At 42.8% G+C, this 939,584-nt stretch overlaps 6 protein-coding genes and 1 long non-coding RNA gene across 17 annotated transcripts; 2 read left to right on the top strand and 5 right to left on the bottom strand.

The window, feature by feature from the left end:
- Positions 1 to 6,239: 6,239 nt before the first annotated feature.
- Positions 6,240 to 13,541, bottom strand: LOC137323557 (spermatogenesis-associated protein 24-like). The gene is made up of 6 exons (XM_067987163.1): positions 13,359 to 13,541; positions 10,713 to 10,778; positions 9,480 to 9,610; positions 6,967 to 7,037; positions 6,492 to 6,594; positions 6,240 to 6,396 (listed from the first exon to the last, which is right to left on the bottom strand). The coding sequence occupies exons 1-6, from the start codon at positions 13,488 to 13,490 to the stop codon at positions 6,285 to 6,287; spliced, it is 615 nt and encodes a 204-aa protein (XP_067843264.1). The 5' UTR covers positions 13,491 to 13,541; the 3' UTR covers positions 6,240 to 6,284.
- A 364-nt stretch (positions 13,542 to 13,905) lies between these two features.
- mmadhcb (metabolism of cobalamin associated Db) lies at positions 13,906 to 47,106 on the top strand. 7 transcript variants are annotated; one of them, XM_067987164.1, is made up of 9 exons: positions 13,906 to 14,002; positions 17,799 to 17,838; positions 19,073 to 19,147; positions 20,082 to 20,226; positions 24,626 to 24,843; positions 25,774 to 25,882; positions 26,693 to 26,823; positions 42,948 to 43,034; positions 46,514 to 47,106. In XM_067987164.1, exons 2-9 carry the CDS (start codon positions 17,830 to 17,832, stop codon positions 46,715 to 46,717), a joined length of 978 nt encoding a protein of 325 aa, XP_067843265.1. In that variant the 5' UTR covers positions 13,906 to 14,002; positions 17,799 to 17,829; the 3' UTR covers positions 46,718 to 47,106. The 7 variants fall into 7 exon arrangements, with proteins under 7 accessions (XP_067843265.1, XP_067843272.1, XP_067843268.1 ...); XM_067987166.1 differs by lacking the exon at positions 13,906 to 14,002 and adding an exon at positions 14,023 to 14,395; XM_067987165.1 differs by lacking the exon at positions 13,906 to 14,002 and adding an exon at positions 14,436 to 15,015.
- An 8,102-nt stretch (positions 47,107 to 55,208) lies between these two features.
- LOC137323561 (uncharacterized) lies at positions 55,209 to 235,940 on the top strand. The gene is made up of 5 exons (XR_010963384.1): positions 55,209 to 55,246; positions 56,346 to 56,383; positions 67,794 to 67,962; positions 231,384 to 231,594; positions 234,124 to 235,940. It is a non-coding gene; the product is annotated as an uncharacterized lncRNA (long non-coding RNA).
- On the bottom strand, positions 147,021 to 374,090 carry lypd6 (LY6/PLAUR domain containing 6). Of its 2 annotated transcripts, none has more exons than XM_067987173.1 (6): positions 374,030 to 374,090; positions 237,944 to 238,066; positions 185,848 to 186,029; positions 167,872 to 167,970; positions 154,814 to 154,944; positions 147,021 to 152,063 (listed from the first exon to the last, which is right to left on the bottom strand). In XM_067987173.1, the coding sequence occupies exons 3-6, from the start codon at positions 185,963 to 185,965 to the stop codon at positions 151,896 to 151,898; spliced, it is 516 nt and encodes a 171-aa protein (XP_067843274.1). In that variant the 5' UTR covers positions 185,966 to 186,029; positions 237,944 to 238,066; positions 374,030 to 374,090; the 3' UTR covers positions 147,021 to 151,895. The 2 variants fall into 2 exon arrangements, with proteins under 2 accessions (XP_067843274.1, XP_067843273.1); XM_067987172.1 differs by lacking the exon at positions 374,030 to 374,090 and adding an exon at positions 259,917 to 260,078.
- Positions 374,091 to 382,279: 8,189 nt separating this feature from the next.
- On the bottom strand, positions 382,280 to 549,762 carry lypd6b (LY6/PLAUR domain containing 6B). The gene is made up of 6 exons (XM_067986761.1): positions 549,451 to 549,762; positions 478,443 to 478,589; positions 389,483 to 389,637; positions 388,189 to 388,287; positions 384,885 to 385,015; positions 382,280 to 383,552 (listed from the first exon to the last, which is right to left on the bottom strand). Exons 3-6 carry the CDS (start codon positions 389,613 to 389,615, stop codon positions 383,382 to 383,384), a joined length of 534 nt encoding a protein of 177 aa, XP_067842862.1. The 5' UTR covers positions 389,616 to 389,637; positions 478,443 to 478,589; positions 549,451 to 549,762; the 3' UTR covers positions 382,280 to 383,381.
- A 20,240-nt stretch (positions 549,763 to 570,002) lies between these two features.
- Positions 570,003 to 749,665, bottom strand: LOC137323562 (kinesin heavy chain). Of its 2 annotated transcripts, none has more exons than XM_067987174.1 (26): positions 749,137 to 749,665; positions 670,476 to 670,566; positions 667,196 to 667,269; positions 663,020 to 663,124; positions 658,420 to 658,468; positions 656,722 to 656,777; positions 645,179 to 645,266; positions 642,148 to 642,272; positions 640,297 to 640,401; positions 633,865 to 634,013; positions 630,920 to 631,068; positions 625,492 to 625,664; positions 623,606 to 623,674; positions 623,096 to 623,302; positions 622,650 to 622,796; positions 617,805 to 617,993; positions 605,362 to 605,479; positions 604,337 to 604,413; positions 601,850 to 601,959; positions 593,287 to 593,388; positions 592,385 to 592,445; positions 591,438 to 591,509; positions 589,653 to 589,757; positions 588,871 to 589,087; positions 588,116 to 588,217; positions 570,003 to 575,369 (listed from the first exon to the last, which is right to left on the bottom strand). In XM_067987174.1, exons 1-26 carry the CDS (start codon positions 749,263 to 749,265, stop codon positions 575,365 to 575,367), a joined length of 2,874 nt encoding a protein of 957 aa, XP_067843275.1. In that variant the 5' UTR covers positions 749,266 to 749,665; the 3' UTR covers positions 570,003 to 575,364. The 2 variants fall into 2 exon arrangements, with proteins under 2 accessions (XP_067843275.1, XP_067843276.1); XM_067987175.1 differs by lacking the exon at positions 749,137 to 749,665 and adding an exon at positions 740,180 to 740,335.
- Positions 749,666 to 827,316: 77,651 nt separating this feature from the next.
- Positions 827,317 to 891,485, bottom strand: epc2 (enhancer of polycomb homolog 2 (Drosophila)). 3 transcript variants are annotated; one of them, XM_067987179.1, is made up of 15 exons: positions 891,255 to 891,329; positions 858,877 to 858,991; positions 856,794 to 856,953; positions 855,773 to 855,918; positions 854,611 to 854,817; positions 853,018 to 853,166; positions 852,733 to 852,868; positions 850,416 to 850,616; positions 848,453 to 848,542; positions 844,188 to 844,336; positions 837,506 to 837,846; positions 836,821 to 836,948; positions 834,036 to 834,195; positions 829,593 to 829,926; positions 827,317 to 828,245 (listed from the first exon to the last, which is right to left on the bottom strand). In XM_067987179.1, the coding sequence occupies exons 3-15, from the start codon at positions 856,891 to 856,893 to the stop codon at positions 828,176 to 828,178; spliced, it is 2,211 nt and encodes a 736-aa protein (XP_067843280.1). In that variant the 5' UTR covers positions 856,894 to 856,953; positions 858,877 to 858,991; positions 891,255 to 891,329; the 3' UTR covers positions 827,317 to 828,175. The 3 variants fall into 3 exon arrangements, with proteins under 3 accessions (XP_067843280.1, XP_067843278.1, XP_067843277.1); XM_067987177.1 differs by lacking the exon at positions 858,877 to 858,991 and having other exon boundaries at positions 850,416 to 850,613; positions 891,255 to 891,485; XM_067987176.1 differs by lacking the exon at positions 858,877 to 858,991 and having other exon boundaries at positions 891,255 to 891,485.
- Between the last annotated feature and the right edge of the window lie 48,099 nt (positions 891,486 to 939,584).

A 939,584-nucleotide genomic window follows, 5' to 3' on the forward strand; every position in this document is an offset into this window, starting at 1 on the left:
GAAAACATAGCAAACTAAAATAATCTGTTCCAGTCTCAGTCTACCAAGAAGTCTGTATGATAGATCGGGACCAGTAAAGAGCTGGCACAGGGCACTATAGAATGAATGGCCTCCTTCCATGCTATAAGCTTCTATGGTTCTTCTGTAAGTAAAATAACGTTCTGCTAGATTGTTCCAGGTTGGTAAGCAGATATTATACAAGATTTCTCTTTGATTTGTTATGACTGTTACATCTGATAATGGAACAGGTATCGTTATACATCTGGGGATCAACAGCGCCTAGGAAGTGCACAAAAGCTGACCAAGTTCTTTCAACATCTGCTTTTACCTTCTTGAGAAGTATCTAGCTTCTGCTTAATGTTTGCCCCAATCAAAAGCACGTGAAGAATTTTGAGCAGAATCTCTACCTCTACCATAGTAAACTATGCAATCTACTCTGTATTTGAATATTTTGATTAAATTATAAGTTCTGATAAATGCTTTAAAAAATTAGATTGAACAAACTTTGATTTTGTTAAAGATGATAGGGTGTGGATAAGGGAACATGTTGTTGGTTGCCTTGATCACAGCAACTATAATCTACAAGAGATGATCAAACAATACAAAGTAAGCCGGACCACATCAAGACCTGAAAATCTTTGTGAAAAGAAATTCAAAAGCAAAAGCAATAAAAAAGAACACAGCCACAGTTTGTCTATCAACAGGAATGCACTACAACCAGTAACTGAAGTATCATTTAACTGGTAGTTCACCTCCGAGATAAGAACTGACAGAACACAATAGGGAGTTTTACTAATTGCTGTAACTAAGTACATGTACCATACTGAGCCTTATGATTGTACCAACTATAGTATCAGTGATTACAGTAATATCGTCCTAAAAAAGTAACAGATACTTCATATAGACCATAATCTCAATCACCAAAAGTACAACAGCATACCATTAGCTGGGTTCAATTTAACATGGCTTAACAGCAACATTTGATTTCCAGATTACAGTTGGTGTTTGGCAAAGCTAACTCTTGTAATCTGTATTGCAAGGTAGGACTGGTAGGCTTCCATTGTTAAGTCTGCCATTTGGAAGGCAGTATAAAGGCATACAATGTCTTTCACCAGGCAGCAAGTTACTGCTGTATTGAAACATTTCAGTCTTCTTCCCCAATGCATTGATTCCAATGGAGATCTGTATTTGGCAATCATCTTCTTTCATTAGTCCAATACATTGCAGGTGCTTGCATACCATTATACTATATACTTTCCCTATACTTCATAGGATTTTACAGCACAGGAAGCCAATTGGTCCATTGTGCCTGCATTGACTTTCAAAGACTGACTCTCTGAACAATCACTTAGTCCTGTTTCCCCTGCACTTTCCTACACCTTTTTTTTCAAATGTTTATCCAGCTCATCTTTAAAAAGGCATCATGGATTCTGCTTCAATCATTGTTTCTGGTAGGACATTCCATGTCATAACTATCTCTGCATAAAGAATTTCCCTCTAACCTCGCCCTTTATCCTTTCAGTAATGGTGTTAAATCTATGCCCTTTGGTTACTGACCAGTGGAAAAATGTTCTCGCTAACTTATCAAAACTTTTCATATTTCTAATCTCTTCATCTTCTCTGCTCTAACGAAAAGAGCCCCAGTTTCTCTAGTCGCTCTTCATAACTAAAGCCTCTCTAAATCCCTAATATTATCTTAATAAATCCCATCTGAACTCTTCTCTGACCTTGATATCTTTACTAAAGTAGGGCAACCAAGACTGAACACAGTCTAACTGTGGCCTAACCAATAATTTGAATAGGTTTAACATGACTTCTTTGTTTTTGTTCTCCAAGCCCCTATTTATAAAACATAGGATCACATCTGCTTTTTTCAGTTTTTCATTTTTAATGATTTATGTGTCTCAACTCCTAATTTTCTCTGTGCTTCTACTTCTTTTAAAGTGTTACCATTTAGTATCTATTTTCTTTCTCCCAAAATGTATGACTTCAAATTTCTCCACATTAAATTTCATCTGGCTTCTACCTGCCCAATTTACTAATCTATGTCCTCCTGAAGTTGCTTAAAGTCTTCTTCATAATTAACAACACTTCCTATTTTTGTGTTGTTTGAATATTTTTACATATTTTGTGAACAGCAATGATCCCAACACTGGCCACATTAGGGACACAACTGTTCCCATCATTCCAGTCCCAAAACACATCCATTAACCACTATTCTGTTATCTGTTGTTTATCCAATTTCCTATCCATGTTACCATGTACCTTAATTTTATCAGCAAGCCCCTATAAAGCATCCTTTTGAAAATCCATGTACATAACATTCATTGCATTCCCATTATCATTATACAGCATTATTTTCTCAAAGAACTTTATTAAATTTGTCAGACACGATTTGCCCGTTACAAATCCATGCTGGCTTTCTATAATTAAATGAATATTAATTTTACTTATCCTGAATTATGGCCTCTAGCAGCTACCAATATTAGGTTGATTGGTCTATGGTTACATCATTTATCCCTTTCTCCGTTCTTGAACAGCGAGGTTACATTGAAAACCCTTCAGCCCTATAGTACAAATTCCATATCAACGGACATTTGAAAAATTGTGGTCAAGTTCTGTGCTTATTTGCTCTTTGCTTTCCATCAGCATTCTGGGATGCATATCAATAGGAACTGATGTATTTTCCACTTAAAGTTTCACCAATCTTTTCAGTACTACTTCCTTTTCCATTATTATCCTATCTAAGTGCTCCACCACCTCTTCTTGTACTCTTTCCTTTTCACTATCATTCTCTCTATAACTAAGGCAAAGTACTTGTTTAGTATCCCTGCCATTCATTCATCCTCCATAGGAAGACTTTCTTTTTCATCTCCAATCAGCCCTACCCTTTCTTTAACGCTTCTTTTACTTTTCTGTGTCTATAAAATCCTTTACTATTTCTCTGCTCTCTTGACAGTTTTTCTTCATACCTTCATTATAATCTTATTTGCTTCCTTTCATTTTCTATACTCAGCTTAATTTTCTTTTGTATTATTAAGAAAGAACTTGCATTTATACTACACCTTACATAACCTCAGGACCTCCCAAAGCACTTCACAGCCAATAAAGGACTTTCAAAGCGTAGTCACTGTTACAACATAGAGATACATGGCAGTAAATTTTTTCCCACAAATAGCAATGAGATGAATGACCAGATTTTTTTTTAGTGATAGCCCGCTCACCAGAATTTCCCTGCCTTTCTTTGAATAGTGCCTTGGGATCTTTTATATCCACCTGAGAGCGCAGACAGGGCTTTGATTTAATGCCGCATCCAAAAGACAGTACTCTCCAACCATGCAGAACTCCCTCAGTACTGCACTGAAGTGCCAGTCTAGATAATATGCTCACCTTGTAGAGTGGGGCTTCGGCCCATAACCTTCTAAATCAGAGGCAAGATGCTACCAGTGAGCCAAGGCTGTGTCCTAGATGTGTCATATACATCTTTTTAAATCTCATTTTAATTTCTCTACTCATCCAAGGAATTTCAACACAATCATTCCGATAACCTTCTACAACTCAGGCCAGTGACAGAAGGGGTAGATAGAGTTCATTGACAGGGCTGCTGATTGAATGGACTGCTCTGTCCTGAATGGTGTTGAACTTCGAATGTTGTTGCAATTGCGAACATCCAGACAAGTGCTGAGAATTCCATCACACTCCGAACCTGAGCCTTGTAGATGGTAAAGTCGCTTTGAGGGGTCAGGAGGTGAGATGTATGTTGCGCAGTACCCTGTTCTTGTAGCCACAGTGTTGATATGGTTGATCTAGTTATACTGGTTAATGTTGTTTCCTCCCCTCCCCTCAACGATGCTGATAGTAGAGGACTTGGCAATGGTGGTGTCATTGAAGATCAGAAGAAGCGGTTAGACCATTGACGATCCGGATTCTTTCCCCTCAGTCTGGTTCAGTAAAAACTGAAGTCGAATACATTTTAAAGTTCATCACAACTTTAATAGCAGGTCTTAGTCTGTAGCTTCAATTCAGATTCCTGAGAGAATCCGAACGATTCTAACAGAATAAGGAGACAAAGACAAAGACAAAAACTCATACCTTTATACAAATCAATAGGGGTTGGAACATCATTAACACAAGAGTCAACACCAATCATAAGCCGGGCACAGGTTGCCATGCGGGGTTACATTATTTCCGGCCAATCATAGATAATCCATGTGCTGACCATGTTGCTGTTAGACATCAAAGGGGATACTTCCTCACCTTCCAACTTGGAATGTTCTTCCCTGTTCCTTATCTCCCAACCTGGAATGTCTTTCAACTTTGGCTAAGCTCGTTACCTATATTGATCTGCCATAAACATGGAGACATTCAGACCAGTCCTTGAATCACATTAAAGACCTATCATTGATAAGACAATGCAGGCCTGCTGACTAAGCAAACATATGGCCCAGCAGGGGCCAGGCCACCTGTACCAATCTCAGTTACTAACTAATTAACCTTTTCTAACCATTTTGCATTCTGCTTCTTTGCCACGTAGGCATCTTAATATTTTACCAAAAACTGACCACGTAGGGATTCTCATTATCACTTGTTGGAGATGGTCATTGTTTGGCACTTATGTGACGTGACAGTTACCTGTCATTTGTCAGCCCAAACCTAGATTTGCCCATGTCTTGCTGTAGACTGGCATGGGCTGCTCCATCATCAGAGGAGTTATGAGTGGAGCTGAGTCCTGTAGAATTGTCCACTTCTGACCAGGCAGAGGTGGTTGGGCCCTTTCTTGTTGGAGATGGTCACTGCCTGATACTTAAGTGGTGCATATTACCTGCCACTTGTCAGCTTAAGCATGGACCATCTTAGGACCAGCTGTTGGTTAGTATGGGCTACTTCTTTAATGGAGGAGTTCCCAATATCTTCCTCAATAATTAACCCAAAATTTCTCTGCTCAAAATACTTTTTCTTCCCGCAAAACCTTGTAAAAACAGTCAAGGGTAACCCTTCCGACTTGAGGTACATCACATGTGAGCGATCAGAAAATATTTTGGATATACAATCAGACCAAAAGACACTTCAGAATCTTTTTTTTTCAAAATGTCCTGTTTAGGTAAACCACGCTTGATCTTAAATATCTTAAGCTACCATAGTTTAACGTCACTGAACAAAGTAAACCAATCCATTTGGCATAAACTGTTTTAAAAAGGTACAATTCAACTGTACAAACATCATAGAAATTATAACCAAACTAATTCCATGTATAAAACTCATATCTGCACTTTCAGTGGGAGTTATTGGAATGTCATGTTACTACTAACAATTTAGTTTCAACAATCTTAATACTCAATGCTAAATCTATTTTGTGAACATCCTCTGCAGTGGCAAATCAATTTTTATCTTTTGAATAAAATGTTAAACTTGTATTTGGAATACTGTCCTTCTTAAAATGAACCATTGCAGCTACACATAGACCAACTTTCAAAGGGAACTGAATGGTGGGTCCCATGACAGTGCTGGTCATTCAGTTTATTTATATAACATAGCAAGTTGGTAACTTCTGTGTTTGTTATCCTTGTTTGGTGAGACGCTAACCATTTCAATACTAGCTTGCAAAATAGGGGCTACAAGATTTTCACCAGAAAAAGTTACTTGAGATTAACCCTTTTTTCAAAAAAATATTGCTGTGTGGTAAAATAGTGAATATCACTAAAACGTACTTTATTTTTCTACGAGGTCCAGGACTGTAGCAGCCAAAGCAAATGCCTCACTAAGATTTTTGATGTGCCAAAATGCTTAAATCTTACATTTGTTTTTACCTGTTTCCGTATTGAGACAAATGTGGACAGTGACAAATGGCATTGTTGGAAAACTTGCTTCTAAACTGAGCCTAAGACAGAGTACTAGTGAGGCCTCACCATTTCTGATTGAACAGGACACAAATACAGTTAAAGGCAACACACATGATAAGCTATGGCACAAGAATGGAATATAGATTCCCAATTTGTACAAATCTCACTGTATTTCACTCAATTCTTTGCTTAAAAAGTGTGCTTCAAGTCACCGGGACCATGACCATGAAAACTAACACCAGAACAGGTTGTGCGGTGGACAATCCATTTGATGTTCTGTTGGCTGCTGCTTTGTCCATTACAATTATGGGGACTGTTAAGACAATTATATGTCGAGCTTAGCATCAGTTTCACCACAACAACCCAAAATTTAGTCAGTTGCCAAATGCTAACACAATATTTGAAGAAATATTTAAGTTTATTTACAAGTCTGTGTGGACACTGCTACTTAGGGACATGAAGGGACTTTCCAAATGTTTTCCTCTTTTTTTCTTCCAGTACACGTGCTATGTAAGCATCTTGCTGTTTCTGTATTTTGAAGTCAGTAACCTGTTGCCTGTATACAGAACACAAAATCAGTCCCTTCACAAAATTAAAAACATTTTCCACCACTACACATCAAAACTCTCCTGCAGAAAGATTTACACTTACTTCAATATATCTTTCTGCTTTGCAAGTAGATGACAAAGTTCTTTAATCTGATCCTCTTTGGTACTCAAAATATCATCTTGTTTTTCTATCTGACTCTCAATCTCTGCAAAGAAAATATTTAGTTATCACAAATAATTAGTTTCTATTTAAATCTATTTTTTAGACTTGCTGAATTACCCCCCATTACAAAATCTACTACATATTATGGACAGACATAGCGCACATTTGTTGCACTGTTCCTGTCCACAAAGCAGATGTGGGGGGAGTGGGGGCGAGAAGGAAAATCGGCCCCTAGATTCATCGATCAGTTTTATCATATTTTTGAATAAAAATCACAGCAGAATTTGGCAGAACAATGTTACAACTGTTAGCAGGTTCACTTTTTTAAAAAAAAACTTGATAGGTTTTCAGAAAATAAATTGTGACAATTCCATATAATAAAATATGCACAGTTTAGAACAGCACTATGACTTACCATTGCATTTGCTTATTAACTTGTCATTTTTGGTTGACTCCTTCAATGCCTTGTTTTTAATGCTTTCCAATCTTTGAAAAGAATGAAAACAGAGACATGTTTGCATTATAGAGCAATAATGAAAATAATTTATTGAAATAAGGCTAAATCATAATAATGCCCACAATAATGTTAACTGACTGCAAATAAAAATCAGTTAGCATTCCCCTTCAAAAAGGGGCATAAACGTTAAGCGAACTATATAGTGGAATCTTGATTATACGTTTCCTGTTCATTTTACACTCAAAGATTAGAGATGAACATTAATTCTCAACAGCATTCGCCTTTGTTGATCCTGTCAGTGAGGTCGCTTGGTGCTGTACACTCATCCATTGATCCACTAGCTCACAGCTATCCCACGTACTCATCTGCAACTCCAGTTACCGAACCTGGCAGCAACGCCAGCCATCAGATCCACCAAAGACTCAAGATAGAACGCCAAAATGGTCTCGCGGCCAACCACAAGGCTCCAGGTTCATAGATGAGCCCTAATGGCAATATCCGCTCACAACCATGGGTCCTATCCACAGGTTCTGCAGTACTCAATATCAAACCAGCCCATTTAAGTGCATTCTTCTGTTGTGTAAACTGTTGTGGAGGATGCCAGTGGGATTGTTGGAGCAGAATGTGTATTACCTTTAGCACTCACTTTGATTCCTTGGGGGCCCCTCCATGGCTGGCACTGCGATAGCATATTTAGCAAGGTTGCTGGAGATTACGTTGGTCAGCTGTGGGTGAATTATCCAATGGATCAGTTGTATGACACCAACTAATCTTGCCGTCAGGACCAATGGAGGCAAGTGTTGTTGCAGTGGACTGAGTGGGTGGGTGAAAATATAGAGCATTCAAGTTTAGAGCAACAAATTAGAAGTGCGAGTCAGGAACTCCCCATTATCTGCCAATTTCTATTATCCACTTGATGGAGGAAGGTCCCTTAGATTATAATAATCAGGATTCCACTGCACACTGGATCAGACATAGATCACTTGTGTTGCAGTGACTAAAGGAATCTACGGATTCTTTCAAATAGCTAATCTAAATTTAAATACTGGATACAAGTAGTTATCAGGCAAGTTTGGAGAGTATATTTTATATATCTGTCAAAGATCATGGGACTAAATATTGCTTCCCACCTGTTTTCAGGAGGTATCAGGGGAGTAGGGGAGGAAAATCAGCTAAGAGCCATTCGACTGGCTCCCTGCCGGTCCTGCCATATTTGAATGGGTGTATTCAAATGGCATATTAAATGAAGAAAATATGTCATCCTACGTACCATCCACTTATACCTCAGGCATTAGGAACACCATTGCACTCTGGAAGAGTTGCTAAGAAAGCAGCGAGGGGTTTAAATTTCAAATTGCCCCCAAATGGAGGGCAATCTATCATAGTTGATCAATTGCACTTGGCTAGCATGCCTAATAATAACAAATATTGCTGCCTCCTTCAGTAACCAGCCATGCTCTGCTGTTGCAAGTGCCCAAGGCCTGCAGCAGCGACACTCCTTTCTCCCTCCCACTGTAATAGGGCTAACCAGCACTGCAGGAATACCCGCCTAGATCACACCCAAAATTATTCCAATTAGGCAAATCAACTGGGCCAGCAGTGGGTGAAAAGCCACCTCCCTACCCCAACTGCACTTCCAGAGGAATTACCACTAGTGAGGAAAATCTATTCCCTTGTTTCAATCTCCTGAAATTTTAACTAGCTTAGTACTCATGAGGTTGCCATTAGCCCAAAGATGACAAACTTATCCGCATAATTTCAATTATTTCTGCTGCTTCAAAAGTCACATATCACAGTTGCTAAATATATTCCCTCCCGTTCTTTTCCCTCTTCAAGTCAGTTTTCCCAATTCCTTTCTTAAACTTCTAAATTGTAGTTATAATAGTCTTTCTTCTCTTCCTTCTTATTCCATTCCAGAGCTTCTGCAGGCAACAATATTTTTCTGCAGGCAACAACATGACTGACTCTATTTATGGCATCCCATTATGGTCAAAATTTCAATACAGCAGGCTGTGCTGATGATGCAACAGCATAGTTTCCAAAATTTAGGCCAAGACTGCCAGCACCAGATAAAAATAAAATCAAACAGAAGACTAGCCCCATTGCATGAAGGTTGTTTTTAAAACTAGTTGCATCATACCTTCAAGACTAATGCAGCAGTTGTGTACTTAAGATCAAACAAGCATAAAATACACACTACTTTAACATTAACAAGGGCTGTACTTATAATACACTTAATATGTTTAGGTTCTACTCCTATCACGTGACAAGTTCAATTCCTTTCAAAACAATAGAATCAGTACCAAAAATGTCCACAGTAATACTAAGGGAGCACACAATTGTAAAGAACAAACCTGCATTTAAATAATACCTTCCAAGTCCTCAGGATATCTCCAAAAATTTCACAGCTAATGAATTACTTTACAAAATGTAGTCACTGTTGTTAGGTAGCCAAGTGAAAAAAAACTTACGCATTTTCAAAGGCCTTCTTTTCCCGTTCTAGCTGTTTCATTAGAATCTCTATTTCACCGAGTGCAAACTGCAGCCTTTCAGACTCCTTGGAAAGTGAGGCTTTAGTTTTAGCATGTTCAAGTTTTTCATTCTGTAAAGAAGCATGACAGAGTTAGTAGTTTTACATACGACCTTCATGCAATGGTGTTAATCTTCTGTTTGATTTTATTTTTATCTGGTGCTGGCAGTCTTGGCCTAAATTTTGGAAACAATGCGGTTGCATCATCAGCACAGCCTGCTGTATTGAAATTTTGACCGTAATGGGATGCCATAAATGGAGTCAGTCATGTTGTTGCCTGCAGAAGCTCTGGAATGGAATCAGAAGGAAGAGAAGACAGACTACAGGGCTACAGACCAGGTGCTGGCAAGTGGGATTAAGCTGGATAGCTCTTTATCGCCGGAAGGACACGATGGGCCGAATGGCCACCTTCTGTGCCATAATTTTCTATGATTCTATGACTATTATAACTACAATTTAGAAGTTTAAGGAAGGTATTGGGAAAACTGACAGCTCAAGAGGGAAAAGAACTGGAGGGAATATATTTAGCAAACGTGATGTGTGACTTTTGAAGCAGCAGAAATAATTGAAATTATGCTGGATAGGTTTGGCATCATTGGGTTAATGGCAACCTCATGAGTATCATGTGAGTTAAAATTTCAAGAGATTGAAACAAGGGAATAGATTTTCCTCACTAGTGGTAATTCCTCTGGAAGTGCGGTTAGGGTAGGGAGGTGGCTTTTCACCTGCTGCTGGCCCAGGTGGATTTGTTCAGCTGCTTTTGTCTCAGTTATAAATAGAACAATGAAACACTTTGAAATATGATGCAAGGGGTTCAGTGAACCATATATAGCAAACACCATAGTAAGGTTTTCAAGATTTTCTCATGTTGAATGATAATAATAGCTAGTTTAGGTGAATATCTATAGTGGGGACTGGTCAGCAGACATGTAAAGTACAATATTATGAATAAACTCACACCTTAACGTTATTCATACAGTTAAAATGACAAATGATGTAGGTAGTGCTTTGAAGGTCATTTTTTTTTATGAGTCTCTGATAAACATTTTGAAATTATAAACACAAGTGTTACAGAAAAATGCATTGGTATAGAAAATGATTAGGAGCTATATATTGAAAATATATAGATCAGTCTTATTAATGGTTACCTCCTTATTTGATTAAAAGTTCTTACCTCCAACTCCTTCAGAAGATCTTCAAATTCCTCTCTGCTTACTGACTCCTCTTCTCTCTGTCTTATCTAAATATGGAATGCATTATACTATGTTAAGCAGTTTTGGTACAAAAAAAATAAAGAATTCTCGGTCCCATCATCGCTGCTGAGCTGACGACCAGGAATTTAGTAGTAGTATATACAGAATTAATTAATTTGATTGTACAGCAAGATCACATCTGCGATGACAGAAGAATAGTTTGACATTATACTGATTACAGCAGTTTAGATACGCAACACAGAATAGATTCCCTGGGTGGGGTTAAAGCTGCAACCTAACTAAACATCAGTAATAACGCGTCATGTCCTACTAGATTATGCAGTCTGGTAGTCATCAAAAATGATTAGCCGAGTGTAATATTTAATAATAAATTGTTAAATACTGCAGTACAATTCAAATAAGAATGGAAAAGAGTAATATTACAGAGTTGCAATGATTTGTCTTCAAAAGAGCACCAGTGGAGCTAATTTTTTTTAATAAGCCAAGCTCGTGTTACTGCTCTGTTCTGTCTCTGGCATATACATTGTACAGCAAAAAATATACACAAAACTATTTGCTTTTAAAGATATCTTGTTAGAACCAAAATTTAACCCACTAGATAAATGAAGAATGCAGAGACAGAAAGAAAAACATACATACATACACACATACACACAACAGATTCAAAGTGTAAGAAAGACCAAATCACAGATAAGCGCCAATAGAGTGATAAAATGCAACGACACACAAGAGAAATGCACAGGTCTAATGTCACTGGTAGATGTAGGTCCAATTTCAAGCCTTGAGCCCAGCTGGGCTCCCCCTCCATTCAGCTTTAACCATCCCACTCCAGATAAGTCAAAGTGACAAAGAGAAAGTGTAGAGAACCACAGTGAGACAGAGGGTGGGGAGAAGATGCATCACTTCACACGTCTCTGCGTTAAATTTCATCTGCCATGTGTCTGCCCATTTCACCAGTCTGTCTATGTCCTCCCGGAGTCTGTTACTATCCCCCACATTGTTTACTACATTTCTGAGTTTCATGTCATCTACAAACTACCCTCTATACCGAATCCAGGTCATTAATATATATCAAAAAGAACAACGGTCCTAATACCGACCCTTGGGGAACATCACTATATAGACCCTTCAGTCTGAAAAACAACCGTTCACCACTACGCGTTGCTTTCTGTCTCCAGCCAATTTTATATCCACGCTGCCACTGTCCCTTTAATCCCATGTGCTTTAATTTTTCTAACAAGCTTATTATGTGGTACTTTATCAAAGACCTTTTGAAAGTCCATATGCACAACATCAACCGTACTACCCTCCTCAAACCCCTCCGTTACTGCATCAGACAACTCAATCAAGTTAGTCAAACACGATTTTCCTTTAACAAATCCGTGCTGACTTTCATTTATTAGCCCATACTTTTCCAAGTGCCAATTTATTATGTCCCGGATTATTGTCTCTAAAAGTTTCCCCACCACTGACGTTAGGCTGACTGGCCTGTAATTGCTGGGTTTATCCCTCTCCCCTCTTTTGAACACAGGTGTAACAGTTGCAATCCTCCACTCCTCCAGCACCATCCCCAAACCTAAGGAGGATTGGAAGGAAGATTGTGGCCAGAGCCTCGGCAATTGTAGGCATGATAAAAGCAGACTAATACAACCAGAGGATTATAGATGCAAATTAGTGAAGATTAAATTTGGAACAGCAGCCAAAAATGGCAAATGTTTAGAATAATCTATCAAACAATAGAGACAAAAACAATAGAGCAATTCAAAATACAATCAATCAGTTACCACCACAGCATACTTAGGCTGGAGTTATACTGCTTCTAATGCAAATGGCTCATGCAAGGGATATTAATGCACTCAGGAGTCAGATCAGGACCTAACTTCTGAGTAATAGCAACAACAATCTGCACTTAGATCATGTTTATAAAGAAAGAACAAACTTGCATTTATAAAGCACCCTTCACAGCCTCAGGGTGTTCCAAATCACTTTACAGCCAATAAAGTACATTTGACACACAGTCACTGTTGTAATGTTGAAACCTGGCAGTCAATTTTCACACAGAAAGTTTCCACCAATGGCAATGAGATTATGTTTTTTTTTTAAAAGTGATGTTGGTTGAGAGATAAATATCGACCAGGACACCACGGAGAACACCTCTCCCCTTCTTTGAATAGTGCCATGGAATATTTTACATCCACATACCATTCAGTTTAATGTCTCATCCGAAAGATAGCACCTCCGACAGTGCAGCACTGCCTCAGTACTGCACTGGAGTGTCAGCCTGAATTATGTGCTCAAGTCTCTGGAGTTACAATTAAACAAAACATTTCAAAGCACTTGAAAAAGGCAAACAGAAAAAAAGGAAACAGACATCAACCCATGAGTAGGAGGGAAGCTTGACCAAAAAGATGGGTTTTAAAAGAACACAGAGACAGCGGGTTGTCAGCACTCTACCATGTCAGACCGTCCTGGGTTCAAATCTCACTCCAGGAGTTTGAGCATCTAATCCAGGCCGTCGCTCCGGTGATTCCAGGAGGCCTCCCGCTCACGAACTTTAACAGGAGCCCGAGAGCAGAGACATCTACAGGCGGAGGGCCAATTCTCACCATTTCGCAGAAGCTCCGAATCTTTCGCTGCTGCATGAGGACAATATCCTGCAGCTGTCCGTGAACCACGCTGTGTGTGCCCGGGCCGCCGCCGTCACCACCACCACCGCCGGCTTCACCCTCCTCCATCATCCGCTCGACCTGCTCCCCTTCAACCGACCGCGCCAACACAGCCAATCACATCGCAGCTTCTATCAGCGTCGGCTCGATGTAATAAAACCACCCAATGGAAACAACGCTCACGAAGAGAGCGTAACGACGACAACGACGCTTTCGAGGATTTTTTTTTAAAAAGGCAAACATTAATCTTGTGGGTTATTTGACGCCAGCATTGGTTTACTCGACCACTGTGTTGATATTTACATTTTTAAAAAAAACTAATTGCAATTATTATCCGTCACGATATCTAAATACATGATCACATTTTCAATGCGAGAACAAGGACTGGGGGGGGAGATAAGGGCCCCGTTGCTATGGACCAAACGCAGCGCCATGGTTACAAGTGACGCAAGGGCGCGATTTCTGACGCAATGACGTCGCGCGAACGTGTGTAGTGGAGCGTTCGCCAGATGGGTAGAGGAAGTGGTCGCTGGTGAGACGGTGACCCAGGGCAGAGGTGGAGGAGGAGGAAGGTGCATCTGTGTGTGAGTTTGAGCGGGAGGAGTCAAAAACCCCAACCTCGGGGAGATATGATAACATTTAATACCAAATAAAACTGTAGATGTGCGATTAACTGCACAGAGTGGAGCCGAACAGCTGCTGAACGGGCCTGAGTCACGTTGGATCTGCGGGCTCTCCCTCGTCTTGTCGACAGTGAGCAGTGTCTGGGGGGTGGTGGGCGTCCAGACGAGCCGGCCTGACTCTTGACAGGTCCCAGTCCCGAGAGGTAGCTGCTCCCCTTCCCCCCCGGCAATCTGGAGCTCTCACCCCGAATATTGCGTAACCGGTGGCAACATTAACCTTGCCCTGAATTGTGGATCAGCCAACTCCAGTTTGTTTTTGTTTCCCAGCTATTTTGGAAGCTAGGGCTGAAGCAGGTAAAGAGCAGTGAGAAATACAGTTTGTTTAAAATTTAGATCGACAGTTGGAAACTATTCTTAAATTAGTCCCGCACTGAATGGAAAATAGTTACAAAGTGGAGTTGAGAATTGACCACTGTTGTAAACAACCCCCAGGGAAACACTTGGAATATTACGATCTGAATCCGTATGAATTTTGTTAATAAATTACTTTTTAAAAAGTAATCGTGAAGAAATAGCTTTAGACGTTATAATGAGTAGTAGAGTTTGTTAACTTGGGCCACTTGGCCAAAGAATTTGCTTTCAGATGTCATCACTGGAAAGTAAACACTTTACAAGTGTAGTGGCTACGAAATCCATCCTCTTTCTGGTCTAGTGGTCATGTGTTCAGTATTTTCCTGTTTGTCTGAAGGGGGATAGAGGTGATATCTGAGGATTTCAAATTTCTATTGGTTGGGGAAGAGGGCAGCTGTCTGAAATTACCACTTGTCTGGCTGACAAAATATGTTGTCACCCCCCCCCCCCCCAAAGATAGTGTCATTTTTAAGTCTTGAATTTGGAGCATGAAAAAAGGGTGGTGGATTGGAAAACTGCAAACGTAACACCCCTATTCAAGAAGGGAGTGAGACAGAAAGCAGGTAACTAAAGACCAGTTAGCCTAACATCTGTCATTGGGAAAATGCTAGAATCCATTATTAAGGAAGTAGTAGCAGGACATTTGGAGTCTCATAATACAATCAAGGAGAGTCAGCATGGTTTTATGAAGGGGCAATCATGCCTGACAAATTTATTAGAGTTCTTTGAGGAAGTAACGGGCAGGGTGGATAAAGGGGAACCACTGGATGCAGTATATTTGGATTTCCAAAAGGCATTCGATAAGGTGCCACATAAAAGATTACTGCACAAGATAAGAGCTCATGGTGTTGGGGGTAATATACTGGTATAGATAGAGGATTGGCTAACTAACAGAAAACAAAGAGTCGGGATAAAAGGGTCATTTTCAAAATGGCAATCTGCAACTAGTGGGGTGCCGCAGGGCTCAATGCTGGGACCTTGACTATTTACAATATATATCAATAACTTGGATGAAGGAACAGAGTGTCTTGTGGCCAAATTTGCTGATGATACAAAGATAGGTGGCAAAGCAAGTTGCGATGAGGACACAAAGTGTCTGCAAAGGGATATTGACAGGTTAAGCGAATGGGCAAAAATTTGGCAGATGGAATATAATGTGGGAAAATGTGAAGTCATCCACTTTGGGAGGAAAAATAAAAAAGCAAAATATTATTTGAATGGAGAAATACCACAAATTGCTGGGGTACAGAGGGATCTGGGTGTCCTCGTACATGAAACACAAAAAGTCAACGTACAGGTGCAGCAGCAGGTAATCTGGAAGGCAAATGGAATATTGGCCTTTATTTCTAGGGGGATGGAGTATAAAAGCAGGGAAGTCATGCTACAACTATACAGGGTGCTGGTGAGACCACACCTGGAGTACTGTGTACAGTTCTGGTGCCCTTATTTAAGGAAGGACATACTTGCATTGAGGCAGTTCAGAGAAGGTTCACTTGGTTGATTCCGGGTATGGAAGGGTTGTCTTAGGAGGAAAGATTGAGCAGGTTGGGTCCATACTCATTGGAGTTTAGAAGAATGAGAGGAGATCTTATTGAAACATACAAGACTCTGAGGGGACTCGATAGGGTAGATGCTGAGAGGATGTTACCCCTCATGGGGGAATCTAAAACTAGGGGCATAGTCTCAAAATAAGGGGTTGCCCTTTTATGACGGAAATTAGGAGGAATTTCTTCTCCCAGAGGGTCGTGAATCTTTGGAATTCTTTACCCCAAAAAGCTGTGGAGGCTGAGTCATTGAATATATTCAAGGCTGAGTTAGACAAATTTTTGATCAGCAAGGGAGTCAAAGGATATGGGGAAAGGGCAGGAAAGTGGAGTTGAGGTAAAAATCAGATCAGCCATGATCTCATTAAATGGCGGAGCAGGCTCGAGGGACCGAATGGCCTACTCCTGCTCCTATCTCTTATGGGTTTTATGGTAAAACCCAAGTTTGAATTATTCAAAAAGTTTCTACACACTTGAAGAACAGTTGTGTTTCTACACTTCTTTGGTCACTTTTCACTGTGTAACTCTATATTTTGGCAAATGGGATTGTTTTTCTTTTCAAACTAGTATTCTTCAAAAAAAATGTTACTGAATTAATTAGTGACCTCTTGGACTTCATAATTGTATCTGATGAGGTTGAGGATTACTTATTTTAAATTAATAAAGCCTGCTCTGTTTGAAACAAATGCTATGTTGTAAAGATATTTTTTGCAAATAGCAATTTTTCTTACTAGACCACAGTGCTTTGTCTATTGAAATTTTCTCTATAAAAGGAAAAAAAAACTTGCTGTTGCAGAGTAAAATTTACTTCAGAAATATCCATTGTGAGTCAATCTCTGCTAACTTTATGGATCATTTTTAATTGCTTCTTGCTTTTTAGTGGATAGACACAGTTGTTGTCTCTAACCTCTGCAATGATAATGCAGTGCTGAAAGTAAAACTAGGCACTTCAGTGAATATTTAAATGTTTGTCTGAAGTATTTGAATAATTAGTTTCTTATCTCTTGAATAGTAGGTTTTAAAGATATCCCATTTGTCTGATTACACTCCTGTGAAGAGCCATGAGATGTTTTACGACGTTAAAGGTGCTTTATAAATGCAAGTTGTTGTTCTTATTCACGTGGGCTAGGTTTAAAGCTCACAGCAGTAGGCTTACTGTAGCCTAGTAGAAATGCAGATTGTATGATTGTATACTGTTTTAAATGAGAAATGTAGTAGATCTTAGTACAAATTCGTATTTTTAAATCTGCAGAAAATTGACATTGTGATTTTTTTAAAGTAGTACAATTTATTGCTGTTTTTAGGGCAGTTGATTCATGAGATTATGTTGGGACAGGCTGTTCCTGTTTTTAGATCCAGGTTGTATCTTTTAAAACCCAAGTTTGGTATCGCCATCACTTGATTTGCCTGGGGTTTATGGTGTCCCACACTATAGCCTTGGTCCATTACTTAGGTCTCAGTATATTAAAAAATACTCTCATGCTATGCCTTAGGTACAGTGGTACCTTTATAAGTGTCAAGTCAAGTTGCCACATATGATGGCAACGATACTGAAAGCTTTTAGGTTTATAATTAATTTTAAAAAACACTAGATTCTGATAATGGAGTTGTTAGTCTTTACCCTATGAAAATCAAGGGTGGAATAGAGAAAACCCACAGCTCTCAAAACCTGGGTGGCTAAACTAGAGAAACTTGAAGCTGCTTTGACCTATGCCAGTTACAGCTACAATGTTATCAAAGTTATTTGTGAAGTTCATTAAAATAATTGTTTTCTGGTACTCATTTTGTTTTCTGTTCTGCAGGAGGGGTGGTTGGTTGCAGAAACCTAGGAAAATGGCCAAGGTACCTTTTGGATTATTTTCTTGGCTTAGTTTGTTTCTTCAAGAATGAAAAGTATATGAACAAATAGTGAAATTACTATGGGAGGGGGGCACCTGTTTCCCTCCTGATTTGTCTGAATTAGAATTAAAACCTGCAAATGCCTCCTTTTTTATTTAAGAATTTGAATCTGCCTGTGAGTAACTTGTGAACAGCTTGTTCCCACTACTTTGTCCCACTGCATTGTGCCAAATGTCACTTGGCACCCCCTGTAAAAAAGCTTATCTGTTTAGGGATCAATATGGTAGTGGCCATGCCTCCATTCTGTAATTAATTTTTAAACTGTCAGCAGGTCCAGGAAAATTCCTGTCTGCTTTTGGAAGTTTTAAATTCATATACTGCTATACTGAAATGAACACTAATATTACGGTAAATGTCAGGATTAGCTTTATTATATTATCAACCTAAGGTGCTAAAAAAAAAGGACTTAACACCAATTTTAATGAAAAATTCAGTGCTTTAATTTTGCTTGCTGTCTTCCCTTCCCCCACACTGTACCATCCTATTTTTATTAACCTTAACTTTATTTTCTATCTGATCTAATTTATCCTTTCCAATTTTTCATCGTGAGAAAGCAAACTGGCAGTTTTCTAAAAGAAATGTGGGTATATTTCTACAGAAAAATCCTGAGGCTGGACTGCATGAGTGAATGTCATGAGGTAGATAACATAGGCCTTTGCTCAATGGTAGCAGTCTCGCCTCTGAGTCTGAAGGCCACGGGTTCAAGCCCCACTCTTGAGACTTGAGCACATAATCCAGTTTCACACTTAAGCGTAGCACTGCACTGTCAGAGGGGCCATCTTTAGGATGAGACTTCAAATTGAGACCCCATCTGCCTTCTCAAGTGGACGTAAAAGATCCCATGGCACTATTCAAGTAAGAGCAGGGGCACGCTCCCCGATGTCCTGGCCAATATTTATCCCTCAACTAACATCACTAAAACAGGTTATCTGGTCATGTATCTTATTGCTGTTTATGGGACCTTCCTGTGCAGAAATTGGCTAATGCATTTCCCTATATTACAATTCCTTACATTACAAAAGTGACTACACTTCAAAAGTATTTCATTGGCTGTAAAGGACTTTGGGACATCCTGAGGTTGTGACAGGCGCTATATAAATGCAAGTTGTTTCCTTTCCTTTTGATGGAGGCAAATACATTTCTTTGTTCTATTGTATTTATTTTTGTGCACATTTAGGTGATGGATGTTAGTGCTGGGGAATGGAACTCTTCTCATTTCAGACACCCAATGTCAGCATCAAGCACTCCTAAGGTCAGGTATAGCGCAGCCAGAATATCCCCACTGCATCAGTGTAACATTTTGTTCCCCCATTTCCTGACCATCATGTGACTTCTCTGAGATTGCCAATTAGTGCTCAATATAGTTTCGTGGTGTAGGCCCATGCCCACTAGGAACTGGATTGAGACTGACCAAGCTTATTTCATATTGGACCCTTACAATTAGCAGAAATAGGACCCTTGCAGTCAGTAGAAAGAATGACATTCCAACGGTCTGGGCAGGATTTGCACCTAGGTCCCAGAGGTGAAAGGCAGTATGTAACCTACTACGTCACCTAGTTCTCCATTTAAAAGCATTTATTAAAGACATAATGAAGGTTTGTTTTCTGAATTTTTTTTTTAACCTCACTTTTCTTAGTCAATTGTTTTTCCAAGTTTCCTTGTTTTTCTTTAGGTGATTGTTAATTTTTTTTTTAGAACCTTCCGACACTTTTCTCCTGTGCTTTGTCTTTATTTTCTGTGGCACTCTCCTTTTAATAAAGTGTACTGTTTTGTTACTACTTTGTGATTAGTTCTTTTTTTTCTTTTATTTTTCCTTCCCTTCCACTATTTCCCTGTCTTTCACTTAGGGGAGCAGTCTAAACCACATGGCACAGGAGGCATGTTAATTTGGCAGGCAATCCAGAGTCCAAATCTCTGCTAGATTGGGGCAGCAGACCAGGGAGACCCACAAACTATAAAAGCCACGCAGGAAAGTTTGCCAACTTAAGACTGTTCCCTTCTAGTGCGTATTTGTTTCTCGAATGAATTTGTTTTCATCTTTTATAGGTTAATTCTGGGACATATGTTAGTCATGCTTGCACTGCCAATTGCTTGTAGTTTGAAAAATTAACTACAAGCAATTGGTAATATGAAAATTTACAACAATTAGAATGTGTTCCTTTTAATTGTGTGTTCCACTCATGCAGGTGCTCTGCACCAAGGCCAGGCTAGTGACCTACCTGCCAGAGGTTCATGTATTGGTTAAAAGGATAGCAGCCATCAGAACATTTTCCACAGCAGGCTCTTCAGGCTCTGATGAGCCCTATATTGCAGTTATGCCACCCGATCAAGGTAAGAGCAATTTTCCTCTCTGTCAACATTTGTGTTAATACACTTGGACAAAGGTTAGGGTGGATGAAGTTCATTTGGAAGACTACTGTCGGGGATTTTTTAAGTACAGGTAATCATGCTCAGGAGGCTGTGCCTGCACATTATGATTTTGGGTCTTTAATTTTGTAAATTATGAAGATGCACGTAGAACTGAACTTATCAAAGATGAGAAGATTGAAAGGAAACGTGATCCAGGTTTTTTAAATACCCTGAGAAATGGATAATATATGTAACATCAGAAAAAGGCCATTAGGCCCAACAAGGCTATCTCTTTTTCAGAGATCAGCAGCAGCTGTCCTCCTCACCATAAACTATAAGCCCATCTCTCCAGAAATGTATTGAGATATCTCTTGAACTGATTTATATTGTCTGCTTCAGTGGCCTTCACTGGTAATTTGCCCCATAATTCTGTTATCCTTTGGGCGCAAAAATTCTCCCTGACTTCCCTTCTTCCTCCTAACTTTCCGATTATTAACCCGTGCCCCCTTTTATTTGAACTCTACATCACAGTGAACTATTGCATCCTCTTTTCTAGTGAAGACCGTTGCGAAGTATTCATTTAGTACCTCAGCCATGCCCTCTGCCTCCACAAGAAGATCTCCTTTTTTGTCCCTAAATGGCCCCACCCTCCTTTGACTACCCTTTCACTATTTATATGTTTATAAAATACTTTAGTAGCTAACATAGCAGGGAACCCTAATCTATTCTCATATTCTGTCTTTGCCCCTCTTATTCCCTTTTTTTAGATCTCTTCTGTACTTTCTGTATTCCGTTTGGTTCTCTACTGAATTATGAACCTTACGTTTGTCATAAGCCTCCTTTTCTGTTTCATTTTAATCTCTATGTCTTTAGTCATCCAGAGAGCTGTAGCTTTAGATGCCCTTTCTTTCCCCCTCGTGGGACTGTGTCTACTCTGAACCCGAACCATGTCCTCCTTGAAGGCCTCCCATTGTTCAATTACTATGTTACCTATCAATTTTTGATTCCAATTCACCTGGGCAAGATCCCTTTTAAACTCTGAAATTAGTCCTCCTCCAGTTAAGTATTTTTACACTTGTTGTTCCTTGTCCTTTTCCATAACTATTCTAAACCTGATGATATTATGAACACTGTTCCCAAATGCTCCCCTACTGAAACATGCTCCACCTGCCCCACTTCATTCCCCAGAACTGCTTCCAGCACTGTTTCCTTCCTTGTTGGGCAGGAAACACACTGATCAAAAAAGTTCTTTAGTACATATTTCTAGAATTCCTCCCCCTCTTTGCCCTTTACGCTGTTACCATCCCAGTCTATATAAGGATAATTGAAGTCCCCCATTATCACTACTGTATATTTCTTGCATCTTTCTGTAATTTGCCTGCAAATTTGCTTCTCTATCTCCTTCCCATTATTTGGTGGCCTATAGTACACACCCATTGGGTAATAGCTCCTCTATTGTTCCTTATTTCTAACCAAATAGATTCTGTCTTTGACCTCTCAACTACATCATCCCTTTCCAGTGCTGTAATAGTTTCTTTGATCAGTTCTGCCACTGCCCCCCCCCCCCCCCCCCTTCCCGGTTTCTTTACTTCTCTATCTTTCCTGAATACCTTGTAGCCAAGAATATTAAGTTCCCAATCCTCCCCTTCTTTGAGCCAGGTCTCTGTCATTGCCATTATATCATAGTCCCATATGGCGACTTGTGCCTGCAGCTCACCAACCTTATTTACCACGTTACGTGCATTTACACACATGCACTCCAAACTCATCTTAGACTGCCTTGCATTTGTGCCCTGTCTGATCCCTCCTATTTCTAAACTATTCTTTACTCTAGTGCTACTTGTTTCTCCCAGTCCTCTCCGTACCTTGTTTCTCCTCTCTAATGTTTCATCCTGGTGCACACCCTCCTGCCAAATTAATTTAAACCCTCTCCTACAACACTAGTTAACCTCTCCGTGAGGACTTTGGACCCAGCTCTGTTGAGGTGCAACCCGTTCATCTTGAACAGATCCCTCCTGCCCTAGAACTGGTCCCAATGCCCCAGGAATCTGAAACCCTCCCTCCTGCACCATTTCTCCAGCCAAGCATTAACCTGTTTTATCCTACTATTCCTATACTCACTAGCACATGGCACTGGGAGTAATCCAGAGATTACCTTTTGAGGTTCTGTTTTTTTTTTAACTTCCTCCCTAGCTCCTGAAACTGTGACTGCAGGACCTCAACCCTTTTCCTTCCTATGTCATTGGTTCCCACATGTACCATAACTTCTCGCTGTTCCCCTCCTCAAAATGTTCTGCACCCTCTCAGTGATGTTCTTTACCCTGGCACCGGGGAGGCAACACACCATGCGGACTCATGTCAGCGGTTGCAGAAACGCCTGTCTGTCCCCCTGACTGTTGAATCCCCTATAACCATTGCATTCCAACAATTCGCTGTGCAGTCCTTTGCCCCATGGTGCCATGCTCCGGAGTGCACTCCAAGGTGTCATCGCCCTCACCAGTATTCAATACTGAAAACCGGTGAGTGAGCGACACACTCCCGGAGGATTCCTGCATTGCCTGCCTCTTCCTACCCTGCCGGATGGCCACACACTTACTGTCCTGAGCTCTCTGTGGCTGTGGGGTGACCACCTCCTGGAACGTATGATCCAGGAAATTCTCAACCTCCTTTATGTCCTGCATTGATTCCAGCTGAAGTGTCCTGTAGTTCCCATATGGCTCAGAAATTGCAGGCAACGGGTTTCAGCTGCCCCTCCTTTCTATTTAGAGTCTACTTATATTATATATGCCTCTTACGTTATTTATATGTTTTATCTCCTATTTATATATTATTTATGTATACCAGATTCTTATTTGATACAATTTTGGATCCCTTTAGCATTAGCGTCTCTAACTTAGTTTATTTTATCCCCTTAGATACTTATCCTAAATAATTATTTGTTTATTAGTTCGCAATACTTTATTTCTAGAACTAATAAAATCACTGGAAGTTAAGATTATAGTTAGTAAATGGGTTTACCTTGATTTCAAATCAGTTAGTAAATAATTAATTTCTCTGATTCTTACTTAATTATTTCTTTATTTACCCTTTTTTAAGATAGTTATTTCTCAATCAATGATAACCAACCACAATTAATATTATAGCGTGTATACTAAATTGTCTTAGCTTAGCTTTCACGGGCTCCTCCGCTACGTCAACTGTGACGTCACTTTTGCGAATTTTCTCAGAGTTTGCTTTCCCTGCTCTCTCGATGCTCTGCTACTGCTCTGCTGTTTAAATGCTTGGGGTCACTCCCGTGGTGCTGCGTGCTCTTCTGGCGCTCTGCCGTGCTGCCGTTTAAATGCTTGGGGTCGCTCCTGTAGTGCTGCGCGCTCTTCTGGCGCTCTGCCGTGCTGCTGTTTAAATGCTTGGGGTCGCTTCCATGGTGCTGCGTGCTCTCCCAACGTTCCCTTTTTTCCAAGTGACAATTAATTTTGTCTAGTAATTAATTAAATGAGTTTCCTTCATAATCTTGAAAATGTCGATTAGATCATCTTGCTCTCTCCTTTTTTTCCAAAGAAAACAAGCTGAACCTCCTTTACCTTTCCTTATATAACTTTTAAACTCCTGATCCCTAGAATAATTTTTGTGCTCACAAATGTACTGTTTCAAGGCCTGTAAATATTCTTCCTAAGATTAGGTGAACAGAACTACATGTAGTATTCCAGATGGATTCTGACCAATGCCTTATATTTTGATTTGGTTGGTAGCAATCTTGCTTTTGAGTCAGTAGATTGTGCACTCAAGCCCCACTGTGGACTTGAGCATAAAATCTGAGATGACACTTCAATGCAGAGCTGATGCATTGGCAGTGCTGCTGTCTTTTGGATGAGTTGTTAAATGTCTGCCTGTTTAGGTTAGTGTTATCCAATGGAAATTAAAACAGTTGGTACAGTGACACCATTTTAGCCACATGCACTAATTTTAGTAGAAAATGTCTTACATACACGCAGATGATAAAGGCACATGTACTCAGGCGTTTATTTACTTAACAAACATCTACCACCATTCAGTAATCAAGGAAGTACAGCACTCAACGAGCAAAAAACACTTGCACGCTCTGCTTTTCGTCTTATTTTAATGGTCATTTGCTTTTATAAGTAATGACATTAGAAAAACTGGTGCCTACAAAGAAAATAAATCTGCATATAAGCATTTACATCTTTTAGAAATAGAGCTCCTGATATGAAGGTCTCCACTTCAGATCAATTTTGGGTTTTTTTCGTAACGGGTCTTGTGATGTTTTTTGATTTTCTTCTCCTCTCCCTCGCTTTTATGTAAATGTTAATGTGCTGAGTTTAATAAAACCCTGAGTATCTTTCTGTTCTGCTTATATGGTCAGGTTTGCAGACTATATGGCCTGATGACAAGATGGGGCCATTTGGACCTCAGGACCAGAGGTTTCAGCTACCGGGTAATATAGGGTTCGATTCCCATATTAATGGCATTACTAACCAGAAGAGAATCCCAATGCGCAGAATATTACCAGATGTGCTAACTGAGCCATTAACCAGTGAGAAGCATGAGTTCATTCTTGCACAGTTTGTCAACGAATTTCAGGCAAGAAAACACAATTTTTAATAATTTCTTTTTAGGTATGGGTTGTTGGCTTTTCATGTGATGTCAATTTTTCAACCTTCACTGATTCCCTAATAATTTGAATTTTTTGCTAGGTTTTATATCTTCTTAAAGCATTTCATGATATTAACTCGCGTTGAAATGTCTGATTCCAAGCTAGGGTTATATCAAACAATTAACATCCGTTTCCATTCTTTTTATGGAACTGGTGACCAACATTTTGTGAGAAGTGTTGTTGACCCTAGTTCTCTTTTCATTTGTATTGGTCTCTGCTAATATTTTGCTGCTATCCGTTAAATATGGCTGGCCAATTGGAGTCTCACCACACTGATCAAATTATTGTGCACATTATTGCATCCGATTCAATCACAGCAGAAGCCTGATGACATTGTAATACAAAATTCTAAGATTTTAGCTGGTTCAGTATTAACAAGACAAGTTACGTGCCTTATATGAAGTATTAAGGAGTTTTGTTTAAATGTAAACATTACTAGAGTCATTATTTAAATGTTATCTAGGAATTTTTTAACATAGTGACCACTCACAATTTCATGTCTCTGTAATAATGTTGTTGCTACAGATAGGTATCTCGGAATTTATTGTAGGGGAGGGTAAAACTGTACACTTTAGAATCCTGAAAAGAATAAAACTGTAGTTTGGACAACAATTATTAGTTGTTGCTGTGTGGGAATGGTTTTTAATGGGGATTAATTATGAGCCACATCCCTTGGTGACTTTCATTGCCTAGCCAATCTTTTTATCGTATTGTCATGTTATTATAGTATGTTATTGTAACAAAGTGTGTGTGATGAACTTATGTAATTAGAGCAGAATGAAAATTAGACTCACCATAATGATCTTGTCATCAACATTTCCAGGAGAATAATGCTTTGTTTTCCCCATTAATTCCAGGGAAATGAAGCTGAGCCTGAACCACAGCAAGTCACTACTGCAGAAAATTACTTTGAGAATGCAAAGGTGGAATGTGCAATACAAACCTGCCCAGAGCTTCTACGCAAAGGTCTGTCTTGTTTTTATTTAAAGTTTCTTTAAACTGAATTTAAGTTTTATAGAGGTAGGAAAACACATCCTTGTATTTAAAATATCCTCACACAGAAGTAGCATGTGAGTGGGTTAGCATTGCACTGTTCTGATGTGCACTTCACAAGTTTTGGAAGAAGGGTGCTTCCTTAACTGTAAATCCCCTATCCAGGATGCCTCTTTCAACACAATCCCTCTCCATCTCATGTCTTTCTCTTTATTTTCTTTTACGTAGAATGTATAGCACAGACACAGGCCATTCAGCCCAACTGGTCTGTTTATGTTCCACCCTATCAGCATAACCTTCTATTCCTTTCTCCCTCATGTGTTGATCTAGCTTCCCCTTAAATGCACCTGTGCTATTTGCCTCAACTACTCCTTGTGGTAGCGAATTCCACTTTCTGGATAAAGAAGTTTCTCCTGAATTCCCTATTGGATTTATTATGACTATCTTATATTTATGGCCCCAAGTTTTGGACTCCTCTAAGTCTACCCTATCAGACCCTTTCATAATCTTAAAGACCTCTATATGCCATTTGATGCTTTCCTAGCCATATGGCTGCTATGCTGTTCCTAACAAAATTCTGGTTAGACCACATTATTTTCTCTTACCACTGTTGGTCCATGTTTCAGTTCCACTCAGCTCACCATCATAAGCCAACTAATGCAGCGTCAGCATAGACTCAGTAAAAGCTCGAAGTCTGGTGTGAATACAACGAGAACACTTAGATTTGTTGGTTTTGTGTGTTTGGAGCCGGAGGTTTGATTCGGTTTTCATGTTCTTTCTCAGATTTTCAGTCTATGTTTCCTGAGGCTCCAGTTGCTGGATTCACAGTCCTTACAGTAACCCAAAGGAGTATTAATGATATGACTATATGGAATGAAGCAGTAGAGGTGGAACGCGAACAGCTACTGGAGAAAGTAAGTAACGAATGTTAATCTATGTATTAATGTGGGTCCAAAGGAAAATATGTAATGTGCCTGAAGAGAGAGAGTGAATTTGTAGCCTTGATCAAAAACTCCCTCAGTCTTCCCTTCCTCCTCTAATCTCCCTATGGAGTTTAAAACCCAAGTTTGACATTACCTTATCAGTATTACATGATTTACCTTGTCTTTTCCTTTACTCGCTTCAACCTTGGTAGACTTATAAGCTTCACTTAAGCTGCTCAATAGTAATTTTAAAGAATGATGACAGCCCAGGAAGTGCTGGGTGTGGCTAGCCAAATAAATGACTCTAAAATGGTGGGCAGTTGCCTATTTACTACTGGATTGGCATTCTCTTGCTTTTGTAGAACATTGTGCTGCTGTCGGTAAAATGCTGTTTGAGTGTTGTAAGTTTTAATGAATTTGAAATAAGCTGAAGGAGAATACTGTAAGAGATGTTTTAAAAGGGCCACTCTACATCTGTCAGTATACTAAAGCTTTGGTCTACCAGAAACTGATGGTAGCTGTTAGTCCCCAGCATTCTATTCCACTCAGCTTGCTGGCACTTCAATCTAAAATCTTTGTTTAAAGATTGCCAGGGAGCCAACCGTATGATCAGATAATCCAGTAATTAGCTGGAAAACTCATTACTCCTAGGCAGGCAGGAAAAGGCAGAGCACTGGCACTTGAAAGTTAAAGTGCTGATGGGGGAGAAACCGACTGGGATTATTGAGAAAAGTATCCCCCACAGTTGCTTCATGATTTCTGTCCACTTTTTTGCAGTGCCAAATCACTTGTCTTCACTATAACCATAGCTACACCTAGGAAACTCGTTTAGAACTAGAGTAGTTAGTGACTTTTCAGGTAGTTTGCAGTAATAAAGATTGTTTTTTCCTAACGTTCTGGTATTCAGTGAAGTGTCCTTTTTGAGTGATTTTATATTATTACAAGATGAAAGTTGTGCAGGAAAAACTTAGGTTGCAACTTCTGTTAAATAACATTACAAAAAGGGAACCGTGTGACTGCTGCCATGTTGGACAAGCCGCACTCACAACAGTGTTGTGCAGTTTATCCTGCAAGATAATCTTACTGCATTTCACTATGAATCAACAATGGGGGTAAACTAAGAAAAGATTAGAGAAATTGAAGTCTAGAAAGATGATTAATGGATCTCATCAAAGTAAAGTAATAAATAGCTTAAGTAAGATAAACCCAGAATACTACTACACAGTAAGTTAGGAAAACTGGATCAGAGGAGCTAAATGTAAATTAGTGAAAAGTGAACAGATACTAGTGATAGATGTTTGTAATATTCTGCCAGGTAGTGCTTCCTTGCTGCTGCCAGTAGATGGCACCCTTGTTTTTGCCAAATCTCTTGACTATCAGCTTTTTTTTTAAAGTTATAATTCTTATCACAAAAGAGCAAAATCCAGTACAAATTTTAAATAGTTTTGTATTGAACTATATGGAATCACATTATACTGAGCTCTGCAATTGTATACACATTGCATCAAACTTAATTTTACAAAGAATTATCTTTAGTGTCCAATAACCGGAGAAAAACAGGGAAGCAAGAGCAAGGACCTCAAATCCATTCCAATAAGGGAAAAATGGAAGAGCAAGTTTAGTTACATGTAATGTAATATTTAAGTTAAAACAGCTTTATTAAGTCTGTTCAATTAGCCTTAATGTTCTTGACAATATAACATTCATCTAAAAAGCTTCAAGGCAGAGCAGGATGATACTTAATGGGATATGCTCACCAACAGAATTTAATCTAATTTCTCTTTCACCTACTTAAAGTGAGCCTTTGAGGGGGTAGTGCTGTGCTGTATCATTACAATGTGCGTGGAATGGCTTTTTAAAATTCCTGTGTATTCTATTCCCTCGGTTCTGGAAAATGTAATAACACTAAGTTATTTCTCCACTAATGCTTCTAATGAAACAACTGATCCAAAGTCGTGTAAGATGAATCTGCCTTCTGGAACCAGCTGAGGTGTTGGTACTATGGTTGTAAAATTTTACTCGTGCAAGTTAACATTTGCACTGAACATAAGGACATCAGAGTATGGTAAAAGGCCATGGAGCCAATTAAAAACGTTCCTTTCATTGGGCTATGTACCATTTATACCACTCCAACAAGTTTATAGCCCACTGAAAATGTGTGATTATTATCCCCCATCCAAATTCCAGAGGAGTTTTTCTAACCTTGTGATGAGCATTCTTTATGCCAGATGTCCTGCTTTCTCTTTTATAAATGCTTCAAAAAGCAGCACCTGTAAATAGGTGAGGAACATTCAGTTCTCTGAAGTTACTTGTTGAATTTGACTTTACCCCTGAATTAAGCAGTGGCTTGTTTTATGGCATAGATTTTATTAGAATTATAAACCAGTAGACATAAATCCCTACAATAAAAACAATGTCACAATGAGGAGCAGGTCAGTTAAATTGAATGAACTGTACCTTTACATTAACCTAATAAATAAGTAAATATAAATGAAAAGTATAGCACTGATGCCTTAACTGCCATCTCTATTATATCTTTTATTACAAGTATGTGAAATTTCATCAATTAAATACTTATCCAAATAGTACAAAAATCAGTTGCTGATTGGAAATCTAAATTGTTAAAAGTTCTCTGTGAAGTTTGTGTATTGAGGACGGCAGCTTCTATTTACAATCCTCTTGGTGCATAACTTTTCTTCTCTCTATCATTATAAACAACTTCAAGATATTAATATTTTTGTTATATTTAGAATTCAGTGGGGTTTGCTAATACAGTGAAACGTGTACAATCGGATATTCCCAAAAAACGGACACTAATTAATTGACAGTCCCAAATAACTTTCATTGTAACAGATACAAGCTGCACCTTGAAACTACGAACACTTGCAAATTTCAAACTACCGACAGCGTTCAATGCACTAAGTCAGTTTACAACTTAAAACACGGGACGTGCAGGTCAGCATGAGACAGCAGCGGGTGAAAGAAACGTCTTTTATGGAATGGGGAGCTCTTCACCCAGCATCCGTAGCGACAGAGAAACCACTGTACCTCTGGAATTGAATGCTCGAGCGGCTCTATCCCAGGGATAGAGCGGTTTCTCTGCCTCTGTGTATGCGGGTAAAGCCAGGAACTGCACCGGGCAACACCACATCTCACTCCACCAGTATGTGTCAGGTACTGATGAGCTGCTAACAGCCCCTTACTCATCCCCCAGCACTTCAAACATTACATTAGCAGCTGCAGCACACGGAGGGAAGGGGACCCGGACATTAATCAGCACATTAATCCCGCCCATCCCCACAATTTGTCTGGGATCTCCCAGGCACTCCAGCCCTCCAACTGCTAATTCACATCGTGCAGGCTTCCAACGTAGCAGATCCCAGGATCACGACATCCTTCCCTCAATAGAAAAGGACCCTGGGATGGCAATGAACTGGGAAACGCAGCAAACAGAAAATGAACTGAAATCACATCCTGCTGGCAGGGCTTCAGAATTAAGCACAATCTCAGGTGAGGGCATAAAAAGAAGGAACGCTGCAGGAGATACAGCCAATCCCAAGATATTTGGCTCATCCAGTTTACAGACCATTTTTGAAATAAAGCAATCTGCAAGAAGAAAGATACCTCATGCAAATCCCTTAGGTGTCCCTGATTTGCAGGTTTCACTGTATTTATCTTTCTGTTTATCATGTAATGGTTAGTTTGGCACCTGTTGCTGTAAATGTGTAGCTTCACTATCATTTGGATACAGGTTTCAAATGTTTACGGTATTTGCTTGGCTTATTGGGTAGGAATCTCACCTGAGTCAGAAGGCTACAGGTTCAAGCCCCACACTAGGACTTGAGCACATAATCTAAGATGATATTTCAGTGCAATACTGAAAGAGTGCTGTATGGTCAGAGGTGCCCAAATAAGATCATGTGGCACTTTTTAAAAAAAAAAATAACAGATGTTCTCTTAGTGCCCTGGCCAACTCCACCAAAATAGATTAACCAGTCATTCATTTCATTGTTTTGGGAACCTTGCTGTGTGCAAATTGGCTGCCACTTTTGCCCAGAAAACACTCTTCACAACTTACTTTGTGTTATCAGCAAATTTAGCAACCATACATCCGGTCCCTTCATCCAAGTCATTGATATAGATTGTAAATAGTTGAGGCCCAAACACTGATCCCTGTGGCACTCCACTCGTTACATCTTGCCAACCTGAAAAAGACATGTAGCTTGCAAACAGAGGGATGCAGCATGCTATCTTTTCCTGGCCCATTATCAATGCTGGCAGGCTGCTGATCCAGGCCTACAGGTACTGGGCCAGTTACTTACCCCTCATTTGTAGTAGTAAACAAAAGCCAAATCAATTCACTGGCACTGTAAATAATGAAATCTCACTTAACACAAACTCACTGTTTTCAATGAGATTCTAAGCATCAGAAATAAAATACATGATTTCCAGCTCTGCTATCCTGTCACTATTTACTGAGGAGTTGACATCAAAGTCAACAGTGGCCAAGAAACATGTCCGTGGGAACATTTATCATCGTTGTGGTTTTTCTGTCTAAATTATATCACTTAGCCCATTCTATCATTTAAAAAAACATGCACGTGCAACAGCTAATGAATCTTTAATCTTCAAAAAAAAATCTTAAAATATTTTGTTTTGGATCAATTTTATAATGTTAGAATGAGTAGCCACAGTACCAAGTGCTTCTGAAACAGCTATTTTCTCAGAATTGACAACCTCAGTAATCAGAAACCACAAGTTGGACATTTAAAAACAACTAGCTTGTGACTTGAGTTAGCAAACACCCATATTTGTTATATTTAAACATTTTAGTAAATTTGTTTTAATTTTTGTCTCAGGTGAAATATGTATTGCTCAATTGAATTAAAACTATAAACATGACCATTGCTTTGATGTATTTTTGATGTGGAGATGCCGGTGATGGACTGGGGTTGACAATTGTAAACAATTTTACAACACCAAGTTATAGTCCAGCAATTTTATTTTAAATTCACAAGCTTTCGGAGGCTTCCCCCTTCGTCAGGTGAACGATGTGAAATGAGATCCTCGAAATGAAATCGCATTTATAATTCACAGAACAATGTTTGGTGAGTACAGACAGTTTTTTCAACTGCCCGTTGCCAAGGCAATCAGTGTGCAGACAGACAGGTGTTACCTGCCAGGTCTCACAGAATATACAAATCACCAAAAAAAAAACAACAAACAAAAAAAAAGAGATAGAGAGGTAGAAACATAGAAAAGACAGCAACTGACCCGTTATATTAAAAACAGATAACATTTGTTCGCTGGTTGGGTAACGTGTAGCGTGACATGAACCCAAGATCCCGGTTGAGGCCGTCCTCATGGGTGCGGAATTTGGCTATCAATTTCTGCTTGACGATTTTGCGTTGTCGTGTGTCTCGAAGGCCGCCTTGGAGAACGCTTACCCGAAGGTCGGTGGATGAATGTCCATGACTGCTGAAGTGTTCCCCGACTGGGAGGGAACCCTCCTGTTTGGCGATTGTTGCGCGGTGTCCGTTCATCCGTTGTCGCAGCGTCTGCATGGTCTCGCCAATGTACCATGCTCTGGGGCATCCTTTCCTGCAACGTATGAGGTAGACAACGTTGGCCGAGTCACAGGAGTATGAACCATGCACCTGGTGGGTGGTGTCCTCTCGTGTGATGGTGGTATCTGTGTCAATGATCTGGCATGTCTTGCAGAGGTTACCGTGGCAGGGTTGTGTGGTGAGTACAGACCATGCAGACGCTGCGACAACGGATGAACGGACACCGCGCAACAATCGCCACCACACAACCCTGCCACGGTAACCTCTGCAAGACATGCCAGATCATTGACACAGATACCACCATCACACGAGAGGACACCACCCACCAGGTGCATGGTTCATACTCCTGTGACTCGGCCAACGTTGTCTACCTCATACGTTGCAGGAAAGGATGCCCCAGAGCATGGTACATTGGCGAGACCATGCAGACGCTGCGACAACGGATGAACGGACACCGCGCAACAATCGCCAAACAGGAGGGTTCCCTCCCAGTCGGGGAACACTTCAGCAGTCATGGACATTCATCCACCGACCTTCGGGTAAGCGTTCTCCAAGGCGGCCTTCGAGACACACGACAACACAAAATCGTCGAGCAGAAATTGATAGCCAAATTCCACACCCATGAGGACGGCCTCAACCGGGATCTTGGGTTCATGTCACGCTACACGTTACCCAACCAGTGAACAAATGTTATCTGTTTTTAATACAACGGGTCAGTTGCTGTCTTTTCTATGTTTCTACCTCTCTATCTCTTTTTTTTGTTTGTTGTTTTTTTTTTTGGTGATTTGTATATTCTGTGAGACCTGGCAGGTAACACCTGTCTGTCTGCACACTGATTGCCTTGGCAACGGGCAGTTGAAAAAACTGTCTGTACTCACCAAGCATTGTTCTGTGAATTATAAATGCGATTTCATTTCGAGGATCTCATTTCACATCGTTCACCTGACGAAGGGGGAAGCCTCCGAAAGCTTGTGAATTTAAAATAAAATTGCTGGACTATAACTTGGTGTTGTAAAATTGTTTACAATTGATGTATTTTGCTATGGATCAATGGGAATGCAGATTTGCATCTGAAATTCACAATGCAGCAAGTCTTACTTTGCTTGGTCAAATCATTTGATGGCCATTGAGATTAGACCTTTTATCCAATGAAAAGAGAAAAAGACTTACAATTATATAGTGCCTTTAATGACTTCAAGACGTCCCAAAGCACTTTACAGACAATGATGTACTTTTGAAGTGTCTTCACTGTTGTAATGTAGGAAACGTGGCAGCCAATTTATGCACAGCAAGATCCCACAAACAGCAATGAGATAATGACCAGCTAATCTGTTTTTAGTGATGTTAGTTGAGGGATAAATATTGGCCAGGACACCGGGGAGAACTCTCCTACTCTTCTTCGAATAATGTCATAGGATCTTTTACGTCAACCCAAGCACCCAAAACAATAACTGAGCATTGCCAATTTTATCAGCAACAATCAAAGAATTAAATGCAAGGCTTTTTTGAAAATTCACCATTGACTGCACTGCAGAAATCTGCGGCTCATTTTCAAGTGCTGAGATGAAGTGCTAGTTATTTTTGTTGATTCTAGGGGAAAGAAAGAACGTGCATTATTCATATCCTCAGGATGTCCCAAAGCACTTATATCCAATGAATTATTTTTGATATGTAGTCACTGTCACATAGTGGTGAGGTGACTGAAGAATGAATTGATCAACTTAGTTTTATTGTTTCTTAGTTTGAATGCTACAGGAGTGGGAGAGAAGATAAAAATAAAACTACAATGGAGCAGTTTGACACATTAGCATGTCCTTTTTTGTTAGTAACCATGGACAAGTTCATAACTCATAGAACCATAGAATAGAATCATAGAATGGTTGCAGCACAGAAGGAGCCATTCGACCCATCAAGCCCATGCCGGCTGTCTGCAAGAGTAATCCAGCTCGTCCCATTCCCCCGCTCTTTCCCCATAGCCATGCAAATTTTCTCCCTTCAAGTACTTATCCAATTGCCTTTTGAAAGCCACGATTGAATCTGCCTCCACCACCCTTTCAGGCAGTGCATTCCCGATCATAACCATTCGCTGCATAAAAAAGTTTTTCCTCATGTCGCCTTTGGTTCTTTCACCAATCACCTTAAATCTACGTCCTCTGGTTCTCGACCCGTCCGCCAGTGGGAACAGTTTCTTTCTATCTCTAGACCCCTCATGATTTTGAACACCTCTATCAAATCTCTTCCCAGCTCTAAGGAGAACAACCCCAGCTTCTCCAGTCTATCCATGTAACTGAAGTCCCTCATCCCTGGAACCATTCTAGTAAATCTCTTCTGCATCCTCTAAGGCCTGCACATCCTTCCGAAAGTGCAGTGCCCAGAATTGGATACAATACCCCAGTTGTGGCCACACCAATGTTTTATAAAGGTTCATCATGACTTCCTTACTTTTGTACTCTATGCCTCTATTTATAAAGCCCAGGATCCCGTATGCTTTTTTAACCGCTTTCTCAACCTGCCATGCCACCTTCGATGACCTGTGCACATATACCCCCAGGTCTCTCTGTTCCTTTACCCCCTTTAGTTTATATTGCCTCTCCTCATTCTTCCTACCAAAATGTATCACTTCACACTTTTCTGCGTTAAATTTCATCTGCCTCATGTCTGCCCATTCCACTAGCCTGTCTATGTCCTCTTGAAGTCTATCATTATCCTCCTCACTGTTCACTACACTTCCAAGTTTTGTGTCATCTGCAAATTTTGATATTGTTCCCTGTACACCCAAGTCCAACTCATTAATATATATCAAGAAAACCAGTCATCCTAGTACCGACCCCTGGGGAACACCACTGTATACCTTCCTCCAGTCCAAAAAACAACCGTTCACCACTACTCTCTATTTCCTGTCACTTAGCCAATTTCGAATCCATGTTGCCATAGCCCATTTTATTCCATGGGCTTCAGCTCTGATGACAAGCTTATTATGTGGCACTTTATCAAACGCCTTTTGAAAGTCCATATACACCACATCAATCGCATTGCCCTCATCAGCCCTCTGTTACCTCATCAAAAAACTCAATCAAGTTAGTTAAACACGATTTGCCTTTAACAAATCCGTGCTGGCTTTCCTTAATTAATCCCCACTTGTCCAATTGACTGTTAATTTAGTCCCGGATTATCGTTTCTAAACTGGGTTAAACTGACTGGCCTGTAGTTGCTGGGTTTATCCTTACACTTGTTCAAAAGAAAGGATTTAATATTTGTAATTCACCAGTCCTCTGGCACCACCCCTGTATCTAAGGGTGATTGGCCAGTACCACCACAATTTGCACCCTTACTTCCCTCAGCAACCTAGGGTGTATCCCATCTCGACCGGGTAACTTATCTACTTTAAGTATAGCCAGCCTTTCTAGTACCACCTCTATCAATTTTTAGCCCATCCAGTATCTCAACTGCCTCCTCTTTTACTGTGACTTTGGCAGCATCTTCTTCCTTGGTAAAGATAGATGCCAAGTACTCATTTAGTAACACAGCTATGCCCTTGCCTCCATGAGTAAGTCTCCTTTTTGGTCCCTACTTGGTCCCACCCATCCTCTTACTATCCTTTTACTACTTATATGCCTATAGAAGACTTTTGGATTCCCTTTTATGTTAGTTGCCAATCTATTCTCATACTCTCTCTTTGCCCCTCTTATTTCCTTTTTCTCTTTCCCTCTGAACTTTCTATATTCAGCCTGGTTCTCAAGCTGACACCTGTTGTACGCCCCCTTTCTCTGCTTCATCTTACTCCAGGGCTGCCTGTCCTCCCAGCTATGTCATGAGGGACACAAAATGAACTGCAGGCGATTAAAATTGAATAGTTGAAAAGACTTTCTTTGGTTCAGTATAAAAAGCCTGTAGGTTGGATAGTATACTTGCATACATTCAAATATATTCTTGTAAGGATGTATCTCCTGTTCCACATATGGTAATTCCAGACACTGCAGGCACTTTTCTATTGCTAGTATGTTCAGAATGTGAACAGTAATCCCACAATCAGTGGCACATTGTAATGTGAGATGAACTCCATGCCTCTGATAGTGCCCAGCAACCAACTTTATACATGTCCTGAGAGCAAAGATTGGGTGTGCAAAAAGCACCAGCCTCCTTCTGATGGTCCACCCCCAGAAGGGGCTAGAGGCACAGAGACATACCGAAAACAGTGATCTCCACCTAAGTGCTACTCTCCGAGTCCACAAACTGGTATAAAAGAGCTTCTTTTAGAAATTCCCAACGGGAACACGCCAATGAAAGGTTGCGTGCGCCTATTTCGCAGCTTATGTTGGGTAGCACTTACCACTTGGCTCTGTATCACAATTCTAGGAAGGTGTTGTGACACAAGCAAGTACTCCAGGATGTTGTTTCTATTGTTTATCTAGTGTTTGTCAGCTTGTGAACAGATTCATTGCAGCTTAGAAAAGGTGTATGCAGTGTGTTAGTAATTGTTTTTCTTTTTGTGTTACAAATGTGGCAAGTATTTACCGGTTCTACTGGCTCAAAGTTCTACCACTTGATCACCAAGAGATTTGAAATACGTCATGTAAAACATAAAGCTCTACGTTTTCTTCAAATTTTCTCTGAAGTAGACTTCCAGTGATTCTTACCTGCTGATCACCTTGTCTTGCTTTAACCTTCTTGTGCTTTCTTTCTTCCTTGGCCATTATAATGGCAGCTATGAACATGAAATCTAAGCCAATGTAAATGAGATGAATGTTTTTTTTTACAGCAGCTGTCCAAAACCAATGTTTTTTCAAATGAATTTCAATTTACAGTAACAATGCTTGAGATCAGTGTCAATCACCTTATCCTGTTGATTTCACACTGCCTTAAATACAGAAAGTATGGTGACCTAATGTTTCCTTTGAGGTTATTAAACGATGTAGAGGTAGGCAGGTTGGAGAGGGGGGCTGTGAGGGGATACTGTCTAGTATTAAATTAACAGGATTACAACATTTTGGCATATTCACATGAATATAAGTATACAATACCTATTGATACAGATATTAAAGTATATTTGAGCAGATGACCGTGAGATAATCCTTTTTTTTTAAAGAGGTAATTCTCGGGATATGGGCGTCGCTGGCAAGGCCAGCATTTATTGCCCATCGCTATTTGCCCTCGAGAAGGTGGTAATTGGCTGCCTTCTTGAATCTCTGCAGTCCGTGTAGTGACAGTACTCTCACAATGATATTAGGTAGAGAGTTCCAGAATTTTGACCCAGCGACTATGAAAGACTGATGATATATATCTAAGTCAGAATGATGTGTGACTTGGCCCACAAATGACCCATACTGTGTCTCATACATGAAAAAATTCGGTGAAAGATCAAAAAACTAACTAATACTGCTTGACAAAATTCTATGACAGTCAGTATTTTTCAGTGTATTTTATATCAAAATTTGTTCAGTGAACAATTTTGGGATGAAAATATGTTATTGCATTGTTAAATTATCCTTGTGAAGTTTTTTTTTAAAAAGGCGTAAAAGTTCAAAGCTGAGAAAGATTGACCTTTAGGTCAACTCTGTGTCCTAATGTGGGCTGTTGATTAATGACCCAGTTCTGCTATTCTGCTGCAACATGCTACGGAAACCTTTGTTTTTTTGAAACTGAAATGTGCTTTTATAAATGCGATTTTGAGTTGGCACTAATATTTTGAGCTCTCTGGCATCTTTCAGTGGACACTTCAAACAAAAATACTTATTTAGTTCTGTACATAAAAAAAAAACTGTAGATTTTTATCTTCCATAAAGTCCATGCATTGTTTATTAGTGTAGAACTACTTCAATGGCTATTTCAGTTTTCAAGCTTGGTTTTCTATTTATATTTGAAAATCCAAATGAAGATGAAGAAAATAAGCTGGGGAAAGGTCTGAATTTTGGGAGGCCTGATGCACACAGTGAGATGTGGTAATCTGGGCTGGGATAGGGTAGCAACAGCTGCAGAGGCCTGGTATTGGAGAGGGAAGAATTAAAAAGTTTAAAACGAGACAGCATTTAAAGAAAACTGTATAGGAGGCTGAATAACTGACTGGTGGGAGCTAAGTCGACACACAGTGGGAGGTGGCATGAGTCACGGGACTTTCTGAGGAGCAATCGGGTGGTTGGGGGTAGGAGAGCAGAGCAGAGTTGGAAACGGGGTCAGGGAAACAAAAATTGTCTTTTTGTGCGGCAGCAACACAGTGGGGCAAGAGTCCCATGAAGACACTTTTTTAAAAAAATTACATGGAGGAGGGGTTTAATTTTTAGTTGTATCCAAAGACAGGGAGGGAAACAGGTGGGCAAGTAATAAAAAATAGCAGCAGGGAGGCCTAGAAGGGAAAGGGGGGGTTAAAGATATTTTAAAAATATATAAAAATGTACACCAATCAACACCATTTAGAAAGCTTACTTTCACAGAAACCAACATGTCATCGGAGCTGGAAGATGAAGCTGAGAAACCTTTGCTCCACAGTGGCCAGAGCGTGGAACTACAGTCAGACTCAAACCAATCGATGCTTTTGTGATTGAAAAGTATGACAAAGAGCCACACCCTCTAATTGGGAATATCCTATTACTACGCCACCTATAGGCAGTTGCTAATGTAACAGGGATGTGGACACAATTAAAATGAAAACACCATAAGGAATGTTGACATATCAATCTTAACACTAGTTAACCTCCCATGGTGTTGCACACATGGAGTCAAGACCAGGTGTAGCCTTGAGGTCAAGCAGGGTTAGAGGTTGGAGGGTAATTTGAAATAAAAACAGAAAATGCTGGAAATACTCAGCAGGTCAGACAGCATCTGTGGAGAAAGGAACAGAGTTAACGTTTCAGGTCGATGACCTTTCCTCAGAACGGGAAGAAGTAAAGATTAACAGTTTTTAAGCAAGTACAAAGCCGGGGAGAAGGGGAGAGGAGGTCTGATCGGATGGATAGCAGGGGTGATTAAATGGCAAAAGGGTTGATGGTGCAAGGCAAAGGGGGTGGTAATGGGACAAGTAAAGAAATTAAAAATGGGTCTAGAGGAGCTGTAAATGGCAACAACAGAACCATTACCAACACGTGCTGTCCGAAACAAATGGGAGCAGTGGTTGTGATCTGAAGTTACTGAAATCAGTGAGTTTGGAAGGTTGTAAAGTGCCTAATCGAAAGATGAGGTGCTGTTCTTCGAGCTTCTATTGAGTTTCATTGGAATAGTGTAGGAGGTCGAGGACAGAGAGGTCAATGTGGGAGTGAGACAGAGAATCAAAATGGCAAGCGACCGGAAGCTCAGGGTGACGCTTGCGGACTGAACTGAGGTGTTCAGCAAAGCGATCACCCAATCTGTGTTTGGTCTCCCCAGTGTAGAGGAGACTGCATAGTGAGCAGCGAATACAGTATACTAAATTGAAAGTAGTGCAAGTAAATCGCTGTTTCACCTGGAAGGAGTGTTTGGGGCCCCGGAGGGTGGGAAGGGAAGAGGTGAAAGGGCAAGTATTATGTCTCCTAGGGGGTAATTTGGCCAGGACATCCAGACACAATTCAGTCCCCATTTTAAAGCCATACATTCTGTAATTTGTATACAGTATTTTGGTTTTATATATTTTTTGTGTTAAAGAACAAAACTTATTGCAGTTTAGGAAGCAAACAAGTAGAGTTGGTTAGAACATAGGGGTTTCTCTACAGAGAAGGTTGAGTAGGCTGTGAAGCTGGGAGGTACTAAACTGAGGTAATACAGTGCCACCACTAGTGGGATGGTGTTTTTCTATATAATTTGTGCATGGGATCTGTTCTGCTCTGGCAAGGCCACATTTTTTTGCCCGTCCCTACTTGCTGTGAGAAGGTGGTGATGGGCTTTTTCCTTAAACCACTGCAGTACTTGTGCTGATAGTGCTCCCAAAATGCTGTTAAGTAGGGAATTCCAGGATTTTGAACCAGCAGTGTTGAAGGAATGACTATGTACATTCAAGCCAGGATGATATATGACTTGGAGATGATTGTGTTCCCATGGTAGTAGCGGTGGCTGGGCTGGCAGGTGTTGCTTGAAGACAGCGCGCTGAGTTGCTGTAGTGCATCCTGTCGATTATACCTACTGCAGGCACAGTGTGTTGGTGATGGAGGAGTTGAAAATTGGGTGCAGTGGCAGGAGCACCCATCAGATGGACTCCTGTGTCCTGGATGGTGTCAACAAATTTACGTAGGCAGTTTCCATCATAAATGTACACATAGGAACTTATAATGGAAAAAAGTTGATTTAAAAAGTGTTACAAAAACAGGAAACAAGGTTTGGTAGACGGTAGTTTTAAAAAATATATATATTACAAATACCGATGCATAATTTACTGACAATTAACTGTTGCCTAAACTTTGTTCCACTTTGAGGTGTAATTGTAGTTTCTCCTGCCTTTATGCAAAGGGAACGAAAAGCTGTTTGCATCTGTAACATATAAGGTACATTTTAATATAGAAATTAACTTAACTGCCTATTAAGACATGTTCCAATCTATTCTTTTGCATTTTGAAATACTATGTTGCTTTGGAAGTGTGTCTGCTCTTGCTTTGTAGTGGTGAGCTTCAAAGTGTAAACCCATTGTTACAACTGTGCTACTCAGATATACTGATCCTTTTCAATTCTACTTTATGCCTTCCTCTCCCCCTCAAAATATATACATTTGTCTTCTCATGCACCTGAAAGGTGTGATGGAACAGTGTAACACTGCACCTGCTGATAGTACTATGCACGCACAGATTATTAATAGCTCAGGCAAGTTGCAGAATAAAGCTCTGTACTCTGCCCAAAGAATGTGCCTTAACCACAACCTCAGAAGTGCAGCCATAACCACCAAAGTGGTATTAGTTTCACATTTTAACTACTGCGTCTAATTTTGTTAGTTTTGAGTGACAGCTAGATTTTCTATCAAACTATTTTTATTTTAGTACCTATTAGCAAAATTGAAGTTTCTACTTTAGTTTCAGTTTCTATTTTTAAAAAAAACAAACAGGAGGCACAATAAAGTTGGAAATATGTTGATTTTCATTTCATTCTCTCTCTCTCACACACACACACACACACACACACACACACAACTTAAAACAGTTTCAAATTATGCTTTAATAAGAGTCTTTTCATTATACACTACTGATGACTTCTGAGTATACTGGCTATGCTCAGTCCAGAGTCATTTCCTGCCAGGATTGGGCATGTATCTGTTAGTTCTGGTATTTGATTAGCAGCATTGTCATTTTTGTTTTTCTTGTTTACTTCAAATGTTAGTTTTAGTTTCAGCTTTCATTAACAATTTATTCCCCCTGGGTATTGATCATTTTAGTTTTTGTTAACGAAAGCCACTCTTACATATCACATCAGTGTAACATTTGCCATTTCACATTATACTGGTTGTCTTTTTGCCACTGTGAATGAGAGCATCAATTTAGTGACAGTAGGTGTTGAATTATTGGCAGTTTTATAATGTGAAGTTCAGTTCAGTAGCACCTGGGCTCAGACTACCCATGCAATTTTCTCACAGGACACTCTCAACCCAACGGAGAGGGACTTTTGTCCTAAGTATGTATTGGATTTTCAGGCTTGTGCCCCAGCAAAGAACTGTGTTTTAGTCATCAGTACCATTGTTATTCTACTATCTTTCAAATAATTTATCAAATGAATGCCAGCAACTTCTCAGAACAGTATCTTATTATTCCACCTTTTATTTTTAGCATATCTGATCAATCAGTTAACAGTCTGTAGCAAACACATCCTGTCCATGGGGGAAATAATAAGAGCCAAAATTAGTCCAGGACAAGATTGGGTTATATAGGTTTAAGTGCAGTCATAGATTGTCACTGGAATTCTCCTTTGATCTGTTGTCTCCCACCCCGCCCCAGTCTCCTCAGGTAGCAAGATGCCTAAATGGTGTGTCAGTGCAACTAAATACTACAGTCTGCGGAAACGTAAACACTGAAAATCTTGGTTGGGCCTCATCTTAAATAGTAACCAGTGAGAGTCAGTCTGGGTACAAATTTTGACAGACTTAAATCTGACTAAAAACATTATTAACATTGATTTGATGTTCTGTGTTGGGTAATTATCCAGTATAGTTGCTAGTGTTGCTAATTACCCAGACTCTGGTTTGGTCCTTTTCTTTATTTCACTTATGTTGGGTATTTTGTCGGTATGGTTAGGATTGTGCTCTGTGACAAACCTCAGCATTTCAGACTGGACTGTGTTTTCAGTGTGACAGTCAGTGCTGTCTAGAATGTGGAAGGTAAACCCCAGACATTTGCGGCTATTAATTTTGCTAACAAATAATTATAATTACATTACAAATGAACTTTTTTGGTGTTAATCCTCACGTGCTCTGTGTCAGCTTATTTTAAGCTGTGAGACTGTGGGGAGCTTTGTCTACCTGAGTTTGAATTTATATTTGTCTTCCATTTACTGATGTTAATTCCATTTACTGTCAATTATAATTGACAAAATCAAATACATTTATGTTTGTATCCATGTTTTAAAGTGCTTTTATTTTAAACTAAGTAAAGGTTATTTATTTTGCAGTTTATTAATGGTGCCAAGGAAATCTGCTATGCACTGCGCACAGAGGGTTACTGGGCTGACTTTATTGATCCTTCCTCAGGCCTCGCAGTAGGTATCCTTTAGCAATTGTTGTTAATTTCTTCATAATAGAGGAATATATGTTTGGGGCATCAAAACTCTTTGTTAGTGATTTGTCATTTCCTTTGTAATGAAGATATTTTTCATAATAGTTTTAAATTAAGTCTGTGGTTCTTTAGGATAGGATTTTTGCTTTGCAGATTTTTGGCACTAGTTTCCAGCGTTCTTATGACAGCTTGTTCTCACCACAGGGATTTGCAAAATTTCAGTTTTCTCAGATTTAAAGCTGAAGTTGAAAGGACTGAACAGATTTCTTGTCACGGCGCCCTTAACTGCTGTAATGTCTTGCGTACGTGAAGGGAATTTATGCAACCCAAGGGAATTTCAAAAATTGTGAGAAACGGGAAAGAAGAGCAACATCCATCACCCGATGAATATTTTAGGAAAGAATATTGCTGAAATCTTGCCAGTGAAGAACAGCAATGGTGCAGCTGTTTTTTGTATAGAAATGGGTGTATTTTAACGTAACAGTAGAATTGGTTGTGTAGTGGCAGGTAACATATGATAATTACACAAATATATTCATACTTCAATTAACATACTTTGGCAAATGGTGTAGCGGGAAAGAATGCATATCCAGAATCGGCCAATGAATGTTTAACAGGATATGGTTACTCTTCATGCTGCGCTGTATACAGAGGGTGAGAACCTTTGTTCTGTAGGTTGTTTTTGATGTAGTTGGGTCTGGTGGTACATCCCATACATTGACTTTTTATGTCAAAAATTAGCTTGGAAGCAGCTGTACTACTGTTTCTGTGATACACAAAGTGGTGGGGTTATTTGGAGGATAGAAGTAAATTTCCAGCCAAAATAAATCCAAAAAAGTGTAATGGGGTAGTTTTGGTTAAGAAGTAGTAGTTGCCCATTAGTAGGGCTGACTATGTTTTTCATGGAGTGCAAGTTTTCCCATGGAGTTCCTGAAGATATGGGAAGTCAGAAAGACCCAGTGATTTGAATAGAAGTCTCCTAAAATCCATATAAAGCACTTCTATGCAAATAGTTAGGTCTCCCCTGAATCATGGCGCTTCAGATGACACAAAACTTGGAAATGTCGTGAGCAGTGAGGAGGATGGTGATGGACTCCAAGAGGATATAGACCGTCTGGTGAAATGGGCGGACACGTGGGGGATGTTCCCTGATGATTGCACAGTGTTCAGTTCCATTCGCAACCCCTCAAATAATGTAGTAGCCTGAGCCTGCATACAGCAAGACCTGGACAACATCCAGGCTTGGGCTCATAAGTGGCAAGTAACATTCGCGCCAGACAAGTGCCAGGCAATGACCATCTCCAACAAGAGAGAGTCTAACCACCTCCCCTTGACATTCAACGGCATTATCATCGCCGAATCCCCCACCATCAACATCCTGGGGGTCACCATTGACCAGAAACTTAACTGGACCAGCCATATAAATACTGTGGCTATGAGAGCAGGTCAGAGGCTGGGTATTCTGTGGTGAGTGACTCACCTCCTGACTCCCCAAAGCCTTTCCACCATCTACAAGGCACAAGTCAGGAGTGTGATGGAATACTCTCCACTTGCCTGGATGAGTGCAGCTCCAACAACACTCAAGAAGCTCGACACCATCCAGGACAAAGCAGCCCGCTTGATTGGCACCCCTTCCACCACCCTAAACATTCACTCCCTTCACCACTGGCACACAGTGGCTGCAGTGTGTACCATCCACAGGATGCACTGCAGCAACTCGCCAAGGGTTCTTCGACAGCACCTCCTAAACCCGCGACCTCTACCACCTAGAAGGACAACAGCAGCAGGCACATGGGAACAACACCACTTGCACGTTCCCTCCAAGTCACACACCATCCCGACTTGGAAATATATCACCGTTTCTTCATCGTCACTGGGTTAAAATCCTGGAACTCCCTACCTAACAGCACTGTGGGAGAACCTTTACCACACGGACTGCAGCGGTTCAAGAAGGCTGCTCACCACCACCTTCTCAAGGGCAATTAGGGATGGGCAATAAATGCTGGCCTCGCCAGCGACGCCCACATCCCATGAACAAATAAAAAAAAAGATGAAATTTACCGCAGAAAAATGAGAATTGATACATTTCGGTAGGAAGAACAAGGAGAGGCAATGTAAACTAGAGGGCATAATTCTAAAAGGAATACAGGAACAGAGATCTGGGGGTATATGTGCACAGATCGTTGAAGGTGGCAGGGCAGGTTGAGAAAGTGGCAGGTTAAAAAAGCATATGGGATCCTGGGCTTTATAAATAGAGGCATAGAGTACAAAAGTAAGGAAGTCATGATGAACCTTTATAAAACACTGGTTCAATCACAACTGAAGGATTGTGTCCGGTTCTAGGCACCGCACTTTAGGAAAGAGGTGAAGGCCTTAGAGAGGGTGCAGAAATGATTTACTAGAGTGATTCGAGGGATGAGGGACTTTAGTTACATGGATAGACTGGAGAAGCTGGGATCGTCGTTCTTGGAACAGAGAAGGTTGAGAGGGGATTTAATGGAAGTGTTCAAAATCATGAAGGTTCTATTTAAATTGCTGGGTCAATCTGATTTTAAACATCTTTAGGAATTCCGTGGAAAACATATACAGTCCTCCTAATAAAGAACCAGTACTTCCTAAAAGGATATGTCAAAATTTGAAATGTTTTCTTACAGAATATATTTTCAGGATTGGCAAAGGTTAGGAGTCACCTCTAAGTCAGAAGGTCATGTGTTCAGTTTCCATCCAGGCTGACATTTAACTGCAATACTGAGGGAGTGCTGCACTGTTGAAGGTGCTGTCTTTTGGATGAGACATTAAACCTTGATGAAACATCTGCGCTCTCAGATGAACATAAAAATATCCCATGGTACTTTTTGAAAAAGAGCTGGGGAGTTCTCTGTGTCCTGGCCAATATTTATTCCTCACTAAAATAGATTATCAGGTCATTTTTCTCATTTCTGTTTGTGGGACCTTTCTGTGCGCAAATTGGCTTCTGCGTTTCCCCACATTACAACAGTGACTACACTTCAGAAGTACATCATTGGCTGTGAAGCACTTTGGGACATCCTGAGGTTGTGAAAGGTGCTATATAAATACAAGTTTGTCTGTAGAATTGCAAGTTGGTCTGTTTAAGCAGTGTCCAATTTCTTAATGCTCAGATATTTTGAGCCAGAGTGTTTACATGGATTGATGTGCAGTAAGTGTAAGTTCCCATGGAAATTTTGAGTGTTCAGGTTATAAGGATTATTTAATGGGCTCGGTCAGAATATTGCAATTTTATTTTTGTGGCTGACCCAATATCTGCATTGCCCTATCAAAAGTTTAAATATACCAGACTTGCACTCATAAGTTGAAGACTTGAAAACCTTTGAGGAATAAAATAGTATAATTGCATATGGAGCAACAACAGTTTTATATAGTGAGTATTATTTAGCATTTATTTAAATAATTGTATTAATATTTTTCTTTAATTTCTTCCAGTATTTTGGACCGTACACAAATAATACACTGTTTGAAACAGATGAGCGCTACCGGCATCTGGGTTTCCGCGTTGAGGATCTTGGCTGTTGTAAAGTTATTCAGCACACGCTTTGGGGGACACATGCATTTGTTGGAAGTCTTTTCACAAACGCACCTACAGATTGCCTTGTAATGAAGAAACTACAAGGGAGCAAACTGCCTTGATTTCAGTCTCCGTTTTAATATTAACAAGAAGTCAAAAGCCTGCTTAAAGAGCTCTATTTTATTGATGCATTCTGGTTGCTCATATATATATGGTAGTTGAAGAAGAAAGCTATAAGATGTTGAATATATCAGTGATATTTATTTTAGTTTACCTCTAATGACATTGTAAAAGACTGTGATCATGAAAAATATCTCTGGGCTATGTTCACCTGTATTCTATACAAAGGAAATGTCACTAAAGAAGTCTGTATCAGCGGTGCTCCAAGATTACGTTAGAACTGTTTACTGATGGAATTTGGCTCATTTGTTCTGTGGTTTGATCCAATTCCAGTGAGGCAGCTTATCTAGATTTCTTTCAGCAGATAATAAATTACATTTCCTAAAACTCAGCAGTATGGACACTATTGATTCTTTCCAACTTTTGTTAAGTGTGACTTTTAAAGAAAAGAAAGACTTGCATTTATATAGCGCCTTTCATAACCTCAGGACATCCCAAAGAGCTTTACAGTCAATGAAGTACTTTAAAAGTGTAGTCACTGTTGTAATGTAGGAAATGTGGCAGCCAATTTGCACGCAGCAAAGTCCCACAAACAGCAATGTGATAATGATGTGATGCTGGTTGAGGGATAAATATTGGCCAGGACATTGAGGAAAACTCCCCTGCTCTTCTTCGGAATAGTGCCGTGGGATCTTTTACGTCCACCTAAGAGGGCAGACGAGGCCTTGGTTTAACATCTCATCCAAAAGACAGCACCTCTGATAATGCAGCACTCCCTCAGTCCTGCACTTGAGTTCAGATGATGGCTTCATGACTGTCCAGCAAATTAAGCACCTCGCACAGAATGGTGTAAAACACAAAAAAGCACTTTCTATTTTAAAAAAAAAGTGTATGAGCAAATTCAAAAGCGAACAGATCTGCAGTATAAACGAAGCAGTACTGGCCAACACACATACATGCAAGAGGCTCTTCTTTCGCTCAAGTGCAGCTCTTTGACTTTCAACATGATTGACAGTAGTGCTGCTCTCTAACTGGGCTGTCACAGCAGTCACTTGCAATGCACCTGGAGCGGGAAGCACCATTTTTTTTCAACGGAGTAGGACCAACATTTTCTAGAGTGAGGTCAGGCAGTGTAGTGAGTGGACAGTGGCACAAGACAGCAGCAGTGTCAAGAGAGGAGCAGCAACCAAAGTAACAAGCGAAACCTGGTGAATTTACCAAGGCCAAGACACCAGTGGTGCTTCAAAAAATGTAACTTGTTGCTGATAATGGATTATAGGGTTTCAAACTTCATAGCAATCAAGCTTTTGGACATACCAAGTACTGTTTAATTGGATTATTTTTGGTATGAGTGAAATGAAACCTGTAAAGTTTTGTTTTAAAAATGTCTTTCTGTCCCAGTAAAATGTAAAAGTCCGTTTTTCCTTGGAGTGGAAATGAGGAAAGACAGGCTGAAATCACCCAGGACATATGTGGCAATATTCAAAGTAGAAAAGTCACCTGGTCCAGATGGGATGTATCCTAGGTTACTGAGGGAAGTAAGGGTGGAAATTGCAGAGGCTCTGGCCACAATCTTCCAATCCTCCTTAGATATGGGGACGGTGCTGGAGGATTGCAAATGTTACATCCCTGTTCAAAAAAGGGGAGAGGGATAAACCCAGCAATTACAGGCCAGTCAGCCTAACGTCAGTGGTGGGGAAACGTTTGAGAGAATAATCCGGGACAAAATTAATTGGCACTTGGAAAAGTATGGGCTAATAAATGAAAGTCAGCACAGATTTGTTAAAGGAAAATCGTGTTTGACTAACTTGATCGAGTTCTTTGATGAAGTAACAGAGCGGGTTGATGTGGGTAGTGCAGTTGACATGTGTATGGACTTTCAAACCATATTTGATAAAGTACCACATAATAGACCTGTTAGCAAAATTAAAGCCCATTGGATTAAAGGGACAGTGGCAGCGTGGATACAAAATTGGCTAAGGGACAGAAACCAAAAAGTAGTAGTGAACGGTTGTTTTTCAGACTGGAGGGAAGTATACAGTGGGGTTCCCCAGGGGCCAGTATTAGGACCACTGCTCTTTTTGACATATATTAATGACTTGGACTTGGGTATAGAGGGTATAATTTCAAAGTTTGCAGATGACACGAAACTCGGAAATGTAGTAAACAATGTGGAGGATAGTAACAGACTTCAGAAGGACATAGACTGGTGAAATTGGCACACACATGGCAGATGAAATTTAACACAGAGAAGTGTGAAGTGATGCATTTTGGTAGGAAGAATGAGGAGAGGCAATATAAACTAAGTGGTAATTTGAAAGGGGGTGCAGGAACAGAGAGACCTGGGGGTGCACCTACATAAATCTTTGAAGGTGGCAGGACAAGTTGAGAAGGCTGTTTAAAAAAGCATATGGGATCCTGGGCTTTATTAATAGAGGCGTAAGAGTACAAAAGCAAGGAAGTTATACTAAAACTTTATAAAACACTGGTTAGGCCTCAGCTGGAGTACTGTGTTCAACTCTCGGCACCACACTTTAGGAAGTGTGTCAAGGTCTTAAAGAGGGTGCAGAAGAGATTTACTAGAATGGTACCAGGGACGAGTAAAGAGCTGGAGCCAGGCATGATAGGCCGAATGACCTCCTCCTGTGCTTTTCCTACTATGATAGTATGACATGCCATGGAGCTTATTTAAAAATTGTTGGTGCTGAGCTGAATTTTGGAGGGCTCTGCCACATGAGTAGTATCCAAGACATAAAGATGCTGCCCTAAGCAAATCTGTTTTTCCCTACCTATCAACAGGTAAAATCGAGGAGCACATCTATTATGACGTTCACAATGTACAGTTGTTACCTTCATCTATAAGAGTGGAGAACAGATTACAAGAAAGTAGAACCAGAACCTTGATTTGTGTGCCTCACTGTACCTTGTGCAAATGAAGAGTATTTCAGTGTAGCTACAATGAGAGTATCATGGTGGCTGTGCTACTGATACTGGTGTTTAATTAATTATAAAATCATTAAATTTAATTTTTTATTCACAGTTGCTGACCTTATTGCAATTTTAGAAACCGCTAACCATTTTTCTAAAACAAAATGACATTTGTTGTGTCAACTGTATTCAACGGAAGTGCTACAGCTTGCTCCTCTGACATCTAAACTAGTATCATTTAATTTAGGCACCTTTACTGTAATGGAGTCCCATGGACTGCAGATATGCGGTTCTTATTCTGTCTGTGGCATTCCTGAATATAAATAGTCCAACCTGTGCAGAGCCGACAGCAGCAGAGATTCACTGTTGATGTCGCTTTCCCAGGTCCCAAGCTGTAACGTAAAAGGGAACTGAACAGTTGCAGCTCTTTCAGATAAAATTTCCTTTTGCAGCTATTGAGCTTTGAAAAGTTGCCCAACCCAGTGCTAAAGCATACACTTACAGTTATATAAAAATGTAAGTCAAGCCCAGAAAAATACTGAAACTTCCAAAGCATCTCAACTCATGAAAAAGGAAGATAGGGTTGTTGGGGATGTCCAACAGAATCCAAATGTAAAGCTGCATTTCCCTTGAAGATGCTGACTGAGCTGCTGTGCGTTTCCAGCATTTTGTTATTTCCGATTTCCAAAATCTAAGGTTTTTCTTTTAAATAGAAATGTTAAACCTGATTGAAGTCTACTGATGCAGTCATACATTCCAAAGTGTTACATTGGAATTTTATCACTTTTGTTATACAGTATTGAAATCTTGACTGAAAACCTAAACATTGCTGATCAAAGCATAATCTTCTTCCAAAAGCTTTCCAGATTCAGTTGAGTTACAATGCATGTCTATGCTGGACTAAGAAGCAAAGCTGCCAGATTGCTGTCATATATCCTGCACAGTTCCTGCCCTCCTGTGGAAGTTGTCCATTGTAAAGTAGAACATTTAAGTGCTTGTTTTTATTAGCAATGAATGAAGCATGAAAAATTATTAGTCAAAAGTGTAAAATAAATGTTTAGTGCTGTTTGTCAGTGTTAACTGGATGTCTCTTTAATAGTACATGCTTGAAATTCCTCGCTCATGCATGGCTGTGAAAAATTAATGGTGTTTATTAAATAACACAATGGGCTTGCATGTCTTTGGGACATTTTATTGTATGATAATACTTTCCTACTAGCAAAATGTCCGTAGCATGCTCATGGCCAGTTAGTGAGGTTTTTATATACAAGATGGTGATGGAGTTAGGAGAGAGACTTCAGAAACGTACTTCATAGCGTCACCCAGTGGTCAGAGCCTGCATCTATATTGTGACAGTTGACATAGCAAAATTGAGTGGGTAATGTTGACATAGCAATGTACAATGGTAAATGTTGACAGAAGGTAGTGACCAAATATTGTGACAACAGGAAGCAAGGCTTTTGGACAGGAAGTGTCTGTCCAAGCAAGATTTTTAATATCTAGATATTTCATATAAATGATAATTGAGCCTACGACCTTGGCCTAAGTGGTTTAGTGCTACACTGGATGGTTCATTTACCTTTTAGATCATTGGTAGAGCTCCTGCTACGCTGTTATACCAGTGTATCGTTAGCTTCTCATAGTTACTTTTAGTGCAGTGAATTATTACTGAGAAGAGTGAACTGGGGCCAAGGACTGTGCCATGGATTTGCATCTACTGCAGATCAGGTAGAGATTTGTTAAGGACTAGTCATCTTATTTGTCCTAACAATAAACAGTTCTTGTTTATCATAAAGCTTAACTACGTGTGATGTACCTTTATCTGCACGAAGTACTAGATTCAAACTCTGTTCCCTTGAGGTGGAGAATATAGAATAATCTGCTTTACAATGTAATTTGGATTTAATTCATATCATGATTTATACTGACTGCAATATGCCTAATTGGCATGTCAGTAGAACAACACTGGTTCAGGTTATCTGGATTACACCAGCCTGATAAGCTGCTTCAATGACTTCTAAAACTGGCATCTAGAGGAGAGGATAGTATGAGTTAGAATGTTTTTTGTTTACCTCTGGGACCTAAGTTTGTCTTAACCAAACAGACAGAATGGAATTCTGCTCTTGCTGTGATGTGGAAAGCAAAGGAATATGGAGGATTGTAACCTTAGTAAAAGTGTAATTGGAATATGGTGTGCAGTTTTGGGCTCCACCTTATAAGGAGGATGTTGAAGCAATAGCGAAGGTATTGTGCAGATTCATTAGATTTTTCCTTGGTATGAGGGAATACAAATACGATGCAAGACTTGAAAAATTGGGGATGTTATTGTACGAACAGGAAATTACGAGCTGTTTTGCTGGATATATTTTAGAATTATGAAAGAATGCTTGATAGAAACTGATTGTATCCAGTGGTTGAGGGGTCTAGAATGGGGAATTGATACAATATTAAATGTAAGAGATTTAGGACAGGGAGCAGGAGAAACCTTTTGTTACACAGAGTGTTAGGTGAGCCTGTGTAATGCACCGCTGGAGTTAGTGATTGAAGCAAAGACCATGTCAACATTTAAGAATAGGTTATAAAGATGGTTGAAAGAAAGGGGGATAAAGGAATATGGGAAAAGAGCAGGCACATGGGATTAAGACTACTATTCATGTGGAAGGTAAACACCAACACAGACTGGTTGGTCTGAATAGCCTGTTTCTGTTCAGTAATTTCTATGTAATTGTAAGTATAATTAGTCCATTAAACGTAGCCCTCCCTACATCTAGAATGTTTTCAATCTACTACAGGGAATGTTTTCATTAAATTAAAAGGGATCCTAAATTATCTTTAGACTCGTCAATATTTTAATCTCCTACCACGTTCCCATGTTTGTTTTAAAACTGTGGGTTAGAAGCAAAGCAGGAGCGGAAATTTTGGATAGAATCCTCTCTCTACTAACATGGATAGGAAGTGCAATCACCTGCCGCCTTCGAAACTGATCCTGAAATTCTGCAGGGATTCTCCAGGTCTCCCGCTGTGGCTTCAGTTCTAGACCAGCAGAGCTCCCAGAGAAATGGCGAAAATGGCATCCATTTACACTGTTTCTTCGGGGTTCTGCCGATCTCCTGCTGAAGTTATGGAAGGAGATTCCCAGCGAAATTTCAGGGCCTCTAAATTTAGGAATGTGTGGAAATTCAGATGATTATACTTCCCCTTTAAGTGAAACATTGCTGGGTTGAAACATTTTATTGTCCACAATGTTTTTAGTAAGACCTGTAGCTAATGCCTGTTCAAACTCAGAAAACAGGCTTTTTTTTTAGGAACATAGGAACATAGGAACAGGAGCAGGCCATTCAGCCCCTCGTGCCTGCTCCGCCATTTGATAAGATCATGGCTGATCTGTGATCTAACTCCTTTGGCCCATATCCCTTAATACCTTTGGTTGCCAAAAAGCTAACTATCTCAGATTTAAATTTAGCAATTGAGCTAGTATTAATTGCTGTTTGCGGAAGAGAGTTCCAAACTTCTACACCCTTTGTGTGTAGAAATGTTTTCTAATCTCGCTCCTGAAAGGTCTGGCTCTAATTTTTAGACTGTGCCCCCTATTCCTAAAATCCCCAACCAGCGGAAATAGTTTCTCTCTATCCACCCTATCTGTTCCCCTTAATATCTTATAAACTTCAATCAGATGACCCCTTAACCTTCAAAACTCTAGAGAATATAACCCCAATTTGTGTAATCTCTCCTCGTAACTTAACCCTTGAAGTCCGGGTATCATTCTGGTAAACCTACGCTGCACTCCCTCCAAGGCCAATATGTCCTTCCGAAGGTGCAGTGCCCAGAACTGCTCACAGTACTCCAGGTGCGTTCTAACCAGGGTTTTGTATAGCTGCAGCATAACTTCTGCCCCCTTGTATTTTAGTCCTCTAGATATAAAGGCCAGCATTCCATTAGCCTTATTGATTATTTTCTGCACCTGTTCATGACACTTCAATGATCTATGTACCTGAACCCCTAAGTCCCTTTGGACATCCACTGTTTTTAACTTTTTATCATTTAGAAAGTACCCTGTTCTATCCTTTTTTGGTCCAAAGTGGATGACCTCACATTTGTCTACACTGAATTCCATTTGCCACAGTTTTGCCCATTCACCTAATCTATCAATATCGCTTTGTAATTTTATGTTTTCATCTACACTGCTTACAATGCCACCAATCTTTGTGTCATCGGTAAACTTAGATATGAGACTTTCTATGCCTTCATCTAAGTCGTTAATAAATATTGTGAATAATTGAGGCCCCAAGACAGATCCCTGCGGGACTCCACTAGTTACATCCTGCCAACGTGAATACCTACCCATTATCCCTACTCTCTGTCGCCTTTCGCTCAACCAACTTCCTAATCAAGTCTGTACTTTTCCCTCGATTCCATGGGCTTCTATGTTAGCTAACAGTCTCTTATATAGGACCTTATCAAATGCCTTCTGGAAGTCCATGTAAATAACATCCATTGATGTTCCCCTGTCCACTACTTTAGTCACCTCTTCAAAAAATTCAATCAGGTTTGTCAGACACGACCTGCCTTTCACAAATCCATGCTGGCTCTCTCTGATTAACTGAAAATTCTCGAGGTATTCAGTCACCCTATCCTTAATTATAGACTCCAGTATTTTCCCCACAACAGATGTTAGGCTAACTGGTCTATAATTCCCTGGTTTCCCTCTCCTTTCTTAAAAAGTGGAGTGACTTGCAATTTTCCAATCTAGAGGGACAGTTCCTGAATCTAGAGAACTTTGAAAGATTATAGTTCGGGCATCTGCAATGTTCTCACCTACTTCCTTTAAAACTCTGGGATGGAAACCATCTGGTCCTGGGGATTTGTCACTCTTTAGTGCTATCATTTTATTCATTACTGTTGCTTTACTTATGTTAATTTTATCGAGTCCCTGTCCCCGATTCAATATTAGTTTTCTTGGGATTTCCGGTATGCTATCCTCTTTTTCTACTGCAAATACTGACGCAAAGTAATTATTCAACATGTCCGCCATTTCCCCATTGTCAATGACAATATCCCCACTTTCAGTTTTTAAGGGGCCAACACTGCTCCTGACCACCCTCTTTTTCCTAATGTAACTATAAAAGTTCTTCGTATTGGTTTTGATATCCCTTCTTTTCATACTCTCTTTTTGTAGCTCTTACTATCTGTTTTGTGACCCTTTGTTGATCTTTGTATCTTTCCCATTTGCCAGGATCTGTGCCATTTTTTGCCTTTTTGTATGCCCTTTCCATATGTTTTATACTGTCCCTTACCTCTTTAGTTGTCCATGGCTGTTTTTTTTAGCAAGTAGAGTTCTTGCCCCTCAGGGGTATAAACCAATTCTGTATCAAATTAAATGTCTTTTATTCCGCATTTCATCTTTAACTCCTTAATGCTAAACATACAGTGAAATTTGTGCTTGTAGAAAATTGAAACACTAGAATGAAAGGGAGGAGGTGAAGTATTTAACCCAGATCAGATATCCTCATAAATATAGATGTGTGTTTACTATGGACTGTGTGTCATCACTTCAGAATGCGATCCCCTACTCTGTGTGGAAATGGTGCAGAGCGATTAGCCTGGTAAAGTGCCATTTCATTGTTTTCTGTCTTAGTTTTGCGCTGTCATGTCCCACTTCAGGGACTTTTGCTGAGTGTCATAAAAAGAGTATCTAAATACGAGTATCTTTTTTAAAAAAAAACAGCATCTTAGAATAGGTTGTGTTGTGATATTATCAATATGAATAAAAAACGGCATAACACCAGGGATCCTCTGTATTTTATGCATTAAAATATGGTGCCACTGCTGGAAGTCAAAAATAATAGTTTCACAGTTATGAATGCAAGCCCTTTCCTTTTCAGATTTTGTGGGGGTGGGGGGGGTTAAACTAAGGATCACCATTTTGTTAGTGCCATTTTGTAGTAGAGTAACGAATGCACATTCCAGAGAGTTACATCAAATTACATGAAGTCTACAGCACAGAAACAGGCCATTCAGCCCAACTGTCTATGTCGGTGTTTATGCTCCAATACGAGCTTCCTCCCACCCTATTTCATCTAACCCTATCAGCATATCCTTCAATTCCTTTATCTCTCATGTGTTTATCTAGCTTCACTTTAAATGCATCTATACTATTTGCCTCAACTACTTGTGGTAGCGAGTTCCACATTCTTACCACTCTTTTGGTAAAGAAGTTTCTCCTAAATTCCCTATTGGATTTATTAGAGACTATCTTATATTTATGGCCCCTAGTTCTGATCTCCCCCACAAGTGGAAACATCTTCTCTAGGTCTTACATTTTCTGTTTTTCTTTAAAATGAGGAAGTTAGGAGCAAGAAAAGGAAGTCACCCAAACGGTAATCAGGTTGTGGAATAAGATACAGAGAAGGACATAGAAGCAGGCAGTATAAATGGGGTCAAGAGATAATTAGACGTGTTTCTGGAGAGAGGAGAGGGATATGGGGAGAAGGTGGATAGATGGGATTGAGGGTTATGGGGAGAAGGTGGGGGTGAGGGATATGGGGAGAAGGTGGGGGTGAGGGATATGGGGATCTATATAAAAATGAAGGACCCAAGCAACTATCTCTGCCTCAACAATGGTTTAAAGAGATTTTTCTAATCTCCCACTTTATTCTTTTTGTGATTATCTTACATTTGTGCCCTTTTGTTTCCGTTTCACAGCCAGTGGAAGCAATTTATCGCTGAATACTGAAGCTCAGGTTGGTACAGAAACATGAAATATCCCCAGTTATTTCTAGTTTAATTCTCCTGAATTATAAGGCAGGCATCTTTCAGACCAGATTTACATCTCTCAGAAACATCCTAAAGTTCTTCACCTGCAACAAATTGCTATGAAGTGCACTGACTGTCATTATGTCGGCAAACGCGGCAGCCATCTTAAGCACAGCAAAATCCCAGAAGCAGTAATGAAATGTAACGATCCAGTTTAATCTTTTTCCAGTGGTTTTTGCTGAGGGAGGAATGTCAGACAGGACACCGGGAGAGAGAGAGTTCCCTGCTCTTCAAATAAGAGCCACAAAATCTTTTACATCCACCAATCGTCACCATCTCTTGCAAAGCAGCACTGCCCCTTTAAGAGGTTGTATTGTCACTCTGTAAAGTCAGGTTGGTGCAGTTGTTAGCAATCTCAGCTTTCTGATTCAGGTGTGGGTTCAAGGCTAAGAAAATGCTGCTGTCCTTCAGATGAGAGGGTAAACCTAGCCTGCCCATTCAAACAGGCGTTTAAGATCACAAGTTACTATTTGAAGAGGAGCTGGGAAGTTTCCCAATTTTTCTCCCTCGAGCAACACAACCAAAAATAGATTAGCTGGTCATCACATTTGTTTGCTGGATCTTGTGATGTAAAAAGGTCTGCCACATTTGCCTATTTAACAGTATAGATTTGACTGCTTTATTCAGAAGCTGGCAAATATATAAAATGGACTATCTGTGGAGACAGAGGGGTAGAAATTGATTTGCGTTGCTAGGCCGGCATAAAGTAGGTACTGGGAACGATCCCTGCGCCGGAACAGGTAGGCTCAAAGTCTGATCGAAATGGGGCCTTTAGACCTCATTAATAAGTCCGGTGAGCTGCAGACGCCTACCCCACGTCCCCCGGCAGCTCGTCGGCGACACGGAGATGAATGTTGAGCCACTGCAATACCAGCAATGGCCCTCAGGTGGGTCCGGGAACGGGGTGGGGGAGCAGCAGCAGCCCACAGCATTGCTGTGGAGATTGCAGGAGAAGTACTGCAGCACTTCCTGGCTCCGCGTCAAGGTAAGTTTAAAAAAAATTTCAAAACAAAAACATACCTGGTCTTCAGCGGCCTCCAGTTGTCCCTTTGAAAAGCGTGGGCTGGGTTCCCATAGGACTGCAAAATGTAGTTAGAACTTGCGCAGGCCAAGCTCTGCCTAGATTTGACCAATTTCAGAGAGATGTCCTAAAATAATCGTCACGCCACTTATTAGCGTATTCAAGGGGCCTAACACTTGTTTTAGGCTGATTCCAGGTACACCTCTAGAACACCTGAACCAATAAGGTGTCAGATGTGCTTCGAAAGCTATTGGGGTGTGGAAGATTAATCCCTAAATTGGAACTTTATGCCCCCACTTTCCACTGGAAAACTAGTGCAACAAGGTCCTATTTCACCCCCAGATAGTATTGTGAAATCTGATAGAGAATTTGATAGATATTTGAGGGAGTGGGTCATCAAGAGGTACAAGCTTTTGGGACTGGCCAGGTGGACTGCAGAGTATTTTCTGATCCTCTACTTTCTTATGTTTCTATGTAACAGTGCATTTCAAAGAAATTTATTGCATGTTAAGTGCTTTGGAACATTTTGAGAGAAGAGACAAGGTGCTGTATATATGCAAGTCCTTATTTAATATTTTAGTGAGACCACAATAATGGAACCCATACAGTCCCTCCCAAACATCAGAAGGGCACAAAGGGAGAGTGACCAGGTTGATTCTCAAGCTCATCTCCAAGAATTACGCTTATATACAAATTAAAAGAATTCAGGCTATCTTTATTGATGCAATGAGGATTTAGAAGGGGACGTACGATGCAAGTATTTAAATTGACATTGTATCTATTTTTGTTGAATAGGTAAAGTATAAGAATTCAAGATTATTAATATTTCTTCCAAGTTTTGTGGTAACCCTTCTTGTACTCCCCGTATAAGACATCTCCTCTCTCTCTGCTGACTACAAGTATCTTAACCCACTCTGAAAGGCTAAAAGGATGACCAATGTGAGAAGAGCAAAAGTTCACTCTGCTACGGGAGGGTTAGGGTTCTGAGACTGGGATTAAGGCAAGCGTTTACCCTGTTTCAGCTCTGCTCCATGTGATATGAGAGTACTTGATACTGCTGATGGGTGGAAAAAGACAATCTATCCTGAAGAGTGCAAGTATATTCAAGGCTGAGATTGATAGATTTTTGGACTGTAGGGGAATCAAGGGATATAGGGAGTGGGCGGGAAAGTGGAGTTGAGGTCAAAGATCACCCATGATCTTATTGAATGGCAGAGCTGGCTCGAGGGGCCTTGTCCTGCTCCTATTTCTTATGTTGTTATGTTTTTATTCAAATATGTCCTTTTGTGAAGGAAATTCTTGATTAATGTTCCTCTTTTGGCTTTTGTAACAAATTTTGCCTAATGGAATCATTTTATAAGAAATAAGTACAAAGAATATCCATTGCCTAAAATAGGTAAGCCACTGTATCCTGTTACAGTTCAAACATCAATACTGTCTTAGTAATAGTAATATCTTGTTCTAACTAGTTGTAATTAAAGTGGTGGACAGATATTTAAAGCTACAGTTGAGGTAAGTATAATGGAACATGAAATGCTTGATTAAATTTAAGAATTGGTAGCCTGCTTTTCCTGTAATGCATATTAACATAGAAGCCCATGTCATAACTCCCTTGCTTGAGTTGTCTTAATGTCTCCTATCCCTTTCCATGTTACACAAGCTGCATCCATGGAATTCTGTGCCTGACATTCACCTGCAGTCTATTTTTAATTTGCCCCCTTTGGCCTACATCTAGATCTAAAGAAGCAAAGATTCACCACAGACTCTACTGCACCGTTGCATATGGTACATTGTTGGCCTTCATTTGCTTAGTTATGATGTGTGACGTCTTAATTTCTTGCCTGCAGAAAAATGTACCTAAAATCTCTCTCGTAGAATGTGTGCCAATTCTCTTTCAAAGCAGATTTGAACAATCTCAGTTTGGGGGGAAAATTATTATATTTGTATTATGAAAGAAACTATTAGTAAAAATCTCAAACAAAATAAGAAAATCCATGAGAAATGGTGGTGCAGTGGGTTGGCACACTGGGCTTTCATATCTAGGACATGGATTTATATCTAACCTAGACTTATGGGATGGAAGTCTTTTCTGTTTGTTGACTATAAGTTTGAGCAATCTCAGCCTAGGTTCTCATCCTACTGGGATGTAAGTTTACCTCACAAGTCTGCCCTTTGCAATCGCTCTGTGATGCCTCGAACCCTGGCACCTGGGAAGCAACATACCATTTAGGACTCTGCATCACGTCTACAAAGAAACTATCAATCCCTCTGACTACAGAATCCACCATAATCACCACTCACCTGTTCTTACTGCCTATACTGTTATCCCATGGGTAACCACTCCTTCCCCAGTGCTTTGTAGTCAATCATGGTTACCCTCCTCTGTGTCACCCTTTTTGTCCACATCACTGGTACCTAATCAGATATATCCGTTAGACAAATCCAGTCTCACAGATGGTCCCCTTTCTACCATTGCCTGTCGCTTCCTCCCCTGTTTTCCAGTGATCACCTAGTCTCTCTTACAAGCTTCACTATGCCTAGCAAACGGGGGACCACCCTCTGAAACATCTACTCCAGAAAACTTTCTCCCTCCCAAATGTTGCGGAGTGTGTCCAGTTGACTCTCAAGCTGTGCGACTTTCTGCTTGAGGAGTGAAACCTTTGTCTTCATACAGACGTATTCACCCTGTATGGTATGTGAGTGCAGGGAGGTCCACATCATGCACACATGACACCTCACTCCAAACTCAATGATCCTGCCATACCTATTTATATATTTAACCCAGCAGATATTTAACCCAAATCTTTTTAAGTTGTTTATTGAATTATTTCTATTTACTCTCATTTATTATGATTATTTAATATGTCTTGAAAGCCTCTTTGTCTTATTATGTAGTAAAAACTGTAAATTAGAGATCGGATGAACAATTTCTTCCAAAAACGTACTTGGGTCTTTCTTGCCACCGCTGCTCCTGGCTAGTGCGTTGTTTTTTTGGGGGGTGGATAGGGATTGAGTGGGAAAAACAATCCAGTAATGGATTGTTGGGGCTTGGCTACATCTTTATCAAAATTCCAGTACGATGTTTAACACTTAGACATTTACGCGTCTCAGAATTATTTTTTGACAATTTCACTCCGTGACCCTGCCACTAATTAAAAATAATCGCACATAAATCTGTGCTCCTGGTGGGTTGATGACTGTAAAATAAACTGTTATTATTTCACACAGTGAATCACTAATTATTGTGTGGCTCCTCATTAGCTAGCAATAATATACAAAGCCTAAGTTTATTCACCGTTAACTAAATAAAGCCATTCAGTGGAGTCCAACAACATCTTAGATTTGCAGCTTGGCCCAAGGAAGAATGACATTTTTTAGAATGTACAATTGGTCATTGGTATTTTAAAGACTCGAGTGCTGCAAAACATCAAAGATGGGAATGTTGATAAATGCTGGTGGAAAATAAATGTTTTATTTGGAAAAACTTCCTAAAGAAGTTTATTTTCAGATTTTTCTCCCTTAACTAAAGCCCCTGGAAATATATTTCATTTTCAAATAGAAGGCAACAGTCATTTTAAATTGTATTGCACTTCTATCAGATGAAGGGCACTGTGAAAAAATAACGGCTCATTTTACAGTCATCATCCTGCCGGTACCACAGATTTTTTTGTGATTATTTTTAAAAGCATTGCATAAGAAAAATTCAGTGCAATAAAAAGCAGTAAATCTTTTAATCCATTCTTCAAACACATTTGAAGAACTGTCATCCAACATCATTCAACAAAGTTGAGACCAGCATTATCAGAAAAAAGAACCTGTCGTTGTAATTGAATGTCTCATTGCAATCATATTTTCTGCATTTGAGGGAGTGCATTAATTACCCTGTGAAAGGTTAACTTTGAGTAAATGCTTGAAAACTTTGGATTTATTCACAAAAACGAGAATGGGCCACATAGGAGTTACAAGGGAGTATTTTAAATTTCCTGATTCTAATGATAGGTCTGAGGTAGAATTGTTGCTTTGTACCTCAATGTCATATTTAAGAAAATAATATTCAAGTTTGCTTGCATTAAACACTTTGATCTTGAAATGATGCCATATGAAATTCTTTCCTTATTTTAACTAAAGAATAAACAGGATAACACATCTGTTAAAATAGTGGAGGGAAGACTTTCATACCAATGTGTTAAGTGATCAAACGCTAGTACCCTAAGGGGTAATTTCAATGTCAGAGAGTGTGGGGGACGTGGTATGATATAGTGAAAGGCTAATGGAAGCGATGGTGACAAAGGACCTAAAAGTGTTTAACATCATGTAAATGTAGCTTCAGTAATTACTTATTTGGTATTGTATTAACAGGAGATGTTACTATGTGTCCTGGCCAATATTTATCCCTCAACCAACATCACAAAAACAGGTTATCTGGTCATTATCATGTTGCTGTTTGTGGGACCTTGCTGTGCACAAATTAGCTGCCGCATTTCCTAATTACAACAGTGACTATACTTCAAAAGTACTTCATTGGCTGTAAAGCGTTTTGGGACGTCCTGAGGTCATGAAAGGCGCTATATAAATCCAAGTTCTTTCCTTCTTTAAATATATTTCATTCACATCAATGAGAGGGATGTATTGGAGTCTTCTGATTTTTCACTATCTATAGGATGGTTTTTGGCTTTCATTTCTAACCTTCTCCCAGTAGAACACCCAAGTGCCAGTGAGGTGAAGTTAATCCATGATCCAACCTTCCATGGTGCAGCAGATTGGTACATCGCATTAACATGCACATGAGGTGGATCGATATACCAGTAATACCACAAGTAATGATGGTACTACATGAATACCAGAAAAGAAGCAGGGGCCGTTTGAAAAATGCAGTGTTCAGAAGCTTCACAGAATATTGTGTTTTGTTAGGTTTTTTTTATACTTTAACGCATTGGTGTTAATTGACTTTGGTGCAGTCCTTTTCATCACAGACATTTCAAGCTGGGTTTCCTCAAAACCAATCCCAAGCCTTTCAGACAAATTAATTAAGGATGCAGCAAACCATTCTAGTCTTGAGCCCAATAATATTACAGCACTCATCCAGACTGTACTATCAGATTACATTTAAGAGCTCTTATTATTGACAAGTAAGCCTGTGCCAGCTTTAAAGGATCTCAAAAATTCATAAAATTCAAGGTTTCCTTTGGGTATTTTTCACAGACTTTACTTTAGAATTTCAGAATAAAACAGGAATGAGAATTTAAATTTGGGGGGGTGGGGGTTGCTGATTTCATCTTTTCCACCTCTTGGAAACTGATCACCTTGAAATTTATATTTTAATTGCTAGGTTACCTTGCAACCACTAGGTGTCACTAGAGTACTTGGTAAGATTGGTACTTTCAGCCATCTTAACATTACTGCTCACAATCATCTCTGTGATCACCTCAATCTATTAAAAGGCCAGCTCCACCCTGACCCCAGTTATGAATAAACTGTAAGGTCATGCAGCACTATAGGGAGTTCTTATTTTTATTTGATTAAACAGTTATTGATATTAGAAACAGCTGAATTCTCACCAAGACATTTGATAGCAGATCAGCACCATTTTGATGCCACAATTGTACCCAGGAAGTTCCCTCATTTTATTTCCTTTGTTAAAAGAACAACCAAAATCTCAAGGTTTATTTTTAAGTTTTCAATATTCCTTTTATTCGGATGTACTATTGTGAAATGTATTATTAAAGGAAACTATTTTTACAGGTAGTTTCTATTGACCACGAAAAGTGATGCAAAGGGCTCTCCTGGTTACAACTCAAATCCAGATAAACATTTAATGTAAAGACTTTTTCACTTTATCTAAGCATTATTTGAAACTCTTCTATCCACAAGAGTCCAGAGTCACTTCTGAGACCCACAACTCTCCTGTTGTATGGCTCCCTCCAGTAAAAGTTTAATTAGAAATATAAGAAATTTAGTTGTACATCTTGTTTGATGTCACATTCTATGGACCCTGAAGAATCTATCGTGTACATCAGGCTGTATTGTTAGGGAAGAGATAGCAGAGGTACAATGACATATATATAAAATTCATTAGAAAAGGGAATAGTGCCAGACGACTGGCAAACAGCTAATGTGATTCCTATATTTAAAAAGGCAGATAGAACAAATCCAGGGAACTGTAGACAAGTTAGCTGAACATCAGTGGTAGGAAAGATAATGGAATCTTTACTCAAAAATGTAATTGAAAAACTCCTAAAAACCAAAAGTATAATAAAGAATAGTCAGCACAGGTTTCAAAAGGGAAGGTCTTGCTTGACCAACCTTATTAAATTCTTTGAAGAAGTAACAGAAAGAGTAGACAAGGGTAATGTAGAGGATGTAACATATTTGAATTTTCAAAAGGTCTTCGACAAACTACTGCATAGCAGATTCATGACTAAGGTCGGAGTATGTGAAGTCAGAGGACAGGTAGCAGAATGGATAGCAAGCTGGCTACAAAATAGAAAACAGAGAGTAGGGGTTAAGGGTAGCTACTCAGACTGGCAAAAGGTGGGAAGTGGTGTTCCACAGGGATTGGTGCTGGGACCACTGTTGTTCACAATTTACATCAACGATTTGGACTTGGGAATCAGAAGTACAATTTCAAAATTTGCGGACGACCCCAAATTGAGCGTGTAGTTAACACAAAGGAAGAATGCGTCAAAATACAAGGAGACATTAATAAACTTGCAGAATGGATGTATAATTGGCAAATGAATTTCAATAAAGATAAGTGTAAGGTGGTGCATTTTGCTTGGATAATAAGAATCTAAATGGGATAGAGGAACAAAGGGATCTAGGGGTACATATTCACAAATCATTATAAGTAGCCATGCAGGTTAATAAGGCCATAAAAAAAGCAAACCAAATACAGGGGTTCATTTCTAGAGGGATAGAATCGAAAAGCAGAGCAGTTGCTTTAAGCTTATATGGAATCTTGGTTAGACCATACTTGGAGTATTGTGCACAGTTCTGGTCTTCCTATTATAAAAAGAATATAGAGGCATTGGAGAAGATGCAGAAAAAATTCACAAGGATAATACCAGAACTGAGAGGATATACTTATCCAGAAAGGCTGGGGCTGAGGGGTAACCGGATATGGTCTTTAAGATAATGAAAGGGTTTGGTAGGGTAGATGTAGATAAAATGTTTCCACTTATGGGGGAGCACAAAACTAGACATAAATGTAGTATAGTCACTAATAGATCCAATAGGGAATTCAGAAGAAACTTCTTTACCCAGAGTGGTAAGAATGTGGAACGTGCTACCATAAAGAATAGTTGAGGCAAATAACATAGATGGATTTAAGGGAAAACTACATAAGCACATGAAGGAGAAAGGAATAGAAGGATATGCTGATAGGGTTGGGTGAAGAGGGGTGGGAGGAGGCTCGTGTGGAGCATAAACGCCTGCATAGGCCAGTTGGGCCGAATGGCCTGTTTCTGTGCTGTTAACTCAATGTAGTCTGAAATATCATATTTAGGGACTATGGTGTGTGTCATATTTCATTTTGCATTATTTGTTTTTATTTCATATTCCCATTTATGTAAAACTTGAAAGAAACTCCACCCCACCCTAGCCCCATCTTCTCTCCTACCACCAATGTATTACCGAATCCTGTTTTGGTTATGGATGAAGCCATACTGTTTCTGTTGATCTGTTTGCCAAATATAAATTTCTGGCACATTTTTATAGTGGGCATGCTGGAAGTCCAGAGGGCTATCATGATGAGAAGTGGGCTTAGTCACTTCCTCCCTGAAATAAGAGTTATTTGTTAATCCTTTTCATTCTTTTAATAATAAAAAATGGCAAGCTTGTTCTAGATTCTTATTTGGAAACTGAAAGGCTGAAAGGAACCATTCTACGACACCTTGTATAAGCATTGCAAAAGGGAAGTTGGGAGTTGACGGAGTTATCTCTTGAGAGTGTTTAATAGATGTTGGCCTAAATTACATGTGTTTCCTAATGTCAATACTGCTAATCTGAAAAGCATTTATTAAAATTACAAGAAGAGTGAGGTTTGGCAAAGTTAAATAGATTCAACTGCATGTGCTCTGAAATCAAGGATGACAGTCTGCCAGAAATAATATAACTTTGAGGAGGTAGAAGGGAGGTTTTCAGCAAAATGAAAGATTGTCATGTTGTGCCCAGAAAAAAATATTGAGACAAGCATTATGTATGGAATTCATTTAAATGATTGCACCCCTATCAATGGATTTTCAGTGAGATAGGACTGATTTCACAAACCTTATTTTTTAAAACACATGTACGGAGTCCTAAGTTGGCATGTTTGGGTGTGCAGACATCTGGATGGTGAAATTAATCTTGGGCACTAGTTTAAAATGGGACATAGTGAATCGGCAGCCTGTTTTACACCTTCAACAGAAAGAAAAATCAGCCAACGTGTAAAAGGGGCGGCTGATTCGCTGTCACCAGTTTTGCACTACCGCCCAAGATGAATTTCACCTCCGTGGTTTCCATAAATTGCATTGAATGGCATAGAATTTACAGCACAGAAACAGGCTATTCAGCCCAACTGGTCTATGCTGGTATTTATGCTCCACACGAGCCTCTTCCCACCCTACTTCATCTAACCCTATCAGCAGATCCTTCAATTCTTTGAAGCAAGTACACACAGGCCTTTAAATAACATCCTCCATGTGAAAATCATGTTGGATGGTATCAGTACTAAGCCAATTTCAAAACTGGCTGCAGCAGTGCATAACGCAAGAATTTTGGTATAAGTAGCAGAATTTTCCCCATTTTGCTTGGTACCTGTGGGATTGATGCAGGGTAGAGATATATCCGTTTAGTGGTCAGTCTTACAATCCCTTCACTGGCATGTCCGAGGAATGGATACCGCAGGGAGCAAAATTCAAGTGATGAGAAATATGGGGATGGATTTTTCAACTTGCTACCCTGGCATAAATCTGGCATTGTGGATGTTGGACAGTTTCTATAATGGGCGGCCGATCTGCAACAGCAGGTTTACGCCCAGGTAGCAAGTTGAAAATCTACCCCATATTTTTTGTCCATGCTGTTTAATTAAGGTACCAGTGTTTTCTGATTCCTAAATTCATTTACATCACAAACAAACTAGTTCTCCCCTGGTTTCAGGCACATTGCGATATTCTCGCAAATGTCTGGACTGGTCAGAGTTCAAGCAGATCCCATGAAGAAAAGTGAGCTTTAAAAACAAAACACAGGCATCTGAGAGAAGTAATTGGGCTATTTGTTATATTCATAAACCCGAAAGGGTAATATGTCAGAGTTTATGCCATGATCTGTGGCCAGTGTTAAGCAAACCAATGGGAAAATCTTTAGTATTTAGTCACAACAAATAGGTTAAGTAATTTCAGAATTGGCTTAAATTATCTGCTTCTGTGGAAATGCTGTAGATTTGATGAAAAACATACACAAAGGGCCAATTTCCTGTTCCATTTGTGTTGTGAGAAAAAATGTATTTGCATTATATTTTGCAATGTAGATAATTGCTGTATTCTGCACTCCTCCCTCGATTTGTAATGGTGCATCTCTTTTTATAATAAATTATGTAGGAGAGTGAGAGATAGTATTTAAGTCAAGGCCAGGCAGCATCAAACAGAGCTTATTTTTTTCAAAAGGTAGAGCATCTGCCACAAGCGTTGTGGAAGAATTTTGGCAGTGCATGTCTAAAGAAATTACCAATTTTTTCCTTGTGAACTAAACCAAAAACCTAATTATATTTGACCCAATGGGACATTTACCCTAAAATTACATTACTTTTTCTCTCCCTGGTTTTGCTTTTCTTATTCCCATCAGGAAGGCAACAGCCTCATCACTTGTGCTGCAGAGTCCAAGGCTATTTATTTCATAATGTTTTTCTGGAATTTTAGACCTCAACACAAAAGTAGATTGGAAATTAATGCAAAAGGAACAGTGGCTCAAACCAACAGCCAAATTACAATTATGTTCAAACTTTCCCTTCCTCATAATAGAATGGAGGGGTGGAGTGGGGGTAGTGGTGTCACTTAAAGGTTTACCTAAATGCAAAGTGTAGTAAAAACAACTAATGGAAAGCTATGAATTTATATTGCGAGCATACTGAGTATGTGAGCAGGGGAGTGGAACTAATTGAAAGAGCTGGCACATGCACGATGGGCCGAATGGCCTCCTTCGGTGCTGTATCATTCGATGAATGAGAATCCGAGTCACCATGAATGATACTTCACATCAGTAAAAATCCTAATGATGCCGCTGTGCTAATAAACAACTTTCTTCCTGCTGACGGGCTATTCTCATTGTTCTTTCACTAGTGACAAATATCCGTCCACGCAGACACACAAATGTTTGTGCAAGCACCATTGCCACTAGCACGAGAAGCCGCCCAGTCGTGCTGCTTTCACTAGGTAAACCTGGAACTCTCAATCCTGCACTCTACCGGAGGATCACTGGAACGTCTGACAACTGGCAATTCCAGTGCAGGTGAGATTATCATTTTAGAGACGCATTCTGATGGAGGGACACATTTAGTGACACCATGTGCGATATGATTTACTTTGGGGAATTGTCCAAGAGGATCAAGTGGAAATACATAACAAAGCCAGTGCTTGTTTTGAAAACAAATTACAATCTGTTATACCAGCCTTTTAATGTAATCGATGGAATACAGCACCTGCTTCAGCCCTGTTAAATTCTATTGTCAGTACTGTACCTTGGCGATAAGAACAAAGAAAGAGCTTTTATCCATCAATACCAACTGCTGTTCTATCTTGCTTTATAATAGTTACAATGTTGTAGCTGTATTACAGTTCTATAATCAATGCAATCTCTTTTACAGGATAGCTGCTTTAAAAGTAGTGCTAGCTCTTCTGTAGTCTTGAAAAGATTTTTTTATTTTATACAAAAAGTTCTTAACAATAGGAGAAAGGTAACAATGCTGCTAACAGGAGCTAGCTTCTGTTGGTGGTGACATCAGTGGCAGTAGAATTGATAGTCAAGCTCCTGTTAGCATCAAAAGCTTTTAGGCTGCCCCGATAACTTACTGGGTAAACACACTGTGGTATTCAACCGTAGAAAGAACTTACATTTACATAGCACCTTTCATGACCTCAGGATGCCCCAAAGTGCTTCACAGCTACTGAAGTACTTTTGAAATGTAGTCACTGTTGTAATGTTGGGGAACCATAAAGAGCAGAAAATTTCCAGATCTGATTCTTGATCTGTGCTGACTTGCTGATCTTAGCTGGGATGCCCTACAATTACCTCCAGTCACTCTGGGCTAGGCAGGAAAATTCACTATAATTTCTGTTCCTGGCCACTGTATAATGACCCCGGCTAGAACCTGCACATCACCCGAGGACAGGGTTGGGTAACAATCAGGCCCTGAAAATCCCAGGGGTCCCGCTGAACTCCCATGGTAGCTGTAGGTTGTGCTAGGCCTCCAGGAGTTTCCAGCTAGCCTTATAAGGGCAGAACCTACACCTGTATCCTACAGAGCAAATCATGCCAAGGGGTTGAGCCACGGATGAGCACTCCCTACACTGTAAGTTCCCATTTCACCCTCTCAGTTGGGACCTGGCATTGAACTGGAGGCTGCTCCACCAGTGAGCTGATGCTTACATTCCCTCTAGACGGGCGGTAGTGGGCCACACAAAGTGGAGTCCAGGATAGGGAAATGGCCTAGGATCCTGAAGAATGGCCAGAATTATATATTTTTAAAAATTGAGATCAGCCCCCTTACATAGGGGCTTATGGAAGACTGCATGGGGTCTGAGGGAGGGGCATCCAACCCCCATAGGCAGCCGGGCACCAGAGTTTTCAACTGAATGGGATGGCAGGTGCCAGGGATGCATCCACAGTGGCAAGTGTGCCTGTCGACCCTATGCAAATCTGTATGCCCTCTTACTGACTCCACAATCTCTGGCGGGGCCGAGCGCTTGAGGGCACCAGTGGACATCAACCCTGCATAATCGCCAGGATTGCATCCTGCAGATTTGTGGGACCTCATTGTCTAACCTCATGCATCAAGACTGTCCACTTTGTAAGAGTACCTGAGGGTTCTGGCACCAGTGGTACCAAACGGCAGCATAACCTACAGCCTTCAAGAGAAAAGGAAATTGCAGGCATAAAATTAACAACTGCATGAAATGTGACAACATATCACTGTACTTATTTACATTGAAAGTGACATTTTCACGAGTGGTGACACCTTTGTCTCTTTACTTCATTTGTCTTTTCATCTCCCCCTTTGCAAATATTCTGTAACTGGCAGTCTATAACCCTTTGTCACTTTAACAATAATTCCTGCTGAGAAACCGTTGAGAATTATCTTAGAAGCAAAGTTGACTTGGCATGATTCAGCCAGATCGAAAGATCAAGATGCCAAGAAGCAGCAAAACAGCTGGCATGATTGTACGAGGAAACACCAGATGGGGGAAGAAGTATGATATCCTTGCCAGCTATAATAAAAACAGTTACTTCAGTGGCAGAGAGAGAAGGGTCAGCAGAGTGAAAGCTCAACCTGAAGTGTCTTGGATGACCTGCAGCCTGCCTTAAACCAAGTGCATAACACAGTATGCAAGATGGGTACTATCACTAATCTGTTGACTGCATGAGGTGATAATTAGCAATCTCCTTCACAGAACTCAGGGATGCTGACAACTAAGCTCTTTGGATGTCTAATGGACAGCCTTGCTAGGTTATTGAGATGGCTCAGTGCAGCACTGTGACTGATGTGCCACACCACCTACAGGCCATCCCTATGAGAATCCTGTTCTCAAAAACATCTATACATCGTAGAGGCAGAAGGAGCATTTTAGCATAGGTAAATGGACCTCAAAGGGAGGAATGAATTATTATATATAACGGAGAATAGAAGGCAGATGGACATATCCAGGATGGGGAAGGAAAATGTCCACAAATCTGGGAAGGACATTGACTATGTTGACATGTCTGAATGAAGAGAAGACATCACCATGTACCTTGGAAGGTGAGAGACTGTCAACATATTTGGATTGGAGACTGAGCATATCAACGTGTCTGTAATGGATAGGAGGAATGTTCATGGGTTTGGAGGGAGAGTGAGGAAGTCACCGAGTCGAGGAATAAAGCAAAGTGTATTAGAAGAAGAAAAGTTATGAAAGGACCTTTCCTGAAATGTATGTGCTTTTGCCCAGGAAGAGTCATAGACTTGAGAAAGTTGTGGAATATTTGTCCAAGTCACACTGAAGCAAACATTGATTTGGTATATAACTTGCTCCTGTCATCTCATACACATGAAGATGTTACTTATAACCACATTTTATAATATATCATGTATTCATCGTTTACAGATGTCTGTGTCACCATAAAATAAAGCATTACCTGTCTAACTGTAGCAATCCTGTATAAAAATGAGCAACTAACAGCTAAAATTGTAAGAACTACTGTGTCCCTTAACTATAACCCTGTGTTCAAATACATTGCTAAATGAAGTCATTCCTTTCTTTTCTTGGAACAAATATGTGAGGAAAGTGGCTGATTACTTAAAGATAGTGCTGCTTGACATGTCATTCAATAGTTATTATGCCATGGTCCTGGAAACCACTTAAATCCTTGCGCTGAGCTTGAGGAAAGGAAAATTATTTCCTGAAGTCAAACCATATTTTGCCTAAAAAAAAAGCTGAAGCTCATTCACGCTCCTCCATGCCCAGAATGTGCATCGATAAACTTGGGGAAATTGGTAAAATTAATGCGACACAAAACTCATTATCGATGGACGGAAGGTTCTTGTAAGCTAAGGGTTAAATTGGAATTTGATAAATGGTGTCAATCTGAGTTGAAAATGCTGGGAATATACAGCAGATCTGTCAGCATCTGTAAAGAGAAAAGACAAGTTAACCTTTCAGATGTGGACCAGGTGTCAAGAGTTCTGACAAAGAGTTCATACCTGAAATGTTAACTTGTCTTTTCTCTTTATATATTCTCATGGACCTGCTGTGTATTTCCAGACTGAAATCTGATACTTGGGTTTGTGTGGGGTGGTTTGTAAATCTCTCTTCCTTATAAGGTATGCTCTTTTAGTACTTTAATTGTAACCTGCTTTACACTCCTCTCACCTCACTAACTAATAAAAGTGTGTCAGTCAAAGTGACCCTGTCTATGATGCTTCACCAGTGCAGAAACAAAACAAAGAAATCCTTACTGCCCTCATTTATTTGACCCTATCATATGTTTTCTGACCAGGTACCTTTATGCTTCATCCACTTTTATACACCTGAATGCAGGAGAACAGCCCATTAAATAGCACCGGAGTCAAAGCAGTTCCCGGGGAGAGAGGCCCATTCATAGCTGCCATCTTGATTTCAGGTCTATTAGCCTTCTTTGGTAATTGAGGTGTCATTCAGCAGAGATGATAATCACAGACCAATATCGTTTCACAATGAAACAACATGTAATATTAGACAGGATGAAGTAGCTGACCTCAGACTGGCCTTAGAGAAGGCAAATATTCCTTTATAAAATCTTATACCTAAAACGTACACCACATTTTCCATACACTTGTCTCATTGCAATCTGTTTCCTAAGTAAATTAGAACAAAGATATAGCCAGCAATCATTTGCAGCATTTACTACTTGTGTGATTCTCTCACAGATGTTTCCTTCAGTAATTCTTTTTCCCTTGAGGTTCTTACTGCTGTGTTTCTCCCTGCTAATCTTCCCCTTTCACCTGGTAAGGCAGTGCTGTCAGGACCATGGTATTTCCAGTCACCTTTATTGTTGCTCGGTAGTTAGTTGGCTGATAGGCTTTGCATTTCAGTGGGGTTTTGTCACGTTATGATCAAAGGCTGTGCTGCCAAGCAACCCAATCAAGGACTGACAAAACTTGCCTAAAGGGGGCTGACAAATTTAAGTTTCAGTTAAGATGGAAATTGAATTCCCAGCACCTAGACATATGAGTCTAAACGCGACTGCCAGAGTTACCAAGGTCACAAGAAGGACTGTATTCTTCTCCCACTGAGTTTATCATACATTTTTTAAAGTAGAGATCTTTTTTAAGGTGTACTTTGTCTGCAGTGCAAATGGAACCACAGATCAATCCATCCCATTGTTTTTAAGAACAAAATGTTCACCCTATTTCCTTCCCTTCTCTCCCCCTCCCACAGATCTACACATTTTTGTTGCTGCTTACAAATTGGACTCATCGCAATCAGCACAAAGGAATTTAACATCCTACTGAAGTTCTGTTAGCAGATTTATAAAAAATTTGTAAAACAATGGGCCAGATCCTGCTGGAGTGGGGCATCTCACGGCGTACACCATTAGTTAGACTTTTTCTTGCACCCTTCAGCTGGAAATTTTTTTTGCGCTGTAACTTGTTGCAACTGCGAGCTGATAATGGCACAACGAGGTCAACGGAACATCTGGGATCTTACTGAACAACTGGGCCAACAGTGTATCTCCTTAACCAATGAGATTTAAGGATTGAGAAAGAAACAGAGAAACGAAGGAGAAGGAAATAGGATGAATTAGAGTCAAATCAGGTACAGAAAGAAAAATGAAGAGAGAGATAGATTGGATTAAAAGAGAGCAAAAAAGAGACAAAAAGGAAAAGTAAGAAAATATTTAAAAATTTAAAATTTGACATTTTTTAAATCTCTAACAACAATTTACTACATGCACAAATGAGATTGAACAGTTTAAATTGTTCCCTTTTTGAGCTATAAAGGTTGATTGGCATTGCATTAACAATTATCACATGGTTAAAAAGGTACTTACGCTGTTCAGTTCCAGCCCTAACTTTCTGCAGCGAGTTTAATGGGCAATTAATGTGCAAATCCAGCAAGTTCTTAACAATAACGGGGAGGCTAAGGGCGAGATGTCGTTTTTGCGAAACAAACAGCGGAGCGGCGTAAATCGACCAGCAAGTTCTGGAGATTCACAACTCCGGGTGTATCTCTTAATCCCCTCAATTTGCCGGCCGATTTGCGCATTAATAACTATATGCATCGATAACACGCCGTTATTTTTCCAGCAAGATTCAGCCCAGTGTTTTGCCTGTTTTTGTTTACAAACTGAAGAACGTTAGGCTCTTATCTATTTTATAAAAGATCCAAGTACTAGGTACGAAAAAAACCTCTCAAGTTCCATAACGTAAAAAATTCCATGGTTTCCGGTGGTGAATATTTATATGGCCAGTGCTTATTAAAAGCTTAGCAATCAAGCATTCATGAATTTCATTAATAAATTTCCCAAATTAGCAGATACTTCAAAGTGTCTAATGAGATCCAATTTACAATGCAAACACCACATCTTGATAATCATATTGCAAGTTACATAGCCATTAACCGTTGCAACTGACATGACTTACATAAATTAAAGCCGTGAGTGAGAGCTGCAGGTGCTGGGGGAGTCATATCCCATCATTCATTAGCACCTTCAGTGGAATAAGAGACAAAATTGAGAGGGGAGAAAAAAAATCAAGAGAAAGGATGCTGACGACTATGTTCTGATTAAACATGTAAATAATGAGCAGTTCAGCTTTTTAATTAGTGTTTTATATTGGTGCGCTGACTGTGGAAATGACTTATAGCTTCAGCTGCTCTCTTTAATTTAGCCCCTGTGCTAAGGTCTTTGTCTCAAATGCCAAGATCCGTGCACTAGGCCACATACACTTACCTACTTTTTAATAAGCTTTTCCTCCCTTGAGAAAATATTTCAAAAGCTACACTAAGTAGATTGTAGTCATAGTGTAATGAGGACACTGTCAGATGATGAGGCCATTAGATGCAGGCCACAGCACATGAACTGCATATTTGGAAGTGAAATTTTTATGAAGACGGTGTCTCTTTTCAACATCTGCACCCTTTACGAGAAAACCATTAACGAAATCTAAGCACTGGTCCCTGTAATATATAGTTAGAAGCCTTGCAATGAGAGTACTTTGGGTGAAATTTTTTGCATTGTTCACATTAAGCAGTTTAGAATGCATTGATAATAAACTGGTAATAGCAAGTAAGGTATTAGAAAATAGCAGAACCCCCTATGAGTAGTTGAGTCATACAGACCAAGAAGACTCTAAATAACTGGGATAGTATTCGGAAGGCTCCCAAACTTTCTCGCTCACTTGGTAACATGCGTGCCTCTGAGTCAGGAATATGTGAGTTCAAGCCTCAGTATATACTTCAGCATATAATCTAGGGGAAACTTCAGTACAGTACTGAGGCAGTGCTGCATTGTTAGAGGTGCTGTCTTCTGGGTAAGACACTAAACAAAGGCACTGCCTGCTCAGATGGATGTAAAAGTTCTCATGGTATTATTTGGAGAAGTGCAAGGAGTTCTTACTTTGCCCTCGCCAACATTCCTCCCTCAAGCAAAACCACTAAAAACAGATGATCTCATTATTCATTCTTATCCAGTTTATGGAACTGCTGCTGTCCACAAAATTGGCTGCCACTGTTGCCTATATAACAACGCCTCAAAAGTAATTCATTGTTCGTGAAGCATTTGAGATGCCCTGAGGATGTGTTAAGGTACTATATTCTTTCCTTCCTCCTTCTCCATCACAATAAACTGGCAATGGCTGCTACGCCTTTGCACTCAGTCAGAAAACTCCTATACTTCTTACTGCTGAGTCACAACCAATGCAAAGAAGCAGCTAAAGGGTTTTAATGGATTGGAATGGTTGGAACAGGGATGATTAATCCATTGTAAGTTCTCTCAACATCCCACTGAGCCCAACCTGTCTGTGCCTGACATCTACACTTGTATATCCAGTAGCAATCATCAGTAGGAATCTGAGCTATTTTGTTTTATTTGTCATCCTACTGTAAGGGATACTGTGGCCAATTGTAGCACCCCTAATGTCACCAAAGCACAGATTAGAGATCAAATATTGGGCCTTCCTAGTGTAATGTCACTAAGTATAGATCAAAAGTTGAAGTCGAGACCCTCCACATATAGTGTACAGTAATTCCAACACTGCCATTATGCACATCTACAGGATTAGGAACTGTATAAGAGGCTGGTTGGAGTCTGTGACTACTTGAGCCCTTTGGAAACTGAAAGTCTCTCTCAGTTTTCAAAACCTGCATGTTTTTTGTTGAACGACTGCTGGAATAAAGATGCAACACTACAGGTGATTGACATTCAAAGTTCTCCCAATCAGTACTACTGTCCATTTGGAATATTAAAAAAAATCCTTCATTTAAAAAGTGAGGAGGAAACACATTCATCAAAATATCAAACCTCAATTAATTGTCACCTCAACTGCCTACATTTTATTTGTGATTGTTTATAAGGTTACAAAAGAAAGACAAACAAATGTAAAATGTACCTGATCAGTATGAAGAGTCTTTCCAACCGGAGCATTGACATTGCAGGGGGATTTAACTTTAGGCTCATAACCTCAGAACTAGATGTCTGAACAAGATGTTCATCACCATGAAATTACCTTCAGCTTTGCTTTTAAAGTTTGTGTGTCACATATAATTGAGGGCGTAAATTACACTTCTGCTACAATTATGATCTTTGTAAACCTATCTATTACCTCTGGCCAGGACTGATGCATGTGTATCACAATTAAATGGTTGAGAGACGTGGGTGGAAACCAAACTCATGGGAGGCAGCAATGAGAGATTTGTGGTGTATGAATCGGCCAATTTGGATTTCAGCATAATTATTTTTTTTAAATTATAATATTGTCTTAGTGCATCAAAATATTATTGTGATTTATATTTTTAGAATATTTTTGATGACATTCAGTATTCAAGAAATACAGGGAAATCCTTTTCTAACATCAGAAAACATAAGAGATTTTGAAGATTACAAGAGACCATCAGCTCTCGAAGGGTGAAAGGAGTCATGGGGGTAAAATTTGTCCTGGGTGATGGGGAAAAATGGGGATAACGAATCAGCAGCAATGGAAAAGAAAATTGGATGGAGTGTAAAACTTTTTTTTAATTCATTCATGGGATGTGGGCATCACTGGCAAGGCCGGCATTTATTGCCCATCCCTAATTGCCCTTGAGAAGGTGGTGGTGAGCCGCCTTCTTGAACCGCTGCAGTCCGTGTGGTGAAGGTTCTCCCACAGTGCTGTTAGGTAGGGAGTTCCAGGATTTTGACCCAGCGACGATGAAGGAACGGCGATATATTTCCAAGTCGGGATGGTGTGTGACTTGGAGGGGAACGTGCAGGTGGTGTTGTTCCCATGTGCCTGCTGCCCATGTCCTTCTTGGCGGTAGAGGTCGCGGGTTTGGGAGGTGCTGTCGAAGAAGCCTTGGCGAGTTGCTGCAGTGCATCCTGTGGATGGTACACACTACAGCCACGGTGCGCCGGTGGTGAAGGGAGTGAATGTTTAGGGTGGTGGATGGGGTGCCAATCAAGCAGGCTGCTTTGTGCTGGATGGTGTCGAGCTTCTTGAGTGTTGTTGGAGCTGCACTCATCCAGGCAAGTGGAGAGTATTCCATCACTCTCCATACTTGTGCCTTGTAGATGGTGGAAAGGCTTTGGGGAGTCAGGAGGTGAGTCACTCGCCGCAGAATATCAGCCTCTGACCTGCTCTTGTAGCCACAGTATTTATATGGCTGGTCCAGTTCAGTTTCTGGTCAATGGTGACCCCCAGGATGTTGATGGTGGGGGATTCGGCGATGATAATGCCGTTGAATGTCAAGGGGAGGTGGTTAGACTCTCTCTTGTTGGAGATGGTCATTTCCTGGCATTTGTCTGGCGCGAATATTACTTGCCACCTATCAGCCCAAGCCCGGATGTTGTCCAGGTCTTGCTGCACGCAGGCACGGACTGCTTTATTATCTGAGGGGTTGCGAATGGAACTGAACACTGTGCAATCATCAGCGAACATCCCCATTTCTGACCTTATGATGGAGGGAAGGTCATTGATGAAGCAGCCGATGATGGTTGGGCCTAGGACACTGCCCTGAGGAACTCCTGCAGCAATGTCCTGGGGCTGAGATGATTGGCCTCCAACAACCACTACCATCTTCCTTTGTGCTAGGTATGACTCCAGCCACTGGAGAGTTTTCCCCCTGATTCCCATTGACTTCAATTTTACTAGGGCTCCTTGGTGCCACACTCGGTCAAATGCTTGATGTCAAGGGCATTCACTCTCACCTCACCTCTGGAATTCAGCTCTTTTGTCCATGTTTGGACCAAGGCTGTAATGATGTCTGGAGGCGAGTGGTCCTGGTGAACCCAAACTGAGCATCAGTGAGCAGGTTATTGGTGATTAAGTGCCGCTTTATAGCACTGTCGACGACACCTTCCATCACTTTGCTGATGATTGAGAGTAGACTGAGGACGATAATTGACTGGATTGGATTTGATCTGCTTTTTGTGGACTGGACATACCTGGGCAATTTTCCACATTGTTGGGTAGATGCCAGTGTTGTAGCTGTACTGGAATAGCTTGGCTAGAGGCGTGGCTAGTCTTCAGCACTACAGCCGGGATGTTGTCGGGGCCCATAGCCTTTGCTGGATCCAATGCACTCAGCGTTTCTTGATATCACGGGGAGTGAATCGAATTGGCTGAAGACTGGCTTCTGTGATTGTGGGGATATTGGGTGGAGGCCGAGATGGATCATCCACTCGGCACTTCTGGCTGAAAATGGTTGCAAACGCTTCAGCCTTGTCTTTTGCACTCACATGTTGGACTCTGCCATCAATGAGGATGGGGATGTTCACGGAGCCTCCTCCTCCCGTTAGTTGTTTAATTGTCCACCATCATTCACAACTGGATGTGGCAGGACTGCAGAGCTTTGATGTGATCCGTTGGTTGTGGAATCGCTTAGCTCTGTCTATAGCATGTTGCTTCCACTGCTTAGCATGCATGTAGTCCTGTATTGTAGCTTCACCAGGTTGGCACCTCATTTTTAGGTATGCCTGGTGCTGCTCCTGGCATGCTCTTCTACACTCCTCATTGAACCAGGGTTGATCCCCTGGCTTGTTGGTAATGGTAGAGTGAGGAATATGCCAGGCCATGAGGTTACAGATTGTGCTGGAATACAATTCTGCTGCTGCTGATAGCCCACAGTGCCTCATGGATGCCCAGTTTTGAGCTGCTAAATCTGTTCTGAATCTATCCCATTTAGCACGGTGATAGTGCCACACAACACGTTGGATGGTGTCCTCAGTGCGAAGACAGGACTTCATCTCCTCAGGGACAGTATGGTGGTCACTCCTACCAATACTGTAATGGATAGATGCATCTGCGACAGGTAGATTGGTGAGGACGAGGTCAAGTCGGTTTCTCCCCGGTGTTGGTTCGCTTACCACCTGTTGCAGGCCCAATCTGGCAGCTATGTCCTTCAGGACTCAGCCAGCTTAGTCAGTAGTGGTGCTACCGAGCCACTCTTGGTGATGGTTATTGAAGTCCCCCACCCAGAATACATTCTGTGCCCTTGCTACCCTCAGTGCTTCCTCCAAGTGGTGCTCAACATGGAGGAGGACTGATTCATCAGCTGAGGGAGGGTGGTAGGTGATAATCAGCAGGAGGTTTCCTTGCCCATGTTTGACCTGATGCCATGAGAGTTAATGTTGAGGACTCCCAGGGCCTCTCCATCCTGACTGTATACCACTGTACCGCCACCTCTGATGGGTCTGTCCTGCTGGTGGGACAGGACATATCCAGAGATGGTGATGGAAGCGTCTGGGATGTTGGCTGAAAGGTATGATTCTGTGAGTATGGCTATGTCAGGCTATTACTTGACTAGTCTGTGGAACAGCTCTCCCAATTTTGGCACAAGTCCCCAGATGTTAGTGACGAGGACTTTCCAGGGTCGCCTGGGCTTGGTTTGCCTTTGTCGTGTCCGATGCCTAATGGTCCGATGCCGGGTGGTTTTATTCTTATTGTGACTTTTTTTAGCGAGATTGTACAACTGAGTGGCTTGCTAGGTCATTTCAGACGGCGATTAAGAATTAACCACGTTCCTGTGAGTCTGGAGTCATGTATAGGCCAGGCCGGGTGAGAACGGCAAGTTTCCTTCCCTAAAGGGCATTAGTAAACCAGATGGGTTTTTACGACAATCTGGTAGTTTCATGGCCACCATTACTGATACTAGTTTTTTTTTATTCCAGATTATTAGTCTCGGCCTCTTGATTACTAGTCCAGTAACATAACCACTATGCTACCGTACCCAATTAAAAAACTGGTTGCTGATTTGCTGGCACCCATTTTGTGGTACCTGCCAGGACAAATTCACCCCCCATAGCCTTCAACCAAACCTTCTCTCCATTTCCTAATCTTGCAGATGTCGATAGTGACAGTGTTGGAATTACAGTGAATTATAGTACTCTATACTACATGTGGAAATATAATGTCATTGGTTTATGAGAATAATTATCCTCCCCCCCACCCTTCTTAAAAAATGTTAATTTTACTTTCATCATAAAAATAGACACGACAGGCCTGACTTATTCTAATCAGGCATAATAAAAGTCAATGTGTTGAGTATCTTTGTCCCACATGGGGCAGGAGGGTTGCATAAATGTGCAAGTAACCATAAAATTCATCATGGCAGGTTGGATTTTAACAAATATTTATCTTCCTGGGTCTTTCTTAATCTCATATTGAAATCTGTGAGTTGTCCCAGATAGTATTTCAGTAATTATTGATCTGTAAGCTTATTTTTACTTGTATCTTATCATTTGCTTTTATTTGGGCTTTAAAAACTCTGTCCTGTTGAATTTAATTTAAGGAGTCAAGCAATTAACACAAAGATAACTGGAATGGCTATTGCAGCTTTACAGGGATCCTATCACCAAGAATTCCAGGTTTTCAAGACAGAATCCCTTACACTTAAATGGGATGATTCAGGAGAATCTCGGCTATATCTTGAATCTCCAAAATGAGTTGTTCAGGGCTTTGGTATTTGCACAACGACAACTTCCATTTATACCTAGTAAAACACCCCAAGGCGCTTCAAAGGAGTGTTAGCAGACAAAATTTGACATACAGCCACATAAGGAGATATTAGAACAGGAGACCAAAAGCTTGGTCAAAGAGGTAGACTTTATGGAGCGTCTTAAAGGAAGAGAGAGAGAGGTAGAGAGGCGGAGAGGTTTAGGGAGGGAATTCCAGAGCTTAGGGCCTAGGCAGCTGAAAGCACGGTTGCCAATGGAGGGGCGAAGGAAATCGGAAATGCGCAAGAGGCCAGAATTGGAGGAACGCAGAGATCTCAGAGGGTTTTAGGGCTGGAGGACATAACAGAGATAGGGAGGGGTGAGGCCATGGAGGGATTTTAAATTCAAGGCATTTGTGAACCGGGAGACAATGTAGGTCAGCAAGTACAGGGGTGATGGGTGTACGGGACTTGATGCGAGTTAGGATACAGGCAGCAGAGTTTTGGATGAGCTGAAGTTTACAGAGGGTGGAAGATGGGAGGCCAGCCAGGAGATCATTCAGTACTCCTGAATTGATTCCTCTTTGCAGGCAGGGATGATCAGTTTCCCCAGTGATGGTGACGCAGTATTAAATTTAAACTCAATATTTAATACAATAAAAAGGAATGCATAAACTAAAGCATGCTATGCTGTGACTTGTTCTGCTAAAAAAGGGATGAAAGGGCAGGTCAATTTAGCTCTACTATGTTGTGCTTTGGTTATTGGATATGTTGACTGTTGAAAGTTATAGAAGAATTTTGTTAATCCTTAAGCATCATACATGACAGGAGTAAGTAATATAAGAACAGTGCGAAGAAGCAAACAAGTTAACCCATATTATTTTTGACGGTACCGATTGATGATCAGATTTGCACATTTAATTTCTGCATTGGTGCAACACTTGAGCTCTTTTTACAATAGATGCAGAACAGTTCAAAGGTTTAAATTAAAGGCACCTTAAATTCAAGTTGTTCTTAGGCTAAGTGCCTCACTGATGCATGAGATGATCAAAGATCTACAATACACTTCAGCATTTAATGCAAACTGCTGACAGATATTCACATGAGAAAATCATGATGCCACCCGCTTACTGGGGTAACTCATTTTCACTCTCAGATTTGTCAGTATTATCGCTCATATCCCCTTTGTGAGTAAGATAGTGACATGCATAATAAGGCTTCATTGAATATGATGGTTATATAAGTAGACCAAACTAAATAATGCATGTAACAAAGTCCTGAGCTTAGTATGATGTGGACAAACCATAATGGCACATTCCACGTGGTTAAATACCTTCCCAACACTTGCTCTCTGAGCTTACACATGAAGAATGGCCACTTTGGTGAGGTACTGGAGGGAATGAAATTGTTCCCCAGCATGAGTCAGTGCCTTCAGTAGAAGAGGGGAATATATGGGGAAAACCAGCTCCTTTAAAGTATGAGATATGCTGATATTTTTTCTCAAATAGTGAAGGTTGAGGCTGTTGCAGGATCTTATCCTGGAACGTCCTTTAAACAGTACTGCTTTACAAACAGGTGCAAAATGATCATACTGAACAAAATTTATAATCACTAACACAATGTTAATCTATCTATAATAAAAGTGCACAGTTCCTATAACTGCCATAGTTGCTTCCTGTGACACTTTCCTTTCATGCTTTTTCAATCTCACCTTTTTCATCATGCCAGTCTGACATATTTGACCATCATGCTTTGCTGTCATGATTAAACTTTCCTACTTGTTTTATTTATCTCTGATTTGAGTCCTGCAGGCTGGATTTCCAAAGTAGGTGACGCATTCTTACCCCTGAGCTGATCCAGCTGTCTCCAGCACTGTGGCAGTGTTTTCCATATTGCCATCTACCTTACCGCTTCTTAAATTGGACCTGTGGCTCAATGCTCAAATCCTCCTCCTTGCTGCTGCCACCTCCTCTGCCATTCCCCCCTCATCGCCAACGTCTTTTGCCCCCTCCTGAGCCCTAACCCGATAAACCCTCAAGCCCCAAAGCCCTGTACTGGCTAAAAACTGCTTTCCTGGCTGTTACGAGGTTAAAGTTCCTTAAGTGCTTTTGGAGCTTTTAAAATCACTAGTGTAATAAGGTAAAAATCATGATTGGTTGGAATGACCACTGAATGTTAAGTTAATGACTGGCTGAAGTATCCCATTGACTCAATGCAAAGGCAAAGCTTCAAATCGGAAATGAGGAGACATCACAAAACCACCCAACTAAATCACTCATTTTTTTCAAATCCAGCAAACTGGAACCAGCAACATCCAAAAAACAAGCCAACCAAATCCTTCGAACAATATTTTCAAACAGCTTCTAGCTACCGTTTCCTTTTCTCGCACGGATGCACAGAAAATACTGATAACATAAACATGTTAAAAAAAATAACTAAACTTGCCCACAAATGAGTCATTTAGTGTTAGAAATGCCTGCAAAATGTTTCACCCGCATGGCTCCACACCGCACCCCATTGCGTTCTTTAGATTAAGAGAATGCATGTCTGAACTGTCATTGCTTTAATCTTTTTTCCAATGCTACTGTTCAGGCACCATTCAAGGCCTTGTCTCTTCTTGCCTTGTCTACATCTAATTTGCTTTACAGTAATTACAGTAATTTTACTAATTACACTGGATGAGGTGGGGTTACCAATAGTAAGAGGTATGCTACATGTTTTTTTAATTGAAAAATCACGATGAAGAGGCCTGTAGTGCAGAACAGCACCAAGGTTGAAAAGAAAAGCGAGAAGATAAAACAAAATGAAAACAAATCAGGAAGTCATAGTTAGGAGACACCAAGCCTAGGATTTGAAACCCTGTAGTTTGTAGGGGGAAGAATAGACCACAGAAGGTTAGAGGATCCACAGTTTTCAAGTCCTGGGAATGAATGAGTTAGAGTAATAATATAGGTGAGGGTGGGGGGTGTGATTCAGAACTCCGGCATTCCCAGTGGGGTGCTGTGCTCATGGGGGGTTATAACGTGGTAGGTCTATGGTCACTGTGAGTGCTGCACCCCCACTGGGAGTGTGGGATTGTAGAATCAAGAGAACCACACGCAGTGAGTCAGCCTTGACTCAGTGGTAGCACTCTCACCTCCAAGTCTTGTGCGTGTGCCCTCCCACTGCATCCATAATGTTTATTTGGTCTTTCTTCTCTCGTGCAGTTGATTTAAGTTGGCTATTTGTAAAACATTCAAAAAATTGCTTCAGTCATTAAAGTATTGATAGCCTTCCAATCTGTAGGCCAGCAAATAAGAAAATATCTCTGGACACATGCAATTCATACTCAGTGGCTGATTTTGAAAGTCAAAGACATAGAACAGCAGTGGGAGACATTTAAAACAGTGATCAATGGAGTCCAGGAGAAATATATCCCACCAAAAAGCAAGAACAAACCAGCCAGTAATGATACACCATGGATGAATAAAGAAATAAGGATAAAATTGAAACCAAAGAAAAAGGCATACATTAAGTACATAGACAACAAAGGGGAGGATGACAAAAGGAAATATGAAAAGGATAGGAAAGAAGTAAAAAAAAAACTATTAGGAAGGCAAAAAGAAACCACAAAATTAAATTATCAAGGAATATCAAAAAAAATACTAAAGTATTCTACAAATACATAAATAACAAAAGAAAAATCAGGATAGGGATAGGACCAGTAAGGGATAAACACGATAAGCTCACAGGCAATGACAGTGAAATGGCAGAAATATTAAATAATTACTTTGCTTCAGTATTTACCAGGGAGACTAATATGGTGGGCATGACATTAGAAGAAGGGATCACAAAAGATGTAAAGACTTTTAAGTTAGAAAGGGAGGAGGATAAAACCCCTGGTCTGGATGGATTGCATCCGCGCATGTTAAAAGAAATTAGAGAAGAGATAGCAGAGGCATTATTACATATATATGAAAATTCATTTACTGGCAGACAGCTAATGTGATTCCTATATTTAGAAGGAAGGGAGAACAAGTCCAGGGAACTATAGACCAATTAGCTTAACGTCGGTGGTAGGAAAGATAATGGAATCCTTACTCAAAGATGTAATAGAGAAACATCTAGAATCTGAAAATATAATAAAGGATAGTCAGCACGGATTTCAAAAGGGAAGGTCATACTTGACCAACCTTATTGATTTCTTTGAAGAAGTAACAGAAAGTTTAGACAAGGGCAATGTAGTAAATGTAATATATTTGGATTTTCAAAAGGCCTTCAATAACGTACCACACAGAAGACTCATGACTAAGGTCAGAGCATGTGGAGTTAGGGGACAGGTAGCAGAATGGATAGCAAGCTGGCTACAAAATGGACAACAGAGAGTAGGGGTTAAAGGTAGTTACTCAAACTGGCAAAAGGTGGGAAATGGCGTTCCACAAGGATCGGTACTAGGACCATTTGGACTCGGGAATCGGAAGTACAATTTCAAATTTGCAGATGACACCAAATTGGGGGTATAGCTAACACAAAGGAAGAATGCTACAAAATACAAGGAGATTTTAATAATCTTGCAGAATGGGCGTGTAATTGGAAAATGAATTTCAATATAGTTAAGTGTGAGATGGTACATTTTGGAAGGAATAATAAGGAGGCCACATACTCCTTGGAAATTAAGTTTTACCTCTAATGGGGTAGAGGAGCAGAGGGATTTAGGGGTACAGATATACAAATTACTAAAAGCAGTGATGCAGGTTAATAAGACCATTAAAAAAAAGCAAACCAAGCATTGAGGTTCATTTCTAAAGGGATGCAATTGAAAAGCAGAGAAGATATGGTAAACTTGTACAGAACGATGGTTAGACCACACTTGGAGTACTGCGAACAGTTCTGGTTTCCACACTATAAAAGAATATAGAGGCACTGGAGAAGGTGCAAAAAAGATTTACTAGGATGATACCAGAAATGAGAAGTTATACCTATCAGGAAAGATTGAGCAGGCTGGGGCTCTTTTCTCTAGAAAAGAGAAGACTGAGGGATGACCTGATAGAGGCTGTTAAGATTATGAAAGGGTTTGATAGGGTAGATGTAGAGAAGATGTTTCTACTTGCAGGGGAGACCAGAACTAGGGACCATAAATGTAAGATAGTCACTAACAAATCCAACAGGGAATTCAGGAGAAACTTCTTCACCCAGCGAGAGGTAAGAACGTGGAACTCGCTACCACAAAGAGTAGATGAGGTGATTAGCATAGATGCATTTATTTTTTATTCGTTCATGGGATGTGGGCGTCGCTGGCAAGGCCAACATTTATTACCCATCCCTAATATTTAAGGAGAAGCTAGATAAACACATGAGGGAGAAGGGAATAGAAGGATATGTTGATAGGGTTAAATAAAGAAGGGTAGGAGGAGACTCATGTGGCGCATAAACACCGGCCTGGACCTGTTGGGCCAAATGGCCTGTTTCTGTGTTGAATATTCTTCGTAATTCTTTGTAATTTGCTTATTTGTCATTTTTTAAAGAAATTTTCTGGGAGTACGACGCAGTATAAGTGAATAATTGTCTTGTATAACATATAATTGCTCACAAGGTTTATAAGTGTTTGCTCTAATGATGCTTGGAATGCAAACACTTCTAAAGGAAAATTAGTTTAATTGTCAACATGGCAGCTTGTTGACAGGGGAAATGTTACAGGTGTCAAATGGTGATGACTGCCTCAAAGTAAAGGGTCTATCAAGCACTGCCATTAATCTCCAATGCTGATACACTATCAAGCTTTGTGGTGGTTATCTGTAGTTATCTTCACCACCCTCTTGGTGGTCAAGACCTCAAACAGATTAGATTAAAGGAAAAAAATAAACAAAAATGGTCAGCTAGCAATCTTTGTTCTATCAATAATTCCTTTAGTTATTTCCGTTTGCTGTTAAATAGAGGGGGGGAAACAACATTATTCTGACTGACTATGAGTTATTGAACTATTCAATTGGCAATTGCCATACATTTGATGGTTCGAGATTATTAATACTGTAAATAAAGCAGAAAGTGTTTCTATTGCTTTGAAAGTAGTGTTAAAATCCGTGCAAACAGTCAACATATTTTCTTCTTTTAGATATAATGTGTGAAGTTCATCCATTGCTCTTTGTGACCATCACCTGTCAATCAAACTGGTGGGAGCACTCCTCCTGTTGGATTCATGCCTCATGAATTCTATAATTTTACTCAACAGGAACTGTTTTATACTTTCTCGCTCCACCTTCTGGTGTTGATTCTCTTCCATTTCCTCCCCCCCCCCTCTTTTGGAGACAGTGACTAATGATAGGATATAATTCCACAGAGGTTAGCAGTATTCTGATACCTTGCCCATGTAACTCTTCATATGTTACCCTATATAACCAGTAAAAGAGGTTATTCAACCATATAGACTATCACAGCTGATGCTCACCTTGACTTCACCAAAAGTCCACACACATGCACTTTCCAACAGTGTTAATAATAGCATTTGAAGTGGAAACTGCAGGATTTCTCCCTTTCGCTATCCCAGCCATGGACACTGAAACCAAAGGTAGGATCTCCATTGATGTTAGGATTGAGATCATCAGACATCAGGGATCAAACCTGAGATGTTTCTGGTATACTTGTCTCAATACCACAACAATCTGTACATCTAATAATTGAGCAACTGGAAAATCTGTTCACTTTTTCAATCCTTCTCAAGTATTCAGTTTGAGTTGGGATGTTGTTAAATATTTTATGAGCTGCCTAAATCTGCTTAAGCAACAAAAGGTATTAAATAAAGCTTCATCATCAAGGCCCCTTTTAAAGTCAAGGGCGTTAAATTGGGCCATGCAGGGCGCGTTTTTCAGGCACTACGCGGCCACTTTAGACTTGAAAATGTGGTCCAAGATTCACTTCCAACGGGAAATGCACAGGACGCCATCTTGGTAAAGGGGTTTACGCGACAGCACGCAGAGCAGGGAGATGATGACACGAATCAGTGTGCAACGCTGATTTGAAGGCACTGCTGCTATTTTGCATCTCCACACTCCATCCAACGTACTGTCTTAACCTCGCACAATTGAACACGACGTTAAACCGCATGAAGAATCCCCACCAGCGGTATTTAAAGGGATCATGAAGTACTTACAGGTTAGTTGCTGGATTATCTCTTCTGACTGTTGGTGCAATTGGATGTTTCCTATACTTGGAGAAAGTATCAATACTCTACAGGGAGTGGTCTGGCTGGTCTTGCAGTATTTTTAGTGTCATTTAAAAAATTGTGCTGAGAAAAAAGTTGCTTCCAGACATGGGTGGCTTGGTGGGGCTTCCTCTGGGAATTGAACATGACTGGGAGCATGAAGAGAGGCCACACAGAGCAGGACAAGCTGCTAGAAGATGGAGGAGGAGGAGGAGGAGCAGGGCACTCAGCATCAGGCCATATCCGCAGAGGGTCTACAGGAGCAATTCTCTTCCCTCAATTCAATGACGACCAGTGCATCAGACGGCTACGGTTCACAAAAGAGGTTGTGACTGAAATCTGTCAACTGCTGAAACTACAACTGCAGCCTCAAAGCAGGGCAAGGATAGCATTGCCTTTGGCTGTCAAGGTGACTGTGGCTCTTAGTTTTTATGCCCCTGGCTCCTTTCAGGCTGCTGCTGGAGATATAAGCAACATCTTGCCATTTGCAGTGCACTGCAGTATAAGGGAGGTCACTGATGCCCTCTCTGCAATGAGAAACACATTCATCTCATTCCCTCTTGCCAGAGACAGGCAGGAGGAGCGAGCATCAGGTTATGCACGGATTGCAGGCTTCCCCATGGTGCAGAGTGCCATTGGCAGCACGCACATTGCCTTGCATGTTCCTCATCTGAACACAGACATATTCATCAACAGAAAGGGATTCCACTCCCTCAATATGCAGCTGGTGTGCGACCTCAGGCAACACATCATGCAGCTGAATGCCCGCTATCCTGGCTGCAGTCATGATTCTTTCATTCCGCGGTAGTCCTCTGTTCCACCTGTATTTTGACCAGCACGGCAAGTCAAAGGCTGGCTACTGAGTGACAAGGGTTATCCCCTCATGACATGGCTCATGACTCTGGTCAGGAACCCATGCACATGTCCACAGCAGGCCTACAATGAGAGCCATCCTGCCACAAGTAACATTATAGAGCACAGCATCGACGTCCTCAAACAATGCTTCCGCTGCCTGCACTGCTCTGGAGGAGCCCTGCAGTATTCAGCTGAGCAGGTATCAAGATTTACGGTAGTTTGCTGGATGCTGCACAACCTGGCCATTATGAGGGAACAGCCCTTGCCACCACCTATCAGGCGAGAACCTGAGGAGCATGGGCAAGAGGAGGAGGAGGAAGAGGAAGAAGAGGTGGAGGAGGAAGTGGAGGAGGAGGAGGAAGTGGAGGAGGAGGAGGAAGTGCAAGAGAAGCTAGAGGAAAAGGAAGAGGAAGGGAGGCTACAACGTAGACAGGTCCTTTCTGCCAGGGCTCTACATGATCAGATTATTCATAAGCGATACCAGTAACCTCAACGACATCTCCCCATTCACCCACACTCCTTACCTTTCCTCTCTCACATGACCATCACATCGTCCCCTTTATGATTACACATTGGTTCCTCCCTCAGTTCACCGCAGAAATAAAAACTACCAACAAATGCAAATTCAAATCCAGATTTATCATTTCACTCATTAAATAATGCATACAAAATTAAAATATTCACTCTTGTGCATTCCCTTAGTGCCTGTCTTTCGTGTGCTTACCTTTCCTATTGCTCCAATGAGGTACTTCCCCAGAGGTGGAAGGCTGCTGACCTTCAATTGAGGAGACTGCAGATGGCCTTGGAGGACGACCTCAAGCAGCTCTGGGCCGAGATGGCCCAGCTTCAGACTGCACATCTCGGCCTGGGCTGCAGCTGTCCGGGCCGGCTGGCTAACAGGCATCAGCAAGGGCACTGGTGGAGTGGCAGGGGTGGGAGCAGGAATGCTGCCATCCTGAGAGAGGACAGCAGGTTCGTTTTCCATGGTGCCACTGCCACTCTGCTGGCGCCTCAGCAATCCTGATGATCTGTTGGAGAACAGATTGCTGGACTGCTGTGATGCTGTGGAATCCCCTTGCAACAGTGGTACCCAGAGCCATGATGGCAGTAGTCTGAGCTTCCAAGGCAGCAGTCAGACCTTTGATGGATAACATTGCTCATCAAATGCTGCATCATGGTGGGTTCCACAGGTGTGCTGATGGAGGTGACCACCCGTTCCATGTAGGAAAGGATGGGCCCCAAGCTCTGCGCAAAGCCCAGTGCCAAGTCGGAGCTGGACTCCCCCATGTTCCCTGACATTGTGCGCAGACTTTCTGGCAGGCCTTCCAGTGCATTAAGCATTTGGTTGTGTACATTCATCAGCCTTCTTCTGTAGCCTGGCCATCGAAGTTCTCATCTGAATCCTCTGCAGCAGAACTAGTGTGCGACCTCGCCCTCCAGTCAGCTGGCACATGTGGTATCCTTTCCCCCCACCCTGGCTCCTGCACACCTGTGCCCTGTGTCGCACCACCTGCAGATCCCTCCTCATTGATTCCTGGGATGAGAGGGTTGTGCTATGAGGAAAGATTGAGTAGAATGGGCCTATGCTGTCTGGAGTTTAGAAGAATGAGAGGTGATCTTATTGAAACATATAAGATTCTAAGAGGACTTGACAGCGTAGATGCTGAGAGGATGTTTCCCCTGGCTGGAGAGTCTAGAACGTGGTGACATAGTCTCAGGATAAGAGGTCAGACAATTAGGACTGAGTTGAGGAGGAATTTCTTCACTCAGAGGGTCGTGAATATTTGGAATTCTTTACCCCAAAGGGTACCCCATCTGCCACTCATCCATTCTCTTGCCACCTCCAGACGCGGCTATTCCAATGCTCTCCCAGCCAGCCTCCTATCTTCTACCATCTGTAAACCTTAGCTCATCCAAAACTCTGCTCCCCATATCCCATTGTGCACAAGGTCCCATTTAACTATCACCCCAGTCCTCGCTGATCTATATTGGCTTTCAGTCTCCCAATGCCAAAAATGTCCAAATTGAGCCATATATTCTGACATTTGTTTGGGAAATGAATCCATACTACTCAATTTATAACTCTGTATTTACCTGTCAACCCCTAGGCTACATTGAAACTCAAATTTCATGACCTATATTGATGATCTTGATCAAGGCATTGGAGGTACTGTCTGCAAATTTGTGGATGATCTATGCTGTTGTCAGAAAGAAAGATTGCAATCTGATTTAGATGCGATGGGGAAATGGGCCCACATCTGGCAAATGACATTTAATGATGATAAATGTAGTGTGTTCCATGTGGGTAGGGCTAATGCCAAGCATATGCACGTCATGCTGGGCTCTGATTTAACATCTGTTGAATGGGAAAGAGACCTGGGTGTTACAGTGCTTGAGTCTCTAAAGGTCTAAAACCATTTCCAAGAGGCTGTAGCAAAAGCAAATAGGGTATTAGGATGTATAGTTAGGACAATCCAATACAACACAAAGAGCACCATGCGTCCTTATACAAGACCTTGGTTAGGTTCCATCTAGAATACTATGTCTAGTTCTGGTCTTCTCACATGATGGAAGATATAGAGGCCCTGGAAAAGATCAGAGGAGGGCCACTCTGTCCATCTTTTGTGTATGTTGATATGTTTGTAATTTCAGAACACGAGCTATGAGAATACGGCAACGATGAAGTATACACTGAAGGACAAATGATGGTGATACCAGCTCATGATAACCTGCAGTTGATTACCAGGAAGCAGTCAGATATTTAGATTAAAAATTATCATTTTAACACACCTTCCCAAGATATTTGCATTGATTCATTAAAGGTTCAAACTGAATATAGAGTAAATGTTCTACAAAGTTCAGCAATTAGTTTTCTGGACTAAATTTACCTAATGATTTTTTTTTTATTCGTTCATGGGATGTGGGTGTTGCTGGCAAGGCCGGCATTTATTGCCCATCTCTAATTGCCCTTGAGAAGATGGTGGTGAGCCGCCTTCTTGAACTGCTGCAGTCCGTGTGGTGAAGGTTCTCCCACATAGCTGTTATGTCGGGAGTTCCAGGATTTTGATCCTGTATAGTATACTTTGGTTTTAAACATGTGTGTGTGTGTGTGTGTGTGTGTATGTCTTTTTAAAAATTCAACCCATTCATTCAGTTCTGTTAAAGGGCCCCTTGTCCCTTTAAATACCTAGAGCCTTTGTGAGAAAGCTGAAACACATTAAGCATATGCTAAGTAGCGGATATGATCTTGAAAGTTATGAAATAATATCTGTGTAGGGTAATGGGAATCCTAACTCTTTAATCCAAATGAGTTTTTGGAAAATTCCTAGCCTTTAAAATCTAATTACAGGCATTGCTCCTCACTAGACAACAGTAGCAGGGCTTTTGCCTCACAAGCACATCCATTCACCTAATCCAGCTCAGAAATGAATAGCCTGCAGCACGGGGATGTGATTACAAAGCAAAACATATTTTAATCAGATAACTCAAGTGCAGCAAGCAGGGAAAGTATTGCCTTTAAATTTTTATAACAAAAACTACAATTATCAGACATCTATTTAGGCTGCAATCTAAATCTAAAATAAAACAAACAGGAACTGAATTAAAATTTTAATTGAATTTCGGCTGTTGTCTAACTTGACCCTCTGTGGTCAGCAAGTGATGCCATCTTATGAACATATGAGAATGCCAAGTAGGAGAACAGCAGTTAGTCCATCAAGCCCGCTCCCCACTCATGATGGCTGGAGCATCATGACTAAACACTTCCTAACCCCTGCACCACCACCCCCCCACAACCCCACCCCTTGCAGACATGTCAAGTCCTGCCAGGCAAAAACCAAAGGAAAACCCAGGGCCAATAAGAGAAAAAATACTCTGGGAAATTCTTCTCCGACCCCCTTAGGCGATCAAAACCTATCCAGGAGGTCACAAGTGTTATCTGTAAAACCTTCTTACCTTCTATATGATGCGATCTCTGTCCCAGTCAAGAACTGGTCTAGATCCTTCTTGAAGACATCTTCAGATGAGATGATCTACCTGTGCACTTACTTGGTCCTATCAATCTTTTTAAGCTCTTTTGATAAGATATGGGAAAAAATCTATTCATCTGTATAAGCTGTTTTGAGTTGAAGTGGGGGATGGAACAGAAACTTGCAGTATCTAAACCTCTTTTATTAAACTATTGCCTAAATTGGATACAGCAATAGTTTACTGGTGATGAAATGCTAGTTTGGCAATAATCAGACTGGAAAAATAATTCTAGTTTGTTGTAAAAGAGTAAAATAAAAGCAGGATGAGTTCCAATGTGATGAGACTTGTTATAATTGCTATATCAGTCTGGTGGAAAATGTTATGTTTCATAAATCTAAAGCAGCATAAATTTATATTTTCCATGGAAATGTTATTTAATGAGATTCAGCAGCGACCTACAATTTTATTTGAGCTTGCTTTCGTCCTTTGCCTTATTTTCTTTTGATCTATTGAAAATCTAAGTGGGAAGTAATTGGATTGAGCCTCACATATATATAATCATTAAAAATTATAGAGTTTTTTTTCTTGAGGGAGGGTTATTGTTTGTGCTCATGAAAGCAAATGAGGTCATGCTAGGGAATGGAACAGCTTACATTTCTGGCACTTAATGCCAACATCAAGGTCAGACTTAGCACAGGTTCACTCTACGTTGCCGCAACAACGTACTTTAATTCCAGCCTCAGAAAAACACTCCTCATAGAACCAGTGCAAGATTTCTATTTTGCAAAGCCTTATATCCTGTCTGACTCTCAGCTAAATGCCAATTTGAGTCTTTTGTGCAGTGCTGCCCAAACTCATTTCATTCAGGACCCCTCCAAATGGAATAAATGTCTGCCCTCTCAAGCACCAATCTGAAAGAAAGAGTTGCATTTATATAGCACCTTTTATGATCTCCGGATGTCCCAAAGTGCTTTACAGCCAATGAAGTGCTTTTTGAAGTGTAGACACTGTTCTAATATAGGAACCGCGGCAGCCAATTTGTGCATAGCAAGGTCCCACAAACAGCAATGTGATAATGACCAGATAATCTATTTTAGTGGTGTTGATTGACGGGGAAATGTTGGCCAGGACACCAGGGATAACTCCTCTGCTCTTCTTCGAAATAGTGCCATGAGATCTTTTACGTCCACCTGGGAGGGCAGACGGGGCCTTAGTTCAATGTCTCATCTGAAAGACGGCATCTCTGACTGTGCAGCACTCCCTCAATGTCAGCCTGGATTTTGTGCTCAAGTCTCTGGAGTAGGACTTGAACCCACAACCTTCTGATTTAGAGGCAAGAGTGCGACCAACACACTGCTGATCTCTGGCATCAATTGCAAGCTTGGTCCTAGAGCGGAAAGGACAATGTGCTAACTCACTGCTCCACCAAGTCCCCCTCCTTAAAACCATTGCATGTGGTTTAATGACATACAATTACATATTGGGCAATTACACCAGCATTATATAGAGATGGAAATAAAAACCTAGGTAATGAGTTAGCAGGGTTTTTTTACTAATGAAACAAAGGACAATTATTAATGATGGTGAGAAGTGGCAGCCTCAAGAAGGGTAGTGCTGGCATCTCAGGGAATATAGCCATGAACCAGTAGAGAAAAGTGGCAGCATGTGGATATAAGTGGATGAGGGATCCTGCTTTATTGAGTCTTATGCATTTAAAACAGCCAAAATTAGTCAGGGTTCCTGCCCCTGATTAGTGTCCTGCTGCAAAGTTCAGGATTGAGTTTTAGCTGTGATGTCCCCCATGGTGAAATAGTTAGCTGTCACTCATAGGATAGGCTTATCAATAAGAATAGCCACTTGGATGAGGTACTGGAGGACTTCCAGTGAGCTGCGGAATCAGAAAACATGAAGTTCCTCATTCCCAATGCCCAGCTGTGGGGTGGGCCCACGATGATTGCTTGGTTTGAAGGCCCCTAATTCCATTTCTGCAATTGATGAAGAAAGTCAGAATGAAAGTTGCATCCTATTAAATCAAATGCAAGGAATCTTACAACACCAGGTTATAGTCCAACTTTTTTATTTGAAAATCACAAGCTTTCGGGGAGGCTTTCTCCTTCGTCAGGTGAGTGTGGGATTCCTGTGGGCCCACAAACACCGTGACAAGGTGACACATCAAATCCCCTTCTCCCCACCTGAGGCTGTCGCTTCATTGGTGCTGGAAATGGCTCCTAATAAGTTCCTGACCCCTGGGTTGTGGGATGGGATCAAGGGCACATCCATAGGCCGGATGTTGTACCCCACCACATGTCTGCCCCCAGAAGACCTTCCACAGAATTTCTGGGCCCTGTTATTTTATCCCGGTATCTCTAGTTACCTATTTAAGCAAAGTACAGAAATTACTTTTGCAGCATTTACAATCCCATATATTCTGGATACCCACACTCACCTGACGAAGGAGAAAGCCTCCGAAAGCTTGTGATTTTCAAATAAAACAGTTGGACTATAACCTGGTGTTGTAAGATTCCTTGCATTTGTCAACCCCAGTCCATCACCGGCATCTCCACATCATGCCTATTAAATCAAGCAGAGGCCTGAGAGAAGGTTACCTGCCTGCGTCTCACTGGGGAGAGTGCAGAAGGATCCCAGAAAGAGCATAAAACTACCTTAAAAAAGGAGAACCCCACTCTCAAAAATAGGAATGTGCATACAGGGAAATATAATTTAATTTCTAAAATGTGGCTTACAGGATAACTCGCTAAGTCCTGAATAACTTCTAGTCAGACTCTTGAAGGTATTTTACAGCGATAAACAATAATCAGTGTTCTTTATTCTTTATTCCAGAAATTAATTCATATAAAGTTCTTGACTCTTTGCTCGAATCAGGAAAAGTGTCCAGTATCTGTGAAGGTAACCACTCTCTCCTCTTACATGAAGGAGGAGAGTGCCTGCTAGGGTGGGTGACTCTAATGATGATTTAATTCAGAAAAATGAAAATAGGATATAAATGAAAAATAATTGCAATCTGCGCGTGAATCGTTTAGAGATATTTAATAAAGAAACAAAAAGGCCACAATCGCAGAGGTTGGATTTTTTTACTCTCTGTGTTCGGCACTCACTCTATACCTGAGCCCTGACCTTCCGAGAGCCTCAGGCCATAAAGCCATTGTTAAGTGGGCAGGCTGATTTTGATGTTGACCTGGTCATGCAGGGTTCTTGCTTGACGTTCCAATAGCCCTGTGGGCCCACAAACACCGTGACAAGGTGACACATCAAATCCCCTTCTCCCCACCTGAGGCTGTCACTCCATTGGTGCTGGAAATGGCTCCTAATAAGTTCCTGACCCCTGGGATGTGGGATGGGATCAAGGGCACATCCATAGGCCGGATGTTGTACCCCACCACATGTCTGCCCCCAGAAGACATTCCACAGAATTTCTGGGCCCTGTTATTTTATCCCGGTATCTCTAGTTACCTATTTAAGCAAAGTACAGAAATTACTTTTGCAGCATTTACAATCCCATATATTCTGAACCAACAGTAATGATGTGTTGACATTGCAACAATTTCTAGAAAGAGGAATAAGAATATACTCCTCAGATATTCTCTTGCCTGTGGCATATATATAATTTATTTAATCTATAGCAGTCGTTGTTGAGTCGGAAAATCATATGTAGCAGGAGTATAAAGGGAAACCTCATTATTATTCAGATAGTGTACCTCACGTCTGTCACACATTAAATTGAGACTGATACATGGTCCAATATATAGACCTGTTATTTGGCACTCTTTATTCCAATCTGTTCATTTTGCCTGCGTGAAATAAGGGTCAAGATTTCATCCCACCTGAGCACTTTTAAGTGTGTGTAACAAGAAAACAACATTGTGATCTTCCATTGGATGATTTTCAGTTAAATGAAAGTTTCCTTAGAGTTGTTAGGTAACGATATTTTGTTTGTGCAAATATGACAGGCAAAAGCAGTCCAACTCTTCCCTGAAATTTTGACTGATAAATGTGGAATCTTTTTGTACCCTTATGCCACTAACCTCTGCGGTTCCTGAAGAGACAGTGACAGAGGATTGGCACCACAGATCGAAGGCCAGGATGCAAAGTACAAGCTTAGGGTTCTTGATTTCCTCCGCTAAGAAGAAATTGTACCTTCAACATTAATCACGGAAGGAATGAGATTTAGTTTCTTTCCAGAGATAAGCTGCTTTACTTCATCCCTGTCTAAATGCATGATCATGTGGTTCTAATTTGAGCAAGCCTGAGTTGTTAGGAAAGGACTGTTAATGAGTGAGGATGATCAGTCTAGACCCTCTAGTGCACCTGCCATTTTCATGTTGAGAGTGTGATGTGTGCAGTACTCTCCACTGGGACACGGTCTGTTAATACAAGTTTACTATTGCATCTGTCACTGTACCAGACTTTTGAAAATACTGAAGACAAGCTGCATGTGCTAAATAATAACCGCCAGCATTAAATATCTAAATGTTGGGATTTTTTTCGTTACTTAAAAGGACACTATCTTCATGAATATATATTTGGACAGCTTTTTGCTTTCATTTGGGCAAGTAAAAGAGCAGGAAAGCTCTGCATCAATTTCTTCAACATGATGTTCTGCACAAACGACATGATGATGTGATTCAATGTAACTTATATCTTTGTGTCGCGTGTTTCTAATCAAACAGAAAAGATTTGCCAGATGTCATTCTATCTACTCAAGATGATCACAAGATAAATATAGATGAGGAAGGCCATTTGGGCCATCTTAGCGCAACCATCTTTTCTTGTCTAAGGTTTGGCTTGGTATTGGCTTCTTTAATTCTGTCATGGTACGTATCATTGTATCATAGTAGATACATCACAGGAGGAGGCCATTTGGCTCTATGAAAGAGCTATCCAATTAGTCTCATTCCCCTGCTCTTTCCCCATAACCCTGTCATTTTTTTCCCTTCAAGTATTTATCCAGTTCCCTTTTGAAAGTTACTATTGAATCTGCTTCCACCACCCTTTCAGGCAGTGCATTCCAGATCATTACAACTTGCTGCGTAAAAAAATGTTTCCTCATGTCACCTCTGGCTCTGTGTCCTCTGGTTACTGACCTTTCTGCCACAGGAAAGTTTCTCCTTATTTACTCTACCAAAACCATTCATGATCTTGAACACCTCTATCAAATCTCCTCTTAACCTTCTCTGTTCTGAGGAGAATAATCCAGCTTCTCCAGTCTTTCCACCCTGGTACCATTCTAGTAAATCTCTTCTGCACCCTCTCTAAGACCCTGGCATCCTTCCTAAAGTGTGGTGCCCAGAATTGAATACAATACTCCAGCTGAGGCCTAACCAGTGCTTTTTAAAGGTTTAGTAGAACTTCCTTGCTTTTGTACTCTATACCTCTATTAATAAAGCCCAGGATCCCATATGCTTTTTAACAGCCCTGCCACCTTCAAAGATTTGTGTATGTGCACCCCAGGTCTCTCTGTTCCTGCACCCCCTTTCAAATTCTACCATTTAGTTTATGTTGCCTCTCCTCATTCTGCCTACCAAAATGCATCACTTCACACTTCTCTGTGTTAAATTTCATCTGCCATGTGTCTGCCCATTTCACCAGTCTGTCTATGTCCTCCTGAAATCTGTTACTATCCTCCACATTGTTTACTATATTTCTGAGTTTCATGTCATCTGCAAACTTTGAAATTATACCCTCTATTCCCAAGTCCAGGTCATTAATATATATCAAAAAGAGCAATGGTCCTAATACTGACTCCTGGGGAACACCACTGTATACTTCCCTCCAATCTGAAAAACAACCATTCACCACTACTCTCTACTTTCCGTCTCCTAGCCAATTTTGTATCCACGCTGCTACTGTCTCTTTAATCACATGGGCTTTAATTGTGCTAATAAGTCTATTATGTGGTACTTTATCAAATGCCTTTTGAAACTCCACTGTTTTGGCTATATGGGTGAGAATTCTTGTTGATTGATGCAGTGGTCAGACATGGTGAGTCTACGAAGAGATCTCTAGCTATTTTGATACCATTCACAGGCACATTCCAGCAGGAGGTCACTAGATAGCAACTGGGAGTAGAAACCTTGACTGATATTTTCCCCAACTCCTCCTTCACTACTGGGAATATCAAGGTTAATTGTCACACCCCTCACACTGCTCTAGCTAAGTTCAGCAAATTCTGCATGGACCAAGAATCAAATCTTCCTACTCTCAGCACCATAAAACACGGCGGGATAGAACTTCCACGGGATTTCTCCCGAACCTCCACCATAACCTCAGTGGAAGATCGGCGGAAACCAAGAAGAAATGGCTTTAGTGGTTGTTATGGCATTTCTCTAGGGTTCCACTGAAGTTAAGGTGGGCGATCGGGAGAAGCCCCTCGGGTGTATTTACTTACAGAGAACATTAAGATTCCTCTTGAAGATTATGCTCCTAAGGATGAGTAAGGATAAAGCAACATTCTAATTTCAAACAATAATTAAAGAGAAACAGAGAATACTTTGAAACTTTGTTTTGGTTTTATCAAGTCACACGTTACCAGGAAACAACACAATGATCTTCTAACAGATTATTTCATGTTAAGTGAGAATACTTGTGGTTAGCGACTCCAATGAAACTATTAATTCTGGATTTTACTCATGGATGCCTCACACATATACATTGCTTAATACTTGAATAGGGATCTCAATGTAGCAGCACTGTGATATTCTGTTCATTCCTGTAGAACAAATAACAGATAGGTTTCAAGGTTAAGAAGGAACAGCCCGACACAGCCTTGTACTTCAGTATCTGACCCTGGTCCCATTAAACTCACAGCTGCCTCTTTGTTGAAGTATATAATGTGGTGTGTGAAATTTCATTCCTGTAATCCCATCAGATTTTGCTTCAAGAATTCAAAGTAATTAGGTTGTAACTGTGGCGAGATCTTAAGGAGTAGCACTTAAAAGGGACCTTTAAGTTACAAAACATATTTGTTACATGAAATAAAAAATATCGGAAAAAATGTGTTTTTATATTAATCCAAACTAATAAACTTAATGTTATGTAGATGCATTTACATAACCAATCTGTAAAATATTCTCAATTAACTATTCTTTGATGTCTGAGTATTAAAGATATTCATTTAGGCATGTACACAGCCCACACAGAGTACTGGCAGCAAGGCTTCAAACAAAACTTTTGCCTGTGGAACCCTATTTAACAAACAGTTGTTGTTGTCTGGATCTCTGTCCCTTGTACACAATTTAAACACAGAGTTAACAATCACATGTTGAATCCAGGTATTTATTAGACTGTGGGAATGCAGTGATTTGAATGTTCCTAGTAATTACCAGCATCAGACTTTGTAAGAATCAACAGATTTGTACTATCGTTTTTATCTACATAAACCACCCAGTCTAATCCCATGCTCCTGCTTGTTCTGCATACAATTAATATTCCTTTTATTTTAAACAACTGTATGATTTCCTTTTCAAAAAATATTATGGACTCAATGACATTTTGTGGCAGAGAATTCCACGTTTGAACCACTCTCTGCAGAAAGAAATTTCATCTAACCTCCCTCAAATTTGTGCTGTCTCGTTACCATCTCCCCAAGCGGCCTATTACTTTTTACCTAATTGTAATCTTTCACAATCTTGAAGACCTCTTGTCAGGTCACTCCTGAACCTTCTCAGCTCCAGTAAAAAAAGCCCTAACATCTCCAGTTTCTTTTCATAACTATAACCCCCTCATCCTCGGTACCATCCTACTGAATCTATGCAACATTTCTTCATACTTTTTTATAGTAGGGTAATTAAAACTGTTCACAAATACAGCCTAACTAAGGTGTTGTACTAATTCAGCATTGCCTCCTTGATTTTAAATTCTGCGCCTCGAGATACAAAATTAAGGATTTTCCTTATTTTTTTTAATGGCCATATTTACCATCACTGCCACCTTTACTGACTTGGGTATCTGCTTTTCCCCCTGTTCCTCTACTCCATTTTATATCTTGCCATTTAAAGTGTATTTCCTTTCCTTGTTCTTACTTCCAAAGTGTATGTCTTCACATTTTTCTACATTGAATTGCATCTACCCACCCTACTTGCCTACTTATGTCGTCCTGCAGTCTTTCACAATCTTTGTCACAATATGCCTTACCCTCAATTTGATGTCATCAGCAAAATTTGATACTGTTCCCTCAATTCCCAGGATCAGATCATTTATGCATATATTAAATGAGAGTGGCCCCAACATGGAGTCCTTGAATAATTCATTAGAAAATGAACCGTTGTGGATCAACATTGTGACAAATTGCCACAAGTTGTACAAATTTTAATAACTTACTTTCAGTGTCTCAAAACAGAATTAAATGCAGTGAATTTCAGCAAGCACTTTTTAGAATATACATATACATCAATTCCTATACCCAGCAACCCTAAAGAATGAAAATTCCTGGAATTGAGGCAATTCACTCTCCAGCCAAGACAAACTTGCCTGCAGTTGCATTTCATTGTTATGGCACATAAATAAATAAATATTAAATTGTTCAAGAATACACTGCCTCCAATACATTCAGCTGGAATTGATGCAAAAAAAATCTGTGTATATATCTTAACTTAAATTTCCCAAGTCCATGATGGCAATGAGGTACCTTATCAACTGCTGTGCATATCAAAAAATCAAGGGCACATTGCCCACAGGTTTTTGATATGTGCAGGCAGTGGGTAAGGTCACTTGCCACTTATGTCGACTATGGATTATTTTTATCACTATAGGACTGTCTGACCAGAAGTGTAGTGGTCAGGCAGATCTTGAAATCTGGTAGTGCTCAACTCCAGATTTTTCTTGAGCTAATTACATCTTTGCACATTTATTCAGCTTGGAGTCCCATAACTTGGTTGCCTGCTTGACTCTGCAAAGTGCCACTTTGGAGACCAGTGAGGTTTAATGAAAACATCAATACGCACAAAAGTGTCTGTGTCTATGATTCCATACAATGGTTAACTTTAATATCCACCGAGTGCAATGACTTTCCCTTTAATATAAACTAATAAGCACAGGTTTTCTAATGAGCATCATTCAGAAAAACTAGACCATAATGTTCATATTGTAGCAACAACAACAACTTGCATTTATATAGTGCCTTTCATTTAGTGAAAACATCCCAAAGCGTTTCACAGGAGCGTTATCAAACAAAATTTGACACCGAGCCACTTAAGGAGATATTAGGACAGGAGGTAGGTTTTAAGGAGCATCTTAAAGAAGGAGAGGTAGAAAGGTTTAGGGAGGGAATTCCAGAGCTTAGGGCCTAGGCAGCTAAAGGCATGGCTGCCAATGGTGGAGTGGGGAAATCAGGGATACGCAAGAGGCCAGAATTGGAGGAACGCAGAGATCTCAGAGGGTTGTAGGGCTGGAGGAAGTTACAGACATAGCCAGCGATGCCACTCAATATAGCACCTCATCCATATTTTGCAGATGCCTTTCTGAAAGTGAATGATGGTGTGTCAGGTGCATCAATATTTAGTGTCAATCACCCATGTACCAGAAGACATGGAATGGACCTATCACAGAACAAACGAAAGTGTGGAATGACAATAGGCCATTGGGCTCACCAAGCAGTCTCCATATGAAAAACCGCACAAATTTAGCTTTGCTCTGCCCTATACCTATCCTGCACAATCACCTGGATGAAAAATTCCAAAGAAACTTATGCTCTGTGAATATCCCCCTGGTCCTCTAAAATAATTGAAGTTAGCGATCAACATTATCCTGCCCTGACCAATTACATTCCACAGATGACATGTCTGAAGTCACAGTTACCCAGCAACTATACTGTTCTGTAGAGTACTTGATTTCTCTGTCTTTGCATACTCCAATTGCTTTCGCATGGGAGTCTTGTCTACTGTCCTGCAGGGAACTTTTTTTTACATCTCTAATCTTCCTGAGCCTTGCTAATGTTTCCTAGCTCTGCAACCACAAGTGTAGTTATTACCCACTTAAAATACTTAGCAATAGGAAAAGGCCATTAGATCTAAACAAGCCTGCCTATTTTTCAAAGATCAGCCTCACCTAACTTCCTTCCCACCATGACCCTCAATCCTTTGTCTCTTCAATCCTATGTTAATCAGAAAGAATGAGTTACTGTTCAATTTGACTTGGGAAAGGTGATTGAGATTCCCTAGAACAGTCGGTTTGACATCGATTGGGTTAAAGACTTGAGGTGGCATCAATTCAGTTCTTCTGAAATTCCAATGACTGATTCAAATGTCAACTCACATTGGATTGCCTACTTGAGGGACAGGCAAAGTAAATTACAGAAAATATCATGCAAAGGTGAAACCTATAAAATTTTCTAATTAGAGACTTTGGGCCCAAATTTGCCATTATAGCCAGCCAGATTCATTATACAAAAGTGTCTAATCCTCCCAGTGAGACTGTTGCTGTGGTATTCTTCAACCAGACACGTTTACTGCACTTTCTCTTGCAACTTGTAGTAAAAAAGTAAAAGAACTATAAAAGGAGATCGCAAAAATAAGACAACTTAAAACCTATAAGGAATGTTTCAACTTGTGCCAAAATGTACAATGCCCAAAAGCATGACTTAAATTTTCATTACCTGTTTTTTCTACTTATACATGGGTTGTGTATTATTATGAAATGAAGAATCAGTATCTAGATTTGGTGTGGAGAAGTGTTGAAGCTTGACACAAAGCTCTTAGGCTAAAACTCAAATCCAAAGGTTTGGAATATAACTGGAGGCTGCTGCTGGAATGCATGGAATCTGCCAAAGTTTCCAGTTTCGCAAGTCCCTCTGATCTATATGCCAGCAGAATATTAACCGGTTTGTTTGAAGTTATACCACTATTGCTATGAATGTGACTTAGTATTGAGTTAAGACATGCTCACAAGTCTGGTAGCTGATAAAGCACTGACATGGCCATTCCATGGGAAAATCCTGATAAAATTTTATTTTATTGTATACCTTTCAATTTAGCTTTCTTTCTCTTTTTTTTGTTTGTGGATACCTAATGTCATAGGTTCCAATAATCTGGGGGTCCTGAAAAGCAATACCATTCTGTCCCTGTGTAAGTACCGGATGAGAAGGAATGAGTGTTGTTCTGAACAAACATGTCATTTATTATAATAACATATTTCTCCATGACTGTGCAGTAAGATTTCATAACATTTTATCATATATTTTCCTGGATTGTAATACTAGATGTGATTGGTTACACAGCTGCCACGTGTGGACAAATAATTTATGCTAATACATGTTACACTGATGTCAGTGGACAAACTGTAATAGTCTTCAGAAAGTGTTTTCATAGAGTGTTGTCAGCGGGCAAGACGGAAAGTTGCTCACATATGTCATAGGCACAGGCAGGAGAACCAGTGAAAGTTTTTAAAACTAAACGCAATTCAAGGTCTCACAGTGGTGTTAAACCACAGATGGATGCAAATTCTGCTCATCCTGCCCCTGACAGCTCAATGCCAGGATGAGACTTAGCTATGATTTCCCGTCACCTGTTCTTTGACCACACCACAATGGATATATTATCAATAAACATAAATGCATATACATTATTTTTTAAAACTTTACAATGTTTTATTTAACTCCTGAAATCTGGCCACCCTAATACGATAGGCCTTAGAAATAGTAACAATTAATGGTGGTTGTACACTTTGGCAGAGAAAGGCTCAACAAAGTTGCACACATGGTTGTTGTATCAGGATTGCATTGGAGTAGACTCAGGATGTAAACAACAGCAGTGTTTTGATCAGAGGGTTACAGTTTTCACATATGAGTGAGTTTTCCCAGCCTGTTGTGTTGCCCCGATAGCCAGTGTCTACTGGTCCACACTGCCTATCCTTCTATTTACATTCACTCAGCATTCCCCCTCATCCCATTCCCTTACATTAAATAGTCTTGTAATTTTATACCGTAACTAGGTAACCCTAAAATGGTATTACTAATTATTCAGTAATTTAACATCAAAAACATATTGTTACGGGTTATTTGATTTGAAAGTGTTTGTGAAACAAATTCAGATTTTGGAATCTGCAGATTGATATTCACAGGAATAAATTGAGGTGAGATTTGGAAATGGTTTTAAAAGTTTTCCATAGTTATTTTTGGAAACAGTTTTCTTGACTCCTTCCCTTCCCCTCCCCCTTTTTTCACTCTCTCCACATCACACACTGTATCCACCAAAAAAAAACAGGGTAGCAACCTCCTCTAAGGCCCCTTGTCAACAGTGCTGTAAAGCCAAGTACTTGAAGACCAATGAGAACACCTTGCAGTGACTCTCCATCTGATATTCGCCCCCTCCCCTGTGGGAAGATACCTTTCTTCCACTCGCTGCCTCTCTAGAATTGCATGTCTGAGAGTAACTTACCATGTGGAGGATCTCAATCCATGTTGTTCCACTCTGTGGCACCATACAGGAGAAGCTCATGATGTTTTAGCTGCTCAACAGATGAAACAAAATCCACAGTATTTTCTACTGATTTATCCAATAACTTTATTTTCATTATATATAATTACACAACATCATTAACAAAACATGATTGTTGCTAATGACTGGAATTATAGTGAAAGAAAATGCCCAAGGAAGCTTTTCTCCAGTCAGTCAGTTCCCCTCCCTTTTACTTCTTCCTTATTCCTCCTCACCTGAAGCCAGCCTTATACTGGAGTATCGTTCCAAGGGTGATTTCCCCTCCACTATACCTCTCAAAAGTGGCTATTGTTTGTGCAGAAGCCTGGCTAGTGTCAGCAGCCTGTTCAACTGTAAGGTCAATACAGCCTTTGCAGGGCACTCTTGATGTTTCTATTGACATCGCTGAAGGTCGACTCATAATGGAAACTTACATTGGCCACTGTCCATCTCCTCTGGAGCAAATATTTCCTCTATTTTACGGTTTTTAACATTGGCATGTGATTCATGGCCTTATCTTAGAGAGATTAAGGATTGGAAAGGCAGATATTGAACTGTGTTGGGGCACTGGAAGGTCCTCATGAAGATAGTTTTGGAGTAAAAATCTGAAGTAGTCTCTTAAAAACTGTCATTAGAATTTTCTGTGGTTCTTTCGTAATTGTTTTCCAAAATGTTTACGACTATCCAAATTACAAGAGGAAATGTGTTGGATGGGAGCCAAAAACCTAAAGAAGAGTTTCCCAGAGAAGGCCACAGGCCAAATAATCATTCATATTAAAACAAAGTAATTGCAATTTTACATTGTTTTTGGTCAGGCAGGTGTCTGACATGTATAGAAAAATCATCATGTTTAAAGTCCTTAGAAACAGCATATTGAGAAATCTACATGTGTAGAACTTCTGTTTGTTCGCCAAACACAACTCTCCTTGTATGGTCACATCCCACTTATGTAAGTCCAGAGGGCTCAGGTGAATTCTTGCAGAGCCAAGGGTTAGGGATTCCCCCCAAGTGTATATAAGAGCATTACTGGAGTTTAAGCAGTTAAAACCACGCAGTTTACCAATACAAAGCACCAGTAAGCTTCTGGTTCCTCTAAATTATTAAATTTTTAGTAGTTATTACTATAATTTGTTATGCGATATGACAGGTCATCCAGCTAGCAGAATAGTTATCTGCAGCTAAATGCGAAGAATCCCAGCCAACAAGACAGGTCTATTCCATCAGGTTTTGTTAATGACTGGAGTCGCCATTAGGCTCAGTTTTGGGACCACTGTTGTTTCTCATTGATACAAATAAATTGGTCTCAGAAACTCAATGCAAGGTGGTCAAATGATGCCAAACTGGGAGAAGCAGTGGAACTGGAGGAGGCAGCTATGAAATTATAGAATGAGTTGGACCAAGTAGGCGTGTGGGCAGATCAGTGGCAGATTAAATTTAATGTGCACAAGTGTAATCTGCTGGACATAGGATGGAAAAATAAGCATACACGTACTCCATGAGTGGTGCTGAAATAACTGAGGATAAAATTGAACAAACCTAGGAACCTCAACACTAAACATGTTCAACCAATGCAAAGCATCAAGCAACAAAGCCAATAGAATATTGGACTAAAGAGCCAAATAAGCTGAATATTAGTCAAGAGAAGTCATGATAAGGGCTCATGGGGTTGGGGGTAATATATTAGCATGGACAGAGGATTGGTTAATGGACAGAAAACAGAGAGTAGGAATAAGGGTCATTTTCAGATTGGCAGGCTGTAACTAGTGGGTTGCCACAAGGATCAGTGCTTGGGCCTCAGCTATTTACAATTTATATTAATGACTTAGATGAAGGGACTGAGTGTAATGTATCCAAGTTTGCTGACGATACAAAGCTAGGTGGGAAAGTAAGCTGTGAGGAGGACACAAAGGGGTCAATTTTAAGATAGCCAACCGGCTGGGATGGGGGCGGGGAGGTTCGTAAAATCAGGGAATCCCGGAGCGGGTCCGGAGCCCGGCTCCAACCCGCCCACTTCCAGGTTCCCCAGTGACACGATCGGGACTCCCACCGGCAATTAAAGCCTGCGGGATGATAATTTAAATACTTACCTAGTTGAGGTACTTTACAGACCTCATTGACAGGAGATTTTGGCAGGGGTGCAATTTTCTGGATCCTCAGCGTGTTTCCCGTGTTGTGGGAAACACTCCCTGTTGGAGCAGACGTGTGGGAGATGCAAAGGATTTTTTTGACAGTTGGGGGGAAAACCTCATTTATTGCAGCAGGGCACTCTGTCACTTCAGACAAAGTTTTGGCTGCAACACCTTTGTCTTTCCACTCAAAATTATTAATTTATATCCTAAACTCTACTTTGCGGACCCCCTCAAACACATACCATCAGGATCGGGGGGCGCCATGGCTGCATTCACCACTTCATCCGAGGACGAGCAACATCACCAGCCTCGCCCGGCATGCCGTCCACCTCCGCCACGTGGAGCTCCACAACACAGTGCTGCGCCACAGGCACCTGCACAAAATAATCGTGCAACTACACATACACCCACTGTAGGGTGACCCAATGGGTGGCAACAAGTGTGGGTGTTCATGGAGAACATCATGAAAGGGACTTATTGCACAAGCCAGTCAAGGATTGCCAAGACGTGGCAGTAGTAGTGACAATATAATATTTAATGTGAGTTGAACCAAAATCAAATATAAATAAAAAACATGACAAACCATCAAACACCCTTGTGCATCCCCTTTGAGCTCACAAAACCTTTGCCTTACGCTTCCTACTACTCATACGTGATGCATCCCCTGTGGCTGCAGCAGAGGTAGTGGCAGGTGGGGTGAGGGTGACTGTGAAAGAGATGTATCAGAGGGTGAGTAAGAGACAGAGCCATGAGATTGTATGAGGATTGGGTTGAGAGGCAATGGTGGGATGAGTACTGCGGAGGTGAGTAAGTGCAGGTAAGTTGAGGATGAGGTTTGAGTGGGTGTGAGGAGTGATGTGATAGAGTAGTGTTGGCTGTGCAGAAGGAGTTATGGGGTGGGGGCGGTGATGTGGAAGACGGAATGTAGGAGAATGAGTAAGTGTGCTCACTTTGGCTGACCTAGTTAGGTCACTGAAGCGCTTCCTGCACTGGATCCAGGTGCGGGATATGTTGGTGGTGCCGCTGACCTCCTCTGCCACCTCGAGCCAGGCCTTCTTGGTGGCAGAGGCAGGCCACTTCCTCCTATCCTTCAGGTAGAAGATCTGTCCCCTCCTCCTCACCCCATCCAGTAATGATGTGGAGATGCCGGTGATGGACTGGGGTTGACAATTGTAAACAATTTTACAACACCAAGTTATAGTCCAGCAATTTTATTTTAAATTCACAAGCTTTCGGAGGCTTCCTCCTTCGTCAGGTGAACGATGTGAAAATGTAATAATTTTCACATCGTTCACCTGACGAAGAAGGAAGCCTCCGAAAGCTTGTGAATTTAAAATAAAATTGCTGGACTATAACTTGGTGTTGTAAAATTGTTTACACCCATCCAGTAAGACCTGGAGTGAGGCATCTTTAAACCTGGGAGCAGCCTTTCCCCTGGGCTGCTCCATGCTGTAATTTTGGCTGTTTGCTACGGGGGGGAGCCTTGGAAGACTGCCCCTTTAAATAGTGCTCTTTCAGCTGACAGCCTGTGATGCGGGTGCGCAGTCCACCACTGCGCAGGTTTCCAACGGGAAACCCGGAAGCCAAGGTAAGTGGCTTCAATTTACTCGCGATCGCGTGGGGAACTCACCGATTTTACCCGCTGCCAACCCGCCTCCCTGGCAATATCGGGGCCAAAGAGTCTGCAAAGGGAAATAGACAGGTTAAGTGAGTGGGCAAGAAGGTGGCAGATGGACTGTAATATGGGGAAATGTGAGGTTATTCACTTTGGTAGGAAGAATAAAAAAACAGAATATTTTTTAAATGGTGAAAAACTATTAAATGTTGGTGTTCAGAGGGATTTCGGTGTCCTTGTACACGAAACACAGAAAGTTAACATATAGGTACAACAAGCAATTAGGAAGGCAAATAGTATGTTGGTCTTTATTGCAAGGGGGTTGGAGTACAAGAGTAAGGAAGTCTTGCTGCAATTATACAGGGCTTTGGTGAGACCACACCTGGAGTATTGTGTACAATTTTGGTCTCCTTACCTAAGGAAGGATATGCTTGCCTTAGAGGCGGTGCAACGAAGGTTTACTAGATTGATTCCAGAGATGAGAGGGTTGTCCCATGAGGAGAGATTGAGTAGAATGAGCCTATACTCCCTGGAGTTTAGAAGAAGGTGATCTCATTGAAACATATAAGATTCTGAGAGGGCTTGACTGTGTAGATGCTGAGAGACTGTTTCCCCAGACTGGAGAGTCTAGAACTAGGGGGCATAGTCTCAGGATCAGGGGTCGGCCATTTTAGGACTGAGATGAGGAGGACTTTCTTCACTCAGAGGGTTGTGAATCTTTGGAATTCTCCATCCCAGAGGACTGTGGATGCTCAGTCATTGAGTATATTCAAGGCTGAGATCAATAGATTTTTGGCCTCTATGGAAATCAAGGGATCGAACGGGAAAGTGGAGTTGAGGTCGAGGATCAGCCATGATCTTGTTGAATGGTGGAGTAGGTTCGAGGGGCCGTATGGCCTACTCCTGCTCCTATTTCTTATGTTCTTATGATCAAATTATACTGTGCTCTGGTCACAACACACCTTGAGTATTGTATCCAGTTCCGGTTGCCAAAACAATTTCTACCCATATGACTTCTTGTTCTTGAATTTCATACATGGCAGAAAATTCTCCAAAACTCTCATAACCTGAAATATTTTTTATCAACTCATCCCTTATTCTTCTTTTCAAACAAGAATAGTCCCAGAGTAGCCAACCTCTCCTCATAACTCTGTTCCCTTACTTCTCAATTAATCTAGTAGCCCTCTTTGCACCCCCTCCAATAACTTAATATTCTTTTTAAAATAGAGACTAAAACTGCACATAATACTCCAAATGTGGTCTCACTAATTTATATTGTAAACAATTTTACAACACCAAGTTATAGTCCAGCAATTTTATTTTACATTCACAAGCTTTCGGAGGCTACCTCCTTCGTCAGGTGAACTTGGTGTTGTAAAATTGTTTACAATTGTCAACCCCAGTCCATCACCGGCATCTCCACATCATAATTTATATTGGGCACTTATATTGGACTTTCTGACAAAAGGTCATCGACCTGAAACGTTAATTCTGTTTCTTGCTCCACAAATGCTGCCTGACTTTGCTGAGTATTTCCAGCATTTTCTGTTTTTACTTATATTGGAGATCTATTTTTGTTGGCGCTTCCACTGTGTCCTTGATTTCAAAATTGCTGATGTGTATCCAATTCTGAAGTTGTGCACAGCTTTAGTGATGCCATCATGTCATGGTGTCATGACCTCACAGCGCAGAGCATTGCAGCAATGTCCTTTTGGACACCCGGCCTCCGGGAAACTAGAATAGTGCACTAAGGGATTTTATTTCATTCTACTTCTGGTGGGAAGTGCTGTTGTTTAACTTTGCGGTCTGAGCGTGCTATGGAGTCAGATCATCGATGTTGTGCTACCATTTTAAAGGAGTCAGATCAGAAACCACTTCACTGCAATGCTACAGAATAAAGAAAGACTTGCATTTATATAACGCTTTGCAAAACCCGAAGCGCTTTATAGCCAGTAAATGTTTTTGAAGTGTAGTCACTGATGTAATGTAGATAAGTAACAGTAGTACAAAAATGTTTCTCAGTTCATTTTCTGTAACATTGAACATGTTTTGTATAGCACCTCATGTCAGAATATACATGTAATTCTATATTTTTGTACCTTCAATATTATGGCCTAGAAATTCAACCTCACAGCCCCCATTTTTCGGGTGCTAACTGGCTTACATGATGGGCAGGAAACGGCCACACATCTCCACCCGGAAGTGCATTGACCACCATTTTGGGAAAGGTCAATGTGCTGGTGGCAGGAGTGCATGTCAGGAGCATTTAAAGTTCAGAATAATATATTCAAATTAGGGTCCTACGAGTCCTACAGGACCCATTTTCGATTATCGAACACCCAAACGTCTTACTCGCCATGTGCTGAACTTGCACAACGCAACGTAGTGCTAACCGGCAGGAAGGCCTCCGCACTTATCTGAATGTGGAGCCCCCATATTTACCTGAGTGCTCCTCGTGGCTCCACATTAAAAGAATGCAGATCGTTCTCCCCCTCCTCGGCCACCAATTGCCCCCACCCTGGCCACCACTACCTCATCGTCGGTCACTGCTGCCTTACCCCCCAGTCACGACTACATCCACCTGTCACCAATACCTCCACCCTGCCCCCCCCCCCGACCACTGCTATGCCCCCCCAACCACCGCAACCGATCGCCCACACTTCATGGCCTGAGGCCCGATCTCTTACCCTTCCCAACCCTACACAACATGATCGCCCACCCTTCGCAACCCGATCGCCAACCCTTCGCAGCCCAATCGCCCACCCGTCATGGCCCGAGGCCTGATCTCCCACCGTTTGCAGCCTGATTGCCCACCCGTCATGGCCCGAGGCCCGATCTCCCACCCTTTGCAGCCCGATTGCCTGCCCTTCATTCCCCGAGGCCCGAGCTCCCACCCCTCCCATTCCAATCACGCACCCTTCGTGGCCCAAGGTCGATTGCCCATCCTTCGCAGCCCAAATATATAATAAATAGAAATGGAAAACAGCACAGTATTGATGTGTAACAAATACAGCCAACACTGTAGCCTAGTACACAGCAAAAATATTATTAATATTTAATAATATTCAGATTGTAGCCTTCCATTTTCCAAACCTCAGGCTTCGGCCTCCCACTCTATCCCAATCTAAGCCTTGATGCCCACTCACTCATAAAAATATGACACATGCCATTGACTTCCACTCCCATTTCTGCAGTAGAGGTTTGGAGACCATGAATTTGCTCCCAGGTCTCTGGAGGAAGAAGAGAGGCATACAGCGTACTGGGGGAAAAATTCGTTTTGGCCCGTTTTTGGGCCTGAAGTAGGTGGCCCGCTGGAAGTGCGCACTAGAAGCATATTGCCAAGGAGTTGTGGGCACCAATCGGGCATCCCGAGGCTGCTCGTCAGTTTCATGTGGATGAAGTTGGCCGGATGCCTCCCTGGCAGTAGCCCTCAGGTAGGTCCTGGGAGGTGAAGTGGGGAGCGGGGTGATGGTTAGACAATCGGGAAGGAAGATAGGAACAAAATGGGATAACAGGCAGTAATTTGCCCGGTGAAACTTCATTTTATATATTTTTTTTAACTGCTTTTAAATGCACAAAAATACCCTTGTGCTCAGTCTCACAAAGACTATTGAGTTGAAAGGAATCATGCTTAGGATAGAATCTCTGGAATGCTCCAACAGAGGTCTGATCCTGGATCAGCAGAGAAGAACTTTTTGAATTTGGAAGAAAAGGACACCAAAGGTCACATTCCAGGTAAAAAAAAATCGAATTGGATCTGAAAGGTAAACCTTTGAACTGGGACTGAGCTGCACTGAAGTCTCAAAAATGATTTTAAAAAAGTCAGTCTCTGCACCATTACAATACTTGTAGAACAGGGTATACGACACAAACATAAGAATAAGAAACAAGTCAGTAAGCAAATGCAATTTAACTGCCATTAGCTCTTTTTTTTATACAGTGATCTACATCTGAAACTGTGACCCTCACATTTACAGTCTGTTCAAAGGGGGAAAAAACATACTTTAATGAGAGAATAGCATCCAAAGAGCATTTGCAACACTTTTGTGTTACTTCACTATTGCATTATACTATAAAACCCGTTAAAAGGCGGACAGAGATTTATGTACAGTGCTTGGTATAAGTTGTTAAATGTTGCATTGACAACAGAGGGGTTATCTTTCAGATTTCCCATGGTTTGAGGAAATATTCCACTGATTCATCCCCGCTGAATTATCCAACACCAAATTTTTTTGCCAACTAAATAGTGTTTTCTTTGTACTACAAGAGAATAAAGACACCCATTTATACAATAGCGGCAATAATCAATGTGAAGTACCACACCAAGCTGGAAATGAAACTTTCAACTCCTTATAAAGCCTGTTGGAAACTGTGCAGAGAATGTCCCACACAATGTGGAAATCCACGTTTTCAGATCTGGAGCTGGATGTGGTGGTGGAGGAGGAGGTAAAAGCCAGAGAAACAGCAATATTTAACATCTAAAGAGAATCACCAGAATATCATCACGAGAAGCAGCAACAAGAACTTCTCCTCAGACCCCTTAAGGAGGGAATTCCAGATTGTGGGCTTAGGGGCTGAAGGCATAACTGCCAATGGTGGGACAAAGAGACAAGGAGAGGGGGATGCACAAAAGACCAGTGTCAGAGGAACAGAGAGTTCAGTGGGAGGGATGTAGCACTGGAGGAGGTTACAAATATAGGGAGGGGTGAGGCCATGGAGGGATTTAAACACAAGGATGAGAATTTTAAACTTGAGGCATTGGGGGACCGGGAGCCAATTTAGGTCAGCAAAGTCAGAGGTAATGGATGAGCAAGACTTGGTGTGGGATGGGATATTGACAGCAGAGTTTAGGAAGAGCTGAAATTTATGCAATGTGGAGGATGAGAGGCCAGCCAGGAGAGGATTGGAATCGTCAAGTCTGGCAGTGACATGGGCATGGATGAGGCTTTTCAGCAGCATATAGGCTGGGGTTGGGGTGGTACTGAGCAATGTTGTGGAGGTGGAAATAGGCAGTCTTTGTGATGGAAAGGATATGGTATTGGAAGCTCAGCTCAGGATCAAATAGGATGCCAAGGTTATGAACAGTCTGGTTCAGCCTGAAACTGTGACCAGGGTGGGGGATTGAGTCAATGGCAAGGGTACTGAGTTCGTGGTGGAGGTCGAAGATGATGGCTTTGGTCTTCTGAATATTTAGCTGGAGGAAGTTGCAGATCATTCAAGACTGGGTGTCAAACGAGCAGTCTGAAAACAGAGACAGTGGAGAGGTCGAAAGAAATGGTGGAGAGGTAGAGGTAAGTGTCATCAGCATGCTTGTGAAAGCTGACCCAATGTTTGCAGATGATGTCACCAAGTGACAGCATGTCGATTTAAAGGGGGGCCAGAATGAATCCTTAGGAAACTCCAAGGCTGTTTATGTGGGAGTTGGGAAGAGATCTTCTGGCTGTACTTGGACAGATAAAAGTGGAACCAAGTGAGGGCAGTCCCATGGAGCTGAACAACAGAGTAGAGGTGTTGGAGGAGGAGAGTGTGATCAACCATCTCAAAGGCTGCAGAGTGGTTGAGGAAAACGAGAAGGGATAATACACCATGGTTACAGTCACAGAGAATGCCATTCATGATTTGGTTAGGACTGTGTGAGTAGTGGAAAGCTGATTGGAGGCATTTGAATAAGGAGATGCAGGAGACATGGGCATATATTTGGGAGGCAACAATGCATTCAAGGACTTTAGAAGGAAAAGGTGGTTGGAAATGGGACAGTAGTTTGCAAGGACAGAGGAATCAAGGGCAGGTTTTTCTAAGGAGGGGTGATGACGGCAGTTTTGAAAGGGAGAGGAACAGTGCCTGAGGAGAAGGAACCAATCACACTGTCCTTGATGGCTAGTACAAGACTTACACATTTAAGCAGAACAAGGCCACAGTCAGGCACACAAAATATCAAGTGTAGTGCTAAAGTACCCTTTTGGCATGTTGAAGCAGAGGTGGAGGTATCAGTATAGATTTATTGGATTTCATGCTTGACAGTGAAGGTGTAGTGCTGTAGATCAGCAAAACGTACATCAAAATAAAGTAACGATCGATACAGAGAGACTGCACACAAACCGACCTCTTACAAATTTTGCTGATCCAATTGTCATGCTATTTCTGAAGAGTACAGACGCTATTTTCCACGACAGTTCATAATCAGAATTTTCATTTTGGCTTGACAGTAATTGCATTAGAATAGTCTTCATTCTAACTAATATTCTACACCATGTTTAACACTCAGGGGAAACAGCCTGAAAGAAATTGGGCTTTTACTTACAGAATTCCATGAAGATTATGAAGACATGAAAGAGACACTACAGCCAGGTCAGGCGTTCTCGCCTACTGATGGTAAAAGCTTAGCTGTTTTAAGCTGCTTCCTATCCTCACCTGCAAAAGAGATAACTCAAGCAGCTTTAAAAGCCATTTGATCAAGAGATTGCAAGCCAGGAATTCTTGTTTTAAAAAAAAATCACATGCCAACAATTTGACACAGGAGGCCTACTTTTGAAAATATCAAGAATCATTAATATAAACCTTGTATTAACTATAATATTGACTTTGGCTCAGCAATACCAGTGGCTGATATATTTAAAGGTGTCCAAAAACATCTTGCTCTGAAAAAATGCAGTGGATTTGTAGTTCCTCCATCATCTTCATAAAGTGAACAGGCTACTATCTGTAGAAAGACATTTCAGTTCTGCAATGTCCTTTTAACTCAAAAACACTTTTCATTGCTCAAATCCTACTTGCATTCATTGGCCCGGAATTTCCTGAAAACTTGCACTAAAACAACAGCATAAGTACTGTTGAGTTTTGGCACAAAAAATCGAGGAAATTTGGGTGTAGTTTACTTACGCCCGTTTTTTATGCTACTCCTGAATTTCCTCTATCTTTCACACTGATTCGCAAAACCTCAACCGAAACACTCTGTCTCTCATTAACATAATTCCACCCCATGCAAAAGTGCAGTTCACGTGAATTTCCTGAATTTATGTCAATTCTTAATCTACACCTAAAATTTAATGGTGTTTTATGGTGATTTTTTAAATTCCTCCTCACTGAAGCAAAAAATGAATTTTCTGTATCACTGAATGCATCTTTATGGCATCAGAATGATTTGCATTAAAAATTGAAAAACTTCCACAACTGCATTTTCATAAACATTCTGTGCCTAAAATACATAAATGATAGTTTGAAGACTTCAAACTTTAATTTTTATGCACAGAGAGAATTGTAATACAGGAATATGGCATCAGTTCAGTGCTTTCCTCGAGTCCCGATTGCTTACGTTGATTTCCACTTGTTTTGCTAATGAGATTCTCAGGAAATTTCGGTGTAACTTGCTAGTTGCACTGTTTCAGGAAATTCCAGGCCATTAATGATTAAAAAAAGCTACCAATCAGCAACCAACATAAAACAAAACCAATCAAATAATTAAAAAAGCTATTAATCAGCAATCACCACAAAACTAACCAATCAAATTGCTCAAAGTGTTTTTGGCAGCCATGTTGATTTCTGAGCCAGACCAATGTATATATAATCTATAAATAAGCTGCATAATATAAAAGTACATGATTTATACCAAAATGATTAAACTTAACTTTAAAGTTGTCCAGCAGGGTTTTAAATCACTACAATAATATTTCCCTACTACTGACCTATTGGCTCTATGGTCATTTGGGGCTCGATTTTGCGATCGCGTTTCCGGCGGGTTTCCAGCGGGTTGGCCCCGAAAATCCCGATATCCGGTCACGTGACCGGATCGCGACGAAATCCCGGCCACTTCCGGGTACCGCGCTGACGTGCGGGGCTGCGCGCGCAAGCCCCGCTGGTGGGAATCCCGCAGGCAATTAAAGCCAGCGGGGTTCCACTTGAGAGTACTTAACTTGCTCGTTGTGGTCAGTTAATGAGCTGAAGCAGCTGTCAAAAGAGGAAGTGTGGGATTTTAGGTTCAACGCAGTCAGTTTCCCACACTGGGGGAAACAGTACCTTTCAAACCAGGCGTGTTGCAGCCAGCAGCCTGTGGCAGGTGCCAAGGTGCGCTCCACGGGGGAGAGCCCTCACCCACGCAGGAGGCCACCGCGTCACATAGGGCAACCCCTGCCCTCCACCACCCCCCGCCAAGCCAGAGGACAGACCGACACGAAACCGCAGCCCCAGTCCGAGGACCCACCCACCTACCCTGCACAACCCCTCAGACCAACACCTGCCAGATGGGTGGTGCGTTGACATCGTCGGAGGACGAACAGGATGACCAGCCCCAGCAGCCTCGCAGTCCACGCCGTCCGCCTCGGAGAGGTGGGGCCCCCCAACACGGTGCTGCGGCACACCCACCTGCACAGCAGGAGGGAGGGCAACCGCAGAGAGAGATGCGTCGCAGGAGGCACTACCCTCCGCACAGGGTGTACAGAGCGAGGCTCAGCTTCATGGACCTCTCCGAGGAGCAGTGCATACGGAGGCTCAGAGTCAATCGCCAAGTAGTCGCCGACATCTGCAGCCTCCTTAACGACGAGCTGCTCCCTGATGGACCAAGCAGCATCTTCTTACCTGTCGCCGTCAAAGTCACCACTGCCCTCAACTTCTTCGCATCCGGTTCCTTCCAGGGTGCCACCGGGGACATCACCGGGGTCTGTCAGTCCTCTGCACAGAAGTGCATAAGGCAGGTCACCGATGGGTTGTTCCGCAGGGCCTCCCACTACATCAACTTCGCCATGGACGAGCGCAGCCAGATGGAGAGGGCGGTTGGATTCCATGCCATGGCCGGCTTCCCACGGGTGCAGGGTATAATCGACTGCACCCACATCGCAATACGGGCACCTCCGCATGAGCCAGGGCTGTTCATCAACAGGAAGGGGTATCACTCCATGAACGCCCAGCTCATCTGTGACCACCGCCAGAGATTCCTACACGTGTGCGCCAGATACCCCGGCAGCTGCCACGATGCCTTCGTCCTCAGGGAGTCCGCCGTCCCGCCCATCCTGCAGGCACCCAACGCCAGCAACGGCTGGCTCCTCGGCGACAAGGGGTATCCCCTCCACACGTGGCTCATGACACCTCTGAGGAACCCCATCACCGAGCCGGAGCGTCGGTACAATGACAGCCACACTGCTACCAGGTCTACAATTGAGCAGACCATAGGGCTTCTCAAGATGCGCTTCAGGTGCCTTGATCGTTCTGGGGGAGCGCTGCAATACACACCATTCAGAGTGGGACGAATCATAGTTGTCTGCTGTGCCCTGCACAACATGGCCCAACAGAGAGGGGTGCCGCTGGAGGAGGCCCCATCCACACCCGCCACCCACATTGAGGAAGGCGAGGGCGAGGAGGAGGAGGAGGAGGAGGAGGCGGAGGAGGAGGAGGCGGAGGAGGAGGACGCGCCCGAGGATGTTGGACGACCCATGCGCCGAGCCGCGACTCACCGGGATGGTCGCCGGGCCAGGGAGGCACTCATACGTCAACGGTTCTCCTGGAGTCACACACTGCGAGGCGCTCGCATCTCCTCACCTGCACATGCGAGCGGCCATACCAGCCCCCTCCACTGAAGAGTGCTGCCAGTAATCCTGCACCCACAGCAGTGTGCCCAATGGGTGGCAGCAGGTGTTCGCCGTCATAATGGCCTCCACGGAACGCACCTATTGCACAAGCCGCGGAAGAATGGACGAGAGGTGGCAGGAGTGGTGAGAATAGACTATTTAATATCTCGAATGTGACATTATATAAGAAAAAAAGTACGAAATAATAAACACCCTGGTGTATTCCCTTTGTGATTATAAGGCCTTTGCAATTCTTTTCCGGGAACCCCTACGTGGTGCTACCCCTGTGGCTCCAGCAGAGGTAGTGGCAGGTTGCTCGTCTTCTTGCCTTGACTGGGTAGATGCTTTTGGCGGACGGCCCCTGGGTTTCGGTGCCCGTGACGGCACCTCCACAGACTGCTCCTCCTGCACCGGGGCAGGGGCAGACTCGGCCACCTGGAGAGGAGGCACCATTGCGGGTACTGGTTGAGAGGTGGGCGACGGGTGGGACGTGGGGGCGCCTTGAGAGGCGTCCCCGCTTCCATGTCCCCGGTCACCATCATCCCTCTCTTGGCCTCGGCCCACATCACCCCTTCCACCCTGCTGGACGGCAGTTTGGATGGCATGTGTGAGGCCTTGCAAGGCCACCCCCAGTGTATCCCTCAGCCTGTTGATGGCGTCGGAATGTTGCTCACCCTGAATCCGTACAGACGTTGTCAGGGCCTGCATGGACTCGATCTGGAGCTGTGCGTGACGCTCGAGGGAGGCCAGCCTGTCCTCCACCGCAGACAGTCCCGCACCTACCTGCGACACTGTGTCGCCGGTACCCTCCTGTGCCTGCGCCACCAATGCCCACATGCAGGAGGTGGACTCCTCCATCGCCTGCGCTATTGTGGACAATGCGCGCGGCACCTCTGCCAGTACCTCAGCAATTAGCTGGTGGCCCTCGACGACTCTCCTTTTCACTGGTGGCCCCCTGGGTTCAGCATCTGGGTCCGGCTGAGCAGAGCCTGGAGATGAGTGCTCCCTCCGTCGCGGACCCTCCGCGGCTGCCCCTGCCACCAGGGTCTGCTCATGCTCACTCGTGCGTGGTGTCTCACCAAGTGCTACCCCAACTAGTTGGCGAGGGGGACCCACCGAGGTGCGTGTCTCTGCGTTGGTAGATGGTTGGCTCTGATGTGACGATGCACCCTCAGAGACCGCCATGTCCTCTGAGGAATCGCCCTCCACGATCGCTTCACCCAAAGACGGACCTGCAAGAGAACAGAGGGCACTTTGAGGCATGTGGACCAACTTGACAGTGCGCCTGATGGCAGGTGATGAGACGGTGACTCGCGATCATGGGTGTTGAGTGTCAGCTTTCCCTTACCGGCCGTTTCGGCAGCGACACACTCGCCATCGGCCACCGACAGGCAATGTCGCGTGCGGGCGAGGTCGAGCGCCTCCACCTCTGCGTCGGTGAGCTCCACCACTTGCGGCGGCCCACCTCCGGTGCGTGCCCTTTCCCTATTGTTCTTGCTTCTCTTCTCCTGTGAAGGCAAAACACAGATGTGTGAGTGGGTGCGTCTTGCATCGTGAGACGCATCGAGCATCGGTGTGGTTGGGTTGAGCGTGGCGCGGAACGGATGGGAGGAAGCGTGTGCCACGTGCCCATCCCATTGCATGGGGATTGGGGTGTGTGGTAGTGTTCGGGTGGGGTCAGGGACGGTGGGTACTTGCGTGCACGGCGAGGATGGTGAATGAGTGGCTGTGAGGATTGCTAATGGAGCGCAGTGGTGGCTGTGCAGGAGGGGGTTGTGATCTGCTTGGCGTGATGGTGGGGACGGGATGTGGGAGGGTGCGTTGGTGTACTCACCTTGCCAGACCTAGTCAGGTCATTGAAGCGCTTGCGGCACTGCTCCCAAGTCCTTGGGGTGTTGCCCCTGCTGCTCACCTCCGCCGCCACCTCTGCCCATGCCTTCCTGGTTGCGGCGGCAGGGAACTTGCGTCCATCTTCTGGGAAGAGTGTTTCCCTCCTCCTCCTCACGCCCTCCAGCATCAGCTGCAGTGCCAGGTCTGAAAAACGGGGCGCAGCCTTTCCCCTTTGCTGAGCCATCGTCTCAAACCGCTTGCTTGTAGCAGGAGGGGCTTTGGGAGACTGCCCCTTTAACTGGAGCTCCTACATCGCGTCGACGGTACTGCGCATGCGCAGCCGGCCGGCACGCAGCTGGGGAGCGCAGAACCCGGAAGCAGGGCTTAATCGGTCCAATTATCCCGCGATCGCGTGGGGGACGCACACGATTAGCCGTCCGCGTTTTCCACGCTCCCGGAGGACCACCCGCTGGGAACCCGCAGGCCTGCTAAATTCGAGCCCTTGGGCTTTATTCCCAATTTTGTCCCCTTTAGATCAGTCTATCCGACATGTCATTTTCACTTTAGGATAATAAACACCTCCATTAAAATAACAGATGAGGATATTTCATGTAGATATTTTAAGCATTCGTATTCATATAATAATATTTGATCAGGCTAATTCCAGGGCATTTGTCTTTCATACTTTACTGTCAGATTCCTCCAAACATTTACCATCCTTTGAATAAAAGAAATCTGTCCAGTGTGTTTAAATGTTTATCATTGATGTCCTATCTCAGGTTTTGATCGACTAACTCTGCTGTGTTGAAATTGAGTAATGTCTACTTCATTAACTCACTAAAGCACCTGTGAGTACTGATGGCATGCCGTAGGGTGCGGGAGGTTAAACTCTGACCTCTGATGAAAGTGATAGGCATATTTACATTTCCTTCTATGCATTAGCAGTTAACCCCTGTAATACTATATCAGGCTTACAGGGAAGGAAGCTGCCAATTCCCTGTACAACCACTTGGCTGCAGAGTAATCACCAAACAAATGAGCACAATTCTTTTAATCAGCAGTTTCATATTTCACTAAATCACTAGCTCCGCCCTATTGCTAACTGCTAGTGCTGAAAACATTTCAGACAAGAACAGGCCATTGAGCCCAGCAAGCTCATTGCTCTAGTAGCTTCCCCAGCCTTTCATTCATCTGCATTTTGAATGCCCTAATAACTTTGTCTCTACTCACTTTACCAACAGATTGTCCAAAACATTTACATTGTCACCCTTTGAGGAAAGAAAATCCTGTAAATGTTTTCACTAATGTAGATTTATCCCCACTGGATGCATTAGTGTGACTTTGGTGTAATATTCTGGATTTACCTCATTGCTCGTAGTGCGAGTGCCTGAGGTCATGCTTACACTGTTAGTGTGCTGTTGAGCTTTGCCTCGCTGTTTGCTCCAGTGTCAGGTTGAGCCATGATTTTGGGTACAGGCTACATTTACACCATAACTACAGTGAAGTCACTGCACATGGATGCTGCAGTTGCAGTCTAAATACTTACTTAGCGACAATACTGTCTAGCATCAGCCATGGCTCAGTGGTAGCACTCTTGCCTCTAAGGCAGAAGGTCATAGGTTCACACCCCACTCCATAAGACTTCAGTGTAGTACTGAGGGAGTACTGCACTGTCAGAAGTTGGATGAGATGTTAAACAGATGTCTGCCCTCTCAGGTGGCCATAAAAGATCCTGTGGCACTATTCAAAGAAGAGCAGGGGAGGTCTCACAGTCTCCTGGTCAATATTTATTCCTTAACCAACGTCACCAAAACAGATTATCACCATCTCATTGCTGATTGTGGGAGCTTGCTGTGCACAAATTGGCTGCTGCGTTTCCCTACATTACAACAGTGACTACACTTCAGAAATATTTCATGGATGTAAAGCACTTTGGGATGTTCTTTTGTTGAGGGTTCTTACAATATCATTCCTGCTCCTTAATTTTGTTTTTTTTTGAAAAGAGATCAATAACACTTCTGGTTTACTTTCCAAGTGGGACGGATTTTGCTGTGAGCGGCGAACCAATCAGATTGAAGCATCGTTAATAGGCCACGCAGAGACTGAACCAGGAAGTGTACGTTAGAATAGTGAATTCAGAAACAGAAAATAAAATATAGAGAGGGTAAAAAATATTGAATTAAGAGACAGAGATAAAAGAGACAGAAAGAAAAAGTGAAAAAAAATTATTTAAAACTTTTTTTTAAATGTCCAACAACAATTAAAATCTGAAAGAATGAGAGTCCACACTTGTTGAAGTTAATTCTCAGTGCCAGAGAGGTTGTTTGGCAGTCATTAAGACTTACCACGTCATTAAAAGGGTGCTTACATCAGAATGGATAAGCCCTAACTTTTTCTGGCTGAGATTAGTCTGCATGTACAGTGTCAGTGCAGGAACTTCAAGCTGTTCCATTCATTTCAGATTTCATAGTGATTTCAGAAGTTAGCCTTCAAATTAGGCCTTTTGAATATTAGTGTACAAACACTTAATTCATTTGGACAAAATTACTGGTCCACTATTTTAACTGAAACAATAATTGATTTGAAATAAACAGGTTAATCCCTCTTGAAATAGCAGCCAAAATGAATTTCATTCTATTACATTAAGCATTCATATGTTAATATTTAAAGAGCCTAATTTCAAGTTACAAGAATTCCTCAGCAATTTCTGCTGCTCAGTTAGTTTCAGCACACCCTGGGCTCAGAGTTTTTGAATTTTCACTATGTTAAAGGTGCTATACAAATGCAGTGTGTTGCTGTTGTGCAATTTGGAATAAGGATTATTCAGTAGCGACTTTCTAGTACTTGGTCACGTGTACAAACATTATAGATAGAGAGCCTCCCAAAGGTACTTTACAGTATCTGGTCACATATATAAACCTGAGTATCACACAAGTAGTTACACTTAATAGTTTGGCTGGGTGATCAGTAGTTAGAACTATAATTAACTAGAAATATTCTACAATTAAAGATATAAGAAAAAAGTAGAGGAATCCATTTTACTATATTAAAAATCTTACAGCTGTGTACACTTCCTGTCAACATTTTCCATTAGAAACTCCAATGTTCACATGTATAATGGAAATTTCCTATGTAATCTTGTCATGCTGTAACTGCACCTTCCTGCGGTGGAGGCACTGCAGCACCACTACTGGTGGAAGGGCATAATTATAGCATAACAAGTTTATATAGACAGTTTTCAGTATAAATGTGGACAATAGGAATTCATAATAGAAATATAAAGGACAGAATGTATGGCTTTAAAATAGTGTTTGAATTACATTTGCAATTATCCCCTGCCACTTAACTTTGCTTCACCTGAGGATTACTCTTGATTTGACTCTCTGTGCCAGAGAAGATTCTCCTAACTGCACCAAACACCACATATCACGTGATCTGTTGCAATATACAAGGTAGTATTCTAACTAGCTAAATAACTGTTTTCATTTAAAACATTTTTATCAGCTGATATTACTGCAACATTATAATCTTGCAATTAATAATGAAACTTTTCTGCTGTATGATACAAATCCATTAGACAATGTGTGATGCCCATATATTTACAATGTGGCCACACATAGCAACCAGAGGAATTGTCTTTGCCCCTCTTATTTCCTTTTTCACTTCCCCTATGAACTTTCTATATTCAGCCTGCTTCTCACTTGTATTATCAACCTGACATCTGTCATATGCCTCTTTTTCCTGCTTCATCTTACTCTCTATCTCTTTGTCATCCAAGGAGTTCTGGCTTTACTTGCCCTACCTTTCTCCCTCATGGGAATGTAACTAGACTGTACCCCAACCATCCAGTCTTTAAAGGCCGCCCATTGTTCAATTACAGTTTTGCCTGCCAATCTTTGATTCCAATTTACCCGGGCGGTTCTCATCCCACTGAAATTGGCCCTCCTCCAATTGAGTAGTTTTACTTTAGGGTGGTCTGTGTCCTTTTCCATAGCTAATCTAAACCTTATGATACTATGATTGCTGTTCCCTAAATGTCCCCCCACTTACACTTGCTTCACTTGGCCCACCTCATTCCCCAGAAACAGATCCAGCAATGCCTCCTTCCTCGTTGGGCCAGAAACATACTAGTCAAAAAAGTTCTCCTGAACACACTTCAAAAATTCCACGTCCTCTTTGCCCCTTATAGTATTACTATCCCAGTCTATATTAGGATAGTTGAAGTCCTCCATTATCGCTATTCCATGGATATTGCACATCTCTGTAATTTCCCTGCAAATTTGCTCCTCTATATCCTTCCCACTAGTTGGTGGCCTATAGAATACACCCAGTAGTGTAATGGCACCTCTATTGTTTCTTAACTCTAACCAAATAGATTCTGTCCTTGACCCCTCAAGGGCATCCTCTCTTTCCAGCACTGCAATATTCTCCTTAATCAATACTGTTGCCCCCCCTCCTTTTCTTTCCTTCCCTATCTTTCCTAAATTCCTTGTATCCGGGAATACTTAGTACCCACACCTGCCCTTTTTTGAGCCAGTTCTCTGTTATCGCCACAACATCATATTCCCATGTGGTTAATTGCACCTGCAGCTCATCAACCTTATTTACTACGCTTCGTAGGTTTACACACATGCACTGTAAACCTATCTTAGACCTTCTTGTATTCTCTCTTAATCTGATCCCATCTAAACTGTACTATTTCTTACTCTATTGCTATCTGTCTCTCCCAATCCTTTGTGCACCTTGTTTCTCCTTTCCAATGTTACATCCTGGTGCCCATCCTCTGCCAAATTAGTTTAAACCCTCCCCCACAGCACTAGCAAACCTCCCTGCAAGGAAATTGGTCCCAGCTCTGTTGAGGCACAACCCGTCCGGCCTGTAAAGGTCCCACTCCCCCCAGAACTGGTCCCAATGCACCAGGAATCTAAAGCCCTCCCTCCTGCACCATCTCTCCAGCCATGCATTCATCTGCTCTATCCTCCTATTTCTATAGTCACTAGTGCGTGTCACAGGGAGTAATCTGGAGATTACTACCTTTGAGGTCCTGCTTATTAATCTCTCCTACCTCCCTAAAATCACTCTGCAGGACCTCATCCCTCTTTCTACCTATGCCATTGGTACCGATGAGGACCACGACCTCTGACTGTTTGCCCTCCCCTACAGAATCTTCTGCAGCCACTCAGTAACATTCTTGACCCTGGCACCAGGGAGGCAACATACCATCCTGGACTCACGCCTGCAGCCGCAGAAATGCCTATCTGTTCCCCTAATTATTAAATCCCCTATCACTATTGCTCCCCTAACCTTCCTCCTCCCCCCTGTACACCTGAGCCACCCATGGTGCTATGGACTTGGCTCTGGCTGCACTCCCCAGAGGAACCCTCTCCCTTATGAGTACCGGTCAGAGAGTGAGATGCACTCAGGGGTCTCCTGAACTATCTGCCTGGTCCTCCTTGTCTGTCTGGTGGTCACCCATTCCCTCTCTGCCTGCACGCCTTTATGCTGCGGGGTGACCACCTCCAGAAACGTGCTTTCTACATAGCTCTCAGCCTCGTGGATGTACTGCAGTGATGTCAGCCGCTGCTCAAGGTCCGAAACCTGGAGCTCGAGCTCCTCCAGCTGGCGACACTTCTTGCACATGTGATTGTCCAGGACACGAGAGGCATCCTAGAGTTCCCACATGGCATAGGATGTGCATTCGATGGGACTGAGGTGCCCTGCCATGCCTCGATTTATTAGACTACTAACTAAACTTACCAGAAATGAACTAAAGACTTAAAAAAAATACTCACCAGCTACTCATTTTTCCTCGCTCCCTGGGCCTCGCTTTTTACTTGCTCCGATTGCTCTGCCCCCGGTCTCTCGCAGGTCCACGCTCGCTCTGGACTCCGGGCTCCCGATTGAGGCTTAGTCCCTGGGCTTCGCTTTTTACCTGCACCAATGCTCCATGCTCAGCCCCCGGTTTCTCGCAGGTCCGCTTATCCAAAATAACTTATTTATATATATTTACTTAGATATATAAATGCAAGTTCTTCCTTTCTTCTTTACCATGTTAATATTTGAGACAATAAACTTAAACAACAATTGAATACAGACCAGAAATAAAACATAAAAAGACAGAACGCTAAAGTTTATCTCTTGTCCATGTAACACCAGACCTGAGATGAGAAAATTATAAGAAATTTAAGACCTTGTAGGCATCTACCCATCATAACCTCTGTATTTATCCATCGATTATCAAAAGTCTTACCTTGGTCTCAAATACAAAACAAAAATAAACTCCTGTTTAAGACAAAGACATGTAAAGCTTCCATATCTACACTTTCTCCATCATATACATGAAACTGTGCTGTGAATTGTTCTCGTTTGGTGATTGGCGTTATTGGTATATTGCCATTTCTTGCATGTTTTACCAGCATAAATTGGATTTTGCTTTGGTTCCAATAATATAAAATTGAGGCCCGTGTCTCCAAAATTCTGGTTTCAGTACATTATATTCAAATTGATGTTCACAGAACAACTTTAAACAATTATGCTTTAGAATTCAAACAGGGAGTTGCAAAAATCCAGTCTCATTTTAAGTAATCTCGGCTTATTTTGTATTCTGTTAACAGTCTCCAGCCTTTTCTAAACAGGAATATTGTTCTGTATTTCGTGTGTGGTTCTTGCACAACATAAAAGGAGAGTGTTTGCTGGATGAAGTGGTCCCGTAAGGAATGTGCAAGATACATACCTGGACATTGAAACATGAGTGCTCATGATGATTTCATGTCTTTGGCATGCTGTTATTATCTCGCCAATCATGTGTACCTCATTAAGTTTTGAAATCATTTGATAGCAATAACAAAAAAATTGAAATATGTTTTTTTCATAAGCTTGAACCACAAAGGTAGATAGCATAATGCAATGTAAACTGCTACCAGGGGTCATCGTGATGGAATTCTGGGAATAGATCCTTGCAGGCTATTAAACGAATTGAAACGTCATGAAAAACTCCCATCAGCGACTGACATGCCCTTTCAATGACACACAAAAACTGAATTCCAAAGATAGTATAAAAAGAGCCTCAGAAGTGTTCTTAAAGGGAGAGTGAAGCCTTTATAGCAGAAAGAGAGAGCAGGATTTGTGGTGCCCTTCATAGCAGTGAACTGTATTGATGAACCACACATGGTTTATGATCGATTGGTGTTCTGAAGCATAATAGGTACTTTGCAGACAGTTGCTGTATCAGCTTGTCAGTTTATTTCATGAAGCTTCATTATGTTTTATATCAATGTCAACTGACCTGAGATGTTTTCGTTTAGCCTTCAGCCTCATTCATGTCTGCTCCAACTTGACATTTGTTAAAAGATTTCAATTGCAAATTTTTATGCCTCAGGTGTCTGTCCAAAGTTTGGAATATTTCCCTTTGTGTTGAGAACTCAGAATAATTTCCATTTTTCTTTATTTGCTGAAAGAATCAATCTACCGAGAGTCATTTTAAACTCCTCTGGGACAGCAAGCTGCAGTTCTTCATGATTGTAATGTTGTAATAGACTGTAAATAGCTACAGATCCTATTGAGAGTTTTTTGTGTTAACATCTTTATTGGAATCTATCTTCTTTCTCACTGAATCTTTTGCTAGTCTCGTCCGATATAACATTAGAGTAATAAAGCCCATATTGGTACTATATTAAATGTAATACCTGGTTTCTGCTTTTATTAGTTGCCAATATAATATGATATTCCACATTATATAATTTGTTCAAAATAGCACCATAGTTTCCATCCCATAGTAACTCCCCATGAAAAGGTTTTCATTTCCCTCAATTTATCTTCTCTCTTTTCTTGAAACTCTTGGTATTATGCTGCCATGAGTCCCAGCAAACCTGTGGCATCTTGCCCAAATACCTAATATTCATACAGTTAGCGTCAGGAAGTTATTCGGCAATTTCCGTTGGAATTTTCAACAAAAGCTTTTAACGTCTAGAGTCGTTCAAGTTCCAACCATTTGGCTAAGAACTGGAGCAAAAGTTTTCAAAAGGGGGATTCCAGGAGGTCTGAGAGGACATCCGGGACTCCAGGGTCATCAGATTTCTGTCCACTTATCATCAATTTCTCTCTTTTCTTCAGCTACTAACAATGGTTAGTAGATATAGGACCTTGGTTAGACCACACTGTTATGTTAAACTTGTATAGAACCTTGGTTAGAATCATAGAATCATAGAATGATTACAGCACAGAAGGAGGCCATTCAGCCCATCGAGCTCATTCCTCATAGCCCTGCAAATTTTTTTCCCTTCAAGAATTTATCCAATTCCCTCTCGAAAGCCATGATTGAGTCTACTTCCACCACCACCCCCACACCCCCACCCCACCCCAGGCAGCGCACTCCAGACCATAACCACTGGCCGCTCAAAAAAGTTTCTCCTCATGTCGCCTCTGGCTCCCCCGCCAATCACCCCAAATCTGCTCTCGACCCCCCTGCTAATGGGAACAGCCTCTCCCCACCTACCCCATCCAAACCCCTCATTGACTTTGAATATCGCCATGACACCTCCCCTCAGCTCCAAGGAGAACAACCCCAGCCTCTCCAGTCTATCCACGCAACTGAAGTCCCTCATCCCTGGAACCATTCTAGTAAATCCTCATTGTATCCCCCCCCCCCAAAACTCCCACATCCCTCCCAAAGTGCGGTGCTCAGAACTGGACACAACATCCAGTTGTGACCAAATCAATACCTTATAAAGGTTCAACACAACTTCCCTGCCTCTGCACTCCACGCCTCCACCTATTAGTCCACCCTGTTATGTTAAACTTGTATAGAAGCTTGGTTAGACCACACTTGGATACTGTGAACAGTCTGGTCTCCATATTATTAAAAAGATATAGCGGCACTGGAGAAGGTGCAAAAAAGATTTACTAGGATGATACCAGAACTGAGAGGTTATACCTATCAGGAAAGATTGAGCAGGCTGGGGTCCTTTTCTCTAGAAAAGAGAAGACTGGTGGGTGACCTGATAGAGGTTTGTAAGATTATGAAAGGGTTTGATAGGGTAGGTGTAGAGAAGATGCTTCCACTTGCAGGGGAGACCAGAACCAGGGGCCATAAATATAAGATGGTCACTAATAAATCCAATAGGGAATTCAGGAGAAACTTCTTTCCCAGAGAGTGGTTAGAATGTGGAACTCGCTACCACAAGGAATAGTTGAGGCGACTAGCATAGATCCGTTTAAGGGGAAGCTTAAACACAAGAGGGAGAAAGGAATGGAGGGATAGGCTGATAGGGTTAGATGAAGTAGAGAGGGAGGAGGCTCATGTGGAGCATAAACACTGGCATAGATCAGTTGGGCCGAATGGCAATTGGTGTACACCAATAAAAAACATTTACCGCAATGATGGTATTGTTTTCCTTTGGTTAGATGACATTGTCTTTCTATATTAGGAGATGGGTACTGGACAATGTGTCACTATTGGCAGGGGGCAGAGTACACAGAAAGATAGAGGTTATGTCAAACCCAACAAAGTATTAACAACAACAACTTGCATTTATATAGTGCCTTTAATGTAGTAAAACATCCCAAGGTGCTTCACAGGAGTGTTAGCAAACAAAATTTGACACTAAGCCACATAAGGAGATATTAGGACAGGTGACCAAAAGCTTGGTCAAAGAGGTAGGTTTTAAGAAGAGTCTTAAAGGAGGAGAGAGAGGTGAAGAGGTTTAGGGAGGGAATTCCAGAGCTTCGGGCCCAGGCAGCTGAAGGCACGGCCGCTGAAGTGATGGAGTGATTAAAATCGGGGATGTGCAAGAAGCCAGAATTGGAGGAGCACAGAGAACTCGGAGAGTTGTAGGGCTGGAGGAGGTTACAGAGATAGGGAGGGACGAGGCCATGGTTGGATTTGAGAACAAGGATGAGAATTTTAAAATCGAGGCGTTGCCAGACCGGGAGCCAATGTAGGTCAGCGAGCACGGGGTAACGGGTGAACTGGACTTGGTGCAAGTTAGCATACAGGCAGCAGAGTTTTGGATGAGCTTAAATTTATGGAGGGTGGAAGGAGGGCGGCTGGCCAGGAGAGCATTGGAATAGTCGAGTCTAGAGGTGACAAAGCCATGGATGAGGGATTCAGCAGCAGATGAGCTGAGGCGGAACGGAGACGGGCGATGTTACGGAGGTGGAAGTAAGCGATCTTGGTGATGGAGTGGATATATAGGGTTGGAAACCCATCTCAAATAGGACGCCAAGGTTGTGAAGGGTCTGGTTCAGCCTCAGACTGTGACCAGGGAAAGGGATAGAGTTGGTGGCTTGGGAAGGGAGTTTGTGGCGGGCACTGAAGACAATGGTTTCAGTCTTCCCAATATTTCGTTGGAGGAAGTTTATGCTCATCCAGTACTGGATATCAGACAAGCAGTTTGACAAATGAGAGACGGTGGAGGGGTCGAGAGAGGTGGTGGTGAGGTAGAGCTGGGTGTCGTCAGCATACGTATGGAACTGGACATTGTATTTTTGGATGATGTCGCTGAGGGGCAGCATGTAGATGAGAAATAGGAAGGGTTCAAGGATAGATCCTCGGGGGACTCCAGAGGTAATGGTGAGGGAGAGGGAAGAGAAGCCATTGCAGCTGATTATCAGGATATGACTGGATAGATAAGAATGGAACCAGGCGAGGGCAGTCCCACCAAGCTGGACGACGAAGGAGAGGCGTTGGAGGAGGATGGTGTGGTCAATTGGGTCAAAGGCTGCAGACAGGTTGAGAAAGATGAAGAGGGATCGTTTACCATGGTCACAGTCACATAGGATGTCGTTTGTGACTTTTCTCCATGCTGAAATCTCACGTGGGTTGTCAGGAAAAACAATTCTGGAAAATTATCCCTATCCCCAACCTGACGGTACTGAGGACAATTGTACAGCTCTACTGCTGCCCTGGCTGAGATCAACTGACTCAGCACAGACTGCAGATCCAATCTAGAATCTCCCTGGAATATATGATTCAGCTGCTCACCACACAGATAAGCTTCCCATTTACCTAATTTCTAACTAATATATACCATATTATGATGATAGTATATTTTTTAAGCTTGAACACTTTATCAATGTTTCTTCTGCCTCCTGAGTCTCACTTTGGACAAAAACTGAACTCTGTTTATCAGCTTCAAAGATCAATTTTGTTGCCCAATGAAGTGTCAGAATCTAAAAATTGAGATGATTGCATCAGAGATGGGACTGGTTGATCTTTGATAAGTTTAGAACTTCAAATTAGAAAGGGCTGCTGCACGATGAGTTATCTTAACGTGTTCACCGTTCCAAAAGAATTAATAGTTTATTTGGTATCATTTAGTAAAAGCAACTAATCTCTCATGATGTTTTTCCCCACATAGTCTGGGATCTGGAGAATGGTTATAATGTTCAATTATCAGCCTGGGTTGTGCCTTTAAGACTATTAATCAGGAAATGGTCCAAATAGTCCTGAAATCTAGAGGCTAATTATTGTAGTTCTTGGAAGTATCTTTAGATTAGAAGCTGTGTGGCTCACCTGCTTATTATCTCATCAACCTCTTCAGGTTATCTCTGTCATAAAAAACATTAGGAAATAACATGACGAGAGGTCATCGACCTGAAACTTTGGGCTCTATTTTAGCACCCGCTATCGAGTGCGTTCCTGGCGGGGGGGCTCCGAAAATCGGGGAATCCCGGAGCGGGTCGGGAGCCCGGCTCCAACCCGCCCACTTCCGGGTTCCCCACCGACGCGCCGACGTGCGCGCGCAGCCCCCGCATGTGGGACTCCCGCAGGCAATTAAAGCCGGCGGGGTGCCACTTGAGAGTATTTACATTGCTATTTCAGGTCATTAATAGACCTGATTAAGGGAATATGTGAGGAGGGGTGGGATTTTAGAAACAACTGGGGCTGTTTCCCATACTGGGGGAAACACTCCCAGTTGAAATGGACGTGTTGCAGCTATCAGCCTGTGGCAGCTGCAAAGGTCCATTTGACAGGTTGGGGAGGGAGACCCTCACTCATTGCAGGAGGCCACTCTGTCACTTGGGACAAAGTTTGGCCTCCACCACCCTCCTCCTGACAAGAAAATTCACCAACTTGCACACTTACCCCGGGGTCCAGAGACATGTACCTACCTTGCGGACCCCCTCAGATGTACATCTTCCGGATGGGGGCCGCCGTAGTTGCAGTCATGACCTCCTTGGAGGGCGAACAGCATCACCAGCCTCGCTGGCCAAGCCATCCACCTCTGACACGTGGAGCTCCACAACACAGTGCTGTGACACATCCACCTGCACAGCAGGAGGGAGGGCAACCACAGAGAGAGATGCGTCACAGGGGGCAATACCCTCGCCACAGGGTCCACAGACTGAGGCTCAGCTTCCTGGACCTCTCTGAGCAGCAGTGCACACGGAGGCTCAGAGTCACTCGACATGTAGTTGTGAACATCTGCAGCCTCCTTCATGCCGAGCTGCCCACGGCTGGCCCGAGCACCATCTTCTTACCTGTCGCTGTCAAAGTCACCACTGCCCTCAACAACTTCTCCTCCGCATCCTTCCAGGGTGCCACCGGGGACATCGCCGACATCTCTCAGTCGTCTGCACAAAAGAGACCTGCAAATACACCTACACCCACTTTGCAGTGACACAATGGGTGGCATCAGGTGTGGGTCTTCATTGTGATCCTCAGGAAAGGGCATTATTGCACAAACCAGACAAGATTCGCAAAGATGTGGCAGTAGTGGTGCCAATATAATATGTGATGTGAGTTAATCAGAAATTAAATAGAAGTAAAAACCATGACAAACCCTCAAACACCCTTGTGCATCCCCTTCATGCTCACAACACGTTTGCCTTACGCTGCCTACTGCACATATGTGATGCATGCCCTGTGGCTGCAGCACAGGTAGTGGCAGGTTGAGTGAGGCTGACTGTGAAAGAGATGCACGAGAGGGTGAGTATGAGATAGAGCCACGAGATTGTATGAGGATTGGGATGAATGGTAGTGGAGGGATGAGTACTGGCGAGGTGAGTAAGTGCAGGTAAGATGAGGATGAGGTTTGAGTGGGTGTGAGGGGTGATGTGACAGAGTAGTGTTGGCAGTGCAGAAGGAGATGTGGGGTGGGGGCGGTGATGTGGCAGACGGAGTGTAGGGGAATGAGTAAGTGTACTCACTTTGGCTGACCTACTTAGGTCATTGCAGCGCCTCCTGCACTGTATGCAGGTGGGCGATATGTTGGTGGTGCAGGTGACCTCCTCTGCCACCTCGAGCCAGGCCTTCCTGGTGGCAGAGGCAGGCCGCTTCCTCCTGCCCGCCGGGGGGAAGATCTCTGTCATCCCCCTCCTCCTCACCCCGTCTAATGATACCTGGAGTGAGGCATCATTAAACCTGGGAGCAGCCTTCCCCCTGGGCTGCTCCATGCTGGATTTTTGCCTATTTGTTGCAGCATCTGTCAGTGGAGGACTGCCCCTTTAATAGAGCTCCTTCAGCTGACAGACCTTACTGCGCATGCGCAGCCCGCCCGACGTGCAGATCAGCAGCGGGGAACCCGGAAGACCAGGTGAGTGGATCCAATTAGGCTGCGATCGCATGCGGGGCAGACTGATTTCGCCAGGCGTGTTACCCACGCGCCCAATAGCCCCCCCCCACCGCCGCGAACCCGCAGCCCTGGCAATATCGAGCCCTTTAACTCTGTTTCTCTCTCCACAGGTGCTGCCTGATCTGCTGAGTGTTTCCAGCATTTTCTAATTTTATTTCAGATTCCCAGCATCCGCAGTATTTTGCTTATGATTTCTTTCTCGTTTTGTTTACTTTTTTAAGACTACTAGTTGATCTTCCATGGCATTGCCCACAGGCAATCAAATCCAAGTTCAGTACGCAGGTCAAGAAGGGTTAGAGGTCAGGTGACTTGTTGGACCAAGAGGGAAAAGGGAGAGCGAAAGAGTTGAGGGAGGGGGAGGGGCATAAAGAGGGAAAAGGCTGCTGGGTTTTAAACTTTTACAGTGAAGATGGTGTTTTTGAGCCCATGTTGGGAACGTTACTTCTGTCCAGCTAATGGGATGTTACCCTATTATTGACATGCAGGCAATCTGGTTTACCGATAACCAATTCACTTTGGGGAAGCCACTCTGTTGTCTCAAGTATTATGGTATTGAAGTACTCAGCCTGCTCTTGTGCAAACCTTTTCCCAGCATCGTGTGTGTATTAATATTGTAATCACTTCATGTTCAGATTTCTCAAAGAGATTTTCTCTTCGTCATTCCATGCACACGCCAGGAACATGTATTGGGAAATCACGCACCTCCGACCCATGATTTCCCATCCATTAAAATCAATGGACAACAAAATCACAGGCTGCTGGTGCACAAAGCAGAAAATCTCCCCTGATATTCCTTTCATTGAGAAACCAAGGTTGAGGGTCAAGGTTCACTGGGGTCACTGACAAGGTTGAAAACAGTAGGAGAGAAACAAGAAACAATGGTTAGAAGAATGCAACAGAAGGAATTGATAGGTAGAAAAGGAAAGAGTGAAGAAAGGATCTGGTAACCAGTGCAGGATTCGGGAACATGCAGGATATAGTGGGGGTTAAATTGGATAGCCCCCAAAAACAGGCACGGGGATCGCGGTCCGTGATTAACCCACGCCCGTTCATTGCGCTGCAGGCAGCACGTTAAATTGGTGCTGCCTGCTAATTGCTGTGTGCAGCCAGCACTACCTGAACTGTTCATGGGCTGCACGCATCAGCAGGGACCCGATATCCCGAGCGGCTTAGCGCTACTTAAAGGCAGCCCGCACCTCTTAAAGGGGAGGTGCATTGTGGCTGCAAGTGGTGGGCATTGTTTGAAAACTGAATCTGATACTTTGAGGAATGGCTGAACATATGAGAGAGTGTAAACAAAATGAGAAAGAAATCATAAGCAAAATACTGCGGGTGCTGGAAATCTGAAATAAAAACAGAAAATGGTGGAAAACACTCAGCAGGTCAGGCAGCACCTGTGGAGAGAGAACGTTTCAGGTCGATGACCTTTTGTCATGTTATTTCCTAATGTTTTTTATGTCAGAAATAACCTGAAGAGGTAGTTGAGATAACAAGGAGATGAGTCAAACAGCTTCTAATCTAAAGATACGGCCAAGGATAACAATAATTAGCCTCAAGTCGATTTCAGGACTATTTAGACCACTTCCTGATTAATAGCCTTAAAGGCACAACCCAGGCTGGTAACTAAATATTACAAACATCCTCCAGATCCCAGACCATGGGCTCAATTTTACCACCCGCTATCGGGTGCGTTTCCCGCGGGGGGCTCCGAAAATCGGAGAATCCCGGCGCGGTAGTGGAGCCCGCCCCGAACCCGCGCACTTCCGGGTTCCCCGCTGACGCGCCGGCGTGCGCGCGCAGCCCCCGCTGGTGGGAGTCCCACAGGCAATTAAAGCCAGCGGGATGCCACTTGACAATATTTAGTTAGGTATTTCAGGTCATTAACTGACCTGATTAAGGGATTATGTGGGATTTTAGAACAAAATGGGACTGTTTCCCACACTGGGGGAAACACTCCCAGCTCGAATGGACGTGTTGCAGCTGTCAGCCTGTGGCAGCTGCAAAGGTCCATTTGACAGGTGGGGGGGGAGACCCTCACTCATTGCAGGAGGTCACTCTGTCACTTGGGACAAAGTTTGGCCCCCACCACCCCCCTCATGACAGTCAAAGTCACCAACCTGCACACGTACCCCGGGGTCCGGACACATGTACCTACCTTGCGGACCCCCTCAGATGTACATCGTGCGCATGGGGGCCGCCGTAGCTGCAGTCATGACCTCCTCGGAGGGCAAACAGCATCACCAGCCTCACCAGCCTCGCCATCCACGCCGTCCACCTCTGACACGTGGAGCTCCACAACAGAGTGCTGTGACACATCCACCTGTACAGCAGGAGGGAGGACTACCGCAGAGAGAGATGCGTTGCAGAGGGCACTACCCTCGCCACAGGGTCCACAGACCGAGGCTCAGCTGCCTGGACCTCTCTGAGCAGCAGTGCACACGGAGGCTCAGAGTCACTCGACATGTAGCCGTGGACATCTGCAGCCTCTTTCATGCCGAGCTGCTACTGGCTGGCCCGAGCACCATCCTCTTACCTGTCGCTGTCAAAGTCACCACTGCCCTCCACAACTTCTCCTCCGCAGCCTGCCAGGGTGCAACCGGGGACATCGCCGATGTCTCTTAGTCATCTGCGCAGAAGAGCCCTGCAAATACACCAACACCCACTCTGCAGTGACACAATGGGTGGCATCAGTGGTGGGTCCTCATAGTGATACCCAGGAGCGGGCATTATTGCACAAACCAGACAGGATTCGCGGAGACATGGCAGTAGTGGTGCCAATATAATGTGTGATGTGAGTTGTTCTGAAATTCAATATAAGTAACACCCATGACAAACCCTCAAACACCCTTGTGCATCCCCTTCATGCTCACGACACGTTTGCCTTACGCTGCCTACTGCACATATGTGATGCATGCCCTGTGGCTGCAGCACAGGTGGTGGCAGGTTGAGTGAGGCTGGCCGTGAGAGAGATGCACGAGAGGGTGAGTATGGGATAGAGCCATGAGATTGTATGAGGATTGGGTTGCGTGGTAGTGGCGGGGTGAGTACTGGCGAGGTGAGTAGGTGCAGGTAAGATGAGGATGAGGTTTGAGTGGGTATGAGGGGTGATGTGACAGAGTAGTGTTGGCAGTGCCGAAGGAGATGTGGGGTGGGGGCAGTGCTGTGGCAGACGGAGTGTAGGGGAAAGACTACGTGTACTCACTGTGGCTGACCTACTGAGGTCATTGGAGCGCCTCCTGCACTGTGTGCAGGTGGGCGATATGTTGGTGGCGCAGGTGACCCCCTCTGCCACCTCGAGCCAGGCCTTCCTGGTGGCAGAGGCGGGCCGCCTCCTCCCACCCGCCAGGTGGAAGATCTCTGTCCTCCCCCTCCTCCTCACTCCATGTATTGATACCTGGGGTGAGGGATCATTAAACTGGGAGCAGCCTTCCCCCTGGGCTGCTCCATGCTGTATTTTTTCCTATTTGTTGCAGCATCAATCAGTGGAGGACTGCCCCTTTAACTGGAGCGCCTCCAGCTGACAGATCTTACTGCGCATGCGCAGCCCGCCCGACGCGCAGATCAGCAGCGGGGAACCCGGAGGAGCAGGTAAGTGGCTCCAATTAGTGGTTTGCCTGCTACGAGCGCGCGGGAAACCCTCTAATTTCACCGGGCGCGTTACCCACGCGCCCGATAGCCCACCCGCCGAGAACCCGCAGCCCTGCTAACATCGGGCCCCATCTGTGGAAAAACATCATGGGAGATCAATTGCTCTTACTAAATAATACCAAATAAATTATTAATTCTTTCTGAACAGTGAACATGTTAAGATAACTCATCCTGCAGCAGCACTTTCTAATTTGATGTTTTAAACTTATCAAAGATCAACTTTGTCCCATTTTCTGATGATGCACTGGAGGCCTTGGTGCAAGAGGTGGAGACAAGGAGCGGTATCCTGTATCCAAAGGGGGGTGGGGGCAGGAAACCCTCCAGACATATGCTCAAGAGGCAGTGGAAGGAAATAGCGGAGGAGGTAAATGCTAGGAGCATAGTTCCAAGAACATGGATGCAGTGCAGAAAGAAGTTTAATGATTTGACATGAGTTGTCAAGTTGAGTGAGTTTAAGTTTCAAGTGGCATATCCTACCAACTGCACCACTAGCCTCATCCACTGCTCAATTCACTACATCCCCATTTTCCACCTACCAACAATCTCTTTCAATCAGTACTCAACTATTTAAATCACATGCTTTATCTCACCCTCACACACTTACCACTTTTGCAAGCTCGCACCAACAAATTACAGTTCACACACACTGGCAACTATTCAATCATGACAGCCACATCACACAAATATCTTGCTTTGTCCTGGATGGTGTTGAGCTTCTTGAGTGTTGTTGGAGCTGCACTCATCCAGGCAAGTGGAGAGTATTCCATCACACTCCTGACTTGTGCCTTGTAAATGGTGAAAAGGCTTTGGGGAGGCAGGAGGTGAGTCACTCACCGCAGAATACCCAGCCTCTGACCTGCTCTTGTAGCCACAGTATTTATATGGCAGGTCCAGTTAAGTTTCTGGTCAATGGTGACCCCCAGGATATTGATGGTGGGGGATTCGGCAATGGTAATGCTGTTGAATGTCAAGGGGAGGTGGTTAAACTCTCTCTTGTTGGAGATGGTCATTGCCTGGCTCTTGCCACTTTTCAGCCCAAGCCTGGACATTGTCCAAGTCTTGCTGCATGCGGGCTCGGAGTGCTTCATTATTTGAGGGGTTGCTGAACACTGTGCAATCATCAGCGAACATCCCCATTTCTGATCTTATGATGGAGGGACTGTCATTGATGAAGCAGCTGAAGATGGTTGGGCCTAGGACACTGCCCTGAGGAACTCCTGCAGCAATGTCCTGGGGCTGAGATGATTGGCCTCCAACAACCACTACCATCTTCCTTTGTGCGAGGTATGACTCCAGCCACTAGAGAGTTTTCCCCCTGATTCGCATTGACTTCAATTTTACTAGGGCTCCTTGGTGGCACACTCAGTCAAATGCTGCCTTGATGTCAAGGGCAGTCACTCTCACCTCACCTCTGGAATTCAGCTCTTTTGTCCATGTTTGGACCAAGGCTGTAATGAGGTCTGGAGCCGAGTAGTCCTGGCGGAACCCAAACCGAGCATCGGTGAGCAGGTTATTGGTGAGTAAGTGCCGCTTGATAGCACTGTCGACGACACCTTCCATCACTTTGCTGATGATTGAGAGTAGACTGATGGGGCTATAATTGGCCGGATTGGATTTGTCCTGCTTTTTGTGGACAGGACATACCTGGGCAATTTTCCACATTGTCGGGTAGATGCCAGTGTTGTAGCTGTACTGGAACAGTTTGGCTAGAGGTGCAGCTAGTTCTGGAGCACAAGTCTTCAGCACTACAGCCGGGATGTTGTCAGGGCCAATAGCCTTTGCTGTATTCAGTGCACTCAGCCGTTTCTTGATATCACGTGGAGTGAATCGAATTGGCTGAAGACTGGCTTCTGTGATGATGGGGTTATCGGGAGGAGGCTGAGATGGATCATCCACTCGGCACTTCTGGCTGAAGATGGTTGAAAACCCTTCAGCCTTGTCTTTTGCACTCACGTGCTGGACTCCGCCATCATTGAGGATGGGGATGTTTACAGAGCCTCCACCTCCCGTTAGTTGTTTAATTGTCCACCACCATTCACGGTTGTGGCAGGACTGCAGAGCTTTGATCTTATCCGTTGGATGTGGAATCGCTTAGCTCTGTCTATAGCATGTTGTTTCCGCTGTTTAGCATGCATGTAGTCCTGAATTGTAGCTTCACCAGGTTGGCACCTCATTTTTAGGTACGCCAGGTGCTGCTCCTGTACACTCCTCATTGAACCAGGGTTGATCCCCTGGCTTGTTGGTAATGGTAGAGTGAGGAATTTGCCGGGCCATGAGGTTACAGATTGTGCTGGAATACAATTCTGTTGCTGCTGATGGCCCACAGCACCTCATAGATGCCCAATTTTGTTCTGAATCTATCCCATATTAGCACGGTGGTAGTGCCACACAACACGTTGGATGGTATCCTCAGTGCAAAGACGGGACTTCATCTCCACGAGGACTGTGCGGTGGTCACTCCTACCAACACTGTTATAGACAGATGCATTTACAACAGGTAGATTGGTGAGGACGAGGTCAAGTAAGTTTTTCCATCGTGTTGGTTCGCTCACCACCTGCACGCAGGCCCAGTCTGGCATCTATGTCCTTCAGGACTCGGCCAGCTCGGTCAGCAGTGGTGTTACCGAGCCACTCTTGGTGATAGACATTGAAGTCCCCCCACCCCAGCCAACATTCTGTGCCCTTGCTACCCTCAGTACTTCCTCCAAGTGGTGTTCAACATGGAGGAGGACTGATTCATCAGCTGAGGGAGGGTGATAGGTAGTAATCAGCAGGAAGGTTTCTTTGCCCATGTTTGACCTGATGCCATGAGATTTCATGGGGTCCAGAGTCAATGTTGAGGACTCCCAGGGCCACTCCCTCCTGACTGTACATCACTGTACTGCCACCTCTGGTCGGTCTGTCCTGCTGGTGGGACAGGACATACCCAGGGATGGTGATGGAAGAGTCTGGGACGTTGGCTGAAAGGTATGATTCTGTGAGTATGGCTTTACTAGTCTGTGGGACAGCTCTCCCAATTTTGGCACACGTCCCTAGATGTTAGTGGGGAGGACTTTGCAGGGTCGACTGGACTTGGTTTGCCTTTGTCGTGTACTGGTGCTTAGTGGCCCGGTGCCTGGTGGGCCTTCCGGTTTTATTCTTATTATGACGTTTTTTAGCGAGATTTTCCAACTGAGTGGCTTGCTCGAGGTCAATTAAGAATCAACCACATTGCTGTGGGTCTGGAGTCACATTTCGGCCAGGCCGGGTAAGGACAGCAGGTTTCCTTCCCTAAAGGGCATTAGTGAACCAGATGGGTTTTTATGACAATCCGGTAGTTTCATGGCCACCATTACTGATACTAGTATTTTTATTCCTGATTTTATTTAATTAATAATTTAATTTCCCCAGCTGTCATAGGGGGATTTGAACTCTTGACTCCGGATTACTAGTCCAGTAACATTACCACTACGCTACCGTACCCGTACTTTAAAGGCTCGGATAGAGGATGGATCTGCATGTGGTGAGACACCGGGCACAAGTACTCAGAAGCCAGGGCGGGGGGGAAGGATACCACAGTGCCAGCTCGCTGGCGGGTGAGGTCACTCACTTGTACTGCTGTAGAGGATTCAGATGATGACTTTAATGGGCCAGGATACAGAAGAAGGCTGATGGGTGTACACAACCAAATGCCATGTGCACTGTAAAGCCTGCCAGAAAGCCTACGCACAATGTCAAGGAGCATGGAGGAGTCCAGCCCCACTTGGCACAGGGCTTTGCGCAGGGCTTGGAGCCCATCCTTTCCCAGATGGAATGGGTGGTCACCTCCATCAGCACACCTGTGGAACTCACCATGATGCAGCATCCGATGACTGATGCCACAGCTTTCATTGCAGCACAAACAGCTTCCATCAAAGGTCTGACTGCTGCCTTGCAAGCTCAGACTGCTGTAGCGTGGCTCTGGGTACCACTGTTGAAAGGGGCTTCCAGGGCGTCAGAGCAATCGAGTAATCTGTTCTGCAACAGATCACCAGGATTGTTGAGATGCTGCTCTGGGAGAGTGGCAGTGGCACCATGGAAGACGAACCTGCTGACCTTTCTCAGGATGACAGCATTCCTGCTCCCACCTCTGCCACTCCACCAGTGCCCTTGCTGATGCCTGTCAGCCAGCCGGCCCAGACTGCTGCAGCCCAGGTCGAGGTGGTGCAGTCTGAAGCTGGGCCATCTAGGCCCACAGCTGCTTGAGGTCATCTCCAAGGCCATGTGCAGTTGAATCCTCAATTGAAGATCAGCAGCCTTCCACCTCCTGTGCTCCAGCCACTGGGGATGCACCTCGTCGGAGCACTGGGAAAGGTAAAGGCACATGAAAGACAGGCACTAAGGGAATGCAGAAGGGTGAATAATCTCATTTTGTTTGCATAATTTCATGTGTTCATATATAAACATGGATTTGAATTTGTATTTGGTGGTGGTTTTTATTTCTGCAGTGAGCAGAGGGAGGAACTAATGTGTAGCATAAGGAGGACGATTTGATGGTCAGGTGAGAGAGGAAAGGTAAGGAGTGTGGGACTGTTGGTGAATGGGGGGGTGTTGTTGAGGTTACTGATATCACTCAGTAATAATCTGATCACGCAGAGCCCTGGCAGAAAGGGCCTGTCTATGTTGTAGCCACCCTTCCTCTTCCTCCACATCCTGTTGCACTTCCTCATCCTCCTCCTCCTGCTCCACTTCCTCCTCCGTCTCTTCCTCCTCCTCTTGCTCATGCTCCTCCTGATAGGCGGTGGCAAAGGCTGTTTCCTCATAATGACCAGGTTGTGCAGCATGCAGCAAACTACCACAAATCTCGATACCCGCTCAGCTGAGTACTGCACCAGCAGCCAGAAGAAATAATCCAGCAACTAACCTGTAAGTACTTTATGATCCCTTTAAATAGCACTGGTCGGGGGTGGGGGATGGGGGGGTCCTTCATGCCCTTTAAGGCCTGTTCCGTTGTTCTAAGTTAAGACAGGGCGTTGGCTGGAGTGTGGAGTTGCAAAATAGCAGCATTGCCTTCAAATCAGCGTTGCACACTGATTCGCATCTTAACCTCCCTACTCTATATGGTGCTGGCCGTCATTAGGTGCGCGCGCACAAACACCTTTACCAACATGGTGTCCTGTGCATTTCCTGTCGGAAGTGTGCGTGTTCATCTTGGACCCCATTTTCGGGACTTAGGTGTCTTCGTAGCGTCTAAAAAATAGGCACTACACGGCCCAATTTCACCCCCCAGTATCTCTAACAGATGGTGGTGGCACTTCCTGGTTAAACTGACTTGAACCTAAAAAGATCATTATTACAACTTGGCTACCTATTGTGCACACTGTGTGTACAAATGAAAAGATTTTTTAGTACAAGGTCCCTTTAATTTTCAAATTGGCTTCCCTTATTATAGGCCAAATATGTGTTTTTATGAATAGCGCTTAATTCATCTTCATCTGCCTTTGTTTTGGCTCCAAATATCCTGCATTTGCATGATTACCTGGCACAATAATAACCAGTGCCCGCACATAAAGCTTTAATTCATTCATTTCATTCAAACTTACATTTTTTTTATGTCAAGTTTATACAGGATCAGTTACGGTATTATTATCAAATCATTCAAAGAAAAACCTGTTTTCATCGCTGCTAACTTTTTAAAAGTTTAGATGACAAATTGCTAATGTTTCCTTTACATTTTTTTTCAACCAAAGGGCCAGAGGCAGTATTTTCTACTGTGCATTATGGGATTAGGAACACCTTACTTGCAAATGTTTTTCCATAATGTGAATTGATTTATTTCATAATTGAAAAACAAACTGAATTTAATAAGTATCAAATATAAAACCCATATAATCTTTTACATACTCTTTCACATTTTTAGAAGGTGTGATGATGAGGAATGGGTGCGACCCTGGATTAGACACTGACCTTTCACCTCAGACGCCTGGTTTTGAATCAGCCCAGAATACTGGGATGGAAGTCTCCCTTCTCCTGGGTGTAAGGGTCCAATGTTTGGACAGTATCAATCCAGTTCCTACTGGGAGTCAGGACACAGAATAAGACCGTTCCTAATTTGGTACAAATTGATAAAAACTAAGTTGTGATGAAGGGTCCACACCCAAAATGTTAACTTCTCTGTTCTCTCCACAGATGCTGCCTGATCTCCTGACTGTTTTCAGCATTTTTATCGTTTCAATCAAGGAATAGTGATTAGATAACACTAAGCTTGAACTTCAAAAGCCTATTGGTTGTGGGAGAAAGGCAGCAATTAATAAGGGTTCCTGCTTCTATTATACCATACAGTCCCTATAAGCTACTGATTAGTTTTGAACAAAGTGGACTCCAAATGATCAGCGATTTCTCGGTTTGCACTATAGTCTTTGCTTTCTGCTTAAGTTGTAACATTTTTCAGCTGTTTGGCATTTGTAAATCAAACTGATTCAGCTCAATCAAAAGATTAGCTACCTGAAAAAAAAAACATTGGGGTAGATTTTCATCTTCACTGCCTGGTTGGTAGTCTGATGGAGCGGATCGCCTGCCCTATATAGAAGCCGCCTGTTTTTCATTCCATTGATTTCAGGTGGGTTCTATACAGGGTGCATGATCTGCCCAGTCAGATTTCCACCCAGGCAGTGAAGATGAAAATCCACCCCATTATCTATAACGAACAACCATCGTTCAGCCATAACTTTGTGAGAGAAGAACTAGGCAACAAAAGGGTTAACCTCCACACACAACCACAGTCAGAGAATGTCATCCTTGGGAAACACAATAAACTAACCTGACCCTCTCTCCAGCCTCCCTTAAATCCCTTCTTCCCAATGCAATACTATATCAGTGGCTGATTGCAATGTCTTTATATAGATGAGTGAGACAAATGTGGTTTCCTTTGGGTAAACGTAGGAAGCTGATAATCAGGAGCTTCTGACAGCTAAGTGATGGGATGATCATAAATGTCTGGCCACTCAGTTTCCATCTGCTTTAGGAATCAGGGGAAACTAGTTTGAGATTTCCCTCCTCTGTACATATCCAATAGCACAAAAAGCCAGGTATGAAATAAATAATGGATGTGACCAAAAACGAGTAATTCTACACACCTGAAAACATGCAAGATACAGCCCTTGGGATGTGATCCAAATGCAGCTCTCTGGCTTCCCTAACGCAGGTACCTAAGGAAGGAGGCGGTGCAATGAAGGATCACTAGATTGATTCCTGGGATGAGAGGGTTGTCCAACAAGGAGAGATTGAGTAGAATGGGCCTATATTCTCTGGAGTTTAGAAAATGAGAGGTGATCTCATTGAAACATGCAGAATTCTTAGAGGGCTTGACAGAGTAGATGCTAAGAGGTTGTTTCACCTGGCTGGAGAGTCTAGAACTAGGGGTCATAGTCTCAAGATAAAGGGCCGGCCATTTAGGACCGAGATGAGGAAAAATTTCTTTACTCATAGGGTTGTGAATCTTTGGAATTCTGTACCCCAGAGGACTGTGGATGCTCAGTCGTTGAGTTAAATTCAAGACTGAAAACGATAGACTTTTGGACGTTAAGGGAATCAAGGAATATGGAGATAGGGCAGGAAAGTGAAGTTGAGGTAGATCATCAGCTATGATTTTATTGAATGGTGGAGCAGGCTTGAGGTGCCGTATAACCTACTCCTGCTCCTATTTCTTATTTTCTTATCATAATGGGCCCCGCTGTCTGTATAGTGGGCCTCCAAGCTCTCATACTACTCCACTTTCATGGGAAAAACTCCTCAGCTGTTTGCTGTGTGTATCCAGGAAGTGTGTTTTGGTTCTATGGAAATGAAAGCAGGCACCTACATGCATTTAATGGTTCAATGTGTTTATACAGCAGTTGAAAAAATGTCATGTGCAAGGTACCATTGGTCTGAGATAAGCTTTTTAATGTTTAGACTCCTTTCATGAAACCCATCTCAATTAACATGGGGGAGACTTAATGGGCACACTTGTTAACACTGACTGGATTGAAAAGAATGATATGAACCCCATAGGGTGTTTTTATAATGGAGAATATAGCCTGTAATTATGATAGCAATATGTTCTGCAGATGTACATTATACTGCTACACATGTCTAAACATAATCACATTCTATAAATATTTTATTCATGGTACTCATTCAATTTGAAAATCTACCCCACCATTTTCTTTCAATGGTGAACTGTATTTTGCAATTAATATTGTCATCTGCATTAAGTCTTTGTGTAGTAGATCATTCGCAAAACTGTCCTTATTCGGGAACTACATAAAATTGCACAGCCTTTCATTTGCAGATGAATATTTCAGATTTTAAAGAGTCAACTATTATGCTGAGTTTTTGCAACCTGTTCACTGCTGTTACAATCCTGTACATGTAGTTTGTTAACATTCCATTTTCAGGCTACTGTTCACCCACCAAATTTATAGCCCTTTGAATTTCACAGAACTCTCTTTAGCCAAGATAATCACCTTATGCAAGTTATAAAATACAAAAAATGAAGCTTTCACAGATTTTCAGCTCATAGAGGGATTTTTTTTTAAGAGAAAATAAATGAGCTGTCTCAGTGCTAAAGGAAGACAGATACCACTAGGTCTATTACCATGAAGTAATTCGAGCTTGATGTGGGATGTAGTACATGTGATTTATCAAGTATTAATTGCTCTACATTGCTGCTCTAGAATAATAAATAACACTTGCATTTATACACTTTTCATATCAAAACATTTCATAGTTCTTTGCACAATTAACTCCTTTTTGAAGTGCAGTGAAAAGTTCAGTATCTCTTTTCATGTTCCATTTATCCATCTCATTAAAAATCAAAGATAAGTGGTAAACAATTAAATTTACAGCATAAATATTCCAAATGTACTTGTATAATGATTAAAGGAAGGACGAGAGGCATCTTACATGTAAGCGTTAAATTTACACAGAGCATCTAACTGAAGCCTGGACTAAAACTTCAGATAAGCCTAAGAATGCATGAACTGGACTTAAGTTTAATATGCATGAACTGGACATAGTTGGGTATTAAGTTTAATCCATTTTGTACTGATTCAATCTTGTCCAACACAAAATGAAGTTGCTAAGATTGCTATTGAAATCAGGGGATCGATTGGCTTAATTTTCTTTAATTTGTTCTCCAGACGTGGGTGATGTGGGTAAGGCTGCATTTATTACCCATCTCTAGTCACCCTGAAAAATTGATGATGGGCCTTCTTCTTGAACTGCTGCAGTTCTTCTGGTAATGGTGCCCTCACAATGGTGTTAGGTAGGGAATTCCAGGTCCTTCACCTAGCAACGATAAAGGAATGGCAGCATATGCCCAGGTCAGGGTGTGCGTGACTTGAAAGGGAATTCTTATCCTTCTTGGTGGTAGAGTTTGTAGGGTAAGGAGGTGCTGTCTAAGTAATCTTGGTGAGTTGCTGCAATGCATCCTGTAGATCGTATATTCTTTAGCCATAGGGCACCGTTGAAGCAGGATGGGCTGTGGCTGCATAGGCTGCACCTGTGTCAAATTTTGTTTGATAATGCTCCTGTGAAGTGCCTATATAAATGCAAGTTGTTGTTGTTGTTTTGCTGTGGGCAAAATGGCTGCCATGTCGTCCTACATAACAACAGTGACTACATTTCTCAGAGACATATTACAGCACTGTAAATGATGTGTTAAAAAATGCACCAGATATAAACCAATGTGCAATGTTTCTCTAAAGAATCTTCTACCTTCACTGTTAATTGTTTGGACTATTTTCCAGTTTGGATTTTAATAATTTTAAAAAGACACTATTTCATAAAGACAAAGGTAATTATCTGATCAAAATGTTGTCCTTATCTGGTCAGTAACAGTACTGCTCTCTTTTTAGCCTCTCTGAGTCACATGATCTCCACCATAGTGCTCTGTATATATTTGTTATATAAATACACACAGCAGCCTGTAATATATACCTTGTTTATTTACTCCTGCTTTAAATGAAGTACACAGGTGAAATTGTGATGCAAACGCTTGGCATTCCAGTTGGTTGACTATACATTTAACACTTGAAGGGATAGATATTACAAAAATAATCCATTTAATCATTACCACAGGTTGGCATAAGGAGTGCAGATGTCAGCATATCTTTCGCTGTTTGTACTTTGTACTCGAAAACAAAGTACAACCTGTCACTACGGTGCAGTAGGAGTGCAACAATTATTTATATATATATTATATTATATATATAGATGTATTAATTACTGAAATTAGTATTCATTGAAAGTAATATGATTCACGGTTTGGCAAAAAACGCGCACTTGTGTTGTGGCATGTATTCAAATTCTTTCCATCAGTGAAGGAATGGTAATGTTTACATTACAAAATTTGTGATAAAGCACATAAATACCCCAAAAACAATAGTTTGTTCCTTCAAAACTCTTACCAGCATTGGCATTAGTTACTTTTAGACTGTTGGTTGACATTTGGAATTACCCAAGTGTTGCTTCAAAGAACATTCCAATGGAAAGGGATTTTAATGGCAGAAATGGGAAGGCCTTATAGCTAGTGGCAACTCAATTAGAAAACAGAGGCTGCTTTCACTGTCTGAACTGTTGTCTGAAACACTCTTTTGACTCATTAGTTGCTGATTGTCTTTTGTTGAAGGATTTTGACAGTATCTAATTGATTCCAACTCAAATAAATAGAAACTGAACACCCAACTTCTTCCTGCTTTTCCTGCATATCAAATAAATGGCAACAGGGGCAATGCAGCTCTTTGTCAAGTGCCCTCCCTTATTTAACATAGTAAATGACATTGGTTTACTAGGTGCTTGCTTATGAATCTTGTCTTCCCTGTACGGAAAGCCTTGGCTGCAATCCAGCTCTTGAGTAGTTTAGGAATCCAAGCACTGAATTTGTTTTCAGGATTTCCAAGTCCAAAGTTGGGTATGGATTTTTACTGGTGCAATGAAATTTCTAAGTGGTCTTAATCACTGAACATCCTTTGGAAGGACTAAACTCTGGCTTTATAAAGGAGACAAATCTATAATAATTGAAAGGTATGAATTAGATTGATTTGTATTTGAAGTTTCTTTGCGACAGAAGCACTGAGATGAGTAGTGAGCATAGCTAACTATATGTATCAATGAGAAATCTGTTTCTTAACTCCAGTCACTGCACTGAAAGAGAATCACCTAAGGAAGTACATCATAAAATAGATTTGGATGAAGAAGGCCCATTTGATATCATCCTTCCAAGATACCAACCCTACTATCAGGTAGATATCTTTTAATGTCCACCTGAAAAGGCATGCAGCACCTCAGTTTCGCATCTCATGCCTCAGACAAAACTCGTGTGACAATGGAGCACTCCCTCAGTATTGCATTAAAAGTGCTAGTCTGTGCTCAAATCCTAGTGTGGGCATTGACTCTCTAATCTTCTGATCCAGATGTAAGGAGTCTTACAACACCGGTTATAGTCCAACAGCTTTGTTTAAAATCACAAGCTTTCGGAGGCTTCCTCCTTCGTCAGGTGATTTTGATCCAGAGGCAAGGGGAAAATTAACTGTGAGACAAACTGACACTCCCACAAGGCCAGTGAATAGCTTCAAAGAAACTGCCGTTTACTTTTTTTGTGCCTAAAGAGAGGGTATGTCTACTGAAGCCAAACTGGAAGTTCAGCCACTCTATACCATTGTGGGTCTATCTTTAAACACATGAACGAACCTTCTGAGCTGAGGTAAGCCTGTCACTTAAAACATATGAAGAGGGCGGTCATATCCCATTATGAATTTCTATCGCCATTGTTTTCTTCTTTTCCCCTCCCATCTGTTATGATGGTTGGCAGGTGTGGCTAAAAGTAGGTTTATAAATTCTTTCAAACATCAAGGATTTAACAGAATAAAATAAAGCAGAAAGGGAAACATCCAGGAAAACAAAGTAGTTTTCTCTAGAAATGCAATCTTATAAAGTTGAACCGTGTTATCATAAACAGTTTGACAAGGTAGGTTTCTGCCATTAAGTGAGTTAGGATATTAGGAAATCAAATTCAAAAATAAACTAAAGCCAACAGACAAGTGGCCTGGAAGAGATAAAACCCTGTATTAAGAAACAAGAAGAAATTAAAAGTTTCATCAGGAAACCTTAAAACAGTAGAGAACGTGACTTAAATAACTCAGGAGTGAGCAGGTCACAAAGGGACTAAAAGATTAATTCACATCATACAAAATAAAACAGAAATTGCTAGAAATACACAGCAGGTCAGGCAGCATCTGTGGAGAGGGAAACGCTTCAGATCGATGTTTCAGAACTGCTGAAACGTTAACTCTGTTTCTCTCTCCACAGATGCTGCCCGACCTGCTGAGTGTTTCCAGCATTTTCTGTTTTTATTTCAGATTTCCAGCATCCGTTGTATTTTGATTTTTCGTTGGCCCAAACCTTTCTTTCTTCACTGTGTATTGGAGTTTTCATTCTGGCCTTGCACTGCCTCTTTCTCCTGATATCATGCCATCACCCACTCCAGAGACTTGAGCACATAATCTAGGCTAGCACTTCAATGCAGCACTGAGGGAGTGCTGCACTGTTGGAGGTGCCACCTTTCAAATGAGACGTTAAACCGAGGCCTACCTTCTCAAGTAGATGTAAAAGATCCCACGGCAGTATTCGAAGAAGAGCAGAGGAGTTCTACGGGTATCCTGGCTAACATTTATCCCTCAACCAACACCTAATACAGATGATCTGGTCATTATTTCATTGCTATTTGTGGGGCCTTGCTATGCGCAAATTGGCTGCTGCGCTTCCTACATAACAACACTGACTACAATTCAAAAAAATTACTTAATTGGCTGTACAGCATTTTGGGACAATCCTGAGGTCATTAAAAGCGTTATATAAATGAAAGATCTTTCCTTCTTTATCTCGACTGATAATGCCACATATTGCCTTACACACTGTGGTTGGTAACAGCAATAAAAGTTAATCTGCAAGCTTCTTTAGACTTTCAGGTGTCTGGTGCTTACAATGTCATCTCTTAAGCTATTGCTTGTTCTCCTTCTACACCCCCCATCCCCAAAAAAATAAATAAACAGTACACCAGGTCAAACTGTTAGCAATCTTATGTCAACAGATTATAATGTTAGCTTGGTCTGGTGGCTGAAACATATATAAATCAATGAGTTTGCTATCTTTTAAGTAGAGTGCAGGATGGCCTCTTCTGTTCAATAATAACAAGAACTTACATTTATATAAAGCACTTTTAATGCCAGGGGTAAATGTAAACAGCCAAAGGGGATTACAGTTGTGCTTTCCCAACCACCTGTAACCTGATCCCCCTTTGACAGGAGCAGTGACAGGCACCATAGTCTTACACTAACACTCTTGTCTATCTCTCTGGTTGATCTGGGTGGAGGCAGGATTCTCTGGATTAGGAGTGTACTGGAGCAACTCTTTTAACAAATGAAAGTTAATAAATGTCAGTGTACAATACACAATGAGAGCCCTGAAACTCTGTGGAGGGTTCTACCGGTCTTCTGTCATAACTTCAAACCAGAAGAAACACCCCGCAGAATATCAGAGCCAAGTTTCTTCAATTTGGAGCAGGAAAGTTTCTGCAGTGCTCAAAGGGTCCGTACGTCATTTTCCATCCAAACAAGTTTTATACTGGTGTGAGAAACGACATGCAGATTGTTCACAATGAGTCACATATTCACATGTATCGTGATTGTGATACAATGGGGTAGATTCTTCTTCTGTTCCTGCACCTGGATGTATTGAATCAGCACAAAGAGAAAAATTGGCCAGGCCCCCTTATGGGCTTGTAATTTTCCACGCCCATTTTTTTCATGGGCGCTGTGCCCATATGATCCAATACGCCCGGGTGAAGAACAAGTAAATTTTCCCCAATATCTCTCACTTTGATGCCCACAGTTGCATCTCCTGTTTGCTGTACTATAATCTCCCAATTGTGCTTGAACTAAATTTAGCTTTTATGACAATTCATGCTTTTGTCACTAGTCCCGTGCGGGCAACTGCCCAACAAATGACAGAGTCACTTGTAGGAATTCTAGTGTCAGGATTATATCCTTTAGTTCCGCGGGTGCTGGGATTTTGATCGCTCTCTATAATGCTGTAACGCTATTACCTTCAGCACCCTACCTCCCACATGTGAGACTGAAAGTACCTGCGTGGTGCTATGTGGGGGAGGGGGGGGTAACCTAGAGCCTGAACCCTTCTTGTTTTGTAAGAAGTCCTCATTGTGTGAAAAGAGTGAGCAGGACGGGTGGAATCTTAGACAAGGGGGCTTCAAAGTTCAAAGGTTAGTGCCACTGATAGTTCTACGGTTGAAAATACTTTTGAAGATCTTTGTGCTGCTCTCATTGTACGTACATTTTTTTTTGAGCTGCCATTAACAAACTTGTAAATTATCAGTTTTTCCTACGACTTTCTTTCACATGTTGTCCAAACTCAAAATGCTGACTCGGTTTCTCTAGAAGTTAATGCAAATGTTATACTGGTGAGATTCAGCAGATAGTTTTGGTGTTGACTATTTCTTTGCCATATTGATGCCTGCATAACACATGATAATGGATAAACAACTTATAAATATCAGTTACTGACTTCAAATTTTCATAATTCTTGCACTCCTTCAAAACGTTATCTCAAACTTAAAATCTGCATACATTTTCAACAGAAAACAGTTTAATTCATACTTACTGTGAGGAAAATAAGAACTTTTTAACCCTTCTTTACAGCATATAAGACATTTCACTGTATAAATGTATCATACAAAAATAAATACTATGTTAGACAACGCTGTACATGAAAGCATAAAATAGCACCAGCTATACAACAAGCAGCAACAGAAGACTGATGCACGTTAAAGTCATTGCAGAGTGAGAGGATTGCCGAGCTGTTTGATTTATAGGAGATAATGTTGCAAATACTGCTTGGGAGGTGTTTCTAGGTAATGGGAGGTTACAGATTGTCCCTTCACAGCATGAGGTGCAGACCTGAAAAAGATGACATTGAATGTTATTCAATTTTTTGTGAGGATATTTACTTGTATATTTTCTGTGATCTCCTGGACCATTCATTAAATGAATAGGCCAGTATTCGGCATATAACAGCAGCTTGTGTAAAGAAAGAAGTTGCTTTTATATGGTGCCTTTCACAACCTCAGGGTGTCCCAAAGGGCTTCTCACCTCTGCACCAAGGAAACTTCCAGAAACAGCACAGCCCCCGAGTAACTGGGCTCTGCTGTTCCCCGAAGGGATCTGCCAACCATCTTTAAGAATTTCCAGAGCCCTTATGTATTCTGACTGGGTTTAAAGTGACACCCACCCAGCCTAAACACTTCAGCCCGATTTTAATCCCCCCTGGGCCCGAGAAGAGTGTGGGGGGAAGGGGTTCAAATATTTGCAGTGAACTATTTACTTGCTCCTCGCTGGCTGCGTGCAATTTTAACAGTCGTGTACTAGCCAGTCTGCGGGCCCCTCGCACCAGGCACAAAGCAGCAGCGGGCCCAGAAGAGGGTCAAAAAAGGCGAGTACATTTTTCTTGTAGAAAGTTTCCTGGGCAAGAGCCCCTAGGCTTCCCTCCCCCGACAATGATCAGTTACTCCGCCACCACCGGGGGATCGTTCCCGTGGGTTCCTGGCCACTGGTTCCTGCCGCGCTCGCCCGACTCCCACCCATTGGCCTGACGACACTGGCTCCAGGAAGTCGGGCCTGGTATATTTAAATGAGGCCTAGGAGTTAAAATGGCCTGGACCGTACGCTGGTGAGCTGGGGGCAGCCTGACACTTGGCAAGCCGGACCTACTCTCGTCCCTCACCCCAGTTAAAATCGGGACTCTTTTAACATAGAATATAGAAAATAGGAGCAGGAGGAGGCCATTTAGCCCTTCGAGCCTACTCCGCCATTCAATATGATCGTGGCTGATCCTCTATCTCAATACCATATTCCTGCTCTCTCCCCATACCCCTTTATGCTTTTTGTGTCTAGAAATCTATCTAGCTCCTTCTTAAATATATTCAGTGACTTGGCTTCCACAGCCTTCTGTGGTAGAGAAATCCACAGGTTCACCACCCTCTGAGTGAAGAAATTTCTCCTCATCTCAGTCCTAAATGTCCTACCCCGTATCCTAAGACTGTGACCCCTCGTTCTGGACCCCCCAGCCAGGTGAAACATCCTCCTGCATCCAGTCTGTCTAGCCCTATCAGAATTTTATATGTTTCAATGAGATCCCCTCTCATTCTTCTAAACGCGAGTGAATACAGGCTGAGTTGACCCAATTTCTCCTCATACGACAGCCCTGCCATACCAGGAATCAGTCTGGTGAACCTTCACTGCACTCCCTCTATGGCAAGTATATCCTTTCAATATTCCAGGTGTGGTCTCACCAAGGCCCTGTATAACTGTAGTAAGACATCCTTGCTCCTGTACTCAAATCCTCTTGCAATGAAGGCCAACTTACCATTTGCCTTCCTAACTGCTTGCTGCACCTGCATGTTTGCTTTCAGTCACTGGTGTACAAGGACACCCAGGTCCCTTTATACATCAACATTTCCCAATCTGTCACCACTTAAATAATACTCTGCCTTTCTGTTTTTCCTTCCGAAGTGAATAACTTCATACTTATTCACGTTATACTGCAACTGCCATGTATTTGCCCATTCACTCAACTTGTCTAAATCGCCTTGAAGCCTCTTTGCATCCTCCTCACAACTCACAATCCCACCTAGTTTTGTGTCATCAGCAAACTTGGAAATATTACATTTGGTTCCCTCGTCCAAATCATTGATATATATTGTGAATAGCTGGGGCCCAAGCACTGATCCCTGCGGTACCCCACTAGTCACTGCCTGCCAACCCGAAAAAGACCCATTTATTCCTACTCTCTGTTTCCTGTCTGTTAACCAATTTTCAATCCATGTCAGTATATTCCCCCCAATCCCGTGTGCTTTAATTTTGCACACTAACCTCTTATGTGGGACTTTATCAAAGGCATTCTGAAAATCCAAATAAACCACATCCACTGGTTCTCCCTTATCTATTCTACCAGTTACATCCTCAAAAACTCCAGTAGGTTTGTCAAACATGATTTTCCTTTCATAAATCCATGTTGACTTTGTTTAATCCTGTTGATATTTTCTAAGTGTCCTGTTTTCACATCCTTTATCATAGACTATAGGATTTTCCCTACTACTGATGTTAGGCTAACCGGTCTGTAGTTCCCTGTTTTCTCTCTCCCTCCTTTTTTAAATAGTGGGGTTATATTTGCCACCCTCCAATCTGCAGGAACTGTTCCATAACCTATAGAATTTTGGAAGATGACAACCAATGCATCCACTATTTCCATGGCTACCTCTTTTAGTACTCTGGGATGCAGATTATCAGGTCCTGGGGATTTATTGGCTTTCAGTCCCATTAATTTCTCCAGCACTATTTTTTTTTACTAATACTAATTTCCTATAATTCCTCCTTCTCATTAGTCCCTTGGTTCCCTAGCATTTCTGGGAAGTTATTTGTGTCCTCTTCCGTGAAGACAGAACCAAAGTATTGTTTAATTGCTCTGCCATTTCCTTGTTCCCCATTATAAATTCTCCCGTTTCTGACTGTAAGGGACCTACATTTGTCTTCACTAATCTTTTCTTTTTTACATACTTTGTATTCAGTCACAAGATAACAGTATTAAGGTGAATATATCAGACTTGTAGAATATCGTCTTCAAATATGAATGCGGAACAGCACCTATTCACCTTGTTTCCTTCAATATCGGGTTCCGTGCATCCCACAGATAAACACTCCCTCAGTGGTACACATCGCTTTGTGACCAATGTACTGTCTCCCTTTGCATTCATTTTATGCCTTGTGTAACAGTACTGTGTTTCTAGAAAGAAAGGAAGAAAATGCAAGTCATGAGAAGGTTCATTAACTCTGATCATACATTGGATAGTGATACAGAACTTAGTGTGGAGAATTAGACAGACTGGAGAACTGGTTATCAACACACACAAATAGAAGAGGTAACACGAAATGTAAATTTTAGCAAACATGAACAATGCTCAAGATATAATTTCTAAGCATACCTTTAATTTAATAAAAAACTAGCGCTTTGTACTATATACTTAGGGCAATATACAAGAATAGTATTTGCAATTTCACACATCAGATCTTGTTGGCTATCATTCTGAGAAATATATACAAATTATGGTTCGACTATAGGATTCTTTTGTATTTTTTGAGAGGTAGTTGAGAACATTCAAAATGATTTTGAATACTTTAGACCATTGATGTCTTTGATGTACAGTAGAATTACAACCACTATACGGGAAAAGGATAACTGTTCGTGGCAAGCACATTTTCAAACAAAGTACAACGTGAGCTGTGCACAGGCATATCGAACACTTTCTGCGCTGAGTGCTGAGTCTTCAGTTCATACTAGTGAGTTCCCCATCTCGCTCATACCGGAAGGCAAAGGCTAGGGAAAATCGATCACTATGGGACACTCTTATATAACATCGAATCGCTGGCTCAAAGCCAGTACAGGCAGAAATCTGGGACCAGACACCTGCCCACTATGTCAGGCGGGGGTCGGGGGCACGCGATGTAATAATTAATCATGGGCAGCGTGGAGTGGTAAAGCTGGGTGTCCTCAGCAAACATATGGAAGTTATTATCTGAATATCACTCTTGTAACTACAATCACTCCTGCTTCACTCTTGTAGATTACAGCAGTGAATGAATTCTGAGGTACATTATCAGCATGCAATCAACTTGGAGTTCCATTATTATGTTAGATTTTGTAATTTTAGGATTACCCATAGTGAAGTGTATGTACTGTTTGTGTTTATGGGTATATGATTGCTTTTGCCCTTTGGTGTACTTAAGATGGTGATTCTTGCTGTGGTGTGGTTTCACGTGTGTAAGCCTAATCATTGGGGGCACTGGTGACTGGGCTGAATTTAGTTGGGGGCACTGGCTGGGCTGAGTTTAGTTGGGGGCACTGGCTGGGCCGAGTTTAGTTGGGGCACTGGCTGGGCTGAGTTTAGTTGGGGGCACTGGCTGGGCTGAGTTTTGTTGGGGGCACTGGCTGGGTGGTGTTTAGTTGGGGGCACTGGCTGGGCTGAGTTTTGTTGGGGGCACTGGCTGGGCTGAGTTTTGTTGGGGGCACTGGCTGGGCTGAGTTTAGTTGGGGGCACTGGCGATGTTTTGTTGGGAGCACTGGCTGGGCTGAGTTGGGTTGGGGCTTCTATGTAGGGCAGGAAGCAGTTTGGTGCACAGTGTGCATGTCCAAACTGCTCCCTGCCTTACATAGAGGCAGCCAAATCTAATGAGACCTGCAAGATGTACAATTGTAAAGCAATAATTTATTTAAACCCTGCTGAGGATTCAATGGAGGTGGGGGGAGCTTTAATTAAACTGTTCCCTATCCCCAAATTCACACTGACTGATTTGACAACTATTTTGTATTTCTGACTCAATTTAAAATTTCTGATTGCACACGATTTATTTCTGTTTGAATCAGAGCCATTAAGCCATACCGTCATACCCATGTTTAAGCAGAAGGCAACAGCATCAGCTAACAATAGAGCTATCCTGTCTCGCATTCAAAGAACAGTGGCTGGATGAAACTGTAGATGCGGAATCTCATGAATCGAGAAGCAAGACCCATGTACAACTGAGAAAGATATTCCAATATAGTGCAGATGTGGGCTTGATTTGCAAAATGTGTGCTGGAGCAAAAATATCAGGTGATTTCTCCACTGGCAAGAAATGGGAAGACGTATGGAAGTTAGACTATATGAAGAGGCATTCATCAAACAAATCACATGAATCTGCTGTGGTTGTTCTCAGAAACAGAAATTCTCGCTCACTGGGATTCAGCTTGCAGAAAATGTTCACAGAAACTGCTGCTGACAGAGAGAATGGACCGACGGAGAGACAACGATTGAAGCCAGCTGAAATAAAGATTCTCATAGACAATGTACTACTTGGAGTACAAATGAACAACTCCATGCACTCTGTGCAACATATACATGACCACATGGCTAAACATCTCTAGGTACCAGCGAGCTGATGGAGCAAAAACTATGCCTTTGAATTTTTGGAATCAACCAACAGTGTTGTCCACGCAGAAATTATGTCAGAGATTCGCCAAACTTTATTTCATACACTAATTATTGATGAGAGCGCAGATATTTCGGTCAGCAAGATTCTTATCATTTATTTCATGTTCTGGGAAGCGGCTTCTGCAGTGCACAAGACAGTGTTCGGTGGAATTGTTAAGTTAACTGCTTGCAATGCACTGGCTATTACAATGACTATCAAAGCCTTCTACACTCTGAATCAGCTGGACATGATGAAAATGGTGATGTTCACTTCAGTTGGTGCTTCTGTTATGCTGGGAAAAAATAATGGTGTGACCACACGGCTTAACCAGTCCATTCCGCATTTAGTAGAGCAACACTATGTGGTCCATCGAGAAGATTTGGGAATAGTTGTTTCCTGGAACAAAGTAGGAACGTGGGAACATAGGAATATAGGAACAGGAGTAGGACATTCAGCCCCTCGTTCCTGCTCCGCCATTTGATAAGATCATGGCTGATCTGTGATCTAACTCCAGATACCCTTAATACCTTTGGTTGCCAAAACGCTATCTATCTCACATTTAAATTTAGCAATTGAGCTAGTATCAATTGCCGTTTGCGGAAGAGAGTTCCAAACTTCCACCACCTTTCGTGTGTAGAAATGTTTTCTAATCTCACTCCTGAAAGGTCTGGCTCTAATTTTTAGACTGTGGCCCCTACTCCGAGAATCCCCAACCAGTGGAAATAGTTTCTCTCTATCCACCCTATCTGTTCCCCTTAATATCTTATAAACTTCGATCAGATCACCCCTCAACCTTCAAAACTCTAGAGAATACAACCCCAATTTGTGTAATCTCTCCTTGTAACTTAACCCTTGAAGTCCAGGTATCATCCAGGTAGTAAACCTACACTGCACTCCCTCCAAGGCCAATATGTCCTTCCGAAGGTGCAGTGCCCAGAACTGCTCACAGAACTCCAGGTGCGGTCTAACCAGGGTTTTGTATAACTGCAGCGTAACTTCTGCCCCCTTGTACTCCAGTCCTCTAGATAGAAAGGCCAGCATTCCATTTGCCTTATTGATTATTTTCTGCACCTGTTCATGACACTTCAATGATCTATGTACCTGAACCCCTTTGGACATCCACTGTCTTTAACTTTTTACCATTTAGAAAGTACCCTCTTCTATCCTTTTTTGATCCAAAGTGGATGACCTCACATTTGTCTACATTGAATGCCACAGTTTTGCCCATTCACCTAATCTATCAATGTCCCTTTGTAATTTTATGTTTTCATCTACACTGCTTACAATGCCACCAATCTTTGTGTCATTGGCAAACTTAGATATGAGACTTTCTATGTCTTCATCTAAGTCGTTAATAAATATTGTGAATAATTGAGGCCCCAAGACAGATCCCTGCGGGATTCCACTAGTCACATCCTGCCAATGCGAGTACCTTCCCATTATCCCTACTCTTTGTCGCCTTTCGCTCAGCCAATTTCCTAACCAAGTCCATACTTTTCCCTCGATTCCATGGCCGTCTATCTTAGCTAACAGTCTCTTACGTGGGACCTTATCAAATGTCTTCTGGAAGTCCATATAAATAACATCCATTGACGTTCCCCTGTCCACTACTTTAGTCACCTCTTCAAAAAATTCAATCAGGTTTGTCAGGCACGACCTGCCTTTCACAAATCCATGCTGGCTCTCTCTGATTAACTGAAAATTCTCAAGGTGTTCAGTCACCCTATCCTTAATTATAAACTCCAGCAATTTCCCCACAACAGATGTTAGGCTAACTGGTCGAAAATTCCCTGGTTTCCTTCTCTCTCCTTAAAATGCGGAGTGACATGTGCAATTTTCCAATCTAGAGGGACAGTTCCTGAATCTAGAGAACTTTGAAAGATTATAGTTAGGGCATCTGCAATCACCTACTTCCTTTAAAACCCTGGGATGGAAACCATCTGGTCCTGGGGATTTGTCACTCTTTAGTGCTATTATTTTCTTCATTACTGTTGCTTTACTTATGTTAATTTTATCGAGTCCCTGTCTCCGATTCAATATTAGTTTTCTTGGGATTTCCGGCATGCTATCCTCTTTTTCTACTGTAAATACTGACGCAAAGTAATCGTTCAACATGTCCGCCATTTCCCCATTGTCAATGACAATATCCCCACTTTCAGTTTTTAAGGGCCAACACTGCTCCTGACCACCCTCTTTTTCCTAATATAACTATAAAACTTCTTCGTATTGGTTTTGATATCCCTTGCAAATTTCTTTTCATACTCTCTTTTTGTAGCTCTTACTATATGTTTTGTGACCCTTTGTTGATCTTTGTATCTTTCCCTTTCGCCAGGATCTGTGCCATTTTTTGCCTTTTTGTATGCCCTTTCCATATGTTTTATACTGTCCCTTACCTCTTTAGTTGTCCATGGCTGTTTTTTTTGGCAAGTAGAGTTCTTGCCCCTCAGGGGTATAAACCGGTTCTGTATCTCGTTAAATGTTTCTTTAAACATTTCCCACTGATCATCAGTCGTTTTACCCTTTAACAGATTTGCCCAGTTTACTGTGGACAGTCTCTGTCTCATCCCATTGAAGTCGGCCTTACCCAAGTCTAGAATCTTAGCAGCTGATTCACTTTTTTCCCTTTCAAACACCACATTGAACTCGATCATGTTATGATCGCTATTGGACAGATGTTCACGCACAGTTAACTAAATCTGCTTCATTTCTCATTACTAAATCTAGTATGACTTGTCTCCTTGTTGCCTCGAGGACATACTGCTGCAGAAAACTATCCCGGACACACTCAAGAAATTCGCTACCTTTCTGACAGTTGCCAGTCTGCTTTTCCCAATCTATGTCAAGGTTAAAGTCCCACATTAAGACCACTATGCCTTTGTTACAAGCTTGTCTAATCTCTGCATTTATACAATCTAGCACTTCAGAGCTGCTGCCAGGGATCCTATACACAACTCCCACTATAGTCTTAGATCCTTTCCTATTTCTCAATTCAACCCAGAAGGTCTCTGTTGGCTGCTTACCTCTCGTTATATCCTCCTTTATCACTGAAGTGATTTCATCTCTAATCAGGAAGGCTACTCCTCCCCCTCTTCCATTTTCCCTATCTCTCCTGTAGACCTTATAACCCGGTATATTTAGTTCCCAATCCTGACCATCCTGCAGCCATGTCTCAGTAATAGCTATCATGTCATACCCTCCAATTTGAATTTGAACCTGTAGTTCATTTAATTTATTCCTTATACTCCGTGCATTTGTATATAGAACTCTTAGTTGGGCCACACATCCTAGTCTGACCTTCAGCTTTGATGCTGGGTTAATCGCCTTACGCCTTCTAGTTTTCACTATATCTGTATTGCCTAAAGTACACTTTCTTTCTGCTGCTCTACGCTTTTCCCTTTTACTTGTTCTTGAACAACTGTTTGTAAGTACTAATGATAAAGAAAATAGAGACATTGCTGAGAACCATTTATACAGTTTTCTGCAGATCTTCAGTTCGAAAGGACAATTTGAAGAAATTGCAAATGTCACAGAATGTGAAGCTGTGTCCTTTCGACCTCTAAATGAAGTGAGGTGGCTATCGAGACATTTTGCTGTCAGTGCTCCGATGAGCAATTATGATGCTTTGAGCATACTTCAATACTTTGAGCATGAAGAAACAATGACCCAGCTGCCAAATATTGCCTGAAGAAGCTCTCAGACTCTATTTACCGTATCAGCATAGTGGCATTGAATGATATTCTGTGTGAGCTAACAGAATTGTGCAAATGCTTTCAGAAGAGTAGTTCAACAATAATCAAAACTATACTGTTAATGAGGGCCAAGATCCACAGGATCAGAGGACAGTATCTCAGCGAGACAGTCTTCTGGTGCAACACAGTGAAACATCTAATTTTTTAAAATTCATTTTGTTCATGGGATGTGGGCGAGGCCAGCATTTATTGCCCATCCCTAATTGCCCTTGAGAAGGAGGTGGTGAGCCGCCTTCTTGAACCGCTGCAGAATGTGTGGTGAAGATTCTCCCACACTGCTGTTAGGAAGGGAGTTCCAGGATTTTGACCCAGCGACGATGAAGGAACGGCGATATATTTCCAAGTCGGGATGGTATGTGACTTGGAGGGGAACGTGCAGGTGGTGTTGTTCCCATGTGCCTGCTGCCCTTGTTCTTCTAGGTGTTAGAGGACGCGGGTTTGGGAGCTGCTGTCGAAGAAGCCTTGGCGAGTTGCTGCAGTGCATCCTGTGGATGGTACACACTGCAGCCACATGCACCGGTGGTGAAGGGAGTGAATGTTTAGGGTGGTGGATGGGGTGCCAATCAAACGGGCTGCTTTGTCCTGGATGGTGTCGAGCTTCTTGAGTGTTGTTGGAGCTGCACTCATCCAAGCAAGTGGAGAGTATTCCATCACACTCCTGACTTGTGCCTTGTAGATGGTGGAAAGGCTTTGGGGAGTCAGGAGGTGAGTCACTCGCCGCAGAATACACAGCCTCTGACCTGCTCTTGTAGCAACAGTATTTATATGGCTGGTCCAGTTATCTTTCTGGTCAATGGTGACCCCCAGGATGTTGATGGTGGGGGAATTGGCAATGGTAATGCCGTTGAGTGTCAAGGGGAGGTGGTTAGACTCTCTCTTCTTAGAGATGGTCAATGCCTGGCACTTGTCTGGCACGAATGTTACTTGTCACTTATCAGCCCAAGCCTGGATGTTGTCCAGGTCTTGCTGCATGTGGGCTCGGACTGCTTCATTATCTGAGGGGTTGTGAATGGAGCTGGACACTGTGCAATCATCAGCAAACATCCCCATTTCTGACCTTATGATGGAGGGAAGGTCATTGATGAAGCAGCTGAAGACGGTTGGGCCTAGGACACTGCCCTGAGGACCTCCTGCAGCAATTCCCTGGGGCTGAGATGATTTGTGCTAGGTACGACTTCAGCAACTGGAGACTTTTCCCCCTGATTCCCATTGACTTCAATTTTACTAGGGCTCCTTGGTGCCACACTCGGTCAAATGCTGCCTTGATGTCAAGGGCAGTCACTCTCACCACACCTCTAGAATTCAGCTATTTTGTCCATGTTTGGACCAAGGCTGTAATGAGATCTGGAGCCGAGTGGTCCTGGCGGAACCCAAACTGAGCATCAGTGAGCAGGTTATTGGTGAGTAAGTGCCGCTTGATAGCACTGTCGACCACACCTTCCATCACTTTGCTGATGATGGAGACTAGACTGATGGGGCGGTAATTGGCCGGATTGGATTTGTCCTGCTTTTTGTGGACAGGATATACCTGGGCAATTTTCCATATTGTCGGGTAGCTGCCAGTGTTGTAGTTGTACTGGAACAGCTTGGCTAGAGGCGCAGCTAGTTCTGGAGCACGAGTCTTCAGCACTACAGCCGGGATGTTGTTGGGGCCCATAGCCTTTGCTGTGTCCAGTGCACTCAGCCGTTCCTTGATATCACGTGGAGTGAATCGAATTGGCTGAAGACTGGCTTCTATGATGGTTGGGATATTGGGAGGAGGCTGAGATGGATCATCCACTCGGCACATCTGGCTGAAAATGGTTGCAAACACTTCAGCCTTGTCTTTTGCACTCACATGCTGGACTCCGCCATCATTGAGGATGGGGATGTTTGCAGAGCCTCCTCCTCCCGTTAGTTGTTTAATTGTCCACCACCATTCACGACTGGATGTGGCAGGACTGCAGAGCTTTGATCTGATCCGTTGGTTATGGAATCGCTTAGCTCTGTCTATAGCATGTTGCTTCCGCTGTTTAGCATGCACGTAGTCCTGAGTTGTAGCTTCACCAGGTTGGCACCTCATTTTTAGGTACGCCTGGTGCTGCTCCTGGCATGCTCTTCTACACTCCTCATTGAACCAGGGTTGATCCCCTGGCTTGTTGGTAATGGTAGAGTGAGGAATATGCTGGGCCATGAGGTTACAGATTGTGCTGGAATACAATTCTGCTGCTGCTGATGGCCCACAGAGCCTCATGGATGCCCAGTTTTGAGCTGCTAGATCTGTTCTGAATCTATCCCATTTAGCACGGTGGTAGTGCCGCACAACACATTGGATGGTATCCTCAGTGCGAAGGCAGGACTTCGTCTCCACGAGGACTGTGCGGTGGTCACTCCTACCAATACTGTCATGGACAGATGCATTTGCGACAGGTGGATTGGTGAGGACGAGGTCAAGTAAGTTTTTCCCTCGTGTTGGTTCGCTCACCACCTGCCGCAGGCCCAGTCTGGCAGCTATGTCCTTCAGGACTCGGCCAGCTCGGTCAGTAGTGGTGCTACCGAGCCACTCTTAGCCACTCTAATTGCATCATGTACAAGAGATGAGCCATTCAAGGGAGATTCCATTCTGACATTCATATCCCGACCATGTGATGATATGGAAAAAAGGTTCCCAGAAAATGAACTCAATGAACGGTCCGCTTTCGATTTTGCTTCACTTGCACCACAACAAACCAGCTATGAATTTGGCACGGAGAATACTGAAAAGATGTTTGACAAAAACAGACAAATCCTGATCCTTGGTCAAGTAAGGTCTTCTGGGCAAAACATCATGGATGAGAAACAGCTCATTGTGAGCCAATACAATGACTACATGTACTTAATTGCAGAGAAGATTGAAATAAAGTCATTGAAAACATTTCAGGACATGGTGACTTTCACTGTACAAAATGGTTTCACAATGCATGGATATACGTGCAACATTTCAAGCTTCAAGTGCTGATTGTGAGCGTGGCTTCAGCCTTATGGATAATATAAAAACAAAATCACCTTGATATACTTCTGCGGATCAAATCTCATCTGTCAAGTGATAGGGAAGTAAACCTGGACAAAATATATAAACACTAGAAGAGAGGGAGAGACTGGAGAGAAAAACATCCGAACCAGAGACAGTCACCCTCATCTCCATCATCTGGCCTGTCATTTACAGAGTCTGTGGGCCCGATTTTAGCACCCGCTCTCGGGTGCGTTCTCAGCGGGGGGGCCTCGAAAATTGCGAAATCCAGGAGCGGGACCGGATCGCGCCTCGATCCCTCCCACTTCCGGGTTCCCCGCTGACGCGCGGGCGTGCACGCGCAGCCCCCACTGGTGGGAATCCCGCAGGCAATTAAAGCCAGCGGTATGCCACTTGACGCTGTTTACTTTGCTATTTCAGGTCATTAACTGACCTGATTAAGGGACTGTGTGTGATTTTTGAGCAACATGGGACTGTTTCCCATACTGGGGGAAACACTCCCAGCTGGAATGGACGTGTTGCAGCTGTCAGCCTGTGGCAGCTGCAAAGGTCCATTTGACAGGTGGGGGGGGGGGGGGGGTGGGCGGAGACCCTCACCCATTGCAGGAGGCCACTCTGTCACTTGGGACAAATTTTGGCCTCCACCACCCTCCTCCTGACGGTCAAAGTCACCAACCTGCACACTTACCCCGGGGTCCGGAGACATGTACCTACCTTGCGGACCCCCTCAGATGTACATCTTGCGGATGGGGGCCGCCGTAGCTGCAGTCATGACCTCCTCAGAGGGCGAACAGCATCACCAGCCTCGCCAGCCTCATCATCCACGCTGTCCACCTCTGACACGTGGAGCTCCACAACAGAGTGCTGTGACACATCCACCTGTACAGCAGGAGGGAGGGCAACCGCAGAGAGAGATGCGTCGCAGAGGGCACTACCCTCACCACAGGGTCCACAGACCGAGGCGCAGCCTCCTGGACCTCTCTGAGCAGCAGTGCACACGGAGGCGCAGAGTCACTCGACATGTAGCCGTGGACATCTGCAGCCTCTTTCATGCTGAGCTGCTCCCAGCTGGCCCGTGCACCATCTTCCTACCTGTCGCTGTCAAAGTCACCACTGCCCTCAACAACTTCTCCTCCGTAGCCTTCCAGGGTGCCACTGGGGACATCGCCGATGTCTCTCAGTCGTCTGCGCAGAAGAGCCCTGCAAATACACCTACACCCACTCTGCAGTGACACAATGGGTGGCATCAGTGGTGCGTCCTCATAGTGATACCCAGGAGCGGGCATTATTGCACAAACCGGACAGGATTCGCGAAGACATGGCAGTAGTGGTGCCAATAGAATGTGTGATGTGAGTTGTTCTGAAATTCAATAGAAGTAACACTCATGACAAACCCTCAAACACCCTTGTGCATCCCCTTCATGCTCACGACACTTTTGCCTTACGCTGCCTACTGCACATATGTGATGCATGCCCTGTGGCTGCAGCACAGGTGGTGGCAGGTTGAGTGAGGCTGGCCGTGAGAGAGATGCACGAGAGGGTGAGTATGGGATGGAGCCATGAGATTGTATGAGGATTGGGTTGCGTGGTAGTGGCGGGGTGAGTACTGGCGAGGTGAGTAGGTGCAGGTAAGATGAGGATGGGGTTTGAGTGGGTATGAGGGGTGATGTAACAGAGTAGTGTTGGCAGTGCCGAAGGAGATGTGGGGTGGGGGCAGTGAGTGGCAGATGGAGTATAGGGGAAAGACTACGTGTACTCACTGTGGCTGGCCTACTGAGGTCATTGGACCGCCTCCTGCACTGTGTGCAGGTGGGCGATATGTTGGTGGCGCGGGTGACCCCCTCTGCCACCTCGAGCCAGGCCTTCATGGTGGCAGAGGCAGGCCGCTTCCTCCCGCCCACCGGGTGGAAGATCTCTGTCCTCCCCCTCCTCCTCACCCCATGTATTGATACCTGGGGTGCGGGATCATTAAACTGGGAGCAGCCGTCCCCCTGGGCTGCTCCATGCAGTCATGTTTGCTATTTCTTGCAGCATCTGTCAGTGGAGGACTGCCCCTTTAAATAGAGCGCCTCCAGCTGACAGATCTTACTGCGCATGCGCAGCCCGCCCGACGCGCAGATCAGCAGCGGGGAACCCGGAGGAGCAGGTAAGTGGATCCAATTAGTGCGTTGCCTGCTGCGATCGCGCGGGAAACCCACTAATTTCATAACGCGCCCGCTTGCCCATCTGCCGGGAACCCGCACCCCTGGTAAAATCGGGCCCTGTGTCTCAATCAGGATGTCCCCATTTCTCTGGTGACATGTTTACTTCTGAAATTTCTATAACCAGTTTTGTTTAATTAAAAATCCTCGCCTTGTTACAATTATCCATTATTTTGTACATTTGTTCTGTTTGTTATATACCCTGAATAATGTTTTCTAAAAAGATCTTCTATTCAAAGTCATGATTTTTTTTTACGGTGGCACATACCCTTTACATCGGTGCACAAAGCCAAATTCATTCCGCACATGGCCGAAAAAAATTAGAGGGACCATTGGTCCTAAGTCACCTGTTCCTCCCAAGCATGCTACACTTACCACATGCCATGTCTCAAATTACTCATATACTGTATCACAAAATGTTATTTTCTGCAGAATGGTGTCCGATGCAGGAAAAGTGAAAGAAATGAAATAGATTCAGAATAGATAAAGTGATGCAGGGTCTGACATGCCATGTACCATTTCATTCATTGGGATATTGGAGTAGGCTTTCCTGTTCTTGCACCTGGGCCTATTGGATTGCTAGGGCACAGCACATAGAGGAAAATTGAGGAGGGGGGGAGGAAGGATCGCACACTGATAACAAATCCTGCTCGATCTTCCTTCCATATAGGATAATGGATCAAAATCACAGCCACACCTGAGCCTGTCCTCATTTCCATCCTCTGCATCTATACACGCGCATGTGGGAGTCCACTAGATAACAATCGCAAGGCCGATTTTTCCCTCTCTGAGCCTGGACATTGAGGCCAATTGCAGTGCCCCTGCTGCCCTCCCAGCAGAGATCACCTAATTCTCACAGACAAGGGATGGAGCTTTCCTGGCCTATATGACTCAAATACTCAATGAGTTATATGGAAAAAAAATGACGAGATATTTTGGAGATGCTAACAGTCAAAAGGTTAAGCATTGTGTATCTGTGTTTTTTAAGGAAATATCTTATTTTCGCATTTCAAATTAGGACCTGCACAAACCGTGATAAGAATAGGATGTTTTCACTAGTTGTTTATATTCATCTTTTGCCTGACCTTGATATTCAACTATGACAAACACCAAAGTCAGAAAAACTTGACCTGTAAAAAGCAAATATATGGCATTCCATTTACTCCATGGGTTCATTGTGTTGGCTGTTAAAATGCATTCTGGAATATTTGTCATAGATCGGACTGTTAAGCAGCGATCTGCGGCAGTGAATTATTGTTTTTAATTTCCCTGCAGTGAATGATCACATTCCTGAGCAGTCAAATGAACAGTCGCATTCCTCTCATAAAGGATGTGCGAGACCTGGCAAGTGACATCAGGTGTGAATGCATCTCTATTGTTGGGAGGGAGTTCTGGCACATTGTCAACACATTTGTGTATAGTAAATAGGGGAGTCTGCTAGTTACTGCAAGAGGTAAAGGTTCACATCGGGGAGGTAAACAACTCTTTAGGACCTGGGTACTAGTGACATATTTCTCTAATCTATTTACGCATACAGTTTTTCACTTGCTTGCACAAGATCCTTACTAAAGTCTCTTCTCTCGTGTTGAATCTCCTTTGTTGTTAGTGGAACCCAACTCCACCCTGGTAATAAAGTTGATGTGGACTGCATTGCAGGGGAGTGCCTAGTGTGCGAATCATGGTTAAATAAGTGCTGCAGCAAAATACACTGTGCCATGTCGAGGTGGTATACTTAATGATAGCAGTACTCCGCAGTTTGGACATACCTCTTGGGCAGTAGATGTCTGGAGCCCAGCGGTTGCACTCGTAATTATCTGCTGCATTTTCACACGTAAAACATTTGAAGCCACCGGGATAGGGTGTTGCTGCAAAAGAACAAACATATACTATTTCTAGGATGTTCTGGTAATAGTATTTGCCAACTGATGCATTAGCTACAAACAGCAGCAAAATATAGCAGGAAAATGTTGTAAAGAGAGTGGCACAAAGGTGCACACAGGCTCAGCTGCCAATATTTTTGTCTTCAGATCAGTGGTTTGAAATCTGATTTTGCAGAATTAAAGTTCTAGTAATGGATTTTTGAAAGTCAAATAATGACAGATTTCAGAACAGAACGAACTGAAAGCAGCACTAGTTCATCCCGTCGAATTGAATGGGCAAATGGCTGCGATCGTTTAAAATGGACACATTTCTTGACTGTACTGTCCTTTGGATTCTTCAAACTACAGATTTAAATGGTGATAACTGTCATTGTATTCCCCAGAGAGAGGAGCAATAAACATTACTCATTCTTTTTGTATGTAGCCATAATTTATAATGAGATTTTTAAAAACATGTTTTATGTATTTACTTCTTCAATGTTGAGAAAGCTGCCAAGGCCAAAGTCCAACATGCTTTAGATTATTCAATTCACATTAGTATTCTCTACAGTACTGTACGTGTGTTGTTGGTTACATAATGAGACAATGGAAAACAAACTGAGGTGGCCCTTCTTTATTACATGATCTTGGAACAAAATGGTGAATTAATTTGCATGTGTCACAAGTTAATTGTCGAGGACATCACTCCGATTGGAAATATGAGCTGTAGCTTTCTACAGTTGGTTGAAATTAGGCTTAGAAAGTTCCATTAAAGCTTATGGTTAATGAATAGCAATTATGTGGTGTCATATGGTGGCACGAGCAAATTGATAATCATATGATTAACTGCATATAGTTCATTTAAACATCAGATACCAAAATGGGTTCTGATTTCAGGAACTGGGTGACAAAGAATGCTGTCCTTTCACATCCAAGACCTGCATTTGCACCCAACCAGGACTGACAAGATGAAACTTCCCTTGTTTTGTCAGTTGTAAAGGTTTTAAGTAAGAGTAATTTGCCCTGTTCCAATCCAAATCTCTATGGGTGAAAGTCTACATCACAAAAGTGTCTTTAGAGTGTCACCAAATGAGTAAATCTTTAAGAAAATGCTCCCAACGCTCATCTTTTCTTAGGGCATAAATCAAAATCAAACATGTATTCTCATCACATTACCCTTGTTTAATGAAAATATATTAAAATGAATTAACAATATATCATTACTTACATCAGATCACTATCAAATAATAAACTTCTGTACAATTTTAATTCTTTATCACTCCCAGCTTTTCTTCTCATGAACTCCCATAGATGGGACGGGGCAGACCAGGAACTCATGGCTTCCAAATGGTAGCCGTGATGTGGAGATGGACTGGGGTGGACAGATGTAAGGAATCTTACAACACCAGGTTATAGTCCAACAGTTTTATTTGAAAATCACAAGCTTTCGGAGCTTACCTCCTTCGTCAGGTGAGTGAAGGGTTTTAATATATACTATGCGATTTTAAAACCCTTCACTCACTCACTTTCAAATAAAACTGTTGGACTATAACCTGGTGTTGTAAGATTCCTTACATCTGTCCAAATGGTAGCAAGAGAAGACCCAGAGTAATTTGATCCTGTTCTCACTAGTTGCGCAGATAGGCAAAACATTTGAATCACCTCTTTGTCAATTGAACATTATGTAAGGATCCTGGAGCACTCTTTAAGCAACATTTCCAACATATTGGATATCACACTGCATGCTACCAATAGCAACAAAAGTAAAAAGACATTAGCGAGTACAGTTTAACCTTTTCTGGTTTAAAATACAGGGTGCTGTTTATCATTAACAATGTTAACTCATCCACCATCACTGCAGCTGCGAGCTTCTGCTACTGTCGCCTAAATCAAGCTTGCACAATTCCAATAATGATATCATTTGGCATCCTCCTAACGCTAGGGACTCCAAATTGTATTTTTAGTTGTAAATTTTAAATTGTCATGAACAAATTTGTTGTTCTAAATTGTAATTGAATTCAAAATGTTTTAAGTCTTTCTAATAGTAAAGATTTTTTTTAACCAAGAGAAACAACAGCCAGAACTTGCATTTATATAGCACCTTTAACATAGTAAAAATGTCCCAAGGCTCTTCAGAGGAGCGTAATCAGACAAAAAAAACTGACATCGAGCCAAAGAAGGAGACATTGGGGGTAATTTTAGCACCCGCTATCGGGTGCGTTCTCAGCGGGGGGGCCCCGAAAATCGGGGAATCCCGGAGCGGGACCGGATCCCGTCTCGATCCCGCCCACTTCCAGGTTCCCCACGGACGCGCCGGCGTGCGCACGCAGCCCCCGCTGGTGCGAATCCAACAGGCAATTAAAGCCAGCGGGATGCCACTTGACAGTATTTATTTAGGTATTTCAGGTCATTAACTGACCTGATTAAGGGATTATGTGGGATTTTAGAACAAAGTGGGACCGTTTCCCACACTGGGGGAAACACTCCCAGGTCAAATGGACGTGTTGCAGCTGTCAGCCTGTGGCAGCTGCAAAGGTCCATTTGACAGGTAGTGGGGGGAGACCCTCACCCATTGCAGGAGGCCACTCTGTCACTTGGGACAAAGTTTGGCCTCCACCACCCTCCTCCTGACAGTCAAAGTCACCAACTTGCACACTTACCCCGGGGTCCAGAGACATGTACCTACCTTGCGGACCCCCTCAGATGTACATCTTCCGGATGGGGGCCGCCGTAGCTGCAGTCATGACCTCCTCGGAGGGCGAACAGCATCACCAGCCTCACCAGCCTCGCCATCCACGCTGTCCGCCTCTGACACGTGGAGCTCCACAATAGAGTGCTGTGACACATCCACCTGCACAGCAGGAGGGAGGGCTACCGCAGAGAGAGATGCGTCGCAGAGGGCACTACCCTCGCCACAGGGTCCACAGACCGAGGCTCAGCTTCCTGGACCTCTCTGAGCAGCAGTGCACACGGAGGCTCAGAGTCACTCGACATGTAGTCGTGGACATCTGCAGCCTCTTTCATGCCGAGCTGCTCCTGCCTGACCCGAGCACCATCTTCTTACCTGTCGCTGTCAAAGTCACCACTGCCCTCAACAACTTCTCCTCCACATCCTTCCAGGGTGCAACCGGGGACATCGCCGATGTCTCCCAGTCATCTGCGCAGAAGAGCCCTGCAAATACACCTACACCCACTCTGCAGTGACACAATGGGTGGCATCAGTTGTGGGTCCTCATAGTGATCCTCAGGAGCGGGCATTATTGCACAAACCAGACAGGATTCGCAAAGACATGGCAGTAGTGGTGCCAATATAATATGTAATGTGAGTTGTTCAGAAATTCAATATAAGTAACACCCATGACAAACCCTCAAACACCCTTGTGCATCCCCTTCATGCTCACAACACGTTTGCCTTACGCTGCCTACTGCACATATGTGATGCATGCCCTGTGGCTGCAGCACAGGTAGTGGCAGGTTGAGTGAGGCTGGCCGTGAAAGAGATGCATGAGAGGGTATGAGATAGAGCCATGAGATTGTATGAGGATTGGGTTGAGTGGTAGTGGCGGGGTCAGTACTGGCGAGGTGAGTAGGTGCAGGTAAGATGAGGATGAGGTTTGAGTGGGTATGAGGGGTGATGTGACAGAGTAGTGTTGGCAGTGCCGAAGTGGGGTGGGGGCAGTGATGTGGCAGACGGAGTGTAGGGGAAAGACTACGTGTACTCACTTCGGCTGACCTACTGAGGTCATTGGAGCGCCTCCTGCACTGTATGCAGGTGGGCAATATGTTGGTGGCGCTGGTGACCTCCTCTGCCACCTCGAGCCAGGCCGCTTCCTCCCGCCCGCCGGGAGGAAGATCTCGGTCCTCCCCGTCCTCCTCAACCCATGTATTGATACCTGGAGTGAGGCATCATTAAACTGGGAGCAGACTGCCCCTTTAACTAGAGCGCCTCCAGCTGACAGATCTTACTGCGCATGCGCAGCCCGCCCGACGCGCAGATCAGCTTTGGGGAACCCGGAGGAGCAGGTAAGTGGCTCCAATTAGTGAATTGTCTGCTACGATCGCGCGGGAAACTGACTAATTTCACCGGGCGCGTTACCCACGCGCCCGATAGCCCCCCCGCCGAGAACCCGCAGCCCTGCTAACATCGGGCCCATTAGGACAGTGTAGAAATGTAAAATTGGAAGGGTTTGAAGGAACTTGGAGAATATGGAAATTGTCATGTGTGTATACCACTTAAAACTGTCAATTCAAAACGAGTGTGATCCTACAGACAGAATAACGATTTGACAGATCCTATCATCTGAGCAAGGCTACTTACTCATTTCCAGCACAGTTATTATTAACAGTGTCCCATAGTGAAAGATGAACTAAGGTTCCTTTGACAAAGGAATCCAGCCTATTTCTGGTGGATTATTACAGGATACAGATGCAGATTCGATGAAGGTCACTCTGGCATTGTATTTTTAGCTCTCTATCCTCAACATCAGAGCATTCTATAAATATAAATATTTGAGACAAAAACAAAAAGGTTCTACTTTCAGTAATTATTTAATTAGTTTGTGTGCTGACTTCTCCAAACATTTAATTTTTCTACAAATTTTGCTCATTAAAAGTGTTTGTGCTGCAGAAGTGTTGCAAATAATTTTACAAAATAATTTCTAAATCATTAATTCACTGTGACCAAACTGAGAGTGATCACTAACTTAAGAAACAATTTAAAAATGAATATACAGTGGTAGTCTATCAATCAAGTCGGTCAAATAATTGTTCAAAGTGGTTTTGGCAGCCATGTGCCTTTCTGCCCCATTGCAATATACACTCCTAAAAAATAAATTTACATTGTAATAAATACATAAAAAGTACATAATTCTTTTTTTTCTAAATACTAAACTTGCCCAGAAACTTACCCATTGCATTAGAATATCCCAGTATAAGCTTCACCCCCACACAGGCCTATCCCACCCTTCAGGGACATACTTCATTTCCTAAACTAGCAGTTTAATGCAGGATTGTTACTGCTCGAGAGTAGCAATACTCCAGTGGGGCCACATGAGGAGGCCAGTGGGATTAAGGGCTGTGTCAGAATCACATTAGGGGGTCTACAAGAGTCAAGGTCATTTTGGGAGGCCAGCAGGTTGGAGCAAAGTTGAGATGTTCGTTTTTTTTTATTCGTTCATGGGATGTGGGCGTCGCTGGCGAGGCCGGCATTTATTGCCCATCCCTAATTGCCCTTGAGAAGGTGGTGGTGAGCCACCTTCTTGAACCGCTGCAGTCCGTGTGGTGAAGGTTCTCCCACAGTGCTGTTAGGAAAGGAGTTCCAGGATTTTGACCCAGCGACGATGAAGGAACGGCGATATATTTCCAAGTCGGGATGGTGTGTGACTTGGAGGGGAACGTGCAGGTGGTGTTGTTCCCATGTACCTGCTGCTCTTGTCCTTCTAGGTGGTAGAGGTCGCGGGTTTGGGAGGTGCTGTCGAAGAAGCCTTGGCGAGTTGCTGCAGTGCATCCTGTGGATGGTGCACACTGCAGCCACTGTGCGCCGGTGGTGAAGGGCGTGAATTCGGGGGAGTCCAGTGCAGCAGTTGCCAAGGCAAAAAGCACTGACTACCTGTAAGCAATGCCACTGGAGATGATAGGTCGATAGATAGATTGGTAGATAGATAAGTCGATAGATAGATAGATAGATATCTACAACAATGACAGTGGAAGATTCCACTTTTAAAACATACATAGGGGAGAGGAAGGAACGTTGGTCTTAATTTTTATAGTAAGAAAAACGGTTCCAAGTTTTTTTTAAAAACTGATTCCTCCTAAATTTGACATTTTTATAAATCATTCACAAAAGTTGAAATGTTCCTTTGGATGTTCTTAATTCTGATTGGACAGTATCTTCTCAATCTCATTCTCACTCCTATAGGCTAATTTGAATGATACAGGTTAAAGTTTCATGAGAATACTATCCAATCATGAAAAAACTTCTTTCTGAAAACTATGAAGGGAATCTTTCCAAAAAGAAAACTAATTTAATGCAGGGTTGTCACTGCTCGATGGTACTGGGAATTGGGGGCGTACGAGGAGGTCAGTGAGAGTTAGGGCTGTGTTGAGACCCCAGAGGCCCAGTAGGAGTTGTGGTCATGTTGGGAGGCCAGCGAGAGTTGGAGCAAAGTCGAGAGGCTAGTTGGAGTCCAATTCAGGGCTACATCAGGAGTCTGGTGCAGCATTTATTAGAGAGCATTAATTCACCTAGTTGAAAAAAATCTATACAGCAGTCTACTGCAGATACATTTAAAATAGAGGCTGGTACAGTGAGTGGGGGTGGGGGCAGGGGGCAGGACGGAACACATTTTTGTTCCCAAAGTGTTTGCACTGCATTTGTGCTAAGGATAGGGGCAGCACCAGCACTGATGTAATGTAAAATATTTGATCATGATTATTATTGTGCTGTTGAGATCTAAAAGCCTTTCATCTGCAATCCTTTGTCCTTTGCAAATACCAGACTTGTGGTACACTAGAAGGAAGACTTGCACTTATACATCGCCTTTCATGACCTCAGGACGTTCCAAAGCGCTTTACAGCCAATGAAGTACTTTTTTTTTGCAGTGTTGTCACTGTTGTAATACACGCTTGTTGCATAGTAACGGAAGATACGAACTTTAAACTGAGCATTAAAAACAATTATATCCATTGCCTCATCAACGTGAGTCATGCTCCTCAAGACACTGCGTTCAACAAGTCATAACATAGACCCCAGTGTTAGAACGGTTTGAGTGACAGCCAAGAAAAAGTGTAAATCCGATAATAAAAATAATTGACTATTTTAAACCTTTAAAACGTTACAGTTTAATAGAAGAAGCCAAGCAGTGGTCAGCAGTCATCTAGATCATAGATTAAAATGGAAACATTCCTTAGTCTCTGATCAAACCTGTTTTTAAATATAGGAACAAGGAATGGCAAATTACACTCAAATGTCTGGCATGACATTGGCCTTTCTGAAATGATTAATCTTAATGTTGTTTATTTGTATGTAATTGTCCCACCAAAACACATGATGTCATAGTTAATGGTTATTTGGTACTGCATTTGCTTTGCTGTGACATCCCATTTGTAATAGCGTGATTAACCCAATTAATATTAATGATTCCCAGGGGGTTACTCTAACACCATTAATCTCTTATCTAACTTCAACAGCATGCATCAGGTATTAAGTATGACATCACTGCTTCTGGCATCTTAAGGAGTAAACAAGCTCGTTCTCCAGCAAAAGGGATGTTTTCAATATTACATAGTTTCACAGTAAGATCTCAGAGTCAATCCTAAGTTGTATGGAGTCAGCTCAACTCTGCTGGGACTGTGATAGGAGGACTGTAATTAGCCTCAGTATCCCTGAACTACCGGTGGCGGGGGGAGAGGGGGAGGAGAGAAATCAGCCGGGGTTCCTATTCCTGATTCCTATCAAGTGACCCCTATTGAAATGTTTGTGTTTGGTGGAGACGGAGTCAGCTCAGTGATGTTCTCCACAGTCAAACAGCCTGCTGACACTCACTGTCCAGACTCTCATATGTAGAATAGCCACTTGGACGAGGTATTGGAGAACCAACATTTCTTATGGAACAAGAGTCTCTGTCGTCATGAGAGATGTTGGTGGGGGGGGGAAATCAGAAAAGGAAACAAGTCGAGTAATACAACATTAAAATTCTGTTCAAGTTGAGAAGTTCCTCACTACTACGATTAGTTTATGTGCAGTCTACGTTGCTGCCCTTAATAATCCAGGTCATGCTGACATTATTGTACTTTCATTATGAGTGATGATATCACTAAGGACAGTAAATTCCTGTTAATTATGTCTTGCATTATTTATACCCATCTGAGGATGGAAGAATTCTTGAACCTTTAAAAAATTAATCTCATCATATATATATAGTTGGGCTCTATGCATCATTTAGTCTGCTGAATAAAAGCTAAAATTTACTGTTTTGATCAGTGAACTTTCAATTCACATATGCCTACAAAGAGTCATATAATTTTTCATTTTTTTTATTGGTTTGCACAGCAATCCAAAGTGTATTTCACATGTGCGAACTAAAGTGCTGCAGAGCAGTAATCAATGTAGAAATGAAGCATCTCTGTTTTACAGTAGGCTCTGGAAGGATTGACTGTGTTATGGGAAAGTATGAGCCAAACAGTACTGTGTGAAGCGAGAGCCATGTTACTCAATGCTTGTCTCTGTAGTAAGTAGACTATAAGCTGGTTGATCCCTTTGCCTTGCATTATGCCTGACAGCTGTAGGTCCAAGGGAAAGCTAATATAGCAGTGGAATGGCCGTGATAAGTAAAGCATCCGTGCCAAAAGTTAAGCAAAGGTTCACCCAGCTAACGTGTTCATAGCGGGAAATCCCTGACAATCTCTTAGGAAGCAAAACTGTTTCATTGCAGTAGGTCTGGTAACCTGTAAATCGCACTCAGTATCTCAGCTCTTCCACCACTCAATCTCCTTGGTAAATTATATTACTAAATAACATTTACAAGACTAAAGCTCCAAGATTTATGAATGTTGAAGATTGCAAACCACTAATATATGAAGTCAGGGAGGGGGCAAGCAATAATGCCACCCCCCCACCCCACCCCGTGCAGCACCACCAGTACTGATGCTGTTCAAGTGCTTCATACGCCAGTGCTGCAATGAGCTGACTTCACCCGATAACGCAAGGCCAGCTCATTTGAATATTTTTCTGGTGTTCTGGGCATGTTGCGCTTGTTGGATATTGGCCCAAGGAGTATTTCTATGTTCACAGTATTCTAGGAATACAATTTTTAAAACTTTAAAAATTGATAACCTTCAAAAAATGGCCTGCTGGCTCCATTGGCATCAGGAGATTTTAAAAAAGCACTTTTGTGTTGCTGAATGATTGGGCAGCGCTGCTGATGCCCACTTACTGGCGCAATGCGTCCACCCCAAATATGCAAATGACCTCATTCCAGTCATTTTGGACTGAGGTCCAGGCCTTTTCACTTGAGCAGACTTACTGCCCGTTCCACCGTGCTTCTGCTGGCCCAACAGGCCAATTGGAATCTTCAACCCGCTGACTTCCGAGTTTCCCAGGGACCCACCCGTGTGCCGCAGGCGACCTGAAACTAGGCGTCCCACCAGCAATTAAAGCTGGCGGGATGACAGTTAAACAGCTAAATGTACCTCATTGAGGTACTTAAGGCACGTTACTTGTGACAGATTAAGTGATTGTAACGATTTTTAACTTACCTGGGCCGCTTGCCCACCGCTTCTGATTCACACCTGGTGACACCAGGAGTGAAGGACCGGATCAGGGAAAAAGAAATGAAATAAATTACATCAAAAACCATAGAAGGACGTTAGAACATAAAATCAACCTACCTTTTCACCCTACTCCGATGTCTCCCTCTCTGATGTCCACTCTTCACCCCCCCGATGTCCTCCCAATGTCCCCTTCTTCACCCCCCCCGATGTCCCCCTCTTCACCCTTCCGATGTCCCCCCTCCCCCCCGATGTCCTCCTAATGTCCCCCTCACCCCCCCGTGATCTTCCCCCCCTTCCCCCCCCAATCTTCCAATCTCCCCCCCACCCCCCCCGATCTTCCGTTCCAGCACTGGATGCGTCTCGCTCTCTCTCTTTCTCGCGCCCCCCCCCCCCGGTCGCGTTGCAGCTCCTGACGGCAGCCAGCCTGTCAATCAAGTTTTGTTTATGCGGGTTTGCCATGCACAACTTCACCCCCCATTGCCAACCCACCACCATTGCAAAATCGACCCCAAAGTGTTTATCAGGGGACTAGAGGTCAGGATCATTTGGAGCAGGGTTACTTATCGCTGCCCTATTTTAATGGGCTATAAAGTCCATATAATCATAAAACTGGGATTTGCCATCAATGAAAAATGCTGGGAAAGCATGTCACGGTGTTGGCATAAAGCAGGATGAATTAAATGGAGAACGATCCAGCCAAAATTGATTAAACATCTAAGGGCAGCTGTTGTTCTCCATGACATTTGTCGGTATATTTTTCAAAGCAAAAGAACAGACATTTCTGAGATTGTATTGTAGAGGCACTCATTATAGCAACAAGTTCCAAGAAAACAAAATTGAAGTTAAGACACTCTCTGTATCTTGTATTTAAAACACACACACATAGACACACACACACACACACACACACACACACAAGGTGCAGCCAACTTAAATTGTAAGAGAAATAGGATCAATTAAGATTACATTTCATGTTAGTCAGAATTTCATTTAAATGGCAGTAAATTTAATAAATTTTAATGTAGGTCTCTGATACTGGAAATATTCATTGGTCCATCTAGAGGAAAAGGGGAAAAAAACAGACCTTTGAAGCATGAGACAAAATGACTCAGAGTTGGTGGTAGGGTTATCAATTCTCCAGGATTGTCCTGGAGTCTCCAGGAATTAAGGCTCAATCTCCTGGAAAAATCATAGGGGCATTTTTTAAAAAACTGTGAGTTTTATTTTCATTTCCTTTGGATACTTCCCTCTATTAGTTATTAAAATATTGGAGATCGGTAAAAAAAAGACTGTTTGATCAAGATGATTGGAGGACATGTGATGAAACCTCTGGGAATAAGTCCAACCAGTGTTGCCAACCCTAATTGGTGGATTAGTGGCAGGATGAGACTTTGCCACTATCCCGCTACACTTTCCTGGGGTGCCCCTCAATATGTCTGTAGGGTGGGTTTACAACTGTGCAGCCTGACTGCTGCCACTGGTGGGGGAGGGAGGGCAAGTTGTGTTACAGCTGATTAATAGGCTACATGCTTTTTGTCAGTTCTAGAACCAAAGGAAGTGAAAGGCTGCAAGAATGACTGAAGGAGGCGCATCCTCGAGGGAGGGGTGCAGGCAGCAGGAAGAGACACTGGGGATAATTTTGACTTTGTGCGACTGTGTAAAATGGCCGCTATACAACTCTCGCGATTTTCATTTCCACTGAAGTCGACAGAAATTAAAATCAGGAGAGAAGTATAACGGGTGATTGATTCGATATCGCCTGTTTTACATTATCGCACAAAGTCAAAATTATCCCCATTACGTCTCCTGTTGCATCTGTGGATATTCTAGTCTCTGAACTGAGGGAAGGACTCCTGGAGACCGAGAACAAGGAAACCCCATAAGAGTGTGGTACCAACATTAGGGTGGGAGGTGATAGAGGCAGCGAGCACAACACCATGAACTGGCACATGGTGCAGAAAGTGGTTTACTGGCTTGGCCTAGGTAAGTGAAGGCACTACTCCCTCTTCATGTGCAATCCCATGAGAATGACAGACGCATGACTCGTCTCCCTTATCGATCGTGCCCTCTCTGTGTGTCATTAACTGGGTGAAAGGAAAGCTGCACTATTCACAGGCAACCTCTAGAGTTGGGGGGAAAATTGTGGGGATTGCCTGGTCACACCCACCTGCCTCGGTTTATATACGGCAGGGATGGGCTCAGGACAGGCAGTTTTTGGAGAGGAGAATGTTGGTGGCCGTTTCATGATTTTACTAAAAACAGCCACTGCAGGAGACTCATTATCCAAGGTATTACATTATTCATATGAAGAAGCGACATTCATTGTATTCTGTTGAATGGTGTGTCAGTATCTAGAGACAAATTCCAATCACATTTATCTTAAAGGAAAATTGTTTCTGAATAATTATTTGGCAAGCCATTTTCATTTGTTTGCCAACGTGATACTATAAAATAGATGGGGCTTGATTTTTAAGGTAAAAAACGGATGGGTTGGGGGTGGGGGGCATTGAAAATTGCCACCATTTCAGAACCGCTCCCAACCCGCCCATTTCCGGTTTTCATGGAGGCGGGACGAGGGGCGGGCTACCAACCCGCTCCCAGGAGGCGGGCCTTAAAACCTTTTAAGGAGGCCTTGGGCCTCCATTTTTAACTAATTCCCCATTTCAACCCCGGGGGGCCGGGATTCCCAGGCCTTCTGTTTTATGCCTCGTGAAAGGAGGCGAGAAGGCCTGAGACTGCAGGTAAATGCCTAGAAAGGCACAGCTTGTGGGCCCGGAGGAGCAGGAGTGCTTCCCCCAGGCTCAACAAGCCTACCTGCACCGACCCACACCCCACCCCTCCCCGATCACGGACCCCCGACCCCGATCCTCCCCCTCCGACCCCGTTCCTCCAACCCTGATCCTCCGACCCCGATCCTCCGACCCCCCGCCTCAACGATTGCGGACCTGCCCGATGACCCTTGATCCCACCCCCACCCCCCCCCCAGTGACTGAACCCCATCCCATCCCCCATGACTCACGACCCCTGTGACCACCCATGCCCCCCATCCCTCCCCCCATCCATGCAAACAAAGACTTACCTGCAGACGTCCTCTCCCTGGCTGGTCTCTCGTCCAACTGAGACCAGACTGTCAATCAGGCCGGTCAGTCGGACGGGAAGCCGACAAAAAATAATAAAAGACGTCCTTACGTCAAAATCGTACGGACATCCGGGAAACCAGTACTAATGGGTTTCCCGACCTCAAATTGACCCTCCCGCCCCATTCCCAGCTCTGTTTGAAAATTGAGCCCATGGTGATGGAACAGATCATGGTGTCACTCGCATGTGATCTCATTTTGACAATGATGAGGCATGGTTCTTCTTCCCAGAGATAAAAATATTTGCCAAACGTTTTTTCATTAAGACAGCACCCCATTAAAAAGAATTTTGCATTGGTTTATTTAAAAAGTATATAACTAATGGGATACTAAATCAATCTCTCTTTGGGGCAACGAACACTTGCCAATGAAACCCAAAAACACACTGAATTTTGGTTTAATCCCAGTAGGATTATTTCCTTTCTCCACTGCTGTTTAATTCAAAGCATGGCACAATAGGGCTAAGTTTCTGCCAACGGGGAAAAAAATCAACAATATTTTTGAGATTCAGCAAGAGTTGAATTTCATTATAAAACGTTCTACATGGAATACCAATTTTTCTGGTTTTCTGTCATCCTGTCTTGAAGGCAATGACTTCAGCTGGGTACAGTTCCATGGTTGCTAATGTCACCTCGCCTAGTGACCATCCTTCATGTGTGAGCCTACACTGTGCATATTTGAACCTTGGCAGGCACTGCAATGCCCTCTCTTGCCTTTGCTCCCCATGTGGTGAAAGCCTGCAAGTCTTCGGTGTCCTTACAATAATACCAAGAGTAGACTTGATGGATTATAGTTCACTGCCATATTGGATTGTTCCATTTCTCTCAGTAAACACTCACCTGATATTATGACATAATTTAAAAAGGGAGCCCAAGGTTAGCCTATTCTAAACTGACACCACCTCACCAGCCTCCCTAGATGGCAAGAACCATCATTATTTCAGCTATGTTGAAAGTAAACATCAACACTCAAAATCATTATGACATTAGCTTTGAGGCTTTACTAACAAATCTGATACTGGCAGACTTTAAATATGACCATCCATCCAACTGTAATTAAGTAGGTAATACAATAGTTTTATAGACCTTTGAATCTGGGCCTATTCCATTATCTTAATTGAACCTTTGTCTCACGTCCCATGGCCCATTGCAAAAAAATTGAAGGACAATTACACCCCCATACAGGAAGCAATCATCAAGATGGATGTATGGGGAAAAAAAGGAAATATTCAGTAAAAAGAAGCCAAGGGCATTTTGTTTGAATGCAGTCTGTTGTATTATGTTAACTGATCCCAGGTCTGATATGGCATAAGGGAATGCTGGGGCTCCTCGGAGATGGTTTGGAATTTTCTTCATCAGGACTTCAAAGCATACTACGATACTGTAGCACTTCACACACTTGCTGGTGCAGCTGTGTTAAAGGCTCTTCTGGCTCTCATTCACAGAGATTAATGAGGTCCCTGGATTACGGTTTCAGAGGCATAAGGGCATAGTCCCTGAAGAGTCAGTGAGACATAAGTAAAATAAGAACCCCAACACTGAGCCTTTCCAATAATAACTCACTCAATAAATTAGCATTATTCTTTCAGGGCAGACCACTTTAAAAATATTTCATTACAAAAAAGAAACAAATGCTCCTACCCTTTTTCCAAAAAGAGTTACTATAAATTTAATGCCTAAGAACAGTAGAATTATAAAGCAATGATGCTGAATTTGGCTGTCATTTATTCTCCCAATTACAGTTGGTAAAGTAAAGCATATGAAACCTTCAAAGATGAGCAAGTTGCAGCAAAGGGAAGCATTCACATGACTGGGCATATATCAAGTATAATAGGCTAAAAATTCCACCGACCCTTTTGAGGGGGTGGAAATGAGACAGGGCAGAGAGGGTCAGGACTTCCATCCACCGCTTTGCTACGCTAATGACCTTGTCCCAAATCCCAGCGAGGTGGGAACCTGTGCCTGCAGTGATGCAACAAAGGATCATGCTCCACTGAATAGGGGATACCAGAGGTGCAAATCATACTGTAGCTAAGTATTTTAAAAAAACACTTCCCTCAGGGAATGGAGGGATGACCATGTTTCTACTGGCAGAAGGATCGGTAACCAGAAGACACAGATTTGAGGTAATTGGCAAAAAGAACCAGACGGGAGATGAGGAGAAATTTCTTTGCACAGCGAGTTGTAATGATCTGGAATGCACTGCCTGAAAGGGTGGTGGAAGTAGATTCAATAATAACTTTCAAAAGGGAATTGGATAAATACTTGAAAAGAAAAAATTGCAGGGCTATTGGGAAAGAGCGGGAGAGTCGGACTCATTGGATAGCTCTTTCAAAGAGCTGGCACAGGCACACTGGGCTGAAAGGTCTCCTTCTATAATTCTATAACTGTTCCCCAGCTGGCCCTGAACAACATTTGTAAAGCATGAAGGAAAAACTTAAATGTTTTTTTAAAAAGAATTCTTTCTTCAGTAACATTTAACATATAGCACTTTAGATTAACATTTAAAGGGGACCAAATAAATTGTCATGAAGAATTATTGTTTCCCGTTTCAAATAATTTTAATGAATGGGACAACTCAGTGGTTCTAGCAGGACATCAGTTAATTCCCATTTCTGAATTCAAACCAAGACTGAATCCCAATGGTAAGTGCTTCTTTAAACTCAAAAGGTGAATATAGAAAGTTCAGAGGGGAAGTGAAAAAGGAAATAAGAGGAGCAAAGAGAGAGTATGAGAATAGACTGGTGGCAAACATAAAAGGGAATCCAAAAGTCTTCTATAGGCATGTAAACAGTAAGCGGGTAGTAAGAGGAGAGGTGGAGCCGATTAGGGACCATAAAGGAGATCTACTCATAGAGGCAGAGGGGATGGCCGAGGTACTAAATGAGTACTTTGCATCGGTCTTTACCAAGGAAGAAGATGCTGCCAGAGTGTCAGTAAAGGAAGATGTAGTTGAGATACTAGATGGGCTAATAATTGATGAAGAGTAGGTTCTAGAAAGGCTAGCTGTACTTAAAATAGATAAGTCACCCGGTCCGGATGGGATGCATCTTAGGTTGCTGAGGGAAGTAAGGGTAGAAATTACGGAGGTACTGGATCTTCCAAACATCCTTAGATATGGGGGACAGAGGACTGGAGAATTGCAAATGTTACACCCTTGTTCAAAAAAGGGTGCAAGGATAAACCCAACAACTACAGGCCAGTCAGTTTAACCTCGGTGGTGGGGAAACTTTTAGAAACAATAATCCGGGACAGAATTAGCAGTCATTTGGACAAGTGTGGATTCATTAAGGAAAGCCAGCACGGATTTGTTAAAGGCAAATTGTGTTTAACAAACTTGATAGAGATTTTTGATGAGATAACAGAGAGGGTCGATGAGGGCAATGTGGTTGATGTGGTGTATATGGACTTTCAAAAGGCTTTTGATAAATTGCCGCATAATAGGCTTGTCGTCAAGATTGAAGCCCATGGAATAAAGTGGGCAGTAGCAGCACAGCAAAATTGGCTAAGTAACAGGAAGCAGAGAATAGTGGTGAACGGTTGTTTTTTGGATTGGAGGGAGGTGTATAATGGTGTTTCCCAGGGGTCGGTACTAGGACCACTGCTTTTCTTGATATATATTAATGACTTGGACTTGGGTGTACAGGGCACAATTTCCAAATTTGCAGATGACACAAAACTTGGAAGGGTAGTAAACAGTGAGGAGGACAGTGATAGACTTCATGAGGATGTAAACAGGCTGGTGGCATGGGCGGACACGTGACAGATGAAATTTAACGCAGAAAAATGCGAAGTGATACTTTTCGGTAGGAAGAACAAGGAGAGGCAATATAAACTAGAGGGCACAATTCTAAAAGGGGTACGGGAACAGAGAGATCTGGGAGAATATGTGCACAAATCATTGAAAGTGGCAGGGCAGGTTGAGAAAACGGTCAAAAAAGCATACGGGATCATAGGCTTTATAAATAGAGGCACAGAGTACAAAAGCAAGGCAGTCATGATGAGCCTTTATAAAACGCTGGTTCGACCAAAACTGGAGTATTGTGTCCAGTTCTGGGCACCACACTTTAAAAAGACGTGAAGGCCTTAGAGAGGGTGCAGAAAAGATTTACTGGAAAGATTCCAGGGATGAGGGACTTTAGTTATATGGATAGACTGGAGAAGCTGGGGTTGTTCTCCTTAGAACAGAGAAAGTTGAGGGGAGATTTGATAGAGGTATTTAAAATCATGAAGGGTCTAGACAGAATAGATAGAGAGAAATTGTTCCCATTGGCAGAAGGGTCAAGAACCAGAGGTCATAGATTTAAGGTGATTGGCAAAAGAACCAAAGGTGAAATGAGGAAAAACTTTTTTACGCAGCGAGTGGTTATGATCTGGAATGCACTGCCGGGGGGTGGTGGAGGCAGATTCAATCATGGCTTTCAAAAGGGAACTGGATAAGTACTTGAAAGGAAAAAATTTGCAGGTCTACGGGGATAGGGCGGGGGAGTGGGACTAGCTGGATTGCTCTTGCATAGAGCCGGCACGGACTTGATGGGCCGAATGGCCTCCTTCTGTGCTGTAACCTTTCTGCTGGCCGAGTGATAGGATCGGTGAAGTGCTCCGTATCAGGTGAATAGCTGGCAGGACTAGTCACACCACATTTATATATCCTATTAGTCAGAATGAGAGCAGCACTGCCAGTGGCCAATGAAGAATTAGCTGCCCAACTGAAGAAGAAAAGTGTGGCAGCAGGTAATAATAGCTGGACTATAATTGGGGACTTTAGGTGGGAAAGTGCTGTGATTTCTGGAGTATTAATGTTGTACAAAAAGAGCACCATTTTCAAAAATGCAGAGATCAGTGGAACAGAGAAAAGAGAATCATCCAAAAAGACTTCAAGCAACTGCATATCCCATGAAATTCCCCAAAATGGGACTTGTAGTGCAATTCTCATTCCATAATTCAGGAACCCACACTACTTTACACAAGGGTAGAATCAGTTCGACATGAAAGCTCAAGGGTTGCTGTACAGAAATAGTCAGCTGCATCCTCCAAAAGAATACTTCAAATGCAGCAAAGCTCATGTCACTCTGTTAAAGTTTTAATCATTTGCCCTCACATATTAAGTATTTTGATCTGCCCAAACAACACGGAAATGATCAAAAACAACCTGTGAGCAAATTCGAATGAAACGAGAATACCTTGCTGCCTGCAAACAAAAAACCAAGGCTAATACTCTTCGAAGCTTGTCGTTGCATGCTCAAAATTGTACAAAATTGCCTCAGTAAGGATGTTTGCCATACCATGTGCGGTTGTATCTAGTCATCAAAATTGCAGATGTCAGTACACAACGATGAAAGTACCAATTATTTGATCAAATAAATTATGGACAATTCTCATTTCTTCAAAATCAAAATGTCTTTGTGTTATTCAACGACAGTTGCAAGATTAGGTACAAGATAAAAGAAAATGTAATCCCACTTATCATTTCTTACTTGAAGGGTGGAGGTAGATGATATCTTTCACTGTGAAATCCCGAGGCTGGACCAGCTTTATACAGTCAGCAATTAGGCTCAGCAGCAGGACCCAGGCCAATGCAGGCCGGGCTTCCATTGCTGGTCTTGGGCTTGAGCATACAGATATCCAACGAGACGCCTTCTTCTTTGGTAAAAAGTACCTGAAAACAACAAAGCAGCAAGTTTTCTTAGATCGACTCCAAATAGCAGAATGGCAGGTACAGCCAGTTAAGAACTGTTAACCAGTAGAGATGTATTATGACAAGCTTACGATTTCACAGTCCCGCCCCCGACTCCAACTCAGCTTTAAAAATTCATATTTAAGACATCTATCTTACAGCAGATGAGGATTCCCTGCATTAGCCACAGGACAAAGGATTCTATTTCATTCAACCACAGATCAAACCAGCCGAGCCGATTCTCTTTGGCAATTGACTGACAACTCTGCCAGTGACTTCTTTTTCCTTGGCAGCACGTCAAGTAAAGCAGATGGGGTCTTGGGCAGACGACAGGGGGGGTGGGGGGAGGAAAACAAGTCTAAAACAGCTGCATGATTCAGCCAGCTAAACAACAAAGAAAGTTGTAATACTCTAAAGTTGTTTCTTCCAGAATTTGCTCAGGGTACGGTTTTGGATAATTCGATCCGTTACATTTTTTTTGTCGAAGTACGAAAATGTCAAATCCGCTTAGCCTTTACGAGCTGAACCTTCGCCTCAGTGGGCTACTATAGCATGTTTTTCCCCAGCTACTCATCCACTGCTGCTTCAGGCTGATACCATCATAACACTGTGGCCTTTGCTTTGCCGCCATGCCCATAAAATTAACTGACAAATTCATGAAGCAAAGGATACAATTGCTCATTTGTCTGAGATGATTAACGTGAGGACATGTTTTCTTCACCATCACCAGATGAGGACACAAAAGGTTTCGACTTCCTGGGGGGAAAACGTTATTATAAATATTTTCCCTTCCAGCTCAGTGCACCTAATAAAAGGTTGATTCTCCCAAATTATAAACCTCTTTGTGAGCAGGGCAAGGCTTAATGCAGGCACACCAATGACCCCTATAATTCGTTCCATTCCTGTCTGCAGTTAGATTACATTACCGGCAGGTCAGAGGGAAAACTTTGGCTATGTGCTTTGCTTTGGTGCGTTATGTTCTGTCAACCACTTACTAAAAGGGATAGAGGAAAGCACTCCAGCACATATCAGGAAGGAACAATGCACTCTGCTTTAAAACATCGTAAGTGTTTCACAAGTCAATATTTTTTATTCAAACAAGATCAGCTGATCACAGTCAGACTTCCATTTGCCTATCCAGTACTAACCACATTTGACAAATAGCAGCTATATTTAATTTTTCGGATAAGATGAATCAAAACTTTCTTCAAAAAATTTTTTCTAAGAGTTACCAGTATCTTCATTCGATGTAACAGACCTGAAAACCCAATAAAGCAAGCAGCTTAGCTTTTATCAAATAAAAATGTTATAGAAAATTAACTACACTCTTCTATAATTATTCTCACCCTTCAAAGATAATGAAATGGCAGGATACAATTACTTGGCAGTCGTACAACTAAGATGATATTTAGATTTACGGCAGTCGATTAAAAGAAAGCAAAAAGATGCCTGGATTTATACAGGACCTTATCATACCATCAAATCATCTCGCACAATTAATTATTCTTGGAGTGCAGTGACTGTTGTTAGTTAGGTTAATGCAACAGCAACATCGCACAAGCAGCAATTAAATAAATTATGGTATTAGTCAATTCTGGAATATTGACTAGGCCACCAGGCAAACTCCCTGCTTTCCTTTGAATAGTACCATGGGATCTTTATCATTCACACGAAAAGCAGATGGGGCCTGGATTTAACATCTCATTTTAAAACTAGCATCTCCAACAATGAGGTACTGCACAGGAGTGTCAGTCTAGATTATGCGTTGGTATGGTACTTGGAACCATAACCTCCTGACCCAAAGGCGAGAGAGCTTCCAACTGAGTCCAAGTACTTCTTATGGGCTTTTACAGCCTCCTACAATTGTGTGTTGCAACATACAGTTTGGGTATTAATTTGTGACAGCACCAGTGATTTACTGACAGACATCTTGGGGGTGAATTTGTACCTTGTTACTCCCGTTTTCTAGGTAAAATGGGTGCAAAGAGGTCCAATTTAGGGGGCCAAATATCTGCGCCCGAACAGTGTTGGAAAAATGTCCAATGGCTTATTATTTTGGGCGCTGTAGAGGCATCCTTGCTGACCATCGTAAACAAGCATTATAGAATCATAGAAGTTTACAACATGGAAATAGGCCCTTCGGCCCAACATGTCCATGTCGCCCAGTTTATACCACTAAGCTAGTCCCAATTGCCTGCACTTGGCCCATATCCCTCTATACCCATCTTACCCATGTAACTGTCCAAATGCTTTTTAAAAGACAAAATTGTACCCGCCTCTACTACTGCCTCTGGCAGCTCGTTCCAGACACTCACCACCCTTTGAGTGAAAAAATTGCCCCTCTGGACCCTTTTGTATCTCTCCCCTCTCACCTTAAATCTATGTCCCCTCGTTATAGACTCCCCTACCTTTGGGAAAAGATTTTGACTATCTACCTTATTAGTTCCTCAAATATGATAATAAGGGGCCTAATGCCTGTTTTAAGGCCCAAACCAGAAATTGGTTTGCCCTGAACGCAGCCGACATCAGGCCTGTTGTGCTCAGGATTACTTGGTCAACATGCAACCTAACGAGTCATCATTAAAGGGACGCTGGAGTCCACCACCAAAAAAGGTAAGTTTAAAAAAATACTTACGTTAATGTGGAGCCAGGAGGAGCAGAAGTGCTCCCCCCGGTTCCACATTAAAACTACAGGCACCTGCCGTCGACTGCTCGTCCCCCTCCCGATTGCCTTCCACCTCCCACCTCCTGACTTACCTCAGCAGCAACCGTGCAATGCAAGTAAAACAGAAGCAATGGGGGAAACAAAAAAAAATTGGGACAATGCTTATTATTGGGCGTGAGTAGCGCGATCCGCTATTAACCCGCGCCCGATGACCCCTGCACAGGCAGTATGAGAACTTCATCCAGCCTCAGTACTTACCTACAAGCAGCGTTGAAAGCTCGGCCTTGCACAATGATTGAAGTAAATGCGGACTTTCCACCAGCAGGGGGAGCCCCAATTTCTTAAAGGAAGGATGGCTCTTAAAATCTCTTAAAGGTAGCTGGTGCCTGTTACTCGCTAAAAATAACAATCTGTTGTCTGCACAGAGTCTGAACAGAGATCAGGCACCGCACACGTAAAACACAGATGTAGGTCCTGTTTCTATGTTTACAAACTGTTGAGTTATGTTAAAACATTGAATAAAGGTTGCGCACTACTAAATCCCACATCCTCCAATCTGGATGCCAGACCTCACCAATCTGCCGATCTGAGTTTGTACCAGGCCTTCGAGAGTGCGTGCACCAAGGTTCTCTGCTGATGCACTAGAGGCCTTGGTGCAAGAGGTAGACAGAAGGAGGGACGTCCTATATCCTCATGGGGGCAAGAGGCGCTCCAGACATATGGTCAAAATGCAGTGGGAGGCAGCGGGGGATGAAGTCAATGCCAGGCGCACAGCACCACGAACATGGATGCAGGAAAAGTTCAATGCTTTGACACAAGTGGTCAAGGTGAGTGAGGTCAACTGTCAAGTGGCATTTCCTACCAACTGCACCACTGGCCGCATCCACTGCTCCACGCACTACACCCCCCATCACCCACATACCAACAAACTCTTTCCATCAGTACTCAACTCTGCCAATCAGATGTTTTCTTTCACCCTTACAAATTACCACTGTTGCAAGCCGTCCACCCACAACTCACAGGTCACACACACTGGCAGCTATTCAACCATGACTGGCACATCACCCAGACACACATCCCGCATTCTTGCAGGAGAAGGTGGCGCATATTAGGAGGCAGCAAGTGGCCGTGGCATTTAACCCCTTGAGCCTGCTCCGTCATTCAATGAGATCATGGTTGATCTGTGACCTAACTCCATATACCCGCCTTAGCCCCATATTCCTTAATACCCTTGGTTCACAGAAATCTATCAATCTCAGATTTAGAATTCACAATTGAACTAGCATCAACTGCTGTTTGCAGAAGAGGGTTCCAAACTTCTACCACCCTTTGCGTGTAGCAGCGTTTCCTAACTTCAATGCTGCATGTCCTGGCTCTAAATGTTAGGCTATGTCCCCATGTCCTACTATTCAAGTATAGGAGACCTCCAAAAACAGTTACAAAAGCATCAGCAGCCAGAAGCAATAATCCAGCCACTAACCTGTAAATCCTGCATGGTCCCTTTAAATAGCGCTGGTGGAGGTCCTTCAGGCACTCTAAGACACGGTCAGATGGCTGTGGTTAAGACTGTGCATGAATTGAGCATTAAGTCCCAAAATGGTGTCTATCATTTTAAATCAGTATTGCACATTGATTGTATCCATTTTCTCCTTACTTTACATGCTGCCGGCGTTCGGTATTTGCGCAAGCGCAAACTCCTATACCAAGATGGCGTCCGGCGCACGTCACACTGGAAACGAGCGTGCGCAGCCAAGAAGCCATCTCGGCACTTCGGGAGACCACGTAGCGCCAAAACAATGGGCGCTACACGACCCAATTTCTAGCCTAATGCCTCTGGTGGCATGGAATATCAACCCAAGAAGTGCTTTTCCCCCCACATTACTGCCCATTTGTTTTGGTCAGAGGTAAGCTGAGCACTTATGCCTACCTGTACAGGACAGCAAAGCAATTTTACCGAGTCAGAAGGTCATAGGTTCAAGCCCCACTCCAGATATTTGAGCACATAATCTAGGCTAGCACTTCAGTGCAGTACTGAGGGAGTGTAGCACTATCGGAGATGCCATCTTTCAGATCAGATGTTAAATCGATGCCCCATCTGCCCTCTTAGGTGGACGTAAAAGTTCCCATGGCACTATATTGAAGAAGAGCAGAGAAGGTCTCCCAGTGTCTTGGCCAACATTTGTTCCTCAATCAACAGTTTATGAAAAATGATCTGGTCATTTATTTCTTTGCTGTTCGCGGGACCTTGCTGTGTGCAAATTGGCAGCCGCATTTCCTACATTACAACAGTGACTGCACTTCAGAAAGTACTGCATTGGCTGTAAAGCACTTTGGGACATTCTGATATTGTGAAAGGCGCTATATAAATGCAAGGTTCCTTTCTTCTTTCTTTTATACAAAATGTCTTGTTCCGGGTTCCCCGCTGCTGATCTGCGTGGTGGGCGGACTGCGCAGGCACACTAAGGTCTGTCAGCTGGAGGAGCTCTATTTAAAGGGGCAGTCCTCCACTGACAGATGCTGCAACAAATAGGAAAAATTACAGCATGGTGCAGCCCAGGGGGAAGGCTGCTCCCAGGTTTAATGATGCCTCACTCCAGCTCTTACTGGATGGGGTGAGCAGGAGGGGGAGGACAAAGATCTTCCCCACAGTGGACGGGAGGAAGCGGCCTGCCTCTGCCACCAAGAAGGCCTGGCTCGAGGTGGCAGAGGAGGTCACCTGCACCACCAACATATCGCCCACCTGCATACAGTGCAGGAGGCGCTGCAATCACCTAAGTAGGTCAGCCAAAGTGAGAACACTTACTCATTCCCCTACACTCCGTCTGCCACATCACCGCCCCCACCCCACTCCTCCTTCTGCATAGCCAACACTATTCTGTCATATCACCCCTCACACCCACTCAAACCTCATCCTCATCTTACCTGCACTTACTCACCTCGCCAGTACTCATCCCACCACTACCACTCAACACAATCCTCATACAATCTCATGGCTCTATCTCATACTCACCCTCTCATGCATCTCTTTCACAGTCAGCCTCACTTAATCTGCCACTACCTGTGCTGCAGCCACAGGGCATGCATCACATATGTGCAGTAGGAAGCGTAAGGCAAACGTGTCATGAGCATGAAGGGGATGCACAAGGGTGTTTGAGGGTTTGTCATGGTTTTTACTTATAATTAATTTCTGTTCAACTCACATCACATATTATATTGGCAACACTACTGCTACGTCTTTGCGAATCTTGTCTGGTTTGTGCAATAATGCCCTTTCCTGAGGATCACAATGAAGACCCACACCTGATGCCATCCATTGTGTCACTGCAGAGTGGGTGTAGGTGTATATTTGCAGGGCTCTTTTGTGCAGGCGACTGAGAGACGTCGGCAATGTCCCCGGTGGCACCCTGGAAGGATGCGGAGGAGAAGTTGTCGAGGGCAGTGGTGACTTTGAAAGCGACAGGTAAGAAGATGGTGCTCGGACCAGCCGGGAGCAGCGCGGCATGAAGGAAGCTGCAGATGTCCACGACTACATGGCGAGTGACTCTGAGCCTCCGTGTGCACTGCTGCTTAGAGAGGCCCAGGAAGCTGAGCCTCAGTCTGTGGACCCTGTGGCGAGGGTAGTGCCCTCTGCGACGCATCTCTCTCTGCGGTTGCCCTCCCTCCTGCTGTGCAGGTGGATGTGTCACAGCACTGTGTTGTGGAGCTCCACGTGTCAGAGGTGGACGGCGTGGCCGGCGAAGCTGGTGATGCTGTTCACCCTCCGAGGAGGTCATGACTGCAGCTACAGCGGCCCCCATCCGGAAGATGTACATCTGAGGGGGTCCGCAAGGTAGGTACGTGTCTCTGGACCCCAGGTAAGTGTGCAAGTTTGTGAATTTTATTGTTAGGAGGAGGGTGGTGGAGGCCAAACTTTGTCCAAAGTGACAGAGTGGCCTCCTGCAATGAGCGAGGGTCTCCCCACCCCCACCTGTCAAATGGACCTTTGCAGCTGCCACAGGCTGATAGCTGCAACACGTCCATTTCAACTAGGAGTGTTTCCCCCAGTACGAGAAACAGTCCCAGTTGTTTGTAAAATCCCAACCCTCCTAGGGTACGGTAGCATAGTGGTTATGTTACTGGACGAGTAATCCAGAGGCCTGGACTAAAATCCAGTGTCATGAGTTCAAATCCCGCCACGGCAGCTGGCGAATTTAAATTCAATTAATTAAATTCAATTAATTAAATAAAAATCTGGAATTAAAATACTAGTATCAGTAATGATGGCTATGAAACTACCGGATTGTCGTAAAAACCCATCTGGTTCACTAATGTCCTTTAGGGAAGGAAACCTGCCGTCCTTACCTGGTCTGGCCTAAATGTGACTCCAGACCCACAGCAATGTGGTTGATTCTTAATTGCCCTCTGAAATGGCCTAGCAAGCCACTCAGTTGTAAAATCTCGCTACGAAAAGTCACAATAAGAATAAAACCGGACGGACCACTAGGCACCGGACACGACAACGGCAAAAAAACACCAAGCCCAGTCGACCCTGCAAGGTCCTTCTTACTAACATCTGGGGACTTGTGCCAAAATTGGGAGAGCTGTCCCACAGACTAGTCAAGCAACAGCCTGACCTAGCCATACTCACAGAATCATACCTTTCAGCCAACGTCCCAGACTCTTCCATCACCATCCCTGGGTATGTCCAGTCCCACCGGCAGGACAGACCCACCAGAGGTGGCGGTACAGTGATACACAGTCAGGAGGGAGTGGCCCTGGGAGTCCTCAACATTGACTCTGGACCCCATGAAATCTCATGGCATCAGGTCAAACATGGGCAAGGAAACCTCCTGCTGATTACCACCTACCGTCCTCCCTCAGCTGATGAATCAGTCCTCCTCCATGTTGAACACCACTTGGAGGAAGCACTGAGGGTAGCAAGGGCACAAAATGTACTCTGGGTGGGGGACTTCAATGTCCATCACCAAGAGTGGCTCGGCAGCACCACCACTGACCGAGCTGGCCGAGTCCTGAAGGACATAGCTGCCAGACTGGGCCTGCGGCAGGTGGTGAGCGAACCAACACGAGGGAAAAACTTACTTGACCTCGTCCTCACCAATCTACCTGTCGCAAATGCATCTGTCCATGACAGTATTGGTAGGAGTGACCACCGCACAGTCCTCGTGGAGATGAAGTCCCGTCTTCGCACTGAGGACACCATCCAACGTGTTGTGTGGCACTACCACCGTGCTAAATGGGATAGATTCAGAACGGATCTAGCAGCTCAAAACTGGGCATTCATGAGGCGCTGTGGGCCATCAGCAGCAGCAGAATTGTATTCCAGCACAATCTGTAACCTCATGGCCCGGCATATTCCTCACTCTACCATTGCCAACAAGCCAAGGGATCAACCCTGGTTCAATGAGGAGTGTAGAAGAGCATGCCAGGAGCAGCACCAGGCGTACCTAAAAATGAGGTGCCAACCTGGTGAAGCTACAACTCAGGACTACATGCATGCTAAACAGCGGAAGCAACATGCTATAGACAGAGCTAAGTGATTCCACAACCAACGGATCAGATCAAAGCTCTGCAGCCCTGCCACATCCAGTCGTGATGGACAATTAAACAACTAACGGGAGGAGGAGGCTCTGCAAACATCCCCATCCTCAATGATGGCGGAGTCCAGCACGTGAGTGCAAAAGACAAGGCTGAAGCGTTTGCAACCATCTTCAGCCAGAAGTGCCGAGTGGATGATCCATCTCAGCCTCATCCCGATATCCCCACCATCACAGAAGCCAGTCTTCAGCCAATTCGATTCACTCCACGTGATATCAAGAAACGGCTGAGTGCACTGGACACAGCAAAGGCTATGGGCCCCAACAACATCCCGGCTGTAGTGCTGAAGACTTGTGCTCCAGAAGTAGCTGCGCCTCTAGCCAAGCTATTCCAGTACAGCTACAACACTGCCATCTACCCGACAATGTGGAAAATTGCCCAGGTATGTCCTGTCCACAAAAAGCAGGACAAATCCAATCCGGCCAACTACCGCCCCATCAGTCTACTCTCAATCATCAGCAAAGTGATGGAAGGTGTCATCGACAGTGCTATCAAGCGACACTTACTCACCAATAACCTGCTCACCGATGCTCAGTTTGGGTTCCGCCAGGACCACTCGGCTCCAGACCTCATTACAGCGTTGGTCCAAACATGGACAAAAGAGCTGAATTCCAGAGGTGAGGTGAGAGTGACTGCCCTTGACATCAAGGCAGCATTTGACCGAGTGTGGCACCAAGGAGCCCTAGTAAAATTGAAGTCAATGGGAATCAGGGGAAAAACTCTTCAGTGGCTGGAGTCATACCAAGCACAAAGGAAGATGGTAGTGGTTGTTGGAGGCCAATCATCTCAGCCCCAGGACATTGCTGCAGGAGTTCCTCAGGGCAGTGTCCTAGGCCCAACCATCTTCAGCTGCTTCATCAATGACCTTCCCTCCATCATAAGGTCAGAAATGGGGATGTTCGCTGATGACTGCACAGTGTTCAGTTCCATTCGCAACCCCTCAAATAATGAAGCAGTCCGACCCCGCATGCAGCAAGACCTGGACAACATCCAGGCTTGGGCTCACAAGTGGCAAGTAACATTCGCGCCAGATAAGTGCCAGGCAATGACCATCTCCAACAAGAGAGAGTCTAACCACCTCCCCTTGACATTCAACAGCATTACCATCGCCGAATCCCCCACCATCAACATCCTGGGGGTCACCATTGACCAGAAACTTAACTGGACCAGCCATATAAATACTGTGGCTACTAGAGCAGGTCAGAGGCTGGGTATTCTGCGGCGAGTGACTCACCTCCTGACTCCCCAAAGCCTTTCCACCATCTACAAGGCACAAGTCAGGAGTGTGATGGAATACTCCCCACTTGCCTGGATGAGTGCAGCTCCAACAACACTCAAGAAGCTCGACACCATCCAAGATAAAGCAGCCCGCTTGATTGGCACCCCATCCACCACCCTGAACATTCACTCCCTTCACCACCGGCGCACCGTGGCTGCAGTGTGCACTATCCACAGGATGCACTGCAGCAACTCGCCAAGGCTTCTCCGACAGCACCTCCCAAACCCGCGACCTCTACCACCTAGAAGGACAAGAGCAGCAGGCACATGGGAACAACACCACCTGCACGTTCCCCTCCAAGTCACACACCATCCCGACTTGGAAATATATCGCCGTTCCTTCATTGTCGCTGGGTCAAAATCCTGGAACTCCCTTCCTAACAGCACTGTGGGAGAACCGTCACCACACGGACTGCAGCGGTTCAAGAAGGCGGCTCACCACCACCTTCTCAAGGGCAATTAGGGATGGGCAATAAATGCTGGCCTCGCCAGCGACGCCCACATCCCGTGAACGAATAATAAAAAAAAATATCTCGTTAATCAGGTCTGTAAACGACCTGAAATACCAAAATAAATAGCTTAAGTGGCACCCCGCCGGCTTTAATTGCCGGCAGGAGTCCCACATGCAGGGGCTGCGCGCGCATGTCAGCTCATCTGTGGGAAACCCGGAAGTGGGCGGGTTGGAGCCGGGCTCCCGACCCACCCCGAGAATCCCCGATTTTCGGAGCCCCCCCGCCAGGAACGCACCCGATCGCGGGTGCTAAAATAGAGCCCAATACCTACTCTCTGGTACCAGAGAATGTGTTAATAGTTCTCTCAGGAATGATGCAAGATTGAGACGACTTCATTGGTTAAATTTTGGAACATTGCTTACATTCTGGTATAAGAGGGGGAAAGCAGTCAGGAATTCTGTTCCTGATCACTGTTCTGGTAAACTCATGTGCCTGCATGTGACGTGGGAACTGGCAAGGCTGTGTTGCCCCCATGGTCAAATACCCTGGCAATAATCCTTTGGACACTTGCAGAAGGTACCTGGGGGCTTGTTGTGCCTTTGGTATTGTATCATAAGCATAAGGAGTGTTAGCGTGCTGTCACTTTGGCGCCTGGGTCAAAAGGAATTGGATTCTAGCCCCAATCCAGGACTTGGGCTACTGCTGCATTATTGGAGGTGTGCCCTTCAGCTGAGATGTTAAATTAAGATCCTGTCTGCCTGTTTGTGTGGACATTAAAGCTGGAATGCGAAGATGATGGGGGCGATTTTCTGGATGGATAAGATCAAATGACCTGAAAGATACAAACCTTTTTTGTGACGAGTCAGAAGAGGATAGAAAATTGGACACAAAAAAAGACTAGACAAAAGAGATCGCATTTCTCTTAGTAAATGTATATTATTCAAGAATGGTGCATGATTTTAGAACTCAGCTCTGTGTACTGAGGACAGAAACAAGTACTAGATATAGTAATCATTATTGAAGATGTGTTCTTAGCTAGCCACCTGAGCAGCTGTTTCTCAGATTATATAGTTCTTTTATATAGACCACTGGTAATCACCAAAATTAAGCCGCTGAAAACAAAAAAATATCAATTTTCAGTTAAAGTGATCTAACAATATTTTTGTTTTTTTTAATCTGCACTACTTTGCGATACTAAAGTTTCACAGACTCACCAGCTTCCACACACAAGTCATCAAGGCAATATCTGAAGTGTCCCAGCCTGCCAACTCTCATCCTCAGAATGTAAATAGCCAGCCCGACCATATTAATCCCCTGCACTCCGTCAGCATTGCAACGCACATAGGAAGCAAGGGCCAGATGAATGCACGCACCCCAGCACTGCAACTGTCTTCAGTTACAACTTCATTCATAAACTGCAGTATTTTCCTACCATTTTCCTTTATTTATTGAAACCACATGGGATAAACAAGATACACAACAGAACAATAAGGCACAAGTAAATGGCCTACATAACTCGCATGCCCTTTGAACTCTTCAGCCTTTGTACTTTGAGCCTACATTTTCTGAAATGTGTACAATTTAGATCCAAATAGCTTGTGTCAGGTCTACGTAGATTCAAATGAAAAGTGTGATGTTTGCACCCAATTTTCCAAGGTTAGTTCTTTTATATAGTTTCATGTATAGATTTGGTCAGGCGGAGGGAGCACATTTAAATTGCACATAAGTGAAGTTTAAAGGGAAGGGGACAACTGAAGGGTAGTATCAGACTTCAGAAAGGTTTTGGAAAGGTTCATAATGCATCTCAACTCAATAGTGGTCTTTTCCAAGGCTGAACAGGTGATTAAGAATTGACAGGGAAAAAGTGGTGGTTGCTGAAGTGGGGGTGGTGCTGCATGAGTTAGTTGTAAGGACGGGAGTTCTCTGTGCCACCCACAGCACCATCCCCAGGGGTCAGCATTGTAGCATGCCTGTAAAGGGCTGCAGACAAGATTCAGGTCAGAGTTGAACCTAATGTCACTGGATGTGCCAGCCTACAATGCATAGTAGCTGCAGGTGTTTTTGCAGCAGATGGCACTGCTCTTCCTGTGGCTCTCTGCTGATCTGGACCCTGTGAAGTCAATTCCGCACATTCATTGGCAGGTAGATATACTAGAGCCTGCAGATATGGTTGGTGGTGGCTTGGTGGGTGCATCCAATCAGGACATGCTAGCTGAGGATCACGGTGGTATGTTTTATTTCATGCACCACTGAAAGCATGATGCTATGATTGGGGGCTTTCAAGGCAGCATCTGTCATCAGAGTTAGGCAAGTATTCACCTATCTTAGTGGCGCCATCCATTCTGTTGTCACAATTTTCTTTAGGAAGGTGAGCCTCCGCATGCACTAACTGTCTGCCAAATGAGGTCTGGCCACCTCTAACCGCAGATGTGGGTGTGAGGGTCCTGGCGGTAGGCATAGAGCACCTCTCATTTAGCCTGTCCTGCCTGTCATTTCTCTGGGGGTTTCCCTTCTTTCAAACACCTCAGATTGAAGATCCCCATTGGGAAATACATTGGTGCCAGTAATCATGCTGGGAGAGGGGGAAAAGTTGGCACAAAGGCTCATGAGAAGCTCGGTGCCAGCAGAAAAAGAAAGTAATTAGAACAGTCTACAAATTTCCCACAATGTTAAGGGTTGCTGTTATCTACCTGTGTGCCTTAAATCAGCTGCTGCCACAGTGATCCCAAGCAACCCTGGATGCCCATTTGACCAGCTGCACACCCGAATGTTGGGAAATGCTGTACAGGATATCCCCACCATCAAATCACCCATTTGTTTGAAGGCTTCACAGTGGCACATGGTGGGAGGAGTTTTGGTGGGACAAATTCCCACCCATTTTCTAACTACCGGTGGCCCAATTAATGCTGCTACAATGGAAAATCCGTGCGTCGTGTCTTATTCCTCAGTAAAACATCCTTTATCAAAAATATGACTAACTGATAGTTTACCTCCAGGTATAATATTTTAGAGCCATTAGTTACCGGGTGTTCCTGCAAGTGACCTCTTCAGCGGAAACATGAAGGCCATCAAATTAATTATGCTGGGGAAGAATTATTTTTTAAAAAAACAGTTCAGTTTCCTCAGCCCCCAGCTACAAATCAGAGGGAAATTGTTCTGTTGAACTATGGGCATTGCTTTCTGCTGTATGCCAGGTATATCAAAACTGTGAACTCATTCTTCATATGATTTTGCTACACTTAAAGCACAGAGGAAATACTCCTCTATGCAGCTTTAAAATAAAATTGGTATTGTTAATGGAGAATAATGGGGCTGATTGTATACAGAATAGTGGATGTCTGGGGCAATTGTATGGAGAATAATAGATAGCTGGCAGTGATTGCACAGAGAATAATGAATACCTGAGGGTGATTATATGGAAAGTAATGGGTACCAGGGGATGATTACATGAACAATGGATACCAGGGGATGATTAAACGGTCGTCTTCTAATAGAGCTGTTCAGATAATGTAATAAACCATAGAAAAGTGTCAGAAGTCTATGACCGTCATTGGAATTAAAGACGAGATAGAAGCCTTGGAATCACTGGTGGTGTGCTATTGTTTGTTGTGTATAATGTTTGCAGTCTGTATTTGATTAGTTTTTGATGTAACAGCAGCTGCCAGTGCAGATCTCATAAACAACTGTGTTCCATAGCCTTGGTACATAATTACATTCACATAAAAGGATTAATAATCATTACTGCATATTTATTACAACATATTGGGAAATAACCTGCAGGTAACTACAATGAAATACTTCATTTCGTACATATTGTAATAAAGTTTAAAAAGGAACAATACAAATTGCAAATACAACTTCAGAACAACCAGAACTTGGTTCTGAGATGGGACAACAGAGCTTTTTTGTTCCCACAGTGTGCAGATAAAGGCAAGAGCTCAGCTTCAGAAGATAAGGGGTAAGTGAGCGGTAACTCATGGCCGCTTTGGGGTCCTGTTAAGCCAAACGCAAATGTGGTGCAGTGGGATCCTGATAGATAGAGTCTGGCTAAGAAATATGTTCGGATAAGGATTCTATGTGGCTGTGTTATGCTTGGACTTGGAATTCTCTAACAAGGGAGTGACTGGGAAGTGGTCTGGAGGCAACAATATTATCAATGGGAACAGAAACTCTGTTAGTTCCATGTACAAACTCATTTGGCTGACATGACTTTGTGCTCCTGTCAAACATTAAACACATCATAAACCACTTGGACTTTTCAAAATTTCATTACTTCAATGCAAATGTTGGCTGACAGCCATTGCTGTCAGTTATCTGCATTGAAATATCGAAATTTTGAGAAGTTCAAGTGGTTTATGACATGTTTAATGTTTGTCAATGATGCAAGATGAATTGATGATTTATTAAGATGGTATTTTCAGGATTGTCAAGTCAGACAGAATGCCTGTTTACAGGGCAGTTTGTGTCCATACCCTGCCCTGTCTCGCCACCTGTCCTTTCTAAGGATGTCAAACAGTTAACCTGTTTTTAACCAAATGCAGTAATTGTTTTGACATTGCACTCCTGCCAGGGAGGCTTGCTGCTTGTGGCGCACATCAGAAATTTGGGCTCACGCTGTGCGTGATTTTCTGACTGTTTCAATTCATGGCTGGAAAATCGTGCACAGCTGGTGACTGAATTTTTGACATGCACCACCAGCAGGCAAGCCTCCCCGGCAAGTGTACAAAGCCAGAAAATTAACCTTGACACAGAAAGGAGGGCAAGGCAAGAACATCAGGTCCATCAATGCTCATCCTATCGCTTAGACAATGCAACCTTGTGCACAAATCCACCTCAATCGTTAGTAATGCTAATGCCTGGGGGGGAGGGGGGGCAAAAAAAAGAAAGCTGTGACCAACTTCAGGAAAATGTGGGAATATTATCCTCCACTCCTGACAGCAATCAAACATGGTCCCTGGAGATTATTGTTACCCATGACACAGTTCTAGACATGCTAAACAACCCCCCTTCCCTGCCCCCCCCAGCCCTAATCAGGTACATCTCAATGTCTTTAGGAACCTTCCACGTCTTAACTTGTTGGGAACCCTAGTTAATGACTAATAGGTTCTGAAATTTAACAAGTTACTCTTTTGCTGCAAAGGTTAACTACATAGGAAAAGAACGTGAGAAAGCATCCAGCACAGTCCCATTGAACCAAGTGGTTCCACACATGGATTTTGTGCATTTTCAGGGTGTTTATGCACGAAGACTATCAAAGTGAATGATACATCAGCAACTAAAAAACATAGTTATGCATTTTTTGAAAAAGTGCAATCACCTCAATGGAGGAGTGCTGACAATGGAGGAGTGCTGAGACAGCCACTTAATGGAATAGCCAGGAGCAACCTGCTCCCGTATCTTCTCAATGATTTTTAAAATTATAAAGCAGTACATTTAGTCTCAGTTAGGCTAGGAAGGGGCTAAGAAAACAAAAGTCAGCCATGGTTGCCACTCCTGAACGCTATTTAGAGAGCCTGCTGGAAAGTGTGTGTACAAGAACATTAAGTGAGGACAGGATTGGGCTCAGCTGTGATGGTCCCTCATGACTGAATAGTCTACTGACACGGTCCTGCCTCACACACGATGAAAGGCCACTTGATGAAATACTGAAGGCTGATGACATCCATTAAACTACCCCTGCAAGCAACATGTTCAGGAGAGGAAGGGAGAACATATGTTTTTGAGTTGCTGCTGTATTTTACTGCTCCCAAGTAGTTTGAAAATGAACAAAAAACTGGCCTTGATTTTACCTCTGGGTGCTTTTGGACGGGTGGGTGGCAGGGTGAGTTAGAAACTCACCTGCTGCAGCAGAAACAAGCCCAGGCTATTTTTAATGCTCAGACCTCATTAACATGCTGCCGGTCCACTTCAGGAAGTGGCTGCGGCCTCTGGAAAATCGGGTGGCCCTTGGTCGCCTGCCAGCAAGATGGTAGTTGTGGGAAAGGTGTCTCGCCAGAAGGAAGGGGGCAGTCTGGGGCAGGGCCGACTGTGACTTTCCTTATGGGGCCTGGTGGAGCGCTCCTGCTTCTCCTGACTCCACAAAGGAAAGTAAAAAGCTTACTCCCGGTCCGCCAATACCTTGATTTCAAAGTTCACATCCTTGTGTTCAAATCCCAACGTGGCCTCACCCCACTCTATCTCTGTAACCTTCTAAAGCCCTAAAACCCACCAAGAATTCTACATTCCTCCAACTCGAGCCTCTTGTGTATCCCCCACTTCTTTCGCCCCACCATTGGCGGTCGTGCCTTCAGCTGGCTAGGCTCTAAGCTCTGGAATTCCCTCCCCAAACCTTTTCGCCTCTCCACCTCTCTCTTCTCCTTTAAGACTCTGCTTAAAACGTACCTCTTTGACCAAGTGTTTGGTCACCTGTCCTAATGTCTCCTTCTTTGACTCAGTGTCAATTTTTGCTCAAGTACACTCGATATAAGTGAAAGTTGTTGTTGTACTTGTTTGGGCCTTCTCATTATTCTGGCAGGTCCTGACACTATTCAGCCTGAGAGGAAAGTTGCGGCAACTTCAGGCATGAGTTAAAACCTCAGTCGGGGCCCAGCGACGTCGCCAGAGCCCGATTTCCATATTTAAAGGAGGACTCTGCTGGCATTGGGCATGTGGTTTAGCTGCTCGTCCAGAAGCATGAGTAAAAAAAAGATGGTCGGTGGGATCCGGACGGCTTTCCTGCAGGTAAGTAAACCAGGTCATTTTAACTGCCCACCTGGTTTCACTGGGGTTAAAATTGCCCCCAGTAACACAAATATTGGTGGTCAGAGAGCTTTGGGTGTCCTTGTATACGAATCACAAAAAGTTAACATGCAGGTACAGCAAGCAATTAGGAAGGCAAATGCTACGTTAGCCTTTATTGAAAGGGGGTTGGAGTACAAGAGTAAGACGGTCTTACTGCAATTATATAGGGCTCTGGTGAAACCACACCTGGAGTACTGTGTACAATTTTGGTCCCTTACTTAAGGAAGGATATACTTGCCTTAGAGGGGGTGCAATGAAGGTTCACTAGATTGATTCCTGGGATCAGGGGGCTGTCCTGTGAGGAGAGATTGTGTAGAATAGGCATATACTCTCTGAAGTTTAGAAAAATGAGTGGTGATCTCATTGAAACAAATAAAATACTTAGAGGGCTTGACAGGGTAGATGCTGAGAGGATGTTTCCCCTGGCTGGAGAGTCTCGAACTAGGGGTCATAGTCTCAAGGTAAGGAGTTGGCCATTTAGGACCGAGATGTGGAAAAAATTTTTCGCTCAGAGGGTTGTGAATCTTTGGAATTCTTTATCCCAAAGGGCTATGGATGCTCAGTCATTGAGGATATTCAAGGCTGAAATCGCCAGATTTTTGGACACTAAGGGAATCAAGGGATGTGAGGATAGGGCGGGAAAGTGGAGTCAAGGTAAAAAATCAGCCTTGATCTTACTGAATGGCGGAGCGGGCTCGAGGGGCCGGATGGCCTACTCTTGTTCCTATTTCTTATGGCCTTAAATGACAGGAGGCACAAACACTCCCTCGGTATCCCTTCCCTGCCCCAACTGACACTACTGAAGCTCTACTAATTCACTCTTTCATAGAACATATGTTCTCCCTTCCTCTCCTGAACATGTTGCTTGCTGGGGTAATTTAATGAATGTCATCAGTCTTCAGTATTTCATCAAGTGGCCTTTCATCGTTTCAGGAAATGCAGGAGAGCCATTGAAATGTGATTTTTTTTTTAAATTACAAGAAGAATTTAAATACCGGGAGACACATCAATGGCAAACAGACAAGAACAAAAGCACAGTTCTGATGTTTGCTTCCAAACATTGAAAAAAACATCATTGGTGCCAGTAGTGTAGACAACCCTTTACTACATCCGGAATATTATATAATACTGCTATTAATATCCAATCACTTCCCTTATTTTGGTCCGTCAAGGATAACACAAAACATACACACAATGCAGGATGCAGTATGTCATTCAGCAGTCTCTAGTCAGAGGCAAGGCAAGATAAGAGTGGAATCTGTGTTTTCAAATAGTGCTACCAGATAAATGTTAACTCTGGCACGTCCTGCTCCTGGTCACTGATAACAACAATATACTATCAGACTGCCATTGTACAGGTTACTTAGGCTGAAGCGCCTGTTTTGCTATCGGTACAGTTTCAAAGCAACCAGGAAGGCATGTCCAATATTAATAGGGTTTTATGGTGTCCTGCACTGTACTCCATGACAAATGCACACATGCTTTATCCAATACCAGACGAGGAAACCACACTACCACATCTTTATTTGACTTTGAAGGCGATAGAGAATCACATCCTGGCAAAAATTCTCCTTAAACAATGTGCGTAGACAAGTAAGCTGTGGGCCCTTAAGGAACCTTCCAATTTTTTTTATGACCGAAGTATCCAGACTGGGAATGATACAATGTGAACATTACAATATTACTGAGATTATCAATATATTTCACTACATTGAATTAAGAATTATTATGTTTTACAAGTCGGCTTCATTACAGGTAAAGGGCTTTCAAATCCCAGGCATGTGTTCTTTTTATAGTTTAATATTTCACACATATTCTATAAGGGTACTCAGAAATTGTAATCAATAAGAAAGAAAATGACAGTTATCGCAAAATATCAGATGATTTAGTTACTATAATGTTAATTTATTTGAGACGGTTACATTTTTGGGTTGTTTCTAATCTTGCTATTCTTGATTATTTTGGCTCCCGTATCTTAAATCACTCTCATGGGTGAGTCCCAACCTGTCAAATCTTTGAGAATGTCTATCTTTGCCTTGAGATCTAGGTAAGCTTTCGAAAACATGGCAACGAAACAAACAGCAAACCTTTGTCTGGTAAATGACTTTAGCTACTAGGCTTATCTTACGTCTTTAAGGTGGCAGAGTATCACATCAAACCTTGTTTTAAGCTTAAAATATCAAGCACATTTATTTTACAAAAGAAGAATGAATGCACAGTAAAAGCCACTTAATATAGATATATTTTGTTTATTGTTCAAAAAGTCATTTTTTTCAGAAACATTTCATAATATCATAAATATTAAGTATTCATACTAGTAATCATACATATTAAGTACACTTAGTATATAAAAGAGTTTATATTGTTACATTAAGAATTTGAATTATTTTTATTATTTCTTTTTTTAATTCAATTTTAAATGAACAAAATTTATACGTTATCAACAGTAACTCACATTTATTCTGGTCACTGCCTTTAATGTAGAAAAATGTCCCAAGGCACTTCACTGAGGTGCAATCAGACAAAAATCATTGTTGAGAAAAAGAGATATTAATGATGAAAAGCTTGGTCAAAGAGGTGGGTTTTAAGATGGGGTTCGAAAGGAGGAGAGAGAGGTCGATGAGGTGGAAGGGTTTAGGGCGGGAATTCCAAAGCAAACATCAACATTATTTTACTATACTTATTGTTAAAAAGATCAGTTTTCAGAAACATTTCATTATATATCAGAAGGAATCATGTCATAAGTTTACATAGAAACATAGAAAATAGGAGCAAGAGTAGGCCATTCGGCCCTTCAGGCCTGCTCCGCCATTCAAAATGATCATGGCTGATCGACTAACTCAGTACCCTGTTTCCGCTTTTTTCCCATATCCCTTGATCCTTTTAGCATTAAGAAATATATCTATCTCCTTCTCGTATACATCTAATGACTTGGCCTCCATTGCCTTCTGTGGTAGAGAATTCCACAGGTTCACCACCCTCTGAGTGAAGAAATTTCTCCTCATCTCGGTTCTAAATGGCATACCCCGTATCCTGAGACTGTGACCCCTGGCTCAGGACTCCCCAGTCATCGGGAACATCCTCCCTGCATCTCGTCTGTCTCGTCCTGTTAGAATTTTATATGTTTCGATGAGATCACATCTCATTCTTCTAAACTCTAGTGAATATAGGCCTAGTCGACCTAATCTCTCCTCATACATCAGTCTTGCCATCCCAGGAATCAGTCTGGTAAACCTTCGTTGCACTCCCTCCATGGCAAAGACATCCTTCCTCAGATAAGGAGACCAAAACTGCACACAATACTCCAGGTGTGGTCTCACCAAGGCCCTGTATAACTGCAGTAAGACATCCCTGCTCCTGTACTCAAATCCTCTTGCAATGAAGGCCAACATACCATTCGCCTTCCTAACTGCTTGCTGCACCTGAATGCTCGCTTTCAGCGACTGGTGTACAAGGACACCCAGGTCTTGTTGCACCTCCCCTTTTCCCAATCTATCACCATTCAGGTAATAATCTGCCTTTCTGTTTTTACAACCAAAGTGGATAACCTCACATTTATCCACGTCTGCCATGTTCTTGCCCACTCACCCAACTTGTCTAAATCACATTGGAGCCTCTTTGCATCCTCCTCACAGCTCACATTCCACCCCAGCTTTGTGTCATCTGCAAACTTGGAAATGTTACATTTAGTTCCCTCATCCAAATCATTGATATATATTGTGAATAGCTGGGGCCCAAGCACTGATCCCTGCAGTACCCCACTAGTCACAGCCTGCCACCCGGAAAAAGACCCGTTTATTCCTACTCTCTGTTTCCTGTCTGTCAACAAATTCTCAATCCATGCCAGTATATTCCCCCCAATCCCATGTGCTTTAATTTTGCACACTAACCTCTTGTGTGGGACCTTATCAAAAGCGTTCTGAAAATTCAAGTACACCACATCCACTGGTTCTCCCCTATCTATTCTACTAGTTACATCCTCAAAAAACTCCAGTAGATTTGTTAAGCATGATTTCCCTTTCATAAACCCATGCTGACTTTGTCCAATCCCATTAATGTCCTCCAAGTGTTCTGTTACAATAGACTCTAGCATTTTCCCCACTACTGATGTTAGGCAAACTGGTCTGTAATTCCCTGTTCTCTCTCCCTCCTTTTTTAAATAGTGGGATTATATTTGCCACCCTCCAATTTGTAGGAACTGTTCGAGTCTATAGAATTTTGGAAGATGATCACCAATGCATCCATTATTTCCAGGGCTACTTCCTTTAGTGCTCTGGCATGTAGATTATCAGGCCCTAGGGATTTGTCAGCCTTTAGCCCCATTAATTTCCCTTGCACTATTTTTTTTACTAATACTGGTTTGAGTGGAATGTTATTGAGATAATATTGTATAGTAAACAGTACAAACAAGATAAATCTAGAAAATTACTTCAAACTAAATTGAGAGAAAAGGACAAGGTTACACTAGTTTAAATTAGTAAAAGGCAAATTTAAGACTGATATCAGAAAGTTATAATAAGTGATCAATACATAGAATGGGTTCCAGATAGAGTAACGGAGGTGAATTATTTAGGAAACAATTGGATGTCACAATGGGGAGCCTGTAGGGTCTATCTGCATGGATGAATTAAGATGGGTCAAATGACTGCCCTTATTCATAATTATGTTGTGGCCTTACCTGCACAAAGTCCTGCACTCTCATCACTCTGCCCCCTCTGAAATTTCCTGGCTTGCCATAACCCAGTGAGTTGACTTCAAAATTCTCATTCTTGCTTTCAAGTCTCTCCACGACCTCGACCTGCCCGACCTTAGTGATCTCTTCCTGCCGTACCTCTGTGAATACACCCTCTAATGCTGGGCTTCTCCCTGTCCCCTGCTCCCTCCGATCTCCCATTGGTGATTGTTTATTTAGCTGTCATACTCCTGTAAATGGATGAAAAATTGGGTGGCTCCTTTACAGGCATGCACGTCTCCCTGCCCGATTTTCCTGTAATCAGGTGTCAGCTGTGGCTCAGTGGTAGCACTCTCACCTCTGAGTCAGAAGGATGTGGGTTCAAATCATTGGAAAGTGGGATCCGGGTGCCTTTCCAGTGGTTAAGCATTTTAATTGCCCAACCACCTGGCTTCCATCAAGCATATGGGGTTAAAATCGCCCCCGCAATTTGAAATTGTTAGTGCAGTGAGCAGCCATTGGAAAAAAAATCACTGAAATATGAAGAAATTAATAAAGAAATTAACTCGTTAGTTAAGTGTGATATTGAACAAATTAATCAAATCATTTCTTTTTGGGTGGGGACAGATAATGCAATTAGAAAAGAAATACACGTTTATGAAAATTTACAGCAACAGCGGCCTGTGTTTTGCAAAATGATCTTGAACATGGGAAAGGTCAGAAAAATCAAGTTAAGAACTATACCTCATGGATTTACAGGCCAAAGCGATCAGCCTCCATCAAAGGCCTTCAGAATACACAGCCACAATGGCAAAAGGTTCATTACTCTGTCCCAATTAATTTTGGGTTTTTAATTGTCAAACAGAATGAGTTTTCAGATCACTCATCTGTATAGAAATCACCCATCCTTTTGACTATCATTAATTATTAATCTGCCTTCTCTTCTGTAATCCCAAACAGGGACACAGGGAGGGGGCTATTAACTGAGTATATCTGTCATGCAAGATCTCTCTCTGATATTGACTCTATTGTTGTAAAATCTCTATTTAACCCTTACTTTGCTGAATGAAGAACAGGTCTACAAAGTTAGTGGGATGACTGCAATGAATAACACAGGACTGATTCAGTTCCCTCTCTTTAGTTCTTCCCTGTTCCAGGCATCTTTTTCAAGGCCAATAGTACAGCTAAGAGATCTAACCCCAGACGCAGCAAGTGGGAGGTACGTAGAATGGTTCTGGTAGCTCTTCCTTCAATTCTCCCTCTCTTCGCCCACCCACCCCCAGTGCGAGGTGATGGTCAGTCTCTGGTCAGTGCCTCTCTCTGATGACAAACGCAAGGTCTCAATCTCTCAGAGTGGGAACATCGCCTGGATAAATCTCTGTGGTACAGTGCTTCAGTGCACCAATGATCTGCAACTACCCCATCCTTAAAATGCACTTCTATTCAAAACATGCAGTCATTAACATTGATCAGCAACTAATCTTACATTAGCTTTGATGATCATTGGTTAAAAGGCGATTTCCCGTTCCTCTGATAGCTCAGTGAGTAGCTGTGATGTACAGTCCAGAAAGATATGAAGTTCAATTTCCAATTTGTGCTGAGTTTGTTGATCTCTGTTATAGGGTTGTCACACTTTGCCACTGCCCCTAGGTTAGATGAAGGGAAGTTATTCAGGGTTCCCATCTCTAATTGTTATGCACTGACTACGGCTGGATATACGTGTTAGCGAATGTTGGATGAGGACAAGATAGGGCCAAGCTGTGAGTGCACTACCTCCTCCCCAGCAGTTGATGAGCTTCCTGACTCACTGTCAAAGCTCACACATAAAAAAGGACTCTTTCAACAATATCCTGGAAGGTGCCTAGCATCGTTAGAGCCCCATCAAGAAGTCAATCCCTTTAAAAAAAGAAAGACTTGCATTTATATAGTGCCTTTCACTGCTGCAGGACGCCCCAAAGCACTTTACAGCCATTGAAGTACTTCTGAGGTGTAGTCACTGTTGTAATGTAGGAAACGCGATAGCCAATTTGTGCACAGCAAGGTCCCACAAACAGCAATATGATAATGGCCAGGTAATCTGTTTTTAGTGATGTTGATTAAGGGATAAATATTGGCCAGGCCACCGGGGAGAAGTCCCTGCTCTTCTTTGAAATAGTGCCATGGGATCTTTTATGTCCATCTGAGAGGGCAGACGGGGCCTCGGTTTAACATCTCATCCGAAAGACGGCAGCTCCGACAGTGCAGCAATTCATTGGACTGTCAGCCTAAATTGTGTGCTCAAGTCTCTGGGGTGGGACTTGAACCCCAAAACCTTTTTATCAGTAGAGAAAAAGTACTTGAGAAAAAAATGGGACTAAAAGCCGATAAAATCCGCTGGACCCGATGGCCTACATCTGAGGGTTCTAAAAGAGGTGGCTGCAGAGATAGTGGATGCATTGGTTATGATCTTCCAAAATTCCCTAGATTCTAGAATGGTCCCAGTGGATTGGAAGGTAGCAAATGTAACCCCGCTATTCAAGAAAGGAGGGAGATAGAAAACAGGGAACTACAGGCCAGTTAGCCTGACATCAGTAGTCGGGAAAATGCTGGAATCCATTATTAAAGAAGTGGTAACAGGGCACTTAGAAAATCATAATATGATTAGGCAGAGTCAACAAGATTTTATGAAAGGGAAATCGTATTTGACAAATCTATTAAGAGTTTTTTGAAGATGTAACTAGCAGGGTAGATAAAGGGGAACCAATGGATGTAGTATATTTGGATTTTCAAAAGGCATTCCATAAGGTGCCACATAAAAGGTTGTTACGCAAGATGAGGGCTGATTGGGGTTAGGGGTAACATATTAGCATGGATAGTGGATTGGTTAACGGGCAGAAAGCAGAGAGTGGGGGGAGAAACTGTTTCTTCAGGCAGAAGGGTTGATAACCAGATAATTTGCAATGAACCAGTGGGGAGATGAGGAGAAATCTTTTTATGCAATGAGTTAAGAAACATAAGAAATAGGAGCTGGAGTAGGCCATACGGTCCCTCGAGCCTGCTCTGCCATTCAATAAGATCATGGGTGATCTTCGACCTCAACTCCACTTTCCTGCCCAATCCCCATTCCCCTAGGGTCCAAAAATCTCTCAGCCTTGAATATATTCAACAACTGAGCATCCACAGTCCTCTGGGGTAGAGAATTCCAAAGATTCACAACCCTCCGAATGAAGAAATTCCTCCTCATCTCAGTCTTAAATGGCTGACCCCTTATCCTGAGACTATAGCCCCTAGTTCTAGACTCTCCAGCAAGGGAAAACAACCTCTCAGCATCTACCCTGACAAGCCCCCTCAGAATCGTATATGTTTCAATGAGATCACCTCTCATTCTTCTAAACTTCAGAGAATATAGGCCCATTTTACTCAATCTCTCCTGTAGGACAACCCTCTCATCCCAGGAATCAATTTAGTGAACCTTTGTTGCACTGCCTCTAAGGCAAGTATATCCTTCCATAGATAAGGAGACCAAAACTGTACACAGTACTCCAGGTGAGGTCTCACCAAAACCCTGTACAATTGTAGAAACATTTCCTTATTCTTGTACTCCAACCCCTTTGCAATAAAGGCCAACATACCATTTGCCTTCCTAATTGTTTACTGTACCTGCATGTTAACTTTCTGTGTTTCGTGGACAAGGACACCCAAATCTCTCTGAACACCAACATTTAATAAGGGGTCACCATTTAAAAAACATTCTGTTTTTCTATTCTGCCTTCCAAAGTGAATAACCTCACATTTCCCCACATTATACTCCATCTGCCACCTTCTTGCCCACTCACTTAATCTGTCACTATCCCTTTGCAGCCTCTTTGCGTCCGCCTTACAGCTTACTTTCCCACCTAGCTTTTTATCATCAGCAAACTTGGATATATTACACTCAGTCCCTCCATCTAAGTCATTAATATAGATTGTAAATAGCTGAGGCCCAAGCACTGATCCTTGCGGCACCCCACTAGTTACAGCCTGCCAACCTGAAAATGACCCGTTTATCCCTATTCTCTGTTTTCTGTCCATTAGCCAATCCTCTATCCATGCTAATATATTACCACCAACCCCATGAGCCCTTATCCTGCGTAACAACCTTTTATGTGGCACCTTATCGAGTTGTTCTGAAATGGAATGTACTGCCTGAAAGGGTGGTGGAAGCAGATTCAATGGTAACTTTCAAAAGGGAATTGGATATATACTTGAAAAGGAAAAATTTGCAGGGCTATAGGGAAAGATCAGGGGAGTGGGACTACTTTCAAAGAGCCGGCACAGGCATGGTGGGCCGAATTGCCTCTTTCTATGCTGGAAGATTCTATGATAAATCCAAGTGCTTCTTTCGTTCCATCTTAATGCCCCTCCTGGGATGGGAGAATTGCTCAATTCCTTAACTAATTTTTTTTTGTTCTAGCCACAGAAATCAGTCAGTCTCAGTGGCAAATCTAGAGTCAGATACAATGACCAACACATTGAGGAGTCTACAGCACTCTACACTATAACATAGTGAGGGAAATGGGATATTACTGAAGATAGGTGAAAATGTTAAAGTGGACGCAGATGAAAAATACTTGGTGACGGCAAGTGATCCGTCTCTTGTGATAAACTCTTCCAGAACATTTCACCTCAGAGCTTTGAGTCTCCAGCAACATCTGACAAACAGAAACACAGTGCCTATACATCAATATGCCTGTCTCCATTTAAATTTCTCATAAATATCTTTGGCATCTGGGTTCATTGTATGAAGAAATTAGATGCCAAAGGAATGCATCACAAAAGAACATCTCATCAGTTAAGAATGCTAGTGTGCAATGGATGATTATTAAATGGCAGTCTGAAGTTGACAGTTATTAAAATTCAGGAGGAAGCTTGAGGCAGTGGGAAAAAAAACACCTTGAAAGGATTTCCAAGCAACAAAGACACAAATAAAACTGGCCCTCTTTTCCTCCTCCCCCACAGATTTTGTAAACATATATTATACATGCATATCTGTAGACATCAACATCTCTCTGTAAGCCACTCTGATAACGGCCCAGAATTTACTGGAGTGGTGGAGCAGAGATGAAGAAGAAGCTCAGAGTTAGGGAAGCGATGGGCATGTGCAAAGACATAAGACCAGGAGGAGATCACTGAGGTACGATAGGCTGAGAGCATGATGAAAACAAAGATGAGAATTTTGAAGTCAACTTGCTGGGACACAGGGAGCCAATAGAGCTTGGAGGGGACAGGGTGATGGGAGTGCAGTACATGGTGTGGGTGAGGGTGTGGATTGCTGCATTTTGAATGACTTGAAACTTCTGCAGGCTTGAGGCAAGGAAGCGGGCGAGGAGAGCGGGCTAGGAGAGCATCAGAGATGTCAAGCATTAAGATGATGAAGGCATGAACTAGGATTTTGTTGGCAGAGGGGGAACAGAAGGGATGGAGGCAGGTAAAAATGCAGGGGTGGAAGGAAGAGATCTTGGTAATGGAGCAGGTGTGGGGGAGGAAGCTAAGCTCTACCTGAACAGTACAATAAGGCTCTATGCCTCCCAACTGAACTTGAGGAGGCAACCAGGGTGAAATCAAGGCCACAGACACAGATTCCAGCGAGTGCCAAAAAGATGGTTTCAGGTTTGCCAACATTATCCGGGAGGAAATTTGTCTCATTCAGGTTTTGATGTTGACAGACAGTTGGACAGTGATTCATCAGCCTTTGGATCAGTGGGGAAACAAAGCAGTAAAGCTGGGTATTATCAGCAAACACATGGATATTGCCAAGGGGAAGCTTGTAAATACTGAAAGAGGAGGGAACCAAGGATGGACTCCCGTGATATACCAAACGTGACCATGCAGACAAAAATAAGAAAAACGGTTGGAGGTGATGTAGTGTCTTCTAACGAAGGGTGGGACTGATTAGGGACAAAAAAGGAGATCTTCTTGTGGAGGCAGAGGGCATGGCTGAAGTACGAAATGAATACTTCGCATCAGTCTTCACTAAAAGAGGATGCTGCCATTATAGCAGTAAAGGAGAAGGTAGCAGCGATATTGGCTAGGATAAAAATAGATAAAGAGGAGGCACTTTAAAGATTGGCAATACTCAAGATAGGAAAGTCACCCGGTCCAGATGGGATGCATCCTAGATTACTGAGGGAAGTAAGGGTGGAAATTGTGGCGCACTGGTCACAATCTTCCAATGCTCCTTAAATATGGGGACGGTGTCAGTGGACTGTAGGATTGCAAATTATACACGCCTGTTCAAAAAAGGGGAAGAGGGATATACCTGGCAATTACAGGCCAGTCAGCCTAACGTCAGTGGTGGGGAAACTTTGAGAGACAATATTCCGGGACAAAATTAATTGGCACTTAGAAAAGTATGGGCTAATAAATGAAAGTCAGCATGGATTTGTTAAAGGAAAATTGTGTTTGACTAACTTGATTGAGTTCTTTGATGAAATAACGGAGAGGGTTGATGAGGGTAATTAAGATTAGTAGAGAAAAGGTACTGGAGAAATTAATGGGACTAAAAGCCGACAAATCCCCTGAACCTGATGGCCTACATCCTAGAGTTCTAAAAGAGGTAGCTGCAGAGATAGTGGATGCATTGGTTTTGATCTTCCAGAATTCCCTAGATTCTAGAACGGTCCCTGTGGATTGGAAGGTAGCAAATGTAATCTCGCTATTCAAGAAAGGAGGGAGAGAGAAAACAGAGAAGTATAGACCAGTTAGCCTGTCATCAGTAGTAGGAAAAATGCTAGAATCTATTATTAAGGATGTAGTAACAGGGCACTTAGAAAATCATAATATGATTAGGCAGAGTCAACACGCTTTTATGAAAGGGAAATCTTGTTTGACAAATTTATTAGAGTTTTTTGGGCATGTAACTAGCAGGGTAGATAAGTGGATATAGTGTATTTGGATATTCAAAAGGCATTCGATGAGGTGAAACACAAAAGGTTGTTACACAAGATTAGTACTCATGGGATTGGGGGTAATATATTAGCATGGATTGAGGATTGGTTAACGGACAGAAAGCAGAGAGTAGGAATAAAGGGGTCATTTTCAAGTTGGCAGGTTGTAACTACTGGGGACCGAATGTAATCTATCCAAGTTTGCTGATGATACAAAGCTAGGTGGGAAAGTAAGCTGTGAGGAGGACGGAAAGAGGCTGCAAAGGGATATCGACAGGTTAAGTGAGTGGGCGAAAAGGTGGCAGTTGGAGTATAATGTCCACTTTGATAGGAAGAATAGGAAAGCAGAATATTTTTTAAAAGGTGAGAGACTAAGAAATGTTGGTAGTCAGAGGGATTTGGATGTCCTTGCAGAAGAATCACAGAAAATTAACATGCAGGTGCACCAAGCAATCAGGAAGGCAAATGGCATGTTAGCCTTTACTGCAAGGGGGTTGGAGTATAAGAGTAAGGAGGCCTTGCTGCAATTATATAGGGCTCTGGTGAGACCACACCTGGAGTACGGTGGACAGTATTGGTCTCCTTACCTAATGAAGGATATACTTGCCTTAGAGGGGTGCAACGAAGGTTCACCAGATTGATTCCTGGGATGAGAGGGTTGTCCTATGAGGAGAGATTCAGTAGAATAGACCTATATTCTCTGGAGTTTAGAAGAATGAGAGGTGATCTCATTGAAACATATAAAATTCTTAGAGGGCTCGACAGCGTAGATGCTGAGAGGCTGTTTCCTTTGGCTGGAGAGTCTAGAACTAGAGGTCATAGTCTCAAGATAAAGAGTCGGCCATTTAGGATTGAGATGAGGAAAAATTTCTTCACTCAGAGGGTTGTGAATCTTTGGAATTGTCTATCCCAGAGGACTGTGGATGCTCAGTCGTTGAGTATGTTCAAGACTGAGATTGATGGATATTTGGATACTAAGGGAATCAAGGGTTATGGAGATGGGGTGAGAGAGTGGAGTTGAGGTAAAAGATCAGCCATGATCTTATTGTAAACAATTTTACAACACCAAGTTATAGCCCAACAATTTTATTTTAAAATCCACAAGCTTTCGGAGGCTTCTTCCTTCCTCATTCACCTGAGGAAGGAGGAAGCCTCCGAAAGCTTGTGGATTTTAAAATAAAATTGTTGGACTATAACTTGGTGTTGTAAAATTGTTTACAATTGTCAACCCTAGTCCATCACCGGCATCTCCACATCATGATCTTATTGAATGGCAGAGCAGGCTCAAGGGGCTGTATGGCCTACTCCTGCTCCTATTCCTTATGTTCTTATGGTAGCATGATTAATGTTGTGAGTATGGACTTTCAAAAGGCATTTGATAAAGTACCACATAATAGACTTGTTAGCAAAAGTAAAGCCCATGGGATTAAAGGGACAGCAGCGTGGATACAAAATTGGCTAAGGGACAGAAAGAAAGTAGTGCTGAAAAGTTGTTTTTCAGATTGGAGGGAAGTATACAGTGGTGTTTCCCAGGGGTCAGTTTAGGACCACTGCTCTTTTTGATATATATTAATGACTTGGACTTGGGTATAGACGGTATAATTTCAAAGTTTGCAGATGACACGAAACTCTGAAATGTAGTAAACAATGTGGAGGATAGTAACAGAGTTCAGGAGGACATAGACAGACTGGTGAAATGGGCAGACACATGGCAGATGAAATTTAATGCAGAGAAGTGTGAAGTGATGCATTTTGGTAGGAAGAATGAGGAGAAGCAATATAAACTAAATGCTACAATTTTAAAGGGGGTGCAGGAACAGAGAGACCTGGGGGTGCACATACACAAATCTTTGAAGGTGGCAGGACAAGTTGAGAAGGCTGGGATATGGGATCCTAGGCTTTACTAATAGAGGCATAGAGTACAAAAGCAAGGAAGTTATGCTACACCTTTATAAAACATTGTTTGGGCTTCAGCTGGAGTATTGTGTTCAATTCTGGGCACCACACTTTAGGAACGATGTCAAGGCCTTAGAGAGGGCACAGAAAAGATTTACTGGAATGGTAGCAGGGATGAAGGATTTCAGTTATGTGGAGAGATTGGAGAAGCTGGGGTTGTTCTCCTTAGAACAGAGAAGGTTAAGAAGAGATTTGATGGAGGTGTTCAAAATCATGAACAGTTTTGATAGAGTAAATAAGGAGAAACTGTCTCATGTGGCAGAAGGATCGGTAACCAGAGGTCACAGACTTAAGGTGATTGGCAAAAGTGCCAGAGGCGACACGAGGAAACATTTTTTTAGGCAACGAGTTGTAATGATCTGGAATGCACTGCCTGAAAGGGTGATGGAAGCAGATTCAATAGTAAATTTCAAAAAGGAATTGGATAAATACTTGAAGGGAAAAAAATGACAGGCCAAGGGGAAACAGCAGGGGAAAAGGTCTAATTGGATAGCTGGTTCAAAGAGCCAGCACAGGCATGATGGACCAAATGGCCTCCTCCTCTGCTGTACCTACCATACTATGATTGCAACAAGTATGAGCAAAAATGTAAGAGACCAGTGCTATAGAGGTGGACTGCAGTGGAGAGAAATTTCTTTTCTCTCTACTTTTTAAGACACTACCGTGGTCAGTGATGCTTATTAAGTAAGTTTATGACATATCGGGAAGGCTAGAAATGGGAGCTCATGCATTCTCTCATACTGGGGAAAAGTTGGATTCTTTGTTATTGTATACACTCACACTGTCTGGATTCAGTGCCTTTAGTTACACAAGGCCTTAACTGGATAGCTTTAGAAATTGAGGAATGTTGTACAGTGATTAAGACACTTCACACCCTTTGTTTTTGGGTCAGGGGTCCCAACACTGACTGACACTCGATCCTGCAACCAAGCCTGTGATGAGTTTCATCAGTCCCCTGCGTTACCATAAGGCATCTCCCAGCAAGTAGGGGAGGAGATGAAACCATGCTGGAAATAAAACAGGATAAATAATGGTGATCAAACTGTTAAATCACAGTATTACATTAGGTTCCTTAACAGTTTCTGACCAAAATTCAGAAGGAAGTATTTAGACCTTGTGTTAATGATACTTTACACGTATACTACCATCAGTGACCCAGTAGAGATTATAAACCAGTTAATATTAAGCGCTGGATTTCAATTTAATACGCACCATGTGTGCATTAATGTAATCTCAAGGTGCTCGTGCCAGAATCTGTTATTTAGGTTCCTGTGTGGACCTTTGCCAGTACTGTAAGTCTATCAATCAGGTCTTGTGGTGCTGGAACATTTCGGCCTAGGTTTTGTAGTAGGCGGTACTTTTACTGTTGTTTTCTTTTCCCCTTTTTCTCCTCCCCTCCCCTACCACTGTTCTGTCCTTTCTCCCCCCCCTATTCTCCTACCTCTTCTCTACCCTTCTCATGCTGCCTTCCTTTCTGGAGCATATGCCAGGATAACTTGTTCAGCTGGGGGTGGGGGTGGGTTAACAGCTGGTGGATATGAGAGTTAGTTGGGGAGTGGGGGTGAGTCTGTTAGGGAGTTCAACAGGGAGGGGTTGTTCCATAGATGGGAGGGGGCTAAACTCGGAATCTTTAATTAGGCTTTAGCTTTAAAGTGCTATTTGTCAGGTTCATTCCATGTAGGGGGCATTGGGGTCGCTGTGATAAGGGGGTTAGAGAATAAAGGGACCACCAATAGGGAAGTGGCCGGCAATCAGGAATGGGTTAACCTGTCGGGAGCAACAACACCAGCGGCCAAGACTGGTCCAACCCGTTGGGGAGGCACAGTAGCAGTGATTGCAAAAGGGGAGCGTTGAGCGGCCAAGAAAGGGACGACCAGCCGGCGAGGGCATTACTGGTGGCCAAGGGTGAGCTGATCGGTTGGAGATGCGCAGCGATGGTGTCATCAACGGGCAAGCAACCGGCAGAGACAAACGGCCGAGCAACAGAGGAAAGGCAGAGGGAGACATGAGAAACCACGGGAATGACGTTTTGTAGTTTGTGAGAAGAACAGAGCGCCCCCCTCCCCCCTGCAGTGGGAGCCATGCTGCTCAACAGCCATGTTGCTAGGGTGCAAGAGCATGGCAGCCATGCGAGAAAACCTGCAGGCAGGAAATTAGATATTAATTTACATTAAATTGAAACACAGAAAGTGAAAATCTTAACTTTAAAAGTAAGTTTAAAAGTAACTTACTTAAGGCAAAGAAAAAATCACTGTGAAAAAATCCAAGATGGTGGCGGAGCTGACATCGGCAATTTAGAAAGATACTCTGCAAGCAGCCGCAACTGTGCAGACAGGATGAGAAAGTTTACATAGGTGTTTCTCATTATAAATATGGACATAGGTAATGGAAAAATTAAGAGAAGTGTGATAAAAATGTGACAACAGGAAGTCAAGTGGCACAGACAGCAAGTGCATGCAGACATAAGATTTTTAATGTGTATGAGCACTGTCTCTTTGGTCCATTCTAGATGTATAGCAACTATAATGCTCCAATTTTTAATATATTTTCTTCATAAGAAATGTTTCTAAAAGCAGAAACAAGAAAGATTTGCATGGATAAAGCATCTTTCATGTCCTCAGGATGTCCCAAAGTGCTTCACAAACATAGCAACCAATTTTAGCATCACAAGGTCCACAAAAACAACAATGAGTTAATCTATTTTTAGTCGTGTTAGTTGAGGGATAAATGTTGGCCAGGACATCAGGAGAACTTAAATAAAAGCAGAAAATGCCGAAGAAGCTCAGCAAGTCAGGCAGCATCTGAGAAGAAAGAAACAGTTAACGTTTCAGGTCGAAGACCTTTCATCAGAACTGGAAGATGTTAAGAGTTAAAGTTTTTAAGCAAGTACACAGCCAGGGAAAGGCGGGGGGGGGGGGAGGAAAGAACAAAAGGGAAGGTCTGTCATAGGGTGGAGGGCACGAGTGATTAAGTGACAAAAGGGATGATGGTGCAAGGCAAGGATGGTGGTAATGGGACAGATTAAGAAACAAAAGATTGATCAGGAGTAGCTGTAAATGCCAGCAGCAGAACCATTACCAGCACTAGCTGACCGAAAAAATGGGAGCAGTAGTCGTGTTTCATCAGGAGAACTTGCTGCTCCTCTTCAAATATTGCCATGCATCTTTTACATCTACCTGAACAGGTAGATGAGGCCTTGGTTTAATGTCTCATCTGGAAGAGATCACCTCTGACATGCACCAGTCCCTAAGTAACGTATTGAAGTTATGTGCTAAAGTCCGGAAGTGCAATTTGAACCCATGACCTCCTGACTCAGAGGCGCAAGTACTACTAACTGAGCCAAGCTGACATTTGTTCAAGCTGTCTACTTTTATGAAAATTTCCCTGAAATATTTGAAAATTACTTTTTTTTAAATAAAATATAATTTTTCACATAGCTTTAAATACAAAAAAAACATTTTTGCAGTTTGGGTGACTAGTATATTATGTTTTCAGTGTTATTCCTTGAAGTGAACTTAAATTTAGATTAAGGACTGGTGACGAGGTATGGGACTGATTTAAGCAAACTTCCGAATAATTAAGTTAGCCCAATGTACTGTGCTCCTTTTAGCTGGAGTACACACCATACAAGCAGAGGGCACATTAATAATCTCTGGCGTGTGGAAGGGTTGAAATTGTTGCCTTGTAATCAAGATCTTCAAACATTACTGTGTGAATGTTCAACGCATTCGTATGCAATTCCTTTGTCCGCTAAGAGTAATGTTTGCACAGTCGGTATTTGTGCGCTAATACTCCCAACAGCCTATTTTCAAGGTTTTTTTTTAACACAACTCTTGCAGCTCTGCCCTACCATGGGAAATCTCCTCAGGAATGGCAGCGTGAGACACAATTCATAATCTTTTCCTGTGTGTCCGTGAACTCAAAGTAGGCTTCTGTTCACCTGAATAAGCAGTAAATATGAAACAGACAACAATATAATCCGCTACTGACTTTTCTACTCTGTAGGTAAAGGGTTCTAATTTGCAAAGATTGATTTGACGAAAATAGAAAGCGGCCATTGAGCACCACAGCAGCTTCTTGTTTCAAATACCCAGGTGCTTTGGGCTAAGCTTATGGAACCTCATCTTTATCCTCTTAAAAAATGGATCAAGTTTTAGCTCAAAGCCCTTCATTCCTTGCCCTTTGAACAAGAAAAAGCTCCACTGTGGCCCAAAGCAGGTGTAGTTTCTACTACTCAAGCCGACTTTAAAGCACCAGTAGACAATAGCAATGCAAAATTGATAGTGCTTCGGCAAACAGCACCTCGGGTACGATGAAGGGAGTTTAGTTACTGATTTGACAGGTAACCTGTGTTTAAAGCTGGAAACACGGTGGCATTTCAGTGTGTCCACACTAAAATCTGATGGTCACTGAATAACCAAATTGTAATAGTCGCTATGGCGACAGCAACATCAAAAGCTTTTTGCATAAAGTGTTTGGCATGACTAGCACCTGTTGGAAATAGTGTTTAAAGTTCAAAGCGATTCCTTTCATTTGCAGGAATGAAAATGGTAGAAGTAGTATCGACTGGGCCTGGACTTTGATGGAAATGCTGGTGAGGAGTTCAAATTTGCTGGTGCTGCTATGGGGTTTTAGTTAACAGTTTAGTAACACCAGAATTAGCAGGCAGTTGGGACCTAAAGTAAACTAACAGTTGCTTTGCATTACAACTGGGCAAGAGAGATTTAAAATGAGAAAAGACAAAGTGGGTAGAATACAGAGTTATTGGGAGATTGATTTCAGGGAACTGAGTGCCACGTTAGGCCGCTGTCCTTTGAACATTATGCACAAACCCAATCCTGACTGAGATGAAAATCTCGGCCCTGAAAATCAGCAATGTTTTGGGGGCAAAGTTTGAAGCCTATGGAATAAAAGAGGCAGTGGCAGCATGGATACGAAATTGGCTAAGTGACAGGAAACAGAGAGTAGTGGTGAACGGTTGTTTTTCGGACTGGAGGAAGATATACAGTGGTGTTCCCTAGGGGTCGGTACTAGGACCACTGCTTTTTTTGATATGAATTGGACTTGAGTGTACAGGGCACAATATCAAATTTTGCAGATGACACAAAACTTGGAAGTGTAGTGAACAGAGAGGAGGATAATGATAGACGTCAAGAGGACATAGACAGGCTGGTGGAATGGGCGGAAACGTGGAAGATGAAATTTAATGCAGAGAAGTGCAAAGTGATACATTTTGGTAGGAAGAACGAGGCGAGGCAAAATAAACTAAATGGTACAATTCTAAAGGGGGTGCGGGAACAGAGAGACCTGGGGGTAAATGTGCACAAATCGCAGAAGGTGGAAGGGCAGGTTGAGAAAGTGGTTAAAAAAGTATAAGGGATCCTGGGCTTTATAAATAGAGGCATAGAGTACAAAAGTAAGGAAGTTATGATGAACCTTTATAAAACACTGGTTCGGCCACAACTAGAGTATTGTGTCCAATTCTTGGCACCACACTTTAGGAAGGATATGAAGGCCTTAGAGAGGGTGCAGAAAAGATTCACTAGAATGATTCCAGGGAGGAAGGACTTCAGTTACATGGATAGACTGGAGAAGCTGGGGTTGTTCCCATAGAGCAGAGAAGGTTGAGAGAAGATTTGATAGAGGTGTTCAAAATCATGAGGGGTCTTAGACAGAGTAGATAGAGAGAAACTGTTCCCTTTGGCAGAAGGGTCGTGAACCAGAGGACTCAGATTTAAGGTGATTGGCAAAAGAACCAAAGGCGACATGAGGAAAAACTTTTTTACGCAGCGAGTGGTTTGATCTGGAATGCACTGCCTGAAAGGGTGGTGGAGGCGGATTCAATTGTGGCTTTCAGAAGGGAATTGGATAAGTATTTAAAGGGAAAAAATTTGCAGGACTATGGGGAAAGGGCGAGGGAATGGGACTAGCTGGATTGCTCTTGCAGAGACCTGCACGGGCTCGATGGACCGAATAGCCTCCTTCTGTGCTGTAACCATTCTATGATTCTAATACTGCAGAAGCTGGAAATATGAAAATAAAAACAGAAAAGGCAGGAAATGCTTAGAAGGTCAGGCAGCATCTGTGGAAAAACAGCAGCAGTAAATGTTTCGGGCCTTTGGCCTCTCCCAAGCTGTCAACTTTAGGCCAATTTCATTTGTGAAAAACCAGACCAACTCGTTACTCATCCCAGATATTGGTGTATGGTCAATGGGGGAAAATAGAAAATCTGCACAGCTTTCACAAGAAGAACACTGATAATAGAAAAATACAAAGAGAGCTACACTGGAGAAAAGATAAATAGCAACTTTTAAAGAAGTCTGACAATCAGAGCCCTTATAATAAATTAGTTACAAAGAGCTACTTTTTAAATCAACATTCATTTGTGATTTTTTTTCTGCTATGGCTGGTGTTGTGAACAGTTTAAATTATCAGCAATGGTTTGAGGCCACGACATGCTTAAAGCTTAAAGCAATGCAACGACAGGAGTACTGAGTTATACTGGTGGAGTGAAAGGTTTGTTCAGGCTTGTACCATTTCCAAGAACACTTGTAAAGATTCACAGTTATGTACACGTACAGGGCTCCACTCATTGCCTTTCAAATTCCTGTTAAACTCATAATGGGACCAGCCGATGGGACCGCTTCAAAAGGTTTAAAAACAAAGCTTGAAAGATTCTCATGCAGACTTTACATGCCGGTTGCAGTCAAAGCAGCAGGAGTCGGTCTCCACAAGGTAATCCGAGACCGTTCGTATTAAACCAAAACCAGGCTGAGGGTCATACTGCATGTTTTGAATCAATTCAATGCGACTTTCATGTCAGCATAAGTGTTAGTTTGGCTCAGTTAGTAAAAGAATGAAGAAAGAACTTGCATTTATATAGCGCCTTTCATGCAGCCAATTTGCACACAGCAAGGTCTCACAAACAACAAAGTGATAATGACCAGATCATTTGTTTTTGGTGATGTTGGTTGAGGGATAAATATTGGCCAGGACACCGAGGAGAACACCCCTACACTTCTTCGAAATAGTGCCATGTGATCTTTTATGTCCACCTGAGAGCCTCAGTTTAATGGCTGTAAGTGAACCTGTAAATCACAAGGCTGTGAGTTCAATCCCCACTACGGATTTTAGCATATAATCTAGACTGACACTTCAGTGCAGTGCTGTCTTTTGGATGAGATGTTAAACTGTGGCCCGCTGCCTGCTCAGGTGGATGTAAAGGATACCACTGGCACCATATAAAAAAGAGCAGAGAGTTTGCCTGGTGTCCTTACCAACATCCCTCCCTCAAACAATATCAAAAACAGATAATCTGGTCATTTATTCATTTATTCGCCGTAAGTGGGATCTCACTGCGTACAAATTGGCTGCCATATTTCCCTATATAACAACAGTAATTGCACTTCAAGAGTAATCTTCTGGTTGTATAGTGCTTTGGGCATCTTGAGGACATGATAAGGTACTGTATAAATGCAAGTTCTTTCTCGATGCAAAATTTTCAGTATAATTTGCCTTTTAACTACTGGGTACCAATGATATCCATCAGTGGAACTGGCATGAAGGTATTGCTGAGTCTACCGGTGTGAGGCAAGTAAATTAACTGCTATAAAATCATAGAATGGTTACAATACAGAAGGAGGCTATTCGGCCCATCGAGTTCGTGCCAGCTCTCTGCAAGAGCAATCCAGCTAGTCCCACTCCCCCGCCCTTTCCCTGTAGCCCTGCACATTTTTTCTCTTCAAGTATTTATCCAGTTCCCTCTTGAAAGCCACGATTGTAACTGTCTCCACCACCCCCTCGGGCATTGCATTCCAGATCATAACCACTCGCTGTGTAAAAAAGTTTTCCCTCATGTTGCCTTTGGTTCTTTTGCCAATCATCATAAATCTAGGTCCTCTGGTCTTAACCCTTCCGCCAATGGGAACAGTTTCTCTCCATCTACTCTGTCTAGACCCTTTGTGATTTTGAATGCCTCTACCAAATTTCCTCTCAACCTTCTCTGCTCTAAGGAGAACAACCCCAGCTTCTCCAGTCTATCCATGGAACTGAAGTCTCTCATCCCTGGAAACCTTCTAGTAAATCTCTTTTGAATCCTCTCTAAGGCCTTCACATCCTTCCTAAAGTGCAATGCCCAGAACTGGACACAATACTCCAGTCGTGGCCGACCCAATGTTTTATAAAGGTTCATCATAATCTCCTTGCTTTTGTACTCTATGCCTCTATTTATAAAGTCCAGGATCCTGTATTCTTTCTTAACCGCTTTCTCAACCTGCGCTGCCACCTTCAACGATTTGTGCAAATATATCCCTAGATCTCTCTGTTCCCGCACTCCTTTTAGAATTGTACCCTTTAGTTTATATCGTGTCTCCTCGTACTTCCTGCCAAAATGTATCACTTCACACTTTTCTGGTTTAAATTTCATCTGCCATGTGTCCGCCCATTCTACCAGCCTGTCTATGTCCTCTTGAAGTCTATCACTATCCTCCTCACTATTCACTACCCTTCCAAGTTTTCTGTCATCTGCAAATTTTAAAATTGTGCCCTGTACACCCAAGTCCAAGTCAATATATATCAAGAAAAGCAATGGTACTAGTACCGACCCCTGGGGAACACCACTGTAAACCTCTGGAGATTTACCAGAATGTATCATATAATCATAGAAAGGTTAACAGAAATGACATGATTATCTGAAGTAACCTGCGTTAATGATATTTCCTACTGACATCAAAACAGTTCCCCCATGTCATTAGGTTCAGCAACTCTCAAAAGGCAGCTCCTCTCAGCAATTAAACAGAAATTTTGAATTGTAAATCAGCAGGAATATAGCACAAGAAAAAAAAATAAAGTTATTCACAGCTCTTTGGAACCGTTTGATTTTGTAAAATGGGTCCTGACGACAGAATGATGCCTTTAAACAATAAACCTTCTTGAGCCTCACAGTGTCAGACATGTTTATGTTAAAGATTTCATCATCTTGGACAGGCCTTCAGAATAATCGAGCCATCTTTCATTTACTTATTCTCAGAGCAGCAGCAAAGCTTGGCCCATGTGGCTCAGTTTCAAGATCAAAGTCTGAACATTTTTCATCAATGAGCTTGATGCTGACATTCTAAAAGTGGCTGGGTCGTTCTCAGACGTGTTGACAGACAGGTACAACCTGGGGTCTTGTACCTGCATAAACAGCAGGGGACCTCCCAGCAGCAAAAGCCTTCTCTTATGTGACCATTAGCTCCATGCATGTCTTGTGACGTCAAGTACTCATTACATCACCTTTCAGTTTCACAGCACTGTTGTAGATGACAAAGGATCTGACGCTGCATTTCTACAGTGTTAGAATGAACATGACTATCAGATTGTCAGACCAATCTATCATTACTTTAGTGTAATGCAGTAATCTTAAATATGTGGTCATCTCTGAAAATTTCAAGATAAAGCAATTATTGCTTGCATTCAGGGCTATTTGAATTTTTTTTGTTATCTGAACCTGCTACAAACTCCAGTTTTAGTTACTCTAGGATCATTTGTCAGGAATTTGTCTTGGGCGGTAGTGCAAAACAGGCAGTATTGCATTGAAGGTAAAGGAACCGACCATCGAGCGGAGATTATATCAGGCGGGGAGTGTAAAGGGCGGGGAGCGTAACGGGCGGCCAGTGAGATGCCGGCCGAGACCAATATCTACCCCAATGACTCTCCACAGATTACCTTGAGAGAAATGGATAGCTTTTCCTTCAAATGATACAGAATTTGAACATCAAAACCAATTCACACTAGACGCAGTGGCAAAGCCTGAACCCCCTGAAAATTAGTCAATGGACCTCCTACTTGATTTGGATTTAATAAATTCTCAAACAGCAACATATATTTCGACTGAATTTGGTGAAAGCGTGAAACGTCCCAGACTCAACAACAACTTGCATTTATATAATGCTTTTAACATAGAAAGATGTCCTAAAAGGGGTGGGGGGGGGTAAGGAAAAACAGGCATTGAGCCATAGAAGCAGAAATTAGGAGGTGATGAAAAGCTTGGTCAAAGAGGTGGGTTTTAAGAACAGTCTTAAATGAGGAGAGTCAGATGGAGAAGTAGAGGGGTTTAGAAGGTAATTCCAGAGGATGGAGACTAGGAGGTTGAAGGCAATGGTGGGGCAAACGAAGGGGGGACACCCTTGAGGGCAAAGTCAGAGGAATGGAATGTAAGGGGTAGAGGAGGTTACAGAGATAGGAAGGGTCACAGCCTTGGAGGGGTGAGGATTTTAAATTTGAGGCTTTGCAGGACTGGGAGCAAATATAGGTGAGTAAAGACAGGGGTGATGGGTAAGTTTGAATTGGTGCAAGATAGGATACAGTTTTCAATGAGTTGAAGTTTATGAAAGGGATATTGGCCGGGAGAGCATGAGAGTAATCATACCTTTTTTTCATATTCGCTCGTGGAATGTGGGCGTCGCTGGCAAGGCCAGCGGTTATTGCCCATCCCTAATTGCGAAGGTGGTGGTGAGCCGCCTTCTTGAACTGCTGCAGTCCGTGTGGTGAACCCCAGCTTCTCCAGTCTATCGGCGTAACTGAGGTCCCTCATCCCTGGAAACATTCTAGTAAATCTTTTCTGCACCCTCTCTTAAGGCCTTCACATCCTTCCTAAAGTGCAGTGCCCAGAACTGGACACAATACTCCAGTTGTGGTCGACCCAGTGTTTTATAAAGGTTTATCATAACCTGCTTGCTTTTGTACTCTATGCCTCTATTTATAAAGTCCAGGATCCTGTATTCTTTCTTAACTGCTTTCTCAACCTGCCCTGCCACCTTCAATGATTTGTGCACATATATCTCTGTTCCTGCACCCCTAACAGTGCTGTTAGGAAGGGAGTTCCAGGATTTTGACCCAGCGACGATGAAGGAACGGCGATATATTTCCAAGTCGGGATGGTGTGTGACTTGGAGGGGAATGTGCAGGTGGTGTTGTTCCCATGTGCCTGCTGCCTTTGTCCTTCTAAGTAGTAGAGGTCGCAGGTTTGGGAGGTGCTGTCGAAGAAGCCTTGGTGAGTTGTTGCAGTGCATCCTGTGGATGGTACACACTGCAGCCACGTTGTGCCAGTGGTGAAGGGAATGAATGTTTAGGGTGGTGGATGGGGTGCCAATCAAGTGGGCTGCTTTGTCCTGGATGGTGTTGAGCTTCTTGAGTGTTGTTGGAGCTGCACTCATCCAGGCAAGTGGAGAGTATTCCATCACACTCCTGACTTGTGCCTACTAGATAGTTGAAAGGCTTTGGGGAGTCAGGAGGTGAGTCACTCGTTGCAGAATACCCAGCCTCTGACCCGCTCTTATAGCCACAGTATTTATGTAGCCACAGTACTTACCTGCAGCTGACAAAGACATGAATAAGGGTTTTAGTGACTGATCGGCTAAGGTAAGGGTTGGGGCAGGCTGATGATGATGGCTTTGATCCTCCCAACGTTTAGCTGAGGAAAATTATAGCTCATCCAAGGCTCAGGTCTGTAAAGTGGTCTGATAGTGGAGAGGCAGTGGCAGGGTCAAGAGAGGTACTGGACAAGTAGAGCTGAGTGTCATCAGTGTGTGTTGGAAGCTGACCCCATATCTGTGAATGATGTCGGCAAGAGGCAGCACTAAATGAGGAAGAGGAGGGGGCCAAGGGAGGATTTAGGGGTTGTGCTACCTAAAACTTTTACCCACTTGATACGGTTACCATTCTATTTATTGTTTTGGAATTTGTATCACTTTACTTATTGGAACACCATTAATAAATATGTGTAGAAAAATATTGGCTCAGATTTTCCTGGGGACTTGTATCATTGGTAATGGCGTGTCTACGGCGTAGGGATCTTTGAACTGCGCAAACAAGAAAGGAAATTATGAAGTAAGTGACTTAGGCCATTAATTATTCTACTCCACATTTTCCTGGGACTTTGGCATCGCTCCACCGTTAACCTCGCTGAAAACGGTGAGAAGTTAATAACAGCGCTGTACCCCACCCCACCATTCAAATCAATCGCTATTTTCCTGCATTAAAGCCAGTTTTCATGCCATTATCATTTAGACTTAATAGCACTGGAGACCCGGCAGCGGTTTGATTTATGGACTTGTATTTGACGAGATTGAAGCTCGGAGTGCGGCAGCGAGGGAGGGAGGCTGGTCGGTGGGGGGGTGGGTGGGGGGGCGGTGGGGTGGTCGGAAGATCGGGGGAGGGAGAGATCACAGCAGAAGATTTGCTTGAGGGGTCGGGGGGAAGAACTCCTGCTCCCCCTGACCCACCAGCAGTGCTCTAAAAAGCACCTACCTGCTGGATCCATCAGCCCCCACCTCCCTTTAGCTGCCGGGTTTCCTGAGCCCTGGGAAACTTGGCCCGCGGCCGCTAAATTCAAAAAACTCCCAAAATCTGAGGAACAGAGCCTTATTAACATATTATAATCACGGACCCGCCTGTCCAGAGCAGATTACTCGGATGCCTCCAAACCCCCGAGGTTAAATCGGATGTCGGCGCGTTCACGGCAGATTGGGGTCGGGTTTCACATATTTACTAATTTAACCCCTCTCCCTGTTTCTCTTTCCACAGTTACTGCCTGACCCGCTGAGTGTTTCCAGCATTGTCTGTTAATGCATAAAGTCAGTTGTTATTTTACTTTGTTCCATACTGAAAGTGAATAAATCAAAGTCAACAGGAAGAAATAAAAAGCAACACATGACCAATGACAATTTTAACATCAAAACCAACTCAAACACTGAGACAAAGCAAGCCCAACAGTGAGCAGTAGCTGGGGTCACCCACTAAGAACGCACTGATAAAATGCATACTTAGGAACTACAAGAAACTGCACAGGCTCGAGGGGCCGAATGGCCTACTCCTGCTCTTAATTCGTATGTTGGTATGTACAGCATATGTAAATGCATGTACACACCAAGTGTATTTCATGTAAATATATAGGCACATTATATAATCATAAACCACATCATACTAATATTTACACACGCATTTCTAATTGTTAACAACCTTTAAAACTCCGTACTTTAGATTTATCCACTGTAGATTTCACTGGTGCTGACTGATTTGCTCCCATGACAAGATTCCTCAAATTGACCTTTGGTGTATTTAACAAGTGGGTAGTTATTGTATCTTTAGTGCCGCGAGCTTCACAACCACACACTGCAATCGCAGCTAATGATTCTTCAAATGCTCGAAAGGTACTCATTTGTAGCAAGAAAATAACCAAATACTGCAATGTAATTCAATGATTGGTGTTAAGGAGGTGTAGTCTGTGACCTAACAAGACAAATGGTTATGAGCTTACCAATATCACACTGGACAAGTTTGCACCATTTAACACACTGCATAGTACTCGTTCCATTTCTATAGGCTGCATCATGAATATGATTTAATATTTAATAAATATTGTTAAATATGTTTTAAATAACAATACTCACACCCCCTCCCTTTCAGTGGCCACCTGAAGTTATCAGTATTAATCCTTTCTCCATGTATTTCATTACTGTTTAGACAGTGCATAATATGAATTCCTCTTCTCATTCCTGTTTACTTCCCTCAGGTACAGGCTGCCCTCCAGCACCTCATCCAAGTGGGTATTCTTCATGCCTTTTTTTTCCCCCAAAAAATATACTTTATTCATAAAATTTGCAGCAATACATACAATACAGTTGTCACATCACATTCCAAATGTACACAATACAGATTATACAATTTGCAGGTTACATCAAGTACAGTTCAATGAACACATTGTACATAATTACAGTTCATGACACTCTAGGGTACCTCATTGCATTACACTCAATACAGAAAAGTGTCAGCCGGCTACTCAACTGTGGGGGTCATCACATCAGGACCTAATCCTCTCTTCACCAGACGACCATTCACAAATACGCACTTTCCCTGAAGCGTCACTGAATAACAGTCAGGAGCATCAGCCGTGGCTGGTTTATTATTTACTTTGACACAGTAGAAGTCAACAGGGAAAAAATAAACACAACGGAATGATTGATAAATCTAAAATCAATACCCCAAGCCCAGGGGCACTGATACTAATTGTTGCATCCTAATTATGGCTGAAACCTGAAACCTTCCTGGTGTAAATGGTTCAGTTGATCAGTCTTTAGCAACTGAAAACAATTTTACAACACCAAGTTATAGTCCAGCAATTTTATTTTAAATTCACAAGCTTTCGGAGGCTTCCTCCTTCGTCAGGTGAACGATGTGAAAATGAAATCCTCGAAAAAAAAATTTAGCAGATTTAGCAACTGAAAAAAAAAATTTAGCAGATTTAGCAACTGAGCCAGTGGTATCTATACAGATAAAAATCTTGAGTCTAGCTCATGTCCATTGTGTCATGCCTTTCAAAGGTATAACACCTCATAGCGTTACACAGCCACAGGGCAAAAAAAAATTAGTGATTGGGAACAACTGTTAAGTGCGCATTACAGCCAATCACATGTCCAACTGACTAACTGACCCATCTTAATCAGGGCACACTGACATTAGACAGCACCGCAAAGGAAAATAGCAGCTCGCAACTCTTCCAAACGGACAAAATCAAACAGTTTCCCAGTTCGATGCAAAACTAGTTCCCTCCAACTGTGTTAATTGGTATTCACCCTTTCAATACATACAACCTGAAGCTAATAACCTGGGCTGAGTTAACCTGATATAGAATGCTGCACCACCATGGTTCATGTATTGAGAACAATTGAATCTTAATGGGAAGATTCCAGCATTCTTCCACCAATTCTGAAAGACTCTTCAGCAGATGAACCTTTCCCAGTTCGGGACATCATATCACACTTCAGTTAGTGTTGCCCTACTTAGTATTGCCGACTTCCTCTCACCAAAACAGAGTGCAGCGAATGGGCCTTTTAACAAAATGTTAAGATTCAGATTTCAAAGCAGTAAAATACTTATTAAAAACACATGACTCATTTCTAAAAATTGCTTTACTTTATCACAGAGTACTGTCAGAATTTTAGTTTTGGTGAATTGTGCTCCACTTAAAACAATTCCGCGTCTCATAACACACAGGATGGTGAAAACAACGGGGTGGAATTTTGATTTTTGGGCGGTCGTCTGGACGCCTGCTCTGGCAGCGAAAAAGCCCACAGGATTTTTGAGGCCCTGCCCTCGTTGGAATTTGACAGGCAAGCTGTGGACATCAAACGGGTGACCCGATGCAGCTCGCCGCTCTTCGGTCTCAGGAATGTGGGCCAGCTGGGACGTTGACAGGAGCCTGCGAGTAAGTCCACGGACTGGGGTGAGGTGATACTGATGCAGACCGAGGGTAGGCCCACAGTATTTTTGCACAGCCAGGAGGAGCACAAAAAAAATCAATTTTTAAAATTGTTCTGGCCATTTCCCGATCAGAACGCATGTCCATCAAATGCTCTGCCCATGTGTCCCTTAAAATTGCAATCTAAGCCGTTAGGACCCCAATTTGCATGGGAGAGAGGCCTACCACATGTTTCGGGCAACCCCTTCGGCGGCTCAGTGATAGGCTCCTTTGAAAGTCGCACAGGCCTATGGTCAGGGTTAACAGGGCAGTAAGTCTACCCACTTCATTTTTAGGCCCTTAATGCCAATTTTTCCAAGTGTAAATCAGCCCCAATATAACATTCAATATGCTGCTGTCAATGCACTGAACTACAATAAAGAAGAATTAACCAAGAGGCAATGGTGAAGCTGGACAGACTTAAAGTCAGTCCTGATTTATCTTCACCTAAAGAGCACATTCAAATATACTTCAACAAGCAGTTAAAATTAAGCACTGATCCTTCATATGTTGACATTTGGCAACAACCATCTTGAGAAGATGTTATCGTTTCACAGATTTCAAAGATGAGAGCTCCCTATAAACTAAGTACCACAGTGTCATAGTATGGTATAGCACAGAAGGAGGTCTTTCGGCCCATCGTGCCAATGCCGGCTCTTTGAAAGAGCTCTCTCATTCCCCGTAGCCCTGTAAATTTTTTCCCTTCAAGTATTTATCCAATTCCCTTTTGAAAGTTACTATTGAATCTGCTTCCATCACCATTTCAGGCAGTGCATTCCAGATCATTACAACTCGCTGCGTAAAAAAATGTTTCCTCATGTTGCCTCTGGTTCTTTTGCCAATCACCTTAAATCTGTGTCCTCTGGTTACCGACCCTTCTGCCACTGGATACAGTTTCTCCTTATTTACTCTGTCAAAACCGTTCATGATTTTGAACACCTCTATCAAATCTCCTCTTAGCCTTCTCTGTTCTAAGGCGAACAATCCCAACTTCTCCAGCCTCTCCACATAACTGAAGTCCCTCGTTCCTGGTACCATTCTAGTAAATCTCTTCTGCACCCTCTCTAATGCCTTGACATCCTTCCTAAAGTGTGGTGCCCAGAATTGAACAGAATACTCCAGCTGAGGCCTAACCAGTGTTTTAGAAAGGTTTAGCATAACTTCCTTGTTTTTGTACTCTACACCTCTATTAATAAAGCCAAGGATCCCATATGCTTTTTTAACAGCCTTCTCAACGTGTCCTGCCACCTTCAAAGATTTGGGTACATACACCCTCAGGTCTCTGTTCCTGCACTCCCTTTAAAATTGTACCATTTAGTTTATATTGCCTCTCCTCATTCCCTTCCCATCAAAATGTCAGTGTTCACACTTCTCTGCATTTAATTTCATCTGCCATGTTTCTGTCCCATTTCGCCAGTCTGTCTGTGTCCTCCTGAAATCTGGAGGACATCCTCCACATTGTTTACTACATTTCCGAGTTTCATGTCATCTGCAAACTTTGAAATTATACCCTGTATACCCAAGTCCAGGTCATTAATATATATCAAAAATAGCAGTGGTCCTAATACTGACTCTGGGGAACACCACTGTATACTTCCCTCCAGTCTGAAAAACAACCATTTTCCAATAGTCTCTGTTTTCTGTCCCTTGGCAAATTTTGTATCCATCCTGCCGCTGTTCCTTTAATCCCACGTGTTTAAATTTTGCTAATAAGTCTATTATGTCGTACTTTATCAAATGATTTTTGAAAGTCCATATACACAACACCAACCGTACTACCCTCATCAACCCTCTCCGTTACTTCATCAAAGAACTCAATCAGTTAGTCAAACACGATTTTCCTTAAACAAATCCATGCTGATTTTCATTTATTAGCCCATACCTTTCCAAGTGCTAATTCATTTTGTCCTGGATTATAAAAGACTCCCCACCACCGACATTTGGCTGGCTGGTCTGTAATTGCCGCAGTACTGTACTTTTGAAAAGAACTGTCCCTAACATTTGCTGCCTCTGGGGAGTAGTCTATTTGTTTCTATTGAAAGTGTTTTGACATTTCAATAAGGTTAAATGCAAAACTGCTTTTGACCTTTTGACCTGGCCAGGAGGGAAAACATTCACTCTTTCTGACTTTAACACGGAGAAAAATAAACGGATTGGGAGCAACATTAATCATTGATATCACAACGTAAATGTTGGTTTATTGAAATGTAATCTGACATGGAGAACCTTCCAATTGATGAATTTATGCTGTTTTCTAACGTACTTAATGTCAACTTCTAGAACTATGAATGGATAATGGGCATGTTTTCTAAATCATTAATCCATGGATGTTGTCTTGTATAAAGTAAGACTGAACAAACAGTCGATCTAAACACGGTCAAACCACAGGCATAGTCAACTGTTACTACAAAGTGATCAAGTTATCGCTGTCTCCTTACTATTAGTTTTGGCAAAGAGTCCACACCTGAAACATCAACTCCTCTGTTCTCTCTACAGATGCTGCCTGACCTGCTGTGTGTTTCCAGTATTTTCTGTTGTTGATTCAGATTTCCACCATCTGCAATTTTTTATTTTTTGTTTATGACAGTATTCATGTTAGATCAAAGAAAGTAACTAATTTCTAGTATGGCCATCTGATAGTTCTGTAATAATACAATTATGATCAAAAGGAAAGGCAGGAAAAGTGTAAGTGTCATCACTGATAGGCATGCACCCTTTGAATCCCTCCTGTATCAGGTTAGCTCAATTGCTGGTACTCTCACCTCTGAGTCAGTACCATGCCAGGTCTTGAGCACATAATTTAGGCTAACTCTTCAGTGGTGTACTGAGGAAGTGTGATATTGTCAGAGGTGTTATCTTTCAGATGAAATCTTAAACTAAGACCTCCCTCTGTTCATATCGCTGTAAAAGATCCCATGACACTATTCAAATAAGAGCAAGAGTGCCCCTTGGTGTGCCAGCCAAAATTCCTCCCTTAACCAACACTACCAAAAACAGATTAACTGGCCATTCACCTCAGTTACTTTTTATAGTACCTTGCTCTGTGTAAATTAGCTGCCACGTTTGCCTAAGTAACAATAGTCATGGCAGTTCAAAATTATTCCATTGGATTTAAAGTGCTTTGGCACATCCCAAGAATGTGATAAGGTGCTATATAAATGCAAGTTATTTCTTTTTCATAGCTATTCAATCCTGTACCATCACTGATATGGTAATACCCATTGAGTTCCTCCAGCACCATCACTAATAGGTACATAACCATAGACTTCCTTCTCTACCGCTGATAGGTAAGTACCCATAGATTTTCTCCAGTATCATCACTGATAGGTATGTACCGATTCTTCTTATATGTCAATGATAGATATATACCCATTCAGTTCCTCCCATATCCATCCTATTGAGTTTTCAATAACTGTTGCTGGTTTATCTTTGTTTTTATCTTCATTTATTGGGCTCCTCCATTGAGAGTTTCTGTAGAACAAACATGATGGGAAATACCCCTCAATTCAGCTGCTGCACATAGTGGAGATCTCATTACCAGTCTTAAGCAAACTGGTCACAGCCAAGCTCAGTGCTGATTTTCCCTTCCCTCCAGTCCCAAGTATTAGTCAATGCTTGGTAGAGGCTTGAACAAGCTGGAAAACCCAGCTGCCATTTTTGATTATAATTGTTCAAATTAACTTCTCCTTTAAAACATGTTTTACTACATCTAGTGGTAAAACATCAGACTCCCATGCTAGGAATCTGGGTTTGAATTCCAGTGTTGAGTAGCAGTGAATAAGCTCATCACAACATTGCAGTGCTCTGCTTATGAGTCCCTGTCTACCAATATGAACAAGCATTCATTGTAGATGTGGAAAAAATCCATAGCCTGGTCCATCCCACCTTCCAAGTTGAAACAGGACAACATGCTAGGTAGTTTTAAAAAAGTATTTTTAGGCCATTGGACTAACACTTAACATGTAGCATTTGTTTACTAATATCTGAAGCAATGAGTTGAGTCAAAATGCATCATCACATCACTTGCATCTAACGTAATTGTGAAGAAAATGGGATAGAAATCTTCATAAGGAAGATTTGGATGGTGAGGCCATTCAGCTTATTTGATCTTATCCTTCAAAAATACCAAAGCTATCATCCCATTACAGAAATTAGTTGTTTCTTAAATAACTCCAGGTTTCTGATCTCAACCAGCCTTTTTGCCAACCTACCCCAGCTGATGATTACCCTCTGTATAAAGAAATATTGCCAGGTGTTTGTCCTAACTTTTTGTCAATTTTCTTCTGTTTTCTTATTGATTTATTATTCTAATCATGATGCAGAACATTAAAACTATATACAAAATATAATCTGTACTACATGTCCTTATTGTATTTGTTGATCCCTTTTACTATTTGCACGGCAGGATATTGAAGCTCGCACTGGTGTGGTCGATGTACAAGGCATAATCCATCAGGGTCATATGACAATACGGAAGAATGGTCTTTCAGATTTATATCTTCCATGTGACAATAGATTTCCTATTAAACAGCAGGCTTTTAAGTGATGGGATGTGTGGAAACATTTATCCAAAGCAGATGTCATTATTGTGTTCTATTGTAGGTGCAGCAGTTATTCAGTACTGGAGTAACAGTCATCTAGTCGAATGGCAAATGACCACATCTGTATGCAGTGGACATATGATCAGCAATACAATGATGTAATCGTATCAACGGTCTAAATAAAAACTGAGGTAAAAGGGTAAAGGGTGTGTTGTAAAACAGACATCAGATTTAGCAGAGTTTCCCCTCGAGCCAACAAAGTAGAGTCTGAATGGAGGTTTGAGAGTGGCATGTTACTGCACATCTCAGGAAATGAGCCAAACTAAAATTGCCTTACTACAGTGACAACACCCACCGACAAAACTTTGCAGCTGCACAATGTAATGTCTTTCCAGCTCTTTCACCTCTTTCTTTCACCATCTGAATGTTATCACTTAACCTTTAGCTTGCTGAATCACAGTAGAAACCTGTGCAAATTATGGGCAAATTTTGGGATCTTTTACCATTTCTGCATTTCACTGCATCTTAGTTTCATTCCAGTGGCAGAATCATGGATTCACAAAAAAAGTGGATCCGCGGTTCTGCCCTTGGGATAAGAAGGTCGGATTTAGCAGTATAAAAGGTAGGGAGTTGCCACTGCACAGGTGTTGAATTCCTGCAGAATAAACTAAACAAGCATCAGTAAAGGCACATATAGCTCAATCCAAACTTTGAGTTTGAACAGTTTAACAGACAAGTGGACCAAAACCACCACCAATAACAATATGGCAATAACACATATCCTTCCTGGACTCCCAGGGACTCTCATGTACTTACTAACAAAACCAGTGTGAAAATTAGACATATTTGAGCTAAACTATCATAAGAAACAGAACCATACACCTAAACTGCCACAAAACCAAACACATACTGCCTAAAGCACCACAAGAGCCAGATGCATACTAGCTAAACCACCTCAAAACCAAACTCATATCAACTAAATCCCAAGAATCACAATCATGCCAATTAAAACTAAAGGCACAACAGCCAGAAACACCACTAACACCAGACCCATACCAACTAAACCACTAAAAAAAGCACAATGCCTTCTAACATAGAGGCGGCTAAGTTGAAGCACTCAGCAGCATGCAGTAAATCTCACTTCCTTCTCCTACCTTGTGCTGTTGCATGCCGCACCTGACACAGATTTTTAAAAGGAACAACTTCATCCAATATACGCCGATGCAAGCGTTGACTATTTTTTAAACCTAAATTAAAACCTGAGCAATGTTGCCAGAAGTAGAGGAATTATATGGAGACTGTGCTAAACAGTTGATTATGTTTGAATCACTGATCAGTTAAAATTGTGACAATGCAAATTTTCACAAAGTACAAGGACAGTTTAAGACAGTACCACAGAATGCTACTGATCACAATTTCACAAAATACCAAGAATCCAGACCTCTTCTGTCTTAGTAACAGAACCTTCAAAAAAAAAACACTAGTTCAGTCAGGAAAGCATCAGGCCATTAATCTTAGGCTCATGGATTTGAGAAACGAAACCTTTATTGGTCAATTATAAAAGCAACATTATTGCCTCCAGTTTCTTCTGATCAATCAAAAGTACTGGGATTATTGTGCATTACATTATGAAGATAATTATAAATCATAAATAAAGATAATTTTAAAAAATAGTACCACACCTCTACAATATTCAAACATCAGTCATGACAATTAATACATTTGCCAAACCAAACTCAAAAGTAATGACGTATCCTGAGTAAATTGTTACTAACCTCTGGATTTTATTTCATCGGAGATAGTTGTCTGCTCTTCACAGCCAGCCGGTTGAAATAAATCCTCTCCCATGAGAAGTGGTGCAAAAGCCTCCGGAGCCACTTAGGAGATGCCTACAGCTCCTGCATCGAAAAAACAGCAGAATGAAAAGAAGCCAGTTAGGAGCAGTGTAGTTACTCTGATGGGCTATAGATACTGTTTCAGTTCCAGAGCGGGACAGCGAGACAGAATTTTATCTCCTCTGGCTCATGAAGAGATAGTTGACGGCAAGAAATGCGACAGGGGTTAATTACAGGCCAGATGGATTTCAGCCCTTGTGAGTACGTGGCTGGTTGGTGCTCTGCAATTTGCTGCATTTTCCCATCACAAGCTGCAGAAATCGCTCAGAGAATTCCATTCACAGTGCGGTACAGGGAAGAAGATAACTTTAAAAAAAACTCACAGGGTATGAAAACAAACAGTGATGAAACTTAATCTGTTCGTCCTTTCTTTACTATTAAGCCAACAATGACAGACGCAATGCAAGGAAAGAGTGCGCATTTTGAAAGAATGCAAAGATGGACGAGGAGAAGCAGAACTAATGGACAGGCTAGTAAATCTATCTCTTTGAGATAAAGGGATGAGAGTTGACATGGCAGCTATGTTACTAACTGGCTTTGCAAACCGAGCTCCACGCAGCAGAGGGCAGGTCTTCACAATCATGATCTTTCTCAAGAGGCTTTTCATTTAGAAGGTTTTCTGATTAACCACTTCAACACTCGAGCCTTCCTGCCTCTTTCCTGTCAGCCTTGTATGGTCAATACCACACAGTGAACACTGAACTCTGGCTGCCAGGCCAAGGTAGCTGTATTACTTCAGCCAAAATCACTTGGCGGTCTTCATTCAATATTCACAATTATTTTTATGCTTTAACTAACATCAGTAGTGGGGAAAATGCTAGAGTCTATTATAAAGGATGTGATAACAGAACACTTGGAAGGCATTAAAGGGATTGGACAAAGTCAGCATGGGTTTTTGAAAGGGAAATTAAGCTTAACCAATCTACTGGAGTTTTTTGAGGAGGTAACGAGTAGAATAGATAGGGGAGAACCAGTGGACGTGGTGTATTTGGATTTCAGAAGGCTTTTGATAAGGTCCCATACAAGAGGTTAGTGTGCAAAATTAAAGCACATGGGATTGGGGGGAATATACTGGCATGGATTGAGAACTGGTTGACAGACAGGAAAGAGAGAGTAGGAATAAACGGGTCTTTTTCCAGGTGGCAGGCAGTGAATAGTGGGGTACCGCAGGGATCAGTGCTTGGGCCCCAGCTATTCACAATATATATGAATGATTTGGATGAGGGAACTAAATGTAACATTTTCAAGTTTGCAGACGACACAAAGCTGGGGTGGAATGTGAGCTGTGAGGAGGATGCAAAGAGGCTCCAATGTGATTTAGACAAGTTGGGTGAGTGGGCAAGAACATGGCAGATGCAGCAGAACGTGGATAAATGTGAGGTTATCTACTTTGGTTGTAAAAACAGAAAGGCAGATTATTGTCTGAATGGAGATAGATTGGGAAAAGGGGAGGTGCAACGAGACCTGGGTGTCCTTGTACACCAGTTGCTGAAAGCGAGCATTCAGGTGCAGCAAGCAGTTAGGAAGGCGAATGGTATATTGGCCCTCATTGCAAGAGGATTTGAGTACAGGAACAGGGATGTCTTACTGCAGTTGTACAGGGCCTTGGTGAGACCACATCTGGAGTATTGTGTGCAGTTTTGGTCTCCTTATCTGAGGAAGGATGTCCTTGCCATGGAGGGAGAGCAACGAAGGTTTACCAGACTGATTCCTGGAATGGCAGGACTGACGTATGAGGAGAGATTGGGTCGACTAGGCCTATATTCACTAGAGTTTAGAAGAATGAGAGGTGATCTCATCAAAACATATAAAATTCTAACAGGACTAGACAGACGAGATGCAGGGAGGATGTTCCCGATGGCTGAGGAATCCAGAACCAGGGGTCACAGGGCTCGAATTTAGCAGGCCTGCGGGTTCCCAGCGGGTGGTCCTCCGGGAGCGTGGTTAACACGCTCGGCGAAATTAGTGGGTTGCCCACGCGATCGTAGCAGGCAACCCACTAATAGGAATCAATTACCTGCTCCTCCGGGGTCCACGGCGCTGGCCTGCGCGTCGGTCGGGCTGCGCATGCGCAGTACGATCTGTCAGCTGGAGGCTCTCTAGTTAAAGGGGCAGTCCTCCACTGACAGATGCTGCAACCAATGGAACAAATTGCAGCATGGAGCAGCCCAGGGGGAAGGCTGCTCCCAGTTTAATGATGCCTCACCCCAGGTATCATCAGATGGGGTGAGGAGGAGGGGGAGGACACAGATCTTCCCCCCGGCGGGCGGGAGGAAGCGGCCTGCCTCTGCCACCAAGAAGGCCTGGCTCGAGGTGGCAGAGGGGGTCACCTGCGCCACCAACATATGGCCCACCTGCATACAGTGCAGGAGGCGCTGCAATGACCGCAGTAGGTCAGCCGCAGTGAGAACATGAAGTCTTTCCCCTACACTCCGTCTGCCACAACACTGCCCCCACCCCACATCTCCTTCGGCACCGCCAACACTATTCTGTCACATCACCCTTCATACCCACTCAAACCCCATCCTCATCTTACCTCCACCTACTCACCTCGCCAGTACTCATCCTGCCACTAACACGCGACCCAATCCTCATACAATCTCATTGCTCCATCCCATACTCACCCTCCCGTGCATCTCCCTCACGGCCAGCCTCACTCAACCTGCCACCACCTGTGCTGCAGCCACAGGGCATGCATCACATATGTGCAGTAGGCAGCGTAAGGCAAACGTGTCGTCAGCATGAAGGGGGTGCACAAGGGTGTCTGAGGGCTTGTCATGGGTGTTACCTATATTGAATTTCAGAGCAACAAACAGCACACATTATATTGACACCACCACTGCCATGTCTCCGCGAATCCTGTCCGTTGTGTCCAATAATGGCCGCTCCTGGGTATCACTATGAGGACCCACCACTGATGCCACCCATCGTGATACTGCAGAGTAGGTGCAGGTGTATTTGCAGGGCTCGTCCGCGCAGACGACTGAGAGACATCGGCGGTGTAGCCGGCTGCACCCTGGAAGGATGCGGAGGAGAAGGTGTGGAGGGCAGTGGTGACTTTGACGGCGACAGGTAAGCAGTTGGTGCTGGGGCCAGCCAGGAGCAGCTCGGCATGAAAGAGGCTGCAGATCTCCACGACTACATGTCGAGCGAATCTGCGCCTCCATGTGCACTGCTGCTCGGAGAGGTCCGGGGAGCTGCGCCTCGGTCTGTGGACCCTGTGGCGAGGGTAGTGCCCTCTGCGATGCGTCTCTCTCTGCGGTAGCCCTCCCTCCTGCTGTGCAGGTGGGCGTGCAACAACACCGTGTTGGGGGGATCCACGTCTCTGCGGCGGACGGCGTGGACTGCGAGGCTGCTGGGGCTGGTCATGCTCTTCGTCCTCCGAGGGTGTCCACACACCACCCATCTGGCAGGTGTTGGTCTGAGGGGTTGTGCAGGGTAGGTGGGTGGTTCCTCGGACTGGGGCTGCGGTTTCGTGTCGGTCTGTCCTCTGGCTTGGCGGGGGGTGGTGGAGGGCAGGGGTTGCCCTATGTGACGCGGTGGCCTCCTGCGTGGGTGAGGGCTCTCCCCCGTGGAGCGCACCTTGGCACCTGCCACAGGCTGCTGGCTGCAACACGCCTGGTTGAGGAGGGACTGTTTCCCCCAGTGTGGGAAACTCACTGCCTTGAACCGAAAATCCCACACTTCCTCTTTTGACAGCTGCTTCAGCTCATTAACTGACCACAACGAGCAAGGTAAGTACACTCAAGTGGAACCCCGCTGGCTTTAATTGCCTGCGGGATTCCCACCAGCGGGGCTTGCGCGCGCAGCCCCGCACGTCAGCGCGGTACCCGGAAGTGGCCGGGATTTCGTCGCGATCCGGTCATGTGACCGGATATCGGGATTTTCGGGGCCACCCCGCTGGGAACCCGCCGGAAATACGATCCCAAAATCGAGCCCACAGTCTCAGGAAACGGGGTATGCCATTTAGAACTGAGATGAGGAGAAATTTCTTTACTCAGAGGGTGGTGAACCTGTGGAATTCTCTACCACAGAAGGCAGTGGAGGCCAAGTCATTAAATATATTCAAGAAGGAGACAGATATATTTCTTAATGCTAAAGGGATCAAGGGATATGGGGAAAAAGCGGGAACAGGGTACTGAGTTAAACGATCAGCCATGATCATTTTGAATGGCGGAGCAGGCTCGAGGGGCCGAATGGCCGACTCTTGCTCCTATTTTCTATGTTTCTATGTAACTGATGTCTATTGTTGGTGGTGGCGCTAACAATAACTATGAACCACTGGTAAATCTGTTATTGACTGATTGAACATTCCAAAAGCAAAGCAGAAGATCATTTTTAACAATTGTTTTTTGGAGAAAATAACCAAAAACAAAATTCCAACTGCTGAAGTTCGATGCAAGAAAAATGATTGCTTCATGGATAATGCCTACACAGATAACATTTTCAGATTTGTTTGTCTTTAGATGTGTGGGTCCCCCATTTACCTCCCTTTTTATCAACAAAACAAAATGGCTTCTGAGTCAGTGCTGCCAAACATGGACTTAACTGTAATGGCAATGACGCAACAATGTGAAGATTAAAATAAAAATTCTCCTGTGGTGCCTTAGTAGATGATTGCACGGCCTGGTGTGGTACTGACCCATACAGACCAGGAACGTATGTTCGATCCCTAGCCTGTGCTGGGATAGATGATCTCAGCTGGGATGGTGTTGGGGATGGTATAACTGGAATGGGGGAAGGGGAAATCAGGCCTGGAGTTGCCTTTCCTGATTGCTAACCAGTGACCCCTGCGAGACACTGCACGGGTGTGGACATCAGATGAAGACAAGGTGACTATCCCCGCACTCCCCCCCCATCCCCGCCCAATCACCATGCCCTTGCCTCTCCCACCCTCTGACACTCAATGTCTAAATGAAACATGGCAACTTGGGAAGGGTATCAGAGGGCTATTAGCACCAATGGAAATGTACCTCAGCATCAGCCAATGCCATCAAAGGAAGCGGTGAGGTAATGTGACTCATTATCCTGGTAATAGGATTGCAAATCAGTGATGATAATTCTGGGGTTAAATTGAATAAATTCATCAAAGCTGTCATGTAATAGTAGGCCAAAAAATACACACATTCACCTGAAACACATATAGCTCCACAAACATAGGGTGATGTCAGCTAGCTCCTAGAAATTGCTTCTTGGAACATGTCCTCCTAAAAATTCCTGGCTAGGAATGGAAACCGAAGCTTCTCTACCAGTATTCTTCACGCTTCTTAGGGAAAAGGTTGGCAGAGATGGAAGCACTTCACAATAGCATTATCCTTCATAACTTGGAACAAGACCTGCAGATCGCTGAAGAGGACACATTAACAATGGATTCAGAGCCTAGCAAAAGAGTGCTATCCCCACAATAAGCCAGCTCCTACATGAAGATTGAATTATGATCTTTCCTCTCCCACAAGCCCATCTCTACCCTAACGTTTGCGCCCAAAGCTATAACTGGCACAGAAAGCCTAAAGGTCAACTGCAAACAATAGGGAATAAATGCTCATGACCATCAACAGAATGTGGGAAAACCAACCCAAAATCATCCAGATATACTCATAATTCCACCTCTCCTGGGCAGAAAAGTATTGGAGCAACTGCCACCAGAAAGATACAATCCAGCATTAGGTACACTCAAAATCATTACAGGCATTAGAATGGGAGAGCTAGGGCAAGAGAAGGATGCCTCTGTTTGGCAAATGGCCTTTACTCATCCTTTACCATTCTTATGTTCCAACAGAGGTCAGAAACTTATTGTATATATTCGAATGATCTCCCAGCATCAAACCATTCTGAACATCAATTTGGGGTGCCACAAAGAAAGGATTGGCTTTAAACCATGATGCCCCCAGAACTAGCATCTTGCTTGCTGGAGACCAGAAACTGTTGGCATCCCTGTACAAAAGTATAGAGGGGTGGGCCAGGACAACTGGAGCAAAGAAAGAGAGCTGCACCCTACCCGTAAACCTTAGATCAGGAAGAAGGGGGAATTAATCCTGCTTATAACTCCATCTACTTGCTTGCTCCCTATAAAGCCATGGCCGACATTCCATGAAAATGCCATCCAAACCTTCCCCTGCAGATGTGCAAGATACCAATGAAGTATTGTATAAATGCGATGTAAACTGACTAAACCCAATATGGAAAAGAGAACTTACATTTATATAGCACCTTTCCCCCAGAAACATCACAAAGTGCCGACATAGAATAAATTACATTGTGCGGTTACTATAAGCGTGCTACCAACTGAGACAAGCTACTACTACGTGTTGACACATGTTAACCTTTCTTCTGATTTCTTGTCTAAAACAAAGATAACCGTGGCATCTGCTGCAGCAGAACTTTGCTCCGCAAGGAAACGTGGCAATTCTTGATCAGCACTTTCAGAGCAAGCTGTTCCAGGAACTCCATTATTCCGGAAACACACTCCCGATGCACAATGATAACTCTTTAATATTTGGCAGGTGGTGGAAATATTGCCGTTGGGTTTGCACAGTGCAGAAAACAACTTTCCCATTGCAGAGTTTAACTGAGATTTAATATTGATTATTGATTTAGGGCAAATGTCATTTTATAATTTAAGAACAATGCATGCAAGCCAAAAGTACAGGCGCTGCGCTATTTAATCCAACAGTGATTCTACAGCCAGTTCCCACTAAAATGGAGCAATTTCAAATGAAAACACGACTTCTCTCTGATGTCTCATGCAACAGCTGGCTGAGGAATTAAGAAACTATTTGCTGAATGGTAAGTCTAGTAATTAAAGCAACTGAAACCAAATAAAATGTGAAACCACAGGCCTGGCAAGCCACATAAAATAGATTTCAACCAATCATTTACACATAATAGCAGTTAATGGCACCATATTTGGTTAACTTTGTGTTCCATTCATTGCGCACTAGATAATCACTGTAATAAAATGAGAATAGAAACATTTATATTTAGTATGAAATGAGCATTCATAAGAGGATACTTAGGAATGTCATTCCCTGAACACGTGAACGTTCCCTCACGCTATGAATCAAACTACGAACTCTTATCATATCAATCAATTGTTTGGAAAATATTAAACTAGAGAACCGCCAACCTGAGCTAAGGTATCAAAGCCTTTCTCTCCAAGTCTGTTTATTCGTTCTTTCTCAATAACAAAAAATGTTTTTCTTTCGCATATTTTCAAAATGTCTTCCCATTCGTCTCACTGTTTTCCATACACGCCAACCGTTAGCATTTGATGTCAACAGCATTTTCTGAGCTCTGTCCCTGTGTTGGCATTTGCTGGCAAAATCAACGTTTCCTGCTGCCTCTGGCCCCTCTCTCAAGGTCATCACAAGATGGTTGGAATTCACTTGTGCGCAAGTGTGGCGTTAGTGTATACTCGAACAAATGGGCTCCGCGCTGGTTCGCGTTCAGCACCCAGCAGCAGTCTGCTACAAAATGTAAACATTCTTCAAGCTGTGCAGGGTTATCTTCTGCCCTTAATTTCAATCCACATAAAGGAAGCGAGTGGCTTCTGCGAGGGGACACATCAAAATTGATTGCAAGAATTAATGAATCAGGTTCAGGAGCTGACAATTGATATTGAGGAAGTAGCTGTTACCATTTCAAAGGAAACTTCAGATGTTTTGCTTATTCCCATGTGCAACAAACCAACCACTTCCCTGGACCTTGTTCGTGCTCTTGACTCCGGTGTGAACTCTCCAGGGCAGTCTCCGAAGAAAGTTGTGAACCCTGACAGTGTTGAACCCGAACCTGAGAAGTTACCATCTCCTACTCCTGTTATTAGTCCCAGCTCACCCACTGTCAATCCTACTTGATGTGGAGATGCCGGTGATGGACTGGGGTTGACAATTGTAAACAATTTTGAAACACCAAGTTATAGTCCAACGATTTTATTTGAAATTTACAAGCTTTCGGAGGCTTCCTCCTTCCTCAGGTAAATGTCAGGAACTCCTCGAAGCCTACGCATTTATAAATCACAGAACAATACATGGTGATTACAGAAAGTCTTTGCAACTGCCCGTTGCCAAGGCAATCACCGTGTTCAGACACGGTGGTTTTTTTTGTTGACTGTATATTCGGGGGCTTTGTAGGTAACACCTCTCTGTCTGAACACGGTGATTGCCTTGGCAACGGGCAGTTGCAAAGACTATCTGTAATCACCATGTATTGTTCTGTGATTTATAAATGCGTAGGCTTCGAGGAGTTCCTGACATTTACCTGAGGAAGGAGGAAGCCTCCGAAAGCTTGTAAATTTCAAATAAAATCGTTGGACTATAACTTGGTGTTGTAAAATTGTTTACAATCCTACTTGAAGATATCCTCTAGGGTCAAGGAACCCTTCAAATCATTTGGACTTGTGGATAGTTATGAGTGTAGTGGTTTTCACTGTGGTTCCAGTATTGGCTCATCTTTCCTGCGTATTACCGGGGGAATGCTATGGTTGTTTTTTAATCACGTTATTGTAATATGTAGTTGCCGAATGTTATAGCTGTTAACCAGGCTCATTCTTGGAGATGATTATTTTCAACTTGTAAGTCTGAGGAGGCAAAGTGAAATGTATGCTACTTGCATATTATTAACTGAACACTAGTTGGCCCCCTGATTAGGGTTGCCAACTCTGGTTGGACGTGTTCCTGGAAGTTTCATCATATGACATCCCACCTCTAACCGCCCCACGCAGTCAAACAGCCTTTTATCCCCATCTCCAATATTTGTATAACTAGTAAACAAAAGTGTGCTAAGAAAATTTTTTTTAAAGTCTTTTTTTTAACACCTCCGGTTTTTCTCCTGGGTTGCTCGCAGCAGTGTTCAAGAGATTAATCTTTAATTCCTGGAGACTCCAGGACAATCCTGGAGGGTTGGCAACCCTACCCCTGATGGGAGTACGCACAATGTAGCAATGACACTCCAAGGTCTGTTTTGTATTGCTTTTGTTATTCTTTAATATTCTAGAGGGTCTGGAAATAACAGCGGTTAGTTGTTATCCCACCAATACAAGTGTTTATTTGGACATAACAATCATAGAATCATAGAATCATAGAAGTTTACAACATGGAAACAGGCCCTTCGGCCCAACATGTCCATGTCGCCCAGTTTATACCACTAAGCTAGTCCCAATTTCCTGCACTTGGCCCATATCCCTCTATACCCATCTTACCCATGTAACTGTCCAAATGCTTTTTAAAAGACAAAATTGTACCCGCCTCTACTACTGCCTCTGGCAGCTCGTTCCAGACACTCACCACCCTTTGAGTGAAAAAATTGCCCCTCTGGACCCTTTTGTATCTCTCCCCTCTCACCTTAAATCTATGCCCCCTCGTTATAGACTCCCCTACCTTTGGGAAAAGATTTTGACTATCTACCTTATCTATGCCCCTCATTATTTTATAGACTTCTAAAAGATCAATAGATGCATACATACAGCAATCAGTAGATACCATAGAGCATAGCAGGGTCAATTTATCCTGTTTTCAAACCCTTTTTTGAATCCAACAGTGGATGCCAATAGCAGTGCATTCCATTTTTCTGACATGTGACAGTGTCCACATTGAATGGTTAATGACAGTATGTCATCACTGCGGGTTCATAGGGTGGGAATCAATAGTTGACTATCGAGAAATGACAACACATACTAAAAATAAATTTTGGAGAAATTCTCCTGATTATACATATAGCTCTATAAATGGACCGTTGGTGATTTCATAGTGCATGTAAGTTATTTGGCATCATTTGAACTTTGGAACCGACCACATGAGCCTTAATGCTCTTTGTACATTCCTATGTCAGTGCAGAGAGGTTTATTCAAATCTCAAGAACTTTCTTTTCTCAAATATCCACTGGAATGATTTTCTATTATGTTTCTAATGATGAATATGAAACAGAATTGGAGGACTGAGTGGCATAGTAGCTTAGGACTATTTCCTTTCATCTCTGGGCCCTGCAAATTAATGCGACCCAGACTCACAGTCTCCTTCCTCTGCCAGCTGCAAGAGTGCTTTGTAATAAGTTCAGACAGACCGAATCTAATTCCTTATGGGCTTGGATTCCCAGCATAAGTGGTAAAGGGGAATGTGGGCACATTAAAGACAGATGCAGGCGAGACTATCATGGATAATAAGAAAATGGTAGACTTGTTAAATGAGTATTTTGTATCTGTTGTCGCAATAGAAGAAGAGGACAAAATACAAGTGAATCTAAAAATAAGTCAAGGGGAGGAGGTTAGTAGATTTAATGTAAGTTTCTTTTTTAAAATGGTAATGGAGAAAATAATGGGACTTAAAAGATCGATAAATCTCCAGGACCTGATGGTTTCCACCCCAGGATATTAAAAGGTGAAGAAATTGCAGATGCCTGAGCAAATGTGATCGAGGAAGCCATTTATATTATAGATTTAAATGATTTGTCATTTGATTGTTCTATCCTACCAGGTCTCTGTACTTGGAAACAGGCTTTGCCTTTTTGAAAATTTTGAGTAGTGGAGATGGAAGGCAGAGGGGATGGAAGATGAGGAGGAGAAGGGAGATGGAGAGAGAGAGGATTTAAATATGTATGAAAATAGAGGTTGAATAAAGGAAGGAAGAGGAAAGTAGCAGAGGCATGGATAAATGGTAACGGACAGGAGCATAAACGGTGGGGAGAGGGGAAGCAGAGGGAGAGAGAAGAGAATGGCTGACAAGAGTGCTGGGGGTAAGGACGGGGAGACGAGATGAAGGGGAGCAGGGGAAGCCATAGAGGTCATGGGGAGAGGAAGCTTTGGGACAAGGAAAGGTTTTAAGGGGATGTAGCACGAGTGGACAGGGTGGGAGTAATTGTCAGAGCAAGTAGCAGTGATTGTGGAGTTGTTTTGGATAGGCAGCAGGGCTTAAACCAACTGCAAATACATTGTAAGCACTTTACTTCTCCCCAACAACCTGCCATCCATCATTCATCACCTCCCTCTCAGAATGAGAGAAGAAAAAGAGATAGAAGTAGATGATGTAGAGGGAAGCATAAGAGGGGTTAAAGAGGAGTCAAAGAGGAGAGAGAGAAAAAAGAAAGGGCGAGAGAGAGAAACAGCACACATGAAGGCAGCAGAGATAGGTAAGATAAACTCCTACTAAATGCGCCACAAGAGATGCACCATATGTGTGTGCGTACATTCATAAAATAAAACAAACTCTAGGATCTGATGTGTGTCTGACTTTTCACATGTCACGTTTTGTTACAGATGCAAAAAAGTCATAAGAAGAGAAATAAAGTTGGGTATTTCATCTTGGGCTCTGACCTGGAGTTTAAAACTTACAAGAAAATTACTGATCTCTTATTGACCTCAGTATATTTACAAGCAATTACAAGTGCTTCAATTCTCATGAGCACTTGAGCAGTGGTCTTAAAAGGACAGGCAAGTTGGAAGGGTAGTAAACAGTGAGGAGGATAGTGATAGACTTCAAGAGGATATAGACAGGCTGGTGAAATGGGCGGACACGTGGTAGATGAAATTTAATGCAGAAAAATGCAAAGTAGGAAGACTAAAGAGAGGCAATATAAACTAGAGGGCACAAGTCTAAAAGGGGTACAGGAACAGAGAGATCTGGGGGTATATGTGCACAAATCATTGAAGGTGGCACGGCAGGTTGAGAAAGCGGTTAAAAAAGCATATGGGATCCTGGACTTTATAAATAGAGGCATAGAGTACAAAAGTATGGAAGTCATGATGAACCTTTATAAAACATTGGTTCGGCCACAACTCAAGTTTTGGGTCCAGTTCTGGGCACCGCACTTTATGAAAGATGTGACGGCCTTAGAGAGGGTGCAGAAGAGATTAATGAGAATGATTCCATGGATGAGGGACTTTAGTTACATAGATAGACTGGAGAAGCTGGGTTTGTTCTCCTTGGAACAAAGACGGTTGCGAGGAGATTTGATGGAGGTATTCAAAATCATGAAGGGTCTAGACAGAGTAGACTCCAGTGGCTGGAGTCATACCTAGCACAATGGAAGATGGTAGTGGTTGTTGGAGGCCAATCATCTCAGCCCCAGGACATTGCTGCAGGAGTTCCTCAGGGCAGTGTCCTAGGCTCAACCATCTTCAGCTGCTTCATCAATGACCTTCTCTCCATCATAAGATCAGAAATGGGGATGATTGTACAGTGTTCAGTTCCATTTGCAACTCCTCAGATAATGAAGCAGTCCATGTCCGCATGCAGCAAGACATGGACAACATCCAGGCTTGGGCTGATAAGTGACAAGTATCATTCACGCCAGTCAAGTGCCAAGCAATGACCATCTCCAACAAGAGAGAGTCTAACCACCTCCCCTTGACATTCAACGGCATTACCATTGCCGAATCCCCCACTATCAACATCCTGGGGGTCTCCATTGACCAGAAAATTAACTGGACCAGCCATATAAATACTGTGGCTACAAGAGCAGGTCAGAGGCTGGGTATTCTGCGGCGAGTGACTCACCTCCTGACTCCCCAAAGCCTTTCCACCATCTACAAGGCACAAGTCAGGAGTGATAGAATACTCTCCACTTGCCTGGATGAGTGCAGCTCCAACATCACTCATGAAGATCGACACCATCCAGCACAAAGCAACCCGTTTTATTGGCACTCCGTCCAACTCCCTAAACATTCGCTCCCTTTACCACCGGCGCACCGTGGCTGCAGTATGTACCATCCACAGGATGCACTGCAGCAACTCGCCAAGGCTTCTTTGACAGCATCTCCCAAACCTGCGACCTCTACTACCTAGAAGGACAAGGGCAGCAGGCACATGGGAACACCACCACCTGCACGTTCCCCTCCAAGTCACACACTATCCCGATTTGGAAATATATCGCCATTCCTTCATCGTCGCTGGGTCAAAAATCTTGGAACTTCCTACCTATCAACACTGTGGGAGAACCTTCACCACACGGACTGCAGCAGTTCAAGAAGATGGCTCACCACACCTTCTCAAGGGCAATTAGGGATGGGCAATAAATGCTGGCCTTGCCAGCGATGCCCACATCCCATGAACGAATTAAAAAAAGAGTAGATTGAGAGAAACTGTTCCCAATGGCGGAAGGGTCAAGAGCTAGAGGACATAGATTTAAGGCGATTGGCAAAAGAGCGAAAGGTGACATGAGGAAAAACTTTTTTACACAGCAAGTGATTAGGATCTGGAATGCACTGCCCGAGGGGGTGGTGGAGGCAGATTCAATCACGGCCTTCAAAAGGGAACTGGATAAGTGCTTGAAAGGAAAAAAATTGCAGGGCTATGGGGATAGGCTGGGGAGTGGGACTAGCTGGATTGCTCTTGCATAGAGCCGGCGTGGACTCGATGGGCTGAATGGCCTCGTTCCGTTCTGTAACCTTTCTATGATTCTAAGTTCACAGCCAAACATCACAATTATGCTCCAGATGCCAGACTACCTGTGGTCTACCACATGAGGTCCACTAGTACATTTAAAAATGGTTTTACCCCCTTTCTGGGTCTTCCCATTCACTAGCTGCCAACCTGCTCAAGACTGGTACAGGGCGACATGCTCTTCTATATTCTCTCCCTTCTTAGGAAAACTTTCCAAACATCTACCTCATGCCTCCACCTGACTGCGCAGCCATTGTAGAATTTTTGATAACACAAAAATCTTCCGGTCCGCTATCGGTCCCCCTGTGCTCTTTCCCCCTGTGAGTGCCTGCACCCGCAATCGGTGAGCTGCTTTCCAGTGCCCATTGAGCGCTGGCAGCTCACCAATCCAATTACAATGAGGCCTGACCATGAAAATGATTCGAGCCTCTTGCTAGGCCTTTCAGGCGGGCATTGTAATCGCTCTACCCACCACCCTTCCAATGTGCTCTCCCATTGGCAGTCAATACTTCAGCTGCCGTAGGCCTTAAGCTTGGGGATTCCCTCCCCAAACCTCTCCGCATCTCTACCTCTCTCTCCTCCTTAAAACCTCTTTAAGACACTCCTTATAACTAACCTGTTTGACCAAGCTATTGGTCACCTGTCCTAATATCTCCTTATCTTGTTCCGTGTCAAATATCTGTTTCATAACGCTCCTGTGAAGCGCCTTGGGACATTTTACTACATCAAAGGTGCTATATAAATGCAAGTGGTTATATATATGAAAATCGATCCTCATATTTTTACGTGAAAGATGGTATCTGCAAAATAGATTAAGGACCATGATTTTTTCGGGCAGTAGGCAGTTTAGTTCTGCACCACCTGCTACAAGGCACCTCAGCTGTAGCACGCGATTCAATGCAAATCAACCGCATTCCACGTGGAGAACTAAAACAGTGCGGTCTTCACATTGATGCTTTGATGTGAGAAGCTCGCTGTTTAATGCTTGGAAGTAATGCTATTGAAAAGACTGCAAGGCCTTTGCACACCAGTCATGCTGGATACTGACTCAGCTGATGTTTGCAGACCAGAAATTCCTAGTGACAATGGTCCTTTAAACAGCATGGTTCTGTGAAAGAAAGCATTTGCCTATCCAGGAAAGCCCAGCTACTCCAGTCCCTAATGTAAAAGGAAGTTTAAACAGATTATTGAAGAAGTCTGTTTATTTCTTTTCTAATGAATTTGGTCTTCTGGGATAGCTCCTCCCACACCCGAGCTTCCTTGGTTGAGCAGTACCATCGTCCTCGACAAGATCGAGCAACGTGACTTCTGTAAAGTTGGCACCCTATACGGGCAACGAGCATATCTCACTACATGATAGGTCAAATGACTGGGCTTTTTGTTTTCCTGGTCACATGCTTTGCTCACAAATCGTTGTAGCTGTCTGAGCTAATGCTGGATTGTTTAAGCTCACAAAAGCTATAGGGGAATTTTACAGTGAGGTAAGGATAGGTGACAGACCTGACTGCCATTTTTCCATTCTTATCTGATTACACCTCAGTTCCTTTAAAAGTAGCTGAGTGAGTTCAGCATTTAAGAATACATAAATGTAATCCACTTCTTTCCATATGAGCAGACAATTTTACTTAAATTGTACTAAAGTATTTAAGAAATGACTTCTTTAATATAGTCGATGATGCAAAAGTCCAATATAAAAAGACAGGAGCCCAGATCCTGGCGTTTTATTGCAGGAGCTAGCACGGACATCTTAAACACAGCCACACACAAAACAGTAAATGCTGTCGGCAATAGTTAGTGTCAGCAGTGAACGAAGAAATGTTGGAAATTCAAATGAGGAAAGCCAGTTCTGTGACAAGCGCTATTAGAAATTTCTTACACCAACCTGTGGTTTACACAAAATGAGCCTCTCAGTGAAGGATATTGGCCATGTGACAAGCATAAAACAACCTGCATTTACATAGCACCTTTCACGTAGTCAAAAAGCCCCAAGGTGCTTATGAGGGAAGCAAAACTCACCTGTGCCATAGACATTAGAGAGCTATGAAGCTCTTGACACAAGTGGTTTATTTTAAATAATTCATTGATTCCTATATTATTCTCATCCCATTTTTTAAAAAACTTTAACTTTTTAACAATAAATTTAAGTAATTTCTTACATTACAGCTGTGACCACACTTCAAAAGTATTTCATTGGCTGTAAAACACTTTGTGAAAGGTGCTATATAAATGCAAGTCCTTTCTTTCTTCTTTAAGACTTCAACAAATTTTTGAGTTATTTTTCATCAAAAAATGATAACTGCCATTTTAACCTAACCCGCCCGGCAGGAATCAGACGGGTTTGGATCAGACACCCGTTTTACGCACAGTCCAATTTTACACTCCATTTTCTTGAATGTAGAGCAAAATCAGACAGGGTGTAAAATGGGCGACCGGCCCAAGCCTGACCCATTCAATCTGGGTGGGTTAGGTTAAAATCAGGGATTATATTTTCTAAAAGGAAAAGATCACTGCAAGCATATTAAAATAATATCTTGATGTTGGATTACAAGAACTAGATCATTGCTTTAACAGTTTGAATAGAATCATAGAATGGTTACAGCACAGAAGGAGGCCATTCAGCCCATCAAGCCCATGCTGGCTCTTTGTCAGAGCAATCAAGTTAGTCCCATTCCCCCGCTCTTTCCCTGTAGCCATGCAAATTTTTTTCCTTCCTTTTGAAAGCCATGATTAAATCTGCTTCCACCCTTTCAGGCAGTGCATTCCACATTTACACGCTGCATAAAAAAGTTTTTCCTCGTGTTGCCTTTGGTTCTTTTGCCAATCATCTTAAGTCTGTGTCCTCTGGTTCTCGACCCTTCTGTCAATGGGAAGAGTTTCTCTCTATCTACTCTGCCTAGACCCCTCATGATTTTGAACACTCCTCTCAACCTTCTCTGTTCCAAGGAGAACAACCCCAGCTTCTCCAGTCTATCCACGTAAATGAAGCTCCTCATCCCTGGAACCATTCTAGTAAATCTTTTCTGCACCCTCTCTTCGGCCTTCACATCCTTTCTAAAGTGCGGTGCCCAGAATTGGACACAATACACCAGTTGCGGCCGAACCAGTGTTTTATGAAGGTTCAACATCATTTCCTTGCTTTTGTGCTCTATGCCTGTATTTATAAATGCCAGGATCCCGTATGCTTTTTAGTTTATATCGCCTCTCCTCATTCTTCCTGCCAAAATGTATTACTTTGCACTTCTCTGCGTTAAATTTCATCTGCCATGTGTCCGCCCATTCTACCAGCCTGTCTATATCCTCTTGAAGACTATTACTATCCTCCTCATTGTTTACTACACTTATTACATTTGTGTCATGTGCTAATTTTGAAATTGTGCCCTGTACACCCAAGTCCAAGTCATTAATATATATCAATAAAAGCAGTGGTTCTAGTACCGACCCCTGAGGAACACCATTGTACATCTTCCTCCAGTCTGAAAAAGAACCGTTCACCGCTACTCTCTGTTTCCTGTCACTTAACCAATATCGTATCCATGCTGTCACTGCCCCTTTTATTTCAATTTTACTGACAAGCCTGTTATGTGGCACTTTATCAAACGCCTTCTGAAAGTCCATATACACAACATTAACCGCATTGCCACCATCAACCCTCTCAATCAGGTTAGAGAAACACAATTTGCCTTTAACAAATCCGTGCTGTCTTTCCTTTATTAACCCACACGTCCAATGACTATCAATTTTGTCTGGGATTATTGTTTCTAAAAGCTTCCCCACTACCGAGGTTAAACTGACTGGCCTGTAGTTGCCGGGAAGAGAAGATAAAGTTTCTCCGCTGACACAATAATTCACAAACTACAATCCAAAGACTACAACCTACGAACTGTAATCCACAGACTGATGGGTCTAGGATGAGGAGACGTAGGTATAAACAACAACAACAACTTGCATTTACGTAGCCCCTTTAATGTAGTAAAAACATCCCGAAGTACTTCACAGGAGAGTTATCAAACAAAATTTGACACTGAGCCACAAAGAGTTATTAGGACAGGTGACCAAAAACTTGGTCAAAGAGGTAGATTTTAAGGAGTGACTTAAGGGTGGGGAGAGAGGTAGAGAGACGGAGAGGTTTAGGGAGGGAATTCCAGAGTTTAGGGCCTAGGCAGCTGAAGGCACGGCCACCAATGGTGGAGCGATGAAAATCAGGGATGCGCAAAGAGGCCAGAATTAGAATCCACCACTATGATCTGCTTTAACCATACCAGTAGAATATTTTAAATATATATATTTAACACACCAACCACACCTGTGTTACTGCACTTTTAAATAAATTCCCCTGTGCTCTGAGTGATAGACAACACTGTGTAGAATAAATCCCAAGACTGTCTTTGTGTCCACATGTCATTCCGAAGCCCTGGAAAATCTGGCTTTTTTTTAAAACACACATTTAGTTGCTTTTTCATACAAAGATCAGCTGCTGGCAAAAGTGATCCAGAGAAAAGTGGCCCTGTTTTAGAAGCAAGGCACTTGGGAATTTAAAAGCTGCCAAACCCCCCGAGGGCTCCCTGATCAGCAATCTGGCTCCTTCTGTTACATTACCTCTCTGAGTAAAAGTAATTAGCTGCCGACGATGAGACTATTCGCTTCTCGTGTGTCAGGAGAGCAAACCCCATTAAATCTCCACCACCGACTCCCTGAAATGGTTCAGTCTGAATTTGCATTTTATTCTCCATTGTTTCAAAAACAAAACACTGGCTCTATTTACATGGAGTCAATCTTCCTCACTGGCTGCTGAGCTTAATATTTATTCCAGCAGTGCAGACCACAAGCAAATGAGTCAAGAATTGCGGTGCAGAGAGAGAACAGGGCTATTTGCTTAATTTTTTCTTAAACATTATATTTGCTCGGATTGTTGACTTCCCAAGCTGAAAGTGTCCAAAATGCACTCTTAAGTAGTTTACCTTTACCGTAATCTTTAAAGGTAGAAAACCTAACAACAAATTAAATTTCTATTGCGCGCCTCACATGCAGAAAGTTGTCTCAGCGCACTTTAAAAGGCGAAGAGTAAGACACTGTACATTGAACAGGAGGGACAAAAACAATAATGGAAAAGTTGGTTGGAAAAGGAGTAGGCAGAACGAGAGAAAGGTTTATCGGAGGCTTCTGAGAACGGAAAGGAAGGTTAAAAGACAGAGGGATTTGGAGGAGGGAGTTTCAGAGGGGGGTGGTTGAAAGATCAGCCACCAACAGTAGAATGAAAGCAGCAGGAGACAAGGACACTGCACCATTAAAAGACAAAATCACCATCAACAAACAATTTAGAATGTTACTCAAAATTACAAGCAACTTACATTTATATAGCACCTTTAATGTAGCAAAATGTCCTAAGGCACTTCACAGGAGCATAATCAGACAGAAATTGACATCGAGCCAAGGTAAGAGACATTAAGGAGGGTGACTAAAAGCTTGGTTAAAGAGGTAGGTTTTAAGGAACTTTTTAAAAGGAGGAGAGAAGGAGGAGAGGTGAAACAACCCATTTAACCTCCTAAGTGCTGAGTTTCAAACAAAGCAGATGCATGTTTTAAGGAACTTTTTAAAAGGAGAGAGAGAGAGGAGAGGTGAAACAACCCATTTAACCTCCTAAGTGCTGAGTTTCAAACAAAGCAGATGCATTCCACCCTATAGTGTATGAATATTCAATTCTCAAGGTTATAAGCCAGAACTACAGAAAAACATAGAAGCACAGAACTGTCTGTCTTAGAAGTAACTGCGCAACAGAAAAAAAAATTGCTGAAGGATTTCTTTGGGCCAAACTGATAACACTGCTCCTCAGGGTTCCCTTGAAGCTCTGGACTTGCTTCAGCTTTAACTCTTTCCCTGGTAGCCTGGTCGACATTGCCTGTTTACTGTGCCGTCTGCCCAGTATGATATGAGTCGTTCACTGTTCTTTTAGACAAATATATTCTACCTTTTGCCTGCCCCCAATTAGTCTGTTTTCCGATTAAGACACAAAGCTAATGAATGCGGCAGCTGCCAGACAGGGCTCTTCACAGACAAAAAAAAACAACCCCCTTCATTTGAGATGTTCTCTACTCTGCTCCTGATTACAGATTGCAAACTTCAAAAAAGATCTGACTCACAACAAACTGCAGCAGATCTGTGCAAAGATAATGGCTCACAAACGTGATGCCTAGCACTCCCCCAAACCTCAATGGCTGAACACTAGCTTGTTAGCTACTGATGAAATGTTCGCTGAATTAAAAAGCGGGTTCAACCAAATCCCACTCCCCAGAAATATTCACAAAGTCTCACGCTTAAGAGCATATCGCTACCTTGCAAGAATTTGCTGGGTTAACAATGACAGCCCGTGACATAATGGGGTCATCGCTTCATCCGTTATACCTCGTGCTAACATTTTTTTAAAAAAGCAAAACCCAAGGATCATATTAATTGGTGAAAGCCTCATCACTGGTGTTTCTACTGCATCAGGTATAGCATAAGAGGACTCCCCCAGCGGTCAGCAGAATGTGTTAATAGTGGGGTTCCACGGGCAACTGTGACTGACTTTCCCAGGCCTCAGGTCTGCCCAAGAATTACCCATCGAGGTGCAACCTCTCCTTTAATCCCATCTTTATGTATAAAATGCTCTTGTATTGTCTATGCTTTTCCAGAATACATATAGAAGTAGTTTGTCTTTAATAAACGTCAGATATTATTCTCAACCAGAATTTCCAAATAGTTAGCATCTTAACACTTAGATACCCACAGGACAATATCTCTACTTAGTAATACAGACCATAAAAAGTTGTTTTGTGACTGTGAAAGACCCTGTATCTGAGATGTGTTTATTCTATGGTTGTTTAGCTTCTGAGACAGCCTGAAGCAAATTTGTAAATCCATTCTGCCCCAGCAGGTCCTGCTGCTAGCTGTGAAGTGAGTGATCACTTGAGCTTTTCTCCGCTGTTGATTCAGTGAGCAGTGAAATGACCAATTACACCCATTGAGTATGAGCTCTACTGTAAAAATAAATGGGCAGGTTGGATCAAATAGAGATCCAGTTCTGATGAAAGGTCATCGAGCTGAAACGTTGACTCTGTTTTTTTCTCTCTCTACAGATGCTGCCTGACTTGCTGAGTGTTTCCAGCATTTTCTGTTTTTATTTCAAATTTCCAGCATCCACGGTATTTTGTTTCTGGATTAAACGGAACGAGCACACAAATGGTCGAACCGCACCCGACACCAGATCTTCTGTACTTTGTTTTGGACCTGTCAAAGATTTCAGTGTTTTCCTATAATTGGACTGATCATCGCTTTGTGGCAAATAACTCATTAATAGTTGCTTCCTGAACAGTTCTGACAGATGGGACAGGCCACTTCCTCCAGTGGAGCCCGTATTATATTACTACATCACTGGTTCAGGATCCCCAGCTCCTGAGGGGTACACAGATGTTTGCACTTTCGCAAGCACTGTTCCTCACTCTGTAGTTTCACTCAGCATGGCTATTTACGGGGACAACAATTCACTGGTTCAGGCAGAAGGCTTCCACTCGAAATGTCAACCTCTCTTTCAGATACTGACTTATCTACTGCGTATTGACATCATTTGTGTTTTTACCATAAATGCCAGCCCATCACCTTGAAAAGAATATTAATAAAGAGCATCCATTTTTAAAGCGTAACATGCGTTAGGATCCCCCATCTTAAATCTTGACCATGCAGAGCAGGACTCAAAGATGCAGAGATTGGAGACACTTGGAAACACACAGCCTGGGCACACCTTATCTAGAGGCTGTAAAGCATATTCCGCACCTGTGTAACCCATCGACGTTACAGAATTATTTACGACAATGGAGTGTGACAGATGATGCCTTAGACTAATTCACACACACACCGCCCATTAAAAATTTGTAACAGTGCAAAATAGCCAGGAACTGCAGTAATTTTACATTTGGATCCACACACACCTATTGTTTTCAGTGGGAGAAGGCACCAGTCTGACATGTGATACACAATTATATACAAATCCCTGTGCCACCATCGTCCCTTCATCTACCATACACAATCCTCGAGTCTGACTTATTTAATAGCTTATTCCAAGTAACAAATAAACAGGATATGTTATAACATATTCCAGCGCAGATAGCTGATGGCCCTGATTCAGTTTGTTCCTCAGCCTCAAAACCCTGTACAGTAACATACATATATATATATATACACACATACATATTAGCACAATAGTTTTTATTTTACTCATTTACAAAATACTAGGATCACCCAAACACTGAAAGCTGTAAAAGACCTCAAGAGAAAACACAACCCCATTCACAAGTTCAGTTTAATTTAATATAAAGACTGAATGCCACACAAAATCACTAAACGAGCCAGAGTCTTGTCACAGCCTCACTAATAACACGAAAGCTTTTTGGTACTACCTCACTCAACAACCGGTGCCAGGAAAAGGAGAATGAAAATAGATCTTTACTTACCCCCCCAAAAAACCCCACACGTTCAATTGATTGAGTAAACTGTTTTATTCCATAGATCGAGATCTCATGACCACGGCTCCTGCTTTTACATGAATGCCTGACTTCAGTGGAAAGTGTTGTCTGTGGTTTTTCCTTCCACTCCTGTTTGAAGTGGTGTGTAGCTTGTGCTCGGTCTGTGTGCACTCTTGTCAGTTTATAGTAACCAATCGACATTCCCAGTGGGCGGCTGAGCAGAAGGGCCACTCTCTGATTGGCTGCCAATCAGCACTGCAGCCTAATCAGCTGTGAAATAGCACTCCCCCGTCTGCCTCCTCTCTCCCCGAACTTCTGAGGAGCAACTCAGCTTATCAGGTTTTTAATTGTGAATGAAGTCTTCTGCTTTCTCATGATAAATTAATCCTCGAAGGGCACTTCTAATTTTGCTAACCTAATACGCGTTTCTGCCTCTGGCTAGCACTTGTTTTTTTTTTCCTCCCTCTCTTCTCCAGCTACTTTTAGCCCAGCACAATCACAAGCTTTTTGTTCATACTAGTTCTGCGTTAGTTCCCAGATAATTAACTATTTTAACTCCATTGTTTTCTTCCACCCTCTCAAAATTAGAGGTGCTTCTACATTTGGTGCATTTGTACTTCGGGTGGCAGGACAGAAACGTGTATGTGTTACACTGTTAAAACCAAAACTCTTCTCAACTTTGCAAATCTACGGGCTAAGGGAGCGGTTTTAGGAGGTGTGAACACAAGGAACTGGTGCTTGGGTGTCGCTCTCCCACAGCTCGAACTGTAGAAGTGCCAAATCTGAAAGTGCCTTAGGAAAAAAAGAAACTCAGTTTTAAAGCGAGTGAATTAGTTAAGGGGAGCTGCAATTTTCTTTTTAATCCATTCTCAGGGTATGGGCATTGCTGGCCAGGCCGGCATTTATTGCCCATTCCTAGTTGCCATTAAGAAGGTGGTAGTGGGCCTTCTTCTTGAACCGCTGCAGCCCATGTGGTGCAGATGTTCCCGCAATGCTGATAGGTAGGGAGTTCCAGGATTTTGATCCAGCGATGATGAAGGAACGGCAGTATATGTCCAAGTCGGGATGTTGTGTGACTTGGAAAGAGACTTGGAGGTGATGGTGTTCCCATACGCCTGCTGCCCTTGTCCTTCTAGGTGGTGGAATGGGTAAATTTATTTGGACATAGACAATAGCAGCATGTACAATCTACAGGGTGCACTGCAGAAAAGTTACTTCGACAGCACCTCCTAGCCCTGCAATCTCTACCACTGAGAAGGGCAAGAGCAGCAATATCATGGGAGTACCATCGCCTCCAAGTTCCCCTCTAAGTCATACAATATCCTGACTTGGACATATCTCAACGCTTCTTCAATGTTGCTGGGTCGAAGTCGTGTGAGCATCATCACCGTAAAGACTGCAGTGGTTCGAGGAGAAGGCCCAGCACCACCTTCTCAGGGCAACAGGGAATGGGTATTAAATGCGGCCTTGATAGCGCTGCCCACATTACATAAACAAATTTGCAAAATAGTTGTTTTTATATTGTGCTAGACCTATGCTGATGCCTAGTCTTCCCAGCCAACTGCCTTAACAAGACAGGCTAATTTATTTTGGTGCGCAAGACCGCATGTCAGGAGCTGGTGGCACTGGTATAAGTCTTTCACAAGATAAAAGCAACTAATTAGGATTTCTACACAATGTAAATACTGGATGTGTGCACCTTTGTTGGCACTGTTAGGTTCATTTCTACTAGCACAGTTGCCTATATTACAGTTACTGCACTCCAGACATAATTCCTTGTGTGAACCACTTTGAGACATTTCGATCAAATGAGAAGGGCAAGCGTTACTTTTACTTTCCTTTCTTTCTACTACCAACAATTGGCCAAATAGATTTTTTTTAAAAAAAACGGCACATCTTTTAAATTTAATTTGGAAGGCAGCGCATGCCCCAACCAGGTGCCATTAGGCCGGCCCAAAATCACATCTCAATAATTGAGGAGAGCTGCTGGCACCTGTTGTGCCTCCACAGGCAGCCGGCCATTGCAGCACATGAATTCTGGGCCGTTTGCCTCGTCCTCAGATGAGTGCTGGGGGCGGGGGGGTGGGGGCGGTGCCAGCGGGGCGAGGACAGCAGAAGAGGGACCTATCACAGGTCGGTAGTGACCATCGGGAGTGCCTTGAATCCAGGTGGAACACTTCTGCTCCTCCTGACTCCACGTGAGCTTTATTTTTAAAAGGTTGAAACTAACCTTTCAATAACAACCAGTTCCTCGGCCGCATACATGCCTGGAAAATCTGGAAGGATGCTGCTCCTCTCAGGGCAGCTGAATTTCACAGAGGGCACCTAAAACAGGTGTTAGGCCCATCATTAACATACGCAAGGGGCCCAATACCTGTTTTAGGCGACAGCTCCGGGCACCTGAAAATCGTCAGAGGCCAATATGGTGTTGGCCGTTTTTTCAGGTGTCCTTGGGGTGCAATGCATAGACTTGTGAAATTGGTCATTTCTGCCCCCGTTTTTCATCTGGCAAATGGGCACAACGACAACCCAGTTCTACCCCAGTAATATTCTGTGATTTTCACTGCGATAGGTTTAGCAAACTGTGCTCTACATTCCTCCCCATCTGGGACCTGGACCATTTTCCAGGAAACACACAATAAAATAAGTGCCTGACAGCAGTGTCTGTCACTGAACCTGATCCACAAACCAAAGGCAGGCAGAATCTGTTGGTGCAGGAATTGGATTTGCTAATACAGGGTCATTGCAAAATAAAACTTAAGTGAATAGATAGGGGAAGAAGTATGCTCATAAGGAATGAGAATGCATTCAATTTAAACGAAGAATTGAAGTGAAGCCAACAGCCTCTAACTGTGGTCAATGGACGCAATCTCGAGTTTTTCCCAACTTGTTTTAACGCAGAGGTGTGTGAGTAAGGTGTTGAAAAACAACATTGCGATGTTTTTATCAATTTGGATGAAATTAATGCGACTCCAAGTTTAATGTGCAATTAAGACCTTCTGGCCTCCTCTTTAATGGCTTGCAAGTTCACGAGACTGGTATCACATAACACAAACTCCAATTGATTGCACATATGGTAGTTATGCAGTGCATTTTGCACTGCTGCAAAGGTGTTTCAGCTTCAAGGTGATGCAGAATGCAACATAACTGACGTCAGTTTGGGTTTTAACTTTGGATGGGAGATCATTTTGTGGAAGTGGCCTCACACCACTTGGGCTTCAATGGGGTGCAGTGGTGTAAAAGAAACCTTAAAACTGAAGTTTAAATAAGACCCCCAGAAGGTCAACTCTAATGCTTAGGCAATGGTGGATTCATTTCCAACACTATTGCCTAACTTACAGTATAACTGGATTCTCATTGTGCCAAATTTGCTGCATTATACTGAAGAGGTAGATTCACCAATACTGAAAGTTATTCAGAAGTCATGTTTACAACTTCATCATTCTGGCAGTGACCCATTCCCATTGTCGCCAGTGGTGGTGGTGGTGGTAGAGGTGGGGGTGGGGGGGGGGTGGAGATACTAACAAGTCAGCAGCGTAAAAAAGCCTTCGGCCAGAATAAAATGCTGAATCTGACTGCAAGTGGGCTCTATGGTAGACATTCCCCTTTGCCTCTACTAACACTTTTTCTCTGAAGGCAGACTCCTGAGGTGGGCCTCAGTGCACTGCTTCTGAACGCATGGCTACCTGGTGATACTGCAATATAAATAAGACATAAAAATGTTACTGGCATTTGGACATTAGTACAGCTCCTCCCATGCTTAAATATGTACATGCGACATTCTGCTGTTCCTTTATCTTAGGATGGTGTGCAGCCAGCAGCATAACTGGGTGTTGCCAGATCCACAGCACTCCCAAAGCAGGGACTGAATATTTTTAAGGCTGAGTTAAACAGATTCCTGATTAACAAGGGAGTCAAAGGTTATATTAGGTAGAAGGGAAAGTAGGGTTGAGGTCACAATCAGATCAGCCATGATCTTATCAAATGGCAGAGCAGGCTCGAGGGGCCGAATGGCCTACTTCTGCTTTTAATTCGTACGTTCGTACTGCTATGGTATGGTAAAAATAAAACAAGCTCTTTGCAGACTTAACCCTCTGTAGACTGCACCTGAACACATGGAATCAATGTATTGATGGCATCATGTGCAGTCATGAGACATTCTCACTACTGGGAATATGAATGGAGTATGTACATGTGTGTCCAATAGGACTCTAGCATACATTTAATGTTTTTTTAAAAAAAAGGCATGTTACAATTTTAACCATGGGAACCATTGTTACAGCACTACAAAAAGTAGAGGGCAGATAAATTTTTATACACTTGTAAGGGAGTGTATTTGCCATCATGCTGGATAAATCTACTTGGTGTAATCAAACCTTATGTAAATAGCCAAGTTGAAATACACATACAAGGGAATTTTATCCCTCCAGTTCCTCGAACTCCCATCCTCAGTTCATTACTTATTTTTTTAATTATTAACAACAACTTGCATTAATGCTGAAAGTTCCCCGGAAATAATAACAGGCGCTGAGTATTATCAGTGCAACAGTTAACGGATGGCTGGGTCAAATAGATAGAATTCTGAAGTTGAGGGGAGAGATAGCAAGGCAGAGAGGTTTATGGAGAGAGTTCCAGAGAGTGGGGCTGAGATAGCCAAAAAGCACTACTATCGAAGGTGGAGCAGAAGGAGGAGAGTTACACAGGAAGCCAGGTCTACACTGATCACTAGATGAGTCCTTCAGTGATTTTGTTCATAGGTTCTGTATCTCTTCAAAAAATTGAATGCATTTGAATATTATCATTATCAACTTTATTACTTATTTACAATTTTCAACCTTGTACTTTCTCATGTTTTATAGATAGATTTGAATTATAAATTGAATTTTATTAATGCCCTTGTAAAAAAAATGGTCATCTAGATAATTTAATTTATGAGGTTCAAGATGGCAATTAAGTTATTAAAAATTTTGGTAACCATTGATCTATAACCAATTTTTTTGATGGTGAATACATCAGTGGAAATGAGAAAAACATGCAGGGCATGTCACAATGTCAAAGTGACAACACAAAGTTGATCACTTGAGCTACAAAAATACAACAATACTCATAATCCAGCATTTTTACTGCCTCTGACACCTCTAGTGTTAAATTGGAGTACTTGAGCAGCAAATCATCCTACAGGTAGAAAGTTGCAGCAGGTCACAATGTGCAAAATTATTTGTGTGATAACCAACTCTTCTCGTGAGACTGACTCAACCTCACTCCTGATTTCTATCACACCATACCACAGATGTACTCTTCACATCGGCAAAATCTTCATCCTTTCATTAAAATAAACCAAACAAAAAAAACTGTGCACTGAGTATAAAAATGCGTCTGGTGCAGCGTAATTCAAAAGGGGATAACCCTTTCAACAAGTTCTTATTCCATTCTCATCAACCAGCAGCTCAATGTCAGATTTATGGTCAGATTTAGTCTGGGAATGTTGTATGGTAAAAGTCTGTTAAATCTCAAATATGGAATGCTCTCAGATAGAATCAGAAAAATTCCATTAGACATTATGATTTACATTTGCCATTAAAAAAAAGGATATAATCCACTGACTGTGATACCAGAGGAGTATGGAGGGTTTATAGCATCACTGTCTTCTGTCTTCTGGGAAACTAATGTCTGGTGCAATTATTAAATAGTTCACCCCAATGGAAAGGGCAAAAATATTCTGTGCTGTTCCTAAACTCTTTTTTTTAAGTATTTGGTTTATTTCCTTCTTATTTCCCTTCTTCCTCTTCCAGCACTATCTCAAGTCAAGATGCCAGATGCATGGTCTGCTCCCAGGCTCACCAAGTGTTGGTCTACAATTTGTGCAACAAAGGCACACCAGGTCTCTCTCTCTCTCTCACTTTCTCCGGTTCTTCTTTGGTCATTGTGTAGAAGCTCATGACCACACTTGGCATTCTCCCTTTATAGAAGCTGAGGCCAAGAGCTGACGATCAGGATGAGGGAGTAGAAGGAGGGAGGAATCATGAGCACATTGCAGCTCTAACATAAAATCATAGAATGATACAGCACAGAAGGCTGGCTCTTTGAAAGGAGCTATCGAATTAGTCCCACTCCCCTGGCCTTTCCCAATAGCCTGCAAAATATTCCCCTTCTAGTATTTATCCAATTCCCTTTTGAAATTTATCGTTGAATCTGCTTCCACCACCCTTTCAGGCAGTGCATTCCATAACAACTCATTGCATAAAAACAAATTCTCCTCATCTCGCCTCTGGTTCTTTTGTCAATTACCTTAAAACTGTGTCCTCTGGTTACCGACCTTCTGTCACTGGAAATAGTTTCCCTATCAAAATCCTTCGTGATTTTGAACACCAATAATAATAGCATATGTATCCAACCCTGCTACCACCATGTTTGGTTACATGTAAATTATCTTTCTGTAACATGCTGTGTAATCCCATTGTGATACAGCTCTAATTACAGTTTCAAACTATAATTTAGGGTGATGTTTATGACTGCTCTTTTAGGGATAGATGGAGTATTTTACATCTCCCATTTGTACTTTGTCAGCATCTCTGTTTGTTTTACAACCTAATCATTATTATTCTGGCTATTTTAAGTTTTCAAAGATTATACACTGCATTTGTTTCATCGAAGGAAAATTGTCAGTTTGCCCAAAGACAATCTCATCCTGTGGAATTTGTCTACAACAGATAGGAATGGATTCTCAAGCCATAACTTGTACTGTAATAAGGATTTATTTTTTGCCCTGCAAGTACTGAATTCCTCTGCAGCACAAAACAAGGTCTATACAACCAACAAAAACTCAAAAACCTTTTCTGAGGCTGCTTTCAGGTGCTGATTCCTCAGACCACCTATCACTGCCAAGCAGCTCAGTGCTGATTCCTGGCAAACACTTGATCCCAAAGGATCAGGCAATCCATCTGTTTGCTCCCCCCTCCCCCCAAAAGAAGAACGCATCAAGTTCCTGCTTGCCCTCTGGGCCTCGTACATTCAAGGCTGAGCATGAGAGGTTCTTAAGCAAGTCTGGTATGAAGCCTAGACGGACGATGCACTGATCAGAGGAGTCTGGTCCTGGTTATCTGAGCTGAGATCAAGGCTAACCCTGACCTATGCCAAATCTCAAGCTACAGTTTTACAATGTTGTTTCATCCACTTGTGTCCTTTTCAAGCTAATTAAAAGTATTAGCGTGCGCGTCAATTGTACCTTAGAAAGCTAACCTTGTTTAAAACTCTTCCACGATGGCCAGTGAGCACCAATTTACATCTACAACATTTCTAACTCTTGTGCAGCACTTTTCTTATTTTTTAAATTTTATACACATTTATAATTTTGTCGTAAAAACGTTACAGACTCTTTCTGGTATTGATACGTGCTACATTACAAATTGCACTGTACTAATACAAATAGAGAATCATACCGTTAACGTAGCTCTAAATAATTGAGCGATTCTTTAATGACAAGGGCTTGGGGCACATGGGGGAGGGGTTTCACTGACACTGGGTCGAGGTAGCAGCTGTTGAGGCAGTACCTTGTAAATCCCTCCCCCCCACTTCAGTGACCGTTATCTAAGTGATGGGGTATGCAGTTGACATGTCCGTTCTGTTCAGGGACAAATGACTAGGAAGCATGCAAGGGTGACCAAAGCAGTATTCCCTACCAATTTTCCCTGAACTTCTCTGGGGCTGTGTTTTGCCTCTATTCAACGGCATCTCCGATGGGCCAGCTCAACCCAGGACCTCGGGGTGTGTGCAGGCATGAAACCCGTATCAATAACCACCAAAAATCTGCAGATAACTGCACTTAATCCTGTGCCACTCAGATCATCTTCCATTCTTGGATTGTTGAATTAGTTGAGTTCAGCCAAGTGACACTGGTGTGCACAATCTGCATCGGTGTCCCCAGCTTAGGGAGGAGAAAGATAGACCATGGTTTCACTATCCAGCTGGCGAGTCAGGTGTGCAAATGTCAGGTGAGGACAGGATTAAGCTTGTCAGTGATGGCTTTCACAGTCGGATAGCTAGTCAACTCTCACTGCACAGGCTCACATTTGAATAATGGCCACCTGTTGAGTTACCACCTTTCACAGAAGAAAGAGTCGGAAAATTAAAAGCAGCAAATATTTTAGAAGAAAAATTCAATCACAAAGTCCAAAACCTAATGGTAATAATGAGGTCACAGACATTGACCTATGATTTCAAACACTCGTGTCTGTTTAGCAACTGGCTTTGTGCCAGCATGACAACTGAATGTGGGAAAAACACAAAAAAATGCATTCCCTGTCCTTCTCTACTGATAACATCAGATAAGACCAAACAAAGTTCAGTTTCCCCCTACATTTTGTCTTGGAGGGTGGGGAGTATGCAGACCACATTTTAGAATCTGAATTAAAGAAATATTCCAGAGTAAGGAGCAGCATTGGCTTTATTTGAAAATATTAATTTGTTTTTTTTAAATTAATTGTAGACAGGCCCATAAGAACTATTCTGATAGGTTCCCTTACAAAGAGGGGGGGCTTCAAAAAATGTTTGTAAAAATTTACTGGCAAACCTTTGGTGATCTGAGCCATGATTCCAGCCTGGACCCTTTAGTGGGTCAGCCAGTATACCTGCTCTCACAAAATGTACCAGCGCTGACAATGAAGGGATAGGGCAGTAGAATGCTATCATTTAGAGTCCCCGCCCCTGGCTCCACCCACTTACATCGGTGGCCTTGTGAGGGCAGGTGGAGGCTCCTACAAGAACATCCCGGAAACCTTGGTACTAGACCAGGACCTGGCGTAACTGGCTTCCGGGGTAGTTTCTGCCATTTCCAGCAGACTTCCACTGAAGTTACAGCCAGAGCCACTGTGGATCTCCAGGGGTAGTTTCTTTAAACACACTTTGAGTCAACAGAATGAATACTCACTAATGCAGAAATTGTCAACAAGCCAAGGCCATTCTTTTCAGCTCTTACCAACGACTACCTGCCTCCGGCTACCACCTCCATCAACCTGCCTGGCTGCCCCCTCAGGTTAAATCCACATCGAGTCCATCTCTAAGACCACACACTTCCACCTCTGGAGCGCTGCTCGCATGCACCCCTCCCTCTTCTCCCAAATGCTGCTAGATCCCTAATCCATGCCTTCCATCACATCGAAACTGATTTCTCAAGTCCCCCTTTGCCAGCTTCCTCGTCTCAACTCTTCAGGCCTCAGGTAATCTGCATTCCTGTCCTCTACCGTGCAAGGTACTGTATCCCAGCATCCTTGACAAGCTCTGCCTGCTTCCTGTGCCACAGTGAATCGATTTCAAGGAAACAAGAAGTAATTTCTGGATTACTGGTTGTTTCCTTTCCATCTGCTCCACCATCAGAGACCAATCCTTCAGTCTTACACCCCTACCCATTGGAAACCTCTGGCAAAATCACTTTGTTTCACTTCGACCCCTGGTCCCCACCCTCGCCTTCAAACTCCCTCTCATCACATTTGATTGCGGCTTTAGTTTTCTCCTCCTTTCGCTCGGTGTCCACCTCCCAGCCATATATAGTGGTGTGAAAGGTTCTTTTACAAGAAGAGCTATATAAATGTAATTTGTCGCTGCTTCTCCATTAGTTGTTGATGAACCTTTGATTCACTCTGGGTTTGAATAACGAGGAGATGTATTCCCCTGTATGGCCTGTGTTTTGTTCAGTAACACTTCAAGTACAGTGCTATTTTATTTGCAGCATGTTGACCTGCTATCTATGCTTCCATCTTGTTGAAAGCAGACATGAAATCACATTGTAAGGGCCAGGTTCTTTATATCTAATTCAAAACAGCCAAATGTCTATTTTACTATACTGTACTTCTAATACAAACATACGAATTAAGAGCAGGAGTAGGCCCTCGAGCCTGCTCTGCCGTTTGATAAGATCATGACTGATCTGATCGTGACCTCAACCCTACTTTCACGTCTACCTACTATAACCTTTGACTCCCTTGTTAATCAGGAATCTATCTAACTCAGCCTTAAAAATATTCAATGACCCTGCCTCCACCGCTCTCTGGAGGAGTTCCACAGACTCATGACCCTCTGGAGAAAAAAATTCTCATCATCTCCGTCTTAAATGGGAGACCCCTTATTTTTAAACTGCAACCCCTAGTTCTAGTCTCTCCCACAAGGGGAAACATCCTCTCAGCATCTACCCCTTCAAGTCCCCTCAGGATCTTATATGTTTCAATAAGATCACTTCTCATTCTTCTAAACTCCAATGTATACAGGCCCGACTTGTCCAACCTTTCCTCATAAGATAACCCCCTCATCCCAGGAATCAGTTGAGTGAACTTTCTCTGAACCGCCTCTAAAGCAATTATGTCCTTTCTTAAATAAGGACACCAAAACTACACACAGTATTCTAGATGTGGTCTCACCAATGCCCTGTACAACTGTAGCAAAACATCTCTACTTTTATATTCCATTCCCTTTGCAATAAATGACAACATTCCATTTGCCTTCCTAATCACTTGCTCTACCTGCATACTAACTTTTTGTGATTCATGTACTAGGACACCCAGATCCCTCTGTACCTCAGATTTCTGAAATCTCTCTCTATTTAAATAATAAAGTGCTTTTCTATTCCTCCTGCCAAAGTGGACAAGTTCACATTTTCCCACATTATACTCCATCTGCCATTCCTTAATAGCCTTCATAGTGGAATCAGAGAGGATCACCATTAGTTTCAACAATGGCCACATACAACAGACTGCAGCATTCCAAAAACAGAGTTTAGCATACATATGACATTCATTTTGTAAATAGCACTGCTGCTTCTATCCTTTTTTTGCACAATTCCCGAATAAATATAATTACCAGTTAGAGTTCAGTCACGCATGAAGCAGAGGTAGCATGTGAGTCGAGGGTAAAGATGGCCAAGCTTAATTCAGTTCAGCAAGAACATGAACGTTTCCTGTAGAGTTGATTGCTAAGTACTCAGCTTGACTGCAGTATTTTTCTCACCTTATCACCAACAATATGGCAAGAATGCAGTGGCGTTCAACTCCGAGAGCACCACAGATTTCTGCGGTCACTTTCAGTCCACACACTTGCCAGCATCTAATGACTCAAATCTGGATTTTGAGGCAGAGGTCAGGCTGAGGGAGCAGCAGTGACAGGAGGTCAAGCAGGTTTGTGGCAAGATGAAGGGGAGACTGTAGGCTGTGGAGGATCATCATGGGACGTGTGAAGGAAAAGGCAAGTCAGGAAGGGTCACAACCAGGGCTGAGAGAGCGTTGGTTGGGTCGAGTCTGGATAGGTTCATAATGATGGAAGGGAAGGTAGTTCAGCAAAAACATGGGCGTGATCGCTGCAAAGGGAGCAGGATAGGAGGAGCTCTGGTTCGAATGCAACCTTAAGACGGGACAATTTATTGGGATGGAATGGAGCTAAACTCTAATGTAAGAGGGAAGGGACACCAAGATGGCAGTAAGTGAATCATTGTAATGGAATTGAAGTTTCAATGCTGCACATGAAGATCAGCATTAAACAAAATTCTCACTGAAAACTGTAGAATTTAGAACTTCTACTACTGAAGAGTTAAAGCACTCTGGTCTCTTCTTTGTCAAGAGCTATTGGGATCTGAATGAATGGACACTATCCAGGCCACACGCACTTTCGAGAAAAACCATGGCACAAAGAATAAATTCACTTGGCAGATTTACAACAGAAGTTGAAAAATTAAGAGAAATGAATACAGTTTCCTACAGGATCCTGATGTCTTCCATGCAAATATGTACTGACATGAACTGTACTACATTAATTCCTATCTGTGAAATTGGAGAGCATTCCCAGCCCAGTAGTCAGGTAAGTGCAATCTTTAAATGCAATACAAATTCTACAAGACTAACCTTTGAGAAAATGGCACAATTTCTACTGACTGATTAATGTTGGAATTTATAGAACGAGAGCACGAACACTGAGGAACAGGGAAAGGTCACTAGGTCCAACAAGACTGCTGCTCTTACATAAATGTACCCTACCTCCCTCCCATCTCACCGTACCCTGCAAATCCTTCTCTCCAGAAATGCATCTAACTGTCTCGATTCCACATACAGACTCCAGTTCAATGACCTTCCCTGATAAATTATTCTCCAATTCAATTATACATTCAGTGTGATAAATTTGCAAACACTCTTGTTTTCAGTGATCATACAGAAATAATTCTGAGATGAAAAGTCTGCCCTTACTGTAAGGCACAGTAACTATTACATTGTGATCTTGTCCTGATGGTTTTCCTTGCGAATAAACAGGCTGATGGCAAAATGCCAAAAACAACCCATAGATTAAAATAACACTTCACATGTGGACCCCAACTGAAGGAAAACAAGCGCCATCCCTATCCTGTTATCATAGGGAGATGTGGCAGGCATTCAGCTAACTTTACATACAGCCTCTTTACTATGCTCAGTGGATTAAAGAGTTAGGGAGGCTATTTTTCTCCTTGTTTTCATATCACTTCAAAACTGTGTGACCACCCAGTTCTTAATACTGATTAGCAAATTCCACCAACTCCTGAAATTTAAAAGAAAATAAACGCTTGAGCAGCAAACAGAAATACTACCTTCAGCCCCATTAAAAATGGTACACTGAAGGTTTACAAAATTCTTCAAATGATAACCCAATTCTGTAAGAACAGAAACCACAGAAAAGAAAACTGCATTTGAAATAAAAGCTAAGTCCACAAACTGATATTAAGCTTATGTTTTTAGTATAAAGTCCCGGCGTTACAATGAATACAAACAAACAATAAAATGGAATAACAACAATGCGTTAGGAATGAGGTAATGTGCATCAATCAAGACAGATTCAGTTTCTAAGCATACACTGATGACATGCTAATCTACCTCTCCACCAACACCACTGAGTCCTGAGCCATTGTTCAACTATCCAAATGTTTGTCCGAAATTAAGTCCTGAGAGAGTCAAAATTTTCTATAGCTCAACGTCTGCAAAACTGAAATTTTCCTGTTCAATTCTTGCCAAAGTGCCTCTAGCTCCACCTCCGCGAATCTTACTTTCTTTTCCATTCATTCTCAGGACGTGGGCGACACTGGCAAAGCTGGCATTTATTGCCCATCTGTAGTTGCCCTGAGAAACTGGTGGCGGGCTTTCTTTTTGAACCACTGGTAGTGGTTTGATACAACTGAGTGGCTTGCTAGGCCACTTCGAAGGGCAATTAAGAGCCAACCACTTTAGTGTGGGACTGGAGTCACATATAGGCCAGACTAGATAATGACGGCTGGTTTCCTTCCCTAAAGGATATTAGTGAACCAGTTGGGTTTTTATGACAATCCGACAGCTTCATGCTCACTTTTACTGATACCAGCTTTTTATTTCCAGATTTTGTTTTTAAACTGAATTTAAATTCTCAAACTGCCATGGTGGGATTTGAACTCGTTCTCTGGATTACTGGACCAGTAGCTTCAATCTCATGTAAATTATGGAATTAATTATCAGGTATAAACTTGAATGTTATCTGTACAATAATAGCTTAGTAAACAGCAGTCAACATGGATACAGAACTGGAAGATTCTGCCTGACCAAATTCCTGGTCTTCTTGAAGAAAATGACAATTTAAGTGGACTATGGTAAACCTCATGTGTTGTTCATAGAATCATAGAAGTTCATAGAAGTTACAACATGGAAACAGGCCCTTCGGCCCAACATGTCCATGTCGCCCAGTTTATACCACTAAGCTAGTCCCAATTGCCTGCACTTGGCCCATATCCCTCGATACCCATCTTCCCCATGTAACTGTCCAAATGCTTTTTAAAAGACAAAATTGTACCCGCCTCTACTACTGCCTCTGGCAGCTCGTTCCAGACACTCACCACCCTTTGAGTGAAAAAATTGCCCCTCTGGATCCTTTTGTATCTCTCCCCTCTCACCTTAAATCTGTGCCCCCTCGTTATAGACTCCCCTACCTTTGGGAAAAGATTTTGACTATCGACCTTATCTATGCCCCTCATTATTTTATAGACTTCTATAAGATCACCCCTTAACCTCCTACTCTCCAGGGAATAAAGTCCCAGTCTGTCTAACCTCTCCCTGTAAGTCAAACCATCAAGTCCCGGTAGCATCCTAGTAAATCTTTTCTGCACTCTTTCTAGTTTAATAATATCCTTTCTATAATAGGGTGACCAGAACTGTACACAGTACTCCAAGTGTGGCCTCACCAATGCCCTGTACAACTTCAACAAGACATCCCAACTCCTGCATTCAATGTTCTGACCAATGAAACCAAGCATGCTGAATGCCTTCTTCACCACCCTATCCACCTGTGACTCCACTTTCAAGGAGCTATGAATCTGTACTCCTAGATCTCTTTGTTCGATAACTCTCCCCAACGCCCTACCATTAACGGAGTAGGTCCTGGCCCGATTCGATCTACCAAAATGCATCACCTCACATTTATCTAAATTAAACTCCATCTGCCATTCATCGGCCCACTGGCCCAATTTATCAAGATCCCGTTGCAATCCCAGATAACCTTCTTCACTGTCCACAATGCCACCAATCTTGGTGTCATCTGCAAACTTACTAACCATGCCTCCTAAATTCTCATCCAAATCATTAATATAAATAACAAATAACAGCGGACCCAGCACCGATCCCTGAGGCACACCGCTGGACACAGGCATCCAGTTTGAAAAACAACCCTCGACAACCACCCTCTGTCTTCTGTCGTCAAGCCAATTTTGTATCCAATTGGCTACCTCACCTTGGATCCCATGAGATTTAACCTTATGTAACAACCTACCATGCGGTACCTTGTCAAATGCTTTGCTGAAGTCCATGTAGACCACGTCTACTGCACAGCCCTCATCTATCTTCTTGGTTACCCCTTCAAAAAACTCAATCAAATTCGTGAGACATGATTTTCCTCTCACAAAACCATGCTGACTGTTCCTAATTAGTCCCTGCCTCTCCAAATGCCTGTAGATCCTGTCCCTCAGAATACCCTCTAACAACTTACCCACTACAGATGTCAGGCTCACTGGTCTGTAGTTCCCAGGCTTTTCCCTGCCGCCCTTCTTAAACAAAGGCACAACATTTGCTACCCTCCAATCTTCAGGCACCTCACCTGTAGCGGTGGATGATTCAAATATCTCTGCTAGGGGACCCGCAATTTCCTCCCTAACCTCCCATAACGTCCTGGGATACATTTCATCAGGTCCCGGAGATTTATCTACCTTGATGCGCGTTAAGACTTCCAGCACCTCCCTCTCTGTAATATGTACACTCCTCAAGACATCACTATTTATTTCCCCAAGTTCCCTAACATCCATGCCTTTCTCAACCGTAAATACCGATGTGAAATATTCATTCAGGATCTCACCCATCTCTTGTGGTTCCGCACATAGATGACCTTGTTGATCCTTAAGAGGCCCTACTCTCTCCCTAGTTACCCTTTTGCCCTTTATGTATTTGTAGAAGCTCTTTGGATTCACCTTTGCCTGATCTGCCAAAGCAATCTCATATCCCCTTTTTGCCCTCCTGATTTCTCTCTTAACTCTACTCCGGCAATCTCTATACTCTTCAAGGGATCCACTTGATCCCAGCTGCCTATGCATGTCATATGCCTCCTTCTTATTTTTGACTAGTGCCTCAATCTCCCGAGTCATCCAAGGTTCCCTACTTCTACCAGCCTTGCCCTTCACTTTATAAGGAATGTGCTTACCCTGAACCCTGGTTAACACACTTTTGAAAGCCTCCCACTTACCAGACGTCCCTTTGCCTGCCAACAGACTCTCCCAATCAACTTCTGAAAGTTCCTGTCTAATACCATCAAAATTGGCCTTTCCCCAATTTAGAATTTTAACTTTTGGGCCAGACCTATCCTTCTCCATAGCTATCTTAAAACTAATGGAATTATGATCACTGGTCCCAAAGTGATCCCTCACTAACACTTCTGTCACCTGCCCTTCCTTATTTCCCAAGAGGAGGTCAAGTTTTGCCCCCTCTCTAGTCGGGCCATCCACATACTGAATGAGAAATTCCTCCTGAATACACTCAACAAATTTCTCTCCATCCAAGCCCCTAATGCTATGGCTGTCCCAGTCAATGTTGGGAAAGTTAAAGTCCCCTACTATTACCACCCTATTTTTCTTGCAGCTGTCTGTAATCTCCTTACATATTTGCTCCTCAATTTCCCGTTGACTATTTGGGGGTCTGTAGTACAATCCTATCAAAGTGATCTCTCCCTTCTTATTTTTCAGTTCTACCCATATGGACTCAGTGGGCGAACCCTCGGATATATCCCCTCTCACTACTGCCGTGATGTTCTCCCTAATCAAGAACGCAACTCCCCCTCCTCTCTTACCTCCTGCTCTATCTTTCCTATAGCATCTGTACCCTGGAACATTGAGCTGCCAGTCCTGCCCCTCCCTTAGCCATGTTTCAGTAATAGCTATAACATCCCAGTCCCATGTACCCATCCATGCCCTGAGTTCATCTGCCTTGCCCATCAGACTTCTTGCATTGAAATAAATGCAGTTTAATCTAGACTTCCCTTGGTCTTTGCCCTGCTTTCTCAGACCATCTGTCCGGTCATGTTCTGTACACTCTCCCTTACTGCCTTTTGTTTCTGTCACCACTTTATTTCCCACTGACTTCCTGCATCGGTTCCCATCCCCCTGCCACATTAGTTTAAACCCTCCCCAACAGCACTGGCAAACACTCCCCCGAGGACATTGGTTCCAGTCCTGCCCAGATGCAGACCGTCCAATTTGTACTGGTCCCACCTCCCCCAGAACCGGTTCCAATGGCCCAGGAATTTGAATCCCTCCCTCTTGCTCCATCTCTCAAGCCACGTATTCATCTTAGCTATCCTGTCATTCCTACTCTGACTAACCCGTGGCACTGGTAGCAATCCTGAGATTACTACCTTTGAGGTCCTACTCTTTAGTTTAACTCCTAACTCCCTGAATTCAGCTTGTAGGACCTCATCCTGTTTTTTACCTATATCGTTGGTGCCTATATGCACCACGACAACTGGCTGTTCACCCTCCCCCTCCAGAATGTCCTGCAGCCGCTCCGAGACATCCTTGACCCTTGCACCAGGGAGGCAACATACCATCCTGGCGTCTCGGTTGCGTCCGCAGAAACGCCTGTCTATTCCCCTTACAATCGAGTCCCCTATCACTATAGCTCTGCCACTCTTTTTCCTGCCCTCCTGTGCAGCAGAGCCAGCCACGGTGCCATGAACCTGGCCACTGCCACCTTCCCCTGGTGAGCCATCTCCGCCAACAGTATCCAAAACGGTATACCTGTTTTGGAGGGAGATGACCGCAGGGGACCCCTGCACTGCCTTCCTACTCTTCCTCTGTCTGTTGGTCACCCATTCACTATCTCCCTCAGTAATTTTTATCTGCGGTGTGACCAACTCACTGAACGTGCTATCCACGACTTTCTCAGCATCGCGGATGCTCCAAAGTGAGTCCATCCGCAGCTCCAGAGCCGTCAAGCGGTCAAACAATAGCTGCAGCTGGACACACTTCCCGCAGGTGAAGGAATCAGGGATACAGGAAGGAGCCCTGAATTCCCACATCCCACAAGAGGAACATGACACGGCGCTGGGATCTCCTGCCATGACTTAACCCTTAAATTAGCTTAAGAACAACTACAATGTCAAGAGAAAAAAAAAGGAAAGAAAAACTACTTACCACTCCCTTTAAGGAGTTTACTCCTTTAAATTGTTCTCAATTTAGAGAATGTTAACTACACTAGGGACCTTGATTCACTAAAAAATAGTGTTCCTGGACTTTCAGAAGGCATTTGACAATCTTCCATGTGAAAAGCTATTAGTTAAACTCAAAGCTGTGGGAATGCAGGGTAAATGCTGGGTGTGAATAAGAAATTAGCTGAAGGGTAGAAAACAACAAGTGAAAGATAGATTACTTGCTAACTGGTCAGGAACAGGATTTCATCTGTCTCTAAAAAACTTTTGGGAGCATCTATCACACTCAGATTTTACACTTCAACGTGTCAGAAGTATTAAGAATACGACAAACATACTGAACTGATCACTAACTGAGCTTAGTCTTATGTCTATTTATAGCAGTTAGACTTTGTAGCCTTTTTAGACACAGATTCACTTTCGCAATAGAATAATAATACATCATGCATTACGTGGTATAACATTTCTGTTGTTATAGAGCATCATAACATCTGACTTACCATGAGCAACACCACAGGTGTCTTTAAAGATATCAAAGTCCCAAGAGATTGTAACTACGTATTAAGACTCCACAAATGCGAAACTGCAAGCTTCGAGAAATACTGATTCTTTTCTCCTCTGAGATTCAAAAGAAGTGCAACAGTACAGAATTTGGAATTTGCACTCTTTTTGGGGACACAGAAAACTCTTGGGCCCTGATATTCCTGAGACTGCAGAACTCTGAAAGCCCCATTTCCACCCAGGAATCTGGGGCAGAATCTTGTTATGTTGGGATTCCATCCCATTTGCACTGGTCGTTTAAATTCCAGGGGAAAGGCCATGGGCAAATCTTCTGCCTGCCCCTGCTCCTGCCCCCCACCCTCTCCCCCAGGCAACCCCTAGAATTCTGCCTTCTACAGGCCTCAGTAGAGTTCACACCAACTGGAGCGTGTATGAATCCCGCGGAGGGCCTTAAGAATCCCCAACATTTAATAGGGAATGATAATTGATCTCGGAGAAGATTGATTACCTTCCTAAAGGGACTTACCTGCTTAACTAGGAGCAGAAGATCTGAAGAGGAGAATTATCTTCAGAAGTTCCTCTCTAACATCAAAGTGGCATTGCAGCACTCCAACATTCCGGCTGGCAGTTTGGGGCTTTGCCATGTAAATGACTCCATCTCTGGGATTTGCGATGGGGTCTCTCATTTGGAGCTAGGACAGATAAAGGTTCCACTCCACCAGGGAGCAGTCTCCTGGGAATTTTGAGGCCTCCATTTTTAATGAAAGTCACTAAAGTACTTGTGTATGTTTGTGTTGGTCTGTTTGTATGTGAACAGATCTGAAGTTGTGTTAAGGTTGACCTTTGGGGCCGGGAAGAGATTAAAAAACAGAAAATGACAAAAGTGCATAGCAGACATAGTCTTAAGATGTCAGTCAACATTTAAAAGAGAAAGATAGGTGAGTATTTTGGATGGGATCTTTAATTTATATTTAATGTTTTTCTTTTTATCACCCCTTAAGACTGGCTAGAAATGGTTTGAGGTTTGTTCATATGGGTCTAATGCTGCATCAAATCATTTCACAAGTAGAGATTGCTCCAGTACTTGCAAGGTTCAGTTTCAGCAGGCAAAATGACATTAGTGGCATTCAGCTCTCTAACTCATGTGAAGGACTGCAGGCTCCAGCTTGCTTCACTAAAGAGCACAGTGCATCTAAATCCAGCGAGGACCAGCCATAAAAAATTCAGTCCATAAAGCCACGGATTTCAAGGAAGATTTGCAAAGATAATAAGGCCTGCATTTTTTTTTCCCACAGGATCTTACAACAAGGTCAGAAATACACAGACCAAACTTAGACAAGTGAAACTCACGCTAAAAGACTTGTCAAATGACTGCAGTGTCCTCTGACTTACTACAGCACCAGTAATAGTCTTAAGGTATTTATAGTATTATGGTACTGTACTGCTGTAAATTGACTTCTTTGTGCTAATCTTGTATTGATGACAGCACTGCAGGGCACATTTAACTACACAAAGAAAGATCAACAGCTTGAAATATAGTTGAATTGAGGATTACATGTCCCTCACCACCTTATTTTACCAAGCCTATCTGAGCCAAGGAAACCTGAAATCTGCTGGGCTTTTCAAACCGATTCAAAGGATTTCAATTTAAGATAGCATTGCACTGCACTCTTTAAACTAAATCAGTTTGAACCAGATTGACTGCTTTATTTATTTATTTGCAGGAAGGGATTATACATGCAAGACCTGTACCTGTCCATCCATCCTAGGCAAATTGGATAGGAAGTATTTCCTGCCCAGGCACGCACAGTCTCCAACAGCAGCATCATTTGGGTGGTCTTGATACAATGTACAGCATCAACAATCTATCCCAAATTATGGCACTTCTTCAAGGAAGACACCTCTGCAGGTATGAGCTGTCCTCCCGCAGTGATTTAAATGATCCTGTCTCCAGGATTTGGATCGGAGTCCATATCCTCTACTACAGGCCATCGGGTGTCCCGCACTTCCGTCGGAAGAGCAAAAACCCTGGGGTTACAACCCCTGTATCATTTTTATAAATTTGTATCATTCCTGGAACAAGATCTTCAGGGAACTAGATGGTGCACTGGATTAGTAAAAGATATCCTTTCACCTCTATGATACTAGTTCAAATCTAGCACAAGCCAATGCGATCAAAGTCTCTTTCCTCGGAGGTGTGTAAAATTCATACTCTAAATCATGCAACCCAGTTGCAAGTGGACAAGCAAACAGAACTGCCCACAGTTTGGCACAATTGCTACACTATTGGCAATCTTATTCAAAGAGATTGAAAAGACGGCTGGAAGGGGGGAGATGGAACTATTCAATATGGTGCATTAGGGGGTGCTCTTCTTAGGTTAGGTTACGTAACACTAGTGATTCAGAGCATTTATAAAGGCTCTCTGACTTCACTAAGTGTACCTTTTGTTCAGGCCAGTAGAGTAGTATTGGGAAATACCACCAGGACAACTCCCTTAGAAGGAAGGTACCACCATTAAATGATGGAGGGCCTACCCAAACTAAAAGTGCACGCTCCTAAATTTAAATGACAACTTGGAAATTCCTGTTTCAATATACCGTGGTGCCCACTGACCACAGAAACTTCAGTAAAACCAATTTTTCATTATCAGTTTGAGTAGGTAATTTAGAGATGCTCCCTTAACAATTAATATCCGGCAATGTATCAATCCAGCAACCAGTGAGATCCATACTGCACAAACCAGGAGCTGAGAAGAAGGAATTTGGCAGCAGATCTTGAGCTGTTGAATACTTGGTTGTTTGCAAACCTATCAAAGCTGTTCCTTTTTCACTCAATTTTGCATTAAAATGACCTTTAAAACAAGTTCAAGAAAGAATTTCACAGCTACAACAGACTCAGGCAATGGGTGACAAAATGGGGGGGGGGGGGAGGGGGAAGGGGGGAAGCATTCCATTCCTGATATCTCTCAGTAAAGATAAAAGGAAAAAGTTTGAACAATGGAAATCTAAAATGCTGGAAATACACCTGGTTGGTCAGTCCTGAAAGAAAAGACTTGTTAATGTTTCAGATGGAGCCCTTCCAAGAACTGTTTAGCTGTTTCTATTACTGATTTCTCTCATCTTGATGAAAATTCCCCCAAATTAAAGTACAAAAATAAAGATCTTCCTCTGTTCTCTGTATTTCCTGTGTTTTGCTCTGTAGCAGTTATCATTTGTTACGGAATAATGAGACCAATCGGAATAATTTAAAATGCAATGTGCGATGTCATCATTGTGCACACTGTGGTCCAAGGCAGGCCACCATAACAAACACCATCTAGTGGTGGGACCAGCACATGCCAGGTACAACCAGGCAGTGAATCATGAAAGGGGCAGGCAGGTACATTTTCTGTTAGATGGAGTATTAAAAGACCACCAAAGAGATACTTTAGTTTGAATAGGTTTTTGGACAACTCTTCCATGGGATTCTTACAAACTATCTATATTTACTTTTTGTCAAGATTGAATGATTTGCATTATGCTTCTGGAGAATCTTCTCACCACCTCTCACAGAACAGTGATGTCTAGAGAGGCATTTTGTGAAAAGTATTATTTGGACTGTTGTCTTGCCATCCTGCTTCACTGCACCACACCTGTGCATTGTCACCTCCAAATAGATTTTCAAAATGGGCAGGTTAAATTATGAGGACAGGTTGCATAGACTAGGCTTGTATTCCCTTGAGTACAGAAGATTAAGGGGTAATCTAATTCAGGAGTTTAAGGTGATTAAAGGAGTTGATAGGGTAGATTGAGATAAACTACTTCCTCCGGTGGGAGAGTCCAGAACAAGGGAGTATAACCTTAAAATTAGAGCTAGGCCATTCAGGGGTGATGTCAGGAAGCACTTTTTCAACAAAGGGTAGTGGAAATCTTTCTGCCAAAAAACTGTTGAGGCTAGGGGTAAATTGAAAATTTAAAAACTGAGATTGGTAGATTTTTGTTGGGAAAGAGTATTATGGGTTATGGAACCAAGGCATGTGAATGGAGTTAAGATACAGGGTTATAGTTTTTGTAGCTTACAGTATTGAGGCTAATTTGACTACAGCACCTTAGAAAGGTTTTAAATGTTTTCAAAGATATGCTAGAATATCACTGTGTGTTTATTCGACAGGGCCATATGAAATTCAATTTCAATTTTCTTCTTTTAGTGGAGGCTTTGAGACTTCGGCGTGTAGAATAACATTGGGTGTATTTACACTGCAGCCACTGATTGGAGACTGCAGTTCGACCTCCAGGCAGGTAGAACCACATTGCCGGTGTTTGGTTCCTGCCAGCTGGAACTCTAACCTTCCAAGTGCCTGAGTACACTGTACACAGAGCTCTCTTCCCAACAGTTAGAAACTTAAATGTTTATACAATAGAAAGAGTCTTCGCTCTCTGTTTACATTAAGGTCAGGTAGGTTTCAAACATTCGCTGAGCACTATGTAAACCACACTGGATTTACAATCCATGAGGTGTCAATCCAAACCAGTGTTGGACTACCCCTTGGAGGGAGTTTCACTCCACTTCGCTCTGGAGTAAGGTCAAGCCCTAACTCCGGAATGCACTTTGCCAGTTTAGCATCGGTGTAAAGCTTTGTACCCACCCTATACTAGCAGTCTAAATGCATCCTTCAACTTCAGAGACTGCAATGGAGAAAATCTCACTTTATAGCAAATAACAAAGGTACAATCTTACACATGTTAAACGAGCAAAGATGTTTGTTTTCAAACCCATCACTCACCATAAATACACATTGAAAAGCATTACCCTGTGCACTGAGGCACTCGTTAAAAAGTATTTCATGTCATGATGTTACTATATTTGGTTATTCAGTACCCTGGCCCATCACTAACACAATAGTTTTTTTAAAGTTTTTTTTTTGTATAACTGTATTGCAGCACTAGCTTTCACTGAAATTGATCATAAATATAAAACTCAAATGTCACAGTGACCCCTTCCCATTCCACCTACATATCGTTGCAATGAAAAAAAAGTATTTGCATTTCTGTTTATATTTCTGTCATTATTTCACTCATTGTTTTGGGTCATCTAACTGTCATCGCCATGTTAAAGTTATGATTTATAAATTAAACGATGTATACAAAGATCTTTACCAGTTTAACTTACAATTAATGAAACTGACCAGAAATTCATCGCTCCATTGCAGCTCTTAAGTTACTGTGCTCCCAGATATAAGAATTATCATTACACTAACAAAGGACTCAGGAGGCTGCCAATTTATACTACTCTAAATGAAATTATTAAAGTACAAAAACTTTTGGTGCATAAAAATGAAATATTGAACGATGTTGAAGAGAAAACACTTGAATTCTATCTACTCGTATCAGTTCACCTGAATTAAGTTGTCTGTGTACACAGCCCAGTGTCCTTGGAGTTAAAGATGTAATTGAAAAACATCTAGAAACCAAAAATATAATAAAAAGAGTAGTTAGCATGGATTTCAAAAGGGAATGTCAAGCTAGACGAACCTTATTGAATTCTTTGAAGAAGTAACAGAGTAGACAAGGGTAATGCAGTAGATGTAATATATTTGGAGTTTTGAAAGGCTTTTGATAAGGTGCCGCATTGTAGACACGTGACTAAGGTCAGAGCGTGTGGAATGAGAGGACAGGTAGTAGAATGGATAGCAAGCTGGCTACAAAACAGAAAACAGAGTTGGGGTTAAGGGTAGCTACTCAGACTGGCAAAAGGTGGGAAGTGGTGTTCCACAGAGATCGATGCTAGGACCAATGTTGTTCAGAATTTACATTAACGATTTGCACTTGGCAGTAGGAAGTACAATTTCAAAATTTGCGGATGACACCAAATTGGGGGGGAGGGGGTATAGTCGACGTTCGGGTCGAATGACCTGTTTCCGTGCTGTAGACTCGATGTAAATAAGAATGCAGTAAATTGGATATATACTTGAAAAAGAAAAATCTGCAGGGCAATGGGAAAAGAGCAGGGGAGCTCGACTAATTGGGACGAAAAGCCAGCACAGGCACGATGAGCTGAAAGCCTTCTGTGCAGTTTGATTCTCTGATAATGGATTGTTTTAAGAGTGCTCACTCATGATTTTATATTTTGTTCTCATAAATGTTCTGATCCAGAGGAAGTTGCTGACCAAACACTGTTAGTGTCTCTGAAGAAATTAATGATGGCCACAGGGTAAGTTGAAAGAATCAATTTTGAAAATGTTTGTTTTAACAGCGCAAACAAAAATTTTTTTTTGAAGATATTGGGCTCGATATTAGGAGGGCAGCGGGTTCGCTGCGGGGGGGGGGGGGGGCGATTGGGCGCGTGGGTAACGCGCCCGGTGAAATCAGTCTGCCCCGCGCGCGATCGCAGCCTTTAATTGCCTGCGGGAGTCCCACATGCGGGGGCTGCGCGCGCACGTCAGCGCTTCTGTGGGGAACCCGGAAGTGGGCGGGTTGGAGCCGGGCTCCCGACCCGCTCCGGGATTCCCCGATTTTCGGAGCCCCCCGCCAGGAATGCACCCGATAGCGGGTGCTATTATCGAGCCCATTGTTTGAAGGGTTACATATTGGAAAAGAGTTCGGGAGCATAAAGGTTATGTTACTGGACTAGTAATCCAGAGGCCTGGACTAATAATGTAAAGGATGTATTCAATCCCACTGTGGCAGTTTGAGAATTTGAATTCAGTTTTTAAAAAAATATTTGGGGAAAAAAGGCTGGTATTAGTCAAAGTGACCATAAAGCTGTCAGGTTGTCATAAAAATCCAACTGGTTCCCTAGTGTCCTTTAGGGAAGGAAACCTGCCCTCCTTATCCAGTCTGGCCTATTTGTGACTCCAATTCAACACTAACATGGTTGACTCTTAACTGCCCTCTGAAGTGGCCTAGCAAGCCACTCAGTTGCATCAAACTGCGAGGAGAAGGCCCACCTCCACCTTCTCAAGAACAACCAGATGGGCAATAAATGCCAGCCTTGCCAGCGACACCCATTTGTTGAGTTGAATAAAAAAAATACTGGAGCATGGACTGTCTCTTTAAATTCATGTTAAACCTTGATTAGCATGAGTTAGTAGGCAGCAAAAGAAAATGAGAACGAAGCATTTGCCATTTCATGTGAACAGCCACGTACCAAATTAATACTTGCCTCAGACTCAGTAGCTGTGCCATGACCTGATCAGTCTAAAGACAGCCAGATATTTCTAGAGAGGGTGGGTTTAGTCTCATTCCAAGATGTCATTCATAAAATTGTACCACAAAAGATTTGTTGTTATTTGAGTATTTGGAGCTTCTGAGGCAAAGAACTCCCCAAAGAAAGCACCAGGCAGAAACCCAGATGTGGAGATAGTGGTGGGAGGATAGTTAAGCCAATTTGTGAGTGTGACCGAAGGCCTTAGTGTTGGCTTCAGTCAGTTATGCAGTGCCTCACATATTGACTCCTCGGGACAGCGATATTTATATAAATATGCTTTAGAAACTTAACAGTGACCAGAAACCCATCCATTTGCTTTGATGGTTCATTGGTGAAAAAACAATTTCTAGTCTTTAATCAGTTTTACACCATAATCACCACTCTTTGAACAGGTAATATCACTTTTAAACTGTTCAAAGTAAAAGCTATAAACATGTGTTCTGCAATGTACTATAGAGGCACCTTCTGCAAATTTCAGGTTATGGTTTATGACATAATTACATCATTGATTTAAAATGTTACATTAAACAAAACTCCTGAAATGCTAATAGAGTAATGCTTTCTTAACACCATAACTGTCACATTCAGCAGAAACAAAGTACTCTCTGATTATAAAACCACATCCTGGCTCTAAGCACCTGTGAGTGAAGAAAAGTCAACCTACAATATAAATCACATATGATACTCTGATCTGCTGGGGCTCACATTCACACTTTGCCCTTTGGAGGACTGACATCGTATCTGTGTATATTTTCAATTACTAGGTAATCGATCACTGAAACAATTCAAGAAACGTTCTCCTACTCTGTACTTAATAGTTCTTATCAATTTGGACTGAGTATTTTAGTACCTAGGGATTTCCGTTAGGTTTTGGATGTAGACTTGGGGTTGGGTTATATTGCACCACTGTTAGCTCCATGATGTGTGGCACTCAAACTGCTTAACAATGCACAACCACCATCACTTTTCTTAGCCCCTAAATGCAATGGGTCAGGATTTCCATAGTGATAAAGAAGGAGTACGGGAGTTAAATCCCTCTGTTGCAGTGTGACACAAGGTTGGTGCTATGCCAATGTTTCTGGGTGAACAGGTCTTCAAAAAGAAAAAGTGTTGTGACCCTGATGCTCTCAACCGGGCATCAATCCTAAACAGCGTCAGACTGTAATTTTTTTATATAACACTGTACAATCAGAGAAGTTGTAGGAAGAGATTAGAGATTTCACTTAGCTTGTGATTGATTGATTATATATATATATATATCTCAATGAGTTGCCAACTCAGGTTGGAGGCATTCCTGGAGGTTTGATAACGTGACATTGTGACACGACATTCGATCATGTGACATTTGACCATGTGGCATTTGATCACACGACTTCTACAAATGTCATTGCATTTACCTTATAAAGGTTGGGTCTCCTGTAGTTGAGTATTTTTGCTCGTGGTTTCGTGCCAGCAGCTGTTGTGCGACAAGTTCCAAGAACCAGGAGGCCACCTGTGAGCGTGGAAAGGTGAGGAACTGAGGGCCCCCCACATTTCTGAGACTCTCCAGCCCCCTCCCGACTGTACTCCAAGTGGTTGCAGCGGGAAATTTAAATCGCTGATCTTCAGGACTGTTGGAGGCAGCGCTCGAGAGAGGAATCCCTGATTATGGGAAATTCCCGGTCATTCCAGGTGGGTTGGGAATCGTAGATATGTATTATGATTCTAATTTTCCAACAGCTGATCTTGTCATCATCATTCGCTTCCTGTCCGCCCCTGCCTCAGCTCACCTGCTGTTCAAACCTTCATCCATGCTTTTGTTACCTCTAGACTTGACTATTCCAATGCTCTCCTGGCTGGCCTCCCATCTTCCACCCTTCATAAATTTGAGCTCAGCCAAAACTCTGCTGCCCGTACCTTAACTCGCACCAAGTCCTGTTCACCCATTACCCCTGTGCTGACTGACCTTCCTGGGCTCCCAGTCTGGCAACGCCTCAAAGTTTAAAATTCTCATCCTCGTGTTCAAATCCCACCATGGCCTCACCGCTCCCTATCTCTGTAACCTCCTCCAGCACTACAACCCTCCCCGATCTCTGTGTTCTTCCAATTCTGGCCTCCTGTGCGTCCCCGATTTGCATTGCCCCATCGTTGGCAGCCTTGTCTTCAGCTGCCTAGGCCCTACGATCTGGAATTCCCTCCCTAAACTCTCCGCCTCTCTACCTCCTTTAAGGCGCTCTTTAAAACCTACCTCTTTGACCAAGCTTTCCTAATATCTCCTTATGTGGTTCGGTGTCAAGTTTTGACTGGTAATGCTCCTGTAAGGCACCTTGGAAAGTTTTACTACGTTAAAGGCACTGTATAAATGCAAGTTGTTGTTGATTTTAGATTGCTATAGTGAGAGCTATAGATTCATAAAATATGAAAAACTGTAATAAATATTAAAGTCAGTGGCAGTACTGTAGTTCAAAATTATTAGAAAATATTGAAATCTTGTTGAAATCTATCAATAAACCAAAGACTAGCAGGAATGGAGCCATAGTGTTGAAGAGACAGGACCAAGGACATAACAAGAAAGCTCTGATGTGTCATTCTGTAACACCTTCGACAGTCAGAGTGTGCTGCGAACATCAGGAAGAGGACAAGATGACGAGTGTAGTACAGATCAAGAAACAAAGAAGGACAGTAGGAAACAACCACAACTCACATCCCAAGCAGGAAAAAGCAACTCAACCTTTTGTGTTGATGCAAAGTCATTTTGATCGCATGTCGATACTAAAGTGGCAGTATAACTCAGGAGTCAAGTCAGCAATTTGACTCCCAAGTGCATCAAATCCGGGAAGTGAGAGACACCTCCAGGAGGTTGCCTTGTACCGTTTTCAACTCGCATTAAGTGCAGTATAACTCCAGCCTGGTGCAACATTGCTTTTTAAAAGTGAACCTCCTGAGAAATCGATAAACTTACTTTTCAATGTTTTTAATCTTAAATATGCTTTGCTCCTTTGTGGCTGGCCTCTGTGCAACCCTGTGATGACGCACACTCAGCCATAAAACTCTGGTCTGTGCATCACATTCTACTGTATAACCGCAGTCTTGAAGATTTTACTCATTTTAAAAGTGACCAGGCCATCAACTGGACCTCCAGTGAAAACTTCGACAGCACCTCCCTCTCCCACAACCTCTACCACTGAGAAGGACAAGAGTAGCAATGTTGCAGGAACACCGTCTCCTCCAAATTGTACACTATCATTACTTAGATATATATCACCCCGTTCCTCTATCAACACTAGGTCCTGGAATTCCCTCCTTAACACTATTGTCAGAGCACCATTACTGTAAGGACTGTAGCAGTTCAGAATATCCACTACCAGGGATGGGCAATGAATACAGCCTTGTCAGCGACACCCACATCTCGAGAACAAATAAAATAAATCTCTTCACAGTTAGTAGAGTTGCAACTTTTTATTTACACAAAGTCTTTCTGGAGAATTCCTTTTTCTTGTCAAAAGTAACGTTTGGTCTTCAGTCAAAGCAGGTGGCCTTTTAGGTGAATATTTTACAATAGTCTTGAACAACACCTGTAAAATACGTGAAGATTTGAGAAATACCAAAGCAAATAAAATTCCACTAAATGAAACACATCAGGCACAAATAGAAATCCTACAGGATTTTCTTGTAAGAATCCAGGTGCACCTCATTAGAAAAAAGTTTGTTTCTACCTGTGGAGAAGTAGACTATTCTCTTTCATCTTAGACACTCAAGATAATTCATGTTGTGACTTACAATGGAGCACTGATTTAAGCTAATCCACAACATAGAAACTATCTGAAAATAGTTAAATGGAGGGTACAATACCACTGCAAAATTTGTGAAAATATTCAGATAGCAATACAAAAGCTCTGTCTTAGACACATAAGGATAAAGATATTAAAAGGCCATGTCATAATGATACCTTGTAGAAACCTAATAGGAGAGGGCAAGAAAGTGTCATTCAGCTCTCAGTTGAATGCCCTGTTAAGGACACACTTAAAATATTTTTATTTATCTCTTTCCCTGACGCTAAGCCTGAATTCTTCCATTACCTGGTGAGTCTGCAATCTGTCTGGTTCTCATTACAAAAGGGATCAATATCTGTCGAAAAGGAGAATTAATGGTTATGGAGATATTAAACGTGCTGCTTGATTTTTTTTTCCTTAAAGAAAGTAGGGGAAGGAACTTAGTGGATCTTGGTCTGTGTCTGTTGTAGGAGGACAATAGTGAGACCGATTCTAATGAGATGGGAGGCGATGTGCACAGCTTCCAACCTAATTTTCTGCAGTGAAGGCTGCACTGTCCCCTGCCCACTCTGACTGGAAGGTCCGCAGGGTTCCTGGGGGCAGGACGAAGACTTTGAGAACGGTCTGCTTTTAAGTAGGTAAAACAGGTTCCTTGTGTCAAAGAATTGATGGTTATAGAGACAACCTGAAACAGGTTCTTCAATAAGGTACCGCATAGTAGACACATGACTAAAGTCAGAGCATGTGGAGTCAGGGGACAAGTAGCAGAGTGGATAGCAAGCTGGCTACAAAACAGAAAACAGAGAGTAGGGGTTCAAGGTAGTTACTCAGACTGGCAAAAGGTGGGAGGTGGTGTTCCACAAGGATCGGTACTGGGACCACTGTTGTTCACCATTTATGTAAATGATTTGGGCTCGGGAATCGGAATCTGCGGATGACACCAAATTGGGAGGTATAGTTAATACCAAGGAGGACTGTGACAAAATACAGGAAGACATTAATAAACTAGCAAAATGGGCGTGTAATTGGCAAATAAATTTCAATATAGATAAGTGTTAGGTATTACATTTTGGTGGGAAGAATAAATGGGCCACAAGGATAAGAAGAGTCTAAATGGGGTAGAGGAGCAGAGGGATCTGGGGGTACAGATGCACAAATCACTAAAAGTAGCGACGCAGGTTAACAAGGCCATAAAAAAAGCAAACCAAGTACTGGGGTTCATTTCTAGAGGAATAGAATTGAAAAGCAGAGGAGTTATGTTAAACTTGTATGGAACTTTGGTTAGACCACACATGGAGTACTGTGAACAGTTCTGGTCTCCATATCATAAAAAGGATGTAGAGGCACTGGAGAAGATGCAAAGAAGATTTACTAGGATGATACCAGAACTGAGACGTTATACCTATTAAGAAAGATTGAGCAGGCTGGAGCTCTTTTCTCCAGAAAAGAGAAGACTGAGGGGCGACCCGATAGAGGTCTTTAAGATTTTGATAGGGTAGACATGGAAAAGATGTTTCCACTTATAGGGGAGACCAGAACTAGGGGCTATAAATATAAGATAGTCACTAATAAATCCAATAGGAAATTCAGGACAAACTTCTTTATCCAGAGAGTGGTTAGAATGTGGAACTCGCTACCACAAGGATAAGTTGAGGTGACTAGCATAGATGCATTTAAAGGGAAGTTAGATAAACATATGAGGGAGAAAGGGAAAGAAGGATATGCTGGTAGGGTTAGATGAAGTAGGGAGGGAGGAGGTTCATGTGGAGCATAAACACCAGCGTAGAGCAGATGGGCCGAATGGCCTGTTTCTGTGCTGTAAATTCTATGTAATTCTATGCAAAAATGGGACACGCTGGCTTCCATTGGAGAGCGGCAGTCAGAAGGTCCCAATGTCCGAGGCCTGGCATGCCTCCACCTATGGCTGACTATGCTTTTCCTATTGGGCCTGCCCCAGGGATGCCCCCAAGGCCACATACGTGGCTTGGGACAGGAAATCGTGGTGCGCCTGGACCTCGTCAGGAGCAGCGCACATTGAGTACATTGCTCCTGGCCCAGCGCTGGGCAGCGGGAAATGGGGCAGGAAAATCTGCTCTCACATCTTTAATCTGGCTTTAATAAAAATTAAAACTCAAAGAATTGAAATACCTGCAATGCAGCAGATATGACCAGCACCTGTTATTGGATTAACATAGGGTGGCGTGGAACATAGAGACTAGTTTCATGGAGCTGAGTGGGCTGGCTGGAAAACAGGGGACAACACTCTTAAAAAGAAATTGCATCTGCTACAAGCTGGGGTTAATCAGCATAGTCCTTCCCTAAGGATTTCAGTCTGAATATGGCCCTCACTCCCCTCTTTTTCAGATGTACATTTATTTAATTTGTTTTGCATTTTAGATGGCACCAAAGCCCTGCACTTGTTCCTTATAAATTAACATTTACTGATAGGCCATTAAGATAACAGAGAGATCATCAGCAAATTCCCAGTTGCTTGGTTAAAAGAAGAAACTGCACTGAAAGAAAAGAAGAAAGAACTTGCGTTTATAGAAAAGCACAATAAAGAACAATATTTCAACCATGCTGGTCAGAACTGGGGTTTAAGTTTTGATGTAGTGCACACACTGTTACAAAAAATTGTGCTAATGGGAATCTGCAGCTCTGTTACTTCAGGTGCAATTTACACTTTATTGATATCTGGAACAATCATTTCAAACAGCACAGAAATATATGATAACCCAAACAGCTGCAACAAACCTATAAAAATGTAGGTTTCGCATCAACACTGCGCAGTAAGGGAGAGTGTACAGAACATGACCGGACAGATGGTCTGAGAAAGCAGGGCAAAGACCAAGGGAAGACTAGATTAAACTGCATTTATTTCAATGCAAGAAGTCTGATGAGCAAGGCAGATGAACTCAGGGCATGGATGGGTACATGGGACTGGGATGTTATAGCTATTACTGAAACATGGCTAAGGGAGGGGCAGGACTGGCAGCTCAATGTTCCAGGGTACAGATGCTATAGGAAAGATAGAGCAGGAGGTAAGAGAGGAGGGGGAGTTGCGTTCTTGATTAGGGAGAACATCACGGCAGTAGTGAGAGGGGATATATCCGAGGGTTCGCCCACTGAGTCCATATGGGTAGAACTGAAAAATAAGAAGGGAGAGATCACTTTGATAGGATTGTACTACAGACCCCCAAATAGTCAACGGGAAATTGAGGAGCAAATATGTAAGGAGATTACAGACAGCTGCAAGAAAAATAGGGTGGTAATAGTAGGGGACTTTAACTTTCCCAACATTGACTGGGACAGCCATAGCATTAGGGGCTTGGATGGAGAGAAATTTGTTGAGTGTATTCAGGAGGAATTTCTCATTCAGTATGTGGATGGCCCGACTAGAGAGGGGGCAAAACTTGACCTCCTCTTGGGAAATAAGGAAGGGCAGGTGACAGAAGTGTTAGTGAGGGATCACTTTGGGACCAGTGATCATAATTCCATTAGTTTTAAGATAGCTATGGAGAAGGATAGGTCTGGCCCAAAAGTTAAAATTCTAAATTGGGGAAAGGCCAATTTTGATGGTATTAGACAGGAACTTTCAGAAGTTGATTGGGAGAGTCTGTTGGCAGGCAAAGGGACGTCTGGTAAGTGGGAGGCTTTCAAAAGTGTGTTAACCAGGGTTCAGTGTAAGCACATTCCTTATAAAGTGAAGGGCAAGGCTGGTAGAAGTAGGGAACCTTGGATGACTCGGGAGATTGAGGCACTAGTCAAAAATAAGAAGGAGGCATATGACATGCATAGGCAGCTGGGATCAAGTGGATCCCTTGAAGAGTATAGAGATTGCCGGAGTAGAGTTAAGAGAGAAATCAGGAGGGCAAAAAGGGGATATGAGATTGCTTTGGCAGATCAGGCAAAGGTGAATCCAAAGAGCTTCTACAAATACATAAAGGGCAAAAGGGTAACTAGGGAGAGAGTAGGGCCTCTTAAGGATCAACAAGGTCATCTATGTGCGGAACCACAAGAGATGGGTGAGATCCTGAATGAATATTTCACATCGGTATTTACGGTTGAGAAAGGCATGGATGTTAGGGAACTTGGGGAAATAAATAGTGATGTCTTGAGGAGTGTACATATTACAGAGAGGGAGGTGCTGGAAGTCTTAACGCGCATCAAGGTAGATAAATCTCCGGGACCTGATGAAATGTATCCCAGGACGTTATGGGAGGTTAGGGAGGAAATTGCGGGTCCCCTAGCAGAGATATTTGAATCATCCACCGCTACAGGTGAGGTGCCTGAAGATTGGAGGGTAGCAAATGTTGTGCCTTTGTTTAAGAAGGGCGGCAGGGAAAAGCCTGGGAACTACAGACCAGTGAGCCTGACATCTGTAGTGGGTAAGTTGTTAGAGGGTATTCTGAGGGACAGAATCTACAGGCATTTGGAGAGGCAGGGACTAATTAGGAACAGTCAGCATGGTTTTGTGAGAGGAAAATCATGTCTCACGAATTTGATTGAGTTTTTTGAAGGGGTAACCAAGAAGATAGATGAGGGCTGTGCAGTAGACGTGGTCTACATGGACTTCAGCAAAGCATTTGACAAGGTACCGCATGGTAGGTTGTTACATAAGGTTAAATCTCATGGGATCCAAGGTGAGGTAGCCAATTGGATACAAAATTGGCTTGACGACAGAAGACAGAGGGTGGTTGTCGAGGGTTGTTTTTCAAACTGGATGCCTGTGTCCAGCGGTGTGCCTCAGGGATCGGTGCTGGGTCCGCTGTTATTTGTTATTTATATTAATGATTTGGATGAGAATTTAGGAGGCATGGTTAGTAAGTTTGCAGATGACACCAAGATTGGTCGCATTGTGGACAGTGAAGAAGGTTATCTAGGATTGCAACGGGATCTTGATAAATTGGGCCAGTGGGCCGATGAATGGCAGATGGAGTTTAATTTAGATAAATGTGAGGTGATGCATTTTGGTAGATCGAATCGGGCCAGGACCTACTCCGTTAATGGTAGGGCGTTGGGGAGAGTTATAGAACAAAGAGATCTAGGAGTACAGATTCATAGCTCCTTGAAAGTGGAGTCACAGGTGGATAGGGTGGTGAAGAAGGCATTCAGCATGCTTGGTTTCATTGGTCAGAACATTGAATGCAGGAGTTGGGATGTCTTGTTGAAGTTGTACAGGGCATTGGTGAGGCCACACTTGGAGTACTGTGTACAGTTCTGGTCACCCTATTATAGAAAGGATATTATTAAACTAGAAAGAGTGCAGAAAAGATTTACTAGGATGCTACCGGGACTTGATGGTTTGACTTACAGGGAGAGGTTAGACAGACTGGGACTTTATTCCCTGGAGAGTAGGAGGTTAAGGGGTGATCTTATAGAAGTCTATAAAATAATGAGGGGCATAGATAAGGTCGATAGTCAAAATCTTTTCCCAAAGGTAGGGGAGTCTATAACGAGGGGGCACAGATTTAAGGTGAGAGGGGAGAGATACAAAAGGATCCAGAGGGGCAATTTTTTCACTCAAAGGGTGGTGAGTGTCTGGAACGAGCTGCCAGAGGCAGTAGTAGAGGCGGGTACAATTTTGTCTTTTAAAAAGCATTTGGACAGTTACATGGGGAAGATGGGTATCGAGGGATATGGGCCAAGTGCAGGCAATTGGGACTAGCTTAGTGGTATAAACTGGGCGACATGGACATGTTGGGCCGAAGGGCTTGTTTCCATGTTGTAACTTCTATGATTCTATGATTCTATGATTCTATTTCTGTAACCATTTCTCCTCCATGTTGTATTATTTTCCTCCATATTTACTGGGATTGGAGATTATAACCTGCCCAATATTTCTCAGGGAGTGGTAGGGAGGTGGGTGGAGAGTGTCTCCCATGACAAATTGTGATGACAAGTCAAGTATTGTTTTTGTGAATTCTTGTGCCTATCAGCACTGGGCCAGTGGAGCATTTGAACAGCACTGAGCACTCAGGTAAAGAATATCTCGCTGCAGAGTAAAGCTTCCACTAATCTGCCCCCACACCGTATTTTAATCCCAACATAAGAGCACTCCCAGTGCACCGACTGGCGCAAATCTTTCCACTTATTACACCAGCCACCCTTATGGCTCTGCTGAGTGAGGTTGCCAATTTAGTGTCATTTTGCTTTGTATACTACAATATCAAATAGATATAGAAACATGCAGAATGTCACAGGAGAACTCTTGTAACTTGATAAATTCAGGACTCTCATCCAGAGGAGGCATTCATCTTTCGCTGTCATTCAAGCTCAACTACCCTCAATGGCCCCATTTAATACGAAGCAACCAAAGATCGAATTCAATGTCAAATGGCAGGCATCTAATTAGATTGGACCTTTTTAATAAAAAAATGTGCAATGCTAATATTATTGTTGCATATTTTCCACAGGATGTTGTAAAATTTCATATTATTGGCACTTTTAAAAAAATACAATTTTCATGACGTTTGCAAGGACATAAAAATGATATAATATAGAGGGGTTAGTATTTCAAAATGGACTATTTGCAACTCTATCAATTGTAAATGCTTAGGTCTTAAAAGTTATTTAAAATAGTTTAAGACATAGGTACATGATGTCATAATATGAAAATTATATACTTTTTAATCTTACAACAGTTTTTACAAACATCTGCTCACAAGATCTTAGATCATAAAACTCAGTGTAATGGAGATCGATATTATCACAGCTGTGCCAAAAGTGCAACAATTCACAAATAATATTAAAAATCTTATGCCTCTACGTACTCCATTATAAATTCCTATGTCCATATTTATAATGAAAGCTGCCTATGGAAAATTTAGAATAAAAACAGAAAATGCTGGAAATACTCAGCAAGTCAGGCAGCATCTGTGGAGAAAGAGTTCACGTTTCAGGTCGATGGCCCTTTGTCAGAACTGGAAAACTTAGGCTGTAATTACATTCTCTTACCAGTGATGGCACTGTGGTGTCAGTTTTGTGTCTCCCAGCTCCTCAGACAATACTGCAGAGAAACTCTGGGGCGCGATTTTAACCCAACTTGCCCAGCGGAAATCAAATTTTCTCCTTTTGTTTTATTTTTAAGATTCGTGGATGGATTTCGCAGGATCTTCCTGATTTCACAAATCCCATACTACACATACAGCTCTAGCAAGTCTACAGGCAGGTTTATTAACCAACTGGATTACAGCCTACACATATTGGGCAACAGTAGATGATGCTGTAGCAGTAAACTAACGCTGCTTTTACAGTGTTCTTTTCATTCAGATTCTGGGACCATGGTGCCTGTCACTCAGCTCCCAGCATATATTCTGCTAAATGCACTTTCTGTGCCCTGGCAGTAGACTCAGCAACCCAGTTTACCTGGATCTACATGTTTGCCACCAGCGTATGGAAAAAAGATTTAGCAGCATAAACTCTGGAAGCCAAATTGCGGATGGCAAACTCCCAAAATCCAAATTAAAAGAGAACATTAAGAAAGAAGAAAGAACTTGCATTTATACAGCGCCTTTCACGACTGTTGGACATTCCAAAGTGCTTTGCAGCCAATGAAGTACTTTTTGAAGTGTAGTCACTGTTATTATGTAGGAAATGCAACAGCTAATATGCACACAGCCAGGTCCCACAAACAACAATGTGATAATGACCAGATCATCTATTTTTAGTGATGTTGGTTGAGGGATAAATACTGGCCAGGACACCAGGGAGAAATCCCCTGCACTTCTTCACCTGAGAGGGCAGAAGAGGCCTTGGTTTAATGTTTCATCTGAAACTGTTCAGGATGTTAATGGCACCTTAGTGGTTTTTCATGCTTGACGCCAGATGTTCTTATATTCATGGTCTGAGTCAATCATGAATCCTCAAAATAAGAATATTAGAATTAGCAGATATGTGTATGAATTTAGATAATGGTGTTTCTCTTGGTAATAAATTGTGCTCTTTAAAGTTCTTAACATCTGTGAAAAAAGTCCTTTAGCAAGTAGTCTGTGCTTCATGAGGGTTACACAAAACCCACAGAGAACGATGACTTAAGAAAGAGATATTTGTAATGTCTGGACATTCAGGCAATTGTCTGGAAATTACTTCTGTCGCCTGTTATAGGGCAGAATAAGAAATTTGGACTTGATATATGTACTGGGTATTGTGTTATTCTGTAATCAGCTGACATTCCAAGATTCATTATTTCCTACCTTATCAGTTCTTGGAAACAGGAACAGCCAGCTCTGAAAGCACAGTTGCCGCACTGATCAAAATAATCACAGTGGTAAATTCCCTGTTAGAGGAAGTTATCTTCTCAATGTGAGCTTTATCCCAGGTTTTAAAATTCCTCTCAATTTTGTTTTATATAGTGGTAGCAATAGACAATCATGTCCTTCTCTAAAGATAAACAAGGCACAGTGAACTGTAAACTGTTTTATTTTTATGATCCTGCCCCTTTAGGAGCCTTCTATTGTGTGAAAATGAAACATCAGGGCTTTTGAATACTTTGTATATGATTTATCTATTCTCCAGCTCACAGGAGAATGTAATCTGCTAATGGCTTCCCTGGAGCCCAAGATGAATTAAATCTTTGCATCAGATCACCATTTCAATTCATGCTATCGTGTCTGAAAGCAAGTTGAAAAAGTTTACAGAAATGAATAAATTATACACAAAATCCATTTGTGTTTAAGATTTTATAAAGGTCAGAATCATAATAAAATGAGCAGTACTATAGAGTGCCAGAGGTATTAAAGGCAGAAAAGATGGAAGATTTTGGATGATTTTCCAAAGACAAACATAAGATTCCCCCAAGTTTAATAAGTAAGTAGTGTACAGCTGAGCCATGCCGTGCGGAGTTAAATGTTGTTAGCCAGAATAGTAGTAGGAACGCTACAACTGTCCTCTCATTTCCACAAACAGCAACAACAACATCTTGCATTTATAAGGTTTTTATTCCTTGGAATCCCTGGATTAGGAAGGGGAAAATCAGTCAGAGAGGGTAATTTTAACTTTGGTCGATTGTGTAAAATGGGCAATATTGAATCGGTCGCCTGTTCTACACCTCTCCGCTATTCCCTTCTATTGATTTCCATGGAAACGAAAATCAAATGTGGCATATAACGGTCTGCTAATTCGGCCCTTTCACACCATCACCCATAGTGTGTGTGTGTCCAAAATTAATTACGTCCAGGAAATCTGCAATTGGAGAGTCAAAAGAGGAACTTCACTCCTGTCTTAAATCACTTTATACTCTGGTAATGCATCATTACAGTCTCATATTTTGGCAACACACCTAGCTAACATCTATCCCTCATACAACATCTAAAACACAGATGATTTGGTCATTTATCTCATTGCTGTTTGTGGGAGCTTGCTGTCTGCGAATTGACTGCTGCGTTTCCTACATTACAACAGTGACCACACTTCATAAGTACTTAATTGGTTGTAAAGCGCTTTATATATGGCACTATATAAATGCAAGTCTTTTGTTCTTTCTTTTCTCTCTGGCCCATTTGATAGCTTTGAAGAGAGATAACAGAGCACGTCTCAGTCTCTTTTAGCTACCCTTATTATGTCATCACAGGTAGCTTGAGAGCAAAAATGTTATGCAGAATTCTCAAGTGACATCATGAAATTCCATTCCAAGTATGATACTACACTTGTCCAACTGGTGATTATGACTGACAGAACATGAGCACTAGTGTCACTTATGTGCTGACGTCCACTCCAGCCTACATCAATTCTGGTAGATCAAAAACATCATCCATATCTCTTTGCAAGCTTTCATGATTGAATACACTGGAAATCATACAATCAACATTTCACATGAGATATTACTTAAGAAGGGGCTAACCAGTCTTCATTAGATGCGACAATGAATATTTGTGACTGTTGTAAGGTTATACATTTGGCCAGCACCAACAGCAATGATAGAAGACTTTGAACTTGTTTGCGTTGATCTTGAACAAAGGTTTTAATTGCATTTTTTTCCACCATTGTAAAAGAACAATATTCAGTTTCATTCTCCATTAAAAATTAAATCCAACACATTGGCACTATAGCCATTGCTTCTACTTAATTCTTGGTCACCTTAATAAGGATGGAGCTGTGGTTGTGACTATTGCATTGACTATCAGATGTATTATGTGACACTTTTAGAAAAAATCTGTGTTTACAACTTGTTTTCATATTCAAACACTGATCATTAAAGAACTTACATCGTCTGAACACAAGTGCCAGGCAGCTACGCAGGGTCACTCAAGCATTCAATTCAACAATGCAAACACCAATAGAACTTAGTGCAACTCAACATACAAACAAATCTCTTCTTTCAAAGTCTGCACAGCTAAACAACAATGGATATAAATAAGCAGACCAATAGGTTTTCATATGTATAATTCCAGTATAAATAAGAACATAAGAACATAAGAACATAAGAAATAGGAGCAGGAGTAGGCCAATCAGCCCCTTGAGCCTGCTCCGCCATTCAATAAGATCATGGCTGATCTGATCCTAATCTCAAATCTAAATTCATGTCCAATTTCCTGCCCACTCCCCGTAACCCCTAATTCCCTTTACTTCTAGGAAACTGTCTATTTCTGTTTTAAATTTATTTAATGATGTAGCTTCCACAGCTTCCTGGGGCAGCAAATTCCACAGACCTACTACCCTCTGAGTGAAGAAGTTTCTCCTCATCTCAGTTTTGAAAGAGCAGCCCCTTATTCTAAGATTATGCCCCCTAGTTCTAGTTTCACCCATCCTTGGGAACATCCTTACTGCATCCACCCGATCAAGCCCCTTCACAATCTTATATGTTTCAATAAGATCGCCTCTCATTCTTCGGAACTCCAATGAGTAGAGTCCCAATCTACTCAACCTCTCCTCATATGTCCGCCCCCTCATCCCCGGGATTAACCGAGTGAACCTTCTTTGTACTGCCTCGAGAGCAAGTATGTCTTTTCTTAAGTATGGAGACCAAAACTGTATGCAGTATTCCAGGTGCGGTCTCACCAATACCTTATATAACTGCAGCAATACCTCCCTGTTTTTATATTCTATCCCCCGAGCAATAAAAGCCAACATTCCGTTGGCCTTCTTGATCACCTGCTAAATTGATGTATTCAGCTGGATAACAATTCAACTAAACAGACTAATTACAATATACTTCATCCCATGCTTCCCAATCTCACACATTTCCAAAATTAACTATGTCCAGGAAATCTGCAATTGGAGATTGAAAAGTGGAATTGCACTCCTGTCTTAAATCATTGTAGACTCTGGTCATGAACCATTACAGCCATATATTTTGGCAACGCATCATTACCATAAACAGATTGTGCTAACAAACCTGACAGATGTGTCCCAGGTATTCCATTGATCAGAGTCCACCACTCTTCAAATGCAGGTGTTACCAAATATCTACTTTTGTACCTGGATCAGCAAAATAAAATTGGATTTCCCATCAGATCCACATCAACAAGATTTAATTCTTGTAGTTATTTCAGCCTGTTTTCTGTGCTCTATGAGGCCATTGCCTCCCTCCTACCATCCATGGCCAATCTTAGCCTTGATAACAGGTGCTTACCACAAAGGCAAAATATCCCTTTTTGCTTAATTGTAACACTCGGTCTTTAATTTATTTCATTCTGTGCACTTTTCAAGGTGGCATAAGATTACTAATGATGAATAATTAGTTCCACAGGAAATTATCTTGAATAAAACTACTTTTAAACTAAATAAAGTGAGTTGCTACCATCTATATATGGACAATACACATATAGCAAAGCAGTTAAAAAAAAAGTTACAATTAAAATCATAACACATATGGGTCATCTTTGCAGCACATTGCATTCAGTTAAAATACACTTACTTAATGAATGCGAGATTCCAGACTGAGTGTGGTATCATTTTCACAGGGGAATCTATTTTGAACTCAGAGGGGTAATTTTAATCCCCCAGGATGAGCAGGGGGAGGTTAAAAAATAAAAAATGGTAAACCCGACTCCAACACTTCCGGTTTTAAAGGGAGGCAGGTTGAGGGGTGGGTGACTATCCTGCTCGCTGGAGATGGATATCTCATTTAAATATTTTAATGAGGCTGTGTGTCTAAGGTTTTATCTGCGTTTCAGGTTTAACGCCTGCAGGCCGAGTATCCCAGGCCTCGGGAAACCCGGCATCTGAAGGGAGGCAAGAACGGCTGGATCGAGCAGCTGAGTACCTTTCCAGCACTGCTTGTGGGCCAGGAGAAGCAGGAGTGCACACCCCCGGCCCCCCAAGTTAACCTGCTTCCATCCCGCAATTGGACCCCCACGATCGGACACCCCCCAACAAACTTTTCAACTGATCTCACCACGTCACCATCCCGCCCACCCCCCCAACCCCATGATGTCCGACTCGTGATCTCTACCTCCCTCCCTTCCTTCCGCTCCTCGACTGCGGCCTGGTGCAAAAATTCAAAAAAATGTTAATCCAGGAAACCAGCCCTCACCTCCCTGTAGATAGCGGATCAGAAGTACTGTAAAAAAAAGCCCAAAAAAATACTCTGTGTCGCAATGTGAACTGTTGATTTTAGCAACTTTTTATTCTTATCATTTGAATCTGAAATATCCTTTTGATACATTAATAACCATCCTGTACACCTGGATAGCTCATTAAAGATAATCCTATGAGTCTGTTCGGTCAGCAGCAGCCTCGATCACCGAAGCTCTATCAGAAATTGAGGGGCGCACTACCCACGATTTTTTATGCATCCAAATTTCTGCCTGACAGTGACAGACTTTTAAAACGATCCCTGCAGTGCTTTACAGAGTTTAGAAAATTATTTTGTGGATGATGAACTGTTTGACAAGAATAATCAATTCAGCTCCAGAAGTTTTTGCTTTGGTCTCCATTTGCCACACTACGCTACAAGCAGCTTATGACATCACAGTCATTAGGTCAAGATATAGATTTGCTTGCTGGGGCAGTAAATTTGAATACAGTTACTTCCACAAACATGAGATTGGGCACCTTAGTTTATTGCCATTAGTAAATTAAACATCTGTTTTGGAATATACAGCATTCAGAGCTGGGTAGTAAGTGTCCTGCAAGTGTCATAAGTTGCTTAATGCCCAACAGTCTAAAAATACCATCTTGTATCACTTAATCTGTCTGAAAAGATCGTATTTTCACTGATGACCTCTTGCTGACATACAGTAGTATATCAGTAGACCTTGATTACAACATGCATGTCAAGTGTCACATAGCAGTCCAGCCTCCAAAAATAGAGTCATTCATTCAGAATGAAGAACATACAATAAACAAGAACAATGCTTCAGAGACAGAGTGTTCCACACTTTCCAATTTATAAACGCCGGCAGAAATGATAGAAACCTTTGTGGAAATGACAGAACCCTGAATAAGCTTTTATATCCTGATAATCAAAACACACCCCAAAGGCCATGATACAAATAATACCATGCCAAAGTTATATAGCGAATAATAATGGATAAAGCATTAAAACCATCAAATAACCATTCTTTTGTTTTAACCGAGCTGAAGTGATTTATCCTGTTGATATTTTGCACATCTCACTACCTCTTAACAGAACATCCACATATACTCTGCCTTTATTTGAACAGCCTCCTTGAATAGTTTCCAGTTCATAGGTGTCAGCTATGGCCTCGTGGTAGCATTCTTGCCTGAGTCAAAAGGTTGTGGATTTCAGAGACTTGAGCACAAGATCTAGGCCGACACGCTCGTGCAGTACCAATGGAGTGCTGCAATGTTGAAGGTGTCGGCTTTTGGGTGGATGTAAAAGATCCCATGTCACAATTTCGAAGAAGAGCGGGAGAGTTCTCCCCGGTGTCCTGGACAACATTTATCCAACAACCAACATCACTAAAACAGATTATTTGGTCATTATCTCAATGCTGTTTACGGGACCTTGCTGTGTGCAAATTAGCTGCCGCGTTTCATACATTACAACAGTGACTACACTTCAAAAGTACTTTGGGATGTCATGAGGTTGTGGAAGGTGCAATATAAATGCAAGTTTTTCTTTCTTTCTATCTCAATTTGAAATCTATCAATTCTTGTTTGTAGTTTGTTTTGAATACTTTGTCCCTTTATTCTTATTACAAATTTCAACCTGTGCATTAGCAAGGTTGCGATGACCTGCTGACACCACTCACCTCTGCTCTTTGACTTTTGCTTGAGGTTCTGTGAATAACAGAAATTTAAGGGTAATCAGCAGCATGATTAGAAAGGCCTTCACAACAAATATGCCAGGTGTGTCATTGTTTTATATGTCAACTTCTTTGACACAAGTGCTAAAAAAAATCTAACAGCCAATTGTAGGGCACCTGAGCTTTAAATCTGGTATCAAGAGATGGCAGTTTTTATTACAAATAGCTGCACAATTTATGATTGAATATTTACTATTTTCAGATATAGCTGGACAGCAAATATAAAAGGAACTTTATTCTTAACTGCAGTGCAACTGTTCGCAGAAATGCATCGAACTGCAGGCCATTTCTAAACTACAGAGGATAGCTACCCAGTGAAAGTGTATTATGGCGGCTCATTCACAGGTGCCAAAGACCCATAACTCACGAGCACTTCTGGCGCCAGTTAGTTACCGCTCAGGCACCAGAGGACTGCTGTAGCACAGGCCACAGATGGTTCAATACACCCAAACCACAGCTCAGGATATCAAAGAGATCCGGACGACATTATAACCTCATCCTTGAGGATAACCACACATCCCACACTGCACATAACTTAAAGGATGATTGGAATGCACTGCCACTGGGGAGACAGTCAGTGGCATCTTTGGAGATAATGTTTTGATTAGAAACAAAAGTCCTGCTAAGCAACAGAAACCAAATGCAACCATTGGATTTTAAAGATTCTGCAAACTGAGGGGGAAAATGATTCTGGTTGCTACGTGTATAGCGCTATACTATAGTATGCTATCAAATTGGTCAATGATATGGAAAAATGTCCTAAGGCATCTGACAGAGGCATAAGAGAAAAATGGATGCTTAGCCAAAGAATAATGATAGCAAATATAGCCAGCCCTACTACCACTATGTTTGGTTACATCTAAATTATCTTTCTGTACCAAACTATTCCATTTAATAGAATTTCACTAACATGTATGTTGTTCTGCATGTTTAGTATGATTACATGTATGTTTACAGCAGCGCTGTATTTGACTCGACGCTCAAAATGATCAACCAATGCACTGTGTGTGAGCGTCTCGACCCCTCCACTGTCCCTCATTTATCACACTGCTTGTCCGACATCCAGTAGTGAATGAGTAGAAATTTCCTGTAACTAAATATTGGGAAGACCAAAGCCATTGTCTACGGTCCCTGCCACAAACTCTGTTCCCTAGCCATCGACTCCATCCCTCTCCCCAGCCACAGTCTGAGGCTGAACCAGACTGTTCGCAATGGCAGCATCCTATTTAACCTCAAATGAGCTTCCGAGCCCATACCTGCTCCATCACCAAGACCGCCTACTTCCACCTCCATAACAGTGCCCGTCTCCACCCCTGCCTCAGCTCGTCTGCTGCTGAAACCCTTATCCATGCCTTTGTTACCTCTAGACTCGACTATTCCCATGCTCTCCTGGCCAGCCTCCAATCTTGCACACTCCGTAAACTTAAGCTTATCCAAAACTCTGCTGTCCGTATCCTAACTCGCACCAAGTCCCGTTCACCCATCACCCCTGTGCTCGCTGACCTACATTGGCTCCCAGTCCAGCAACGCCTCAGTTTTAAAATTCTCATCCTTGTTTTCAAATCCCTCCATGGCCTCGCCCCTCCCTATCTCTGTAATCTCCTCCAGCCCTGCAACCCTCCGGGATCTCTGCGCTCCTCCAATTCTTACCTCTTGCGCTTCCCCAATTTTAGTCACTCCACTTGGCAACATGCCTTTAACTGCCTAGGCCCTAAGCTCTGGAATTCTCTCGCTAAACCTCTTTGCCTCTCTACCTCTCTCTCCTCCTTTAAGATGCTGCTTAAAACCTACCTACCTGTCCTAATATCTCCTTATGTGGCTCAGTGTTAAATTTGTTTGATAACGCTCCTGTGAAGTAACTTGGGATGTTTTACAATGTTAAAGGTGCTATACAAATGCAAGTTGTTGTTGTTCCTGTTGTTTAAACTAATTTGGCAGGGGCAGGGTAACCAGGATCAAGCATCAGAGGGGTGAAACAAGATGCACAGAGGACTGGGAGAGAAAAACAGCATTAGAATAAAGAGTAGTCCAGAAAAAGGAGGAATCAAACAGGAGAGAAATGGAAAGCAGACTGGGGCGGATTTGGAATGCACGTGCGTAAATGCACGGAGCGTGACAAATAAGGTCAGTGAGCTGCAAGTATAAGTTACCATGTAGGGTTATGATATAGTGGCTATAACGGAGACCTGGCTCAAACAAGGGCATAAATTGGGAACATAACATTCCTGGCTATAATGTATTCAGGAGAAATAGAGAAGTCAGCATTGGACAAAACCTAGTGGTAAGATTTTCAGTCATGAGGCACATAACTTAGGTGTCCACTTGCATCAAATGAATAAACAAGCTTAAAACCGACAAGCTGCATCCATTGAAGAGATAAACAAGCTTTTCATTACGGGGAAGGAAACTCTGGGGGGATTACTTTTTGTTTAAAGTGCTCCCCTTTTTTTCTTGTAAAATAAATGATTCTGTCACTAAAATAGTCTTCAGATCTTTTCAAAAACACCGTTTTTTTTCTGTCTAAATCGAGCCCCTCGAGTAGAATCTCCCTCGTTCCTAGGCCACTTTGATGATATCAGTTGCAGGGAGTGCCCCAGGGAGGCTCCATTACAAACAACAGGCTGTATGGCTGAAAACTGACTTGAGATTCAATGCAGAGCTGCAAGGACGCTGGGAAACCAAGCAACTGGCTTGGAACACAAAGCATCAGGGAGAGGCTTCAGACAATCAGAGAAAAGGTAGTGGAGAATTGTGACAGGTGGGGAGGGGTAGCAGTACATAGGACATTCTCGTCCTCATGATGCTGCTGCTGAGCTGCCTCCTTCAGAAAGTTTGCATTGTGCACAAAATGCCCAAGTTAACAGCATCTCTGCATGCATGAAAATAATTTTTCCATTGTGCATAGTTGCCCATTAACAGACCGAGCCATTCTGGTGCTACTTTGCACAGTGTGGGGTACGGCAGTGAGGGGGAGTGGGGAATAATACTTGCATTTATATAGCACCATTCATATCCTCAGTATGTCCCAAAGTGCTTCACAGCTAATAAACTATTTTTGCTTTTGCAGACAAACAGAGCAGCCAATTTGCATTTACAACGCCCCACAAACAGCAGTGAAATGGATGACCAGTAAACCTATTTTAGTGGTGTTGATTGAGGGATCAATGTTGGCTAGAACAGCAGGAGAACTCCCCACTCATCTTCAAAAAAGGCAATTGTGATCTCTGTTTAATATCTCATCCAAAATACATTGGCACCTCTAATAATGTAGCAGTCGCTCAGTATCAGCCTAGATTATGTGCTCAAATCCCATTGAACTGAACACTATAAATGTGTTGAAGCAGCATCTAGATACCTTTTTGGAGAAAAAAATAAAGAAGGGATATAGTGAAAATCCACATAGGTAGGATTGAGGTCAATCAAATAAAGGTCAGGCTCATTAGGTCTGATGGGTTTTTTCCTGTTTATCAAAATTGCTTTGATCTGTTTCTGATCCTTGGCAATATAGGTGTGTCCATCCCCTTTCTTTATTGGTATAGTTGGAGTGAATGCATTAGTTTTCCTTCTTGATCCAAGAGACTCATATTAGCACTTGGAAAAGTATGGGCTAATAAATGAAAGTCAGCACAGATTTGTTAAAGGAAAATTGTATTTGACTAACTTGATTGAGTTCTTTGATGAAGTAACAAAGATGGTTGATGAGGATAGTGCGGTTGATGTTATGTATATGGACTTTCAAAAGGCATTTGTTAAAGTACCACATAATAGACTTGTTAGCAAAATTAAAGCCCATGGGATTAAAGAGACAGTGGCAGCATAGATACAAAATTGGCTAAGGGACAGAAAGCAGAGAGTAGTGGTGAACGGTTGTTTTTCAGACTGGAGGGAAGTATACAGCAGTGTTCCCCTGCTCTTCTGGATATATAGTCATAATCTGGACTTGGGTATAGAGGGAATAATTTTCAAAGTCTGCAGATGACACGAAATGTAGTAAACAATGTGGAGGATAGCAACAGACTTCAGGAGGACACAGACAGACTGGTGAAACGGGCAGACACGTGGCAGATGAAATTTAACGCAGAGAAGTGTGAAGTCATACATTTTGGTAGGAAGAATGAGGAGAGGCAACATAAACTAAATGGTACAATTTTAAAGGGAGTGCAGGAACAAAGAGACTTGGGGGTGTGCGTACACAAATCTTTGAAGGTGGCAGGACAAGTTGAGAAGGCTGTTAAAAAAGCACGTGGGATGCTGGGCTTTATTAATCCATAGTGATCCACATATAGGGATGAGGGACTTCAGTTATGTGGAGAAATTGGAGAAGCTGGGGTCGTTCTCTTGAGAACAGAGAAGGTTAAGGGGAGATTTGATAGAAGTTTGTTTTGACAGAGTAAATAAGGAGAAACTGTTTCCAGTGGCAGAAGGGTCGGTAACCAGAGGACACAGATTTAAGGTGATTGGCAAAAGAGCCAGAGGCGACATGAGGAAACATTTTATTATGCAGCGAGTTGTAATGATTTGGAATGCACTGCCTGAAATGGTGGTGGAAGCAGATTCAATAGTAACTTTCAAAAGGGAATTGGATAAATACTTGAAGGGCAAATTACAGGGCTATGGGGAAAGAGCAGGGGAATGGGACTAATTGGATAGCTCTTTCAAAGAGCCAGCACAGGCATTAAGGGCTGAGTGACCTCCTCCTGTGCTGTACCTACTATGATAAACCAGCCAGAAGGGTCAGATCTTTGGATTCAACTTCATAAATACTTGGATTTACAGGCCTGATAGCTAATTGCAGGCGTAAGAAATGACCTAACTCCCACCCACTGTGTTTATTTACAAGTATGCTTCAGATCTGTTTTTAACATCTATTGAAAACCAGCAGATTGATTGTGCAAAGGCTCAATTCTTTACAAATTATTGTCCACTTTTTAGACCTGCAGATCTTTCATCTTAAAAAATCCCTTTACTCTCAGAATTATGTTTGCTTCATCAGGATAACAACTGCATTTATTAACCAATCCACTGAGAACCTAAATAATAACATTACAAGATAACTTTTTAATCAAAGCATATCATCAATGAACACATGTTCCATGGATGTATATAGATCTCAATATAATACTCTGCATTGGAAAGTGATAGATCATATATCAGACTACTGGAGAATATTTTAATGTCATAAAAGGAAATATGACACTCAAAGTATTAACGTTTTTCTTTAAACAAATTGCCTTGTAAATGGCATCAACCAACATCCTCAGTTCTGCTAACTTTTTCTTTTCACTTAAGCAATGCTTGTGTAATATTCTGTGAATGAAATGCACAATGCACAACTCAGTAAGAATGTGAATAAAATTACATGAAATATATCACTGTTAGTGATTAAACAATGGCATGCAAAATTAAAAGATAAATTCACAGTATCCTGAACTTTGTCTTGTTAAGTGATCTTCTGTGTCATGGTAATCAGCCAGGGAATGGATTAATCTGTGAACAAATGAACTGGTTTAACTGGTAGCCATCCGAGATCAGTTAATTCTATGAGAATAACAGGAGGCACGGTGCTAGCATATCTGCTGCAGCACAAGGCTTCCCAGATATCCAACACAACACTGTTTAAAGAAGTTTGTAAAGCAGCTAGTTCAGAAATTGAAATTAACTAACAACTCCCTTTAAACTCTTCAGGAATAGTATCATATAGTATCGGCTGTGGCTCAGTGGTTGCACACTCGCCTTTAAGTCAGAAGGTTGTGGGTTCAAGTCCCATTCCAGAAACTTAAGCACAAAAATCTAGGCTTGACACTCCAGTGCAGTATTGAGGGAGTGTTGCGCTGTCGGAGACGTCGTCTTTCAGATAGGAATCTCCCAGCGGCCGAGTATATAGCAAAGCATGGGAATCCCCAACAGTCCAGTATACAGAAGCGGAGAGAAAAAGTGTGGGAATTCCCCAGTGGCTGAGTATAGAGAGAAAGTGTGGGAATCCCCAACGGCCCAGTATATAGGAGAGAAAGTGCGGGAATCCCCAACGGCCCAGTATATAGGAGAGAAAGTGCGGGAATCACCATTGGCCCAGTATATAGGAGAGCAGAAAGAAAGTGCAGGAATCCTCAATGGCCCAGTATATAGGAGAGAAATTGCGGGAATGGCCCAGTATGTAGGAGAGCGGAGAGAAAGTGTGGGAATTCCCCAGCAGCCCAGTATATAAGATAGCGGAAAGTGCAGAAATCCCCAACGGCCCAGTATATAGGAGAGTGGAGAGAAAGTGTGGGAATTCCCCAGCGGCCCAGTATATAGGAGAGTGGAGAGAAAGTGTGGGAATTCCCCAGCGGCCAAGTATATAGGAGAGCGGAGAGAAAGTGCAGAAATCCCCAACGGCCCAGTATATAGGAGAGCAGAAAGTAAGTGCGGGAATCCTCAAGGGCCCAGTATATAGGAGAGTGGAGAGAAAGTGCAGGAATTCCCCAGCAGCCGAGTATATAGGAGAGCAGAAAGTGCGGGAATCCCCAACGGCCCAGTATATAGGAGTGGAGAGAAAGTGCGGGAATTCCCCAGCGGTCGGGATATAGGAGAGTGGAGGTTGGTGAGCATCACTGTTTTTTTGTTCTCTAAGCTGGGACAGTGGTTTAAACTAAGAGCTGGGAAACTTTAACTTGCTATTATCAAAAGCAAAATACTGCGGATGCTGGAAATCTGAAATAAAAACAGAAAATGCTAGAGAAGCTCAGCAAGTCAGGCAGTATCTTCGGCCTGAAACGTTAACTCTGTTTCTTTCTCCACAGATGCTGCCTAACTTGCTGAGCTTCTCCAGCATTTTCTGTTTTTATTTAACTTGCTATTACATTATTAAATTAATAACTTAAACTAGATAAACTAATTAGTTAATAAAATTAAAAATAATCGAGTGAATAAAAACTTTAACTAATTAAATGAATTAAACAAGTTTCGATTGGGATGACAGGGCAGGTGGTGTGTCATAACTGCAGCATGTGGGAGTTCATGGAGAGCAGCATGATCCCAGGCAACCACATCTGTAGTAAGTATCTGCAACGCGGGGAACTTCGGCTCAGAGTTGTTGAGCTGGAGTGCGAGCTGCAGATATTACGATCAGGGAGGGGGAAGAGTTCTCTGAACACTTTAATCCAGGAGGTGGTCACACCCCTTAGGTTAGGTAGTAATTTAGAGTTGGTCAGTGGTCAGGGACAGGGGGACGTGACTGCAAGTCAGGCAGGTATGGGGACCCAGGATGCAGCGATGGAGGAGCCTCTGCCTTTGCCCCTGTCCAACAGGTATGAGGTACTTGCCAACTGTACAGATGAGAACAGGGGCTGTAGGGAGCATGAGCAAACTGACCACGGCACCATTGTACAGGAGGCCATTCAAGTGGGGGGAGTAAAAAGGAATGTGGTAGTTGTAGGGGATAGTATAGTCAGGGGGATAAATACTGATCTCTACAACCCCGACCGGGAGTCCCGAAGGCTGTGTTGCCTGCTCGGTGCCAGGGTTAAGGATATCTCCTCACAGCTGGAAAAGAACTTGGAGCATGAGGAGGATAATCCAGTTGTCGTGGTCCACGTAGGAACTAACGACATAGGTAGGACTAAGAATGAGGTTCTGCAGAGGGTCCGAGGAGCTAGGGTCCAAATTAATAAACAGAACTTCAAAGGTAATAATCTCTAGATTACGACCTGGGCCACGACCAAATTGGCATAGGGTCAAACAGATCAGAGAGTTAAATACATGCCTCAAAGAGTGGCATGGGAGACAGAGGTTTCGACTCATGGGGTACTGGCACCAGTACTGGGGAAAGAGGGAGCTGTTCCGTAGGGACGGGCTCCACTTAAACCCACCCGGGACCAGTATCCTGACGAATTGAATAACTAGGGCTGTAGCTAGGGCTTTAAACTAAAAAAAAGCGTGCTAATAGTGCATCAGCAAATAAGGTCAATTCAAGGGAAAATGGTAAAAAGTTAAAATTAAAGACGTCTTATCTGAATGCACAAAGCATTTTTAACAAGGTAGACGAATTAATGACACAAATAGAGATAAATGGGTTTGATCTAATAGCCAATACAGAGACGTGGTTGCAAGGTGACCAAGGTTGGGAATTAAATATTCCAGGGTACTTGACGTTTCAAAAAGACAGACAAAATGGAAAAGTAAGTGGTGTGGCCCTGATAATAAAGGATGACATAAAGGACAGTAGTGAGGAAGGATCTTGGCTCGGAAGATCAGGAAGTAGAATCATCATGGGTGTAGGTTAGAAATAACAAGGTGGGGGTAGTCTATGGGTCCCCTAACAGTAGCATTATTGTTGGACAGAGTATTAATCAAGAAATAATAGGGGCTTGTAACAAAGGTAATGCAATAATTTTCGTATAGACTGGACAAATCGAATTGGCAAAGGCAGTCTGGAGGATAAGTTCATGGAATGTATTTGAGGCAGTTTCCTAGAACAATGCATCATGGAACCAACCAGGGAACAGGCTATTTTAGATCCTGTATTGTGTAATGAGACAGTGTTAATTAGTGATCTCATGGTAAGGGATCCTTTGGGAAAGAGTGATCATAATATGATGAATTTCACATTGAGTTCGAGACTGACGTACTTAAATCAGAAACTAGTCTTAAACTTAAATAAAGCCAATTACATAGGTATGAGGGCTGAGTTGGCTAATAGGTTGGGAAATTAGATTAAAAGGTGTGACAGTGGATAAGCAGTGGCAAACATTTAACGAAATACTTCATAATTCTCAATGAACATACATTCCATTGAGAAATAAAAACTCCAGGGGTCCGTGGCTAACTAAATAAGTTAGGGATAGTATTAGATTAAAAGAAGAGGCTTATAATGTTGCCAAGAAGAGTAGTAAGCCTGAGGATTGGGAGAATTTTAGAAACCAAAGGATGACCAAAGAATTGATAAAGAGGGAGAAAATAGAATATGAGAGTAAACTAGCAAGAAATATAAAAACAGATTGTAAGTGCTTCTAAAAGTATGTAAAAAGGAAAAGAGTAGCAAAAGTAAATGTGGGTCCTTTAGAGGATAAGACAGGAGAAATTATAATGGGGAATAAGGAAACTGCAAAGATGTAGAAGACACAAAAAGCATACTATAAATAATGGGGAACCAAGGGTCTAATGACAGTGAGAAACTTAATGTAATTAATATTAGTAAAGAAAAAGTACTGGAGAAATTAAGGGGACTAAAAACTGACAAATCCCCTAGACCTGATGGCCTACATCCTAGGGTTCTAAAAGAGGTGGCTGCAGAGATAGTGGATGCATTGGTTATGATCTTCCAAAATTCCCTAGATTCTAGAACGGTCCCAGTGGATTGGAAGGTAGCAAATGTAACACCGCTGTTCAAGAAAGGAGGGAGAGACAAAACACGGAACTACATGCCAGTTAGCCTGACATCAGTTGTCGGGAAAATGCTTGAATCCATTATTAAGGAAATGGTAACAGGGCACTTTAACAATCATAATATAATTAGGCAGAGTCAACATGGTTTTATGAAAGGGAAATCGTGTTTGACAAATCTATTAAGAGTTTTTTGAGGATGTAACTAGCAGGGTAGATAAAGGGGGACCAGTGGATGTAGTATATTTGGATTTTCAAAAGGCATTCGATAAGGTGCCACACAAAAGGTTGTTACACAAGATAAGGGCTCATGGGGTTGGGGGTAATATATTAGCATGGATAGAGGATTGGTTAAAGGACAGAAAACGGAGAGTAGCGATAAACGGGTCATTTTCAGGTTGGCAGGCTGTAACTAGTGGGGTGCCACAAGGATCAGTGCTTGGTCCTCAGCTATTTACAATCTATATTAATGACTTAGATGAAGGGACCGTGTGTAATGTATCCAAGTTTGCTGACGATACATAGCTAGGTGGGAAAGTAAGCTGTGAGGAGGACACAAAGAGTCTGCAAAGGGATTTAGACAGGTTAAATGAATGGGCAAGAAGGTGACAGGTGGAGTATAATGTGGGGAAATGTAAGGTTATTCACATTGGTAGGAAGAACAGAAAAACAGAATATTTTTAAATGGTGAGAAACTATTAAATGTTGCTATTCAGAGGGATTTGGGTGTCCTTGTCCACAAAACACAGAAAGTTAACATGCAGGTACAGCAAACAATTAGGAAGGCAAATGGTATTTTGGCCTTTAATGCAAGGAGGTTGGAGTACAAGAATAACAAAGTCTTGCTACAATTGTACAGGGCTTTGGTGAGACCACACCTAGAGTACTGTGTACAGATTTGGTCTCCTTACCTAAGGACGAATATACTTGCCTTAGAGGCGGTACAATGAAGGTTCACTTTATTGATTCCTTGGATGAGAGGGTTGGCCTACGAGGAGAGATCGAGAAGAATGGACCTATATTCTCTGGAGTTTAGAAGATTGAGAGGTGATCTCATTGAAATGTATAAAATTCTTAGAGTGCTTGACAGGGTAGACACAAAGAGGGCTGGTTGAAGAATCTAGAACTAGGGGGCATAGTCTCAGGATGAGGGATGGGCGATTTAGGATTGAGATGAGGAGAAATTTCTTTACTCAGAGGATTGTGAATCTTTGGAATTCTCTACCCCTGTGGATGCTCAGTCAATCATTGAGTATATTCAAGACTGAGATCGATGGATATTTGGACACCAAGTGAATCAAGTGATATGGAGATCGGATGGAAAAATGGAGTTGAGGTCGAAGACCAGCCATGATCTTATTAAATGGCGGAGCAGGCTCGAGGGGCCGTATGGTCTACTCTTGTTCCTATTTCTTATGTTCTTATTTTCTGTTCTTATGAGACATTAAAGCGAGGCCCCGTCTGCCCTCTCAGGTGGATATAAAAAATCTCATGGCACTATTTCAAAGAGCAGGCGAGTTCTCTCCGGTTTCTGGCCAACATTGATCCCTCAACCAACATCACTAAAACAAATTATCTGATAATTATCACATTGCTGTTTGTGGGGCATTGCTGTGCGCAAATTGGCTGTCGCATTTCCTACATTACAACAGTGACCGCACTTCAAAAAGCATTTCATTTGCTGTAAAGCGTTTTGGGATGTCCTGACATCATGATAGGCCCTATATAAATGCAAGTCTTTATTTATTCTTTACTTTCAATATTAACAGAATATCCTGAAAAACATTGGATCATTTCCCATTCCCAAATGTCTAAAGACTTCAAATGTTTAAAAGAAAAGAACTGTTAAAAAAAGCACCATAAAATATCATGTATCACTATGAAGGTAGAGTTTTTATAACCTTTTCCTATATGTCATTTGTTTTGTGTTCACCCCATAGTTAGCACATACAGTTGGGTTTGTACAAAAACACAGGTATTATTGTACCGATATGTAAATTTGTGGTATTATCCACATGATGTGAATGGTAAATTCTGCTCATACAAGTAAGTATTGCAATTTATTGAGCACATTACCAATTCCCAAAGCATAAAATATAAGAGGAAAGGAACATTACATTAATACTGTAACACTCACCTGTGTTATCCCAAGTAAGAAGCCACATCAGAGTTTGGCCGTGCAAAGAGAAGAACCCATGCCCTGTTTTATAGCATAACATTCAAATTGATTTCAGTTCTGAACTGTAAAGTGAGCAACGGCTCCATCATCCAGCCACAGTTCTATTACTTATTACCTCTTGTGCTTTACTCCAAATCTATCTCTATTATTTCATTGCTTTATGTGTTAACTTGCTATGTATAAATTGGGTGCCATATTAAAACAACAGTGAAGATATTTTGGAAGTATTTCATTGGCTGTGAATTGCTTTGGGATGTCACGTCATCTAACTATCTCTTGAATGAGGTTTTCGCCTGACCTACCAAGAAGATCATTCCAAGTGGTATTCACTCTTTGCATAAAGAAGTTCTGTCTGACATCTGTCTTAACTTTCCTTTCACTAGTTTTAACCTGTGCTCCCTTGTTCTAGTATCTTGGCATACCTTGAAGTAGTTCTCGAGTAACTTTACCAGTTCCATTTAATGTCATATACTCTTCTATATGGTCATCTCTCAGCCAGTTCCTTTTAAGGCTAAATAGCTCCAGTTTCTCCAGTCAATCCTTTGATGCTAAAAATCAGCCTTGTGGCTCTTCTTTGTACCTCCTCCATGGTTTGAAAATTTCCCTTCTGTCTTGGTGACCAAAACTGAACATAGTACTTAAGGTGTGATCTGGCACTGTACAGCTTTAGTGTGACATCTTCTGACTTATCCTCTCCTCTCCCAACAATATAAATAATCATCCTATTTGCTTTGTTTTTTGCTGCCTTACAGTGATTTGAAACATTAAATCTATTATCAACCATCACTCCTTTTAAACCATCCATTTTTCCTTATCAATATGTAATGCCTTGCACTTATTTACATTGAATTTCATCTGTCACTGATTCACTCAACATTGGATTTTATCTAACTCATTTTTGTAGGTCCCTGGCCACTTTGTTCATCATTCCCCCTAGTTGACCAGTTTGCATTGGGTTGCTGTATCTAAAACATCAATATAGATGAGGAGCAGTCGGGTCCCAGCACCATAACCTAGGGCACTCCACCCAGTATTTTCCTACCCTAACATCACTCCCATAACAAGTACCTGCTTTCTGTCCTTCAGCCAAATCCTTATCCACATCTTACCTTTCAGTTTCAGCGACTAGTCTTTTATTTGACCATACCAGCTAACTTGGCTCATCAATGGAAGCTGAAGGTATAGACCCAGCCTGGGGGCTAGGATACTTTCCACTCAGCTACAGATAAATCTGAACACCAGACTTTAAAACATGGTGATGAGTTTCTACACATGTCAGTCACTTGGCTGACCATGAAAACTTATGAAATTATTATTAACTGTTTTTGATCTTCTGCCTAAGTGTCCCAAGCCATGCACCATACCCAACATGGAGGGCAAACAGACAAACTATTCTTAAGCTTCTGCCAATTCTGTACTTTAGCCAACCATGAGGAAGCATATGAGAGTGGCTTATGATGATGTGTTCTGATCATTCGCCGCCCTCCCTCTAAAAATGCTGCTTCACCTCCACTTGGTCCCTTCAAGCGTGGCCTGATCGTGAGTAGGAACTGTGAGAGTGAGGGGAAATTCTAGGTACATAACTGTTTGCTGCAAGTACACCAACCCAATGGTCAACCGGCTAATTGGCTTTGAATGATTGCACACATCTCAGCCAAACCTTCAGGGAGACGTCAAGCTGGTGTGAGGCACTTCCTACGAGGAAGGAAGTTTAAAACAAAAAAAACACAAGAATTGAGTAAGCCCACTGTACTTTTGTGCACCTCCTAACAGCTGATTTAAGGTTGGGAATGGAATTGAACTGCAACTGCTGATAAATTGTTATGGCCTTATAAACTTGTCTTTGAAATCAGTCCGAAGGTTTTAGGTAGAATTTCATACAGTGTTAACTTTTAAATACTGGTATCCTTCATGTGCCATGTCACCTGAGTTTACTAAGGTGCTTTGACAGGCAGTAGAATATTAAAGAAGCGTATGGCTTTGGTTGCATGTTTAATCGCAAATGTACGATTTGTTCTCAGGAAATCTTTGCCACAACCTCTAATATTCTCTAGCCTTTGATCAAATGTTTCTAATTATATTTTGTTTTGGTTGAAGAAAGTTGTAGGTAAATTTATACATGGTCCCAGGATCAAATTAAGTGAGCACCCATTAATATGAATGGTTGAGGTGTTCAAAATGAGCTGGCAAAATCAAAGGTTTTCCAATGAAAAGCATGCTTAATGTTACTCCAAGGTAAAGCCAGTGTGAGGAGAAATTGAAACTGAGGAGTGAGTAGCGTAATGCTGAGTGCTAAGCAGGAGGCTGCAGCTGGTAAACTACCCTGCAGTGAGTGTGAATCATTCACCCACATCCACAAAACCAGGTCATACTTTTATATTGCATAAAGTCCTATTTTTGAAAGTATCTGTCCAAGTATCTATGGTGACAACATGAAAAGTTGGGCAAGCCCTGTTTTTTTTAAAATCAGCTCTGAAAAGGATTGGTTTCTCTCAGAGGCAATACAATAAAAATTTTAAAGAAACACCACCATATCTGAGACTGATAAAATTCAGGTCAAACAGGCAAAAAATGAAATCAATTGCTGACTGAAAACTCCGAGAACCTGGAGATAAAATTTCACTGATTTGCTGAAACGGAGATTGTTGATATATCTTTATTATGAATATCATGGGGGATATTTTTAAAACTATAATTTATCAAAAAGTCAAAACAAGACTTCTCCCAAAGCTAAATCGAGAAAAAAACAATGTTTTCATGAGATTTTCATTTTAGTTCACGTTACTTTGAGAATTAAAGATCGAGAAACTATGCCAAATTAATTTGTTATGTGAATTGCTCAGTGACTATCTTACCACGTTTACCTATCCTACTGGGAAGAATGAGAAGGTGAAATATTATGGAGAAACAATTAGAATAGTTTAAGTAGCTAGCAATTGATCGCATTGTCTTCCATAGGGGTAGGTACGAGGTCCAATGCAAGCTTCTGGATGAAGCTCGTAGTGAAGATTTTACATTGGAGTCCTCCTCTTGAAGTTTCTATGTGAATATCACACCATTTATAGTCAGCAAAAAGGGGAACCATTTTGAAGAAGGGCTAGAAGGTGGGCTTCTACCCATTATTTATCACATGCTGATTTTTGCAGTTATGGCAAATCCTTCACTAGAAGAGACGGAAAGTATTTCTTCATGCAAACGAGGATGTGATAACAGGACACTTAGAAAATAATAATAGGATTTGGCAGAGTCAACATGGATTTATGAAAGGGAAATCATGTTTGACAAACCTATTGGAGTTCTTTGAGGATGTAACTAGTAGAATAGATAAGGGGGAACCAGTGGATGTGGTGTATTTGGATTTTCAGAAAGTTTTCGATAAGGTCCCACACAGGAGGTTGGTGAACAAAGTTAGAGCATATGGAATTGGGGGTAATATACTGGCATGGATTGAGAATTGGTTAACAGACAGAAAACAGAGAGTAGGAATAAACGGGTCTTTTTCAGGTTGGAGACAGTGACTAGTGGGATAGCGCAGGGATCGGTGCTTGGGCCCCAGCTATTCACAATCTATATCAATGATTTGGATGAGGGGACCAAATGTAATATTTCCAAGTTTGTTGATGACAAAAAACTAGGTGGAAATGTGAGTTGTGAGGAGAATGCAAAGAGGCTTCAATGGGATATAGACAGGCTAAATGAGTGGGCAAGAACATGGAAGATGGAATATAATGTGGAAAAATGTGAAGTTATCCACTTTGGTAGGAAAAACAGAAACGCAGAGTATTTTTTAAATGGTAGGCGATTGGGAAATGATGATGTTCAAAGGGACCTGGGTGTACTTGTACATGAGTCACTGAAAGCTAACATGCAGGTGCAGCAAGCAATTAAGATGGCAAATGGTATGTTGGCCTTTATTACAAGAGGATTTGAGTACAGGAGTAAAGATGTCTTACTGCAATTATATAGGGCCTTGGTGAGACCGCACCTGGAGTATGGTGTACAATTTTGGTCTCCTTACCTAAGAAAGGATATACTTGCCGTAGAGGGAGTGCAACGAAGGTTCATCAGACCGATTCCTAGGATGGCAGGATTGTCGTATGAGGAGAAATTGAGTAGACTAGGCCTGTATTCTCTAGAGTTTAGAAGAATGAGAGGTGATCTCATTGAAACATACAAAATTCTTACTGGGCTCAACAGGGTAGCTGCAAGGAGGATGTTTGCCGTGGCTAGAGAATCTAGAATCAGGGATCAGAGACTCAGAATAAAGGGTAGGCCATTTAGGACTAAGATGAGGAAAAATTTCTTCATTCAGAGTGTGGTGAATCTTCGGTATTCTCTACCCTAGAGGGCTGTGGAGGCTCAGTCATTGAGTATATTCAAAGCAGATCGATAGATTTCTAGATATTAAAGGCATAAAGGGATATGGGGATGGTGCAGGAAATTGGCGTTGAGGTAGAAGATCAGCCATGATCTTGTTGAATGACGGAGCAGACTCGAGGGGCTGGATGGCCTCCTCCTGCTCCTATTTCTTATGTTCTTATGTTCTAAATGAACATAAACAAAACAAATTGAAAAAAAAACTGTGGAGAATTTTACTAATTTTTTTTAAATCACTATTATGAGTGAACGAATTGAGAATTTCTGAAGTACATCCCAAATATTCATGTTGACAACCCCTCTTAAAAATGCCCATCTTATTTTGCCTCTGACTTTTTAAAACTTGTACAGTTGGTTAGATGTTTCACAGAATAGCTAACAGTGGTGTTATTTACTCTTTAAAATTTGTAACTAAATTTAAATATAAAGTTTGCTCCTTGAGGCAAGATGGCAGTGTGGATGGCCCCTCTTTCTAAAGCCCAGAACAGAGTTATTTTTAAACAGCCTTTGGAGATTTGACAGATTCAGGATCCCCTCCCCCGAGCCCAAGGCAGCCCCCTATGAAGCTGGATAATGAATTGTCAAACTTATAACAGGACACAGCTGTGGAAGTCTGAAGCCTGCTAGACTGGGATGAGTTTTTCTCTAATTATCTTGAAGTTTGTTACACAATGGAAATTACTTTAACAACTCAATCTTCAATGCAGATACATTCAATGCAAAAATCTAGTGAGATTCTTTAAGGGATATTGTTATAATACCATTCTCTGTTGCATCTATTAAATATTGAATTATTCAACAAACCCATTTTGCTCCAATCATTTCTTCTCCTATTAAAGTGAGTGGACTCTTGGCTCCCATTTCTGGGGCAAGATTTGATTGAGTTGCCTCAAGGCAGAAGTTAGTTTGCATCCCATTTCTAACACACTCCTAATGAACAAATTGTGCTCCTTTGTTGTGGGAACTAATTTCTCTTTTGCATTTATGTCAGCATTCATTAAAATAATGCATCCCCCATTTTGTTCTGGGCTTGTAGCCTTTCTTTCTGTTGGCACCTAATATCAGGCAAGAGCATCTGTTACCTGTTGTGGGACGTGATATTCACCGACTCTCTGCCCCTCGGATAAAACACTTGACACAGTAGTGCCATCATGTAAGAATACAAGGACCATCGTAAGTGTGGCTGTGATAGTCAAATGAACAGCACACCAGGATCATGTAACCAAACCTCCAGATATATCCTTAGACATAAAAAATTAAGAATGAAAAGAGACAAAATAATAAAAGAGATAAGACAGGGCCAAAATAATACAAAAAGCAGACGAAGGTGGAAGAAAGAATTTTAAAAAGGGATTATGAAAACTTTCTGACAAGTTCAATGTTTGACAGATCAGCGTAGCAGGTAGTAAATGCCAGGTTCGTGAACTGTCTATCATACAAGCTACTTCATGCCCTGGACCATGTTCTTGTGGAATGTTTGCCATTGAGGGTTTTCTGACTAATGATCACCTGAACAAGCCCACAAGCATTTGGGACAACAGGACATACATTATATGTATATAAGAACCATCTCATTGTTTAAATGCAACTTATCAAGGAAGTACCATTTACATTACTTGTCACATGCATTTCGTCAATGACATTACTGTAGATAATTATTTTTTGGAATTGTGGATCAAGATATGGGTTGTCACAAATGATTATCCACATGCCAAGCACTTGCTCTTCGCATGTTTCTCGGGGGAAAATTGAACCGCTTTTGCCACAGTGAATGAAAACTAAAGGGTCAATCACCCTGGTCTGGTCCATCAGCTGGTAATTACAAACCTTTCATCAAAGCCTGTGGAGCCTAATAAAAGAGATAATAGCTAAATAATGGGGTTCAATAAAATCCAAATAGTACCACTGGCTTTTACCGTTCTAATGCCGGAGAAAATCTCTGATGTTAACAGGTCTGTGGCAGGCAGATCCAAGACTCTGACCCATACCACACACACCAGAAATAAATACAGAAGATACCGCAAATACACAGCAAGTCCATCAGCATCTGAAAAGAGGGCAGACAGGTGAATTTCTTGTGAAGGGTTTCTAACTGACCCATTAACCTGCCTTTCCTCTTTAAGATAATGATGGGCCTACTGTGTATTTCTAGCATTTTCTGTTTTTATTTCAGATTTCCAGCACCTTTATATAAACTCTGCAATTAATCTATTCATGAGACTGCTCAAAAGGTGTATGCTATCCAAAGAAAGAAAGAACTTGCATTTGTATAGCACCTTTCTCGACTTCAGGACATCCCAAAGCACTTCATAACCAATTAAGTACTTTTGAAATGTAATCACAGTTGTGATGTAGGAAACACGGCAGCCAATTTGCATAAAAATACTGTTTTGGAATCTTTTTGCACTTATTAAGGTGCGAGACACTATTGAAAAATGGAACATTTTACCACTTTGGGCACCCAATATTGGCATGAACCACTCCCAGGTATCAAGTATCAGGTATTATGCAGTCAGATGCAGAACAAAGTTCCCACTACTCCACTCTAACAATGTGCTCCAGCACAAATCCCAGAAGAGTGTAGCGATTGCACCACTACAACATTTTTGAATTACTGGCACCAGCCATTCCTGCTGGCTGAGTAACCTTGCCAACTTAATGCCAAACTTAGGTGCTGTAAATCTATGAGTTGGGTCAAAGCTGTCAAAACTCATTTCACATAGACAAGCCTTACAGCAAACAAAGAGTGCAGACTTTCATCCCTTCGGACTAGTTTGGATTTGAATCCTGGTCCCAGAAATGAAAGGACATGATCTCAACCCATTGCACCACCCAGTTCTCCACCCCCCCACCCCCACCCCAGCTCCCTCACAAATGATTCCTGCCAGGACTGACGTTGTCAGCATGGACAGGAGCAGACAGGAGCTGCACATTACTTCCCACCTACAGCCTGACTCCATTTCAATACAGTAAGCTCACAATCACAGCTGTAATTCAAGGGTAGAGGGCACATGTCGCGCATTTAAAAAAAACACAATCAATTAAATAAGGCACACCATTTGATCTTCACACACACTGCAGCAAGACCAAGAACATTGCTTGCTGCTAACAATGTGATTTATGCTTCCGTGACACCCACATTCTCACTTAGCTACCTGGTGACAGATGTGGCCCAACAGCATGGTAAGCCAGTTACAAATACCTAGGAATGAATAATTGCAAACAAAATTGTATATCTGCAAATGTGAAATATTTATGATTATCACCTTAGGGAGAATCTTGTCTAAGTAAATGAAATGCCCAAAATACTCTTAAAAGTGTCAACATCCATCCATTTAAAAAAAACACCAGAAATATGAAGATTTGTTCAAGGGGGTTCATTTCTTGTAGGAACTGAATGTTAGACAGTTCAACACACTGATACGACAAGTGTTTGGAAATAGTAGGGAAGCGATGAGTTTTGATCTTACAGCTTAAGAAAAGACTACTGAACCAGAAAAACACTGATATGACAGACAGTCAAGTGGCAAAGCACATTTATCCATTACTGCATTGCATCATGTGGTGGCAGGATGCAGGTCTACACCCGCAGTTTGCCACTCTGCTGGTTCCCAATCTTGGGCCTGACCCTCAGGATGAAGGTGTTCCTCTCACGGCGTAAAGAGTAAATCAGGAGAACGAGTGAATCATGGTCCTCTTACACACACCTTCTAGTGACTTATTCAAGAGTAGCACAGGCAGAGACCTGGAACCACAATATAGGAATATAAGATAGGAGCTGGGTTGGCCCTACGGCCCCTCGAGCCTGGTCCGCCATTCAATCAGATCATGGCTGATCTTCGACCTCAATTCCACATCCTTCTTGATTCCCCTAGAGTCCAAAAATCTATTCATCTCAGCTTTGAATATATTCAATGACTGAGCATCCACAGCCCTCAGGGATAGAGAATTCCAAAGACTCATTACCCTCTGCGTGAAGAAATTCCTCCTCATCTCAGTCTTGAATGGCCGACCCCTTATCCTGCGACTATGCCCCCTAGTTCTAGACTCTCTAGCCAGGGGAAACAATCTCTCGGCATCTACCCCGTCAAACCCTCTCATAATCTTATTTGTTTCAATGAGATCGCCTCTCATTCTTCAAAACTCCAGAGAGTACAGGCCCATTCTTCTCAACCTCTCCTCATAGGACAACCCTCTCATCCCAGGAATTAATCTAGTGAACTTTTGTTGCACTGCCTCTAAGGCAAGTATATCCTTTCATAGATAAGGAGACCAAAACTGTATGCAGTACTCTAGGTGAGGTCTCACTAAAGCCCTGTACAACTAAGTAAGACTTCTTTACTCTTGTACTCCAACCCCCTTGCAATAAAGGCCAACATGCCATTTGCTTTCTTAATTGCATGTTTTACCCGCATACCAACTTTTTGTGTTTCATGTACAAGGACACCCAAATCTCTCTGAGCACCAACATTTAATAATTTCTCACCATTTAAAAAATATTCTGTTTTTCTATTCTTCCTACCAAAGTGAATAACCTCACATTTCCCCACATTATACTTCATCTGCCACCTTCTTGCCCACTCACCTAATCTGTCTATATCCCTTTGCAGACTCTTTGCGTCCTCCTCACAGCTTACTTTCCCACCTAGCTTTGTATCATCAGCAAACTTGGATACATGACACACGGTCCCTTCATCTAAGTCATTAATATAGATAGCTGAGGCCCAAGCACCAATCCTTGTGGCACCCCATTAGTTACAACCTGCCAACCTGAGAATGATCCGTTTATCCCTACTCTCTGTTTTCTGTCCTTTAACCAATCCTCTATCCATGCTAATATATCACCCCCAAACCCATGAGCCCTTACATTGTGTAACAACCTTTTGTGTGGCACCTTATCGAATGCCTTTTGAATATCCAAATATACTACGTCCACTGGTTCCCCTTTATCTACCCTGCTAGTTACATCCTCAAAAAACTCTAATAATTTTGTCAAACATGATTTCCCTTTCATAAAACCATATTGACTCTGCCTAATCATATTATGATGCTCTAAGTGCCCTGTTACCACTTCCTTAATAATGGATTCCAGCATTTTCCCGTCGACTGATGTCAGGTTAACTGGCCTGTAGTTCCCTGTTTTCTCTCTCCCTCCCTTCTTGAATAGCGGGGTAACATTTGCTATCTTCCAGTCCACTGGGACTGGCACAAGCTGCCTGCCTGGTGTGGGAGTAGATTGCAGTTTGAGTAACCCAAATGACACAGTTGTATTAAACCTACATCTGTTGAAAAATCTGCCATGCAAATGAAGCGTACTTGGAGCCAACACAATGGTTACATATGAAGCCAGACATTGATAGTGGCTCCCTAATATAAATGAGTTATTAAGGTACACAACCTGCAAACAGAGGTTTACCACTGGGCTTGTGAATTGTCCAGTCTCACATCACTCAAAGTTTCTTTCAGCAAATTCCTTCTCTCTGTGTAATCTATATTTATCAAGTAACCAAGTCAGTTATTTACAGCTGTCAAGAGTTCAGCCAGTAGCTCTGTCAAAACTAATTTGGAATGTTCTCACCTGTTGAAGAGGCCAATGTAAACCTGAAAGCCAGTTAAATAAATCTGTCATCTATGAGCGTGATGAATAAAAGAAAACCTGTGTATACAGCACTTTGCTTGACATGGCTTTATTGATTAACCACTTGGTTGCAGGGCTTTCATTAACTCCTCAAATTAATTATTTTTTCAGTATTTTTTTCCTTTCTGCTCCATGTCCTCGATACACAAGCTGGAATGGAAACAAAGAATTCAGGACAAATAAAAAAAGGAAAGCTGCAAATGTTGGAAACCTGAAATTAAAACAGAAAAAGCTAGGAAATACACAGCAGGTCACAATGTGCAGCCTATATCACAATCATTTAACATCATAAGAACTCCTCCCAAATATCACGTATTTCTCTTTTCTACTTCTGAAAACAGTTGAGCCCAAGTGAGTGTCAACAGGCCACTTGACCATGCAAGACATCACAGTCAAGCCTAGTCCATCTGTTACAAATTCTGGTCTGCTTAGACATTCTCTCAGCCTTGGCGGAGCTGTCACTCCCATAAGTGGTCTCTGCGTCTTACGTTCAGGAGTGCGCCCATACTGCCCAATATCTAATCGTACAATAGCAAAACCCAGGGGCATAGCAATAGAACTGCCTTGTGATTGGAACTGGATATTGTGTCTTTCGCAATTGCCCTCATGTGTGCTGCTCCGATCTTTCAATAGGTGGACTAATGATCCTTAAGTAAGACAAGGCCAGATAGGAATCGTTCAGCTGCTTTATTTTACAGCAAGTGAATGTACAAAATAAAAGTTAGAACCAAATCCCACTTACTCTACTTAACTTCAATCTCCCTGTGAATAAGAAAAATAATTAACCCTGCTGCCTTGCCCTGGGTTATTAGGTTGACAAAGTTTTGCTTGAAAGCTAGTACTGTAACAGTAACAATGAAGTGTACATCTGTCAAAACACAAAAGGCAAATTTACAAATTAATTTCCATACTATTTAACACTCTAAATGATTTTGACAAGATAAATATGTTTAACCCCACTCCACATAAATTCTACTAATTGCTGAGTTGCCATTTACGGCAGAAATCATGAATCCCCTCTTTGTGAGAAAGGGTTATGCACTCCATTTTCATCAGTTCTAAGTCCTGGATCATACTATGCTCCCTCCCCAGCTATTCAAGACTGCAAAAGAAAAATTAATGATTGATTCAAGAAGTGTGAATCCAGTTACTTGGAACTTTTTTCACAGATGTTTCAGATTTTGACTCAGTCCTTATTGTACACATGTTGCTCAAATTGTATCTTAAGCATAGAAACATAAATGCTCTCTCTTTTGCTTCATATGGCAACAGTTTCCCACCTGCACCTTGATTAGTGCCTTGAATGTATTCCTGTGGTATTATCAAAGCAAAGTTGTAGAAGACAGGTGTGATGAGTGAGCAAGACTTGGTGCGACAGTAATTTAATCAGTAATTAGGGTGAATACATGAAAACAACACTGAAAAAGTTATTACAGCTGAGCTTTTGTAGCTGCTCTTCACCCCACCCCCTCCCAATGTATAAGGACTGGAAAACTGCAACTGCCACTCCATGATTTAATAAAGGAGGAGAGGCAGAAACAAGGTAACTACAGATCTGTGAGTTTAATATCAGTTGTGAGGAAGTTGATGAAATTTATCATCAGGGACAGAATGACTGAGCGTATTGACAAGTATGAGCTAATCAAAGCAAGTCAACTTGGATTTGTGAAGGGTGGACCATGTCTGACTGATCTAGTTTACATTTTTAAGGAGGTCCCTAGCATAGTGGAGAGAGGAGTATCTATGAATATTGTATTTTTTTAAAAATTCATTCATGGGATGTGTGCTTCACTGGCGAGGCCAACGTTTATTGTTCATCCCTAATTGCCCTTGTGAAGGTGGTGGTGAGCTGTCTTTTTGAACCGCCGAAGTCCGTGTGGTGAAAGTTCTCCCACAGTGCTGTTAGTAGGGAGTTCCAGGATTTTGACCCAGCAACAATGAAGGAACAGCGATATATTTCCAAGTCGGTTTGGTGTGTGACTTGAAGGGAAACGTGCAGATGGCGGTGTTCTCATGCGCCTGCTGCCCTTGTACATCTAGGTGGTAGAGGTCACAGGTTTGGGAGGCGCTATCGAAGAAGCCTTGGCGAGTTGCTGCAGTGCATCTTGATGGAGGGAGTGAATGTTTAAGGTGGTGGATGGGGGTGCCAATCAAGCTGGTTGCTTCGTCCTGGACGGTGTCGAGCTTCTTGAATGTTATTGGAGCTGCACTCATCCAGGCAATTGGAGAATATTCCATCACACTCCTGACTTGTGCCTTGTAGATGAGGAAAGACTTTGGGGAGTCAGAAAGTGAGTCACTCGCCACAGAATACCCAGCCTCTGACCTGCTCTTGTAGCCACAGTATTTATTAAGTTTCTGGTCAATGGTGACCCCCAGGATGTTGTTGGTGGGGGATTCGGCAATAGTGATGCCATTGAATGTCAAGGGGAAGTGCTTAGACCCTCTTTTGTTGGAGATGGTCATTGCCTGGCACTTGTGTGATGTGCGAATGTTACTTGTCACTTATCAACCCAACTATATGGAGTTTAGAAGGTTGAGGGGTGATCTGATCAAGGTATTTAAAATGATAAAGGGATTTGATAGGGTAGACACAGATAAATTATTTCTTCTAGTGGGGGAATTTAGAACAAGGGGACATAATCTTAAAATTAGAGCTAGGACATTCAGGAGTGAAATCAGAAAACACTTTTCACACAAAGGAATCTGGAACTCTCCCCTCAAAAGACTGTAGGTGCTGGGTTAATCAAAATTTTCAAAACTAAGATGAGTAGATTTTTAATAGATAAGGGTATCAAGGGATTTGGAACAAAGGCGGACAAATTGAGTTGAGGTACAGATCAGCCATGATCTAACTGAATGGCAGAACAGGCTCAAGGGGGTTAATGGCCTATTCCTGTTCTTATGTTTCTAACACACCATATAAAAGCAGTTATAGAATATTAGTGTAACTACTTGATGTCACTGTCTACTCTATGGATCAACTCATACATCTTACATTCCTATTTGCTATGCCAAGTGCTGGCAAGCAATCCAATAATTCAAAAGTTTTCTCTCAACTATCTCTTCACTCCTGCAATTTGTCTAATGACATTCCAATCACTATTTAAATATATGTTCTATTTTTATTACTGACGTATGCATTAGCTCACATTTCCTAAGTATCACTGTTGCCTAGGTGTTAAATGTCTCCAGGGCCTTATTTGCCTCTGCTTGCAGAAACAGATACAAGCCCCTTTTTTACTAAAATTAATGGCCTTTTACAAATTCACAGAAACACACACTTCCTGAAAATGCAGCTTCAGGGCTAAATCCCAGGCAATCACAGCACTTCTCAGTTAATGATCTGTTTGAAAATTAATTCATCCAGCTCTAGAGTGTGCAATTTCTGTGCAAAATGGATTATCACCTACAGTGCCCTGGAAGTACTAGTCACCACTTTAATGGAGCGACATGAGCGCATTTTTGGTGGGGGGTGGGGGAATGGTTCCCAACTATGCAAAAACAAGTAGCATGGCACGGCATCACAAAAAGATTTAACATGGTGTCCACTGCTGAGAAGACTCGACAGGAGGATGCAGAAGGTGGTCCATGACCTTAAAAAAATACAAATGTAAGGCGTGGATATTACTGTGAAGTAGAAGGGAGAGTATGTATGGACATGAAGGAAAATAGATGATAAAATGCTGTACTGACGCAAATAAATGTTAGCAAGGGTGTAGCAAGTAAGTAGTCGAAGTAACAAGAGTTATTCAAATTACATTATACAACCCATGATGGCAAAGAGAATGTACTGCAGGAAAGAACTTCCAAAAACCAAATCATGCTGTCTCAATCCTCAATGCTTGTGTGAAAAACTAAACTTGCGCATATCCAGAGATCACAGCATACAATAAGTGGTGGACTCTCGGACATGAAACAGCTGTATGTGCCAAAAGAATTGTTACAATGTTCAGAAGGAAAGGTCAGAGGGGTGTGGGGTCTTCAGTGACTGAGGGACATTGCAAAACTTGTGGTATGTTCCTTACACAGATTTTCTGTTACTTGGATGACATACAGTGCTAACATGTCCACATACACTAATTGTGCCCTAGTGCATAATACTGCATGTAATGACAATGGAGTACCTAAATGGAGAAGTGTGTTTAGTTTCTCCTACAATATACAATCTGTTCTCCTATTAGAGCAAGGAGAACCCAGTACCTCGTGAAACAGACCAGAAGAGCACCGATTGTCTTCATCCCAATTTGAAACAGATATCAGCACAGATATATATGCTGTGGTAGATTTTAATACTGATATTGAGGAGGAAGCAGAGGGTGAATCACTGAGCACAGGTGAGGAAGGGGTACCAGTGATGGAATTGATGAGGAGCTAGCTGGTACAGGGTGAGTCACAGGATATTACACGTTCCCATGGGCAGTATGTAGATACACACATTAGTAGGTCTGCTCCTCTACTATGACCAGGTAGCACCCATGATAACTGGAGCACCTCCTCTACCTTTTGGACTCACAGGCCATCTTCTCCTCATCCTACTACTGCACTACCACATACCTGCCAACGGCCACTGACCCATACTCTCTGACAAAAAAAAACTGCTGTGTACTATTCACTTTGCCGTGCGGACTCATTTTTTTTCATTTGACTATGCAACTGAGGAATGCTGCATAAGTTCGACATTAATGATTTTGATAAGGCTTTTAACAATCACAAAATGACTTTTTTCCAAGGTATTTTGCTAATGTTGATGAATTAATTTTTGAAGAGGTCAGAATACGCAAAGCAATTTAAACACAGACAAATAGTTCATTAGCACTGCCTCCCTCAGAGCACCATTTATGCATGAGTATTTGTTTTTGTAAAATTGGCTAACAGAAGAAAATACGGCACGAGATATCCATTTGCTCAGAAGCCCCTCTTTTCCATAATCTCTGTATTATGCACAAACTTAGATATTTATTTATAGCATCTTCACCAAGGTCATTAATAAACATTATTAACAGCAAGGCTGAGCCCTGGAAAAAGTTGTCCAATTGGAACTACTGCACTCTGTTACCTATTATCTAACTGATTAATAATCCAAATTACAATGTCATTTTGGATCCTGTGTGCTTTCACTTCAGCCATAGGATCCTTTAAAGCACTTATCTGGATAGTTTCCTTCCATTTCCAAATGGGAGCCTTGCTCACCAAGAGCATATATCAGAAATCCAAGCTCACACCGCACATGATTTTACTTCCACTATTGGTTGGAAAATCCTGTCAAGCATGCATCCAAATTTCCGATTTCTGCAGGAGTGCCCCTTTAAATGGGGGCCTAAAAAATACAGGCAAAATTTATTACATCTTCATGGGTCCAACTCACGACCCAGGCCTGGACCCCCAGACAGGTACCACTTCCGCTGGATAGTGGGCCAGCACATATCCTCTCACTTAGCATACTGGCCCATCCTTCTCCCCATGGGCCGTGGCCAAGGAAACCCCTGGGCTCGGAGTCTCGACACCGACCATGTCCCTCTCTTACATCTCAGTCCTTCTTTGGGGCAAATGGACGATCCGCCTTCAACGAGGCCCCATAGAAATTGCCGGCAAAGGCCAGGACCCAGCATATCCGGGTCCTGGCCTAATTTGTAGCCCTTCCACTATACTCCCATCAGATCTACAGTAGAAGTGCAGCAAAAGGGTTACAGATTTTTGGCCCCATGATATCTACCAACCTGTGGTCATCCACCAACCCCATCGCAAGCTGTGTTGATTTAGATTGATTGCTTTTACACTTGGTTGATTATTTTAATTTCCCTCCTTTATACCAGACTCCAGTATCTGTGTCCCTACTGATGTCAATTCAATAGGCCTAAAATCCCAGACCTTTCCAGGTCAGAATCCAGTGGACTTCTAACCTCATTTTACTTGACCTGAACATGCCCTGAACACAAATGGCCTGTATTCAGTTATGTGGAGAATAAATTGCAAAATATGAAAAGAACAATTACATTGAAATGGTTGTTTTGACTATTTTCCACAAAGTGCATTGACTGAATGCACTGTGAGCAAGATAATAAAGCCCACAGTGAAAGGTGTTTTGCTCGGTAGTACTGGAATTGGCCTTGAGTCACACTGACTCAACTCAATAATCTTACCATTTTAATTGTGTTTCCTGCTTATTTAATTTATAGTCCAAATATAGTTCACTTCCCATCATGCTTTGCCTGAAGGAAACAATGAGGCATGCAAGGTGCTGCTGATTTGTGGGAGGTCGCTAAATCATCCTAGCTATATAAAAAAAGGCTGGAGCAAAGTAATAAAGTCACTGGCCCTATAAACAAATACTTAAGCAAAGCTCATAACAGATTGCTTTGAAAACCATAATTAGCCAGTACCATATATAAATATATATTTGTTCACTATGGGTTCAGTTTGTAACTAAAAATAGATGCACTTACTGGAATGTTTTGTTAGCGCCAACAAAAAAAATGTTGCATGAATCTATTAAGGATTTTTCTGAATGAAGCATGTATTGTACTGCTCTAACTACGGAAGCAATGTCAATGTGTCACATTGAATAGCAGAGCAAGCTCGAGGGGCCGTATGGCCTACTCCTGCTCCTATTTCTTATGTTCTTTTCTAAAAAAGGAAATAAGAGGGACAACGAGAGAGTATGGGAATAAATTAGCGGCTAACATAAAAGGGAACCCAAAAGTCTTTTCTAAACATGTAAACAGTAAAAGGGCAGTCAAAAGAAGGGTGGGACCGATTAGGGCCAAAAAAGGAGATCTTCTTGTGGAGGCAGAGGGCATGGCTGAGGGACTAAATGAGTACTTCCCATCTGTCTTCAATAGAGAAGAGGATGCTGCCATTGTAGTATTAAAGGAGGGGGTAGTAGCAATATTTGACAGGATAAAAATAGATAAAGAGGAGGTATTTAAAAGATTGGCAGTAGTCAAAGCACAAAAGTCACCCAGTCCAGGTGGGATGCTGAGAGAAATAAAGATTGAAATTGTGGAGGCTCTGGCCACAATCTTCCAATCCTCCTTAGTGCAAATAATAGGGTAATAACAGTGGCGGATTTCAACTTCCCCAATATTAACTGGGATACTCAGAGTGTAAAAGGCTTAGAGGGTACAAAATTCTTAACGTGCATCCAGGAGAGCTTTTTGAGCCAGCATGTAGAAAGTCCTACAAGAGAGGGGGCGGTACTGGACCTAATTCTAGGGAATGTGGCCGGCAAAGTGGAAGAAGTGCTAGTAGGTGAGCACTTTGGTGACAGTGACCATAATTCGGTGAGATTTAAGGTGGTCATGGAAAAGGATAGGGAGTGGCCGGAAATAAAGGTTCTAAATTGGGGGAAGGCCGATTTTAATAGGATAAGGCAGGATCTGGCCAAAATGGACTGGGATCAGCTGCTTGTAGGAAAATCCGCATCGGAGCAATGGGAGTCTTTCAGAAGGGAGATTGAGACCATACAATGGCAACATGTTCCCGTAAAGGTCAAGGGTGGTTCCAAGAACTCCAGGGAACCTTGGATGTCAGGGGATATACGAGGATGGATTAGGAAAAAAAGGAGGGCTTTTGGCAGATACAAAAGGCTAAAGACGGAGGAAGCCCTAGAGGAGTACAAAAAGTGCAGGGGGATACTTAAAAAAGAAATTAGGAGATCAAGGAGGGGCCATGAAATAACACTGGCGAGCAAAATAAAGGAAAATCCTAAGATGTTTTATAAGTATATTAAGGGTAAGAGGATGACTAGGGAAAAAATAGGGCCCATTAGGGACAAAAATGGCAATCTGTGTGTGGAGCCGGCAGATGTAGGAGGGGTTCTAAATGAATTTTTTGCATCTGTTTTCACTATGGAGAAGGACGATGTAGACATAGAAATACGGCAGGGGGACTGTGATATACTCGAACATATTAACATCGAGCGGGAGGAGGTATTGGCGGTTTTAGCAGGCCTAAAAATGGATAAATCCCCAGGCCCGGACTAAATGTATCCCAGGCTACTGTGTGAGGCAAAGGAGGAGATTGCGGGGGCTCTAACACATATATTCAGAACCTCTCTGGCCACAGGGGATGTGCCAGAGGACTGGAGAACCGCTAATGTAGTACCATTATTCAAGAAGGGGAGTAGGGAAAAACCGGGGAACTACAGGCCAGTGAGCCTAACATCAGTGGTAGGAAAATTATTGGAAAAAATTCTGAAGGACAAAATTAGTCTCCACTTGGAGAAGCAAGGATTAATCAGGGATAGTCAACATGGCTTTGTCAAGGGAAGATCATGTCTGACTAATTTGATTGAATTTTTTGAGGGGGTGACTTGGCGTGTGGATGAGGGTAACGCAGTGGATGTGGTTATACATGGATTTCAGTAAGGCCTTCGATAAAGTCCCCCACAGGAGACTGGTCAAGAAGGTACGAGCCCATGGAATCCAGGGTGCCTTGGCACTTTGGATACAAAACTGGATTAGTGGCAGAAGGCAGAGGGTGATGGTCGAAGGTTGTTTTTGTGACTGGAAGCCTGTGGCCAGTGGGGTACCACAGGGATCGGTGCTGGGTCCCTTGCTGTTTGTGGTCTACATTAACGACTTGGATATGAATGTAAAAGGTATGATCAGTAAGTTCGCTGATAATACAAAAATTGGTAGGGTGGTAAATAGCGAGGAGGATAGCCTCAGTCTGCAGGACGATATAGATGGGTTGGTCAGATGGGCGGAACAGTGGCAAATGGAATTTAACCCGAAAAAGTGCGAGGTGATGCACTTTGGAGGGACTAACAAGGCAAGGGAATACACAATGAATGGGAGGACCCTAGGCAAGACAGAGGGTCAGAGGGATCTTGGTGTGCAAGTTCACAGATCCCTGAAGGCGGCAGAACAGGTAGATAAGGTGGTAAAGAAGGCATATGGGATACTTGCCTTTATTAGCCGAGGCATAGAATATAAGAGCAAGGAGGTTATGATGGAGCTGTATAAAACACTGGTTAGGCCACAGCTGGAGTACTGTGTGCAGTTCTGGTCGCCACACTACAGGAAGGATGTGATCGCTTTGGAGAGGGTGCAGAGGAGATTCACCAGGATGTTACCAGGGCTGGAGCGCTTCAGCTATGATGAGAGACTGGGAAGATTGAGTTTGTTTTCCTTGGAGCAGAGGAGGCTGAGGGGGGACATGATTGAGGTGTACAAAATTATGAGGGGCACAGATAGGATGGATACTAAGGAGCTTTTTCCCTTCGTTGAGGGTTCTATAACAAGGGGGCATAGATTCAAGGTAAAAGGCGGGAGGTTTAGAGGGGATTTTAGAAAGAACTTTTTCACCCCGAGGGTGGTTGGAGTCTGGAACTCACTGCCTGAAAGGGTTGTGGAGGCAGGAACCCTCACAACATTCAAGAAGCATTTGGATGAGCACTTGAAATGCCATAGCATACAAGGCTACGGACCAAATGCTGGAATATGGGATTAGATTAGACAGGGCTTGATGGCCGGTGCGGACACGATGGGCCGAAGGGCCTCTATCCGTGCTGTATAAATCTATCTATGACTCTATATGGGGAAGGTGCCGGAGGACTGGAGGATTGCAAATGGGGTGAGGGATAAACCTAACAGTTACAAGCCAATCAGCCTACTGTTGGTGGTGCGGAAACTTTTAGAGGCAATAATCCGGGACAAAATTAATTGGCACTTGGAAAAGTATGGGCTAATGAATAAGAGTCAGCATGGATTTGTTAAAGGAAAATCGTGTTTGACTAACTTGATTGAATTATTTGATGAAGTAACGGAGAGGGTTGATGAGGGTAGTGCAGCTGATGTTACGCATATGGACTTTCAAAAGGCATTTGATGAAGTACCATATAATAGACTCGTTAGCAAAACTGAAGCCCATGGAGTCAAAGGGACAGTGGCAACATGGATACAAAATTGGCTAAGGGACTGAAAGCAGAGAGTAGTAGTGAACGGATGTTTTTCAGACCGGAGGAAAATATACAGTGGTATTCGGACCACTGCACTGTTTGATATATATTAATGACCTGGACCTGGGTACAGAGGGTATAATTTCAAAGTTTGTAGATGACATGAAACTCGGAAATGTAGTAAACAATGTGGAGGATAGTAACAGACTTCAGAAGGACATAGACTGGTGAAATGGGCATACACATGGCAGATGAAATTTAACACAGAGAAGTGTGAAGTGATGCAATTTGGTAGGAAGAATGAGGAGAGGCAATATAAGCTAAATGGTACAATTCTAAAGGGGATGCGGGAACAGAGAGACCTGGGGGTGCACAAATCTTTGAAGGTGGCAAGACAAGTTGGGAAGGCTGTAAAAAAAGTATATGGGATCCCGGGCTTTATTAATAGAGGCATAGAACACAAAAGTAAGCAAGTTCTGCTAAACCTTTATAAAACACTGGTTAGGCCTCAGCTGGAGTATTGTGTTCAAATCCGGGCACCACACTTTAGGAAGGATGTCAAGGCCTTTGGGAGGGTGCAGAAGAGATTTACTGGAACAGTACCAGGGCTGAGGGACTTCAGTTATGTGGGGAAATTGGAGAAGCTGGGGTTGTTCGCCTTAAAACAGAGAAGGTTAAGGGGAGATTTGATAGAGGTGTTCAAAATCATGAACGGTTTTGATAAAGTAAATAAGAAGAATCTGTTTCCAGTGGCAGAAGGATTGGTAGCCAGAGGACACAGATTTAAGCTGATCAGCAAAAGAACCAGAAGCAACATGAGGAAACATGTTTTTACGCAGTGAGTTGTAATGATCTGGAAAGCGCTGCCTGAAAGGGTGGTGGAAGCAGATTCAACAATAACTTTCAAAAAGGGAATTGGATAAATACTCGAAAGGAAAAAAAGTTAGAGCTCTGGGTAAAGAGCAGGGAAATGGGACTAAATGGATAGCTTTTTCAAAGAGCCGGCACAGGCACGATGGGCCAAATGGCCTCCTCGTATGCTGTACCTACTATGATACTATGAATGTAGATGTACTTCCATTAAAAAGGGCGTAGCCACAAATTTCTGGATAGAGATCTTCACATGCCAGGTATATCACACATTTTGGATCAAATTTTCAGTGAATCCGCTCCCAGAACAAAGACCCTGGATGGGAACATGGGTCAAAGAATTGGACACGGAGGACAGCACATCCAATTAGCAGCACTCCGATCAGAAAATTGGGAGCGTCAATCTCGGCACCCAGTCCTCTAACCCGTGCTCCCGTCGATCGAGACTGCGCTGTGAACATCTTTCTAAATTTACTCAAAATGCACAGCACAACTGTGGTACGACGTCTGAATTCTGGTAAACAGTGAAAGGCCATCTTCAAGAGATAATCTAAAAGCTTTTTGGCTTCACAGAGACTCCTTGATAACTTTGTGAGCTTTAAAATGTTACTCGACAGCCCAACTGGAAACTTCATCATCTTAATTTTTCATCTTTTTAATGTTAGGAAAGAATAAAGTATCCTGTTGGCTTTTTGTTAACATTATACTTCAGCTGGCGTTTGGACAGCCATGCACAGAATACACTTGCATATAAGCACAGAGCTTTACTTTCCTGGTCAGAGCAGTGTGGAGCTGCCAGTATAATTCAGTTCTGAGCAGGTACTAGCCTCAAACCAAAACCTTGGTCCAAACATGGACAAAAGAGCTGAATTCCAGAGGTGAGGTGAGAGTGACTGCCCTTGACATCATGGCAGCATTTGACCAAGTGTGGCACCAAGGAGCCCTGGTAAAATTGAAGTCAATGGGAATCAGGGGGAAAACTCTCCAGTGGCTGGAGTCATACCTAGCACAAAGGAAGTGGTTGTTGGAGGCCAATCATCTCAGCCTCAGGACACTGCTGCAGGAGTTCCTCAGGGCAGTGTCCTAGGCCCAATCATCTTCAGCTGCTTCATCAATGACCTTCCCTCCATCATAAGGTCAGAAATGGGGATGCTCGCTGATGATTCCACTGCGTTCAGTTTCATTCGCAACCCCTCAAATAATGAATCAGTCCGAGCCCGCATGCAACAAGACCTGGACAACATCCAGGCTTGGGCTCATAAGTGGCAAGTAACATTCGTGCCAGACAAGTGCCAGGCAATGATCATCTCCAACAAGAGAGAGTCTAACCACCTCCCCTTGACATTCAACGGCATTACCATCGCCGAATCCCCCACCATCAACATCCTGGGGGTCACCATTGACCAGAAACTTAACTGGACCAGCCATATAAATACTGTGGCTACAAGAGCAGGCCAGAGGCTGGTTATTCTGCGGCGAGTGACTCACCTCCTGACTCCCCAAAGCCTTTCCACCATCTACAAGGCACAAGTCAGGGGTGTGATGGAATACTCTCCACTTGCCTAGATGAATGCAGCTCCAACAACACTCAAGAAGCTCAACACCATCCAGGACAAAGCAGCCCACTTGATTGGCACCCCATCCACCACCCTAAACATTCACTCCCTTCACCACCAGCGCACTGTGGCTGCAGTGTGTACCATCCACAGGATGCACTGCAGCAACTCGCCAAAGCTTCTTCGACAGCACCTCCCAAACCTGCGATCTCTACCACCTAGAAGGACAAGAGCAGCAGGCACATGGGAACACCACCACCTGCACGTTCCCCTCCAAGTCACACACCATCCCGACTTGGAAATATATCGCCGTTCCTTCATAGTCACTGGGTCAAAATCCTGGAACTCCCTTCCTAACAGCACTGTGGGAGAACCTTCACCACACGGACTGCAGCGGTTCAAGAAGGCGGCTCACCACCACCTTCTCAAGGGCAATTAGGGATGGACAATAAATGCTGGCCTCGCCAGCGACACCCACATCCCATGAACGAATAAAGAAAAAACAAAACCTGCAGTATAGCCACGTCCTTCGGTTGTCTTAACATCAAATCTGTAGAGACTCAGAAAGACTCAACCTGTCTCCTTACTGTAACATTACATTTTTTTTAGACATTCTGCACCTTGTGTCTTCCCACACAAGTTTACACATCTATGGTCATATACTTTTGTAAAACATCACACTGCTACTTGTCATTCTATTTGAATGAAACTCTGTATTTTTGACTGTGCGTTTTGTGTCATGAGAATCCTATCAGATCAATGTAGTCCAAATAAAGTCAGGGTTGTCACAATCTCCACACTTCATTCCTAGCAATTCTCATCTGACAGTAACAGCACTGTTCTTTCAACACCCTGTTAACTTTGTGAAGATATCTTATTTGTTTAATTTCCCCCCTCCCCCCCAGCACCCCCTGCCAAAAATGAGATCTCTGATTACATTTCTTAAAAGCAGCACTAATCTACCTCTGTAAGCATATCTCCAGTCTTAACTCTTCTACTTTTGCTCAGCATCCATTTTTGCCTCTGTGAAGTTCTTTGGAATGTTACACCATATTAAAGGCTCCATATAAATGCAAGTTGTGTTGCTGAGTGGAGGCAGGTTTACTTATGGTCCATACGTTAGTGAAAAGATCAAACATCACAAAGAAAGTGCAGTAGGTTTTAAAATTCCACTCAGGTGCGTTCATCTGGTTCACTGCCTTTCCAAGACACTTTACCAGCACTGAAAAAAAAGTATTGTCCAAATATATGCTCGTGACACAGTCGGTTATCCAATGATCCATAGGGGTGAATGATTTTACATTGGACAGTCTATTTTTTAAAATTCTGAATGTTAACCCCAATCCAAAAGCCTGGTTTGTAAACCTGCTGTCAGTTTTTCCACTTGCTCTTGTGGATCCACAGCACCATCTTAGTGTCACATTATCATCCAGAAATAATAGGTGTTCAACATTATGGGGGGTTTTGATAACAATAAGTAGGGAGAAACTGTTTCCACTGGCAGAAGAGTCAGTAACCAGAGGACACAGATTTATGGCAATTGGCATAAGATCCAGAGGGGAGATGAGGAGAATTTTTTTTACGCAGTGAGTTGTTAAGATCTGGAATGCACTGCCTGAAAGGGTGGTGGATGCAGATTCAATAATAACTTTGAAAAGAGAATTGGATAAACACTTGAAGGGAGAAAAAATTGCAGGGCTATTGGGAAAGAGCAGGGGAGTGGGACTAATTGGATAGCACTTTCAAAGAGCCAGCACAGGCACGTTGGGCCAAATGGCCTCCTTCTGTGCTGTATGATTCTATGAAATAATGGAACCTCCTCCCATCTACCAATATTCAGTGGTGGTGCAACCTGTGATTGGGTGCCACAGATTTGAAATTGCTGGGTATTTGCCACATTTGACAGTATACTTGGCAACCTCCTTGAAGTGTGCCTTTAAAATAATGGCTGGAACCTGGGATTCTGCCAAAAGAAAAAACATAGGCAAGCCCAAAACCAGCAATATTTTTTAATGTTAAATTAATAACAGGAACAGGGTCCCCTGAATAGCCTGGCTTGTATGAGATGATAAATGTACTGCATGGTATGGTCCTGAGCCATACAGACAGGGAACAAAGCACACCTGATCTCTGATCTGCGTTAAGTTATCTGATTTCAGTCAGCACAGTATTGGAGCACTGTCACTGGTTTTAGCGTCCTTGAATGAGGACGAGGAAAATGATCTTTGCTTTCAGTGCGTATCACTGTTCACTGTCTCCAAGTTGGAAAATGTGAGGACGTCGGTTGAAGAAAGGATCAGACGTAGCTCAACGTGCATGTGATGCCCCTCACGGTGAAATAGCCTGCTGGCAGTCACGTTCCACTGAAGAATGACTACTTAGGAAAGGTACTGGAGGCCCGCTAACACCCATGGAACCATACAGCAGCATTAGGCACATGAGAGAAGGGGAGAAAAATTCATAACTTTCATGATAAAATTAATTCAGAATCCACCCATAAAATAGCCGACATGCTGATTTTATACCAGAACCGCACCAAAAACAGCAAATAAGTTTGGGGCCAAAATATATAAACAGATATTCTCACTCCAGCAAACGCATTGTATTTGTAATGCAAATGTACCCTAACTGCCAAACAGGGTAGATATTACTTTTAGAGTGCACTCTTCCCATCCCCAATATGGAGGCAAGACCTCTTGAGTTCAAATATTGCTTTAAACAGGAAACAAATACTTTTTTCAACAACTTATTTTAGTTGATAGAAAAAATAATTTGGGGACAGTACTATTAGATGGAGAAGTGGAATTGAGGGCTCAAATGATATTAATCGATCTATTCAGTTCACATGGAAGAGTGTAAAGAGGTCTTGGGTATTAAGAACAAGGCAGTCAGGCATAAACAGTGGAAAGAGCAGGCTTGTTGGACCAAATGACATTTTTTCATTCCGTGGCATATGTTCTTATAAAAAGCATTTTAATAAAACATATTAGCACTGATTATTCCTACCATGGGCTCAGGTTTTCAAATTTTAAGGCTCCAAATTGTATTTTATGATGGCATCAAACATTTATTGAATACATCATATTTCCTTTGAATAGTGCAACAGAAGCACAGTTAGCCTTGGTACTGTGCTAAGTATACAAGGTGTGAGACTGGAGGATCAATAGGTTATTCCCAGTGTAATATAATGTTATTAAAGCTACAGCATGGAGGGGAGGAGCTTAAATGGTAGTCATTAAACATGAAGCTACACCACTCTTTACTTTGATTTCCATTTTTCCTGTGTGTTTAAAGTCACTGAAGCAGATAACAATGTGAATGTTAAATTAACAAATGCTTTTGCAGTGCCCTGAGGGGGTGGAGTGAAACAGGATTCCTCACCAGTTCTCTTTATTAGATCTTTTGACATTAGATATATTTTGTACAACTGTTCTGAAGAGATATTCTACTCACATGTAATATGGTATCTTCAAAAAAATGCATTGATGAAATTAGGAACATAGGAACAGGAGTAGGCCATTCAGCCCCTTGTGCCTGCCCCACCATTTGATAAGATCATGGCTGATCTGTGATCTAACTCCATATACCTGCCTTTGGCCCATATCCCTTAATACCTTTGGTTGCCAAAAAGCTATCTATCTCAGATTTAAATTTAGCAATTGAGCTAGTATCAATTGCCATTTGCAGAAGAGAGTTCCAAACTTCTACCACCCTTTGTTACTTTAGAAAGTTCCACATCTCTGTGGCAACAAAAGTTGGGTTCTATTATGAACCACTGATGTTTGAGGAGGGCAATGAATTAGGATAATACAGTGGTGTTTTGATATGTCAAAGTCCAAGAGCACTGACAAAAAAAATGCTGATATATCGAGACTTTGAGATATTAACATTTGTATTCGCTCCAGCTCTCAGATCTCTCCAACTGGTCTTCCGTCATCTCAAGATGTTTTTACTGATATCCCTGTACATGTGAAAATTCACTCAGTTTTCCCAAAATGAATGGTGCCCAGGGTCAGTCTGTTGTTCTCTCGTTGCCCTCTCTCTGACTCCTGGTACCTGGAGTGGGCATAATCCATCAATAAATGACTAATGAGGGAGCAACGTTGATGTTTCCTACACCATTGGGCCCGACAGATTGAAACAGATCAAACCAGCAACATAGGGAGCAACAGTGCCAACTGTTCTGAATCTCAGTCTTGTGCTGACCAGAGAGATGATCTTGGAAGAGCAGTTGACTGGTGCTGTACAGAAATGTAGGGGGTTACCCAATCATTTATACCAGGCCAGTTCTCATGGTATGGGTATGTCAGCAGAAGCAGCCTCAAAGAGTGGAGGAGAGCTGGAGTAGGCCAGGTGCCGGTGAATATAGCTGCGTAGAGCCATAAAATTACTTTGAAATATATAGAGTTTTTTTAAAGATTGGTACATTAAAGGGAGCTGAGAGTAAACTCAATGTAGAAACCAAAAATTACAATGATAAAGGAAGGAAAGTATCACGATGAGTTGCTCGAGGAAATGTAAACATTAAGATAAGTCACTGCAAGGAACAAGAGCAACAAAACGATTCCCTTTGAGAAACAAGAGTGCTCTATAGAAAGTTACAAGAAATAAATGTCTCAGAAAATTAAAATCCTTAACAAAAACCCCAAAAAGCTGCAAGTTCCCTTTAAAAATAAAGAATATTTTTTACAAGCTGTAGGCAGTAAAGGATTAATGTGACAATACAGATTACATCAGCCAACTGTGTTTTATATTCAGCTTGTTACATGATGAACAGCATGTCACAGCTTAATAAAATAAACACTGCTGAGATGAATTAAACATAGAATGAGTTTCTGACAAACTCCATTACTAATTCTGTCAATGTGACCTTTTAAAGGGCTGATTTGGACACAATCAGTGCAACTAATAAAGCTTTCACTGGTCCGTTGATTCATTTTACTACTGAAGTGTTAGTCTAATAAGAACTAACTGAGAAACCAGGCAGAAACCCACATTGCAGTTACTTTATTGCCATAATATAATATGCCAGGTCCTGACATCATCTGTTAGTCTAATGAAAGATCAGTTAGGGGCGGAAAAAAACTTGGTAAATGTTGTTATGAAACAACTATAAGGATGACTCATTGTGCTTTGAACTTCTAAACTATTACTTGTTTTTTGCTATTTCTTTTGTGTCAGTGCTGCAGAATAGACTAGAAATTACTGTACGGAAGGAGCCATTTGGCCCATCATGCATGTGCCAGTTCTAGTTCTTCAACTGAAGATATCTACTTTAATCCCATCGCCCTGTCCTTTCCCCATCTACTTCTATATACTTCCTTTTCAAATATGTATCTAAGTCTCTGCCTCAATAGCCACTTGTAGTAAAACAACCTATGTTCTAATAACATTTATTCTAACTTCCATTACTTCATTCTTCCGGTGATAAACCTGTCTATACATTCTTGTTAACAATTGGCCAAACTTTGGTTAAATCTTTGACCAATCTTTCACTATTTCATAGAATGATACAGCACAGGAGGTCATTCGGCCCATTGTGCTTTTGCCAGCTCTTTAAAAGAGCTATCCAATTAGTCCCACTCCCCTGCTCTTTCCCCATATCCCTCCAAATTCTGCCTATTTACTCACTCAAAACGTTTCCTAATTTTATAATTTTTTAAATACCATTTCTTTTTGAATATTTATCTGTAATTGTGGCTCTTCCACCTTCTCCTCAGGTACTCCTACTGTTCCATTTTCACTTTCCTCTGTAAAAACTGAGGCAAAACACTTATTAAGGACACTGCCATTCCTTCCTAGTTGGTCTTCTTCATATCTAAGTGGCCCCATCCCTTCTTATATTCTTATGATTAACCTTTGCTATTTCCCTTTATGTTAACTGCCAATCTTTTTCATAAACTTCCTTAGCTTTCCTAATTTCCCTTTTTGCTTCCCTTCTATACTTTTTTTTATATAATTCTCACAGTGAGGATAATACAGAAAAAAAACTATGTTCATCATGTTGCTCTTTTCTTTTTGTTTTGATCGCTCCCTCTGTCCACGGAATCCAATCTTTCACAATAACTCTTACTTCTAGTTAGAATGCATTTCACCTGCAGTTTATTCATCTCATATTTATCTATCTCCCACTACTGCTCTGCTGTTTGATCTGCCATTTTTTCAAACAATTAAATTAGCTGATTTCCATTCCAACACCCTTATCTTCAACAACTCTTTATTCATCCATTTTCAATTTGAACCTAATTTGCTTATGGTCTCTGTTTCCCCCAAGTGTTTTACCTTCTGGTCACTTACTTATCCTAGAACAAGATCTATGAACTACATCCTTCCTTGTTCAACATGCAACATACTGATTAAGGAAAGAGTCCTGGATGTGTTCTATGAACTCTTCCTCCATTTTAACCTCAAACACTTGTCTAATCCCAGTCTATGTTAAGATAATTACATTTCCATTATTATCATTCCGTTACTAGTGCAAAACTCTCTAAATTATCTATAAACCTGATTATCCATTTTTGTTCCCATTATTCAATGGTCAATAATGTATTCCCCATATAGTAATAGAACCCTTATTTCTTAACTCAACCCAGACAGACTGCACTTGAGCATCTACATCAATAATAACTTTCCATGCCTGTAATTATATTCATAATTAATAAGGCCATCCCTCTACCCTTTTCCATCTCTCCTGAAAATTTTAGTCAGGAATATTCGTTCTCATTCCCAATTGGTTGAAGTCAAGTTTCTTTCAAGGCTGTAACATCATCGGGCTGATTCTATGATCAGGCACTCTCGGCACAGCCCATGATTTTCCTCCCATTCATTTTAATAGATGGGAAATCATAGACTGCAGGCCTGCAATTTCTCAACCTACATCCTCAGGGAATGCCCAATCAAGAATCTGCCCAAAATCCCTCCATTCTGATTAGTACCTCTAACTTCATGATTTTACTTCTAAAGTTTTATATATTCACATATAAAGGCTGCAACTTTAGACCATTCATACTCAATATCTTTTCCAGGTCTATGTTTTATCATTCTTTCCTTTACGTTATGTCTGAAGATTAGTGTGGTAATAACCACACCATTCTGTTTAATCTCTCTCAAAAAAAAATACAGGGCTACGGGGAAAGAGCAGGGGAATGGGACTAATTGGATAGCTCTTTCAAAGAGCTGGCTCAGCTACGATGGGCCGAATGGCCTCTTCCTGTACTGTACCTACTATGATACTATGATCTGTCCATCTCGCCATACCATCTCACCCTTCGGCTTACTATTTTAGACTCCCTTATCCCATCACTGTATTCAGTTTGGCTCAGTCAGTACCACTCTTACCTCTAAGCCAGAAGAATGTAGGTTCAAGCCCCACTCCAGGGCTTGAGCACATAATCTGGGCTGACAACCTCATGTAGTACTGAGGGAGAGCTGCATTGTCGGAGGTGCTATGTTTTGGATGAGATTCTATCTGCATGTTCAGGTCCCATGAACTTGTGCTTCAACCAGCACCACCAACGCAGGCTAATTTATTGTTTGTGGGAACTTACTATACCCAAATTGGCTGCTGCATTTGCCTACAAAACAACAGTGACTACACTTCAAAAATAATTAACTGGCTATAAAGCACTCTGTAACGTCCTGAAGAAAGGCACTACAGGCATGTTTTTTTCTTTTTCTTTTTTTATTCATACCCCTTCCCTCATATATTCTAAGGTAAGTCTATCATCCCATCCCTTTGACCGTACTAATTTAAACTCACACCCATAGCTCTGTCTATTCTTGGCGCATGATCAGTTTGGTTTAGGTGGAGGCCTACTCTGCTGTGGGAGCTGCAGGGTGGAACCCTTTTCTTTTTTGGATATCCAGGACCAACAACAGTTCCACATCAGGCATAGAATACCCAAATGTAAAATAACACTCCTTCTACTCCAGCCCAATAACGTGTCTTGGTCTTCAGAGCCACTACAGAACTGGTGCAAAAATTTCCATTTGCCAAACCAGCCAGCTTCTTTTTGGCCTGCCTTAGTAAGAGCCAAATGGTGCCAGATTAAGGCAGTTTGTGCCCTGGAGTTTTGTCTACAAAGAACTTACCACTTGCATGGACTGGTGAAGCAGCAACACTCAAGAGGCTTGACACTATCCAGGATACATCAGTTTACTTGACTGGCTCCTGTGCCACTGGACTCAATATCCATCAGCATCAGCGCACTGTGCATTTACAGGATGCATTGCACCAACTCACCAAGGTTACTTGACTAGCACCTGCCTGCCCGGGCTCTCTACCACTGAGCATAAGCAGCAACTTGATGGTACACCATCACCTCCAAGTTCCCTTTCAACTCAAACACCATACTGACTTGAACATATATCACCGTTGCTTCATCGTCCCTGGGTCAATATCCTGGAATCTCCTACCTAACAGCATTGTAGGAGGACCATCACCAAAAGGACTGCAGGAGTTCAAGGAGAAGGCCCATCACTGGCTTCTCGGTGCAACTTGGGTTAGGTAATATTTGCAGTCTGGTCAGCAACACCTATTCTCGAGAACAAATAAAACAAAATGAGTTAAAACTGGTCAAACACATTTAATTTAGGACCATTAAGTCGGCAGAGAATTCCCATCAGCCTGAACTGAATATGAGCTCAGACCTCATAAGTACTAACCTATTTTGCCACCTCTTTCCCTCCCGACATCCATTTGTGTCTGGTTTACTGAAACGTGGGTTCTTATACAGCTCTCAAAGAGTCACGAGGTTTTCTTATCAGGCAGTATCATCTGTGAATGAAACTAACTTGCATTGTTTTTTGAATCCAGGTTGTTTATGTAAATTAGAAATAGGAGAGACTGCAGTACCAATAAGAACATAAGAAATAGGAGCAGGAGTAGGCCATATGGCCCCTCGATTCTGCTCCGCCATTTAATAAGATCATGGCTGATCTTCGACCTCAATTCCACTTTCCCACCCTATCCCCATACACCTTGATTCCCTTAGTGTCCAAAAATCTATCGATCTCAGTCTTGAATATACTCAACAACTGAGCGTCCATAGCAATCTGGGGTAGAGAATTCCAAAGATTCACAACCCTCAGTGAAGACATTTTTCCTCATCTTGGTGCTAAATGGCTGAGCCCTTGTCCTGAGACTATGCCCTCTAGTTCTAGACTCTCCAGTCAGGGGAAACAGCCTCTCAGCATTTACCCTGTCAGGCCCTCTAAGAATTTTATACGTTTCTATGAGATCACCTCTCATTCTTATAAACTCCAGAGAATATAGGCTCATTCTACTCAATCTCTCCTCACAGATCAACCCTCTCATCCCAGGAATCAATCTAGTTAAAATTCGTTGCACCCCTCTAAGGCAAGTATATCCTTCCTTAGGTAAGGAGACCAAAACTGTACACAGTACTCCAGGTATGGTCTCAACAGAGCTCTATATAATTGCAGCAAGACCTCCTTACTCCTGTACTCCAAACCCCTTGCAATAAAAGCTAACATATCATTACCTTCCTAATTGTTTGCTGTACCTGGATGTTAACTTTGATTTGTGTACAAGGACACGCAAATCCCTCTGAATATCAATATTTCTTAGTCTCTCAACCTTTTAAAAAATATTCTGCTTTTCTATTCTTCCTACCAAAGTGGATAATTTCACATTTCCCCACATTATACTCCATCTGCCACCTTCTCACCCACTCACTTAATCTGTCTATATGCCTTTGCAGACTCTTTGTGTCCTCCTCACAGCTTACTTTCCCACATAGCTTTGTATCGTCAGCAAACATGGATACATTACACTCGATCCCTTCATCTAAGTCATTGATATATATTGTAAATAGCTGAGGCCCAAGCACTGATCCTCACGGCACCCCACTCGTTACATCCTGCCAACCCGAAAATGACCTGTTTATTCCTACTCTGTTTTCTGTCCATTAACCAAGCCTCAATCCATGCTAATATATTATCCCCAATCCTATGAGCCCTAATCTTGTGTAACAACCTTTTGTGTGGCACCTTATCGAATGCCTTTTGAAAATCCAAATATACTACATCCACTGGTTTCCCCTTATCTACCCTACTAGTTATACCCTCCAAAACTCTAATAGATTTGTAAAACACGATTTCCCTTTCATAAAACCATGCTGACTCTGCCTAATCATATTATGATTTTCTAAGTGCCCTGTTGTTAGGTCCTTAATAATAGATTCTAGCATTTTCCCTACGACTGATGTCAGGCTAACTGGCCTCTAGTTCCCTGTTTTCCCTTTCCCTCCATTCTTGAATAGCGGAGTGACATTTGCTACTTTCCAATCCACTGGGACTGTTCTAGAATTTAGGGAATTCTGGAAGATCAAAACAAATGCTTCCACTATCTCTGCAGCTACCTCTTTTAAAACCTTGGGATGTAGGCCATCAGGACCAGGGGATTTATCGGCTTCTCTGAGATACTCCACTCAGTACATATCCCGACCTTGACATCATTCCCTTAACGAGTGCCTACTGTTTCCTCTCTTTTGGCAAATTCTTTATCGGCCTCCAAACTGATGAATTCTTTTAGAAGTGATGCAACGATGAATATCAGCACAATTTACCTCATCATGTGCATTTGTAAAAAAAAGTATGCCAAACATTTTTAAAACATTAAGGAGAAAAGCATTACAAATCAAAAATCTAATTACTTTTGACAGTTTGTGCAATATTACAGCATTAAATAAAACCTTCTGACGTTTAAGGCAAATAGATGGTCAAGAGATTTCCAAATGTGAATTTGGACAGGAAAGTAATCTCAAGTTCTTTGTCTGCATATTCATTCAGGTTTTCCTACTGCTGTACTGGGAACGGTACTATTGTAACATGGATCTGAAATGCAATCTCCCCACAACTGCAGTGGTCTTTACTCTGTATAAATAAGCAAGTCCTTACAACAACGCCCGCGAACCCTGACTCTCGGATCATGGGACTGGCGACACAGCTGGGGAGAGTTAGTCATGCTTTCTAACAGCGTCGCTAAGTATCAAAGGAAACTGCCGATTGCATGTATCATTTTTCTGGCAACAGGTGAGAGAGATCAAACCTGAACCAGCTGAGCCTCTTTTCTTTTAAGACTATATTAGCTCAAGATTTTCAACAGCGTTTAAACTGCATATTGCATTACAACACCCTCACCAGTCTTGTGATTCAAGCTGTTGAATATTGATTTTCAATATTTCCTGCTGCATCAAAGGGCCATTGTCTTCATTTGATCATTTCTTTTTCCCTGTTTGCCAAACACGCTGACACAATTCACATTGAAAAATATTGCTGCATTGCAAAAATGTCCCAAAGGAAGTGAGATGTTATAGCTTCTCCCCCTTCCTGAGGCACTGGCAGTGCCCCTTTAAGGCTTTGAAAGCCTCCTGGTTTTCAGCAACCCACCATCTTCTGCACTCTTTTCACTTATCTCCCTATTTTATGTCCTCCGTATATTGTCACTTCAAGAAAGTTTATATTGCGATTGGAACCCACTCCCCTGGAGCAATAGATAAACAACCCTGCACATCGACTTGTTTTGAAAGTCAGGCTTCACAACTTTATTTGCTCACTGCCATACTTTCTTGAATGACTGGAAATAATCGTGACAAGCTATTGAACAAGAAACACATTGCTGGCCTGTCAGGCTAAGCTTTCAAATCCGTTGGTGATCATTTCAGTAGCACTAAGACCCGTTTTCCAGTGCCAGCAGTAAAGCGAGCAGAGAGTGTAACGAATGTCAAAATTTTGCCAGGCCAATCTCATAGGATTTCCTGAGGTTAGTCCACATTAGTTATTCATAGCAAGCACCTGGGCTGATTTGGGCCTTGCCTGTTGGAACGCACCATCAGCAATGGGCAGAAAATAGTGCATAGCTGCAATCGCTGAAAGGCTGCAACTGCTATTTAAAGGACTGGGCACAAAAGGTGACATTTTCTGAGGCAGGCTTGGAGGCCCCGAATAGAAGAAGTGCAGCAAAGGAGGGTTGCTCTCTCTGGCACCCTACCCAATAAGGTAGCTATCAAAGTTAGTGCAGTCACAACCATCCAGAAGCTGATAAAGGAAAAAAGTTTAACAGCCTCAGTTTGCCACGGTAAGACTAGTCACCAAAGTACTATATCAGGTAAATAGGGAAAAGTATGCCGCTTACTATGGAATCTTGTCATCCTGTTATATGCTGACTTAGGCTGCATGCTAAGCCCCCACAAAGAGAAAGCTTTTTCCAAGCTCCACACGCGTGTCCAGACTGCAGTAGGACACACTTTGTTACTGCCACTTCAAACTGGAATGGTTGTCACCTGACCTTTTGAAAAGGTGGCCCACAAATCAAGCTACCATGCAGCTAGTCTGCGGGCCTATCAATCAGCACACAGCAAGGGCCCATGAACAGCAAATAAGATGAACAATCTACTTTTTAGTGGTTCTGATTGAGGAAGAAACATTGGCCTGGATACTGGGAGAATTCTTTACCCCTCTTCAAGACATGCTATGGGATCTTTTACAGCCACCTGAGAAGGCAGATTTGGTTTAAAGTCTCACCCAGAGGACAGCATCTCCCGCAAAGTAGCACTTCCTCAGTACTGTCAGCTTAGATTTTGTACTCAAGCCCTGGAGAGGGGCTAGAACCCTTGACCTTCTCATACAGAAGTGAAAGAATTGTGCCAAGCTGACACTGTTGAGATAAAACAAGAACATTCAGGAAATAGGCCATGGTGAAGCTAGAAGCTTCCCAATGCTCAGCACTAGTACCATCCTTTCCCTCCACTCACTCAGATACATAAATTGCAGCAAACCATCATAATATACTTTTGTTTTATAGCCTTTGTTTCAGGGGGTGCTTTTTAGCCATGATTCTAACATACGTCGTTCTTCTGTTTCTGTAAGCATCTCAAAGAAGAAGCCACACACTCAGAGATGCCCACGAACACAGCACATCACAGCAAGATCAAAAGCAAAATACTGCGGCTGCTGGAAATCTGAAATAAAAACAGAAAATGCTGGAAAAGCTCAGCATGTGAGGCAGCATCTGTGGAGAAAGAAACAGAGTTAACGTTTCAGGTCAAAGACCTTTCTTTTGACGAAACGTTAACTCTGTTTCTTTCTCCACAGATGCTGCCTCACTTGCTGAGCTTCTCCAGCATTTTCTGTTTTTACATCACAGCAAGAGCCTCACTCATTCCATCCTTAGCTAGCTTCAGCACAAATACATCCATCCCAGTCATTTTAAGTAATTGTTTGAGGTGCATATCTTAGCACCAACTTTATCCCCAATCACTGGATGGTGTGACTAAATGGTGTGCCAATCACCCTGCAAGGTCCAATAGCAACTGTGGCAGAGCCCACTAACCACACCAGAGCAGTCATGCATGACTATTTAACAGAGCTGTAGGTCATCATGGAGCTTTTGTAAACTCCAGGCCATCTATAACAGAGCCCTGAGTGAGAGAGGTCCTAAGCCCAGTCAAAGTTTATTTCATGAATGCTCAGGCTGCAGTTTTGGAGTGCTTGGGATCCAATGTTTTGTCCAATTGCAATATATCGGTGGATCGGATGGAGACACATTTCGCAGGGCTTGACTGCCCTCATTGTGCTGCCCTCATTGTGCTCCTATTGGATTTACTGAAGGAGTGCCCAACAGTAGAGGCATTGCTGGAGTAGTGACAGATGAGGCTGCTACACAGGACAATGCCACATCCAGGCTAACGTCACATCCAGCCCCCTCCAAACAACACCCCCTTCCCGCTCAAATGACAGAAGATGTGGTTGGAAATGGGTAGGTGCAGGCAGCCAAGGTTCATCAGATGGCAAAAGTAGTTGCAATACCATCTCATGCTCCAGCATAAGGCAGAGGCCCACTTCAATCCCAAGAGGTTACCACTAACACTCAGAAACCAACCACTTGTTTTATTCCTGCTGCTGGTTAGCTTGCAAAACACTCAAAATGGCCGAAAGGAATTTCTAGGCCAGTGTTACCTTTTTAAATGTTGATTTCCTGTCAGGCCAGAATATGTCTGCCCCAATCGCAGATTAACTTAGCGTACAGTTCATTCCCTGAGAAAATCACAGAAAACTGTGCGTGTGCTAATATCCATTAAATTGATAGCAACATTAAAAAGAAGCTTTCGCCTATTTTCAGCGTGAGCTCCTGAGGCCTACCCATGCCCAATCAGAAATTCACATATAGCGCCAAATGGGCAGAAAATCAGGGAGACCGATCTCTGCTTGATTTTCCAATCCCTTGCACCCATTCTGCTCTGGTGCCCACAACGATGGCAACCGAAAAATTTCTGTTTTTTGTAGAGCTTGATCAGTGCAACCTTTGTACAGACTGTTCACAAAAAAGCATGAATGAAAAGAATGCCACAAGACTCAAAAGTTCACTGTCATATCATCAACCAACAAGCACATGATTTGTTTAGATACAAGCCAAAGATTCTTGATGTCAATGTCTCTTTGATATGTACTTGATAAACTTGACATGATCATAAAATGATTTCACTGAAATAATTTATGCCTGTGACCACTTCTAGTGCAGTAACAGTAGCTATAGTAAAGTTATTTTTTTATCAGCAGCTCCTAGCTTATACTGCTAGCACTCAATGACAGATTAACAGTAAAGAAATTCCATACTGGCAGACTGTAATAACCACATGTCACATATTTAATTAAAACATATTGCTAAGTGAGTCAGAATAAAGGTCTCTGTCAAAACCAATCTACCTTGATGGGGAACGACTAATGTTTTTCCAATTTTATCATTTTGCACTGGGAAAGCTATTCCACAAGTACTTATGTAAGGAAACTTATGTAAGTGCCAGGAAGGTTATGTTAATGTACTAACATTCAACAAAGATTTTCTGATGGGTTTCTTCTCAGTATAATCATGGGTGAAAAAGCATCTTGAGTGCTCACAGGACTGAATGTCAGGCTGTTTTAGGCTGGTTTTAGGTGGGTGTCCTTGCTGTCTGTTCAATAGAGCAGGTTAAAATCTGGTACAATCAGTTCCTGGTAGCTCCAGGGCAGGCAAGTAACCTGGATGATTGTAACTGTCCACCCAGGGTTAAAAATCACTCTCCTGGTATGCTTGTAAAACTTTACATTCAACAACTCTGCTCGCTTAAACACTGCATCTTGCAGGCTGGGTCACTTCTCAAGTCTGGTTCAAGATAGTTGCTTAATTGAAACACTGACAGTACCATTAAGAAACGTCTGTAAATTCTCACACACAAATCTCAAGTCCCCCAAGGATCTATCCTTGGCCCCCTTCTATTTCTCATCTACATGCTGCCCCTCGGCAACATCACCCGATGTAGGCTGACGACACCCAGCTCTACCTCACCACCACCTCTCTTGACCCCTCCACTATCTCTGATTTGTCACACTGCTAGTCTGACATCCAGTACTGGATGAGCAAAAAATTTCCTCCAACTAAATATAGGGAAGCCATTGTTTTGGATCCCCGCTGCAAACTTAGTTCCCTAGCCACCGACTCCACCCCTCTCCCTGGCCACTGTCTGAGGCTGAACCAGACCGTTCGTAACATTGGTGTCCTGTTTGACCCAGAGATGAGCTTCTGACCACATATCCACTCCATCACCAAGACCACCTACCTCCATCTCCATAACATCGCCCGTCTCCGCCCCTGCCTCAGCTCATCTGCTGCTGAAGCCCTCATCCATGCCCTTGTTACCTCTAGACTTGACTATTCCTCACCTGGCTGGCCTCCCATCTAGCACCCTCCCTAAACATGATCACATCCAAATCTCTGCTGCCCATTTCCTAACTCACACCAAGTCCATTCACCCATCACCCCTTTGGTCGCTGACCTATATTGACTCCCAGTCCGGCAATGCCTCGATTTTAAAATTCTCATCCATGCTTTCAAATCCTCCATGGCCTCACCTCTCCCTCTCTCTATAACCTCCTCCAGCCCTACAACCCTGAGATTTCTGCGCTGCTCCAATACTTGCCTCTTGCGCGATTCAAGAAGGTGGCTCATCACCACCTTCTCAAGGGCAATTAGGGATGGGCAATAAATGCTGGCCTTGCCAGCAACGCCCACATCCCATGAACGAATAAATAAAATCCCCAATTTTAAATCGGTCCACCATTGGCGGCCGTGCCTTAAGCTGACTAGGCCCTAAACTCTGGAATTCCCTCCCTAAACATCTCCGTCTCTCTACCTCGCTCTCGTCTTTTAAAAAGCTCTTAAAACCTACCTCTTTGACCAAGTTCCTGTCCTAATACTTCCTTATATGGCTCAGTGTCAATTTGTGTTTGATAACGCTCCTGTGAAGCGCCTTGGCACGTTTTAGATGTCAAAGGGGCTTAATAAATGTAAGTTGTTGTTGTTGATGATGATATGTCATTACAGTTTCTAGGAGTGGATGGGAGAAAATGCATGGGAAGACCACTGCCATCTGGGCTAAGTGTCTAACTGTTTCCCAGCTACTGTTTGGAAGAATGTAAAATATTGAGAAGAGGTAGGCATTGTAAAAAAAATGCTGTATGATAGATAGGAAATTACCGCAATTTGAAATTGTGGACAGGTCTTTCCGATTCTCTTAGCTGAGTGCAGCAGGCATGGAGTGAGCAACTTGAAAGAGAAATCTAGAATGCTAAAGAGAAAAGACAAAGAAGCAGTGCAGGAAAGTGATTGGGGTAAAGATAACCAGATTGTGTCAGGAAGGGACAGAGCGTACAAACAAAGAGGGTCCGGGTAAGAAAAAATGGTAAGACAAATAAGGCCATAGTACAAAAAAATGTTGAGATGTCTAAAAATGTTAAAAAGACAAATCTAAAGGCACTGTATCTGAATGCACGAAGCATTCGTAATAAGGTAGACGAATTAACAGTGCAAATAGATGTAAACGGATATGATATAATTGCAATTACAGAGACATGGCTGCAGGGTGACCAAGGCTGGAGCTAAATATCCAAGGGTATTCGATATTTTGGAAGGACAGGCAAAAACGAAAAGGACATGGGGTGGCGTTGTTAGTAAAGGATGAAATCAGAGCAATAGTGACAAAAGATATTGGCTCAGAAAATCAAGATGTAGAATCAGTCTGGGTGGAGTTAAGAAGCACCAAGGGGCAGAAAACACTAGTGGGAGTTGTCTGTAGGCCTCCAAACAGTAGTGGTAATGTAGGGGATGGCATCAAACAGGAAATTAGAGATGCATGTAACAAGGGTACTATGGTAATCATGGGTGACTTTAATCTACATATAGACTGGCCAAACCAAATTAGCAATAATACTGTGGAGGATGAATTCCTGGAGTGTGTACCAAATGATATTTAGAGCAGTACATTGAGGAACCAACCAGGGAACAGGCTATCCTAGATTGGGTATTGTGAAATGAGAAGGGGTTAATTAATAATCTTGTTGTGCAGGGTCCTTTAGGGAAGAGTGATCATAACATGATAGCATTCTTCATTAAGGTGGATGGTGAAGTAGTCCAATCCGAAACTAGGGTCCTAAATCTAAACAAAGGAAACTACGAAGGTATGAGGAGTGAGTTGGCTATGATAGATTGGGAAGCTTCATTAAAAGGCATTACGGCGAATAGACAATGGTTAACATTTAAGGAACGAATGCATGAATTGCAACAATTATACATTTCTTTCTGGTGCAAAAACACAAAAGGAAAAGCAGCCCAACCATGGTGAACAAAATGAATTAAGGATAGTATTAGATCCAAAGAGGAGTCATATAAAGTTGCCATAAAAAGTAGCAAGCTTGAGAATTGGGAGCAGTTTAGAATTCAGCAAAAAAGACCAAGAGATTGATTATGAGGGGAAAAATAGAGTATGAGAGTAAACTTGCAAGGAACATGAAAGTGGACTGTAAAAGCTTCTACAAGTATGTAAAAAGAAAAAGATTAGTGAAGACAAATGTAGGTCCCTTACAGTCAGAAACAAGAGAATTTATAATGGGGAACAAGGAAATGGCAGAGCAATTAAACAAATACATTGGTTCTGTCTTCACAGAAAATAACTTCCCAGAAATGCTAGGGAACCAAGGGACTAGTGAGAAGGAGGAATTAAAGGAAATGAGTATTTGTATAAAAATAGTGCCGGAGAAATTAATGGGACTGAAAGCAGATAAATCCCCAGGGCCTGATAATCTGCATCCCAGAGTACCAAAAGAGGTAGCTGTGGAAATAGTGGATGCATTAGTTGTCATCTTCCAAAATTCTATAGATTATGGAACAGTTCCTGCAGATTGGAGGGTGGCAAATGTAACCCCACTATTTAAAAAAGGATGGAGAGAGAAAACAGGGAACTACAGACCAGTTAGTCTAACATCAGTAGTAGGAAAATGTTAAGAGTCTATTATAAAGGATGTGATAACAGGACACTTAGAAAATATCAATGGGATTAGACAAAGTCAACATGGATTTATGAAAGGGAAATCATGTTTGACAAACCTACTGGAGTTTTTGAGGATGTAACTGGTAGAATAGATAAGGGAGAATCAGTGGATGTGGTTTATTTGAATTTTCAGAAGGCCTTTGATAAAGTCCCACATAAGAGGTTAGTGTGCAAAATTAAAGCACATGGGATTGGTGGTAATATACTGACATGGATTGAAAATTGGTTAACAGACAGAAAACAGAGAGTAGAAAAAAAATGGGTCTTTTTCGGGGTGGCAGGCAATGAGTAGTGGGGTCCCGCAGGGATCAGTGCTTGGGCCCCAGCTATTCACAATATATATCAATGATTTGGATGAGGGAACCAAATGTAATATTTCCAAGTTTGCTGACGACACAAAACTAAATGAGATCATGAGTTGTGAGGAGGATGCAAACAGGTTTCAAGGCGATTTAGACAAGTTGAGTGAGTGGGCAAATACATGGCAGATGCAGTATAATGTGGATAAATGTGAAGTTATCCATTTCAGAAGGAAAAACAGGAAGGCAGAGTATTATTTAAATGGTGATAGATTGGGAAATGTTGATGTACAAAGGGACCTGGGTATCCTTGTACACCAGTCACTGAAAGCAAATATGCGGGTACAGCAAGCAGTTAGGAAGACAAATGGTATGTTGGCCTTCATTGCAAGATGATTTGAGTACAGGAGCAAGGATGTCTTACTGCAGTTTTCCACAACATTCACCTGAGGAAGGAGGAAGCCTCCGAAAGCTTGTGAATTTAAAATAAAATTGCTGGACTATAACTTGGTGTTGTAAAATTGTTTACAATTGTCAACCCCAGTCCATCACCGGCATCTCCACATCATTACTGCAGTTATACAGGGCCTTGGTGAGACCACACCTGGAGTATTATGTGCAGTTTTGGTCTCCTTTCCTAAGAAAGGATATACTTGCCATAGAGGGAGTGCAGCGAAGATTCACCAGACTGATTCCTGGGATGGCAGGATTGTCGTACGAGGAGAGATTGGGCCGACTCAGCCTGTATTCACTCGAGTTTAGAAGAATGAGAGGGGATCTCATTGAAACATATAAAATTCTGACAGGGCTAGACAGACTGGATGCAGGGAGGATGTTTCCCCTGGCTGGGGGGTCCAGAACGAGGGGTCACAGTCTCAGGATACAGGGTAGGACATTTAGGACTGAGATGAGGAGAAATTTCTTCACTCAGAGGGTGGTGAACCTGTGGAATTCTCTACCACAAAAGGCTGTGGAGGCCAAGTTACTAAATATATTTAAGAAGGAGCTAGATAGATTTCTAGACACAAAAGGCATAAAGGGGTATGGGGAGAGAGCAGGAATATGGTATTGAGATAGAGGATCAGCCATATTGAATGGAGGAGCAGGCTCGAAGGGCCGAATGGCTGCTCCTGCTCCTATTTTCTATGTTTCTATGTTTAGCTACCAGAGATGTTAAGTCAGTGGGACAAAGGAGGAGAAACTACTCAAAAATACCATAACATTTTTTTTTAAAAAGGCTCATCGCATCTATATATTTAATTACCAAAGAATAGCTTACTTTACACTTCCCAAGTCAACAGAAATCAAAAATGGATCCAAGAGATACTGAGGGTCCCCTTGCTTTTTCTTGCCACATGTGTATATGATGGTGGAAAACATATCAACACGAATTTACTAATGGTGAGTTTAAAAGGACCACTGCCATCTGGACGAGGAATTTTGGAATTAGGCTCAGGTCGTGAACCAGCCAGAAAGTGTCAGCAATAGACAAACCACCAGGGGGTGCCTGTGCTGCTGTAGGACTTTTCTGGGCCAAGTTTAATCAGTTTCTGCACAAATTGATGTGTATACTACTAAACTATATAAATTATCAAATAATAAATATTTTTAAATTTTACTATGATATCTGCACACCATACATGCCGACATGACCAACTGTTTCAAAAAAATCTGACACTTCAAGAAAGGCCCTGCTCATAAGCCTCTGGTATGTGAAAACAAGTAGTTACAAAGGCTTTGTAACTTAAGCAGTAAGAATACACAACATTCCTTCACTTGTATTGGGGAGGAGAAAAAAACGCGAGTACTGTACGTGAACGTTTGAGGGGGAAATCCAAATGCTGAAGGCACAAAATTGATGGCACATTTCTAGGGGCATCTAGCACCATGCTCCCCTGTACAATTGTTAATTTGTACATTACAAATGACACATTCTGTTGCATTTTAAGTGCTTTTATATTTCACAACTCATAGATTTTTATCCTAATTGGATTTTTAAACAGACAATCTGACCATCACTTCCCCCATAGGATACGGGGTCCCTGATCTGGTCCATAAGTAGTAGACAGGGGAGCAAGGACTTAGTAGGAGTTGGTGGAGAGGTAACTGGAAAAAGGCAGTAATGAGGGAAGAGGGTCCTGTTCACAAGATGATCTGGCCCCAAAACGTTGGCTGTCAGCAAGAAACATTAGCAATTGGCAGGCATGTTGCACACTCAAATATTAAACATGTTAAATTGGGAAATGTATGTTGCCCTACACTTTAGCAGAATAAGAACATAACAAATAGGAGCAGGAGTAAGCCATCCAGCCCCTCGAGTCTGCTCCGCCATTCAACAAGATCATGGCTGATCTTCTACCTCAATGCCATTTTCCTGCACTATCCCCATATCCCTTGATGCCTTTAATATCTAGAAATATATCGATCTCTGTTTTGAATGTACTCAATGACTGAGCCTCCACAGCCCTCTGGGGTAGAGAATTCCAAAGATTAACCACCCTCTGAGTGAAGAAATTTCTCCTCACCTCAGTCCAAAATGGCCTACCCCTTATTCTGAGACTGTGACCTCTGGTTCTAGACTCCCCAGCCAGGGGAAACATCCTCCTTGCATCTACCCTGTCAAGCCCTGTAAGAATTTTGTCTGTTTCAATGAGATCACCTCTCATACAGGCCTAGCCTACTGAATCACTCGTCATATGACAATCCCGCCATCCCAGGAATCAGTCTGGTGAACCTTTGTTGCACTGCCTCTAAGTATATCCTTTCTTAGGTAAGGAGACCAAAACTGTACACAATATTCCAGGTGCAGTCTCACCAAGGCCCTATATAATTGCAGTAAGACATCTTAACTGCTGTACTCAAATTGTCTTGCAATAAAGGCCAACATACCATTTGCCTTCCTAATTCCTTCCTAACACCTGCATGTTAGCTTTCAGTAACTCATGTACAAGGACACCCAGATCCTTTTGAACATCAACATTTCCCAATCTCTCACCATTTAAAAAATACTCTGCATTTCTGTTTTTCCTACCAAAGTGGATAACTTCACATTTTTCCACGTTATATTCCATCTGCCATGTTCTTGCTCACTCACTTAGCCTGTCTATATCCCATTGAAGCTTCTTTGCATCCACCTCACAACTCATATTCCCACCTAGTTTTGTGTCGTCAGCAAACTTGGAAATATTACGTTTGGTCCCCTCATCCAAATCATTGATATAGATTATGACTAGCTGGGGCCCAAGTACCGATCCCTGCGCTATCCCACTAGTCACTGTCTCAAACCTGAAAAAGACCTGTTTATTCCTACTCTCCGTTTTCTGTCTGTTAACCAATTCTCAATCCATACCAGTATATTACCCCCAATCCCACGTGCTCTAACTTTGTTCACCAACCTCTTGTGTGGGACCTTATCGAAAGCTTTCTGAAAATCCAAACACACCACATCCACTGGTTCCCCCTTATCTATTCTGCTAGTTACATCCTCAAAGAACTCCAATAGGTTTGTCAAACATGATTCCCCTTTCATAAATCCATGTTGACTCTGCCAAATCCTATTATTATTTTCTAAGTGTCTTTATAATAGATTCTAGCATTTTCCCTACTACTAAAGTCAGGCTAACAGGTCTATAGTTCCCTGTTTTCTCTCTCCCTCCTTTTTTAAATAATGGGGTTACATTTGCTACCCTCCAATCTGCAGGAACCATTTCAGAATCTATAGAATTTTGGAAGATGACAACCAATGCATCCACTATGTCTATAGCCACCACTTTCAAAACCCTGGGATGTAGATCATCAGGTCCTTGGGATTGATTGACTTTCAGTCCCATTAATTTCTCTCGTACTATTTTTTTTAATAAATACTAATTTCTTTCAGTTCCTAATTCTCACCAGACCTTTGGTTCTCTAGTATTTCTAGTAGGTTTTTTGTGTCTTCTTCTGTGAAGACAGACACAAAGTATTTGTTATAAGTATTTGTTGAATAAGAATGGCCCTTTAATTGAGGCGTGACCATCAGCTTTTTCCAAGCAGCAAAGGACCTTTGTAAATACACCTGCTTATTGTGCAGTGACAACAGTAGTCACAGAGGCACAAAACTAATGCTATCAGCACATTCCTCGAAAAACATTTCACAGCTACAGGCAACTAACAGAAAACTGACAGTCAGTTTCTTTAAGGCTCTGGTATTTTCCAGAATTAAGGTATTAATGAACTGTGCTAGAGGACTTAAGCATGTCACAAAACTATCATCGTGAGATTTCTCCACACTTTGTTGGATATATATGCACATGTGGAGACTTGCATCAAACACATGATGTAAGCGTTCTGGGATGTCTCCAGGACCCACTGGAGAAAAAGGTAGTAATAACTTACATCAGAATGTTGTGAGTAGTGTATCTCTTAGTGTCAACACTTAGTCTACACGGCATGCTGAGTAACTTGAGAAGAAGAGAAGCTGTGCTGGTGATGGAAGAGCCACTATTCATTTATTTAAAAAAAACTTCAGATGGACATAGAGACTGTATAAACAGTAACTACCTACCGCACAAACGATGTAAAGCTCCTATATGATACGCGCACAACTTGATTAAAATGTCAGACATTTAATGTGTATTGTGAGGACTCCCCTAACAGCTTTGTGGGTTGATACTGAGTTAGCCAATCTCAGTAAGAGGACTACACTTGGCTCCAGAGCCCCAAGTTGGGAGGAGGCTGGAAATCAGCCATGGTTCCCCTGCTCCCCATCACTTTCAGTGACACCTGCTGGAAGTGCATGCTGGAAGGATGTCAAATGCAAGCATAGCGATTTTAGAACCCTTCACTCACTCACCTGACGAAGGAGGTAAGCTCCGAAAGCTTGTGATTTTCAAATAAAACTGTTGGACTATAACCTGGTGTTGTAAGATTCCTTACATTTGTCCACCCCAGTCCATCACCGGCATCTCCACAGGAAGGATGTCAGGTGAAGGCGGGAACTGGCTCGGTTGTGGATGCAATGCACAAGTGAACAGTCCGCCAGAACTCACAGACCAGTGGCACACATGAAAAATAACCATTTGGGCAAGGTACCAGAGGCTTGCCAGTGCAGGTTCCAGAAACCATAACTTAGCATGCGCTATCACCTTTAAGAGAAGGGAGGAAATTGATGGTAGGGGCCAAATGGGGGAAGGGAGCAACATGCACAGTACACTGGAATTGCTTCTTAACAAAGTCAGAATCAAAAGAAAAAGTGATTTCAACACTATATGAAAGATATTTTGGACTGTGAAGGTTGGCAGACTGTTCTTCTGTGGAGTGCATCACACCCAAACTCAACCCTGTCCTCATCTGACATCCACGAGCATTCACTTCAGACAGTAATCGACAGCAGCAATGCTGGCTGATTCTCCCACCCTGAGGTTGCTGAATCTGGAGCTCCCACCTCTCCCTTGGCTGAGATCTGCTAGCTCAGTACCACACAACACAGTGCACTTACTGAGCCAGCAGACAAGTTTTCACAACATACATTTCAATTTTATGTTTTTCCCTTTTCCGCTCCCATTCTGTAAAGCATTTTGAGATATTTCTGTGCCTGTGAGGAGCGCTATAGAAATAGGCATTGCTGCTACGGTAACAAATTAAACAGGGTGACACACACATCATACTGGAACTTTAAAACTGGTCTCCCCTCATTTCCCATCTCCTTTACTCTACCATTGCCAGCCACACTTTTATTCACCATGTCGCATCTTCCCAAAATCATAATTTCATCCCTCCCTGCATTCTCAAGCTTCTTGTGAACAGCTGTTTCTGCTCTGCCCTTTAACTCCATTCTACCTGTTCCATCCTGCTCAGCATCCATTTTGTTCTCTGATCTGGGACATCCTTCAGACGTACAGAGGACTGTATTAATGCAAGTTCTTGTTGAGTTGTACACTATTATACAAAGTTGTACGCTATTATACAGAGGATAGTTGGAATCATTGGTAACCAAACTATGCACTGGAATCAGATCTGATTAAATGTGTAATCAGACTGAACATAAAGAAACAGACTCTTAAGTGAATAAGACTGGCCGATGAGTCATATTGAAAAGCTGAGGCCAACGTTAATCCTTCCTAACTGATGCAAAGATTTGCATTCCACTGCTTATTACCTGGATATCTAGGTGGACACTGGAGGGCACATCTCTCGAGGCTCTGTGTTTAATCTCTGCTAATAACTCAATCAGGAACCACCATTTACTGTCTTGTCGATTAAAGCCTGCCCTCATCTGTGCACGTGTCTGTGCAAGCTGAAGGTAAACCTGGCCACTGACCTGTCCTCAGGGATTTGCACATCTGTCAATTTATGGGGGGAGGAAATAGAAAATATGTTTGAAAATTAAAAAAGAAACGTACTGAGAGCGCTGACAGTCATGACAACAATTCTCAGCAACTGGCACACTTCTGCCATGTGAGAGTGAGATTTAAATGCTATAAAGATACCACACCCAATGTAGCTCCATTCTCCATGACCTGAACTTTGATTCTAGTGATTTATACTTCATAGGGATTGCCCAATAAGCACTGGGATTTTTCAGAGCAGGCATACCGTGCTTTTTGGACAGTAAGGCGGCATAAATTTGAGATCATCACCAAAAGTACGAAGGGTCAGGTTAGGAGAAGTGTAGCTACTCAGAGGGTTCTTAGGATTTGAATACCATACCAGAAACAGTGGGAGAGACAGATTCCACAATACTTTTGAAAAAAAGTGGATAAATATTTCAAAAAAAAAATTTAAAAGGGTATGTACAATGGGCAGGGGAATGGGCTAAGTATACAGCTCTTTCAGAGAACATGGACAGAAAAAATGGGCCAAATGGCTTCCTTCGATACCATAAAATTCTGATTCTAAAATTTAATGAGATAATTTGGTATAAACCCACTTAACCCAGCTTCATGTGCATAAGAAGATAAGATACGAACAGGAGTAGGCCATTTAGCCCCTCGAGCCAGTTCTGACATTCAATGAAATCATGGCTGATCTGTGACCTACCTCTATATCCCCGCCTTAGCCCCATATCCCTTAATACTTTTGGTTAACAAAAATCTATCAATCTCAGATTTTAAATTAACAATTGAACTAGCATCAACTGCTGTTTGTGGAAGAGAATTCCAAAATTCTATCACCTTTGCATGTAGAAGTGTTTCCGAACTTCACTCCTGAAAGTCCTGGCTCTAATTTTTAGGCTGTGTCCCCTAGTCCTAGACTCCCCAACCAGTAGTTTCTCTCTAACCACCCTATCAATTCCCCTTAATACCTTGAAAGCTTCGATTGAATCACCCCTTAATCTTCTAAATTCCAGGGAATACAACCCTAATTTGTGTAATCTCTCCTCGTAATTTAACCCTTGGAGTCCAGGTATCATTCTGGTAAATCTACACTGCATTCCCTCCAAGGCCAATATATCCTTCCTAAGGTGTGGTGCCCAGAACTGAACAGTATTCCAGGTGTGGTGTAACCAGGGTTTTGTATAGCTGTAGCATAACTTCTACCCCCTTGAATTCTAGACCTCTAGCTATAAAGGCCAGCATTCCATTGGCCTTTTTGATTATTTTCAGTACCTGTCCATGACATTTTAATGATCTATGTACATGGACCCCTAAGCCTCTTTGGATTTCCACTGTTTCGAGCTTTTCACCATTTAGAAAGTATCTGATCTATCCTTTTTAGGTCCAAAGTGGATGACCTCACATTTGCCTATATTGAAACCCATTTGCCACAGTTTTGCTCATTCACTTAATCTATTAATATCTCTCTGTAATGTTATGCTTCCATCCACACTGCTTATAACGCTGCCTATCTTTGTTTCATCGGCAAACTTGGATATGTGGCTCTCTATCCCGTCATCTAAGTCGTTAATAAATACAGTGAATAGTTGAGTCCCCAACACAGATCCCTTTGGACACCACTAGTCACATCCTGCCAATTTGAATACCTGCCCATTATCCCTTCTCTCTGTCTCCTGCCACTCAGCCAATTTCCTAACTAGGTCAATAATTTGCCCTCAATTCCAGGAGCTTCAACTTTAGCTAACATCCTCTGATGAGGGACTTTATCGAACGCCTTCTGGAAGCCCATATAAATAATGTCCATAGACATTCCCCTGTCCACTACCTTAGTCACCTCTTCAAAAAATTCAATCAGGTTCGTCAGGCATGACCTACCCTTTACAAATCCATGCTGGCTCTCTCTGATCAGCTGAAAATTTTCAAGGTCAGTCACTCTATTCTTAATTATAGACTCTAGTAATTTCCCGACAACAGATGTTAGGTTAACTGGTCTATAATTCCTTGTTTCCCTCTCTCGCCTTTCTTAAATAGCGGAGTGACATGTGCAATTTTCCAATCTAAAGGAACGGTTCCTGAATGAAGAGAACGTTGGAAGATTATAGTTAGAGCTTCTGCAATGTTCTCACCTACTTCCTTTAAAACACTGGGATCGAAACCATCTGGTCCTGGGGATTTGTCACTCTTTACAGCAGAGAAGGTAAAGAGGAGATTTAATAGAGGTGTTCAAAATCATGAACAGTAAATAAGGAAAAACTTATCTTTGTTTTGTTTCTTCACTTGTGATTTTGTATTGCATTTTGCCCCAGTTGCAATACAAACTCTTTTTATTCACTAAATGCGTGGAAGAACTTTGTCCGTTAAGGATGTCAAACGAAAAGAAGAAACTAAGCAGTTTTTGTTTTATAAGTAAGACGATCTCTGCGCTCCTCCAATTCTGGCTTCTTGCGCATCCCCAATTTTAATCACTTCACCATTGGTGGCCGTGTCTTCAGCTGCCCAGGCCCTAAGCTCTGAAATTCCCTCCCTAAACCTTGTCGCCTTTCTACTTCTCTCTCCTCCTTTAAGATGCTCCTTAAAATCTACCTCTTGACCAAGCTTTTGGTCACTTGTCCTAATATCTCTTCTGTGTCAAATTTTGTTTCATAACGCTCCTGTGAAGTGCCTTGGGACGTTTTACTATGTTAAAGGCACTATATAAATACAAGTTGTTGTGATAGAATTATGAAAAGAACAGACCGCCACGGCAAGTGGCGGAACAGGCTACCACAAAAGATTTTTAAAAAGGACTGAATGAATTACTATTTGGAAAGCAGGTGCAAAGCCATTATTCTAGCATCACAGGCAGGTGATGGGAGGTTTGGAATGGTAGATGTGATGGACCAACGGTCTGATCCTCCCCTTAACATTACTATGTTACAACATAAACCACCCACAACTACATAAGCTATCTTATATATAATGCATACCAACAAAATAAGGCAGGTGCCATATTTAATGTATTAACCATGATGTGGTTTGAACGCAACTGCAAAATAAAACAAAAAAAATGACACATGCTGCAAAGGGCTCAATTATACACTTTAACCGTGCTTTAGGAAAAAGCTATTCTGCAACACAGGTTGCTCGTGAAAATTTTTGTTTGGTGTCTTCGACCCTGTGCTTGGATATCACTACAGAATATCTATGACAAAAACACAATCATCTCCTTCATACTGCTTCCAAAACATGTTCAGATAGCAGGCAAGATGAAAAATCGGGGCAGTTTAACACAAAAACAAGCATTTATCAGCATAACAAATAATTACTAGCTGTGTCTCAGTTCCAAGGGTCTAATTTAATTAAAAGGTTCATAAACCACAAGAGGTTGTGATAACACTCTAGAATTCCTTTCCTTGTACCTGTCAGCTTACAATACAACACATCTCGTGATTTTTTTTTGAAAGATGCTGATCGTCCATTTCTAGCAGCTTCCCTTTTTGTTTCACATTTCCAGGATTCACAGTTTTTCTTTCTTATAAAGAATGAAAACTCGTATTTCTTCCAGTTGTTGGCAGTTCCCAGCATTTCAGCACTGTATGTTGCGATGCTCATTTTATTACTGCAGTGTTGTGAAGGAGTAATTTGTCATAGGTTACTGGGTAATTCTATAGATAGTGTATATTAACACAGTCAATGCTCATATCAAAAAAGTTGGGGCTGACAATACAAAAAAGGACTGATCAGTTACATTTAACCACAATATGACAATGAATACCTCTAACCACCTTGAAAGTTTTTTGCAAACAGCTCATCAGTGTGGGGGAGCTATTGGGGTACTTTTCCCCCACCAATTCTGAAAGAGCCCTAGCTCAAGTCATTGCAAATAACATCTAAGTCTTATTGGTATATTCACAGTCCTATCTAGCCTTAAGCTGGTTAGATGCAACCTTGAACATATATTTTTGTGTAGAATCTCTCCTCCAATTACATTTTTTTCTTTACCGCCCATCAACTTGTCTGTCCAGAGGTTAATGCAGGGCAAGGAATTCATCTCATAGCCTGGGTCAGAAGTCAATAAGCTCACATTAAATTGCGAGAAATTTCTTCAAATGACATACTGGTCTTGACATCAAGGCATCATTCAACCAAATGTGCCACTAAGAAACTCTAGTAAAAATGAGCTCAATGGGGAATACCCTTCAGTGGCTAAAATTAAACCGCCCATTACTCCAGGATCATTTTAAAGACCAAAGGTTACCCATGACTTCTTTTCTCCACTAGCAACTGTCTCCTTAAACTCCTCTCCCCATCCCCTCACTTTCAACAGCAAGTGCAAGGAGTTCATGGACATTATAAGAACATAAGAACATAAGATATAGGAGCAGGAGTAAGCCAATCGGCCCCTCGAGCCTGCTCCGCCATTCAATAAGATCATGGCTGATCTGATCCTAATCTCAAATCTAAATTCATATCCAATTTCCTGCCCGCTCCCGTAACCCCTAATTCCCTTTACTTCTAGGAAACTGTCTATTTCTGTTTTAAATTTATTTAATGATGTAGCTTCCACAGCTTCCTGGGGCAGCAAATTCCACAGATCTACTACCCTCTGAGTGAAGAAGTTTCTCCTCATCTCAGTTTTGAAAGAGCAGCCCCTTATTCTAAGATTATGCCCCCTCGTTCTAGTTTCACCCATCCTTGGGAACATCCTTACTGCATCCACCCGATCAAGCCCCTTCACAATCTTATATGTTTCAATAAGATCGCCTCTCATTCTTCGGAACTCCAATGAGTAGAGTCCCAATCTACTCAACTTCTCCTCATATGTCCGCCCCCTCATCCCCGGGATTAACTGAGTGAACCTTCTTTGTACTGCCTCGAGAGCAAGTATGCCTTTTCTTAAGTATGGAGACCAAAACTGTATGCAGTGTTCCAGGTGTGGTCTCACCAATACCTTATATAACTGCAGCAATACCTCCCTGTTTTTATATTCAATCCCCCGAGCAATAAAAGCCAACATTCCATTGGCCTTCTTGATCACCTGCTGCACCTGCATACTAACTTTTTGATTTTCTTGCACTAGGACCCCCAGATCCCTTTGTACTGCAGTACTTTCCAGTTGCTCGCCATTAAGATAATAACTTGCTCTCTGATTTTTCCTGCCAAAGTGCATAACCTCACATTTTCCAATATTGTATTGCATCGGCCAAATCTCCGCCCACTCACCCAGCCTGTCTATATCCCCTTGTAGGTTTTTTATGTCCTCCTCACTCTCTACTTTCCCTCCCATCTTTGTACCATCTGCAAACTTTGATATGTTACACTCGGTCCCCTCCTCCAAATCATTAATATAGATTGTAAAGAGTTGGGGACCCAGCACCGACCCCTGCGGAACACCACTGGCTACTGGTTGCCAGTCCGAGAATGAACTATTTATCCCAACTCTCTGCTTCCTGTTAGATAACCAATCCTCCACCCATGCCAGAATATTATCCCCAATCCAGTGATTCTTTATCTTGAGCAATAATCTTTTATGTGGCACCTTGTCGAATGCCTTCTGGAAGTCTAAATACACTACGTCCACTGGTTCCCCTTTATCCACCCTGTACGTTATGTCCTCAAAGAACTCAAGCAAATTTGTCAGACATGACTTCCCCTTCATAAAGCCATGCTGACTTTGTCCTATTAAATTATGTTTATCCAAATGTTCCGTTACTGTCTCCTTAATAATAGACTCCAAAATTTTACCCACCACAGATGTTAGGCTAACTGGTCTATAATTTCCAGCCTTCTGCCTAATACCCTTTTTAAATAAGGGTGTTACATTAGCAGTTTTCCAATCTGCTGGGACCTTTGCCGAGTCCAGAGAATTTTGGAAAATTATTACCAAAGCATCCACAATCCCTACTGCCACTTCCCTCAAGACCCTAGGATGTAAGCCATCAGGTCCAGGGGATTTATCCGCCTTGAGTCCCATTAATTTACTGACTACCAATTCCTTAGTGATTTTAATCGTATTTAGCTCCTCCCCCCGCCTAGAGCCCCCTGTTTGTCCAGTGTTGGGATATTCTTAGTGTCCTCTACCGTAAAGACTGAAACAAAATATTTGTTCAGCATTTTTGCCATCTCCATGTTTCCCATCATTAATTTCCTGGTCTCATCCTCTAAGGGACCTACGTTTGCCTTAGCCACCCTTTTTCTTTTTATATAACTGTAGAAACTCTTGCTATCTGTTTTTATATTTTTTGCTAATTTATTTTCATAATCGATCTTCCCTTTCTTAATCAATCCTTTAGTTAATTTTTGCTGTCTTTTGAAGACATCCCAATCTTCGATCCTCCCACTAAGTATGGCTACCTTATATGTCCTTGTTTTTAGTCGGATACTATCCTTAATTTCTTTACTTAGCCACGGATGGCTGTCATTTCTTTTACACCCTTTTTTCCTCAGTGGAATATATATTTTTTGAAAGTTGTAAAATAACTCCTTAAATGAACACCACTGCTCATGTACCGTCTTACCCTTTAATCTATTTTCCCAGTCCACTTCAATTAATTCCGCTCTCATACCATCATAGTCTCCTTTATTCAAGCTCAGTACACTTGTTTGAGAACCAACCTTCTCACCCTCTAATTGGATATCACTAAGGTTAAGACCAGCTGTTCAGCTGCTTCCACCCTTCCCCCAGGCTCCCTCCTGCCCTAGCCTGCACCTGTGTTTCTCTCCCATCTCCCCTCATGCCCTTGCCAAGTTCAGCTTGGTTAAGAGACCCACCTCCTAATTCTTGACCTAGTCCCACTAAACTGCTGACCACCCAACTTCCCTTCTTGGTTCCCATGCTAGCTGACATTGTAAACAGATCCCTCTCCTCATTTAATATCCCCGTCATCACCCCTCTCCTCAAAATGCCCATGCTCAACCCCTCTGTCCTTGCAAATTACCAACCCATTTCAAACCCCCCTTTCCTCTCCAAAGTCCTTGACCATGTTGTCACCTCTTTCCAGCAACTCTATGTTTCAATCTTTCCAATCAGCTTTCCGTCTCTGACACAGCACTGAAATGGCCCTAATCAAGATCACAAATGATATCCTCTATGGTTGTGACTGTGGTGCTGTCCCTCCTCATCCTCCTCAATCTCTCCATAGCCTTTGGTACACTATCCACCTCCAATGCCTCTCCTCCATTGTCCAGTACATTGGGATTTCCCTCACTTGGTTACACTCTTACCTTGTAACCAGAACATCTCTAGCAATGGTTTCTCTTCCCACCCCACCGTTACCTTCGGAGTCCCCCAAGAATCTATCCTTGGGCCCCTCCTCTTCCTCATTTACATGTTGTCCCTTGGCAGCATCATCTGCAGACATGGGTTCAGTTTCCACACATATGATGGCAAAACCCAGCTCTACCTTTCCATCACCTTCACTATTTCTGCATTGTCAGACTGCTTGTCCGACATCCAATCCTAAATGAGCCGCAATTTATTGCATCTCTGAAGCGCGTGGTTTGTTTTTGTACATTGAAGTTACTCTATAAATGCACATTGTTGTTGCTTTTATTGACAACACACAAAGAAAAGAAAGAAAAGTCTTGCATTTATATCAAAAGCAACATATTGCGGATGCTGAGAATCTAAAATAAAAACAGAAAATGCTGGAAATACTCAGCAAGTCAAGCAGCAACTGTGGAGAAAAAAACAGGGTTAACGTTTCAGGTCAATGACCCTTCATCAGAACTTGCATTTATATAGCGCCTTTCATGACCTCAGGATGTCCCAAGGCACTTTACAGCCAATGAAGTACTTTTGAAGTGTAGTCACTGTTGTAATGTAGGAAATGTGGCAGCCAATTTGGGCACAGCAAGGTCCCACAAACAGCAATGTAATAATGACCAGATCATCTTTTTTTTAAAGTGATGTTGGTTGAGGGATAGATATTGTCCAGGACACTGCGGAGAACTCCCTTGCTCTTCTTCGAATAGTGCCATGGGATGTTTAACATCCACCTGAGAGGGCAGACAGGGCCTCGGTTTAACGTCTCATTCGAAAGACATGAAAATGATCGTGATTGCTGGAGACCAATCAGCACAGCCCAAGGGTGTTGTTGCAGGAACTCTTCAGGTCAGCATCTTCACCCAGACATCTTTAGCTGCTTCCCTCTATCATAAGGTCAGGAGTGTGGCTGTTCACTAACAATTCCAAATTCTGTAGTGTTCAGCTCCATTCACCACTCCTCTGATAACAAAGCAGCCCATACCAGCTGGCACATTTTAGGATTTGTTGAAAGGATATGGAGGGAAAAAGAGAGTTACATTTAAGAGTTGTGTTTTAAAGAAAAGCGTATTTGTCTAAGTTAAAAAAAAGCACTGAGATTGAGATGAAAAATGTTTAAAATGCAAATGAGCTAGACTTTGAAGTTGTTTCCCCAAAGACTATAAACAATAAGCAATTCATTAGGCTTTTTTGGTAATTGATAAACACTTCACACCCATTGTGTTGGGAGGTTCCCGGTCTCAGGCGCTTGGCAGGAGTTGTCTGGTGTCCGCCCTCCTCTCAGGTTGTGGACACAGGGAGATAAAAACAGAGTCAGAGATATTAGTCAGTGGAGGCATACCCACATGCAAGACACTCAAGACTGGAGCGACCAGCATGGCTGTACTCGAGAGAATATTTAAGGCAAGAACTATACATTTGTAACATCAGCCTATAGCAGGACTTGAATAACATTCAGGCTCGGGTTGACAAATAGTAGGTAACATTTGTACCACATAAACGCTAGGCAATGACCATCTCCAGCAAGAGAAAGCGGAACCACCTCCCCCAACCCAAAGTGGCACCACTATTGACAAGTCCCCCATTGACCAAAAGCTTAACTGGACCAACCATATTAACACCATGGCTACAAGAGCAGGTACTCTGCAATAAATGGCTCACCTCCTGACCCCTTAGAGCCTTTCCATCATCTACAAGGCCCAAGTCAAGAGTGTGTTGGAATGGCTAGATGAGTGCAGCAGCAACAAGTCAAGAAGCCCATCACCATCCAGACAAAGCAGTTCAGTTAATTGGCACTCCTGCCATTGGAGTCAACATCCATCCCCTTCACCACCAGCGTATTGTAGCCACAGTATGCATCATCTACAGCATGTACTGCAGCAACTCGCCCAGCTTACTTTGACAGCACCTCCCAACCCCACAACCTCTACCACCAAGAAGGACAAGAGCAACAATATCATAGGAACACTATCATCACAACTTACAAACCACCGTGACTTGGATATATATCACTATTCCTTCATCATTGCTGGGTCAAAATCCTGGAATTTCCTACCTAATACTATCGTCACAAGGACAGCAGCAGTTCGGAAAAGCCCATCATCACCCACCCAGGGCAACTGGGGATGAAAAATAAATTCAGCCTTGAAGCATCAATCACATGCAGTGAACAAATGTTTTTAAAATGCCATTCAAATTCAAATCAGCCTAGTCAGCACTGACATGTTTAAAACAAGAAAGCATAGAACAAGGAAAGGCCATTAAGCTCATCAAGCCCATTCCTCTCTTTGTAACTGACATGAATTGGAGAACAGGCATTTGTTTATTACCACAGCTGCTATTGTGACATCCCAGGTCACAAGAGGTTATCATTATGAAATGGTCTGCATTTTCTGTGCAGTCAGGTGTGTTTGGATGAAGATAAATGACTGTATTCATTATACACACTTGACACTTCAAATCACGCTGGCTTATATTAATAAGTAATTCTGTATTCTAAGCCTGTCCATCCAATTAGTGGCATTATTTAGTAATCCCAAAAAAGAATTGTTCATTATTTGCAGTTAATAACACTGCGTGCAATACTAAAAAATTCAGAAAGAATCTTTGCTATTCTCACTTAACATGAGCTTTCCCTTGCTGAAGGTTATTAAATCTTAGCAAAAGGTTATGACGCGAGTCGAATATCTTATGTGTGATCAAAGCTTGAATTGTCCACCACGTAGGTACACACTTACTTGGTACAGGTAGTGAGACTAGTTTGTCTTTGGACTTCTTTTTAAAATGGAGGCCATAGCCATGTGGATATACCTCAATGGCAAGGTCAGGAACTTGACACAGTGAATGTTAAGCTAAGGCCTGCACTTCCACACTCTGTGGCACACCATGCTGGAGCAGAGATAGGATGTTGTGTCCCCAATATGCTTTTTTATATATTGAACTCATGAATAATTAATAAAAACCAACAAAAACAAAAATCCAATCTATGTGTGGAATAAATTCATCAGATCAGTGTGGAATCATATCAAATAAATCAGTTGTGACGGCTGTGCTCTTCATTTATGCAGCCTGACATCATTCGGTGGATCATTTTCCATAAATTATCATCTCCCAACACTTATCCTCTCCATTTTATTATTGTGTATGGGATTTTCCTGCAACACACTAATTACTTTCCATTAGTATACTCACTAATTGAATCAGTGATTTAACTGGGCATTAATGCATGGTAAGGCTCATCTGCATGTAATGACCATTTCAGCTTTTTTGTAACATTCTCTCTCTTCAATGGCAATTTATTGTTAAATTTAATGTAGAGATTCTTAGTCAGTCAGTCATTCAATGGAACAAAATATTCTGGTTTTATTTCAAAATGACAACTTTTAAATATGGCTTGTCTTCTAATGGTAATAATGTTTGCTCTGAGGTATATTCTGGCTTAAATTATTTTTAAATCCATATTTTCAAACTGTCAGGAAGCAACAATCCTCCTGTTTTTTTCAATAGGTTATTAGAATAACTTTGGATTTACAAAAGTGCATTTGCTTTGTTTAAAACTGATATTGCCCATAACCCAGTGTAAAACTGAGCCATACAGATGTCAGGTTTGAATCCCGATCTGTGCTGTTAGCTGACCTTAGCCAAGGGTCGTTATAGGTGGGCAACAACCTACTTTATTGCCATAAATATAAGGTAGCCACTTGGCAATTGTGGGGTCTTGCTGTATGTTAAAATGCCTGTCGTTTTTGCCTACATAACAATCAATGCATTTAAAGCAATTCTTCCCACACTTCGAAACGTTTCAGTGAGATATGATCAAGTGCTATATAATTGCAAGTCATTTTTCAGTCTAAGAGATCTGTCCTCACAAACTTAAAACACAATCCTATGTAAAGTAATATTGGGACTATGGCTGTATTTCCAATACGTAACTAAGTAAGTAAATAAATATTTAGGGTACTGCTCGTGCAACAGCTAAAAAGACTTATGGACAGAATCGTTACACATTCACAGTCCAAATCCCTTGCATCCACTCGCTTACATAATGGCTCCTGTGAATAACCATCTCAGGTTACCCATTTATTTATATCCCGGTTGAGTAAATCGATGGAAAAACTAGAGTTGGGAGGTAAAGTTTGTACAAAAAATCTTTCTGCTTTAAAAGCCAACTATCGCGCTCTCCGTGGTGTCTGAACACCAGAGAGATGAGCTTTTACTAGTAAAATGATTGAGGGGAGCCGCGCTGTCAAACCGGGAGGGAGAAGGCAGCTGGCTGGCTGGCTGATCGCGTCCTTCCACTGCCGTGGCTCGGCCAGAGCTCGCACCCGTTCGGTCCAAACCCTGCATCGAATTCCTGCTTTAATTCCAACCCTTGGAGACTCGCTGTTCATCCATCACACCCCGCATGTGCATTACAATCTTTTACTTTCCGTGAGCAAGAATCATGAATTTCTTTTTTTAAAAAAAAACAATTACCTTGAGTTCAACGTCAGCTCAATTCGACAGCTCATCATTTTTGCACCATGAGATGGCCCATCAATTCAAACAGAAAGTGGACAGCAATTTACGTATAACAATATTTTTTTAATAGAAAAGAAAGGGTTTTCTTTTTACCTGTCCGGTGGGTAGTAGGAGGGTCAAAGTCAAACTTCAGATGATGTTATCCAAACAGTAGATGAAAAGACAGCAGTGAATGGGCTCGCTGTTCTAAACAGATCAGGTGTCTGATCGAGATCCCGCCACCCCTTTGCGGCGGGCTAGCTCGGCTGGGGCGGGGTTAACAAGCATTACATCATCTGAAACTGACAACTGGGAGGAAAGTGTGACAGGTAAATATTATCAGTCTTTAGCTCTACACAGTGAGCCTCGAGATTCTGGTGAATTTCATTGTGTGTGTGACAGTATCTCACCCATTCGATCCGACTGCACACCTTTTTTTTGTTCTATTTTAGGTATCAGCCTTGGCTCAGTGTTAGCACTCTCACCTCTGAGTCAGAAGGGCGTGGGTTCCAAGCCCCGCTAGAGTTACTTGAGCACTTAATCTAGCTAACACTTCGGTGTAGTACTGAGGGAGTGCTGCACTGTCAGAGGTACTGCTGTAACCTGCTTTCTCAGATAGATGTAAAAAAATCTCCCATCCCTGTGTCCTGGCCAATATTTAGCCCCCAGCCAACATCACTAAAGCAGATTATCTGGTGATTAACCTCCTTGCTGTTTGAGACCTTACTGTGAGCAAATTGTTTACTTCATTTGCCTATCAAACAATTGTGACTACACTTCAAAAGGAATTTATTAGCTGTAAAATGCCATTGTATTTGATTAGCTACAAAAACAGGAATGAAAGTTTTTGAGTCAGAAATATCTCCTTAGAAAGTTCTCTATTTCTTCTCTTCTGACGGTACTGACTCACGCTTATGAAAGGAAACAGAGAGTAGTGGCGAATAGTTGTTTATCAGACTGGAGGAAGGTAGACAGAGGTACCTTGCTCGTGTTTATTCTTCACATGAGAACCTACCTGGTAAGTATTAGCAGTCTATTCAACTGTGGGGAGGCTATCACAATGGAGTCTCAGTCTGATCTCGACCTCATTTGATGTCTACACATGTACATTTTCAGCAGCGAGTGGGAACTTCACTATTTTGCTCCTCTCCACCCAAGGACATTTATACCAGTTTTAGAATCATTGAATCGTAGAATGGTTATAGCATAGAAGGAGGACATTCAGCCCATCGAGCCTGTGCCGGCTCTTTGTAAGAGCAAACCAGTTAGTCCCGTTCCCCTGCTCTTTCCTCGTAGCCCTGAAAAATTTTTCTCTTCAAATATTTATCCAATTCCTTTTTGAAAGCTACGATTAACTCTGTATCCAACACCCTTTCAGGCAGTGCATTCCAGATCATAACCACTCGCTGCGTCAAAAGGTTTTTCCTCATGTCGCCTTTGGCTCTTTTGTCAATCACCTTAAATCTGTGTCCTCTGCTTCTTGACCCTTTCGCCAATGGGAACAGTTTCTCTTTATTTACTTTATCTAAAACAGTCATGATTTTGAACACTTCTATCAAATCTCCCCTCAACCTTCTTTGCTCGAAGAAGAACAACCCCAGCTTCTCCAGTCCATCCACGTAACTGAAATCCCTCATCCCTGGAATCACTCTAGTAAATCTTTTCTGCACCCTCTCTAAGGCCTTCACATCTTTCCTAAAGTGCGGTGCCCAGAATTGGACGCAATCGTCCAGCTGTGGCTGAACCAGTGTTTTATAAAGGTTCAACACAACTTCCTTACTTTTGTACTCTATGCCTCTATTTATAAAGCCCAGGATCCCATATGCTTTGTTAATCGCTTTCTCAACCTGTCCTGCCACCTTCAAAGATTTGTGCACATATACCCCCAGGTCTCTCTGTTCCTGCACCCCCTTTAGAATTGTACCATTTAGTTTATATTGCCTCTCCTCATTCTTCCTTCCAAAATGTATCACTTCGCACTTCTCTGCATTAAGTGTCATCTGCCATGTGTCCGCCCATTTCACCAGCTTGTCTATATCCTCTTGAAGTCTATTACTATCCTCCACACTGTTTACTACACTTCCAAGTTTTGTGTCATCTGCAAATTTTGAAATTGTGTCCTGTACACCCAAGCCCAAGTCATTAATATACATCAAAAAAGCAGCAGTCCTAGTACCGACCCCTGGGGAAATACCTCTGTCTACCTTCCTCCAGTCTGATAAACAACTATTCGCCATTACTCTCTGTTTCCTGTCAATTAGCTAATTTCATATCTATGCTGTCACTGCCCCTTTTATTCCTTAGGCATCAATTTTGCTGACAAGCCTATTAAGTGGCTTTTTATCAAATGCCTTTTGAAAGTCCATATACACATCAACCCTCTCTGTTACCTCATCAAAAAACTCAATCAAGTTAGTTAAACACGATTTGCCTTTAACAAATCCGTGCTGGCTTTCCTTTATTAATCCACACTTGTCCAAGTGACTACTAATTTTGTCCCGGATTATCATTTCTAAAAGCTTCCCCACCACCGAGTTTAAACTGACTGGCCCTGTAGTTGCTGGATTTATCCTTACACCCTTTTTTGAACAAGGGTGTAACATTTGCAATTCTCCAGTCCTCTGGCACCACCCCGTATCTAAGGAGGATTGGAAGATTATGACCAGCACCTCTGCAATTTTCACCCTTACTTCCCTCAGCAACCTAGGATGCATGCCATCCGGACCGGGCGACTTATCTACTTTAAGTGTAGCCAACCTTTCTAGTACCTCCTCTTTCTCAATTTTCACCCATCCAGTATCTCAACTACCTCCCCTTTTACTGAGACTTTGGCAGCATCTTCTTCCTTGGTAAAGACTACACATTTAGTATGCCCTCTGCCCCCATGCATAGATCTCCTTTTTGGTCCTTAATCGGCCCTACTCCTCCTCTGACTACCCGTTTACTATATATATGGCTGTAGAAGACTTTTGGATTCCCTTTTATGTTAATTTTTAAAAAACAAATTATTTTTGTTCCAAGAACTAAGATTGCAAAAATGAAATCATATTGAACAAGTTTGTAATAAAAACAGAAAATGCTGGAAACACTCAGCAGATCAGGCAGCTTCTGTGGAGAAACAGAGTTAATGTTTCAGGTTGATGACCTTTCATCAGAACAAGTTTGTGTTGCAAAAGCCATGTTGTCCACTCAGTCTGCTGTGTGTAAACTTGACCTCAAAACCAACATGGAATTACCAATATTACAACCTTGTCCCCTTTAAAAATCTAATTCACATGCTCATATTATTACAGGTAAATTTGAGATTTCCATTCCCTCCTTCAGCTGGAAAGGAAGGACTGCCTGGCCCATAGATGTCTCCATGGTCATGGTCAGTGATGCATTGTGATTGGTCAACCAGAGTGTGACTAATCCTGATATGGTTCTTCTGCTTAATTGTATAATGTTAGGACCAAAGAGTTTTGTGAAATGGCATGTGCCATGCAATTAAGTGGTCTTCTTTGAAATAAGTAAGAAACTAGCCCCACATCACAACCACTTAGTTGAAACAGTTTAACAACTGCATTTTCTGCATGGTTTTTAAAAGACAGTTAAAAATATAATAAAATCTTGAAACTATTAATTATATTGCTGCGTATTTCTCTACTTGAAAATTCACTGGGATTTTGACTGCTAGTGGTTTGATTATGACATCAAACTGTGACATCATGTGCAAATAAATAGATAGGAATGAACCTAAACAGTAAATTCTTAGCAATGCCGATATATGTACCTGTGAATTTTAAGGCAGTTACATTTAGAAAGGAACAATTTGGAATGTTTGATTAATGCACGGGAAATAGGCTAGGTCTTTATCCTCCCCTCTCTATTTGTTAAAATGGAAGAGTCCACAACTCTGATCCAATGGCTTAGCCAAAAGTTGGTATATCAAGTTTAGATATCAATATCAGTGCTTTTGAATTTAGATCATTCAAATAAGAGTGCATCACTGTATCTCTGGAGCGGCCAGGGTGACCGGGGAAGGCAGCGCCTCAGTAAGTTTGGGTGATGCTTCAATCTTTTACACTGAAATTCTACTCACCATTTGTCGAAGAGGAGAATAAAACATCAGCTTTTTTTAAAAACAAGATAAATACTTATAGATTCAATGCATTTGAAATATTTAATGGCTACCAAAACAGGAATGAAAGTTTTTGAGACACATATATCTCTTTATGCATTATTTACTATCAACCAACTTTTTGATATAATATTCCCCACAATCACAATGCATCATATCACCATACTTATTTTGTTTGGGTTATGCCATCAGGGAGAACAGTTGATAATCTTCTGCACAAGGGATTGCAATTTCACAGGACTGAAAGTCAAAATTGCTAGTTCGTGCATGTGAAATACAATGTATTGTGTCATATTTCATTGGTTGAGTTGGACAGTAAAGTTGGAGATATCACCATTTGTTTATATCAAAGCTAAATACACATTGATGTAGTAGTTACATGGGAGAAACTTGCATATAACATGGATTTGTAAACAACTTACATTTAGCTAGCAACGTTAATGTAGCAAAATGTCCCAAAGGTGCTTCACAGCAGAGGAATGGATGTCAAGCCATAATAGACTAATTAGGAGAGGTGACTGAAAGCATCTCGAAAGATTTTAAGGGCCCTTTTAAAGACAGAGAGAGAAGCAAGGCAGAGGGGTATATATTAGAGTTGCAGACAAGTGAACTTCAATGCAACAGTTATTGGTTAGCTCAACTGTTGTAATTACTTGAAGTGCTGATTAAAGAGCCACACAGAAATAGACGAAATAGGAAAGGAGCAATCTCTTCCAGGGGAGGTGGTAGTGGTTTATTGTCTGCAGTACTAGTGAGATTTTAAGATTGAAATGTCAACTACTGAGTGGCCAGAAAGGCCATTTACATGGTCACTGGTCTTTATCTTTATTTGCTTCTTTGTGTGTTTTGGAAAACAAGAGGTATGAAACACCTTGGAGTTCAGTCCAGAATTCCAGTGAGGATAGGCCTCCATTTCTGTACAGGAATAAAAGCAATGCCCAAGATTATATCTCCAGCTACCTGGTTCCATCAGCTTTGCTCCTGCCACCAGGATCATCATCAAAAGAAGGAAAATAAAAGGAAACAGGAACACTACAACTGCCAACCTGATCCTCTTCCCACCTCTCAAGCCTCAGTAGCAGCTCTGCGCCAATGCAATGTCAGAAAATGTCCTCCTAATGTCCAAACATGTAATCTTACACACTGTAAAATCGGTATCCTACTGCCTCTAGCGGGCGGGAAATTAACTTGCCAGAGCGCTTTCTCTTCAGAAATCCACTTTGAGTTTAAATCCACCCCTCAGTTTAAACCTGAAACGGTGTAACCCGTAAAGGTGACCAGGAGCCAGCATTGCCTGTTTGGATGCAGCTGCCTAGATGCCACCAAACATTTCTGTGGATCCTGGCAAACTCACCTGGGAATGACCATGGTAACCTGCTTTCTGAGGGTCTGGATCAGCAGAGGGGAAGATGTCAAGCTTTGTCACCTGATGCAAGGACATCAGCGTCTACACTGCAGCATAGAGCTCACAAATGTGCAGGGACTGTAACGGTCAGCTGTGGCCTGACATTTGGCTGCATCTTCTTTCAGGTATGTTGCAATAGTGAACTGGGTGATGACGCTGTAGAGTGGCACACATACAGACACACACAATCACACACATAAATGCATACACATACACAGACACAAACACATCTGCTAACAAATTTCAATTTGTGCCGGGGATGTCCTGTTTTGTAAGACAGGAACATTATACTATGTAACCACAATGTTTTATTCTTCAGGTAAGTGTAGGTGTGTTTTCCTTTAAGGCCACAAATCCAATTGCAGTTTGCTGAAGGGGAGGTGGGGGGTGGGGGGTGGGTGCGGAGGGTCAGGGCTTATTTTTTATGTAGGACAGGCTCCTAGTGTGATCCCAGCCACACAGAGGGAGCTGACTGCTGCTGTACAGTGAAATTCAACGGCCCAATACAACTCCACGTGATACCCGAGGACAGCATAAGAAGGGCACAGCTCAGATTGATTTTATGCAATGCAATGCCTGTGAAGAGTCTAGGACCAGAGCACCATCAGGCCTTGCAAGATTACATACATGCAGACTGGAAAAGAGCAGACTTCACTGTCCTTACATGAACCGGAAAAGTTGGATTGGAAAAGCTGAATGTCCTCTCAAAATTCATTGCAACTGTTCCTTTTCATATGTCATACATGAGGACATTGTGTTTCAGATTTCATAGAAAAACAAACTGAATTGCAGAATGTGATCCCAAAACACCAATAAAAATCTTGAAATTCATTGTAAAAAAAATGACTCTCTTCCTTTAAGACGTTCCTTAAAACCTATCTCTTTGACCAAGCTTTTGGTCATCTGTCCTAATACCTCCTTTTGTGGCTTGGTGTCAAATTTTGTTTGAAAATGCTCCTATGAAGTGCTCTGGGACGTTTTACTATGTTAAAGGCGCTATACAAATGCAAGTTGCAGTGGCCTTGATCATAGGCTGTTTTTCAGTTGTACATTGTTTTTTGAGTTGTCACTTTTTTTGAAAGCCGACTGTCAGCCCTTCTGAGTTTTGAAGGCAGACGTGTATGGTTTTCTCAGGGGTAGGTAAGCAGTGAGGAGTTGAGGGGGAAAGGCATGGGCAGTTCGGGCATGGGGGAAGGGGGGCTGGAGCTGCAAGAGAAGAGAGCAGGGAGCGGCAGAGAGGGGTGGAAGGGTATGAAGGTAGTCAGCTCACATTAATTCCCCTGATGTTTTACAAAAGTGCGTAGTGTGGTTATCTTGTAATTGTACATTGGCAATACAATATAAGCGCAGGAAGAGTTTTAAGTTTCCCAAGCCAGTGTTGGGAAAGCCCTTTCAGGCATTCTGTACGTAGGAAATTCCAGAAGCTGTGTTCCTGGTGGTGAAGAGGGAAAGTCTTGTTTAAGTGTTTTTGCTCTCATAGTAGAAGCGTATTAAGTGTTTAAACAACTTAAAGCTCAGTCTTGATCAAGAACATGGCTTTTGGGATTTCCTCAGTGCAGGGGAATAGTTGGTCAGGGTGGATGGGAAACAGATGAGCAGCTGAGAATAGCGGAAGCTGGCATGGTAGGCAGAAAGGCTACTTCAGTGCTCTAGGCAGCAGCAGAGGAGACAGGAGAGAGTGAACAGGGAAAGCAGAGGCAGCATTGGGCAACATGCCTCATCTTCACATGCCTCAGGTGGGTGGTTTTGTAGGGAACAGCACCACGTGCCTTGAAGACAGTGCTGAGAGGACTCAATAAGAGGTAAGTATAATAAATTGTTAAGTTTAAACAGAATAGAAGAGTAGAAGAGTATTACAGACAGGAATGACCGAAATATATTACAGCAGGTAAGTATGACACTTACAGAAAGTGCATGCTATACACAAGACTTTTAATATCTTAGATAGTTAGATAGATGTGCACAAAACACAATCCCTGATTTAAATATCTTAAGGTGGCACAGTCAGTGGTAATATAAATTCCTTCATAACACACTGAAGGTGCAGATCTATAACAGACCACCAGGAAGTCCATGTGGCCTTCTAAGTCAATGCACAGGAAAATAATTTGTTCTTTGCTATAGCCCTCCCCCCACATCTCCCAAATGTTGGTTGTAGCGTAATTAGGAATCCATTAATGATAAATATTGTAAGTCAAGGGAATAGCTTTTGTTCACAGCTGGCTTCTCATCCAAATGTCTGTCGTCAGTTACTGCAGCTTCCTCCTTCTATTGCCTGTGTTACAATAATCTTGTTCAACAATATTCCTTCCTAGAATGGAGTTTTCCATGGCCCAAAGAGAAAATCTCCATGTTTAATAGGCACAGACCACAGATTTTTTCCTTCTGTCACACCATATGTTGTTACTTGTACTAAAGCTTGGCTCAATTGGTAGCACTCGTCTCTGGGTCAGTAGTTAGTGGGATCAAGTCCTACACTAGTACTTGAGCATCACAATCTTGACTGACACTTCTGAGGGAGGGAATATATTGATAGAAGTGCCATTGAATGCAATCTAGTGGATGTTAAAGATCACATGGCACCATTTAAAGAAGAGCAGCAAAGTGTCTTACTCAATATTCTTACCTCAAGCTAAAGCACCAAGAGTATTGAGGGATGTCACTCATGCAGAATGACTGTTGCCTTTGTTCAAATAATAACAGCCACTCCACTCCAAAAGTAATTCATTATGTAAAATGCTTTTGGATGTGATTTTTCTTTTTTCCTCTTTGTTTAAAACAGGGGACATCTATCCTCAGATACAGAGTATGACTTCAAACCATAATTGTCCATTATTGCGATTTATTCTGATCACAAAGGAGTAGGACACCACCAGCCAATGCTCTCATATTGTTTACAAACATCCAAAATCTACCTTCAACTGTAACATATTACCAAAGAAATCAGTCGCACTTAAATAGTTAAAAATGCTATTGCTTTATGTTTTGATAGCTGGTGATAGTTTTTCCATTTCTTTTTGTCTTATTCCCAAAATAATTTTTACCTTGTGCAGAAGAAATTTACTTCTGACAACACCATCCACCATATTATCGCCATAGAAATAGCTTTATAACATAATTAGCAGTTGCAGACAAAGAAGGGGGAAAAATACATTGTGATCAGTTTTAAGAAAATTTTAACCTTGTACAAAATGTCGGCAAAGTTACTGCTAAAAATCTGTATTTCTGCTCCCCTGACTTTATCCAACGAGTAGCTGAGCCAAACAGACCAGGAAGATCCCAAGTTCAATCCTTGGTCTTTCCTGAGTTAGTTGATTTCCACCTGGGCTATGTTAGGGGAAGCTATAATTGGCCTCAGTACACCTAGGTTAAGAAGGGGAAAAATTGGTCAAGATTTCTACTCCAGATCACTATCCAGTAACTCCTGCTGGAAGTGCACATGTGTGAACACCAGGTAAGGATGGCTGTGATACCCTATGACCGAATAGCTTGCAGACATGCACTGCCACGGTTCTGGCATGAATAATAACCACTTAGGCAAGGTACCAGAAGGCAACCGGCTCCCATGAAGCTATACCTAGCAAATTGATTAACACTTTCAGGAGAGGAACAGGGGGCAGAAAAATTGATTCAGAACAAAGAAAAAAGGAAATCTGTATTCATCTTCTTTAAGACAGTGCTGAATGTCCTGTGACCTTCCTCATTTGACCCTTAAGAATCATTGACCCGAGGTCAGCAGTCTGTTGCAACATTAGTTTCCCACATCGGATCAGCCGCGAGTCCAGTCTTTGTGATGTCAGTGCACAAAATGATGGCACACAACCGTGCAAATATCTGGTTATATTTTGGATGAGGCACCTTTATTCCAAAGTCCAAAGCTGGCATCTGTCAATATGGCTGATGCACATAAAGAATCGCACTAGCCTCTGCTTGCTGTAGCATCATACCAGCAGAACAACTAGTAGCGCTGCTGTGATCCAGGTTATGCTTAGCACCCTAATGTTGGCAGATGAAGAGAACCTGTGGAGCTGTTTAACCACAAACACTGCATTTGTATGATTTGTTGGCACTTCAATGTTGCAGATCATCCCTTCACAACAGGAAATGCACTCCTGAAACAAAAACAAATTGCTTCCTGATTAAACGTTTCCACTGAAGTTGCATTCCCCTCCAATTATAGCCTTCCAGTGCATACATAAGAAGCATCTGTTCCTAGTGCCATTCATTTCCAGGATCTTTCACTGCTTGCAGTAGCACAGGGTTTGTGCACTTACCACCCTGACCTCTGCTCTCTGTTCCAGTTTTCCTGCCAATCGCTAAGATAGAACTATGGAATGAAATGTACAAGTCAGCCTAATTGTGGTCTATTGAGAAAACTGTCAGAACCCAACTCATTTTGTTTAAATTGCATCTATTCTTAACTGGTCCAAGAGTTCTGCCGCATTTCTGGTGGTATTAGATGTAGAAAAGTCAGCTGAGAAGTTTGGAGAATGTTTTGAGAAAGGGATGGGCACAGGGTATAGACACTGTCGTTTTGTCCTTCAGGCCTGGGTTTAAGTCTAGCTGAGGCTAATAGGAAGGAAGTCATCACTCTACATTGACTAAGAATCCAACATGAAGTGAATTCGAACAATATCAAACTGGTTTTTAATGGACACCAGCACAATGGGTACAGCACAAAGTTGTCTCTAATTTGGCAATCTCGGTTACAGGTACCTCAAGGATGGCTTGTCTGGGAAATAAAAAATGTTGCAATGGTGCAAAAGGGAGGTTTTCTTCTGTGTTAGGGACAAAGTAGAAGGAACTTTATTTTACATCGATACTGGGTGCCCAAAACGGAAATTGTTCCCTTTCCAGGCATAAACATCCTTTGATAAATACAAAAAAAAAATCACTATTCCCTTTTAATATATAGGAGTACATTTTCCTCTCTAATCTTAGTAATAAAGTAGATGTGAGCATAAAGCAGTGTCCCCTGCTTTTTATTTACTTTTACTTTTTGTGCTAAAATTAGAAAATGAAGACAAATATAGCCCAACATTACATTGTCTGTGTGACGTCTCTCTTAAAGAGCTATCCACTTGGTCCCATAGCATCAATCATATTGGATTACTGATGTTAGGATTTGTTACAGTTAAGTATGTTTGAAAGGGATGGGATTAGGAACATATCCCATATGTAGGCATCTATCTTGTAGGTGACTAAAAAATAGGCAATCAACATTTTAAAACTGAATCTACCAAGGATATCAACAGCAGTTTTGCACCATTTCAAAAGTATTGATATATTTGTCCAAATGAAGATTAAATTTATTTGTGGTTTGATTTACTCACTGTATAACCAGGGCTTTAACAGGAAATGCTGGCAGAACTACCCACTTGTTAACACATGGGCACCTTTGGTTAAATACTTCATAGAATCATACAGCCTGTGCCATTACTTACTGTATGACCAAACTTCCTGATATGACGGCAGCCAACAGAATGACATTCCTCCTTTGAAACGCATCTCTTTGAGACTGATTCACTCCTGCCATGGCTTGTAAATCTGTGGACTGTAAGGCAATACTCTGTATCTGTGCCATAAAAAGACAAAAATGAAGATTTAGGACTATTTTGCCATTTACAAACCACTTCGGAGCCATAAAAACAAGTCATCCAAAGTTTCTGAGGAATTTTTTTCTCTATATAGTAATAAACATTACCCTGTCCATAAAAAAACATTTAGTTGCTCATAAAGCGTAAATTCCTAACTTTGGTCTAATGACTTTTAGGTAAATAAAGGACAGCCTAATTCACAAATGGAATGACAATTACTACTCTAATACCTGGTTAAAGCTGTAACAAAGACTTCAAGTCACATACCTTTGCTTCTTGGTCATGATATTTTCCACATTTTTCTTTGTTAAGTCTTTATCTTACAAAAGTGCTCACTATCTCTTGGCAATTTTTCGTACAGATGTGATAAAAAGAAAAGCATAACACACATGCAAGTCGCTGTAATTCTAAACAGGCAGTAATTCTTGGCTTACTTAGAACTATCTCTTTTCCTGGTAACATTCTAGACCTTTCCCACCTAAGAAACCTTTCAGAATAAGGTGGTACATTAATGTATCCACATCCCATATCACTGTGAAGCAGGACTCAAGTTTGCATCCAATATTTCCCACACGTTGAGTTCTTATTTGGTCCATGTAAGGGAGATGCCAAACAAAGATCAGGCAATTCCCACAAGGAAAAAAGGAAAAAAGTAATCAGAAGACTGACCACCATGGACCACTCTCACATAGATCCTAGCAGGACGGGAGGTTATTAAGCTGCACTGGCAGACGTCTGAATGCAAATCTGCCTTGATTGTTCGTTGAACTGGGAGCTGGCAAAAGGTAGGTCAGTTTCATTAAAATAGTTTGTCTAAAAAATTTTAGAATGGCCAGTCATCATCAATTAAAGAGGTACTCTGAGATAAGGCCTTATAATGATTTTTTCCTGGAATGTTCATTTGAAAAGGTGATGTGTGTACGAAAAATAGTATTAGAATTTAAAATAAGAGCGTACCCTGAGATAACTAGTCTCTGGATTGGGCATGCCATCTTCACATTTACATATGAAAATATCTTTGCCTAGCCTCAGTTCCTCGCATCCCGTGCTTTTATTGGATAAGTATGGGGTCATCTGAGCAGAAGTGTTGGTGATGAGGCACCACATTTCTGTCCTTAGATTTGAACACATAAGGGTGGAAATTACTGCTAGTAATGACATACAAAGACTTACTGTGCTTGGAACAAATTCCTCTCTCCACTATTTTAATGGAGGCGTTTTAAAATAAATGGGTTAGTGCCCAAGGGAGGAATTTGAGGAATTTGATACGATAGCGTTAAGCCATCATGCAATTACATCACCAATTGTCATTTCGACCCTATAGTGAAGATGGGATCTTCGGGTGGGATGCCAGCTACCTTGTGGTAAGTTTTCTATTTAAAAAATTAAGTTCTAAAGATTTACTATTAAATTACACACAAGGCAGTCTTTTTCTTTTTTAAATATTTATCTGCTTCCCTTTTAAAAGCTACTATGGATTCTGCTTCCACTGCTGTTTCTGGTAGGGCATTCTGGATGATTTGTACAGGTTTAGCATTACCTCTCTGCTTTGCGGAGCTGGGGTTATTTGCACGTCTGGGGTGGACCACCAGCATCCACAAGGAGGCTTCAGTGATGCCCGACCAGACTTTTCAAGGCCCACAGCCATTCCACCAGAGGTCAAGGAAGAAAAAATATTTTTTAAAAACTTGAACTCCAACGGGAGCCAGGACTGTTTAAAAAATAAGGAAATGAATTCTGTCTATTATTGACTATCTTTGCCTTTCAAAAAGCCTCAGCATAATTCACGCCAGCTCTTAGTTGGCGAGAGTTCTACTGAGGCTTTATAAGGACGGAATGGCAGAATTCCCAGGGTATCTCAGGAACTCCTCCAGACATGCCCCCTTGCCATGGGAGTAGAGGGGGGGGGCAAAGGTTCACCCACTTCCCCCTCTGGAAAATGGTGAACAACAAGAAATTAAGTAAAATCCTTGTGGAACCAGCTTCTGCCCCAAATTCCGCCCAATCTCCATCTTCGGCCACAACTGTAATATTGTGCCAATTGTCCCTGGCTTTCCCCATGCCGGTATTAACATGGTTGATCTAATTGAATGGCGGAACAGCTTGAGGGGCTGAATGGCCTACTCTTGCTCCTATGTTTCCTATATATAGTTAATCAGACACAATTACATGCTATGTCAAAGAAAAACTGCTTTTTCTCTAACGTGCTGTGCATTGAAAACAAATATTCAAGGATTATTTAAATGAGTGTGCTACAGAGGTTGGCCACATCTAGGCTGCTTTTGATCTTTGCATTTAGTTGGTGCAGGCATGTGGAAAATGCAATGGGTAAAGTATTTCAGAGGGTGATTTCTGTGGGGATTTTAACATCATCCTTCTCAAAACTACTGAAAAATTCTACATTTCTAATTTACGGTGAAAAAAAATCTGATTGGTGCAATTTTTATAATTTTGCCTGAAAATAATTATTAAATATATATAAGTATTTAATGTGGGGATTAGAGCAGCTTTAATCTGGCTTCATCTTTGGTATCCCTGACAGCAAATATTGAACGGGGGATAAAGGTATCGTCCAATATGCACTGGTCCACTCCTTCCATCTCCACCAACAGCACCAGCCACCAATGCATGACATGACAACTGAGCCTTGTGCTACACAGAGTTAGGTACAATGAGGGAGGTCATCCAGCCCATCCTTCCAACACAGGATTAAAGAAAAAGGCTAAAACTGCAAAACAATGAATGTTAATAATAAACGACCAACATTTATATTTCAATTTGAGATCATTATTTCCTTCTCAGGTTCAAGTAAATATTATAATAACAATTTCAACAGCTGGCTCAATGCAGGCTTTTGTTATCTAGAACTTTACACATTGAGTGAAATAATTTAAGAAGCATGCGTCAGAACTATGCATTATTCTTTGATTCACCGCCGTAAAGTACTGTGTAAAACTAAAAGAACCTGTCACACTGACTGACCTCTTATAGCCTTTTTTAATTGTTCAAAGTAAAACAGACAGTCAATGCTATTGAAACGGACTATTTACAAAGAGGACTTTGAACAATCAATCAGACCATAAGCTGTAAATCTCCCATAAGGAGCCTGTTGAATTGAGCAACTATATCCCTTTGGCTACAAGATACTCACGCTGAGGGCACCATTTATCTTCAGCCCATCTGTTACACTCATAATTGTCCAAAGCGTTGTTGCAAGTAAAGCACTTGAAGCTGTTTGGAAATGGAGTTGCTGTGAAAAAGAGAGAGAGAGAAATTTCAGAAAATTGAGGCCAGCTAATCATTCTGTATTACAGAAAAGGTAGCTGGAACACTGCAAGGGTGCTGGGAATTGTACTGTAAATTTATACTTTTACACCAGCTCTGAATAAAAGTGAATGGGAAAGGGTGCATTCACACCACAACTATAAGGAATCTTACAACACCAGGTTATAGTCCAACAATTTTATTTTAAAATCACAAGCTTTCGGAGATTATCTCCTTCGTCAGGTGAGTGAGTGCTCACTCACCTGACGAAGGAGATAATCTCCGAAAGCTTGTGATTTTAAAATAAAATTGTTGGACTATAACCTGGTGTTGTAAGATTCCTTACATTTGTCCACCCCAGTCCATCACCGGCATCTCCACATCATGACCACAACTGTAACATTGGAGTGAGGCAGCTTCTTTTGCATTGCTGCAGTTATAGTGTAAATGCAGCCCAAGTCCAGAGCAAAGGCCTGACCTGACAACAAAACTAAGCAGAGTGACACCCCCAGTAGGGGGCAGTCTCATTTTTCTTTGTGCCCAGGTCCAGCTTTGATAGGCAACAATGATTTGACTCCAGAAATGCCCCTGCAGCAGCTGGATATGTAAACTCACCTGTGGCCTGCAAAGGGTAATGCAGGGGTGTCATCGTTATTTTCACTGGTGTGTAATAAGGACCATGAGAGTGAATGGGATATAGTGAATAGAGAGTGAACATTCATCAGGGACTTTATCAAGAAAACACTCACCAATATCGTGACTGTATTGCTCCCAAAGTTAAAGGTTACAGAGGTCATGTGTTCCTTCATCACAGCAGGGTTCTTTTAATCTCATAAATAACCCCATATATTTTTCCATTATAATTGATACTGGAGAACTTAATGGTAGTTTCACAATTCCCTGCACTCATGTTTCACATCAATAAAAATGAAAATAAAAGCACTTTGTGAATACTTTGGAAGTTGCATGGAGTGCTCCAGTAACATTCGGGAGTACCATTCCTCAGACAGGCCTGTAATGAGCTTCAGCCATATCGATATAGATACACATTGTAATGTTGAAAGAAATGCAGAGCAGTGGCACAAATAACCTGCTGACTCTAACATACAGTGACGGTAAGAGCTCAGATGTCAGAATGATAACAAGAACCTCCGTTATATGTGGTCATCAGCTTTACTTACGAGACATTGGCGGCCTCACGTTATGAAAGTTGACATTTTTGCTAAACCCACAATCCACTAGGAGGATGAGGAGCTGGAAGAGGATGACTCTTGTAGGATGGCGAGTTATGGGCATAGTATCTTGTAATTTCATTAAGGGTTAACACCAGCTGCACCTATAAGAACAAGAAAACATTGCATTTCAACAGAGAAGCTAATTACTATAAATATTCCACTCAGTTCTCAAAGGTTTACCGATGTTTCCATGTTTGCCCTCTGTTTTCTATTTCTCACCTTCCTTTCTTTCCTTTCCCCAATACGAAGAGTCAAACTTGCAAACGCCTCCATAAACACTGACAACGCCATTCCTTAGTGTGCTTGATATCCTGGTATGGAGTCCTACTCCCCTCCCACCTAACAGGATGAGCAGGCTGAGCCTGGCAATTTCATCCCTTCTTGGAAGCAGAGTCTCAAATATCAACCTGGGTCTCCAAGCTCAAGTCCAGCAGCCTCTTTTTATAGTCCTTTTTGTTCTTTCCTCCCCTCCTCCACCCCCTTTTTTCCCTGCCTCTGTACTTCCTTATAAACTATTAAATCTCTAATTTCTACCAGTTCTGACAAAAGATCATCGACCTGAAACATTAACTCTGTTTCTCTCTCCACATGTGCTGCCTGACCTGCTGAGTATTTCCAGCATTTTCTATTTTTATTTCAGATTTCCAGCATCTGCAGTATTTTGCTTTTCTTTTTATAGCTATCAGGTCAGTCTTGTTAATAGTTTGATTATTGATATTAAAGTTCACAAACCTACTAATATTGGGCACAGATAGACTAGATGTAGAAATACTGACAATCTACAGAGTCCAATAGTAAATTTATTACTTTCAACAGACATGAATGCTACTTCAATCGAACAATTAACATCCATGGTAAGAAACTGATTCTTCAGTTTGGGTGCCACGATCTGCTGTGGTTTAGCTTAAAATGTGCTGGAGTTAAACAACCAGCGGCAACAGTCATAGGCATGGCATGCTGTGTGTAAGCACACTACAACAAGCAACAACTTGTATTTATATAGCACCTTTAACATGGTAAAACGTCCCAAGGCGCTTCAAGGAGCGTTATCAAACAAAATTTGACACTGAGCCACATAAGGAGATATTAGGACAGGTGACCAATAGCTTGATTTTAAGGAGCGTCTTAAAGGAGGAGAGGTAGAAAGGTGGAGAGGTTTGGGGAGAGAATTCCAGAGCTTAGGCCGAGGCAGCTGAAGGCACGGCCGCCAATGGTGGGGCGATTAAAATCGGGGATGTGCAAGAGGCCAGAATTGGAGGAGCGCAGAGATCTCGGAGGGTTGCAGGGCTGGAGGAGGTTACAGAGATAGGGAGGGGCGAGGCCATGGTGGGATTTGAAAACAAGGATGAGCATTTTAAAATGGAGGCGTTGTCGGACTGGGAGCCAATATAGGTCAGCGAGCACAGGAGTGATGGGTGAATGGGTGATGGTGCGAGTTAAGATACGGACAGCAGAGTTTTGGGTGAGCTCAAGTTTATGGAGGGTGAAAGATGGGAGGCCTGCTAGGAGAGCATTGGAATAGTCAAGTCTAGAGTTTCAAATAAAACTGTTGGACTATAACCTGGTGTAGTAAGATTCCTTACATTAGAGATAACAAAGGCATGGATGAGGGTTTCAGCAGCAGATGAGCTGAGGCAGGGGTGGCTGATCAGGGTATTTAAATTTGTTTTTAATTCCATTTGTCTAAGTTTCCATGCGGTGGTTGCTTTGGTGTGGAGCTGCCACTCAGGAAGGAGGGATAAATTGGACAGGCATGCATAAGCCAGGCTGCAATAAGCAACTTATGTTTTAAACAAGAGTGAGGCTGCGTGATGCTGCCAGCATTTCAGTCACACATGATGCATTGTCCTGGCAGCACCTCGAGCTCTCTCTCCACGTTGGGGATGGGGAGGGGAGGAGGAGGCATTATATTCAGCCAAAAAATGGAATCGTTGGCATTGTATTTCTTCTGACCTTCCAACCATGAACCTAATTGAAAATCAATACTAGTTTTGCATTTAGCAGCAAGTTTTTATTTGGTTCGAAATCCTTTAGGTTTGCCAATTCCTTTTTAAGTTAGCCACTAGCAAAACAGATCAGAATTGATTCAGAAACATACAGGGAGATCAGCCAGACTAAAAATGCTGCAAAGTACAGTCAAAACCGATGTATATAAGGTGTTTTATTGCCCATGCTTTGAGCTCTGTAAGTACAAGGATGTGATTTATGCACCCAAGTGTATTTCCTGTAATATGCTTGAAAATAGGCAATTGGCTTATGACTTATGGGAACATGTGAAAAGTGTTTCTTTCAGTTTACAAATGGACAGATTTTCATTATGTTAGTAATCTGTTAATCAAACCTCCTGTCATTATATCTTTGGTCACAGAACATTTCTCATCTATAATTACAATTATGCAAAAGGATACAGATGGTCCGTGACAGCTTGTGTAAAAAGCAATATCTCTATGGGTTTAATGATTGGTCTTTGAGTGTAACAATAAACAGCATTATCAGATCTTCATGCTCTGTGTCACTTTATTTCTGTACATTCTCTATGATAATGATTACGTACAGGAGTGAACCTTAATTGATTCCAGTTCCTTTCAAAGCACAACATCTACATATTTATTAAATGGGTTTATTGAACAAAGAACCCTCCTGTTCCTTTGTTAGGGTTGTGATATCTTGAAAACGTGCCAGTTCAGGAATGTTATGGCTTTGCGTTCCTAACTTCCCTGCAACCTGCCCTCCCACCACCATTTCACCAACAGTGTGGTAGTGTGGTACTGCAATAAACACAATACATTTCCTACCACCTGAGTCGCTGTTTCTGACTGATCGCAATCTAGAAACGGGACTGGTGGAATTGAGAAAGTTGTATGCTAGATATATTTTTTTTAACTTTAAAAAAAAGAAGGTACCATTACCGGTAATTACTATTAATATGAACAGAGCATTTTAAACTTTTGGCTACTCCCCTCCCCCCGCCCTGTAAATATTGACACTTTCCGGTAACCCTCTGCAAATAACAAAGAGCTCCCAGGAAACCTCCTATTCCAAGCTTCCAAAGGACGGTGTCAGCCACCGAACGGAAAACAGTGTTATCATCGCAGGAATTTTTTTGTTTATTAGTATACAGCAACAAAAATAACATGCAAGTAACAACTACAGAAAACACAGAAATCTGAAGTAGATTCAATAGTAACTTTCAAAAGGGAATTGGATAAATACTTGAAAAGGAGAAATTTGCAGGGCTGTGGGCAAAGAGCAGGGGAGTGGGGCTAATTGGAAAGCTATGTCAAAGAGCAAGCACAGATACGATGAGCCTCCTTCTATGCTGTGTGATTCTATGATAAATACAGGTCTGTTGATTTCTGCGGTCTCCTGGGAACTCTGTTTGAAAACCTATAATTAGTAGCTCTTATCCTTAGATCAACTTCAAGTCATACTTTTGAAAATATTTGTACTTCCAAGGCTTTCCTACGGTCTGTGCTGAGAATATTGAGTGGACACATTGGGAGTCATTTTAACCCGCAAGAACCAAATTGGCAAAAGTAGTTTGGAGGACGAGTTCATGGAATGCATTCAAGACAGTTTTCTAGAACAATATGTCAAGGAACCAACTTGGGAAGAGGCTATTTTAGATCTAGTATTATGTAATGAGACAAGGTTAGCATCTCCTCTCCACTTCTCCTTGTGGGAATCAAGGTTAGCATGGATCCATCCCTTGCTGCTCTTTGATACAACAAAGGTCATTTTGACTTTGGGCGATAGTGTAAAACGGGCGACATCAGATCAGCTGCCCGTTATACATCTCTCCCGATTTTCATTTCCATTGACTTCATTGCCATAGTGCAAGACACCATGCTGGAGTCTGTTGGTGCCCAGGGTGGGCAAGGAAGAAATGGCAGAGGTGTGCAGTGCGTTACCTTGCCTACCCTGCTGAGGATTTGGAACTTTTGGCAGAACTGTTCTGCAGTCCTGGGGATCAGGGAGTGGGCAGTCAGTGCCAGTGTCACCTCCCTCCAGGTGACGAGTGATAACTCTGGATGAATTGGTGGCAGCATACCCAGGGGTCTGTGCATTCTGCCTTCAATACTCTCCAGGAGGGCTTGGAGGTCTGAAGTTGTGCGTTCTTATTCTCTGGCTTGGTGCTCTGGTGCCCTGCTGCCCTAAGGGCACAGATGGTGATTGAGTGGGTATAATTCTGTACAAATGTCATGAAAATATTGCTAAGACATGCAGTGAAATTATTAGAGAGTGAAGTGCGAGAGCCAAGCAGTGTTACTTTCTACATGTTTCTCCCCCATTCTGCTGCTGAAGATGGCAGGCTGAACTTTTTTTTAAGGTAGCACAGATGTTTCCAGATAGTTCAGCTGCTTACATGGGCTTTACACCAATGCCTATTCCAATGGGAATCCAAACGATCAGACCCCGAAACTTATGTGTACCTTCCTCTAGAAACCACCAACAGATGCAACACTTTATTTAAAGGTGAAACAGCCGGAGTAAGTCATTGCAAGGAAATTCTAGGTCGATGTCAACATTCAAGATTAGATCGGAAAGGTGGATGAGGGAAGAGCATGAAGGGATATGGGAACAAGACGATCTCTTCACATGGAGCGTAAGCACCAACACGGACTGGTTCGTCTGAATGGCCTGTTTCCGTGTGGTAACTTCTATGTATTTCTATGCATTTCCATTTTCAGTCATGTGGGCAGATTGAAGGCTGTGGAGAACTGGACTGACTTATGGAAGTGGTAGAAGAAGAGGGTCCAGCTCTGGGTGGAGCTTTATTGCCAACCATCATTCTTGAGGTTGGTGAACAATCTTGGCTGGGGAAAGGGAGAGGATCAAATCAGGAAAATCACGTAACACTTGTGCTGCCTCCGGGTCAATCACGTAACATTCGTGCTGCCTGGTGATTTCAGTGATTGCTGCGTGCAGCCAGCACTACCTGCGCTGTTGAGTGGCTGCAAACACCAGCAGGGGACCCTGATATCAGGAGTGGCTGGCACGACTTAAAGGCAGCCTGCACTTCTTAAAGGGGACGTGCACTGTGGCTGCAGGAAGTGGTAGAAGTCAATTGTGAAGTGAATCTGTACTGCATTATAATGAAGCATGGTGACGATAGGAACTCTGGAATTTTTAATGAGCAACGCCTTGGCTGCTCAAAATTTGCGGGACTCTTATATTTTCAAAATATAAGATACAGGTCTGAACGACGATCAGAAATTACACACGTAAAACACAAATGCAGGTCCTGTCCTTATGTTTAAAAACTGCTGATTTATTTTAAAACAGAATAAATCCCACATCCTCCAATCCACATGCCAGACCCCAACAATCTGCCAATCTGAGTTTGTACCAGCCTGCACCAAGGTTCTCTGATGCTGCACTAGAGGCCTTGGTGCAAGAGATGGACAGAAGGAGGGACATCCTATATCCACAGGGGGGCAAGAGGCCCTCCAGACATACGCTCCCGTGACATTGGGAGGCAGGGGGGGACGAAGTCAATGCCAGGATCATAGCACCGCGAACATGGATGCAGTGTTGGAAGAAGTGCAATGATTTAACATGAGGGGTCAAGGTGAGTGAGTTCAACTGTCAAGTGGCCTCACCTACCAACAGCACCAGAAGGCACATCCACTGCTCCATGCACTACACCCCCCACCCCCCATCACCCACCTACTAACAAACTCTTTCAATCAGTACTCAACTCTTCCAATCAGATGCTTCCTCTCACCCTCACACAATACCACAGTTGCAAGCCGCACACCCACAAGTCACAGGTCACACACGTTGGCAGCTATTCAACCACGATAGCCACATCACCCAAACATTTTGCAGGACACTCACCGACACACGTCCCGCTTTCTTGCAGGAGAAAATAGCGCATAACAGGAGGCAGCAAATGGCAGTGGCTCCATGGAACATGAACCTGCTGTCCTCTCTCAACATGACAGCATTCCTGTCCCACCTCTGCCACTCCGCCAGTGCCCTTGCTGTTGCCTGTCAGCTAGCCAGCCCACTCTCTTTAGAGTATTGAAACTTTATTATTGGAACATAGGAACAGGAGTAGGCCATTTAGCCCCTCAAACCTGTTCCGCTATTCAATGAGATTATGGTTGATCTGTGACCTAACTCCATATACCCGCCATGGTCCAATATCCCTTAATACCTTTGGTTAACAAAAATCTATCAATCTAAGACTTAAAATTAACAATTGAGCTAGCATCAACTGCCGTTTGCAGAAGAGAGTTCCAAACTTCTACCACCCTTTGCGTGTAGAAGTGTTTCCTAACTTCACTCCTGCAAGGCCTGGCTCTAATTTTTAGGCTATGTCCCCTAGTCCTAGTAGCCAAATATAGGAGAGCTCCAAAATCAAGTACAAATGCATTAGCAGCCAGAAGCAATAATCCAGCAACTAACCTGCAAATCCTGTATAATCCCTTTAAATAGCGCTGGTGGGGGGGGGTCCTTCATGCTGTTTATGACTTGTTCAGCTGTGCGAGGTTAAGACTGTGCATTGGCTGGAGTGTGGAGTTCCAATATAACAGCGGTCCCTTTAAATCAGCATTGCACACTGATTTAGGTCATGATCTCCCTACTTTACCTGCTGCCAGTGTTAGTTAGGTGTGCGTGCACAAACGCCTTTACCAATATGGCGTCCTGCAACGTCACGCCGGCAGTATGTGCATGCATCTTGGATGCCATTTTCGGGGTTCAGGAGTCAGCATAGTGCCTACAAAACGGGCGCTATGCGGCCCAATTTAGTCCCCGGAATCTTTAAACTGGCCAAAGTATTAAATTCTGCTATTGAATTAAGTTCACTCATCACTGTTTGGCAAATTTAAACAGAAAAAATTGTCACACAAAGCCAGAATGGCACTGTGCCAGATCAGTGAATGTCAGTGTTTTTAACTCAGGGGTTGACTGCAGTGCAGACAGAGATCATATGTTACACAAGTGACACAGGAAGATAAAGTACTAAAATCGCATAACACAATAAACATCTAAAATGAACCGGAAATCACATTTTAAAAAAAATATATAAAATAGAAACATGACAAAAAAGAAGTACAAACATTTGCAGTCCCTGACAGATTTTTGGAACTGTTGATATGGTAGGCAAAATGGCACTGTATGATTGTGTATACACTGTGGTTTAATTTTAACAATCATAATGCATCTGAAATGGTTGGAATTGGGCAAAATTTGGAACTTTACAAATGTTTAATATTTTTGTCAACTTTCAGAACTAATTTTGATTTATGCTCAGCGCTAGGTGCTTTGCTCTACCTTTCACTTCCCAGTATTAAAGAAAAAGAGCTTGCATTTATACAGCGCCTTTCAAATCCTCAGGACTTTACAACCAATTACTTCTGAAGTGCAGTCACCGTTATTATTTATGCAAACATGCCAGCCAATTTTCACACAGAAATGTTCCATAAACAGTAAATGAATGAATGATAATGTATCTTGGCGGTGTTGGTTGAGGGGTAAAAGTTTTCCAAGACACTGTGAGAACTCCCCGTTCTTCTTCAAATAATGCCATGGGAACATTCCTGTGCACCTGATCAGGCAGGTGGGACTTCAGGTTAAAATCTTATCTAAGAGACAAGCACCTCCGACAATGCAGAACTCCCTCTGTACTAGATTGAAGTGTCAGCCTAGATCCTTAGTGCGACGTGAACCCTCAACATTCTGACTCAGTGGTGAGAGTGCTACCAACTGAGCCAAGCTGAACTTATGCACTGAGGTTATGCACTTTGGCAGGAAAAATCAGAGAGCAAGTTATTTTCTTAATGGCGAGAGACTGGAAAGTACTGCAGTACAAAGGGATCTGGGGGTCCTAGTGCAAGAAAATCAAAAAGTTGGTATGCAGGTGCAGCAGGTGATCAAGAAAGCCAACGGAATGTTGGCTTTTATTGCTCGGGGGATAGAATATAAAAACAGGGAGGTATTGCTGCAGTTATATAAGGTATTGGTGAGACCGCACCTGGAATACTGCACACAGTTTTGGTCTCCATACTTAAGAAAAGACATACTTGCTCTCGAGGCAGTACAAAGAAGGTTCACTCGGTTAATCCCGGGGATGAGGGGGCGGACATATGAGGAGAGGTTGAGTAGATTGGGACTCTACTCATTGGAGTTCAGAAGAATGAGAGGCGATCTTATTGAAACATATAAGATTGTGAAGGGGCTTGATCGGGTGGATGCAGTAAGGATGTTCCCAAAGATGGGTGAAACTAGAACTAGGGGGCATAATCTTAGAATAAGGGGCTGCTCTTTCAAAACTGAGATGAGGAGAAACTTCTTCACTCAGAGGGTGGTAGGTCTGTGGAATTTGCTGCCCCAGAAAGCTGTGGAAGCTACATCATTAGACAAATTTAAAACAGAAATAGACAGTTTTCTAGAAGTAAAGGGAATTAGAGGTTATGGGGAGCGGGCAGGAAATTGGACATGAAGCTGAGTTCGGATCGGTCAATGCCCTGTGGGTGGCGCAGAGGGCCCAGGGGCTGTGTGGCCGGGTCCTGCTCCTACTTCTTGTGTTCTTTAGATTTGTGGTTGGGATCAGATCAGCCATGATCTTATTGAATGGCGGAGCAGGCTCGAGGGGCCGATTGGCCTACTCCTGCTCCAATTTCTTATGTTCTTATGTTCTTATGTAATTACCAATGATGGTACCAGGACCACTGGAGTGATTGAAAGCTACACAAAAACCATGTGCAAATCGACAAGTGGCTTGTCGGATGGTGTTTTTTCCCCTACATTTTATTTCAAGAAAACAAACATTACAAACAAACAGACTCCAAGTTGAAACAGAAAAACTGGCAAACATTTAACAACTAACAGTCCATGTATGATTTATTTTCGAAAAAGAATGTAGTGCTTTTATGGTTTCTCTATTGATCAAGAATGTTACTGTAGGTCGAAGTCCTTTCACTGCAAATTAAATGGAGGTCCCCTGTTCTGCCCGCCCCACCCCTCGCCTGGGGCCAGCAAAATTCTTTCACATCCATGAAATGAAACATGGGGCATAACTGCCCCAATTCCATGGATCAGACTTTCAGCAAATGATGATTCTCAACAGATTTAAAAAGGAACCCTACTGACACAGAAGGAGGCAACACTATATCTTAATCTCAACTGAAAAGGACACCCTACGATAACCTGAAAACCTAAGAATGGCTACAGTGGACATAAAAGATACAAATGTATGTTGCCATCATCTGAAACGGAGATCAGGATGAAGAACATGATTACAAAGGCCTATAGCCTGGTGAGCTATTGCAACCACTCTTTAAACAAACCAGTTGCTTTTACAGGACTGAATCCTACAGGACATATGATGTGTGCCATGGAAAATGTTCGGAAATACCATGAGGAAGAAGAGACTGGCCAGCAGAAAGTTAATATCCAAGAACACTAAGCTCATTCCTATGAGATGCTGCTAGTATGCGGAGATACATGAAGAAGATACATTGAAGAATGAGTCTCAGACAGGCTCAGTTACTTGACAACAGCACAACAGGAAAATGGTTAATGTGGTCCAGGCGAGTGAGAAATCCTTTTAAACAAGGCACTGACACATGGTCCATAGAGAAACCAACTAATTAATGAAACAGTCAGGAAACACTGGTATCAATCAAAAGGACTGAAATTAAAGTAAAGAGGGACACAGTAATTTGGATTTCCAAAATTCAGGGTTAGGTTCCCATCAGTTAACAATAAAATTGGGAGAAACAATATTTAGAAGATATCCGCACGATGGATACAAAATTACAAGATTATGAAGGGCCCAGATAGAGTAGACAGGAAGTACCTGTTTCCCCTAGCAGAGGGTTCAAGAACTAGAGGACGTAGATTTAAGCTGATTGGCTAGAACAAAATTAAAGGGATGTGTTACTGGACATGCTGTCACTGTGTGTCCACATAGTGTTGGACACAGCCTAGAAGCACAGTGTGGGTTTAATAATACCGGTACCAATCGGGATATTAACTGTACCATGGAGGCCCTAGAGGCGGATCTAAAACCCACTTAAGTGGTATATGCCGGAGAGGGCAAATATTGTGTTACAACTAATTTGAAAACGTTTAAATATGCCAATCTAACCTGTGATATTTTAAGTCCAGAATTCTACTCCATTCCTGAAGTCCTGGTTTGGATTGGACCCGAGGAACTGGTAGAGATACACCGGCATAACCTCACCACCTTACAAGTTTCTGAGAATGTCAGAAAGGACTTAAAAGAATATCAGGACACATTTGGGTATCTGACACCCCTGTTGCCTAAATACTTGGAAGTATTGCGAATGGAGATACGCCTCTCCCAGAAGGTTTATTATAACCTACAACAGGACAATAACAACATTAAGCATGACACTGACCAAATTAAAGTCACCACCTGGTGAAATGACCTCTGGAATTTGGGACTGAATATACAGATCCATCTTTGGATTAGATTAATTTCATATGTATTAGTCGTAGTGCAGTTTGTTGTAATGTGCTTCTTGATTTTCATTGCATGTAATAAATGTAAGCAGAGGATGAAGGGTTTGGCAAAGATAGTAAAACAGAGCCTGGGTGAGAATGTCCCCGTTGTCTCTGTGGTTTCAACTAAGAACACATCTTAATGGTACCGGGATTAGCACCTGCTGGGGTAAGGTGCATGTAAAAGGGAAGACAATTATAGTTTGATAGGATTATCAGATGCTCTGCCTCTCTTCCACCCGGACTGGTGGCCAACACGAAGGGAACCTGGTTAAGATGAGGTACAGCATCTAATGGGATATTGTAGGGAGAATTTGGATTAAGGGATATAATGGGGAGGGCACCAATTCACAGGTGTAAAATGGTCTGAAAGGTACCATTCAGTCTAGTTAGGCTGGAAACAAAATATAAAGCACCATAGGACATTTGACCATGTTAGCCTTTTCAAACTAACATGAATAGGTTTAGCTGACCAAGGACATTCGCAGCTTACTTGAGAGATGTTTAGAAGGAGTCTGTTCCTGAGAACAGATAAGATACAAAGGCGTATTGATGAAACATGTCTGTGTTCTATTGGGACTTCTCTAGTTCAAGGGCTAGTCATATTCATTGTTATAATTCTTATAGTTTATTGCTTACTTAAATGTTGCTGCGCTGCAGAACCTGCAGAACCAGTGAGCACCGTAATAATTGGTTATCATAAAATGATAAAAGGGGGGAATGAGAATCCCTACGTGGTCAGTTTTCGGTAAAATATTAAAATGCCTACGTGGCAAAGAAGCAGAATGCAAAATGGTTAGAAAGGGTTAATTAGTTAGTAACTGAGATTGATACAAGTGGCTTGGCCCTCCTGCTGGGCCATATGTTTGCTTAGTCAGCAGGCCTGCATTGTCTTATCAATGATAGGTCTTTGATGTGAGTCAAGGACTGGTCTGAATGTCTCCATGTTTATGGCAGATCAATATAGGTAACGAGCTTAGCCAAAGTTGAAAGACATTCCAGGTTGGGAGATAAGGAACAGAAGGAACAGGGAAGAACATTCCAAGTTGGAAAGTGAGGAAGTATCCCCTTTGATGTCTAACAGCAACATGGTCAGCACATGATTATTTATGATTGGCCGGAAATAATGTAACCTCGCATGGCAACCTATGCCCGGCTTATGATTGGTGTTGACCCTCATTAAGTATGTTCCAACCCTATTGATTTGTATAAAAACGTGTGGATTTCTGTATGTTTTTGTTCTTGCTCTGCCAGCATAGAGGGACTCTATCAGGAGTCCAAATCAATGCTGCAGACTAAGAACCCTGCTATTAAAGATGTGTTGAACTTTAAAATGTATTCGACTTCAGTTATTACTGAACCAGACTGAGGGGAAAGAATCCGGATCGTCACTACATCTGCCTTCCTTTGAGTGAGGTGATCATTCTGTGGATGAATTGTGGGTAGCTTCGCCCTGTGGATCCATGGACAACTGGAACATAATAAAGACTGCCCATAACTCATTCAAGTAGGGTCCTTACACCTGCAGCCTTGTCTAAAAAAAAATCTGCCCAGTCCCAATATAGAGTTTGCCGGCCTTTACTGGGGGGAGATGGAGAGGAGAGCTAGTTGTAACTGAGGGGAGGAAGAAGAAGTGCCAGAGTGAACAGAGGGGGGGCAAAGGGGAGGGGAAGAGTACCAGCTTCAACCTTGTTTCAGGGAGAGAAGTGAGCCAGGTTAAATTGTGGAGAGGGAGGAAGAAGAATACTCATATGAACTGGGAGGGTTGGAGGAAGAGAGTCCCTGTGACAAAGGCGGAGTTGGATTAGGGTACAACATCATTGTGAACTGGATCCAGAGGGAGTAGAGTGCCTGTGTGAACTGGGGCAATGGGGGTTGGAAGTGGGAGAGCAACTATTGAGGTAATTTTTGGGAAATTGTTGAAAATCCAAATGTTATTGTGTTTTTCCCTTTGTCTCTAAATTAATAATATATCAACCATGAAGTATGAAAGCTCTTAAAATTAACTAGAAGGCAAATTTTAAATGTAAAAATTCAAAATTTTCTTGGTGACTACACCCACAAATCCATCTAGAAACATGCTATCAAGTTACATTTTCTACATTTGGATTTCATGTAGCTACAATTTGTTTTCTCTGCAATGGAATGTTGTGTGTACCTACTCAATTACAACACCCATGTAACCCATGTGAGTTTTCATAGGCCATAAGCTTATAATCTGGGCTGTACTTGAGCTGTCAGCTTTTTGGGGGTTGTGTCAGCTTTTTTGAAGCTCTTAGCTTTTGTGAGCTCTCTGGGTTGGTGTGTATGAATACATCTACATTTTCAAGACTCAATGTTTGTGTAGCCTGAAAGGACTCATTACCAACCTGCCCAGTTCATTGATCGGCATATCACTGTGTCTGTGTTAAATTAAATAACACACATATTATATAAAGGATTCCCTTGAAAGCATACTTCCCTTTAAGCCAATAGACTATGAAGGTGTGTTATGCATTTCATCAGGTCTTTGTTGTTTTGAACATATTCACCCATAAAACTATGGGGATAGAATTGGAAAGTGGAGAAGTTATGATAAACTTGTATAGATCACACTTGGAGTACTGTGCACAGTTCTGGTCTCCACATTATACAAAAGATATAGAGGCACTGGAGAAGGTGTGAAAAGGATTTACAAGGATGATACCAGAATTAAGAGGTTGTACCTATCAGGAAAGATTGAACAGGCTCAGGCTCTTCTCTCTAGAAAAGAAAAGGCTGAAAGGTGACCTGATAGAGGTCTTTAAGATTATGAAAGGGTTTGGTAGGGTAGACGTAGAGAAGATGTTTCCACTTGTAGGGGAGTCCAAAATTAGAGGTCATAATTATAAGATAGTCTCTAATAAATCCAATAAGGAATTCAGGAGAAACTTCTTTACCCAGAGAGTAGTTAGAATGTGGAACTTACTACCACAAGGTGTAGTTAAGGCAAATAGTTGATGCATTTAAAGTGAAGCTAGATAAACACATGAGGGAGCAAGGAATGGAGGGTTATGCTAGTAGGGATAGATGAAGAGAGATAGGAGGAGGCTCATGTGGAGCACTGGCATAAACCAGTCAGGTCCTGTTTCTGTGCTGTAGGTTCAATGTAATTCTATATCATTTATCTAAGGTGCATGTCTGACATGACTACTGGGTGTGAAAGAGTGCCCAATGTAAATGTGGTCACAATTTTATATGTAATAATTCTAAATTTTCCAGGGGACCACATTACAAACCCCATCTAGAAACATACTATCAGGTTTATGCCATCAACATTTAGATTTCATGTAGCTATGGTATGTTTTCTCTGCAACACTGGTACAGTAATGGAATGTTGTGTAAACCTACACAATTACAGCATGAAGCAGATGGACAGGCTCAGATTTCACATGCACTGTAAAAGCAACCGATCAAAAGCACAAAAATGACTAACTAAATCCCTGAAAAAATTGCCCCTTTTAGCCACTTCCTCTTAACCCCCAATTTTAATCCTTCTTACTGGTATTTTAGCAAGTTATCCTTCGCTCCTGCTGTAAGCTTCCTGACCTATTTTCCTCTCATGTTTATTTATCAGGTGCCATTGTTTTGCCTGTCAAGGGCCTTGGATTTCTGCTCCAATCTTTTCCTCTCAATAAATTTTTAGGTCACTGCCCATGCCAATCTCAGTGCCATTTACCATCACTCATGCACATACAACCTCCAGCTCAGCTTTCGCAGAGCCTTTCTTCCCCTCCAATCATCAATGAAGGCCACAGACCAAAAGCCCTGCACTTAAAAGCAAAAAGAACTCCAAGCCAAAGTGAGCAACAGAAAAAAGAAGCTAATACAAAATAAACTGAAGTAGCAAAAGAATCAAGAAAGGTTGAACAAAACCAAGGAGGAATAAAATAAACAATAAACAAAAGAGGAGACTTCAATACAAGCAAAAGGAAACTAAAATGTAAAATGAAGCAGGTAGAATATAGGAATCAAGACAGAAAGAGACACAAAAATACAGCAAAGTCAATTTTCATAGAGACTCTTAATTTTTTTGCAGTTTTTGCCATGACCAATGCCTCATCACTCTTTATTTATAAGTATAATTCATCTAAAGCTGGTAGTGTACTACTTTAGTCTACAGACCCATTACACCACGGACCTGTAACAAGTAGATTCTTCTCCATGGCTTAGACATCCACAACAGTTATAACAGGAACTTTCTGCAGGAAAGGTGGGAGCTTGGCAAGGCTTGGTATATGGTACAGGGCAACCGAAAGGGGTGGAAAATTAGTTATAAAATACAAAAGGGAGTAAATAAAGGACTACTGATACAATGGACTCAATTTTCGCACCCCCGAGCGGGTGCATTCATTGCGGGGGGGGCTGCGAAAATCGGGGCTTCCCGGGGCGGGTCCGGAGCCGGGCTCCAACCCGCCCACTTCCGGGTTCCCCAGTGACGCGCTGACATGCGCGCGCAGCCCCCGCATGTGGGACTCCCGCAGGCAATTAAAGCCGGCGGGGTGCCACTTGAAGTAATTAACCAGGTACTTCAGGTCGTTTACAGGCCTGATTGACCTGATATTTTAGGAAGGGTGGGATTTTCAAGGCAACTGGGACTGTTTCCCGTACGGGGGGAAACACTCCCAGTTCAAATGGACGTGTTGCTGCCATCAGCCTGTGGCAGCTGCAAAGGTCCATTTGACAGGTGTGGGGGGAGACGCTCACTCATTGCAGGAGGCCACTCTGTCACTTTGGATAAAGTTTGGCCACCACCACCCTCCTCCTAACAATAAAGGTCACCAACTTGCACACTTACCCCGGTGTCCAGACACATGTACCTACCTTGCGGACCCCCTCAAAAGTACAACTTCCGGATGGGGGCCGCCGTAGCTGCAGTCATGACCTCCTCGGAGGACGAACAGCATCACCAGCCTCGCCGGCCATGCCGTCCACTCTGACACGTGGAGCTCCACAACACAGTGCTGTGACACATCCACCTGCATAGCAGAAGGGAGGGCAACCGCAGAGAGAGATGCTTCGCAGAAGGACTACCCTCTCCACAGGGTCTACACACCGAGGCTCAGCTTCCTGGACCTCTCTGAGCAACAGTGCACATGGAAGCTCAGAGTCACTTGACATGTAGTCGAGGACATCTGCAGCCTCCTTCATGCCGAGCTGCTCCCGGCTGGCCCGAGCACCACCTTCTTACCTGTCGTTGTCAAAGTCACCACTGCCCTCAACAACTTCTCCTCCGCATCCTTCCAGGGTGCCACCGGGGACATCGCCGACGTCTCTCAGTCGTCTGCACAAAAGAGCCCTGCAAATACACCTACACCCACTCTGCAGTGACACAATGGGTGGCATCAGTTGTGGGTCTTCATAGTGATCCTCAGGAAAGGGCATTATTGTATAAACCAGACAAGATTCGCAAAGATGTGGCAGTAGTGGTGACAATATAATATGTAATGTGAGTTGATCAGAAATTAAATATAAGTAAAAACCATGACAAACCCTCAAACACCCTTGTGCATCCCCTTCATGCTCACGACATGTTTGCCTTACGCTTCCTACTGCACATATGTGATGCATGCCCTGTGGCTGCAGCACAGGTAGTGGCAGGTTGAGTGAGGCTGACCATGAAAGAGATGCACGAGAGGGTGAGTATGAGATAGAGCCACGAGATTGTATGAGGATTGGGTTGAGTGGTAGTGGTGGAATGAGTACTGGCGAGGTGAGTAAGTGCAGGTAAGATGAGGATGAGGTTTGAGTGGGTGTGAGGAGTGATGTGACAGAGTAGTGTTGGCAGTGCAGAAGGAGATGTGGGGTGGGGGCGGTGATGTGGCAGACGGAGTGCAGGGGAATGAGTAAGTGTACTCACTTCGGCTGATATGTTGGTGGTGCAGGTGACCTCCTCTGCCACCTCGAGCCAGGCCTTCTTGGTGGCAGAGTCAGGCCACTTCTTCCCGCCCGCCGGGGGGATGATCTCTGTCCTCCCCCTCCTCCTCACCCCATCCAATAAGACCTGAAGTGAGGCATCATTAAACCTGGGAGCAGCCTTCCCCCTGGGCTGCTCCATGCTGTAATTTTTCCTATTTTCTGCAGCATCAGTCAGTGGAGGACTGCCCCTTTAAATAGGGCTCCTCCAGCTGACAGCCTATGATGTGCATGCGCAGTCCGCCCGCTGCACAGCTTTCCAGCACGAAACCCGGAAGCACAGGTAAGTGGCTGCAATTAGCCTGCGATTCCGTGCGGAGCACCCCGATTTCACGCGGAGCACCCTGATTTCACCGGGCGCGTTACCCACACGCCCAGTCGACCCCCCGCTGCGAACCCGCCGCCCCCCTAATATCGGGCCCAATATCATAGTCGTGGCAGTGATCAAGTTACTGAGTACGTATTCTGTTGTAAACAATTTTACAACACCAAGTTATAGTCCAGCAATTTTATTTTAAATTCACAAGCTTTCGGAGGCTTCCTCCTTCCTCAGGTGAACGAAATGAAATCCTTGAAATGAAATCGCATTTATAATTCACAGAACAATGCTTGGTGATTACAGACAGTTTTTTCAACTGCCCGTTGCCAAGGCAATCAGTGTGCAGACAGACAGGTGTTACCTGTATTCTGTGTTAGTGATCCATCTGGTAGGGATGAAAAGTTAATAACTGAACCAGAAAGCCAAGCTCACCCCAATTTTGATCAAACTATGACAAAGCTGAAACTTTTTAAGGGCTTAGATTTTTTCCAAAGGCCAAAGTGAATTTAGATGCCTGCAACTATTTTGAAAACACTTCAAATAATTAAAAAAGGTTAGATTTTTTTTATTAGAACTCGCTAGATCAGTCCAAGTTAGAGTTCAGCCAAATTACAAAGGTTTGAAAACAAGCCAAGCTAAACTGCAGAATCGTGGCGAGCACGCACTCTCAGAAAATTTATATTAGAGCATACATTTTGAAAAATGCCATTACTCCCTTAATGGCTCAGTGAATTTATGTGCTCAATTGATTTAACTGATCTTGGCCAGAGAAACCTGGCAGCGTTTACAATATTCTTCAGTGTCCCTGGGCTAGGGAGAGCAAAATCAGACAGGGTTCCTGCCCCTGATCACTATCCAGTGACCTCCACTGTAAAGGCATGTGTATGGATGTAGAATGAAAGCAAGACTGAATGATGCCCTCACAGCCCAATAGCCTGTCAAAGTTCATCGTACCTCAGCGACAACAATGCCTTCAAGAAAGGGAAGGGAGAAAATTGGAGTTGGAAATAAAATTATAGCCGGAATATAGGAACAGGAGTAGGCCATTCAGTCCCTCGAGTCTGTTATATTATTCTATTAGATGATGGCTGATTTGTACCAAAACTCCATTTACCCACCTTTGTTCCTTGATAACTTTACCTAACAAAAATCTCTCAATCTCAATCATAAAAGTTTCTATAGACACAGCATCCAAAACCTTTTGGGGAGAGAGTTCCAGATTTCCATTAATCTTTGTGTGAAAAAGTGCTTCCTGATTTTACTCCTAAAATGTAAGGAATCTTACAACACCAGGCTATAGTCCACCAATTTTATTTTAAAATCACAACCTTTCGGAGATTACCTCCTTCGTCAGGTGAGTGACGAAGGCCTTGCTCTAAAAGGCCTTGCTCTAATTTTAAGATTATGCCCCCTTGTTCTGGATTCCCCCACCAGAGGAAATAGTTTATCTGTATCTACCCTTTGGGATCCATTTATTGGAATAATCAACAATGGTGTATTGTTACTTAAGAATATTTTATTGCTTCCTTTTTGAGAGAATTAATTTAAACTAATAGTGCAATCCTTACAGTCTAGCTTCCATCACTCTGTAAGAATAGGAGTAAATCTACAGAAAAAAATGCATTTGCAAAGACGTCGGGTGGCCTGAGTGTTCTTAAAGTCCAGGAAGAGTAAGTGCTACCAATCAAAAACTCATTTATCATGGAGGAACGTCACGTTTTGAAACTACCATAGTTTCCTTTCCACATTAATCTGTATACCACATTCAACAAAGTTCCCCTGACAGTGAAGTTATTGTGAAGCTTTCTAAAGCTTATGACATTTAGCAAAGGGAGGAGTCCATCTTCAGTTAATTCCTCAAAGGATTATAGCAATTATCAGTCTTTTAAGTGCACATAAAGAATTCTGAAGGAATATCTGGGTTCTTAAGACTTAAACGACTGAAATGACCTTTGTAGCATCTAGTAGAGGCATTCACTTTTTATGTCCTGTAAAATCTGGTCTTTCTTTCAATTTCTAACGCTGAAGGACATAAAGTCATGTTGTGGAAACGATACAAAACCTTACAATTTGGATTTGTGAGCCCTCTGTAGGTCTGGACCACAGTCAAAAACATATGAATACATTGAACAAGAAAAGGCCATTCAGTTCACCAAGCCCGCTCAGACTATGTACGATGGCCTGGAAATTTGTGAAGGTCTGCTCCGCCAGCATAAATGCGGCCAAAATTATGCCCGCCAAAAGGCTGACCTGGTCAGAAGTATCAGGGTTAGCTAATTTAAATAGCAAACCTGGTGTGAAAAGCTGCTGTTCCTGACATTTTGGACCCTTAAGATACTCGTAGCCGACAACTTCTGGATGCTCTGGTTTTGAGGGCCCTGGCTGCAGACTGCTGCTCCTCTGCTGCTGCCGGGTGCAGTCTGGCCCAGTTGACTTGCTGGTACCATGGTGAGTATTGTTTGGGGTGGGGGGGGGGGGAGCGAAGGAGCGGATAATGCTGAGAGAGGGCCACACGTGCTGCTCCCAACGCACCACAGCTACTCCTGTGGGGCCAGAGCTCATCACTTCCACTGATCTGTGGGAAAGCAGACTACAGGAGATGAGTGAAGCCTTGAAAGCGATCTGTCCAAGGTGTCAGTCTGTCTCTGCAAGGCGGAACACAGATTTGAGCCCAGATTCTGCATGGCAACCATTTGAGCTTCCGCCAAAGCTGCTAAGGCTGGTGACACTGATTCCTTTTAGCTGCAGCATCCCTGGAGGTGAACACACTCTCTACCGTAGACTGCAGTGCTGATGCCATGCGAGAATACACCACACAAGCTGCAAGCGGACTCCTTCACACTTTCAGCCACAGCAGTGAAACTCCTTGACAGTCCTTCCAATACCTGGTATAACTGCTTGTGTGGGGCCAGCAGTTTTCTTTTGATTGCTGGGCACCTAAAGTCCTCAACTCTGCTCTGCTCTGTTCAGCAGAGCTGGAAGAGGACCTCGTCCTCCAGCGAGCTGTATCCTGGGCTGTCTCTGCCACCAGTGCCCGTTCTGGGTGTTTCACCATATGCAGACCCCTCTGCCTCACTATGTAACCTATGCAAAGCGCCAATGTCTGAACTGGTGCATGGGAGGGAGGAGTGTCTGATGGTGCATCCTCAGGAGCATTGTCTCCTCTGTGGTTTCTTCTGCAGTAGCCTCTTGCTGCCGAGAGGGACCTAGAAGAAAGAGAAAAGGGACAGGAGTTGGATGACAGATAGAAACTGCAAGTTAGCAGGTGACAGTCTTGAGAATGCAGCTTGAAATTGTGAAGCTTGCTCTGCATTTGCTGAGATGAATGAAGGTTAAAAGTAATATTTAAACATCCTGCTCAGGTAAGCCACCTGCCTCACCTTCCCCGATTCTCATGGGTCTGTCTGGGCCACAGATGTCCAGGGCCTCTTGGTTTGCTTGAATGAAGGCGATGATGTTGGTGACTCCTCTCCCTGTCTTGGTCCTCTCCCTTGCGTTATGCGCTGTCTTGTCCTGCAGAAAGAGAGGGTGCAAGTTAGTGAGTGGCTGTTGAAAAGTTATGTAGAGGTGTGTAGGGTTTGTGCATATAATGCAAAAGAAGCAAGGTGGAAAGAGGAGGGGGAGGTGAAGAATGTACAGTCAAGTGTGTGTAAAGTGAAGTGGTGAAGGAGTGCTGGGAGAAGCTGGAGGTTGGCAAGGGCTAGCACGTGAGAAGAGAATGGTGTTACCGTGTGGTGTGAAGGGAGGAAAGAAAGAAGTGAGTGTGTTTCCAATGAGTAAGAGGTGTGTGGTAGTGTGCTGAAAGACATGATGGAGGGGAGGGAGTGAAAGAAGTGTTGTCACGGTACTGTTGAGAGAGGTGAAGAGCTGTACTCACCCAAGCTGCTCTTGTGAGGTCACTGAATCTCTTTCTACTTTGAACCCAGGTCCTGAGGGTGATGCTGGTTGCTGGTGGCACTGACCCTGTCAGCCATCTCTATCCAGGCCTTGGGGATACTCCTGCAGCTGCTGGGGAACAGTACCTCCCACCTTGACCTGACTTCCTCCACTAGGACCTCCAGGGAGCCATCAAAAATGCTGGGTGGGGGTGGGGTGGGGCAGCCCCTCGACTCATCTCTGGTGCCAATAATTCTTTAACAATTAGACAAGCAAAAATCAAACCACGGAATGCAACCCCACTTTAAGAGATGCATCCCCCTTTAAATAGACCTCGGGAGGCTTGCCGGGAATTACGTGCGTCCCGTGGGCAAGTTGCTCGATTACTGATGCAATCATGAGGGCAGCCTGTCAATCAAATGGAAATGAGGCCCAGCCTCACGTCACAACGTTGGGAGGCTTTCCGCCTGCCCCCACCCCCCCAACTGCCCGATACGCCATCCGAGTTTGAATCGGGGCTAGTGGGTTAGATGTGTCCAGTGATGTTAGCCAAGGAGCTGCCCTAAAGTACGTTCACTTCCCATTATTGGTGTTCAGTATGATCTGAGACCAATTTTTTCCCCCTTCAATCTTTCCCTGCTGAACAAAAATAAAGTACATTTAAGGAGAAAATATATACTATTTGTGGTAGTTAATCCTAGAGGTTCCTTCTCCTTTAATTACAAGTATTAATCTTCCTCACAAAGCAGCTATGTTGCTCACTAACATTTTTGGCCTTGAAATTACACTATAAGACAATAACATACAAACACTATTATTCCATAGACATAACTTCAAGGCCAAAGAAGTGCATTAATTTAGCAGAGACGCTAACCCAATAAATAGGTCAACGGGAACTAAAATACTTTACAGCATTTCAAAAGTGTATGAACTAACATTAAAAATGGAAAATCCAACTGCTCACCTTGCAGTTAATATTGTCAACTTTCGCAGACACCTGACACAGCACTTTTAACATAAGTTGCCAATAGCAACCTACTCTAGGAGTTAAACCTGCCTGAAACTCTCAAATACGACAACAAAGCCCCTTTCACGGCCTGCGTATCAAGTTTGTGTCCGGTAATTTCAATCCAATTTGGATTGTTGAATTTCAAAGATTCTTTTGATTTTACAAATCTCTGTTCTAAGATGCTGGAGTTGAATACGTTAGCGAATTGGACGCTATACTTATGTAAATAAATGCACAATGTATAAGAAAAGGGGAACTGGCATGGTTTGGAGGAGTCTTCCACCAGGATCAGTTCTTGGAACGGTCGAAAAAGAGTCCTTTTTCAGAGCCACAATATCAACTGTGGGGAAAGTTCATTCTGTAACAGATATAGTAAGCTACTGAATTGCTGGTGTCACACAGTTGCATTTTTTTTTCAAAAAGTTTTTAATAAAGTCCATGTTTAGCACCAGACACGATTATGAAGTCATGGTGTCATCAGCTCATTCATGGCACACTGCTATTTACATCTTTGTGTTAGCAGTGTTAATGGTCTGTACCACAAACTAATCTCAACAGAGAGAAAATCAAAATGCCAAATAGAAAATAATGGAGGGCATGTCTGCCATGTTGAAATAGTGCCACTGCAGGGCCACCGAGACTGCTCATTACTCAGCTGAGCAGTGTTTTTTCCCTGCAGTTTTGATTCAGTTTCCGTGGCATGATGTCTGTCACTGTACCTGTCCTTGGATGACCCAGGAACAAGACAGGGATCAGCCAAGAGAGCAATACTTTAAAAACCTAATTATTAAATAAAACTAGATGATCTCCATTGGTCTTGTTCATGGAAGATATGCTCTTTTATAAGCACAGGAGCATTCCACCATACAACATAGAATGTATTATTCTGTTACTAAGGGGGAGCTGTGACCCCAGTACCTATAGCGCAGAGTTATACTGCCCACTCAGCATTTCTTTGTGGCCAGATAAACTCACATGTCCCTTACACGCATGTGCAGAGCACTACTCACCATTGTCTGTGGGCATGACTTCTCTTCCTGACAGATTTTGTGGGCGTGTCTTCTCCTCAGACGTTTCCAGTCACGCAGTAACTCAAGCTGCTCAGAGGCTCGGTTGATAGCGCGCATTTTGTTAAAAGTTCAAATTCAAGCAATTGGACGCCACAGAGTAAGTATTTTCACTAATTAAACTCGCAGGAGCAGCAGTGAGCGTTGCCTTGACGCTCTGCGTGATTTCTAGCCCTTTATTTTATACTCTTTTTAAAAAAAATGTGATCCAGAAATTTGGATGCGTGACCTCTTAAGTATGATGAAAATACAAATCCATTAAAGGCATCCTTTCTAACCATTCCTGTATAATATGCATCCAATAAGAAATGCTGGTGGATGGTTTAGTACTCCTGCTGCCATTTTAAGGCTAAAATTCCTCAGAAAATATAGAAATGTGGGCAATGTGTCTCGTTTCACAACATTGCACGAAAACCAGATGAACTACATTAGTTAGTTGCTTATAGTTTCTTTCATCGTACTCAATGGTGCAGTGCAAAAATGATACTGTGGCTCTCAGAGGGTCTGTAAATCCATAGAAATGATAAGCAAACCCTTACATCAATCTGTCACTGTGGTTTCAGTACTACCAGCAGTCTCAATTTCCCTGAACAGCAGAGTGCTATTTTACATACAGTCTCATACAACAAGGCTAAAAGGGATTACTCAATACAGCACTGAAGTGTACCGAGAAATCTGTGGACTTACATAAGAACATAAGAAATAGGAGCAGGAGTAGGCCATACAGCCTCTCGAGCCTGCTCCGCCATTCAATAAGATCATGACTGATCTTCTACCTCAACTCCACTTTCCCGCCCTACATCCACATGAAGAAATTAAAAATAGGATAACACTTCTGAAAGGTGCAGCAGTTCAGAAGAGACGGTGCTACTCCTGGTGTAGCAGATCATCCCAAAAGATTTGCTTTTAAACTCAATCCAAATTTAGAAAGGTTTTGCTTATCTATTATTAGAATGGCAACGAATTTAAGGTTTTTTCTTAAACCAGGTGAGATAGCTCTGTGTTCAGACATCGTCATTTGTATCTCTGGGCACAAAATCTGCCAAGTTGGAAAGAATGAATACTGTTTACTTATGACACTGTTATACCACGGGAATGTAGGTTTGACTCCAGTACATACAGCGCGGAGTTATACTGCCCACTCAGCATTTCTTTGTGGCCAGATAAACTCACATGCCTCTTATAAACATGTGCAGAGCACTTTTCACCATTGTCTGTGGGCGTGACTTCTCTTCCTGACAGATTTTATGGGCGTGTCTTCTCCTCAGACATTTCCATCCGTGCGGTAACTCACGCTGTTCAGAGGCTCGGTTGATAGCGCACATTTTGTTTAAAGTTCAAATTCAAGCAATTGGATGCCATAGAGCCCGCAGTAAGTATTCTCATTAATTAAATTCGCAGGAGCTGTAGTGAGCATTGCCTTGAAGCTCTGCGTGATTTCTGGCCCATTATTTTATACTCTTTTTTTAAAAGAAAATATGACCCAGACATTTGGATGCATGATCTTTGAAGTATGATGGAGGCAACTTAAAATAGGTAGAGCTAGATAGATAGACATAGAGACAGACGTATAGATAAATAGATAGATAAATAGATAGATAATTAGATAGATAAACAGATAGATAGATAGATAGATAGATAGATAGATAGATAGACAGACAGATAGACAAATAGAATGAATGAATGAATTAAAACCTGGTTAATGATTTTTGCTACAAGAAGAAAATACAAATCCACTAAAGGCATCCTTTCTAACCATTCCTGTATAATATGCATCTAATAAGAAATGCTGGTGGATGGTTTAGTACTCCTGCTGCCATTTTAAGGCTAAAATTCCTCAGAAAATATAGAAATGTGGGCAATGTGTCTCGTTTCACAACATTGCATGAAAACCAGATGAACTACATTAGTTAGTTGCTTATAGTTTCTTTCATCATACTCAATGGTGCAGTGCAAAAATGATACTGTGGCTCTCAGAGGGTCAGTAAATCCATAGAAATGATAAGCAAACCCTTACATCAATCTGTCACTGTGGTTTCAGTACTACCAGCAGTCTCAATTTCCCTGAACAGCAAAGTGCTATTTCACATACAGTCTCATACAACAAGGCTAAAAGGGATTACTCAATACAGCACTGAAGTGTACCGAGAAATCTGTGGACTTACATAAGAACATAAGAAATAGGAGCAGGAGTGGGCCATACAGCCCCTCGAGCCTGCTCCGCCATTCAATAAGATCATGACTGATCTTCTACCTCAACTCCACTTTCCCGCCCTACATCCACATGAAGAAATTAAAAATAGGATGATAACACTTCTGAAAGGTGCAGCAGTTCAGAAGAGATGGACTGGTAATAACATATCATCCCAAAAGATTTGCTTTTAAAAGGGATGAACTCAATCCAAATTTAGAAAGGTTTTGCTTATCTATCATTAGAATGGCAGCGAATTTAAGGTTTTTTTTAAAACCAGGTGAGATAGCTGTGGGTTCAGATATAAGAACATAAGAGCATAAGAAATGGGAGCAGGAGTAGGCCATATGGCCCCTCGAGCCTGCTCCGCCATTCAATAAAATCATGGCTGATCTTCGACCTCAATTCCACTTTCCCGCCCGATCCCCATATCCCTTAATTCCCCTAGAGTCCAAAAATCTAATATACTCAACAACTCAGCATCCACAGCCCACTGGGGTAGAGAATTCCAAAGCTTTACAACCCTCCAAGTGAAGGAATTCCTCCTCATCTCAGACTTAAATGGCCGACCCCTTATTCTGCAACTATGCCCCCTAATTCTAGACTCTCCAGCCAGGGGAAACAATGGGCACGATTTTGAAAGGGAAAACCGGGTGGGTTGGGGGCAGAGCGACATTCAATTGCAACCATTTCAGACCCGCCCCCAACCTGCCCACTTTGTGTATTCACCGGGGCAGGCCGAGGGGTGGGCGACTAACCTGCTCCCAGGAGGCGGATCGGTGATTAAAACCTTTCAACCTCTATTTTTACAGAGTTCGAATTTCAACCTCTGGGGGCCTGGATTCCCGGACCTTCTCTTTCACGTCATGTGAAAGAAGGCGAGAAGGCCCGAAACGAATAGTAGCTGCCTTTCTGGCACAGCGTATGGGGCCCGGAGGAGCAGGAGTGCTTCCCCCAGGCCCAACAAGCCTACCTGCAGCGACCCCCACAACGTTTGCGGACTCCCCTCCTCCCGATCTCCCCCCCTCCCCCCCCCACCAACGATCGCGGACTGCCCCCCAACCGATCTCCAACCCCCCGATCTCCGACCTGCCCCAATGATCATGGACCCCCCCCCCCACCGATCTCCAACGCCCCCCCAACAATGGCGGACCTCCCCCCTCCCCGATCTCCGACCCCCCCCCCAATGATCATGGACCCCCCCCCCCGATCTCCAAACCCCCCCAACAATGGCGGACCTCCCCCCGATCTCGAACCACCCCCCACAATGATTGCAGACCCCCACAATGACACCTGATCACCCCCAACGACTGCGATGACCCGCCCTTTCCCTTCCAAAGATCATGGACCTCGCAATGACCCCCAATTTTCCCCTCCAAGGATCGCCGACCCCTGCGATGACCCCCGATCCCGATACCCCCCCATGACCGTCTCCCCAATCCATCCCCCATGACTGACTCCTCCCCGTGACCCCCATGCCCACCGGCGCCAACCCATGCCACATGCCAACCCATGCCCTGTGCCCATCATGCCCTCTCCCCATCTATACAAACAAAGACTCACCTGAAGACTTATCTGAACACCTCCTCTCCCTGGCTGCTCTCCTGTCCGACTGAGACCAGCCTGTCAATCAGGCAAAAAGAAGTAAAAGACGTCCTTGCCTCAAAATTGTAAAGACATCCGGGAAACCCGTACTTCTGGGTTTCCCATCCAGAATTTGACCCCCCCCCCCCCCCTTCCAGGCTCGGGGTCAAAATCATGCCCAATGTCTCAGCATCTACCCTGTCGAGCCCCCTCAGAATCTTATATGTTTCAATGAGATCACCTCTCACTCTTCTAAACTCCATAGGCCCATTCTACTCAACCTCTCCTCATAGGACAACCCTCTCATCCAGGAATCCATCTAGTGAAACTTCGTTGCACCCCCTCTAATCCTTCATTAGATAAGGAGACCAAAACTCTACACAGTACTCCAGGTGAGATCTCACCAAAGTCCTGTACAATTGTAGTAAGACTTCCTTAATCTTGTACTCCAACCCCCTTGCAATAAAGGCCAACATGCCATTTGCCTTCCTAATTGCTTGTTGTACCTGCATATTAACTTTTTGTGTTTCTTGTACCAGGACACCCAAATCTCTGAACACCAACATTTAACAGTTTCTCACCATTTAAAAAAAATTCTGTTTTTCTATTCTTCCTACCAGAGTGAATAACCTCACATTTCCCCACATGATACTCCATCTGCCACCATCTTGCCTATTCTTTTAACCTGTCTATATCCCTTTGCAGATTCTATTTTCTCCTCACAGCTTACTTTTCCAATGACATCGTCATTTGCATATCCGGGTACAAAATCTGCCAAGATGGAAAGAATGAAGACTGTTTACTTGTGACATTATTATACCACGGGTTTGTAGGTTTGACTCCAGTACCTACAGCGCAGTTATACTGCCCACTCAACATTTCTTTGTGGCCAGATAAAGTCACATGCCCCTTACACACATGTGCAGAGCATTGCTCACCTTTGTCCATATGCCAGTTACGCATTTATAAAGGTAGATTTTTCAAGATGAGGCTTCTGGCATGCTTCATTGCTCGCTCGGAATGTGGATCAGAGAACTGGGTGCAGAGGGTAGGACTTCCAAGTTTATGATCATTAAATTCACTTTAATGCTGGGCAAATCAGGAGTTCTAACCTCTATGTCTAATTCCTCAATCTGCACTCTTGGCAAGCAAGGGTCTGAACCGAGAGCTTTGTCTTGCAAAATGACAACATTGTTATAACGTTAACAATAAGGTGACGGGACAGTAAGCTCTTTGCTAATTTAAAAACCACTGAGTTCACTTTTTGAAGTTGCATCATCTGAACCACAATTTACAAAATTGCCACATTAAAGTCACTTCAACAACAACTTGCATTTATATAGCACCTTTAAGGTAATCAAACATCTCAAGGCACTTCACAGGAGCGTTATCAGACAAAATTTGACACCAAGCCACATAAAGAGATATTAGGACAGGTGACTAAAAGTTTGGTCAAAGAGGTAGGTTTTAAGGAGTGACATAAAGGAGGAGAGAGAGGTAGAGAGGCCGAGAGGTTTAGGGAGGAAATTCCAGAGCTTAGGGCCTAGGCAGCTGAAGCAACGGCCACCAATGATGGAGCGAAGGAATTTAGGGATGCACAAGAGGTCATAATTGGAGCAGCGCAGAGATCTCAGAGGGGTGAGGACATGGAGGGATTTGAACACAAGGATGAGAATTTTGAAATCGAGGTATTGCTGGACCAGGAGCCAATGTAGGTCAGCGAGCATAGGAGGGATGGGTGAGCGGTTCTTGATGCGAGTTAGGATATGAAAGAGCTCGGGTGGTAGACAGGAGGCCGGCCAGGAGAGCATTGGAATAGTCGAGTCTAGAGGCAACAAAGGCATGTATGAGGATTTTAGCAGCAGATGAGCTGAGGCAGGGATGGAGACGGGCAATATTACGGAGGTGGAAGTACGCAGTCTTGGTGATGGAGCGGATATGGGGTTGGGAGCTCAGCTCAGGGTCAAATAGGATGCCGAGGTTGTGAACAGTTTGGTTCAGCCTCAGACAGTGGCGAGGGAGGGGGGTGGAATCAGCCATTGGATGATGTTGCTGAGGCGCAGCATGTAGATGAGAAATAGCAGGGGGCCAAAGATAGATCCTTGGGGGACTCCACAGGTAATGGTGCAGGAGCGGGAAGAGAAGCCATTGCAGATGATTCTCTGGCTACGACTGGCTAGATAAGAATGGAACCAGGCGAGCGCAGTCCCACCCAGCTGGACGATTCAATATAGAGCCTCAATAGAGAGTTTCTCTATGTCAAATAGGATTGAAACATTAGAAACTAATTTCAGTTACAACCTTTAAACACTATTATCAGGTGTTTCTGGTTTAAAAGATAGAAATTCTTGATTATTTCAGAGCAGTCAGAAGTAGATTCAAGCATCTGTAACATTTCAGCCTCAATGTTCCGACACGACAAATGTAAATGCGTGACAGTCTGAGGATTTCCTTAATGTCAACTGTATGTCAACTGCCTGAACAAGCATTTGATAACATGTCATAATTAATTAACTGTATGATGTAGATTCAAACTGAACTCAGGACAGGCAGAGTTGATACGCCCTCGAGATACTCTACTGTGTGATGGGATGTCAATTCAACTCCCCTTTAATAGTTTTACACCATTTGAGATGGGGCAATGATTCTTGAAAGTTGTAAAGGTCCAAAAAAGAAAGTGCTTCTGAAACACAAGCAGAACCTGATGGGGTTAGATGAAGTAGGGTGGGAGGAGGCTTGTGTAGAGATCAATGGCCTGTTTCTGTGCTGTAAATTCTATGTAATTCTATGTAAACTCCTCTTTTAATGTGAATGGTTTTCTCAGTAATTAATAAGCCATTAAAGTCATAGCATTCTCAGGAATTTCAAAGCTTACGCATTCCCATAATTTTGTTAGTAGGTAGTTACCTGGAGAAAAAGAAGCATTCCATCATTTTCCATTATAAAATGCATTTCCACCCAGGCTGTGATCAAATAATAACAATAATAGATTCCAGCCATAGTGTGCTGGGGAACTGAGAATATTGGGCAGGTGCAGTTGGGTAAGGGGGCTGATTGAGTACTTGGCCTCAAGATTGACTTGTCTGCAGCCTCAATTCCGCAGTGCCATACTGACAGTTGTCCATTGCAAGATTACTTAAATTGCATTTGAATTGAATATGGAATTTAAGGATCTGGTATTGCTGGGAAGAGATCCAACAGTCATACACGTGACTGTCAGCTACATCAAAGTAATTAAAAGATTTCACTGGAATTCACCATTCGGCAAATAAAAGACATTTGAGAATTGCAGAGACACTTGAACCTGTGTATAGATCCTGCTTGCCCAGTCTTTGGTTTTTCTGCACCTAAGCCTGGATTAACACACAAAAGCCGAGTGTGACGATAGATGACAGCTTTTTCTCCCTTATTCTTTTATTGTCATGATGCGTGTCACACAGCCACGGTTACCAAACCTTCTAACATGGGCAAACATCTTTAACCCTTCACTGTATGAAGCTCCTTAAGGTAAGATTGTCATCAGCCAGCAATGCAACCATTCGATGTTACTACTGCTCTAACCAAACGTCGTTTGAGAACTAAACACATCCTCAATTGAATTTTAATGCAGATTGTTCAATGATTTCTTCATGGTGGTGTAAAATCATATAATATACAACCACCTTTATGATTAAGCTGCAGGGTGGCCCAGTAAGTGGTATGTTACCAAATACTTCCCTCCCAACTTTCTGAGTCCCAAACTCACTTGGTTCACTGAGTGTATTTTGTAAGTGCTTGCAATTTTAGAGTGCCACATGAGAACAAAGGGCTCCACAGTTAAATAGCCTGTCAACACTCAACATCTAGGGTCTCACATAATGAAGTGCCTGCTTGCAAAGGGTGTGTGGTGATCGTTGATTGTACCCCAGCATGAGGTAGCACAGAGCGCCCCAGGGGAGAAAGGGGGAAAATGGAGGAATGTACATTGTCCACTCTGCTGAAATTATGGGGGTAATTTACAATTTTAGCGGGGGTGGAAAGCTGGCTGTATCAGATCTGCCGCCCATTATACACCTCACCCGATTTTCTTTTCCGATTTTCCTTTTCGATTTTCTTTTCCGTCTACCGCCTGTTTGCCGCCCCTACTGAAGCTGATTATTACTCCCGATGTCTCTTTACAACTGATCAAGGAACACCCATTGTAATTGAGCAGAAGCCTGTGACTCGGACCATTCTGCCTCCCAGCCAGAAGATATACGTCGGCAAATTTCCAAAGACGAAAAGCTTAAATATAAAAAAAACCTGTGTGGCAGAACATTTTTTATTTGTTTACAATTGCACAATCAAAGGGTCCTAAATCATGTCGAGACACAACATTGGAATACTTGCACATGACACTGCCCCTTTAAAATGAGAAGGGCATCACCTTATGTAGAAATATATCTTGAATATGTGCAATTTATTAGCATACTTAAAAGACAAACTAAATTTCATGAGTAAAGTCATCCCTTTAATTACATAACTAAGTGTTTCTCCAATGTTTCTTATTCCTCCAGCCAAAGGGTACCATGCTCAGGTGTTTAAGATATTTGGATTCACGTCCTGACCTCATGTTTTGTGGACAAATGGGGGGTGATACTGTAATCCTATGCTTCCAGCAGGGAAGCCGCACTCACAGGGAGTGCTGGTCGCAGATTGGACTATGACACCATAGGCTGGATTCTCAGACCCATGTTCCCTGCAAGTTCAGCTCCCCACTGGGAATGTGGAACTACTCGCTATGGTGTCATTACAAACTTGTAATACTTGTGTCGGAAAAGGCAGTCCTGTGATGTTTGTTTTCTTAATAATTGAAAAGTACTTAATGAGTGATTCGTACAACTCACTTACAGTTCTTTGTGACAAGAATTATAATTTAGGTGGTCAATGTAAATGACATGTTCTGACCAGAGAAATAGGAACTAAGGAACCAGTGACAGAAATTAAACTGAGAGAACAGTGAGCAATATAGTAACAGCTGAGACTTTTATTACTGGGCTTTTGTTTGCTTTTCAGTTCCTGTGGAAATTGAATTGTACTAAAGAATGTGCTGTGGTCTGATTATACAGTTTAACTGGTGCAAATGACAAGTTGCCCACAACCAATTGGTGTGAAAAAAATAAACTTGGGGTGGACAGCCCTCAAAGTGCAGATGAAATATCTGAGCAAATGTTCAAGTCTGTTATCATTCCATTGAGATGAATGGACATTTAAGGCAGGATAGTAAACTGGAACTCATGTAATGAAGTCTGTCTCCAACATACTACCCATTCTCCCTTTGGCCGTTCCTTACAAACTACTAAAATATACCATTTAGCAGGAGTAATCAACATTCCCAATCTCAAAAAGGCTGGATTCTTATCACATATTCCAACAACTTTTCCTTTTACATTGCCCCCGAAATTTGGTTTTATATAGAATCATTGCTGAAATATTCATTGCCTGGGAGAAAGGCATTATGTTTCAGTTTCATGGAAATTCACCCATTCCTTTTATTTTTTTTTATTCGTTCATAGGATGTGGGCATCACTGGCGAGGCCAGCATTTATTGCCCATCCATAATTGCCCATGAGAAGGGGGTGATGAGCCGCCTTCTAGAACTGCTGCAGTCTGTGTGGTGAAGGTTCTTCCACAGTGCTGTTAGGTAGGGAGTTCCAGGATTTTGACCCAGCGACGATGAAGGAACGGCGATATATTTCCAAGTCGGGATGGCGAGTGACTTGGAGGGGAACATGCAGGTGGTGTTGTTCCTATGTGCCTGCTGCCCTTGTCCTTCTAGGTGGAAGAGGTCGCGGGTTTGGGAGGTGCTGTCGAAGAAGCCTTGGCAAGTTGCTGCACTGCATCTTGTAGATGGAACACACTGCAGCCATGGTGCACCGGTGGTGAAGGGAATGAAAATTTGGGGTGGTGGACGGGGTGCTTTGTCCTGGATGGTGTCAAGCTTCTTGAGTGTGGGTGGAGCTGCACTGATCCAGGCAAGTGGATAGTATTCCATCACACTCCTGACTCATGCCTTGTAGATGGTGGAAAGGCTTTGGGGAGTCAGGAGGTGAGTCACTCGCTGCAGAATACCCAGCCTCTGACCTGCTCTTGTAGCCACAGTATTTATATGGCTAGTCCAGTTAAGTTTCTGGTCAATGGTGACCCCCAGGATATTGATGGTGGGGGATTCGGCGATGGTACTGCCGTTGAATGTCAAGGGCACGTGTTTGGCGCGAATGTTACTTGCCATTTATCAGCCCAAGCCTGGATGTTGTCCAGGTCTTGCTGCATGCGGGCACGGACAGCGTCATTATCTGAGGGGTTGCAAATGGAACTGAACACTGTGCAATCATCAGCAAACATCCCAATTTCTGACCTTATGATGGAGGGAAGGTTATTGATGAAGCAGCTGGAGATGGTTGGGCCTAGAACACTGCACTGAGGAACTCCTGCAGCAATGTCCTGGGGCTGAGATGATTGGCCTCCAACAACCACTACCATCTTCCTTTGTGCTAGGTATGACTCCAGCCACTGGAGAGTTTTCCCCGATTCCCATTGACTTCAATTTTACTAGGGCTCCTTGCTGCCACACTCGGTCAAATGATGCCTTGATGTCAAGGGCAGTCACTCTCACTTCACCTCTGGAATTCAGCTCTTTTGTCCATGTTTGGACCAAGGCTGTAATGAGGTCTGGAGCCGAGTGGTCCTGGCAGAACCCAAACTGAGCATCAGTGAGCAGGTTATTGGTAAGTAAGTGCCGCTTGATAGCACTGTCGACGACACCTTCCATCACTTTGCCGATGATTGAGAGTAGACTGATGGGGCGGTAATTGGCTGGATTGGATTTGTCCTGCTTTTTGTGGGCAGGACAGACCTGGCAATTTTCCACATTGTCGGGTAACTGCCAATGTTGTAGCTGTACTGGAACAGTTTGGCTAGAGGCGCGGCTAATTCTGGAGCACAGGTCTTCAGCACTACAGCTGGAGTGTTGTCGGGGCCCACAGCCTTTGTTGTATCGAGTTCACTCAGCCATTTCTTGATATCACGTGGAGTGAATCAAATTGGCTGAAGACTGGCTTCTGTGATGGTGGGGATATCGGGAGGAGGCCGAGATGGATCATCCACTCGGCACTTCTGGCTGAAGATGGTTGCAAACGCTTCGGTCTTGTCTTTTGCACTCACATGCTGGACTCTGCCATCATTGAGGACGGGAATGTTTATGGAGCCTCCTCCTCCCGTTAGTTGTTTAATTGTCCACCACCATTCACGACTGGATGTGGCAGGACTGCAGAGCTTTGATCTGATCTGTTGGTTATGGAATCGCTTAGCTCTGTCGATAGTATGTTGCTTCCGCTGTTTAGCATGCATGTAGTCCTGAGTTATAGCTTCACCAGGTTGGCACCTCATTTTTAGGTATGCCTGGTGCTGCTCCTGGCATGCTCTTCTACACTCCCTATTGAACCAGGGTTGATCCCCTGGCTTGTTGGTAATGGTAGAGTGAGGAATATGCCGGGCCATGTGGTTACAGATTGTGCTGGAATACAATTCTGCTGCTGCTGATGGCCCATAGCGCCTCATGCATGCCCAGTTTTGAGCTGCTAGATCTGTTATGAATCTATCACATTTAGCACGGTGATAGTGCCACACAACACGTTTGATGGTGTCCTCAGTGTGAAGACAGGACTTTGTCTCCACAAGGACTGTGCGGTGGTCGTTCCTACCAATACTGTCATTGACACATGCATCTGCAACAGGTAGATTGGTGAGGATGAGGTCAAGTTGGTTTTCCCCTCATGTTGGTTCACTCACCACCTGCCGCAGGCCCAGTCTGGCAGCTTTGTCCTTCAGGACTCGGCCAGCACGGTCAGTAGTGGTGCTACCAAGTCACTCTTGGTGATGGACATTGAAGTCCCCAATCCAGACTACATTCTGTGCCCTTGCTACCATCAGTGCTTCCTCCAAATGGTGCTCAACATAGAGGAGGACTGATTCATCAGCTGAGGAAGGGCGTTAGGTGGTAATCAGCTGGATGACAAATGTCTGTCAACTGTTTCGAGTAATAGGGCAATAAATTGGGCCACCTAATGCTTGTTTTGAAGGCATTACACGGCCTCCTAAGGACCCAAAATGGCATCTGGAGTCCACATGCACACTTCTAGTGTGACATGCACTGGACGCCATCTTGGTAAAGGCGTTTGCGCATGCGCAAGTAACGAACGCCGGCAGCATCTAAAGGAGGGAGATTATGCGGTAGATCAGTGTGCCACACTGATTTAAAGGGACAGAAGCGATTTTGGAACTCCACGCTCCAGCCAATGCACTGTCTTAACCTTGTACAGCTGAACAGGTCGTAAACAGCATGGAGGACACCCTACCAATGTTATTTAAAGGGATCATGCAGGAGTTATAGGTTCATTGCTGGATTGTTGCTTCTGGCTGCTGATGCATTTGTACCTGTTTTGGATACTAAGACTAGGTGACATAGCCTAATAATTAGAGTCAGGACTTGCAGGAGTGAAGTTAGGAAACGTTTCCACATGCAAAGGGTGGTAGAAGTTTGGAATGCTCTCTTGCACACATGAGTGGTCAAGGTGAGTCAGTTCAATTGTTAATTTTAAATCTGAGATTGGTAGAGTTTTGTTAACCAAAGGTATTAAGAGATTTGGGGCTGAGGCGGGTATATGGGGTTAGGTCACAGATCAACCACGATCCAATTGAATGGCGGAACAGGCTCGAGGGGCTAAATGGCCTACTCCTGTTCCTATCTTCCTATGTTCCTATAATAAAGTTTCAATACTCTATAGGGAGTGGGCTGGCTAGCTGACAGGCAACAGCAAGGGCACTGGCAAAGTGGCAGGGATGGGACAGGAATGCTGTCATCCTGTGAGAGGACAGCAGGTTCATGTTCCATGGAGCCACTGCCACTTGCTACCTCCTGTTATGCACCATCTTCTCCTGCAAGAAAGCAGGACGTGTGTCGGTGAGTGTCCTGCAGGATGTTTGTGTGGTGTGCCTGTCATGGTTGAAAAGCTGTTGGTGTGTGTGACCTGTGAGTTGTAGGTGTGTGGTAATGTGTGAGGATGAGAGGAAGCATCTGATTGGAAGAGTTGAGTACTGATGGAAAGAGTTTGTTGGTATGTGGGTGATGGGGTGTGCAGTGCGTGGAGCAGTGGATGCGGCTGGTGGTGCAGTTGGTAGGAGATGCCACTTGACAGTGGACCTGACTCACCTTGACCACTTGTGTCAAAGCAATGAACTCCTGAACTGCATCCATGTTCGTGGTGCTATGTGCCTGGCACTGACTTTGTCCCCTATTGCCTCCCACTGCCTCTGGAGCATATGTCTGGAGAGCCTCTTGCCCCCCCTGCGGATATATTATGCCCCTCTGTCCATTTCATGCACCAAGGCCTCCAGTGCATCATCAGAGAATCTTGGTGCACGCTCTCTCGCGGGCCTGGTACAAACTCAGATCAGCAGATTGGTGAGGTCTGCTGTGCAGATAGGAGGATGTGGGATTTAATAGTGCGCAACCTTTATTCAATGTTTTAACATAACTCATCAGTTTGTAAACATATGTAGGCACCTGCATTTGTGTTTTACGTGTGCGATGTCTGATGTCCGTTCAGACTCCGTGTTGATCCGTATCTTATATTTTGCAAATAAGTTGTGTAGGCTGCCTTTAAAAGGTGCAGGCTGCCTTTATGTGGTGTTTGTCACTCACGATATCGGGGCCCCTCTGTTGGTGAGCAGCCACTCACCAGCGCAGCTAGGCCTGACTGCTCGCAGGAATCAGGTAAACCACCAAGCAGCAAGAATGTTACGTGCTGCCTGCATCTCAACGTCCTGGCGCGGGTTAATCATGCACCGCGACCCCCACACCCGGTTTCGGGGGTTATCCAATATAACCCCTACAGTATCATCCTGCCTGTGCCGGCACTTCGAAACAGCTATCCAATTAGTCCCATTCCCCTGTTCTTTCCCCCTAGCCCTGTAAATTTTTTCCCTTCAAGTGTTTATCCAATTCCCTTTTGAAAGTTGCTATTGAATCTGCTTCCACCACCATTTCAGGCAGTGCATTCCAGATCATTACAACTCGCTGCGTTCTTTTGCCAATCACCTTAATTCTGTGTCCTCTGGTTACTGATCCTTCTGCCACTGAAAACAGTTTCTCCTTATTTACTCTATCAAAACCATTCATGATTTTGAACACCTCAATCAAATCTCCCCTAACCTTCTCTATACTAAGGAGAACAACCCAGCTTCTCCAGTCTGTCCACATAACTGAAGTCCCTCATCCCTGGTACCATTCTAGTAAATCTCCTCTGCACCCTCGTAAAGGCTTTGACATCCTTCCTAAAGTGTGGTGCCCAGGATCCTTTATGTTTTTTAAACAGCCTTCTTAACTTGTCCTGCCACCTTCAAAGATTTGTGTATGTGCACCCCCAGGTCTCTCTGTTCTTGCATCCCCTTTAAAATTGTACCATTTAGTTTATATTGTCTCTCCACATTCTTCCTACCAAAATGCATCACTTCACACTTCTCTGCATTAAATTTCATCTGCCATGTGTCTGCCCATTTCACCAGTCTGTCTATGTCCTCCTGAAGTCTGTTACTGTCCTCCTCATTGTTTACTACATTTCAGAGCTTCGTGTCATCTGCAAACTTTGAAATTATACCCTCTATACCTAAGTCCAGATCATTAATATATATCAAAAAGAGCAGTGGTCCTAATATTGACCCCTGGGAAACACCACTGTATACTTCCCTCCAATCTGAAAAACAACCGTTCACCAGTACTCTCGGCTTTCTGTTCCCTAGTCAATTTGTATCCACACTGCCACTGTCCCTTTAATCCCATGGGCTTGAATTTTGCTAACAAGTCTCTTATGTGGTATTTTTCTTTACTCTGATGCTTTACTTACTTTATGTGAACACTATTGATTTCAGAGAACACACAGCACTAACACTACCGAGTTCAGAGAACGCCCACACTAACACTACCGAGTTCAGAGAACACACAGCGCTAACACTACCGAGTTCAGAGAACGCCCACACTAACACTACCGAGTTCAGAGAACGCCCACACTAACACTACCGAGTTCAGAGAACACACAGCGCTAACACTACCGAGTTCAGAGAATGCCCAGTGCTAACACTACCGAGTTCAGAGAATGCACAGCACTAACACTACCGAGTTCAGAGAATGCCCAGCGCTAACACTACCGAGTTCAGAGAACGCCCACACTAACACTACCGAGTTCAGAGAACACACAGCGCTAACACTACCGAGTTCAGAGAATGCACAGCACTAACACTACCGAGTTCAGAGAACGCCCAGTGCTAACACTACCGAGTTCAGAGAACGCCCAGTGCTAACACTACCGAGTTCAGAGAACGCCCACACTAACACTACCGAGTTCAGAGAACGCCCACACTAACACTACCGAGTTCAGAGAACGCCCACACTAACACTACCGAGTTCAGAGAACGCCCACACTAACACTACCGAGTTCAGAGAACGCCCAGTGCTAACACTACCGAGTTCAGAGAACGCCCAGTGCTAACACTACCGAGTTCAGAGAACGCCCACACTAACACTACCGAGTTCAGAGAACGCCCACACTAACACTACCGAGTTCAGAGAACGCCCAGTGCTAACACTACCGAGTTCAGAGAACGCACAGTGCTAACACTACCGAGTTCAGAGAACGCACACACTAACACTACCGAGTTCAGAGAACGCCCAGCGCTAACACTACCGAGTTCAGAGAACGCCCACACTAACAATACCGAGTTCAGAGAACACACAGCGCTAACACTACCGAGTTCAGAGAACGCCCACACTAACACTACCGAGTTCAGAGAACGCCCAGTGCTAACACTACCGAGTTCAGAGAACGCACACACTAACACTACCGAGTTCAGAGAACGCCCACACTAACACTACCGAGTTCAGAGAACGCCCAGTGCTAACACTACCGAGTTCAGAGAACGCCCAGTGCTAACACTACCGAGTTCAGAGAACGCCCAGTGCTAACACTACCGAGTTCAGAGAATGCACAGCGCTAACACTACCGAGTTCAGAGAACGCCCACACTAACACTACCGAGTTCAGAGAACGCACAGTGCTAACACTACCGAGTTCAGAGAACGCCCACACTAACACTACCGAGTTCAGAGAACGCCCACACTAACACTACCGAGTTCAGAGAACGCCCACACTAACACTACCGAGTTCAGAGAACGCCCACACTAACACTACCGAGTTCAGAGAACGCCCACACTAACACTACCGAGTTCAGAGAACGCCCAGTGCTAACACTACCGAGTTCAGAGAACGCCCACACTAACACTACCGAGTTCAGAGAACGCCCAGTGCTAACACTACCGAGTTCAGAGAACGCCCACACTAACACTACCGAGTTCAGAGAACGCCCACACTAACACTACCGAGTTCAGAGAACGCCCAGTGCTAACACTACCGAGTTCAGAGAACGCACAGTGCTAACACTACCGAGTTCAGAGAACGCACACACTAACACTACCGAGTTCAGAGAACGCCCAGTGCTAACACTACCGAGTTCAGAGAACGCCCAGTGCTAACACTACCGAGTTCAGAGAACGCCCAGTGCTAACACTACCGAGTTCAGAGAACGCCCAGTGCTAACACTACCGAGTTCAGAGAACGCCCACACTAACACTACCGAGTTCAGAGAACGCCCAGTGCTAACACTACCGAGTTCAGAGAACGCACAGTGCTAACACTACCGAGTTCAGAGAACGCCCACACTAACACTACCGAGTTCAGAGAACGCCCACACTAACACTACCGAGTTCAGAGAACGCCCAGTGCTAACACTACCGAGTTCAGAGAACGCCCACACTAACACTACCGAGTTCAGAGAACGCCCACACTAACACTACCGAGTTCAGAGAACGCCCAGTGCTAACACTACCGAGTTCAGAGAACGCACAGCACTAACACTACCGAGTTCAGAGAATGCACAGCACTAACACTACCGAGTTCAGAGAACGCCCACACGAACACTACCGAGTTCAGAGAACGCCCACACTAACAATACCGAGTTCAGAGAACGCCCACACTAACACTACCGAGTTCAGAGAACGCCCAGTGCTAACACTACCGAGTTCAGAGAATGCCCAGCGCTAACACTACCGAGTTCAGAGAACACACAGCACTAACACTACCGAGTTCAGAGAACACAGAGTGCTAACACTACTGAGTTCAGAGAACGCACAGCGCTAACACTACCGAGTTCAAAGAACGCACAGCACTAACACTACCGAGTTCAGAGAACGCACAGCACTAACACTACCGAGTTCAGAGAATGCCCACACGAACACTACCGAGTTCAGAGAACGCCCACACTAACACTACCGAGTTCAGAGAATGCCCAGCGCTAACACTACCGAGTTCAGAGAACACACAGCGCTAACACTACCGAGTTCAGAGAACACACAGTGCTAACACTACCGAGTTCAGAGAACACACAGCGCTAACACTACCGAGTTCAGAGAACACACAGCACTAACACTACCGAGTTCAGAGAACGCACAGTGCTAACACTACCGAGTTCAGAGAACGCCCAGCGCTAACACTACCGAGTACAGAGAACGCACAGTGCTAACACTACCGAGTTCAGATAGGAAAGGGTGAGACCGTGGAAGGATTGCAACATGAGGATGAGAATTTTAAATCAAGGTGTTGGTGGACCTGGAGCCAATGTAGGTCAGCAAGCACAGAGGTGAGGGGTGAACAGGACTTGCTGCGAGTTAGGATACGTGCGGCAGAGTTTTGGATGAGCTCAAGTTTATTGAGAAAGGAAGATGGTAGGCCGGCCAGGAGAGCACTGGAATTGTAGTGTCTGGAGATAACAAAGGCGTGGATGAGACTTTCAGTAGAAGATGGGCTGAGACAGGGGCTGAGACAGGCAATGTTGTGGAGGGTCAAATAGGATGCCGAGGTTGCGAACAGTCTGTTTCAGCCTGAGACAGTGGCCAGGGAGGGGAATGGAATCAATTGCAAGGGAAAGGAGTTTGTGGCAGGGGCCGAAGACAATGTCTTTGGTTTTCCCATTGTTTAATTTGGAGAAATTTGCAGTTCATCCAAGACTGGATGTTGGATGAACAGTCCGACAACACAGAGGCAGTGGAGGGGTCATGAGAGGTGGTGGTGTGGTAGAGCTGGGTGCCATCAGTATACATGTGGAACCTGACTTCATGTCTTCAGATGATGTCGCCAAGGGGCAGCATTTGGACGAGAAATAGGATGGGGCAAGGATAGATCCATGGGGAACTCCAGTGTTAACGGTGCAGGGCAGGAAGAGAAGCCATTGCAGGAGATTCTCTGGCTACGACTGGATAGATAATAGTAGAACAAAGCAAGGGCATTCCCACTCATCTGGACAACGGAGGAGAGGCATTGGAGAAGGATGGTGTGGTTAATCGTGTTAAAAGCTACTGAAATAAAGATGAGGAGGGATAGTGCACCATGGCCACAGTCACAAAGGATGTTACTTTTGACTTTGATTAGGGCCGAAATCTGATCAGAGAAGTTCAAACATGGAGTTGCAGGAAAGATGGCAGACAGGTATGGGGCCAACGGACAGAAGCATTGCCTTCTACTCCACAGATGCAGATAACGCAGAGTGTTTTGGAACACAAGCGATAGCTGTTGGGAATTGCAGGAAACACAAACTGCACAGTGCCTGCTCTTCATTCCTACAGCTGCCCTGCTAGTTGGGTTATGTGTATCTATGAAGGCTGCTCATTCTCCTTCCATTGCTCCTTCTCTTCATTCAAGAAAAAGAGATCACAAGATAGCTATGGATGAGCAAGGCCATTTGGCTCGTCTTGAATCAAGTGTTGATCCCTCTATGTGTGAAGAATGATTTCTTGATTTAATTCCTACATTTGAATCTATGTTGTTTTCTCCTGCACTAGCGATCCTCCTTGTGGCTTGTCTCTGCCACAGCAAATCAGTCGCTCCCTTGTGCCTCCATGACCAACACTGCACAATGGAGTCCAGGTGTGGTCTGAGCAACAGACTGTTCACAACTTCCTCTGACATAAAGGCCTGGACTTTCCTTATGAAAACCACCCATTTCTGATGAAGTGGGGCAGGGCACCTCAGCCAAAACTCTGGACCAGAACTGGCCGCCTCGATTTCGGCCACAATTTCCCTCCCATGACCCCTCTGTGGCCCTGATCATTCTGCTGGCAGTGCACCCACCGGAATCAAATGAACAGGGTGGGGGAGGGAATGGCTAAATGCAAGCACACAGGGGTGCAATTCTGGAACAGGGATTTGACTGGGATTCACATCTACTAAGTTAAAACTGCAGTTTCTGAGCAGTCAAAGCCACTTTGTAAGGCTGCCATCTATGGAAGCTGTAACTGTTGCCACTAGAGAAGTGATGACAGCTTTTATACTCTCCTCCTAATGTCTGGCTGGCGGCTACATTGATCTCCTGGACTGCATGTCACCAGGATCTTCTTCACTTCAAGTCCTGCCTTCCTCATTGCATTGCAGGTGCAGTTTCTGGACTCCTCCGATTGTCCCATTATCAGCACTATGAGAGAAGAGGCTGTCTCCACTGCCTGCATGTGAGACCAATGCTCCTGAATAATTGATCTTTAACAACCTAGACCCTGAGATCTTGGTCTTAGAATCCTCAGCTCGGGGCTCTTGTTTTTGTCACCTCTGGGGAGAGACAGATGTCTCCTCAGATTTGCCTCCCAGCTCCTCCTGCTCACTGCTGATTTGGGGTCCACCCAGTAATAGAGTCATAGAGTCATAGAGTCATAGAGTTATACAGCACGGATAGAGGCCCTTCGGCCCATCGTGTCCGCGCCGGCCATCAGCCCTGTCTACTCTAATCCCATATTCCAGCATTTGGTCCGTAGCCTTGTATGCTATGGCATTTCAAGTGCTCATCCAAATGCTTCTTGAATGTTGTGAGGGTTCCTGCCTCCACAACCCTTTCAGACAGTGAGTTCCAGACTCCAACCACCCTCTGGGTGAAAAAGTTCTTTCTCAAATCCCCTCTAAACCTCCCGCCTTTTACCTTGAATCTATGTCCCCTTGTTATAGAACCCTCAACGAAGGGAAAAAGCTCCTTTGTATCCATCCTATCTGTGCCCCTCATAATTTTGTACACCTCAATCATGTCCCCCCTCAGCCTCCTCTGCTCCAAGGAAAACAAACCCAATCTTCCCAGTCTCTCTTCATAGCTGAAGCGCTCCAGCCCTGGTAACATCCTGGTGAATCTCCTCTGCACCCTCTCCAAAGCGATCACATCCTTCCTGTAGTGTGGCGACCAGAACTGCACACAGTACTCCAGCTGTGGCCTAACCAGTGTTTTATACAGCTCCATCATAACCTCCTTGCTCTTATATTCTATGCCTCGGCTAATAAAGGCAAGTATCCCATATGCCTTCTTTACCACCTTATCTACCTGTTCCGCTGCCTTCAGGGATCTGTGAACTTGCACACCAAGATCCCTCTGACCCTCTGTCTTGCCTAGGGTCCTCCCATTCATTGTGTATTCCCTTGCCTTGTTAGTCCCTCCAAAGTGCATCACCTCGCACTTTTCCGGGTTAAATTCCATTTGCCACTGTTCCGCACATCTGACCAACCCATCTATATCGTCCTGCAGACTGAGGCTATCCTCCTCGCTATTTACCATCCTACCAATCTTTGTATCATCAGCGAACTTACTGATCATACCTTTTACATTCATATCCAAGTCGTTAATGTAGACCACAAACAGCAAGGGACCCAGCACCGATCCCTGTGCTACCCCACTGGCCACAGGCTTCCAGTCACAAAAACACCCTTCGACCATCACCCTCTGCCTTCTGCCACTAAGCCAGTTTTGTATCCAAAGTGTCAAGGCACCCTGGATTCCATGGGCTCGTACCTTCTTGACCAGTCTCCTGTGGGGGACTTTATCGAAGGCCTTACTGAAATCCATGTATACCACATCCACTGCGTTACCCTCATCCACACGCCTAGTCACCCCCTCAAAAAATTCAATCAAATTAGTCAGACATGATCTTCCCTTGACAAAGCCATGTTGACTATCCCTGATTAATCCTTGCTTCTCCAAGTGGAGACTAATTTTGTCCTTCAGAATTTTTTCCAATAATTTTCCTACCACTGATGTTAGGCTCACTGGCCTGTAGTTCCCCGGTTTTTCCCTACTCCCCTTCTTGAATAATGGTATTACATTAGCGGTTCTCCAGTCCTCTGGCACATCCCCTGTGGCCAGAGAGGTTCTGAATATATGTGTCAGAGCCCCCGCAATCTCCTCCTTTGCCTCACACAGTAGCCTGGGATACATTTCGTCCGGGCCTGGGGATTTATCCATTTTTAGGCCTGCTAAAACCGCCAATACCTCCTCCCGCTCGATGTTAATATGTTCGAGTATATCACAGTCCCCCTGCCGTATTTCTATGTCTACATCGTCCTTCTCCATAGTGAAAACAGATGCAAAAAATTCATTTAGAACCCCTCCTACATCTGCCGGCTCCACACACAGATTGCCATTTTTGTCCCTAATGGGCCCTATTTTTTCCCTAGTCATCCTCTTACCCTTAGTATACTTATAAAACATCTTAGGATTTTCCTTTATTTTGCTCGCCAGTGTTATTTCATGGCCCCTCCTTGATCTCCTAATTTCTTTTTTAAGTATCCCCCTGCACTTTTTGTACTCCTCTAGGGCTTCCTCCGTCTTTAGCCCTCCTTTTTTTCCTAATCCATTCTCGTATATCCCCTGACATCCAAGGTTCCCTGGAGTTCTTGGAACCACCCTTGACCTTTATGGGAACATGTTGCCATTGTATGGTCTCAATCTCCCTTCTGAAAGACTCCCATTGCTCCGATGCGGATTTTCCTACAAGCAGCTGATCCCAGTCCATTTTGGCCAGATCCTGCCTTATCCTATTAAAATCGGCCTTCCCCCAATTTAGAACCTTTATTTCCGGCCCCTCCCTGTCCTTTTCCATGACCACCTTAAATCTCACCGAATTATGGTCACTGTCACCAAAGTGCTCACCTACTAGCACTTCTTCCACTTGGCCGGCCACATTCCCTAGAATTAGGTCCAGTACCGCCCCCTCTCTTGTAGGACTTTCTACATGCTGGCTCAAAAAGCTCTCCTGGATGCACGTTAAGAATTTTGTACCCTCTAAGCCTTTTACACTCTGAGTATCCCAGTTAATATTGGGGAAGTTGAAATCCCCCACTATTATTACCCTATTATTTGCACAATTTTCTGAGATTTGCCTACATATCTGTTCCTCTATCTCCCCCTGACTGTTTGGGGGCCTATAGTACACTCCCATCAAAGTGCTTGCCCCCTTTTTGTTTTTAAGCTCCACCCATATGGCCTCATTAGAGGAACCTGCTAATATATCATCCCTCCTTATGGCAGTAATTGATTCTTTAATTAATATTGCGACCCCCCCTCCTCTTATACCTCCCCCTCTGTCTCGCCTGAAGATTCTGTACCCCGGAATATTGAGCTGCCAGTCTTGCCCCTCCCTCAATCATGTCTCTGTGACAGCAACAATATCATACTCCCATGTGTTTATCAACACCTTCAGTTCATCCACCTTATTCGCAAGACTCCTTGCATTAAAATAGATGCCATCCAGCCTTGCCCTCACATATTTGCCCTGTCTTCCAAGCTGACTTGTTTTTTTCTCTATATTTGGCTGCACATCACCCCCTATTGTAGCTCCACTCTGTATCCCATCCCCCTGCCAAGTTAGTTTAAACCCCCCCCAACAGTGCTAGCAAACCTCCCCGCAAGGATATTTGTCCCGCTCTGGTTCAGGTGCAACCCGTCCGACTTGTACAAGTCCCACCTTCCCCAGAAGCAGGCTCAGTGATCCAGGAAACTGAAACCCTCCCTCCTGCACCAACTCTTTAGCCACGCATTCATCTGTTCTATCCTCCTATTTCTATACTCACTAGCCCGTGGCACTGGGAGTAATCCAGAGATTACAACCTTTGAGGTCCTGCTCTTTAATCTGCTACCTAGCTCCCTAAATTCTTGATGCAGGACCTCATCTCCCTTCCTACCTATGTCGTTGGTCCCAATGTGGACCACGACCTCTGCCTGCTCACCCTCCCCCTTGAGAATGCCCTGTAGCCGCTCAGTGACATCCATGACCCTGGCACCAGGGAGGCAACAAACCATCCTGGAGTCACGTTTACGGCCACAGAAACGCCTGTCTGTTCCCCTTACGATAGAATCCCCTAATATCTGCTCTGCATCAGTAATACCACCTCCCTGAATGGGTGTATCCGAACTGCTGCTTGAGTAAACCATGACAGAACGGGTGGATCAGATGCATGATAGGTCATTATGGAGGCACCAGGCTGCACAGATGCTTCTTTCTCCAAGCATTCAGCACCTTGGAGGAATGCAAAGGACAACCAACTGACTTGTGCGTCATAATGTTGTGATGCTCTTCAGTATTGCAATGTTTCTCCGCACCTAATTGATGCCATTGTAAAGGCTTTACAGAATTTTGGCCCTTGCCAACCCAGAGGTAGGTGGTAATCGTTGAAATGTCATGCACCAAGATACTAAGAGAACTCAGTGAGGAGGCACAAAACTGGTTCTGTGGCCAGGCAAAGGATCAGCACAGTAATTACTTCCCTAGTTTAGGGTTGACCAAACAGACAAGCAGGGGAATGAAGTAGCTATGAGGACTGGCCAGTCTGCAAGCCAGGCCCCATGGTATAGGGGGCTGCATGGCACCAATTTGTGCCAGTTGTTTTGAACATGGAGCCATGCATGGTACACTATCAGCATGAACTGTAAAAACTCCCACTAAACTCTCCTGTCTGCTGGAGGAGTGAGGCCTCCACAATGAGCAGCCTCTCACCTCACTTTGACTCTGAAAACACTCCACGCGAGGCCAACCCGGCAATTGACTTGTGGGCCCTTTCAAATATGTAACCCCATGAATGAGCACTGCATGATCAAATGGGGGAGCTGTAACCATTTCTCTGAGGCTGAATTTGACAAATCCACACCACTGACTTTTTTACATCATGTGAGCTGCAAGGTTGGTTTAGTGAGGTGCATTTCATTCAACGAGAACGGGTGAGGGTGACGACATTGGAAGTGACGTCACATGCGTTGAGAGTAATGTCATCGGTGGCACGCCGCATGTGCAGATGTCACGGGTCAATTGAAAGCCGGAAGTACGCACACTGTCGCTAATCTCTCCATCAAACTAAACACTCTGGGAGAGAGCTGTGGAGACTGATGGGGCAGTGTGTGTGGGTCACGGATTGTTTTCAGGTTTATTGGGTAGAAAGTGTGGGGGGGATGGGGGGGAAGTCACCTTTTACATTACAAAGTGAATAGTGACACTGTGCCCTAACTTTCGGATATCGGGCCATCCGGTGAAGTCACATGACCAAACACATCTTTCTCTCCCCTCCCATTTCAGCATACGGAAGGGACCATTCCCTCTGCAACACCCTGGTCCACTCTTCCATCATCCCCAACACCTGCTCCCCTTCCCACGGCACCTTCTCATGCAAGCACAGGAGATAAACAGCTGCTCTTTCACCTCCTCCCCTCCCACCGTCCTGGGCCCCAAACCCTCCTTCCAGGTGAAACAGCGATTTACTTCTTTCAATTTAGTATACAGTATTCGCTGCTCACGATGCGGTCTCTTCTACACTGGGGAGACCAAACGCAAATTGGGTGATCGCTTTGCTGAACACCTCCGCTTGGTCCACAAGCATAACCCTGACCTTCCGGTCACTTGCCATTTTAATTCCCTGTCCCACTCCCACTCTGACCTCTCTGCCCTCGACCTCCTACACCGTTTCAATGAAGCTCAACGGAAGCTCGAAGAACAGCACCTCATCTTTCGTTTAGGCACTTTACAACCTTCCAGACTCAACACTGATTTCAGTATCTGCAGATCATAACCACTGCTCCCATTTTTTCAGGCAGCAGGTGCTGGTAATGGTTCTGCTATTACCATTTACAGCTCCTCTAGACCCATCTTTTGTTTCTTTACTTGTCCCATTACCACCCCTTTTTGCCTTGCACCATCATCCCTTTTGTCATTTAATCACTCCTGCCCTCCGCCCTATCACAGACCTTTCCCTTTGTTCTTTCCTCCCATTTCCCACCTTTCCCTTACTCTGTTCTTGCTTAAAAACTGTTAAATCTCTAACTTCTTCCAGTTCTGACGAAAGGTCATCGACCTGAAAAGTTAACTCTGTTTCTCTCTCCACAGATGCGGCCTGACCTGCTGAGCATTTCCAGCATTTTCTGTTTTTATTTCAGATTTCCAGCATCCACAGTACTTTGCGTGAACTGCAGCGAAGGGGGCCTGGCGTGGTGCGCGTGCGCAGTTGACGGCCTGCAATGCGCATCTGAGGAGAGATCGGAGTCCCGCGCATACACATCAATGAAAACGTCAAAGACTGTAAGTTTCCTGGCGATATTCACTCCCGTGTTTCTTTTTAATCCCTACTAGTTGATTGTATCAGCCTTTGTGTTGATATGAGGCAAAACCTGTCAACATCCAATACACACAGCACCTGAAGGCGAAAGATCCCCAATAGCGAAAGATGTCTAGCAGCTTCTCTGCTCAATAAAAACTGGGAAAGTGAATATCACTTGCAGCAACCAGCTGGCTCGGGGAAAAAAAGGAAGAAAAAAGGTGGCCAGAATGGTTGAAGGGAAATCATTCAAAAGACAGCACCCTGGGGGAAAAGAACCGAACAAAGACATGCAAATGTCAATGGAAACTGAGAGCTCAGAATATGATTTATTCTGAAGTATTCAAAAAAAAATACAGACTCAAATAAATTGGTCAAGAACGTCTTCCTCACCCTTTCCTCTGAAGATAAAAGGAAGAAGAAACACTGTGCTAGTTCACACAAGACAGCTTAAAGATGAATTTTCAAATATATAAGTTAGTGTGAGGAGTTTCTCTGGCATTGCTGGGAGCTGGAGAGATAACTGCTGTCAGGGCTTATCAAGCCCAAGTTATAAAACAGCAAATCACCTAACTCACAGTGAGCGATGCCTTAGAGATCCACTAATACTTGTTTTAAATTAATTTTAAAACGATTGTAAAAAATGTCACCTTTTCCCCACCTCCCAATTTTCTCTCCCCCTTACATGACGCGCAGCACTGTTTACCCTCCAGTACCTCATCCAAGAGGCTCTGCTAACCTGTGCCTTTGTGTGCTGGATTAGGTAAGGAATCTTACAACACCAGGTTATAGTCCAACAGTTTTATTTGAAAATCACAAGCTTTCGGAGGCTTTCTCCTTCGTCAGGTGATGAAGGAGAAAGCCTCCGAAAGCTTGTGATTTTCAAATAAAACTGTTGGACTATAACCTGGTGTTGTAAGATTCCTTTCACTTGTACACCCCAGTCCATCACCGGCATCTCCACATCAGGACTTAGGTAAGTGAGAGGTATCATTATGGGGAGAGTGTGTGCGCTCTATATTGGGAAAAAATAAATCCTATGGATGGCTACTGGTTTCCAAGTAGCTTGAGTTGGAGTCTCAATCATGGTTGATCAAAACAAAAAAAAAATCAAGTGGTCAATCTTTCTGAGTGAGCACTGACAGTGAGCATCAGCAGACTACTTGTCCTGCCCCAATCTATCTTCACAAGATGTCCTCATATATTCACTTTCTAGCCTGAGTCACTGGATAGTGACTTTTCCCCTCTCTAGCCCAGGGGCATTGGGGCCAATGTGGCTCTCCTGCCATTACCCCAGTGAGATCAGTTAACTCAGCACAGATGTGGGGGGGGGGGGGGGGGAATCAAACCTGGAACCTTCTGTTTGGCTCAGTTTCACAATGGACATTGCATTTACCAACTAGACATTTGAGGTACCGCATTCTCAATTTGGCCTGTTTTGGTGGCCTTCATCTATATAGGATTATGTACAGTGGTAAACTCAATTGCTTATATCTGTGCATGAATCACCTGTGCCTATGGTATTGGGTTCAATTTGCAAGGACTTAACAACAACAGCTTGCATATGTATCGTGCCTTTAATATAGTAAAATGTTCCAAGGCACTTCACATTTGTATGTCTTTGACACATACGGAGATGTTAGGACAGGTGACCAACAGCTTGGTCAAAGAGGTAGGTTTTAGGGAGCATCTTAAAAGGAGGAGAGAGAGTTAGAGATGCGGAGAGGTTTAGAGTGGGAATTCCAGAGCTTAGGGCATAGGCAGCTGAAGGCGCGGCCACTAATGGTGGAGCGAAGAAAATCAGGGATGCACAAGAGGCCAGAATTGGAGGAGCGCAGAGAATTTGGAAGGTTGTAGGGCTGGAGGAGAGTACAGAGATAGGGAGTGGTGAGGCCATGGAGGGATTTGAAAACAAGGATGAGCATTTTAAAATCAAGGTGTTTTAAACATTAAACAACAGCTTGCAGAGCTGGTGCACATCTGGGTGCAGTTGAGGTGTTTTGGACGTGTACCCAACCCAAATTTTCATCATCTGCCTTTTCTCTTTACAGATGCTAACTGACCCCTCGTGTATTTCCAACATTTTCTGTCTTATTTCAGCATTCCAACATTTGCAGTTTTCATTTGAATCTGGCTGATACTAAGAATTTTTTTAATCATTTTTAAATTTTGCAATATAAGTTACAAACTATTGCTGGTTAAATCACTACATAGTAATTTTGGCAACCGCGTCCTGTGCAGGGGAAGAAAAGCTCCTTGATGTTGACTTTTAAGATGACTAAGTTGTAAAACCAGGCTTTTAACATCACAGAAAGCAGAAGAGAAATCCAGTAATCTGCCTTTTGAATTAACCTTGTATAGAGAAGTAGTATTTAGCTATTATGTGCTTAGAAAAGGTGTGTTAGATTGCATATACCTAAATTTAGTCACATAAATAAAAAGGAAACTGTAATTAGTCAAATCGGGTTCAGATCAGTCGAAAAGCTTTCACAAGAGGCAATTAACAGCCTTATTCTTTGGGACGTTTACTAAGCAAAACACTTCAACTGCACTTGGATTAAATCTCACTTAAAGGTAATGTTTAACCCTTTTTTAATGCTCATTGTTAAAAATAGCTGTATTATTTGATGTCATATCACTCATACATGCAAAAGCTCACAGCTCAGTCATGGAGTTGATACTTAACAGCCAAAGGGGCAGGGCTGCCTGCCTGATAATAAAGGGCTTTTCAAGACACTTAGCCAGCTTTGTGATAAAAATATGCAACATAATGCAACAATGATACTGAGTCACCAGTAAATCTGCTCTAACAACTTAAAATTTTGAATAATTAAATGTTATTTAGTGTGGGGAATGGCCCTAAGCTCGGGAATTCCCTCCCTAAATCTCTCCACCTCTCTACCTCTCTCCTCCTTTAAGACGCTCCTTAAAACCTACCTCTTAGTCCAAGCTTTTACTCACCAGTCCTAATATCTCCTTATGTGACTCGGTGTCCAATTTTGTTTGGTAACGTTCCTGCGAAATGCCTTGGGACATTTTACTATGTTAAAGGTGCTATATAAATGCAAGTTTTTGTTGTTTAATGTTAGCATACATGTTGCAGCACGAGTAAAGGTTGCCACCTGCTCAGTTTTCTTTTTCTAGCTGGATACCTGTTAGGGCTGGAAACTTGTAACTGGCAACACAGTGGGCAATTTTTTTTTTACAAATTTTGTAACATGGATTCTTGCAATGTACCAGTCACAGCAGATTTTCTTGACTCAAGCAGGCTCAATTTCCATGGGTGAAATAGTGCTTTGTACTGTGTTTGGAAAGTGTGGTCAAGATTCTTTTGTTAGTTTGAAGAAGCAAAGAAGATTTTATGGTGGAGACTGCTCAAAAGTCAGAAAGAGCAACATTGGTGCATTTTGTTTTGTAATGATGTCAAGTATTTCCTCTTGTATTAGATAAATGGATAATACTGGATGAAAATGGTACGGTTTGTATTTTCTGCTTCATACTTCCATCTGATGGATTCCTCTAGTGCAGGTTAATAGAAAGAAAGACTTGCATTTATATAGCACCTTTCATGACCTAGTAACGTCCCAAAGTACTTTGCAATTGGAGCAATTGAATTTTTACTTGCTTTTTTCAACAAAAAGTTGATTATTTTTTATTTGTTCTCGGGATGTGCGTGATGCGGGCAAGGCATATTTATTGCCCATTTCTAGTTGTCTGAGGAGGAGGTGATGGGCCTTCTTCTTGAATCACTGCAATCCTTGTGGTGATGGTGCTCCTGCAATGGTGTTAAGTAGGGAATTCCATGATTCTGACACAGTGGCGATAAAGAAACGGTAATGTATGTCCAAGTCAGGATGTGTGGGTGACTTGGAGGAGAACATGGAGGTGATAGAGGTTGCTAGGGAGGGAGATGCTAAAAGTAGCCTTGGTAAGTTGCTGCAGTGCATAATGCAGCCACAGAGTACTGAAGGCGGAGGAGGTGGATGTTGATCAAGTCCACTATTCTGTCCTGGATGGTATCGAGCGTCTTGAATCTTTTAATGGCTGCACCCATTCAGGCAAGTGATGAATATTCCATCACACTCCTGACTTGAACCTTGTAGATGGAGGAGAGGATACAAAGTACAAAATCTACCAGGAAGGAGGTGGTCTAAGGAGTGACCCTTTCGAGCCATTTTTCTTGTACTGCACATACATGGCATGGTTCCAAGGTTTTGGAGGATTCAATGCACGTCAGAGGCCAGAGGCTCGGCCGTCCCAAATTAGGCCTCGGGCCTCATCTGAATAATTCCAAAGCGCTGCAGACGTCAATCGGGCGTTCAAAGGCAACTTACCGGTTTGCTGCAAACCAATTTGGGCCAACTGCAATGCCGGCAGCAGCACTCAGGTAGGTCCTAGAAGGGATGGGTGAGGGGTGGGGGGGGATGGGAGGTGAACGGGGTGCGGGGGGGGGAGGGGAGTGGGAGGTGAACAGGAGGGGAGCAAACGCGGGCCGCAGTATTGCTGTGGAGTCATGAGGAGCACTCCTGCCCCTCTTGGCTCCACATTGAGGTAAGTAAAAATTCACTGTTTGGTTCACAGCCTCTAGCGGTCACTTTAAGGGCTGATGGTTTAGTCACAGAAGGACCTGAAAAACTGGGCCGACCATACCTGGCACATAGAGTCATAGAGTCATAGAGTTATACAGCACGATTAGTACTCTGTTCAGTTCTGCCAAATTTCAGAGCTGTATTGTGAAACATATGCAAGGGGGCCACCGTCTGTTTTAGGTGGCCACCAGGGGAGCCTGAATATCACCTGAGCCAATATGGCGTCAGATGAACTTCGGACGCCAATCAGGTGCAAGACACAGCACCGGAAAAATGGTGCTTTTTGCCCCCATTTTGCATCCAAAAAAATGGGCACAATGAGGTCCAATTTCTCCCCTGTCAGTCAAGGAAACAGTGGTAAACTAGCAGTTGGGATGCTAACTCTATTTCAGTTTCACTGATAGCCCATTGGATGGAAAATTTCCAACCTGTTAACTGAAGCATTAGGTATTTGGCCAACAGTTTTGTTGTTGACTGGTTAAAAATATTTCCTTGTTCACATCAAAATTAAGTTCAATAAATGTATAAAGAGCTGATAATTCACTGCCAGGAAAGAAACATGTGATTACTTAAACCTTTAGCTCTTCCACTATTGAAATCTTTATTGACTTTTTATTTAAATTAAATCACTCAAAGTATCTACTGAAGGAAGTCAAAACAAATGTTTTAAGTATATTATTTTCTCCATACATGGACCCACATCTATATACACTCTGTGTCTCGATTTTATTTCTTTTGTTCTGTTTCTGTGAGCTGGCCAGGTTTGACAGTCCTAAACTACTCAGGTTATGCTCACGTGTATTACGCCATCATTAGAACCACTCAATTTAATAACAGTCTTGTAACTCATTATTATCCTACTAATTTTATGACATGCCACAGCTGAATTTGAAAAAAAAGATGTCAGCAATCAAGTATCTTTCAACATTATCTTATTAAAATGTTTCTGCCTCAGGGGCTGTAGGGACACTATTCTTTCACCTGTGAGATATGGGTCTGAATCTAACCCAGCCTGATGGGATTACTGTCTCCCTTCTTTGATGGGGGCCAAAGGTCCTAAGTTTAAATAAGTTTGAGTTGCCCCTATTCAGTTCCAGGTTTCAGAAAAATGACTTTGTTTCCTGCTGCGCCTGAAAATCTGGTCACAATAGAGAAGCAGAGACTTAGGGGTAATTTGATCGATATCTATAAGATGATGAAGGGAATAGATTGTGTTTGTGTAGACAGTTTGTTTCAACTGAACAAGTTAGGGACCAGGGGTTACAATCTCAAGTTATGTAAGGCCAGAGCTAGGTTAGATGTTAGGAGATGGTTCTTTTCCCAGAGAATAGTTGACCTGTGGAGCAGGTTGCCGGCTCATGTGGTGAACGTTAATTCGCTGAATTCCTTCAAGCGAGAGCTGGACCTGTTTCTGGCCGGGGCGGAGATCATGTCGTACAATAGATAGGTAATGTATGACATTAATCATGGCCAGAGTGGTCTCCTGAACTAGCTTTGATCGCCCAAAGGAGTCGGAGAGGAATTTTCCAGATTTTTCTTCTTAATTGACCTAGGCTTTGAAGCTGATTTTTCACCTCTCCCAGGAGATTACATGGCTTTCGAGCGGGGATTGTATATATTGTGATGCACAAGGCACTGCAGTTGTGTGGGACTGGCTGGATGGGCCAGTGGGTCTTTTCCTGTCCATCATTGTCGTATGTTCGTAATGTTGCAAACCCCTCCCGTCCCCTGTCAAGCGCAATTGGAGGATACTCGCACTTGAGAGTCGAGGGCAAGTTTTGCGGGCGGAGATTCGTTCAGACGGAAGGTTTGATGAATGGGCGGAAAAGATCTTGGACATACTGTAGTTATGCAAATAACTTTTGTCCAAAATTCCACGATCATTAAAGCCACGTAATTGGTTTGTGCCCAGATTCCGGATGTATCTGGGGGCCAAATGTGGAGGAAACTCCAAACTCTCCTCAAAATGCATCACATCAAACAAGCTTCCAGCACTCCTCCTAATCTCTTCTTGTAAAGTGCCTGGACAAATTTTTTTAGTGCAACATAAATACAAGCTGTTGATACTAGTTTACCAAACAAAAAGTACAATGTTGATGAATCCTTCTTTCTTTATGCACATATGTATGCATGGGGTGGGGTGGGGTGGGGTGTTGCTGGGAGCACAATCACCAGATAATGTTGAATTTTTACATTAAAGGTGGTGCATTCTGAATAACTTTTAAGAACACATTTATTTCATAATTGATTTTAGGGTTTATCCATATTCAAAGAACCAACTATCATTTCTCCAAAACCTTCCTGAGCAGAAGAACGAACTTGCATTTATATAGCACCTTTCATGACCTCAGCATGACCCAAAGCGCTTTATAGCCAATGAAGTACTTTTTGAAGTGTAGTCAATGTTGTAATGTAGGAAACGTGGGGATTGATTTGTGCACAGCTAAGTCCCTCCAACCGCAATGGAATAAACGACCAGATTGTCCAGTTTAGATGTTGGTAGAGGGATGAATGTTGGCCAGGACACTGGGGAAACTGTCCTGCTCTTCTTCGAACAGTGCCATGGGATCTTTTTCATCCACCTGAGAGGGCAGACAGGGCCTCGGTTTAACGTCTCATCCGTAAGACGGCATCACCAACTGTGCAGCACTCCCTCAATACTGCCATGAAGTGCCAGCCTAGTTTATGTACTGAAGTCTCTGGAGTGGGGCTTGAACCCGCGACCTACTGACTCAGAGGTGAGAGTGCTACAACTGAGCCAAGGCTGACGCCATAAAAAATATCTTGAAGGCATTCCCGTGTCCTTTCACTGGGGAAGTCTTGCCCCGTCACAGTGGTAGTTTTCTCAGCTAATCCACCCTCAGTTTGCAATGACCCCCTTCCCCTTTAACTCTCCCCTTTCAATTCACAGAGGCACTGATCATCCTCTAACCACCTCTCCCCTGTAGTTCACTATAGCACTTCCTCTCAGATGATCTTATCACTGGCTTAATCCTGGCTACAGCTCCTACCTGACAGTGCTGCATCGGTCCAGACACAGATTCTGTGCAGATCCATCACTAAACTATAAAGTCCCATTTGCTGCTGCAGCTGCACAGGGTCCGCTCCCACTATAAGCTGCAGCTGGAACCGGCAATGAGAGAAAGAAAAGAAAGAACCTGCATTTATATAGTGCCTTTTACGACCTCAGGACATTCCAAAGCGCTTTACAACCAATGAAGTACTTCTGAAGTGCAGTCACTGTTGTGATGTAGGAAACGCGGCAGCCAATTTGCACACAGAAAGGTCCCACAAACAGCAATGTGATAATGACCAGATAATCTGTTTTAGTGATGTTGGTTGAGTGATAAATATTAACCAGGACACCGGGAGAACTCTCCTGCTTTTCTTCAAATAGTGTCATGGGATCTATTATGCCCACCTGAGAGGACAGACGGGTTTAACGTCTCATCCAAAAGAGGGCACCTCCAACATCGCAGCACTCCCTCAGAACTGCACTGGAGTGCTAGCCTAGATCATGTGCTCAAGGTCTCCAGAGTGGAACTTGAACCCACAACCTTCTGACTCATAGACGGGAGCGTTACCACTGAGCCACAGATTACACATGAAGATAGCATTAGGAATTGGACCTACAGAAATCTCTCAGCCAGATCGTTTGGGGCAGCAAGTCAGCTGTTTCAGCATGAGCTTGTGCTAGGACAGCTGATTTGCCTCCTCAGATAATAAAAATGTTTCCATGCATAGCCTGGCTACGCTCTGATGGGGCTATCACGAATAAAAATAAATGCTGGTCTCGCGAACGTCCACATGTATGCACGTCCAGCAGGGATTACTGGATAGTGATCAGTCTTTCAGATGAGACGTTAAACCGAGGTCAAGTCTGCCCTCTCAAGTGGACATAAAAGATCGCACAGCACTATTTCGAAGAAGAGCAGGAGAGTTCTCCCTGGTGTCCTGGCCAATATTTATCCCTCAACCAACATCACTAAAAGAGATTACCTGGGCATTATCTCATTGCTGTTTGTGGGACCTTCCTGTGCGCAAATTGGCTGCCACGTTTCCCTACATTAAACAGTGACTGCACTTCAAAACGTACTTTATTGGCTGTAAAGCGCTTTGCGATGTCCTGAGGTTGTGAAAATCGCAATATGTGCAAATTCTTTCTTTGCTGCCTGGTTTTTCTCTCCCCAACTCATGGGTGCTGCAGCCAGTGGTAATGCCTAAATCATTGCTCTGGCTGGGATCAGCTAATCAGTAAAGAACTTGGAAACTGCTCTACTGGCCAGTTTCAAACACTTTGATCATAGTAAAATACATGATAATATATACAAGAGAAGACCAAAGAAAAATGTCTGCTTAAAGAGAGTGAACAGATGCACCACTTCTGCCTACAATCCAATAACCCGGTCATAAAGAAAAAAAACAGGTTTAATGACAGGGACAGGGACCATCACCCCTTGTAAAGCAAGACTTCCTCTGGCTTTACTGCCTTTTCTCACAGCTTTCTGCTGCTGCTCTAACTGAGAATCCCTTCCTATTCAATCGCAGGATCCTAATTTGTAATAAACGGAGGACTGTGAAACTATATCCACACAATTACTGAGGAAATACTCTTGTCCTGTCGGTTACTCGACAATGCTTCTCCTGCTGTGAAACAATGCCAACCTTTGCTGCCTGAAGTACCCTAGACGTATTGACAGCAGCACTTTGCAGGCTTGTGGGATAACAACCCAATTTATAGTGTCAAATTTATGCAAAAGTGACAACTTGGATGCAACACATCACCAACTTTGAACTAGTAGTGGAGTGTTTGATACATAAAAATTTTAAAAACTTGCAAGTGCTGAAACGAAAATAGAAAATGCTGGAAATACTCTGCAGGTCAGTCAGCATCTGTAAAAAGAAAAAGAAATGTAGGTGTCACCTTTTGTCTGAACCGCACACTGAAAGGTAAGCTCCATATTACAAAAAAGATATTGAAGCATTGGAGAAAGTACAGTAAAGATTTACAAGGATGTTACTAGAATTGAGAAGATGCAACTATCTGCAAAAATTGAGCAGGCTGCTCTGGAAAAAAGACAAAAAGGAGACCAGATAGAGATGTTTAAAATTATGACAGCGTGGAAGTGGCAAAACTGTATCCACTTTTGGATGAGTCCAGAGCAAGGGGACATAAATATAAGATAGCCACTAACAAAGGGAGTAATTAGGCTCATATGGAGTATAAACACCGGCATAGACCAGTTGGGCTGAATGGCCTATTCCTGTGGTGTAGATTCTATGTAATTCTATGCAATTTGCAAACATGTTATTAGAACTGGAAAAAAAAATTGTTTCCTGCACTGCCTCTTTTTCTACGAAAGTGATTATCATTTGCTGTAAAAATTGCTTATCATTTAGTATTCAGTTCCGACGAAGGTTTTAACCTGAAACATTAATCTTTTCCTCTTAATGGCTGCCGACTGATGTACTGTGTATATCCAGCATTTTCCATGGTAGATTTGATCCATGTCTAAATTCAGAGACACTGTAAAAAACAAACAGCACAGTGTATAGCTATCTCTATTCTGCTTACAAATGTAAGGAATATTACAACACCAGGTTATAGTCCAACAGTTTTATTTGAAAATCACAAGCTTTCGGAGGCTTTCTCCTTCGTCAGAAATCATATTCTGCTTACAGTTGTAACCTGTACTCAAGATCCAAGTGACATAAGGTGTCTCAGGGAGCAGCACACAAATGGAGATTTGAATCTTTCAAACACGGCTCTTCTCTGCTTACTTAACCATAAGTGGACACCTTGCAGCAGCTTGCAAGTCCCATGAGAATGTAAATCCTGGATACCTCCTTTGTATTGCCAGGGACCAGCAGCAGGAGTGCTGCATGAGGCACTAACAATGGCAAATTATCAATAGAAAATCACCAAATTTCCACATTAGATCCAAAACATCAAACCGGTTTGTTGAATTTCAATTGCACGATCTGCTTAACTCTTCCAGCTTTGGGGGAGGGGAAGAGAGAATATGGCTCATCACAACATCAAACTGGGATTGTTCTAAAGCAGGAAGTCTGTGCTCAATGCCATTTAATCCTTTGTTTTTAAATATAAAAGCGCTGGGGAAAAACAACTGATCAGATTGAGGATGATCAAGTTTCTTGGATCAGAAACTGGGTGTGGTTTATGAATGTTCAGAGCAGTTGAGTGATACTCTATATATTTATCTCTTGACAGCTGACAGAGGAGTAAAAGGTAGTTGTTAACAATACTCATCACAATGGATGTGCTTTAAAACCACATCATAGAATTCTTCAATATTGTATTGCTATTTCATGAAGCATATGCTTTATACTAATAAAGCCAAGTCAAAGGTAATCAACCTGGAAATTTATTTACGCCACGACTGTTTTGTATGGCAAGCGGCAGGCATGCGCACATTCTGCACTGGACCCCATTCCCGTCATTTGGCCTCCCTGAACGCACCAGGCCAACTGTGCTTAGGATAACCAGGCCTACCTGTGGCCTAACCAGCCGTCCTTAGAGGGACCGCTGCAGGCCGCCATCAAAAAGTTAAAAAAATTACTTACCTGAATGTGGACACCAGTCGCGATGATCATTGCCATTCCCGGCTTGGCCCCCTCCCCCTTCCATCCAGATCACCTCGCAAGCCCCCCGCCACTTTCCAAGGACGTTCGCGAGACCAGCATTTATTTTTATTCGTTCATGGGATGTGGGCGTTGCTGGCAAGGCCAGCATTTATTGCTCATCCCCAATTGCCCTTGAGAAGGTGGTGGTGAGCCGCCTTCTTGAACCGCTGCAGTCCGTGTGGTGACGGTTCTCCCACAGTGCTGTTAGGAAGGGAGTTCCAGGATTTTGACCCAGCGACAATGAAGGAACGGCGATATATTTCCAAGTCAGGATGGTGTGTGACTTGGAGGGGAACGTGCAGGTGGTGTTGTTCCCATGTGCCTGCTGCTCTTGTCCTTCTAGGTGGTAGAGGTCGTGGGTTTGGGAAGTGCTGTCGAAGAAGCCTTGGCGAGTTGCTGCAGTGCATCCTGTGGATGGTACATACTGCAGCCACAGTGCGCCGGTGGTGAAGGGAGTGAATGTTTAGGGTGGTGGATGGGGTGCCAATCAAGCGGGCTCCTTTGTGCTGGGTGGTGTCGAGCTTCTTGAGTGTTGTTGGAGCTGCACTCATCCAGGCAAGTGGAGAGTATTCCATCACACTCTTGACTTGTGCCTTGTAGATGGTGGAAAGGCTTTGGGGAGTCACGAGGTGAGTCACTCGCCGCAGAATACCCAGCCTCTGACCTGCTGTTTTAGCCACAGTATTTATATGGCTGGTCCAGTTAAGTTTCTGGTCAATGATAACCCCCAGGATGTTGATGGTGGAGGATTCGGCGATGGTAATGCCATTGAATGGCAAGGGGAGGTGGTTAGACTCTCTCTTGTTGGAGACGGTCATTGCCTGGCACTTGTCTGGCACGAATGTTACTTGCCACTTATCAGCCCAAGCCTGGATGTTGTCCAGATCTTGCTGCATGCAGGCACGGACTGCTTCATTATCTGAGGGGTTGCGAATGGAACTGAACATTGTGCAATCATCAGCAAACATCCCCATTTCTGACCTAATGATGGAGGGAAGGTCATTGATGAAGCAGCTGAAGATGGTTCGGTAATTGGCCGGATTGGATTTGTCCTACTTTTTGTGGACAGGACATACCTGGACAATTTTCCACATTGTCGGGTAGATGCCAGTGTTGTAGCTGTACTGGAACAGCTTGGCTAGAGGCGCAGCTAGTTCTGGAGCACAAGTCTTCAGCACTACAGCTGGGATGTTGTCGTGGCCCATAGCCTTTGTTGTATCCAGTGCACTCAGACGTTTCTTGATATCACGTGGAGTGAATCGAATTGGCTGAAGACTGGCTTCTGTGATGGTGGGGATATCAGGAGGAGGCCGAGATGGATCATCCACTCGGCACTTCTGGCTGAAGATGGTTGCAAACGCTTCAGCTTTGTCTTTTGCACTCACGTGCTGGACTCTGCCTTCATTGAGGATGGGGATGTTTACAGATCCTCCTCCTCCCATTAGTTGTTTAATTGTCCACCACCATTCACGACTGGATGTGGCAGGACTGCAGAGCTTTGATCTGATCCGTTGGTTTGGAATTGCTTAGCTCTGTCTATAGCATGTTGCTTCCGCTGTTTAGCATGCATGTACCCCTGAGTTATAGCTTCACCAGGTTGGCACCTCATTTTTAGGTACGCCTGGTGCTGCTCCTGGCATGCTCTTCTACACTCCTCATTGAACCAGGGTTGATCCCCTGGCTTATTGGTAATGGTAGAGTGAGGAATATGTCGGGCCATGAGGGTACAGATTGTGCTGGAATACAATTCTGCTGCTGCTGATGGCCCACAGCGCCTCGTAGATGCCCAGTTTTGAGCTGCTAGATCTGTTCTGAATCTATCCCATTTAGCATGGTGGTAGTGCCACACAACACGTTGGATGGTGTCCTCAGTACGAAGTTGGGGCTTCGTCTCCATGAGGACTGTGCGGTGGTCACTCCTACCAATACTGTCATGGACAGATGCATGTGCGACAGGTAGTTTGATGAGGACGAGGTCAAGTAGGTTTTTCCCTCGTGTTGGGTCGCTCACTTTCTGCGGGCTCAGTCTGGCAGCTATGTCCTTCAGGACTCGGCCAGCTCGGTCAGTAGTGATGCTACCGAACCACTCTTGGTGATGGACATTGAAGTCCCCCACCCAGAGTACTTTCTATGCCCTTGCTACCCTTAGTGCTTCCTCCAAGTGGTGCTCAGCATGGAGGAGGACTGATTCATCCGCTGAGGGAGGACAGCAGGTGGTAATCAGCAGGAGGATTCCTTGCCCATGTTTGACCTGATGCCATGAGATTTCATGGGGTCCAGAGTCAATGTTGATGATTCCCAGGGCTACTCCCTCCTGACTGTATATCACTATACCGCCACCTCTGGTCGGTCTGTCCTGTCAGGGTGGCAGCCGGCCCAACTTCACCCTCGTAGAACCGGTGAGCTGCCTCTGGCTGCCCGATTGGCATCCGCAGTTCGCTGCCAATATGCTGATGAGGCCTGATGGCCATGTTCTCATTGTAAAAAAAAATTCCTGCTCTAGCTGTGAATGAAATCTTAGTCAAAAGCAACACTTTCTGAATCAAAGACAAGACGTATCCAGGCACGTGCGATTTGGCAGCGAGGCATGAGTTCTGAAGGTTGCTTGTGGTATCATTGTTGTGTGGCATTATCAGGAGGAAAAAGAATTACATTCGCATTTATATAGTTTTTTATCACATTTCTCAGAAACGTCTCTCCGCATTTCACATGCAATGAATTACTTTTAAGTGCAGAGACTGTTGTTATGTAGGTCAGGGGCATCCAAGCGTTTCGCTTTGGGGACCACAAATGAAGTTCTAATCCATGTTCCCTTATTCTCCTGCAGACCAAACTTTTAGAAGATAGATAACAGAGGCAGATTAAGGCACAGGCCTATAGGGCCCATACCCAGAAAAACCCGCAATGTACCTTGTACAAATATGTTTCATTTAAGCATAGTATATTGTGATTTTTTTTTTATTCATTCATGGGATGTGGACGTTGCTGGCAAGGCCAGCATTTATTGCCCATCCCTAATTGCCCTTGAGAAGGTGATGGTGAGCCATCTCCTTGAACCGCTGCAGTCTGTGTGGTGAAGGTTCTCCCACAGTGCTGTTAGGTAGGGAGTTCCAGGATTTTGACCTAGCAATGATGAAGGAACGGCGATATACTTCCAAGTCAGGATGGTGTGTGATTTGGAGGGGAACATGCAGATGGTGTTGTTCCCATGTGCCTGCTGCTCTTGTCCTTCTAGGTGGTAGAGATCGTGGGTTTGGGTGGTGCTGTCGAAAAAGCCTTGGCGAGTTGCTGCAGTGTATCTTGTAGATGGTACACACTGCAGCCACGGTCCGCCGATGGTGGAGGGAGTGAATGTTTAAGGTGGTGGATGGGATGCCAATCAACTGGGCTGCTTTGTCCTGGATGGTGTCGAGCTTCTTGAGTGTTGTTGGAGCTCCACTCTTCCAGGCAAGTGAAGAGTATTCCATCACACTCCTGACTTGTGCCTTGTAGATGGGGAAAGGCTATGGGGAGTCAGGAGATGAGTCACTCACTGCAGAATACCCAGCTTCTGACCTGCTCTTGTAGCCACAGCATTTATGTGGCTGGTCCAGTTAAGTTTCTGGTCAATGGTGACCCCCAGGATGTTGATGGTGGGGGATTCGGCGATGGTAACGCCGTTGAATGTCAAGGGGAGGTAGTTAGACTATCTCTTGTTGGAGATGATCATTGCCTGGCACTTGTCTGGCACGAATGTTACTTGCCAGGCTTGAATGCTACTTGCCACTTATCAGCCCAAGCCTGGATGATGTCCAGGTCTTGCTACATGCGTGCACGGACGTCTTCATTATCTGAGGGGTTACGAATGGAACTGAACAATGTGATATGATTTGCTTTATTATTAATGCAGTGTGTAGACATTCTTCAGGTCTATTTCTTCATGTGTTTTATTACACATTCGTTTTTTTAATGAATCGGGGGGGGTGGGGGTTGGGGATAACTTGTGGGGCGGGCACAGACGGCCCACAAATGTTCTTGGTGTCCAGAGCCCCAATGAATTCTTAATCCGGGGTAGGTAGGTAAATAGGTAGATAATTTCTTGCTCACGTGACAGATTGAGAGCCAAAGGAAGGTAGGAAAGAGACAGGTATGGAAAAACGGCTCATAGAGTAGATGTAATGATCCAGATTGTTATCAAAAAGAGACAGAGTGCTTGAACAGCCAATCATGGAACGATCCCTTCACAAGGAAGAATGCAAATTCAACAATACAGAAGAAAGAGTGTCAATTGTCACCTGGCTTACTTGCAAACAGTTGTACTTAATCCCTATTATTAAACAGGAACCTAGAGCTTTTCCAAAACATTCAGGCTCTGACAGCTGGTAGCTAAATACTTGCAAATACATGTCAATTATTTGGCAACAATATGGGATTTTGATGACAGGTTTGTCTCGCTATAGGACAAAATTAGATACTGTATTAATGGTCTCTGGCTACCTGATGTCTCAAATATGTTAAAGAACAATGTCATCACAAAGGGGAGGATGGGGAAACTGAGCAATAGCAGAAATAGCATAGAACAGTCAGCCAGAATCTTTAACAAAAGTTTTGAAGTATTTCAAAAGCACAATCGTCTCAGAGAAACTGCTGCATTAAAATTCTACTTTCTTTGGCCAATTTTCTTCCCTTTTCTCCACTCCCGCCCTCCTCCTCCTCCCCTCCTCTCCTGATCTTGTGTGTAGTTTGGCTATAGCCCATAAAAAAAGAGAATAGCCCTCAAGATAGAAGACATCTCCAACATGCACGATTCCACACCCCACGTTGATTTACATTTGTTCTAAAAATGTTTTTTTTCCCCATTATTTAAACTTTCCATCAGGGTCAGTGGCCAGCAGACAGACAGGAGCCATGATCCCTTAAAATGATTTATTTTGGAAACAATCCATTGTGTTTCTGCTGTGCATGTAGTTTAAATCTGGCTTCCTGCAGGTCTACAGCTTAACAGAAGGTAAATCAGATATTTCAAACTGGAAATTTCCACTGCCTAGATGTACAGCTACACGATTCAGCTCTGTTGACATCTATGTATATACAGACAACACAAGAGAAAAAAATATGGATGCACCCAGGCAAATTGCATTCCTTCTTTCCCCACTACATACTGTATTTTGAACTTTCCTTTTATAAAGCCAACCTGTCAGCATACATTATTACAGTTAGTGTGGTATGTTTTCCTTTGTCCCCTAATGTTGACGTTAAAAAAAAGTGTAAGTATAAAGTTCAGCTTATCACAAACATTTGTAACATAACAAGCTGGTATCACAAAAGGGATCAAGAAAGAAGCCACACATTTTGTTTCATAAGTCACATCAGAAACAATAAATGAAACAAAATATTAGACAATTAACATTATACTATTCTGTTAGTATTAGCAATAATCTATTATTGAATACCAGCAGGATGTCATTTAAAGAACATTTCTATCTATATTTAGATCTGATTTATGTAGATCACTACGTCACAGGTGAGACAGGTAAGTGATTGGTAGTGACTGTGGGCTAAGTTTTAAGTTAACATATAGCATATAACTACATTTTAAAAACTAAACTTAATTTAATTAATCTAATAAATTAAACAAGGTAAATAATTTGATTAACACTAAATTAATTAAATAAATAAAATAATGGGAGAACAGGAGATCCCTTGCTGTTGCAATGGGAGCTTGTGGATATTTTTGTCCAGGGCAACTACTTCTGCAGTAAGTGTCTGCGGCTCGAGGAACTTTGGCTCTGAGTTGAGGAGCTGGAGCCCGAGCTGCGGACATCGCGAGACATCAGGGAGGGAGAAAGCTGCCTGGACCTTTTGCTCCAGGATGCAGCCACGCACCTTAGATTAAATACTTTAGAATTGACACGTGGTCAGGGACAGGAGGGTGTGACTGTGAGTGAGGCAGGTACGGGAGCCAGGAGGTAGTATTGCAGGAGCCTAAGTCCCTGCGCTTGTCCAATAGATTTGAGGTTCTTGCAACCCTTGTGGACAAGTGCGGGGACTGCGGGGAGGATGAGCAAACTAACCACAGCACCGTGGTACAGGAAGCCGTTCAAGTAGGAGGAGTAAAAAGGAAGGTGGTTGTAGTAGTCGACAGTATAGTTAGGGGGATAGACACTGTTCTCTGCAGCCAGGAGCATGAGATCCGAAAGCTATGTTGCCTACCCGGTGCCAGGTTAAGGACATCTCCTCCAGGCTGGAGAAGAACTTGGAGTGGGAGGGGGAGGATCCAGTTGTTGAGGTCCACGTAGGTACCAACGACATAAGAAATGACTAAGAAAAAGGTTCTGCTGAGAGAATTTGAGCAGCTAGGGACTAAATTAAAAAGCAGAACCACAAAGTTGATAATCTCTGGATTATTACCTGAGCCACGAGCAAATTGGCACAGGGTCAATAAGATCAGAGAGATGAATGCGTGGCTCAAAGATTGATGTGGGAGAAGTGGGTTTCGATTCATGGGGCACTGGCACCAGTACTGGGGAAAGAGAGAGCTGTTCCATTGGGACGGACTACACCTGAACCATGCTGGGACCAGAGTTCCAGCGAATCGAATAACTAGGAAGATAGGTAGGGCTTTAAACTAAATAAGGGGGGGGAGGGGGAAGGGTCCTGGTGGAGAGAAATCTAGAATGCTAAAGAGAAAAGACGAAGAAGCAGTGCAGGAAAGTGATTGGGGTAAAGATAACCAGATTGTGTCAGGAAGGGACAGAGCGTACAAACAAAAGAGTGCACTAACAAATAGGGTCCGGGTAAGAAAAAAAGGGCCATAGTACAAAAAAAACGTTAAGATGTCTAACAATGTTAAAAAGACAAATCTAAAAGCAGTGTATCTGAATGCACGAAGCATTCGTAATAAGGTAGATGAATTAACAACGCAAATTTTTTGTAAACGGATATGATATAATTGCAATTACAGAGACATGGCTGCAGGGTGACCAAGGCTGGGAGCTGAATATCCAAGGGTATTCGATATTTGGGAAGGACAGGCAAAAACGAAAAGGAGGTGGGGTGGCGTTGTTAGTAAAGGATGAAATCAGAGCAATAGTGAGAAAGGATATTGGCTCAGAAAATCAAGATGTAGAATCAGTCTGGGTGGAGTTAAGAAGCACCAAGGGGCAGAAAACACTAGTGTGAGTTGTCTGTAGGCCTCCAAGCAGTAGTGGTAATGTAGGGGATGGGATCAAACAGGAAATTAGAGATGCATGTAACAAGGGTACTATGGTAATCATGGGTGACTTTAATCTACATATAGACTGGCCAAACCAAATTAGCAATAATACTGTGGAGGATGAATTCCTAGAGTGTGTACGAGATGGTTTTTTAGACCAGTATGTTGAGGAGCCAACCAGGGAATTGTTCCATAATCTATAGAACTTTGGAAGATGACAACTAATGCATCCACTATTTCCATGGCTACCCCGAAAAAGACCCGTTTATTCCTACTCTCTGTTTCCTGCCTGTTAACCAATTTTCAATCCATGCCAGTATATTACCACCAATCCCATGTGCTTTAATTTTGCATACGAACCTCTTATGTGGGACTTTATCAAAGGCCTTCTGGGTATTGTGCAATGAGAAGGGATTAATTAATAATCTTGTTGTGCAGGGTCCTTTAGGGAAGAGTGACCATAACATGATAGCATTCTTCATTAAGGTGGATGGTGAAGTAGTCCAATCCGAAACTAGGGTCCTAAATCTAAACAAAGGAAACTATGAAGGTATGAGGAGTGAGTTGGCTATGATAGATTGGGAAGCTTCATTAAAAGGCATGATGATGGATAGGCAATGGCTAACATTTATGGGACGAATGTATGAATTGCAACAATTATACATTCCTTTCTAGCGCAAAAGCACAAAAGGAAAAGCGGCCCAACCATGGCTAACAAAAGAAATTAAGGATAGTATTAGATCCAAAGAGGAGTCATATAAAGTTGCCAGAAAAAGTAGCAAGCCTGAGGATTGGGAGCAGTTTAGAATTCAACTAAAAAGTACCAAGGGATTGATGATGAGGGGAAAAATAGAGTATGAGAGTAAACTTGCAAGGAACATAAAAGCGGACTGTAAAAGCTTCTACAAGTATGTAAAAAGAAAAAGATTAGTGAAGACAAATGTAGGTCCCTTACAGTCAGAAACAAGAGAATTTATAATGGGGAACAAGGAAATGGCAGAGCAATTAAACAAATACTTTGGTTCTGTCTTCATGGAAGAGGACACAAATAACTTCCCAGAAATGCTAGGGAACCAAGGGACTAGTGAGAAGGAGGAATTATAGGAAATTAGTATTAGTAAAAAAAAGTGCTGGAGAAATTAATGGGACTGAAAGCCGATAAATCCCCAGGGCCTGATAATCTGCATCCCAGAGTACTAAAGAGTTAGCCATGGAAATAGTGCATACATTAGTTGTCATCTTCCAATAGATTATGGAACAATTCCTGCACATTGGAGGGTGGCAAATGTAACCCCACTATTTAAAAAAGGAGGGAGAGAGAAAACAGGGAACTACAGAATGGTTAGCCTAACATCAGTAGTAGGGAAAATGTCCATTATAAAGGATGTGATAACACGACACTTAGAAGATATCAATGGCACTACACAAAGTCAACATGGATTAATGAAAGGGAAATCATGTTTGACAAAGTTACTGGAGTTTTTTGAGGATGTAACTGGTAGAATAGATAAGGGAGAATCAGTGGATGTGGTTTATTTGGATTTTCAGAAGGCCTTTGATAAAGTCCCACATAAGAGGTTAGTGTGCAAAATTAAAGCACATGGGATTGGTGGTAATATACTGACATGGATTGAAAATTGGTTAACAGACAGAAAACAGAGAGTAGCAATAAATGGGTCTTTTTCGGGGTGGCAGGCGGTGACTAGTGGGGTACCGCAGGGATCTGTGCTTGGGCCCCAGCTGTTCACAATATATATCAATGATTTGGATGAGGGAACCAAATGTAATATTTCCAAGTTTGCTGACGGCATTAAACTAGGTGGGATCATGAGTTGTGAGGAGGATGCAAACAGGTTTCAAGGCAATTTAGACAAGTTGAGTGAATGGGCAAATACATGGCAGATGCAGTTTAATGTGGATAAATGTGGAAAAACAGAAAGGCAGCGTATTATTTAAATGCTGTTAGATTGGGAAATGTTGATGAACAAAGGGACCTGGGTATCCTTGTACACCAGTCACTGAAAGCAAACATGCAGGTGCAGCAGAAGGAAAATGGTATGTTGGCCTTCATTGCAAGAGGATTTGAGTACAGGAGCAAGGATGCCTTACTGCAGTTATACAGGGCCCTGGTGAGACCACACCTGGAGTATTGTTTGCAATTTTGGTCTCCTTACCTAAGAAAGGATATACTTGCCATAGAGGGAGTGCAGCGAAAGTTCACCAGACTGATTTCTGGGATGGCAGGACTGTCGTATGAGGAGGGATTGGGTTCACTCGGCCTGTATTCACTCGAGTTTAGAAGAATGAGAGGGGATCTCATTGAAACATATAAAATTCTGACAGGGCTAGACAGACTGGATGCAGGGAGGATGTTTCCCCTGGCTCGGGGGTCCAGAACGAGGGGTCACAGTCTCAGGATACGGGGTAGGACATTTAGGACTGAGATGAGGAGAGATTTCTTCACTCAGAGGGTGGTGAACCTGTGGAATTCTCTACCACAGAAGGCTGTGGAGGCCAAGTCACTGAATATATTTAAGAAGGGGCTAGATAGATTTCTAGACACAATAGGCATCAAGGGGTATGGGGAGAGAGCAGGAATATGGTATTGAGATAGAGGATCAGCCACGATCCTATTGAATGGTGGAGCAGGCTCGAAGGGCCGAATGGCCTACTCCTGCTCCTATTTCTATGTTTCTACAAAGAGGCAGAGAGCAAAGAGGGGGTGAGAGGGAGAGAGAGGGGGAGAGATCAATGCGGTTGAGAAAGATAAGGATAGATATACACATTTAGAAAATGATCTTAATTTAATTTCAAGTGGGGCGGGGGGGGAGTGAATCATTTCTGTTGACATGGAGGGAGATGAACCAGAAGGACACATATCATTTTCACTGCAGTGATGGTGCTTGCACGCAACATGATAGCAAGTGCAACAATGGGACGTCTTGGTGCAAATCGCAACATTTCATTTGACAAAGAGAGGACAATATGTTTTGCAAACATATCTTTACTATAACAGTGCTCCTCTAAAATATTCAAGCATTTGTCCAAAGTGACATTCTGATATCAGCATACAACCAATTACATTATCATTTTGAAAGTGCTGTTCAAGAGGCTTTACAATAATTTTTTTAAAATTAAAAGCAAAGCCGAATTTCCTTCTATCCCATTACTTCCCTTCAGTTCTCCTCATACCTCATTTACTTTATATAGTTGGCTACAATGGTAAAAGCAATGCTACAGTCTATGTTGTAAAGCAAGCAAAGCTACATGAGTACCATCAGAAGCATCAAGACTTCTGTTCAGTCTTTCCAACCATTGTGGCCCAGCAGCAGCAGCAAATATAATCATCACCCACTGACTTTCAGTCAGGCCATAAGTAAGCTGAATCTGAGCATACCAGTATAAGCCAACAATTTACCTTTAACACTGCTGACAAATACAGATCTTCCACTGACATCGGGGATGGTCCCAGCTAGACTTTGTGGCCAGGGGAATGCATAAATCTCACACATACGGCTTGCTACTGTTGCTGAATCCATCCCATGGCATAAAAAGGGGCAGTGTCAGTTGGAAGAGAACCATGTTAAACTATAGAGCCCATTCTAATGGGTACTGTTCTCTTAATTAAAAAAAGGTTATGTTAAAGCAAATATCTGCAAAAATCTTTAGAATGCTAAACATGTCCAGTAAATTACAAGACCTAAAGTGATGTCCTTCATTAGTCTATTTGATACAAATCAACTTTATAGCACCTTCAACATATACAAAATGTGACAAGAAGCTTCACACATGGAAATAAAGAGGGAAACAAATGCCAAGCCATAGAAGGAGACATTAGGAGGGACGTCCAAAAGACTGGTCATAAAAACAACAACTTGCATTTATATAGCACCTTTAACATAATGGGCTCGATTTTGGAGTCGGGTTGCCGGCGGGTTTCCAGCGGGGGGGCCCCGAAAATCCCGATATCCGGTCACGTGACCGGATCGCGACGAAATCCCGGCCACTTCCAGGTACCGCGCTGACGTGCGGGGCTGCGCGCGCAAGCCCCGCTGGTGGGAATCCCGCAGGCAATTAAAGCCAGCGGGGTTCCACTTGAGAGTACTTACCTTGCTTGTTGAGGTCAGTTATTGAGCTGAATCAGCTGTCAAAAGAGGAAGTGTGGGATTTTAGGTTCAAGGCAGTGAGCTTCACACACTGGGGTAAACAGTCTCTCTCCAACCAGGCGTGTTGCAGCCAGCAGCCTGTGGCAGGTGCCAAGGTGCACTCCACGGGGGACAGCCCTACCCCACGCAGGAGGCCACCGCGTCACATAGGGCAACCCCTGCCCCCCACCACCCCCCGCCAAGCCAGAGGACAGACCGACACGAAACCGCAGCCCCAGTCCGAGGAACCACCCACCTACCCTGCACAACCCCTCAGACCAACACCTGCCAGATGGGTGGTGTGTGGACACCCTCGGAGGACGAAGAGCATGACCAGCCCCAGCAGCCTCGCAGTCCACGTCGTCCGCCGCAGAGACGTGGATCCCCCCAACACGGTGTTGTTGCACGCCCACCTGCACAGCAGAAGGGAGGGCTACCGCAGAGAGAGACGCATCGCAGAGGGCACTACCCTCGCCACAGGGTCCACAGACCGAGGCGCAGCTCCCCGGACCTCTCCGAGCAGCAGTGCACAGGGAGGCGCAGATTCGCTCGACATGTAGTCGTGGAGATCTGCAGCCTCTTTCATGCCGAGCTGCTCCTGGCTGGCCCCATCACCAACTGCTTACCTGTCGCTGTCAAAGTCACCACTGCCCTCCACACCTTCTCCTCCGCATCCTTCCAGGGTGCAGCCGGCTACACCGCCGATGTCTCTCAGTCGTCTGCGCGGACGAGCCCTGCAAATACACCTGCACCTACTCTGCAGTAACACGATGGGTGGCATCAGTGGTGGGTCCTCATAGTGATACCCAGGAGCGGGCATTATTGGACACAACGGACAGGATTCGCGGAGACATGGCAGTGGTGGTGTCAATATAATGTGTGCTGTTTGTTGCTCTGAAATTCAATATAGGTAACACCCATGACAAACCCTCAGACACCCTTGTGCACCCCCTTCATGCTCACGACACGTTTGCCTTACGCTGCCTACTGCACATGTGATGCATGACCTGTGGCTGCAGCACAGGTGGTGGCAGGTTGAGTGAGGCTGGCCGTGAGGGAGATGCACGAGAGGGTGAGTATGGGATGGAGCAATGAGATTGTATGAGGATTGGGTTGCGTGTTAGTGGCAGGATGAGTACTGGCGAGGTGAGTAGGTGGAGGTAAGATGAGGATGGGGTTTGAGTGGGTATGAAGGGTGATGTGACAGAATAGTGTTGGCGGTGCCGAAGGAGATGTGGAGTGGGGGCAGTGTTGTGGCAGACGGAGTGTAGGGGAAAGACTTCGTGTTCTCACTGCGGCTGACCTACTGCGGTCATTGCAGCGCCTCCTGCACTGTAAGCAGGTGGGCCATATGTTGGTGGCGCAGGTGACCCCCTCTGCCACCTCGAGCCAGGCCTTCTTGGTGGCAGAGGCAGGCCGCTTCCTCCCGCCCGCCGGGTGGAAGATCTGTGTCCTCCCCCTCCTCCTCACCCCATCTGATGATACCTGGGGTGAGGCATCATTAAACTGGGAGCAGCCTTCCCCCTGGGCTGCTCCATGCTGCAATTTGTTCCATTGGTTGCAGCATCTGTCAGTGGAGGACTGCCCCTTTAACTAGAGAGCCTCCAGCTGACAGATCGTACTGCGCATGCGCAGCCCGCCCGACGCGCAGGCCAGCGCCGCGGACCCCGGAGGAGCAGGTAATTGATGCCTATTAGTGGGTTGCCTGCTACGATCGCGTGGGCAACCCACTAATTTCGCCGAGCGTGTTGACCACGCTCCCGGAGGACCACCCGCTGGGAACCCGCAGGCCTGCTAAATTCGGGCCCAATAAAACACCCCAAGGCGCTTCACAGGAGCGTTATCAAACAAAATTTGACACCGAGCCACATAAGGAGAAAATACGACAGGTAACCAAAAGCTTGGTTAAAGAGTTAGGTTTTAAGGAGCATCTTAAAAGGAGGAGAGAGTGATAAAGAGGTGGAGAGCTTTAGTGGGGAATTCTAAAGCTTAGAGTCTAGGCAGCTGAAAGCACAGCTGGCAATGGAGGAGCGATTAAAATTGGGGATGCGCAAGAGGCCAGAATTAGAAGTGCATGGAGATCTCGAAAGGTTGTAGGGCTGGAGGAGGTTACAGAGATAGGGAGGGGAGAGGCCATGGAGGGATTTTTAAAAAAATTATTCGTTTATGGGATGCGGGCATCGCTGTCAAGGCCGGCATTTATTGCCCATCCCTAATTGCCCTTGAGAAGGTGGTGGTGAGCTGCCTTCTTGAACCGCTGCAGTCCGTGTGGTGAAGGTTCTCCCACAGTGCTGTTAGATAGGGAGTTCCAGGATTTTGACCCAGCGACAATGAAGGAACGGTGATATATTTCCAAGTCGGGATGGTGTGTGACTTGGAGGGGAACGTGCAGGTGCTGTTGTTCCCATGTGCCTGCTGCCTTTGTCCTTCTAGGTGGCAGGGGTCGTGGGTTTGGGAGTTGCTGCAGTGCATCCTGTGGATGGTACACACTGCAGCCACAGTGCGCCGGTGGTGAAGGGAGTGAATGTTTAGGGTGGTGGATGGGGTGCCAATCAAGCGGGTTGCTTTGTCCTGGATGGTGTCGAGCTTCTTGAGTGTTGTTGGAGCAGGCAAGTGGAGAGTGTTCCATCACACTCCTGACTTGTGCCTTGTGGATGGTGGAAAGGCTTTGCGGAGTCATAAGGTGAGTCACTTGCCGCAGAATATCCAGCCTCTGACCTGCTCTTGTAGCCACAGTATTTATGTGGCTCATCCAGTTAAGTTTAAGCACCTGTCGTATTTTCTCCTTGTAAACAAGGATGAGAATTTTAAAATCAAGGCATTCCCGGACCGGATGCCAATGTAGGTTAGCGAGCACAGCTGCGAATGGTGAACGGGACTAGGTGCGGGTTAGGATATGGGCAGCAAAGTTTTGGATAAGCTCAAGTTTATGTAGGGTGAAAGATGGGAGGCCGGCCAGGAGAGCATTGGAATAATCAAGACTAGAAAAGAAAGAAAGACTTGCATTTATATAGCGCTTTTCACAACTTCAGGACATCCCAATGTCCTTTTCAGCCAATTAAGATTTTTTTGAAGTTCAATCACTGTTGTAATGTAGGAAACGCGGCAGTCAATTTGCACTCAGCAAACTCCCACAAATAGCATTGTGATAATGACCAGATAATCTGTTTTTAGTGACGTACGTTGAGGGATAAATATTGGCCAGGATACCAGGCATAACTCTCCTACTCTTCTTCAAAATAGTGCCATGGAATCTTTTACGTCCACCTGAGAGGGCAGATGGGGCCTCAGTTTAACATCTCATCCGACAGGGAGCACCTCCAACAATGCTGCACTCCCTCAGTACTGCAAGTGTGTCATCCTGGATTTTGTGCTCAAGTCTCTGGAGTGGGACTTGAACCTTCTGCCTCAGAGGTGAAAGTGCTACTAACTGAGCCAATGCTAGAGATAACAAAGGCAAGTTGAGAAAGCTCTTAAAGACGCAGAGAGGTATAGCCAAAGCCTTTAGAAATCACTTGTGGCTTAGAAAGCCTATGTACAGTCTGTGTATACACATTAGTGTAAGGGGGTAGCGGGTGGAGAGGATACTGTTGCACTTGCTATTATTTGTGTGTTTTGTTAATATTTAAATATTAAGGGCAGCCTAAGCAGCCAGGAAGTTAAATGGTGGGCCTGCCTTAAGGTCAAGTTGAGTCTCAGGATGGCTGTCTGCCACTTATATGGGTGACAATTGTAAACAATTTTACAACACCAAGTTATAGTCCAGCAATTTTATTTTAAATTCACAAGCTTTCGGAGATTTTCTCCTTCCTCAGGCAAATGTTTCAAGATCTCCTTGAAGTGAGACAAGTTTAGTCTCACTTCCTAGGCCATTGGCTGGACCAGTGTGCAAAAGTCAATGATTTCAGTTCGGAGGGGAAGGGAGGAAAAACACAAATCAGGTAGTCCCACCAGCCGGTCAATCACACGGCCACAAAGAAATCGTCAACCTACATCATCTTGCCCTCCATGAAGGGAAAAGTGTGGCAGTCAAGTAAAATGAAAGAATACAAGAAAAAGCAATAGAAAGGAGAATGTAACAACAACTTGCATTTATATTGCACCTTTAATGTTAAAAATGTCACAAGTTATTTTACAGAGGTATAAGGAAAAAATGGACACCTGAGTCCAAGTGGGAGCAATTAGGTGGGGTGACCAAAAGCTTGGTCAAAGAGGTAGGTTTTAAGGAGGGTCTTAAAGGAGGAGAGTGGGGTGGAGACCCAGAGGGGTTTAGGTAGGGAATTCCAGAGTATGGGGCCTAGACTGCTGAATGCACAGCTGCCAATGGTGAGGCAAAGGAAGTAGGGATGCACTTAGAGGCCATAGTCCAAAGAAATTGAGAGTTTATGATGGGGTAGTTGTAGCACTGGAGAAGGTAAAAGAGATAGGGAACGGCAAGACCATGGAGAGAGCTAAACACAAGGATGAGGATTTTAAATTTGAGGTGCAGGGGGAGCAATGTCAGTCAGTAAGGACAAGGTGGTGGCAGAACAGGACTTGGTGTGGGATAGGATATGGGCAGTAGAGTTTTTGGATCAGCAGACTTTTACAGAGAATGGAGGATAAAAAACTGGCCAGGAGAAAGTTGGAGGTGGCAGTAGGCCATTTTTATGATGGAGAGGCTATGAGGATTGAAAGCTCAGCTTGAGGTCAAATAGGACATCGAAGTTGTGGACCGTCTGTTACATTAGTTAGTGGGTTTGTTCCAGGAAGTCCAGAAAAAATAATGAAGGTGGGCCAATAAAAGGGGTTCATTTCCTACTGAGAAAATAGAGCCGACAGGCATGCTAATGACTTCAACAAGTGTGTGAGGAAATTCTCCGGGAAGTGATAAGAAAGGTTGGTAAACTTGGCTAACACTACCATGACTGCCCTACATGGTGCAAGGCAAAACTGTTGATGCAGCCAGCCTCCCAGCAAAAGAACTTACAGAAAAAATAGGTGACTATTCAGTAATTTCTTAGAAGTTATCAATTATATCTTTGTTGCAGTTCAATTAGTAACAAGGGACCTTGTTACTGAGGATCTTTTTTTAAATGAAGTATTTGCTTGAACACCGATTTATTCAATGCTGATTGCTCAACAGTAACATTTGAATAAAGAAAGCATTTGGCTCACTATGGAGTTAGTCCCAGTAAAACCCTACTTGTATGTTCATACCCCTTGAGATTACGCTCAGCTGGATAAGCTCCAGAGTTCATAGTGGGCACTGCTCAAAGTTTGGGAGTGTATTAAATGATGTACCCAATGTGCATACAGTTGAGTTTCAGTTTAAATCCACAGGAGGATCTCAAAAGGCTCAGTGAATAAACATACTGCTGGTATGGTATTGACACAAATAGATTGTGAAGGTACCAAGTTTCACCTTCAGCCTGTGCTAAGATAACTGACCTTGGCTGGGGCAGTGATAGGTGCACTATCATTGGCCTCAGTGTCTCAAAGAAAGAATCAACCAAGTCTTGACCCCTGATGAAAAGTATGCATGTGGTCAAATCAGGTGAGGGCAGGATTTAGGTCAGCTGCAGTATTCTGCTTGAACAGCCTATTAACACTCACTGTCCAGGCTCACCGATGAAGAATGCTCCTTGGCAAGATATTGGAGGCTTCTTGGTACCTTTGGAACCATATCCAGGCAAAGAAAACCTGGGGAATCTCCTGATTTGCCTTCAGCTGCCTCCGCCCTAACCTCTGGAATTCCCTCCCTAAACCTCTCTGCCTCTCTCCTCCTTTCAGACCCTCCTTAAAATCTACCTCTTTGACCAAGCTTTTGGTCACCTGTCCTAATATCTCTTTATGTGGCCCGGTGTCAAATTTTGTTTGAAAATGCTCCTGTGAAGCACCTTGGGACATTTCACCACGTTAAAGGCGCTATATAAATGCAAGTTGTTGTTGTTGGTCAAAAATAACTAACTGCCGGTGGTTTAATGCAGGGTGCGTGGACCAACCAGAAACCTGTTTGTCTCAATGGCTTGTTCTGTTCTTCGAAATGTTGTCGTTCTGATGGGTAAGTAGCATTGAGCACTTGTTCAAATCTAGTTAAAGCCCATATCTCCTTCTGAACCAGTTGTTAAGATAAAACATCCCACCTGCTAATTAGCTCACACTTATCTGATGTATGCTGAAGTGAAACCTCTTGTATGGCACACAAGATTCCTCTCAATCAATTAAGTCAGTTGTAATTCCACTCCCCTCTGTGCAATGGAGCAATTTGTTTGCAAACAAAGAGAAACCATCTGTGCAAGATAACAATAGATAAACACTGGGTTAAGGACAAGTCACAGCTTTCCTTCGTCTGGCAAGGAAAAATTGATCAGGATTGTAAACTGCAGGCTGCAATCTTCTGCAGTGTTCGTCAAGGTTCCAACTAGGCATCACGGGAAAACACAATGCCATTCCAGCATTCGCTAATTTCAGCAAACAAGTCAGCGTGAATATAAAGCAGTGTGCCCCATTAGAACTCACCGATCACTTCCACCGCAATTAGCAAGGACAGGAGTTTCACTCCCAGCAGAAACTGCTTCTGCCAACAACTTATAGTGCCTTTAATGTAGCAAAACATCCTAAGGCACTTAACAGGATGTGGGTGTGTAGACCAACCTGAAAATTGTTTGGAATTAAGAGGCAGTTACGGTCTGTTGGGACCCCTCATCCCTAAAGCAGAGCACGCGATCAGTGTTGTGTGAAGGATTCTCTGTTAAAGTTACACCGTGACTGTATACGATAACAATTAGAAGCAGGGTTAAGCAGATTGTATCACTTTTGCCACAGTTGCTGATACACCCATCTCTTTTTTGTCCACAGCAATAAGTTTGAGAATTGTGATAAATTGAAGCCCACTCATATTGCAAGTGTTTTTTCCAGCTAACAATGTGCACTAAACCAGGCTGTAAATTTAATCAATTTGTATGGTTTTCTGTTTTTAGGGTATTAATTATTTTAGTGTTTTCTCCATAATTGATCTTATTTGAACTCTACCTTGCAGTGTACAGTGTTAAATTAAATTTCTAAATATTCAAAGTGTTGATGAGCAGAACAGTGTTAATGTCATAGTCACCAACATTTCCATTCAAACCAAACATTCCTTCCTGAAACCAGGATTCTGACAGTGCATCGAATGTAACTGGCTCCTGATTTAGTTCGGATAGTTCAAGAGTAGTTTGCATGTGTCAAGTTCCCCCAATTGCATTATCAAAACTGAAGTGAAACCCTTAACCCTGGCATTCTGTTGCCACAATGTAAAACTATAATACTGCTGCTGGGATAAAAGAACCCATGCAGGAAACCACTACACCAGCAGACTAAACAAAGCTGCAATTAACACCTGGCTGTCTCACCAAACTGGTGGTGATAGATTCCCCACTTAAATATGTTGAGCTCCAATGTTTACAAATGTGTTCTAAAATTAGAGTTAGGCCGTTCAGGGGTGATGTCAGGAAGCACTTCTTCACACTCAAGGTAGTGGAAATCTGGAACTCTCTCCCCCAAAAAACCGTTGAGGCTAGGTCCACTGAAAATTTCAAAACAGATTGATAGATTTTTGTTTGGCAAAGGTATTAAGGGTTACAGAACCAAGGCGGGTGGATGGAGTTAAGATACATATCAGCCATGGTCTAATTGAATGGTGGAACTGGCTCGAGGGGCTGAATTGCCTACTCCTGTTCCTATGTTCCTAAGTAGGGAATCTAATGCCACTAGTTAGGTGAGGCAACCAAATGTTAAGGAGCATCCCTATTTGTTTGAGCAATGAGGTGAAATATGTTATCTGCTTGGGGCAATGGGATAATCAAAATCTAAATACTTATGTAAGGGAATGGCCCATTACAAGCTGTGATAATCTGTGTACTTAAACAACATGTGCTTTAACCCAGTGCACATATACCAAAATATTTAATATTGAATTAATGGTTAAAAAAAGATGGTTAAATGGACTTTCACAAAGAGTATAAAATTTGCCTTTAAAATGTCATACTCAACCTATGTGGGAGTGGAGTAGGCCTTTTGCTTAGTGTTAGCATTCCCGCCTCTGAGACAGAAGGTATAGAGTTCTAAACCCCAGTGAGTGAAGGCCGGAGCTCTGGCTCTGAATTTTAGGTTGACATCTAGTGGGATACTCATCTCCGATGGGTGTGGGTGGCCCATCGTATGAGTTGCGATAGCCCATAAAACCCTCCCACTGACGTCCATAGTTCAGCCTGTCAGACTGTTAATCAGTCTGCGAATCCTTCCACTGTTCTCCAAGGAAAGAGTGTGAAGATATGAAAACAACAAGCTATGTGGGAATCTTTTCAGCCCACCTCGCTGCCCCTTATAAAACAAATGTAAGGAATCTTACAACACCAGGTTATAGTCCAACTGTTTTATTTGAAAATCACAAGCTTTCGGAGGCTTTCTCCTTTGTCAGGTGAAGGAGAAAGCCTCCGAAAAGTCACCTGACAATGGAGAAAGCCTCCGAAAGCTTGTGATTTTCAAATAAAACAGTTGGACTATAACCTGGTGTTGTAAGATTCCTTACATTTGTCAACCCCAGTCCATCACCGGCATCTCCACATCATGGCCTTATAAAACAGCAATGTATATTTCACATTAAGGACTAACTCACAAGTACATGGTTACATGGAACAAACTTCACAATTCAGACCAGTTATGCCACAGAGTGGACATTGATGCAAAGTGATTTTTGCTTCACACTGATGCAGACTGTGTGGTGCAATTCAGATGCCAAATTGCCTGAATCCAATTTAGTGAAGGCGTGAGACAGCCTTCCGTTCGTGCAGGCTGCAACAAATAAGCAGATGTACGTCGGCAAAGTTGCAATTAATATTCCTCAGGGGATTTTTAAAAAAATTTCTTTCATATTTTTCCTTTAATTTAGCCATCAAATATTTGGTATACATTTTTCTCCTTTGACTCGCACATTTTTACTTTAATGAAGTCTGAGGTGATCATATACTTTGCGTTACCTAGGTTCCACTTCAAAACTGTCAAAGCTCATAAGCAAACATGTCTGCAGACAAGTGCCCATGTCTGACCAAACTTTGTATTGGCACTGTTAACTTCTTCAGCATGACTTGCCTGCAAAAAAATATTTACAATATGTGCTCTTAGACAGAATCTTTAATGTCATGGCTGCTTTGTTTGGTTACATGACAACAAGCGCTGCACTTCAAAGTAATTCAGTGAATGCGCAGCACTTTGAGAGGTTTCTGAAAGACTGAATAAGGCGTTATATAAATGCATGACTTTCTTTCTTCCTTGCCGTCCCTGCCAGGACTTGTAATATAATGACACCCTAAATCTTTAATGAAAAGTTTGAACATTTTATTTTGCTGCCATTATACTACTGAATAAACACATGATTTATTTAAATAAGAAATGTGCCTGAACAAGAGGCTAGATTTTCCCCTCGTTTTAAAAAGTGTACATTTTTCATCGTAATTTATCGCACGGTTATGAAATATGCGGTTTTATAAGCAGTAACAAGAAAAACATAGCAGCCAATTACAACATATCTGTAATAATGATCCTTAAACATTCTCAAGCAGCCAACAAGCTATTTTACCAGTATAAAGATCAAAGCGGTTGTTCATTGTGGATCATGACTCAACGACAATTTAAGAAAGCCCCGCATGTTCCTGGTAATCTCTTATGGAACGTTGCAAGCCTGTTTCTAATTTTTTAAAAATTCGTTCATGGGATGTGGGCGTCGCTGGCAAGGCCGGCATTTATTGCCCATCCCTAAATGCCCTTGAGAAGGTGGCGGTGAGCCGCCTTCTTGAACCGCTGCAGTCCGTGTGGTGAAGGTTCTCCCACAGTGCTGTTAGGAAGGGAGTTCCAGGATTTTGACCCAGCGACGATGAAGGAACGGGATGGTCGGGATGGTGTGTGACTTGGAGGGGAACGTGCAGGTGGTGTTGCTCCCATGTACCTGCTGCTCTTGTCCTTCTAGGTGGTAGAGGTCGCGGGTTTTGGAGGAGCTGTCAAAGAAGCCTTGGGTGAGGATAACCCCAAATACACCAAGGGAATAGGTAAGGCTATTGGTTACTGAAAGAGTAAATTTGGTGTCACTTACTCAGAGGATGGGGGGACTTTCACCCCCACAACCCCAACCCGCCGCATACGTGCTTACTTCCAGTTTAACCGCAGCTGGTTTGGGTTATAATATTTAAATGAGGCTCCGTTCCTCAGATTTTAGGAGCCATTTGAATTTAACGGCTGCCGGCCAGATTTCTCAGGGTTCGGGAAACCTGGCAGTTGAAGGGAGGCGGGAGCTGCCAGATCCAGCAGGTAAGTGCTTTTCCAGTATCACTTGTGTGCCAGGAGGAGCAGGATTGCTTCCTCCCGGCCCCTCAAGCAAACTTTCTGCCGTGCTCTCTCCCTCCCCGCGAACTTCAGACACCCCCACGATCTCTTCCCCTCCCCCCCCGATCTCACCCTCCCTCCTTGCTGCCGCGCTCTGAGACCCCCCCCCCACCCACCACCGTGCCCCGATCGTGCAACAATGGGTCCCTGGCTTTATTAAGGTCAATTATTGGTCACAGAAAAAAATGCTTTTAAAAAAGGTAGATGGTGGGGGACTCAGTGTTGGTAATGCCATTGAATGTCAAGGGGAGGTGGTTAGACACTCTCTTGTTGGAGATGGTCATTGCCTGGCACTTTTCTGGTGCAAGTGTTACTTGCCACTTATCAGCCCAAGCCTGGATGTTGTCCAGGTCTTGCTGCACGTGGGCACTGACTGCTTCATTATCTGAGGGGTTGCGAATGTACATTGAGCACATTAAGTACACTGAGTACATTGGAATTCGGTTGTGTTTTAAGTTGGGTTGGACAAAAAGGTTATTATATCGACAGCTTGCATTTATATAGTGCCTTTAATGTAGTAAAATGTGATAGTACAAAGAGCAAGATTGAGATTTGGTAAAACTTTACAGCTATTAGGGCTTCAACAGTTCATTATCATAAATACTGTATATTTGACAGCATCTTTTTAAGGAAAAGATTTGCATTTGTTTGCTATTTATTCTGTTGTCTTCTTTTCCCAGCAGCAAAATTAATGTAAATCAATGAAAAAGTTTGAGGTTGAGCAAAAATATGTTTGCTATGGATGCTCAACTAATCAGAAATCTCTTCAGTCCTGATTTCTTATTATCTGTGAACTCATTCTTACGCATCAATACCCAAATTACTTTGATCACTCAATGAACCATCCATTCATATTCAATAATCCACAGCAAAGGAAAAAGAAAAGTCAAGGACTTAACTGGAAAAAGAAATCACAAACAATTTAGAGCAAAATAAAAAAGGGGACCTGAGCCAGATTAAAATGGAAGGAAGGAAAAATAGAACCATACATCAGTAATGGGAAATATTTAAACAGGAGAAAGAAAGGATACAAATCAATTCTACCACAGTAAAGAAAAAGGGTAGTGCATTGAAGCAATTGTCTTAGTATAATTTCTCTTTAAATAATAACCTCCACTAATTGTTCTACACCAACTTCCTGTTGGTTCTACAATGCCAATATCCAGCAACCTTGTGTTCGATCGAGTTTACGCTGCAGTTTACAACACTAGATGCAACTGTTATTTTTCTATATTTCAAGGAGGTATAGTTAAACCAGTAACCTCTGCAAATTAAACAATGCATCACTGCTACTGTTCACTTATCCATTTGCTGTTTAATAAATCAGTTTATAATGCAAGCCACAGACCAGTGAGGTGTTTATTCTCCCGCCTTTCACAGTCAAGGAAGATCACATGAATGCACGTGATACAGCCAGAAGGTGAAATACAGTGACAAAGGTTTTCTGTTCGATTACTTGACTTGCCTAGATATTTGGCAGGCAAAGGCACATTCCAAGTCATAGAGTGCAAGGAATCTTAATTTTACAAGACACTTAATCCAACGAAAATATCTAAAAACCCCAAAACATAAGTTCATTCAGAATCCAAATGATTCAAACTAGAGTAGAATTCAGATTTTTCTGATGTCTAAATTATAGATGAATCCTAACTGATTTGTAGCTCAGCTTCAGCACTCCTCTCCCTGCTGGTCACATAGAAGGACTAATGTGATATTTTTACACTCTGGGTATCCTGAGCAACCACTGAACACAGAAGCATATAGTCACATGCCCAAAATTACAGAGGCCCTAAAATTCCTTGGGGGTTTCCCCGGTCTCTTTCCGTAACTCCAGGGAAACAGCGTTAATGCCTTTTTCAACCGTTTAGTTCCATTGGTCACCCGAAAGGAGTTACATTGAAGGACCAGGAGAATCCCCACTGAATATCAAGGCCAGAATGTTTCACCAATTATAAGAACATAAGAAATAGGAGGAGTAGGCCAATCGGCCCCTCGAGCCTGCTCCGCCATTCAATAAGATCATGGCTGATCTGATCCTAATCTCAAATCTAAATTCATGTCCAATTTCCTGCCCGCTCCCCGTAACCCCTAATTCCCTTTACTTCTAGGAAGCTGTCTATTTCTGTTTTAAATTTATTTAACAATGTAGCTGCCACAGCTTCCTGGGGCAGCAAATTCCACAAACCTACTACCCTCTGAGTGAAGAAGTTTCTCCTCATCTCAGTTTTGAAAGAGCAGCCCCTTATCCTAAGATTATGCCCCCCTAGTTCTAGTTTCACCCATCCTTGGGAACATCCTTACCACATCCACCCGATCAAGCCCCTTCACAATCTAAAATGTTTCAATAAGATCGCCTCTCATTCTTCTGAACTCCAATGAGTAGAGTCCCAATCTACTCAACCTCTCCTCATATGTCCACCCCCTCATCCCCGGGATTAACCGAGTGAACCTTCTTTGTACTGCCTAGAGAGCAAGCATGTCTTTTCTTAAGTATGGACACCAAAACTGTATGCAGTATTCTTCAATGATATAGAGCTGTGCTGCTGGTGGACTATTTCCTTCATCAGCGTGATCCCATTACTATTAATAAAGAAGTGTGTTTCTACATCCTGCCATTACTTATCACTAATCAGCAGTTGGTTAAAGCTGTCGGCAGTTGGCCTACATTCACAGGATTTCAGAATTATCATAAGTGAGATCTTGAAACTGCACCTTAAGCAAACATCATTTGCACAGAAGTCGGTCTGTTGCAATCAATTTATTCTCAAAAGAAACTCTCACTGAGTGGGATGTTATCCACTCCAAGAATCAAAGGAAACTACTTTCCACAATAAAAGTGTTATGAATGATCTTATCTTCACTGAATTATGCAACGATGGGTCCCTGGCTTTATTAAAGTCAATTATTGGTCACAGAAAAAAATGCTCTAAAAAGGATATTATCCAAGCTTTTGCTATGATAATATATTCAAAATATAGACAGTATTGCTACAGAACTATTTTTCAATCACTTCATTAATGTTGCTTGTTAAGTTCATAGATATCCTGTGAAGCATTTGTACAATACACAGGAGATATTTAGTGGAAGATTCAAACCCCATATTTTATCCATCACAAAAACTGCATACTTCCACCAACATTGCCCATCTTCATTCCTTTCTCAATCCCACCTCCACTGAAATCCTTATCCATGCTTTTGTTACCACAAGGCTTAATTTCAACACCCTCCCAAGTTTCTCCCTACATGAACCCCAACTTGTCTAAAACTTTGCTGGGTGCACCCTGTCCCAACAAAAGTTCAGTTCACCCTGTCCTCACTGACCTCCTCGTCTCCCAATAGGACAAATTCAAAATCCTTCTTATTTACAGGTCCCTCCATGGTCTTGCTCCATTTAGCTTTACAATATTCTCCTGCCAATGCCCTACTACCCTTCAGCTCTAGCCTACTGTGCATCTTGCCCTCCTGATGTTCCCTCACTTGCTGGCAGTTTTCAGTTGTCTAGTCCCACCTTCTAGAGCTCACTCACTAAATCTCTTCCCCTTGCTCCTTCCTTCTCTGATTTTAAAAGCCTCAAGACCTACCTTTTTGACTGTCAATTCACATACTGTTGCTCAGTCTGTTCTCTCATGTGTGTGGCACCTTTAGACATTGTATTCAATTAAGGGGATATACCAATGTAAGTTGTAGTAATGATTAATAGCTCAGTAGCTGGGTCGTTAGCAGATAATCAGTTTGAAACCTATTGCAACAGCAAATCACACTAAAACTTGCATAATTGTTGATTTAATATATAGTCTGTGACATACAAACTGATGTAAAACACAGATTAGTAATCTTTACTGATGCAAGGAAAGCAGAGGAACTGAAATTATTATAGTATATTTCTATAACAAAGTGCTAATATACAGTGACTAGTTAATACTTTGGGAACACAAAGTCATTTTCTTGTAACTCCATTTATACAACAGTAGTTTTAAACACAAATGTTGCATCATCCCCATTCAGAAAACAAACACTACATTAAAAAAAAACTAGTTATACAAGTGGGAAATGTCAATAAACTTTTAGTGCAGCTTCACAATGATTCAACTAAGAGCTCAACAGTTACAAAAGGTCAAAGCTTTAATAGTTCAGCAACTACTTTGCAGGTCTCCGTTCCATAGCCACGACTCCATCCTTCTCCCTGGCCACTATAAGGCTGAACAAGACCGTTTGCAACCTTGGCGTCCTATTTGACCCTGAGATGAGCTTCAGACCAGATATCCGCTCCATCGCCAGGAACACCTACTTCCAACTCCGTAATATCGCCCATCTCCGCCCCTGCCTCAGCTCATCTGCTGCTGAAATCCTCATCCATGCCTTTGTTACCTCCAGAATGGACTATACAATGTTCTCCTGGCTGGCCTCCCATCTTCCACCCTCCATAAACTTGAGCTCATCCAAAACTCTGCAGCCCGCATCCTAACTTACACCAAGTTCCATTCACCCACCACCCCTGTGCTCGTTGGCCTACATTGGCTCCCGGTCCGGGAATGCCTCGATTTTAAAATTCTCATCTTTGTTTTCAAATCCCACCATGGCCTCGCCCCTACCTTTCTCTGTAACCTCCTCCAGCCCTACAACCCTCTGGATTCTCGGCATTCCTCCAATTCTGGCCTCTTGTGAGTGGATAACATCCCACCCAGTGAGAGTTTCTTTTGAGAATGAATTGATTTTCACGCTCCACCATTGGCGGCTGTACCTTCAGCTGCCTAGGCCCTAAGCTCGGGAGTTCCCTCCTTAAATCTCTTCACTTTTCTACCTCTCTCTCCTCCTTTAAGATGCTCCTTACAACCTATCTCTTTGACCAAGCTCTTGGTCATCTGTCCTAATATCGCCTAACGTGGCTTGGTGTCAAATTTTGTTTGATAATGCTCCTGTAAAGGCCTTGGGACGTTTTACTATGTTAAAGGCACTATATAAATGAAAGTTGTTGTTGTTGTTGTCGTCATCTTCTACCATAGACTGTAGAGTTCAGAGGATGCACACTGACTAGGGTCGCCAACTCTGGTTGGATGTATTCCTGGAGGTTTCATCACATGACCTTCCATCTCCAACAGCCCCGCCCCACACTTCCACCATTGGTCGCCCGCCATGTCTATCCTCACACGTGCCTTCCCCCACCAATTGGAAAGTGAACAGACTCTTTGGGCCCGATATTACCAGGGCGACGGGTTCGCAGCAGGGGGGGCGATTGGGCGCGTGGGTAACACGCCCGGTGAAATCAGTCTGTCCCACGCGCAATCGCAGGCTAATTGGATCCACTTACCTCTTGTTCCGGGTTCCCCGCTGCTGATCTGCGCAGCGGGTGGACTGCGCATGCACAGTAAGGTCTGTCAGCTGGAGGAGCTCTATTTAAAGGGGCAGTCCTCCACTGACAGATGCTGCAAGAAATAGGAAAAATTACAGCATGGAGCAGCCCAGAAGGAAGGCTGCTCCAGTTTAATGATGCCTCACTCCAGGTGTCATTGGATGGGGTGAGGAGGAGGGGGAGGACAGAGATCTCCCCCCCGGCGGGCGGGAGGAAGCGGCCTGCCTCTGCCACCAAGGCCTGGCTCGAGGTGGCAGAGGAGGTCACCTGCACCACCAACATATCGCCCACCTGCATACAGTGCAGGAGGTGCTGCAATGAACTAAGTAGGTCAGCCAAAGAGAGTACACTTACTCATTCCCCTACACTCCGTCTGCCACATCACCGCCCCCACCCCACATCTCCTTCTGCACTGCCAACACTGCCCTGTCACATCACCCCTCACACCCACTCAAACCTCATCCTCATCTTACCTGCACTTACTCATCTCGCCAGTACTCATCCCGCCACTACCACTCAACCCAATCCTCATACAATCTCATGGCTCTCTCTCATACTCACCCTCTCGTGCATCTCTTTCACAGTCAGCCTCACTCAACCTGCCACTACCTGTGCTGCAGCCACAGGGCATGCATCACATATGTGCAGTAGGAAACGTAAGGCAAACATGTCGTCAGCATGAAGGGGATGCACAAGGGTATTTGAGGGTTTGTCATGGTTTTTACTTCTATTGAATTTCTGACCAACTCACATCACATATTATATTGGCACCACTACTGCCACGTCTTTGCGAATCTTGTCTGGTTTGTGCAATAATGCCCTTTCCTGAGGATCACAATGAAGACCCACACCTGATGCCACCCATTGTGTCACTGCAGAGTGAGTGTAGCTGTATTTGCAGGGCTCTTTTGTGCAGACGACAGAGACGTTGGCACCCTGGAAGGATGAGGAGAAGTTGTTGAGGGCAGTGGTGACATTGACAGCGACAGGTAAGATGATGGTGCTCGGGCCAGCCGGGAGCAGCTCGGTATGAAGGAGGCTGCAGATGTCCACGACTCCGTGTCGAGTGACTCTGAGCCTCCGTGTGCACTGCTGCTCAGAGAGGTCCAGGAAGCTGAGCCTCGGTCTGTGGACCCTGTGGCGAGGGTAGTGCCCTCTGCGACGCATCTCTCTCTGCGGTTGCCCTCCCTCTTGCTGTGCAGGTGGGTGTGTCACAGCACTGTGTTGTGGAGCTCCACGTGTCAGAGGTGGACGGTGTGGCCGGCGAGGCTGGTGATGCTGTTCGCCCTCCGAGGAGGTCATGACTGCAGTTACAGCGGCCCCCATCTGGAAGATGTACATCTGAGGGGGTCCGCAAGGTAGGTACATGTCTCTGGACACCGGGGTAAGTGTGCAAGTTGGTGAATTTTAGTGTTAGGAGGGTGGTGGAGGCCAAACTTTGTCCAAAGTGACAGAGTGGCCTCCTGCAATGAGCGAGGGTCTCCCCCCCACCCCACCCCCACCTGTCAAATGGACCTTTGCAGCTGCCACAGGCTGATGACTGCAACACGTCCATTTGAACTGGGAGTGTTTCCCCCAGTACGGGAAACAGTCCCAGTTATTTGTAAAATCCCAACCCTCCTAAAATCTCTCATTAATCAGGTCTGTAAACGAACTGAAATACCAAAATAAATAGCTTAAGTGGCACCCCGCCGGCTTTAATTGCCGGCGGGAGTCCCACATGCGGGGGCTGCGCGCGCATGTCAGCGCATCTGTGGGAAACCCAGAAGTGGGCGGGTTGGAGCCGGGCTCCCGACCCACCCCGAGAATCCCTGATTTTTGGAGCCCCCCCCCCCCCCCCGCCAGGAACGCACCCGATCGCGGGTGCTAAAATCATGCCCTTTGACAAAGTCAAGAATCATTCAATTGGATAGCAAACAGCCTTTTTTCCCCCACATTTAATACCTTTATGACTAATAAACAAAAGTGTTCAAGGAAAATGAAAAAGAACATTTTAAAAAAAAAATGTCCCTATGATTTTTCTCCCGGGTTGCTTACAGCAGTATCCTGGAGATTAATCTTTCATTCCTGGAGACTCCAGGACAATCCTGGAGGGTTGGCAACCCTAACACTGACTAAGTGCTTTCAGTGCCATTGGGAATGCTGAATTTGATAGATAATTCATTCCCTATATTCCTAAAGGCATAAGGATGTTTCCTATTAAAAACTCCAATTACTTGGATCATTAGTAATTTGCTTAAATTGTATTTACCTTACTTTCAGACTTGAACTGGATTACTGTTTACATTATTAATAGATCAAACACAATTCTGGATCAAAAGCATTGATTTATTAAAGGGACTTTATGTTTAAACAACATTTAATAACTCCTGAAAAGCAGGGAATATTGACACTTCATGATGGAAGATTGGAGATGGGATGCTCATTTCTCTCACTACATTAACGCAGCAATGGTAATTCTGACTCAAATCCTCTTATTTTCTACTAAGCAGAACATGAAAGAGACAGATCTAATTGGGAAGAGAAAGCTACCATTATAAATTGTCAACAGTTCTGATGAAGGGTACACCCCTGCAATGTCACAATTTGTCTTTTCTCTCAACAGATGCTTACTTACCTGCTATGTATTTCCAGCATTTTCTGTTTTTATTTCAGCAGTTTCATAATGCCCACCTTGGTAACTTCCAGCTGTTTGCTTCTACACAGAGTGTCGTGCAAACTCATCCAGTGTCTTTAATTTCTTCCACTACTAACAGATCTGCATCTGCAATACAACAGTGGAATGTTATTTTCTTTAATGACCCAAAGCAAGTCACATTAACCCATCACCCCTAACGTTGCTGACTTAAATCGGCTCCCGGTTCCCCAAAACCTCCTATTTAAAATTCTCATCCTCTTGTTTAAATCCCTTCATGGTCTAATCCGTCCGTAGCTCTGTAACCTCCAGTCCAACAATCCTTCCAGAACTTTCCATTCCTCCAATTCTGGCCGCTTGTGCATCCCTCTCCCCTTTGTCCCATCATTGGAGGTCATCCCTTCAGCCACCTAGGCCCCATGCTCTGGAATTACCTCCCTAAACTCCTCTGCCTCTCTACTTCCCTCTCATCCTTGAAGATCCTCCTTAAAAACCACCTCTTTGAAAAACCCTTTGATCGCCCCTCCTAATATCTCCTTCTTTGGCTCGCCATCCATTATTGTCTGAGTTGGCCTCCATGAAGTGCCTTGGAGCAAATTGCGACTCATCCAGGACTGAATTTTGGACAAGCAACCCGACAACTTAGGCAGTGGAGGGGTCGAGAGAGATGGCAGAAAAGTAGAACTGGCTGTTTGTTATCAGTATAAAAAGTAAAACCTGCTCATCCTGGCCCACAAGCAGTGGAATGAAGGCACTCATCTCATGGATCTGGCCCTTCTCACCTGACGAGAATCAGAAGCGATGGGAAACCCGAACAGGTAAGATTAAATTCATTTTACATTTCTAATACGCAAAAGATTAACTGCCTCAACTATCACAATGAGGTACATTGACCCTTTAAGTATCGACCCACCGGCTTTAAGTGGGAATGGGACTTCTGGGTTTCTGTTTTGTGCACGCATCCTACACACCTGGGTTAAACCCAGAAGTGGGCGCGTTGGAGCCAGGATGTGGTCCCACTGAAGAATTCAACAATATTTACTACCCACCCGCCGCCAGCCCACCTGTTCTTGGGGGGGTTAAAATTTCCCCCTCCCCCATGTCTTTGGATGGTGTTACCAAAGGGCAACATGTAGATGAGGAAGAGAAGGGGGACCAAGGATAAATTGTTGAAGAATTCAGAGGTAGTGTGGGGCGGGAAGAGAAGCCAATGCAGGTGATGCTCTGAATGTGACTGGATGGGCAAGAGTTGAACCAAACGAGGGCATCCCACTCAGCTGGACAACGGAAGAAAGGCCATTTAGAGGAGGATGTTGTGGTTGACCATGTCAAAGGCTGCAGAGAGGTCAAGAGGAATGAAGAGGAATAGTGCACTAAGGTCACAGTTACCGTGTATGTCATTTGTGACTTTATTTAGGGCTGTTTCGGTGCTGGGGCAAGGACAGAAACCATATAGGGAGTTGCGGGAAATATGGGCATGGATTTGGGAGACAACAACAGGTTCACGATCTTTAGAGAGGAAAGGGAGGTTGGAGATAGGGTTGTAGTTTGCAAGGACAGAGGTGGTCAAAGGTGATATTTTTGAGGAGGGGGGTGATGCTGATGACTTTGAAATAGAGGAGCCCCATCATTTGATGAATTATCTTATCTGCAGCTTGGGCAGCAAGATCACAACTTAATAACAAATCCACAATGTTATCTTGCATCAATTTGAGTGTCCTGGATGCAAGCTTATGTGGTCCAGCCCCAAGCCACCTGACTTCAGACCCAAGGCCCCATTTCAACATCATGCAGTCAAAATGGATTGTGCTGGAGGCTGTACATGACCTTATGGCCTGACACGCCAGCAGGTGAAGTAGTGACCAGCCACGACACTACTGAATACTTACATTGTTTACTTGACAAATAAATATTAGTAAATTAACATGCTTAATTCCTCTCTGCAGTTTTACTTTTAGGAGTTCTTCCAAAAGCAAGTAATTGTGAAGGGCATGCCATAACAGCACATTTATACAGATTCTCTATTGATGAGTCAACAAATTAGAGGGAAAGTTTTAGTGAGAGACTACAAAGTTCTAAGAAACATTGGCATCCTGGCTATTGGTATATCCTAATTGAACAGAAGGCAAATTGCATGTGGATTTTCCCTCATTGTTGCCAGGAGGATCACGAGGTAAATTTAGAGCACTTCCTCAGTTTATGTTACTGAATCAGACCTACCCTGGATAACATTGATCATGGAAATTCCATAGGAAATGGCTATAAACTAAACAGGGTGATTTCTTTTATTTCTTTTCTCTTATAGGGGCCTCATATGGGATATGATGGACAATGCTTTTGATCCTAATTTCTAAAGATGTCCCCTAAAGTATATTTGTAGCTCTTGCACATCATCCTTATGGTAAGGAGTCTGTTCTTTAAGAAACAAGGCAGTAAAAAATATTTTATAAAAAAAAGACACTAAACTAAACTTGGCTTACTTATAAAATAAAGTAAAACCTGAATCATGAATAACTCATTTTTCTAGCTACCATTTTATATCAGTGAATAAGTCTGTGGGTATGTGGCTGACTCTTAATGCCCTAAATGCTGCCCTGCCAGTGTTGCCCACATCCATAAAGAACTGAAATTGTTGAAAATAACTATTAGCAAAGGATGGCCTGATGCAAGGGACATGCGTATTTCAACATTGGACAGAAACTCAGCATACAAGATGGACTGATAGTCAAGAGGGATTAATGAAGCGCAGAGTTCACTCATCCCACATCAAAATCCAATGTTGTCTTTGGAGAGTTAGAAAAGTGATAAACAAGATCATAGAGACACGTGACTGTAAATTATGTAGGCCACAATCCTGGCAAGATTGATTGTGGCCACGAGTGTTAAAAATTTCCAAAACACTCCCAGAAAAAGCAGAGGAAAAAACTCTTACCTCACTCCTCTTGACTGGTACTATACAACAAACAAAATATAGGATGCGTCACTAACTCAAAAGACAATTTGGCAGACAAGCTAAGACAATCTTCCCAACAAAAGAAAAGCAAGATAATATAAATGCTGGAAATCTGAAACAAAAACAGAAAAGGCTGAAACACCCAACAGGTCTCCCAGCATCTCTGGAGAGAACAGAGAAGTCAACATTTTGGGCTCAGCCTTTCTTTCAGAGCTGAAGATGTGATATACTCCCAACAGCAAGCGGACATCTAAAATTAGGTTAGTGAGTGATGTGTAAGAGAAGCTATGCCTTAGAAAAGTCAATGAAGCCCTGTTCTATAATAAAAAGGTACCAAAAAAAGCTTGATAAACGAAATAGTCATCGTCCTGAAAAGAATATATTAGTCTCTTGTGGGTAGGTTCCAGTTTTCTCGTAAGTATTATGATATTCAATATTTTGCTCACATCTTTGTTTTTGGGCATCGTTTTATTTGTAGATTATTCCAGAATAGATGCATCAGTCTGTATAAGATGATCTGAAAGCATGCTATTTTCCATCATTTGGAGTGGCAGAGGGCAAAATGGGCATCTTACATATTGTCTAGGAAGCAATTTACTGTGATTGAGGTTGACTGTTAAGCCTGGGCTAAACTAACCCTAACAAGGCAGAGAATAAAGGCACAGGTTTCAATTTGTTGCAGATCTCAAACTGCTCAAGTTGTCAAGCTGTTTACATGGAAGAAAGCCCGGGGGGATGGCAGAAAATGCTTGAACTGTAGCAGTTAACCAGCATAGAACGGTTAGGCCAAATGGTCTGCTTCTGTGCTGTAAAATTCAACGTAAATTCACTGATTTCGGAGCGGTGTCCTGGATTTTGATACAAGCCATAACCCACAAAGCTTGGCAGGAAATTCAGGTAACAGCACAGTATCAATTTTTATGATTAAAAATATAACCATTGCATAAATTATTAAAATGGCTCTATGGGACTGATTGCAGTGAAGATTTTATCTCGGTTTTCAAATGACAAGAGCTCAAGTTTCAACTCAGCCATTTACTGCTACAGTTCAAGCATTAAGTCATTGAAGAATATTAGATGAATGCATAATAACCACAGTATATAATTCCTCAACTAGTTTCTAGTAGTGGCAACACCGTTGTTAATTGATAAAAAAATCACAGCCTCAGAATTGGCACTCCCCAATAAATTTAAAGCTCTAATCTAAACTCTAGGTTTAGGTACAAAACATGAACCACTCAAACTTTATTGTTGCAGTGTACCATCAAGTGAGCTGTAAATTTAGCAGTTTTTTTAATGAAGCAGATAAGCGTTTTCACAAAGGCAGCTGTTGAAGTCATGGTACGGTGCAGCATTAGGGTTGCCAACACTGGATGGACATATTCCTGGATATTTCATCACATGACCTCCAACCGCCCCATCCAGTAAAACCACCTTTTACCTCTATCTACCAATATTTATTACAACTAATAAATGAAAATGTTGAAAATGAAAAAATACCAGTTTTCCTAATGCCCTTTTGATTTTTCTCCTGGGTTGCTTGAAGCAGTGTCCAGGAGATGAATCTTTACTTCCTGGAGACTCCAGGACAATCCTGGAGTTGGCAACCCTACGCAGCATGCATTTTCCTGTCGTGTGGATTCTGATGCACATTTTAAAAGGCCTACAGTAGCTGGCGAAACATCTGATGACCAGGAAACACAATTGTAACACTTGAATATGTGTATATCCTGTTAATCACTTCAATAATCAATTGAATGCCAGGCTTACTACCTAAAATGAATTGCTATAAAAGTATCAATAGTACTGACTAGTGCCAAGACAAAATTAGGCTTATGTCAATGTTACGCAGTTAGTGACTGGAATTGCCTACAAATTGGTCTTATACCATCTTCCAATCAGCGAGATGAATAGGAAGTACATCAATAACCTACTAAGTCAACCGTAAATCTTCCCTCCCTTAGTCGTCTCTACAAAGCTGCACTCAGGAGAAAACATTTATGCCCGAGCTGAGAACAATTATGCTGAGGTATCAGTTTCCAAAGAAACATTTTGTTAAAATGTTCCTGCATTAGAGAAGACCTACATATCAAATATCAAAGTCAACACATTATGAGCATATTGCTGTCCATACACTGGTGCAGGCAAGGCCCTGCTTTTTTATACATAATGGTGCAGTTATTACATAGTTCTGGTAGGATTTTGCCCCTTTTGTGCTGATTAAACAAAGGTGTTGAAAATTACTGCTATTTTTTAGGTGGATCTTTTTATTCAAATGATAATTAATGCAATCATGGAGTTTTATATTCTCATTACAAGCACAAAGAATACTACAATATTGTTAACTGCTAGAGAGTGGAAGTTGATCTCAAATTCACTCTCAACACAACAGTCTTGCGGCTTTTTGAGGACTCTCTTTGACATAACATCATACTTGCTGCACTGTTGATACACAGCAACCAACTGAATTCTGACTTTAAAGCATTATTAAGGACTGACAACACTGGACTGGTTATGAGTGTGTTATTTCTGGGTATTTTTTAAAATTACTATTTGGCCTTTATGCTGATTTTACTGAAGAACTGAGGCAAATCATTGTGTACTTCAGCATCAGTGGAATGCATTTCTTTTTAATGCAAGCTGGCAGTCTGTTTTAATCATTTTAGATAACTGATTTAATCAGTCATGTTTCCTTTTTGCTTAAGACTTGTCTGAACATGTGCTCAAACATCAGCAAACGGAGTATGCATGGATTGCATTAAGTGAACAGTTATTCGTCTCACAGGGGATGGGACTGAGGAGCGAGCACCAAGTCCATTGTTTTACAACCAGAGAGTCCATTTTGCAAAGATGTTTGCAGCTGCTGCCTAGATGTTTGAGTTAGAAAGAAAGAAAGACTTGCATTTGTATAGTGCCTTTCATGACCTCAGGACATCCCAAAGCACTTTACAACCAACCAAAGTACTTTTTTCAAGTGTAGCCACTGTCGTAATGTAGGAAACGTGGCAGCCAATTTGCAGACAAGGTCCCACAAACAGCAATGTGAAAATGACCAGATAATCTATTTTTTAGTGATGTTGGTTGAGGGAGAAATATTAGCCAGGACACCAGGGAGAACTCCCCAGCTCTTCTTCGAAGTAGCGCCATGTCCAACCGAGAGGGCAGATGGGGCCTCGGTTTAACATCACACCCAAAAGACGGCACCCCCAACAGTGCAGCACTGGAGTATCAGCCTACATTTTGTGCTCAAGACTCTAGAGTGGGACTTGAACCCACAACCTTCTGACTCGGGGAGAGAGTGCTACCTCTGAGCCATGGCTGTAACATATTCTCAGCAAATCAGCAGTCTTTAACAAGAAGACATTTGACTGTACTTTGGGGCTGCATCTTAGTTCCCCCGTGTTTAGAAATCGCAATGGGGTAAAGGGAGGATTGCAGTGAGGTTGAGATATGCTCACTCCTTATCCAATGACCAAGGGAGTGCAACACAAACTGTAGAAGGAGTGTTTGCTTTGCCAAGTGCAGCTATCTTTGATCATAAGCTACTTGAGAAAATTGTTGTTATGCTGCGTGACAATAGGAGCTGCACCACCATTCTTGCATACACATCAGTCCATCAGCAACATCAAACTGTGACAAAAGCTGTTTTTTTTCTCCCAGAAGGAACAGCAATGCAGACTTATGCTCGAAAGAGAATGTTGCCTTAGCATAAATCTGTCTGGGACCGATGTCTGCATTAAACATCTGCACTTTTGTTGCTGTTTTCTGCATTATTCTCCAGGATTGAATTGCCATTTTTGGCAATAAATATAATTTTAATCCACAATTTACAGACATTTAATTTCATGTGCAAGCAGAAGAGTAACAGCTTGTCTCTTTTCGAGAGGGAGACGAGTGCAGTATGAACGGGGAGGGTTGGAGAAGAGTGCCTCTGCAAAAGGCTGGAGAATTGAATAGCTTGCAGTGTCTGAACTGGGTCTGGAGGGGGTGGAGTGCGTTTGTGAATTGAGGCATGGGGTGCAGTTAGATTGGGACAGTGCCTGTTGAGATAACATTTGGATTAAGTAAGGATCTAGTTGTTTGTTGAAAATTTAAATGTCACTTTGTTGTCCCTTTTTGCTAGGTTAAAAATGTAAATATAAAAGTGCTTAAAACAAATCAGAATGTATAATTTTTTTAATGAGGACACTCAGTCTTTCAGGGGAGCTTTCTGGGGGCTGCGATAGTTTTTTAGAAGCTGTTGGTTAGCTTTTGGTAGTTTTCTAGGTTGGCATGTATGAGTGTGGCGTCACACAGGCAATCAGGGGATGGTGGGGTTGTGCATTTGTGAATTATACCTGGGTCATGTATTTTTGTGTTTTTTTTTAATGCACATTTTAGAGAATCCTGGCAAGTTCACACATATGTCATTTGTTCTGGAAACATCTGACATCAGCACAGAGGAAGTGCAACAACATTTGGCGAGACAATCTTAAAACAACAGTGAGCATGTGACAGGGAATCACTGCAATATAAGTGGATGTCAATGAAAGAAATGGGCTGTAGCCAACCATTGGGAAGCTGGAGCGGCCTTGACAATTCCACAAGAACCTATATGAAGTAGGTTTTGGGCTTTAATTCAGGGACTTATGCTCCAAAGCAGTTCTTTGTGAAGTTAATAAAATATTTGTGCATTCTTAACAAGTTATTTAAATATGTTAATATGCAAAATACGACATGTGGAAGTATTGGTAATATTTTCATAAGTAGAAAGTAAGCTTCTCGAGGACCATAGCTGATCTTAGTTGAGGTGTTTTCTGTAAAACAAGAACACTGGTGAATTGCGTCAAGTAAAAATGGGACAGATTGGAAGTATACCAATGAAAGTCCTGGCTAATTGAGCTTCCAAGAAACATTATCGATGGTGCAGCTTCAAGAAGATTGAGCAGAATGTTGGTTCAAAGCGTAGAATACAGAGAAGCTCGGTAAAGCAGTTTTCAAGATTCAGACTTGGAGACCATGGAATCGATTTTAACTCTCCTAAATCGGCATTAGCGGGGTGGTAACGGCCTCAAAATAGGGTTGGTTAACGATGACACTCCAGCCATCATCATCTTTAAAGGAGCTTTCCCATAGGCATCTGGAGTGCCCACCTATTTCAGGCACTGGGCCTTTGTACTATGCAAATCGGGGCGCTATGACATAGTTAGGACCCCGATAGCAATTTTAAGGGTCACATGGGCAGACTGTGAGCCACACCTTGTGTCCTGGTGCTTAAAGGGACCACTGCTGGCTGCTCCAGAAACAGCCCCAAAATTTTTTGCAAGTTAGATTTTTGTGGATAAGCAGGAGTACTCCTCCTGGCTCTATTTTTACTCACCTGAAAAAAATCTCAGAATTTATTGGTGAAGAATCAGTAAAAACTGATTTTAATAATTCCTATCCATGTATTTGTAAATTGAAATTCTTCATCTAAATAAAAGGATCATCTCCATATATTGATACCATAAAAATGGTATGTCACACTCCAGATGTTAACATTTTGTTACAAATGCAAACAATCTTAAAAATTGGGACTACAATCTGAAACTGATCACCACATTCCAATCTGTAAAGCTTCCCAACTAAACAACCAAACTCTAAGTGACCTCAGGCTGTCTTTACTTGGAGCAACTAGACTTTCTGGGCTTGAGCGGACAAGCCACCTTAAACAAAGTTCCACCTCAGTAGCAGAATAATATCATGCAATTTTCTGGTACAATACTCCTGTCATACAACAGATCATTTTGCTTTACCATGAGCTATGCCATAGGAGATCTGCTAATCCAAAATATATATATGGACTGTGTAGGTTCCTAGTACAATAACAAATAATTCTCATCTTCAAGCGACTCTCAGACTACACGATACTGTGATGATTAAATACCAAAATTATGTATATCATAAAGGAACAGTTGCCCTGGAGTACATTCTAAGCATAATTCTCATGATTTATAATCAGCAGCAGCACGCCTTGGTAGCACTGCAGAACCTGTATTACAATCAACATATTTGATACTTTCAAGAGCTTACATTACAAAATGCAATACAGGGAGTTGAAGGCAGAAGGTTTCTGTAACATCATTACACCAGGGGGGGGGGGGGGGGGGGGGGAGGAACAAATTTAGGACACTGCAGCTGTGAAAAAGAGGGCCATTTTGAGGCTTCATTTTACACATTTGATGTATTTCATCACCCCCTCCCCCACCCCACATGAGGCAATGAAGTGGCCCAGAGAATGAAAAGGGATATGATTCCAGGTTCTCATTTCACTAGCAGGTGTATGCAGTCATTCACTAATCCACACCATGATCGGAATATAAATTCCAACCAGGAACATTACGGAGACTGGTTATCTGATGTGATGCAGGTTCGATCTAATCTCTGAATCAGTTCACTGCACACACACAATGCAAGCCCCTATTAAGGCCCCAAGTGTTAAGCATTAAGTAATCGGAGTCTAGGGTAGAAGGTTTCTGCAACATCATTACAAGAGGGTAAGAAATGAGGGTCACAGTATTTAGAAGCTAACGTGCATGCACTTATGGCCCCAACTAGAGATCCAACCAATGTCAGATCATTTTGGGGGGTTTCTCCTTCAACGAAGTGCTTTGTGCGAACCTGACAAAAAAATGCAGCTCGCTCAATTCTGTTACTACTAAAGCAAACACAAAAGGCTCAGGTATCACTGCTGGATTTCCACTGCCAGAACTAAGCTTTAATGCCTCTGGTGGCATCTTTCCAGACATTGTAAGGAGATCCCCATGGCAGCACAAACCAAAGTACAGACATAAAATCTACTGTAACATACGTGCTTTACGTAAAGTACCGTCTAAAATAAATCTCAATGCCACATGGCTCTCCGTTGATCATACACTTCTCAACAGAGATTGGTACAAAGCTTCGTTACTTAAGCTTCGTCTGAATGTGCGTGATTCCATGTGATCTTTATTAGATAATGCACAATAAACCTTTATTGGTTACAAGAAGATAAAGCCATGAATGAGGGCCAACTCAATGAGGGCAAAAAGGACAAAGCCAATGGAGATGTAGGTATAGATTTTAGCAAAAATTAACCAGGCCCAATACTGGAGGAAAACACTGGTCACCTTCAGTAAGTAGGACTGATAGATACAGCCTTTCACTACCAGAACAAACTAGGCTATTCATAGTATTACACACCTGATGCAAGGATTAAATTGTACTGTAAAAGAACCTTTTTCTAAACAGGTGAATATGATTCAACAACACAGCTGTGTTTACAGCAAAAGCATAATTGCATAATATTTAGTCAAACTGCCAAATTTAAGTCAAGGCGTATCTTTGTACTAAAGTGCATCTTAGGAAGAGATCTTATTTATCAGAGGTAAATCCCAAGGAATTATTTTTGGAAGGGAGGATTAGTTGTTCAATATCCATTTACGGATTTTCTCTACGGACCTCAGTATTTATCCATTTTATTTAATGGAGTATAAACACTGGGATTAAATATCTGTTGCAAAGTGTTCACTTTTTTTCTCTCCTTCCCTTTCCAGAAACTGTTAACACTTGTTGGGTTATGGTTCCATAGACACTTGTTGCCATTTTATCTGCAAGCCTTGACATCAAATGTGAACAAGCTCTTCAACCCCAAGAGGCATCACACCTGGCCACCCATAATTACTTCCAGCGAGGGTCACAGGTTAATAGTCAGGAGCAGGAACTCTGGAAGATTTCTCTCTCTGTAACTCAGAGGCACTCAGGCCAATTATAGTATCCTTACTACCACCCTTAGCACAGACCAGGGAATGAACCTGGAATCTTCTGTGCGTGTGAGTCACTACTCACTGTATCCTCACTGAGCATTAGGAGTGCTTCTTAACAATGTTGTCAATGGAATTAGTCTATTTCAAACATAACAAATAGTGGATACAATTGGGGGAACTGGAAACAAAATGGCTTGCAATTGGTTTCATTCATGGTCATATTAAAGGAATGCTCCCTGAAACTGCTCTGAGGTGTAAAATTCAGACCCAGCTCTTGTCCTAGCTCCTATCACATCATATTTTTTAAAAAGTGAGAAGAGAAACAGAGCTTAATTGAATGAAATTACAGCATTTCTAACTTTGCGTGACCCACCACTGAATTAACAGGTCCTCCTCACTGGATCAATAATGCACAACATTGCACCCCAATTTTAAGAGATTCAAAAAAAAATTAAACAGGTTTATTTGATAAAGTTTTCTCCAGAAACCAGGCAAAAAATGGATCCAAATCAGTAAAAGAAATTCCACTTTACAACAAGCATTTATATAGCACCTTTAACATAGGAAAACATCCCAAATGACTTCAAAGGCATCAGGAAAAATGGACATCTAAGAATGAGCGATCAGGAGAGGTGACCAAAAGCTTGGTCAAAGAGGTGGGTTTTAAGGAAGGTGTTAAAAGGAGGGCAAGGTGGAGGGGCAGAGGAATTTAGAGAGAGAATTCTATAGAGTGGGACACATGTGGCTGAAGGCACAGCCATCGATAGTGAGGTGCAGGAAAGGAAGGTTGCACCAAAGGTCGAATCAGAGGAATGGAGAGTTCGGAGGATCGGGTGGTTATAGGGCTGAAGGATGTTACATAGATAGGGAAGGGCAAAGCCATGGAGCGATTTAAACATGAGGATAAGAATTTTAAGTGTGAGGTACTGGTGAACAGGGAGCTAATGCAGATCAGCAAGGACAGGGATAATGGGAAAGCAAAACTTGCTGTGTATTGGATACCAGCAGCACAGAGGCAATGGTGGATTGCTAGAGATGGTGTTATTGGTGTATGTATGGAAGCTGACCCCACATTTGCAAACGTGCCACCAAGCGGCAGCACATAGATGAGGAAGAGGTGGGGACCAAGGATGGATCCTTGGGGACTCAGAGTTGACGGTGTCGGGTGGGAAGAGAAGGCATTGCCAAGATCAGATAAGTAAGAGTGAAACCAAGCAAGGGCAATCCCATTGAGCTGAACAACAGAGAAGAGCCGTTGGGTGTGGTTGATCGCTACAAAATGGTCAAGGAAGATAAGAATGATAATGCACCATGGTCACAGTCACAGAAAATGTCATTCATGACTTTGGTTAGGGCCATTTTGGTGCCATGAAAGAGATGTGACAGGGAGATGCAGGAGAGAATGGCACGAACCTGATGGGCGACAACACATTCAAGAACTGTAGCGGGGAATTCTTTTCTTCAATTCATTCATGGGATGTGGGCATCGCTGGGAAGGCCAGTATTTATTGCCCATCCCTAATTGCCCTTCTGAAGGTGGTGGTGAGCCGATTTCTTGAACCGCTGCAGTCCGTGTGGTGAAGGTTCTCCCACAGTGCTGTTAGGTAGGGAGTTCCAGGATTTTGACCCAGCGACGATGAAGGAATGGTGATATATTTCCAAGTCAGGATGGTGTGTGACTTGGAGGGGAACTTGCAGGTGGTGGTGTTCCCATGCACCTGCTGCCCTTGACCTTCTATGTGGTACAGGTCGCAGGTTTGTGAGGTGCTGTCGAAGAAGCCTTGGCAAGATGCTGCAGTGTATCTTGTAGATGGTACACACTGCAGCCACGGTACGCCACTGGTGGAGAGAGTGAATGTTTAAGGTGGTGGATGGGGTGCCAATCAAGCAGGCTGCTTTGTCCTGGACGGTGTTGAGCTTCTTGAATGTTGTTGGTGCCGCACTCATCCAGGCAAGTGGAGAGTATTCAATCACACTCCCGACTTGTGCCTTGTAGATGGTGGAAAGGCTTTGGGGAGTCAGGAGGTGAGTCACTCGCCACAGAATACCCAGCCTTTGACCTGCTCTTGCAGCCACAGTATTTATGTGGCTGGTCCAGTTAAGTTTCTGGTCAATGGTGACCCCGAGGATATTGATGGTGGGGGATTCAGCGATGGTAATGCCATTGAATGGCAAGGGGAGGTGGTTAGACTCTCTTGTTGGAGATGGTCATTGCCTGGCACTTGTGTGGTGCGAATGTTACTTGCCACTTACCAGCCCAAGCCTGGATGTTGTCCAGGTCTTGCTGTATGCGGGCACGGATTGCTTCATTATCTGAGGGGTTGCGAATGGAACTGAACACTGTGCAATCATCAGCGAACATTCCCACTTCTGACCTTATGGTGGAGTGAAGGTCATTGATGAAGCAGCTGAAGATGAATAGGAGGATGCAGGTGAGATGGTCGTTAGCAAGGACAGAAGGGTTTAGGCTGTGTGTTTTTTTGAGGAAAGAAATGACCACAACAGTTTTGAAAGGGAGGGGGGCAATGGCAAATGAGTGGGAACCATCAGCTAGCATGGGGACCAGGAAGGGACTCCTAATCAGCTAGCATGGGGACCTGGTCCCCATGCTAGCTGATTAGGAGTTACAAGTTTATCTGAATTTCACAGAGATGGGGAGATTGAAACTAACCACAACACTGTGCTTCCTAAAGACGAGGAACCAGACGTAGCTTTGTATCTTAGTCGGAGAGTTTTCCCGTTGTCCTGGCCAATATTTATCCCTCAACCAACACCTCTAAACCTGATTATCTAGTCATTTAACTCATTGCTGTTTGTTGGCTCTTGCTGTGTGTAAATTGGCTGCCGCGTTTCCCTACATTACAACAGTGACTAAACTTCAAAAGTACTTAATTGGCTGTAAAGTGCTTTATAAATGCAAATTCCTTCTTTCTTTAGTAATGGTATGCCATTGCAACACATCTGTGCAGTGAATATTCTGATGAGTATTGGCAACGGTGCCGAGCCACATTGCACTCACTCATCTGGAAATTGCAATGGGTGCCGGTGGAACCTAAACCAACCAGCAGTTAATGCCTTCAGGAAAGCAGAAGGGGGAAGGGGAGAACACTGACAAGCAAAAAAATGTTGACCTGTTGCCAGCAGATTGCCATAGGCTGTTCATTCTGGTGCCTAGATTGTAAAATGTTTAATCATATCATGTTCACTAGAATTTTAAAGTGCCATGCACGTTCCATGCATTCCTACTGTACAGAATTGCTGCTTCAAGCAGTTCTCAAGCACATATTGTTCCCAATTACTTATCTTTTAAAATGATCACAACACTCAACAATCCACTGACAAAATAAACCTAAAGAGAAAGCAGCACATTTTGGATCTCTAATCACTTTTGCCTAAAATCCCATTAACTTGCTTTCTGCAACTTTACTTAAGTGAATATTGGATTAAATAGCCTATGCTACCAAGACTTACCAGTGGTTTAATTTTATCTTAAGGTTATAGAATAGCCCTGATCCAATTATGATATTCCTTGGCAAAGTAGCCGTATGCTTATCCAGATCCTAGTGTAATTGGATTCTAAGTACATACGTGGCATGTTTCATCTCTTCAGTAATTGCAAAGATTGCTATTAATAAAGCACTTACACCAGTTGTTTGTGAAACACATCAATGTGGGTGTAATCTATAGGTTTGGCATAGGAACAGCCATTCAACCCCTCAAGCCTGTTCCACCATTTAATTAGATCATGGCTGATCTGTATCTCAACTCCATTTACCCACCTTTATTCCATTTAGCTTTGATAACCTTACCTAACAAAAATCTATCGATCTCAGTCTTAAAAATTTCAATTGACCCAGCATCCACACTTTTTGGGGGAAGAGAGTTCCAGATTTCCACTACCCTTTGTGTGGAAAAAGTGCTTCCCATTTCAGAACTTTTTGTATTTGCTCTGTGATGTTCCAAACCCTAGCACCTGGCAAGCAACATACCATTCGGGACAGAGGGCGCCACCAGGGACCAGATTCCAACGCTAGTGGATAGCCGGAAGTGGGGGGGAAATCCCGGAGCAGGGCTCCTCCTGGCCCACAAGGAAACTAAATAAAAACTTACCTGCCTGGGTCTTTTCTGGTCCTCGATCTAGCTCCCGGCATATTTGACACAGATCATGGTGATGGGGGAGGGGGGGAGGGTGGGAAGAGGGTTAGCAGAGGACAAATATATAGTCGAAAAGGATAGTCTTAGAGAGGTTTTTGAAGCCAGTGAGGCAGGTGGCAAGACAGAGACGACGAGGGAGGGGGTTTGAGGAGCAGAGCCTAGCTTTCTGCAGATAGGTAGAGCAGGGAACAAGAAGGGGGCCAATGTTGGAGTACTGGATGGTGCTCACACGGACAGAGGTGTAGAAGATCAAGGAGGTAGGAAGGGGCAAGGCCATGGAGGGATTTGATGGTGAGGATGAGAATCAAAAGAGCTGACACTCTGCAATACAGGAAGCCACTGAAACTTGCTGAAGATACAGTGATAAAGGTGTGGGTCTTAATGCACAAACCATTTGAACTTTTTTGAGGTAAAGGTTAAATCTCAACAATACGCAAACCACTTAGATTGTTGATTAGGGTGCTTCCTGGGTGGGATCACTAAACAGACCAGATATTTGCTTTTGCGTGTTAAATTAGCTTTGAGACAATATGACTTGTTAAGTTCTGATCCTAGGTATGTCTGATCACAATGGTAGAATGAGCTTTTATTGATCGTACCTGACAGCGGACTAGGCTGAACAAGTCCTACAGGTACCACATACTCTCACATCAAGGAGGGGGATGGTCACAAGAATGTTTTGTTTTTTTTCCTCTCTCAAATCACTGAGAGTCAGTCAGGGAAACTAAGGGCTCCAGGCTTAGATAAAAATATATGCAATCTGTAACAGAGGAAGTCAGTTTATGGACAGCTATTTTGAAAAGTGAGTTTGCAGCAGGGAGGCCAACCAGCGGCAACAGAAAGGCCACCATTAGAAATGCTGCGATACAATCTGGGGGATCATGTGAGCTCATAAGCTACGAGATGGCCAGTTATGTAGTGACCGCAGCTTTAGAAAACAATGTCTCCTTGCCTTCACCTGATCACATGGAATAGGATGCTGCAGGATACTTGATATTTGATACTTGATACTTGAAGGCGGCCTTCGAGACACACGACAACGCAAAATCGTCGAGCAGAAATTGATAGCCAAGTTCCGCACCCATGAGGACGGCCTCAACCGGGATCTTGGGTTCATGTCACGCTACACGTTACCCCACCAGCGAACAAATGTTATCTGTTTTTAATATAATGGGTCATTTGCTGGCTCTCTCTGCCTTCCGGATGTTTCTGCCTCTCTCTGTGTTTTTTTTTTCTCTGTTTTTTTTCCCTGTTTGTTTTTTTGTTGAATGTGTATTCGGGGGTTCTGCAGCTGACACCTCTCTGTCTGAACACGGTGATTGCCTTGGCAACGGGCAGTTGCAGGGGCAGTCTGTAAACACCATGTATTATTCAATTATGTATAAATGCGTAGGCTTCAAGGAGATCTTGAAACATTTACCTGAGGAAGGAGAAAATCTCCGAAAGCTTGTGAATTTAAAATAAAATTGCTGGACTATAACTTGGTGTTGTAAAATTGTTTACAATTGTCAACCCCAGTCCATCACCGGCATCTCCACATCATGACTACCATCGACACCACAAACTGCCGGCTCACAGTGGAAAGGATATCCAAGAAGATCGCGCATTTAGACACAGACATCAAGTTTTTACAGAGCTGCAAGAAAGCAGACAAGATCCCGAAAGGACTCCAGATCACGAACCCACTCAAGTCCACATACAACTCGGATTACGCTGAGAGACTCTGCCGCCGTACCTCTCGCACACTCCGCAACCATCTCATACACCAACTCTACAGCAGACGCCACAACCTCGAAACCAAGATAGAGTCCATACTCTCAACCTGTACTCAGGACACAGCAGACCAGCTACGTTATACCGCCAAACAGACGAGGCAACGGAACTACGCTGCCTACATGAAAACCAAGAGCAGGAAGCTTGAGAAACTCGGCATCACCACCAGCAACGACCAAGCTTCCCCTGGTACCACGGTTGCAACCACAGGGAAGTCTATTGTCAATTTATCCGACCACACCCTTCAACCAGACGAAATCGAAGTTCTCAGCCGAGGGCTCAATTTCTGCCCCACTACCAAAATGGACCCCACTAGTCTCGCGGCGGACACAGAGGAATTCATCAGGAGAATGAGGCTCCGGGAATTCTACCACAAACCCCAAGATTTCAGCAGCGAACCCAATGAGACAATCGACGATCCGGAACAGCAGACAGAGGGATCCGCGGTACAGCAACCGAAGAGGAAAGAGTCAAACTGGACTCCTCCGGAGGGTCGCTGCCCTCAGCTGGACATGTATGCTCAAGCTGTCAGGAAATGCGTCAATGCCAGATTCATCAGCCGCACTCAGAAGACAGTCCAGAATGTCACCCGAGCACAACGCAACGCCATCAACGCTCTCAAGACCAACCGCAACATCGTCATCAAACCAGCGGACAAAGGAGGAGCCATAGTCATACAGAACAGAACAGACTATTGCAAAGAAGCATACCGACAACTGGACAACCAGGAACACTACAGACGGTTACCCGCAGATCCGACCAAAGAACACACCCACCAGCTCAACAAACTGATCAAGACCTTCGATCCAGACCTTCAAAGCATCCTACGCATTCTCATCCCACGTAATCCCCGCGTGGGAGACTTCTACTGCCTCCCAAAGATACACAAAGCCAACACACCCGGACGTCCCATCGTATCAGGCAACGGAACCCTGTGTGAGAACCTCTCTGGATACATCGAGGGCATCCTGAAACCCATCGTACAGGGAACCCCCAGCTTCTGTCGCGACACTACAGACTTCCTACAAAAACTCAGTACCCACGGACCAGTTGAACCAGGAACACTTCTCACCACGATGGACGTCTCGGCACTATACACCAGTATCCCCCACGATGACGGCATCGCTGCGACAGCATCAATACTCAACACCAACAACAGCCAATCTCCGGAAGCCATCCTACAACTCATCCGCTTCATCCTGGATCACAATGTCTTCACCTTCGATAACCAGTTCTTTACCCAAACACACGGAACAGCCATGGGGACCAAATTCGCACCCCAATACGCCAACATTTTCATGCACAAGTTCGAGCAGGACTTCTTCACTGCACAAGACCTCCAACCAACACTATACACCAGATACATCGACGACATTTTCTTTCTATGGACCCACGGCAAGGAATCACTAAAGAGACTACACGATAACATCAACAAGTTCCATCCCACCATCAAGCTCACCATGGACTACTCCTCAGAATCAGTTTCTTTCTTGGACACACGAATCTCCATCAAAGACGGGCACCTCAGCACCTCACTCTACCGCAAGCCCACGGACAACCTCACGATGCTCCACTTTTCCAGCTTCCACCCTAACCACGTCAAAGAGGCCATCCCCTATGGACAGGCCCTGCGAATACACAGGGTCTGCTCAGACGAGGAGGAACGCGATGGACACCTACAGACGCTGAAAGACGCCCTAGTAAGAACGGGATATGACGCTCGACTCATCGATCGACAGTTCCGACGGGCCACAGCAAAAAATCGCATAGACCTCCTCAGGAGACTAACACGGGACGCAACCAACAGAGTACCCTTTGTCGTCCAGTACTTCCCCGGAGCGGAGAAACTACGCCATGTTCTCCGCAGCCTTCAACATGTCATCAATGAGGACAAACACCTCGCTATGGCCATCCCCACACCTCCACTACTCGCCTTTAAACAGCCACCCAACCTCAAACAGACCATCGTTCGCAGCAAACTACCCAGCTTTCAAGAGAACAGCGTCCACGACGCCACACAACCCTGCCACGGTAACCTCTGCAAGACATGCCAGATCATCGACACAGATACCACCATCACACGAGATGACACCACCCACCAGGTGCATGGTTCATACTCCTGTGACTCGGCCAACGTTGTCTACCTCATACGTTGCAGGAAAGGATGCCCCAGAGCATGGTACATTGGCGAGACCATGCAGACGCTGCGACAACGGATGAACGGACACCGCGCAACAATCGCCAAACAGGAGGGTTCCCTCCCAGTCGGGGAACACTTCAGCAGTCATGGACATTCATCCACCGACCTTCGGGTAAGCGTACTCCAAGGCGGCCTTCGAGACACACGACAACGCAAAATCGTCGAGCAGAAATTGATAGCCAAGTTCCGCACCCATGAGGACGGCCTCAACCGGGATCTTGGGTTCATGTCACGCTACACGTTACCCCACCAGCGAACAAATGTTATCTGTTTTTAATATAATGGGTCATTTGCTGGCTCTCTCTGCCTTCCGGATGTTTCTGCCTCTCTCTGTGTTTTTTTTTTCTCTGTTTTTTTTCCCTGTTTGTTTTTTTGTTGAATGTGTATTCGGGGGTTCTGCAGCTGACACCTCTCTGTCTGAACACGGTGATTGCCTTGGCAACGGGCAGTTGCAGGGGCAGTCTGTAAACACCATGTATTATTCAATTATGTATAAATGCGTAGGCTTCAAGGAGATCTTGAAACATTTACCTGAGGAAGGAGAAAATCTCCGAAAGCTTGTGAATTTAAAATAAAATTGCTGGACTATAACTTGGTGTTGTAAAATTGTTTACAATTGATATTTTTTCACAACACTACGGCCCAGCTGCTGATGGATTACCACTACGTGAAAGGCAATGTTGTCTCACATTCGGGAACTTTGGAATGCAGCAGAGGTACCAGTGGCCAGAGCTCGGTTAGAATATCTCAATGACATATGAGTAAGCGAAGTGCCCATCAATTCATTCCTGTCATTCATCATTTCGATTGGAAAGGACGTAGATACTGAAGAGACAATGGTCACACAACTTAGGAAAATTGAGGCCCGGGTTATGGAAAGAAAAGTGGACTTTGTTAGTCCAGCACAATCAGCTGCAGAAGGCACTGACAGAGACGCACAAAGTCATTGGCTTCTCTCACCTGAACAGAGTCAGGGGGCTAATGCCATTTCAGGCAGAGCGGTGGCAAATGATTTCAGAGACTTGGAAATATATTGCCGTTCCTTCGTCGTCGCTGGGTCAAAATCCTGGAACTCCCTTCCTAACAGCACTGTGGGAGAACCTTCACCACACGGACTGCAGCGGTTCAAGAAGGCAGCTCACCACCACCTTCTCAAGGGCAGTTAGGGATGGGCAATAAATGCCAGCCTTGCCAACGACGCCCACATCCCATGAACAAATTTTAAAAAAATTGACAGGCCAGGAAAGCCTGGATAATACAATCCAAAGGGGACTGGAAAGGTGCAGCTAGCCCACCACAGCCAAGGGTTTGGGACTAAACAGACAGAAAGCTAATCTCACTGCACAATCTGAATGTAAAAAGGCACTTCATCCAGGGAATGTATTCCCAGTCGCAAAGGGGTGCCCAGTGTGGCCAGGAAGTGGTCTACACCACACTCAAGATCAGGTCGCCTTGTGACTTGCCCGCTCCGGGGAAAGATGTTGGAGGTCATGTGTTACACAACCTGGCTGGGGCACAGAAAACTGTTCAGGCATGGCTGCTTCAGCCAGATGGTAGGTCAATTGACAGGGGCAGCCTTTGGCACATTCTGTGAGCAGTAACCAGTTACAGTCTTTGGGCAAAGTTGGTGGTGTCCGAGTGATTCATTGCCATCCGGGTCATGGGGGCTCCCTGATGGACATCTGCAAATGGTAGTGTCAGTGTGCCAGCGTTCATTCTGTCGGGCCCCTCAAATAATTGCTGTACAGTGGACTGCTGTGGAGTGAAAGAATCATGGGTATTCCCAAGAAAAGGGGCACTGGGATGCAGGATGATGTTTATGTGCTCTTTAAATATCTGCATATTTATAGAATGGAATCTTTTCCTGTTCATTTAAACACTGGGCTCCATATGGGGAACCATGATGACAAATGGGTTCCATTTATGATGCCCTGCATTCTTGGAAACTGCTATTCGGAGAAAGTTCTGTGCTGTCTCCTCTGGGAAAGTTCTGAAGGTGTTTTCCCTGGTAAGTATAGTATCTGCGACTTGTTTTTATGCTTCTCTGGCTAGCAGGCCAGCTGATTTGATTGATATTCCCTGTGGTGACTTGGGAAGATCCTGTAGTATAAAAATTCAATGACTGTGACCTTGACAGCTACAAGTGACCTCTGCCATCGCCTGGTATGACAGGCATGTTCCGTATACTTGAATCCTGGGCTGTTGTTGAAAACGCACATTGGACAACATTCTGCCTTTGCATCTGCAGATGGTGTGGCCTTGTGAATTCATCCAAGTCATGCTTCACAATTAGTATATCCAAAGGAATTCCCATCCTCCCATGCTGCATAACTGTACCTTGTACATCAGCAGTAATGGTCAAGACTGCAGGTAAATGCCTCTTAGAAAAATGCCAGATTCAGAAAAAAGGCCAAAAGATAGAGACAAACAGAACTATACTAAATGTATACTACAAAAAAAAACTTGCATTTATATAGCAACTTTAACGTAGTCAAACGTCCCAAGGTGCTCCACAGGAGTGTAATCAGACAAAAAAAAATTGACATTGAGTCAAAGAAGGATACATTAGGACAGATGACCAAAAGCTTGGTCAAAGAGGTAGATTTTAATGAGTGTCTTAAAGGAGGAGAGGTGGAGAGGTTTAGGGAGAGAATTCCAGAGCTTAGGGTCTAGACAGCTGAAGGCATGGCCGCAAATGGTGCGATGAAGGATGTCGGTGATATACAAGAGGTCAGAATTGGAGAAATGTAGACCCAAAGTTTTACCACAATTCTATCACTTATGTGTCACTGCCAATGTCACAAGGGCATGGTTGATACCAGGTATAGCAATAGATATGGTAATCCTTATTAGCAGCTAAGATCTTCTTAATGCCTTTTCTTTCCAGGATGCTTACAAAAACTGATTTAAGTGAAAAGGCACAGATTTTAAACCAACAGGAATGTTTGCAATGCTTTAGAAGGAATACCCAAAATCCCAACCTTTAGTAAATGTTTGTGACACCGTACTTTCTTTTAATATTGGCTGTCAATCTGTCATCACATTTGGTACACTTCTGTAATAAAGTTACCTGTCTGGATAAAGTTTCAATTTACAGGTTGCTGAAAGATAGATACTAATTAAAGTATCCTTTCAAAAAAAACTGCAAATTGTCAGCAAAACAATATTACTTTTGTCGGTCTTTATGGGATGGATGCCAAAACTATTCAGATAAGTGTGAAACAGTAACAGGCCAATAGAAAGTCAATTAACAGGCCTGTTCCATACACCTTCAGGCACGAGGCTGAATCCGATTAACACCTGTGAATCATCACGTGTTGAGTGTCAATTCTTGTGCTGCTTAGTGAGATTTCCTGCTTCAGGGAAAAATTTTATGCCAGATGGAACAAAAACAGTCATTCCATCTATCGTTGGCCACAATGGCATGCTTCCTGTAACTCTTGAAACTGTACGTGGTAGCAAGTGTAAATTGCCTAGGTGGCACAGCACATTGACCCTCTAGTGCATAGTGCTGGTATGAGGGCTGGTCTGAGCACACAATTACCTATTACAGGGAGGTTGCAAGCGGGCACTATGAAAAACTGGAGCAGTATGCAAGGGCGCTCACATAATTTGAAACAACGATCAGTAGGAAATGCCTGGGAGCAGAGAGTCAGGGCACTCCTTCATAGCTGGTTTGGCTGTGACACATAGGGAATTCTGATAGATTGATATAAACCAGTTTTCATGTAAATCTGCTGCCAAATTCATATGCTAATCTATAACTTAATACCGCCGGCACATTAGTCAAATTTAAACAGGCCTCAATGTAAATCCCCCGAGACAGCACAATGTAGTTTGCATAGTGATTTGAACAAGTTACTCTAGCGATACTGGTAGTAGATTTGGTCTCTTCGTATACCAGGGATTGGAACAGGCAAACAGGCCTCGATTTAACATCTCTTCCAAAAGATGGAACCTCTGACAATGTAGCACTCCCTCAGTGCTGCATTGAAGTGTCAGTTGATAGTGTGCACAAGTCTTGAGTGAAACTTGAGCTTACAACCTGCTGACTGAAAGGCAAGAGCATGACAACTGAGCCAAGGCTGACATTTAATCTAAGCAACGCATAATAGTAAAGCTTAGGTTGTTACTATAATGCCAACCATGAATTTCATACTCATCAAAGGTTGTAAAAATGCACTGCTGCTGGGATTTAACACATTCTTCATACAAAAGCATTAGAAACTAACAAAAATAAAATTGTAAATCATTGTAGTCGTACTTCATCACTACTTTTTTTTTTCAAAGCTACATCTCCGTCCTCCCCTCCCGCCACAATGTTACTGACCCTGGCTGACCAGAAAGATTACTAAGGGCATGATTTTGACCCCGAGCCGGGAAGGGGGGGGGGGGGGGGTCAAATTGCGGATGGGAAACCCAGAAGTGTGGGTTTTATTTTTTTTGTCGGTTTGCCGTCCGACTGACTGGCCTGATGGACAGGCTGGTCTCAGTCAGATGGGAGAGCAGCCAGGAAGAGGATGTGTTCAGGTCATTCTTTGATTGGATGGATGGAGGGGGGGGCATGGGAGGATGTGTTGGGATTGCGGGGGTCTGCAATCATTGGGGGGGGGGGGGGGGGGGAATTGGAGACCGAGGTTGGGGGTCCGCGAGGGGGGGGGGGTGGGAAGAGGTCACTGCAGGTAGGCTGGTTGGGCCTGGGGGGAAGCACTCCTGCTCCTCCCACCCCACGAGCTTTGCCAGAAAGGCACTTACTTATTGGTCTCGGGCCTTCTCGCCTCTTCACGAGGCATAAAAGAGAAGGCCCCGGAAACCATGCCCCCTGGTGTTGAAATCGGAAACTGTGGGAAAATGGAGGCCCAACGCCTTCTTGAAAGGTTTTAAAGCCTGACCCGCCTCCAGGGAGCAGGTTGGTCGCCCGTCCCTTGTCCCGCACCGATGAAAACTGGAAATGGGCAGGTTGGAGGCAGGTCTGAAATGGTTGCAATTTTGAATGCCCCCCCCCCACCACATTCTTCGCTGTTAAAATCGTGGCCTAAGGCTTTTAGCCGGCCAACAAAACGTGTGATGTGTGTCAAGCTCGAACCCAGTTTTATTCTTCACTCTTCAGCTAAATGCTTCACGTCATTGACTTGCTAATTTTTAACTCTTCTCTGCCGTGACACAAGTTTCCCATTGTGATTGAAATTTCAGTACTAGCAGATTTCACACTAAGTGTCCCATATCCACTATGATTCTATGAGAAGTCGAACCAGATTTCCTAGCACTTCAAAAGTTTGAGGGTGAAATGGAGATTGGACTAGTGCCACATGGTTAATGCTGCCAAAATCCTGTAAAATGCTGTGAGGATTAGAAACACAATCAAATATGCAGCCAACATTTAAATTACAATTTAAAACTGAATGGAAAAATGGTTTCTACAAAAACAATTTATCTCATTTTCTGTTTGCTAATAGTAGTGAACATTTACCAAATGCAAGAGATTATTAAAAGCAGAAGAGTGAACAAAGAGATAACCTCAAAATATAAGTACACACACACACACACATACACACAACTGCTGAATTATATTTGTAAACAATTTTACAACACCAAGTTATAGTCCAGCAATTTTATTTTAAATTCACAAGCTTTCGGAGGCTACCTCCTTCCTCAGGTGAACGATGTGGAATCGTTCACCTGAGGAAGGAGGTAGCCTCCGAAAGCTTGTGAATTTAAAATAAAATTGCTGGACTATAACTTGGTGTTGTAAAATTGTTTACAATTGTCAACCCCAGTCCATCACCGGCATTGCCACATCATGAATTATATTTGGTAACAGTGTCCTACTGACTGATGATGATGCATGGCCCAGTGGCGCATGAATGTTCCTGTCAATCTGCTGTTGTTCAGTGAGCAGTAACCCAGTAAATTCTAATGGTTCATTTTCTACTTCACCTTAATTCCACTAAGGGTTTCATTTTACATTTTATTACAAGTCTGCTAACAGACCATCAGTGAAATGCCAAAGACCCAACAAGAAGCAGACCTTTTCCATGAACTGTGTAAGGTTATGTCATTGGGGGTTTCTCAGATAAATGAGTCTGGCAAAGAAACGACTGCCTGGATTAATGGGAAAGTTAATGGATAGAGCTATTTCTGCTCTACCATTCTTAGGCCGTAAAAATGTTATTCATAGGAAATACCAAAGGAAATTCAATTAAAAATATAGAATCCACAGAGGACACCTCTCCATGAAATTGTGTATTTTCATTGAATGAGCCAGTCAGCTGAATTAGAGAGGGTGCAAGTCAATTACAGCCGATTTCACAAGTGGGAATAAAAACTGGACTTGACAGATCACGAGCATTCTGTTCAATACCTTTACTGCGATAAGGTGATAAACAGAATGTTCAGCACATGCTTGTCAAATCCAATTATGGCGTCCCAAAAATATTTTTTGTATATGTTCGTTGTCAGTTTGTAAAGCCAGTAAAGCAGATGACAGTCAACACCAAGCCATGGCAATGTAGCAAGTGTGGACATCTCGAAAATATTACCACCTTTGCCTGCCCACCTGTACCACAGACAACATTTGAACCTGTTATCAACTTTGGTTTACTCAGGATGATTCGGTCAGTTGGCTTTCGAAATTCAGTAGAAATCTTTCTTTTTCTTACTTGCTCTGTTACTGTCTTCCTGTTACTATAGATTGTAATGTTTGCACCACAAAGCAAGTATTTCAGGGCTGGTCTTAAGAGATGTTACACAGGTAATGAAGCAATTTACCGCAGCAGAGATGTTAGTTTATAGTTGGCCATTAATCACAGTCGATCACTGCTATGAGCTCATCACCAGGTTTACCTAGTTTATGGAAACTCCTGAATCAGTCATTCCTGAAGGGTGTGTGTAATAGCCACAGATTTCTCTCTCCAGCAGATTAGCCCAAAGCAATATTGGATTACTGCCAGGTTTTCCCCTACATTAAAAGCAACTAATGAACAGTGTTTATGGAAAAACAGTGGCCGAGAAATTAAGCTACGTTGCGCCCGTTTTTCAGGCGCTACGCGGTTAGGAAGCACGTGCACATTTCCAGCCGTAAGTGCGCCAACCACAATATTGGGCAAGGACAAATAAGGTGTCCTTTACCCATGCCTGAAGCAGCTGTTAGGCGCTTTGCATATGCAAATAGGGGTCCAACGCCTGTTTGTGGTCCCCACTCCAACATTGGTTTGCCCTGAGGCAGCCAGGGGCATTGTGGATTACACTCAGGGAAACCAGCCCAATGGAATGCATGTCAATCAAGGTGGTAAGTAACTTGCCTGAATGTGGAGCCGACAGAAGCAGGTGTGCTCCCCGACCCCACTTAAAAGGACCAGATTGCCATTCCCCACCCCTCCCCATCACAATATCTCGGGAGCTTTGGACATTCCAATTCTGGCCCTTTGCCCCCCCCCCCACCCCACCACCCGAGCGCCTAGGGAACTCCACAATTTTTAGTTCAGTAAGTCCTAATGTCTCAGTGCCCACTTTTCTTCAGGTTCCGATTAAAATCTAGTTTTCAAATGTCTGAGTACAGGGCTGTATGGTATATATATATATATATGTCATAAATAATATAGTTTTCCATATGACTGCAGAACTGGCTTGTTTACGTAAAGTCAAAAATTCCACTTCCCTATCCTACAATTTTATACGTCACCTTGTAATTCTTAATCCTTTGACTCATTACGATATTTTAGACTGATTGGCTAAGTTTTTCCAATTGTAAAACCGATGAAGACCCATTCATTTCAATGGGTTACTAGCAGTATTATGATCAGAAAACATAGACCGTTATCTTATTTCTAGTTGTTGACACACCGTTTGTGGTATTTAAATGAATATCTCCTTATAAAATGCTCTCTTTAAAAGTCAGGACCTAAAGTAAACATTTTAAGAAAGTTGCACCTGTCTTTATAAATTCTGAACACGACAATCTTTGCTACTAACTCCAAAAGATTTTCCTATCCATTTGCAGTTGTATTTATTTTAAACTCTCCTTTTATGTGACATTTCCATCTTGCAGAAATACTTCTCATCGATTGATACCAATAAGAATTTACAGTTAGAGATTCATCTTTTGGTTGACTTTTCTTTTGTTGCTTTACTTCTCCAATCAGCATACATTGCCCTCAACCAGGGTGCTTTTACATTGAAGTGGTTAACAGTAGAACCTTCATTACCTACCATAAAAAAAGCCTTCCCCCCCTGCCCCAGCCTTTAGTGAACAACAGGAACTGGAGTATAATCAAGATTCCCCAAAATTTGGTTTTACAAGTAGCTTATAGCAGCAGCCTAGGCACAGCAATGAAGACAAGTACTGAAGGTAAGGTGCCACACAAGAGGTTGTTACACAAGATTAGGGCTCATGGGAATGGGGGTAATATATTAGCATGGATTGAGGATTGGTTAATGGACAGAAAACAGAGTGGGAATAAACGGGTCATTTTCAGGTTGGCAGGTTGTAACTACTGGGGTACCGCAGGGATCAGTGCTTGGGCCTCAGCTATTTATAATCTATATTGATGACTTAGATGAAGGGGCCGAGTGTAGTGTATCCAAGTTTGCTGATGATACAAAGCTAGGTGGGAAAGTAAGCTGTGAGGAGGACGCAAAGAGTCTGCAAAGGGATATAGAAGGGGTAAGCAAGAAGGTGGCAGGTAGAGCATAATGTGGGGAAATGTGAGGTTATTGACTTTGGTAGGAAAAAATAATGTTTTTTTAAATGGTGAGGAACTATTAAATGTTGGTATTCAGAGGGATTTGGGTGTGCTTGTACTCTAAACACAGAAAGTTAGCATGCAGGTACAGCAAGCAATTAGGAAGGCAAATGGTATGTTGGCCTTTATTGAAAGAGGGTTGAAGTACAAGAGTAAGGAAGTCTTGCTGCAATTGTACAATGCTTTGGTGAGACCACACATGGAGTACTGTGTACAGTTTCGGTCTCCTTACCTAAAGAAGGATATACTTACCTTAGAGACGGTGCAACAAAGGTTCACTAGATTGATTCCTAAGATGAGAGGGTTGTCCCAAGAGGAAAGGTTGAGTAGAATGGGCCTATATTCTCTGGAGTTTAGAAGAATGAGAGGTGATCTCATCGAAACATAAGATTCTAAGAGGGCTTGACAGGGTAGATACTGAGAGGATGTTTCCCCTGGCTGGAGTGTCTAGAAATTGGGAATATAGTCTGAGGATAAGGGGTCGGACATTTAGGACTGAGATGAGGAGGAATTTCTTCACTCAGAGGGTCATGAATATTTGGAATTCTCTACCGCAGAGCGCTGTGGATGCTCAGTCATTGAGTATTTTCAAGTCTGAGATCGATAGATTTTTGGACTCTAAAGGGAATCAAGGGATATGGGGATCTGGCGGGAAAGGTCGAAGATCAGCCATGATCTTATTGAACGATGGAGCAGGCTCGAAGGGCTGCATGGCCTACATCTGCTCCTATTTTTTAATGTTCTTATATACAACAGAAATAACAAAAGTAACAGTACTTAGTTTTATTCATCAAAAGAGAATAAAATTCAAATAACCAAAGGCTGTTCGATGAGGCAATGTCTCACATAAGGCTTTGCTCTGCAAAAATTCTGGCAGACAGTCAGGAAGGTAAATAATTAGAGGTCGGATTATGGAGGTTCCACCGTGATTGTCAATCTCAATCAGTGCTTTGGCTGCTGTCGGTGTAACAGTTTTCCAGACTGTCAGTCCTGAAATAACACGTGTTGCCTGGTGTAGAGAAGGCAACAGCGAAGGATATTTCCTTCGTGAATGCTCAGATAAGTCAAAGGCAATTTCTACATTGCCAGTTCCCAGCATGCAGTTCTCCTCCAGTCAATAACAACGCCAAAGTCAACTTGTCGGATTTGTTCAAGCCAACAGCCGGGAAATTACTTTTTTAAAAAAACCTGACCATTAACCGTGGCAAATACAGAAAGTTTACTTCAGTGTCACTGCCAATTGCGTGAAATCTTCGTGTCGGGAGCAAGCGAACATGGCAGTACAGGAGCATAAATCAGATAAAGGAAAGAAAAAAAAACTTTCTTAGAGATCCCATTAACGATAATGTTTCCATTGCTTACATATGGTTCGAAATAAAATAACTTTCAAATTAAATTAATTTGTTTTTGAACTGGAAGTTTATTGTAGAGGGAAATACCATCAACATAAAGCAAGTACATGATGAAAGGACTCTAATTTACAATAAATGGTAAAAACCTTGTGATTAATTAAAGTACTCAGTAGGAGATTTTTTTTTTTTTTTTAAGAACCCACACAATTGCTCTCTTGGTGACCTAACAAGTGGAGGCAAGGCCCAATGTATCTCTGAACCGTATACACTAGAGGCCACAGATTCAGTCATTGATGCGTGCTAAGTTAGCTGATTTCAGTTAGAGCAACAATTGGGCATAACAATTGGCCTCAGCACTCCGGGGTTAATGACAGCGTGGGGTGAGTGGGGGGCGCAGGGAACAGGGCTCTTGCTCCTCATCTCTATCCAGCATTGGAAAGTAAAAATGTGAATGACAGAGGAGGACAGCTTGTCGGGTGATATCTAGAGCTGGATTCTTCTCCCATTGGGAGGACTATTGCCAGCCCACATGACTCTGCCGCTAACCCTCCTGAAGTTTCCTCCCGGGGCCCTCGTTTGCCATTCACGGCGAGTTTGGGGCAGAGGTTGGGGATAATGGGTCAAAGGCGTTAGCCATGTCCACAAACTCCTTTCAAATCCATATGAACCACCTCCACTGCATTTCTTTTCTCTATCCTCTACATTACCACTTCAAAGAATTCGACAAGGTTGCTCAGGCTTAACCCATTTTTTTTTAGAAATCCCTGCTAATTATCTCTGAACAACTCATGTTTCTCCAAGCGCTTAGTAATTTCATCCCTTTTTATGGCGAGCAGCAGGCATGGGGTAATTTCAGGCAATATCGGATCAGCCTCCGTTATACGTGTCTCCAGATTTTCATATCCATTGACTTCAATGGAACATCACATCAATGCTGCAGTGTATATTTTTACTAAACACTGACTGAATTCTTAGGAATGACTCAAGAGCTCAAGTTAGAATATCATTTTGAAGTGTTGTTTTGGATACATCATCATATATCAAATGTGGTCTGACCAAAAGTCAAGGTTAAAATAATTTGTTTTGAATTCCAATCAACAGCAACTTATAAAGCTGCCCACATGCAGGGAGGTGCCTCAGAGCACTTTACAAGGAGGAAAGGGTTACGGTGGACACCATGCATGGGTAAAAGGGAGAGAAAGGAAAGACCAGGATGGGATACTGAAGCCTTGGTCAAAGAGGACAGGGAGGGAAGTGGCAAGATGGAGCGAATTAGGTAAAGAATTCCAGAGAGCAACAATGCTTTACAGAGGAGGTCTGCTAATATGGGACCATTCTATTTACTTTTTCATTAACCTCTTTTTAATTACAAGCTATTCCTGGAACTTTGTTTACTAGGTCACCAATTTGTCCCAAAATAATACAGGCCCATCAGTACGAGTGTCACATAAGCTTGCCACAAACAAAAGATCTGGATATAATGCCCCGAAATGTGGAGGGGTGGGGGGGGAAGAGAAAAAAAAAATCAGCAACAAAAGCATTCTGAGCTAATGAGCATTGTCAGAAAAAATTACTATAACTACAACCCGCAATAGTTTTCAGACTAATTGTGCCTACAGTACATACCTAGGAGAAATTCAGAGCCAAGATCCTTCCTGTCTTTTTAAACCAAAAGAAAATGTCACAGCAAATGGAAAGAACACAGCACTAGTTATTCATAAGTCCCTGATAGAGAGACACACACCATGAGCAAACATTGCATGTAACCACAACTGTCGATATAATCCTCTACTCATTGGTCTCATTCCATGAAAAGTAGGTGGCGTCACTTTGAAAACACCAGTCATGTCAAGAGTTTTGTCTGACTGAAAGCAACTGTGTAATTAATTTGCTTTGCACTGTGAAGCACATGAATGAGTTCTTCAGCAGCTGGTTATCTACAAGAATGAAAAGCATCATGATTAAAGCTAAAGACAAAAGCAATAACAGTGATTTTATCAATTCCCAACTTAAAAGGGCTTGCATTTCTAGAGTGCCTTATCATGTTGAAATGTCTCAAAGTATTTCACACAATTAGCATCTTTTGAAGTGCAGTTACTGTTATTATGTAGGCAAATGATAGTCAGCACCAGCAACATCCCACGAACAGCCATGAGATGAATGATAAATCTGTTTTTTTTGGTACTACTGCGAAAGAAAGTTATATAGCGTCTTTCACGACCTCAGGACGCCCCAAAGTGCTTCACAGCCAATGAAGCACTTTTGAAGTGAAGTCACTGTAGCAATGTAGGAAACACGGCAGCCAATTTGCGCACAGCAAGCTCCCACAAACAATGAGATAATGACCAGATAATCTGTTTTAGGTGTTGATTGAGGAGTAAATATTGGCCAGGACACCAGGGAGAACTCCCCTACTCTTCTTCGAAATAGTGCCATGGGATCTTTTACGTCCATCTGAGAAAGCAGACAGGACCTTGGTTTAATGTCTCATCTGAAAGATAACACCTCCGACAGTGCAGCATTCACTCAGTAGTACACTGGGGTGTCAGCCTAGATTTTGTGCACAAGTTCCTGGAGTGCAATGTTAGCATTCGCTAGAAACCAGGAGTTCTCCCTGCTCTCCTTTAAAGGGTGTCTTGGCAACTTTAATATGTACCTGAATGTTAGAACAAGCATGTGGAATCTCACTTTAATGTCCTAACCAAAGGACGGCACTTCCTCATACATTGAAATATTAAGATAAATTTTGAGCTCAAGTCCAAATATGGAGCTTGAAACCATTACTGACCCAGAAACTAAAGTTCTAAATAGTGAGTCAAATTGACATTCCCCCCAATATCCAGCACTTTAAAAATGTTTGAGTTTTACATTACTTTACATATTGATGAACCCACACCTTTGGTACACATTGTATTTGTTACAGCCCACATCAAGTCTGTGCTATATACTGATCATCTGGTTAGTGAGTTTTTGCATTTGTTGTAGATCATGCCTTCTCATTAGGTGCTTGAGTAGTCTTAAATACTTAGAACATCTGGGAATTTTGTGGGTGGTGGCTTTGGCAGGTGGTGACAAGAGGTATTGTGGTCTTCCCTTAGAGGGAGATGTATCATTGTTCTTGTGTGCCTTCGGTACAGTGTTGCACTCCCATCTTCCCTCTCCTATCAGCCTCCCCCACTCCTTTCTACAAGGATATGTTGAGGTATTTGAGGATAACTCTCGTACAGTCCTTCAGAAATTGGGCACAGACTTCTTGGTATTTCTCCAGCCTTAGCAGAGACCATAAGTCATTTGCTTCAACTGGTGTGCATTTCATGGGTGCTCCAGCACATAGTTGTGGGTTGGGGAGGAGAGATGATAAAAAAAGTTTGCCATGAAAGGGGGGTGCACCTTCTCAACCTTAAGAACAGAGTTGTGGTGGTCTATGTATTATGCAGTGGATGGGGGGGGGGGGTACATTGATTCCCTAGGCACCAAACCTAGTAAGATACTGGGTCCAAAGTTGATCATGGCCTTTGAAGCATCCCAGATCACAGTCCAGAACAATTAGATCTAGGGATAAGACCAAGTGATGCACAGAAGCCTGGCCATAACCTCTCCAGCACTAATGTGTCAAGGATAGATAGAATTTATAGAATTTGTTTGGGGTGCAGTACAATCGGTACATGAATTTGAGTTTCGTATTTGCTTGCTTGTGGTAGTTTGGAAACTGCCCTGATAATCAATAATCCATTACCATAAAATAACAAAGACACAAATTGCCGAGTAATTGTTGGAACAATCTTCCAAGTATTACATGGAAATGAGTGAAAGTGAAAGTGTTTGCACCATCTGTAACAAAACATGAGTCAAACAACTGGGCCAGATCTCGATGGAGTTAGACTTTTTCCTGCACCCTTCAGATCAAATTTCTTTTGCGCTGTAACTTGCTGGAAGTGCGAGCTTATAATGTGTGGTGAGGGCAACGGGGCATCTGGGACCTTAGTGAATGGTGGAACCAACAGTATATCTCTTTAACCAATGAGAATTAAGGATAGAGAAAGAAACAGAGGAATGATGGAGAAGGAGGGTGAATTAGAGCGATCGAAACAGAGTCAAATCAGGTACAGAAAGAGAAATAAAGAGAGGGAAGGAAAGAAAGAGTGGATTAAGAGAGAGGAAAAAATGGACAGAAAGGTAAAGTTAAAAAAAAAATTTAAAATTAAAAATGTGACACTTTTAAATCTCTCAAAATTTACTACATGTAGAAATTAGATTGAACAATTTAATCTGTTTCCTTTCTGAGCCAGAGAGGTTGATTGGCATTGCATTAACAATTATCGAGTAGTTAAAAAGATACTTACGCTGCTAAGTTCCAGTCCTAACTTTCTGCAGCGAGTTTAATGGGCAATTAATGTGCAAATCCAGCAAGTTCTTAAAAATAATGGGACGGCTAAGGGCAAGTTGCCGTTTGTGCGAAGCAAATGGCGGAGCGGCATAAATCGACCAGCAACTTCTGGAGATTCACAACTCATGGCATATCTCAATCCCCTAAACTTGCTGGTCGATTTACGCATTAATAAGTGTGCAAAAACACTAATGAAGAAAAAAAGTGAACATCAGAGTATATAGAGGGTAACAATATTACAATAATAATTCAACAAATGTTTAGAACAGTCAAATATCCAAAGCACAATTAAAACAAAATCAACAGCAACATCAAATGAGAATAGAAACTAAACAAGGGTACAGACAAAAACAATTATTTGCATGCAATTGGATGAATACAGAACTTGCATTTAAATGGGATTTACACAAACAATACTTTGAACAGTGGAGTTATTTTCCTCCACTATCCGTAAGACTATGAGAGATAGGAGCAGGAGTAGGCCATTTGGCCCTTCGAGCCTGCTCTGCCATTTAATGAAATCATGGCTGATCTGATTTTTACCCCAACTCCACTTTCCCACCTTTTCCTCATATCCTTTGACTCCCTTGCTGATCAAAAATTTGTCTAACTCAGCCTTGAATGTATTCAATGACTCAGGCTCCACAGCTTTTTGAGGTAAAGATTTCCAAGGATTCACAACCCTCTGGGAGAAGAAATTCCTCCTCAGTTCCGTCTTGAACGGGCGACCCCTTATTGAGAGACTATGCCCCCTAGTTTTAGATTCCCCCATGAGGGTTGAATCCTCTCAGCACCTACCCTATCGAGTCCCCTCAGAATCTTGTATGTTTCAATAAGATCTCCTCTCATTCTTCTAAACTCCAATGAGTATAGACCCAACCTGTTTAATCTTTTCTCATAAGACAACCCTTCCATACCCGGAATCAACCTAGTTAACCTTCTATGAACTGTCCGCAATGCAAGTATATCCTTCTTTAAATAAAGGCACCAGAACTGTACACAGTACTCCAGGTGTGGTCTCACCAGCACTCTGTACAGTTGTAGCATGACTTCCCTGCTTTTAAACTCCATCCCCCTAGACATAAAGGCCAATATTCCATTTGCCTTCCGGATTACCTGCTGCACTTGTATGTTGACTTTTTGTGTTTCATGTATGAGGACCCCCAGATCCCTCTGTACTGGAGCATTTTGTAGTATTTCTCCATTCAAATAATATTTTGCTTTTATATTTTTCCTCCCAAAGTGGATGACTTCACATTTTCCCACATTGTATTCCATCTGCCAAATTATCTTGTCTTCATTCATACATGGTATGATAATGAAATGGCAGTGCTAGTTCCCTACACTCAGACATATCTGCAGTGCAACAGGCTAGACATAACAGTATATAAACTTGAGCTCATCCAAAACTCTGCTGCCCGTATCCTAACTCGCACTAAGTTCAGTTCGTCCATCATCCCTGTGCTCACTGACCTACACTGGCTCCTGGTCCAGTAATGCATTGATTTTAAAATTCTCATCCTTGTTTTCAAATCCCTCCATGGCCTTGCCCCTCCCTATATCTGTAACATCCACCACCCCACAACCCTCCGAGATCTCAGCGCTCCTCCAATTCTGGTCTCTTGCGCATCCCCGATTTGCTTCACTCCACCATTGGCAGACAAGCCTACAGCTGCCTAAGCCCTAAGCTCTGAAATTCCCTCCCTAAACCTCTCCACCTCTCTCTCCTCTTTTAGGATGCTCCATAAAACCTCCCTCTTCCTATCCTAATAATATCTCCTTATGTGGCTTGGTGTCATATTTTGTTTGATAACACTCCTGTGAAGCACCTTGGGATGTTTTACTATGTTAAAGGTGCTATATAAATGCAAGTTGTTGTTGTAGAACGGTCTCATCTGGATTCTCACTTCTTCATTATTGAAGCCTAAGGCTTCAGTTCCATACAATAATTTGCTCAAAAAGTACTGGTGCTTACATAGAAACATAGAAAATAGGAGCAGGAGTAAGCCATTCGGCCCTTCGAGCCTGCGTCGCCATTCAATATGATCATGGCTGATTCTCTATCTCAATACCATATTCCCGCTCTCTCCCATACCCCTTGATGCCTTTTGTGTCTACTTGTGCTGCTTAATATAAATGAAAAACAGTACAAGTTTAATTGGGATAGTCTTTTTAAAAAAAATAATTCTTGGGCTGTGGGCATCACAGGGCAGGCCAGCATTTATTGCCCATCTCTAGTTGCCCTAGAAGGTAGTTTTGGGCATTTTTCTTCAATCATAGTGGTCTGATGCAACTGCATGGTTTGCTAGGCCACTTCAGAGGGCAGTTAAGAGTCAACCATAATGGTGTGGGATTGGAGTCACATGTAGGCCAGACAGGGTAAGCATGGCAGCTTTCCTTCCCTAAAGGGTATTAGTGAACCAGATGAGTTTTTAAGACAGTCCGACAGCTTCATGGTCACTTTTACTAATACCAGCTTTTTATTTCCAGATTTTTAAAAACTGAATTCAAATTTTCAAACTGCCATGGTGGCACTTTGACTCTGGATTACTAGTCCAGTAACATTATCACTATGCTACTGTTCCCATACTACATTGCATATGAGCAGAACATAAATAAAAGCCTAGCAAATGGAACATAGTCAAGGGTTAAGCATCTCTTTCCACTTAAAGGAGATAGTTTGGCTTTTAATGTCAAATAGCATCTTCTAAATGAAAAGCATCTTCTAGTGAACCCAACTGTTTCACTGATATCCTTTAGGGAAGGAAACCTGCTGTCCTTACCTGGTCTGGCCTATATGTGACTCCAGTCCCACACCATCTCGTAACTGACCTCTGAAGTGGCCTAGCAATCCATGCTGTTGCATCAGACCACTATGGTTGAAGAACTAATTTCTTTAGTCACAGAAAGTCAAATCAATTATCAAGAGCTCTGATTGATTTTGTCAAATATAGAGGTAGCTAAAAGCAAACTGGCATGTTGAGCCTCTGGGGTGAACTTATCCAAAGATATTCATTGTGCTGAAGGCCTCAAGCCTCAACCGTTGTCACTTTCCAAAAAAAATCCATCTTTCTTTTAAAAGTTGTCTGGAATCTGTTTGACATGTGCTGACAAATTCTCTCAGTAGTTGTTAGGTAATATCGAGCTATTTTTAAAGGTTGCTATTTTATGGGAGCCACATTGCAAATAGGCAGAAGATTCTGAAAGGGCAGCCAGCAAAACACTGTGATGGTACCTCTTTTGTTATTATGTGAAGGATGATTTAATCCAAATTTAAGTCATCCGGCCAATTATTATTTGGCACACAAAAAGGCAAAACTGAGGCACAAGCAAATTCATAGACAAAAATGCTGCAATACAAATTGTCTATCACTAGATGGTAGTAGTATGTTTTGTAAATATGTCAGGTTATTTATATTCTGATGTGGAGATGCCGGTGATGGACTGGGGTTGACAATTGTAAACAATTTTACAACACCAAGTTATAGTCCAGCAATTTTTTAATAAACACCATTTATTATTGTTCAATATGTATAAATGCGTAGGCTTCAAGGAGATCTTGAAACATTTGCCTGAGGAAGGAGAAAATCTCCAAAAGCTTGTGAATTTAAAATAAAATTGCTGGACTATAACTTGGTGTTGTAAAATTGTTTACAATTATTTATATTCTAGCAACAAAGCACTGCACAAACTCACACACTCAATCTTATCTACTTATCCAAACGTCAAAACAGAACATGTTGACTGTTTTGCCATTGTTTAGGTGAGTGGAGGTGTTTAGCATCCAGCCATTAATTAGCAGAAACTCTGGGTAGAATTGAGGAACAGAAAAAGATGTATGACTATAGACCTCCTGATAGCAGTAATAAAGTAGTGGGTTGCATAAACACAGATCAGAGAAGCTTGTTGCAAAAACAGAGTGGTTATAATGGGAGACTTTAATTTTCACATGGACTTGGAGAAGCAAAACAGCTCGAGTCCCAAAGGCAGTGAATTTCTCGTTCAGTTCTGGGGAGCGCACCTCAAGAAGGATATATTGGCCTTAGAGGGATGCAGCACAGATTCATCAGAATGATATCGGGGTTAAAAGGGTTAAATTATGAGGACAGGTTGCATAGACTAGGATTGTATTGCCTGGAGTATAGATTAATGGGTGATCGAATTGAGGTGTTTAAGATGATTAAAGGATTTGATAGGTTAGATAGAGAGAAACTATTTCCTCTGGTGGGGGAACCAGAACAAGGAGGCTGTAGGATGAGGAATACATAGGACAGTATCCTGGCAGCTTAAGATGAACAAATAAGGAAAAGTTACAAGTGGCAATGACCATAGTAACATCAATAAAATAGAAAACCAAGAAAGCTTCCAACAGAGAGAGAAGTTGGAGAGCAGAGTGAGACAGGGATTACTTATCAGTCAACAAGCCTGTCTTGAATTCTGTCCAGAAGTGCGAGACAGAGAGGCGAGAAGAGGCAACCCAGATATGCGTGCAGTATTTAGGAACATAGGAAGAGGAATAGACCATTCAGGCCCTCGAACCATTCAATTGGAAAATGGTTGATCTGTATTTTAACTCCACTTACCCACCTTGGTTCCATATCCCTTAATACCCTTACCTAACAAAAAAAATCTATCAATCTCATTTTTGAAATTTTCAATTGACCGAGTCTCAACAGCTTTTTGGGAGGGTTTTCCAGATTTCAACTACCCTTTGTGTGAAGAAGTGCTTTCTGACATCACCCCTGAACAGCCTAGCTCTAACTAAGATTTTTTTCTTATTCGTTCATGGGATGTGGGCGTCGCTGGCGAGGCTGGCATTTATTGCACGTCCCTAATTGCCCTTGAGAAGGTGGTGGTGAGCCGCCTTCTTGAACCGCTGCAGTCCGTGTGGTGAAGGTTCTCCCACAGGGCTGTTAGGAAGGGAGTTCCAGGATTTTGAGCCAGCGACGATGAAGGAACGTTCCCCTCCAAGTCGGGGTGGTGTGTGACTGGGAGGGGAACATGCAGGTGGTGGTGTTCCCATGTGCCTGCTGCTCTTGTCCTTCTAGGTGGTAGAGGTCGCAGGTTTGGGAGGTAGTGTCGAAGAAGCCTTGGCGAGTTGCTGCAGTGCATCCTGTGGATGGTACACACTGCAGCCACTGTGTGCCGGTGGTGAAGGGAGTGAATGTTTAGGGTGGTGGATAGGGTGCCAATCAAGCGGGCTGCTTTGTTCTGAATGGCGTCGAGCTTCTTGTGTTGTTGGAGCTGCACTCTTCCAGGCAAGTGGAGAGTATTCCATCACACTCCTGACTTGTGCCTTGTAGATGGTGGAAAGGCTTTGGGGATTCAGGAGGTGAGTCACTCGCCGCAGAATACCCAGCCTCTGGCCTGCTCTTGTAGCCACAGTATTTAAATGGCTGGTCCAGTTAAGTTTCTGGTCAATGGTGAAACCCAGGATGTTGATGGTGGGGGGTTTCGGCGATGGTAATGCCGTTGAATGTCAAGGGGAGGTGGTTAGACTCTCTTGTTGGAGATGGTCATTGCCTGGCACTTGTTTGGTGCGAATGTTACTTGCCACTTATTAGCCCAAGCCTGGATGTTGTCCAGGTCTTGCTGCATGCGGGCTTGGACTGCTTCATTATCTGAGGCCTTGCGAATGGAACTGAACACTGTGCAATCATCAGCGAACATCCCCATTTCTGACCTTATGATGGAGGGAAGGTCATTGAAGAAACAGCTGAAGATGGTTGGGCTTAGGACACTGCACTGAGGAACTCCTGCAGCAATGTCCTGGAGCTGGGATGATTGGCCTCCAACAACCACTACCATCTTCCTTTGTGTTAGGTATGACTCCAGCCACTAGAGAGTTATCCCCCTAATTCCCGTTGACTTCAATTTTACTAGGGCTCCTTGGTGCCACACTCTGTCAAATGCTGCAGTCACTCTCGCCTCACCTCTGGAATTCAGCTCTTTTGTCCATGTCTGGACCAAGGCTGTAATGAGGCCTGGAGCGGAATGGTCCTGGCAGAACCCAAACTGAGCATCAGTAAGCAGGTTATTGGTGAGTAAGTGGCACTTGATAGCACTGTCGACGACACCTTCCATCACTTTGCTGATGATTGAGAGTAGACTGATGGGGCGGTAATTGGCTGGATTGGATTTGTCCTGCTTTTTGTGGACAGGACATACCTGGACAATTTTCCACATTGTCGGGTAGATGCCAGTGTTGTAGCTGTACTGGAACAGCTTGGTTAGAGGCGCAGCTAGTTCTAGAGCACGAGTCTTCAGCACGACAGCCGGGATGTTGTCGGGGCCCATAGCCTTTGCTGTATCCAGTGCACTCAGCTGTTTCTTGATATCACGTGGAGTGAATCGAATTGGCTGAAGACTGGCTTCTGTGATGGTGGAGATATCGGGAGGAGGCAGAGATGGATCATCCACTCGGCACTTCTGGCTGAAGATGGTTGCAAATGCTTCAGCCTTGTCTTTTGCACTCATGTGCTGGACTCCGCCATCATGGAGGATGGAGATGTTTACAGAGCCTCCTCCTCCCGTTAGTTGTTTAATTGTCCACCACCAGTCACGACTGGATGTGGCAGAACTGCAGAGCTTTGATCTGATCCGTTGGTTATGGAATCGCTTAGCTCTGTCTATAGCATGTTGCTTCCACGGTTTAGTATGCATGTAGTCCTGAGTTGTAGCTTCACCAGGTTGGCACCTCATTTTTAGGTACACCTGGTGCTGCTCCTGGCATGCTCTTCTACACTCCTCATTGAACCAGAGTTGATCCCCTGGCTTGTTGGTAATGGTAGAGTGAGGAATATGCCGGGTTACAAGTCTGCTGCTGATGATGGCCCACAGCGCCTCATGGATGCCCAGTTTTGAGCTGCTAGATCTGTTCTGAATCTATCCCATTTAGCACGGTGGTAGTGCCACACAACACGTTGGATGGTGTTCTCAGTGCGAAGACGGGACTTCATCTCCACAAGGACTGTGCGGTGGTCACTCCTACCAACACTGTCATGGACAGATGCATTTGCGATTGGTAAATTGGTGAGGATGAGGTCAAGTAAGTTTTTCTCTCATGTTGGTTCGCTCACCACCTGCCGCAGGCCCCGTCTGGCAGCTGTGTCCTTCAGGACTCGGCCAGCTCGGTCAGTAGCGGTGTTACCGAGGCACTCTTGGCGATGGACATTGAAGTCCCCCACCCAGAGTACATTCTGTGCCCTTGCTACCCTCAGTGCGTCCTCCAATTGGTGTTCAACATGGAGGAGGACTGATTCATCAGCTGAGGGACGGCAGTATGTGGTAATCAGCAGGAGATTTCCTTGCCCATGTTGGACCTGATGCCATGAGATTTCATGGGGTCCAGAGTCAATGTTGAGGACTCCCAGGGCCACTCCCTCCTGACTGTATGTCACTGTACCGCCATCTCTGGTGGGTCTGTCCTGCCAGTGGGACAGGACATACCCAGGAATGGTGATGGAAGAGTCTGGGACTTTGGCTGAAAAGTATGATTCTGTGAGTATGGCTATGTCAGGCTGTTGCTTGACTAGTCTGTGGGACAGCTCTCCCAATTTTGGCACAAGTCCCCAGATGTTAGTGAGGAGGACTTTGCAGGGTTGACTGGGCTTGGTTTGCCTTTGTCGTGTCTGGTGCCTAGTGGTTTGGTGCCAGGTGGGCCATCCGGTTTTATTCTTATTATGACTTTTTTTAGCGAGATTTTACAACTGAGTGGCTTGCTAGTTCATTTCAGAGGGCAGTTAAGAATCAACCACATTGCTGTGGGTCTGGAGTCACATAGGCCACCTTGTTCTGGACTCTGGTCTTATTAAGACCCCCCCACTACCCCATGCCCCAAAATTTAAATTGAGCTCCCACATGTCTTCCATTGCTGAAGCTCCTTTTAAGAAGCTTGGTTTCCTATTTTGTACCAAATATTTCTTTCCTCTTAATAGTTCCCAATTTTTTTTAATGAATAGCACTTGTCCTTCCAAGCCTCAAAGTCCAGAACCAGGGTGCATAATCTTCAAATTAGAGCTAGGCCATTCATGGGTAATGTCAGAAAGCACTTCTTCACATAAAAGGTAGTGCATACCTAGAAATCTCTCCACCCAAAAGCTGTTGAGGCTAGGTCAATTGAAAATTTCAAAACTGAGATTGATAGATTTTTGTTAAGCAAAGGTATTAAGGGTTATGGAACCAAGGCAGATAAATGGAATTAAGATTCGGATCAGCCATGATCTAACTGAATGGCAGAACAGACGCGAAGGGCTGAATGGCCTACTGCTGTTCCTATCTGCCTCACAGTTTTTTGTTTATATAAATGAGGACATGTTGCCTGTGAAATTATTTAGCCCGCATTTTAGTTCAGAGGTTAACCAAACATCTGGTTTTGTGTTACCTATTGTTATGGATATTACTTTCTGTGTGCAGGTGGCCACTTGCAAATTTGAAAATTAGGCCATAAGTATCTTCTTTAAGGAAAGCTTAGGGATTTAAGACATCATGTACTAGGACTGTTGTTTTGTAGTATGCTGTATGTTACATTTAAGCATTGAGTAAATTTAAAGGCTGCATGTAGTGTCACAAGTCCCAGCCAGAATGTAGATGATTGGGTAATTCCCCCGTCAATCGCCCTTGGAGACCGCACTGCTGTAAGTGACTGGGATTGATTTTATGTGCATAATTTGTAACTATCCTCCACTCACTATTTTGCTGGAGAAATAATTCTGCTCGGGAGACTGTTGGGAGAGTTTCGGTCATGAGTTCTGTTTGCTGCAGTTCGTAGAGACTCTTTTTAAATATACACTTTGTGCTGTTTGCTGAGTAAATAGACTCTGTTTGCTGTAAGTCCTGCCCTAAGTCCCGCCCCACCTCCAACTCATTGACTGACAGTGGTGTCAATACTCATTCTGATTCAAAACCATGCTCACAGCCGTCTCCGTACAGTTTCATGCCTTATATGAAATCAAGGCCTAGAAATTAGGCGTAATCCCAGTGTAACGCATGCTGCATGCGCCTAATGAGGCTGGCAGCAGGACTACAGCAAATTGGTCAGCTGGCCTCATTTGATTTTTTAACTGTGTGTTGCGGGCACCAGAGGCAGCTCACCGGTTGTGGAGGGGAAGCAAATTTGGCCAACTTAGATGCCTGTCGAGGTCCTTAGCAGAACCCGGGGATGGGAGGCATTCTGGTGGGGGGGGGGGGGGGGGGGGGGAGGGGTGAGTGGTGGACAGCAGTGGCCCACAGATTTAATGTGGGGCCAGGAGGTGCACAATAAAAGATAAGTTTTTAAAAAAACTTAATACATACCTTACAGGTGGCAGCTTCCAGCTGTCCAGTTCAGGGCCGCTGGTTTGGCTGCTAAGCTCCGGAAGAAACTGACAGCAGCATGTTCAATCGAATTTTGCATAGGGGGCCTTTATCATTTTTCCAAAATCAAATTCTAAATAGACTTGGGCCTAAAAATTGGTTCACGCAGCGCCCGTTTATCAGGCGCTGCTCGCACTACTTAGGAATGTACCCTGCACCGCACGTGTCCAAAGGTGAGCTAGCCTGAAATTTTGGACCTTGAAGTCTTCTCAATTGCTTTGACTCTGAAATGCGAATTTAGATTATAATAAACTTCAAGGGCCCGATTTTACCAGGCCTGCAGGTTTCCGGCGGGTTGGGTTTCGGGTGCGTGGTCAACACACTCGGTGAAATTAGTGGGTTGCCCGCGCGATCGTAGCAGGCAACACACTAATTGGATCCACTTACCTGCTCTTCCGGGCTCCGCGCTGCTGGTCTGCGCATCGGGCGGGCTGCGCATGCGCAGTACGATCTGTCATCTGGAGGCTCTCTAGTTAAAGGGGCAGTCCTCCACTGACAGATGCTGCAACCAATAGAACAAATTACAGCATGGAGCAGCCCAGGGGGAAGGCTGCTCCCAGTTTAATGATGCCTCACCCCAGGTATCATCAGATGGGGTGAGGAGGAGGGGGAGGACAGAGATCTTCCCCCCGGCGGGCGGGAGGAAGCGGCCTGCCTCTGCCACCAAGGCCTGGCTCGAGGTGGCAGAGGGGGTCACCTGCACCACCAACATATCGCCCACCTGCATACAGTGCAGGAGGCGCTCCAATGACCGCAGTAGGTCCGCCACTGTGAGAACACGTAGTCTTTCCCCTACACTCCGTCTGCCACAACACTGCCCCCACCCCACATCTCCTTCAGCACCGCCAACACTACTCTGTCACATCACCCCTCATACCCACTCAAACCCCATCCTCATCTTACCTCCACCTACTCACCTCGCGAGTACTCACCCCGCCACTAACACGCAACCCAATCCTCATATAATCTCATGGCTCTATCCCATACTCACCCTCTCGTGCATCTCCCTCACGGCCAGCCTCACTCAACCTACCACCACCTGTGCTGCAGCCACAGGGCATGCATCACATATGTGCAGTAGGCAGCGTAAGGCAAACGTGTCGTGAGCATGAAGGGGATGCACAAGGGTGTTTGAGGGTTTGTCATGGGTGTTACCTATATTGAATTTCAGAACAACTCATCACACATTATATTGGCACCACCACTGCCATGTCTCCGCGAATCCTGTCCGTTTTGTGCAATAATGCCCGCTCCTGGGTATCACTATGAGGACCCACCACTGATGCCACCCATTGTGGCACTGCAGAGTAGGTGCAGGTGTATTTGCAGGGCTCGTCCGCGCAGACGACAGACATCGGCGGTGTACCCGGCTGCACCCTGGAAGGATGCGGAGGAGAAGTTGTGGAGGGCAGTGGTGACTTTGGCAGCGACAGGTAAGCAGATGGTGCTGGGGCCAGCCAGGAGCAGCTCGGCATGAAAGAGGCTGCAGATGTCCACGACTACATGTCGAGTGAATCTGCGCCTCCGTGTGCACTGCTGCTCGGAGGTGTCCGGGGAGCTGCGCCTCGGTTTGTGGACCCTGTGGCGAGGGTAGTGCCCTCTGCGACGCGTCTCTCTCTGCGGTAGCCCTCCCTCCTGCTGTACAGGTGGATGTGTCACAGCACTCTGTTGTGGAGCTCCACGTGTCAGAGGTGGACGGCGTGGGTGGCGAGGCTGGCGATGTTGTGCGCTCGAGGAGGTCATGACTGCAGCTACGGCGGCCCCCATCCGCAATATGTACATCGGAGGGGGTCCGCAAGGTAGGCACATGTCTCCGGACCCTGGGGTGAGTGTGCAGGTTGGTGACTTTGACCGTCAGGAGGTGGGTGGTGGAGGCCACACTTTGTCCCAAGTGACAGAGCGACCTCCTGCAATGGGTGAGGGTCTTCCCCCCCACCTGTCAAATGGACCTTTGCAGCTGCCACAGGCTGACGGCTGCAACACGTCCAGTTCAACTAGGACTGTTTCCCCCAGTGTGTGAAACAGTCCCATGTTTCTCCAAAATCACACACAGTCCCTTAATCAGGTCAGTTAATGACCTGCACAAGCAAAATAAATACACTCAAGTGGCATCCCGCTGGCTTTAATTGCCTGCGGGATTCCCACCAGCGGGGGCTGCGCACGCACCCCCACACGTCATCGGGGAACCCGGAAGTGGGCGGGATCGTGGCACGATCCGGTCACGTGCCTGGATATCGGGATTTTCGGGGGGCCCCCCCCCCCGCTGGAAACGCACACGAAACCCGCTGGTAAAATCGAGCCCCAAGTATTCAGATTTGATCTTCAACCAGGGTCCTGAAAGTTCAGCCCTAACCTATTAAGTTCACGAGAAATTAAGATGCAGCAAGTAACACTTTCCAATAAAGCTCATCAATTTTATACACTTTAAATTCTATATCAGTGGCTTCTTCATTTTCAGTCTTGGAGGAGGTCTTTCAGCCCATCACTGTGTAAAAGAGTGGTTAATAACAGAACTAAAACAGATTAAAGTGGAAAATATTGCAGTAAAGCAAACAAAGGTTAATGTACTTCAATGCCATTATATATTTCAGTGCATAACTATAATAGAGTCTGGAAAAGAGATTGTTTGGCTTTTATTAAAATCATGCAGTACAAATTCATGCACCTTTTTTATATGCAAGTAGGTTTTTATTGAATCCAAACCAAATCCAAAACTTAAAATGACTATCCCTTCCGCAGAATTTAGCTCAATGACAAAGAGCTTGGCTCACCTCCAGGTTTCCAACTTGCCATTAAAAAAAATACAGAGTCTAATCCTTGTAAAGCTCAATTCTATCAAACTGTCCAAATTAAATTAACATGGATTTGGCCTAGATTTGCATTCAAACACTGTACTTTGAGGAGCACATAATACCACATCTGTTTTATCGTAGAAAGTGGGATTAGACTTGCGGCACTTAACTAAATTTTCTCAAGTATATCTTCTACAGCACTTAAGAGTCAAAGGAGGTTCAAGTACTGTCAGATTAGAAATATGCAACAATATAATGTAGGAACAAGGAAAGGTAATTTAGCTTATCCAGCTTTCCACTTCACACAGATTTTCTTTCAAGACCAGATCTGCTCAATTTTTATCTATTTCTTGTCCAAAGTTATATGTAGATTGTTCAGTGCAGTACTGAGAGAGTGCTGCACCATCAAAGGAGACATTAAATTGACGTCCTGTCTACCCTCCCAGGTGGATGTAAAAAATCTGATGGCACTAAAGCACAGGGGAGTTCTCCCAATGCCCTGGCCAATATTTACCACTCAACCAACATCACTAAAACAGATTACTGGGCCATTTAGCTCATTGCTGTTTGTGGTATCTTACTGTGTGCCTCTACATTACCACAGTGAATACACTTCAAAGTACTGCATCCTAAAGTGCTTTAGGACATCCCGACGTCTTGAAAGATTCTACAAGCCTTTGGTCGTCCATTCGCCACGATACTTCTGCAGTTGTCAATCTGCTTAGCCACTCCATCACCTACTTCTTTGATGCCCTTATCACCCACCTGCTCAAAAAACCCACCCTTGGCCTCAGTCTTTGCAAGCTATTGCCCAATCTCGAACTTCCCTTTCCTCTCCAAAGTTCTTGAACATGCTGCCACCTCTCAAAACCAACAATATAACGTAGGAACAAGGAAAGGTAATTTAGCTTATCCAGCTTTCCATTTCACGCAGGTTTTCTTTCCCACAACTCCATGTTTGAAACTCTCCAATTAGGTTTACGCAACACTGACAACAGCCCTAATCAAAGTCACAAATGATATCCTCTGTGACTTTGACCATGGTGATTTTTCCTTCCTCATCTGCCTTGATCTCTGTGGCTTTTGACACAGTTGAGCATGCCATCATCCTCCAACGCCTCTCCTCTGTTGTCCAGCTCAGTGGAACTGCCCCTCCGGGCCACTGTATCAGGTTCAACAAGACTGTTCGCAGTTTCGGCATCCTATTTGCACCAAGCTGAGCTACTGACCCTATATTCTCTCCATCATAAAGACCCCCTACTTCCACTTCCATAACATTGCCCACCTGTCTGCCTCAGCCCATCTGCTGCTGAAACCCTCATCCAAGCCTTTGTCACATCCAGACTTGGCTATTCCAATGCCCTTCCCTCCATAAACTTCAGCACATTCAAAACTCTGCTGCCCATATCCTATCCCACATCAAATCCTGCTTACACATCACTCCTATCCTTGCTGACCTACAGGCTCCCTGTTCCCAACGCCTCCAATTTAAAATTCTCCTCATGTTTAAATCCCTTCATGGCCTCAGCCCTCCTCCAGCCCTACAATCTCACCAAAACTCCTCTCAGTTCCTCTGACTCTAGCATCTTGTGCATCTCTTCTCTCCACACCCCCCCCCCACACCCCCCTTTTGCCCCACCACTGGCGCCCGTAAAGGACAAGCTACATTAAACAGCTTCACCTTAGAAGCAGACAGCTTTCCTCAAGGCAATCACTTTATGCCCATTAGGAAAGGGTCATGGGCTTAAAATACTTCCTTCATTATTAAATAATACACTGAGTTACATGTTATAATACTCCTGTTGTAACAAAACAGCAATGCCACAGAAGTCTGCATGTTTGGATCCCATATTGAACGATATCATTGCATGTCAACTAGAAAACAAACGCTAGTGAGATGTACAAGAAAGAAATACTGAACAATCAAACTTGGAAAGCTACAAAAAAACCCCACAAACTTTGCATTTTCCCTTCAAAACTGTCAAGGCAACAATCAACTTGGCATGTTGATTATTTGGCTACAAGAGTTGGTTTTATTTTGTTGACATTTATAGACTCTGAAGGATTAATGTAACATCAGTATCATAGCTTGCTTCGGATAGGCAGGACAGGTCTGTATAATGTAAAAGTAGCACAAAGTGACAATTATGAACTATGACTGATAGGATTTAGGAATGCATTCTGATACACTAGAGGGAAAAGTTGCCATTTGATCTTTAGTGCATTCCGTAATTCTATTCTGAATACATGTCAACAGAAAGGGAAGGCCCTTTGTGTTTTGGTTTGTTTTTTGTCTCAAAAAAAATGTTCTTCTGTTATGAAAAATAGTTTTGTCACTGCAATCTATTCATCATAGTGCTCCCTGCTGCATCGCTTTGAATCTATTTCTTGAAGTTTTGAAAACTTCGTCTATTAGCCATCAATCTCACCGTTTGTCAAATATTTGGTCTCATACGTAAGCAGAAGGCACACTGAAATCAATAGTGCTCTTTTGTTAAACCAGTGGGTCATTTATCAAGTGTCAATTTGCATAAATTCTCTTCAGTACTTTTGTGTATCCAGTGGCACCTTCTAATCTTCACTGAGCAGAATCAGAAAAACATTATAAATTAAATGAATTTTGCTGTAAGATTCTGGTACTCCAGAAAGAGTTAAATGTCTGTCGTGCAAAATATCAATATTATAAAATGTCTACCTCCAATTAAAGAGGGGCAAACCATACAATATTTTTAAAAATTGATATGGAAATGGGGGAAATGAACAATTTTCAACTTATCATTGGACCATAAAACTGGTGTTATAAAAACCGCCCAATTTTGCTTTCCATTAAAATCAATGCAATGGAAATTCAGGCTCTTTCTATAGCAGGCGCCCAATCTGCAATGCCAGTTTTACGCTGCAGTGGTAAGTTGCAAAATTAACCCCCGGGTGTCTGCAGTAGTATCATCAAATTTGCTGATCCCATAAAGCTGTGTGGACAGGTTACTAGTACAAAGGAGATTGATTACCTTCAGAGGTACTTCAACCAATTATATAGATGGACTGAGATATGGCAGAATGGAAAATGGAGGTTAATGGACATAGGAACAGACAGCAATAAACATGCATGCAACATGGAAAGGCTCCTATTTTAAAGTAAGTCAGTGAAACTGGGCTTAACTCAAAAGATCTTGAAGGGTTTATGGCCCACCCGAACGGTTTCTTTTAAAGATTAAACAAATTAAGGATTTTGTCTTTGTGGACCAGAGTCTTTGTAGTGGGGGGGGGTCACATATAAAGTTTAAATCCATATTCCCAAACCAGCAAATAAAAAATACAAGCACAAAAAGGGCTTTGCTGCTACGGCTTTAAGGGCTAGATTGATAGGGCTCGGAGCGTGCCTATGGGTCTAGGGCCACAGGTTGCTCCCTCTGGTATAAGGCAGTGGTTAGGTTACTGTGTGCAGTTCTGGTCAGCGAAGCATAGGTGGTCATTTTTGCCCTTCAGATGATAGAGGTGAGCAGTAAATACAATTATGGGTGTCAGGAATTTATGTTCGAGTAAGGTTAAGCAATTTGGGGTTTGTTTTCTTTGGAAAAGAGATTTCAAAGTCGGTGGCCCCATTAAAATTTTCAAGATTATGAAAGGGATTGATAAAATCGGTCCAAGCAAATTGTTCACCATGGTGAAGCGGACACAAGTTAAAAATGAGGAAGTTAGGACAAAGAAGGGAAGTCAGGTGGAACACGGTCACCCAAAGGGCTATAAAGTTGTGGACAGAGTGGTCAATATTGGGAAATTGTTAGGTGTCAGATTTAAGCCAAGTTAAATATCCAACAGCATCAGGAGTTGCAAGCTATGGGAAGCTGTCACAAATTTTGGGTCTTGCTTTAAATATTCTCACAGCTAGGGTGGTGCTCGTCACTTCTGTAAGCAGTCTGACCATCTTAAACTCCCCACCCCCCCCACCGAGATCTCTGCGCTCCTCCAATTCTGGCCTCTTGCGCGTCCCCGATTTCCTTCGCTCCACCATTGGTGGTCGTATCTCCAGCTGCCTAGGCCCTACGCTCTGGAATTCCCTCCCTAAACCTCTCCGCCTCTGTACTGCTCTCTCCTCCTTTAAATCACTCCTTAAAACCTACCTCTTCGATCAAGCTTTTGGTCACTTGTCCCAATATCTCCTTATGCAGCTGTGTCAAATTTTGTCTGATGACACTCCTGTGAAGCGCCGTGGGACATTTTACTATCCACCATATAAATGCAAGTTGTTGTTGTGAATGATAAATCAAAATGGCAGACGGCAAGTTGATTAAAAACTTTTGCATGTCCAAATTCTGGACCTTCCAACCTGGGTACCAAAGAAAACACAACTTCCAGATTGACTGTACTCTGTGTACTGTTGCCTACCAGTCAGTTTTTCAAAGAATTGAACTTTTCTCGAGATTTTCATACGCCAGAGTCAGCTTTATGTAGGCAGCATCCTGAACATTATTTTTTATTACTGATTAACCAGCAATGTATTTCAGTGGGAAACATAGCCACTTGGTGAGGAAGGGGACAAAAGGCATACACTAATGGAACTACAAATCAAAAAGGACAGGATTTCCCTTTTAATTTTATGCAAAGGAAGCAGGAAATTAGGAAAGTTGCGCTTTATGGCCTGCTTCCTGTAGTACAGTTCATGTTTGAAACAGCTCAGTGCCCACACTGATTGCTTTGTCTACAGGTCAACCACAAAACCTCTTAAACTGTGAATAGTCAAAACACACACTTTACAATAAGCCAACTCACTTAAAGCTGCAGTAGTCTTTTCCTGAGCTTTTTTTTTTAAAAGCAGTCTTCCAGTATAATCTTACAAGTATATGAGATGGCAAAAATCAGAATTGTCAAAAGTGTGAATATTAGAGACCAAGGGCATAAATGGAGTGGAAACAAGTTAGGAGAAAATTAGGAACATCCACTTTGGATCAAAAAAAGATAGAACAGGGTACTTTCTAAATGGTAAAAAGTTTAAAAACAGTGGATGTCCAAAGGGACTTAGGGGTTCAGGTACATAGATCATTGAAGTGTCATGAACTGGTGCAGAAAATAATCAATAAGGCTAATGAAATGCTGGCCTTTATATCTGGAGGACTGGAGTACAAGGGGGCAGAAGTTATGCTGCAGCTATACAAAACCCTGGTTAGACCGCACCTGGAGTACTGTGAGCAGTTCTGGGCACCACATCTTCGGAAGGACATATTGGCCTTGGAGGGAGTGCAGCGTAGGTTTACTAGAATGATACCCGGACTTCAAAGGGTTAAGTTACAAGGAGAGATTACAAAAATTGGGGTTGTATTCTCTAGAGTTTAGAAGGTTAAGGGGTGATCTGATCGAAGTTTAAAAGATATTAAGGGGAACGGATAGGGTGTTTAGAGAGAAAGTATTTCCACTGGTTGGGGATTCTAGGAGTAGGGGGCACAGTCTAAAAATTAGAGCCAGACCCATCAGGAGTGAGATTAGAAAACATTTCTACACACAAAGGGTGGTAGAAGTTTGGAACTCTCTTCCGCAAACAGCAATTGATACTAGCTCAATTGCTAAATTTAAATGTGAGATGGATTACTTTTTGGCAACCAAAGGTATTAAGGGATATGGGCCAAAGGCAGGTATATGGAGTTAGATCACAGATCAGCCATGATCTTATCAAATGGTGGAGCAGGCACGAGGGGCTGAATGGCCTACTCCTGTTCCTATGTCTGATATACTAATTTAATCAATTCACAACAGTTTTCTCCAACTCTCTACTTCTCTCTCCTCCTATAAGACGCTCCTTAAAACCTACCTCTTTTGGCCACCTGTCCTAATATCACATGTGGCTTGGTGTCAATTTTGTTTGATAACGCTCCTGTGAAGGGCCTTGGGAGGTGTTACTACGTTAAAGGTGCTATATAAATGCCGTTTGTTATTGTTGTTAAAACTGGACTTGATAATTTTAGATCCAATCAAACTGGTTCAGGAATCCAGGGTCAACAAATTGTGCACACATGAAGAAACTCAAAGCACAACATTTCTACAGGGCACTGGACATAAACATGAATTAAGCAAATAGGCAAGGTTCCATTAAAAAAAAAATTGGGAGCTCCACAAATTAGGCTGTACCAGAGACTTGGAGGATAGCTACAGTAATCCCAATATTGAGAATTGAAGTGAAGCAAATCGTGGAATTGTAAATCATTTGCCCTAACACTGTTACTGTAGAGAACAGGTAAAAACTATCATTGTTCATCTCCAGAGCATAGGGGCCCACAAACAATAGGTAACGCCTCACAAATCTACTGCAATTCTTTCGGGGGTAACTAAATTAGTCAGAGGCTGTTCAGCAGATAATAATTTAATTGGATTTTCAGAAATCATGTGATAAAGTTCCACACCGGTAACTTTTAAAGACGACAAAGGCACATGACATTAGTGACAAATTACCCAAACAGACCAAATGCTGCCTTGGCAACAGAAAGCTGAAGGTGATTTTGAATAAATTTGCCTTTGACTGGACTGCAGTTCTCCATTTGGGCCCTCTGCTGCTTATTCAATTCATAATGGATATAAAGCTGGGTGTTGCCACCTCTATTACAACATTTGCGGACAACACTAAGCTCTGTGCCCAGAAAAGTGGACCCTGGGTCCAATACACCTACCTCCACTTAAAATTCAGACACTTGGCATCTATGGTACTATTCAGCACACCTCTAACCCTTTGGACACCAACAAATCAAGGACACAGAGGTACTTTTCTTCTTCCCAGCCCAGAGCAGAGCGTTAACCTTCTCCCCCAGCCCCACCAATTCATACCCCCACCCTTCTATGATCCTTCCCCATCCTCATTTCATGCTGACAGTCATCGCCTCTTCACCACTGCTGTCTCTTATCTGATGTTGCTGCTGCTTTGCTCGTGATCTTGCAAAGCGATCATGAGAAGAGGAATTGTTGCCTCTATCGCATGCAACAAGAGTTTGATCCTTAGAGCAAAAGCAACAGCATCATTGTGAAGGAAATAGATTCAGCTGTGAGGGGTAAATCAGAGCGTGGAGCAAAGGCATCTCATGGTATTAATTATACTCAAGTATTTTTCTCCAAATCATTTATTCATTGCTCAAAGAGACCAAGCGATGAGGAGAATATTAAGCAGGAAAAATGGGTTTGTACCTTCACCAAAAGATATTTTTAATTCCTATTCAAAATAAATCAATTTACAGAATATTTTTTAACCAATACTTTTAAAAAGAGCAGATGAAATGCTTAAAAGTTCTAATATCCCTCATGCACAGGTTTAGGAGCAATGTTGTCAGTTCCTAAAGATAGTGAGTCTTTGTCACTGGAAAGAGCAAGAAGAATGAAGAACATGGAGGGAGAGTAGGGTTGTCAACTCTGGTTGAGCATATTCCTGGAGGTGTCATGACATGACCTCCTGCCTCCCAACAGCCCTGCCCCCACTCTCCTGCCATTGGTCGCCCATCACGCCCATACACTTAGTGCACCGCCTTCCCACGCCAATTGGAAAGCAATTAGACTCACTACCCAATTAAACGATTCTTGACTGTCAGTCAAACAGCCTATTTTCCCCATCTCTAACATCTTTATACCAGAGTGTTCAAAGAAAATTTTTTAAAAACAATTTTTTTAATGCCCTTATGATTTTTCTCCTGGGTTGCTCGCGGCAGTGTCCTGGAGATCAACTTTTAATTCCTGGAGACTCCAGAGCAATCCTGGAGGGTCGGAAACCCTAAGGGAGTGTGAAATTCATTTCTTTGCTAACATTCATGAAAATGTCAGCTTGAACACAGAACAGGAAATCCTACTGAAATTTACATGGAATATTTTGCCACAAGCAGTAGTTGAGGTAGAGACCATTGCATCTTTTGAGGCAAGATAAACAGTTATCAGCAGAGGAAGATACAAGCTATGGGTATAGAGTAGCACAGTGGGATTAGTCTTGGATTGCTCTAGCAAAGAGCCAGCACATAAATGATGAGACAAATGGCCTCCCTCTGTGCTGCAAATCTCTGTGGTTCTATGAGTGTGAAGGCCCAAACCAATTCCAAAGGTGAACACTGCAAGGCTCCCTACTCCAGGAATTTCAGGTCAGGCCACAACACTGAACTCAGGCTGCATTCGCACTATTAACTGCAAATCTCAGCGATGCAAAATTGCTTTGCGCTGATACTACAATTATTGTGTGAATGCACCCTTGGTGAGAACTGTTGTAGCATCTGGTGTTTAAAGAGTTAATAACTGCTGCCAGAAATGGTGGTTAATAAGTGAAAGGTACAAATCAATGAAGCTTTCATTGCTTAGCTTTTTTTTAAATCCATGAACCTTTCAGAAAGGCAGTGCAGTGTTAGCAAGGCAATCTATCTGAGCATTAAAGCATTCCATAACACTTGTCTATCTTTTACTGCAAACAAGATAAGTTATCTTGTTCTTGCTGTAGCTAGCAGAGAGCATATCAAAACAAATGTATGCTAAGCCATCTGAGCACCAAGTCTACATATTGATCCTTGTTTGCACAGGTACCTAGACCAGTTTAAATAGGTACCAGCATCGGTTACTGCAGGAACTAATGTCACTGGGATCAGATCTCACCCTGGCTGTATCATAAATTACAGCAGCGCAACTTAGATAAAGAAAATATCACAGTTTAGGCTTGTGTGTATGCATACTTAATCCAGATGATATCTGCAACATGCCATTGTCTCCAGGTGCTGCAGCTATCTCCAATTTGGAATCAAGTCATAATAATAGGGCCTTGAGTAGTTATGTATATATATCAATAAATGAAGGAGTCCCACCCTCTCTAAATGTTGTTCTTTTACCCACAAAGTTTAATATTTACACCAGGTGATTGTGCTGTTTCTAAGACACTAGTGTAAAAGGAAAGATATTTCAGGTTGCTGCAGTAGGGCATTTATAATGAAAGCCTTCTAGTGTAAAACATACTGAAAGCACATCTGTGGATTTAGAAATTGCGTTATTTTACACCGTATGTTATTTGGAATATTTAAAATTTGTAAGTCAAATTTATCCTAGAATAAATCGATGGAGGTGGTGCTTCAGTTGTCTATAGCTCCATTCAGTTTAAATGTAGTGGCCCGATTTTCAGGGCCTCATGATGGGGGGGGGGGGGGGGGGGGCGGGGGGAGCATGGCGACAGCACCCTGAAAATCACAAGGCTGAACTTAGTGCCATGTTCCCGATTTGCCTGCCGGCATTTTTGTTGGGGCCTTCACATGGGCCCAGGTTCTTCCTCTGTCTTATAATTAATCTGAGCATGCTCTTTTTATGGAATCGGAGACATTACAGTGAGAAACTTTTGCTTTGGCTATGAATCTAACCTGGAATTTAGCTCGTGCTAGCATTAGGGCCTTAGATGCAGATTTAGAGACCTGAAATGTGGATAGTTTGCAGCTAAAGCCTTCCTTGACTGCCAGGGAAGTTGATCCATTAAAACACCAAGAAGGGGATATATACTGCACAAACTAGTTGCACTTAAATCCAATGAGAGAGAGGAAACATTCATCATACCTATACAGGATTCCAACCTGGGTTCTGCAGTAAAATGGAACCTCTTTGGATAGGCGAATCTTCACTTCAAACCATATCCAGTCACCAAGCCTTTTACATTTGAACTGCAACCCTGTTAGATCTCTCTGGAGTTGATTGTGTACATGACTGGGGTTATGAAGTCACACTAATAAAGACCCCTGCCTGATGTAAATGGAGCGGTAGTAACCTGAAAATTATATTAGGTCACTTATTGCCCCGTTTACATTGGTGAACTGACCGCCGCCATCTTGGGTAGGGTTCAGAGATGGACGACCGGAATGGCCGCCTGTTTCAGATGGGAGGACACTTTTAAGTCATAGGACCCCCGATTGCAACTTTGTGGAACAAACAGATGGATCACACGGCATGTACAATCCGTCCATTTGTACCAGGCTTTGAGTATCCAAACCAAGCGATCCTTAAAGGGACCGCTATAGGCCACTCAGAAAACAGCCGGTTTCTATTTACTGTTTATTTTTGTGGAGCTGGAAGGAGCAGGAGTACTCTTCTTGAGCCCATGAAAAACTTTTTTGCTAACCCATTCAATGTCTCCCCTGATCACTTTCTCCCCTCCCCCCCCCCCCCCCCCCCCCCCCCGACCCCCCAAAGCCCAACCTGCTGGATGGCTCAGCACGGGAGCCGGCTGGTTTCCTGCCCTCCCACAACCAAGAAGCTGCAGCAAAATGCCCATTTGGCACCCACCACTCACCAGCTGCATGTACATGACTCTAGGGGAATCAAGGGATATGGGGATTGGGCAGGAAAGTGGAGTTGAGGTCGAAGGTCAGCCATGATCTTATTGAATGGCGGAACAGGCTCAAGGGGCATTGTGGCCTACTCCTGCTCCCATTTCTTACATTCTTTTGAGTCGGGCCTCATGGCTGTATTAATGGGTGTACGGCGGGCACGGTCTACCACCTGTTCTGTGCCTGAAGTTAAAATCGTCCCTCTTGTCTGAAACATACAGCAGCAACAGAAAAAGCCCCTTCTATAGTACGTGCTGCTCCGCACTATGGGGAACCTTTTTGTGTGTGCATGGAGACAGCCAGTATGGAGAGTGACATTTCATCAAAGGCAGCAGGTGTGAGTAGAACTAGCGATGGAAATAGGGAGGGCCAGGATCTGGTACTTACAGGTTTTGGAATTGTCAGATCAAGAAATGATTAATAATGCCTTCCAGTGCTTGGACTAGGTTAGATATTTCTTGAAACAAAAACAGAAATCGGGCAGACAATCCACAGGTCAAGCTGCAACGGTCAGGGAAACATGAGTCAATTGACATTTCAGGTATAAACCCTTCCTCAGAAAGATACTACACATGAATAATATTTAAAACAGAACAAGGGAAGGGGGAAAGGGAGAAAAACACATCAACAACACACACAGACAAAGATATAAAATGCTAAGGGGAGGATCAGGAAATGGTTAAAGAGCAGAAGTAATATACCCAGGAGACAAAAGGAGGCATAATGAGAGAAATCAAAGGAAGAAAAGACATGTACAAGATACTGAGAATGTGACAGAGCTAAAGGGGGATAGGTGAGTAGATTGAGAAGCATGAAAACCTGGTGACACGAGGCAGGCTCCAGCAGCCCAGGAGTCTGGTGGAAGAAAAAAGTAGGTCGACACCAAGGGTGCAGACCACCCCAGTGTTCCCCCACTTCTAGCACCAACCCACTTGCCTCCCCCATCACCAGAAACACAGACACACCCATCCCACATTGCCAGCACCTACTGCCAGAGAGACAATGGGAACTGTGGTTAAGGTCTGAAGTTGTTAAAGTCAATAATAAAGGCCAGAGGGCTGTAAAGTACCGGATAGAAAGATGAGGTGCTGTTCCTCGAACTTGGGTTGAGCTTCATTGGAACAACGTAGAAGGCCAAAGACAGAAAGTCAGAGAGGGAGTGCGATGGAAAATTGAAATGGCATGCGACAGGAATTCAGGGTCACACTTGCAAACGGAACAGTAGGTGTTCAGCAAAGTGATCACTTGATCTGCATTTGGGTTCCCCGATGTAGAGGAAAACGCACCGTGAGCAGCGAATACAGTATACTAAGTTGGAGGAGGTACTTGTGAATCGCTGTCTCATCCGGAAGGAGTGTTTGAGGCCCTGGGAAGCTGGCAGGGGAAGGAAAGCAGCTCAAAGAGTGAAACAATTGTTGTGGTTATTACAAAAGCCTGGTCATCCTGGCACCAATTTGTATTTGCACAGTTCATCGAAATTCAACTGGAGTTAGGTTCTGCATCTGTATGCAGCCTCCGTGTTGCTCTTGTAGCCAGGATGGCGATATGGCTGATCCAGTTAAGCTGCGGAGTCACTGTTGACCCCCAAGATCTTGATGGTGGGGGACTTTACGATGGGGGTGCCACTGAAGGTCAGGGGGAGATGGCTGGACTTTCTCTCGTTTGAGACAGTCATTACCTGATAGTTATGCAGTGCAAATATTACCCTTCACTTGTCAGCACAAGTTTGGATGTTGTTTACGGCCTGCTGTAGGCTGGATTGGCTGCTTCACTATTGGATGAGATGTGAATGGTGCTGAACAATGTGGGACTGACAGTGAGCAGACCCACTCCTGACCTAATAAGAGGGGGAAGGTCATTGAAGATGGACTCCAACCTGAGGAACTTTGGCAGTAATGTCCTGTAGCTGTGATGATAGAACCATAGAAAAGATACAGCACAGAAGGGGGCTATTCAGCCCATCGTGTCCATGCCAGCCCGAAGAACAACCAGGTGCCCAATGATTGGCCTCCAACATCCACAGCCATCTTCCAGGTATGACTCCAGCCACAAGAGTGTTTTTCCTTTGGCTCCCATTGACTTCAATTTTGCTAGAGCTCCTTGGTGTCATATTCAGTCGAATTCTGCCTTGATATTGAGGAATGGGTTGGAACATCTACTGTCTTGGGCAGATATGTTAAGATTTATTCGAGGCGATTGTGATTTTGGATGGACTTTGGGGCAGGCAACAGAAGGAGCACTTGCGCAAACACCCAATATCACTGGAGACCTGAGCCATTGAGAGCCAAGGCACGTTTTAATACAAATGGGGAGCTTCAAGTAAAACAATAACAACTTGCATTTATAGCGCCTTTAACATAGTAAAACATCCCAAGGCGCTTCACAGAAGCGTTATCAAACAAAATTTGACAATGAGCCACATAAGGAGGTATTAGAACAGGTGACCAAAAGCTTGGTCAAAGAGGTAGGTTTTAAGGAGGAGAGAGGGGTGGGGAGGTTTAGGGAGGGAATTCCAGAGCTTAGGGCCTAGGCAGCTGAAGGCACAGCTGCCAATGCTGCGGCAATCAAAATCAGGGATCGAATCATAGAAAGGTTAAAGCACAGACAGAGGCCATTCGGCTCATCGAATCCGTGCCGGCTCTATGCAAGAGCAATCCAGCTAGTCCAATTCCCCCGCCCTATCTCCGTAGCCCTGCAATTTTTTTCCTTTCAAATGCTTATCCAGTTCCCTTTTGAAAGCCATGATTGAATCTGCCTGCACCACCACCGCACCCGCTCACCCCCCAAACAGTGCTTTCCAGATCTAACCACTCTCTGCCAATCACCTGAAACCTATGTCCTCCAGTCCTTGATCCTTCCGCCAATAGGGACAGTTTCTCTCTGTCTAGACCCTTCATGATTTTGAAAACCTCTATCAAATCTCCTCGCAACCTTCTCTGTTCCAAGGAGAACAACTCCAGCTTCTCCAGTCGATCCACGTAACTAAAGTCCCTCATCCCTGGAATCGTTCTAGTAAATTTTTTCTGCACCCTCTCTAAGGCCGTTACATCTTTCCTAAAGTGCAGTGCCCAGAACTGGACACAATACTCCAGTGTTTTATAAAGGTTCATCATGACTTCCTTGCTTTTGTGCTCTATGCCTCTATTTATAAAGCCCAGGATCCCATATGCTTTTTTAACTGCTTTCTCAACCTGCCCTGCCACTTTGAACAATCTGCACATATACCCCCAGATCTCTCTGCTCCTGTACCTCTTAGAATTGTGCCCTCTAGTTTATATTGCCTCTCCTCATTTTTCCTACCGAAATGTATCACTTCACATTTTTCTGGGTTAAATTTCATCTGCCAAGTGTCTGCCCATTCCACCAGCCTGTCAATATCCTCTTGAAGTCTTCCACTATCTTCCTCACTGTTCACTACACTTCCAAATTTTGTGTCATCTGCAAATTTGGAAATTGTGCCTTGTAAACCCAAGTCCAAGTCATTAATATATATCTAGAAAAGCAGTGGTCCTAGTACCGATCCCTGGGGAACACCACAATACACCTCCCTCCAGTCCGAAAAACAACCGCTCACCACTACACTCTGCTTCCTGTTACTTAGCCAATTTTGTATCCATGCTGCTACTGCCCTCTTTATTCCATGGGCTTCAATCTTGATGACAAGTCTATTATGGCACTTTATCAAATGCCTTTTGAAAGTCTATATACACATGATCAACCACATTGCCCTCATCGACCCTCAAGAGGCAAAAATTGGAGGAGAGCAGAGATCTCAGAGGGTTGTAGGGCTGGAGGAGGTTATAGAGATAGGGAGGGGCAAGGCCATGGAGAGATTTGAAAACAAGGAAGAGAATTTTTAAAAAGAGGCGTTCCCAGACTGGAAGCCAATGTAAGTCTGCGAGCACAGGGGTAATGGGTGAACGGGACTTGGTGCAAGTTAGGAAACAGGCAGCAGAGTTTTGGATGAGCACAAGTTTATGGAGGGTGGAAGATGGGAGGCCGGCCAGGAGAGCACTGGAATGATCGAGTCTAGAGGTAACAAAGGCATGGATGAGGGTTTCAGCAGCAGATAGGCTGAGACAGGGCAGAGACTGGCGATGTTACGGAGGTGGAAGTAGGCGGTCTTGGTGATAGAGCAGATATGTGGTCGAAAGCTCATCTCAGGGTCAAATAGGATGCCAAGTTTGCAAACGGTCTGGTATAGAACCAGCGCTCACAAATCCGAAGGTTCCAATGCAGAACTGAGCTGGATGTAGGGGCTGAAAGGGGAGGGAGGCAGTCACGGGGCAGGAGGCCAGAAGTCTTTTGTGAGACCAGGAGGAACATTCATACTCCTCCGGCGCCCACAAAAAAAATCCCAGAAACTTATGTTTTTCTGAGTGACCTGCAGCAGTCCCTGTAAGGACCGCTGGTTGGGCTGCTTAACATCTGGAAGTGTTAAGCCGAGCGTGTGCAGCGCATGCTCCACCCGTTGGTACTTCATAATGCATTGGGTCCTAAGTACATCCTAGGACCCCGATTAGCATGTTACAAGTAGTCTCCTGCCTGAAACAGGCAGGCACCTAAGCCTCCCGTGTGAACGCTCCAACCAAAATGCAGGAGGCCAGATCAGGGGCAGAAATGGAGCGATAGTTTCAGCTCATGATTTTTGGGCCACTAGCACACTATTCCCACCTGGCAGGGAGCCTCAAAATCTTCTTTTCATGTTACTTTTACCTGCCAACTGGTCATCTAGTCTTTTGTTAACAGCCTAGATTTTCTGCTCGAGTCTCTAACACTCCAGTGTAGTATCGAGGGAGTGCTGCACTATCGGAAGTGCCGTCCTTCAGATGAGACGTCAAACAGAGGCCTCGTTTGCCCTCTCCGGTGGACGTAAAAGATCCAATAGCTCTATTTCGAAGAAGAAAAAGGGCATTTTCGCCAGTCAATATTTATCCGTCAACCAACATCACTAAAACAGATTATCTGGTCATTAGCTCATTGCTGTTTGTGGGACCTTGCTGTGCGCAAATTGGCTGCCGCGTTTCCTACATTACAACTGTGATTGGCTGTAGTGCACGTTGGGATGTCCGGAGGTTGTGAAAGGTGCTATATAAAAACAAGTCTTTCTTTCTTTTTAACAGTAGGTCTATATGTTTTGAAAAGGTGAATTATCGGTGCGAATTGAAACAATCAGCAACGGGCAACTGTCTTGAATAATCATTCATACTAGTATATCCACAGGAATGCTTGAGTTTGAAAAATAGTCACTGGAAAAGACAGTTAAACTTAAATTCACATTACCGTGGAAGTTAAACATTACAAAAGGTCATGATACTGTGATATATATTTCACTCGATGCCCTCAATTTTACAGAGGTCATAATCAAAGCTCTTTAAACAGCACTGGGCAAATATAAAGCATATTAACACAGCTGTGCTAGGCAACAATGAGACACTAAAGTCACCCGGTTGTAAAACTGCAGTAAGCTTAAAAGAAATCTACCCATTGACATCTTCCGTACATATCCGGCTGTAAGCAGAAGTCAGCCTGAACCCAGAAAAATCAGGGTTCCCAACCCTAAAATGATCTCAGATCAGAAACATAATTTACAACTTGGGCAGATGTCAGGCACAATATAGTATTTTTGTTTCCTTTGGTGAATGGTGTGCTCTTAATGATAAGAGACATCAGTTCTAATAAGGAATAGACACTTCCCACCCACCTCGCCACCCCTCTCTGTGACAGCATTCCTAAGTTAGGTATGGCATGAGTTAGGTGCAGAATAAAATATCCTCCCAATGTGTCTTAAAAATGTACCCTTAGCCCCAATGGTAGACAAGCATCACTAGATCACCAGTGTGAATATTTTAATTCCTCACACTAGCTGCCTTTGTGATTTCCCCAAATGAGACACTCAAATTAAGGCTAAACTATAGTTTCCTGCTGTGAATCCATGGCCACCAGGAACTGGTTGAAGATTGCCTGATTTCATTCCCTGTAAAGCCAGCCTGCCAATCTGGGCCAAATTCAGCCCTGGATCCCAGAGGTCAAAGAATAATGCTGTGTGTTTTACTAGGTCACTCAGTGTCCCTGACACCCAGAACTATTCTTAACTCATACATGTAAATGTGTACACAATTAAATAGCAAAACATTCACAAAACACATTCAGATTGTCACTTGCCAGTGGCTTGGTTATTATAAATAGTACAGCCCTTGCTGCCGCACTAGAAATATTAAGTTAAACTCCCAAGGCTAATCAGTTGAATCTGCTCTGCTAGAGTTTGAGTGGGTTCTGCAGAGTCCAAATAGAGCAAACTGCTTATGGTTTGTGTGCCTGAGTGTGGTGGGGAGGGGGTAGGGAAGAGAGAGAGAGAAATTGATTAAAGGCTGAATTAACCTACCCTCATTTAACACTTCTACATTCTTATCAGACAGTTGTCTTTAGAAAGCCAGGCTATTTCTCCAGTGATCCCTTACTTCAATGCCGCAAATAAAATAATTTTATTTCTAAGATTATCTGTTTTTTTATCTTCAATTGCCAAAGGTAGAAAAAGAAAGCTTATTTTATTTCTGGATTCATCCGGATTATAACTAAATCCACACGATCACTACTGATGCAATAATAAATTATGAAATGCTGGATCGTATGCAGCCCTGTGTCCTGCATGATTAAAATGAACAATATCCAAATATCAGCATCAAAATGTAAACAATTCCAGACAGATCAATTACATCCTGATTGCACTAAAGTAGTGTTAGTAAACCAGTGAAGAGAGGGGCATGTGGTGTAGGAGGGATGCTTTAACTTAAAGCTTCCATTGGTAATTAAACATTTACATCAGTGACACAGTGTATCCAGCTACTTAGAGTAGATCCTATAGTATTCCATAGTTCCATCAGTTGCTGGTCTGTTCCTGATCTTCCCTGGACATCAGGGAAGGTCCAAGCCAGACCAGCAAAAGTCATACTGTGACTTTGCACTAACTCCACGTGTGCAGTTACTTTGACGTCATATTCACCACTTCAGGTGAACAAAACCCCACTTGCACAGTTATCCATTCTTATTGATCTACCCTGCATTATTCACCCACAGGTATAGGCATTCTTGAGGCATCTGTTCCTCTGCCACCTACTGTTGCTCTCTCCTACCAATGGCTGGCTCCACCTCCATAATGAAAGGATAGATTTAGTCCCCTTTTAGAATCTCTGGTTAAGGTCAATATTCAAGTTAAGAAAATGACACTGGGTGGGTTCAAAGATAATTTTCATTAAGCGGTGAATAATGTAAAGCATTTTTCTCTTCATTGAGACGACATAGTAATTAAGACAGGGCCTAAAGCTATATTTTCAACAAAGATGCAATTTTCTCCCAAGCTTGAAATTTTAGGTGAAAGATTCTGTCTATTTTCTGATATTCCAAAAGAAGTTTCATGTTGACTGCCTTTAAACCTCTTTTTTTATTTCACATTCCCTCCTTTTGGGAAAAGTACTTTTGCCCACAGGTTTATTCTCATAATAATAATTTCCAACTAAGAACCTCATTATGCCTCTGGCTTGCCTGGCTATTGTTACTCTATTCTCTAATCCACCAACATTCATCGCTGACTCAGGTGCGATGACAATATGTCTGGCTTCAGACCGGACAGCCCAGTTTTTGAGTGGTGTCTGGAAATTTCTAAAATGCAAACCAGATATCAAAAGTTTTCGAAACAAAAGAAATCCATTTTTCCAGTTTACGGTAGATTGTTTTAAGATGTTCAACAATTGTCATCATCAGAACTCAAGCCATGGTCTCACTCCTTCACTTGCCCTATTCTACTCCTGTTGACAAAGGTTAACAACCTTAATTTCATGTTAAGCATGCCTTCTTCAAGCCAAAGTGGCTTAGAAATCATCTGTAGAGAAGTCCACTAGTCCTGAAAAAAAAGAGTAAGAATGCCAGCAGGAAACAGCAGTGGCAACCTAAAAGCATTAGATTCACATTTGTAAAAGAGCCCAAGTGTCAGCTTGGTTCAGTTGGTGGCACGCTCACATTCTCAGATTTGAGCATGTGACCAAGACTCGCTCTTGAATATAGTACGGAGGGTGTGCTGCGTCGTCAGAGATGCGGGGATAAATTTTAACCACGTGGACAGATGGGTTGGGGGCGGGTGGAAGGTAAAAATTGTAAAAAAGTAAAACCCGACCCCAACCCGCCCACTTCCAGTTTTAACGGAGGCGGGTCGAGAGGCAGGCGACCAACCTGCTCCCAGGAGGTGGGTCGGTCAGTAAAAGCTTTTAAGGCGGCTGCGGGCCTCCATTTTAATAGGTTTCTTATTTTTAACTCCTGGGGGCCGGGATTCCCACCACCTAAGAGGAGGCGAGAAGGCCCGGATCAACAGGAGTGCTTCCTTCAGGCCCAACAAGCCTACCTGCCACGATCTGACACATGCGATCGGTCAACCCCCCCCCCGCCCCCCCCCAACGATCTCTGATCCCCCCGCCCCGCCAACGATCTCCGGCCACCTCCCACGATCTCCGGCTGCCCCATGACTGAGCCCCTGATGACCAAAACCCCCCACCAGTGCTTTTGATTATTCGTAAATCAAAAGCACTGTTTGAAGAGGAATGGAGTTCTCCTGGTGTCCTGGCCAACAGTACCAAAATCATAATATCTGGTTTATTCAGCTCATTTGCTGTTTACAGGATCTTGCTGTGCACAAATTGGCTATTGTCTATATAGCAATATTGACCACACTTCAAAAGTAATGCATTGGATGTTGAATATGTTGAGGCACAGGCACAAAGAGCCAAATGGCCTCCTTCTGTGTTGTAAGATTCTATGATTCTATGATGGCCTAAGGATATGATAAACTGCTACATAAACACGAGTTCTTTCTTTCTTCCAATCACTCAACAGTTGCCAGGCATGTTGACATCAAGCCATCAATACATTAGTACCAGTGCCAATTACAGCAAGTCTTTCATTTTACTCTCAATGAAAAATAAAACATACAATTGTGCTTGCAAACAAGATTTATTCGTCAAATGACAGAAACCCTGAATGTGGCTATTACATTCTGAATGCTGATAGAATAGAAGGAATACCTCAGCGTAAATGGCCTGGATACTTAGAGGTTGAGCGATCAAGTATAGTACTTGGTAACAGTTGTGATTCCTTTTAATCGGGAACTACTTGTCAAATGTCTAATCATTAACCAGCAGCTAAACTTCATTGCTTGAACAAACATCTGCTGTAATAGAATTGACAAGAAACAGTTAATGGTAAAACCCGAAGATCTGACTATTGTTTAACAAGGGTTAACTATAACAGAATCCTGCTGAATAGGGTTGGCTTTACAACAACAACGTGCACTTATATAGTGCTTTTAAATTTTTTTTTAAATTCCAAGGTGCTTCTCAAGTAGAAATCGACAAGGAATTGAACACAGAGTCTTGGAGGAACAAATTAGAAGGAGCTGGAGGCTATCTCTGGTTCAATGCAGAGTGTAGAAGGGGATGTCATGAGCAGCACCAAGCACACCTTAGAATAAAGTACCAACTTAGTGAAACTACTATACATGGCTACCTACATGCTAAACACCAAAAGCAGCAGGCTAAAGACAGAGCCAAGCAGTGCCACAACTAACAGATCAGAGTGAATGCCAATTACTAGCCCATCCAGTCAAGAATGGTGAATTGTCAGCTGTGCAAGAAGCTCCACAAACATCTCCACACTCATCCACAGTGAAGCCCATCACGAGTACAAGCAACAAGGCTGAAGTGTTTGCCGAAAAGGCCAAGTGGATGATCTTACTGGGCCTCCTCCAGACATCTCCCACCATCATAGATGGCAATGTCCAACCAATTTGACATTAAGGAACACGACGCTAAGAAGCAGCTGAGTGCACTGGACAGCAATAGCTTGTAAGCCCCGACAGCATCTTGGTTATAGTGCTGAAGATCTATGCACCAGAGCTAATTGCTTCCCTAGCCAAGCTGTTCCACTGCAGCTATGACACTGGGACCTACCCAGCAATATGGAAGATTGCCCACGTACATCCTATCCACTAAAAACAGGATAAATCTAACCCGGCCGATTATCAGCCTATGAGCCTTCTCCCAATCATTAGCAAAGTAATGTAAGGAGTAATCAATAGTGCCATCAAGTGACACATAATTACCAATAACCTGCTCACCAACACTCAGTTTGGGTTCCATCAGAATTACTCAGCTCCAGCCCTCATCACAAAATTGATCCAGTCATGGAAGCAAGAGCTGAATTCCAGAGAGGCAAGAGTAGCTACCCTTGACACCAGGGCAGCATTTGAATGAGTATGACAGCAAGTAGCCCAAAGAAAACCAAGGTAAATGGGGTCAAAGGGAAAACAATCTTGTGGTTGGAATCATACCTGACACAGTAAGATGGCTGAGCGTGTCAGTGGTCAATCATCACAGCCCTAGAATCCCCAGAAAGAATTCTTGGCCCAACCATCTTCAGCTGCTTCATCAATGATCTTCCCTCCAAAGTCAGAAGTGGGCTGTTTGCTAACAACTCCACAGTGTTACAACTCCTCCATTAATACAGCAGCCCATGCCAGCCTACAGCAGGATCTGGACAACATCTAGGCTTAGGCTGACAAGTGGCAGGTAACATTCATGCCACACAAGTGCCAGGTAATGATCATCTTGAGCAAGGGAAATCCCAGCCATCTACCCCAACCTTCAATGGCACCAAATAACATTGCCAAATCATCCGCCATCAAGATGCCGGGGTCACTACCGACCAGAGGATTAACTGGATAGTCCATGTCAATACTGTGGCTACAACAGCAGGGCAGGGGCTGCATACTCACCTTCTGACCCCTCAAAGCCTCTCCACCATCTACAGGCTCAAGTCACGAGTATGATGGAGTACTCACTCAGTTCAGATACCTCCAGAACAACTCAGCCCAATCGTCATCACGGCATTGATCTAGGGAGCCAAAACATCCTAGAAGATTGGCAATAACCAGAACAGAGCAGTTCGCTAGACTCGCGCCCTTGCCACCGGAATCAAGATCCACACCCTCCATTACTAGCACACTGGGGCTGCAGTATGTACGATTTACGGGATGCACCACACCAAGGTTACTTTGACAGCACCTCCCTCCCCTGGACCTCTACCACTAAGAAGGACAAGAGCAGCAATGTTATGGGAACACCATTGCTTCCAGGCTTCCCTCAAAGCCACACAACACCCTGACTTGGACATATAATAATGCTGTTCCTTCATCATCACTGGGTCATTATTGTCCTGGAATTCCCTACTTGTCACCATTGTGGGAAACATCATCACCACAAGAATTGCGGTGATGCAAGGGAAGGTTCACCACCACCTTTTCAGCACAACTAGGAATAAGCAATATTGCCAACATCACCCATATCACAAAAACAAATATATATTAAAAATTGAGAAAGTGGGTTTGATCGGGAAGAAGGGTTTGAAAACGTTCCTAAAGAGAGAGAAGTGGCGAGACAAAGGGGAATAGGAAATGGGTTCCAGAGAATGGAGCCAAGGTAGCTGCCACAAACGGGCAGTCAGATGAATCACCAACCACTTGATCCCTGTGTCCATTGCAAAATCAAATGCCATGGTTGTACTCTGTACAGATACCACATGCTGTAGCACTAAAGTGTGATCTCACAGGATAATGGACAAAGACCCAATGCCCTCTGCCCAATCCCCTGAGTTACCCAAAAACAATTGTACTGCTATAGAAAGATGCCAGGAGGGTCAAAATCAGATAAGGGGGTTGTTGCTTAATTGCTTTCAAATACATGCTAGCAACATTGCCCTTAGATTAGGTCATTTATCCTGATCTCTCAGCTACAAGTGAATGACCTGGGAACGGCTTATCAAGGACAACATACCCAAGATTATTTCTATTAAAAATTACAGCCAGTTGAGGTGCAAGTTGTCAGAATTCTCAGACTGTCTTGGTTCCCATTTGCAAGCAAATCACTTACTCCTGATGGGACTCTCATCTGTTGCACTGCAGGGGAAAATAACACGACACAAACTATTTATAGACCTCTCAGACAAAATTAGTATTTCCAGCATATGTCCTTTGAGCAAGTGTTCAATAACTACATTCTGCTACATACCTGAATGTCTATCTTATTGTCTGGCTAATTGCCTGAATTAATAATGAATGGACACCAGTCAATTTTTTACTTTTCACACTTATGAAATCCCAGCATTCAGATTCATGTTGCACACCATTTAGACACTATGAAGCTTGTGTATGTTCAGGTGACAGAAACAGAAAATTATGCTTCAACACTGGGATCTATTTATTGGAGGAAAAATAAGAATGTATTCACTCAATTTTTCCCAATTTATCCATCAACATTTAAAAAACATATTTTAGTGAATGTGCTTGTCAGGGGAAGTTTGGCACTGTAAAATGGGCAATCTTCCACTTTTGATACCAATGTCAACATCCAACACTCCCACGTCGGGTAAAGCAAAGCTGGATACCAATATTATGCCTAAACCTCATCTTGAGACAACCACATCTGACTACATCAGTGGGAGATTTCCCATTTTCTACACCAACTAATTCTTAATTTCTGTCTCTGAAATTGTTATTTTGTGCCAATTTCTGCACCATTTTGTGTTGTAGGACTGCATGCAGTAGGAATTATGCTGTGATTGCCCAAACTCATTCTGCCTTGAAATTTTGCAGGTAGCAGGGAAAGAAGCAGCTCTCATTCATCTGTGCTGGATTCAAACCCAGAAGCGCCACTTAGCCCCTCAAAGAGTCCCTTTCAAATGCACTTGATCCAAATACAAAAATTGTTTTAATGCTACATTTTGAACAGCTAGCATAATGCAGTATTAAGGATGCTCTCACATCAGGTGCGTGCATGGTCCTTACTGATCAGCCTTGACTCACTAGTAGCACTCACCTCCCAGAAGGTCAGAGGTTCAAGCCCCGCTCCACAACTTGAGCACGTAATCTAGGCTGACACTCCATAGCAGTACTGAGGGAGTGCTGCAATGTCAGAGGTGTATCTTTTGGATCAGATGTTAAATCAAGGCCCCTTCTGTCCTCTCAGGTGGACTTAGAAGATCCCATGGCACTATTCGAAGAGCAAGGGAGTTCTCCCAACATCTTGGCCAACATTTATCTCTCAACCAACACCAGTAAAACGGTCCATCTGATCACTTATCACATTGCTATTTGTGGGACCTTGCTGTGCAAAAATTGGCTACCACATTTACCTACATTACAACAGTGACTACACTTCAATTGTACTTCATTGGCAATGAAGCACTTTGTGATGTCCCGAAGCAATGAAAGGTATATATAAATGCAAGTGCTTTCTTTTTCTTATTTGTGCACTACAGATGTAAACTTGAATGTTCAATATACCCCAAGCATGAAGCAAGAAAATACCATGCAATTCATCATTCCCTCATGCAGGTGCAGCAAGCAATTTGGAAGGCAAGTGGTACGTTGGTCTTTATTACAAGAGGATTTGAGTACAGGAGTAAAGATGTCTTACTAAAATTATATAGGGCCTTGGTGGGAATGTACCTCATGTATTGTGTACAATTTTGATCTCTTTACCTAAGAAAGGATATACTTGCCATAGAGGGAGTGCAACGAAGGTTCACCAGACTGATTCCTGGGATGGCGGGATTGTCGTATGAGGAGAGATTGAGTATACTAGGCCTGTATTCTCTAGAGTTTAGAAGAATGAGAGGGGATCTCATTGAATCATACAAAATTCTTACAGGGTATATGCAAGGAGGGTGTTTCCCCTGGCTGGGGAGTCTAGAACCAGGGGTCACAGTCTCAGAATAAGGGATAGGCCATTTAGGACTGAGATGAGGAGAAATTTCTTCACTCAGAGGGTGGTGAATCGTTGGAATTTTCTACCCCAGAGTGCTGTGGAGGCTCAGTCATTGAGTACATTCAAAACAGAGATAGATAGATATATTAAGGGCATCAAGGGATATGGGGATGGTGCAGGAAATTGGTGCTGAGATAGAAGATCAGCCATGATCTTGTTGAATAGTGGAGCAGGCTCGAGGGGCCGGATGGCCTGCTCCTGCTTTTATTTCTTATGGTCTCCTTGGACCACCATGTGCAATTTGCTTTATCACAGATCCAATCCAACTCAATAATCTCCAGAAGAAAGATTCAAGATTCTTTACAGTTTCTTCTTATCACCCTAATTCAAAACTTTTGCCAACTATCCACCTTCTATTAGTTGTCATTCTTCCCACCATATTTCCATGATTGCAGCACCTCAGGTACATCAATTTCCATATTCCATGATTAACTTTTCATAAGTGTTAATTGAAACATAACCTTTTCTAGCTAGGATCTAAATAGCCAACACTGCCACCAAGCATTTACAGAGCACCTTAAACATAAGGCAATCCAAAACTAAGAAAAGGATGTCAAACGAAAGAAAACTTCACTTGGGTACCTGAAGGCTGGGTCAAAGAGATGGGTTTTGAGGAAGTTTTTTTTTTAAAAAGGGGGCTGGGAGATGGAGGAATTTAGACATTGTCTATTTTTTATTCATTCATGGGATGTGGGCGTCGCTGGCAAGGCCACCCTAATTGCCCTTACTTGGCGGGGAAATCCTTCCACTGTCAAACTTGAAGCTGGTTAATCTTGTATTTATTCCACTTCTGAGTTTCAAAGTGGACAAGTTGGGGCATTAGGACTGTTGGTGAAATTCAGGGCCAAGGACTCGAGCTTTTTGCAAATAGCAACAAATATCCTCCCAGACCGATCACCAAAAATGTCAGTGTAATCTACTACACCTGAAACATGAACTTATGTTTTCTCCTTACGGATGCTGAAAAATCTGCTGTGCATTTGCAGCATGTTCTGTTTTTTGTCTTTTTTAATCCTAAAACGCATTGACTGGTACATCGGTTCAAGTCCCACAGGTGCTGCAGTGAGCGCCGCCGCACCCCCAAAAAATCAACTCTAAATAGTTAAAGACCTACACAAATATGATCGTCTATCTAGCACTAGATACGACTTCAAAAGATCACACGTAGCAACAAAAAAAACTGTCTCCTTTGCATATTGTTTGCTTTTGACTGCAAAAACACGAAGCAATATGTGTGTGCAAGTTAATGCAATCAGATTCATTTTCAAGTCCAAAAACGTATATTTTAAAAATCCATTGAGCCGCAATCACCATATTCTTTGTAACTAATCAAAGTGATCCTCACCTCACGCTGCAGATCGGCACTTGATTCCTTCATGCACTTAAAAAAAACGGATATTGTATCTCAAACGAATGTGTCCCAAAAAAAAATCCTGGACTTTCCTCAAGGCTTAACGTTGTTCTGCATGCAGGGGAGCCCAAGAGCTGATGGTGCTTCGCGTCCCTTTGGTCCAATTACACATGAAATAGAAAGTCCTCGAGACTCAAAACCCAGGCCGACAGGTGAGGTTGGATCTGCCCAAACTAGTTGCTGTATTTTGCATATTCTGCACACAGGTTCAAAGGCTGGTGCGCCAGTCACCGTTCCCGCGCTGTACTGCCTGTTACTAACCACGTCATTTGTGGTCAATTTCAGGTCGGTTTCTTGCACTGTATCTTTATGCTCCCATTGATACAATTGAGCACCTCTGGGATCTCGATGTAAACGTGTTTTTTTTTATTGTGTACGTGGTGGTGTGACCTAACCCTCCTCCCTTTTTATTTTAATCAAAGTGTTAAACCTACTAAAAAAGCAGAATTATCATTTCGTTGGCGGTCCGGAAAAGTCAACACTCTTTAAATTAATACATTGTAAATCTGAAACAAAAAGGTACGCCGGTGTTTGCGATCAGTTTCTCTATAAATCGACGGAGCTCAGGGGAAATTGGACCGCCTTACGATGGCAGCGGAACTGATTGATCCAGATACCAAATTCGAATCCGTACATTGTATAAAATTCGAGTAGTTCATTGTGAGCCAAGCTGAAGAAAGTCAAGTCTACCCGGGCAGGGGATAGGAAATTATCCACATGAGGTTTGACTCTGGTCACGAATGTAGATTCACTGCGGATAATTTGAACCATCAGATTTTTAAAAATGCAGTGATTTCAATTAGAACATGATGGGCGATTCTGATGAGTGCAGACTGCATTATTCTGTTTCGTGCAGACCATGGTGGGTGTCATAGGACTGAGCCCAAACGAAGCGAACAACTAATAAAATAGCAGGGTCCAAATCATATGTCTGGTAAATTTCAAATAACAATTGTTAAACGTGGTTGAATTGTGCTTGTGGAAAGCTGGAGAGAACCTGCAGACACCGGATGGTCACACCCCATGGTCATCAGGCACTTCATATCTAAGCACGGACAAGCAGTTAGAGAGAACAGTGACTGTAGATTCTATCCTCATTTTCACCCATCTCTTTTTTTTTTCTTTTTTTTTTTCTTTTTTTTATCAGGTGCCTGGTTCTAAATAAATCCATGTCTCCCCTCACCAGCAGGTTCTGCTCTCCACACTGCACCGTCACAGTCTGCAGTGGAGAGAGACATCTCCCCTCAGACACACTGAAATGGGAACCAAAGGGAGGGACTCTCTGGGGCACAGGGGTGGGTTTTACTCTTCTCCATGGAAATCTCTGCCCTCAAAACTGTTGCCAAATATCAGAGCAACAAACCGCTCCAACTAACACCAGCACCAGGAGCAAACCTCTCACTACAAAATCCCCCATGATACCAAACAACTCAACTGTCACTTTACCCACCAACCAGCACCTTTTTTTTTCTTTTTTGTTTTTAGGCCCCCCTTTTATAAGAAGGGGGGGTGTAGGGTGTGCTTAAATACTAAAAACCAAATAAAACGAAACCAGGTATCAAATTAAAATTTTATTTTCACCGTTCAGGATGCACTCCAGCCCCTGCGGTGCCCACCGGTCGCGGAAAGCCTCGAGCGTACCGGCAGACTCCGCGTGCTCCATCTCCAGGGCCACCCGGGCGCGGAGCATTCCGCGGAAGAGAGGCAGACAGTCCGAGCGACCGCCCCCACCGGCCGCACGCAACCTGGACCTGTGGATGGCCACCTTGGACAGGCCCATCTCTCTTTTTCACACACACATCTGTCTCTTGGGTAGAGTACAAATGGAGAGAAGTGAAAAATCAATCAGCACTCTTGAAATTAGTGGCGTACTAGGGGTCCCATCCCACTGTGGTTGCCAACTCTGGTTGGACGTATTCCTGGAGGCTCCATCGCATGACCTCCCACCTCCAACTGGCTCTTTTCCCATCTCCAATATTTTTATATCTAATAAATGAAAGTATTCAAAGAAAATTTAAAAAAGCAATTTTTTTAATGCCCTGGTGATTTTTCTCCTGGATTGCTCACAGTACTGTTCTGGAGATTAATCTTTCATTACTGGAGATTCCGGGACGAACCTGGAGAGTTGGCAACCTTAGTTCCAACTTAGAGACCAGCGGCAGAGGAGGAGCCTTTCTCTCTCCCACAGAGCGGTCGGCAGCGGGGAAGGAGGAGCGGACCTGGTGGGAGCGGCGGCGAGTCGATAAAGGGAGCAGCGGAGGCCTGAGGGACTTAACTCCTGGACCTAAGATAAATAAGAAGCAAAAAGTAATCCAAGTGGGACGTCACCAAGGAAGAGGTAAGTGATTGGCTGGTGAGTATTTTCCTGCTGAATTTGTCTAAAGTTAGAGTTTGTGGATTCTCGGGTCTCTGTTGTGTAGTGGGGGACTGCTGTTCAGCAAGGGCCCTTGAGTATACCTTTTAATTGAAGTGAAATTGGTGGGATTCATTTAATTTGAATTAATTAGTTAAAGGGTAAGTCATGTCAGGACAGCCCAGCCCCGTGTTATGCTCTTCCTGCTCTATGTGGGAAATCAGGGACCCTTCCGGTGTCCCTGACGACCATGTGTGCGGGAAATGTATCCAGCTGAAGCTACTGACAAACTGCATTGCGGCACTGGAGCTGCGGATGGATTCATTATGGAGCATTCGCGATGCTGAGAACGTCGTGGATAGCACGATTAGTGAGATGGTCACACCGCAGGTAAAGGTTGTACAGGCAGGAAGTAATTGGGTGACCACCAGGCGGAGTAAGAGGAGCAGGCAGGCACTGCAGGGGTCCCCTGTGGCCGTCCCCCTCTCAAACAAATATACTGCTTTGGATATTGTTGAGGGGGATGACTTATCAGGGGAAGGCAGCAGCAGCCAACTTCCTGGCACCAGGGGTAGCTCTGCTGCACAGGCTGGGAGGAAAAAGAGTGGAAGAGCTATAGTGGGAGGGGATTCTATCGTAAGGGGAACAGACAGGCGTTTCTGTGGCCGTAAACGTGACTCCAGGATGGTGTGTTGCCTCCCTGGTGCCAGGGTCATGGATGTCACTGAGCGGCTACAGGGCATTCTCAAGGCGGAGGGTGAGCAGGCAGAGGTCGTGGTCCACATTGGGACCAACGACATAGGTAGGAAGGGAGAGGAGGTCCTGCATCAAGAATTTAGGGAGCTAGGTAGCAGATTAAAGAGCAGGACCTCAAAGGTTGTAATCTCTGGATTACTCCCAGTGCCACGGGCTAGTGAGTATAGAAATAGGAGGATAGAACAGATGAATGCGTGGCTAAAGAGTTGGTGCAGGAGGGAGGGTTTCAGTTTCCTGGATCACTGGGCCTGCTTCTGGGGAAGGTGGGACTTGTACAAGTCGGACGGGTTGCACCTGAACCAGAGCGGGACAAATATCCTTGCGGGGAGGTTTGCTAGCACTGTTGGGGGGGGTTTAAACTAACTTGGCAGGGGGATGGGATACAGAGTGGAGCTACAATAGGGGGTGATGTGCAGCCAAATATAGAGAAAAAAACAAGTCAGCTTGGAAGACAGGGCAAATATGTGAGGGCAAGGCTGGATGGCATCTATTTTAATGCAAGGAGTCTTGCGAATAAGGTGGATGAACTGAAGGTGTTGATAAACACATGGGAGTATGATATTGTTGCTGTCACAGAGACATGGTTGAGGGAGGGGCAAGACTGGCAGCTCAATATTCCGGGGTACAGAATCTTCAGGCGAGACAGAGGGGGAGGTATAAGAGGAGGGGGGTCGCAATATTAATTAAAGAATCAATTACTGCCATAAGGAGGGATGATATATTAGCAGGTTCCTCTAATGAGGCCATATGGGTGGAGCTTAAAAACAAAAAGGGGGCAAGCACTTTGATGGGAGTGTACTATAGGCCCCCAAACAGTCAGGGGGAGATAGAGGAACAGATATGTAGGCAAATCTCAGAAAATTGTGCAAATAATAGGGTAATAATAGTGGGGGATTTTAACTTCCCCAATATGAACTGGGATACTCAGAGTGTAAAAGGCTTAGAGGGTACAAAATTCTTAACGTGCATCCAGGAGAGCTTTTTGAGCCAGCATGTAGAAAGTCCTACAAGAGAGGGGGCGGTACTGGACCTAATTCTAGGGAATGTGGCCGGCAAAGTGGAAGAAGTGCTAGTAGGTGAGCACTTTGGTGACAGTGACCATAATTTGGTGAGATTTAAGGTGGTCATGGAAAAGGACAGGGAGGGGCCGGAAATAAAGGTTCTAAATTGGGGGAAGGCCGATTTTAATAGGATAAGGCAGGATCTGGCCAAAATGGACTGGGATCAGCTGCTTGTAGGAAAATCCGCATCGGAGCAATGGGAGTCTTTCAGAAGGGAGATTGAGACCATACAATGGCAACATGTTCCCGTAAAGGTCAAGGGTGGTTCCAAGAACTCCAGGCAACCTTGGATGTCAGGGGATATACGAGGATGGATTAGGAAAAAAAAGGAGGGCTTTTGGCAGATACAAAAGGCTAAAGACGGAGGAAGCCCTAGAGGAGTACAAAAAGTGCAGGGGGATACTTAAAAAAGAAATTAGGAGATCAAGGAGGGGCCATGAAATAACACTGGCGAGCAAAATAAAGGAAAATCCTAAGATGTTTTATAAGTATATTAAGGGTAAGAGGATGACTAGGGAAAAAATAGGGCCCATTAGGGACAAAAATGGCAATCTGTGTGTGGAGCCGGCAGATGTAGGAGGGGTTCTAAATGAATTTTTTGCATCTGTTTTCACTATGGAGAAGGACGATGTAGACATAAAAATACGGCAGGGGGACTGTGATATACTCGAACATATTAACATCGAGCGGGAGGAAGTATTGGCGGTTTTAGCAGGCCTAAAAATGGATAAATCCCCAGGCCCGGACAAAATGTATCCCAGGCTACTGTGTGAGGCAAAGGAGGAGATTGCGGGGGCTCTAACACATATATTCAGAACCTCTCTGGCCACAGGGGATGTGCCAGAGGACTGGAGAACCGCTAATGTAGTACCATTATTCAAGAAGAGGAGTAGGGAAAAACCGGGGAACTACAGGCCAGTGAGCCTAACATCAGTGGTAGGAAAATTCTGAAGGACAAAATTAGTCTCCACTTGGAGAAGCAAGGATTAATCAGGGATAGTCAACATGGCTTTGTCAAGGGAAGATCATGTCTGACTAATTTGATTGAATTTTTTGAGGGGGTGACTAGGCGTGTGGATGAGGGTAACGCAGTGGATGTGGTATACATGGATTTCAGTAAGGCCTTCGATAAAGTCCCCCACAGGAGACTGGTCAAGAAGGTACGAGCCCATGGAATCCAGGGTGCCTTGGCACTTTGGATACAAAACTGGCTTAGTGGCAGAAGGCAGAGGGTGATGGTCGAAGGTTGTTTTTGTGACTGGAAGCCTGTGGCCAGTGGGGTACCACAGGGATCGGTGCTGGGTCCCTTGCTGTTTGTGGTCTACATTAATGACTTGGATATGAATGTAAAAGGTATGATCAGTAAGTTCGCTGATGATACAAAAATTGGTAGGGTGGTAAATAGCGAGGAGGATAGCCTCAGTCTGCAGGACGATATAGATGGGTTGGTCAGATGGGCGGAACAGTGGCAAATGGAATTTAATCCGGAAAAGTGCGAGGTGATGCACTTTGGAGGGACTAACAAGGCAAGGGAATACACAATGAATGGGAGGACCCTAGGCAAGACAGAGGGTCAGAGGGATCTTGGTGTGCAAGTTCACAGATCCCTGAAGGCGGCGGAACAGGTAGATAAGGTGGTAAAGAAGGCATATGGGATACTTGCCTTTATTAGCCGAGGCATAGAATATAAGAGCAAGGAGGTTATGATGGAGCTGTATAAAACACTGGTTAGGCCACAGCTGGAGTACTGTGTGCAGTTCTGGTCGCCACACTACAGGAAGGATGTGATCGCTTTGGAGAGGGTGCAGAGGAGATTCACCAGGATGTTACCAGGGCTGGAGCGCTTCAGCTATGATGAGAGACTGGGAAGATTGGCTTTGTTTTCCTTGGAGCAGAGGAAGCTGAGGGGTGACATGATTGAGGTGTACAAAATTATGAGGGGCACAGATAGGATGGATACTAAGGAGCTTTTTCCCTTTGTTGAGGGTTCTATAACAAGGGGGCATAGATTCAAGGTAAAAGGCGGGAGGTTTAGAGGGGATTTGAGAAAGAACTTTTTCACCCAGAGGGTGGTTGGAGTCTGGAGCTCACTGCCTGAAAGGGTTGTGGAGGCAGGAACCCTCACAACATTCAAGAAGTGGAGATGCCGGTGATGGACTGGGGTTGACAATTGTAAACAATTTTACAACACCAAGTTATAGTCCAGCAATTTTATTTTAAATTCACAAGCTTTCGGAGGCTTCCTCCTTCGTCAGGTGAACGATGTGAAAATGAAATCCTCGAAATGAAATCGCATTTATAATTCACAGAACAATGCTTGGTGATTACAGACAGTTTTTTCAACTGCCCGTTGCCAAGGCAATCAGTGTGCAGACAGACAGGTGTTGCCTGCCAGGTCTCACAGAATATACAAATCACCAAACAAAAACAACAAACAAAAAAAAACAGAGATAGAGAGGTAGAAACATAGAAAAGACAGCAACTGACCAGTTATATTAAAAACAGATAACATTTGTTCGCTGGTGGGGTAACGGGTAGCGTGACATGAACCCAAGATCCCGGTTGAGGCCGTCCTCATGGGTGCGGAACTTGGCTATCAATTTCTGCTCGACGATTTTGCGTTGTCATGTGTCTCGAAGGCCGCCTTGGAGTACGCTTACCCGAAGGTCGGTGGATGAATGTCCATGACTGCTGAAGTGTTCCCCGACTGGGAGGGAACCCTCCTGTTTGGCGATTGTTGCGCGGTGTCTGTTCATCCGTTGTCGCAGCGTCTGCATGGTCTCGCCAATGTACCATGCTCTGGGGCATCCTTTCCTGCAACGTATGAGGTAGACAACGTTGGCCGAGTCACAGGAGTATGAACCATGCACCTGGTGGGTGGTGTCCTCTCGTGTGATGGTGGTATCTGTGTCGATGATCTGGCATGTCTTGCAGAGGTTACCGTGGCAGGGTTGTGTGGTGTCGTGGACGCTGTTCTCTTGAAAGCTAGGTAATTTGCTGCGAACGATGGTCTGTTTGAGGTTGGGTGGCTGTTTAAAGGCGAGTAGTGGAGGTGTGGGGATGGCCATAGCGAGGTGTTTGTCCTCATTGATGACATGTTGAAGGCTGCGGAGAACATGGCGTAGTTTCTCCGCTCCGGGGAAGTACTGGACGACAAAGGGTACTCTGTTGGTTGCGTCCCGTGTTAGTCTCCTGAGGAGGTCTATGCGATTTTTGCTGTGGCCCGTCGGAACTGTCGATCGATGAGTCGAGCGTCATAGCCCGTTCTTACGAGGGCGTCTTTCAGCGTCTGTAGGTGTCCATTGCGTTCCTCCTCGTCTGAGCAGACCCTGTGTATTCGCAGGGCCTGTCCATAGGGGATGGCCTCTTTGACGTGGTTAGGGTGGAAGCTGGAAAAGTGGAGCATCGTGAGGTTGTCCGTGGGCTTGCGGTAGAGTGAGGTGCTGAGGTGCCCGTCTTTGATGGAGATTCGTGTCCAAGAAAGAAACTGATTCTGAGGAGTAGTCCATGGTGAGCTTGATGGTGGGATGGAACTTGTTGATGTTATCGTGTAGTCTCTTTAGTGATTCCTTGCCGTGGGTCAACACCAACAACAGCCAATCTCCGGACGCCATCCTACAACTCATCCGCTTCATCCTGGATCACAATGTCTTCACCTTCGATAACCAGTTCTTTACCCAAACACACGGAACAGCCATGGGGACCAAATTCGCACCCCAATACGCCAACATTTTCATGCACAAGTTCGAGCAGGACTTCTTCACTGCACAAGACCTCCAACCAACACTATACACCAGATACATCGACGACATTTTCTTTCTATGGACCCACGGCAAGGAATCACTAAAGAGACTACACGATAACATCAACAAGTTCCATCCCACCATCAAGCTCACCATGGACTACTCCTCAGAATCAGTTTCTTTCTTGGACACGAATCTCCATCAAAGACGGGCACCTCAGCACCTCACTCTACCGCAAGCCCACGGACAACCTCACGATGCTCCACTTTTCCAGCTTCCACCCTAACCATGTCAAAGAGGCCATCCTCTATGGACAGGCCCTGCGAATACACAGGGTCTGCTCAGACGAGGAGGAACGCGATGGACACCGACAGACGCTGAAAGACGCCCTAGTAAGAACGGGATATGACGCTCGACTCATCGATCGACAGTTCCGACGGGCCACAGCAAAAAATCGCATAGACCTCCTCAGGAGACTAACACGGGACGCAACCAACAGAGTACCCTTTGTCGTCCAGTACTTCCCCGGAGCGGAGAAACTACGCCATGTTCTCCGCAGCCTTCAACATGTCATCAATGAGGACAAACACCTCGCTATGGCCATCCCCACACCTCCACTACTCGCCTTTAAACAGCCACCCAACCTCAAACAGACCATCGTTCGCAGCAAATTACCTAGCTTTCAAGAGAACAGCGTCCACGACACCACACAACCCTGCCACGGTAACCTCTGCAAGACATGCCAGATCATCGACACAGATACCACCATCACACGAGAGGACACCACCCACCAGGTGCATGGATCATACTCCTGTGACTCGGCCAACGTTGTCTACCTCATACGTTGCAGGAAAGGATGCCCCAGAGCATGGTACATTGGCGAGACCATGCAGACGCTGCGACAACGGATGAACGGACACCGCGCAACAATCGCCAAACAGGAGGGTTCCCTCCCAGTCGGGGAACACTTCAGCAGTCATGGGCATTCATCCACCGACCTTCGGGTAAGTGTACTCCAAGGCGGCCTTCGAGACACACGACAACGCAAAATCGTCGAGCAGAAATTGATAGCCAAGTTCCGCACCCATGAGGACGGCCTCAACCGGGATCTTGGGTTCATGTCACGCTACACGTTACCCCACCAGCGAACAAATGTTATCTGTTTTTAATATAACGGGTCAGTTGCTGTCTTTTCTATGTTTCTACCTCTCTATCTCTGTTTTTTTTTGTTTGTTGTTTTTTTTTGATGATTTGTATATTCTGTGAGACCTGGCAGGTAACACCTGTCTGTCTGCACACTGATTGCCTTGGCAACGGGCAGTTGAAAAAACTGTCCGTACTCACCAAGCATTGTTCTGTGAATTATAAATGCGATTTCATTTCGAGGATTTCATTTTCACATCGTTCACCTGACGAAGGAGGAAGCCTCCGAAAGCTTGTGAATTTAAAATAAAATTGCTGGACTATAACTTGGTGTTGTAAAATTGTTTACAACATTCAAGAAGCATTTGGATGAGCACTTGAAATGCCATAGCATACAAGGCTACGGACCAAATGCTGGAATATGGGATTAGATTCGACAGGGCTTGATGGCCGGCGCGGACATGATGGGCCGAAGGGCCTCTATCCATGCTGTATAACTCTATGACTCTATGACTCTATGATACCACAGCACAACTGGATATAAGATGCCTAAATTGACTTGCATGGAGTCTCAGAGTCTAGCTTCATAGGACTTCATTGTACTCTGGCTGACACTGCAACCAACATGGATATTGTTTTGCAACCCCTGTGCACGTTGGTTTACCCAACATGATAGCTGGGATTCAGTACACTCTGGACTCTAATTTATCCAACACTTGGGATAATTCCCACTGTCAGTGCTGCGAGCTGGATTAGCATAGATTCAGGATGACATATAGACAGGCCACACCAGTTGGGGGACTACATGTGGACTGGTCAAACTGCAGTACAGTTAGTCCAGTGGCAGTTGCAGAAGTGGGTATATTGTATAAAGTCTGTGCAGCAGGAGGAATAAGTATCCCAGAAGCTGAGGCATCAGCATACAATTCAGTGCAGTCATATGATGGATGAAAGTCGATGGATGTCTTTGCGAATGGAAATCCGTTTCCAGTGGTGTGCCACAGGGCTCAGTGTTGGGTCCCTTGCTGTTTGTGGTATATATTAATGATTTGGACTTGAATGTAGGGGGCATGATTGGCAAATTTGCAGACGACACAAAAATTGGCCGTGTAGTTGATAGTGAAGAGGATAGCTGTAGACTCCAAGAAGATATCAATGGGTTGGTGGAGTGGGCGGAAAAGTGGCAAATGGAGTTCAACCCGGATAAGTGTGAGGTAACGCACTTAGGGAGGGCAAACAGTAAAAGGAAATACGTAGTAAATGGGAATATATTGAGAGGGCTGGAGGAAGTCAGAGACCTTGGAGTGCATGTGCACAGGTCCCTGAAGATAAGGTTGTGAAGAAGGCATACGGAATTCTCTCCGTTATTAGCTGAGGTATAGAATACAAAAGCAGGGATGTAATGATGGAACTGTATAAAACGCTGGTAAGGCCACAACTGGTTCTGGTCACCACATTACAGGAAGGACGTAATTGCTCTAGAGAGAGCGCAGAGAAGATTTACAAAAATGTTGCCAGGGCTTGAAAATTGCAGCTACGAGGAGAGATTGGATAGGCTGGGGTTGTTTTCCTTGGAGCAGAGGAGGCTGAGGGGTCACCTGATTGAGGTGTACAAAATTATGAGGGGCCCAGATAGAGTAGTCAGGAAGTACCTGGTTCCCCTAGCGAAGAGTTCAAGAACTAGAGGATATAGATTTAAGCTGATTGGCGGAAGGAGGGGACATGAGGAAAAACCTTTTTACCCAGAGGGTGGTGGGTGTATGGAATTCGCTGCCTGAATTGGTGGTAGAGGCAAGGACCCTCAACTCTTTTAAAAAGTACCTGGACCTGCACCTAAAGTGCTGTAAGCTGCAGGGCTACAGACCGGATGCTGGAAGGTGGGATTAGAAAGAGCACCTGGTTGTTCTTCGAGCTGGCGCGGACACAATAGGCCGAATGGCCCCCTTCTGAGCTGTATCTTTTCTATGGTTCTATGGTTCTATATATTGCCAATACTGCAGTTGATGCATCAAAAATATAACACACTGGGATTATTACAACTTCGGATCTTGATAGTCCTGTAATGCATACCTCTTTCAATTACACATAAAATACTTTAAGGGAATAGTTGCTACATAGCTTGGGAATCAGTGCTTTCTAGTCTTGTTAAGTCTTGCTAGTCTTGCCCACAGACGAGCCCTGTAAGTGAAGAAGCATTTTTGGTTATTTTAATTACTACTGAATGAACTCAATGACTTGTCATTGATGGGATTTAACTGTAGATTTAACTTTCCTCTTAAATAATAACACTTCTTGTACTACAATGGCAGAATATATTTCATAATATTAATTAGCATCAATTTTTATTTGCATATTTGTGCCCTATTTCAAAAAGTTGAGTATGTTCTTTCAAGTTTCTACATTTTTTGACAAACATTAATGAAATATTTGAGGGGAGAGTAAGTCTCCTTAAGACTGCAGTAGTTTCACAATCAAAGTGTTACAATACCACATTAAAGAAAGCAATTATTGAAAGCTGCACCTTTACTATATTTAATGTTTGTGATTGTTATTGTGGAATGCACAAAACATTTTCAAATTAAACCAACATGGATCTCGTGTCTAGTTCTAGGAAACCATCACATGAAACAGCTTTCATTTAATCACTTCTACAAACAAGTGTAGTTGTTCCCTCCATTACAACAGTGACTGCATTTCAAAAGTACTTCATTGCATGTAAAATGCTTTGGGGCATCCTGAGGTCGTGAAAGGGACTATATAACTGCAAGTTCTTTCTTTCTTGAAAGTATTTTTAAACTATCTTTAGTTCAACTAAGATGAAAGTTATAATTAAGGAATTGCTGTCATATTTATTGTAGAGAGTTGGCAGAAAATTCATTATGATGTTCAAACAGATTTTTTTTAAAAATGGGTTCTCTGAAGCCAGAAATATGTTAATTAGTGCACCGCATTCTTTTCATTTTTGAGGAATTACAACTTTGATGAGCTTGCATGAAACTTGCATTTGGGAGTGTGAACTGTCTTGATTAAGGTTAAGTAGGTCTGAAAACTAGCCATCAAATAATTATATAAAATGTTACGCTGTCCCACATTTGAACTGTTAGTGCTGAAATCCAAAAAAGTATTTTCTCAGATTTGCTTCATCTTCTTCAGCACAATAAAAAGATTAGCTTAAAGGAAAATACTACAGATGCTGGAAATCTGAAATAAAAGCGGAAAATGCTGGAAACACTCAGAAGGTGAGTCAGCATCTGTGGAGAGGGGAAGGCAGGATTAACATTACAGGTCGCTTCGTAGTAAAATAATTTCAATGTAAAGATGTTATTACAGCTTTACTTTAAAACCGCTTTACCATGGAAATCAAAATAGATTCGGGTAGATGGGTGCCATTAAAAACCTCACTTACATTTTAAATAAGGCCTCTAAAGGTTATTTTGTCTTGAGAAGTTATATAGCCTCATATTTCTGGGTGGCACACATAGCAATGAGACAGAACACCGGTGATTCATTCCCACAGAGTGGAATAGATGTAGCTTTACCCAGATCCCAATCTGAGTAGTTGGAGGGTGCTGTGTCTCTTTGCAGAGTGAAATCAGGTGCATCAAAACCAGGGCAGGGGGAGGAGGTGTAATATCATGCTGGATGGTACCTGGCAACTCTGGCTGCTGGCTATAGAGGCTCAAAGAGTAGCCTGTGTGCACTGAACTTTGCTTGCAATCATCCAAACGTAAGTAAAATTATTAGTGTTACTGAAAAAGTGAGTGTCTTGTCAGCTGTTCAATAATATTCGAATATCCAAAACTTCAAAGACAGTTTTTAAAATTAAAGTTGGCTTTGCACCAGTTGCAATTATAGTGCAATTATAGTACAGCTTCTTTGAAGCTGAAACAGACTGACCACTGGACAGTCCTTGTGGAGACAAAGTCCCGTCTTCACACTAAGGACACCATCCAACGTGTTGTGTGGCACTATCACCATGCTAAATGGGGTAGATTCAGAACAGATCTAGCAGCTCAAAACTGGGCATCCATGAGGCACTGTGGGCCATCAGCAGCAGCAAAATTGTATTCCAGCACAATTTATTCCTCACTCTACCATTACCAACAAGATAGGGGATCAACCCTGGCTCAATGAGGAGAGTAGAAGAGCATGCCAGGAGCAGCACCAGGCGTACCGAAAAATAAGGTGCCAACCTGGTGAAGCTACAACACAGGACTACATGCATGCGAAACAGCGGAAGCAACATGCTATGGACAGAGCTAAGCGATTCCACAACCAACGGATCAGATCAAAGCTCTGCAGTCCTGCCACATCCAGTCGTGAATGGTGGTGGACAATTAAACAACTAACGGGAGGAGGAGGCTCTGTGAACATCCCCATCCTCAACGATGGCAGAGTCCAGCACGTGAGTGCAAAAGACAAGGCTGAAGCGTTTGCAACCATCTTCAGCCAAAAGTGCCGAGTGGATGATCCATCTCGGCCTCCTCCCAATATCCCCACCATCGGAGAAGCCAGTGTTCAGCCAATTTGATTCACTCCACTCAACAATGTGGAAAATTGCCCGGGTGTGTCCTTTCCACAAAAAGCAGGACAAATCCAATCCGGCCAATTACCGCCCCATCAGTCTACTCTCAATCATCAGCAAAGTGATGAAAGGTGTCGTTGACAGTGCTATCAAGCAGCACTTACTCACCAATAACCTGCTCACCGATGCTCAGTTTGGGTTCTGCCAGGACCACTCGGCTCCAGACCTCATTACAGCCTTGGTCCAACCATGGACAAAAGAGCTGAATTCCAGAGGTGAGGTGAGAGTGACCGCCCTTGACATCAAGGCAGCATTTGACCGAGTGTGGCACAAAGGAGCCCTATGAAATTGAAGTCAATGGGAATCAGTGGGAAAACTCTCCAGTGGCTGGAGTGATACCCAGCACAAAAGAAGATGGTAGTGGTTGTTGGAGGCCAATCATCTCAGCCCCAGGATATTGCTGCAGGAGGTCCTCAGGGCAGTGTCCTTGGCCCAACCATCTTCAGCTGCTTCATCAATGACCTTCCCTCCATTATAAGGTCAGAAATGGAGATGTTCGCTGATGATTGCACAGTGTTCAGTTCCATTTGCCACCTCTCAGATAATGAAGCAGTCCGTGCCCATATGCAACAAGACCTGGACAACATCCAGGCTTGGGCTGATAAGTGGCAAGTAACATTCGTGCCATACAAGTGCCAGGCAATTACCATCTCCAACAAGAGAGAGTCTAACCACCTCCCCTTGACATTCAACAGCATTACCATCACCAAATCCCCCACCATCAACATCCTGGGGGTCATCACTGACCAGAAACTTAACTGGACCAGCCACACAAATACTGTGGCTACAAGAGCAGGTCAGAGGCTGGATATTCTGTGGTGAGTGGCTTCCCTCCTGACTCCCCAAAGCCTTTCCACCATCTACAAGGCACAAGTTAGGAGTGTGATGGAATACTCTCCACGTGCCTGGATGAGTGCAGCTCCAACAACACTCAAGAAGCTTGACACCATCCAGGACAAAGCATCCCACTTGATTGGTACCCCATCCACCACCCTAAACATTCACTCCCTTCACCACTGGCGCATCGTGGCTGCAGTGTGTACCATGTATAGGATGCACTGCCGCAACTCACCAAGGCTTCTTTGACTGCACCTCCTAAACCCGCAACCTCTACCACCTAGAAGGACAAGGGCAGCAGGCACATGGGAACAACACCACCTGCACATTCCCCTCCAAATCACACACCATCCCGAATTGGAAATATATCGCCGTTCCTTCATCATCGCTGGGTCAAAATCCCTAAACTCCCAACCTAACAGCACTGTGGGAGAACCTTCACCACACGGACTGCAGCAGTTCAAGAAGGCGGCTCACCACCACCTTCTCTAGGGCAATTAGGGATGGGAAATAAATGTTGGCCTTGCCAGCAACGCCCATATCCCATGAACGAATAAAAAAAAACCTACCTCCTGTAGGCAGTCTCACTCCTAAGGCCGCATCCCAAACTAATGCTGGTTTAGTTGCGGTCACACTGTACATCTTGAGTCATTGAAACTATTTCACAGTGACCTAAAATGTAAAGGGTAACTGGCCTATTATTGGAGGCAGGAAGGAATGGAGAGCACAGCAGCTGTAACACTGTTTGCATCTATTACTAAAGGCTTCTCAACACTGTAACAACACCAACTATGTAAAAGCATATAAATATATAATTACAGCGCAGTTAATGCTTGCTGCTACATGCTTGTACATTCCAACTTTAACTAAAGTGTTATCAAAATGCCCTATTGTGGTTTTGATATAAAACTGTATTATGCCATCAGGATAATTTTACAACTCAGATTTTGTATAAACCACCAGGAAAAATTATATGCTTTATAAAAATCAATTAGAAACTCAGCAAGGGATTAAATGATATATAATTCATATTTAGAGCATCTTATGAAACCGAACACTATCGAGCATAATGAATATAGGCTCTGGTGAAGATTTTTTTTAAAAGGCATATTTCTAATCCAGTAGTTAAAAAATTTTCCCTCCAGCTTATTTTTTCAGTCTAAAATCTCAAGCATCTAGTGTGAGAATTGAAATGTTCCAGTTCAGTAAATTTCAAGTTGCATTCATTTCAGTTCTTTACTATAACATAAAACCCAAGCTACTAAAGTAAAATAATTCTATAAGAAAATAAAAAGGGATCATCACTTTACCTGTGTTCACATTGTTGTGCCTTTTGTTCCACTTTTATTCCCTCTCTGTTTAAATTTTAAATTGACTATTCCTCCTTTTTCTAATATTGCTCTATTCTAATTTTTTTTCCATTTCAATTTGTGAAATTAAATAGCTTTCACCATTTTTTAAGCACTCTGCTTCTACCATCTATTTTGGAGGTGGGAGGGGAGTAAGTTTTTTTTTATAAGGGGGTGTTTATTGGCTAAAAACCAGCTTGCCGCCTCTCTGAAGGACAACTTTGTAACATCAACATAACCAGGTCAATCTTTGACACTACAATGCTTCTCCTCAACTGATAGGGCTCCTGCCAAGCATATACTCATCAGCTGCCCCACAGATTGATAGCGTCCGGATCAATAAACTTACCTGCACCCCCTGAATTTTTAATAGAGTGGGCTTACTGCCTCACCCCAGAGTCCTCCATTATCATCGGGCCCTTCTTCTCTCCGGTCCAAGTGACCGAGATCAAATGGATAGGAGATTCAAATGCATCCCCACTGATTGAGAGTCTGTCCTGAACCAATGGAGTATCTGGGACACTCAGCTACACTAAGCCTGTTAAGTACTTTTTGAAGTTGTAATGTAGGAAACGTGGCAGCCAATTTGCGCACAGCAAGGTCCCACAAATAGTAAGGAGATAATAACTAGATAATCTGTTTTAGTGATGTTGGCTAACAGATAAATATTGACCGTGACACCGGGAAGAACTCCTTTACTCTTCTTCGAATTAGTGCCATGGGATCTTTTACATCCACCTGAGAGGGCAAACAGGGCCTTGGTTTAACGTCTCATCCATCTAACTGTGCAGCAATCCCTCGGTACTGCACTGAAGTGTCAGCTTGGATTATGTGTTCAAGTCTAATAACAAGGATGAACACCTATTCCAAGGATATTACTGGGACTATCACACATAGTACAGATAAAATAACACACCACAATACAAGATTATCAAAATCTGTAGTAGTTTTGGCTGGTTTTCTCCCCTCTGCTGAAGGCAGTGATTCCTTGGTGGGGTACAATTCCACAGGGACCAGTAGCACTCTAGTACCTCACTTTAGTGGCTATTATTGATATGTGATCCTTAGCGGTGGTTAGCAGCAGGCATTTTGACTGCTAGGGAGAAGGAGGGGGGTGGGGAGGGCATCATAGCCAAACTGACGACCCTCAGTCCACAGATGTCCTCTTCCAGTAGTGATCGCTAGATAATGATTAAACATGGGAACCGTAGTCAATTTTCTCCTCCCTAACATTAAGACCCATGAGGTACCCTTGCAGCAATCAGTTAACTCAGCACAGATCGGGAATTGAATCTAGGACCTTTCCGGTCTGTATAGTTGAATCTAGGACCTTTCTGGTCATTCAGGTGTGCAATGGCTGAGTCATTTGCAAGGCCACAATGAGGAACGATCAGCCTAGTTCCTTTTTAACAAATTATTTTTTTGTAAACTCTGTGCAAAAGTAAATTTGAAATACAAGATATCCATGTAAGTGAGAGATGAGCCAATCACTCTGTTGTGAAGGACAAAAGCAGAGTTCCCTCTCACTGAGGTGGTGCAGCAGCCAACAGGGAGCTTTTTGTGAGTATAAGGCGGCAGCTTCTCTCCACTCTTCCCCTCTCCCCCCGTTATCTGAACTCTCCCCCTTAGTAATATTTAGAACCTTTGCTGTGTCTTTCCTATTCATTGTCTAGATTGTGTTGGCCAAGTTCACCTTTATTTTAAATTGTGTACTTATTTACTTCAGTAATCTGCAACCTGCACTAGTTGCTTACCATGGTGCCCAAGTATTGGGGTGGGCTTTAATCTCAAGGAACCCAAAGGTTCAATTCCCTAGAAGTTGATTATTAATCTTCACGGTTGCAAAGAAACAATATTCTTCCCAACACTTACCACAACCTTGGTTATCAGGTTATTCAGATTGAACGGCTCTTGGGTACGCTATAAGCTACCAACCTACGTGTATGATGCTTTGTTGTCCCAATTCGCCATCAGAAATAAAAGATATTGGTTAGCAATGGGTGACCTTTGCAAAGTGAATGGTAGGAGGTAGTATGGGGCTGACAAGTGTCCTCGATTAGAACCAGTTCAATTTTTATCAATTTTGTTTTTGAGAGGGAAAAAGAGAGCTGCTAAGGGAGTTAATTTTGAATTGTAGAAAATGAATGGTGGTGAAGGCGATGGTGGTGGTGGGTAGGGAGGAGGGAAAAACATTCATTTTCAAAGTCATGAAGTCGAATCAGTGGGGTGCATATGGGCTCTTAATATTAAGCTAAAAGAGCATCATGGAAACTAAGCTTAAAAAAAAGTTACTTCCCATTTAAAATTGGCTTATGGAACAGAATGTTATCTAGCACAGTAAATGTGAACTCAGCTGAAGTATTCAATTAAAAAAGACACATTCCTGATTCAACAGGAAGCAATAAAAGGATATGGGATACGAGATTTGTCCCAAGGCAAAATTGAGAATGAAAAATATAGTCTGAGTAGATTCTGTTCATGGAACTAAAACAAAAGGGTGAAGAAAGATAGGTTGAATGCCTTTTTTCATTCCTTTTTTATATTTTTATAGCAAGAGTACATCTGATCTGCCACATGGAAGGAACAAACCCCTATTGAGTTTCCCATAACAAAGCGCAGTATAGGCTGGGTAGACTTCACTCCGCTGCACAGAAACAACGTCATTATGGTTCTGATAAAAAAAATCTGGGGATAATAAGCAATGGAAATGAACAACCAGAGATACATTAAAAGCATAATATTATACTCTTCTCAACTAGTAGATGGGCTGTCGGCAGTGATCTACCCTGCACACTCAACATGATTATTTCATCTCTCTCCAATTTTTTCTTCCCCTCAAGTTGCCAACTTATGCTGGTGTATGGTACCATGGACAATGGTGCCCATTAGTAGCTCACTCAAGCTCCCTGCGTCAATGTAAGTGAAGATTGGTAGGCTATTTGATGATTGAGTTCCTCATAGCCAAGCCCGATTCCATCCTTATTCAATGTCCACGTATGCACATTTTCCAAAAGTCACCAGATAGTGGTCAGAAACAGGGAATCCTAACTGATATTTCCCCCTCTAGCCCTGTGGCACTAAAGCCAATGTATTACCCCTAATACAATCCCAGTGGGTATCAACAAATTCTGCACAGCTTGGTCTTTGAATCTGAGCCCTTCCTGGTGTGTATAGCTCAGTTCCATTCTGGATAGTCTCTGTATTAGCAGTGCCGTTGGGAGGAACTAGTGGGTTTATGGACTCATGACATGGTTTCATTCCATTGTCACACTATTTGCACAAGTTGTTGTGAAGGAATTGTGGAACTCTTGACACACAGAGTCAGTGTGGTCGTTGTCTGGACTTAGCCTACTCTAAATCTGTATGTAGGAGAATTAATCAGTGTCTAGGGTGCTCGCAGATATTTTTTGCTGAGTGGCCAACCCACTGTAATCGTGGAGGCGATAGTGGTGGTGGGACGGGGAGGGAAAAACATTCATTTTGAAAGGTATGAAGTCAAATCAGTGGGGTGCATATGGGCTCTTAATGTTAATCTAAAAGAGCATCATGGAAACTAAGCTTAAAAAAAAAGTTACTTCCCATTTAAAATTGGCTTATGGAACAGAATGTTATCTAGAACAATAAATGTGAACTCAGCTGAAGTATTCAATTAAAAAAACACATTCCAGATTCAACAAATGTATTCATTTTATACATTGAGATATATTCTTTGACTCTTGGTATGAAATGACCTTGCATATACATTTATCTGAAAACTGAAAGGAGCCCTGGTGCACTAAGGGTTTAAAGCTTTTGAAAATGTCTTGTTAAGTGCATGCCTTCTAATGGATTCCAATCCAAGAGTCCCAAGTTTTTTTTTGGATCAAGACCGCAGTATTTCGGGAGCCAAACTTCAAGAGTTATCTCTAACTACTTCCAGTTCTGATGAAAGGTCATCGACCTGAAACGTTAACACTTTTTTTCTCCATAAATGCTGCCTGACATGCTGAGTGAATCCAGCATTTTCTGTTTTTATTTCTTGGATCTGTACCACTGGTTCTGGAATTCTATATATGCCAGAAAAACATATGTTTTCAATTTATAATCTCATTTTTCATATAATCTCAAAAATGCCAATCAAGTTTTCACTTGGTCTTCTCTTCCCAAGTCTCAAGGTACAGAATTGCTCTCCATGGCTTATTCCTTTAAAGTTCTAATATTAATCTTGTAGCTCTTGCCTGAACTCCCTCCAATAACATGCCATCTCTTTTTGAAGAACAAAAACTGGATGATGGTCTAAATGTGGTCTCTCCTGGTTGCCCACAACTTTAAAGTCACCTTTTTCTATTTATGTGCCATGCGGCTTAACATTTTCTTTGGTTTCTTTACAGCCTGTTGACACTGGGCTAGATTTCTCCAAAAAACAACCTTGCAGAATAATTATTCCAACCTTTCAGCATTAGGCTTCACTGGTTACTCAGCAGCCTCTACAATAAGTCATACGTTTTACGGTACAGAGGGAAAGCAGAGGTCGTAATAGATCAAAATGTTTAGAGTTGCATTGCTGTATTTCCAGTCCAATGTAATAGCTGCAGTCTGAGTGTTAGTCGCAAATAAAATGCACCATCTTATGAGGTATCTTCAGATTTTATAACCGTTTCAAAAAAAGAAAATTGAATCTTTGGGGTTTAAATCAACTTTATTTCAGCACTTTCATTAACCATTTCAAGTAAATTATACATCATGCAAGTCATTTCATAGCAGATTCTTACACCTTACAGGACAGCAATTTCAGTGAAATTTTTTAATCTGCCCTCAAACTTGATCATATTATTTTGTAAATACCTCACAGTATTCATTTGCTGTATGCTGACCATGAATATTCATTTTTATACCATTTGAACAAAATAATCGTATAGGTTTTTTTTTAATAAATATAGGTTGACCTAAAATGAACATATTTAAAGACTACTGTACACACAGCCAGATAAGAGAAACACTTCTGCAATACAGGTACACATCTTACAAAGTAGACACAAACTACAGAGAGCCTCACATCCCAACATCTATCAGGTCATAAGATACCTCAATACATCCCAGAGACAGACAATGGACATTGAACAATATGATTTTTTTCTTCCCCCCAACTCTTGTTAGTCATTTGGCAGGCACACAGCATTAATACGGTGTATGGATTCATTGTTCCCTAGTTACACAGACTAAATACACAGTTGGAACTAACCCTTTCAGGTTACTAGCATCCAGTGGTTTCAAAAATATAAACCAGAAAAGTAATGGAATGACAGGCGAGAACGTGTTCAAGAGTAAATTGTTACTTGGGAAGCTAATTAAGAAATAAAAGTAGGCTGAACGGTGATTTGAATACTTGGTTGTCTGGTTAAAATCTCCCACAGCAACAGCCTTGTGAAAGCCTTTGGTTCTTCACATGCTGAAAACTAGATTGACTGACTGGCTGATCAGTATCTAGTGCACAAAGGCTGACAGCAAGACAGTCACTGGAAAAATGTCGATCAGCTTATTTAATGAAGTATTTTGCATTACCATTGTTTATTCAGCAGGCTCTTTGTCTATGCAGTATAGTCATCCTACGTGAAGGGGCAGGGCAGCATTGTTGGTAATAATAAAATAAGATTACCTACCTTGTAGGGTCTTCATCATTATTAGAATTTTGACATTCCTCACACACCATATCAACAAGTCCAAACTTGATAAGATCTGTGAATCACCTTTTAAAAAAAATCTATCCTGATATCACCGGGACCATTCAGCCCATGTAGCCCTCTCCTCCTACCCTCTTTAAAGGCTGCTGCTTGATTAGATCAGTTCTTTCTGATCTACACTATACAAAAAATTACTTCTGTAAAAACTTTCTAACCATAAAACAATGATAATAAGCACAGCATGGCCTGAGGGGATAGCTAAGAGTGACGATGAGGGACACTACCATTTCAAGAATGACAAAGACCCTACAAGGTAGGTAATTTTGCATTCTTTGTCATTCAGACATCCTTCAAGAGCCATACAAAAATAGTGCCAATTTACAAACAGTGAGGCTCAATTCTAGCTGGGATGCCCCAATCCCTGCTGCCAAAACAGATGTGCGAAAGAGTGTTGGTCAAATTCAAACAATACATTTTTGGTAAATGTACAAAAGGTACTCACTTAGCTGCCTTGCAGACTCTATCAATGAAACCTGACTAAGAAAAGCCAAGGTAGTAGCTGTGGAATGAGTAGAATGGTTCTTAACCGGGCCAAAGAGGCTTTCAAAATTATGAGAAATTTTGAGAAGGTAAATACAGAAAGATTGTTTCCACCAGTTGATGAATTGGTAATAAGGTAGCATAGACTTAGGTTATCACTAGAAGAACGAAAGGAGAAGTTAGAAGATATGTTTTCCCAAAAGGTTATTAAAACATGGAATGTTTTACCGGCAGTAACTATTGAGGCAGAGACTATAATATCATTAAAAAAAACTGGATAAGCATTTGAAAAAGGAGTATATAAAAAGATATGGGAAAAGGGCACGGAAAGTGAATCAGACAGCTTCCATAAAGAGCCAATTGGGCTACTTTTGTTCTGTTATTTCTATAACTTTACATGGTAATGCCACTAAAAATGCTGCCTTCATGGTAAGAAGCTTCAAATCATACATTTGAAGAGTTTTGAACAGTGGGCCCATAGTTTATTAGGGACGACATTAAGTTAGGAAGTAAGCAAGATCTATTCAATAAACCATGAGAACCTACCAAACCTGGTGTCAACATTCATGAAAGACCATGGTGGTGGCCACATAAATTCAAATAGAGCTGGGCTTTAGACCCATGTTAGAGAGAATAGCTCTACATGTTCACCATGCTGCAAATTTTAGCCACGTTTTCCAGGAACAGATAGGAATCTCTCAATCACTTGCAGCGGTTCAAGAAGGTGGCTCACCATCACCTTCTCAAGGGCAATTAGGGATGGGCGATAAATGCTGGCCTCGCCAGTGACACCCACATCCCATAAATGAATAAAAAAATATAGAAATTGGTACTGTTCAATAACCATACCGTAGCCAAAAGCATTCTGGCTCTGAATGCAGAACTGGATCCCCCACTGAGACAGCAGCTCCCGGCTGCCCATGTAAGAATGTTGGTTCTGCTCAGTGATAGGATTAACAGCCAAGGTTGACAGGGCCAGTGCAGACTGATCAGGATGAGTTTTTGTTTGGTCTGTGTGTGCCTTCTGCAATAAATAGAGGAGCAGAAGAAAGAGTGGAAAAGCATATAGAGACTCTCAAGTTCAGGAAAACGAAAGATTGTCCCGCTTCCATACTGACACACTTCTCATCCTGCAGTGGAACAGAGAGATCTAATGACTCTCTATGGATGCAAACAGGTCAATCTCCAACCATGTACATTTGCAATATATTCCTTAACTTGTTTGAGGATAGATCTTTCATTCATATAGATGGATTGTAAGGCACCTGGGGGACTGCCTTCAAGTTTTCCACTCATGGCAAGTGAAAGGCCAAGAGAAATATATTCCTTGGTCCAGGCACCATAACACCAGCCATATCTATCCCAACACAGTAAATAGAAAAGAGTCCCCCTCTACTTGTTGATGAGCTACTAAGGTATTATCTGTTGGAAATGTGGACTGTCTTTCCCTGGATAAACATCAACTGCAATAATGCCAGCATACTGCTCAAAATTCCAATGATTAAAGTGCCATGTGGACTATATCAATGTCCATTTTGCTTGCACCCACATCTTGAAGATGAGCACCCCATGCCTGATAAATGTAAATTAAGAGAGGTGCCTGAAGGCGAACCCTAGGAGAACGTTGCTGCTCTAAATCCACCACTGGAGATCCAGTGCCAATGCCTCATACACGAGATGGAGGGGGTACAATTTGAACAATCCTCATGTCCATATTCAACAGAAAATTGATTACCACATTCTTTCACTGTTTTAGCCTTTGAATCAATAGGGACACAGATGGACCTTCTTACCTCAAAGTCCTGCAATCAGGTAAGAGCACTCCTCATAGTGGATTGGAGGAGTAATCAATCTGGTTCACCACCGCCTCTTAGTATCATTTAATACTGGTCATTTTTAGTGCTCTCCACCTCTCTGCAATGTATTTTTGTTTAGTTTGATTTATTTCACTTGATAGCTGGGTAAAAAGTCTCATTCAAAACTGTGAAGCTCAAAGCTGGTAAGGTGCAAAAAAGCTTTTCTCCAACAGGCTACAGAATACACTATTTACTGCATCTGGATCTGAATGGTAAAATGAAGACCTCACCCAGTTAAGGGTATTTTTTTTGTTCCATATATCTTAGGCATAACAGCAGCAGGGATCAAAAGGGTACAGCTGAAGTCCCCTGCTCTAATTATATAATGTCCTTATACTAAAGTCTGGGTCCCTATGCAAAGCCAGAGTACCTGGCGTTAAATTTGATATGCAATTATGAGACTGGGTCCAAGGAGCAATCCCAATGACATCAGGACAAAAAAAAAGTTAGAATTGTCCAGAACCAGCCAAGAATGGACATGTTTCTGTAATGTGTGAGAGATTTCTGAATATGAAGAATTGTATATTGTCAAAAAGGCTAGCTTTCATAGTGATGGTCTTCTGTAAGGCTAGGATATTCCATATATCTGACAACAGGTGGACTGATTAGCTGATCAGCATCTAGTTGCAGAAAGAATCCTAAACCAAACTAAAGACAGTCACTGCAATGGAGCAGGTTTGTTCATAACTCAATGTCATAGGCATCAAAAAACATCATCCAAATGGTGATTATCAACATCCCAAAATTAGACTTATGAAAACACAGGGAGGAAAAATATAAACATACAAAAATGTAATAATTACGTAAAGTGCAAACTTTAGTCAATGTGCAGTTCCCAAAGGATATCTAGGAACAATTGGTCCACCATACTACCATAATACCTTAACTGGAGGCAGTTTCTTTTTGAACACATTAACATAAAACACATATGAAGTGGGCATTTAGAAGTTTACTCTTGCCTCACAAGAAATTATGCTGTCTGTAAGACCAAATGTTCTCAGGACATCAGTATAGTCCCCACACTGAAGCTACCTGTGTTCAAATGGCATGAAACCAGCAGTTGAGTTATGGTAGATATCAATGGAAATACCCATGAGTGAACATACTTTAATTCACACAGTTCTGTTCTTTATTCAGAATGAGTCCTTCTCATTTCTTCAGTAAGGTTATTGGCAGCTGACAGACTGAGTTCTTCTTGAAGGTCTGAAGAGATTATGTAGTTGGACAAGTTCTATCTGCTTCCTGTTTTCCAGTGTTTCTTGCACAAGAATATGAACAGTTTCTTTTGCGAGTACTAAAGACGGCCATGTTTTTCTCTGACCCAAAATAAGGCCAATTTGCATTTATGTATGTCTTTCTTTAAGACCTTCAGTTTTCCACTCATTCTCAGTGATTCAGGTGAAGTGTAAAACTCAAACAATTTTAGCATAGTTAAGGGCTTGTAGTTTTTGTACTAAAAGGCATTCTACTCCTGGCTCAATTGCTGTCCAAATTGTCCACTGATGACCTACACTGACCAGGCTGCCCAATGCTGCCAAAGTTTTTTTTTTAGAAAAGTCTACAAGCACAAATTTGACCTTTTCACTCCCCTAAAATTTATAATTTAGCAGCAATGTTTGCCCACCCACAACCCAAAAATATAAAATAAAACATTTTATCATACAGAAAAATCAAACTCACAATACAAGGTAATATTCTTCCTAAGACACTGCGATACAATGTATAATTTTAGCTTAGCACAGTCCTGGAAAAGGCTGAGAATTAATTTTCACACACAAATACATTATATGATCCATGAGGCTAGGTGAAGTAGAATGAATGCAGTTCTATACATACTTATCTTGACCCAGGAAAAGCCAATGTACTATGACTACAATTCCGAAGAATGCATATGATTAGATGCAGGTTTCTTTTGAAGGGTTTATGAGTTGGTCTTGGGTCATTGATGCATGCTAGATTGAAGCCTCAATCTGGAAAACAAAGAAATTCCTATTAGTTTATTCAACATTTTATTTTGCTAGCACAGGACATGCAGTTGAGAAGGAACTGCCTTCCACACAGGCTTTGCTGTTTTTCCCCACCGATCTGAAGTGGACTTAAACATCCACCCTTTTGTTTAAAGAATTTTAACATACATTGTTCATATATAACCTAGCTCAGTTTGAGTCAGAAGGTTGTGGGTTCAACTGCCACTCTAGTGACTTGACCACATAATCTAGAATGACACTTAATGCAGTACTGAAGGACTGCTGCATTGTTAGAGGTGCCTTCCTTTGAATAAGATGTTAAACCTACTAGTCTGCCTACTCAGGTGAAGGAAAAAGATCCCACGATATGATTTGAAGAGCAGGGAGTCCTCCTGATGTCCACCAAGACAGATTACATGGAATTACATGGAATCTACAGCTCAGAAAGAGGCCATTCAGCCCAACTGGTCTATGCTGGTGTTCATACTCCATGGGAGCTTCCTGCCACTCATTACCTCTTCCCACCTTGCTCTCATAATCCCTCTATTCCATTCACCCTCATCAAGCCTCCCCTAAAATGAATCAATACTATCTGTTTAACGGCATTAAGTTCCACCACTCTCTGTGTAAAGGATGTCCTAAATTCTTTATTCGATCTGTTAGTGCCTATGTCCCCTTGTTCTGCACTCACCCACAAATGGAAACAGTTTCTCCATGTCCAGCCTATCAAACCCCATCATAATTTTACAGACCTCTATCAGGCCTCCTCTTAGTCTTTTTCTCCAGAAAAAAGAGCCCCAGCCTGCTAAATCTTTCCTGATAGTTGCATCCTCAATTCAGGTAACATCAGTATTTTGTTTTCCTTTTTTATGGCCTTATCGACATGTGTTGCTACTTTTTGTGATTTGTGTGTCTGTATTCTCAGATCTCTTTGCTTCTCTACACTATTTAGTTTCCGACCTTCCAAGGACTAAGTGGCCTCCATTTGCTATATTGAATTGGGCTATATTGAATTTCAATTGTTATTTATGTAGCCACTCTGCAAGCCTGTTTATGTCTTCCTGTATTTTGCTGCATTAGGGTTATATTATTAGCTATACCCCCCAATTTTATCTCTGGTTATTTATTAATTTGCTGTTTGTGAGCAAATTGGTTGCTGCAATTGCTTGCATAACAGATGTTGCATTTCAAAAGAGATGTCTGTAAACATAATAAGGCACCTTAAAACAGCAAGTTCTTTTTTCTTTCACAATCAAAATCCTGGAACAGATACAATTGGCCGGATTTTGCTCTAAAAATAACGGTGAGCCTAACGGTGCTCACGGTTATTTCAGTGCAAATGGTAGAGGAACTTCCGGTGACCGCACATGTGCAGTTAAATGTGGAAATCCAGATGTTCCTCCATCAGATGCCCTGCTCTTCCAGAAGCTTCGTGGGAAGGAGATCTCGCCGGCTGACTCAACATTGAAATTACTGCAACAGCGCAAAGTTCCTCTCCTGCCCTGATGGAAACAAAGTAATCTCGCCAGAAAAGGTACATCAAGTATTTAAGTGTAACCAAATTTTAATAGGGTGGTAAATCTGAATGATTGCCAAACAACCCTTCTGGCACTGAAAATTTAATTTTACAAGTGTGGAGTCTCATTCCTTCACATTTTAATTATTGTTGGACATTTAAGAAAAAGCGATTTTAGAATTTTTATTTTTTTACTTTTTCTTTCTATCTTTTATTTCTGTCTTTTAATTCAATATTTCTTACCCTCTCTTTATTTTGCTTTCTAGTGTTATAACTGGTGGTGGTGAAAGGGTGGAATACTGGAGTCTGGTCTTCAGTTGTTTCCAAGCCTTTATTCATACAGAGATCCCCTTTTATAATATATATATAAAAATTTATATACACACACACACACACACACATACATATACACATACACACACACCCCCATCCCCCAGATAAGCTCTCATATATAAAGGATATGAGAGTCCCCAATTGACACACCACCTAAACACTAATTAATATAAATCACACGATACAATTAACTGCTGTAACTGATTTTACATTGAATTCACTATTCTAATTTACACTTCCTGGTTCTATGTCTGCACTGTTTATTAAAATGCTTCAATCTGATTGGTTAAGGGGAAACACAGCAGCTTGCCCCGTTCACATAGGTCCCAGTTGCCCGGGAGAGGGCGCCATGCTGGACTGAGGCCCCGATAAGAGGAACTTGCCCATAAACTTTACATGGGTCTTGTACTGCAAGTCCAAGTCTAACCTGCAGCAGGTGCCTTTCGTTCGCCATTCAGAGCAAAATCCGGCCCAATGTTTGCTTAATGTTGGATCGTATATCGTTAAAAATATCCAAGCAGTTGTCATTGAGCAGATTAAGAGTCTTATGTTCATCCCATGTTTAACTCCATGTTGATGCCTTAGAGTTTTGACTTCCTCCCTGACGACCTCTTTGTTGTTAGAGTGTACTGGAAAAGTTTTTGGCACTGTGTTTTCGCTCTGCTGTTATATCCCTTTCCAGTGTTCACCTGGCACTCCAATCTCTTTTTTTGGCTACTTTTTATAATCTATGAGGGTAATTTTGACTTTGACCGACAGTATAAAACGTACGATATTGGATCAGCCGCCCATTATACATCTCTCCCAATTTTCATTTCAATACAATCTCTCAAAGTCAAAATTGCCCCCAATGTTTTTGAAAGGTGTCCATTTATTCTTAGCAGATTTTTTTTTTCTGGAGTAGTGCCCCCAGGTCTGTGTTGCTAGGTTCTGTCTTCATATCCCTAAAGTATGCCCACCTGAAGCTATAGACGCGGGTTTCGTTGCATATTTGTGCTATTTCCATAGTCCGAGTGAATGTTATCACACTACGGTCACTGTTAGCTAACAGTTCTACTACTTCTACTCCCTGAATAGTGTCTCGGCCACTCACAAAAACTAGGTCTAGGAGACAGCACTCTGACACAATCAGCAATCGTGCACTACAATGACAAGCTCAGAGTCTTTCCTGCTTGATCATTCTCAGTGTATATTGGATAAGTTGAAGTCCCTCATCAGTACTGCCTTGATTTTCTTGATGTGGAGATGCCGGTGATGGACTGGGGTGGACAAATGTAAGGAATCTTACAACACCAGGTTATGGTCCAACAGTTTTATTTGAAAATCACAAGCTTTCGGAGGCTTTCTCCTTCGTCAGGTGAGTGTGGGATTCCATGGATGGTACCGCATATATAGTCGATTATTCGACTCCTTTGATTGCCTTGACAACGGGCAGTTGGAAAGATTATCTGTAATCATCAGGCATTGTTCTCTGACTATATATGCGGTACCTTCCATGGAATCCCACACTCACCTGACGAAGGAGAAAGCCTCCGAAAGCTTGTGATTTTCAAATAAAACTGTTGGACTATAACTTGGTGTTGTAAGATTCCTTACATTTGATTTTCTTGGCTCACTCTTCCAGTATTGCCAGAGCAACAAGGTGTTCTCTGCATTCCTGTGTGGTATTCTGTGGAAAACCCTAAATGTTGTCCTTTTCTTATTGAATACACCTAACAAGAGAATTTCATCCCATGGTATTTTTTCAGCCAGGTTATGACTCAAGTATCTGAATCTTGGCTATTTACTGAAAGTAATAAATTTAGGTAGCAGTAATCATGTGCTGTCATTGTGATTTTACCCTTGGTGTCAAGTTGCCTGCAACTGGCAACAGCCCCCAGCAGCTATTCTACATAAGAAAAAGTAGGTTAAAAAAAAGCTTCTTTCGCAGAATGTATACAATAGCTGGCTGTGAGTTCAAGGCTGTAATTCAATCTCAGGGTTCTACTTTGGATGAAGAACTACAAGAGCAAAGCAAAAAAAAGTTTATGCAGTCTTCAGAATGGCTTGAATTATAGTCTTGTAACTACTGCTAGCCATTATCATCATACAACAATTCACACCAAAATTACAACATCTAAAAAGCAAAAAGGCCTGCCAGGCAGATAGACTCTACTATCAATGCACACAACCTTCTGAGATCTATTAAAATGACCTTTGCTTTCAGAGGTGTAGGCAATTACACAAACCAACTTTAGTTTAAAATGATCAAAACAGACATTACTGCTGCTGCATTGATAAAGAACTGCACACCAGAGGTTTTTTTTGTAGGATAGGAACAGGTCACAGAAAAATTTACAGCAGATCCTTCTATTTCAGTGACCAGCTGGAAGAGATGTTGCTTAGCAACTGAGCTATCAACTTCTACTGGCAAGAATATTCATAGCATCAATGCAAACCATTTTTTTAATTAAATAATTTGGCCAAATGATATTTTGCTGCCATAATGCAAGACAATTTATTGTAATGCATGGCAGTGGATAGTTTATTCACTGCTCCTCACATTTACAGTTTGCAGGCTGCTTCCTTTTGAAGCTTCCTGTAATCTACAAAATTATCCTATAGCTCCATGATGAGGTTTACTCTCTCAATGTCTGTTCCACTCCCTTTAAGACTCCTGTCCTGATTTTTAAAAAGTTTCAGCCTTGGCTCATTGGTGATGCTCTCATCTGAGTCAGAAGGTTGTGGATTCAAGCTTCACTCCAGGACTTGAGCACATAACCTAGGCTGACACTTCAGTACAGCATTGTAGGAGGTGCCGTCTTTCAGATAAGATGTTAAACCAAGACTCGGTCTGCCGTCTTAGATAGACATAAAAGATCCCATGGAACTATTTGAAGAAAAGCATGGAGTTCTCCCCGATCTCCTGGCCAATATTTATCCCTCAACCAATGTCAACAAAAAGATCATCTGGCCATTGTTGTTTGTGGGACCTTGCTGTGTGCTTATTGATTGTTGTGTTTCCCTACAACAGCGACTATACTTCAAAAGTACTTCATTTGGCTGTGAAGTGCTTTGCAACATCCTGAGGGGGTGAAAAGTGCCAAATAAATACAAGATCTTTCGCTTCATTACTAAGTGTTGTACCTCATGTCATTGACTTCTGCTTCTCCATCTGATTTTGCAATGGTCACTACAGACCTAGTTGACATTTAGTAAATATATGTGCAAGCCACTCTATCTTCTGTGGTATTCACATAGGTAGTTGAGACCATTCCGGCGGCGAAGAGGCCCCTGCGATTTTGAGGCCCTGGTCTCATTTAAGTCTGGCAAGCGAGCTGCGGCACGCCAAACAAACATCCCAGTGCAGCTCGCCAGATTGAAGCTTCAAAATCAGACTGGTGCGGCCGCCAACAAGATAAGGTGTGGCGGGGGGAGGGAGGAGTTGCAATTGCGGAGGGTGGGGGTGCCGGGATGACAGTGGCCTAGATTATTTTGGCTCCTGCTCCTCCGGGGAATTGGTTGGAGCCTGCACTGAACAGACACTGACCACTTCCAACCTAAAATGTCAGTCGGGGTCCTATTTAGGTCATAGGATCCCCATTTTCATATTAAAAGGGGCCTATCACTTGAAACAGGCAGAGGCTTTGGACACCAAGCGGTAGGCCCCTTTCAAAATGGAGCCGGTCGCATCGCTGGTGGGGTTAATGGGACGGTAAGGTTACCGATCCCAATTTGAAACCATTGCTGCCCCCTTAACACTAGGTAAAGGCAGTCAAAATTGACCCCATAGTCTGGAGAATGCAAGGTGAAGAAGAATCTATTTTCTGGTTACACTCCCTATAGTTTTACATGGTCAAAAAGGCACTCGCACAGTAGTGCTCAGAGACCATGACATTTACTTTCTGCTCTCAGCTTACATAGTTTTCCTCCTGCTGTTGCTACAAACCAAAACTGTCGACCCAAACTTCCCATTACTAAAAGAGAAAATATCTGTATTCCTGCTATTGGTTTTACAACAAGAAAGGGATAATTGGGTATTTGAAGTAGAGGGAGATACACTGTGGGGCAGTGGAAGTAGTTTTAGATTATTGTAGCAAAGTGCTGGGTCAGGCATGATGGGCCAAATGACCTTCTTGTAGGCTATAAATACCTATGGTTCTAGGAGCTTGAATATATGGGTCGAGTCTACCAAGTGCACGCTCTTTATAGTATAGAGTGCTGTTAACTGGAAGAGTACCACAAGTTTGCTGTTGAACATACCCCTTCAACTTAAAATCACCTCATCTAAAGCTCTGTTCTACCAAATGTTCCAGCAGCCAAATGCATGAAACATTCCCACGTCTGGCAAAGATAAATTTGAGCTTGAAAGTTTTGTTGATAAATTTGGGCAGGAGTCCTGTCAAGGCGCTGTGCAAAATCGAAGCCATAGCTGCCATCTATTTGGACTCTGTTGGACAGTTGTAATAAAAAGTAAGCTAACAAGGAATTTATGCCTTTCCATGCTTAGAATACTTGCATCGATTGGTTAAATTACAAGAATGTTGCGAGGGCTTGAAAATTGCAGCTACGACGAGAGATTGGATAGGCTGGGGTTGTTTTCCTTGGAGCAGAGGAGGCTGAGGGGAGACTTGATTGAGGTGTGCAAAATTATGAGGGGCCCAGATAGAGGAGACAGGAAGTACCTGTTTCCCCTAGTGGAGAGTTCAAGAACTAGAGGACATAGATTTAAGCTGATTGGCGGAAGGATTAGAAGGGACATGAGGAAAAGCTTTTTCACCCAGAGGGTGGTGGGTGTATGGAATTTGCTGCCCGAATTGGTGGTAGAGGCAGGGACCCTCAACTCTTTTAAAAAGTACCTGGACCTGCACCTAAAGTGCTGTAAGCTGCGGGGCTATGGACCGGGTGCTGGAAGGTGAGATCAGAATGGGCACCTGGTTGTTCTTCGAGCCGGTGCGGACACGATGGGCCGAATGGGCCCCCTTCTGTGCTCTATCTTTTCTATGGTTCTAAATTAATCCTAAATGAAAATATGTTAGGCACATTTCCCTTTCCAAGAATGCAGTAAATGCCACCTTGTGGTCATTACAGGCATTACTTTCATATGCCGTTCAACAACTTCCAGTTTTAGTTTTATTCTGCTACCCTGACAACCTAGTTAATACCATCAAGGTGAATGCAAAAGGTCACTATGTAGTTAGGAAGAGATATTCAAAAGTGTATAAATATCAGGATTTTAGGGACACTACTCATCTGTTTGTATTTCTGCTGTCTCTTCTAAAGGCACAGATTTGATGAATGGCCCCACCACTGCTGATTGCTCCAGGATGCCTCATCCATGTAGTCATTCTACAATCAGCATTAGCAGAATTTTCAACTGGGATGAGGTGAATGTATGATACAAATTTGCTCTTTTCCTCACCTGAAGTCCACATATTCCTGTATAATAATCAGGAGTGGGAACACTGACAGATTTTACCCTCCCTAGCCCCAGCACTGCTGAAACCAACTGTAGCACTTCTACTGCCACTCTGGGTAAGATCAGCTGACTCATCACAGACCTGAGACCTTGGGACAACGGGAGCGAGGGGGAAAAGAAACCTGCATGCATCATGCATGTGTAACAGCAACGCAAGTGGCAGACAATGTGGAAAAACTTCTGGGAGAATAGGATAGTTATTTGAGGGAGTGGGCGATTGAGAGGTATTCAGTTTTGAGAGTGGCCAGATGGACTTCAGAGTCTTTTCAATTCCATGAGAGAGGCTCTAGTGTTGCCAGTCTCTGCAAAATAATCACAGGCACAGTGGCAACTTTGACAAGTCTCCTATTAATGTGACCTATTCTACATTCTACACTGGGAACCGAATTACATCATCAAAATAATTTAATATGGCATTAAAAATTACCAGAAGCATTAAAGCTAATGTCCAGTCTATAACGAATAGCAGTAAGTAGCTAACAGCTGCAGTTACAGTTACAGATGGCTGGGTGATTAACTATTAGTTGTTAAGTTTTTAGAACATTGAAATTCCCAGGTTGAACAGTCCATCGGTCCATCTGTCATCCAGTAAAGCTTTCACCAGCTTCAGGGAATGTATGTCGCAGGTATCCCAAAAGGCAAATATTTAGTCATTACTTTCATTATGTATAAGAACATAAGAACATATTTCTTATGTTCTTATATTCTTATTAAAAAGCACAAATGCTGTGAATGTCTGATGACAGCCATATCTACTAAAATGGGCAAGACATTTTAACTGTTCGTTAATAGAGATGTTTAGTAGCATACTTTAGTTAAAATATATTGAATACAACACCAAAAAAAAAATCAAATTTTTAAGCTAGCGTCTACTGCCCCCATTACAAATCAAAATTTGAAGACCGATAAGGACAGGAAATGCTGGTAAGAAACATGGAATGTATGTTGCTGGTTTGCCAGACGGCAAATATTTAATTACTTTCATTAGAAATCACAGATACCATGAGTGCCTGATTACAACCATATTTACTAAAATACTAACAACTGCATTTATAAAGCGCATTTCACATCATCATCGCATCCCAAAGCGCTTCACAGCTAATAAAGTAGCTTTGAAATGCAGTCACTATTGTATTAGGCACACACAGCAGCCAATTTGCACATAGCAAGGTCCCGTAAAAATGAGTGATATAAATAACCAGATAATCTTTTATTGATGGTGTTAATTGAGGGATAATATTGGCCAAACACTGGGAAATTTCCACTGTTCTTTGAATAATCCCATGGGATCTTTAACGTCCACCATGGAGAGCAGCCGAGGCCTTGTTTTAACATCTCATCCGCAGGGTGGCACCTCCAATGATGCAGCACTCCCTCAGTACTGCACTGAAATGTCAGCCTGGATTATGTGCTCAAGTCTTTGGAGTGGGGCTTGAGCCCATGACCCTGACTCGGGCAAGAGTGATATAGGTGAGCCAAGGCTGACACTGCACTAGGTAAGATATCTGAACAGGGAAAATCCAGATGAACATTTTAAGTTGAGAGACACTATTCATCAGAACATTTTGAAATGTTAAAGCAGAAACGAGTTATTTAGATGCTGTCTGGCCTGCTTTGTATTACCAGCATTTTCTATTTTGGTTTTCTCTTTTTACCTTTACCAATTTCAGACATCCAGCCATTTAATAATAATATCATTGTGAAGGAATATCATCTTTGTGAGGCAACATTTTTACCTTGGGGTTGCTAAAAATGTTGAAAACTGTAATAAGTAAGCCAACGGAACAAGCACGGTTTGGATGACAAGGCAAGATATCACACCATTGTGATTAATGGCCTTCAATCAAATCAAATCACCCTGTGGATCTTCTATAAAAACAACAGGATTCTACGCAGGCAGCAATTTCATGGTTAAGAGATAAATTATTGGAATGCAGTTTTGTAACTCATCCAAAGAACATCAACAGTGCAAATGGACAAAGACAGCGGTCTTTGTTTGGTATATTGAGTCAGCATCATTGCTTCCTGCATCAAGCAGCTTGACTCAGACAGATAATAACTGCTGCCAAATGAACAACAAAACAAAAAAATCTGATGTTTTCCATAGTGGCCAGATATTATTGATAAGATAAATCTACAGACTGCACAATTTTCATTTGTGCACCTTGTCCATAGAATCCTTTTCAAGCACAGCCTGGAATTTCATTATGTATTTAGTACCAATTTCTGTTATTTCTGTGTTGGAGAATAGGATGCATTTACTAATGGGGTGTTTAGATTCTCCATTCATTAACACTACAATAGATAAGGAACAGTACATCACAGGGCAGCAGCAATATCGGCTTCCCCTGCACTGTAATGCAGATGTAAACTTCTTCAAATTTACACATTGCTGACATTAATGGGTAATCAATAGATAACAAGTTAATATTGTCCTATTATTTCAAACCTACTGTTGGTGCAACACTTGGGACATTTACAAAATGTGCACTTGACCAACCTGGAACTGTTGCTATCAAAAGCTTTGATATTCTGAATAAGTTCCAGGCCTGGTCAAATATAAAAGCAGCATCTCCCTGGTACACCAAAACATTCCCTCTGCAAGATGCCCCCACTCACCACAGACAGAAGGCCAGTAAGTCTTAAATATACTCGTCGTCAACTGGCACCACTAGTTCTTTCATCAGTCAACCGATGACTCTTAGAAGCAAACACAATGTCATCTTTCTCTTCCTTTTCTTTTCTCTTTCCCTCTCCCCTCCCCCCAAAAATATATTTCTTCTCTCCTTCAGCACTGGACAGGTTCTTCCAACGAAGGCAAGTTCAAAGCAAGACTATTAGGATGTCAGTGGTGAGAGAAGAACAATGGGTGAGCCCACTTGAATCTGGTAATCTAGTTTATACTACAATCTGAAGAACATACCATCACAAAGAGCATTTCTTCTAGTGAAAGAGGGAATAGAATAATAGATAGAACATCTTAGTCCCAGCAGTTGAAAATATTTAAAGTTTGGTTTATTTTAAAGCAGTAAAGCTTACGACAAACATTTAACATGTTCATATGATACTGCTTATTCACTATTTTAATGCAGGTTCTTTTAAATGGGCTAATATCTCTGCTACAATAGTGGACAAAGGCATGTCATACAAATTCATCAAGCATTCATCCGCTAATATCGCCAACAGTAATTTATAAACTTTAATAGGCAAACAAACAATTTAACCTTTCAACACCATGGGCTCGATTTTAGGGTCGGGTTTCCTGCGGGTTTCCAGCGGGGGGGGCCCCGAAAATCCCGATATGAGGTCACGTGACCGGATCGCGCCGCGATCCCGACCACTTCCGGGTTCCCCGATGACGTGCGGGGCTGCGTGCGTGGCCCCCGCTGGTGGGAATCCCGCAGGCAATTAAAGCCAGCGGGGTTCCACTTGAGAGTACTTACCTTGCTTGTTGAGGTCAGTTAATGAGCTGAATCAGCTGTCAAAAGAGGAAGTGTGGGATTTCACCTGCATCGCAGCGTGTTTCCCACACTGGGGGAAACAGTCTCTCTCCAACCAGGCGTGTTGCAGCCAGCAGCCTGTGGCAGGTGCCAAGGTGCACCCCACGGGGGAGAGCCCTCACCCACGCAGGAGGCCACCGCGTCACATAGGGCAACCCCTGCCCCCCACCACCCCCCGCCAAGCCAGAGGACAGACCGACATGAAACTGCAGCCCCAGTCCGAGGAACCACCCACCTACCCTGCACAACCCCTCAGACCAACACCTGCCAGATGGGTGGTGCGTGGACACCCTCGGAGAACGAACAGCATGACCAGCCCCAGCAGCCTCGCAGTCCACGCCGTCCGCCGCAGAGACGTGGAGCCCCCCAACACGGGGTTGTTGCACGCCCACCTGCACAGCAGGAGGGAGGGCTACCGCAGAGAGAGACGCATCGCAGAGGGCACTACCCTCGCCACATGGTCCACAGACCGAGGCGAAGCTCCCCGGACCTCTCCGAGCAGCAGTGCACACGGAGGCGCAGATTGGCTCGACATGTAGTCGTGGAGATCTGCAGGCTCTTTCATGCCGAGCTGCTCCTGGCTGGCCCCAGCAACAAGTGCTTACCTGTCGCTGCCAAAGTCACCACTGCCCTCCACAACTTCTCCTCCGCATCCTTCCAGGGTGCAGCCGGCTACACCGCCGATGTCTCTCAGTGGTCTGCGCGGAAGAGCCCTGCAAATACACCTGCACCTACTCTGCAGTAACACGATGGGTGGCATCAGTGGTGGGTCCTCATAGTGATACCCAGGAGCGGGCATTATTGGACACAACAGACAGTATTCGCGGAGACATGGCAGTGGTGGTGCCAATATAATGTGTGCTGTTTGTTGCTCTGAAATTCAATATAGGTACCACCCATGGCAAACCATCCGACACCCTTGTGCACCCCCTTCATGCTCACGAAACATTTGCCTTACGCTGCCTACTGCACATATGTGATGCATGACCTGTGGCTGCAGCACAGGTGGTGGCAGGTTGAGTGAGGCTGGCCGTGAGGGAGATGCACGAGAGGGTGAGTATGGGATAGAGCCATGAGATTGTATGAGGATTGGGTCGCGTGTTAGTGGCAGGATGAGTACTGGCGAGGTGAGTAGGTGGAGGTAAGATGAGGATGGGGTTTGAGTGGGTATGAGGGGTGATGTGACAGAGTAGTGTTGGCGGTGCCGAAGGAGATGTGGGGTTGGGGCAGTGTTGTGGCAGATGGAGTGTAGGGGAAAGACTTTGTGTTCTCACAGTGGCTGGCCTACTGAGGTCATTGCAGCGCCTCCTCACTGTATGCAGGTGGGCGATATGTTGGTTGCGCAGGTGACCCCCCTCTGCCACCTCGAGCCAGGCCTTCTTGCTGGCAGAGGCTGGCCGCTTCCTCCCGCCCGCCGGGTGGAAGATCTCTGTCTTCGCCCTCCTCCTCACCCCATCTGATGATACCTGGGGTGAGGCATCATTAAACTGGGAGCAGTCTTCTCCCTGGGCTGCTCCATGCTGAAATTTGTTCCATTGGTTGCAGCATCTGTCAGTGGAGGACTGCTCCTTTAACTAGAGAGCCTCCAGCTGACAGATCGTACTGCGCATGCGCAGCCCGCCCGACGCGCAGACCAGCAGCGTGGACCCCGGAGGAGCAGGTAATTGATTCCTATTAGTGGATTGCCTGCTACGATCGCGCGGGCAACCCACTAATTTCACCGAGCGTGTTGACCACGCTCCCGAAACCCAACCCGCCGGAAACCCGCAGGCCTGGTAACATCGAGCCCTATGTGACTGGTCCACTGATTGAAGCTTCACAACATCAGAGGACTTTTTAGAAGCAACAACCTTCATAATAAAAACACTGATCAATTATTTTTTCCTGTTCAGCAACTCACAGATTTATCACCTCCATTTTAATTAGGCTTTATTCTACTTACTACTTATCCTTGTTCTGTTAGTAACAGCTAGTCCACCACCACGAATCGCATGAATGGCTGTTGGGGAGGATGCAGGGTAATGACCAGGACGAATAGGTTTGGCTAAAATGCAAGAACAAGATACAAGTAAATTAATCTGCATCCAAATGTGTGCATGTGGTCTGACACAATCATAATATTTCTCTAAATACTCACCTTTATCTTACAACCTTGTCTTAGTGATAATTTTGTGTATATTTTTAAAATTGTTCTGATTAGTGACCATTGACCTTTGGACTTTTTAAAAAACTTCAATATTGGGAAAAATTCTCTCTTATCCTCTCCCCAAACCACTTTACCTTACTCCCTCCACCCTGCTTTCAAAAAGCCTCCTAAAAGCTCATTATTTTAACTATGTGCTCAGTCTCCTCCCCCACCATGATTCTCCATTTTCTTGTCTAATATCCACCTCTCTATTTTGTAAAGCACTTTGAGACATTCTTTTATGCAAGGAGCACTATGTAAATGTAAGATGTTATTATTATAACACCAAGCAGGTTGCATACAAACAGTGTTTCAGCCAATACATTATTTACCTCAAGCTTTGCTTACATTATATTCATATTGCACAGTCAGAAACAAAGAGTTTTTTCTTCACAAACCTGAAGAGGAGGTTTGCTTTTCAGGCAATCTCAGAATTAATAAACCCTCCAAACCAAGCAAGCAGAACCCACATGCGTGACACAGGGTGATATGAAAGCAGCAAAACCCCTCACCAATCTGAGCTGAATGTGCCCGCCTGGCCATGTTTTTGGCTCGTACTGCTTCCTTGATTCGATCGACCTCCTGATGGTAACGCTTGCGGTCTCTCATGGAACTCTCCTTGGCTTCCTTCAATGCACTCTCCAGTGCCTTAACTCTCTCAGCTGTAGCTCGAAGTCGTTTTTCCAGCTTAGGAAGCTCACAACGAAGATCTGCATTGTCACGAACCAGCTGGAAGAGAAAAAGAACTAAGTGGATAACCACGAAACAGAGGGCAACTAGGGGTAATTTTGACTTTGGCAGCTAGTGTAAATCGGTGATATCGGATCAGCCTCCCATTATACATCTCTCCTGATTTTCAATCGAACACATATAAAATCAGTGAGAAATAAACAGTTAGGGAAAGAAAGGTCGGAAAAATCCAAGTGAGAAAAGAGTGAACAATGATGATGAAATTTCAATATGGAGTTTGTAAGTCCTCCGGTACATAAACTGAAAATATTGGTTTTGGAAGTCATCACAGAATATTGTTAAAAAAGCATTTGTAGCTGTATTTATTTTGAGGTCAACAATTTAACTCGGTGAAACAAAATCTAGATCAGCAATTTTATGTTTGAGAACCTTGCCCATCAAAAGGAAATGACAGAACTCCATTATGGGCTCAATACAGCGTGTTCTCGATCAGAAAGGGGATTATATATTTAAAAGCGAAATACAATAATCGTGGAGCGTTTAATGTTGGAATAACAGACTATTTTCAGACATGAACAGAATTTTGTACAAATCACCTTCATACCTGTTTGTGAACTTTTGTAAGCTGCTCCAGGTTGTTCTCAAGAAAGGATATTTTCTGTTTCTGTGCAGCACTCCCCCCTCCATCATCTGAGTCCAACTCGGTGCTCTGAGGAAATGCAAAGCAAAATTATCAATCTGCGACCAGTTGCAAAGCATGTGACTGAAAGGAATCAATCAAAACGACAGCTTTACCCTTCTGACCCAGCTCTGCTGGTGGTGTTTATTTGGAAATAAATAAAAACACCACATGTATTTGGGAGTAAGATCAGTATGAAGTTACTTAGAGCGAGATATATCCATTGATACTTTTGCTGCATGTTTGAGGTACTTCTTTCAGTATGAAGTGTATTGAGCCATCTACTGCAACCAAATATCAAAGGAAAACTTCCACTGTTCGGCATAGAGAGATATGGGGTTATCAAGTGGGAACTCAAAACTCAATATTTTTGTTAAACAGATCAATAAATACCTTCCAATACATTGGTTTAGGATAAGAGGTCATCTGGTCCTTCTACAAACCATCTACCTGGTGTTTACTTCACTCATTTCATATTTTCCAATTACTAAAAATAATCAAGCAACACTCTAGAATCTTTACTGGGCAACCCCAGCCTGCTTCCATTAGGGGGTACCTTGCACTACAAAACCTTGGAAGGAAACAGGTGGAGTTAAGGACATCAGGACCCAGTCCTAGTGGGATCACTCTGATGGCTAAAAGTATAAACCCAATAAGATTTACTTTTCTGGTGTGATAGCAACTCAAATTCATGAAATCTACTCTCTCAATTCAGCTCTACCTAAATGAGTGTGATGGCAGAATCTGCCTGGATTACAATCAAAGAAAAAGTACTTGTGATGAATAGGGAGTTTCGGTCATATTTCCAATAAAAAGCCAATGGGGTATAAATTGGTATGCGTTGTGCCCATCTTTTGAGCATAAAACGGGCACAAACCATACAAATTTAGCAGTGGGATGGCCTACGCCCAATCTGAGCGGGTGTTAGTACCACTGCCAAAGTTGTGGGGCCCGATTTTTTATAGGCGACTCCCTAAAACAAGCATTAGGCTCTTTGAATATACAAACTAGGGGCCCAATGCCTGTTGAAGGATCCCATTCAGAAATTAATAACTGATGAGCAGGGGGAGGAGTCGGGCCAGCTGTGCTCAGGATTGGTCAGCGGACTCCGTGGCCACCAACCAAAGGTAATTTTTAAAGATGTTTTTTTTAAAACAAGTCACCGTCCTGTGGAGCCAGAAGGAGCAGGAGCGCTCCCTCGACTCCATAGGAGTCACGATTGCCCCTCCCTCCCTCCCTCCTGTAGCTCACTTCAATCCTCTCTCCCGGGATTTACAGGAAGGTCGCTGCCGGTGAGGAAGGCAACCCAAAATTGACAGCTCCTGTGGAGGCGCGACCAGCACTGGCCATTCAACCCAATTATTCAGATGAGGCCCGAGGAACAATTTCTATCGATCCTCGAGCCTCTAGGTTCGAGCGCACACTGCCACTACAGCAAAAAGTCTGGGCCCGAAAACGGATGAGGCAAATTTCTAGCCCTGTATATTTCATTATGTTTGTTTAGGAGACTGACAGTTGCTTTAAAATATTAGTCACTGATAGTAGTTTCTTTAGATAATGTCGTCCTCTTGTAGCTCGCATTATACCCAAAACTGAATTTGACTTAAAACCTGATTCATTAAGAGTCATCTCCAAAAATATGTTCACAATTTTCCCTTAGGGAAAGTCCAAAGAACAGCAGTGAAGTTAGCAGTAGATCCATCAACTTACTTTCTTGACCCTAGTAGTGAGGTCCTGAACAAAAAGTTTTCGGAGGTTGTGGAGAGTTTGAAGTTCTTTTGCCTTTTAAAAAGAACAAGTAGTCAGTGATAGAGGGTTTAGGGAATATAGATTTTAAATGAGCTTGTATCTCTTTCCAATCATTAATTATATATACATACAAATAGGTAATTAATGAACACAAACCCCAGCAACTACAAACACTTGCAAATACAACTTTAAATCATTGAAAATCATATAATTTGATTTGGGGGGGTGGGGGGCGTGGAAGAAGGGAAACGGTGTTTGATACTGGCCATATCCAAGAAAAACATCCATTTGTTTCAAAAAAAAGTTGCTGATTATAATATACAATGGAGCAAACAGCATTTGCGGAGCAGAACAGGATCTTGGTCTGTTGTATAGAAAAGTTGGAGCAGCGCACCCAGTAATTTATCCGCCCACTTCTACTACCACAAGAGAAATTTTGAAAGTGACGAGTCAGCTATTTTTGTCGGGCGAGATTACTGTTGGGGAAGATAGTCACCAATGAAAACTTCCCTGCTCTAAGCACCTATTCAAAAGCAAAAAGCCACTCTCCAGTCACTGCACTTAAGTTTCAATTTTAAAATTGTATAGTAGTTTAACTGGTTTAGTAGTTTAACTGGTTTACATTGAGACATATAGGTCTAGTTATTTAGATTGCAGAGCTTCTTTTAAAAATGCTGACAATGATTTAACAGTGCATTGCGTTCGGTGTATATGCTGGGACCCATGGATTCAATATTGGGAAAGCTGTAGGTGGGAAAGAGATTCACAGACATTACACTCGCATGGCGTAGTCTTTGTTCTACAGGTACTTGACCTTAAAATTTAGTTAAGTTACATAATTGGGAAGGGGACTAGTTTGTTCTCAAGCGAGTCCATTAAAGTCCGATAGGTTTCACATTGAAACTTACAACTGTCTCCTCCAGCCCCTTGAGGTCCTGTTTTGCTTGCTCTCTTTTGTCATTAAGGAGTCTAAAAGCAGGACATAAAAGTTATTTGGAGTCAGATTTTATTTCAGATTGACAGCGTATTAAGAAAATGATTTCATGCCTCTGTGCCACACAATTTACCAAGTTAGAGGTAAACAGATCACATTACAAAAGAACGATCTTCAAGTAACAAGCCGAACGATATAATTAAAAGGTTATTTAAACGTCATGCTACTATAGTAAGCAGTCTGGTGAGGGCGTCAGCGGTCAGCTACATGACGCCTCTGAGCAAAACAAGAACTCCAATACAAAACGTACACAACAGATGCAAGAATTTTTATTGAGGAAGATATATAAACACTCACATACTACCACCAGAACAGAAAAAGGAGCAAGACTAGAACTAGGATGTTTTGCCTGGACAAATATCGTTTACAGGTAGCAATGGCCAAATTGGTACTGTGCATCATCACACTTATGACCAAATTAGTGCTTTAAAAAAATTTCTCCTTCCAAAATGCCCATAATATCCCAAGAATGCCTGAGGCACAGATGTTTCCCTGGGTACTGTCAGTCAGACAGGAGGTGATTTTTCACACAGAAAGCTAACACCCTTAGTCTTTTTCTCTCTCTCTTGCTTTCTACCTGCTTCCCACAGGCACTTAAATACAGTCACCCACCAAGAACTGGCAAAACAAGTATACTGAGTGTGGATGATATTTAATATCATTCGTGACTACCATCAGAGCTACCAAACCAGCCGCCAAGTACCTTTGGATTCTAAAGTGAAATCTGCAGCTTTAATATGAAGCGATAATCTTTAAATAGCACACTATCCTCAGTTCTCATGATGTAAAGAGAGATCATTTTAAAAATAAGCTTACACAAGTTTCTGGAGCTCGACACTTTTTTCATGTTCCTCCATTTTTAACTTGTCGAAGTCGGAGTTCAATTTCTCCTGCTCCAGCACAAGCTTTTGGTTCAAACTGTCGAGTTTAAAGAACAACAAAAGTATTTTTGTGTTAATTTAGATAGCGAACCGTTTGCATAAAAGCTTACACAACACTCAGGTATTAATTATGCTAAATTTGTCGGTAAATAACTATTAACCCAAGCAACTTCATTATCTTTTCATTGACATTTCCACCAAGATTATGCCATTTGATTCAACATCCTTTTTCTAATCAATTGTATTTTCCCCCCAACCGAATTAAAATCCAATCAGCACAATTAGTACTTAAGCTGATTTATATGGAGTAAAATACACAGAAATACAGTCATTGAATTACTGTTTGCAGAATAGCAGCAGCTGTGCTCAGCAGTGCTTCACTCCTTAATTTTGAAGTGTATAATTTTTATTTTGTACAAAAAGCTGTTGTCTTTCACAGTGCTAGTAAATTTAGCACTGTGCCTACATTATTTTAACTATTAGCACTATTACAATTTAATCAAGAATGTAAATGCAATAATTTATAATATTCAAATATAAACACCAAGAAATAAATATTACAGGTTTTAAATAAAAAGAACTTCACATTGTTCCAACCACAACAATCTTACTGCCCTCAGTCATTTTAATATTGGAACAAAAGAATAGACAATACTCCTGCCATTGCTATAGCTATTTCAATAATAAACCTAGTGATGGTGATTCCGGTATTAGAGTTTATTACAATGCTGTACAACTGGTAAAAGACTCTCATCTCAAGGTCTTGGCCTTGGTTCGGTCATAGCAATCTTGCCTTTGAGTCAGGAGGTTGTGAGTTTAAGCCCCATTCCAGATTTTGAGCATATAATCGAGGTTGACAGATGAGTGTTGCACTGTTGGAGGTGCTGCCTTTCGGATGAGACATTAAACCACTCACAGCCCTATTTAAAGAAAAGTTTAGGAGTTCTCTAGGTGCCCTGGCCAATAATGCTCTTTCAACCAACATCATAACCAAAACAGATTATTGGGTCATTTTTCTCATTGCTATTTGTGGGACCTTACTGTTTGTAAACTGGCTGCCATGTTTCCCTCCAATACATCAGTGACGACACTTCAAAAGTACTTCACTGGCTGTGATGCGCATTGGGACATCCTGAGGCCATGAAAGGCGCTATATAAAATGCAATTTTTTTTCTTTTAACTCCAAATGTTGAGAAACATTCTATCATCTCATTTCTGAAAAATTTTGTTTTTAGCAAAAAGCACCTATTGCTATCATCAAACCTGTGATATCACATGACCATCTGTGATACCACATGACCATCTGACAACTTTGAGGAAGATTCAGAAAAACTCCTTAATTCTGACTAACGATATAATAGCAAGTGCCACGATCACAAAGGTTTCAACAAACTTCCACGTAAAAGGTTTCTAATTAAACTAAAAGCTACAAGAATCCAGAGTAGAAGATAGAAATGTACAAGAAATTGGTTAAAGAAAGGAAATGGAGAGTGTTCACAAGAGGTGCAAATGTGAAACTTGGGCGAAATGTTGAATGGAGTCCCACTCAAGCCAGTGTTTGGACTCATGTTTATAATAGATATGAATGACTTGGATAATGAAAACAGCAGTAAGGTTTGCTAAATTTGCTGACAACATTAAAATATGCCTTCTGCTTTCCACAGATGATTCTGCCAATTGATTTTCAAAAGATTTATAATGAATGTGTACATTGTTAGGCAAACAAATGGCAATTGAAATTTAAATGTAAGGTATAGGTTGAAAGAATGTGGGTTAGAAGTATACAATGAATGGAATTGAATTAGGACATGGAGACTTAGAAAGTGACCTGGAAGTAATTGCAGAGTGTTCAATTTTAATGCCCAAAAAAAGGCTAATGGAATGCCAGGATTTAAAACCAGCTCTACAGAAGTCACGTTACGGCTTTACAATATGTCAAACCACTCTTAGAAAACGTGCTTAGTATTCCATGCCACAAGAAAAGTACACTTGCATTGGAAAGGGTACAGAGAAAAGCAATAAGTCTGATTCCAATTGTAAAAGGTTGATCTAGGGGTAAAGATTGGAGAAGGCTAAAGTTTTAAAGGCTGGGGGAGTGGGGGGGGTGAACTGATAATGGGAGGGACCTCAAAGTATGCAAGATATTAAGTATAGACAAGTGAGGTCATGCATTTGAGGAAAATCAGGAACTGGATTATACATTGAATGGACAGATGCTGAAACGTGTGGACGAACAGCGACCTAGGGGTGGAAATACATAATCCCATGAAGGTACAAGTACATGCAGGTAATACCATATAAATAGGGAGTAGGAAGAGCAAAGTCATTATGATAAATTTGTACAAGGCAATGGTTAGGCCACAGTTATAGGGCGCTAAATTGGGCCGTTGTTTCGGCGCTACATGGCGTCTCTGACATCCAAGATGGCACCTTGGATGCGCACATAGGAACATAGGAAGAGGAGTAGGCCATTCAGCCACTCGAGCCTGCTCCGCCATTTGATAAGATCATGGCTGATCTGTGATCTAACTCCATATACCTGCTTTTGGCCCATATCCCTTCATACCTTTGGTTGGCAAAAAGCTATCTATCTCAGATTTAAAATTAGCAATTGAGCTAGCATCAATTGCCGTTTGCGGAAGAGAGTTCCAAACCTCTACCACCCTTTGTGTGTAGAAGTGTGTAGAAGTGTTTTCTAATCTCACACTGCACCCCCTCCAAGGCCAATATGTCCTTCCGAAGGTGCGGTGCCCAGAACTGCTCACAGTACTCCAGGTGCGGTCTAACCAGGGTTTTGTATAGCTGCAGCATAACTTCTGCCCCCTTGTACTCCAGACCTCTAGATATAAAGGCCAGCATTCCATTAGCCTTATTGATTATTTTCTGCAGCTGTTCATGGCACTTCAATGAACTATGTACCTGAACCCCCAAGTCCCTTTGGACATCCACTGTTTTTAACTTTTTATCATTTAGAAAGTACCCTATCCTATCCTTTTTTGGTCCAAAGTGGATGACCTCACATTTGCCTACAATGAATTCCATTTGCCACAGTTTTGCCCATTAACCTAATCTATCAATATCGCTTTGTAATTTTATGTTTTCGTCTACACTGCTTACAATGCCACCAATCTTTGTGTCATCGGCAAACTGAGATATGAGACTTTCTATGCCTTCATCTAAGTCGTTAATAAATATTGTGAATAATTGAGGCCCCAAGACAGATCTCTGCGAGACTCCACTAGTCACATCCTGCCAATGTGAGTACCTACCCATTATCCCTACTCTCTGTCGCCTTTCGCTCAGCCAACTTCCTAACCAAGTCCGTACTTTTCCCTTGATTCCATGGGTTTCTATCTTGGCTAACAGTCTCTTATGTGGGACTTTAACAAATGCCTTCTGGAAGTCCATATAAATAACATCCATTGACATTCCCCTGTCCACTACTTTGGTCGCCTCTTCAGAAAATTCAATCAGGTTTGTCAGGCACAACCTACCTTTCACAAATCCATGCTGGCTCTCTCTGATTAACTGAAACTTTTTGAGGTGTTCAGTCACCCTAACCTTAATTATAGACTCCAGCATTTTCCCCACAACAGATGTTCGGCTAACTGGTCTATAATTCCCTGGTTTCCCTCTCTCTCCTTTCTTAAAAAGCGGAGTGACATGTGCAATTTTCCAATCCAGAGGGACAGTTCCTGAATCTAGAGAACTTTGAAAGATTATAGTTAGGGCATCTGCAATGTGCTCACCTACTTCCTTTAAAACCCTGGGATGGAAACCATGTGGTCCTGGGGACTTGTCACTCTTTAGTGCTATTATTTTCTTCATTACTGTTGTTTTACTTATGTTAATTTTATTGAGACCGTCTCTGATTCAATATTAGTTTTCTTGGGATTTCCGGCATGCTATCCTCTTTTTCTACTGAAAATACTGACGCAAAGTAATTGTTCAACATGTCCGCCATTTCCCCATTGTCAATGACAATATCCCCACTTTCAGTTTTTGAGGGGCCAACACTGCTCCTCACCACCCTCTTTTTCGCACCACGTTTCCAGCATGATGTGTGCCTGACGCCATCTCGGTATAGGAGTTAGCACAGGCACAGATAACGAACACTGGAATCATGTAAAGTAGGGAGAAAATGGCTTCAATCAGTGTGCAACGGTGATTTAAAGTGACAGACACCATTTTGGGACTAAACGCTTAACTCAACGCTCAGTCTTAACCCCAACCATCTGAATGTGTCTTAAAGTGCCTGGAGGATCCCCCACCTGTGCTATTTAAAGGGACCATGCAGGATTTACAGGTTAGTGGCTGGATTATTGCTTCTGGCTGCTGAGATATTTGTAATTGTTTTTGGCGATCTCCTAGACTTGAATACTAGGACGCGGGGACATAGCCTAACATCTAGAGCCAGGACATGCAGGAGTGAAGTTAGGAAATGCTTCTACACACAAAAGGTAGGAGACGTTTGGAACGCTCTTCTGCAGATGGCAGTTGATGTTAGCTCACTTGTGAATGTTAAATCTGAGATTGATAGATTTCTGTGAACCAAGGGTATTAAGGAATATGGGGCTGAGATGGGTATATGAAGTTAGGTCACAGGTCCACCATGATCTCATTGAATGGTGGAACAGGTTCAAGGGACTAAATGCCACTGCCACTTGCTGATTCCTGATATGCGCCATCTTCTTCTGCAAGAAAATGGGACGTGCGTCTGGGTGATGTGCCTGTCATGGTTGAATAGCTGCCAGTGTGTGTGGCCTGTGAGTTGTGGATGGGTGGCTTGAAACAGTGGTAATGTGTAAGGGTGAGAGGAAACATCTGGTTGGAAGAGTTGAGTACTGATGGAAAGAGTTTATTGGTATGTGGGTGATGGGTGAGGGGGGGCGGGGGTAGTGCTTGGTGCAGTTGGTAGGAGACGCCACTTGACAGTTGACCTCACTCACCTTGACCACTCATATCAAAGCATTGAACTTCTTCCTGCACGACATCCATGTTCATGATGATGTGCACTTGGCATTGATTTCGTCCCCCGCTGCCTCCCACTGCCTTTTGGATACATATCTGGAGGGCCTCTTGACACCACCCCCCACCCCACCGCGGATATAGGATGTCCTCCTTCTGTCCACCTCTTGCACCAAGGTCTATAGTGCATCAGCAGAGAACCTTGGTGCACGCACTCTCGCAGGCCTGGTACAAACTCAGATCGGCAGATTGGTGAGGTCTGGCGTGTAGATTGGAGGATGTGGGATTTAGTAGTGCATTATCTTTTAACATAACTCATCAGTGTGTAAACATAGGGATGGGACCTGCATCTGTGTTTTACGTGTGCGATGTCTGATCTCCGTTCAGACTCCGTGAAAACAGTAGACTGTTATTTTCAGCAAGTAACAGGTACCAGCTACCTTTAAGAGATTTCTAAGAAACATTTCTCCCTTTAAGAGATTGCGCTCCCCCTGGTGGTGGAAAGTGTGAATTGCATTGATTCCTGTGCAAGGCCTGGAACGGAACGCTGATTGCAAGTGAGTCCTGGGGTTGGCCGAAACTTGTGTCCTGCCTGCGCAGGGGTCATTGGGCGTGGGGTAATAGCAAATCATGTACCCGCGCCCAAAAACGGCCCTTAACCAATTTGTCTCCCTCTGTGTGAACAATTTTAGGTACTCCATTATAAAAAGAATATTTAAGCTATGGAGAGCAAGGTTCACCAGGATGATATCAGGGACAAGAAACTATTGTTGTAAAAAGTGATTTGAGATACTGGGACTATTCCCAATGGAACAGAGAAGGCTAAGAGGAAATTTGACAGACACTTTTAAAATTATGTAGAGATTTGACAGGGTAAATAGGGGAAGATTATTTCCACTTTAAAGCGGTAAACAATTTAAAGCGGTCAATATGAAAGAAAGAAAGAACTTCCATTTATATAGGGCCATTGACATCCTCAAGATATCACAAGATCATTAACAGCCAATGAATTTATTTTGAGTGTAGTAACTGTTATTGTGTAAGCAAACAGGGCAGCCATTTTGCACTCAGCAAGGTTCCTATGTGTGAAGGCTGAAGATCTGGGTATGGTTCTTAATGAATACTTTGTGTCAGTCTTCACAAAAGAGGGGAACGATGCAGAGATTGTAGTTAAGGAGGAGGAGGAGGCGTGTGAAATATTGGATGGGATAAAGATAGTGGGAGAGGAAGTACTGACAGGTTTAGCATCTCTGAAAGTTGATAAATCACTAGGCCTGGATTAAATATATCCCAGGCTGTTAAAAGAAGCAAGGGGGGAAATAGCGGGGGCTCTGACCATCATTTTCCTATCCTCCCTGGCTACGGCGTGGTGCTGGAGGATTGGAGAACTGCTAACACTGTACTGTTGTTTAAAAAGGGAGAAAGAGATAGACCAAGTAATTATGGGCCAGTTAGACTAACCTCGGTGGTGGGCAAATTATCTATGCTGTCCCTCAGAATTGATTCCAATAGTCATTTAGAAAGGCACGGGTTAATCGAGGACAGTCAGCATGGATTTGTTAAGGAAAGGTCGTGACTGACTAACTTGATTGAATTTTTTGAGGAGGTAACAAGGAGGGTTGATGAGGGTAACGCATTTAATGTAGTCTACATGGATTTTAGCGAGGCTTTTGATAAGGTTCCACATGGCAGACTGGTCAAAAAAGTACAAGCCCATGGGATCCAAGGGAAAGTGGCGAGTTGTATCCAAAATTGGTTCAGTGGCAGGAAGCAAAGGACAATGGTTGATGGGTGTTTTTGCGACTGGAAGGCTGTTTCCAGTGGGGTTCCGCAAGGCTCAGTACTAGGTCCCTTCCTTTTTGTGGTATATATTAATGATTTGGACTTGAATGTGGGGGGCTTGATCAAGAAGTTTGCAGATGGTACAAAAATTGGCCGTGCGGTTGATAGTGAGGAGGAAAGCTGTAGACTGCAGGAAGATATGAATGGACTGGTCAGGTGGGCAGAAAAGTGGCAAATGGATTTCAATCCAGAGAAGTGTGAGGTAATGCATTTGGGGAGGGTAAATGAGGCAAGAGAAAACACAATAAATGGGAGGATACTGCGAGGTGTAGAGGAACAAGGGGACCTTGGAGTGCATGTCCACAGATCCCTGAAGGTAGCAGGACAGATAGATAGGGTGGTTAAAAAGGCATACGGGATACTTTCCTTTATTAGCCGAGGCATAGAGTATAAGAGCAGGGAGGTTATGCTAGAACTGTATAAAACCTTGGCTAGGCCACAGCTTGTGTACTGTGTACAGTTCTGGTCACCACTTTACAGGAAAGATGTGATTGCACTAGAGAGGGTACAGGAGGAGATTAACGAGGATGTTCCCAGGGCTAGAGAATTTTAGCTGTGAGAAAAGATTGGATAGGCTGGGGTTGTTTTCTTTGAAACAAAGGAGGCTGAGGGGAGATTTAATTGAGGTATATAAAATGAGGGGCCTAGATCGAGTGAATAGGGAGGACCTATTTCCCTTAGCAGAGGGGTCAGTGATCAAGGGGCATAGCTTTAAAGTCATTGGCAGAAGGATTAGAGGGGAGCTGAGGAGAAATTGTTTCACCCAAAGGGTTGTGGGGGTCTGGAACTCACAGCCTGAAAGGGTGGCAGAGGCAGAAACCCTCAACTCATTTAAAAAGTACTTGGACGAGCACTTGAAGTGCCCTAACCTACAGGGCTACGGACCAAGTGCTGGAAAGTGGGATTAAGCTGGATAGCTCTTTTTTGGCCGGCACGGACACGATGGGCCGAATGACCTCCTTCTGTGCTGTAACTTTCTATGACTCTATGATTCCACATACAGCTGAGATAAATGACCAGTTAATCTGTTCGATGGTGATAGTTGGGAATAAATGCTGGGCTGGACACCAGTAAAACTTTGCTGATCTTCTTTGAATAGTGCCCTGGATCTTTTACATCCACCTGAACAGATAGACGGGGCCTCAACTGAACATCACCATTCCCTCAGTCTTGCACTGAAGTGTCAGCCTAGATTATGTGCTCAAACCCTGAACTGAGGGTTGAACCTACAACTTTCTGATTCAGAAGAGAGAGTGCTAACACTGAGCTAAGCTACATATATAAGAGATACTTACTAAAAGATGGAGGAGAGACATTAGAATGAATTGCTTTACTTAGAGAATTATTTGAGCGTGGAATGGTTTGCCACAGGGAATAGTTAAGGCAAAGACCATTGCATTTTTTAAAGTAGAGGAATTTACAGGGCTATGGGGAGACACCAGGGCAGTGGGGTTAATTTAGGCCTCCTTCTGTGCAGTAAACTTCTATGGTTCTAAATTATTACTTCAAAATAAGCCAAGAGAGCAACAATAAATGGAAACAGGAGGCCATATGGCACGTGCACAGACCAGAAGTCAAATATGCTGAGTTCTAATTCACCCTGATTGCAAGTTACTATATACATGCAGTTTAATACTTGATATTCTTTTATTGGCAAGTTGCATTATGAAGTCCTGTCAGATACTTACTCCCTTAGTTCATCAATGATTTTTTGTTTTTCATCAATTTCATCCCTCAGACGAGCTAGTTGTTTCTGATGGGCCTCCCTATGGTTCTCCATTTGCTCTTCCAGAGTTTTCTAGATGAAGACACCAAATGATTTAGGAGTTATTGAATTCCTCCTCCCTTCCCACACATGCACAATAATCTCTTAGAAGCCATTCATTTGGCCAAATTACTTGGAGGCTCCACTGTCCACTTCTTGTGCCTTGGATGCAGAGATTTTCAATCACAGACCCGACTGTAATACTTCCAGTTTTGAAACTTAGTATATGGAGGCAAAGTGATTATACTGGAGTTTCTAATTATTCCCCTTTTGTCAAATATGTAAAATCCCCAATAAAAACTTCCCTGTGCAAAAAGTGTCCATCTTTGTGGCTCAGTCTTCAGGAAAATATTTTCCAAATCTTTGTTAGCAAGCATAATACAAAGATGTGTACAGTAGCAAAAATATCTTTGGATCACTTGCATGTTACAGTAGCGTGGAAATTTTATATTTATATCTTCTACTTCCTGAATTATTTTCATGACAAAGTACATCTTTCAAAAGAGCAAGGAACCCATTTATTTTATAGCAGTCAAACACCATTAAAACGATTAGAACTGTTGTAACTTCCTTCCTGCTCTGTAGTTCATTTGTCAATTCATTGTAAACATTACGGGCATGATTTTAGCCTGGAACTGGGAAGGGGGCGGGGGTGGTGGAATTCCTGATGGGAAACCCGGAAGTGCGAGTTTCCCAGATGTCCTTACGACTTATACTTAAGGATGTCATTTTTTTTTTGCTGGTTTTCTGCCCGACAGGATGGCCTGATTGACAAGCTGGCTCTCAGTCAGACAGGAGAAGAAGGAGGAAGAGGACGTGATCAGGTAAGTGTTAGAGGGGTGGGTCAGTCATTGCGGGGTCAGAGGTCATGGGGGAGGGGTCGGAGGACGTGGGGGAGGGGTCGGAGGACGTGGGGGAGGGGTCGGAGGACGTGGGGGAGGGGTCGGAGGACGTGGGGGAGGGGTCGGAGATCATGGGTGGGGGGGGGGGCTTGGGGGAAGCCCTCCTGCTCCTCCGGGCCCACAAGCTGTGCTATAAAGGCTCTTACCTGCAGTTTCGGGCCTTCTTGCCTCCTCTCACATGGCTTGAAATAGAAGGCCCAGGAATTCCGGCCCCCAGACGCTAAAATCAAAAAAGCTTTGAAAATGGAGACCCGCTGCCTCCTTAAAAGCTTTTAATGACCGACCCGCCTCCTGAGACAGGGTTGGTTGCCCACTCCTCATCCCGCCCCTGTGAAAACTGGAAATGGGCGGGTTGGAGGCGGGTTTTAGATATTTGCAGTTGTTACTGCCCTCCCGCCCCCAACCCGCCTGTTTTTCCAGTCTAAAATCATGCCCTATCGGTCAGTACGTGGCCAAAACCAGGGGTCTTGTTAAAATTTAAAGCAGAACATTTGAGAGAAGTAATGAAAACACCAAGAGGGAGCAACGCATGGCAAGACAGACAAGTTAGGTTTAACCAAAATCTGAAGTCAAAAAATCATGAAATCTGCTCACCATGTTCCTCAATTTGAGGGAGAGCTAAGTGAGAAATTATTTTATCACTCATCTATCTATTTAAATATGCAAATCAGGTTCCAATGACATCATCAGGACCCAATCTGCTATTTTAACCCGAGCTCTGAGCAAGGGAGCAGCAATGGCTTCTCCGCCAGACCTAACCTGCCGGGAACAGGGTCAGAAGAGGCCCCGTGAAGGTAAATATTAACGGTTTTTTTTGGTGTTCCCCGGGGTCCCCACAAGGAAACTTTGGAAACTTTCCCCTGTCCCCTTCACCGGGAGCACTTATTTTGTGCCAGGAACTGTTTCCTTGAAGCCCCGGCAGCAGCCTACTGGCGCCTGATTTTAATGGCCGGGCAGCCGCTTCCCGCCAACTACCCAGCTGTTTTGGTCAGGAAGTCAGCAAGCAGCTGGCTAATGAGGCCTAGCCGTTAAAATCGGCCGAGCCCACCTGTTGCCAAACCCGGACGGGCACACCGCTTGCTTACTGCGTTCCCTCCTGGGTGTTAAAATTGAGTCGATAATCTCTCTAAAAATAGCACCAGCATATATTGGCGAACAGTACAGCTCATTCCCAGTCTGTGGTGAAAGAATGCATTGAAAGCAAATAGCCATTACTATTTTTTTCGGGGTGGGGGGGTCGGGTTTGGAAGGTTGGCTTAGGGGAAAATGCAAGGCAGAATACAAAAATGTTGACAGCTGGGTTATAGAGTAGCAGCTGAGAATGAATCATTTTGTCCGAACAGTAGGTTCTATCAATTAATATTCTAGTCGATAACAACTCCATGCATTGCAAAGAAGCTGCACAAAACCCACACAGAGATCAGATTTTTTTTTCTGCCTACGTGCCAGGTTTCAGAACAGATGAGTCACAAAGTACCTACATCAATGCATCTCATCCATGTTATTACCTTCATTTCATTGGCATCTTGAAGCATGGATTGGTGCTCCTTTACTTTGTCTTGGAAGGTCACTTCATGCATCTTTTCTATTGAGCAATTTTCAAAGGAGAATTAGCTGCACACACACACACACATTAGCAATCGCTAAACACTGCATGTTAGACATTTTTAAATTCAGAGCTGGAACGAAGGAAAACCTCCATCATTTCGCATCTGCGTTTATGATGTTTGATATGTAAAAAAGTGAAGCTGGTGCTGGTTTGCTTTAGCTGAAATATTTAAAGCCACCAAAGCATTTGAAAAGTTGACACAATGTCACTGTACAGTTCTTAGCACAATGGACCAGATCTTGCTGGAGCGGGCATCTCGCGGCATAGGCCGATAGACTTTATCCCAGCACCCTTCAGCTCGCAAAATGTTTATGCCATAACTTGCTGGAAGTGCGAGCTGATAATGGCATGGCGAGGGACAACGAGGCATCTGGGACCTTACGTGAACGGTGGGGGCAACAGTGGATCTCCTTAACCAATGGGATTTAAGGATTGAGAAAGAAACAGCATGCGTTGTTAACATGCCATTATTTTTCCAGCAAGATCCGGCCCAATTGGTCAGTACAAATGGGTTCACTTCAAATGAGGAACAACTGGGATGGACATGTAGACCAGGGGAGCAGAAGAGCCAATTAACCCGGAATTGGATTTCAACTAATAATTATAGAGACCAGTTAAAAATAACTACCATTGTAGTTCCATAATAATCATTTCCTCTGCTGAATTACATAGATAGATTTTTTTGCCTTCCCCTTCCTTGTGCAAAATTAAGCAAGTTTTTTTTTCTGGGGTGATGGGAGGAATTGTAATCCTCCAGCCCCTTTTAGAAAGTTAGTATCTTAAAAGAATCCAACATTTTTAGTATAGATGAACGTATACACTGTGCTGCAAAGTACTCAGTCAGAATAAAACTTGCAGCGTCCTAAATCAACGATCAAGTGGATTAAGGCTTCTGAATTACTTAAGCTTCAGGCCAGTGCATACCTTGGGCACGGAGTTTAGCTAACTCTTCATCAAGTGCATCGTGAGACTCCTCCAGCTGTCTTCTCTTCTGCTCTACATTCTGCATGTAATCCGTCAACGATTTTATCTTGGCTTCATGCTTTCAAAAGATTAACAGCACAAAAAGCGGATGTAAAGGCGTGCATTACACATACCACCAGCTGCTTAGAGCCACTTAGCTTATATTTAGGGACCAGACTATTACTGACACAATAAACCTGGATGTCAGACAGAGCTCAGTGTCACTAGTTTCATCCTTTTTGTGCAATAGAGACCATTCCATTCCTCTAGTCTTACCTACATTACAGATATCAAAATGCTCAGATGAGATAGCTTTTCAAATAAATGTAAGATAAGTAAATAATGTACAAAAGCACTTACAAATTCTTATACATACAGTACAATGGCAGAACTGCTGTAATTTAATGTACTAATTTACCAATAACTTGATACATTGAGGATTAGTACATGCACAATTGCATTTTTGTAACTCCAATATCAGACTTTTTTTTATGATTGGTAAGCCATTGGCAGAATGGCAGCCATCTTTTCAAACAGACAATACATTTTGCACTGGAGTGCCAAACTGCATATCACAGAGGTGAGACAGATTTACCTCCCACACCACCAAGTTCTCAATTTGAGCTGCATTGCTATGGGAAGGCACCGCGCAGAAGCCAGACATTTGCCCACAGGTTGGGGGAAGGTGGATAAAGTTAAGGCCAGCTGCAAAACCAGGGAGAAAATCACTTTGTGCTGCTTTGATTTATTTGAAAAGACATGTTAACGAATTTCCAAATGACAAACCGGAAACATTAAATTATAGGCAAAACAAAAAAAAAGGCCTCTTGAGGCACAGTGCTGCAAATCTCCTGATCTAGCAATTTTTTTTGAACTCGAGTGTTGTCAGCACTTTACTGATGATCACACAAAGCCCAACTTTCAAAACGATACTCGTTTATCCTCCTGAGGATTTCATGCATAGAATTTGGTGAAGATGTGCAAGCTGTTTCACAAGTTATTACACATCAGGGCCGCCACCAGACGCGTTCTCATTGGCGGGGGTGGGGAAGGGAAAGGGGTGGGGAAGATTCAAAAGGAGAGTGGGGGGTGGGGGAGAAAGGGAGGGAGAGTGGGAGGGGGGAGAAAGAGAGGGAGAGTGGGGGGGCGGAGAAAGAGAGGGAGAGTGGGGGGGCGGAGAAAGAGAGGGAGAGTGGGGGGGGGAGAAAGAGAGGGAGAGTGGGGGGGGAGAAAGAGAGGGAGAGTGGGGGGGGGAGAAAGAGAGGGAGAGTGGGGGGGGGAGAAAGAGATGGAGAGTGGGGGGGGGAGAAAGAGATGGAGAGTGGGGGGGGGAGAAAGAGATGGAGAGTGGGGGGGGGAGAAAGAGATGGAGAGTGGGGGGGGGAGAAAGAGAGGGAGCGTGGGGGGGAGAAAGAGAGAGAGCGTGGGGGGGGGGGAGAAAGAGAGAGAGCGTGGGGGGGGGGGAGAAAGAGAGAGAGCGTGGGGGGGGGAGAAAGAGAGAGAGCGTGGGGGGGGGGAGAAAGAGAGAGAGCGTGGGGGGGGGAGAAAGAGAGAGAGCGTGGGGGGGGGGAGAAAGAGAGAGAGCGTGGGGGGGGAGAAAGAGAGAGAGCGTGGGGGGGGAGAAAGAGAGAGCGTGGGGGGGGGAGAAAGAGAGAGCGTGGGGGGGGGAGAAAGAGAGAGAGCGTGGGGGGGGGAGAAAGAGAGAGAGCGTGGGGGGGGGGAGAAAGAGAGAGAGCGTGGGGGGGGAGAAAGAGAGAGAGCGTGGGGGGGGAGAAAGAGAGAGCGTGGGGGGGGGAGAAAGAGAGAGAGCGTGGGGGGGGGAGAAAGAGAGAGAGCGTGGGGGGGGGAGAAAGAGAGAGAGCGTGGGGGGGGGAGAAAGAGAGAGAGCGTGGGGGGGGAGAAAGAGAGAGAGCGTGGGGGGGGGGAGAAAGAGAGAGCGTGGGGGGGGGGAGAAAGAGAGAGCGTGGGGGGGGGAGAAAGAGAGAGCGTGGGGGGGGAGAAAGAGAGAGAGCGTGGGGGGGGGAGAAAGAGAGAGAGCGTGGGGGGGGGAGAAAGAGAGAGAGCGTGGGGGGGAGAAAGAGAGAGAGCGTGGGGGGGGGAGAAAGAGAGAGCGTGGGGGGGGGAGAAAGAGAGAGCGTGGGGGGGAGAAAGAGAGAGCGTGGGGGGGGAGAAAGAGAGAGCGTGGGGGGGGGAGAAAGAGAGAGCGTGGGGGGGGGAGAAAGAGAGAGCGTGGGGGGGGGGAGAAAGAGAGAGCGTGGGGGGGGGAGAAAGAGAGAGCGTGGGGGGGGGGAGAAAGAGAGAGCGTGGGGGGGAGAAAGAGAGAGCGTGGGGGGGGAGAAAGAGAGAGCGTGGGGGGGGGGAGAAAGAGAGAGCGTGGGGGGGGGAGAAAGAGAGAGCGTGGGGGGGGGGAGAAAGAGAGAGCGTGGGGGGGGGAGAAAGAGAGAGAGCGTGGGGGGGGGAGAAAGAGAGAGCGTGGGGGGGGAGAAAGAGAGAGCGTGGGGGGGGAGAAAGAGAGAGCGTGGGGGGGGAGAAAGAGAGAGCGTGGGGGGGGAGAAAGAGAGAGCGTGGGGGGGGAGAAAGAGAGAGCGTGGGGGGGGGAGAAAGAGAGAGCGTGGGGGGGGGAGAAAGAGAGAGCGTGGGGGGGGGAGAAAGAGAGAGCGTGGGGGGGGAGAAAGAGAGAGCGTGGTGGGGGGAGAAAGAGAGAGCGTGGGGGGGGAGAAAGAGAGAGCGTGGGGGGGGAGAAAGAGAGCGCTGGGGGGGGAGAAAGAGAGAGCGTGGGGGGGGGAGAAAGAGAGAGCGTGGGGGGGGGAGAAAGAGAGAGCGTGGGGGGGGGAGAAAGAGAGAGCGTGGGGGGGGAGAAAGAGAGAGCGTGGGGGGGAGAAAGAGAGAGCGTGGGGGGGGGAGAAAGAGAGAGCGTGGGGGGGGGGAGAAAGAGAGAGCGTGGGGGGGGGAGAAAGAGAGAGCGTGGGGGGGGGGAGAAAGAGAGAGCGTGGGGGGGAGAAAGAGAGAGCGTGGGGGGGGAGAAAGAGAGAGCGTGGGGGGGGGAGAAAGAGAGAGCGTGGGGGGGGAGAAAGAGAGAGCGTGGGGGGGGAGAAAGAGAGAGCGTGGGGGGGGGAGAAAGAGAGAGCGTGGGGGGGAGAAAGAGAGAGCGTGGGGGGGAGAAAGAGAGAGCGTGGGGGGGGAGAAAGAGAGAGCGTGGGGGGGAGAAAGAGAGAGCGTGGGGGGGGAGAAAGAGAGCGTGGGGGGGGGAGAAAGAGAGAGCGTGGGGGGGGGAGAAAGAGAGAGCGTGGGGGGGGAGAAAGAGAGAGCGTGGGGGGGGAGAAAGAGAGAGCGTGGGGGGGGAGAAAGAGAGAGCGTGGGGGGGGGAGAAAGAGAGAGCATGGGGGGGGAGAAAGAGAGCGTGGGGGGGGAGAAAGAGAGAGCGTGGGGGGGGGAGAAAGAGAGAGCGTGGGGGGGAGAAAGAGAGAGCGTGGGGGGGGAGAAAGAGAGCGTGGGGGGGGGGAGAAAGAGAGAGCGTGGGGGGGGGGGAGAAAGAGAGAGCGTGGGGGGGGAGAAAGAGAGAGCATGGGGGGGAGAAAGAGAGAGCGTGGGGGGGGGAGAAAGAGAGAGCGTGGGGGGGGAGAAAGAGAGAGCGTGGGGGGGGAGAAAGAGAGAGCGTGGGGGGGGAGAAAGAGAGAGCGTGGGGGGGGAGAAAGAGAGAGCGTGGGGGGGGGAGAAAGAGAGAGCGTGGGGGGGAGAAAGAGAGAGCGTGGGGGGGGGAGAAAGAGAGAGCGTGGGGGGGGAGAAAGAGAGAGCGTGGGGGGGGAGAAAGAGAGAGCGTGGGGGGGGAGAAAGAGAGAGCGTGGGGGGGGGAGAAAGAGAGAGCGTGGGGGGGGAGAAAGAGAGAGCGTGGGGGGGGGAGAAAGAGAGAGCGTGGGGGGGGGAGAAAGAGAGAGCGTGGGGGGGGAGAAAGAGAGAGCGTGGGGGGGGAGAAAGAGAGAGCGTGGGGGGGGGAGAAAGAGAGAGCGTGGGGGGGGGAGAAAGAGAGAGCGTGGGGGGGGAGAAAGAGAGAGCGTGGGGGGGGAGAAAGAGAGAGCGTGGGGGGGGGAGAAAGAGAGAGCGTGCGGGGGGGAGAAAGAGAGAGCGTGGGGGGGGGAGAAAGAGAGAGCGTGGGGGGGGGAGAAAGAGAGAGCGTGGGGGGGGGAGAAAGAGAGAGCGTGGGGGGGGAGAAAGAGAGAGCGTGGGGGGGGAGAAAGAGAGAGCGTGGGGGGGGAGAAAGAGAGCGTGGGGGGGGAGAAAGAGAGAGCGTGGGGGGGGGAGAAAGAGAGAGCGTGGGGGGGGGAGAAAGAGAGAGCGTGGGGGGGGGAGAAAGAGAGAGCGTGGGGGGGGAGAAAGAGAGAGCGTGGGGGGGGAGAAAGAGAGAGCGTGGGGGGGGAGAAAGAGAGAGCGTGCGGGGGGAGAAAGAGAGAGCGTGGGGGGGGGGAGAAAGAGAGAGCGTGGGGGGGGGGAGAAAGAGAGAGCGTGGGGGGGGGAGAAAGAGAGAGCGTGGGGGGGGGAGAAAGAGAGAGCGTGGGGGGGGAGAAAGAGAGAGCGTGGGGGGGGAGAAGAGAGAGCGTGGGGGGGGGAGAAAGAGAGAGCGTGGGGGGGAGAAAGAGAGAGCGTGGGGGGGGAGAAAGAGAGAGAGCGTGGGGGGGGGGAGAAAGAGAGAGCGTGGGGGGGGAGAAAGAGAGAGCGTGGGGGGGGGAGAAAGAGAGAGCGTGGGGGGGGAGAAAGAGAGAGCGTGGGGGGGGAGAAAGAGAGAGCGTGGGGGGGGGAGAAAGAGAGAGCGTGGGGGGGGGAGAAAGAGAGAGCGTGGGGGGGGAGAAAGAGAGAGCGTGGGGGGGGAGAAAGAGAGAGCGTGGGGGGGGAGAAAGAGAGAGCGTGGGGGGGGAGAAAGAGAGCGTGGGGGGGGAGAAAGAGAGAGCGTGGGGGGGAGAAAGAGAGAGCATGGGGGGGAGAAAGAGAGAGCATGGGGGGGGAGAAAGAGAGAGCGTGGGGGGGGAGAAAGAGAGAGCGTGGGGGGGGAGAAAGAGAGAGCGTGGGGGGGGAGAAAGAGAGAGCGTGGGGGGGGAGAAAGAGAGAGCGTGCGGGGGGAGAAAGAGAGAGCGTGGGGGGGGGAGAAAGAGAGAGCGTGGGGGGGGAGAAAGAGAGAGCGTGGGGGGGGGGAGAAAGAGAGAGCGTGGGGGGGGGAGAAAGAGAGAGCGTGGGGGGGGAGAAAGAGAGAGCGTGGGGGGGGAGAAAGAGAGCGTGGGGGGGGAGAAAGAGAGAGCGTGGGGGGGAGAAAGAGAGAGCGTGGGGGGGGAGAAAGAGAGAGAGCGTGGGGGGGGGGAGAAAGAGAGAGCGTGGGGGGGGAGAAAGAGAGAGCGTGGGGGGGGAGAAAGAGAGAGCGTGGGGGGGGAGAAAGAGAGAGCGTGGGGGGGGAGAAAGAGAGAGCGTGGGGGGGGGAGAAAGAGAGAGCGTGGGGGGGGGAGAAAGAGAGAGCGTGGGGGGGGAGAAAGAGAGAGCGTGGGGGGGGGAGAAAGAGAGAGCGTGGGGGGGGAGAAAGAGAGAGCGTGGGGGGGGAGAAAGAGAGAGCGTGGGGGGGGAGAAAGAGAGCGTGGGGGGGGAGAAAGAGAGAGCGTGGGGGGGAGAAAGAGAGAGCATGGGGGGGAGAAAGAGAGAGCATGGGGGGGAGAAAGAGAGAGCGTGGGGGGGGAGAAAGAGAGAGCGTGGGGGGGGAGAAAGGGAGAGCGTGGGGGGGGGGAGAAAGAGAGAGCGTGGGGGGGGAGAAAGAGAGCGTGGGGGGGGAGAAAGAGAGCGTGGGGGGGGAGAAAGAGAGAGCGTGGGGGGGGAGAAAGAGAGCGTGGGGGGGGAGAAAGAGAGCGTGGGGGGGGAGAAAGAGAGCGTGGGGGGGGGGGGGGAGAAAGAGAGAGCGTGGGGGGGGAGAAAGAGAGCGTGGGGGGGGAGAAAGAGAGCGTGGGGGTGGAGAAAGAGAGCGTGGGGGGGGGGGGAGAAAGAGAGAGCGTGGGGGGGGAGAAAGAGAGCGTGTGGGGTGGAGAAAGAGAGCGTGGGGGGGGAGAAAGAGAGCATGGTGGGGGGGGGGGAGAAAGAGAGAGCGTGGGGGGGGAGAAAGAGAGAGCATGGGGGGGGAGAAAGAGAGAGCGTGGGGGGGGAGAAAGAGAGAGCGTGGGGGGGGAGAAAGAGAGAGCGTGGGGGGGGAGGAGGGAAAGAGTGAGGGAGGGAGAAAGAGAGAGCGTGGGGGGGGAGAAAGAGAGAGAGTGGGGGGGGAGAAAAAGAGAGAGTGGGGGGGGAGGAGGGAATGAGTGAAGGAGGGAGAAAGAGAGAGAGTGAGTGGGGGGGGAGGAGGGAAAGAGTGAGGGAGGGAGAAAGAGAGAGCGAGTGGGGGGGGGAGAAAGAGAGAGAGTGGAGGGGGAGGAGGGAAAGAGTGAAGGAGGGAGAAAGAGAGAGTGTGGGGGTGGGGGGGGGAGAAAGAGAGAGAGTGGGGGGGGAGGAGGGAAAGGGTGAGGGAGGGATTATTGCCCACAGCAGTTGCAGCTGCCAGTTGGACTCCTCATCAATAGATTCAGTACAGAAAATGGATGTGAAAAAAAATCATGAATATTTAAGTTGTGTCTACCACATTTAGCTTGAAAAGGCAACTGTAATTCTAATTAAAATTGCAATGCGATAGTCCCATTAATCTTGGGACAGGCATTCCTTCAATACGATGCACTATTAGTGGAGATAAAAAAAACACACACAAATACCATTTACTTTGGAAACATTAACATTTACATTAATGAGACCTAATGTTGCAGTCACCATTTGCTAAGAATTATGCCTGCACACTGCTATTATAAACATTTGTAAACAATTTTACAACACCAAGTTATAGTCCAGCAATTTTATTTTAAATTCACAAGCTTTCGGAGATTTTCTCCTTCCTCAGGCAAATGTTTCAAGATCTCGAAACATTTGCCTGAGGAAGGAGAAAATCTCCGAAAGCTTGTGAATTTAAAATAAAATTGCTGGACTATAACTTGGTGTTGTAAAATTGTTTACAATTGTCAACCCCAGTCCATCACCGGCATCTCCACATTATAAACATTGGCATATTAACAGCACATCAATTCAATCCAAAATTACTGCAGATTAAAAGTTTTCACTGTGTATGACACCGAGGGGCCAGATCATCCCTACTGAAGTCTGTCTTAACATAGGAATAATTTGAAAATTTTTACAAACTGTGAATATCGTGTGATTTAAACAGACACTATTGTGTGAACTGTTATATCAAAGTCCTGAGGTGCACTTTTAAAAAAAAAACATGAGGGAAACAACAATCTGTTCACACGCACATACATGCAATGAGGTAGTGTGTGAAGCACCCAGCAGGGTAGGAGGCAGCAATGTCAAATGACTAGTTTAACAAGTACTCCTAAGTGCACCACCATATTGCACCACAGACTGGTAGATTACAGGTCCAATCCTTCACTCTGCTAGCTCCTGAACTCAAGTAATTTGCTTTGGGGTGACATCTGGCAGAGAGATGTTTGTGAGTGAGTCATCCCCAGTCCATTCTCATACACATGCTAACAATCCTCTCAGTAGGAGGACTGTCAAGAGACATGGCAGCAGAGCGCACACCACTTGAATGCAGCTAGTGTATAGTTCAAAAAGAACAGTTTAAAAAAAACAAATACATTTTCTTAATCTCATTGTAAAGAAGCATTTAAGATCACATTTAATAACGGGGTCCAAACAGTGCTACAGATTGTACATAAACAAATGAAAATCTATTGAATCAAAAATGATGATCTTAATGTCTTGCGACAAATTTGTAATAGACTCACAGGGAGGTTAACTAGTGCTGTGGAGGAGGGTTTAAACTAATTTGGCAGGGGGATGGGCACCAGGATAAAACATTAGAGAGGAGAAGCAAGGTGCATAGAGAACAAATGGCACTAGAGTAAGGAACAGCTCAGAAATAGGAGGGATCAGACAGTGGGCAAATGCGAGGCAGTCCAAGATGAGTTTAGAGTGCATGTCGATGAATGCACATAACGTGGTACATAAGGTTGGTGAGCTGCAGACACAAGTCACCACATGGGACTATGATATAGTGGCTCAAAGAAGGGGAGGATTGGGTACTTAATATTCCTGGTGACAAGGTATTCAGGAAAGATAGAGAAGGAAAGAAAGGAGGGGGGATGGCAGTATTGATTAAAGAAACTATTATAGCACTGGAAAGGGATGATGTAGTTGAGGGGTCAAAGACAGAATCTGTTTGGTTAGAATTAAGGAAAAATGGAGGAGCCATTACGCTACTGGATGTATATTATAGGCCACCATAAAGTCAGAAGGAGATAGAGGAATAAATTTGCAGGCAAGTTACAGAAAGATGCAAGAACAATACAGTAGTGATAATGGGGGACTTCAATTATTCCAATATAGACTGGGACAATAACAGTGTAAAGAGCAAAGAGGGGGAGAAATTCCTGAAATGTGTTCAAGGGAACTTTCTTGATCAGTACGTTTCAAGCCCAATGAGGAAGGAAGCATTGCTGGATCTAGTTCTGGGGAATAAAGTGGGGCAAGTGGAACCATGATCATAATATCATCGCACCCAGGGAACTGTGTACAATTTTGGCCTCCTTACCTAAGAAAAGATATACTTGCCATAGAGGGAGTGCCACGAAGGTTCACCAGACTGATTCCTGGGATGGCGGGATTGTCGTATGAGAAGAGATTGAGTAGGCTAGGCCTGTATTCTCTTGAGTTTAGAAGAATGAGAGGTGATCTCATTGAAACATACAAAATTCTTACAGGGGTCGACAGTGTAGATGCAAGGAGGATGTTTCCCTGGCTGGGGAGTCTAGAACCGGGGGTCACAGTCTCAGAATAAGGGGTAGGCCATTTAGGACTGAGATGAGAAGAAATTTCTTGTCTCAGAGGGTGGTGAATCTTTGGAATTCTCTACTCCAGAGGGCTGTGGAGGCTCAGTCATTGAGTACATTCAAAACAGAGATCAATAGATTTCTAGATATTAAAGGCATCAAGGGATATGGGGATGGTGCAGGAAAATGGGGTTGAGGTAGAAGATCAGCCATGATCTTGTTGAATGGAGGAGCAGGCTCGAGGGGCTGGATGGCCTACTCCTACTCCTGTTTCTTACGTTCTTATGTTCTTATCAGGTTTAGAGTAGTTATGGAAAAGAAAAAGGATCAATCAAATGTGAAAATACTTAATTGGGATCGGCTAATTTCAGTGAGTTAAAAAAGGATCTTGCCCAGGTGGATTGGAATCAAAAATTGGTAGGCAAAACAGTAATTGAACAATGGGAGGCCTTTAAGCAGGAGTTGGTTTGGGTACAGAGTGGACACATTCCTATGAAGGGGAAAGGAAGGACATCCAAAGCTAGAGCTCTCTGGATGACCAAAGATATAGAAATTAAAATGGAACAGAAAAAGGAAGTTTATGACAAATGTTAGGTTCATAATACACTAGAGAACCAAGCTGAATACAGAAAGTACAGAGGAGATCTAAAAAAGGAAGTAAGAGGGGCAAAGAGAGAGTATGAGATTAGAACATAAAAACTAGGAGCAGGAGTAGGCCGTATGACCCCTCGAGCCTGCTCTGCCATTCAATAAGATCATGGCTGATCTTCAACCTCAACTCCATTTTCCTGCCCGATGCCCATATCCCTTGATTCCCCTAGAGTCCAAAAATAGATTAGTGGCTAACATAAAAGAGAACCCAAAAGTCTTTTATAAATATGTAAATAGTAAAAGGGTAGTCAAAGGGTGGGGCCGATTGGGGACAAAAAAGGAGATCTTCTTGTAGAGGCAGAGGGCATGGCTGAGGGACTAAATGAATAATTCACATCGGTCTTCACTAGAGAAGAGGATGCAGCCAATGTAGCAGTAAAGGAGGAGGTAGTAACAATAGAGACTAGGATAAAAATAGATAAAGAGGAGGTACTTAAAAGATTGACAGCACTGAAATTGGATAGTCACCTGGTCCAGATGGGATGCATCCTAGGTTACTGAGGGAAGTAAGGGTGGAAATTTCGAAGGCTCTGGCCATAATCTTCCAATCCTCCTTAGATATGGGGCGGTGCCAGAGAACTGAAGGATTGCAAATGTTACACCCATGTTCAAAAAAGGGGAGAGGGATAAACCCAGCAATTACAGGCCAGTCAGCCTAACGTCGGTGGTGGGGGAAACTTTTAGAGGCAATAATCCAGGACAAAATTAATTGGCACTTGGAAAGGTATGGGCTAATAAATGAAAGTTGGCAAGGATTTGTTAAAGGAAAATTGTGTTTGACCAACTTGATTGAGTTCTTTGATGAAGTAACGGAGAAGGTTGATGAGGGTAGTGCGGTTGATCTTGTGTATATGGACTTTCAAAAGACATTTGATAAAGTAACACATAATAGACTTGTTAGCAAAATTAAAGCTCCATGGGATTAAAGTGACAGTGGCAGCATGGATACAAAATTAGCTAAGGGACAGAAAACAGAGAGTAATGGTGAACGGTTGTTTTTCAGACTAGAGGGAAGTATACAGTGGTGTGTACATGGGTCAATATTAGGACCACTGCTCTTTTTGATATATATTAATGACCTGGACCTGGGTATAGGCGGTATAATTTCAAATTTCGCAGATGACACAAAACTCGGAAATGTAATAAACAATGTGAAGGATAGTAACAGACTTCAGGAGGATATACACAGACTGGTGAAATGGGTAGACACATGGCAGATGAAATTTAATGTGGAGAAGTGTGAACTAATTCATTTTGGTAGGAAGAATGAGGAGAGGCAATATAAGCTAAATGGTACAATTTTAAAGGGGGTGCAGGAACAGAGAAACCTGGGGGTGCACATACACAAATCTTTGAAGGTGGCAGGACAGGTTGAGAAGGCTGTTAAAAAGGCATATGGAATCCTGGGCTTTATTAATAGAGGTGTAAAGTACAAAAACAAGGAAGTTAAGCTAAACCTTTATAAAACACTGGTTAGGCCTCAGCTGGAGTATTGTGTCCAATTCTGGGCACCACACTTTAGGAAGGATGTCAAGGCCTTAGAAAGGGTGCAGAAGAGATTTACTAGAATGATGCCAGGGATGACGGACTTCAGAAGCTGGGGTTGTTTTTCTTAGAACAGAGAAGGTTAAGGGGAGATTTGATAGAGGCTGTTCAAAATCATGAACAGTTTTGATAGAGTAGATAAGGAGAAACTGTTTCCGGTGGCAGAAGGGTCGGTAACCAGAGGACACAGATTTAAGGTGATCGGCAAAAGAGCCAGAACCGACATGAGGAAACATTTTTTTAAGTAGTAAGTTGTTATGATCTGGAATGCACTGCCTGAAAGGGTGGTGGAAGCAGATGCAATAGTAACTTTCAAAAGGGAATTGGATAAATACTTGAAGGGAAAAATTTGCAGGGCTATGAGGAAAGAGCAGGGGAATAGGACTAATTGGATAGCTTGTTCCAAGAGCTGGCACAGGCATGATGGGCCGAATGGCCTCCTCCTGTGCTGTACCTACTATGATACGTGCAGTTTGAAGAACCTGGGCTGCAGTCTCATCCTGCAATCAAAAGTGCTCAGTTAAAAGACAGTTACTATACTGCTTACAACAGCTAGTCTGCAGGAAGCAGTTTCAGCACCAAGAACTCAGTATCCATTCGCAAACTTGAAATTGTTAGCAACCAGCTCTTGTGGCTAGCATAACCATTGCCATTACCAAGAGCTGGTTTTCGGATAATCACGTGAATCTATCGCTGTCTCTCACATTCTTACACACGTGCGTGTCTCAATGGCCACATTCCCCTCAAGTATGATCAACTGTTGGTGGAGGATAATTGATCAATATTTCTTACCTACCAGGTTGGTAGATGGAGAACAGGTATACGACACAATTGTTAATACAATCTCACCATCTTACTCGTGGCACCGACCCAAGACACTAACACAAAAATCAATTAAAAACATAGAAATAGAAAGAATTCTAAATCATATAGGATGCGTTACAAACCTCCTCCTGAAAGGATTCAGGTCATTGAACGTGACACTCACTTCCATTGAAACTTTCAACTCAGGGCGTAAAATAGGCAAAAGCGGATCAGCTGCCTCTTATACACCCTGTATGATTTTCCTTTCCATTGAAATCGGGCATGCTGTAAAACGGGCAGACAATCCAATCTCATCCATTTTACACCCCTGCCGAAGTTGAACGTTACGCCCAATGATTCACAATAAAATGCAGACTGCAATTTATAAATTTGGCCTCCAACAGCCTTCAAGTATTATCAAAGCAGTCTATTTCCCCTGGATTTCTATCCTTGAACCAGATATCTGTAGAACTAGAAACAACTCCTATTTGTGCTGTAAACTTTTCATACCTGAGACACTAAGAGCTGGCAAGCTGCCAGTTCCCGCTCATTCTCATTCATTTTTTTACTGCAGTCCAGCTGTGTGCTCTCCAGCTGTTTGGCACGCTTCACCAATGTCTTGACCTCAGACTTCATTTTGCTAACATATAGACGAGCAACCGTGAACTCTTCTTCCAGCACGCCATTCATTTCTGCCATCTGGGAGAGAAAGATGGTGGTTAGATTGTCAACTATAAAAATATGACAATGGTTGGCATCTTCCTGCCTCTCCCAAATTTGTAATCAGTGGGATGGGGAAATAATTCCACCCTTTTCTCCTAGTTGTCCAGCATGCATGTCATTTTCCAATAGGAAATAGTATCCCAACAGTAGTGTAATATAAATTCCTTAGTGGCTCAGTGGGTAAATGCGCTATATGGTGTAGTACTGAGCCACATTCATCAGAAGGTCTCAGTGGTGATCTCTTGACCCTGCTGAGTTAGCACATCTCAGCCAGGACAATGGGGTGGTACAATCGCCACAGTATCCCTAGGCTAGTGCTGGGTAGGGGAGGGGGGAGGAGAAGAGAAAAGAGAGGAGGAAGAGAAAAGAGTTGGGGGGAGGGAAGAGGAAAGAGAAAGAGACAGGAGAGGGAAGAATCAGTGAGGGTTCTTACCCAGTGTTTGTACATTTACCCAGAATAGTGTTAGGTTTGGGTGTAATGGCACAGTTTGCCTGGCAGCACTCACTGACCAGTCTCACAAATGAAAAGTGGCTGTTCAGTTGTGTTACCTCAGCACGAGCTGCCACCATCATAGAGGAGAGGAAATGGGATTAAAAAATGCATTTACTTGTTTTAACTTCCAGAGATAGGTTGTGTAAATGTTGTTTTTATGAAGACTTCACCTAGCTCTTCATGTTTCCCTTCCATCCAACAATTATGAAACATTTTTCTATTTACACAAGTCATTTATCCAGTGCTTTCCTCAGTCCATATAACTGAGCTGAAGCTATTCAATATTTAAATGAACCGCTTCATCGAGTATGGGAGAGAAGAAAAAATATTTTAGAAATTGTACAGAACAGCTCAAACTGTTACTAATAATTTATTCATTTGTCAGCATTCATTATGGAACCAGATATAGCGTAGACAATTTTTTTTAAAGTTAAATTTATTACTGAAAGATCTTCACACTGAAGTTGCTATTTAAAGACTAAAGACCTGAAGTAGTTTCAGATATGGTTTGTCACCATCTCAGATGCTGCTAGGAGAGCCATTCGATTTGAAACAGAATTGTCACCTTCAAAGACAATCTAAAGCACAAGTTTATCATGAATGGAAGATTTGTAAAAAATTCACAGTCAAACCCCAGTTTAACAAATGTGTGGGAACCAGCAGAATGGTTCTGTTGGAGGCGACTAAGAAAAAAAATAATGTTGCAGTTTCAGTTCTCCGCCGGCTAATAGAGACTACTCCGAGCTAAAGGTCCCGCTACATCTTTTCTTAAAAATAGCGTTCGGTGTATGTGACTGATTTACTGTGTACATTCAAGAGAAAATGCTACAGCAGCCTCAAACACGAGGCTTGACTAAATGCAACCAGTAGAGGGAGCAAGAAGCTGCATTTATTTAATGAAGGTTTCAGATAGACTTTATTCTAGAAACAGTCAAGCTCAACTGGTTCTTCATTTTTTTCAGTATTATTTAAAATACAGCAAAGATGTGATCAATGATTATTTCACAGTGAATTCCCTCCATTTATAGAATAAAGTATCACAACTCAGCTCCTTTGATAGCCAACATTTACACCCATCTGGATCCATGAAAACCTGTTTCTGATAAGTAGAGAGTAAAAGCTATATTCTATTAAGCATATGTTTAACTGCAGATGTCCTACCATTCCAGGAATGGAGTGGCTTGATTTCCTGATTTTAATTTTATCTCTAATAATAATAGAAATGAAGGGTACATTGCACCAAAGTAACTTTGATTTATAAAAACATTTTTTCTGCTCAAGATGAGAAATGTCACAATTGGAGAATGCAATACTTTTCCACAATGAACATCCAATATCGGCAACAAAACCCTCCCTGACCAAGTGTAGCATGGGTTAGATGCAGGGCAATGCTGTCTCCACTGACAATATAACTCAAGCTCAACCTCAGAAGCGCTCTCCCTACTGCAGGGCTGTCCAACCTGTTCCCCCAGAGCCAGATGCGGCCACCCAGGCCTTGACCAACGCTTGATGTGAAGTCCTACTGTGCTTCTGTTTCTTATTTGCTGGTTTATTCTGTTTTGAATTTTGTGGGACTGGAGATTTGGAAAGGGCTGTTCTTAGCAGATGGATAAATCCACAAATCGAAACACCAAGATCTGTTAGCATCAGCAACTTGAGCTATATATACTATTGAGAACTTGGATTTAAACATTATATCTAGTGAAATTGCCAATTTGTACCGAGAACCCACATCCACCGGGAACTAAACTGACACCGCCCAGACACATTTCACATAGGATCCTTGCGAGAGAGAGAGAGAGAGAGAGAGAGCAGGGTTACATTGAAACCCTGTTTCCAGAAGTGAAAAGAACAAAGTGCTCAATCACTGCACCACCTAGTTCCTCAACATTTACAATTTTTTTTATGAAAGAGAAACTCAGGCCTTAAAGAAAAGTGGCTAAATGTACTGCCCAGTGTGACACTGATCCATACAGATGATGAAGGTCTCAGGTTCAATTCCTCATCCATGTAGAGTCAATTAATCTCAATCAGAGCAGCAGTGGGATTCAAGACAACTAGCCTCAGTATTCCTGCACTGAAAGGGGATGGGGGGGGGGGGGGCAGGGAGAGAAGAGGAGAACAGCAAGTAACTCTTGCTAGAAACAGGTTATTATCATTGAGCAAGAACAGGACCCAGCTCACTTTTCACAGTGCTCAGTCATACAGCCCACCAACACTAATTGTCCAGGCTGTTACATGAAGAATGGTTATTAGCTTGGAGTATAAGAACATAAGAAATAGGAGGAGTAGGCCATATGGCCCCTCAAGCCTGTTCCGCCATTCAATAAGATCATGGCTGATCTTCGACCTCAACTCCACTTTCCCGCCCGATCCCCATATCCCTTGATTCCCCTAGAGTCCAAAAATCCATCCATCTCAGCCCTGAATATATTCAATGACTGAGCATCCACAGCCCTCTGGGGTAGAAAATTCCAAAGATTCACAACCCTCTGCTTGAAGAAATTCCTCCTCGTCTCAGTCTTGAATGGCCGCCCTCTATCCTTCGACTATGCCCCCTAGTTCTAGATTCTAGCCAGGGGAAACAATCTCTCAGCATCTACCTTGTCAAGCCCCCTAATAATCTTATATGTTTCAATTAGATCACCTCTCATTCTTCTAAACTCCAGAGAGTATAGGCCCATTCTACTCAATCTCTCCTCATAGGACAACCATCTTATCCCAGGAATTAATCTAGTGAACCTTCGTTGCACCGTCTCTAAGGCAAGTATATCCTTCCTTAGATAAGGAGACCAAAACTGTATGCAATACTCCAGGTGAGGTCTCACTAAAGCCTTGTTCAAACATAGTAAGACTTCCTTACTCTTGTACACCAACCCTCTTGCAATAAAGGCCAACATGCCATTTGCTTTCCTAATTGCCTGCTGTACCGGCCTACTAACTTTTTGTGTTTCTTGTACGAGGACACCTAAGTCTCTCTGGACATCAACATTTAATAGTTTCTCACCATTTAAAAAATATTCTGTTTTTCTATTCTTCCTACCAAAGTGAATAACCTCACATTTCCCCACATTATACTCCATCTGCCACCTTCTTGCCCACTCATTTAACTGAAAGGCTGTTGTCCACAAATTCATACCCAGCTGCATTTAGGAGAGAGATGGTGGGAGAATTGAACCATGCTTGTTAAATGCACTGAAAATGCCTAGCTCAAAATCTTTGTTGTTCTCCTTTCCATTCCCCCACCTCACACCCCTCATCCCCCCTCCCCCCACCAATCCCCATGATGTGTGGCAATTCTTTCACAGGTGGCCTTATTCTTAACAAATCTCCTATAAAGATGAGGCCTGGCCTGCTGGAGGTACACATCAGGAATTTGTGCGTGTGTTCTTTGATATTCTGTCTGTTAATTATCATAAAATCAGCCCTATGGTCCCGAATACCAGGTTTCAAAATAATGTTGCAGGCAACCATATGAAATAAAGTCCACGGTTACTGGGAAATCTATCCACAAGTCATGACAGGCATAATGAAAGAAACTAGCATTGGTAAGACCCATTAAACCAAAATGTCAGTCCAATTCTGTTGGATCTGGGCAGATAGCTCAATATTTGTAAATACTGAGCTACTGAGTACAGTAGAAACCAGTTCTAGTGCTATATGTTCAATAGCCCAAATGATCACTATAACCAACTGATTAACCAGCCTCTCCTTCCATTGCACTATTCAGAATACGAGCAGTCTTAACTTAAGTCTCCTTCTTCTTTAATCATTAATTTTCAGGCCAAAACTGGCAGAGTGAGCAGAATGCTTCTCAACACTTACCGGTACGTTAAACAGCTGAATCAGGGTAATGAGTGATTGACGCATTCTTCTCATGAACATGCCATGAGGAGGCACCAAACAAAGTGGGGGGAGGCAGCGGTGATTATGATACCGTCAACCCAGGTCACTATTATGCACTTAATTTCAATAGTGGAGGCACTAGAAGATTATGAAAAAGAGGGAATACCTCAAGGTGGATGAATCCCCCCCAAAAAAAACTTGTTTCTTCACTGCAATACATTTTTGCTTTGTTCTACTGCATCAATTAGTTCATGTCCAGACCAGATTTTCAAGAACATTCTCTAGGAACCTACCATTTTTACTTCACTGTTGCCAATGATTCCCCCTATTTCTCCCAGGTCCTTCAACAAGACATTCAGTATCTCGATTGCCCTCTTCTTCTGGTGGTTACTGAGCTCCTGGAGTTGATTGAATTCTTTCTGAACAACTATTAAGGCACTCTACAAAAAAAAACAAAGTTTAAATGCAAAACTGCAGGTTAAAAAGAAAATAATTTGACACTTATGAACCATTTTAAAATGATGATTAGCTTCAGTAGCAATTTTCATTATTTAAAAACAAAAATTTTTAGTTTCAAAGTTGGATTGTTTTGGCAAGGTTTTTCAGGAAATACTTAAATTCAAATTGCTACTTTTAGCAATGGTCTTGCACATCCAGCAAGATCTAAAATAAGGCGAGCCGATTTCTTTCTTCCCTCTCTTTCCCCTCCTCCCCCAAACATCAAAATTGTGTCAATTACCGTTTTCTGTGCGAGTTCGTCAGTCAGCAACTCATTGGCCTTAGTCTTGTCCTCCACTTCTTGGGATTTCTGGTCATAGTTGACAGCCAGTTCCTCCAAGGCCTGAAGTACTTCTTTCACCTCATCCTTAGCTGCTTCATTTTCAAACTGCAGTCGGTTCAGTTCCTCTTGGATCTTCTCATAATCCCTCCTTGTGGAGACCAACAGCTGGAAATAGCCACACATTTTAATATCGGTATCAGCCAGATCAAAACCCTCATGGAAATCACAAGGGATTCAAAACATTTCACTGGAAGAAAAGCCTGTAGTGCAGTCCCGGTGATAACTGGCACTTAAACCCACCTCAAGTGAACAAGTCATAGCAATGTTCCATCAGATCCATACATTGTATTTGACACAATCTCTGAAAGACTTCAAACAGTTCATCCCCATTTTTGGTCATTCCTTTTACCTTGATACATTTGGATTAAACAGCCATAAACATTGATATTACTGTATGCAAAAACTCACCTCCTCCTGGTCCAACATCTGCTGCTTTAGATTCTCAGTCAGCTGGCTCTGCTGGTTGATTTCTTCATCCTAAACAAAACAAAAATCAGAGGGAAATTCAACAGGAGATTATGGTAACATCCCAAATTACTGACTCACAGATTCCCAGGAATGTTTGCTGAAATCTGCTTGTACAGGAAATATTTCTGTTTTATAAAATAACACTCATAATATTATCACCCATTCAATTTAAATGCAGAATGGCAAGAGGAATTTCAGACAAATGTGCTAAAAGTTCATAATCTAATACCCAATGATGTAATTTAACATTAACAGACGTTTAACATTAGAAAATGCTCATATCGGTTTTAGTTCACAGAGATATCACCACCATCTATACAACAAGCCATTTTAAGAGAGATTTTAAAACAGTTGAAATATGTGAATTTGAGAGTGGTTACTTGTCAAGTGACCATGATTCCTATCAAAAAATGTTGGGTTCTAAGAACTACCAACTTTATTTAGAAAAACTTAAAATACACAGTGCATGATAACACTTCTTAACAAGGTAAAATGTTAAGGAGTTCCTCATATGCAAAAAGAATGTAATTACTTGATGCTGCTGAGAGAGAAGTCATTTTAACAGGTTGGTGCCATGTTGGGTAGAGTTGACCACAACAGTATTAAACTAGACCCGTCTCCATCTTGCAACCAAAGAATGAAAAGTTTAGTGCAAGAATGCTGAATATTTTGGCATGCAATTCCTCTCCCATATTTTAATGGAGGCACTAACCTGTTTATTTCAAATGAATGCATTAACCATTCAAACAATAATGCTCGCTTAACTTAATTTGAAGGCCTAATTGTGCTCATGAAGGCCCTGGCTGCAACACAAGGATAAAATTAGGCTTAAAATAAAGATTATAGTGAGCTCATCTAGCCTACAGATTTTGGCAAAGGTCTGCTTTACTGGGGAATATCACATGGACAATGCAATGGCTGTTCAAGTTTGATAAACACAACACAGAAAACAGGAAAAATTCTAAGCTTTATTCCTTTAAAAAAAAATCCTAAGTCAATGGCCCTGAATTTGCTGGAGTGGGACATCTCGTGTTGAGCGCCATGAGTTGGATTTTTTTTTCTCACCTTTCAGCTCCAATTATTTTTGAGCCACAAATTGCTGGAAGTGCGAATTGATACCAGTGCGGCGAGGTCAATGGGTATCTGGCACCTTGGTGAACGACGAGACCAATAGTCTATTTCCTTAATCAATTAAATTTAAGGATAGAGAAAGAAACAAAGCAAACGACGGAAAAGTAAATAGGGTAAATCAAAGTCAAATTCGATACAGAAAGAGAAATAATGAAAGGGAAGGAAAGATTATATTAAGAGAGAGAAAAAAGGAGGCAGAAAGGAAAAGTAAGGAAAACATTTTGAAATTTAAAATTTAAAAACCCCTAAGAACAATTTACTACCTGCAGAACTGAGACTCCACAGTTTCAATTGTTCCCTCTCTGGGCCTCCAAGGTTGAGTGGTATGTCAGGACCATAAATCACCCCACTAACAGGGTCCTTACACTGTGAAATAGCAGCTCCAACTTTCTGCGGAGCAAATCCAGCAATTTCTTGAAACTCACGGGGAGGTTGACAGTGAGATGCTGTTTCTTGTGAGGCTAACGGAAGAGCAGCGCAAATCGTCCAGTAATTTATGGCAATTCACAACTCATGGCGTATCTCTTCCTCACCACAAATTGCTGTTTTTTTACACTAATAACGACGTGAGCATTAAACTCGCCATTACTTCCCCAGCGAATTCTGGGCTGTTATTTCCACAGAAGAACAAGAGGGCACAACATGGTACGGCACATCTCTATTAATGTGAGGCAAATCTGTCATCAAGTACAAACCTTGTCATCAAGCTGTTTATACAAATTACTGATCTCTTCCTCTAACTTCACCCTCTCCCCTGCTGTAATTTTGGGTGCTGGAGCAACATTGTCAATGGTTGTCTGGTTGTCACATGGCTCCAAGGTCTTTTGGTCTTTGGCGTCAATTTGTTCATCTTCAGGCACAGACTCACCTGCAAGGAGAGTAAGGACACTGCATGTTGGAACCAAGACAACTGGTTTCCATGGCAACACAGCCTGCCCATGTACGTGTAATGCATGTACCAAAAGAGAGGAGAAACTTTCATTTCAAGAAGCTACCAGCAGGCCAGCTATGAATGAAAGACTACAACAGACTAGCTAAACTGAAACAAAATCATCATACTTAAAAAGCTCCTGTGACTTTTTTTTAAAACTGACTTAGTTGTATTCTTGTTAAGTGTTTGGGCAGTTGTCTCTTTTGAAAATAAAGGCTAATTGTACTACTATTTATTTTACCTAGAAATAAAAATGGTTAATGGATGTTGCTACAAAGTGGATTTTAAAGATCTCAGGTATTTTAACTTGAGAAATAAAAATAGATTTCCAATAAAGCAAACAGATGGTGTAATGGTATAGCTGAGCATTATTTGTCACACCAAATTCTGTACACGTGCAAGAGAAGTGCTCATGGAGTAAGAAGGTTGTTTCCAACAGCCACAGAATCAGAATATGCTGCTAATATTGTAGATTTGCCCATGAAGGTCCTTACAGTTGCACTGCTAACCAATAATATTGAATACTAACAAATCCATCCCCCTCTCTTGCATTCCATCAAAAACAAAGCACTTTGTACATTATTGATGCTTTCGTTTCCCCCTCGATCAATTTGGCACCAACTGCTAATAGAGTCAAGATTGCACTTATAGTTTCCCACAATTCACAACATATTATTACAGCAGAATGTTACACATTTTGCATGATTAGTCTTTATTATAGACTAGCAGCACTTCTGTTGCATTGCTCACAATAATCCAAACGATGCACTATTTTGTATTGACAGGAGCTTTATACCATGTGGTGCATATTATAGCATATAACAAGGGGATCTTTACATTTATTAGGAAAAGGCTACCAAGACATAAAGGGACTACCGAGAGGAAATCCATCTGCTGCTAATAATATTTACCATGGCCTGTCCCTTTAAGGTCCCAAATTATCCATCTACTCCCTGTAGGAGGTGCTCTAAATTGGCACATCATGAGGTAAATTAGAGGCCAATTAATTTTGTTTCTAAATTAGCAGCCGAGACGGGTATGACAGGTGAAATAAAACAGAAAATGCTGGAGAAGAGTTAACGTTTCAGGTTGAACTAATCCAGTTCTGACGAAAGGTCTTCGACCTGAAACGTTAACTGTTTCTCTCTCCACAGATGCTGCCTGACTTGCTGAGCTTCTCCAGCATTTTCTGTTTTTATTTCAGATTTCCAGCATCGGCAGTATTTTACTTTTGACAGGGTATGACAGGTATTGTGAGATATTGGGCTCGATTTTGCCAGGCCTGCGGGTTTCCGGCGGGTTGGGTTTCAGGAGCGTGGTCAACACGCTCGGAGAAATTAGTGGGTTGCCCGCGCGATCGTAGCAGGCAACCCACTAATAGGCATCAATTACCTGATCCTCCGGGGTCCGCGGCGCTGGCCTGCGCGTCAGGCGGGCTGCGCATGCGCAGTACGATCTGTCAGCTGGAGGCTCTCTAGTTAAAGGGGCAGTCCTCCACTGACAGATGCTGCAACCAAAGGATCAAATTGCAGCATGGAGCAGCCCAGGGGGAAGGCTGCTCCCAGTTTAATGATGCCTCACCCCAGGTATCATCAGATGGGGTGAGGAGGGGGGGGGAGGACACAGATCTTCCCCCCGGCGGGTGGGAGGAAGCGGCCTGCCTCTGCCACCAAGAAGGCCTGGCTCGAGGTGGCAGAGGAGGTCACCAGCGCCACCAACATATGGCCCACCTGCATACAGTGCAGGAGGCGCTGCAATGACCGCAGTAGGTCAGCCACAGGGAGAACACAAAGTCTTTCCCCTACACTCCGTCTGCCACAACACTGCCCCCACCCCACATCTCCTTCGGCACCGCCAACACTACTCTGTCACATCACCCTTCATACCCACTCAAACCCCATCCTCATCTTACCTCCACCTACTCACCTCGCCAGTACTCATCCTGCCACTAACACGCAACCCAATCCTCATACAATCTCATTGCTCCATCCCATACTCACCCTCTCGTGCATCTCCCTCACGGCCAGCCTCACTCAACCTGCCACCACCTGTGCTGCAGCCACAGGGCATGCATCACATATGTGCGGTAGGCAGTGTAAGGCAAACGTGTCGTGAGCATGAAGTGGGTGCACAAGGGTGTCTGAGGGTTTGTCATGGGTGTTACCTCTATTGAATTTCAGAGCAACAAACAGCACACATTATATTGACACCACCACTGCCATGTATCCGCGAATCCTGTCCGTTGTGTCCAATAATGCCCGCTACTGGGTATCACTATGAGGACCCACCACTGATGCCACCCATCGTGTTACTGCAGAGTAGGTGCAGGTGCATTTGCAGGGCTCTTCCGTGCCGACGACTGAGAGACATCGGCGGTGTAGCCGGCTGCACCCTGGAAGGATGCAGAGGAGAAGTTGTGGAGGGCAGTGGTGACTTTGACAGCGACAGGTGAGCAGTTGGTGCTGGGGCCAGCCAGGAGCAGCTCGGCATGAAAGAGCCTGCAGATCTCCACGACTACATGTCAAGCGAATCTGCGCCTCCGTGTGCACTACTGCTCGGAGAGGTCCGGGGAGCTGCGCCTCGGTCTGTGGACCTTGTGGCGAGGGTAGTGCCCTCTGCGATGCGTCTCTCTCTGCGGTAGCCCTCCCTCCTGCTGTGCAGGTGGTCATGCAACAACACCGTGTTGGGGGGCTCCACGTCTCTGCGGCGGACGGCGTGGACTGCGAGGCTGCTGGGGCTGGTCATGCTGTTCGTCCTCCGAGGGTGTCCACGCACCACCCATCTGGCAGGTGTTGGTCTGAGGGGTTGTGCAGGGTAGGTGGGTGGTTCCTCGGACTAGGGCTGCGGTTTCGTGTCGGTCTGTCCTCTGGCTTGGCGGGGGGTGGTGGGGGGCAGGAGTTGCCCTATGTGACGCGGTGGCCTCCTGCGTGGGTGAGGGCTCTCCCCCATGGAGTGCACCTTGGCAGCTGCCACAGGCTGCTGGCTGCAACACGCCTGGTTGGAGAGAGACTGTTTCCCCCAGTGTGTGAAACTCACTGCCTTGAACCTAAAATCCCACACTTCCTCTTTTGACAGCTGCTTCAGCTCATTAACTGACCAACAAGCAAGGTAAATACTCTCAAGTGGAACCCCGCTGGCTTTAATTGCCTGCGGGATTCCCACCAGCGGGGCTTGCGCGCGCAGCCCCGCACGTCAGCGCGGTACCCGGAAGTGGCCGGGATTTCGCCGCGATCCGGTCACGTGACTGGATATCGGGATTTTCGGGGCCCCCCCGCTGGAAACCCGCCGGAAACCCGACGCGAAAATCGAGCCCATTATATTTCTATGAAACTGGTACCTGCCAAATGGACCACAATTGCTTTTCTGGTACTATACATTTCTATGTTCCTAGGCTTCTAAATTCCCAACTCCTTCTCTTGGGAGAGGCCTGTTTATCATATTCAGCAGAAACCAGCAGGAAGTGACTGGCCTTCTCAAAATTGTTCGGTTATGATTTGTCGGCTGGTTAATGAATGACATTTTTACACTGTCTCTGCGGAGCTTCAGCACATCTTCCACCCAAGTTACGGTGGCAGATTGGGAGAACTCTGTGGAAATTCTACTCCACAATGTTGCCATACATGAGTAACTAAAAAAACTCTGCCAAGACAATAATATCTTTGTGTGCTTTATCACCATGCGTATCAGGACACAAGTCTACCTCAGGCATCCTTGTGTACTCTATAGGAATGTGTCAGTCCCAACTCCCTAGGCAAATGCTAAAGCTGGCTTCAGATTGATGGAGACTGGATGGGATGCCTTCAGTTTTGCCTCAAGCCCGCTTATATTATTCTTTTCATCTATAAATCTCATCTTGCATTGAATGTGTCAATTAAATTGGAATCCAAATTCAGGGCCCTCAACAGTCTTTCCATGGATGGCTATTTATAGCCCAGAGCTTAGCAATACTAATCACTGTTTGCAGCTCCTTGGCTAACCAGTATATTATTATAAATAATTATCTTTCTTTCCCACTTGAGTCCACAAACTTTATGTCCTCACTGTATAATGATTAGACTCAATTCCCTTCGAAATTGAGTATTTTATACTAAGTAGAGTTTTTAAAATGCAGGAAAGAAGGAAGGAAAAATGCAAGAATGTATAATACAATGAGTAAAATAATGTCTTCACCTCTGGGACCCACACTCGAATCCAGCCCTGACCCGAAAAGACCCAAAAGTGAAATAAATTTTGGCCAACCTCAGTTCCTATTGGATATAGGTCTACAATACAAAACTGCCCACAACTAAGAATTAAACTCGCATTCTCACACAGCTGGTTCTAAAGCTGGCTAGTGTGGGAAATAACTGAGGCAGTACAAAGTGCAGGCAGATGGTTGGGCCGGAGTAAAGCTTCATCCTGCATGCCATATCAAACCTGATTTTGCACATTGGTGACACTGGGTATAAACAATGGAAGAATAACTTCCACAATGGCTTAATGAGTTTTCCAATGCACAAATGAGTTATTTTGTGGACATTCCAGTGTTGAAATACACCTATGTGCATCTTCGCAAAAGCACGTCAGGTTCACTTCCATGTAAATATTCAGATGCTAGGAGTGCAGCACAAACAGTATAATACTTCGAATTTGGGATTATAGAGGGAGATTTCATGCCTTATTTATACTATAAGGTCGCCAAGAGGCAGGAGGAAGCCCATAAAATAAAAGGATCCGATACGGGTGCCATTAAGGACACCAAAACTCAATGTCAATTTCACTATCTGACAACAATTGTCACTAATGGCAAAGCTAAATGACTCCCAGCGAGACATTTGCCATTGACTTCGAACTAATTGTGCACACGGTTGTCCTCTTATTGCTGAATTTTCACCCTGAGATATAAGCTTGAGAACTGAGCACCATCAGGAACCAACTCTATTGGGTTCTGTTTTTAAAAAATGGTCATGAAAGGATTAAACTATGCATTACACAGAATGCAATATGGACTAAAGGAGGAATTAAACTAATTTTCCAGGAATTTCATAGAGAAACCATATAAATAAATATCCTATGAATTTATGAATCACCAATAAATACGTAGATTTCAGTTAAGCCAATAGTAAATTCCATACTTCCTCTCTGATTCCCCATCCATGACACTCTACTTAATGGTTAATAGCCTTAAATTAGATCCAGCTTTGATGAATTACCATTTCTCCATCTGTTTAATTCCATCTCCAGATGCTGAAGAGCATTCTTTAGGGACTTGCTTTTCTCCTTTTCCTTCTCATATTTCTTCTTCCATTCTTCTGCCGTCAACTCCAGGTTGACAGATGCAGTGTTCTTGATGGTCTTGGCTCTATTAGAGGCAGATATTTATGAAGAGCAATTTACTGCATAGATATAGCGCTTGATATTAAAAGTAAAAAAACGGTGGGTTGGGGGCGGGGAGGCCATTGAAAATTGCCGCCATTTCAGACCCACCCCCAACCCACCTCCAACCCCCTATTTCCGGTTTTCACAGGGGCGGGACGAGGCAGCCAACCCACTCCCAGGAAGTGTGTTGGGCCATAAAACCTTTCAAGGAGGATTCAGGCCTCAATTTTTCACGTCCTCATGTCAAAATTGTAAGGATGCTCTATTCCCTAACCCCATCCAAGCCAACTCAAGTAGTATAGGAACCACCCTGATATGCTAAGAAAACTATTTCTTCTCAAACTGAAAAATATCCTCACAAGGAATTATACATTGCGCATTTGGCCAATAGCCTTTTAAAAGAATGGTTTTTTTTTAGAAAAGTTTTGTATCAGTGTATCAGCAAGGTAATCTCACTGTAAACAAACACGCTGCCGTCTTGACGCACTGGCCGATCCCACTTCCTCACTTTCCAACTAAGCATGCCCAAATGACACGATGGGAGGTGGAGTTCACCCACCCTCCTGAGAAATCAACCAGTAACATAAGAAAGCATTGACCAAGGACAGGCCTTCTGGTCCATCATGCTCACTCCTTTTCACAAAGCATGTCCCAGCTACCTTATCACAGACTCCGTTTTACCTCCTTAAATCATCTGAGGGAAAGTTCCAAATAATTACTCCCTGATCCCAAAGGTCATGAAGAAAACCTCCAGAAAATTCACCATCCCTACATCTGTACTGTTCACCCGGCCTGCAATTCTTCACAAACAAAGCTCTATTCCCTAACCCTATCCAAGCCAACTCAAGTAGTATAGAAACCACCCTGTCCTGCTGGAATATCTTGGTCTGTATATACTGCTATAATCTCTAATCCCATTTTGACTGGAGTCTGTGGGGAAAAGGGGATTTTACTTCTTCCAAACCTCAAAATTATGGTTGGTATGACATTGAAGGGTTAACCAAATATTAGTTTGAATTTTTCAGCAGTACAAAGATAGTTACGTAACATACAATCCTATTGATTTCAATGGGTTTGCTAAAACTTGCAGATTAACACCTGTATAATGGATCATCCAACAAAATGGAAAAATCAATAATCTTAATAATCAGTTGTGAACTGCAATTGGGAGACATTTAAATAGCTAAAATAGTGCTGGGAGGCTAGGACAGATGGTAACTGACCAATATTTCTGAGGAATGGAGTGCAACAGGGTTAGGAAATTCATGTTTACTGATCAGGCATTAGAAATTCCCTCTTGAAAGGAGCCAGGGAGCAGTGGAACATACTGTACTGGTGAATACAGTGTCCAAGACCCACAAGAGCTAGAAAGAGATCAGAAAAAGACATTGGGCCTCATGAAATATGCTAAGGTAAGCCAACAATACTGCTCTACATAGCAAACACTTCACCCATATATAAATGCAATAAAAAAGTCCCTCTCTGCTAACTGTTTAATCCTTTCATGCTGGAAGATGCTAAATAGTAAGAATAGTTGCTTGAATTGGTGCTGCCATAATAGAACCAGGGCAGGAATGCTTTGATTGTTTGGAAACACTTAAGTTATATGCTATAGTTAAAATTAGGACGTGCATATTGCACCTTGTGTGCACAGTAGTAATTCTTATAGCCTTTCTACCACTCCTCCTTCAAATAATGGGCGCAAAGATGATTGCCTTAAATGATGGCCTTGAGAGAGTTTCTGGTGAAGCAAGCATTCACCTGAATGATTCTGTGTTGATGGTGACATATCATCTGGACGATGAGGCAATAAATACCTTTCAGCTCATATAGCTGTCATCAGCAAATTTTGAGATTGTGTTCCCTATACTCAAGTTCAAAATATCTTTTTATACAGAGAACAAAAGTGGACCTAGCACTGAACTCCTGGGGTGCACCATTTCAACCCCTTCGAGTCCAAGCAACACCAATTTCCCTAGCTCTGTTTCCTGTCTGTCAACCTGAATTTTTCTAACAAGCCTCCTGTTATTCACCTTATTGAATGCCTTCTGAAAATTATTATCCATTGCATCTGCTGCATTCCCTTTATCTATCCAATCAGTCACTTCTTCAAAAAACTATTAAATTTGTCTAACACAACTTGCCTTTAACAAATCCATTTTGGCTGTCCTTGACTTGGATTATGCTTCCTCAATCTACTTTATCCAATGAAAATATGCTCAGCTATTCTCAATGAGTTCGAAGTCCTGAAATCACCTTTGGGACTTCTTTCTGCATCAAGTATATTTTTGAAAGCAGAATGACCATAATTGCAGTTAATGTTCCAAATCTGGCCACGCACTGATCTGTATAAAGTTAGAATAATTTCTTTTGACTTATGGTCAAATGCCCTCAAGATGGATCCGAGTATTAGATTAGCTTTGCTGATAAGACCTTGACATTGATTAGAAACTTTGAATGGTCAATATTCACATCCAAAATCTTTTCATTTGCTTCTCTAACAAATGAGTGTGACTGTGAAGTCCATATAAAATGTTTATCTTATTAAACTGCCCAGCCGACTCATAGCCTAAAAGCCCATAAGTAAAGTGGAATCTCTGCACAGAATTCTGATTTTTAAAAAAATAAGCAGGTTAATTTATACTATAGAACTGGTAACTGGTATCTTTACTAAATTGCTAGTAACTTAGCTATGTTAAATGATCCTACGGTCACACTTTGTCTCTCACTTGTGAACTTAGTTTAAAGCACTATATGTCAGTTTAGATGAGGCTCCTACCTCTGGCCAAACATAAGGGTGGTTTTTGTTTCAGCATCATTGAAAATGGAGGGTGAGCAACAGATAATTATGGTCGTTCGGCAGTTCCCACCAAGCGAATCCTGGAGAATTCGGGTCATTTTACTGTCGCGGTATGGAACATGTGTTTTCTGCAAACAAAAAAAAACATAATATAGTTAACAGGAAAGGCAACTGATTTGAAATTGTAAAATGTTAACTTGATATCATTAGTAATTGGCCAACGGTACAGTTTTGATCTTGTGAAATTAAATTAATATTTTTAATGTCTCAAATATGTCACTCTTTGGGCTTTCACGCAATTCTCTGCTAAAAGTTGAAATCTAAGATTTTTCTTTTAGGGTAGCGAGGGATAAATGGAGGAAGGAAATAAATGTCTCTTAGCCAGACACCTGGGGCTTCATTTTAGCAACCGCTATCAGGTGCATTCCTGGCGGGGGGGGGCTCCGAAAATCGGGGAATCCCGGAGCGGGTCCGGAGCCCGGCTCCAACCCGCCCACTTCCGGGTTCGCCACAGACGCGCCAACGTGCGAGCGCAGCCCCCGTATGTGGGACTCCCGCAGGCAATTAAAGCCAGCGGGATGCCACTTAACAATATTTACATAGCTATTTCAGGTCATTAACTGACCTGATTAAGGGAATATGTGAGGAGGGGTGGGATTTTAGAGGCAACTGGGACTGTTTCCCATACTGGGGGAAACATTCCCAGTTCAAATGGACGTGTTGCAGCCGTCAGCCTGTGGCAGCTGCATAGGTCCATTTGACAGGTGTGGGGGGTGGGGGAGACCCTCACTCATTGCAGGAGGCCACTCTGTCACTTGGGACAAAGTTTGGCCTCCACCACCCTCCTCCTGACAATCAAATTCATAAACTTGCACACTTACCCCGGGGTCCAGAGACATGTACCTACCTTGCGAACCCCCTCAGATGTACATCTTCTGGATGGGGGCCGCCGTAGCTTCAGTCATGACCTCCTCGGAGGGCGAACAGCATCACCAGCCTCGCCGGCCACGCCGTCCACTTCTGACACGTGGAGCTCCACAACACAGTGCTGTGACACATCCACCTGCACAGCAGGAGGGAGGGCAACCGCAGAGAGAGATGCGTCGCAGAGGGCACTACCCTCGCCACAGAGTCCACAGACCGAGGCTCAGTTTCCTGGACCTCTCTGAGCAGCAGTGCACACGGAGGCTCAGAGTCACTTGACATGTAGTCATGGACATCTGCAGCCTCCTTCATGCCGAGCTGCTCCCGGTTGGCCCGAGCACCATCTTCTTACCTGTCGCTGTCAAAGTCACCACTGCCCTCAACAACTTCTCCTCCGCATCCTTCCAGGGTGCCACCGGGGACATCGCCGTCGTCTCTCAGTCGTCTGCGCAAAAGAGCCCTGCAAATACACCTACACCCACTCTGCAGTGACACAATGGGTGTCATCAGTTGTGGGTCTTCTTAGTGATCCTCAGGAAAGGGCATTATTGTATAAACCAGACAAGATTCGCAAAGACGTGGCAGTAGTGGTGCCAATATAATATGTAATGCGAGTTGGTCAGAAATTCAATATAAGTAAAAACCATGACAAACCCTCAGACACCCTTGTGCATCCCCTTCATGCTCATGACACGTTTGCCTTACGCTTCCTACTGCACATATGTGATGCATGCCCTGTGGCTGCAGCACAGGTAGTGGCAGGTTGAGTGAGGCTGACTGTGAAAGAGATGCACGAGAGCGTGAGTATGAGATAGAGCCATGAGATTGTATGAGGATTGGGTTGAGTGGTAGTGGCGGGATGAGTACTGGCGAGGTGAGTAAGTGCAGGTAAGATGAGGATGAGCTTTGAGTGGGTATGAGGGGTGATGTGACAGTAGTGTTGGCAGTGCAGAAGGAGATGTGGGGTGGGGGCGGTGATGTGGCAGATGGAGTGCAGGGGAATGAGTAAGTGTACTCACTTTGGCTGACCTACTGAGGTCATTGCAGCGCCTCCTGCACTGTATGCAGGTGGGCGATATGTTGGTGGTGCAGGTGACCTTCTCCGCCACCTCGAGCCAGGCCTTCCTGGTGGCAGAGGCAGGCCGCTTCCTCCCGCCCGCCGGGGGGAAGATCTCTGTCCTCCCCCTCCTCCTCACCCCATCTAATGATACCTGGAGTGAGGCATCATTAAACTGGGAGCAGCCTTCCCCCTGGGCTGCTCCATGCTGTAATTTTTTCTATTTGTTGCAGCATCTGTCAGTGGAGGACTGCCCCTTTAAATAGAGCTCCTCCAGCTGACAGATCTTACTGCGCATGCGCAGCCCGCCCGACTCGCAGATCAGCAGTGGGGAACCCGGAGGAGCAGGTAAGTGGATCCAATTAGGCTGCGATTGCGCGGGGGGCAGACTGATTTCGCCGGGCGCGTTACCCACGCGCCCAATAGCCCCCCCGCCACGAACCCGCATCCCTGGTAACATCGAGCCCCTGGAAGCAAGTCAAGTCATCCGTCTGCGTACCTTATGCTGGGAAATATTATATGGGTTGAGGGGTAGATTGGGAATAGGGAAAATTGTGATAAAAATATACTCCATGTAGCAGTTTAGCATTCACTGCTGATAAAGCATTTAATCCAAAATTTTAACATTTCTTTTCAGATGTTGACTAACTGATTATATATTTCCATCAGATTTTGTTCTTGGTTTCAATATTTTCCAACAATCAGGGGTTTTTGTATTTCTAGCCATTATTTTTTTCACTTCTCACAAATGTTCTCCCCTCCCCTCTCCTGAAGACATTAACTTCTTGTTGGGGTCCTATTTCATCAGCATAGGACGCCCCCCAGTACATTTCCCGAGTGGCCGTTATCCATGTGTATGCCTCAACAGCAAGTGGTGACAGGCTACTCACCACAGGAGGCATCATGGCAAAGCCCAGTGCCACCCTCACCTAACCACTACATATGCACTTCCAGCAGATAGCAACCAGGAAAAGGCCACCTGTAGGGGCTCTACTAACACCATGATTTAGATCAGCTAACAACATAGACTTGTAATCTAACTTGAGACTTTCCTGATCTCTTTGTCTCAGCTACTCACTAGACAAACCTTACCAAACTATTGGGGGACCAGTTCAGGATCTTATTTATATTAAGTAAATGACCCAGGACCCACACAATACTGAGCTCTGGAAATATATTTTTACAAATTGTAGCCTGCAAATGCCCAAAAATATGGTCCATCCTAAGCATCTCAATGAGTGTAAGTATGGTCCACTTCTGTGGAGACTAGGATAGCGAACAGGAATAGACGAGTATCTTCTGAATCACAGGGGTGCAACTTACAACAATTCACTTTAAATTGGGCAGTGAAAAGAGATTTCTTTTAAACAAAAAAAAATGCTGGAAGAACTAGGCTGAAATTGATCAGCGAAGTTGACAACTCTCCCAAAAAAAACAATCATTGTTCTCACAATAACAGAGTTTATGGGCCCGATATTAGGAGGGAGGCGGGTTGGCAGTGGGGGTCGACTGGGCGCGTGGGTAACACGCCCAGTGAAATCAGTGGGTTTGACATGTGATCGTAAGTAAATTGAAGCCACTTAATGTGGCTTCCGGGTTTCGCGCTGGAAAGCTGCACAGTGGGCGGACTGAGCACCCGTATCATAGGCTGTCAGCTGGAGGAGCCCTATTTAAAGGGGCAGTCCTCCACTGACTGATGCTGCAGAAAATAGGCAAAATTACAGCATGGAGCAGCCCTGGGGGAAGGCTGCTCCCAGGTTTAATGATGCCTCACTCCAGGTCTTACTGGATGGGGTGAGGAGGAGGAGGAGGGAGATTTTTCTCCCGGTGGACGGGAGGAAGTGGCCTGCCTCTGCCATCACGAAGGCCTGGCTCGAGGTGGCAGTGGAGGTCACCAGCACCACCAACAAATCATGCACCTGCATACAGTGCAGGAGGCACTTCAATGACCTAACCAGGTCAGCCGAAGTGAGTACTCTTACTCATTCCCCTGCACTCCGTCTGCCACATCACCACCCCCACCCCAAATCTCCTTCTGCACTGCCAACACTACTCTGTCACATCACTCCTCACACCCACTGAACCCTCATCCTCATCTTACCTGCACTTACTCACCTCGCCAGTACTCATCCCACCACTACCACTCAACCCAACCCTCATACAATCTCATGGCTCCATCTCATACCCACCCTCTCATGCATTTCTTTCACGGTCAGCCTCACCCAACCTGCCACTACCTGTGCTGCAGCTACAGGACATGCATCATGTATGTGTAGTAGGCAGCGTAAGGCAAACGTGTCATGAGCATGAAGGGGATGCACAAGGGTGTTTGAGGGTTTGTCATGGTTTTTACTTATATTTGATTTCTGATCAACTCACATTACATATTATATTGTCACCACTACTGCCACGACTTGGCCATTCTTGACTGGCTTGTGCAATAATGCCCTTTCATGAGGTTCTCCATGAACACCCTTGATGCCACCCATTGGGTCACCCTACAGCGGATGTATGTGTAGTTGCACAACTACTTTGTGCAGGTGCCTGTTGCACAGCACTGTGTTGTGTAGCTCCACGTGGCGGAGGTGGACGGCATGCCTGGCGAGGCTGGTGATGTTGTTCGACCTCCAATGGAGTGATGAATGCAGCAATGGACCCCCCCCCCCCACATCCTGACGGTATGAGTGTGAGGGGGGTCCACAAAGTAGGTAAATGTGTTTGGACAGCAGAGTTTAGGGTATGATTTAATAATTTGGAGTGTGGAGACAATGGTGCGGCAGGCAAAACTTTGTCTGAGGTGACAGAGTGCCCTGCTGCAATGAATGAGGGTTTACCCCGCACCTGTTAAAGGGACCTTTGCAGCTGCCACTGGCTGCTGGCTGCAACACACCTGTTTAAACGGAGTGTTTCCCCCAGCATGGGATACACGCTCTGGGTAGTCCAAAATCCAAATCCTCCTAAAATCTCCTAATGAGGTCTGTAAACGACCCCAAGTACCCAGATAATGATCTTAAGTGAGATCCCGCCGGCTTTGATTGGTGGGAGTCGCGCATGCGGGGGCTGCGCGTGCACCGATTCGCGTCATTGGGGAACCCGGAAGTGGGCGGGTTGGAGCCGGGCTCCGGACCCGTTCCGGGATTCCCCAATTTTAGGAACTCCCCCCGCCACAAACACACCCGCTCGGCCATCCGAGAATTGACCCCAATGAGTCTAAAGCAATGATGCTTTTTGTACTTTTTGTTGCAAATTGAATGCACATGGAAATTAAATAAGTAAAGAAAGACATGGATTGATAAAGTATCCGACACTCTTAATATTTTCTCAAAACACAGTCCCTCCTTTAAAGCTACATTCCTTCCTCAAACAAAGCAGGTTGTAATTGCTGCAACCACTGCACCAGAGAAAGAAAACACCTCTTGGGATTTCTGTTATTGGTTTCTCACAAGTTAGCTTTTATCTTCAGGTCATTCCTCTTTCATTTATATTGTCATATAAGTCTGTGAAACCTATTAAAACCCCATGCTAAGTGCATTGTGTTTTGATGGCCTGGAATCTCTTCATTTGGAAACTGGGCCCAGATTAAGTCCAACTTTTCTGAGATCAGCCCAGCCTGGGACTTCTCTTCCAATTATGCAAAGAATTGAAGGATAAACTATATAGAGACAAGTATACAACAACCATATGGTCATCGCCTCAGTAAATATAAAGGTAAGGAAAGCATATAAGGTGGAATTTCATAGACCCGCTCGCAACAGCATGTCAGATAATCAGGGTTATTGTGTCATAGTTCTATTGCTGACACTACTTACATCTAGCAATGCTCCGTGACAGAAATGGAGCCTTGCAAAATTATCCCTATGTTGTGTGGTTTGATAAAAGCTCTATACTTAAGCCAGTTGTGGTCACTGAATTGACCAGTCCATTAATCACATGTTCATTGGGTTTATGGCACTGTTTATGGCACTCACTCACCTGACGAAGGAGATAATCTCCGAAAGCTTGTGATTTTAAAATAAAATTGTTGGACTATAACCTGGTGTTGTAAGATTCCTTACATTTGTCCACCCCAGTCCATCACCAGCATCTCCACATCATTGATAGTTATAGTATGTAATAATATACTCTATTCACGCTTTCACTGTTTTGTAATTGTATTGTTCAACAAGGTTGAAACATCATACATGTTTATATGCATCCCTTCAAAGTTCTGTGATTAAATAGTTCGCCCCCTCCACATTCCATGCGATTTGGTTCAATTAGCCATTACATCATTATGGCATCAATGCATCATCAATCCTTCCTTTCCAATCAGATAGTATAATTCAAATGTGACGTAGTTTAGTAAATATTAGCTTATGGTAAAATCACAATGTAAATACAAGGCAAATAGGAAATTCTGTGAATTATAAAACTCTATTGAGAAGACTTACTGTTCCCTCAGCCAGGGCAGAAATCACATTCCCCAGAGCAGAAAGAGATTTATTGATATTTTTAGCTTCATCAAGGACAGCTCCTTCAGCTCCAGTTTTGCTGACCTACAGTGAACAGATACAGACAGACAGTTTGGCATGAAGATGTTCTAACTAGCTTACATCTTTCTTACATGTATGTATCAACGTGATTGGATTGAGTCCAGTCAAGGAAAGCCCATATATTATGTTTTTTTTTACTCAAAATCAAAAAGAAATTCAGTGCATTTTTGTTAACCCTTTCCATCTATTCAATATAGCTACTCCCTTTCTATATTATGACTTGAGCTTAAGGCAATCCATATCATTGGGAATGAAAGCAGTTTGAATAAAATCAAAGTAACAGATGGAACCCTAATTGCAGCTTTGGGCATTGTGAGTGAGCCAAACTGATCCAGACCTTACACCTGCACATTTTGCAGCAGAAGTTACTAGATGGTGGGGATCAGGAAAGAATATCCTGGCTGTTTTTTTTATCATTCCTAACCCAGGGACATTATGGTCAAATTTAGCAAACCCCACCTCTGCCCCAGCTGAGATCGACAAATTTAGCACAAACCAGGGATCAAATTGGAATCATTTGGGCCTACCTCAGAACTTCACTAGGAGGTACATTTTGCTTTCTGAACCATTAGGTGTGTTCTGATTTTTTTTCTTTTAAAAGGACTGGACCACAATGGCTCAAATGGGCTAGGGATCAGCCAAAGGAGTGGGAAAAATTAGGCAGGGGAGGCGCAGCAAAGTAGCCCGCTGGGAAATGCACAAATGTGAACTTTAGGTGAGAACCAAGTCAGCTGTGATGCCCCCTGCTGTCAATGAGCTGCTAACATTATTATCTTGGTTGATAAATAAAGGTTGATAAATAAAGATTGACCACTTGATTGAGTTAGCACAGAGCTACCATGAAACTATACACAGCCTGAGCCTGTGTTCCTCGGAGGGGGGGTGAAAAAGTGAAGAAAACCGCAGAAAATTCTGAGCCGTTACAAAAATTTTGCATTGCCTTTCAATACATATAGTTAAACATCTTGATTCAGGCAGACACTATCCCATTGGGAAATATCCTGGTTCCTCGTCAGCTGATTCATCCCCGATTATGAACCAACATGCTCCAGGGTTCAGTTGCCATTTTGAGATGGATGGATGTGTATTTTTGTAATTATTTTCTTATCACCACACAGTCTCTTACTGTGGAAAGTATGCTCGACGAGCCTTAATGTGGATAAACAGGTTTAAAATTTGAAATATTTTGGCTCCGATTTTAAACATTCCCTGGAGTTTCACAAAGGAAAGCCACAGAGCACAAGCTTATCTGAATGATGGCACAATAGCAAACGGCACCGTGGAATGATTGTGGGGAAAAAGAAGTGCAACGGTACAAATTAGATTTTTCCATAGCACGGATCACTCAGGAGTAGGTGATAAGTAAGTAAAATCAGAATTTTAAAGCTACACAGCTCACAATTGCTTCTGTTAAAAAGTTCCAAGTCAACACTGAAAATTTAAACTGACCTTAACTATTCCATTAAAAAAAAGCCAACATATATTTGAATATATTGTCTGTGGTATAGTAGAGCGATCACAGAATGAATCAGATGTTCATTCTTGTCACAGAGCAATGGTTCCAAGGACAGAAGCAGAATGATTACTTTCAATTCTGTTTAGCAACAGAATACTATTAATTTCAATAAACTATTCATTTCAATAAACTAAATGGGATGGGGGTCATATAGCTTTGATTTATCTTCACAGTTGGTAGTTAAACCAGGATCACTGAACCACGACTAAACATTCAAAACAGGTATCCTTCACCTTTTCACTGCCAGCTAAATCTACGAGGTACAGTTTGCCGCAGAGTTTCTTCTCGGTTTCCACGTTCTCCTGTTTAATGTTAATGAGGAAGATGCTGTGGCTTCGAGAACTGTGTTCATTCATGTCTGCATAGACAAAAAAGAAGTTAATTAGAAGAGTCAATTGTTTACTTGTTTAACTGTTCACTGTCAAGTGACATTCAAAAGGGAATTGGATAAATACTTGAAGGGGAGAAATTGCAGGACTACGGGGAAAGAGCAGAGGAGTGGGACTAATTGGATAGCTCTTTCAAAGAGCCAGCACAGATACGATGGGCTGAATGGCCTCCTTCTGTGCTGTAAAATTCTACGATTCTATCAAGTGACATTCAGCATCACTAAACCAGCAACATCACCACACACCCACTGAGTTGGGACTGAATAAAAAGGAATATATGTCACATTTATATTCCACTGGAAGTGTTTTGGTGCCTGCCCCCTTTAAGCTAAAGTGCACAATTTGGAGCACCAGTGGCAACACGGAAACTGTGCATGAGCAAGATAAGGTACAGTTGTTTAAAATTACAGTGGCCCTGCAAAAACTGCATCCCTATCTTGTACAGGCAGGTTGAGAACCCAGCCCTACTCTGGCCAGAGGAAAATGGTGGCCCATCGGAACAGACAATGCCAACAGCAACCATCTCTGTTTGCCGTCACTGGTGTTTCGACTCTGGCAACTTGGGGAGTATCCCTTGGTTGCATTACAGCACTACCTCCAGCAGTACCTATCTAATACAAGTGAAGCAACAGTTATTCTGCTTTCCACTTAGTTGCTGTTAATGCTGCTCAACCATGTGTTTTTTTTTACCAATTGAGCATTTGACATTAAGGCAAGCAACCTGGATTTCTTGGGACATTTTTCTGCTCGGAACTATTCACAAAGTGTGATCATCAGAGCAAAACCCATTGCTTTGAGCAATAATCCACAATCACAAATAGGCATGCTTTACATCAGGGGTATCTGAGCTTTTTGTCTTCATGGACTGCACATCATGGAGCCCTGGGAGGTTACGTATAAAACCATGTTCCCTTTAATTCATGCACATCTCAAGTTACTGACATTAACAAGTCTTGGATCTTCCAATTTATAATTTATCCACCAATGAGGCAACAGAATGAAAAATATCCCTTTCCAAATCTCCAAACCCACAAAATTTAAGTCAAACAAGTGAATCAGAAATACAAAATGCAAATATTTGAGGTCCTTTGATGTCATGTGGCCTATGGGCCGCTTCACATAAAAGAGAGTCCAATTTACCAACAACTAACAGGAAAACGATACAATCCCAAGCATTTAACCAAGCCATTTAAGATTATTTGGACGAGAGAAACAAACACCTTTAAAATGATTTACTAGTCTAAGAGTACATGTTCCAATTAAACTGGTCACTTGAATTTAGCTGCTGTTGAATCTTTTGGGAGGGGCACAAAGGAAAATGTTTTTAGAAAAAGTATTTTGCTCGAAGAATTATGTCTTACCAATCTGAAATTATTACTTCTGTGACCATAGCACAATTGAAATCCATTTTTGAAAATAACTTTGGCAATTCCAATTTGAAATAAAGTATGTCAAGTTATATTTAAGCACCATGATCTGTACAGTCTTGAATAGGTGAATTATAACATTTACTGCCCAGTTTTTGTTTATTTTTGATGAAAAGTGAGACTTCATTTATTTTCGATATATACACACACTTCAATGTTTAAAGGCACAGTCTGGAATAAACAGATCAGAGAAGGGTTCAAACTTTGCGTCAACTTCTCTAATGGCTCAGTGGGTTTACAGAGTGAGCAGCTGAGCTATAAAGATCAAGAAAATCCCAGGCTCAGGTTAAATGATCTCAGCCCGGAGGGCAGTAGTGGTACACACATGGGGGTAAATTTTAACTGCGAGCCGGTAAGGGAGCAGGTGGGAAGTGGGTAGGGGAAGATTTCCGGGTGCGAAACCTGGAAGGTAAGTTGGCAGATCATGATTTAATGAGGCCAATTAATTGCACTTCCGGTTTTTGCACCCTGCCTGATTGACAGGCTGGCTGGCTGGCTGGCAGGAAGGCCTGCAGCAGCAGGGTATTGGAGGGAGGGAGGGATCATGGGCAGGAGAGAAGATCGGGGGGCCGCTGGAGGTCGGGTTAAGAGTTGGAGGCAGGTGGGGGTCCACCTTGGAGGGGGTCCCCCATTTGCGGGGGGGGGGGGGTGCGATCGTGGGGGTCCTGTCGTCCAGGTGAGCTTGTTGGGTCTGGATGAAGCACTCCTGCTCCTTCAGGCCCACAAGCAGTGCAATAAAGGCACTCAACTCATGGATCCGGCCCTTCCCACCTGCTTTCACCTGACATGAATGGGAAGCGAAGGGAAACCCGAACAGGTAAGATTAAATTCATTTTATTATTCCAATACACAAAATATTAAGTACTTCAAGTATCTCAATGAGGTACATTGCCCTTTTAAGTATCGGCCTGCCAGCTTTAAGTAGGGGTGGGACTTCCTGGTGTCTGCTTCCGACACGCAGACAAACCTGCCTGGGTTAAACCTAGATGCAGGCATGTTGGAGCCGGGATACGGTCCCGCTCTGAAAACGAAGAATTTTTAACTTGTGTTAACATAATAGCAACTTGGATTTATATTATGCCTTTTACAGGTAGAAAGTCACAGGGGATTTACAGAGGGACAGAAAAGGTAACAGAGCCAGCAAGGGAGACTTAGGGCAGGTAATGCATTGAAAAAATATTATAAACTAGTTACATATTTTGATATTCTACTACAGTTCCCAGCGTGAAATTGATTAAAAAGAAGAGATGTCACAGATATATTTGGCCTTTATCCTTTCAGGAGCAAGATTTACCCATCATATGCTAAAGCAAATCAGTCTCTACAATGGAATAGGAAAGAACTTTTAAAACTTTCATTGCCAAATTTAATACAGCAACTTCAACTGATCCTACAAAACCCCCAAACCCTTGAAAAGGTTACTGGATGTGACAATAACCAGTACTTACTGGTGACAGCTACATGGCGGTTAGCTTTTCCTTCATCGATAACGTCCATTACCTCTTCAGGACTAGAGACAAACCTCTCCGTACAGCCCTTTTAGGAAGTTTACAAAAAAAGTTATTGGAAAGTTTCCAAAGACTACCTCAGGTTAGCAGTGCACAGCATTCATAAAGCAACAATGAATTTTTAACTTTTTTTTTACACAAGCAAATAATTTTGCCTGGGAGCGGTTATTTTTGACTTCCATTTTGACTTCATTTCAAAAAATGATTTCAATCTGTAGCTAATACATAAGAACATAAAACTAAATCCTCTCAATTGCCCACTCCCTCAAATATCTATCTAACTCTCCCTTAAATCTTTCCACATTATCTACCTCCCTGAGCATCTCGTTCGTAAAGTCGGCAAGCGGCATGCTAATGAGGCTCAGCCGTTAAAATTGTCCGAGCCTCCCAGCTACCACCCCTGGATGAGCTGGCTGCTCGCTCGGCGGTGTTCCCAACCGGGTGTAAAAATCGACCCATTATCACTTACTGGGATTTGTGCTCTATCCCTCTTGCTATACTTCCCAAGATCCAATTAGCTTTCCTCACTGCTGCCACATGCTGCACTATTGGATTCAGTGAGCTATCCACCAATACCTTCAGATCTCTCTGCTGTGTTTTGTCCTGTAACCTCGAGCCATTTAGTTTATATCCCATTCTTTATTTCTCTTCCCTAGTGTCATTACCTTGTATTTATGCACATTAAATGCCATTAGCCACCCTTCCTAAACTATCCAGATCCCTAATTCACAAACCAAAGTAATGGTGATCTAACCACATCGCATCCAATTTGGTCCTGCCTGCAGTCTCAATTATGCAAGGATTTTTAAAAACTTTATTCTGACCAGTCACATGTTATTTCACTAACACCACATTAATGGCATGTATTTGAAATATTCAAAAGTACACTCATTTATTAAACCACAAGTTACATATAATGGTTGGATGAACTTTTGACAATATCTCAAACCAAGTTCTTGTTGCTAAACATTAACCTTAAGGGACTGTGATAATTGAATTATAGGTTTCATCTACAATGTTGTTGAGAGTCCCCATGGACACTATTGTGAATAAATGGCCACAACACTTTTAAGACACCAATTATTGTTGGCTGCAGACTTAACCCATTGAACGATTCATTAGTGCTCCTCCAGCATCATGGAATGGAGAAAACTAATAAAGATTTAGAATCATAGAATCATAGAAGGTAACAGCACGGAAGGAGGCCATTCAGCCCATCGAGTCCGCGCCAGCTCTATGCATGAGCAATCCAGCTAGTCCCACTCCCCCGCTATATCCACGTAGCCCGGCGCATTTTTTCCTTTCGAGTACTTATCCAGTTCCCTTTTGAAGGCCACGATTGAATCTGTCTCCACCACCCCGTCGGGCAGTGCATTCCAGATCCTAGCCCCTCGCTGTGTAAAAAAGCTTTTCCTCATGTCACCTTTGGTTCTTTTGCCAATCACCTTAAATCTATGCCCTCTGGTTCTTGACCCTTCCGCCAATGGGAACAGTTTCTCTCTATCTACTCTGTCTAGACCCTTCATGATTTTGAATACCTCTATCAAATCTCCTCGCAACTGTCTCTGTTCCAAGGAGTACAATCTCAGCTTCTCCAGTGTATCCACGTAATTTAAGTCCCTCATTCCTGGAATCATTCTAGTAAATCTCCTCTGCACTATCTCTAAGGCCTTCACATCTTTCCCAAAGTGCGGTGTCCAGAACTGGACACAATACTCCACTTGTGGTCGAACTTGTGTTTTATAAAGGTTCATCATGACTTGCTTGCTTTTGTACTCTATGCCTCTATTTACAAAGCCCTGGACCCCGTATGCTTTTTTAACTACTTTCTCAACCTGCCCTGCCACCTTCAATGATTTGTGCACATATACCCCCAGAACCCTCTGTTCCTCTACCCCTTTTAGAATTGTGCCCTCTAGTTTATATCGCCTCTCCTCATTTTTCCTACCGAAATGCATCACCTCGAATTTTTCCGCGTTGAACTTCATCTGCCACGTGTCCGCCCATGCCACCAGCGCGTCTATATCCTCTTGAAGTCTATCACTATCCTCTTCACAGTTCACTACCCTTCCAAATTTTGTGTCATCTGCAAATTTTGAAACTGTGCTCTGTACTCCCAAGTCCAAGTTATTAATATATATAAAAAAAAAACAGTGGTCCTAGTACCGACCCCTGGGGAATACCACTGTACACCTCCCTCCAGTCCGAAAAACAACCGTTCACCACTACTCTCTGTTTCCTGTCATTTAGCCAATTCTGTATCCATGTTGCTATTGCCCCCTTTATTCCATGGGGGGCAATCTTAATAGCAAGCCTACCATGTGGCACTTTTTCAAACTCTTTTTGAAAATCCACATACACCACATCAACTGCATTGCCCTCATCTACCCTCCCTGTCACCGCATCAAAAAACTCTATCAAGTTGGTTAAACATGGTTTGCCTTTAACAAATCCATGCTGGCTTCCCCTAATCAATCCACACTCGTCCAAGTGACTGTTAATTCTGACCCGGATTATTGTTTCCAAAAGTTTCCCCACCACAGAGGTTAAGCTGACTGGCCTATAGTTGCTGGGTTTATCTTTACACCCTTTTTGAACTAGGGTGTAATATTTGCAATTCTCCAGTCCTCTGGCACCACCCCCATTTCTAAGGATGTCTGGAGGATTATGCCCAGTACCTCTGCAATTTCCCCCCTTCCTTCCCTCAGCATCCTAGGGTGCATCCCATCCGGAGCAGGTGACTTATCTATTTTAAGTACAGCTTGCCTTTCTAGTACCTCTTCTTTCTCAATTTTTAGCCCATCCAATATCTTAACTATATCTTCCTTTACCGAGACTCTGACAGCATTTTCTTCCTTGGTAAAGACCGATGCAAAGTACTCATTTAGTACCTTGGCCATCCCCTCTGCCTCCATGAGTAAATCTCCTTTATGGTGCCTAATCGACCCCAGCCCTCCTCTTGCATCCGTCTACTGTTAGCATGTCTGTAGAAGACTTTTGGATTCCCTTTTATGTTGTCCACTAGTCTATTCTCATACTCTCTCTTTAGCCTCTTATTTCCTTTTTCATGTCCCTTTTGAACTTTCTATATTCTGCCAGGTTCTCACTTGTGTTGTCAACCTGATATCTGTCATGCGCCCCTTTTTTCTGTTTCATCTTACTCTCTATCTCTTTTGTCATCCAGGGAGCTCCGGCTTTAGTTGCCCTACACCTTTCTGCCTCGTGGGAATGTACCTTGTCTGTACCCGAATCACCTCCTCTTTAAAGGCTTCCCTATGTTCAATTATAGTTTTGCCTGCAAATCTTTGATTCCAATTTACCCGGGCCAGATCTGTTCTCATCCCATTGAAATTGGCCCTCTTCCAATTCAGTATTTTTACTTTAGAGTGGTCAGAGTCCTTTTCCGTAGCTATACTAAATCTTATGATACTATGATCACTGTTCCCTAAGTGCTCCCCCACTGGCACTTGCTCCACTTGGCCCATCTCATTCCCTAGAACCAAGTCCAGCAATGCCTCCTTCCTCGTTGGGCCGGAAAGAAACTGGTCGAGAAAGTTATCCTGAACACAATTCAAAAATTCCTCCCCTTCTTTGCCCCTTATGTTATTGTCATTCCAGTCTATATTAGGATAGTTGAAATCCCCCGTTATCACTACTCTATGGCTTTTGCACCTCTCTGTAATTTCCCTGCAAATTTGCTCCTCTATATTTTTCCCACTAGCTGGTGGCCTACAGAATACACCCAGTAGTGTAATGGCACCTCTATTGTTCGTTAACTCTAACCAATTAGATTCTGTCCTTGACCCCTCCAGGACATCCTCTCTCTCCAGCACTGCAATATTCTCCTTAATCAATACTGCTACCCCACCCCCCCTCACCCCTCCTGTCTTTCCTTCTCTATCTTTCCTGAACACCTTGTATCCAGGAATATTTAGTACCCTATCCTGCCCTTTTTTGAGCCAGGTCTCCGTTATCGCCATGACATCGTATGCCCATGTGTCTGCACCTGCAACTCACCAACCTTGTTTATCACACTTTGTGCGTTCACACACATGCACCGCAAACCCATCTTAGACTTTCTTGTACTCTCTCTTGGTCTGACCCCACCTAATACCATGCTATTTCTTACTCTAGGGCTATCCTTCTCTCCTGATCCTTTGTGCCCCATTGTTTTCCGTTTCCAATGCTACATCCTGGTGCCCATCCCCCTGCCAAATTAGTTTAAACTTCCCCCCACAGCACTAGCGAACCTCATCCCTCGCGAACCTCATCCCTCATCCTACCTATGTCGTTGGTACCGATATGGACCACGACCTCTGGCTGTTCACCCTCCCCCTCCAGAAAAATCTGCAGCCAGTGACATTTGTTAGATCAACGTGGCAAAGAATGGTAGGATAGTGATTCAGGTCCATCATATCCCAAAGTTTTCGGCTATTCCAAGAGGATCGAAGAATGCACCAAGCATAAGCCAAGTGCATAGGTTCCTTCACCATGGGAAGGGAGAAAATAATGAATGTAAAGATTAAAATTTTAATGATTGACTGAATAAAGTAGCAATCAAAAATTGATGAGCTCATTTCCCATCTCATCAGCAAGAAAAACTTGGAGACATGCACTTCATTGACCCCATATTTCTCCATTCATAATTTGACAGAAAACCATAGTTGCAAAGTACATTCAAAACCGAAGCAAAAATAGTAACTGCTCACATGAAAACCTTGAAATGGCATTTGAAAGAGCAAGATCGAATAAGTGCTTACGTGTTAGAAGCACAAGTGAATCGTATAGGTACCACTCACGATTGGAATAAGTTCTGTATCCAATGTATCAACACAGAACATTGTGTTAATAAAATCCACACCCACTTACCTATAATGAAACTAGAGAATCTCCTGTGGCATTGCTCACAGTAACTTGGATGAAAAACTGTTTTATAATTAACGGAGTGGTATTCCATAGACTGCATAATCTATTACTCTATTGCCAAGAGAGAGCTCTGTTTTAGCTAGATTTAAGGCCACAAATTCTAACTGCCATAAACAGAGACTGAGGTCAACTAGAATTAGTTATTGCCTCAATGGTTCAGCTATTCCTTGAAGATTGCAATAAAGGAGGCAAACTGATCCAAGGGGTTTATAGAAAGTACTATACGCTGCATTTATGTTGACCACATAAATCTGAGATAGTCCTGGATTCACGTGCACATTAGTCACATGCTACATTGCTGCTTGGATTTCTTGAAATTTTTGCGAAGCCAAAGCTAATTTCGGAACCCCAGAACATGTGCATGGTTTGTATGATGATGCACACAAGCTCATGCGCACATCATACCAAAGTGCGCACTGAAATTGAGAGCGACAACACAATGAATCACAGAAACGTACAACACAGAAGGAGGCCATTCAGCCCATCATGCCTGTGCTGGCTCTTTGAAAGAGCTATCCAATTAGACCCACTCCCACGCTCTTTCCCCATAGTCCTACAAATTTTTCCTTTTCAAGTATATAACCAATTCTCTTATGAAAGTTACCATTGAATCTGCTTCCACCACCCTTTCAGGCAATGCAGATCATAACCATTCGCTGAGTAAAAAGATTTCGCCTCATCTCCCCCCTGGCTTTTTTGCCAATTACCTTAAACCTGTCCTCTGGTTACCAACCCTCTTGCCAGTAGAAACGGGAAGGACCTTGTACTGAAAACTTAGAGCAATAGCTACAGAAAAAAGTGTTTTCTATACATTTCATTGGTGAGATGCAGTATCAGGTATTCATTTGATATCCTAGACGCGAGTGGGACTGGAATTATGCTGTCACCTGTAAACTGAAAATGGAGTTTGAAACCCCATACCCTTACTTTAAAATTTCCTCTCCTCCTTCCCCTTCTCCCTGGAGTTAACAGTGATGCAAAGTAATCACAGCCTAAGTAAAAGTAGTAGTATAACTGGAGTGTTGGATGTAATCTGTTACGGTAAGTACTGAACTAACAAAAGTTTAACTTATAATGTGACACAGTCTTACAGACTTCAAGCAGATTGTTAACTTTAGTAGGTTAACACTGACTCAGTTCCAGACAAAATAGCTTGCATGAGTCAATGGAAGTGTGGTTTACAAAGCTAGATATTTCAGGATCAGCCATTATCTTATGATTTACTTACAAAAAAAGTCAGAAAATTGTAATTTCTTTTGCAAATTCTCATTGTTTAAAATGTTCATTATCCTAGAGTTTCACACTGAACTGATGTAAATTTAAATTGGTGACCGGAGTTGATCTTTGCAGTGATACAACTTTAAAGTGAAACTCATTAATCATTCATTGAACAAAGTCAAAATAAGACTGCCATTCCCCATGGGTCAAAAGGAGATTGACAAAACCATCTCCAAAATAGGTTGATTGACTTATTACATGTTACACTGCATGGACCCAAGCCTGGTACCAGGGTCAAGGCTGTCACTGAGCAGCTGCAGAACATTGGGTGGGGGGGGGGCAGTGAACAGCCAGAGGTCATGGTCCATATCGGTATCAACGACATAGGTAGAGAGGGATGAGGATGCAGGCAGAGTTTAAGGAATTAGGAAAGAGATTAACAAGCAGGACCTCAAGGGTGGTAATCTCCGGATTACTCCCAGTGCCACCTGCTAGTGAGTATAGAAATAGGAGGATAGAGCAGATGAATGCGTGGCTGGAGAAATGGTGCAGGAGGGAGGGCTTTAGATTCCTGGGGCATTGGGACCAGTTCTGGGTGAGGTAGCACCTGTACAAGCCGGATGGGTTACACCTCAATAGGGCCGGGACCAATATCCTTGCAGGGAGGTTTGCTAGTGCTATTGGGGAAGGTTCAAACGAACTTGGCAGGTGGGTGGGAACCTGAGAGGAGATTCAGAAGGGAGAGTAACAAAGCTAGAAGTGGAAGGCAGAAAAGTAGTAAATAAAATTGGAAGGCAGTGGAAACAAAGGCCAGCAGCAAATAAGGTCTCAATAGGAAAAAATGTTACATAGGGAAAATTAAAGGCTTTTTATCTGAATGCATGCAGCATTCACAACAAGGTAGATGAATTGACGGCACAAATAGAAGTAAATGGGTATGATCTAATTGCCATTACAGAGACGTGGCTGCAGGGTGACCAAGGCTGGGAACTGAATATTCAAGGATATTCAACATTTAGGAAGGACAGACAAAAAGGAAATGGAGGTGGGGTAGCATTGTTAATAAAGGATGAGATCAGTACAATAGTGAGAAAGGATCTTCGCTCAGAAGATCAAGATGTAGAATCAGTTTGGGTGGAGCTAAGAAACAGCAAGGGGCAGAAAACATTGGTGGGAGTTGTTTATTGGCCACCAAAAAATAGTGGTAATGTAGGGCACGGTACAAAGCAGGAAATTAGAAGTGTATGTAACAAGGGTAATGCAATAATCATGGGGGACTTTAATCTACATATAGACTGGGCAAACCAAATTAGCACTAATACTGTGGAGGACGAATTCCTGGAATGTATACGAATGAGATGGATTTCTAGATCAGTATGTTGAGGAACCAACTAGGGAACAGGCTATTTTAGATCTAGTATCGTGCAATGAGAAAGGGTTAATTAATAATCTTGTTTTAACGGAGCCATTAGGGAAGAGTGACCACAATATGATAGAATTCTTCATTAAGTTTGTAAGTGATGTAGTTCAATCCGAAACTAGGATCTTAAATCTAAACAAAGGAAACTACGAATATATGAGGCGCAAGTTGGCTGTGGTTGATTGGGGAACTACATTAAAAAGGTATGATGGTAGACAGGCAATGGCTAGCATTTAAAGAATTAATACATAATTTGCAACAAATATATATTCCTTCAAGGCACAAAAACCCAACAGGAAAAGTGGTCCAACCGTGGCTGACAAGAGAAATTAAAGCTAGTATTAAATCAAAGGTCGAGGCATATAAAGTTGCCAGAAAAAGCAGTAAGCCTTGGGATTGGGAGGATTGGGAGCATTTTAGAATTCAGCAAAGGAGGACCAAGAAATTGATAACAAAAGGGAAGATAGAATATGAGAGTAAACTAGCGAGAAACATAAAAATGGACTGTAAAAGCTTCTATAGGTCTGTAAAAAGGAAAAGACTGGTGAAGACAAATGTGGGTCCCTTACAGACAGAGACGGGAGAATTTATAATGGGGAAAAAGGAAATGGCAGAGAAATTAAACAAATGCTTTGTGTATGTCTTCACAGAAGAAGACACAAAAAACCTCCCAGAAATACTAGAGAATCAAGGGTCTGGCGAGAATGAGGAACTAAAAGAAATTGGTATTAGTAAAAAAATAGTACTAGAGAAATTAATGGGACTGAAAGTTGATAAATCCCAAGGACCTGATGATCTACATCCCAGGGTTTTGAAAGAGGTGGCTTTCGAGATAGTGGATGCATTGGTTGTCATCTCCCAAAATTCTATAGATTCTGGAATGGTTCCTGCAGATTGGAGGGTAGCAAATGTAACCCCACTATTTAAGAAAGGAAGGAGAGAGAAAACAGGGAACTACAGACCTGTTAGCCTGACATCAGTAATAGGGAAAATGCTAGAATCTATTATAATGGATGTGATAATAGGACACTTAGAAAATAATAATAGGAATTGGCAGAATCAACATGGATTTATGAAAGGGAAATCATACTTGACAAATGTAATGGAGTTCTTTGAGGATGTAACTAGTAGAATAGAAAAGGGGGAACCAGTGGATGTGGTGTATTTGGATTTTCAGAAGACTTTCGATAAGGTCCCACACAGGAGGTTGGTGAACAAAGTTAGAGCACATGGAATTGAGGGAAATATACTGGCATGGATTGAGAATTGGTTAACAGACAGAAAACGGAGAGTAGGAATAAACGGGTCTTTTTCAGGTTGAAGACTGTGACTAGTGAGGTACCGCAGGGATTGGTGCTTGGGCCCCAGCTATTCACAATCTATATCAATGATTTGGATGAGGGGAACAAATGTAATATTTCCAAGTTTGCTGATGACGCAAAACTAGGTGGGAATATGAGTTGTGAGGAGGATGCAAAGAGGCTTCAATGGGATATAGACAGGCTAAGTGAGTGGGCAAGAACATGGCAGATGGAATATAATGTGGAAAAATGTGAAGTTATCCACTTTGGTAGGAAAAACGGAAATGCAAAGTATTTTTTAAAATGGTGAGAGATTGGGAAATGTTGATGTTCAAAGGGACCTGGGTGTCCTTGTACATGAATCACTGAAAGCTAACATGCAGGTGTAGCAAGGAATTAGGAAGGAAAATGGTATGTTGGCCTTTATTGCAAGAGGATTTGAGTACAGGAGTAAAGATGTCTTACTGCAATTATATAGGGCCTTGGTGAGACCGCACCTGGAGTATTGTGTACAATTTTGGTCTCCTGACCTAAGAAAGGATACACTTGCCATGGAAGGACTGCAACAAAGGTTCACCAGACTGATTCCTGGGATGGCGGGATTGTCATATGAGGAGAGATTGAGTAGACTAGGCCTGTATTCTCTAGAGTTTAGAAGAATGAGAGGTGATCTCATTGAAACATACAAAATTCTTACAGGGCTTGACAGGGTAGATACAAGGAGGATGTTTCCCCTGGCTGGGGAGTTTAGAACCAGGGGTCACAGTCTCAGAATAAGGGGTAGGCCATTTAGAGAGAGAGTCATAGAGTCATAGAGTTATACAGCATGGATAGAGGCCCTTCGGCCCATCGTGTCCGCGCCGGCCATCAAGCCCTGTCTACTCTAATCCCATATTCCAGCATTTGGTCCGTAGCCTTGTATGCTATGGCATTTCAAGTGCTCATCCAAATGCTTCTTGAATGTTGTGAGGGTTCCTGCCTCCACAACCCTTTCAGGCAGTGAGTTCCAGACTCCAACCACCCTCTGGGTGAAAAAGTTCTTTCTCAAATCCCCTCTAAACCTCCCGCCTTTTACCTTGAATCTATGTCCCCTTGTTATAGAACCCTTAACGAAGGGAAAAAGCTCCTTAGTATCCATCCTATCTGTGCCCCTCATAATTTTGTACACCTCAATCATGTCCCCCCTCAGCCTTCTCTGCTCCAAGGAAAACAAACCCAATCTTCCCAGTCTCTCATCATAGCTGAAGCGCTCCAGCCCTGGTAACATCCTGGTGAATCTCCTCTGCACCCTCTCCAAAGCGATCACATCCTTCCTGTAGTGTGGCGACCAGAACTGCACACAGTACTCCAGCTGTGGCCTAACCAGTGTTTTATACAGCTCCATCATAACCTCCTTGCTCTTATATTCTATGCCTCGGCTAATAAAGGCAAGTATCCCATATGCCTTCTTTACCACCTTATCTACCTGTTCCGCCGCCTTCAGGGATCTGTGAACTTGCACACCAAGATCCCTCTGACCCTCTGTCTTGCCTAGGGTCCTCCCATTCATTGTGTATTCCCTTGCCTTGTTAGTCCCTCCAAAGTGCATCACCTCGCACTTTTCCGGGTTAAATTCCATTTGCCACTGTTCCGCCCATCTGACCAACCCATCTATATCGTCCTGCAGACTGAGGCTATCCTCCTCGCTATTTACCACCCTACCAATCTTTGTATCATCAGCGAACTTACTGATCATACCTTTTACATTCATATCCAAGTCATTAATGTAGACCACAAACAGCAAGGGACCCAGCACCGATCCCTGTGGTACCCCACTGGCCACAGGCTTCCAGTCACAAAAACAACCTTCGACCATCACCCTCTGCCTTCTGCCACTAAGCCAGTTTTGTATCCAAAGTGCCAAGGCACCCTGGATTCCATGGGCTCGTACCTTCTTGACCAGTCTCCTGTGGGGGACTTTATCGAAGGCCTTACTGAAATCCATGTATACCACATCCACTGCGTTACCCTCATCCACACGCCTAGTCACCCCCTCAAAAAATTCAATCAAATTAGTCAGACATGATCTTCCCTTGACAAAGCCATGTTGACTATCCCTGATTAATCCTAGCTTCTCCAAGTGGAGACTAATTTTGTCCTTCAGAATTTTTTCCAATAATTTTCCTACCACTGATGTTAGGCTCACTGGCCTGTAGTTCCCCGGTTTTTCCCTACTCCCCTTCTTGAATAATGGCACTACATTAGCGGTTCTCCAGTCCTCTGGCACATCCCCTGTGGCCAGAGAGGTTCTGAGATGAGGAGATTAGGACTGAGATGAGGAGAAATTTCTTCACTCAGAGGGTGGTGAATCTTTGGAATTCTCTACCCCACAGGGCGGTGGAGGCTCAGTCATTGAGTACATTCAAAACAGAGATCGATAGATTTATAGATATTAAAGGCATCAAGGGATATGGGGATGGTGCAGGAAAATGGTGATGAGGTAGAAGATCAGCCATGATCTAGTTGAATGGCGGAGCAGGCTCGAGGGTCCGGATGACCTACTCCTGCTCCTATTTCTTATGTTCTTATGTAGGAATCATATTACACTGAAGTTTGTAAAACATAAAAATAAATCTTACCTTAACAAAAGGTACTCTGTTTTTATCCTCGTGTACTGAAAGGTTCATTTTTGAAACTGTAAAATGAAATTATGTACGTGAACAATTTATAAAATAATTGTATCGATACCTTAACCAGCTGATATTGCAGTAAGGTGACCACTTGATATAAAACTTTTCTGGTCAGATCTTCTTTTATTACGTAAAGTAGAATATCAATTGGAATTCATGCAATTTACGAATGAAAGATTTTACCAAATAATTCTTTGTGATGGAACAATCCCATTATGAAGCACACCACATTATCATTAAAACTGAGGTGGATAGAGAGAAGTGCAATGAAGCAACTAAGCATGCTCTTGAATAACACAGTCACTGAGGCAGTGACTTCAATGAAAAGTAAAATTAGATGGCTTGTAAAACAGGCGACCAATCCAATTCTATCAGTTTCCCACCAGGCGAGTTAGGTTAAAATGACCACCCTCCCTTTCCTCCTTCTTCTTCGCAGCTTGCCTGTGCCAGCTCTTTGAAAGAACTATTCATTTAGTCCCATTCCCCTCCTCTTTCCCCATAGCCCAGTAATTTTTTACCCGTCAAGTATTAATCCATATCCCTTTTGAAAGTTACAATTGAATCTGCTTTCACCACCCTTTCAGGCAGTGCATTCCAGATAATTACAACTTGCTGTGTAAAAAAAAATGTCCTCAAGTCACCTCTGGCTCTTTTGCCAATCACCTTAAATCTGTGTCCTCTGGTGACCGACCTGTCTGCCACTGGAAACAGTTTCTCCTTATTTACCCTGTCAAAACCATTCATGATTTTGAACACCTCTATCAAATCTCCCCTCAGCCTTTTCTGTTCCAAGGAGAACAACCCCAGCTTCTCCAGTCTCTCCACATAACTGAAGTCCCTCCTCCCTGGTACCATTCTAGCAAATCTCTTCTGCACCCTCTCTGAGGCCTTGACATCCTTCCTAAAGTGCCGTGCCCAGAATTGAACACAATACTCCACCTGAGGCCTAACCAGTGTTTTAGAAAGGTTTAGTGTAACTTCCTTGCTTTTGTACTCTATGCCTCTATTAATAAAGCCCGGGATACTGTATGCTTTTTTAATAGCCTTCTCAACTTGTCCTGCCACCTTCAAAGATTTGTGTCGGTGCACCCCCAGATCTCCCTGTTCCTGAACCCTTTTTAAAATTGTACCATTTAGTTTATATTGCTCCTCCTCATTCTTCCTACTAAAGTGCATCACCTCACACTTCTCTGCGTTAAATTTCATCTGCCGTGTGTCTGCCCATTTCACCAATCTGTATATGTCCTCCTGAAGTCTTATTATCCTTCACATTGTTTACTACATTTCCGAGTTTCGTGTCATCTGCAAACTTTGAAATTATACCCTCCATACCCAAGTCCAGTTCATTGGTGTATATCAAAAAGAGATCCCCCAGTGCCCTAGGAAATATTCTTTCCTCAACCAACATCATCATCCTCCCTCATTTATCTCACTGCTGTTTCTGGGATCTTGCTGTGTGCAAAATGTAGCTGATGAGTTTGCCTATATAAGAATCACAGCACTTCACTGTATTTGACGCACTGGGATGTTTGGGAGGTGATTAGATGCTATATAGATGCAAAAACCTTCTTATTCCATTTTTTGTTTGTTTTAGCAAAGTGCTAATCAAGGCTGTGCTATACCTCAAAAATAAGAACATTCTCTTACCATCTAGCAAGTCCCGAATTTTGTCCAAGTAGATCTCAAAGTAGGAAACCTATAACAAAACACAAGATACTTTAAATAAGACCATAATCTCAAAGAAATCTCATTTGTTTTTAAACTGGCCAAATCTGGCTACCAGCACCGCAATATATTTTACTCAGAATAACTCTCTAAGTGTTTGTCACAATCATAAGAAAGATCAGACTTTTTTTATATCTACATCTATGAAATGTGATGAGTCCTGTTAAATTTGGTGACTGCCATCTTGCATTCAGCAGGCTGTAAGGGATACATGTTCCTGTTTACATCATACAATGCCACTTCAAAGGAGGTTATTCCCATGCAAATACATATTGATTGCAAAGTAGGAATTACTTGACACAGATTGCTTGCTTTGATCTGAAATCTGTCAAATTAAAGTGCTTGGTAACACAGGTTGGGTTCTCACAACTGGGTGCTGTTCGGGAAACTATTGTGTGAATTTGAGAACCTTAGTTCATCTATGGAGAAGAACATCTTTTGCCTGCCTATAGTCCAGTTTTCAACATCAAAGTGTATTCCAGGCAGTGTGTTGTCCGTTGTATCCTGTAGCACTGTATCACAGATTGTGTGTAGTGTCCCAGAGCTCCACAAGTCATTTATAAGAGTTAGACTATGATGCGAGTCCAGTAGAGATAGCAAAGTATGATGTCATCTTTGCATCTGAGGAGAAATTGCAAGCTAAATTCACTAACAGCACATACTACTGCATTGTCTATTTTAATAAACCTGTTCTGGATTCCGATTTCTATTTTGAAGTTTGGTCAAGGGAGGTCAGCTTCTGTCTTGGCTTTAGCAGTTCCAAAATTGTGTAAGTTTATTTTTCTTCCAATTTGAAGTAGGACGATAACTCTAAGATGGACACTGCATTTTTCATTTACTATATTACCTAGATCAAACCTAACTAATATTAATTTTGTTAGAGCTTTCATCTCTCAAAAGGTTCAGGTCCCAATGAATGCTCATCACATTTTGCAATTTTTTGATCAATAAGGACTTGTGAAAAAAGTTACTCTTAAATGTGGTGTTTTAAAGAATAGTGTGTTCACACAAGCTTTAAAAAGGCACTGAGATGATAAATGGTTAAAATGCTGTGATGTTGCTTCCCCGTAGACTATAAATGATAACTATAATGTCTCAGTAATTGTTACCTCACACCTATTGTGTTGGAAAACCTCTGATCTCTTAGCTGTGAACAGAGGAAGATTGAAACAGAGAGACAGAAGACTAGGCATGATGTCAGGTCCAGCAAAGACTGTGAGGTCAGTCAGTTTAAAAAAACAGAAAGCTGCAAGTCAGTCAGCTCCAGAAAAGGCCACAAGAAGGTTAGACTATAGCGGAGTAGTTGAAGTAATTTTAAATAAGTCAAGCTAGATGATCCATTTCTTGTTCATTATTGTACACTATTACATAAAGGCAAGTTGTATTGATTGAATTAAGTGAATCTGTTCATAACTGTTCGGTATTCTTACTGGCTGTGAAATAAAGTAGTTTAACAATTTGTTTCTCGATTTATCTCGTCAAGTGTTTGATTGGTTTGCATTCAGAGAAATTGAAGCAGCATACAAAACACGAATATCCAGCTCAGATCATAAGAAGGTTCTGTTGTTACACCCCTGGGTTATGTTATTGTGTAGTTAGATATTGGGCAGTACAGATACACCCCTAAGTGTATGATGCTCAGATCACTTACGGGAGCAACAAGCACCACTGTACTTGAGAGAATATTTAAGGCAAGATTGTAACAATGCTCGTTTATGTTTACATTAGACAGTCAAAGTGGAATGCTAAAATCCAGGGCATTTAAATCAACTCTGATTTCATGATTTACAGGCACGTAGCTGTAAAGAAAAAGTGGAGGCCTTAATTGCACATTTACAGTTGAATGTTGACCAAATTATAAATTCACTTGAGTTTCTCAGATCATGAGCGTTTTAAACAAACTAGATAGAAAATCAGACCCACATTATAAGACATTTTCCAGAATTACAGCGGGGCATTAAACACCATCTCACATGTGCTAACTCACCTTAATCCACAATGTTCTTGTTTCCTTCAAAATTTTTAAGCATCACTGTCCACATGTAGGCATTGCATGTACAGTGGCACTCAAAGGTTCTGTAGAAAATGAAGCACTTAGCGGGTGGGACTTGCTTTATCTGGTTGTATACACAAAGTTACAAGTCCATCGAGGGAGGAGGTGAGGAGAAACTCATATCACTATGCGGAAACAGCAATTCCAACAATACACATGGTTCTTGGGATCTGCACTGGCTTCAGTTATTGCAATGGAGCTGATCCAGTTCAGAGTGCAAGATGACTGCTCTAAATTGGCATTTTCATGCAGAATTAATGCCAATGCAAGTACAAATGCACACACAAGCATGGCATAAGCGACAAAAAACTGCTCAACAGATCACTACACATGGGGCTCGATTTTACCGGCGGGTTCCGGGTGCGTTCCCGGCGGGGGGGCGTCGAAAATCGCGATATCCAGGTGCGTGACCGGATCGCGCCTCGATCCCGCCCACTTCCGGGTTCCGCGCTGATGTGCGGGGGTGCGTGCGCAGCCCCCGCTGGTGGGAATCCCGCAGGCAATTAAAGACAGCGGGATGCCACTTGAGTGTATTTACCTTGCTTGTTGAGGTCATTAAATGACCTGATTCAGCTGTCTTATTCGGAAGTGTGGGATTTTACCTTCAACCGAGACTGTTTCACACACTGGGGGAAACAGTCTCACTCCAACCGGACGTGTTGCAGCCGTCAGCCTGTGGCAGCTGCAAAGGTCCATTTGACAGGTGGGGGGGGGGGGGAGACCCTCACCCATTGCAGGAGGCCGCTCTGTCACTTGGGACAAAGTGTGGCCTCCACCACCCTCCTCCTGACGGTCAAAGTCACCAACCTGCACACTCACCCCGGGGTCCGGAGACATGTGCCTACCTTGCGGACCCCCTCAGATGTACATATTGCAGATGGGGGCCGCCGTAGCTGCAGTCATGACCTCCTCGGAGGGCGCACAACATCGCCAGCCTCACCAGCCTCGCCATCCACGCCGTCCACCTCTGACACGTGGAGCTCCACAACAGAGTGCTGTGACACATCCACCTGTACAGCAGGAGGGAGGGTAACCGCAGAGAGAGATGCGTCGCAGAGGGCACTACCCTCGCCACACGTTCCACAGCCCGAGGTTCAGCCTCCTGGACCTCTCTGAGCAGCAGTGCACACGGAGGCGCAGAGTCACTCGACATGTAGTCGTGGACATCTGCAGCCTCTTCCATGCCGAGCTGCTCCTGGCTGGCCCCAGCACCATCTGCCTACCTGTCGCTGCCAAAGTCACCACTGCCCTCCCCAACCTCTCCTCCGCAGCCTTCCAGGGTGCAACCGGGGACATCGCCGATGTCTCTCCGTCGTCTGTGCAGAAGAGCCCTGCAAATACACCTACACCCACTCTGCAGTGACACACTGGGTGGCATCAGTGGTGGGTCCTCATAGTTATACCCAGGAGCGGGCATTATTGCACCAACCAGATAGGATTCGCGAAGACATGGCAGTAGTGGTGCCAATGTAATGTGTGATGTGAGTTGGTCAGAAATTCAATATTAGTAACACCCATGACAAACCCTCAGACACCCTTGTGCATCCCCTTCATGCTCACGACACGTTTGCCTTCCGCTGCCTACTGCACATATGTGATGCATGCCCTGTGGCTGCAGCACAGGTGGTGGCAGGTTGGGTGAGGCTGGCCGTGAGGGAGACGCACGAGAGGGTGAGTATGGGATAGAGCCATGAGATTGTATGAGAATTGGGTTGCGTGGTAGTGGCGGGGTGAGTACTCGCGAGGTGAGTAGGTGCAGGTAAGATGCGGATGGGGTTTGAGTGGGTATGAGGGGTGATGTGACAGAGTAGTGTTTGCGGTGCCGAAGGAGATGTGGGGTGGGGGCAGTGTTATGGCAGACGGAGTGTAGGGGGAAGACTACGTGTTCTCACAGTGGCTGACCTACTGAGGTCATTGGAGCGCCTCTTGCACTGTATGCAGGTGGGCGATATGTTGGTGGCGCAGGTGACCCCCTCTGCCACCTCGAGCCAGGCCTTCTTGGTGGCAGAGGCAGGCCGCTTCCTCCCGCCCGCCGGGTGGAAGATCTCTGTCCTCCCCCTCCTCCTCACCCCATGTAATGATACCTGGGGTGAGGCATCATTAAACTGGGAGCAGCCTTCCCCCTGGGCTGCTCCATGCTGTAATTTGTTCTATTGGTTGCAGCATCTGTCAGTGGAGGACTGCCCCTTTAACTAGAGCGCCTCCAGCTGATAGATCGTACTGCGCATGCGCAGCCCGCCCGACGCGCAGACCAGCAGCGCGGAGCCCGGAGGAGCAGGTAAGTGATTCCAATTAGTGCATTGCCTGCTACGATCGCGCGGGCAACCCACTGATTTCACCGGGCGCGTACACCACGCACCCGAAACCCAACCCGCCGGAAACCCGCAGGCCTGCTAAAATCAGGCCCATGATGCCAAGTCATGGTTGCCGAAGTACAGGCTTTTCTTGAACAAGCTGCTTCACATTTACCTTAATGTGGAATTCTAGATTCTCATCCATGGAATAGATGTGATCGAAGATGTCATGCGCTATTCTTGGAATGATGCCCATCAGCTGATGATTATGAAGCTTTCCCTGTGGACAGAATTTTCAATAAAAAAAATTGCATCATGTATTTGAGACACATTGCAAATTGTTCTGTTATTTACTGAAGAGAAGGTCATTTTCTTGTCACTGTATATTAAAACAAATTAGATTCACCTCCAAAATGCACCACCCAAGACATTAACCTTTGGAAGGCTATGGAACACGTTTACATTGCAAAAACATAATCCAACAAATTGTGAAGAGTATGTTGAGGGCTTTCACTGAAAAATCATCTGCTCTTCAATAAAGGTGATTGTTTCTCAACAGGCAACTTAATTTTAGGAGGAAGGTTTCCTGTGTTATTTGTAGTGAAATTGCAAACATGTTTATGGAGAATGCATTTATAATTTTGCTACAAATGATGAACAGAGGAAGTCATCCCCTTTAACATCTAGCCCAAAATCAAACTTACTTTTTAATGTTATCTATGAAAACACAGAATCTGAAACAAACTGATTCAAGATGGCAGCAATACCATGTAAGCAGACGGATATTCCATTGGTGCATGAAAAAATGGACTGCAGTATTCAAAAACTGCTTTATGGCCAGTATGTTGGAAGGTTGGAAACAATTTAACCATTTCAGTAAATCAACTGTTGCTGATGGGCAACTTCAATTTCAGTACAACATGCTCATCATGTATTTAGAAAAACTGCAAACTTTTGGAACTGGATTCAGCCGACATGCTCAATAAGACTGCCCCTTTTTGGTTATCTTAACCTCACTTTCCCACCTCCTTCATAATAAGAACATAAGAAATAGGAGCAGGAGTAGGCCAATCGGCCCCTCGAGCCTGCTCCGCCATTCAATAAGATCATGGCTGATCTGATCCTAACCTCAAAACTAAATTCATGTCCAATTTCCTGCCCGCTCCCCGTAACCCCTAATTCCCTTTACTTCTAGGAAACTGTCTATTTCTGTTTTAAAATCTATATCCTGCAATTCCTTCTCTCAAAATTATATCTGTCGGTCTCTTGAACCCATTTATAATAATTGCTTCAGTGGCTTTCCTAGCACCTTATTCTTTATGTATTTTATCCTGACTGTGAAATAGCTCTGCCTGAATACACTTAACTTTTGAACATCTTGATAGTGTGATGAATTTGGCTGGACCAGCTTGATCAAGCCCCTTCATAAATTTGAAAATATCTATCAAGTCATCTCAAAGCCTCTTCTTTTCCAAAAAGAATAAGCACAGCTTCCTCAAACTTTCCTCAGAATTTGGATTCATAAGGGTAGTTATTCCTGAAGTAGGTGCAGGTCAGCTGGGGCTATGGTAATGAGGGTGGCAGGGGAATTCCTGGCCTGCTGCCTCATTTCCCTGTTGGTTTACTTGCTGAGTGCTCTAGGGCCGAGGTACCTGAAGAACATTGAGCTGAGGCCTGCTGACAGGCCTCCGCTGATTGGAGGTCTGTGGGGGCTTGGGGAGCAGGCCGAAAACTTGAAAGGGAGCGCTAGTACACGACTATAAAGCAAATTATCTTTCATCCAGGACTTTGATTGCTGATCCATGTCAGCAGCTCCGAGTCCCAAGATGCAGCTGAGGCCCAAGTGACCTGCAGCTACACTTCATTTTCTTGCACCTTCCAGCTAGGTCCTGCCAGAGGGAGAATCTGTGCTGAGGGTGCCCCTGGGTCATGTTAATGGTGCATTCATTGTCCCTGTCTAGCACTGAAGTGGGGGAGGAAGCGAGGGCAGGAAAATCTACCCAAATATCTTTGTTGCTATACGCTGCATCAAGTCAAAATCATTCTAATATGTGACCAAAACTGCAAACTGTGCACCAGACAGGGGTCTAATTATTGCTTCATACAGTAATATTACTTCTTCTTTTAAAGTGCATTCTAACCTTCTGCTAATGCACTTAGTTTGTATTTTCCACTGCAGTTATACACTGGGATAATGCTTTTGATGATTCTTCCACACTAACTCCCAAAGTAATTTCCTGATCAATACACTGTATAATTGTTTTGCATTTCTCTTGCAGGAGAAAGTGATCTCATGCATTGTTTACATAAAACAGCTGTCGATATGGTTTGGGGCCAAATCATAGGGGGAGAAGCAAAAGGACTTCACCGAGTAGTTCATAAGTAGCAATTGGAAGATGGAACATTAGCTCTTTCCCTTCCTAGGCCAGGGACATTGCGGTCAATTGTGGAGCTCCTACCAGGGTCTTGGCTGAAGTCATTTAATGTAATGCAGACGAAAGATGAAAGCTCTGGCCTATATGGTATAGTAGCACACCACACAGACAATTTACCTACTGAATCACTGAGCGAGCCATCTCCTTAAAAATAAACTGCCTTCTGGCAGACATGTTAAGGCAAGCTGGGTAATAATATAGAGCAAACAAAGACAGATATTGCTTTGTCACCCCACAGGGGTGTCAGGAGCACAACATAAATTAAATCCAAATACTTTGTAATTGATAACCCAAATTATTCATCCCTTTGTATTTTCTCCTGAACCAGAAATTTAAAATTCTTCACATTTGCCCATCAATGTCCAAACATGCTCTGCAACCATTTGAAGCAAATATTCTTTGAAAATCTTCCCTTTCATTCTGAAAGTGCTTAATATTGCCCCATTATACTCATTCTCATGTTTAACGTTAAAAACAGCATAAAGATTACTTAATAACCATGGCACGAACAAGACTGATGGAAAATGGGTTTACAGGATTATTTCCTGAACGAAGGGGCAACAATCCCCTTAAGCGCTACAGCAATTCATGATTTAATTAATACCAAGCTGCCAAATCATAGAACTGCACCATCTGCTTGGTTTCATCTATGAATTTATAAAAGGTACAACGGGGACATGGTTGGCATTAAATAAACCCTGATGCTTTCAAGTCGGTCATGGATATAAGAAACAATTTTTTTTGTATTTCAAACAAGCAGCAATGCAAATTGAAATTTGAAGACTGAAAGCAGAGAGCATCAGAGCCCTAACGTATCACACAACGGAGAAGTACGATGTGAATTTGGACTAGTGTAGGTGATTTCCCAGCCTCAGCCATGTTCCTGTGATACGGTGAAGTGGTGTTGAGAAGCTGTTTCCTGAGCAGCACTGGCATAAACTTGAGGCAAGTTACTTACCTGGCCTGTCAACTGGGGATAGGGACATTCTGGGAAAGGGGGGAGTGGGTGCTTGCAATATTCAAAATAGATAAACACACTTTTACATCATTGATTTGTATCATGGAAGCAACTTGATCAATTTAGTCCATGAAAAGTGCTCTGCATTTTTCAGGAGGTCCAGATCGAGGGTTGTACCATTTTTGTACCATCATCTATACCCGGATTGCAACTCACTGCTCTGTAATGGGCTGCATAAATAAGGTTCCCCATTATCACAGAAATCCTGGGCAACTTGTCAGGTCTTAATGCCACTGAAGCAACATGCAACAGGATCTCTCAAACACACAATGCTAGAAGAGTCATGCTCAGAATCAGGGATATAAGTATGTTACAAACCAGCTCCAACTGCTGTGTATCTTAAGCAGCTCAGTCCTCTCCTCTTTCTGCATCCTCATCTTCAGAGAAGATGAGTTCAGCATCTGGCAGCTCAGAATAGAAACCGCCAACTCCTGGTGAATTGGCTGGTATCATAGCCTGGGCTGAGGAGGCAGCCAGCATCAAATATTGAGTTGGTTAATTCTGAAAATGCAGGGATTGCTACAATAGCTAGTTGAACAAAGTCAGACATTTTGTCAGAACAGCTGAGGGATATCCATCAAGAAACACTTAAAGGGAAGTCTGTGACTATCGAGTACAGGTAAATATTAGTGAGAAGTAATATAATTCAATGTGCAGCAGTATAACTGTCAATTTGGCTCAAGTCCATGATTAGTGCTAATTCAGAGAATACTTTGATCAAAATCAAAGTATGTATCAATGGGAGCAATAAGCTGCACTATCCTTAATATTGTACTCAAATGCTTGATACAGTTTCAGGTGTAACTAACTAAAGATATGGTGAACAAGTAGTAGGAAAGGCTGTTGAGACTTTCTGCTTTTGACAACTTACATCATAAAACACACAACAACCACTTACCTCCATAGTATGTGTTTTGCCAGAGGCTGTTTGACCATAAGCAAAAATAGTTCCATTGTAACCATCAAGCACATCTGGAAAAGAATGACAAATCAGTATGATTAATTATATAAATAAGTATAGTCTTGAACTGGAGTTTGTTAAATTCATTTATATGCACTAAATTGTATTATAAACTACTGCAACTTAATTTGCCTACGTAATAACAGTCACTCCACTTCAGAAGTCATTAATTGTATGTGATGTGCTTTGTGGTATTTGAGAGACATGACAAAGTGCTATAAAAATGCAAGTCTTTCTTTCAGTTTCATCGTCTTCAATTTGGATTATTAAATGTTTGCCTGAATGCAAGATACCATATTTGAAAATCATTAAACATCTTTGAATAGTAGTGAAACTTTGGCCAATGAAACACAACTTTCCTTTAAAAGAACAAAAGGAGTTAATCCCCTCAATAGTATATTCTTAATTGGCATTTTTTAAACCAAGCAAACAAAATCATATGTGCCACTCAATCAAGAAGGGATTGTAAATATATTATAGATCTACCTCATTTGCTTAATCTTGTCCAACCTAAATTAACTGGAATCTGTATAGAATGACAATCCTGATTGATTGAGATGATCCCTAATTTGGAAGGAAGAGCTCCACTATGAAGCAAAAGTGGTCCAAAGAAGAACCACTGATTAAGAAGTATTATAATATAAATTACAGGAGAAATGGCTCAAGCATTCCTAGATAGGGCAGAATACAAAATGAACAACTAGAGCTGTAGGCAGCAATTTGGAATTGAACACACTTTCTTCTAAATGTTGCTGCCCCAATGCCCACAGGTTTAAGCATCTCCAGGAGCATGTTCCTCAGAAAATTTTGAATTTTTACATTAAAATGTATGCATTCTGGTTAAATACTTGTTAAAACTTCACACTGGAAGATTTCAGTTTTCTATAAGCGACATTTGGATTTATCCATATTCCATAGACCAACCAGACCACGACTTCCCCAAAAGTGACCTGAACAATTCACTGTCTCTTTCACTGAGGCACTCCCCTCCTACCTTCACAAAAGCACTCTCTCCTTTGAACCCTCCCCCAGTTCACAAACACTCTCTCCCTTTAAACACCCCATCCCCATGGCAATAAAAGCACTCATCCCTATCCAACCTCAAGTCAACAAACTCTTCACCTCACCACACCCACACCCCCCTACCCTGTTCACAGAGGTAGACTTCCCCCTCCAACCTCCTCAAGTCCACAAAGATGCTCTTCACCCCCCTCTCGGCACCCAGTTCCCAAAGATATTCTTCATTTATGATGATCTGCTCATTGCTGGTTGCACCTGCGTGTTGTAACCGAGACTGTTGTTATATGGGCAAAAAGCAAATCAGGCAGCCTCGGGTGAAAGCTGCAGTCAGGATCAGAGTGAGCAGATCAGCAAGAAGTGGCACAGTAGTAAGTTCCCAGATGGATCCCTTGGGGCATCAAATCAGCTTTGCATCACAAGCTTGCCAATTTACCACTGCAGACAATAAACAACGTGTGCAGATTTCCTATGCCTGGCTACACCTCTGTATCCAACATATACATTGCAGGCTAAAAGAGAGCAGGAATATGCATTTAAAAGGCTGCACATAAGCTCCTGACTGGTTCACCAGTTTTATTCCAATTTTACACCAATGCTTGCACCAATAGATATGCAAATGAGCATACCCAGGAAACCTCCATGTATCTCCCTCTAGAGATCTGTGATGGATGTATCACTTTTTTGTAAAGATGCAACAGCAGCGTAAATCAAATTGAGGAAATTCTGGGCCATTGTTACCATTGCAGAAAACATTTTTCTCTACAGCAACAGAAGTAATATATTCATGAACAAATACAGAAAATGTAAAGATATTATAGGAAAGGCAGGCAGAAATTGGATGACCTCACAGATCTCCGTTTGAAAACCAATGCTGTAGGCAAACCCTGCAGCCATTCTTAAAAAAAAAAGATGGTATTGCCAAGGAGTGATATTGGCCAGGACATCAGGAGAATTCCTAGCTTTTCTTCAAATAGTGACATGGGATCTTTAACGCCTATACGAACCACTTAACAGTCATCGAATCTTTTCAACCAGCAAATGCTTTAGTGGGGATTGGGGTGAGAGTGAAATACAGGGGAAAAGAATCTCAATGGAGCAAGGAGAAAAACAATTAATCATGTTAATCTGTATAAAAGAAGTTCTGTTACTCCAGGAACACATTTAGTAAATAAACTTAAAGTCCAGTCAGCAACTTGCAAGATCTGATTTATTATCATCCCTTTGGTCTGATATTGCAACTGATTGTTTGTCTCACATCTATATAGACAACATGGGGTGTATTTTTCTCCAGTCTCAATTTTACTAAAAGTATAAAAGCAAATATTAAATAGTGTTCCTGCCTGTTTTTTTTTTGCTAGAGTTACCAAACAAACAACCCTTGATCTTAAGCTGCGAGTGGATCCTCGCTGAAAATCTGAAGTCAGAACAGAAAATGCTGGAAATGCACAGCATTTGAAGGAGAATTAAATCTCTCTCTCTTTCAGATGCTGATTGAACTGCTGTGCGTTTCAGCATTTTCTGTTTTGCTTTCAGATAGGCTAATCCATTCTTCGTATCATCCTCGACTGTTCGTCTTACCTGTGTGTTTGGAACAGAGTTTAAAAAAAAACACAGGCAATTCAAATCTGTAAATTCCACACTTGCAGGGAGAAAAAGGGAGGCAGCTGGCTGGTTTTAATGTGGTTCATTCATTAAATATTCATAAAGCATGCTCTGTACAGATCATGCAACAAAATGATGACAGCAGAGCACAGGCTCATTTACAGCAGGTCAGTCAGCATCTGAAGGGGAACAAATTTCTCGCTCTCTCTTTCAGATGGCGATCGGCCAGGTTTGCATTTCAGCATTTTCTGTTTTGATTTCAGATAGCCAAGTGTGTGTTTGTGTTCATCCATTCTTCAATATCTTCCTCGACTGTTTATCTCACCCGTGTGCTTGGAACAGAGTTTTTAATAAAAAGCACAGAGAACACAATTCAGCACTTGGAGCTACAATCATCACTTTGTGCAAGACAAAGCATTTAAACAAAAACAAAAATATTAGTATAAATTATTGTTAGAAGACTACAAAATAAGAGATTTCTCTCTAGAAATTCTGGATTTGGCAAAAAAATAAATTGTTCCCAATTGTTCTTTATCTCCACCTCACAAAATGGCCCCATTTCAGTAATTTGAAAGCTATACTATACACCACTTACCTTTAACAATCTGCTTGGCACATGCATTGTAAACTTGTTCTTGGGTCGTGTTCGGTGAAAACACTTTGTCAAACATGAAAGGTTTTCCTTGCTAGAAGAAGATAAAAAAAAAAGAAATTCATATTCTAAAATATTTCTTCATACAAAGTCTTCAAACAGACTATTTACTGTTCATGGCTGGCATTTGTTATCCAGCCCATCCTCTGAAAATTATTCAAATACATATTCAATTGGCGAGACTGACTGTCAACAGTTGGAAAACAGACCACTGTATGAAAGTATCTACACCATACATTCAACAGTGAGTCCATGGTTTTGAAAATGTCTTGGTTAATACAATGCACAGCATAGAAACAAATATCCTTTGAGACCTTCATTTATTTCAGTATGTACAGTTATAACATTGAAAATGTCACTTAAAGTATTGGTACTCATTCATAGCAATAAAAAAATACACTAAATTAAACACAGATGAACCAAATTAGGTCAAAAAGCAGGACAAATCCAATCCGGCCAATTACCGCCCCATCAGTCTACTCTCAATCATCAGTAAAGTGATGGAAGGTGTCGTTGACAGTGCTATCAAGCGGCACTTACCACCAATAACCTGCTCATCGATGCTCAGTTTGGGTTCCGCCAGGACCACTCGCCTCCAGACCTCATTACAGCCTTGGTCCAAACATGGACAAAAGAGCTGAATTCCAGAGGTGAGGTGAGAGCGACTGCCCTTGACATCAAGGCAGCATTTGACCGAGTGTGGCACCAAGGAGCCCTAGTAACATTGAAGTCAATGGGAATCAGGGGGAAAACTCTCCAGTGGCTGGAGTCATACCTAGCACAAAGGAAGATGGTAGTGGTTGTTGGAGGCCAATCATCTCAGCCCCAGGACATTGCTGCAGGAGTTCCTCAAGGCAGTGTCCTAGGCCCAACCATCTTCAGCTGCTTCATCAATGACCTTCCCTCCACCATAAGGTCAGAAATGGGGATATTCGCTGATGATTGCACAGTGTTCAGTTCCATTCGCAACCCCTCAAATAATGAAGCAGTCCGAGCCCGCATGCAGCAAGACCTGGATAACATCCAGGCTTGGGCTGATAAGTGGCAAGTAACATTCACGCCAGATAAGTGCCAGGCAATGACCATCTCCAACAAGAGAGAGTCTAACCACCTCCCCTTGACATTCAACGGCATTACCATCGCCAAATCCCCTACCATCAACATCCTGGGGGTCACCATTGACCAGAAACTTAACTGGACCAGCCATATAAATACTGCGGCTACGAGAGCAGGTCAGAGGCTGGGTATTCTGCGGTGAGTGACTCACCTCCTGACTCCCCAAAGCCTTTCCACCATCTACAAGGCACAAGTCAGGAGTGTGATGGAATACTCTCCACTTGCTTGGATGAGTGCAGCTCCAACAACACTCAAGAAGCTCGTCACCATCCAAGATAAAGCAGCCCACTTGATTGGCACCCCATCCACCACCCTAAACATTCACTCCCTTCACCACCGGCGCACTGTGGCTGCAGTGTGTACCATCCACAGGATGCACTGCAGCAACTCGCCAAGGCTTCTTCGACAGCACCTCCCAAACCCATGACCTCTACCACCTAGAAGAAGAAGAGCAGCAGGTACATGGGAACAACACCACCTGCACGTTCCCCTCCAAGTCACACACCATCCCGACTTGGAAATATATCGCCGTTCCTTCATCGTCGCTGGGTCAAAATCCTGGAACTCCATTCCTAACAGCACAGTGGGAGAACTGTCACCACACGGACTGCAGCGGTTCAAGAAGGCGGCTCACCACCACCTTCTCAAGGGCAAAATCGTCGAGCAGAAATTGATAGCCAAGTTCCGCACCCATGAGGACGGCCTCAACCGGGATCTTGGGTTCATGTCATGCTACACGTAACCCCACCAGCAAGGGGGAAAAAAAAGTTATCTGTTTTTAATATTCTCTCTCTGCCTTTTGGGTCTCTTTCTCTCTGTCTGTGTAATTTGACACAATGTGTATTCAGCATACTGGGACCTACTGTTTTCCGTGGCTAACCTGTCTGAACACCAACGACACCTTTTGATTGGTGTGATGGTGTCCCAGCCTAATATAAGATATACGATTTGAGAACCTCTTATTCGCTCACTCACCTGACGAAGGGGATAATCTCCGAAAGCTTGTGATTTTAAAATAAAATTGTTGGACTATAACCTGGTGTTGTAAGATTCCTTAGGCTTTATTGTACATACAACCAGACTTAACTTGTGCATTTTCTTTTTTGTGCAGTGTACAACCTGGTGTTATCTTAAGTTAAATATGACAGGCTGAGTTGAAGTGTTCTAATTTGACATTGTATATAGTGCAATGACTTTAAAAAGCTTATTTCTGTTATGAAAGGTGAGCATTTTTATCCAGCATCGGTAATAAGCACTCTTAGGTACAGCACAGGGCATAGGGTAAAACTCATCCTCATCCCAACCTCAAAAGAGAATTCCCAGCACCAGTCTAAACTTCTCAGTTTCCTATACCAGTAAACCTAATTACCAAAGGGACACTGGTTAACTTGGCCAAGAATAATACACAATAGCAATCTTCTAAGCAAGAGATTTTTTGGATGGCCAGAGAGACTAGGGGTAAAAAGAGAAAAAGGAAGACATCCTAAAAATTTACCACCAGATCCAGTAGTTGTGTAAGAGTTGAAGAGGGAGTGTTGGGGGCGGGGTGGGGGAGGGATTTTGTTACATAAATTAAGCTGGAACAGTTTTGCGCAAGGCAGCACACAGGCCATATTTATGCAGGAGATGGTCCAAGAGCGACATGTGCTGTTGTATTGATCCAGGAGGCTAGATGTCAAGGCAACTAACCTCCTGAGGCACCCAGGACAATATGGCATGTATGCCTGGAAGGTTCATTGGGGGTTAAATTGGTTAACCCCTGAATCCGCGCCCGGTGGTTCCGATGCAGGCAGCACGAGACATTTGTGCTGCCTGGTCACTTACCTGATAGAAGCGCAGCAATCAGGCCTAGCTGTGATACTCTTACCAGTTTCGCACTTCTCACCAGCACGGGGCCCCAAATATCGCGTGATTCGCTCGCACTTCTTAAGGCAGCCTGCACCTCTTATTTGCAAAAATAAGATACGGGTCCGCACGGAGTATGAACGGAGATCAGACGTCGCACACGTAAAACACAAGTGCAGGTCCCATCCTTATGTTTACAAACTGATGAGTTATGTTAAAACATTGAATAAAGGTTGCGCACTACTAAATCCCACATCCTCCAATCTGGATGCCAGACCTCACCAATCTGCCGATCTGAGTTTGTACCAGGCCTGTGAGAGTACGTGCACCAAGGTTCTCTGCTGATGCAGTAGAGACCTTGGTGCAAGAGGTGGACAGAAAGAGGGATTCCTACATCTGCAGGGGGGCAAGAGGCCCTCCAGACATTTGCACAAGAGGCAGTGGGAGGCATTAGGGGATGAAGTCAATGCCACGCGCACAGCACCACGAACTTGGATGCAGTGCAAGAAGAAGTTCAATGCTTTGACATGAGTGATCAAGGTGAGTGAGGTCAACTGTCAAGAGGCATCTCCTACCAACTACACCACTAGCCGCATCCACTGCTCCACGCACGACACACCCCATCACCCACATACCAACAAACTCTTTTGATCAGTACTCCACGCTTCGAATCAGGTGCTTCCTCTCACTCTCACACATTACCACTGTTGCAAGCCGCAACCACAACTCACAGGTCACACACACTGGCAGCTATTCAACCATGAGAGGCACATCACCCAGACATCCTGCAGGACCCTCACCAACACTTTCTTGCAGGAGAAGGAGGCAGCAAGTGACAGTAGCATTTAGCCCCTCAAGCCTGTTCTGCCATTTAATGAGATCATGGTTAAGCTGTGACTTAACTCCATATACCCGCCTTAGCCTCATATCCCTTAATACCCTTGATTCACAGAAATCTATCAATCTCAGATTTAAAAGTAACAATTGAGCTAACATCAACTGCCATTTGGAGAAGAGTATTCCAAACTTCTACCATCCTTTGCGCGTAGAAGCGTTTCCTAACTTCACTCCTGCAAGTCCCGGCTCTAAATTTTTTTTTATATTATTCGTTCACGGGATGTGGGCGTCGCTGGCGAGGCCAGCATTTATTGCCCATCCCTAATTGCCCTCGAGAAGGTGGTGGTGAGCCGCCTTCTTGAACCGCTGCAGTCCGTGTGGTGAAGGTTCTCCCACAGTGCTGTTAGGAAGGAAGTTCCAGGATTTTGACCCAGCGACAATGAAGGAACGGCGATATATTTCCAAGTCGGGATGGTGTGTGGCTTGGAGGGGAACGTGCAGGTGGTGTTGTTCCCATGTGCCTGCTGCTCTTGTCCTTCTAGGTGGTAGAGGTCGCGGGTTTGGGAGGTGCTGTCGAAGAAGCCTTGGCGAGTTGCTGCAGTACATCCTGTGGATGGTACACACTGCAGCCACAGTGCGCCGGTGGTGAAGGGAGTGAATGTTTAGGGTGGTGGATGGGGTGCCAATCAAGCGGGCAATGTTAGGCAATGTCTCCTCGTCCTAGTATTCAAGTATAGGAGACCTCCAAAAACAGATACAAATGCATCAGCAGCCAAAAGCAATAAGCTATCAATAACCTGTAAATTCTGCATGGTCCCTTTAAATTGGGATTGATCAGTCGGAGATTGTGGGGGGTGGTAGCTGGAGATTGCGGGGGGGGGGGGGCCGCAGCTGGAGATCGTGTGGGGGGGAGGGGCAGTCGGCGATTGCAGAGGGGGGCCAGTCGGAGATCGCACGCGGGGGGTGCAGTCAGAGATTGCGCGGTGTGGAGGGGGGGCCAGTCAGAGATTGCGGGGTCCAATCATAGGGTGTGTAAAGAGGTTAGCTTGGGGGACCGGGGGAAGCATTCCTGCTCCTCCTGGCCCACAAGCAGTGTTATAAACCCACTTACCACATGGATCCGGCCCTTCTTGCCTCTTTTTACCTGCCCGGATTCCCGCTGCCCAGGTTAAAAACTCCATGTGCTAAAAATAAAAATTTAGGTAAATTGAAGGTACGCAGCCTCCTTGAAAGTTTGACTGACCAAACCGCCTTCTGACCCGTCTCCGTTAAAACCGGAAGTGGGCAGATTGGGGTCAGGTTTGAGAAATTTAAAATTTTTACCTCCAACCCTTTCTTGGGGGTTTAAAATTCCCCCCTCAGTGTTTAGGAAAGTTATTGCTAAGTAATAATACTAATTTGCATATTTTGAAAATAATCTGAAAAAAATAATATCTGCAAAGGGAATAGCTTTGCTAACCGGACCATTCACGGCAAATGTCACTGCCATCAGTAGCTTCACTATCCTATATGTGACCCCCGAACCGGTCAGTGGTGTGCACGTCTATGTGAGAGACCTCTTGCCAGACGGATATCAAAGTTTCCGCTTTAACCTCTTGTAAACGGACGGTGAGGAAGGACTTATTTTGTTTAAAGGTAGCATGGGAATTATGCAAATCATTAAAAAAAATTAAAACACTATAACGAAGTTAAAAATAAATAAAGCACAATACACCCGCACATTCAATCTTTCTGCTACAAACGACACAATTCGAGATTAAAATGTAAATAAATAAAAGCATAAACACCAGTTTGGGAGAATAAACTACAGCAGCCAAATTAGGTGTCAGTACTGCTGGGCTATGTGAAAAAATAGCTGTAAATGAGCCTGTCAGCACTTAAACCTCTAGCTACACAGGAAAGCATCTGAATGGAGGCTGCTTCCAGCCAATCTGCAGTGCTCAAAATACTGCAGTTGCCTGGTCGCAGCCACACTGAATACTGCACAACTGCTGGTTACCCTGGTCCCCCCCACCACCGCCCCCCCCAGTTTGTTTACACCTGCAAAGCTGACTTGCAAGCCAAGAGATTCCCAAATGTAGTCAAACTGTCCAAACATTAACGCCTGTTAAATTACAGCATCTTTTACATTAGCTTTATCATTATCTTTACATTCTTAATGATATTGCTGTGTGCCTGTGTTGATTGCATTGCTAAATCAATCTTGCACAACATGAGACATGAATTAGACATTTGCTGTACTTTTAAGTGAATAAAAATGTTTAAAGTGCATCATCTTAATAAAAGAGTACTTGATTAAGTTTTTAAAAATGAACACGCAATGCAGTGATATAAATCATTCCATTCACATGTCACTTGCATATGACATGAAGAAAATATAATTCAGCTCGCCTTCCTATCAGTCTTGCGAAACAGTTCCAACACAACCCCCTTTAGAAAGCTTCACTATTTGTTCACACACTTTTTTGCTTCATGCGGCTGAAACAAGCAAATATGGACAAGAAAGATTTTGGTCCTGTTTTGTATTCTGCTGGAGTGCAGCAGGCTTACGTCAAGAAAATTCCCAAGTGTAAACAGGTAGTTTCTCTCAGTCACGCAGATTAATACAATGCTGCCCACGGCGCCTTAAAAATAATTACTTCTCAGACATAAGCCAGCTGAGACAAAGTTTTGATCAAAATACATGCATTGAATAAAAATTTGGTAATTTGAGAGGAAGCGTTTAAATTGATTGCAACTGTGTTTCACGATTAACACATTATGGCAGACTAATTGTTACTTATCTATTTGGCATGTGTAGCTGCCAACTATGCTCTGGCACATGAAAGGTTTTAAGCAAAATAATCTGGGAAAAATCATTATGGCTCAAACCTGCACAAGTTTTTGATATATATTAATGACCTGGACTTGGGTACAAAGGGTACAATTTCAAAGTTTGCAGATGACTCAAAACTTGGAAATGTAGTAAACAGTGAGGAGGATAGTAGCAGACTTCAGGAGGACATAGACAGACTGGTGAAATGGGCAGACATGTGGCACATTAAATTTAATGCAGGGAAGTGTGAAGATTTTGGAAGAAAAACTGAGGAAAGGCAATATAAACAAAATGGTACAATTTTAAAAGGGGTGCAGGAACAGAGAGACCTAGGGGTTCACATACATAAATCTTTGAAGGTGGCAGAACAAGTTGATAAAGCTGTTAAAAAGGCATACAGGATCATTGGGTTTATAAATAGAGGTATAGAGTATAGAAGCAAGAAAGTTATGCTAAATCTTTATAAATCACTGGTTAGACCTCAGCTAGAGTATTGTGTCTAATTCTGGGCACTGCACTAGAAAGGACATCAAGGCGTAGAGGAGATTTACTAGAATGGTACCAGGCATGAGGGGTTTCATTTATCTGGAGAGACTAGAGAGGCTGGGATTGTTCTTCTTAGAGCAGAGAAACATAAGGGGAGATTTAATAGAGGTGTTCAAAATTGTATGGGGTTTTGATAGAGTAGATAGGGAGAAACCTTTTCCACTGGCAGGAGGGTTGGTGACCAGAGGACACAGATTTAAAATAATTGGCATAAAAGCCAGGGTGGGGGTGGGGGGGGTGGGGGGAGATGAAAGAGAATTGTTTTTACGCAGCGAGTTGTTATGATCTGGAATGCACTGCCTGAAATGGTGGTGGAAGCAGATTCAATAGTAACTTTCAAGAGGGAATTGGATCTCTGCTTAAAAAGGAAAAAAATTGCAGGGTTATGGGGAAAGAGCAGGGGAGTGGGACTAATTGGTAGCTCTTTCAGAGAGCCGGCACAGACACGATGGGCCGAATGGCCTCCTCCTGCCCTAGAAGTAAAGGGAATTAGGGGTTATGGGGAGCGGGCAGGAAATTGGACATGAAGCTGAGTTCGGATCGGTCAAGGCCCTGTGGGTGGCGGAGCGGGCCCAGGGGCTGAGTGGCCGGGTCCTGCTCCTACTTCTTGTGTTCTTTAGATTTGAGGTTAGGATCAGATCAGCCATGATCTTATTGAATGGCGGAGCAGGCTCGAGGAGTGGCCTACTCCTGCTCCTATTTCTTATGTTCTTATGCATGATTCTTACTTACCGGAAGATTGAAAAGGTAATGCAGACTTTGAGCTCATTCCATTTTCTCCCCTTTATAAAGGAATCTGTTTTTAAATCTAAATTTATTTTGATTGGAGGATAAGAAGGTTAGCAATGTCTACCTGACTGTGCGTTGAGAGAGAGAAATAAAAAAAATCAGAACTTTACTTCAAAATTGGCTTTTAATAGACACTTACCAAGTAGATATTGAAAGAAATGAATATTTGGGGCTTGCACATAAAAATCATCTGCCATATGGAGGAAAGATATGGTGACCCCATTGTGTACTAACATCTCATGTAGAAAAATAAACCATTTACAAGGCTTTCAAAATTTCCTCCTTTCTTTCTTAGCTAGTAAGGTTAAAGGTACATTTGGAGAATGCATGCAAGGAAGACCACGTGGCTATAAGTCCTTTCCAATGGAACTGACAAGCCAACAGTAAACACAATAACCCTCTTATAGTTTGGCCTTGAAGATTAGCCAAAAATTTTCCAGCCAAGGAATATACAAATAGAATTTCAAAATGAAACATAAAATAGAGTGACAAGGTGATCTACTTTCCCTTCAGGAGAACAGGATAAGAACCACTGAATGAAACAAACTTTTCAAAAGAAATGTGTCAAAATTCTTCATAAATGACCAGTCAGCTGACAACCTACTCAAAGATGGATCTTTTGCCTGTGGTCTTGGCATGCCAAATGGCTAACTAGTAGTGATATCCTGCTGAAGGAAAGAGGTGACTGATCTGTATTTAAAGTCAGTAGATGGTCCGTGTTCCTCCCTGCTTGTTCACATAGAATGTGGTCTTCTGGTTGTCTACACAGAAGTAGGAAATACAAATGCTAAATCTCATAACATATGTTCAAAACACTACCAGAAATTCCAATATATAACCTATATTAGTTAAAGAATATCAGATGAATCTGCCTTGTCCTTTCACCATATATTTGAATTGGGATTTACCATTCATGTCTAGGGTTTCAAATGTAATGCCTAAATTAGCTCACTTTGATTGTCCCACATGTCCAACTCCAAAAGCTATCAATTGTTAACCAAGGCAGGTCTGTAAACAGCAGGATTGTATTACAACTGTGAATGAAGTGTAATTAACTCCTATTTGCCAGATCATCAAATACTAAGTTGAACACAGAGATAAACACTACCTTAACAATAAATCCAATAAGGAATTCAAGAGAAACTTCTTTACCCAGAGAGTGGTTAGAATGTGGAACTTACTACCACCTATTGAGGCAAATAGCATAGATGCATTTAAGGGGAAGCTAGATAAGTACATGAGGGAGAAAGGAACAGAAGGATATGCTGATAAGGTAAGATGAAATAGAGTGGTAGGAGGCTTGTGTGGAGCATAAACACCGGCACAGAACAATTGGGCTGAATGGCCTCTTTCTGTGCAGTAAATTCTATGTAATTCTAAGTAATAAAATGATTTGTACCATCACAGGTTAAATGTTGGTGATTACAGTGAAAATAATCTGATGCTTACTATCAATCAACAGAATCTAAATCATAAGCACAACAATAAATTAAGTGCATCACAATATCCCAACCCAAGCTGGGTTTTACTTAGTGACAGCAGACGAAAGTTACTTTCAATATCCAAGATTGGTATATGGACTTAACATGGTTATGTTTAGTCTGTATTCTATGTATTACCAGTATGTTGCCAGTGCTAAGGCTGTCCCTTTGTGAACTGCACATAAATCAGATAACCTCTCTTCTTGCATAGCCTGCTACCGTGGCATTAAGCAGTTCTGCCTTCTCCTGGGATATTCTAGCTTCACTTCTGTTGATACCTTTGACGAGTAGTCATCTGTGTTTTTAGTCTTCTTTGTTCCATTGCATGCACTATAATTATCTGTTGAAGTTATATTGTGCTTTCTGACCCTATTCAAACTAAGGCTATTGAATAAACTATTACATCACACTTACATGATCGACATTTACTTAGAACCAAACAAATTAACCTTTCACTCTCATCTTCTAAATACCCTTTTGAACCTTCTGGCCTTCTTTGAAAGCTCGCTACAATATCCCAAAATCTTCCAATTTAGATTGCCTCTGTGTTTCACGATTAACACATTAAGGCAGACCAAGTTGTTATGGACTTACCTATTTGGCATCTGTAGCTGCGAACTATACTGTAACACATGCTGATGGGCTCTGGGAAAAGTAATTTTGGACCAAATCTGCACAACTGACCAGAAGATTGTAAAGTTCATGCACATTTTCAGCTGACTCCATTTTCTCCCCTTTATAAAGGAACCTGTTCTTAAAACTGCATTTATTTTGATTGCAGGATAAGATGATTAGCAATGTCTAACTGACTGTGTTGTGAGAGAGACCTTAAATACCTTGAAAGTATCAAAAAGGAAATCCCTCTTCAAGGTACATAAGGACTAATCAAGTTGATTCGGCCACATGGATCACTTTCAAATCAATTAACTAGACAGACATATGTCAGAAACTATAACTGTCAGATTTAAATTCAATTGACAAAATGACTCCCCCTTTACTTTAAACTCCTTAGTTTTTCGCAGTGTTGAAACCACAATAAGGAGATAATCTTCTGATAACAACACTCTCCCAAGTTCTCAAAGATCTCATTAACAGTTATCTGTCCAAGCACACCACATTAAGTCATCTTTGTTCTTAAAATTTTAGAGGCCTTGCTCAAGTATGGAGTCTCCCGTCGAATCGACAGAGGAGTTTGTTACTATGGGTGCGCTGATGGGAGAAGAGTCCAATTCTGGACACACATATACAGCCACACATATCACATTGAAAGCCAGATGAGGCAGATAGATGAGTTGCCTTGTGTGCCTGGTGCTTGACAGCCAAATCTCAACCTCAAATCCATTCAAAATCCTGGAACTCCCAACCGAACAACACTGTGGGAGTACCTTCACCACATGGACTGCAGCAGTTCAAGAAGAAGGCTCATCACCCCTTCTCGAGGGCAACTAGTAATGGGCAATAAATGCCGACCTAGCTAGTAACGCCCATATCCACGGAATGAATTTTAAAAAAAATTCAAACCAACCTGGCAGACATGCTGCCATCGTGGTTCGTGGCTGTGTCTTCCCAGGTGTCAACTTAATATTGCAAGATTTTAAAGTGGCCTTTAGTGTGTCTTTAAAGTGTTCATCTTCCCACCTCTGTAGCGCTATCCAGACTGCAGCTCGCCATAGAAGACAGCTTTGGGAATCCAAAATGTGAACCATGTGCTCAGACCAATGGCTTTTTGATCACAGCCTCAATTCCAGTTATTTTCCAACGCTCGAGAACATCAGTGTGAAGCACCCTATCCTGCCACTTGACGCCAATGATACGTCGTAAATAGTGCAAGTCAAAACGGACAAGTTGCTTGATGTAACAGATCTATTACTCCGTATAATAGGGTGACGAGGCCAACAGCTTGGTATTTAGCGACTTTTGTGGGCAGACTAACTTCGTTCCTGCCAGAGTCTCCACTCGAATTTGCCAAAGGCAGAGCTGGCCCTGCCAATGTGATGTCATGGTCAAATTACGGTCACGGACTAATTCTGCTACCTCAGTAGCATTCTCTCAGAGAACGCCACAATCAGCTCAAGTTGGTAGCGGTGTGTTAAATTGGCTATGTACGAGAATGCGTGCATACCTTATTTGTTGAGTGTAACAGGAGATCCATCTGAACGGATCACAAGGCAAACACTGGCCTTCAAAACTTTTGTGAAAAAAATTTTTGCCCAGAATTTGATGGCAAAACTGTCTATACTGAGAAAGCTCATGTTGCAGAGATGTTTACCCTTACAAGTCTTTGTGAAAGCTAACACAAAGAACACCAGAAGGATGTTACATGAAATCAGGCACACCCTGTAATACGAGCTTGTAATTGCGACAGTGGCCTAAATGGAATCCCATTTCTCATCTGAATGTGTGAGGATGACGACACTTGAGAGCAGCAAAAATAGTAAGCTTGTTGAGATGGCTTCCCAGTGCATTAGAAGGACTAAAGAATCAACAGTGATCACAGCAACCCATCGCCAACCAGCATAAGTGTGGCAAAGACGTGACAAATCAAACTCAGGCTACTTGTAAGTTCTCTCTGTGTGAGAGGTGCTCTTCCTCTGCAAACATGCATGTAAGAGTTTTCGTTTTAAGGCATCTAGTCAATGCATAGGTGGCAAATTTAAGGATGAGCTGCCGACCACATATCTGCTCCATCACCAAGACCACTTACATTCACCTCTAACATTGCACGTATCCGTCTCTGCCTCAGCTCATCTACTGCTGAAACCCTCATCCATGCCTTTGTTGTCTCTAGATTTGACTATTCCAATGCTCTCCTGGCCAGGCTCCCATCTTCCACCCTCTGTAAACAGGAGGTCATCTAAAACTCTGCTGCACATATCCTAACTCGAGTACCGTTCACCCATCACCCCTGTGCTCGCTGACCTACATTGGCTCCCAGTCCGGCAATGCCTCGATTTTAAAATTCTCATCCTTGTTTTCAAATCCCTCCATGGCCTCGCCCCTCCCTATCTCTGTAACCTCCTCCAGCCCCACAACCCTCCGAGATCTCTTCGCTCCTCCAATTCTCGCCCCTTGTGCATCCCCGATTTTAATCCCTCCACCATTGGCTGCCGTGCCTTCAGCTGCTGAGGCCCTAAACTCCCTAAACCTCTCCACCTCTCTCTCCTTCTTTAAGATGCTCCTTAAAACCTATCTCTTTAGCCAAGCTTTTGGTCACCTGTCCTAATATCTCCTTATGCGCTACGGTGTCAAATTTTGTCTGATAAACGCTCCTTTGAATCGTCTTGAGACATTTTACTACGTTAAAGGTGCTATATAAATGCAAGTTGTTGTTGTAGAAGTTTTTTAATGCAGATTTAAACTATTCCCTATGTACTTTACTGTTGTGGTTTTTAAAGAGATCTTTAAAAATGAGCACTGAAGATATTCAAAAATTGAAAGTGATTGGGGTCAGACCTGACAACTTCATGACTTAAAGGCATTGCAATTCCACTCATTTCCTCCTTACACTTTAGATTACCTAGAATGGAGAGTTTCCAATATTTAGTAAAATATACAAAACAAAATGGCTCATTGCCTGATTATTAAAAACAGATCCAAGATCTTTATCTAAAATTTGACTCAGTTTGGCATCAAGCATTTAACTTAAATTTAATCTTAGGAACATAGGAACAGGAGTAGGCTATTCAGCCCCTCGTGCCTGCTCCGCCATTTGATAAGATCATGGCCTGCATTTTCAGTCCGTGGTAAACAAGCAGCCTGAAGTGGCAGTTGGTCACCTAGTTAATTAGATGACTGGTTAGAACTGGTAATCTACTGTCAGCTGGGGCTGACTCAGGTGATTGGCATTCTAGCTAGCATAAATTCAGAAGGGTTTTGCTAACACATGGAGTAGCAGCTATCAACAGAGTCTATAATTGGGGATTTGGTGAGTGAGGGGATTCAGTGCAGTAAGGGGTGAGGTGCATTTGATTAGTCAGCCGAGAGGAGCATACCGAGAGCGGAGAGGAGCGTACCGAGAGAGGGTCACAGCAACATCAAAACAAAACTGCAATGTGACGTCACAGGTAAGGCAGGTAGGTGGTTGCTGGTGAGTATCTCTTCTGTTTTCTTCTTTCTTAGGACTGTGTGTTAAGTAACTTATAGCATAAAACTAAATTTTTTTTAAAAACTAAACTTAATTTAATAAATTAAACAAGGCCATAAATTAAACCTAAAAATAATTTCATTGGTATTGTAGTAATCAATTAAATAAATAAAATAGTTATGACAGGGCAGGAGATGTGTTGCAGCTGCAATATGTGGGAGCTACAGGACAGTTTTGTCCAAGGCGACTACATCTGCGGCAAGTGTCTGCAGCTCGAGGTCCTTCGGCTCCGAGTTGAGGAGCTGGAGTCCGAGCTGCAGACATTGTGATGTATCAGGGAGGGAGAAAGTTACCTGGACACTTTGATCCAGGAGGCAGTCACGCCCCTTAGACAAAATGCTGTAGAATTGGTACGTGGTCAGGGACAGGAGGGTGTGACTGCGAGTGAGGCAGGTACGGGGATCCAGGAGGTAGCATTGCAGGAGCCTCAGCCTCTGCGCTTGTCCAATAGATACGAGGTTCTTGCAGCCCTTGTGAACAAGTGCAGGGACTGCAGGGAGGATGAGCAAACTGGCAACGGCACCGTGGTTCAGGGGGCCATTCAAGCGGGGAGAGTAAAAAGGAATGTGGTTGTAGTAGGCGACAGTATAGTTAGAGGGATAGATACTGTTCTCTGCAGCAAAGAGCAAGAGTCCCGAAGGCTGTGTTGCCTACCCGGTGCCAGGGTTAAGGACATCTCTTCAGGGCTGGAGAGAAACTTGGAGTGGGAGGGGGAGGATCCAGTTGTCGTGCTCCACGTAGGTACCAACGACATAGGTAGGACTAAGAAAGAGGTTCTGCTGAGGGAGATTGAGCAGCTAAATTAAAAAGCAGAACCACAAAGTTGATAATCTCCAGATTATTACCTGAACCACGAGCAAATTGGCACAGGGTAAATCAGATCAGAGAGATGAATGCGTGGCTCAAAGATTGGTGTGGGAGAAGTGGGTTTCGATTCATGGGGCACTGGCACCAGTACTGGGGAAAGAGGGAGCTGTTCCATTGGGATGGGCTTCACCTGAACCATGCTGGGACCAGTGTTCTGGCAAACCAAATAACTAGGGAGGTAGAGAAGGCTTTAAACGAAATAGTGGGGGGAGGGCTCAGGTGGGGAGAAGTTTAAATTGATAAAGAGAAAAGACAAGGAAGTAGTACAGGAAAGTGATGGGGGTAATGATAAACAGAGTGTGTCAGGAAGGGACAGAGCGTACAAACATAAGAGTGCACTAGCAAATGGGGCCGGGGTAGGAAAGAATGGTAAAAAGACAAAATTAAAGATTCTTTATCTGAATGTGCGCAGCATTTGTAATAAGATAGATGAACTGACGGCACAAATAGAAACAAATGGGTATGATCTCGTGGCCATTACAGAGACGTGGTTGCAAGGTGACCAAGGTTGGGAGCTAAATAGTCAGGGTTATTTAACATTTCAGAAGGATAGGAAAAAAGTAAAGGTGGTGGGGTAGCTCTGTTAATAAAGGATGAAATTGGTATAATAGTGAGAAATGGGGCAGCATTTTAGCACCCGCTATCGGGTGCATTCCTGGCGGGGGGGCCCCGAAAATCAGGGAATCCCGGAGCCCACCTCGAACCCGCGCACTTCCGGGTTCCCCACTGACGCGCCGGCGTGCGCGCGCAGCCCCCGCTGGTGGGAATCCCGCTGGCTATTAAAGCCAGCGGGATGCCACTTAAAGGTATTTATTTGGCTTGTTCAGGTCATTAACTGACCTGATTAAGGGATTATGTGAGGAGGGGTTGGATTTTAGAGCAAACTGGGACTGTTTCCCAAACTGGGGGAAACACTCCCAGTTCAAATGGACCTGTTGCAGCCATCAGCCTGTGGCAGCTGCAAAGGTCCATTTGACAGGTGTGGGGGGGAGACCCTCATCCATTGCAGGAGGCCACTCTGTCACTTGGGACAAAGTTTGGCCTCCACCAGCCTCCTCCTGACAGTCAAAGTCACCAACTTGCACACTTACCCCGGTGTCCAGACACATGTACCTACCTTGCGGACCCCCTCAGATATACATCTTCCGGATGGGGGCCGCCATAGCTGCAGTCATGACCTCCTCGGAGGCCGAACAGCATCACCAGCCTCGCCATCCACGCCGTCCACCTCTGACACGTGGAGCTCCACAACACAGTGCTGTGACACATCCACCTGCACAGCAGGAGGGAGGGCAACCGCAGAGAGAGATGCGTCGCAGAGGGCACTACCCTCGCCACAGAGTCCACAGACCGAGGCTCAGCTTCCTGGACCTCTCTGAGCAGCAGTGCACACGGAGGCTCAGAGTCACTCGACATGTAGTCGTGGACATCTGCAGCCTCCTTCATGCCGAGCTGCTCCTGGCTGGCCCGAGCACCATCTTCTTACCTGTCGCTGTCAAAGTCACCACTGCCCTCAACAACTTCTCCTCCGCATCCTTCCAGGGTGCAACCGGGGACATCGCCGACGTCTCTCAGTCGTCTGCGCAAAAGAGCCCTGCAAATACACCTACACCCACTCTGCAGTGACACAATGGGTGTCATCAGTTGTGGGTCTTCATAGTGATCCTCAGGAGAGGGCATTATTGCACAAACCAGACAAGATTCGCAAAGACATGGCAGTAGTGGTGCCAATATAATATGTAAGGTGAGTTGGTCAGAAATTCAATATAAGTAACAACCATGACAAACCCTCAAACACCCTTGTGCATCCCCTTCATGCTCACGACATGTTTGCCTTACGCTGCCTACTGCACATATGTGATGCATGCCCTGTGGCTGCAGCACAGGTAGTGGCAGGTTGAGTGAGGCTGGCCGTGAAAGAGATGCACGAGAGGGCGAGTATGAGATAGAGCCATGAGATTGTATGAGGATTGGGTTGAGTGGTAGTGGCGGGGTGAGTACTGGCGCGGTGAGTAGGTGCAGGTAAGATGAGGATGAGGTTTGAGTGGGTGTGAGGAGTGATGTGACAGAGTAGTGTTGGCAGTGCTGAAGGAGATGTGGGGTGGGGGCAGTGATGTGGCAGACGGAGTGTAAGGGAAAGAGTAAGTGTACTCACTTTGGCTGACCTACTGAGGTCATTGGAGTGCCTCCTGCACTATATGCAGGTGGGCGATATGTTGGCGGTGATGGTGACCTCCTCTGCCACCTCGAGCCAGGCCTTCCTGGTGGCAGAGGCAGGCCGCTTCCTCCCGCCCACCGGGGGGGAAGATCTCTGTCCTCCCCCTCCTCCTCACCACATGTATTGATACCTGGAGTGAGGCATCATTAAACTGGGAGCAGCCTTCCCCCTGGGCTGCTCCATGCTGTAATTTTTTCTGTTTGTTGCAGCATGTCAGTGGAGGACTGCCCCTTTAAATAGAGCGCCTCCAACTGACAGACCTTACTGCACATGCGCAGTCCGCCCGACGTGCAGATCAGCAGTGGGGAACCCGGAGGAGCAGGTAAGTGGATCCAATCAGCCTACGATCGCGCGGGTGGCTGACTCATTTCGCCAGGCACGTTACCCACGCGCCCGATAGCCCGCCCGCCGAGAACCCGCAGCCCTGGTAACATCGGGCCCTTGATCTTGGCTCAGAAGATCAAGATGTCGAATAAATTTGGGTGGAGGTGAGAAATAGCAAGGGAAAGAAATCACTGGTGGGAGTAGTATATAGGCCCCCTAACAGCAGCTACACTGTAGGGCAAAATATAAATCAGGAAATAAGGGTGGGGGCTTGTAAAAAAGGTAATGCAATAATCATGGGCGATTTTAACTTTCACATAGATTGGACAAATCAAATTGAGGAGGAGTTCATAGAGTTTATTAGGGACTGTTTCTTAGACCAATATGTCAGGGAACCAACCAGGGAACAGGCCATTTTGGATCTGGTAATGGGTAACGAAACAGGATAAATTAATGATCTCAAAGTAAAGAATCCCTTGGGAAGCAGTGATCATAACATGATAGAATTTCACATTCAGTTTGAGAGCAAGGATCGTGGGTGTGAAACTACTGTATTAAACTTAAATAAGGGCAATTATAAAGGAATGAGGGCGGAATTGGCTAAAGTGGACTGGGTAAACAGATTAGATGGTATGATTGTGGATAAGCAGTGGCAAACATTTAAAAAGATATTTTATGACTCGCAACAAAAATATATCCCTGTGAGGAGGAAAGAAAAAGCATACAACATGGCAAAGATTACTGGTAATCCCGAAGATTGGGAAAACTTTAAAAACCAGCAAAGGATGATGAAAAGAATAATAAAGAGGGAGAAAATAAATTGAGAATAAACTAGCAAGAAATATAAAAACTGACAGTAAAAGCTTCTACAAGTATATAAAAAGGAAGATGGTAGCTAAAGTAAACATTGGTCGCTTAGAGGATGAGACTGGGGAAATAATAATGGAAAACAAAGAAATGGCAGAGGAATTGAACAGATATTTTGTATGTCTTCACAGTAGAAGACACTAATAACATACCAGTAATAGTAGAAAATCAAGGGGCAAAGGGGAGGGAGGAACTAAAAACAATCACTATCATTAGAGAAAAAGTACTAGGTAAACTAATGGGTCTAAAGGCTGACAAGTCCCCTGAACCTGATGGCTTGCATCCAAGGGTCTTAAAGAAAGTGGCTACAGAGATAGTGGATGCATTGGTTGTAATCTTCCAGAATTCACTAGATTCTGGAAAGGTCCCAGCGGATTGGAAAACCGCAAACGTAACACCCCTATTCAAGAAGGGAGTGAGACAGAAAGCAGGTAACTATAGACCAGTTAGCCTAACATCTGTCATTGGGAAAATGCTGGAATCCATTATTAAGGAAGTAGTAGCAGGACATTTGGAGACTCATAACACAATCAAGGAGCATCAACATGATTTTATGAAGGGGAAATCATGTCTGACAAATTTATTAGAGTTCTTTGAGGAAATAACGGGCAGGGTGGATAAAGGGGAACCACTGGATGCAGTATATTTGGATTTCCAAAAGGCATTCGATAAGGTGCCACATAAAAGATTACTGCACAAGATAAGAGCTCATGGTGTTGGGGGTAATATCAATGACTTGGATGAAGGAACAGAGTGTCTTGTGGCCAAATTTGCTGATGATACAAAGATAGGTGGAAAAGCAAGTTGCGATGAGCACACAGTGTCTGCGAAGGGATATTGACAGGTTAAGCGAATGGGCAAAAATTTGGCAGATGGACTATAATGTGGGAAAACGCGAAGTCATCCACTTTGGGAGGAAAAATAAAAAAGCAAAATATTATTTGAATGGAGAAATACTACAAAATGCTGCGGTACAGAGGGATCTGGGTGTCCTTGTACATGAAACTCAAAAAGTCAACATACAGGTGCAGCAGGTTATCCGGAGGGCAAACGGAATATTGGCATTTATTTCTAGGGGGATGGAGTATAAGAGCAGGGAAGTCATGCTATAACTGTACAGGTGAGACCACACCTGGAGTACTGCTACAGTTCTGGTGCCCTTATTTAAGGAAGGACATACTTGCATTGGAGGCTGTTCAGAGAAGGTTCACTAGGTTGATTCCGGGTATGGAAGGGTTGTCTTATGAGAAAAGATTGAACAGGTTGGGTCTATACTCATTGGAGTTTAGAAGAATGAGAGGAGATCATATTGAAGCATACAAGATTCTGAGGGGACTCGATAGGGTAGATGCTGAGAGGATGTTACCCCTCATGGGGGAATCTAAAACTAGGGGGCATAGTCTCAGAATAAGGGGTCGCTTGTTTAAGACGGAAATGAGGAGGAATTTCTTCTCCCAGAGGGTCGTGAATCTTTGGAATTCTTTACCCCAAAAAGCTGTGGAGGCTGAGTCATTGAATACATTCAAGGCTGAGTTAGACACATTTTTGATCAGCAAGGGAGTCAATGGATATGGGGAAAGGGCAGGAAAGTGGAGTTGAGGTAAAAATCAGATCAGCCATGATCTCATTAAATGGTGGAGCAGGCTCGAGGAGCCGAATGGCCTGCTCCTGCTCCTATCTCTTATGGTCTAAAATAAGACGTTGTGTAATTACTGGTATGACAGCTATTAAATTTACCACAACCACAGCAATAATCCCACAACAGTGTTTGCAACAACCAGTGCAGAGTTATGAATCAGGATCACTTCATTGGTTAAGAGCAGGCACTAATAGAGTAGAAGCTTGCATTTGTAAGCATGTTATTGCTTCAGGTTGGTGGGTATGAATATTTTGGAATGGGAACAGAGCTAATATATTATCCAGTTTTACCTCATGCACTAATTAGCCCTGCATTGTTTTTTTTTATTCGTTCACGGGATGTGGGCGTCGCTGGCAAGGCCGGCATTTATTGCCCATCCCTAATTGCCCTTGAGAAGGTGGTGGTGAGCCACCTTCTTGAACCGCTGCAGTCCGTGTGGTGACGGTTCTCCCACAGTGCTGTTAGGAAGGGAGTTCCAGGATTTTGACCCAGCGACAATGAAGGAACGGCGATATATTTCCAAGTCGGGATGGTGTGTGACTTGGAGGGGAACGTGCAGGTGGTGTTGTTCCCATGCGCCTGCTGCCCGTGTCCTTCTAAGTGGTAGAGGTCGCGGGTTTGGGAGGTGCTGTCGAAGATGCCTTGGCGAGTTGCTGCAGTGCATCCTGTGGATGGTGCACACTGCAGCCACAGTGCGCCGGTGGTGAAGGGAGTGAATGTTTAGGGTGGTGGATGGGGTGCCAATCAAGCGGGCTGCTTTATCTTGGATGGTGTCGAGCTTCTTGAGTGTTGTTGGAGCTGCACTCATCCAGGCAAGTGGAGAGTATTCCATCACACTCCTGACTTGTGCCTTGTAGATGGTGGAAAGGCTTTGGGGAGTCAGGAGGTGAGTCACTCACCGCAGAATACCCAGCCTCTGACCTGCTCTCGTAGCCACAGTATTTATATGGCTGGTCCAGTTAAGTTTCTGGTCAATGGTGACCCCCAGGATGTTGATGGTGGGGGATTCGGCGATGGTAATGCCGTTGAATGTCATGGGGAGGTGGTTAGACTCTCTCTTGTTGGAGATGGTCATTGCCTGGCACTTATCTGGCGCGAATGTTACTTGCCACTTATCAGCCCAAGCCTGGATGTTGTCCAGGTCTTGCTGCATGCGGGCTCGGACTGCTTCATTATCTGAGGGGTTGCGAATGGAACTGAACACTGTGCAGTCATCAGCGAACATCCCCATTTCTGACCTTATGATGGAGGGAAGGTCATTGATGAAGCAGCTGAAGATGGTTGGGCCTAGGACACTGCCCTGAGGAACTCCTGCAGCAATGCCCTGGGGCTGAGATGCTTGGCCTCCAACAACCACTACCATCTTCCTTTGTGCTAGGTATGACTCCAGCCACTGGAGAGTTTTCCCCCTGATTCCCATTGACTTCCCATTGGATTGTATTTATCCTTATACTTTTTCTTTTTGGAAAAAAAAACAAAGCTAGATGCTGAATACTAAGAACCATGAACAAGTCACGGACAACAAGCTCAAGATTGGAATTCAAGCTCTGATTCTGTTGACCATCGTAATCTGCTCACAGTTTAAATCATTCAGAAAATTAGCCAGACACACTGCCATCTATTAGCATACATGTAATTATTCTATTTGTAAATAATTGGTGTAATAATGTAAGTAAAATTGCATGTCTTTGAGACAGTTGGATTCAATACAGACATTTGGACATCCTAGAGCAACTAGGTTTATATTCTTTCAAAAATTTCCCAGCCATAGGAAAGCTTCAGTGTTTAATTAATCTATGTCATAAAAACGTTATGAAAGATTTTCAGAGAATAAATAATGAGGACGGTTTCCACTGGTTGTTGGATTGGTAAGAAGGGGTCGTGGACTTGAGATTGTAATTAAAAGAACAAAGAGAGAAGTAAGATTTTTTTTTTCACACACAGGATTATTAAAATATGGAATGTTTTGCCACAGTGGTTATTGAGGCAGAGACTATAATATTATTTAATAGGGAACTGGATAAGTATTTGAAAAGGAAGAATATCTGGAGAAAAAGCAGGGAAATGAAATTAGAATAGATAACTCCAATTGAAGAGCTAGCACCAGTAAGGGTTGTGATGGGTCAAATGGCCTCCTTCTGTGTCATAAATTCTATGATAAGAACATAAGAAATAGGAGCAGGAGTCGGCCAATCTGCCCCTCGAGCCTGCTCCGCCATTCAATAAGATCATGGCTGATCTGATCCTAACCTCAAATCTAAAGAACACAAGAAGTAGGAACAGGACCCGGCCACTCAGCCCCTGGGCCCGCACCGCCACCCACAGGGCCTTGACCGATCCGAACTCAGCTTTATGTCCAATTTCCTGCCCGCTCCCCGTAACCCCTAATTCCCTTTACTTCTAGGAAACTGTCTATTTCTGTTTTAAATTTATTTAATGATGTAGCTTCCAAAGCTTCCTGGGGCAGCAAATTCCACAGACCTACTACCCTCTGAGTGAAGAAGTTTCTCCTCATCTCAGTTTTGAAAGAGCAGCCCCTTATTCTAAGATTATGCCCCCTAGTTCTAGTTTCACCCATCCTTGGGAACATCCTTACCACATCCATCCTTACCGCAAGCCCCTTCACAATCTTATATGTTTCAATAAGATCGCCTCTCATTGGATAAATGTTTGTGTGTAGTAACCATCATGACTGTAGTGTGTGCGTGACAAATTCTGTCAAGTTTTTTCTACGTCATGGTTTAAGTCTCTTTTCTGTGTAATAACATTGCAGCAAAAAACATGCCTTATTGAATTGCTTTCCCTATGATACTCCCCATCTAGGCTTAGATTGGGAGGAAAAAGAAGCAAGGAATGAACTCTTAAATTAGAGACCTGACCTCAATTGTGGGAAAAGCAGGAGACTTTGATGAGGGACAACATAAGAGAAAAAGCAAATATCATTATATCCTTTCTCAGGTTACATATAAATTGCACTGTACATTTAGATAGAAAAAAAAAACTTCCATTTAAGTAACACCTTATCTCCTCAGGACATCCCAAAATGCTTCACATTCACAAAATTAATTATATTTTGTAGTGTCGTCACTCTTCCCAGGTTCGGGGGGCTAGCTGATGGTGGAATGTTGGCCAGGACACCAGGAGAACTCGCTGCTCTCGCATAGTGTCAAGGGATCTTTTATGCAATGAGGGCTGCAAAAAGTTCTGTACATTTTAGTGGCATTACTTACTCAAGGTTCACAGTCCAATTTTTCCAGGGGCTTTGGTTAGACAGAGTACATCTGGGGGCTTGCAGAGCTTTGGTTTTAGTCAATATATGTACCATATGAGTGCATATTCTAACTGGGATTTGTGGCACGGAGCTCACAGATTTCCGTACGTATTGTGCTAACAACATTTACAACCTGTAATGGATACTCTAGATCTTGGCTGCCAGTTTTGATTATTTAGCTGGCTCCTTAGATCTTGCAGGAAGGAAGTAAGAGGAGCAGAATCAGTGAAGGTCGGGGGCTGGCTGGATTTAACAGGCTAGCACGGGGAAGATTGAAGATTCCTTCCTCCTATGGTAAATAAATGAAGTAGCCTGACCTGGGTGGGGGTAGAGAAGGTGGGAAATTTAGTGAGTCACTTGAAATCTTCCCAATAGCTATAGGAAGGGGAGGGATGGAAAGGCACAAGGGGTTAGGAATATTGGATCATAGTTCTCTTTGACTACATACAGAATTATGTCATTACCACCACTGTGTATCTTTAGTGAGATGCTGTTGTCATATTATACATGAAAAAAATAAAAAGACCAGCTGGTCCATCAAGCCTGTCCTGTACTGTCATTCCACCTCCCACCACCCACCAACCAACGAAGGAATCTCCTGGGAGAGGTGAAACAACACAAGGCCAATTTAGGGGAAAAAAGTATTTGGGAAATTCCTCTCCATCACCCAAGGGCAATGACCAGCAGCCATGTCCCCCAATACCCCACCTACCTTTCATAGACTGTGATGTCAGCCACAGGTAGGAACTCATCTAGTTCCCTTTTGAATACTTGCAGCTCATCCACACTCATCATGAGTTTGATTGTTTTTTTTTATTATTAGGGAGAGCTGAAGCAGGTTCTGCTGCTGGAACAGTCACTCAAAATTCCAGTTTGTTGCCACTATGCTAGATTTGTACTGCAGCATAAAATTTCAATATTCACTAAAACAAAAGGGTTGGGACATGGGTCTTCACTGCAGACAACAACGCTCAAATCTATATCAGATTGTTGGGGCACAAGTTTTCTCTTAGAAGGCTTTATGTATTACTAACTGCAATGAGTTTGGGTGATCAACCTAATTCCAGACCGACAGAACAAAAAATGCCCATAATTTTGCATCGAATTGGCACTCACTCAGAAGCAGATCATGAGGATGAATAGTGGAAAACTAACAAGTTCATGTTGGGTTAAGTACAGGAGTTTGGAATTCTTGAGATAGAGAGCTGTACTCTGTATCTAACACAAGCTATTCCAATCAACCTAAAGCTGACCCTGTATGCTAAAAGTGGAAAAAAATAGTGTGCTATCCAACACACATCCTCACTAATGAGCACTGGTCCTCCAAGAAAATTAAAAACTAAGCTCTTATTAAAAACAATAATATAACACATTATACTTACTCACGATTTCCATTACATTAATATAGCACTTTTAACATAGAAAACATCCCAAGGCATTTCACAGAGAAAAAAACTGAATGCTGAGCAGTAGTAGAGAGAGTTAGAGGTGACTGAAAGCATGATGGAGAAGATAGGTTTTGAGGAGATTTTTTTTTTTTTTTTTTAAAGTGCACCAAGTAACAAGGCAAACAGAGTTTGAGAGATTCTAAGGAGCAGGGCCAAGACAGCTGAAGGATCTACCACAAATAATGGGCAGGGTTGTGCTGGAGGCCAGGGTTAGAAGATGAAAAGCACCCACTGGGATGTAGGGCTGGAGAAAGATGCAGAGGTAGGCTGGACAAAGCCTTAGGGGGACTTGTAAATGAAGATAATGATTTTCAATTTGATGCATTGTGGGACATGGAGTCAATGGAGGCCAATGAGGATGGGGTGATGGACAATGTGGGACAAGACACAGAGGATGGAGTTCTGGACAAGTTAAAATTTGCATCAGGTGGAGCATTTTGTAGATGATGGCCACTGCCCAAAAAGACAGAATAAAAGATATGAGTGAGTCCTAAAGGCTTGACCTCTTACAGGGCTTGGCCATGTCCTCTAAAATCTGCCAAACTATATTTTAGGCCATGTATACAAGATGTTTTAAATTCTATGATCAGTGGGTAAACAAATGATTAAGAATAGACATTACTTATTTTTGAAAGTTTTCTGCAAGGTTTCTAACAAACAGTTACCCAAGTCAAGAATTAAATTTTAAAAAACACATTCAAAGTATAAAATTGGAAAAAATAATTATTAATTCTGGTCAAATTACTATGCAACTTTCATCAAGCAGGATGGGGCAAACTAATCTGGTACTAAAAATCAGAATAAATAAACATAGAGACATAAACAGCACAATTTGATTTTATTGATACAGATTATTCTGGCTTCCATTACATGCAACACCTCTTCCCTTTCCTCAATTCCATCGTGCTTCAATTTCACAAAATTCTTTTTTTTACTAATGAAAACAAATAGGTTCCTTCAACAATATAAGAATTGGTTGCCTCAAAACTGTCGTATAGAGACCACAAGAATCCAAAGGCAAATGATTGTGTCGTGGTGTCTTACCAATTTGATTGAATTTTGATGGATGAAGATAGCCCGGTAGACATTGTATAGTTGGATGTTGAGAAAACATTTGATAAGGTACATCACAATAGGTTTCTCTACAAGACAGAATCTTGTGGATATGGTGGGAAGTTGTTACAGTGGATTAAAAATTAGCCTCATTCCTAAAAGCAGAAAGTGGGTTAGCAGTGGTGTTCCGTAGGGATCAGTGTTAAGGCTGTTCCTTTTTACTATCTTCATTAGTTACCTTTTAAGTAGTTTGCGAGTGATATGGAGGTTTATGTGAGTGTTAGAATTTTGGATGAGAATAAACTACTGCAAGCAGATCCCGTGTTTGGCAAATGGCATTTAACTTAGATAAATGTAATGTTTTGCACATAGGCAGGATCAACACCAAGTATACCTACATCCTACAGGGTACAGAACTGAAATCGGTTGAGAAAGAAAAAAAGATCTCTGTGTTATAGTACATAATTCTCTTAAGCTTCATGAGCAACACAGTGAAGCAGTAACCAAAGCAAATAGAGTATTGGGTTGCATTGCCAGGATAATCCAATATAGAACAAAATACATCATTTTGTCCTATGATTAGGTCTCACTTAGAATACAGTGTCCAGTTTTGGTCGCTTCATATGGTGGGTGACAGAGGTATTGGAAAAGATTCAGCGGAGGGCACAAAAATTATATCCAGCTTAAAACACCTTAGTTACCCAGATAGGCTTAAAAAACTGGGTCCATTTACTTTAGGGATGCAAAGACTTAGCAGGGGGGGGGGTCTAAGAGAGGTGTTTCAAATAATGAAGGCACCAGACTGTTTTCGTATCGATAAATTATTACAATTAGATAGTTTAAGAATCAAGGGGTCATACGTATAAGTTATGTAAGGGCAAAACTAGGTGAGATATCAGGATATCCTTCTTTTCCCAAAGGATAGTGGGCCTATGGAACCAGTTTGTGGCTTGTTCAGTGAGTGCAGATTCACTGCATGCCTTCAAGAAAGAGAGCAGGACCAGTTCCCGGCTGGGATGGAGATCGCGTCGTACAAAAGGTAGGCGAAAGACTACAAAATACAAGTCATGGTCAGTGTAGGCTCCTGGACTGGTTTTGATTGGCTTAAGAATGCTGGAGAAGAACATTCCAGATCTTCTCTCTCTAATTGGCTTTGTTTTTTTTTAAAAAAATCAACTTCTTTGCCTTTCCCGGGAGATTAACTGGCTGCTGGTGCGTGGTGGGTGGTTTGTGAATCATGATACTCAAGGCATCATGAATGTGTGGGGCAGGCTTGATGAACCAATAGGTCTTTTCCTGTCCATCATTTTCATATGTTCATTCGTTCAATCATCATTTAGAGCAGCGCCAATGAAAGACGTGCCGTTCCATTCAGTTGTTGCCAAACACACTTGGATTGCAAAATGTAGGACCATCAGTAGCTTTTTGCAGGGATAGCATGACTAAACTACACTGGATAGTAAAATGGTGACAGATTGCAGCAGTCACTCTGAATAGCTTAAATAGTTACGCAGATTATACAACACCACAGCAAACTTTTCAACACCCTATTTTGAAATGCTTACAGTAATCTCTAAAACAGTCCATAAAACAATCTTGAAATCTTCAAAACAAAGAAAGGAAGATGGAGATGTTAATAGACAAGTTTTTCCATCTTGTTATTTGGTTATTTTTCTGCTTTGCAAGCCATATAATTCTAATTTAAATGATTAGAGCAGGAATTTCTAAATTTATCACAAAACTCTTTTAAAAAAGATGATGTCCACAGTGTCCACATCACCACAGCTTTTACAAACATGAATTTCTGGCTTCAAGCATATATTGTCCATATAAGCAAATCTCAGCTAACCCAAATGAAACACATCACTCCCCAAATGATGAAATAGGTAAGCACTGAAATTCCATAGCATTTCTTCAAAAATATTGGTTTGCTCCAATTTATAACCAAGTTAAAAACTGGACGGATAAACTTCACCGGGTGGATTTTAACTATTCCGTGACTGGTCGACGGATCAGGTGAGCCAACCGCCCGATCCCTCAGGCAGGAGAGGCCTGCTCCATTTCGAGGGCCGGGCCTCATTAACAGGCCACTGGCGAGTTGCACACCCCGAACTGGCGCTCTACCCCACAGTACGCCAGCACCGGGCCGGCGCAGTATCGGGCAGCTCAGAGACTGACCCCCTTCAGGATGGCAGGTCCGGGGTAGGGGGGGGCGGAGTGCGACAGCAGAGGGGGGAAGCCCAGGATGGCAGTGGCTCACATGACACTCCTACCTCCTCCTGGTCCTTCAAAAATAATTTTAGCACTTACGCTTTTGAGCCTCTTCTGCTGAAGCGCCAAGTTTTACGGAGCGGAGCCTCCATATCGCACTCTCTGCCCAGTGGGCCATTAAATTGCATAGGGGGTCCCTGAATTGCATAGATTGATGAGGCTCTCACCTGATTCAAGAGGTAGCCTCGGCCATCTAGCAAAAAGCCCCGGGCAAAATGGCGAAGGCGGAGCGGGAACAACCTCCATTTTAACTCCAATACCACTGTTGGGCGGAAGGAGTTAAAATCTCCCCTCCACACTTTTTAAACTGAACTGCATGTATAACTTGAAAATGACATTAAAGCATTCCATATCCAATGATTTCCTGCACTTGGAATATGATTGTAGATGAAGGAGCCATTTGGGCTGAATCCTAGCATAAATTTGCAACCTAAATTTCACCATTTCTAAAGAGCAAAGTGCAGCCTACACTCTATAAAATTACTGGTTACCCAACACAAGTATACATTAGATATATGGACAGCTGTCGACATGCAAAATCTATTATTTCAAAGTAGATGCACAAGATTGCAATTTCAGAATTGAATGACTCCTGGCAAAACCATGCAGGGTGAAGAACTTAAATCAGTGGCTTAAAGCCACATTTACTGCAGTGTAATTTAAATCTAATGTACATTTCATTTTGCCATTTCTTTGAAGAGAAAATGCTATTACGTGTGAGGATTTCACAACAAAAGGAAACCTTTTCACAATTCTGTCCCTGACAATAAGAAAGATCCTTTAAATGAGGAGAGAGGAAGGAATGCAAGTGTGAATTAGAAAGGTTGGAAGAGGAGAGAATGGGGTTGAAATTGGTCTTGAGGCGGAGCACGAAACGGGCAGCCCGTTTTACACGCAGTCCAACTTTTCTTTTCCCATTGGAAGAGTAAATCGAGCGGATTGCAAAGCGCGCTGCCAATGCGCTATTGGACGTTTTGCGCTGCCGCCCAGGTTAAATTTCAATGTCTCTGAACAGGCTCGGGGTGGGGGAGGGGTGAGGAGGAAGTTGTAATGACAATTCTTTGTCAAGTGTTTTTGTGAACTGAGCTTGGAGGGGGTAGAGTGCCCCCGTGAACTAGGGTGGAGGGATTTGGAGGGGGAAGAGTGTAGCTTTTGCAGTAGCTGGGTTTAGTCATTCTGTTGAAAAGCTAATCGCCAATTTAATCTTTTTGCCTCTTTCAAAGACAATGAAGAATCTAATATTTGCCAACCCCCCCGCCCTCCCAATTTTTAATCAATTGAGGCAGCCAGAAGGTCCTGGTCATCCAAGCTAGACTTGAAGCTGTGCAGCCATTTGCTTTCCTGGCCCTAGTATCGGGGCTAGGCCCTGCCAGGAGTTGGGTGCGAGCTGTGGCTGCCCCCCAGGCCATTTAAATGACCCAGGACAGGAAATCCAGGTGCAGCACACTTCTGATATGGGGGTGGAGGTGGGGGGGGGGGGGGGGACCAGAACATACAGGTTCTGGATGGAATAACCGAATAATCTTGAAGGTCAAAAGCTATCATTTGGGTTTTCTTTTACATACCCACTCACTCCGTGTACATCCATCAGTCTGCAAGGAGCAGCATATGGAAGGAAGTGAGGAGGAAGAGAGCCTGAAATTACGTTTCAGTTTATAAGGGAAGAGAGACGGTCAACAAGTCAGTTTGACCCCGTATCTCTTTATTCTGTGGGATGAACACCAGGGGCATGATTTTAGCATGGTGGTGGGAAATCAGCGGGTGGGTGATTAATCGCATGGGAAACCCAGAAAAAATTTTTGCATATCAATTTGAGTAATTGCGACTGAATTGAAGGCCCTTAACTTTACTTCTGGGATTTGCTTCTCCAAGCTGCGCAGTGGGCATTCTTTGCACCAAAATGACATGCTGGCCGTTGCAAAAAATGGATTTTGAAGGAGAAAGGAGGAGCATCGAGAATGCAGTATCATAGAACCACGGCAGCACCCCGTTTCAGCGATGCCTCCCTTGTGGGTCTACTGACTGGTGTCAGAAACAGGAGGGATGTCCTCTACTCGGCTGACTGGAGGAAGAGACCTGCTTCTGCCACTAAGAAGGCGTGGCTGGAGGTGGTAGAGGAGCTCAGCAGCAGGAGCATGGTGCCCAGGTCATGGGTGCAATGCAGGAAGCGATTTAATGACCTAACCAGGCCAGGAAAAGTGAGTACTTTTGGTGATTCACCCACATCCTGTGAAAAGAACCCCCTCCCCCACTCCGATCTCTCTCTGTGTTGGCAAGCCTACTCCATCACATCATTCCTCACACCCATTTAAGTCTCATCATCAACATACCTTCACTTTCTATGCACTTCCTCGCCTCCCCATTTATGCACCCAGCAGTGCCACTCACTCCAATCCTGATGTAATGTGATGCATCTGTCTGATGGTCACCCTCTGATGCATCTGTTTCGTTGTCAGCCTCATCCAAACCAATGCATCCATTGGGTGAATACGTCACCTTCAGTCACTCACATGTCTGTTCTTTCTCTCCTTGTAGGAGAAGAGAGCTCAAAACTCAAGGGAGAGTAGAACTGGAGGTGGTCCAACAGATAAAGTACCCTTGACAGATGCAGAGGAGGTGGCCATGGACATCAATCGAACGGTTGCTTGCCTCACCGGAGGTGGAGAGACTGGCAACACGCAGATGACAGAACTTTAACATCCTTCACACACATGATTAATTGATGTTAATAATTGAACTGTCCCACACCTCAGTATGGTTATTGGAAAGATTGTATCTTCTCCAATAAATATTTAATATTGGTTTATGTTATCTTCCAGGGTCTTCACAGATTGATGAAGAGGCAGCCGCCATGGAAGAAGGCGATTCCAGAGGAGCTCAATTCTTCTGAGGCCGCACCATCACGTGACATCCAACCATGCACCAGCGCAGGTACTGGCCCCTCGGTGGGTCCTGTTAGCCAGATAGTTGGGTTATCACCTGTGATTCAACACTCAAGTGTGCACGAGCAGACACTGGTGGCAGGGACAGCTGTGGAGAGTCCGCGTCGGTGAGCGCACTCCTCTCCAAGCTCTGCTCAGCTGGACACAGATGCTGAACCTGGGAGGACATCATTGAGAGTGAGAATGATCGAGACACAGATCCATCTATGAGAGGTAATGGATAAGGTGTCACGCACACTCTCCACAATAGTGGATAGGCTGGAGGTGTCCATCTCCATCGCTAGTGGATTGGTGATGCAGGTACATGTGGGAATGTCATTGATGAAGAGAATGGCAATCTCCATTGAGCTTCAAGCATAGCTCTCAAATGAGTCCATGCAGGCCATGACAACAGCCGTGCGAACTCTGGATGCCAACATGTCTGTCGCCTTAAACAGGCAGATAGATACTTCAGCCGTGTCCTTAGATGGTGGCACATCTGTTCACCAGCCTGCTGGCCAGCAGAGTGGTGGGAGTGATGTCGCGCTGGCACGGGAGAGGGATGACGACAAAAGGGGACACGAAAATGGGGACACCACTCAAAATGGTCCCACCTCTCACATGTTGCCCCCCCTCCCCCCCAAGAAATAGGAGTGGAGTAGGCCATACGGCCCCTCGAGCCTGCTCCGCCATTCAATAAAATCATGGTTGATCTTCGATCTCAACTCTACTTTCCATCTCATTTTTCTAAACTCCAGAGAGTATAGGCCCATTCTACTCAATCTCTCCTCATAGGACAACCCTCTCATCCCAGGAATCAATGTAGTGAACCTTCGTTGCACTGCCGCTAAGGCAAGTATATCCTTCTTTAGGTAAGGAGACCAAAACTGTACACAGTACTCCAAATGTGGTCTCACCAAAGCCCTGTATAATTGCAGCAAGACTTCCTTACTCTTGTACTCCAACCCCCTTGCTAAAGGCCAACATACCATTTGCCTTCCTAATTGCTTGCTGTACCTGCATGTTAACTTTCTGTGTTGTGTACAAAGACACCCAAATCTCTCTGAACACCAACATTTAATTGTTTCTCAACATTTAAAAATTATTCCATTTTTCTATTCTTCCTTCCAAAGTGAATAACTTCACATTGCCCCATCTGCCACCTTCTCACCCACTCACTTAACCTGTCTATATCCCTTTGCAGACTCAGTGTCCTCCTCACAGTTTACTTTCCTGCCTAGCTTTGTATCATCAGGAAACTTGGATACATTACACTCAGTACCTTCATCTAAGTCATTAATATAGATTGTAAATAGCTGAGGCCCAAGCACTGATCCTTGCAGCACCCCACTAGTTACAACCTGCCAACCTGAGAATGACCCGTTTATTCCTATTCTCTTTTCTCTGTCCATTAACCAATCCTCTATCCAAGCTAATATATAGAAACATAGAAAATAGGGGCAGGAGTAGGCCATTCGGCCTTTTGAGCCTGCTCCGCCATTCAATATGATCATGGCTGATCCTCTATCTCAATACCATATTCCCACTCTCTCCCCATACCCCTTGATGCCTTTTGTGTCTAGAAATCTATCTATCTTCTTCTTAAATACATTCAGTGACTTGGCCTCCAGAGCCTTCTGCGGTAGAGAATTCCACAGGTTCAACACCCTCTGAGTGAAGTCATTAATATATATATTACCCCCAATCCCATGAATCCTTATCTTGTGTAACAACTTTTTGTGTGGCACCTTATCGAATGCCTTTTGAAAATCCAAATATACTACATCCACTGGTTCCCTCTATTCTACCTTGCTAGTTACATCCTCAATAGAGACCAGTAGATTTGTCAAACACTATTTCCCTTTCATAAAACCCATGTTGACTCTGCCTAATCATATTATGATCTTCTAAGTGCCCCAGTACCACGTCGTTAATAATAGATTCCAACATTTTCCTGACGACTGATGTCAGGCTAACTGGCCTGCAGTTCCCTGTTTTCTGTCTCCTTTGTTGAATAGCGGTGTTACATTTCCTATCTTCCAATCCACTGAGACCATTTTAGAATCTAGGGAATTTTGGAAGATCATAACCAATGCATCCACTATCTCTGCAGCCACCTCTTTTAGAACCCTAGGATGTAGGCCATCTGGTCCAGGGGATTTGTCAGCTTTTAGTCCCATTAATTTTTCCAGTACTTTGTCTTCACTAAAATTAACTACTTTAAGTTCCACACTCTCATTAGACCCTTGGTTCCCCACTATTTCTGGTATTTTTTTTTGTGTCTTCTACTGTGAAGACAGATACAAAATATTTGTTTAATGTCTCTGCCATTTCCTCATTCCCCATTATAATTTCTCCTGTCTCAGCCTCTAAGGGACCCAAGTTTACTTTCGCTACTCTCTTCCTTTTTACATACTTGTAGAAGCTCTTACAATCTGTTTTTATATTTCTTGCTAGTTTACTCTCATATTCTATTTTCTCCCTCTATCAATTTTTTGGTCATCCTTTGCTGATTTCTAAAACTTTCCCAATCCTCAAACTTACTACTCTTGGCAACATTATAAACCTCTTCTTTTAATCTAATACTATAAGAACATAAGAAATAGGAGCAGGAGTAGGCCAATCGGCCCCTCGAGCCTGCTCCGCCATTCAATAAGATCATGGCTGATCTGATCCTAACCTCAAATCTAAAGAACACAAGAAGTAGGAGCAGGACCCGGCCACTCAGCCCCTGGGCCCGCTCCGCCACCCACAGGGCCTTGACCGATCCGAACTCAGCTTCATGTCCAATTTCCTGCCCACTCCCCATAACCCCTAATTCCCTTTACTTCTAGGAAACTGTCTATTTCTGTTTTAAATTTATTTAATGATGTAGCTATCCTTAACTTCTTTAGTTAGCCATGGATGGATCACTTTTCTCGTGGGGTTTTTCTTCCTCAATGGAACGTATATTCGTTGAGAATTATGAAATATTTCTTTAAATGTTCACCATTGCTTATCTAGCGTCATATCTTTTAATCCAATTTCACAATCTACCTTAGCCAACTCGCCCCTCATACCTATGTAATTCGCTTTGTTTAAGTTTAAGACTCTAGACGATCACTCTTCCCCAGAGGATCCCTTACTATGAGATTACTAATTAACCCTGTCTCATTACAAGATAAATCTAAAATGGCCTGTTTATTGGTTGGTTCCACAACGTATTATTCTAAGAAACTATCTTGAATGCATTCCATGAACTCGTCCTCCAAACTACTTTTGTCAATTTGATTTGCCCAGTCTATAAGAAGATTAAAATCCCCCATGATTATTGCATTATCTTTGTTACAAGCTCCTCTTATTTCTTGACTAATGCTCTTTCCAATGGAATTATTACTATTAGGTGGCCTATAAACTACTCCCACCAGTGTTTTCTGCCCCTTGTTTTTTCTTAGCTCCACCATACTGATTCTACTTCCTGATTTTCTGAGCTAAGATCCTTTCTCACTACTGTCTTTATCTCATCCTTTATTATCAGGGCTTTTCCATTTTGCCTATCTTTTTGAAAAGTCACGTACCCTGGACTATTTAGTTCCCAACCTTGGTCTCCTTGCAACCACGTTGCAGTAATGGCTACTAGATAAGTACCCGCAATGCTGCCTCTTCTCCCAGATGGCAGCGTCTGCCCCTGCACAGGTGCAGATGGAGCATCTTTGGCGGGGCGCTCGCTGGCTCCAAAGCCCAGAGGTCGTAGGCTGAGAGCATCTCATCAATCAGGGCATGCATCTGAGCAACCTGCCACTACCTCTGCTGAAGCCACAGGGGATGCACCATCTAGAAGCAGGAAGAGGAAGGCTGAGGTTTTGTAATTCACCAAGGATATGCACAAGGCTGTTTGACGGTATGTCATGTTTTTCATTTATATTTGTTTATTCCACATCAAATGTTAGAATTCTGATCACCACTGCCACGTCTTGCCCATTCTGGAGTCCCTTTTGTGAAATCGACCTTTCATGTGCTTCGTCATGAACATCAAGATCGGGTGTTTGTGCAATGGGTGTATACTTGGTTGAAGGACTGTTTTGTGCAAATGAAGGGTGGGGGCTGGTGGTTGTTCCAGGCAGCCTGATTAGTTCACATTCTTCAATTTGTAGATCTCATTATGAGAACCTGTTAGATATGAGGGAATCCCTGACATCATGGGCAGCCATGTGCTCTGGCGATGGGTTCCTCATCATCATTTTCCTCCTCCTCCACATCCTCTTCTTCAGTGTTGCCGGCAGATGAAGATGCTTCAAGTGCACATTTGAGCTCCTCCACCTGTAACCCTCTCTGCTGAGCGATGCAGGACATAGCACACAACTATTATTCTGCACCTGAAGCGCATCTTGAGCATTCCTATGGCTTGTTCAATGACAGACCTGGTGGTGATGTGGCTCTGGTTGTACCGCTGCTGTGCCTCGTTGGTGGGGTTTCTCACAGGTGTCATGAGCCACGTCTGCAGGGGGTATCCCTCGTCTCCAAGGCGCCAGCCATTACGTCTGTCTTCTGTGTGGAAGAGGGCCAGGATTTTGGACTCGCGCAAAATGAAGGAATCATGGCAGCCACCACGGAATCTGGCACACACCTACAGAAACCTCCTTCGGTGGTCGCAAACCAGCTGCGCATTGAATGATATTCCTTTCGGTTTATCAACAGACCTGGCTCATGTGGAGGTCCTCATATTGCTACATGTGCAATCAATTGTGCCCTGCACCCGTCGGAAGCCAGCCAGAGAATTGACACCCACTACCCTCTCAGACGGGCTGATGTCATTGCGGGGGAAGTTGGCGTAGTCCGATGCCCTGGCAAACTTATATGCAGACGACAGACACCCTGGTGATGACACCGTTGGTGCCCTGGAAAGATCCAGAAGCGAAGAAATTGAGGGCAGTGGTGACTTTAACTGTGATGGGCAATGCTGGCCATCAGGCCCAGCCGGGAGCAGCTCTGCATGAAGGAGGCTGCAGATGTCTGCGACCACCTGCTGACTCAATCTCAGCCTGTGTAGGCACTGCTCCTCAGAGAGGTCCAGGAAGCTCAACCTCTGCCTAGAGACCCTCTCACGTGGGTAGTGCCTCCAGCGAACTCGGCCCCTCCATTGGTCCCCTCTCCGCTCTTCTCCAGGTCCTTGTTGCGTACCTCTGTCTTGGGCATCTGCAACTCCTAGAACTACACGGCCTGCCTGCCACGGATGGTGATGTGCCTCCTCCCCAGATGTACTGTGGAATAGATCCATTGCAACCCCCCATCCTGATCTTGTCAGTTTGAGGAGCTCCAAAACGTAGGAGAAGTTGTCTGAACAAAAGAACTCCCAACCAGAGGTTTGCCTGAGAGAACTGAATGCCCAGCTACAATACCTCACCTTTTATTGAGATGTGTCAATCACTGGTTTAAAGGTTCAAATAAGCTTTGGCTGCATCTCGCCTCTGTTTCTATGGCATGTTTCAGAAGCCACGGGAGACACGTTCAATATAAGTTAAATTCGATTCTGTTACAGAATCCACAAAAATTTAATCCCCTTAAGTGTTTGAATGACCTAAATTGGCTTTTTAAATATTGGCTGTCTGTGGCACGTGCGCACCCTAACGCACCTGGGTCAAACCCAGAAGTGGGCGCGTTGGAGCTGGGATGCGGTCCCGCTCCGAAAACTTAGTACTTTCACTGCCCACCCCCCCGCCAACCCACCCATTCACGGGTTAAAATTATCCCCCAGACCTCAGTTTGGCATCTTTCCTCTGCAAAGTGTGGTGTCATCAGCAACATAGAGGAAATTGAACCTACATCTCTTACTGTCATGGTGCTCCAGAAAAAGGTTTAATACACACCTCTGTACTTCTGAACAACTAAAGAAGTTCAGGCTGTTAACCAGACTTGCATTGGGCATGTCTGAACCTGCTTCAAACCTACAAAAGAGGTTTTTATTTTGCACTAAAACATCTTTAATGGCTGCACGACAGGAAGTTTTTTTGGAACTGCAGACATAACACTCTGAGAAGTACACATTCCACCTGCTTCAGGTACTGATGGATAAATGAATTCAAACCTTTCTCTCCAAATTCACAAGGGGGCAATTATCCTGCAAAATTGGATTGCAGGATTATTCTCATCATTCTAAGAGGACAATAGGGGGAGAGGTTTGAATAAGACTCACACACAAAGTCAGAACTGCACAGGACTAGGGAACAACAGAGACTTAAGGCAAGTAGATTTGACATTTATCTAATTGATATGTACTCTAAGTGAATTGTCTTGCAAATCCCACACACACAAAGAATACAAATCAGAAAACAATTTAATCTTGCAGTAGCTTTCACCCACACCAGTTTACCAATTATTTTATACTTTGCTTTGATTTGGAACAGGTGGAGGAGGAGAAGATCAACTCAAAAATGTTACTTGCATACAGTAAGTTACTGACACAGTGTCAGTTTTATTAACAATGTGTCTTCCTGAAGCCCACAGAAAGGAATTGCCCTAATCTGACATTGAGTGTATGATGGGCTCACCCAAAAGGGATATGAAAAGGATTGAATACAGCATATTGGACACTCAGCCGTTTGAATTTTTCTGAGTCCGGTCAGATTTAAAGCCGAATATGTGTTCTGCGACAAGGATTCTCAGACTCAACCAGCACAAACTGGACACTGAATTCAATCCCCACGCCGGAATGGGTAGGCCCAAGGGCCACCTGATATTGGGCCTCGGGTCTCATTTACATGAAATTGGCAAGCTGCAGGCACCTCCTGGGCATCCCCAGGCAGCTCGCCAGGGAAGATGATTGCAATTTTGGACCTCTGAAAAGTTCTGGGAAAGTGGGAGGTGGGAGGGAGGGAGAGAATGAGGCGATCAAGGAGCCGACAATGGTCTTCGGAGCTGCACTCCTGCTCTTCCCGACTCCACATTCAGGTGAGTATACCTTACAAAACTTACCTTTTTAGTGTCAGCTAGCCCAGCGTCGGCTGCTTTGAGGACAAACCAATTTGGTGAAGGGGGCATCAAACAGGTTTTAGGCCCCTCATATGCATATGCAAAGTGCCCAACACCTAATTCAGTTGGGGGCCCTGGACACCTTTTTAATGCCTACACCAGTATGGTAGGTGGCACACTTCCAGCTCAGAATGTCCATGTGCATGCACGCCGTCCGCCTTATTGGATGCTTTTGCGCCTGAATTGACACAGTGTCATTGAATTTCCAGTCCAATACATTTTGGCTGTAATTAGCATTTTGTAGAATTTTCAAACCCAGCAATTAAGCTGCTGCATTAGACAACCTTTAAAAGCTCAAGGGTCAGAAAGAACATCAGCACTCTAAAGCAATTTTGGAACGATTTCCCACTACAGATGCAAATTGTGTTGGAGCAGCAGTTTTGCAAGGCTTTTAAAGATATTGACTTTTCTACGCATACAATTTACATTCAGTGAACAGATCTCCAAACCGATTACAAAACACTCGGCTGTCAATTCAAAAGCACAAGTTTCATTTTTCAAATACCAAAAAAATAAATTTGTGAGGCCATAAAGAGAAATGAGAAAAGAAAAGTCTAGATTGGGAAACAATCCAAGATTATCTTAGAACACTCCACTTGCATCAAATTGATTAGAAATAAACTGTATTTTTGATAGGGGGGGAAAGAGATAAGTGGTTAAACAATAATTGAGGCAGTGGAAGATGAGGGCTATCAAAGACAGAGGACCGCTGCCTCAATAACATAATAAACCAATCTTGGGGACAGCACCCCAAAATGTCTCTCAGTACTAACAATTCATTTTCTTGGCAACCAGAACTGAAGGGAATATTAAAGGTCCAGACTGACCAGAGAACTATACTTTCTGATTATTACATCCTCTAATTAGCTATATAGTTCAACATTCTATTGCCTTTGTTGATTGCTGCCCTGCATTGGTTGGTCATGTTTAGCATTAAATCTACTAAGACTCCTAGATCTCTATTAACAGCATTGTTAACTATTTCAACAGCATTCACAGAGTATGTGTAGCACTTTACACTTGTCTGCATTACATTTCATCTGCCATTGTTCTGCCCACTTGCATATCTTGACCGACTTATTCTGTACTTTCTGATCTGCCTCCGTCAATTCCACTGCCCCTCTCCTGAAGCAGTTATTAATCTCCCACACAATGACATTGAACTGTGTGTTCAAGAATTTGGACTAAAAAGAAGGTACATAGAATATGATAGCAGGCAGGAGTGAATTGTGTTATACCTAACGTGCATAATTGCTGCGTCTACCCCGGGACCCTCTGAAATGTCATTACGATATAGATGTAAGACTTAATGAGAGCGTGCTATTGTTGGGCTGATCCGAAGTCTGAACAAGAAGGGAAAAACCCATTAGCAGACAGCCTGGGACAACTACAAAAGTCTCCTAGTGTCATGGTGACACAAGTGAAGTGTCCTTAAAAACATCCTTCACTCCAACTTTCTGGACTGAATTTTAACTGGAAATGCCCCTGAGCATTGTGCTGTACATTAAAGCTTCAATGTTCAGTTGAATGAAAATGGTTTTCTGAGCACCAACATCTTCAGCTATGACTTTTCAGTCAACAAAACTTAATATTTCCTCAATTTGGTGATTTAGGGGTGGCCAAACCATTATGTTTACTCTTATTTATGGAATATTGTATAGGTTGACCAGAGCAATGTGAAGTAATGGTAGAAAGAAAGTTAAGCAGCTCTCCCTCAGCTTATTCCTTTCCAAATCTCTCAGTAGATTTTGCTTCCATGTTGGAAGTTATGAAGAGCTCAGAGATTGAGAGGTTCCATACAACAAGCCCAGTTTTAGCCAGTTTATCACGTAAACTCCCCTTGGAGGGAGTGCAGCATAGATTTACTAGAATGATATCTTGATCCAACGGTTAAATTACGAGGGGAGATTACACAAACTAGGGTTGTATTCCTTTGAATTTAGAGGTTTAAGGGGTGATTTATTCGAAGTTTTCAAAATATTAAGGGGAACCGATAGGGTAGATAGAGAAAAACTATTTCCGCTGGTTGGGAAGTCCAGGACCAGGGGACATTGCCTAAAAATTAGAGCCAGGACTTTCAGGAGTGAAGTTAGGAAACACTTCTACACACAAAGGGTGGTAGAAGTTCGGAACTCTCTTCCGCAAACAACAGTTGATGCTAGCTCAATTGTTAATTTTAAATCTGAGATTGATAGATTTTTTGTTAACCAAAGGTATTAAAGGATATGGGGTTAAGGTGGGTATATGGAGTTAGGTCACAGATCAGCCATGATCTCATTGAATGGCGGAACAGGCTTGCGGGGCTAAATGGCCTACTCCTGTTCCTATGATCCCATGATGAAATGGGCTCTGTAGTAATGCAAGTAGTTTCAGTAGTCTATCTCTTTACTTGGTTTCCCCCTTTTTTTTTGTTCATTCTTTTCATTGAGAAGAATCGACACTTTATCTTCCATCTCCGATTTCAATTTGAAAAGTTTCTTGCTGTCATATCAGTTTCTCTGTTACCTCTGTCATTTTGCTTTGTCCCAGTTTCAATTGGTCATTAAGATCATCATTGTTGCCAACTGTTTGGTTTTGGTATGAAAGACTAGCGTTTTTGGCTTCAATTCGAGCTGCAAGGCCAAAAATCAACTTGTTTTGCAGTATGTCAAATGTCTCAAAGCACTGCAAGTCACCTCTTCTGCATGCATCTGATCTTTCAGTGAATGCATAGGAGATGGCAGACAATACCTTGGCCGGGGGTGGGGGGGGGGGGGGGGGGGGGGGAAGAGTTCAGCCAGCTGTTCCCAGCTCCAGGGAAATAGCGCAAGCAAGGCTTGAGGGCTGTTAGGCATGCATCTACTTGGCATCTCCTCACCTAGATATGAGCCAATAGCTCCTGTACTGCCAGGCAGAAATGCAGATACAAACCCATGTCCCTGAACCTTATGCAGTTCTCAGCTGTGCCGTCACTTTCTGAAATTCTCTAATAATGAACCGGCGCAACTACAAAAAGTGAAAGTTTGAGTAAAATGTATCCCATTAACAGGCAGGTAGAACCCAAAGTAACCTCCTTCAGGTCCCGAATAAAAGTGACCAGATTTTCTTACTGACATTAAATGCATAGAGCTACAAAAATTAGCCAACTTTTCATAAAATAGCAAGGAAGAGGGGTTTGTAGTATGCAAATGAGCATTGGTCTGGGATAGACTAGCATTTCTAGGTGCTTTTGGTGTTTACATCCATGCACTGAAACCCAGCAGAATAAAGATATAAATTGTGTATGTGTCTGATTAAACTGAATTGCAGAATGTGATATCAAAACATGAATATAAATCCTGAAATCCAAGGTAATAAAAATTAATTTATTCAATCCCCCTGAAGCAGTAGCCTTGGTGATAGACATTTATCCAGAGCTGCTTTTCAGTTGTACATTGCTTTTTTGAGTTGTGAGCATTTTTGAAGCTGTTAGTCAGCTTTTCCGAGCTTTGTATGTTGGCATGTATGCAGATCTTGATCTAGCCTCCTTTCTAAGGCATTGAGTGACCCTAAATTATAACATGTTCAAGCCCCACTCCAGAAACTTGAGCATATAATAACACTTTATTGCAATACTGAGGGAGTGTTGCAAGGTCAGTGGTGCAGTCTTTTGGATGAGACATTAAACTGAGGCCCCATCTGCCCTCTCAGGTTGATATAAAAGATTCCATGGCACTATTCAACAAAGAGCGAGGGGGAGGAGAGATTCCCTCAGTGTCCTATTTGTGGGACCTTGCTGTGTGGAAATTGGCTGCTGCATCAGCCTACATAAGAGTGCACTAGCAAATGGGGCCGGGGTAGGAAAGAATGGTAAAAAGACAAAATTAAAGATTCTTTATCTGAATACGTGCAGCATTTGTAATAAGATAGATGAATTGACGGCACAAATAGAAACAAATGGGTATGATCTCATGGCCATTACAGAGACATGGTTGCAAGGTGACCAAGGTTGGGAGCTAAATATTCAGGGTTATTTAACATTTCGGAAGGATAGGAAAAAAGGTAAAGGTGGTGGGGTAGCTCTGTTAATAAAGGATGAAATTGGTATAATAGTGAGAAATGATCTTGGCTCAGAAGATCAAGATGTTGAATCAATTTGGGTGGAGGTAAGAAATAGCAAGGGAAAGAAATCACTGGTGGGAGTAGTATTTCAGTCCCCTAACAGTAGCTACACTGTAGGGCAAAATATTAATCAGGAAATAAGGGGGGCTTGTAAAAAAGGTAATGCAATAATCATGGGCGATTTTAACTTTCACATAGATTGGACAAATCAAATTGGCAAAAATAGCCTTGAGGAGGAGTTCATAGAGTGTATTAGGGGCTGTTTCTTAGACCAATACGTCAGGGAACCAACCAGGGAACAGGCCATTTTGGATCTGGTAATGGGTAACGAAACAGGATTAATTAATGATCTCAATGTAAAGGATCCCTTGGGAAGCAGTGATCATAACATGATAGAATTTCACATCCAGTTTGAGAGCAAGGATCTTGGGTCTGAAACTACTGTATTAAAGTTAAATAAGGGCAATTATAAAGGAATTAGGGCGGAATTTGCTAAAGTGGACTGGGTAAACAGATTAGATGGTATGATGGTGGATAAGTAGTGACAAACATTTAAAAAGATATTTTATGACTCGCAACAAAAATATATCCCTGTGAGGAGCAATGACTCCACAAAAAGGGTGAACCAACCATGTCTAACTAAGGAAGTCAAGGATGGTATCAGGTTAAAAGAAAAAGCATACAACGTGGCAAAGATTACTGGTAAGCCCGAAGATTGGGAAAACTTTAAAAACCAGCAAAGGATGACTAAAAGAATAATAAAGATGGAGAAAATAAGTTATGCGAGTAAACTAGCAAGAAATATAAAAACTGACAGTAAAAGCTTCTACAAGTATATAAAAAGGAAGAGGGTAGCTAAAGTAAACATTGGTCCCTTAGAGGATGAGACTGGGGAAATAATAATGGAAAACAAAGAAATGGCAGAGGAATTGAACAGATATTTTATATCTGTCTTCACAGTAGAAGACACTAATAACATACCAATAATAGTAAAAAATCAAGGGGCAAGGAGGAGGCAGGAACTAAAAACAATCACTATCACTAGAGAAAAAGTACTAGGTAAACTAATGGGTCTAAAGGCTGACGAGTCCCCTGGATCTGACAGCTTGCATCCGAGGGTCTTAAAGGCTACAGAGATAGTGGATGCATTGGTTGTAATCTTCCAGAATTCACTAGATTCTGGAAAGGTTCCAGCGGATTGGAAAACCGCAAACGTAACACCCCTATTCAAGAAGGGAGTGAAACAGAAAGCAGGTAACTATAGACCAGTTAGCCTAACATCTGTCATTGGGAAAATGCTAGAATCCATTATTAAGGAAGTAGTAGCAGGACATTTGGAGACTCATAATACAATCAAGGAGAGTCAACATGGTTTTATGAAGGGGCAATCATGCCTGACAAATTTATTAGAGTTCTTTGAGGAAATAACGGGCAGGGTGGATAAAGGGGAACCAATGGATGCAGTATTTTTGGATTTCCAAAAGGCATTCGATAAAAGATTACTGCACAAGATAAGAGCTCATGGTGTTGGGGGTAATATACTGGTATGGATAGAGGATTGGCTAACTAACAGAAAACAAAGAGTTGGGATAAAAGGGTCATTTTCAAAATGGCAATCTGTAACTAGTGGGGTGCCACAGGGATCAGTGCTGGGGCCTCCACTATTTACAATATATAGCAATGGCTTGGATGAAGGAACAGAGTGTATTGTGGCCAAATTTGCTGCTGATACAAAGAGAGGTGGAAAAGCAAGCTGTGATGAGGACACAAAGTGTCTGCAAAGAGATTCTGACAGGTTAAGCGAATGGGCAAAAATTTGGTCGATGGAATATAATGTGGGAAATTGTGAAGTCATCCACTTTGAGAGGGAAAATAAAAAAGCAAAATATTATTTGAATAGAGAAATACTACAAAATGCTGCGGTACAGAGGGATCTGGGTGTCCTTGTACATGAAACACAAAAAGTCAACATACAGGTGCAACAGATAATCCGGAAGGCAAATGGAATATTGGCCTTTATTTCTAGGGGGATGGAGTATAAAGTCAGGGAAGTCATGCTACAACTGTACAAGGTGCTGGTGAGACCACACCTGGAGTACTGCGTACAGTTCTTATTTAAGGAAGGATATACTTGCATTGGAGGCAGTTCAGAGAAGGTTCACTAGATTGATTCTGGGTATGGAAGGGTTGTCTTATGAGGAAAGATTGAACAGGTTGGGTCTATACTCATTGGAGTTTAGAAGAATGAGAGGAGATCATATTGAAGCATACAAGATTCTGAGGGGACTCGATAGGGTAGATGCTGAGAGGATGTTACCCCTTATGGAGGAATCTGAAACTAGGGGGCATAGTCTCAGAATAAGGGGTCGCCTGTTTAAGACGGAAATTAGGAGGAATTTCTTCTCCCAGAGGGTTGTGAATCTTTGGAATTCTTTACCCCAAAAAGCTGTGGAGGCTGAGTCATTGAATACATTCAAGGCTGAGTTAGACAAATTTTTGATCAGCAAAGGAGTCAAAGGATATGGGGAAAGGGCAGGAAAGTGGAATTGAGATAAAAATCAGATCAGTCATGATCTCATTAAATGGCGGAGCAGGCTCAAGGGGCCGAATGGCCTACTCCTATCTCTTATGGTCTTATGCTCTTATGGTCTTACATTACAACAGTAACTACATGCACTTCAAAAGTACTTCATTGGCTGTGAAGCACTTTGCGACATCCTGAGGACATGAAAGTCTTGTCCGTTCTTCTTTTTCTAAATGAACTGCTCTCTCTGGTAGTCTGTTCCATTTGCTCACTATCCTGTGGAGGGTACAATGTTTCTCCACTCCCCTCACATAATCTAACCTTGCCAAGGCTTACGAACCCTTGCATCCCCTTGTTCTGTAAATCAGTATAAACATTACATTTTACGTTTTAATATAAACCTTCAAGCTAAAATAAGTATAATGGCTTCAGCCTTCGTAATTTAGTTCCCCCAAGACCTGGAATTATTTTGGTCATTCTGAAATGCTTCTACTGTATCTATGTCCTTTTTGAGATGTGGTGACTACACTGTACTCCAGAATGGGCTTCATCATTAATCGTTACAATGCAAGTAGAACTTGTTCTGACTCGTAACCCAGTGCTCGCCATATGCATCCCAGTACCCATTTTGCCTTGTTGAAAGTTCTCACTCTGACCTCATGCTGCCAAGATACAATCAATGATCACTCCTCAGTCCTTTCTAGCCTCTGCCAGTGAATCTGGTTTCAGATTATATTCATGTTACTGTTAACTGTTCTTATATGCATTACCCTATAATTATCTACATTAAAATCCATTACAGCCCATCTTCATAATAGACCCATGTCTACCTGAAGATAATCAATCTTTTATACCCCTTACCTGCCCACATATCTTTGTCTCATGAGCAAATTTAATTTTAATTATCCTTCTCCTCCTACAACCACTGTAACAACTACAACAGAAACCCTTTTTCAAAATCATTCACCAATACAGATCTCTGTGGAACACCAGTGGTTACATTTTCCCTGGACATAACATTCCCCATTTATCTATCACCAGTCTCTGTCTTCCATTAAGCCAATTCTTAATCCATCATGGACAATTTGTTAAAAAAAACACAAAAAGCTGGAAACACACAGCTGGTCAATCAGCATCTGTGGAAAAGTCTGACAGTCATTGATCCAGGTGCATACCCTCAAAAGCTGAAAAATAATGGATGGACAAGCATATTAATGTGATCAGAAAAGGGGAAATATATCTTTAAAAAAACACAGAGGAAGCATCAGTGAAATGATATAACAGAATACAAAGGAAGTGAATAGCTCGAGGTTGATATGAGGAGATGGAAAACTTGAGGGTAAGATTTAAATTAAAACAGCCATATCGATTTTTTTCTGATTTCCAGCATCTGCAGTATTTTGCTTTCTATTTTTTTCTGCACTTGTCTCCAGCTCCAACTCATTCCAGGTGGATTCCAACTCAAATTTCACACTTCCTGTCCTTTTGTTCTTTCTTTGTTCCAGTCCTACATGGGCCTCCTCTCAAACCTCTTTTCTTGTTGTAAACAATTTTACAACACCAAGTTATAGTCCAACAATTTTATTTTTAATCCCACAAGCTTTCGGAGGCTTCCTCCTTCCTCAGGTGGTGTGGAAAACTTTTCCACACCACCTGAGGAAGGAGGAAGCCTCCGAAAGCTTGTGGGATTAAAAATAAAATTGTTGGACTATAACTTGGTGTTGTAAAATTGTTTACAATTGTCAACCCCAGTCCATCACCGGCATCTCCACATCATGGCTCTTTTCTTGTGACATCGATGACTGTGTGTGTGTTGCTTCTTGCTCTTACTCTGATCTTAAGAATTTAATTAACTATGCCTCCAATTTAATTAACTATGCCTCCAATTACTACCCATCCATCACCTTCGCATGGTCTATCTCTATCGCTATCTCTCTGGTGATAGGCTTTCCCTCAGACCTTTATGGCAACTCCCTCAACTAACTGGAAGTATGCATCTTCTCATCCCAATTCTGATAAAGATCCCATCCCTTGCCCCTTGCTTGTCGGTCTCTGTAGCATCTGCTCTGCTGACACAACCTTCAACACCTCCAATGCTTAACTGGAGGAGGGCAAATTTTAGTGAGTTAAAAAGGGATCTTGCCCAGTTGCATTGGCATCAAAAATTGGTAGGCAGAACAGTAATTAAACAATGGGATGCCTTCAAGCAGGAGTTGGTTCGGGTACAGTGTAGACATATCCTTACGAGGGCGAAAGGAAAGGCATCCAACATTAGAGCTCCCTGGAAGACTAAAGATAATATAGATTAAAATGAAACAGAAAAAGGTGACTTATGACGAATGTAAGGTTCATAATACAGTAGAGAACCAGACTGAATACAGAAAGTACAGAGGAGATCTAAAAAAGGGAATATGAGGGGCAAAGAGAGAGTATGAGAATAGATTAGCGGCTAACATAAAAGGGAACCCAAAAGTCTTTTATAAACATATAAATAGTAAAAGGGTACTCAAAGGAAGAGTGGGACCGATTAGGGACAAAAAAGATCTTCTTATGGAGGTAGAGGGCAAGGCTGAGGTACTAAATGAATACTTCTCATCCATTTTCACAAAAGAGGATGCTGCCATTGAAGCAGTGAGGAAGGTAGTAGTGATGTTGGATAGGATAAAAACAGATAAAGTGTGGTACTTAAACGATTGGCAGTACTCAAAAAGTACTCAAGTCACCCAGTCCAGATGGAATGCATCCTAGGTTACTGAAGGAAGTAAGGGTGGAAATTGCGGAGGCTGTGGCCACAATCTACCAATCCTCTTTCGATATGGGGACAGTGCTGGAGGACTGGAGGATTGCAAATGTTACACCCCTGTTCAAAAAAGGGGAGAGAGTAAACCCGTCAATTACAGGCCTAACTTCAGTGATGGGGCAAAAATAAATGTGCACTTGGAAATGTGTGGGCTAATAAATGAAAGTCAGTACGGATTTGTTAAAGGAAAATCATGTTTGACTAACTTGATTGAGTTCTTTGATGAAGTAACGGAGAGGGTTGATGAGGGTGGTGCAGTTGATGTTGTGTATATGGACTTTCAAAAGACACTTGATAAAAGGCACATTATAGACTTGCTTTCAAAAGTAAAGCCTATGGGATTAAAGGGACAGTGGCAGCAGGCATACAAAATTAGCTAGGGGTCGGAAAGCAGAGAGTAGTGGTGAATGGTTGTTTTTCAGACTGGAGGGAAGTATACAGTGGTGTTCCCAAGGGGTCAGTATTAGGACCGCTGCTCTTTTTGATATATTAATGACCCGGACTTGGGTGTAGAGGGTATAATTTCAAAGTTTGCAGATGACACAAAACTCTGAAATGTAGTAAACAATGTGGAGGATAGTAACAGACTTCAGGAGGACACAGACAAACTGGGCAGATGACATTTAATGCAGAGAAGTGTGAAGTCATACATTTTGGTAGGAAGATTGAGGAGGAGCAATATAAACAAAATGGTACAATTTTAAAGGGGGTGCAGGTACAGAGAGACCTGGCAGGTGTATGTACACAAATCTTTGAAGGTGGCAGGATAAGTTGAGAAGGTTGTTAAAAAAGCATATGGGATCTTGGGCTTTATTAATAGAGGCAGAGAGTACAAAAGCAAGGAAGTTACGCTAAACCTTTATAAAACACTGGTTAGGCCTCAGCAGGAGTATTATGTTCAATTCTGGGCACGACACTTTAGGAAGGGTGTCAAGGCCTTAGAGAGGGTGCAGATGAAATTTACTACAATGGTACCAGGGATGAGGGACTTCAGTTATATGGAGAGACTGGGGTTGTTCTCCTTAGAACAGAGAAAGTTAAGGGGAGATTTGATAGAGGTGTTCAAGATCATGAACGATTTTGATAAAGTAAATAAGGAGAAACTATTTCACAGTTAACCAGAGGATACAGGTTTAAAGTGTTCAGCAAAAGAGCCAGAGGCGACATGAGGAAACATTTTTTTTTACACAGTGCATTGTAATGATCTGGAATGCACTGCCGGAAATGGTGGTGGAAGCAGATTCAATAGTAACTTTCCAAAGGGAATTAGGTAAAGACTTGAGGGGAAAAATTTACAGGGCTATGAGGAAAGAACAGGGGAATGGGGTTATTGGCTAGCTCTTTCAAAGAGCCGGCACAGGTATGATGGGCTGAATGGCCTCCTCCTGTGTTGTACCTGCTATGATACTGTTATACCAGAGTTTCTCAAATGTTGTCCTTTTTCCTCAGCCGTGGACTCCCCTCTACAGTGGTCAACAAGACCCATGATTAGGTCCATCCTAATTTCCATGCTTCTGCTCTCATCCCCACCCCCTTCTGTCAACTGTGACAGGGACCTCACCTTCTACCCCAGCTGTCTCTGTATTTGGAATATTATCTTACGTTACTACAGTATGTTCCCACCACTGAACACACCTTCCACTTCTCCTGCCTTTCCACTTTCTGGAGAAGCCAGTCCCTCTGCTACAACCTGAATCACATTTTCACCATTCCTTCCCGTAGAAGATGCAGGAAATGTAACACCAGCACATTCACCTCCTCCCATACCTTTATCCAGACACTCCTGTGTTTGACAAGAATTTCCATGCACTTCATCTAATTATGGACTGATGTGAAGATTCTGTTCAATATATGTGTCAATGTCCTGTAGACCTTTGCTTTACTATTAATCTATAGTTGTAAACCTTTTTGAGTCCCTCTGCTGCCCTCTGTGATCGATGCTCTATTTCTCATGCTTTTTCTTTTTTTTAAAGCTATCCTCGGTTACCTGTTGTATGAATCCCCAATCTTTACTATCGTTCTTTGTTTCATTTTATTTAGGTCCTTGTAGCCTCCTCACTAAACAACTGTTGACGAAGTACTGCTATACTTACTTTGCTCATCCTATATAACCTTTAATATATTCTATTTCTCTTGTGCCAGGTTACAAGACAGAAGCTGCATCAAATTTGGTGGTTATGAGTCTACCAGAGTTGATTAACAGCTTGGAAGCTGCTTAACACCTGGTATCCAGCAATAATTGTATTGTTAAATTTGATATTACTGTTAAAGCAAAAGTCAAAAACAACAATGTGGTGGTACAAGAAATTACATGATTGCAGTGGAACAGGCTCAAGGGGCTGAATGTCCCTATGTTCAAAGGGAAAGTTAATTGGAAAACTATACTTAAGAATAGAATAGGAAAAATTGGAACATATTTACACACAGTCACAGGATAGGACTCACAGTACAGCTAAACTGGTTGTAACTGGTTCTACAATACAAATAAAAGGTATGGACTGTTGAAAACACAATTGTTATATTATAGTTTTAGGTAATTAAGCAAGTGTCAAGAAGAGCTCTAACGAATCATTGATTTTTTTTTACACAAACGTTAACAGCATCAGGAATAGTTCGTTAGTATTACGACATGCATACCACACTGCAATATGAGATTTTAGATCTAATTGAGATCACAGAATTACGATTTAGCATTAATGATGGGCCAGAAATGAAGTTGAAGAATTAAAAAATATTTTGGAAGGAGAAGTTAAGTCATAAAGTGGGTGTTATCAGAGCCGGATTAAGAATTTCTGGGGCCCTGGGCACCATGAACCGTTGGAGCCCCTTTGCACCCCCCTCACACATTGCCAGCCTGTGCCCCCCCCCCACCTGCCCCCGACACAAGCCTGTAGTAAAATGCATGAAGAAATAGGCACGTAGAATGTTTACACACTGCATTAATAAGAAAGCATACTGAGCCCAGATTTGACGGGGTCCCCAGAGCACAGGTCCTTTAGGCCCATGTGTTAATCCATTTCTAGGTGTTATATAATATTCCACTAGTATAGCGAGAGGTAAAATTGAAGGAAAGGATCTAGGTTATTAAGTGGGGTTAAGTGGAAACAGTTACCAATTGTTATCTATTGTAGACTTCCGGGACAATGGCCTAAGAGCAGAGAGCTTTGTAAGCAACTTAGCAAAGCAGCAAAGAAGTGTGGGTCATTATTATGAAATCATTCAGCGAGTGGAAAGAGAGGTAATGTGGGAATTTATTTAAACAATTGACAATTGTTTCTTGACTCAGCACATTAGAGATGCTACCAATGAATGGGGGAGATTTTATTGCAAAGCTTCCAAATTACATTCAGACAAGGCACACTGACCTCATTAAATCAATCTTCTCAGGGTCAGAATAGGGCTCTACCTCAATACTGTTTTTTATACTGTCAACAGAGGTCTCTCTCTCTCTCTCTCCCCCCCACTCAGACAATTGTTACTTGTCTTAGTTACTCTTCCCATCTATCCTCCTTTCTGTTTCACCCTTTTTCTTCCTCTATTGCTCTCTCATTTAGTGCTGAGGCCTATCTTAGTAAGCACATTGCAACTAAAAGTTTCAAGAAAACAATTACGTGACAGAAAGCTCATTGCCTTTATAGGTTAGAGCCTCCTGCATTTATGCAGGAAGTTTTCTGTTCTGAAAGCATTTCCAAATTCATCTTCACATTTGGTAACTTCAATTTAATGCAAACTCATCTTTGACAATGCATTTTTAAACAAAATGTTAAGGAAAGTATTTATCCTTTAAAAGGCTGGAATTATTTTTCATTAATTTCCTATCCATTCTCTCTTTTCTTCCTCCTCACTCCTATTCATTTCTAGCTTCTCTTTTTCCTAATGTACTTTCTTTCTTCCTTCTCAGTTACCATTTTAACACAGTCAATCGCGCATTGTGAGAGTCTTGGGCCAAGTTTTATTTTGTTGTCAGTAGGGGAAACATTAAGTAAAAGGAAAACCAAACGAAAAATAAGATAGTAATCCATCGGGATATCAGGACATGTTATGCTGCAACCAGTCTCACATTGATGCTCTGTTCCTCTGGATACAATGCATCAATAACAAGGTAACAACGTGTGGTCACACTGCTGTTGCTCTGTTCACTGGTCTCCCCAATGGTTATGCTTTGTAACAGTTAGGTTACAAAAATAAACTTCTATTTGAGATTTGTTATGAGCGAGAGTGTGAGAAATGAAGGCTGATTGCTAACATAAACCCCCAAAGATTTCTGACAGCTGAGCAACCTTGACTTAACCAGCTGCCCACACACAAACACAGACCCATAGTTTCATCTCAGCCTAGAGCAGCTGTGGAATCATACATACGTCTACAATGTGCTAAATCAGTGACAAAAAGACTCTCCCAACACATGACAGATCTGTTAGAGGAAAGGTGCATCACTGTTGACTTGTAATAACCAGCTCACTCTGGTGAAGATACAGAATTTGAAAAAACACTGACACCAAGCACCAGACCATGCCCACACACGGACCTGATCATATCCTAACACAATATTACCTTTCAATTCAGGTTACAATATAGGATTTCCCTCAAATTTCTGAAGAAATTCTGTATTTCATACAACAGAACTCTCATCTGCAATCTATAGGGTTACAAGGGTCATTTTTAGTATTTACAGCTCCTTTTACATTTGTTAATGGTTAAAGAAATTACTGCAGTTTCACAAAAGTATTTTTTCAATATCGAAGCCAATTCTTTTCCATTTCCACACATCCGTTAACTCCACTATAAAATTATTTTATTTCCTTGTCTGCAACTACCCACTTCCAACATTTAAATTTGGAGCAACTCTAACCAAGGATACACAAATGTTCACTGGATATAACAATTTATATATCATTTAAAAGAAGTTAAGTGGATTAAGATGATAATATTAAAAAGAGCCAGAAAGACTTTTCAAAGAAGTCAGACCCTGGTTTAAACATCTCATTTGTCTTTCAATGAGACATTAAACTGAGGCCCAGTCTGCTCTGGACATTAACAATCCCATGGTACTATTCAAAGAAGAGCAGGGAGGTTCGGCTGGTCTGCTGGCCAATATTCATTTCTCAATCAACACCACCAAAGCATATTAACTGGTCTGTGATCTCATTTACTGTGGGTCTTTGCTGTTCACAAATTGCCTGCTGCATTTGCCTACAAAACAATAGTGACTACACCAAAAGTAATTAGTTGTGAACAGTTTTGGAACATCCTAATATTGTAAAAAATGACACTACATTTTTTACAATATTCCTTTCTGGAACTTAATAGTTTGTGCCTCCACCCCAACCACTCCGCCTTTTAAGAAAGGAGAGAGAGGGAAACCAGGGAATTATAGACCAGTTAGCCTAACATCTGTTGTGCGGAAAATGCTGGAGTCTATAATTAAGGATAGGGTGACTGAACACCTCGAGAATTTTCAGTTAATCAGAGAGAGCCAGCATGGATTTGTGAAAGGTAGGTTGTGCCTGACAAACCTAATTGAATTTTTTGAAGAGGTGACTAAAGTAGTGGACAGGGGAATGCCAGTGGATGTTATTTATATGGACTTCCAGAAGGCATTTGATAAGGTCCCACATAAGAGACTGTTAGCCAAGATAGAAGCCCATGGAATCGAGGGAAAAGTACGGACTTGGTTAGGAAATTGGCTGAGTGAAAGGTGACAGAAAGTAGGGATAATGGGTAAGTACTCACATTGGCAGGATGTGACCAGTGGAGTCCCGCAGTGATCTGTCTTGGGGCCTCAATTATTCACAATATTTATTAACGACTTAGATGAAGACATAGAAAGTCTCATATCTGAGTTTGCCGATGACACAAAGATTGGTGGCATTGTAAGCAGTGTAGATGAAAACATAAAATTACAAAGGGATATTGATAGATTAGGTGAATGGGAAAAAATGTGGCAAATGGAATTCAATGTAGACAAATGTGAGGTCATCCACTTTGGATCAAAAAAGGATAGAACAGGGTATTTTCTAAATGGTAAAAAGTTAAAAACAGTGGATGTCCAAAGGGAGTGAGATTAGAAAACATTTCTACACACAAAGGGTGGTAGAAGTTTGGAACTCTCTTCCACAAACGGCAATTGATACTAGCTCAATTGCTAAATTTAAATCTGAGATAGATAGCTTTTTGGCAACCAAAGGTATTAAGGGATATGGGCCAAAGGCAGGTATATGGAGCTAGATCACAGATCAGCCATGATCTTATCAAATGGCGGAGCAGGCACGAGGGGCTGAATGGCCTACTCCTGTTCCTATGTTCCTATCTATGACTATCACCTTTTGCTGGACAGGAGCCAGGAGGGGGTTGGGCAAGGGAGTTTAGGTTCTTATGCTGATAAAAATTATTTGAAACCTTATCAATCTTGATAACTAATACCTTCACATCAACAGACAGAGGAGTAAAAGCTCCCCTTTACCCAGTGAACTAAATTAACCTTACAAGCCATACAGACCAGGAAGGCCATAGGTTCAATCCCCAATCAATGTTGAGTTAGCTGATCTGAGCCAAGGTGGCAGTAAGAGTACTACAATTAGCCTCTGTACCTCTGTGATAGAGGGAGAAAAGTGGTCATGGTTCCCAGTCCTCATCACTATCCAGGGACCCCTGATGAATTGCTTTTGTGTGGACATTTTGGAAAGGCAGGATTGGCCTTTGTTGTGATGCCCATTGTAGTCAAATAGCTTGCTGACATTGACCTACATATGAATAATGACCACTTGGGCATGGTTTGGGAAATAGGCACCATAAGACCATAAAAGATAGGAGCAGAAGTAGGCCATTCGGCCCCTCGAGCCTGCTCCGCCATTTAATGAGATCATGGCTGATCTGATTTTTACCTCAACTCCACTTTCCCTGTTCAACCTGTGGAACTATACTCCAGCAAGGAAACTGTCCCTTGGGAAAAGAAGGTGGCGAGAAAATGGACAAGAAAAAATTACAGAAGGGATTCCTTACCTAAAAAAAAATCAAGGAGTGGCGTCTGGTTTATATTTCTAGACTGCCCAATGAAAAAACATTGTCCATTCCAAGACTGAACAGATGGTAATCTTAACCTTGAAGTGGAATGATTACCTATCTATTATGTCACATGTAGCATATGAAAGGAGGTCTGAGGTGGCCAGGAACATGCTTCTGCCATTTATATTTAGCTCGTCCACATTCAAAATGGCTGCTCTGGTCAAGCAGCGGGAGACCTACAGTGGTCGATTTTTTTAATTGGTGGAATACTGGTGCTAGAATCGCATTAAGAGTTCTCTTGTCAAAATAAAAATGAAGGAACACAGCTCTTAAGGAAAAATCATTGCAGATTTTATGGACATAAAGCCATTTTTAAACATAAAACCAATTAGTTAGCTGAAGTGTCATCCACCCCACACCTCTGCCCCCAAAAAAGCTCCAACCAACTTAGATGTAAAATATTCAGATATAACAACATCCTATTCAAAATTCGGACTAATCAAAGTGGATTCAGGGGACATTCCGCCAACATTTAGAGATTTTGGGGGTAATTTTAACCTCACCCACCAGTCGGAAAACTGACAGGATCAGGTATAACGCCCAATTTTACTGTCCATTGAAGTCAACGGAAAGAAATGTTGGGGGGGTTGTGAAACCGGCGTTCCACCCAATCCTGTGGGTTTCCCGCCCTGCGAGTTAGGTTAAAATTATCCCTTGTGCATCTGGAATACTCCTGTAAAGCTGCTGCAGCTAAATACAAAAGGTCTTGTTTACACTGTATCCTTTTAGCTCATACTGCTGAGGCACGCGCATCCTCTTAGAAAATGAATTATGACAACAGAAATTATGAAAAGCCAATGGCACTGTCAGATAAGGACCCAACCAACCAACATCGAGTCAAATTAAGCTCATTGATCCCTTCAAGGATTACGGTGGCATTAATGCCGAGGTCCAATGGCCATTTGTTCCCTGTAGAAGGAGTAAAGAATTTTTTTGTTACATTTCAAAATTGACTGGCTGCAGGCAACAGATTCTGAGGGATGTCCAGCTACTTTTCTCGCCTATTGCACGAGTTCCACCAATTTTCAGGTGAGGCACCAACACCTCGAGGCATCACAGTGCATCACGCTGCTGGCTTAGTGAGAAACAGAAACGATCAGTGACCAATTATAAAACGTATCTTTCATGACTACTCACAAGGTGAACTGTCTTGACCTTACCACCAAAACACATCCAGTAAAAATGGCTGGGGAGTGTTAAAAAGGTTGCATATTTTTAAAATGGAATGAATGTACATTTTGTAAGTCAAGTCTATTGCTTAGTGAAAACCATACAAGTTTGGTTTCTGCGGGCTGCTAGACCCACATGTATTTTTCAAGCTTTAAAGGAAAAAAAAACAGAACCATACGGTTCCTTAATCCCTAGTTTTATGAAGTATGATAGGGTAGATTATCCTGACCGTTGCCTCCCCTCGCCTTCAATACCCATTTCCGTAAGGGCAAAGATCAGGAAAAAGGGACAGAGGCCCAGCTTGCACCACACATTGGTCCGTTAAGGAATTGGGACGTTTTCATAGATGTCCATCTTCTACACAGGATGGATCAAAACCACAATCTAAAATTTACATGAAGGGAAGTCATAAATACATGGAATTGTTTACTAAAATACTTCCAGCAGAATCTTTATGTAGCATGTCCCACATGAGAACCAGCTTGATGAAACCTAGCTTCCCTCCTCATCAGGATTTGAGCCCTCTGATGATGCTGCCATCTCATCACCAGATCACCCTCTGCCCTGAGCATCCATACCTTTTTCTCCCACCCTGCCCCCTCGTGCCACCCATCCCCATACCAAAGGTTCATGCCTTTCTTCACACTGCAAACCCATTCATGAGAAAACTATCATTGTCAGCAACACCTCAATACTCCCAAGCCCATCAAACTCCCCTCACCAAGTCCACCAGCATACATACCACCCCAGCACCCCTTTCTCACTCCTCCCATACTTCAGAACACCCCCTTTGCTCCAGTACTGCCATTTCTCAACACTGTTCTCTCACTTCTACAATACTTTGGTACCCCATCCCACAGCTATTAAATATTACAGCCAGACCTCCCAATGACCCCTACTCCCTATTCTCACATATCCTCGCAAACCCTCCCCAATGTACCCACAAGTCATGACTCTGTCCCAAACTCCAGGACTATCCTCCCAACGCTAACATCCCACGAACCTCTCCCCCTGAACACCCCAATATTGTTACAGGCAGTTCCTGCAATCTACCTCCTGCCTCCCTGCAATTTCTGCCTACCATCTTTTGCTGTACCCTGGGCTTTTCAATAAAAGTTAAGAGATAAACCACACAGTTGCACAAATTTCTAACTGTATTCATGGTCACTGGTTTACAATTTCTACACAAATATGCACATAATCAACAAGACTGCTGGACCCTGCTCCTCTCCAATTCTACCAGATCCCAGCAGCTCCCCAATAATGACAAACTCTGGCCCTTCAATGTTCCTGCTGGATCCTGGGAGGCCCCTCCCAGTTCTCCAAGACCCTGGAAACCTCCTCAAAATACTGCTAGATATGGAAAGCCCATCCAAGTACTGCCAGTTCCTCTACCAGTGCTCCCAGACCTCAGTGTCACCTCAATGCTAAAATCAGTGTCAGTGGTAATATTACTTGGCATAACACCCATGTTCTTATAAAACCTTAAATTCGCCATGAGCAATGACACAGGAGATCACTGTTATATATATTATTAAACCATATAATTGAGGTTTGTATTCAAAAGGGATTCAAACAGAAAGCTAGCCTGCGACAGATATGGGAAGTCATGCAGTATTCCAATAACCTGATGGATCTAAAATTTGCCAAAACAAAAGATCAATCACTGACACCCCAAGGGCACTGTACAAGCGCTCAATGATGAACCCATTACATATCACAATTTGGCGACTTTCACTGACTGCTCAACTCCACGTCAGCAAAATTGGATCTGAAATCAAAACTAAAAGTAGTCAATAACATCTCTTCTGACTGTTGCTCGACTCACCACTTTCAGTGCAGGTTCTCTTCTAAACACATCTGAGCTTGAACAACGTGTGCAAAAACAGGGACACGCCTTCATATTAAAATGAGAATTAGAAACCGAACTGAGGTAGTTTGAATGAGATTGAAATGAGCAAACACATTAGTATGAATGTGGGTGATTAGAAATGATACAACTGAGTCCTTCTGATAGGTTAAATTTAGGACGTACCTGGACCTTTGATTGTGGGTAGCTAAACAGAGAAATACAGCCTTAAGTTATTCCAGGGCAAAGAATTTGATGTTCAAATTTTGCAGGTGTGACAGGACTTTGAAATCATGCCTCCCTCGTTTATTTTGTAATTTTTTTTTCCCAAGTGGCAAGTTAATTTCTTGGGTATCTGAGATGCAACACAAAAACAAGAGCAGCAAAGAAAGGATTAACTTAAAGGAGGGGAATCCCAGAAGGACTGTACTATCATTTTAGGGAAGGAGGAAACTTCTGGATGAAAAGTACATAATCAGGAACTCTTTGCTAGCAGTAAGTACTGTTGGAAGATGCTTAATGAAGAAGGAGGGATATGGGCCAAGTGCAGGCAATTGGGACTAGCTTAGTGGTATAAACTGGGCGACATGGACATGTTGGGCCGAAGGGCCTGTTTTCATGTTGTAACTTCTATGATTCTATGATTCTATGATAAATTAGAGTAATGTTTTCTTTAGTTTTGGATGTTTAATTCTTATCAAAACCCACCCTCTGGCCTGATGGGACTGTCTATTTGATGAAGGAAGACAATAACTAGTTCCATTTCTCACTCTGAAAGGAATAATAATTTGAATTAATTTTGTTCAGACTTTGTATTTTGTACCTCTTGGTACACAGGGACCATCGAAAGAATTGTAAGGCAAATTATTTAATATCTTTGACTTTTGGTTTGCTAAGAAAATGCCTATTTTCTAATAGTTTGTTTATTTGATGATTGCAGTGTACCTTCCTTGACAAAATCATTTTGGTGGTGAATAAAAGTTGTTTTCAGTGACATTCAGCTGACTTCCATGCCAAATTGAAGTAGAGAATGAGGTGGACAGCAAGAAAGACACTCACCAAAACCACAGAGGTAGGAAAGGTACAAAATGTAAAATAAAATGCAATGTATTCATAAAAAACAGGTAGATTCATAGCAGAAAGTCAAAGTGCCTAATCTCCTCTGTGACAAGGCATGTTAAATAGAATGATCTTTAATTGTAAGTTTATCAACATCACTGTCACCCTTTTATAAGAGAACGCTACACTAGTTAGCATTCACAGGACCCACACAACACAGAACTCATCCAGGTAGCTTTTAAATTCATACAAGACACTGCAGTTTGATGAAAGGGTGCATAAATAGAAAAGTCTGAACTGTTCATGAGGCAAAATGAAAGCAAATTACTAGGCAGCACCAGCCAAGTTTTGTTTGTACACCACACAAAGCAACAGAATAGTACTTTACAAAGAGCATGGTAAACATATGGAACAGACCACCTGGGAAGCCAGTAGAGGTGAATGGTGTCAGCAAATGCAAGAGCTGACTGGGCAGATATTTGGCTGGGAGAGATGAGAGATCGGGTAGTTTTTTTTTAAAACTTTGAGACCAGCCAGATGGACCACAAGGGTCTGGTTCAGTACATTTCTAAATAGCTCCCTTTTTTTCCCAAGCTTTGTGCTAATGTTTTATACCATCATGGCCACAATCAGATCCTCATATGGCTCTGCACAGTTAAATATGATGCATTACTGAGGGACAGGAAATAGTAAAACAATTCCTCTTGCCCTTTTTTTATAAAAAGCTTCCATTCAACTCCTCAATGTTCCTTTACCCTAGGATATTTTCTAGATTAATTACAACAGGGGACTTGTTTACTCAAAAAAGGATTATTTCAACTCTACATAACTCAACAAACTTCAATCTGTTTTGCCTGCAAACTGTCCAATCTTGTTATGAATCATACACAAGTGGTTAATGTTTGTAGCACATACACTAAGAGGGACAAAAACTCAGGCAATTGCAAAGATAAAACCGAAGAGTCAGAACAAATCGATATCTGTGTTAGTGGAAGCTACACAGAAATTCCCTTTTATGTGTGTCCCAAAGAAGAGAAAAAAGCAATGGTATGATTGCGGGTATTAAACATTCATTCTCAAGAGTGTCCAGGTCGGACTACATTTGCTCCATTTCTTATCACCCGGTCTGTGAGGGAGTTTACTGGATGTTTGCATATTTAGTACATAGTTAAAGCTAGATGCACTTGATGGTTGTAGTTTTATGCTTTGGACAGAAGAAAATAAAAACATTAAATTGAAGATAGCTGTGTTAAACAATACAACCTATCTTATAAACTTTACTAGCCTCTGAAACTGTCCTGTTACCAGTTTAAAAAATGTTACATTCAAATCCAGGGGAATAAAATACCTCAGTACTGCTAAGTGGCCCACTTCAACTAAGGTATAGAGAGGAACACTGCCGTTTTTTGGGGTTACTGCTCATTTTACTTTCCGGTCAATGGTTTTAAAAAATATTAGCTTCTTCGTTAAGATAGCGGCCAAAATAATTTCATGCAATTGTATTAATAGCACATTACTGCAGTGTCATTTCTAGGCTATTATATGCCAAATATTCATCACCAGGTAAATATATAACTGCAACATGCAAATACTGAAGAATCACAAGATTAACTGGTAATTCCAGTCTCAAATTTACAAAAATGCTTCCAATGTTTAAATACTTTGTGTTTATCTTCATTAAGTATTAATTTTAAAGGATATGACAATTTAATCTTCATGAGCTTACAGAAAATACACTAGAATAGCTTAATCACTGCTACAATATTAAAAGTATCCATCTTATCACACAGATTAATGCATTTCCCACTATAAAACACTTACTATTGTTAATGTGGAATACATCATCTGGTAGGATGCAATTACAGCCTTGTCCCAGTGGTTTGCTACAACTAATGAAGACAGGATTTTCCCCCACTTGTAATTCAATAGTTTCTATGAAAGCAGTTTAATAGATTAGACATCAGCTGAAGACAACTGTTAGAAGGACAGGTGTCTGAAGAATTTGACCCCTGTGGTTGCTGGGGCACAGGGCTTTGATAAATGATGCTGATGTACGAACACGCAACAGATTTCCAATTGTTTGCAGCAACCCTGGTTAACTTCTGTGCAGCCAATAACACTGTTCCAGGTCAGGAAACTGTCTGGGAGAATATTCCATTGACAGAAGTAGCTGCATGCAAAGCTTCACCATAGAATCATATCACCATACAGCACGGAAGGAGGCCACTCGGCCCACCATGCCTGTGTCGTCTCTTTGAAACAGCTACCCAATTAGTCCCACTCCCTGCTCTTTCCCCATAGCCCTGCATTTTTTTTCCTTTTCAATTCCCTTTTGAAAGTTACAATTGAATCTGCTTCCACCGCCCTTTCAGGCAGTGAATTCCAGATCATAACAAAATGTCTCCTCATAAAAAAATGAGGAGACATAAAAAAATGTCCATAAAACATATCTCCTCATTTCCCCTCTGGTTCTTTTGCCAATTATGTTAAATCGGTGTCCTATAGTTACCGACCCTCCTGCCAGTGGAAACAGTGTCTCTTTATTCACCCTATCAAAATCTCTCATTCACCAACAGGTATTCTGTATATACTTCAGATCGTTACAGTATTTAAAAGCTTGGCAGCTCATGATACTACCATGAAGTGCCATCTAGCCCACCTTGCTTGCCCCAATTTAGGTAGGATGCAATAATGAAGCCAAAAAGCTAAGTTTTTGTAACCTAACAGAACTTTGAATATTTGGAGGTGAGCAGGCTTTTACTGTATGATTAAATTCAGTACAATTTATTACTGTGCAAGTTTTAATAATGTTTTTAAGTCATACATGGGGTTTGATTTGCACCATCTCCACTCTGAGGGAAAACAAAATCAAATTCCTGTATCCAGAAATAAAAAGGTGCAATCCAGGTGATTTTAGAAAATGTAGTAAAGTCACCACACGATTTTACATTGAATCCTTGCACTTCATTAGATTTGTTTCCATTTGAGAATTTCTCAGCTTCTCATCTTGGCCTGTCAGCCACTTAAGAGCATGGGATTATGGCTAATCTACATCAGCTGTTCATCATCCAGCCCACTTCAAACCTATTGACTCTCACTGCAGAGATCAAACTGCACTTGAACTGTCGAAATAGCATTTTATGGGATAGATGTCAATACCCTTTGGCTTGCAGCAAAATGCAGCAACTTTTTGTTGTTCTCTGCAGCAGAACACAAATCATCGGTCCATTTGTTGCAAACATAGGATAATCGATCACTGGTGACGAGGAGTTGCTGAAGTTCTGTGCTGAGCCTGTGAGACACCCCACAGCAAACGTCACAAATATCCTTTCACAAAAAAATGAAAGGAAGTACCACATAAGAATTTCAGCTCCCTTTATAGATTTTCCACTTCAGGTACACGTACAATGGCCCAGAATTTGCTGTAGCAGGGCAACTTGCCATTAGTTAAACTTGCCCTTGGCCATTTAATTTTGATAATATTTTACGCCGCAAGTTGCTGAAGTGCAAGAAGGAAAGGTCGCAGCGCCCTCTACAGGGCATCTGGGTTTGGAGTGAACAGGGCATCACCTTAACCAGACTGAAGGACTGTGAAATGAACAACGCAAGGACTGAGAAGGAAGTGTAAGTTAGAATGACAAATTCAATGTCAAAGCAGGTATAGAAAGAGAAATAAAGAAAGGGAAAGAAAGGTTAGATTAAAAGAGAGAAAAATAACAGAAAGGAAAAGTAAAACAAAAATTTTAATTTAATTTTTTAAAAATCTCCAACAACTAAAACCTGAAGGAATGAGACTCCACATTTGTAATAGTTAATTTTCAGTGTCAGAGAAGTTGACTGGTAGTAATTAACACTTATCACATTGTTAAAAGGATACTTTGACTTGAAATGACAACTTGCTGTGGCGAGTTTAGTTCGTATCTACTGCACATGTACAGCAACTTCACACCATTCAAAGCATTTTAATGGTGAGGCAGCCAGCGAGATGTTGTTTTCACGAAGCTAACAGCAGAGCGGCGCATCTCGGCCAGCAACATTTGGATTTCCACGTTTAACCATGCATCTTCCCCTCGCCTGAAGTTGCTGCAGCATTTGCACATAAATAACGGCGACCGTCATTAACCTCACTGTTATTTGACAGCAAATTCTGAGCCAATACATCAAACTACACTCGTGCAAAGATTGCATAAGGAAAGTTACTTTGTAAATGAGTTGTGTGGAGAAATAAATTATTCACAATGCCCTTAGCAAGTGTCTACAGCTGGACATGATCAATGTACAATTCTACTGCATTAATCCATTAAACATTTCCTTCCATTTTCCAGTAAAACATCATCAACTTTCTTACTTATTAAATATACTTCCAAATAAATTAATATTAAATGTTCAGATAGAAATAACATTTTACGGATGGGAAGTAGTCCATGCATCAAGTTATAACAAAATGTTATAGATTACATGCAAAATACTTTTGCAAGCTGTATTTGAAGAGATTTTCAGCAGGAAACCCTGTACCTATGATGTGCACATTAACCAGTCCAAATTTGTTTCAAAGCAAGAGTTTTCAATTTTAATTATTGCAAAACAAACATATTGAGCTGGTTTTTTAAAAAGCTGCAGTATCCCTGCACACAGAGCTCGAGTGTTTCTCTGTACCATCATTTATAATATTAAATAAGTGGACTGTTCCATAGCAAGACTTGACTACATAATCTAGGCTGCCACTCCAGTGCAGTACTTGAAAGAGTGCAGCATCAGAGGTGCTGTCCTTTGGATGAGATGTTAAACCATGTTCCTGCCTGTTCAGGCGGATGGAACAGATCCCATGGCATTGTTCAAAGAGCAGAGAGTTCTCCCGTTACCTTGGGCAACATAGCTCGCTAGTTTAAAATGGAGGATCCTGAGGGAAGCAATAGTGGAGGCTCAAACTATGATTCTCCAAAATTCTGTGTAAAGGAAATTTGTGCTTGAAGACTGGAACGTTATAAATGTGACATTCCTCTTCAAAGAATCAGGTATAGGCCAAGAAATTACAGACCAATTTATCTTGCTTCAGTTGTTGGTAAACTTTTATCATTTATTATAAAAACTGGGAACATCACCTCCAAGTTACATCCTGTATTGGACATCCATCACCATTTCTTCATCACAGTTGAGTCAATAACCTACCGAACACCATCATGGGAGCATTTCTAGGGCTGCAATGGTTCACAAAAGTGACCAACTACCTACTCGAGGCAATAAGGGATGGGCAATAAATGCAACCTTGTCAGCATCACTCACATCCCGAGAACAAATAAAAACAATTCAAAAACCATGAGTTAATCAGGGTCAGTCAGCACAGATATTTGAAAGGCAGGTCTTACCAACCTAGTATAACCCAATGGAGGACTTTGAAATTATGAAGGGGTTTGATGGGGTAGACATAGAGTCACTAATAAATTCAGAAAATAATTCAGGAGAAGCTTCTTTACCCAGAAAGTGGTTAGAATGTGGAACTTATTACCATATGGAGTAGCTGAGGCGAACAGCATAAATCACATAAGAGTCTTGTGGCAAAGTTAATGGCACATGGAATTAAGGGAAATGGGAACACGAGGATGGAAATGGATAGAAACTGGAAAGATATGGCAAATGGTTCATGATATACATAAATGATCTGGACTTAGGAAATAACATAAGAACATAAGAAATAGGAGCAGGAGTAGGCCATACGGCCCCTCAAGCCATTCAATAAGATTATGGCTGATCTTCGACCTCAACTCCACTTTCCTGCCTGATCCCCATATCCCTTGATACCCTTAAGCATCCAAAAATCTATGGATCTCAGTCTTGAATACACTCAACGAGTCAGCATCCACAGCTCTCTGGGGTAGAGAATTCCAAAGATTCACAACCCTCAGTGAAGAAATTCCTCCTCATCTCAGTCCTAAATGGCCAACCCCTTATCCTGAGACTATGCCCCCTATTTCTAGATTCTCCAGCCAGGGGAAACAGTCTCTCAGCATCTACCCTGTCAAGCCCTCTCAGAATCTTATATGTTTCAATGAGATCACCTCCCATTCTTCTAACCTCCAGAGATTATAGGCTCATTCTACTCAATCTCTCCTCATAGGACAACCCTCTCATCCCAGGAATCAATCTAGTGAACCTTTGTTGCTCTGCCTTTAAGGCAAGATTATTCTTCCTTAGATAAGGAGACCAAAATTGTACATAGAACTCCAGGTGTGGTATCACCAAAGCCCTATACAACTGCAGCAAGACTTCCTTACTCTTGTACTCCAACCCCCTTTCATTAAAGGCCAACTTATCATTTTCCTTCTTAATTGCTTGCTGTTCCTGCATGTTAACTTTCTGTGTTTCATGTACAAGGACACCCAAATCTCTCTGAACACCAACATTTAATAATTTCTCATCATTTAAAAAATATTCTGTTTTTCTACTCTTCCTACCAAAGTGAATAACCTCACATTTCCCCACATTACACTCCTTCCGCCACCTTCTTGCCCACTCACTTAACCAGTCTATATCCCTTTGCAGACTCTGCGTCCTCCTCACAGCTTATGTTCTCCCCTAGCTTTGGATAGTCAGCAAACGGATGCATTACACTCGGTCCTTTCATCTAAGTCATTAATATAGATTGTAAATAGATGAGGCCCAAGCACTGATCCTTATGGCACTCCACTACTTACAACCTGCCAATCTGAAAATGACCCGTTTATCCTACTCTCTGTTTTCTGTCCATTAACCAATCCTCTATCCATGCTAATATATCACCCCCAAATCCATGAGCCCTTATTTTGTGTAACACCTTATCGAATGCCTTTTGAAAATCCAAATATACTACATCCACTGGTTCCCCTTTTATCTACACTGCTAGTTACATCCTCAAAAAACTCCAGTAGATTTGTCAAACACGATTTCCCGTTTGTAAAACTGTGTTGTCTATGCACAATCTTATTTTGATTTCTTAAGTGCCCTGTTACCATGTCCTTAATAATAGATTCCAGCATTTTCCCGACTACTGATGTCAGGCTAAGTGGCCTGTACTTCCCTGTTTTCTCTCTCCCTCCTTTCTTGAATAGCGGGGTTACATTTGCTATCTTCCAATTCACTGGGATCATTCTAGAATCTAGGGACTTTTGGAAGATCACAACCATTACATCCACTATTTCTGCAGCCACCTCTTTTAAAACCCTAGGGTGTAGGCCATCTAGTCCAGGGGATTTGTCAGCTTTTAATCCCATTAATTTCTCCAGACCTTTTCCTTTACTAATATTGATTACTTTCAGTTCCTCACTCTTGTTAGATCCTTGGTTCCCCACTATTTCTGGTATGATTTTTGTGTCCTGTACTCTGAAGACAGATACAAAATATTTGTTTAACGTCTCTGTCGTTTTCTTATTCCCCATTATAATTTCTCGTGTCTCAGCCTCTAAGGGACCCACGTTTACTTTCACTACTCTCTTCCTTTTTACATACACAATGTGCATTTTACATGCACAATGACGAAACATTATCAATTGCAAAGATTTCAGGGGGACGCAGTTGGATAGCAGGAAGGGCTGATTTAGGTCAATGTAGAAGAATGTGAAGTAATACATCCTGGATGCAAGACCAGGGAAAGGAAATACACCTTAAATGATAAGATTTTAAATGGAGTAAAGCAGCAAAGGCACCTTGTGCACATTAACAGGTCATTAACAATGACTGCACCATAAAAAAAGGCAGAGTCCGCGGCCCCGATATTTACGGAGAGGCAGGGACACGTGTCTGCGGCCGGGAAACCCAGAAATGTTGGGAAGGCGGAGGTCCTGCTGAATTTAACGGCAGGACTTCATTAACATTTTTCCACTCCGTTTCCCACCCAGCAGTCGGCCAGATTGAGAGGCTGGCCTGCTGCTGGGCAGGAAAGCCTATAGTAGAAGGCCCAGCCAGAGACCGCTGGGAACGGTCCTTGGCAATTATTTCCTGCTTGCAGGGTCTTGTTCTGCCAAAACTGGCTGCCATATTTGCCTACATTAGGAACAGAGGCTGCACTTCAAAAGTAATTCATTGTGGCATGCTTTATAACATTTTGACAGCATGGTAACGTACTATATAAATGCAATCATTTGTTCTCTTTCCATAACTGGAACCAAAGCAACAAAATAATGCCCCAGAAATCTATTGCATGCCTTAGATTTCTGAAGTACACGCCCCCTAAAAGCTTTTTTTTAAATAAAAGAATGGGAGAGAGGAAGAAAAGGGAAAGAAAGGTGTGGCCCAGTGATACTAGTGTTATCTACCCAATTCTTAATATTCTAATTTTCTTAATAAGCGGCCCCATAATAGTGACCCATTCAATGTCTATACAATAGTCCATACCCATGTTCGTTAAATGGAACTGAAACCGCTTTGCCGTATTCTATTACTTCATTGATGTTAAGGTGAATGGTTAAGAATCATCATTTTGAATTATACACAAAGGTTTTTCAAAGTTGGAGTTCGACTTCAGAACCTAAGTTTCAAATTCTCCATGGTAACGTGAAAATTATCCTTATACATGGAAAACATAACTAGTGCTAATGTGCTAAACTGTATCCATCTGCTACTAACTAGTCCACTGTAAAGTCCAGTGTCCTAATATGTTGACCATGAAATTAAGTTGAACTCGTCTGTTATAATTAAGTTAATTCGCATGTGAAGTGAAACTGAGCTTCAACATCCCACTGCGTAGCCTTTATGTGAAAACTATTGTATCGAAGGGTTAATTCTGCAATTCCACACTCCCAGGTCACAGGGAGCACAGGTTAGAGATTGGGGGCTACAATTTTGTGCACGGCTTCCCTGCTAGAAGTATGGGATTGTGGAATTAATTCTAGTCGGAAAATGCTTATTCACTGCAAGAGCTATGCGCCTGTTGAACCAGTGTAAAAAGCAACAATTTTCACGTAGAGGTGCACGGGCTTTTAACGTGAAGATTACGACACTCGTTTTGTCAAATCATAAACTACCTCAGGTCAGCCACATTTTTCATCAGCTCTTGGTTACTATTCAGAAAGGAATTTCTCATTAATTTTCCTACAGTTTATTACATTAAAGTTGAGACGACCCATTCAGCTTTCTGCAAACAATTCTTCCTTCTGTTTGATCTTCCCTTCAACTGCCTCCAGCAATGCCTTCCATTTGTTCTGCAAATGTCATTTCAGCTTTGAGTTCAATTTAAAAGTCTGCTCATCCCTCACACACAGCTCAATCAGCGAACACTACGGTTGTCATGGCAATTATAAAACGGTTATTGCACTGTAGTTAAAGATGAACAAATTGGTTTGGACTTTAGGGACCAAGAAGTTATGCATTCACAAATTCAAAGACCAGTCCAAATAATCACTAGCAAATACACAACCTCCTCCCCTGAGAGTACACAGGGTGTTGACACACAATAGACCACTAGTTCTGTGAAAAACTGCCTTGGGGGAGAAGAGAAAACGAAGAAATTTACATGGGAGGAGGCAAGGAGAAGAAAAAGATTAGGAATTAGATTTTTTTAAGGAAATACAGTCTATATGCAAAGTGTAAACAACTAAGTAACAGTAAGGAATATATAAAAATCATATCAATACTCATATCACTGGTACAATCATGTGAAAAGAGTGACACTAATTTTTCCTGAAGTAAAAAGATTGTCTGGAAAAAAAAATCAAGGCGGTGTCCTTTTAATTAGTAGGTTACAATTTCACCCAGTAATAAATGACATTATTTTTTCATTTTATACCTCCAACTTCCCCCCAATTATTGGAGTCCTGGCCCACTCAGAACAGAACACCAGTAAGTTTTAAGAGAACCAAGTGTTGGATGACAGAAAAAAAACTACTCTTCCTCCCCCCCACCCCCCACCATCCCTCTCAATCTCAAGACTCATTAGTAACTAGTAGCTCCCGATGGTGAGGTGGTCGGTTTTAAACCATTAGGTCGCAACTATTATTTTCTGTTGTCGTTGTCTTGATTTTCAACGGTCAATATCTAGGATTTATGAAATACTCCCCACTCTGCCTCAGCCCTCACTTCCGAAAGGACGTATGCCTGGTCTACATCCAACTCCTTGGTATTGTAATTAGACACTTCAAACTTTAGAAGCCAATGTCCCTAGGCAGGTCATTGTTCAGACCTGAATGCAATTAAATCTAATTAACTTTCTTCAATATTACTCCCTCTGGACTGTACAGTCTCTGGCTGCATATCATCTTTTAGCAGGACAGAAACAGAGCAGAGGGGTCCACAGTCACAACGGTTCTCAAAAAACCTTTATTAGTCAGCAGTTCAACAAAAGATAATTGGCAAAAAAAAGAGGGGAGATGAGGAGAATTTTATTTTAATGCAGCGAGTTGTTATGATCTAGAATGCACTGCCTGAAAGGGAGATGGAAGCAATATCAATAGTAACTTTCAAAAAGGAATTGGATACATTCTTGAAAAATTTACAGGGCTATGGGGAAAGAGCAGGGGACTGGGATTAATTGGATAGCTCTTTCAAAGAGCTGGCGCAGGCATGATGGGTTAAATGGCCTCCTCCTGTGCTCTATGATTCCATGAAAAGCTGAAAAACAACTGCTCTATCTGTAACAATTTCAGTAATAACTTCACCAACAGACTTGTGAAGATCTGGTCATTCCAAAACTTCAACCATTAAGGCGTGGCATTTGCTGCATGTAAAGATTTACAGGATATAACTGACTAAAGCAGCACTGTCATCTCAAGACTTTTTCCAGATTTGTAAGAGGACAATTATGAAACAATCAAGTCAAATATGCTTCAAACCAATTGTACACCACAAAATGTTTATGTCTCTGCAGGTATTTTCCCTAGTGACCAATATAGCAAAAGTCACAGAGACAGTTATTCTTGGAGTCTGTCCAAGACAAAAAAAGCACACAAGACGAATACTTTGAAGTTATTTGTTAGAGATTTCACACTTTGAATCAACTGATCACAAGATTGAAGGCACCATGGTCTGCAGAAAAATAAAAGTATCTGAAAAAGCACAATAAATGAGGCACTTTGTTGTCCATTGTAATTGTGATCTTTAAACCCGATGCATTGTCATGCCAGACACTGGTGCAAGTATAGGATGTCTGAGACAGTTGAGTGCATTCTCAGCACCAACAATGTCACCCACAGTACAAGCATACTATTGGATAGATGAACAGCCAAATATAATGTAATGCACACATCAGGTGCAATTTAAGTCCATAGAGAAATTCAATATGTCATTGGGCTGATAAAATTGCATGCTGCTATGTTAGCTTTAGTACACATGCAAATGTAATCCTTAAAGGTGACTGCTTCTCTGATTGTAACTTCTGTAAATTGAAGATTATTTTCCATGACTTCGCAATCCCTTTTAGTAATATTGATCTGGAAATGATGCTCATTATTGAAGCACAAACAAAACCTTAACTGCTTATTCAGTGGAAAGTTTTTAACTCTGTTTGAAATGCATAGTGGCACTTCTGGACATAAAGCCAACTTTTTTTTTTAAAGGGCAGAATGCCTCATTTGGAGCTTTGGCAATAGAATCACAGTGTTAGCAATTCAACCAATAATTTGCTAAATGTGCAGTTAAAAAGATACAAACAGAGCAGGACTGCTGTTACTTTACCTGGGTCAACTATTTGAATGCGGGTAGCTTTCAGCTACACATTCCTACCCTCCTGCAGTATGGCCCCGTTACCCTAACACAAGACACCAGCGTCTCACCATTAAAATTCATCCGTCACTCTGCCGAGTATGAGGAAAGGCTTATTAAAACAAGTTATCCTTTAGAATAAAAGTATATTATACTGGACTGAGGGAGGGAGAAATAAAGAAATAGACAGGAGGAGAGGAGGAAAGGAGGGAGGAGGGGGGAGGAGGGAGGAAGGAAGGAGGGGGGAGGAAGGAAGGAGGGGGGAGGAAGGAAGGAGGGGGGAGGAAGGAAGGAGAAGGAGGGGGAAGGAAGATGAAGGAGGAGGGAGGGGAGGAGAAAGAGGAAGGAGGTGGGAGGAGGGAGGACAGGGGGAGGGACACAAGATGAGAGAGGGGAGAAAGAAAGAAAGGAAGGAAGAAAGAAAGGGGAGATATAAAGGAAAAAGAAAGAATTATTTTGTACCACCTCTGAAATTTAATTCAGTAAACACCAGCTACTGTTTTATTCAGAATTCAAAATTCCCAGATGTAAATATAGAGACTGGAGTATGGACAACAGAATAACCAGGTTCTAGGAATATTTCAATCTAGCATAAGTGCAAATAAAGAGACCAGATACTGGCAACAAGACCTGCAATTATTTTTGGCCATTTAGCTCTCACAGTTGGATGAAACAATATTTACTTCACATACCCTGTAAAGTCATGTCTTAGAATCTTAAATTCAAATTCTAGTCAACCAGAACAGATTTAGTAGGCTTTGGTAAAACCTATGTTTACTAGAACACAAAATGCAGAACAGAAAAAGGGCATTTTGTCTAATTAGTCTGTTCACCACGATCCAAGATTGAAGGACATAAATCCACTCTCCCCACAGAAGAACAACCACTTCTACTATCCATTAAAATCTTTTCAAATCAGCTATAAATCTGGTTGTGTTCACTGAATATAAGGTTGCATTTCTCCATCCCGACTTATGTTAAAAATATGACTGATAGCCTACAGCTTTTTCTTACACTTCACTGATTGGTAATTAACACAATTAATCCTGTAATTAAGAATGCTTTCCAAATCCACATCTACCCAACACTAAGATTGTGTCTTCTTGTTGCAAGATGCATATCTGGTGTTAGAGCTTTTTAAATATAAATCCACATTAGTCATTTTGCTAACAGTATTTTCTTGAGAATAACATAGTCTCATAAACAATACTCCAAGACAGAAACCTTTAACTTCACTGCAAGCTCCATTCTAGAATGAGATGGCCATTTCAACAAAATTGGTATAAAACAGAAGTGGAATGCTCCATTATATTGCTAGGCTGCTCTGAAAGCAGCACTAAAACAAATAGTTTTATCCCTTAGCCTGAAAGCTGGACTAAGTCAGCAACTGTGCAATAGGAAAACAGTGTACAACCCCATACCCTTTCACTGACTCCACAATTCAATGCAATCTTCAGTCTCCATAGCAACACCACCATATTGCTGAAAGCATGCTGTGAAGTTTTACTCTTTACATTCAAACTCAATCTTTTCAGCACACACAAGAGATGCTGCAATTTTCACAGTTTTTATTCTAACTGATTAGTCGTTTTCAGATAAATTAATACAGGTGATTGCTTCAGAATTCTATGAGAGGCAATTTCACCTTAAATGCTTTTTTTTGCAACAGCACAGATGGATTTTTGGCTCTAAAATTAACGGATGGTTTGCTGTAATGTGTTGATTCTTTTCCAATTCAGAAAGCACAGCAGAAAGAATACAAATCATCTATTGGATTTTCTGACATGGGTACAGACAATTTGAAAAAAAAACACCTGCCTAGTGTCAGAAGCAGCACCACTGGACTTTGCTTTTTGTCCTAATTTTTTTAAAAAGGTCATGATAATAAGTCTGTTCTCCAAAGAGAAAAAAGAAAGCGATTCGCAAATCATTTTGTACAATGATTATGCAAAACTGTATCAGTACATTTTTCCTGCAATTTGGTCTTCATGTTTACCTTACGAATTACCTCCACTGGACCTCAAAATACCCTCGACCATTACAATATCTTCTTGCCTCCCCAAGCTTAACTTCCTTTTCTATTTTAATCCTTTTGGGAATTAGTTTTCTGGTTTATCCATCCTCTTCCCCCATCTAATGTGTAGGAGGATAATGGGAGAACAATTCCTGAAATAGCCATGAACAGTCTGTACAGTAAAGCTGCCATGATCAAACATCAGAGAAGCAACTAAGGAAGAACCACTGTATATATTTCAGCAGGAATTTTCCAGCAGTTTAAGGAATAACTTTAACAACAGCAACTCTTTGAAAATAGTCCCAAAGCATACCATTAGAGCCATAGTGACAGGCACATCGTGTAACATAGGGTCCAATCTTTTGTATTCATGGGCCACATAGGTTTGTACATGGGACTTTGAACTTCACAAAGAAAAAGTTCAACTCCATGTTACCCTTAATTTCTATACATCTCAAGCTGCTGATACCAGCAGGACTTGGTGTTCTGATTCAAATTTATCCACCAACAAGACAACAGAGGGGCAATTTTTTCACTCAAAGGGTGGTGAGTGTCTGGAACGAGCTGCCAGAGGCAGTAGTAGAGGCGGGTACAATTTTGTCTTTTAAAAAGCATTTGGACAGTTACATGGGTAAGATGGGTATAGAGGGATATGGGCCAAGTGCAGGCAATTGGGACTAGCTTAGTGGTATAAACTGGGCGACATGGACATGTTGGGCCAAAGGGCCTGTTTCCATGTTGTAAACTTCTATGATTCTACGATTCTAGTGCTAAATGCAACTCTTTCAAACCTTCAAGTCTACAAAATTCAAACAGGACAAACCAGAGAACAGGGCATCCTTGATTAACATATACATACCACATTGTTCTAGGACAATCTTCCAACCTAAAGGTAAGAGAAGCTTGAATAGTAAGTTTTTGCCTGCTCCAAAAGTGTTCTCAAAGCCCAACTCACCATTACTGCTCCTCTTTTCAACCACTGATTGAGATACTATTTTGCCTCTTAAAAAAGTACAGGAATGTATTATAGTAAGCATTGGCTTCACTCACTTCAATTGCCTATCTTGGTTTCTTTCCAGGATATCCAACCCTTAAACCTTCCTTCAATCCTGGACCATGAACCAAAGTCATTCCTTTGCTACTCTATAGCCAATATGTTCAACTCCTCAAAACATATTACCAAGTTCCATTTCCTGGCTCATAACCATTCCATGCCCCTGCCCCCAACCCCCCACCCCCGCTCTCTTTCCAGGTACGACCCCCCCACTCCATCCCTCCCTTTCCAGAAAACTTGCCTGCTCACAAATTCTACTCTGCAAGTGAGATTCTTCTCTTGATTAATTACTCTCCACGATTAATTCCAGCTTTAACAGTGGCCATACAATTTATTCCACTGCTAGTACACTTAGAGACACCCTGTTTCACAATATTTTCTTCTGTTTGTAATGTATATCTTTTATGCTCAGGTATACAGATTTAGGTTACAACTTTTTATTTTCAATAAATCATACAAAGAATGAATGTACAAAATTCACCAATTTTACCACAAAGCAAGTCCCAAAGCATTAGAACAGAACTCAACATAACAAAAATAAATGTGCCCTGAGAGAACAAGGTTGAAGTTGGTTCAGTAATTTCACTGAAAAATGTTACTTTTGAAAACTTGGCAAGCCTGCATTGTAAACTACTCATTATTAGACACACCATAACAGGGCAATACAGGAGGTCAGTTAGGTAGCAGTTATTTCACACCAGCATGGTTCGCCGCGAGTGGTCAAGCCTGCATTGTGAACTACTCATTATTAGACACATCACAACAGGACAATACAGGAGGTCAGTTAGGTAGCAGTTATTTCACACCAGTATGGTTCGCCACGAATGGTCAAGTCAGCACCAAAAAGTTACACTGTCAGCTTCACACCTATCAAGTTGAGGTGAAATAAAGCACAGCTCTGCACTAAAGGTACATTCAGAGCTCTGTGTGCTAGCATTCAAATGCTGCTGAAATTGGTAACGTTAGTTAGAAGCCAACTGTCGTGTCTGATCCAGTGGGTTCCCTGGGATCTTTTTAAAGTTTAATGTTTGAAAAGATGGCGTACTGATTGCAGTAATTCACTAGGAAGCTAGTATGCCTAAGAGGTGTGAAACCATTTCCACAAGATGGACAAAAAGTCAGCTTGTGTTCAAAGCAGCTACCTCAAACTGCAGTTATACTATGCTGTGTGCCTACATATCTGTTGCATCAGCACAGGAATGGCAGTATAACTAGCCTGTTAGAATTGCAAGACTATTAAGTCACTGACTTCAATTCAAACAACTCTGCAGCCTTCGGTTTCTCCAAAGGATCTTTGCAGAGAATCCACATTTAAGTCATATATAATATGGAATGACAGTTTTAAAAGTCAGTACAGATTTTTCTTGCACACCATACTGTTACAGCACTAGAAAAGTATGATGTACTTGAGGGTTCAAAGACAGAATCTATTTGGTTAGAATTAAGGAACAACAGAGGAGCTATTATGCTGCTGGGCGTATACTATAGGCCACCAAATTGTGAGAAGGAGGTAGAGGAGCAAATTTGCAGGCAAATTGCAGAAAGATGCAAGAACTTTAGAGTAGTGATAATGAGGAACTTCAATTATCCAAATATAGACTGGGAAAATAACAGTGTAAAGGGCAAAAAGAGGGAGGAATTCCTGAAATGTGTACAAGAGAACTTTCTTCATCAGTATGTTTCTAGCCCAATGAGGATGGAAGCAGAATGAAGTGGGGCAAGTGGACCATGTTTCAGTGGGGGAGCATTTGAGAAACAGTGATCATAATATCATTAGGTTTAGAGTAGTTATGGAAAAGGACAAGGAAAAAATCAAATGTGAAAATACTCAACTGGAGGAGAAACTTGTCCACCCCAGTCCATCACCGGCATCTCCACATCACAACTGGAGGAGGGCTAACTTCAGTGAGCTGAAAAGGGATCTGGTCCAAGTGGATTGGAATTAAAGATTTGCAGGTTAAACAGTAAATGTGCAATCGGAGGCCTTCAAAGAGGTAGTTTGGGTACAGACTAGACACATTCACAGGAGGGGGGAAAGGAAGGGCATTCAAATCTAGAGCTCCCTAGATGACTAATGATATCGAGATTAAAATGAAACAGAAAAAGGAGGCTTATGATAAACGTTAGGTTCATAATTCAGCAGAGGACCAAGCTAAATACAAGAAGTACAGGGGAGAACTGAAAAAGGAAATGAGGGGCAAAGAGAGTTTATGAGAATAGATTAGTGGGTAACATAAAAGGGCACCCAAAAGTCTTTTATAAACATATGAATAGTTAAAAGGTAGTCAAAGGAAGGGTAGGGCCAATTAGGGACCAAAAAGGAGATTTTCTTTGGAGGCAGAGGGCATGGCAGAGGGCAAATGAATACTTTGCATCTGTCTTCACTAGAGAAGAGGATGCTCCCATCGTATCAGTAAAAGGAGGAGGTAGTAGTGATACTGGATAGGATAAAAATAGATAAACAGGAGGTGCTAAAAAGTGCTCAAAGTAGAAAAATCACCTAGTCCAGATGGGATGCATCCTAGGTTGCTAAGGGAAGGGTGGAAATTGCAGAGGCTCTGGCAATCCTCCTTAGATTATGGGGACGGTGCCAGAAAACTGGAGGATTGCAAACATTATACCCCTTTTCAAAAGAGGGGAGAGGATAAACCCGGCAATTACAGGCCAGTTAGCCTAATTTTAGTGATGGGCAAACTTTTAGAGACATTAATCCGGGACAAAATTAATTGACACTTGGAAAAATATGGGTTAATAAATGAAAGTCAGCACAGATTTGTTAAAGGCAAATTGTGTTTGACTAACTTGATTTGAGTTCTTTGATGAAGTAACAGAGAGAGTTGATGAGTGTAGTGCGGTTGATGTTGTGTATATGGACTTTCAAATGGGGTTTGATTAAGTACCAAATAGACTTGTTGGCAAAATTGAAGCCCATGGGATTAAAGGGGCAGTGGCTGCATGGATATGAAATTGGCTAAGGGACTGAAAGCAGAGAGTAACGGTCAACGTTTGTTTTTCAGACTGGAGGGAAGTATACAGTGGTGTTCCCCAAGGGTTAGTGTTGGGACCAGTGCGTTTTTTTAATATATATTAATGATACAGGGTATAATTTCAAAGTCTGCAGATGACACGATACTCAGAAATGTAGTAAACAGTGAGGAGGATAGTAAGACTTCAGGAGAACATAGACAGACTGGTGAAACGGGCAGACACATGGCAGATGAAATTTAACGCAGGGAAGTGTGAAGTGATTCATTTTGGTAGGAAGATTGAGGAGAGGCAATGTAAGCTAAATGGCACAATTTTAAAGGGGGTGCAGGAACAGAGAGACCTGGGGTGTGCATACACAAGTCTTTGAAGGTACCAGAACAAATTGAGAAAACTGGTAAAAAGACATACAGGATCCTTGGCTTTATAAATAGAGGCATAGAGTAAAAAAGCAAAGAAGTTATGCTAAACTTTTATAAAACAATGGTTAGGGCCCAGCTGGAGTATACTGCCTAATTCTGGGCACCATACTTTAGGAAGGATGCCAAGGTCTTAGAGAGGATGCGGGGGAGATAAACTAGATTGGTACCAGGGATGAGGGACTTCAGTGACGTGGAGAGACTAGAGAAACTGGGGTTGTCCTCCTTAGAGCAGAGAAGGTTAAGGGGTGATTTGATAGAGGTGTTCAAATCATGAAGGGTTTTGATAGAGTAAATAAGAAGAAACTGTTTTCAGTGACAGAAGGGTCAGTAACCAAAGGACACAGAATTAAGGTGATTGGCAAAAGAACCAGAGGCGATATGAGGGAAAAAAAATTATGCAATGAGTTGTTATGATCTGGAATGCACTGCCTGAAAGGATGCTGGATGCAGATTCATTAATAACTTTCAAAAGGGAATTGGATAAATACTTGAAGTGGAAAAATTTGCAGGGCTTTGGGGAAAGAGCAGGAGAGAGAACATAAGAACATAAGAAATAGGAGCAGGAGTAGGCCAATCGGCCCCTCGAGCCTGCTCCGCCATTCAATAAGATCATGGCTGATCTGATCCTAATCTCAAATCTAAATTCATGTCCAATTTCCTGCCCACTCCCCGTAGCCCCTAATTTCCTTTACTTCTAGGAAACTGTCTAGAGGGACTAATTGGATAGGTCTTTCAAAGATGGGCACGATGGGCCAGATGGCCTCCTTCTGTGCTGTATCATTTTATGCCACTTTTCCTCCTTGCTTTCACCCTTTCAAATCATTATTGGTTTTACACTTCAAAGGGAATCAGTCCCTATTTTGATGCAAGAAGCGTCATTAAATGTCAGACTAAATTCCACTCTGAGGAGTCATAGTTCCTATTCAGATTGCATTTAATCACTGCTGTGTGTTTCCTTGCAGGTTCTAATAAACGAAGAAATGTCATCCCACTCAGAAATGACAACACCGAAGAAGGTAATTCAGCCCACTGTATCGCTGTTCACTAAACGATTCAGCCCTCAATCCCACAATCCAAGCAAAATATACTAATATTCCACAATATATTAATGTCAGCAGACAGACGATGATAATTTAGTGGTGCAGGTGCGATTAACTGGTTTGAACCTCAGTCGGTGCTAAATTGGCTGATCTCAGGTAGCACAACAGTTTGAAATGCTACATTTGGCCTCAAAGCACCCAAGCTTAGTGGGGGTGCGGGAAATCCAGCCACAGTCCTCAGTCCTAACCACTCTGCAGTGATGCCGGCTGGAAAGTGGATGTGCTCTGCGTGATTAGAATAGGCTCCGCTTTAATACCGTCTATGGCCAAACAGCCGACTGACACTCACTGTCCACGATCACACGTGAAGGATAGTTAATTGGGCTGGAGGAGGACAAGAACCCATACCCCAACAAGAATCAGCACCTTCAGGAGAGGCAGGGGGGAGAAAATTCGGTCAAAGTTAAAATTAAAATCCACTCAGCACCGAGCCAGTTAAACTGATGCAAATGGGTGGCCTTTCCATGAGCCGTGAGACTGAATGCTACAGCGGGCAGAATTGCGCATGTTCACTTGTGCTGGATGACATCATGTTAATCAATTTCAGGCTGCACCAGCGCAGGAGAGACAGCCTCAGAGCAAGAAAGGATTGGGTTATTTGCACTTGTCCTTGCAAAATATAGAAGTGGCATAAAAGTTACTAAATATTTAATCAGATTATCACAACACCAATGAATCCCCCGTAACTAAATCGATTAACAAATTTAACATCCTTGCATTGGCATATGGTGGCTCATCTTAATCTTCTCCCTCCCCCTCCTCATTAATATCATTTGAAGACTAAAAAGAGGCAATAGAAAAATGTGACGTTTCCTGTCAATTTGACTAAAACATATTTGGATCTCTCTCTCAGCCCCCCCCCCTCAATTTGATTATCCATCTTTTCTAGATGAATAGATTACCAAGAAGGATAATTGAGATCCTGAATTCGCTCCACAATCTTCCGCTTAAAACAGTTAAACGTTAAATTGATTTTTTTTAGTTATGGCGTTGCCTGGAGTTAGGGTTGACAATGAAACGTTATGTAGATTGAAATCTTTCCGAAAGGTTCTCTGTCTAAACAGAACTTGCACATGGATCATCTACAATCAGATTAGAAAATCTTGCTAGAAGGTTTTAAAATGGTTAATGTAAAATATAAGACCATCGTTGTTCAGTCCTTGCATAATCACACTGGGCATTTCATAACGCCCCAGACACACCGATTATGCACTGACAGCAGAAACGAGGAACTGAATCAAAGCGATTGTCCTGCTAACAAAGCGATATAATCCATTAAATCCTACAAAGGAACTTTAATTTCAACAAAAAAAACTTTCACAGCATATTTTGTCAAACGGAAAATAAAAACCTACCCCTAAAAGGTTGACTGTGTCGTCGCCTTTAAATTTCGGTATGAATTGGTCTCCTCTCAGGATTTCTGCTTGGTTCAATGGCCTGAATCGGCACACTACTTTAATGCTGCATTCAGCTGGGTCCGCCATCTCTCGCCTTTTAACAGTAACAATACAGGATCACAACCAAACCTCCGAAGAGGTAGAAAGAATATATCCAACGTAGGGAATGCAGGAGCAACCCTTCACCTCTAGCTAAACATGGCAGCAATCAATGCACCACAATCCTCTCCAGTCACTGATGATGCTACGATTTCTGCATCGGGGCTACAAAATGTGTAGCTATAAATATAACATTTAAAAGAAAATAAACAGGTACCAGCGTGTTTTTTTTTAAAAATGAAAATAACACTTCACAGTCGATGCATTAACTTCTCAAGGTCAAGCAGTCGGTGCTCCTGCAGTACAGACAACGGTCCTTGTTGGTTTAGCATCTGCATCCTCAGCTTCCCCCTGCCATCCCGCATCAGCACCAGCCACCTTCTCCTCAGCTTCAGCTACTCTTCTGTCCCCAGGGCTTTGTGACATCACACCATTACCTCAACACCAGCTTCAAAAGCTACCTTCTCTCGCGATACTAAAGGTCATGGGAAATGTAGTTCCAGCAAATGAATTTGCCAGCAAAATTACAGTTCCCAATAATCACTAATAAAGCACTAGATGGGTTGCATTGTAAATGTCCCTGCACCTGTACGCCATTATAGTACAGTCAGAATAGAGTAGAAAAAAAGCCTTTGCAAATGCTGTGGGCACAGTCCAGTTCTCTCTCCCCACCCCCCTCCCCTCCCCAATACTGACTGCAGGCTCAACCACGAGCATCACATTGGGGGTTGCATGGATCTGATGAATAACTCGTAGTCCCACCTAATGAGAAAGAGAATTAGAGATGGGCATTCGGAGGTTCATAAACAAAGGAGATCTTAGCATACCTCACAGCTTATTGTGTTCAGATTCCCCAAGAACGATTTTAAAGTGTATGGAAATTGAACAGTACTGTGCTAAAAGGACACTTCAGTTGATATATGGCATGACTGTTAACTGCAGTTGCAGGAAATATTAAAAGCTGTTCTGGAACATTTTTGCTAAATTATAGCCTGAGCCCTTTTGGTCCAAGTAAACAATTAAAGGCTTCCCATGTGCAATAGTTTGTGATGGGAGACTGATTCAATATGGATTGATAAGGAGATAATTGTTCAGGTAACAGTCACGAATTTGGAGATGGGGCTTTTTTTGTACTTGGTCAGATCTATAGACGAATATGGTCTACCAACAGAGCATCAGGGTGAGATTTGCTGTAGAGATTATCCCAGGAGATCAGAACAGCCCTCTCAGCAGAAATCAATACCGGCAGGGAAATGCATAGAAACCAGCCTTTTAAGCCAAGACAATTGAACTAGAAAGGTCAATTGTCTCCACAGTAAGTAGGGCTAATCCTTCTAACAGTCAGGACTTGAGTTGTATGTTGCAATCTCTATTTAGTTTTCTAGCTTGTACTGAGAAAGCTGTTACAATTCAGAGAACCATTTAGGTTGACGGAAGGGTAGCATTAAGGCAGCCTCATTTGGAAAAATTACAATGTCAAGGAAGGGTGGGGCCAATTAGGAACAAAAAAGGAGATCTTGTGGAGGCAGAGGGTATGGCTGAGGTACTAAATGAATACTCCACATCTGTCTTCACTGGAGAAGATGATGCTGCCAATGTAGCAGTAAAGGAGGAGGTAGTAGCGCTATTGGATAGGATAAAAATAGATAAAGAGGAGGTACTTAAAAGTTTGGCAGTACTCAAAGTAGAAATGTCACTCGGTCCAGATGGGATACATCCTAGGTTACAGAGGGAAGTAAGGGCAGAAATTGGGGAGGCTCTGGCCACAATCTTCCAATCCTCCTTAGATATGGGAGACTGGAGGATTGCAAATATTACACCCCTGTTCAAAAAAGGGGAGAGGGATAAACCCAGCAATTACAGGCCAGTCAGCCTAACATCGGTGGTGGGGAAACTTTTAGAGACAATAACCCAAGACAAAATTAATTAGCACTTGGAAAAGTATGGGCTAATAAATGAAAGTCAGCACAGATTTGTTAAAGGAAAATCATGTTTGACTAACTTGATTGAGTTCTTTGATGAAGTAATGAAGAGGGTTGATGAGGATAGTGTGGTTGATGATGTGTATATGAACTTTCAAAAAGCATTTGATAAAGTACCACATAATAGACTTGTAAACAAAATTAAAGCCCGAGGAATTAAAGGGATAGTGGCAGTATGGATACAAAATTGGCTAAGAGACGAATGCAGAGACTAGTGGTGAATGGTTGTTTTTCATACTGGAGGGAAGTGTGCAGTGGTTTCCCCCAGGGGTCAGTATTAGGACCACTACTCTTTTTGATATATATTAATGACCTGGACTTGGGTATAGAGGGTATAATTTCAAAGTTTGCAGATGACACAAAACTCAGAAATGTAGTAAGCAATGTGAAGAATAGTAACAGACTTCAGGAGAACATAGACAGATTAGTTAAATGGGCAGACACATGGCAGATTAAAAGTTAATGCAGAGATGTGAAGCGATACATTTTGGTAGGAAGAATGAGGAGAGATGTTATAAACTAAATGGTACAATTTTAAAGGGGGTACAGGAACAGAGAGACCTGGGGCTTCATTTTAGCACCCGCTATCGGGTGCGTTCCTGGCGGGGGGGCTCTGAAAATCGGGAAATCCCGGAGCGGGTTCGGAGCCCGGCTCCAACCCGCCCACTTCCGGGTTCCCCGCAGACACACCGACGTGCGCGCACAGCCCCCGCATGTGGGACTCCCGCAGGCAATTAAAGCCGGCGGGGTGCCACTTAACAATATTTATCTAGCTATTTCAGGTCATTAACAGACCTGATTAAGGGAATATGTGAGGAGGGGTGGGATTTTAGAGACAACTGGGACTGTTTCCCATACTGGGGGAAACACTCCTAGTTGAAATGGACGTGTTGCAGCCATCAGCCTGTGGCAGCTGCAAAGGTCCATTTGACAGGTAGGGGGTGGGGGGGGAGACCCTCACTCATTGCTGGAGGCCACCCTGTCACTTGGGACAAAGTTTGGCCTCCACCACCCTCCTCCTGACAGGAAAATTCACCAACCTGCACACTTACCCCGGGGTCCAGAGACATGTACCTACCTTGCGGACCCCCTCAGATGTACATCTTCCGGATAGGGGCCGCCGTAGCTGCAGTCATGACCTCCTTGGAGGGCGAACAGCATCACCAGCCTCACCAGCCTCACCGGCCACCTCTGACACGTGGAGCTCCACAACAGAGTGCTGTGACACATCCACCTGCACAGCAGGAGGGAGGGCAACCGCAGAGAGAGATGCGTCGCAGAGGGCACTACCCTCGCCACAGGGTCCACAGACCGAGGCTCAGCTTCCTGGACCTCTCTGAGCAGCAGTGCACACGGAGGCTCAGAGTCACTCGACATGTAGTCGTGGACATCTGCAGCCTCCTTCATGCCAAGCTGCTCCCGGTTGGCCCGAGCACCATCTTCTTACCTGTCGCTGTCAAAGTCACCACTGCCCTCAACAACTTCTCCTCCGCATCCTTCCAGTGTGCCACCGGGGACATCGCCGACGTCTCCACAAAAGAGCCCTGCAAATACACCTACACCACTCTGCAGTGACACAATGGGTGTCATCAGTTGTGGGTCTTCATTGTGATCCTCAGGAAAGGGCATTATTGCACAAACCAGACAAGATTCGCAAAGACGTGGCAGTAGTGGTGCCAATATAATATGTAATGTGAGTTGGTCAGAAATTCAATATTAGTAAAAACCATGACAAACCCTCAAACACCCTTGTGCATCCCCTTCATGCTCACGACAAGTTTGCCTTACGCTGCCTACTGCACATATGTAATGCATGCCCTGTGGCTGCAGCACAGGTAGTGGCAGGTTGAGTGAAGCTGACCGTGAAAGAGATGCATGAGAGGGTGAGTATGAGATAGAGCCATGAGATTGTATGAGGATTGGGTTGAGTGGTGGTGGCAGGATGAGCACTGGCGAGGTGAGTAAGTGCAGGTAAGATGAGGATGAGGTTTGAGTGGGTATGAGGGGTGATGTGACAGAGTAGTGTTGGCAGTGCAGAAGGAGATGTGGGGTGGGGGCGGTGATGTGGCAGACGGCGTGTAGGGGAATGAGTAAGTGTACTCACTTTGGCTGACCTACTTAGGTCATTGCAGCGCCTCCTGCACTGTATGCAGGTGGGCGACATGTTGGTGGTGCAGGTGACCTCCTCTGCCACCTCGAGCCAGGCCTTCCTGGTGGCAGAGGCAGGCCGCTTCTTCCCACCCGCCGGGGGGAAGATCTCTGTCCTCCCCCTCCTCCTCACCCCATCTAATGATACCTGGAGTGAGGCATCATTAAACTGGGATCAGCCTTCCCCCTGGGCTGCTCTATTCTGTAATTTTTGCCATTTGTTGCAGCATCTGTCAGTGGAGGACTGCCCCTTTAAATAGAGCTCCTCCAGCTGACAGACCTTACTGCGCATGCACAGCCCGCCCGACTCGCAGATCAGCAGTGGGGAACCCGGAAGACCAGGTAAGTGAATCCAATTAGGCTGCGATCGCACGGGGGGCAGACTGATTTCGCGGGCGCATTACCCACGCGCCCAATAGCCCCCCCCCCCCCCGCCGCGAACCCGCAGCCCTGGTAACATCGAGCCCCTGGGGTTTTATGTAGACAAATCTTTGAAGGTGGCAAGTTGAGAAGGCTGTTAAAAAAGCATATGGGAACCTGGGCTTTATTAATAGAAGCATAGAGTACAAAAACAAGGAAGTTATGCAAAACTTTTTTAAATCGCTGGTTAGGCCTCAGCTGGAGTATTGTGTTCAATTTTGGGCACCGCACTTTAGGAAGGATGTCGAGGCCTTAGAGAGGGTGCAGAAGAGATTTACTACAATGGTACCAGGGATGAGTGACTTCATTTATTTGGAGAGACTGGAGAAGCTGGGATTGTTCTCTTTAGAACATAGAAGGTTAAGGGAAGATTTGATAGAGGCGTTCAAAATCATGAAGGGTTTTGATAGAGTAAATAAGCAGAACCAGTTTCCAGTGACAAAAGGGGCAGTAATCTTGTATGTCTCACCACAATTGTACAGGCTTTGGTGAGACCACACCTGAAGTACTGTGTACAGTTTTGGTCTCCTTATCTTGCCTTAGAGGTGATCCAACAAAGGATCGCTAGATTAATTCCTGGGATGAGATGGTTGTTCTAATGATGAGAGATTCTCTGGAGTTTAGAAGAATGAGAGGTGATGTCATTGAAACATGTAAGATTCTGAGGGGGCTTGACAGGGTAGATGCTGAGAGACTGTTTCCCCTGGCTAGAGAGTCTGGAACTGGGGGGCATAGTCTCAGGATATGGGGCCGGCCATTTAGGACTTAGATGAGGAGGAATTTCTTCACTCAGAGGGTTGTGAATCCTTGGAATTCTCTACCCCAAAGGGCTGTGGATGCTGAGTCGTTCAGTATATTCAAGGCTGAGGTAGACAGATTTTTGGATTCTAGGGGAATCAAGGTATATGTGGATCGGGCGGGAAAGTGGAGTTGAGGTCGAAGATCAGCCACGATCTTATTGATTGGTGGGAGCAGGCTCGAGGGACTGTATGGCCTACTCCTGCTCCTATTTCTTAAGTTCTTATGGAACCAGAGGACACAGATTTAAGATGATTGGCAAAAGAGCCAGAGGCGACATGAGGAAACAATTTTTTTATGCAGCGAGCTGTTATGTTCTGGAATGCACTGCCTGAATGGGTGGTGGAAGCAGATTCAATAATAACTTTCAAAAGGGAATTGGATAAATACTTGAAGGGAAAAGATTTACAGGGCTATGGGGAAAGAGCAGGGGAATGGGACTAATTGGATAGCTCTTTCAAAGAGTCAACACTGGCTCGATGGGCTGAATGGCCTTCTGTGCTGTAACATACTATGATACTATGACATGTGTACATTCTGTCACCTTTCCACTTGCAATGACCAGAGGCCAAAAAAAGTTTGTGTATAGGATATTTGGGCTACACTTTAGTCAGTTATGTTGATTTGGAGTTGGGCATAGAGAGCACAATATTGAAATTTGCTGATGACACAAAAATGGGGGGGGTGGTGGGGGAGTTGACAAACAGCAGTAGATGCAGTGTACACAGATTTTCATTGTGTTTGCTAACATAGTTCATAGGAGGCTTGTTGCAAAAATTCAGGCATGTAAGAGGAAATGTAGCAGGAGGCACAGACAGTTGGTTGACTATTAAGAAACAAAAGATTAGAGTTAATGACTATTGCTTAGAGTGGAGAAGAGTTGCCTGTGGTGTACCACAGGAATCAATGCTGGGTTGACTTTTATTCTTGATATATATCAATGATTTGGAGTTATGCATAGGGAGCAGAAGATTGAAATTTGCTGATGACACAGGGGTTGACATCAGCGAGGTGGACTGTAAAATACTTCAGATGGACATGGACACCTTAGTGGAATGGGCGGACAGATAGCAGATATAATTTAATACGGGAGAGTATGAGATAATGCATTTTTGAAGGTAAAACAAGTGAATGGAAGTGTATACTCTATGGAAAGTTGATGAAGGGTGTGGAGGAAGAGACAAACCTTGGGGTACAAATACATAACTCCTTGAAAGAGTGAGTGCAGCTGGATAAAATCACTAAAAAGGCCAATAGCATTTTGGAGTTTATAAACAGAAGCTTGTAATACAAAAACAAAGAGGTCATATTAAATTTGTACAAGGCAATGGTAAAGTCACAGTTAGATCCACAGGGATTAGTATTGGATTGCTCTCGCAAGAGTTAGCACAGACATGATGGGCTTCCTTCTGTCCCTGAAATATTTATGGTTCAATGGATTTGCTTCAGAGATGCTAATAAAACAACTCCAAGAATTTAGGATTCAGGGTTGGTTTTACATTTCAAGCTTCTCCCAACAATCTTTATTTGTGCTTACAGTAATTATGCAGTTTCTATGGGAAGATCCATGCTTCCTAAGAGCCAAAGTGTAACTGTGTGCATGGATTGAATGGGTTAGTACAATGCTCAACTAACAATTACCCTTTTTCTCAAATTACATACTGTAACAATGCATGTGATGCCCAATATATCCTCCTGATAAATTTGATAGACAGAAAAAAGCATGCTGACCGACCTTATATTTCAGGCTAAACTACAAAAAATATTTATGGTACGGTATAAATTTACACAGATGTAAAATAAATTAGCAGATAAAATAGAAATGTAATACTTAATTATCACAGATATTTAAAACTGTTTTCTGAAACCAAAATAACAAAGTTCTATTTTCTTTAATTAGACCTTAGATCAACATATAATGGGCACTTCAGCTCCACGGAGGTCTGCCTTTCAACCTTAATATATAACACTGGCCAGCTCAGTGAACTAAAATATGGCCAAAAATTAATTCCTGTTCTTGCAGCTTTTATCACCTCAAAAAAGATCTGTTACAATAAACAAATGTGTTTATAAAAACCCAATTCTTTTTCTCAATATTTTTTTTCTATTACTGTTGGATAGAAACTGAATAAGGAATCCATTGGCTGATCTAATGAGTTGTATATTATGTTAGGTTTAATACAAAGTCACCACTGCCCTCAACAACTTCTCCTCCGCATCCTTCCAGGGTGCCACCGGGGACATCGCCGACGTCTCCACAAAAGAGCCCTGCAAATACACCTACACCACTCTGCAGCCTCCAGCCTCACCCCTAAAGCTGCCTTCACCAATAATTAGCATGGCTTGCTCCTTCATCTGCATGTGGGCCTGGATGGAGGCTGCCCCACCCCTGGTTCTGCTCCTCTGCCACTTTTTAAAATTCACATCCTCGTTTTCAATTCCTTCCATGGCTTCGCCCTTCTCTATCTCTGTAACATCCTCCACCCTACAACCCTCCGAGATCTCTGCACTCCTCCAATTCTGGCCTCTCGCGCATCCCCGATTTGCTTCGCTCTACCATTGGTGGCCGTGTCTTCAGCTACCTAGGCCCTAAGCTCTGGAATTCCCTCCCTAATTCTCTTCACCTCTCTACCTCTCCTCCTTTAAGACACTCCTTAAAACCTACCTCTTTGACCTAGCTTTTGGCCATCTGAACTAATAGCTCCTTATGTGGCTCGGTGTCAAATTTGGTTAGATAATCGCTCCTGTCAAGCGCCTTGGGACATTTTAATATGTTAAAGACACTATATAAATGCGAGTTGTTGTTGATATGAGCTAGCTTGGCCTGCCAGAAAGAGTTGGAATGAGTTTGTGTGTGGTTCATGTACACGGTTGTGTAGCTGTATGAGGCATCTTCATATAGTGTACATGCTGAGAGTGAGAAGCAGGAAGTTGGGAGCAGGATGTGGAAGTGGTCGTGTGCAAGAGTGTGGCTCCAGTGAGAAATGTGGAAGTAGTTATCAAAGGAAAGAAAGGCCTTCCAGTTGTTACCAGGTGAACGCAGAATGCTGTTTGTAGTTGTTGTGAGGGCAGCAGTAACAGGTGAGTGCGTAAAGAGGAGAGATGGTGCAGTATTCCGTGGTACTCGGAGGAGAAGCATGTGGAGTGGGGAAGGGAAAAGGGGGCCCAAAAAACTGCTGTAGCAAGATCTAATACAGAGAAATAGAGCTAGCAAGACATCATTCTCATCCTTGCTCTCTGGTTCAGGTCATTGAACCTCTTGCAGTACTGAACCCATGTCCTGGGAATGATGCTGCAGATGTTGAAAATTTCAACTACCTCTCTCCAGATTTACTGTGCCATCAGAGTGGAAGAGGACCTGCATGTTTGCCCTCACCTGCTCCACAAGGACCTCCACCAAGCCAGCGACATACTGCTTAAGACAAATCCCTGCACCAACTATAATTTGCAGCGGGTGAAATGACACCTCGCTGTGTGAGGCGCATTTACCCTTTTAAATGGGGGCGAGGCCCTCCTGAAATCCCGCTCACCAATAGGGTGGACTGCCCGTCACCACTAAAAATGCAGCCCACCAGTGAGATGCTAATTAGGCCCGACTATCAAAGTCCCCCAAACTCAAAATCTACCCCTATATCAACGTTTAAGAATAGGTTAGATTGGTGGAAGGAAAGGGGGATAAAGAGATATGGGAACAGTGCGGGCACATGGGATAAGGACTACTGGCCGTATGGAGGAGAAACACCAACACAGCCTGGTTGGGCCAAAAGGCTGGTTTCCAAGTTGTAATTTCTATTTACAGCACCACAGCATTACCTGAGTTCAACTTACTACGGGATAATTCTGTTTCAACATTACAGTGTCACAGCATTAGAAGGGTTCAGCTTAATATAACACCTCAGTTCAGTTTCAAGGATTATGTGCAGTCATTTGACTAGCAGTATAGCAGATAGCTGTCATACACTTCCTGTTTCTAAGATTGATTTAAGATAAAGTCACATCACCTCCTCAGTCTAGAAATAACTCGTATCTCCCTCTGCGGAGAGGTGGTTTCATCTTTCATCATTGGGCGTCTAAATTAGGCCTTCAGTGAGTCATCTGCGATCTTCCTCTTGTCTAGTTTATCAGAAACTTTTCTTTTCCCTTCTTATGGCTATCACCTTGCCAGTACTTAACTGTTTACATTCACCGGGAATTTCCTCAGGGCTTCTCCCACTCTGCAACTTCAGCAGGAACGCCATTTACACGCATAAACAGAGTTTCCGCTGAACTCCTGCCAAAGTTATGGTGGCTGAGCTGGAGAAGGCCTGAGGAAATTCCCGGCAACTATGTTTCTATTGGTTCCAGAGCTTGTGCTGCTCAGTAACCCACTAAAACAATTATTTTACTTTTTTGTTTACAGAGCCTCTGGAATATGTTGCTGGCTAGTGTGGTGGGTGCTGACCCTTTGCCTTCAAGAGAGAGCTGGACCAGTTCCTGACTGGGGCAGAGATCGCATCATATAGAAAGTAAGTGTCTCTATAGGTAACACTTGGTCCACGTGATCTCCTGGACTGGTTTCAACTGCCTGAGGAGGCCAGAGAGGAATTTTCCAGAGTATTTTTTTCCTTTGTTGGCCCTGGATTCTTTTGCCTCTTCCAGGAGATTACATGGCTGTGGAGTGGGGTGGGGGATGGGTTTAGGGAAGGATCTAGTCATGGTGCTCCAGCCATTATGGTTTGGGGAAGGCTTGATGGACCAGCTGGTCTTCTCCTGCCTATCAATTTCGTATGTTCGTAGAACTAAATTCTTTTGACTCTAAAGGGTCTCTACATTTGCACTTCTGCCTTTGTCTTTCTGCTTACTTCTGAAATGATCTCAAACTTCTTTTACTAATCTGTGTTCTCTCATCCCTTCTTTTCTTTCTCTGTCCCAAACTTCACTTCTTTTCCAAATGATTTGTCTCACAAATCTGAAATCTGAAGCAGACTACCCATTTTTATACTTTTTCCAAGCATTGTTCAAAAAGCAGAGAGTTCTCCCGTTACCTTGGGCAACATAACTCCCTGGTTTAAAATGGAGGATCCTGAGGGATCAATTCTTTTTCAATTAAAACTTTTGCACAGATATCCTAGTGAATTTCAGCTATTCAGAATTTATTCCAAGGACTTAGGTGAACCTAAGGACTCAGGATGTTAGGAGAATAGGCAAAAATACTATTTTATCTCTCCTGAACAGCAGGTCAAAGTTTAGATTCCACCTAGAAGGCCAAACAAATCAATAACATTTAAACCATCTGAAACAGCCTGTAATCTCTCCACCAAGTTCAGAATTTTAATTAAGCTGCACTAGCAACCATAAATTTGAGGTGGCAGATACTAAAATGTCCTTGAAGCCTCTTACCACATGTTTCTTAATTAAATTTACATTTGTACTTGTTATTTTAGGATATACTCAAAGCGCTGTACATTTCTGTTCTCTTAACTTCAGTTTACCAGGTATCTCTTTAGAAATGACACTTAGGCTCCAATTAACTTTGCTTCATCAAAACTGACAAGGATCATGTTATTATTAAGGCTTAGTCAAATTCCAATCTTGCTAACTGAGAAAAAAAGTTTCCCCCATTTGTAATCTTAAAGCATTTCCGCTCACAGAATTCAACTTAAATTTTTGGGGGTAAAATTGGACCCCATTGCGCTCGTTTTATGGGCGGAAAATGGGTGCAAAGAATTCCAATTTTGGGGGCCAACCTCCCACGCCTGAAAAGCTTTGGAAATACATGTGACACGATATTGGTTCGGGTACGGTAGAGACGTCCCTGGCGATCCCTTAAAACAGGCGTTAGGCCCATTGAAAATGCTAGTAAGGGGCCTAACGTATGTTTTAGGACTCAACCCCGAAATTGGTTGGCTCTGAACACAATAGGCATCGGTCCTTCTGCGTTCAGGTTTACCAGGTCTACATGCAGCTTGACCATCGTTCCTTAACCTGACCATTGGTGACTGTCACTAAATAAGTAAGTTTTAAATAAATACCAACCTGAATTTGGAGCCGGAAGTAGTAGGAACGCTCCTCCTGGCTTCACATTAAAACTGCGGGCTGATGCCGGCCACTGCTTTCCCCCCAATTGCCTCATCTTCACCCCCCCTTCCCTTCCCCTTCCCCCACTTCCCTGTCTCACCTTATGTCCTCGGCCCACATCCCAGCTTGCCAATCTTCCTGCCCCTAGCGACCAGCAAGCTGCCTTTGGGGCGCAACTGGTGCCCACAGCTCACTGATACTATACTAACGAGAGCAGTGGATTATTTGCCATGGTCCTGCTGCCAGTCTCATTAGGCGCGTGAAGCGTATGCTGCACCAAGATCATGTCCCAATTCAGCCTGGATTTAATTCCTAGGCCATAGCACCTGCTTGGTAGCGGGAATCATGGTTTGTAGTGAAATTAACCCCATTGTTGCAAGTTAACCACAGATTCTTCTACACTAGAAAAGTAGATTAGCATAGCAAGAAGCACCTTTAGGGCAAAATATGGAACAAAATGTTACTACAGTTCTGCCATCATCATTATGTCTCTATTTCACATATCTGTAAGATGTTGGGCTGGATTTTCCTGTGAAAATAACGCGAGCCTAACAGGGCTCACTGTTATTTCAGTACAAATGGGAAAACAACTTCTGGCAACCGCAAAAGTTGCTGTACCAGATGCCCTGCTCCTCCATAAGCTTCAAGGGAAGGACATCTCGTCGGCTGACTCACCGTTCAGTTGAATGGAACAGCATTGACCTGACGGATACGAAGTAAACTCGCCAAAAAAAGGTACATCAAGTTATTTAAGTCTAAGCACCCTGTTAATGGCGTGGTAAGTCTTAATAACTGCCAAACAACCTCTCTGACACTGAAAATTAACTGTCATTGAGATACATCTTCTCTTTCTACTGCACTCCCTATTTACAAGCATGGAGTCTCATTCCTTCAGATTTTAATTGTTGTTGGACATTTTTTTAAAAAGTTTTAATTTTAATTTTTTTACTTTTTCTTTCTATCCCTTTTATCTCTGACTCTTGATTCATTATTTATTACCTTCTCTTTAGTTCGCTTTCTATAACTGATTTTACATTGAATTCATTATTCTAACTTACACTTCCTGGTTCTGACTCTGTATTGCTTATTAGCATGCTTCAATCTGATTGGTTAAGGGGATAGCTAGTTGCTTGCCCCGTTTACACAGGTCCCAGATGCCCTGTAGAGGGTGCCTTGTTGGATTGAGGGCCCGATGAGAGGACCTTGCCATGCAAAAGCCTATGAAAAGTCTACGGGCAAGTGCGAGTCTACCGAATGGCAGGCGATGTTTGTGCCCTGCTCAGAGAAAAATCCAGCCCATTACATTTATCAGTGTTAAATTCCATTTGCCACTTGTCTGCTCTCTTTTATAATTGAACTAAATAATTTGAAAATTTTTGATACATCCTCTGTTTCCACTGCACTGCCTGTTTTTGTTATCAGCATTCTTGCCCTCCAGTGGTCATTCTTCATGTGTGAGCCTTGATAGTGTCTTAGGGCTCGATTTTGGCGTTGGGTTTCCGGCGGGTTTCCAGCGGGGGGACCCCGAAAATCCCGATATCCGGTCACGTGACCGGATCGCGACGAAATCCCGGCCACTTCCGGGTACCGCGCTGACGTGCGGGGCTGCGCGCGCAAGCCCCGCTGGTGGGAATCCCGCAGGCAATTAAAGCCAGCGGGGTTCCACTTGAGTGTACTTACCTTGCTTGTTGAGGTCAGTTAATGAGCTGAATCAGCTGTCAAAAGAGGAAGTGTGGGATTTTAGGTTCAAGGCAGTGAGTTTCACACACTGGGTGAAACAGTCTCTCTCCAACCAGGCGTGTTGCAGCCAGCAGCCTGTGGCAGGTGCCAAGGTGCACTCCACGGGGGAGAGCCCTCACCCACGCAGGAGGCCACCGCGTCACATAGGGCAACCCCTGCCCCCCACCACCCCCCACCAAGCCAGAGGACAGACCGACACGAAACCACAGCCCCAGTCCGAGGAACCACCCACCTACCCTGCACAACCCCTCAGACCAACACCTGCCAGTTGGGTGGTGCGTGGACACCCTCGGAGGACGAACAGCATGACCAGCCCCAGCAGCCTCGCAGTCCACGCCGTCCGCCGCAGAGACGTGGAGCCCCCCAACACGGTGTTGTTGCACGCCCACCTGCACAGCAGGAGGGAGGGCTACCGTAGAGAGAGACGCATTGCAGAGGGCACTACCCTCGCCACAGGGTCCACAGACCGAGGCGCAGCTCCCCGGACCTCTCCGAGCAGCAGTGCACAGGGAGGCGCAGATTCGCTCGACATGTAGTCGTGGAGATCTGCAGCCTCTTTCATGCCGAGCTGCTCCTGGCTGGCCCCAGCACCAACTGCTTACTTGTCACTGTCAAAGTCACCACTGCCCTCCACACCTTCTCCTCCGCATCCTTCCAGGGTGCAGCCGGCTACACCGCCGATGTCTCTCAGTCGTCTGCGCGGACGAGCCCTGCAAATACACCTGCACCTACTCTGCAGTAACACGATGGGTGGCATCAGTGGTGGGTCCTCATAGTGATACCCAGGAGCGGGCATTATTGGACACAGCGGACAGGATTCGCGGAGACATGGCAGTGGTGGTGTCAATATAATGTGTGCTGTTTGTTGCTCTGAAATTCAATACAGGTAACACCCATGACAAACCCTCAGACACCCTTGTGCACCCCCTTCATGCTCACGACACGTTTGCCTTACGCTGCCTACTGCACATATGTGATGCATGCCCTGTGGCTGCAGCACAGGTGGTGGCAGGTTGAGTGAGGCTGGCCATGAGGGAGATGCACGAGAGGGTGAGTATGGGATGGAGCAATGAGATTGTATGAGGATTGGGTTGCGTGTTAGTGGCGGGGTGAGTACTCGCGAGGTGAGTAGGTGGAGGTAAGATGAGGATGGGGTTTGAGTGGGTATGAAGGGTGATGTGACAGAGTAGTGTTGGCGGTGCCGAAGGAGATGTGGGGTGGGGGCAGTGTTGTGGCAGACGGAGTGTAGGGGAAAGACTTCGTGTTCCCACTGCGGCTGACCTACTGCGGTCATTGCAGCGCCTCCTGCAATGTAAGCAGGTGGGCCATATGTTGGTGGCGCAGGTGACCCCCTCTGCCACCTCGAGCCAGGCCTTCTTGGTGGCAGAGGCAGGCCGCTTCCTCCCGACCGCCGGGTGGAAGATCTGTGTCCTCCCCCTCCTCCTCACCCCATCTGATGATACCTGGGGTGAGGCATCATTAAACTGGGAGCAGCCATCCCCCTGGGCTGCTCCATGCTGCAATTTGTTCCATTGGTTGCAGCATCTGTCAGTGGAGGACTGCCCCTTTAACTAGAGAGCCTCCAGTTGACAGATCGTACTGCGCATGCGCAGCCCGCCCGACGTGCAGGCCAGCGCCGCGGACCCCGGAGGAGCAGGTAATTGATTCCTATTAGTGTGTTGCCTGCTACGATCGCGCGGGCAACCCACTAATTTCTCCGAGCGTGTTGACCACGCTCCCGAAACCCAACCTGCCGGAAACCCGCAGGCCTGGCAAAATCAGGCCCTTAGTATCCACACATATGCAGCTGCAGTTGGAGTTGCTGGATAAGAAACAGGAGTGGGTCAGCTGATCAATTTTTTCCTCCTTAACTGAGGGGCAATTATAGTTCCCCCTACCACTGCTCTGACTCAGCAGAAATAAGGGATCAAATCTGGGACCTTTCTGGTCTTCGTGGCTCACTGCTCAGTCGATCAATTCTCTGAGCCATTGGGGAAGAGATACTTCCTATTTTTTAATCAGTTTCTTACTCAACGCCATACTCCATATTGGATTCCTGTGGCTTTTAGTTTAATCAGAAATCTTTCATGTGGAACTTTGCCAAAAAGCTTTCCAAAAGTCTAACTAAACTATATCATAGGGAGTGCCACTGTAACACCATATATAATGTACTTAAAGAAGACTAAGCAGCACTTCAATCTGGGAAGCAATTCAATTGTTCAACATTAATTCCTATTGCTCTGGCCACTCACGATGAATGTAGGAATGCTCCATGTCCTTATGTTTTGACATCAGTGAATGCAAGATACAGGCTGATGTTATGTGATTGCTGCAAGTGTACTAAGCATTTGTTTTAAAAACAGGAGATGTTGGAAATAGAAAGCATGTCAGCATCTGTAGATGTTGATCCACAGACCTTTGTTCTGAACAAAGACTCTAGCAACTTCAGACCATAGCTGTTTTCCTACTAGTTTCTCCCAAAATACTACTTTTCAGCTCATCCAATTAAAAAAAAATCATTTTCCAGATTATTGAACCCATTCGCAGCTCTTCTTTCTACTAGTCCTGCGCTCCCATCACCCTGGTGGTTTCCAAGCTCCATTGGTTCCACCTCCACCCTTGTCTTTACTGTCAAATCCCTCCACTGTCTCACTCCCTTAGGAACCTCCTGCAGGTATATATCCCCACATGCACCCTCTGCTGTACTGACACTGGGTTACTCATTGTTCAGTATTCCCTCTGCTCCACTATTATTGCAACTGCTCTTTCAGCCATTACTCCATTCCATCTGCAACTCCCCAATAGATTCTGCTGCTTTGTTATCTGTCTCCCTGCTTTCACAAATCTCCTTAAGCCTCCATTCTCTTCAACTGTTCTTTTTGATCCCCTTAATCTTCTCTGTTTTTCCATCAGTTTTCCTCCTCAAGGTAAAGCGCCCTAAGACATTTGTCGGATGAGACATCTGACCTCTCAGGTGGATGTAAAAGATCCCATTCGAAGAAGAGCTGGAGAGTTCTCCCAGTGTCATAACCAATATTTATCCCTCAACCAACATCACTAAAACAGATTACCTGGTCATTCATCTCATTGCTGTTTGTGGGACCTTGCTGTGCACAAATTGGCTGATGCGCTTCCCTACATTACAAAGTATTTCATTGGCTGTGAAGCACTTTGGGACATCCTGAGGTCATGAAGGGCGCTATATAAATGCAGGTTCTTTCTTTCATTTTACATAATGAGTACTATAGAAATATAAGTTGTAGTTTTTAGCACATATGACCACCATCTATTGTCCTCCCTCTCTCCTTTGTTTTGGACAGTCCTATATAGGGAGTCACTAACTTCGCTTCTCAGTTCTGATGCAGGGTCTCTGAAACATGAACCTATATGTTATTTCTATTCAGCTGCTGAATTACCTGCTGTGTATTTTGAATGTTTTCTGTTTTTATCTCATAATTTCAGCATTTGCAGATTGTATTTTTATCTCTAAGGTTATTGTTTTACTCTTTTGGTCAGGCATCAATGTATTTATTAGTGTTTCAATTATGAGGACAGGTCGTATAGACTAGATTTGTATTCCCTTGAGTATAGACGGTTAAGGGGTGATCTAATTGAGGTGTTTAAGATGATTAAAGGATTTGATAGGGTCGATAGTGAGAAACTACTTCCTCTGGTGGGGAAGTCCAGAACAAGGGGGCATAACATTAAAATTAGAACTAGGCCATTCAGGGGTGATGTCAGGATGCACTTCTTCACACAAAGGCTAGTGGAAATCTGGAACTCTCCCACAAAAAGCTTTTGAGGCTAGGTCAATTGAAAAATTCAAAATTGAGATAGATAGATTTTTTGTTAGGTAACAGTATTAAGGGATATGGAACCAATTTGGGGAAATGGAGTTGAGATACAGATCAGCCATGATCTAATTGAATGGTGGAACAGACTCGAGGGGCTGAATGGCCTACTCCTGTTCCTATGTTCTTAAGTAGGGAATCTATTGCCAGTGGTTAGGTGAGGCAGCTAAATGTTAAGTAGCATCCCTATTTATTTGAGCAATGAGGTGAAATTTTTTATCTGCTTAGGGCAATCGGATAATCAAAATCTGTGTACTTATGTAAGGGAATGGCCCATCACAAGCTGTGATAATCTGTGTACTTAAACACACAGTACTTAAATTGAATGGAGGAACAGGCTCGAGGGACCGAATGGCCTGCTCTTGTTCCTATAATTCTATGAGGGAAAAATTCAATAGGGCCCATTTTCGGGCGCGGATAGCATGATCTGCTATTACCCCACGCCCGATGGCCCCTATGCAGACAGTACATGAATTTCGAGCTACCTGCTACTTACCATGATAGCTCCGTGCAGCCACTGCTACCCGCGTTGCTGAGAGGCTGCACGGAGAATGAGGAAGCCCGAAATGGGGCGTGCTCAGCGCACGTCATCGGCAACCTGCACCTCTTAAAGGTTCTCCAATGATGCACTGAAGGCCCTGGTGGAAGGGCGGATGAAAGGAGGGCCAACATGTACCCACAGGGTGGCAGGACTGCAGCTCCTCAGGCATTAGGAGGCCGTGGCCCAGGAAGTGGACGCCAGGAGCATGGCATCATGCCCATGGGTGCAGTGCCGAAAGAAGTTCAATGATTTGACACGAGTGGTCAAGGTGAGTGAATGCAAGTGTCAAGTAGCACATCCTACCAACTGCACACTGCTCCACGCACCACACCACCCATCACCCACCCACCAACAAACACTGCCCATCCATACACAATGCTGCACTTGGCACGCTGCATCTCACCCACACATAGTACCACACTTGCAGGCCACACAACCACCACTCACAGGTCACACACACTGGCAGCTATTTGACCATGACAGGCACTTCACCCACACACCTTGCAGGATACTCACTGAAACACTGTCCTCCACACTGGCAGCTATTTGACCATGACAGGCACATCACCCACACACCTTGCAGGAGAAGGTGGCACACAACAGCCAGCAGCAGGAGAGACCTGAGGGTGGACGGGGACGCTTACACATCCTCACCCCCCTAGAGAACACCATGCTTCAGATCATTGGGCAGGCTGTCGCTGTAGCCGTGACCACATGCCACGCTGGAGGTCCCGATGAAGGGGGTCTCTGCATATTTAATGCTCCTTTTCATTTCCCACATCTCCCTCCTCCCATAATCTTTACTGACTCATTGCTGTTAGCACGCACGTCTTACTTGCTCCTCTCCCCCTTCCACAACTCAACCTGTTTCCCTTTGTCACTGCAGATACCCAAGAACACGTGGCGGCACCGTCCAAGGAGGAGGCGGAGGAGGATAAGGGGGACACTGAAGCCACACCGTCACCCAATCTGACACTCGCTTCCACCCGCTCAGAGACTGACACTGCATGTCCTTTAGAGGCTAGTTTAGAGGAGGGATCTGCACATGGTGAGACACCAGGCACAAGTGCAGAGGAGCGGATACCACAGGTGCTGGAGGGCGAGGTCGCATAATAGTTCTGCTGCTGAGGAGTCAGATGAGGACTTCGATGGGCCAGGTTACAGAAGACGGTTGATGGGCATACACCACCAAATGCTTGGGGCACTGGAAAGCCTGCCAGAAAGCCTGCGCACAACGACAAGGGGTATGGAGGAGTCCAGCTCCAACTTGGCACAGGGCTTTGCGCAAAGCTTGGAGCCTATCCTTTCCAACATGGAAAGGGTGGTCACCTCCATTAGAACCCTGTGGAACCCACCATGATGCAGTGTCTGATGGTCGATCTCGCAGCTTCTATTGCAGCATAAACCGACGTCATCAAAGGTCAGACTACTGCAATGGAAGCTCAGACTGCTGCTATTGTGGCTCTGGAGACCACTGTGGAACGGGGCTTCCAGGGCGTTTCAGCACTCCAGCAATCAGTTCTCCAGCTGATCACCAGGATTGCTGAGGCACCGCCCCAAGTGAGTGGCAATGGCGCCATGGCAGTCGGACCTGCTGTCCTCTCTCAGGACAACAGCATTCCTGCTCCCACCCCTGCCACTCCGCCAGTGCCCTTGTTGTTGCCTAACGGCCAGTCAGGCCAGACAGCTGCAGCCCATGCTGGGATGACGCAGTCTGAAGCCGGGCCCTCCCAGCCCAGAGCTGCTCGAGGACGCCCTCCAAGGTACGTTTGCACGCTCCTCCACTGAAGGCCTGCAACCTTCCACCACCCATGCTCCAGCCACTGGGGATACACCTCGTAGGAGCACTAGGATAGGTAAAGGCACACGAACAACAGGCGCTAAGGGAATGCACAAGGGTGAATAGTTCTGTTCTGTTTCCATAATTTCATTTACTCATTGATAAATGTGACTTTGAATTTGCATTTGGTGATTGGTTTTATTTGTGCGATGAGCTTAGGGGGAAACCAATGTGCAATCAGATGGAGGGTGATTTGATTGTCTTGTGGAAGTGGACAGGTGGGGAGTGTAGTACTGTTGGTGAGTTGGTGTAGTTGACATTATTCATGGCGGGCACGGATCAGGTGAGCACGCAGAGCCCTTGCAGACAACGCGTGTGGTCCCTGTTGCAACCATGCATCTTCCTCCACTCCCTCTTCTGGCTCCTCCCTCTCAGTCTCTTCGTCCTCCTCCTCCTCCTCCTCCTCCGCCTCTGGCTCAGGGTCGTCTTCGATCATTGGTGGCAAGGGCTGGTTCCTCATGATGGTGAGGTTATGCAGCACACAGCATGCCACCACGAATCTGCCCACCTGCTCAGGGGAGTACTGCAGGGCTCCTCCCGACCGGTCCAGGCAGAGGAAGCGTTATTTGAGGCGGCCTATGGTGTGCTCCATGATGTTGTGTGTGGCAGCATGGCTCTCATTATAGGCCTGCTGTGCACGTGTGCGTGGGTTCCTGACTGGAGTCATGAGCCACGGTGTGAGGGGATAGCCCTGGTCGCCCAGTAGCCAACCTTTGACTTGCCGAGCCAGGTGAAAGATAGCTGGCACGTTGGACTGTCGCATAACGAAGACGTTGTGACTGCGCCCAGGGTAGGGGCATCAACCTCTCTGATTCAATGCATGTGGTCGCACACCAGCTGCATGTTCAGGGAGTGGAAGCCCTCTCGGTTGACGAAGGCGGCTAAGTTGATATGCGGGACACGCAGGGCAATGTGCGTGCAGTAAATGGCACCCTGGGGAAGCCAGCAATGCGAGCGAACTCCCGTGCTGACTCTTTCTGCTTATCTCTGTCAAGGGGAAAGGTGATGAACCTGTTCCTCATCTCGTACAGTGCGTCTGTGACCTTCCTTGTGCAGCAGTGCACTGTAGATGTTGCACATGTCGCCAGGAGAGGTCTGAAATGATCCTGAGCCGTAGAAATTCAGCACCACGGTGACCTTCACAGCCACAGGCAATGCTGTCCTTGCCCTGCTCTGAGGCTGCAGTTGTGGCTCCACCAGTTGACAGATCTCGGTCACGGCCTCCTTGGTCAACCTCAGCCATCAGATGCAATCCTTCTCGGTCATGTTGAGATAAGAGAATTGGTCCCGGAAGGGCGTCATTGGATACGGCCTCCTGCTCAGTGCCCTGCGCCTCCTCCTCCTCCCTCTCCTCGCAGCTTGACCTGCTGTGCGTGGCCTCTCTGCATGCTCCCAGTCATGCTCAATGCCCAGTGGGAGCCCTTGCAGGCCACCCATGGTTGCCAGGAATGTCGTTCAACCATGGTTGTAACGTTCCGAACCGTAAGGCAGTACCTGCCAAACCACTTTCAAATGTACTGTAGCAACTCTCAGCAAGCATAGAGAGCTTTAAAAAACACTTCATATTCCACCAGCAGCCAGAAGCAATAGTTCAGCATCTAACCTGTAAATCTTGCATGGTCCCTTTAAATAGCACTAGTGGTGGTGGGGGGGGGGGTTCCTCCAGGCTGTCTAAGACACGTTCGGGAATGCATGATTAAGACTGTGCATTGAGTTGAGCGTTAAGATCCAAAATGATGTCTATCATTTTAAATCAGCATTGCACACTGATTGCATACATTTTCTCCCCACTTTACATGCTTCCGGTGCTCGGTACTTGCGCATGCGCTAACTCCTATACCAAGATGGCGTCCGGCGCAGGTCATGCTGGAAACATGGATGCGCAGCCAAGATGCCATCTTGGATGTTCGAGAGGCCGCGTAGCACCGAAACAATGAGTGCTACACGGCCCAATTTAGCGCCCAATGTTCCTTAATGGTTATAAAGAAAAACAGCACCAAAAACTAAAGAACAGGTTCAGTCTGGAGTACGTGCTGCTGAAAAGATTAAAATATACAAATAAAGTCTACAAATTTAAAAGAATGAAAATGTCACTGAAACAAATTGAGTTTTGCTGATGATTTGTTAAATTTTATGTGAATCCTGTTGACACAATGTATATTTAGTCAAAACTGTTTGCTTCAGTCATGTAACATTATGATATTTAGGTTCGACTGGTCCAATATATACAGTCATGTTGGCAAAGTACTGTGTATTTAACCTGGTAAGTGAGTAGTTTGTGTTTACATTGAATATGGAACACCATGGTAATCCTTTAGCTTCTAGTCCCTCCTCCACTGTAATTCCCATTAAATATTAAATAATGCATCAGGTGTATCTCCCTGAAATAGATGGACTGATAAAAGGGCTCACCAAGGAGAGGAGCTAATTTAATGTGAAAGATCTTAGCATTCAGAGATAATGGTTTCTACTCTGGAGTTGCCAATGTCACATCAGATATTTTAATGCAAGTCAGTCGAAAAATTCCATTAACAGAAAAAAAATTTGTGAATTCAATGCGCTTTCAAAAATGTTGTTGTTTTGGTTAATGGAAAAAGAAAAGTGTCAGATGACGACACCTGGATGTACAATTAGATATTCATGCTTACAAATAAACTGACACATTTACTGAAAGGAATACATTCAGATTTTCCTTAAATTAGGCAGCTGTGTGACAATTACAGAATTCAATGTAACTCACTCTGGCATATCATCTCAATTTCAGTATACTGGATGTCACTGCCCACTATTAACTTCTCAAGGGCAACTAGGGATGGGCAATAAATGCTGGCCTTGCCAGCAATGCCAATATCCCAAGAATGATTTTTTTAAAATATTGCTGGATAAGCCTTAACCATTTAGCAATCTAATTATATCCCCACTCATTTGAATCCTTCATATTCATTAGCTGCCAAAATGTTTAATATCCCAAGGCATAAATTTAAAAACTTAGCTACTAAGTTGTGGGAGCCCAGTTGGGACATTCTATGAACTGGCTTACAAAGCAAACGAGTCTTGCCCAGGTTAAAAGAAATACTCTAAGGGTGTATTTGCATTACAACTGTAGTGTTGGTGTGCTGCAGTTATAGTGCGAATGCAGTTTGAATCTGGAGTCAGGGCCAGACCTGATTCTGGAGTGAAGAATAGTGATATTCCCTAAAGGAGACAGTCTTATTCCACTTTGTTTCAGAGTCAGTTTGGGCCCTAAATGCACGATTTATACTGCACAAATTTAGCCTGACTGTGAGGCTATAATTGCTTCATAATGTTCCTTAACTTGTAGGGCCAAAATTCCAGGGTCCCTGCTCCACCAGTGGAAATACAGCAGAGTGGGACTCCCGGTCAGCGGCCTGCAGGCAAAGACACAGGCCCTGTCCCAAATTATGGGGAAGGGTCATTTCCATAATCAGGCATGCGGCTTGCACCTGTATAGGCATAACAGAGATACCCAGCCTGACTGCTGGCCAGAAAATTGGAGCAGCATGATGGCAGAGTGCAAGGCCAAGGAACCAATCAAAATGTTCCTTTCATTTTCCCACTGGGAAATGTGCCCATTGATTTGAAGGAAATCAATTCCATCTGGGATCAATTGCTTTTGCCAGCAAACCTTTTTGGGGCCAGTTCGAACCTAAGTCAGTGCTCAACTAGCATGAGACCCACTTGGTCTAATAGTAGTGGGTATAACTCCCAGAGTAGCACAGGAAGGCCCCCCAGATATGCCCTCAACGAAGTGCTTTGATGCGGTGAGGGGGTGGGTACAAGACTCACCTGCTCCCCTTCAACCAGAATTTGGACCAGTTTTTACATGGATTCCTTATAAAATGCATCCTAGTGTATTATGTTAAATGCTAGAACGAATCTCACATTTTCACATTTAATTCAAAACACCTGAGTATAATTAGTGGACGAATAATAGCACTTGCCCAAGTGGAGAAAGGAAGGTAGGGCTAATGTTCTGACGAAGGGTCATGACCTGAAACATTATCCCTACCTTCCTCTGTCCAAAGATGCTGCCTGACCTGCTGAATGTCCCCGACATTTTCTGTTTTTATTTCAGATTTCCAGCATCTGCAGTATTTTGCTTTTTGTATTTACCCTTGTGCTTTAGTTGCCACTTTAAACATGGATCCACGTCACCCATTCACTTACACGTACAAACCAGCTTATAATTACCTGTCCGCACATGCGTACATTAAGCTAAATTCTATTTTTGCATATTCCATTAATGGCACAAAGGACAATCTGAAACATGGGACCAATAATCTTTATGGCAATGTGGAGATCAAATTAATATTATTCAACAACAACTTACATTTATGTAGCGGCTTTAATGTAGTAAAATGTCCCAAGACTCTGCACAGGAGCGTGATCAGACAAAAATTGACACCAAGCCTAAAAAGGAGATATTAGGACAGGTAGCTAAAAGCCTGGTCAAAGAGGTAGGTTTGAAGGAGCATCTTAAAGAAGGAAAGAGAGGTAGAGAGGCAGAGATGTTTAAGGAGGGAATCCAGAACTTAGGGCCTAGACGGCTGAAGATTAATGGTGGGAGGAAGGCAGAGATCTCAGAGGGTTGTAGGGCTGGAGTAGGTTACAGAGATAGGGAGGGGTGAGGGCCTTGGAGGGATTTGAACTCAAGGATGCAAATTTTAAAATTGATGTGTTGGTGGATCAGGAGCTAATGTAAGACTATGAGCACAGGGTTGATGGGTAAATTTGTGCGAGTTAGGATATGGGAAGCAGAGTTTTGGATGAGCTGAAGTTTATGGAGGGTGGAAGATGGGAAGCCATCTTCATTTAAATATTTTCTACCATATTCCGTACTAGCACCACTGAAATTATGATAGGCCCTAAAGATCCAATAGTCTCATGATTGAAGGGGCTATTCCACTCTCTATTACTGATCACCTGATTGAACAAAGATCAAGAATACTTCAAATGTACAAAAGCTTCTCACACGGCCTGTCTCATCAGGGTCAGTGGTAGGTTTTTGTAACTTTTGTATTGTTTTCTTAAATAGGCCTTATTACTTAATCGTCGACACTGGACAAAGGCCCTTGTGGTACCAAAATCAATTTCATTGACCATGCTTCAGCCACAGTATTACTTTAAATTATGTCCTTAATCCCTCCATTGAAGCACAGCATGGAAAACTCCAGTTGTACCACAAATAAGGGAGAGGGAAATTAAAGAACAGAACTCTTTTAGCAAGTTACAAATGGTGTTCCATCACAATCACAGAATGAACTTTATTTGGCAACATCACTCCCAGAGTGAAGTCCAGCCCACTGCTTTAGCCTTTCATGGAGGGTTCTTTTGTTAACTGTAATGAATTTGCAACAGATCAGCAAATATTGTAATGTTGTGGGATTTGCTGCAAAGTTTAGTAAAGAAGAACCAGGTCCAAGTTCTAAGGGATAGTTGTATAAATACTTGTTCTGATCCACAACGATTTCAACCTTATGACTTCTTTCAGCTGCTACTCTGCTAAAATGCCCCTAGAATGTCTTGGGTTTATATATTTTGGAGCAGGGCCTTATGGGTACTTAGACCCAAGTACGTTGCCTCCCTGGTGCCAGGGTCAAGGACGTCATTGAGCAGCTGCAGAACATTCTGGAGGGGAGGGTGAACAGCCAGAGGTCGAGGTCCATTTCGGAACTAACAACATAGGTAGAAAGAGGGATGAGGACCTGCAAGCAGATCTTAAGCAGTTAGGAAAGAGTTTAATAATCAGGACCTGAAAGGTAGTAATCTCCGGATTACTCCCGGTGCCAAACGCTAGTGAGTATAGAAATAGGAGGATAGAGCAGATGAATGTGTGGCTGGAGAGATGGTGCAGGAGGGAGGGCTTTAGATTCCACGGGCATTAGGACCAGTTCTGGGGGAGGTGGGACCTCTACAGGCTGGACAAGTTGCACCTCAACGATGTTGGGAACAATGTCCTCGCGGGGAGGTTCGCTAGTGCTGTGGGTGGGGGTTTAAACTAATTTGGCAAGAGGATGGGCACCAGGATATAGCATTGGAAAGGAGAAACAAGGTCCTCAAAGGATTGGGAGAGAAAGGTAGCACTGGAATAAGAAATAGGATGGTATTAGGTGGGATCAGACTGTAGCACCAGCGTTCTGGCCATTTTTATGAATCATATTTTAAATCCAATAACCCCAAGAAAGGACTGTACTGTTTGGCAAGCTTGTGGGAGTGGCTGGCTTGGGAAGAGGATTGACTGGCAGGAGTTTCGAGCCAGACTAACCTGACTAAGGTGCATTCAAATGCAAACGGACATTTCACACTGACAGGTTGGGTGGAAGAGAACTCAAGCCGATTGATGTCATCAACATTTAACATGATTGCTGAGAACAATACTCCGAGAGGTAACTCAGAGACATTCAGTCACCAGGTGGAAGGCAGGACATGGCTGGGCCATTGTCTCCCAGGAGAAAAGCCAGTTAAGCAAGATCGGTTTGAGATCGAAACCCATTACATGCTAATGGGGGCCATCAACTCAGAAAATGACACCCAGTAATCAGCACCCATTGGGCTCGATTTTCGCACCCCCGAGCGGGTGCGTTCATGGCGGGGGTGGGGGGGTTGCGAAAATCGGGGATTCCCGGGCCGGGCCGAGCCCGAAGCCCGGCTCCAACTCGCCCACTTCCGGGTTCCCCAGTGACGCGCTGACATGCGCGCGCAGCCCCCGCATGTGGGACTCCTGCCAGCAATTAAAGCCAGCGGGGTGCCACTTAAAGTACTTAAACAGGTACTTCAGGTCGTTTACAGACCTGATTTACCTGATATTTTAGGAGGGGTGGGATTTTGAAATGAACTGAGAATATTTCCCGTACTGGGGGAAACACTCCCAGTTCAAATGGACGTGTTGCAGCCATCAGCCTGTGGCAGCTGCAAAGGTCCATTTGACAGGTGCGGGGGGGAGACCCTCACTCATTGCAGGAGGCCACTCTGTCACTTGGGACAAAGTTTGGCCTCCACCACCCTCCTCCTAACAATAAAATTCACAAACTTGCACACTTACCCCGGTGTCCAGAGACATGTACCTACCTTGCGGACCCCCTTAAACATACATCTTCCGGATGGGGGCCGCCGTAGCTGCAGTCATGACCTCCTCAGAGGGCGAACAGCCTCACCAGCCTCGCCAGCCACGCCGTTCACCTCTGACACGTGGAGCTCCACAACAGAGTGCTGTGACACATCCACCTGCACAGCAGGAGGGAGGGCAACTGCAGAGAGAGATGCATCGCAGAGGGCACTACCCTCGCCACAGGGTCCACAGACCGAGGCTCAGCTTCCTGGACCTCTCTGAGCAGCAGTGCACACGGAGGTTCAGAGTCACTCAACATGTAGTCGTGGACATCGGCAGCCTCCTTCATGCCGAGCTGCTCCCGGCTGGCCCGAGCACCATCTTCTTACCTGTCGCTGTCAACGTCACAACTGCCCTCAACAACTTCTCCTTCGCATCCTTCCAGGGTGCAACCGGGGACATCGCCTACGTCTCTCAGTCGTCTGCACAAAAGAGACCTGCAAATATACACCTACACCCACTCTGCAGTGACACAACGGGTGGCATCAAGTGTGCATGTTCATGGTGAACCCCATGAAATGGACCTATTCCACAAGCCAGTCAAGAATGAGCAAGACATGGCAGTAGTGGTGATAATAATATTTATTGTGCATGTGGCAGAAAACAAATATAAATAAAAAACATGACAAATCGTCAAACACCCTTGTGCATTCCCTTTGTGCTCACAAAACCATCGCCTTGCGTATCCAGGAACCCCTACGTGGTGCTACCCCTGTGGCTTCAGCAGAGGTAGTGGCAGGTTGCTCTTGTTCATGCCCTGACCGATTAGTTGCTTTGGGCTGACGACCTCTGGGTTTCGGTGCCCGTGAGGGCCCCTCCAAAGACTGCTCCACCTGCACCTGCGCAGGGGCAAACTCGGTCACCTGGAGAGGGGGGCAGCATTGCGGGTACTGGTTGAGAGGGGGGCAACGGGTGAGACGTGGGAGCGCTTTGAGTGGCGTCCCCACTTCCATGTCCCCTTTCACCATCATCCCTCTCGTGGCCCAGGCCCACATCACTCCTTCCACCCTCCTGGACGGCAGTTTGGAGGGCTTGTGTGAGGCCTTGGAAGGCCACCTGTAAAGTAGCTGTCAGCCTGTTTAAGGCGGCAGTATGTTGCTCACCCTGAATCCGAATGGCCATTGTCAGGGCCTGAATGGACTCATTGTTGAGCCATGCTTGACGCACGATGGAGGCTAGCCTTTCCTCCATCGCAGACATTCCCGCACCTACCCGCGACACTATCTCAGAGATGCCTTCACGTCCCTGCGACACTATCTCGGAGATACCCTCCTGTACCTGTGCCACCATTCCCCTCATGCAGGAGTTGGACTCCTCCATCCTCTGCGCGATTGTGGAGAGTGCGCATGGAACCTGTTCCAGCACCTCGGCAATGTGCTGCTGCCCCTCGATGACTCTCCTTTTCATGGCTGGCCCCCATGGTTCAGCATCTGGGTCCAGCTGAGCAGAACCTGGAGAAGAGTGCTCCCACCGACGCGGACTCTCCACGGCTGCCCCTGCCACCAGGGTCTGCTCGTGCTCACATATGCGTGGGGACTCACCATGTGCAAGCCCAACTAAGTGAGGACGGGGACCCATCGAGGTGTGTGTATCTGCGCTGGTGAATGCATGGCTGAGATGTGACGATGGACCCTCAGAGACCGGCAGGTCCTCTGAGGAATCGCCCTCCACGGTCACGGCGCTCGCAGATGGCCCTGCAAGAGAACAGAAAGCAATATTAGGCATGTGGACAGATGTTGAGGTGCTGCAGATGTCAAGTGATGCTAAGATCATTCGCTATCATGAGTGCTGAGTGTTAGCTTTCTGTCACCGGCCGCTTGTGCAATCCCAGCCTCGGCATCCGCCACGGACAGGCACTCCAGCGTGCGGCTGATCTCCAACGCCTGCTGCTCTCCAATGCCTGCTAGTCACCCCCTCAAAAAATTCAATCAAATTAGTCAGACATGATCTTCCCTTGACAAAGCCATGTTGACTATCCCTGATTAATCCTTGCTTCTCCAAGTGGAGACTAATTTTGTCCTTCAGAATTTTTTCCAATAATTTTCCTACCACTGATGTTAGGCTCACTGGCCTGTAGTTCCCCGGTTTTTCCCTACTCCCCTTCTTGAATAATGGTATTACATTCGCGGTTCTCCAGTCCTCTGGCACATCCCCTGTGGCCAGAGAGGTTCTGAATATATGTGTCAGAGCCCCCGCAATCTCCTCCTTTGCCTCACACAGTAGCCTGGGATACATTTCGTCCGGGCCTGGGGATTTATCCATTTTTAGGTCTGCTAAAACCGCCAATACCTCCTCCCGCTCGATGTTAATATGTTCGAGTATATCACAGTCCCCCTGCCGTATTTCTATGTCTACATCGTCCTTCTCCATAGTGAAAACAGATGCAAAAAATTCATTTAGAACCCCTCCTACATCTGCCGGCTCCACACACAGATTGCCATTTTTGTCCCTAATGGGCCCTATTTTTTCCCTAGTCATCCTCTTACCCTTAATATACTTATAAAACATCTTAGGATTTTCCTTTATTTTGCTCGCCAGTGTTATTTCATGGCCCCTCCTTGATCTCCTAATTTCTTTTTTAAGTATCCCCCTGCACTTTTTGTACTCCTCTAGGGCTTCCTCCGTCTTTAGCCTTTTGTATCTGCCAAAAGCCCTCCTTTTTTTCCTAATCCATTCTCGTATATCCCCTGACATCCAAGGTTCCCTGGAGTTCTTGGAACCACCCTTGACCTTTACGGGAACATGTTGCCATTGTATGGTCTCAATCTCCCTTCTGAAAGACTCCCATTGCTCCGATGCGGATTTTCCTACAAGCAGCTGATCCCAGTCCATTTTGGCCAGATCCTGCCTTATCCTATTAAAATCGGCCTTCCCCCAATTTAGAACCTTTATTTCCGGCCCCTCCCTGTCCTTTTCCATGACCACCTTAAATCTCACCAAATTATGGTCACTGTCACCAAAGTGCTCACCTACTAGCACTTCTTCCACTTTGCCGGCCACATTCCCTAGAATTAGGTCCAGTACCGCCCCCTCTCTTGTAGGACTTTCTACATGCTGGCTCAAAAAGCTCTCCTGGATGCACGTTAAGAATTTTGTACCCTCTGAGCCTTTTACACTCTGAGTATCCCAGTTAATATTGGGGAAGTTGAAATCCCCCACTATTATTACCCTATTATTTGCACAATTTTCTGAGATTTGCCTACATATCTGTTCCTCTATCTCCCCCTGACTGTTTGGGGGCCTATAGTACACTCCCATCAAAGTGCTTGCCCCCTTTTTGTTTTTAAGCTCCACCCATATGGCCTCATTAGAGGAACCTGCTAATATATCATCCCTCCTTATGGCAGTAATTGATTCTTTAATTAATATTGCGACCCCCCCTCCTCTTATACCTCCCCCTCTGTCTCGCCTGAAGATTCTGTACCCCGGAATATTGAGCTGCCAGTCTTGCCCCTCCCTCAACCATGTCTCTGTGACAGCAACAATATCATACTCCCATGTGTTTATCAACACCTTCAGTTCATCCACCTTATTCGCAAGACTCCTTGCATTAAAAATAGATGCCATCCAGCCTTGCCCTCACATATTTGCCCTGTCTTCCAAGCTGACTTGTTTTTTTCTCTATATTTGGCTGCACATCACCCCCTATTGTAGCTCCACTCTGTATCCCATCCCCCTGCCAAGTTAGTTTAAACCCCCCCCAACAGTGCTAGCAAACCTCCCCGCAAGGATATTTGTCCCGCTCTGGTTCAGATTCTGGTTATGTATCATTTCGAATGGTCAGAGGATGAGAAACTTACTGAATTTTTTAAAAACGAAATACAAAGATAAGACTTTTTAAAACATTTAGCTTCAAGCTGATTTTTTTACAATCTTAATGACTTTAAATTATTTTATTCTGTGAATATCAAAGTTGACCAGAGGTGCGTGAACCACTCCAGTCAACCTTCCCATTTGCAGCAAGCAGCACATCTCCCAGCAGACGCAATCAAGCAACCTTTTTCAAGCAAGTGTTAACTGCCAGAGGGAAGATGGTTCTGAATTAAGCAGATACATTTATCATGAGTATTACTTTTAATGAGACTATTTTTTAACTTTGATGTCCTTAGATGCAGCTCTTGCATTGATTTACCATGGGTTAGGGGAAAGTAACCTTGTTCATCCAAAGTTGAATGTTTTTAACTGGCCAAAACACAGAGCAACGTATCTACCAGTGAAGGATATAATGTACAGCTTGGATGCTACCTCCCAATTTGAATTGGTTTGTGGTAGAGAATAGTTAAAAATGGAAAAACAAAATATTGATGTAAAAATCAACAATAAAGTGTCATAGGGAAGGTGCCGGAGGACTGGAGGATTGCAAATGTTACACCTCTGTTCAAAAAAGGGGCAAGAGATAAACCAGGCAATTACAGATCAGTCAGCCTAACGTCAACAGTGGGGAAACTTATAGAGACAATAATCCGGGACAAAATTAATTAGGACTTGGAAGAGTATGGGGTAATAAATGAAAGTCAGCAAGGATTTGTTAAAGGAAAATCGTGTTTGATTAACTTGATTGAGTTCTTTGATGAAATAACTGAGAGGGTTGATGAGGGTAGTGCGGTTGATGTTGTGTATATGGACTTTCAAAAGGCATTTGATAAAGTATCACATAATAGACTTGTTAGCAAAATTAAAGCCCATGGGATTAAAGGGATGGTGGCAGCGTGAATGCAAAATTAGCTAGGGGACAGAGAGCAGAGTGTAGTGGTGAACGGTTGTTTTTCAGACTGGAGAGAAGTATACAGTGGTGTTCCCCAGGGGTCAGTATTAGGACCACTGCTCTTTTTATATATATTAATGACCTGGACTTCGGTGTAGAGGGTATAGTTTCAAAGTTTTCAGCTGAAAAGAAACTTGGAAATGTAGTAAACAATGTGGAGGATAGAAACAGACTTCAGGAGAATAGAGACAGACTGGTGAAATGGGCAGACACATGGCAGATGAAATTTAACGCAGAGAAGTGTGAAGCGATGCATTTTGGTAGGAAGAATGAGGAGAGGCAATATAAACTACATGGTATAATTTTAAAGGGGGTGCAGAAACAGAGACCTGGGGATGCACATACACAAATCTTTGAAGGTGGCAGGACAAATTGAGAAGGCTGTTAAAAAAGCATATGGGATCCTGGGCCTTATTAATAGAGGTATAAAGTACAAAAGCAAGGAAGTTATGCTAAACCTTTATAAAACAGTGTTTAGGCCTCAGATGGAGTATTGTGTTCAATTCTGGGCACCACACTTTAGGAACGATGTCAAGGCCTTAGAGAGGGCACAGAAAAGATTTACTAGAATGGTACCAAGGATGAGGGACATCAGTCTTGTAGCGAGACTAGAGAATATTGTTCTCCTTAGAACAGAGAAGGAGAGATTTGAAAGAGATGTTCAAGATCATGAACGTTTTTGATAGAGTAAATAAGGAGAAATTATTTCCAGTGGCAGAAGGGTCAATAACCAGAGGACACTGATTTAAGGTGATCGAAAAAAGAGCCAGTGGCGACATGAGGAAACATTTTTTTACGCAGCGAGTTGTAATGATCTGGAATGCACTGCCTGAAAGGGTGGTAGAAGCAGATTCAATAGTAACTTTCAAAAGCAAATTGGATAAATACTTGAAGGGAAAAAATTTACAGGGCTATGGGGAAACAGCAGGGGAATGGGACTAATTGGGTAGTTCTTTCAAAGAGACACGATGGGCCAAATAGCCTCCTCCTGTGCTGTACCTACTATCGTATTATGAAAAAATGAAAAACACAAATGCTGGAAATCTGAAATAAAAATGAGAAGTGCTGGAAATGCACACCGCTCGATCGGTATCTAAAAAAGACAGGTTATCTTTTTGGATGTGACCTGTCATCAGAAGTAGTGTGCGTTATATGACAAAATATTATTGAGATCGAAAAAAGTTCACTGCTGCCACCAGTTTTCCTTCGTTTCCACTGGCTGCTGGTCAAACGTAGGAGTCTCTATGAAAGTGGGCACTGAGGTGAGAGAGTGCCAGTAGCAAGCAGTGCAGCAGTAAGATTTTTAGCTTTTCCAAGCTTTCTGGATCCATCAGAAGAAGGGGAATCTAACTTTTTAGGACATTTTGGTACCTCGCCCTAATTGCAGAATGGAGGTCCCATTGGATATTGCCTTATCTTTGGCATTTGAGGGATAAGCAGGAAGCTTTTTTGATGGGATGTAACTTCATAGGAGGTTGAGAACATCCACTTACCATTAGCCTGATATCCTGTTTCATCACTCCCCACAGAATATACACGGACGTTACTGAGGAGCAATGTGTTTTGGAGGCTGAGATATAACTGGGAGGTAATACAGGAGTTATGCAATCTGCTTAAAGCCAGTCTCAATGAAGGCCATCACAGCGTTGAATTGTTTTGCCATGGGGCATTTCAGGGGGCCACAGGCAGCAATGTATCAGGGAATCCACCAAGTCGCCAATGCATCGTTCACCAGAACCAACCAATACATCACCTTTTCCATGGAACCCAGGGATCAAAATGACCAAGCACTTGGCTTTTTCCACATGGCTGGGTTCTCCAAAGTTCAGGGAGTGATTGATAGTACACACGGGCTGCTCTGCCCCTTGCTGTTAGTGGGTGCATGTTGTGCTCTCCCAACTAACCTGGTTCTTCTCTTCATTGCTATCCCCCTGACAGGAGCCTGTGAGACGGCTGTCAACTGAATGTTATTGAGAAGTTCCTAAGATTGATGTCGTTCTCGGCCTCAGTCAGTATGGAGCCCAGATGATCCTGCTTGAGGTAGCTGCCTTTCCACTTGTGCAAGGCCAGTATGACCCTGCCTACTTTCGAGCTCATGTGATATCACTTGGGCAGGGGGTTAAACTGGTGTAAATGTATTGTCATCTAGACAGACAACGTCACTCATTGCCATCTCCAACCTGCCTCTACTCCCAGCCTCTATGACAGTGGGGCCAGTGGTCAGCAATTGAGGTATGGTAGCCCATTGGTTAAGGTACTGAACTAATCAACCCAGAGGTCACGAGCTCAAATCCCACCACGGTAAGTTGTGAAATTGAATTCAATAAATCTGGTACTTTGTGGGCTGGCACCAGAATATTGAACATGAAAGCTGCCAGATTGTCGTAACTGTTTCACTAATGTTTTACAGGGAAGGGAGCCTGCCACTCCAGCCCATTCTGGCCTACACGTGACTCTAGCTCCACACTACTTGGTTGACTCTTACTGCCCTCAGGATAACTAGGGATGGACAATAAATACTGCCTTTCAAGTGTTGCCCACATTCCAAGTACAAACATAAAAAAAAAGAACAGACCCGATCACAGCAATGACATTGCAGAAACTAATACCCATCATTTGCCTCATTTTTTAGCTCATCAGCTATTCTGGCCAGTGAGGAGGTGAAATTGAGCAGCAGAGTAAAACTTTTCTTGATGTGCAGAGAAAAGAGAACTACTAAAAACACAAGAGAAACAAAAAATTGAAAGGACCCTTCTAAACTATGGCTCTAAATATAGTTTGGGTGGTGGAAGAACATATGACCAACATAGCAGTATGGTACCAGATCAGTATAGTGTCAAACTCTCAAAAGGGATCATTTCACATTAGTTTCTCTTGTTTGGCTCATGGCCTTTGTTTTTACATAATTTTTGTAGATGTTGGGCTCATTAGGAGAAAGTTGTTAGTTCTGGAGAACAGAATACTTTCCATTTCAGGTACCCAGTGTAAGCATCAAGCATTCCAAGATTAGGTATAGCATGCTTAGATTCAGAGCAAAATTCTATCTACTCTGCCCAGCATTGTGCTTCAGATCCAATCTTAGAAGAACACCCAATGTATAATTTTTTTTTCATTTCCACAGCCTCTCTGATTGAGATTGTCAAATAATGCTGAACTACAGGCATTCTGTGCTGTTGGCCCGTGACCTTTAAGAATTAGATGGAGACTGTCCAAAAAGACTTCTTATAGAACCTTTACTCCCACAGACAGTTGAGGCATCCATCGCATCAGTCTGGACTGGATTTGAACCTACGTCCCAGAGGTGAAAGGCCAGTGACCCACAAATATCCTCCCACTACTAATTTTTATGTGGAAATTGAAGGAGTGAAGAAGAACGCTGGTGTAATGCCTCCACTTCACTGCCTTCAAAATGCCAGTATCAGCGCCCGAGTCATACTCACATTTCATAATTTATGGACACTGAACAGGCCATAATGGAATCATTCGTCACATTACATTAGGGGAAATATGCCTGCCTCATTCCTTCCACATTGCCATGACTCATCCTACACCACTACTAACAAAGGGATTAAGCTCTTTGTGCAATGCTAAACAATGTTAACACTGCTCAATGTGGCACTAAAATTGAATAGAGTTTCACGTAGAATATATCAATATTTTTCATCACAGTTACTAATTGCAGGTTTATATAAATTTGTTGCTTAAGAACATTGGCAATGTACTTATTGCTAATTAGATAGTTTATTGCGATGATGCAGATTAGCTGCTGAGCAGACACTAATTCCCAATTGGAGTCCTGCACTCACAGAGCTTAATTTGATATTTCAAAAGCAACACCGGATGCAATGTCAAAGGGACCGTACATTAATCAATTCCTTAATGACCACGGTGCAAGAACCCGGAGGTTCCGTTCTGGATTAGAGTGCCTGGAGTTAATTATAGCACTTCCCTATAAACCTACACCTTAATTTGCTCTGTCTCCTATACCAGCACACAACCTTTGTGTTTATATCCTATAGCCAACACATCCCTTTCTGTTGTTTTTAGGAAGTATAGATCTGTTGTTTTTTTCTCTTGCTGACCACACAGTTATGACGTTACCAGACAGGGGAGCCAGTTACAATGTAGCAATTATTTGTTGCTATAGCTACCATGGGCTTTTGCTGCTTGCTGTCACTTAGCTGTCCATTTGGGGTAATTACTTATCTCCATCCACACAACATTTTGTGAAATGTATTTGCACCAGAGAATGTCTCAAGAGGTTTTTGTTCACGTGACTTAGGAACAACTCTGTCCATCTAAATGTTTAATTCAGGCGAGGGAAAGTCAGATTCTCCGAGATATTGATTCATTACAAACAAAGGAGCTGACATGCATTTCTTCAATAATATTTTTGTTTCAACTCCTTGAATACTGAAGACAGACCTTTACAGGTCTCAAAATACATTCTGCTCTCCTTTCATGCAGCATTGCCCATTGATAGCTGGTAAATTTTCTAAGGACAATGTCATAAAATGGAGTTAGGGAGATGTTCACAACTAAAGGCCATGGAAGTGAAAGCTGCTTTGTATGAACGGATTATTAAAATACCCTTCAGGCTTACAATATTCCCCTTTATTTCTGCAAAATATTTTGTTTGTATTCCTCTAGCATGATATGGAATAGCACTAGATCTGCATTCAACTTTTAAACCCCATCGCCAACTATCAGCAGCAACTGTTTGGTCGCCATCTTGAAAATCCTCCCAACCATGGATTTAGGTAAAAAGATTTCATATTTCTTATCAGTTGGTCACAAAGCTGCTGAAATCTTTTCGCTCTGTAATCGAAGAGTGCTTGAAAACATTTTACTCAATGAGCTCATATTTGGTTACAAAATGTACATGTCGTAAATGTTGGTACTGACAACAATGTTGATACTATATTTTGGAGCAAATTGCAGGGCTCGCAAATAATAACTATTTGCACTTTTTTTTTTGAGGGTTTTTCAGTCACAGATCTATTTGTTTCCACTAACTCTGTGACCAACAATTGTTTTACCTCAAAATGGCTGCTAAATTAAAGTGTTTTCCCTGTTTATAATAATAATCACTATATGTAAATGAAAAGTTTTTTAAAAACATTTAACTCGTGGAATAAATCAGCAGTTATGAAATATAATTTTTATATTCACTTTTCATTTTCCATCCAGCTACGTAGTTTTTTTCCGTGGGATCAAAATGGCATGCCAGATTTCCAGTAATGCTTAGATATCAATTGGATGGAACATGATCTCAATTATTACCATACTATTTAAATAGCTTCCTATAATATCGAGGGAATTAATCACTCAATAAAAAGCAAAAAAAAATCTAACATTTACAGAACAGCAGCACCATTGGTCCCTAGAGATGGCTTATGCTGCAGAAAATGCAAGAGCAAGCAGCACTCTACAGTATTTGCCAATGCAATAGGTGGGGGAGGAGCATTTGAGCCAAACTGGATAGGAAGCAGAACTTGGGCAGACATTGAGTGAGCAGGGTGGGGGCATCAGGGGGAAAAGAATAGGAAGGACAGAAAAATAATAAGTTGATATCTCCGGACATAGAATAGTGACAGAAAGCCACACTTACAAAAATACAATGTGTACTTTAGTTTGTAGTACAATGAGCATCCTGTAGGTACACCCCCTACATTTAACACACAAGAAATTTGACCAAATATGAAATTCTTTCTTAAAGAACTGTACTAAGATTAAAATGGCATTGATCCTCCCGGCTACCTAAGCCTATTCATGGATCATGAATCCTGTGGCGTGTATTAGGGACAATCAAACATTCCCAGACATCCACATGAATGGGTATAACAGTGAGATAAGCAAACTTAGTTGTGTTTGTGTTAAGAAAATTGCCAAAATATAGTACGCACAGATGCATGTAAATTCATTGTATGTAATAATGTATTTTTGGATAACATATTAGGGCAGAAATTGCTCCCGAAATAACGGAGGAGCTCAACAGCGCTCTCCGTTTTTAATGGCGAATCGAAGGAGCAAGTTCCCGAATTTGCTCGTGCACGCTAAAATGCGGAAATCGTGAACTTGCTCCTATTGGTTCGCTGATGATTTGACAGCTGTGAATTAAAGGGCCATCAGACACTACAACCATTGAAATCACTGCTCATCCACCCAGCTGGAAAGTAACTAATTACGCCACCAAAAGGGACGCTGAAAAATACCAGGTCTAAACTAAGGTTTAAAAGCGCGATAACTCTTTATGACTGCCAAACAACTAAAAATTAAATTTTTAAATTGTGGAGTCTCAAATTACTCCTCATTTTAATAGTTTTTGGTCATTAAAAAACAAAAATTTTTTAAAAATTTTTTTCCCTTCTATCTCTTTAATTATTTCTTTGGCTTTCCATTAAAAAAAATTAAATTTTTGTTTACAACGACTTTCAGAATATTAACTTTAAATGAATGAAGTCTGCTTGCCTGCTTGTGGGCGTGACTTCTCTTCCTGACAGATCCTGTGGGCGTGCCTTCTATTCTCACAGACGTTTCCATGCGAATCTGTTCAGAGGCTAGGTTGATAGCACGCAATTCTTTAAAAGTTCAAAATCACACAAGTCAATGCCACAGAGCCCGCAGTAAGTACATTCGTACGTTTATTTCACAGGAGCTGCAGCGATTGTTGCCACGCTGCTCTGTGCAAATTCTGGCCTAATAATTGTGATTTTTGCTTCTAATAAATACAAAGGTATGGGTCTTGACAGTATGTTTATATGTTGAAGCACATTATGCTGCTAATAACATTTTATGGAATGATGGATATTGGTATCCTACTCATTAAGTGTTCCACCTATAGCATTCTTAGAAGAAATTAACACATTAGTCCTTTTGATTATGTACTCTACGTATAAGTGGCTGTATGGCAAAATTATTAAAAGAATACAATCCCTCCTTGTAAGCTTAACTAGCAACATGAAACATTTTATTGTACATTTTTCAATTTTTTGACAAATAGAAATAGAAATAAGAAGTAAATGAATAATTTGGCACTTGATAATAAACAGAATTCTCTTCAAATTGCTTCATTGTTAGAAAGATAAGCATGGTGCATTACCGTTACATGCTGCAGGGGGTTTTCTGGTCTGTGAACAACAAAGGCTATGTGAGCTGTTTATCAATTCTCGGCAGACACTTGTTTAAAAAAAAGTCATATTGAACAAAACGCACAGCACTGTTTAATGATGAAAGAACCGTAAAATTTACATCGCGAATTACTTATGCATCTCTCAGATTTTTCTGACAAGGCCTCAACCTCACAAGGTAACACAGGGAAACCATCTGTCAAAGGGAATTTAACTCGTGTTAAAACAACATCAGATTACACTTCAATAAGCTATCCACCATCAGAGGTAGACTACAGGGGGATCTTTGGATGTTACATGCAGCTGTTCCAGAAAGTAAACCTACCAGAGCACATCCCACTCTTCCAAACAAACAAAAAATAAACACTTGGTACATAACACAAACTTAAGGTCCCCTGTTTGCATATATTTCTCCATAGGTATCAAAAGTGTTGTCAGTGAGAATTATTTTCTTCTTGAAACCTTTTTTCCACTTATTTATCCGTAGCCATTTCTGGAACCTTCTTTGTAGGCCATGGGAAGTTTCCCATCATTGTAGCAAACTAATAGATTCTTTATAGTTTAAAATTAAATATATTCACATTGCCATTAAGTTACATGGGCTGATTTAGGAGCAGTGCCCTCCTGTAATAAAGAACTTTTTTTTTCCTTGTGGACGACATAATTTCTTCTTCACTGAAAAAGAGTCAGCGGAAAAGCCCTGTCACTTGAAAGTGCGCTCTCAGTTTCCACGCTGTTAACCTGCAAAAACAAAATGGAGTCTGAGATGTCTTCTGATGAAGGATCACACCTGAAATACTGGTGCTACTTTTCTGAGTACGAGCTGGCAACAAGGAACCTCGTCCACCACCAAATATATTCAAACCTTGTTGGTTGCTGTTGGCAACTTTACAATATTCACTGACAGCGGGCAAGCTTCCTCACCGCCAGTCCATATTCAGAGAATTTAGGCTTTCAACAATTTTTTCTATGACCTGCTGTACATTTCTCACACTTTGTGAGGGAGGTGTGGGTTGGTGCTTGAGATGGGGACCCTCTATCGGTTCACAGCCGGCAGGGTGGTCTGCATCTCTGGCGTCTACCTGCATTTTTCTTCCGCTGCATGCCCAAGCCACGGGAGCCTATGTCGCTTTGTCAGATTTTTCATGCTTCCCTCCCCCTCGGCTATTCTGCTGCAACCATTAACACATCTTCTGTTTCTCTAATTTCTCTCATTATTGCCTCATTTTGCCTTACACCATCATTACTTCTGACATTTAATCATCTCCTTTTTTTTCCTTGATTCTGCTCCTCCTTACAAGATGTTCATCTGCAATATCTTCCAGTTCTGATGAAAGGTCATCGACCTGAAACGTTAACCCTACGTTTCTTTCTCCACAGATGCTGCATGACCTGCTGAGTGTTTCCAGCATTTTCTGTTTTTATTTCAGATTGCCAGCATCTGCAGTATTTTTTTTGTCAATCCATTTTTATCTGAGTTGATCCAATTTAGTGAGACAATGCCTGGCAATTGTTCAGGCAAGTGAGTGTTTCCAGCATTTTCTATTTTTATTTTAACAGCTGATTGAGTTGCGTTTGGGTTTCCTTTAAAATTGCATTTATATTTTTTTCCAAACAAATCCAAATTGCACTTTGAATCACAGCCCATTTGTACTGCCCTTTTGGCTTTGACTCAGCATTTTTTGTTAATTCAGATCTAGCTTCGAATGCAATTGTCTGAACTGTTGCTCATTCCAATTTATGCTGAGGCATAGTCTGGCCTGAGTGGGTGGATTAAGTGGGGTTATGTTCCATGTTTAGTGATGCAGAACTTTGCATCTTATTTTTATAATTGCACCTTTATATTTGTATGTGTGTTTGTTTAAACAAATGTTGTATACATGGGTGCATCAAAAGCTGTTTAACTATATAGTGTGCATACAAAAATTCTTTGGGGGAAGAAAGGAGTTCGGTATAATTAAAGCAGTGAGAGCAGATGACATGTGATATGTGTAGAATGTGATAGCTGTTAAAAGGTGTCAGTTTGGCTCAGCTGGCCATGAAGAGCATATATAAATGCATATTGTTTCTAATAGGTTGTGAGTCCACCAGCAGTTGACACTAGTATGTGTACAAATCAGCAATGGCATAAGACCCACCCTGATGCAGATCTGGGTTATGGCAACACCATTTCAAAACTCCCAATGTAGCCAATGTTAAATAGAGGTCAAATTTAGACCAATCATAAATGATAATTTCAAGGATTTAGATCCAATATTATTATTTTTTGATCAGTGAAGTGTCTGACACACATTGAAACCCATCACCATCTTCAAAAGTATCTAATTCAAGCAACTGATAAATCTACAACCCACCTGTAGGGTTTCTGTTTGTCCAATATAGAGTACACACTCTCTCCGTAGGAACCCAGCTCAATTACCTAATTCCAGAGAGCTCTGGTGAGGTGTACACTGGAGGGCTTTTGGAGTTTAACCAGCTAAAATCATAAGAGAGCAAGGCAATAGTAAGCTTCTCAATACTTATCCAGCTAGAACTACCCTGCCTATTAGGATATTGGTCTGCAGGGTTATCTGGAGCTGAAAGGGAAGAATCCCAGTGACAGATCTACCCCTCAAGCTTTCATTAGCGAGCCAGGCTGGCTGGTCAGATATCAATACTGCCCTGGAGTACTGTGGACCTACTTGGCTTAGGTATTGGATTACTGAGTAAACAACAAAGGGGTTACTTAGTTCCAAATTTCCATCATCAGATTTGTCATCTTGGAGCTATCTCAACCCCAAAGACCCCCCTGCTCAAGAAGGACAATCATTATGAAACTGATAGCCATGAATTTGAGTTCTTTCTAGATGTACAACAGGTACTAGAAGCTTCTCATGAGTGACATGGCGAGAAGCACAACTCACTATAAAACGTGTGACTGCATTACCACTATCCTCTTGACCACAGCATGGACATACAACATACTCCATGGGTTGGGATTCTGCTCGGAGAGACACTAAGCTCTGAACATATGAGCGTATGTTTTCATATTTGGCTACCAGGTAATACCTTTAGCACCGTTTATCCATAAACTCAGAGTTTCTCACATCACAGGCTTCAGCCTTTAGCATGGTGGAAGGACCTACACAGGACAACTTGTATTATGCCAGTGTTCGATAGCATGCAAATGATTAATTATAGAGAGCTAAAGCCCGCAGGCAAGGTTATTCACTTTGCTACAGTATTCACTTTTCTTTCCATTTAATATTGTTAATGCAATTCAGGACCTTCTTATTCTTTTAATTATTTTATGTTTTTTTCCACCGTTGAGGATGTTTCACTGAATATATGAGATTTTTCTATAGAGATCTAATTTGCCCCAAACGTCTTAAAAGAACAGGTGGCAACTGAGGGGGAAACTAAATAAGTAGGCATGAAGCTCCGTAATCCAAAGACTAAGATGTCAAGCATCAGCTTTAGCTCAGTGGGAGCACTTTTGCTTCTGAGAGAAAAGATTGTGGGTTCAAGCCTCACTCCAGAGCCTTTTGCACGTAATCCAGGCTGACATTTCAGTGCAGTACAATGGAAGTGCTGTACTGTTGGAGGTGCCGTCTTTTGGGTGAAATGTTAAACTGAGGCCCCATCTGCCCTCTCAAGTGGATGTAAAAGATCCCATGGCACCATTTGAAGAAGAGCAGGGAAGTTCTCCCTGGTGTCCTAGCCAATATTTATCCCTCAACCAACATCACTAAAACAGGTTATCTGTTCATCATCTCATTGCTGTTTGTGGGATCTTGCTGTGTACAAATTGGCTGTTGCGTTTCCTACATTACAACAGTGAAAATAGACTTCAAAACTGCTTCATTGGATGTAAAGCGCTTTGGGATGTCCTGAGGTCGTGAAAGGTGCTCCATAAGTGAAAGATCTTTCTTCTTTCTTAAGAAAGACCTGTGAAAAATGCATAGTAATTAAAAGGAGGGAAGATATATGGAATTATAGGAAAAGTTTGATGTCATTACTGTATTATAGTTCCATCTTTAACATACCAACCAGCAACCGCTTAATAGAACAGTGAGACAACATCATATACAGTAACAAGTAGCAATTTGATGGCTGCTAAATGGAACTAGAAAGTTTTTTGCCCAAACCAGAACATGGTTGTCATTTGAAAACAGCAAATTTGGTAGTTCAACAGTCTGGAATTAAAAATAATTGAATTCCTTTGCATTAAGTAACCAGAATAAACTGATAAAACCAACCTCATTTTGCAGAACATCACCACCTCAAGACTGTGATGGACCACAATTGCTAGTCTTCATGGCCCTGTTCTCTCAGCTGAAGGCAGTTTGAGTGAGACAGCAGTATGAGCCTAAAGGGTTTAAAAAAAATACTTTTAAAACAGAAATGCACACTGGCTATCAAAAATGAAGGAATGATGAATGAAAAACACAATGTAAAATAATCTAGAGAAAAACATGTCATCTTTTATCCAGCCCCTTGGAGGATGACATTCAACAATGGCTGCACACTGATGATTGTTCACTGGCTATAATGGGTCTCTGATCAAGCAGACAGGCAGAAGATCAGTGACTTGCATTTTAAACAGTGACTCACAATTGTTTTCATAAATACTTTCAATTCTTCTATGTAAAAATACGACAATTTTTTTTAAATGTTAGGAACCAAGAATAAGAAGGGTGCATCAACAACAATAACTTGCATTTATATAGCGCCTTTAACGCAGTAAAACGTCCCAAGGTGCTTCATAGGAGCGTTATCAGGCAAAGATTTGACACGAGCCACATAAGGAGATAGTAGGACAGGTGACCTAAGTGTTAGGATATCGGATCAGGCCCACCATATAAAATGGGTTTGAAGCCCCTGCTGTAGATTATTTAGAAACCAACCCTACTTGATATTACAGTGTTCTAGTTCCACCCCCACCTGCCCCAAAAAGCAACTTTTACAGATTCAAGCCATGCTTCTCGGAACTGTGATTCAGTCATTTTCCTTCCTGTATCTTGGTGATATCACAGTGCCAGTAAACACTAACTGGTTCCTGATGGCTGTCCTCCTGACTTCCTGGCTTTGGTTTTCACCACATTCCCTCCTCCCCAACAAGTGAATGTTGTACTTTTTCGTGCTTTGAAGATTTTCTATTAATGGTCATACTTTACTGCAAGCTGCCCATTAATCCTGTCCCATTTAAGTAGAAAAAAGCTACTTAACAATTATGTTGGGTTTCTATAAGCGAAAAACACTGGAAACAGAAGGTCGGTCAGCGATTTTGAAGAGAACACGTGAGTTAGCGTTTCAGGTGTAGACCAATGGGGTTTCTATGTCTGTTTGGAGCAGAACCCTAATCAGTATGGCATTTTTAGACCTTTCTATTCATTATTTTTTTAATTGATGTTTGATTTTGTGGATCTTTCCAGGCCATACACCAACTGCAAGATAGGGAAGAGAGGTGGAGGAGGAAATCTATTGCCAGGCCTTTGCCAATGTTCTTATGAACTGGCTCTAAGGAGTTGTATGGAAATGATTCTCCCTCAAATTAACCCCTCCCCCAGTGGAGGAGCAAATAGCCTCTGCTCAGCTGCCAGGCTGAGATAAGGAATTATTCCATATCACACCAAACTCCACAGCTGGCGAGCTATACATTGCTGTTCTAGCATTCTCTAACACTGCAGTACTCTCAGAAACACATTCAGCAACAGTGCTTCAACAATAAAGGCAGAGGCAGCATTTATCAATAATCCAATGCTGGAAAATGACCTAGGGCTAAATCCTTATTACATATTGTATCGAAGAATAAGTGATGAGGGGCACAGACCCACATATTTTGGATGTGCTTTGACACATTTCTGTTATTTTGTTAGATTTGTAAAAGGCAAGTCATGTTTGACAAACTTACTTGAGTTCTTTGAGGAAATAACAGAATGTATTTGTAAAGGAAATGTTGCGAATTTTGTGCATATGGCTTTTTAAAAGGCACTTAATAAGGTGCCACATAGGAGGCTTGTTAATAAAATCAAGAAACATGGTAATAAAAGAAGTGTGGCAGCATGGATAGGAAGTTAGCTAATGGATGTATTTCAGACAGGAGAGGTATAAATAGTAGTAAACCCACTAGGGTCAGTGTGAGACCATTGCTCTTCTCAATATATCTAGACTTGGGTATAGGGGGCACAATATAAAAATTTGTCGATGATACAAAAAATAGGGGGTGCAGTTAACTGACTGATTGTGCAGAGATTTAAGAGAAAATTTAATGCGGAGAAATGTGAAGTAATACGTTTTGGAAGGAAGAATTAGAAGAGAACAGTTACACTATCGTGCCTGTTTTGATTTATATTAAAGCACATCCTCATAACAAAACGAGCATGCTACAGCATACATTATTACCCACGTAGGGTAAATATGGGAAAAACACTTTTCACAGCAGACTGTTCCAGAGACTGAACCTTCCCGTCAATGTGGCAGTGCACCCACTGAGATGTGAAGAATACATTTAATTTACAATCATTACTACACATTATTCAATGCACACAAACATAAGAATCTTCCTTTGCAGAACTTCTCTTCTTAATCAAATCCATTTCAAAAACCCTCTTAGTTGCCAGTCTGTTTTTCAAGTCATCATGTGTGGTCACTTGGGACTTAACCTGTTCAGGAACTAAAGAAAACTGAGTTTGTGTACATATATGCCCATCACATTTAACCAGAATACTGCATATCAGCATGTGACATTTTACCATTATCTATATGAAAAATAATTACAGATGATCAGATTGCAGATATTGCTGGACCCTATTAATGCTCAGCCCCTGGTTCTCCACCTCCACCATTCATTGGTTATTGTTCTTAGAGCTATAGAAATGCGTCATTTAGCCCATCAAGTCTGATTGGTGTTTATCTCCACAAGTCACCCTCTCCAAACCCACTCTCTTGAATCTTTTTCAAGTTGCCTCTGACATGGTGACTGGAACACAATGTAATACTGTCATGTTATTCCAGGTAAACTAACAATAAAATATCTCCAAACTTCCTTGGATCTGTACCGTGATCTACCTACCCTCTGTGAAATCTAAGAATTTAAATTTAATTTTTAAAATGTCACAGTGCACTTTATTCCATTGCATTCCTCCCTCGTGGTTGTTTCCGAGGACCTTGCACTGCCTTTATCTGCCGTTGCTTCAGCTGTGAAAAAGAAAATTGAATAACTTAAAGGTCTATTAATGGTTTGCATGTGATTTTATCAGGCTTATAAAAATTGCACAATCACATAATTAATGCCATGATGGAATCATTAATAATGTCTGCTAGTGGAAAAATGTCTAAATTTTAAAAATAAGATAAACGGCATTAGAATAGTTTTTTTGCTGCGGCAGATATAGCATTTGCCACATTGTGAATCTTCTTGAAAGCAAGCAGAGTGACTCTGAAAAACCATTTTTATATCCAGCCCCTCCACCCCACTAACTGGAATTTAAATTAATATTGGTATTATGCTGGGAACAGAGGGTGCCTGAGGACAAATAGCAATGTGGCTTGTAAAAAAAATCAAGTTAGTAAATTAAAAAAAAACATGCAGCTGAAACTATCCCTTGCAAGTCAGTTTAAAATAGCCAGAAACATGTTTTTCAAAACCTTAGCTTTCTCTTGAATGGTTCTGGTCCCCAAACCAACCCTTATTAATAAACAGCAAAATGCTACAAATGCTAAAAATAATAGTAAATGTTGGATTTAAGAACAGGTCATTTTCAGAGAAAAGATAGGTTGATATTTTAGACAGGGCCCTTCTTCAGAACCCATATTAGCTGATCACCATAGCAACAAAGCTATTTAATGTGGGGGGCGGGGGGGGGAAGAGGGAGAAATAAGCTGAGACTTATTTCATATCTGTCCAGTAACATCCATTACTTTTCCCTGGGTGAACTCCAATTCAGTTTTTAAGAGATATATACTGAAAAAAATCATAAATAACATAGGAACATGAGTAGGCCATTTAGCCCCTCGAGCCTGGTCTGCCATTCAATGAGATCATGGCTGATCTGTGACCTAACTCCATATACCCACCTTAGCCTCATATCCCTTAATACCTTTGGTTGCCAAAAATCTATCAATCTCAGATTTAAAATTAACAATTGAGCTAGCATCAACTGCCATTTACAGAAGAGAGTTCCAAACTTCTACCCTTTGTATGTAGAAGTGTTTCCTAACTTCACGACTGAAAGTCCTGACTCTAATTTTTAGGCTATGCCCCCTAATCCTAAACTCCCCAACCAGTGGAAATAGTTTCTCTCCATATACCCTATCAGTTCCCCTTGATATCTTGAAAACTTCGATCAAATCACCCTTAGTCTTCTAAATTCTAGGGAATACAACCCTAGTTTGTGTAATCTCTCCTCATAATTTAACCCTTGGAGTCCAGGTATCATTCTAGTAAATCTACATTGCACTCCCTCCAAGGCAAATATATCCTTCCTAAGGTGCGGTGCCCAGAACTGAACACAGTATTCCAGGTATGGTCTACCCAGGGCTTTGTATAGCTGTAGCATAACTTCTACCCCCTTGTATATTGATAGATTAGGTGAATGGGCAAAATTGTGGCAAATGGAATTCAATGTAGACAAATGTGAGGTCATCCACTTTGGATCAAAAAAGGATAGAACAGGGTACTTTCTAAATGGTAAAAAGTTAAAAACAGTGGATGTCCAAAGGGACTTAAGGATTCAGGTACATAGATGATTGAAGTGTCATGAACAGGTGCAGAAAATAATCAAGAAGGCAAATGGAATGTTGGCCTTTATAACTAGAGGACTAGAGTACAAGGGGGCAGAAGTTATGCTGCAGCTATACAAAACCCTGGTTAGACCGCACCTGGAGTACTGTGAGCAGTTCTGGGCACTGCACCTTCGGAAGGACCTTGGAGGGAGTGCAGCGTAGGTTTACTAGAATGATACCCGGACTTCAAGGGTTAAGTTACGAGGAGAGATTACACAAATTGGGGTTGTATTCTCTGGAGTTTCGAAGGTTAAGGGGTGATCTGATTGAAGTTTATAAGATATTAAGGGGAACAGATAAGGTGGATAGAGAGAAACTATTTCCGCTGGTTGGGGATTTTAGGAGTAGGGAGCACAGTCTAAAAATTAGAGCCAGACCTTTCAGGAGCGAGATTAGAAAACACTTCTACACACAAAGGGTTGTAGAAGTTTGGAACTCTCTTTCGCAAATGGCAATTGATACTAGCTCAATTGCTAAATTTAAATCTGAGATAGATAGCTTTTTGGCAATCAAAGGTATTAAGGGATATGGGCCAAAGGCAGGTATATGGAGTTAGATCATAGATCAGCCATGATCTTATCAAATGGCGGAGCAGGCACGAGGGGCTGAATGGCCTACTCCTGTTCCTATGTTCCTATGATATAAAGGCCAGCAATCCATTAGATATTGAGCTTTGTAGATAGTGGAGAGGCTTTGAAGGGTCAGGAGATGAGCTGCTCATTGCAGAGTTCCAACCACTGCCCTGTTTTTGTAGCCACAGTGTTGACATGACTGATTCAATTAAGCTTCTGGTCAACGATGAATTGGCATTAGTGATGCCATTGAAGGTCAAGGGGAGATGGTCATTAACTGGCACTTATGTGCCAATGAAATAGAGTCACTGAACACCTTGAAAGTTTTCAGCTGATCAAAGAGAGCCAGCATGGATTTCTAAAGAGTAGGTCAAGCCTGACAATCCAGATTGAATTTTTTTGAAGCGTTGACTAAATAGTGGACAGGGGAATGTCTATGGATATAAAGGCCAGCAATCCATTAGCCTTTTTGATTATTTTCTGTACCTGTCCATGACATTTTAATGATCTATGTACATGGACCCCTAAGTCTCTTTGGACCTCCGCTGTTTCGAGCTTTTTACCATTTGGAAAGTACTCTGATCTATCCTTTTTAGGTCCAAAGTGGATGACCTCACACTTGCCTACATTGAAATCCATATGCCACAGTTTTGCCCATTCACTTAATCTATTAATATCTCTCTGTAATTTTATGCTTCCATCCACACTGCTTACAATGCTACTTATCTTTGTGTCATTGGCAAACTTGGATATGTGGCCCTCTATCCCGTCATTTAAGTCGTTAGTAAATACAGTGAATAGTTGAGGACCCAACATAGATCCCTATGGGACACCACTAGTCACATCCTGCCAATTTGAGTACCTACCCATTATCCCTTCTCTCTGTCTCCTGCCACTCAGCCAATTTCCTAACCAGGTCAATAATTTGCACTCAATTTCATGAGCTTCAACTTTAGCTAAGAGTCGCTTACAAGGGACTTTATCGAATGCCTTCTGGAAGTATATATAAACAACATCCATAGACATTCCCCTGTCCACTATTTAGTCAACGCTTCAAAAAAATTCAATCTGGATTGTCAGGCTTGACCTACTCTTTAGAAATCCATGCTGGCTCTCTTTGATCAGCTGAAAACTTTCAAGGTGTTCAGTGACTCTATTTCATTGGCACATAAGTGCCAGTTAATGACCATCTCCCCTTGACCTTCAATGGCATCACTAATGCCAAGTCATCGTTGACCAGAAGCTTAATTGAATCAGTCATGTCAACACTGTGGCTACAAAAACAGGGCAGTGGTTGGAACTCTGCAATGAGCAGCTCATCTCCTGACCCTTCAAAGCCTCTCCACTATCTACAAAGCTCAAGTCAGGAGTGTGATGGAACATTCACTACTGGCCTGGTTGGGTGCAGCCGCACCAACACTCAAGAAGCGTGAAACAATTGAGTTACATCAAAACTACAGCACAGAAAAGGCCATTTGGCCCAACTGGTCTATGCCAGTGTATATGCTCCACAGGAGCTTCCTCCCTCCCTCCTTCACCTAACCCTATCAGGATACCCTTCTATTCCTTTCTCCATCATGTACTTATCTAGCTTCCCCTTAAATGCATCTATGCTATTTGCCTCAACTGCTGCTTGTGGTAGCGTATTCCACATTCTTTCCAACCTTAGGGTAAAGAAGTTTCTCCTGAATTCCCTATTGGATTTATTAACGACTATTTTATATTTATAACCTCTAGTTTTGGGCTCCCCCATAAGTGGAAACATTTTCTCTATGTCTACTCTGTCAAACCCTATCATTATCTTAAAGACCTCTATCAGGTCACCACTCGGACTTCTCTTTTCTGGAGAAAAGAGTCACAGGCTGTTCAGCTGTTCCTGATAAACATACCCTCTCAGTTCTGGTATTGTCCTTGGTATCTTTTTTGCACCTTCTCCATTGCCTCTACGTCCTTTCTATAGTATGGAGACCAGAACTGGTCTAACCACAGTTCTGTACAAATTTAACATAACTTCTTTGCTTATCATTTCTATCCCTCTAGAAATGAACCCTAGTGCTTGATTTGCCTTTTTTATGGACTTATTAACCTGCATCACCACTTTTAGTGATTTGTGTATCTGTACCCCTAGATCCCTTTGTTCCTCTATCCCGTTTAGACTCTTATTATCCAAGCAGTATGAGGCCTCCTTATTCTTCCTACCAAAATGCACCACCTCACACTTATCTATATTGAAATTCATTTGCCATTTACATGCCCATTCTGCAAGTTTATTAACGTCCTCTTGCATTTTGACACATTCTTCCTTTGTATTAACTACACCCCCCAATTTGGTGTTGTCCGCAAATTTTGAAATTGTACTTCCGATTTCCAAGTCCAAATTGTTTATGTAAATGGTGAACAACAGTGGTCCCAGCACCAATCCTTGTGGAACACCACTTCCCATCTTTTGCCAGTGTCTACCTTTAACCTATATTCTCTGTTTTCTGTTTTGTAATGTCAGGAATCTTACAACACCAGGTTATAGTCCAACTGTTTTGTTTGAAAATCACAAGCTTTCGGAGACTTTCTCCTTCGTCAGGTGAGCGAGTGTGGGAAGGAGAAAGCCTCCGAAAGCTTGTGATTTTCAAATAAAACAGTTGGACTATAACCTGGTGTTGTAAGATTCCTTACATTTGTCAACCCCAGTCCATCACCGGCATCTCCACATTCTGTTTTGTAGCCAGCTTGCTATCTATTCTGCTACTTGTCATATAAGAACATAAAAACATAGTTCTGGTATCACCCGAGTAAATCTTTTTTGCACCTTTTCCAGTGCCTTGATATCCTTTTTATAACATGGAGACCAGAACTGTTCACAGTACTCCAAGTGTGGTCTAATCAAGGTTCTATACAAGTTTAACATAACTTCTCTGCTTTTCAATTCTATCCCTCTAGAAATGAACCCTAGTGCTTGGTTTGCTCTTTTGATGGCCTTGTTAACCTGCATTTTCTATGTTAGTGATTTGTGTATCTGTACCCTGAGATCTCTCTGCTTTCTAACCCATTTAAGCTCTTAATATCCAAACAGTATGCGGCCCCTTTATTCTTCCTACCGAAATGTAATAACTCACACTTATCTATATTGAAATTCATTTGCCAATTACACGCCCATTCTGCAAGTTTATTAATGTCTTCCTGTATTTTGTCACAGTCCTCTCGGTATTTACTATACCTCCTAATTTGTTGTCGTCTGCAAATTTTGAAATTGTACTTCCGATTCCCGAGTCCAAATCGTTTATGTGGTCCCAGCACCGATCCCTCTGGAGCACCACTTCCTATCTTTTGCCAGTCTGAGTAGCTACCCTTAACACCTACTCTGTTTTCTGTTTTGTAGCCAACTTGCTATCCATTCTGCCACCTCCCCTGACTCCACATGCTCTGACCTTAGCCATGAGACTACAATGTGGTACCTTATCAAAGGTCTTTTGAAAATTCAAATACATTACATCTACTACATTACCCTTGTCTACTCTTTTTGTTACTTCTTCAAAGAATTCAATAAGGTTGGTCAAGCATGACTTTCCGTTCTGAAATCCGTGCTGACTATTCTTTGTTATATCTTCATTCTCTAGATGTTTTTCTATTACATCTTTGAGTAAATTTTCCAATATCTTTCCTACCACCGATGTTAAGCTAACTGGTCTATAGTTCCCTGGTCTTGTTCTATCTCACTTTTTAAATATAAGAATAACATTAGCTGTCCGACAGTCCTCTGGCACTATACCCTTTTCTAGTGAATGATTATATATAAAGTAATAGTGCCTCTGCTATCTCCTCCTTAACTTTTAATATTTATTTTAATATTCACGGATACAATCCATCCTGACCAGGGGTCTTACCCTCCCTTAGTTTGATTAGTTTATCAATTATCTCCCCCCTTTCTATTTTAAATGTTTTAATATCTTTTTTGACCTCTTCTTCTAAGTTCTGCTCACCTTGTTAGTCTCCCTGGTAAATACGGAGGCGTAGTAACTATTCAATATTTCTGCCATTTCACTGTCATTACCTGTGAGTTTATCGTGTGTATCCCTTAGTGGCCCTTTCTCTATTCTGATTTTTCTTTTGTTATTCATGTTTCTGCAGAATACTTCACTATTTCTTTTTATATTCCTGGATCATTTAATCTTGTAGTTCCTCTTTGATTTTCTAATTGTTTATTGACCTCTTTCCTAACCTCTTCATATTTCCTTTTGTTATCCTCTCCTTTATTGTCCATGTACTTAATGTATGCTTTTCTTTGTTTCAATTTTATCCTGATCTCTTTATTCATTGATGGTGTTTCATTATTGGCTAGTTTATTCTTGTTTTTTTAGAGGAATATATTTCTCCTGAACTCTATTGATCACCGTTTTGAATATTATCCACTGCTATTCTATTTCTTTGTCTATCAAAATTGTTTTCCAGTTTACCTGCCTTAGTTCCATTCTCATCCCCTCAAAAATAGTTTTTTTCCAATCTATCACTTTGGTCTTTGTCTTACTTATTTCTTTCTCAATCATTATTTTAAACCTTATTATGTTATGATCGCTATTGCCTAGACGTTCTCCCAGGCTTACTTCTCTTATCTGCACTAGTTCATTTCCCATTACTAGATCCAGCAGTGATTCCTCGCTCGTTGGGCTTCTCACATACTGGATAAGAAAGGAATCATGTACACACTGTAAAATCTCCATTCCTTTTCTCCTTTCTCTACCTCTTCTTGCCAGTTTATTCGGGAGTAGTTGAAATCTCTCATGATTATTATTCATCATGAGTTTTTTACTCATTTCATAGATTTGTCTACATAGCACTTCCTCCACTTCCCTTCCACTATTAGGCGGTCTTTAGAATATACCTATTAACATGATCGATCCCTTCTTATCCTTTGTCTCAGTCTATATGAATCCATTTGGAAGACGACGAGCTTAAATACTCGTTCCAAATTAATTTTTCTCAAGAATTGCAGCAGACAACCCTGGAAGCCATGATTTCTGTAACCAGCAAAGTTTTCAAATATCAGTCTCTAGCAAGCTTCCATTCTACTTTGTTGTGAGCTCTGTGATCTTTCCCTCCCTTCAGCAATCTCATCAGCCATGAAGAGATCTCTCAAAAAGCCTGTGTAAATGGGAAAGGATGGGGGGAACAAAACAAGACCACATGCTGAGATGATAGCAATGGAAACAGCTGCAAAACTACAGCTGAATGTTCTGAAAAGCAGTACAATGAGATAAAGCTACATCCAGCAAGGTGTGGAAAGGAAATTATGATTTGGGGATATGACATCAATAAAGCAACTACATAATAAAATAACTAATATGATATAATTTAATTTAGTATGACTTAAAACATTTAGCAACTATTGAAATGTGGAATAAAGGCATTGTTTTGAAAGTTTAGTTCTTCTTTCAATGGTTCATATAATAGTTTGTCATTTAACATAGTAAGTCCAAGCATAATATATTTAATGTCATTAATTATTTAAGTGAATTACTAAGAAAAGGTATTGCTCAACTATTTTCTATAGTGCTTAAAGAAAGATAGAAAGAACTTGCACTTTCAGGACTTGACCCCACAACTTTCTGACTCAGGCGAGAATGCTAACTACTGAGCCACGGCTGACACTTATTACGTACATAAGAAAGTATGGAACCAGAAATGATTCTGCAATCCATCTGGCTAGCCCCAAAAATTAATACTTCTCAATCACCCAGTCCCTCCAATATCTACCCAACCCTTCTTTAAATCTTTCCACACTACCTGCCTCCCTGGGCAGTCCATTCCACTCATTCACCACTCTTACTGTTATGTAGTTAAATATAAACTGTCTGTGCTCTTTCGCTCTTCTAAGCTTGAGCCTGTATGCTCTGGTTCCAGAATTTGTGACAAGCTTGACACCATCCAGGACAAAGCAGCCTGCTTGATTGGCACCTCATCCACCACCTTAAACATTCACTCCCTCCACCACAGGCGCCATGTGGCTACAGTGTGTACCATCTACAAGCTGCTCTGTAGCAACTCGCCAAGGCTTCTTCGACAGCACCTCCCAAATCCATGACCTCCACCATCTAGAAGGACAAGGGCAGCAGGCGCATGGGAACACCACCACCTGCACGTTCCCCTCCAAGTCACACACCATCCCAACTTGGAAATACATCACTATTCCTTCATCGTCACTGGGTCAAAATCCTGGAACTCCCTACCTAACAGCACTGTGGGAGTACCTTCAGCAAACGGACTGCAGCGGTTCAAGAAGACAGCTCACCACTACCTTCTCAAGGGCAATTAGGGATGGGCACTAAATTATGGCCTTGCCAGTGACGCCCATATCCCATGAATAAATAAAAAAAATCTCAAAGGTATTACTGGAGTTCAATTTATCTGTTTCCTTAAGGATCTTGAATACTTGAATAATATCAGCCCTGAGTCTTCTCCTCTTCATAGTAAACAATTGCAGGCTCGTCAATCTCTCCCATAGATCAGATGCCATAAGCTAGGTATCAATTTGGTTGCCATTTTCCGCACTGTTTCCAAAGCCAGGATATGAAACAGAATTGTGCATAGCACTCCAGGTGTAGCTGTATCAGTGTCTGATGGGATTTGTGCTCTATCCTTCTGGCTATATATCCTAAAATCTTGTTAGCTTTCCTTACTGCCACTGCACAGTTCAGCTATCCACCAATACCCCATGGTGTTGCGTCATGTAGCTGATGGAAGGAATTCCTTATTCCCATGCTGCCAGCGGGAAGGGGGAACAGTCCGGGTGGAAATAAAAATAACCTAAAAAAGAGAAAGAGAATATAAAAGCAATGGTCAGGGTACAAAAAGAGATAAAGAGAGAAGAAAGAAAGAACTTGCCTTTATATAGCACCTTTCACAACCTTAGGATGTCCCAAAGCACTTTACAGCCAATGAGACACTGTTAATGAAGGAAACGCAGCAGCCAATTTGCACACAGCAAGGTCCCACAAACAGCAATGAGATAATGACCAGGTAATCTGTTATTATTTTTTCAGTGATGTTGGTTTAGAGATAAATATTGGCCAGGACACCAGGGAGAATGCCCCTGCTCTTCTTAGAAATAGTCCCATGGGATAATACTTTGGGAACAGAAAATGTTGTACAAAGTAATAATAAAATATCTGTTAACAATAAAGCAGAAGTAGTAAAAAATAAAAATATATTAAATTGTCTGTATGGAAATCTACAGAGCATCAACAACCAAAAGTCTGAGAAACATACCATCTGCTGGTTGGGGACAGTTAAAAAATAAAATAAGAGTAATGTACACAAATAAGAAATAAAACGAGCTTGGCATGATTGGAGCTAAATATTCCAGCCTATAGGATCTTTAGAAAGGACAGGAAAATTAGGAAGGGAGATGTAGCAAAATTGATAAAAGGCACAATTATAGCGGTGGAAAGAAATTCCTGGATTCCTGATGTCAGTTATCAGTAAGGGGTGTGAAAGGGCTTAGGCCTGGCATCGCTGGGTTGGGGTGGGGGCATCACTGATTTGTAACTTTCAAAGAGATCTCTGCAAACATTACATTTGGTGTTTTGCGATTGGTTCCTGTAGGTGTATCTCCACATCTGTCTCTCTGACTGTTTGTTCTTCCCTTTCTATTTATGTCTCTATCTGTGTATTACAGATGGCAGTAATAAGAATATTTACATTTTGTAACTATTAGCAAAAGACTCTCTGTTTGCTTTCAATTCAATTCATTTATCATCAACCCAAAACATTAACTTTGCTCTCTCCACTGATGCTGCCTGATCTAGTGTGTTTCCAGCATTTTCTGTTTTTATTTCAATACATTTGTGTTTCTTTTTTAAAAGAACTCAAATTAGGATGAGAAAAGATTCTCTCATTCAAGCTCTCTTTTGGCTTAATTGCCTTTCTGAGTTAGCACAGTATTTATAATTTGAACAACAATAAAACCTGCAACAGCTGTATAATCAGTATAGTCTGTCATTTTTTCTATCTCTCTCTCTCTCACACACACAGGTACATGCATGTGCTCACAAACACAGCCACTCTGTTTTAAAACACACTGGATATAAATTTTTGAAACTTATTCTCTATCTTTTCTTAAAAAAAATTTGAAAAACAATCAATAGATTTTGTTAGAGACTAAGAGAACTCCTGTTGCAGGAGTATCATCAGCACAAGGACTGCAGCGGTTCAAAAAGGCAGCCCACCATTACCTTCTCAGGACAACCTGGAATGGCCGATAAATGTGGCCTCCCTAGCGTCACCCACATTCCAAGAACAAATTTAAAAATTACTAATCACCAGAGTTTATAAACAGAGGAATAAGCATTCATTCTTTTTTCAGCATGTGAGCATTCAAAATGCCTAAATAAAGTACAGAATGATACAAAACAGGTAATAAAGATGAGAAAGAACGACTGGAAAGAAAAAACAATTGGTTAATGACAGTATGGTAAAAAAATAACTATGACACCAAATTGGGGGCTACAGTTAATACAAAGAAAGAATCTGTCAAAATGCAAGAGCTCATTAATAAACTTGCAGAATGGTGTGTAATTGCCAAATGAGTTTCAACATGGATAAGTGTGAGGTGGTGCATTTTGGTAGGAAAAATAAGGAGGCCACAAACTGCTTGGATAATAAGATGTGGAGATGCCGGTGATGGACTGGGGTTGACAATTGTAAACAATTTTACAACACCAGGTTATAGTCCAACAATTTTATTGAAATTAACAAGCTTTCGGAGGCTTCCTCCTTCCTCAGGTGAATGTTGTGGAAATGAAATCCTCGAACAGTAGCTGGTGATTACAGATAGTCTTTCCAACTGCCCGTTGCCAAGGCAATCACAGTGTGCAGACAGAGAGGTGTTACCTACAAGGCCACCGAATATACAAACACCGGAAGGAAGAGAAAGACACCAAATGACCCGTTATATTAAAAACAGATAACATTTGTTCGCTGGTGGGGTTACGTGTAGCGTGACATGAACCCAAGATCCCGGTTGAGGCCGTCCTCATGGGTGCGGAACTTGGCTATCAATTTCTGCTCGACGATTTTGCGTTGTCGTGTGTCTCGAAGGCCGCCTTGGAGAACGCTTACCCGAAGATCGGTGGCTGAATGTCCTTCACTGCTGAAGTGTTCCCCGACTGGGAGGGAACCCTCCTGTCTGGCGATTGTTGCACGGTGTCCATTCATCCGCTGTCGCAGCGTCTGCATGGTCTCGCCAATGTACCATGCACTGGGGCATCCTATCCTGCAACGTATGAGGTAGACAACGTTGGCCGAGTCACAGGAGTATGAACCATGCACCTGGTGGGTGGTGTCCTCTCGTGTGATGGTGGTATCTGTGTCGATGATCTGGCATGTCTTGCAGAGGTTAACGTGGCAGGGTTGTGTGGTGTTGTGGACGCTGTTCACCTGAAAGCAGTGTAATTTGCTGTGAACGATGGTCTGTTTGAGGTTGGGTGGCTGTTTAAAGGCGAGTAGTGGAGGTGTGGGGATGGCCATAGCGAGATGTTTGTCGTCATTGATAACATGTTGAAGGCTGCGGAGAACATGGCGTAGTTTCTCCGCTCCGGGGAAGTACTGGATGACGAAGGGTACTCTGTTTGTTGCGTCCCGTGTTAGTCTTCTCAGGAGGTCTATGCGATTTTTCGCTGTGGCCCGTCGGAACTGTCGATCAATGAGTCGAGCGTCATATCCCGTTCTTACGAGGGCGTCTTTCAGCGTCTGTAGGTGTCCATCGCGTTCCTCCTCGTCTGAGCAGACCCTGTGTATTCGCAGGGCCTGTCCATAGGGGATGGCCTCTTTGACGTGGTTAGGGTGGAAGCTGGACAAAGGAGGAGCCATCGTCATACAGAACAGAACGGACTATTGCAAAGAAGCATACCGACAACTGGACAACCAGGAACACTACAGACGGTTACCCGCAGATCCGACCAAAGAACACACCCATCAGCTCAACAAACTGATCAAGACCTTCGATTCAGACCTTCAAAGCATCCTACGCACTCTCATCCCAAAGATGCCTCCCAAAGATACACAAAGCCAACACACCCGGACGTCCTATCGTATCAGGCAACGGAACCCTGTGTGAGAACCTCTCTGGATACATCGAGGGCATCCTGAAACCCATCGTACAGGGAACCCCCAGCTTCTGTCACGACACTACAGACTTCCTACAAAAACTCAGTACCCACAGACCAGTTGAACCAGGAACACTTCTCACCACGATGGACGTCTCGGCACTCTACACCAGTGTCCCCCACGATGACGGCATCGCTGCGACAGCATCAATACTCAACACCAACAACAGCCAATCTCCAGACGCCATCCTACAACTCATCCGCTTCATCCTGGATCACAATGTCTTCACCTTCGACAACCAGTTCTTTACCCAAACACACGGAACAGCCATGGGGACCAAATTCGCACCCCAATACGCCAACATTTCCATACACAAGTTCGAGCAGGACTTCTTCACTGCACAGGACCTCCAACCAACACTATACACCAGATACATCGACGACATTTTCTTTCTATGGACCCACGGCGAGGAATCGCTAAAGAGACTACACGATAACATCAACAAGTTCCATCCCACCATCAAGATCACCATGGACTACTCCTCAGAATCAGTTTCTTTCTTGGACACACGAATCTCCATCAAAGACGGGCACCTCAGCACCTCACACTACCGCAAGCCCACGGACAACCTCACGATGCTCCACTTTTCCAGCTTCCACCCTAACCACGTCAAAGAGGCCATCCCCTATGGACAGGCCCTGCAAATACACAGGGTCTGCTCAGACGAGGAGGAACGCGATGGACACCTACAGACGCTGAAAGACGCCCTCGTAAGAACGGGAAATGACGCTCGACTCATCGATCGACAGTTCGGACGGGCCACAGCGAAAAATCGCATAGACCTCCTGAGAAGACTAACACGGGATGCAACAAACAGAGTACCCTTCGTCGTCCAGTACTTCCCCGGAGCGGAGAAACTACGCCATGTTCTCCGCAACCTTCAACATGTCATCAATGACGACGAACATCTCGCTATGGCCATCCCCACACCTCCACTACTCGCCTTTAAACAGCCACCCAACCTCAAACAGACCATCGTTCACAGCAAATTACACTGCTTTCAGGAGAACAGCGCCCACGACACCACACAACCCTGCCATGGCAACCTCTGCAAGACATGCCAGATCATCGACACAGATACCACCATCACACGAGAGGACACCACCCACCAGGTGCATGGTTCATACTCCTGTGACTCGGCCAACGTTGTCTACCTCATACATTGCAGGAAAGGATGTCCCGGAGCATGGTACATTGGCGAGACCATGCAGACACTGCGACAACGGATGAACGGACACCGCGCAACAATCGCCAGACAGGAGGGTTCCCTCCCAGTCGGGGAACACTTCAGCAGTGAAGGACATTCAGCCACCGACCTTCGGGTAAGCGTACTCCAAGGCGGCCTTCGAGACACACGACAACGCAAAATCGTCGAGCAGAAATTGATAGCCAAGTTCCGCACCCACGAGGACGGCCTCAACCGGGATCTTGGGTTCATGTCACGCTACACGTAACCCCACCAGCGAACAAATGTTATCTGTTTTTAATATAACGGGTCATTTGCTGTCTTTCTATTCCTTCCGGATGTTTCTATGTTTCTGCCTCTCTCTCTGTTTTTTTTTGGGTGTTTGTATATTCGGTGGCCTTGTCGGTAACACCTCTCTGTCTGCACACTGTGATTGCCATGGCAATGGGCAGTTGGAAAGACTCTCTGTAATCACCAGGTATTGTTCTGTGATTTATAAATGCGAAGGGTTCGAGGATTTCATTTCCACAACATTCACCTGAGGAAGGAGGAAGCCTCCGAAAGCTTGTGAATTTCATATAAAATCGTTGGACTATGACTTGGTGTTGTAAAATTGTTTACAATGGATAATAAGAGTCTAAATAGGGTCGAGACTCAAAGAGATCTACGGATACAAATACACAGATCACTAAAAGTAGCGATGCAGGTTAGTAAGGCCATAAAAAAGGCAAACCAAGCACTGGGGTTCATTTCTGGAGGGATAGAATTGAAAAGCAGAGAAGCTATGTTAAACTTGTATAGAACCTTGGTTAGACCACATTTGGAGTACCATGCACAGTTCTGGTCTCCATATTATAAAAAGGAAATAGAGGCATTGAAGAAGATGCAAAAAATATTAACAAGGATGATACCAGAATTGAGAGGATATCCTTAACAGGAAAGGTTGAACAGGCTGTGACTCTTTTCTCTAGAAAAGAGAATGCTGAGAGGTGACCTGATAGAGGTATTTAAGGTAATGAAAGGGTTTGATGGGGTATACGTAGAGAAAATGTTTCCACTTGTAGGGGAGTCCAAAACCAGAGATCATAAACATAAGATAGTCATTAATAAATCTAATAGGGAATTCAGGAGAAACTTCTTTAACCAAAGAGTGGTAAGAATGTGGAACGCACTACCACAAGGAGTAGTTGAAGCAAATAACATAGATGCATTTAAAGGGAAGCTAGATAAGCACACAAGGGAGAAAGGAGTAGACGGATATGCAGATAGGGTTAGATAAAGTAGGGAGGGAGGTGGCTCGTGTGGAGCATAAACACCAGACCAGTTGGGCCGAATGGCCTGTTTCTGTGCTATAGACTTGATGTAACAGATGTTTTCCAACTACATGAAATTCCATAGTTTAATTGGAAAATTAAAAATGTAAATATGTATAGTAGAAAAAAAAGTTCCATTATTATTCCAGCCATGATCTTATCAAATGGTGGAGCAGGCACGAGAGGCTGAATGGCCTACTCCTGTTCCTATGTTCCTATAATTGCTTGCACCTAGGAATTTCCACTAATTTCATGGTCCTCATTATTGCTGTGCATAAGTTGAGTCAAGATCCATGAAACAAATAATGAAGGTGAGAAGGTGATTGTTCAGCCACAAACACATCTATTTTATTATTCATTTGGAAGGCTAGCTTTTCAACTGGAGCAAAATATATTATTTTGCAAATACAAATATTAGAAAAAAACATTGTGAGATGATTTGCAGTTTGTTTTTTCCCCCTGGTAACACAATCCCTCTCTCGACTAGCTATAAAATCTTGACACTAGGGAGGAGCTAAATCAGCAAACAGTAATTTCACAGGACCTCATGTTATAAATTGTGTTTATGCTGACCTGTGACCTCTATGCATTGTAAATTAACGTGGCATTCCCAAAGCACATGGATTAGGTCATTTTTGATGCCATACAACAGGCAGGTGCAGGACTAGTGAAATATCCCATTTAAAAACATCTTCAATTAGTGTAATGAAATCGATGAATAGATTTGTAAAAAATTGGTCTGACTCTACAGTGGAAATTAGTTAAAGATTATTCTGAGATCTTTGATTTAGTACAATTCTGAAATGCTTTAAATCTTGGAAGGGGAAAATTAATGTTGCCAATTAATATTTTCTGGAGAGCTTTGTTTTCTTATGATTCTTAATTTGATCCTAATACATAGCAGCAGTATTTTGAATATATTTAATTGAAGAGCAGAATCAAAAGGGGAAATATTTCCATAATTCTCAAATTACAAAAAGTATGAAAAAAAGATCAGCATAAGAGCAATACTTTTCTCTTAGGCCTTGAAATGTATGAGAGAGTAACAACACCTTTCTTAATCCAGACATTAAATTTCACAAGCTATCTAACATTATCCAGATTAAATTAAATGAAATAATTGAAGTCAAGTATTGGCATATTTTAATTTAGATTTTACATTTAATTTTATAGTCACTGAGCTTTCAGCAATCTCACAACATTTAAATTTCCTTTCTGGAAGTAGATATAAGAAGATATGATTGCAGTATTTTGGTTTAATATGTGACAATATTTGGTAGGTCTGGTACAAAATTAACATGTAAAGATTTTTACCTGGCAACATATGTGTAAAGGTGTGCAGACAGTGACACTGAATTTAATTCTTTTGATTTAATATAGCAAACAGAATGGTGCCAATGGCTACTGGAAATTCTAGGATGTTTAAGATGTACATGTTTAATGGGAACCCTCCTTTGTCTATTGTGACACAATCCAAATATTATAAGTATTGGACAAAAGTATTGGAGGCCATCTCAAGAGTGGAGGCCCAATGACTTGAGACAGGGCATTATACCACACCTCTTTCTAGTCACAGCCAATCCAGAAAAGCTCTCCCTAAAAGAGTGGTAAAGTAACTAGAAGAGGCGGGAACTCACATCTCTTTCTTAACAATGAACAAACATAGCTGATTAATATGAATTCCATTTACATATATTTCAAGAATTTATTCGACAGAGAAAGCCTTGTTGCCATAAAAACTGATTTTTCTTAAAATCAAGCAGTGGAACTTGTGCAACATCCCAGATAGGTTTATTTTAAGGTTATAGCCACAGAAAGAGGTTTGTGGAAAAATATGTTGCACTTTTGATGAACTTCAGTATAAGAGAAGAGATACAGCGCAGTAACCCTTTAATAATCACCTTGTATGGAGCCAGATGGATCCCATCTTCAGAATGGGAAACATCAAAGAAATCTCTGTTGTAAATGCCCACTAATTGTGAGACTGACTTCTTTGCCTTATCTCACCTATGCACTTGCGTGTCTGATTCATTTGGATGCTTTTACGTAGCTCATCAAAATAATACTAATTTAACCCATCTCCAAAAGATCCTAAGTCAGTGCAGATTCCAATATAGGATTTTTCAGCTAACAATACGACAGTTTAAAATGGGCAAAATGTGTCAGATTGAAGATAAACTCAAAGGCTTTCAATCACATAAAATGCAATTACTGTTTATATGCACTATGTGCATTAGGTTTTGGAATTATATTGATTCAATTTATTGTTTTATTTGTTCTCAGGATGTAGGTAACATCATAAGAACATAAGAACATAAGAAATAGGAGCAGGAGTAGGCCAATCGGCCCCTCGAGCCTGCTCCGCCATTCAATAAGATCATGGCTGATCTGATCCTAACCTCAAATCTAAATTCATGTCCAATTTCCTGCCCGCTCCCCGTAACCCCTAATTCCCTTTACTTCAAGGAAACTGTCTATTTCTGTTTTAAATTTATTTAATGATGTAGCTTCCACAGCTTCCTGGGGCAGCAAATTCCACAGACCTACTACCCTGAGTGAAGAAGTTTCTCCTCATCTCAGTTTTGAAAGAGCAGCCCCTTATTCTAAGATTATGCCCCCTCGTTCTAGTTTCACCCATCCTTGGGAACATCCTCACCGCATCCACCCGATCAAGCCCCTTCACAATCTTATATGTTTCAATAAGATCGCCTCTCATTCTTCTGAACTCCAATGAGTAGAGTCCCAATCTACTCAACCTCTCCTCATATGTCCGCCCCCTCATCCCCGGGATTAACCGAGTGAACCTTCTTTGTACTGCCTCGAGAGCAAGTATGTCTTTTCTTAAGTATGGAGACCAAAACTGTATGCAGTATTCCAGGTGCGGTCTCACCAATACCTTATATAACTGCAGCAATACCTCCCTGTTTTTATATTCTATCCCCCTAGCAATAAAAGCCAACATTCCATTGGCCTTCTTGATCACCTGCTGCACCTGCATACTAAACTTTTGATTTTCTTGCACGAGGACCCCCAGATCCCTTTGTACTGCAGTGCTTTCCAGTTTCTCGCCATTAAGATAATAACTTGCTCTCTGATTTTTCCTGCCAAAGTGCATAACCTCACATTTTCCAATATTGTATTGCATCTGCCAAATCTCCGCCCACACACCCAGCCTGTCTATATCCCCTTGTAGGTTTTTTATGTCCTCCTCACTCTCTACTTTCCCTCCCATCTTTGTATCGTCTGCAAACTTTGATATGTTAAACTCGGTCCCCTCCTCCAAATCGTTAATATAGATTGTAAAGAGTTGGGGACCCAGCACCGACCCCTGCGGAACACCACTGGCTACTGGTTGCCAGTCCGAGAATGAACCATTTATCCCAACTCTCTGCTTCCTGTTAGATAACCAATCCTCCACCCATGCCAGAATATTGCCCCCAATCCAGTGATTCTTTATCTTGAGCAATAATCTTTTATGTGGCACCTTGTCGAATGCCTTCTGGAAGTCTAAATACACTACGTCCACTGGTTCCCCTTTATCCACCCTGTACGTTATGTCCTCAAAGAACTCAAGCAAATTTGTCAGACATGACTTCCCCTTCATAAAGCCATGCTGACTTTGTCCTATTAAATTATGTTTATCCAAATGTTCCGCTACTGTCTCCTTAATAATAGACTCCAAAATTTTACCCACCACAGATGTTAGGCTAACTGGTCTATAATTTCCAGCCTTCTGCCTACTACCCTTTTTAAATAAGAGTGTTACATTAGCAGTTTTCCAATCTGCCGCGACCTTTGCCGAGTCCAGAGAATTTTGGAAAATTATTACCAAAATCCAACAAGTTGCCCTGAGAAAGTGGTGATGAGCCTTCTCTTTGACCTGCCAGTCCTTATGCTTTTAAGCTTTTTGCCTGTCCAAAAATTTGTAACAATGCTCACAGTGAATCTTTTATGTTGTTCTGAAGATAACTTAGTCAGTGACACTTGTGTGAAATTTAATTGTTTTATGTTGCAGGGAAATTGCAGAGGATAGAATGGTATGAAACAGCAGGCTTTTTGAAATTTGTTCTCAGGATGTGATTGATGCTGGCAAGGACACATTTATTGTCCATCTCCAGTTGTCCTATGAAAGTGGTGCAGTCCATGTGCTGATGGCACTAGGTAAGAAATTCCAAGATTTTGACCCAAAAGGAATGGCACCATTTGTCCAGGTCAGATGGTGTGTGAGTTCGAGATGATGGTGTGCCCATATTGTTTCTCTTGTCCTTCTCTGTGGTAGAGGTTGCAGGAAAGGAAGGTGTGGTTGAAGTAACTTTTGGTGAGTTGTTGCAGTGTACCCTGTAGATTGTACAAACTACAGCCACAATGCACCAAAGTATTCAGTTATACTCCGTACTTGAACCTTGTAGATGAGGTGAGGACATGAGCCCTCCATCGCAGAGTACTTAGCATCTGTGCATTGCCCTTGTAGCTAGCTTCTGGTCCATGGTAACACCCAAAATGTTAGTGATGTGGGAGCTTGGCAATGGTGGTACCATTGACAGTCAAGGGAGATAGCTGGGCTTTTTCTTATTTGAGATGGTAATTACATGCCCCAGGCAGAACCCAAATTGATCTTGATGGCACGAGTGATGACTCCTTCCATCGCTTTACTTACTTTTCAAATCTATTAGAACATTTTTGACCAATTTAACTTTCCAATACTATCAAACCATAAAAAGGAGCATGAGACAAGCTTTTTCCCAACCATTATTACTGCTTACTGTTGCTGCTAAATTACTGACTGTTATCAATTGTAAACAATTTTACAACACCAAGTTATAGTCCAGCAATTTTATTTTAAATTCACAAGCTTTCGGAGGCTTCCTCCTTCCTCAGGTGAACGATGTCGAAATGAAATCCTCGAAATGAAATCGCATTTATAATTCACAAAAAAATGCTTGGTGATTACAGACAGTTTTTTCAACTGCCCGTTGCCAAGGCAATCAGTGTGCAGACAGACAGGTGTTACCTGCAAGGTCTCAGAATATACAAATCACCAAAAATAACAACAAACAAAAAAAAACAGAGATAGAGAGGTAGAAACATAGAAAAGACAGCAACTGACCCGTTATATTAAAAACAGATAACATTTGTTCGCTGGTGGGGTAACGTGTAGCGTGTCATGAACCCAAGATCCCGGTTGAGGCCGTCCTCATGGGTGCGGAACTTAGCTATCAATTTCTGCTCGACGATTTTGCGTTGTCGTGTGTCTCGAAGGCCGCCTTGGAGTACGCTTACCCGAAGGTCGGTGGATGAATGTCCATGACTGCTGAAGTGTTCCCCGACTGGGAGGGAACCCTCCTGTTTGGCGATTGTTGCGCGGTGTCCGTTCATCCGTTGTCGCAGCATCTGCATGGTCTCGCCAATGTACCATGCTCTGGGGCATCCTTTCCTGCAACGTATGAGGTAGACAACGTTGGCCGAGTCACAGGAGTATGAACCATGCACCTGGTGGGTGGTGTCCTCTCGTGTGATGGTGGTATCTGTGTCGATGATCTGGCATGTCTTGCAGAGGTTACCGTGGCAGGGTTGTGTGGTGTCGTGGACACTGTTCTCTTGAAAGCTAGGTAATTTGCTGCGAACGATGGTCTGTTTGAGGTTGGGTGGCTGTTTAAAGGCGAGTAGTGGAGGTGTGGGGATGGCCATAGCGAGGTGTTCGTCGTCATTGATGACATGTTGAAGGCTGCGGAGAACATGGCGTAGTTTCTCCGCTCCGGGGAAGTACTGGACGACAAAGGGTACTCTGTTGGTTGCGTCCCGTGTTAGTCTCCTGAGGAGGTCTATGCGATTTTTTGCTGTGGCCCGTCGGAACTGTCGATCGATGAGTCGAGCGTCATATCCCGTTCTTACTAGGGCGTCTTTCAGCATCTGTAGGTGTCCATCGCATTCCTCCTCGTCTGAGCAGACCCTGTGTATTCGCAGGGCCTGTCCATAGGGGATGGCCTCTTTGACGTGGTTAGGGTGGAAGCTGGAAAAGTGGAGCATCGTGAGGTTGTCTGTGGGCTTGCGGTAGAGTGAGGTGCTGAGGTGCCCGTCTTTGATGGAGATTCGTGTGTCCAAGAAAGAAACTGATTCTGAGGAGTAGTCCATGGTGAGCTTGATGGTGGGATGGAACTTGTTGATGTTATCGTGTAGTCTCTTTCGTGATTCCTTGCCGTGGGTCCATAGAAAGAAAATGTCGTCGATGTATCTGGTGTATGGTGTTGGTTGGAGGTCTTGTGCAGTGAAGAAGTCCTGCTCGAACTTGTGCATGAAAATGTTGGCGTATTGGGGTGCGAATTTGTTCCCCATGGCTGTTCCATGTGTTTGGGTAAAGAACTGGTTATCGAAGGTGAAGACATTGTGATCCAGGATGAAGCGGATGAGTTGTAGAATGGCGTCCGGAGATTGGCTGTTGTTGGTGTTGAGTATTGATGCTGTCGGAGCGATGCCATCATTGTGGGGGATACTGGTGTATAGTGCCGAGACGTCCATCGTGGTGAGAAGTGTTCCTGGTTCAACTGGTCCGTGGGTACTGAGTTTTTGTAGGAAGTCTGTAGTGTCGCGACAGAAGCTGGGGGTTCCCTGTACGATGGGTTTCAGGATGCCCTCGATGTATCCAGAGAGGTTCTCACACAGGGTTCCGTTGCCTGATACGATAGGACGTCCGGGTGTGTTGGCTTTGTGTATCTTTGGGAGGCAGTAGAAGTCTCCCACGCGGGGAGTACGTGGGATGAGAGTGCGTAGGATGCTTTGAAGGTCTGGGACAACGGATGAACGGACACCGCGCAACAATCGCCAAACAGGAGGGTTCCCTCCCAGTCGGGGAACACTTCAGCAGTCATGGACATTCATCCACCGAACTTCGGGTAAGCGTACTCCAAGGCGGCCTTCGAGACACATGACAACGCAAAATCGTCGAGCAGAAATTGATAGCCAAGTTCCGCACCCATGAGGACGGCCTCAACCGGGATCTTGGGTTCATGTCACGCTACACGTTACCCCACCAGCGAACAAATGTTATCTGTTTTTAATATAACGGGTCAGTTGCTGTCTTTTCTATGTTTCTACCTCTCTATCTCTGTTTTTTTTTGTTTGTTGTTATTTTTGGTGATTTGTATATTCTGAGACCTTGCAGGTAACACCTGTCTGTCTGCACACTGATTGCCTTGGCAATGGGCAGTTGAAAAAACTGTCTGTAATCACCAAGCATTGTTCTGTGAATTATAAATGTGATTTCATTTCGAGGATTTCATTTCGACATCGTTCACCTGAGGAAGGAGGAAGCCTCCGAAAGCTTGTGAATTTAAAATAAAATTGCTGGACTATAACTTGGTGTTGTAAAATTGTTTACAATTGTCAACCCCAGTCCATCACCGGCATCTCCACATCATGACTGTTATCAGAGGAAGAACCCTGTATTATGGGAACTGTAAAACAGAAAACACAGAAAATTCAACATACCATCATTCTATATATAGATGATGTCATATTATGTACTCCCAATCATTACACTTTGAGAGGCCCCAATTTCATTGATATTTATTTAAGCATATCAGAATGATAAATAAGTAAATCAGAAATAACAAAGAATTTAGGTAATCTTATGGACAATTTAGCTCTTAACTTTTCTCGGCATTAAGATACCTTTTGATCTGTAGAAACTACATCAAAACGAGAAGTATTATTCTCAAATAGTAGGAATATATATATAGATTCACACCAATAGTTAAACTAGTTAATACTCGGTCTGTTAAATCCCTTAACAAGCAGCTTGATCTATATGTGGTTATAAAAAGCAACACAATATGCATAGATGATCAAATATTCCATAGTTGCTTCCTGTCTTGTAGATACTATGGCAATATTGTCTGTTCAGTGCAACTGGCCAAGGTTGAATACTATGTTGACTGCCTGCAGTTTTTATTCAATTACCTTCTGAGGTTAGGGAGGAATATTTGAGCTTTATCTGCTTTGAAGGTTCACATGTGGCTATGCACTATCCTCAATATATTGAGTGCCTACGGCTGCACCAAAAACATACATGATCCATAGGCAGGCTGAATGGCCCTTACTCACTCCTATTCCTTCTCTTCAAAATATGCAAAATGATTTAATTTAGTAGATGTGCACACCACCATCATTAGCTATAACTAATACGAAGATGGAGCACTAAAATCATTTTCCACAATGTTCTGCTACATACTTGTCTTTTGTTACATGATTTAATACAATACTTACAAAATGCATTTGGAATAAGAAAAATCCATTACTTCACAGTTGATAAGCTTCATGCCAACGTAAACTAAAGCAATTTCCTTGAATAGACTTTCTTCTAAAACAGGCTTTAAAATCCGATGCAAAGTCTAACCACTGCCTTATATTTGTTTTACATTATATTTTGAGTCTTAGTTACCCCAAGGTCCTTTAAAATGTATTGCTCTGAAATAAGTCAAACAATTTATAAATGGTACCTACTCTCTTAAACCTTTCTTCCTTAATCAGACTTTAAACATTCATTCCCTCCACCACTGGCACACTGTGGCTGCAGCGTGTACCATCTACAAGATGCACTGCAGCAACTCGCCAAGGCTTCTTCGACAGCACCTCCCAAACCCGCGACCTTTATCACCTAGAAGGACAAGGCAGCAGGCACATGGGAACACCACCACTTGCACATTCCCCTCCAAGTCACACACCAGCCTGACTTGAAAATATATCATCGTTCTTTCATTGTCACTAAGTACAGTAGCACAGTGGTTATGTTGCTGGACTAGTAATCCAGAGGCCTAGACTTAATAATCCAGAATCACGAGTTCAAATCCCGCCACGGCAACTGGGGAATTTAAATTCAATTAATTAAATAAAATCTGGAATTTAAAAAAAACTCAGTAATGGTGGCCATGAAACTACCGGATTGTCGTAAAAACCCATCTGGTTCACTAATGCCCTTGAGGGAAGGAAACCTGCCGTCCTTACCCAGTCTGGCCTTTTTATGACTCCAGACCCACAGCAATGGCCTAGAAAGCCACTCAGTTGTAAAATCTCACTTAAACAAAAAAGTCATAAGAATAAAACCGGAAGACTAGGCACCGGACATGACAAAGGCAAACAAAGCCCAGTTAACCCTGCAAAGTCCTCCTCACTAACGTCCGGGGACTTGTGCCAAAATTGGGAGAGCTGTCCCACAGACTAGTCAAGCAACAGCCTGACATAGCCATACTCACAGAATCATACCTTTCAGCCAACGTCCCAGATTCTTCCATCACCATCCCTGGGTATGTCCTGTCCCACCGGCGGGACAGGCTGACCAGAGGTGGCAGTACGGTGATTTCCAGTCAGGAGGGAGTGGCCTTGGGAGTCCTCAACGTTGGACTCCAGACCCCATGAAATCTCACGGCATCAGATCAAACATGGGCAAGGAAACCTCCTGCTGATTACCACCCACCGCCCTCCCTCAGCTGATGAATCAGTCCTCCTCCATGTTGAGCACCACCTGGAGGAAGCACTGAGGGTAGCAAGGGCACAAAACATACTCTGGGTGGGGGACTCCAATATCCATCATCAAGAGTGGCTCGGTAGCACCACTACTGACCGAGCTGTCCGAGTCCTGTAGGACATAGCTGCCAGACTGGGCCTGCAGCAGGTGGTGAGTGAACCAACACGAGGGGAAAAACCAACTTGACCGCGTCCTCACCAATCTACCTTTCACAGATGCATCTGTCCATGAGTATTGGTAGGAGTGACCACCGCACAGTCGAAGTCTGTGGAGACAAAGTCCCATCTTCATACTGAGGACACCATCCAATGTGTTGTGTGGCACTATCACTGTGGTAAATGGAATAGGTTCAGAACAGATCTAGCAGCTCAAAACTGGGCATCCATGAGGCGCTGTGGGCCATCAGCAGCAGCAGAATTCTATTCCAGCACAATCTGTAACCTCATGGTCTGGCATATTCCTCACTCTACCATTACCAACAAGCCAGGGGATCAACTCTGGTTCAATGAGGAGTGGAGAAGAGCATACCAGGAGCAGCACCAGGCATACCTAAAAATGAGGTGCCAACCTGGTGAAGCTACAACACAGGACTACATGCATGCTAAACAGCGGAAGCAACATGCTATAGACAGAGCTAAGCGATTCCACAACCCCTCAGATAATGAAGCAGTTTGTGCCCGCATACAGCAAGACCTGGACAACATCCAGGCTTGGGCTGATAAGTGGCAAGTAACATTCGTGCCAGACAAGTGCCAGGCAATGACCATCTCCAACAAGAGAGAGTCTAACCACCACCCCTTGACATTCAATGGCATTACCATCGCCGAATCCCCTACCATCAACATCCTGGGGGTCACCATTGACCAGAAACTTAACTGGACAAGTCACAAATACTCTGGCTACAAGAGCAGGATCAGATCAAAGCTCTGCAATCCTGCCACATCCAGTCATGAATGGTGGTGGACAATTAAACAACTAACGGGAGGAGGCGGCTCAGTAAACATCCCCATCCTCAATGATGGCAGAGTCCAGCATGTGAGTGCAAAAGACAAGGCTGAAGCTGTTTGCAAACATCTTCAGCCAGAAGTGCCGAGTGGATGATCCATCTCGGCCTCCTCCCGATATCCCCATCATCACAGAAGCCAGTCTTTAGCCAATTCAATTCACTCCACGTGAATCGAATTGGCTAAAGTGTACTGGATACAGCAAAGGCTGTGGGCCCCGACAACATCCCGGCTTGTGCTCCAGAACTAGCCGCGCCTCTAGCCAAACTGTTCCAGTACAGCTACAACACTGGCATCTCCCCAACAATGTGGAAAATTGCCCATGTATGTCCAGTCCACAAAAAGCAGGACAAATCCAATCTGGCCAATTACCGCCCCATCAGTCTACTCTCAATCATCAGCAAAGTAATGGACGGTGTCGTCGACAGTGCTATCAAGCGGCACTTACTCACCAATAACCTACTCACCGATGCTCAGTTTGGGTTCCGCCAGGACCACTCGGCTCCAGACCTCATTACAGCCTTGGTCCAAACATGGACAAAAAAGAGCTGAATTCCAGAGGTGAGGTGAGAGTGACTGCCCTTGACATCAAGGCAGCATTTGACCGAGTGTGGCACCGGGGAGCCCTAGTAACATTGAAGTCAATGAGAATCAGGGGGAAAACTCTCCAGTGGCTGGAGTCATACCGAGCACAAAGGAAGATGGTAGTGGTTGTTGGAGGCCAATCATCTCAGCCCCAGGACATTGCTGCAGGAGTTCCTCAGGGCAGTGTCCTAGGCCCAACCATCTTCAGCTGCTTCATCAATGACCTGCCCTCCAACATAAGGTCAGAAATGGGGATGTTCGCTGATGATTGCACAGTGTTCAGTTCCATTCGCAACCCCTCAGATAATGAAGCAGTTTGTGCCCGCATACAGCAAGACCTGGACAACATCCAGGCTTGGGCTGATAAGTGGCAAGTAACATTCGTGCCAGACAAGTGCCAGGCAATGACCATCTCCAACAAGAGTCTAACCACCTCCCCTTGACATTCAATGGCATTACCATCGCCGAATCCCCTACCATCAACATCCTGGGGGTCACCATTGACCAGAAACTTAACTGGACAAGTCACAAATACTCTGGCTACAAGAGCAGGTCAGAGGCTGGGTATTCTGTGGCGAGTGACTCACTTTCTGACATCCCAAAGCCTTTCCACCATCTATAAGGCACAAGTCAGGAGTGTGATGGAATACTCTCCACTTGCTTGGATGAGTGCAGCTCTAACAACACTCAAGAAGCTCGACACCATCCAGGACAAAGCAGCCCGTTTGATTGGCAACCCAATCACCACCCTAAACATTCACTCCCTTCATCACCGGCGCACTGTGTACCATCCACAGAATTCACTGCAGCAACTCGCCAAGTCTTCTTCGACAGCACCTCCCAAACCCACAACCTCTACCACCTAGGACAAGGGCAGCAGGCACATGGGAACACCACCACCTATCACCGTTTCTTCATCGTCGCTGGGTCAAAATCATGGAGCTCCCTACCTAACAGCACTGTGAGAGAACCTTCACCACACTGACTGCAGCAGTTCAAGAAGGCGGCTCACCAGCATCTTCTCAAGGGCAATTAGAGATGGGCAATAAATGCTGGCCTTGCCAGCAAGGCCTACATCCCATGAATGCAAAAAAATGGGTCACCAAGCAGCAAGTGCTACAGCACTTTCAAATTATTTCTGTGCTGCAGAAAATTATGGTTGAAATGTTAGTAAACCCTAGGATTTATAACTTGGTGTAGACCATGTGTCATTTTATTATCTGTTGTGTTTTCAAGATGTGTCTATACAAAAAGGCTGAGTTCAGATGTAACTTAGAGTGCCATCTTGTGGTGATTTTCTCCTTTGGAACTAGGAATAAAAGTTGCAGCTTTGAAAATTATAATCGTGGCTGGAAATAAACAGTATAGCTTATAAAATGGTTCTATTGTCGTGTCAATATACATAGTTTCATTAAATACCTGCACTTTGAGATCCTTCACATTTACGAAGTTGATCCTCCATGGTTCAGCTGAGAACTTTTAACCCACTAAACTTGTGCTTAGAAAACAGTTACTGTGCGTTGTCTGAACTGAGCTACTCTGTATTACTGTTTAGATCTAACATTGCCCCATAGTCTCATACTGTTGAAACTACTCCAAATTACATTAAAAAAAATTAGCTGTTCCTACCAGTTTCTGTTTTAAAAATCAGTTATAACGAACCATCTAAATCATGCTTTTGTTTATTTCTTTGTTGAATGAATGCGTGCTGGCAACATAATTTCATGGAATTGCTTTACAGCACAATGGAATTGAATTATTAACAGAGTCGCTAACCCAAGGCTGTTACACAATCATATTATTTCAACTGGTACGTTAAATTCCTCATGTCAGACTCAGTAGTACCTCTAAGCTAATTGCACTGCGATCAGCACAGACGGAATAAAAATGTGCTTTCATTTTTAAAGCAACATACAAATAGAAACATCAAAGTGGATTTATATAGTGCCTTTAACGTGGTAAAACGTCACAAGGCAGTTCACAGAAGCATTAACAAAATTTAACACTGAGCCACATAAGGTTAGGACAGGTGAGGTAGATTTTAACGAGCATCTTAAGGGAGGTAGAGATGCAGAAGGGTTCAGGGAGGAAATGCGACAGCTTGGAGCCTCCCCATGAGATTTAACGGCATTACCATCGCTGAATCCCCCTCCATCAACATCCTGGGGGTCACCATTGACCAGAAACTTAACTGGACCAGCCATATACTGTGGCTACAAGAGCAGGTCAGAGGCTGGGTATTCTGTGGCGAGTGACTCACCCCCGACTCCCCAAAGTCTTTCCACCATCTACAAGGCACAAGTCAGGAGTGTGATGGAATACTCTCCACTTGCCTGGATGAGTGCAGCTCCAACAACACTCAAGAAGCTCGACACCATCCAGGACAAAGCTGCCCGCTTGATTGGCACCCCATCCACCACCCTAAACATTCACTCCCTCCATCACTGGCACACATTGGCTGCAGTGTGTACCATCCACTGGATGCACAGCAGCAACTCGCCAAGGCTTCTTCGACAGCACCTCCCAAACCCACAACCTCTACCACCTAAAGGACAAGGGCAGCAGGCATATGGGAACAACACCACCTGCACGTTCCCCTCCAAGTCACACACCATCCCGATTTGGAAATATATCGCCGTTCCTTCATCGTCTCTGGGTCAAAATCTGGAACTCCCTACCTAACAGCACTGTGGGAGAACCTTCACCACACGGACTGCAGCAGTTGAGGAAGGCGGCTCACCACCACCTTCTCAAGGGCAATAAATGCTGGCCTTGCCAGAGACGCCCACATCCCATGAACGAATAAAAAAAGGTAGCTGAAGGCACGGCCACCAATGGTGGAGTGATTAAAATGGGGGATGCGCAAGAGGCCAGAAATGGAAAAGAGCAGACATCTCGGAGGTTTGTAGGACTGGAAGAGGCTACAAAGATGGGGCAAGGATGAGAATTTTAAAATAGAGGTGTTGCCAGACCAGGAGCCAATGTAAATCAGCAACCACAGGGGTGATGGGTGGTTGGGACTTGGAGCGAGTTAAGTTACAGGTAGCAGAGTTTTGGATCAGCTCAAAGTTTACGGAGGGTGCAAATGAGAGGGCGGACAGGAGAGCATTGGAATAGTCGAGTCTAGAGATAACACAGGCATGGACAAGAGTTTCAGCAGAAAAGCTGAGGCATAGGCGGAGACGGGCACTGTTACGGAGGTGGAAGTAGGTGATGGAGTGGAAACAGGGTCGGAAGCTCATCGCAGGGTCAAATTGGACGCCACGGTTGCGAACGATTTGGGGCAGCCTCAAACAGTAGCCAGAGAGAAGGATGAAGTCTGTGGCTAGGGAACGGAGTTTGTGACGGGGAGCAAAGATAATATCTTCCCAATAAATCAATCAAGCAAGTAATGATAAAAGAAATCAAATCTTTTTTTTGGCAACTATCAATTTCTAAAAGGAACAATGATGGCAAGAGGTTTTGTGTAAATTAAGATCATTCTGGTCATGTATCCAGACTACAGGCTACAATGCTTCTGGCTGCCTGCTCTAGTTTGATTATTAACATCTAAAATTGCTCTTCCCAAACCTACTTTGTGTAGAAACTTACTGTCGCGCTTAGCTGAGAAAGCTGTTTGAAATTGTTGTTTTATGGGAAGGCAGAATGAAAAAAAACTGTCATTTAAAGATTGAAGTTGCTGACTATGCCGTAATAAACCACAAATTAGGAAATGTCTCCATCTATGATTTTGAAAACTTTGGGTAATGTTACATAGTCAAATGTATTACCTAAAGTCTCTGTATATTCTTAAACAAATTAAATACCTTGCATTTATATATCTTTCATAGCCAATGAAGTACTTTTGAAGTCTACATTACTGTTTTAAAGGAATACGGCAGACGATTTTCACACAGCAAGTTCCACAAACAGCAATGAGATAAATAACTATGTTTTAATGACGTTGGTTGAGGGACAAATATTGGCCCGCACACTACTATTAATGCAGGCAATGAAGTGTCAGCCTACATTATATGCTCAAGTCTCTGGAGTGGGACTTCAACCCTCAACCTTCTGGCCCAAGAAGCATCAAAGGAGCTCTATAAATGCAAGTTCTTGCGAGGCCTCCTTGTCATTAGGCCATTTTTACTGTCGCTGGATTAAAATCCTGGAACACTAATGTACTTAGCATTAACTGACTTAAATAAGCATTGCTATGCCTAATAAAATAAACAGCTAACATTCTACTTCAAAGTTTAATTTATAAAGAAAATACATTTCTGCATCTCTGGAGAAAAAAGTGCATTCAATGAACAGGAGCTACAATTAACTCTCAAGAGAAAACCATAGTGTGATCAACATTAACAAAAAAGGCCACTGCCTTGGAACGCACTCCCGAATGCATTATTCTTTATAACACAGAAACATAGTGCTTTCTTACCTTTATCAAGGATTTTTTTTTGTGTTGGCAGAACCATCAAGGCACAGCAGTAAATGTGTGGCAGGCTTCATTTACCACATTGTTGAGCCATAACCCCTAATGGGATTTATTTTACTTGCTGATGCTGGTGAATATCAGTGTAAAATCTCAGAGCAAGTGTGTCCATGTGTTATTAGATTTTAGTGGCAATGTGTAGGGATATAATTATACCAAACATACTCTCATATTCATTGCTAACACTTATGCGTTTGTCCTAGTTTGCATCAGGAGACAAAAAAGCTTGCAAAATCATTTATTATTCAAGAATCAGTTATAATTTTTTTTTATATAACAAGTGCAGATCTACATTCTTGGTTCTTAAAAGCCTTGTAAGGATCATGATGCAGTGTTCAAACACTGATTGTTTATAGCAGAGTTTGGAATGTTTCTTTGATATGTAACGAAAATAACTACACTTACACAGCACTTTCATGCCCTCAGGTGCTTCGTCAATATTTTAAGTATTGTCAGTCATGTTAACAAAAACACTGAAGGTTACAAAGTAATTTTATGGACCAACGGTTGTAGCATTGGATTTTTGAGGTATTCTAATTGTACTGTTAAATAAGTTAAAATCTTTAGAATGATAGAATTTTGTTTTATACTACCCATTGCTTTGTAAATCAATAGTTTGTTCCACCAAAATGAATGAGAACATTAAATTGACTCAAAAAAAATACACGTCTGCGTTCAATTAAAAGGGAGTTATGCCAATAAATTAAAAGGAGGTCTTGGTGCAGTATAGGATAAAAGCTGCAGGGTTTTGGCTGAGCTCAAGTTTGGAGAAGGTGGAGAATGGGAGGCTGGCCAGAAAAGCATTAATCAATACACGAGGTGACAAAGGCACGGAACAAGGGTTTCGGTGGCAGATGAGCTTAAGGGCAGAAACAAACAATGTTACATAAGGTGGAAATAGGATGTCTTTTTGGTGGTGAAGATATGAATCAGAAACTCCACTCATGATTGAAAAAGATAGTTTCTTTGAATCAGAGGTAAGAGGACCCAATCAACATTAGACTCAATCAACTTCTTGGCGTGAAGTTTTCCGCCCAGATATCAGCGCAATCTGGGCGGAATTAAATGAATTAGCGCAAGTTGCGCCCATTACCAATTTAAGCTGGAGTATCCGCAATCTTTTATGCTGGTTCAGGAGTCCATTTGCCTGAAGTAATCTCCACCCACAAAACTGGCCATGCCCAGGCAGAAATGCGAGTTTCCAAATGCACCCAGAAGCTTTGGTGCACAGGCACCTGCGGTCACATGAATCCAACGTCAATCACCTGTAACTGCAGTGACCAGCAGTCAATTGAAGCCTGACCCAGGTCTGTTTCTCCTGCTGTTGCAATTACTTCAAGTTCAGTTAAATTAGTCTAAATTCAGTCAATTACAGCAGAGTAGGACACATCTCTGTGGCTTCAAATGACTGCTGGACACAGGCCTTATGTACCAAGGGTAGAGCAAAGATGTCAATTGAAACCAATTAAAAAGTAAGACCAAGAGCATTAAATCAGTCAGTTGAAGAATGGCTCATTCCCTAACAATCCCACTTTTCTTTGTGATGCTGGAGAATGCCCTGTTCCAGTCACAAATCGATTATGCTGCTTGATTGCGCTGATTCATGGGAGGTTTTAATGTTCTGGCTTATGCTAATGAGTTTGCATGGAAACTTGAGCGTAAGTTCACCTTGGCAAAAGCGGCAGTGTCCAGCGCATTTTGCTGATTGTGCCCCTAGTGGAAACTCCACGCCCTTGTCTCAACCATCACCAAGATTGTGACCGCCACTGTAGTTGTTTTCATTTCACCTTCTTCCAGAAACCTACACAGATCTCACACAAGGCAATGTGGTTGTAGGAAAGGCACCAGAGCCACATCATCAAAAATCTTTTCTCTAACTGATATCAATTATAATACATTTACAAAGAATACAAGAACTGAAAGAATATTTAAATTTAGATTGAGTTGCAGCAAAAGCAATTAGATTTAAGTATAAACAACACTGGCCTTTCATTTATACATATTAGCTTCAAGGTAGCAATGCAGCTCCTTGCTTTGTGAAATAATACTAGACCAAACAGATATTCTGATATGTATGTTTAATTTCCCTGCATTTTTTTCACTTAACAAGATCAAGTAACAAGGAAGTTGTCTGATGTAGTGCTGACACTAACATTCCAATACTAATACTGTTGAAAAGGCCTATGTAATAGTAATTGTATAAACTCATAAAAACACTATACTAAAGGAGTCCAAACATAAAAGTCAGACAGTCTTTCTAACCTGTTACTTGCCTTGCAGCCACAGGAAAAGGAGCAAAATGGAAGATGATTATCTTCAATTCTGTTTCACTACCCTCACCCTCCAAAACAATAGAAAATACTATTTTTTGTCTTGACTTAAATGTCTGATAAAGAAATGTCACTTAGTATTTACCAAACATCCATCTATTCAATTTGTGAGAAAAAAAACTTGAGTGAAAACTTTACAATGTACAAAAAATGACAAGGATTTACATGGCCTACCTAAATATCTTTAAATTTTTTTTAAGCACAAAGTTGATTTGTACAAGTTACAAAATGTAAACATGGCAAAATAAATAGTTAAAACAAGTGACAAAAGGATCCCAATTTCATGCTCATGATCCCATAGATTTGTGTCATTTTCATTCTGTTGTAATTTCAAGTGCAAAGCATGATGAATATCTAGTATTCAAGTAACAGAAATACATATGATGATACAAATAAACTATTGTACAAGGTAGTGATCACCTGAACTTTACAAAATTTACATTTATATATTGACAAATTTTTACATTTATGATATGACACCATTCAGGTCCACATTTAGCACTTGCAATCCATTGGTTGCCTTATTCTGCATTCTTTCTGGAATACAAGATTTCCATCACTGTACGTCTTAGAAGAGGTGCTTTAGACAACATTATGTCACCTCCATAGCTACTGTCTTGTCTGCAATACCATTCAATAATCTCTCTGGTTCACTGCTCTCCCTGCAAGAAAAGAAACAACCTTTAATTTTATAGAAACGACATCTGTACAGCATGATTCTTAGAGGAAGCAAAGTGAAGGAATAAAAACAACAAACATGTTAAATTCACTTTAGTGATCCCATAAATTTTAAATCTTTGAGCATCAGTTTTGTCTATTTCTGCTGTGACAAGAAATAGGTTCAATTTTAACATTGGAATCCAATATATTTTCTAAGAACACAACTGTATTAAATCAAATTATTTTACTTTCAAAAATTGGTAGTCTATTCAGTAACTAAAACAGAAGAAAGGTGTGCATATGGTTTCTTTCTCCACTTCAGTTATGCTTGTAATTCATGCTACACACATCGTTTCCATCTTTTGGATAGACGAACTTATTTCCCAGCTGATTATCACTCTGCAAACTGTGACTCAGTCATTAATCCGATTGTTTCTTATAAGTGCTACCGACATAAACAACCCCCGCACCCAATAAATTCCACTGCACATTTAACAATGGATCATGGGAAATGATTTCAAGGCTGTAATCTCATCTCAGGATTTACAGATCATCTGGATCCTACAATAAAAACTGCTGTCTTGTAAACATTCCTGGGCATCAATTATTTTGTGACTTACATATTCTAAATAATCCTCTAAGGACAGCACAATATTTAATCCTCTAGTGTTCTGACAGCACAACAAAGACAGTGTACGGATGGCACAAAAAATCTGAAAATAAAACTGAAACTATGCATTAGCAATACCAATCCAACTACACGAATAATGACTGTTAAGGAATGTGAATATAGGTAAGACGATGGTAGCACTTTCAATGTGAATCAGAATAATCTTGAAAAAACTGAACAAGTGATTAACTTTGGACAAGTTACCTAAACTCAAGGAATGAATTAATTAGATGCTAAATTTTAATTCTGAATATTCATCTAATATTTAATCACTACAGTTTTTAAAGATTTTTTTCTGAGAACTGCTCAGAAGGAAGCTTTAAATAACTAAGAAGCTTTAAATAGCTGCATTATATAATTGCACCTTCTAGATTTCCTTTCCCTTCCTGCCCGCCCTATTATACAGCCACTCTGAACATTGCTTACTTTTCTGGTAGGGTGGGTGAAGGGAAGAGGTCATCACAGACACCCCAATCAGGAAGAAAATCTGATTGACCCCAATAAACTTATATCACTGCTCCTGTAAGGATTAATAAATTTTCAAATTATGTACATTCAAATATACAAGTTACAGAAAGATCTCATATCTACATGCAAGAGGTAGCACCCGAGTAAAGTTCACTCTCAGAAACCACTTACACCCCTTTAGAATTTGCATATGTAGAGCTTCTTTACCTACCTAGCCAAGCTACTGATGGCACTACTAGGGGTCACCTTTGGCACCCTGTCAAGGCTGGTAGCAGCTGTGGCCAGCTTTAAGGCAGAAGGAGAAGGTGCTGAAGTCCTTGCACTGAGATGCACATTGACAGGAGTAACCACATTCATACTGTTCAGGCGCACGGCAGTTCCTATGCAGGAATTATTCACAGGAAACGATTGGGGACTGTTTGTGCGTAATGCAGGGAACACGTGATTTGCTGAGGTGCGACTGACAGTTCTTATAATTTGTACAGTAGATAATCCTGGGCTGGAGGACGAAGTAGCATTGGAGGGTTGGAGATTTCTATAGGTGCCTGTGAAAAGAAGCATGAATGTCAATTAAAAATGGACTAATCGCTTCACATATCAACAGCGAAGTAGTTTTATTCTTGGCTGGTTTTCTGCACATTTTCTGAAGGGTCCAACATTAGAATTTTAAAATAGATAGGTGCAGAAACATGTTTTTTTATATGAACAATTCAGGTGTAGAAACTTTCAGAAGCTTGCAACCTATTACGTAAGTTTCCAGCCTACGGATGAGTAAACTGGAATTTGTCACATATGCTTTTGTTTTTACCACTAGGGGATGATGTACTGTTTATATGGCTCACATATGTGGTAGAAACTTGGTCCCGTGGCACCACAACACTAGATGGGTTCTTACGAAAGAATGTAACACCACCGTTGGGTCTTGGATCAACGCACGCCAAGACGTATTCAGCACTCTAGGATTCAAAATTCTGATAAAGCTGGATTACCAAGTGTACCATATCCCTCAAGGTACAGTGTATTGAAAGGATTGGTGCTTCAGGCAGAACTTTATTTTTTGGTATACTAGCAGATCACCTGTTTTGCCAACTAGAGTCGTGCTGCTATTCTGAGTCGCATTTTTATTAATGTTGGGATATCCCTATTAATATAAGATATTTAAACTCTGGCCACTGAGCTCAAAGAGTAGATAATGCTGGAAGTATAACTCCAGGTGCAGCACAGCCCATTATCCATTTTTGCTACTGGCTAGCATCTAAACTACATTTGGTGCTGTACATAACTTCACAGAAATTGATGTCAGCAACAAAAAAAATGAAAGTGAGCCATAGTTAGAATTCAAGCCCAGATCTTCCAGTTTCTAGAACTTCAATCAAAAAATTGATATTGTACTCACTCATAAGTGGGTCAATAACAATTAAAAGTAAAACCTAATTTGTGTACAAGATATTAAGTGGAAAGTTAACAGAATGAATTACTTTCTATATTGTTCACAATGAAGCCCATCAACTAAGAGATCATTACACTGTCCACCTGAATTAGAATCTTTCTAAGCGAAGTACAGGTGTCACTTCTAGATTTTATATCCTCTGTGGGAAGGACTATGTTGTTGTAGAGTAACATCAGCTTCACAGGTATGACAAAGAGTCATAGATTTGAAATGTTAACCCTACTTTTCTATCTCCAAAATACTGCTTGACCTGCTGAGTGTTTCCAGCATTTTCTGTTTTTATTTCAGATTTCCAGCATCTGCAGTATTTTACTTTTTGGCTGCAAACTTAGTTTTCTTCACATTTCTCCGAAAAATTAAGTATACATTATATTTAGTACATTTCTCAATGTTTAACATGGATTTATCTTGACCGATAATAACTGCAGTGATACAACTATAACCATAGTGGCACTGTAAAAGAAAATTGATACTTAATACAAAACCAACAGAAATAGTCCCAAATCCACACAACGTGTATATATACATTTTTTTTAAAAGTGATCTTGTTCAATTGAATTATGAACAGTAAATTATGTGATTCATATCAGCACATATTAGTTTTCAAGGAATTAATCTTAAACATTTCCTTCTTTCTTAATTGATTTATTTTCATAAATAACTGTCCGCATATTGGGATTCTTGTACTCATTACCTTCTTCAGAGCTTATTTCATGGACTAGGTAACTCAGATGTACAGTTTGGACAGCTTAGCACCTTCAGCTTCAATTATAAAAAAACATTAAAGCACCACCTTCCAGAAGACAGGGCTTTGACAGAATACAGCTTTGTGCTAAAATTGCACCTGCAAACATTAGTATATTAGTCCCTCAGAGTGCTTGAGGTAATGTCCTTAAGCATATTAGTACCCAATATACGATCAAAGAAAGTTAAATTTAACATTAAATTTTGTACTGAACAAGCAAAAAATATACCATCACGAGAACAATTTTTTTGTCTGGTCAGGTATTTTTCTTTTAAGTTTTAAAAAAAGCTCATCTACCATGTAGGTTTTAAAGAACATAAGAAATAGGAGCAGGAGTAGGTCATCCGGCCCCTCCAGTCTGCTCCGCCATTCAACAAGATCATGGCTGATCTTCTACCTCAACGCCATTTTCCTGCACCATCCCCATATCCCTTGATGCCTTTAATATCTAGAAATCTATCGATCTCTGTTTTGAATGTACTCAATGACTGAGCCGCCAAAGATTCACCACCCTCTGAGTGAAGAAATTTCTCCTCATCTCAGTCCTAAACAGCTTACCCCTTATTCTGAGACCGTGACCCCTGGTTCTAGACTCCCCAGCCAGGGGAAACATCTTCCTAGCATCTACCCTGTCGAGCCCTGTAAGAATTTTGTATGTTTCAATGAGATCACCTCTCATTCTTCTAAACTCTAGAGAATACAGGCCTTGTCTACTCAATTTCTCCTCATACGACAATCCCGCCATCCCAGGAATCAGTCTGGTGAATCTTCGCTGCACTCCCTCTACAGCAAGTATATCTTTTCTTAGGTAAGGAGACCAAAATTGTACACAATACTCCAGTGCTGTCTCACCAAGGCCCTATATAGTTGCAATAAGGCATCTTTACTCCTGTACTCAAATCCTTTTGAATTAAGGGCCAACATACCATTTGCCTTCCTAATTGCTTGCTGCACCTGCATGTTAGCTTTCAGTCACTCATGTGCAAGGACACTCCGATCCCTTTGAACATCACCATTTCCCAATCGCTCACCATTTAAAAAATACTCTGCATTTCTGTTTTTCCCAGCAAAGTGGATAACTTCACATTTTTCCACATTATATTCCATCTACCATGTTTCTTCAAATGATATGCATCCTCCACACACCATAGCAAGTAAAGACTAACCTGATTGGTCCTGGGTAAAACCACATCCCATGAATGTACTTGAATGTCAACATGGTGCTGCACAGATAGCAAATGGTCTCCAACTCACAAATTGTATAAAGTCCCATGCCATTGCACTTGTTCATGTTGACCTGAAGCTAAGCAGAAATGGAATAACCACTGCCTTCTATCAAACCTTCTGCCAAAAACTACATCTTTGCACAGCCTTCTGTGATGAATAGGTGGTTGTGGTGTTGTAGAGTTATGGTGTAGATCCTGGATCTTTACACAACATGGGAGTAGGAGACTCTGTATTCTTTAGAACTAAACTTAGGTTTTGCTCTTATGATGAGTGGAGGATGCTTGATTAAGAAATGCAGAACAATAGCTTCACTCAGTTTCACAGTGGAACAAAAACTCTGCTACCATGGCAAAAATTTAAATTAATACTAAACTGCAAAGCTGCAATGATAAACACTAGAAATCCAATTCTTCCATAGCAGTAGTATAACTACAGCTTTTGCCCAAGTCACTGAAATAAGTGATTTGTTGTGTTAAAAAAATGACAGGTCTCAACTCTCTGTTGACAAGTCCCACTTTGTTAACAGTCAATTAAACCTAAATTGTACCTGTGGGTGAGATAAGAGGCTATTTATAAGTGATGGGATTGTTTATGCTCAGTTGAATAATGCTGGTATAGGTGAAAATTCTATTTCCCCCATTCTGGTGTTGAAAACCTGTCCATCACTGCCATGCTTCCTTACAGACAGATCATGGTGGAAGAGAGGGCGGGAACTTGCTACTGAAAGCTTCTCCTTCATATGAAAAGTACTGCTCTAATGATAGATTTCAACTTTTTCTTGTTCTTGCCTGAAATAATTACAAGAATCGGTTGGTAATCTGCAGCAGTCAAGATGGTCAATAAACACAATGTTTTTAAAAATCATCATAAAGATGATGACCACATACTACTCCTCAGAAACTAAGGTGGCCTATCTGCAATCTGATTCATCCAGCATTCCACTGCTGGAAGCAAAAATTAATAATGTTTAACTAAGCTTGACTCCCATATAATTAATGTCACTTCAACTGACAGCCTGACTTGGTAAAAATGCAAAGTAGGCCTTTATTCTTAGCGACAAGTTGTGGGAGGAAAATTACTAGTTTTTCTAACCTGAAATCACTGTGCAAGCTTTTGCATTCCTTAAGTTTCTGGATTACCCAAGAGAAAGTTGCTGAAAAACATTTCTTTTCCCCAACATTTGTTAATATTTGGAAAAAAGTTTTACATAGACAACAGTATCATAACCTCACCTGCAGATTGGACAACACCATTCATGTTTGTAGTATGACCTGCAGCATCCTTGGAAACTTCTGTCTGGCCTGGTCCAGGAGCACTAACAACAGCTGATGCAGCAAAATGGGCACTAGCTGAATCCAGCGTTTTTGAAGAGCAGTCAGATATCCTGGATCCCTGCAAAAATATTTCACAACCCAAATTTTCAATAATGGGAAGCTAGATAAGTACATGAGGGAGAAAGGAATAGAAGGATATGCTGATAGGGTGAGATGACAAAAACAGAGTGGGAGGAGATGTGGAGCATAAACCACCGGCATAGACTGGTTTGGCTGAATGGCCTGTTTCTGTGCTGTAAGTTCTATATAAACCCCTGAAATGCTCAGTGCATGTCCTACAATATTGGTAATTCATAATGTTACATAATCAAAAATCGCAAGATAGATTGGAGGAAGAGGCCCCTTCAGTCCATTTGATGATCTCCTTCCCAAGTACCAACCCTAACATCTTCCCAATACAGCTACTTCTTAATCGAGTTCAATGTCCTAGACACAACAACCCTTTTTGGCAAACCATTCTTGCTGTTTACTTTCTCTGAAAATAAATACTTTGATGTCTATCCTAAATTTCCCTTCACCACTGTAAGCTTGTACCCTATCAGTTAATGTACAGAAAGTACTCCAAAGGCTAATCTTTGTAGCTTATAGCATTTGGCACTTGGTCCTACAATGCTTAAAAAGGCAAGTGCAATTTGTTTTTAAAACTTAAAATTGCAACAAAATTTACGTTTAAAATACTTGTGTGGAGATCATTTTTCATCATCAAGAAAGGAACAAATTTAAAGTTGCTTTGTATTTGTGCTCAAATACAGTTTCAGGACAGTGATGTCTGTGGGCTGCTCTCTCATTTTGTATATTGGAATTAGGGAGTTGGGTAGGTGCACTGGGCACTGCTTTTAAATAGATACACAGATAACAATACAGACTGGCTCCCAGCAATGACATTAACTAAATTCAGTTCTTTTACCCTGACAGCTAAATCATATATCCACATTTTAATGGGTCTACAATGCAGTCAGGATAAATGAGTCAGGCTAATTTACAGAATGGAGAGAAACCCACGTGTGTAGTCAGCTGCATTCATATAGTGTAACAGCGACTTTAAAAGTTTAAAGAAAAGCCAGAAGATTAGATCAATAAATTGAAAAACCTAATCAAGTCACATTAATTACAATTTAATAAACCCAAAGTCTTATAAAGTGTTTATTAAATCTTGTTCAAGAACAGTGTGGTCAGTAACTATACCAGAATCACGCCTTCTACTATTATTTGCCCACTTCTGCTTTTGAAAATGCAGTGATAAATTATCCATTGGTAACATTCAAATGTTGCATTTTTCAGCAGAAAGGGAAAAAAATCTTTTTGCTCTACAAGCATCAACCATGACTGAATATAAATAGTTGTCAAATTACTCCAGGAGAAGATTATATCTGGTTGGGCAATGGTGGCATGGCCACCAGAGTGAAGGGACATGGGTTTAATCATCAATTTGATTCAGTTTCTGATCTCAGTCGTGCTGCTTAGGATAATGCCAAATGGAGGCCAGATATCCAACCAATGGGTGAGGAAGTAGAAGTCAATTGGATGGATGTTCCCACTAGCTTGTTATCACAAGGCTCATGGTGGGATAGGAGGCGGTGAGAAACAAGAGTACCCACATAAGAGAACATATGCCCCAAAAAACAAAGCACTAATTAGCAAATCTCACTCAGAACCACAAGGCAAGAGTGGTGAGAGAAAAGTTAGTAAACCATATTTGCTCGTCTTCCTCATTCTTTATAATTATTCTGTACATACTAATCAATTGTTATGCTTTGTAACCAATATGAAGCATTTTTGTCTAAGCTGGATTATTTGATAAACAAGGGCGAGCTTGTATTTATATAGTGCCTTTCACGACCTCAGGACATCCCAACTGGATTCTTTATTGCTGACCACATCACATGGTTAAAATTATGCTAGCTAATTCATCAAGCTGTAGAGAATATATATTAAGGTTGCGTATGCCAAAAGGTGCTAATATGTAAATTATTACCTACTTGCTGGTGGTCTTTGTGGACTAACAAGCATCTACTTGATTGCTCCTGTAATCATCAGATGGCCACTGTCCTTGGACAGGGACCCATCTCAGGTTATTCCAAGAGTTCGAAGCAGATCAAGGGATCAAGTCATTCCATTCGATCATAATCATGTGGGGCTGTTTATAATACATGTTGGTTTGCCCATAGAAATACAGCTGCTAAACTCCACTTGGATTCCTGTGATGTTTAACTACTAAGATAGAATTCTGATATTCTTTGTTCTAGAATACCTTGAAAGGAATTTGGAGCTCTATCTTGAAAGGTATTGCAGGAAGACAGATCCTTCTGGCCATCAGGGGTACGAGGCTAATCGGAAACTCGGTGATAAGAGGCAGTAGATAATAAGTCAACCACCATGTTTTACGGGTTGTTTTCTTGTTGAATATGTCTTTATTACTTTGATTCCGAGAACTCGTGAAATCTATATTTACTGCAAATCTACTATGTTTGATCTATTTCATTTATCTATTTTAGTAATGTTCAATAAATTTGTCTAGTGATTTATAACCATGATCTGATAAGAGTATATATTCTTTCATTTACCAAACATGAGATCACGTGGCAACCCACAATATATTCAAATGTCGCTGCCCCGTCCTATCACTTGGAGGAGTATAAAACATAAAAACAAAAGTCAAACTTGTTGCAAAAACCTATGTTACCTGTAAACTTCCATGGGAGATGTTCGAGGAATGTTGGGATTGTTGTCGCTGCATCTGTGCTAACTGCTGTCTTTGCATCTGAACCAGCTGTTGTTGATGGGTGTGGTACTGCTCCTCCGTTATGCCACCTGTTATTAGACAAGGAAAAGCCTTCATATCATGATCCAATAATGTCAGTTGAACACCAAATAAAATGAAATGGATTTTTTTTTGTAAGGTTAGCCAAGGGCACTTAAAGTGACAAATATTTCAGACTTTTTAAAAAAAGAAACCTTTGTAGGCCTGCGAAGTGGAACTCAACATATACTTTTTAACAGTTTTTTTTTTCTCCGTTGGACTACCATTTTGTATTTCTGAAGTGGTTCCTATGTACATGCAGGCAAGAATACACCATGAGAAACATGGAACTACATTGTGTGTACACACATTATAAAATACATGCCCCACAAGATAATGTAGAAAAATATAGGAGGAAAGAAAGGGGGAAAGGGAAAGAAAGAGGGGGACAGGAGAGGAGAGAGAACAAGAAAAAGAGAAAGAAACATCATATACTTTAAAATTTGAACATTACAGTTATAATGACACCCAACTAGTTGTTCAGCATTTACAAATTCTGCTGTTAACAGCTGAAGGAGTCACAGAGCCCATTAGAAACAGAAAGAGAGTTCCAAGCTACATTACTCACCAGATATCCTATTCCTGCTGGTGATCATGGTACTTGATGGTAAAATAGAAGACATCGGAATTCTCCTTTTGTTCACATTCTGTCCTAATTTTTTGGAAGTACAGTGGTTATCACTGTCCTGAGGCTGGGATAACCGAGGCTGGAAGTGCCGTAATCGGCATGCTTTGATATTGCTTAGTATTTCACTAAGTGACAGTCTATTTGTAAAGTCTTTATTGGAAGAAATGGTCCATGAGTCGTCAGACGAAAAAGCAGCTGGGGAGCTAGGAGATGACAGCATTTCTGGGTCAATTTGGCGTAGAACGTGATCATGATCTGTGGATGCACGATCTAATAAAAACCTAAAAGGGGAAAAAAAAAAGACAGTCTACTTTAAATCTTCATAGCTGCTATGAACACGATGATAAACTGGATCGTATGGTTGCTACAAGTGCTTAGACTAAATAACATTATGAAGAATCTGTTCCACCAGAGTAAGAACGGACACTTTACTACCAGAAATGCTAATCTAGTTATAGTATTATTATTTAGATGCCATACTAGGCACTTGAATTTAGCATTTCTGAAGGATCAAACTTTGGCTCTCTGCAGGCCATTTTTAATAGTACTTTTAAAATTACTTTCAATAAAACGCACTTTTAGCTCCCAAGAAAGCTTGTAAGAGATAAGGCTTTTTTTTAAAAAAACTTTCCCTCAGCTCTGAGCTTTATAATGTAACACCGCCATATCAATCTCTTATGACACTCTATTATGCCCTAAAGAGAATGTCAGCATCATGTTGTCACACTATCAATTATAAGAATGCTAAGCACGAGAATATCTTGAATTTCACTGATAAGCATTATGGCTTACTTCTTGATTCACAATTCTTTTCCATAGATCTCTTTCTTTCTCCTTGTAACCACCCATTCCCATCTTTTCTTTTATTTGTAATTGAAGAGAAACATTTATGTACATGGGAAAAGAAAATGTGTACACCAGTTAGACACGTACAAAATACTGCCACCTTTGATATAGCAGACTGGCCTTTCAACTGTGTGGGTTTGAATCCAGCCCACAGTAACATGATGAAAATGCTATCTGCTGGCTGTAAGCCTAAGGGATCTGCATCAAATGTGTTTAGGTAGTGTCAGGCTCAGTCTTAGTGATATTAGTCACAACATAAAATTGCCTTAACTGACAATCTCAATGTTTTAAAAGAGGAGACAAGTGGAAAGGCGGATAGATTCAGGGAGGGAATTCCAGAGCTTAGTTGCCGAAACAGCTGAAGGCACTGTCGCCAATGGTGGGGCAAAAGGAGTGGGGGATGCACAACAGCACAGAGTTGGAGGAATGCAGAGTTCAGAGGGTTGTAGGGCTGGAAGAGGTTACAAGAGATGGGGAGGGATGAGGCCATGAAGGAATTTGAACACAAAGATGAGAATTCTAAAATAAAGGCATTGAGCACAGGGGAGATTGGTGAACTGGATTTGGTGCGATTTAGAATACAGGCATCAGAGTTTTGGATAAGCTCAAGTTTATGGAGAGTGGAAGATGGGAGGCCAGCCAGTAGAGCATTGGAATAGTTGAGTCTGGAGGTAACAAAAGGTTGGATGAGGGTTTCAGCAGCAGGTTGGCCGAGGCAGGGGTGGATACAGGCAACGTTACAGAGATGGAAGTAGGCGACCTTTGTGTTGGAGAGGATATGGGGTCGGAAGCTCAGCTCAGGGTTAAATAGGATGCAGAAGTTATGACATGTACTAAAGGGAGCTTTACTCTGCTGCCAACTATGCTATACCTGGCCTGGAAGTGCTTTAAAATAACAGCAGGTAGAAAAACCGGCAAAAAGTGTCCTAATCCCTTGCACTGCCGTACTTGGAGAGTGTAACATTCACTCCTTAAAAAAAAATGGCAATATATAAAACAAAAATTGCTACAGAGCTGTCACATTAGCTACAACAAAAAAGTAGAAAATTAATTTCGTGATTTTTCAACAAAACTGTAAATCTTCAATGTTTATTTGAGAAAATATATTTGAATGAAACCCTACCATTATCATTTGAAGTCTAGCAAAACAACATCTTGTATTTATATAGTGCCTTTAACATAGTAAAAACGTCCCAAGGCGCTTCATAGGAGCATTATCAAACAAAATTTGATACTAAGGAGATATTTGTTCAGGTGACCAAAAGCTTAGTCAAAGAGGTAAGTTTTAAGGAGTGTCTTAAAGGAGGAGAGCTAGAGAGACGGAGAGGCTAAGGGAGGGAATTCCAGGGCTTTTGGCCTAGGCAACTGAAAACACAGCCACCAATGGTGGAGCGATTAAAATTGGAGATGCGCAAGAGGCCAGAATTAGAGGAGCGTAGACATCTCTGAGGGTTGTAGACTGGAGGAGGTTAGAGATAGGGAGGGGCAAGGCCATGGAGGGATTTGAAAACGAGGAGAATTTTAAAATTGAGGCGTTGCCGGACTGGGAGCCAATGTAGGTCATCGAACACAGGTTATGGGTGAATGGGCCTTGGAGCGAGTTAAGATACGGGCAGCAGAGTTTTGGATCGGCTCAAGTTTACAGAGGGTGCAAATGGGAGGCCGGGCAGGAAAGCATTGGAATAGTCAAGACTAGAGGTAACAAAGACATGGATGAGGGTATCAGCAGCAGAAGAGCTAAGGTAGGGGCGGAGATGGGCCAAGTTATGGAGGTGGCAGTAGGTGGTTTTGGCGAGAGTGGATATGGGGTTGTAAGCTCATCTCAGGGTCAAATAGGACACCACGGTTGCAAATGGTCTGGGTCAGCCTTAGACAGTGGCCAGAGAGGGGCACGAAGTTTGCGGCGGGCTTTGGTCTTCCCAATAAATCGATCAAACAAATAAGTAATGGTGAAAGAAATCAATAATTTTTTTGGCAGCTATTGATTTCTAAAAAGGGACAACAATGGCAAGAGGTATTGTGTAAATAAAGATCATTCAGGTCACGTATCCAGACTATAGGTTACAATCATGGAAAAGTTACAGTACGGAAGGAGGCCATTCGGCCCATCGAGTCCGCACCGGCTCTATGCAAGAGCAATCCAGCTAGTCCCACTCCCCCGCCTTATCCCCGTAGCCCTGCAAATTTTTTCCTTTCAAGTACTTATCCAGTTCCCCCTTGAAGGTCACGATTGAATCTGCCTCCACCATCCTGCCAGGCAGTGCATTCCAGATCCTAACCACTCGCTGTGTAAAAAGTTTTTCCTCATGTCACCTTTGGTTCTTTTGCCAATCACCTTAAATCTATGCCCTGGTTCTTGACCCTTCCGTCAATGGGAACAGTTTCTCTCTATCTATTGTCTAGACTCATGATTTTGAATACCTCTATCAAATCTCCTCGCAACCTTCTCTGTTCCAAGGAGAACAACCCCAGCTTTTCCAGTCTATCCACGTATCTGAAGTCCCTTATCCCTGGAATCATTCTAGTAAATCTGTTCTGCACCCTCTTTAAGGCCTTCACATCTTTCCTGAAGTGCGGTGCCCAGAATAGGACACAATACTCCAATTGTGGCCAAACCAGTGTTTTACAAAGGTTCAACATAACTTCCTTTTGTACTCTATGCCTCCATTTATAAAGCCCAGGATCCCGTATGCTTTTTTAACCGCTTTCTCAACCTGCCCTGCCACCTTCAACGATTTGTGCACATATACCCCCAGATCTCTCTGTTCCTGTACCCCTTTTAGAATTGTGCTCTCTAGTTTATATTGCATTGCCTCGTTCTTCCTACCGAAATGTATCACTTCTCATTTTTCTACGTTAAATTTCATCTGCCATGTGTCTGCCGATTTCACCAGCCTATCTATATCCTCTTGAAGTCTAACATTATCCTCCTCACTGTTCACTACCCTTCCAAGTTTTGTGTCATCTGCAAATTTGAAAATTGTGCCCTGTACACCCAAGTCCAAGTCATTAATATATATCAAGAAAAGCAGTGATCCCAGCACCGACTCTTGGGGCACACCAGTATCTCCCTCCGGTCCGAAAAACAACCGTTCACCACTACTCTGTCTCAATGCTTCTGGATGCCTGTTCTAGATTGATTATTAACGTCTGAAACTGCTCTTCCCAAACCTACTTTGTGTAGAAACTTACTGTCGCGCTTAGCTGAGAAAGCTGTTTGAAATTGTTGTTTTATGGGAAGGCAGAATGAAAAAAAGTCAATTAAAGATTGAAGTGGCTGACTATGCCTATAATAAACCACAAATGATGAAATGTCTCCATCTATGATTATGAAAACTTTGGGTAATGTTACATATACAAAAGCATTACCTAAAGTCTCTGTATATTCTTAAACAAATGAAATACCTTACATTTATATAACTTTCATAGCCAATGAAGTACTTTTGAAGTCTACATTGCTGTTTTAAAGGAGCCGATTTTCATACAGCAAGTTCCACAAACAGCAATGAGATAAATAACCAAGTTTTAATGACGTTGATTGAGGGATAAATATTGGCCGGGACAGTGGGAGAATTATCCTGCTCTTCTTCGAATGGGATATTCTATGTCCACCTAAGGGGGTATATACAGGGTTCCAGTTTAATGTCTCATCTGAAAGACAGCACCTCTGAAATTGCAGCTGAAACTCCCTCAGTACTGCACTGAAGTGCCAGCCTAGATTATGCGTTCAAGTCTCTGGAGTGGAACTTCAACCCTCAATCTTCTAACCCAAGAAGCATTCAAGGAGCTATATAAATGCAAGGAGCTATATCAACTACCCCTTGTGGTAGCAAGTTCCACATTCTAACTACTCTCTGGGTAAAAAAGTTACTCCTGAATTTCCTATTCCATTTATTAGTGACTATCTTATACTTATGGCCCCTAGTTCTGGTCTCCCCACAAGTGGAAATATCTTCTCTACATCTACCCATCAAACCCTTTCATAATCTTAAAAGACCTCTATCAGGTCATCTCTCAGTCTTCTCTTTTCTAGAGAAAAAAGAGCACCAGCCTGCACAATTTTTCCTGATAGGTATAACCACTCAGTTCTGGCATCATCCTAACATAACTTCTTTGCTTTTCAATTCTGTCCCTCTAGAAATGGACCCCAGTGCTTGGTTTGCCTTTTTTATGGCCTTATTAACCTGCATCACTACTTTTAGTGATTCATTTATCTGTACTCCTAGATCCCTCTGCTCCTCTACCCCATTTAGACTCTTATTATCCAAGCAATATGTGGCCCCTTATTTTCACTACCAAAATGTAATATCTCACACTTATCTATATTGAAATTCTTTTGCCAATTACATGCCCATTCTGCAAGTTTATTAATGCCTTCCTTTATTTTGTCGCAGTCCTCCTTGGTATTAACTATAACCCCCAATTTGATGTCGCCTGCGAAGTGTGAAATTGTACTTCCGATTCCCAAGTCCACATTGTTTATGTAAATGGTGAACAATATTGGTCCCAGCACCGATCCTTTTGGAACAGCACTTCCCACTCTTTGCCAGTTTTGGTGATAAGAGTGAATTGGTGGTCAGAAGCTCATCTCCGGGTCAAATAGGACGCCAAGGTTGTGAACGGTCTGTTTCAGCCTCAGACAGTGGCCAGGGAGAGGGATGGAATCAGTGGCTAGGGAATGGAGTTTATGGCAGGGATCGAAAACAATGGCATCAGTCGTCCCAGTATTTAGTTGCAGGAAATTTCTGCTTGTCCAGTACTGGATGTCGGGACAACCAGCATGACAAATCAGTCAGTGGAGGGGTTGAGAGAGGTGGTGGTAAGGTAGAGCTGGGTGTCGTCGGCGTACATGTGGAACCTGAAGTTGTATTTTTGGATGATGTCGCCGAGGGGCAGCATGTAGATGAGAAATAGGAGGGGGCCAAGGATAGATCCTTGAGGGACTCCAGGGGTAACGGTGCAGGAGCGGGAAGAGAAGCCATTACAGGTGATTGTCTGGCTACGACTGTAGAGATAAGAATGGAACCAGAAAGGGCAGTCCCATCCAGCTGGACAACGGAGGAGAGGCGTTGGAGGAGGATGATGTGGTCAACCGTGTCAAAGGCTGCAGACAGGTCGAGAAGGATGAGGAGAGATAGTTTACCACAGTCACAGTCACAGTCACATCGGATGTCATTTATGACTTTGATAAGGGCCGGAAACCTGATTGGAGGGATTCAAACATGGAGTGCAGGAAAGATGTGCACGGATTTGGGAGGCGACAACACGTTCAAGGACTTGAGAGGAAAGGGAAGTTGGAGATAGGGCGGTAGTTTGCAAGGACAGAGGGGTCAAGGGTGGGTTTTTTGAGGAGTGGGGTGATAACAGTACATTTGATGGGGAGGGGGACAGTATCTGAGGAGAGGGAACCAATAACATGGGGGCTAGGAAGGGAAGTTCGGCAGTCAGCAGTTTGGTGGGAAGATGCAAGTTCAGGGCTACAGCAGGTACCCACTATACAATGATCCATTATGTTGTTCAATGATCAATATTGCACAAAAGTAGATCTATTAGTTGAAACTATCTTACAATGCAAAATTGCTAAGTGCACAATTCTCTGGCATACTCAAAGGCTACAGTTCTATTGTAACTACTGTCACTATCCAAAAACTCTCAATATGACAATCAGATAGTAACAAATGCTCAACAACCCCACTGAATGAAAAATTAAGATTCTTCCTTCCCCACCCACAAATTCTTTAGATTTTCTTTTTGGTATCTTGGAATGTTGACATACCTTCCTCCACGACCTATGCGCCTCCGTGCTAGACCTATGCACCTTCTTGGAACCGTGAGTGTGGTTAAGCAGTACCTGTACCGTGTCTCACTTAGCCCAGCTGGTTCAGGAGTCTGCCATGGACAGGTACTCATTTGATCCAAATGAGGCTGTAACAGAGCAGAAATATATATGAATGGTTGTTTGTCTTTTCACAACTCTTCTTCCATGGGTCTATAAAGACCTTCATACATGACCATTAAAACTAGTTTGCTTAAACCGGTGAAAAGGAAAATGTTATGATTACTCTACCATAAATGTGGCTTTAACTCATTCTCAAAAAGTTCAACCTCCACTGACAGAAATTATCTTTAATGCGAAAGAGAATACAAATCACCTAGGAATCCTGTTTTTCCAAGAAACTTTTATCATTTTGTTGCTGTTTGACCAGTCTTCTTACTTTATTCTATATAAGCCCTCATTAAAACATCAAAACCATAGTTATCTGACTAGAAGAGGCAGCCATGAGACTGAGAATCACAATGAGAGCGATATAGCATACTTGCACTATTACAGCTTCAAGCAGCAACAGGACAGTGGAGTCAGGAAAGCTAGGCAGGAACTCGAAAAGAAACTTGGCTTGTGCTTGAATTACATCCTCAGGATACACCAAACGACTATACCACCAAAAGATTACCTTTCAAGCACAGTTAAATACTTTAAGAAATATTTAGGATTCAGCTCGTTTCTGGTAGGGCGTTCGATGTCTTAGAATCATAGAAAATTTAAGGCACAGAAGGAGGCCATTCGGCCCATCGTGTCCGCGCCGGCTGAGAAACGAGCCACCCAGTCTAATCCCACTTTCCTGCATTTGGTCTGTAGCCCTGCAGGCCGAGGCTCTTCAGGTGCATATCCAGGTTTTTTTTTTAAAAATTAGTTGAGGGTTTCTGCCTCTACCACCCTTTCAGGCAGTGAGTTCCAGACCCCACCGCCCTCTAGGTGAAAAAAATTTCCTCATTTCCGCTCTAATCCTTCTACCAATCATTTTAAATCTATGCCCCCTGGTTATTGACCCCTCCGCTAAGGGAAATAGGTTCTTCTTATCCACTCTATCTGGGCCCCTCATAATTTTGTACACCTCAATCAAATCACCCCTCAGCCTCCTCTGTTCCAAGGAAAACAACCCCAGCCTATCCAATCTGTCATCATAGCTAAAATTCTCCAGTCCTGGCAACAGCCTCGTAAATCTCCTCTGCACCCTCTCTACTGCAATTACATCCTCCTCAAAAATCTTTTATTCTTCTGATGATCATGAATTTATGCCCTCTAGTTCTGATTCAATAACTGATGGAAATAGCTTCAGGAGAACACAGACAAATTAGCAGGATGAGCAAATAGGTGGCAGGTCCAACTTACTGTGAAGTGTGAGGCAATATATTTTGGAAGGAAAAACAAGGAATGTGAATGTACACCTAATGGAAAGATGCTGAATGATATGGATGAACATAATTCCCAGAAAGTGTGAGTGCAGGTAGATAGAACCAGTACAGGAGCCAGTACAATTTGGGGTTTTATGATAATTGCAAAGAGTACAAGAGCAAAACAATTATACATTTGTGCAGGACAATACTTAGAGCGCAGAGTTGAGAGAGAAGTTTGGGCACCCCATTTTAGAAGAGGATAGTAAAGCCACAGCCAGCATACAGCAAAGATTCACCAGGATGATGCTAGGGATCAGCAATTTTAGTAAAAAAGGAAAGAATTGAGATACTGGGACTATTTCCACTGGAGCAAAGAAAACTTGGAGAAGGATTTAATAGAGGTTTTTAAAATTATGAAGGGTTTTGATGGAGTGAAGAAGGAAACATTATTTCCTCTGGCTGGGGAGTCAATGATGAGTGGTTGTCACTTTAAAATATTCACTAACAGTGAGGTTAGTAGAAATGTCTTTACACAGACTGTTATTGGAGCATGGAACATTTTGCCATAGGAAGTGGTTGAGACACAGACCATTGCATCTTAAGGGAAAATTAGATAAATATTTGAAACAGAGTAAGAAAGAGAGCTATGGGGAGGCAGAATAGTGGGAATTGATTTTGGATTGCTCTAGCAAAAATCCTGCAGACACAATGTGATGAATGGTTTCCTCTTGTGCTATAATCCTTTACGGAGTACAGAAACTGCTTGTTGGAGTCACTTCTTCTAGCCAATTCAAAGCACAGCATCAAAAAATACTTTTGAGCTTTCAGAACAAGACAATTCTTGGTGAAAACATCATTTGTTCTGTGCGGCTACCTCAGATGACCCCCGCCCCCGCAGTGCTGACAGAAGCAGTGGTCCCAGAATGAGTCGAATGGTCTGTAACTTTTCCCAGTGGATTCTTACCAGGGAAATCTCAAGATGTCTTCTATTACTGAATAACTAATCTCCATTTAGTGCTAAATTAACCCACGGTTTTATTTCCATAGTAGCAAAATTGCTCAGATTGGGATAAATTTTTGTTTCTACCTACAAAAGGTTAAAGCTCTCTGCACAACAACCAAGTGATACAAACTTGTAATAAGGTCTGCCGCCAACAGGAGAAAAATAAAAGGTGCAGTGAAAAACAAAGTCGGATGTACATAGCAGAGTGGGGGGAAATGGACTAAAGGAACAAGTAAATTGTCTTAAAAAGTACAGTGATGTATGCATTTCTCCCCAATGGCATAACCCATTTGAATGTGGAGGCCAAAACGAATGATGTAGAATCATAGAGGCTTTCATCAAGCTATGCAACAGTGACATTGAAAATTTGAGCGGCTTGGGCAAGTCATTCAGAATATAGCAGATCTATTGAGTTATATTGCACAATATAAATACTTCATTTATGGGAAAATATTCTTTTAAAAAGACACTTTTAGTAAGTCATGCTGCAAAGCAACTAACATTTAAAAATTCTCCTCTCACACACAACTCAATTTTGTGACAACTGAAGAAAGCTCAGGTCTGTCCCTTAAGAATATCAGACACAACTAAGTTATGTCTTCTGGCAAATTATTCCCAAATGCACATAATTATTATTTTTGTACAACTTCAAACCATTCAACCATTCCCTGTTGATGTTAATAGTGTAGGTGTGTTCATTTTTAATCACTTCTATTCTGTTTTGAGACCACTTCTATTCACTGTATACATCAATGATTTAGATACAGGTCTAGAAGGAGTGATGTCCATATTTACAGACAATACTAAAGTAAAAGGCATAGTAAATAATTCAGAGGACTAAAGGTAGCTGCAAGGGGATATTGATAAGATGATTGAAAGGGCAAAATAAAAGTGGGTGATGGAATTCAATGTTAGCAAATGCAACATGATACATTTTGATCAAAAAATTTTGAATGGGGAAACCTTGTGATGTGGAACAGCAGAGGGATTTGGGGATTCAAGTTCAAAATACATTAAAAGTAGTAGCTCAAATGGATAAGGCATAAAACTGCTAATGAAATACTGAGTTTTATGGCAAGAGGTATAGAATATAAAGTAAAGATGTAATTGTGAATTTATATAAAACCATAGTAAAATCACAGTTGGAATACTGTGTGCAGTTTTGCCCTCCACGCTATAAGATGGTTGTTGAGACAATAGAGAGCGCACAGCCCAGATTCACTAGGGTGCTGCCTTATATGAGGAAATACAAATATGAAGAAAAACTGAAATATTCTGTCCATTTTCATTAGAACAGAGGAGATTATGCAGTGATTTGATGGAGATGTTTAAAATTATGAAGGGATGGAACACGGTAGACAGAATGTTTCCAGTGGTTGAGAAGTCTAGAACAAGGGGACACAGATATACGATTAAATACAAAAGATTTGGGAGAATAGGAGAATTTTTTTCACAGCGGATTGTAAGGCTATGGAATGCACTACCAAAAATAGCAAATGAAGCAGAGACTAACTATGTCAGCATTTAAAAATATTAGTTGGAAAGGTGGTTCAAGAAAAGGGGGATAAAGTGATATAGGAACAAAGAGTGGGCACATGGGATTAGGACTACTTACAGTGACTGGTTGGGCCAAACAGACTGTTTCTGTGTTATAATTTCTATTTAATGCTATGTATAAAAAAACCTCACAAAATTAATTTATTAAAGCAATGCATCTACACATTTTCAGAGTCCTACCTTTTTAAAGATATGTAAAATTTGGATGACTAACACAACAGGTAAATGATTTGGAAGACATTTCAAATCACTGCTATTTGCTAAGAAGTTACAAACAAATTATGTATATTTATATATTTTCTTACAGCATAGTATTGGCAACCTGCTTTCCTCCTGAAAGCAAAAAGCCCATCAGGGTCACTGTCTTCCTCAGGCTCTGATACAGGAGAAGGGACCTAACAAAAACAAAACACGTCAGTGCTGTTTGCATTTTTTTAAAATAACTAATACCAGTAAGAGAAAACTCAATTAAATCTCCCAAATAATGTAACTGTGTGCAAATTTCCCTCTCAGGAAATTGAAGTAGGACAGTACACAATATTGAGAAATACCATCATTTCTGACATTTCCCCTTCCTTTTTATCAAGTTACAATCACAGAAGTTCATGCTCCGCTAATTATTGTGGCTTATAAATTACTGTGTAGGAAAACCAGGGGGAGAGCAGAAAAAAACGTACAATAATCAGAGGTGCTGAATACATCTTTGTAATGTGACAATGACAGAAGCAGAGCTCAGTCATGCTTCAAACAGGCACGTTTCTATTTTTTTTCCTATTTTGATGCATGCTCACTTGTATGAGACACTTCCAATCAACCTTTTCCATTATAAATTCCCATGTCCATATTTATGAAGGAAACTACCCATGCTTACACTGTAATTGCACCCTTCTGCCAGTAGCAACTCCATTAGTGGGAGGGTGAAATCATAGCATAAGCTTACATAAACAGTTTCTATTATTAATGCGGTCATAGAAATTTAGAATGAAAATAAAGATAAGGACAGAATGTATGATTTTAAAATGGGGATTGAATTATATCTGCATGCCCTGGTCTAATTATACCCCGCCATCTAACCTCAATTCACCTGAAGATTTACACTTGGCCTTGACTCCCCATTTGCAATGCCATGGAGATTGACTAGTAAGGTATTGTGAACATTTTTCTAGGTCAGTTATATACAGTAAATGACAGACAGCCAAGAGAATGCTGTTCAGAGTTTATCTATTTCAGTGGTAGGTATAGTTAATATTGTGAGTGGTGCTTGGAGGCCAATCATCTCAACCCCAGGACATCACTGCAGGAATTCCACAGGGCAGCGTTGCAGGCCCAACTATCTTCAGTTATCCCAAGAATTAATAAAAGAATAAACCTCTCTGCTGGCTTTAGGGGGTCCATATGTCAGAGTGAGTGTTGTTCGCCTCCCCTGCCTGGAACTGTGGAAATTCCAAGTAGTCACCGGCCTGTTCTTGGAAACTCATTCAATGCAAACTGCCTCTGTCTAGCCCAATAATCCAACCACTGATTATGAAGGGCAATGACCTCAACTGGAACAGTTACTAGCATGCAAGGCCTCCATCCATCCCTACGCCTAACTAACCTCCAGAAATCAAGACCAATCAAGTCACTTCAACAGCCTGACCGACACGACTCCCAATATAAGCACAGTGATGCCAAGAAATTGAAATATATGAATACATTTTCCCACATATCATGTAATCAAAATGTACAATGGCTTCATAAAAAGCATGCATGTAAATATACATAAATTAAAATGTCTGGGCCAATTCCTCTAAGTACTGCTTCACAGCAATAGACTAGCACAAAAATGAATGTTGTAGGACATGTCGAGTGTGCTCTTCTGAGATTAACATTAAATTAAGGTGCACTGTTGGGGAAGTGTAAAATAAAACATTATTCTAAATCTCCTTGGAAGTCTCCTTTGGGAAATACAACACTCTTGTCGCCAGTGTGACACTGGTGACAAGAGCGTTGTATTTCCCAACACAGAACCTAACCTTGATGAGCACAATATTCAAATCAAAAAAATTACAGTTGACCATCTTGGAAACAGGGAGTATTGTCATGTTTGGTCTCATTCCATTGCATAACAATTTGGAAAAAGTACAGATATAAGCAGAACTAACATTATACTGCTCCTCATTTAAAGCATATCACTATGCTCAGAACAGTACATTATCTTGCTTTGATAACATTCTGAACCCAATGTCAATTTATTTAACGGATAGAAAAGGCAAGAACCTAGAATACCTGGGTATAGGACTCTTCATCGGAGCTGAGAAAGTCATACTGTTTAATGTCCCTCTTCAGGGCTGGTTGTGATTCTGTGCTAGGCTGATGGTGTAAAATAATACACTCTGAAGTTTTATGTTTCTTCTTCACATATTTCTTCTTTACTCGTACAGTATCAGTAACCTCCTCTTTGTATGACATCAGGTGTGGCTGTTGCTGCTTTAAGGGAAACAAAAAAAAGTCTTCTACTTCCAGGTATGTGAGACACACACACTAAAATATTATATTGTCATTACATATAACCATAGAAGTTTACATCGCAGGAGGTGGTCATTGTGTACCAGCTCTTTGCTACAGCTATCGAGAACTAATCCCACTGCCTTACTCACTCCCTACTGTCCTGTATCTTCCCGCTTAAAATGTTTACCAATTTTCCCTTCAAATATATCAATGCCTCTGCCTCATTCAAGCCACATGGCAACGTATTTCATGCTCCAACTCACTGCAGGACAAGATTTCACCTAACCCCTCTTCTCACTCTTAAATTGATGATCCTTTGTTACTGACTTTCTGATTAGAGGAAATAATCTTGCTCTATTCATCTGATCAATACTCTTCATAATTTTAAAAACCCTTTATTAAATGTTTCTAAGTTTTCTCTGCTCCAGTGGAAATACTGCTGCAGTATTTTTTGAGAAATATTGCGTTACAGTTGTTAAATACCATCTACTCTTGTTGATTTGAAGTCATTTTTACCCTCAAAAATGAATTTGAATTATCAAATAGTTCGAAGTCATTTTTACCCTCAAAAAATTATCGAATAGTTCAAATTAAGTAATTTAAACAAAACAGCACAAGAGGTCTTTTCTTGCACAATTTCAATTTGAATTAACAGATCACTCCAATTAAGCAATTTTGAATTAAGAGACTACTTACTATTCTCATTTAATCTATTGCTTGATTTCCATTATACATACTCGGCTTGTGCTTTGTGCAGCTCCCTTTCCTTTATCATATCCAGTTTTTTTGAGTTAGAAATATATTTTTCTAGGTAAAAATAGGCAATATTCTTAATATACACTTTAACGACATAAGATCAATAGCCAAAACAGTAGTGTACAAGTCAAAGGAAGTCAAGATCAAACTGTAGTGCTCTGGTCATACCACAACTGTAGTCGGGTCTGCTCACTGAGACATAAGGAAGCCATTTAAATGGGGAATGCAGTGCACAGAAGAGCCACAAGGCTGTTCTTCCTAGTCAAAGGTTTGATTTATGAGGAGAGACTAGAGAAACTTGAACGTATTAGCTTTGAAAGGAGGCATCCGAGTGGTGACCTTATAGAGGTAAATACGAACTGTAATGGGTATTTTAATGTTAAATCAGGGCATTGTTTTTAAGCTAAACTGTAAGAGTAAGACAAGGAGACACAGGTTCAAACTAGTAAAAGGCAAACTTAGGGCTGATATCAAGAAGTTCTTGATAAAGAGTAATAAATGCAGAGAATGGACTCCTGGTTAGAACAGTGGAAGCAAGAAAGGCATTTAAAAAGCAGGTGATTACTGCAATGGGGGGACTTCAGGATCCTTCTGGATGGATGAACCAAAATGAGCTGAATGGTATTCCTTGCCTGTAATTATCTTGTGATCGAAGCAGAGCAATGTAAAGTTTGATCGTGACTTTCTCTAACTTATATTCTACTATTTTGGCTACATAGATCAAAATTCTATTGGCTTTATTGATTGCTGCTCTACACTGGTGCTGAAACACTAGCAATAAAGCAACTCAGATGTTCCAACTGATGCTAACCCTATATTACTAAAACACAAACTTTAAAAATACTGTTTATTGTTTCCTCTTCTATTTTTATTTTAATTTTGTTTCCTTTCCAATGAATATAATCACTTCAAGCGTCAGTCTTTTCTTACAACATTTCAATGTATTTCACTTATTTTTGTACATCCCAGATTCATTTTGAAGATGGGTGCAACTCTGGAAAAAGTGGCCAAAGATTAATTGAATACCAGCTCCAATAACCATTTTATTTGCAAATTAACAGTTATTAATGTACAGGTTGAAGGAAGCATGTTGAACATGTCTGACAGACTACTACTGCAAGATGAATTGTCTCATCTGTGATGTCAGTAATTGGACAAAGACAAGATGATCCTTCCAAGTTAACTGTGCTAACTTCTCCAATTATGAAAACAGATTTGGTCAACAAAAGAAGAAATAAAAGAATCACTATGAAAACTCAAAATTCCAAATACTCTAATATCAACGTATGTAAATTCGATTAATGGATACACAATGGAAAATTTGACGAGGAATTTTTACCTTAACAGTTTTGCTGTCTGGTGCTTTGTAATGATTGCCATTGTGAAGAGATACTGGAGTGTTGGAGACTGCCTTTTCTTGTTTCAGAGTCCTCAGCTCACTCATAATTTCTCCACCAAAGTCACCCATATGGTACCTATTCAAACAGTAATAAAACTTCAGCAGCTCCTACAGATTAAACCATAGTGCATTAGTACAGCAATTAACTAACAAGTCAGAACTGAAATCAGATGATAACTAGGGCAACATATTTTATTAACTCAGAACAAACACTCCCAGTCATACCTCTTCTCAACCACATCCAGTGTAAGATGAAGCAAATCCCTTTTGGTCTTTTCCCGCCTCTTAATCATTTCTAGGATGGTAACTGCCCGGCTGAACTCTCGACGCAGCTTCAACATTTTCTCATATGAAGCTTCATCATTTTTACGATTCTGTTAAAAAATTATAACCTTTAGGTTTTAAAATATATACTTAACAGAAAAAGCACCCACAGCACCAGATAAAGCTTAGTGACAGCTGCATTATTTTTCCCCTGCTTAATTAATATTGTATTTTTACAATTTAATGCACGTCCTTCTTGGTTTTGAGCTATGACGAAGAAAATTGTAAAACGTACCAAAAAGAAAAAACATTTTTCTCAACTCCTCATAGTAACATCAAGCACTCTCAAGTCAAGTACAGCACAGATTAAAGCACTTGTGCAATGCCCTGCCCCTGATCCCAACTCAATAAATGTGAGGTGATGCATTTTGGTAGATCGAATCGGGCCAGGACCTACTCCGTTAATGGTAGGGCGTTGGGGAGAGTTATAGAACAAAGAGATCTGGGAGTACAGATTCATAGCTCCTTGAAAGTGGAGTCACAGGTGGATAGGGTGGTGAAGAAGGCATTCAGCATGCTTGGTTTCATTGGTCAGAACATTGAATACAGGAGTTGGGATGTCTTGTTGAAGTTGTACAGGGCATTGGTGAGGCCACACTTGGAATACTGTGTACAGTTCTGGTCACCCTATTATAGAAAGGATATTATTAAACTAGAAAGAGTGCAGAAAAGATTTACTAGGATGCTACCGGGACTTGATGGTTTGACTTATAGGGAGAGGTTAGACAGACTGGGACTTTTTTCCCTGGAGATTAGGAGGTTAAGGGGTGATCTTATAGAAGTCTATAAAATAATGAGGGGCATAGATAAGGTCGATAGTCAAAATCTTTTCCCAAAGGTAGGGGAGTCTATAACGAGGGGGCATAGATTTAAGGTGAGAGGGGAGAGATACAAAAGGGTCCAGAGGGGCAATTTTTTCACTCAAAGGGTGGTGAGTGTCTGGAACGAGCTGCCAGAGGCAGTAGTAGAGGCGGGTACAATTTTGTCTTTTAAAAAGCATTTGGACAGTTACATGGGTAAGATGGGTATAGAGGGATATGGGCCAAGTGCAGGCAATTGGGACTAGCTTAGTGGTATAAACTGGGCGACATGGGCATGTTGGGCCGAAGGGCCTGTTTCCATGTTGTAACTTCTATGATTCTATGATTCTATGATAATAATTCTGCTCCCTGAACACAAACACATTCTTACTTCTTACATATCTAGTGTTTTTGCTAGTGAGGAGAATGTTCTCTCTTACTAAAATTTTCTCCCTATTCCTGAACTATATATCTTCTGTGTTGCACAACACCCAGAGCACAGGACAGACAATATGCTTTCAGATCTCCATTAATACCATTCTAAAGCCAATTACTAAAGAATGGGTAAGACCAGCCAGGGTGACTAATTTTCCTTCCACATGGGAAAGGTCCCCAATCTCCATTTCCCCAGGAACACAACTGAAGTCAGGAACTCGAGCAGCATGGGCAACTGCAAGCACAAAACCATGCTCACCTTTCTAGTCTGCATCTTCTCTGTTCTCCTTCGAAAAGCAACATATGGATCATTGTTAGTGGAACCATCTCTTTTCTCCTGTTTGACCAAAGGAATGAGGGAGGGTGCCCTGCAGTTTTTGCGTTTCCTTGCCCAGTAATCATACACTGCTTTTATCAGGTAGTCATCTTCTTTCAAAAGCAATTTGGCCTCTTGAATAGATACGAGCTGAAGAACAAGATAGTTATAAAAAAAAAACTTTAGTAGTGAATATATGTGATAGTACAAACTGTGTAGGTTTCCTGATTTTATGGTTCACAATTTTGGTGCTCATTTGCATAAGGAGAAACATTTCTGGGAATACAACACTATTCCTCTTTAGGCACTCAATGTCAACATTAACTATTCTCAGGTCACCTCTACTCTGGCCCAACAATGCATTCCAATTCCACCCTCAAGAGCAGACCCTCAACTGCACTACTCTTGAATGTTACTTTTTCCACACGTGCCAATTTGTGCCACTCTATGGACAGTTTTAAAATAGATCCATGCCATTAGGAAATAATTTGAACTAGCCAAATGCTTTTTGTTCAGTTGGGACCCTTTCAACCAGCACTGAGGGGAGATTTTCATTCCACCAGTATAGATTACATTTGAGCCCAAGTCCTAGAAATGACGAAGCAGCATTCTAATCCATTGTGCCACCTAAACATCAGCATTAATAGTTTACATGCAGAACCCTTACATTCTCTATTTTACAATTCTGATTTTAATTACATATGCTAAGTCAGAGGTTGATATTTAATGAGCAATCCAAAAAGTGCATTTCACAGTGCGCAACCCCGAGGTCGGACAGTTCAGTTTTCTTGAAACACTATATTTTTTCTAAAATACATCTACAAATTTCTGTAATCGAAGTGAAAGAATGGCAGTGCTCTAAATGAATTATCTAATAGAGTACATCAGTGAGTTCTAGTCTCTAGGCCATTTAGAAATGAGCTAAACCCAACTGGGACCAAGATATCAAACCAAGGCAAGTCAACCAAGTTACTCTCACACATCCCTTGCTGATAAAATAAGTTAGCCGCCAGTGTGTATATATATATATATATAAATAAAATGGAGTACAGAAACAGGTATTTGTTGTTATTGGTATAGACTACATCAGCAAGCACTACAGTACCTGATTTCCACTAGCTTTTTCCAGTCGGTCAAACATCTCTTCAAATTGCAATGGTTTGATCTCCACCTTTCTATTCAGACGATTGAATAAGATCTCATCTTCAGAGTCCATGTCATAATCTGGCTGTTCACTATCCAGATTAAAAGCTATAAAGACAAGCAGAATTGATTTTTTTTTAATAAAACACCATACAATTTAAAGTAACGCTTTAAAAATCAGTTTTAATTTTATTAGCACATTCACCACAATAATACTAATTGCTAACAATTCAATGTTTAAGCAAACCTGCTAATTTCATGAGAATATGCAAATTAAAACCAATTTCCATGTTTGTAAGTCAGATAAAGATTTTTAAAAATTTAAATCAAACATACCACGTACTCTGACAACTGATCCATGCCAAAGTAAATCACTGAGTGTCATCAAATTTTCTAATTTGAAATTGCATTGCACTGGGCCTTTTCAATCACTGCATGTGCAGAGATACAAAGCTCTTAGAAACTACTGAAATCTTGTGAAGTGTCCTATGAGATTCCCACAGTTCCATGTCTGCATCTATATTATAGTGAAGTGAAATAAAACCTCTTTTTCTTCCCAAAACAATAAACAGTCATGCTCCTCACTCTAAGCTTTGCCGTCCGACAATGTTTCTGTGTAGCTTCAAAATTAATTTTAAAAACTTAACATAGAACTTCAATGAACTATAGTCTAAGAGTTAAATATCTAAGTTTAGCAATTTAATTAGGTGTTTCAAGCAATTAAGCCACCAGCATAAATCTGCACTTTTTTTCATTTTCAAATATACGTTCTGGAATATATTCATGAGGAAATGAACAAAATCATGAATTTAAAAGTTTAACAAAATAGGAAAGAATGCAATTTGAAAGCACACAGACAGGTTGCTGCATTCGTGATTACTGTTCAAAATTGGAATCATCTTAAAAAGGTCCCAAAGCAGCAAAAGGGGTTGGTGAGGGAGCCCCAAGTCAGTCGGAGAATAATCAGATGGTGAGCAACTTACGCTGAATGTGAATGAGCTGTTTGGGAACCTTGAATTCGCCCCTGTACAGACGATCATAGTAAGAGACATTACTCTCTGCCTCAGGCACTGGAATAACCATATTCTCCCTTTTTTCTCTGAAGACCTGCTGGGCTGAAATAGCTCTCTGCAAATGATGTTCCTGAGAGAAGGGAGAGAAATTAATTACATTATAGCAACAGTAGAAGGTAAATTTCAGGTTTGCCAAATAGTTGAGTGGTATAAACTCAGGAGGCAACAAGTTTGATCGCTGGTCTGTATCAATTTAGCTGATCTCAACTAGCACACTACAATTGGGCATGTATTTCCTAACTATGAAAGCAAAGCAGAAAAAAAAGTCAAGTTCACTTTCTTCTGGAAAATGGATATGTAGACATTAGATATGGCCAGAATTTAGCTTTACTATGATGCCCCATTGTAGAACAGCTAGCCAACATTCAATTTCTAGGCACATACATGAAGAATGGCCACTCAGACAAGCTACTGGAGGATTGCAAAGTCTGTATAAACATATCCCAACACAAGACATCTTCAGAAGGAGAAAATTGGAAAAGAAAATAGCAAATTTTCCAATATATACTTGCAACACAATAAAACCTCTCTGAAATTTAAGACACAGGAGCTTTTAAGTTGCATTTTTATATTGCTCCGCTGGCAGAAGAGTGATGGCAAATAATGTGAACACTGTCCTCCTTGGCTCAAGCCAGCCAGATTACCCTGCCATTACCATTTTCTTATGGTAATATCATGTTTCGGCACGCCTTCCATTGTTAAAGTGTAGCCGAGTTGGAGTTCTGAGGAACGGATGAGACTCTGAAACACACAATATACAAATTTACCACCAACTCAGCAGCTGGCCCATACTATAAAAATAGGACATAAATAAATCTGCTGATTTATTTATCTCTTAGTATTTAGTGTCTCTGATTTTTATTATTAGGAACTGTTTTAGAGTGCTGGTGGTGCAGAAGATTACAAAGGACTAGTACCAGCTGACCGACGGGGTGGGGAGGGGGTGCCTGTGAAGCACTCTGGTTGGGCTGATCCAAGAATGGCTCCAGGCAAGCCAGCTTATTGAGGACTCCCGGTAGGCTGGGACAAGCTGAGAATAACTGGGTGGATTGAGTCAGGCTGCTGAAGGGAACATGGGGAGTGGGTCAGATCAGGCTGCTGAAGGGATCATAAGAGAGTGGGTCTGCCTGTGGGAACATTTTGCAGAGGTGGAGTCAAAATGAAGGGGTGCTTCCTATGACTGAAGTAGACTGCAGCCAACTGGAAAGAACCAAGGCATTTGCAATGAAAAACAGGCAACAAAGCCCACCTTTCAGGTGAACATAAAAGATCCTATGGCACTATTCCAAGAAGAGTAGAGAAGTTCTCCATGGCCAACATTTATCCCCCAACCAATATCACTAAAAAAAATATATTATTTGGTCATTTATTTCATTGCTGTTTGTGGGACTTAGCTGTGTGAAAACTGACTGCATCTTTTCCCTACATTACAACAGTGTCAACACTTCAAAATTACTTCATTGGCTGTGAAGCGCTGAGGGACATCCTATGGTCGTGAAAGGTGCTATACAAATGCAAGTTCTTTTTCTTTCTAGCACAATTAAAGCTTTAGCTAAGTACTCCTAAACGCAAATCTAGTGGCCCAAGTACAAGAATTGCTGACACACCAAGGTCAGCAATATACTATCTAAAACTGATCAGATTTACTGTGGAACCACGTCATTTGAAATTTAGAACTGTTGGTTCTCTTTAGAAGGTATGAAAATGTTTCCGATTGCAGGAGAGTGTTGTGAGTTTTACACAAATAAACTACCAGTTACATAATTTTACTGTTCCAATAATGTTTGATTTGGCAAATATTTAAAGGAATGCTTTACATATCATGTGATGTCTTCTAAACTACCATCCCTCATTGCATCACATCACATCTTCTATTTCCAGCTTCAGTACACTGCACTGTATCTAATTCACTCAGTATCTTTGCTTAATGGCAGTAATTTGATAAACAGGATAATTTTAACAGGGAGTCTAAATTATTGGGTTTCAACTGTACCTGCAATTTGAAAGGTGTTTCCTAGCTCTTGTGTGCAGTGAAGGGATTGGCTTGAAAGCACCAGAGCAGCAAAAGGTCCCACATAATTGCCTTTTATAATATAAACTGAGCAGCCCTGTAAATGGGAAGTAAACAGGCAAAGTGAATCATTAAAAGGTGCCAGCGCAAGTATGTGAGGTCGTAAAAGTTTTGCATCTAATGCACATCCGCAGTATCACACCTTTCAAAGAGGTCACTCGGAGTGTGGCCTCAGAAGCATCACATATCTCCATCACCCATTAACTAAAGGCAAAGCAATTTAAGATCTCTATTCACTACACATGTTTTGACGAACATTTTCTCTCTTCACTCAGGTCAGTATCTATTTATAAATAATGCAAGACGTGTTATTTATTGCTAAAAATGCCTACATGCTGGGATGTGGGGCTTAAGTTGGAAATTTCACCTCAGTCTTGGGTGTTAGAGATTTCCAGCTGTAGTGGAGAGAAAGCAAGAGAGGGGCGGGGGGGGAGGGGGGGGGGGGGGGAGGGCGAAGAGAAGGAGAGGGGCTTCTACAAGTGTCCAAAACATCACACAATTCTCTAAATGTGGCCTAATCAATGTCCTGTACAGATTTAGCACAACTGCCTTCTTTTATATTCAAAGTTCCCATCTCATCTGCCTTTTTATATGGCTTTTTCACCCTAAATTTCTCTGTTCCCACACTCCATTGAAAAATTTATTGTACATTTCCATTCCCTGTTCTTTTTCCCCAAAATATTAGTGATATTGAACTGCAGTTCCCACATGCAGCAAGTAGGTAACGTAATGAACATCCATTCATGTGGCATGAAGACTGGCGGGTAACAAAGAGAAATAGTTATGGATTCCATAAGCCTTAAAAAGTAGAGAACAGTTAAAGAAAGAGTAGGGCTAATTAGAGCTGAAAAAGGAAATCTTCCTATGGAGGGCGATGGAATGGCAGAGAAACTAAAATGAAACATTTATCTCAGTTTTCACATTAGAGTGTCATAGTGGGAAAGAAAGAACTTAAGGTAGAATTAACACAATCAGGATAATTATAGAGAAAAAAAGTAGTCCTGAAAAAAATTGGAGGAACTCAAAAGTGGAAAAAGTCTCCAGGTCCTGATGGCATGCATTCTAAAATACCGAAGGAAGTTAGAGAGGAAATAGCAGAGGCTCCAACTCCAACTACCTGGAGCCAGGAACTCAGCAGGTGGGTAGATAATCACGTGGGAAACCTGAAAGTCAAGTGAGCATGTTGGAATCTGCGATCATAACTAAATTGAAGGCACTTAATTTTACTTCTGGGTTTCACATCTCCAAGCTGCACAGCGGGCATACTGCGCACCCGCATGGCGAGATCTGAACTCCACAATTTAAAGGGCTAATTCAAAAATGGATTTTGGTGGAGAAAGGAGGAAGTGAAAATGTGGATTCAAAGACAGCAAGGGCAGCACCCAGGTTCACAGATGCTTCACTTGAAATGTTGCGCGGCACAGTGAGAACCAGGAGGGAAGTCACCAACCCAAGTAAACAGAGGAAGAAACCTGGTTCTGCCACCATGGTTCTGGAGGTGGCAGAAGAAGTGAGCAGCAGCAGCAGCACAGTGCCCAGGTCTTGGCTGCAGTGCAGGAAGCATTTTAAATGACCTAACCAGGTCAGGAAAAGTGAGTACCATTTGCTGATTCACCCATATCCTGTGTTGTGCAACAACCCCCCGGACCCCTTCTCACTCTGTGTTGGCAAGCCTACTCCATCACATCACTCGGACGGGTTGCACCTCAACAGATCCGGGACTAATATCCTCGCAGGGGGGTTTGCTACTGCTGTTGGGGAGGGTTTAAACTAGAGTGGCAGGGGGATGGGAACCTGAGCGGGGAGTCAGAAGAGAGTAAAGTTGAAAGCAGCAAGAGAGGGGAGGACCCAGGGGAAATTTACAATACAAATAGTTGTTCAAGAACAAGTGAAAGGGAAAAGCATGGAGCAGCAGAAAGAAAATGTACTTTAGGCAATAGAGATAGGCATTTCATAAGGTCCCACATAAGAGACTGTTAGCTAAGACAGAAGCCCACGGAATCGAGGGAAAAGTACGGACTTGGTTAGGAAGCTGGCTGAGCGAAAGGCGACAGAGAGTAGGGATAATGGGTAGATACTCGCATTGGCAGGATGTGACTAGTGGAGTCCCGCAGGGATCTGCCTTGGGCCTCAATTATTCACAATATTTATTAACGACTTAGATGAAGGCATAGAAAGTCTCATATCTAAGTTTGCCGATGACACAAAGATTGGTGGCATTGTAAGCAGTGTCGATGAAAACATAAAATTACAAAGGGATATTGATAGATTAGGTGAATGGGCAAAACTGTGGCAAATGGAATTCAATGTAGAAAAATGTGAGGTCATCCACTTTGGACCAAAAAAGGATAGAACAGGGTACTTTCTAAATGGTAAAAAGTTAAAAACAGTGGATGTCCAAAGGGACTTAAGGATTCAGGTACATAGATGATTGAAGTGTCATGAACAGGTACAGAAAATAATCAATAAGGCTAATGAAATGCTGGCCTTTATATCTAGAGGACTAGAGTACAAGGGGGCAGAAGTTATGCTGCAGCTATACAAAACCCTGGTTAGACTGCACCTGGAGTACTGTGAGCAGTTCTGGGCACCGCACCTTCGGAAGGACATACTGGCCTTGGAGGGAGTGCAGGGTAGGTTTACTAGAATGACACCCGGACTTCAAGGGTTACGTTACGAGGAGAGATTACATAAATTGGGGTTGTATTCTCTAGAGTTTTGAAGGTTAAGGGGTGATCTGATCGAAGTTTATAAGATATTAAGGGGAACAGATAGGGTAGATAGAGAGAAATATTTCCGCTGGTTGGGGATTCTGGAACTAGGGGGCACAGTCTAAAAATTAGAGCCAGACCTCTCAGGAGTGAGATTAGAAAACACTTCTACACACAAAGGGTTGTAGAAGTTTGGAACTCTCTTCCGCAAACGGCAATTGATGCTAGCTCAATTGCTAATTTTAAATCTGAGATAGATAGCTTTTTGCCAACCAAAGGTATTAAGGGATCTGGGCCAAAGGCGGGTATATCGAGTTAGATCACAGATCAGCCATGATCTTATCAAATGGCATAGCAGGCTTGAGGGGCTGAATGGCCTACTCCTGTTCCTATGTTCTCCTCACACCCACTTAAGTTTCAGTATCAACCATCCTTCACTTTCTATGCCCTTCCTCACCTCCCCATTTATGCACCCACCAGTGCCACTCACCCCAAACCTGATGCATCTGTCTGATAGTCACCCTCTGATGCATCTGTTTCATTGTCAGACTCAACCAAACCAATGCAGCCATCAGGTGAATACGTAATCTTACGTAGAATGTACATCACAGAAACAGACCATTCGACCAAACAGTTCCATGCTGGTGTTCATGCTCCAAGAAGGAGGAGGCACACAAGCTTCCTCCCTCCCTACTTCATCTAACCCTATCAGCATATCCTTCTATTCCTTTCCCCGTCATGCGTTTATTTTGCTTCTCCTTAAATGCATATATGTTAGTCGTCTCAACTACTCCTTGTGGTAGCGACTTCCACATTCTAACCACTCTCTGGGTAAAGAGGTTTCTCCTCAATTCCCTATTGGATTTATTGGTGACTACCTAATATTTATGGCCCCTAGTTCTGGTCTCCCCCGCAAGTGGAAACATCGGGCTGTAAACTGGGCCACGTCGCACCTGTTTTGTAAGAGCTATGCGGTCTCCTAAGGACCCAAAATGGCATCTGGAATGTGCGTACATGCTTCTAGCGTGATATGCACCGGATGCCATCTTAGTAAAGGCGTTTGCGCACATGCAGGTAACTAACGCCAGCAGCATGTACAGTAGGGAGAATATGCGTTAGATCAGTGTACAACGCTAATTTAAAGGGACAGACACGATTTTGGAACTCAATGCTCCAGCCAATTCACTGTCTTAACCTCACGCAGCTGAACAGGTCGTAAACAGCATGGAGGGCCCCCCCCCACCAGCGCTATATAAAGGGATCATGCAGGATATACAAGTTAGTTGCTGGATTATTGCTTCTGGCTGCTAATGCATTTGTACCTGTTTTTGGAGCTCTCCTCTACTTGAATACTAGGACTAGGGGACATAGCCTAAAAATTGGAGCCAGGCCTTGCAGGAGTGAAGTTAGGAAACGCTTCCACACGCAAAGGGTGGTAGAAGTTTGGAATGCTCTTCTGCGAACGGCAGTTAATGCTAGCTCAATTGTTAATTTTAAATCTGAGATTGAAAGACTTTTGTTAACCAAAGGTATTAAGGGACATGGGGCTACGGCGGGTATATGGGGTTAGGTCACAGATCAACCACGATCTCACTGAATGGCAGAACAGCCCCGAGGGGCTAAATGGCCTACTCCTGTTCCTATCTTCCTACGTTCATACATTAAAGTTTTAATACTCTACAGGGAGTGGGCTGGCTAGCTATCAGGCAACAGCAAAGGCAGTGGCAGAGTGGCAGGGGTGGGACAGGAATGCTGTCATCCTGAGAGAGGACAACAGGTTCATGTTCCATGGTGCCACTGCCACTTGCTGCCCCCTGTTATGCACCACCTTCTCCTGCAAGAAAGCAGGACGTTTGTTGGTGAGTGTCCTGCAGGATGGCTGGGTGATGTGCCTATCATGGTTGACTAGCTGCCAGTGTGTGTACCCTGTGAGTTGTGGGTGTGCGGCTTGCAACGGTGGTAACGTGTAAGGGTGAGAGAAAGCATCTGAATGGAAGAGTTGAGTACTGGTGGAAAGAGTTTGTTGGTACGTGAGTGACGGGGAGAGTAGTGCGTGGAGCAGTGGATGCGGCTGGTAGGAGATGCCACTTGACAACTGACCTCACTCACCTTGACCACTCGTGTCAAAGCATTGAACTTCTTCCTGCATCCATGTTAGTGGTGCTATACAGCTGGCAATGACTTTGTCCCCTACTGCCTCGAGCGTATGTCTGGAGGGTCTCTTTACCCACCTTGCAGATATAGGATGCCCCCCCTACTGTCCACCTCTTGCACCAAGGCCTCTAATGCATCGGCAGAGAACCTTGGTGCACGCTCTCTCGCAGGCCTGGTACAAACTCAGATCGGCAGATTGGTGAGGTCTGGCCTGCAGATTGGAGGATGTGGGATTTAGTAGTGCGCAACCTTTATTCAATGTTTTAACATAACTCATCAGTTTGTAAACATAGGGATGGAACCTGCACCTGTGTTTTACGTGTGCGATGTCTGATCTCCGTTCAGACTCCGTGTGCACCAATATCTTATATTTTGCAAAGAGGTGCAGGCTGCCTTTAAGAGGTGCTAGTCCCTCGCGAGATATCGAGGGCCCCCCCCCCACCTTTGCTGGTGAGCTGTCACTCAACAGCGCAACTAGGCCTGGTGCTCGCAGATATCAGGTAAATGACCAGGCAGCACGAATCTCACAATAATATATAATAAAGTTTCAATACTCTACAGGGAGTGGGCTGGCTAGCTGACAGGCAACAGCAAAGGCAGTGGCAGGGGTGGGACAGGAATGCTGTCATCCTGAGAGAGGACAGCGGGTTCATGTTCCATGGTGCCACTGCCACTTGCTACCTCCTGTTATGCACCACCTTCTTCTGCAAGAAAGCAGGATGTGTGTCGGTGAGTGTCCTGCAGGATGGTTGGGTGATGTGCCTGTCATGGTTGACTAGCTGCCAGTGTGTGTGACCTGTGCGGCTTGCAACGGTGGTGATATGTAAGGGTGAGAGAAAGCATCTGAAAGAAAGAGTTGAGTACTCATGGAAGGAATTTGTTGGTATGTGGGTGATGGGGAGAGTAGTGCGTGGAGCAGTGGATGCGGCTGGTAGGAGATGCCACTTGACAATTGACCTCAATCGCCTCCGGTGATCACAAACCAGCTATCCAGTGATGGAGTGAAATCCCTTTCGATTTATCAACAGTCCTGGCTCATGTGGAGGTCCTCGGATTGCTAGTGTGTGCAATCAATTGCACCCTGCACCCGTGGAAAGCCAGCCAGAGTTGAAACCCACTGCCCTGTGAGTCTGGCTGATGTCATCGCGGGGGAAGTTGACATAGTTAGATGCCCAGGCAGACAAGCTATCAGTCACCTGTCATGTACACTTATGTGCACTCGACTGAGACACCCTGGCGATAACACCGTTGGCACCTTGGAAGGATCCGGAGGCAAAGAAACTGAAGGTTGTGTTGACTTTAACTGCGATGGGCAGTGCGTGGCCACCAAATCCAGCCAGGAGCAGCTCTTCATGAAAGAGGCTGCAGATGTCTGCGACCACTTGCCAACTCAATCTTAGCTTGCGTAGGCACTGCTCCTCAGAGAGGTCCAGGAAGCTCAGCCTCTGCCTGTAGACCCTCTCACGTGGGTAGTGCCTCCTGCGACCTCGGCCTCTCCATTGGTCCCCTCTCTGCTCTTCGCTAGGTCCTTGTTGCACACCTGTCTTGTGCAGCTGCAGATCCCAGAACTGCACAACATGCTTGCCGCAGATGGTGATGTGCCACCTCCTCAGATGTACTGTGGAATACATCCACTGAGCTCACCCCTCCCCACCACCCTGATGTTATCAGTTGAAAGGGCTCCAAAATGTAGGTAAATTTGTCTTAACCTAAGAATGCTCAGTCTTAACCTAAGAACTCCCAGCCAAACGTTTGTTTGAGAGAACAGAGTGCTCAGCTGCAATACCTCACCTTTAATTGAGATGCTTCAATCACTGGTTTAAAGGGCCAAATGAGCTTCGACTGCAACTCGCCTACGTTTCAATCGCGTGTTTCAGAAGCCACGGGAGACACGTTCAGCAGAGGTTAAACCCTTTTCTGTTGTAGAATTGACAAAGTTAAGTACCCAAAGTGTTTCAACTACCTGAACTGGCCCTCTAAATATCAGCCCACCAGCTTTAAGTGGGGATAGGACATCGGATTTCTGTTGTGCACACGCATCCTAATACGCCTGGGTTAAAACCGGAAGTGGGCGCGTTGGAGCCGGGATGCGGTCCTGCTCCAAAAAGCTGTACTTTAATCTCCCACCCGCCCGTTCTTAGGTCTGTGCATATTGTTGTCAACTTCTTCCCCATACTCATAATGGAAACTGCCTATATAAAGCAGTCACGCTGTAATTACACCCTCACTGCAGCACCACCGCTGGTGGAGGTGTATAATTACACTGTCAAAAGTTTACATGATATAAGCAGACATTGGGAGTTTATGATGTAATTATAAAAATAAGGACAGAACATATGTCTCTAAAATGGGTAATAAATTAGATCAGCACACCCTGGACCCATTGTTCCTTCGCCTGAAGACTATACAATTTCCCCATGCGAAGTGCCAGATTAATATTATAAATGATCTGAACTTGGGTACACCTGGTACACTATCAAAATTTGCAGACAATATAAAAATTGGGAGCATGGTTAACTGTGAAAAGGACTGTAAGTGACTTCAGGAGGACACAGACAAGTTGGTAGATTGCATTAAATTTTATCTGACCTCTATCTGCGCAGAGAAATGAATCATGTACAGCGATATATTTTAGGAGTACGAATAAGGAAAGGCCATACACACATGATAAAATTTTAAAGTAGTAGCAGAGCACACTTCAGAGTTTAGATATACAAATCTTGGGAAGACATGTTGCTAAAGTTACAAAATAACGATCTTGCATTTATATAGCACCATTTATGTCCTACGGGTGTCCTGAAGAACTTACCAGATTCTATAGTTTATAATTAGGGGTACAGAGTACAAAAGCAAAAAAGGTAATGCTAATCCTATATAAATTATTGCTTAGGATTCAATGAGAATATTACTTTAGGAAGGATATCAAGACCGTGGAGAGGGTGCAGAAGAGATTAACTAAGACGATACCAGGAATCAGAGCCTTTAGTTGCAAGGAGAGACTGAAACTCTGTTCAAGAAGATCCAAAAGAGGTGTTTAGAATTGGGAGGTTTCCAATAAAGTAAATCGTAAAAAACTATTTCCACTGGTCCATGAATCAGGTTAGGAAAGTTCTTTCCAACAGATTACTAGCAAATTTTGATATATTCTCTCTATGTCCATGTATAAATAATGTACGTTTAAGGGCAGTATATCAGATGTGGTTCAGTACCACACAACACAAAACCTGAACTAAACACAGAATTATCTTCCACAGAATCAAATCTGAATTTAGCACAATTCTGATAAAAAGAAATTTGAATGACTACTATCAAGTTCATACAGAAAAATGACATGACCACATGTACATGTTATAGAATCACTACTGTGTCCTACATTATGCAGCGACATTGCTGGAAACTACCAGCCAACCACACCTTCAATTAGAATTGATTTTTTTAAAACCCGTGTTTGTTAAAAACAACAGACAGGAAACCCGTGCCAAATTTTTGTTTTGTTCTACAATCATAGGAATTTATTTTATTATTTGAGACTCATTTCATGCCCAGTTTGATTTTAAAAGCAGATCTAGGAAGGTTTACAGCTGAGCAAAAAAATAATAACCAAACAACTAGCTTAGCTTTCAAACATTTGCACCCTTCCCTAGCCTTCACATGGTCCATCTCCAACTCTTCCCTTCCTCGACTTCTCTATCTCCATTTCGAGTGATAGGCTGTTAACCAATATCTACTTTCAGCCCACCAACTCAGACAGCTACCTTGATTACACTTCCTCCCACCCCGCTTCCTGGAAGGACTCTATTCCCTTCTCCCAGTTTCTCCGTCTCATCTATTCCGACGATGCCACCTTCCACACCAGAACTTTCGATATATCTTCTTTTTTCCTCAACCGAGGATTCCCCTCCGCTGTAGTTGACAGGGAAAACGACCACGTCCGTCCCATTTCTCAGTCTTCTGCCCTCACCTCTTTCCCCTCACCCCCAGAACCACGATAGGGTCCCCCTTGTCCTCACCTTCCACCCCAACCTCTACATTCAACGTATCATCCTTCGCCATGTCCAGCGTGATGCCACCATCAAATACATGGCACCTTCCCATGCAAACGCAGGAGATGCAACACCTGCACTTTTACCTCCTCCCTTCTCACCCTCCAGGGCCCCAAAAACTCCTTCCATGTGAAACAGTGATTTACTTGTACTTCTTTTAATTTAGTATACTATATTCACTGCTCACAATGTGGTCTCCTCTACATTGGGTAAACCAAACACAGATTGGGTGATCGCTTTGCTGAACACCTCCGCTCAGTCCGTAAGCGTAACCCTGACCTTCCGGTCACTTGCCATTTTAATTCCGTCCCACTCCCACTCTGACCTCTCTGTCCTCGACCTCCTACACCGTTCCAATGAAGTTCAACGGAAGCTCGAGGAACACCACCCCAACTTTCAATTAGGCACTTTACAACCTTCTGGACACAGTGATTTCAATCACTTCAGATCATAACCACTGCTCCCATTTTTTCGGAAAACAGGTGTTGGCAATGGTTCTGCTGTTGCCATTTATAGCTCCTCTAGACCCATCTTTTGTTTCTTTACTTGTCCCATTACCACCCTCCTTGTCTAGTACAATCACCCCTTTTGTCATTTAATCACTCCTGCCCTCTACCCTATCACAGACCTTCACTTTTGTTCTTTCCTCCACCCTTTTGCTTGGCTCTGTACTTGCTTAAAAACTGTTAAATCTTCAACTTCTTCCAGTTCTGATGAAAGGTCACTGATCTGAAATGTTAACTCTGTTTTTCTCCACAGATGCTGCCTGACTTGCTGAGTATTTCCAGCATTTTCTGTTTTTATTTCAAACATTTTTGGATTAGCCAGCTCACTGCTGTATTTCATTAAAATAAACTTTTATCCAATCAACTCTTTCCATGAGTTGTATTATCTTATAATGATGAGCAATGTTACTAGTTTACCTCAATTTTTGAAATATGACAGTAAGGGGAGTGGCCAGCAAAGGCGATTCAAGTGGTGATTGATTTGTGCATAAACATTATAGATCATCTGCTGATGTCACGTTAGTCTCACGAAGGTACTCTTAATTGAGGTTATTCTCTGTCGTTTGAACATACACCAGTCAATTAGAATTTGTCACATTTATGCCAAGAATGCAGATGTTAAACTTCCCTTTGTCTTCTGCGGTTAAGTCTTGCAGAAAAGTGATTAGATATCTGCATGAAATCGCAAAGACAAGTCCTCATCCCACAGCCTTAACACAAGTCTTCCTTTTGCTTTTTCGTAAAGGAAAACAATTAACAAAAAGACATACTTTCTTCAAGATGCCAACCATATTTTGCTGCAATTACAGCCATTAATTCATGTCAATTAACATGATTACAAAGAGTTACAAAGAATGTACAGCACAGAAACAGGCCATTCGGCCCAACAGGTCCATGGCTGGGGAGATCATGATACCTGCACTACAGAACTGGAGGTAGAAAAAGGAGGAGAAAGAGCAATGGGAGAAATGGATAAAAAATGGCACACTTAGACTAGCTGCCACAGCGACCACCCTTTTCGCTTCCCATTTCTCAATACTAGAAAGGCTGTTACTTAATGCTTCTGGTTTTCTTACTGTAAATACTTATGATTCGTAACTACAAACATTACAGAATAATCTGATCTTTCAAAGCAAAAGAAACTGAAGAAATACCCATTTGTAAAATAAGTACAGGACTACAAAATTACAAATTAGTTGGAGTTTTGTGACAAACTGGTTAAATTCCTATATAAACTGTAGAATTTTAACAATATCTGAAATGGTCCTTATTAGAAATCACTAGTAATTCTATTTTAATAATTTCATTAAATGTCAGATGAAGGAACACTAACTTTTGACTTTAGGGTTAAACAGGACATTTACAATTATTTGGTTTACAGGCTCCACAGATGAGAACATTTGAATTGCAAAACAGAAGCTTTTTTAATAAAACAATTGCTGAATACTAAATTTCCTGTTACAGTAGTGTGCTCTGTAATGTTATTCTTCAGCATGTTTCCAAGTGCTTTAGGAACTAATAGAATAAAGCAACTACAAAGTAATTCAATGGGAATATTTCTGATTGTATACTAAAATTGTATAATTTCATTTTATAAAACTACACTCAAATGAAAGTAACTATCAAGTGGATCCCTTGAAGAGTATAGAGATTGCCGGAGTAGAGTTAAGAGAGAAATCAGGAGGGCAAAAAGGGGACATGAGATTGCTTTGGCAGATAAGGCAAAGGAGAATCCAAAGAGCTTCTACAAATACATAAAGGGCAAAAGAGTAACTAGGGAGAGAGTAGGGCCTCTTAAGGATCAACAAGGTCATCTACGTGCGGAACCACAAGAGATGGGTGAGATCCTGAATGAATATTTCACATCGGTATTTACGGTTGAGAAAGGCATGGATGTTAGGGAACTTGGGGAAATAAATAGTGATGTCTTGAGGAGTGTACATATTACAGAGAGGGAGGTGCTGGAAGTCTTAACGCGCATCAAGGTAGATAAATCTCCGGGACCTGATGAAATGTATCCCAGGACGTTATGGGAGGTTAGGGAGGAAATTGCGGGTCCCCGAGCAAAGATATTTGAATCATCGACAGCTACAGGTGAGGTGCCTGAAGATTGGAGGGTAGCAAATGTTGTGCCTTTGTTTAAGAAGGGCGACAGGGAAAAGCCTGGGAACTACAGACCGGTGAGCCTGACATCTGTAGTGGGTAAGTTGTTAGAGGGTATTCTGAGGGACAGGATCTACAGGCATTTGGAGAGGCAGGGACTGATTAGGAACAGTCAGCATGGTTTTGTGAGAGGAAAATCATGTCTCACGAATTTGATTGAGTTTTTTGAAGGGGTAACCAAGAAGATAGATGAGGGCTGTGCAGTAGACGTGGTCTACATGGACTTCAGCAAAGCCTTTGACAAGGTACCGCATGGTAGGTTGTTACATAAGGTTAAATCTCACGGGATCCAATGTGAGGTAGCCAATTGGATACAAAATTGGCTTGACGACAGAAGACAGAGGGTGGTTGTAGAGGGTTGTGGAGGCCTGTGTCCAGCGGTGTGCCTCAGGGATCGGTGCTGGGTCCGCTGTTATGTTATTTATATTAATGATTTGGATGAGAATTTAGGAGGCATGGTTAGTAAGTTTGCGGATGACACCAAGATTGGTGGCACTGTGGACAGTGAAGAAGGTTATCTAGGATTGCAACGGGATCTTGATAAATTGGGCCAGTGGGCCGATGAATGGCAGATGGAGTTTAATTTAGATAAATGTGAGGTGATGCATTTTGGTAGATCGAATCAGGCCAGGACCTACTCCCATAATGGTAGGGCGTTGGGGAGAGTTATAGAACAAAGAGATCTAGGAGTACAGGTTCATAGCTCCTTGAAAGTGGAGTCACAGGTGGATAGGGTGGTGAAGAAGGCATTCGGCATGCTTGGTTTCATTGGTCAGAACATTGAATACAGGAGTTGGGATGTCTTGTTGAAGTTGTACAAGACATTAGTAAGGCCACACTTGGAATACTATGTACAGTTCTGGTCACCCTATTATAGAAAGGATATTATTAAACTAGAAAGAGTGCAGAAAAGATTTACTAGGATGCTGCCAGGACTTGATGGTTTGACTTATAGGGAGAGGTTAGATAGACTGGGACTTTTTTCCCTGGAGAGTAGGAGGTTAAGGGGTGATCTTATAGAAGTCTATAAAATAATGAGGGGCATAGATAAGGTCGATAGTCAAAATCTTTTCCCAAAGGTAGGGGAGTCTATAACGAGGGGGCATAGATTTAAGGTGAGAGGGGAGAGATACAAAAGGGTCCAGAGGGGCAATTTTTTCACTCAAAGGGTGGTGAGTGTCTGGAACGAGCTGCCAGAGGCAGTAGTAGAGGCGGGTACAATTTTGTCTTTTAAAAAGCATTTGGACAGTTACATGGGTAAGATGGGTATAGAGGGATATGGGCCAAGTGCAGGCAATTGGGACTAGCTTAGTGGTATAAACTGGGCGACATGGACATGTTGGGCCGAAGGGCCTGTTTCCATGTTGTAACTTCTATGATTCTAAGTTCTGAGGAATGATATTGCAGCCAGTCCCATTAACTGCTAACCTCAAATAATCTAATCTCTCAAAAATAGCATCTGTAACTCTAACACCCCATGATTTGAATCCATTCCCCTCTATACCCTCCTGTATCAGATACTGTCTAGTTCCCTTCAACATCGACTGCATTTGATAATTACCTTCGTTGGTCTCCACTATGCAGTTAATTTCAGTACATGCAAAAGAGTATCAAAATTCCAAAACAAGGAAAAACTGAAAATGCTGGAAATACATAGGTCTGTCTGCATCTATAGAGGATATAAAGCTGGGTTTAATGTTTCGGATGCATGCCCTTCTCTACAACCCTCAAATTCTGAAGGCTGCTATATACCTGAAACATTAATCTGTCTTTTTTCTTTACAAATGCTGACAGACTGCTGTGTATTTGTTGTTTATATTGCAATCTAACATGTGATAATGGAACTAATAGCACATCCTTGAGCACAGACTCCACAATTCTAGCTAACATTTTTCACTTCTTCTACTGCAACCTCATATGACCAATCTATTAAAAATTATTCACAGGTAACACTCTCCATTTTCTCATTGTCTTCTTAGATCATACAGCAAACACAAGTGAGTTTGCTAATACTGATTTGCGCTGACCATAACAACCTGGTTGATAATTTTACACACCAGTCTACCTTCCTTTCTTCCCCTGTGGTAATAGTCTGCATTCAGCACTTTCCAGTGGTAAAATGGGAATTCACATCCAAAACTCCATATACATTTTGGTACTCCAACATGTTGCACTACTACACAACTTCCCAGCTGACAGAGCTCCCAAATTCTCCAGGAATCATCACCATTCTTCTTTCATTCAAAATTTATCTCTGCATCCGCATAGACATTAAAATATATTCTTGCTCAGTTGAAAAAAAATTCAAATTTGTACATGAAATTCCATATTTCTGCCTTTTTGAAACAGAACTGCATGAAAGATAAGTTAAGAAATGCACTCTTATCTTCAATGCAATTTCTACACATTTGAAGACAGATTTTGAAAGTGTTCCATAGGCAATCTACAAATGGAAATCTTCTGATCAAACAAGTTTTCATGGTGTTACTTTGTGCATTTATACAAACACTCCCACGGTTACAAAAACAACTGTAACAATAAAATTTCATTTGCAGAAATTAATCTGCAAACAATGAGTAATCTATAACATAATTTTGCATTCACCCGCATTGCCTGGATGAGTGCAGCTCCAACACTCAAGAAGCTTGACACCATCCAGGACAAAGCAGCCCACTTGATTGGCACCCCATCCACCACCATAAACATTCACTCCCTTCACCACCGGCACACTGTGGCTGCAGTATGTACCCATCCACAGGATGCACTGCAGCAACTCGCCAAGGCTTCTTCGACAGCACCTCCCAAACCCGCGACCTCCACCACCTAGCAGGACAAGAGCGGCAGGCACATGGGAACAACACCATCTGCACGTTCCCCTCCAAGTCACACACCATCCCGACTTGGAAATATATCATCGTTCCTTCATCGTCGCTGGGTCAAAATCCTGGAACTCCCTTCCTAACAGCACTGTGGGAGAATCTTCATCACACGGACTGCAGCGGTTCAAGAAGGTGGCTCACCACCACCTTCTCAAGGGCAATTAGGGATGGGCAATAAATGCCGGCCTTGCCAGCGACGCCCACATCCCATGAACGGATTTTTAAAAAATTAGCTAACCTTTTCAGGTTTCTTTGAGTATTAGTCTCCACTATATTCTTCCATCATATGACAGTTGGCTCACAAATCTAACCCTAGTACATTCTGAAAATGTAATGCTTGGGCACTAAACCAGAGATTTATCACTACCTAATACATACTCCTACAACCCTAGTTCAGCAAGCAATAGTTAATAAGTGAGAGTCATAATCCAAGCTGCTCTGATGTATCTCCTAGCAACCCATTATAGAATACTAGTGGATTTTACCATTGTTCATGGTAAGTGGAACGATATGCTGTTCTGTAACAGGAGCTTTATACCAGTAATGCACGGTATTAATCTATTGCTAAGGTGGAGCTTTGCATAAAATGTCCCTTTAAGCCCACAAAGTCAAATTGTTGTAAATAGGCACATCTTGAGGTTAATCTATTGGTGAGGAAAATTTACAGATTGGCAGGTGTTTGGAACTCTTCAGCTCTAGGGCAGAAGAGATCAGCACAAAAAGACCTTTCTTTTTTTTAAAAAATGTTGACAATCTGAAGTATGACAGACATGCATTAGATGCAAGACTTCATTTGTACATGAATAGGAAAAAAGCAAAAGAAAACAATACACCCTTGAATAATTTCTCCTCAAAGATTTTTAAAATTTTCAGTTCATAACTATTTTTGATTCATCTGCAAAACAAACTTTTTTTCTTTTGTTTAGAACACATTTCCAAAATATGAATTCAGCAATGAATTCAGTATCAAAAAAAGGTACAAATATTTGCTTAAAGAACTGAAAGATCCTTAGAACGTGGCTAACATAGCATAGAAAAAAATAATTGTATCTAAGGTTTTAAAAAATTCTGGCTGCCACTGTGATTGGGGTTTAAGGTATGCCCATTTCAGATCATCACCCAGTACCTCTGCTGGAAAATGCAATACAATTGAAATGCAAAACCAATCCTATTTTCATGCAATCAAAAAGCATGCTAACAATCACTGTACCAGAATGAATCTCCAGCTTCAGGAGAGAGAAGAACAAAGACTAGCGAACCCTCAGGATGGCTTACCTACTGAGCCTCTTGCCATTTGCAAAAAAACTGGCCTTTGCTCACCATCTCCCCAACTAATACAGAACTCACTATATCAAAACCTGTATAAACCAAAGCATTGCTCCATATCACAGCATATTGGTACAACAATCCACAGCACCACTAGGCAACCAGACAGCATTTATAGATTTGTGTTTAAACCTAAACAAGGACTACAAATTATGAAACAAAACTCAAAGCAAAACAAAAATTGAATTCAAAGCATAAAAATAGAGCAAGCTTGCAAGTACCAGTATATTTCTCCAACCAGTGCTTCAAAGTCTCTTTTTCAGTTTTCCTACTCGGTATGATCCAATATGTAGTTGATATAGGCAAGTGAAAGATTGATTTAGGCAAGTTTAAAAAAGACAAACCACATTCCCACGGTTGCAAGTAACCTTTGTATCAATCAAATCTTAAAATATTTTAAGTGAACTACTGGTTGGTGTGTTGGTAAAATCCTTAACTAGACGTTAGCTACGTTAGATTCCAGTGGGTTGTTATTGTACTTTGATGTCTGGCTAGGATTACACCTAATACCTGCACATTTAGGCTGTAGTATTTTAGGGCAGTTTTATTGGTCACCTTGACATCTTAGCACCATGGAATCTTTTACGCCCATCTGAACGCAGAGACAGGAACCTTGGTTTAACGTCTCATCTGAAAAACAGCATTTCCAACAGCGCAACACTCCCTCAGTACAGAAGTGTCAGCCTAGATTGTGTGCACAAGTCTCTGAAGTGGGGTTTGAACCCATGATCTTCTGACTCAGATGAGAATGCTACCACTGACAACTGGATAAGCCAGTTTTTCTATGTCCTACAGTATAAGTAAATAATGGGCATAAATCCTAACTGGCAAATATAATCTAATGGTGTTAAAATACACTTTTACTGACCATGCGGGTAGGGTTTTTGGTCATATAGGCACATTCATGGTAAGATTATGTGGCAAATGACCAATTAGCAGTTTTCTCCTCTTAAGCTTAGCAAAAATATGGAAAGGGAATCACGTAAGTTAAAGGGGGCAGAGGAACAGAGAGACCTGGGGGTTCACATACACAAATCTTTGAAGGTAGCAGCACAAGTTGAGAAGGCTGTTAAGAAAAAATATGGGATCCTGGGCTTTATAATAGAGGCATAGAGTATAAAAACAATAAATCATGGCTAAGGTCTCAGTTGGAGTATGATGTCCAATTCTGGGCATCACAATTTAGGAAGGATGTCAAGGCCTTGGAGAGGGCGCAGAGGAGATTTACTAGAATGGCACCAGGGATGTGGGACTTCAATTATGTGGAGAGATTAGAGAAGCTTGGAATTTTCTCCCTAGAGTAGAGTAGAGAAGGCTATGGGGAGATTTAATAAAAAGGTATTCAAAATTATGAAGGGTTTTGATAAAGTAAATAAGGAGAAACTGTTTCCACTGGCAGGAGGGTTGGTAACTAGATTTAAGGTAATTGGCAAAAGAACCAGAAGGGAAATAAGAATTTGTTTTACGCAGCAAATTGTTAAGATCTGGACTGCACTGCCTGAAAGGGTGGAGGGAGCAGATTCAATAGTAACTTTCAAAAGGGAATTGGATATATACTTGAAAACAAAAAATTTGCAGAACTACAGGGGAAGAGCAGGGAAGTGGGACTAATTGGATAGCTCTTTCCAAGAGCCGGCACAGGCACAATGAGCCAAATTGACTCCGTCTGTGCTGTATGATTTTAAGTATGGAAAACCAAGAATATAAAATAAACATCAGAAAGGCCAGTGAAATGGGATTAGATAGTTCCAGCTGAAGAGCTAGCACAGTAAGCCACAACTCATCCTTCTGAGCTGAAATTTCTATGATTCGATGAAAAATGGCAAGATATATAGGAACAGGAGTAGGCCATTCAGCCTCTCGTGCCTGCTCCGCCATTTGATAAGATCATTGTAAGGAGTCTTACAACACCAGGTTATAGTCCAACAGCTTTATTTCAAATCACAAGCTTTCGGAGCTTTCCTCCTTCATCAGGTGAGTGCAGGGTTCCATAAAGGCACAGCATATATAGTCAGAGAACAATGCCTGGTGATTACAGATAATCTTTCCAACTGCCTGTTATCACACCTCGGCAGAGAGGTAATCACAGCAATCAAAGGAGTGGATGGTGTTCAGACAGGGGAACATTACATCCAAGACTACTGAACACACAAGCGGTCAGATCGAGAGAGAGAGAGAGAGAGAGACAATGACCAGTTATATTAAAAACAGATAACTTTTTTTCGCTGGTGGGGTTACATGTAGCGTGACATGAACCCAAGATCCCGGTTGAGGCCGTCCTCATGGGTGCGGAACTTGGCTATCAATTTCTGCTCGACGATTTTGCGTTGCCGTGTGTCTCGAAGGCCGCCTTGGAGAACGCTTACCCGAAGATCGGAGGCTGAATGTCCATGACTGCTGAAGTGTTCCCCGACTGGGAGGGAACCCTCCTGTCTGGCGATTGTTGTGCGGTGTCCGTTCATCCGTTGTCGCAGTGTCTGCATGGTCTCGCCGATGTACCATGCTCCGTACGAGGTAGACGTTGGCCGAGTCACAGGAGTATGAACCATGTACCTGGTGGGTGGTGTCCTCTCGTGTGATGGTGGTATCTGTGTCGATGATCTGGCATGTCTTGCAGAGGTTGCCGTGGCAGGGTTGTGTGGTGTCGTGGACGCTGTTCTCCTGAAAGCTGGGTAACTTGCTGCGAACGATGGTCTGTTTGAGGTTAGGTGGCTGTTTGAAGGCGAGTAGTGGAGGCGTGGGGATGGCCTTAGAGAGGTTCTCATCGTCATCGATGACATGTTGAAGGCTGCGAAGAACATGGCGTAGTTTCTCCGCTCCAGGGAAGTACTGGACGACGAAGGGTACTCTGTTGGTTGTGTCCCGTGTTTGTCTTCTGAGGAGGTCTATGCGATTTTTTGCTGTGGCCCGTCGGAACTGTCGATCGACGAGTCGAGCGTCATATCCCGTTCTTACGAGGGCGTCTTTCAGCGTCTGTAGGTGTCCATCGCGTTCCTCCTCGTCTGAGCAGATCCTGTGTATTCGCAGGGCCTGTCCATAGGGGATGGTCTCTTTGACGTGGTTAGGGTGGAAGCTGGAAAAGTAGAACATTGTGAGGTTGTCCGTGGGCTTGCGGTGGAGTGAGGTGCTGAGATGCCCATCTTTGATGGACTATTGCAAAGAAGCATACCGATAACTGGACAACCAGGAACACTACAGACGGTTACCCGCAGATCCAACCAAAGAACACACCCACCAGCTCAACAAACTGATCAAGATTTTCGATCCAGACCTTCAAAGCATCCTACGCGCTCTCATCCAATGTACTCCCCGCGTGGGAGACTTCTACTGCCTCCCAAAGATACACAAAGCCAATACACCCGGACGTCCTATCATATCAGGCAATGGAACCCTGTGCGAGAACCTCTCTGGATACGTCGAGGGCATCCTGAAACCCATCGTACAGGGAACCCCCAGCTTCTGTCGCGACACTACAGACTTCCTACAAAAACTCAGCACCCACGGACTAGTTGAACCAGGAACACTTCTCACCACGATGGACGTCTCGGCACTCTACACCAGTATCCCCCACAATGACTGCATCGCTGCAACAGCCTCAGTACTCAACACCAACAACAGCCAATCTCCAGACGCCATCCTACAACTCATCCGCTTCATCCTGGATCACAATGTCTTCACCTTCAACAACCTGTTCTTTACCCAAACACACGGAACAGCCATGGGGACCAAATTCGCACCCCAATACGCCAACATTTTCATGCACAAGTTCGAGCACGACTTCTTCACTGCACAGGACGTCCAACCAACGCTATACACCAGATACATCGACAACATTTTCTTCCTATGGACCCACGGCGAAGAATCACTGAAGAGACTACACGATAACATCAACAAGTTCCATCCCACCATCAAACTCACCATGGACTACTCCTCAGAATCGGTTTCATTCTTGGACACACGAATCTCCATCAAAGACAGGCACCTCAGCACCTCACTCTACCGCAAGCCCACGGACAACCTCACGATGCTCCACTTTTCCAGCTTCCACCCTAACCACGTCAAAGAGGCCATCCCCTATGGACAGGCCCTGCGAATACACAGGATCTGCTCAGACGAGGAGGAACGCGATGGACACCTACAGACGCTGAAAGACGCCCTCGTAAGAACGGGATATGACGCTCGACTCATCGATCGACAGTTCCGACGGGCCACAGCAAAAAATCGCATAGACCTCCTCAGAAGACAAACACGGGACACAACCAACAGAGTGCCCTTCGTCATATCCAGTACTTTGCCGGAGCGGAGAAACTACGCCATGTTCTTCGCAGCCTTCAACATGTCATCGATAATGACGAGAACCTCACTAAGGCCATCCCCATGCCTCCACTACTCGCCTTCAAACAGCCACCCAACCTCAAACAGACCATCGTTCGCAGCAAATTACCCAGCTTTCAGGAGAACAGCGTCCACGACACCACACAACCCTGCCACGGCAACCTCTGCAAGACATGCCAGATCATCGACACAGATACCACCATCACACGAGAGGACACCACCCACCAGGTGCATGGTTCATACTCCTGTGACTCGGCCAACGTTGTCTACCTCATACGTTGCAGGAAAGGATGCCCCGGAGCATGGTACATCGGCGAGACCATGCAGACACTGCGACAACGGATGAACGGACACCGCACAACAATCGCCAGACAGGAGGGTTCCCTCCCAGTCGGGGAACACTTCAGCAGTCATAGACATTCAGCCTCCGATCTTCGGGTAAGCGTTCTCCAAGGCGGCCTTCGAGACACACGACAACGCAAAATCGTCGAGCAGAAATTGATAGCCAAGTTCCGCACCCATGAGGACGGCCTCAACCGGGATCTTGGGTTCATGTCACGCTACATGTAACCCCACCAGCGAAAAAAAAGTTATCTGTTTTTAATACAACTGGTCATTCTCTCTCTCTCTCTGTTGATCTGACCGCTTGTGCATTCAGTAGTCTTGGTTGTAATGTTCCCCTGTCTGAACACCATCCACTCCTTTGATTGCTGTGATTACCTCTCTGCCGAGGTGTGATAACGGGCAGTTGGAAAGATTATCTGTAATCACCGGGCATTGTTCTCTGACTATATATGCTGTGCCTTTATGGAACCCTGCACTCACCTGTCGAAGGAGGAAAGCTCCGAAAGCTTGTGATTTCAAATAAAGCTGTTGGACTATAACCTGGTGTTGTAAGACTCCTTACATTTGTCCACCCAGTCCATCACCGGCATCTCCACATCATAAGATCATGGCTGATCTGTGATCTAACTCCATATACCCGCCTTTGGCCCATATCCGTTAATACCTTTGGTTGCCAAAAAGCTAACTATCTCAGATTTAAATTTAGCAATTGAGCTAGTGTCAATTGCCGTTTGCGAAAGAGAGTTCCAAACTTCTACAACCATTTGTGTGTAGAAACGTTTTCTAATCTCTCCCCTGAAAGGTCTGGTTCTAATTTTTAGACTGTGCCCCCTACTCCTAGAATCCCCAACCAGCGGAAATAGTTTCTCTCTATCCACCCTATCTGTTCCCCTTAATATCTTACAAACTTCGATCAGATCACCCCTTAACCTTCGAAACTGCAGAGAATACAACCCCAATTTATATAATCTCTCCTTGTAACTTAACCTTTGAAGTCCGGGTATCATTCTAGTAAACCTACGCTACACTCCCTCCAAGGCCAGTACGTCCTTCCGAAGGTGCGGTGCCCAGAACTGCTCACAGTACTCCAGGTGCAGTCTAACCAGGGTTTTGTATAGCTGCAGCATAACTTCTGCCCCCTTTTATTCTAGTCCTCTAGATATAAAGGCCAGCATTCTATTAGCCTTATTGATTATTTTCTGCACCTCTTCATGACCCTTCAATGATCTATATACCTGAACCCCCAAGTCCCTTTGGACATCCACTGTTTTTAACTTTTTACCATTTAGAAAGTACCCTCTTCTATCCTTTTTTGATCCAAAGTGGATGACCTCACATTTGTCTGCATTGAATTCCATTTGCCACAGTTTTGCCCATTCTCCTAATCTATCAATATCCCTTTGTAATTTTATGTTTTCTTCTACACTGCTTACAATGCCACCAATCTTTGTGTCATCGGCAAACTCAGATATGAGACTTTCTATGTCTTCATCTAAGTCGTTAATAAATATTGTGAATAATTGAGGCCCCAAGACAGATCCCAGCGGGATTCCACTAGTCACATCCTGCCAATGTGAGTACTTACCCATTATCCCTACTCTCTGTCGCCTTTCGCTCAGCCAACTTCCTAACCAAGTCCGTACTTTTCCCTCGATTCCATGGGCTTCTGTCTTAGCTAACAGTCTCTTATGTGGGACCTCATCAAATGCCTTCTGGAAGTCCATATAAATAACATCCACTGGCATTCCCCTGTCCACTACTTTAGTCACCTCTTCAAAAAATTTAATTCGGTTTGTCAGGCACAACCTACCTTTCACAAATCCATGCTGGCTCTCTCTGATTAACTGAAAATTCTCGAGGTGTTCAGTCACCCTATCCTTAATTATAGACTCCAGCATTTTCCCCACAACAGATGTTCGGCTAACTGGTCTATAATTCCCTGGTTTCCCTCTCTCTCCTTTCCTAAAAAGCAGAATGACATGTGCAATTTTCCAATCTAGAGGGACAGTTCCTGAATCTAGAGAACTTTGAAAGATTATAGTTAGGGCATCTGCAATCTGCTCACCTACTTCCTTTCAAACCCTGGGGTGGAAACCATCTGGTCCTGGGGATTTGTCACTCTTTAGTGCTATTATTTTCTTCATTACTGTTGCTTTACTTATGTTAATTTTATCGAGTCCCTGTCCCCGTCCCCGTCCCCGATTCAATATTAGTTTTCTTGGGATTTCCGGCATTCTATCCTCTTTTTCTACTGCAAATACTGACGCAAAGTAATTATTCAACATGTCCACCATTTCCCCATTGTCAATGACAATATCCCCATTTTCAGTTTTTAAGGGGCCAACACTGCTCCTGACCACCCTCTTTTTCCTAATGTAACTATAAAAGTTCTTCGTATTGGTTTTGATATCCCTTGCAAGTTTCTTTTCATACTCTCTTTTTGTAGCTCTTACTATCTGTTTTGTGACCCTTTGTTGATCTTTGTATCTTTCCCTTTCGCCAGGATCTGTGCCATTTTTTGCCTTTTTGTATGCCCTTTCCTTATGACTTATATTGTCCCTTACTTCTTTAGTTGTCCATGGCTGTTTTTTTTTTGGCAAGTAGAGTTCTTGCCCCTCAGGGGTATAAACCAGTTCTGTATCACGTTAAATGTTTCTTTAAACATTTCCCACTGATCATCAGTCGTTTTACCCATTAACAGATTTGCCCAGTTTACTGTGGACAGTCTCTGTCTCATCCCATTGCCTTACCCAAGTCTAGAATCTTAGCAGCTGATTCACTTTTTTCCCTTTCAAACACTACGTTGAACTCGATCAGGTTATGATCGCTATTCGATAGACGGTCACGCACAGTTAAGCTGTTAACTAAATCTGGTTCATTACTCATTATTAAATCTAGTATGGCTTGCCCCCTTGTCGCCTCTAGGACATACTGCTGTAGAAAACGATCCTGCACACAATAAAGAAATTCACTACCTTTCTGACAGTTGCTAGTCTGCTTTTCCCAATCTATGTGAGGTTAAAGACCCCCATTAAGACCACTATGCCTTTCTTACATGCTTGTCTAATCTCTGCATTTATACAATCTAGCACTTCAGAGCTGCTGCCAGGGGTCCTATACACAATTCCCACTATAGTCTTAGATCCTTTCCTATTTCTCAGTTCAACCCATAAGGTCTCTGTTGGCTGCTTACCTCTCGTTATATCCTCCTTTATCATTGAACTGATTTCATCTCTAATCATTAAGGCTACTCCTCCCCCTCTTCCATTTTCCCTATCTCTCCTGTAGACCTTATAACCCGGTATATTTAGTTCCCAATCCTGACCATCCTGCAGCCATGTCTCAGTAATAGCCGTCATGTCATATCCTCCAATTTGAATTTGTGCCTGTAGTTCATTTAATTTATTCCTTATACCCCATGCATTTGTATATAGAACTCTTAGTTGGGCCACACACCCTAGCCTGACCTTCAGCTTTGATGCTGGGTTAATCGCCTTACGCCTTCTAGTTTTCACTTTATCTGTAGTGTCTAAAGTACACTTTCTTTCTGCTGCTCTACACTTTTCCCTTTCACTTGTTCTTGAACAACTGTTTGTACTATTTGTATTGTGAATTTCCCCTGGGTCTTCCCCTCTCTTGCTGCTCTCAACTTTACTCCCTTCTGACTCCCCGCTCAGGTTCCCATCCCCCTGCCACTCTAGTTTAAACCTTCCCCAACAGCACTAGCAAACACCCCTGCGAGGACATTGGTCTCGGTCCTGCTTGGGTGTAACCCGTCCCGCTTGTACAGGTCCTACCTTCCCCAGAACCGGTCCCAATGTCCCAGGAATCTAAATCCCTCCCTCCTACACCATCCCTGCAGCCACGCATTCATCCGGTCTATTCTCCTGTTCCTATACTCACTAGCACGTGGCACTGGTAGAATCCTGGGATCACTACCTTTGAAGTCCTGCTTTTTAATTTATCTCCTAACTCCTTAAATTCACCTTGCAGGACCTCATCCCTTTTGTTTAACGTATGTCGTTGGTACCGATATGGACCACGACTACTGGCTGTTCACCCACCCCCTCCAGAATGTCCTGCAGCTGCTCTGAAACATCCTTGACCCTAGCACCAGGGAGGCAACATATATGTCTTGTGTTTTGGAAGGAGACTTTACTGCTGTGCCTTACCTTATTTTTGCCAGCTCTACTAGATTAAGGAGGTACAGAAAGATGGGGCTGGGGGTCTGCTTCCCTAAAATTTGAAAAAATCTGAAATCGCTGATGCGTGTTACCACCACCACACCTTAACAGCAAACGAGTAATCACTTTATTTACTCATCCCCAATTTTACTCCAAAATACTTGAATTCTCTCTCCAGACATTCAAAATAAAAAAGTTTCTCTGGATTCAAATATTGAACTAGGAAATTTGAATCATATCTCATCCCTTCTTATTAAATGGTCCTAAATTTTGGCATCTAAGTTATAAGTTACATGCATTAAACTAAATTCCAAAAGAATATTTCAGAAGAAAACATAATAACTTCTAAAATACCAGAGAGTCTGAGAAGTAGTATTTGGAAGTTGTGCTTCAAGGAAACAAGATTAGGTAGGCATTGTAGAAAAAGTGCAGAACATTTTTTTTAAAAAAAGGTTGCTGTGTATAGTAAAAGTGTACAGTAAAAAATGATCCTTAGATTTCAAATGAAAAACAAAATTGTTTACCCTATATCATAAAAATATCAGCCTAGATTTTGCTGCCAAAATAACGGCGAGTATAATCACACGCCGTTATTAATGTGCAAATCGTCCAGCAACTTATGGCGAGGAAGAGATACCCCATGAATTGCAAATTGCCATAAGCTGCTGAACGATTTGCGCCGCTCCGCCGTTAGCTTCATGAAAACTGCAGCTTGCCCTCAACCTCCCCAGGAGTTTCAAGAAATTGTTGCATTTGCACTCTAATTGCCAATTAAACTTGCTGCAGAAAGTTAGGAGTGTAAGTACCTTTTTAATAACGAGATTTATGTTCCCACACTGACACTCAACCTCTCCCACCTGGAAAAGGAACAACTGAAACTGTGGAGCCTCAGATATTTTTTACATTTTAAATTTAATTTTTTCTTACTTGTCCTTTCTCCTTTCTCGCTGACTCTTAATCCAATCTTTCTTTCCCTCTCTTTCTCTTTTCTATACCTAATTTGACTCTAATTCACCCTATTTCCTTCTCCGTTGTTCCTCTTTTTCTTTCTCAATCCTTAAATATCATTGGCTAAGGAGATAGACTGCTGATCTCATTGCTCACCGAGATCCCAGATGCCCGTTGCCCTAGTTATTAGCTCGCACTTCCAGCAACTTGCAGGGCAAAAAATTTTCACTGTGAGGGGAAAAATTCCAACAGGGCTCGCCGCGAGATGCCCCGCTCCAGCAAAATCTGGGCCATTATTGACTGGTCGACTGCATACAAGTTGCCAATTCAAAAAGACACACTTGGCAACAGTATTTAGAAAATCTTAAAAATAATATTCAAAGTGGTACATCAAAGCCCCAATACATGACTGCCCTGAAAGAATTCCACATTTCCAACTTTTAAAATTATCTACTGCCAAATTTTGTGGATTGATTAGGATTTGTTAAAGGCAAATCGTGTTTAACTAACTTGATAGAGTTTTTTAATAAGGTAACAGAGGGTAGATGAGGGCAATGCGATTGATGTGATGTATATGGACTTTCAAAAGGCATTTGATAAAGTGCTGCATAATAGGCTCATCATCAAGATTGAAGCCCATGGAATAAAGGGGGCAGTAGCAGCATGGATACAAAATTGGCTAAGTAACAGGAAGCAGAGAGTAGTGGTGAACGGTTGTTTTTCGGACGAGAGGGAGGTGTACAGTGGTGTTTCTCAGGGGTTGGTACTACGACCACTGCTTTTTTTGATATATATTAATGTCTTGGACTTGGGTATACAGGGCACAATTGCAAAATTTGCAGATAACACAAAACTTGGAAGTGTAGCGAACAGTGAGGAGGATAGTGATAGACTTTAAGAGGATATAGACAGGCTGGTGGAATGGGCGGACACGTGGCAGATGAAATTTAATTTAGAAAAATGTGAAGTGATACATTTCGGTAGGAAGAAAGAGAGGCAATATAAACTAGAGGGCACAATTCTAAAAGGGGTATAGGAACAGAGACATCTGGGGGTATATGTGCACAAATCATTGACAGAGCAGGTTGAGAAAGGTTGAGAAGGCAGTTAAAAAAGCATGTGGGATCCTGGGCTTTATAAATAGAGGCATAGAGTACAAAAGCAAGGAAGTCATGATGAACCTTTATAAAACAATGGCTCGACCACAACTGGAGTACTGTGTACAGATGCGAAGGCCTTAGAGAGGGTGCAGATAAGATTTACTAAAATTTACTGATTCCAGGGATGAGGGAATTTAGTTACATGGATAGTCTAAACAAGCTGGGTTGTTCTCCTTGGAACAGAGAAGATTGAGAGGAGATTTGATAGAGGTATTCAACATCAGGAAGGGTCTAGACAGAGTAGATGGAGAGAAACTATTCCCAATGGCGGAAGGGTCAAGGATCAGAGGAAATAAATTTGAGGTGATTGACAAAAGAACCAAAGGTGACATGAGGAAAAACTTTTTTTTTAAAACGCAGCGAGTGGTTATGATCTGGAATGCACTGCCGGGGGGTGGTGGAGGCAGATTCAATCGTGGCTTTCAAAAGGGAACTGGATAAGTACTTGAAAAGAAAAAATTTGCAGGGCTACAGGGATAGGGTGGGGGAGTGGGACTAGCTGAATTGCTCTTGCATAGAGCCAGCAAGGACAAGATGGGCTGAATGGCCTCCTTCCATGTCATAACCTTTCTATGATTCTAATTTTACATTGTGATTTCATTGAGCCTTTATGGCTAGTACTTGCCAATACAAATGCCAACTGAATGTTCCCCAAACCCCATTCCATTAACAATAAACAATTACAATATTACTGTAAATCCAACTAAAAATATATTGCAGTTTACCTTCCTGTGACCAGGAATTTCTACTTGTAGTAAATTTTAATTTGACAAACATATCTATAATGTCATCATCAAAGACAAAACAATGCACACAGCTCTTTAGTTCTGTAATACATTTCCTGTAAATATCACGATTCAGGTAACAAAACTTAAGGGCACCGTGCTAGAGCTCAGAATTTCCAAATCTATGAGTTACCAATCTCAGCCATTCCAACAGGGGAAAGCATTTCCACTCTGGTGAAAAAAAATAAGAGGGCCAGAGAGAAAGTGGCCCCATATCATTCTTCCAAAATGCTGAGTTACAGAGCAGCACTGGGAGAGACCTCATCATATACACTCCACTGAAGATGATGCATGTGGCACGGGAATATCAGAAGAGAATTTTTTTTTTAAAGTCTGCCCATTTAAAATTGGCTGCAGCACCAAAAAAAAATGCAAGTGAACAAACTATTTATAACAAGACTTTAAAATCAACTACAATACACACACATTAGTGGATCTCCCATGACATTGCTCAAATTGAGTCAGGGGATAGATGCTTTACAAGGAGAGGAATCTATCAGATGTAATGATGAATGTATTACTTTGATGGTATATTAGATATACAAGTTAGAATGGTCGCCAAGAATAAAAAATTAATTGAATATGAAGAAGTATTTACACACAACATATAGACAGTAGATCTGTTGCATGACTCATGAGTCAGTGTATTAGCTTTCATTAACAACAAAGTGTGATGGGAAAGATGTTACAGGAAGCAAGTGTTAACACTTGCAAGAAGTATGACACTTACAGGAAGTCCACGCTACAAGTAAAACTGTTAATATATGGAGCATATAATTTAATTTAAACATGAAAACAATCAGCATTAATAAACATAATATTATTTAAACAGATGAGAATATATGGACTGGAGGATTAAAATAACGTCAGGGAGCCTTACTCACCCAGTGACATAGATCAGTTTATGGACTGGCTTGAATGGAAATGGGAGTGGGGGGGGGCGGGGAGAGAAAGAGAAGTGACAGAAAAGAGGATGGTCACTTTGACAATGCTCCATCAGTAATATTTACAGTTGCTGAAAAGGTGCATGCAGCACAGGCTCCACAAATTACACAGTACTATTTCAGCAAATAGTCTGGAATATTAATTACCATTTGCTTGAATGGTTTAACCACACATAAATTATTAAACCATTAACACAAATAACAAGCCCACAGCTTAAAGCCAATTCCCAGCTGATGACCAGGATTCTGGCAAGAGGACCACAAGCAAGTTGAGGGTGCCAGGAGCAGCTCTGGGATGGTACAGGAGGGGTGAGCATATGGACACTGAAAAGGGGAACAAGAAATTCAGGGAAGAATCTCCAAGAGCCCATTCATGGAGAAACTTCTTCCGGCAACAATGATGTCTTAGGCGGGGGAAAAATGATTGAAATAATCACAGAATGTAAAAGTTAATTGTACAGATTTTTTTTGTATACAAAGTGTCTTAAAAGCTTAAGCACAAGAAATTTCCTAAAATAAAATTCAAAGATGGCAAAGTAAAGGATTCGAAAGATTGCTTTGGAATGATTTGATTGGTTCACTTAGCAACCTTCCTCTAGATTCCTTGTTAATGTACTAAAGTAAATGAATAAATGTGCAAAGCAGCAAATTAGGTAGAAGAAATTTCACAGATAAAATAAAATTTTATATGACCCAAAGAGTGGGAAAAAAATTGGACACATATATATCAACTGATTGTACGACTAAGATATGTTACAGGAAACATGTGATGATGCAGCTGTATGATTTCCATTGTAATAATTTTAAAAATTATGTTCTCATTTCCGTAACACAGGACTCTGTGCTCTACGGGCTATTCCCGGGGACGCACATCGAGACGGACATCAACTGCTGCTGGAAGACCATCAACTCGGTGAAAGACGCTCTTTGGTCTGCCCGAAACTTGCTGGTCTTCCAGTGCAAGGAGCTGTCCTCGACCAAGTGTTGCAGACTGGCACATTCCAAGGTCCAGGACTACGTGCTCAGGAACGCACTGAGGCTGGGTGCGGCCACCGCAAAGGCTCTGTGGGGAAAGGCAACCGTTTAGAGCCTTCCCACCATTTTGTACCGAGGGCCTGCAATCAGGGAAAACCTCCCCCGGGCAGAATGTAAAATTCAAATTGATGTAATGTACCTGTAATGAATCTGTAATCAATAATCTGTATTGAGTGTAATGCAATGAGGCACCCTAGAGTGTCATAAACTGTAATTATGTACAATGTGTTCATTGAACTGCACTTGATGTAACCTGCAAATTGTATAATCTGTATTGTGTACGTTTGGAATGTGATATGACAACTGTATTGTATGTATTGCTGCAAATTTCATGAATAAAGTATATTTTATGAAAAAAATAACGCTAACAAATGTTTAATTGCAGGTTATGTGGCAAGAGTCAAGATATTTATTTTTAAAAGCTTCCAATGTTACTAATGTTTGTGTATCTAGGCTCATCTTTTTTGAGAAATGCATATACTGCAGGACATCACCAAGGTTGAACATAGTAAGATAAGTAATCTAAATCCAGAATAATTACTTTAATTTAAATAGCACCTTTAATGTTTTTCAAAGGAAAAAGGAATGAACATAGCAACTGCTCCTTATACGTGCATATGGGACTACGGCAGCTTTAAGGAGTTAGGTCACAGATCAGCCATGATCTCCTTGAATGGCGGAACAGGCTCGAGGGGCTAAATGGCCTACTCCAGTTCCTATGTTCATATAAAAATTAGACATTTTAGCCCAGACTTTCCATCTCCCCACTGACTGAGGCACATCTCCGGGAGGCTGAACTTCAGCCCACCATGCGATGAGCTCCTGACTACTGTCAACATCACAGCCGCTGGATTATATAAATACAGAAGATGAGCTCCCCAGCCTCAGTTGGAAGTCCACTGAAAACCAGGTGGCTATTTTCTTCCATCTTCAGCCTGCACATGGCCACCTGTGCAAGCCCTTGCACTGGCTCTGGCTTTCAGGAATATTTTCAGACCTCCTCTGCCTAACTTTCAATGCTGGCCTAATAGTTGTTCCTTGTGTCCAGCATTCAGCTGACATGAATGTCAGAAAATATATTGGAGAATGTATTTTCCTTATTTTAATTTGTTTTACACACGCCAACTCACATGAGCAGGCACATTCTGCACCACCGGGAAATTAATAAAAATGCAGCAGACGGCATCGCCAAACACTTCTCCAATTCACCTGCCTCAGATCTGCTGAAAAAAAATCAGCTGAGGGCAGCCTTATATCTTTCCAATAATACAGCTAGGTCTCAAATGAATAGATCGGACATGCCACGTTCTTTCTCTCCACCATGATCCTTCCTTGCAAATTTCATAGGGTTCAAAAGAGGGTATGAATTGTACCAGTCAGCCTTAAATTAAACCAGATTAGTTATTTACCTAACTAATCATCCCACAGGATCACCTTCGGCCATTTTCACCCCCAGTGTAGCCCCATTAGCCAATCGGCGTTTGAATTTTCAGTACATCACCATTTAATGTCATGTTTTATCAAATTCACTCCACTACATTGGATAAGTGGTGAATAATTTAATGGCAATGTGTAATCGCATATGGCAATTATTCTTTCTTGACCAGTCTGTTATCTTTACACCAGAAATGTTATTACATCTCTTAATACATCTCTCACTGAATACAGATCACCATCTAGATTTAAATACTGATAGCAACCCCCAAAAATCAGAAAAAGTACATTAGGTTAGGAACCGCTAAGTGACATTTGCATAAAATGTACACATTATACAGACATGTATCAATGTGCAAAAATAAAAGCGGTTGTTGAAGGTGTCTGCAACCTGGCACTCCAGTTGATCATACATCGCAGCCCAAGAAACGTTGACACTACTGCAAGGTCGCTTTCCCTCATATTAGTAAAAGTGCTAAATTATTTCAAGCCATCAGTTTTAACCAAATAATCCATCCTTTTCTCCGAACGTAATTAAACGCACGCCAGGAATACTGGCGGCGCGTGAGTGACCTTAAAATTAGAGCCAAACCGTTGAGGGGTGATGTCTGCGAGCACTTCTTCACACAAAGGGTAGTGGAGATTTGGAACTCTCTCCCCCCAAAACAGCTGCCGAGGCTAGGGGGGTCAATTGAAAATTTCGAAACTGAGATTGATAAGTTTTTTTTTGTTAGGCAAGGGTTACCGAGCCAAGGTAGGTAGATGGAGTTAAGATACAGATCAGCCATGATCTAACTGCATGGAGGAACAGGCTGGAGTGGGCTGAATGGCCTCCTCCTGTCCCTGGGACTTGTCAACAATCCACAGCCCAGCGCGTGGAGTCTGTGTTTATTGCCACACCGGACCGCACGGGCTGCGCGTCATGCACAACCATCCAATCAGCGGCTAGAACTTGGCAGGTAGCCGGCAAACAACCAATCAGGGACGCGGACGCTCAGCCAATCGGTTGGAGGGAGAGGCGGGACTTTTTCAAAACCTACTAAAACCGTCAGGTGGCCGCTCGCACAATATCGTCGGAGACGAGGAGACAGTGCCGCAATCAAGTGTCTAAAAACACAAAAAGTGTTTGCGTTTTTTAAAAAAAATCTTATCGTTTCGGTTGACTATTTTTTAAAAAAAAAGACTGATGAAATAAAAGTTCATTTCATAATTTCAAATATCCGCGCCAAAAACCCCGTCGCTGGAAACGACAACAATGGCGGCGGAGGCCGTGGCTTGCGCAGTGAGTACAGCGCGAGCGGCCGCTGCTCCCTCTCTCCCCGCCCCCCCGCGCTCACTCTCAACTCACCGATTCCTCTTCTTTTTCCATACCGGTCGGCATCTGCGGCACGGCCCTATTGATGGAGACACAATCTTGAAGATCCGGCAGATCCTTTGCCCGGTAAATGGGTAGCGGTTTGGCGGCGTCTAGCGCCCGCGCTCGGAACGAGAGTTTACTCATTGTGTGCGGGCGGAGAGAGAGAGAGAGCGAGCGAGCGAGCGAAAAAAAAAATCCCAATTATCGCCGTGAGGTTTTACACACACGCACACAAAAGCGGACCTCACTCGCACAAAGATGGCGTTTTAAACCAGTCTTAAATCGGCGGCGGGACGCCCGGTGCCGCTCATGGATGCGAGTTAAGGAGTCCGTCCCCTGGGTCGATAGGGCGCTCCTCGAAATGCCCCTCATGCCGACCGAGCGGAGCCCGAGAAACCGAAATTTGGCCGTCGGTCCGCGACATGCGCCACGGCAAACATGGCGGACATTAAAGCAGCAATCCCAGGGAGCCGCGCGCGCCTCCAGCAACGTGGGGGGAGGGGTTGCGCGCGCACCATCACAACCCAGTCAAGTGCAATACAGGACTTCAATAACACGGGAAAAAAGACATGCACGGTAGCTTGTCAGACCCTCTACCTGAACTCATCCCTCATTTCTGAATGTTCGCCTCATTTATTATACATATACTTATCTCATTACATAGTTTTGCTGATAAATTTTGTATATCAAACGGAATAAATGAATGGTCTGTGACAACCCAAAGCTTTCTGGGGATTCAAGCAGCTTTGGATCTATGCAGTAAATTTGCCAACAGTGGTTGAGCCTCTCATCCTCATTAAGGTTTCTTCAGCAACAACAACTTGCATTTATATAGTGCCTTTAACATAGAACAAATGTCCCAAGACGCTTCACAGGAGCGATTATCAAACAAAATTTGGCAGTGAGCCACATATGGAGATATTAGGATGGGTCAGAAGGTCTCACTTCCTTATGCGGTGATAGGGCTCTAAGACTAAATAGGAAATGTTAGATGATAGTAAGTCTTACAGCTGTCACATCACATTCCTTTTGGTTTAAAATATAGTCTTTTCTAGACTTATCAGCACCTTAAAAAAATTAATACAGCTCCATTTCTTTAAATGGGCCTGCAATACAACTTACTATAATAATAAATTAACTGCGCTAAGATCTCCTTTGTGCTGCCAGACCTGCACCTCGCCAACCCAATTAGACAAATGAAAGGTATTTATTTTCAAGAGCTATCAAATAGGTTTCATTTTCAAACCATAGTGATTGAGACTTGTCCAGTCTGGAATGATCATTCCCCACTTCTATCCTCATTACCACCACCACTGCCATCTTGATCTTATCATCACACCCCCAATCTTCCTCCCCCGCTACTCATGAATAAACTAAATTAAAAGTATTCTCTTCAAATCATATTGGAATACCAAGATCAAACAGAAACTCAAATACAGTTTACTTTTAATATGCAGCTGTCAACGTCAGGCAAATATTTAGATTTTTTGATGAAATTGAGTTGGACTGATTCAAACTACATTGTTGATTTCTCAGAGTGAGAGTCATCACAATATCACTTTTGGTCTTATCAAGCTAGAATTAGAGACTGGAACACTTCCCATTTCAAGCTACCATTGAGTACTCCCAGATTAGGTGTACAGCTCAACAAAGGTCACTCTGCTCTCCTCCAATCTCAGCAGAACACTAACAATGCACCAGTGTGGCATTTACGTAGAATTACATAACATGTACAGCACAGAAACAGGCCATTCGGCCCAACTGGTCTATGCCAGTGTTTATGCCCCACATGAGCCTCTTCTGACCCTTCTTCATCTACCTCTTATCAGCATATCCTTCTATTCCTTTCTCCCACATGTGTTGATCTAGCTTCCCCTTAAATGCATCTATGCTATTCGCCTCAACTACTCCTTGTCGTGACGAGTTTACCACTCTTTGGGTAAAGAAGTTTCTCCTGAATTCCCTATTGGATTTATTAGTGATTATCTTATATTTATAGCTCCTAGTTTTGGTCTCCCCCACAAGTGGAAACATCTTCTCGACGTCTATCCTATCAAACCCTTTCACAATCAGGTCACCCCTCAGCCTTCTCTTTTCTAGAAAAAAGAGCCCCAGCCTGTTCAATCTTTCCTGATAGGTATAACCTCTCAGTTCTGGTATCATCCTTGTAAATCTTTTTTGCACCTTCTCCATTGCCTCTATATCCTTTTTATAATATGGAGACCAGAACTGTTCACAGTATTCCCAAGTGTGGTTTAACCAAGGTTCTATACAAGTTTAACATAACTTCTCTGCTTTTCAATTCTATCCCTCTAGAAATGAATCCATTATTTTTATTTATTTTATTTGCATTTATATTGTGCCCTTCACATCCTTAGGACGCCAGAAAGCACTTCACAGACAATAAGTTACTTTTTGAATTATAGTCATTGTTGTTACGTAGACAAACTGAAGCAATCAATTTGCACACAGCAAGGCCTCACAAACAGCAATGAGAAGGACAATTCTGTAGCTATTACAACAAGATGAATGTCCATTTATTGTTTGAATCATCTGGAGAAGTTGAGCAACTTCTCAATGAGACCAGAATGTCATACCATCAAAAGAGATTCAGATTCTCACTTGTCTACCACTTTGATTGGTATCCAGATAGTAGGTTGTTGCAATGGAGATGTTTCAACAACTTTTTATTCACTTGTGTCTTCATGAGCTTTGATGTAATTAGAAGTAAGGATACTGATCTGTCATAAAGATATCAGTGTGATCCTTTCTTGTCGAAGGACTTGATGTTTCTTATATTCTGGCAGAGACAGTTAAAATAAATGAGCCAGGGGTGCAACCAGAGCAGTTCCTCAGAAAGAGTTTTAATAACACGAGCTCCTATGCCTCTGGGCCAGCAGCTTTTCTGGGATCAAACTTCTGAAGGACATATTGAACTTCTTTTATATCCAATCTTAATTCAGCAGATTGGCTTGCCAGCTTGATGTTCAATAACTTAAACTATATCTAGAGAGGTTTGACTTATGACTCCATTCTTCTTAAGATGGGTTTGGTCTAATATTGGAAACAACTTTAACTATCTTCCATCAGTCCTGGAACCTGTCTGAGAATGATACAGTTTGAAGTTTATTTTCGCCTTTGTCACCTCCAAGCTTGACTATTCTGATACTATTCTGGCCAGCCTCCCATCCTCCATAAACTTCAGCTCACCTGCACATATCCTATCCCACACCATCTTGCCGTCTGGCGGAGGCGGGAGTACCCAGTGGAGGGCTCTCTACGCGGGAGTCCTCCTCTGTGCCATTGGGGATCTGGGGTGGAGAGTGTTGCAGCCCCTGTTTTGTTATCCGAGGGGGCTGCTACTCAAGTTCTGGCTGCAGTTCAGTCCCACGCTCCTGATCTTTGGCTACCCAATGAAGAAGGGGACGAGCAAGTCGGAGGACGTCCTCGTGGATCTGCTCCTGGGCTATCTACAGGTCCAGGCTTGACGCGGCCTGTGTTGGGCGGTCGCTCCGGCTGTCTGCCTCTCTTCCGCGGCATTCTCCGCACTCGGGTGGCCCTGGAGAGTGAGAACATGGTGTCCGCCAGTATGCTTGAGGTTTTCTGCAGCTGGTGGGCACCACAGGGACTGGAGTGCTTCTTTGATCAATATAATAAAATTATTATTTGACTTTGTTATTTGATTTTGATTTGGTTTCTTAAATAAAGCACACCCTAAACCCCCCCCCCCCCCCATAAAAGGGGCCTAAACAAAAAAAAGGTCCCGTTCACCCATCCCTTGTCATTGTTGACCTACATTGTTATTTTATATTATGAGTTTAAATTATGAGGACCGGTTGCATAAACTAGGCTTGTATTCCCTCGAGTATAGAAGATTAAGGGTTGATCTAATTAAGGTGTTTAAGATGATTAAAGGATATGATTGGGTAGATAGAGAGAAACTATTTCCTCTAGTGAGGGAGTACAGAAGTACAGAACAAGGGGGATAACCTTAAAATTACAGCTAGGCCATTCAGGGGTGATGTCAGGAAGCATTTCTTCGTGCAAAGGGTAGTGTAAATCTGGAACTCTCCCCCAAAATACTGTTGAAACTAGGTCAATTGAAAATTTCAAAACTGAGATTGATGGATTTCTGTTAGATAAGGGTATTAGGGGATATGGAACCAATGTGGGTAAATGGAGTTAAGGTGCAGATCAGCCATGATCTAAATGAGTGGTGGGACAGGCTCCAGGGGCTGAATAGCCTATTCTTGTTCCTATGTTCCTATTGGCTCCTGATCTCTCAATGGCTCTAATTTAAAATTCTCATCCTCATGTTTAAATCACTTCATGGCCTCATTACTCCCTATCTTTGTAACCTCCTCCAGCCCTGCAACTCCCTTAGAACTCTCCATTCCTCCAACTCCAGCATCTTGTGCATCCCCCATCCCCCTTCCTTCACCCCACTATTCAGCCTTCAGCTGTCCACACCCCACATTTTGGAGTTCCCTCCCTAAATCTCCTTGACTTTATCCTCCTTTAAGACCCTCCTTAAAACCCAACTATTTGGTGTCTACTCCTAATATCTCCTTCTTTGGCTCAGCATCCATTTATGTCTGATTACACTTCTGTGAAGCACCTTGGGACGTTTTTCTACATTAAAGGTGTTACATAAATGCAAGTCATTGATGTTATCTAGGACTGCACACCTCATAAGTTGTTTACAGGTTCTCTAACAACTGGGACTTCCAATGTATAACTTTTGAGATGCAGCGGTTCAGATTTATCTGATATTTCTGAAGTCCAATCCACAGAGGTGGTCCTTTGTTTGCTCCACAGGCTGATGTAGCTCTAGATCCAGACTGCTGCTTTGTGGAGGTATCTTCCACAAAAAGATACTTTTCAAATTATTAAAGTGCAAACATTTTAAAACAGTGTACATTACATTGACTGAAATTTTAACATGCAAAGTGAAAAGAAGAAAAATCAAAATGCTGAAAATCTGACTTACAAACAAGAGATACTGCAAATATATAACAGGTCAATCAGCCTATGTAAAAAGAAAAGAGAGGTCATGTTACTTCAGATGTATATCCTTCATCAAAATTGAAAACTTTAAAATGCATTTCCTTATGCAGTTTATTATACAAAACAAAATATTACCTCATTAATAGCACTGTTGGTATCATTATTTGCTGTTTTTGTGTTTACATATACACATCCAAATTATAACAATAATGCATAGCAATGATAACCACACAGAACATTTGTAAACACTTTAAACCTGACCAGATGAAATTCATACCTGTCTCCAGTTTTACCAAGGTGAATTATATCCACACAACCCTTGGTTTTAGTACTTTGGTTCTTGTATCACCTTAAGAATATTTAAATTTGTTATTTGTATTTTAAAAATTCTTCTTAACAGTCTGGTTATTTTTTGATCATTTCTTTTCCAGTTTAAATTTTCCAAATTGCTTTATACAATTCAGGTAAAATTTCCTAGCCATGTGTTCATTTGCTGGGGGTGGGGAGGAAAGGTATATCCTTTTAGGGGGTGTCACAGTTACATCTAAGTGTTCAGGGTCTGTCTCAACCATACAAAGCAATTGGATTCTTGTGCATGTGTGACGCTGTCCTGAGTGAGGGACAGGCCTCCATTTGGGAGTAGTGGAGCTGAAGACCTCGATGATTCAGATGACAAGGGGTGGAACTGATTACACATAATAGTACGCTGTCATCTTACAACAATATTTTATGTTTGCCCTGCCATTGTCTGCAACTCCCCAATACAATGAAGGAATAAAGCCCAAGTTCAAGGAATTGTGGCCTGAAAGACTGTTGCCCCACAAAGCCCGTGATTAGATTCTTAAGTTATGAACTCGCAGTCAACCCATGTACATCTACCCTTCAAAGCTCTAAGAAGAAATCGGAAGCAGTCTAGAAGTACCAAATTGTGGCAGTACTGCTATCACTGAAGAGAGATCTGCTCCCTGCTAAAGATGCCTTTGGTGGAAAGGTGAACTCCTGGGAAAACTTGCTATGTGTCAATTCAGAACCTAGCATGAGAACAGCGTCACCAAACTAGCCTCATCCACCTGGACATTTTCTGGTACTTCCAAGCCAAGAAATTTCTCAAAGACTTAACGATACTCCACAAATGCCAATGCAAGATAACTCCCTTGGAATGACACCTCGTTAAAACACACCCACAAACACATCTCTGGCCTGTGTATTTTGCTCACCACCTATGTTTATGATGCCACAGAAAGCCTAAAGGAAACCTGGGAGCAGTTGGCTAGATAACTGAGGAGAAATAGAGGGAAGAATGGAGACAAATCCTCACAATTAACACATCCAGCAAAATGCATGGAGATCAGTTCAAACAAGTACAATGAACTTATCGCATCTGATTAAAACTGCATAAATTTCTATGCTACCTGACGGGCAAATGCTGGAGAGATTGTAGCTAGACAGGCATGATTTTAGACACCCTGATTCAGTCCCCAAAACCATTCTAGTTTAGAATGCCACAATAGCCACAACTAGCCTCTCAGTCTCCTTGATGCACTTCTATGCCTATTGAGCCTGCCCTAAGGGAAATCCAGAACCCCATGCAACACACCACCACCACCAAAACAAGCACATAAGGCAGCTATGGGACATTTGCGAATCTGAGCAAGTGAAGTATGTCATCTGTCTAATGCTGAAAAAGTATAAACAATAAGACTCCCCCTTCTCTAAACACCATTCAGATAGAGGGAGGTGTGGTCAAGGGAAGGTGAGAGTATGACTGCATGCCTGGAGGAACCACAAGGAACAACCACCCAATGAACATCAATCCAAGACAAGGGAGGAAGGCCAGCACCAAATTATCTTTTCCCCTGGCTAGTGGTCATTTCCAGCAACAGGTGCTGGACTTTCTGCACTCAGGAATCTGTCACTGTGGCTAAATAGTGTTTGCCCACAAAAACTGAATACCATTTTTTTTAAAAGTTTGATGTGGAGCCAAGAAGAACAGGAGTTCTCCCGGCACCAAAGCACTCCCGAGGGCTACTGCCAGTGCGATTGGCCCTCCCTTTGGTTGTCATTCCCCCGCCCCCTCCCCAAGACCTAACTGAGGGCCACTGCCAGCGAAGCAAGCACCCCAAAATTCATCCTCTTGAAATGGGTGAGCTGCCTCTAGAGGCTCAAGAGGTGCCGGCAGCTCTCCCAAATTATTGAAATGAGGCCTGAGGTTGGGGCACACACAGTCTGCGCGCCATTGGTTAACCAATTTCTACCCCGTTGTTTCCCAAAGGGTGTAGAATCAACTCCCAAGAAAAGCAGTCAATGTTTCATCAATTAACTCCTTTAAAAGATTGGCAATATATGGTTAATATCAGGAAAGAAGGTTATAGGGAGAAATAAAGACAGAAATGATCAAATTCTCCTTGCCCTGCTGGGACCATGGAAGTGTAATAAACGAGAAAACAGCCAGTGAGAGAGGAACAATGTAGGTCGTAAACTAAGGTAGAATTCCTGGGTTTTACTCAGTCACGATTGGGAATCAGGGAGGAAATTTCCAGCACCTTCCCTCGAGAGAAAGGTTGTCAATAAGCTGAATGACCTTTTTTTTGGCCCATGCCATCCTTTGATCCCAAACGAATGTCATCTAAATAGACTGATTCTTGCAATTTGAAATCAACTTCTCTCTTGTGCATAGGGAAGTAAGCTCCCACCCTGGACACACAGAAATACTCTTTCTCTCCTAAAAAGCAAAGAAACATATTTACTCCCACCCTGCAAAGAGAGAAATACACTTCCTAACAACTCATGGAATTATACCCTATGCTCTGCAGAGGGGGAAAAAACCCTACTGCCAACAATGCAACAACTTCCTCTCCAAACAATGGAAACCAGCAGCCCTTCCGACACAGCCTCTCTCTGTCTTAATAACTTTAACTCACTGGCTCCCCCTGGAGCTAGAATGTTTGTGATACTTTGTTATTAGAAATATTGGGGGAAGATATTTTCTGCATGTTAGGTTTAGAAAGAACATATATATGATTTCACTACACTTAACACACAAAGGAAGCTTGTCCCCATTATGAATAAATAGAAAGAAAGAAAGACTTGCATTTACATAGTGCCTCAGGACGTCCCAAAGCGCTTTACAGCCAATGAAGTACTTCTGAAGTGTAGTCACTGTTGTAGGAAACACAGCAGCCAATTTGCGCACAGCAAGGTTCCACAAACAGCAATGAGATAAATGATTAGAACGTCTGTTTTTTAGTGATGGTGGTTGAGGGATAAATATTGGCCAGGACACTGTCTTGTGGTTGTATATTTTTCTAACTCTCCTTTACAACATGCTCCTTTGGAAAGTTGCAGAAAATCGATTTTCCAGTTGTTATATGAAAACAAAGGTGGATTTTGAAAGCTGAAAAATGTCAGCATTCCAACAGTGAACAGCAGCAATTTGCATTTACATAGAGCCTTTAATGTAGAAATATTTCCCAAGGTGCTTCATAAAGGCACGTGGAAAACTGATGTCAAGCCAAAGGAGAAAAGATTAGAAGGGTTGACAAAGAGATTGGTCAAAGAGGTGGGTTTTAAGGAATGACTTGAAGGTGGAGAGGTGTAGGGATTTAGGGACGGAATTTCAGAGTGGCACCAAGGCGGCTGATGGCATGTGTACCAATGGTGAGGCAAAGGGAGGGGTGGATGCACAAGAGGTACAACAAGGTTTGGATTTATCAGCGAGATCTGTAATTTATATACACACCTGGTCAGTTTTAGTTGGATTTATCAGTGTATCAGTTATGGGGAAGCATGAGTGGACTTTATGAACATTGCATTGGAATTTGGAGTTTTTTTTAAAAAGGAGTTGCATGGCTTTAAAATAATTTTTATTCATGATGAGTATGAAAAGTAATTAATGCTATGTTTATTAAATCTTTCAAAAAAGATCTGAATAAATCTGTGACTGGGAACCAGGTTGAAGGTAATAAAGATAAGTATATAGTGGGAGGACCAAATATTCCACACACTCACTGTATAGGCTCATTTAAGCAAGGTGTCTGCCTTTGACATATGTAGGCTCATACCCCAATGAGTTGGTGCTTTCAAGAGAAATTGGGAGGAAAAAAATTATATTGTTTCAAAAAAAAGGTGACAATGTATAGTTATTGTGGTATTTCATTTGATTAAGGAATCTTCCACAGATCATGTATAATGAATCGCACATGTACAGTCAACCCCACTTAATCTCCTGAGAGATTAAGTGGGGTTGACTGTACCTGATCTGTGGAAGAAACTGGCTTGATGGGCCCAAGGGCTTTTCTTGCATTGTGCTTTCTAAATCACTTATGCAAATAATCATTACAAAGTGAATCAAACCTTGTAATGATTATTCATAAGCAGAAAATAGAGTCCAAATAGTGAGATAATAGTTAATATAAAACCTGATTTCGCACAAATTTCTAAATGATGAGACTCAAATATTTCTCATTTGGGTGATGACATTTATCAACAGACCAGAAAGTACAGAGCCCAGCAATCAATGTGCAGATCTGTTACAGGAAAAGAAGATATGGAACATTTGTGGTCAACACCATTTTTGTCAGAATTAGTGAAATGTGTATTTCCTAATTGTTATGCAATATTGTAAATGAGATTTTAATCATTTGGTGGAATTGTCTCGAGAGGCATGTTTAAGGCTCTTTTAGTCTAAATTGTGGATACTTACGCTGAGCTGTCGTACGGTATTGTCACAATTCCTACATGAGTGGTTTACTACCAGCGGTAACCTAAGCTATCCAGTGATACATTGGATGAAATTATATTAATTTATCACCTTCACAAAAAGGAATGTCCCAGTTGACCTATGTTATTAAGAAATCTGTCTTAATTAGTGCTGGCGTTAAAGAAGAGAAGATGACATTGTAAAACCAGGCTGAGAAGAAAATCACGCTTTACATGAATTGAAAATGTTAATAAGCCGGGAGGACATAAAGGCACTCCAAATAACATCTCAACACTGAGGCTGAGATTGTCCAGGGTTATAGATGGAAAGATTTACAGGTGGATTTACGACAAGCTTCCAGAAAAAAAAAATCTGCTTTCTAATCTCATTCGGCGTAACAACACAAAAAAGTAAAAGCTAAACAAAATTGCATTAACTATGGAACATTTAGAAATATAAACAATAATCTTTTTATGCACGGAAATAATTTAAAATTCAGATTAAAGCAGTGATATGTTGGATGAAATAATATAATGAATTTTATGTAAACTATGCAGCATTAATAAATAATAAAGGATCCACTCCCCAAATGCAATCTGTTTCCATTCCTTTCTTAGCTACACCAGCTTCTCAGTCTGAGCAGAGACTTTCTCCCCTCCAGCGATTACAATGCTGTGCCTTTATTCAAATCCTGTAGACAATAAGAACATAAGAAATAGGAGCAGGAGTAGGCCAATCGGCCCCTCGAGCCTGCTCCGCCATTCAATAAGATCATGGCTGATCTGATCCTAACCTCAAATCTAAATTCATGTCCAATTTCCTGCCCGCTCCCCGTAACCCCTAATTCCCTTTACTTCTAGGAAACTGTCTATTTCTGTTTTAAATTTATTTAATGATGTCGCTTCCTGGGGCAGCAAATTCCACAGACCTACTACCCTCTGAGTGAAGAAGTTTCTCCTCATCTCAGTTTTGAAAGAGCAGCCCCTTATTCTAAGATTATGCCCCCTAGTTCTAGTTTCACCCATCTTTGGGAACATCCTTACCGCATCCACCCGATCAAGCCCCTTCACAATCTTATATGTTTCAATAAGATCGGCTCTCATTCTTCTGAACTCCAATGAGTAGAGTCCCAATCTAATCAACCTCTCCTCACATGTCCACCCCGTCATCCCCGGGATTAACCGAGTGAACCTTCTTTGTACTGCCTCGAGAGCAAGTATATCTTTTCTTAAGTATGTCTTCCACAAAGATGTGGATGAATCCTCTGTGGAGATACAAGAACAAAGTTTTGCTTAATTCTTCAACAAAAGCAAAATGCTTCAGATGCTGGAAATCTAAAATAAAAACAGAAAATGCTGGTAACAGCCAACAGGTCAGGCAATATCTGTGAAGAGAGAAACAGAGTTATCAGCCCCGATATTTAAGGGAAGGCAGAGAGGGTGCGGAGGAGGCTGAAAATGGCAGAAGAAACCAGCAAGACCGGGGACGCGGACGTCCTGCTGAATTTAACAGCAGGACCTCATTACCATTTTTTTGTTCCGTTTGTTGCCCAGCAGCCGGACAAATTGACAACCTGACCAAGAGGTGGGAGGGAAAACCAGTAGCAGTAGATCACAGCCGGGGATCCTTGGGGATGGTCCCTGACAATCGGGAGGAGGAAAAGGTCGTCGATCGGTACTGAAGGGAGAGAGAGGTCATGTGGGCTGGCGGGAGGTGGGTGATAGCGGCAGGGGGTGGGAAAGAGGCTGCGATCGGCAGGGGAGAGGCTTCCTTGATGGGCCAGGGGAGCACTCCTGCTCCTCCTGGCCCACAAGGAATGCTGGAAAAGGCACTAAACTTGTGGAGCCAACAGCTGCCTCCCACCTTTTCCTGCTAGGTTTCCTGACCCCCGGGGAACCTGCGCAGCAACAGTGAATTTTAAATTGGGCTCCCAATTGCATTGAGTTACATCGAGTCTACAGCACAGAAACAGGCCATTCGGCCTAACTGGTCTATGCCGATGTTTATGCTTCACACAAGCCTCCTCCCATCCCTCTTCATCTAACCCTACCAGCATACCTTTCTATTCATTTCTCCCTCATGTACTTATCTAGCTTCCCCTTAAATGCATCTATGTTATTTGTCTCAACTACACCTTGTGGTAGTGCGTTCCACATTCTTACCACTCTCTGGGTAAAGAAGTTTCTCCTGAATTTCTTATTCAATTTACTAATGACTGTCTTAAATTTATGATCTCCAGTTTTGGGCTCCCCCACAAGTGGAAACATTTTCTCTACGTCTACCCCATCAAACCCTTTCATTATCTTAAAGACCTCCATCAAGTCACCCTGCAGCCTTCTCTTTTCCAGAGAAAAAAGCCCCAGCCTGTTCAACCTTTCCTGATAATTATATCCTCTCAGTTCTGATATCTTTGTGAATCTTTTTTGCACCTTCTCATCTACATCCTTTTTATAATATCGAGACCAGAAACTGTTCACAGTACTCCAAGTCTAACCAAGGTTCTTTACAAGTTTAACATAACTTCTCTGCTTTTCAATTCTATCCCTCTAGAAATGAACCCTAGTGCTTGATTTGCCTTTTTTATGGCCTCGTTAACCTCTGTCGCTACTTTTAGCGATTTGTGAATCTGTACCTGCAGATCCCTCTGCTCCTCTACCCCATTTAGGTTCTTATTATCCAATTGCAGTGTGGGAGCCTGATTTAAATACATTAATGCAGTGTCCAGCCTCTCCACAGCGGAACACTTAGGCGCCCCAGTATCCGCCCCACATGCGCGCCTGTTGGGATGTGTTCCTCATATTTAAGTTTTTAACATCCCTGACCCTCTCCCGTCTGTTGTGGGGAGTTTAATATCGAGGCCAACGTTTCAGGTCGATTACCAGTTCTAATGAAAGGTCATCGACCTGAAACGTTAATGCTGTTTCTCTCTCAATAGGTGCCGCCTGACCTGCTGAGTGTTTTCAACATTTACCATTTTTATTTGCTTAATTCTTGTTTGACTATACTCTGCGTATACACTTAAGTACTTTGGAGGTTATTTTCTGAGTGCTGGTAATTATTATATCAACTAACCACCATTTGACAAACAGCAGACTTGGCATACAAGTGTGTATGTACATTGCTAACAAGAAGTCATATCTTCTCATTTGGGTTGAATGTTATGAGAGTTTTTTTTAAATCAGTTAAACACCAATTAAACTAATTATTATGGGCAGATGCAATGAACTTAAATGTCATTGCACTTTTTGACTAAGCCTTTACACCCACCTATGTTATAAATCACACATGAATCAGGGTTTAATACTGGTGACAGACTTAGCTCAATACATTTTATAATTTTTTGTATCCTTTCCCATCTCAGCTCCTGACCACCCAACTACATTTCCTCAGCCCATGGTGTTGACATCATCAACCTGTTTCTATCCTCCAGCACCATCTCAGCCTTGTTCGAGATTGCTATTATCACCCCCTCCTCAAGAAACCAACCTTTAACCCCACCATTGTCTCCAAATACCACCATATCTCTAATCTTCTCCATTTCTATAAAGTCCTGGAATATTCCATTGCCTTGCAACTATGCTCCCGTCTATCCCACCACCCCTTATTCAAGACTCTTCAATCTGGCTTCCACCCCACCCACAACTCTGAGACCACATTAGTCAAAGTCACAAATGATCTCCTGTGTGACTGTGACCATGGCTTCCTGTGACTCCTCATCAGTCACATCTTTCCACTGCCTTCCCCATCATCTTCCATTTTCCTCCAACACCTCTCTTCTGAAATCCACCTCCATGGCACTGCTCTCTTATGGTTCTGCTGATAAAAGTCACAGTGACGGCACTACATTGGATCCACTGACTTCTCCTCCTCCGCATGCATAATCACCCCAGTGTAGTCAAGGGATCCATCCTTGGGCCCCCCCCCCCCTGTTCATCATCTACATGTTATCGCTTGATGACATCATCCAGAAGTATGGGGTCAGCTTCCAGCTATATGTTGGTGACATACTTAGATTGAGATGAACTTAGTGAGAGAGGAAGTACGAAGGGGTTTAGCATCTTTGAAAGTAGATAAATCACCAGGGCTGGATGAAATGAATCTCAGGTTGTTAAGAGAAGCAAGGGAGGAAATAGCGGATGCTCTGACCATCATTTTCCAATCCTCACTGGATACAGGCGTGGTGCTGGAGGATTGGAGAACTGCTGACGTTGTACCGTTGTTTAAAAAGGGAGCGAGGGATAGACCAAGTAATTACAGGTCAGTCAGTCTAACCTCGGTGGTGGGCAAATTATTGGAATCAATTTTGAGGGACAGGATAAACCATCACATAGAAAGGCACGGAGTAATCAAGGACAGTCAGCATGGATTTGTCAAGGGAAGGTCGTGTCTGACTAACTTGATTGAATTTTTTGAGGAGGTAACAAGGAAGGTCGATGAGGGTAGTGCATGGATTTTAGCAAGGCTTTTGACAAGGTCCCACATGGCAGACTGGTCAAAAAAATACAAGCCCATGGGATCCAAGGGAGAGTGGCAAGTTGGATCCAAAATTGGCTCAGTGGCAGGAAGCAAAGGGTAATGGTCGACGGGTATTTTTGTGACCGGAAGGCTGTTTCCAGTGGGGTTCCGCAGGGCTCAGTACTAGGTCCCTTGCTTTTTGTGATATATATTAATAATTTGGACTTAAATGTAGGGGGCATGATTAATAAGTTTGCAGATGATACAAAAATTGGCTGTGTAGTTGATAGTGTGGAGGAAAGCTGTAGACTGCAGGAAGATATCAATGGACTGGTCAGGTGTGCAGAAAAGTGGCAAATGGAATTCAATCTGGAGAAGTATGAGGTAATGCATTTGGGGGGGGGGGCAAACAAGGCAAGGGAGTACACAATATATGGGAGGATACTGAAAGGTGTACAGGAAGTGAGGGACCTTAGAGTGCATGTCCACAGATCCCTGAAGGTAGCAGGACTGGTAGATAAGGTGGCTAAGAAGGCATATGGAATACTTTACTTTATTAGCAGAGGCATAGAATATAAGAGCAGGGAGGTTCTGCTGGAACTGTATAAAACACTGATTAGGCTACAGCTTGAGTACTGTATACAGTTCTGTTCACCACATTACAGGAAGAGTGTAATTGCACTAGAGAGGGTGCAGAGGAGATTTACGAGGATGTTGCCAGGACTGGAGAATTTTAGTTATGTGGAAAGATTGGATAGGCTGGGGTTGTTCTCTTTGGAACAGAGGAGGCTGAGGGGTGATTTAATTGAGGTGTACAAAATAATGAGGGGCCCAGATAGAGTGGATAGGAAGGACCTATTTCCCTTAGCAGGGGGCATAGATTTAAAGTAATTGGTAGAAGGATTAGAGGGGAGCTGAGGAGAATTTTTTTCACCCAGAGGGTGGTGGGGGTCTGGAACTCACTGCCTGAAAGGGTGGTAGAGGCAAAAACCCTCAACTTATTTAAAAAGTACTTGGATGTGCACCTGAAGTGCTGTGACCTACAAGGCTATGGAACAAGAGCTGGAAAGTGGGATTAGGCTGAGTGGCTCATTTTCAGCCGCAGCGGACACGATGGGCCAAATGGCCTCCTTCTGTGCCATAAATTTTCTATAATTCTATACAGCTCTAACCATTTGTTCCTATGTTCTTCCTCCATCAATCTAAATGTTGTTGCTACACTCTTCAACTGACACCAACCCAGAATTTTCCATGTCTCAATGCTAATAAAGCTGAAGCCATTCTTTTTTGGCTCGTCAGTACCTATATGCCGCTGACATTGCCTCAATCAGTATTCCTGGCTACCTCATTAGGCTGAGTCAGAAAGTGTGGAATCTTGGTGTACTGCTCAACCCTGAGCTTAGCTTCCTCCCATACATCTGCTCATTTACCAAGACCACTTTTTTTCACCTCAGTACGTTACCTGCCTCAGTTTCTAATCCTCCCCGTTACCCTGCCAAAACCATAGATTATGCTTTCATCACCTCAGTTTGACTTCTCTAACACTCTCCTAGCCTAGCACCAATTCTCCACAGGGCATCAACCTTTACAAGCTTCAACTCATTTAAAATGTTCCAGTTTGCACTTTCAGCTGCACAAATTCCTGCACTCCCATTCACTCCCATTCTTTCAAAGCTTGACTGGCTCCTTGTGTCCCATTGAGTTGACTTCAAAATTCCTACATTTGCTTTCAATACCCTCATGGACCAACTTTACCTTTACGATCTCTTCTTTCCTTATGCCTCCATGCACTCTTCAGTCCTCTGACATTGGGCTTCTCCTTGTCTCTCACTCCAACCAATCTTTCTTGGGGGCTAGTCATTCAGTTAATATGTACAAAACATGACCGGACAGATGGTCTGAGAAAGCAGGGCAAACACCATGGGAAGTCTAGATTAAACTGCATTTATTTCAATGCAAGAAGTCTGATGGGCAAGGTAGATGAACTCAGTGCATGGATGGGTACATGGGACTGGGATGTTATAGCTATTACTGAAACATGGCTAAGGGAGGGGCAGGACTGGCAGCTCAATGTTCCAGGGTACAGATGCTATAGGAAAGATAGAGCAGGAGGTAAGAGAGGAGGAGGAGTTGCGTTCTTGATTAGGGAGAACATCACGGCAGTAGTGAGAGGGGATATATCCGAGGGTTCGCCTACTGAGTCCATATGGGTAGAACTGAAAAATAAGAAGGGAGAGATCACTTTGTTAGGATTGTACTACAGACCCCCAAATAGTCAACGGGAAATTGAGGAGCAAATATGTAAGGAGATTACAGACAGCTACAAGAAAAATAGGGTGGTAATAGTGGGGGACTTTAACTTTCCCAACATTAACTGGGACAGCCATAGCATTAGGGGCTTGGATGGAGAGAAATTTGTTGAGTGTATTCAGTATGTGGATGGCCCGACTAGAGAGGGGGCAACATTTGACCTCCTCTTGGGAAATAAGGAAGGGCAGGTGACAGAAGTGTTAGTGAGGGATCACTTTGGGACCAGTGATCATAATTCCATTAGTTTTAAGATAGCTATGGAGAATGATAGGTCTGGCCCAAAAGTTAAAATTCTAAATTGGGGAAAGGCCAATTTTGATGGTATTAGACAGGAACTTTCAGAAGTTGATTGGGAGAGTCTGTTGGCAGGCAAAGGGACGCCTGGTAAGTGGGAGGCTTTCAAAAGTGCGTTAACCAGGGTTCAGGGTAAGCACATTCCTTATAGAGTGAAGGGCAAGGCTGGTAGAAGTAGGGAACCTTGGATGATTCGGGAGATTGAGGCCCTAGTCAAAAAGAAGAAGGAGGCATATGACATGCATAGACAGCTGGGATCAAGTGGATCCCTTGAAGAGTATAGAGATTGCCGGAGTAGAGTTAAGAGAAAAATCAGGAGGGCAAAAAGGGGACATGAGATTGCTTTGGCAGATAAGGCAAAGGAGAATCCAAAGAGCTTCTACAAGTACATAAAGGGCAAAAGAGTAACTAGGGAGAGAGTAGGGCCTCTTAAGGATCAACAAGGTCATCTATGTGCGGAACCACAAGAGATGGGTGAGATCCTGAATGAATATTTCACATCGGTATTTACGGTTGAGAAAGGCATGGATGTTAGGGAGCTTGGGGAAATAAATAGTGATGTCTTGAGGAGTGTACATATTACAGAGAGGGAGGTGCTGGAAGTCTTAATGCGCATCAAGGTAGATAAATCTCCGGAACCTGATGAAATGTATCCCAGGACGTTATGGGAGGTCAGGGAGGAAATTGCGGGTCCCCTAGCAGAGATATTTGAATCATCGACAGCTACAGGTGAGGTGCCTGAAGATTGGAGGGTAGCAAATGTTGTGCCTTTGTTTAAGAAGGGCAGCAGGGAAAAGCCTGGGAACTACAGACCGGTGAGCCTGACATCTGTAGTGGGTAAGTTGTTAGAGGGTATTCTGAGAGACAGGATCTACAGGCATTTGGAGAGGCAGGGACTGATTAGGAACAGTCAGCGTGGTTTTGTGAGAGGAAAATCATGTCTCACGAATTTGATTGAGTTTTTTGAAGGGGTAACCAAGAAGATAGATGAGGGCTGTGCAGTAGACGTGGTCTACATGGACTTTAGCAAAGCCTTTGACAAGGTACTGCATGGTAGGTTGTTACATAAGGTTAAATCTCACGGGATCCAAGGTGAGGTAGCCAATTGGATACAAAATTGGCTTGACGACAGAAGACTGAGGGTGGTTGTAGAGGGTTGTTTTTCAGACTGGAGGCCTGTGACCAGCGGTGTGCCTCAGGGATCGGTGCTGGGTCCGCTGTTATTTGTTATTTATATTAATGATTTGGATGAGAATTTAGGAGGAATGGTTAGTAAGTTTGCAGATGACACCAAGATTGGTGGCATTGTGGACAGTGAAGAAGGTTATCTAGGATTGCAATGGGATCTTGATAAATTGGGCCAGTGGGCCGATGAATGGCAGATGGAGTTTAATTTAGATAAATGTGAGGTGATGCATTTTGGTAGATCGAATCGGACCAGGACCTACTCCGTTAATGGTAGGACGTTGGGGAGAGTTATAGAACAAAGAGATCTAGGAGTACAGGTTCATAGCTCCTTGAAAGTGGAGTCATAGGTGGATAGGGTGGTGAAGAAGGCATTCGGCATGCTTGGTTTCATTGGTCAGAACATTGAATACAGGAGTTGGGATGTCTTGTTGAAGTTGTACAAGACATTAGTAAGGCCACACTTGGAATACTGTGTACAGTTCTGGTCACCCTATTATAGAAAGGATATTATTAAACTAGAAAGAGTGCAGAAAAGATTTACTAGGATGCTACCAGGACTTGATGGTTTGACTTATAGGGAGAGGTTAGATAGACTGGGACTTTTTTCCCTGGAGAGTAGGAGGTTAAGGGGTGATCTTATAGAAGTCTATAAAATAATGAGGGGCATAGATAAGGTAGATAGTCAAAATCTTTCCCCAAAGGTAGGGGAGTCTATAACGAGGGGACATAGATTTAAGGTGAGAGGGGAGAGATACAAAAGGGTCCAGAGGGGCAATTTTTTCACTCAAAGGGTGGTGAGTGTCTGGAACGAGCTGCCAGAGGCAGTAGTGGAGGTGGGTACAATTTTGTCTTTTAAAAAGCATTTGGACAGTTACATGGGTAAGATGGGTATAGAGGGATATGGGCCAAGTGCAGGCAATTGGGACTAGCTTAGTGGTATAAACTGGGCGACATGGACATGTTGGGCCGAAGGGCCTGTTTCCATGTTGTAAACTTCTATGATTCTATGATTCTTGCTCTTTGGAACACTCTGTCCTTTGTATCTCCCTCCCCATTTTTAAAAGTCTCATCAAAACTATTCCCTTTGAAAGTACTAATCCTTTCCATCTTTTTTGTTACTTCTTTTGCGAACTTATTGCTCATCAGGTGAAGGATGTCAGTGCTGTGGAATGAACATTCCCAGGTCAGGTGTAGCACATTAGTTAGATTTTTCTACTCAGCCTCAATCTTAACAGATCATTCACTTCATCATTCAGTATAATATTGTTCATTTCCCACATCAGGCATTCTGGCTTCTCTGATTGAAATTGCCAATTTAATGCCAAATTATACATAGTTTAGCAAGCTTCCCTTAATACTCAACCCTATAAACCCAACAGCACTGCGTTTCGACCCTGGATGACCCCTTTATGTTGCAGTGACCAGAATTATGCACATTACTGCAGGTGCAGCCTGACCAAAACACTGTACAACTTCTGAATCGTCTTTGGGGATTGAGCTTAACATATTTGGCAAGATAACCCAGCATTATGTTTGCTTTGTTTTTTTTTTCTCATCTCACCTGTTTGGACATGGTGACTGATGAGTTAACTGGTCTCTTTCTTGGCAAGTTAAAACAACTGAATCAATTGATTTGGTCAACAAGGAAAATATAAAGAAAATATATGGAACCTTCTTGTTGCTTCCCTAATGTATGAACAGACCATATTGTTGAACAATATTTTTTTCGAAGTCAAAATTAGACATCGATGGACATAAATATCCCTGAATGCTGCACTTTTCAAAGTCAATAATTCATAATTCCTCTAATAATTTCTTCACAGGTAATTCACTTTGAGACACTCCTGTCATCTCTGGCGACAAATCCATATTTGTATCCAATAAAGTGCAGGAACAGGATTCCATTATTCTTCAGAAGTAACAGCCAAGTACCAGGACAGAGTAAGGAGGAGACAACTCCAGGGCAACATAGGAACAGGAGTAGGCCATTCAGCCCTTCAAGCCTGTTCCGCCATTCAATGGCTGATGTGTATCCTAATTCCATCCACCCACCTTGGCCCCATGTCCCATAATATCCTTGGCTAGCAAAAATCTATCAATTTCAGATTTAAAACTATTAATTGAGCTAGCATCTACTGCTTTTTATTGGATAGAATGGTGCACTTCTACCACCCTTTGTGTGAAGAAGTGTTTCCTAACTTCTCTCCTGAATGGCTTGGCTCTGATTTTAAGGTTATGTCCCCTTGGCTTAGACTATTATCCAAGAACTATTACACGTCATCTCTAAAAGGCTGCAAGAGAGGAAGCAACATACCCACATAGTTGTCACCATTTTTAGTAATCATTTTTATTCACATTCTCATTGTTCTTTCGTCCTACAATCCACAGGCTTTTAAACCCAAGGTTGCATCACATAATTACTGCTTCTTGATTTACTTGATCTTTTCCCCAACTCTTTTCCGCCTTGATGGTGTCCTTGGCCCTTCATCTGAGTTTCTCAATTTTAAATAAAATCTCCATCAAGACAACCAGACAGGTCGTGCTCCTAAGACTCTGGCTATTAACTCTGAGGTAGGTGTTGTAGACTGAGCCAGCGCACAGTGATATTGTCAGACAGTAACATGTTACACATTACGACTTGGACTAGTTAGCCAAAGTGGTTTACACCATAGTTGAATTTGCTAACTACACTGATGTCCTACCAGAAACTCTCCTCCATACAACTCTGGGCTAATGTCAGACAGGGCACCATAGCTTCACTAATCAGCCACTATAGAAATCCAGGGACAACCTCAAGTGGCATTGAGCCTAATGTGCCATATTCCTCCTACACACGTATCGTATTGAATTTTTCATTGTTGAACCTCATAGATTCATTCAATTGATCATTTATTAGTGATGTAAATTACTTCTTTAAAATTTGCTACTGCTGTGTAAAAAGCTTAATGTATTGTAACTTTTTTAATTTGAAAAATTTGATTTGTTACGTTTCTAGCCATTTTTGTCTAGATATAGGTAGATAGTTGCAACTTCTTATGTCAAAAAGAGAAAACAAGATTGAAGGTGTAGAGTTCTACACAGAAATTACTTCAGATTGCTAAATTCACACTGCTACATATAGAACTATATGGAGGCTTGGATTGAGACGAGTTTTTCACAAGTCATTGTGGGAATTTTTAAGGTCAGCGCAGTTTCTGGAATAACCAGGAACAGCTTCCACTACAAATTATACTTTAAAGGTACCAAATTGGTCATTGCTGGAACAGGTATCTTCCCTTGCTGCACAGTTTTCACATATATACCTTTAATTTAAAAAAATTGTGGCACATAATAATGCCTCTAATTGTGTCCCTATTTTCTAAACCTGGTAACTGGCTTACAGGTCATTTTATTAGGATTAGTTCTGCTTTTACTTTAAACCATCGGAATTTTTCCTCAACTTCTTTCCGACCTTTCGAGCCTCTATGCTATACAGAAGAACACTAATTGCAGTGCTATTGAAGATTCTGATCTTTGTCTTACCGTTAGCCCTTCAGAACTTCAATCTTGCCAAGCTTCTTGAAGATAGATACTGTTTTCCAAATGGCGGGTGTCATTTCATTATTGCTCTATGGATCATCTGAGGTATGGGAAGTATTAAGTATAAGTATGTTCTGGTTTTGGGTGGAATTTGCTAAATGAAAGTAAAAAAGAAGAATTTAAAAGGAAAATTTTCAGTCAAAAAAATCTGATATTCATAAACTTCATGTTTTTAGTGCAGCAATTTTTTTTAAATCATCAGTTAAATCACATTATATCCCCTCTTTAAGATGTTCAGTAATAAACTGGAGGGATTTAAACCTGTTGTGCAAAGGTAATCATATTTCTCAGGAACTAGTCATTCAGCCTTCAAAGGCTCAGCTGTTCTTGCAGAACAATTTCTTTCCCCTGGAATGTGCAGGAAAGTTTAGCTTTCTGCTACATCTGGGTAAGATTAGTTGCTGTGCAGGCGCAACTGAATACCAAAATAATGTACCCATTTACTATTACAATAAGCCTTTCTGCTTTGTGGGAAAGTTTAATCGCATCAGTGCATGATATGGGAGAAAATGTCTCCCACCAGCACAAGGTGAGGAATAAGCCTGGTACTTTCATGTGGGTCAAAATATTTGTGAACAAAACTTCAGGACTGTAACGTTGTTAGTTAGTAAGCTCCATTTAGCTTTCACCAATCGCATTTGCACCTATATCAAAGCAGCCTCGAACCATAACAATGTAATAATGCCAGGGAAATCTTACTTCATTTCTTCCCCAACACATACTGACAGGTGAGTTTACTGTTTAGGTTTTTAAAGTGTGTGATAAATTTTAGTTGATGGAATTAAGTGACTCTGGGTTTTAAACATGATCTAAATGAAGCCAGTATGAAGCCATGTAGAGAATGTAAATGGTTTATAAACATCACTTCATTGCTCCAAGTCACAGAACTTTAAAGCTACTTTAGGACATAGACGGATAAGCAGTAATGAATATTACAGACCTCTGTTGAAAACAGGAATTTATGTCTCTATTTTATATGATTTAAATTAGAATTAAAATGGCAGCCGACAGCTATGGCTGTTTGATATTTTTGTGAAATTTCCTTTCTTCTGTGGCTAAGTTAGTTTGCACTAATTAGGCTAATACACATGGCTGGCTGCTTGGAATCAGCCCTTGTCAATTTATTCAGCGAGAATGTCAGGTTTACATGTATATCTGTTTTGTACACTTGTTGGACTACCCAAAACACAACACATTGTTTTTTTTTCCCCATGAGATCTCCCACAATGAATTCCTCTTGGTGATAGCTGTCTAAATATGTAAATCAAAAGCAAAATACTGTGGATGCTGGAAATCTGAAATAAAAACAAAAAATGCTGGAAATACTCAGCAAGCCAGGCAGCATCTGTGGAGAAAGAAACAGAGTTAACGTTACAGATGACCTGTCGATGACCCTTCGTCAGAACTAGAAGAAGTAGAAGATTAAACAGTTTTTAAGCAAGTACAGAGCAAGGGAAAAGGGGGAGGGAGGGAGGGAGGGAAGGGGAGGGAAGGACACAAGGGAAGGTTTCTGATAGGGTGGAGGGCAGGAGTGATTAATGACAAAAGGGGTGATTGTAATAGGCAAGGAGGGTGGTAATGGGACAAGTAAAGAAATAAAAGATAGGTGTAGAGGAACTGTAAATCGCAACATCAGAACCAGAACCAGAACCAGCACCAGCACATGCTGTCCAGAAAAATGGGAGCAGTGGTTATGATCTGAGGTTATTGAAATCAATGTTGAGGTTGTAAAGTGTATTGTCTAAATATGTAATTTCTTCAGTTGAAAGGGGTCAAGTACTAGTTTAGCTGGCAAGGAGACACGGTTCCTAGGCCATTAGCACTTTGTATGTGGAAGTGTGAAGATTGTTAACATTTTGTTAATGTACCTGACCTTCAAAGGAAAAAAAAAATCCCGATAATCCAGGACGACTCTATTCTCAGTTTTTCTGAGCCGTTATATGTACCGGAGACAATAGATACAATAAGACTGCATATAGTGAGACCACAAGTCCCAGCCAGAATGGAGATGATTGGGTAATTCTCCCGTCAATCACTGTTGTAAGTGCTTGGGATTGATCTCACGCACATAATTTGAATTTTGTAACTATCCTCCACTTACTGCATTTTGCTGGAGAAATAATCCTGCATTTCTCGGGAGACTTTGCTATAATTTCGGTCATGTGTTCTGTTTGCTGCAGTTTGTAGAGATTCTGTTTAAATAGACTCTGTTTGCTGAATAAATATACTGTTTGCTACGGTGCGCTGTTTAAATATACTCTGTTTGCTGAGTAAATAGACTATGCTGTAAGTCCTGCTGTAAGTCCCTCCCCACCTCCAATTCTCACTTCGTAGAAAAGCAATTTTACCTACTTACTAACGGAGGCTGTGAGGCCGATTTTCTATGGGAGTTACACCAGCTCCCTGGGGTAATTCCAAAGGCTGGAGACAAAATAAATCGAGCAGGAGGCATTCGGATGGTAACCCATCAACACTTCCAGGATTTCCCACTGGAAGTGACGACAAGCATCCAATGCGTCTGCTCAAATATGGTCAGCATATTGCAACAAGGTGCAAATGGTGGGAATACATCACATAACCTATTTCCAATCATTTGCACCATAGCAACACTTGGCACCAGAAATGCAATGCACTTCAGGGATAAACCATTGCTATGGAGTAAGAACATAAGAACATAAGAAATAGGAGCAGGAGTAAACCATACGGCCCCTCGAGCCTGCTCCGCCATTCAATCAGATCATGGCTGATCTTCTACCTCAACTCCACTTTTCCGCCCTATCCCCATATCCCTTGATTCCCCTAGATTCCAAAAATCTATCCATCTCAGCCTTGAATATATTCAATGACTCAGCATCCACAGTGGGGGAGTGTGGGGTTTAAATTTTAAAAGCCAGAAGGAGTGCTGTGCAATAAATTACATTTCCTCTATCCCAATTTTTTGCAAACATTTTTCATTAAAAACATATATTTTCTAGTTGGATTGGCGCCTGCAAAAGTGATTTCCATCCACCCCAGAAGCAGGCTTCCCAATGCAGCTGGGTTTCCCCTGGGAGCCCATTGAAAATATTAAAATGAGTCTGACCCCATGAAATTGGTTGGTGTCAGGCATGGAATGGGCAGAAGTCCTGCCCCACCATAGTTACATTAGTGCAGGGACCAGGAGAAAGACTGGGCCATTGAGTTTCTAAGAACTTTTGAGAGGAGCTGTAGGAAATGCTGATGCTGTCTTATTAAACAGTGAACTAGTGTGGGCTAGATTTTCCAACCTTTAACTATAAATGGTTAGAAAATATAACTGTGTTTGGTTATTGTACTGTATCTTGCCTACCCTACCTTTGTGCTTCTGTATATTATTTTATCTGTAAATAAATCTGGACAGTTTTATGCTGTAAAATTTCCACCTGCCCACCTTCACTGGATGTCAAAACTGTTCACAAGGACTCATTTCAAAGCAACTGACAGAAACTTGTATACAATCGGTGAAAGCACATATGTATTCAAAGAGGCATCGCTGTCCAAATGAAGTATCTTGCAGAAAACCTTACGGTATATGTTTACGCTGTGCTTGGGGCTTCATCAGAATTGTTCTGCTAAAGGGTTGCTCTGGAAATGTTAACCTGGTTTTCTCTTTCTCGACCTGATCAGCTTTTCCAATATTTTCTGCTTCTGTCTCAGATTTCCACTTCTTCACACAAAGGTTAGTGGAAATTTGGAATTCTCTCCCCATAAAGCTGTTGAGGCTAAGTCAATTGAAAATTTCAAAACTGAGATTGATAGATTTTTGTTAGGCTAGGGTATTAAGGAATATGAAACCGAGGTGGGTAAATGGAGTGAAGATACAGATCAGCCATGATCTAATTGCATGATGGAACAGGCTCGAGGGGCTGAATGGCCTCCTCCTGTTCCTACATTTGTGATTTTGCTTTCTATCTCAAAAATAATGAAGTTTTTCATTTACAATAGGTACTTCTATTGAGCTAGTTAGAAATACAAACCAACAGTTTGGAAAGCTTAATGCCTCATCACAAAAGTAGCTTTATGGGCCGAATGGCCTCCTGTGTTGTAACATTCTATGGTTCTATGATTTAATATTACAATAAGTGCCTCTGCCATGAGCAAAGTTTAAAAATGAAGATATTGGTATAACAATGATTCGGTGAAAGCTTGTGCTGCGGCCGATGTAATGTAAATGTTCCCCGGCTTTGCAGTCAGCATGCCTGATGGTTCTGGAAGCCTAGTCTGTTGGTGAAACCTACTAAGCAATGCCACTTTAAAGAAGCTGTGCCATTATATCTGAGAGAGCAGCAAGAACAGCGATTACAATAACAGCTTATGACATTTTGTTCTGTTGCCAATAGCAATGTGTGTGTTCAGCTAGGTTCCTTATGATTTTTTTAAAACTGAGAAGCCTAACCAAGGCCCATAGTACAGCCACCAGGGTTAAAAAGAATAGGAGAGAAGGTGAGTTAAATCGAGAATTAGTGGTTGGGTGACAACAAGCTTGAATTTTAAAAGTCTTTAAATTAATAAATAGTTTTAATTAATTGAAGGGTGCAGTCCATGTAAAAGCCAAGATGCGGAATACTTTTAAGATATTTGAAAATAATGATATTTAACAGATCACAAGACACAGCAAGTCTGCTGCCATTTTCAATACTGTAGAATCCTCCTACAAGACCTGCCTCCCCACACCTACCTGCATGCCGATGGGTGACCGATTTTCCGCAGGCTCGTAGCCACATTCCTCCCTCTTCTCGCCATTATCAGCAGGAAGTGAAAAGGAATAAGAGAAAGAGTAAGTAAAGTGAGTGTTGGTCCTCTAGAGAGAGGGTCTGGGGAATTAATAATGGAGAATAAAGAAATGGTGGATGAATTGAACAGATATTTTGCGTCCGTCTTCACTCTAGAGAATACAAATAACATGCCAGAAATAACTGAATCAAGAGGTGAAAGGGAGGGAGGAACTTAAAACATTTACAATCACCAGGGAAAGGGTTTTGAAAAAATATTAGAATTAAAAGCTGACAAGTCCCCAGGTCCTGATGGACTTCATCCTAGGGTCTTAAAAGAAGTCGCTGCAGAGATAGTAGATGCATTGGTATTAATTTTCCAAAATTCCCTAGATTCTGGAAGGGTCCCATCAGATTGGAAAATAGTGAATGTAACTCTTCTATTCAAGAAAGGAGGGAGACAGAAAGCAGGAAACTACAGGCCAGTTAGCTTAACGTCTGTCATAGAGAAAATGCTAGAATCTACTATTAAGGAGGTTATAGCAGGGCATTAGAAAATCTCAATGCAACCAGGCAGAGTCAACATGGCTTTGTGAAAGGGAAATCTTCTTTGAGGAAGTAACAAGCAACGTGGATAAAGGGGATCCTGTGGATATGGTGCACTTGGATTTTCAGAAGGCTTTTGACAAGGTGCCACATCAAAGGCTACTACACAAAATAAAAGCTCATGGTGTAGGGGGTAACATATTAGCAGGGATAAAGGATTAGTTAGCTAACAGGAAACAGAGAGTAGGCATAAATGGGTCATTTTCAGGTTGGCGAGATGTGGGCCGCAACTATTTACAATCTATATCAATGACTTGGATGAAGGGACCGAATGTATGGTTGCTAAATTTGCTGATGACACAAAGGTAGGTAAGAAAGTAAGTTGTGAAGAGGACATAAGGAGACTGCAAAGGGATATAGATAGGTTAAGTGAATGAGCAAAAATTTGGCAGATGGATTATAATGTTGGAAAATGTGAACTTGTCTACTTTGGCAGGAGGAATAGAAAAGCAGTATATTATCTAAATGGAGAGAGATTGCAGAACTCTGAGGTACAGAGGGATCTGGGTGTCCTAGTACAAGAATCACAAAAAGTTGGTATGCAGGTAGAGCAAGTGATTAGGAAGGCAAATGGAATGTTGTCATTTATTGCAAGGGGAATGGAATATAAAAGTAAAGATGTTTTGCTACAGTTGTACAGGGCATTGGTGAGAACACATCTAGAATACAGTGTGCATTTTTGGTCTGCTTATTTAAAAAGGCCATAATTGCTTTAGAGGCGGTTCAGAGAAGGTTCTCTTGACTGATTCCTGGGATGAGGGGGTTATCTTATGAGAAAAGGTTGGACAAGTTGGGCCTGTATACACTGGAGTTTAGAAGAATAAGAGGTGATCTTATTGAAACATATAAGATCCTGAGGGGACTAGAAGGGGTAGCTGCTGAGGGGATGTTTCCCCTTGTGAGAGAGACTAGAACTAGGGGCCACAGTTTAAATATAAGGGGTCATTTAAGACGGAGATGATGAGAAATGTTTTCTCTCAGAGGGTCGTGAGTCTGTGGAACTCCTTTCCCCAGAAAGCAGCGGAGGCAGGGTCATTGAATATTTTTAAGGCTGAGTTAGATAGATCCCTGATTAACAAGGGAGTCAAAGGTTATAGTAGGTAGATGGCAAAGTAGGGTTGAGATCACAATCAGATCAGCCATGATCTTATCAAATGACAGAGCAGGCTCGAGGGGCCGAATGGCCTACTCCTGCTCTTAATTCGTATGTTCGTATGTTCGTAAGTGGACTGTCGACATGGTAACGAGGCACGGCAGTTAAAATTGCCACTGTCTGATGCTGCCCCTGCGCAGGCGAGAAATTAACTTGCCAGCGCTGAGTTAAATTCCACCCCAAGATCTAAAAATCTCAGGTGGCATGGCTCCCTTTAAGGTGGCAAACTTAAAAAATTGTGACTTATTTTTCAGATGTCATTGTGCATTTTCTACTACTTGATGTCTAGGCACAGGAAGATTAAGCCAGAAGAAGTTGATGAGGAGCATTTGCATGTGGTTTAGGTGGAGTCAAGATATTTTGAAATGATTGTATCATTGTTTCCTATGTGTCTAAATTGTATTTTGCTAATCTGTTGACTCAGTATTCCTGTGTGCACAATCACAGAGTATTTAATTAATTACATCTCTTGCATTTTCAATGATGAGCTTTCAATTCTTTCCGGTGTAATCAGATTGATAACTATAGTAAAATCCTCCTGTCATGGTGGCAACAGGTTCCGTATTGGTAATTGGTAATGCTGGGAAAAGGTATTTAATGTCTTTTGGTATTAATCCAGCAAAATGTAACTAAATAAATTCATTTTTTTATTCAGGTTTTAAATAATACATCGAGTTACTTTGAAACAACAGCACAGAAACAGGCCATTTGACCCAACTGGCCTATGCCGACGTTTATGCTCCACACGAGCCTCCTCCCACCCCTCTTCATCCAACCCTATCAGCAGATCCTTCCATTCCTTTCTTTCTCATGTGCTTATCTAGCTTCCCCTTAATGCATCTATGTTATTTGCCTCAGCTACTCCTTGTGATAGCGCGTTCCACATTCTTACCACTCTTTGGGTAAAGAAGTTTCTCCAGAATTCCCTGTTGGATTTATTAGTGACTATTCTATATTTACGACCTCCAGCTTTTGTCTCTCGCACATTTCTCTACGTCTATCAAACCCTTCCATTATCTTAAAGACCACTATCAGGTCACCCCTCAGCCTTCTCTTTTCTAGAGAAAAGAGCCCCTGCCTGTTTAGCATTTCCTGATAAGTATATTCTCTCAGTTCTGGTATCATCCTTGTGAATCTTTTTTGCACACGCTCCAGTGCCTCCATATCCTTTCTATAATATGGAGATCAGAACTGTGCACAGTACTCCGTGTGGACTAACCAAGGTTCTATACATGTTTAACATAACTTCTCTGCTTTTCACTTCTATTCCCCTGGAAATGAACCCCAGTGTTTGGTTTGCCTTTTTTATAGCCTTATTAAACTGCATTGCTACTTTTAATGATTTGTGTATCTGTACCCCTAGATCCCTTTGCTCCTCTATCCCATTTAGACTCTTATTATCTAAGCAGTATGTGGCTTCCTTATTCTTCCTACTAAAATGCACCACCTCACACTTATATATATTGAAATTCATTTGTCAATTACTCACCCATTCTGTAAGATTCCTAATGTCCTCTTGCATTTTGATGCATTCTTCCTTTGTATTAACTACACCACCCAATTTGATGTCGTCTGCAAATTTTGAAATTGTACTTTCAATTCCTGAATACAAATCGTTAATGTAAATTGTGAACAACAGTGGTTCCAGCACCAATCTCTGTGGAACACCACTTCCCACCTTATGCCAGCCTGAGTATCCACCTTTAACCCCTACTGTTTGTTTTCTGTTTTGTAGCCAACTTGCTATCCATTCTGCTACCTATCCCCTGACTCCACATGCTTTAACCTTAGTCATGAATCTACAGTGCGATATAATAGATGTATTTATTTATTCTTCATCTTCAACTCTGCTTATCGTAATTATTTCTTGTGTCTTGTAATTAAGCTCCTTGAGCTTTACTATAACCTACTGGGAGATAGGTAAGGTGGGTGCAATAGTGATTTTTAAAACAAATCTCTCTCATGCTGGGGGTAATTTTGACTTTGTGCAATAGTGTAAAACGGGTGATAGCGAATAGGCATAATACCAGTATTCCATTAGTTTATTTTTATGGTCTTATCTTCTTGAGATGCTGTTTTTAATGCCTTCTGAATCTGAACCCCCAAATCCCTCTGCTCTTCCACGTCACCCAGACTTACCCCATTCAAAGTATAATTATTACTTATACTTATTTTTACTGAAATGTATCAACTCACCTTTATTATTGATAATGAATTCCATCTGCTATTTTTTTGCTCATTCCACCATCTTATCAATATCCCCTTGCAGCTTCCTTTGGTCCTGAGAGCTATTTGCTATGCCTCCTACTTTGGTATCATCTGTAAATTTGGACACCAGTCCCTCTGGTTTGATATCCAAATCATTGGTGTACACAATGAACAGAAGCAGTCCCAGAAGAAAATCCTGTGGGACGGCACTACTCACTACCAACCACTCTGAGGCACTGCCCTTAGCCCTTAATATCTGTTTTCTCGCTTCCAACCAGTTTCTAATTAGATTTGCTAACCTTCTTCTAATTCCATACCCATTAATCTGTCTGTATATGTACAGAGAAAAGTGAGGTTTTGGGTATAAGCCCTTCATTAGAACTGGAAACTGAAAGAAAAGAAGCCCCCTTAACAGGACTAAACAAATAAAAGGGGAAGAGAACAATAGGTAAAAGTCAAGTTGGAGAGAGGCTAATGAGTTAAATGACCAGCAAGCAGATGTTTTGAAAAGCTGGAAAGTAGCAAAAAATGGTAACTGATACAGGAAGTAAAAAGCAAAATGCCGCAGATACTGGAAATCTGAAACAAAAACAGGCACATGGGACTTTCAACTTTGGTGATATCAGAAAGTCAATAGTTGGGAAAGTTAATCGGGTTATATAATGGGTGGCTGATCCAATGTCACCCATTTTGCACCTCCGCTGAAATTGAAAGCTCTGCCCAGAAAATGCTGGACACACACAGCGGGGCGGTCAGCATCAAGAGAATAGACAAGATATCATTTCGGGTACGGATGCTTCTTCAGAACTGAAAAATAAGAGGTGGAGTGGTGTATTAAGAGAAACAGAAACTGAACTTCTTCGTGGCTAGCATACCTGGAAGAGAATTGGCAGTAAATAAAACAATACAAGTAAAAAGTAAAATACTGCGGTTACTGGGAATCTGAAACAAAAACAGAAATTGCTACAAACATCATTTCAATGAGGCAATGAAAAGACATTAAAAGAACAAAAGATGTAAAAATAGCTGAAATGGTGAAATGCATAAAGAAATAAATCTAGAAACTCCAAATTGGAGCAAATGAAATGGAAGGAAGTAGGAGAAGCAGGAAGGAGAATGGGGGAAATAAAATGCTGAGAAAAGACACACCAATGTCCTGGCTGCAAACCCCCCAATAGAATTCTGTTCTGACAAAGAGTCCACACCTCATGATTGACCCACCCCATATTCCTACTGACCCACGTGCATCCCAATGTCCTGTGCTTCTGAGAAAATGAAGTTAAAGCTAAGGTCTGAAGTTGCTAAAGTGAGTGTTCAGTCCAGGGGGTTGCAGGGTGCCCAGGAGAAAGATGATATACCATTCTTAAAGTTTACATTGAGCTTGTTTGGAGTAGTGTATGAGGCTAAAGACAGAGAATGAGAGGGGGAATTGAAGTAGCATCTTTCACCACCTTATTTAGCTATTTTCCTACAATTTTGTTTTAATGTCTTTCCAATGACCTTCCTGTATCATACACTAGTTTTCACATCCTTCTAAAAATCTGTTTGTTGGCTTTTTGACTCAATAATTCCTCTCTGTGAGAAGAAAGTAATCAGCATTCCTGACTCTTGACTTCTACCTGGTGTTCTCTCCCCTCCACCCCACCATCTTCATTATGTTTAGCCCTTATTAATGGGTTTGCCTTTTCTCTAGTTTACAGTTCTTATGAAAGGTCCACAGCTGAAACGTTAATCTGTCTTTTCTCTTTACAGATGCTGATGGACTTGCCGTGTATTTCCATCATTTTCTCAAATTAATTGAATGTTATGCTTTTTGCAGTGAAACACACCAAAAGAGGTTACATTTACATAAGATAATAACTGCCATAGAAATAAGTGGGACTTTACAAGTGAATCACCACATGAGGTCAATTTGCTATCAAAATAATATTTTGGAGGCTTAACAGCAATATTTAATTTAATTCCAGTTATGGAGATTTACTAATATGTTATTCAAAAAACTGGGGTGCTGGGACCTATAAATGGGTGACAGTATTATTTACCCTTAAAGTGTCACTTTGTTGTGTTCTATGGTTGTTGAGAATACATCATACTATAAATGTGTTTACACGTCGTAACAAACTGAGATAGTAAATTGTAATACTTTGATTCATTTGTATTAACTTTTTTGTGTGTTTATTTCATAACTTCAATTTTTTTTATTTGTTCATGGGATGTGGGCGTCGCTGATCCCTAATTGCCCTTGAGAAGGTGGTGGTGAGCCGCCTTCTTGAACCGCTGCAGTCTGTGTGGTGAAGGTTCTCCCACAGTGCTGTTAGGTAGGGAGTTCCAGGATTTTGACCCAGCGACAATGAAGGAACGGCGATATATTTCCAAGTCGGGATGGTGTGTGACTTGGAGGGAAACGTACAGGTGGTGTTGTTTCCATGTGCCTGGTGCCCTTGTCCTTCTAGGTGGTAGAGGTCATGGGTTTGGGAGGTGCTGTCGAAGAAGCCTTGGCGAGTTGCTGCAGTGCATCCTGTGGATGGTACACACTGCAGCCACAGTGTGCCAGTGGTGAAGGGAGTGAATGTTTTGGGTGCTGGATGGGGTGCCAATCAAGCTGGCAGCTTTGTCCTGGATGGTGTCGAGCTTCTTGAGTGTTGTTGGAGCTGCACTCATCCAGGCAAGTGGAGAGTATTCCATCACACTCCTGACTTGTGCCTTGTAGATGGTGGAAAGGCTTTGGGGAGTCAGGAGGTGAGTCACTCGCCGCAGAATACCCAGCTTCTGCTTGGATAATGAGTAGTTGCAATTCTGCCTGGAGAATGAGTTGTTAACTAGAGATATTCACACCAACAGAATCAGGCCATGCGATTTAAGAGGTCCCTGATAAGGTTTTATGGCCAAGTTACCAAGACAACTGACTATTTTTGGCTTCTTCTCCTTTAGAACTGAGAACAGCAAAATGGAAATGTTGGCAATATAAAAGGAAAGAAGTCTGATCTGAAGATAAACTGAAGTGCTGGAGACTGCAAGTTGTAGACCTATTGAAGGTGGGCAGAAAAGTTGCAGAATCTAAATTGGAGAACTGGAGAGGGTAAATTGATAAGATATAGAGTGTGAGTTAGAGATGGGAAAAGGCGCATTAGAGAATGGGAATAAGGAAGTTAAAGAGCTGAAGGTAAATTGCAGAACAGTAGAAGCTGAGCAGTGAACTAGAGCCTAGATAAGGTAGATTGGAAAGCTGAAGGAAAAGATTACAAAGATAAATACAGATGGGAAAAGCCATTCAGTCCACCTAACTCATTCGCCCATAGAAACCTACAATCCCCATCACAGCACTCAACTGCCTTTTGAATGACTTCAGAGTTTTTGCCTCCACTACCCTCTTGGAAGACCATTCCAGGTATTAATCGCTCTGTGTAGAAGTGTTTCTTAACATCTGTCCTGAACTTGCCTTTTACCAGTTTGTTAGCTAAACGGGTAAGTTGGAGAACTGTTGAAGATGAAGTGAACATTAGGTCAGACCTACAGCTGGTGTATTGGACAGCACCATTGAAATGATGGGACACTATTGGAGAGGACCTGAATGGAAAAATGATAATGAAAGAAAGAAAGACGTGCATTTATATAGTGCCTTTCATGACCTGGGTGTGATTGTCACCCGAGTAATGCTGACTGGCTCACTTTATTTTTTAATACTAGTAAATCTCACAGTTACTCAAGAGCTGGATTGACATTAAACATGCCAGCCACATGGATAGAACAGATATGATATGATTCTTTAAATGAACATTATGTTTGAGGTGCATGCTGGATAAGACAAGTGGTGGGGTGTCAGATTTTATTATATATAGTTGATGTTGTGTGACATTGCTGAAGAATGAAATGAGAGGGTTTTTAATGAAAGATGTGGAGATGGTATAAACGGTAGATGGAGTTGGAATTTTTATTGTTAACATTTTTGAGGATGTGATTGATGAAAACATGTATATGTATATTTGTTAAATGTAGTAATTATATACCGTGATTAAATAAATAATCAAATATGAGGAGAAAGTTCAATCTATAGTGTACATTTTAGTAAGATACTGAATGTAAAAGTTAATGAGTAGGTTCGCTAAGCATAAAATACAACAAGTGCAACAGTTCCAATACTGTGGGTGGGTACATTCAAAATGTCATGATATAAAAGTGCTGTATGTAAGTATTGGGGTCAGGGAATTAAGGTGTGGAAAATGGAAAAGCATTGAAGCACACGGTGGATAATATTTAAATAATATGATAATGAACTTAGATTTTATTCATTCATTAGTCTTGCTGCTGGAGGGATTGCAGGACTAATGATGCTTTAGAGTCACAGATCAGAGATTGGCTAGTGGAGAAAGTGGCCAGCATTATAGGACAGTGGAAGATTAAAGAATTAATTTAGAAATATTTCATTATGAATTCAGCGTTTATGAATTGAGTAAGAATAGTTTTACCTGTCAAGTTTTCTTGTGCAATGCAGAGGGAATCTTATGCTAAGTAGTTGTTGTTGACAATGTGGGAGACACAGCTGGGAGGACCAAGGTCACATGTTAGAATGTAGTGAATCAGAGCTAAGTAGAAGAAATTTCCATAAATTATAATAAATTTGGGGATAATTATGGTAAGTTTGACTTACATTAAGAGCAACTGAGAAGCATGACTGAAATGTATGACTGAAAAGATTACTATACACGAGACTTTAAGCCCCAATTTCACACTAATGGCAAAATCTATGCTGGAATGGCTGGCTGCCAGCGCAAAGCTAGCTCACAACACACTGAGATGACTTGATGCAATTTTGTGGGATCAGATCATCTGAATAATTAGCATAAGCAAACAGCACAGCTTTGGCCTTATGCCGGCAGTTAATCTAATGCAGCATGCAGAAAATCTACCTCGCCACTCAAATTTATGGAAATGTATCAACTTAAAAGTAAGTGGCTGCCTTTGGGACAATATTTTTTCAGTGTTTATAAAAATTCAAAATGGATTTTAAAATATTTGTCAGTCTCTGTCATGGCAGTTGGTGGTGGTGGGTGGCAGTTGGTGGTGGTGGTGGGTGGCAGTTGGTGGTGGTGGGTGGCAGTTGGTGGTGGTGGTGGGTGGCAGTTGGTGGTGGTGGGTGGCAGTTGGTGGTGGTGGGTGGCAGTTGGTGGTGGTGGTGGGTGGCAGTTGGTGGTGGTGGGTGGCAGCGGGAGGTTTCACGGGAAAGAAGTGTCAGTAAACAAGAAATGAAGGAAAACCCAACATGGCGTCTCAAAATGGAGTCTGTGAGCAAATGGTGGTGTGATACAACATCTATCCCCCTCTATTTGATGCCTGGCAAGATGAACGTGCTACGGTATGAAGTGGGTGCGAGGAGTATTGTCCTGTTTGGGACTTCAGGGCAATCTCCTCAGAGGATACAGCAGACTGTACAATTATCAGGAACCACTAGCTCACCTGAAAACATTTCTACCCCAGGTTCTTGTGCAACGAACAGTGGATGAAAGTAATGTCTGATTGATTGCTTGCTTATTAAAGCCTTCAGTCCCACTGATCTGGTTGGTTGATACTAACCTTCAATCCCAGTTAAAAAACAATAGTTTCTTCTTATAAAACACTGACAAGCTGACACATGGGTTAAAATTCTGACTGCCAGCTTAAAAAGTTGACAGCTGGCACGTATGTTGTTTGAAATAGTATAAGTTATCATCAGGGATGTCGGCAGCAAACCGCATTTTACACAATCTGCCTCCCGGTTCACAGAGGCAGTCTACCTCTCCATTTCACTTCATTTTATATGCGGTACCTCTCCCCATCAACACTCTCCCCCAGCTCATAAAAGTACTCTCCCCACCACCACCCCCACAGTCCACAGTGGCACTCTGCCTTTTTGAAGTTCTTCCTACTGCCAGTCCCACAATAACTCATACCTGACCTTGTTGCTTAATTCCAGCACTGGACTCTGTGCTGTGGCCAGGAATTCCTGATTTATTCCGAGACCAGTAATTTGCATTCACAGCAGAGTCTAGTCCCAAAACGGAGCAGCACAAGCATCAGGCATGAGCTGCAATTGGACAGTCAGGAAAAAGAAGATCAGGCACAGAGGTACAGCAAAGTCCTGGCCACACTTCTTGGGACAGCAAATCAGCTGTTGAAGCACAAATTTTGACTTCAACAACTGTTTTACTGCCCGAGATATAAATTTAGCATTTATGAATTGAGTAAGAATAGTTTTACCTGTAATTTTTTTTTGTGCAGCAAAGAGGGGGTCTTATACCAAGTAGTTGTTGTTAACAAAGTGGGATGCACAGCTGGGAGAACCAAGGTCACGTGTTAGGATGTAGTGAATCTGAGAGAAGTAGAAGAAATGTCCATAAATTATAATAAATTTGGGGATAATTATAATAAGTTTGACTTGGATTAAGAATGATTTTTGGACTTTGAATGGGGAGTGCATGGGGGAATTTTGAGCTGCACAGAATGGAAGGATGAGTGGATGGATGGAAGGAGGGAGTGAAGAAAGTTGTGATGTAGGGAAACATGGCAGCCAATTTGCACTCAGTAAGGTTCCAAAAACAGCCATGAGATAATGACCAGATAATCTGTTTTTAGGGATAAATATTGACCATGACACTGGGAGAACTACCCTGCTCTTCTTAGAATAGTGCCATGGGATCTTTTACATCCACCTGAGAGGGTAGCCAGGGCCTCAGTTCAAAATACGACACTTCCAACAGTGCAGTACTCCCCCAGTACTGCAATGAAATGTTAACCTAGACTATGTGCTCATGTCTCCGGAGGAGGAATTGAAAACACCATCTACTGACTCAGAGGCGAGAGTGCTACCACCAAGCCAAGGCAAATGTCCGCATGTGTAATCATGGCTATGCCACTGGTTTACTGTCTGAAATATAACTGAATACTAAAATTCTAATTGCAATTACAACTTACTGCTCGCAACACTACATTGTTGTTTGTAGTTGGAGCCTTTCAAATGATCAGTTTCCCTTTATCTAATGAATTTGCATAAGCAATTGAAATACATTTTAAAGCAGTTCCATTTCAGTTCAATATTCTAATTGCATACAATTTGAAAATAAGCCATTGAAGATCTGTTTTAAATCAACTGCCCTTGTGGTCAGTTGGCAATTAGAATTTGCTCTAAATGAATCCTTTTATAATGTTTACATGGAGAGGTTTCATTCCAAAACACATACTGATTAAACAATAATGGCCTTCATTATCTGCATTTTGATTGCTCACTCAAGAGAATGGGTTATCAAAAGTTAACCATTAACACAAATTAACCTTAATAATTATCATAACTGAATTGACTGAGTGAACTGGGACAGATAGTTTCAGAATTCGTTGATGAATAACCAGAAAGGCAGATTCTGCCAATAAGGCTGATGCACTCCATTTACTAAGGTGTCGATCTCAACAATAAAATGTAACAATGGCCATAAAACGTACCATAAGTCTTCTCAAATATGAGCTGGTGTATTGCAATTGCATGCAAATAATAGGAAACACACCACACAATACAATTCTGATCATATCAACCTTAGCAACACTGGCAGCAAGGAATGCCATGTGTTCCTGGTGCTCTGGGTTGCTATGGGCTGCAGGGGTGAGTTTTAATTTTTAAAGAGCTGCCTTGCCTAGTGCAATAGGTCACAGAGCAAGGTGGTAAAATCAAAATGAAAAAATTAAAGAAAAGATTTAAGAGCTGCTGGCTATGCTGTGGCACCAGAGACCACCCAAATTATTGAAACTACCCTGACCCCAGAAAATTGGCTAGGGTCAGAGCACAGGCACAGAGAGCAGATGTCCCACCCTACCAAAGATCTGCTAGTATTTTATCAACAAGGAAAATTCTCCCCGTGATTTTTTTCAGTAAAACTGTCTCCTTTGTGTCACATGATGAGAAAACTGTCTCCTTTGTGCCACCTCATCCTATCAATTAATGTGACCATAGCAGAAAGGGCTGAGAAAGAAGAGCTCAGTTTAACGTATCATTCATGTCCTTTTCCGTAACCTAATCTGATTACTTTTCATCTTTTTCCTGTCCCAATCCATATTCCTTTATTATTTTCTGCATTAGGAATTCATCCGTTTCCCTTTTGAACTGTTAGTATTTACTGCACTAGGTGGCAGTCTATTCCATAAATTGATGGAAGTAATTCTTTATGTTAAACTTAGCTTGTATTATCCGGTTCTCCTACGCTGATTATTTTTTTTGGGGGGGGGTGCTGTGTTGGGGGTCATGATGTGAAGGACTCATTAAGGAACGTTTGGCAGATAGTTTTTGGTGCTAGCAATTGTTATTCCCCAACATTCTCAATGTTACGGTGACTTTACCCCCATTAGGCTGAAGGCCCTCATCCCCCGGCAGGTTCTCGTTGCACAGCAGAGTTATGCGTACTGTAGCAGACAGTGATGATGTGTGACATTCTGGCTGGGCTATATTGGAGGTAGCCCCCATACCTGTCCAGGCACCAGAATCAATACTCCAAGATTGCTATGGTGTGCTTGATGATGGTTCTCATAGAAGCATGGACCTAATTGTGTCTATGTCCAGCAAGCGTATCATGAGCCAGACATGTTGTAGTTAGACTTGGTCTTCATGGAACCAATCCTGCATCTGTTGTGCAGAAGCAAAAATAGGACAATGAAGGACTTCTATAAGATAAAGGCATCATGGCTGCTGCCAGGAGAGCAGGCAGTAATTTGTCTGATCCTATACAGATGATCACAGGCCAGCTACATATTTGATAGAATGGAATCCATTGTTATTCTTGAAGCCTGAAGGATTGCAGGCAGAAGTACATAGGGCAACATGTGTGCAATCTATGATGTCCGGGGGCATTGGGAAATCTTACAATCTGAACAAAACCCAAGGCCATCTGTTGCTGTTCCGAGATATTCAAAGGGAAAGTGATGAGGCTGTTTGTTCTGGCGAACAAAGGATTAGTCACCCACTTGATACTTGTATTGACTGCAGTTTGGCTGATAGTACTGATATCCTTTAGCACTCTGATGAGCAGGTTGAAAAAAAATGTTTATGGCTGGAGTGACGAAGCAGAATGTATTGTGTTCTATGTACATATCAAAAATGTTCTTATGCCCCACACTTCACATCAGATATAAAGATTTTATATAGACTAGCTAATCTCCCATGTCATTGCTCATGAGTGGTCTGGAGCACAATCGTGAGATTTCACTGCTGAGATGGAATTATATTTAGCCTGGCCTGTCCTTTTAAGGCCATTGCTCAGGTACTACCTGTGAGGGAACAGTCTTAATAGGCACACACTGAAATCAATTACAAAGAAAGGAAAGAAAAGAAAGACTTGTATTTATATGGCGCCCTTCATGACCTCAGGATGCCCCAAAGCGCTTTACAGCCAATTAAGTGTCATCACTCTTTTAAATTAGAGGCAAATTGTTGAAATAAGTTTCTGTAGTTTGCGAATCTCCAGCTGCTGCCTTTGGGAAGAGACTATGTTATCAAGGTCATAAAAAAACAGCAGGGAAGGAAAAGCATTTCGAAGTATGATGTCTGAAGTATGACAGATGCACATTGGCTGCAAGACTTCTTGTATCCATACTAGAGGATCTTCTGTGGAATTGCTCATGGTGACTCAGAGAGTGTTTCACTTACCTGTTTATGTTAAATTCATGTTGGTGTTTCTTTACCTCCCCTACTGTTTTTCTGTCATCTTGTATTTCAGTCTATCTTTTTTCTGTATGAAAACAAATGTGGAAATACTTCTCAGTGGCTTAACTGGTGAATGCACCTCACAGCTACAGTATGTAACTGAGTCACAGAGACCAGAAAGATGCCAAGTTCAATTCCTTGTCTCAGTAAGGGTGCTGTAATTGACCAAAGCACTCCAGGGTTAGGGAGGGTTAAATATCCAGCAAGCATTCCCAATTCCTATTTGCTGTCCAGTGACCAGAATGTGGAAAGTGCATGGAGGCAGAGATCAGGTGAGGGCACAATGTGGCCTGAATGTGCTGCTCCCTATGATCTTCTGGCAGTCACTGTTATAGGGGCACACATGAAAAAATTGGGCACTTGATCAAGTTGCGGGAGAGTGGCAAGCAACCAGGATACCATCGCCCAGCATGACTCAGCGAGGTATAAATTTGTCTTGGCAGTAGGGCAAAACGGGCAATAAGTCAATGGACAGGAAAATTGGGTGGAGTGTGAAATGGGCAATAAGTCAATGGAAAGTCCAGGACTATGTGCTCAGGGACACACTGAGGCTGGGTGCGACCGCCGCAAAGGCTCTGTGGGGAAAGGCAACTGTTTAGAGCCTTCCTGCCATTGTATACTGAGGGATTGCAATCAGGGAAAAACCCCCTCGGACAGAATGTGAAATACAAATTTATGCAATGAAATGTAATGTACCTGTAATCAATAATCTGTATTGATTGTAATGCAATGAGGCACCCCAGAGTGTCATGAACTGTAATTATGTACAATGTGTAACTGTATTGTTGGAGTATATGTAGCTTTGGTTGCCAAAAAGCTATCTATCTCAGATTTAAAATTAGCAATTGAGCTAGCATCAATTGCCGTTTGCAGAAGAGAGTTCCAAACTTCTACAACCCTTTCTGTGTAGAAGTGTTTTCTAATCTCACTCCTGAAAGGTCTGGCTCTAATTTTTAGTCTGCGCCTCCTAGTCCTAGAATCCCCAACCAGTAGGAATAGTTTCTCTCTATCCACCCTATCTGTTCTCCTTAATATCTTATAAACTTCGATCAGGTCACCCCTTAACCTTCAAAACTCCAGAGAAGACAACCCCAATTTGTGGAATCTCTCCTCGTAACTTAACCCTTGAAGTCCAGATATCATTCTAGTAAACCTACGCTGCACTCCCTCCAAGGCCAATATGTCCTTCGGAAGGTGCGGTGCCCAGAACTGCTCACAGTACTCCAGGTGTGGTCTAACCAGGGTTTTGTATAGCTGCAGCATAACTTCTGCCCCCTTGTGCTCTAGTCCTCTAGATATAAAGGCCAGCATTCCATTAGCCTTATTGATTATTTTCTGCACCTGTTCATGACACTTCAATGATCTATATACCTGAACCCCCAAGTCCCTTTGGACATCCACTGTTTTTAACCATTTAGAAAGTACCCTGTTCTATCCTTTTTTGATCCAAAGTGGATGACCTCACATTTGTCTACATTGAATTCCATTTGCCACAGTTTTGCCCATTCACCTAATCTATCAATATCCCTTTGTAATTTTATGTTTTCATCGACACTGCTTACAATGCCACCAATCTTTGTGTCATCGGCAAATTTAGATATGAAACTTTCTATGTCTTCATCTAAGTTGTTAATAAATATTGTGAATAATTGAGGCCCCAAGACAGATCCCTGCGGGACTCCACTAGTCACATCCTGCCAATGTAACTACTACCCTTTATCCCTACTCTCTTGTCACCTTTCGCTCAGCCAACTTCCTAACCAAGTCCGTACTTTTCCCTCAATTCCATGGGCTTCTATCTTAGCTAACAGTCTCTTATGTGGGACTTTATCAAATGCCTTCTGGAAGTCCATATAAATAACATCCATTGACATTCCCCTGCAAATTGTATAATCTGTATTGTGTATGTTTGAAATGTGATATGACAACTGTATTGTTTGTATTGCTGCAAATTTTTTGAATAAAGTATATTTTTTGAAATAAATGAGTCAATGGACAGGAAAATTGGGTGGCGTGTAAAACAGGCAATAAGTCAATGGACAGGAAAATTGGTGGAGTGTAAAACGGGCTGCCAATTTGCTTTCGCCCATTTTGCGTTACTGCCCAAGGTGAATTGAAACTCCAGTGTCTTCAAGAAAAGAAGAGAGAAAATTGGTGGAGAAAGTGAAAACATTTCAGCCATTGTGGACAAGCCCCAACTCATCATCACTCCCACAACACACATTAATTATACACAAGTAATATGTTTGATGTGAAGAATTATAAAACTGTTTTGTAATAATAAATGTTTTTACTTTGAAGTCAAACTGGCTGGACTACTCAATTGCAAAAGAAATCAATATCTCAAGATTTGCATTCATGTAAAATCGATTTCATTTGGATTCATCACTGTTAATGGGAAAATCCGGTTCTTGGTATTAATAGCGGAAACATAATATGCAGCCACCTATAAGCACCAGAAATTCCTAAATGTGCCCTTTTAAAAAAACAATACAGTCCTCAGTATAAAAGGAGGGACAAAGCAACCAATCAAAATCTAATTTTATATTCTTGGCTATTTTCTGTTGGATTATCCCTAGGGCTCAACCGTAGGCTGATACAAATACTTTCACATTGATTGAAGCCATCTCTCCATCACATTCAAAATGTATCTTATTGAATTGGAAATTAGCTGAGGTCCTAGTTTTCTCCCAGTAGTACAATGTTTTGTGTGGATAGCGTTGATTTTGAAAAACTAATTCTCTCAAACAGAAACCTAAACTTGATCTGTATGTCCATGTTTAACACTTTAGAATCTTAGTATGGGTTGAAAGAACTAATTCTCACCTTCACGTCTATAGAAAAACACAGACGATTGTGTGTAAAAATACAGTAAGTTGTGTGAATATCACTGCTAACATCCTGTAATATGGAAAGTCCATTTATTTACTTGTATTGGTTCTGATTATCAGTTTAAAACTGCCAGTGAAAACACAGTGCAAACAAATATTAAACCAATAGCAGTCAAGACAGACAGGATTAAAACAAAGGGACATTTCAGAGACAAGAGTGTCAGAGAACCAAAATATGGCCATACTGTTCGCATGGAGGGTAAATGCTGACACAGACTGATTGGGTCAAATGGCCTGTTTCTGTGTTGTAGCTTCTATGTACTTCTGTGTGTACTAGATCAATTAAAAATAATATGTAAAGCATGGTAAGAAGAAAAAGTATAGAACGGTTCACCAACAACAGAGCAAATGGCTACCACTCTGTTTTTGAAGTCAACACTTAACAGGTTGCAGTTGGATATAACCTGAGGTTCTGCCTCCCCACCCACAATGTCAAGCTCTCAAGACTGTACTTCATGATATGGAGGACATGATCCTTCAATCAAACTACATCAATCTGTCTTTACAGATACCTGAGCACAGGCATAGGAACTGTCCCCAGACATCTGAATTTCTGGTACTACTGGAAAGGAGTTTCACCGTCCAGCACCAAGGCTCAGGAGGTACCTGCCTCACGGTAAATGGCCAATAATAACTGAGTTAGCAGTAATCAAACCATTACAAAAATCATCAAAGCATTACAAGAAATTAAAGGATCAGTAAATGTAGATATTTAGGAAATTTGATGAATCGAAGATTCCTAAAGTCCTGGTCTTAATGGAATGCATCCAAGTACTGAAAGGATCCACAGGATGAAGATGTCTACCTTGGTTCAGAAGTAGCACTCTTGACTCTGAGTCAGAAGGTCATGGGTTCAAGCTCCACTCACGAGACTTGAGAACATAATCTAGGGTGACACTTCAGTGTGGTATTGTTGGAAGTACTGCCTTTTGGATGTGATGTTAAACCAAGGCCCCCATCTGCCCTCTCAGGTGGATGTAAAGGATCCCATGACACTATTTGAAGATGAGCAGGGGAGTTCTCCTGGTGTCCTGGTTAATATTTATCCCTCAACCAACATCACTAAAACAGATTATCTGATCATTTATGCCATTGCTGTTTTTGGAACCTTGCTGAGTGCAAATTGGCTGCCGCGATTCCCTACATTACAACAGTAACTGCACTTCAAAAGTACTTCATTATCTGTAAAGTGCTTTGGGACATCCTGATATCATGAAAGGTGCTAAATAAATGCAAATGTTTTTTCTTTCTTTCTTTCTTTCGGAAAGGCTCGAGGGGCCGATTGGCCTACTCCTGCTCCTATTTCTTATGTTCTTATGAATCAAAGGGCACTCCAAGTGAAACTTTTCATTGTTCCACAGAAATCGAATGGGGAAGGGGGAAATATTAGAAAATTGGAATTTACATAATAAATGTTATCGCAATCTTCAAAGGGAGAGGTACTAACATGGGAATTACAAGAGGGCTATCCATAACATTTAGTATATTGTAAACTTATTATAAATTAGATGCAGTTGCTTATCAAGTGGCATCAAGAGAAATCAAAGGCTAATGAAAAAGAAGTCAAGCCTAACAAACATGGATTCTTTTTCATGATGTGACCAAATAGGTGGATAAAGGGAATTCAGTTGATATTGTGCACCTCGAGTGTCAGAAAGCAGTTCAGAAAGTTCTTCACAAAACGCTTTATAGATTCAATAATGAAGTGTCAATTTAGCAAAAAATGGCTTGCTAATAGAAAGCAGATAGTAATAATGAATGTGAATAGTTCCAGCTGGGTAACAGTGACTTGTGGGATCCCTCGGGGATTAGTCCTGGGACCTCTGTTCTTCATATTTATTAACACCAATGAAGAGGTAGTAAATAGAATGTCTGAATTTATTGATGATACTACATTGATCGGAGTAAGATGAGCTGCAGCAAAGACTAATAAGATTAATATTTCAGGAGAGTTCATTTTAAGTCAATGAGGGAAGAACTGTAAAAAATAATTTATCGAACAACACTAGGTGGGAAACTTAAAACAAAACACCTTAGAGAGTGTAAACACCAGATATATACCAAATGCAAGCAGGGAGGTAATATCAAAAACAGACCTAAGTGGTTAAATATGGCAGTTAAAGAAAGCATGAAGAAAAGGGAAAAATAGAATCATAGAAAGGTTACAGCACAGAAGGAGGCCATTCGGCCTATCGAGTCTATGCCAGATCTACGCAAGAGCAATCCAGCTAGTCCCACTCCCCCACCCTATCCCCGTAGCCCTGCAAATTTTTTCCTTTCAAGTACTTATCCAGTTCCCTTTTGAAGGCCATGATTGAATCTGTCTCCACCACCAGTGCATTCCAGATCCTAACAACTCGCTGTGTAAAAAAGTTTTTCCTCGTGTCACCTTTGGTTCTTTTGCCAATCATCTTAAATCTACGCCCTCTGGTTCTTGACCCTTCCGCCAATGGGAACAGTTTCTCTCTACCTACGCTGTCTAGGCCCTTCATGATTTTGAATACCTCTATCAAATCTCCTCGCAACCTTCTCTGTTCCAAGGAGAACAACCCCAGCTTCTCCAGTCTATCCAGATAACTAAAGACCCTCAACCCTGGAATCATTCTAGTAAATCTCTTCCGCACCCTCTCTAAGGCCTTCACCTCTTTCATAAAGTGCAGTGCCCAGAACTGGACGCGATACTCCAGTTGTGGCCGAACCAGTGTTTTATAAAGGTTCATTATCACTTCCTTGCTTTTGTACTCTATGCCTCTATGTATAAAGCCCAGGATCCTGTATGCTTTTTTAACTGCTTTCTCAACCTGCACTGCCACCTTCAATGATTTGTGCAAATATACCCCAGATCTCCCTGTTCCTGTACCCTTTTTAGAGTTGTGCCCTCTAGTTTATATTGCCTCTCCTCGTTCTTCCTACCAAAATGTATCACTTTCCATTTTTCTGCGTTAAATTTCATCTGCCACGTGTCTGCCCATGCCACCAACCTGTCTATATCCTCTTGAAGTCTATCACTTCCAAGTTTCGTGTCATCTGCAAATTTGGAAATTGTGACCTGTACACCCAAGTCCAAGTCATTAATATACATCAAGAAAAGTAGTGTTCCCAGCACCAACCCTTGAGGAACATTACTGTACACCTCCCTCCAGTCTGAAAAACAACCATTCACCGCTACTCTGTTTCCTGTTACTAAGCCAATTTTGTATTCATATTACTACTGCCCCCTTTATTCCATGGGCTGCAATCTTGATGATAAGCCTACCGTGCGGTACTTTGTCAAACGCCTTTTGAAAGTCAACTGCATTGCCCTCATCTACCCTCTCTGTTACTTCATCAAAAAACTCTACCAGGTTAGTTAAACACGATTTGCCTTTAACAAATCCGTGCTGGCTTTCCCTAATCAATCCAGATGCGTCCAAGCGATTATTAATTCTGTCCTGCATTATCGTTTCTAAAGTTTCCCCACCACCAAGGTTAAACTGACTTGCCTATAGTTGCTGGGTTTATCCTTATACCCTTTTTTGAACAAGAGTGTGATATTTGCAATTCTCCAGTCCTCTGGCACTACCCTCGTATCTAAGGATGTTTGGAAGATTATGGCCAGTACCTCCGCAATTTCCACCCTTACTTCCCTCAGCAACCTAGAATGCATCTCATCTGGACCGGGTGACTTATCTACTTTAAGTACAGCTAGCCTTTCTAGTACCTCTTCTTTATCAATTTTTAGCCCATCGAGTATCTCAACTATATCTTCCTTTACTGAGACTCTGGCAATATTAAAAAATATTTTAAAAGATTTAAGGAAATAAGAAGTTATTAATAATTGAACAGCAGCACTTGAAAAAAAAGACAGGCATAATGAAGTAGTTTACTTGGAAGTGTCCTCAGTAGGCATCATATTTAAGATTGAGGTGCCTCTTGTGAAGGAGACAAGTGAGATATTACAGGGAAACTAACAGCATGTATGGCAAAGGTTTTAACATAATTGCTTTCATTAGATGTGTGATATTGATAGTTTTCCTAAATAAATAACTGGAGCTGTAAGGAATGTATCCAAATTCATGGAGAAAAGAGTGGTAAGCAATGAAATGGATACTAAGAAACAAAAGTATTAGAAGATTGTTAAAATGTTACGCCCAGGTGGACTACATTTAAGAATCTATGCAAATAAAAAAGTGTTAGTCTGGCTGTTTCCAGACGCTGATTGCTCAGTGGGAGTCATGTAACCAGCAAACCTTGTATATAATTGGCCCAGGACCAATTAATATATTATCAGTCACATGCTTACCAAGGACCAAACTCCATGCTCTTGATCCAACTCTCACTTTGCAGCCAACCTGTTTCATTCCTCTTGGCACAGTTCCCAGTTTGTCATTCCTTGCCTACGCCAAAAGAATTCATTTCCCTATTTGGTTATTTTTAATGACTCCTATCTTGATTTTCACTTATTAATATTTTTTGCATACATTTTTATAGGTTTCAAAAGAACTAGCCACAGAGGTTCCACTGTTAAAGCGCAAGCCTCTTTATATCTCCCGGCAACCTCAGTTTCGAGCATGGTCCTGCGGTAATTTCAACTCCAGTGATATCGCCATGTTAAGTAAGTTCAGCCAGATATGGAGAGTGGGTTTTGAGTGAGATTGGTAGGCTTATTTTTTCCTGTGGCAGTTTGATGATGTAACCTCAGTCAGATGGTCTTACCCATTTCCATTGTCTGTAGGGCCAGCTTGTTTTGAATCATACTTAACCTAAGATAACCTTCTTTATGGTTTGCAAAAGCATTTATTTCTGCGAATCAGGATGCGGGAGCTCCTCAATATGAGACTCTGATTATCCTCTGAAAGAGTTTCAAGCATGGTCCTGCGGTAATTTCAACTCCAGTGATATCGCCATGTTAAGTAAGTTCAGCCAGATATGGAGAGTGGGTTTTGAGTGAGATTGGTAGGCTTATTTTATCCTGTGGCAGTCAGCTTCAAATTTCACCATCGATTCTGCATTTTTAGTGTGTAAAAACATTTTGCCTTTAACTTTATATTTCGAGCCTCCACTTAATTAGATTTTTAAAAATTGTGCAGTACACTGTAAATTAAAGCAAATTATTAATAATTAACTGATGGTGATAGTCACTAAAATAAACATTTCCTTTTCATAACATTTATCTCACAGCATCAGATCAAACAGTAATATGCTATATTACCTTTCATAGAAATGATCTTAAATCATTCTTTGAATGCAGGTCAACCTCCGCATATGATAAACACTTGCACGTCAATTGGAAGAAAAACACCCACTGGGAATATTGCAGGCTAGGAATTCTGATCGATAAAGTTCAAATACAAATGCTCAATGCAGTCATACCATATTCCAGTGTGCACTTTTTTTATATGGATGTTAACCTGTTTTTTCACACGAACATAATCTCTTAAGAGTTTGATGACGTAACCTCAGTCAGATGGTCTTACCCATTTCCATTGTCTGTAGGGCCAGCT

Source organism: Heptranchias perlo, chromosome 7, assembly GCF_035084215.1.
Source record: "Heptranchias perlo isolate sHepPer1 chromosome 7, sHepPer1.hap1, whole genome shotgun sequence".
Lineage (NCBI taxonomy): Eukaryota > Metazoa > Chordata > Chondrichthyes > Hexanchiformes > Hexanchidae > Heptranchias > Heptranchias perlo.

Coding starts and splice junctions, on each gene's coding strand:
- LOC137323562 (XM_067987174.1), bottom strand. CDS start 749,265: ATGGCGGACCCAGCTGAATGCAGCATTAAAGTAGTGTGCCGATTCAGG. Junction 623,675..625,491: donor ATAAACAGCTTGATGACAAG/GTTTGTACTTGA, acceptor TGTTTTGTTTAG/GATGAAGAAATCAACCAGCA. Junction 605,480..617,804: donor GCCAGCTCTTAGTGTCTCAG/GTATGAAAAGTT, acceptor ATCTTTTGAAAG/CATGAAGCCAAGATAAAATC.
- mmadhcb (XM_067987164.1), top strand. Junction 20,227..24,625: donor AGTTATGCCACCCGATCAAG/GTAAGAGCAATT, acceptor TTATATGGTCAG/GTTTGCAGACTATATGGCCT. Junction 26,824..42,947: donor GCGAACAGCTACTGGAGAAA/GTAAGTAACGAA, acceptor TTTATTTTGCAG/TTTATTAATGGTGCCAAGGA.
- lypd6b (XM_067986761.1), bottom strand. CDS start 389,615: ATGAAATTACAAGATACTATGCCCATAACTCGCCATCCTACAAGAGTC. Junction 388,288..389,482: donor CGTGAGGCCGCCAATGTCTC/GTAAGTAAAGCT, acceptor TCTTTTTCACAG/CAACTCCATTTCCAAACAGC. Junction 383,553..384,884: donor TCAGGAAGTTTGGTCATACA/GTAAGTAATGGC, acceptor TTTTTGTTTCAG/GAGTGCATTTCCTGTTGTGA.
- lypd6 (XM_067987173.1), bottom strand. CDS start 185,965: ATGGAAGCCCGGCCTGCATTGGCCTGGGTCCTGCTGCTGAGCCTAATT. Junction 154,945..167,871: donor AGACATCTACTGCCCAAGAG/GTATGTCCAAAC, acceptor CTTTCTTTCTAG/AAACACAGTACTGTTACACA. Junction 152,064..154,813: donor CCGATATTGAAGGAAACAAG/GTGAATAGGTGC, acceptor CATCTTTTTCAG/GTCTGCACCTCATGCTGTGA.
- LOC137323557 (XM_067987163.1), bottom strand. CDS start 13,490: ATGATGGAGGAGGGTGAAGCCGGCGGTGGTGGTGGTGACGGCGGCGGC. Junction 9,611..10,712: donor ATCTTCTGAAGGAGTTGGAG/GTAAGAACTTTT, acceptor GCTTCTTTACAG/AATGAAAAACTTGAACATGC. Junction 6,397..6,491: donor AAGCAGAAAGATATATTGAA/GTAAGTGTAAAT, acceptor TTCTGTATACAG/GCAACAGGTTACTGACTTCA.
- epc2 (XM_067987176.1), bottom strand. CDS start 891,407: ATGAGTAAACTCTCGTTCCGAGCGCGGGCGCTAGACGCCGCCAAACCG. Junction 855,919..856,793: donor ACAGCTCATTCACATTCAGC/GTAAGTTGCTCA, acceptor TTGTCTTTATAG/CTTTTAATCTGGATAGTGAA. Junction 848,543..850,415: donor ATGAAGAGTCCTATACCCAG/GTATTCTAGGTT, acceptor TGTTTTTGTTAG/GTCCCTTCTCCTGTATCAGA.